Source organism: Aedes albopictus, chromosome 1 (assembly GCF_035046485.1).
Source record: "Aedes albopictus strain Foshan chromosome 1, AalbF5, whole genome shotgun sequence".
In the NCBI taxonomy this organism is placed as follows: Eukaryota; Metazoa; Arthropoda; class Insecta; order Diptera; family Culicidae; genus Aedes; species Aedes albopictus.
The window spans coordinates 225763125-226853111 of record NC_085136.1 but is presented as its reverse complement, the minus strand read 5'-3'; the positions used below and the strand labels follow the sequence as shown (position 1 = coordinate 226853111).

The 1089987-nt window shown below is 41.3% G+C and overlaps 21 protein-coding genes and 3 long non-coding RNA genes across 39 annotated transcripts; 12 read left to right on the top strand and 12 right to left on the bottom strand.

Moving 5' to 3' along the window:
* Positions 1-1738: 1738 nt before the first annotated feature.
* LOC109432118 (NAD-dependent protein deacetylase Sirt2) lies at positions 1739-13139 on the top strand. Its single transcript, XM_019708403.3, has 4 exons — positions 1739-2367; positions 2490-2846; positions 2910-3289; positions 12369-13139. Exons 1-4 carry the CDS (start codon positions 1914-1916, stop codon positions 12663-12665), a joined length of 1488 nt encoding a protein of 495 aa, XP_019563948.2. The 5' UTR covers positions 1739-1913; the 3' UTR covers positions 12666-13139.
* On the bottom strand, positions 13015-37946 carry LOC109432116 (bifunctional glutamate/proline--tRNA ligase). The gene is made up of 7 exons (XM_019708399.3): positions 37776-37946; positions 36276-37685; positions 24868-25382; positions 24579-24803; positions 16191-17837; positions 16014-16131; positions 13015-14155 (listed from the first exon to the last, which is right to left on the bottom strand). The coding sequence occupies exons 1-7, from the start codon at positions 37816-37818 to the stop codon at positions 13182-13184; spliced, it is 4932 nt and encodes a 1643-aa protein (XP_019563944.3). The 5' UTR covers positions 37819-37946; the 3' UTR covers positions 13015-13181.
* A 5182-nt stretch (positions 37947-43128) lies between these two features.
* Positions 43129-57050, top strand: LOC109432132 (structural maintenance of chromosomes protein 1A). The gene is made up of 5 exons (XM_019708422.3): positions 43129-43372; positions 43448-43680; positions 53500-54923; positions 55001-55743; positions 55806-57050. Exons 1-5 carry the CDS (start codon positions 43258-43260, stop codon positions 56972-56974), a joined length of 3684 nt encoding a protein of 1227 aa, XP_019563967.1. The 5' UTR covers positions 43129-43257; the 3' UTR covers positions 56975-57050.
* An 11141-nt stretch (positions 57051-68191) lies between these two features.
* LOC109432139 (negative elongation factor A) lies at positions 68192-88726 on the top strand. The gene is made up of 5 exons (XM_019708442.3): positions 68192-68833; positions 69536-72215; positions 72283-72452; positions 72521-72676; positions 87588-88726. Exons 1-5 carry the CDS (start codon positions 68624-68626, stop codon positions 87789-87791), a joined length of 3420 nt encoding a protein of 1139 aa, XP_019563987.3. The 5' UTR covers positions 68192-68623; the 3' UTR covers positions 87792-88726.
* Positions 88727-96471: 7745 nt separating this feature from the next.
* Positions 96472-247387, bottom strand: LOC109430448 (beta-alanyl-bioamine nonribosomal peptide synthetase ebony). Of its 3 annotated transcripts, none has more exons than XM_019706519.3 (7): positions 246525-247387; positions 134488-134692; positions 109272-109733; positions 98049-99107; positions 97597-97990; positions 97273-97536; positions 96472-97209 (listed from the first exon to the last, which is right to left on the bottom strand). In XM_019706519.3, the coding sequence occupies exons 2-7, from the start codon at positions 134615-134617 to the stop codon at positions 96876-96878; spliced, it is 2643 nt and encodes an 880-aa protein (XP_019562064.2). In that variant the 5' UTR covers positions 134618-134692; positions 246525-247387; the 3' UTR covers positions 96472-96875. The 3 variants fall into 3 exon arrangements, with proteins under 3 accessions (XP_019562064.2, XP_019562071.2, XP_029713582.1); XM_019706526.3 differs by lacking the exon at positions 246525-247387 and adding an exon at positions 204096-204906; XM_029857722.2 differs by lacking the exon at positions 246525-247387 and adding an exon at positions 180712-180734.
* LOC115269878 (uncharacterized protein K02A2.6-like) lies at positions 117231-125602 on the top strand. 4 transcript variants are annotated; one of them, XM_062846357.1, is made up of 5 exons: positions 121789-122813; positions 123399-123914; positions 123970-124690; positions 124753-125142; positions 125211-125602. In XM_062846357.1, exons 1-5 carry the CDS (start codon positions 122805-122807, stop codon positions 125600-125602), a joined length of 2028 nt encoding a protein of 675 aa, XP_062702341.1. In that variant the 5' UTR covers positions 121789-122804. The 4 variants fall into 4 exon arrangements, with proteins under 4 accessions (XP_062702342.1, XP_029734535.2, XP_062702341.1 ...); XM_062846355.1 differs by having other exon boundaries at positions 121791-123914; XM_062846358.1 differs by having other exon boundaries at positions 117231-123914; positions 124753-125350.
* Positions 247388-351066: 103679 nt separating the features above from the next.
* LOC109410067 (growth hormone secretagogue receptor type 1) lies at positions 351067-835187 on the top strand. Of its 8 annotated transcripts, none has more exons than XM_029856843.2 (7): positions 351067-351262; positions 370231-370766; positions 462593-462740; positions 463282-464005; positions 476401-476563; positions 630110-630290; positions 833677-835187. In XM_029856843.2, the coding sequence occupies exons 4-7, from the start codon at positions 463919-463921 to the stop codon at positions 834986-834988; spliced, it is 1743 nt and encodes a 580-aa protein (XP_029712703.2). In that variant the 5' UTR covers positions 351067-351262; positions 370231-370766; positions 462593-462740; positions 463282-463918; the 3' UTR covers positions 834989-835187. The 8 variants fall into 8 exon arrangements, with proteins under 8 accessions (XP_029712703.2, XP_029712702.2, XP_062702344.1 ...); XM_029856842.2 differs by having other exon boundaries at positions 462593-462752; XM_062846360.1 differs by having other exon boundaries at positions 462593-462931.
* Positions 357190-363207, bottom strand: LOC134291204 (uncharacterized). The gene is made up of 3 exons (XM_062858680.1): positions 359134-363207; positions 358062-359090; positions 357190-357924 (listed from the first exon to the last, which is right to left on the bottom strand). The coding sequence occupies exons 1-3, from the start codon at positions 363205-363207 to the stop codon at positions 357190-357192; spliced, it is 5838 nt and encodes a 1945-aa protein (XP_062714664.1).
* On the bottom strand, positions 672930-679885 carry LOC109415773 (uncharacterized). Of its 3 annotated transcripts, none has more exons than XR_009996430.1 (4): positions 678033-679885; positions 674508-677893; positions 674379-674447; positions 672930-674239 (listed from the first exon to the last, which is right to left on the bottom strand). It is a non-coding gene; the product is annotated as an uncharacterized LOC109415773 (long non-coding RNA). The 3 variants fall into 3 exon arrangements; XR_009996431.1 differs by having other exon boundaries at positions 674379-677893; positions 678033-678101; positions 678162-679885; XR_009996429.1 differs by having other exon boundaries at positions 674379-677893.
* On the top strand, positions 699431-707723 carry LOC134285451 (uncharacterized). Its single transcript, XM_062846203.1, has 2 exons — positions 699431-706964; positions 707170-707723. The coding sequence occupies exon 1, from the start codon at positions 699431-699433 to the stop codon at positions 706022-706024; it is 6594 nt and encodes a 2197-aa protein (XP_062702187.1). The 3' UTR covers positions 706025-706964; positions 707170-707723.
* On the top strand, positions 722041-732508 carry LOC115259714 (uncharacterized). Its single transcript, XR_009996428.1, has 5 exons — positions 722041-723260; positions 723321-723385; positions 723450-723921; positions 731947-732011; positions 732076-732508. It is a non-coding gene; the product is annotated as an uncharacterized LOC115259714 (long non-coding RNA).
* On the bottom strand, positions 723915-732078 carry LOC115264785 (uncharacterized). The gene is made up of 3 exons (XR_009996427.1): positions 730687-732078; positions 730050-730157; positions 723915-724692 (listed from the first exon to the last, which is right to left on the bottom strand). It is a non-coding gene; the product is annotated as an uncharacterized LOC115264785 (long non-coding RNA).
* A 7568-nt stretch (positions 835188-842755) lies between the features above and the next one.
* Positions 842756-931734, bottom strand: LOC109410069 (uncharacterized). Its single transcript, XM_019683599.3, has 6 exons — positions 930739-931734; positions 865893-866008; positions 844950-845666; positions 844811-844889; positions 843826-843943; positions 842756-843755 (listed from the first exon to the last, which is right to left on the bottom strand). The coding sequence occupies exons 1-6, from the start codon at positions 930821-930823 to the stop codon at positions 843698-843700; spliced, it is 1173 nt and encodes a 390-aa protein (XP_019539144.3). The 5' UTR covers positions 930824-931734; the 3' UTR covers positions 842756-843697.
* On the top strand, positions 919704-922657 carry LOC134285503 (uncharacterized). 2 transcript variants are annotated; one of them, XM_062846346.1, is made up of 2 exons: positions 919704-919843; positions 920902-922657. In XM_062846346.1, exon 2 carries the CDS (start codon positions 920903-920905, stop codon positions 922655-922657), a length of 1755 nt encoding a protein of 584 aa, XP_062702330.1. In that variant the 5' UTR covers positions 919704-919843; position 920902. The 2 variants fall into 2 exon arrangements, with proteins under 2 accessions (XP_062702330.1, XP_062702329.1); XM_062846345.1 differs by lacking the exon at positions 919704-919843 and adding an exon at positions 920587-920723.
* Positions 931735-947869: 16135 nt separating the features above from the next.
* LOC115260341 (uncharacterized) lies at positions 947870-948609 on the top strand. Its single transcript, XM_029861270.2, has 2 exons — positions 947870-948072; positions 948275-948609. Exon 2 carries the CDS (start codon positions 948295-948297, stop codon positions 948607-948609), a length of 315 nt encoding a protein of 104 aa, XP_029717130.1. The 5' UTR covers positions 947870-948072; positions 948275-948294.
* Positions 948610-948673: 64 nt separating this feature from the next.
* On the top strand, positions 948674-967424 carry LOC109430214 (LMBR1 domain-containing protein 2 homolog). Its single transcript, XM_062846344.1, has 2 exons — positions 948674-948844; positions 964843-967424. The coding sequence occupies exons 1-2, from the start codon at positions 948674-948676 to the stop codon at positions 966778-966780; spliced, it is 2109 nt and encodes a 702-aa protein (XP_062702328.1). The 3' UTR covers positions 966781-967424.
* LOC134285502 (uncharacterized protein K02A2.6-like) lies at positions 948856-953568 on the bottom strand. Its single transcript, XM_062846343.1, is given in 2 exon segments — positions 948856-950223; positions 950225-953568. Coding segments are annotated over 2 exon segments (3561 nt in total). The 5' UTR covers positions 953335-953568; the 3' UTR covers positions 948856-949772.
* Positions 967425-971023: 3599 nt separating the features above from the next.
* On the bottom strand, positions 971024-995576 carry LOC109430213 (V-type proton ATPase subunit B). Its single transcript, XM_019706260.3, has 3 exons — positions 995183-995576; positions 974271-974596; positions 971024-974203 (listed from the first exon to the last, which is right to left on the bottom strand). Exons 1-3 carry the CDS (start codon positions 995271-995273, stop codon positions 973130-973132), a joined length of 1491 nt encoding a protein of 496 aa, XP_019561805.1. The 5' UTR covers positions 995274-995576; the 3' UTR covers positions 971024-973129.
* A 1581-nt stretch (positions 995577-997157) lies between these two features.
* On the bottom strand, positions 997158-1005217 carry LOC109430212 (centrosome-associated protein Alms1a). The gene is made up of 6 exons (XM_019706259.3): positions 1004481-1005217; positions 1003618-1004418; positions 1002912-1003400; positions 997649-999343; positions 997423-997571; positions 997158-997352 (listed from the first exon to the last, which is right to left on the bottom strand). The coding sequence occupies exons 1-6, from the start codon at positions 1004995-1004997 to the stop codon at positions 997287-997289; spliced, it is 3717 nt and encodes a 1238-aa protein (XP_019561804.3). The 5' UTR covers positions 1004998-1005217; the 3' UTR covers positions 997158-997286.
* A 3151-nt stretch (positions 1005218-1008368) lies between these two features.
* Positions 1008369-1009272, top strand: LOC109410072 (large ribosomal subunit protein uL24). Its single transcript, XM_019683602.3, has 2 exons — positions 1008369-1008516; positions 1008629-1009272. The coding sequence occupies exon 2, from the start codon at positions 1008633-1008635 to the stop codon at positions 1009086-1009088; it is 456 nt and encodes a 151-aa protein (XP_019539147.1). The 5' UTR covers positions 1008369-1008516; positions 1008629-1008632; the 3' UTR covers positions 1009089-1009272.
* Positions 1009273-1024534: 15262 nt separating this feature from the next.
* Positions 1024535-1026436, bottom strand: LOC109410075 (uncharacterized). The gene is made up of 3 exons (XM_062846342.1): positions 1026349-1026436; positions 1025946-1026134; positions 1024535-1025875 (listed from the first exon to the last, which is right to left on the bottom strand). The coding sequence occupies exons 2-3, from the start codon at positions 1026117-1026119 to the stop codon at positions 1024805-1024807; spliced, it is 1245 nt and encodes a 414-aa protein (XP_062702326.1). The 5' UTR covers positions 1026120-1026134; positions 1026349-1026436; the 3' UTR covers positions 1024535-1024804.
* Positions 1026437-1030720: 4284 nt separating this feature from the next.
* Positions 1030721-1031731, bottom strand: LOC109410076 (CCR4-NOT transcription complex subunit 11). The gene is made up of 2 exons (XM_019683607.3): positions 1031224-1031731; positions 1030721-1031166 (listed from the first exon to the last, which is right to left on the bottom strand). The coding sequence occupies exons 1-2, from the start codon at positions 1031569-1031571 to the stop codon at positions 1030738-1030740; spliced, it is 777 nt and encodes a 258-aa protein (XP_019539152.1). The 5' UTR covers positions 1031572-1031731; the 3' UTR covers positions 1030721-1030737.
* A 388-nt stretch (positions 1031732-1032119) lies between these two features.
* LOC109410077 (AP2-associated protein kinase 1) lies at positions 1032120-1047737 on the top strand. Its single transcript, XM_029856866.2, has 2 exons — positions 1032120-1036306; positions 1041311-1047737. Exon 1 carries the CDS (start codon positions 1033179-1033181, stop codon positions 1036230-1036232), a length of 3054 nt encoding a protein of 1017 aa, XP_029712726.2. The 5' UTR covers positions 1032120-1033178; the 3' UTR covers positions 1036233-1036306; positions 1041311-1047737.
* Positions 1047738-1053769: 6032 nt separating this feature from the next.
* LOC115253996 (protein O-GlcNAcase) lies at positions 1053770-1069103 on the bottom strand. The gene is made up of 5 exons (XM_029857874.2): positions 1067695-1069103; positions 1056416-1057260; positions 1056271-1056344; positions 1055526-1056049; positions 1053770-1054945 (listed from the first exon to the last, which is right to left on the bottom strand). Exons 1-5 carry the CDS (start codon positions 1068848-1068850, stop codon positions 1054116-1054118), a joined length of 3429 nt encoding a protein of 1142 aa, XP_029713734.2. The 5' UTR covers positions 1068851-1069103; the 3' UTR covers positions 1053770-1054115.
* Between the last annotated feature and the right edge of the window lie 20884 nt (positions 1069104-1089987).

Sequence of the window (1089987 nt, the reverse complement as noted above, 5' to 3'; positions counted from 1 at the left end):
AGCTGTTAACTAATTCGCAGTAAACTAATCATGGCCGCCGTTGATCGTTTCGAAATAATTTCTCCAATATTCAAGCCGAAGACCAATCTGACACGCGAGTAATGCATCAGCCGACAAGCAGTGCGAACTGCAGACGGAAACCGAATGACATGCGTAAAGGGGTGCGCGCAACGCAAACGTCATCCCGTGTTGAGATGATGCTTTTATGCTTTTTGTTTCATCCTATTTCTGAATGATAGAGTACACGATAAACGAAGAGATTGTCTCCCAGTTTTCAACCGGCAATCATCTGATCATGCGATGATTTGTCATTCGGCGGATGAATCCATACGAAATTGGGATTACTTGATTTCAGATGAGTGAGAATGATTATTCATTCGTTACAAGGAGGATGTTTTCGTTCAGTGTACGTGTATTAGGTACACGCAGAAAAATAAATTGTAAACACAATTAAATTCTAGTTCAAATCAACCGATTTTTCAGTTTACTATAGCGACAAACTGATTTCTAGTTTAAACTGAACTGTACTATTTTTTTGATAATACAAATATTTTCATTTGTCGAAATTTTTGACAGTTTGTTTAAACAAACAGAGATATGGTATTTTCAACATGAAATAATGGATTGATTCAAACGACTGCACTTTTGCCACTAACAAACCCGAAATGTTATTGTGTTGGTGACGGCAGCAGCTGCGGCAGTTCGGAAATCTATTTTTAGTGCGTCGGTAAGCGGATGGGGAGGAGAACGACTAAAAAAAAGACAAAAAAGGCGAAACCGATCAACTTTTTGTGGATGCTGCCGTGAGTACCTGCGCGTTATCCATCACGGCCAAAGCTGCACTTGGAAGTTGGCGTGATGGATTTGCTACACCTTCTTCGTTGTGGCGATGTTGGGGTAAGCATTTTATAGATGTGTGAGTGCTTTCAGACCATGTTTATGGTTTTTATTTTGTTGGAAACAAATGAAATTTTTGACATTAGATGAAATGATGAAATCGGTTGTTTTTATCGATAAACTCTAAATGAAAACAATTAAAGATAACTTTGGAATAAGTAAATTCCCAGTTTGAAAATCAACCATGCGTTTTATTGTTTTAAACAAGCGTCATTTTTCTGCGTGTATAGGAAAATAGAAATCACGAAAAACGATGGACGTATTGTCGGGCCGCCACCAAACCGGACTTCGCACTATCAAGTCGCGACGCGACCCAACTCGCGACGTTTTTTATTCATGTCAAAAGTAGTGCGCATCCTTCCCGTTGTTGTCAGCAACACAGCGCACTAGATGCGAAACAGTTGCGACACTTGTGGACCAAGAAAATGGCAATTTTTGATTAAATGTCGGTCTTGATTCCAACCGGATAGACAATAATAAATGAATCTTCCCATAGTGGTAATCACGTTCAAATGTATGCGTGTCTCTTTTGTAGATGTAGTAGTGAAACTTGGGGGAAAATATGTGCACTCTTACCCCGGTTGTTAGTTTTATCATTATTTAGCCGTTTTACCCAAATCAGTTGGGTAATATTTTCATATGCAATCTGAATAGCCTTTGAATTGGCGTGCATTTTTGTGTATGGAAAAATTCAAGCTAGTGTTCGTGTGATGAAATGTCACTTATCTCTATAGTTAACATTAGAAATTCAACTAAAATAGGTAGTTTGGGTTATTCGTGTATTTACGCTGTGTTTGCATTCTTTTCTGCGTATTTTTGGGTAATCTGTTTTGCCGTGCACATTTCCATCTTGTTTACGTCCGCCACCGAATCAGCAGCAAACGAAAAATTAGTGCTCCGAAAGTTGTAAAATTATTTAATAATTCAAACTGTATAAAAAACTTTCCAGCGTCCTCAAGAAGCACCTTTTGTCTAGGCTTCTTCCGTTTGCCCGTGGACTGTACAGCATCACAACGATGTCCGCCGAGAAATTGCTGCCGGATTTGATTGGCGGAGGAGCAGCACCACAACAAGGGTCGAATCCGGATAATAAGCTCACGGTCGGTGGCGAAGAAGCAGCCAGTGGTAGTGTGAACAACAGCAACAGCAAGGCGGTGGCGCCGGATGAGGAAAACAATCGCAGCCCACAGGTTCAGCAGCCTCCGGATTTTTCACAGTTTGACGACAGTGAAGATGAGGATCACTATCATAGTGGGGGCTATCAGGCGGATAACATCAGCATCGAGAGGATAAGGCAGTATCTTTCGGACAAGTTGGGATTCTACACCACCGATTCCAACTACGACGACAAGGACGGTGCCCCGAGGAAACGGGTGCTGGAAACGGTTGACATTGATGGCGTCATCAAACATTGGAAGAATGGGGGCTTCAAGAAGATAGTCACGATGGTCGGTGCAGGAATTTCCACGTGTAAGTATGAAAGAGGAAAGAGGGGACATTGTTTAAAGGTTTTTTTTATAATTTTAATATAGTTGAATATCACAGTTTAGGATTTCATAGGAATGTTTAATATAATGATAAAATATTTACAGCTGCAGGAATACCAGACTTTCGATCGCCAGACACCGGATTGTACAACAACCTGCTGAAGTACAATCTTCCGTACCCGCAAGCAATTTTTGAGCTGGAATATTTCTACCAAAATCCCAAACCATTCTTCCAGTTGGCAAAGGAACTATATCCAGGAACCTTCAAGCCAACTCCTTCGCACTACTTTGTGAAGCTGCTGGAGCAGAAAGGACTGCTCATAAGGCACTACACGCAAAACATCGATACGCTGGAACGCATAGCTGAAATCAACGAGGAGAAGATCGTCGAAGCTCACGGTACCTTCTTCACCAACCACTGTTTGCAGTGTAGAGCTGCGTATACACTGGATTTTGTAAAAGGTAAGATGTGAGATATCTGTAGTTCGCAGTAGAATTAAACCTCAGCAAATTTCCTTTTTCCAGAAAAAATATTCACGGACGAGATACCGACCTGTGCATGCGGCGGTGTCATCAAACCGGACATAGTTTTCTTCGGGGAAGGTCTCCCGGAACGATTCCACGTTCTACCGCACAAGGATTTTGCCGAGTGCGACCTGCTGATCATCATGGGCACATCGCTCACGGTGCAACCGTTTGCGTCCCTGGTCGAGTACGTCAACGATGACTGCGTACGGCTGCTGATCAACCGGGACAAGGTCGGCGGAGGAGGCTTCGGGTTCCTGCGATCAATGATGTTCGGCGAGGGGCTATGTTTCGATCTGCCTGGCAACCGGCGGGACGTGGCCTGGACAGGCGACTGTGACGATGGGTGTCTTTTCCTCGCCGACAAGTTAGGCATGGGGGTAAGTTTGGTAGTGACATTGACGAAGCAAATTGGGTGAACTCAATGAGGAATAGACAAAAGTGATTGAAAGTGGGTGATTTAACGGTAGCTTTTATTTTGGAAGCTACTACAAACTCCGTTACAATGCACTGCCGTGAATCGCATATCAGTCCCATCTTTGCTGGATTTCCTATGCAAATGGGACTGATATGCGATTCACGGCAGTGCAGGCCTAATAAATGACCGATAGTGGGGGCACAAACAAACAGATGTAACACTTCCAATAAGCTGTTCAAATGCGCCTTTAAAGCTACAGACTGCCCTGAACCGCATATAAGTCCCATTTGGGAACGTCCATAAATAACGTCACGCTTCGAAGGGGAGAGGGGGGGGGGGGGGGTGGTTTAGTAAAGTGTGACAATTTATACAAAAATTTCAGAGGTCTCATACAAAAAGTTTGACATAGGGGGAGGGGGCTTGAAAACGGTCAATTTATGGATGCTTATGGAGCGCATTCTAAACTTTTTCGTCATGAAAAAGTGACAATCTTTGCTTGCAAACTGAGGCTTCTTCCTCTTACTTGACAAAGTCAAGGGTTTCCTGTGTTTAAGCAAATTTCATGTAAACTCACATAATACCGCCAGTCGGGGTGACACTGGGCCTGTGGGTAACTTTGGGCAAAAAATCAAGAAAGATGTTTCACTCAAAATACTTACATTTCTTAAAGTGATTATCAAAAAGCTGATACCATATGGTAAATATAACTTGCGTTGATCATCCGCTGTAGAAAAAAATGTCACATTTTGTTAATTTTCCATTAAGAAAACGTGATGTGAATATCATGGTTAAGCGTACTGTACATAAAAATTGTTTTAAAATGCCCAGTAGAAAACAGCTGAACATCGGACATGTAATGAACTGCTGTTTTCTAGTTATATTGGGTAGTTGTTTTGAGAAGTAATATAAGTTTTCTTGGTTTTGTAAACTGTTTTGCATGAAAAACTTATTAATTCGAGCTGTAGTGCAAATAACTCATTTTGGGGGTGACTTTGGGCCATATAAAAACAATGCAGTCAGTACGATAACCCTAAAAATTCACATTATTTTATGCATAAAACGGCGTTTGTTTTAGAAATAAATGTAAGATTCATGCTAAATTAAAAATGCACGCATAGGGGTAGGCGGGGCATAATGAGTACCTTGTATTTTCACTGTAAATCTTCAAATTAACAAAACAAGTTGCTTGATTGTAGCCTTATTATCTAAAATCCAATGAGTTGATTACAAAACATTAGTCAAAAAATCCGTTTACCTTGAAAAATAAATCAAATTGCGTAAAGTGGCCATATACTGGGAAAATATTATAAGAATCAGGTGACCTAAAATAAGCAGGGTGTCGACTACCTGGAAAAACCTGGAAAGTCAGGGAAAGTCAGGGAATTTATTTTTGGACCTGGAAAATCAGGGAAAGTCAGGGAATTTTGTTGATGGTCAGGGAAATTGATTAATGATAATCATAAAACGGTGCATTCGAGTTATACATATTCCTACACTGAGGATACTGTTCGTATGTTTTTCATAGTTTACATCTTATGAATCAGTTATTTTTATTTTTTTCATCATTTCATAGTTCTCATATGCTTTTCATACATTGAAAAGCGAAATCCATAAGACTTGTCGTATGAAAAATCTCATGAGAAGCATCGTATGAAAATCATAAGATGTGTTATGAAACACCATTGCTATAAAACAACAAAACCTTTTATTGGCTTCTAACCACTTCGACTTCCGAAGCGTCGATGGTCGAATGAGTAAAGCACGCACTCGCCAATCTTGACGTCCCTGGTTCGATTCCAGGTTGCGATTTTTTTTTATTTGTGCAAAATATTTCATAAAAATCCAGGGCCCATATAGCCGAGGCGGTAAACGCACGGGTATTCAGCATGACCATGCTGAGGGTGACGGGTTCGATTCCCGGTCGGTCCAGGATATTTTCGTAAAGGAAATTTCCTTGACTTCCTTGGGCATAGAGTATCTTCGTGCCTGCCACACGATATACACATGCAAAATGGTCATTGGCAGAGGAAGCTCTCAGTTAATAACTGTGGAAGTGCTCATAGAACACTAAGCTGAGAAGCAGGCTTTGTCCCAGGAGGACGTTACGCCAAGAAGGGAGAAGAGAGAGATTTCATAAAAATATGTATGATAGTCATAAGACATAGTTTCAGTTTTTATACGTTATCGGTATGATTTTCATACGTGAGTGCAATGAAATTTATACAGTAACAGTATAACAATAATAGTTGGCGCTTTGAATCCAAAATCATAGTTCATTACTATGATTTTCGCAAGAACTTCTTGTGGCAAAAAATCATAGTTGATTCGTATGAATTTCGGAGTTGCAGTATCCTCAGTGTACAGTTATGGGATTTGAAAAACTAGCTAAATTGTTTCTTAAAACTGTTACATCAAATCAATGTATGTTTACGATCAAATCAATGTATAAACTTCATCCTGAAGTGCATCACACTGCACTCAATGTAATGTTTGGTGAATTTTCGGCCGAATCTTTGGAGGTATCGTTTTGAAATGCCTCATTTCTGCATCTTGATGGGTTTCTAATAAATTTATTGCCGAATTCAGTCTTGAGATGCCCAGAAATGTTTTGTACAGACGAATGATGATTTTTATTATTCTTTAGTAATAATCTCGGGAAAATGATGATTGCGCAGTACTTCATCTAATTCATTCTATATCTACGCTCTCAGTAGAGCTTGGTCTGCCTCTTCAACTTAGTGTTCTTTAAGCACTTCTACAGGCAATCAAAGCCTTATGCACTAGAGAAATGGATACCCAAGTTACTTCACAGCTTACCCTAAAAAGTCCATAATATTTTACCCAGATCCTTGAAAAATAGTCTTCTTTTGCAAAAAAAAAATGCAATTTCTTCGACCCTTGGTGTATTGGTGGTATATTAATGGCCTTGTGGAAAACTATGATTCAGTTTCTTGATGGTTTTATGTGAAGTCTATAAGGAATATTTTACAAGGTATCTGCAAGATTCTTGGCGGTATTTTTGATGAATTTTCTAAAATTATTAAGTTTGCTAAACTTTCCTTGCCAAATCCTTATCAGACTTTTGCATGTCTTTCACAAACTATCGTATCCATACGCGATCTCTAGTGGTCTCCTGGCATAGCCCTTACAGGATTCAAATGATTTGTTTTCACAGATCACCCGTAAAATGATTAGGTAACATCGTGAAACACCATTCTTTAGATTCATAATGGTTTTCTGACGTGTTCTCGAACAGATCACTATGGAAGATTTATGTAAATTTTCAATTTGGATGAACTTTTGAAGTTTTTATTGGTACGGCAAAATATCTGTGTTGATAACTCGATACCATCAACAATGATGCGTACAAGATAGTATTATATGCAGGTTTAATAGTTTGATGAAAATATTTATGTGGATTAAAAATAAAAATCTTGCTGTTCTGCAAGAAATCCTTCAAAGATCTAAATCTACAGTAAAAAACCATCAAGAATTTCGATGAAAATATGGAAAGAATCAAGTAATGAGTTTACCAAAGATCCCAATAAAATTGCAAATTTATTGAAACTTAAGAAGATAAAAAGCACAATGAAACAGAAGTGACATTCCCTTTTATGCTGGTTGATCCATTCCTGAAAAGCATTTGAAAAGTTTTAGCTATTTCAAGATGATAACTATGTAACGAAGACAGGATTATCAATTTTCTAAAATTCCTTCAAGTGAAATTCATGTTGCAATTCCTAGTTTTGGAAGAATTTCGAAACATAACCTGCTAGACATCCTGTAATCTTATTTTAGGATCAACAGATTTGCCATCAATGGAGGCATCAGAAAATCCATACGGCTTTTCGAAATCGCTTGATGGAACTTTTAACCCTTTATAAGGCAGTGGCAACTATATTGCCACCTTATACACATTTTTTTTTTCTGTTCGTTTAGAAAATTTTTACAACTTCTGTTTCAACTGATGGACACATTAGGCCTTTGTGAGCACTCATGATTTTTTGAGCCATAACAAATATGAATGGGCTTTTTTAGAACAAAATGTTTCTCCAAAAACCGCCATTTTTGAGTGCATAAAGGTTTATAAGCTCGAACTTCTGTTGTGGTGAGCGAAATAAAAATCGAATTATGGGGAATCAAAGGCCTATGTTCCTTTTACTTGTGGACAAAATTTCAACTTGATTGCTTCATTACTTTTAGAAACTCGGCCTTTTGAAAAAATGTACTATAATAAATGGGCATGTACTAAAATTGTCATATCGTCCAAAATAATTGACCAATCGAGTTCAAATCCACACAAGTAACTCATGAATATTAGGGCAATAACCTATCAAAAAATCAGCATGATTGATAAACGCATCACAAAATAACAACATTTGAAACTTTGTTGACAAAAAGTTGAAATTTAGACCAATTTTTTTCATACAAAATCGACCATCGATTTTTTTGAAAATAAAAACGTTTTTGTTCATTACACCACATGTACTTTATATTCCAATGTAGAACGAGTTGATTCCGTACCTGGTTCTCTCGGCCTTATAAAGGGTTAAGAGTATTTTTGGGACACATTTCTACAAAATAACTGTGAAGAATTTTCGAGAAAGAAATCTAAATGAGTTCTAAGTGAGTTTGTTAGCATTGTGCCAGACCTCTTAGAGAATTTGCCATGAAAAGTTACACGATTCATGAAGGTCTTTTTGACAAATTAGGAAAGTTTATAAACTGTATTCAGATATTGTCAATACATTTACTGTACTTATTTACATCAGTATCAGAAATAATATGGCGGAACTTTGGATTTTTGTAGAGGCGGATTTTATTACTAAGATTTTTTCCATTATGAAATGTAAATATGCATACACGACAAAATTGCAGCTATCTGGAGTAGCTCATAGAGTAGTTCTAACTAATAAAACAAAATCAAGATATTATGCTAATGATGTTCGAATATCCTAGATGTAATTTTGGCGTTTTTAAATAAATTGTATTGGTCTTCTGAAAGGATTTTCATCTACATTAGGGAGTTTTTGGTGGACGTGTCAAAAGTTATTTCCAACACAGCGTATCAGATAGAAGAATTCTGAAGAAATATGACCATATGCCTTAAATCTATTGAAAAAAAAATCTGGTTCAGTTTACTTGTTTTTTCTATCTTTTTATTTTTCCACTCCTATCAAAACCAGCAAAATTCAGAGAATTTTATTTTATCTCATGAGCAGACACCCTTAAGCTGCTTAAGCTATGATTTACATGATCTGGAATTTTCAGTGATAGGGACTGGAAAGTCAGGGAAAGTCAGGGAATTTGATTTTCAAAATTGAGTCGACACCCTGATAAGGTTTTGGGTATCGAAATCACAACTTAGTGGGCATCTATCGATTTTCTTGATATTCCCTAGGCCAATGAAATGTATTTGTAACACTTTTGAACTATTTGTATATTTTTTTGTTGAAAAAATATGTTTCAAACAGTGTTGGTAAAATCACACTCAAAGCAGACTCATAAACCGCTCCTGCGTGAGCAAACTCGCGCACGATTCTGAATCATTTTCTCATGCGCGAGATTTTCATGCAAAATCTCGCTCTCACGAGTCAAGCGCCGAAATCTCGTTCGCTTGTAAAACGAACCCAAATCAATTTGAACGGCATTCAATCTTATTGTACGCTAGATTTGCTTTTGTTCTATCATATAATCCTAAAAATTTTGATGTAAATAATAAGAACACCAAGAAATGAAGCAATGAGTGAAATTGCGAGTCAACTCATGTTTGAGTTTTTCGGTGGTGAGTTTGGGGAATCAAGAATCGCGCGTGAAACAACTCAACCATGATATTTGAGAATAGGGCAGTGCATGAAATTATCTCCTTCTCTGTCACTCTTACAGACATTTTGTAAACAACAAGGCCACGAAACGTCAAAATCCCATACAAAATCAAAACAGTGCGGTGCCCTATTTGAGTTTTTACCAACACTGGTTTCAAAGAGTTGGTAGTAGGGTGGGGCAGAATGAGCAATTAGTGATAAAATAATGAAAATGGTAAACATCTTCAACAAACAAATTTTAATATTGGTTTTCTCTGTTTTGATGCATATAGTAAGGTTTTGTCTGTTACTTTCAATTGATTAGCTTTAAAATCTCAGTATCTGTATATTATCACCGTTTAAAAATTCCTCAATAGAAGACTCATTGGAACCCCACAGTTCCCTACAAATTAAATCCCGTAATCCCTTCAAATTCTCATTGATGGTTGCCGGTATGCTTTATCATTGACAAGAATAGTCAATTAGCATTTGATTGTGTACAAAACTGATATTGATCATCCTGCCCCACCTAGGGTGCTCATTATGCCCCACCCCCAAAACGCAACTCGCGATTTTATACGTTTTTAAAAACATAAAATTCTACAACATTTATAACTTTATTCGGAATTTCAACGATTAGCTTTTGTCAGTTGAGGTTCAAATGAGCATTGAACGATAAAAATGCACATTGGTTGCACTTAATTTACTGGATTTGGTGGCAAAATACTTAAGCTGCTCATTATGCCCCGCCTACCCCTATCAGTTTATAGGTAGATGATGAGGAAATATTTCTCTTGTCTTTTGAGAATGCTAGTTGGAGTAATATCCAGGGGATAGCGGATGTATTGTAATGGATCAATGATCGTTTACAATGAATGTGGTCAAACTTTCACGTTTGTTTGTCTGTGATGTTATTTTAAAGTGACTAGGCACTGATAGGTTGTGCTCGAGGTTGTGCGCAAGCAGCTACATATTCACTAGTTTTGATTTGCAAGCGATATTTTCTCACATTGAACTATTAGGATTGAATTTTAGTGTTTGGCCCAATGTCACCCCCTAGAAGGGGTGAAATTGGGCCAATTTTAATTACTCTATATTATTGTCAAAATTAAAGTTGAAGCATTTATACTTTAAACAATCCTAAACAATATATAAATGAACGTGTCTACCGAATTCAACATTGATTTAGAGCTAAAGTATTGTTGTAACGACATGGACATTAGTGTGGATCATCGGAACCGTTTTCTCAGATCACAGCTTTTTTGGTTCCGTTTCGGGTCCTGAGTATCTGTGCAAAATTTTAGCACGATCGGTTGCGTCTACATATTGCGCATTGCAATTGAAATTTGTATGGGATTTTGTATGGGAAAACATACTTTTTTACATTTTAGCCATAAGTTGAAAAAGTTTGTCTGAAACTTTTTTATCCGATACTGTAAAATGATAGCCTAGGATGTACTGAAAAACTTTGTTGAAGACCGCAAAGCGATCCAATGCTTGTAAAAATAGATATAACCAACGAACGGCATGCATGTGTTTATGCTTTAACATGTAAAGGAATAACAATAGTAACAAAATCATTCTGTTTCGCCAAGCAATGCCAACGCTATAACTTTTTTCATAAGCATCAGATCACTTCGTGGTCTTCGACAAAGTTTTTCAGGACACCCTAGGCTATGTTTTCACTTTATCGATTACACGGTTTTAGAAAAATTCGAGCTTGTTATGAGAGAAATGCAAAAAAGTGTGTTTTCCCATTAAAACCCCATACAAACTTCAAACGCGATGCGCAAAACGTAGACATAACCGATCGTGCCAAAATTTTGCACACTTATTTGGGTCCTAAAATGGGATCAAAAAAGCTTTGATCTGATGGGATACTATTAAATTTTTCATTCTTCCATATAAACGATGACCCACTCTAATGGACATACAAAGGGATGGACTGTGCAGTTTTGGCCCAATGACACCCCCACTGACGGTATGTCGCATTTGACGAATGCTTGTATGAATACATAAAATTTCCCCCGGGGTTGATGGAAAATGTTTGAAACAAGTGGTTGCCCCTAACTGCTTCTTCTACTTCGCAAATTTGTCAAGTGTTTGATGACAAATTTGCAAGCAGTCAGCCCAGGTCGTATGGTATTGCTTCCGTGTTCTTAAAAGAGCACATCTCCTACCTGCTAGCACCACTCCACCGTTTATTTAGAATGTCGATTTCCAGTGGCATTTTCCCTTCCTGCTGGAAAATTGCATTGAATGAGTATGCAGATCAACTCAATTTACGGAATGCCAGGGCCGGATTTACAAATATGGGGGCCAGGAGCCACAATGTTGTGGGGGGCCTTAATATAGAGAATATTAGAATCCTCTACATAGAGATGAGCGGAAGTTACATCAGCTGCTTTGTTTACATTTTCTAATTGTGGTCGAGATTATGGTAGATTTTTTTTTTTCAAAATTTTGAAAAAATAGCAGGGCTATCGAAGAAATTTAAAATTCATTGTAAAGTGTTACGCTTATCATAACATAGTCAATTTCTCGATATTAAAAATAAATAATTTTAATATATTTAGTTCAGGTTGCAATACCGTTCAAACGACACTTTCCTACGAACGATCAGCATGTTCATTTGACTCACACTTTGACAGTTCTCTATGCACGATTGCATTGGCTTACAATGACCGCCTCCGCAGATCTCTATAATGAAGGATTACTAGAGAATATATTTTTTCCAATATAATGGCTAGTTCCCACTTCGTACGTACTGTGCAAAAAGATAGGACAAGAAGTAATGATCAAGTAATGATTCCGCTTCAAAATTACTTGAGCGGTTCGCAGATGGCAAGTAAGGAAAAAAAGTGTAACGCCAGTTACGCTTCCCGTTCAAATCAAAAGTTTAAATTTGTTGAACAAAATTTTGTCACATGGTTTCATGGAGATCCACAGGGTACTAATTTTACAGAAATTCTTTTGGCAATATTTAAATTGTCACTAATGTTATCCGCAAAAGTTGTTTTAAAGTGATCATTTTTACCCCGCATTACGGAACTTGAATCTAAATAGAGCAAAAAGCAGAGCCAAAAAAATGTTGATATCCCACGCTTAGTATCATACGGGCGTACCTACAATATCGATTTCTCTTTGATTAATAATTTGAGCGGCAAATAATGTTTGGTTATTTTTGTTGTTTTAGATGCATCTAGCATTTTGTTGATAGATTTTTTTTTCTTCTAGGATGAACTTCGGGAAATGATCAAACAGGAGCACGCTAAACTGGATGCCACACAACAGAAACATTTCCCGGTCGCAGAGCCCAGCCAGACGAAAGATTCTATAGATTCTACTGCTTCGCAAAACCACATCACCGAGGATGGTATGATACACGATGTCCAGCCCGGTGCCGATGTTGCGGCTTCAAGTGTCGCTCCCATTCCGGATTTGGTTCCGGTTGATATTAACTGTCGCGGCGAAATGAAGGATCTTGACGCGGGAAAATCGACAACGGTGGCGGATGAAACCAAGAACAATTGAACGGGTGCAAATTGTACAGTCAGTGCAAGCCTCTTTGCAAAAGTGGCGAATACAATTGTGAATAAATAGGAAACAAAGTGTAGGTTAACTTTGCAATCAAACTCCAATTTTAATCAACCGACATAAATAGTTGCAGTCGTTCGAACTTAAAATTGAACATAGAGAAATGACAAAAAATCTTGTAAAAAACTCAATTTTGAAAATTAACTTAACGTTAATAAAACGCAATTGAATTTTGACAAAGCTTTTATTAGTGTTGATTAATAGATTACCTAACAATATCCTATTATGAGTTGTACATTTCAAGGATGTTTCGGATCAAACCAAACATTGTCTTAACAGTTCAAAGTTCACTTTCACAAGGTTACGTTTAATAGTAAGATACAAGCTTCAGCTTGACACAACTACTACAAGTTATTTAAGTTCAGTTTAAAATTCAACGCAGACAAGAATAAATAAATTATCCCGAAACAGGCCCACGTATTGTCACTCACATCTCTGCCAATGAAAACTCCCTTAGTAGCTTCTGCCGAAAAGTGTGTAAAACTTTGCACTTCTGCCGCACGCCGGATGAACACATTTGTCGTCCTTTGTAATCTCGGCCGGTTGTTTGAACGGAATACACAGGGTCTTGGCTCCCATTGCTGGTGCTCCGGGTTCAGCTTCCGCATCGTCGCGGGCGCTCTCGGCTTTGATCTTGTCCTCGCACGGAGTTTCGCCGCAGAACGGAGCCATGATGATGTTCTTGGTGTCCAGGAACTGAATAAACTCGTCCCACTTCTTGGTCACCTTCAAGTGATCGTGCAGGTCTTTGTCGGCCTTCTTGAACATATTTTCGTGGATGGTTTCCAATAGGTTTGGAATGTCCTTGGCTGCCTGATCTCGTTTGACGGTAGTCTTTTCGCCGGTGTCGCGACGAACGGCCACAAACTGTTTGTTCTTCAAATCCTTGAAGCCCAACTCAATGCGAATAGGAACGCCCTTCAGCTCCCAATGGTTGTACTTCCAACCCGGAGAATAATTGTCCCGGTAGTCTCCCTCGCATCGGACTCCCGCCTTCACCAGTTCGGCTTCAAGCTCCTTACAGTTTTCGTACAGAGATTTCCTCTCGTCATCCGTAGTGTTGGCAGTGATACCACAGGGTACAATGATCGCCTGGATGCAGGCAACTCGCGGTGGCAGCACCAGACCTTGATTATCGGCATGCACCATAATCATGACACCAATCGTACGGGTCGTAATACCCCATGAGTTCTGATAGACGTACTCCTTCTCCTTAGTTTCCGGATGCTCGAACACAATGTCGAACATCTTGGAGAAGTTTTGTCCCAGGAAGTGGCTGGTGGCGCCTTGAATGGCTCGGCCCGATGCGGAGATAAACGCCTCCACCGTGGTCGTGTAGTCTCCGCCGGCAAACTTCTCCTTTTCGGTTTTGCGACCCTTCACGACGGGAATGGCCAACAAGTCGGTGTACACCTTGGCGTACAGATCTGCGGATGAAATTTGAATGATTGGTTAGGTATTAAGAGGAATAGAGTTTCAGATTTTAGAAGAATAAAACGAATTATCCCTGGCCAAGTTCGCAGGGTTTGACGGTATTAAAGTGAAGGTTATTGTAATGTAGTATTCTTTAGTGAATCATATCACCTTTTTAACACTTTAATGCGCCTCCAACGGTTCATCACGAACCGGCTGCTGCAGATGGAGTATGGCTGATCATATGTTTTGGCATATTCATCAGACATGCTCGATAAACACGGAGGGACCGCCGGGGCTCAATAGATTCTATACCCAAGCAATAGCTCCAAGTCGGTTGGAATTGAGAAGGATTCGATGATCATTGCAAATCCTAGTAGAAATATTATAGGTTTTGTGACAGGTTTTGAAACCTTTTTATTGCCAGTAGACTTGAAAATGCTGTTTGGGCTTTCCTTCCCACATTTTTTGGTTGATTTTGATTGACTACTAAATTTACTATAATTTGAGTAATATACAATCTTTAAATATATGTATTTAAATTAATAATTTTATCAAAACAGATTTGCTTCTTTTAAATATTACAATGATATCCAGTAATATTCTCTAAATCTAGTGAAATCAACCGAATAGTAGGAAGGAAAGTTGCAGCACTTAATAGTGCTGATAGATTCGAAGCTAACGTGCGAACAATGGATTACTGCACGAATTTATATTGGCCTGCTTGCTCTCACACATGGTTTAGCTTTTGAGCGGTGACGACACCGCTCAAACGCCAAATTACCTTTGGGAGTGGGCGGGACGGCTCAAGTTCGTGCAGTGGACCATACTTTAACACTTTATTAACGTCAATGCGTTCGACGTGACATTTTGGACAAAAACTGATTGTTTCTTAGCTGAAGGACGTAACTTGTGTATAACTAGGCTGACATTTCTAGGTTACGGGGGGAGGGGGGGGTAATAACTTGGTTTATCTAGGTGAGACCGATAGGACAAATGAACGGATTGGCTCTGTTTTAATAGTTAAGCTGTTTTCGTATCTCGTATCATTGGAAGCCCATGACATGTTCAAAACTAGTGTCTATCATTGAAGATGGCGCCAGAGCTGTAGGTGGCTACCAACATAGGTGTTATCGCAGTTTTGGTTGTTGTCTTCAATTGGTATTTGACCGTAATATTTCTTGGAGATAGCATAGGCACAGTTGTCAACATAGACAGCATTTTATGTTATGTTATTTCCAAGAAGTAATAGCAAGGACATAAACATTCCTGGGCTTCAGGTTCCGCGGGTTAAGATTTATTCTGATAGTTTCATAGACTTCACATGACTGAGGGCGGACATGACTAATACATCTATGGGAGGGAAAATGCAAAATTTTGATTAAAACTACTAAGGCACAATGTAAAAACTAGTGTTAAATTGGGCAGCATAGCCTATTCCGTCTAAACATTGGTCTTTGTAGAGATGAAATTTGAATAACGGGTTCAGCCTTGACAAACAAGCTGTCACGCAGCTCCAACTAAAAACCCCCCCCAAAAAAAAAAAAAAAAAAAAAAAAAAAAAAAAAAAAAAAAAAAAAAAAAAAAAAAAAAAAAAAAAAAAAAAAAAAAAAAAAAAAAAAACGAATTATTGAGAGTTTTCTCTGATTGATTGATTTGTCTTTATTAGAGAGACTTTCAGCCCTTGGAGAGTTCTCTCTTTCAAAAAATAATTTTTTCGTGTATTGCGTGGTGTGGCAGGCACGAAGACACTATGTCCAAGGAAGTAATATCCATTACGAAAAGTTTTTGGGTATTGCTAAATACCTGCGAATCATCTCAGAAAATTTGAAACGGAGTTCCATTAGAATAGAAACAACAGATATAACTTACCAAGAATATCCAACACTTCTTGTTCAGCATCAGCCTTTACGCCGAAAGCAGTGTGTCCCTCTTGCCACAGGAATTCACGGGTACGCAAGAATGGCTGCGGATGTTTGAATTCCCATCGCTGTAAAAGTAAAAATATATGAAAATAGGCTAAAATAGAAACACATCTGCCATACATACCACAACATTGTTCCACTGGTTCAACCGAATCGGCAAATCACGATACGACTGGATCCACTTGGCGTAGGCCGGGTACATGACCGTTTCGGACGTCGGACGCACTGCAATCGGCTCGGCCAGGTCCGATTCGCCACTCTTGGTGACCCAGGCCACCTCCGGAGCGAAATCGGCGATGTGCGACTTTTCCCGTTCAAGTGCCGCTTTCGAGACGAAGATCGGGAAGTAGCATTCCTTCACGCCCATCCGTGTGATTTCGCCATCGAACCACGCTTTTATGGCCTTCCAGATGGCAAAGGACCAGTGGCGAAGAATGTAGCAACCGGACACGTCGTAGTATTCGATCATTTCACCCTTGGTGATGACTTGGGAGTACCAATCGGGTAAGTTGTCCTCTTTGGTGGCTTCCAATCCGAGGCGGGTTTGCTTCTTGGGACCACTGCCATCTTCCTTCAGTTTAGCAGGTTCCGGCTTGGCTTTTGGTTTTTCCTCTTTTTTAGCTTCCTTCTTCGGTGCGGCTGGTTTCGGGGTTCGGCCTGCCACTGGGAAGTCAGTTCCGGTTAACTTTTTATACTCGGCTTTCAAGTCGAGAAGCACCTTCACTGCCGCGTCAACTTGATCTTTGGAGGCGCCGGAAGATTTCAGATTCCGAACTGTTTCACCTTGAGCGTTTACCTTGGTAACCAATGCGTCCTTGTCCGATCCACCGGAAGCTGCTTCGTTCGTTGGGGCCATGTTTTCTTTGTTCTGAGTGGAGACAGGAGCGGCCGCTGCTACAGTACCCGGTTTCCAGTCTTTACCGGTAAGCGTCTTATAGTCGGCTTTCAGTTGCAGAAGTGTCTTCACTGCAGCATCAACTGTTGCTTTGTCGGCCTTGTTAGTTTTCAGAGTACGGACTTCGTCTCCTTGGGCAGTGATTTTCTCCAACAATTCGACTTCCGAGTTTCCTCCTGACGGGGCTTGAACACTGGTTTTCGATTCCGCAGGTGGAAAACAACCTGGTTTCCAATCCTGACCGGTGCTTGCCTTGTATTGCGACTTCAGATCCAACAGAACCTTAACCTGTGCTTCAACTTCCGCCTTGGCAGCCTTCTTCGATTTCAGATCTCGGACGACATCACCTTGCTTAACGATCTTCTCGTTGATATCTAAGGCCGAAGCACTTGCTTGGGGAACTTCCTTTTTAGCTGATACAGCAGTGGCAGCTGGGGCAGGAGTGGCCTCCGGGTTCCAGTCTTTTCCGGTAGCAAATTTGTACTGCGCTTTAAGATCTAGCAATACTTTCACGGCTCCGTCAACATCGGCCTTGGGTGCCTTCTTCGTCTTCAACTCACGAACGACGTTGCCTTGCTCGACGATCTTGGCGTTGATTGACTCAGTGGATGTTGCTGACTTGGCAGGAGCAGCCGGCTCTGCAACAGCTACACCCGGTTTCCAGTCCTGGCCTGTGGCCTCCTTGAATTTGGTCTTCAATTCCAACAGACACTTCACTGCGGCATCCACGTCTGATTTTGCTGCCTTGTCCGCTTTGAGTTTCCTCACCTTGTCGCCTTGTTGCACAATCTGATCATTAATTTGGGCTGCGGAGCACGACACGTTCGCTGCTGCTTTCGGCGCTGACTTAGTACCACTTTCAGCCTTAGCTTGTTTCTGAAAATCGGAAACAAAATAAATAATCAGTAACTTACACTACAACCGAAACTTCACTATGATAAGATAAAAGGCGTACAAAATGATTCAATAAACACGACAATATTCTCCGAACAAACGCACTGGAAACAGAGTGCGATCTTTTGCTGATGGTAGCGAAACCTGAAATGTGGCAGAGTTCATTCACTTTCTCTCGACGCGTAAGCGACATAAGCTGGTGCCAAACAACGTTGAGGCGCGATACAATTCGCATAAAGTTTGTATTGCACTTACCTCGCTTGAAAGCGCTCGAGTGGTTGGTTCATGCAGGTCAGGTTCCCTTCTGCTTTATTTGACTGCCTTTCACTAGCAAGTTCTCTTCCAGAAGCTTAGGACTAAAATTAAGTCATTAAGCATAAATCTTGTGCGCAGGCGAATACGACTATAAGCACTATCGACAACGTGCTCTGAGCTTATGCTATGAAATTAACATCAATGAATCACTTGCAGAGACAAAGTGTGGAAACAAAAACTTGCATGCGATGTGGAACGCAACAAGTTAGGGAAGTCTCTCCCAGAGCTTTTTGAGATTGGTGAACTTGAGACACCAGAAATAAGGCCACCCTTTACTAAAAATCTATAATATAGGGTATCGCGCTACTTGGGCGATGGCTTTTATATTCGTCTGTTTTCCACTATAACTCAGTCAATTTTGTACCGATTGACTTGAAATGTTGTACACGAGTAGATACTATACCTATCTCACCACATTCCAAAAGCTGTGTCAATTGGTTCAAATTTGACTGAGTTATAGTGGAAAACAGACGAATATAGAAGCCACCGCCCAAGTGGCGCGATTCCCTAGGTACAAAAGACAATTAATTACACCAGTTCTCCAACACGGCATTTTTCAAAGTGTAACGCATAAATGAATATTACCATTCGATTTGTATTGTTGAAACTTTAACCCTTTATAAGGCAGTGGCAACTATATTGCCACCTTCTGTTTGTATTTTTTTCTGTTTTATAACAATTTATTTCAAACTTTTTTTTTTGGTTTAGGGTAAGAAATCAAACTTTGAACTAGTCAAATTGTAATCTTAATTTGAACCATTTCGAAATTCATTAAAACGAGTACTTTTTGGGCAAATATTGTCCCGAAAAAGATGTTAAACAGCTTTCCGTAATATAACCTGATAACATGGACTTTAAAAGCATTGAAAAAAGTGTTTTTGTCATGGAAAACAGGCAATTGAAAAATCCCTGTGATTTCATCCATTTCCCTCCAGAGAAAGCACATTTTCGGTACACTCGTACAGCTCATGCATTGTATCACACGCAATATGTAAACACGTCAAATGAAAGCTTATTTATCGTAGAATCGACCAACCGAATAATATTCCGCATTATTTGACATAAAATTATCAAATTTAAGTGATTCTTACTTAGAGAATGTTATCTTAATTTGAACCATTTGTAATCTAAATTTGAACTAGTAAACGGGGTTGAGCTTCTAGTGTTGGCCTGTAGATTGCGCTAGTGGTTGCTTTGTTTACTCTTTGGGGATGAAAAAATCCAAATTTAGTTTCCAAATTCCTAAAGAATTTCGAACGTTCTGAGTTGAGATTCCACTGCCTAATGAAAAATAGGTATGAGAATTAGCAGATTCATGTGATTTTTAATTGTTTAGCATGGAATTGGATGTTTTGTGAGTTGCTCGAGCTGCTGCCGCCAGTAGTTCAAATTTAGATTAAAATTGGTTCAAATTATGATTACGATGGTTCAAATTAAGATTAAAATCATTGTTTTTTTTTTTTTTTTTATTTCAAAGTGATTACGGCGGTAGCAACACTGTGCTTATGTTCTACACCGCACCCTTTCCCTACATTTGCTTCTAGGAGCCTCTATTTTTGTTTCAACACACAGAAGTACGTAGGCGTGTGTGGCCCAAGTCGACACTGTTTGGCCTGCGTTGAACAAAAATAGTTTTACTAAAAGTTTCCCCTTTTTTCTTTTTGTCAAATGGTTTTTTAGTATGGTCCATGTATTTAGTTAGGTTCTTGTCAATTTGTCAGTTATTCGAAGTAGATCTCCAATATGTAGTCAATAAGTCAATTAAGTCATTCTGATCTGTTCTATCATAGCAGCTTTAGTCTTTGCTTTATTGAAGTGTAGTTTTATTGGAAATATGCTGAATGTCGTGATTGAAAAGATACGTCTAGAACTGTGTCCTGCTAGTTGTTCCGTCATGTACATACGTCATGTCTTAATAATGCCTAGGAGATTAACGAAAACACGTGTGTTCAGTCAGATGTCCACAGCGTAGAAAGTCAAGGAAAATAGGTTTCTTTATTGTCAGTTGTTATGTAAGCCTCGCTTGAAGCACTGCCCGTGAGAACCCTGTCATCTGTACACCAACCAATCCGTATCTTCGTACACAGCTAAATACTGTACTGTCAACCGGCGAAAAGCCTACGGGTAAATTAAAAAAAAAAATGAATAATAATGCTGTCTAGCGCGTTGTTTCCTATCGGCCATTATTGTAGTCTAGTCCCAACTGCAAGCTTTTTTCCAATCTTAGCGTCAATTGTCTTCTAGATACTTCTAGACAGATTCATCAAATCAGTCGAACCCGTATGTTAAAATATAGTCGATTCTGTGTCAAATTGTTTTCTTGATTTTTACTTCTCTGTGTTCATCTCTTGTGTCCTTAAAATGTCATCGGTCCAAAACCTACAGAAACATGTAACTGAACTTCTGATATTTTTTCTGTTGGTGTCATAACATCATCTAAGAGATAAACAAAAATTGCTTGTCAACTATTATGTATTCATCCCCCTACAAATACTATGAAAAATATTCAAATTCGTTCTGTCCTATCGGTCCTATCAAAATAAACCATGTCATTTTCTCTTGCGTGGCCTAGAAATGTCAACCTAGTCATACAAAAGTAACGTTGTTCAATTAATAAAAAGCAGTCAGTTTTTTGTCCAGTCCAAACTGTCACGTCAAGTGTTCGCACGTTAGCTTCGAATCTATCAGCACAATTAAGTGCTGCAAATCTCCTTCCCACTATTAATTTTGTCGGTTGATTTTAATTGCTTTATTTAAATAAAATATAATAAAGTATAACATTGTAGAAATTCGAAAAAGCGACTATGACATTAATAAATTACTAATCAAAATCAACCGAGAAACGTGGGAAATAGAGCCCAAACAACATTTTGAAGTCAGCTGGCTGTAAAAGGTTCCAAAACCAGTCACAAATCCTATAAAACTTTTATTAGGATTTGTAACGATCATCAAAACCTTTTCAAATCCAACCGATTTGGAACTATTGCTTGGGAATAGACTCTACTGAGCCCTGGCGGTTCCTCCGTGTTTATCGAGCATGTCTGATGCATACGATCAGCCATACTCCATCTGCAGCAGCCGGTTCGTGATGAACCGTTGGAGGCGCATTAAAGTGTTAAAAAGGTGATATGTTTCACTAAAGAACACTACATTACAATAATCAAAATGAAACTCCTTCACTTTAATACCGTCAACCCCTGCGAACTTGGCCAGGGAAATTAAGATTAAAATCATTGTTGATGAAAAATCGAATATTTCAATGAAATTCGGTGCAAATACAAACTTTTTACTGTTTAACAGGAAGCTTATACCCGTGGCTTTCATGTACATACGATTTTGCCGTAGTAAATTATTTCCATGTGGGAGAAAATATCACTTAACATTTGCACTGCTTCAGAAAACCGCAATTTGGTTCAAAGTTTGATTACCTACCCTACGTGAAATTGGGATTAGTAACAACGCCCAGATTTTTTTTTTGGTACTAAACAAAGCTTTTGCAACAATTTGGGAGCCATTTGTAGTCTCAAAAATGGCTAAATTTGACCGCGTGAAGAAAATTAGCTCAAACTTATTGTAAAATTATAGATTTGGTAAATATTTTAAGAAATAATCAAATTATGGATTGAAATTAGCTGAACTACGCAGTTTATATTATGGGTTAAGCCCTAATCCACTCTAAAATCTCTTTCCCGACTTTTTATCGAAGTCAAAAGAAGAAAAGTACCCTAAACGGGCCGTGGCAAGAATATTGCCACCAGCGCTGGTGGCCTAAACGGGCAGTGGCAACTATATTGCCATCTCAAAAGCTCGTTTTTGGGGTTAACGGGCAGTGGCAACTATATTGCCACCAGCGTTTTTGGGCTGAACGGGCAGTGGCAACTATATTGCCACCTAGATTTTTGAGAGTTATTTTCAAGCAAAAATTGTTTTGTACATGTAATCATGTATATATTGTCGCGCTTATCTTTTATTATAGTCCTGCGGCGGTCGTACGCTCGCAAGGCATACCGCCGCATGACAGTCGCAAGGCAAAACAAAAGAAAAATTTTTCCCACCAAAAACAAAAGCACGTGGATTTCGCGAAGTGACAGATGTTATTGAATGTATGTATTTGTGACGAACGCAAGAGTGGCTCAGTGGAATGAGTGTTCTTGCTGTCAAACCTCATATAATGGAATTATATACTTTTAAATCTGGTGACGCTGTTATGATTAGTGACTGTCGCGCTAATATCAGAAGCCAGAGGCAGATAATCGCCATATTCTGATTTTTCTTGAGAGGCATAATAATCATTTCCATAAAAGTATGCGTTGACAACTCTTCTAGTTTTCTCGGCCTTATAAAGGGTTAAATATTAACTTTTGAAATGTTCGAACTTAAAACATAAAAATAGATACATAATTAGTTTTACAAATCTCCCGATAATCACTCTCGGATTGTCCTTACATTGGGGATTCGTTCCGGCAGAACGAGCTTGGTTTCTTGTCGTCGTGGACGCGCTGCTACGGATCGGTCGGCTTGGGCCACGGCACCGGTGGAAAGGGAGGAGTCGATCTGTCTACGGACGCACACTATTGGCATGCCTTGACGAAGTTGACGATATCGGCATCCAAGCTGGGCCAGTACACGTAGCTTCGGGCGAGGGCTCTCATACGCTGCATGCCGGGATGACCACGATGAAGCTGTTCGAGGCATCGCTTGCGGACCTTGCGGAGCAACGACGGGATGACGATCCGTTCGGCAAACAAGATGCACCCATCTACCACCGAGAGCGATTCCTGGCGTGCTTAGAACCGTTGGATGTCGGAACCCGAGAGTTTGGATTCGGGCCAACCGTGTTGCATGGATGTGGTGGTAGACTTTCCGGAGCAGCGGATTTGCTTTGGTGCTTTGCGAAACAGCTCTGAAAATGAGTGCCAACATCCGGTTTGCCGTGTAGACCGCTATTCCCTTTTTGGAGCCGAAGATCCGGAACAGAGACCAAATTGGATTTTTGGACTTTCTATGACGTCGTTTTACTTTTGTAGGAATCTGTTTGCTGCCGGAAGTGCATTATCTGAAGAGCATTTTGTGAAACTTCGTTACGGCAAAAATGATGGCCAAACCCTCGCGGTCCGGCTGGCTGTAGCCTTGCTCTGTCATCGTGAGTGCCCTTGACGCAAGTTGTGGCTAATTGTCGCCCCAAGCCCAACGGATGACGCGTCGGTAGAAACGATGATCTCCCGTTTCGGATTGTAATTAGTGAGCAGTAGATCCGAGGCACTCCGGGGTCCAATCCCACTGGTACTTCGCATCAGCCTTCATCAGATTGTTGAGCGGGTAGCGAAGCTTTCCCATGTTGAAGACGAACTTGCCGTATTAGTTGATGGCCTCCAGGAGATCGCACTCCGGATACATCGATATACGGCGGTAGCTTCGTGATCGCCTCGATTTTGGCCGAATCCGGACGTAGCCCGCGACTGTCAACCACATGACCCACGTACTGCACTTGCACTTGTCAACTTTCGCTTCTGATAACGGTGATGTCCGAGGCCGTGTCGAGTTGCAGCCGGATGTCCGTTCCGGACAGGCCAAGCAAGACAAATCTGCGCCGTTGCTGCACGCTGCACACGTCGACAACCACCACCATGGTCGAGACTCCTTTCTTCTTGTTTTTGCTTCCGGGTCTTCGGGACTTTGCACTTTCACAATAGCCTTCACAATGTCCAGCTTGACTTCAGTCGAAGCATTTGTGCTTCTTGTAGCTGCAATTCCGGTATAGTGTAATGCACCGCAGATCCAATACGCATATCCTGGCCTCTAGACGGCGTCACTGGAAAAACGTCTTGGACACTCCTGGTCGCGCTTACCGAACCGCTTTACACCGAACTTCCTCACCGCTTGTACTTCCCTGTACGACGGGGCATGAGATTCAATCATCGCGCTGTCGTGCCTCAGATTGAACAAGCGCTGGTACTCTTCGGAGAGCTGCTCCAACGTGACGTCGTTGTTGTCCTCGATTTTTGTGAACTGCTCATCGATGAGTTTCCCCAGTTCAACCTCCACGCAAGCCATGTTCAAGCTCTTGAGCTTGAAAACTGTTCGTGCGAAACTGAACTCCTTTTGAAGTTTCGGGAGAATATAGCTCACGTACCTCTTATGATCCGATAAACCCAGTTTTCTTATGAGTATGCGATTCCACACTATTAGAACCTTTGTACTGGACATCGCCTGTAGAGTAACGATTATGTGGGGAACGTAACGGTGTGACAACACAATCAAATTGTGAAGGACTGTATGCCGTAACGTCACCTGATTCCAATCACTTTGTTTCGGTTCCTAATTCCGTTCACACGGAACGGGTGATCTCAATATTTCGTCATTGAAATGAACTCACTAATTTCAAACAGAATAAAAGAATAAACTCACCTTTGCACCGTCAGCCGCACCCTTCTTCGGCACACCGGCTGTCGGCAACTCCTTAGCATGCCCATCCGGAATCGAGAACAGCACAACTGGTGTTTCAACGCCGCTGAATTCACTGGCCGGCTGGTAGGCTTGATCGACCTTGAAAAATCCGCGTCGCTGCAGCTGAATGATGTCGCCCTTCTTGAGTTTCTTCAGCTCTGGATCTCCCAGCATGGCGACCTCGGTCTGCGAAAGATCAATTGCTAAAGTTTTTCATGTTATCGTAAAAATTTCACTCAGGACAGCTTACCCTCGTTTGATGACCAATGAAGTTCTTGAAGTCCTCGTCCTTTCCGAGTACCGCTTTGTTAATGATATGTTCAAAGTACACACAGAACGTAGGTGGATATTCGCAACGATCCTGTTCGCAAAGCCACGTCAATTTCAGCGTTTTCTTGAAGTCCTTATTGTCCAGATTCAGGGCCGCATCGACCGATGTGACCTTGCCGCCTGCGTCCTTGTGCACCTTCTTAATCATCAGATTACCCCAGTTGATGAAAGTGGCATTTTCACCTTCTTTCAATTCCACAGCGTCGGCGTAGTCGATCAGAACTCGCGGACCCAACCAAACGGTTTTCGTGCCGATGTCGGCGTTTTTGGGATGCACCGGTACTTGCACGGCTTCCAGTTTGGCGCCTTCCACATTGACCACCACTCGATTTTCGTTCTCCAAAGCCGTGTAGCGAGGGGCAATCGGATCGATGACCTTCTTGTTGAATGCCCAGATCTTGTCCCATTCCATGAACACGACTGATTTACTTGAGCCTGCAAAAAGAATGAAACAAATATTGAAATGAAGCAGGTTTTGATAGAACATATTAGTCCTGTTCGATGAAGCAGGTTGGATATGCTCGAAGTTACTCTATCCTACTCTTAACAATTCGTTGACAAATGAGTAAGAGCAGGACGAAGCAACTGCGAGCATGTTCAACCTGTTTCATTGAACAGCACAACAGGACTATTGCCTCAATAGCAAATCTGCTATGAAATTCCACAAAAGCGGGGACAAGACTCCCCCTTGGGGGCATCCACAAACACTCAATATCCTTATCGCTGCTTGACGCAATGTCGAGAAAAGATGTCGGTTTTTGAGCATTTGGTTAATCCAATTGGAAATCATTGGAGATATACCATTACTACGTTCGGCTTCCAATACAGCATCGAAAGGCACGTTGTCAAAGTCACCCTCAACAACTGAGGAAACACCCGAGCAGGATTGCTTTTGAGCGAATACCTTCTCGATATCGCAAACAACTTTGTGTAAAAAGAGTCACAGTGGACTTACCAGATTGGTAGGTATGTTGGTGTGCTGTTCGGAGGAAAAAATGGACTGTATCGGGACAAGTCAAAACTCGCGTCTGCTCTTGGAACAGTCAAACTTAGAACTAACTTTATTCAGGAAGATACAATAGTATTGGTATGGGCAAGTATGGTTGAATCATGGTATGTTTTCTCTACTAATGGTTGTCCTGATGGATGGTTCGTGTTGCCAGGTGTAACATCCACCCGCGCCTTGAAATGTTGCATTTCGAAACCAAAAACTATATCAATCGGTCTCCGCGTCCAATGGTAGTAGGCAAATTTTCTTCACCGCTCTTGTCGTTGTTGTCCCATTCGGTAGCCGCAGGCCAACCACACGTGTGTGGCCGTCCTTTCCTGGAATCAGCTCGGTTATGCGAGCCAACATCCATTGAAGTGGTGGAACGTTTTCGTCAACGATCAGCACTAATGCACCGACCTTGAATCGGACGACCTTGAAATCCTTCTGGCGCTGTTGCAGTTCATGGAGATAGTGGGTCATCCAGAGTTTCCAGAATTTCTGTTTTAGATCTTGTAGAAACTGCCACTTCGAGAGTCGACCAGCAGGGATCTCCTCATATGAGGGTTCGGGAATCGCTTGAAACTCTCGGCCTGAAATGAGCGGGAGTTATAGCCCGGACATCGCTTGGGTCGTCCGAGACTGGAATTAACGGCCGGGAGTTTAAAATGGCTTCTATCTGCGCAAGCACAGTGGAAAATTGTTCATACGAAAGATTGTGCTCGGCTAGGATTCTCTTCAGGTGTAGTATAACAGATTTGACCCCCGCTTCCCAAATCCCGCCGAAATGGGGACTTCGGGGCGGGATGAAGGACCACTTAATTCCTCGCTGTGTGCAGAATGCTTCCAAACCTTGTTGGTGTTGCTCGTTCCGAAATAGTTCGGCAAGACGCGCTGCAGCTCGTTGTTCGCGCCCTCAAAGTTGGTTGCATTGTCCGAATAGAGGTGCTCTACCAGACCTCGGCGGCTCACAAAGCGTTGGAGGGCTCCAAGAAAGGCTTCAGATGTGAGGTCGGATACGACTTCAAGATGAAGTGCACGGGTTGACATGCACACAAACACACAGACGTAGCCCTTCATTACCTGTGCGTTCTGTATCTTGTGATTCGCACGGATCTTGAAGGGGCCAGCAAAATCCAGACCGGTACGATTGAATGGAAACGTTGGCTGTACTCGATAATCGGGTAGATCACCCATCAGTTGGGTAGATTTAGTCGGTTTCAAACGATAGCAGGGAATGCATCGGTGTATGACCTTCCGGATATTCTTCGCTCGTATAGGCCAATATCGCTGTCTAACTATGGCCAGTAGACCACGCTGTCTGATGTGCAGGTTGCTCAGATGTAGGAATCGAATCAAAGTCAGGGTCAAAGGATGTTTTTCTGGTAGTAACGCTTGATGCTTGTAGTCGTACGGCAATTCGGCATTCGTCAAGCGACCACCGACTCGAAGCACGCCATCAGTCGGATCGATGAAAGGGTATAAGTTGCCGAACGGTTGATTCGATTTGGGTTTCTCCATTCGCAGCAGTTTAAGTTCTTCCGCAAAGCCTTCAACTTGCACAAGTCGCACAATCAACGTAGATGACCACGTCATTTCGTCCGTCGTCAACAGTCCTTTCGTTAGCTTCTTTCTTCGACTTCGTATGTAATCACAAAAACGCACAACATACGCCATAGCGCGCTGTATGATGTGATAACGGCTCACCCTGTAGAATACGCGAGCCTTTCTGCTTTCACCGCCGCTACTAATACTATCTTCTTCACTTCAGGTATTTCTTCGTCCGCCATGGGAGGCGGCTCAGCAAGGACCGGATCACCTTCACGCAGCATCCGTGGACCAGTCCACCATAGCGAAAGAGACTGCAAATTCTTCGGTGAAATTCCCCGGGATATGCAGTCAGCGGGGTTCTCCTTCGACGTGATGTACTTCCAGTTAAATCCCGCCGTCAAATCTTGGATTTCTCGAACTCGATTTCCAACGTATGCCGCCAGCTCGTCCGGCGACTTTTGAACCCAGCATAGAACAATTTGGGAGTCACTCCACAAAGTTACACTGTTGAAACTGATCTCGAACGCTGCTAGTATCTTCGCTGTCAGCCGTGCAAGCAGCACTGCCGCCAGTAGCTCTGCTCGAGGCGTGGTGATCTGCTTCTGCTTATCTCGTTTCCTTGGCAGTATTCTCGACTTACTACACACTAACTTCATCTCTGCTGTACCGCCGGTATGCTTTAGCCTGGCGTAGATACAGGCGCCGTATGCTAGATCCGACGCATTTGCAAATCCGTGAAGCTCTATACCACAAATACCTTTATTTGAGATCCATCGCGGAATTTGCACACTGTTCAAACTGCGTAACTGCTGATAGTAGTCCATCCAAAGAAGAGCCATCTCTTCGGGAACCGGTTGGTCCCACTCCAAGTTCAGCGACCATAATTCACGTAGAATCAGCTTCGCTGCGGTTACCACCGGGCCAATGAACCGGATCGAAAATCTTCGCAATTTGGCTCAGGATCGTTCGTTTTGTATGAACAGCGTTTCCATCGATCAGATGAGCCGGCAGTACGATTGTGAACATATCAGGCCAAACATGTCTAAAGGTCCTATCTGCAGAAGAGAAGCTCTCTTTGGTATCCCTCTCTTTCGTTAATATCTCAGCTGTTTATTTGTATTATGATTGTCTCCTTGCATTGAACGATGGTCAAAACAATCGTCTTTTGATTTGTACTGCAAAAATAATTGAAAAGTGTACCATTACATTGCAATAATTGAAAGAGAAAGCGAACAAAGAGAACCTCTCAAATGCAGATAGGACCTATTGAAATGTTTGGCCTGATATCATTCACCGGATTCCAGGCCACGCCTAGTGTCTTCATGGTAACGTTGATGCTGGGGTCCTCGATTTCAACGCCATGTTCTCGCTGCGTTTCAGGAATGTCCGTCAGAAGTTCTTGGCAGTTGGAAGCAAACTTGTGTACGCTGAAACATCCTTTCTTCAAGAGGTCGACAATCTGATTCTTCAACTCGATCGCTTCAGGCAGGGTGTTAGCTCCTACCAACGCATCGTTGATATAGCATGATTTCCTAATCGCATTAGCCGCCAGCGGATACCAGACGCCCTCATCTTCAGCCAACTGACGAAGGGACATCGTAGCCAAGAACGGAGATGATGCTAACCCGTACGTGACTGTTTGCAAGTCGTAGGTCCTTAACGGTTCATTTTGAGATTGTCTCCAGAGGATTCTCTGGTAGCTCCGATCGTCTTCATGAACAGCTATTTGCCTGTACATTTTTGGAATGTCGGCTGTAAAGGCAAATTGATAGGTCCGGAAATTCAGGAGAATCGAAACCAAGTCGTTTTGTACGGTTGGCCCGATCATCTGCGTTTGATTGATGGACACTCCTGTATCGGACGTAGCAGACCCATCGAAAACCACACGCAGTTTTGTGGATGTACTGGTGGGCTTCAGGACATAATGATGCGGTAGATAGAAAGCGTGCAGATCATCGGGATTTGGATTCTCGACCATGTGACCGAGCGCTTCGTATTCTTTCAGAAACATGTCATACTGCATCTTCAGTTCCGGAACTCTATCTAAACGTTTTTCCAAACCGTAGAACCGCTTCTCAGCCATACGCTTGGAGTCTCCTAACTGATTCTTCTTCTCGTTGAATGGCAGGCGTACCAAGTACCTACCCTCCGTGGTTCGTTCATGTGTATCTTCGAAGTGTTGGGCACATTCCTCTTCAACAGTTGTGTGAATACCGGGCAACCCCCTGGAACAATCCGTTCCCAGCCATCTTAGCAAACTGCAGTAGAATCACTTGGCATAATACGGAACCTCACGGTGATGGCGTCTTGCTCCGCCAACAGTCCACTCGTCAATGAGGCAGCATCACACTGACGACGACCCCGTCATGGTGCTGGCTGTCACTGATGCTTGCTAGGGAAATACACGCATGAGAAATGCTACTCAGCTTTGTTCATACCCCACAAGTTGAACGTGGCGATTCGACGTTTCCAAATGACTCGATTTTCCAAAATCTTCGCACCAACGCATCAACCGTTTCATCGGACGCAGTTGAACAGAACGAGTGGACTACTTGGGAATCTTCGGTCGGAGCTGGACCGCTTAGTACCCAACCAAATTGTGTTTCCTGCAGTATGGCAGCACTTCTTGGTAGCTGGATTCTGCCGGACATCAGCATGTCGTAGAACACATCCGCTCCCAAAAACATGCTCACTTTATCGGGAACGTGGAATCCGGGATCAGCCAACGAAACGCCATTCGGGATGGCCAGCACAGACATATCCACCTTACTAGTTGGTAGGACTCTGGTGATTTTAGGTACCACTAGCAGCTCAAGGCAGACAGTATAATCAGTAACACGCGATTTCACTTGGGTGTGAATCTTCAGACGCACCTTGGTCTGGGTGTCGTTCAGGCAACTGATGTTGATGTTGGCGGTTTCCTTCTTCAGTGCCAAAAGGTTTGCGAATTGTTCCGTCACGAAGCTCGTATGCGACCCGGAATCGAGTAGCACCCTGCATGGATACTGCTGACCCGCCTTTCCAATAACCAGAACTACAGCGGTAGAGAGCAGAATCTGTTTTCCGAGATTCTTCGGTTGCACGCAGAAGTTGGATCGCTTTTCTTCTTCATCAGGGGTAGTTGTCGGCTCGATCTTGGTTGGTTGTTCAGGATTCTTCTTCGCAGGCTCGGGCTTCTCTGCAGACGTTGGCGAGGTTACGGATTTCTTTGTACCATCATCTTCGGGGTGAAAGATTGTGTGGTGGGATTTCCGACATTTCTTGCACGTATGCTTCGATGTGCAATTGATGGTTCTGTGCCCCTTCTGGAGGCAATTGAAGCAGGCTCCGAGACGTCGCAGTACATTGTACTTATCAGACAAGACTGCACATCTCCACAACTCATGGGACTCCGAGCATTGTGGGCACTTATCAGGAGTTGCGACTAGGGTACTCGTCTTCCCCTCAACATCCTGCACGTTCCGAACGGGTTTCTGGCCTTTGAATACTTGCTTCACGATAGGCTGGATCTTTTCCAATACCTTACATCTCTCCCGCAGAAACTCAAGAGTGTCGTAGCATGGCAAATCGTCGTCCACGTGATTCAACTCCCAGGCCTTCCGAGTTTCCGAATCTAGTTTTGATGCGATGCGGTTGATCAACATGCATTCTCCCAATCCCTCCACAGGAAGACCGAGGTTCTTGAGAGCGTCGACGTTTTTTGTGCATGTGTCAATGAGCTTTCGGAGATCTGTGGCGTTTTCGTTCGTTAGTTTTGGGAGGTTGAAGAGAGAATCAATGTGTTTATCGATTATGAGCCTTTTGTCCTCGAATCGTTTAATCAACATCTTCTAAGCTGCGTCATAATCATTATTGTTGATTATTTCCTGGTCAATAATGCCAGCGGCTTTGCCTACTAGCGAGTTCCGAAGATGGTACAGCTTTATAGCTGGAGATTCTGTGCTGTACCGGCTCATGATCGTCTCGAACATCGACCGAAAAGCGAACCAATTTTCATAGGTCCCGTCAAACGTCGGTAATGGAACCTTCAGCGGGGGTAGATGAGGTGCAACGTCTGCTACGGTGTTCGGTATTGGCTGAACAGCCGCCACAGTGCGTGCGGCGTCCTCTCTCTTGACGTGGTCATCGATCGATTTAGAAATAAAAATGAACAACTCACCGTATTGCTGCTCAAACGTGACGTACGCTACCTCTGCCTCCTCTCGTACCTCGTCATCAACGTCCGCTTCGAAGACACGCTGGTGTAGCTGATTGTATTCCGCCAAGGTACTCTCGACGGTTTTCAGCTGGAGCTGCAAGAACTGCTTACAGTTGAGGTTCGGATTTGGAGCTTCTTGGCTCGTACCCAAACTGGCACGCACTCGCATTAACTTGCTTCTTACCGACTGCAGTCGGATCTTCATCACTTTCAATTCTTCCGTTGTTTTCTTCATCGTTTCTTTTTCTTTTTTCTTCGCTTTTTGTTCACTCACTGACAGGGTTTCTTCTTGCAAATCCAACCGACGTGGACCTGCCTTAAGCTGCTAGTACACAGGGTCAAATATTTGTCCGAAAAGAAACCAATGCTCAAACATCTTGTTTTACTCGATCAAATTTTCATTAGTGTCAAACTGATGTTGTTTCTTGAGTTCTTTCCTTGTCAAATATTTGACCCTGTGTACTGCTAGCCTTAGTTTTCTTCGACATGGGTGTTTCGACCGACATATAGTTTCGAAACTTCCGACCCTAGCAACTCAGTGCTGTCACACTTCTTTTTTATCCCTAAGTCACTCGCGTACGGTACATCGCCGTGCCGCAGTACCGACACATTCACGTACGACGAACGCAATCCACAAGCGCAATGTGGAATTTGTTTCCATACGACACATCACAAACACTACTGCAACGGCTCATATTCGTCGGCAACAATTCCCTCGATCTTCGAACGCATACACTTTGCCTCTATTTCCGTTGCAATCACTTTGCCATACAATGGCCGTAGTCCACACAATCGCAGTGCAGATTCAGTACCGGTTTGATCCTCGCTGAGGATCTCACAAGAAATTAGCTCCGCCGTGCGCGTCGATCTACTTCAACCACAAATCTTCTCGTTAGATTTTCTCGCATTCAGCCACAATCGGTAACGTCATCCCATCGAGTGAGCGGCACAGCAAAGCACACTTCTTCGTTCTCGAATTCCGCCCTTCGGAGCTTCCTCTACATGAACACACACTGCGCGAAAGGGAACAATCGACTCTTCTCCGACGCACGCTTCGTTGTTCACTATTCCCAATTCCAAAATGGCGATTTTTCGGATGTTTTTCCGCCGATCGTTTTTTACGCAATGGCGTCACTTTTACGGCAGTTTTCGCACTCGCGTTACACCAGTCGGGTGTATCACTACATTTCACTCGAATTCCAGCTTTTCCGCGCGATTAGCTGGTCGTATATCCGGAACAGGCACAATCCGACTTCAGAAGGACCAAAAATGTGCTGTTCGGAGGAAAAAATGGACTGTATCGGGACAAGTCAAAACTCGCGTCTGCTCTTGGAACAGTCAAACTTAGAACTAACTTTATTCAGGAAGATACAATAGTATTGGTATGGGCAAGTATAGGGCACAGCATGAAATTCTCTCCTTCTCTTTCACTCTTACAGAAATTTTGTAAACAACAAGGCCAAGAAACGTCAAAATCCCATACAAAATCAAAACAATGCAGTGCCCTACACGGAGAAACTGAAAAACTCAAAATTAGGTACTTTTAAACTCAATTTTGAGTTCTTTTTCATCTCCCTTTTCATGCGCTCTTTCTGTTGTTGTCAGAGAGTGAAGAGAGAAACAGCCCAACTTTTGCAGTTCCGTGCGTCAAGCCAACGCTGAGTTTCTAGTACAGCACTCAAATTTGAGTGAATACAACCTAGTCAAATTTTCGGTTGGGTGGAAAAAACTTAAAATTAGGTATTTTTTTTTCACATGGAAGCAAGCGGGAACAACCCAACAAAAACATCGATTCCATCAACTCAAAATTGGCTTGACGCACGCAACCCCGAAGTTGGGTGGAAAGAACTCACTTTTGGGTAGTTTCGTCTCTCCGTGTATGGTTGAATCATCACTGAAATAAATTTTGTTGTCGTTTCCACCGAATCCATGGTAGAATTAAGAACAGTACCAACAATTTTCAACCAAATGCAAAATTCTGTTAATTGTACTGAAACATTGTCAATATTACCATGCGTGTATTACCGTTGACTAAAAACATTCTTGGTTCTACTATTTGGGCATTGTAATTTCGAACATGTAGACTTGAATGTTGCGCGTCTTAGATAATACAATGTCAAAATAGTAATATCAATAATGTTTTTAGTCAATGGTACTTCACGCATGGTAATATTGACAATGTTTCAGTAAAATTAACAGAATTTTGCATTCGGTTGAAAATTGTTGGTACAGTTCTTAATTTTACCATGGATTCGGTGGAAACAACAACAAAATTTATTTCAGTGATGGTATGTTTTCTCTACTAATGGTTGTCCTGATGGATGGTTCATGTTGCCACACGGAGAAATCAAACTACCTTCGATTTTACTCAAAGCTGAGTATATCGAATATTAGAATAACCAGCCACAGAAATCCAATGTCGCGACTGTTCGTGTGACTAACATCTAGTTTGCCTCGCCCTTACAGCGTCAGTAGCGGTACTATAAGTGTCAAATAAATTTTGTTTACCGAAACAAAACGTCCTCTATAAGATGGGCACTTTAAAATAATCAATTATTACAACTAAGGATATTAAAATAATTAAATAGGAAAACTGAGTACAGCGCCATTGGCGTTCTAGTGTATTTCTATTTATCGAATAAACTAGTTACCCAAAATTAGGTTGTTTTCCCTCTTTCCCTCACCGATGTTGTCAAAAACAAACAGAGATGCATGTACCCAACGGGGGTCCTTGAGCCCAATAAGCCAATTTTGGGAAAATGCAGGTTTACTCAAATTTGGGTTGAATGAGGGGGGGGGGGTCGAATTTACCTACTCTTAAGTAAATGTTTTTGCTGGAGGTGAAGGCAATTTACCTAGTGTGAGTTTAATCGATTTACTCAAATTTGGCTTATTGGGCCGAACTATGGGATTGGGTCAAAAGAACTCAATTTTGGGTAGTTTGGCGGTTCCGTGCAGGTGTAACAGTTGGTTTACATGAAATCATTGGGACAAAGTTGTCTGTTGATGTAAAGAGAATAAATAAATAAAGAGGCACATTGGCCAGATGAACATCACGGATGTGATGATCCTCAATGCTTTCTCAGCATTTCAGAAGAAAAGAGTTTAAACTGATAGGTCCGAAACTCTTTGGTCCTTATACGACGCACGACCCACTTTCGGAATAAACTTTACAGTAATATTTCGCCAAGATTTGGGAATATATTCTGTAGCGAAACTGCAAACAACATGTTTGAAATAATCCAATTCATTTTGAAGCAAAATAAGATAACAGCCATCTGCCACAGGAGATTTGAGAGAAGCAAAACTATTTAGTGCCCACTCAATCGATTCTATAGTTACAATACTCCGAGCCGAGGCCAGGGGATCATAACTACAAGAAAAGACGTCAGATGCAATATCCACACATCCGGGGAAGTGTGTGCTGAGTAAGCATTCCAGAACTTCCTCATCAGAGCGAGTGAAATCGCCACTTGGCAAACGAAGTTCGCAAGGATTTTGTTTACACCGACTGACTTCACTCAAAGTGGAAACTTTTGTACAAAGGTTTTTCCAGCCGGATCGTTAAGCAGACCGGAGAGCTTTCTTGCAGGCCTTGCGAGCCGACCTGAAAGCCTCCGAACCACCCGAACGTCGTCTGTTCCAACTCTTCCTACGTTGTATCCTGAGCTTCGCCAGATTAAACTTCCATCAAGGGGCTCCCTTGTGGTTACAGACCGTAGAGGGCAAGCTTCTTAAAAAGTTTCCACGATGAAAGCCGTTGTAGTATCAACGGCATCTTCTAAACCACTTGGAGTATCCATGAAATTTGGCTGCAACCAGATTAGTAAAGAGATCCCAGTTGGTTGGCCGGAGATTCCTGAAACGCAAAGTTTGCGAAGTAACATTTACATGTTCAAAAAAGATGCGTCAGCGATGGTCAGCTAAATAATCTTCATCTGACACATGCCAATTGGTCAGCTCGTGACCATTTCTACTAGAGCAAAACATTATGTCTATAACACTTCCTCTCTGGCAGATATCATTAAGGTTTGGCGGTTGCCTATGTTAAGTAATCCAAGACCATGTCCAAGACTGTACTACGTAAGTACTCTATCAAACTGGAGGATAAAGGGAGTGGTAAGGACCACTCGGGAAACTGGCTAAGTGTCAGCATGCTACCTTGGTGTGCTCCCCAAAGCGAGTCATCGATGTTCGTTGCTGCAGGCTACGCAGCTAACCTTGAGGGTGCGATGTGAACTAGCCCCTCTCTGAAGCAATGCCTTCTTGGTGGTTCCGGAGAGACGAAGGATTTGGCGACCATGTGAGTATTGTTTAGTGAGTCGAGGAAACAGTAGATCTGGCTTTCCCTTTTTTTTATTTTTTGATAGAATCACAAAACTGACACTGATACCCTATACTGCCAGTTCGCATAAGCTGTTTCATATGAACAAGAAAAGTAACTAGTTGAAACGTCTTAAAAGCAGACTTTATAGGGACTGAATCGAAAATATTGAGTAAGTCAATAAAAAGGATAAAAAATGACTTGCTACCAGGCATGTCTTGCTGAATAACCGTTCGTTTTCGCTAGAAGGAAACAAATCTAACTCACCTTGTGCAATGATAAACTCCTTCAGTCCATCGACGGTCATACCGCGCCGGAGAATACCCCGCACAGTCGGAAACCGTGGATCGTCCCAACCGTCAACGAGTCCGCTATCTACGAACCAGGTCAGCTTACGTTTCGACAGGACCGTGTTGGTCATGTTCAATCGGCTGTACTCCCAGATGTACGGCCGCCGCAATCCCAGTGCTTCGATGAACCAATAGAACTGATCGTCGCGATCGTGGTACTCCATGGTTCGAAGGGTGTGCGTCACATTTTCGATGGCATCGACGATTGGGCAGGCAAAGTCATACGTCGGGTAAACCTTGTACTGGGTTCCGGTACGTGGGTGAGGTTCGTTCTTGCACCGATAGATAGTAGGATCTCGCATGCATCCGTTGTGCGAGGACATGTCAATTTTAGCTCGCACGCAGCACTTCTGTCCTAATGCCGTTCCCTTCAGCATCTCCTGCCACATTTGAAGGTTCTTCTCGACGGAATTTACTCGATTCTTGGACTCAACGCGTTCTTCGCGTTCCTTTTTCATCTGCTCCGGTTCGGTGTCATCCACGTAGGCTTTACCTTCCTTCATCAACTGCTCACAGTAGCCCAACATCAAATCGAAGTACTGCGAGGTGTGCGTAAACAAATCCGGCTTAATCTGCAGCATTTCCAAATCCTCCAAGATGACCTGCTCGAAATGAACGTTCTCCTTTGCCGGATTGGTGTCGTCGAATCGCATAATCAATTTTCCTTGGAATGCCTGCTGATAATACTGGTTCAGCAGGGCTGCTTTAGCATGTCCAATGTGCAAGTAGCCAGAGGCCTCCGGTGGGAACCGAACCACGACCTTTCCCATTTCAGCACCTGGCAAATCCGCGAACTTTCCTTCCTGCTTCCGCTCCGATACAGGTGATGTCTTCTCGGCGCTTCCTCCACGCTGTTGCATTTTCTTCGTACGCTTGGCCTCCTTCGGTAGTGCTTGCAGGACATTTTTCACCGCCGGTTGAGCGGAGATTAGGTCGTACCACCGCTGGACATGTACGGGAATCCCAACGGCTTTCAACTCATCGTAGCTGCTGAACAACTGGTTGTAAACGGCCAAGTCGGCAATGGTCAAATGGTTCGCCACAAGATACGTTAGCGGAGCCAAACACTTGTTCAGATACTTCAGCTCATCCGCCGGATCCTTTTCCACCGACAACGTATAAGTTAGCCAATGGTCGATCTGCGTCCTTTCGATTGGCGTCTTTCCATACAGCCCATATTTGGGCGCATCCCGAGCCAACGCCCGCAAAACATCATTATTAGTTACACAAACCAGCGTCCGGCTAGAGAAGGTAATAGAAGCTTCATTGCCCCAGCTGATCTCGATCGGATTGGTGCTTCTGACCAGCTCGGCTGCAATCAATCCTCCTGCAAAAAAAAGCCAAATTATTTCATCATCCGTCTAACCTAACCCTCGCCGAAAATTGCAAAACCATTCAATCAACATACGATACTTACCGATTGCCGGTTCGTTGTAGCTGCAAACCAACTTCGTGGCCATTTTTCGCAAGTGGACACCGCACTATTCTACGTATTTTTCGGAAGTTTAAACCCGATTATTCCGGTACGAAAACGGCAGCCGATGCTGAAACGTGTCGCAAATGTTGTGAGACTCGGCGAAAAGTGAAAATTTTGACAGCTTCGTTGCACCACGCGTGCATGCACAAAAATGCATTTTTGGTTCATTCGCTCATCACAAGAGTTCATTCCAGAGAGTAAATTGTGCACTCCCCCGGCGCAACTGGTTGTACATTTGAAAAGGACCTAAAAATGATTGTTGCAAAAAATGAAACCTTATGCGGAATATTATTGGATTAGAACATCCCTCCTAATCACACATATCAGGCCAAACATTTCAATAGGTCCTATCTGCATTTGAGAGGCTCTCTTTGTTTACTTTCTCTTTTAAATATTGCAATGTAATGGTACACTTTTCAACTATTTTTGCAGTACAAATCAAAAGACGATTGTTTTGACCGTCGTTCAATGCAAGGAGGCAATCAAAATACAAATAAACAGCTGAGATATTAATGAAAGAGAGAGAAACCAAGGCTCTCTTTGGCAGATTGGACCTTTAGACATGTTTGGCCTGATATAAAATGTGGCATTCAGCCACATCGGAGCTGGCACACTCAAACTGAAAATCTTTGAGCGATTCTGTTTCAAACTGATGTTCTTTAGGAATGTTCGAAAATACTTCTAAAGCCCTCTTCGAATGTTGGTCCAGAAATCACAAGTCGAGCGTCGTCGAGCGAAAAGCGTCGGTCAAGTCGAAAACGGAACGGCAGAAAATTATTTTGACAAGAGGCAAGTAAACAGAGAAAAACTAGGGGTGGGTAATGTCTGAGACATAACCGCAATGTTGACGTAGGACAAAGGCGGGAATGAGGTTCCGACTTTTATATTTAAATGTGCCCTTTCATTTCGCGCCCTTAATGCTAGAGCTAGGTAACTCGTTTTGGAAAGTGCGGATAAAAATGGCTGGTAAAACTCATCCTGGTATAAAACAAACTCTTTGTTGGTCTAAAATGTTGAATTAATATGTGTTTTCGGATTTTCAATTGACAAACTTGTGTTTATTGTGGTATACGTTCAGATATAAACAAATTTCTTGCGATTTCGCAAAACCAGTTACCTAGTTCTAGCATTAAGGGGACGATTTGAAGTCTTAAATCAGCTGATTTTTCGGTTCATTGTTGTCCGACCTTCGTAAATAAATGCATAACGGACCTATCACATAAAAGGCCTATACAATGTATGCTGGCAAAATTCAAATCGGCGGAGTGATGTGTTGATGAAAGTTGTTATGTGATCCATTTCACTGAACGCATTCATAAGATGTTAATTAGTTTAACCTTCCGTGACTCGCGCGGCCATCACTTGAGGGTTGAGCATTATTTCATTTTGAAGATAAATGTTCAACCGTTGTTTGAAAGAATTTTCGTCGAAAGGATAAAATGATTATAATATAGAAAGGCGTTAAGCCATAGCTTCCCAAACATCATATTGCGATCGCAACAATCATTAAAATAACTAAAATTGCCGCTATGAAATGAACAGATAGCGCCACCGTAGCCATGTCTATTTGACACAACTCAATTGCTGTTAACGAAATTTTAGATAATTTTGATTGGAATTTCGTGAAATATTCTAGATTTGGCAATAATTTGAATAATTTTCACTGATCCTGAAAGAAACTTTTAAATAACAGAAGATTTCGGCAAGATAATTGAAAATTATCCACACTGAATGCTGGAAGCCATTGAAAACGGTCACCGCTTACTGCCGTGAATGAGATTCCTGGTTCTATCAGCTAAATAGCCGAGAGTCGTCGCAGGATAGGTGCGCAGCTGTGGAGGTGACATCCACTCCATTTGTTTGACTGAACCAATGAAAATGACGGAAGAAAACAGTGGTCACTGCTTTTGTTCCCCAAGATTAGCAGATTAGGCTCCTCCCATTTGGCTGGCTTTCCAGGTTATTTCATTTGCATGACCCTCCCCGAATGCTCCAGATGCATCCATCAACTAATCAACCGAGAAATGATAAAATTGCCATTGAACGGATAGAGTAACCAAAATATTGGATAATTTCGATCAGTTTAATTCCAAAAATGTTTAAACCTATTTTTAGTCCGGATAGAATAATGCGTTGTTAAATTCTGGGTGGAACCATTAGGCCATTAGTGACCGGCTACATCATTATTGCTGGGCCACCAAGTATTCAATCTTTCACTTTTTAGTTGCACCACACTTTTCTCGTTCAATGGAATTAAATTAGCTGATTCACAAACTCTTAAGAAATAAATTCAAGAATAAATTACAGTGGTCCTGAACAAGCCCGTTTGATTAATTGACGATTTTAGAAACGAAATGGCATGAATTCACCATGTCACGCAATGCGTGTTGGTTTTCTCCGTGCTGAATGATAAACGCCACCGAAAACTGGACCGCCGCTTGCTGCCGTGGATTAGAATAATGACCAGTTTCACTATTGCTGGCAACGATGCTCTGTCTTTTGCTTTTTGGTTGCACTACGTCTCGATCGATGTTGGAAATTATCCAATTAACTCTTGAGGAATCATTTTCGATGGTCCTGAAAAGGACCGGTTTGAATAATGGACGATTTTGATGCATTCACCATGCCATGCAATGCGTGTTTTCTCTGCGGCGTGCGGAGAATGCTGGACGCCGTCGAAAATTTGCCCACTGCTCCGCTGCCACGGATGCGATTCCAGGCGCCTTCATCAGCACGATAGCCGAGAGTAGTCGCTGGATTGTTGTGCTGCTGCTTTGCTGGAGGTGACATCCACCTCCAACCTCCTTGACTGATCCAACGAAAATGACGAAAGAAAACAGAGAACACTGCTTTTATACCCCTAGATTAGCAGATGAAGCTCCTCCCATTTGGCTGGCTTTGCAGTTTATTCCGTTTGCATGACCCGCCCCGCATGCTCCAGACGCTTCAAACGATTAATCAACCAAGAAATGAGAAAATTTTCTTCCACCTCCACCCTCCTTGATTGATCCAACGAAAATGACGTAAGGAAACAGAGGGCACAGCTTTAATACCTGTAGATTAGCAGATGAAGCTCCTCCCATTTGGCTGGCTTCCAGTTTATTTCGTTTGCATGCCCCGCCTACATGCACCCAGACGCTTCAAACGATTAATCAACCCAGAAACGAGTAAATTTTCATCGAAAAGAGCACCAAGCATTCATTCTTTCACTTTTTGGTTGCATCACGGTTTTCCTGACCGATGGAATGAAACCTGTTTAAGGAATCTGGACGATTTAAGAAAGAAAACTACATTAATTCACCATTTCACGCAATGTGTGTTGGATTTCTCCGCTCTGAATGCCGGATACCGTCGAAAATTGCCCCATCGCTTGCTACCGTGGATAAGATTTAGTAACCGGCTTCACTGTTGCTTAGGCACGAGTATTCAATCTGTACTATTTGGTTCCACTACATCTTTACTATTTGGTTTCTCGATCGATTGATGAAAATTATCCGCTCATGAGTTATCATTTTCGGTGGTCCTGATAAGGATCGTTTGGTTATGAATTCACCATGCCAAGCAATGCGTGTTGGTTTTCTCCGCGCTTAATGCTGGGCCACCGAAAACTGACCTGCTGCTTACTGCCGTGGATAAAATTAGTAGTCGACTTCACTCTTGCTGACAAACGGAGCTGTCTTCCACTTTTCGGTTACAACACTGTTCTCGATCGATGGAGGTATAATTATTCTTAACTCTTTTGGAAAGACTTTCTGTGGTCCTGAAAAGGACCGTTGGAATAATGGACAATTTTGATGAATTCACCATGCCACGCAATGCGTGTTGGTTTTCTTCGCGCTCAATGCTAGGTGCCTCCGAAAACTAGTCTGCCGCTTGCTGCTGTGCTCAGTGGATGAGATTCCTGGTACTAACAGCCGAGATTTGACGCAGTTGATGTGCAGCTGCCAGCTGTGGAAGTGACATCCACCTCCATCCTCCTTGATTAATCCAACGAAACTGACGAAAGAAAACAGAGGGCAAAGCTTTTATACCCCTAGATTAGCAGATGAAGCTCCTCCCATTTGGCTGGCTCTCCAGTTTATTTCGTTTGCATGCCCCGCCTGCACGCACTCAGACGCACCAAACGATTAATCAACCCAGAAATGAGTAAATTTTCTTTGAACGGATGAAGTTACCAAAATATTAATTCGAGAAATGTTAGAATTAAACAATGTTTCACTCAAAATGGTCTTAATAGAAAAATGCGTTGCTAAATTCCAGGTGGAATCGTTAGTGACCGGCTTCGTAACTGTTGCTGAGCCATGAAGCATTCAATCTTTCACTTTTTGGTTGCACCACACTTTTCTCGATCGATGGAGGAAAATTATCCGAATCATAACTCTTATGGAAATAGTTTCGAAAATCCTGAAAAGGACCGGGACGTATGATGGGCAAATAATTTGCATTATTTCACTCCGCCACGCAATGCTTGTGGGATTTATCTGCGCTGAATGCTAGACGCCGTCGCGAATAGGCCCGCCGCTTGCTGCCGTAGCTGAGATTTATGACCGGCTTCACCGTAGCTGAACAACCACCAAGCATTCAATTTATCACTATTTGCTTTCACTTTCACTGGAGGAAATTTATCTACTTAACTCTCTAGGAATCATTTTCGATGGTCCTGAAAAGAACCGTTAGAATAATGGACGATTTTAGGAAGGAAATGAAATGAATTCACCATGCCACGCACGGTATTCTCCGCGCTGAATGCTGGATGCCGTCGAAAACTGGCCCGCCGCTTGTTGCTCTGGATGCAATTCCTGGTGCTATCGATAGTCGAGCGTCGTCGCTGGGTTGATGTGCCGCTGCTCAGCTGGAGGTGACATTCACCTTTGTTGGTTGTTCCAACGAAATCAACGAACTGCGAACTGCTCTCTCCTCGACGGTGGTCGAAATGGAACTGACAATCAGCTCTCGCATGATCGCATTCCTTCCTGCGTCGTAGTTCCACCGCACGATGTGCGCCAATCAGAGAGCGTTGGTAGACTGAACGAGAAAATTTGTCCGCTACCCATATTTATAGATTTCAGCGATTTCAATGTCTGACTTTAAAACAACTTTTCAACTATTTATCAATGATTTTTAGGTTCACCAAATATTACAAATTGAACGCGGGAGTTTCATCTCTCGGATAACGGGATTTGTTTATCATTTCGTTCAGTGGGAAAGATACAGTGAGCGTTTAAAATCTTTCACTCAAACGTAACGCTCTTGGGTTCATAAATTTTGAAATGACACCGGGTATAGAAAACAGAGACGTAGTCCTACGTCAAAAGTGACGCCATTTTCGCTCCACATCTGTTGGGAGAATTTGCGTGCGTAAAAGTTTCCCAGTATTTCCAGTGAAAATTCGTCTTAATTGACCAAAAAGTATGCGCTAGCCATGGATTCCGCCTTCCTGCAGTTCATCGAGGTGGACAACTTCAAGTCCTATCGTGGGAAGGTCACGATAGGACCGCTGAAAAAGTTCTCCGCCGTCATCGGCCCAAATGGCTCGGGTAAGTTTCGATTGTTTTTGGTGTCTGGCTGAAAAAAAGCATCAGAAAGATTCGGTGTTTATGTTTGCTTTTCAGGCAAGTCCAACTTTATGGATGCCATCAGTTTCGTGATGGGAGAGAAAACCACCAGTTTGCGAGTACGGAAGCTGAATGAGTTGATCCACGGGGCATCGATTGGGCGTCCCGTGGCCAACAGGGCCTCGGTGATGGCTAAGTTTGTTATCACCGATCAGGAGGGGAATCAAACGAACAAGAGTTTTCAGCGGTCGGTAATTGGATCTTCGTCGGAATACCGGATCAATGGAAGCGTAAGTGTTCATTCTAGAAAGTTTAAATTGTAAAAATGCAAAAAAGTGTGTTTCCCAAACCAAATCTCATACAAATTTCAATCGCAATGCGGAATGCGGGGACGCTACCTGTCGCTCCAAAATTTTGCACAATTGCTTTGGACGCTAATTTGGACCGATAAAGCTTTGTTCTGGTATGATCAAATTTCAATTTTCCCATACAACGTCCACCCATTCTAATAGGGTAGAAGCTTCAGTTTTGGCCAGTCCGGAGTTTTGGCCATAGTGCGGTATTGAGCCTGTTGCGATCTAAATCGGCGTAAATTTATTTTTTACTAGTAGATCCTAATACAATATGATGATTACAGCTGTGAAAACCACACATTTTGATTAAAAACTGGAAGAAAAACATATATTTCCTTAAAAAATCTGCTCCCATATATCTATTTTGGCCAGGGTGCTTCTAATTTGGCCACTCCCATAAGAAATAATATGTTTTTCTTACAGTTTTTAATCAAAATGTGTTGTTTTCACAGCTGTAATCATCATATTGTATTAGGATCTACTAGTAAAAAATAAATTTACGCCGATTTAGATCGCAACAGGTTCAATACCGCACTATGGTCAAAACTCCGGACTGGCCAAAACTGAAGCTTCTACCCTACTCCTTCTGCGAGTCAATCGTGTAGCAGAACATGACTTCACTTCTAACCCCAGTTCAAAGTATCAAGGGTTCCAAAGTTTACTCAGACGGCGGCCTTCGTTTTCAAGGGTAGCCCCATAAGTGTGGCGGATGTGATAGCTTTGACGGCCTCAAATCAAAAACGAGATTAGCTGTATGCGAAGGAGGTGGCTGTGTAGCATCTTGGCAATATCATTGACTTTGCGTCCTCGAAGTCCAACATAAGCAAGGCCTCATCAAGCAGGCCCTGTTGCGACTTCAAAATTCAATGAACGAGGCCAAGTAAGATTACGAGAAACTCGTGGAAACTGCTGCAGTGCCAGAACCGGCCAAAGCAAAGGTTACTACGTCTACCCAGACGGAGGCCTTCATTTTCGCAGGTAGCCCAAAGGGTGTGGCAGATGCGACTGTTTTTGATAAGCACTCGCAGAAGCGGGTGAGACAGCCGTCCGGTGAGGCGGATACCAACCCCAAAGGTCGACAGTAATGCCAGTAAGTCGGACCCCAGCCAGGCGTCCCGGAAAGCTATTGGAGATTCGGCCGAAGATCAAGCCCTGCGGCATCCTCAATACCTGTGAGTGTTGCGTTGAAGGGAAGATGGCTCAGCCATCAGGCAGCCAAGAAGTCTAAAGCGGTGCTGGATATCGTGCACAGCGATGTATGCGGGCGGTCCTATGACAACATCGCCGGGTGGGTGCCGATATTATATGACGATGATTGACGAGGAGAAGTTGGAGGTCGCCCACAAAATTCGTAACTATCTGAGGTTCACCGAAACGCAATTCGGGAGAAAGTCGAAGGTCATCCGTTCAGATCGGAATGGCGAGTACACCAGCAAAGCTTTGCGCAAGTTCTACGCTGAGAAAGGAATCAAGGCTGAATTCACCGCTGGATACGCTCCGAAGGCAAACGGCGTGGCTGAAAGAAAAAAAAACAGAACGTTAAGCGAAATGGGACTGAGTATATGCTATTGTATGCTGGCTTTCCTCGTCGTTTTTAGGCAGAGGCTGTAAACACAGCGAAGTACATCCAGAATCGGCTGCCATAATCATCGATGGGATCGACCCCGAACAAGGTCTGGTTCGGTGCGAAACCGGATTTGCAGCATCTGAAGATGTACGATTGCAGCGCCTACGTGTGGATCCCGCAACAGAAGAGAGAGAAGTGTGAAGAGAAGGCAACCAAAATTAGCTTCGTTGATATGCGTTCGCACCGCGAAAATCAGGAGGCTACGGTGGACGGGTCACGTCATCAGGATGTCGGATAGCAACCCGACTAAAATGGTTCTCGATAGTCATCCGACCGGAACAAGAAGACGTGGTGCGCAGCGATCTAGGTGGGTCGACCAAGTGGAGGACGACCTGCGGACCCTACGCAGAGTGCGGAAATGGAGAGAAACAGCTATGGACCGAGTGGAATGGAGACGGCTACTATGTACAGCAGAGGCCACCCCGGCCTTGGCCTGATCGGTAAGGTAAGGTATGGATACGCGTTCGACAGCAAAGCCTACACTTCTACAGGCCAGCTAGTCATCAGCCGAGACTTGCAATCCTGGAGCTCGACGAAAAGAACAAGATAATGAAAGATGGCACCATTCGACGATGAACAGGCTACAGTTCAATAGTACGATTGTGGACAGACCGGTGAGCAAGTTCCCCACACGGAGAGACGAAACTACCCAAAAGTGAGTTCTTTCCACCCAACTTCGGGGTTGCGTGCGTCAAGCCAATTTTGAGTTGATGGAATCGATGTTTTTGTTGGGTTGTTCCCGCTTGCTTCCATGTGAAAAAAATACCTAATTTTAAGTTTTTTCCACCCAACCGAAATTTTGACTAGGTTGTATTCACTCAAATTTGAGTACTGTGCTAGAAACTCAGTTTTGGCTTGACGCACGGAACTGCAAAAGTTGGGCTGTTTCTCTCTTCACTCTCTGACAACAACAGAAAGAGCGCATGAAAAGGGAGATGAAAAAGAACTCAAAATTGAGTTTAAAAGTACCTAATTTTGAGTTTTTCAGTTTCTCCGTGCACGACAATTCCTCACGAGATTCCCAAGACGAGGTAAAATTTTTCGGATTCGAAGACGACAACAACGATGGTTTCATCGAGGCAGCGCCAGTGCAGGAGGAGCACGCTGTCGGGGCCCGTGGCGTAGTGGTCCACACGTTCGCTTCATAAGCGGATGGTCATGGGTTCGATCCCAGCCCCGGCACTTGCAATTTTTCGTCAATTGCTCTTCCCCCCGAGAGCAGCTAACACCTGACCCTCTTCGGAGCATATGCTATAACGGACCCGGAAACTTGGATATCGGCGAACCGCAACTCATAATGGACGACTTCCAATTGGACTGGAAAAGGAACAACAGCCACACATCAGCATCACCGTGCTCATCATTCTACTGTGGACAGGGTAGAAAAGTGAAAGCAGCACAAGGCACCAGTTCGATATAGTTAAATTTAGAAATCCTCTACATAGAGATGAGCGGAAGTTACATACGTCGATTCGGCAACGCTGTTTGTTTTGTTTACAACAGCTGCCAACACTTGCTACAAAGCTAGATGTTCAAACTTTGTGCGTGACTTCGTTGTGGTTTTGTTTACATTTTCTAGTTATGGTAGATTTTTTTTTTCAAAATTTTGTTGAAATAGCGGAGCAATCGAAGAAATCTGAAATTCATTGCAAAAGTGTTACGCTAATCATATCGGCAGAAGTGAAGCAAGAAGCAGCAATGGAAGTTTTTTCGACAAGTTCAGCAACAAAAGTGTCGTCATAAGCATGAGCTTTTGAAAGCAGAATTAATAAATTTTTATTGCATCTTGCTTTGCTTCATAGATTACCGTGCAAATGTTCAATCGTCTAAAATATTTGTTCACACGTCAAACACCAAAGAAAGTAGCAAGTAAACAAACCAATTATTCCATGCACCACCCAAAAAGTGTAACCGACGCTTAAAATTTCTAGCAGCGAAACGAACCAATGTATGCTGAGACTGGTGGGAACATATTGTGGTGTGACAAAAAATTTCTGCAGGGGGTCGAATACGGTGCAAAAAAAGCAATATCTTTTCACTTTTTAGTTCGTCCTCCATGCACGCCGCAGATTACCCTGAGCAACTGAAACTACAGCGTGCTCCTCTTAATCACTTAACCTAATTTACAACTCCTTTGTCCACTAGGGCACTACGTGAGCGATTCCAATTGGACGCTGCACTTACACATTGTACAGCGCCTAAATGTATACTATTCTAATTTAACTAGTAATCCTACATTATAGAGATCTGCGGAGGCGGCCATTGTGAGCCAATCGTGCAGAGAGAACTGTCAAAGTGTGAGCCAAATGAACATGCTTATCGTTCGTAGGAAGGCGGCGTTTGAACGGTATTGCTATCGGAACTAAATAAATTAAAATTATTTATTTTTAATATCGAGATATTGGCGGCATATGTATGTTTAGTTAAAAGATAAAAATTTATTAATTCTGCTTTCAAAAGCTCATGCTTATGACGACACTTTTGTTGCTGAACTTGTCGAAAAAACTTCCATTGCTGCTTCTTGCTTCACTTCTGCCGATATGATTAGCGTAACACTTTTGCAATGAATTTCAGATTTCTTCGATTGCTCCGCTATTTCAACAAAATTTTGAAAAAAAAATCTACCATAACTAGAAAATGTAAACAAAACAACTTGAACCACAACGAAGTCACGCACAAAGTTTGAACATCTAGCTTTGTAGCAAGTGTTGGCAGCTGTTGTAAACAAAACAAACAGCGTTGCCGAATCGACGTATGTAACTTCCGCTCAGCTCTATGTAGAGGATTTCTAATTTCATCAGATTTCGTCGGCTGAACCGTATCTCTACTAGCGAGTCGTGGACGGCGTGTGCACGTACATTTTAATCTACTTGGACGATATCGTTGTGGTGTGCAGAACGAAGCAGGAATATCGGAAGCTGGCGAAGTCTCTGAGCAAGTCCTTCAAGATAGCAGAGCTGGAGGATTGACATTCTTCCTGGGGATCAACGTTCGACTAGATGAGGACCGATTCATATTGAACCAGAAGTCCCAACTAACATTTTCAGCGCTAAAAGCTTAAGTCATTTGCTTTCTGTTGTGTAACCATCGAGTAAAAGCAGTCAACGCTAAATAAAAGGAAAGCTAGTCAAATATCAATCATAAGCTAATACACGACTGCAAAACAAGCACCATACAGCTACCAAACTCGGTTTTCAGAAATCCATTACTTGTCACTTGGGCTGCCTTTACTCCACCCTATTCCAACTCCGGGAGATTTCCCGGAAGATGTGAAAACTTGAACACATCGAATAGGAGTCCCCACTAACAAAACAGCTGCTACTATACAGTACAATTCATTATACTGACAAATCCCCAAACCAGCAGCGCTTTAAAGGCCGTTATGCGATTTCATTACGGCTAGAAGCTGTAATAAAGAAACTGTTGGTTTACCAACACGGCTTGTCGGATATAAACATTATTGTCAAAACAAACTTTAAGCGGGATATATAGCTACTACACAAATTATTTACAGCAATCCATGTATGTGCTGTGAAATTATTTGGGTTGCTTTTATTGCACTTTAATTCAATGCCGGAAGATGTGCAAATCGAGTAAGAGTCCCAGCCACTACAACAGCTGCTTTTATACAGTACGTTTTGTAATGTTGCCAAAACACAAAACAGCAGCGCTTCGTAGGCGTTTAAAGAACACTCTTTCAGCTAGAAGCTGTGAAGAAGAACCTGGTGGCGCACCACACAGCTTGTTCAATGTAAACATTATTGCGTTTGACGTTTTACAAGCTTTTACAGCAAGATGAAGTTGGGTAAGGTTTCTTGTGGCACAATTATGAAGCCTTGTGTGGAGTAAAACAAAACGGGCTATTTTCTATGTTATTTATATATAGCAGTGTGGCAGCGAGGACATCATCGGGACCAGTGGATACGGAGATCGGGAGTTCGATTCCAAGTAGCGGCAAGTACTTTAATTATTCAATTTTAAAAATGATAATTCCAGTTCCACATGTACTGCATCACGGTATCCATAACCTCTCTCTCTTCTTGGCGTAACGTCCTCATTGGGACAAAGCCTGCTTCTCAGCTTAGTGTTCTATGAGCACTTCCACAGTTATTAACTGAGAGCTTCCTCTGCCAATGACCATTTTGCATGCGTATATCTCGTGTGGCAGGCACGAAGATACTCTATGCCCAAGGAAGTCAAGGAAATTTCCTTTACGAAAAGATCCTGGACCGACCGGGAATCGAACCCGTCACCCTCAGCATGGTCATGCTGAATACCCGTGCGTTTACCGCCTCGGCTATATGGGCCCTCAACGGTATCCATAACCTAATTATATTTAATCGTTTAATTTGGGGATGCCGTAAAACTATTATCGCAGACAGACGTTCTAGCTCGAACAAATTTATTCAAATTTTCTATGTAAATTTTCACTAGCGACACCTAGGCAACCGATTGCCACAATGCAGTCGCGTGCAGTTGACAGTTTGAGAAACCACGTGCTTCCAGCCGCTTACTTACCACCCATTTCACCACCCACCGAAAAATAAAATCAAAACAAACACTGTCAAAATCATTCCTACATTTGCGTCACATTCACCAAGATTTCCCAATGCGAGTGAAGTTCATCCAAATGCAGTTTTATTCAAGCAAATCTATGTAAAATAAACGTAATAATGTGTAAAATATTTTACAAGAATCCTGCGCTAATTTGTGCAAATGATTTTAGACATTAAATAAGTCATTTACTCTGCACAAATTATGTGGAAACATTATTAGCGTGCAACACGTGCGGTCTTTTCCCGCCATCCGGCTGGGAGACGACCGTGGTGACAGTTGTTGGTCGCAACGCACATGTGAGGCAGCGATTGAATATGAACGTCGCTAACGCCATCTGTTCGCTGATTGCCACTTCTGGACAAACATTTGAAAAGGGCCTATCTGCTTTGCATAAACAAACATGTTTTTGTCTCTGTAGGGCCCATCTGCATCCACCCACGCACATCAACACCCTTATCAGAAAGAGTGTTCTTCAAGCTATCTCTTAAGGGTGTTGATGTGCGTGGGTGGATGCAGATGGTCTCTGCAGAGACAGAAACATGTTTGTTTACAAAAAGCAGATAGGCCCTTTTCAAATGTTCGTCCAGACTTGGCAATTTGTGGCGGCCATGTTTTTTACACAAGGTGCTGAGTCAAACTTGAACGTCTGTCTGCGCTATTATTTAAGAACTGCGAAAAGGCTTAAAAAGCGCCTTCTCAAGATGTTATTCAGTTAGTGGTTACATAGGAGCCGAGAAAAGAGCTATGGCTAGGTGGCATAGAAGCTGATCGCACAGCATGTAAAAGCTGGTTAAGTTCGCCAGATTCATTGGTATAGGGCTTGCATAGAAGCTTCCGTCCATATGTACAACACAGCCTCCTGTCACCGCAATACTGCCCCACAGGAAAATAACGAGCCAACATCTCTGGTTCCCACCTCCAGCCGCCTCGTTGAATACAATAGCGGCGGCTCGGCGGCTTGGTTCCCCATGACAGCGCAAAGTTTGTAAACAAACATGATTCCAGGAGCAAAAATCAAAAGCGGCGAAACTTTTTTACACAACCAATTTTTTGTTTCACCTTTTAAAATCGTTAGTTTAAGCAAAACATGATTATTAATTTCGCAATTATTTATTTAAAATGAAGTCGTAATAGTATCAGCTCGTCTTCGTCACGGGAATAAAGTTTCCATAAAATTTATAATTGTTACTGATATGATTCAGCCACAGTCAATAATCGTTCCTGGATTTTGATGCTGACCTCAAAAACATGGCCGCATGACAGGAGGCTGGTACAACACAGTAACTCAGCATCAAGCCGTATTAAGGACGCTTTGTTGACGTTTACATTCGCAATAAATGTTAGTTGGGGTCGTACGTGCAAAATATTTTGTCGCGGTTCAGCATGGAGGAGAGTTGCAAATCATCTCGTGTTCCGATGGCCAGTAGATTTGCACAACAAAAGGATCATCAATGTCAACACGCGCCTGGATATTGCGATCTCGAACTCTATTCTCGGGCGGCGGCTCACGAAACCACCAACAGCCAGCCTCCTGTCATGCGGCCATGTTTTTGAGGTCAGCATCAAAATCCAGGAACGATTATTGACTGTGGCTGAATCATATCAGTAACAATTATAAATTTTATGGAAACTTTATTCCCGTGACGAAGACGAGCTGATACTATTACGACTTCATTTTAAATAAATAATTGCGAAATTAATAATCATGTTTTGCTTAAACTAACGATTTTAAAAGGTGAAACAAAAAATTGGTTGTGTAAAAAAGTTTCGCCGCTTTTGATTTTTGCTCCTGGAATCATGTTTGTTTACAAACTTTGCGCTGTCATGGGGAACCAAGCCGCCGAGCCGCCGCTATTGTATTCAACGAGGCGGCTGGAGGTGGGAACCAGAGATGTTGGCTCGTTATTTTCCTGTGGGGCAGTATTGCGGTGACAGGAGGCTGCCAACAGCGGATTGGAACGAGGCAAAGCGGGTTCTACGTTACCTCAAACGAACTGCAAACTACGAGCTGCGTCTGGGTGCTTATAGCAACATTCAAGTGGAGTGCTTCGTCGATGCAGATTGAGCTGGTGAAGTCGACGATAGGAAGTTCAACACTGGCTATATTTTTAAGTTCGGCGGAAAGCTCATCGGCTGGAGATGAAACCACTGACACGGAAGAGCTCGTTACGGCACTGTGGCAATTGTGCGACGTCAGGTGGCCACCTCAGCCGTTCGGAAGGGCCCAGCAGGGACACAAGTAGCCTTGACACAGCCACATGTGGTGGATGCTAACAAGTCCGTTAAAGTAGGGAAGTTCAAGTTGGGCTGGTCAGTATGCCAACTGATATTGCACGAGGCACCGGAGGTTTGCTTCAGGTGTCTGGAACCAGGAACCAGTCTGGAAGCAGCAGTTTTCATTATGTATAAATAGTTCTGTAATTGGAACAACCATTAAGCATTTGGGTTCACCTGATGAGATTACAGTCATATAGAGTTAATCAACTATTGCATCCAGGGATAGGGTGCGACTCAAAACTCTTTGCGTGCCGCACACTCTGCTACGAGACAGCACAACAAACTAGAAGGAGACGAGTACGCGCAATCGGTTGTGTGTTGCTCGCTTACTTTGCCGCGCGCTGGAGCTCTCCTGTCTCTCACGCTCTGTCGTATGCACTCTCTCGGTGCTTGTCTCCGTGCTTTGCACTTGGCTTGATACTTCGCATGATTGGAAAAATTTCGAATCAAACGACCCATCACTTGTCAACCCTTGACAAGCTTAACAACTTTGCCGAAAACACAAACTCTTAAATTAATTTATTATTATGTTTCCAGTTCAAAACCGAATTAGCGACATTTTTTCTTTGACTTCCGCTGCTTTAGCCTTGCGTTTAACACAATGTCGGAAGTGGGGCGCTGTATAGAGCACCAGGTGTACAATACAGCGCCCCACTTCCGACATTGTGTTTAACGCAAGGCAAAAGCAGCGGAAGTCAAAGAAAAAATGTCGCTAATTCGGTTTTGAACTGGAAACATCTATATATATAAAAATACAGTGGCATACGTGGGACCGCGCATAACTTGCGAACGGAAGGTCCGATTTTGGTCGTCTTAGTTTTGTTCTGTTAGTTTTCACCCAAGGAAGGTTTATGAGGCGAAAAACATGGAAAAATTGAGTTTTTGAAAATCGATCTTCCATACCGGGGACCGGGGATTTGGTCTTGGCCAGAAACTTAAAACGTCAAAAAACGCAGTAGGCAAGACAAAGTTTGACGGGTACAGCTAGTAATATATGATTTTTTCTGTTTGGAGACAAGCGCAGTCCCAAGCACCGTGCATTACTCCCTGCGCCGTAGAGCTAGTGCTGCGATTGTCTCTCGCACAATTACGAAAGCTCTCACTCATACGTCTCTTGTCTCTAGGCAAAACGGGAGACGAGCACTTGCGATTGTGTGAAGCACGCGCTTTTTTTGCACCGCACGGTGCATGCCGCCAATCCCTGATTGCATCATATTCATTTTACTCCGTTTGTCTCGAGTTCCTCAAAAAACGTTTAGGTAATTAATGTTTGGTTTTCCTTTATGTCTGTACAGGTTGTTACAACAAATGCATATCTCCAGGAGCTGGAACACATTGGCATCAATGTGAAGGCGAAAAATTTTCTAGTTTTCCAAGGTGCGGTCGAGAGTATCGCAATGAAGAATGCCAAGGAGCGGACGGCGCTGTTCGAGGAGATTAGCGGATCCGGCTTGCTGAAGGAGGAATACAACAAGCTGAAGCACGAGATGCAAATGGCCGAGGAGGAGACTCAATTTACGTACCAGAAGAAGAAGGGAATAGCAGCCGAGCGAAAGGAAGCCAAGCTGGAGAAGCAAGAGGCTGATCGGTATGCGCGGCTGAAGGACGAGTATGCTGAGAAACAAGTACAGTATCAGCTGTATCGGCTGTATCACAATGAAAAGGAAACCAAGCGATTATATGAAGATTTGGAGAGTAAACAGCAGGACTTGACTTTGATTGAGAAGAAAAAGGAAGAAGCGGACGATGTGCTCAAAGAGAAAAAGAAAGAAGCCGGTAAGACTGCTAGAGATCTGGCTAAAATTGAGCAGGAAATACGCGAGGTGGAGAGTGAAATGAGCAAGAAGCATCCGATGTTTATCAAAGCGAAGGAGAAGGTAGCACACACCAAGAAGAAACTCGACAGTGCGATGAAGACCCTGGAACAGGCACGAAAAGCTGACGAAGCGCATCAAGCCGACATACGAAAGTTGGAAGATGAGCTCAAAGGAATTGAGAGCAAAATGAAAACTTTCGAGGATGAAATAGCTGGAGAGTCGAAAAAGCGTGGCAGCAATGTGCATCTGGAGCAGAATTTGGTGCAGGAGTATGATCGATTGAAGCAGAAAGCGGATGCTACATCCGGTAAATATCTGATAAAGCTGGATTCTGTGAATCGCGAGCAAAAATCTGATCAGGATTTGTTGGACAGTGAGATAAACAAGAAGGCTCAGATAGAGGAGAACTACAAAAAGTACGAATCGGAACGGAACGAAGCTGCCAAACGGCAGGAAAAGCTTATTGATCATATAAAAGCGAGCAAGCAGGCATTGGAAGAGCAGAATCGCCTAAAACAAGAACTCAGTCAAGATGTTGGTTCATCAAAGGAACGGATCTTGGAACTGCAAGCTGAGCTGGATGACGTTCGCGAGCAGCTAGGTGATGCAAAAATAGACAAGCATGAGGATGCCCGGCGAAAGAAGAAACAAGAAGTGGTCGAACTGTTCAAACAGGAAGTGCCAGGGGTCTACGATCGGATGATCAACATGTGTCAGCCAACGCACAAACGATACAACGTGGCCGTGACAAAGGTACTTGGAAAGTACATGGAGGCCATCATTGTCGACACGGAGAAGACCGCTCGGCGATGCATTCAGATTTTGAAAGAAAAAATGCTGGACGTAGAGACATTCCTTCCGCTAGATTATTTGCAGAAAAAGCCTCTCAAAGAGCGGCTGAGGTAAGTGGAAACTGATTTACTTCGTGCAATTGCAACTGTTTTAAACGTGTCAAACATGCTTTTCCATATTCTTCCAGGAACATCGAAGATCCGCGTAACGTCAAACTGATCTACGATGTGCTCAAATTTAGCCCTCCGCAGATCGAACCAGCCGTACTGTTTGCCACCAACAATGCACTGGTATGTGAAACGCCAGACGACGCAATGAAAGTCGCATACGAAATCGATCGTAGCCGATACGATGCTTTGGCACTGGATGGTACCTTCTATCAAAAATCTGGTATCATTTCCGGCGGAAGTCACGATTTGGCCCGCAAGGCTAAGCGTTGGGACGAGAAGCACATGGCTCAGTTGAAGGCACAGAAGGAAAAGATAACCGAAGAGCTGAAGGAGGTCATGAAGAAGACACGTCGCCAAGGTGAGCTGACAACGGTCGAGAGTCAAATCCGGGGCTTGGAGAATCGACTGAAGTATAGCCAGAACGATTTAGATGCCTCGAAGAAGAACATCAAAGAATACGACCGAAAATTGGCCCAGCTGCAGCTCGAGCTAGACCAGATTGGTCCGAAGATTAGCGAAATCGAACGCCGTATGCAGCAGCGCGATCTGAAAATTCAGGAAATCAAGGAAAACATGAACAACGTCGAGGATGACGTGTATGCAGAGTTCTGTGCCCGTATAGGAGTGGCTAACATCCGCCAGTTTGAAGAGCGAGAACTGGTGCTGCAGCAGGAGAGGGCCAAGAAGCGGGCAGAATTCGAGCAACAAATCGATCGAATTAACAACAATCTGGAGTTTGAGAGATCGAAGGACACATCTAGTAAGTAGCAACACCTATATTGTACAATTTAACATTATTTAACAATTTGTATTTCTTACCAGAAAACGTCACTCGTTGGGAGCGTGCCGTTCAGGATGATGAAGATTCTCTGGAGACGTTCAAGCAGGCTGAAGCACGTCAGCGACAGGAAATTGAAAAGGACAAGGAGCGTATCGAGAAGATGAAGGTGGACAAAACCGCCAAGAAGGCCGCCGTTGATAATATGGAAGAAGAGATGGCCAAGGCCCGTCGCGACGTCCAGCAGCAAGCCAAAGAACTGGCAGCGGTTCATCAGCAAATTTCGGGCATCGAAAGCAAAATCGAAACGATGAAGAACAAACGGCACAATCTGTTAATGCAGTGCAAGATGGATGCTATTGAAATTCCGATGAAACGTGGTAGAATGAATGACATCGTTGAGCAAAGTGGGGGCAACGAATCGGAAACGACTCCGCTGAGTACGATATATGAGCGCGAAGCGAAAATCGAGATCGATTATAGTTCTTTATCGAAGAATCTGACGAATCCATCAGAACCGGATCAGGTTAAGAAAGTCGGCGATGGTTTGGCCAGGGAACTTCAACAAAAGCTGGACACATTGGAGAAGATTCAGACACCTAATCTGAAGGCAATGCAAAAGCTAGATCGCGTAACGGAGAAGATTCAAACAACAAACGAAGAATTTGAGGCAGCACGGAAGAAAGCCAAAAAAGCAAAGGCAGCATTCGAAAAGATCAAAAACGAACGGTGCACTCTCTTTACGAACTGTTGTAATCATATTTCCGACGCAATCGACGGTATCTACAAGCAGTTGGCTCGCAACGAAGCTGCTCAAGCCTACCTTGGTCCGGACAATCCGGAAGAGCCCTATCTCGATGGTATCAATTACAATTGTGTAGCACCGGGCAAACGTTTCCAACCAATGAGCAATCTGAGTGGTGGTGAAAAAACTATCGCTGCCTTGGCCCTGCTCTTTGCTATCCACAGTTTCCAACCGGCTCCGTTCTTCGTGCTTGACGAGATCGACGCCGCATTGGATAATACGAACATCGGTAAGGTGGCGTCGTACATCCGGGAGAAGTGTACCAATCTACAGACGGTGGTAATTTCGCTAAAAGAGGAGTTCTACAGTCATGCCGACATTTTGATTGGAATCTGCCCGGAACCAGCCGAGTGTCTCGTTTCACAAACTTTGATCTATGATCTGGAGCAGTTTACACCACATAACTAGAGGTTTGTTTAGTAATGATCGTATGTTTCGTAATTTTCTTCTCCGATATATTATATGGTATCTCTTATGTGTAGTATGTTAACCGCTAACTGTATTTGCTTCGAAATCATCCTGGTATCAGGACTGTCCCCTTCCTTTGTTGTTTCAGTGGTACTTCAAGTAACAGGCACCGTCTCTCCCAGAAATGAACAATCCAAATCCAATTTTAGTTCACCTGTGAAAATTCAGTCCAATCCTCAGTACATATGCTCCTCTATGTTTTTTTTTCTAATCCGGCGAGTGTCTGATTAAGCCCGTCCACAATTTGCGTAGAGTAGACTCTAAGGGCGAAGGGACTAAAGTCTACAGTCATGTATGATGAGCGCCTCTGCGGTAAATACATAGGTCCAATGTAAAAGAATCTCCAGCAGCGCTGGCCGAGGAAGCGCAGATGAGCGGTGCGGACTCCACGCTGACGCTGAACCGCAACAGGAGCGGGCTACCAAAGATGTTGGTAGTTGCCGAACAGCTGGACGAGCTGAAACCATACAGCTTGCCGGAGCGGAGAGGTCAAACCGCCCTACGGCTCGAGTTACATGGCCGAAATCTGCCAAGGAAATGCGGGTCACAGGGGGCAAGTAGCGTCAGGCAAAGGCGAACGGAAAGCCGAAAAGGAACAAAGGGACGGCCAGCGCAAGCAACCAGGTTCTCAAGTCGGTTACGAAACGCGCAAGAGGCAGGGAAACCAAGCCCCAGGAGGCTAATCCTAACGATAAACAAGGGATAATTGGACCAAGATGAGGAGAACCCCTTGGATTACGGTTGGAAAGAAGGAGTTGAGAAAAGTAAAACCAGTCCCCAAGCGTGAACGGAACGACGCGCTGGTCTTCAAAGCTGAGGCGAATACATACGCCATGCGAGGCAAGAATTGTCTCTCAACGCTGAGCGCGGATGTAGAAAGCATCCGGTGCACCAGGACTGGAGAGATGATGCTAGTGATGAAGAAGGAGGCGCCCAAAAAAAAGTCCCTCTTACAGGGCACTAGCTCAGGAGGTATTGGATGAAAAAGTGCAGATGAGAGCTTCAACGGCAGAGGCGACTCTCCAGTGTAAAAACCTGGACGAGATCGCCGACGCAGAGGAGCACGCAGCTGCTGTGCGAGGTAGATGCACCAAGTGTGACAACGTTGTTGCTTGCTCGTTTGCTGTGGTGTGATCTGTGGAAGCTCGTGATAAAAGCATATTTTAGAGGTGTTTTGGTCACTGTTTTCGTAGTTGTGCTATCCAGTCGTGACTATAAGCTGATGTTTGTTTTTATGGATAGTTTCATTTGCAAATCAAGTGCCATCGAAATCGATTAATTTGCAAAATAATTCACGATCGGAATAAACTTCACCAGGCAAGGCACAAGAAATTGCTTCGTCGCTGCTATTGTTCACAAGCATCTATTGTCATCTGTTTCGAGTGCGGCGTTAGCTACAGATAGCAGCAACTTTTTTTTATTGTCTAGCGGGGATCGAAATACCGCATTATGAATTCGACGCCCTGTCATGAATGCAATACTAGCATCACACGCAATGATCCAGTCGTTTCATGCAGTGCGTTCTGCAATCGCTCTATCCGCTATCATGCCGTTTGTGTGGGACTTTCTGTTCAAGAGGGACTTGCTTGCCTCAACAAGAGCATTTTTTGGGTATGCCACAGGTGCCGTAACGAATTCGAATCCCGCTGCTCTCGCATACACGTGCAGGATCACGAGAAGCCGGATAAGAATGAACTGGAATGTATTAAGCATGAGGTGAAAAAAATGCAAACATTGCTGAATACAGTCGTGCAACGAATCGAAACTATTGGCACGTCACCTCGCACGCCACCGTCTACAGTTGAGCAGACCGAAGAAAGCGATCATCCTGTAGCAGAGAGTTCGCGAGTGCAAACTTCGTCTGTCGTGTCACCAAAACTATTCTCCAGTGCAGATACCGACCGGGAATTTGATAAATCACTGTTCCTTTCAAACATAGCGAATGATGTCTCCGATGACGAAGTAAGAGAAATGATAATCAACACGTTAGGGGAAGATGGCATAGTCGCGCTAAAATGTTTAGTCTCACCATGGAAGGAAAAATCTTCGCTGGATTTTGTTTCGTACAAGCTCGTCATCAATTCGAAACGTTGGAACCCCTCGCCTCAAGCTTATAACTGGCCCAAAGGAGTAAGATGCCGTGAATTCCAGGAGCGCTCTAACGAAACCTGGCGACCACTCAGCCATGTCAACTGAGTTTCCGCATTTAAAGTAGATTATCGTTGAAATTGTGTTGTGTTTTTTGTTTATAAAGCTTTATAATTGAAATTGTTAGTTCATGCTAAATTGATGATGAATGTTGTACTACAAAGTGTTAATTGTTATAATTAAAATGTATTGTATTTTGTTAGTTTAATGCAAACAATCATTGGGGCTACATAAGCCTGTTGATTGAAACCCAAATAAATAAATAACTAAATAAATAACTACAAGAACATAGGATAACAAAAGCATAAGTGCATCGGTCCGTCTGCGAAAGAATCCGGCAGGTACGCAGATCGCCACGATGAAGCTCCCAATAAGGGGAAGTAAACAAGGCGGTTGCAGTCCGCAAGATCAGAGTCGGCTGGCCAGTGTGTCCGCGCAGCATGTACAAGCCGCCAGAGGCATGCTTCAAGTACTGCGAGCAAGGATACAAGTCGTGGGTGTGTAAAGGCCCTGACAGGAGCAAACGCTGCAAGAAGTGCGGAGTTGAAGGCCACATCGCCACGGGGTGCAACTCGGCACCAACATGTCTGATTTTCACGTCGAACTAGGGCCACGTTACGGTTAGGTTTAAATGCCCTGCCCAGGCACGCGTGGAGGACGAAATATCAGACGATAGTGAAAGTTACACAGCTGAACCTGAACCATTGTGAGGTCGGACGACAGTTGCTGTAGCATCTAAAATAAAAGCTCTCATTTTTGAGTAACGCCCATGCCGCACAAGGACTGTGTTGGAAACACACATTTTTTTAAATTGCTCGTACGCTCACATTTTTGTAAAATATCAATATTTTTCGGTATTTGAAGGTGGTTTATAAACCCAGTGAGGTTGCCATGTCGAAATTATTGCAAAATACATCCTCATGTGAGTGTACGAGCAATTTTTAAAAAATGTGTGTTTCCAACACAGTCATGTGCGGCATGGATGTTCACTAAAAATGTGCAGGCCGAACACATTTTTGAGCGTAGCCGTTTTTGCGTGCAGTGAGTCTCGGAGTCAAGTACAGATATCCTCGCAGATATCGCCCTACTATCGGACACGACAACCCTTCCGACAACGGGAACTGGGTAACGGATAAGGCCAAGCTGGTGGCCTTCAAAGTACTATCCCAGATCATCTTCCGTCGTCTTTCACCTAAAGTAAATGAGTTTGTAGGAAGTTATCAAGCTGGCTTCATCGACGTCATGCAGTAAGTCCGGTTCCAAATCGAAATCTCGAAGGATCACCAGTCCAACGCGGTGTTCTGAAGGTTAGGAAGAATCGTGGACCATTGCAGTTGTAGGCGCGGAAGATTCGATCAATAGCTACAACAACAAATGCGTCACAGCGCCGAGTCGACTATTATCCTTTGGAACTCAGCATGCCGTGACCTCGACCATAGCCGCTAGCGACTACATCAGCTCAACGTTTGGCCCAAATAGGCGTCTCAATCCTGTATATATTTAAATATAATGCATACCTCGATGATTGTGCAATAAACTTCAAAAATTGAAAAATAAATTGAGTATTTCAAACAAAATAAAGTTAATTGTTCCTTGATCATGAAAACTAGAAGAAGAAAAAGTAGGAGGCGACGGTGTGTCTGGTAGAACAAAATTATTTAAAAAAAATCGGTATCGCCAAAACACCCACCAAACGAAAGCTGAAGGCCCCCCCTTTCATTTGAGGTTAAAACAAGAAAGTTCTATCGGCGGTCCTAGAAGATTTTTTTTTCAATAATTTATTACTATAAGACTTGCATTTTCTTCCTTTAAATCTTGAGTGTAACCTAATAGGCTCGTATAAGGTCGCTCATAAGTAACGTATCATATTAATAGAGCAAACGAATAAAAACATATTCCAAAATTTCCATACAAAAGTTTTACAGTCGTAGTAGGCCATGACTTGGATGTCAATAAAAATAGAACGATCAACAAAGTAGCTCGGATAGAATGACCACGTGCCGTTATAGGCCGGTATACGTTCATGTTGTGCCACTTTCTGGTACTACAGTTGACTCTCTACATCTCGATATTGAAGGGACCATCGAGATAGGGAGAGATCGAACTCAAGAACAAATTTGTAATGCACACTCGATTGAAAAACCGTCCGTAACTAGGAAAAACCGTCAACAAACAGATGTCAATTAACCTTCACAGAATGTTTTGCACCTAAGAAACGAGATCTAGCAACCTGTAAAAACGGGCATATCGACATATGGAGAGAAAATCTCGAACAAAAACGAACGAGATCGCATCGAGATAGAGAGATATCGAGATAAGGAGATATCGACATGTAAAAAGGTAAAATGTATGCAGATTGAAGGGACCGACCAAACCATCGAGATAGGGAGATATATCGAGATGTAGAACATCGACATGTGGAGAGTCGACTGTAGTAGAAGCATTCAACATTTTTTGCTTGCTTATTTGAAGGATTGCTGTGTGGTATATAATTAGATATTGAAACGTAAAAAAAATAATTAAATTACAACATAGCTTTGCTCCAATTTTTTAGAGAAACAACTACGACATGAAATCATAAAGTCACGATGAAAACAAAAAATCTCGGATTGCAATTAGAATAGGTATTATAAAAAAAGTACCTATTTCACCAATAAACTAAATAAAACAACGCAATTTTTTTTGGTTTTGCTCCATTATTGTAGGCCCGCCTTTCGGAAAGAGAAAACGTAGTAGCCATGGAACACAACGGACGTAAAAAAATGCCTCGCGTCAAATTGCTCCATAAATGTATGAATTTATTGTTAAGATCAAAACTGAAAACCAGAAATTGAAAGTGCAGTGAAGTGGTTCAGCAGGAATATTAGGGACGTATCATCCGAATGAAGATTTGTGAACACCCGAGATCCAGAGCAAGTGCTTCCGAACTTTGGCGTGTTCAGGTCAACCCGGACCAATGATGGCCGACAGAAAAGGAAAATTCATGTGCCACGTTTATCGGGAGCAACGCTGTTAAGACGATGTGGCTCAAAGAGGAAAAGCGGCCAAAGCTGATAAGCAATGAAGAGCTCAAGATGAACGTCCGGAGGCTGACGCATGCCTAGACATTGACGCACTTCTCCCCGGCGACCGGAAAGGGCAAGCGGTGTTTCTTCAGACTACCGTAGATGATGAATCCGTTTCAAAATTGGTGAGAATGTTCCTTTTATATTTATTTATTTGGCGATATGACGTATTAGGGAGCGTCTATAAATGACGTAGCATTTTTAGCCGTTTTTTTACTCCCCCTCCCTCCTCGTAGCATATTTTCCCAAACCTAAAACATGGCTCGTCACACAATACCAGAACGCCACCTTCCCCCTAAAAAGCTACGTAATTTATGGCCGCTCTCTTATGAATTTAACGAGTTACTAGCACATTTTCGATTCTGGCTTGCGCATTGACGTACGCATTAGCGCATTTTGTTACTGTGAATACCGGGCAACTCACTGGAACAATCCGTTCCCAGCCATCTTAGCAAACTGCAGTAGAATCACTTGGCATAATACGGAACCTCACGGTGATGGCGACTAGCTCCGCCAACAGTCCACTCGTCAATGAGGCAGCATCACACTGACGACGACCCCGTCATGGTGCTGGCTGTCACTGATGCTTGCTAGGGGAAATACACGCATGAGAAATGCTACTCAGCTTTGTTCATACCCCACATTCTCCCTCTTCTCCGAAAAAAAAGTTTTCTTACTAGCAGGCTTGTTATTTTTACGCTCAAACCCTCAATTTCGTTCTCTTCATCCTTATGGCACCAATGCAACAAGATACACTTCAAGATACAAGAATTAAGACGAATGGCCACATTTACTTTTTTGTTTAGTAAACGCACTTTTGTTAATATCGAACCTATATCATTTGATTGATAACTTGCAATGCTAACCGATCATCTATGGGGTTTTGCCGAGCTCCAATAAAAATAACTACAACACACGCAGTTGGGTGATGCGTCTTCTCTCCTTCGTTATGTAACCGGCCCTGTTTTTCTCTCACTCAAATCAATCGTTATTCACGATTGCGAAAATTCGACGCATTCAACGAAAACGATCATATTTTGTAAGAATTATTTGTCAAAAAAAAGAAAAAAAACAAGAGATTAACGAATTTGAGATTTATCAGACTAAAGATTCTGTATATCATACAACTCCATTTTAAATGCTTCAATATGATGGTACAGATGGACCACATATAACACAAAAATGTCCTTCATTATACGAAAATAGATTCTACAAAACGAGTTCGAAAGAGGTTCTACAACATATTTTCAGTAGATATGTTTTCATTGCGTACTTCGAATTTTAAACTGTTTTACGATATGCAATTTTTATGGGCGGTTTTCATTACACGTCCCTGCATTTTCCTCACTGTTGGGAGGACCACCCTATCCCACTACGAACGCAGCCGAAACATCCTTCGGGGCTCTTCCGCTCACAGCCGTCAGCTTGTGACAGATGTCATCGAGTTTCGGTGTGCATCGTTCTTCGTTGACCGTCATCATATTATTGCGATCGCCGGCTCGCGTGCATATACGTTTTAATAGTACGTTTGTTTTATTTAATAAAGTAATGTTTTAATTCGTACCCGTGAGTCGCGTCTATAACCATATCACGTATCGCAACACTCACGCACAGCTTTCGGCAGTTATCATGCAACACCATTTCCTTAGACGGGTTTCTTTACACATCGCTGCATTTTCCTGATGCAAACAATTTTCGGCAGTTTTTCAATAACGCCATTTCCTTGGACGGTTTTCATTACACGTCCCTGCATTTTCCTTATGCAGAAAAATTGTCGGCGGTTATCCAACAACGCCTTTACCTTGGGCGGTTTTCACTACACGTCCCTGCAATTTCTTTATGCAGAATAATTTTCGGCGGTTATCTAAAAATGCCGTTTCCTTGGACGGTTTTCATTACACGTCCCTGCATTTTCCTTATGCAGAAAAATTTTCGGCGGTTCGACACGCCATTAATTTGCCCAACCAAAAACCCGAGCAAAAACCAACCCAACCAGCCAACGCCGCGAGTATTTTACGGCAACATTCACAATAGTCAAACACCTCTATCATCATGCACATCAACCTGTTTGCATTTACCGTTCAACCGAGCGACAACACGAGCATGTACGATCCGAGGAATCAACGAAAGCGCGACCATCCATGCCGAGCAAGAAGAAACATGCATGCAATCATCGACCGACCACCTATCCACAGCGTGCTACCAGTCGACAACAAAAATCAACCACGTCACCGCGCCTTTGTTCATGTGTTTGTGCTAGAACCAAGGCTAAAACAGAACGCGGTTGGAAAAACAAAAACTTTCCGCGCTCTAGCTTTCGTCAGGAACCGCAGAATTGCAACACCCACTTCACTGTGTTTGCAGCACCACCACACACTTCACACACCAAAACGATTTGTTTTCTCTCACTGTTTTTATGCCAAGTGATTCTACCTATTTTATGATTAACTTGTTATTGATTATGATGCACTCCTGGCAGGATCGCCAATGTGAATACCGGGCAACTCACTGGAACAATCCGTTCCCAGCCATCTTAGCAAACTGCAGTAGAATCACTTGGCATAATACGGAACCTCACGGTGATGGCGACTAGCTCCGCCAACAGTCCACTCGTCAATGAGGCAGCATCACACTGACGACGACCCCGTCATGGTGCTGGCTGTCACTGATGCTTGCTAGGGGAAATACACGCATGAGAAATGCTACTCAGCTTTGTTCATACCCCACAGTTACGTATTGGCGTATAACGGTACGCATTTTAAAAATTCGACAACAGCTGTCAAAATGCATGCATTTGATAAAATTGTTCGTATGCGCATTGATAAAAACACACATTTCCACATCCATTTCACTCCAATAGTTTCTAAGTATTGAATTGTTCCTTACTACGCATGCATCACTCTTATATGGGAAGAGTTTCACTGCACAGTTAATCGCATTCGGAATAGGTAGCGCATATTCAAAGTGTGCTAATGGGGGTGTGGCGGTGGATAGTGGCCGAGTTTTTCTATCCCACAGTGAAACTAATAAGCGTAACATCTGCGAACTCTACTGCTACAAGAATCGCAACCATTGTTTATACATGATTTTGGTAACCTATATAGACTAATTTATTTGCATATACATTGTTGTTTTTCCTTAACAATTGAAATTATGGTTATATTAGTATGTAGATTATAATCATGTTTATGTGTCTTAATTACATGTACTGCTAAAATCATTCTGAATTCCTGACAATTCCTGTACCAAAATCCTACTTCCTTTCTATTTTTTCGAGGGCGTCGGTGAGTCGCTGGCATCTCGATAAATAGTTATCCCTTCCCTACTATCCTTTCCCATCCACATAACGTGTTTCTTATCGTTTCAGAGACCGATCAATGGCGGTTAAGCCTAGGCTTGTTAGCCAGGACACAGTGTAAATGCCTGTGCCCCATCCCGGAATCAAAAAGGCCCATGGAGTGACAAAATTTCTTAGCTATGTCACTCCCAACGCTGGTGTTTAAATATACTAAAACATTTCCACTCACTACAACACATCTACATGATTTACTCAAATACACTTACACAATCTGAATCTTGTCGCATCACTCGCTTATAGTGATTCCCAAATTACCCCATTCCAAATATCCAACTCCTTGACACCTATGGGGGCGTCGGTGAGTCGCTGACCTCACCTAAAGTAGGTGTCATATCATCACATCCTTTCCTATCCTCGTAACGGAGAAGATGGGCGTGGCCGGCAATGGAAGTTCTCATGTCTTTTTTACTTCAACCTCTGATTGGATAGCTGTTCCTTCCAAATAGCATTCCATAAGCAATTAGAATAGGAGTATTAAGGTTAAAACATGACAACTTTCAGTATGCAATCTACGAATTACTCCGTTACCACGCAACGCAACGCAACGCAACGCAAATTATTGTAGGCCCGCCTTTCGCAAACAATGGGTCGTGATCCACCTGCCCCATAAGAAACACACGTGTTTTAATTATTTGATTCCAGATTGATATTTTCTGTTGTGGTCATCTAGGGATTCTTTAAAGTGTATGTCGTCTTGTAATTTATTGTAGTATCTTAGCATGCCATACCATCGTGGCCTTAAGGATGTTTCTCACATAAAACAGCTCTGTCAAAGAAATTGGCAATGTTTCTTTAAATATTTAAACCATTCTTAACAAAATGATTAAAAATAGCATTGGTCCTAATATCGTGTGTTGACCCGCATACATTGGTGCATGATAAAAAGGACTTGTGTGTTAAACGTTGCCTAGAGATTTGTGAAACTTCTTATAAAGTAAAAGTATCAATAACATGCTCAGTTAGCAGTTTTAGCCAATTCATGGTATTCGGAACACACAGCCATTCTCTCATATCACAGACAAGAAAACATAACGCTTAGAGAAAGCACAGACAAACATACATACTACTCAAATCGCAATCATCGCACGATTCAACGGTCATTTTGAAAACAAAGTGTGGTTCGGACTGTTCGGACTACCTCACCTCTCAATTTTGGAAAGAAATGAACGCGACGCCGATCAATATTTACATAAAATAACTCAATCATGAATCTTCATTCATGTTTTATGAATGGATGACGTCACGGGGGAGGCGTCACCTGCTAAATTGTTACATCGAGCCGAGCGAAACAACGCCTGCAAATGAATGCTTCGGATTGAGCATTATAGAGGGTGCTAGTGAGCTGCCAGACGATGTTTTTAAAACAAATTTCTTCTAAGTAGTATGTCTGTTTGTCTGTGGAGAAAGTTCATTATTTTTTTACTGTCTTTTTCATGAACACTGTTGTGAAAGACTATCGAGGGGAATAACACAGCCTCGATGAGCCCCGGAAAGCTCTTAAGGGAATGCGCACACAACAAATAAATCCCAACACAAACTGATCATAGTTAACAAATTTATTAACTGGCCATCATTCTCCTCCTCCTGACTGGTCCTCCTATCCTTAATGCCCTTACGATCACTCTTGATAGCTTAATAACTAAAGTTGCATCAATTTCACGCGAGATATTCGGCATAAAAATGTATTCACGCTACTTCAAATACAAGCCTCTTTCCAAGTTATCCAAGCATTAGTTCACTCGAAAGTAGAAATTTTTAACGATTTGTTTCGACCGCACTAAAATGTGCTTGGCGGTGTTTACCACCCACCGCAGTACCAACGACGCGACGACGGCGGCAGCGCGGTGATGTCTTTTGGCGCGCACAATCATCGATCATTGCACGCAGTGATGTCGATCCTGCTGGCCAAAGCATCAATGAAATTGATCGAAACCAATTAAAAAATCCAGTCAAACACATTGGTTATGCGCCATAAAATCAAAAATAATTTGTGGGGTCATTATTTTTTAACTTTTTACCACAACTGTTAGTGAAATACGCAAAGCATTATAATTTACGAAATCTTCACCAAGCGGTCCGCCAGCACTGCTGTTTTAGCAAACATAAACAGTGAGAGAGCGTACCAAAATAATTGGATCATTTCTAGCTTGTTACATAAAAAATCTAACATTTTTCGTGACATTTGGAAATGTTTCTTTGTTATTCATTGAAGTAGAGTAGTTTACTGCTTGAGTTGCTTTCAAATGATTCATATTCTCGAAATGTTTACATTGGAGGTACCGAGACAAAGAGGTACCATTTTTGTTTGTTTGTTTATTGAATTGGTATAGAAAGGCTACACAACTACTATCGTGCTTGATGATTGTTTGGAATAAGAATCAAATAAGAAGAGCAAAATTTGAGCTGACACGCTAAGGGGCCTTAACGGTCATTTGAAATCGACTTTGAAATGGCATCACGCAAGTGGCATTTTCGTGGCGGCACCGCTATGTTCCCATGCCGCTACCAGTGGTGAATATAAAATTTATATAGGTAGGTTTACTCACCACTGATTGTGGCAACTTGTTGTATGGCGGCGCTAGTATAGTCAAAGCTAAAAACATTAAAATTTGAGTTCTTACACAGCTTTCGAGAGTTTGTTTGTTCTAGCTTTTATGTCTGTTCTCCGTGCTTTGGTCTTCATGTCTCAGGTCTTTATCACTTGTTACGCTATACGTTTGCGTTCGTTTTCTGCCCCCAACGATGGACTACGTCTCTGCGAAAGCTGAATCGTTTTCGCCTGATGTGACGCATCACACAAACGGTCCGACACGGGAAAGTGAGTCCATCTTTGTCACCCTTTTGCGTACAGAGGCAATTATCAAAGTGACGCCACAAGTTCTTGTCCGCCACAGTTGCGTGGGAACGTAAGAGACGGGTAGCTGACATTACCCAACCTTGCATGATCGCACACATTTGTAGCCGATCATTTTTTCTCCGCTGCCGCTGTCGTGTCGCAGCAGTCAGTTTTTATTCAAGATGGCGAACGTACGGGATAGCGACATTTCACTGTGGCTACACAATAAGCTTGGTACATCAAACGATTCGTGGATTAGCGGTTCTATCATATCACAGCTGAACAAGGAAGTGCTGCGGAACATCAAGGAGTGTTTTCCGGATCTTCAGACGCAGGTGAAGCTGAAACTGCTGCTTAGTTTTTTCCACATCCCGCGGAGGATTGTCGAAGAGGTAAGCAAAAATATAATGGGTTGTCTCCCTCTGCTAGGGTTGAAGGGGGTGGCGGCAGGCTGGCGAGCGAGCGGATGAAACGGGACAGCGAAACGAACGGTCCGACGAAAGTGCGTTGGTAGTGGTGGTGCGCGCGGGGTTTTCGATTTCGCCACTGGGTGGGTTTGCATGTGTGGAGCGGGCGAAAGAGAAAATGGATTTTGCGTAACGCACACATCGCAGACGGAGAGAGGATTATTCGTCGGTGGTCGTCTCGTAGCAAAAGTTTGTTGTGGCTTTTTTTGCGGAACGAATCGGAATGTTTTGTGGATGGGTGGAAATGTCAGAAAATTGCGAATGTTTTGCATTAGCGATAAATTTATTTTGCGAAACATTCGGCCGACAATGGTTTTTATTACATTAATTTTTAACTGACAGATTTCCGTTGAATAATAAACGGCAATTATACTTTGGGATTTAGTATAAGCATTTTTCGAAGTTGCTGCATGTTCGATCCAGCAACATCGAGCGACTTCAATCTACCTCACTGGGCAGGGCAATCTTTCTGTTTGCTCGCCCACTTTCTGCCAAATTTGTTTATTTGATTTTAAATACTGTCGGGAGTATCATTCGCATCATTATTCATTTGTGTAATTATGGATGAAAAAAATCCAAAAAACTAGTTCAACTTCAATTTTACGAATGTTTCTGTATTACTTGCAGTGGAAAACCGAATTGGACGAAGTGATTGAAGTTGCTGGCCTAGATTCGGAACTATGGGTGTCGATGATTGCGGAAACAATCAAAACCCTCCCGACGACGGGATCCCTCAACACAGAAATCTCCGACTACGAAGAAACCCGACCAATTTTCACCGACATGGTCAACGAGCTGCGGCGGCTGGTGGTTAAAAATGCCGACCTAGGTCTGCTGCCGCTTGAGTGTCAGTATCTCAACAAATCCGCCCTGGTTTCGGTGGTTGGTCAACAGTCGACTCCGGTGAAGCACTTTACGCTGAAAAGGAAACCGAAGAGTCAAAACCTGCGCGAAGAACTGGAGCAGAAGTCAAAGGACGCCCAGAGCTGTCTGAAGAAAATTTCTGCCCCAACAGTGCCTTTGAGATCTCGAGGAATTCCCAGGAAAATGACTGATACCACCCCGCTGAAGGGGATTCCTTCGAGGGTCCCCACCGGGGGATTCAGATCACCAGCAACATCGCAGGGACCTAATCGACCCAGTATGAGTCGGATGCCTGCTGGAAGGAAAGAGGGTGGTGTCAAATTGCTGGAAATAGGAGAACAACCTCTAGGGTATGCTGCAGCCAAGAAGCGGAAAAGGGAACAGGAACGCGAGGAACAGCAGAAGAAGGCAGCTGAACAGGCAAGTGCCCAAGCCAGTCAGGATGTAAAACCGATTATTACGACTCCGACGACATCGACTGTGACAACTACGACTCCGGATTACGCTGCCGGACTTACTGCTAGTACTGTTTACAGTCAACCGGCAACACCTATGCCAGCTACGACGATCAAGGAAACGGTAGTTCCGTCAGTGGCACCGCAACCGGTACAGATTCAGCCACCTCAAGTTGTGGAAATCAAGCAAGAAATCAAACAAGAGATCAAAACGGAGCCAATGTTAACATCTACTGTGCCAGTACAAACTGTTCCGATTGTTTCATCAACTCCGATACAGCACACGGCACCTCCAGTTCCTCCCTTGGCCTACACTTCTCCTCAGCCTCAGAAGCTCATCAGTATCAAAACGGAACCAAGTTCATCTATTCCAATGTCTATTTCCTCCAACCCACCATCTCTGGTTCGGTCAGTAACACTCCCGACTACCACTCATATAAAGACCCAGCCCCAGCACCACTTGCAGCAGCTTCCCACCGTTGCCAGCTCAGTACAAATGATCCAAAATGCCGGAACAACCATCGCCAGCAAACCGACTACAGTTGCTCCAAAGATTGAGATAATCTCGTCTAAAACAATTCAGCCTGGCACCATTCAGGCATCGATCCCTAAATCAACCACCATAATAAACCAGGGCGGAAACATTCTGTTTACTACGAAGCAGGTTCAACCGAATACCACGTCGTCAACCGGCGGAACGACCATCATCCAACAAAAGCCAGGAACCTACGTCCTGAACACATCCCCACCTGGTAAACAAATTAACATCCAACGACTGATCACCAATTCCAACGCAGCCGCCGGAACGCCAACTCTGACAACCACAATCTCCCGGGCTCAACACCAACAACAATTGATTCAAGCTCAACATCAAACCCAGCAACAGCAAATTCAGCAACCAACGACCCCAACGAGAATCGTTCAAATCAAAACGGCACCTACGGTATCTCTGAACAACAGTCAGCTAATGCAGAATATTCCTCCGCTTATCTCAACACAACACCCTGGTTCCGGAACACAGCCAACCATTCTCAACATTCAAACCATTCAACAACAACAGCAGCAACAGCAACAACTACAAATCCAGCAGCAACCCACCACTCCACAGAAGCGAACAATTACAATCACTGCTCAAAGTCCGCAAAACAACAACATGATCGCCACGTCCGTGGCCCAGATCCTCCAACAGCAGCAACAACTTCAACAACAGCAGCAACAACAACAAACCATACAAACTACTTCCATTGTGACCGGTTCTACCCAGCAGCCCAAATACGCTCAAGTTGTCATGTCCCCGAACGTAAAGGGCAAAACCATATTCCTAACCAATCCCTCAAACATCCCCAACGTTCTCAATCAAAAGGGCGTTATACTACGCACGGTGGATCCTTCCGGAAACACCGTCTATCAGCAAATCCCGCTCCAGAATGTTTCCGGTTTGAGCGGGGCCACCATCATCAGCGGTGGTCCCCCGGGCTTGGTTAAAACCGAACCCGACACCAAACCCCAGCTCAGTCAAATCCCGGCCCTGGTCCCTACCAGTTCCCTGCACCAAAACATCCCCGCTTTGACACCGGTTGTGCTCCAGCAGTCACAACAAACGCAACAAACTTCAACCATCCCGGCTTTAATCACCAACATCTCCCAGCAAGGTCAACAACAGCAACAGCAAATCAAGACCTCTCCCCAAACAATGACCATTATCCGACCCGTCACTGGAAATAACGTCCAAACGGTTCTCCCGCAAGGCCTAACCCTCATACAGCGACCGGGTCAACAGCCACAGCTGGTCCAGACCATTCAGGCGGGCGGAGGGCAAACGCAGGTACAGCAGCAGCCCCAAACCCGGACCATCATTACGCAGATCCCGCAGCAGCAACATCAGCAGCAAACACAAGTGCAACCTCAGCGCACCATACAGTTCCAAGCGGCAGGAACTCCGCGGGCCGGAGGTACCACCATACAGTTGGTGCAGCAGCCGCAACAAGGTGAGTGAGCTTTTTGCAGGCCTATTCACAAAAAAACATTGATCACACTATAATCAATTCTTTTCAGAGCGCACCATTGTACAGCAACAGCCACAGCAAATTCAAATCCAGCGAACACAGATCGCCCCTCAGCAGCAACAGGGTACCACGGTCACCATTCAGCAAAATGCAACCGGAATCGGGCAACAGCAGCCGCAGGTTCAACAGCAAGTCACTCGCAAGGGACTTTCCTTATCGGTAAGTTGAAGCGTTTATGTTTCTGCGTTGACCATATAAAGTTAACTTGTTTAAAATTTCGCTTTTAGAACAAACATGTCATAGAAGCGCACGACATGTTCAAGCGCGCCAACAGGGTGTCACGTGTGGAAAAGGCATTGATCCTCGGATTTATGGCTGGTTATCGGGATAATCCGCGGCCAAATCCGGAGAATATCGTCACCATCAAACTGAACGAAAGCCAGGTACGTACAGGTGGATAATATTGTATGAATATGTCAAAATTCCTATCCACAAGTGGAAGTGGAAGAACCGGTAATCAAACCTGGCATTACCTAACTGTTAGTTATTAGACTGGGTCAACATGGCCGATTTTTTGGGACAAAGTTTTTTCGACTCCTATTAACGTCCAAAAGAACTGTACAAAATTTGAAAGCGATTGGTTGCGTCCACATATGGCGCATTGCGATTGAAATTGTTCAATTGGCCGGTCCAATCAACCAATTCTTCTCCAATTCCCTCAAATATGCAAAAGATCTCTCATCGAGTCCTTGATATTACTACTGACTTGCCCATCGTAGCTGTGCAACTGATTGGTTTTACTACTGTATCAGTAGCAGTACCAGGTGAAAAAACGACAACCTGCACAACCAAATTCAAAGCTACATCCGAGCACACTCAGAACCCCGAATATTTCTTGGGGACCTTAATGGTCACCATCCGATTTGGGGTTTCCCCCACGTTGAACCATCCTAGATGATGTACCTCAACATTCTACAACGGGCACTAAGTATTACCGGAGGAGTGGATGGAAGGTATCGTGTGTCCCGTCTACAAAAAGGGCGACAAGTTGGATTGCGGGAATGGGGCACGTTCGGTGTAGTACTAGATTTGTAGTAATGAGCTGAATTTTAGTATGGTGAGAAGGTTAATTCTCCGTTTCTGCCATGAAATGGTGCAAAAAGCGTGGGTATTATAATTCCTTGCCTAATTTAATGCTGTTTGAGCAAAACTTTGGATAACTAGGGTAATTGATCCGATCATGGAGGAGTTAAGCGCTGGGTTAATGTTTAAACCACAATTGTATCGCCCCAAGCAAACTTTTTACATGGATTGAATTGAAAATAATAAAATCCATCCTTAATCTACGGGAAAATAACGAAATATTGCCACTTTGGTGTTGTTATGAGCATTTTATTCGCTTTTATCTGAAAGATCATTGTGTTCCTAATGTTGCGGTATGTGTTCCTAATTTTGCGATATTTTGTTCCTATTGTTGCGGTATCCCATTGAAATCATATGGGATACCGCAACATTAGGAACACTACCGCAACAATAGGAACACAGCAGCAAACACATTTATGAAAATATTTTTTTAAAATAGGTTTTTGGGCAAATCTTAAGCAAACAAATGGTGCAATCTCATAATTTAAGCACCATACATCTATTAAAAATACCTTTTGGTAACATTTCAGTCGAAAAAGTGCTCAATTGCCATTACCGCAACAATAGGTACTACCGCAACGATGGGAACAATTACCTACCCTATGTTGTTTATATTGCAAGAAATGGAGAAAACAACAACACTGTTGTCCAAAGTTTTGCTCAAACAGCATCAAATTAGGCAAGGAATAATAATACCCACGCTTTTTGCACCGTTTCATTGCAGAAACGGAGAATTGACCTTCTCACCATACTAAAATTCAGCTCATTACTACAAATCTAGTACTTCACCGATCTGTCCTATTATCGCGCGATCACACTAATGAGCGCTGCCTACAGTACTCTCTTAAATTTTATGCCGCCGTCTATCACCGATTGTAAGAGAGCTCATGGGGCAATATCAAGCTGGATTTATGGGTGAACGCGTTACAACGGACCAGGTGTTCGCCATCCGCCAGGTGTTGAAGAAATGCCGCGAATACAACGTGCCCACACATCACTTGTTCATCGATTTTAAATCGGCATATGATACAATCGAGCGTGACCAGCTACGGTAGATTATGCACGAATACAGATTCCCGGATAAACTGATACGATTGATCAAGGCGACGATGTATCGAGTGATGTGCGTAGTTCGAGTATCAGGGATACTCTCGAGTTCCTTCGAATCTCGCAAAGGGCTACGGCAAGGTGATGGTCTTTACTGCTTGCTGTTCAACATTGCTTTAGAGGGAGTAATAAGGAGAGCAGACATAAACACGAGTAGTACGATTTTCACGAAGTCCGTTCAGCTGATTGGTTTCGTTGATGATATTGATAATATTGCTCGTAAATATGAGACGATGACGGAAACGTACATCCGACTAAAGAGTGAAGCCAGGCAAAGTGGATTATTCATTAAAGTGTCGAAAACAAAGTACATGACAGCAAAGGGCTCCAGGGAGGAATCGCCACGCACGCCACCTCGAATTTATATCGACGGTGATGAAATCGAGGCGGTTGAAGAATTCGTGTACTTGGGCTCACTGGTGACCGCCGACAACGACACCAGCAGAGACATTCAGAGGCGCATTGTGGCAGGAAATTGTGCTTACTTTGGACTCCGCAGAACTCTACGATCGAATAAAGTTCGCCGTAACACGAAGTTGACTATCTACAAAACGCTGATTAGACCGGTCGTTCTCTATGGGCACGAAACATGGACCCTACGTGCAGAGGACCAACGCGCCCTTGGAGTTTTTGAACGGAAGGTGTTGCGTGCCATCTACGGCGGAGTGCAGATGAAAGACGGGACTTACAGAAGGCGAATGAACCACGAGCTGCATCAGCTGCCAGGGATGGCATTCACCATTTGCAAAGAGTTACATTCACTTGCTACTATCTCAGTTCATAAGCATGCTATCAAAAAACAATGTATGGATGACTTCTACCTTATAGTTTTATCTGAAAGTTTGCCGAATAGCATAAGGGTCGCACACGCATGCTTAACTCGTGAGCGAGCTGTGAAAGCAACTCTCCACGCCGTGAATGTAAATTACATGCTTATGAACTGAGATAGTAGCAAGTGAATGTAACTCTTTGCAAATGGTGAATGCCATCCCTGTCAGCTGCTGAGAGAACCAATCATCGTCCATACAGCGAAAATCGGAGGCTACGGTGGACGGGTCACGTCATCAGGATGTCGGATAGCAACCCGACTAAAATGGTTCTCGAGAGTCGTCCAACCGGTACAAGAAGACGTGGTGCGCAGCGAGCTAGGTGGGTCGACCAAGTGGAGGACGATCTGCGGACCCTACGCAGAATGCGGAACTGGAGACAAACAGCCATGGACCGAGTGGAATGGAGACGGCTACTATGTACAGCAGAGGCCACCCAGGCCTTATCCTGATCGGTAAGGTAAGTATCAGCGGCCTCCATTTGCTTTGCTCGAAACCTGCAATGGAGCGCCAGGTCATACCTCCATAGAAGCGACCACTTCCCCATACGAATCACTTTAGCCACCGGGGCATCCATCCCACAAACAACCAGACGATCTAGATGGAAGTACGACAAAGCAGACTGAGTGAAAGATCCGAGCATTAATGCGAAATCGCTCTGCATAAACCATCTTCGAGTTCACTTCGACTATCTAAGACGCCGCCAAGCACTTCATCCCACGAACATGCTCCAATCCTGGACGTTCGATTCCCGTTCTGGTCGGGAACATTTTCTCGACTCCCTGGGCATAGTGTATCATTGCACATACTTGCTACACAATGTACAAATTCATGCAATGGCAGGCATAGAAAGCTCTTCAATCAATAACTGTGAAAGTGCTCAAAGAACACTAAGTTGAAGCGAGACAGGTCAAGTCCCAGTGGGGACGTAGAGGCATAAAGAAGAAGAAGAAGGAGAAAGTTACACGTTGGTGATCTGATACAACCAAAGCAGCTGTCAAGGCAAGATGGAAAGCACTTCGCAGACTTCGGCCCCTCCCATTGGATCACCCCGAAAGGGATTTGGCGATGCTTAACAACGATTGCCAGCAAATTAACATCAAAGCCAAAAACGAAACTTGGAAAGATTTCCTCGAAAGCATGAATGCATCACAAACCTCAGCAGCAGTGAAGAGAATTGTCAGACAAAAGAGGCACAAAACAAGCAACAAAGAAGGTGCGACGATTACTCTTTATCCCTACTGGTAACAGATAATGACATGATTTTGAATTATTTGTGGCAGACAAAACGGAAGCTGAATTTGTTGCGTACTTTTCAACTCGTGAATAATCAATTATTACTAACCCAAAGTCGAAACTGTTTGATGATAGAGCTTCACCAGAGTTGCAGTGTTTACCGACTCGAAGTTACCGTTCAAAAATCGCAATGCAATGCTTCAAAATTTTTAATCGCGTGGTGTACGATGTTAATCCCATTATTTTCAAGTTGGGACAAACTTATGTCGCATGGGTTGGTTTGTCGCAACAAATACAGGTTGCGATATTGTCATTATTGTTGCGCAATGGTTGAATTTTGATTCACTGCTCAGCAGAGCTTTGGAATCGCATCCATGCGTTAGACGGGAAACGGAAATTTGTACCACTCACACTACATGTACAGGATTCTGTTGTGATCGATCCAAGCGATGTGGCCAACAAGCTTGGCAAATACTTCTCTAGCTTTTCGGCCATCGATGGATATGAAACTAATCCATAGGAAGCTTCATCGTTTCTCCACACACTGCAGACTCAGCGTTGGGCCAGTCATTCTGATCCAGAGAGATGGCCTTTGCCCTTGCACGCAGTAGTGGTAAATCAGCAGGTCCTGATGAGATGAGTCCTCTATTGAAAAACCTACCGAGTGTAGGTAAGCTCGCCCTTTTAAACCTGACATCTGACTTAACGATATGTTTCCGGACATCTGAAGTCACTGGTGCCAATTCCAAAGGCTGGGGGTATTTGCCTCATGACCCATCCGAATACCGTCCAATCTCTCTGACCTGTTGTGCCGTAAAGATTTTGAAAAGAATGGTCCACCGTCGAATCAAACAATAGCTAGAACCCAACAAAATTTTAGACCCTTGCCTTGACAACATGCTTCCCGTCAAGGTTTCGGAACATCTTACATACTTTACTGAACACAGCAATGTTCTTCAGGAAGCGTCTAATCAAGGACACCACGCGGAAGCCATCTCACTGGATATTTCTAAAGCGTTCAATCGTACATGGACACCTTTCGTTCTAAGGCAACTAGAAAACTGGGGCATATGCGGACATACGCTGAATTTCGTTCGTAACTTTCTCTCTGAACGGTCTTTCCGGGTCGTTATCGGAAACACTAAATCGTCTTCTTTCGCCGAAGAAACTGGCGTTCCACAAGCGTTTGTCTTGGCAGTGACGCTCTTTCTCGTGGCAATGAACGGAATATTTGATTCAATACAGGATAATATCAAAATCTTTGTCTACACCGTGGCGAAATGGGCATCTGACACTGGTTTCCAGCTCTTAGTTAGTAAATGAGTTAGATGTCACATCTGTTTACTCTCGGTCCACCTATAACAATTGAAGGACAGGCAATTCCACTTTGTAAGTCGATCCGCATTTTGGGAGTACTGTTGGGCAGTACGCTGTCTTTTCGCCACCCAACCATGAGTAGAGGACAGAATCGCCGAAAATGACGCAGGTCACACAGTTGAACTTAAATCACTGTAAAGCCGCGCAGCAGTTGTTGTGACAGTCTGCATCGCAGTCGAGTAAAGACATCGCACTACTTTCGGACCCATATCGCATTCCTCCCGATAATGGGAACGGATAAGGCTAATAAGCGGCGATCTGTACGGCCAGTCGGTACCCGGTTCAAGAGATAATCTCCACGACGAGCGAGGGCTTCGCAATTGCGAAAACCGATGGGGTCTACTATTGCAGTTGCTATGCCTCCCCAGGTGGCCGATAGAGCAGTTCTCGTCCATGCTAGACTCGCTAGTAAAAGCGCACTAGTAGGATTGAGTCCCTTGGTCATCGGTGGAGACTTCGGTGGGGACTTTAACGCGTGGTCGGTCAAGTTACTACCCCACTTCTATAGCTCAACGAACGAGAGCTATATGGCGGGATTAAACGTCGAGGTTGCGAATGTAGGCGGTACAAGCACCTATAGGCAAATCTAACCACAGAGAACAGACATCCAGGCTACACGGTAAAAAATCTGCATTGTGATATGAACGGATTGGCACTTGAATTCGCACTACTGTTTAATCAGTTTGTTATCAATTAAATATCATTCGTAAAAGAACATCCAATGCCTCTTCAATTTTAATTGAACTTCACTTCAATTCGTTGTTGACAATGTTTTGAATTCGAATCTAGAATTAAAAAAAAAAGTGCTCATTGCACCCAGATTCGATACCAAGACCCTGAGATTCACGATCATCTGTTTTACCACTACACTACTTCACACCTGTTAGTGAGATTTGATTCGAAGCGAAACACTTTCTACCACCTGTCATCTATATTTACTTTCATACCCAAAACAGTCATTATCAAATCAACAGCTTTTCACTTTGGATCGTATTGCTTTTTACAGTAGTGCAAATTGAAGTGATTTTTAGATAATTTCTCCGGTGGATTTGTTTTGGTTCTCAAATCAACACTGACAGCATTGCGATTTCAAAGGAAAAGCCTTTCTGATCATGCTGATTGGGATGTTGAATAGTTAAGGGATTTTTCCCTTACATTGAGCGTGCAGAATTTTTATCGTGTAGAACAAATTTCATTCAGAAAGTTGTGTAAGGATTTGAATCTTCACTTGAGTAAGGTTGCAAACCAATATACGATGACAACACTAACGCCGCCAAACACCATATTGCCACAGTCAGTGGTGAATTGAAACCTTTCAAGTGGTGAATTAAATTAGCATGGCAAATTAACCGATTGCAGCGCCACGCTATTGCCACTTGTGTTGCCGATTTCAAATGGCCGTTAAATTCCTTACACAGTTTCGGAACTGGACTTGGATGTCTGTTCTCTGTGATCTAACGGAAGCTAACGATCCCTCCGCATCTGGTGGCAGGAATGAGAAACCTATGAAAAGAGTGACTCCGCCAAAATTTGCCATGGCGCAGCATAGGCAAACTGCACTTTTTTCATTTTTTCATATCGAATTCAGCATCGTAGAGAAACAAACAAGCACTTTTTGAAAAGAAAATCTAATTCTCTTTGGGGGAGTTAGCTTACCTACAGTGTCGGACGTAGCAGTAGGAACACTAGCCGGCTGGTGGTCTTGCTGTTTGGTTCGACACTGTATTCTTCCGGCCATCACATCTTGTAGTTTTTATACTCCTGTATATTAATGATCGTGATGTGACACCTGGTGCTGAAAAGGCACTGATTATCTGACAATCCAATTTGCCCGGATTGTGTGTCTCAGAAGATTACTCCAAATAATATTCCGTCAAAGTATCACAAAAGAATATAGTTGACAATTTGCCTTATTGGCGGTATGGAGTTAATCCCTGAGCTGTAGATACAAGGCCAAGTTCCCCTGGCAAGGTGCCAAATTGGTAAGCTTGGATAATTGTTTATTGTCAAGCGTCGTAGTACCGTGTGCGCACCTAACTTTGCGCAGGTCCAAACTTTGCGCATTCTTGTAAAATAACGAAACAAATAACTAAATGTCAACATATTTACCAGTTTAATCATTGCACTAGCATTGTGTAAACATAAACATTATTTGACAAATATTTAATTGCCATAAAATCATTGTTTATGTTGAATAATAAACAAAAAATACACAAAAATGTCAAAATTTGCCTCGCCTTAACACGGTTGCCAAGAAGTAACTCTACTAAAAATCAACATTTTCCTCGATAAAACTGTGCAACGATGATTAATTTTGCAGTTAATTGACAAAAAAGGTGATATTCTAGTAATATCAATCACAGTTCGTAATATTTTTTTCAATTTAATTAGTAAATAGTGGTGCGCAATGTTTGGAACCATTATTTGCCCTGTGTTCCTAATTTTTGCGCACTTTCAGTAAATGCATGTTGAACGTTAATACATGACATATGAACCATTCAAATATTATGTAACACTAGTACTGATAATTTCAGGCCTGCCTCTCCACCATGTAGCAGATTTTGTATAGAAATTAGTAGAAAATTGTATGAACCGTAGCACTACGGCACTCTCCATCTGTCTACAATGAGACGTGATTTGTGAACAGTCCTTCATTTGGATTTTCCGGTGGTCAATGTTAGGGACGCTTCAAATATGACGTCCACCATTTTTTTAGATTTTTAGAACCCCCTCTTCCCCTGGGCCACCCCGTCACGCTTCATAGTATACCTAATACATGGCATATCACACTTTTTCAGACAAGTCCAGCCCCCTCCCCCAAAGATGGACGTCATATTTAAATAACCCCTTATTGTTCCTATCCGTAATGGTCACTTCATTTATCAGGAAGCTTTTACCTTTGACCGAGCCACAGGAAACAACCCCTCATGAAGTTTGGATTGTTCACACGGTAGGTGCCTAGTACGAACCGCAGACGAAATTAAGAACTCCAGAGGCCTCCGTTCCCCCTTCCTCGTAGGACAAAGTTTTTCAACAAAGATCAATTAAGGGCACACTACCTGATCTGAATTACTTTAGTTTCATGGGCAAATATTAAATAATAGCATTTTTGATTACTTTTTTGAACAATTCAGAGCATGCGCAAAGTTAGGCACACTATGCGCAAAGTTAGGAACAATCGAAGATTTTGTGCGCAAAGTTAGGAACAAGGCAATGAAATAGTTTTTCTATTTTAAGTATTTTTTGGTTAATATTATGATTTTTTTTTATATTGCAGATTCAAAGAAAGATCATTAGTCTATCGTATGAGCATGTTGTTCATGATATATTTTGTTTGTTTGTATTTTTTATAACGACTAGAAATTTGATTTTTCTTAACTGCGCAAAGTTTGGTACATACACGGTAAACTAATAATTAAAATAATGATTGAGGGGGTTAGTAGCAAACGGATGTAAGTGACATAATCCCACTTTCGAGTAAATCTGGTTTAATTTTTTTCACCAATTTTTCATCTCATACAAAATGTATGGAGTCTCAAAATCGACCCAATTCTCAATGATTTATTGTAATTTTTCTATTCATCGTAAAAATAGTCTTAAGAAAGTTCCTGACAGGTTGAAACCTGAAGAATTTTTTGATATGTTAAGCTCAAAATCGACAAAATGGTCACTTTACACCCCTTTGGCTCTGGGCCCCTTAATTTATTCGACTCAAATATTTCCTTTTCTCCTCTGGCTTCATCCTATCCAACGTGACCCTATCCGACTCCAAATAATTAGACTGTTGTCTATTCACACGCTTGATGTTGCCATGCCTCCAGCATGAATTTAGGCACTGTCGCATGACCTAACAACAGTTGTCTAAGTTCGTACACTTTAATTTCTAAAAAACGGTGGAAAGGAAAAAAAACTGCATCTATCTTGTAGCATGTCAAGTAGAACCTTGTAATTATTATTTATACCGATTAAGAATTGCATTCTGCAAATTGCATTGTTCACAACACTATACTAATATATGTGGGCCGCGGAGCTGTGCGGTCCAGCATTTCCTTTATTTTTGTCTTTATTCCAGAAAACGCCTTTGTTTTGAAGACAACTTATCCTGGTACACTTACGAAGTTCCCCAATACAAACGGGAATTATCCGGAGCAATCAAGTTAAGTACAAACTTTTATAAACAGACACGCAACTCTTTCTACTACTATGCAAATAGAATATTCATGTGTTTGCTTGTTCATGACTTTCGTGTCGGCGCGGAATATTTTCCTGCCGTACTTTACATTTCTTCAATTTACCTTTAAATAACTGATCTTTAAATTTTGTATAAAAACTTGTATCTCAATTATTTCCATCATATTAGTTTTCTGATATTTCAGAATTTTCAAAGCATTATGGTAGAAAGAGTTGGTGTCATGATCTAAGCAAAACTTGAAACTGAAAACTCCTTATTTCCCCCTAAGGGTTTTAGGGAGGGGCGGGACATTCGAGCCTACTCATCAGTGGAAAGGACTTGCTATGCTAATCGGTTTAGCATAGGGCAGATACAAGTCTACTGGTAGACGTATCGCCCAGCGATTCAACGCAGATTGGCCACGGCCCGGGGGTGCGTTGATTATAACAGAATAACAGAATAACAGAACAGAAAATCTAATTCTCTTTCAAATGCGCTTAGATCCGGTAGGTACTTACGAACAACTTATGTGATTAATTTGAGGAGCTCTTGCTATGCCTCCGGCGGGCAATCTTCCGGATTTTTTGTTAGCTAGCCAATCCGGTGTCTGTTGCCGTGGGCATCGAGATTGATGATAATAGAAGCCATTACCAATGGAAAATAGCAACCACCAAGGCAAAATATGAGTTAATTTTGAAAACGAAAAATTGAATTTTTGATGTAAACAAACGATTTTTACCTTATCTCGCTTAGCGCCTCTACAATTGGGGGTCATCCGAATTCACCTATAGCAGGAACGGATCTGGTACGTTTGGCATAAGAACATTTGGCATAAGGACGTTTGGCATAAAGGACATTTGGCATAAAAGATGTTTGGCATAAAGAATATGTCAAATATATTTGCCCTTTGAAAAAAAAAGAACAGCCTTCAATGGAAAGAAGGCAAACTTGTTAGAGGTGCGTTATATTGGATCTCTTATTTTCGAAATAACCTTTTGCTTCCATGAATTTGATTTTTTCCGGAAGGGGAATGTTCCTTCTTTAACGATACAAGCAATTTAGATTCCGGAAATGGTTCTTTCCAGCGGGTCTGTGTCATTTGGCATAAAGTCTTTTGGCATAAGGCCGTTTGGCATAAGGTTACTTGGCATAAAGACATTTGGCATAACGATCATTTGGCATAATGGACACTTGGCATAATAAAGAAGGGTGCATTTCGATTATGCCAAATGTCCATTATGCCAAATGACCGTTATGCCAAACGTCTTTATGCCAAGTGACCTTATGCCAAACGACCTTATGCCAAATGACACATTCCACGCGTTACGTTTTGCGAGAGAATCACACTTTTGCTTCCAAGCAATGTTTTGTTGTTAAATACATGCGAACCAGCATATCAATCGATCAGATTTGAATAGAAGATTCATTTTATGCTTTTTATTTGGGAATTGGATCTTTGTACTTCGAAAGAAATCAAGAAATGCAGCGTAACGGGACACCATCGTAAAAAATGACGAATTTTGACCAAACGGCAAGAAATATGGTACTTTCTAGAAGCAGTTCTTAAAGTTTCAGGAACAATTCGAAGAATATAAGTAATAATCTTCATTTTGGTACAAAAAGAACCAAAATCGACAGCAAGAGCCCGGAAATATCGATCAATAAAGTTCAAAAACCGCGGTGGAGAAGTGCGTGGAATGTGTCAAATGACTTTATGCCAAATGTCCCGCTCCCCTTTCCAGCAAATCATCCTTGTTTGCATATAATATCTAGCAAAAATAATGCATTAAAATGTATCCTTGCACTTCTTTAGAATACTTTCCCTTCTATTATGTTAAGTATGTAGTTCATTTTTTACTGAAATCATTTTATGCCAAACGTCCTTTATGCCAAACGTACCAAACACCTTTTCGACACCTTATGTTAGCAGCAATATGTTTTAGAAAAACACTTCGAGTTCAGTTTCGCAGCATGTGCATTTATTAACGCTTGAAACCTGACTGACTATCGCTTCGCTCAGCGGAAGTTGGAATCACCTACACCTCATCTGCAAGAAATTTAGATTCTCTTTATAATAAACAAGACAGTTTGACACATGGTTTGGGGCGTTTCTCTTTGCTATAAACGGTATCGGTATAAGCTAATTGCTATAATGTAGAAAAGCTGTTGCGTACGCCGAGAAACAAGAATGGGAACACTCACTTGCAAAGAGTTACACTCACTTGCATTTTTCTCTGCTCATAAGCGTGCAATCAAGAAACGATGTATAGAAGACTTTTGCCTTATGGTTTTGTCTAAAAGTTTGCCGAATAGAGTACAGGGCGCACACGCATACCGAAGTCGTCAGGGATCTGCGAAGGCAACTCTCCACGAGATGAATGTAAATTACACTCACCTTGTGGAGAGTCACTTTCACAGCTCTGTAACGACTTTGGGATAGGTACTTGTGCGACCTTTACTCAATTCGGCAAAGTTTGAGACAAAACCACAAGGCAAAAGTCGTCCATAGGGTAGGACGGGGCAAGTTTTACTACTTTTATGATGAATTTTGCCCAAACAACTTTATAATTCGTTAGAATAATGTTCATCCTGTTTGTAAACCTGATAAAAGGTACTTCATAATTAAAAAATATCGTCAAATTAGTCAATAGCATGGATTTATAGCATTTTCTTATAAGAAATCATCAGAATAAATTAAGGTTTTTATGTCAGAATCAAATTTTTACCACAATTCTGGTTATCAGCCAACATTACTAGCTTACTGCGAAGCATTTCAATTTACATTAGAAAATATTTTCTAAAAACCCCTGGCCAAGTTCGCAGGGGTTGACGGTATTAAAGTGAAGGACAAGGTTGCAACCATTCATTTGCAAAGATTTACATTAATTTGCTATTATCTCAGTTCTCCTTCACGTTTCATTTTGATTATTGTAATGTAGTGTTCTTTAGTGAAACATATCACCTTTTTAACACTTTAATGCGCCTCCAACGGTTCATCACGAACCGGCTGCTGCAGATAGAGTATGGCTGATCATATGCATCAGACATGCTCGATAAACACGGAGGAACCGCCAGGGCTCAGTAGAGTCTATTCCCAAGCAATAGTTCCAAATCGGTTGGATTTGAGAAGGTTTTGATGATCGTTAAAATCCTAATAAAAGTTTTATAGGATTTGTGACTGGTTTTGGAACCTTTTACAGCCAGCTGACTTCAAAATGTTGTTTGGGCTCTATTTCCCACGTTTCTCGGTTGATTTTGATTAGTAATTTATTAATGTCATAGTCACTTTTTCGAATTTCTACAATGTTATACTTTATTATATTTTGTTTAAATAAAGCAATTAAAATCAACCAAAAAATTAATAGTGGGAAGGAGATTTGCAGCACTTAATTGTGCTGATAGATTCGAAGCTAACGTGCGAACACTTGACGTGACAGTTTGGACTGGACAAAAAACTGACTGCTTTTTATTAACTGAACAACGTTACTTTTGTATGACTAGGTTGACATTTCTAGGCCACGCATGAGAAAATGACATAGTTTACCTTGATAGGACCGATAGGACAGAACGAATTTGAATATTTTTCATAGTATTTGTAGGGGGATGAATACATAATAGTTGACAAGCAATTTTTGTTTATCTCTTAGATCATGTTATGACACCAACAGAAAAAAATATTAGAAGTTCAGTTACATGTTTCTGTAGGTTTTGGACCGATAACATTTTAAGGACACAAGAGATGAACACAGAGAAGTAAATATCAAAAAAACAATTTGACACAGAATCGACTATATTTTAACATACGGGTTCGACTGATTCGATGAATCTGTCTAGAAGTAACTAGAAGACAATTGACGCTAAGATTGGAAAAAAAGCTTGCAGTTGGGACTATACTACAATAATGGCCGATAGGAAACAATGCGCTAGACAGCATTAATATTCATTTTTTAATATTTAGTATGTGCATGACGGAACAACTAGCAGGACACAGTTCCAGACGTCTCTTTTTAATAACGATATTCAGCATATTTCCAATAAAACTACACTTCAATAAAGCAAAGACTAAAGCTGCTATGATAGAACAGATCAGAATGACTTAATTGACTTATTGACTATTGGAGATCTATTTCGAATAACTGACAAATTGACAAGAACCTTACTAAATACATGGACCATACTACAAAAAAACCAATTGACAAAAAGAAAAAAGGGGAAACTTTTATTAAAACTATTTTTGTTCAACGCAGGCCAAAACAGTGTCGACTTGGGCCACGCACGCCTACGTACTTCTGTGTGTTGAAACAAAAATAGAGGCTCCTAGAAGCAAATGTAGGGAAAGGGTGCGGTGTAGAACATAAGCACAGTGTTGCTACCGCCGTAATCACTTTGAAAAAAAAAAAAAAAAAGAAAATATTTTCTAAAAACAAACATTAAATTTTATTCAATTTTAGTTATTTACCTATAGTGGGGCAAGATGAGCACACATATATATTATGAAATTATTGTAATCCACTCAATAGTGCCGAACATAGGTTTCCGTAACCTCTGCAACTATTTGATTGCGTATATTCCTAAAAATAAGCAACTTAATAATCGTTTATTGTTTTTCGGCTCATTTTGTCAATAATCTAAAAAAAAATTGATAATTTTAGAACGTGATAATAAACAAGGTTCACTATATCAATTACTGTATGGCCAATTTATTGTTAAAATATTGGGATTTTAATAAAGTGCTCTTCTTGCCCCGTAGGGGTGCTCGTCTTGCCCCGTAGCATGTTCGAACTAACCATAAAACATCTTTTTTGTTTAGTCAAATAAATCATCCTTAATGTGAATTTTGAACCCTCCCATGTTTATGGGTGATAGAAAACATGATATAGAAAAGCACTACTGAGAAGTACTTTGAAAAATTGTGTTAATTTTCAATAAACTCAACGTGATCCTTAGGGTGCTCATGTTGCCCCGCCCTACCCTACATCGTTTTTTGATTACACGCTTCTGAGCTGAGAAAATAGCAAGTGAATATAACTCTTTGAAAGTGAGTGTTCCCATCCCTGCCGAGAAAGCCTAAGGAAGTGAAAGGATCTTCCTCCTATCGGAGGGGTGCAAAATCCTCCACACGGTAGCCAACGTAGATCTCTTCCCAATAGCCAAGTTATACTGGTACGGAGACAAGAGTTGGCATTCACGAACATCAAGATTTAAACGCCGTGTAAATCTTAAAAAAAAATACGGTCAGATGATACGTTCGTACTACTAGCTAATTTTATCAAGTAATATCTGCTGTTTCTGTTAACTCTTGGAATATTCCACTTACTGTCGGGTCCCTTGTTGCAACATGACCGTCCGTGCTGCGCTCATCTTTTTTGCTTGGATAGAAATCTCGCGCACTTTTTTAATAAGCGCTTTCCAAAATTACGGTATGAATGCGTCCCGACTACATTACAAGGATCGCAATAATCAATCAAACTTAAATGTCCTTCACTTTTCCAGGAAAAGGTTCTCCAAGCGGACGACACGCAAGCCGTCATGCTGGTCGAGTCGCTCATTACCCTGGACTACAACACGGGCGAGTGGAAGACGTTCCGAAAGTACCGCGAACTGGATCCCTCGCAGCAGCATGACGCGACAGTGGGTGGAACCACCACCGGTCAGGGTCAGCCAGCGACAGCCCAGCAAAACTCGGTGGTTATTTAATATTTAGCGTAGCAAAACAAACAAAAGCGTGATAGTCGAGCCGTGAAGAAGGAGTAGATTAGTAAGGAATGAGTGTGGGTTCAAAAGTATAACTATTTAGTTGGTAGGATATGCCTTGCAGTATGTGGGAAATTCAGAATAAATGCGTCGTACTGTGTAATTGTAATTATATTATGCGTTATGTTATATCTACTTTTTCTATTATTGAAAATGATATCCCTCTGTTGTTGTAGTTGCTATGTATCGATGGCATATATAGGCATAAAGTGCAAATATCTATTTTCATCTCATGAAATAAAATCCACGCTGTATTAGGGACCGCAGTACTGAAAAGCTTAGGTACTAAAGGTAGAAAACCAACATAACAATAGGAGCCAATATGCCGTATACTTTCAAATCAGGAAACAGTCGAATCATTTGCGTGTTGGAAACCTAAGCTAAAATCATAGTGTTAGAAAACAAATATCCACTCAGAAACAATAGAAGCTACACTGGAATCGTCACCACTGGTTCTTATTTCCTATAACTGCTAATCGGACTAGTGTTTCCTCATCCTTATCCGGCAAATTATTGTATAAAGAACGCAGAGTTAATTGGTATGTGCCGTGTATAGATGCAGGACTCTGTCAATGCTTGAGAATCCATTCGTAGTGACCACCCACATGGGAATAGACGAAGAAACAAGAAAATACGGTTCGACAAATACAGCAGCAGTAGCGGAAGTTTTTATGTTAGTAGTAAAATGAACTATTGAAAATTATTATGTACAATTACTAATCGCTAAAAATGCTAAAAGTGAAAACGATAAAACAGCATGCAGGAAATAATATTGATTATTGAAATATTATTTTATCATCTCTTTAGGATAAAAAAAGTACGATGATTGTGTATATTCCAAGAAGTGCAGCCGTATAAATTGCAAAAAAGTGTAAAAATAGCTTTCATTTTGTAAGTTTGTTCTGATTGTGAAATTCCCATGACCGTGCAATTTTGATTCATGAGAAAAAAAAACTGATCCCCATTTCCACGGCTTCTACGGTTAGGACCACTAGCGGAGAGCCGTGTGCTGAGTGAGCGACTTCAGACTTCAATGGGATGGAGAAGACATGCGAGGGCATTAAATGGTTGAATATGTATCAGTCAACGTGGATTGCGAGGATTGAAGCAGTCCAGAGATTGTTTGTTCGTGCAGCGCTAAGGCACTTACCATGGCGTGATCCCATCAACTTACCGCACTATGAGGACCGCTGCAGACTACTCGGTTTATCCACGCTAGAAAATAGAAGGAGTGTAGTCCAAGCTGTGTTTATCGCCAAAATTCTGCTCGGAGAATCGGATTCCTCGGTGTTACTAAGTCAGCTCCATATCTACGCACCCGAACGGATTCTTTGCGAACGTAACTTCCTGAAGCTGGAACAGAGGAACTCATTGTATGGCGAACATGACCCTATCCGCTTTATGACGGCTAAGTTCAACAAAGTGTATGCAGTCTTTGACTTCAATGTTTCGTCGACCACTTTCAAGAACCGCTTGAGGGAATGGTTTCGATAAGCGGCAGGTGAGTAATATTCCATCACCTGTACAGTTTGAGAATTTTTCTACCCGTTTGTTTTTTTGTTTTTCACACATATGCTTCAAACTCCCATTAGAATGGAAAAATATTCAAATTGACTTTTTTTTACCTAATAGTTAGGTAATAATAATAAGGTAAATTATTGACACTGTTTGTTAATTGTATTGTATTTTGTAATTTTATACGTGTAATTTGTTGTGTATGCTTGTTTTGTGAAAAGATATAGGGTTTTTACGCCGATTTGAGTAAGTTATGAGAACAATTCACTCAAATCGGCTTTTCCCTATCCCTTATATTCATTAGGACCAGCTAGGTCAGATGAATAAATAAATAAATAAATGAAATCCTCTTCCACCGAATGAAACCTAAGCCCATGGTCAATCCGATAGAGACAGGGGCCAGGGAGCAAAAGCATATGTGGGGCAGTTACTCACTACGCAGCAGAGGGAAGATTGCTGGCAAGTGGTAGACCTGAACACCAGCGCAGCAGAGGAAAGTGAAGAGGTTCATGGCGGCGCAATCTGGACAAGAAAGTAACTAATTGACAGAGGTTGACATGGCCAGTCGATGATCGCACAACCATGAAAGTAGGGGAATCATCAAGATAAGTATAAAACTTATAAAGCAAAACTATTTCAATGACCCGATAATTCCCATGACAGCCCCGGTGTTGCACAGAATCATTCACGACAAGATGAAAAGCGTGCAGTGAAAAGTGTATATAATAAATTAAACGTCATAGTGATACTCAAAATCCCAATCACAACACAACAGCGCGGATTTTGCGAATTTCGCGGATTTCGCGATTTTTGCGGATTTACCTCTAGAATTTGACCTTTTAGTTAGTTAGAGCCACATCATTTTTTGCAGACCCCTCGATTTTGGCCAAATTGTGGCTCATTTAACCCAGTCATAGTGTGCCGCGCCTATTGACGGAAGTGAAAATTTTTCGCTCCCGTCATTTATTTTCAATTTTTTAATCCAATTTTTGTAATTTTTAAATCCTGATGTTCGCGATTAGTGTGTCAATTTTGGTTGCGAATGTGATGAAAAGAATGTTGGTGTGATCCAGTTAACCCGGACCATTTAATAGTCCAAGGCAGAAAAGAAGGAGAAGAAAGTTCCGTGTGCCGTGTTCGTCGGGAGTTTCGCTCAGAAAAAGTGTTTTGTGCATCAAAATTTACGTTGGTGTCGTAATAGGGCACTGCATGAAATTATCTCCTTCTCTTCCACTCTTACAGAACTTTTGTAAACAACAAGGCCAAGAAACTTCAAAATCCCATACAAAATCAAAACAATGCAGTGCCCTATAGGGCACTGCACTGTTTTGATTCTGTACGGGACTTTGACGTTTGTTGGCCTTGTTGTTTACAAAATTTCTGTATGAGTGATAGAGAAGGAGAGAATTTCATGCAGTGCCCTATAGCTCTAACCGGAAGTATTGTTTTGCGGCTCTGAATAAAATTGAACTTTCGAGGACGTTCAAAATAAAAATGCTCCGTGCATCGTCGAAAACGTGGCTACGCAATGACTGCGCAACTCCCGCTGGAGCTGTTTGGAACCCTGGTTGATGTGGCGATTCCATTTCATCGAATTTTGGGAGCATGACGCAGAGGCATTTCTGCGGTTGAAACAAGAAGGACCAAGCGTTTAGGTTGAGGTTGGTGTACCTGTGGCATGCTCCAGCTGTTATTCTTGGAGAAAATTATTGGAACGATTCGAAGTATCGTATGGGTGAGATTGTTCTTTTTTCAACATGTAGTACAATTGTTTCATAAAGGTTAACTTCATAATCCTCCATACTCTCTCAGGTGTAATCAGGTAATTTATTTTTATTGTATTCTAATATTTTCCACTATATATCTTTACTTACGCTCTTTCGCAATATCATTCTGTTTTATAATATTCTAAAATTTTAATGTTCATATTGCTACACACACACACACGGGGAGGGGTAGCCTACGGGAGTTTTATGAACTGATGACCGGACTTAAGTTCGTGGAGTAGCCTGAGGATTGCGGACTGAAATTTGACAGCAGCCAGGCTGCTGCCAAACCTCCAAAATGATCAGAGTGTGCCTGGATACAAGTTCGGTTTGCTCAGTCACGCTAAAACAAGTGAAACGATTAATGACACACAAACTTTTCCTGTGGATACAAAAATGCTTTTCTGAGTGAGAATTATGCGTAAAACTTGCCCAAAATTGGTTCAATATTCTTTCAAGCCAATATAAGACCAAATCAGCTGAATGAATGTGTTTAAATTTTACTTTTCTTGTAATCGATATATTCAAAATTTGTGTGAAGTAGTTTGTGCGTGCGCTTTGAAATTGATCTCCATAGAGATAAGAAACTCAACCACGGGGAGCACTGGAGGAAACAATACGCGCTCAAATTGAATGACCAAAAAAGTTGAGTCCGCACACCTCAGGGAGTAGCCAGTCTTTTGTCATGAGCTAGCAACTTTTTGTTGACTACCGAAGGAATTCAGCGATTTTAACTCACCCTGCTACAACAAACCAACAGGTAGATCATTCCCTTCCGGAATGATTCTGCAGCCATAGGTAATCCTTGCGATGTTGGTGGGTACACTTTTATCATCATCATCTCTAGAATTTGACCTTTTCATAGAGTTCATCAACAATTCTCAAATTTTTACTGCTTGTTTACCTACTATATGTGCATCATTGGTACAATTTTGAGCTCGATTGGTTAATCTTTCGCGAAGCTAGAGTCGTTCTCGCAAAACGCTATTTTTTTGACAACTTATTTTTGAATTGTCATATCTCGGAAACCAGTGATTGGAATTTAATGTATTTTTGAACGTTTATCAACAATTACATTGATGCTTCTCATGTCATTAAAACATAAGTACTTTTTGAACGTTGAAAAAAGTTATCATGGATTGAAACTTTTTGGATCTTTCTTGAAAAATGTATTTTTTTACATCAATGTCATTTAATTTTAGTGTTGAGATCCAAAGACTTTCCGCTTCTGTTCTCAAGATATCTCTGATAAGGTATGTTAGAGCCTATTTGGATTGAAAGAATAACACATTTAGTAATTTTTGTATGATATTGTAAATTTGACTTATTTTCCTCTCACTGAGGATATTGCAACTCCGAAAATCATACGAATCAACTATGATTTTTTGCCACAAGAATTTCTTGCGAAAATCATCAGGTATCAGGTATCAGTAGGTCGGTTCAAGAGGCACGTTCTCCTCCATTTGGGAAATTTGTGCCATCGCCATGAATACGAGCCTATTCATCATTTACCTGAGGGAGAGCAAAGGGAGGAATAAGGGATGGGATGGGATAGGGAAAGGGAAGGTAAGGGAATAGGGTCGACATAATCGCATAAGCGTACCACAACGGGTTCAAGCAGCGCCCTGAAAAGGGCACTGTAAAAAAAGCATAAAACGTAAAGTAAGCCTATAGCTACTTGCCACAACGGGCTCAGAACAACAAAACATCCTGAAGATTCAGGCTTCTTAGGTCAGTTTCACTTAATCAAGTGTTTACCGAGTACTCGGAAACGCAGTTGCGTAAAAACTGGGTAGTTACATATCAAATGATTCAAAGTTCCACAGTCGGATTCTCAGCTAAGATATACAAATGAAGCAGCCTGTTGGGGCTTGTGATGGACAAAATCATAAGTAGGAAAACCACATTGAGTTATCTCAATTGCGTTTCTGCTACGAGATTCCTCAAAAGTCATGGCAAAACTCCCGCATGGGAGCATCCACAAACACTCAATTTCCTAATCGCTGCTAGACGCAATGCAGAGAAGAGATGTTGGTTTTTGAGCATTTGGAAAATCCAATTGGAAATCATTGAAAGATAAATAGGACAATCCATGCGGCATCCAATATGGAATCGAAAGGTACGTGTTCAAAAGTATCCTGGAAATCCGAGAAAACAACCAAACAAAATTATTTTTGAATGAATGCATTTCCGATATCGTAAACAACATTGTGTAAACACATCACAGTGGACTTTCCATTTTGGTAAGCATGTTGGTTCCCATGGAGAGGCATGTTTGCTAAAAAAACATCACGGGTGTGAAGCTCGGCAAAGCGTTCTAATCATTTCAGAAGAAAGAGGTCAATTTGATAGGTTTAATCTTCATACGAAGACATTATCCATTTACGGAATAAACTTGACAGTATAATCCCACCAATATTTGAGAATGGCAAGGCTGCAAACAAGTAGTTTTATCAAAACATTTTGGGGCTCGAGGCATGACACGCAAGATTGTCATTTTAATTTTACTGAAAGTAGCAAACATCGGGTCAAACGCAAAATGCGGAACCATATTGGTGTTAATTAAAACATTACATCTACATAGAAATCCTCCCTACGAAAGTAAGGTTCTTGGACCAATGCTGTTCTTTTATGCTGAAGATTGACCTGAGCTGTCATAACCATAGCCACTACCCAAACTAGGCATGATCGAACTCTTACAATCACAACACAAGGAAAAAGAGCAGCGATAAAACCAATTCGGTATCGATTGAAGAGCGCCAGAGACGAAGGTACACAGAGGACACTGTGAAGAACGCATAATGCGAAGAGCCATATAGGTTATAATTAAAGCTAATAAACAACATACTAATAATCCCACCCTTATTGAGCCTCGCAGTTTAGGCTTACGAAGGATAGCAGATTATCTCGGAGAAACACAAGGTCAACTGCACCATTGCTCCGGTTAGCGCAGTAAGGGCAGAATACTGTGGAGGGCGCCCTGGTACTCCACAGGCTCCGTTTGTAGTTAGGTTTTTATTAGACCCCTCTAACCATTCATTCCTTGGCACGGTAAGCATAAAGCCGCATAACACCATGCATTAGGGGTCACCTGTTTAGTGGATTGTTACCACTGGATCAGGCGATCCGTAGTGTTATTCTTAGCCAATTGAGACAACCGCTACCGACACTACACAGCTATCTAGGCTGATCGGGAAAAGAAGTTGACATTGATGGTCAACTTCCAAACGAGCCCGAAATGCCGTTATTTTTGAATTGTCATATCTCGGAAACCAGTGATTGGAATTTAATGTATTTTTGAACGTTTATCAACAATTACATTGATGCTTCTCATGTCATTAAAACATAAGTACTTTTTGAACGTTGAAAAAAGTTATCATGGATTGAAACTTTTTGGATCTTTCTTGAAAAATGTATTTTTTTACATCAATGTCATTTAATTTTAGTGTTGAGATCCAAAGACTTTCCGCTTCTGTTCTCAAGATATCTCTGATAAGGTATGTTAGAGCCTATTTGGATTGAAAGAATAACACATTTAGTAATTTTTGTATGATATTGTAAATTTGACTTATTTTCCTCTCACTGAGGATATTGCAACTCCGAAAATCATACGAATCAACTATGATTTTTTGCCACAAGAATTTCTTGCGAAAATCATAGTTACGAACTATAGTTTTATATATGATTTTGGATTCAAAGCGCCAACTTTTAGTTTTTATATGTTATCGATATGATTTTCATACGTGAGTGTTATGAAATTTATACAGTAACAGTATGACAATAAATACTGTTACTGTATAAATTTCATAACACTCACGTATGAAAATCATACCGATAACATATAAAAACTAAAACTATGTCTTATGACTATCATACATATTTTTATGAAATATTTTGCACAAATTAAAAAAAAATCGCAACCTGGAATCGAACCAGGAACGTCAATGTTGGCGAGTGCGTGCTTTACTCATTCGCCCATCGACGCTTCGGAAGTTGAAGTGGTTAGAACCCAATAAAAGGTTTTGTTGTTTTTTAGCAATGGTGTTTCATAACACATCTTATGATTTCTATACGATGCTTCTTATGAGATTTTTCATACGACAAGTCGTATGGATTTCGCTTTTTAATGTATGAAAAGCATACGAGAACTATGAAATGATGAAAAATATAAAAATAACTGATTCATAAGATGTTAACTATGAAAAACATACGAACAGTATCCTCAGTGTATATTTTCACCCGAAAATATCAAACCGGCATAACTATATTCATCATGAGAAAATATTACATTTTATAGCGTCGTATCAAGTATCAATATATTGTTGATAAACACTAAAAATTTCATTCAATTCGGTTCACTGGTTTCGGAGATATGACAGTTCAAAAATTAGTTGTCTAAAAAGTGGTTATCTCCTATAAGAATGAAGTAAAAGGAGTGCAAAAACGTGTATGTTCCTTTCCTCGGGGATAGGCCGCGTGTACTTTTGGGCATATGCGCTAATACAATATACTGTTAGACATTGCACTCGAAGTAGCGATCAGGAGGTCCGTCACACAGTTTCATATGCTCCTCGGCTTTGCGGACGATATTCATCTCATCGGCATCGATCGTAGGACAATAAACTCGACCAAGACGATGTATATGATTGCGGGTAAAGACAGAGGCAGTGATGTTAGTGCTGTAGAAGTGATTGAAAGTGGGTGAAAGTTGTTGAAGAATTTTATTTATCTTGGAAGACTTGTAACACGTGACAATAACGTTTCTCGTGAAGTAGAAATAAATGGACCTTTTACAGATTGCGTAACCAGCTGAGGTCCGAAAAGCTTTCAAAGATTTTGAGTGCAAATTGTTGCTATCAATTCTAGATGGGAAACTAGGAAATGGTATGTGGCGCAGACACACGAATCACGAGTTGTATCAAGTATACAAAGAAGCAAACGAATAAAACACGGCAGTCTCCAGTGGACTAGATACGTGATGCGAATGTCAAAAGAAATAATAATGAAAACAATATTCAGCATAGGCCGCCAACGTGCGGAACGTGAAGAAAACCTTGGGACCCTAAACGTTCGAGGAAACTGGACGAACATCTTTCAATACAAATGAAGATGGTGCTCTACTATACGCTCGGCGCTGTAGCCAATAAGGTATCAAGGTAGGTAAAACATAAGCGATCTCATGGTCTTGGTCTATTATCTGTATTCAAAAGCCACTGGCAACACTTGATGCATAGTTTATGGCAAAAGTTTCAAAACCGATTTTTAGCACGGTTTATCGATTTGTCCATCTCAAGTATAAAATCTGGGAACATTCGGATATTGCGTTACAAAGATATTCGCAATTTTACGAGTAATTCGATAATACGATTTATTGTCATAAATAGTAGTTTCCTCAAAATTCAGAAACAAATAACTTACAAAACTAAGATCCTCTTTTATTTGTTTTTTTTTTCACACGTCTAAGCCCACCTGGTTTGTACGATCATCCTAATTGTTAAAATATCACTTATACACTCAGTGCTACAACTAATTCGTAAAGATTCTTGCAGCACGATCAGTGCACTTCCTTATACATTACATTTGCTATCAATATCTCTATGATTGGTTACATTTCGACATACTGTTGGAAGGTTTCTTAGCCTATCGTGTAGCCATTAAACTAGATCATTATTGCAGCGATAAATACGGTACCTAGAACACTACTAATTATGCCAATAGCCCTTTCTCTATCTTTGGGAAAACACACTCAGTGCTCTTTCCGGATGTCCTTCCAGTGCACGATCACCCGCTGGTCATCCCCGGCTTTGCCGAAAGGTCGGTTACCGTCCCTGTAGACATACTGATTGATCTTGAAGTCCAGCATGGTTTCGTACCCATACACATTAGATCCGAGCTGCTGGGTTAGCGGGCTGGTGTTGGTCGTTAGAATACCAGCGAACTTCCGCCGGATGGCGATCTTGAGCACTTCGCTCTCCATGAAGTGCATAGCCTCGATGTTTTCCTGAGCGTTTAGCTCTGCACAGGTACCCATCATGAACGAGTGTAGAATTTGATTCTTACCCTGGGGTAACTTTTCTTCCCTACGGTGTTCAAATTAAGCGTTGATCAGTTGTGTATCTATCTAAGTTGCTGTCAGAACTTACCGAATTGGCTTCTCCACGTATTCCAAGAACTCGAAGATGATCACCAGATTGTTGTTCACCTCTACCTCCGGCTCGTCGTGGGCGTCGAAGTTCAGAGAAACACCAACCGACTTTCCGGTTTCATCCTTGATCATGAAGCTGAGCTGTTTCTCGATCAGTACATCCCAAATGACCTCCAGAATGTCCCGATAGTCTTGCTCTCGGATCAGTGGTTTGATCCATCGCTCCAAATCAGCTTTTTCGTAGAAACTGTACGTCAAAATGCTGCAATTGAGAAAATCAAATTAGTTATTCCAAGATCGCATTCGCCTAAATGAATAATACTTGATGGCGTCTTCTTTGTGTTCGTCCGCCAGAGGATGGGCCGAAAGCTTCATCTTGTATTCAAATTCAAACTCTTGGCTAATCCCTGCAGTTTGTTCATGCTCCGAAATGTGCTCCTGGTTGCTGTACATTTTGTCCAAAATTTCCGCCAGATTCTCTGCTCCAATGAAGCTAGTAATACTTATTGCGTGACCTTTCTGGCAGAGTTGGGTGACGGTGATGATAGAGTTCAACGAATTTCCCCCCAATTCGTAGAAGTTGCTTTGCAGTGAGATCTTGCTACGCGTAGAGCGTCCAATAACCTGGCCCACTGTGGTGAACAGATCCTTGGCCATTTCCATTTTATTTTCCGGAACGCCTGTGTAATCGTACTCGATCTCGATAGTTGCGTCATCTGTAAAGATTGATATGTTAGTTTGACGTGGAAAGTACGGTTATTTTATCCAGGTTACCATTGTTGTTTGTGTTCTCATACATCTTCAGGAGAGTCTGTCGATCAATTTTCCCATTTACCAACAGCGGTATGTTGTCCAAAATGATGACCTGAGGGATCATGTAGTGTGGAAGCTTGCTCTCCAGCGCACCTTCGATCTGCATTCCGGTTTGTAACGCAGAATCCTTCTCCACCGTGATGAAACCGAGCAGAGCTTGGTCGATTTCACCAGCGTGATAGCACAGCACAATACCTTTATCTACCCCAGAGAGCGACAGGAGGTTCTTTTCCACTTCGGATAGGTCCACCCGGTGACCACGGATCTTGATTTGGGAATCCGTGCGACCCTCGTAGTAGACGCATCCTTTGGTGGCTGATGCGAAGTCTCCCGTGCGGTAGAGTCTCGAGTAGATAGGGTCAACGGCCAGTGGATTGTCGATGAATCGATGAGGGTCACGACCGTTGACGTATCCCTGAGCCAGGTTCAACCCAGCAACGAACAGTTCTCCAATATCTCCAGGTTTGACGGGTTGAAGTTCTGGATTCAGGATGTATATCACAGTATTATCCAATGGATAGCCAATAGGAACTTTCTCGTAATTGCTGAGCTGCTTTTTGGATTCGCAAACGAAATACGTAACGTCACCCATAACTTCGGTTGATCCATAGAAGTTGCAGAGCTGATGAACCCCCTCTTCGAAGTAGTCGAAGAATTCCTTTGCCAGCGACAGTTGTAGAGGCTCGCCGGAGCATACCCAGATGCGAAGGTTGTACAAAAGCTGCTTCTTCTGAAGCGGTAGATACAGAAGCAGGGATCGCAGCAGGGTCGGCACCAGAACCAGTCGTTCGATTTTGTACTCCTCGAGCAGTTCAACGAGCCTCTCCGGATTGTTGGTGATCTTCTTGGGCACGATCACGATGGCCATCCCATTCAACAAGGGACCCCAGATCTCCGTGACGGAATCGACAAAGGTTAGCGCTGTTTTGAATACACCAACCTTTTCCGTTTCCAAATAGGGGAATCTGTTCCATTGCCACTGGAGGCGGTTGAGAATGGTAGCGTGATTCAATCGGACACCTGTTGGGGCAAGAGTTAACGATTTATTAAGCTGTTGTTCAACGGTGGGTAATGGTTAGTGTAATCGTAATCTAAGTATTTGTATGTGGGTAATAAAAATGTGCAAGTTTATTCCGAAGTGCAACCTTGAGTGCAACACATGTTAGATGTGGCGCATTCAACGTAGAAAATCAATCAATCTCCGGGAGTCTTAGAATGTTTTTGGCGACATTTGTTTGTTCTTCAAATCAAGTTTAATGTGTTTTTATGGTTCGCCTTTACTTAATAATTGAAACAAATTTAAACGGCCAAGGATCTTTTGCTCACAGACAATCAGACGTAACACCTACATCATTTTTCGTGCAACTCATCGCCCAGTTACACAACCATCACCTGGTAAACATGTTGCACGACACACTTACACTGTGTTTTGCAATAACGTCAACAGAAGCCGCCAATAAGAAATGTCAAATACAAAGAAAAACGATATGTGCGCCTCTGGTTGTGTAAGTCAGAACTATAAAGATTTGAAATGATCGTTAAAAGCGTGATCGATGGAAATTTTGTCAGTGTTTCGTCTGTTTGTCTGTGGTTTGATGTTCATTAAATTTTCATCTATCGAAGCGATGAAAAAATCTTCGGACTCCGAGAAGTTCGTATATACTCATGGATTGGCAATAGAAACAAAGGAGGTTGGATTACATTCTCCGATCCATTGCCGCTTAAGTCTGGAACACATAGCGTCCGTTCCGTCGAGGTTTGCGTTTTTTTGACAGTTTTCCCATGGAAAATGTGTCAAACTACTGTCACGCACACGCAAACGTATGCATTGTGTGGGGCACTTTAGCCCAATGTCTCTCCGGGACCACCTAGAAAGCATTGTTTCAGCAACGAACATCATGACAAGCTCTTTTAGGAGGATATCAAGGTAATGCGCTGTTACATTGCCAGATTCCAGGGTGGCCTTACCCTTCCCTTTGTCCAAGCCTGCTTCCAACTGTATAGCAATGAGTATCAAGAACTGATGTATACTGATTTGTCCTTCTTGCATCCCAGTACATCGACGCCACGGCAGCGAGGTTACCAGAATGTTCTCCATGCGACCACTTGTTCGATAGATTAGTCGAGTTCAACCGCAGGGCATCGATATGACTTGCGTAACTGACTCTTGGCACCTGCACTAGCCACTCTTCTTGTCCACGTGTCACCTCCTCTGTAGGTACGAGACGATTTAGGCGATAGCCGAGAATCGGCATTCCAGCCAAGCTCGTCTTCATACACATACTGAGGACAAGATTGTCCGGAGTCGTTCCCCACTCCATATGGCAAGCATGTGGTCACGCATTGTGCGAAAACGCGGACGCTCGAACAAAAAGCGTTCCGTCGTTTCCTCTAAACCTTCACAAACCGGACATTCGGTAGAACCCATATGACCGAATCGGTGGAGATATTGTCTAACCCGACGTGTCCACTAGGCAGAAATGTCTTGCCTTTTTTTCTGGACAGATGTGTCATGACAGTGACAGAAATGTTCTCTTGCCGTTCGCATGGATGGCAGCGGTGTTGATCATTTCTGTTACGTTTTCTCTTTCTGGCAGCAAAATGGCAAGACATTTCTGTCTAGTAGAGACAGAATCGTAAAGCAACGATGGCCCGATAGGATCTCAGTCAAGTGTCCCAAATGGCGCCTGCTGATCCAAAATGGCCCAACTATCTATCCTCGGAGTCAACCTGTGTGTCCATCTTCTACCTGTCCCACGTACTCTGCCATTTGGCCGTAGAGGTCAACTTGGCGGTCCTACGTATACTTCTTGTGCCTCGCGTTTCGAAGCACTCTATATCCTCCTCGGTAAGGATGTCAATAGGCACCACTTACGACGGAAGCTGTCGGTATGTGGCGCCGCCGTAACCCAAACCGCGTAACCATACCTTAGTGACGAGGCGACACTACCAAGTACTTCCAAGAACCTTGCTGAAAATTTTTAGAAGGTGAAATTAGGCAAGTAGGCCATGTATTGAACGAATACATCGAATGCGTGAAACTTCTGCCGTGCGACCTGTGCTCTTAAACAGATCGGCTTGGTTGGTAGTTCATACCACCTTACCAAGACTGGCATGAGTATGAGTATGAGTATGAACGGAGTGCGAATTCCGAAAAAGCTACCCGATCGATAGAATTTGTGATGAAAACAGGACAATACATAGGCAGTCAGGTGCCTGAAACTTTTGCCAGTCTTGGTAAGGTGGTATGAACTACCAACCAAGCCGATCTGTTTAAAAGCACAGGTCGCACGGCAGAAGTTTCACGCATTCGATGTATTCGTTCAATACATGGCCTACTTGCCTAATTTCACCTTCTAAAAATTTTCCCACTTGTTCGCTACCTAGCGAATTCTATCATATCTATCATTTCATTATCCACTTTGATCTCTACTCCCTTATACTATGAGTAGAAAGAGACCGATATAGCCACAAAATCACCTCTCCTCATCGTCAGTCCCAGTCCCCGGCTGTCCTACGAAAGGAGGCCAAGGACTCGGATCATGGTGCGAAAAAAGCCCCTCGATGATCCCCTCCACATTCTCTGGAGATGGTTCTGTAGGAGCCATTACACCTCTCGTCTTGACCATCACGACCCTTTAGTCTTCACCCCACGGATTCGCATTGCCACTCTGACAGAGACCCAAAAAGCAGGCCTTTTTGCTTGCCCTTATCTCGGTCTTCAGCACGACTTAAGCAGCAGTGAACACCGCCCGCTGGCCGTTCGTTTTGTTGTTCCTCAGTTCGTTCTCGCTGCATCCGCCGCCTAGCCCATAGGCAGACGCGGCGCCGGCGCGAAATCACTTGAATCCATCGGTAAGCCGGTGGCCTACCATTTCTAGGGTGGATTTGCCTAGACATGGTCGCATCGCACGCACGCTAGAGCACCGCTACCAGATCGTCACCTCTTAAACCGAGTAGGTTTCGCTCACGGCGGAGTACTTCCCTTTCCCGTTCAACCACCGCGGAGGCGCATGCATAACAGCTACAGATGTAGACCCCGTAGACCTCGTAGCCATCGTAGTAGACATCAACTCCGTGACCCGTCGTTCATATTCGTTACCGTATCGCCTGCACAGCTTGCTCCTGCAAGGGCCTGTACAGTCCCATGACTTGTGTCTTGGTTCCAGACATCTGAAGCAAAATTCCGGTGGCTCGCACAAGGTCAGTTGGCATACTGACCAACCCACCTTAAGTTTCCTTGCTTTAAAGGACTGTGTCCTTGCCAAGCCCTTCCGTAGCCGAACGGTTGCGGTGGCCACCTGCACCTCGCACTGTTACCGCAGTGCCGTGATGAGCTCTTCCGCGTCAGTCTAAAATTTTCACCTTCAGGGACTCCTCCGCTGTAAGAGTCCTCACATTGACACCCTCGCCAAGGACCTATCCCACCAGACTTTTGTAGGCAGTGCTCTTACGCGCTTCATTTCATCTATACGAGTACGTCTAATACTGCGCACATTATCTCCCATATCTACGAGCTTGGCGTCGCTCCTCACCGCCTTCAAGACTTTCGAGAACTTGCTTCTTTAGTCTTGATGACAAGCGCGTCACCCTTCTCGCGCTTGGCACCTACCCTTCTCCGTTTCTTAGGTTTAGTGTCCCTAAGCTCCTGCTCATTCTTTGCTTTCTTTTTTCTCTTCTTCCGCTGCACAATACTCTCCTTGACCCGCCCTAACTTGTGGTTGCTGAGAACCTGCACCCCTTGTCGACCGAGATGGGTCGGTGTTTTCTGGCCCATCCTTCCCACCTTTTCGGGACGCCTGGCTGGAGGTCCGACTTACCGGCATTACTGCCGTCTTTCGGGGTTAAAAACCGCCTAGCCTTGCGCGTGCCGCCTGGTAGCTCCTCACTTGTCCTGACTTGAATGCTTGTCAAAAGCAACCGCTTCTATCTGGGTAGAGATTTCGGAACCTTCAACTTTACGGGTTCTGCCACAGTTGCCACGAGTTTCTCATGGTCCTGCCTGGCCGCCATCATTTACTTACTGTTCAATCCTAGCAATCGCAGCAATCATTGACTGCGGTGCTTGAGAAAATTATTTCATTCGAAGTGTAACTGTCAGCTAGAATAAACGTATTATAATTAGCTCTACTTTTCGCAAGTTTTATTTCTGGAAGTTTCCGGAAGTAACTGGAAGAAACACTTCAGCTGGCGACGAGGAAAGTTCTGGATTTTCAAGAGCTCCAGAATTGAACCCGGAAGAAGGATGGCAACGAACGAAGAACTCCAAGCAGCGATTCTGCAGATGACCCGGCTACTCCAGCGGTTGGCCGTTCCTCAAGCAACCAACCCCGAGCAGGTACTGGAGTCACTGTCGACCAACATCAGCGAGTTCAGTTTCGATCCGGAAAACGGCACCACTTTTGAAAAATGGTTTGCCCGTTACGCGGATCTGTTCGAGAGCGACGCGCGAAGTCTGGACGATGCAGCCAAAGTTCGGCTTCTGCTCCGGAAGTTGGACACGGCCTCCCACAGTCGCTACGTCAACTATATCCTTCCGAAGCTACCGAGGGACGTTTCGTTCGCCGACACCGTCAAGACGCTGACGAAAATCTTCGGTAAGCAAACCTCCGTCTTCAACAAGCGATACCAGTGTTTGCAGCTGGTCAAATCCGAGACGGACGACATCATCAGCTATGGTGGCAAAGTCAACAGGGCGTGTGAAGAGTTCGAGTTTCAAGACCTGAAGATCGACCAATTCAAGTGCTTGATTTTCGTGTGCGGACTCAAGGCACCACGCTACGCGGACATCCGAGCAAGGCTACTTTCCCGCATCGAAGGTGAAACGGCAGAAGCGCCAGTGACGATCCAGACTCTGATCGATGAGTTCCAGCGGCTCGTCAACCTCAAGTCGGACACCACGATGATCGAACATCCATCAAGTTCGAAGCAATCGGTCCACAGCGTTTCGGAGAAGAAACCTGGAAATCGTCCACCGAGAACGGAAAGCAAGTCAAGCCCTCGTACTCCCTGCTGGCAGTGTGGTCAAATGCACTACGTGCGTGACTGCTCATTCTCGGACCACCTGTGCAAGGTATGTAATCGCGTCGGCCACAAGGAAGGCTACTGTGGCTGCGTGAAAAAGTCTTCAAGCGACTCTTCAACTCCACCCCGTGAGAAGAAGCAGTACCAGAAGAAGAAGAAGCCCGGTTCCAGATCTCAAGCCAAAGGAATTTTCGTGAACCACATCGCAAACACTACCCGGCGGCGCAAGTACGTGACCATCACCATCAACAACGTCACTATTCCGCTACAGCTGGATTCCGCAAGCGATATCACCGTCATTTCCAAGGCAACGTGGCAACATCTGGGACGACCGAAGCTAACTCCGTCATCGATTGAAGCATCCAACGCATCCGGTGGACAACTCGCTCTCATCGGCGAATTCAATTGTGAAGTCACCCTCAACGGCATGGTCAAGCGTGGCCAGTGTTTCGTGACGTCATCACCTGACCTCAACGTTCTGGGCATCGATTGGATCGAGGCATTCAACCTGTGGTCAGTCCTTTCGACTCGCTCTGCAGTCAAGTTGCAGCGGCGCCCGGACCATGTTTCGACGAAGTCACAGCTCAGCTTCAAGCCGACCATCAGGCGGTTTTCGACAGCTCGTTGGGCCACTGCAAGAAAACAAAGGTAAAGTTATTTCTAAAGCCTAATGCCAAACCCGTTTTCTGTTCGAAGCGACCGGTCCCTTTCAACACGGTTCCACTGGTGGATGCAGAACTAACCCGTCTGCAAACTTTGGGAATCATCACGCCGATCGATTTCTCGGAGTGGGCCGCACCGATCGTGGCAGTACGGAAGCCTAACGGTAAAGTTCGCATCTGTGCGGACTATTCCACGGGACTCAACGAAGCGCTGGAGAGCAACCACTATCCTCTACCCACCCCGGAGGAAATCTTTGCCCAACTCAACGGAAGTGTGGTGTTCAGCGTCATCGACCTCTCCGACGCGTATCTCCAGGTGGAAGTCGACGAAGAATCGAAGAAACTTCTCACCATCAATACGCACCGAGGTCTGTTCCAGTTCAACCGCCTAGCTCCTGGTGTGAAGTCAGCACCTGGAGCGTTTCAACGACTGGTCGACGGCATGATCGCTGACATCCCTGGTGTTCGAACGTTTCTCGATGATGCCATCATATTCGGACCAACTTGGGAAGCACACAAGGCGTCTCTGGACATGCTACTGCAACGTCTGGAGGAATATGGATTCCACGTCAAGCTGGAGAAATGCCGGTTTTTCCAAACCGAACTAGGCTACTTGGGGCACATCGTGGACTGCAACGGCATTCGCCCGGATCCGGAGAAGCTCCAAGCCATCGCCTCCATTCCGGCACCAACCAACGTTTCCGAACTGCGATCATTCCTGGGAGCCGTTAACTTCTACGGCCGATTTGTTCGCAACATGCATGAGATTCGTCATCCTCTCGACAAGCTACTCAAGAAGGATGCGAAGTGGCAGTGGAATTCCGATTGCCAACGGTCTTTCGAGCGATTCAAGCAGATTTTGCAGTCCGATATGTTGCTGACGCATTATGATCCGAAGTTACCAATCATCGTAGCAGCGGACGCTTCAAGCACGGGCATCGGCGCAGTAATCTTCCACGAATTCCCCAACGGACATCTGAAGGCAATCCAGCACGTATCAAGATCCCTCACTCCGGCGGAACAAGGTTACGGGCAGCCGGAAAAAGAAGCACTGGCACTCACCTACGGTGTAACGAAGTTCCACAAGTACCTCCTAGGACGCCGATTCACTCTTCTGACGGACCACAAGCCACTGTTATCCATCTTTGGTTCGAAGAAGGGTATTCCATTGCACACCGCAAATCGCCTTCAACGGTGGGCGTTAATGCTCCTCAACTACGATTTCGACATCCGCCACGTGTCCACCAACGACTTCGGGTGCGCCGACATGCTGTCCAGGTTGATCGACCGTTCCAGGCAACCCGAGGAGGACTACGTCGTAGCAGCGATTTCCCTGGAAGAAGATATGGTAAGCATTATCCACGACACTATCGACCAGGTACCAGTCTCTTTCAAAGCCATTCAGGATGAGACGAAGGCAGATGAAGCTCTACAAACGGTGTTGAAGTTCATCCGTGACGGTTGGCCAAACGATGCACGGTCAATCACAAACCCCGATGTTCGTCCGTACTTCAACAGGCGGGAATCCCTCACCCACGTCGACGGGTGTATATTGTTCCACGACAGGGTTGTCGTCCCAAGCAAATTTCGAAGGCAAGTTCTGAAGCAATTTCATCGTGGACATCCCGGCATGGTACGCATGAAGTCGATTGCCCGCAGTTTCGTCTACTGGCCGGGGATCGACAACGACATCGAGGATTACGTTCGGCGGTGCACTCCATGCTGCACTGCGGGAAAGGCACCCATCAAAACAACGCTTGAATCATGGCCCATTCCAGACAAGCCGTGGTCCCGCATCCATGTGGATTACGCCGGACCTGTGGATGGTGTATTTTTCCTGGTGGTGATGGACCCGTACACCAAATGGCCTGAAGTGTACGCAACGAAAACTACCACGACGAAGACAACAACGAAGCTACTCTCTCAATCGTTCGCAACGTTCGGAGTACCGGAAACCATAGTATCCGACAATGGTACTCAGTTCACCAGTCACGAATTCAAGACGTTCTGTGAACAGCATGGCATCCGCCACGTCCGCACTGCACCATTCCATCCACAATCCAATGGGCTAGCAGAACGGTTCGTGGACACGCTGAAGCGGACTCTTCGGAAAATTCGATCGGGAGGAAACACACTGGAGGAAGCGCTGCAGACATTTTTGCAAGTTTACCGGTCAACTCCAACGGCCGACCTCGGTGAAAAGTCTCCTGCAGAGGTGATGTTCGGACGACCGATTCGTACAGTTTCGACGCTGTTACTACCGCCCAAGCATTCCGCACCAGAACTACAACCGAAGGCCAGAAAGCAGAACGAGCGTTTCAACAGAAAGCACGGAGCAGTTTCGAGGCAGTTTGCCCCCGGCGATCCCGTATATGCTCAAGTCCATCAAGCGAATTCCTGGCAGTGGCAAGCCGCCACGGTCATCGAGCGTATCGGCAATGTTACGTACAACGTTTTCCTGGAGGATCGTCAGAGGCTCATCCGCTCGCACACAAACCAGCTCAAGCACCGTGCGGTTGACTCTGCTCCAGATCCTGTTCCGAGTCAAAGTTCAAGCCCACTATCGATATTCTTCGACGGCTTTGGATTAGATGTGGCATCTCAAGCAGTTTCGAATCCGGCACCCGCCGAACTGGATCAGCGCAACCTGGAAATAGGAACAGACGAGTCAGAATATTTTTCCGAAGATGACGATGAAGAACCGCCTCAACCAGATCCAGTACCAATTCCGGTTCCGGCAAGGGAGCGGCGGCAGACCCGTTTACCAGCAAGATTCGAGCCCTACTGGATGACTTAAGGGGGGAGATGTTCAATCCTAGCAATCGCAGCAATCATTGACTGCGGTGCTTGAGAAAATTATTTCATTCGAAGTGTAACTGTCAGCTAGAATAAACGTATTATAATTAGCTCTACTTTTCGCAAGTTTTATTTCTGGAAGTTTCCGGAAGTAACTGGAAGAAACACTTCACTTACGAAGTCTCATAAGGGCCTGCTTGAGGTCCTTGCTAATTGTCTCTTTGCGTAATCCCTAGCGAGCTTCGAACAAACCAGACAGATCATACGTATTCCTTACGCAGTTTTTTACTCCGTCCATCAGTGAGCTTCCCGGAGAAGCCGTTTTCGTCCATAATTTACTATGGCTCTGTGAGATCGATACTGTCGTACGCCGCCTTGAAGTCTATTAACAGGTGCTGTTTTGGGACTGTGATCGCTCGGATGTTATCATACTCCAACTTGTCATCTTTCTTGTAGATGGAGCAATTGACTCTTTCATTCCACTTCTCCGGTAGCAGTTCGGTCTTCCTGATTCGAAATATCAGTCGGCTGAACCTCCATGTTTGCGCTCTTCACACCATTCAGATGCTCCTCGAAGTGCTGCTTTCACTTTCCGATCACCTCACATCCGTCCGTCAGTAGGATCCCGTCCTTATCCCTGTATATTTCGGCTCGCGGGTCGCGGCACGAAGCCGTTGCGGGATGTGTTGAGCTTCTGATAGAACTTTCGTGAGAGAGTGCCTCTCTCGAGCTCGTCCTCGTTTGTCAACACTGCTTCGAGTTTCAGCGCGTATGCTTAGGCAACATTCGGTTGCTTCAGTCGCTCTAGGTTGTACCGTGGCGGTCGCCGGTACCGTACATTGTTAATGACGGATAGTTTAAGGAGCAGTTTGACCATCACTAGGTAAGTTAATGGCACAAATTTCCCAAATGGAGGAGAACGTGTCTCTGGAGACGACCTACTGATCAAAGACCAAATTGTACTGATCACCAGGTAGTGGTCAGAGTCGATGTCCAAAACCCCCGAAAACACGTACGTAATGCCTGCGTAATGCCTTTGAAACGTGCTCAAAATCCTCTGAAGCTTTCTGAAATGCCTTCGAAATCCCCCTAAAACCCTCACTGACCCCATGTAACGCACCTGAGATCCTTCAAAACCTCCCGAAAACGCCACTGAAGCCCCCATGCAACGCCTCTGATCGGGAGGATCAGAGGCGTTGCATGGAGGCTTCAGGGGCGTTTTTGGGGGGCTCTTGAAACTCCTTTGAAAGCCCTCTGAGACTTCGCATGACCCTCTTTAAATCTCCAGGCTACTTGCCAATATTATATTTCTTTGCAATCTTCAAATCCAATTAAGTAGGTAAAACTGAATCCATTTAAGTGATAATTCTATTTAGGCAGTCCCGACTCATTACCTAAATGAAGGTTTGGGTGTATGTGCAAATCGAATCTTGATTTGAAGCAAATGCAATACTATATTAAAAAAAACACTACACCGTCTTCAGCCAGCAGAGGTTGCACAGACTGAACGATCACTAACATGAGACAACGGACAATACACGAAACAGCCAATGGTATAGTGGAAAATCCTTCGTTTTGACGAAAAGTTTCACCGACTGGAGCGGGAATCGAATCCACAATCCGAGGCTTACGAAACGGCCAGACGATGACGCCCCTAACCGCACGGCCACGAATTCCACAAAATCCTTACTATTATCCTTACCTTTTGGAACGCCTGTGCTTCCCGAAGTGTACAGCACCAAAGCCAGCTCGTTCATGCCCGCACCGAGCATTTGCTGTGGAAGAATGTTCGCATTGCTCATATCGCCAGCCCTCTTCCTGAGATCGCTGTAGGAAACAGCAGGAGTGTCACCGAACACCGCCACATTTTCGTAGTCCTCATGAATGACCAGCACCGGCTGTGCCTCGCTCAAGATGTGCTCGATCCGGTTCGGCGGGAAAGTCGGATCCAGCGGGAGATACGCGGCACCGGCTTTCCAGATCGCCAGCAAAGTCGTCACCAGCCGATCGCTGGGCTGCATACACACGGCAATGATGTAATCTCCGTCGCGATTCGGTTCCGATTTGTGACGATTTACGATGTCGTCGATGGCGGCCGCCGCAACGCGGTTGGCCGTCGAGTTCAAAACGTTGTAGTTGGTCTTGGTGAGGCCTCGGCTGTCATCTGCAAATGGAACAAGAAACAAATGCATAGATAACTTAGTCTTTATCTGCGAAAAATTCAAAGGATTTCAACGCGCGACGCTCTGCGCCGAAGGCGATAAGCGACGAACCCCACATAGACAGACACATTGAGTCAGCAATTAACCGGTATAAGTTAGTGACCGGCTTAGCCGCCAAGTGCGGCTCTAGTTCAAGGCCGTCGAAAGTGAAACGCTAACCTACTGCTGTCTGGAAGTTATTATTTCCGCAACACAAATCATCAGCGACTTGGAAAAAGATTTCTATCTGAATTACAAAGCTTATTCGCTGCCTAATTTTCCTCTTCCGACTGGAAACTTGTGATCGTCGTTGGAGTCATTGCTGATGGCTGGCATTGGAGCAGCGACTGGTAGCGCAGCCGTTCCGAAGTGATTTATTGCATGCACCGTTAAGACCAAGCTGTTTCAATAGGTTTATGGACTGGTTCTTTTTCTTGCGTTATAAAAATGTAGTTATCTACATAGTTGGGGTTATTTGGACATGCGTACTGGTTCAACGAATTTGATAGAAAAAAAGCAGGTTTGAACCCTTTGATATTTTGACAGATTGAAATTGAGAGGAAACTTGATTTACTCTAGACCAGTAGCGTAGTTAGTAGTAGTTAGTAGAGGAAGCAAAATGCCATACCTATAAGAAATTATGGGCTGCAAAACGGTGAATCGATAAGGAGAGCGTCTAACATAGCTCTGACCCTCATAAGTTTCTACCAAGATTCCAACCTCATGCTTCCACGGGTCAATCGATGACAAAGACAACGGTGCTCATAAGAGTTGTGTGCTTAGCTGGTAGTGCAACCTGGACACTGCTGTCCTTCTGACTTCAGCTAGATTGAGGAGGTACGACCCGAGCGTCTGTTCACCAAGGAGGTGCGGCTCAAACAGCGTCAGTTCTGGGCGTCAAGTCGAACCCCAGTCAGGCGTCCCGGAAAGCTGGAAAGGGTGGGTCTGAAAAGGCTCGCCCGTCCCGGACGGAAGGAAACAGGGGGTTTAGACCATTGTTAGGCCCTCAGTAACCACAGAGCAGGGTATGAACCAAGGGGAGGACCCCCCCCCCCCCCCCCTGTACAAAAGGCGAGCGGAAGAGGAAGAACGGAACGAAATTGCAGGTCGAGGATATCAGTGACGCCAAACCAAGAAGGCGTAAAAGAGTAGGTGCCAAGCGTGAGGAAGACGACGCGCTCGTCATCAAGACCTAATAGTCTAAGTACTCGGACGTCTTGAAGACGATGCGAAGCAACCCCAAGCTCGTGGATCTGTGTCAGACGTACTCGTACGGGCGAGAAGCTCCTGGAGCTGAATCTGCGTTAAGGAACGCAAGGGCACCGCCTACAATTAATAGTTTGATGGAAGAGGTCCTTGGCGAGGGGGTAGAGGTGAGAGCTCTCACACAAGAGGCGACTCTGAAGGTGAAAAACCAAGACGAGGTCACCGAAATGGAAGAGCTCGCCACGGCACTGCGGCAACAGTGCGACGTACAGGTGGCCAGTGCACCGGCCACCACAGTCGTTAGGCTACGGAAAAGGACAGCAGGGACACAGGTAGTTTTGGTTCAGCTACCTGTGGCGGACGTAAAAAAGTCCGTTAAAGTAGGGAGGATCCAGGTAGGCTGGTTCGTATGTCATCTGACATTCGTCGAGCCACCGGAAGTTTGTTTCAGGTGTCTGGAATCAGGACACAAGTCATGGGACTGCAAAGGCCATGAGGCACAAGGCTGCACGAGTCCACCCATTTGTCTGATTTGTACCGGGAAATCCGGCATCAAACGGGTGGTCCAAGGTCCTTCAAGAAGGTCGCAATGAACAAATCACAGTGCAGGTAACGCTGCTGAGCCTGAACCACTGTGACGCAACTCAGCAACTGCTTTGTCAGGCGGTTTCTGAGTGGGGGACGGATATCGCCATTATCGCGGACCCATACCGAGTACTCACCGGCAACGGCAACTGGGTCGCGGATGGGTCCAGAAAAATGTCGGTAATATGAACGACGGGTAAATACCCCGTCCAGGAGTTGGTGTCTACTATGTAAGAGGGCTTTGTGGTCGTCAAGGTAAACGGGATTTGACTCGCTGGTTCGTGAAACGGCTTCCGCATTCCACGACCCAGACATGGAAGTCACCCGCTATTACCACCGGCCTTCGCCCTGTACGTCATACAGTCCAGCATCTGCGTGAACTGCTCGATCGCCCACCGCGGAGGCGCATAGCAGCTACAGACCAAAGTAACACACTTATCATAGAGTTATGGCGGCGCGCAGAAGTCGCTGTGACTTACTTCTAACAAATAAATTCTTATTTGCTAGAAGTAATTCACAGTGACCTCTGCGCAACAAAAACCTGTGCCGCCTTAACTCTTTTTTTTCTAAACCATAGGGGGATAATCTGCAAACAGACACCCTAACAGGAAGGTTAGGATAGTGTGGGGCTGAGGCCGTCTTCTACTACAATAGTAGAAGCCAGGACTACTCTCTCCTCGACCCACTAAACACATTCCTATGGTCGCCAAACCCTACGTCTCTCCGGAACCACCAAGAAGGTATTGCTTCAGAGAGGGGCTAGTGCACATTGCACCCTCAAGGTAAGCTGCGTAGCCTGCAGCAACGAACATCGATGACTCGCTTTGGAGAGTCCATCACGGTAACATGCTGGCGCTTAGCCAGTTTCCCGAGTGGTCCTCACCACTCCCTTTGTCCTCGGAAGGCGGGCAGGGTCAACCCCGAAGGTACGTCTCTGCTCGAACAAGTTGATTTACTTGGACAGCTCTCTTGTGACTTTCTAGGATGCACTCTTTGAGTTGTAAGATAGCTGAGTAGGATTCCCGATCAGTTTTCTTTAAACGTTGTTTTCCATCGTGACAGTTTTTTAGTTCATCATAAATAGACCGTCAAGTCCGGTTGGATGTGTTTTGAAAATGCTTGTCAAGTTTTACTTCGTATCCGCGGGTGATTCGGCCGACGAAATGGCTGGTGTGAAATATAATTCACCAATAATTTCGCTGTGGTTAGTGCCGTTGTCCTTTTGGGGATGCATTCAATCAGAAAGCGGATAGATTCTCCTGCGGGAAAGAGGAGTTAAAGTGAACTAAATAATATTCTTGAGATATGGACTGTTGTGTGCGCTGGAAACAAAACGTGTTTTGGAGACGAAAAGTTGTGCTGGAATTCGAAAGATTTATGTGATGTCGAGTGCGTTTGTGAATACCGAAAAGAAAAAAAGACTCGCGAATCACATTTGAAATGATTGGAGGACTCAATAGTGCGTGTGGTTTTCTGATTCAAGTTTTTGACCAAACCATGAAGAAGTAAAGATGGAGTGTGTAAATGGGATTTCGTCCGGATGCCGGTGTCGCGTGCTTTTGCTTCGGTCGTTCGATTTTTCTTTTTCCCTATTGACCAATCCAAATTCCTGTGGTTTGTGTTCAGATTTCCCGTGTTAATCTATCTGTAAGAACTTTGTAAACATCTTTTGTTCTCACGTATATGGATAGGCTTGCAGTAGGTTTCGTGAGACTTTTTTTGGACAACTCAATTCGAAAATGAGCATTTCGTTGTGTCGCGTTTTTTGTAGCAACACTGAACTATCACCTGACGTGGGTGATCAGTTATTTGCTTCTCATATGAAGTGAACAATAGTGCGTCAGCTTGCATGTTCGGTCGTGTCATTTGCAGTTAAATATTTGGCGACTAGCTTCCGCGGTTCGATTCGAAATATTAAGTGACCACCTGACGTGGGTGATCGATTGTTTGCTTTCCGTGTGAAGTGAATAATAATGTGTTAGATTGCATATTTTGTCACGTCGTTCGCAGTAAATATTAAGCGACTACCTGACGCGGGGGGCGATTGTTTGTTTTCCGCGTAAAGCAAACAATAGCGCGGCAACCAGCATGACACGAAGGTCATATTACTTATCAAAGTGAATCCAGACCCAACGATACCTTTCCCACTAACAAACACTCCTTCCTGCAGCCTTTGGTGGAGTCGCAGCGGTAAACGCGGGCCTTCACTTAACAAAGGTTGTTACTAATATTCCTTCCCTCTTCCAATCTGACTGCAAGGACGTGGCCGGCGCCGTTATTGTACCGTTAAAGAGAGTCTCTGAAGCGTGCACAGTGAGAATATTGACCACTCCCAGTCAATTATTCAGTTGATTCATTGTGCAACTGTCATTGGTTCGGGTCAATCACGGAATAGCAACCATAGATGTGTGCAATCAGTCTAAGCTAAGCTAAGCTAAGCTAAGCTAAGCTAAGCTAAGGAAGGCGGGCAGGGTCAACCCCGCCCGCGCCCTACTGCTGAGTGGACATCAAGAACTGATGCCCACGTGCAACCCGATCTGACCTGTCCGTAAGGAAGGGTATCACTACCCTTCAGGCCCTATCAGATGCATCAGTAGGTTGCAGACAGCAGGGTCTCACCTACCCCGACCCTTGCCGGGGACCCCTTTCCAACCACGGGCTCGGATCCAACCCAGTAGACCGACGCCACGACAGCACCGCTACTGGGACTTTCTCTCCGCGGCCACTTAATCGCTGTAAGGGTCGATCTCGACCGCAGGGCACCGGTATGACCTACGAAGCCGACTTCGAACCCCTGGACCACCTCTTGTACTGCATCTGGACTAGCCATTCTCCGAGTCCACGCGCAACCTCCTCTGTAGCTCCCAGACGATATGGGTAATAGCCGTTCAAACGGCGTTCCAGCCAAACTCATCCCTACACATCCTCTGGACCAAATTGTCCGGAGTTGTGTCCTCCCCGCATGTGGCAAGCATGCGGTCACGCATTGTGCGAAAACGCGGGCACACGAACAAAACGTGTTCCGCCGTTTCCTCTAAACCATTGCGCACTGGGCATTCGGGAGAATCCACATGCCCGAAACGGTGTAGATACTGTCGGAAGGAACCATGACCTGTAAGGACCTGTGCCAGGTGGAATGTAACTTCCCCATGGCACTTTACTATTACTTTAGAGCTTTTAGTAGAACTTGTTACTTCAGACTCTAGTTTAATTTAAAAACACTTCACTAATACTTTACTTTTGCAAAAGAAAATAAAAAATGAATAACTCTTTTAAAGAAAAACTAGAAAGGACGAGCAAATTCCTTTTAATTCTACTACTGTGCTTATCTTCGGACAGATAGGCCTATTTCGTCTGTGACTTACAGACTTCTTCAGTGTCAAGTGCTCGACTTGACACTGAAGAAGTCTGTAAGTCACAGACGAAATAGGCCTATCTGTCCGAAGATAAGCACAGTAGTAGAATTAAAAGGAATTTGCTCGTCCTTTCTAGTTTTTCTTTAAAAGAGTTATTCATTTTTTATTTTCTTTTGCAAAAGTAAAGTATTAGTGAAGTGTTTTTAAATTAAACTAGAGTCTGAAGTTCCCCATGGCGCCTATTAATCCAACTATCTACCCTCGGTATCAACCTATGGGTCCACCTTCCTTTGGTGGAACCGCAGACAGACGTTCAAGTTTGACTCAGCAGCTTGTGTAAAAAACATGGCCGCCACAAATTGCCAAGTGGCAATCAGCGAACAGATGGCGTTACCGACGTTCATATTCAATCGCTGCCTCGCATGTGCGTTGCGACCAACAACTGTCACAACGGTCGTCTTCCAGCCGGATAGCGGGAAAAGACCACACGTGTTGCACGCTAATAATGTTTCCACATAATTTGTGCAGAGTAAATGGCTTTTATTTAATGTCTAAAATCTTTTGCACAAATTAGCGCAGGACTCTTGTAAAATATTTTACACATTATTACTTTTATTTTACATAGATTTGCTTGAATAAAACTGCATTTGGATGAACTTCACTCGCATTGGAAAATCTTTGTGAATGTGACGCAAATGTAGGAATGATTTTGACAGTGTTTGTTTTGATTTTATTTTTCGGTGGGTGGTGAATTGGGTGGTAAGTAAGCGGCTGGAAGCACGTGGTTTCTCAAACTGTCAACTGCACGCGACTGAACTGTGGCAATCGGTTGCCTAGGTGTCGCTAGTGAAAATTTACATAGAAAATTTGAATAAATTTGTTCGAGCTAGAACGTCTGTCTGCGGTGGAACTGTCCCACGCGCGCTGCTATTTGACCATAGAGGCCATCCTGGCAGTCCTGCGTATGCCTCTTGTGCCGCGCATTTCGAAGCACTCCATGTCCTCACTGATAAGAAGGCTGATAGGCATCATACCAGTAATGACACAGAGAGCGTCGTGTGACACGGTACGGTATGCGCTCGCAACTCGCAGGCACATAAGCCTGTAAGTACTTTCCAGCTTCCGTCGGTAGCATTCAACTCTTCTTAACTCTTCCATAACAAGTGTGTTACTTTGGTCTGTAGCTGTTATGTGCCTCCGCGGTGGCTGATCGAGCAGTTCACGCAGATGCTGGGCTGTATGCCGTACAGGGCGAAGGCCGGTGGTAATAGCTAGTGACTTCAATGTCTGGGCCATGGAATGCGGGAGCCGTTTCACGAACCAGCGTGGTCAGATCCTGCTAGAGACACTGGTCATACTAGATGTCGACCTGGCTAATATCGATCACGATCATCATCAAAAACGATCAAATCTGACTATACATGTCAATGGTTGCTACTCCGTTATTGTTCTGAGCTGGTACCAATTGCACTGAGATCCAAATGAATAAGGGCTGGGACACTCCACTTATTCTCAAAGTGCAATTCTAGCAGCTCATACATTTTGGATCAATACCGGCGCCGGCCACGTCCTTATAGTCAGTTGAGAAGGGAAAGGAATGTTAGAGTGTGCTGGTTGTTGCTACTAAAGACCGAGATCACCTCTGCATCCCCACATCCAGCACGGACTGGGGTATTTGTTAGACGGAAAGGATGGGAGATCTGGGAGTCACCGTTGGGTCGGTGATGCGATCCATGGATAGGGGGTTATTTATAGTGTTCGTAAGGTGATAGATTGTGTGGTGAATGAGGTGAATAAGGTCAAGCGGCACAGCACGCTTTGGTTGCATAACTTGTAGGCGTTATATACACTGTGCTGTGAGTGGAAATTGGAAGGGAGGGAAACGACTTTTTTTCCAATTCGTTTCTGGTTCTAGCGATGGCTATGAACATATGAATATACATAAGTTGTATATATAGAGAAGAGAGAGAGAGAGAGAGAGAGAGAGAGAGAGAGAAAGAGAGAGAGAAAGAGAGAAAGAGAGAGAGATAAAGTGGATAGAAAGATACAAAGTAGGATGAAAAGGGACGGGCCAGGGATAGAACCCATGACCTTCTGCATACGAATCAGAAGCGGTAGCCACTAGACCACCAAGCCCGTCTAGATGTCGACCTGGCTTATGTCGGCACCAAAACTATCCTTAATCGGAACGGTGCGGAGTCGTTTATTGACATAACTTTCTGTAGTCCTGGCCCAACAAGTAGTTCGAACTGGAGAGTGAACGACTCACAGCGATCACCTGATGGTTCACTACAGTATCGACTACAACAACAGCAGGCAGTGGGTAGAGGGAGAGGCTGTTAAGTCAAGGCCAAGCCCTCGCAGGTGGAAGACATCATACTTCGATAAAGGGGCATTTAGAGAAGCGTTCCACCGTGGGCAAAACCTACTTGGTTTAGACGGCGACCAACTGGTAGCGGTGCTCTCGCGTGCGTGCGATGCGACCATGCCTAGGCGAGTCCACCTACAAATGGGAGACCACCGACTTACTGGTGGACTCAAGCGATTGGGGAACTGCGCCGCGCCTGCCTACGAATTAGGTGGCGGATGCAGCGAGCACGATCTAAGGAAGAGAGAAACGAACGGCGGGTGGTGTTCGTCGCTGCAAAAGCTGCGCTGAAGACCGAGATAAGGGCAAGCAAAAAGGCCTGCTTCGAGGGTCTCTGTCAGAGTGCCAATGCAAATCCGTGGGGTGATGCCTACAGGATCGTAATGTCCAAGACGAGAGGTGTAATGGCTCCTATAGAGCAATCTCCAAGATGTTGGAGGAGATCATCAAGGGCCTTCATCCGCGCCATAATCCTACTTCTAGGCCTCCTTTCGTAGAACAGCTGGAGACTGGGGCTGACGATGAGGAGAGGATCACCGATGTGGAACTTGCGGGGATAGCAAAAGCACTTAGCGTAGGTATGGCCCCAGGTCCGGACGGAGTTCCGAACCTGGCTTTAAAACTATTGCAAAGGCTCCTGAGATGTTCAGGTCTGTCATGCAGAAATTCCTGGACGAGGGAGTTTTCCCAGAGGTTTGGAAGCGGCAGAGCCTGGTTCTATTGCCAAAGGTGGGGAAACTATTTTTGACAGAACAATATGCGTCGTTAGCCCTCGAGATTCAGTTCCTTCGCAGGCTATGTTCGATCAGAGCCCCAGAAGAACTGTCATCCGAATAGTCGAAGGTACTTACCGATTTTCTAACGTTGCTTACATGGGTATTACACGTTTCGGGTGGCGTGTCTAGTTTAATATTTGGGATATTTTCTAGTTGGTTCGAATCCTGATAAGGACAACTGGGTTGCAATTTTCTTCAGAATCGGCTAATATGCTTGCACCGATGATTGAGTGTTTTTTTCTTCTTCTTGGTGTAACGCCCCAATTGGGACAAGTTCAATTGTACTTCTTTATGCTTGGACGCAACATTGCATCGCAACGTAGGGTTTCATGACCAAAAAAGTGTAACTTTAATGTGAAAAGGAGATTATTTAAACTTGAACTTATTAAAACTTGAAATCTAGAAATAAAGAAAGTAAGAAATAGCATCCTAGCTACATCACCGTACGGTAGAACTTGAGGGTCAACATCGGTAAATAAAGCGACCGGATCGAACCGGAATGCCAGTTGCGCAAATGAGTTATCTTGGAGAAGGCAGGTACCTAGTTGCTCCTCCGGCCAACCATCGACCAGTTTACTTTTTTTTTTCATTTTTATTGCAATCAGCAACGGCTGGGCTAGAGGAGTTCTGATTTGCGCAACGCACTCAGCTGATCGGCACGGTTTCCGACAAGTTCACCTGTCTAACCTACGTAAAAGGGAGCAAGGAATAAAGAGCACCTCTATGTGAAAAACTCGATTGGACATTTGCATCAGAACATTACAAATGCATAGACAAGATATTTCAAAACATCACTCGGATGAGCGAAAACAATATAAACATTAACACAATATAACATAAATATAAAAATAGCATATTTAATGAGTATCTGGCGAATATTAAGGCACAGAAAAACAGACACAACACCTAGAACAATTTTCGTGAAAATCCATCGCCCACTTCACACTACCATCACCTGGTGGAATTGTTCACGAAACACTGCGTTGTGCAATATCGTCAGCAGAAGGCGCTAGTGTGAAACGTCAAACGCAAAGAAAGACGATGCCCGCCTCTGGTTGTGAAAGCTACAACTACATAAGATGATTTAAAATGATCGTTAAAAGCGTGGTCGATGTTACGTCTGTTTATCTGTATTTAAGGTAAAGTCGTTTTACTGTTGGTTTTACGGGTTTTACCCCCTAGCACATTTTACACCGATGCACTACTGTACCCATAAACAGAAAGATTACTGCTGAAAATGGTCTCGCTCTGCGCGGAGACTTGTTTCATATGATCTCTATTTTGATTCGCGGATTGTCGCGTGCGGTCAACTTCAGGTATAGGTACAGCGTCTACCGTCTAATCTTGGTCGTGCGGCTGGGTGTGAAGATTTGTATGATTAATTGATTTCCGTAAGTGCAACAAATTGCATATACGATTTGCATTTGCAAACCCAGATGTCCAGCAAACAGCTGATTCTGTTTGGAAAAGGTTTAGAACCGGTTTGCTGTTGCAAGTGCGGCATTTATGGGCCGGTTGGTGACGGTGGAATGTAACGTTGTGTTGATGGCGCCCGAGCTGAATTCAAATGACGTTGAGATGAGGTGATGTCGACGCAATTTGCAGTAATTATTGCCTGAGAATAATCAAAATATGCATATGAAGAGATTAAGCTTGTTTGGTAGAAATATTGTTTTACATTTTAATTGTTTTAGTTACCAAGAAGCTCTGTTAAAGCATGAGCATACGCGCTGAAAGACCGTAAACTCATAGTTACTACTACTCTGTGATTGGCCGAAACAATAGAAATTACTCAGAGAACAAATGAATGGAGCTTCGGACTGGCTAACCATTTCCAATGTCCACACTTCGAGATTTCACAACTTTAGTAAAGACGACGTCTCTATTACGGTCTCCATAACAACCAAAAATCTCTGTTTTTACACGATTGTCATAGGAAGGAATTAGTTCTCGGCTTTCAGTCAAAGAAAAACGCTGATTTCATCGCCAACGTTTCGATCCAGATCTTGGGATCTTCTTCAGGGCTCGAAATGAATTAATTTGATCTTGTGTATATCCCACGGTTGATTGTTGCGTTTTGATTTTGCACTGCACAAATCTCATTTATAGACTGTTTCAGAAATTATAAATACACTAATGATTGACTGTCATTTTAGTTTTAAAGTCACATGCAGGAAAGTTCCTAATAGGTCATGTAGTAAACACTCTAAGGATACAAATAATACCATTTTTGTTACCATTTCGTGCAAAAGATAGAAAATCGAGATCTGTGAACCAAAGATTAAAAAATGAAAGTTGCACAAACCGGTCATGAAATATAAGGCAGTGGAATATAAAAAATCTCAAAAATGAAACATTTCTTTAAAAAACCTTATGGAAATAACTGCATCGATAAGAAAAGATGTTTCTCTATTAGCCAAAGTTATTTTGGCCGGAAAAAATTGTCATGAATCATCATTGAAAGCCTTCATAATGCAAGAAAAAAGTAGCAAAATTTTGAACACCACTAGCTGAAACAAACGTAAAACAAACTAATGCCTTAACAACTGTTCATTACATTCGCTTTGATAGTGTGACAAGCATTGCCATCTGAAGGATAGGATGACCTGCAAAAAAAACTGAATTGTAATGAAATGTGTTCATAAACGCTGAGAAACTGTATTGAAGACTTTACGATGCTTATAAAAACCTTGAAAAAATAAGAAAGTTGATCTTATCAAAATTCTATGGAAATGGCCTCATGAATTGTTCCCAGTTTTTGATGACGGCATTTCTTAGACAAGCTATTGAGGTAGCGAATGTGATAAAGAGTAAGATATTTTTTTGGAATTTAGTAATAAATAATGTTGAAAACACCCTTGTGCAAATGAAATTTTCAAGCATGAAGTAAATAATTGCAGAACTCGATTATTTTTCAAAATATCATGACAGTTTACATGAAATGTAAAAATGTGGAATACAATATACTGTATTGTGAAAACAATTGGTTAAAATCATCAAACCACTTCTTTTTATTAGAAAAAACAAAGTGTAGTTATAATTTCTGAAACAGTCCATACATCGCTGATCAAACATTACCTCTACAAAAAGGAATTAGTGTTAGTAGGGTAGAGTACATTGTCGATTTTTGAGCCACCTATGTTTGGTGAGATGCTGGGTCATTAGGCCGAAGGTCATTAGGCCGAAGGCCATTAGGCCGAAGGTCATTAGGCCGAATGGTCATTAGGCCGAATGGTCATCAGGACGAATTGAAAATCAGCCGTTATGAGCCTGTAAAGAGATCTGTTGTTTTTACTTTTTGTAAAAGTTTTTTGCCGAAAACTACTTTAACAATGAAACTAGAAAGAATAGCCTATGTTTTAAAGAAGGAAAAATTTATGAATTGAATATCAGCAGTTTCTGCGCCAAAAACTATTTTAGCAATGATACTAGAAAGGACAGCCTATGTTTAAAAGAAGGAAAAATTCATGGGTAAAATATCAGTAGATTCAGCATCAATAAAGTATCTTCGTGCCTGTCACACGATATACACATGCAAAATGGTCATTTGCCGAGGAAGCTCTCAGTTAATAACTGTGGAAGTGTTCATAGAACACTAAGCTGAGAAGCAGGCTTTGTCTCAGTGGGGACGTAACGGCAAGAAGAAGACCCAATGTTCATTCGGCCTGATGACCATTCGGCCTAATGACCATTCGGCCTAATGACCTTCGGCCGAATGGCCTGACACCGTTTGGTGTGTGATCTGATCGTGGATCAATCTACACTAAACTTCACACATTACCGATCACTTTCCCCTGAAAAATTAAGCCTAACCCTTCAGGGCGCGCGCCGTTGTAAAAAGAATAACAATACCGAACAATCTCACTGGTCGAATATATCGCGAGCTCGGTCCAGTTTCAGAATCAAACAGGCGCACATTCTGAATGAATTGTGTGTCGCAAGTTTATTTCAAGGAGATTAAAGCATGCTTTGCATAAGAACGGACGGGAAACTTTTTCAAGGCGTCTAATTTTACATATTTTTTGCGTTTCAATTTAGAAATTTTATTATTCTCCATTTCAAGTTGTGTTTTTGGTAAAAGTTGATTAAATAAAGTGTGCTCCGAGTAAAAAGTGTCGTCTGCACGATATCAAACTGTAACTGAATGCCGAATGGCAGCGCCATACCGAAGGAAAGAGTACCTAAACTCCAGGACGAAATCGAACGCCTCCACATTCCAGATCTCCCAGAAGCTCCTGGAATACCAGGATCTCGCCGGACAAGCTACTGGCGTCCGAGGAAGTTCGTATGGACATCAGTTTTCATACGTCCTCGAGTCGCACTTCTTCAATATCACCCTGAAAGGCGTAATGCAACGAGCCGGGCTCAAAAACCCGGTCGATTTGTGTGCTTTGCGGACGACATGAACATTATTGCCAGAACATTCGGATCGGTGGCAAAGCTATACGCGATCAATTGAAACGTGAGGCAGCAAAGTACAGAACAAAGTACATGCTGGCAGCCGGAACCATACGCTACAGGATCCGTCTATTGTAGTAGGCTAGAAATCAAAGAATTGATCATAGCAATCGGAAATTAATAAACGGTCTCTTTCGGCACTGACAGTCAAACAGTCAACAAGTGTTTTTATTCAGCTCCTACATTTGGCGTACGAGTGATTGGTGATTTCTTTTCTGAAGCTTGAAAATCTAGGACCAGGTCGGCGTTTCCTTCCCGCGGTAATCAACCACCACATTTCGGAATATGGCATCGGTAAAGTATAAATTTCAATCTTTTCAATGTGTGGTGTTATTTTATCAATCAAAAGTGCATCTGTGACCGCAAATAGTGAACTGTAAAAGTGGAATACTTTCTTCCATATCGTCGACGTTGCAGGCGGAGTAGGGAATCTATTCCCTCGTGCAAAATAGCGACATGGAAAGTATTTCAGCTTTCGTGTTCAGAAACAGCACTTTCGGTGTGGGAACCGTGAGTTCCAGCCCACCGGGAGAGGAACAAGTGAAGGGAATCATGAATTCCAGTTCGCTGTTCCACAGGAATTATAGGAGGTTCGAACAACCTTAGTCTAATTCCAGAAAGAAACGTAGGGAACTTTCCGGTAGTTCTAGTCCGTTTCTGCATTTAAGTATAGGGGATTAAGTTATCCTAGTCTGCTTGGAGAAAAATAGAAAAACAAACAAACCGGAAAATTAGTTTCTATGGAAACGAAACAGTTACTAGATTGCGTTCACATTTTGCAGAATTTTGAATTTGAAAATAAACACCCTGACATAAATGCAGCCATGGTAACCACACAACAAGATGTCTTATAGTGACCAGATATGTGTTATATTCCAGTTGAACTACAATATTTCTCCCTTTTGTGAATCTGGTGTTGGCCTCATCAGTTCTCGTTGGGAAGAATGGAGGGATCAATTTATTGCGTACCTTGACTTGAAGGGAATATCTGACGTTGAGGAGAAACACAAAGCACTGCTATGCTTTGGCGGACCTGATGAGAGAAAGATTGCTAAAGATGTAGCCGTAAGCGGGAACCTAATGGATAACGCTTATCGATCAGTATTGGAGGCACTGGACAACTACTACGCACCTCGGATGACCTTACGTTATGAACGGTTCAAATTTCGACAAATGACTTTCAACCCTAAAAAGAAGCTGGATCAGTTTGTCGTGCGTTTGAGAGCTCAAGCTGCCGTTTGCAGTTTCGGAGATCAAAGTGAGGACATGATAATGGATCAAATAGTGTACGCGACTCAAACGGATGATAAACTACGGTCCAAATACTTAGAGGTTGACACGAGCTTGGACGAAATGTTGAAAATTGGACGCACGCATGAAACCGTTAATAAACAGGTACTTATTTGAGGAAAAATATTAAATGTAAGTTGTTTCATGAATATTTTATTAGGTTCAAGAATTTCGTTCCAACCCACTTGACAGCGCTGAGATCAATACGGTGGATCAGTCTGTCAAACGCACGAAACCTAAACTGACCTGTGGCAGATGTTTGGGAAACCACCTGGCTTCCGATACGATATGTCCAGCTCGAGAATCGCAATGTAACCGGTGCAACAAGAAAGGCCATTACGCACGATGTTGCAGGAGTGTGAAGAATCCGGTTCAAAACCATCAACCAACGTCGAGCAACCGGAAGCGTCAAGTACATGATCGAGACCATGGAAATCGTTGTGATCAAAAGCCGAAATTCGTACGAGAAGTTGATGACGTCACGAAGACAGCAGAAATCCGTGAGCTGTTCCATTTGAACGGAAAGCGTACGACGATCTTATCGGTCGGTGGAGTCAATCTGCGGTTCATTGTTGACACCGGCGCAGATGAGGACGTGCTTAGTATTGCAGATTGGACGACGTTGAAGCGGATTGGGTTCGAGGCGTTTGCAATTAGGAAAGAAAGTTCGAAGATTTTCCAAGCTTACGGAACGAAGAATCCATTGACTGTACTAGGAGAAGTCGACGTGATGCTGAGAACAGGAAATGAGTCCTGTCGCACAACGTTGTTCGTGATTCAAGATGGTAAGCATTCGCTGCTCTCCGGACGCAGTGCAGAGACACTTGGCGTGGTTAAGTTTCTGCGGTCAGTGAGTGACGATACCTTTCCGGCTATCAAAGGTAAGAATATGTAGTTGTTTCGGGAGTTTAATTAATTACTGAATTGTAAATTGCTTATTCAGACATGTGTGCATCCATTAAAATATATACAACTGTGCCACCTGTTATACAAAGTTATCGTCGCATACCAATTCCTTTGGAAGAAGTTACTATATTAAAACTGAAAGAATTGGAACGTCAAGGCGTAATTGAACGAGTGTATGAGGCATCAGAATGGGTATCGCCTATGCTTGTTAAGCGGAAAAATTCGAATGACGTGCGAATTATAATTGCCCTTCGCGAAGCCAACAAAGCTGTTGTAAGAGAAGTCCATCCACTTCCTACAATGGAACAAATGACGGCTAAATTGCGAGGGAGCAAAGTTTTCGGGAAACTTGATATTAAACAAGCGTTCCATCAACTTTTGTTACGAGAAGATTGCCGATATATAACAACCTTTATATCGCCACTGGGTAAGAACAATTGTTGAACATTATCGTTAAATTTTAAAACATTCTAAAACAAAGCATATATTGGATAGGTTTAATGCGATACAAACGATTGGTATTCGGGTTATCAGCAGCACCAGAACTTTTCCAGAAATGCATGGAAACCATATTAGCAGACTTTCCATGGATTGTGGTTTTCATAGACGACGTCTTAATACATGCTCCGGATGAAAAATTATTAAATACCAGAATGACTTTGGTGAAAAATCGTCTCGAGCAATATGGGATTGTTTTGAATGAAAGCAAGACTATTGAAAGCGCAACAGAAATTGACTTTCTTGGATATCGTTTATCTGCAGAAGGTATTACAATTTCTCCAGAAAAGTTGAAAGCCATTGGAAAATTTCGAACACCAAAATCTGCTGAAGAAGTGAGAAGTTTCTTGGGGCTAGCCACTTTTGTGAGCCGGCAAGTTGCCCGTTGAACTCATTGACAAGGAAAGCGGTACCATTCGAATGGACAGAATTGCATCAGAAAGCATTTGAAACCCTGAAGCACGTTCTAAACAAATCAGAAACTTTGGCATTTTTCAACCCGAACTTTGAAACTTTCGTAGAGACCTATGCAAATCCGGTAGGTCTCGGTGCAGTTCTATATCAGAAGTCAGCGGAAGGAACGATTCACATTATTTGTTATGCTTCGAAGACCCTTTTTGAAGTGGAGAGACGCTATGCTCAAACAGAGAGAGAAGCTTTAGCGTTGGTATGGGCTCCAGAGAAGTTCCATTACTACCTTTATGGAATGCCTTTCTGGATAATCACCGACCATAAGCCGTTGGTTTCGATATTTGGGGATAGAATCCGACCATCAGCAAGAATCGAACGATGGAAGGTTCGGTTGATGTCTTATAACTACAAAGTCCTATACAGACCAGGCAAAACGAACATTGCAGATACTCTTTCGAGGTTGTGTCAAGATACTGTTGCTTACAGGGAAAGCTATGATGAGGAATGTGAAAGAGTAATTCGTTTAGTTTCAACCGATGTATGTCCGATGGCAATCCCACTTTGCGAAATCGTGGAAGCCACTAAAAACGACATAGAGCTTACCGAACTGATTCGTTGGATCCCGTACCCCCCTCGACGGTGGCCGAAAACGCTGGCAAGATATAAACAAATAGCAAATGAACTTTCAACTGATGGAGACATTATTTTGAAAAATACTAAAATTATTATTCCAAGGAAGTTATATGACAGGGTGCTTAAACTAGGACATGAGCCCCATTTGGGAAGTACATCTATGAAAAAACGATTACGTGAAAAGGTTTGGTGGGTACGAATGGATCTGATGATAGAAGAATACGTGAACTCGTGCAATGGGTGTCTGGTTTCCGAACCAGCTACTGAACCAATGGTGAGGTCTCCGTTACCCGATAAACCGTGGAAAAAGTTGGCACTAGATTTCACAGAAGTTACTAAAGGAATTCACCTGTTGGTAGTCGTAGACTACTATTCAAGATATCCTGAAATTGAGATCATCACGTCTATGACTGCCAAGACTACGATTTTTAAACTTCGTACAATCTTTGCGCGGTTTGGGTATCCGAGCGAAATTGTATGTGATAACGGTCCACCATTCACTTCAAACGAGTTTACGAATTTCTGCAGCACATTTGGTATAACCTTTAAACACTCTGTTCCGTACGCTCCATTCCAAAATGGACTAGTAGAAAGGCATAATAGGAAGAGATTGGAAAAACGATTTATATGACTTCCTCCTGGCTTATCGGAATACCCCACATGCGGTGACTAATATTTCCCCAGCGAAGCTCATGTTTGGCAGAAACCTGAAGGACAAACTACCCGAAGTAATTGAAGATGCCACAAAGGGTAACGAAGACACCAAAGACGTGGACGAAAGGAAGAAGGAAAAAGGAAGGGTGTATGGCGATCAGAAGCGGAATGCGAAATTCTCAGCAGTTGATGTCGGTGATCACGTGTTGGTTAAAAATGTGATCAAACAAAATAAGCTAACACCAGTCTTTAATCCTCAACCTCACGTCGTGGTGAAGAAAGCTGGAACCCGTCTCACCACTCTAAGGAATCTCGATACCGGAGTTGAATTCGACAGACACGTTAACCATGTAAAAACCATTATCTCTTACAGTCCATTCCGCATCTACAGACCCCCTGATGAACAGTATGGCAGATCCTACTACAACTGGCCAAACATCTACACAACCGGAGAATATCGAGGAACCTGCCGGTTTGGTCTTCACCGAAGGAAATGAGAGGTCAAATGCAGGTCCGATGAGAAACCGATTTATCCGTTCGCATCGAAAACCAGATTATCTTAAAGACTACGTCATTTAATTATTGTGCATCCTAGCTTAATCACTCAGATGCTGCTGATCTGAGTCAGCCGCCATAAGATTGCGCCCGTTTGATTTGTACACGGCGGCTGACAGCTCCACCCGGCGGCTGCAAAACAGTTTTAGCCAATTTTGGCGCGATCTGAGGCTGCGCGTTTCGAACGCAGCTTGCTGAGAATCTAAGATAAGCGCGACAATATAAATCGATTAATTAAAATAAGGTTTTTCTATTATACATTAAGGGAAGGATGTAGTAGGCTAGAAATCAAAGAATTGATCATAGCAATCGGAAATTAATAAACGGTCTCTTTCGGCACTGACAGTCAAACAGTCAACAAGTGTTTTTATTCAGCTCCTACATCTATCTAGGAAGTAATGTCACGATAGACTGTTGTACCTTCAAGGTAGTGGAGGAATTCGTATTAGGCGCTGTCCATAAACTACGTAGACTTTTTTTCAGCCATCTCAGACCCCCCCCTCCCCCCTCGTAGACTTTTGCTCATACAAAATTTTCGAAATTTGTATGGAGCGTAGACTTTGGCCAGACCCCCCCGTCCCCCCCTCAGAGTCTACGTAGTTTATGGACAGGCCCTTAGGGTGTCAATGGAACGTATGGGAAAAATTTGACCATCGAATTTCAAAAACGGGTAGTGCTCAAAAGTTTCGTCTCCTCAAAAAAAGTCCCTATGCAAAATTTCAGCTCAATCGGACTTCGCTAAGGGGTGGCCCAAAGCGGTCAAAGTTTGGCTGTTTTGAAACACGAAAAATATCCCAAGGTAGGGATACATGAAAATTACGAAATCGAAAATTTTGTTTTGATGCCAAATGCCTTAAAAGTGCATGAAACGTCGAGATCTGGTGTTACAGTCGAACCTCCATGAGTCGATGTTCCTTGACTCGATATCGACTCATGGAGGTAAATTTTTCCATACTGAAAAATAATTTCTGGGTTACAATGATGGTCCCCTCAAAAAGCTTCCCAAAGGATTTTTGTTCCACTACTCGATATTTCCTTGAGTCGATGGTCCCTACAATATCGACTCATGGAGGTTTTACTGTATCTCAAAAAAATTTTTTTGGAAAAAAATTGACTTTTTGGACTTAGAAAATTTTTGAATTGGGGGAGTGAAATTAATTTGAAATGGAGGAATTGAATTTAGTTGCTGAAATATTCATAGCAATAGTACTGGAACATGTCTTATATCATCGATGGCAACTGCTAGCATATTATATATCATATATCGTTAGGGTGGTTCACTTATTTTGCATTAGGGTGACCCTTTTTGTAGAAAAATTTAAAAAATAAGATAATAGTATTAAACAATCTCTTATAAAACTGTAAGTCATTTTCAATGTTGAATATATATAATATTTCATTAGGGTGGCTCATTTATTTTTAATTAGGGTGGTTCTTTGAGATGGAAATTAAGAACAAAAAAATATTTCCCGAAAATTTACCACTCATATTTTTGTATAGTTTAATATCATGATCCTTTATTGGCATGTAACACTTTGTTAAGATATTCCTAGAGCAACATGTTGAAAGGACGCAACAACCATTGCAAATTTCTGCTTCTCCTGTCCCTCCCGGGCGTATCCCCAATTGTTCATGAAATATTTTATTTTCTTTTTTAAATTTTGAATCTGTTTATTTTTTTGGTGCTTCACTTATTTTGCATAAGGGTGCTCCTTTTTGTAGAAAAATAAATAATAAAAAAAAACGATAATAGTATTTGTATTTGAATTGTATTTTCCGTTAGGGTTGTTTATTTTTCTTGGAAATTAAGATCAAAAAATACTTCCAGAAAATTCAACCAGGTAATATTTTTCGTATAGCTTCAAGCCATGATTTCCTACAAATCTTTCGGTGACTTATCTATAATGAGATATTCTCTAATTATTATCTCTCCTCTCGTTCTATTTCATTAATCACAAAGTGATTAAAACCTATTTCTATCTACAGAATTAAATATTGTGGTACGGACTACTAAAGAGATTAATTTACTAGAGAGGTTCATCTCATTGTAAGATTTTGAAAAGTTTTGTGAGACTAAATTCAAAAATTCGTCTAAACATTTATTCAGCTGTTTCTATGAGGAAAAAGAGTTTGGTTTGAAAAGTAAACTGTTTTTTGTTTTTTCATTAATGCGGTATTTGCAGATATAATTTACTTTTGCAATGGTCATGACCAAGCATGTTCGTACTGAGCGGATGAAATTTATGCTCGCAGTTCCGCAAAGAGCGTTAAAATTCACCCGAGTGAAATTCTCTCCGTGTGCTCAGTGTGGTACTGCGGTGCGGTTTTTTGACAGTTCGAAAAGACATTTAAATTATTTCAACATCCATCTATCAGTTAAGATAGGAATATTTAATAAATACGATGATTTCGGTAGTGCAAATCAATAGAGCATAATTTTCATACGCTCAGTGCGAACAAGCCTGGTCGTAGTAAAAGGGACGTTACGAACGAGTGGGAACGGTTTTGTGATATTTACTAAATTCATGCTGATAGGTTTTTGGTACATTACATCGAATATATGTTCTTAAATTACATCTGATTTTTTTGAACTTTTATTTCCATTTTCTTTTTTGCTATTCCTCTGCGTAATATCAGTTTCCAACAAGCATTCCGGAAGAGAGAGAGCACATAACACAGCGAAACAAAAATTAAATTTTGGTCTGTCTCAAACGCAAACTTAGGTTAAACGAAATATATGGCATAAATCGTTAGTTTAGATGTTATTCGACGAATTTACACTTGCTTTAAAACATAATTTCCATACTTAATGGATTGCAGTAAAAAAAAGCCCAAAATCACATATTTTGCCGTATAAATTGAGGTATAGCTCAAAATCCTGACGTGCTAGAGCAAATCTGAGCCCGGATTCGGATTCAGCGACCCAAAAACTGTCAGAGACACATAAGTTTGCTTTTGAGACAGACCAAAATTTATTTTTTTTAATAAGTTCGCTTCTAAGAAAAAAAAATGTTTCGCTGTGCAATAATTCTTTTGTGTGCTGACTGCCTTGTACAAATGAGTGCAGTTCAAGTGTAGAAATGTCGTTTGATTCGATTATGGATTTACCAGACACACTTTTTGATTATATGATATCAAAATATGGCTGAAAAGATGTTGCGATTACTATCCAAAAACTGCAGATGTTTCAAGAACCTTTTATGTACTGCTTTGGCAATTTCTTCGTTAACAGCCTTGTAGATTTTGAGCGATCCTATCAAACATGTTTGTGCCTATGAACTTCAGACATTACGTATGTCGAACATACCATTTCGGTTGGTTATCCGAAAAACATCAAAATTCGAGGAGATGAACCAGCCATAGGCTGAAAATCTCGATAATAAAGATATATAAAAAAAATCAACATTCGAGTTGATTTTATCAAATTGAGGTCATTGTTTACAGAAATTGCAGCACACGAAGACAGAAACCAGTTTTTCAATATATTTTTACAATGAATACGATAAATCGTGCTAACTTTTGTTAAGCTGGCTCAGGTAACGCAAAAGTGTGTCGGTAAAGGAACATTTTAGTGAATAAATATTTTTTCCCATCTATCTCGTATTATGGAAAGCAGTGATCTTCCTTTCTTTTGTCATCGTGTGTTTAATTCCAACGAATGTTTTTGTATGTTTTTGTATCACGTTAGAGTTTAGGTTCACTCACCACTTCGGTATGCTATATGGTAATCTTGTAGCTAAGGTATATTTTGTTTAGATAGATAGAAAGCAACCTACTGTTGTTCTTTCTCCAGCAACGTAACAGTATTTTCGGAAATGAAGCTGCCCAAGACCAAGAATCTTTTTAGAAAAGATAAACAGGAAACTTTTGTTGCACATCATCATCGCCTATCAAGCTGTCATACTTTGGATACGTTTAAAATCAGTTTATTATTCCTTATTTTAAACCATAATAACAATCTGGACCAACATTTGTGTTGCGGAACAACCATTGCAAACGCTTACTTTTCTCGTCCATCCTGGGCGTATCTCAATATTTTATGCAAACTTTTCCCATTAACATATAGAGGAGAGTCAGCTCTATCTGTTACTGGTAAAAGAATCCAGGGACATGAGAAGCAGAAATTGGCAATGGTAGTTACGCCCTTTTCACATGTTGGTCTAGGAATATCTTAACAAAGTGTTACATGCCAATAAAGGATCATGATTTTAAACTATACAAAAATATGAGTGGTATATTTTCTGGAAATTTTTTTTTGTTCTTAATTTTCATCTCAACAGAACCACCCTAATTAAAAATAAATGAGCCACTCTAATGAAATATTACATATATTCAACATTGAAAATGACTTTCAGTTTTATAAGAGATTTTTTAATACTATTATCTTATTTTTTAAATTTTTCTACAAAAAGGGTCACCCTAATGCAAAATAAGTGAACCACCCTAACGATATATGATATATAATATGCTAGCAGTTGCCAACGATGATATAAGACATGTTCCAGTACTATTGCTATGAATATTTGGCCGGGGTTCTGCTAAACCGAACTAAGTGCCAAAAAGATAATTCCGAGATAATTAAGCTTAAAGTTCAACCACTCACAAATAAACAACAGCGGAGATTATCTGAAACTTTTCCGCACACATATAACTTACAAGCCTTCATTAACCATCAGAAATGAAGAATACGTGTAAATTATCTGGAATCATTGATATAATTACATTTTATTTCTTGGTTCTTTGCACTCAGTTCACTCTGGCTGATCAAAAACATCAGAAAATGGTTAATAGTTCAGTTTGGCAGGATGTGTTTTTTTGTTTCAGATAAAACCAGTTGGATAGTGAAAAAATCCCGAGTTTTCATCGCCTATCAAGTTGAAATCGATATCACTCACAATCCTTTACATGAATCAAAGAGGACGCGTATAGTATGGTAGCACGAAGGTCTCAAAATAGTTTGAAATATGAACGGCGGAAGCTCTCCCAGCTCAGCCCTTCCCACCCATGCTTTTTCTTCATAAGCGGTGTATGTGGAGGCACAGAGCAAGAGTGATTATGTCAAACGATGTCTTTGCATGCCCTGAGGTCCTGAGATGTGAATGTGGAGCGATTTGTGTACTTCAAATTTATGCTGGTCGAAGAAAACCATGAAAATGTTCTGCCAAAGTGCACTAAGTGTAAAAAAGTTTTCAAAAATACGAAAGAGATTCGAACTTGGATCATCGGAGTGATAACCAAGCGCGACACCTCTAGGTCATATTACCTTGCTGAAGGTCAGTCGTTAAGTCTGAATCAAGTTCTAAACATTCTTCTCAAGGATGGTTTTCGTGAAAACGCCATTTTTCGATCAGCCAAAGCGAACCAAGTGTTTATTTTTTTTCAAGCTTTATTATTCTAATTAGGTTTGTTGTTCAATGACGGCTCCTGTGTTAAATTACCAGTATGAGGTGTATCGACTTAACGCTGGTATTAAAAACCAGTTGGTTTTTGTATTGTTCAGAATAAATTGATTCTAAAATGCTGTGGACTTGGTTCGGTCTGGCTGAATGTGATTTGGAAAAATGGCGATCAGTGCCATCGAAACATAATTGGTTCTTCCAACACCCATATTTCTAATTACGTGTTCATTTCACTCACAGATTGTTTCTATGAGTCGGTTAGAAGTTAGAAATCTGACGGGGATGAGGAGAACTTGAAATGTTCATCACCTGGATCACAACTAAAATATTTCGCTGATTCTATCGAATGGTTTACAGTTCACTCTGGTTGGATGCAAAATGATGTTTTGTATGTTCCGCCAAACAGAAATTTTGAATTTACTCCGCGAAGACCTGTCAGAATTACTGGATTTTTACATGGAAGGAAGATCATCATTTTCTCCACCCAATGCTTAAGAAAACCTAATTTTTCAAAAAATGGTCTTTAGTTCGGTTTAGCAAAACCCCGACCATTTCAGCCACTAAATTCAATTCCTCCATTTCAAATTAATTTCACTCCCCCAACTCAAAAATTTTCTAAGTCCAAAAAGTCAATTTTTTTCCAAAAAAAATTTTTTGAGATAACACCAGATCTCGACGTTTCATGCACTTTTAAGGCATTTGGCATCAAAAAAAATTTTTCGATTTCGTAATTTTCATGTATCCCTACCTTGGGATATTTTTCGTGTTTCAAAACAGCCAAACTTTGACCGCTTTGGGCCACCCCTTAGCGAAGTCCGATTGAGCTGAAATTTTGCATGGGGACTTTTTTTGAGGAGACGAAACTTTTGAGCACTACCCGTTTTTGAAATTCGAAAATTCGATTTTCATTGGCACCCTAGTATACATCCTTACTAACAATAATGTGTAGCCTCAAATACGATGGCGTTTTATCAGTGGAAGTTATAGCTACTATGGACACCATATGAAAGACCGGTGTTCTTCTGTGGACACGAGACATGAACGATGTTTGAGGAGGACCTGCAAGCACTTGGAGATTTCTAGCAATGCGTGTCAAGGACGATCTTAGGCAGAGTGTAGCATGCAGAAGGTGACCAAAGTTGGAAGGATACGGTTGGCAGGCCAGAGTGCCGGACAACAACCCCGTAAAATTGGTGTTCACCACAGAACCGGCTGGCATAAGAAGGCAATGAGAGCAGTCAGCAGGATAGGTCGCCTAGGTGGAACTGGCAAGCGATCACGCTCGATGGTCGATGGTCGAAGAAGTAGAGCGGCAGCCGCAAACCGAGCATTTTGGCATACTGTTGTTGATTATGTGTGGTTCCAATTTCTAATATGCCGAAAATACGTATAATTGCAGAAGTATGTACGAAAATTTAAAGAGGCTAAGATATGACTAATTCTCTAATTTAGTGAGCTCGACTAGGCACAACCCCGATAAGTGTTATGTAATCAAGTAGCTATCTTAGGTGGAAGTAAATGTTGCTGCCAACAGTGATTAGGTATAAACCATAATGACAAATCCGGTCAAAATGATCTAGCAAATCAATAAGCTTAGCAGGTTACGATTGATTTCTACTTACCGTTAAAAATCAGCGCCATGTCGGTTCCGCAGAATTTGTCAACGTTGGCCTCGAAGGTCCGGTGCAGTAGCGCCGGGATCAGCCCACGCTGCTGTCCCTTGATGACGGCCAACTGTTGCAAGGTACCCATGGCAAAAGATGTGCTGCTGGTGGCTTAAGTGTATCTGCTATACGAGGTTAGAACCACTCGCTAGTGATCGTCGAACTGTAAAGATGCAATAGAAATAAAGAACCAGGTAAGTTTAATGCAATTACAACAATGTGTCAAACGTGTGAGAAATGGAATAAGTTCAACATCGGTAGAATGACTCTGGCAGAGTAACCGGAAAACAGCTGTACCGTAATCCGGGGTCAAATTGATCACTTTAAAACAACTTTTGCGGATAACATTAGTGGAATTCCAAATATTGCCAAAAGAATTTCTGTAAAATCAGTACATAGTGGATCTCCATGGAACCACGTGCCAGAATTTTGTTCAACAAATTTAACTTTAAGTTAAATAACTCCAAATACCAATAAATTGGAAATGCCACTTTGGGGCGAAATTGATCAGTATACAATAAGCATCGGTTGGAAAGGAAAATTTCCTTCTCCGCTCAATTTTGCTCTTCTAAATCCGAATAACGCGTTTAAAGTCTTACAACTAGTGAATTTAATACTTTAAATGCAAAATTAAATTTTGAAATTTCCCCTTAATCGCCTAAAGGTAGGCAATTTCATTTGAAATAAGTGATTTCTGTCACAATAAATGACTATTTCAACATAAAATGAACTTTTTTTTTACTTTTTCATGTTCTTATTAGCTACATAACTTTCCAACCAAGGCTCCACAAAAATGTTAAAACAGAGAATTTACGGGAAGTCTTATTAGCAATCGATTGTTTAGTAGCAATGATTTCAGCTAAATGAGAAAAACATTGCAAATTCCTTAAAAAATAAGGCAAAACTTACTTTTTTCTAAAAAAATAAAAGTCTACGCTCATCTCTAGACATCTACGAACCAGATGACGTAAAAAGTTTAAGATCATTACGACACTCAAGAGTTTCTAGTATGGAATTACAATGCAGTACCTGAATGATCAATTTCACCCGCTGATCAATTTGACCCCGGTTTACGGTACCGAGTCGCAAACGGTAGGAGGCATGTCTAATTAACGTCATACAGATCTAGAATCCATTAATGCAATTAAAGTTCAGACGCGTGTCATATTTGATTTATGTTTCTCGGTAAGCAGCGACGATAGGCATCAGATTATTGCCAAAGCCGGGCGGTGCGTTGATCGGTTCGAAGTGGCACAGTCATCAATCCGATTCACACAGTGCCGGGAGTACATACCTAGCAATTGCAACGCCAGGTCTGTATTCAATTGTTTTCAGTTAGTCAGTGGGCATGCTTTCCCGGCTGTTGTGGCTAGCTTAGTCAAGGCTTGGTTAATATTTTTATGGGCTGTTGTTGGCCTAGCGCTGTGGATGGTATTTTCGTTATTCATCGTCACCATAGTCATCCTTTTTTATTCTTAGGTTTTTGGTAAACTGTTCAGTTCGCGAGAATCTCGCCGGAGACTGCGTTAGGGACGGATTTCAATTACGTATTTTGATTGATTCTCATGCCAACTCTTAAACATCGCCCTGAAAGGTGTAATGCGATGAAACGGGATTAACAGCCAGGCGCGATTTTCACAAAATCCAGTGCACTTGTCTACTTTTGATATTATAAGGTACGATCGGTGGATTACCAGCTGTGAGTCTCAGAACGCCATTGAATGCCGCGTTCCATAGTGCCGAGTCCAGACTTGACCCTCGGTGTCGTAGAGGATCACCATATGCTGGAAGTAGCGCCTTGAATGCGATATAGGCTTTCCAGGGATTCTAGGTGATGTATAGCGCTCTCTATGGTGGACAAACTAATGCTTTTGAATGCGTTGTTCACGTCTAGCATGACAACCGCGCAGTAGCAAATTCCCATTCGCTTCTTTTGGAGTGCTATTTCGGCCATTTTGTTCACTGATCTGATAGAGTCCACCGTCGGTCGTCTCTTCCGGAAACCATCACCATTCGTTCGAACAGTTTCTGGGCGGTGTCCAATACACAGATTGGTCTGTACGCCGAAGAGCCATCAGGTGGTTTCACACGTTTGAACATTGCCTTTTCAACTTTTCTAAAAATTCGCCTCTGTCCAGATTCAGACACATCTGCATAGCCATTCTGAACATGCCAGGGGGAGCCTCAATGGCCGCCTTAATGGCTACTGTCAGAAAACCATTTGGACTCGGCGCCTTGTTGACCTTGAGCGGATTTTCTAGTACGATAAGTAGGAACTCATTTGCCATCATGGTATCCCGTCCTCGGCCCATTTGGTAATAGGAAACGGAAGCCCATGGTTGTGTTTCGAAGGACGGAAACAATGTTTTCACGATCTTCTGCAGTATCTCTGAGAAGTGCTCCGGAGTATCGATGAACCTTTGGTTTTGGCCATGACAATCCTGTAAGCGTCACCCCAAGGATTAATGTATTGGTTGCTTGGAAGAGATTATGAAAGCACGTCAGCTTACGCGTCTTGCGTAGTGCCAGTTTAGTCGCCCTGTAGGCCTCAATTCACTCCGATATGCCCTCATCGGTGCAAGCTCTTTGCATCTTTCTCCTGGCTCTTGGCTAGTGCTGCAATTTCTGGGCAACACCAGCTGATCGGCGCCCATTCCTGGATAGGGATCATTGCGGCATCGTCGATGACCCTCGGTTGTAACCGTCTTCCTCCGTATTGGAGCCTGTACTGAATTGCCAGATGGCCACTGTGCGTATACCTATTGTCGACGCTCCAATTGAGTTAGGGTTTAGACCCAGGCACCAAAAGTTCACATGGACTCTGCATCATACCTACTGTAGGTATTTTTATCGTCTACATTCGCTACATTCACGCTAAGCCTGACCTTAGATTTGAGTAGAACCTAGCCTCTTGCGTTACGCAAACGACTACCGCATTCGACCGCCCAGGCACACAGTGATGCGAGGGCGGAAAAAAGTCGAAAAATCAACTTACGTATTTTGATTCAAATGTATTTTTTCATTTTTTCTCGACATTTGAATAGTCTATTTTCAAAATTTGGTGCTGATTGAACGAAAATTGAATTTTTTTCCAGAGCTTTAAGGTGAATATATAACGAAGCCACACTTTAAATTTTCAAAAGCACAAATCTGAGGAACCCAAAGACGGGTTACGCTGAAAAGTTGATCGATTGGTGACCCGCTGGTGATGACAAATCGATCAACTTTTCAGCGCAAACCAACCCTCGGTTCTTCAGATTTGTGCTTTTGAAAATTCGAAGTGTGGCTTCGTTATATATCCACCTTAAAGTGGGTGTAAATCATACTTGAAATTTAAGCTCCCATATAAAATGTATGGAAAAACAAAAACAAACTTCCTTCAAGTTTTCAAATATGAGCACACATTTGTACACATTTGACGCTATATTCATTTTGAAGATTTTTTTGTCAGCTTTCAGAAAACCTAGGGGTTATTTTGCGCAAACTTGCGCAACATATGTTTTTCGGCAATGAAACAACTAGAAAGCCCTTATGTTGAATGACATTTGACCTCCTGCTTATAGTTAGCGTATTTCTTTACTTATTTTGAGAATAAAAGGAGATACATGTATATCTTCAAATTGTTACGATTGTATTGCTTTCATTTCTTATCTTTTATCATTCCACTTTTTATTTTCAAGGCTCAGACGTCATGAAGCTTTACGGAGCCATGCAAGCAACTCATACATAGACGAGAGGTCAATGGGAAAACATCTTTATATCTAAATTATTTCCAACATTTTCTCAAATTCTACATTGAAGAAGTTCCTATTCATTTGTATCGGCTCAGCTGCCATAGCGCATAACAGAGCCGATGTTTTTTTGTAGAATGTTAACATTTTTATGTGTGAAAAGTATTTTAGTTATTGTAGTCTGTGTTCGATTTATGACCGTTCCAGAATATTTTCGTATTTAAAATTTCAATTGCGATGGTGTCCCTTTGGGCCCTGTTTCTTGATTTTCTCGAAGTAAAAAGGACCAATTTTAATTAGAAAGCATGAAGTGACCCTAATATTCAAATCCGATTTTTTGATAAGTTGGTTGGCATGAATTTATCAACAAGCAAAAGTTTGATATTCACGCAAAACGTAACGCGTGGAATGTGTCAAACACCAAAAAAAGGTTAATTGGCATAGACAATTTTCAGTAAATAATTACGGAAGTCTTTAAAGAACTTTAATTGAAGCTGATGAGCAGATTTTGTTGAAGCTGGGACGTTACGCCAATAAATAGAAGGAAGTTGTTTTATCGAAATAGTAAACCCACGTATCTAAAATTAAATAAAAAAAAACAAAATACTTGAACTCATAAATCCATGTTAAATATGTCAGGTTTTGTAATTTTTTGCATTACACACTTCTGGTAAACTTTTTTTGTCCTGTGTGAGTAATTACATGCTTTTGTTTTTCTATCGGATATTTTGCCTAATTCAGATAGATCCTAATTTTCACCACTCCCACAAGCATTAACCAATAACTCTATGCTCTGGCTTATTTTACCGGTAGCTGTTCAAAAAATATTTCTTTACAATATTTTTTTAGTATTGATTAAACATTTTTTGTGTTCATGAATATTAGAAATTTATGGAAAATATAAATAAATACATAACTAAGTACTGGTACGAAATTGTTTTACTTGGTTTAAAAGTGTAACGGTCAAACAAACTGGTTCTTCTGATCATTTAGAAGAACTTCATATAGGAGAACTTCAACGTTTCTCAAACTGAACAATAATTCATTTTAACCGGTTCATAACTAAGTTGGTTTTAGCCAGTTTGCAAAATTATTTAGTTTCGTTGATCTGTCATTCTTTAAAAATAATAATGTTTTTACACTGACACTGCACAGGCGGAACTTTTTTATTCTTTTCAAAACACGGTGCCCCCACAGACCGTTATTATAAAATAAAAATGTCCATCAAAACTAAGTTCAGAGCTCGAATTCCGTGGCCATTCTGCATCTCTGGGCAAATTTTTAAAATAATCCCTAGGAGGAATCTCGAGAAATCTTGGTTTTATGTTTTATACTAAGAAATTTCAAAGAAATTCATGTTCAGATTGACCAATACCGCTAAAATACCTACAAAAAAATGTCCAAAGAGTGGTCAAAACTATTACAAACCAGTTTATATTTAGAAACGTTACTACAATTATACATATACTGACATATACTGACTAAACTGACTGAAGTATGATCGTTTACATGGCTTACTGGTTTCAACGTACCCGAGTAGGTGGAAAAATCTAATGATTAACGTTTTCAGCTATTAATTAATGGATTACTGAAGAACAAAACAAATATTGATTTGATTGAGTTAAGAAGAAAAAGATCAGAAATAATATCAAAATCAAGTATGGAGAAGTGCTGATACAAAATTAAAACAATATCAGACAAGATTTGTCTACCCTTTTCAATGAAAAATAAAAAAAATCTGCCAACACCCAGCATTGTATCTTCGGCTTTAGGATTCACAGGCGGCGATGCTTACTGTGGCTCACTGTTGTGAATATGAGGGAAATAAAAGCATAACCGAAGTAACATTTTAATAGCCAATTAGTTTTGTAGAGGTATTGACATCCGTCATAAAACCTAATACCTTTCATTTTGGTTTTATGATGATTCTAACAACCTCTTCTAGCCTATTTGACTAAAAATGTTACTGAGGAAGGTTATTTGTTTCAACTTAGAAAGAAACACATGGCATTTCACTAACATTGAGTTGTCTCTATGGGTGTATGACATACACTGTATGTATTCTATTTCGTTCAGAAGAACTGGATTTATTCTTATGTAGAAACTTGTTGATATTTCAACAAGAACAAAAATATATCATATCACTTTGAGTTTTTCGTGCGATGTTCATTAAATCTCCGAACAACTTATCAAAATCACATCGAGATATAACATCAAAATTTTTTTGGTCATTCAGATATTCTCGTCTACCCGGGTATGCATAAAAATATAAAAATATAAAAAAATCCTTCCATTTTTTCATGAGTATATTTCACATTGGTCCTCCTGCACCTCTGGGCCAACTTTTCAAATAATTCCTACAAGGAATCTTGAGAAATCATGATTTGATGTTCCGCACTTGGATTACACAATATACCTACAAAAATGTCCATAAAGTGTTCCCAGTTGATTCCAGCCAGTTTGTACTTGTTTCCCTTAGAACAATAATAAATATTAATTTCGACTTATACATATTCACATAATTCTAACCGCTGTTGTGGATTCATGTCGAATTCATGGAATAACATCATCCCCATAATATTTCCCAATGAACTAGGATATGGCACTTCTTATGCAAAAGTTGACTACATTTTTGAAGGAAAATTATTTACGCGAAGGGTTAAACGGATCAACTGATTTTCTTTAAAATAGCGCCTTAATTTTAAAATTACAATTTTTTATTTTTTTTTTTAAATTTTTCAAGTTTATCTTCATTGACTTGGAAAGATATATCCATATGCATTTTTGAGCGATTTTATATCATACCAATGGAGAACAGAGCCACACCACAACGCACTTCATCACCTCAGTAGAAAATCGTAGGAAAAAAAACATTTTATTTTTCAACACTGTTTCACATTTATTGCCAAAATTCCACAATAAACGCTAATGTCGCTTTGAAAACTGGAGAACAAATAGAAAACATGTTGTAAAATCTGTGAAATAATATTATATAACTTTTGGGTGTAAAAAATATACTCATGAAAAAATGGTGGAAAAAAAATTGTTTATGGGTACATGCGTTAGAACCAGTAATCCATGTAGAAAAACATACTTGAGTCTGTTTAGTCAGTTAATTATGTTCAGTGATTAGTAAACATGTATAATTATTGTAACGTTTCTAAATATAAACTGGTTTGAAATAGTTTTAACCACTTTTGAACATTTTTTGTTGGTATTTTGGCGACATTATTCAATCTCAACATAAATTTCTTTTAAATTTCTTAGTATAAAACATCAAATCAAGATTTCTCGAGATTCCTCCTAGGGATTATTTTAAAAATTTGCCCAGAGGTGCGGAATGGCCACAGGATTTGAACCCTGAACTTAGTTTTGATGGACATTTTTATTTTATAATAACGGTCTGTGGGGGCACCGTGCAAAAGTTTATCGGATTAGTGAACCGGCTTTCCTTATCACTTATTTTGGTCCTATGTTTAATCGTTCATAGAAATAAATTAACAATTATTAAGCTGGACAGCAAAATTAATTAACCGGTTCATAAATTATTGTTTTTGATTAACCGGGTCTCAAAATTATCTTTTTTTTTGTCGAATGGGCATCCATTTACTAGTGGGATGAATTTCTTGATTTTACCGGTTCGAAAATGAACCGGTTTTCCAATTCACTTATTTTATTTTTTGTGGAAGGTTAGCTATAAGAAGTAATTATAAAACAACTATCCTCAAGAGATATACTGTAATTATTTAACCGGTTAAAAATAGATCGGTTAGTCAAAACGGTTCAACAAATAATGCATTCTCCACTTGTTTATCATCATAATGTATAGAACATCGGCATAATACCAGTTGAACGAAATCCTTGATTTTACCGGTTCAAAAGTGAACCGGTTGAGCAAACCGGTTCGCAAAATAATACATTTTATTCATGTTTAATTTCCCATGAAAATACATTAACGATTTCTAATCGGAATTATAAAATATTTTTTACCGGTTCAAAAATAAATCGGTAAAATAAACCGGTTCGACGAAATAAACATTTCTATTGTACTATTCGCTTCTCACTCAAAAAAAAAATCTGTTATCTCCATTGGTTCCCTTTTGGACTTTGGAGGGTAAAAAACATTCCCAAATTGTCCACTTCCCCAGGGGAACCAGGATTCCGGAACGGTCCTGAAAGTGGCCAACCTAGTCCAAAAGTTCTGAATTGACTTTTAGTGGTCCTATTTTGCGAAATTATGACAAACGATGTGTCGCAAGATAGGTTTTAAAAAAAATTCCAAATTTTCCACTTTCCCAGGGGAACCAGAATTCCGGAACGGTCCTGAAAGTGGCCAATGTGGCCCATAGGAAGTCAACATGACTTCTAGTTAACTTATTCTAATAAATAATAAAGCTTTTATGAGCTTTGAACGAATATCATGCATGTTAAGACTTTTTGCCACCTTTTGTATGGAGCCGCATCACTGTGAGGCGTTGCAGTCTTCTCCGATGGACGGCACCACGGGACGCAATTCCACTAGTGCGCTGGGTAATGAATCTAGCATGAACGCAAGCAAGTCTCTGTTGACCAAACCGCCCAGTTGTACAGATAGCCGCTAGCTTAGCCTTATTAACCCTCCTCGCCCAGGACCTTATGGGCTAGTGTTTGGCTAGTGCCTTGTAGGAGGTGCCTTTTCCGGCTGCTTCCTTTTTCAGCACCAGCATCATCTCTTCTCTTCATTCTCTTCATTCGCGTTTTGCAATCGGCTTAGGGGCCTGGTCGTTAACGCTGGTCATCCGCTTTCTCTTCTCCAGGTTTCGGCCGTGCAGCTAGAGCCGTTTTCCCTCTCTCTTACGGCTCCGGCGAGCTGCATGGTTTCATGCGCCATCGTCGAGCCGCCATTAAAGAAGAAGCTGTCTGTTTGAGTAGACCGCTCTTCGGGCCGAATGTCGTACTCTGTCTTGGCCAAGGTACCGACTTGAGGAGCTTCAGCCGCATGGGACGCACCCTCATCAACTGGAGCTCGAGCACATCGATAAGGCGGCGTCGAACGCGTGGCTGGTGCGGGGTGACCTCTTCTCGGAAACAGAAGGTTTCATGGTAGCCATCCAGGACCGGGTTACCCGGCGGGTAATTGTGACGAAGAACTATCGGCTGTACATATTGCACGAAGACTTGGAGGACCGCTGCAGGAAGTGCAATTCAGTAGGAGAAACGATCGAGCATGTCGTTGCAGGCTATTCAGTGTTAGCTGGATCTGCCTACCTTGATCGTCACAACGAAGTTGCCACGATTGTGCACTAACAGCTTGCTTTAAAGCACAACTTAGTCGACAAATTTGTACCCTACTACAAGTACCAGCCGGACCCGGTTCTGGAAAATAGTTGCATAAAGCTGTACTGGGATCGCGAGATCATTACGGACGTCCTCATTCGTGCCAACCGACCCGACATTGTGGTTTACGACAAAAGGATAAAGCGGGTAACCCTCATCGACACCGCTGTACCGTTAGACCATAATGCCCAATCAACGTTCTCCGGCAAGATAACAAAGTACCACGACCTAGCGGAGGAATTGCAGCAGATGTGGCACTTGGAGGTCGTCCGTATAGTTCCGGTTGTCCTGTCGGCAACCGAAGTTGTCCCTAAATCTCTCCTAAGGTCCCTAGACGAGCTGGAACTTAAGAAGGACCTGAACAGCATCCTGGAAGCGGTGGTTCTTGAAACCTGTAGTACAGTTAGGCGGTTCCTGAATCACCACTACTGAAATCCGAGCAGACCCATTAGGATAAGCATAACACCGACTAATGAGATCCACAGAGCCTAATCCCTTTTGGCAATCCGATTGCCCGGGGTAGGTGAAATTTTCCAGCAATTTTTGCTGAGAAGTGCCAAAACTCTATAATAATAATAATATTATTCGCCGATATTTTGAAATTTTCTTAGTAAAAGTGTTAACTGTTGGATCATGATCATGAAGAAATTGTAATCAGAGTAAGGCACTTTTCTGATTATTGGTTATCTGATATATTATAGTGGGCTCAGAGGTCTAAGAACATTTCGCATATCCACGTGACAATGAATAGTTACTGATAATAGCATTATAGGGCCCATATAGCCGAGGCGGTAAACGCACGGGTATTCAGCATGACCATGCTGAGGGTGACGGGTTCGATTCCCGGTCGGTCCAGGATCTTTTCGTAAAGGAAATTTCCTTGACTTCCGTGGGCATAGAGTATCTTCGTGCCTGCCACACGATATACGCATGCAAAATGGTCATTGGCAGAGGAAGCTCTCATTTAATAACTGTGGAAGTGCTCATAGAACACTAAGCTGAGAAGCAGACTTAGTCCCAATGAGGACGTTACGCCAAGAAGAGAGAGAGAGAATAGCATTATAACTACATATTCATAATTATTCATTAAGGACATGTATCCACCCATACTGAGCAATAAGTAAATTCACGGTCCGGTCCCATTGACAGTGAATAAATTCATTTTTATATAATTCAGCTGTAAAATAAGACGACCAATAATTTAACGATACAGATTTTATGACTGACGACCGTCAACTTTAGTTGCAACGCAGTTCGTCTTAAGCTGCCGTCGCGTCATGATCTACCCATGATGGTGCAGAAAGACGTTGATCTTGAGATAAGCTGTCGTTGTTGGCCCTGCAGCCTTTCGGCCGGCAACCTGCTGATGCAGGCTGGCGGCGAAAGTCTTTGCCAAGATATAAATAAATAAACACCATCCAACATGTTGTGGTATGGCACTGCCGCCTGGGTATATTGGTCGGTCGGTAGTGCCCATTTCAAGGTAATGGGAATGGAATATTTTATGTTCGTTGCTACTTTACGTACATTGACTATCAGAGATCGGGGTAAACATTCTTTTGGGAACGATAAACCATATTCAAGGGATATCCCCTGAATGATCTCCTGTTTGGAATAGAAATGGATAAAATGCGGTTTATCCTTCTAAAATTTCACATTTTGAAACTAGGAAGGCTTTATCCCTCTTATGTACTGAAATAATAACTCTCAAAATATCTACAATCATTAATAATACCTAGTAGAATTCTCACATCCCCCGTTTTAGAGCCACCGAAACAGTCGGCGCATTTGTCACCAATTCCCCCGGTGGTGTTCGTCCTTTATTAAGTTGTTCTGCTCGGTGAATGTGCTGCATATTTCATAAACGAAATGCATATGCGTCATTGAGAGCAGTTTCGGGGACAATGCCTTGTGCATGGATCGATTGCGAGGAATTACAGCAGTTTTCCGACTTCCGACTAGTAGAGAGCTTCCCAGAATGGATTGGATCGTGGCCAATTAATTATAGGTAGGTACCTACCTCTCGGGGCGAGAGGACACCACAGTAGTTGCATTCCCCTTCAGACATTCGGAAATTGATCTATGCTGTGTGACTGGAATGGCGATCGGTCGTGATTGCAGGGGTATTTCTTTTCTGAAATTAATTGATTCGGTGTTCACCTTGTCACCGCCGTTGGTTGTCGGAATAACATGACTTACATTGTGCCGCATCATGCGGTGACATTTTTGATCTGATTCGAGGTTGAGCAGTGGCGCTCACCGGTGTAACTTAATTAGGGCTACCTACAATGTTTCCCATGAATTGCTGCAACCGTCAGGCGCAGCGGGTGCTACTTCCGTCAGGTTCTAACCTAGCACTACAGTGCGATCCCTTGGACATCACGAACGGCGCAAAAGGGATTTGTTCTACAATCTACATCATTAAAATGGTAAGATTCGAGCCCGGTTATCAATCGTGTCGGACTCTACGAACCTTTGGTGGATGCGTTTCAACATCCAGCGTTTTTCAGTAGATGGTACGGTAGCTGAATATCACCAGAAGCTGGACGAGTGAATAAGTGAGATCAACAAGTGCCATAATCTTAACACTCTGTGGGAGTCTATCCACAGAGCGATGAGTACGACAACGCGGGAGGTGATAGGCACTGCTCAAACACAACTTCCTGACAGATAAAACAATGTTGGCTGCCAGATGGAGAGAGCACTTCGAGTTATTATTGAACGGTGGAAATGGACGAGTGATAGACAGATTTCAAATCGACAACGACGGACAAGCTGTGGAACCTCCAACGCCAGACGAGGTCAAGTTAGCCATTGAAGGACTGAAGAATAACAAGGCTGCTTGGAAGTACGAACTCCCAGCCGAGCTTCTCAACGGTAGTGAGCAGCTGTATCAACTGATGGGAAGACATGAGAAGAGGAAGAACTGCCTTCTATTAATTTGGTTGGACGATCTCATTTGTCCTTTATACAAAAAATGGAATTGACGGGAGCGCACGAACTACAGAAGAATAACATTTCTCAATTCAGCGTACAAGATTTTGTCCATAATTGTGTTTCACACCCAAGCAACACACATGTTATAATAGAGCTACGACAGCGCATGTTTTGGTTGTATAGAAGTTTATTTTACGTAATTCTAACATTGTGTTGAAATAACGTAAAATAAACTTCTATACAACCAAAACTTGCGCTGTCGTAACCTTTATATAACATGTGTGTTACTTGGGCAGGCTGATTGATAGCATAATTGAGGAGTCCTTTGTTGGCGAACATCTGGCGGGTTTTCATGAGGTCCATACAATATCAAAACCATCGGAACCCCTGGACCGCTGGATCGTGTAAGTAGCAGTCATATTTGACTTACGATTAAGACTACAAAAATCAAGTTCATCATTGCTGGTGATCAACTTTACCATGTTGTGGAATTTGTTTATCTAGAATACCATAGTGACGTCTATCAAATCAACGCGAACCGTTATAGAGGTGGCGATAGTGTTCGGCTATTTTTTATCTTGACATCGGGACAACAAATTCGAATTTGTTGGATGCATCCAACACAAATGAGAGTCATGATTCGACTGCACTCACTCAAGGAGTAATGGAAGATATGCAACGACAGCAACTACAAGATGAACTAGCACCCTGTATATGGCTACAGCAGTCACGCAATTCCGTGGGACAGACCCCATGTCCCTGCATCGAATACCAAAGCTACAGAATTTCTGTCGGGTAACAAAAACTCGCGTGGATGCGACGTTTGGAGAACCGAATCGCCACATTGCGGACCAAGATTGGTCAATCACCACAGTATAAGCAGGAGAATCGATCAACGAGGCTAGTTCGTTATGTTATTGAAGCTCGCAGAACTCCGAGATTTCACCGAAGTCAACTGAGATCCTCGACACCATGTACAGCGGTTGACCGCTCTTGCGAAACAATAGAATGATTGCTGTTTACCTTTTCATTGATTGCTCTCAGCTGGCGCCAGCAGCGAAAAGTGCAGACAAGAACCTTTATAGCAACTAGTTTCCAGCACTGGCAGCCCGGCGGCGCAACCATCACTTGTATACAATCCATCGTCCGTGCTACTCTCGGTTGTCAACTTTCTCAAATTCTCACCTCAAGCTCACGGAAGAATGGTAGTTAAGAACTGTCAAATCGTAAGCGAAAATCGCGGAAAACGTTATTTGTTGGAAAATGGGAAAGTTTTGTGAAAAAATAGTGAGCTGAGAAATCAAAAATGGCTTGGATTGGCAATTTTTTGTGTTTACTTAATGTTCCGGAATAGCTTCTTCACCGAGAAAACTCGATTTTACTACCACACAAAAAAGAGCCATCTGTTCAGGTATGTTCCGTTTTTATCAACACGGTCTGCGATTTTCAGTTGACAAAAACGAAATAGTGATAAAAACGGAAAGATTTTCCTTGACAAAATGTTTGCAACATTTTTATAGAAATTGGACGATTTCCTATAGAACACATGGTTTCACTAGGATACTTTTAGAAAATCTTCAGGAAATTTTCTAAGCAATCACTTGTATTATTTCCAGAATATTGGATTCTCCAAGAAGTTCCTCCAGAATTCTTGTAGGTTACCTTGTACCATGCCTCTTGTTTATCTTTTAGAATTCGATAGGGGTCGTCCATAAATGACGTAGCATGTTTTAGACTATTCTCGACACCCCCTTCCCCTCGTAGCCTATTTTCCCATACCTAAAACATGGCTCGTAGCATAATCAGAGGCTCCTCCCTCTCTCTTAAAATGCTACGTCATTTATGGACGGCCCCTAAGATTTTTTAGAGAAAAGAGGTTCTGCCTCTTATGCTTTCTTCAGAAATTTCTTCTCGGATCAACCTAGATGTCTCCTTTTCAATTTCTCCTGGAGTTTATTTGGGGATCCCTTCAAATATTCCACCAGGAATTTGAATTTATTAACCTTACTTATGCATTATGTTGGGAACAGCTCGCTGACGTTGTATACGATTTGGGTCTTGAATGGCCCCAACGCACAAGCTGGGCTAAGAAAATCATTCTGGGATTTAACCTAGGTCCTAGTTCATCAATTCATCCAAGAGTTGCTTTGGAGATTCACCGAGATTTTACTTTTGAAAGATAGGAGTTTCTCCGTTTCTTCAAAATTTCCTACGGGAATTCTTCCAAGACTGCTTTCTGAAATCCTTCCAGGGTTTTTTTTTCTGATATTTCTCCAGGGGTTCTTTCTGGGATTCCTTCAACAGTTTTTTTTCTAGAAATTCATCAGAAGTTCTATCTTGGATTCTTTAAAGATTTTCTTATGATATTTTTGACTTTGTTTTGGTATTTATGCGCAGTAGAAACATCTACACCTACTGGAACATTCAGAGATTTTCCAATACGATTCTATCTTTCATCTTTGTTATTTCCTCATGATTACTAGATGAACCAGCCTTTGGCTGAAAATCTCGTTAATAAACATAATATTGCAATAATAATTATCCCCGATCTCTTACTGTGTTTTCTGGGAATCTCTCAGAAGTTTAGTGGATCCTCCAGAAGTTCCTTGTGGGAATCCTTGAGATATTCCTTCTAGGAATCCTGTATAAATTCTTTCAAGAAACCATCCAATTGTTCCTCGAGGAATACTTTCAGAATTAATGGGATTTCTGCAGGATTTTTTGGGAATCTTTTGTTTCTTCTTGGAATCCTTCAGGAGTTGCTGGAGAAATCGTTTCCAAGATCCTACATAGACTCCTCCTTCTTTGAGAAACTTATTTCTGAAAGATTTAACTCCTAATTCACCTAAAGGAGCTTCTGAATTATTTCCTGACGATTTCTCAGTAGAAATCAATTAAGGAATCTGGAGGTATACAAGAATCGCTAGCAGGAATTACTGAGGAGAATCAAAATTGCATTTTTGGTGCAAACAAAAGATGAAATCTCGGATAAAATTCTATATTAATCTCTTGTGGGGTAGTAAAAATAGCTGCTTCGATCTGGAAAATTTGGACAGGGTATCAAGGATGACAAGAGAAATCTTTGGAAGAAGTTTGAGCCCCGTCGGAAAGAAATAGCGACCAGGAGAGAAGAGTTCAGCACATCGCATAATTTCAAGAAAACAATCACAAGATCATGTGAAATTTATTTCACTTAAAAAAGTCTTGTAAAAAAGTTTGTAGTGTAAAAATTCAGGCAATGACAGGCAAAGAAAGCCCTAAACTGTTTAAGTTCTTGAAGAACACTTGAAGTGGCAGGCCAAGTTCCAGTTCCAGAAGAAGAATAATAATAAGAAAAAGAAATGAGAAGAAGGATCTTCAGAAGGAAGCATTATTTGGTTTAATTTTTCTCATTTTCAAATATGAAGTAAAATTATGCTTGAGAGAAAGCATGAATTATCATTAATTATAGCTGATTTTGAAATGTGCTGAAAGCTACTGTGGCGTATACGTCTTCTATGTAATCATTGGAAGTTGTTTCAATTTTATTCATCGATGTATTGCCTCAAGATTAATGTTAAGCTTTAAATAACTCGTGTACGAGGGAACAAATTTGACAAAATATTTAGTGTTGATAAAAACGGAATGAAATGTTGACGAAATCGGATAGTGACAAAAACGGATAGTGACAAAAACGGAACATACCTGTATTTTTAGTTTTGAATTTCGATCTGTTGCGGCGGCATGGAGAATGCCCAAAGCGGATGGAACAAAACCGGATGTTCAACATTAACGAAAGGGAGTTCTAAAAGTGTATCCGAAACGACAAGCCTGGTTATGGAGGTTTTCCGGAGATTGGTGGCGTCACACAGTTCAGGGCCAATTTATGGGAGAACCCTGTCCAGCACAGCAATGATATGGTGTGGTTTGCAGAAGAAGAGTGACAGTGTAATGGAATTGGAGACATGACTGCGGTCGTATTAACACTCAGGATGTACGTGCAGGTACCTGGTGTAGAAATTCGGTTGCTCCTCCTCTCTCCTCTTCTCGGCGTAACGTCCTCACTGGGACAAAGCCTGCTTCTCAGCTTAGTGTTCTATGAGCACTTCCACAGTTATTAACTGAGAGCTTCCTCAGCCAATGACCATTTTGCATGTGTATATCGTGTGGCAGGCACGAAGATACTCTATGCCCAAGGAAGTCAAGGAAATTTCCTTTACGAAAAGATCCTGGACCGACTGGGAATCGTGACGGGTTCGATGGTATGGTCATGCTGAATACCCGTGCGTTTACCGCCTCGGCTATATGGGCCCTATGAAATTTGGTTGCCTTAGGTCCCGATTAGTTGCATAATTTTTGGTATACAAACTCACGGAGATCCACGAGTGAATGGCGAAATGTTTCAGCATGGTGCAAGAAGACTCCACGTAGCTACCTGAGTTCATTACTAGGGATATCATTTATCTTTCCCTTTGCGGAAGGAACAAAACACAGCTGATCCAGCAAAACACAGACCAATAACATACCTTTCGAGTCTGTACAAGGTGCTGTCGTCGGTAAAAGCGACGAGGATACAAGACCACTGCAATGCCAACAATGTGATGACTGAAAAACAAAAAATGTGATGCCAAAACACACAAGGCTGCAAAGATCATGCCATCACAGATGAACTCATTGTATGTCAAGCCTCCGAAAAGCAGAGGAACCTGAGCATGGCGTACATCGAAGGCGTTCGACTCAGTACCGCACTCGTGCAATGTACTGCAATTGTACAAGGTAGGCGTGAACGTCAACAGGCTAATGCAGCACGCGATGGGGATGTGGAAGCACGTCCTTACAGCTGTGTTAGGGTCCAGAACTCCCAGCACCAGGAGGGGGATTTTCCAAAGCTATACTATTAGTCCGCTATAATTCTGCCTTGCAATGAACCCCCTCAGCAGAGTACTCAACCAATCGAACTATGCCTAACAACTGATAAATTGGAGAAGGAGTACACATAGAATACAGTAGAATACAGTGCAGAGGCTGAATCAACTGTTGCAGCTTGTGACGGTGTTCAACAACGACATCCGGATGGAGTTTGGAATTGACAAATGTCTGTCAGTTCATCTTTGCCGGGGTCAAGTAGTGGAAGCCAGCTGTTTTCGTTTCAACGAACAGGAGGAATATGTTTGATGGCGAAACGTACAAATATCTCGGCTTCCTGCAACTTAGAGGTATTCGCCACACAGCGATTAAGAAAGAACTGCAAGGACAAGTTCTTGCATCGCATTGCTGTGTTCTGAGGAGGTTTCTGTCAGCCGGCAACAAGGTGAAGGCGATCAACACGTTTGATGTGCCCCTATTGACCAACAGCTTTGGGGTGGTAAAATGGACCAAGACTGATCGCGAGGCGTTAAAACAAGCAGTACGAGAGACGTTCATCAAGCACATCATGCGTCATCCAAAGTCGTCGATCGAGAGAGTCACCCTGCCACGCGCCGTAGGAGGAGGAGGCGTCACCCAGCCTTTATGTGCCTCCGAGATCCAGAAGCTGCGAGCATATTTCGTAGAAAGCCAGAACTGTCATGATATGTACCGCACTGTATGTTAAGCTGACCACGTCATAGCTGTATATGACGCCGGAGGATTATCAGATGAACTGCGACGAGATGATCGTAACGTGTAAACAGGAACGCACCCCTATCAACTGGAGCTCGAGCACATCGATAAGGCGGTGTTGAACGTGTGACTCGTGCGGAGCTACCTCTTTTCGGAAATAGAAAGTAGCCATCCTGGACCAGGTAATTGCGACGAAGAACTGCCGGCGGTACATATTGCACGATAACGTTGAAGACCGCTGTAGGAAGTGCAATTCAGTAGGAGAAACGACCGAGCAAGTTGTTGCAGGCTGTTTACTGTTAGCAGATCAACTTATCTCGATCATCACAACGAAGTTGTCAGGATTGTACACCTACAGGTTACTTTAAAGGACAATTTTGTCGACAGATTTGTACCCTACTACAAGTACCAGCCGAGCCCGGTTCTCGAAAAGAGTTGCATAAAGCTGTACTAGGGACGTCCTCATTCTTGCCAACAGACCCACAGACCCGATATTGTGGTTTACGACGAAAGGATGAAGCGGGTTGCTCTTATCGACATTGCTGTACCGTTAGACTATAATGTCCAATCATCGTTCTCCGGCAAGATAACAAAGTATCATGACCTAGCGGAGGAGTGCAGATGTGGCAGCTGGAGCATCTACGTATAGTTCTGGTTGTCGTCTCGGCAACAGGAGTTGATCCTAAGGTTCCTTGATGAGCAGGAATTGAAGAAGGACCTGAACAGCACCCTGAAAGCGATGATTCTTGGAACCTTATTCAGTATAGTTAAACGATTCCTGAATCATCATTACTGAAAGTACATCAAAATGCAGACTCACTAGGATATAAGCAAAACCGGGCCAATGAGATCCACAGAGCCTAATCCCCTTAGGCATACTAATTGCCCGGGGTAGTTAAAAGTGTCCAGCATTTATTTTATTACTGAAAAGTGCCAAAGAGTAATTTTGTATAGCGTTTGCGTCATGCAATTTTATTTGGGACAGCCTTTAAGTCCCCCCTTCATACACTCCAAATTGATTCCAAAATACGTTCACAAACTCAAGGGAGATACTCATGTTCCGTCATAATCTGGTGATCATGGTGAAGGTCATCAGTCTCCTTCGTCATCGTCAGTAACCATAACGACCAACTACGACAAACCATCTACGGTGAACCCCCTTTAGACCGCAAAAAAACAACAAAGCTATTGTTCTTTTTTCTTCTCTATCAATATTTACAACCTATGGGGAGCAGTAGTAGCTAAATCACCCATTGGCTTTTTTTTTTAGTAAAGGAAGATTTCGATGAGGTGCCGTTCGCTGACTAGAACGATCAGCACACGATTAGCTTCCAAATGAGCTCGCGTGAGTTCACAGAATACCTGCGGTAATTGCGGTTCTCTCGCGGAGAATCAGCATCATCATTCTTATGTATGTTGTGATTTGTTCGATCCAGTAGTGGAGCGCACGTGGAGCATGCTAGATAAAACCGTGCTGATGAAGTCATTAGCCGTCGATGAAGCTACTGGCTTTCCTCCCGCCGATGATTGTATCGGTTAATCGCCTACCGGCAAGTCTCAGATTCAGCAGCCAGCCAGAACGATGACGCCGCGGCGGATTGTGGAAGCAGCAAACCTGTTATGCATTATGCAAGGAGTGTGTAGACTCTGTGGTGTAAGCGCCTGATTGATGAGGATTAGATGTGTGGAATCGGTTGAGCTTGAAAGTAAACAACAATTTGGAAACCGCCAAGTCATGCTCGAATTAGAAGTATGGGCGTTTGGGGGAACCGTCTTGTTCGGAAAACAGAAATAAAGCGTAACGACAGTGCTGAAAGGAATTTCAAATGAATTCTGATGATGAAGCTTTGATTTCTGACTTTTTTTTGGATAATCATTTGCATATGAAGCAATTTTGTAGTTTTCTGAAAATAACTCCGGTTTACAGTACCTATTATATATTGTTCATCTGGAAATCTGGCCAACTTTTGCTTCTGGCTGCGTAACATGGACTATTTTTAAACCATATTTCTCAAATTACTTTAAAACTATTTACGCTACAACGTTTCCGTCCACAGAAAACACGTGTATTTTGCCATACCAGTGGGTACATATTTATGCCACCTAATTAGAAGATCTTCCAGTACTAGGTAGTGATTACACATAGAAGGAGCTGTTTGGCACGTGCGTGCATATCGTCATCGTCTAGCCTTACATTTCATTGTAGTTAAGGTTTCGAAACTATGTCGTCTACTTCTATCAAATAAGGCATTGGCATCTGCCGGATGTTGTACGTGGAATGCCTATATTCTTTGACTAGAATGTCGTGCACCTATTGCAGTGGAATGTTGATCACTGAATGCCATTGAACGTAAATTAAATTAACACGATACACTTGCATACTTTGTTCGTGCTTTTTCAATGAAAAAGAAAAACAAAACTGGAACCAAATTTTGAATGAAAATCATTCATCGATGCAGAGAAACGCTCTGTGGTGGTGGCATGCATTGACCTTCATGCCTTACTGCGTCCATCGACCTACCTACCAGGAGTAGTTGCTGGTGTTCGATAAACTTGAATTGCTCGCTCGCTACTTTGGTTTCCATTCCACCAACAAGACCACAGGCGACACCAGCTGATCATGGTGGCGGCGGCGGCGCGTTGCCGTAAGCCATCAGCTGTAAAATGGAAAACACCTGAACTAGGTTCTAGATTCTTAGTGCCCTAGCTGTTCTGCCATTGTGGGTGCGTTAGATCGCGCCGTTTGTCATGATATGTATAATTATTCGTGTCTAAAACAGAAGAGTTTATGAGGCTCCGCACGCGTTCTAGACTACCAACTACATGGCCCATTAACATAAATTGCCCAAGCGAAAACAGAAGCCGGTGGATAGCCTCTGTTCTGCTACGGTGACGATCCCGACGTTCGTTCGCGGTGAATCGGGCTGACCGCTGCTGAACAGCTTTGATGCTTGTTCTGATTGTTTATTACTGTTATTATCTATTTACGCTGGCTAACACTTGATCAGATCATGCATACACACATGTTCCCTTTCCAAGCTGAAAGGTGTTGCGACATACATAGAGAAATGATTTGTAGTGCTACTATGTTGTTAACTAGAACTCGGCACTTAAGCTGTCAGACGAGCTGTCGATCTAATAATGCAGTTTATGTGACAGCATCGTCTGTTCGCCTTGATGAAGGCTCTCTGACAGAAAGGGGGGCGTCTTTGGCACCATGCAAACTATATTTGACAGGCAATGACAAATTAACTCACAAAATATTGTTTTAAGTCAATCAATGGAGATAACACCTTTCATCAATAAATTTAGTTATGGTATGAGAAAAAAAGAAAAGGGGTTTGGGACCCTAAAAGTGTCACAATGAGGGGGTGGAAGCCCAGGTAAAATATTATCTCCTGGGCGCCCATTAAAAACACCACCCCCGGCGAAAACTGGCGCATGAGCCTAGATATTTAGCACTGTAGTTGGAGGAAATGCCAATGCAGAACCCGTAGCTTCCGGGAAGGTAAGCCCAGCTCCCTGGGTTAGTGGGTTGGTGTCAGGCCCTGCGAGCCAGCCGTAAAAAAGACTAGCACCGGAAAATCAACAAGAGAAGAATGCGAACCGATACCAATGGCGACGATCACAGCGACGAAAAGGGACTTGCGATTGGAAGCTCGGTACGTGGAACTGCAGATCTCTCAACTTCATCGGGAGCACCCGCATACTCGCCGATATACTGAAGGACCGCGGATTCGGAATCGTAGCGCTGCAGGAGGTGTGTTGGACGGGATCTATGGTGCGAACGTTTAGAGGTAATCATCTACCAGAGTTGCGGCAAATAACGTGAGCTGGGAACAGCTTTTATAGTGATGGGCGACATGCAGAGGCGCGTGATCGGTTGGTGGCCGATCGACGAAAGAATGTGCAGGTTGAGGATCACGGGCCGATTCTTCAACATTAGCATAATAAACGTGCACAGCCCTCACTCCGGAAGCATTGATGATGACAAAGACGCATTCTACGCGCAGCTCGAACGCGAGTACGATCGCTGCCAAAACCACGACGTCAAGATCATCATTGGGGATCTAAACGCTCAGGTAGGCCAGGAGGAGGAATTCAGACCGACGATTGGAAAGAGTAGAATGAGCATTTAAGTTAAAATATGATGGAAATGTCACTGAGGCCAACACTGTCCACAAAGCTACCCAGGGGACCGACAACAAACTACCGGGGGAATGTTTCGGACGCGTAACGGCGGAGAACACGGGAGCACAAAGCAAGATACGTTTGCTCGTCGCGGCGGTCGGTTTATTTACAACAATATATGTACAAACAATAACAAGCATACATACATTAGGCAGGGTCGGCGCAGAGCAATGATGATAAACATCGCAACATATATTAGGCTGGCCCAAAATATTCCAACAAAATACACGTTAATATAAAAAAAAACGACGATTGGAAAGTTCAGCGCCCACCAGCTGACGAACGAAAACGGCCTACGACTCATTGATTTCGCCGCCTCCATGAACATGGCCATTCGTAGCACCTTCTTCCAGCACAGCTTCCCGTATCGTTACACCTGGAGATCACCACAACAAACGAAATCACAAATCGACCACGTTCTGATTGATGGACGGCACTTCTCCGACATCATCGACGTCAGGACCTATCGTGGCGCCAACATCGACTCCGACCACTATCTGGTGATGGTCAAACTGCGCCCAAAACTCTCCGTCATCAACAATGTACGGTACCGGCGACCGCCACGGTACAACCTAGAGCGACTGAAGCAACCGGATGTCGCCTCAGCATACGCGCAGAATCTCGAGGCCGCGTTGCCAGACAAGGGCGAGCTCAATGAGGCCCCTCTAGAGGACTGCTGGAGTACAGTGAAAGCAGCCATCAACGACGCAGCCGAGAGCACCATCGGGTACGTGGAACGGAATCGACGGAACGAATGGTTCGACGAAGAGTGCAGAACGGTTTTGGAGGAGAAGAATGCAGCGAGGGCGGTAATGCTGCAGCAAGGGACTCGACAGAACGTGGAACGTTATAAACAGAAGCGGAAACAGCAGACCCGCCTTTTTCAGGAGAAAAAGCACCGCCTGGAAGAAGCGGAGTGTGAAGAAATGGAACTGCTGTGCCGTTCCCAAGAAACACGGAAGTTCTATCAGAAGCTCAACGCATCCCGCAACGGCTTCGTGCCGCGAGCCGAAATGTGCAGAGATAAAGACGGAGGCCTTTTGACGGACGGACGCGAGGTGATCGAAAGGTAGAAGCAGCACTTTGATCAGCACCTGAACGGCGTGGAGGACGTAGGCACGGGAGCCCACAGCAACGGAGAGAACGACGACGCCAGTGCAGTGGGGGACGGAAATGAACCAACTCCCACGCTGAGGGAAGTAAGGAAGCCATTCATCAGCTCAAACCAACAAAGCAGCTGGTAAGGATGGTATCGCAGCTGAGCTCATCAAGATGGGCCCAGAAAAGTTGGCCACCTGTCTGCATCGGCTGATAGTCAGGATCTGGGAAAACGAACAGCTACCGGAGGAGTGGAAGGAAGGGGTAATCTGCCCCATTCACAAGAAAGGCGACCATTTGGAATGTGAGAACTTCAGGACGATCACTATTTTGAATGGTGCCTATAAAGTGCTATCCCAGATCATCTTCCGTCGTCTGTCACCTAAAACAAATGAGTTCGTGGGAAGTTATCAAGCCGGCCTCATCGACGGCCGGTCGACAACGGACCAGATCTTTACCGTACGGCAAATCCTCCAGAAATGCTGTGAATACCAGGTGCCAACGCGCCACCTGTTTATCGACTTCAAAGTGGCATACGACAGTATCGACCGCGCAGAGCTATGGAGAATCATGAACGAAAACGGCTTTCCTGGGAAGCTGACTAGACTGATTAAAGCAACGATGGACGGTGTACAAAACTGCGTAAGGGTTTCGGGTGAACTATCTAGTTCATTCGAATCTCGCCGGGGACTGCGACAAGGTGATGGACTCTCATGCCTACTCTTCAAACATCGCTCTGGAAGGTGTGATGCGACGAGCCGGGCTCAACAGCCGGGGAACGATTTTCACAAAATCCGGACAATTTGTGTGCTTTGCGGACGACATGGACATTATTGCCAGAACATTTGGAACGGTGGCAGAGCTGTACACCCGCCTGAAACGCGAAGCAGCAAAGGTCGGAAAGGTGAATGCCTCAAAAACAAAGTACATGCTGGTAGGCGGAACCGAACACGACCGGATCCGTCTGGGTAGTAATGTTACGATAGACGGGGATACTTTCGAGGTGGTGGAGGAATTCGTCTACCTCGGATCCTTACTGACGGCTGACAACAACGTGAGCCGTGAAATTCGGAGGCGCATCATCAGCGGAAGTCGGGCCTACTACGGGCTCCAGAAGAAACTGCGGTCGAAAAAGATTCACCCACGCACCAAATGCGCCATGTACAAAACGCTAATAAGACCGGTAATCCTCTACGGACACGAGACATGGACCATGCTCGAGGAGGACCTACAAGCACTCGGAGTTTTCGAGCGACGCGTGCTAAGAACGATCTTCGGCGGTGTGCAGGAGAACGGTGTGTGGCGGAGAAGAATGAACCAAGAGCTCGCTGCACTTTACGGCGAACCCAGCATCCAGAAGGTGGCCAAAGCCGGAAGGATACGGTGGGCAGGGCATGTTGCAAGAATGCCGGACAACAACCCTGCAAAGCTGGTGTTTGCAACTGATCCGGTTGGCACAAGAAGGCGTGGAGCGCAGAGAGCACGATGGGCGGACCAGGTGGAGCGTGACTTGGCAAGCACCGGGCGCGACCGAGGATGGAGAGCGGTAGCCACGAACCGTGTATTATGGAGAAATATTGTTGATTCAGTTTTATCTTGAATTTGATGTAATCTATATATATATATATATATATATATATATATATATATATATATATATATATATATATATATATATATATATATATATATATATATAAATGAATTTCCGTCTGTCTGTCTGTCTGTCTGTCTGTCTGTCTGTCTGACCGCTATGGAATCGGAAACTACTGGACCGATCGGTGTGAAATTTTGTATGTGGGTACTGTCGGGGCCGGGGAAGGTTCTTAGCTTGGTGTGAGATCTCTCCGGTCTCGGGAACGGGGGGCTCCCATACAGATGACTTTGCGGGGGACGTCCCTATGAAGCTGCATGTCAAAAAACACAGTAGGCAGGCAGTACGACGTTTGCCGGGACAGCTAGTACTAAATAAATGAAATAAATGAACATTAAATTTTGTAATATTTTGTCGAGCAGTGTAATTCACGCACAACCATGCTATTTGTGTCATGAATCCCTAAGGTCTGCATTGGGCATAATCTACGTAAACTTCTACTATTCAGACCTGTCCATAAATTGGGGTAAGGGATGTATTTTGGATCCCTTTAGGAATTGGAGGTACAATTTAGTGAAAAAAGAAAGATTATATATAAAGGAAACAGGTAAAACTGATAGGTAGGTTTAAAACTCTTGGCTTCAATCCCGCCAAAATTTGCGAATATACTCTGTGGCCAGAGGCAAAACTGCAAACTGTTTTTCAAAACATGTTTGAAGTGATCTTGTACCGACTTTTCGAACCATCTAAGCAGAATACTTCAAACATACGAATGAGTGTAATCGGTTTTGTACCTTTTAATTCCGCCCTATTTTGCTTATCCTTTGACAGGTACGCGTATTTCGACTACCACTTGTAATCTTCCTCAGTGTCAGTTGTCCAGTTATCAGTTAGTGGATAACTGACACTGAGAAAGATTATAAGTGGTAGTCGAAATACGCGTATTTGTCAAAGCATAAGCAAAATAGGGCGGAATTAAAAGTTACAAAACTGATTACACTCATTCGTATGTTTGAAGTATTCAAATCATTTTTTTCTGCGCCCGGATAGGTATTGAATTCGTTTTTTTACCACAAAAGGATCGTTCAAATATTACGTAACGAAAAATTTGGCAACTTTGGACCCTATCCGCTATAACATCCCGCATAACTATTTTTGTAAAAGCAATTTTGAAATTTTGTATGAAGCGTAAAACAGCGCTGGACCCCACCCCCCTCTCTGACGTTACGTAACATTTGAACGAACCCAAATTTTTTTTTATCTATATTAACGAGATTTCTAGCCCTAGGCTAGTTTATCTCGGGAAAACCCAAAGCAGACCCAGACACCTATATCTCCGTCTCTGACGCACTCAGTTTTTCATGAAAAAAAAAAATGTTTTGAAAAATGTCCGGATTTTGTCAGGTATCCGATTTTGTCAGCCCGAAATGCTACCTGGGCTGCCGTGTGCAGCATAGTTGTCCCACGTTAATAGGAATTCCCATAGAACATGGGACAACTATGCTGCACACGTGGGGCTGCAGTGGGGCTGACAAAATCAGGTCCTTACTGTAATGCGAAACATTTATTAAGGCTCATTTTTTTTTTTCATTTATTAGCCTTTTTTAAACGGTTCAATGCAAAAAAAAAAACGATATATAGGTATGTGAAGGAATTCCTTCAGAAATATTTTCGGTCTTTCTCCTTTGGGGTTTCTCCGAGAATTCTAAAGAAATTCTTCCAAACGTTCCTTCAAAAGATTCAATTCCAGGAGATTTTTTTCACAAAGATACGAAGATTCTTTCAGAATTCCCTTTGGTGATTTCCTTTAGAAATTTTGATTTTTTCCAAAACCTGTGAACCTTGAACTTCTTCAAAGGTTCTTTCAAGTATTACTCCATTTATTTAGGGATTTTCTCGGGAGTTTATTTTGAAATTCCTCTTTAAAATTCTGCAGAGATTCTTCTGGGTGTTCTTCCAAGAGTTTCTCTAGTAGTTTCTTCAGGTAATCCTCCAGGAACTGCTTGGATTTAATCAGATCTCAGTGATTCTGTTAGATTTTTTCTCAAAAATTCCCAACAACTTTTGCAGAAATTACTCCAGACATTTTCCCATGAATACCTGCAGAGGGCTCTCCAGTTCTTCCAGATATTATTTCTTTCGTAAATTATTCTTTTAAATGGCTTTTACTAGTTTTAAATCTAACTCTGCTAACATTAAAATCGAATGTCGTAAGCGCACATTTTCCTAAGGAATACCAGGCGCATTTGTAAAGTTTCAAGCTTGATCAGTTCACATCGATGCTCGTAAGGGGACAGCCTTACCTTCAGAGAATAAGATGTATCTTCAGGTATTCTCATTTATATTATCCTAGGCATCTATACAGAAATTGCTCATAAGATAACTTCAAGTTGTAACCATAGGCGCCAACTTAGGGGGGGGGGGGGGGCAAGCATGGTTTTGCCCCCCCAATATTTGACAATTTTTCGATTTTCCCATACAAAAAATCAGAAAAACCTGGCTTTGCCCCCCCCAATAATTTGACCAAGTTGGCGCGTCTGGTTGTAACTCTTTGAAAAAGTAATTCGTTTTTTCATACACCTTCTTTTAAAGTAAAGTGAAGAATATTGTAAAAAAAAATAACATGAAAAACAAGTTTTTGAATGACTGTAATCAGTTTTGTACCGTTTAATTCAGCCATATATTGATTTTCCTTTGACAGATACGCGTTTTTCGACTAAGAATCACTTGTAATCTTCCTCAGTGTTAGTTATCCACTCATTTAGGAATTAAAAGGTACAAAACTGATTACACTCATTCAAAGAGAGTAGGGTAACCTGGGGTAATACGCACCCCCGGGGCAAAATGCCCTCACGCTATTTCATTATATAAGTGAAGTTCTATTCGGTGCAAGCAAATTAGACGTAAAATTGAGCCGGACAAGCCCAAGAATGCAAAGAATATTCGAAGATTATCTAATTTGAAGCGCACGCCTATTAAGCAATTGCACACGGATTATATGGAATCAATCTATTAACTACCGTCCGCCTCCTACTCCTTCCATTTGCTGGCGTAAATAGAAAGATGGAGCCGCCTGGTATTTCAATAGAATTCCAAGCGGAAAATGCCAGCGGTCGTACTGCACCACCCCCCTCTCAAGGTGCGTTTTGCCCCCAACAGTCCGAAATTTCGTTTCAAAGTGGTTTCTATAAAACTGCAGGGATGGGAACACTCACTTGCAACGAGTTACACTCACTTGCTATTTTCTCAGCTCAGAAGCGTGCAATCGAGAAGCAATATATGGGCGACTTTTTCCTTGTGATTTCGTCTAAAACTTTGCCGAATAGAGTAGGGGTCGCACACGAGTCCCAAGGTCGTGACAGAGCTGTGAAAGCGACTCTCCACGAGGTAAGTGTAATTTACATTCACCTCGTGGAGAGTTGCCTTCGCCGCTCCCTCACGACTTCGGTATGCGTGTGCGACCCCTACTCTATTCGGCAAAGTTTTAGACGAAATCACAAGGTTAAAGTCGTCCATACATCGTTTCTTGATTGCACGCTTGTGAGTTGAGAAAACTGCAAGTGAGTGTAACTCTTTCCAAGTGAGTGTTCCCATCCTTGTACAACTGAAAAACATATTCCACCAGAAAAAAAAAATCAGAAGATACCCTTACCTTCCTCTACTTGTGTATGGACCCAAATTTTGAAAATATTGCTCCGTTATTTCATAAAAAAATCAAAAAACAAAATATGAGGAAATGCTTTAGGTTCCGCCTTAATAAGGATAGCTAATTAACAGAAGAAACATAAAATCAGCTGCACCATTGCTCCGGTTTAAGGACAAAATATTGTAGAGGACGCCGTGGTATCGATAGGCTCCGTTAGTTGTTAGGATTTTATTAGGCCCCTCTACCAACCATACATTTCTAGGCTCGGTTACCATATATCCGCATCACACCATGAATTAGGATTCACCTGTCCATTAGTCTATCAGTCCATTATCTTACCACTGGAACAGGCAGTCTGTAGTATTACTTTTAGCCAACTTTAATAACACTACAAATCTTTCATATGCCGGGGCCCGTAGCGTAGTGGCTACACGTTCACTTCATATGTGGATGGTCATGGGTTCGATCCCAGCCCCGGCACTTGTAATTTTTGGTCTGTAGCGCTTCCCCCCGAGAGAGGCTGACACCTGAGCCTCTTCAGAGCATATGCTCTAACGGACCCGGAAACTTGGATATCGGCTAACGGCAACTCATAATGGACCCCCAATTGGACTGGAAATGGTACAAGAGCGACACAGCAACATCTTGATCATCATTCTACCATGGACAGGGTAGAAAAGTGACAGTAGCGCAAAGGCTACCAGTTCGAATTAGAATTAGTGGAATTAGAATAGAATACATTTAGGCGCTGTACAAAGTGTAAGCGCAGCCGCCAATTAGAATCGCTCACGCAGTGCCTTAGTGGACAAAAGAGCTGTAAATTAGGTTAAGTGGTTGAAGGATATAAAAAATTCTCATAGGCTGATCGTTAACAGAAGTTGATATTACAGATCAACTTCACACGGGCCTCAAAAAACACAAATTCGTTCACGGAGTGGGGGGATGTTTCCCACAATGTTGATAATATCCACCACAAAACAAATACTGATTCATTGCACAAATGATGGCGTTTCTACCGCTTTCATGAAAAAAAAGTGCCCAATCCTAAAAGTGTCCAAATACATATCGTGATGAACTGATTCGCAGTAAACAAACAAACCCCTCCGCATAACAAGAAACCCCATCGGATGGAGAATGCCCGACGCCCACGCTTAGTTTGCCGAATCCGGTTCGAACCGCATATTCGCACAACTAATCTCGCTAAATCGACAGAATGATTAAGTGGCAACCAAATAAGCTCCGTGTTATTGGCCTAATCACATTGGCGTCACGTTCCGAAATTTGGTTTGATTCTCTGTTCTTCTGGTTCCGTTCGCGTGTCTGGCTCGCCGCTTGGCTTTCCGACTCTGAGCCGCAATCGCCATCCCGCTGAGCATTTGAGGCGCGTGGCACCTTGATTGAGTATGGATGGAAGGAAGGCAAAAAACGCAGCCGAAACCGTACGCATTAGGTAGCACTCGAGGAGGTCGAGTACAGAATCGTAGTTTTTTTTTCATTATCGTTGTTTTGAGCAATGATTCTCGAGTGTGAAGTTAGACAACTATTTGGCAGGCTTGATGCGCGATTTTTACAAGGTCACAAGTTGGACTGGACACGTGTGTTCAGAGCATGTGTGTTTGCCTTGGAGGATTCACAAGGTTTTGAACCGAATGCGCGAGTGACGACTAGACGTGACGTGGGTTCTATTTAGTTGGGTCTGGGAACTCATGGTCAATTAAGTTTTCGGTTGAGCGGAGTAGGTAATTGGATAGTTGTTCGCTGGCATATCAAGGATTGCTCAACGAGGGAAGTCTACCTTCAAGAGTTGGCGTTTGGACCAGAAACTGAAAGTCACGCGTGCTATTATTAGTGCCACTGTTTTTGTTGTTGGAAAGCGGAAACATTTCCCCATAAGCACATTTTTTCATACTCGAATCTCCAAATAAACAAATTGTGATTAAAAGTAGGAAAAAAGTAGTTTAAACATTATGATAAGGGTAATAACAAGTAAAGGTATGAGGAAATAGTGGAAAAGGTTCATAGTAAAAAAAAACAAATAAGAAAGAGGGAACGGATAGACTAACCTAATCAAACTCAAAGTTAACAAAAACCTCATTGAACTTTGCGATCAAGGACCACCGTCTCAATCTATTTTTTTTTGCAATCCATACGATACTGTCATAAGATTGACAATCAAGATCAAGGATCATGGTCCGAATTTGAAAGTCGGTACCTACTCAAATGTCAAGATAATCCCACTCTGAATCCTAGCGCGCTAGCAGTAATGTGTCCTCCTATATGGCAGTACCTTCACTTCTATGCTAATGCAGTTGTGTTACGGTGTGGCTGAATTATTCTGTTTCTGGGAAAAGAGCTCAATCTCTGGCAGTATGATGGTAAGAAAAAACTAGCCCAGACAGACGCACGGCAACTATAAAGTGGGTGCCAATAAGCAGGAACTGATTTGCACAATGATTCGCCGGGATGCCTAATTAGTTGTAGTGGCAGGCAGCCAAGGTAAGCATTTTTTGCGAACTTTGAATGGAGCTCTTTGTGAATTTGCTGGAACAGGAGAGGAAAACCGGGTATCATTGATCGACTTTATTCACCTAAAAAAAAAATGTGTAATGGCATTTTGTCTAGCTACTGAATAACATGAAAATAATCAAAATTGAGTTTCATAAACAGCTGTGATCTGACATTGTCAGCCCCCAATACAGCAGTATATGTTTTCTAAGGTCATGTAAAAATTACGCAATCAACAAATTTCGCCTGAACTGGGAAGTCCGGGTAGTGTGGAGTTGAAGATTGTCTTCTACAACAAACATTCCCATGGTCGCCAAACTCTCAGTCTCTCCGGAACCTCCAAGAAGGCATTGCTTCAGAGAATGGTTAGTGCACATCGCACCCTTAAGATTAGCTGTGCAGCCTAGAGCAACGAACATCGATGACTCGCTTTGGGGAGTCCACCAAGGTTGCATGCTGGCGCTTAGCTAGTTTCCCGAGTGGTCCTCACCACTCCCTTTGTCCTCGGAAGGCACGCCTTCTTCCAACTGCACAGCAAACTTTAAGAACTGATACCGCGTGCACAGCGATTCGACCTTCCCGCAAGTATGGCCCTATTACCCCTAAAGCAGACCTTTTTGCTTGCCCTTATCTCCGTCTTCAGCGCGATTTTGGCAGCGGCGAGTACCAACCGCCGTTCGTTTAGCTCTTCCTCAGTTCGTGCTCGCTGCGTTCGCCATCACGCCCGTGGGGAGTCGTGGCGCAGGTCCGCAATCGCTTGAGCCCACCAGTAAGCCGGGGGTCTCCTATTTCTAGGATGGACTTACTTAGGCATGGTCGCATCGCACGCACGCTCGTCTCCGCTCAAGCCGAGTAGGTTTCGCTGATGGCGGAGCACCTCTCTTAATACCTCGTCGTCGAAGTATGATGTCTTCAATCTATGAGCCGCCTCTTCCTCTACCAACTACCAACTGCCTGATATTGTTGTACTTGATATTGTAGCGAGCCGTCAGGTGATTTTTTTTATTCTTAATCACTTAACCTAATTTACAGCTCTTTTGTCCACTAGGGCATTACGTGAGCGATTCCAATTGGACGCTGTACTTACACTTTGTACAGCGCCTACATGTATTCTATTCTAATTCAACTATTTTGAACTGGTGCCTTGTGCTGCTCCAGCCGTCAGGTGATCGCTGTGAGTGTAGCCATCGTCTACCCTCCAGTTCAAACTACTTGTTAGGCCAGTTTGTAGTAATAAGGTCGATAATCGACTCCGCTCCGTCCCAACTAATGGTAAGTTTCCTGTTCCCAAGTAGAGCGCTCAAGTAAAATTCCTCTTTTTTCAGTAAGTAATTTTGACATTTGTTTACCTGACAGCATTTTTAACGAAACGATGCTGTAAGAAGGATGCGAAGAATAATAAAATTGACAATTCCTACAGTAGGATCCCTTGTGGGATTCATCCTTGTAGAATTCCATAAATAGTTTCTTCTGGGAATGCCCAGTTTTTCCTTGGTCATCCAATAGTTCCTTCAGGAGCTCCTCAAGTCTTTAGAAATGTCTATAACAGTCTTTTTTGAGATTCTTCCAGAAGCATTTTCTGGGTTTCCTTCTGTGATACTTCTGAGAATTGATTCTTAAATTGTCCCAAGCAGTTCCCCAAGAATTCATAAAAGTTCTTCAAAAATTCCTCCATAATAACCCTGAGAATTTCTTCAGAATCTACACAGAACTTCTTCCAGAAGTAACCCGGGAAGTCCTTCCGGAGTTCCACGAGAATTCCTCTAGGAGTTCCTAAGAAATTCCTAGGAGCCTCCAGGAATGCCTCCACGAAGTACTTCCAAGAATCAAGCGGCATATTTCTAAAAAAAATCCCAAGAAGTACAACAGCATTTTTGGCTAAACCCCTCCAGGCTTTTCCAGGGAATTCCTCTACGGTAATTTCTTCATAAATGATCCTAAAATTCTCTCTAGGATTTCCGCGAAATTTGTTTTAGGAGTTCATGATTTTCCCAAAAAGTCCTCTTGTAATAATGCCCGAAAATTCATCCAGCAGTTCTCTAAAAACAATTGCACAGGTTTCTCACAAAAAATCCTCCAGAGTTCCCCGGAAATTCCTCCAGGAGTTTCCCGAGAACTCCTCCAGGAATGTTCTGAGAGCTCCTTCGAAAGTTCCCCAGCAATTACCCCAGGAGCTCCCCGGAAATTTCCCCATGAATTCTCCGGGAATACCTCCAGGAGTTCCCTGGGATTTTTCCGGGAATTCCTCCAGGAGTTCTCCAGAAATTCCTCCATCAATTCTTCGAGAATACCTCCAGGAGTTCCCTAGGAATTTTGGAAAAAGTTTCTCGAAAATTCTTCCTGAAATTCCCAAGGAATTCCTCCAGGAGTTCCCCAGGAATTCCTCTTAGAGTTCCCAGGAGACTCTTTCAGGAGTTCCCCGCAAATTCCTCGAGGATTTTTCCAGGAATTCCTTTTATAATTTCCCGGGAATTCCTGTAGTAATTCCCCGGGAATTTCTCCAGGAGTTCCGCGGAAATTTCTCCAGGAGTTCCCCGGGAATTCGTCAAAAAAATTTCCGGGAATACCTCTAGGAGTTCCACGGAAATTCTTCCAGGAGTTCCCAGGGAATTCCCCCAGGAGTTCTCCGAGAATCCCTACAGGAAGTCACCGGTAATTCCTCCTAGAGTTCCTCAGGAATTCTTCTAAGAGTTCCTCGGTAATTCTTCCAGGAACCCTTCGAAAATTCTCCAGGAGTTTCTCTGAGATTCCTTAGATTATTATTATTAATATTTATTAACGACACTTAACCACTCCTGTGGCATTCGTGTCCGATTCCTTAGATATTCTTCCAAGAGTTCTCCTCGTGGAGAACTTCCCAAGCATTTTCCAGAAGAAATCCAGGGAAACACATGAAGCAACACCCGAAGAAGTCCTGAAGATATTCCTGAGGAACTCCTTGAGAAATTCCCAGAGAACTTCCTAGAGAAATCTTGTAGAGGGATTCCGGAGCAAATTATGAAACAATTTCCTATAAACTTCTGGAAAATTTGCCAGGGATCTCCTGGGAACATTGCCAAGGAACTCCTGGAGAGATTCCTGAGGAGCTCTTGGGGAAATTTCCGAGGAACTCCTGTAGGAGTGAACTTCTTCAGGTATTCCCGAACTGATGGAAAAATTTCTGAAGAATACCTTGAAGAATTTACATTGAACTCTTGGAGAAACTCCTGAGAAACTCATTGATGAATTCCCGGGAAACTCCTGCAGAATTACTGGATGCATTTCCTGTAAAGTTCTGAAAAACTACCGGGATCTCTTAGGAAGATTGCTGAGCAGCTCCTGAAGAAATTCGCGAAGGTATGGAGAAATTCCGTAGAAGATTTTCCAATGAACTTCTGGTAGAACTGCTGGAAGAATTCTCGAAGAACTCCTGAAGAAATTCCCAAGGTACTTCTGCAGAAATTTTCGATGTAATCCTGGAAGAATTCCTTAGAAACTTCTGAAAAAAAAAAACTACTGCCAAGGAATTCCTGAAAAAAAAACCTGAAGACCTCCTGAAGAAACTCTTTGAGGAATCCCAATGGAGCTCCTGGAAGAATTTCCGAGGCACTCCTTCAGGCACTTCTGAAAATACCTGGGAGAATGTTATAGAAGAAGTTTTGGATAAATTCCCAAGGAACATCTGCAGAAATTCTCGGGCAACGCCTGTGAACTTCTGGGCGGTTTCCCAGAGGACTTCTGGGATAAATGCCGTGGAACTCCCGAGGAAATTACCGAGGAACTTCTGGAGGAAATCCCGTGGAACTTCTGGAGCAATACCCGTGGACCTTCAGGATGTACTCCCGAGGAACTCTTGTAGGAATTTGCGAGAATCTTCTTAGCGAATTCCCGTGGAACTTCTGGAGCAATACCCGTGGACCTTCAGGATGTACTCCCGAGGAACTCTTGTAGGAATTTGCGAGAATCTTCTTAGCGAATTCCCGTGAAACTTCATTCACAATACGCGCGACGTGAGACGACACATAACACTTATAGTTCTTACAATCGTCAAGATATTAAAATTTACCTTTCGTCGACCGGTTTCGGGCGCGATGTCGCCCATCAACAGGACAATGTCCGACTGATTGCCTTCAGTTTTCGTACGATGTTCGTACACGTCCGAAGAGAAGAGATGCTACTGGGGAGTCGTGTCTACCAGACTAAAAAGACGACTCCACAGTAGCATCTCTTCTCTTCGGACGTGTACGAACATCGTACGAAAACTGAAGGCAATCAGTCGGACATTGTCCTGTTGATGGGCGACATCGCGCCCGAAACCGGTCGACGAAAGGTAAATTTTAATATCTTGACGATTGTAAGAACTATAAGTGTTATGTTTCGTCTCACGTCGCGCGTATTGTGAATGTTGTTACTGTTCTTACGTTGGCACAAATCACGAAAATTTGATAGTCCCGTGAAACTCTTTGAGAAATTCTAGGTATTCTTGCAAGAATTCTCGGTCAACTCAAGGTACTTTCGGTACTGACATTTGCCAGATCGACATCTAGCATAGCCAGTGCTTCTAGCAGGATATGATCCCACTGGTTCGTACAATGGCGTCTCCATTTCACGGTCCAGGCATTGAAGTCACCCACTATTACCACCGGCTTCACCTTGTCAGCACGGTCGTCATACAGTCCAGCGTATGCGTGAGCTGCGCGATCGACCACCGCGGAGGCGCATAACAGCTGCAGAAGAAGACCCCGTATACTTTGGCGGCCACGAAGCCCTCGTAGGTAGCAAACACCAAGTCCTGGACGAGGTATTTATCCGTCGGTCCCATTCGCTACCCAATTGCCGTTGCCAGCGAATCCTCGATATGGGTGCACTATGATAGGGATATCCTTCCCCCACTCAGAAATTGCCTGACAAAGCAGTTGCTGAGCTGCGTCACAGTCAGTGGTTCAGGTTCAGCTGCGTTACATGCACTGTGATTTGTCAGATGCGGCTCTTCTGAAGACCGGACACTTTGGAACTCCCTTGTGTGTTTGCCGTTCACGGATTTCCTGGAGCTGGAACAAATCAAATACTTGGGTGGTCTAGTACAACCTTGTGCCTTGTGGTCTTTGCCGCCGCTTCGCCTACACGGCTTGCTTCTGACAGGGCCTTTGCAGTCCCATGACTTGTGTCCTGGTTCCAGACACCTGAAGCAAAGCTCCGGTGGCTCACGCATGGTCAGTTGGCATACTGCTCGGCTCGCCTTGAGCTTACCTACTTTAACGGACTCTTTGTCGTCCGTCACAGGTAGCTTTTCCAAGACCAAGGTTGTGGTGGCCACCTGCACCTCGCACTGTTGACGCAGTGCAGTGACAAGCTCGTTCGCGTTAGTGATCTCGTCTAGGTTTTATACCTACAGAGTCGCTTCCGCTGTAAGTACGCCTAATACTGCGCACGTCGGCTCCCCGACCCACGAGCTTGGCGTCGCTCGTCTTTGCCTTCAAGATCCGAGTACTGGGACTGTTCGGTCTTCATGACGAGCGCGTCACACTTCTCACGCTTGGCACCTGCCCTCCAAAGTTTTTCAGGCATGGTGTCCCTACGCTCCAGCACCGCTTGCGGTTCCTTCGTGTTCTTCTTTCACTCCACTTTGGTCCAAGGGACGTTCTCTCCCAGACCAGCCCTATTTTGTTGTGGCTGAGGACCAATCAGTGATCGCAACCCCCAGTTTTTTCCGATCAAGGACGGGCTGGCCTTTTCAGCCCCACTTTTCGGACGCCTGGTTGGATTCCGACTTGTCAGCTTTACTACCGACCTTCGGGGTTAACAGCCTAGCCTTGCGGGTGCCGCTTGATAGGTCCTCATCTGACGATCGTCTCGCACGTATCTGCGATTATAAGCAATGGCAGCCGCCACACTTTTGGGGTTCCCCGCGAACGCGAAGACCTTCGTCTGGGCAGACATTGGAACCTTTGACTTTGCGGGCTCTGCCACTGCCGCAGTTGCCACGAGTGGCTGGTGGTCCTGCCTGCCCACCATCATTGACTTCCAAAGCCTAATAAGGGCCTACTTGAGGTCCTTGCTAATATTAGACTTCGCGGACGCAAAGCCAATGGTTGAGTCAAGTTGCTGTGCATCCACCTTCATCGCAGAGAGCCCATCTCGTTTATTGTTGGTAGCAGCCCTCATCAACCACGCTTCGTCCAATACCTCACTGTGCACTACGTGTATAGCTCTCTGCTCCTCCATTTGCTAGTCGCTTCTCGCGAAGGAGTTAATCTCGGCACTAACACTTACTCCTTGTAGATTTTTGTTATTATTACTTGAACTCATTTCAAATCCCACGGGAAAAAAACCAGCCACGCCAGAGTCCTACATGAACGCGGTAAGGGACAAAATACCTCCTCGATCACCCATTCCTGGTCACGGGTCGCTTGACTAACTTACACACGGCTGACACGCAGACAGCCAGGGGGTGGGGGTTCAGAGGCCCCTGAACTACCGTTCCTGCAGCCTGTCAGCCACAAGACTTGGACATCGGCCGAAGGACGTTTGGTTTCTCTGCACGTAAAGGTGTTGTATTCGACGGTAAAGAAGAAAATAGCATCTGGTGGCGTCGCATGAATTACGAGCTGTGTGAAGCTAATAATTCACGATCACAAGGATGCTGGAAGACCGATGACTCCATGGCGAGCAGCGCACACGAATGACTGGTACCAGTAAAGAAGGATGCTATCATTCGGCGTAGATTCAATGGAGCAAAATATTGTAGTCCACCAAGAAAGCTACGGTCTACGGTTATCAAAAACCATAAATCAAATCATATCAAATTAATATATGGCCAACCGGCCGGTACGGATCGACCTTGGCCCTGAATTACCGCAACAGTCACTGATTCACCGCTGAAGAAAATCAAAACGAAAACAAAACCCGAGCAAAACCATATGCATAATTAAAAAAAAATCGGCGCAACCACAACCTGCCACAACAAAGCAGGCGCACTGCGAACGTTTCGCACCCTTCCCAAAGCGTACCACGCGATCACACGCCCGACCGATCGAGCCGAGCTCCTGCTACGCCTACAGGCCTCTCTACTCTACCTATGTCAGCCGTGTCAAGACATTTTATGAGCCTACTAAATGCCGCGATTATCATCGCGCTCGCGTTACGTAACGTGAAAAAATTCCGGTTCCCGGTCAGAAGCTGAACAACAAAACAACAGGTACTTAACTTTTGATTAATTGACTACAAGCTCTGTTGGTGTAGTGCGGTGCAACATCCAGCCCATCCATATGTGAGCCATCCCCTCGGGTCGACCCGGCGATCGTATGGTTGTTGCTTTCGGCTTGGGGCGTATAGTTAGTTGTTCTACAATCAATGGTCAACGAAGGGCTCCTATCCGGGTTATTAGAATTAGAGAATTGAAGCATATTTACTACCAATCAAAATCACTTGCCGGGGATGCCGGTGACTTGATTGGAAGAGCTGAACATGGTTGTGCTAGGGGCGCCGATTGTAGATCCCTACCGGTTTATGCTTCCGATTAGTTAAGTGCTTTGATATGTTCTGAAGATGTTCTGTCTATTACGGGTTACGGTCCCATATAGCCTCCGGCTAGGCAACTTACTTTACTTCCCTGGTCAGACTAAGGCCTGAGTGCCCTCTGCTGTCGTAGGAGTCGTCTCCATTCTACTCGGTACATGGCTGTGCGTCTCTAGTTCCGCGCTCTGCGAAGCGTCCGCAGATCGTCCTCCACTTGATCGACTCACCCAGCTCGCTGAGCATCACGTCTTCTTGTACCGGTCGGATGACTCTCGAGAACCATTTTAGTCGGGTTGCTATCCGAAATCCTGATGACATGTCCCGCCCTCCGAGAGGGTTTCGCGGTGTGGACGATGGTTAGTTCTCTCAGCAGCTGATGCAGTTCGTGGTTCATTCGCCTTTTCCAAGTCCCGTCTTCCATCTGCACTGAGTTCGAAAACTCCGCTGCACGTAGGATCCATGCTTAGTGCCCATAGAGGACTATCAGTCTAACCAGCGTTTTGTACATAGTTAACTTCGTGTGACGTTCGATCGTAGAGTTCTGAGGAGTCCACGATTGCCTGCCACAATGCGTCTCTGAATTTCTCTTCTGGTGTTGTTGTCGGCGGTCACCAGTGAGTTCAAGTACACGAATTCTTCAACCATCACGATTTCATCAACGTCGATAGGAATTCGGAGTGGCGGACGCGGTAATTCCACCCTAGAGCCCTTCGTCATCATGTACATTGTCTTCGATAAATTAATAACTGATCCGATACGCCTGGCCTGGTGTTTATCCCCGCTCTCCTTATTACACCCTCCAAACCAATATTAAACAGCAGTAACCCTCTACAAGATTCGAAGGGACTCAAGAGTGTCCCTGATAATCGAACTACGCACATCACTCGATCCATCGTCGCATTGATCAATCGTATCAGCTTATACGGGAATCCGTATTCGTGCATGATCTGCCATAGCTGGTCTCGATCGATTGTATCATACGCCGATTTGCAATCGATGAACAAATGATGTGTGGGCACGTTGTATGCGCGGCATTTCTGCAACACCTGGCGAATGGCGAACATTTGGTCCGTTGTAGCGCGTTCACCCATAAATCCACCCTGATATTGCCCCACGAACTCTCTTGCAATCGGTGATAGACGGCGGCATAAAATTTGAGAGAGTATCTTGTAGGCAGCGCTCAGTAGTGTGATTACGCGGAAGTTCCCGCAATCCAACTTGTCGCCCTTTTTGTAGATGGGACACACGGTACCTACCATCCGTTCCTCCGGTAATACTCCTTCCTCCCAAATCTCCACCGTATTTTAAAAGTTCGCTTGGTAGTTGATCAGCTCCAGCGGCTTTGTTGTTTTTCAACCGGCCAACAACCTCCTTCTGAATTTCGTGGAGATTAGGGGCTGGAAATCTTTCGTCCTGCCCCACGTGTTCCTAGATCTGTTACCACACCACCTTCGGTACTTGCAACATCGCCATTGAGGTTCTCATCGTAATCGCCACCTCACGCTCGCTCATGAGAAGATTCCCGTGATTGTCTCGGCACATGCCGGCTCGTAGTACAAAACCTCTGCGCGAGCGGTTCAACTTCTCGTAGAACTTCCGTGTGTCCTTAGTGCGGTACAGCGCTTCCATCGCTTCGCGATCTCGTTCTCCCTGCTAGCGCTTCTACCTTCGGAAGACTGAGTTCTGTCTTTTCCGCGTCTGTCTATAACGTGCTTCATTCGCTAGGCAACCCAAATATTTAATTGTATAGAAGTATCATTGAGCAGATAATCATGTAAGAATGAAACGGTGAAGGCTGAGCAACACGTATAGACCCCATTGTATTAAGGGGCTGTCCATAAACCACGTGGTCATTTTTTTGGGACTTCTCAACCCCCCCCGCGTGGTCATTAGTCCATACAAAATTTTTTATTCGTCAATACAAAATGGTCATTGGCCGAACCCCCCCCCCCTCATGACCACGTGGTTTATGGACAGCCCCTAATGTTATTAGCCTCTTCTTAGCAACTCTCCTATATTCTAGTGGCACCCGCCAGGCTGCCAGCAACCTTAGAGAAGATCGTGTAGCCAACCCCGGTGGGAACTTTAGTCGTAAGGCTGACGAAAAGAGGGGTTTGCTTCGGCTAGTCCTGGCGTGATGTGCTCTGCGGGTCAGATCAATGGCAGCCACCCCAGGGACCAAAAAGGACTTGTAATTGGAAGCTCGGTACGTGAGACTGCCGATCTTTCAACTTCATCGGGAGTACCTGCATTCTCGAATATCTACTGAAGGATCGACATCATAGCGCTGCAGGAAGTGTGCAAGATAATATCTATGATGCGAACGTTGGAGGTAATCATACCATCTACCAGAGCTGTGGCTGAGAGTCCACCAAACAGGGTAACCCTAATTCAAGCTGTATAGCGACCCGTGTCAATGAATGAATGATCGAGGGGATGGAAAAGGTGAGTCCTCGTAGTCCAACATCAGCATGTTGAGGTCTTTGTGAGGCAAGGCTTGCTGAGCCTTCGTAAGTCGTTGATGGTGTCAAGCAACTCATGGCAACTGTGGCAGCAGCAGAGGTCGTCAAACTGAAGGTGTCGAAGTCTGACTGAGGCCTTCCCGCATGTCTACCCTGATTGAGGCCTTCACATTCGTGGGTAGCCCGAAGAGTACGCCAGATGCGACCGCCTACGAAAGCGTGCGAGGCATCCGACAGGGGTGGAACTACCAGACTGCACTTTCAAGGCCAGGAGGTAGTTAACCCTGTATGTGATGAGTGCTAGTGTCAGTTAGTTGGACCCTGGCTAGGTGTCTCGGAGAGCGGGGAAGCGTGGGCCTGGAATACCCTGGATGAAGGGAACAGATTAGGACAGGACATGGGGAGGACGCCCCTTGAATCCTAGTGGATTGGTAGATGAAAAAGAGGAAGAAGTAGGAGGAACAGGAGCTTAAGGACGCCCCAGTTAACCAATGATCCTATAAAATGGTAAAGTCGAGGCTATATGCGTACATTTTACATGCGGCTAAATGGAGACATGCACGCACATGGCCTCCACATTATCATCTTATGCAACATCTTATACTATTACCGATTGTCTGGGGTTAAGCCACCCAGACTTGACAGGGTAGATACCAAACGAGAAGAAGTGACGTGTACGTCATCAAGTTGTACCAGTCTAAGTACACATAGTTCTTGAAGGCGATGAGAAGGTATACCAAGCTCACTAATCTTGGATCTTACAGATTCTTGGTGGAAGTGGTTCTTGGTGGAGGTGTCAAGGGTCTCACCGTGGAAGCTACTCTAAAAGTCATAAACCTGGACGAGATAACGAACGCGGAAGAGCTCGTCTCGGCACTACGGCAACAGTGCGAGGTGGAAAGGCCCAGCAGGGACATAATTTTTCTTGGTTTAGCAACCTGTGGCGGACAGTAGGCTGGTGGGTAATGGGTATGTGTTAAACCACCGGAGGTTTGCTTCAGGTGTCTTAAACCATCAGGACACAAGTTGCGTGATTGTAAAGGCTCTGACAGAAGCAAGTTCTGTAGGAGATGTGGAGCTGAAGGCCGTAAGGCGCAATGCTGCACAAGCCCTTCCACGTGCTTGAACTGTTCTGGTAAATCCGCGAGCAGTAAGCACCCGACCATAGCTTCCAGGTGCTCTGCCTTCCAGAGAGCCTCAGCTGATATGCTGGACAGTATGATGACCATATTGACAGGGCGAATTCCGGTGGTAGTAGCGGGTGACTTCAATGTCTGGGTCGTGGAATGGAGAAGCCGAACTAGCGGGTCAGATCCTGCCATGCTATAGATGTCGAACTGGCTAACGTTGCTACCAAAAGTACCTGTTGGGATCAATGGAAATACATCTGGCAACACGGCCATGCGTCCAACTCACATCATTTTAACAGTGGGCTCACCGATGACAACTAGGTTGTCATCGTGATGATGTTTCACACACTCACACGAAAGCATCATCTGTCATCGCCCGCTCTGCAAGATGGCCACTTGCATAGAAGATGTAAATAGTTAGTCCGTGTTGTTATGTTCAATTTTAAGTTGTAAATATGCATGTAGTCAATAAAATAAGTTTTAATTTGTTCGTGTAATTCGTATGTATCATGTCAAAATGCACGGTTACAACAGTGGCGACGAGAAAGTGGGTCTTAAGGACCCCGGAAACAAATCCACGCGAGGGGAAGACGACATAATGGAGTTTTCCCACACATTCATCAATCAGTTTCATCAAACCATCCAGTAGTAGCACGAGAACAAATCAAATCATGTTCTCTGGAACCGCATCAAGGCTTCCACACAGCTACACCATCCGGAACTGTACCATGAGAAGCACTCAGCATCCGAGATGTATGCATCAACATCAAGCAACATCATTCATGCGGAGCACCGTTAAAGTGAAATGGAATGCATCAACATCAAGCATCACCATCATCACGACATGCAAGCAGCTACCAGTCAGCGTTTTGGACATTTTCCAAATCCAAATCAAAAAGACAACCACAAGGATGCAAGTCTACCACAACCATCAACACGGCCGAATCATCGTAGGAATCACGACGCTCTTCAGTGGAAGACCGACCGATGATTTTCCTATTACCGCCAGTCATATCAAGGAGGAGATGTTGGGATCAATGGAAATACATCTGGCAACACGGCCATGCGTCCAACTCACATCATTTTAACAGTGGGCTCACCGATGACAACTAGGTTGTCATCGTGATGATGTTTCACACACTCACACGACAGCATCATCTGTCATCGCCCGCTCTGCAAGATGGCCACTTGCATAGAAGATGTAAATAGTTAGTCCGTGTTATGTTCAATTTTAAGTTGTAAATATGCATGTAGTCAATAAAATAAGTTTTAATTTGTTCGTGTAATTCGTATGTATCATGTCCAAATGAACGGTTACAACAGTACCTTTAGTCGAAATCGAGCGGAGTCGATTATCGACGTTATTTTGTTTAGTCCTTGCTTAACAAGTACTTTGAACTGGAGGGTAGACTATGGCTACACTCGCGGCGATCACCTGGCGGCTCGCTTCAGTATCGACTACAACAACAACAGGCAGAAGGTAGAGGAAGAGGCGGCTAGGCCAAGGTCGAGTCCTCGTATGTGGAAGACATCAAACTTCAACGATGAGGTATTTAGGGAGGCGCTCCGCCATCTGCGAAACCTACTCGGTTTAGGCGAAGACGAGCTTATGGCAGTGCTCTCACGTGCGTGCGATGCAACCTAGGTAAGTTCACCCTAGGGAAGACCTCTGGCTTACTGGTAGACTCAAGCGGTTAACGGACCTGCGCCGCGACTGCTTACGGGCTAGGCGGCGGATGCAGCGAGCACGAACTGAGGATCAGCGAAATGAACGGCAGGTGGTGTTCGCCGCTGCTTAAGTCGCGCTGAAGACTGAGATAAGGGCAAGCTAAAAGGTCTGCTTTGAGGGTCTCTGTCAGAGTGCCAATGCGATCCTGATGGTCAAGACAAGAAGGGTAATAGCTCCTACAGGCCTATCTCCAGAGATGTTGGAGAGGATCCCTCATCTGAAGAACTTGTTGGAGAGGATCAGCGAGAACCTTACCCCGCGTCATGATCCTAGCCCTTGGCCTCCTTTCGTAGGACAGCTGGAGACTTGGGATGGCGATGAGGAGAGGGTCAACGATGAGGAACTTGATGGAATAGTAAAGTCCCATAGCGTGAATAAGGCTCCAGATCCGGATGTAGGTCCGAACTTTGCCATACAAGTAGCTATTGCAGAGGCTCTCGAAATGTTCAGGTCTTCTATGAAGAAATACCTGGACGAGGGAGTTTCCCCAGAGGTTTTGAAGTGGCAGAGCCTGGTTCGATTGATAGAGGCGGGGAGATCACCCGGCCACCCGGCGGTATGTAGCCCAATACGCTTGCTCGACACAGTGGGGAAGGTGCTCGAGAAGATCATCTTCCATAGACTGTTGAGGTACACCGACGATGTAGATGGTCTCTCGAGTAATCAGTGGACCGTGGACGCTATCCTGTCAGTTACCAAGACCGCCGAGACAGCTCTCAAGCGTAAGAGAAGGGGAATTCGTAGTGACCCTGGCTGTAAGGAAGGCGCTCAATAGTGCCAGTATCGCGACTATTGCTGGAGCACTTCTACGTCTTGGCATACCCGGTTACTTGTAAAATATTCTCGGAAGAATCTAGATCCAGTAGCTACAAGAAGGCGTGGAGCGCAAAAAACACGATGGACACACCAGGTGGAGGCGGAAGCGAGTATTGGGCGTGACCGAGGATAGGGAACAACAGCTACAAACCGAGTATTGTGACGTACGATCGTTGATTATGTACTATTGACGACTATGCGTGATTTAATTGAATACGAGCAACAATAGATTACAGATTTCAATTGATGCAGGTACAGTAATCTGTAAATTCGGCATCTGCGCTACCGGGTTGCGTTTTTGATGGAGTGCTGTGATACGAAGATGATTCGACCAGGACATGCCGCGCCGTGCCAGGTAGCGCAGATCGATCAGATCCGACATGACCAGGTAATTAATCAATCAGTCACAACACCTTACACCGCACCGCACCGGTAGAGATCTGACGTACAACCGCCCCGGGCGCACTGTATGGGTTGAATTCTCCGGTGAATCATTTGGCCCCTCGACGTGTGAGAGATTGGATGATGATTGTCGGTTGGACCATTCTCCAGCAATAGTCCTAACCATCCGGGCAGAACAGAACAGACGACGTCCACGCGAGCAGAACTTCTCTAAAACGCGAAAGTATCGGCCCCCCGAAACGAATGTAGGTAATGAGGAAGTGGAATATTAATTAGAAAATGAGATTTGATTGAAGCGCACACTGACTGCCTTTGCAGTGAAGCAACTGACGCACGACCAGTAGTGGCTTGCGGCGACGGCGGCAGCCGCGCGGCGATGGCGATGGCGATGGCAGCATTCTGATGGATAGAATGGATGGATTCCAACGTGCCCGGAGGGGTCCGGCCGGAGCGGGTATTTGCCAACTGTATGTGTTTGGATTGCCGCGCCGCGCGCGCGGTTACATTGTCGACATAATTTAGCGTTGTCAGAATTGAGTGGAACAGCCTGTTACTGCCGGAGATTGGATCGAAATCGTTTGCTGTAATTGATTAATTACAGCTGTTTCTACATCGGATCTGGGGGCAATTGTTTCTTTTTTTTGTGTGGAGTTCAGTGATTTGCCGTTTCTGGCTTTTCCGACACAAATTTCTGTGTCAAATTAATGATAGTACAAGCGGAAAACATGATAAAATGGTGTTGCAACACCGGAGAAATGTCGGAAATGTTATCAATTATGATGAGTTTATAGAGATTCATCTTTCGAGTTGAATGCCCTCTGAGAAAGAAATTGATAGAATGTTTTTAAGCCTTTTCTTCCCCAAGTTACATTTTTAGCCAAATATAAGAGATTCTTAGAATCATTAACAAACTAAAAAAGGGTATAAGGTTTTTTGACGGTTCTCAAAACCTCTACAAAACTAAATGGTCCTCAAAATGTTACTTTAGTCGTCTTGTCTAATATTTTTATTATACTTTCAAGCTAAACGAACAGCAGAAATTTCCAAATATGATCTAAACCTTCCAGTGGTCGCGCTGTTGTGGTGCTCAACCGCGCGATTGCATTTGGAAATATTTGCTTCAGAATTTACGAAATTACTTCGGAACAATACATAAATACAGATGTTTTGGGACCAGCTTCGATCGTGTAAGGGTGACGTAATTTATATATTCGCTGCTCATTCTCACGAGATCCTCATCTTAGATGAAACGTTTCAGCAGAGGCGTCTCTCACGGTGGGTTAAGGGGTGACGTAGCTCCCAAACAACAGATTTACGTAAAAACATAAGGTTGTTTTGAAACTTGTGTTTTATTTGAATATTTACAGGACAACAGTGGTCTCAAGTTATCTGGATAGAGTGTATATATTCCCTTTACAAATTTTGAAAGTGCTACGAATGCTTTTATTTCAACTCTTGATTTTAGCTGAAGCTATTTTAGACAAGTTCATATTGACTCTCTTTCATGGCTCTCTTACTATATAGTTTAAAAGCCACTGCGATACTTACTGGATATGTTATTGCCAGACAGTAACCTTTGATATGGTAGAACGTACCTGGAATCAAAAAAGAAACATAATATTAATAATGGTATTATTTATTTAAGGCGAAACTGGATCCATTTCCTCACTTTTTGGTTTTTGATTTTTTATAAAATAACGAAGCAATATTTTCAAAATCGGTTTTCGTGCACATGTAGAGTATGGATCAAGGTATCTCATGATTTTTTTTTTCGTGGTAGTAAATGTTTTTCATTTTTACAGAAGCTATTTTTGAATATAATTTCACAAAAAAATGGTTTCTGCAAAAATGGAAAACTTTTTCCACCACAAAAAAAAAAATCAGAAGATACCTTGATCCTCTACATGTGCATGAAACCCGATTTTGAAAATATTGCTTTTATTTATATTTAATAAAAAAAAACCAAAAACCAAAAAAAAAAAAATGAGGAAATGCTTCCAGTTTCGCCTTAATGTTGTGAGACAGTGCGCTGGATAGTTGAATAAAAAAATGATTTAAAATAGTTACTTATGTAATAAGCTGGGAAATTATATTTTGGCTCGAGTTTTACATTTATCCATAAAGGCTTACCGAGTTATATAAATTCGATAAGCGCTCAAAACAAGAATTTTGCAATGAGTTGCATTTATAATTGTTTGCTATTTAATAAAGGCTATTTGAAGCGATTTTTCTATGCTACATATTTATCCAAATAAGACAGATTTCACGCCAACTCAAACAAATGTTGGCAGCACCCTCTCGGATTACAATGAAACTTTCTGGGTGTGTAGACCTTGACTACATAAGCCACTTTGCATACTCAGTTTCTTCAAAAATTATCTAGACTATCTTTTGAAAAGGGCTAAACTTTTTTTTACCGATTTTTTTTTCAAATGTGTTCAATAAAAAATAATGACTACTCCTACAAAAAAGTGTTGTATGTGTGATTGTCACACATGTGATTGGAAAAATTCCAAATTGAGCCCTACACTGAAAAAAAATATTTAAAAAAAAAATTCAAAGTCGATTTACAAAAAAAACACCATCTTCGATTTCGATGAAATTTTGTCTCAAGATAGGTAATTATGTTCCCTACCAACCGTCCATACACCACAAGATGGGCACTTTTAAGGAAAAAAAGTTTTTCTAACAAAATCTTTTTCATGTTCAAACGATTTTTTTCAGTGTCTTTTGTTATCAAAAACTAAACCAGTGAAGGTCATAATCATCTCAGAATCCAATGAAACACAATTTGTTAAGAGATATTATTTTATTTAGTCAAGGTGATTTTGTCTTATTCATTCAACCAATTCAATTTTTATATTTAAATAAATACTTTGTTACAAATGGTTTCTTGTAACAAATGGAGAATTTCTTCCTAAATCGTATTTGGAGTTAGCAGCTGCCTCTCAGATTACAATGAAACATTCTGAATGTGCAAACCTTGACTAGATAAGCCACTTTGCATACTTAGTTTAATCAACTCCGAATACGATTTGGGGCGAAATTCGTTATAAGTTACGAATGAGTAACATAGCTGATCACAGTTCGTCTTGCTATTGTTTAGACCATAGCTTCCCAACCTTCGTTTCGCGACCCCCCAACCGCTTGCAGGCACGCTTCGATTGTTTTACGAAAAGCGCAGTGACGACAGACTGGGGGGTCGCGAGAGCCAAGGTTGGGAACCGTGGGTTTAGACCAAAGTGTCTCAAACGGTGCGCCATTGCGTCCTCAGGTGCGCCGTAGTTTTCTGAGCCAAAGAAAAAACTCTCCGTACTCAAAGTCCAAGCAAATTCCCTTGGAACTTACTTTCGAAGTAAATCCACAATATTTTAATCATGCCAAGTATCATAAGCGGATGATCATGGGTTCGATCCCAGCCCCGGTACTTTGTCAGTTGCTCTTCCCCCCGATAGCTCTAATGGATCATGGTTATAGCTATAATAGACCCGGATAATTAGATATCGGCGAAATGGCAACTCATAATGGACCCTCAATCGGACTGGTAAAAGGAACAGCAGCCACACATCAACATCCTCGTGCTCATCATTCTACCATGGACACGGTAGGAAAGTGACAGCAGTACATACAGGGGATTCTCAAAATAACTGGGACAGGTAAAATATTCACTTTTCAAAAAATGTTCAACTCGCTGTAACTTTTCGAAACTTTTCGAAAAGGGCATCATATATTCTCAAATTTTTACTGTAAGTTCATCAACTAGTTGTGTATTAGTGGTCAACATTTAGAAAAGATCGGGCTGTTCTACACGAAGTAATAAAGGTTCTAGAAAAAGGTATAATTATTCGATAGCCAACTTTGAGCTGTTATATCTCCGGATTCAATGAACCGAATGCAATGAAATTTTGATCATTTATGACTTATATAATGAGCTATTAAAAACATTTGACTAAACTTAAAATTCTTTACACGAAAGAAAATTATAACCATTAGAAAATTTTTCTAATATAACACCAATTTATCCAAAACTTCATCATTGTTTCAAAATTCGAGATAGTAATTATAGTTCATTTAAATTCCCTTTAATTGACTTGAATATATAAATGTTTCAAAGAAAAGCAACCAAATAGCCGGCATTAAATTGAAAAGGTAATGGGATTCATATGAAAAATAGATAAGTTTACTAAAAAAACATAGAATAAATTAAATTGCTATAACTTTTTTTCTTATTAATAATTTCAAATTAAGTCAACTAGTTTTCGAAGTTCATTATATTAGTCATAAATGAAAAAAATTTCATTGCATTCGGTTCATTGAATCCGGAAATATAACAGCTCAAAGTTGGCTATCGGATAATTATACCTTTTTCAAGAATCTTTATAACTTCGTGTAGATTGGCCCGATCTTTTCCAAATTTGAACCACTGAACTAGTTGATGAACAGCAAGTTGAACATTTTTTGAAAAGTGAAAATTTTACCTGTCCCAGTTATTTTGAGTATCCCCTGTAGGCTGCCAGTTAGATAAAGTAGAATTAGAATAGAATACATTTAGGCGCTGCACATAAGTGTTGTAAATGCAGCTGCCAATTGGAATCGCTCACGTAGTGCTCCTAGCGGACAAAAGAGCTGTAAATTAGGTTAAGTGGTTAAGAATAAAAAAAATCATGCCAAGTACAGAAGACAAAACAAAAATTAAAAAATTCAAACAAATCTAAACTTTTTATTTGATCATATTAAAAATACGCCCTTTTTAAAATCGTGATGTTTATAAATGTTCATTACCAATGTATTTTGACTCACTCAAAGTAATACCAATCCTTGTGGTCAATTATGATTTTCAAATAGCAAAGTACATATGTACAGATGGGTAAATTATTGACTAAATTGAAAAAAAAAAACACAGCTCAGGTGAGATTTGCAACTAAGCTACCGAGCCAATTAGTGACTCGGCATTTTAGTTGATATAAGGTTCAATTCAAATCTCATCGATCTATATCATCTTCCCCTAAACCGCAAATATGACCATCTCTGTTGTACATTAGTACGGGACAAACATCAAATTCTCGCTCCAGTCGACTTTTTTTATTCCATTTTGGTCCCATATGAACTGTACAAAATTTCAGCGCAATCGGCGAAACTATAATTTAGCGCAACCGGTTCAAAATTTGCATAGGATTTACTATGGGCCCATATAGCCGAGGCGGTAAACGCACGGGTATTCAGCATGACCATGCTGAGGGTGACGGGTTCGATTCCCGGTCGGTCCAGGATCTTTTCGTAAAGGAAATTTCCTTGACTTCCTTGGGCATAGAGTATCTTCGTGCCTGCCACACGATATACGCATGCAAAATGGTCATTGGCAGAGGAAGCTCTCAGTTAATAACTGTGGAAGTGCTCATAGAACACTAAGCTGAGAAGCAGGCTTTGTCCCAATGAGGACGTTACGCCAAAAAGAGAGAGAGTTACTATGGGAAAAGTTACACTTTCAGATAAAAAAATCCAAGAGGTTGCCCCTTGTCTTCCTAATTCAAATCAATCAACGTTTCTTGTAGAATAATCATTTATAAAACTTTCCTTTGAAGACCGCAAAACGATTGGGTGCTTGTGGAAAAAGTTATTGATTTATTACCGATTAGTGATCCAATGAACGGCTTTTTGTTTTGTTTTATTTTGTATTGTATTCATTATCGTTTTATTTTGTTTTGTATTTGTTATCGTTTTTGAGTAATGGCCAATTTTGTTGAAAAATGTCCAAATGTATCATGTAAGCTTTTTTTTTGAAAAATCATAACTCAAGAACGAAGCATCGTAGAAACAAAGTTTTTTTCAGAAAATGAAAGCAAATTTTTTCAGAAATTCCAAAAAAATATGAACTGGAAAATGTTTTCCACGAAATTTTTCACCATTAAGAAAATTCATAAAGAAGAGCCGGTAAAACTATGCCCGAACTCGCGGAAAATTTTCAAAAAAATATTTTTGAGAAGGTTATGTGATCACTGATCACTATGATCACTGAAATTTTGGAATGCACATTTTTTTTCTTTCCTGAGTTATGGTAAATTTTGTGAAAAATGAGCATGTACGCATTATGGTTATTTTTCACATAATTCGCCATAACTCAGGAACGAAAAAATGTGCATTCCCAAAATTTCAGCGATCAAAGCTTATAAAATTATCTTCTTAAAAATATTTTTGTGAAATTTTTTGCGAGTTCGGGCATAGTTTTTCCAGCTTTTCTTCATGCATTTTCTCAACGATGGAAAACTTTTTCCATTTCATATTTTTTTGGTTTCCTGAGAAATTTTGCTTTAATTTTCATTAGAAAAAACTTTGTTCTACGATGCTTCGTTGTTGAGTTATAATTTTTTAAAGAAAAGGCTTATGTGATACATTTGGACATTTTTTCAAAAAAATGGCCATAACTCAAAAACAAGAGAAAAGTGCATTCCAAACATTTCAGCGACTAAAGCTTACAAAATAACCTTCCCGAAAATATTTTTTTTGTAAATTTTCCACGAGTTCGGGCATTGTTTTCCGGCTTTTCTTTACGAATTTTCTCAACAGTGGGACATTTGGTGGATAGCTTTTTCCAGTTCATATTTTTTTTGATTTCTGAGGAAATTAGCTTTCATTTTCTAAAAAAAACTTTGTTACCATGATGCTTCGTTCTTGAGTTATGATTTTTCAAAGTAAGTAGTGTCAGGGGAAAACAAAAAAAAACCATCTAAGTTTTCCGGGAAAATAGGCGACTCTGAATTTTTATCAATTTTTTTGTTCATATATCCATGAGCCCTGCCTGTGGAAAAAGTTTCATGAAAATCTGAGACCCTTCGGCCAAAACCCGTACGGTAATGAAAAAATAAATAAAAAGAAAATCGCGTTAAGTACTGTTCCTTTGAATTCCACTAATAACTTGCATCCTTTGACAGATACGTATTTCGACCTCAACTGTAAGGTCGTCTTCAGTGTCTTGTACTTGAGTCGAGTTAAGTACAAGACACTGAAGACGACCTTACAGTTGAGGTCGAAATACGTATCTGTCAAAGGATGCAAATTCTTAGTGGAATTCAAAGGAACAGTACTTAACGCGATTTTCTTTTTATTTACAGATATTCCCCTAACAAGCCCAGGTTAATCATCAATAAAAAAATGCCCACAAGCATTGTATTGTTAAATTAGCGATATGCCACATTAGGCAAAGTTGTGTGTTTTACTATGCAATGGCATACATGAGACCGCGCATAACTCGCAAACGGCATGACCGATTTGGTTCGTCTTTGTTTTGTTCTGTTATGAGACAATCACATGAAAGAATTGTGAATTTTTGAAATTTGATTTTCAATGCATTTTGTGGATCGGTACTTCCCAAGAAACATTTTATAGTGAAACAGACTAAAAGAGGTTCTTAAAACCTTCACAAAACCAAAATAACAGGCATTAGGTTTTAAAGCGGTTCTCAAAACCCCTTCAAGACTAATTGGTCATCATAATGTTACTTGGGTTGAAAAACACAGTAGCCAAGACAAAGTTTGCCGGGTTCAGCTAGCTATCTATAATTTTGTGGAATATAAAAAATGTAGAGTCAGACATGAAAAAGTTATTGTAAAAATAAAACTGTCTTCTAAGGGCTGCCGGTTAGAAACCTAACGTATCTTGAAATGTTACAGCGCTACAAACATGGCGTCTTCCGCAAAGTTATTTCTAACAACATTTTCTGCAACTCTTGTGAAGACTTTAACCTAGTTTCTTAAAAGATCCTAAATAGTTATGTATGCAACAAGTTGCAAAATGATGATTTTTTCAGCACTAGTCGTACATTTATCCAACGAGGCTTGCCGAGTTAGATAAATACAATGAGTGCAGAAAAAATCGGGTTTTGCTACGAGTTGAATACCATTTTTTTGTCATAACAGAAAATTAAGTTTGAATAGATTTTTTTCTAGGTTACAAAATTTTTCAGCATGAGGTACGACTGAGCACCATGGTCAATCAACCTAATTTAATATGCAGTTCATCCTACTTTTGATTACACACACGAAAGTGAATAAAAAAAGATGTTGCCAAAAGTACCGAAACATGCTACTTTTCAGCATAAATGTAGGAAAGTAGGGTAAAAGGGTATAATGCGCCCCACCGGGGCAAAACGCCCCCCTTCATTTTCTAGCGATTCAAGCGCTTTTTGCATGCGTGATCGATTAGAAATCTCAAATATTGAAGAATAATTGCCATCAAGCTGGTCCGTTAGCGGACTGGTGCAGAAAAGCAATGAAAATTTCAATAAGTCTGAAATCGAGGCTTTTGGCGTAATATTTTACCTCTTATAAGCTGACTTCATTGTAAACGAAGCTAGTTCTGTTCGCTTGTGTTACTTTGCAACTTTTATTCAGTTAAACACTTGTTGAAAGACCCTCCTAGGATAAGCATGTGATGGAATTATCCCCTGGGACAGTTTTATCACGGGGCTGGACGTTTTTCTTTTGATGGGGCGTATTGCCCCGTTTGTTTTGAAAAGCCAAATTTTGGAACGTTTTCGAAAAACGATTCAAAGCTTCCATAGCCACCTCTCCAAAGGCTTAGTTCGCATGCAACACTTCAATAACTTTAGTAACAACGATTTGCAGTGAACAATAGATGGAATAAGGCGCTAGTTTCAGATATATTGCCATTTCTGCTTAGGGGGGGCATATTATACCTGTTTACCCTAGTACTTTTCGGCACCTTTGTTTTAATGAAAAAAGTAGGATGTTTTAGCGCTCTTCGCTCACTGAAAAGTTGACATTTTCACAACGTGATGGCAAAATTAAATTTTCCATCTCATTTTTGGTCGAACATGTCGTGTGGGGATGCAATGAGTATCGCGAGGTCAGATCTGAGCTGCATAAAATTCTCCGGGTCCGAGGAAAACAACAGAAACCCGTTAGAGAAGTGTTGGCAGGACTTGATTTGGAATACATGAACCTGATTTACCAGTTTTTGACACGTGTTGATGTCAGTGTTTGATGTAGTACGTTCCTTGTTTTCGTTGTCCGCCTTTTGGTTTTGTTGTTCGCCCCTATCTGTCGTCGTCCCTTTCCGTTTGTCCTTTTCTCGTCGTTGTCTACCGATAAAAGTCCTTTCTTTTAGGTTCCGTTACAGATATGGACAATTTGTCCTATCAGTGTTTTTAGTATAAGTTAGCAAATAATTTAGTTTTAAACCCATAAATCCGTCCTTCCCAATTGTATTTTATTCTTTTTTTTAATCCTTAACCTCGAAACAGCCGCGAGTACTTCGACTTCCCACACTAACATAGTTTTAAGGTAGTAATAAATTGTAAAATGTAAAATCAATGCAAAAACAAAAGATTTCGGCTCAGTTATGCCCATGTGGCGCCCGAATAAGTAAAAAAAATCTCATTTTTGGGATGATTGACCATTTTTCCAATAGTTGCGTTATCAAAATAAAAAAAAAATCTCATAATCTCAAAACCCTCGATAACGCCATAGTTGCAGCGTTTGAAAACGATTCAGCGCAATAATTGTTGTAGAACATGCAATCACAAGAACTTTATATAGCACACCGCAAAACACAATAAAATAAAATTAGAATTTTGACTGGTGTCAAAGACTAAAGCTGTTAGTACACAGGGTCAAATTTGTCCAAAAAGAAACCGATGCTCAAACATCTTGTTTGACTCGATCGAATTTGCATTAGTGTCAAACTGGTGTTGTTTCTTGAGTTCTTTCCTTGTCAAATATTTGACCCTGTGTAATTCAGACTTGGTGTCTCGAATCGACCATTCGTTAACCGCATAGCCTTTTTCTGCCCAGTCAACCAGTCATCGTATAAGATGTTGTATAAGATGTTAAAGTGGAGGCGATATGCGTACATTTTACATGCGCCTAAATGGAGGCATGCACGCATATGGCCTCCACTTTATCATCTTATGCAACATCTTATACGATGACTGGTTGTCTGGGTGGGGAGGGAAGTTTATCCAAAGTCTTTGGAAAGTCGTTATTTGGTTCAAGGTATGATTGCCAACACCTTAGACTCAAGCAACGCCTAAATTTATCCTGCAAAAATATCCATGATTAAGAGTAGGAACTCCGGACCTGCTGAAGCACACCTAGAATCCCATTCGTTAACAACCGAAACGGCACAAGTCGGCCGGCTTCATGCCCACTTGACCGGCATCAATTACACTTGATTTAATAACAAAGCTATATGGGTACATACATCAGTGCATCACTAGGTATGGCAGGCACGGAATACTCTAAATCAGCAAAGCGAACAACGATGACGATGACTTTGTTGTCTACCCAGAAGTGAGGGAAGCAACAAGCAAGCAAATAAAAAAAACTCTTCCCATGCTTACTTGCGGCAATTTTGTGTACAGATTGGTGCTCTCGTCAGTCAATATTGCGTGTACAGGAGCATCCATTAATTACGTCACGCAAAATTTGTTCGTTTTCAACCTTCTCGCTCCCTCCTATGTCACACTTTTGGTATAGGACCTTAACATTTTGTATGGGTCGTCACACCTTTCGAAACCATCCCCCTTCTTCACACTCAAAGTGTGACGCAATGTATGACCGTTCCCTAATGGAACGGGCTGGAACATCTTTGTAGTACGATCAACAATTAATGAATTTGGCAAACATTCGCGCATTGTCTTGTCATTAGCATGCCGTCAATACCGCGGAGGTAATAATAGCTTCATCAGAGTATGATTCGTCAGGATTGGGTTTTCTGCTGATCCATTGTATGTAGTTTAAACAGTCTAATTGATCCGGCTTATTTGAGTACCTGGTTAGGGATCAACAAACGTTTTCGATATAACCATATAGTTATTCTTAGCGCCGCCAGTTGAGGAAGTTTGATGGAGCCTTATTCCAGTCGACGTTGTTGGGATGAGATAGCAATTAGTGTCAACGATGACACTCAGAGGTATTTGTCCAACTTCCAAATGTTTGCATTTAGCAAAGATGCAATATCCGTTCGGAATAAAGTTTATGTTTTGCTGTGTGCAGCGTAGTTGTCCCATCTTCATAGGGATGTCCATAGAATATGGAACAACTATGCTGCATATGGCAGTGTTGGTTTTGTCACATTTGAAAAACTAACTAGTATACTGAGGTGTCATATAGGTAATTCGATGTCGGTCGAGAAACTTTTGTATCTAACTTACCTATTTAGATTCCTTGAGCTTCGACAAAGAGTAGCTACGCGCATGCAAACCTGTCGCACGATATACAAAAAATGGAATCTTTGTATCTTCCCACTTGGGCGATGTGGTTCATTGGACGCAAAAGATTCGCTTCGATTGATCGGTCCTTTGATTGCTACTGTAAATAGCATATTTATTGCTTGTTTTATGGGGTGCAGATTTTGCTTAGCAATTTAGGAGATCAATTGGAAAGGTTAACATGTTGTTCTGTTAGTATATTAATAAATAAAGATCGCGGAGCAAATACACTGATCTCAAAGATAAAAGGAGAATTGCTTTCCAGTCGACGTTAGACCACTCCTCCAGAAGTAGATTAGAACAATAGAGATCAAGGTTGATGGCTTGTTAAGGATCTTGCGCAACAACTTCGCTTTATAGGTATTTAATAGAGGCTGATTGCGCACGTCAAACAGTAGGTATCAAGTTAAGCTGAACGCAGTAGTTAGCCCAGAGGCACCCACCAACAGCTAGTGATTGATTACCGTAATTTTACCGATCAACGTAATTTAATTGCAGCCTCGTTGAATATTCCCCAGGCTTATTCTGCGCGGCGTGTGAGGTGAGACGAGTCGAATGAGGTGACAAAAGTCGACTCGCCCCATTTGATTTACATTAGTCGTCTCACGTCACGTGAAACGAAACCGTCCGTCTCACCTCACACGCCGCGCAGAATAAGCCTGCCCTTTAGGATATTGATTGTACCGCCTAGTGCCTAGCGCATATCAAATACGCTGCTGTAGGGAAGGTTCCACCCAAAGTGACCCCAAGTGCGATACGCTGACAAGTGCGCGTCAAATAGCGCAGTTTGCGTTTCTAATAATAGTTCTTACAAAAGGCAGCGACTGGCGTGAGTGAAGCTGGAACAGAGATGCCTAGTGCCCAGCTGAAGGGGCGTGGGGGAAGTCCAGCGTATCTGATTTCCCAGGTATGGATTAATTACAATCCCATTCTTCGGTCGAACAGTTTTGCACAGTGACTGCGTCCGAAGGTATGAATAATTGATAACAAAATAAATCAGCAATGAATCGATGGCTAAGCTTATGCCTATCCCTTTCAGATCCAAAACTAGAATCAATGGAAATGTGAATCGTCAACACGAACAAATTAAACACTGTTTCGCATGGTAATAAACGATCTATGGAAGAATTATAAAGTATTTTAGAAAGGGTGCTTGCTCAAATTTAAACATTGATTTTGGATGGATTATGTAATTAATTATCATACATTATGTATGATGATAAAGCATTGATTTTTTGGGGGATCGAAAACCATTTTTTGTTCATCAGCTGGAGAATCGTGCTGTGAATATTTCGGAAGGTACCAGCGTAGAAGAAACACAATTTTCGTCACTGGCAAGAATCATTTCGTTCAACCAACACCCGCACACACAGAGAAAACGGTGAATCACAGATGACACCTGGAGGAAAACAAAGGAGTGAAGGAACGACAAAGCAGCAGTTGAGCGAGTAAAAATACAAGTAAAATAAATAAGTTTAATCACCGCAAGACTTTGTCATAATTAATTTTAATTGGATTTTTTCGGTGATATGAATACTACTCAAAGTTAGAGGCGTAAGGAATGTAATGAAAGAATACGGTGGATAGATACGCAAGCGAGCGATAAGAGAAATTGAACAGAAATTGAAATTAACAGAGGGCCATTGTTGAGCAACTATCAAGGAAACCTTAAAGGAGCATCCGGAATCTCGGGACAATTTCTTGTAGAGATTCCGGAAAGAGTTCTGATCTAAACAATTGCGAAATCTATAAAAAAAATATTCTCAGGTGGATCACTGCAAGAAGTCCAGTAAACAACTATAAAGAAAACCTGGAAAAGCTTTGAAAGAAATCACGGGAAGAACTCCATGAGAAATATAAGCAATAGCTTCTGTAAAAAATCCAGAAGGAATTCCGAGAAAAATAAAGAAACAGTCCAGGATAATTCAGAAAAAAAACTGAGAGGGGACCAACACCGGAAGAAATCTACTAAGAGTAGTCAAGGGAGAAACTTGGGGAGAAATTTTCAAAAGAAATCCCGCAAGAATTTTTAGAAATTATCCCAGCTGAAACCCCTGTAGAAATCCGAAAAAAAAAACTCTAGAAGAAAGTTCACAGAAAGTTTCTCTAGATATCCCGAGGGAACTCCTGTAGAGATTTCATGGAAAACACCTTGAGAAAGCCTCGAAGAAACTCTTGAATAACTCCTGTAGCAACTGTGGCAAAAAATCCGAGAAGATATTCTGGGGAAACCCCAAGAGAATCAACGAAAAGAATCGCGGAAAATTTTCAAGAGAAAACCAGAATAAAACTCCAAGGGAAACTTCTCAGCAATATCTGCGATACATGCTTAAGAAACCCTTGTAGAGCCCTCGAAACGCAGGAGAAACTTCGGGAAAAATCCCACAAGGGACTCTGAGAGCAAAACCTCTGGAAGAAATGTCGTAGGAGCCCCGTGTAAAACTCTAGAAGATTCACAGGAAGAATACTGGGAAGAATTGTGCGAACCTTAGAAAAATGCTGGCAGGAATGCGAAATTATCTCCAGAAGGAATTCAATTTTTAAAAAGGAATATCAAAATGCGTAAAAAGTACGGAAGGAAACTTATTTGCGACAAATCTTGGGAGGCATTCCAAGAGGTATTTTAAGGAAGCTCCAGAAAGTAACCTTGGCGGAATTTTTGAAAAGAAGAATTCTTGCAGCGGAGTTTCTAGATGGATATTATCTTCCAGATTCATCAGCGTCCATATGGAATCGGAATGAAATTCCCTGAGGGTTGCCGGTTATTCAGGGTTTCCAGGCAGTAGACACCCTGTCTAATTCTGATCCAACAGAATTACAAAATTCTAGAACATCCCAAGAAACACGACTTGTTTCTAAGCCAGTAACAGCAACCTTAGTGCAATTTATTCACTGTCCGTATTACGACAGAACATAATTGCTTTTTCTTTGAAACCCAAAAAGCGCAGATTCTGAATTCTTATGCAACATAAACGCGAAGGAATGATAAAAAAAATGGAAAAAGATTTTGTCCAGACTCGAACCATGGACACCAGTAGTATAACCTACTCACCTAACATACGCTATCAAGAGCTCTGTGAGAGAATTGATACTCAACGCACCATAAAAGCTACTGAAGTTACTTGTTACTTTATTGTACCATCTTTGTCACAAGCTAGAGAACTGTCAAAATGAAAAGACGCTCAAGTTTTGTGTAACGTATTTGGAACCTAGTCTGAACAAACAAACCAGAGTTAGATGTTTCATGCATGTTACATAACACATTTAATGTAAGCTGACTGTATTACCACTTGTGAGCAATATGTAAGCTCCGCCTCCACGAATCGATGTCAAACACGTGGTAATCACAAATTATGAAACAAAGACGCAACTTCACGTATCTCGGAGTATAAATGCAACTCAACTGACAAGATGAATGTTTCGTGTGCTTCTAGTGCAACTCATTTAGACCAAAGCATAGAAAGCCACATTCTGGATGATGTTGCAGGTGCTGCTTGGGATTCTAGATGATGTTGCAGGTGCTGCTTGGGATGGATATGAAACCTGAAACTGTTTGGAAGTTTACCCTCAATCCAGTATGCTGTAAATTCTTCAAGTGAATCGAAATAGGGTATTGGTTCCCTTCTTAAGCATGTGGCTCCCATTTTCATCCTACGAAAAACAAGGGATTGAAGCGCTGTTTGTTTTGTTTCTTATTTTTGTATTTTTTGTTAGAAGTGAGCACCCATGAAAACAAAAAGAACAGAATCAATCGGCGCCGTAATCGCTTGTTTTCGAATAGGATGAATATGGGAGCGTGAGATTAATGATGGAACACACACCCTATCCAATTCCCAGTTTTTCTTAAACCTTGAAGATGGCAACGAAACTGTAGAGTACCAATACAAATCCATAAGGCGCTGTCCATAAACTACGTAGACTCATTTTTGGCCATCTGAGACCCCCTCCTAGACTTTTATTCATACAAACATTTCGAAATTCGTATGGAGCGTAGACTTTGGCCAGAACCCCCACCCATTTTTTTTCATGGAAAATTTAATTTTGCGTATAACTTTTGGGAAAACCGTTTAAGTGTGTATTCAAGAACTCCGCTAGCAATGATGGTTCTCCGTAGTTGCATGTCCGAAAGATTGTGAAACTATTGAGAACTTGAGCTACAGGTCCTAAACCCTGGTGAAGAAGGAAGGTTGCGATGGCTGTTATTCATGGCCATCGTGTAAAGCAAAAATGGATAAACCCCAATGCCAAGGTGTCATGCGACCCGTGCCGAGGGCTGAATGGTTGAGGGGGTTCTAAACATGCTCAACCGCGAACGGAGCCTGGGAAATCGGATTTAGCGAATGTTTGGCAGCTAGAAACATACATTCGAATATTCATCACATGTGCGATACTGCTAGGGTAACAAAAGTTTGAAAGTGTCTTTGAAATTCGTCTAACACGCAATATTGGAAAATATTGGATTTAATAAAGAATTATGTGACTAATTCGATACAAAACATGCAAACTCATCATTCAATAACCCTTGAGCCAGATAATGGCCGCTCCCCGTTGTTGTAAGTTTAGAGCGTTATTTTTGACAATTTAAAATGCTCTTCACATCGATCAATTTCACCCCACTGATCAATTTCACCCGAAATCACGGTACAAATTCTACAAACAACCTTCAAGGTGACGACTGCCTCTCTCAGTCGTGTGAGAGCGAAGTGGAGAATACTCTGAGTCAGGTTGGCCTTACCGAAGACCAGCTACTCAGTAGTTCGCAGGAGAAGATGGAAATATCCTGCCCCTCAACGCCTACCTCCCGGATCAGCACATGTTTCGACAAAGCTGATCCAGATCTACAACCCCCCTCATCGACCGATTCCAACCTGCTGGACATGGAAGATAACGAAGATGATGGTATAAGGATCGTCATCAACCCCCAAGAATCTTTAGAATGTAGCATAGGATCCAAAGATAACAAGAGTTCTACGGAAGCCAAGGGGGCTCCGAGCAAGAAATTCCCCACACTCACACGCTCGCAGAGGAAGCAGCTTAGAACTCTCCGGGAGAAGGGATAAGACCGGAATGAGGCCTTGTCCATAACCCTGAATAAGGAGAGCGAGACCACTTCCTCAAAACGCTCCAGAAACGACCTAGACCAGTGTACGCAAAATATGCCAACGCAAGCGAAAAATAGGCAACAAAGAAGGCACGGCAACAACGCTTTGTTTTTTCGTTAGCAGATAATGACAAAATCGCTCCCAAGTTTGTTCACAACAAAAACGGTTGGAATATTTGTCTCGTTCTATTCACATCGTGATTTTCGCATTGTTTTACAACTGAAACTACACTCTGAGGTTTGCAAGAGTCCTATTTCGTCCAAATGTTTATGAATTCGATAATGTGGGTCGAAAATTTCAGCAGAAAAGCCGAAATATTAGCACACGCACGGCAAGCGATGTTTGTTTTATTGCTCTCATCGCCTGACATGCGTTTGTTGCGGAGCGCCTTTGTTACCGACATGCACCGCTTAGGACAAAGAGCGCGCCCAACAGTCCTCAAACAGCGCGCCTCAGAAAAACGTGTCTGGAGGACAACAAATCCCACCCATGAGGAAAACAGCTGGTATCAGCTACAGTGATATGGCCAAAAGCGTGAAGGTCGGGATAATACCCAAAGACTTTCCCACCGTCCAACTCACTATAGCCCAGCTAGACCTTCTACAAGAAGCACTCCTGCTCAGAGTAGTTCAACAGCGAAACGAGCCAATAAAACCCAAATTCAACAACCTAATCTACAAGTCCGGTTACATGGTTCTAATCTGTAAGGATCAAGAGACTGCTGAGGGGTTAAAGAGAATATCCCCATCCATGAAACCCTAAGAAGGTGCAGAGCTGATGGCAATGGACGAAGTGGCGATTCCACGTCCAGAGATGATCCGAGCATTCTTCCCACAAAGCTCCAGCTATGACGACGATCGAATAAAGGCTCTCATAGAAAGCCAAAATGACATCACAACAACTAATTGGCGTATTGTGAAACGATCCATTCTGAAGGATGGATTTATGTCGAATGGATCTTCTTATTAGAGGGTGCGTCGATGGAAAAGTTGAAGAAGTCCAAATACACCCTCAACTACCGATTTGGTGAAATCCAACTAAGGAAGATTACAGATCAACCGACTGCCGATACCGCTAATCCGACTGGAAGGCCGACCCAAGAGCAATCTGAGGAGGCCTCCTGTTCGGGGAAAGTTCGGCTAACTCAGGGTGGCCAGTGAATTTCAGATTTTGATTTCCCGGTTTTCTCCCGGTTTTTTCCCGAAATTTTCAATTTTTTTCCGATTTTACTTGTTTGTTTACTTGTGTTGAATAAAATAATCCCTATCGGTTCAGGAGCTGTTCCAGGATAAATTTCAGAACTAACATATGTTTGAATTTTCAATTAAACTCCTGGGTGAACTTCAAGAGATTCTTTTGGGTAAAATTCAGAAATAATCTCTTAAGAATTTTAATTCCTGATGACATTTTTTTTGCAATGCCAATGAAACATAGGTTTCTGTAAAAACTGTACATGTACATTTTTGCAACTGTAAAGTACTTTCACATTTCTTCTCATTTTTAGTTTGAACGTCAAAACATCATTTCCACTAGAATTGATACAGTATGCCTGATATGTACTTGTGTTAAAATTTTGAAGATGTTTCATATCAACTTAATTTAAACAACATGTTCAGATTCAGCCATTTTTGGCACACAGGCTTCTTTGAAAAATATTCAAACTTTTGATGGAAAGCAATTATATTACAGAAATTCTTGCATGAATCGCCCAAGAAACCGTTTTCCTTCGCAGTACGCAGTTGCGAAGGAATGACAATTCAAATGGCTGTCACTGTGGAATTTTTATTCCAGGAATTGATCTAAAACTTTCTTGAGCGATTCCTTTTGAACACGAAACTGGCCTTATTGCTGAATTCCTTTGAGCAATCGTTAATTCCTTTTAACAATTTTACATTTTATTTCAGAAAGCCTATAGGCTTTATTGTTTTGTGTTCGTCTCTCATGTTCCATATAATAACATTATTTGTTTTAGTAACACTTGCCAAAAAAACTGCTTAGAATTACGTTTGGCCAAGTAAAAATATTGATTGTAGGTTTCAGTTTAGTTGTACATAACTGTTGTTAAAATTTAGCCAACGACAACGTCCTATTTACTCCATTTAGTCTGTCTTTCATCAATTCCTTGTTGCTGTTGTTAAAATACATTTCCCACAATTTCAATTTGATGTAGACAAGTGAAAAGAAACATGTGAGTGCCCTTGTTAGTTTTTGTAGCATTATTGTATTTATAAGACTAATTCAGAGGAAGATTGCCCTTTACTAAAGTTTACTGAAATTCTTTACATTATTACGCAGGAATTATAAATTATTGTTTCTTCTTGATTTGCTGAAAACTAAGAATAAAAACAGTTATAACTTTTAAAATGACTTAACAGATCGACTTCAGCAACCGATATTATGATTTTAAAATTCTCAACATCTAAATATAACGCAAGTCGTATTTTTAATATTGGGTTTCTTGTTAATGTTTAGACTTCTGTGATAATTTGAAAAACCACTGTATTTTTATTTCCAAGCGATATTTCGCACCAATCAAACTTAATTTGTTTACCAGTTGTGCAGTCGATGACCCTCTCACGAACTCGAGCAAAGTTGTGAACGTGAGCCGCTGCGAAGTCGTGTGCGAAATTCAACTGTGATAATAATGAATTCGGGCTGAGTCTAAATGGGTGCAAATGTCGCAATAAAATATATCGAAATATTGCAACTTCTGTTAAACCAGCAACAAGCTTGGCATTACAGATTCTTTTCATGGACGATAAAAAAGTGAATAATAATTCCAGACCAACAATTGAAAAGGCCACATCAACATTGCGTAAACAAACATGTTTTTGCCGACTTGAGGCCTTCTGAAATCCACCCACGCATCTCACCACCACTATCAGAAAGCTTGTTGTTTGCGCTTTCTGTTAGTGGTGGTGAGATGTGTGGGTGGAGTTCAAAAGGCCTCAAGTCGATAGAAACATGTTTGTTTACAATATGTTGTTGCGGCCTTTCAATTGTTGGTCTTGAATTAGAAATAATAGAGCAGTATGGAATTATTCCTAGAAATGCAAAATTTTCCCGGTGGCAATCTGAATTCCCGAATATTTCCCGGTGATTCCGAATTCCCGGCTTTTTCCCGGTTCTCCCGGTTTTCCCGGTTCGCTGGCCACCCTGGGCTAACTGGAAGGCCGACCCAAGAGAAATCTGAGGAAGCCTCCGGTTCGGGCGAGGTTAGTAAATCTCACCCCAAAAGCACCATAAAGGCTAGTCAGTCCGCCTCTAAAGGAAAAGCTCGAAGCAAAACTCTACGATAGAACAAAGTTAGCCGTCACACGAAGTTAACTATCTACAAAGCGCTGACTAGTCGAATAGTCCTCTATGAGCACGAAACATGGACTCTACGTGCAGAGGATCAACGCACCCTTGAAGTTTTCGAACGGAAGGTGCTTCGTTCCATCTACGGCAGAGTGTAGATGTAAAACGGAACTTGGAGAAGCCAAATGAACCACGAACTGCATCAGCTGCTGGGAGAACCAACCATCGTCCACACCGTGAAAACCGTTAGGCTCGGTAGGCAGTACACGTGACCAGAATGCACAATGGTCCGAGGACCAACATTAAGTGGAAAAAATTAATAACTCAAAAACCATCCAAGATAGAGTCTTCATGTCTTCTAGACATTTGCTCGTGAGTCCAAGCCGCGTTATATGCAAAAGTGTCCTAAACGCCAAATCTTGAAATACTTCATATTTCAGCACCTAACTTTTTTATTTCAAAAGATATCGAAATAAAATGTTCTGCAAAGTTGAAGAAGGTAAAAACCCCAACAACTTTCTCGAAGAGCAGTTTTTTCTATCTCTTCAATCTGAGGAGATATAACTTATTGAAGAAATAAAAAGTCCGAAATCGGTTTTTTTTTGTCATATGTCAAAAACTATCATTTTTTCAAGCCTACTATGTTCAGAGCAATTGTACATATTGCCAAAATATACATTTCGTCAGAAGACATCAAAGCTGTACGATGCTTCTATCAAAAGATATAAGTATTTTTGTACTTTTTTAAGCCAATTTTTCTAGCGTAACATTTGAAAAAGGCGCAAGTGAATCTTTAATTTTCTACCACCACCGGATCTAGTATGACAAAAACTGCATTTTAACAAATTTTGGAGAGGGTGTTTTTTTGTTTTGCGTTTTAAATGTGATTTGACTATGACCGTATTTTAGGCATCAAATTCACGAAAAATGACATCCATAATGTCCGAGTTCAACATCTACTCGTGTTTCAAGATCACTTATCTTAAACATTCGAGTAGCGATGAACCCAATGTTGTCTTTTTTGTTTTGTTTTGTTCCTTTGTGTAAGTGAGCAAAAATATAAAACAAATTCCCTATAGTTTTTCGATTTCTTAATTCATCAGATATAGGGTAAGGGAGGTATTTTGGACCCCTTTAGGAAGTGGATGAACAATTCAGCGAAAAAAGAAAGTTCTCACTTCAAAATATGGATAACTTTAGTAGGCATTACGTAGATCAACATGTTTTCTGTCGGAAAAGGCAAAACAGAACTCAAAATTGTTGTAGTAAATACAAGAAATATCAAAACTCCTGAAGGATCACGGGCTTCTATTTTGGACCACCTGATTTTATTTTGGACCACCAAGTGCACATATTTTGGCCCACCAAATTAAACTTCAATTGATTGATGAAATGAAAGTTACCTCAGCAAAAATTTCAACATAGTTAAAACTACGTGAAGTTTACATCTTTTCTATTCATTTTTTGAGGCAGGGAACGCTTAAAAATTACGTAACGGTAAACAAAGATAAAATTTTGCTGCAATTGCCAGTTTTTACGCATTGTTGTATGATGTTTCATAAAAAATGTTACGCAAAACGTGTATTTTTTTACATGACGTCAGTCACCATGCATAAATTTCGTAACGCTTCATGGAAGTGAGAAAGTCTAGTGATTTTGCTAAATATAAAGGCGTTCTACACATATTGTAATGAGTGGAAAGGCCATCAAAAATAAAGTAATTTGAATGATACGTAAATTGTCAAACATACATTAGATAACACATTGTCTCAGTCATCTACTGATTGCCGAGAAGGACAACTGGATGACTAAACACCTGAAAATTTCATCTTGTCGAAAAGCTGTCAGGACACAAATCGAATCGAAATTTTTAACTTGGCGAAAAGTTGTTAGAACAAATCGAACCCACAACAATCTCATTGTAAAATAAACGTATAACAGCCCAGATCATGGGAGGTCCCAAGTTGGGGACTCCCAACTTATTCTATATATCTGTTTTTAGAGTACATTACATTGGCATGAATATTTTCTCCCTTTAGAGGGAACTGGAGAGATGGATCTGACAGGTGGTCCAAAATATGTCCACATCTGATTATGTTGAACATATTTTGGCCATACCTCAAATCACCATTTTAGTAAATATTATCGCTCCACCGAGGTTAAGAACAGTTTATTTTGAGTTCTTACAAGGCCCTAACTACATTTACATGAAATAAATATTTATTTGTAAAATTTAATACCTCTTCGAAGCCGACTACAAATTTGTCATCTTCTTTGTTTTTGGTGCTTTTCCGTGCGTTTCATTGGAAGTGAAAACATTTTCTCTATTTTTGATACTGAACAGCATATTTAATTGACATCCAAAATAGAGGTCATCACATAGTTGAATACTTTTTGTGTTCCAATAAAAATTTACCAAGCTTTAGTAGAGATTATGTGATAAATATCATAAAACTTTCTAGGTGGGCCAAAATACCTGCCCGGTCCAAAATACCTCCACTACCCTATGCATCTGGTGATCGTATGCAAATTTTAAATTGAATTGTGGACTGTCCAGTTTTATATGTTTGACATATATTATGAAAGGCCTTTGATCCTAGGATAGGATGCGACACGTAGTCAGTCAATTTGAGACCAATTTGCTGTCAAACGGAGACCAGTCGCTGATTGGTCGAAATTGATATCCGTTTGCTGCGATCATATCGCTTTGTTGTTGGCTTGGCCGTGTTGCTAGTTTGTAGGTTTAGCATTTGATACCAATATTTAAAATCATTGTATTTTTTTATTCAAGCTTTATCGCCTCAAATATGTCAGCATTCAAAAGCAAATCAACCTAATGTGACTCCCATGGCTTGACACCAGTTAAAACCATTGCAATGGTTTATTGGCTCTAAGACACATATATATATATATATTTGAAAAATTCATAATTATAAATAATTGTATATTTAAAAGTGCACTTACATATTGCGATCAAACATTACATTTCCTAAGAAAATACATTTGTAATATTTTGAAGTTTTTTATGTATAGTAAAACCCTTCCAAATGATTGAATAAATAACACAAAATCTCCTAGAAAATTGAGTTTCATTGGATTCTGGGATTGTTATGGCCTTCACTGGTTTTATTGTTGATAACAAAATACACTGAATAAAAAATCATTCGAACAAGAAAAAGTTTTTGTTAGAAAAACTTTCTTTCCTTAAAAGTGCCCATCTTGTGATGTATGAACGGTTGGTAGGGAACATAATTACCTGTCTTGAGACAAAATTTCATCAAAATCAAAAATGGTGTTTTTTTTTTAAATCAACTTTGAATTTTTAGAAATGATTTTTTTCAGTGTAGGGCTCATTTTGGATTTTTTTCAGTATTTTTTTTCCTAAAATTTGACTTATTTTGTGATAATCACCCATACAACACTTTTTTGTAGGAGTAGTCATTTTTTGATTAAAAACATTTGTAAAAAATCCATAAAAAAAAGTTTAGCCCTTTTCAAAAGTCAGTCGAGAAAAAAATTAGAAAAATGAGTATGCAAAGTGGCTTATCTGGGCAAGGTCTACACACCAAGAAAGTTTCGTTGTAATCTGAGAGGGTGCTGCCAACATTTGTTCGAGTTGGCGTGAAATCCGTCCTCTACAAAGCGACAAGTGTCCTCAATGGGCACGAAATATGGACTCTACGTGCAGAGGATCAACGCGCCCTTGAAGTTTTAGAACGGAAGGTGCTGCGTACACTCTACGGCGGAGTGCAGATTGAAAACGGGACTTGGAGAAGCCAAATGAACCACGAACTACATCAGCTGCTGGGAGAACCAATCATCGTCTCCACCGCGGAAATCGTTAGGCTCGGTAGGCAGTACACGTCACCAGAATGTCTGATAACAACTCGGAAAAAATGGTACTCGAGGGAAATCTGACGATCGTCGGACCGTTTCGCAAAGGGCGTGAATGGAGACGCACTACCATTGACCGAGTCGAATAAAGACAACTCCTACATATAGCAGAGGACACTCAGGCCTTGGCTTTGCTGAAAAAATAATAAAATTGGTGCAGTGCATCTAAATTGGGCATATTTACTAATGCATTAAGCAGAAAAAAGTTGCGTTTTGTCCAACTTTGGAGAGCTTTGCCCTCCCCAACTACGTTCCAATTAGATGCCTAGTTAATAAGTGATGAATTTGGTTTCTTCGGAGCAACGAAATGAGACTCTACTCATAGATTCGATATTAGCTACTGCCAAGTCTACAACTTTCATTACGTTGATTCAACATAAAACTTGTATCACCCGTAGCCTTTAAATAGATCAACACAACAGGAAATTATCTTTGATTGATAACTTGTGTCGCTTCCAAACATTCCGCATCACTGTTGTAAATAGGTTCTCACATAGTTTCAGCTGCACAACGATTGACACAGTTGACGGTTCACAGCGATTATTGAAAATCATTGATGAGGAACAACCACCACGTGCCTGATCGGTGTCCACTAGTATGGGACACGCGTGCATGGAAAAAATAAATCCTCGCTCCAGTCGACTTTTTAGTTCCCATTTAAGTCCCATATGAACTGTACAAAATTTCAGCGCAATCGGTGAAACTATAATTTAGCGCAAGCGGTTCAAAGTTTTCATAGGATTTACTATGGGAAAAGTTACACTTTCAATCAAAAAATCGCAGAGGTCGCCCCTTGTCTCCTTAATTCGTATCGATCAACGTTTCTTATAGAAAAATCATTTGTGAAACTTTCCTTCGAAGACCGCAAAACGATTGGATGCTTGTGGAAAAAGTTATTGATTTATTACCGATTAGTGATCCAATGAACGGCTTTTTGTTTTGTTTTATCAGCAGCACTGCTGCTGCCGTTGTTGCATGGGGTGGCGGGAGGCATCACCACCCCAAGAAATAGCAGCAGCCAAGGCAGCAGCTACAGTGCTGCTAATAAAACAAAACAAAACGCCGTTCGTTGGATCACTAATCGGTAATAAATCAATAACTTTTTCCACAAGCATCCAATGGTTTTGCGGTCTTCGAAGGAAAGTTTCATAAATGATTTTTCTACAAGAAACGTTGATCGATTTGAATTTAGGAGACAAAGAACGTCCTCTGGGATTTTTTGATTGAAAGTGTAACTTTTCCCATAGTAAATCCTATGAAAACTTTGAACCGCTTGCGCTAAATTATAGTTTCACCGATTGCGCTGAAATTTTGCACAGTTCATATGGGGCCTAAATGGAATCAAAACAGTCGACTGGAGCGAGAATTTGATGTTTGTCCCATACTAGTGTCCACAGTTCCATGCTTACCAGGCAGATAAATGCTTCCAGATTAATACACACAACTATGTAGGTAACTTTCGATGAAGCGGGGTCGTCTGATTCCGGTACACAGTCCTTGATCACAATTTTCAACTTTTGCGCGGTTAGGTCAATTTGCGGAGAATATGTAGCGCGAGCACAAAACTAATCAACGGAGTCAGCCGCGACGGACCGAAAACAGCGACGACGATCGACTATACGACGCGGATGGGTACAATTCCGTAGCTGTTTACGAATTGGCCACAATTTGTTTGCGTGCTCTTGGCGGACCTTGTTTGAACTTCACACTTCGAGCCGATTGCTGTTTGTCGGAATTCCTAACGACTTTCACGCGGGGGCCTAGCTGTTGTAGAACGAAACTCCGAGCTTCGAGAGCTATACTTCTAGTCGCGATCGCGTCCGGTACTTGAATGAAGCACATTTCTCCAAGTCAGGCTCAATGAAGATGATGACGATCATCATCATCATCATCGGAGGATGACGATGACGACCGGTGATTGTCGTGCGCGATTGTGCCCATGGGAACTGACCGCTCCGCACCCGGCATAACAACACAGGCACGCAACGTCAACGAACGATCGACGGTGCAAATGACTCGGCGACGACGACGACGACGTTCCGCCCAGTTCAAGATCTCCCAGTTCAGTTCGGTTCTAAAAGCTGCTTGCTCAGCGACTGACTGGATCGGGAAGTACCCACACGGGGCGGGCGTTGATGAGCGTGTTCAGATTGTATAGAATAGTGCGGTTGTTCGAAGTAGAAGGAGGTGAGGGGATAAATTTCTTATGCAATTTCTCCAGCAGCATCAGACGACGTCGACGATGACTGAGTCACGTTGATTCTACGATTTTATTGACCGCATGAAAAAATCATCCCATATATCTAGGTAATAGCAGCTCGATAAAATAAACAACACGGAATGTAGTTAGGAAGGGTTTGTACCGGTCGTTTGTTTGGTCCCATTAGTGAAATATTCCAAGTCGTAGTAGAATGCATATCGACAGACACGGAATATGAAACGATCAATTACTTATGATATAGTGACGTGAGAGTAATACGACGACGGAAGGCGTGAATGAGTTTATGGAGGAGATAATGCCTGCGATCGTGTGTAGGCTGAGCTGCGTATGTGGTCGAAGGAATATTCCTGGATTCCCCTTTGCGGAATTAGTCACGCCATGGTTATAGAGCAACGTGCGTGATTTCTTACCATCAGATACAATTTCATTGATTGAATAGATTTTGTAGCGATGGAAGTATGCATATGGGATCAATTTTCTAGCTGTCAAAGACCGCCTCGATGAGAAGCAGTATCGACTTCCTGTTTTAGGAGTTGCATTGTGTAATAATCCAGGTGTTCCCCGGGGATTCTGATTTTTAATCTGCAAGAATTCAGAAGACACGAAAGAAATTTCTTTAAGAGTTCCACCAAGGATCTCTAGGAATTCCACTTGGAATTGATATAGATCTCCACTTGGGAATATCTCTTCGAGTTAAATTGAGAGCTCCTTTAGTAGCTCAACTAGAAACATATTCAGGAATTTCGCTAGTAATTCCTCTAAAAATTTCATTGATAGTCTCACTGAAAGTTTCATTAGGAATTTCTTTTTGATATCCTCCAGAAGTTTCATCGGGGATTGGTTCTAATGTTTCATCTTCAAGAATTCAGAAGTTCCTTTAGGAGTTAAACCAGGAATTTCTCGAGAAATTCCACTAGACATTTCTCAAATCTCTATGATCATCACTTTGAAATCCTCTAGACTTCTACTCGAAGTTGCTATAAGAGTTCCACTTAGAACTTCTCCAAGAGTTTTATTGGTTGTTCCTCCTGGAACACTTGTTGAAGTTCCTTCGGGAATTTCTGTAGAAGTTCCACAGAAAATTCTTCAAGAAATCCCAGCTCAAATTCTTCCGAAATTCGCTTTGAGTGATGTTTTCTTAAAATTGTTTTGAGAAATTTTGTAAAAATTCCTTTTGATTTTTTCCTGAACCTCCTTCGGAAATTGTTATTTCGGAAGTTTCTTTGAGAATTTATCAGGAAACTCGTCTTGAAGTATTTCCAGGAATTCGAATGTTACTCCAGGAATGCTCTCGGAAACTACCGTATTTTTTCAAAAGTTTCTCAAGGAATTCTTCCAGGAGTTGCTCCGGGAATTTTACAGAAAGTTTTTCGAGAATACTTCCAGATCTTCCTCAGGCAGAACTTCTAGAAGTTCCATTGGAGGTTCTTACAGGAGTTATTCCGGAGCTTCTTTCGAAAGTTTCGCCGGAAATTGTACCGACAGTTGCTCCAAGGAGTCTTATGGAAGTTGCTCCAGAAAAACTTTTTAAGTTTTTCTGGAAATTCACATAGAAGATTCTCTGGACATTTTCATGGACGTTCCTCCAGGAGTTGTACTGGACTTATCTTTAGAAAGTTATCTGAAATTTTCTGCTAAAAAATCCGGAAGTTTTGCAGGATATTCCTCCGCTAATTCTTTCCAAAATTCCTCCGGGAGTTCTTATACAAGGTCTCAGAAGTTCCTTGGAGAATTCATTTGTAAGTTCCTGTGGGATGTCTACAGGAGGGTTTTTCCGGAATTTCACCTTGAAACTTCTCTCAATGTTTGTTTTAAAAGTTCCTCAAAAATTTTCGTCAACAGTTGCTGCGGATTTTTTTGAAGATCCTTTAGGTGTTCTTTTGGAAGTTTTCCGTGAAATTCTTCAGAAACTTCTTCTGGGGATTCTTTAGATAAATCCTTTAGGAATCCTTCTGGAAGTTTGTTTTCCGGAATTGTTCCTGTCCATTCAAGAATATTTTCAGAAGTTTCAGCAGGAATAAATCCGGGGGTTCCACAGTTTTTTTTTTGGTTTGGTATTTTTTGCAGAAGTCCCTCTAGTACTGCTTCAGAGAACTCTTGTGGGATTTTTTATATAATTTGAAATTCCTTGGCAATTCCTCAAGTATATGCAACTGCAATTCCTTCAAAAATTCCATCCGGAATTCTTCCAGGATTGTCATCTAGAATTCTTCCTGGAGTTTTCCAGGAGATCTGCATGAGATTCTTTCTGAGATTTCTATTATAACGGGGGAAGAATCTTTGAAAGCTTGCGGATGAAATTTTGCGAAAATGTTTGAGAAAATCAATGTTCCAAAAAAAAAAAACAGGATAAATTCCTGTTGTAAGTATCAATAAAATGCAAAATATTTCGGATTAAGAAAGACGAGCATTGTCCAAAGGAACTTACTGAAGAAAAATAAATCCAAGGGAAGTGCCCGAAGATTTTCTCATTAAAAAAAAGGAAAAACCTGTTTAAGGAATCACTTAATCAATTCTAGAAATAATCCCACAGTTCCGAACATATATGCCAGGAATTAAATTAAAAATTTCAAGGGAGAATTTCAGAAAAAAAAAACCTTGCAGCAGGAATCTTTTGCGGGATTTCTTGAGAACGCTTAGGAGATTTTAAGGTGAAGCTCTCAGAAAACTTCCTAAGTCTTTTTGAAGTATTTCTGAGAGAAGTTTTAGAAGACGTCCTAATGGACACTTCTTTTGGGTTAGGATTGAATGCATATTAATGGTAGAATAATATAGAAATTTCAGGGTCAATTTTTTTAAATTTCTTGGAAGGATGTTTAGCATATAGGGTTACTGCGTATTGTCGTCAGTTTAAACTTGGTTGTGTTGCTACAGTTTGGTAGGGAAAGTTTGGAAGCCAAAGTTTAGCAAATTTTCGAAAACAAACCTGCCGAAAATAGCATAAGTTCCTCTGGTTTCAAAGTAGTCCCTATGTGTACTTAGGCTTCTGAGTTAATTATTGGTGAAACACCAGCAAAGATCCCTGAATATCCTACCAGAAAATTTAGGAAAAACTATGAAAAAATTGTCCTGCAGGAATTCCCAGAACAACTTTTGAATAAATTAATGAAGATACCTTTAAAAAGATTTCTGGAATTAAAAAAAAAATAGAAAGAGCTCATGAAGAAATCGTGAGGAATTTTGGAAAAGTTCTTGGAGTAACTCTTGAAGGGATTGCTAGAGGACCTTTTAAAGGAATTCAAGAGGCAAAACTCGAGTTCCTCTAATTCCTTCTAATTCTGAATCCTTCTTGAATTATTTTTTTGTGGATTTTTCATGGATAAATTCCGGAGAAACTCCGAAAGCAATACGCCAACGAATTTGATGAGAAACTCTTGAAGGCATTGCTGGAGTTACTCTCGAAGTGAAAGTTTTGACTATCTTTATAAATTCCTGAAATGGGAGTTTTTAGAGAAACTCTTAAAGTATTCCTCAAGGAACATTTTGGAGCAATATTCGAAAAACTCTTCTGGAAGAATTCCCAAAGAAACTTCTGAAGGAATTTTCAGGAAAAACACTAACTATCAGTGGAATTCCTAGAGAAAATTTCCTCACTCAGAAACGTTCGCAGAAACTTCCCTGCATCTATTGAAATTCAAATTTCGAATCAAATTAAGCAGTTAATCTTGAAGGCAATTCGTCAAAAGACAGTGAAATTTCTTAACAAGTCTCGGATGACCTGGTGGAAATTCTTTGAATTGCTCCTGAAAGAATTACTTTAATATCTCTGGTAGTTCTCTAGCGAATGATGACAACGACGAACGACAATATATAACAAACGCTTATTTTGGCGGGTTGTTTCATATTCCAAATGCTGCGAGAAATAAAACATCGCATAGAACTGTTTTGTTTAGATCGAAACTGTTCGGAAATAGAATTTAGAATTAATCGATGGAAATGCAAAACTCGGGTTGGTTTATTTAACTATTAAAAGGATGGAATACGACCGCTGAAAACGACTTAAGAAGGCAACCCTTTAGGCGTGATATAAAGCGCAGCGCGGTCTTGGTAGCCTGCTGAGAACTTTTAACCACTAAGTTAAGCAAAACAGAGTATTCCTCTACATGTACTGGAAAAACAACAATAAAGTTTCGCCGCATTTTACCTAGGATATAACTTTATTACCTGGCGTCGGATCACTTTGCTGTCTTCGGCAAAGTTTTTTGGCATATAGTCACCTACAAGAATACCAAAGGGTTTGATTGTTGAGTTCCACCTAGTGGCAAAAATCGAAAACTTAGGATTTCTGCATACATTTGGCCTCGTTTTCCCATACACCAAAACCTTCATTTAGGTAACGAGTCGGGACTGCCTAAATAGAATTTTTACCTAAATGGATTCATTACCTAAATGGATTCAGTTTATTACCTAAATGGAGTACAAGGTTGCAAAGAAGTTTAAGAAGGGAGAGTTACTAGTAGATTTGAATGAGGTCATGTTAGGGTCATGTGGAGGGAGTTTCAGATGGCTTACAAGGAGTTTCAGGAGGGGAGGGGCTTCAGGGGCGTTCTCGGGGGTTTTGGAGGGTCTTAGATCATAATTGTCACTTAAATGACTAGCTGGGCACGAAACACGAAAAACCCTGCAAAATTCCGCCAGACTGAAAAAATATTGAATGTCGGGTTAAAGTCGGGTCAATTTTTATCGTATGTAGGGCCATTGTTGGACCAACATCGAACAACTGTTGGGTCTATTTTGGGTTTGGTGGCCAAAATAAAAATAGGTGAATGATAGGTTGATGTCGGGTTTGACATCATCAATGCTGGAGCTGATATGAATTGAATGATGGAGGGATGGAAATGACGCTGGATACTAACACTTTTCAACAGGTTAGGGGGTTAGGGGGCATATCTCAACCCCCTCCCTTCCCCCATATCCCCTTAACACCACTCACTACTTCTTTCCCGTAAACAAACCTTATACCTAATCTTAAGTACTCCAACTGATCTGAACACAGTCAAATTCCATTTAGGTAACGTTACCTAAATGGAGGGACCTAAATAGATTTTACCTAAATGGATCCTACCTAAATGGAGGTTTGAGTGTACAAACTTCAAGCTTTTTGAGCGCGCCTTAGGCTTGACCGGTTTTGCTCAAATTTTGAACGTAGCTTCTTGGAGTCTAAAACAACTGATATAGGGGGCAAGACTTCATATACATAATTGAGGGCCACCCTAATGCGGATGTTTTATGCAACTGCACCAGTGTCTACCATCTGCAAAGTCCGGAAAAAGAAATTTGCTGACAAACAAGACAATGGTGGTAGCCAGGTAGAAGAAGCATCTTGAAAATTTGTTGATTGATAACTACAGAGCAAACATTTTTATAAATTACGCCCTGCGTAAGCAAATTTGACATATAAATTTATACTCCATTTCACTGAATTTTACGTTAAGCATTTTCTTGTATGGAATGTGGAACACAAGCTTCATACTGAGAACAAGCTGCAAGTTTAAAAACAGATGGAAAAATATGTGCGATATGACGGGGTCCTTTTGTTACAGTTTATATGATGTAACATTTTTTAACTCTCTATGGACGCAGGAGTATAATTAACAGAGTTGATAATGGTCAAGCAGTTAAATCACCAATATTGGATGCTGCAGGCTTTAAAGGACTGGAAGACAGCAAGACTGCTGGAAAGGATGGGATGGATCAATCCGGTAGATTGACTTAAAAGTGTGAATTGTCGATAATTAAACAATTTTTAAATCTTGTACCGACTTTTCGAACCCTCTAAGCAGAATACCCTCTTCAAATGAGTGTTATCAGTTTTGTACCTTTTAATCCCGCCCTATTTTGCTTATCTTTTTAAAGATACGCGTATTTCGACTACCACTTCTAATCTTCCTCAGCGTGAGGATAAGCAAAATGGGGCTGAATTAAAAGGTACAAAGCTGAGTACACTCATTCGAAGAATTGTTTATATTTTATGATTCTTGCACCTTATGTGATGGTTGGAGCCATCACAGAGATAGTTGAGAAATGATGGGCCGTGTAAATTGCGATTTGTTATAACAGTTCTGATTTTTTTTGTTGGTTGTGTGGTGCTCGTCTGGTAGGCTCAATAGCAGGATCAAGGTTAGCCACAGATAGTTGAGAAACGATAGGTTGTATAAACTGTGCTCAATCAAGATAACTCAGAGATAGTTGACAAATGCTAAAACGCATGACTTGTAAAAGTTATACCAGCTTTAAATATTTTCTGATATTTGCTGCTTATGTGATACTTTGAGCCTGGTAAGCTTAATAAGAGAGACTAGATCAAGATCAGTCAGAGATTTTGAGAGAGAGATAGTTGAGAAATGGTAGAACATGTAAATTGCGACAAGTTTAAACTTTTATTTATTTTTTGCTACTTATGTAAGCTTAATCAGAAGAGAATGATTACAATGAGATAGACATAATTCAGAAAAGATAGAACGTATGAACTACAAAGAGTTATAGAAGTTTTATAAATTTTCAGATTTTTGCTGTTTTTTACTATTATTATTAGGGGGATTCGCTAAACAGCGAACCGGGGATTCGCTTGCAGCGACCGCATACCAGACCACGAACCGTTAAAGTGTGAGTAGGAATAGTCCGATAGAGCAAGTTTTTAGTGTGTGGAACATTGCTAGGTTTGACAGCACTACCTCACGTTCAATCATTCTCACACAGCGCCATCTATTGGTTCTTACTAAAACTATGAGTTTATCATATTACGTTTTTATTCTTAATCACTTAACCTAGTTTTACAGCTCTATTGTCCACTGGGGCACTACGTGAGCAATTTCAATTGACAGCTGCACTTACATTTTGTACAGCGCCTAGATTCTATTCTACTTTATCGAACTGGTTGCCTTTATGCTGCTTTCACTTTTTTTACTTTATACCTAGTAGAATGATGAGCACATGGATGATGATGGATGGCCGTTGTTCCTTTCCAGTCCAATTGGGGGTCCATTATGAGTAGCAGTTCGCCGATGTCCAGGTATCCGGGTCCGTTTGAGTCATGGGGCTCAGAAGAGGGTCAGTGTCAGTTGCTCTCGGGGGAAAAGCAACTGACGAAAAATTGCAAGTGTCGGGGCTGGGAATCAAACCCATGACCATCCGCATATGAAGCGAACGTGTGACCAACTACGCCACGGGCCCCGGCGATTCATCTTACGTTAGCATGGCAGAGTTGCCAAATCTTATATCTAAAGCTCTTACAGAACAAGCAAATAGGCTTTACATGAGCATTGAGCATAGTCAACAATTTTTTGTCAGACAAGTTGGATGACTTTGGTGAGCAGATTTTGAAGCTCAAAACTGAGGTAGTTAAACTTAGGGCTGAGAATGACTACTTGAAAAAATCTGTTGCGGCACTTTCGACGAAAGCTGATACAGTAACCAGGGCAGTTCATAAACAGGAAACAGAGCTAGATATGCAGAGACGAGCTGAATTATCTTGCAATGCGGTTGTGCTAGGTATGCCCCGTTTACCGAACGAGGACACCAAATCGCTAGTTGACATTACATGTCAAACTATTGGATTCCACGGTGCAGCAGATTATATTGTCTCATGTACAAGATTACTATCAACCAAGGCAGCAAATAATCCAATTAGGATAACATTTGGCAATGCTAATGCCAAAGAAAACCTAATTGTACAAACAAAGTTTTCATCAGAGACGAATTATCCCCCCTAACCATGGAGATTTTTCGAGAATTGAAACTGCAAAAAACATTGCTGAAATACCGTTATGCTTGGCCCGGTCGGAACGGTGTTATTTTTGGCAAATATGCTGAAAACTCTCAACCGATCATCGTTAGATCACGATGTGATTTGCACAAGCTGGTTTCAAAGGCACAGAATTAATGCTGAAATCCGCCACGCTGTTGAACTCGATTACTAGTACTATGTATCCAATTAATCTTGCAAACAACCATCGTCAAGTTTCTTTCTGCAACACCAACGACTCTTCCGGCCTTATTTTGATGCAGAATACTATCCGAGGAATGAATCAGGTTGAGAAGTTAGATTCCCTTGGCATTTTTCTGCAAAATCTCCCAATTGCTGTTGATGTACTTGTTGTCGGCGAAACGTGGATTAAGGAAGACAGATCAAGGTACTACAACATCCCTGGAATCCAGAGTACCTATTCCTGTAGAATAACTTCATCTGGTGGTCTTGCAGTATTTATTAGAGAAGGACTGAACTTTGAAGTCAAAAAAGTTACAACCGATAGCGGGTTTTAGCACATAGCGATTGACGTACAACTTCGTACGTCTAACGTAATGGTCCATGCCGTCTACCGTCCGCCAGGATACGATGTCAATCAGTTTTTATCTTTTTGGAAAACAACATATCATCAATGGATACCAAAGTACCTTACTTTCTTCTTGGGGACACGAATCTCGCTATTAACAACAGGGAACTGTGTGTTGCTCAGAGATACGTAGAACTACTAGCGTCGTATAATATGATCGTATCGAACACCTACACAGATTGGAAAAAGAGTGTAAAATTATGGGACATATGATGCACATGATTGGAGCATGGGATATCACAGAAGTTTACATGACATATCATGTAAAGTTCATGAAATATCATGTAAACTCCCATTACATGTCATGTAATTCAGCATGACTCTAAGAGTTTACATGACACATAACACAAATTTACATGATATATCATGTAAACCATCATAACACTAAGTTTACATGATTAAAATGAAGTTCACATGACGTGTAAATCTCATTATTTTTATCTGTGTACATTAGGGCAGTTCAGACTTTAAACATGTCAAAAAATCAAAGCTCCCATATGTTCATTACAGTCCTTGGTGCAAAACTAGAGTCCTGTCAAATTTTCAGCCATTTCGGTGGTGATTTAATGGTGGCCCAAAAGAAAAATAGGTTTATATGGGAATTACTATGGAGAATTTTCGAAAAAGGTTCTCCTCGTTGTAGAGCATTACCACATGGATAAAGTAAAAGGGTCAAAGCCGAATTGAATTCTTCAGACCTCAATGATGAATATTGCCGAAGACCGGAACTCATTTCGACAATCGGGTAAAAAGTTATTAAACAAATTCTCACTCGCATGCGCATCTTCATACACGATTCCCTTCAAAGTGTGCAAGAAGGTAACACACATACTATGATTGCGTGTCAAGCATGTCGATCGAGCTGTGGTATTCTGTTTATGCATGCATGGATGAATATCGATTAATAACTTCTGTCTCGTGAGTCGAAACGAGTTGCGGTCTTCGACAACATTAATCAGTGAGGTCTGAAGAATTCAATTCGGCTTTGACCCTATGACTTCATCCATGTGGTGAAGCTCTACAACGAGGAGAACCTTTTTCGAAAATTCTCAATAGTAATTCCCATATAAAACTATTTTGCTTTTGGGCCACCATTAAATCACCACCGAAATGGCTGAAAATTTGACAGGACTCTAGTTTTGCACCAAGGATTGTAATGAACATGGGAGCTTTGAATTTTTGACATGTTTAAAGTTTGAACTGCCCTAGTGTACATTACCCGTCCCGTGAGCAATAATATCCTAGATCATGTTGTGTGCCGTCCAGACATCTCCGATCACATTACAAACTACACTTTGGATTGTGATCTTAGCGAACATTGCATTGTCCTGACTCACTTCGATACTACAATGGAGAAAAACAGTAGAACTCTGCTTAAAACATGGGTGAACTACCGGCTAGTTAACGCACATTTCCAATCATTTCTTGAATACTACGATTTTATATCACTTACGCCTAACGAGCGACTGTTAGCAATCACACAACGCTATGTGGAACTTTCCGAGGACTTTAAGAAAACGTATACAGTCCAGGTTAAATTGAAGGCGAACTACTGTCCCTGGTTCAATTTTGATATTTGGAAGCTGGGAAAAATCTCGAATAGTTTATTTCAATCGTGGAAACGGAACCGTCATAACCAACACAAAAACCATCTGACCCATGCCAACAAAAAGCTTGCCGAAGCCAAAAGACATACCAAATCCGTTTACTATCAACGATTTTTTTCGGCAAGTAATCCCAAACAACTGTGGAGTAGGATAAATGATTTAATGGGAAAACGAGCTGGACAGGAAAAACAATGTAAACTTGTAGTACGCGCGCTGAAACAACACGGCGTAGCCCTCTCAAACATTATCTGTTCCTGCTTCAACGACAGCATTAGCACAGGATGTCCAGCACAATCCAGAATGTTTGAAAAAGGCGCTGGTACATCCAATCTTCAAAGGAGGCGATCCTACAAACCCGACCAACTACAGGCCTATATCTGTGTTTCCAGCAATGAGCAGTGTTTGAGAAACTCTTATACACTCGTCTATTTTTCTTCTTCGAGAGTACTGATCAACTGTATCAACGGCAATTCGGATTTCGGCAAAGGTCATCAACTGAAATGGCGGTGTTGGAGCTAGTGGATGATGTGTCGCAGTCTGTAGATCAAAAACTTGTTGCTGGAGTTTTGTTTTTGGATTTGTCCAAGGCTTTTGATACCATCAATCATGCACTTTTGCTATAGAAGCTTGACGCCTATGGAATCCGTGATATCGTCAATGAACTTCTGAGAAGCTATTTCAGGCCAAACATGTCTAAAGGTCCTATCTGCAGAAGAGAGGCTCTCTTTGGTTTTCCTCTCTTTCGTTAATATCTCAGCTGTTTATTTGTATTTAGATTGTCTCCTTGCATTGAACGATGGTCAAAACAATCGTCTTCTGATTTGTACTGCAAAAATAGTTGAAAAGTGTACCATTACATTGCAATAACTGAAACAGAAAGTAAACAAAGAGAGCCTCTCAAACGCAGGTAGGACCTATTGAAATGTTTGGCTTGATTTATCAGGAAGACTGCAAAAAGTTGAAATTCCAGGATCCAGCAGCGAATATCGCACCATCAAATGTAGCGTTCCTCAAGGCAGCAACCTTGGTCCTTTGCTCTTTTTGATCTACGTTAATGATATCGCAAAACTCCAAATGATAGGTCAACCAAGAATGTTCGCTGACGATACTGCCATCTCCTATAAATGTCGTTCTGTTTATGACATGTACAGAATTATGTCAAATGATCTGCAGTTAGTTATGGCGTATCTTGAGAAGATCGTTAAACCTTAAAAAAAAACGAAAATTATGGTTTTCGGTGCCAAAAACAATCAAGTTTCTCCGTATCCAGTTCAGTCTGTAAATGGTGAAACGATCGAGGAAGTATCCAGTTCCAAATACCTGGGCGTACATATCGACGAAAAGTTGCGATGAGATGTTCATATACGAGAGATGGTAACAAATTGTTCATCATTATGCGGAGTGCTTTGGAAACTGTCTAAATACGTGCCAAAACACGTGTTACTTTAAATATATTTTGCTTTCGTGCACAGCCGATATCAATACGGGATTGCGGTCTGGGGTACATCATATAACACGAATCTAAGAGAGGTTCAGATTCAACAGAATCGTTGTATGAAAGCCATTTTCAGATTGCCTCTCCTGTATCCCACTAACGAGCTATACAACACACAATGTTCTGCCAATTGGGTGTCTTTTTACTCTCCGAATATGTATCACCATGTACAAAATATTGAACAATCTGAACCTTCACCACAACTGGTCATTCAACGCAGCAGAACATCACCACCACATCCGATACGCTCATCTGTTACAATAAATTTTCTTCCGAACAGAGATTGGAAGAAGAAGATTCTCCAACACAGGGCCCAATATATTCAATCAACTTCCTGAAAACATTAAAAATGCCCAATCCCTTAATAGTTTCAAGCGTAGTCTGGTAGTCTTAGGAGAATTTCTTGGCTTTTTAGTCCGATTGTGAGATCAAAAACACCTTATATTCTCTTACTCCGACGTTTCGATCCGTATCGGATCTTTTTCAAGGAATCTCTATTTATTCGGAACATTACAATTAGTTTCGTTTTACAAGACACTTTACAAACAATTAACACATTACCGAGTTTTTGGTCGTTTTTTCGTCATGTAGATTTTTCAATCTTTCAACCGTCATTCGATATTCTAGCTACAAATAATTAACTGTCAGTCTTTTTAACGTATTTTTGTCAAGTTTTACTTACTTTCCCGTCCGTTTTCATCCGGAAAACCGTAACTTAAATCACTAGGGATCGGGATTCGGACCTCTTTTGCTACTGTATGTCTACGTTTTCAAAATGACGGTTGATGATTTTAAACTTCGTGTGTTATATGTTCGGTTTTTAGTGTGTTCGGGTGATTGCTTGTGTTGTGTTTACATTCGTTCTGTTTTGATTTTTCATTTTCGTTGTTTGTATGTTTTTTATCGTGTGGAGTAAAGCAGCGTAGACTACGTGCAGGTTGTCTGTGTCTGAGCGTTTGTTCACCGTGTGTGGCGTGTTTTTGATGTAACAACTTTCCAAAATGGGAAGATTTAATGGTCTATGTGTCCTATCTAATATCTTCACATCGTCAAGTTTAAATACATGGTCATTAGCGTGGGACACAAAAAGACATTTTACTCCTGTACACTTTTTGAGTTCCATTTTGGCCCCATATCAACTGTGCAAAATTTCAGCTCGGTCGGAGAAACAGCGCCAGCTGTTTTAAGTTTTCATACGATTTACTATGGGGAAAATCACTTTTTCAATGAAAAATCGCCACAGGTTGCCCCTTAATCCCTAAAAATATATCGATGAATGATTTCTGTTGGAAATTTCACGAGGAACAAACCCTCTGAAGACCGCAAAGCAATCTAAGGCATGTGAAAAAAGTTATTGATTGAAAACCGAATGGCATGCCAACGCTGTTTAACATGTAAGGAATAACAATAAATAATAAAATCTCGTCATTTTACCGATCGGGTAAGGCTTAATAACTTTTTCCACGAATCTCGCATCGCTTTGCGGTCTTCGGAAGTTTGATTCCTCGTGAAGTTATCTACAGAAATCATTCAACGACTAATTTTTAGGGATCAATGGGTGACCTCAAGCGATTTTTCTTTGAAGAAGTAAATTCTCCCCATAGTAAATCGTATGAAAAACTAAGAATGGCGGGCGCTAAAATATAGTTTCTTCGATCGATCTGAAATTTTGCACAGTTGATATGGGACCAAAATGGAAGTCAAAAAGTATACAGGAGTTGAAGTTTTTCCATTTTTATATTTTCCCATATAAACCGTGTACCAGGCTAGTGGCCATATTAGTTGATACAGACTTCAGGGCACCGTTTCTGATTTAGTCATTCGAAATCATGAAGTTTGATATGTTGCACGACATGTTTTGGATGAAAACCAGAAGTGTCCCCTATGAGGCCCCCACGGAACCTGTCACGGTGATCCGGATGGGTCAACTTATTCAAATCTGATTATTGCAGTTGTGCTTTATAGTTCGCAATGAAAATTCACCTGAAAATCCATTGTTCAAACACAATAACACATGCAATAATCATTTTTTTGCCATTTCGGCACCCTCCCTGACCCCAGTACAATCCGGAATATCTCTGAAATGGTTCCGGATATTGCACGGTCACTTGGGTGTAATAAACTTGCACCAATTTATGACCGATTGAGGGCGACTTCAAAAAAATTGGATGAAAATTGATGAAATGCCAGCATTTTGAAAATGAGATGTTGGGGGTCGGGTATGTGAAGGTTAATCAGAGTAGCAGGATTAAAACCAGACAGAAATAGTTGAAGCATAGAAGTTTTTTTAAAACAATTTCTGATTTTTTGGTGATTATGTTATGTTTTGTGTCTGGTAAGAAAGATACAAAAGTAGTTGAGGAGTGTAACATTTTCTGACATTTTTTCAGGAAACATTCTTGCAGTTTCTTTGTAAACCCTGCAAACTCACTTCAGCTAAATCTATAGTTGAAAGGGATTGATCAGGCTCGCATCGCACCGCACGGGCACCTATATAGCGGTGTAAGGTAGGGACAGTGTACGACAACAGTATCGAGGTAACAGCGCGAACGGCACGCGATAGGGGCAGGCAACTCCTCCTACTTAACTGGTAGATTAGTATCAATTCATTGTGTAGGTATAATCTCACCATCATCTCATCATCGATACCGTTGGGATCAAATAGCGCCGAACCGCACGCTCCCACGTATGTGGCAACCCTAATCCCACCTAATGCATCTGACAGGAGCCAACATCTATCGTGTATCCACAATGGAATCCATTGTGGATACACAAATGTTTAGATACTATATGTTGGATTCTTAAAAATGGCGGCCTCGCACCCTGGTGCACGCTCCTCACACTAAACAGCTAGAGGTTTGGCCGTTTGGGATTGTTTGGATAATGCAATTGTCGAGTAGAATAGGGTAGTTGTACCAATGGTGAAAAGATGTGTAAATGGTAAGGTTGTTAACCCTAAAACAGTCGTTCAGCTCAACATCATTGTAGTTATAATCGTTCGGGTGTTTCAGTGAAGGCTTTTTGCTACTGTTGAGTCAGTGTCTAAAGAATGTTCTTGATAAAATTTGTTCGTTGGTCCATGTTTGGATACTTCACCCGTTTGCTTTACAAAGCATAAAAGAATAAATGAAAACAAATTGAAACGAGCTCACCTGTTTAGTCATCTTCTACCCTATCGGTTTTGTATACTGTGATTTTAAAACAGTTCACTAACCAATGTACTAAACCAGTGTATATTTAGTATGTGTGCCACAAAAACTCCACGTTCAAGGTTTTTCTGCTGATAGTGTTGTACGGCGTAAAATCCCCTTCGTTCACAAAAGGTGCGCTTACCCTTTAAAGCAGCAATGAATATCTAAGCTAGTCAGTTCAACCAATGCCGGTGGATCGGTTAAGCCTATCCACGAACCGAAGAAGAATTCCTCAGCAGCGACGGGGATTTTTTTGTAGCCGATTGATATTTTCCTTTTCTTGCATTCCGCTGGGACTAGCTGTCTGACAGTGATCAATAACAATAAGCCACAACCGCCGGGGGAATCCCTGTCATAATGGATGCCTGCACCGGAAATTATAGAACACAATGCATTCGAGTCATGATGAGTAATGCCTTGGGAAACTTCCTTGGCATCTCTCAACACTGAGACTCGAATTTTGATTTATTGATTGAAAACTTCTGTCGGAAAGTTTTGAGCTTTTAACTATCTTGTCTGTGCATCATAATTTGCATGCGATCAGGAGCATTAGTATTCCGATCGGGGAGCAACATTTCTCATTGGTTCGATCCGATCGCGATCGCGATCGCTCGTTCGCGATCGTTATTCGAGGCACGGAGTCGATTAACACTGATGACAGAAGTTTAACGCGAATAATTCAGCAATAGGCCTACGGCTCGTAATGACTGTTCACGAAATTATAGTACCACTTGCAGTTGTTTATCACTGTTCTTTTTAAAGGAATATTTGAGAAAGTGTGTGTTGTGCCTAAGTCGTTATTCTGTTTATATTTCCATAGGGAGATGTTAAATGCGATGAAACTTTGCTTGCTGGATTTGAATTTGAAAACATTGTAGCTTTTATTGGCTGCAAAAATTGCTCAAATTGGTATGCAAGACTTTGAAGAACTGAAAGACGACCTTATTTTGCACATACGCACACAAACTTGGAAGACTTTTCCTCAGTTTTTTGTCCCGCCTGTTATGTTTAAGGTAATTTACGGAATTCATCAGAATGCCAAGAGGGTTGAAAAAATAAGTTTACTGAAATTTGTCAGAGAAATGAATAACATTTTTGCCTAGCTTAACATTTTCGTGGACAGCTTTTTCACCGTATTTGACAGACGTTATGAAGAATGGTTCGGGCAACTACTCATTTTCTCATACCATTCAACCCATAAGCTCGTGGCTTAAGGTTGAAGCGCACATTAAAGTCACAATGTAATGGTAGTTAATCGTCAAGGTGAATTTGACATTTTTTCTACCCTCAACATTGACAGTGAGCAATGATTGTCCTCTCCTCCACTACATGAAAGAATGCGAGCGCACGGTGCTGCTGCTGTATCGCCGTGTGAGATCTAAAGTAAGGTATACATACAACAGTCGCTGGATTATCAAAGGAGTAGCGGGGATGCAAAATGTAGATAAAATCTACAATTAATCTTGTACTAATTGTCCCCTGCTTCGTCTCCTCTTTCCTGGTGGGGACGTGAATGTCCAGTGGACATTCCCGACCGCTGTAGAGTGTAAATAGAATTTATGGCGACCAGTATTGTGTATTGATGTCGTATGATGCACGGTGTAATTAATTTGCCATGCTGACGGGTTTGATGTGAGCGTTATTCAGTAATGTCACTGAAGGAAGAGGTCTTGAGTGGCTATATGTAGTCAATTATTCTCTAATTTGAAAGACCTAGAGCAGGGCTGCTTACATGTTTCAGAAATTCTTAGTCGGTATGATCGGTATGAAATATGGATAGATCTGAGATGTCTTAAGCATCAATCAAAAGTTTTGTAAGAATTGACAGACACATATCTGGAAAGGGCACAAATTTTATTCTTACCTTCTGATGAATGAGTTAACATAAAGAGTAACTTCGGAAAACCAAATATTTCATATCCAAAGGATGCTTCCTCGCGGCCTCGGTGACATGTGGGTCTACTTGTATTAAACTGTGATTGAAGGTACAGCTTTCAACTAACGGATGAAATTATCAGTTCTCCAGGGTATAGGGTCGCCAGTTAGCCTAATGGTTAAGGCTGAGGATAGCTAATCCGAAGACGGCGGTTTCGAGGTGTCCGGCCATTTGGCCGAATGCCGTTTGGCCGAACGCCATTTGGCCGAATGCCATCTGGCCGAATGGTCGTTCGGCCGAATTATGTTCAAAAGAATTCAGAGGAAGTTTTTGACATTCCAACTACTAATATGATCATCAGAAATATTTCCTTCTTTTAATCATAGGCTATTCTTTCTAGTTTTGACAATCAGGGATGAGTTGGCGTTGAATCTGTCAATATTTTATCAAAGATTTTTCCTTCTTTGAATCATAGGCTTTTCTTTCGATTTATACTGATGCGAGGAATAGTGACATAGTCACTTAAGTCAATCATTTATTTTCGGCCAAACGGCATTCGGCCAAATGGTATTCGGCCAAATGACCCTTTCGGCCAAATGGCGTTCGGCCAAACGGCATTCTGCCAAATGGCGTTCGGCCAAATGACCCGGAACTGATGAAAGTTCTCCAGGGTATAGTGTCGCCAGTAAGCCTAATGGTTAAGGCTGAGGATCGCTAATCCGAAGACGGCGGATTCCATTCCCGTTCCGGTCGGGAAAATTATCTGTAACTCCCTGGGCTTAGTGTTACATGAATTTGTACATTGCCACAAAATATACAAACTCATGTAATGGCAGGCAAAGACAGTCCTTCATTGCATTGTACAAATGTTTCAAGAATACTAAGTTGAAGAGAGGCAGGACCAGTTCCGATGCGAACGTAGATCCATAAAGAAGAATAAGAAGAAGAAGAAGAAAAAGAAGAAAAAGAAAAAGAAGAAGAAGAAAAAGAAGAAGAAGAAGAAGAAGAAGAAGAAGAAGAAGAAGAAGAAGAAGAAGAAGAAGAAGAAGAAGAAGAAGAAGAAGAATAAGAAGAAGAAGGTTTATCCTGGTTCAATAAAAAAATTAACATATGCTAATAATAAAAAAATTATAAAGTGCTCAAACATTGCATTTTAGTCTTTTTGGCGTTTTTTGTTGGCCAAAGACACTGAAAGATATTTTAATTCATTTGAGTAGGGAATCGCGCTACTTGGGCGGTGGCTTCTATATTCGTCTGTTTTCCACTATAACTCAGTCAATCTTGAACGAATTGACACAATTCTTGGAATGCGGTGAGATAGGTATAGTATCTACCCGTGTACAAAATTTCAAGTCAATCGGTTCAAAATTGACCGAGTTACAGTGGAAAACAGACGAAAATAACAGACGAAGAAAACCACCGCCCAAGTAGCGCGATACCCTACATTAAAAAACAGCTCATCACTTTTATCAAAATCGTTATCAGAGATCGGATGACCTTTCCAGGAAAATTGCTGATGGTGAAAAAATATTATGTCTTTTGCAAAAACTTTCTGCTATGGGCGGACACCTTGAACGGTACCATAATCCAGACGATCTTGACGCTGCAGGATATCACCATTTACCCTGACTCGGAAATAATGATGAATGCAATCCTCTGACGGATTGCATCATCCAGTCCTCCACATTTGGAGAACCAGACAATCAGGCAATCTGACCAGGAATTCCCGAGGGGCGTTTCGAGTTACATTTTCCGCAATATAAAAAAATGATCAACTATTCGAGACATAAAAACACGCTTGCTTGTCTAATTATAGAAATGCGGGTTCAAAGAACTTCTTTGATATGAAGGTCTTTTTAAAAAATGCAATAGCATACGTGGGACCGCGTATAACTTGCGAACGGATGGTCCGATTTTGGTCGTCCTTGTTTTGTTCTGTTTGTTTTCACCCAAGGAAGGTTTATGAGGCAAAAAACATGGAAAAAATTAGAGTTTTTGAAAATCGATCTTTCATACATTTTGACCGGGGACTTGTTCTTGGCTAGAATCTAGAAACGTCAAAAAACGCAGTAGGCAAGACAAAGTTTGCCGGGTACAGCTAGTATGGTTATAAATGTGCTCCTTGCCATTTTTTCAGGACGTTTTCTCCTTCTGTTACTTGACGTCTTCATTAGACAGACATGTTTTGACAGATGTATCAAGGAAAAAATGTTATTTATTCGTTTGAGACTGTGCATCAATGTTGGATACTTTTGCTTCTTGGTATCTTTTTGTTCACTAGTTTTTTTCTTTGGAATTTAATTTTTTTGCTCAATACAGGCCTATCTCGTCTGCGACATACAGACTTTTTCAGGGCACCTTCGGACAGTAAACCGGGTGGTTGCCCAGGTAGAGGTGAATAACAAACCAATAACTAAAAAATAACATATTTCATATCTAAATTTGCAATTTTGTAGTTTTTTCATGAATACCATAAAATGACACATAAAATACAAAACATGCTATCATTGTACTTGTAATTGTCGAGTTATTGTTGAATAGTATAATAACATAATAATAACAAATATTATCAGCAATCATACATGTTGCTATAGAATCAAAAAGAATAATGTTTTTGTTTGTTTTGATCAAGTTATTAGCGAAAGAGAGAGTCGACGAAGAGGAATCGATCAAGTCAGTTAGGCCACTATGAAAAATCATTGTCGAATTATCAAAAAAATACGAATCGTTACGCTGACGCTGATCACATCGACGAAGAGGGACTTGCGATTGGAAGTTCTGTACGTGAAACTGCAAATCTTTCAATTGCATTGGGAGGATCTGCATACTTTCCGTTGTACAGAAGGATCGCGAGTTCGAAATTGGAGCGCTGCAGAAGGTGTATTTGACAGGATCAACAACGTTGCGAATGAGCAAGTTGAGGATCAAGGGTCGGTTCTTCAACTTCAGCATAATCAACGTGCACAGTAGACCTGTTCACTTTTTTGGCCTACCCGTCCCAGGTAACCACTAAGCATTTGAATAAGCCGTGTATCAGCCCGTATTACGCATTTAAACTGCTTGCTGCCCTACATAAGCAGTTCGAATACATAGCTGCCTTGAGCTAGCATAAGCTGTGCTGCTCAAAAGCTTTCGGCTGTTAATTAGCATTTCAACTGCTTGAAGTGGTTTCACTTGGGAGCATACATAATGCTTTTCAACTGCTCTTTAAATGCTAGGAGCAAAAAGGTTGGGAGATATGTTACGCATTTGGCAACACATTTTGTCTCTCTCTTACAGAGCCTATGCTTCTGTTTACAAATTTGTGCATCTTATTTGTTTCTTCATTTTCCCCTACTCATGCAAAAGCACCAAAGAAAACATTACTGCAGCTGGATTGGATTGGGGACTTGTCCATAAAAAAATCACCGATTATTTATCATTTCGTCGGAAAATATGTGCCGAATAGGTGGATGCTTTGGTGGATCATACGATTGTTTGAAAGAGGGAAGAATCAATCATATTCCACAGATATTTAAAAGAAGGGATCGTAATGCTCTACCACAATGAAATATCTCAAAGAAAACAAGTTTTGGATGTTGAATCTGAAGCTGTTATCGAATCATTCTTTATATTGGCGATTAAATCAACGCACGCCACCGGGACAGCTTTAGCATCGTGGATCAGGAGCAACAGAATCCGAAGCAGATGTGATTAATCGATCTCCGGATCGTAAGTTCAAGCCTACATCACTACAAAAATCAGCAAAAAAGTACCACCTAGCACCGGCTGTAATATGGAAGGACGATGAAGCGGGGAAGCAGGCTGAGAGAACGAGAAGCAGACGTCAATCTATTTTTGTGTTTTTTTTGTTCGACGAGGCGTTACGCTTCTTTGACATTTCGTCATGACGTTCCTGAAGGGATAGCACAAAGACAGCCCGTTATTTTGCCAAAACCTGCTGTGAGGTAGCACTATAGGCGCATATACGGCTAATTAGCATTAAACGCCTTGTCCTTGTCGTAAAGGCTACTATAATGCTGAAGGAATGCTATTTTAAATGCTTACTGGTTACTTGGGGTGTCACTTCAAATTATCAATCTACATGCAAAAACAAGTCTTCAGTCCAAAAATGAGCCAAATTGATGAATTGATGAATTGATGATTGAAAAGATACCGAAAATACCGTTAGGATATAGTTAGAACAATACTCTACAACTTTGCCGAAGGCACTATGGTGTTTAAATTGCGCATTTCAAAGTAATTCAACAATTTTCGTTAAAAATCATGAAGAAATACAACATTTTTACGATTTTTCATGTAAAAGTCATGTAAATTTACATTATTTTACGTGACTTATTTAACTAGTATTTGCTCCTGGGTGTTACGAACATTTCGTCCATACATCATTTTAGTGTAGGAATTCGTTTTAATTGATTAATTATCAAAAGTTTGCCAAGTTAATACTAAAAATTGCATAGAGTTTCCAGCACGAAATAAAACAAAGTTACCCATGATTAATAAGTCATTACACTTCTTTGTCTCATTTGCATCAGTTTCAAATTGGTGCAGATGGTTGAGTATGAGACTGTCGATCCGAAGATCGAAGGTTTAAGAAAAAAAAAGTTTTTCATGTATTTGTGCTTGAACCTGGGACCTTCTGATCCGCAGGCTCGAGCCTTATCATCTGCACCATTTCTGATGCATGAATCAAAAGACATTAGAATACGATGGCATGACGTCTTTATCATGGGTAACTTTGTTTTAATTCGTGCTGGCAACTCTGATCGATTTTAAGTATCAACAGGTATCAACGTGGCATTCTTTTGATAATTAGTCAACGAAAACGAATTTCAAAAACAATGTATGGACGAAATGTTCGTAACACAGAGAAGTAATAGTAAATTAAGTTAGTCACGTAAAATAATGTTAAATTACATGACTTTCATATGTAAAATCGTAAAAATAATGTGTTTTTTCGTGATTTTTCAACGAAAATTGTTTAATAACTTTGAAATACGCAATTTAAACACCGTAGTGTCTTCGGCAAAGAGTATTGTTCTGACCATATCCTACCGGTATTTCCGGTACCTTTTCGGTGCAATTTTGAGGAGTAAATCAGAGTAAATTTCTGAGAAAATGGATAGAAAAAACACAAAATCGATTTGATACACCTTTAAATCTTCTTCAATTTGACTCATTTTTGGATTGAAGACTTGTTTTTGCATGTGGATTGATAATTTGATGTGTCACGGAGAATCGGAGAAAAAAAGTTTTAAAGTGAACAGGTCTAGTGCACAGGCTACACCCCGAAAGCCATGGTGATAACAAGGACGGATTCTACACACAGCTCAATCGCGAGTACGATAGCTGCCTAACCCATGACGTCAAGATCATCATCCCGAGCAGAGGAAAAAAAGCTCAATTATAGCATATTTTGATATGGAGAAAAAAAGTGATATTTGTTTGTTTGAGATAAGAGGTAAAAGTACTGAAAATAATATCTCAATTTTACTCCTGGAACATCATCATCATAGCACATTCAGCTCTTGGTAAGATCTAACCAATAGCAGTGAGCTATTTGATTGATCTTCAAATATCATATTTTGCTATTGGTTAGATGGTTCAAGAACAAATTTTTACTATTATTTTTAGTATTTTACCTCTTACCTTAAACTAATCAATATCACATTTTGATCGTCAGTACTTGAACTCTGCCCGGGATAGGATACTTAAACGCTTAGGTAGACCAACAGGCAATATTCAAACTGATGGTTGGAAAGTTCAGTGCCCACCAGCTGACGAACGAGAACGGCCTACAACTGATTATTTTCGCCGCCTCTAAGAACATGGTCTTACGTTGCATCTGCTTCCAGCACAGCCTCCCTTATCGTTACACATCGACTCTAACCACTACCTGGAGATGGTAAAAATACATCAGAAACTAGCCTTGATTAACAACGTACGATACCGACGGTCGCCTCGATACAATCTGGAGAGAATGAAGTAATTGAATGTTCCCACCGGATGCGCACAGAATTTCGAGGCAGCGTTGCCGGACGAGGGTTAGCTCAATGAAGCCTCTCTCGAGGACTGCTGGAGCATGATAAAAGGGGCCATCAACAACACAGCTTAGTGCAACGTTATGTATGTGGAACGGAGCCGAGGGAATGATTGATTCGACAATGAGATTAGAAATATTTTGTAAGACAAGAACGCTGTGAAGGCGGTCATGCTGCAGCATGGGACTCGGAAGAACGTGTAACCAGCAGGCCTGCTTCTTCTGGAATAAAAAAAACTCCACCTAGGAGAAGCGCAGGGCGAACAAATGGAATTGCTGTGCCATTCAAAAAATATACGAAAGTTCTACCAGAGGCTCAACGCATTACGCACAGGCTCTGTGCCGCGAGTGGAAATGTGTAGAGAAAAGGTCGGGAGCATCTTGACAGACTGACGCGAGGTGATCTAAAGGTGAAAGTAGTACTACGACGAACACCTGAAAAGTGCGGGAAGCGCAGGCATGTGGAGGATCATATGGAAGAAATGATTACGCCAGTACAGCAGGGGACAATAACGAGTCAAGTCATACATTGGAGAAACTTGGAAGTCCTATCAAGCTGCTCAAGAAGAATGAGTAAGGGTGGTTTCGATGAACTCATCAAAATGGACCCGGAAAGTTGGCCACCAGCGTGCACCGGCCAATAGTCCGGATCTGGAAACAGCTAATGGCAGAGTGGAAGGAAGGGGTTATTATCTCTCACTAACTCACTAGATAGATCAAAGTGACGGAGGATAGGGTGAAAAACTGCGTAAGTTTTTGGGGCGCTCTGTCTAGTGTATTCAAAACGCGTCAAAAACGAAGTACATGCTGGCAGGCGAAAATGTTTACGACAGGGCAAGTGAAGTAAAGCGGATAAGGTGAATGAGTGCAACCATCTTATCCGAACGTGATCTTTAAGGGGCCGTTCATAAATCACGTAGACTTTTTGGGGGGAGGGGGGGGTCTGGCCAAAGTCAACGCTCCATACAAATTTTGAAATTTTTGTATGGACAAAAGTCTACTTGGGATCTGAGATGGCCAAATTTTGGTCTACGTGGTTTATGAACAGCCCCTAATTTACACAATGTTTCATGTTAATTTGCATCTTTAAAGCTTGAAGGTTAAGTTTGGCTAATTAGGGATACTAGAGCCATAACTGGTACACTGAGCCTATATATTTTTCATTCTAACTTTTGCAATGCTTTTCGTGTCATTTCCAACAAATTTGTCGGATATTCATTCAGTAACTTAGATCCGCTCCTAACCATCGGGGCCACCATTCATAGCCAGCATAGGTACCTACTGACACTGATGCCGACTCCAGCAACAACAACAACAGCTGATTGAGCGCGCTTCTCTTTTTCAAGGTTCTGCTTTGTGCACCGCTGAATTGAACTTATAGCTGACTGGCGGGCTGCGCACCGGTACTCGGTGGTGGATTGGCTAGGCTGCTATAGCGTGTCCTTTAATTTTGGCTAATTCTACACCCTGCGGTTTTTTTTTGCTGTTGTTGCCGGTGCTGCACTGTTTAGTGGTCGTTCAGTCAGCGAAGCACATTCTTCAATGCACACCAAACCAACCGGCGCGCGACGACGACGACGAGGTATAACCTTAATAGCTAGTTTTTCAGAGGCGTGTAGGACGCTTGTTCCATCCGATTGTCGCGCGCAGGCGTGTCGTCGCGTGCTCCGTTATGGTATTTTTATTTTGATTGATTGAATAATCGTTGAAAAAAAGAAATTTCTTCTAAGGTCAAACCAACACGCTTAAAATTAATCGGAAACTACGATTAGTTGGGCAAAATTTACCATTTGAATTAGTTTCAGTTGTATTCTGTTGCCGAATGACGCCAAAGTAGCGCATTTGTGCCGGCTACGGTAAAATGGCTGAGTTAGTTATGGGGTAACAGTTCATATTTTGAGCACAGTGCTTCCATTTTTATTCTACTCGGAACAAAGGATTCCAGCATTTTTTTTTGTTTTCTTACATTTTTCTTAAACTATGTAACCAATGATGGTAAACTATTGCCATGGATGTGACGGAAAACTTTGTCGAGGACCGCACAGCGATCAGACACTTGTGACAAATTTTTGGCCTGATTTACCAAGCACAACTTTTTTCACAACCATCGGATCACAGTTGCAGTTTCCGGACAAAGGTTTCCGGCATATGTTACTAAACTTCAACGTTATTAGTAACACCGTTTTAGACAACAAATTTCTTCTTATGAGAAAAATGCAAAAAACGCGTTTCCTTACTAAATCCCATACAAATTTCAATCGCAATGCGAAATATGCAACCATAATAAATCGTTCCCAAATATTAAACAGTTGTTTTGAATGATACAAGGAAACGAAAAATATTTGTACCGAAACAAAATCGACCAATGGCTAAGTTTGACGATATGAGCTTTGGATTCTAGTGAACCGATGTGGTTGAAATTGGGTTGTTTAGTGAATTAAATATTGCCATATTCTTTAGCCTAATCAAAAGAGCTCAGTTTTCTGAGTATAACGTGATTTTATTGCGTTCCAATTCCTTTGTTTTGATGATTAAATAAACAAAAAAAGTTTTAATTTCCGTGGATAGAATGACAGTTCAATCGATAAAGTGACAGTTCGGCCCGAACAAAAAAAAAATCCCAATTCAAACTTTAAATGTGGGGGAGACTGAGGAGACTTGATCCCTGGGGAGACTTGTTCCCCCCATATTTTCTCGAAATCAAAAACAGTTTTCTTTTAGCATATTTTTTCCAAAACAACATCTGGACAGACGACAATGTTTTGGCTACAATTGATTTTAATTGTGTATTGCATTATTTTTTAATGGCTGATGGTTTGTTTTCAGTCCTTCACAAATCTTTAAGGCGATTCCGAAAAATCTCAATAACTTTTTGAAAATTGAACCAAATCCTGTCAAAATTTCACAGCACATAGTAAAAATAAAATACTATCAAACATATTTATCCAAATACGGTTGTTATATAAATATTTCAATTAATGTAGCTTAGTGTATACAACAGTGACATGGGGAGACTTGATCCCTCGAGGATTACACACACATTATACATGTGAAAAATAACATTCTATTTGGAAGCTTCTATTTACTCGGAATTCTAGTAATTTCAATGATAAAACGTGTCAGAAAATTATTATTTTATTACACACCATTAAAAGAGGGATCAAGTCTCCCCATTTTTAAAATACGGCATATCCTTAACAATTTAAGGAAATTCTATAATTTCAAATACACCATATTTATCAAAAATTTAAGAAAACTTGAAAAGAAAATGAACAGGAAGCTTCTGGAGTTATTTTCCCTTTAAATTAACCATGTGCTCAAAAGGGGATCAATTGTGACCCATTTTTGAAAAATACATCATAAGACATGCCTCCATAAAAACACAGTTTTGAAAACTTTAACAATAATTTAAAGTCCTTCTGTTGTGTATACCTGCCATTCTGTATGAAAAATGGTTCTAGTTTTGTGTTTTTTCTTAATGTTACAGGCAAATTAAGAAAAAGGGATCAAGTCTCCCCAGTCTCCCCTATATTAAAAATAGTTCCCAAGCACCAAAAATGGTGAAATTTTGGATTTCGACTAATTTTTGGACGGAGATTCCGATTATGCAATAATCTGGATACTCCTAAAGAACCCAATTCTAACAGTCGCTATGGACTTATGCGAATTTTGATTTATATTAACCCAGGAGCGGTCGCGCCGTGTACTGAGTACACGCACCATGAAAAATGCACGCTTTTGGTACATAGCTTGAGCGTGGCGTCGTTGCAGGTAGTTAAAGAAGCGACCGCTCGAGGGTTAAATTGATTAAGTTCGTTTGACTACTTCAAAAGCAAAAAATAAACGATGCTAAACAGTAACAGTTTTATTATGAAATATTTTTATATATGTTCTTTTAATAAAAAAAATAATGAGAAAACCTAACCAAATGCTGACTTTTATTTTATGGTAAACTTAGAAAGACTTTATTGCCTATTCCTCAATCTGCATTCGACGGACACAGTTCTTTACATTCAACAATAAACATGAAACCAAACATGCATTCTTCAAGTATACGGTGTTCCAAATCTAGATATTAGGCTAAGGTACACCGGGGCAAGTTGAAACGGGTGGGGCAAGATGAAACAGCGGTTTAACATGATGTTTTCTAATGATGATAAACAGTTTGATCGCCATAACACACAGTTTTTGATTGAAACCATCGTTTAGTGAAGGATAAATTTCCAAATTATATTGAAATCTACTTCAAAACTTCGTGTTTCATCTTGCCCCACCCGTTTCAACTTGCCCTGGTGTACCTTAATTTTGAATTTCAAAGTGTACTGTTGTCCTTCCGCGATATTTTTTTTTCTGAAATGAGTGGATTAGAAGTAAAGGGTTGTAAGTGACAAAACCCGGTTTCAAGTAAATGGGACTCGAAGTTTTTCACCAATTTTTCATCCCACTTAAAAAGTATGGAGATGTATGTAAATCAACTCAATTCCCGCCGATTTGTTGTAATTTTTCTAATCATCGTTAAAATAATTTAAAAAGTTCCGAAAATCTTCAGGTATCAGTAGGTCGGCTCCAGAGGCACCTTCTCCTCCATTTGGGGAAATTTGTGCCATCGCCATGAACACGAGCCTATTCATCATTTACCTGAGGGAGAAGAGAAAGAAAAAAGGATGGTACAGGGGAAAGGACAGGTAAGGGAATAGGATCGTCATATACGCATAAGCGTACCACAATGGGTTCAAACAGCGCCCTGAAAAGAGCACTGTGATAACGCATAAAGCGTAAAGAGCGCCCATAGCTTTTTACCACAGCGGGTCAAGAACAACAGAACGTCCTGAAGATTCAGGTTTCTGAAGTCAGTTTCACTTAATAAGTGTTTCCCGAGTACTCGGAAAAGCAATTGCGCAAAAGCTGGACAGTTACATATTAAATGATACGAAGTTCCATAATCGGATTCACAGCTATCACATGCAAATGAATCAGCTTGCTGAATATTTGCCATGTGATAGCTGGGTCGGCAGTGGCCAGTCAACGCTATGGCCAGCATGCTGCAATTCTGATTTGACAGATTTGTAAGATACTTCGTAAACCGAATACCCATAAGCGGTAAGTGCAAGAAAGTGCTTCTTGTTTGAAATGAATGTGGGGTGGGGCGACGTTAAAGAGAACCTCGAGGGCCACCGTGGGAGTTGAAAAGAACGCTCCAGATAACGCCATTAAGCACATCCTTTGGAGATGACCTAATTTTGATTGGACCGTTCTCACTTTTCCCTTTTTCCTCCTCCTAGGAATATTAACCTTCACGTACCCAACTCATTTTCAAAATGCAGGCATTTTGTCAATTTTCATCAGATTTTTTCGAAGTCGCCCTCAACCAATCATAAATTGGTGATAGTGGTGATTGGTGAAGTGGCCATGTAATATCCGGAGCCATTCCGGAGATATTCCGGATTGTACTGGGGTCAGGGGGTTGGAGAGGGATCTGTTTTGCCAAATGACTAAAAGTGATTTTTTGTGTGTTATTTTGTTTGAGAGGCCCCCGCGGAACCTGTTCCAAGTGTTCCGGAGCGGCCACATCAGTGGATACATACTGCAGACAATTTTTCAGCTCCATTCTTTTGAAATCATGAAGATTGATAAGTCGCACGGCATGTTTTAGTTGCAAACCAGAAATGTCCCCGATGTCACCCCCGTGGAACCTACGCTAGATGTTCCGGGGTGGCCATATTAGTTGATACAGACTTCAGGGTATCGTTTCTTACTCAGTCATTCGAAATCATGAAGTTTGATATGTCGCACGGCATGTTTTGGATGAAAACCAGAAGCGTCCCCAGTGAGGCCCCCGCGGAACCTGTCACGGTGATCCGGATGGGTCAACTTGTTCAAATCTGCTTATCGCAGTTGTGTTTTATTGTTCGCAATGAAAATTCCGCTGAAAATCGATGGTTCAAACACAATAACACACAAAATACTCATTTTTAGCCATTTCGGCACCCTCCCTGACCCCAGTACAATCCGGAATATCTCCGGAATGGTTCCGGATATTGCATGAGCACTTGGGTGTAATAAACTTGCACCAATTTATGATCGATTGAAGGTGACTTCAAAATAGTTTGAATTTTGAAACTGAGATGTTGGGAGTCGGGACGTGAAGGTTAAAGAAGTCTCCAAAGATATTTCTGAAAATATCGCTGAAGTAATTAAAAAAAAATATGAGAAAAATTCTAAATAATAGAGGATTTCTGAAAAAAAAACAAGAATGTTTTGAGAATCTATAGATGGAATTTCTGAAGAAATTCCAGGAGGAATACCTGATGAAACACCTGGAAACTCCTGAGACAATACCTAATAAAACCGCTTGAGATATTTTTGAAAAAAATAAGTCCTGGAGAAAACCCCTAATAAAAATGCAAAACTTTTTTTTAAATGAATTCCTGGAGGAATGCCCGGTGGAATTTCTGATGAAATCGCTGTGTGAATTTCTGAAGAAGAATTTTTGAAGACTTTCTTAAAAAAAATCCTTGGAGTAATGTAAAGGAATGTGACGAAATCTTGGCAGTTTCCTTAACCCGTAGAATGCCGGCAGGATACCCACGAATTTGAGATGTTTATATCTCCGTGAATTTCAGACCGATTTTAGAAATTTTTGGCTCATTGATCTCACAATCTCATCATCTATCGAGATAATATACGGTTGAATTGGTCCGATCACCGTAGGTGTTGGAAAATCCGGATTTCCCAGCCCATGTTGTTATACAATACAATGTACAATGTACGGGATTTCCGGGAGGTTAGTAGCAATATCGGCACCAATCACCCTAAAATTGCTTCAGCATATAGCGTGTGACCACTCTAGAATCATAAAACATGTTGACTTTGAAACTGTGATCTCGGAACATGCTTCCCGTGGGGCTATGGTTGGCCATAAACAGTTTAAGGTAACTTTGTCTCAACAATGTGGGCTTCAATATGGTATAAGCTCTCAAAAATTATGATTTTCTGAAATCCACGGTGGTCAGATCTGTCCAACCGAATATTATCTCGAAAGATAATGAGTTTCTATATTTTTTTTCACTTATTCGTTTATTTGAAAGGCTCGGGCGTAACTGAACCGAAATCATTTGTACATTTTTCACATTATTTTACATTAACCTTTTTTTATACTGCCTTAAATACTATGATAGTTTGGGAAGCCGAAGTACTCGCGGCTGTTTCGAGGTTAGGGATTACAAAAAAGAATTTCTAAATTAAATGAGCCAAACATTTCTAAACTCGATAAAAAAAATGATGGAGATATGATCACATCAATTTCGTGGGAGGAGCTCCTCCCCCTGTCCCTCATTACTTTGAAATTCGGTCAATCCCAAATTTGATATATATTCACGAGTTTGAGATCTAGCAGAATTTTAACTTCCTTGTCTTAATAACCATTTAAATATCGAAATTGAAATCTAAAAAGGTACCTGGGTATTCTTGTAGAATTTCTAAAGCAATCCTTGGAGAATATTCATTATAAAGCTTCTGACTAAATTTTGAAGGAGTTCTGAAATTCTGATTCTCAATGTACCCACGAATCATTTTCTAAAAAAAAATCAATGGTGCATTTTTGTTCCGGGAAGGTTTTATTTTTTAAAGGAATCTCTATAAAAAAAAACTGAAGAAATTGCAAGATTTTTTGAAAGAAATTCTTAAAGTATTTGGTAACGGATTCCATGCAACATTTTTGGAAGCTATCCAATCCATGCAAGTTTTTCTTTAGGAGTTCTTGGAAAAATTTCTGGAGGATATTCTAAAGCCCTAAAGGAATCCCTAGAAGGTTTTGTGAAAGTATTTCTGATTTTTTTTTAGGATTTCTTGGTTATTTTTTAGTAAATCTACGAGAAGTTTCCAAAAAAGTTCCTGAAAGCATTTCTTCAAGAATCTCTGGGAGATTTTTTTAGGAACTCGGCAGAGATTTTCTAAACGACTCCTAGGATTGATTACAGAAGACTTATCGAAATATCTGGTGATGTTTTTTTTTTTTCAAAGTAATCCTTGCAGAAATTTGTCAAGAAATCTTCCGGAGGAAATTCTTATCGAAATCTAATCGAGTTTATAATAAAAGCCATGGAAGATTTTCAGAAAGGATTCCTGAAAAAGATTATGAAGGAATCCCTAGGGCAGATTGTTTAGGAATCCCTGCAGAATATTCCCAAATGGATCTCTCATTTTTTTTTTCTTTGAAAAGAGCCCCTGAATAAATCCCATTTTTTTTTCAGAAATTCAGATTAAAAAAAGCCTGTAGCAATTTCTAATACAAACCCCGTAGAAAATTTTGGAATAAATCCTTGGAAGATCATTTGAGAGAATACTTTGCAGAGGAATTTGCAAAGGATTTTTCGGAAAAAAAAACTAGAGAAGTTCCAAAAAATAGGGTAAATCTCCGGAAGATTCCTGGAGGAATTTCTGAAGAAACTTATACATAACTCTTTATGAAACTTCCGAAGGAGTGGAATTTTGGTAGAAATTGGAATTTGCTTTGGGAATTTCTGGTGACATCTTTGGAAGAACTTCCAAAGTTACCCCAGTACAAATTTTTGAAGGAACTTTTGAAACATTTTCTGAATAACTTTGGGATAATTTGTAAGGCATCGCTGAATGTTTTATTAAAGGAAGTTCTGGAGAAGTTTCTGAATAAATGTCTAAACAAATTTCTGAACGAATTTTTGAAAGACCAGGGAGAATTTTTGCTCGAATTCATGGATGTTTTTTTTGAAAAAAAAAAAACAACTTTCAGAGATAAATCATGCAAGATGCTTTGAAGGAATTCTTTGTGGAATTTGTAATAAGACAAAACAAACTAAACAAATATCTGAAGAAAATGAATCCATGGAAGGTTTTTTGAAAGAATCCATGGGTATTGTTGACCAAATACTGGAAAAAAAATCTCAAGGATTTTTTTTAGAGAGTATTTCTGAAGAAATTTTTGGTAAATTTGCTAAAGGAATCTCCAATAGATACTCCAAATGAAAGCCTAGATAAATTTCTTAATAAATAAAGAAACTTCTGAAGTAATCTTTGTATCCTTGTATTCTGAAGTAATCTGAGGTAATCATTGGGCGAATTTCTCAATCTCTGAAATGATTTGTGAAAAATCAAGCAGGAATTGGTGAACCAATTCATGCCAGATTTTGTGAAAGAATTCTTTGTGACACTTATGGAGGAGGACATGCAGTGCCGGGGCCCCCACAAAATTTCGCTTCACAAAAAATATGAAGAAACTTCTCTCGATATGATTTTTGTCATAAGAACTTCACATAACTGTCTGGAAGGAAGTAGGCGTTGCCGCGAACGGATGTCTACTTTAATCGCTTGTTATTTTTGTTTTTGCACGTTTTCAAAATATTTTTTTTTACGATTTCGCTGGTGGTTTGGCCGAGATTACGCCACCCGGTGAGTTTTCCGCGTGTGAAAGTGTAATTCTTCAGTTTAGTATCATTCTGAAGTTTCGCTGTGATGCCAGTAACCGCTGGCTCGATTGATCGCTCAATGTAATCAGGCCAATTTCGGTCGTTGCTGCACCGCTGGAGAAATAACAGTACAACTATACTGCCGTTCTACGCATAATTGTCCCATGTGATATGGGATTCCACAGAACATGGGACAATTGGGCGTAAAGCGACAGTATATCTCGGCAGACTTTGAAAAACTAGGTGAGATCTTGTTACGTTTGTAAATTGCTGTGAGCATTTTGTCAGTTAATTTTCTATTTTATACTGTGGTTTGTACATCCGTCCCCGAATTTTAATGTGCATTTGTAGCGCTCCAAACATTTCAGGAGCCAACCAGTACAAAACACGCAAGCCGTCCCCTAACACGGACATCAAATTGTAGACGGTCTTGTGTTGTTGCCCGAATCGGGATGCCCCTTTAGGATTAGAAATTCCTAGACCAAAACAAGCTATGAATGCAGCAACAGATGCTGCGAACTAAAAGGCGAACTGCCATACAAAATACATTTCTAGGGTGACTGATGGACCAAGAACAATAATGAAACCTCGTCATCCTGGGATTGGACTTCGTTATCCATATGGATGACTGGGCACAAATTAATGTTGTGTGTTGCATGTTTGTGTTTTGTGCATTTGTAATGTTCCATTTTGTTTTTCGTATCTAAGTTCCCAGACGTGGGGCCTGATACGGAAAATAAAATGTGCATTTATGAGGTTCCAATGTACTATTCGTTACCCAACTAAAAAACCCACGTTTATGTTATAGTTTATTGTTTCTTTGTTGATCCATCTGGTTTCGGTTAGGTAAACTTAGAGTAGATCAGATATGAGCGTCCGCAACAGTAAAGATAGATGAAGATTAAATGCTTGGTTGATGGCAGTTCTTTGGCCGTTGGTTAATGGCGTTAGATCATACCCTTTGCCAGGATTCGCTGGCGTTATTAGTTTTAAGTTAGCCTGGTGGCAATTAGTTTAAGGTTAGCCTGGTGGCAATTTAACTCGCGGAGTTATCTGGTAAGCGTTTGGCTTACGTATTTTAGTTAGTCTGGTGACACCAAATGAAATGATCATCGCTGCCATCAACCGACCACTTGAAAGAATGGTAAATAGGAATGTTTAAGAATTTTTCAAGAATCGCGATTTCGATTCTTGAAAAATTCTTCCGCTGTTGCTGGTGTTGTGTTACATTTGTAAATTAGTTGTGACGTATGTAATATAGTTTTAAGAATTTTCCATGAATTGGAGAATGCAATTCATGGAAAATTCTTCGGTTGTTGCATGGAGTGTGTTACGTTTGTAAATTGCTGTGAGCATTTTGTCAGTTAATTTTCTATTTTATACTGTGGTTTGTACATCCGTCCCCGAATTTTAATGTGCATTTGTAGCGCTCCAAACATTTCAGGAGCCAACCAGTACAAAACACGCAAGCCGTCCCCTAACACGGACATCAAATTGTAGACGGTCTTGTGTTGTTGCCCGAATCGGGATGCCCCTTTAGGATTAGAAATTCCTAGACCAAAACAAGCTATGAATGCAGCAACAGATGCTGCGAACTAAAAGGCGAACTGCCATACAAAATACATTTCTAGGGTGACTGATGGACCAAGAACAATAATGAAACCTCGTCATCCTGGGATTGGACTTCGTTATCCATATGGATGACTGGGCACAAATTAATGTTGTGTGTTGCATGTTTGTGTTTTGTGCATTTGTAATGTTCCATTTTACTTTTCGTATCTAAGTTCCCAGACGTGGGGCCCGATATGAAAAATAAAATGAGCATTCGTAAGGTTCCAATTTATTCGTTACAATCTTTCTAATCACAAAACATCATTTTATTCATACATGAGATATTTACCATATCAAATACGCGCCAGAAACAAAACTTAAAATTCTTGATTCAGGAATTGTTAATGCATTTCAGATATCCAATCGATATCCGAATGCATCAATGTGGGGTTTACTGTTTCAGAAAACGACCTCAAGATGTACGTGGAGGTCCAGGCATACTTGAAATGGGTCGTTGGATGTGCAATAGAGCTATTGCCTTCCATCTCCAGGACCAAAAATGTTTACGTCTATGGATAAAAGTTAAAAATAGACGCAGACATTTTTCTTCCATAAAAGCACTGCCGATTAGTGGGAGATGGATTGTACATACATACATATTATACATACAAGAACTTCACATAACTGTCTACTTGCAAGATTTACGCAATATGTTGTGATTCTTTAGAGAAAGTCAGCCACTGTTCATCCAGCTATTTATAAAATTTCATTTTTTTCTTATTCAAAACTGATTACCATTTATTCTATGCAGTTTCTCAAGATAAATCACTAAAAATCCTGATGAAAACCTTCGACTGAATTCAAGAGGAATCCTAAAACTCTAAATATTGAAGAGTATTTTGCTGTCTGAAGTTTTTGAAAACATTTTGAAGAATTTTCCAAGAGCTTTCTTGGAAGAATTATAGGATTTTTTTTTCGAAATTTATAAGCATTTTTGGAATGCTTGAGCTAAATTCAAATCGGAGAACACCAAAAGTATTGGAATATTTTTTTTAGAAAAAATATAGTATAGGTTTAAGGCAGATTTCTTGAATTGAGATATTTACTTACTGAAATACGGATGAATCCATGGCGAAATCCTGATAAAATCCATAGAATAATTGTTTGTTTGTTTTTTTATTTTCGACACATAGAATAATTGTGTGAAGAAATTGACCAAAATTTAATATTTGTCCGGGTGTTCCGATTAAGATTTCCAAGATATTTAACCCTTCGCTCGTAGTATACAGCGTGAGCGCGGTGCAGTGTTAGCTGCTTGATGGCGCGCGTCCTGGAAGGTTAATAGGGAATTCTATTGGATGTAAAAGCAGAAATTTTAGCAAGAACTTATCTTGGATTCCCACCTAAATTTCTCCAGCATTTTTTTATATTAAAATTTCTTCTATGATATCTCAGTTGTGTTGAAATTTTTTTGGGAAGTTTCCAAAACCTCCCCTAGCAGTCGCGTTAGAACAAGCTTTTGTTAAGTGTTCATTCTTTAAGGTAATCGACCATCAACTTCTCCAGAGATTGCAGCAAGGACCCCTTAGGAATTCTCTTTCGATTTCACGAAAACGACAGCACAATTGGTAAGATTGTGCTACAAATTTTACTTGAAACTTCTTGAAAATGTCAGCTATAGACTCTTGTCTTCAGTTTCTCTATGCGTTTTGGCATAAATTTCTACTTAATCAGGGATCTAATGCCGCGAGCACACTAGTGAAAAGCAGTTTTTAATTTACATAAATTTCTTTCATCATTGTTTTCACGCTAGAATTTCAAATCAGTTATTAATAAATTTAGTAAATATCAACATTTTATACAGCTCTGCTCATTGTTAAAGATTCAACTTTTTTCACAACGGCATTGATACCTTCATAAATACATTTTTGTAAGAATGATTAATATATTTTAGAGTTTTTCCTTATAATATGAGCAAAATATATCATCTTTATAAAGGATCTCCACAACACTGTGGTCCCGGGCCCCCACATTTTTTAATCCGGCCCTGGATGTACACCTATATCTTCATTATAAATATGAGATTGTCTAACAAATTACACAGCGTAACAAAAATTACCTTTTGGTCTGTCTCAAGTGCAAACTAATGTGTCTCTGACAGATTTTGGGCCGCTGATTCCGAATCCGGGCTCAGATTTGCTCCAGCACGTCACAATTTTGAGCTATACCTCAATTTATAGGGCAAAATATGCGATTTTGGGATTTTTTTAATGCCTGCTATTAAGCATGAAATAGTTATTTATGCAACAAGTTGCGAAATGATGATTTTTTCAGCACGAGTCGTACGTTTATCCAACGAGGCTTGCCGAGTTGGATAAATACGACTAGTGCTGAAAAAATCGAGTTTTGCAACGAGTTGCATACAAAGTTTTTTGTAATTGCAAAAAATACCCAATCAGTATAAACTTTTCTTGCTATACGAACAAACACGTGCCTCCATTCATACGCGTCAGCGTAGTGCTTTTGTTCGATCAGGTAGGCTATGAAAGGGTAGGTGTCAGAAATTTGCAAGCTCCCGTCATCGTCATACCGCAGCATGGGCAAGAGTAAAAGTAGTTGCAGCTGCTGTTTCTACGCCGATCTGCTGCAGTTTTAATCAGAACCTGAAAAGTCCTAATTCGGATTCGAGCTGCTCAGAGGATGTAGATGCAGCAGCTGTGTCTACGGTAGCCGCGAAAGTTATCGAAAAGTGGGTTCTGACAAAGGTGCCGAAAAGTGCTACTTTTCAGCACTCTTAAGAGTGCCGAAAAGTAGTACTTTTCGGCACTTTTGTTTTAGTGAAGAAAAGTAGGCCGTTTCATCAATGTAACCGCGAGTGAAAAGTAGAGGAAAACACAACGCAATTACAAAAATATTTTTTTTAACCAATCAAAGGATAAATTGGTCAATTAACATATAAATAACCGACTCATGCAAAATATGTCGTTTTACCAAATCGAATTTGATAGTTTTAAGCGATTTATGTCAGGTACGATATTTCCCATACAAGTCACCCTTAAAAAGTTGCATGCAAGTTTTAATACTAACATAAAATGCTTAAATCTAACAAATTTGATTAGGTAAAACGAAATATTTTGCATGAGTCGTTAAGTTAAATGTTAATTGACCAATTTACCTTTTGATTGCTTAAAAATAATATTTCCATGCTTAATAGCTTGCAGTTAAAAAAGCCCAAAATCGCATATTTTGCCCTATAATTTGAGGTATAGCTCTGTAGTATGATTATTTAGTATCTAAGCTACTCCCAATGCTCAAGTAGGCCATGACTTAGGATTAACTTTGACAATTGACTTAAGACGATCATTCCCCAATAAACTGTGTAACTGAGAACACGTAGTTTTACTACAAGCTCAACATGGTGACGTGTTGGAGCAAATCTGAACCCGGATTCGGATTTAGCGGCCCAAAATCCTTCGGAGACACATAAGTTTGCTCTTGAGACAAAAAAATGTTGCGCTGTGTTATGTTGTGGGAATGTTATGCCTTGATAATTTAATAATAAAAGCACAAGATATAAACAGAGCCGTAGCGTGGTCCCACAGCGCCCTTGGCAAGCATCCAGATTGGCGCCCCACGACAATTACACATTATTATTTTGCTTATTTTTTTGTTTATTCAAAGTTATAAGTACGTTTTCAAAGTTTTCAAGGAGTATAAGTGCGAACACATTTTGCATCTCAAGAATCATACTAAAACCAACACAATAGTTAGAAATGACATTTCAGATTCTTAACATGAATGATGCATACATTTTTTGATGAAATCTTAGTGTTCTCGGATTTTTAGGATGAATTTTGTTTTCAAAACACTGAGTTGAATTTCAGGAGCTTTCAGAAATCCTCAAACGTTTTTACTAATCTTTGGCTATAGCTTCAATTGATTTTACCAGAATTTTCTAATAACTTCACCAAAAGTTTCTTCTGAAGTTCAATCAAAATATTTCTTAGAAGATCTGTAAGAAAATCATCAGGAATCATTAGACAAACCATGGAAATGAAGGAATACCAGGAGAAATTCCTGAAGGAATCTCTATGAGTTTTTGTTAAACTCTCTGGAAGAATTTTTGCTGGATTCATTGAATGAAATTATGAAAGATTGTGGAAGAATTCCTGCATTTATCCGGAGGAATAAATGATTGAAATCTTCAAGAAATTAAAGTAAGCATTCTAAATGGAATTCATGGAGTAATTCGTGAAGAAATTTTGGATGAAGTGGCAGTTTTTGTAACGGAAAACCTGTAGAAATTTCTGAATAAATTCCAAATTTATAATTTTATGGAGGGATTTATGAAGACATTCATGAAAAGTTTTCTAGTGAAATTCTACCAGAAATTTATGGATCAATCCCTAGTGAGCATGGTACAGTTTTTAAGAAGATTTTCTTTCAAAAATCCCTAAAAGAATTTCTGAAAGAATTCATTCTCAGAGGGACTTCTGAAGGAATCCCTATAGTAATTTCTAATGGAATATCTGGAGGAATTACTAAACAAATCTACTGAAGCGTTACTTAGTAATCCTTACAGACATTTTTTGCAGGAATCCATTGAAGGAAATTATTAAATATCCATGTAAAAATGTCGAGAGGAATCCTTTGACTCATTTCTGAATAAATTTCTAGATAACTTCCTAAAAACCTCCTTGAAGACATTTCTGAAGGGATTCTTCGAGAATTTTTAGTAAGAAACTCCTGAAAAAAATGTTTTTTTTTTGTTTTTTTTTTTAATAATCTTTAGTGGAGATTTTGAGAGAATTTCTGGAGAAATTCTTTGAAAATTTTTCAAAGAAATCCTTTGAAGAATTTCTGAAATATTTTTTTGAAAGATTTTCTTAAAAAAAACCCAGCAAAATCCGAAGAAAAACCTAGTGAAATTTATGAAGAAATTCCCGAAATATTTCATTTGTTTTGAGGGCATGAACATAAATAAAATCACTGGTTGTTTTGTGGGTGAATACGACTTGAATGATTTTTGTTAGATTTACAGGAGTTTAAGCCAAAAGAAACATTTATTGGTAATAACAATTACACGATCAGAAAAAGCATCGTCTAAATATTTTTATTCAAGATACTTGTTGTAAACACTCTAAAATATGTCCATAAATAACATTCCAGTAATTTTCAGAGAAAAACTTTCACTAGAATTTCGAAAACTTATTGATTTTGCTTTGCTCGTTCAAAAAAACCAAAATAGCTTCTCAAAAAAAAATAAGCTAAATTACCAGGTAACATCATGAGAAATAATCTAGAGACCGAATTTTTGAGAATAACGTAATGTAAAAAACACTCGATCAATCTCAGAAATTTTGAAGTCTTGGTAACATACAAGAAAACAATAGCATCATACTGTTCCTCTGGCCTTAGACCTTTTCGGCGCCCCTTAGAGGCTGGCGCCCTTGGCGGGGGCCAACCTGGCCAACCCCACGCTACGGCTCTGGATATAAACACAGTATTACAAGTTTTATTTTTGTGTTAAATGTGCTATTTTAACTTGTAAATATTTAGTATAAATGCACATTTATAGGGCTCTGGCAGAATGGAGGCCTGCAATCCTATTTCGATTGCCAACATTCAGGCCATTTCGGGCCGCGATTAAGTACTGGAGATGTGATGTAAGCCTTTCCCTCGCACAGACTTCAAGTTATAGAACTCTAGTTAATAAACCCGAAACGAGATGCCCCTTAGGATAAGAAATTCCTAGACAAAACTCGAAGCTATGAAAGCAACTAGGCTCAGTGTACCAGTTATGGCTATAGTACCTCAAATTCGCCATAGTTGATTTTTAACCTTTTAAGATACAAATCAACAAGAAAAAAATCGTGAACAACAGATCACGATCACAAAAGATGATTGCAATCATTCAAACTTCACAATTTGCTCAAATTGTGGTAGAAATGAATCATTTTCCTTAACTTTTCGGCCTCCTTGTACCCTATTTCGCCATAGTGTACCAGTTATGGCAACTCCCATAAGGAATGCATGTAAATAGTGCGAAGTGGAACCCAAATTAACAAATGTGTCCATAACTGGTACAGGGTTCCTATCATTGGCACACGCCGTAATAAATACTAAAAGTAGTTTTGGCTCCGTTTTTATATTTTTCCTGTAAAGTATGAAAACTAATCAATCATTTGACTTATTGTTTACATTCGTCGGTCTTCTTCTTATTTTTGTAGAAATAGTTTTTCTTAGGTGGTGCGATAACTGGTACAGGCACCCTAATGCTGCGAACGAAAGGTAACCGCCAGAGAAAATACGATTGCAGGATTGACTGATGGACAAACAACATTTATGAAACCTCGTCATCCTGTCATTGGAAATTGTTATCCACTAGGGTAACAGGGCAAAATATATGTTCTGTGTTGTATTTGTCCAAATGTAATGTCCTAATTCAGAGGTTCCCAAACTTTTTGCTATCGCGGCGCCTTCTGAAAAGTTCGAAAATGTCGCGGCGCACCAACAACTTATACCGTAAACCGGGGTCAAATTGATCTCCGGGCCGAAATTGATCAGACGATTTTCAATAAGATTGAGCATACTTTTCATAGTTTCTTCAAATGTATCGTGCTGTAGGAATCGAGTACAAAACGATATTTGCAGGGAAACTATTTAAAGTATGCTATATCTAACCGAAAAACGTCTGATCAATTTCGACCCGAAGATCAATTTGACCCCGGTTTACGGTAACAAAGATTTTTTATCATTTTAACTCTTTCAGTTCAAAATTTCAAATACAAATCGTAAAAAAATCCGTCTATGTTATGTTTTCTTCAAATCTGAAATAAAGGTTCTTAAAATGAATTGTTTTAACGAAAATTACTTGAAGATTCACAGAACTTTACAAACAAAATATTGTGTGGGGATATTTTCAAAATGAAGCAATTTCCTGAAATTTGGAAAAAACGGATATAAAAATAGATTATCTAGAACCTGTCTGGACAACTGACGGCGATAAGTTTTTTTTTCGTTTTAGAATTGCTTTATGATAGTGATGTCAATAAAAATATTGTCCCAAAACATTTGAAACAGCATGAAAGCCATGATTGACAGTAATAATTCTGGAAAGAACTTCAAGAAGTCCATTAAATATAATTTGAATAACATGCTAATGATAAATTCGAAAACCAAGCTGAATAATATATTGTTGTTTAATTATTTCTGAATCTCAAAGAACATTTTTAGAATCCCGCAATTCAAAAACTTGGTAAAAATCCAAAACTTTTATTAGGATATCGCAAGTCTGTAAAACATTAGAAGACTATGGAATATTTATTTTTTAAAGTAGAGATATGACAACGCCAAACCTCAAGTACAAATCTGAAGGTCTGAATGTTGATTTGCGCTGCAAAGTTAATCAATAAGCTATCACCAACAGGAAACTTATCGATCATCTTTTCAGCGCAAACCGAAGTTTTGGTTTTCTAATTTGTGAACTAGAAAATTCAAGGTTTCGTCCAATACTTACCTCAATTAAAATTTTGGAAGAGGAAAACTCCCTTTGCGTGACTTTCTTTTTCGAAGTCTTCCTCAAGAAGACAAGGATTTGGAATTGAATTATAAAAGGTTGGGAGGCGACACTAGTTTTACTAAATAAATCAAAAACATATAAAAGGTGTATCATGTTTTGAAAAATTAGAGTTTGATCTATTGGTTTTGATTCAAGATCCTGCGGCGCACCTGAAGAATGTTCGCGGCGCACCAGGGCGCCGCGGCGCACAGTATGGGAAGCACTGTCCTAATTTATTACGAATTTGTAGTGTTCCACTACAATATGTTATATTTTAATGTGCATTTGTAGTGCTAAATTATTTTTTCGTAATAACAGGTTATTTCGTAGTTATTAACTTGCTATTTTCCTCTGCTCGGGTATCGAATTCTTTAAACATTTGTTTGTGTTTTCCTAAAGATTAGTTTTATGATTTGGATAGTATTATCCAACTAATTTATTGGGATGTAAAATGTCATCGCATCTTGTGCCACAGTGTTCATGAAAATTTTGATATTTTTATCATTTTTATTTCACTCACTTGATTTATCTCGATATGTCGGCTGTTATCCTTAAAATTCCTGATGTGGTGAAGCGATATTCGGCACTAGTTTACACACAATCACTGATGAATTTTTCACTGGTTAAAAGTTGCACTTTTTCGTTCCACGCTAGGAAAACTTTCTTCGCAGCAATTTTCCCACTGCTTTATTGCGTGTCACAAATTTCACTTTCGCTTATCAAAATTCTTATCACATAAGCTTTTACGCGTTTTCTTCGGATTTACGATTCCCCCAATCTATTTTCTCTCTTGCACGAATTTTCCTCGCGATAGCGGGCGACGACAATGGGACAATGGGAGAGCAACAGTTGAAAAAAAAAACGAAAGAAGCTCCTGTTGGAGACGATTTCCGCGAGCAACTATGGCCAGGATTCTCGGGGTATTCCAATCACTGATAAACCGCGCGATTCGGGATCTGGTCGGTTGTTCTCGTCTACTGGAATGAAGGATCACTGGTCCAAAATTTGACGACGGTGTGGTGGGAGAAACGACGCGTGTTTCTGTTAGGAATTTTAAAAACAAACTAATTGAGCTGGAACGGCTTGCCAATGCTTTTATATGAGGCCCTCTCCAAGCGGCGTACTTGACGGCAAGGCGCTGTATCTGCTGCTGACTGTGGCGGCGGCGGCGCGGCTGGTGGCTTCGGTTGGGGCTCTCTGGGGATGTGACGTCGGACGGACGTCGGTGGTAGCCAAATAGCAGCGCATAGCGGGTGCCTTATTCGCAACTAGACTGTATGAGCGCGCGATGACGACGAGAGATTTTCCCGCGCGCACCAACCAAGAGGGGTTGAGAATCAGCTGTGTTCACGTTGATGCAGCCCAGCAGGCCACCGCACTGCACTACCGGTCGCAGAACGAGCGCGGTGAGAATGATGGGGAGAGTGAGCGAAGTGATTCTTGTTCGGATTTGTGCGAGTATTATTGCCTCGGTGCATAAAGCAAAGTTAAGCTATGCGTGGTTTGACCCCTGGAAAAACGGAAGGAGCTCCAGTAAGCTAAGAAGCAGAAATTGTCCCGACTGGGAAAGTGATTTGTAACTTTAATTTTCAATTCCTGCTTTTAGCTTCTAATTCTATCTTCTTCTTGATTATGTTTTTGATTTTCTATTTATTCTGTTCTATTTCATATTCAGGAACGTGGGAAAAAAGGGGTACAACGAGCCGTCTAAGCATACGTGGTCATATCCGGCTTTCCACGCAGGCGAATGTTATAAAACAATTTGACAGTATCGTTGTCCCACATTGAATGAACTAAAAATTTTAGAAGACTAGGTAGCTGTCCCCGACAAACTTTGTATTGCATATAAATTATCCCAGAATTAACGAACGGGGATCTTATAGTGATCAACTTCACCCCCAGATTACGGTACTGCAGCGGTACTGCGGTAGTGTATCCTGGGCACTGTTGTCCTTCTGACTTCAGCTAGATTGAGGAGGTACGATTCGAGCGTTTGTTCACCAAGGAGGTGCGGCTCAAACAGCGTCTGTTCTGGTATCCAGCGGCTGAGTAAGAAACGCTGCACCACGCCCAGCTAGAACCAAGTTGGTAGCCCCATCAGCTTGGTCGTCCCAGTGTTGGTTGTCCCGTTAAACAGAACTGGCACGATGGCCCTCCGGCGAGACAGGAGTGTTGGCGTAGGCCCAATAAGCCACCCGTAAAAATCCCCAATAACATAGGAGAAAATACGACTCGATACAATCGGCAAAGACCCACGCGACGAAATAAGGACTACGATTAGAAACTTGGAACATGGAATTGCAAGTCACTAGGTTTCGCAGGATGTGACAGGATAATCTACGACGAACTACATCCCCGCAACTTCGACATCGTGGCGTTGCAGGAACTTTGTTGGGCTGGACAGAAAGTGTGGAAAAGCGGGCATCGAGCGGCTACCTTCTACCAAAGCTGTGGCACCACCAATGAACTGGGAACAGGATTTATAGTGTTCGCAAGATGCGACAACGTGTGATCGGGTGGCAGCCGATCAACGCAAGGATGTGCATTAGTGTGGGACACCAAAATACATTTTACTCCTGTACAATTTGTGAGCTCCATTTTGGCCCCATATCAACTGTGCAAAATTTCAGCTCAATCGGATATACTAAATTTTAGCGCCAGCCGTTTTAAATTTTCATACAATTTACTATGGGGAAAATCACTTTTTTAAAGAAAAATCACCACAGGTTGCCGCTTAACCCCTAAAAATATATCGATGAATGATTTCTGTTGGAAATTTTACGAGGAACAAACCCTCTGAAGACCGCAAAGCGATCAAAGGCATGTGGAAAAAGTTATTGACTGAAAACCGAATGACATGCCCACGCTGTTTAACACGTAAGAAATACCGTCAAACGGGGTTACTTGCAACAGCGGTGTAACTTGCAACACGATGACATACACTAAATGTGAAGCATTTTCTAATAACAATAAAAACTAGTATGCCCTACTTTTTCGGTTCTAGAGATTATGTGTATCAAAGATCGATTTAGTATAAAAATTAGCTTTGTTTATTTGTTTATGGTTTAGCTACACTGTTAAAACGGATTGCTCAATTTATGCCATAAAAACAAGTATGAAAATCGTGCTTGACCTCTCCCTTATGGTAAGTGCGATAAGTCTGATGACCTTGCTTGCAGTTAGGGTACCTAATAGTAAGCTTAGCTAAACGATAAAAGTTTGATAAACTTATCGACTAAGTAATGCAAAAAATCATTATTATATTCGACAACCACTATGGGGTAACTTGCAACAGTTGAATTTGACGAAACCTTCTATTATGTATCTTCATTCCACGATAAACTTGACAGAAATAACCGAAATGGATCATTTATTGATTACGTAACGTGTTCATTTTCAAATGACAATTCATTTTTTACATTTTTTTTGCACGTGACCTTCAAACATTGTTAGGAAATACCACATTTTGAAGTTTCATTCATGTTTCATCATGTTAAAAGTTCAATTTTTGTTTATAAACGCTGTAAAACAATCACCAATATCAATTCTGAATCTAGATGGAGTAAATTATTTCAGTTTAATACCCAAATTAGCGAGTTTGAAATTTACAAAGTAGAATAGGTGTGTTTCAATCATGTTAATTTAGGTTAAATTGTCAAACACCACTTAAAAATGAAAACTACTTGAAGATGACTAACTCTACCATTTTAAGAAATGACAATAATCATTGTTGACATTTTGTAATGAGTGCTAAGTCAAGAGAATCATGTATATTTTGTGTTTGAGGGACGTGAGACCTGTTGCTAAACGATATATCGTTTATATACTCTCGCTTGCAATAACTATCAATCCTTTCATGAAAAATTATATGTCAATTGGTTAGTGTACATCTTTTCATGGTATGTTTCATGCATAACATCAAAATTTTACAATACGACTAAATGCTAGAATGTTAGTGCTATTTAATGATAGCTAACTTAGCTTCATGTCCTATGTTGCAAGTTACCCCACAGATGGGGAAACTTGCAACAACCATGTATTTCGCACCTCCTGATTAGGTGGCAACGTATTTTGGTAAACCAAGTGCTGCATGGTATTCTACTCGGGGTAATTAGCGTACACGATGCTTCACAGGATGTTTCAAATGTTTACATTTTCAATGATATTGCTTCAAAGTCGAAAAGTGTTGCAAGTTACCCCATTTGACGGTAACAATAAATAATAAAATCTCGTCATTTTATCGATCGGGTAAGGCTTAATAACTTTTTCCACAAATGTCGCATCGCTTTGCGGTCTTCGGTGGTCTGATTCCTCGTGAAGTTATCTACAGAAATCATTCAACGACTTATTTTTAGGGATCAATGGGTGACCTTAAGCGATTTTTCTTTAAAGAAGTACATTTTCCCCATAGTAAATCGTATGAAAAACTAAGAATGGCGGGCGCTAAAATATAGTTTCTTCGATCGATCTGAAATTTTGCACAGTTGATATGGGACCAAAATGGAGCTCAAAAAGTATACAGGAGTTGGAGTTTTTTCATTTTTTATATTTTCCCATATAAACCGTGTACCAGGCTAATGTGCATGTTGAGAGTTAAGTACCGTTTCTTCAACTACAGCATCATCAACGTCCACTGCCCACACGAAGGGAGACCCAACGACGAGAAAGAAGCGTTCTACGCGCAGTTAGAGCAAACATACGATGGTTGCTCGCCGCGTGACGTGAAAATCGTTGTCGGCGACATGAACGCGCAGGTAGGAAGGGAGGAAATGTACAGACCGGTAATCGGGCGAAACAGCCTGCACGCCGTATCGAATGATAACGGCAGCTATGCGTAAACTTTGCAGCTTCCCATGATATGGTAATCCGAAGCACGTTCTTCCCCCGCAAAGATATCCACAAAGCCACCTGGAGATCACCCGACCATCAAATAGAAAACCAAATCGACCACGTTCGACGGTAAATTCTTCTCGGATATAACCAACGTCCGCACATACCGCAGTGCGAATATAGATTCGGATCACTACTTAGTCGCTGTATGCATGCGCTCAAAACTTTCGACAGTTATCACCACGCGTCGAAGTCGAACGCCGCGGCTCAACATCGAGCAACTTCGTAACGTAGAAGTGGCTCAAGACTACGCGCAGCAGTTAGCAGTGGCCCTACCAACGGAAGAGCAGCTTGGCGCAGCTACACTTGAAGATGGCTGGAGGGACATCCGATCCGCCATAGGTAGTACCTCGGCTACAGCACTAGGCTTCGCGACTCCGAATCACAGAAACGACTGGTACGACGGCGAATGTGAACAGTTGAAAAACGAAAAGAATGCAGCATGGGCGAGAATGCTGCAACACCGTACGAGAGCGAATGAGGCACGTTACAAACAGGCGCGGAACAGGCAGAACTCAGTCTTCCGGATGAAGAAGCGCCAGAGCTGTACCGCGCTAAGGACACACGAAAGTTCTACGAGAAGCTGAACCGCTCGCGCAGAGGCTTTGTGCCACAAGCCGACATGTGCCGAGATAATCACGGGAATATTCTCACGAACGAGCGTGAGGTGGTCGAGAGGTGGCGGCAGCATTACGATGAGCACCTCAATGGCGACGTTGCAAGTAACGAAGGTGGCGTGGTAACAGATCTTGGAGTATGTGCACAGGATGAAAGACTTCCGGCCCCTGACCTCCAAGAGATTGAGGAGGAGGTTGGCCGGTTGAAAAACAACAAAGCCGCTGGAGCAGATCAACTACCAAGCAAGCTTCTAAAATACCGTGGAGAAACACTGGTGAGAGCACTACACTGGGTCATTACCAAGATTTGGGAGGAGGACGTATTACCGGAGGAATAGATGGAAGGTATCGTATGTCCAATCTACAAAAAGGGCGACAAGTTGGATTGCGGGAACTACCGCGCGATCACACTACTGAGCGCTGCCTACAAGATACTCTCTCAAATTTTATGCCGCCGTCTATCACCGATTGCAAGAGAGTTCGTGGGGCAATATCAGGCTGGATTTATGGGTGAACGCGCTACAACGGACCAGATGTTCGCCATCCGCCAGGTGTTGCAGAAAAGCCGCGAATACAACGTGCCCACACATCACTTGTTCATCGATTTCAAATCAGCGTATGATACAATCGATCGAGAGCAGCTATGGCAGATTATGCACGAATACGGATTTCCGGATAAACTGATACGATTGATCAAGCCGACGATGGATCGAGTGATGTGCGTAGTTCGAGTATCAGGGACACTCTCGAGTCCCTTCGAATCTCGCAGAGGGTTACGACAAAGTGATGGTATTTCGTGCTTGCTGTTCAACATTGCTTTAGAGGGTGTAATAAGGAGAGCGGGAATAAACACGAGTGGAACGATTTTCACGAAGTCCGTTCAGCTGCTTGGTTTCGCCGATGATATTGATATTATTGCTCGTAAATTTGAGACGATGGCGGAAACGTACATCCGACTAAAGAGTGAAGCCAGGCGAATCGGATTAATCATTAATGTGTAGAAGACAAAGTACATGATGGCAAAGGGCTCCAGGGAAGAATCACCGCGCCCGCCACCCCGAATTTATATCGACGGTGATGAAATCGAGGCGGTTGAAGAATTCGTGTACTTGAGCTCACTGGTGACCGACGACAACGACACCAGCAGAGAAATTCAGAGGCGCATTGTGGCAGGAAATCGTGCCTACTTTGGACTCCGCAGAACTCTACGATCGAATAAAGTTCGCCGTAACACGAAGTTAACCATCTACAAAACGTTGATTAGACCGGTCGTCCTCTATGGTCACGAAACATGGACCCTACGTGCGGAGTGCAGATGGAAGACGGGACTTGGAGAAGGCGAATGAACCACGAGCTGCATCAACTGCTGGGAGAACCAACCATCGTCCATACCGCGAAAATCGGGAGGCTACGGTGGGCGGGTCACGTCATCAGGATGTCGGATAGCAACCCGACTAAAATGGTTCTCGAGAGTCATCCGACCGGTACAAGAAGACGTGGAGCGCAGCGAGCTAGGTGAGTCGACCAAGTGGAGGACGATCTGCGGACCCTACGCAGAGTGCGGAACTGGAGACAAACAGCCATGGATCGAGTGGAATGGAGACGGCTACTATGTACAGCAGAGGCCACCCGGCCTTAGCCTGATCGGTAAGGTGAAGTAAGGTAAGTAATCTCATAATTCATCCGGCCAAAAGAAATACTACCCCGGATTAACTTTGAAGGCATCCCTCATAGTTAGAATAGTTTTAATTGTCCACGAAAGGCTTCCGTTTCAAAACAGTTGTACTGATCAAAACAGTTGTATTTATGTGTATCACCCACCACCATCCTGTGCAAAACAGTTTACATAACATTTTTATATTCAAAAAAACGTTAAATACGTTAAGTTTAAGACATCCAACGCAAATTTAGTTAATTATCTTTGAAATGAGCCAGAAAGAATTAAAATTGAACTTTAGATGATAAAGATATACCAAATCACTTTTCCATGTTATTTGAAAGTGACCTCAAACTTTTGGCTCATACATCATATTGAGGGGTGACCCCAAACTTTTGGTCGATGACGTCAAGGATTAATTTACTTAATAACTTTTTTGTCTAGATTTTTTAGCTAAGTTCTGTAAAAAGCAGTTGAAAGCTAATAGAAAATGGGTCATATTACCGCTCTCATCTTAAAATTTGGTCGACCTAATTTCCAGCGACACTGCCGTAAGCTTATATTTATCTATATATATAAAAATGCAGTGGCATACGTGGGACCGCGCATAACTCGCGAACGGAACGTCGGATTTGGGTCATCTTGGTTTTGTTCTGTTAGTTTTTACCCAAGGAAGGTTTATGAGGCAAAAAACGTGGAAAAGTGAGAGTTTTTGAAAATCGATTTTTCATGCAAATTGCGTACGAGGACTTGGTTTTGGCTAGAAACTTGGAACATCAAAAACGCAGTAGGCAAGACAAAGTTTGCCGGGTACAGCTAGTTTTTATAAAATTTGGCAACTTTGAGTTAAGTTTACATACATTTTTTTGAAAAAGTTTCTTTTAAATCATATTCAAAGTTGTTTTGACTTATTATCTTTTGAATAGGGTTTTGAAATCGGATGCAAATTTGCGGAGATATGGGCCTAAAAAAATGACATGTTTTTGAGGGGGTGACCCAAAACTTTTGATCGGGAGGGTATGTGTGCTCCTGTCCATTAGGTGGAAATAGGGTTGTCACATATGTCGAGTAAGCGCTTTGCTCCAGAACAATAAGTAAACCGAAAAATTAGAATGTCCGATTATCAGAATTGAGAAAACGAATAACCCGATATTTGTACTTCCTTCATGGTTGATCATTTTGGGAAAGTGTTTTTTTCAGTTTTGGTAAATTTGCAGTTCTAAATTGAGTCTTAAGATGAATACCGGTTTATTTTAATAAACTATAATACATGGGACAAAATTGTGATTATGCGCAAGGGGACAGCCAATCATTCATGGAATGCCTTATTGGACCTGCGCTTTTTTTGTCGAAGTCCTTGCACTTGATTCCACTTCAGTGAGCATGCATGCATGGAGGTGGTATCGCATTCAAGTTCAGTGCACAACGTATGTCTCACTTCGCGTGGTAGTTAGTCTTTCTGTTGTGAGCGATTATTTATATGGCTTATTTTAAGATGAACGTTCCAGCTTCCAGCTGCTGAATGCGAAATTATTTTTGGACCCATCAGAGGTCGTATGGTTAGTCACTAAACTGGATCTCTATAGGTAGGTGAATAGTTTTTATAAAAATTTTAAATTGTGAAGAAGCTGACTAGGAGTCAGGCCAGTATGCGAATGAGTGGAATGGTTCATGTTACTGTAGGCTACCGATCGGTGGTGGACTACGCTTACGAAAAGGATGCTGTCTCATTGCTTGTCTGTCCACTGACTGTATACTCTGTAGATGGATGGTTGAATGATCTGTCGACATGTTGAATGATCTTGAAGAGGTTTGTTTGTGAGATTTGAGGTTTGGTTTATTTTTATATCTTTGAAGTATCTGATTGGTGTTTATATTGAGTAGTTTGAAATTCTATGAAGTCATAACAATTTGTTTTAGAAGATTATATGGATTATATGGTTCTTGCGTTGATTATGTCTTTCTTCAAATCAACTATTTCGGATGCCCATTCTTTGAAATGATTAAAAGCAAAAGTTTTGGAAAGAAATTATTCTACTCAATACTATTTTTTTTTTTACTAAACAAGATCCTCTCACCGTGACGGCAGGATAGGTAAAGGAATGATCGGTACAATTCAAGGATTGCGTTCTGTTTTATTTTCCATCATGCCAGAAGCAAAACACCATGCAGGTAGTTAATTTATTTATCTTTCACCATTGGTACATGGCGTTGAGGTGAACCACGTTTAAAAATGGCTTGATTCTTGGATAAGCTGCATAATATTGTGTAATGGGTAATTATAGGCATTAAAATTAAATTTTCAAGGTTATTGAAAATAATAGCTCACTCAGTAAAACCTTCACAATCGGTCTGGTATTAAGAACAGGAAGTGTTATTTGTTTGGTGGTTTATTCACATTTGCATGGCGACTCACACAATGTCGAGTTCGGGTGTTTTGGGTGCGATGATGCAACCTTATCAGATTGCAAAATAAGGGCAATAAGGCTGGATTTTGTTATGTCAACTGACTTAGAATATCACTACGGATGGCCTTATCCGATGGTAAAAGTCCACCAAACAGGTGACCTCTAATTCCTGATGTCAAGCGGCTGTCCTAACACCCTTTTTTTCACGGATCATTATTTTGCTATAACTCAGTTAATTTTGAACCGATTCTCATGAACTAATCATGCCTACATGTGTATAAAATTTCATGAGAATCGGTTGAAAATTGACTAAGTTATAGCAAAAGCCACACCCGTGTAAAAAGAATCGGGTGTATTGTGTTAAACGGAGCATCGAGACAGTGGACCTCATTTGTATCCTGTGAATAGTAAAAAAAGTACCATATTTTTTTAAAATGAATCTTCATCACGCGAAGGGTGCTTATGCTGTGCTTAGCAGAAGATTTATTAGAAAATAGTTAGACGTGGGATTAATTCAAGAGCCCTGGGTTAATATTGGAAGGGTAATGGGTTGCTCTTCGCAGAATTGTAGAATTTTGTACAACGAAAGTCAGTCTAATCTAAGTACAGCCACTTTAATAAATAGGAGAACACGATTTGTCCCAATTACTGAGTTTATCACAAGAGACATTGTTACGGTTAACCTTTCAGGACGTGCAGCATCAAGCAGCTGAAACTGCACCGCGCTCGCGCTGTATACGACGAGCGAGATTTTTTTTGGTAGTATTGTACATTTTACAACGGCGCGCGTCTCGAAGGGTTAAAATGGAAGTTCCAACAATCCAGGGAAAACTGAGGTATGCATTGCTTCAGCATATTTTCTAGGAGAGGTTGATGATGTACCTCCGTCTTTTGTCGTAATTTGGTTAATTATTAAAAAAAAAAAAATAAACGTCCATATTGTAATATGCTGCAAAGCCCAAATACCCATCATACCATATGAAGCAGTACAGATAATAAAAGAGGTGATGATATCCTGAATTGCATTTCGTCTAATAACATAGACGTATGCAAAAAATGGAGATTCTCCAACTTTTGTTAATGCTATTCGACAGGAAGTTTTAGATCTTACGCTTTGCAGCTATGTGCTATCAGATAAGGTCGCGAACTGGCATGTTTCTGATGAGGAATTATTATCAGATCACAAACATATCAGGTTCGATTATAAAGCCGGATCAAATTTAATTGAAAGCTATAGTAACCCAAAGAAAACAAACTGGGACTCTACTGCTTACTGCAGATCTTGTCTGTTTCACAGTTGGAAAATGCCTCTGATGAGATTATTGATAAAATGATCTCACCATATGCTAGCTGCCCAATTCGGCAGAGGTCATCCAACGAGGGGGGAAGAAATCTAGACGGTTGTTCAACAGAGCAAAAATTAAATCTGATTGGGTTCAGTATAAACAAGCCCTTACAGAATATAACAGAGAATTGAGGCCAGCCAAACGGGAGGACTGGAGACGGGTATGTGAAGACATCAATAACACTCCTACAGCTGTGTGTGAAGAATTAGCATTAAGTTAAAATTCACAAATACAAAGAGCTTAAAAATTGCCGGGGCCAGTGGCGTAGTTGGTCACACGTTCGCTTCATATGCGGATGGTCGTGGGTTTGATTCCCAGCCCCGGCACTTGCAATTTTTCGTCAGTTGCTTTTCCCCCCGAAAGCGGCTGACACTGACCCTCTTCTGAGCCTACAGCTCAAACGGACCCGGATACCTGGACATCGGTGAACTGCAACTCAAACTGGCTTGAAAAGGAACAATAGCCACCCATCCTCGTGCTCTTCATTCTACCATGAATAGAGAAGAACAGTGAAAGAAGTACGAAGGCAACCAGTTCGATATAGAATAATAGAATAGAATACATTTAGGCGCTGTACAAAGTGTAAAGGTCCCATTAGACATGACAAATATTTGGCCAAACAAACCCAACAAATGACCAACACAACGTAAATCATGGCAACCTCGGATAAATGTCGGACTAACATGGCAAATATTTGTCATTATGACAAACAGTCTAATGGCCCCTTAAGTTCAGCTTCAATTGCAATCGCTCACGTAGTGCTCAAGTGGGCAATAGAGCTGTTAATTAGGTTAAGTGATTAAGAATAAAAAAGAGCTTAAAAAATCCTAAAGCTGCACGGCTTCATAAGGCATGGTACACAAATTACGTAACGTTAAAATCGGCTATTTCAGACTCCCCCTCCCCCTTGTAACGCTTTTTGTATGGAAACCAAAAATATTTTGTATGGCTCGTAACGCTAAGCTAGACTCCCCCCTCCCCCTATAGCGTTACGTAATTTGTGTACGATGCCTAAAGTCCTTTTGAAAGACCATTCAAATGGTTTTGGAAGTCTTAAAAAAGAAGATGGCAATTTTACTGTTTATTCTTCTGAAACATAGATGATAAGTATTCCCTTCATTCCTTACCGATCGTTTGAAGCAGCCGGTCGTGTGTACCGTGTCTGAATCGCAGTCAATCGCTTTGTAGCCGGTGGAGTTTTTTTGCCCACCTAGTGGTTTTTTATATCGCGAGTTATTTATCCTACCGAGGACGAAGACGATTGTCTTGGGCGATCCGCGATCGCGGGAAGGAAGCAGGCATTGGAATAGTGCACTGTGCAACGGAAATTTAATTACCCACGCCATCAATAGCGGGCCCGACAACAACGGCGGCGCGCGGCGGCGGCGGTGACGGGTGATACAAAAGCAGCAGCAGCGTTTTGTCTGTGCATCCGAGGCATCACCAACAAACAGCTATCTATACACTCGATAAGTATAATCGATATTCGATCTCGCTTTGTGTTGTCCCATTCCTCGGTCATCACGTCATCACGTGTTAGTTGTTTGTCCACTTTGCAATAACAGTAGGCTGAGGCTCTACAGTGGGCTGAGGCTCAACAGTGGGCTGAGGCCAGATTGAGCAATTGTAAATTTTTTTTTCTTTATATATATTTTTTTTTCTTGTGAATTTTTTTTGCCTTTTTTTTCTTCTTATTTGCTAACGTTCCACACAGAGTGTGTTAAAATATAAACCAATTTCGTATTAATTCTTCTCCTGCGCATGGATGAATCCAATGGAGGCGAAACGCCTCCCAATGATATCATTGCTCGTACGCGGTTTTATCAGCCATCTTCGCCTGGGCCTTGGGTTGTCTATTTCCAGCGCAAATGCAAACCATTGAATATGCTTTCGATTTCTCGAGAGCTGACGCGTAAGTATCCTGGGACCGTTATTCACCAAGTGAAAGCATCCAAGCTGCGTGTTACCGCACCTAGCTACAAAGCAGCAAATGAAATTGCTCAACACGAAGCGTTTACTGTTGAATACGCGGTCTATGTGCCAGCACGAGAAGTGGAGGTGGAGGGGAAGATCCTCGACGAAATGCTGACATGTGAGGACATCAAGACCGGCTTTGGTCGATTCAAAAATAGGTCAATTCCTGATGTGGCTATCCTAGACTGTAAACGCTTATCTAAGGCTTCCATGGAAGGAAATAAAAAGGTGTACTCGCCTTCAGCGTTTTTTCGAGTGACTTTCCCAGGTTCCGTCCTCCCGGAATTTGTTGTAATTGATGGTGGTTTTTACCCAGTGCATCTTTTTAGGCCGAAGGTTTTTAATTGTACCAAATGCAAGCAGTTTGGTCACAGTGATAGCTTTTGCGACAACAAGCCCCGTTGTGGCAAATGCAACCAAGCTCATTTGGAGGACTCTTGCACACAGGAAGCGGAAAAATGTAGCTACTGTGGCGGAGATCCACACGACTTGCAAGTTTGCCCGGCTTACAAAAGACGCATTCGAAATGAGAGTCGCTCTATCATAAGGCGCTCCAAGCAGACCTATGCGGAGATGGTGAAGTCTTTTAAAACACCAGATTCCGTGTCTGAATCAGCTGTCCCAGTTGAAAATCCCTATCAGGAGTTGTCTTCCGATGATCAGGACGATGGCGAAACTGATGAGGGTGGATCTCTTTCGGAGGTACACGCACCTGGAAAAAGGAAGTCATCATCTTCCCCGGGTTTGCGCCGAAAGGTCTTTTTGAAGTCTTCCCTCAAAAGTTTGCCTAATGTCAAAGGAGACGGGGTAAACTTAAAAACTCCGAAGAATCAGGTTCCTCTAGCTTCAGATCCATGTTGTAGCAAGAACCTGTCACCCCCGTCTCCGCCTGTTAAATACACTTCAAAGAGAAATAATCGACAAGGTAGCAAGAAAAATGCTACCAAAGTTCCTCGCAGTTCAAGCAAGCCTCCTAGACCCAAGCGAGGACTGTTTACTTTTAGGGTTCTCGTGGAACGCTTATATGATGCCCTCAGCCTTCCAGAAACATTTAGAGGCATTATTGATATGTTTATACCTACAGTAGAAGAATATCTTCGGAATCTGACACAATCATGGCCCCTCCTTGCTGCGATCATATCTTTCGATGGATAATTCATCAAGTGAGGTACAAGATATGATCACTGTGCTACAGTGGAACTGTCATAGTCTAAAACCTAAATTAGACCTGTTTAAGTTTTTGATTCACAACTCTGATTGTGATATATTTGCCCTTTGTGAAACATGGCTTTCTTCTGAAGATGAACTCAACTTTCACGATTTTAACATTATACGCCAGGATAGAGATGACCATTATGGGGGAGTTCTTTTGGGGATCAAAAAGACTTACTCATTTTATAGAATTCCAATCGCGACTCATCCTGGCGTAGAAATCGTCGCTTGCCAAATAAACGTCAAGGGTAAAGAACTCTGCGTAGCTTCCGTTTACATTCCTCCAAGAATTTCAATTAACCGCCGTCATCTTTGGAATGCGGTTTCTGCACTATCACATCCAGTTTTAATTCTGGGTGATATGAACGCGCATGGTACAGGGTGGGGCGAACCATATGACGATAATAGAGCGGCCGTTTTCTATGATTTGTGCGACGATTTCAATTTGAACATTTAAAATACAGGTGAAGTGACACGTATTGCATCTGACGGCAAAGAAAGTCGTCTCGACCTATCACTGGGGTCAAGTTCACTATCATTCGATTGCTTGTGGAAGGTAATCGAGGATCCTCATGGTAGTGATCACTTACCCATTATAACCACCATAAAGCATAATAGTGAAAGGTCAGACCATCCAATTCAGGTTCCTTTTGACCTCACAAGGAATATCGATTGGCAAAAGTATGCAGAAGCGGTATCTTTTGGCATCGAATCATTCAATCCCCTCCCACCTTTGGATGAGTATCGATTCCTGTCTGAACTGATATATAAGAGTGCATTAGAATCACAAAAACGACGTGTTCCAAGTGCAACCTTCAAAAGAAGACCAGCCACACTAGGCTGGGATGATGATTGCACCCAGTTGTATCTTAAAAAATCTGATGCTTTCAAAACTTTTCGTAGGCACGGTACCTCAGATCTTTATCAAGAGTACGCAAAGCTCGAAAGACAGCTGAGAAACCTGCTGAAAGCGAAGAAGCGTAGTTATTGGAGACACTTCATTGAGGGTCTCTCAAGAGAAACTTCAATGACAACGCTTTGGAGAGTGGCTCGCAACATGCGAAATCGCTCTTCTTCTAATGAGAGTGACGAATACTCCAACCGTTGGATATTCAGCTTCGCGAAAAAGGTCTGCCCAGACTCAGTCCCAGCACAACCGATTTCCTGGGAAACATCCCCAAGAGACGGTTCTCTGGACAGGCCCTTCACTATGCTGGAACTTTCTATGGCTCTTCTTTCATCAAACAATTCCGCTCCGGGACGCGATATGATCAAGTTCGATCTTCTTAAGAATCTCCCAGATATCGCGAAAAGACGACTACTGGATCTGTTCAACTCATTCATGGAGAACAACATTGTTCCGCTAGAATGGAGACAGGTCAAAGTAATAGCTATTCAAAAGCCTGGTAAACCAGCGTCTGATCATAATTCATACCGCCCAATGGCTATGTTATCATGTTTAAGGAAATTGTTGGAAAAAATGATCCTATCGCGACTCGACCATTGGGTTGAATCGAATAAATTGCTTTCAAATACACAGTTCGGGTTTCGCAAGGGCAAAGGAACAAACGATTGTCTAGCGTTGCTTTCAACAGATATTCAACTGACCTTTGCGGAAAAGGAGCAACTGGCTTCAGTTTTCTTGGATATTAAGGGCGCCTTTGATTCAGTTTCCATAGGAATATTGTCGGAAAAACTGCACAATAGTGGACTTCCCGGAATTTTAAATAATTTTTTGTATAATTTGTTGTCAGAGAAACATATGAGCTTCAATCTCGGACAACTGACAACTTCCAGAATTAGCTACATGGGCCTACCCCAAGGCTCATGTTTAAGTCCCTTGCTTTATAATTTTTACGTGAAAGACATTGATAGTTGCTTGGAAGGACAATGCACGCTAAGACAACTTGCAGATGATGCTGTGGTTTCTCTAAAAGGCCCACATGCAGAAATGTTGCAAAGACCATTGCAAAATTCTCTAAATAATCTGTCAATCTGGGCAAGAGATTTAGGGATCGAGTTTGCTCCGCAAAAAACTCAATTGGTTGTGTTTTCTAGAAAGCGGAACCCAGCCCAACTGAAACTCAATCTTTTGGGAATAGATATCGACCAGTCTTTGACTTCGAAATACCTTGGGGTCTGGTTTGATTCAAAAGGCACTTGGGGTACCCAAATCAAGTATTTGGTGCAAAAATGTCAACAAAGGATCAATTTTCTACGCACAATTACCGGAACATGGTGGGGTGCTCACCCGGAAGACCTCATAAAACTTTACAAAACGACTATTCTCTCTGTTACTGAGTATGGCTCTTTCTGCTTCCACTCAGCAGCAAACTGCCACCTAATGAAGCTGGAACGAATTCAATATCGTTGTTTGCGTATTGCCCTCGGTTGCATGCACTCAACGCATAATGCGAGCCTAGAGGTCCTGGCAGGGGTGAAACCTCTCCAGAACCGCTTCTGGGAGCTCTCGTTAAGGTTACTTATCAAGTGTGGAGTGAGCAACACACTTGTTATTGAAAACTTCGAAGAAATGCTGAGTCTGAACACTCAGTCAAAATTCATGAGAATCTATCTTTTCTACATGTCATCTGATATAAGCCTCCCAGGTTATAATCCTCCTCGTGTACACTTCACTAATGACAGTTCCTCTGTTAAATACGATCTGTCCATGAAACAAGCTATTCATGGAATACCAGATCAACTTCGATGTATATCTATTCCTCGCATTTTTAACGAAAAGTACCAAAATGTCAATTCCTGTAAACGATTCTTCACTGATGGGTCTCGCATAAATGGATCCACTGGTTTCGGTGTTTTCAATGAAAATTTCACCGCCTTCCGCAAACTTCAGGAACCTTGTTCGGTTTATGTTGCTGAGCTGGCAGCAATCAATTTCGCTTTGGGGATGATTTCTAACATGCCCGTAGACCATTTCTTCATCTTCTCGGATAGCCTTAGTTCGATTGAGGCACTCCGGTCGATGAAACCTGTAAAACATCCATCTTACTTTCTTACAAAAATAAGGGAGCAGATGGGTGCACTGGTCGAAAGATCCTACAAGATTACCTTTGTATGGGTCCCCTCACATTGCTCAATTTATGGCAATGAGAAGGCGGACTCTCTCGCAAAGGTGGGCGCACAGGAAGGTGAGATCTATGATAGAAGAATTTCACATGATGAATTTTTCCATTTTGTTCGCCAGAGTTCTCTTCAAAGTTGGCAAAATGATTGGCGAGATGGCCAGCTGGGACGGTGGTTACATTCCATTATTCCTAATGTTTCTTTGCGAGTGTGGTGGTATGGTTTGGATGTAAGTCGCAATTTCATTCGCGTAATGTCAAGACTTATGTCCAACCATTACTCGCTAGACGCGCATTTACACAGGATTAACCTCGCGTTGAGCAATGTTTGTACTAAGTGCGGTTCCGGTTATGATGACATCGACCACGTAGTTTGGCAATGCCCGGATAATGACGCCTCCAGAGCACTACTTTTGGATACCCTTGAGGCCCGAGGTAGACAACCCTTAGTTCTTGTGAGAGATGTGTTAGGGACCCGCGATGTCACATACATGGGATGTATTTTCGACTTTCTTCGCTCTGCTGGTATAAAAGTTTAATTCGCTTGTTTTTTCTTCTCCAGTTTTTTTTTTGTTTTGTCCTCTTTGTGTTACCAAACTGCTCCTGGCCATCCGGAAGACCAAGTCCCACAACAAGCTGGTACCAGCACCACAAGGCACCGAATACGCTAGCAAGATGTGATTCACCCCCGGATGAGCTGCAGTGAAACCTTTGGTCCAATCCTTACCCTGTCCATCCCTCAAAATGTGACCTTCTAACCTCGAGCTGCCACGAGTACCCTGGCTTCCACCCATTACTAACAGATATCATTAAAAAGTTATTACTATGTATAGTGTATACTACTAAGTACAAAAAAAGATCTTCGGCTCCGTAAAGCGTTATACGCGATTGAGCCCCAAATAAATGAACTAGATAAAAAAAAAAGTATTCCCTTCCCAGGGTCGATTCCTTATTCGGATGAAGAACAGGACTCAGGTGTTGCAGTACGAGCAGTCGGGCCTGAGGATCTTTGGGGTAGATTAAGTAACAATCTTGATTCTATTTGGCTTTATTTATTTTTATGATAGTTTTATTAGAGCATTATATATTCTAGTTGATTTTATCGGAGTTTCAGCTGAGCACTATTGTTCTTCATCCATATGTGGTTTTAAAAACACCTCCAAGATTCAAGGGATTCAGCCCATAAAATCAAAAACACAACAAGAACTGTTGAACTTGTTTTCAGTTTTATAGGGCTCTCGTAGTTATTCAGTTAATCATTCTTGAGCAAGAGCAACTGTTTTCGCGTAAGAACAGTTTGGCACATGAAAAATATAATAAAAAAAAACTCAAGCATTCAATTTTGATTCTCATCGTTTTATTATCACTGCCAATTAGGAACACCAATCCAGAAAACCAACCTCGACGCGGTGCAGTACCAAATTCCTCCGGTTGTAGCATCCGAAAAGGTTGGTTTGGCCATCCAGGAACGTCGATTCCCGTGCAATCGGGGGTCAATTTATCGGACTACCGACCATGATAAACATTGTGAAAATCACTATTTACCTGTTGAAAATGCTGACTGGAGGAATGAGGCGCTGCACCGCGTCAAGGCTGGTTCTCAAGAAAGGTGTTCCTGGTTTGCAACGGTAACCGTACCGATTAATAAATTGGTCGGACGATGCCCACATAATTCGTCACGGTTCGATAAATTATTGTTTGTTTACAATTTGGCATCCAAGATTTATGACGTTCTCGGGGGAGTTTGCATAAACCTGCATCAAGAACGTTATAAAACTGAGTACTCTTGATCAACTTGATCAAGGATAAATCCTTGATATAAATTTAAGACGTTCTTGATGGAGGCCAACCAAGCAGCATTGAGAACGTTATAAATCCTAGTACACTTGACTAAAAGCTTTTAACTCTTATTTGATTTGAAAGTAATTTAAGACGTTCTTACGGTGGTGATGATTAAAACCATCGAAAATGGACCAACCACCGACCTGGATTTCAATGGAAGCCATGTTGAGAAAACTCAAGAACAATGTTCTTATGACCAGGAATAATAATACTAAACATTTTATTATCGCATTATTATCGAAGCGCGTTGCAATTTTTGGAAGTATCTTGCAAAATATATACGATGAATTTTGCTTGACAGTGACAACCTTGTTACGCAACGGGAAAATTTCCAATTTGTGTTATAAATTAATTCCGATAACAATAACGTATCATTTTCATAGTGTTTATTCGATTTAATTTCACTTATCTTTCAACATAAAAGCTGCAGCAGCTACGAAAACTGACAAATTTATTACCGTTTTATAGTGCACTTGAAGAGTTCTACAATGAGAGACCAATTCGCCTACAGGACATCTTGGGAAGCCCATATAGCCGAGGCGGTAAACGCACGGGTATTCAGCATGACCATGCTGAGAGTGACGGGTTCGATTCCCGGTCGGTCCAGGATCTTTTCGTGTAGGAAATTTCCTTGACTTCCTTGGGCATAGAGTATCTTCGTGCCTGCCACACGATATACACATGCAAAATGGTCATTGGCAGAGGAAGCTCTCAGTTAATAACTGAACACTAAGCTGAGAAGCAGGCTTTGTCCCAGTGAGGACGTTACGCCAAGAAGAGGAGAGGAGAGGACATCTTGGGAAGTACAACAAGTTTTAAGAGAATCTTATAATCAACTCTTCAAGAGCATCTTAGGATGGGCCTCTTTAGTCTAATGGCGGGTTTATGGTTGAGTTGACGTCGTTTTGCAGAGCAATTTGGTTTATGCATGGTTTTAAAGAACAGGTGTACAATAATACTTCAAAAGCATCATAAAATTATTTTTGTTACTTGGGATATAATCTACGATAACGGCGCTAGTGTCGTTAGTGAGCAAAGTTAATAAAATCGCTTAAACCAAGGAAGTAGTCGTGGTTGCTTTTCTCGACATTGAGGGAGCATTCGGCAATGCATGCGTTCAGTGAAGGGAGCAAGGGGCTTGGATAAACGCATTAATGAATGGATAAGATCTATGAAGGGCTGTCCTCAAAGAGGAGTACTACCGTCCTTACTATGGTTTTTGGTAGTGGACGAACTCCTCAAAAATTAATAGCTTTTTAAGTGATAGGATACGCAGATGAAGTGACATTTTTGGTACGTGGGAAAGACAATAATGCGATTTCAAATCGGCTTCAACATGCGCTGAATGTTACTCTCAAATATTTTGCACTGATGGGTCTAAGATGGGGGAAAATATTGGTGCTGTAATTTTTGGAATGAAAACGCCGACAATCTAACCAAACAGGGTGCAGCATCGAGCTTCGTAGGACCTGAACCATTCTGTGGAATCCCTGAGTGTACTCTAAGGACGAAATTAAATATATGGGAAATGTCAACGGTAGAATCCAATTGGAATGCCACGGATACATCCAGACAAGCAAAACGATTTGTAAGACTTAGTGCAGCAAAAGCCAGGAATTTAAGGCGAAACTGGAAGCATTTTCTCACTTTTTGGTTTATGATTTTTTATTAAATAACGAAGCAATATTTTCAAAATCGGTTTTCGTACACATGTAGAGTATAGATCAAGGTATCTTATGATTTTTGTTTTGTAGTGGAAAATGTTTAATTCAGAGGAAGTTTTTGACAGTCTAACTACCATTATGATCATCAAAAATATTTCCTTCTTTTCTCCTTTTTTTCATAGGCTATTCTTTCTAGTTTTTAAAAGTTGGGATTATTTGGCGTTGAAACTGTCAAAATTTTATCAAATATTTTGTCCTTCTTTGAATCATAGGCTGTTCTTTCGAGTCATATTGATGTGGAGAACAGTGCAGTGATATGTTCACTAAAGTTCATCATTCATATTTCGGCCAAACGACATTCGGCCAAATGGCATTCGGCCAAATGACACTTTCGGACAAATGGCGTTCGGACAAATGATCCGGAACCATCACAGCTCATTGTGACAGGATAATCGATTAGGGAACGTCCATAAATTACATCACGCAAAAATCGACTATTTTCAACCCCCTATGTCACAGTTTTTGTATGGGACTTCTGAAATTTTTGCATGGGTCTTCACACTTTGCTCGCCTCCCTCTCCCCCTTGAAGCGTGACGTAATTGTTGGACGTTTCCTTAGCATCAAATTAAATATGGGTCATACCACAATATTCCTAAATATTGGACGTACTGGTTAAAAGGCTCTACTGGTGAGGAAAAAAACGAAGACCACTTAATCAAGAAGAATAGCACCACTGTTGAATATCGGAAGTCACTATTAGCAGCGCATTTTACGGATGTAGGTGGAACTATTGATTGATTTAGCTATATTATAGAGACTTTCAGCCCCAGGTGGAACTATTCATGGTAGTATGAGTGAATCTTCATATTTCCACCTTCCCATCTGTAATTAATATTTTCAAATATTTAAATAAATTGTCTTTTTCCTGTTGTAATTACTGTAAATGTGTTTCAAGTCCGTTTTGGCGGGCAAGTCTTTAATTGGTATTAATTCATCTAGTTTTAATTGAGTAATGGTGTTACAGAGTGGTTCAAATTTGAAAATACCCGATAAAAATTACAAAATCATAGTAGTCCGCTAGTTTTAACCTACATGTTTGTTTTGTAACATGATTTAGCTCTTAATTTCATATATGTATCATTTAAGGAATTTGTCGATCTCTTCGAACGAAATCCACACAAAATGACTATTTTTCATACATTTTGGCTATATACAGTTGACTCTCTACATATCGATATTGAAGGAACCATCGGGATAGGGAGAGATCGAATTCAAGAACCAATTTGTAATGCACACTAGATTGAGAAATCGTTCGTAACTATGAAAAACCGTCAACAAACAGATGTCACTTCACCCTCCCAGAATGCTGTGCACCTAAGAAACAATATAAACGGGCATATCGACATATGGAGAGAAAATCCAGAACAAAAACGAACGAGATCGCATCGAGATAGAGAGATATCGAGATAAGGAGATATCGACATGTAGAAAGTTAAAATGTATGCAGATTGAAGGGACCGACCAAACCATCGAGATAGGGAAAGGCATCGAGATGTAGAGCTTCGACAAGTGGAGAGTCGATTGTAAATACCATCATGACGCCAATGTTTTGGCAGCTCTTGGCAGCTGCATTTTTCCCTAATCAATTATATATACTGATACGAGCATTTGAGCTAAATATGCCCGAGAGGAGGAGCGGGGAGCGATTTGTAAAACATTTTGAAGTCGAAGTGTAAGTATTCTTCGTACTTATGACTTGTAATGTCAATTTGGAAGCCACAAGTGTTATTTTAATCTCTCACTCCGTTGTAGATGTCTGACATACACAAGAACTTCCGTATACACTTTTGGGAGCAATTGAATTACGAATATTAACAGATTTTTGTAGAAGTGGAGCCCGTTTGTGAACTTTATCAAGATCATTAATTTTTACATCAGCAGCTATTCAGTGCTGTAACAAGATACAAAATTAATATTTTCAAATTATTTACGTGCTATTCAATGCTCTTTATATTATAGATAAAAGCTTGATATACATCAACCCATTAAAGACATGTTCGAAAATTGGCTTTCTGTCAGCTTTTATTGAAACTGGACCTCTGTGCGTCAAGTTTAATCAAATTAGATTATTGCCCTCAGCATTAGTGATATCAACTATGAATATATAAGATTCAGATTGGGTGAAGTACAGAGGCATTTTATCTTGATCCTTAAAATTGCAAAAATTGTCCCTGTACCTGTTTAAATGAGTTTTGCAGTTTAAAAAAGCGAAGCTGCGTCATAACTCAGTTCAAGGCTTTTTACGGTATCATCAGCATCGGCAGTCATATTTGATATGTGGCTTGAAATTTCAAAGCGATAATTTTCGGCCACAAAAGCGAATATTCGTATGAAAAAGTATCATCCTACAACATATTATGCTCACTAGATTTAATTGCGATGTTACTTTTTCAACTGCGTTGCTGCAGAATTATCTGTTTTTTATCACTTCAACAACGTGAGATTAACAATCATTGAAAAGCAAAATGTCAATGATTGCTTTGCAAGCTCCGTGATGCATCACGATACCTCAAGGGGTTATATATGTTGAGGTCGAGCATTCTTTTATCCTAAAGTATGGATTCTTAAGAATGCTGTGTAAAATTTTCATAGAGAACTAAGCGTTTTGCACTTCCCTCCCTTATAGACGCGTAGTGCAAACTTATGCAATTATCTCGGAATTATGTTTTTCCAAAAACGTTGATGCGGTAACTACGATTGCAAAAACAGTTCTCAACCGATTTCAACCATTTTTTAGTGTTTGTTTTAAATAAAAAACCATATCAGTGTTATGATTTTTTCCATTTATTTTTTTGCATGAAAGAAGTGATTTTTTTTATATCGTCCCCGTTTGAAAAAAAACGTCACGGCAAACCTGTTTTAAGAAAGCACGTTTGACAGAAAATATTATAACTTTGGTAACACAAGTTTACAAAATAAAACGAAAGTCGTGAACTTCTGTCAACGATCAAAATTTTTGAAGCACAATTTAGTGCTGATTTCGAAACCGACCTTCAAAAAATTTAAAGTAGAACAGTTTTTGAGTTTTAGCTCAATATCGAGCTTTGTAACTTTTCAAAATATGTAATTTACTAAAATTCAAATATATTGCGTTTTGTTCAACCAATTTTAAATATTTTTCCATAAATTAAAAGCTGAATACAATACCATTCGATCATCTGAATACAGGTTTTGCGTCAGATTGATGAAATTCAAGATATTGGCGAGTTTTAGGGACGATCTTCTTAAATTTTAGCAAAATTCCCAAAACTTTTCGAAGAAATGTATTTTTTTCAATGAGAAAAAACCAACTTAAAATTTCTTTCTCGACGTTTATTTGACATATCATATGAAGGCGAGTTACAGTAAAAATTTCATTTCAATCGGAGCATTGATTACGGAGAATGAGATGTTTGAAGTGAGCGACTTTGCTTAAAAATAGAACAAAAATCGATTTCAAATCATCAACCTTGTATGGAAAGTCGAAAAAATTTCCGCTCTACTGCAATTTTTTTCCTTCGCGTTTTCGAACTCAGGGCATGATTCTACACCAAAAATGATCATCAGCTTACCGAGTTCAAAAATGCTGTAAACTAGTGTAATTAGTACTATGTTTTCATGTTCTCAAGCTGATTTTACGCATTAAATATTGTACTATGTATGACGTAAAGCGATAATTTGAAAAAAATATGGTTACATACTTTTACAAAAGTTCGAACTTTTCCTAATTTCCACGTACCTCAACATATATAACCCTTTAAGCGACATTTAGAAGGTCACATTTAAAGCCAAATTTGGAGCGAAAAATACGAGAACATTTTAAAATAGATTAAATGGACTCCAAAAATGCCCTAAAAAAATGGAAATTTCATATCATTCATACAATTTTACTGTCTTTGAAAAAAAAATGAAGCAAAAAAAAATAGGTTTTTACCATAATACCTACAAGTTTCCCATACACACGAGTTATTTGAAAAACTTGAAACAAAAGCTTGAAATTTATAATTTGATTCTTAGGGGTACATGCTATTTCTAGGAAATCAGAACGATTATATTTTTTGGAAACAATAATCAAGCTTTTGTTTTACGTTTTACAAACAAAAAACTTGTAGGTCTGGTAAAATTTTACATTTTTACGAAGACACTTTGCAAACTTTGAACTACTAGTTGCACTACAGTCCATGCATCAAATGAACCATTTCATATCAGAAGGAAAAGTGTGGGATTCAAGATTTCGATCGCCCCTTATTAGCATCTTTGTTCTTGTGAATAAATAACCAAAACTTAAAATGAAATGTACCATGACATTCCCTTGTATTTTGAAGAGATGTGTATTATCGCAAACTAAAGAAATACACTCTAATCCAAATATAGACTGAAGTTTTTTTTTATGCGGGTTTTTTACGCGGTTTGTCAAAAACCGCGTTATTTCAAAAAAAAAAACGTCGTAAATAAATACCCTTTTTTCAAAAACACGAAAATAGTCAGGCCCACATCTACCGTGGCTAGACTTATTTTTTTACGACCTTTTTTAAATAACGCGGTTTTTTTGCGCGGTACCGTTACCGTAGTAAAAAAAAAACTTCAGTGTGCCATGCTTTTATCGGCACCAACATTTCAAAAGAGCTTATCTGATGTTGGCAACAATAACCTAAAGGTGTGGATCGTATTGCATCTTGCATCCTTTTCAGGCAATACAACAGCACTAATAGAAAGAACACATCGTCCTTTTTTCGGTAGTGGGGGATAGATCAAGTGGAAGTAATGAAATGCAGTTCACAACTTTGCAAGAAGTAGGGAACCTATTGGCCATGTCATTACACTTGTATCAGCGTTCTTAGTACGTCTTCTTATACTATTAACGATAACTGCCTTGCACGAAAAGTATTAACAAAACAAGATTGACCAATGATCATTTTATTGTTCGTTTTATGGTCCTCTGATGATTGATAGTTTCGCTGATTCGTTCCGATAAAAGGCTGTCTCACCTGTGCGATTTTCCAATTTGAGAACATAATTAATCACAAACATACGTATATATTTGGAAAGAGTTAAGCCGATCACACAGATATCTAGGATCGAACGAAGAAGTGATTTGGATGCCCTCTGGAGCATCAACAACGAAACTTCAAAAGAAGTTCAATTCAGTGATGATTAACATTTTTCATTTTATGTTTTCTGTGATTCAATTAAAAAAACTGCAACCAAATTAGTGTTCATCGAGTCTCATTTTTTTTTGCTTACCTAGCTGAATGGCACGTGGAGCCGATAAAAAACCGTATCACCAAATCAATCACTTCCCCCATGCGCGAGCCCATTAGATTGCACGGGCATGCGAACGGTAGCCGTTCTTTGACGCCCATAGCCTGCTAATGTGGGTTTTGATCCAAGTTCTGATGTGGTCTAACACAAACTGTCGCTTGAGGCTGTGTGAATTCCCGAATCCATTTGCCCACCGCTGGGTTTGTCATATTAGTGCAACACCGCAGTTTCTCTTCCGCTCAACCTCTCCATGGACGACAGGTGAGCCTTCAGATGTCCTGCCAAAAATAAACTGATTATTGTGATTGCAAATTAGAGCGTTTTGACAAATGGTAAGCCAAAGTTCAAGTTCGACATTCTCTCACTAGGGGATTTTTGCATGCAAGCGAAACCATGCGTGTGCGATTCTAAGTTGTTGAGAAAGATTATAATATCTAGAAGTTGGTGTCTTGACCGATAGAGGAAAATAGGCGCATTGCATTTCAGGCAATGATTCGTGTTGACAAAGCTTAGTTGGATAATCTTGCATGTTTTATACAAACCAATCAAACGACTTCTTATTGTACCCAATCGGATTTATCCCACGTCATTGCCGCAATGATTATTTTTATCTAATAAAATGATTGAAATGCGATACTGCAGTGGTTTCAGGGGTCCAGTCTTATGAGGCATTCTTGCGTCATGCTTCAGTTTGCTTTACCACTTGGAGCCGGTTACTCGTTCCATTGATTAACCGCCGCACAAAAGTTCTCTGCTTTGTCTGCTTCTCCAGGTTGGTGGATTTATTCCATCAAAATAATAAACAAAAACATAAAAAACACCAAAGAATATGGACACACATATTACCCGCCGAACCCAAGTCACGTTTATTTAAGCAACGAAATTATCGCATCGATGATTGACAGCGCAGCTTGTTCCACTTCAATGAATGCGTTGTTTGTTCCGATGTGGTTTGTGGTACAACAACGACGACGCGACGTCGAATAGTACTTTCGGAATCCTTGTGGGGTGACATTTCTTGTCTCGGAAGATCATGTGTCTACCAAATCAATCCAATGCAAAAAAAATGAACTGGAACCAGATTGAGATCCCAGTTGACTCGATCGTGCTGCGATCGACCTCTGCCAAATTCGTCCTTGTTTGTTTGGGTTTTCGATGGTGCGCAGCGAAGCCCAATCAACGACAGTGGGTTTATTGAGGTATCGGGACTACTGCATGATGAATATGGTTGAGCTTGTATATGGTGTGGGATTTGCACTGATATAGTTATTAGTGGTTCTCAATGCTTCGCAGAGTGCTAGTGGTCATTTACCTGTGTTTTTCTTAATTAGTTTAGACACCTAGTGGAAAACTATAGCACAGCAATACTTACTTTTATATGCACAACATCATAATTAGTGCAACACATAATCAACAATGGTACTGAAATCTGGGGGTAATTAATTTGATCACTTTTCATCAACACTAAGGTCGTTTTTTGGGGGCAGCAGGGATTAGTCCCGGGGCCTAATTAAGCACCCACCCCCCTCCCCCCGCTTGCGAGTTAGCCGGTTAGCCGCGTATTCGCCGGCTAAAGATAGCACTACTAACCCCAAGTCAAGCGACTAGTGCCGAGGAATGAGATATCGAAGGGGTGAAAAAGATGGTCGAGCGTTAACGGAGGCTGTGGGGTACCTGGACCTGGGTACCCTACACCGTATTTCGTCCCTTGCCACGTCAATGCAGGGTTCTGGCGTGGCGCACCTCTTTTCCCGTGCAACTCGTTTGCAATAGATCGTCGCGATGGTGGAAAAGAGCACAAGAAACACGTACAAGTCTAAATCCGTGCAAACAAAGAAGCTGGAGGCGCTCAAAATGGGGAACATACGGAACCAACATCGGAATCACGAATGGATCGGAAACACTACCACGACGGAACTACCGGACTTCGTGGAAAGAACCCTGCTCCTCGGGCCTATTTTCAACATCCTGAACAAAGGAACAATCCCATACGTGAGGTTCATAGCCGTTGTGTTTATTTGTTGCTTTTATGACAGTTCGGAAGATGATCGAAAAATAATTGTAGGTTGAAACGTTAAGCCAAATTACGAGTAATTAAACGATATCACCGAGAAACACCAATCAAAAGTGAACAAAAACTCGTTGGATTTAACGTGAAGAACTCTAATAAAAATCAAAATCAAGTCGGAGGTACTGGTAGTGGCGAGGCTAACCCCTTCACAAGAAGTAGGTTGGCGAGGTCTCCGTTAAGGAGAAGCGAGGAAGTAGGAGCGGCAAGCCAACCGCTGGAGATATTGGGCGGAGCGTGGATGTTGAGTGACATCAACCAAAAAAGAGAAGGGCTTCCCGCAATCGAGGTGGCGGAGCTGCAGCTTGGTAAGATCATCGACTTTGCGTCCACAAAGTCCAACATTAGTGAGGACCTCTGAAAACAGCCCTGTTGTGAAGACTGAGTAGTGGCGGAACCTGTGAAAGAAAAGGTTATGAAGTCTACCCAGATGAAGGCCTTCGCTTCCGCGGGAAGTCCAAAAGGTGCGTGATAAGCACTCGCAGAAGTGGGTGAGGCCCGTCAGGTGGGGAGCTGTCTGGCGGTGACCGTAAGGCGAGTAGGATAATAACCCCGAAAGTCGACAGTAATGCCGGCAAGTGTGACTCCAGTCAGGCGTCCCAGAAAGCTAGGAAAAGCGGGCCTGAATAGGCTGGCCCGTCCCGGATGAATGGGAACAGAGGGTTGCGACCGTTGTTAGGCCCTCAGCAACCATATAGTAGGGCAAACCAAGGGGAGGACACCGCTTGGACGAAGGTCGAGCGCAAGAAGACGAAGCCGCAGGTCGCGGACGTAAAAAGTCCGTTAAAGTAAGAAAGATTAAGGTAGGCTGGTGTGTGTGTCATCTGACGTTCCATGAGCCACCGGAGGTTAGTTTCAGGTGTCTGGAACCAGGACAAAAGTCATGGGACTGCAAAGGCCCTGCTAGGAGCAAGCTGTGCATCCGATGCGGCGGCGAAGGCCAGAAGGCACAAGGCTGCACGAGTCCACCCACGTGTTTGATTTGTTCCGCAAAACCCGTGAACAACAAGTGGTCCAAGGTGTCCGGCCATCAAAAAAGTCGTAGTTAACAAATCACAGTGCAGGTAACGCAGCTGAACTTGAACCACTGTGACGCAGCTCAGCAACTGCATTGCCAGGAGGCTTCTGAGTGGAGGACGGATGTCGCGGACCCATACCGAGTACCCGCCGGCAACGACAATTGGGTCGCGGAATGGTTCGGAAAAATAGTGGCGATAGGGACGACGGGTAAATACCTCGTCCAGGAGTTGGTGTTTACTACTCATGGGGGCTTCATGATCGCCAAAGTAAACGGGGTCTTCTTCTGTAGTTGTTATACGTCTCCGCGTTGGCCGATCGAGTAGTTCACGCAGAAGCTGGACTGGATGAAGGCCGGTTGCAATAGTAGCTGACTTCAATGCCAGGGCCGTGGAATGGGGAAGCCGTTTTGCGAACCTGGGGTTTCAGATCCTGCTAGCGACACCGGCCATGCTAGATTTTTTTAAATTATCTTTTTTAAAAGAGACTTTCAGCCCGTGGCTGGTTCATGTCTGAGGGCCATGCTAGATGCCGATCTGGCCAATTTTGAGTGCTTTTAGTCGGAACGGTGCGGAATCGATTTATTGACGTTACTTTTTGTAGTCCTGGCAAAACAAAAAGTTCGAACTGGAGAGTAGACGATGGCTACACTCGTAACGATCACCTGGCTGTTCGCTACAATATCGACTACATTATCAGAAGGCACCGGTTAGACGAAGAGGCGGCTAAGTCAAGGCCAACCCCATGAAGGTGGACGACGAAGTGATATTTAGGGAGACGCTCCGCCGTGAGCGAAACCGACATTGTTTAACAATGACGAGCTGGTAGCGGTGCTCTCGCGTGCGTGCGATGCGATCATGCCTAGGCAAGTCCACCCTAGAAATGGGAAACGACTGGCCTACTGGTGGACTCAAGCGATTGCGGACTAGGGGGCGGATGCAGCGAGCACGAACTGAGAAAGAGAAAAAACGAACGTCGGGTGGTGGTCGCCGCTGCAAAAGTCGGGTGATGGCTAAGACGAGAGGTGTAATGGCTTCTTCAGAGTAATCTCCAGAGATTTTGGAATGGATCAACAAGTGTTTTTTTTTCCGCGTCATGATCCAAGTCCTTGCCCTTCTTTCGTAGGACAGCCGGAAACTGGGGCTGGCGATGAAGAGAGGGTCACCGATGTGGAAATTGCGGGGATAGCAAAGTTCATGTCCGGACGTAGTTGGCGTTAAAAGTAGCTATTGCATAGGCTCCGGAGATGGTTAAGTCTGCTATGCTGAAATGCCTGGACGAGGGTGATTTCAGAGAAGTTTGGAAGCGGTAGAGCCTAGTTTTATTGCCAAAGGCGGGGAAGCCACCCGGGGACCCGTCGGCATATATTCCAATATGTTTGATCGACACGGCGAGGTGCTCAAAAAGATCATCCTCAATAGAATGTTAAGGCACACCGAGGGTGTAAATGGTCTCTTGAGTAATCAGTTCGGCTTGTGGAAGGGGAGGTCGACCGTAGACACTACCCTGTCGGTTATGAAAACGATGAAAACCGCCGAGATTGCGCTCTATTCGTATTCGAGTACTAGGCTATGACATGGAGGTGGGTCGGAAGTGTTTTGCCTTTCTCGTACACTAAGTGTACAGAAAAGGCTATATGTTCACTCCAAAAATGACTTTACCGATTTTAATGACCGACGGTTCATTCGACGCGGAATCTGGTCCCATTGTTTCCTATTGAAAATGGTTCGAATCGGTTCAGCCGTTCCGGAGTTATGGCCATTTAGGTGTTCCGGATCGGTACCCCAGGAAGGGGCCAGATATGAAAATGCCACAAAAACATGCATGCGACACATCAGACCGCGGCTTTTTCGATAACCTGACGAACGGAAAACAGGAAAATAGTCTCAGACCATATCTGAACCGGTAGTGTTCCGGAATCGGTTCCGGATGTTCAGCCGGAAGTGGCATAATATTAAAGTGAGCCAAATCCATGCATGCGACACATCAAATTGCGGCTTTTTCGATAACCTGATGAACAGCAGCAAAATAGCCTTTGATCCCGCAGATACTACTGGTAGTATTCCGGAACTGGTGGCGGGTGCCCCGCCGGAAGTGGCCAAATATAAAATTGAACCAAACCCATGCATGCGACACATCAATTCGCGGCTCTTCAGATAACCTGATTAACGATTAGCAATAAAATGGAATCAGACTATATTTAGGAAAACCAGTAGTGTTCCGGAACCGGTTCCGTGTGTCCCGCCGGAGGTGGTCAAATGTAGATGGGAACCAAACCCATGCATGCGACACATTTAATAGCAGCTTTTTCAATAATCTGAAGAACGGTAAGCAGGAAAATAACCTTAGATCACAGCAGACCACCGTTAGTATTCCGGAAGCGGTCCCGGGTGCCCCGCCGGAAATGGTCAAATATAAAATTGAACCAAACCCTAGACCAAACCCATGCATGCGACACATCAAATAGCGGCTTTTTCGATAGCCTGGCGAACGGTGAGCAGGAAAATAGCCTCAGATCACAACAGAGACTACCAGTAGTGCTCTGGAACCGGTTCCGGATGTCCCGCCGGTAGTGGTCAAAAATAAAAGTGTACCAAACCTATGCATGCGACACACCTAATCGTGGCTTTTTAGGTAACTGTAGTAATAAAGTAGTACAATCATAGTAGACAATGACTTAGGGTAGACAAGAGATATTTTGTAAACCAATGACATTGAATAAACACCCCTCAAACTGAATAGATGTCTATTCTTCAATTCAGAAGTGGGATATCAATACACCCAAAGATGAGTTCGAGCAACCAGAGGTCTTCGGATATGCATGATTCGGGAAATTTCGGAACTGGTTTTCCTTTTCCGAGTCATCAGAACCCTTCCGAAGAACAAAATTTTTCTGGAGCACAAACGTCATTGGGAGGATCTTCAAGTACAGGAAACGTTTATCGGGAAGACAACAATTGTCCAGGAGAACTATACCATGATAGAATGCAAACTTTTAGTGAAGAATTTCGGTCGATCAAATTGGATGAACTGCTATTGCTCCTGCCTAGTTATTCGGGTGCCAGTAATGAAAGTTTTGAATATTTCGAAGATGTAGCGCAACAAATGAAAAATTGTTTCAAGATCAAAGATGAAATAATGAAGTTTGTCGTTTTGAAACGCCTCACCGGAAACGCACAAATCTGGTCCATGTCACACCCCAATTTGCTGGCAATGGATTTCCAGGAGTTTTTCAGAAGCATGAAAGAAGTATTTTTGGTGAAAACGAGTCCGATGGAATTATACAAGAAATTGGAGTCAAGGAAATGGAACTTTGGTGAACCTTTTAATCAGTATTGCCTTGAAAAACAACTACTTGCAACGCCACTTCTTCTTCCGGAGTCTGAGCTGATTGAGTATATTATTGAAGGAATTCCGGATCTACAACTAAGAAATCAAGCCAGGATAAAGCGTTTTTCAAGAGTCACGGATCTGAAGAAAGCCTTTGCGTTGATCCAGCTTCAACAAAATGTCGTGCCAGTTTCGAAAGTTTGCCATAATTGCCATCAATCAGGACATATTGCTGCAAGATGTCAACGAGATGACCAACAATATTCCCGGAGAAATCAACCGTACACGAGAGCGAACCCTGGAGCGAACCGTATTGGAGCAATGAATACTAAACAAGACAATATGACTGAGCTGGACGTAGAAATTGACGGACTAGTAAATTTGGAAATTGATTATGTTAAACAACCTTTGAAAGCTTTGTTTGATACAGGCAGTCCTGTTTCTCTAATACCTCTCAAATTCACAAAACCTGAAACAATTGGTAAACACGATAATAGAAAAATTTATAAGGGTATTTGAGGAACACGATTGACAATTTTATGTAATTTCACTACTAATGTTTATGTTCAAAATGTTCTTTTCAAGGTTAATTTTTTGGTCGTCCCTGATGCAACCATGTCGTCGTATGATGCCATTATCGGTCGGGATATTATAATGAAGCCTGGAGTTCGAACGATTATTAAGAGAAGCCACATTAATATTTCCAGAACACCTGTGATTGAGAAATTGAATGCTGAGTATCTTGATGAAATGAAACCTATTCATTCTATTTTTGATGAATCAACAATTTTGAAGAACGTTGGAAATGTAAGTAATGATCAATTTGTAAAATTTTTGGATATTTTAAGACGGTGCTACTTGTATTCTGACAAACCTTTACAGCCTGAAACAAAATTTGAAATGAAAATCAATTTGAAATCTGGTAATCAGTTTCACTTTAAGCCAAGAAGGTTATCATTTGCCGAAAAATCTAAAGTAGATGAGAAAATTAAAGAACTTTTGCAAGATAATATAATTAAGGAAAGCGATTCTCCGTTTGCCAGTCCTATCGTTCTGATTCCAAAGAAAGATGGTAATATAAGAATGTGCGTGGATTATCGAAAATTAAATAAAGATACTCATAGAGACAATTATCCTTTGCCTTTGATTGAGGATATTTTGGACAAACTAAGAAACAAAAAAATATTTTCAGTTTTGGATCTAAAATCTGGGTTCCATCAAATCAAAATTGCTCCTGAATGCACTAAATTTACATCTTTTGTTACCCCATCTGGACAATACGAATATTTACGTGTTCCATTCGGACTTTGTAATGCTCCTGCAGTTTTTCAAAGATTCATAAACAAAATTTTCAAAAAATTGATCGATGAAGGTAAGATTTGTGTCTATATAGATGATTTTATTATATTTTCTGATACTTTCGAGGAACATTTGGAAATTTTGCAATCTGTTTTCAAAATTCTAAACGATAATCTTTTGGAGTTGAATTTGGAGAAATGTAAATTTTTGTTTGATGAAATCGATTATTTAGGGTACACAATTAATGAATATGGTAGGCGTCCGAATAAATCTCACATTGAGGCAATTTCGAATTTTCCTATTCCAAAAAATGTCAAAGAAGTTCAAAGAATCATAGGATTAACAAGTTATTTTCGAAAGTTCATAAAAAATTTTGCTACTATTGCAAGACCGTTGTATACTTTATTGAAAAAAGACTCAGTATTTAATTTTGGTAATGAACAACATGACGCTTTCCAAACACTGAAAGAAAAGTTAATGTCAGCACCAGTTCTGCGTATTTACAATCCAAATGCCGAAACTCAGCTTCATTGTGATGCAAGTTCGTATGGATTTGGAGCAATATTGTTGCAAAAACAAGCAGACAACAAATTCCATCCAGTTAGTTACTTTAGCAAAAATACAGACAGGTTTGAGTCAAAATTACATAGTTTTGAACAAGAAACGCTTACTGTTGTATATGCAATAAAACGTTTTCATGTTTATTTGTCAGGAATGAATTTCAAAATTTTTACAGATTGTAATGCTTTAGCACAAACCTTGGTTAAGAAAGAAATCAACCCCAAAATTAGTAGATGGTCTTTATTTTTAGAAAACTACAACTACACTTTGGAATATAGGGATGAAGCTAGAATGAGGCATGTAGATGCTTTGAGTAGACAAAATATGTCCAGTACAAATGTGGCACCACTTGATGTTGAAATAAAAGATATTAATTTGTTAAATACGGAAGATATTGAAAGAAATGTGATATTGGCTCAAGAGCAAGATGATAAGTTGAAAAATATAAAGGAACATCTTGAAAACTACACGTTTCCGAATTTTGAGTTAAGAAATGGAATTCTTTTTAGAAAATGTGATGATAAAGTATTATTGGTTATACCAAAATTAATGATCGACAATATAATTAGGATTTGTCATGATAATAATGAACATATTGGCATAGATAAAACTATTGTAGAAATCAAAAAGCATTATTGGTTCTCGAACATGAAGAAAATTGTCAAAAAATATATATTGAATTGCTTAAGTTGCATCTTTTACAGTCCAAAGGAAGGAAAAAGAGAAGGATTTCTGAAAAATATAGATAAAGGAAATGAACCTTTTAACACAATTCATATAGACCACTATGGTCCGATACAACTACCTTCTCGTGGAGGTTTTAAGCACATTTTAGTAGTGATAGATGCTTTTACAAAGTTTGTAAAGTTTTACCCAACGAAGACTACAAATACAGATGAAGTTGTAAGGCATCTGTCGAATTATATGAGTTGTTACAGTAAACCACTAAGAATTATTTCTGACAGAGGGTCTTGTTTTTTTTTTCAGTTGAATTTGAGAATTATATGAAAAACAATTATATTGAACATGTAAAGACTGCAGCATACACTCCAGAAGCAAATGGACAAGCAGAACGTGTGAATAGAACATTAACTCCAATGCTTTCAAAGTTAATTAACGATACTGGTTTAAAATGGAATCAGTTATTGAACAAATTGGAATACATATTCAATAATACATATAATAGAACCATTAAAAATTATCCGAGCGTGTTATTGTTTGGAACAATGCAACGAAATTTGAATGTAGTAGATCATAATATGGAAGTATTTTTAAATAATTACCAACTGAATAATAATCGAATTGATTTGCCATCCGAGCGTAACAAAGCCAAAGAAATGATACAGAAAAACCAAAACTACAATAAATCGGCAACTGATAAGAAGCGTAAAAGTGTAACTGATTATAAAGAAGGAGATTTTGTAGTTATTAAATTAATTTCGGCATCAAAATTGTCAGAGAAATTCAAGGGTCCGTATGTTATCCAAAAAGTTTTACCAAATGATCGTTATGTAGTATCTGATATTGAAGGTTTTCAAGCATCAAGCATCAAGCATTCCCTTTCACTCAGTGTGTTCGCCTGGTGATATGAAACTGTGGTTATCTTCCAATAATTTAATAGATCAAAATTTAAATTGCGAAAATACCGATGACGACATCGGTTGATCAGGATGGTCGAAATGTAGTAATAAAGTAGTACAATCATAGTAGACAATGACTTAGGGTAGACAAGAGATATTTTGTAAACCAATGACATTGAATAAACACCCCTCAAACTGAATAGATGTCTATTCTTCAGTAACTTGATGTACGGTTAGCAAGAAAATGGTTCCAGACAATATTTGGTACAACCAGCAATATTCCGGAACCGGTTCCGGATGTCCCGCTGGAAGTGGTCAAATGCATATGGGAGCCAGACCCATGCATGCGACACATTAAATCGCGGCTTTTCCGATTACCTGATGAACGGTTTGCAAGAACACAGCCTTTGATCACATCAGATACTACCGGTAGTGTTCCAGAACCAGTTCACATCAAACCACGGCTTTTTCGATAACCTGATGAACGTTTGACAAGAAAATAGTCACAGATCACATTACAGACTATTAGTAGTGTTCTAGAACCCGTTGCGTATGTTCCGCCAGAATGACCAAAATGCAAAATGAATCAAATTCATGCATGCACATCAATTTTCAGCTTTACAGAAAATCTGTTGAACAGTTAGCAAGAAACTAGTCTCAGACCATATTTGAGACAATAGGTACAATCTTGGAACCGGTTCTAGGTATCTCATATTAAATGGTGAAAACAGTGAAAATAGTCAATGCAAGCGATTAATATGTGTAAGAGAACAAAATCTTGACAAAACTGAAGCAGGCTCATCAAATCACACCTTTTCAAATTCCTGAGGTGTAAATATACAGTAGAATGGGGGTTGCATGGGTAAATTGAAATTATTTGCATAAGCCGCTAACAAAATTTTGCAATCCCCTTTTGCGTCTAAAATTACTGCGCAAAATTTTGAACCGACTGGTTGCTCCTCGCGCTCTGTGATATGGTTCAAATTTGAATTGGATTCAGTATGAAAATTTTCACTTGCTTCCATTTTCTGGTCAAATTTCTTGAATCTAGTAACCAGTAAAGTGTGCAGGAAAAAGTTTATCGAAGATTGTAAAGTGATTTTTGATTGTGAAATAAATTATATATTAGCTTGTTATTATCGTCTAGGTATTGATCGGCCTCCAGTAATAGTAAGGATGATCACGCAGTCAACTAAGAGGTCTGATATTTTTCAGCTCTGCCTATACATAACATAACGTTGGGAATATATGCCATCAAAAAGTTTCCCAACTCGATGATGGCTTGGATGAAATTCTTGCTTTTATAAATAAAGTATTTATAGGATTCAGGATGCTTACGTCGACGGAAAGATCATGAGTACATATTCGACGAGAAAGGCACTATCACCACTAGGTGGATTAATCCGGGTTTTTTCATAACCTTAGGAGTCCCGCAGAGGATCAACGTGCCCTTGGAGTTTTCGAACGGAAGGTGTTGCGTACCATCTACGGCGGAGTGCAGATGAAGACGGGACTTGGAGAAGGCGAATGAACCACGAGCTGTATCAGCTGCTGAGAGAACCAACCATCGTCCACACCGCGAAAATCGTTAGGCTACGGGTCACGTCATCAGGATGTCGGATAACAACCCGACTAAATGTTCTCGAGAGTCATCCGACCGGTACAAGACGACATAGAGCGCAGCGTTCTAGGTGGGTCGACCAAATGGAGGACGATCTGCGGACCCTACGCAGAGTGCGGAACTGGAGACAAACAGCCATGGACCAAGTGGAATGGAAACGGCTACTATGTACAGCAGAGGCCACCCCGGCCTTAACCTGATCGGTAAGGTAAGGTAAGGGGTACCGCAAGGTCCATCCTGGGTCCGGTGATATGGAATATCAAGTACGACGACCTGTTGAGTTTAGAGTTCCCGGTGGGGGTGGGAGTAGAGATCGTTTGGCTTTGTCGAGCGGTAGACCTGTCAAACCAACAAGGTTTCATTACTTTGGTATACTGCAGACACTTCAGTCAAAATATGTTCCTTTCCTATTAAGTTAAACCGACAAGTGCGCTCTGTTGCGATCACGTTTTACAGGGGAGGTCAACAATGGTGATTTAGATGTCAAAATATGTCCGAATTTCGCTGATCGGTCGAGGTTCAGAGAACAATGCGTTTCTTTCCGAAAACATACACTCAAATTGACTGACTTCCCCACTAATTGCCAATCACCATAATGATTGTTATTGTTTGCTAATCGAAAACAAATCATATTCGCCGAGCAATCGCTCTCCTTTAATATTTAAGTATAGATTGGAAGATAAATATCTCGTCATTCAGAACGCGGGTGCGCGCGAGCTTGAACTCACGTGCTTGGCAATGTGTGCGCCCACCGCTCTTGTGAATAACCTGGCAAGTGATTCACGGCGTGTGTATGGGAAAAGTTTATAACAAAAAAATAGGCATCGTCAATTTTTTCGCTATTCAAAAATAGAGGCTTTCAGCTTTCATTTGCAGGGTCCCTCAAAAAAATCCACCGAGGGATCCCGAACAACTTTTTCAGACTACTGTTTTTCCCCATGCAAAATGCACGGTTCCAAATTAATCCCTATTTCTACTTAACAAACATACCCAATTTTTGTATGAAAAAGTTCCCCCGATGGAATATTTCGATGTTGGGCTTGAATGAAAGCTGGTAGCGTCAACTTTCACGTAGCGTAAAAATTAGCGATGCCCATTTTTTTGTAATAAATTTGTTCTACCAGACACACCGTGGATTGATCGACATGAAACCAAAAACGTGACAGTTCAATTATCCGGGAGGTAAAGTAGCTCTTCGGCGTCCAATCCACCATCGCTAATAGTTCTTGAATAGGGGGTCCATTCGGGCTGCATGGCCCATTGAAGTTCTTGCACACTCGGGTCCGGGTGGATACGGAAATGATTGTTGGTGTTACCATCGATTACCTTTTTCATGTCAGCTCTAATTTCAATTTGCCCAACGGTTTTCAGCACGGGTCAGCAGCAGCAGTTGAAAAGATTAATGGAGCACTCCGGCAAGGTGAGTCAATGGGTAATCATGCTAAACGGTTGTGTCCATAGAAGGTTTTACCTAGTGCTCTTGTTGAAAGTGATCGTATGGCCGTTTTTTCTAGGAATCGTTTAAGGAAGGTCGTACAGTTCTGTATGATAATCATACGGGTTATCTAGTACGTGAGAAAAATAACTATCGGAAATTTCAAAAACGTAAATAAATGTTAACTCTCAGGCGGCGGTGCTAAAAAAATAGCCTCAGAAGACGGTGCCTACAAAACACCGTTACACTAATTTTTAGAAAAATCATATCTTCTTCGTTTTATACATACATATTACATACATTTATTTGTTCCACATCATTAAGACAAGACATAATCAACAATAGTACGCCACAATACTCGGTTTGTGGCTGCCGCTCTCCATCCTCGGTCACGCCCAATGCTCGCCAAGTCACGCTCCACCTGGTCCGCCCATCGTGCTCTCTGCGCTCCACGCCTTCTTGTGCCAACCGGATCCGTTGCAAACACCAGCTTTGCAGGGTTGTTGTCCGGCATTCTTGCAACATGCCCTGCCCACCGTATCCTTCCGGCTTTGGCCACCTTCTGGATGCTGGGTTCGCCGTAAAGTGCAGCGAGCTCGTGGTTCATCCTTCTCCGCCACACACCGTTCTCCTGCACACCGCCGAAGATCGTTCTTAGCACGCGTCGCTCGAAAACTCCGAGTGCTTGTAGGTCCTCCTCGAGCATGGTCCATGTCTCGTGCCCGTAGAGGATTACCGGTCTTATTAACGTTTTGTACATGGTGCATTTGGTGCGTGGGTGAATCTTTTTCGACCGCAGTTTCTTCTGGAGCCCGTAGTAGGACCGACTTCCGCTGATGATGCGCCTCCGAATTTCACGGCTCACGTTGTTGTCAGCCGTCAGTAAGGATCCGAGGTAGACGAATTCCTCCACCACCTCGAAAGTATCCCCGTCTATCGTAACATTACTACCCAGACGGATCCGGTCGTGTTCGGTTCCGCCTACCAGCATGTACTTTGTTTTTGAGGCATTCACCACCAGTCCGACCTTTGCTGCTTCGCGTTTCAGGCGGGTGTACAGTTCTGCCACCGTTCCAAATGTTCTAGCGATAATGTCCATGTCGTCCGCAAAGCACACAAATTGACCGGATTTTGTGAAAATCGTTCCCCGGCTGTTGAGCCCGGCTCGTCGCATCACACCTTCCAGCGCGATGTTGAAGAGTAGACATGAGAGTCCGTCACCTTGTCGCAGTCCCCGGCGAGATACGAATGAACTGGATAGTTCACCCGAAACCCTTACGCAGTTTTGCACACCGTCCATCGTTGCTTTAATCAGTCTAGTCAGCTTCCCAGGAAAGCCGTTTTCGTCCATGATTCTCCATAGCTCTGCGCGGTCGATACTATCGTATGCCGCTTTGAAGTCGATGAACAGGTGGTGCGTTGGGACCTGGTATTCACGGCATTTCTGGAGGATTTGCCGTACGGTAAAGATCTGGTCCGTTGTCGACCGGCCGTCGATGAAGCCGGCTTGATAACTTCCCACGAACTCATTTGTTTTAGGTGACAGACGACGGAAGATGATCTGGGATAGCACTTTGTAGGCAGCATTCAAAATAGTGATCGCCCTGAAGTTCTCACATTCCAAATGGTCGCCTTTCTTGTGAATGGGGCAGATTACCCCTTCCTTCCACTCCTCCGGTAGCTGTTCGGTTTCCCAGATCCTGACTATTAGCCGATGCAGAAAGGTGGCCAACTTCTTCGTTTTATACCTAAATGTAAAAATTTTTATATTGCCGAAAACCTTGGGGCCTCAGCCTTCATAATAATTTCTCATACATAGTCGTAGCGAGGAAAAACGATAAAAAGGGGCTCTGCAAAGGGAGGCACCTCCTTAAAAACAGCGATACGCTATTTTAAATGCTTATATCTCTGCTGATATTCCATATAATTACAATTTTCTTCCACCATTGGAAACCGCCAACACTCCCCTTTCTAGAAAAAATATCGAACAAAGTCGTTGCAAGGATAAGGGCAAATGGGGGGCACCCCATTTATGTGTTCGCCAAACATATAAAAATTTATATCAGCCCCGTTTTTCAAGCAAATCATGATTTTCTTGCACGGTTACAATCTTCAGGTGAGGTACTTCCAAGAAAAATTGCAAATCATGGGCGGAGCCAGGAAAAACAGTAATAATGGGCAATTCTTCCAAAATCGTCCAAAAATTTCAAAAAATCATAACTTGATTATAAAGTAACAAATAATCAATTTTATAGCGCCATCTAGAAGCTGAGAAACTTGCATTATCGAGAAAAATATTACACATAGGCGTAGCCAGTGATATGGGCTCACAAGGGGCAGAGAAATTCTCAAATCACTACACATAATCAATATTCCATTCTAATTTCTCAGCCATCAAATCAAAAATTATTCTTTCTTTATTACCCTTGTAAGACACCAAAACCCACCTTGCAAGTATTAGGCATAATCGTAGCAAGGAAATAATGAAGGTTGGGGGGTGGTGAGAAAGGTGACTTTAAATATTTTTCGAAAGACGCCGCTTTGCAGGTAAATAATGGCTTTCTTCCACGATAAGCATCTTGAGACGATGTACTATATAAGAAAAATAATACAACGCATAGGCGGAGCTAGAAATAATAGTAATAAGGGGCAGTTTCTAGAAAAGTATACACAAAATTTTAGAAAGCCATAGCTCAACAAATTCTAATTTTCCTTCACAAATAAAATGTTGGGAATCTTGGGGAATAAATTACACATAGTCGTAGCCAGTAACATGGGTTCATAAGGAACATTTAATTTTAAAATTAGTCTACTAACATTCTCTATTTATTTTTCAATTAATAAATTGGAAATGATCTTCAAAAAATGGGAAGGGGAGCAAGTTTTGGGTGTTCCCCAAACCATTTCATTTCTTCCACAAATTCTTAAGCCCAATTTCGTGTTCAACAGGAATCGCTCAAGATATTTCTTGGTGAATACTGGTAGAAACTTCCAACAGAGAATATCATTTGAATCATTTCTTAACAACTGCATACTGCGACCAAAGAAAAAACGGTTTCTTAGGAAATACAGGCAATGAATTTCCTATGCATGAAGATAGGCCCATGTTTTCCTACTAAACTGCAAATAGGCTTTTGGTAAAAAAGTTCAAAAATAACGCAAAAATTAAACGAAGATTGGAAATTAGTACAGTAAAACCTCCATGAGTCGATATTGAAGGGACCATCGACTCAAGGAAATATCGAGTAGTGGAACAAAAATCCTTTGGGAAGCTTTTTAGCGGGACCATCATAGTAACCCAGAAATTATTTTTCAGTATGGAAAAATTTACCTCCATGAGTCGATATCGAGTCAAGGAACATCGACTCATGGAGGTTCGACTGTAGTAAGGGGCAACCACTTAAATTGCTCCTATGGAGGAAAACCGTTTTCATAAAAAATAAAAAAAAGATTATATTAAAAAAAATACTCTTAAAAACCTCTTAAAAGCTCTTCCAGCAATTCCTACTAGGTTTTCTCTAGAAATACCTTCTATGAAATTTCCTGGAGTTCTAGGAGTTCCTTCAGAAATTTCTTCAAAAGCTCTTGGTGGGATCATTTAAGGCAGTATTCCATGGATTGTCTCAGAAGTACCTCCAGTGATTTCTCCAGAAACATCTTCAGAGATTGAATCCAGAGATTTCAGCTGGGATCCGTCAAGCAATTGCTACTGTGGTTTTACCAGCAATTCCCCCTAGGAGTCCTCCAGCAATTACTGTTATACCACCAGGAGTTCTTCAAGCGATTTTCGTGAGATTTCTTCAGATTTTTTTGCTGGGATTAAGCATTGCAATATTTCGGACATTCTAAGTTCTCCTGGAGAATCATCTACGAATTCCTTCAAAGATTTTATCCAGGGATTCCTCCAGTTATTTGTCATGGGATTCCTCCAGAAATTCCAGCTGGGGTTCCTCACGCACTATTCCTGTGGTTCTTCCAGCTATTCTTGCTAAGACTCCTCCAGAAATTCTAACTGTGGTCCTTCAGAAGTTCTGCTAGGGATTCCTCTAGAGCTTTTCCTGGCTTTCTTGCTGCGATCCTTCCGGGCAATCTTCCTCGAATTCTTCTAAAAATTCCTTCAGTTGTTTTTCTAGGGATTTCTTCAAGGGCTCATTCAGGAAATCGTCCAGAGATTTTATCTAAAAATTCCTCCACAAATTCATTATGGAATTTCTGCTGAAACTCCTCTTGGCCTTCCTTTGAAGATTTCTCAATTAACTCCTTCTGTGATTAAGGAGTGTATCGTAAAGTAGTTGAAAATGTTTACAATTGCCTCAAAAATAGTTTAATACAACTTTTAAGTAATTTTATTTTTTAGAGATACTGTATAAATCCTTGAAAAAAGAAAAGGCTTTTATGATTTTCTGAAATTATTCTTTTAACTGGGTTTTTAACCTAGTTTACTGAACGCATGTTTTTAAATTTTTGCACACCTTCTAAAAAATTGAAATTGTGAAAAAAAATCGATAATGTTAGAAAATTGTTTACTTTTTTGAGCAAATATAATAAGCTCCAGAATCCTCATGATATGGGCAAATTATTTTTTTCAAGAAAAATCTTCACTGCATTTAAGCGCAATTCTTAAAAATGAAAAAGGCCATTTTTGAGGAACCCCTTTTTTCTATGCTCCTCCAAATCATGTTTACGCAAATAAAAAATACATAAAATGAAAAATTCGCATTTTTTTTAAATAGGGTATGTTTTTTAATTTATGGACGAGTAAGTTAGAGCAAAAAATAGAATTTTATAACCTTTTAAGATATTAAAAGCAGGACTTCAAAGTTTGACCAAAAAAGAGACGTTTTTTTGGAGTGGACCATTTTGTACATATAAGAGATTTTTCTTTCAAAAATATGAATTTTGAAAGTCGGTGTTGAATGATATGTTATGTGTACATAATTGTTAACAAGCATCAATATTTTCCAGATTTTTTATCGTACAAATTTTATTCGCTACAGATTTTTGAAATGTTGAAAAATCTTAACATAATTGCATTTTGTGCAGATTTTTATTTTATGAGGCGTGTTCATTTAATCATATTTTCAATAATACTAAACATTTTCCAAATTTTTGCAAGCTGTTCTAAACTTGACTATAATGTGAAGATTTTATAGAAGAACCGAAATGAAAAGACCAACCCAGCTTCGAGATAGAGCATCCTGAACATTTTCAACTACTTTCCGATACACTCCTTATTCCAGCAATTCCTCCTCCAGATATTCTAACTACCATACCTCCAGGAATGATTTTAGTAATTGCTTTAGGCATTTATCTTGGCATTCTTGCTGGATTTTTTTCCGGGAAATCTTTCTGAGATTTTTTTCAGAAATTTCTCCAGTGTTCCATCAGGGTCTTCTCTGTGGATTCCTTCAGAATACTCTACCGGTTCTTTCAGGGACTTCTCGAGGTATTTCTCTAGGTATTTCCTCGCGAAATTTTTCTTTTGAATCTCCAGACATTCCTGATGGGGTTTCTTTAGAAATTCCTGAATAGGACTTCTGTTAAAAATACTAGAATCTAGAAATTCTAGAACCCTTTTGAGATTTCTAACAGAGATTTTTCATTAGATTCCTCCAGAAGTTCATCCGGTGATTCCTCCAGAATGTTTTATCCTGAAGATTTTATCCAAAGATTTCCCCATAAATTTCTCACGGCATTCCTTCAGGAACTCCTCTTGGCCTTCCTCAAGCAATTCCAGCTGGATTCCACAAGCAATTCCTGCTGTCAAGGATGGGAACACTCACATACAAAGAGTTACACTCACTTTCTGTTTTCTCAGCTCATAAGCGTGCAATCAAGAAACGATGTATGGACGACTTTTGCCTCGTGGTTTTATCTAAAACTTTGCCGAATAGAGTAGGGGTCGAACACGCACGCCGAAATCGTGAGGGAGCTGCGAAGACAACTCTCCACGAGGTGAACGTAAATTACACTCACCTCGTGGAGAGTTGCTTTCATTACTCTGTCACGGCTTTGGTATTCGTGTGCGACCCCTACTCTATTCGGGAAACTTTAAGACAAAACCACAAGGCAGAAGTCGCCCATACATCGTTTCTTGATTGCACGCTTCTGAGTTGAGAAAATGGCAAGTGAGTGTAAATATTTAAAAGTGAGTGTTCCCATCCCTGCCTGCTGTGGTTTTTTTCATCAATTCCTACCAGGACTCCTCCAGAAATTCTTACTTTAATACCTCCCGGCATTATTCTAGGGATTCTCCTAAGAATTTCCTCTAGGATTTCTTCCAAAAATCTCTTGCTGGGATGATTCAAGGCAATCATTCAAGGATTCTGAAATCTGTAGAACAAGAATTTCGGGAGATAATATGTCTCTGAAATCCCATCAGAAATGGCTGGAGGAATGCTAAATGAAATTCCTTGAATATATGCCAAGAGGAATGCCTATGGACACCCTGGGAGGAATCGGTAGAGGTACTCTGGAGATGTCCATGGAGGAGTCCCTGAAGGAATCGCAGGAGAATTTTTTGAAGGAATTGTAGGAAGATTGTTCGACAGAATCCAGCAAGAATGCCAGGAGGAATCCCATACAACAGTATAGTGTATTTTAAAAGCCGATGTATAAAGAGACGCATGACAGTATTGAACCATCTTAAAAACTTGGCCCTGAAACTTGATTCCGGAAAATCGGTAAACGGATGCCAAAATGGCCAAATGTATTCATATGCTATGAGTTTCAAAATCATGAAGCTTGATATGTCGCATGATGGTGTTTATTCATCTTCGAAAAATGGACCGCGGAACCACCGGCACTGATTCCCGTGAAGTCCGCAAATTGGTTCCAAAATGGCCAAAAGTATTTCGAATATCAATAGCTCAGAATGATGTAAAAAAATAGCTCAGAATGATGTACCATGAAAAATGACGAAGTTTGAAGTGTCGTATGTTAGTACTGAATAATATTCAAAAATTGAACACAGAACCAGTTCCTCGGAACATCCGTAAAACTGGTTCCAAGGCGCTTAGTGACCGGGATGAACTTTCAGACATACTTTTCTAACATTCTAGTTCACTTACATCTGAAAACTAAACTTTTCCCTTATCGAAAATTCACTTTTCCCAATATGGACAATTCCAATGACCCCTTTTGATTCCGAAATAACTCCGGAACCAGGTGTCCATTCCAAAAACCCCTAGCAAATCACTTAATTTGAGGGATATGTACTTCTTGTGTTAAAATTTGATTGAAAAATATTGAAAAACAAAAAAAGTTTTAGCGAAAAGAGTGTTTTTTCGAATTCTTCTTAGGGGGATGGTTACGGAAGGTTAAAGTCGAACGGAAATTTGATAATCTATTTCAGAGATTTCATAAGAATTAAAACAGGGATGTTAGATGGAAATCCACCAATGCATAGTGTTTTATTTTGCCGATTTCGTGCGCTTTTTTAATAACTTTTCAACCGTTGATTTTTGCGATAGTTTCTTCGGAGAAGTTTCTACATAAGACAAAGTGCATCTTTTGACATGAAGAGTGGGATGATCAATCCACCTATAAGTGAGATGTTTTCCAAAAATGCAGATACACGTTTGAAGTCTTCGGCAAAGTTGTGCAAAATGCAATTTTGAACAACTTTTTCAAAGCCGTCATAATGCTAAAACTCATACTTTACGTGATATATTGCGTTGTATGTGCATGACCCCTAGAAATCATATATATCATCATAACTTTTTAACGGGATTTTTTTACATTTTTTTTCGTCTTCTACAAAGTTGTTTGAAATGTAAAAATACATGTTTTTGCTGAATATCGAAAAACGCTAGCTTTTGAAATAACAAAGTTTTTTTTCCAAATCACTGATTTTTATAGGGTAACTTTGAACTCGTCTAACTGGTTTCGGCGCAAAATGGCGCAGAGAACTGTTTCAAATAATGAAACAAATATATTTCTACTTTATGAAAATGGCTTGAACTTTTGTATGCAAGTGTATACTATATGTGTTATGGTGAATAAACAAATAATTATCAAAAAAAGAAATTATTTAATAACTTCTTAATTTAACGAGATAGAATGTTGCACTGTTCAGCATAATTGTGTATTTTTGTATGCTCAACAACTTCAAGGTATTTCACCGATTTTTTTTTCATGTATTGAGGATACCTCTAGAGACTTTTACTTGGGAAGTCATTCAGGCATTTTTTTTCGGTGTACTGATTTAGAAAATCATTAGACATGTCTACAGGGATTTTTTGAGGAACATATCGAGATACTTTATTACGGAATTCACCCAATGATTCCATCATATTCCGAAGAATTAGCATCAGTTGAAATTTACAAACAAAAACAAACTAAAAAAAAACCTATTCTGGAAATTATTTTGGTATTTTTGAATTCTACCTCCAGTGAATCCTAGAAGAAATTCTTAAGGGTGTCGTTATGAATGTTACCAGAGATTTATACAGAAATTCTATCGGTAGTTTTTTCAATTATTCCAACAAGAAATTATGCAGAGATTTGTTGAAGCATTTTTAGACAATCTTTTCTGGAACTTGAGAGATCCTTGGAAAATTTGCCCCTAGGATTCAAAGGATACATTGCAGACTTACTCCAGAGATTCCTTGAGGATCTTTTATATGAGTTCTATTGGGCGTTCATCGTGAATTTCTTCAGAGATTCTTCAATGATTTTTTCCATATGCCCTAAGGAATTGACCAAGGGATTTTTTTCAGAGATTCATTCAGGAATACACCCAATAATTGAATTGGTCACATTTCTATTTAGGGGCCCAGAATTAAATAGGTGTAAGTGACCATTTTGTCGATTTTGAGCTGAGCATACAATAAATCGTAGAAAATTGGGTCGATTTTGATACTCCATACATTTTGTATGGGATGAAACATTGGTGAAAAACTTTAAACCTCATTTACTCGAAAGTGGGTTTTTGTCACTTACACCCCTTTGCTTCTAACCCCCTCATTTATCTTATTGTATATTTCTGGAAGGAGAACGTGCATCTGGAGCCGACCTACTGATGTTCCTGTGGGCATTGCATAGGCCATTTTCCCTGAAATACCCCAGTGAATTTCTTGAGGTACTCGTTGGGGGATACCACCAAAGAATCCTTGAGGAATTCTTCCAGGTAGTCTTTGAGAAATCTCTCCATCAATTCATGGGACATTTATAAAAAAAAATCCTTCTTAAATTGTTCGAGAGATTCTTAAGGGATCCTCCTTCCCAAAGTGTTCCTAGGATACCATCGAGAATTCTTACGGAGATCCCATCAAGTAACTCTTTTAAGATTATTTGAGCAATTTCTCCAGGGATTCCTAGTGGAATTTTGTAATGGGTTTTTTGGAGAATTCTTTTAGTGATTCCTCCAGAATTTTATCCACGGATTTCATTGGCAATTTATTCCTACAAGAGTTTCTGTATGAGTTTCTCTGAGAATACCATTCAAGAATAGTTTTGGGAATGCTTTGAGGATTCCATTAGAATTTTATTCTGAAATTCTTTCAAAGGATAAATTTTAATAATGAATTCATTCAATTGTGTATTATCATTTATGTACTTTCTTAACCTCGAAAGGAAAAAAACTAATCCATTATTTTTTTAGGTATCGTGGCTACAACCATGTGTGAAATTTTCCTCATAAAGCGAAATTCATAACTTTTTATTTGTGAACGAAAGTTGAGAATTTCTTGAGAGTTGTGTCCGCACTTTTCTAGAAGCTGCCCCTTATTACTATTATTTCTAGCTCCGCCTATGTGTTGTATTATTTTTCTTATATAGTACATCGTCTCAAAATGCTTATCGTGGAAGAAAGCCATTATTTGTTTATTTGTTTATTTGTTTATTTGTTTATTTGTTTATTTATTTATACCTCATCTGACTTTACTCTTAATGAGGATTAACCTGCAAAGCGGCGTCTTTCGAAAAATATTTAAAGTCACCTTTCTCACCACCTCCCATCCTTCATTATTTCCTTGCTACGACTATGCCTAATACTTGCAAGGTGGGTTCTGGTGTCTAGCAAAGGTAATAAAGAAAGAATAATTTTTGATTTGATGGCTGAGAAATTAGAATGGAATATTGATTATGTGTAGTGATTTGAGAATTTCTCTGCCCCTTGTGAGCCCATATCACTGGCTACGCCTATGTGTAATATTTTTCTCGATAATGCAAGTTTCTCAGCTTCTAGATGGCGCTATAAAATTGATTATTTGTTACTTTATAATCAAGTTATGATTTTTTGAAATTTTTGGACGATTTTGGAAGAATTGCCCATTATTACTGTTTTTCCTGGCTCCGCCCATGATTTGCAATTTTTCTTGGAAGTACCTCACCTGAAGATTGTAACCGTGCAAGAAAATCATGATTTGCTTGAAAAACGGGGCTGATATAAATTTTTATATGTTTGGCGAACACATAAATGGGGTGCCCCCCATTTGCCCTTATCCTTGCTACGACTATGTTCGATATTTTTTCTAGAAAGGGGAGTGTTGGCGGTTTCCAATGGTGGAAGAAAATTGTAATTATATGGAATATCAGCAGAGATATAAGCATTTAAAATAGTGTAACGCTGTTTTTAAGGAGGTGCCTCCCTTTGCAGAGCCCCTTTTTATCGTTTTTCCTCGCTACGACTATGTATGAGAAATTATTATGAAAGCTGAGGCCCCAAGGTTTTCGGCAATATAAAAATTTTTACATTTAGGTATAAAACGAAGAAGATATGATGCTTCGAAAAATAGTGTAACGCTAATTTTAAGCACCGTCGCCTAAGCATAGTGCTTCCATTTTTATGCTACTCAAAGCAGAGGATTGAAGCTCTGTAAGTTTTGTTGCAATTGAACGGTATCAATTGGTAACGTAATCGACTGTTTCCGCATAGGATAAATTTAGGAGAGTAAGATTACTAATGACCACTCGTAACCACTTTAATGGCATGCCAATTAGTTGAACTAAAAAAAAACAAAATGCATCGTATTGTAATCCGCTATTTGTGCATTTGTCATTTCCTACCTTTTTTTTACGTTTACCTAAATGTTCAAATCTGATGGAATAATTAACCTTTGAAGGCTAATGTACCCAAATTGTTCGGTGGTAGGTATAAGGTAAGCAGGTTTAATTGTTTGAATGTGTCATAGCGTGGATATTTGGCATGGTATTTTATCCAGTTTATAGACGATGTGTGCTTTACCCAAGCATCATTCAGTATGCTGCTGGGATCTAATGCTTACGCAGTAAAGGAGTGGGTACTCAGCACGACCATGCTGAGGGTGACGAATTCGAGTCCCGGTCGGTCCAGGTAAAGGAAATTTCCTTGACTTCCTTCGGCATTGAGTATCATCATACTTGCCAAACGATATACAAATGCAGAATAGTCAAATTTACTTACTTACTTTCAGTCCTGAGCATCCACGGTGGTGCAGAGGGCCGAATTAAAAGATCTTCATCCTGGGCGATTGCCAGCGATCGCCTTGACCTGTGGCCAGGTCAAATTGCTGTCGACTTTCTTGATTTCGTCGTTGAGGCTGCGCCGCCATGAACCTCTGGGTCTGCCTCTGCTGCGATGTCCTGTTGGATTCCAATCTAACGCTTGCTTGCAGATTGCATTTCCGCCCCTGCGTAGAGTGTGGCCGACCCACCTCCACTTCCGCTTCCGAATTTTTGTCGTTATCGGCTTTTGATGACATCGATGATGGAACTTCACATTGGAGATCCAATTGTGAGGCCACCATACACGAATTATATTCCGCAGGCATCTATTGATGAAGACCTGCAGCCGTTGAGTGTTCTCCACTGATACACACCAAGTTTCACTGGCGTAAAGCAGCACAGATTTGGTGAGTCTGATTTTTTTTTCATACATTTCTACAACTCGCAAAGGTAGCCCTCGCCTTTTTAATCACTTATATCAATCATCGGCCGCCATTTAGTTACAAAGATATTTTAAAAAATTCAACATTCTCCACTACTTGCTCAGCTACCGTGAAGCTGGAGGGGTTTACATCCAACGATTTGGTCTTGTTGACGTTGATGGTAAGACCTGCCGTTGAGGAGCGATCGGCAAAATCATCAAGCTTGCTCTGGCATATCAGAGCGCCGTTGGACTAAGAGAGCAACGTCATCATCAGCCAGTTCGAAGTCATTTAGGTGCTCCATGGTAATGGGCTGCCACAGCAACCCACGATTTGGTTCGGCAGCCTATTTATTGCACCCATAAGCTGAAAGATGAACCAGCCAAGGGCTGAAAGTCTCTGAAATAAAGGCAAATCAATCAATCAATCAATCAATCAGTATCAGTATAAGTATTATCAAACTGCACCATATAAAATATGAATTGTTCCACGAAAAATTGAAAATCCATATAAATAAAAATGGAATGGTGTTTGTATGTCACGAATAGGCTCAGGAACGGGCCAACGGATCTACACCATTCTTTCAGTGTTTCGTTCCAGCAGTGCTCCGACGTATTCATATGAAAACATAATTGGAAAAATCGACCGGGAACGCACCGAAAACGAAAAATTTTGAAATTCCATTTTGCGGGGCATTTTTCTACAGAGCTGCATGTCAAACAAACACAGTAGGCATGCAGAACGACGTTTGCCGGGACAGCTAGTTCTTCATAGATATCATATTGTCATAATGTAAATTCGTGTAGTAGGTTATGGTGAATGAATCTAAAATTATCCCGAGAGCGGTCGCGTCGAGTACTGAGTACACGCACCATGAAAAAAGCTCGCTTGTGGTACAAAGCGTGTGCGCGGTGTCGCTGAGGGTGGCCGAAGACGCGACTGCTCGAGGGTTAAGTAGGCTATGACAGTGAATCAAAATTTAACCATCACGCAACAATAACGACAATGTCGCAAACTGTATTTGTTGCGACAAACAAACCCATGCGACATAAGTTTGTCCCAACTTGAAAATAATGGGAATTACATCGTACTCCACGAGTTTAGAGATTTTTAAGCCTTGCATTGCGATTTTCGAACGGTAACTTCGAGTCGGTAAACACTGCAACTCTGGTGAAGCTCTACCATCAAACAGTTTCGACATTGGGTTGGTAATAATTGATTATTCACTAGTTGAAAAGTACGCAACAAATTTAGCTTCCGTTTTGTCTGCAACAAAAAAAAATCGAGATCATATCATTATCTGTTACCAGTAGGGATAAAGAGTAATCGTCGCACCTTCTTTGTTGCTTGTTTTGTGCCTCTTTTGTCTGACAATTCTCTTCACTGGGCTATGACTCTGACAAAATGACATGTCAGGATTATTCTGTAATAAACCACTGTAAATAACACACCGTTGTCCAATTATTCGCCTACGGCAGTGCTGAATTTCTTTACATTGCGCTACTTGAATTGAACAAATGTTTTAAGTAATGGAAAATTTACATTTCTTTATGGAGCAAATCATATTTTATATGGTGCAGTTTGATAATACTTTTGGAGCATTTATCTTTTTTCTTTGGTGCTATTTCAATTTTTTATGGAGCAATTTATTTTTTCTATGGAACAATATTCAATTTACTATGGGTACAATTAAATTGTTTATGGAGCATTTGCATTTTTAATGAAGCATTTGCATTTTGTATTATGGAGCATTTTCGTAATAGTTATTGATACAAAATAGCACTTTTAATGAGAGAGTTCAATGTTTAACCGGAATATCTATCTATATCTATCTTCTTCTTCTATCTTCTATATATATAAAAATGAATTTCTGTCTGTCTGTCTGTCTGTCTGTCTGTCTGTCTGTCTGTCTGTCTGTCTGTCTGTCTGTCTGACCGCTATGCATTCGAAAACTACTGAACCGATCGGTGTGAAATTTTGTATGCGGGTATGTTTGAGGCCGGGGAAGGTTCTTAGCTTGGTGTGAGACCTCTCCGATCTCGGGAACGGGGGGTTCCCATACAGATGACTTTCCGGGGAACGTTCCTATAGAGCTGCATGTCAAAAAACACAGTAGGCAGGCAGTACGACGTTTGCCGGGAAGTACAAAATGAGCGTTCTAAACAAACAGTGTCAACATTCTAAGTGCTCGAGCAATGCTATTTCAGCATCAGAACCCGATTATCAGAGGTAATTTGCGTTTTGAGAAGAGCTGGCCCCTGAATCAAAACCCAAGTACGCTCCAAACCATTTTTTTTTGCAGGAAACGCCGAACCAAATTTCCAAAAGCCTATGGAGGAGCCGTACCGCCACGACGGCTGAAGTCAAACTACGGTCACCGGCAGCGGAATTGATTCATCCCATCCATAGACCTTGATACGCATATCGTGATACTACCAACAGCAGGATGGTGCTACGTGTTACTCCCTTGACACCGCACCAAATTAAAGCCCAAATGAAGGACATCCAGTGCCAGACACTCCGCACCAGCGAAAGAAAGATCTAAGAGGAGCAGGATAAGATGACCCTGAACAGCCAAGGTTTGTGATAATATATCACAAAAAATCAGATTTTTTATAACTAAAAACTTTGTGAGATGGCTATTATTCTTCGGAAAGTGGTATGTGCGTTTCCGCACATTGCCGACAATTCTCGAATTTTCCATCACCTTTGAAGTCTAGCTGCTCGGTTGCGTTTCGAATCAACTCACACATTCTTCCGTCATAGTTTTTCTCTTGATGAATCCAATCGGACGCGTGGTTCAGGTGAATCTAAACCATGTCCTAAAGCTGACATTTTCTTAAAAATTAATTTCACCGAAAAATTCAGCTTGAGGATTGGCTCTAAAATGGAGGGCGGAAAGGCTCCGCCTTTTCTAAAAAGAAGGGCTCCCATACAAATGTATCAGAAATTTCGAAATAACTCGATAACTAATTGAACAAATGGAACCAAATTTGGCATATAATGGTTTATGGAGGTAAGAAGCGTGTCTATGATAGTGTAAGACTCTCCCACCTCTGGATGAAGAGGCGTCTTCCCGCGTGGACGCAATTGGCCGGCCGTGAACTAACTACCTTTGACGGCCGAGAGGGGAAAGTTCCCTTACGTTTAGTGCCTTCGGCCCGAGCTATTAGCCTCCTATGAGGACTCACGCTCATTTACGGTTAGGCGTAGGAACCATTCTCGGTTCGGCGGGTCTAACCATGTGCTGGACGGAGACCTAAACAAAGAGGTCCTGATGGACGGTACATTATCCAGCTGTTGTGCAGGATATTCAAATTTGCCCTGAGCAGCAATCTTCCCCAGAGCACAGCCTAGCTCCTGCTAGGGGTTCTTGGACAGAATTTTACTACTGCACTTTAACACTTTAAGGTCGATAAAACTAATCGTATGCTATTACTGAAATGATTATATGACTGATTAAATGTACAAAACCATTTTTTGTTTAAAAGAAACACTCAAAAATATAGGTGGCAATATTCTTACAGCAGACTGTCCCTTTGGGGTAAAAACAGCATGGAAAAAGATTTCAAAGTGGAAAACCTATAATTTGATTATTTCTTAAAATATTTTCAGAATCATCGGTTTTACAGTAAGTTTGAGCTTATTTTTTAAGCAGTCAAATTTTACCATTGTACAGTCAACAAACAGCTCCCAAATTGTGATTAAAGCCAAGAACCAAAAACAGATCCAGCGTTGTTAGAAATCCCACGTATGAGTGAACCGAAAAATAATTACACTATAAGTTGTTATCAAGCAGAAAAAAAGTAGATGGCAATATAGTAACCACTACCTTATAAAGGGCAGCACTGTAAGTAATAGCTGCCGATTTAAGGCGATGGCCGCTAAAATTCAAAATATCTCCCTTTCCCACCATTTTCTATTTCGTTACCGCTCATTTCTACAGACATGTTACATAATTGGTAGAGACACCACATTTACAGTGATACTTGACCCTTTCACTTATGTGATATATTCCTACTGTATTTACACAAGAAACGTGAAGGATCCGACACTCTACATAAAATACAAAACAAAAGCCAATAATTTGTAACCAAACGGTTACAAAACAAAAACAAATAAGCAAAAGCAACTAAATTTGGCATATGGAGTTTTTTGAAGGTTGGAAATGTCCAAAATATTGTGAGTTCCCCTCCATCCATTAAAAGGCAAAATTCCATTAGACAGAACATCATGCAGCCGAATGAACAATATCCCGAATGGACATTAGGCTGAATTATCATTGAACCAAAATGCCATTAGGCAAAATGATCATCATTCCCGCATCGTCACACAGGTTGTACTTCCTGATACTTATGCTGCTAATTCCATCTGAGATTTGTCCATCTTTTAAAAATAGGTAACTCTTTCGCATTACTATACTGTGAAGGAATGGGTATTCATGAAAAAAAAAGATCGACAAAAGATTAAATTAATTCAGACAATTTCACACAAACTGTGTGATTCCAGGTAATATGCATGTACTGATAGAAGTTTGAATTTATTCTGAGTCAAAAAAGTTAAGGTAGCTGAAGGCCAGAAATGTTTCTATGGTGGTGGATAAGGTAAAGGCTCGCATACAGATAAAACATGACTCATAATTCAATAAATAATCAAGTAAATAAAACAAAATTTGGCATGTGAATGATTTTGGAGATAAGGAACGTTTCAACAGTTGAGGGTCTGCGACCCCTCCTTCATCTGGGAGCAGCATCTCACCACCCTAATGAAACAAAAATGTCTGCATAATATGTGCAAAAAGAGCTAAATTTGGCATGTGGACATTTTTGAAGGCATGAAATGTCTGTAATATTGTGAGTCCTTCCAGATGGTGGAGGAGGCTCTCATACAAATGAAATAGAATTTTTTGCATAACTAGGAAAAAGTGTACGGCCGACGATTATTAGGCCAAAGTTCATAGAGTCGAATGAAGAATAGCTCTAATGGACATCAGGCCGAATGTTCATTGAATCCACAGGCAGAATGATCACCATGTCATCTTTGTGACACAGGTTGTACTTCCTGCTGCTTATAATGCTCACTCCATCACAGGTTTTCCTTCTTCAAGTAATAGGTTGTTCTTTCAAGTCACGCTGTTACATTTTCTTTTTGTCGAAGGTTTTACTTTCGTGTGGCACTTTTGTGTAAAGTTATGGCAGTTGAACTGTTAACTATATGGCCGATTTGTCCCTTTAAATCACATTGATAAAGAGTTGGTTAGCAACCAAACGGCATTCTTTATCTGAGATTTTTCCTTCTTTTAAAATAGACTGTTCTTTTGCACTGTCATGAAAAGAGTGGGCCTTCACATAAAAAATCAGACAAAACGGATGGCGAAAATGTAGCAAATGGAAGATAAAGTGCTTCTGGGGCTGGCATTCCAATATATATACAAATGAATTTACATACCCTTTGAAACCATACAACTAATTAATGATTGAAATGATCAACAAGATTTTTGAACAATTCAATTTGTCCTCATGGTGGCAATGTTCGTATGTATAACAAGTTAAGAAAATTAACAAAATCATTAGAAAAACTGTGTCATGGTGCAAGAGCCAACATTAAAATGGGCAATACAAGGTTTGCCGGGTCAGCTAGTATCTACATAAAAATGCAGTGGCATACGTGAGACCGCGCATAACTTGCGAACGGAGCGTCCATTTAGGGTCGTCTTTGTTTTGTTCTGTTAGTTTTCACCCAAGGAAGGTTTATGAGGCAAAAAGCATTTAGAAAGTTTTTGGAAATGGATTTTCGATACGTTTTGCACGGGGGAACTTGGACTTGAAACGTCAAAAAACGCAGTAGGCAAGACAAAGTTTGCCGGGTACAGCTAGTTTTCTATAAAGTATGGAGCGTATTCAATTATTTATGGCAACATTTCACATTTTCATGGAACATATGTTTATTCTTTATGGAGCGCTTTTTGATTTTCTATGGAGCATTTGCAATTTGTTTCAATCACAATAACCTTTTGCAAAAAACTTTGCCAGGATCTCATCGATCAAGGTTTTTATATATTGTAAGGTTGAGCATGACGTTTAGTTTGTGGAGAAAAGCAGAGGAACCGAAATTTCAAAGGAATTTGAGGAGGCGGAGAATTTGTTTTCAGAATTTCTCACGGTGAAAAAATAATGACCGCTCAGTCAGTTTTGACATCTAAGACTACCTTAGAATATGTAAATACCTTGCTCGTCGATTACGATGAGGAACAGTAGCGGTGATAGTATACATCCTTGCCTTACTCCAGCAACGACTCGGATGGGATCGGACAAGACACCGTTATGCAGTACTCTGCACGAACATGCCCTGTGCTGTGCTTCAATGAGGTCGATGATTTTCTCAGGGATACCCTTGCGTCTGAGGGCTTCTCACATGTTTTGGTGATTGAGACGGTCGAGAGCTTTCTAGTAACCAATGAACACCAGATAGAGAGACTCTTGGAATTTATTGATTTGCTCCAGGATGATACGGAACGTGATAGTATGGTCCACACAGGATCGTCCGGCACGGAATTCTGGTTGGTGCCGTAGGAGAATTGCAAGCGATACACAATAATATCACAAGTAACACAACTTGTTATATAAGAGTTTAAAATACAAGTTTTGTTTTTATTGTGTTGTATTTTTCTTGCATTATTTACGTCTTATGGGATGCTTAAAAAGTCAAAACAGCGCAAAAAATGGCGACTTATAGAACATCCTAAAGGTTATATAAGATGTACAGCAATACTCTTATAGTACTAATAATTGATTTCCATTCAGCTGTCATGCAATAATAAGGTTATTTGTCAGCAAAAGATACCTGAAAAATACCCAAATAATACAACTATAGTTGAAACTAAGCTGCATCTAAGTATATGACTTGTAAAAACTGTTATATAACATAACATAACATAACATAACATAACATAACATAACATAACATAACATAACATAACATAACATAACATAACATAACATAACATAACATAACATAACATAACATAGGTTCAAATCAGGAAATTAGATTGTGATACAACTTGCGAGAGCCTTGTTTATAACAAACTAATAATATAAATGTAATCTTATAAAAACGGTATGTATATGCTACACAGCGACTGACAGAAAAAAAACAACTTTAACAAACTGGTAAACTATTCTCAGGTGATAGAGGTGATAGGCAAAGACCATATATGATATTTTCTAAAACAAAGTGTCGAAAATTTATGAGTTGATTTATTTTCAGGAAGGGTAGTGCTGTTTTTATTGTGATTCTGGATTTATTGTGTAGCATTTGATTTTTCTCATTCAAAGTACATGCGCCACTGAATTCTATTTAAATATGAAAATTGAATCAATCATATGATGCCGTATTTTTGGCTATATGTTCATTTTTTTTCCAAATTGCGGTGAGAACAATATGGCAGCTTTTCGATTTGCCTTACAGTGCCGTTCCAAAATGTTGCACTCTATATTTATTTTTTCGTTTTTTTCCAATAACTGAGGTTTTGACTATACTGATTACACAGCGTAACAAAAAATAACTTTTTGTCTGTCTCAAGAGCAAACTTATGTGTCTCCGAAGGATTTTGGGCCGCTGAATCCGAATCTGGGCTTAGATTTGCTCTAACACGTCACAATTTTGAGCTATACCTCAATTTATAAGGCAAAATATGCGATTTTATGCTTTTTTGACTGCAAGCCATTAAGCAAGCAAATATTTTTTTAAGCAATCAAAAGGTTAATTGGTCATTTTACATCCAAATTAACGACTCATGCAAAATATTTTGTTTTACCAAATCGAATTTGATAGTTTTAAGCGATTTATGATAGGTACGAAATTTCCCATACAAGTCATCCTCCAAAAGTTGCATGCAAGTTTCCATACTAACATAAAATGCATAAATTTATCAAATTTGATTAGGTTAAACGAAATATTTTGCATGAGTCGTTAGTTTAGATGTTGATTGACCAATTAACCTTTTGATTGCTTAAAAAATATTTCCAAGCTTAATGGCTTGCAGTCAAAAAAGCCCAAAATCGCATATTTTGCCCTATAAATTGAGGTATAGCTCAAAATTGTGACGTGTTGGAGCAAATCTGAGCCCGGATTCGGATTCAGCGGCCCAAAATCCTTCGGAGACACATAAGTTTGCTCTTGAGACAAAAAAATGTTGCGCTGTGTTATTAATCAAGTAAAATTCGAGTATTTTTAAACTTAGAAAGCAACGAAGCAAGAAAGAGCAAGAAATGCGTGAATTTTGTTCCATTTTTTAAATTTGTGTATTTCTATATTTGTTCGACAGTGTAATCTGCATGATGTTTCTTGAATAAGAACAACCAAGCTCTACAAGTCAAGTGCTTCGGTTTGAAACAGAAATGGAAAAAGCATTTATAATACGTCTAAATAACATCGTTTCAACATAGTCTAACTCTAGCGACGCTATACCTGTAAAAACGGCAAAATAATTGCGAAGCTATAGAGTCAAGATTACAGTCGATTCCCAACAGCAATAATTGCGAATAGTAAACAATCGCGCTGCTGATGGTGCGTTGGAGGTTTGTGTTTTCCGTGGAATTATTTCCATGTGGTCGATGATATACCCGACCATTCAGTGTTCTGAATAATCCACGAAAGCAGGGAGATTGACGACGTAGTGCATTTGGTGGATTTGGTGAAATTCATGCCTGCTAGATGTTGAGTTTAAGTGCCGGAATCTACGTTGGAGTAGCACCGACTGCTGGATACTGATTCTTTCACATAGGCCGGAATAAGTGTATCGCGTGGTCTAAATGGTACTCGACAGATCGGTTGCTAGATCAGCAGCCTGGACCTTTCGGATGTTGACCAAATTTATGTACGCTGACCCTATTTGGTACTCCAAATAGGGAATTTGTATCCGGCAAACAATATGTGTTACTGGAAAAAGCCCCGTACGACGGTACCGTGAGTTCGGGTGAAATTGATCAGTGGGGTAAATATGATCGACGACAGGGCCATTTTTATTTGTTAAAAATAAAGCTTTGAACTTGAAACAATTTGTAAAAAATGCTCATCATCTGGCTCAAGAGTTATTGAATGATGAGTTTACATGTTTCACAGCCAATTAGTCACATATTTTTGTATAAAATTCAATATTTTCCGAAACTGCCTGTCAGGCGAACTTCAAAGACACCATAAAACTTTTGTTACCGTAGCTGTATCTCAAAAGTAATGAATATTTGAATTAATGTTTCTGATTTCTGATTTCGTCATCAAGAGTTCTATAAATATCTAAATTTATGTATAAAATTGTACTTTCCGGAAGTTATAACATATTACTATGGAAATTGCATACTTTCAGGCGTTTTTTAAATTTATTAAGCTAAAAACTTGAATAATTAAAAATTTAGTGAACTTGTCAAAATTTTGCAAATCTTTTCGCATTCCGGGGTGGTTGATTCAGGAGGAAAAAATATTTTTAGCACTTACAAAAACATTTCACTGTTTGATCAATTTCACCTCGAAATTAAAATATTTGATTTATTGTTTCAAATGATATTTTTTGTAATAAAATGATTTGCAGTAGAATTTTTGACTGATGAAATCCATAGTCGTACTTGTTTTAAAGCATTAAATTTAACCATTTCGAACAGTATGCAAAAATTATTCGCCAAAAACTACGAAAAGTGATCAATTTCACCCGAAATCACGGTACCTCGATTTTTAGGGCAAAATAAATGAATGGGGTTCCGCGACCCACAATCAGTCAGAGACACACAAGTTCGCTTCAGAGACAAACCAAAAGTTAATTTGCTGTTTCGCTGTGCAATGAACCATTGTCAAGATTTCCGGGAAATACATTTTTTTTCGTAAATATGTAATCTTTGCAGCATCGTTTACGCCACCTAGTGAACCAGTCGCATGTTCACTATGAACAAGGTATGGATGTGAAGAACAACTTCTCAGAAGATAGTATACTCAAATTTTGCCCAATTCTGGTGATATTCACGTCAAATGGACTGTCCTATATCCCATTCGGGACGGAGTGCAAAAAAAAGTGTAATTTCCAGAAAAATTGCTCAACTTTGTGCCTTCAGAACTCTTAGATTGCCCAAAAAAGCAACAATTATTTTTCCTCATTTGAAAGAACTACTCTTTATCTTTCGATTTCTAGCTTTAACTACCAGGATTAATCGGAAATAAAACATATGCGACAGATAAAACTTTTTCATGTTTTACGGTTTTTGCCCACTTTTTGTTAACCTTGTTTTGGTAAATTTCACAGGCAATGTAAACAAGAGTTTATTTACACACAAACAAGTATAAGTAATGGCTGAACTATTGAAACAGTTTACATCACATAAAACAAAGTATAAACATAAACAGCTAAAAAAATATGCAAAACTGTTACCGCTCAACAACACAATTAGCGGACCTGGTATGATGGTTAGAACACTTGACTATCACGCCGAGGACCTGGGATCGAATCCCACTCCCGACAAACTCACGGAATGTGAGTTCTTCCTTCGGAAGGGAAGTAAAACGTGGGTCCCGAGATGAACTAGCCTTGGGCTAAAAATCTCGTTAATACAGATAAAACAAAACAGCACAATTGTGCTGGTCCGTCGCGAAAGGGATATATAGGATGCTAGGCGTTTGGGGTATCTATCCTAGAAATTGAACGCTGGGCGGATATTGGTTAAGTTTAACTATCTCGGAATAAATTTGGATATTTTAACCAATAGTGGACCCCTTAGTAGCTGAAATTTACTATGATCGTAAAAGCATTATGATATCCTAATTGAATTGTTTTTTATCAATGATTGCGCAACAAGTTCTAGGGTGCCATCAGTAATCTCACGCTCCCATATTCATCCTATTCGAAAACAAGCGATTACGGCACCGATTGATTCCGTTCTTTCTGTTTTCATGCGCACTCACTTCTAAAAAAAATACAAAAATAAGAAACAAAACAAGCAACGCTTCAATCCCTTGTTTTTCGTGGGATGAAAATGGGAACCACATACTTCATAAGAGAACCAATACCCGATATATTTCCTACAAATTCCTACACATTCCTACACACACAAAAACCGAACGAAAACACCTTATACTTCTCATAAAATCACGATCAAATGATCGTGTAGCGGACCCTGTGGGGTCCACTATAGGGTAGATCGTATTCTCTTACCATGTTAAATCGGTGACAATAGTGGACCCCCTTAGATTTAACCAATAGCCTTTGCGGAGGGTTGGTTCATCGTAAACTTTCCAACAAAAATCAATCATCCGTTTATTTTGAAGGAGTTAAGGGGCAACCTGTGGCGATTTTCTTTGAAATAGTGATTTTGCCCATAAGTCGCATGAAAACTTAAAATGACTGGCACTAATAGTTTCTCCAATAGAGCTGAAGTTTTGCACATTTGATATGGGGCCAAAATGGAACTCAAAAAAAGTACAGGAGTGAATTGTATTTTTCTGTCCCATGCTAATACAGGGTGTTAGGTTCCTGAGTGCAAACTTTTTAAATGGTGATAGAGGACCATAAATGGTGAAAAAAATTGTTCTACGCATATGGTCTAATCTCAACCGTTACGTAGTTATTGAACTCCCCATGTTTTTGACTCTTATCGCCTTAACTGGCTATAACTTTAAAATGGTCAAACTTATCGCAGTTTTTTTGCCCTTATTAGAAAAATTATTGAATTTTCTATCAAATGGCATCTTTGAATCGATTGGTTTATTTAAATAACTAAGTTTTCTAGAGCAAAATAGCTAAAAATAGTGTATTTTAATTTGTTTATGTCAATTATCTTTGAAAAATGCGTAATAATTTAAAATTCTTTCTTTGGCAAACATGTGACCACTCTACAATTCGTTCTCCGACACCAAACTTTTAACTCTTAGCGTTTTCTTGAAATTTTGATTTAAATGTGCGGCACAGTGCGCAAAAAAAGCGCTTACCATGACGATTGCAATTTTATGATCTGAAAGAAGTTTGATGTCAAAGAACGAATTGTAGAGTGGAACAGGGGCCACAACTTTGCCTAAGGCAAACAATTAAATTATTACGCATTTTTCAAAGATAATTGACAAAAACGAATTAAAACACACTACTTTTGAGCTATTTGCTCTACATAACTTAGTTATTCAACTAAACCGTCATTTGATAGAAAATTCAATTATCTTTCGAATAAGGGCAAAAAAAAACTGCGATAAGTTTGACAATTTTAAAGTTATAGCCAGTTATGATAATAAGAGTCAAAAACATGGGGAGTTCAATAACTACGTAAAGGTTGAGATTTGACCATATGCGTAGAACAATTTTTTCACCATTTATGGTCCTCTATCACCCTTTAAAAAGTTTACACTGAGGAACCTAACACCCTGTATAACATGCCTAAGAGAATTGGAAATTATACTTGGGTCGCGTCGTAGTCCCCGTATTCGTAGTCCCCCTCAGATTACGGTAATTTATATAAGACCACACTACGCCAAGCTGCATAGGTACCTACACGGTCAGAAAATTCACTCATTTTCGAGCTAAAGTGGGACAACTCAAAATTGAATAAATTTTTTGTCCAGCGATAGCGCTGGCCCAAGTGCGAAAATCTCATCAGTTTAAGCCGTATAATATTCTTGATTATGCGAAGAATATTATACGGCTTAAACCAGTTGGATTTTTGCACTTGGGCCAGCGCTATCGCTGGAAATGCAATTTACTCATTTTTTGAGCTGTTCCAGTTTAGCTCAGTTTTGTGTGAATCTTACTCATTTTAGAGTAACATTTTCTTAGCGTGTAGTTGATTAAAATGACGAAACCAGCCACAGTGCAGTGTTGCTCAAAAGTTCGAATCATTCAAATTCACGAATGTGTTGCGCTAGCCGTTAGCAGATGGCGTGTATCTTCCGTAGCTCAAAAAGTTAATATACTGCGACGTCGCGAGCGCCATGCGACTGAAGTCTGCAGCACGTTTGAATGTCACGCTACCAGTGGGGAAATATTATGTTGCATTCATGGTATACATGGGGAGATCGTACTAACTGTTCAAAATCAGCATCCAGGGGAACCAACGTATTTTGGACACAGCGTTACGCCAATATATTTTGGACATTTGCATTTGTTTTTGCCGTAAGTGTCCAAAAAATATTGGCGCGTTGCTTTGTCCAAAATATGTTTTTCCCCCATTACGCCGTACTGAAATCAGAGAATTGAAGCGCTATGTTTTATTTCTAACTTTTGTATTTTAGGTATGTTAGAAATGAGTACGTATGCCATCAAGACGTCATATTATCAACGGTTATTTTCTTCCAGTAACTCCAAATAACTGTGGAACCGTATCAACAGTCTCATCGGGAATAAAGCAGCTGAGGAAAACATCTCGAACTAGATGTCGGTGGCATCCATGTAACCGAACCTGAGGACGTTGGAAATGCATTCAATAGGTTCTTCTCAACTGTTGGAGATGAAAATGCAAGCACTTTTGCAAATTATTTGTACATCCTTCAATGACAGTATTAGCTCAGGTTGCTACCCGGATTGCTCTAACGAGCCCTCGTATATCCTGTCTTCAAAGGAGGTAACCCGAATGGCTCTACAAACTACAGACCAATATCCGTATTACCGGCTATCAACAAGGTATTCGAAAAACTTCTATCTGTTCGCTTGTACGGCTTCCTCGAAATCACCACTTTGCTGTTTGCTCTATCAACACCAATTTGGATTCAGGCAAGGATCCTCAACAGAAATCGCGGTCTTGTATTGTATCGTATTGTATTTATTAGATTTAACGTAAGCCTGGCAGATCTTGGAATTAGTGGATGACGTTTCGCATGCAGTGGATCAAAAAATTTCGGCTGGAATGAATTACCTACATCGGCTGTTTTCCTACTCTCCGCATCGACCAATGTGGCGCTAGCTTCTATGCGCGAAAAATCGCTTAAAGTAAATCGCAAAAATATTGTATGGCGAATACCATCTAAAGGCAAATTCTTCAAAGTGGAACACATTATTCGAAAAAATATTTGGTAGTGGTTGTGCACAATGGTGACCACTATTAAGCCTACCAAATATTTTTTCGGGAAAAGCTTTGTATTTCAAGTAATTCAAGTTTAAATGCATTTCGCCATACAAAATTAAATTGATTTACTCCTGCTGATCAACTGTGGCCATAGGCGCCAACTTGTGACGTAGTTGGGGGGGCGAAGCTCTCAAAAATTGGACAACATTCAACTTTTTTCAGCTTAATGCACTAGTTTTCACGTAAATATGCCTAAATAAGTTGAACTGCGTCGGTATTTTCCGTATTTGATTGGATTCGAGAGGCCTCGCCCCCCCCAACTACGTCACAAGTTGGCGCGTATGACTGTGGCTGCGCGCAAAGCGGGTAGTCCATTATATTCTTAGATTTATCTAAAGCCTTTGACACAATCAATCACTAGATGCTCTTAAAAAAAAACTCGATGCATATGGAATTCGAGGAGTCGCTAATGACCTTATGCGTCCAATCGTCCAATCGTAAACAACAAGTTGTGATTTCTGGGATTTGAAGTGAGCTTAGCGATTCCTTATAAACGTGACAGTCGTGCCCAAATTTTCCAGGATGTGTCAAATGATTTACAGATAATATCCGCCTATCTTGAAAATAATCTCCTTGCATTGAATCTGAACAAGACCAAAGTAATGATCTTTGGTGCCAAAGACAGCGAAAATTCTAGCCAGCCTGTACTTATTGTGAAAGGAGTGCCAATAGAGGAAGTGTCAACCTTCAAGCATCTAGAAATTCATATTGATAGTCGGCTACGATGGGATATCCATATTCGGAAGATTTTATCCAGCTGCTCATCGTTATGCGGAATATTACGGAAGTAGTCAAGTTTTGTTCCAAAACACGTGCTTCTTAAAATCTATTTTGCTTTTGTGCACACTCGTTATCAGTACGGAATTGCTGTTTGGGGATCATCGTTTAACGCACACCTCAAAGAAGCCCAAGTTCAACAGAATCGAAGCCTGAAAGCTATATTGAAATTACCTTTTTTATATCTGACCAACGACCTGTCCAATGCCTTGGATCACAATATTCTGCGATATAAGGACTTTACACCTATCAAAGGCTACGTGCCGCAAGCCGAAATATGCAGGGATAAGGAAGGGAGCCTCCTGACGGACAAACGTGAGGTGATCGAAAGGTGGAAGCAGCACTTCGACGAGCACCTGAATGGCGAAGAGAATGTAGGCACGGAGGACCAAGGCAGCGGAGGAAATGACTATGTTGGTGCAGCAGAGGACGGGAACGAACCAACCCCCACGCTGAGGGAAGTTAAGGATGCCATCCACCAGCTCAAAAACAACAAAGCGGCTGGTAAGGACGGTATCGCAGCAGAACTCATCAAGATGGGCCCGGAAAAGTTGGCCACCTGTCTGCACCAGTTAGTAGTCAAGATCTGGGAAACCGAACAGCTACCGGAGGAGTGGAAGGAAGGGATAATCTGTCCCATCCACAAGAAAGGCGACAAGTTAATGTGTGAGAACTTTCGAGCGATCACCGTTTTGAATGCCGCCTACAAAGTGCTATCCCAGATCATCTTCCGTCGTCTTTCACCTAAAGTAAATGAGTTCGTGGGAAGTTACCAAGCCGGTTTCATCGACGGCCGGTCGACAACGGACCAGATCTTCACCGTACGGCAAATCCTCCAGAAATGCCGTGAATACCAGGTCCCAACGCACCACCATCGACTTCAAAGCGGCAGATGACAGTATCGATTGGACGGTGTTGTGCGACGAACCAGGCTCAACAGCCGGGGTATGACGTTCACCAAATTCTGCCAACTTGTCTGTGTTGCGGATGACATGGATGTTAATGCTAGAACATTTGAAACGGTGGCAGAACTGTACACCCGCCTGAAACGTGAAGCAGCAAAGGTCGGACTGGTGGTGAATGCGGCTAAGACAAAGTACATGCTGGTAGGTGGGACTGAGCGAGACAGGACAAGCCTTGGCAGCAATGTTACGATAGACGGGGATACTTTCGAGGTGGTAGAAGAATTCGTCTACCTCGGTTCTTTGCTAACGGCTGACAATAACGTGAGCCGTGAAATACGAAGGCGCATCATCAGTGGAAGTCGTGCCTACTATGGGCTCCAGAAGAAACTGCGGTCAGAAAAGATTCACCCCCGCACCAAATGTACCATGTACAAGACGTTAATAAGACCGGTGGTTCTCTACGGACACGAGACATGGACGATGCTCGAGGAGGACCTGCAAGCACTCGGAGTTTTCGAGCGACGGGTGCTAAGGACAATCTTCGGCGGTGTGCAGGAGAACGGTGTGTGGCGGAGAAGAATGAACCACGAGCTCACTGCACTTTACGGCGAACCCAGCATCCAGAAGGTGGCCAAAGCCGGAAGGATACGGTGGGCAGGGCATGTTGCAAGAATGCCGGACAACAACCCTGCAAAGCTGGTGTTTGCAACTGATCCGGTTGGCACAAGAAGGCGTGGAGCGCAGAGAGCACGATGGGCGGACCAGGTGGAGCGTGATCTGGCGAGTGTTGGGCGTGACCGAGGATGGAGAGCTGCAGCTGCAAATCGAGTATTATGGCGGCAAATTGTTGATTCAGTATTATCATGAATTTGATGTGAACTAAATAAATGAAATGAAAAAATGAACCTATCAAATTTGCACCATAATGTTCAAAGTCATTAACCAGCTAAACCTTCATCACAATTGGACATTCAATGCTGCTACTCACCAACACCGCACACGATACGCTCATCTTCTCCAGCGAATGGGATTTCGAACCGAAATAGGAAGGAGACGTTTTCAAAATGTAGGACCAGACATGTTAAACAATCTACCTGATGATGTAAAAAATGCAGGATCAATTCAAATATTCCAACGCAAGTTAAGAATTCATGTGAGAAACTATATTAATGCCTACATTGTACGTTAGGGACTTGATTTTGATTTTTTTTTTGTTTTTCTTCGTTACAAATTTGAATTGAATAGCCTAAGAGTTCTATGTAAACTAATAATTCGAAAACCCTTTTAAAGATATCATGTTTCAGAAGGGTTTTAGAATGTAAGCACCAGTTATAATACTATTTTGAAATTAAAATGAAATTAAAAAAAAAGAATAATAAAACAATTGGTACCGCTTTTGCTTAGTCGGCGAATTTTGATGCACTAATAGTACGGCTATCTGTTAGGGGAGCATAAAAGAATGGGGTTCCATGAGTTTTCAGGGATATTTCTGGGTCAATTACAGATAGGGTTTCATTTTTATTTTAGGAGGTTTAGAGCAGTTTTAGAAGAGTTTCTAAAGGTTTTGGAGCGTTTCAGAGACATTCAGGGCCACCCCTGAAACGTCAATTAAACCCACTAAAACACTTGACTTGAGAACTTCGTGGTTTCAGAAACGCCCTCAAACCCTCTGACACCTCTGAAACATCCCTTCGAGAATTGCTGAATGGTTTCTTTCTTGTATTTCTCCAGAGATTCCTTTCGGAAACATATAGGTATCACTAGAATCGACTATTTATTTAGAAAAAGTGCACGAAATCGACTTTCAGAATAACGGTTTATCTGTACCTACCGTACCAATATTGAGTATTTTCACCCTTAATTCAAAAATAAATAGCTGATTCACTCACCAGTCAAATAAAAAAGAGATACCAAGAAGTCTGCATCCAAAACCGGTACAAATAAAAATTAACCTATATGTACCAATTTTGGATGCAGCCTTTTTTTTTCCATTACAACCAGAAGTACACATTTCCTTTCGCAGTTAATATTTTACATTTGCTAATTAGTGCCGCGACGGCACGTACCGCAATTCATCCCGTCCAATTCACCACACGATAATTAACCTCTTAGCAGCATTTTGGCTTAAAAACAAATTTCCATTCCCCGGAAAATCTGCGTCCCATTACTGTCAGGGCTGTACGAAGAATGAGCCGATAAACGAGACACATAAAAATAAACAAAATTTTCGCCGAAAGCGTTGTGGATCACCAGTTTTCACCTTCTACCAACCAACGTTACCGCTCGCTTCTGTTCACACCCACAACTTATTCATAGGCAGTCACTGAGTAGCAACGATAACAACTCAACTTTGATTTAGTATCGTCATATCACTCTTTTCTCACATTACACGAACGCATCATTTCTAGCTAGGTAGGTACATGGCAGACAATTAAACGTTCCATAATAAATACAAAATTTCCCATAAATAATTCGAAAAATCCCAGTGAAGAAACAGGGGTGTAAGCAGTAATAAATAACAAAAGTTCCATAAACAAATAAGAAAATGCATAAATAAATAAAAAAAATCCATAAATAATTGATTTTTGGGCAATTAAAAACGTCAAAAATGCAATGAATAAATCAACTGTTGCAATAAAAAAAAGCCATTTTTCCCACCAAATAACTTCGAATTTTCCATAAATAAATCCGATTTTTCCATAATAAATTAGAAAATTCACAATAAAAAAATATCGAAAAAGCAATAAAAAATACAAAAAAAGCAATAAAAAATGACGAAATTACCCATGAAAAACAAATGCAGACAGTGAAATGCTGAATCGCACTTATATATGACTGAAACGACTGAAAAGTTTGCGTAACTATGATTGCAATTTACCGAGCAACTTCTTGCTGTCCGAACTCGCTATCGCTCGTCGGACCTAAAAAAGGGATAACATCTATGTTTGCATTATACCGGGCAAATTCTTGGATCTGTGGTTTGCCTAGAACTGAATCGATGCAGTTGCGGTGCATCGGATATCGGAAACTTCGGCGGCCATCTGCCGCCTCAGTTCCTCAATCCTCTATGCGGCTTCGCCGCATGTTCTATATATTTTTTTTGGCTCAAAATGCATCTACGTTTATTGCTCGTTTTTTTACATTTATTGATAATTTATTTTTTTATTTATTGCACTTTTTGAATTATTAATTGCTTTTTAGATATTTTTTTATTGTGAATTTTCTAATTTATTATGGAAAAATCAAATTTATTTATGGAAAATTCGAAGTTTTCTGGTGGGAAAATTGGCTTTTTTTATTGCAACAGTTGAATTATTCATTGCATTTTTGACGTTTTTAATTGCCCAAAAATCAATTATTTATGGAAACTTTTGATTTAAGTATGCATTTTTTTATTTGTTTATGGAAATTTTGTTATTTATTACTGCTCACAGCCCTGTCTCTTCACTGGGACTTTTCGAATTATTTATGAAGAATGATCACTTTCTTATGAGTCGTTTATATTTTAGCCGTAGGTACATAGTCAAATGGGCAACGGACGGTGACAACGAAAGTGATGACGCCAACGGAGTCGGTCGTCAAATATGCAGGAAAGTTTTGCATTTCTGGTAGGTACATGCGGATGCGGTTGCTGACGATGAACACAATAGGTGAAAGTGAGGGAAATTTGAGATTGACTGATAGGCAAAGTGCCGAGAGAGGTTAGAACAACCAAGTCAGAACAATGCCAGTTTCTGGAGTACACTTCGCTGGGGACACCTGTTTTCCGTGACCTTATCACCTGTTTCTCACTCAAGGATGATGCCGAGATTTCTCAGCTGGCCTATCGTCGTCGTCGTCATCGTCACAATGTTGGTGTGCGATTCATTTCACGGATGATGCTCTGCATCTTGGGAGGTTTTGATTTGTGGTTTACCGAGTCGACGTAAAAGTTGGAAAGGAAAACGATGATGAGAACTTCACGCTTGAAGCGGAGGGAAATTATTTTCATCGCATTTAAGATCACGCCTATAAATGTGATTTCGGAGAGCGTTGCGTATCTTAGCCATTTCTACTGAGTAATAAAATTCGCACCAATAAAATGTTTGATGGCCCACCAGAAATATCGAATATAATAGTTGTTTACCCCCTCGTTGTTATAAACTGTTTTGGAAGCTGGCGTAAGTTGGTAGCATTTTCAACGGCGAAACTCTCTCTTAGCATGCATGGTCAGGAAATTCACACATTTTTGAGCTAAAGTGGGACCATGTTACACATTTTTGGTGTAATCTGGAAATGATGCACTTTAGTGCTGAGCGGTCTTACCTTGTAGCCGAGACCAGACTAAAATATATATTTAGGATCACAGCTCTCAGGTGAGCTTCATGGGGATTTCGGAAGCGTTTTAAAGCGTTTCGTTTTATGGCGTTACCCCAAATTCCATTACCCCGAATAACATTTTCACAAATTGAACTTGAGGTGTTAATGCATAGCACATACATTAGAATAACGTGATAAAACAAGCTAAGACAGAAAGGAGGAAAAATCTTCGATAAAAATATTAGCAACTGCAACACCAACAAATTCCTTTAAAAAATAACTAGGAAGAACAGTCTACAGTGTATCAAACAATTGTCCGTACAGCATTTTTTTGGTCAAAATAATTTTTCATTCAAATGTTCATAACTTATTATACGTCAATCAAAAACGCTGAAATTTCAACCAATCATGAATTATATATTAAAGTTGTTTGGAAATTATGAAACTTTTAGAAAAACTTATGAGATTTTTGAACACATTTTTAAAACATTATATCTTAATATGTACTCAATGAAACTTTTTCAATTTTTTGTGTGTTACAGGTGATACCTAAGGTTTTCATATGCAGCTACTTTTGAGGTTTTATATTTACTACAAAATATATACTTGTGTAGTTGACGATGTACAAAAATTTACCTTATTTTGCACATATAATCTGCCAAACGTTTTCCACCAATAAAAATGCATTAACTGAACGAAAAATACATAGGACCTACTCTTCATATGTATTTTAGTAGGTCCTGTATAAAATATTACATTTAGACAGCTTAAAAACGTTGAAAACACTTGGCACTTTTATTGATCAAAATATGATAAATTTCCAAATGACACTCTGAACATATACAGATTTTTCATATTTTTTTTTTCTGGTTAATATAAAACCTCAAACGAAGCTGCATATGAAAGCCTTAGGTAAAGGCTGTATCACAAAAAAAAAATGGAAAAAGTTTCATCGAGTATATATTGAGATATAATGTTTCAAAAATATGTTCAAAAATCTAATGAGTTTTACTAAAAGTTCTATAACTTTCAGAAAACTTATTGGATCTCGCTCAAAATTTCACCAATGGAGCTTTAGTATATGATCCATGATTGGTCAAAATTTCAGCGTTTTTGATTGACGCATAAAAAAGTAATGAACATTTGAATGAAAAATTATTTTGACCAAAAAATTGCTGTACGGACAATTTTTTGATACACTGTATGTTTGAAAGAAGGGTTAATTTGTAATGATCACATTCATTGGCAGTAAGAATTATGATATCAAATTATTACCTGGCAATGTATGCAAATGACCTCAATATGCGTGCTTATTAGAAAAATATCGACAACATCAATTCAAGAGGGCATACCGACCAATTTGTATTTTTTACCAAGTCTTAGACCATATTACATCTCTCCTACGGAAAAGGGATAATTTTGTCTTATTATCACTGATGGTGGATTTCCTACGATGAAAATCATATTATCCACAGTTTGAATTGAAGCTACTGCTTCAAAAGCATCAACGCTGTTTTTAAATGGTGTTGATATTGCAAAGGGGGCATCCCCCAAGTATAGTCTTGTGAAGGTTTTAAAAACCGTCATAAAACCTTAAACCTTTTAATTTGGTTTTATGATGGCCCTAAGAACCTCTTTCAGTCTATTTGAATAAAATTGTTACTTGGGCCATTTAGTACGTCTTGCTTAAAATGAGAATATCATCCCTCTTTCGGTGATTCTGGTTAAACTGGGCATCTGTTATGCCCTTGAGATGTTGTCTCTACACGTGGGATAGCATATTTTGGGATGGTTTATGCTAATTTTATTTAAACAAAGTTTACACTTTGAGGACTTCCGGGTACGACGCAAGCACAGCTTTAAAGGTCATTTTTCTTCCTTATACCCTTTTAATGAGATTGAGCCGGGCTTGACGATGAGTTTGCATTTGTGTTGTGCGTGCACCCACGAGGGATTAATCTCAGTTAAAGTTCTTTCTGCAAAAAACCTTGCCGGTAGCATGCAAGTCTGATTAAGATATTTTTTCTCGTTATGTACTTAGGATGGATGGGTGTTTCTCAGATTAATCGTGTTATTAATAGAATGCCAATGGTGTATATAGTCGAAGCGGAATGGTCGACGAATGCTGAGCAACTCTTTGCGAACAAATTGCATAGAAATACCCATGTTTTGGACGCTTTTCACCCAATATTGATATAAAAATACTCTCGATTGATTATTTCATCAAATAAAACAAAAAACCCATGACTTTCAATTGGAGGTGATTCAGCGATAATGATTAAAAAAACCCTAATTAATCCACCTAGCGGTGATGAGCATGAGCATGAGCATGAGCATGAGATGACCGTACAATTCGTAGTTGCTACTCCGTTACTGACCAGAACAGTCAACATTGCACAGGGAACCAAATGGATGGGGCCTGGGTGTAGCTTTCCATCCTCAGTGTGCAATTTTGAAGGTTCAAAACTTTATATTGTCAGTACCGGCGCCGGCCACGTCCTTACGGTCATCGGGGAAGGGAAGGAATGTTGGTGTGACATCCGTTGCTACTAGAGACCGTGTGTACCTCCGCATCCCCACGGTTGTCACTGGAAGGAAGTTTGTTAGTGGGAAGGGAAGGGATAGAAAGTTACATAGATCTGGATTCACATTGGTATGTGATATGAACTATGCAACCCTTGATATGATTTAGTCTTCCGCCAGCCGGCTGTCGGAAGAATACAATAATTTTATTGTATGTTTGTGTATTAAATTTAATTATATACCGGGTATGAATAATTTTTAAACCACGCTTATGTCGGATCAACTCGTAATAACGCACGTTTTAAGCTTATCGTTTCTCAGTCAGAAAATAAACTGTATGCAATTCCGTTTAGTTACTCAAAGGGGCTTTTCCCTCTTTCTAAATTTTTGGTTAAAAATAAAAACTAACTAATTCCGTTTAGTGTTACTGCCAATGCTGAAAAACCGAAACCCGCGCCGTAGCTTTACGAGAAAACTGGACAACTAAACAACTAAAATCGTTGCTTTTGAGTTTCACCTATGTTCTTGTATTACTTTTTTTCGCGTTCCCGTGTTAATAAGATTGCTTATAATAAAACCGTTGTACATATTTATTATCCGCGAAAGTTCGCAACGCGTAATATAAGTTGAAGATGTGATGCAAAACAAAAATACATTATCGTAAGTGTTCGAAAAAGAAATCATAATTATAGAACTCGGCACGAATAAATCGACGCGGTCTATTTGTCACTGTATCGTACGGTTATCTTGACCTTTCTAAAGAAAGAGATAATTCGCCGCTTTGATCGCTGATTGCCTGCTTGTAAATCTGAAATAGAAAATAGTATTAAATTGTGATACGTTCTCCACTGTTATATTTTTGTAAATGGTTATTTATATATAGGTTAAATTTACCTGCATCCCTCTGAAGCAAACGGTATATTAGCAGTGAAAAATAAATAGAGTAAAAAAATAAATATGTAAATAAATAGTGTAAAAAAGTACACCAAATTTTGATCCTGGAATGTTCCTGCATTTAAATAAACCCGGCCGGAAAATAGCAAGATCAAAACTTGATATGGTAGATCTTACACCGTAACGCACCATTCCAAGGTGATCTACCCACGTTACGGGAATCTCCCAGTCAGGTGCTATGGAATTAATAAACTCCAAGACCTTCCCAGGTTTTGCAGACCAGATCTCACTGGGTTGCAAGCAACCACTATTTAGAAATCTTTGCCTGCGCGTGTATAAAGCACCACAACTGCAAAGCAGATGTTCCGAGGTTTCACGTTCCGTATTACAGAAACGACAGATATCACTCTGAATATGGCCAATATTTTTCAAGTGATACCTGCTCGGGCAGTGTCCAGTTACTAGGCCAGTGTATGTACATAGAGCTCTCTTGTTGAGCTCTAAGAGCTTTTTGGTTTTATAAGCATTTGGTGTTATAAATCGTTTTGACTGATTGCAATTTTTGACGTCCATCCAATTGGATATCACCCTCTGCTCAGCCCAGCGTTTCAGGTCCATTTTAATTGTACAGTTTGATATACCACAGAATGGTTCTGGACCAGCAAACTGTAAATTGGAACCACTTTTAGCAAGCTCGTCTGCCATTTCATTTCCTTCAATGCCACAGTGACCTGGAACCCAGTATAAGTTTACTGAATTCCCTTGGCCCAGCCTGCGCAGTGAAAGAATGCATTCCCAGACAAGCTTTGAAGTACATTTGTAAGCGCACAATGCTTTTAGTGCAGCTTGACTATCTGAGAAAATACAAATATTTGCGTATCTGTATTTTCTCTCAAGGCAGATATTTGCGCATTTCAAAATAGCAAGAATCTCTGCTTGAAACACCGTAGGATAGTGTCCCATCGCCACTGAAATTTGTATTCCAGGGCCGTAGATTCCCGCTCCCGTTTTTATTCCAACTTTTGAGCCATCTGTGAAGAATTTGATTGACCCTTGACGAACAGTGGGACCTCCGACTTCCCAATCTGCACGAGTTGTTTCGTGCAACTTGTAAGGAACATCATGGTTCTCCACAGGTTTCATCCAGTCTTTAATCATTTTCATTACTGGCCTATTTTGGAAGTATTGTGAAATGCTCAGGTGACCTACAAGATCACCTGGCATAAACATTTCAACTCGTTCAAGTCTCAGCAATTCCTTTTCTGCTTCTAATTGCACGTACTCGTGCAAAGGTAGCAGATTGAGAATCGCATCTAAAGCTTTTGATGGAGTGCTTCGCATCGCTCCTGTAACAGCAATGGACGCAAGACGTTGAATTTTCGCAAGCTTTGATTGCGTGGTAGCCTCTTTTGTTTTTGGCCACCAGACAAACGAAGCATACGTCACTTTTGGGCGGATTATGGCAGTATAAATCCACATTATCATTTTTGGTTTCAAGCCCCACTTCCTGCCAATAGTTTTGGAGCATAACCAGAACGCACTTGTTGCCTTACCGATCACGGACTCAATTTGAGCATTCCAGTTCAGTTTAGCATCCAGTATCAAACCTAAGTATTTGACTCGATCACTAGGATGAATTTGTATCCCTCCAAGCCGAAAAGCTTTTAGGTTGATCTTCCTTCTCCTAGTGAAAGGGACAATTACGACTTTTGACGGGTTGATGCTAAGGCCCTCCTTAATACACCATGAATGTGTATAGTTTAGGGCCCTTTGCATTCTCTCCGAAACAGTTTCGTCATACTTTCCTCTCACTATTATGACTATATCGTCTGCAAAGCCCACAACTTCGAAACCTTTTTCCTTCAAGCTTCTTAGAAGATCGTCTACAACTAAGGACCACAATAGTGGTGAGAGGACTCCTCCTTGAGGGCAACCTTTCGTTGCCCTTACTGTTATAGAAGAACTTCCCAGCTCAGAGGTGATTTCTCTTTTTGCAATTAATTGCAAATTGCAATTGCTAATTAATCCACCTAGCGGTGATGGCGCATTACTCGTGCCTTCGAAAACATATTTCGACAAAACTCAAGTAACATGTTGATGATTATCGCACTTTCGTACGTTTCACAAAAATCCGTTTCATGACACCAGAAATCATATCGTTTATCTGCCTTAAACTCTTAAACAAAATCAGCAATCTTGGATTTAAGTCCACCATTTTATGACTCCAGACTTCTTCCCCATACCAGATATATCCATCTTGAAGGGTTATAGAGCCTCAAACTCCATTAAACAGCCGCTATCTGTAATTTTGAGACGCCATCTTGAATATTCTGGTCGACATTTTCGAACTCTGGGCAGCTTTCCCATACCAAATATACCCATATTGAATGGCTGTAGAGCCTACAACTCCATTAAACAACCACCATTTTGAATCGCCATCTTGGATATTTTAGTCGTATTTTTTTTAACTCCAGACATCTTCTCCATACCAAATATACCCATATTGCATGGTTTTAGGGCCTAAAATTCCATTAAACAGCCGCCATCTTGGATATTTAGTCGCCATTTTTGGACTCCAGACATCTTCTCCATTCCAAATATACAAATTTGGATGGTTTTAGAGCCTGAAATACTATTGAACAGCCGCCGTCTTAAATTTGTGGCCGCCTTCATGGATTTCAGACCGCCATTTTAGATATTCCTACCATTTTTGTACTCCAGACATCTTCCCCATACCAAATATACCCCATATTGCATGGTTTTAGAGCCTAAAATTCTATTAAACAGCCACCATCTTGAATTTCAGGCCGACATTGCGGAATTTCTGGTCTCCAGTGTTAATTTCCGCACAAAATTCGTCAACCATACTAAAGGCTACAAAAATCGCCGCAGTTTGATGTGTCGCATGATGGGGCATGGATCAGTTTTATATACGGCCAGTTCTACCGGTGCTGATCCGGATCACTGAAATGGTCATAACTTCGGAACGCCTTGACCGATCCGGATCATTTTTAATAGCAAACAATGCGGTAAAAATCCGGTTCAATTCGAGCTATAATCCAAAAAACCGGCCATAGAAAGTGCCTTAAAAGTAAGTAAACCTATATTGCTCACAGACATACATACATAAACACATACATACATACAGACATCATCTCAATTCGTCGAGCTGAGTTGATTAGTATATGTGACTGGACCCTCCGAGCCTTCAATCGAAAATTCCTTTTTGAGTGAACAAATAGCCATTCAGTACACTTCGGTGTACGAGAAAGGCAAAAAAGTAATTTTACCATAGACACCGTGGAGTATATACGTTGAGCGCCTCATCAGTTTCATTGACCGAAATGCCTTTAAAGAGATTAAGAATGCCTTTAAATTGTCTGTGAAAATGATGAAGTGATGAACAAATGTATACTAACGTGTGATGTATAGTCGCTAGCTTATTCCGCCCGCGCTCATTGGATGAGCAATACGAAACTCCAAAGTCTTAATTCAAGCTCAATAAATTAAGGAAAACATCTGGTATCTTCAATTGTAATGGCTCGGCAGTCTTATTAAAGAATCAAGCGAACTACAATGTTCTCGCTCCGACGTTTCGGTCCTGGTCGGAGCGAGAACATTGTAGTTCGCTTGATTCTTTAATAAGACTGCCGAGCCATTACAATTGAAGATACCAGGTGACATCCAGTCGAAAATACCGCCCAAATATAAGGAAAACATCTTCACAATCTATCACAACCACTGCAGCATCTGCACGGATCTTAAGCATCTGAATCTGATACAGTTGAATCCCACCAACCCCATCGTTCTCACCGCACCAAGAAACCGATGCCACTAATGGTCTAATGTGGCGTATACAAGCTGCTTCCATTGCTCTGGACTAGGGCTCCTAATTTCCGCTCATTTGGAAAATGTGATGGGATAGCATCCGCTGGCAAGCAACCACCAACGGACTTTTACTGGACGGCACCAATCGAAATGGAAGTGTGAAGTGCAGATGTTCGGGTGGAGGTATGGCCGAAAATTGCATTTGAAAAAGAAGCGCACCGCCGCCTGGAGGGGTTTCGTTCTCGCTGACGGTGGATAGAATTTCCGAAAAAGTCGTTTGTCTTATGTTTTGGGGCCTGTGTCTTGGGGCAAGGAATAAAAATGAATCGATTCGTGAAATGATACCGATATACAAACAAGTGATTTTCTACCCATGCTGCGAATTGGTTCGTTTTTGTTTCGATGATCGAGTAACCGTGGTCCGTGGGTGGGTGTTGGGAGCACCGAACAAAGTACTTTGCAATATAAAACTCCATTGAATTCGTCTAGACGAAGCTTTTGACTGTGGATCGCTCAATGGACTCAGAGAACTGTTTTTTGCCATAAGTCATGTAAAAATATAAAGCGTGATGGATTACGTATGGGAGGCACTCCGATTTGTGCAGACGACACCTACGTTTGCTTCGCTTATATTTATCCTTTCCATTGAAGGAAAAGTATTTATCGAAGCCAATGAATTGATTTTGTGCAGAGAAGAAATGGTTTTTCTAGTTGACTACATAGTTACTTTACTCCTGCGCCGAGCATATAGTAGAGCACCATCGACGAACTTAGGCGATGGTCCTCCAGTTTCCCCAAACGTTTAAAGCTCCACCAGATCTTCTGTAACCGCGTACATCCAGCGTATTGTAGAAGTCACTGTAACGCGTTGTGTTAGAAGTACCCTATATATTTCATTTATTTAGTTAACATCAAATTCATGATAATACTGAATCAACAATTTGCCGCCATATTACTCGATTTGCAGCTGCAGCTCTCCAACGTCGGTCACGCCCAACACTCGCCAGATCACGCTCCACCTGGTCCGCCCATCGTGCTCTCTGCGCTCCACGCCTTCTTGTACCAACCGGATGGTTAGCAAACACCAACTTTGCAGGGTTGTTGTCCGGCATTCTTGCAACATGCCCTGCCCACCGTATCCTTCCGGCTTTGGCTACCTTCTGGATGCTGGGTTCGCCATAAAGTGCAGCGAGCTCGTGGTTCATCCTTCTCCGCCACACACCGTTTTCCTGCACACCGCTGAAGATCGTCCTTAGCACGCGTCGCTCGAAAACTCCGAGTGCTTGCAGGTCCTCCTCGAGCATGGTCCATGTCTCGTGCCCGTAGAGAACCACCGGTCTTATTAACGTCTTGTATATGGTACATTTGGTGCGGGGGTGAATCTTTTTTGACCACAGTTTCTTCTGGAGCCCATAATAGGCACGACTTCCACTGATGATGCGCCTTCGTATTTCACGGCTCACGTTATTGTCAGCCGTTAGCAAGGAACCGAGGTAGACGAATTCTTCTACCACCTCGAAAGTATCCCCGTCTATCGTAACATTGCTGCCAAGGCTTGTCCTGTCTCGCTCAGTCCCACCTACCAGCATGTACTTTGTCTTAGCCGCATTCACCACCAGTCCGACCTTTGCTGCTTCACGTTTCAGGCGGGTGTACTGTTCTGCCACCGTTCCAAATGTCCTAGCAATAATATCCATGTCATCCGCAAAACATACAAATTGGCTGGATTTCGTGAAGATCGTACCCCGGCTGATGAGCCCGGCTCGTCGCATAACACCTTCCAGGGCGATGTTGAATAGTAGGCAGGAAAGTCCATCACCTTGTCGTAGTCCCCGTCGAGATTCAAATGAACTGGATAGTTCACCCGAAATCCTTACGCTGTTCTGCACACCGTCCATCGTTGCTCTTATCAGTCTAGTCAGCTTCCCGGGAAAGCTGTTCTCGTCCATAATTTTCCATAGCTCTGTGCGGTCGATACTGTCGTATGCCGCTTTGAAGTCGATGAACAGGTGATGCGTTGGGACCTGGTATTCACGGCATTTCTGGAGGATTTGCCGTACGGTGAAGATCTGGTCCGTTGTCGACCGGCCGTCGATGAAACCGGCTTGGTAACTTCCCACGAACTCATTTACTTTAGGTGAAAGACGACGGAAGATGATCTGGGATAGCACTTTGTAGGCGGCATTCAAAATGGTGATCGCTCGAAAGTTCTCACACATTAACTTGTCGCCTTTCTCGTGGATGGGACAGATTATCCCTTCCTTCCACTCCTCCGGTAGCTGTTCGGTTTCCCAGATCTTGACTACTAACTGGTGCAGACAGGTGGCCAACTTTTCCGGGCCCATCTTGATGAGTTCCGCTGCGATACCGTCCTTACCAGCCGCTTTGTTGTTTTTGAGCTGGTGGATGGCATCCTTAACTTCCCTCAGCGTGGGAGTTGGTTCGTTCCCGTCCTCTGCTGCACCAACATAGTCATTTCCTCCGCTGCCTTGGTCCTCCGTGCCTACATTCTCTTCGCCATTCAGGTGCTCGTCGAAGTGCTGCTTCCACCTTTCGATCACCTCACGTTTGTCCGTCAGGAGGCTCCCGTCCTTATCCCTGCAGATTTCGGCTTGCGGCACGTAGCCTTTGCGGGATGCGTTGAGCTTCTGGTAGAACTTGCGTGTTTGCTGTGAACGGCACAGCAGTTCCATTTCCTCGCACTCCGCTTCTTCCAGGCGGCGCTTTTTCTCCCGGAAGAGACGGGTCTGCTGCTTCCGCTTCTGTCTGTATCGCTCCACATTCTGTCGGGTTCCATGCTGCAGCATTACCGCCCGCGCTGCATCCTTCTCCTCCAGAACCGCTCTGCACTCCTCGTCGAACCAATCGTTTCGTCGACTTCGTTCTACGTACCCGATAGTGCTCTCAGCTGCGTTGTTGATGGCTGCTTTGATTGTACTCCAGCAGTCCTCTAGAGGGGCCACATCGAGCACACCCTCGTCCGGCAACGCTGCCTCGAGATTCTGCGCGTATGCGGTGGCGACATTCGGTTGCTTCAGTCGCTCTAGATCGTACCGGGGCGGCCGCCGGTAATGAACGTTGTTAATAACGGAGAGTTTTGGGCGCAGTTTAACCATCACCAGGTAGTGATCAGAGTCGATATTAGCGCCACGATAGGTCCTGACGTCGATAATGTCGGAGAAGTGCCGTCCATCAATCAGAACGTGGTCGATTTGCGATTCCGTTTGTTGTAGTGATCTCCAGGTGTAACGATACGGGAGGCTGTGCTGGAAGAAGGTGCTACGAATGGCCATGTTCTTGGAGGCGGCGAAATCGATGAGGCGTAGGCCATTTTCGTTCGTCAGCTGGTGGGCGCTGAACTTTCCAATCGTCGGTCTGAATTCCTCCTCCTGGCCTACCTGAGCGTTCAAATCTCCTATGATGATCTTGACGTCGTGGCTTGGGCAGCGATCGTACTCGCGTTCGAGCTGCGCGTAAAATGCGTCCTTGTCATCATCAGTACTTCCGGAGTGTGGGCTGTGCACGTTTATTATGTTGAAGTTGAAGAATCGGCCTTTGATCCTCAACCTGCACATTCTTTCGTCGATCGGCCACCAACCGATCACGCGCCTCTGCATATCACCCATCACGATAAAAGCTGTTCCCAGCTCGCGTGTGTTGCCGCAGCTCTGGTAGATGGTATGATTACCTCTAAACGTTCGCACCATAGATCCTGTCCAACACACCTCCTGCAGCGCTACGATGCCGAACCCGCGGTCCTTCAGTATATCGGCGAGTATGCGGGTGCTCCCAATGAAGTTGAGAGATCGGCAGTTCCACGTACCGAGTTTCCAATCGCAAGTCCTTTTTGTTCGCAGGGGTCGTTGCCGTTGGTCTCGGTTCGTATTGTTCTGTTGCTGATTTTCCGCTACAATGGTTTTTTATGGCTGGCTCGTAGGGCCTGACACCAACCCCCTACTTTCCGGAGGACCATAGTGCACAGTTGAGCTTAGAGTCCTTCCCTGGCACTCGGACGTAGATCAGCCGCCCCTAACATATGGGGATCAGACGCTGTTTTGAGCCGCTCCTCCTGGAGAACAGACGCTCAGGTTTGCCGAAGCCCTTCCCTGTCAGCCTACGACCAAAGTTCCCACCGGGGTTGGTTACCCGATCTTCCCTAAGGTTGCTCATAGTTTCCGGCCGGTACCGCGTGGAGGTAGGGATAGGAGTTGCTGGGCAGAGGCTAGTGGATCACAATGGGATCTGAATTGCGCAGCATACCCAGCCTTTACCGTGCCAAGAGAATGTACTTTCTGTTGAAAATCCAGATTATTTTTGACCTTGAAAATTCTCCGAATGAATTTCTGGCGGTGTCTCTGAAGGTAGTCTTCTTGAAATTTCAAAAAGAATACTTGCAAAACCTATAAAAGAAATTCCAGCAAAAAATCGTTTAAATAATAATAATGTATGGAAGGGTTGTTTCCGGAATTATTCTTAGTTGGGCGCAATAGTGAAGTTATTTCCAGTATAGGGGGCGCTGAGATTGTGAAATTTTGAGTAAGCAGCTCTGATTTTACCATGACAGCATTTTTCCCGGAGTTGGCGGGATACATGCTCAAAGACAACCTAGCAGTGGATGATTCGACGAGAGAAATTGGCGAGACGAATGTTTCCAGAGGCCGGATGCTGATGTCGGGATAAGTGACAAAACGTCGAAAAGTTGAAACTAATGTTCAGCCTGACAACAACTCAGCAGAACAGGACTCGGACGTAGTCACAGGACTGACGCACTACCGGGCAACCGGAAGAGGCTTCGCGGGATCAAAAATGGCATTCAATCATTCAAATAATCTAATATCATAAGAGCGGTTCAATTTTCCCGATTCATTTAGCCAAACTGTTGTTGTGATGTTCACAGTGTTGCACTGGATTTTCGGGCACGTACCTGATGATCTGCAGTTCTGGGAGTGCTCGCAATAGGATGCCGGGTCCAATTCCGGTAGCACGGTCACTCCTTCAAGAGATAGGCAAGATGGCTCCGATACCGATGAATGGGGATTTGGGTATAATAGCGGTCTTCGGTGGGTTGGAATGACAGTAACACCACCCTATTGTCGAACCATGAAGAAAATTCTGATTCATATTTAGGGCCATGGCCCCCGAGAACAGTCCGCTTTAACGTGAATGGTGGAATACGGAGGTCACCTTGACTAGTGTGCAATGGCGGTCTTCACACGCGCCAACCAGAACGTACTGTAAACTAAAGGTCCTGGCGTAATCAGTAATCAGGATAATTGCTCCCTTTATAGTTTAGAGCTACTGAATTTCCTGAATTGCGGTGAACGGTCTCTCCAACGTAACTGGATTCGCTACTCGCACTATTATTCTTAAAAGTTTTCGCCTCCACAGGGCACTGATGGTCGAGGGTCGGTTTTGGATCATTTTGCATTCGACGTTTTGTCATTCGACAGAACCATAAAAACATGAGGAAAATGTGATTGCTTAGGCGCAAGACAGTATGGAACAGAATGATATGCGGAGGTTTTACGAAACTGTCAATGGCATGTGGGGAAAACAGTGCCTTCTCTCATTAAGTGTAACGACCCACGATGGAAGCTTGCTGACAGATAGAATAATGGTGGCTGCCAGGTGGAAAGAGCACTTTGAGGTATTTTTAAGCGGTGGGAATGGAAGAGCGACAGACAGAATTCGAATTGACGACGACAAACAACCATTACAGGTCCACCGAACAACAAGCTTGCTGAGAAGGACGAACTCATGGCCGAGCTTCTCAAGTACGGTATTGAGCAGCTGTATCAACTCTTACTCCGTATTATAATGATATGGGAAGAGGCAGATTATGATCGAACGTCGTTTTCCAGCGATGATGATTAGATAAATCCGTGCAACGCTTGACGGATAGAAATCATGGGCACGAGTCGCGGATGAACACGCAATACCTAAGCGATGTAAATCTTCGTTCAATCAACATTGAACTACATTTTTGCGACCTAGCATACTGCAGTGAATGAACAACAAATCCATCCGTTATACGTCAGTTTGTGTTTATAACCTTCTATAGCCTCCTTCTTAAGCTGGCAAATACCATACGAGTCATCATAAAACACCCACAAAGACGAATGGTTCCGATCAATCAAAAAGCTATTTTCCACGACTGATGAGACAATGTTTTTCCGCTTTTGTCCCCTGATTCCCTGTCGGTATTGCGAATGCCATTCAATCAGTTCTTAGAAAGAAGTGTTTGTTGTGCGAGAACATTATTCCTTCAATTGATTGCGTCGCGAACTCTGTCAAACAACTTCAATTCTTTGGGAATCATATCATCAATTTTCCTCATTTTATGTCATTAGAATGTCAGGACTTTAGTTTCCCGCAGAGAGATGAAAAAAGTTAAAATTCACAAGTAAAAATAGCATATTTCAATTATCATCCATCAAAGTTACCGCCAGAAGCAGAAACAGAATACTTTATTGAATCTCATTAGCAGCTTTCATTGTAAGTTGCCGCCGTGCCACGTCGAGTTTAACATTTGGAAAAAGCGTTTGGTCGCATTCAACAGTTTTTCCTCGTGCTCTAGTGATGGATATGGACCGTGCGGCGGGAATCAATCATCCCTGGCGACGAAAAGCTTTCCCTTATGGCGGTCGGTTGCTCGCTGAGCTTGTTGTCTACCGCTACCTACCTAGTGTGTGTGTGCTGCTGTTCATTTGATAGCATGGTGTGTAAGGACTTCTTTTGAAGACGTCATCACAGTCGTCGGTCATGCATATGAGAAGTAATAAATTCTCTGGGGGATGAACGGTGATTAATAGTTATTTATGTAACGAGTTGCAAAAAGTTGATTTTTTCAGCACGAGTCGTACATTTATCCAACGAGGCTTGCCGAGTTGGATAAATACGAAGAGTGCTGAAAAAATCGAGTTTTGCAACGAGTTCCATACAAAATTTTATGCAATGATTTTTCCATAATGCAACTCATTTGAGTTGCATAATGTTCATAATGCAACTCAAATGAGTTGCATTATGAACATTATGCAACTATTTTTTATTATGCAACTCATTTCAGTTGCATTATGAACCAGTTCGGAAAAGTTGGCCATTATGATACCAAAATGAGTTAAGTAAAATAGAAATTTTGATACTGAATTGCATAAATGATTTTTTTTTATTTCGTAAGATGTCGTGGAAACTGTATGCAAAGTTCATTGTATGATATGCATGAAATTCACATGCGTTTCAAAACGGTTATTTTGTTCATTGGAATTTGTAAGAGTTTTCTGATATATTACATCTCGATTGTATTTCATTCCGATAAAATAGATGAGAACTGGTAGATGATGACCAAAACTGATTTTGCTGAAAGAAAAATTTCAATGATCTTGAAAATAAACTGAAGTATTTGATATTTGTTGGGCTACTATTCGCAGCGGTGAGCCTTCGCAGCATGAAGAATCCCATCAGTTACATGGGAGGTCTCGTATACGTTCGCTTTTTGCAGTTGAGGAAGACCTATCAACTCTAAATGTTCAGAACGACTGGAATCGATTGGCCTAGAGGCGCATTTGCCTCTGTTGTGCGCCTCTGGACCAATCGATTCCAGTCGTTCTGAACATTTAGAGTTCATAGGTCTTCCTCAACTGCAAAAAGCGAACGTATACGAGACCTCCCATGAAACTGATGGGTCCTTCTTGGCTCTCTGCTGAATATAGTTTTAACTTATCGTTCCTCTGGTATACAAGCTATGCGCCCAGCCCACCGCTGCCTGCCATGTTTTATTCGTTTCACTCTTTATATACTTGATACAATTCATAGTTCATGCGATGCCACCCAGATACCGTCCTCCAGTTCTTTGCCGAGAATTGTTCGCAGCACTTTAAGTTCGACGACTCCAAAGGCTATCTGATCAGTTTCTTCCAACATTCACGATTCATGGCCGTATAATACAATCGAAAGATGATGATTAACCTGGGCTTGTTAGGGGAATATCTGTAAATAAAAAGAAAATCGCGTTAAGTACTGTTCCTTTGAATTCCACTAAGAATTTGCATCCTTTGACAGATACGTATTTCGACCTCAACTGTAAGGTCGTCTTCAGTGTCTTGTACTTGACTCGATTGAAGAGATCCATCGCATTCTACACGTTTTATACATCTGCCGCAGTTCACGTCGCCGGTCATTATCGCACGTCACTTGAGTACCAAGATTAACAAATTCATCCACACCATCAAGCTTTTCATCACACAGCAGCACTTCGTCACCATTGATTGTCACGACCGAACTGACGTTGACCACCAGCAAGCATGTTCTTGATCTTTATGGTATTGATCGTAAGCCCAATACTCATAGACTACCTTTTAAAAGGTATGAAGGCTTCGTCTACGGCCCGACGGCTGATCAGGATAATATGCGACCGTGAGACACAGGTTCCGCTCTTTTGCACAATAGTTCTCCTTATCGTTCCTTCCAGAGCTATGTTAAACAACAAGTTATAAGATTACGAACGAAGACAAAATTTCATCCGCAACTCGCACACTTCATTTCCATCCGTCAAGCGCCGCACTGATCAATCTAATCAGCTTCGCTGGAAAACAACGTTCGATCATAACCTTTTCCCATATCTCGATTATAATACGGTGTAAGAATTGATACAGCTGCTCAATACCATGCTTGAAAAGCTCGGCCGGAAGTTCGACCTTCACAGCAGCTTTGTTGTTCTTCGGATCTGTTAGGGCTGTTCTTCGTCGTCGATTCGGAATTCTGTCTCTCGCTCATTTCCACCGTTCAAAACAGTGGGGGTGTGGAGGTGCGGTCCACACCGGGCCCCCGAATTCAAGGGGCCTCCAAATCAGTGAAGGTTTCTTACACTAGTTTGAATGAAGTTCTTTAAATAGCGAAAGTTTGCTACAAGTATAAGTTCAATACTTGCAGATCTGCTGATAGGTATGTAGGGGCCCCTTCGTGAGATTTTGGAATGGGCACACAGATGACTTATTTGAAGTCCTATCATTAACAGTTCGATGATTGCTCTTTGAACCTACAGGGGTCCCAAAATACAAAAAAAAATGTGCTAGAAATCAAAATATAATTTTACGAAATTCAGTACCGATATGGAAGTAAAATTTATGAGCATAATGAAAATGTCCCTGATATTTATTCCAACTACAGGACCAAACGTAGCTGTTTACTTAGCTAAAGGTAGCAGTTGAAATTCAGGGGTCTCATTTATTAAAGTTAAGATCTGAATGAACACATGTCACGTCAAAACTGTAATAACAACAGTTTGTTGATAAGTTTTACTCTCGTATAAAAAATGTAATCAACGTATTCCAACTATTTCATCGAGTATTTCTTTCTACATATTCCTTGAAGGGTTTCTGCGGGAATTCCTTCAGTTAAGGTCCTTGTCTCTGGGGATATCTTTTACGATTTATCTAACTCCTGGAGTTCTACAAAAAATCCTCTAAGATTAACTTCAGAACTTTTTTCTGGGATTACTTCAGAAATTCCTCTAAGTATTGATTTTGGAAAGCTTACAATGATGCATTCTTTCAGGAACTCCTCCAAGCATTCCAAGCATAGGTTCGTGAGTGCAAACTTTTTAAGGTGCGATAGAGGATCAAAAATGGTGAAAAAAATTGTTCTATGCATATGGCAAATCTCAACCGTTACGTAGTTATTGAACTTTACATTTTTTTTACTTTTATTACCTTAAACTGGCTATAACTTGAAAATGGTCATTATTGAATTTTCTATCAAATCACATCTTTGGATCGATTGGTTTAGTTAAATAAATAGGTTTTGTAGAGCAAATAGCTCGAAAGTAGTGTGTTTTAATTTGTTTTTGTCATTATCTTTGAAAAAATCATAATAATTTTAAATTCTTTCTTAGGCAAAGTTGTGGCCCTTATTCCACTCTACAGTTCGGTTTTCGACACCAAACTTCTAGCTCATATCGTTTTTTGAAATTTTGATTTAAATGTGCGGCACAGTGAGCAAAAAAGAGCTTACCTTGACAGTTGCAAATTTAATTTAATTTTAATCGAAATTGCAAGAAAACGATAAGAGATAGAAGTTTGATGTCAAAGTATTGTAGAGTGGAACAGGGGTCGCAATTTCGCCTAAGAAAGAATTTAAAATTATTACGCATTTTTCAAAGATAATTGACAAAAACAAATTAAAACACACTACTTTTGAGATATTTGCCCTAGAAAACTTAGTTATTTAACTAAACCAATCAATCCGAAGATGAGATTTGATAGAAAATTCAATAATCTTTCAAATAGGAGTAATAAAATTGCAATAAGTTTGACCATTTTCAAGTTATAGCCAGTTTAAGGCAATAATAGTCAAAAAATGTAAAGTTCAATAACTACGTAACGGTTGAGATTTGCCATATGCGTAGAACAATTTTATTCACCATTTTTGATCCTCTATCGCCCCTTAAAAAGTTTGCACACATGAACCTAACACCCTATATAATTGAAGAAATTGCTTCAGAAACGCATGGAGGAGTTTGTAGCAACTTTCGAAGGAAATCTTAGAGAAATTTGTAAAGAAGTCCTTGAAGTAATTCCTAGATAAGTCGTAAAATATATTCAAGAAAAAGTTCTTGGAGTTCCTCACTTGGAACAAATGCTTCATGAAATCGTAATAATCATTTTTAAAAGTTTCGTGAAGGGAATCCGGACGAAACTGGTGTTCCTAATGCAAACCTTGTAAGAATACCTGAAGGATTCATTGAAAGAATCACAGTAGAATTTCCTGGAGGAATTTCTGTGAGAATTCTGGAAGGAAATTTATTTTATTTTTTTATTAGAATTTCTGATGGAAATTTCTTTTGGATTTTTTTCACCAATTACTTTGGAAATCCGTGCAGCAATTCTTTAAGGAATATCTTAATCCCTTCAGCAAATACTCTAAAAAATTTCTTTGGAAATTCCTTTGAGAATTCCCTAAGGTTTTTTTTTGTCTGATTTCATTCTGCATTATTTCTAGAAAATTTCTGTGGCTATTATTTTGGAAACTGTTTAAGCTATTGTGTCGAAAATTGGGTGTTAGAAGTATCATTGAAAATTTCTGCGGCAAATCTTTTGAGAAATTGTTAGGTAATTCCTTTAAAAACTTCTTTAATGACAAATGTCCAAGTGATTACTTTCGGATTTTTAAAAAAGCACTACACTCTTTAAAGTCTAAACTAGAACTGAATCACTTAATTTATTCTTCTATCCTGGTAACCTAATTTCACTTGTAACTCACCGGGTCAGCCTGGGAAACAATGATGTCGCTGCTCTGGTTCTCATCGAATTGTCACGTTTCAGGACTCCGGTTTCATCGTGACAAAGTTGCTTCGCGTGGCGTGGGAATTGGTGTCTCGATGATCTGGCAGGCTCGGATGAAACGTTGCATAGCACCGTATGGGAACTATGGTGCGTCAACTTAATTGATGAACTGGCAGGTTGTGATACAATGTTGTTTCAAGCCGTGTGGTAACTACGGTGCGTTGATGATGCTGTTAGATTACAGGTGACAATCTGAACATAACTCCCCCCTTTCTAGCTTGAACCGTCCCGGTTCAACCCGATATCAGTATCCATAGATGCAGATGGTTTGATAATAATTTTCGACCAGATTTTCCTTATCTCCTTGAACAGGTAAATACATATTATTAGAAAAATGATTATTATTAGTGTTCCTCCATTGGAAGCATGGCGATTTGTAGATTCTAAAGCATCGATCCTGTGCCTGTTGTTAATATGCAGCTCTTGTAAGGTTTGTGTTTCTGTCTTAATTGTTTTTGATTTGTTGATAAACGTTGATTGCAGTGGAAGTATTTCCAAATGATTGTTGTTATCGAATTCGAAATTTTGAAATGATTCATTATCTATTTGTATCGAACAGTTTCTGAAGCTGATAAGAAATGATCCTGTTAGATTTTTATTTCCAAACCCGCAACTGTTCTTCAATTGCACAGTTGAATATACATTTCGAATGAGTATTTTTCCACTTCCAATAGGTTTGATTTCATTGACTCTGTTGTACTTTTTGAATGGACAGTTACTAGGATTTCCTTTTAGTAATCGATGAATGCACGTGTCGTCGGAGACATTTTTCATTGTCTGTAATTTGCAAATAATATTTTGCTCGATGTTCACGCAAGTATCATTTGTTATAAATGTAACGTTGGTTCCTAATACTGCCTTCGTGAAATCAATTGCTATTACTTCGCCATTTACAGGTATGTTTTCTACAATAATTTGCTGGTAGGACCCAGGTAAGAATTTTGGAATTTTTATGAGAAACACAATGGATGATCCGTTGTAATAGGCTGCCGGTTCTAGAAACTCATAGACCTGTTCATCGTTGTTTATGGAGATTCCTGCGCGTTCCAAACTTTCGGCTATGTACTCGATTTCTGTTGTTTGAAGTATTCCTTTAGACAAAACGCCTACTTTAGCCATGACAATCGAGTCTGAGATGTCTTCCAAATGTCTTTGTACCACATCCAGGTTGAAGATTAACCTCTGGAAATGTTGAATATGTTCCCAGGAGACCTTCATATTTTTGTTTGATCTAATCTGATTCGTTAGTTTACCTAATTCTTCCTTTTCATTGAGAACTGTTTTTGTCAAGTTATTGATTCTTTCTTGAAACTGATTGTTTATTTTTATTTGGAGATTGTTTGATTCTATGAGGTTCTTGTTGGAATATTGTAAAAGGTTTATATTTTGATTTAAGTTTACTAAGTCATTGTTATCCAAATTCCCTGTTATTGTTTTAATTAAAGTGCCTAGAATATTGATTGCTCTTTTGGACTTTCTCCGAATGCTAAGCTTTTGTAGTGTCGCGTTTGTTTGACTAAATTTAATCTTCAAAATATCCTTAAAATCTCTGGTATGCAAGTTTGAATCTATCTGATTGATCATTATATCGTATTGTTGTAAAATCTCGTGAAATGTATTAAGAGTTATTTTATGAACCAACCAATCGTGTCCATTTGAAATGAAAGTTTTACCAACTTTTAGCGCTACAATACCCGGGTTGTTATTCAAATCGGTAATTTCTAAGTATGTGCCTTGTGCTGAAAAATAAAGGTATGAAGAAAGGATTGGGATTATGGATAGTATGGATAACATCCTCCGCAACATCGTGTCCGGACCTGTGAAAATAAACATAATTTTAGAATTTATTTCCATTTGTGGTCAAGTACCGGCATAATACTGAAAATTTTGATACAACTCCCAATATTTTTTTTTCATTATTATTACTGATTATGCCAGTACTTTCAAATAATTTTCCGTTTCCTTTTCAATTTCGATTTATGAATTTTTCTGGAGTTCTGATCTATTATGCATACGTCCTTATTTTCTTTTACTTTAATTTCTGCATATCTTTCTTCGTGTTTCAGATTATTTCTCTTCCTTTGATAGACTGTTTTATTCTCTTCGAATTCTTCAGGTTCCTCTCTATTCAGGTTCAATTTTTCTAATTCTTTTTGTTTGCGTTCAATTTGTTTTTCCTTCATTTCTCGAAAAAACATTTCTTTTTGTCTTATTCTCTCATCGAGGTCCTGTGGTACAGTAGAATTATTACGTATTCCGTGAAATAATTCTCTAGGTGTTAAATTGGTTTGACTATGAATCGAGTCGTTGTAAATGGCCATGGCCAAATTAATTTTTGTAGATTCTGGAAGGTCCTTAGTTGAATTTTTGTTTGATAGAATGTTGTGTAGTTCCCTCAAGGTTCGATGAACAATTTCTACTACACCGTTTGAGGATGATTGACCTAGACTGGTGAAGTGGTATTCAATTTGATTCTCCTCTAAAAATTCTCTCATTGCAGCTGAAGTAAATGAGGCTTCGGAGTCCATGACAAGAGTTATTGGTTTCCCTAGCATTGTTATGAATTTGGAAAATGCTTGTATTATATGAACATGGTTTCGTGTTTTAATGGGTATAGCGATTGCTAACCTCGAAAATTTATCGCAAAATGTCAAGTACAATTTATTTCTCATTATAAAGATGTCAAGATGCACGATTTCCAATGGTTTTGATGGTATTTGAGTAAATTTGAATTTCATTTTGTACGGATGTCGCTCATATTTACTTTTTTGGCATAACTTGCACATATTTATGAAACGTGTGATCTTGGATTTCATTTTAGGAAAAAAGTATTCGGTTTTAATATGTTTAAAAGTTTCTACAATCCCTCTATGATTGTAGTTATGTCGCGCTTGAATAATCTGATCTTGTTCAATTTCTTCAGTAACATCGGTTAACATTTTTTCCGTCCAGAACATTTTGAACGTTTTAGCTCTGGAAAAATAGTTTTTGTAAATAATTTGCAAACTTCGTAAAATATCAGTTTTGCAAAATAATCCATTTGTGCAGGTTGGGCTTGCATAGTCTTTCAGTATGTTAATCAGAATACCAGGACTAAAATTTAGTTTTTTGATTGTTACTCTCGTATGATGTGGAAAAATAATAGAAGTTTCTACACTATCTTCAGAAGATTGTTCTAAAACAATTTGGTTTCGAAATTCGTTCAACGGTTTTTCTGTACTAGGAATAAAGTCTCCATCATCCGTATCAGCCGAATGTTGTGTCATGCTATCTTCGCTGGTTGTATGTATTTCAGCTACTGTTGAATTTTCTGGTTCTATTCTTGATAATGCATCCGCGTTTCTATTCAAAGTGCCTTTTTTGTATGTAACGTCAAATTCATACTCTTCTAATTCTAGTTTCATATGTAATAACTTTCGATTTAAATCTTTCTTTTGTCTGAGCCATATCAAAGCTTTATGGTCACTTCGTAACTGAAATTTTGTTCCATAAATGTATGGTCTAAAATGCTTTACAGTCCACACAATGGCAGCAAGTTCTTTTTCTGTGGCAGACCAATTACATTCTGTATCATTTAGGGTTCGCGATGCATATGCAATTGGATGTTCTTTTGAATCTTCGAATTTCTGTGAAAGAACCGCGCCAAGTGCAAAGTCGCTTGCATCGGTTTCAAGAATGAATGGCTTATCGAAATCTGGGTACCGTAAGATAGGGTCGGATGTAAGCAGTTGTTTGCAATCATCGAAACAATTTTTAAACTCCTCATTATGAATAATTTGTGCTCCCTTTTTCAAACATTTTGTTAAAGGTTTTGTTAGTTTCGCAAAGTCTTTTATAAACTTCCTATAATAACCAAGAAGTCCAAGAAACCCTTTTATTTGCTTTGTTGTTTTTGGTAAAGGCCAGGTTAAGATTTTTTCGATTTTGTTTGGATTTGGTTTGATACCATCTTCCGTTACAACATGACCAAGAAATTCACATTGTTTTTGCAAAAATTCGCATTTATCCACTTGTACCTTCAAATTGGCCTCAATCAATCTACGTAGCACTTTATTTAAATTATCCAAGTGTTGTTGCAGAGAATTTCCAAAAACAATAATATCATCTAGATAAACTAGACAACATTTTCCAATAAGGTCGCATAAAATTCGATTCATTGCGCGCTGGAAAGTAGCTGGCGCATTTTTTAATCCAAAAGGCATTCGAATGAATTCAAAATGCCCTTTTTCGGTACTGAAGGCTGTCTTTGACCTGTCTCTGGGGTCTACTTCAATTTGATGAAAACCCGATTTGAGATCGAGCGTAGTGAAGTAAACGCTTCTTCCTAATTTGTCTAAAATTTCATCCATGTTAGGGATTGGAAATTTGTCGTCGATCGTCTTTTCATTGAGTTTGCGATAATCGACCACAATTCTCCATTTCTTTTTTCCACTAGCATCCATTTTTTTAGGGACTATCCAAATTGGCGATGTCCAAGGTGAAATCGAGTTTTGGATTATTCCGTCCGCGAGCATTTCGTTTATTTGCTTTTCTACCTCGGGTTTATGAATATTCGGGTAACGATAAGTTTTTGTATGAATCGGTAAATCGTCCACAGTTCGAATTCTATGTTTAGTTGCCGTGGTGCATGTAAGTTTTTCTCCAGGTTTCTGAATAATGTTTAAGTTCTTCCTCAGAACATCAAGTAGTTTGGATTTCTCCTCATAATTCAGATGATTTGTACGAATCAAATTATCTTTGCAAGTCACTAGGTTTCGCGGATGTGACAGGATAATCTACGACAAACTACATCCCCGCAACTTCGACATCGTGGCGTTGCAGGAACTTTGTTGGGCTGGACAGAAAGTGTGGAAAAGCGGGCATCGAGCGGCTACCTTCTACCAAAGCTGTGACACCACCAATGAACTGGGAACAGGATTTAGAGTGTTGGGCAAGATGCGACAACGTGTGATCGGGTGGCAGCCGATCAACGCAAGGATGTGCATGTTGAGAGTGAAGGGCCGTTTCTTCAACTACAGCATCATCAACGTCCACTGCCCACACGAAGGGAGACCCGATGACGAGAAAGAAGCGTTCTACGCGCAGTTAGAGCAAACATACGATGGTTGCTCGCCGCGTGACGTGAAAATCGTTGTCGGCGACATGAACGCGCAGGTAGGAAGGGAGGAAATGTACAGACCGGTAATCGGGCGAAACAGCCTGCACGCCGTATCGAATGATAACGGCCAGCGATGCGTAAACTTTGCAGCCTCCCGTGGTATGGTAGTCCGAAGCACCTTCTTCCCCCGCAAAGATATCCACAAAGCCACCTGGAGATCACCCGACCATCAAACAGAAAACCAAATCGACCACGTTCAAATCGACGGTAAATTTTTCTCGGATATAACCAACGTCCGCACATATCGCAGTGCGAATATAGATTCGGATCACTACTTAGTCGCTGTATGCATGCGCTCAAAACTTTCGACAGTTATCACCACGCGTCGAAGTCGAACGCCGCGGCTCAACATCGAGCAACTTCGTAACGTAGATGTGGCTCAAGACTACGCGCAGCAGTTAGCAGTGGCCCTACCAACGGAAGAGCAGCTTGGGGCTGTCCATAAACCACGTGGTCACGAGGGGGGGGGGGGGGTTTCGGCCAATGACCATTTTGTATGGACAAATAAAAAAATTTGTATGGACTTATGACCACGCGGGGGGGTTGAAAAGTCCAACAAAAATGACCACGTGGTTTATGGACAGCCCCCTTGGCGCAGCTACGCTTGAAGATGGCTGGAGGGACATCCGATCCGCCATAGGTAGTACCTCGGCTACAGCACTAGGCTTCGCGACTCCGAATCACAGAAACGACTGGTATGACGGCGAATGTGAACAGTTGAAAAACGAGAAGAATGCAGCATGGGCGAGAATGCTGCAACACCGTACGAGAGCGAATGAGGCACGTTACAAACAGGCGCGGAACAGGCAGAACTCAGTCTTCCGGATGAAGAAGCGCCAGCAGGAAGAACGAGATCGCGAAGCGATGGAAGAGCTGTACCGCGCTAAGGACACACGAAAGTTCTACGAGAAGCTGAACCGCTCGCGCAGAGGCCTTGTGCCACAAGCCGACATGTGCCGAGATAATCACGGGAATATTCTCACGAGCGAGCGTGAGGTGGACGAGAGGTGGCGGCAGCATTACGATGAGCACCTCAATGGCGACGTTGCAAGTACCGAAGGTGGCGTGGTAACAGATCTAGGAGTATGTGCACAGGACGAAAGACTTCCGGCCCCTGACCTTCAAGAGATTGAGCAGGAGGTTGGCCGGTTGAAAAACAACAAAGCCGCTGGAGCAGATCAACTACCAAGCGAGCTTCTAAAATACGGTGGAGAAGCACTGGTGACAGCACTACACTGGGTCATTACCAAGATTTGGGAGGAGGAAGTATTACCGGAGGAATGGATGGAAGGCATCGCGTGTCCCATCTACAAAAAGGGCGACAAGTTGGATTGCGGGAACTATCGCGCGATCACACTACTGAGCGCTGCCTACAAGATACTCTCTCAAATTTTATGCCGCCGTCTATCACCGATTGCAAGAGAGTTCGTGAGGCAATATCAAGCTGGATTTATGGGAGAACGCGCTACAACGGACCAGATGTTCGCCATCCGCCAGGTGTTGCAGAAATGTCGCGAATACAACGTGCCCACACATCACTTGTTCATCGATTTCAAATCGGCGTATGCTACAATCGATCGAGAACAGCTATGGCAGATTACGCACGAATACGGATTCCCGGATAAACTGATACGGTTGATCAAGGCGACGATGGATCGAGTGATGTGCGTAGTTCGAGTATCAGGGACACTCTCGAGTCCCTTCGAATCTCGCAGAGGGTTACGGCAAGGTGATGGTCTTTCGTGCTTGCTGTTCAACATTGCTTTGGAGGGTGTAATTAGGAGAGCGGGGATAAACACGAGTGGGACGATTTTCACGAGGTCCGTTCAGCTGCTTGGTTTCGCCGATGATATTGATATTATTGCTCGTAAATTTGAGACGATGGCGGAAACGTATATCCGACTAAAAAGTGAAGCCAGGCGAATCGGATTAGTCATTAATGTGTCGAAGACAAAGTACATGATGGCAAAGGGCTCCAGGGAGGAATCACCGCGCCCGCCACCCCGAGTTCATATCGACGGTGATGAAATCGAGGCGGTTGAAGAATTCGTGTACTTGGGCTCACTGGTGACCGACGACAACGGCACCAGCAGAGAAATTCAGAGGCGCATTGTGGCAGGAAATCGTGCCTACTTTGGACTCCGCAGAACTCTACGATCGAATAAAGTTCGCCGTAACACGAAGTTAACCATCTACAAAACGTTGATTAGACCGGTCGTCCTCTATGGGCACGAAACATGGACCCTACGTGCAGAGGACCAACGCGCCCTTGGAGTTTTCGAACGGAAGGTGCTGCGTACCATCTACGGCGAAGTGCAGATGGAAGACGGGACTTGGAGAAGGCGAATGAACCACGAGCTGCATCAGCTGCTGGGAGAACCAACCATCGTCCATACCGCGAAAATCGGGAGGCTACGGTGGGCGGGTCACGTCATCAGGATGTCGGATGGCAACCCCACTAAAATGGTTCTCGAGAGTCATCCGACCGGTACAAGAAGACGTGGAGCGCAGCGAGCTAGGTGGGTCGACCAGGTGGAGGACGATGTGCGGACCCTACGCAGAGTGCGGAACTGGAGACAAACAGCCATGGACCGAGTGGAATGGAAGCGGCTACTATGTACAGCAGAGGCCACCCCGGCCTTAGCCTGACCGGTAAGGTAAGTATGATTTTAGTTATTGAAGTTTCGATATTCTTTGGTCAATTGCTTTGGAAATTTATCAGGAAACTTCTACGGGATTTCAGCATTTTCATTGAAAGTTACACCGGCAGTCCCTTTGCTAATATATAGCTGGTTTTTGTCTGGTTTTACAGTTCTATGAGATACACTCTTGCGAATTAAAAAAAAAAAATCCAAGAATTTAAAACGGAACGGCCGAACAAATTCGCAAAGGAATTTCCAAAAAAAAAAAAAATAAGGTGATCACAAAGCAATTTCTAAAAATGTTTTTGTTATTTCTTGAAAAAAAAAAAATACTATGCTTTTTTATATTTTTCATGAGGAGTTCTTGAATCCTTGAATAAATTATTGGAGGAATTTCTTAAGCATTTCTAGCAAAAACACTCAAATCCACTGGAGGAATTTGTGTAATAATCTTCGAAAAAATCTTGCTGAAGTAATTATATAAATACATGAAGTAATCCTTGCATTAAGAATGCCCGAAAGATTTGTTGCAAAAAAAAATAATTTGTGAAATACTTGGGGACATCAGTTTAACCCTTCAGGACGCGCGCCGTTGTAAAAAGTACAACAATGCCAAAAAAAATCTCGCTCGTCGTATACAGCGCAAGCACAGTGCATTTTAGGCTCGAACAGGCGCGCGTCTTGAAAGTTTAAGTAAGAATGATTGAAATCAATTGAGCAAATCCTAAGAGAATACTTAATAAATTTTGAACGAATCTTTGAAGAAATCGTAAGAGCATTTATTGGATGAACTACTAAAGATATCTTTAGAAAAATTCCCAAAGAAACTTTGGGAGGGATTTCCACAGGCCTCTTTGAAGGAATTTCTTTAAAATTTTGAAAAAACCTTGGAAGAATTCCAAAAGCGAGTCCTGGAAAAATCCCAAGAGTAATCCTCGGTAAAAATCTTGAAGAAATTGTTAAATAAATTAAACAAGGAAAGCTTTATCCGATTGATGAAACCCTTGCAGTAGTTTCTAACAAGATCCTTGAAGGAATCCTGAAAGAATTTTTTGACAATTTTCCAAAGTTTTGTTTTGGAGAAACATTTAAGAAATCCTTGGAAAAAATCCCGTAGGAATTCTTAAAGCGATTCCTGAAGAATTCCCTATGGATATCCTCTATGAAATCTTAATCTTGCATTAATCACTTAAAATATGCTTCTAGGCATTCTTAAAGAATTCCTGAAGAAAGTAGCAAAATAGTCTTAGGAGGAATCCTTGGAGTAACATGAGAATATTTTTTTTATTTGATAAGATAGGGCATCTGTTCCTTTACTATTTAAGCATATACGCTCCAATTTTCATACTACTCAAATCAAAGGAATGAAGTGCTTGTTGTCTTGTTTCTTTTTTTTTATTTTTTTTAGAAGTGAGCACGAATGATAACAAAAATTATGTCATCATCAATTCCGTTATCGTTTTGTTTTCGAATAGGATTCATTTGCGACTGTAGGATTATTAAGGACATGTTGACCCTACCATTTACCCTATTTTGGACACCCTGACTTTATTTTGGACCACCAAGTGCACGTATTTTGGCCCACCAAATTAAACTTCAATTGATTGATGAAATGAAAGCCACCTCAGCAAAAATTTAAACATAGTTAAAACTACGTGAAGATTACATCTTTTCTATTCATTTTTTGAGGCAGGGAACGTTTAAAAGTTACGTAACAGTAAAAAAAGATGAAATTTTGTTGCTATTGCCAGTTTTTAGGCATTGTAATATGATGTTTCATAAAAAAATGTTACGCAAAACGTGTATTTATTAACTATTGCATGACGTAAGTCACCATGTATAAATTACGTAACGCTTCATAGGAAGTGTGAAAGTTTAGTGATTTTTCTAAATATAAAGGCGTTCCACACATATTGTAGTGAGTGGAAAGGCCATCAAAAATAAAGTAATTTGAATGATACATAATTTGTAAAACATACATTAGATAACACAGTGTCTCAGTCATCAACTAATTGCCGAAAAGGACAACTTTTCTAAACTGGATGACTGAACACCTGAAAATTTCAACTTGTCGAAAAGTTGTTAGGGCACAAATCGAATCGAAACGAAACAACTTAGCGAAAATTTGTTAGAACAAATCGAGCCCACAACAATCTCATTGTGAAATAAACGTATAACAACTCAGATCACGGGAGGTCCCAACTTATCCTATTCATCTGTTTTCAGAGTACATTACATTGGCTTGAATGTTTTCTCTCTTTAGAAGGAACTGGAGAGATGGATCTGGCAGGTGGTCCAAAATATGTCCACATCTGATTATGTGGAACATATTTTGGCCATACCTCAAACCACCATTTTATTGAATATTATCGCTCCACCGAGGTTAAGAACAGTTTATTTTGAGTTCTTACATGGCGCTAACTGCATTCACATGAAATAAATATTTATTTGTAAAATTTAATACTTCTTCAAAGCCGACTACAAATTTGTCACCTCTTTTGTTTTTGGTGCTTTTCCGTGTGTTTCATTGGAAGTGAAAACATTTTCTCTATTTTTGATACTGAACAGCATATTTAACTGACATCCAAAATAAAGTTCATCACACAGTTGAATACTTTTCGTGTTCCAATAGAAATTTACCAAGATTTAGTAGAGATTATGTGATAAATATCGTAAAACTCCCTAGGTGGGCCAAAATACCTGCCCGGTCCAAAATACCTCCACTACCCTACTCTCTTGCGCCTGAGCAATCACATTTTTTTCCTCATCTGTAGAGCCTTTTAACCACTGCGTCCATTATTTAGGAATATTGTGGTATGTCCCATATTTAATTTGGTGCTAGTCAAATATCCTGTCACAATTGAGCTGTGATCCCAAGTAACAATTCAGAACCACTAATAAGCATGCCAGTTTAATAAACATTCTACAAAAGCGCCGACAGTTGAACAAGAGCATGCGTTGATCAAAATGACGAACAAACATTACAAACGGTTAAAGTAGAACTTTTGTTCATCATATAGATGTTAATTTAATAACTAGTCGAACAAAAGTTTAAAGAAAGTTGTTTAGAAATTACCGTCAATAGCATAATAATGTTGTAACAATGTTAGAAGAGAAGCTGCTTCTAACTCATTAGATGTCGTTGTTCCACATATGATTCTCAGTGGAACAAGTAGCTTAAGTATAGTTTAATAATACTTGCTTAGTTATTTTATTCAGTTGCTGATTAGTAGTGTAATAGTATCACTTCATAGTCATTGTTCGCCATGCTCACATTTGTAAACATGATCGCTGTTTTTTTTGCCTGCACTGGATTAAACATCAATCAAGAGTATTGCAGCAGCAAATAATTATATACCTAACACTCTTAAAACATCACAACTTACCTTCAATACTACACTGATTAACGATGGCTAAACCACTGTTCTTCAAAAACGGCAGCTGGAGTGGCCCCTCTAACTACCACCGACAGAAAGTTCCCCAGCGGTTCATTTCTTCACCACAACGCGGACATTGTTTTCATTCAGGCTCGAGATCCACTTAATGCCTGGAGATTTTCACTGAAATCACACTTTTTTACATCCGATACGAAAAATGTGAAAACTATTTAACCACAGCTCAATTGACTGGGTGTTCGAAATGGATAAAAAATGATTGAACAGCTGGTAATTTTGCAAAACAACAACGTTAGCTACATACAGCTGCTGTTAAGCTCCAGTAGCGCTGCTGATGAACAAAGCTTGCTTAAAAATTTATCAACATGAATAAACGTTGCGGTAATGATTAATCAAACATTGATCAGCTTCAATGTTCATCTAGAGACGATTAGTTGAATAATAATACTCAAGCGATGTTTAATCAACGCATGGAAGGAAACGTCGTCTACTTAATATTTAAATACTGCCTAATTTTTCTCAAATCCTGTATCCCGGATTGGTGAAGAGCAGATGCAGACGACAGTGAAGCAGTAGGTCCCGAGTTCGAGTCTTGTCATTGTTGAAAGTTTTTCATAAAAATGTAATTTAAATGCATAGCTGTAAGTAATTTCAAGTTATTTCAAGTTAAATATATGTGAAAAAACGTAAAATGGTAATTTATTGGTATTTTTGCCAATTAATTGGTACAGTAATATTGAAGAAACGTTTAAGATACACGTTTTGCAGCATTTATTCTATCAAATCTATAAATAGACATGATATCCATGTTTTTATTGTATTGTGATAGAATAATTGTTGTAGAAAGCTTGTTATTATGAACCTAACAGCTAATTCGCAACAATGGTTTCTATGATCTTTATTAGATGATTATACAAAAAAGCATCATACAACTTGGTTTAATCAACGTTGAAGAAAAGCTTCTAAAATATGTGTAACAGCTGATGGTTTGAACGTTGAACAACAGTTGCATAACTAAGGAATATTCATTGAATAAACATACTTTTCTCGATGCTTATATAACGGTCGTTGTTGAACAGATTCTCCATTTCTGGGCTAACAAGAGTTGAACAACAGTTTCATTTCCACTAAACCAAATATTATTCGACATATGGTTTAATAACAATGCTTTTAGAAACCTTTCTTAAATTAATAATTGTTTCTTGGGATGGACAATGGTATATGTAACACCTGATCCCAACTAGGCACAACTCGTTTTATAAAGTTTATTACCCTGTTGAGATTACTTCTCCAAATTTCCAAGGGCTCTAGAAACCCTTTACCAAATACCACCAATCTGTGATGGGACAGCACTCCGCATACATGCCTTGAATTAAGCCCACGTCTAACTGTTCTCTAATAAATCTTCTGCTGAGCACAGCTGAAGCACCCTTCGCGTGGTGAAGATTTGTTTGGATAGTTTTTAAGGTACTCATTTTTTTACTATTTACAGGAGAAAATAAGGTCCACTGCATCATTGCAAAATACTGTGGAGGGTGCCCTGGTACTCCACAGGCACCGTTGGCGGTTAGGTTTTTATTAGACCCCCCTAACCATCCATTCTTAGGCACGGTACGCATTAAGCCGCATGACACCATGAATTAGGGGTCGCCTGTTTTGTGGTCTCTTACCACCGGATCAGACAATCCGTAGTGATATTCTTAGCCAGTTGAAGCAACTGCTACCGCCACTACACGGCTATCTAGGCTGATCGGGAATAGAAATTAATATTGATGATCAACTTCTTTCGAGCCCGAACAGCCGTACAATCACATTTTCCTCGTGGTTTCTTTTATTTTTGCGATGAATTCATTTTGGGCTTCCCAATACTTCATCAATATCGATACTTTTTGTCGAAATTTTCAACAAACCTTCGAAAGATATTTCAAAAATGCATTGAAAATACCATGTTTTGACAAAAAAAATCAGTTCGACCGCTGCTGTCGTCAAGTACAGACGGAGATAAATGTGCGCTCTGCAGTTCGGGATCGCTTTGTTCGAAGCGCGTGCTTTATAGATTTTTCTATTGTCGGTGGTTCACACTTGTCTCGGGCCGGTGGTGCTTTTTGTGCGTTGGAAGCAGCATCCAATTATCATCGGTATGGGCGAAGTGATGATAGAAAACACCGTTCAATTTCGGTTCCCTGCGACAAGCCCACGTCCGTCGTGGGTTGAGATTGCTGGCTTCATTAAGCAATTAAACACGGATGTGGCGCTGATGGAGACAGCGTACAAAACAGCTAACGACCGATCGCTGTTCATCAAGTTTTCATCCCATGATGCCATGATGGACTCGCTCAGCAAAAATGCGGAACCGCGATCTTTTGTCTACAGTACTGGAAGATCAGTGGAGGTGTGCATGACTGTGGCGGGCATGAATATGCACTACGTTCGCATATTCGACTTGCCGCCGGAGCTGTCGGACGGCGTTCTGTTATCAGTTCTCGGAGAATACGGGAAGATAGACAGAATAGTGCGGGAGAAATTTCCCGTGAATTTGGGCCTCGACCATGTGTGTACTGGAGTGCGTGGAGTGTTTATGGATCTGGAACATGATATCCCCCCATCAATCGATGTGGCGGGTCGAAAAGCCAATGTGTTTTATGATGGCTTGAAAGACACTTGTTTTTCATGTCACAAAACAGGTCATCGAAGAGACAGCTGCCCACAGCGGAAATCGCGGAATAGGAAACAAAACGAGGAATCGCATGTGTCATCGGTAGTATCGTATGCCACAGTGGTCTCCGGAATCCAAAGAGCATCGGAAGAAGAGCATTTGGCGGAGGTATCGGCTGACGAAGTAATCGAAGTCCTGGACGAAGAATTGCTGGAAACCCCCTCGGAGACTGGAGAAACAGAGCAGACACAGGCACACGCTTGTGCAACCGGATCAGCCCTGCAAAAGGATATTCTATGTAAGGAAAATATGGAGAAATTAGAGGAGGTCGCTTATGCGATTAAGGAAGCCATCGAAAACCAGACTGCGAAGGAACGGCGGAAGCAGTTTGCAAATTCGAGCTCAAATTCTGGTTCTCTTCCCAAAAAGAAGGTTGCCCGCAGAACGTTTTATTGAATATTGTGATTAGCTTTTTAATAACAAAACTTTCTTAAAACGATTATCGGCTCGGTAGAGCTTTCAATTAAGCAAGTGAGCCTCACAAATAAACGAAATGGTAAAAAAAAAAAAAAACAAAAAAATCCGACAATAAGTACCGATATTGATGAAATATTGATGCTCGTGTACGGCCCGCTTAACATCAATGACGATCGAGAAGTGTCGGCCATCGTTCCTTACTGAGCGTTTGTACGAGTAGGCTGACAGGGTCATCATACGGCACTCTTTGCAGTCGTATTACAGTGTTTTCTCCACCGCCCGCGTGGCTAGATTTACCCTAATTAATTAATTCAGAAATAAATTTTGAAAACGACGTATAATCAAATCAATGCTACACCATTGATTATTCGTCGTTTTCAAAATTTGTTACTGAATTAGTTGTTAAAAAGTGCAAAGTTTAGTGCTATAGGTAATCGCGCTTTGCGAAAGGAGTAAATCAATGATGATATCAACCACGTAGATTGGCAATGGCCGGAAAATGACGCCTCCAGAGCACAACTATTGGATACAAGCTCTTTACCACAAGGCACCGAACACGCCAGCAAGTTGCTGTTTGCTCCGGATGAGCTGTAGTAAAACCTTTGGTCCAATCCTCACCCTGTCCATCCTTCAAAATGTAACCTTCCAACCTCGAGCTGCCACGAGTACCCTGGCCCATACCAATTGCTAGCAAACATGATTGAAAAGTTATTATCTTGTGCATAGTATATTATTAAGTACAAAAAGAGATCTTCGGCTCCATAAAGCGTTATACGCGATTGAGCCTCAAATAAAAAAACTTGATAAAAAAAAAGGGTCGGCCACCTACCAGCACATAGTCGATTTGATCGAATTTCGATAGTTCCAGGATTCTTTTAAATACTCGCTACATAAGTGCTACAGTGGAATAGAAAAGAAATTATCAAACAAGCATGCTCTGCTCATTTCGAGCAGTTTCTCGTTTTCGCGCGCACTTCACTAGCAACTCTCTTTATGTTGCACAACATCACACCCACGCACCACAGTCTCTGTTTTGCAACACTTTATTCACCAAATCCTCTCTACGTTCTCTTCGAAAAAGTTCGCGCGCACATGTTCCCCTCAGAGAGTATCGTCCCGTCGCCGTTTGTTTTGTTGCACGCCGCCGCCGCGGTGTCCCATCCCATTCAAGTCCAACAGCGCGCGGAACCTACCCACATGTGTGGTGGATACCGGCTTGTGACGAAGTAACTCCCACAACCAATGCCTGCCCGTCCCGTCGTCATCGTCACCCATCGCGCCTTTTGGGGCCGCACCAAACTGGAGTGGCACTCGACCAGCCACTGCCAGTCAGTTTCAATTCAAGTCTCGGGACGAACGCACGATTGAAGAGCACGATTTACTTTCTTTCTTTCATTGGCAACGCGCGCGAGATTTTTCGGAAGATTCGTCAGTCAAACGGTTGTCCATTGTCGTCGGCGGTTATCCTTTACTGTTGGTGCGTTGCGAGTGCCGCTGTGTTTCCTTCCTGTGCGGTCGTCTGTTGGGTAAATGGTTTTTGCAACTGTTTTAACGTTCGGTAAAAGTGCAGATTTGTTTGATTGAATTTACGATTTTCTCCATAATTTTGAAAAGAAGCTGATACAGTGCTGCAGTATTCTGAAATAGGTCTAACATAGGCAATATAAAGTGTTTTAAATGTGTAGACTGGGTCAACAAAGTCGATTTTTCGGAACAAAGCTTTTTCAATCCAAATTAGCGTCCAAAACAACTGTGCAAAATTTGGGAGCGATTGGTTGCATCCCAGTATTCCGCATTGCGATTGAAATTTGTATGGAATTCAGTATAAGAAAACGTGCTTTTTTGCATTTTTCTCGGAAATTGAAATTTTTCGTCTAAAACGATCTAACTAATGACGTTGAAGTATAGCCTAGGATATGCCGAAAAACTTTGCCGAAGACCATCCGACACTTGTGAAAAAAGTTATAACGTACAGATTGCCTGGTGGTGCTTGACATTTAAAATGTAAAAAAACATCAACAATTAAATCTCAATTTTAGGCCTAAGTTACCAGGCGAATAACTTTTTTCACAAGCGTCGGATCACTTTGCGGTCTTTGGCAAAGTTTTTTGGCATATCCTAGGCTATACTTTAACGTCATTAGTTACATGGTATTAAACAAAAGAATTCAACTTATGAGTAAAATGCAAAAAGTACGTTTCCCATACTAACTTCCATACAAATTTCAATCGCAATGCGGAATACGGGGATGCAACCAATCGCTCCCAAATTTTGCACAGTTGTTTTGGACGCCAATATAGATTGAAAAAGCTTTATTCCGGGTTGATACGGTCGAATTTAAAGTTTCTCCATACAACGTTGACTCACTCTATTGTGTATAGGCTATAAGTTATTATAGCAGAAACGCTTAACCCTAGCATATTATTAGCCCTGTGAATGACTGTGTTGTAGTGGTCAATGAATGTTTAGTTTAGTTAAGTGTCCCAGATTATTCCTAAATCCCTAGCTTTTTTACACTTTTTTACAATCTTTTCTTATTTACAAAATTTTATTGTTCAATCTCAGATACAGCTAGTTAATTACTAGTCTGAAACTGCATCGAACCCCAGAACTTTTCAAGTTCCTTGAAGAATCCTTAATAGTAATTAAGAAATTCTTCACACATTTTTTAGGAAGTTTTTAAAGGAAAGTTCCTGCAGACCTAAAAATAAAATCTCAAAAATTTACAGAGTAATTTCAGAAGAAATCCACGGAGAAATTTCTGAAAGGATCTTTGGATGACGTCCTGAAAACTACCTTAGCGGGAATCCTTGAAGGAGTTCCTGAAGGAAAACGTAGAACAAATATCAAAGCAGTTTGTAGGGGGATTCTTAAAAGAATCTTTGGTGATACTTTTTCAAAAACCTTTGGAGAAATTTCTGAAGCAACCCTAGGAAAAATTGTGGAATAAATCATTACAAGGGGTTTTTCGTATTTGTTGAAGGTTTTACCGAAGGAAACCTGGAACACGATAGAAAAAAGGGATAGAATTCCAGAAGCAGGAATTCGAGAACTCCCAAACGAATCCGTTGAATGGAATTCCCGAAAACCCTTGTAACATTTTTTTTTAAAGAATTCTTGAAGAAATTCTTTACAGAACGAATCATCTCGGCACCAACATTTCAAAAGGGCGTAACTGCTTTTGCAACCAATGCCTTCTCACAGAGCTGTGGGTCGTATTTCATTCATCTCACGCAATTCACATCCATTCATCGAAAGAGGAGGATTTTATCTTTCTATTTGTGCTAGTTGATTGCTCGAGAGGGATGTGATACGCTCCACAGCTTTGTGAGAAGGCATTTGTTGTAAATGCAGTTACGCCCTTTTGAAATGTGGGTGCCGATTTGACGAATTTCTGTAACATGATTTCTAAAAAATGTGTTAGAGGAGAGGAGAGGAGAGGAGAATGGGATCCTTTGTATAAATTCCTTAACAACTCCTCGGAGAAATGCCTGCAGAAATACTTGTAAGAATTTTTGAAAGAAAAATAAAAGAACCTCCGGAACGAAACTTCGGTGTAATTCTCGATTGAATTTGTGTAGAAGTTCCTGAAGGAATCCTTGTTGGAATGCCTGAAAAAATTCTTAGAGGAAGTCTTGAGAGAAGCCTTGGAGCAGTTTTTGATGGAAAACTTGAAAGAATTATTGCTGCAATCCAGTGAAGGAAATTTTAAAAGAACCATTCGCGTAGCTATGCCTTCTCAGCGCCTATGTTATGCGTGCACTACAAGCATGCTGGGACTTTGGAGCGATAGAGAGTCCTGCTGTAAAGTCATACACGCTGACGTTATATTATATTCTTGAAGGAATAATTGAAATTGGAATCATCATATACCTGCCGGGTCTCATCGCATTAGTGGATTAATGCGTAGCCACTGGACCACTTTCATCCTAATTTTAAGTTTTCTAAATACTTTCTCTATTCTCTCCTCTCCCATATATGTAAGTCATTCCATAAACAAATAGACTCGAAAATAACTTGAAATTTACCAATTTGAAATCTCTTTCCACGAAAGAACAGATTATTTATTCTAGAATTTAGAAAAACATATCGCGTAAAAAATAGTAATATTTAACCCTCCTAAGATGTTAGGTTTTTTGCACCACGATAGCGTAGTGCACGTTCAGCGTTCCTATCTGGGACATGCTGACCCCAACATCCTACCAGGGTTAATATATAAAAATGGTCAAAATTTCAGTTTTTTTAACACTTTCACATTGTTGGACCACAATGACTATTTTTTTGTTTTTTTTTTTTGTAACGAAAGTTTAACTATTTTTACATAACATATAAAAAAATAAGAAATTTTCTTTAAGCCGTTTTTGAACTGTTTTTTTTTTTAATTTCAAGTTTTATATAAAACGACCATGCGTCTCCATCATCTCAAAATATCCGTTTATTCTATTTTATTTATTATTTATTTATTCTTTTATTGTTATGTATATATATACAATACAGCCACGGGCTACTGGGTGAACTTCAGTTAGTAAAAAAATATTAATGAGTTCGCTTACTGCGTTATCAATCCTCCATAAATTGCTTCAGGTATTTCTTCAGTTCTTTCTAAATTTCTCCATTATTTTCTTTCTGGTTTTCCGTACTTTCCGGAGCTTCTTCTGGAATTCTTCCAGGAGTGCCTTCAGAGATAGATTCAGATAATTCTCCAGAGGTTCCTTCGAGGGACCCCCAGGAGTTTCTACTGATATTAATACATCCATTTTTTTTTCTGGTGATCCTCCAGGAATTTATTCTGGGAAACCTTAAGAAGTTTCTTCTTGGATTCGTCAAGGAATTCCTTCAGATTTCCTTATTTGAAAATTTTCTAGCTGTTCCTTCTGAGAATGCTTCAAAAGTTTCTTCTGTGAATTTTCAAGGAGTTCTTTCTGAGATTCCTCAAGAACTTTCTTGTTGTCTTTCGTGGAATCCTCCAGAAGTTCCTCCGAGAATTCCCCCAGGAGTTCCTTTACGGAAATATCCTGATGTTCCGTTTGGGATTTCTCCAAGATTTTCCAAGACTGACCAGATATTCTGGGATTTATCCATGAGTTCCTCCATAGATTCTGGGTGGTTAATGGCACCCTTAACTTCTCTCAGCGTGGGAGTTGATTCGTTTTCATCCTCTGCTGTATCAACATAGTCATTTACTCCACTGCCTTGATCCCCCGTGCCTACATTCTCTTCGCCATTCAGATTCTCGTCGAAGTGCTGTTTCCACCTTTCGATCACCTCACGTCCGTCCGTCAAGAGGCCTCCGTCTTTATCCCTGCATGTTTCGGCTTGCGGCACGTAGCGTTTGCGGGATGCATTGAGCTTCTGGTAGAGCTTACGTGTTTCTTGTGAACGGCACAGCAGTTACATAGCCTCACACTGTGCATCTTCCAGGCTGCGCTTCTTCTCCCGAAAGAGACGGGTCTGCTGCTTCCGCTTCTGTCTGTATCGCTTCACATTTTGTGGGGTTCCATGCTGCAGCATTACCGCCCGTGCTGCGTCCTTCTCCTCCAGAACCGCTCTGCACTCCTCGTCGAGCCAATCGTTTCGTCGACTCCGTTCCACGTACCCGACAGTGCTCTCAGCTGCGTTGTTGATGGCTGCTTTAACTATACTCTAGCAGTCCTCTAGAGGGGCATCGAGCAACACCCTCGTCCGGCAACGCTGTCTCGAGATTCTGCGCGTATGTGGTGGCGACATCCGGTTGCTTCAGTCGCTCTAGATCGTACCGGGGCGGCCGCCGGTACTGTACATGGTTGGTAACAGAGAGTTTTGGGCGCAGTTTAACCAGGTAATGATCAGAGTCGATATTAGCGCCACGATAGGTCCTGACGTCGATAATGTCGGAGAAGTGCCGTCCACACATCAGAACGTGGTCGATTTGCGATGCCGTATGTTGTGGTGATTTCCAGGTGTAACGATACGGGAGGCTGTGCTGGAAGAAAGTGCTATGTATGGCCATGTTCTTGGAGGCGGCGAAGTCGATGAGGCGTAGGCCATTTTCGTTCGTCAGCTGGTGGGCGCTGAACTTTCCACTCGTCGGTCTGAATTCCTCCTCCTGGCTTACCTGGGCGTTTAGGTCTCCTATGATGATCTTGACGTCGTGGTTTGGGTAGCGGTCGTACTCGCGTTCGAGCTGCGCGTAAAATGCGTCTTTGTCATCATCAGTGCTTCCGGAGTGAGGGCAGTGCACATTTATTATGCTGATGTTGAAGAATCGGTCCTTGATCCTCAACCTGCACATTCTTTCGTCGATCGGCCTAACCGATCACGCGCCTCTGCATGTCGCCCATCACTATAAAAGCTGTTCCCAGCTCACGTGTGTTGTCGCAATTCTGGTAGATGGTATGATTACCTCTAAACGTTCGCACCATGGATCCTGTCCAACACACCTCCTGCAGCGCTACGATGCCGAGCCCGCAGTCCTTTAGTAGATCGGCGAGTATGCGGGAGCTCCCAATGAAATTGAGAGATCGGCAGTTCCACGTACCAAGTTTCCAATCGCAAGTCCTTTTTGTTCGCTGGGGTCGTTGCCGTTGGTCTCGGTTCGTATTATTCTGTTGCTGATTTTCCGCTACAATGGTTTTTTACGGCTGGCTCGTAGGGCCTGACACCAACCGTCTACTTTCCGGAGGACCATAGTGCACAGTTAAGCTTAGAGTCCTTTCCTGGCACTCAGCCGTCCCTAACATGGGGATCAGACGCTGTTGTGAGCCGCTTGTTCGGATCAAAATCGGCGCAAACAATTTTTGTAAATCGGCCTTTTATTGTGGCAGATCAAACTGTAATTAATAAATTAACCGTATCGTCAATAATCATACAATTTAGCATTTCTTAATTCGAATGACTAAACACTTACAATTTTAGTTTGTTTTTCCTCCTCTAAACGGCTTTCCTTCCACCTTCCTTTTCAGGCGACGCAATCACGAATTTTGTCCTATTTAAATTCAGTTTAGGCCCACTGTGTAGACGGTCTTGTCTTCGTCGTGCGTGTCTGATTTCTAGTTTCAGAGTCTGCTGTCCAACCTGTCTTATTCCGTCGGGTCTCAATTGTCCAACCACTCCAACCTATGCAACATCCGCGGCTCGAAAATAGATATTTGTATGTGATCGTCCAACCGAACCTGATCCGTATTTCGGCAACTGATCACTCACAAAACTATCTTTAATGCAAATTCCTTTCTAATCACTAAATAAACTTTTTCTCTTCTACTTCTATTTTTTACCACTAACATTCGCAATCGTAAAATGGAATCTTCAATCTAATTCAATTTCTTCCTTTTCTTTGTTTTTGTTTACTTTCTACCTTTGACAGCTATCTGTCTCTCTCTCCTTCTCATGTCATCTCTGCTGTCACTCTGACACCTGTCAAACGACACTTACCAATGCCTCATCGACCGAACGCATATCTTGTGGCAACCGGCACTCATGCAGTGCTGCCAGAACATTCCCCGGCCCGTAACTCTGTCCCGGAGGCCTCATCCGGCTCAGGGTTACCACAGTCTATCTCCATCCTGGCCAGCTTCACTGTTGCTCGCTTGTACCTTCCAGTGCTGGTACGCACCCACGCTTGACGGATTCTTCCGTTGCCGGACGCGATGACCTCTTCAACTACTCCACGGACCCAGCACTTCCGGTTCGCACCCTCGACCACGTACACTACCTCTCCAACTCGCAATGGCCTCGATTCGCCGAACCACTTCGTCCTCTGGTTCAACGATGGCACGTACTCCTTGATCCATCGTTCCCAAATTACGCTGACTAACTGCTGCGAACGCTGGAACGCGTCCCGAAGGGCCTCCGCTGGTTGAGGAGGAAACCGCGTCACACACGGCTGGTTCGGAGATGCACCCCTCAGAAAATGGTTTGGAGTGAGTGCTTCTGCTTCTACAGACTCCTGCGACACGTATGTCAGTGGACGGGAGTTGATGATGTCCTCCGCTTCCACAATTGCCGTCTGCAGGATCTCGTCCGTCAATCGCCTTCCGTCATCGAGCGCGGTGAGCGCTTCCTTCACCGAACGTACCAACCGCTCCCAAACGCCACCCATGTGTGGTGCGGCCGGAGGGTTGAACGTCCACTTCGTCCTCGCGTTCGTCAGTTGGTTTGCACAGTCATCGCTGATGCCCAGCACAGACTCCACTATGTACTTCCTTGCTGGCTCCTCGCAGATTCGTCCCGTTGTCCGAGAAAAAACTCGACCGGCCAGCCACGGCGGCCGATGAACCGGTGTATCGCCATCAAACAAGATTGCGTCGTTAGTCCAAACGCCACCTCCAAATGCACCGCGCGTGTTACCATGCAGGTGAACAGCGCAATCCACCTCTTCTCCGTTCTGCGCCCTATGGTCACGTCGAGCGGCCCCAGGTAATCAACTCCGACGTAGCTGAACGGCCGTAGATTTGGCGTCAGTCGCTGCACTGGCAGTGCCGCCATTCTTGGAGTTTCCGGACGACATCGATGTACCTTGCACCATACACAGGAAGCCGACACCTTCCGGACCACTGCATCTACGTTCGGAATGTGGTACAACTGTCGCAATTCGTTCTTCACCGCCTGGCGGTATCCGTGGCCACACCGCTCGTGATAATGCTGAACTATCAGCCGCGTAATTCGGTGGTCGCCCGGAAGACGGAGGTCGAACGGTAGGAATTCAGCTCTTTCGACGCGTCCCTCCATCCGTATCAGTCCGTCTTCGTCGATCATCGGAGTCAGCTTGTATAGCGGGCTGGCCTTCTCGATGGCCATCCACTGGCTTACTGGTCGACACTGGTTCCTGGACAGCACCTTCAGTTCGTCGATGAAGCATTCAGACTGTGCTATCTTCAGCAGACACCTTTCCGCCTTCTCATACTTCTCTTGCTTCAAGGGTACGCGAACTGACACACCTTTATTCGATAACCGCACCTTCAGTTGACTGCTCGTCGCTCGCAGAGTTTCAATTGGAAGCCGTTCCCTCCTCCGCTTACAGTTCGATACGAATCGTAGCACACACGCCATCGTTCGCACCAGGACCGTCCATTTCGAGAAGCGATTCGCGTCCACAAGCACCGCTGGGACCTTCACATCGTGCAACAACAGGTGCACTCGTAGTTCCTCCGTTGTGTTCACCGGCGGCAAACTCTTCATCGGCCAGTCTTCCTCGCTCTCGTACAGGAACTGCTGTCCTCGCACCCACGGGCTGTCCGGGTGTATCTCCGGATTCTTGCCCCACTTCGTCAGCTGGTCCGCTACGTTCAGCCTTGTTGGCACCCATCGCCAGTCTGCCAGTCTCGTCAGGCTCAGGATTTCTCCAATGCGGAATCCGACGAACTGCTTATAGCGGCGCTGATCGGATCGGATCCACCTCTGCATCAATCCAGAACACCACCTTCGTGATGACGAAGTTGTGGTTCTCGCGTACCGTCTGCAACATCCGTGCCCCAAGAACCGCTGCCAGAAGTTCCAAACGAGGAATTGACAGCTGCTTTAACGGTGCTACCTTTGCTTTGCTCATTACCAGCGCGCACATCACTTCTCCTCGTACTATTGCTCGGAAATACGCTACGCATCCGTACGCCGTCTCGCTCGCATCCGCAAAAATGTGCAATTGTACGTCGCTAATCTCTTCCAACCGAGCGTGACCGAAGTAGCTGCGTGGCAGTCTGAATGCGTGCACATCCGCTAGAATGTTCGTCCACCGTTTCCACTTGTTGAAGGATGCTTCGTCCACTTCGTCGTCCCACCGACAGCCTGTCCTCCAGAGGTCTTGGATCAGCATTTTTCCCAGAATGGTGACTGGCGTGAGGAAACCCACCGGATCAAACTGTGCCATCACTATACTGAGCACAATTCGCTTCGTCGGACGTTCTTCTCCTCGTAGGACCTTCGAGTGTTCTGTCTTCGAGGCCTTTGCGAAACAGAAAACGTCTTGGATCGTATCCCATACAACTCCTAGCACCCGCTCGTAGTCCGTGCTCTTGTCCAGGCTGAAATGCACTGCCGACTCACCACTTCGCTCTCCAAGCTTCTCCAGGAACTCTCCGGAATTCGACACCCAGTTCCTGATTCGGAACCCGCCACACGAATGAACGAATTTCACTTCGTTGGCTCGCCGGATCGCTTCCTCTACTGTGTCCACGCTGTCGAAGTAATCGTCAACGTAGTGCCGCTTGACTATCGCTACTGCCGCTTCTGGATACTGCTCCGAATACTGCTCAGCGTTCAAGTTCTTCACGTATTGTGCTGAGCTTGGCGAGCACGTCGAGCCGAAGGTTGCCATGTCCATGACATACACCTGCGGAGCTTCCTCGCTACTGTTCCTGAAGAGAAACCGCTGCGCTTGCTTATCCTCCGTTCTGATGCGGATTTGGTGGTACATTTCCTGGATGTCCTCGCCGAAGGCCACCGGACGCCCTCGAAAATGGCAGATGACTCGGGGAAGAGGGACCAGCATGTCCGGACCCTTAAGTAGCTCCGAATTCAACGACGTTCCGTTCACTGATGCCGCCGCGTCCCATACTAGTCGCACCTTGCCTGGTTTCCGTGGATTCACCACGACGTTCAGCGGTAGATACCACACCGCATTCAGCGGCGTCTCCGACAACTCAGCATCGGTAGCTTTGTGCGCGTATTCCTTCGACTGATAGTCCTCAATCTGCCGACACACGTTCTCCTTCAGCGCTGGGTTTCGTTCCAGTTTTCGATCGAGTGCTTTCATCCGCCGGACGGCCATAGGGTAACTGTCCGGAAATCGCCTTTCGTCGCTTCGCCACAGCAAGCCTGTTTCGAAACGATCGCCTACTCGCTTCGTTGTCGACTCGAGGATTTCTCGAGCCCGTTTTTCTTCCGCTGGTTCTGGAATGGCGTATGATGCGGTTGGCGCCTCCTCCAGCACGTACTGCTCCCGTATCAGGTCGTGGAGGTCCTGATTGCTCACCGGTGTGACGGAGTGCAGGTTTAAATACGTCTGCGCCGTAGGCCTCCGTTTCTCGGAGCCGTAAATCGTCCAGCCCATCTTCGACCGAACTGCGATCGGTTCGTTCGGCTTCCCAACACGAGACTCCAGCGGTGCGAAAAGATGCAGGTTGTCTAGCCCGATGAGAATCGTCGGTACGCCGGACGGAAAGTCCTTCACCGGCACACCAGCAAGATGTGTGTACCGCTTCACCACCTCTGTAAACCGAACCTTCTGTTTGGGAAGCTGCAGCTCAGATACTGTCCGCGTGTTGAACAGTGGATACTTCTCCTTTGAGCCCTTCGCCGACATCATCATCTCCACGCTTCTGGACTCGTTCTCAAACCGGTTGATGTTGCCGGTCCACGTGACTATCAGCGGCTCTAGCGTCCCTTCTGCCTTCAGTCGCTTTGCCACCGCGTCGTCCACCAACGTCGCCGACGACCCTTCGTCCAGAAATGCGACGGTGTCGTACTGCCGCTTGCCGACGTGAAGTGTCACTTGCATCATCCGGAAAATCACCTTGCAGTCTGACTTCGCATCTTGCAGTTGCACTGATTCTTCCACCCGGTGCAGCAAAGGATGATGAGATCCCTGGCAATTCCGCATCATACACCGCATCTTCGACGAACACTGACTTCCGCTGTGTTTGTTCAAGCAGATTCCGCAGAGTTTCTGCTTCTCGACTTCTCGTAGCCGCTCCGCGATGTTCATTCTCCTAAACTCATCGCAATTACGAATGAGATGATCCGTTCGCCTACAAATCCAACATGGCCGGCTGGTCACCTCGCTGCGAGAACCTTCATTCTGCCTCTTCTCTGATTCGTGCACATGCACAAACTCCTTCTTCCGGGGATTCTCTCTTCCAGGCCGCACCCGCTCGTTCACCGACAGTGTAGAGAACTCCGTCACCTCGGAGACGTCGGAAACGATGTCGGTTGTGAATCGAGTGAACATCCTTAGCGGACTGTCCACTCTGCCACGCTTATACCGGACCCAATCCAGCTTGTAGCTCGGCGGCAATTTGTCGACCAGCTCCTGCACTAGCATCGGGTTGTTGAGGTGGTCGTTGAGCTGTGCCGCCTCGAGATGATCGCACAATTGCTTTACGATGATGCCGAAACTTATGAAGGTTTCCAGCCGATCGGCTCTCGGCGCTGGAGCGTTTCTCACCTTCGTCAGCAGCGTCTTCAACAGCTTCTCTAGCTTTCCGAACAAGTTCCGTAAATCTGCAATCACGTCCGGAACTGAGTCTGGTAGAACCAGCCTGCTTCTCACAGCCTCCAGTGCGTCGCCTTGCAAGCAGTCCTGTAGCCGCTTCAGGTTCTCCAGATTCGAAAATCCGCACGCCGCCGTCGTATATTCGAAGCTGCTAATGAACAGCGGCCAGACTTCTGCTTCTCCCCGAAACTTTGGAAGGTGTTGCGACACTGCTTTTCGAGCAGCTAGTTGCTCCTTGGAGATCCGACCAACGCTTGGCCCTGGCCCTTCAGCACCTCTGCTTCTCCGCAGACTGCTATGCCGGCTGCTTTCCGCTCGATCGTCTAGCTGCTCTTCGTAGATTCGGCCAACTCTTGGCCCCGGCCGGTCAACAACTCTGCTCCTCCGCAGACTGCCACGCCGGCTGCTCTCCGCACGAACGTCTTTAAACGACTCGTCGCTGCTGCTGTCGCCATCACTGTCGCTGTCCTCACTTGTGCCAGCTTCGAATTCCGTGATCACCGGCACTTTCGACATCGGCTTTGGCTTGCCAACTTGCGTCGAGCATCCCGCTCCGAATTGTTCGTCTCCTTTCGGGTACGCTCCCCGAAAATCCGCGGTCGACGGCTTGACGACTGCCGCCGACTGATCCTTCAGCCACTCCTTCACTCTCTTCTTCGGATGGTCCTCCGAAGCTTCGCCAACAGCGCTTTCTTGGCCTTTCAGCGCGTTGACTCGGTTGACGCTGCTCGTAAACTGCCTCCGAATCGCTTCCCGCTTCTTCACAAACGCTTGCTCTGCTGCCAGTTGGGCGTCCAGTAACTTCTGTTCGTGCTCCAACTGCTGCTCCTCCATTTCGCGTTGAACCTGGAGTTTCAGCTCACGCATCTCCTGTTCTTGCCTCTGCTGCTCTTCCTTCCCCGCCTTCTGCCGAGCAAGTAGCTTCTTCCGCGCCGCCATCTGCTTTGCAAAGGCCTTCTCCTTGGCGAGTTGCTCCTCTTCCAACTGCTTCTCAATCGGATCCACATCAGAGCCAGCTCCCAGTTCGGACCCTCCATCGCTTCTTTGGCCGGACTTCTTGCTCCGCTTCTTGGCCGCTGCATCCGGAACTTTCAGCTGCTGCGCACTACTTGGGAGACACTGTGGGCACCGCCAATCACTGTTGACAACCCCTTGATCAACACCAGCGCAAGAAAAATGTGCCCAGTGTTGACACTTCCCACATTGGACCCAGTTTACGTCCTCAGACATCGACTCCGACATCGAGCAAAACAAACATTGCTCGGTCTTGGAGGGTGAGGAAGCCATTCCGAAGAATCCGATTTAAATTTTTTGATTTTGTTCGGATCAAAATCGGCGCAAACAATTTTTGTAAATCGGCCTTTTATTGTGGCAGATCAAACTGTAATTAATAAATTAACCGTATCGTCAATAATAATACAATTTAGCATTTCTTAATTCGAATGAGTAAGCACTTACAATTTTAGTTTGTTTTTCCTCCTCTAAACGGCTTTCCTTCCACCTTCCTTTTCAGGCGACGCAATCACGAATTTTGTCCTATTTAAATTCAGTTTAGGCCCACTGTGTAGACGGTCTTGTCCTCGTCGTGCGTGTCTGATTTCTAGTTTCAGAGTCTGCTGTAAAACCTGTCTTATTCCGTCGGGTCTCAATTGTCCAACCACTCCAACCTATGCAACATCCGCGGCTCGAAAATAGATATTTGTATGTGATCGTCCAACCGAACCTGATCCGTATTTCGGCAACTGATCACTCACAAAACTATCTTTAATGCAAATTCCTTTCTAATCACTAAATAAACTTTTTCTCTTCTACTTCTATTTTTTACCACTAACATTCGCAATCGTAAAATGGAATCTTCAATCTAATTCAATTTCTTCCTTTTCTTTGTTTTTGTTTACTTTCTACCTTTGACAGCTATCTGTCTCTCTCTCCTTCTCATGTCATCTCTGCTGTCACTCTGACACCTGTCAAACGACACTTACCAATGCCTCATCGACCGAACGCATATCTTGTGGCAACCGGCACTCATGCAGTGCTGCCAGAACACCGCTCCTCGTGGAGAAAAGACGGTCAGGTTTGCCGAAGCAAACCTCCCCTTCCCTGTCAGCGTACCATCAAAGTTCCCAACGGGGTTGGTTACCCGATCTTCCCAAAGGTTGCTCATAGTTTCCGGCTGGTACCGCGAGGAGGTAGGGATATGAGTTACTGGGAAGAGGCTAGTGGATCACAATGGGATCTGAATTGGGTTCTTTAGGGGTATCAGAATTATTTCATAATCGGATTCTCCGCCCAAAAATTAGTCGAAATACAAAGTTTCATAATTTTTGGAGTCCGGGAACTATTTTTAAAATTCATTTAAAGTTTGTATGGGGAAATTTTTTTGTTCGGGTCGAACTGTCACTTTATCGATTGAACTGTCATTCTATCCACGAAAATTAAAACTGTTTTGTTGATTTAACCATCAAAACAAAGGTATTGGAATCCAATAAAAACACGTTATACTCAGAAAAATGAGCTCTTTTGATTATGCTATAGAAAATAGCAATATTTTATTCACTAAACAACCCAATTGCGCAGCATACCCAGCCTTTACCGTGCCTCGAATTGAAATCAAATGAAATTTGAAGAACTTTTTGGCATGCTGCCAATATGAGCATCAGAAAAATTTCCTTCATTTAATCATATGCTACTCCCTCTACAGTATGGCCCATAAAAAAATGCGAAAATCTTTTTTCTTCGGTAATTTTTTATGTAGGGTAAAAGCCCCCTTCTTCGGCCTAGTACCTATATTCATCTCATTTTGTCTCAAGAACTAGAGATGTGCGCCGTCGAGATTTATTACTTCACGCCGCCGGATGTTTTGATTTTCTAGCACGCCGCCAGCTTAAAACTCACCACGCCGCCGAACTTAGAATTTCCCCAATAATCTTCAGAAAATAATCGGTTTAAACGCTCCCAAAATGAATGCATGTCATTCATTGCCGAATAAACAAAATATTTCGTTCAATGATCCTGTTAAGATTTTAGTTACTTTTTAGTCACTTATATATCATCATATAAAAATCCTAGCAAATATCATATTCTTCACACAAGGTGTATAAAGCATGCAATGACAGCATGCATGCTTTTCCCCGCGTGACGTCATAACGACGTTCGTTTATAATTGAGGGGGTCAATTTTTCATTACATACATACAAAATGTGAGGAATTTCAAAATCAACCCAATTTTCTCCGATGTAATGAAATCTGAAGAATTCAGGTTCTAATAATTCAATTCATGCCATAACTTAAGAATTATTTATGGATTTTTTTTATTTATTATGGAACGTTTAATTGTCTGCCGCACTATATACGAGTGCGCAATTACAAGTTACTACACTAAAACCTCAATTTATGCACATGGCTGGGGGTGCATAAATTAAAAAATGCATAAAATGAGGGAAATTTGTGCATAAAAAAAACGCTTCCGTAACGCCTCTGAATCCCGCCGAAAATGCTCTGAAACTTCCTGAAATGGCTCCAAAATTCCCCTTAAACCGCCTCGTACCCCATGTAACGCACCTGCGACGCTCCGAAACCCCCGAAAACGCCTCCATAAGGCCTCTGAATCCCGCCAAAAATGCTCTGAAACTTCCTGAAATGCCTCCAAAATCTCTCTAAAATCCCCTCGGACCCAATGTAACGCATCTGAACCCCCAAAAACGCCTGCCTAACGCCTCCGAATCCATCTAAGATCCACTCGCACCCGTTTAACGCACGTGAGATCCTCGGAAACCCCCGAAAACGTACCAGTAACGCCTCCAAACCCCGTCGAAAATCCTCTGAAACTCTCTGCAATGCTTTCGAAACCCCCCTCAGACCCCCGAAAACCCCCCGGAGATCTCCTGGTACCTCGCGGAAACCCCTGGGAACCCCCTGAAACTCCCCTGTGACTTCCATTTGCTCATCCTTATAAACACCCTTTTGCCGCCGTTGCAATAGTTACCGTCATTATTAAATATTCGTATGCACAATATTGGTTCTGAGTAGCTTTCCCTTAATTTATGCAGGTCATAAAAAAAGGTGCATACATTAAAAAGTGCATTAAAATAACATGCATAAATTGAGGTTTTAGTGTATTTACATTCTCATATGCAAAGTATAGTTTGTTAAAATGTTTCGCTATATGAGATGTAAAAGAGCGAAATATTGAATTCTCATTTTTTACGCCGCCGCCGCCGACGACCAAAAATGATGTTTTAACCGCGGCGCACATCTCTGCCGAAGCACCAAAGCAAGCATCACAGCGGTGCCAGACATCAAGAAACAAGTAGTTAATTGAATGAGATTTAGTCACTACAAATACGATGTTTTTTCAATCAGAATATGGTCGTTTCTTGGTTTAACATCTTGGTAATCGAACTTCTACGCAAACCGATCAATAATTTCATTTTCCAACTCCATTTCTTTCAAAATATTTGGTTTGGTTTTCATCTAAATATGCTGCTACCGCTCAAGCTTTACGAACTATCATCCAGTTCGGCAGCACTGATTTGCCAATCAGCTGTGAATGTATGCGAGTGCAAAACGTGGGGAGCGAGCATAGACGATTCGTCGCGCCGGACATTGTTATGACTTCTCCTTTGCGAGAGAGGAAAACAATCACAATGAAACTATCACCTGCTAGGGAAAGGGAGTGCGTTAGTGGGTGAGTGCAGAATGCTCTACGATGAGAAAATGTGAGAGTGGTTGTGGATTTGCTGTAAATACTGTTGAGATGAATAAGGGGCCACCCGGTGGACCGCGATGAGATGAAAATTTTACGGTGTGCTGAAGATAGGTACGAGTGGCTCGCGATTTGTGATCGCAATTAAATCAAATATTGAAGGTAAATCCCACTCTAGTGCATCGTAAGATCAACAGTGGAAGTGAGCACGTGTGTTAAAGGTTTGTATCATTAAGTTTGAAGCGTATACATTGCGCTGTGAGTGATTTTTCATGTTGCACATCCTTAATGAGACTAAGATAGGCACAAATACCCTAATATTTCTAATGTATTCAGCTGTTTCAGATTAGGCTGCAATAAGGAGGTATGACAATCGAAATACCTCAAAAGTGTGTCAAAATATTCATTGGTTAATTATATGGGATGCTTAATAGTTGCCAACAATTTTTAAAATAAATCACTTCTTCCTTGAATTTTCGGGGCATAACGAATTTGGATTGTTTTTTTAATACATGCAAATCATGCAGAAATATGTACCTTCAAATACGCCCACGTTTAGAAATCTTTTTGAAAACAATATCAGATGCTTCGGAACCAAAAACTAAAAAAGTGGCATATTTCAAAAGCCATATTAAGATAGATCCGTCCTTTTTCGCGTGGACGTTTTTTGAGATCCATATGTTCAACGTTATTTTTTTCAAAGGGTTATAATTTAAATCAGTCAATGATTATATGACTTTCTTAGATTAGTGTACCGACTATGATATCCAATAGATAAATCATTTATCATAAATGTGAGGTTTACCGGTTGGAGGCAGGTGAACAATGTCTTTGAAAACTTTCGCATTTTTTTATGGGCCATACTGTAGTTTTACTATTCAGAGATCAGTTGGTGCTGAAACTGCCATTATGTTATCAGAGGTCTATCCTTCTTTAAAACTTAGGTTGTTTTTTCGAGTTATATATTTCAAGAGTTCCTTCTAAAAAATCTGGGTGCCCACCTGAAGTTTTTTTTCTGGGAATCCTTGCAAGTTTGTTCTGAAAATTTTCCAGAAGTTTCTATAGTATTTTCTAGGAAATCTCCAGAAGTTTTTTCTGGAAAATCTCATCGAATTTCTATTTGGAACCAGGAGTCGATGGGGATCTATCAAAAGTATTTGGAAAAATCCCTAGATCAAATTCTTGCATTATTTCTCAAAGGAATTTCCGGAGAAATCCTGGAAAAAACCTCATAAGAAACTACGAAATGATTTCTAGATGAAAAGTATAAATTAATTTGTAGCATCCCTTAGTATCCTTTGAAGGGAAAACTTTAAAGTTACCCGTACACAAAAGGCTCAAAAGAAAAAAAAAAGGTGTGACTCGATTATCTGGGTGATCCGATTTTCGAACCAAGGTTATTTTTTTTCGAAAAGTCTTTTAGTCACAGATGAGTAAGTCACGATAGCGCAGGTGTTGGTTATGCTGAAGTCATTGTGACTTACTTCTAGTAAGTAAGTATTTTTTTATTACAATTAAGTGGCAGTGGCTTCTGCGCAATAAAATCCTTATCTTGAATCTGTAGAAGGATTGCTGAAGCAATTTTTGCGGACATCCCACACAAAAATTGATAGCTTTCAAATTTTCAATCTTTTGTTATCAGCATTCTTCATGAAAAAGAGTAAGTAATCGTAAGCAATCGTAAATACGTTACTTCAACTTTTTTTTGGAATTCAGAAATGCCCCGAGAAATTCCTCCACGTATTATGGAGTCTGTTATCTATTTACCCAGGGATTTTTTCCGGTCTGCTATACTTCGTAACGGTTATTTCACATTTACAGGGGTTGGTCAAAATGTTTGGGATAGGCAATTTTTTTTTCTCTCACAAAAAAGTTCAACATGGTGTAACTTTCCATAGAGTGCATCAAATATTCTCAAATTTTGACTGTATGTCAACCTATTCTATGTGCATCATTGGTACAAATTTGAGCTTGTTTGGTTAATCTTTCGCGATGTTATAACCGTTCTGGCAAAACACTATTTTTTAGACTACACATTTTTGAGCTGTCATATCTCGGAGACCAGTGAACCGAATTGAATGAAATTGTTACCCTTTATCAACAATATATTGATGCTTGAAAATCATTTAAAACATGAGTATTTTTTAAACGTTGAAAATTGTTATGTAGGATTGACACTTTTTGGATCTTTTTCGAAAAAATGTAAAATTTAACATCAACGTCATACAATTTTATTTTTGATATACAAAGATTTTCTACTTCTGTTCATAAGATATAAAAAGATATATTAGAGCCTATATGGATTAAAGCAAGAACACATTTAGTAATTTTTGTGCAGTATAGTAAATTTAACTCATTTTCCTCTAAAAAAAAAATAAATAAATGAAACCTTTTTCAACGTTTAAAAAGTATCTATGTTCTGATGAATTTTCAAGCAATATTATATCGTTGATGATCGCTCAAAATTGCATTCAATTTGGTTCACTGGTCTCCGAGATATGACAGTTCAGAAACTGATAGTCTAAAAAATAGTGTTTTACCAGATCGGTTATAACTTCGCGAAAGATTAACCAATCGAGCTCAAATTTGTACTACTGATGCACATATAACACTAGTTTACAGCATTTTTGAACTCGGTAAGCTGATGATCATTTTTGGTGTAGAATCATGCCCTGAGTTCGAAAACGCGAAGGAAAAAAATTACAGTAGAGCGGAAATTTTTTTCGACTTTCCATACAAGGTTGATGATTTGAAATCGATTTTTGTTCTATTTTTAAGCAAAGTCGCTCACTTCAAACATCTCATTCTCCGTAATCAATGCTTCGATTGAGCTGAAATTTTTACTGTAACTCGCCTACATATGATATGTCAAATATACGTCGAGAAAGAATTTTTAAGTTGTTTTTTTCTTATTGAAAAAAAAAAAACATTTCATCAAGAAATTTTGGGAATTTTGCTAAAATTTAAGAAGATCGTCCCTAAAACTCGCCAATATCTTGAATTTCATCAATCTGACGCAAAACCTGCATTCAGATGATCGAATGGTATTGTATTCAGCTTTTAATTTATGGAAAAAAGATTTAAAATTGGTTGAGCAAAACACAATATATTTGAATTTTAGTAAATTACATATTTTGAAAAGTTACAGAACTCGATATTGAGCTAAAACTCAAAAACTGTTCTACTTTAAATTTTTTGAAGGTCGGTTTAGAAATCAGCACTAAATTGTGCTTCAAAAATTTTGGTCGTTGACAGAAGTTCACGACTTTCGTTTTATTTTGTAAACTTGTGTAATAGGTTAATAAACAGTCAAAATTTGAGAATATTCGATGCACTCTATGAAAAGTTACACCATGTTGAACTTTTTTGTGAGAAACAAAAAAGTTGCCTATCCCAAACGTTTTGGCCATCCCCTGTATATCTTGGGTTTGTGTATGGCGGGCCTCTTCAAAACCAAAATTTCAAAACTTTTGTGCTACCGTTACAACTGCCCTTTGCTTAGTATCTTTTATTTCAGTCATGGAGAAAATCATAAGTTCAAACACACATTTATCATCCCACGCACAATGGAACTCTTTTCAAACCGTTTGTGATGTATTCTATAGGCGCAAGCAAGAAGACTGGTTCCACTGACTGACTGGTCAGAGAGTGTCGAGCGCGTTTCTTCCGCTGGTTCAATTCAGTCTACTTTGAACCAACGGTCCGAACGGAAGGACTTTCGGAACTGCCAATAGATCTCGAATCCCATCGCCTACACAGCCTCCGGTTGTTTAGTGTTCGCTTAGAGTTTGATGAGATTTCGGGGTGAAGATTAGGATCCCATCAGAGATTTTCTATCGCATTCAGAAAAAAAGTTTACGGGATTTTTCACTTTCCTCTGCGTGCTGTTCAGTGCGTTAACCGAAACGAAATAGGACTGTGAATAGTGAAGTGTGAGTAAATCAACTGTAGTGTAGTGTACAGGGGGTGTGATTTGAAGATTTGCAACGCTCACGGTGCGGTGGTGACTACTGAAGATTGGATGCTGAGATCTCCCGTGGTCCCGAACAAGGATTGATCATCAACGCTATATTTTACGGGCGGGATTGAACCACCCAACAACGACAACAAGCCGGCGGCGTGGCGTGATTGGAAGCTAACGGTACGGAAGAAATTTTTATTGCAGCAGTGCTTTTTTTTCTTATTTCAATTACCTACTACTGTAATGTTTGTTAAAGCCGGGGGTGAAATTCGTTTAGCATCGGTGGATTATCAAGGCATTGTGAATGTGTAAACATATGGGGTGCATGTGATTTTGTGTGCTTGACGGGGTGTGATATCAGGTGTTTATGCATTGTTGGTGGGCTTTTTCATGAGTGAAGTGACGGAGACTTCAATATGTTAGAACGTCAATAGTTAAAATTCAAGCACCTACGAACAGAAAAGTTTAGATGCTGTTAGTTGTTAATTGTTTCATTCGTGTTTTGACGATTGCAATTTGTTTATTATTTTTTTTATTATTAATTCAACTGTGAGATGAGTGCGACGATCCTGAATAAGCCACTGAAGATTGAACAGGTGTGTTAAGTTTATATTTGTCGACTTTGTGTGTAAACTCCTAAGATGATAATCGTTTAATGTCGTAAGTATAATTAATGTTCGTATCAAAGAATATTAGAAGGTACATCTACAATTTAGTGAAAGAGGGTTTCATACAAAAACAACACAAATTGAAGCAAGTGATGCATTGATTAAATAACAGTTTTATTTGACAAAATCAACATTGCAACTTCTTAAACATAAGGGAATGTTTTCGAGCCAAAAATAACAGTGTGTCCAGAATAAGGAAACTGATACAGTTTTGGATAGTGGCTTGACTTGGGGGTCCGTTGCGGCGCCAGATTTGTTAGCTTCCAAGAGAATAAACGACGTACATCCCTAATAGAAAAAATATGATACAACGTGCTTAACAACCTTTCGGGCTATCATCTTGATACACGGAAAGATACAATCATTCGCCCAATTGCCAGTGTTTAATACATTTTTATTATGGATATTGCAGGTGACAGTTTTAGAAATAATGTTCAAAAGATATTACAAATACATTACGCATATGCATACAAAAAAATATCAATTTTTTTCTCAACAATATTTTTAAAAATAGTTCACGTTTTTGATACAAAAATACCGAAAATTCTAAAAAACCCTGATTTTTTAAATTCAGAATAGGTATATGCAATGAAAGTTGTCAAGTTTGCAATCACTGCAACATTCCGAAAGGCTGACACAAATTTCGATTTTCTCTTGTGTCACCTCCCCCCTCGAAAAATGTTGGTCGAAATACAACACTTTGAGGGGGGTCACAAATATTTTTTTTAAAGAAATTTCAAAATTTTCAGGTGAAATTGGAGTCATCCAGAAAATTTCTTAACAAATCCGATTTTTTTCACGATTTTTTTTAATCGTTTGAGAATTTCTTCATCGCATACATTTATTATTTATGATCCCCCCGCACTCCCCCTTGCAACGAGCACTACAACAAAAGAAAAAAAAATGTTCCGGCCTAAATAATAAAAATTAAATGTGTTTCAGATTTTAGTTAAAAAAAAGCAGTATTTTCTGTAAAAAGAGAGCGCTCTAGCAGACACTTCGAAGAAATTCGGTCAATTTTACGAATGAAACATACATTTTCTCCTTCGGAAAACCACCAAAAATGGACAAAGATGGTTTCCGACAGCTTTTGATGAAAAATTGACAACTTCCCGAAAAACTCTTCTTGTTTAACCTTCCTATTGCATAACGTTGCATAATAATGCCAAAGGAGGGTTCCGGGGACAAAAGCTGTTCCACATGGTTTCGGAGTTTTTTCGGATTGTTTATTTAAAAGTTTAAAATTTATCCTGGCAATGGTTCGAGATTCGTTCACTAGGCGGCGCCAGTGTCATAAAAGTTCAAACCTCTATATCTCAGAATTATGATGAGATGGAATGGTGCCGTCAGTGCCGGAATTAAGGGGGGGCAGGTGTGCCAGGACTCCGGGCCCCCACAAAATTTCACTTCATGAAAAAAAATGTGAAGCAAGAAAAAGAAGTAGTGCAAGAAACTTCTCTTGATTTGATTTTTGTCATAAGAACTACAAATTACTGTTGACTGGATGTATGTGATATGTTGTAATTCTTTTGAGAAAAACTGCAACTATTTATTCAGCTATTTAATAAAATTTTGAGTTTTGCCTCCAAAATTCAATAATATGTTTTTGTGCAATTGCTGATAATAACTACCGGAAATCCTGAAGAAAATCTTCGATCGAATACTAGAGGAACTCAATAACTCTATAAAATGCAAGCTTAAAAAGTTCTTGCTAAATGTGTTTGTTTTTTTTTCTGTTTAAAGTTTTTTGAAAAAAAAAAAAAGAAATATTTGTTTTTTTTTATTTAGAGGAGTTTTTAAAACTCTTGAGTTTGATTATATTTCGACAGCTTACGGCAGAACAAAAGAATTGTTGTTTAAGAGAAAATCTAGCATGAATTTAGGACAGATTATTGAAGAGTTTCAGTTTTTTTCCGGATTTTCCGCTAAAGATTTTCAAGAAGTGAAGGATCGCATCCCACTCCCGACAAACTCGCAAAATGTGAGCTCTTCCTTTGGAAGGGAAGTAACCCGTGTATCCCGAGATGAACTAGCCAAGGGCTAAAAATCTCGTTTATACAGATAAAAAAAAAACTTTCAAGAATTTTATTAGAAATTGAGTCAGGAATCCCCTGAAAATTCATGGATTCCCTCTAAAATGTCTTCAGCATTTTCTATTAAATAAAACGAAAGTCGTGAACTTCTGTCAACGACCAAAATTTTTGAAGCACAATTTAGCACTGATTTCGAAACCGTGCTTCAATAAATTTAAGTAAAGCAGTTTTTGAGTTTCAGCTCAATATCAAGTTTTACAACTTTTAAAAATATGGAATTTACTAAAATTCAAATATCCTTTGTTTTGTTCAACCAATTTTGAATCTTTTTTCATAAATTAAAGCTGAATATAATACCATTTAATCATCTGCGTTTGGTTTTGCGTTAGATTGATGAAATTCAAGATATTGGCGAGTTTTTAAGACGATCTCCTTAAATTTTAGCCAAATTTCCAAAAATATATGAAGAAATGCATTTTTTTTTCAATAAGAAAAAAACTATCTAAAAATGCTTTCTCAACGTTTATTTGACAAATCATATGTAGGCGAGATACAGTAAAAAATTTAGCTCAATCGGAGCATTGATAACGGAGAATGAGATGTGTGAAGTGAGCGACATTGCTTAAAAATAGAACAAAAATCAATTTCAAATCATCAACCTTGTATGGAATGTAAAAAAAAATTCCACTCCACTGTATTTTTTTTCCTTCGCGATTCTACACCAAAAATGATCATTAGCTTATCGAGTTCAAAAATGCTGTAAACTAGTGTTATAGTTTCCTCTTTGATGTCAGTGTTTTGTGGGAATTTATTTTGGGAGGTCGACAGATCCTCGCGTCAGAACAAGTTTTTGTTAAGTGTTCTTTCACAGACAAACAGACGTATTACTTGGAACAAAGTGCGCTTAAAATAATCGTCATAAAAGTATAATCGCTAGTATAATGCTAATCATGCTGTGTTTTGCAAACCCACTGAGATGGCGGTAGTGAGCAAATGTCGAATAGTAGCAAAAACGATGCGAGCGCCATGAGCGAGAGATTTATGAACTACAGAAAATTTGTAAAGTCCGTTCAAAAGGGAAACGATGGAAAGTGGGGGTAGAGTAAGACATCTGTTTGTCTGTGGTTCTTTCTTCATGGTGATCGACCTGCAATTTAGCCAGAGATTGTAGCAAAGATCCAGAATTTCAAATCTGTTATTGATAAATTTAGAGGATATCAACATTTTTCTTAGCTCTGCCTATTGTTCTAGATGTAAATTCTTCCCCATCGACATGAATACCTTTATTACAATATTTGTAAGATAGTTTTATATTTTTAGATTTTTTCCTCGTTATATGGGCATATGTTTGCCTCTACATAAAGGGCCCCACAACACTGTGGCCCCGGGCCCCCACATTTGTAAATCCGGCGCTGGGTGCCGTGTTCGGCAAAGTTTTACAGTAAGCTAAGAACTGTTCGTTATAAGATCTGCTCAAACATTCCAAGTCGTGTGTCGCAATGATGATACGAAGATACGCGACGCTAGTTACAGAAAAGCACGAGAACCCCTGGAGGACTTCCCGAAAAAAAAAAAATACATCTGTAGAAATTCTCAGAGAAGTTTCTGGAAGGAGTTCTTCCATAGGAGAAATTCCTACAGGAATCCTAAAATAAAATTCTTAAAAGACTCCTTGAAAAATCCCTAGAGAAACTCCCGGCGCAATCTCTGCGGATATTTCCGGAGGACTCCTTTAAGGGATCCCTAGAGAAATTTCCGAAGGGATTTCCTGAAGAATCCAAACCCCTGGGTAAACCCTGGAGAAACGCCAGGACAAATCCTTGATGGGAACTCCAGAGCAATCTATAGAGAAACAGCCAGGAAATATCTCTAGAGGAACTCCTGAGTAAATCCATGCACTATGGGCCAGAAACCAAAATTTCGCGACAAAATTCAAAAAAGTTGTTTTTTTTTCTATAGATCAATAAATTTTCATATATGTATGACTGTTAGGGCTTTGTTCGATTGCAGATTTTTTTTATTTGTAACAAAATTGTATCGTTTTTTGTATGGAAAAACTTCTCTCTCTCTTTTTGGCGTAACGTCCTCATTGGGACAAAGCCTGCTTCTCAGCTCTATGAGCACTTCCACAGTTATTAACTGAGAGCTTCCTCTGCCAATGACCATTTTGCATGCGTATTAGCGTGGTTCAAAAAATCGTTTTTGCTCCACACCGCTTATTCGATTCCTAACCAGATTAAATGCCTTCTCCCAAAATTTGAGCTCATTTGGATGAAAATGGAGACTGCACAAGCCCTTCGAAGTTTGTATGGGAATTACTATGGGAAAACGATGTTTTTCATTCAATCCACCGTAGCAGTTCCTCAAGTTGCCCAGAGGGTTAGTTGACCCTTGGTAATCATAGGCTACTTTATCAGCTACAACTTTGCCGAAGACCGCATTCTAATCGGACGCTTCATTAGTTAGTTACCGATTTTAATCCAGAATCGAAATCTTTTTTCATGATGGTTAAACTATTTGGTGGGCATCACTGCATTTTGCAGTGAAACATAGTAGCCATGATTTCAGCGTGCTATCTTTGGCGCCATGTGCAGCAATGTTGCCTGCTGGGAAGCTGTCGGATCACTGTTAAAGTTTGCCCAGTTGGATGCAAATCGATAACTAATTAATGAGGCGTCCAATTTGAATGCGGTCTTCGGCAAAGTTGTAGCTGATAGAGTAGCCTAGGATTACCAAGGGCCAACTAACCCACTGGGGTACTTGGGGAAATGCTAGGTTAGATTGAATGAAAAACATCGTTTTCCCATAGTAATTCCCATACAAACTTTGAAGGGCTTGTGCAGTCTCAATTTTCATCCAAATGAGCTCAAATTTTGGGAGTAGGCATATAATCTGGTTAGGCATCGAATAAGCGGTGTGGAGCAAAAACGATTTTTTGAACCACGCTAGCGTATATCGTGTGGCAGGCACGAAGATACTCTATGCCCAAGGAAGTCAAGGAAATTTCCTTTACGAAAAGATCCTGGGCCGACCGGGAATCGAACCTGTCACCCTCAGCATGGTCATGCTGAATACCCGTGCGTTTACCGCCTCGGCTATATGGGAAAAACTTCTTATAAGCGAAAATTCTCGATTTTAACCAATATTAAGAAAATGTAAATTGTGGTGAAAAATGTGCCCAACAAATATTTATAACACCTACACTTCCTAACAGCAAATTTAGTACATTTCTCGCGCTTGGTATCATACGTGCGTATCTACAATCATCGATTTCTCTTCATCGATTTTCTCTTTGGTTAATAACTTGGCCTGTACATCATTTTCGATTTTATTCATTGTTTTAGAAACTATTCCTAGCTTCCTTCACCGAAACGTACCGAGAGATCATTCGAATATTGGTATTTCACGGAATAATCCAAAGAGAAAATCCATGAAGAGAAATTGATCATTGTAGATACGCCCGTGTGATACTAAACGTGAGATTTTGCATTTTTGATGCAAAAATTGCGATGTCTTTAAGTTTAAATTAAAATATTACAATATTTACTCAAATACTACGGTTTAATTGCCAATTTGTTCAAAAAGTAGTAGTATTGGACATGCAACCGATCTACGAAGCTAGTTGAGACTCTTCTTTTTCGGAAGCTGCCGGGAATTTGTGGGAAACCAAGATAGAATGATTTTAGTGCATGCGTTAATCCTACAATGTTTTACGCTGTGCTTCAATAACCATCCACACTAAAATAGACTTTTGCCATTACGACGCAATCTCTTTACACATACACTTAGCAACAAACTACTATTATTCTGTAAGGATTGTTTCAGGTAAGACTGTGATTGTAGGCGTTTAAATCAATACAATACACTTACTCAAAGTGCAAAGTTTCGGTACATCAATTGGTGTGGTCAACAGTGCTGTAATTTTTCGACAGGCCTTTATGATAGCGATATTTTGCTTTTTTCATTTTCTCCGTTTTGGTTTTTCTGTCAAAGTTGCTTTCCGATCAGAAACACGGGAGCGAAATGAAATAGGTACTCACACTCGCACGCAGCGTGCTGAAAGCGAGAGCTGACAGGGCTAAATTTCCATTCAATTTTCTGTAGTTGAGTGTTTTCACCCGTGCTAACGTATAGGGCACTCACTCTCACAACCCACCGCTTGAGACGAATGGCCTTTCAGCATGAGTAGTGTGTGGATGATTGGGAATTGATCTTGTTGGGTCGCTCACGAATGGAGCTCTCGGACTCTGTCAGTTCTCACATCGAGGGACTGAAAAAGACCGCCGCAGTCATTCATTTTCGGCTGAAAAACAGGCACTGAGACTGATATTTTGCAGGACTGGTGGTCAATTATGATTTTTAATAAGCTCAATTTATGTATAAATGGAGTTTTTGGTGAAAAAATTCGCTGCTCAGGTGTTTCATATGTACGGCATTTGGCCGAATGCCGCTTAGCCGAATTATGTTCAAAATAATTCAGAGACCCCTTTTCACATTCTAGTTTTTTTTTTAATTTTTATTTCTTATCCACATTCTAGCTGCCAATATGTCATTAATTAATCATTAATTTTTCCTTCTTCCTTCCTTCAATCATTTACTATTCTTTCTAGTTTTACAATTCAGGGATTAGTTGGCGTTGAACCTGTCAATTTTTTATCAGAAATTTTTCCTCCTTTTAATCATAGGCGAATATTTTGAGTTATACTGGCGTGGAGAACAGTGCCACGATCGTTTCTTCTTCAGCCAAACGGCGTTCAGCCAAATGACGTTCGGCCAAATGGCAATTAGCCAAATGACACTCGGCCAAATTACTCGGAGCTAGTATTTTGACAATAAGCAAATTGTGTTCGCTCTTTGTACATATGTACAAGTGGGATGGATATATTTGCGATTAGGGGAATGATTTGATTTTCCTTATAATATTTAAAATGCTGTGTCATTGATTGGCTCTGTAACTAAGTCGGTAAAGCACTAGTGTAGCATATAAGGGTCGTGAGTTAAAATCTCACTTGAGCTGTGGATTCGTTCCTTTTTTCACACACTAATAATGTATTCATCTGTACATATGTTTGTACGTTGAGTTAATTTAAAATTCTAATTGTTTACACGGTTTGATGTATTGAAACTTTGCACATTGATTAAGTCTGTGGTATTGATTTAAATGCTTATAATTACATTTATATCTGAAACAAACCCTCCCAGAATGAAAGTTGTTTGTTGCTATGTATATTGTTTCGCAAGCCATAAAGTCATTGCGTCGTAATGTCAAGAGTGGATGATTATTGAAGCACGGCGTGAAATATTGTAAAATTAAAGCAAGCACCAAAATCATTCTAACTTGCTTTCCCGCAAATTCCCGCAAAAAAAGTCCGGTGGCATTCGAAAAAGAAGAGTCTAAACTAGCATCCTAGACCGGTTGCATGTCGAATACGGTCGAATACTCCTACTTTTTGAACACATTGGCAAATGAACCGTAAAATTTAAGTAAATATTTAAAAATTTATTTTTTAAACCTAAAAGCATAGCAATTTGTGCATCAAATATGCAAAATATACTAAATTTACTTTTAGGAAATGTATGCGTTATATTTTTGGGCACATTTTTCATCACATATCACATGTTTCTTAATATTGGTTAAAATCGAGAATTTTCGCTTATAAGAAGTTTCTCCATACAAAAAACGATACAATTTTGTTACAAATCGAAAAAATCAGTCGGTATGCAATTAAACATAGCCCAAACAATCATACAAATATGGAAATAGATTGATCTTAGAAAAACAACTTTTTGGAATTTTGTCGCGAAATTTTAATTTCTGGCCCATAGTGCCATGGTGGAACAACAGGAAGAATCACTGGTCAAATTCTTCCCGAAGAAGAAATTCTAAGAGAAATTCCTGTATAAACCCTTGAAGTAAATCCATGGAGGGTACCTAGGAAAATGTCAGGAGAATTATTTATGGAATCTCTACAGAAATCCATGAAGAGATTTGAAAACCCTAAAGACCCTGGCAAAATTCCCAAAAGAATTCTTGGACAAACCCCTGGAGGAACACCTTGTGGAATTCCTGAATAAATACATAAAAAGCCCTTTTAGGAAACCTTGTTCAAACCCAGGAGAATTCCTACATGGTGGCAATTAAAATATAATTGAGAAAATTTTATAAGCATGCCTGTGTGATTTCTGAAGGAAATCTTTAGTGAAATATTTGGAACAATCCCAGGAAGAATACCTCGAGTAAACTAAACTCCTGGCTGAACCCCTCAAGGAATCCCTAAAAGTACTCCCAAATAAATCCCTTTCGAATATGTAGAGGAATTGCTGGTGGAATTTCTAGAGGAATTTCTGTTTAAGGAATTCCCGGTGGAACTTGGTGGAACTAGGTACACCTACACCCCAAAAAAAAATGTTGTAGTTCCTACCGAATTTATGGTGAAATTAAGAACTGCACCAAGGATTTTCAACCAAATGCAAAATTCTGTTAATTGTACTGAAACATTGTCAATATTGTCATGCGTGCGGTACCGTTGACTGAAAATATTCTTGATGCTACTATTTTGGCATTGCATTTTCAACCATGTCGACTTGAATGTTGCGTGTCTTGGATAAACATGGTCAAAAATACAACGTCAAAATAGTAGCATCAATAATGTTTTCAGTCAACGATACCGGACAATGTTTCAGTACAGATAACAGAATTTTGCATTCGGTTGAAAATTGTTGGTGCAGTTCTTAATTTTACCATGGTTTCGGTAGAAACTATACAACAAAATTTATCTCAGTGTAGAGGAATACCCGGATGAACTTCTAAACGAATTTCCAAAAGAGCATCTAAAAGAATTCCTTGATGAACTCTTAGAGGAACGTTTGGGTAAACTCCTGGGAGAATTCCGGAAACAAATCTTAGAAGAACTCGTAGATAAATTTCCGGAGGAACTGTTAGAAGAATTTCCGGAGGAATTCTTAGGGGAATTACCGGTGGAACTCATAGAAGAATACTCGGAGGAAATTCCGGGCGTTTCTTGAAATATTTTTAGAGCAACTAGTAAAGTAATTGCCGGAGATATTTTTGGAGGAACTCGTCGAAAAATTACCAGAGGTATTCATGAGTTCTCGGATGAACTCTTAATGGATTCCCGAGCAAAGTTCTATAACAACCCGATAATATATTGTGTTATCTGATATAAAAAATAATTAACTCAATTTGTTCTCATTTTGGCTGAATAAGCAGGCAACATAACAAACATGATAACATCCAAGTATACCCGTGATATCATTAAAATATCTCATTTTGCTATCATCAATGGCACCCTGATAACAACTTCTGTAAATCAATAAATTTTATCGAATTGAAAACTCATTTTGTTATCAGAATGAAATTTGTAACGGTCATTGATAACTAACTTCCGCTGTTGTTGTTAACGTTGATGTACTCAGTTTGACAAATATGGTAACATGAATTATCAAGTTGATAACACAAAATTGTAAAATTAGTTCTGGAGCAAGCAATAGTTATCAGTTTGTTACTGGTCAGTTATTGTACTTTGCTCGGGTTTCCCGGGAGAATTTCTTGAGGAATTCTCAGCCGGATTTCTAGAGCAACTCCCGATGGAACTCCTAGATGAGTTCCCAAGAAATTCGTGAAGAATTTCCCGGGTCTCGTAGAGAAATTCCCGGATGAATTCAGATACTTCTAGAGAAATTCCTGGGAGAACTCCTTGAGGAACGTTCGGGGAAACTCTTAAAGGACTTCCCGAAGGAATCTCCTGGCATACCCAGTGCAAGTTCTAGAAAAAAAAAACTTATATAGCAACTCGTAGTGAAATTGCCTGGGGAACTTCTTCCCGGTGAAACTCGTAAAGGTGTTTCCGAAGATATTCGAACTCCCGGAAGCTCTTCTAGACGAATTCCCGGAAGAACTTTTAGAGAAAGTCACGGGGAAATTCTTGGTGTAATTCTCGGAAAAAAATGGTGAGGAATCCCCGAAGGAATTCCAGAAAGAATTCCTAGAAAAACCCCCAGAGAAATACCCACAGGAACTTCTAGAGGAATGTTCGGAGAAACTTCAGGAAGAATTTCCGGGCGAACTCTTAAAAAACTCCTGGAATAATTCCAGAAGGAACTGATACAGAACTTGCCGGTAGAACTCCCAGAAGAATTCCCGGAAGAACTCCTAGAGGAATTATAAGAGAAACTCCAAGAGGAATTATCGGAGGAAACTTATGGTATTTCCAGTGCAATTTCTATGAACTCTTAAAGAAATTCCCGTAGAAATTCGTTAAGGCACTCCTGGATGAAATATTTGAAGAACTCGTAGAGGAATTCCCGAAGGTGTTCCTAGAGAAATTGTGTGTGTATTTGGTTTTGAAGAGGGACTTTAACCTAGTGGTCATTTGTCTCTCTGTCCTAGAGGTATTGCGGATGATCTCCTAAAGGAATTCCCAGGAAAAACTTCTAGACTTCCAGATGAGGAGGATCTCCTAAAAAAATACCCGGAGTAACTTTTAGAGGAGTTTCTAGAGGATGTACTACAAAAAGTCTCAGTGAAACTTCTGTAGTCATGCCCAAAGAAACTCCTAGAGAATGTCTCGGATTTCCCGAAGGACCTTCTAGAGATCCCGGAGGAACTCTTAGCGGAATGCTTGGCGAAACTGCTGGAAGAATCCTCAAAAGAATTTCATCTCTTCTGGAGATGAACACAACAACAACATTTTTTTCAGAATCACCAGCATTTTCTTCAATCTTCGGAATTCCTAGATTCTTTTTTCAGCCATCAGTTATCTTCAGGAACCCCCGGTATCTTTGTAAACTCGTTTTAATTCGAAGGACAAACTCTTTCACTTTTTTAGAACTGTTATAAATTTGTACCAAAACAAGTGACCACCGCTGAAAACGACTTTACAAATGCTGTGTATGTATGTAGATGACTCCATTGCTTGAAGTATTGTGAAGAAATTAATCAAGAAATAATTTAATTTATCAATGCGTTTTTGAGATCGGCGTAGAAAATTGGAGTTCGGCAGCGTAAAGCGGCGGCGCGCCGAAAAATAATCCGTGGCGGCGGCGTGAACCGAAAATCGGCGGCGGCGCCGGCGTGGCGCAGCAGCGCACACCTCTATGAGATATAGCTGTTTGATCATTTTTGACGCGGACGAATCTCGAACCAAGGTTGTCATTGTCAGAGAGTTCTTAGCCTACTGATAAATTTGTCGAAGAAACTATAATTACATCTAACTGGGATCTTGAATTATACGTTGTGCGAAGTATGTGGTCAATTTTGGTACCCCAAGACAATCCGGAATGATCTCCGGAACCATGTAGACCTGGTAACCGTGTCCCCGGAATCCTAAACTAAAAGATTTTTTTCCGAAAGTTGCGAAATTTTCATATAAGTTTTGGCCATATTTGTGCTTTTCCGAAGATGAAAATGTATGTCGGCTGGTTGAAGGTTTAAAAGGTATATACCTTAATATACCTCCAAAAGTTCCTAACATAGATTGTATCCAGAATCGTATCGCGATTCTTTAGTAGACCCACTCCAGGGGACTGGCTTTACCTTCCCAAAAGTTACGAGTTCTGCATTGGCATTTACTCCAAATGCATTTAACACTGTTGACTCAAGTACTTGCTAAGACAAACTTTACGAACTAGTCAAGTTTCTACAAATATAGAAGCGTTTTATCCCGATCTTATGTGGGTACTAGATGACCGGCGAAACAAACGTTCTGAAGTGTTCGGCCGCAAGTATAGCAAATGCATTTACTCAACTCGCCGTAGCGTTTTTTTTTTTTTTGTCTGTATTAACGAGATTTTTAACCCTAGGCTAGTTCATCTCGGGATCCACGTTTTACTTCCTTTCCGAAGGAAGAACCCACATTTTGTGAGTATGTCGGGAGTACGATTCGATCCCAGGTCCTCGGCGTGATAGTCAAGTGTTCTAACCACCACACCAGGTCCGCTCCAGCCGTACCGTAATAAATATTTACCTATATTTAATTTTCCCGGGTAGGATGGGAGAAATCTAGAGACAGCATTGGCGTAACTAGAGGGGTGGCCTGGGGGGGCAGCCCCCCCCAGAATTTGCTAACCCACATCACCCCCCCCGGGAATTTTTCATGACTTTATGTATAGAAATTAGAAAAAAAAATCTGAAAGCCACTGTCTTAATGATAAACATAGATCCATAAAAGACATTGACTTGGTATAATATACGTTTGAATTGATAGTTATTGGAGACTATTCTTAACTTGTCACATTTTACAAAATCATTGTCCAAAATGGACTATGTGATTAACTCTATTAGTTTTGTTTGGAAATATGATACCAGAAATTATAATTCATAATCTATCTATATCTATCTATATATATAAAAATGAGTTTGGAGTTTCTTTGAGGCAACAAAACTCAAGAACGGCTGTATCGATCAGGATGACTCTTGCGTGGTTTGATTCGTATTCATGGTGGCTGTGTTTATAAGTAAAAAAGTTACAAAAATCAACTTAAAAAGTATGAAAATTGTAAAAATGCTGATTTTTAATGGGCCAGGAAGAAATTTGCCGTGATTCAAATGAAATCAATCTAGAGTGCGTTGCTGCGATTTCCTCAACAGCTGTCAAACCACCATATCATGGCAAGACAAAGTTTGCCGGGACAGCTAGTTACATATCATCTTCTTCTTCTTGGCGTAACGTCCTCACTGGGACAAGGCCTGCTTCTCAGCTTAGTGTTCTATGAGCACTTCCACAGTTATTAACTGAGAGCTTCCTCTGCCAAAGACCATTTTGCATGTGTATATCGTGTGACAGGCACGAAGATACTCTATGCCCAAGGAAGTCAAGGAAATTTCCTTTACGAAAAGATCCTGGACTGACCGGGAATCGAACCCGTCTCCCTCAGCATGGTCATGCTGAATACCCGTGCGTTTACCGCCTCGGCTATATGGGCCCTATCCATATATATAAATAGCAATTGTTTGTACGACTTCTTTTTTATATCGCCGAATAATGAAATCTTAAGTGTTCAAAGGAATTCTATTTTGGGTATCCCAAAGAAGTTCTGAAATTTCTAGCAGCATCACAGAACAATATTGTTAAATGCTTGGTTAAATGTTTCCTTGTGGAATTCAAGTATCACGTGGAAAAAAAAACTGTTAGAATTTGAAATGGAATACAGCCTAGAATACAGCAGAAGTTTTTGGAGCCCAGTGAAAATAGATGTCACATTATAAAAGGCCCATATAGCTGAAGCGTAAATGCGAGTGCATTCATTGAACCCATGCTGAAGGTGATTTCTAGTCGATAACTATAAATTTCATTGACTTTCTTGGGCATCGAGTATTTGCGTGTCTATCAAAGAATGCTCAAATTCAAATGTTCATTAAGGAAGTTATAATATTTTTCAACGTTCTCATTAAACTCTAAGCGATTCAGGCGTTATCCTAGTTTAGACGTTACACCAAAAAGAAGAGAGGGTTGGATTGAGTAGCCTCAGCAAATTGATACCAACTACCTTTTATAACTAAACGTAACACGATGAAATTAGAAATAATTACATTATATTCTTGAAAAGCATTACTGCACTCTTCAGCATTCACGCTGTTGTATTTTGTACATTACGTTAAAAAAAAACCTCACCTATCCTATACAAATCCGTGTAGTGCTGGTAGCGGTAATCATACAAACTTCAGACGTGTTTAGCACCGCCCAATTGTGAATGACTTTAGCTGAAAATCAGAACGAACTGAAAAGGGTGCCCATCGAACTTTTTGAGATGTGCTTTTCCCATATAAGCTTGAGGTGTCCTAGTTAGAATCTCTGCAGGGAATCCATGGAGAAATTCTTGAAGAATTTCTTGGAAGTGTTTTCGGAGAAAAATTCCCCTGGAGGAATTCCTCGATGGTTCCTGGGAGAATTCCGAAAGAATCTTCTCTGGATGAATTCCTGAAGGATTATCTGGAGAAATGTCCGAAAGCGCTTCTAGCATGTAAGTACTTATATATTTAAAGTTAGTTACAGTGACTGTGTAAGAATCACAGGATATATTTCCGAAAGAATCGCAGGAAGACTTTATTAAGAAACTACTGTGCAGGAACTGCAGGGAGTATTCCTGAAGAAATTCATGGATGGATTCCTGAATAAATCTGAGGATGAACTCCTTTAAGATTTCCCGGAGATAACTTTGAAAGAATACCTGGATGACTTTTTGGAGAATTTCCTTTCTACTGTATCCCTGAAGAATAATATTGAAGAATTTCAATACAAATCGCTGGAGCAATTCCTCTAGAAATCCTTCAAGAAATTCAAAAAATCCTCAGATAATCCTGGAAAAAAATCTTGGGTGATTCCCTGGAGAAGATGATTGACGGGTGACTGAAATTTTTGAACGAACCCCTGAATACATTTTTGAAGGATGGATCCTTTGGGGAATTTCTGGGCGAATTCCTGAAAGAATCCCTAGAGAAATTCTTTGAGAAATCACAGAAGGAACTCTTGGAGAAATCTTTGAAGCAATTCCTTGATGAATCTCTGCAGGAAATCCTGGAGAATCTTCTGGACAAATCCCTGGAGGAATTTTTGAAGGAACAATTGAAGGATTTCTTGGAGGCATCCCTGGAGAAATTCCTGGACGAATACCTTGGACAATCCCTGGAAAAATTCCTAGATGAATTTCTGATGAAACCTTTAGAGGAATTCTGGAAGAGACCTCTAGAAAAATTCCCGGAGTAATCCCCTGGAGGAATTCCCGAATGAATTCCTATAATAATCCCTGGAAGAATTCCTGTATTAATCCGTAAAGGAATTCCTGGATGAATTCATGCAGGAATATCTGGAGAAATCCCTGGAAGAATTCCTGGAGAAATTCCTTGAGGACTCCCTGGAGAAATTCCTGTATGAATTCCTGGAGTAAACCCTGGAAAATATCCTGAAGGAATCATTGGATGAATTCCTGGAAAATACTCTAGAAGTCTAGAGGAATTCTAGGAGGATTCTCTGGAGAAATTTCAGAAGAATCCTTTTGGGGAATTCCAGAAGAAATCTTGAGAGATATTTGTACAGAAATTCTTGGAAGAATCCCTGAAGAAATTTTTTAGAGGAACCTCAGAAGAAATGCCTGACAGAACTTGAGGAATTCCTAGAAGAAACCTTAGAGAAATTTCTAGAGAAACTCTTGGCAAAATCCTTGGAGGAATCCCTGGAACAATTTCTAAAAAATCCTCTGGAGGAATGCCTGGAGGAATTTCTTGACAAATTCCTGTCGGAAACCTAGGAAGAATTTCTGGAGAAATCCCTAGAGAAACACCTGTGTGATAATTTCCGGGGGCATCCCTTGAGGAGAAATTCCTGGAGGTAACCACGGAAATGAAATTGCTGGATGAATTTCTGAAAAAAATCGCGGAGGAATTCCTGGACCAATTTCTGAAGAAAATCCTGGATGAATTCCTGAAGAAATACTTGGGGTAGTTCCTGAAGGAATTCTTGGTGGAATTCCTGGAGAAGTCCATCGAGAAATGCCTGGAGGAATATCTGAAATAATTCCAGGAGAATTGGGGTAATTTCTGAAGGAATCCCTGGAGAACTTCCTGGAGGATTCCTGAAGAAATCCTTGAAGGAATTCCTAGAGGAATCTCAGGAGGAGTTCATGCAGGAATCCCTGGAGGATTCCTTCGAGTAATTCCTGGAATCCGGAAGAAATTCCTGGGGGAATTGTTGAAGGAAATTGCGGTAGTAATTTCTGTAGAAAATTCAGGAGGAACTCCAGGATCAATGTCTGGAGGAATTTTTGAAGAAATTCCTGGGGTAATTCTGAAGAAACCTCTTGATTAATTCCTGGAGGAATCCTCAGCGAAATTTCTACAGAAATTCTTGAAGAATCTCTGTAGGGATTCTTGAAATAAAAAACCCTGGAGGAATCCCTGAAGCAATTTTTGGAGAAACCTCAGGAGGAATGCCTGGAGCAACTTCTGGACAGATTTCTGTCGGAAACCCAGGAGGAATTCTGGGGAAATTTTTGAAAGAATCCCTGGATTCCTGAAGAAATTCCTGGGGAAGTTTCTCAAGGAAGTTGCTGGAGGAACTGCGATAATTATTTTTGAAGGAATTCGTGTAGGAGTTCCTGGGATACTTCTGGAGGAATCCCTATAGAAATCCCTGGGAAAATTCCTAGGGGAATGCTTGGAACATGCCGCCTGTAAGAATATCTGGAGGAATCTCTAGAGAAATTCCTTGAGGGTTCCTGGAGGGGTTTCTGGAGGACTCCCTGCAACAATTCCATGAGCAATCCCTGAATGAATTCCTGGAGCATTCTCTTAATGACTCACTGGCACAGTTGCAGGAGGAATCCCTGGTGGAATTCCTGGAGGAGTCCCTAGAGGAATCTCTAGAGGAATGCCTGGACGAATCCCTGTTGAATCCATGCAAGAATTCTCAGAGGAATCCTGGAAGAATTCCTTGAGGAATTTTCGGAGAAATCTCTTGAGCAGTTCCCGGAGGAGTCCCTTGAGGAATTCCCGGAGGAATCCCAGGAAGAATTCCAGAAGAAACACAAAGTTTAATTTCTGAGGGAATTCCAGAAGAAGTTTCTGAGAAAATCTTAGTACTGAAGAAAGTGCTGAAATTCCTAAGGAAATCCTGAAATCGTGAATTAATTCCTGGAGGAGTTTCTGAAGGAATCCCAAAAAGAGTTCTTGCAGGCATTTTTAAAATAATCCCGGAAGTTGTTCCTGAAAGAATTGTAGAGGGAATTCGTGGGAGATTCCCTGCAGGAATTCTTGGAGAAATTTCTGAAGAAACCCGATGAGGAATCTCAGGAAAGCTTTCTTAGCGAATTCCTAGTAGCATTTTTGTAGGAATCCCTGGGAAAAAAATCTGAAGAAATCCGTGTGTGTAGTAATTTCTGGGCGAATTTTTGAAGGAATACTTGTATGGACCCCTATAGAATTTTTTGTACAAATGTTTTAGGCAATTCCTGGATTATTTTTAAATAATTGCTAGTATAATTTTCTGAAAGATTTTTTTCAATAAATTCCTGCAAAAATACTTTGCATCATGGAATTATTGGAGCAATCTCTAGCGGAATTCCGGAAGGAATATATGGTGAAATCCCTGTAGATATCTCTGAAGGAATACCTGCAGAAGAATCTCTGGAGAAATTCCTGAAGGAAACCTCAAAGAGGAGGAACCACTGAAGATATCCCAGGACAAATCCTCGAAGATATATGAATTCTCCAAGGAATCTCTTGAGGAATCCATGATGGAATCGCTGCAACAAGCTATGGAAGAAGATCCTGGAGAAATTATTTATACTCATATACTTTACGAAACTATGAACAAATCTAAAACAGTTATTTTGATTCCTCAAAACTGCAATGCCGATTTGCATATTCACATATATGGCGCCCATCCCGCTTAAAAGTCATTATAAGTCAGGCTCCCTCCAGAAAAAAATTCTAGGTACGCCAATGAGAGACAGAAAAGAAAAATCGCTAGAGATTTAGGTAATTATCGTCTCAACCATGGCAAGCATCAGAATATTCTAAGAGGCTGAGTTCGTGAGTTGTGTGTTTGTGAGTGAGCTTTCTCATGAATTTCACAAGAATTCGAATTTCAATAAGTGCCGGCAGGCATATTGCACCCAAGCCAGCAGTGCATTGACACAAATACAGCGTGTGAGAAAATTGTGAAGCTGTGAAGTATTATATGTTCCATTCCGAGAATGCATAACCAGACAACAAAATACAGCACCATTCAAGCGTCACCACAGACAGTTACTATGATAATTTCCAATTCAGAGCATTTTGTGTCGTCGTCGGAGGCTAATCTATTGCTGGATGTAGACGGCGACCTTCAGAGTGGGTCAAACTACGTAGATGAATATCTTCCATAGATATGCAAACGTGTCGTAAACAGTACACAATTGGATGCCATATCGGCTTGACGCGATAAGATGTGGTGATGATACGCAGGAAACGAAAGACAAAACGCGTTGAGATAAAATAAAAAAAACAAATTGGGAATCTCGTGACCGCAATAGTCTGGCGACGACCGACGACGGCAGTGATGGAGCGAAAACTGAGCGACAAGCGTAGCGTATGCTTTGCGAAGGCATCAATCAGGCTGGACTCAGCTAATTTGCAAGTTTTCGTGTATCTTTTTATATAAAGGAACTGGGAATGGGGGTTTGGGAAGATGTAGCTCTTGGTGGGGTTGGCACAATTTTATGAGTACAAAGAGAGTATTTAACTTCACTGTCGTTAGAAGTTTTATGGACAATATTAGGAATTACTGTCAAATGCAGCGTTTTAAGATAATATAAAACGCATAATCTACCTACTTGCGTATCTTTACGACTATGACATCGCTTTAGACCGGTACAGTGAAGGTATCGTAAAGTTCATTTTTCATAGGTCTTTGACATTGACGCAACAAAAATGAATTTTGTACTCAAAACAACGTTTTGTCAGGTCATACAGATGACCACAAAAAGCTACAAATAATCCCCTAGTAGCCGATAACGTGCTTCCCTTGGCCAAGTACGTTAGGTCGATTCTTACAATGTCAATAACGGCACCGGCCTCGTCCTTGCGGTCATCGAGAAAGGGAAGGAATGTTAGTTCAACAACTGTTGTTACTACAAATCATGGAATCCAGAGCATCCTCACAGTTGTTTTGAGAAGGAATATTTGTTAGTAGAGTAGGGTGATGTGTGGATCTTGGAGCCACCTTTGGTAGATGGTTTGATTCATTAGTCGCGGTCCTATTACAATTACGATTTATTTTATCCCGCTCATCATGATGAAATCCACGACCGAAGATGGAGGCTCGTCTTCAACGTCCCCTGGGAAGCAATACATACCATAGTTTTTCCCCGGGATGTTGACACCTCCATCTTGATCGCAACAATGTCTTTCACGATGAATTCAGTAATTGGGACACATTATGTCCTCCTACTTACTACAATTACAGTCCTTGGCTTGGACTGATTCTCATCGTACACGAGTTTACAATTTGATGAAGAGTCACTTTATACCCTACCATTCTAGACTCAGGACTCCTGGATCAAACTCAAGTCCATGTGCCCTTCACATGATGAATATTTGCCTTAATAATCTTTATATAACTCATGATAATTGTTTGCGGTAATGAATTTTATTTATAATTTTACGGTTTACAATACCTTATTACATGGGTACATTATTCCCTCTGTTGAAGACGACTTTGAACCGACAACTTAGGTACCGGCGTTTGTATTTTGCATATTGCGCGATGGCTTTCCGTATCCATAGGCAGATGATTGCCGTTTGAACCAACATACCCACCAACTTCATGGGCATTAATCTCCTGACTGGCTTTCCTCGCAGCAAGTTCAGTTTTGAATAACATACAGGGCTCCCTGCCAACCCCACTTGTCCCTGGAATAGCTAGGTCTTGATAGTCTTGATTAGAGTCTATGGCCACATCTTCCAGAGCATTTGAAGGGATTTGCTCAGCTGTATTTAGTTGACCAGAGTGTTTCTTTTTTATGAGAATCTACCCATACCTTTAGTTTAATACAAACTGTCTCTCCCTGAGTTTACGAAAAGAAGCATAATTAACTGTAAGAGCAAGTTCGACGTGATCTCCTTTTATATGCCGGCGGAGAACCCTCCGCTTATCCGTAATGATATTTTCGTTTTGGCTTTCAATGAGGGAAATCGACACTGATTTCCCTTTTTGGCCTAACTGACATTTTCGAGTTCTCTTCATCGATCTTCTTTTCGTGTTATCACAGAATGTGTGTTGAGTTTTCCAAAGATTTTTTGGTTGAAATGCGAAGAAGACTCCATGTTGCTATAGAAACAATAAGAATAATGATTTTGTTTGTTTTGATCAAGTTATTAGCGAAAGAGAGAGTCGACGAAGAGAAATCGATCAAGTCAGTTAGGCCCTTATGAAAAATCATTGTCGAAATGATTCTTTCCCGTTGCTATATTTGGCACTCCATGCGAAGATGGCGATCAGCACGTCGGGACGCGGGATTTTATCTTTGTCCTCTACTACAAGATCAGCTCCTTCCCAGAGAGTTAACGAGTTAAATTTGTCCTTGACCCACTCTTCTGTGTCTTTGTCCTGGCAAGTGAGCAGAGATGGGCATTTTTTTTTTATTATCGTACAAATTGGACCGAAAGGTTTCAGATTTTCATGAAAGGCAATCTGATTGCAGGGCTCATGGATATATGAACAAAAAAAAAATGAGAAAAATTCAGAGTCGCCTATTTTCCCGGAAAACTCAGGTGGAATTTTTTTTGTTTTCCCCTGACACTACTTACTTTGAAAAATCATAACTCAAGAACGAAGCATCGTAGAAACAAAGTTTTTTTTAGAAAATGAAAGCAAATTTTCTCAGAAATCAAAAAAAAAATATGAACTGGAAAAAGTTTCCCACCAAATTTTCCACAGTTGAGAAAATTCGTATGTCCGAAATCGTGGAAAATTTTCTAAAAAATATTTTTGGAATGTAATTTTATAAGCTTTGATCGCTGAAATATTTGGAATGTACTTTTTTTATCATTACTGAGTTATGGTCAATTTTGTGAAAATGACCATGTAAGTCTATATTATATTGTGGTACACAGCGTGTGCGTGGTGTCGCTGAGTGTGGCCGAAGACGCGACTGCTCGAGGGTTAAACTCATTTTAGAATCGCAGGAGTTTAAACAGGTAAAAATGTCCACCAGCACCCAGCATGGTAAGAGAGTTCCGGGTCATTTGGCCGAATGCCGTTTGGCCGATCGCCATTTCGCCGAAATGGCCATTTGGCCGAAAGGGTCATTTGGCTGAACGCTGTTTGGCCGAAAAAGATATGAAAACTAAAGTGATGATGCCACTGTTTCCTATATCAGTACAATTCGGAAGAACAGCCTATGATTCAAAGAAGGGGAAATCTCCGACAAAAATATTCTCAGTTTCAACGCCAACTAATCCCTTAACGGTGAAACTAGAAAGAATATGATTAAAAGACGGAAGTATTTTTGTTGATCATATTTATTATTCTTAATCGCTTAACCTAATTTACAGCTCTTTTGTCCACTAGGGCACTACGTGAGCGATTCCAATTGAACGCTGCACTTATGCTTTGTACAGCGCCTAAATGTATTATTTTCTAATTCTGCTACACCCAACAAACAATCACTTATTTTATGAGCACCTTTACGACGAATTGATTCAACATGATGCTGAATAACATTTGGATAATTTTCAGGTCCAACCTTTGTTCGGGTTTTGTTCACACAAATTTGGAGAAACTATAAAGCATAGTGATGTGTACGAACTGAACTGTTTGTTATTAAATCGTTTTACAACTATATAGTAAAGCTGTTATTCAGCTATAGCAAAAATGATTATTAATTTAATAAATGCAAAATTTTTCTATTTCTACGAGAGTTTATGATTGGAACTTAATGCTGTGAACAAATATTGTGAAATAATATCTACACATAAATTTACCTAAATCCAGATTCGAACTCGAGACCCGTCGATTGCCAGCCGCATGCCTTCCTATCTGCGCCATCCTAGAGATGATGAATTGCAGCGTTCAAATCAAAACATAAACTTCCCGTGGTTTAATAATGATCAGACTTCGACTCCTTTTCAGCAGTGGTGAATTAGCACATCATTATGGTTAACGATTGAACAACAGATCAATTCAGCTGTTGTTCAGTAAAAACACGTGTTTTTCATCATGTATCCTGAGTTGAAGTATGATGAAACGAAAGCGCTTATTTGACTTAGGAATATCACATTATACAGATACGTGTCCTATTTTTTTACATGAACTTAACAAGAAGCAGAAATAGCATTTGTACAGTAATGTGCAGCATAATTTTAGTTCAGTTATAATCTATATATATAAAAATGAATTTCCGTCTGTCTGTCTGTCTGTCTGTCTGTCTGTCTGTCTGTCTGTCTGACCGCTATGCATTCGGAAACTACTGAACCGATCGGTGTGAAATTTTGTATGCGGATATGTTTGAGGCCGGGGAAGGTTCTTAGCTTGGTGTGAGACCTCTCCGGTCTCGAGAACTGGGGGCTCCCATACAAATGAAGTTACGGGGCACTTCTCCATGGAGGTGTATGCCAGAAAACGCAGTAGTCAGGCAGTACGATGTTTGTCGGGACAACACTCTAGAGTGCGTTGCTAAGATCGCATTGCTCAACAAGTATGTCAAATTGCCAATGTTCAGGATGCAGGTCTTTTTTTACTATGGAGCCCGCCTGGCCCTGGAGGAGGTCCGGTTTGAGAACCAAACTGTAGGGTAGTGCAAAATTAGAGACAGTCAGGGAGGACCCACAAGCTTCGTATTTGTTCCGGTCCCTGGACGTTAGGCGATGATAAATCGGAGTGGTAGCGGATGTCATTGGTGTCACCTAGACCCATACATTAGTTGGTACCGGCAAATATCGCCGCCACATGACCGAAAACAAACCAACGAATGCTGCGGTTTGTTTTCGTGTCGACCAGTACCGTAATGCACCACAATGTTTTCTTCCAGCGATGCATCGCGATGGGTAAAACCTGAGGTAGTGTTCCAGAACCTTGCGGCACCCGAGAGACGGGTTTGGTAATCGACGGCATCATCTGGTGGTTTCCTGTACAAGTGTACAACGAGGCGGTCACCGTTGTGTCACGGATGTTGGGATCCCGATGCTCTAAGAATTGAAAAAAAAAATCGTTTCAAATAAAGAAGAACATGTACCGTGCTCTTTCCTTAAATAAATAACTGAAGTTTTCAGTATTAAGTTACATTTTAATAAACTACACGACGGTCGAGTTCACTCACTTTTCAACCATGTTTAACAATTTGATGATTTATTCGGAAAACTTCTGACAATTAAACTGAAATTAAATGAAATTTTCAAATTACTGGAATTTCCAGTAAATTTTTATTGTTGAAAGGATTTCTGTAATTTCATCTCAAAACCGAGCAAAAATTTGCTGATTGTCACCGCAAAAATAGGTGTGTACACAGTGAGTTTGCCGAGTTATACGGGAAGGGCTAATACAACTTTTGATCCCGGGTATCGGCCGCAAGTCGCAAACTTCTGATCAATCCAACAACAGCATCTTGGGTAGGCACAAGAGAACTCTTTCAACTCTCAGGTCCCCGGGCGTTTTTAAATGGGTGACCTAGGAATTGATAGCGGAAGTGTGCCTGGGGTATGAAAAAACATTACTGGCCAGCGAAATCAGATGGATCGCTAGCTTTGCGGCTTTGTCACAGCGATGGCTGGGAATGGATCGAGTGCACCGTTTGGTTAATAAAAGGAGCTGGATACCAGGGGCGGATGGTGTCATGCTGAAGAGCAGTCTTGGAAACGGCCATTGTGGATTTGTAAATACTGAATGAATTATGCGATTCGTGCTGGAGTTTTAACGTTAATGCTTTAGTCGCCCCCGAAGGTTCGTTGCTGTGATCGATGAAACGGCCAAAGAGAGGCCAACCTGATGCATGATTGTTAGAGACTGCTATGACGGTTCAACGTAGCTGCTGCAGAGTCGGGTCGTCCACGCTGGGTTATGATAAATCACTTTTCGTTGATATTGTTAACACAAAGCGGAATGGGGGTGGAACGTTAAACTAGCTTCAAGAAATTTATCCAACAACCTTATTGAAAGAACAAGGTACGTGAACAAGCCTACAGTAACAGGACTTGATCGGAAGAACAAACTATGCAATAATCTGAGGGTATTCGTAAGGATTTTAATAAGCAAAGGACGTAACGGGACGGGATAGAAAGAGGCATCGTGGCGAATCATGCTTACGTTCTGCGATACCGTGCAAAATTATTCGGAATCGTTTGATAAAAATATTAACGCGATATGCTGGAGGTTTACCAGGTATACCTCTACGAACTCCAGATTCTTCAATAAGAGTTCTTTCATCAATTACTTGAAGGGTACATCTTGACACATCTAACAGAATTTCTGCTGAGACTTCATTTAGGATAAAAAAAAGATTTCAACAATCTATAAACCAAGTGGTTATCTAGGGAAGAGGATGCTGTTTAGGCAAAGACCACGCTCCATAGTTTTTTTTTCCTGTATGAACAGACCACGCAGGGGGGTGGGAGGGTGGTCTGTGGTATCGAAATATTCAGAAAAAAATGACCACGCGGTATGGACAGCCCCATAGGGCATTCAACGAGCATTGGCAAATGTTTACCTTTACTCAATTTGTTGAAGTATCAAATGATGTACTTATGCATGATTTGAGCTTATATATTTACGAACTCCTTTAGAAATTGTTGCAAATCAGATAAAAGATTGAACTTTGCTTGGGGTATGAGTCGCTAGCTATGTGGCTTTGTTACAGCGGTTACCGGGAATGGATCGGGAGCATCAATGGTAAATAGAAGAAGCTGGCGACCAGGAGATATTCCTCGCAATAATCATGCAGGATATCTGGTAGGCCTACGATCAATTTGAAGAGCAATGGAAAAAATATCATTTAATCAAATTGTGGAGGTACGACCAGAGTTTAAAATTTTCATTTTCAATGAGTGAAATCAACGTGAATTTCGAAACTTCTCAACTGAGGGATCAAAATAAAATTCATTTTGGTGAATGATTTTTTTCACTTATTTATTCGTTTTCCTGTCACTGACAATTTTCAATGAGCAACAAAACTAGACCATAACTCCCGATTAAACTTCCAATCACCACAAAACTTGGGTATAGTAATTAATTGGAATACTAATCATCTGTTCCATTTGTTCTATAAATTAAATTTTGTGTTAGTTAAGAAGTTGATTATTTTACGATGTGTAAGAAAATACTTATGACAGGGAATTGAATGAAAAAAGAGAGGCATTCAGCTGACAATGAATGTGACGAAACACGAATGAAAAAATGAGAATGCCAATTTTCACTTTGAATCTTCGATTTTTTTACTCTTTGGGTACGACATGAGTAATTTTCTTATGTATGTTTGTGAGCTTTTATAGCTATTTTAAAACTCCTTTTAGAAATTGGTGCAAATCAGATAAAAGATTAATTAAGGATTAAACTTTGAAAATAATCTTTTATATCCCTCCAAATAATACAGGTTGGTTAAAAAAACCAACATGATCCAAACCTAAACTGGGAAACTAACGACTGCTCTCATAAACTAAACCACCATTTTGGAAACCGATAGAGGTCACATACCATAAAACCGAAAGAACTAAATTAATGTAAACCTGAACTCCATACCAGGTTGATTTGTGGCGCTCAAAAATATATATAAAACTGAATTTCTGTCTGTCTGACCCTTATGGATTCGGAAACTACTGGACCAATCTTGGGACTGATTGGTATGGAAATTTGCATGCAGGGTTTTTTTTGGGACTGGGAAGATTCATATGATGGTTTCAGTCCATCATTGGAAGGGGAAAAGGCATAAATTGGAAATGGTGTTCGGCTGATGACGATTAGGCCGAACGTCATACAACTGATTGCACAATATCCCGAATGAACATTAGGCAGAATGGCCATTGATCCAAAAGGTCATCCGGCGGAAAATCATCATACCCTCATTGTCACACAGGTTGTACTTCCGGCTGCTTATACTGCAGTATACTGCTCACTCCATCTGAGATTTTTCCTTGTTTTAGTAATTGGCAGTTCTTTCAAGTCATACTGTTATAATGTTTGCGATTCAACTGCTGAAAATAAAAAAAAAAGAAATGTTTCCTTCTTTTAATCATAGGTTTTTCTTTAAAGTGGCAATGATTTGTAGTTGATGGCAGGCAAACAGTTAACTCTATGGCAGATTTGTCCCTTTAAGTTACAATGATAAAGAGTTGGTTAGCCATCAAACTACATAGTTCATTCGAGATTTTTCCTTCTTTTAAAAATAGGCTGTTCTTTTGAATTACACTGTTACAAAAGCGTGGACCTTCGCATAAAAAATCAATAAAAAATAATAATAATTAAGGAAAATAAAACTCGAAATTTTTTTCTCAGTCAAGAAGTATGTTCTAATAGAAGTTTTAATTTATTATTAAAAAAATGCCTCAAATGGAAGATAGCGTGCATTTGTAGCCACTACACAATGGTTTATTTTCCCATTTTCACGCTCTTAATTATTAGCTCTTAGGATTGAGGAGATAGAGCAATGGTGTCTTCGGCAAAGTTGACGGGAATGACCAGCGCCATCTTTTGACAGTTAGAGTTTTATGATCAATCCCCCTAAAAGTGAGATACAAAATTATTTTTTTTAAATTGTTGAGATAGAGGGTTGACGTCTTCGGCAAAGTTGTAGCATTTTTGATTACAAACAACTTTCTTGAAGACGTCAATGTTGTAATTTTTACTCCAATGGAGATAGAGGCCTGTGTTTGAAAGTTAACCCCAAAAACACGTTTTTAAGTAAAACATACATTTGTTGAATTTTTAGACCCATACAATGTTCTGCAAAGTTGTATGAATCAATAAAATACGCAACTTTTCCCAAGACATCAAAGCTGTAAGAATTAAATGAGACGAGTTATAGATGAATTTATGATTTTTTTCATCCACTTTTAGGGATAAATATCTTTCTTAGGGGCAAAAAGGTGCAGCTGGGGATACCCTTATCAGAAAGTACATCTATAGAGCTTTCAAATAAGGGTTAGTTTGTCCGTCCACGATCGTCTACTGAAAAGATATGGCCATAATAAAAAATGTCCTTAATACAATTTAACTGCAATCAAATCTACTTTGACAGAAAAAATCATGGCTACTATGATCAAATAATTTATAGCCTTCTCTAAGCGAATTTGCGCAACAGTCCTGAATGTTTTAAATACCAAATTTGTTCTAAAAAACGTTTTCCACTGCCATTTTATAAGATTTCCACTATTTAGTACAAATCCCATTCATTGAATAAAATATTAGGATTTATCGGGGTTTAATACGCTCTCACAGAGCCAACAGAGCTCTTCTGTAAAGCAATTTGAAATTTAATATGAAGAAAGTCAACACAATGAACTTTTATTAAAATAAGACAAAAGTTGGTTTAATTTATATTTCATCATGGTAGCCATGAATTTTTCTGTCAAAGTAGATTTGATTGCAATTAAATCGTAGAAAGGACATTTTTTATTATGGCCATATCTCCTCAGTAGACGATCGTGGACGGACAAACTGACCCTTATTTGAAAGCTCTATAGATGTACTTTCTGATAAGGGTATCCTCAGCTGCACCTATTTGCCCCTAGTAAAGATATTCATCCCCAAAAGTGGATGAAAAAAATCATAAATTCATCTATAACTCGTCTCATTAATTCTTACAGCTTTGATGTCTTCGGAAAAGTTGCGTATTTTATTGATTCATACAACTTTGCAGAACATTGTATGGGTCTAAAAATTCAACAAATGTATTTTCTTAAAAAACGTGTTTTTGGGGTTAACTTTCAAACACAGGCCACTATCTCCATTGGAGTAAAAATTACAACATTGACGTCTTCAAGAAAGTTGTTTGGAATCAAAAATGCTACAGCTTTGCCGAAGACGTCAACCCTCTATCTCAACAATTTAAAAAAAATAATTTTGTATCTCACTTTTAGGGGGATTGATCATAAAACTCTAACTGTCAAAAGATGGCGCTGGTCATTCCCGTCAACTTTGCCGAAGACACCATTGCTCTATCTTCTCAATCCTACGAGCTATTAATTAAGAGCGTGAAAATGGGAAAATAAACCATTGTGCACTAGCCAGCATTTCAATGTATACACACATTGGTTTACATATCTTTTGTAGCCATGTATGTAACTAATAAACGAATGAAATGATCAACAAGATTTTTGAATTGTTCAATTTGTCCTCAGGATGACAAAAACATTAGAAAAACTGTGAAATTATCCATAATTAAAATGGGCAATACAAGGTTTGCCGGGTTAGCTAGTTACTATTATAAAGCAACAATTCAGCATGCATGCTTGTTGGCGGCTGGCGATTGTTAGTTGGGCATGTATCGAACTGGAACCTTTGTGCTGCTTCCACTTTTCTAACCTGTCCACGGTAGAATGATGAGCACGATGATGATGCTGATGCATGGCTGCTGTTCCTTTTCCAGTCCAATTGGGGGTCGTCCATTATGAGTTGCGGTTCGCCGATATCCAAATTCCGGGTCCGTTAGGACCAGGGTCGTGCAATTTCGAAAGGAAAACATGACGTACGACGACTGTAGCAAATCGTTTCCCATGCGAACGGACTGCTGTGATGCTTCATCTCTCACCCAGCAACACACTCGTTCGTTGCTGCTACAGAAACAAGTGTGTATGAAACATGGGATGATACACTTGGATTTTCGTTTCATTTATGAGTCATTGAAATACTTCAACATGCTATAAACACTGTTTAAACCACATTTTCAAATAGTGGTGCACGCCAATAGAATGATAATTATGTTTTATGAAAGAGGATAACAAATTCGACCACTTAAATCCAATTAACCGGCGCCCGTAACCATTGAGAGACTAGCGCGCACCAGTGAGACACTAATGCTCTGACGGGTGAAGCACAAGCAATGCGACCGGGTGGGAGACTACCGAGTGCTACGTTGAGTGGAAAAGTTTTTTTAACGACCGAGTCATTAGAAAAATGTATGAAACACTTGAAGTGACTCATTCAAATGTTGCATGAAAGTGTATCATTGAAACGAAATTGTACGCCCCTGGTTAGGACCATATGCTCCGAAGAGGGTCAGGTGTCAGCTGCTCTCGAGGGGGAAGAGCAACTGACGATTTTATTTTTTATGATGCCTGATTTCAACAAAAGAAACATATTTCAACAAAATAACATTAAAGAACAGCAAAACATATAGACATACTTACTTACCGGTCAGGCTAAGGCCGGGGTGGCCTCTGCTGTACATAGTAGCCGCCTCCATTCCACTCGGTCCATGGCTGTTTGTCTCCAGTTCCGCACTCTGCGTAGGGTCCGCAGATCGTCCTCCACTTGGTCGACCCACCTAGCTCGCTGCGCTCCACGTCTTCTTGTACCGGTCGAATGACTCTCGAGAACCATTTTAGTCGGGTTGCTATCCGAAATCCTGATGACGTGACCCGCCCACCGTAGCCTCCCGATTTTCGCGGTATCGACGATGGTTGGTTCTCCCAGCAGCTGATGCAGCTCGTGGTTCATTCGCCCTCTCCAAGTCCCGTCTTCCATCTGCACTCCGTCGTAGATGGTACGCAACACCTTCCGTTCGAAAACTCCAAGGGCGCGTTGGTCTTCTGCACGTAGGGTCCATGTTTCGTGCCCATAGAGGACGACCGGTCTAATCAACGTTTTGTAGATGGTTAACTTCGTGTTACGGCGAACTTTATTCGATCATAGAGTTCTGCTGAGTCCAAAGTAGGCACGATTTCCTGCCACAACGCGCCTCTGAATTTCTCTGCTGGTGTCGTTGTCGTCGGTCACCAGTGAGCCCAAGTACACGAATTCTTCAACCTCCTCGATTTCATCACCGTCGATATGAATTCGGGGTGGCGGGCGCGGTGATTCCTCCCTGGAGCCCTTTGCCATCATGTACTTTGTCTTCGACACATTAATGACTAATCCGATTCGCCTGGCTTCACTCTTTAGTCGGATGTACGTTTCCGCCATCGTCGACTTCGTGAAAATCGTCCCACTCGTGTTTATCCCCGCTCTTCTTATTACACCCTCCAAAGCAATGTTGAACAGCAAGCACGAAGACCATCACCTTGCCGTAACCCTCTGCGAGATTCGAAGGGTCTCGAGAGTGTCCCTGATACTCGAACTACGCACATCACTCAATCCATCGTCGCCTCGATCAACCGTATCAGTTTATCCGGGAATCCGTATTCGTGCATAATCTGCCATAGCTGTTCTCGATCGATTGTATCATACGCCGATTTGAAATCGATGAACAAGTGATGTGTGGGCACGTTGTATTCGCGGCATTTCTGCAACACCTGGCGGATGGCGAACATCTGGTCCGTTGTAGCGCGTTCACCCATAAATCCAGCCTGATATTGCCCCACGAACTCTCTTGCAATCGGTGATAGTCGGCGGCATAAAATTTGAGAGAGTATCCTGTAGGCAGCGCTCAGTAGTGTGATCGCGCGGTAGTTCCCGCAATCCAACTTGTCGCCCTTTTTGTAGATGGGACACACGATACCTTCCATCCATTCCTCCGGTAATACTTCCTCCTCCCAAATCTTGGTAATGACCCAGTGTAGTGCTCTCACCAGTGCTTCTCCACCGTATTTTAGAAGCTCGCTTGGTAGTTGATCTGCTCCAGCGGCTTTGTTGTTTTTCAACCGGCCAACCTCCTCCTCAATCTCCTAGATCTGTTACCACGCTACATTCGGTACTTGCAACGTCGCCATTGAGGTGCTCATCGTAATGCTGCCGCCACCTCTCGACCACCTCACGCTCGCTCGTGAGAATATTCCCGTGATTATCTCGGCACATGTCGGCTTGTGGCACAAAGCCTCTGCGCGAGCGGTTCAGCTTCTCGTAGAGCTTTCGTGTGTCCTTAGCGCGGTACAGCTCTTCCATCGCTTCGCGATCTCGTTCTTCCTGCTGGCGCTTCTTCATCCGGAAGACTGAGTTCTGGCTGTTCCGCGCCTGTTTGTAACGTGCCTCATTCGCTCTCGTACGGTGTTGCAGCATTCTCGCCCATGCTGCATTCTTCTCGTTTTTCAACTGTTCACAATCGCCGTCGTACCAGTCGTTTCTGTGATTCGGAGTCGCGAAGCCTAGTGCTGTAGCCGAGGTACTACCTATGGCGTATCGGATGTCCCTCCAGCCATCTTCAAGTGTAGCTGCGCCAAGCTGCTCTTCCGTTGGTAGGGCCACTGCTAACTGCTGCGCGTTGAGCCGCGGCGTTCGACTTCGACGCGTGGTGATAACTGTCGAAAGTTTTGAGCGCATGGATACAGCGACTAAGTAGTGATCCAAATCTATATTCGCACTGCGGTATGTGCGGACGTTGGTTATATCTGAGAAGAATTTACCGTCGATTAGAACGTGGTCGATTTGGTTTTCTGTTTGATGGTCGGGTGATCTTCAGGTGACTTTGTAGATATCTTTTCGGGGGAAGAAGGTGCTTCGGACTACCATACCACGGGAGGCTGCAAAGTTTACGCATCGCTGGCCGTTATCATTCGATACGGCGTGCAGGCTCTCTCTCTCTCTCTTCTTGGCGTAGCGTCATCACTGGGACAAAGCCTGCTTCTCAGCTTAGTGTTCTATGAGCACTTCCACAGTTATTAACTGAGAGCTTCCTCTGCCAATGACCATTTTGCATGTGTATATCGTGTGGCAGGCACGAAGATACTCTATGCCCAAGGAAGTCAAGAAAATTTCCTTTACGAAAAGATCCTGGACCGACCGGGAATCGAACCCGTCACCCTCAGCATGGTCATGCTGAATACCCGTGCGTTTACCGCCTCGGCTACATGGGCCCCGGCGTGCAGGCTGTTTCGCCCGATTACCGGTCCGTACATTTACTCCCTTCCTACCTGTGCGTTCATGTCGCCGACAACGATTTTCACGTCACGCGTAGTTTGCTCTAACTGCGCGTAGAACGCTTCTTTCTCGTCATCGGGTCTCCCTTCGTGTGGGCAGTGGACGTTGATGATGCTGTAGTTGAAGAAACGGCCCTTAACTCTCAACATGCACATCCTTGCGTTGATCGGCTGCCACCCGATCACACGTTGTCGCATCTTGCCCAACACTATAAATCCTGTTCCCAGTTCATTGGTGGTGCCACAGCTTTGGTAGAAGGTAGCCGCTCGATGCCCGCTTTTCCACACTTTCTTTCCAGTCCAACAAAGTTCCTGCAACGCCACGATGTCGAAGTTGCGGGGATGTAGTTCGTCGTAGATTATCCTGTCACATCCTGCGAAACCTAGTGACTTGCAATTCCATGTTCCAAGTTTCCAATCGTAGTCCTTATTTCGTCGCGTGGGTCTTTGCCGATTGTATCGAGTCGTATTTTCTCCTATGTTATTCGCAATGGGGATTTTTACGGGTGGCTTATTGGGCCTACGCCAACACTCCTGTCTCGCCGGAGGGCCATCGTGCCAGTTCTGTTTAACGTCCCAACCAACACTGGGACGACCACGCTGATGGGGCTACCGCCTTGGATCTAGCTGGGCGTGGTGCAGCGTTTCTTATTCAGCCGCTGGATGCCAGATCAGACGCTGTTTGAGCCGCACCTCCTTGGTGAACAGACGCTCGGGTCGTACCTCCTCAATCTAGCTGAAGTCAGAAGGACGACAGTGCCCAGGCTGCACTACCAGCTAAGCATACAACTCTTAACTGGCGGTCTTTGTCATCGCTTGACCCGTGGAAGCATGAGGTAGGAAGTTGTGAGGACCAGAGCTATATTGGAGGCTCTCCTTATCGACTCACCGTTTTGCAGCCCACACATATAGACATAGAGCCTTCTGAAACTTAACTTGTTCACTACCAACTCAAATCAATGTTTGTCCTCTGAATAAATATGCAAATGAAAACCCCCAAACGGCCGTATCGTATCTTGCAATCGTAGACCCTTATAAGATAATCATTGCTACGAAAGCCCATACAAGGCTAGGCTAGTCAGATAAAGAATGCAAATAATAGTACCAAGCACCAGAGGGACTGAAATGAGATTTTTTGTGGCAAATTGTTTCATAAAACCAAACAACCACAGAACATGTTCGTTTTCTATGGGAACATCAACTAAAGAAAACTTTTTTTTTCTAAACCTAGACGTTTTACAAATGTAATATGTATGCTGATAGCATGGCAATCCTACTACCGACCTTCATCAGACCGCAACTAATTGGGTCAACTTGGACAAACTGTGCCAGAAATAATACGTGCGTCTCTGAACGGTTTCCATTCACCACAAATTGGTATGCAAACAAAATTTATTTTTACCAGACGCACCTCATCAATGGATAACAATCTACCGCCCGCCCGCCTGACGACGACTTTTCACACCTTTCTAACGAACTTCCCAATGCTCTATTCTCCACCAGTCAGCAGCAGGCAATAGGCAGTCAACAAGCGCTGATCTGCCTAATTCACCATCATCCCCGTCAGCGAAGCACCCTCGAGTTAATTTGCTTCGACTGCCTAGAGCACCAATAATCCAGCAAAGCCGAGCAGGCCCAGTTTGTTCCGGTGTTTATTTGCTTTTCCCCCCGCGAACAGAAAAATCGTGTTTCGGCTGCTGACCGACCAGTCAAGTTCATTCAGTGCCTAGGTACCTACCTACAGAATGAAACAAGGCAAATCGGAGGTGGGAAGAAAGATTATTTTCTTTTGCACTCGATTAGGAAAAGTGCTTGAAGTCGATATTCGCGTTTTTTTTCTATTTCGTTTCATCTTCCAACCAATAACAAGCAAACGCACAGTGGTTGCAGACTAGATAAAATCTGTTATTTGTGTACGAGATAATTTGAATCTAAAATATCGATTTTGCTTAAGAAATCAGGTATGTATCAGAAGCAGAACCGTAGCATGATTCCACGGCGCCTTGGCAGGCACGCAAGTAGCTGTCCTACAACATTCGTTTTAATTTTTACCAAGTCTCTGGAAAGTTGCTTGAAAATTTCAGTGCTGAAATAGTAGTTTACGCAACAAGGTGCAGAATGAAGATTTTTACAGCACGAGCATTGGCGTAGCTAGGGGGGGTTACAGGGGTGCTGGCACCCCCTAGAACAAATTTGGCACCCCCTAGAATTTTTCCTTGACTGTCACCTAAAGTTTAAAACTTACCACAATAATTCTAATATTTTTTAGTGGTACATTTGAACAAACCTTAATAACACCCGGAAATACTTATATACCTGAACAATCAACAGACTTATCCATGGATTAATCCAGTAATACCTCGATCTATCACAGTGATTTCTCTAGGCTTCCTTTATGGATTCCTCTCGATAGATATATCTTCAATAAACTTCCCTTAGAATTCTCCAGGCAGTCCAGATGGGGTTGTACAAACTAGAAATTTCTGCAGCAATTTCTTCTAGGATTTCTTTGGAAATTTTAATTTTGATACTTCTCGGAATTCTTCTAGAGATTCCTCTAAAAATGTCTATTGGGATTCCTTCAGGAATTCTTGTTGGTATTATTCAAGACAATCTTCCTGAGATTCTTTCAGAAGTTCCTCCAGTGATTCTTCCAGGAATTCCTTCAGAGATTTTATTCAGTGATTCTTCCAGAAACTTCTCATGGAATTCCTCCAGGAGCTTATATTGGTCTTCCTCTGGGAATTGTGGCTAGGATTCCTCAAGCAACTCCTGCTGTGATTCTTCCAGCAATTTCTCTTAAACTCCTCCATTAATTCTCACCTTCAGGTATTCCACTAGGGAAGTTGTTCCGGAAATTCTACCGGAAAATCTCCCTGGCATTTTTCTAAAAATCCCTTCGATGATTCTTCCAGAGATTTCTTGAATGATTTATTGCGGAGATTCCACCTGTTTAGACTCCTGCGCGAAAATTAAATGCGTGGATTTTTCTGGCGTGGGTCCACAGATATAAAACCATACCGCGTCCTGGTGAATATTTTACGCTGTGTTGTTAGGTACACATGTGGTGATAGTTTTGCATTGTAAACACACATTTATAACGCTCCTACGCTGAAAATGAGCCAAATCATTTAAATATTTGCGTCGGAATCTATAAATGTTCACAACGGCCAATATCCAGGACTTTCTCCAGAGGTTCTTCCAGAAATTCCACAGGGGATTTCTCCAAAAACTTCTATTGACCTTCCTCCATGTATTCCAGCTGGGATTCTTCAAGCAATTCTCATTAGGACTCCTTCAGAAATACTTCTAGGGATTTCTTCTGGCATACTTACTTGCTGCAATACTTTCGGGAAATCTTTCTGAGATTTCCATAGATTCCAGAAATCCCTCCTGCAATTCCATCAGGGATTCCTCCAGTATACTTCTACCAATTCTTTCCAGGAGAACTGTAGTATTCCCCCAGGAATTTATTAGAGGAACTTCTCTTACGATACCCGGATATTCCTGATTCTAGGATATCTGTAGAAATTATTTCTATACCTCCTGGAGTTCTAGGAATTCCTCCTGATATTCCAGCTGGGATTACTCAAGCAATTCCCGCGGTTATTCCACTTATTCTTCCTCCAGAAGTTCAAATTGCGGTACTTCAGAAATTATGCTACGGATTCTTCTAGAGCTTTCTCCTGGCTTTTTCTGGGATCTTTACAGGCAAACTTCCTGGAATTCTTTCAGGAATTCCTATGATTGCTCTACCACGGATTTCTCCAAGGACTCATCCAGGAATTCCTTCAGATATTTTATCCAATGATTCCTCCAGAAATTCCTCATGGAATTCCTGCAGAAACTCCTTTTGGCCTTCTTCCAAGAATACCTCAATCACCTTCTCCTGCGGTTCTTCCAGCAATTTCTCCTGAAATTCTTACTATGATATGCCCAGAAATTCTTCTAGTGATTCCTATACGAATTGTCTTCCGGGAAATCTTCCTGAGATTCCTTCAGAAATTCCTCCTGCGCTTCCTTCAAGGACTTCGCAATAAATTCGTCCAGAATAGCTCTACCGGTTCTTGCAGGAATTTCTCTAGGTATTCCAAGGTTTTTATCTTTGGATTCCCCCAGGCATTCCTGATGGGGATTCTCTAGTAATTCCTATATAGTGTCCTCCAGCAATTCCTCCTAGGATTTCTGCTCAAATTTTTACAATGATACATCCCAGAATCCTTCTATAATAATACCTCTTGATATTTTTTCTGTGATTTCTTCAGAAGCTCTCCGGTGATTCCACCAGGAATTTTTATCCATGATATTTTATCCAAGGATTCTTTCATAAATTTCTCATGGGATTCCTCCAAGAACTCCTCTTGGTCTTCCTGCAAGAATATCAGCTGGATTTCTCCAGCTATTTCTGCTGTAATTCTTACAGCAATTCTTCCTAGGATTCCTCCAGGAATTCTTACAGTAATATCTCCCGGAATTCTTCTAGGGATTCTTCAAAGAATTTCCGCAGGGATTTATTGAAAACTTGCTGGGATTATTCAAGGCAATCTTCCTATGAGCCTTGCCTTCGGTATATCCTCCTCGAAATCCTAAAGGGTTTCATTCTTGGGATATCTCTAAATATTTATCATTGTTTCAGCAATGCCTCCTATGTCTCCTCCTGAAATTTTTACTACGATACCTGCAGGAATTCTTCTAAAGATTTCTCCTGCCATTTTTGCTGGAATTCGTCTAGGAAGTTTTCCAAGGGTACTTCCAGACATGTCGTTGATTCTTTCAGGAATTTTTCTAAAGACTCATCCAGGAATTCCTCTAGAGTTTTTATTCATGAATTACTCTAGAAATAAATCATGGTATTACTCACGGAACTTCTCTTGGCCTTCTTCAAGGAATTCCAGCTGAAGGAATCCCAATATAAATCTCTAGAGGAATCCCTAAATGAGTGTCGGGAATAGTAGGGAATCCAAGAGAAATGCTAGAGGGTATTACTAGAGAAATCCCTAGTGAAATCCTATAGGAATGTACGAGAAAAACTTGTAGTTAATTAGAAAGCACAGAATGTTGCTAATTGACAAATCGTGAGATAAAAAAAACGCGTTCTGCTGGGATATGAACTCACGACTCCGTATTCGCTTGACCGCAGTATTGCCATTTCTTTGAGGGCATGGTTGTTTTTTTTTTTAAATTTCTGCGGTCGTTTCATTGGAATTTAATCAGCAATTTCTTTGATTTTTTTTTCTAGAATTTCAATGGCTATTCCTCTGAAATTATTTCAGCAATTTCTATTTCAGTTATTTTGCAAATTCCTCATGCAATTTTATCATGATTACTTTTGTTATTTTTATGATTTAATTGTAGTTATATTTATTGCTTCCGAAAATGGCTGAATTGGAAATTCAGAAATTCCAAACTGGGCTTGCTCGAAGAAAATCCTATGAAAAATCCTGACAAATTCCCAAAGAAATTGCCGGATAACTTTTCATTCCATTTGCCCTAGAATTTTCAAAGTACCCAGCCAGCAATTTGGTTGCTATATCGAAATTGCAACTGAAATAGTCACACATATATAGCACCAAAGAAATCGTATTCAATGCACGAAACAGGCATATACATACTAAAGTGGAGGCCATATCGAAACATATATACGATTACTGCGATTCCATCCATCATAATTTACGATTACTCGAAAAATTTCTACGATTTCGCCGATTTTATCCGTCTAAATATACGATTATGCATGATCTTATTACGATTGAGAGTACCAATATACGACTCAAGATTTTCAAATAAAAAAAAAACAATTGGTGTTCAGTGGGAATCGAACTTAGGTCCCTTGATTGAGAACTGCGCGTTATCTCTATTGGCTATATTGCCAAGTTGAAAATAGAGAGTTCAAAGTGAATGGCATGAAACGAATAAAAATTAGCATGATACGGTGCGAGACTTGTGGTGGGATCGTTGTTGTTGTGCATTGAGTGGCACCAAAAGTGGTGCCGTGCAAGAGGCCCGGAATTCATATCGTTGTTGGAATCTATACATCACTTATTGTAAGTCATCTGCTAGTATGAAAACCTATATATTTGGTTGAAATTATTGCTACCATGGTTGGAATGTGTCAACAACAACAAAAATACAAATTTGTGATGAATACAATGTTACGATAGACGGGGATACTTTCGAGGTGGTGGAGGAATTCGTCTACCTCGGATCCTTACTGACGGCTGACAACAACGTGAGCCCAGAAATTCGGAGGCGCATCATCAGCGGAAGTCGGGCCTACTACGGGCTCCAGAAGAAACTACGGTCGAAAAAGATTCACCCACGCACCAAATGCACCATGTACAAAACGATAATAAGACCGGTGATCCTCTACGGGCACGAGACATGGACCATGCTCGAGGAGGACCTACAAGCACTCGGAGTTTTCGAGCGACGCGTGCTAAGAACGATCTTCGGCGGTGTGCAGGAGAACGGTGTGTGGCGGAGAAGAATGAACCACGAGCTCGCTGCACTTTACGGCGAACCCAGCATCCAGAAGGTGGCCAAAGCTGGAAGGATACGGTGGGCAGGGCATGTTGCAATAATGCCAGACAACAACCCTGCAAAGCTGGTGTTTGCAACGGATCCGGTTGGCACAAGAAGGCGTGGGGCGCAGAGAGCACGATGGGCGGACCAGGTGGAGCGCACGGTGTGCTGAAACACGATTATTATCGAAGTTGCATGAACCTAAAATATTTTATGCAATTCAGTATCATAATTTACATTTTATATAACTCATTTTGGTATCATAATGGCCAATTTTTCCGAACTGGTTCATTATGCAACTGAAATGAGTTGCATAATGAAAAATAGTTGTATAATGTTCATAATGCAACTCATTTGAGTTGCATTATGAATATTATGCAACTCAAATGGGTTGCATTATGAAAAAATCATTGCATAAAATTTTGTATGGAACTCGTTGCAAAACTCGATTTTTTCAGCACTCTTCGTATTTATCCAACTCGGCAAGCCTCGTTGGATAAATGCACGACTCGTGCTGAAAAAATCAACTTTTTGCCACTCGTTACATAAATAACTATTTTCGTTATAAGTTAGCCTTAAGCGTGTAGAAAAAGATTCTGGGGGATAGAAAATCTTTCATCGGGGAAAATTAAAATAAAATCGATTTTAGTATTTTACCATTTTCTTCATATAAAGCTAGTGTTACGCAAAAAACAGGTAAGTCAAAAACTCCTCTTTTAAAGCCACCTTTCCAATCATAAAATTGAACATTCATAGAGTAAAATAAATGTAAAACATTTTACAACGAATTACAAATTATTTGAGACGTTCGTTCTATGTGACCAGCCCACTAGAGTCTGCCAAAATCCATATATCAGAGATATGAATAGCGCATAAATTCGTTACCCTATATGTGAAGATTCTGCCTCTTATCTCTTATTGAATTTCACTTACAACAGGCTGTTAATGCATCATCCTTAAGTATAGACGTGATATATTCAATGCAAGTTCGATATCAATCGTGTTTTAGCACAAAAATTTCAAAATAACAAATATTGAACAAACAAGAAATACCACGAATCGGCTCATGTAGGCTGTAATTCATGCTGTAATTGGTGTCTGCTGATGGAATTATTATTATCATTATTAGGGTATCGCGCCACTTGGGCGGTGGCTTCTATATATATATTTTTTTTTTTATTATAGAGGTTTTAAACCCTCTGGTTCATTCGCCTCTGAGGCTTCTATATTTGTCTGTTTTCCACTATAACTCGGTCAATGTTGAACCAATTGACTTGAAATGTTGTACACGGGTAGATACTATACCTATCTCACCACATTCCAAAAGTTGTGTCAATTGGTTCAAATTTGACTGAGTTATAGTGGAAAACAGACAAATATAGAAGCCACCGCCCAAGTGGCGCGATTCCCTACTTTATTATAGAGATTTTCAGCCCTAGGCTGGTTCATCTCTTCACTGATGGAAGATTTAGGAACGGATGAGATCTAAGACTACGTCGACGTGTGTTGATGTGCAACATACCTAAAAAAGCGGGGCAATCAATGTTGCCTTGAAGAAGATCTCTAACAAAATAAACTTTGACCACATTGCGTCTCGCACTGAAAGGTCCAAATTAATAAGCTAACAGTGGCTTTTATAGCTTGTCAATGTTAGCGGATTCCTCCACCTGAGATGACGAAGCGAAAAACGAATATATTTACGCTGTACTCTTTCAATGCGGGGAATTTCATTGTTGTAACACAGAGAACAGACATCCAGGCTAGAACAAATTGCATTCAGAAAGTTGTGTAAGGATTTGCATCTTCACTTGAGTAAGGTTGCAAACCAATACACGATGACATCACTAACGCCGCCAAACACCATATTGCCACAGTCAGTGGTGAATTGAAACATTTCAAGTGGTGAATTCAATTAGTATGGGAAATTAACCGATTGCAGCGCCACGCTATTGCCACTTGTGTTGCTGATTTCAAATGACCGTTAAATTCCTTACACAGTTTCGGAACCGGACTTGGATGTCTGTTCTCTGTGGTTGTAATAAGAAGTCCAGACAACAACCGAGTATTCCAAGATGGGGCGCACTATTGAACAATATAGCGACTTCAAGCTATAGATGTCCTTAAACTTCTTGGCGAGGGCGAGGCGAAAGAGGAAGCCATGTTGCGACGATGTCTTGACCATGACATAAGTGACACGGTCTTTGAATGACAGTTTTGTGTCAAACAGAACTCCGAGATCTTTGCTGCCGTAATTCTGCAAAGTGACGTAAGCGACATTGATAGTTTTGGCCCATTTTTTATAACAAAAAAATGTAAAAATGAATGGCGCTTACGGCACTTTGCAGAATTACGGCAGTTTGACTGTCGATTCGCGCATTAATTTAACACCTCCCAAAGCGTAGCCAAAGTAGGAAATAGACTTTTTTGGGCCGAATGATATGACAGAGCATTTCGATATATTTAGTGATATCCGCTTTGACGAGCACCATGTAGCAAAGGTTTTAAGCTGTTGCTGCAGAAAAGCTGCATCGGGACGCTGCTTAATCATGAAATTCAACTGCAGGTCGTGAGCATATGAATGTTTCAGGCATTTAAGGATAATTTTAACGTCATTTATGTACAGCTGGGGAAGAAACGATCCAAGATGACTACCTTTCAGAACGCTGGACCATACTGTGAACGGTGAAGATACGTATTTTCACAGACATACTGCGCCTGGTTGAATGGGATTGAGGCCAAATGTGGAGCTTCTTTTTCATACCCAGTTTATCGAATTTGACCAGTGTGATTTTATGGTTCATTTTATCAAAGGTGGCAGAAATTTATGCTTTCAACAATTGTAAGATAACATAAATTTAATAATTTAAATTTAAACACAATTACAGAAAACCATTTCATGTTTTGAAATTGTCATGAAAAAATAAATAAAAATAAAATAATTTGCGCGTCATGGCATGGATGATTACAGGCAATTTCAGGGTACACAAAAATTTTATTTTATTACTAAAATTTTATGTTCTCTTTTTGGGGTTACCACACAAAACCAGGTATATATATTAATATTATTCACATCACAACACATAAAGAACATTGATGCTGTCCTGGCGTCGCGTTTAGAAGTCAGACTTTTGGTATCGTTGACTCAGAATCAAATATTATTAGAAGTTGCATCAGAAAAAAACTAACGTTGCCATTTAGAAGGGAAGTTGGGCCGTTGGCATCGACAGGAACTACGGGTAATGCCTGTAAATTCACAAGTCACGTCTATACTTTAGGACGATGTTTTGTCACTGTCAGAGTTTGTTATGAGTAAAATTTAACAAGAGATAAGAGGCAGAACCTTCACATATAGGGCATTGAATTTATGTGCTATTCTGATATATGAAATTTGGCAGACTCTAGTGGGCTGGTCACATAGAACGAACGTCTCAAATAATTTGTAATTCGTTGTAAAATGTTTTACATTTATTTTACTCTATGAATGTTTAATTTTATGATTGGAAAGGTGGCTTTAAAAGAGGAGTTTGAGTTACCTGTTTTTGCGTAACACTAGCTCTATATGAATAAAATGGTAAAATACTAAAATCGATTTTATTTCAATTTTCCCCGATGAAAGATTTTCTACCCCCCAGAATCTTTTTCTACACGCTTAAGGCTAACTTATAACGAAAAAATATTTTAGGTTCATGCAACTTCGATAATAATCATGTTTCAGCACACCGTGGAGCGTGACTTGGCGAGCATTGGGCGCGACCGAGGATGGAGAGCGGCAGCCACAAACCGAGTGTTGTGGCGTACTATTGTTGATTATGTCTTGTCTTAATGATGTTGTACAAATAAATGTATGTATGTACAAAATAAAAGAATTCCCAAAAGAATTGCCTGAAGAGTAATTGGAGAATTTTAAAAAGCAAATATCAATAGAATCAGTGTTGCTGAGCAGCGATCGAACTGGCGAAGCACGATGAATTTTACTTGGCATTGGCATGATATTCAATGAACAACACATTTCTTCATTCGGTAGCTTTGTTCGTAATCGGAGAATGAACCGAAAGCCCGATCGTCCTAAGGTACTTCATTCCCGATCTATGGATCGTTCAAAATGAAAAGCAGTGCGATTCGCATTGGCTGCTCTTCGCGAAGAGCAAGAGAAACATTCATTGCGATCAGGCGTCGACGCGGCGGCACCATCAATAAACCTTCCCCTGTTTGATGCAGGCATGGTTTGATTGATCCACAGCAAAGCGCTGAGATGCCGTGATGCTTAAATTTTTTTAATTATTGAAAGAAAAATGGGCCTACATTACCGTGGAAAACAGATCATTTTTGCAGTATGACACTCCACCGCTGACTTGGCCAAGACGAACCGAAATGAAAACAAACTACCGTCCTGGATCGAGCTCTAAACAGCTGTATGCTTTAAACAATTGTTTCCATTTGCGGGTTAAAATATGCATTTTTTCTCGCAAGCTAATGCCATTGCATATAAATCAACAGTTGTGTTGTGTTTGAAATCTCTTATAATCTTTTAGGTTTTATAAACTTAGGTACCTTGAATTGTCCGCAATTTCAATCTGCACGGTAGTTGCTGTTGTCAAAGTTCGCACCGAGCAGCGCCATCGCCGACAGCACACAGACCGTGGTGGAATGAATGCCACGACGAATAGCGTTTGCTTCGTTTGCTTGAATGCTTTTCAATGTGGTCGTGTTGATTTATTCGTTCGTTCCTTCATTCGCGTTGCTTGAATTGTATTCACGATGCGAAAATAGAAAATGAACAGCAGCGAATTTTGGATCGCGAAGATGCTTAAATGAATGCTCGCGAAGAACATCCATTGCAACATTATAGATTACATTCTATTATAGAATTGTTTACATTAACAAAACAATGCAAACAAAAAAAAAGGATAAGCAACTCCCGAGAAAACATTTCAAAGGATTTGCCAATGAAGTAAAAAAAAAAGCCAAATAAACTTCTAATGGAATTGCCGAAGAAATTTCCAAAGTTATTTTCGATGAAAGTGTTCAAAGGATGCGTGAAAGGTGTTCAGTATCAAATTCCAAACGTTTTACCAAAAAAATTCTTAAAGAAATTGCCAAAGGAGATGCAAAGATATTACCGAAGATATTTGCCAAAAACAAAGCAATTGCTGGGAGATTTGCAAAAGAAGACTTAATTGAAATAAATTGCAAAACAATTTCCAAATAAATTACCAGGAATATTTCCTGAGGTACCGAAAGAATGTTTTGCCAAAAAACACAAATGTCTTGTATTATACGTACAAACCAGACACGATTATTCGAAATGTACGAAGCTGAAATTTTGACTGATTACTAAAATGTTGGTTTTACGTAAGTCAAGTTTTGAGCTTTATTCACAATTCCTTTCAACAGATATATTATCAATTCATTCGAAATCGTAATTTGGTGCGAGCACCAGAATCCCGAAGAGAAAAATCGAAGTTCGCTCGCACCAAATTCCGAGTTTCAGTCCTGAATATGCAATTTTAAGTATTTATAACTCTTTCAATTGTTCTTGAAAACTATTTTAACAAAGAGGATGTCACAATGAATACAAGTTACACGCTCGCCTTATGCCATCCGGATTGCATGTACGCGCATGAAATAGAGAATTTCGGATGGATCGAGTGATGTGCGTAGTTCAAGTATCAGGGACAATCTCGAGTCCTTTCGAATCTCGCAGAGGGTTACGGCAAGGTGATGGTCTTCCGTGCTTGCTGGTCAACATTATTTTAGAGGGTGTAATAAGGAGAGTGGGGACAAACACGAGTGGAACTATTTTCACGAAGTCCGTTCAGCTGCTTGATTTCGCTGATGATATTGATATTATAGCTCGATTTTTTTTTTCAAAGTACTATTCGAATAACATAACCCAAGCTACCACTAACCACTGCTATAAGGCAGCATCCATTTATTACGTAACGCTAAAATCGTCATTATTTAACCCCCCCCCCTCCCCCCTCCGTAACGCTTTTTTGTATGGAAACCCGAATTTTTTTATATAGGTATATAACGCTATCTTTTAATGCTTGAAGGCCCTGTGCCGATAAATCGAGTAAAACGGCTGTCAGTGCTATTGAACGGCTTGCATGTCATGCATTATTTATATCAGTCAACACAGGTTTCAACAAAAAAAAAAATGAACGATGAACGTCCATGAAAACAGCAGGGATGTTTGGGAGTAAAAAGATGTTTAAAAGGCAGAATTTAGTGGATCATGGAAGCTGCTAGCTGTCCCGCCGAGGATAAAATCTGCGAAGAGATGTTTAGGTGCAGAAAAGATTAGAAAGAAACAGCACTAGTTGGACTACGGAAGCCGTTAGCTTTTCCCCGGAGAATGATCAAAATTATGGACGATCACCTTCAACTTTCTCTGTTGTTAATAAGTTGATTTCGCTTCTCGACTACAGTCTGGGTTACATCGTGGTACCCCCTGAAACCCTCTGGGAATCCCTTGAATTACACCTCATGAATCCTGGTACCTCCCTGAAACCGCTTGCACCCCTCCCTCTCTTTAAATTTCCCTGCGTTTTACTGGTACTCCCTGAAAGCCCCTCTGAAGCGTCATTTGAGGCCCCTGAAGTCCTATGGAAATCCCGTATAATTCTTGCAATCAGTTCGTGACTTCGTTAGAGACTTACCTGAGGAACCTCCAGTAGCATTGCAGGAAGAATTTCGAAAGGAATTTCTTAAATAATTCGAAAGACATTTTACCTGAGGGATTCTTTAGGAAAAACTTGTCGTAAAAACTCATAAAGAAAATGCCCGATGAAACCATGAAGAAGTTGCTGGAGAGTTGCAAAAGTTATTGCCAGAAAAGTTCCTGAAAAAAGTTACCAGAAACATTTCTTGATAAACTGAAAATTTCTGAAGGACTTTTACAACAATTTCTAAAGAAATTACCTGAAGAACTCTCTGAAAAATTTAGAAAATTGATCAAGGTAATTATTTTTAAAGGAATTGAAGAAAGTACCGTAGAAATTCCGGATAACTTCTGAAGGAGCTGACGGAGGACTTCGTATTTTTTTACTTTGTTTTTGTCTAAGGAGTTATTCCGAAGAAATTGCCTAAGATATTCCTAAAGAAAATTCCGAAGAAATTCCTGAAACAAAAATTATATATGTGATAAATACACTATCCTTCCTTTAGCGCATATCGTGTTCCTTTACCACTATTCTTCAGTATTCAGTATTCGGTTAAGGTTTCTCTTTCTTACTCTAAAGTTATATTTAAAAATTATCAGATAAACGTCTTCATCATTGCGTTTGAATGAAGACTAACCTAGAGCTAAATTTTGCATGGACTGCGACCACTGTGCACCGGCCGGCTGGCAATTGAAATCGAGCCGAAAACATCCTGCTCCCCCGCACAGCCAGCGTTTGAAAAGTTTCAATCTGGGTGTTCACTAGACATAAATATTTGGTTTGCAATTCGAGAGTCGTGCGCCTAGCCAGCATCAGCAGCGTACGGTTCGATCCAGTATGGTCAACGTCAATGCCACCGCCAGGAGGTGTCATAGCAGAGCCTCAAAGAAGAGCGGCAAACGGCAATGCACGACAACACTCGAATGACGACAGTTTCATGTAGCGTGGTTCATCGAGTTGGCAAACAGTGGTATCATCACATAACATGAAAATTCAGAGCATCCGAAATGAAAATTTATCGAAAGTCACTTGTTTGGTTCAAGTTCAGCTCAGTCGTCCAATCACTGTGTAATGTTTTGATGCCGAGGGCGTTAATCAAAGTACCTAGATGTGATATTATGTTTGTCACAGAGCTTCCGGAGAAAATATCGGTATACAGTCGAGTCTCCTATTAAACGCTGCCACCCACTTTACGCCCCTGCATTTTCTCAGCTGTCTTACATCCAATCCAGCTGATTTTTTTAGTGCATTTAGTGTTTACTATAGACTCATCACACACACACAAAATGTACTAAAATGGTTAGAGGACAGTCTGGAGAACGCGGTGGGCGTAAAGTGGGTATCAGCGTCTATTAGGAGACCCGACTGTATTTACTGCAACCCTTTCTGGTGAAAATAGTAGTAGAAAAACAGCCTAGTTTGCAGTTGCCTTGATACTTCTGAAATCTGAATTCCAATCTTGTGAAGCTTAGGGGCTGTCCATAAACCACGTGGTCATGAGGGGGGGTGGGGGGGGGGGGGGGGGGGGGTTTCGGCCAATGAGCAATTTGTATGGACGAATACAAATTTTTGTATGGACTAATGAACACGGGGGGGGGGGGGGGGGGTCGGGGGTTGAGAAGTCCCAAAAAAATGACCACGTGGTTTATGGACAGCCCCTTATAGGTTTGATAAGTACAAATTACTGTGCGATTTTTTTTGTGAGGGAAACAAATTGGGTTCAGATGCTTGCATACAGGGATGGCAAAAATACTTTTTTCTCTTTTCCGTTCATCGATACGGCCAGTAAAATAAAAACAAAACAACGGCAGCACCAATACCATCAGACGCCGCGCCGACGGCAGTCAAGCAGACGCTTGATGGTTTTCGCTTCCCCACGAAAATATTTATGGGCAGTCATGCTAAGGCGGGTGATTGCGAAAAATGTCAAATATTTTCAACTGCTAATAACTCACTTGTTTTAATAAATAATTTAAATCGATTTGCACAAATAGCTAGAGCACACTCCTAGCTTTGTGATGCATGTAAACAAGTTTGTCTAGAAGCGGTTTGAAACGCAGAAAAATGCGAAAACGGGAGAGACAGAAATTTTTGTCGTCGTTGTGCTCGAGTACTGGCGCTCTCGCGCTTGGAAACCGTTTCGAGGAAGAAGGCTGCAGGAAAAAAAATGTTATGACACTTATTTTTCGAACAGTTTGAGTTTGGGTGGGCCTATGATGTTCGTGTGGAAAAATGGCAAATGTACAGCCGGTTACCGTTTTTATCAGTACATTTCTCATCCCTGCTTGCATATAACTTAACGTTTCTATTTCTCGGCTCCACATCTGCTGCTGAAAAAGTACCTAATTGTTGATTTTGATGAAACTCCGGTAGCATTTCACATAACCACTGTTTGTTTTACACACGATCAAACCAAGAACATCAGGACAGTGAGATAGCATTGACGAAGATGAATGTGGTTTGTGGATGGGAAATTCGATTGAAATAGAACAGTACAGTGTGTAACAGAAAAATGCTACTTCTTGATATAATTTAACATGTTTACTAATATATTGATATTCAAACAAAACGATCTCATAACACACTAGGGGGATCATGAGGGGGATTCACTAAACAGCGTAAACTTTAGTCACAAAAAAAGCGAAAGGCAGTTTTTCGCATTTTTTCAACGTCACACTGTACTTACCATAGCAGGAAGCGAACGATGAAAATTCAATCAATCGACTGGCGAAAAACCGATTTCTTTGGATGAATTAATTACCGCACATTACCACTGAGGCCTCTTCTGAGATGTGTGCGAATTTTACGAGCAAACACTATTTAACGAGCGTTTTCGTTAAATGTTTGCTGGGTTTTGTTGGCGAAGGCACCAAGGAACATCTTTGTTAGATTGAATGTTCTTTCGAGAGCCTCAGATAAAGAACAGAATGTGAATTGATGGCAGGAATAAGATTCGGTTGAATGGTGGTCGGTGGTGGTGAATGAATTCGGGAAGTAAGTAATAAGTAACACACATGTGATATAAGTGTTACAGCAGCGCAAGTTTTGGTTTTATAGAAGTTAATGTTACGTAATTCTAACACAATGCTTGAATTACGTCAAATTAACTTCCATACAACCAAAATCTGCGCTGCCGTAACCCTTATAAGGCATCGGTGATAAACTAACTATTTTTGCGTATGTCTCGCAATGGTTTATGGATGCTTCCTTTTGTAAGAGGGCACGGCATTACGTACCGTGTCGGTGCAGAGCTCGGTCTTCCGAGGACATAGCGAGTGCTATGGAATGTATAAAAACCGTAAGGTTAGCGAAAGTTCCAAAATATGAATTTAAAGACGAACCTGAAGTCTGTGCTGTTGTACGCCACCCAAGCAACCAAAAGTTCGGATAAAATAGCATGTTTGGGCTTAATCAGCTATTCGAAGGAAGATGAATAGCATTCTATTCAGCTCACTTTTTAAGTAATTAACCGAACTTGAGTTCACAAAAAGTACACTTGTGTCGCTGAAAGGAACGCTATTCAGCTTAAAAATAAGTTTTGAAAAAATGAAAAAAAAAAAAATGTACTTAGTCCTCAAAAGTAATTTATTATTAAGACACATTAGTACATGTGGAATTCCAAATTGACTAATACCTTGAAATAATTTTTGATGTTTTTTACTTACTGAGATTTGAACTCGGGTTCTCCTCGTTGAAAGCCGGTGCCTAACCACTACTCCATGTATGTGTTGTTGGGTACTGTGGGATTTTACTCAATATGCTGATATCATTCAGTAGAGCTTAATCAGGTTCGCGCGTGAACTTTCTCTGAACCTGAAGCCGAAGGTTCGAAAGAAGTCTATGTGGAACTTCTTGTGAACTTACACAGTTTGACTTTTTCAGTTTGTTTTGGTTCGTAATTTTAACAAGTGCAGAGCAATAAATTAGTGCCAGTGCCAATAATTCAGAAAAGTATATAAGTGTTCAGTGACTACGATCGCGTCGATTACCGGCGCGCTGGGGCGACAGGGGTGAAAACAAGGAAGACTTCTATCCGCAACCGAAAAAAAAACTCCGGCGGAATTCTGTTCTACCAGTTGTCCGCTGCGGGGCAGCCTTTAAGCCACACAATACGGATGTTTTTCGTTGATTACAAGTAAGTACGTTGATATATTGTAGTGAAACAAAGTGTACTTGTGAAATTAACACAAGTTGTGGCTGCTGCACTCGATTTTCGAGTGATTTAATTGAATGAGAACTTCTCCCCAGCTCCGCTGTCGCCGAAGTTCAAGTGAAGTTCACTTTTGGTACGGTTAATATTTATCCGAACTTTGAGTAGTAAGTTCAAAACAAGTTCGAAACAAGTTCGGAACGGAACATTTCAAGTTGTTGGATCATGTCCAAATGAACTAAATTAGAGCTTTAGAGGCACGCAAAAGTTCAACATGAGTTCGGTTAATATTTGATTGAACTCTGCTCTAAAGTTCAACGTAAGTTCTTTCTGCACCTGTTTTCGACTTTAATGTCGCTTTGAAGAGAAGTCAAAAGCTTGTACATGTACTTCCAAGTTCATAAACAATACATGAGTAACTTTTTGGAGAATCAAGTTCGACGAAATCATAATTGAACCAAATTTAAACTTCTGAGTCCGCGCTTCAAGTGAAATCCGAACTTTTGGTTGCTTGGGCAGTAAAACCAGGTTTGTATTAGTGGAGAACACTCCACTGTGTGCACTTACTTAGAATGTTAGTAAACCACATTGACCTCCCTAGGGGACCCTAGGGGAGAAGGTCTGACCAAAGTCTATGCTCCATTCAAATTTTAAAAATTTTGGAAGTACAAAAATTTACGAGAGGGGTATGAGGGGGTTTGAGATTTCCAAAATTAGTTCTACATGGTTTATGAACGATCCAATATTAGGATAAGTAAATAAAGTATCTAAACGACTGATGAAGATGGATGTCGAAGATATTCTAGGTTCCATAGAACCATAAAACAAAATCACACTGGAAGATGTATGACCAGCTCAGCAGTGCATCTACTTTGAACGATATAATCGTCCAAAACGCAGCTCTTTCTAACTGCGGATAAAAATAAACGAGAATCACGTATTTTTATGCGCGTCTCCAATTTGTTTGCATGTTCCGTTCCTCCCACTCCACCCGAATGGTCGGCCAACGATGAACGATAAACTTCCATATTATAGGTGCGGATCGCATTCATCTTTCCCATTTTTGTCTCGAATGCCATGTTGGTATGTGGGTTGGTTGGTGGCTTAGGTAGCACCACCGTCGTACATCCAGTAGCCATCGTCCGTATTGCCGTACAAAATTGAGCAATTGCCGAAAAACATGATCTTGTTTTATTTCCCTTTCACGAGTTCTCTGTTGCCGCTAAGCAACCATTACATTGTACCTACGAACTCACATCCACCTACGACCCCACGTTAGCACTGGGCTCCGGCGAGGTGTTGCTGCATGATTGTTTGCAGTCAGTGACTGAGGTGGCGGTGCACAGCCACAGCTTGTGCAAAAACGAGCGAATGGGAAATTGATTGCCGACTCCCGACCCGACTCGTGTGGTAGATTGTACATAGCAGTCACTGCGTAGCATCGGCTGTCGTACGACTCCCAGCGGCCCGGCAGACGAGGTGGGCTTTGATCGATGGGGTGTTGTAGGTGGAAATATGGCTTGTAAATACTTGATTCGCATCAACGGCACTCCGTGGGGCAGATCTGGTTGCTCGTTAATAATTTCTCGATCCAGAACCAGGTGCGATGGTGTTTGGTTGTGACATTGTTTGAGCAAAGGAATGGAAGGTTGTGTCTAATTGAATTTGCGTGGAAGTGAAGCAACTTGCGAAAGAAATGGGCCTAATAATCATAGCTTATTTTCGCTTCTCCTGTATATATCAGATGTACAACCTTCATACCCATGGCCATACCCATGATGGCCGCCAAACCCTTCGTCTCTCTGGAACCACCAAGAAGGCATTGCTTAAGAAAGGGGCTAGTGCACATCGTACCGTCAAGGTTAGCTGCGTAGCCTGCAGCAACGAACATCGATGACTCGCATTGGAGAGTCCAAGATAGCATTCTTGCGATTAGCCAGGTTCCCGAGTGGTCTTCACCACTCCCTTTGTCCTAGGAAGGCACCATATGACGCATTATGACGAAGAGCGCATCGTGTGACACGGTACGGTATGCACTCGCAACCCTCAGGCACATCAGTGTGTAAGTACTTTCCAGCTTACCACGGTAGCTTTCGTTACTTAGGTCAATTGCCATTAAACGCCTTCCTTACATCCAGAGTCACTCCTGCATAGTAGTGAATCCCCCTTCTTTTACGCTCGAGTGCTTTGCCGGCCGTTATGGTAACCGACAGGATAGCGTCTACCTCCTCTTCCGGAAGCCGTACTGGCTACTCGAGAGACCATTTACTCCCTCGGTGTGCCTCAACATTCGATTGAGAATGATCTTTTCGAGTACCTTCCCCGCCGTGTTGATCAAGCATATTGGTATATAAGCCGACGGGACTCCTGGTGATTTCACCGCTATTGGCAATAGAACCAGGCTCTGCCTCTTCCATACTTTTGAGAAAACTCCTTCGTCCAGGCATATCTGCATAGCAGAGCTGAACATCTCGGGAACCTCTGCAATAGCTACTGTTAAGGCCAGGTTCGGAACCCCGTTCGGACCTGGAAGCTTACCTACGCGAAAGAACTTTGCTATCTCCGCAATTTCCACACTTGTGACCCTCTCCTCATCGCCAGCCCCAGTCCCCGGCTGTCCTACGAAAGGAGGCCAAGGCCTAGGATCATGACGCGGAATAAGGCCTACGATGATCCCCTCTAACATCTCTGGAGATTGCTCTGTAGCAGCCATCACGCCTCTCGTCTTGGCCATAACGATCCTGTAGGCGTCACCCCACGGGTTCGCATTGGCACTCTGACAGAGACCCTCAAAGCAGACCTTTTTGCTTGCTCTTATCTCGGTCTTCAGCGCGGCTTTTGCAGCGGCGAACACCACTCGCCGTTTGTTCCGCTCCTCCTCAAATCATGCTCGCTGCATCCGCTGCCTAGCCCGTAGGCAGCCGCGGCGCAGGTCCACAATCGCTTGAGTCCACCAGTAAGCCGGTGGTCTCCCCCGCATCGCACGTACGCGAGAGCACCGCTACCAGCTCGTTGCCGTCTAAACCAAGAAAGTTTCGCTCACGGCGAAGTGCCTCCCTGAATACCCCTTCGTCGAAGTATGATGTCTTCCATCTGCGAGGACCTGGCCTTGGCCTAGCCGCCTCTTCTTCTACCCGCTGCCTGCTGTTGTTGTAGTCGATGCTGTATCTTCTTCAGTTCGAACTACTTATTAGGCCAGGACTACAAAATATGACGTCAATTATCGACTCCGCACCGTTTCGACCAGAGGTACTGTTGGTACCGACATTAGCCAAGTCGACATCTAGTATAGCCAGTGTCTCTAGCAGGATCTAATACCGCTGGTTCAAGAAACGGCTTCCCCATTCCACGGCCCAGGCATTAAACTTACCCGCTATTACCATCGGCCTTCGCACTGTTATCACAGTCGTCATACAGTCCAGCGTCTGCGTGAACTGCTCGATCGGCCACCGTGGAGGCGCATAACAGCTACAGAAGAAGACCCGATTCACTTTGGCGACCACAAAGCCCTCATAGGTAGTAGACACCAACTCTTGGACGGGGTATTTACCCGTCGTCCATATCGCCGCCATTTTTCTGGACCAATCCATGACCTAATTGCCGTTACCGGTGGGTACTCGGTATGATGGCGATATCCGTCTCTCACTCAGAAACCGCAGTTGTTGAGCCGCGTCATAGTGGTTCAGGTTCAGCTGCGTTACCTGCACTTTAATTTGTTCACTGCGGCCTTTTTGAAGGCCACGCCGGGCACTTTGGACCACCCGTTAGATGGCTGTTGTTCACAGATATCCCAGTACAAATTAGACAAATGGGTGGACTTATGACCTTTGGCGCCGCATCTCCTACACAGCTTGCTCCTGTCAGGGCCTATGTAGTTCCATGACTTGTGTTCTGGTTCCAGACATCTAAAACAAACCTCCGGGGGCACGTGGAACGTCAGATGACAAACGCTCCAGCCTACCTTAATCCTCCCTACTTTAACGAACTTTTTTACGTCCACCACAGGTAGCTAAACCAAAGCTACCAATGTCCCTGCCGGCACCTGCGCTGCGGCGGCCACCTGCACCTCGCACTGTTGCCGCAGTACCGTGAGCTCTTCCACTTCGGTGACCTCGTCTAGGTTTCTCACCTTCAGAGTTGCCTCTTGTGGGTGAGCCCTCAGCTCTATCCCTTCGCCAAGGACCTCTTCCACCAAACTTTTGTAGTCTGCGCCCTTGCGCTCTTTATCGCTTTTCAGCTCCAGCATAATCTCGCCCGTACGTCGGCTCCCAGATCGACGAGCTTGACGTCGCTCCGCATCGCATTCCAGGCATCCGAGTACTTCGACTGTTCGGTCTTGATGACGAGCGCATCGCCTTTCTCGCGCTTGGCACCTACTCTTTTTTGACTTCTCGGTTTGGCGGCCCTGACTTCCTCGACCTGTGGCTTTTTCTCGTCTTCTTCCGATCGAGCTTCATCCAAGGGGGGTCCTCCCCTTGGTTCACCTTACACTGTGGTTACTAAGAGCCTAACATTGGTCGCAAAGCTTTCCGGGACGCCTGACTGGGGTCCGACTTGCCGGCATTACTGCCGACCTTCGGGGTTGTTATCCTTCTAGCCTTGCGGGCACCACCAGATAGCTCCTCACCTGACAGATGCCTCACCCGCTTCTGCGAGTGCTTATCACACCACACCTTTTGGACTACCTGCGCTCTAGTTTCGGGGTTAACAACCTCCTAGCCTTGCAAACGCGGCCTGGTAGCTTCTCTTCCGATTCTACATTTCTGCGATTGCTTGTCTTAAACGATCGAAACTGGAATACTCTTCGGGCTACCTGCTAATGCGGGGTTATGCACTCACGGGCTCTGCTGCTGCCTCAGTTACCATGAGCTTATTATGGTCCTGATTGGCCGCCATCATTGACTTACGGAGTCTTAGCAAGGTCAGCTTAAACCCCTCACTGATGATGTACGACTTCTAGGACGTAAAATTAATTATACGGTAGAGACGAACCAGCTAAGGGCTGAAAGTCTCTTTAATAAAGACAAATCAATCAATCAATCAATTATACGGTCATTATGGGGTGCTTTGGAGGTCTCATGGCCATTTCAGGAGATCTCAAAGGTGTTAAGCAGGTCTCTGGAACGTTTCAGGTGGTATCCTGGGGTATCAGTCAATTCAAGAAGGTCTAAAGTGGTTTTAGGTGGGTTCCAAGGCATCTCCAATGCGCTTCATGGGTCTAAGAGGCGTTTCAGGGGGTTCAGGTACACTTCAGGGGATCTTCTGTTTCTGTTTTAGGACGTTTCTGGGTCAGTTCAGGTGATTTCAGGGGCGTTTCTTGGGGTCTCAGGGGAATTTTAGGGTGTATCATAGGCATTTCAAGTAGTCTCACGACGTTTCAGGTGGTATATGGAGGGTGCAGAATCGTTTCAGGGGATCTCAGGGGATATCTGGAGGTCTCCGGGGCATTTCAGGGAGTCTCATGCTGTTACTGGGTGTCTCAGGGCGCTCAGCGCTTCTGAAATCACCATAATCCCTTTGAAATATACCAGAACATCCTTATATTCCTGAGGCCTCTTTAGAAAAACTATTGATACCTCTTGAAACGTCTTCAAACGCCCCTGAAACCTGTATAATCCCACTAAAACGCTTTGAAACCCCTTGGGACGCCTCTAAAAGGTTACAGAATCAAGGAGTTTCGCACATGAAAAGCCTTTGAAATGCTATCAAACACCTCCAAATCCTCTCGGAATGCAATCCAAACATTCCTGGAACTCTTCGATACACTTTCGAATGGTTCCGGAGCCCCGCCCCCCTTCTGAATCGCCCTTAAACGCCCCGCTGAAGCCCCCATAATACTATTGAAACTCCTCTGCAGTTTCTGTATCCCATTGAAATGCCAAAAAAAACCTGTCGGAACGGCCTTCAAAGCTTCCTGAAATCCCCTGAAATATATCCCTGAAACGCTCCCCAAGCTCCTTGGAAACCACTTTTTTGGCTCCCTCATGCAAGTGATCGGAACCCTATCGCACAGGTTTATTTCATTCCAAATTAACTCGATACATCATTTTCTAATGAAATTGTCAAATACATTTTTCCCGATTCACGCTCCAGCACTTTCCAAACCGCATTTCATTGACACCGTGCGATATCGTTCACCCATTTCTTCTTCAAAGCTACTGGCGCAAGGTACATTTAAAGTAAACAGTAATTAAGCTCGAAAGAAAACTAATAAAAATAGCCACTTCAATTCAATCGTCAGAGAAAAACTTTTTCAATTTTCTCACTCGGTTTCTGCGGCGGACCTGCCACCACTCAAAGGATTCGCTCCCTCTGTGTCGTATAGCTATCATTTCGTTAGATACACCCGAGCAAAAGGGAATAACAACAGCATAAGGAGCTGTGTTTTTTGGGTGAAATAACTGAATCATAGAATCGATTATTGTTAAGTTATTAACATAACATATTATGTTACAAACTTGTCTGTCATAAGCGGCAAAATAACAAATAACATAACAAAAAAATCTTCTTGGAAAACCATTTTAATAACACGTTTTGTGAGTTTGAATAACAACTTAATAACAGTGAATTTTTAGAATATTTCAATAACAAATTTTGATATTATTATGTTATTGATAATAATCGGAAAGCAAAATTTGTTATAATATCAAAATCGTAACTAAGTAAGTTATAATACTTATTTGAAATCTTCATACAAATGGCTCAACTTTGGCTTTCCAGAACTTTTGGGTTTCCCAATAAAACAGTAATTATTTTTCCTCATTTGAAAGAACTACCCAGTCAACCAGTGATCGTATAAGATGTTGCATAAGATGATAAAGTGGAGGCGATATGCGTACATTTTACATGCGCCTAAATGGAGACATGCACGCATATGGCCTCCACTTTATCATCTTATTCAACATCTTATACGATTACTGGTTGTCTGGGTACTCCTTATCTTTTGATTTCTAGCTTAGACTACCTAGATAAATCGAAAAGAAAAAATATGCGACAGATAAAACTTTTTCATGTTTTACAATTTTTGTCCACTTTTTGTTTACCTTGTTGTGGTAAATCTCACAGGCAACGTAAACAAAAGTTTATTTGCACAGATTAAACAGATGGAAAAATATACAAAACTGGTACCACTCAACAGCTAATTGTGCTGGTCCGTCACGAAAGGGATATAACGTTATTTACTTTGTTTTAAAAAACCCACCTATAACATGAGTAACAATATTTTAAATGTTAGAAAAATACTATATTTAGTTTTTAATTCATTCCAAGAGAATCTAAAAGAAAAACCAGAAATTTATCCGAGAGTTCTTCCACAAAATCAATCACAGATTTTCAAAGGCTCCTCTAGAAATTCCTCCAGAACTATGAACAGAATCCCTTCAAATATTTCTTCAGAATTTCCCGTGTTTATTTGTCCCGAATTTCATCTTAAGATTCCACTGATTTTTTTTTTTTGAGAATTTCACTAGCAGTTTTTTTTCCGAAAAAAATCTCGAGGAGTTTTTAAGAGATTTTGCCAAGAATTCTAATAATTGCTCAGAAGAATTACTTCTGGAATGTCTAAGAAGATTGCGTCAGGAGTTCTTTTGAATACTTCTCCAGGGTATCAAACGGCTCCTCCAGGACTTTCAAGTGTTTTTCCGAATATTATTTAAAGAATTTTAAAGGGATTCGATCAGCAATTTCCATGCTAACTGAATATAAAAATGGAACAACACAAAAGGACAGGTCATTATTATCGAATTGGGTTTTTAAATTTTGAAAAATGTAATGATTTTTAGGTTTTATACGAAAGAGCACCTTTTTCTGAGTCACTATGATTTTTTTCAGATTTATAGAACTTTATTTTGATACCAAAAATCAATTTCAAAGAGATTTTTTGAAACCACCTTTTGACAGCTGGGCAACTGCTTGACAGCTCCGCCCAGTACAAAATGCGACAAGGGGTGATTCGACAAATCGCTCCCATACAAACTTTGAATTGATTTTTAAATAGGTTCCCGGGCACCAAAATTGATGAAAATTTGGATTTCGGCTCAGTTTGACATGCAGATTCAGAATATGGAATTGTCTCAACACCGCTAAAGAAGCCAATTGTTGTTTTGAAACTTGTTACTGTTGTGCTATTGTTGATAAGTTGATCAATAGTATATCAATAACAAAACTTGTACTTCAACAAAACATGTTATTGGAATGAAATTGAGTGAATTTATATCAACAGCTTGATTATAACAAAATGAGATTGTCCAACAAAATTTGTTATGGAAAAGCTATGCCTTGATAAATAAATAATAACAAAACAAGGTATAAAAACAGGTTATGTGATTTCGTAGTTATTATTTTGATATTCTCCTCTGCTCGGGCAACAAGACGTATTGGCAGGTTGCACCGTTGCACACCCCGACGATTCTCCGATTGCTGCACAAGACCTTGCTGAAATAAATCATTACTGCTAATGCGTTCGGCTTACATGGCAGTCGTCGTCGTCGTCACCACGATATAACATTGATTCAATGTGATTCAATGGCGACGACAGTTGTCATCCACCGCACAGAAGAGTGCGAATCGTTTGTTCTCTATCAGCGCGCGTCCATGTGACCATTTCCAGATAATGATATTGTCACTTTTGAACGGATCTGACAGAGTGCTGAGAGAATTATTGTCCTCTTTTTGTCCCATAATCCCAAAGCTGTTCATCACTAAGCTTCTGGAGCTTGCGGTTCTGTTTTTCTGCGTTTCCGAATTCCGCCCTCCTTGGAAGGGAAAACCGTGGGAAAGTCCTTCAAAATGGGTCGGAGTATCGGCGCCCGGTGGCGGAATGGCTTCATATATGGTGCGGTGCAGCATATCTATCTATGACTTAGGGTAGAGCTGAGTGATAACGAGAACAAAAGCCAAAAAGGGAGTCAAACCGAAGAGCGATGTCCTCGTTGTTCTTCGCCTTTCTTGACTTTGCTGGCGGCGGGCGGGCGGTGCGTTCAGTTTGGGGGTGCCACTTCTCTGTGTGGTTATAGTATTCAAGTAACGTGCAACAGATGCGGATGAAAAACGGTCCTGCTGGCTGCTGACTGTTGGCTGTTGCCTGTATCGTTGTTCGGATAAAAGTGGAATGGGTGAAACGTGTACGTCATGCATTAGCTTGCTGCCGCATCGGATTGTAGTGCAAGTGCAGTATGCAGCGATGAGGATATACGATACATCATGATGGTCTCAGTTCCAATGGCTGAAACAACAAATAACTTATTGTTCGTAAGATTTCTCTCAACACAGGCTACTCGGATACAAGAACTTCGGAGACATAGGTGCAACATCAAGTTATAGAAACATGCGTAACTAGGTCGTAAGTCTAGGGTGGACCATGGTCATGTCGATTTTTTATACTCCAGAACATCGACAAGTTGGATTGCGGGAACTATCGCGCGATCATACTACTGAGCGCGCCTACAAAATACTCTTTCAAATTTTATGCCGCCGTCTATCACCGATTGAAAGAGAATTCGTGGGGCAATTTCAGGCTGGATTCATGGGTGAATCCGCTACAATAGAACAGACCTTTGCCATCCGCCAGATGTTGCAGAAATGCCGCGGTTACGGAAGGGCCCGGCAGGGACACAGAGCGCCGTGGTACAGCTACTTGTAGCAGACGTGAATAAGTCCGTTAAAGTAGGGAAGCTTAAAAAGGGCTGGCCAGTATGGCATCTTACATAAACCACCGGAGGCTTGCTTTAGGTATCTGGAACCAGGACACAAGTCATGGGACTGCACAGGCCCTTACAGAAGCAAACTGTGTAGGTAGACGATGTGGTGGTGATGTCCCTAAGGCACAAGGCTGTCCGGGCTTCAGGAAAGCCGTAGTGAACAAGTCACAGCGCAGGTAACGCAGCTGAACCTGAACCACTGTGATGCAGCTCAGCAACTACTATGTCAGGCAGTTTCTGAGTGGAGGACGGATATCGCCATCATAGCGAACCTATACCGAGTACCAGCCGGTCGCGGAATGGTCCGAAAAAATGGCGGCGATATGGACGACGGGTAAATACCCTGTCCAGGAGTTGGTGTCTACTACCTATGAGGGCTTCGTGGTCGCCAAAGCCACCTTCTCATGCATCTTCTTCTTCTTTAGCTGCTATGCGTTTCCACGGTAATTGATCGCAGATGCTGGACTGTATGACGACCATGCTGACAGGGCGCAGGCCGGTAATAATAGCAGGTAACTTCAATGTGTAGGCGAGTCCACTCTAGAAATGGGAGATCACCGGTACATTGATGGACTCAAGCAATTGCGGACCTGCGCCGCGCCTGCCTATGGACTAGGCGGTGAATGCAGCGAGCACGATCTGAGGAAGAGCAAAACGAACGGCGGGTGGTATTCGCCGCTGCTAAAGTCGCGCTGAAGATCCAGATAAAGGCAAGCAAAAAGGCCTGCTTTGAGGGCCTCTGTCAGAGTGCCAATGCGAACCCGTTGGGTGGATGCCTACAGAATCGTGATGGCCAAGACGAGAGGTGTAATGGCTCCTACAGAGCAATCTCCAGAGATGTTGGAGGGGACCATCGAGGGACTTTTTCCGTGTCATGGTCCTAGTCCTTGGCCTCCTTTCGTAGGACGACCGGGGACTGGGGCTGGCGATGAGGAGAGGGTCACCGATGTGGAACTTGTGGGGATAGCTAAGTCCCTTAGCGTAGGTAAGGCCCCAGGTCCGGACGGAGTTCCGAACCTGGCCTTAAAAGTAGCTATTGCAGAGGCTCCCGAGATGTTCAGGTCTGCTATGCAGAAATGCCTGGACGAGGGAGTTTTCCCAGAAGATTGGAAGAGGCAGAGCCTGGTACTATTGCCAAAGGCGGGGAAACCACCCGGAGACCCGTCGGCATATAGACCAATATGCTTGATTGACACGGCGGGGAAGGTGCTCGAAAAGATCATCCTCAATAGAATGTTGAGGTTCACTGAGGGCGTAAATGGTCTTTCGAGCAACCAGTATGGCTTCCGGAAGGGGAGGTCCACCGTAGACGCTATATTGTCGGTTACAAAAACCGCCGAGAAAGCACTCGAGCCTAAGAGGAGGGGAATTCGCTTCTGTGCGGTAGTGACTCTGGAGGTAAGGAATGCGTTTAATAACGCCAGCTGGTCTGCTATTGCCGATGCGCTCTTGCGTATGGGGATACTGGAGTACCTGTACAAGATTATCGGAAGTTACTTTCAGAATCGTGTACTAGTCTACGACACGGAGGTGGGTCGGAAGTGCTTTCACATAACCTCAGGAGTCCCGCAAGGTTCCATCCTGGGTCCGGTGTTATGGAATATCATGTACGACGAGGTGTTGAGGTTAGAGTACCCAGTGGGAGTGGAGATTGTCGGATTTGTTTATTTATTTATTTATTTATTTCTACGTCTTCGGCAAAACTGCCGTACAGACTGATAAAACAGAAAAAACAAAAATTAACTTATATTTCTAATACACGTTTTGAATTGTGTTCTACTAATGTTAAAATCAAACCAAGGCAAATCGTTGACGAGGGCGAGGCATCTTTCCAGGGGATGATTATGGCCAAATACTGTCGTGTGCCTAGTAGCGTGGAACAGTTGACGCTGGCGGAGACGGCGAGCAGGAACATAAAAATTGACGCATTGCAGGAGCGGTGCACAGTCTAGATGTCCACTCACTATGTCGAAAGCAAACATTCTTTGATGGTACTCACGACGCTGGCGTAGAGATTCTAATCTAATTAGCTGGCGGCGGTGGTCGTATGGTGGCAATCTGTGCGGATCATTCCATGGCAGTCTCCTCAACGCAAAACGAACAAAACTACGCTGAACTCTTTCGATCCGCGCCATATGAAGTTCTTGGTACGGAGCCCAGACTGGAACGGCGTATTCTAATATGCTTCGCACAAGACTACTGTATAACGTTTTCAAGACGTAGACGTCGTCAAAGTCCGCGGCGTTGCGGCGTATGAATCCTAGAACCGCAAAGGCTTTAGCAGTCGTCGTCGAGATATGCTCACTGAAGTTCAGTTTACAGTCTATCGTAACACCTAGGTCTTTGATAGAGGACACACGATCTACACTGTTGCCATTTATGCTGTAGTCGAAACTCGTAAGTGGCGTCGTTCTACAAAAACTGATCGTTTTGCACTTTTTGATATTCAACTCCATGCCATTTGAGGAACACCAATCTGCTACGGCGTCGAGATCCTGTTGTAGCGCAGCACAGTCGATTAAGGATGAGATTATTCTGTATATTTTAAGGTCGTCGGCATACATAAGGCAGTGAGAACGGATTCGGTGGCATAGGTCGTTAGCAAAAAGGATAAAAATTAACGGACCAAGGTGGCTACCCTGCGGCACGCCGGTTGGCGTTGTGTAGATGTCGGATTTTACGTTTTTCAACTTTACAAAGGCAGATCTACCAACCAAATAGGAACGTAACCAGCTGATGATCCAATCCGGAAATCCTAAGCGCTCCAACTTGGTCAGGGTAAGGCCGTGCGGGACTTTATCGAAGGCTTTCGAGAAGTCAAAATAGATGCTGTCCACTTGGCATCGCTTTTCCAGGCAGGCATGAAGTGTGCTAGTGTAGCACATCAGATTTGTTACGGTGGATCTGTTTTTAACAAACCCATGCTGGTACTCCGATATTATAGGCTTAGCAGCAGAATACATCCTATCATGAATCAAAAGCTCCAGTACTTTTGCGAGACAGCACAATATTGATATAGGGCGGTAATTCTCCACATTGTGAATGCTACCAGTCTTATGTACGGGAGTGACTGCTGATAGTTTCCATACGTCTGGAAATACGCCTTGCCCAAGCGACATATTGAAAAGTAGGCATACAGGTGGCCCTAGCGCACTGGCACATTTTTTAATGAATGCAGGAGGCAACTTATCAGGTCCTGGACCCTTTGATGGATCGAGTGAGCTGAGAGCACCGGAAACTTCTTCTATTGAAAAAGTAGGGCGTGGAAAATTGATATTGTACGATGGCAGGGAGTTCACGACCTCCGGCGAAACAGGAGGAGTATTGGCGCTGTATACAGATTTGAAAAAATTGGCAAACATTTCAGCAGCAGCAGCATCATCTTGTGATGTTTCGTTTCCAAGTTGCATTTCTGATGGAATCGAATTTGAGTTTTTCCTGCTTTTGATAAAGCGCCAGAAAGAGGAAGGGTTTGTTCTAACTTCGTCCTGCATTCGGAAAACGTATTCACGAAAAGTGGAGGTTACGCTTTCAGCATACTCTGCCTCGACATTTAGAAGAAGAGTACGGTTTTGAGCAGATCGAACTCGGAAAAATCTACGCCGAACTTTACGAAGGGTGTTGCGTCGATGTTGCAACTCTGCATTCCACCAAGGTAGCTTGTACGATCGTCTGACGAACGTTCTACGCAGAGGAGTATGCCTACTCACCGAGTCAAAAACTGTATTGTAGAAATTCGCTAGCGTTGAGTTGATGTCAGGTGCAGCAAGAGTCTGGTGCCAATCGAGAGAATTGAGCTCGTTTATAACTGCATCGTAGTCACAACGGCCAAAGTCGAAATCTTGTTCTACGTTTGTGTGATGATGCTGATCCAGTACGGGGCGTATATCTAAACGTACAACGAACGGTGTGTGGTGGCGGTCAGGGCTTAAAATTGTCGATGGTGCTTCAATAAGCTCAGCTTCACTACTGTTACTCACGAAGGCCAAGTCAAGTAGACGACGGTTAAAATTTGATACATCACAGATTTGTTGTAGTCCGCTCGAAATCATGTTTTCGGTGAGGATCAACTCTTGTTCTGATGAAGCATTCGACGGCAGATAACCTTCAACGTCATCGTCATACGACCATGAGAGGCGAGAAAGGTTGTAGTCACCGAGAATAACGATCGAGTCGTTGCTAGCAGCATTTTGCACAATCTGGTGTACACAATCGGAGTGCGCAACAAATTTTCCCGTGTCGCTATTGGGCCTCAAGTAGATGCCACATACATATACAGATTTATGCGCTAGCAAGATTTTCACTGCAACCTGTTCTAGTGATTCACTGCCTGCAAGGTGGACAGGTGCACTAAACAGTGAGCTTTTGACTGCAATGAGAGTTCCACCACCACGCTGCAGATCTGAGGTGGCACTGCTACGGTCACAGCGATAGATAGTATAATTTGTAGCCAGTTCAGAGTTCGCCACGTCACTCTTAAGCCAGGTTTCGGTTATTACAATGACGTCGTAATCGCAGGATGCAGTGGAGAGATGAAAGCTGTTGGTCTTCGTACGCATCCCACCCACATTTTGATAATAAATTGTGAGAGGGACGTACTCACCTACCGATGGTGCTAACGCATGTTGTTGTAGCGGTATTGACGAAGGAAACGGAAGTGATGGATACTCATGAGCGGATACAGTACAGTTGAGATTTATTGGGTGGAGGTTGTCCTCGGTGTTTCTGTTACTTGCGACGGGATGATTACTACTGGTGTTGACGGCTTCCAAAAAACCTGGTTCCTGCTGCTCATATTTTCGAACTCTCGAAACCTGATCCCTCGAGGCCATGTATCGGTTGCCAGTGCTAACGACTTTAAATCGTGGGCCATTCCAATTTTGTATGAAACGAACGACATTGTGCTAGTATCTCTTCCGCGCGCTACGAGTTTTACAACGCGCAAGTCCGTGGTTCCTAGCTTGGACTGCACCAATTCAGTAACCTTTTCCTCTGGAACATCCGGTAAGATGCCAGACAGATACAGCCAGAATTTGTCGTGATCGTTGGCTGTCGGTGCGGTAGCAACAAGGTTTGTATCAGTGCTTCCAGTTCCGATACCGCACATAGCTTTAGCTGGACGACGAGCACCTATGTCCTCATCACCATCGTTTTCACGGAGCCGCTTGTTCCTGACGAAACCTGAGGGTCTATTACGACCGATGGGTAGACTAGGCGTGACAGAGGTTGGAGTTTTAGGAACAATTTCGATAAGCTTTTTGAAATGAGTGCGAATTTCATGCCTAATCTCGTCCAACACGCTGCAACGAATCTCGTTCTTCAAGGCTTCGAAGTTTTGGTCGGCTACGGCGTTTGTGGATACCATTGCGTTTTTGAAACGAGCATTTTCCATGATAATGCCGCAAGCATCGCACATCCAATACAAATTCGAAATTCCGGCGACACTTTCGCTAATAGTGTTGTCCATCTTAGAGCATTTCAGACAAACACAAGCCGAGCAAAAACCGCGGCATTTAACTACGGCATGCTCAACCAGTTCGTTAGCACAGGTATCACACGTTCCAAGCATGATGAGATGTTTTTAGCGTTGTGTGAAATGCGGCAGTACCAATAGTGAGAACTAGATGGCGCTGTTAGCAGAACGGCGAAAAGCAATGATCAGTAGGGATGACAGATGATCGATTGCACGAAGGCCACTAACACACTTTACGATCGTAGCACACACACTAGTTCCTCACCTTGACGGATGATTGTTGTGACGTGAAAAGCGATGATGAATGATTTCGATGATCGAGATACGATGTGGTCGAGCTGTTTGTGGTTTTTCGGTGTTTCGGATTGCGAAATAAGAAGACCAGCAGAGAAACGATGCTTGTATTGGCTTTCAATCAACTTTACAGGTTCGCACAGCAGATATTTCGGTGATATTTTGATAACGGAAGTCTGACTTGATTGGATGGCAGGCGGTGGCGGAGCGGTGAAAATGGTTCAGCGGGGAGGTGAAGTGTTTGTTTACTGTCCAGCAGGACAGGAGCTGTCGAGCACACAGGCGGAGAGTGGCGAGGTGGAAACGGGCGGGCAATGGCGGCACAGAATTCTTGTTTCGACACACTCGAGCCAACTCAGAATTAATGTATAATTCGACTATCCTACCTGTGGCGACGGATCCGCTCGAAGTCTACGACATTACGCTCGAAGTCTACGGTGAAACGATCGAGGAGGTGAAGTTGACTACCGACCACTCGATCAAGGTTGTGGAGGCATGGATACGATCCAGGAAACTGGAGCTGGCTCACCATAAGACTGAGGTGACGGTTGTTAACAACCAGAAGTCGGAGCAGCAGACGGAGATCAGTGTAGGAGAGTGCACTATTCTGTCAAAGCGTTCCGTCAAACACTTGGGCGTGATGATCGACGATAAGCTTACCTTTGGTAGCCACGTCGATTATGCCTGTAAAAGAGCCTCCACAGCTATTGCGGCACTGTCCCGGATGATGTCCAATAGCTCTGTAGTGTACGCCAGTAAGCGCAAGCTTCTGGCTAGTGTTGCTACGTCCATACTTAGGTAAGGCGGCCCGGCGTGGGGCACCGCGCTAAGTACTGAATGCTACCGACGGAAGCTGGAAAGTACTTACAGGCTTATGTACCTGAGGGTTGCGAGCGCGTACCGTACCGTGTCACACGACGCTCTCTGCGTCATTACTGGTATGGTGCCTATCAGCATTCTCATCAGTGAGGACATGGAGTGCTTCGAAATGTGCGGCACAAGAGGCATACGCAGGACTGTCAGGATGGCCTCTATGGTCAAATGGCAGCGCGCGTTGGACAGTTCCACCAAAGGAAGGTGGACCCATAGGTTGATACCGAGGGTAGATAGTTGGATCAATAGGCGCCATGGGGAAGTTACATTCCACCTGACACAGGTCCTTACAGGTAATGGTTGCTTCCGATCCGGCAGTATCAACACCGTTTCGGGCATGCGGATTCTCCCGCATGCCCAGTGTGCAATGGTTTAGAGGAAACGGCGAAACACGTTTTGTTCGTGTGCCCGCGTTTTCGCACAGTGCGTGACCGCATGCTTGCCACATGCGGAGAGGACACAACTCCGGATGTGTAGAGATGAGATTGGCTGGAGTGCCGTTTTAACGGCTATCACCCACATCGTCATGGAGCTACAGAGGAGGTGGGGCGTGGACTCGGAGAATGGCTAGTTCAGATGCGGTGCAAGAGGTGGTCCAGGGGTTTGGAGTCGGCGTCGTAGGTCATACCGGTGCCCTGCAGTCGAAATCGGCCCTTACAGCGATTAAGTGGCCGCGGAGAGAACATCATGGTAGCGTTGCTGTCGTCGGTCTACTGGGTTGAATCCGAGCCCGCGGTTTGAAAGGGGTCCCCTGTAAGGGCCGGGGTAGGTGCAGGCCATACTGTCAGCAACCTTCTGGTTCAACTGATAGGGCCTGAAGGGTAGTAATGCCCTTGCATTCAGCAAGTCAAATCATGTTGCACGTATCTAAGTATCAGCTCTTAATGCTTGCCAAACAGCCGGGCGCGGGCGTGGTTGTTGATGTTGAGCCTACCCGCTTTCCGAGGACAAAAAGAGTGGCAAGGACCGCTCGGGAAACTGGCTAAGCGTAAGAATGCTCCGTGGTCGACTCACCAAAGCGAGTCATCGATGTTCTTTGCTGTAGGCTACGCAGCTAACCTTGAGGGTGCGATGTGCACTAGCCCCTTTCTGAAGCAATGCCTTCTTAGTGGTTCCGGAGAGACGAAGGGTTTGGTGGTTTAGTGGTGAAGAAAGAAGTAGTTCAGCTTTTACTTTTGATGTAGAAGACGGTCTTAACCCCACACTACCTGCACCTTCCTGTTCGGGTGCCTGTTGAGCAGATTTTTCCCCCATGAACTATTTATTGGTACCTATATGTAACTCGACCCTCCAGACATTCTATCAAAAAGTCATTTTAGGAGCGAACATATAGCATTTCCAGTACACTGAAAAGGGAAACAGTGTACGAAAAAGGAAAAATGGTTACAACCATTTTTAAACGTTTTCAGAAACATCAGCCCACTAAGTTTAAGAATAATAATCGGTGTGCGTGTGATTATGTATGAAGATTCACGATTTCGTTTCTACATCCCGTATACCCTTATCCTGCAACAACTGCATTTTACAATGGCAATACATTGCTTGCCAGCCAGTAGTTGCGGTTCATTCGTGCCTCCGTGTGGCACAGTTTGTGGACGGAGAGCTGAAGAAAAATTATTACCCTCGGGATGGCACCACGATGATCCATTGCCATATCGGTTAGTCGGTGGTTGCAGTGCAGTGTTGCCATCCGATTGTTGCGAAATTGATTCTTTGAGTTATGCACTTGATACTGACCATAAATTTGCTACTTCCACTTAGTTCACGTCGTCTTCATCGCTTCATCGGTTGGATGCTTGCTTATAGGATTCATCTCCGCAGAGTTAAACTTTCGTCATTTGCCAGAGGCTATTTGCGGATCCTCACCGTAATCGCAATATCGTAACGCAGTCAAAAAACGATCATCTTTATTAGACCTTCCCAGATCCGAAGCAAAAAGGAATCACCTCCGACACTTCCACCGCCAAGCAAACGTGTTAAACGATACATGCCAGCACAACCGGAGGTGCTTCCGCCGACGACCCACGAAAAGAAAAACTGTCCCAGAATGGGGTTTTGCACCGCCTCACCCGCCGAGAAAGGAGAAGAAAGTTGGACGCAGCTTCCGTGCATTGACGTGACGAGAATGTATCCACTTTGGGTAGGGTCTGGGACCATTTGGGCAGGAGCACCTATTTTGGGCACTTGCTGCTATAACTCAGTCAATTTTGAACCGATTGACTTGATTTTTGAAACACGGTCAGATACGCACAGTATCTAGCCATGTGCAAGAATTGAAGTCAATCGGTTTGAAATTGACTGAGTTATAGCAGCAAGTGCCCAAAATAGGTGCTCCTGCCCAAATGGTCCCAGACCCTATAGTTCCTTGGGGCGGTGCGACACAAGGCGCCGCGTGGCAGTCGATTGGCTCGGAACGACGACGATGATGGCAGAACTTTCGAGAAGAGGTCGGTTCGGAGTAATTTTCACGGATATTGTGCAGCTTTACAAATTCGTCCATGGGTCTCAGTAGGGGGTGGGGAGAGTAGATCAGCTCACGGTTGGACAGCATTAAGGTTGCCTTCATCCGATTCCTTTGTGGCGCGGTTAAGACGTTCGGAAAAAGCAAGGGCAAATTTGTTGACTGAATAAAGAAGAAATAAAACTATTCTCAGCTGCTTTCCCTCAGCTGCCCGGTCGAAGGCGACCCTCAATCGTGGTTCGGTCCGGGATGAAGGCCCGGCGCACGTGCTGCAGATCACAAACGCTTGGAAGTCGATTCTGTTTCTTCGCCCGGAGTCAGGTATCTGATAATTTTGTACGTGACTCGACCTGCCCTCATCCGAAAAGGCATCGACGTTGATTGCGGATAGGAATCGGGTTGATAATCGGAAAATGATTGGAACTGCAATTCTTGGCACTATGAATGAGTCGTGACAATCGTGCCAAACTCAAAGGCGCCGTGTTGCTTCTGGAATAATTTAGTTATCAATCCATTTTACAGTTGCATCCTAATTCTTTCCAAATCGTTACCGAATCGTTATCTGCGGAATCGAGCAATCGAGAACAAATTGATTGTAAATGTGGTTGATTGCGATATCCATATTTATAAATCAAGTTTTAAGATACGTAATTCGCCAATTGTTGAACAGTTAGTTCTGAAATTTTCTTTTTCATTTGTTTTTCCGTGCATGATTCCACGGTAGTAGTAGAATATTCAGTGATCGTCTATGTCCAGTCATTTCTTACATGATTTCCTTCAACATTTTCTCCCTGTAAAAATTCCTAAAAGGGAATCCCGAGAGATAGTTACTCTTGTAAATTTTCCTGGAGGTATTTCCGGAGAGCTCTAACATAATGGAATCCTTGAAAACATGCTAGAACTCAACATGCAAGAACTCAAAGAATAGCTAAACGATTCGCTGGAATATATTCAGATAGAAATGTCGAAAGGAATCCTGGCGCTTTTCCATAAAAAATCAGGAAGGAATCCCTGTGTGAGTTCCTGAAGGATCCCCTGGAGAAATATCTGCAAAATCTCTGGAGGAATTATTGTAAGAATTCTCGATGGAATCACTAAGAAAACTCCAAAAGAAACTGCTGGAGGAATTCCTGAAACAATCCCCGGAGTTTTGTAAGGCAATTTCTGGGGTCAATTCCAAGAGAAATTTCTGGAGAAATACCTACACAAATGTTGAAAGGAGATCCCCGGTTAAATACTGGCACGAATCTTAAGATATGTCCTAAAACAATCGCTGGAGGAACCCTTGGGGCATTCCAGGGGGATTTTTTAAGGAATCCCTTGACGAATTTTTGGAAGAATCCCTGAAGGGCGTTCTGAACGAACACCCTCAATCAATCCCTAAAAAAAACTCCTATAAGAATTTCTGCAGGAGTTCTTAAACAAATCCATAAATAACTTCTTGAAAGATTTATTGGACAATATTCCTGAATATATGACTGAAAGAATCGAAGGATGAATTTCTGAATGAATTATTTTGCAGGAGCTGCTGGGGATATTCTCGAAGGAATTCATGGATGGATTCCTGAACAAATTCGTGGATGACCTCCTATAGGAATTCTTAGAGAAAATTGAGAAATTCTAGGATTTCCTCTAAAATTATCTTAAAGACTTCCAATACAAATCGCTTCTTTAGAAAACCTTGTATTAAAGTAAAAATGTTTTCAGGTATTTCTGGAAGCATTCCTGGAAATATTCTTGGATGCATCTCTGCAAAATATGATGGAACGATTTCTGAAATATCTGAACAAATCGCTGAGGAATTTCTGAAAGAATTAATAGAGAAATTCCTGAAGCAATCTCTGGATAATTCCTGGAGCAATCCCTGGAGGAATTCCTGAAAAATGCCTGGAGGAGTTTCTGGAGGAATACATGGAGGAATTCCTGAAGGAATTTCTGTAGGAATCTTTTAATTTCCCTGAGGGAAATCCTGGAGGAATCTCTGGAGAAATACCTGGATGAATTGCTGGAGCAATCCCTGAAAGAATTCCTGAAGAAATCTCTGATTGAGTTCCAGGAAGAATCCCCAGAGGAATTCTGGGAGGAATCCCATTAGCAATTTCTGAGGAAATTCCTTGAGTAATTCCTTGAAGAATTCCTAATGGAATTTCTTGAAGGATTCCTAAAGGAATCATTGGAAGAATTCCTGCACAAATTCTTGAAGTTATATCTAGAAGAATTACGGGAGAAACTCCTGGAGAAATTCCTTGATAAATTCCTGAGGGAATCCCTGGAGGAATCCTTGAAACAATTCCTGGGAAAATCTCCGGCGGAATCCCTGAAGGAATGCCTGGATATATTTTTGGAGAAATACCTGGAGGATTGCCCGAAGGAGTGCCTGCAGGAGATCCTGAAGCTATTCATGGAGGAATCTCTGGAGTAAATCCTGGAGAAATCCCTGGGATACATATTGCCCTTTACATTTACCATATTTGCTGGTATGTCTGAAATACTGGAAAAATTTCTAGGTAATTAGATGGCACAAAATGTTGCTAATTGACAAATTGAGAGATGAAATTTGTGAAAAAAATCGCGTTCTGGTTCGATTTGAACGCACGCGATTCGATTTTTTCACAACTTTCATCCCTCAATTTGTCAATTAGCAACATTTCGTGCCTTCTAGTTACAAGTTTTTCCAGTATCCCTGGGGGGTTTCCTGAATAAAATTCTAGAGGAATTCCTAGGCAAAATCCTGTAGGAATTCCTGGAGAAACTCCTAGAACCTAGATGAATCTCAAGAGAAATTTCAGAAGAGTCCCTGGAATTCTTGGAGGAATCCCTGGAGAGAACTTCTTGGATGAACTTCTTGAGGAATCCCTGGAGAAGTTCATGTAGGAACAACTGGAAAAATTCTGAAGGTATCCATGAAGGAATTCCTGGAGGAATATCTGGAGGAATCCCAGGAGGAAGTATTGAAGAAATCGCAAAAAGATTTCTTGAAAAAAAATCCTGAGGGGATTCCTGGACCAACGCCTGGAGGAATGTCTGGAGAAATTTTTGGAAAAATACCTGGAGGAGTCCATGAAATCCAGGAGAAATGCATGGATGAATCCTTGGAGGAATGCCTGGAAAAATATCTGGAGTAATACCTGTAGAAATTCCTGGAGGAATCTTTAGAGGAATTCCCAGAGGAATTCCTAGTGAAATTCCTGGAGGAAGCTCTAGAGGAACCACTGGAGCAATTTCTAAAGGAATTCCTGGAGAAATGTCTAGAGAAATGCCTGGAAGAATGCATATCGGAATACCTGAGAAATCTGTAGAGGAATTCTGCAGGACCCTGTAGAGGATATCCTGTTTGTTTTTGAAGAATTCCCGAGCAGAAGGGCATACCTTACAAATACCATGCGAAGAGCAACATGTGCTCTAAGACCTAAAATTGTTATTGTTGCGTTATTCTACGAAATGAAATGAGAACATCACAATAATAGCTGGAGGTATTTGAGAAGAGTTTGGTATTGATGTAGTATTTTTTGGTTTATCAGTGAAAATAACCGAAGAACAAGATTTGCTATTACATCATGAAGTCATCGAACAAATGAAAAATTCAATAACAAGATATGTTATTAGTTTGTTATTTAATAATTTTGGAATAACAAATATGGGGGTTAGAAGCAAAGGGGTGTAAGTGACAAAAACCCACTTTCGAGTAAATGGGGTTTAAAGTTTTTGACCAATTTTTCATCCCATACAAAATGTATGGAGTTTCAAATTCAACCCAATTTTCGATGATTTATTGTTATTTTTCCAATCATCGTAGAAACAATCTTAAAAAAGTTCCTGAAAGCTTGAAATCTGAAGAATTTTATGATATGCTCAGCTCAAAATCGACAAAATGGTCACTTACACCCCTTTGATTCTGGGCCCCTCAAATACAACACTTAAAATTTTAGGTATGCATTCATTATTGAAATGACAAGACTTGTTATTTTCTAGGTGTTATTAATACAAAATTTTGGTATTCGTTTTTGTTATTTTGCCTCTTATTACCGCCAAGTAAAGGGCATATCAAGGTATGGTAGTATTTAAGATAAATACCTTGATATGTTATTCACTTGTTATTTGCTTCTACTCGGGTCATAGAGGAATCTCTGGAGAAATTCCTAGAGGAATCTGAAGAGGAATTTCTGGGGGAATTTTTACTTACATTTATTTATCTTCTTCTTTATTGGGATCAGGATAAAGCCCCTGAAAGTGGAATATCCATTTGAATCCCTTCTCCCACAGGCATAAAACTTCCTCTTTTTTTCAAAAATACATTTCAATGGCACTTCCAGTGAGAATGATATTTATTTGAAGGAAGTTCATAAGTTGTTACAATTCATTTAAATATATATAAAAAAATATATTTCAAACAAATTTTTTGATGTCCCAGAGGAATCTCTCAGAAATTCTTGAAGTAAAAAAAATCCCTGGAGGAATCCCTGGAGATATTCCAAGTGAAATTCTTGGAAGAATCTCTGGGGGAATTTCTGGAGGAATCCCTAAATAAATTTTGGGAGGGATCCCTGTAAGACTTACTGGAGAAAGCCCTGGTGGAATTCCTGAAAGAATTCATGAAATGATTAGTTCCTGAACAAATTCCCCGAGGAATGCCTGAAGAAATGCCTGGAAGAATCTCTGTGGAAATGTCTGAACAAATTCCTGGCGGAATCCACGGAGAAACTCCTTGCGGAAGCCCTGGAGGAATCCCAGCAGAGATCCTTGTAAGAGTCCCAAGCGGAATCCCTGCATGAATTCCTAGAGAAATTCCAAGAGGTATTCCCATAGGATTTCCTTGAGTATTTTCTAGAGGTATCTCTGAATAAATGCCTGAAGGAATGCCTGCAAGAAATCCTGGAGGAGCTCTGAAGAAACCCAAGGATGAACCCTGGAAGCAAATCTAAAAAGAAATTTCTAGGAATTCCCGGAAGAATTCATGAAGGAATTCTTAAAATAGTCCCTGGAGTTATTTCGAAAAGAATCCGAGAAAATTTCCTGAGTGAATCCCTGGAGTATTTCTTAAAGGAATCCCTGGAGAAAGTCGTGGGTGAATGCCTGTAGGATTTCCTGAAGGAGGAATCCCGGAAGCAATTGTATGAGGAATATCTTAGGAAATTCCAGGAGAGCTTTCTAAATGAATTCCTGGAAAAATTTGTGTAGAAATTTCTGGAAATAATCTGAAGGAACCCATTCATCCTGCTGTAATTTACGACGAATGATTGAAGAATTTCTTGAATGGACTCCTTAAGAATTTTTTTTGTGCAAAATGTTGGAGAAATTCCAGGGTTAACTTTTGAATAATCTCTGGTAAAATTTTCTGAAAGAATTCCAGTAAGAAATTCGTCCAGAATACTTTAAATAACTCCAGATGGAAATTTTTGGAACTAACTGTAGCGGAGAAACGTTAAAAGATATCCCATGAGAAATTCCAGAAACTTGGTAAAATTCTATGATAAGATTGAAGGGATGCTCTTAGAGAAAAAAGACTATCCACGCTATTTCTCTCTTTAGAGGAGCATAAGCTTCTACCCTATGATCGATGATGATAATGAGATCAATATAAACTTGATCTAAAGTTGACCGGGCAAACTCATGGTCAATTCTAGCGACACATGCCGTCTGGCGCGTAAGCATCCTGCTTACACATTTACTGTTGTATAATACCTACGCATATCGTTCCTACCCATGTTTCACTTCAGCAGTCACATTCTCTTTGTACGACCGCTTGTTGCTGCGCTGGGTTAGTTTCTTTTCTGCCCTTGCCATCCTGTACAGTCCCCTGTATAGCCGGATACTGGCCACTAGCGTTCGACTCCTGGCGGCGCGGCATACTTCCCCCAAGCCAAGTAATTGATCCCTCACAAACTATGTAAATTTTTGTAGGAGTTATTTTGACAGGAGTTTCTTAACTTCCTATACGAAAATTTGCTTCCGTCAATATAATCTTGCTTTGAAATTTCACAAAAATAAAATCTTCAAAGTGTGCACGCATTTTCAAGTCTACTTTATATACAGTGCACCTGTATGCCAGACTACAGCACCGTCTTCACCCGGATACTTCATAACAGATCTTAAAAGTCCTAGTTTTGTACGCAACAAAGAGCTCGCTTTCATTGACGAATGTTCGCAGCGGATCAAAACTGGTACTCTTTATCTGTGCATGCTTCTCGGTCATGGCCAAATGCATAAACATCACTATTTTGTACCGGCGGGCGGGGGCGGTATCCCGGCCCCGGTCTAACATCTTTTTCATCCAGCATCCGACCAGCAGATAGCAGATGCTAATGTAAAATAAACACACCGTGCATCATTTTCACGTGTGCTCCCATTTTAGACTTTTATTGCGCTGGGGCTGCTGGAGAATTTAGATAAGCGAAAGCGAATTCTTGCGGACGTTATGGGCAACGTGTATCTCAAAGCTAGCGCTTTGTATTTATGAAGCATCTGATTACAGCACGTCAGCTTCTTTTTGGTGCGATTCAACAGGATCCATGCCATTGCATAGTCGTCATCCGGCTGTAGAGTTGAATACCAACGGAAAGAAAATGGGCTGTCTTTTTGTTCGCGCTGTCACAAACCGTCAAGTTTTCCAATCGAATTTACACACTTCAACGTAAGTGAATTTGGCGAGGAATGTAAAAATCTACTTGAATGCTGAAAATATCGCGTCAGTTGTTCTCAAACATGTCAAGCCTATAAATACTATTCATTGAATAGGTAGGTTTGATAAAATTCTGAGAACTTGGTTTTCTCTAACTAGGTAAAAGTTGCTGAACATTCTGCAAAGAAACCGAATCTATTTGATTTTCCTTCACATTAGCAGATAGCTCAAAGGGTTCGGCAGACGCATTTACTTGTGTCAAGCAATCACAGGAGCGCGGGAAACAGTCAGGTAGGGGAACTAGGGGTAAGACGCCCACGTTAAGGAAGAGTCCAATTTTAATCACGAAACACTTTATAATACACATTTTTTTGGCACTAACATGAAGCACCAACATGTTTCCCTCCAAATGGAAGAAACCATAAACCAGTTTTATGTTTTACTACTGAAAAATTCAAATGTGAAAAAAAGTTTGATTTTCAGAATTTTAGTTTTAATGCGGGGTAAAACGCGCCACTACCCACAGCTTACGCCAGGATGCCAAATTGTGTACATATACTTGCGCGCCTGGTTTATTGTCAACTGTTATTGTTCGTGAAGGGTATACAGTCATTACATAATTATGGATCACCTGTAATTATGGGTCAATTCCATGTAAACGTCATAGTGAGCTGTTTTATCAATAATTACTACAAAATGACGCATGGCTGTGTGATTAGTGAACTTATTTATAGTAAAAATGTGCTATTGCTTGGTTCCAACTTGTGTTCTACATAATTTGGGCCGAAATTTGGATCTAAATGGCTATTTTAATGTAAATAACTAGGGGTGGGCATTTTACCCCACACATACCTCAGAAGTTTGGACCCTTGTAAAAAAGTTGTAAGGGTCAAATTTGACACTTTTTCCGCTTGGTACACAAACAAAGGGAGTGTGCAAAACAGTTTGTGGGGATAGCGAGAAAAAAAATCTTTTAAATGATGTAAAAAAGTGCAAACATTTGACAGGCTAAAATTACATCAAAAGTAACCAAAATCTTTTTTCGAAGTTTTTGCACATTTTTTAGTAAAAATATGTAAACTCAAATGTAAAAAAGCATTTTAATTCTTATTTTAGCGAATGCAATTGAAAAAAGTACTGAAAATAACGTGGTTTGCCTAAAACAAGGGTGGCGCAACTTGCCCCCTATGGGCGTTATGGCCGCAGTTCCCCTACGAGAAGATTCCAGCTGGCGCTCGCAAGATCAAGAGGTTGTTAACCCCGAGAGTAAAGGGCTGTACTGTAATGCTGGCAGGTCGACTGGCAGGTCTGCTGGACTTGAAAAGGCTTTCCCGTCTCGGATAAAAGAGATAAAAGGGTTGCGACCATTCGTAGGTCCTCGTCAGCTATGTCATGTTAGGTCAGAGGGCAGAGCGCAGTATTAGACGTACTCGTACCCGAGCAGGAATGAATAACTGCCACATAACTGGAGCGTACCAAAGTCAGGTATCATACCAAGGCAAGGTATTGGTCGGTTATCCAGTTATTGAAAATAACTTATTTTGGTATTTTGTAGGTATTGATAAAATACCTCAACGAGTTATTGGTTTGGCGTTGAGGACTGCTTGAGGTATTATTCAATTATGGAAAAATCGCTGTTTGTATGGAAAAATCTCCGGTTATTATTTAGGTATTGCCATACCTGATGTCATTATTCACGCGTTATGCACAGAATATACACCAGTTATTATTTTAGGTATTTTACCTCTTATGCAGGGCTACTTAATACCTCATTCAGGTTGTAGGTATTCGGTTTTCCATACCTGAGTTAGTTATTCTTCAGCTATTTTCTCCTGCTCGGGTACGGGCGAGATGATTCTAAAGCTGAAGCGCGCGAAGGAACACAAAGGCGCCGCCTACACGAGGCTGGCAGAAGAGGTCCTTGGTGAGGGTGTAGAGCGGCTTTTACACATGAGGCGACTCTGATGGTCATAGACATTGACGAGATCACCGAAGTGGAAAAGCTCGTCACGGCACTGTGGTAACAGTGCGATGTGCAGGTGGCCGCCGCAGCCGTTAGGCTACGGAAGGGGCCAGCAGGGACACAGATTATTTAGGTGTCTGGAACCAGGACACAAGTCGTGGGACTGCAAAGGCCCTGACAGGCGCAAACTGTGTAGGCGATGCGGTGCTGAAGGTCATAAGGCCCAAAGCTGCACGAGTCCACCCATCTTCATGATCTGTACCGAAAAAAAATCGCGAACGACAGACATCCGACGGGTGGTCCAAGGTGCCCGGCCTTCAAGACAGCCGCAGTGAACAAATCACAGTGCAGGTAACGCAGCTGAACCTGAACCACTGTGACGTGGCTCAGCAATTGCTTTGTCAGGCGGTTTCTGAGTGGAGGACGGATATCGCCATCATATCGGACCCATACCGAGTACCCGCCGGCAACGGCAACTGGGTCGCGGATGGGACCAGAAAAATGGCGGCGATATGGACGACGGGTAAATACTCCGTCCAGGAGTTGGTGTCTACTACCTATGGGGCTTCGTGGTCGCCAAAGTAAATGGGGTCTTCTTCTGCAGCTGTTATGCGCCTCCGCGGTGGTCGATCGAGCTGTTCACGCAAATGCTGGACCGCATAACGACCGTGCTAACAGGGTGAAGGCCGGTGGTAATAGCGGGTGACATTAATGCCTGGGCCGTGTAATGGGGAAGCCGTTTCACGAACCAGCGGGGTCAGATCCTGCTAGAAACACTGGCCATCTTAGATGTCGACTTGGCTAATGTCGGTACCAAGAGCACCTATAGTCGAAACGGAGCGGAGTCAATTATTGACGTGACCTTTTGTAGTCCTGGCTTAACTAGTAGTTCGAACTGGAGAGTAGACGATAGCTACATTCACGGCGACCACCTGGCGGTTCGCTGCGACATCAGGCAGCGGGTAGAAGAAGATGCGGCTAGGCCAAGGCCCTCGCAGGTGGAAGACATGATATTTTGACGGAGGGGTATTTAGGGAGGCGCTCCACCGTGAGCGAAACTTAATCGGTTTAGACGGCGACGAGCTGGTAGCGGTGCTCTCACGTGCGTGTGGTGCGACCATGCCTAGGCGAGTCCACCCTAGAAATTGGAGGCCACCGGCTTACTGGTGAACCGACGCGATTGTGGACCTGCGCCGCGCCTGCCTACGGGCTAGGCGGCGGATGCAGCGAGCACGATCAGAGGAAGAGCGAAACGAACGGCGAATAGCCGCGCTTAAGACCGAGATAAGAGCAAGCAAAAAGGCCTGCTTTGAGGGTCTCTGTCAGAGTGCCAATGCGAACCAGTGGGGTGACGCCTACAGGATCGTTATGGCCAACACGAGGGGTGTAATGGCTCCTACAGAGCATTCTCCAGAGATGTTGGAGGGGATCATCGAGGGGCTTTTTTCCGCGTCAACAAATGACCAACACAACGTGAATCATGGCAATCTTGGATAAATGTCGGACTACAATGGCAAATATTTGCCATCATGACAAACAGTGACACCACAAGGAACGCGTTCAGTATTGTCAGATGGGTGGCTATTGCCGATGTGCTCCTGCGTCTGGGGTACTGGTACTGGGTACTTATGGTGTTATGGTGTTATGGTATGTCATGCACGACGAGGTGTTGAGGTTAAAATTCCCGATGAGGGTAGGCTTTGCTAACGTTATTACGCTGGAGATCTACGTTTATTCGATAGAGGAAGTGAAATTGACTGCAGTTAACTCGATCGCATTTGTGGAAGATTGGATGAGCTCCAGTAAACTGGAATTCGCTTACGATAAAACTGTCACGAAGTCTTTCCGAGTACTAGGGGAGAGGGCCTTAGTTTATAGGAGGTCAAAACGAGATGCACGTAGCATCTCTTGTTGATAATTGCAAAGCAGTTGTTGCAGGCTTGGTGGTTGACTCTGTCCGTCTTTAGAGGATAAAGGGAGTGGTAAAGCCATCCGGGAAGCTGGCAAGGCGCCAGCACGCTATCTTGGTGGACTCTCCAAAGAGCGTGTCATCGATGTTCACTGCTGCATGGCTACATAGCTAATCTTGAGGGTGCGATGTGCACTAGCTCTTCTCTGAAGCAATGCCTTCAAGATAGACCTCAACCTCATATTACCTCCCAAGTAACAATCAACATGCCTTGAAGGTTTATTCATGTTTTATCCTGGTTTTATACGAGCATGTCAAAAAGCTTGTTGTTCTAAACTAGTTTTATGCGGTAGTTATTTACTTTGAACCTTTTGCGTTCCATAAAACTATCATATAACTTCTGCTGTAAACATCTTCAGTTAAAGACTTGCAAGTAGACATGACTTGGTTTTATCACTTATTATATACCATTTCAATAAAACTTGCAATTGCGGTTGTTGTCGGAGAGATTGTTTTTGTAAACAAATACACAAAACTGTGAGGCAATGCATAAAACCAACAAAAGATTTCGTGGCCGTAACATAAACCAAAAAAATGCTGTGATAAAACCGCTAGTTCTATCATGAGCTCAGTTATGACTACCTCAGGAAGGTAAGCCCTATTGGAGGAATCATCAGGAACACAGAGTTTTATCAGAAAAATATGTCGCCTAGCCGGGATAATTTATGTAAATACAGAAAAATTATTACTCAATTTTATGATTTCACGTACAGCTTAAGATCAAATTAAACCATACAACACGTTTTCGTCATTTTATTTTGTCAGAAAAATTACCTAATGTCATTTAAACTCCGCTGTGTTGAAAAAACCTTTTTTGCACCCAATTCCACCAAGTAAATTAAATGCATTTAACTTCCAAATTATGCATAGTTTGTGTGACGCACTTAGTTTTTGCCATTATCACAGTCACATTCACCACAAATTTTCCGTGGCATGTCTCCTGACACGTATTAAATAGGAAAACAAATCTGAATTCCATATCTGCATCTTTCCAATTGATGGCTGGATAAACAACCAAGCATAATTTATTCTGACGATCGAACATTGAGAGTGAAAAATAATCAAAACAATTATTTGACAAGTCAGAAGATGGTTTTATTTAGAAGATTGATAAAACTATGATACAACCCGAAATCATAAGCCGGTTTGCATACGAAGTCCTGTAGACTCTAATAAGACTGGGCCAACTAGCCAGAACGTGGGCTTATTGAGGCATACAAGAACTCGAGAGCATTTTCTAGTCGGCATTAATGGTTTTATGTTTAGGATTTTTGAATCGCTAAAAAACTGTGATAAAATTAAAATTGTTACTTGGGCTGGGCCTCCCGTCCGGTGTCTTCTGAGCAAATTATCCTCAATCGTCCTTTGCATAGATAAGAAAAATGATCTCTATAACAGTCACAAAACCACCTGAAATACTTTGAAACTTCCATGGAGCCCTCAGAAACAAACCTCTTAAAATCTCCCAAAAATCCCCTGAAACTCCCTTAAAATTCTTTAAAACTCGCCCAAAACTTGCATGAAATCCACATTAACCCTCTAATACCCAAATTTTAAATTTTGATCTAAATATCATTTTTCGTCATCTAAAATCGATTTAAACATGTTTTGGAAGATGATTCTATTTAATTCTCGATTTCGTGAATTTCAGTTTTTGATTTTTCAAATTTTTATTATTGAACATCTCCACACTTTTATATTTTTCCTGGAAGCCTATTTGGGGTACGGATTTTTTGAGATGAAAACATTTTGAGATTTTATGATTATTGTTAAAATATATTAATTTTCCGTGTAATTTCAAGGAAAATAATTTTAGAGTGTATTCAATTTTCTTAAACTATTAAACCAGGGTTGAATGATTTGAGAAAAATTTAAAATATGTTAATTGTTGCGATTCAATACAAAATAAACAATGACTTTTAAAAGGTGGCTCAAACATCCATTTTTCAATGATTTTTAAAAATTGTAAATACGCTTTAAAATACACCAAAAACCATTTTGAGATATAAAAAATTGTCCTGAATATCAGCCAAAAAAATAAAAAAAAATAATTTTCCACGAAACAAAAATTACAAAAATGCTCAAACTATACCCCGTCTGAAGGCGGGGTTGGGTATTAGAGGGTTAAATTTTTTGCTCTTTACTTGAAACCCGTTTTATATCCCCTGAAGCTGCCTAGAAATCAGGCCAAACTTTTCAATAGGTCCTATCTGCATTTGAGAGGCTCTCTTTGTTTACTTTCTCTTTCAATTATTGCAATGTAATGGTACAATTTTCAACTATTTGTGCAGTACAAATCAAAAGACAATGGTTTTGACCATCGTTCAATGCAAGGAGGCAATCAAAATACAAATAAACAGCTGAGATATTAACTAAAGAGAGAGAAACCAAAGAGAGCCTCTCTTCTGCAGATTGGACCTTTAGACATGTTTGGCCTGAAATATACTATACAATATGGGTATTAGGATGTCCCAAAATTGCACATGGTCAAAAAGCTTGGGAGCTCACCCTGCAAATGATAGCTAAGGGTGTTAGAAACAAACTTTTGTATGACGGCAACTTTCAGAAATGACGTTTAGAGGTCGCCCCGGCGAGATTTTTGAAAAAATGGCCATTTTTCGTAATAAATTTCATATAAATATTTTTTACCGTACAAAAATTGGCAATACAAACTATTTTTATATTTTTTACAGCTTGATATGGATCCAAACTACTTGGGAAAAATAATGAACGACATGTTTTGCAGGTAGCTTTTTGATACTGAATTTTTGAATATGCTAAAATTTGTCATTTTTTGATATACTGTGCATTTTACCGATCATAAAAAGTATCTGAATCTAATGCTAATTTAAAACAATTTCCATAAAAAGATAGAAAATTTTATGAGGAAAAGCTTTGCCGAAGACAGCATGACGTTTTTTCTATCCGTTTTAGAGTTATTCACAATTTACTATTTGGTGAAATTTGAATTTTTGGGTATTTTTCTAAAAAAAGACACATAAGAACTTCCCAAAAACACATACAAAGTAAAAAATCACGTATGCTCAACAAGTTTTTGTCTTGATTGTGTTATGTAATTATGGTGACATCATTAATTGATTTTTTTCGTTATTCAATCTAGCAAAGATTTCTTTAAAAGCTAGCTCTCTTGCTTGACAAGCTTCGTACTGTCTATTGATTTTTTAAAGATATTCTCCACAAAATGTTGAGCCATATTTTTACGTTCATCTTACTTTCCTGTCGATATTCTCAATTATTATTCTACGCGAAGAAGTGTGAGTCCTGGACCAGTGAAACAGCCTAGGAAACAGTGGCAAAGTGAATAAAGGCGAATACGTTGATCCATACTAAATTCAAATCGCGATTACGAACATCTTACGTAAGAATACCAGATACTAAGTTCCAATTCAAGACATTCTAAAAAGCAGAGCATGTCTTTTTTACATTTACTGACTTGAACTATCTTATCAACACCGAAAATATGATACACCGAGACAAATTGAAACGGGTGGGATAAGATGAACCAGTGAGTTATAGTAATGTTATCCAAGGTTAGAACAATTTGATTACCATAACACGGCATACAATAAGACAAGGTAGGCTATTATAGAGTCAGTCTAGTTAGAGTCTGGCGGACTGTCACTTTCGATCGGAGCCAATCGAGCATGACGTCACGGTGTAGCATTTATCGGCGAGGACACTATGACGTCATGCTCGATTGACTCCGGTCGAAACTGACAGTCCGCCAGACTCTAATTATAGGGACTCTAGGCTATTATTGGTAAACAACAGTTTTGGATGTAAACAATGACGTCCTTTTTATCGTCCTATATGTTTATCAAAATGATACGGACTTCTAGAACGTTATATTCATGTGTTTGAACGATTTGAACAACATAATTGAAAACCAAAACGGCATGTTTTGCGGAAAGTATCACCTTCTAAATGATATAGAAAATGTGCCGTGCGTTTGATTGTGTATTATGCTCGTATAAACCATTGTCAGTACATAACCGTTAAAAATGCCATGGCCTACTGAGGCATCTCAAAATGGTACCTAATGATAATGTTTCTCGCTAGTAGGTACCTTTCTATATCAAAGAAAATGGCTTTGTCAACGGAAACAAAAATTCAATAAATGATGCCACCATAATTCCTAAACACAATGAAGACAAAAACTTGTTGAGTATACGTGATTTTTTACTTTGTATGTGTTTTTGGGCAGTTCTTTTGTGTGTGTTTTTTTAAAATACCCAAAAATCAAAATTTCACCAAATAGTAAATCGTGAATAACTCTAAAACGGATAGAAAAAACGCAATTCTGTCTTCGGCAAAGTTTTTCCGCATAAAAATTCCTATCTTTTTATGAAAATTGTTTAAAATTAGTATTAGATTCAGATACTTCTTATGATGGGTAAAATGCACAGTATATCAAAAAATGACAAATTATAGTAAATGCAAAAATTCAGTATCAAAAAGTGACCTGCAAAACATGTCGTTAATTATTTTTCCCAGGTAGTTTGGATCCATTTCAAGCTGTAAAAAATATAAAAATAGTGGGTATTGTCAATTTTTGTACGGTAAAAAATATTTGTATGAAATTTATTACGAAAAATGGTCATTTTTCAAAAATCTCGCCGGGGCGACCTCTAAACGTCATTTCTGAAAGTTGCCGTCATACAAAAGTTTGTTTCTAACACCCTTAGCTATCATTTGCAGGGTGAGCCCCCAAGCTTTTTGACCATGTGCAATTTTTGGGACAACCTAATGGGTATCTATCGATCGGGCTTGATGAGTAGAACTCAAAAACGTCATTTTGAAATTCATGATGGCGACCACGGTAGTTTTAGCTATGATACCATGCAATAAGGGTAGATGGTAGGATACAAGGTTAGGGTAGATGGTAGGGTAGAGCATAGAGTACATGGTAGGGTGGTGAAATCACTCAAAGGGGTTTTTCCCTCTTTCAAAATTTTTAGTTAAAAAATAAATAATAATAATAATAATAATAATAATAATAATAATAATACATGATAGGGTAGAGGGTTTTTGTGAAGAATATGGTAGAGGTTTAAAGTAGAGGGTTAGGGTAGAGGGTTAGGGTAGAGGGTTGTGGTTAAGGTATAGAGTAGGGTAGAGGGTTAGAGTAGAGGTTGAAGGTAGGGTATACGGTAGGTAAGATGGTATAATCGTGAGTAGGGTAGAAAGTAGGGTCAAGGGTTAGAGTAGAGGGTATTGTAGAGGGTAGAGTAGAGGGTAAGGGGATCAGGGTAGATGGTAGAGTAGAGGGTTAGCGAAGACGGTTAGGTTAAAGAATAGGGTAGAGGCCAGAGGGTAGGGTAGATAGTGGGGCAGAAGGTTTGGGTGAAGGGTAGAAAGCCAGGTTAAAGTGAAGAGCCAGAACAGAGGGTAGGGAAGCCGGTAGGGTAGAGTATAGGGTAGACGGTAGGGTGGGGGATAATGTAAACTGTAGAGGGTATGGTGACGGGTTAGGGTATTGGGTAGAAGGTAGGGTTGAGGTTAGGGTAGAGGGTTGAGCATACGATAGGATTGAGGGGTAAGGATAGAGCATGGGATAGAGGGTTAGAATAGTGGGCAGAGAAGATGGTAAGGTATATGGTAGAAGGTTAGAGTAGAGAGTACGTAAGGTGAAAAAATGAGATGGGATTTCGAGATACCTTCCGGAATTCTACACGAATTCCTCTCTAGAATTGACCCTCGTCTAGAATCCTCCCATTCCTTCAAAGATTCCTTCCGGTATTTTCTGCTGCGGTTCTTTAAGAGATTCCTTCCGAAAAGAAATATCTTGGTTGTTGCCAAGGTTTGTACAGGAAATCCTGAAATATTTAACAATTCATGTCGAAATTTTTGATGGGATTCCTTCAAAATTTCTTAACGAGTTTTTTTTTCAAGGATTTCTGTAATATTTCCTTTCGGGATTTCGTCTAGGATTCTTTGAGGGATTCCTGCTCAACTTACAGCCGGGATTTGTGCCAGGATTCCCCTAAAGATTTTATCAGGTTTGCTCTACCAGGATTCCTTCAGGAATGTGTGCCAGGATTACTTCACGGATTCGTTCTGGTATTCTTTCAAAGGTTGCTGTCAAGATATATGCCAATAATCCAATGGGAATTCTTTTATGTATAAGTGCCGCAATTCCTGCTGGTATTCCTGGAAATATTTTTCCCGGGATTGTGGAGCGGACCTGGTGTGATGGTTAGAACACGTGACTATCACGCTGAGACCCTGGGAATTCCACTCCCGATAAGCTTATAAAATGTGTGTTCTTCCTTCGGAAGAGAAGTAAAGCCGTGAGTTCCTAGTCGTCCTTCACCGACACACATCAAGAGATCATACAAATATCGGTTGTATTTCCCGTAATAATCGAAAGAGAAATCGACAATTGTGGATACGCCTGTATGATACTGAACGCGAGAAATATTCTTTTTGACACACCTAGATATACAAAACCATGATGTTATCTAACAATCATTTTCTTATTCTTTTTGAGTATTTATCTTCTTTTTCACATATTATAGATGCGCGTTGTATCTGCGGATCAGAATACAACAAGAGTAAAAAAGTTGTGCTAAAATAGCGCTCAAAGGTGTGTTTTTTCTTCACTGTACACTTCCATTTTTTTCGTGAAACCATGTTTATATTATTGAAACTTACGTGTTTATATTGAAGTGCGACCATTTCAGCAGGGCTCCTTGTTTGAGAACTTGTTTGCTCTAACACAGCCAATTTTGAATCAATTGATACAATTTTTGGAATGTGGTGAGATGATTATGCATAAGGCACCCTACACACTACTCAAACCGTTTGACCAACATTGCCACCGCCCCCAGGTTGGTCGAACCAGCGAATGTTTCTGCAACCGTATGACGAACTGCCAAATCGTGTTGCACCAACATGTCACTTTGGTTGCACCAACATCTTCTCCCATTTAAAATCGCACTATGTTTGTGCAACAACGCTACACACGGTACGATCGGTTCGTCAAACATTGGCTCCGCCCACCGTTGGTTTGAGTAAAATCAAACTGGTTTGATTTTTGCCGACCAAACCGTCAACCGTCAAATCGGTTTGACGAACTGCCAAATCGGTTCGTCAAACAGCATCACACACGGTCAAACACAGCACCAACTCAACCACCAACCTGGGGGCGGAGTCAATGTTGGTCAAACCGTTTGAGTAGTGTGTAGGGTGCCTAATAAAGCCCATATCTGAAATAACCGGGACACAGAAGTACGGCTGTAGCTCTGTAATGAATCGGTAAAATTGGCCAAATAATTGACTGAGAACTCTTTGGTGTATGTTTATTATTTGTGCCAAATTTCATTAAAATCGATGCATTACTTTTAACTGTGGATGAAAAACAAACAGATGTGGTACAATCATGACCAGTGAATCAAAATTCAACCATCGCGCAACAATAATGACAATGTCGCAACTTGTATTTGTTGCAACAATCCACCCAATGCGACATAAGTTAGTCCTAACCTGAATATAATTGGATAAACATCGTACACCACGAGTTTAGAGATTTTTCAGCCTTGCATAGCGATTTCCAATCGGTAGCTTGGAGTTGGTAAACACTACAACTCTGCCGAAGATCTATCATCAAACAGTTCTGACTTTGGGTTTGTAATAAATGATTATTCACGAGTTGAAAAGTACGCAATGAATTCAGCTTCAGTTTTGTCTGCAACAAAAAAATTCGAGATCATGTCATTATCTGTTACCAGTATAGGGATAAAGAGTAATCGTTGCTCCTTCTTTGTAGCTTATTTTGTGCTACTTTTTAATTCTCTTCACTGATCATGACCAATTTTCATTCGCATAATAGATGGTACTTCTACGCTACAGTTCAAAGTTCTGTTATGATAATTATGAAATTTCGTTGGCAGTTATGATACTTTTTTTTTTTTTTTTTAACCAAATAGTTTATTTATTGGCTCGATCGTTTAACTAAAAACTTTACAGAGCCGACATCTTGTCGAATAATTACAAAAAATATTCAAAAGAGTACATATCAATAAAATTGCATTCGGGCACACTTCTTCCTTGGTCGCGGAACGGAACCGGAGCTTGAACCACCACCAGAAGCTGCGAATTGTGCCCGTCGCTGTGCCACCCTAGCGTTTGCCGATGTTTCCTGGCTTTCGTTGACCTCGTCTTTCGATGTGTTTTCGTCTCCTTTCCGATTCATCTCATTTCTGTCTTCGCTCGACTCTTCCGCATCACACATTTCCGTTGTTTGCTCGATGATGTCATCCTCCAGCACTTCGATAATTTCCACCGGCAATTCCTCCTCTTGTTCCGTCGGCAAAAGCTCTTGTCCAGAGACCACCGCAGCGTATGTAGTGGGTTGTGAGATCCGTTGCTTCTTCTTCTCCTTTTTTTTCTTCTCCGCGTAGGGATTGGTTCGACGGTGGGGACAGGAGTCCCTTCGATGTCCAACCTCTCTGCACGAAAAACACGTGTCCTGTAATCCGTCGTAATAAAGCCGTCCTTCACGACCACCGAAATTGATCATCGGAGGGATGTCCTTCTCAACGGTCATATAAATACCCCGCACCCCAGTACACAAATGGGGCAGGCCAAGCTCCGCAGGAAATTTTTCACGTATAATTTGTTCCACCCGTCCATATTCTCCGAGCGCTAGCGATATAGTTTCATCTTTCAGCTCCGGTGGCAGATCAAACAAACGAATGTATCGTATATTGCTGCCCGCCACTGTCATCCGCACCTCCACAGTTCTCCCGCTAGTGTAGTGAAACTTCTTTGCCTCCGTGTTTTTCTTCAGCGCCTCCGTCATAGCCTCCAGAGAGATGAATTTTACGCTAATAGAACGATCACGTGATGTTCGATATGCCGTTTCCATTGACAGAAGATCTGTGTCCAATGTCTTAAGAAAATCCGCGATCTCCGACCATGTGGGACGTGGACTGCCCAATGGGAATCGAAACTGAACTGTGTTCTCGATAATTTCATCCATTCCGCAGTTGGATTGCATTGCGAATATCACAATTATCTCCGCCGCCGGCGGCGTACGACAAATGTGTAAGCGAACGAAGAACAATGCAACTGATGCCGGTATACCGTTACCTAAACAGCACACGCTGATGGTAGCAAACTAGTCAAGAGCACATTTGCCACCGTCTGAATGCGACGAAAGCAGAAGCGAAACTGAGTTATGATACTTATAGAGACACTTTCTAGCAAAATTTCATCAACTCTGATCAATTGGTTTGAAAGCTACTGGTGTTGATAGGGGTGAGTGTTGGTGGAAATTGTTCGTGGTTTTCATGTGCGATGTTTGCCTATTCATAACTTTTGAATTTCTCTGTCAATCAGAGTATCTGTACGCACAAATCTCAATACGAGCTCGAGAAAAGTTGGCTGTGAGCACATGAAAATTCCCTGAGCTTGAGACTCGCGATGTTGGTGCACATCACATTAGCATTGCGAGTCTCAATGAGACATCTCAATTCTCAATTAGACAAGCTCCAAGTACAACACCGCACTGGTTTGATTCACTCTTGAATCCTTCATTAGGGTGACATTTCTGGTGTTCAACTGGGGATGGGTTGGCGTTTCCTGAAGGCGGAAGAGGTTCGGATCGTGATGGTGCTAGGGCAGATAGAATACAGCAGGAGATTGTTTTATGACGGGATAGGTGGTACGAGGAACAAAACTGACAAAGGCTTCTTCCAAAGTGACGTGAGAAGGTCCACAATTTATTGGGGACTCTGTTTGACCAACAGAGAAGGAAACAGGTTCGTTTGAGATGAAGAAAAATGACACCAACGTTAATCTTCCGAAGGATTCAACAAAGGCTATTTTTCGCCTTACAAATACTATCATAGTTGTAAATTGTAAATACATGTTGGGGTCAATATGACCCACATAGACACGGTAAACATGTAGCGTGAAGAAGGAGAGATATGATGTGGACAACATCTTTGGTTAGGGATATTGCAAGCTCAATCGATATCCAATATTTATTTGATGTCCAATTAACCCATTCTATAAACTTATCCGCGAGCCGTAATGGCCGCGCTGGGTACAAGCGAGTGGTTACGATTTTGACGTTTCGTGCGGATAGCAACTGGTTGACTTCACTCAAAATTTGACGAAGGGGTGATGAGGGGAACCGAATCGCTTCGATTTCCCGGATTTCCCGTTAAGAAACATCAAATCCGAATCGCTAGTACCCATCGCTGCCATTACTACTCGCGGATAAACTGATTCAATCCCCAGATAAGTATCGATCTCGGCATTTGTGCAGGTGGCATTCTGAGGTGGGATCAGGCGTCTAAAATAACGTCGTTGCAATTTTTTTTCACTGGCGAACATCTCAATGAGACGAGTCTCACGAGATGTCTCATTGAGGTACGTACACTTGATTGTTCATGAGCATGCTATGATCTCAAATCTCAAAAATTTTCCTGAAACGCATTTCAAACTAGCGCATGGCACACTATCTCATACATGTATACATGAGCTTTCAGACACTCTGCTGTCAATTTTCATGAAATTTTCACAGATGTTTGTTGATTATGTGTATATTATGCCTGCAAAATTTGATGAATATTGATATAAGGTGCACCGGGGCAAGTTGAAACGGGTGGGGCAAGATGAAATAGCAGGTTAACATGATGTTTTCTTTTGATGATAAACAATTTGATTGTCATAACCCATAGTTTTTGATTCAAACAATCTTTTAGCGGAGGATAAATTTCCAAATTTTATTGAAATCTATTTCAAAACTTCGCGTTTTATCTAGCCCCACCCGTTTCAACTTGCCCCGGTGTACCTTAGTATTTCCAATAGTACAATCGAAACAATAGAGGGTGCTGACTAATTGCTGTCTGAGGGGCTAAAATCACGTTCAGTCTCAATACATGTTTCGACTATAAAATTGTTGATAGTGCATCGTTTTTTTTTTTTTTTTAATTTTGCCTATGCAACAAATGTAGATTGAGAGGTTTGTGTTCAAAATTTCAGCCATTTCCTTTGCCAAATTCAAAAGTTACAGCGCTGATAAGCAAAACTATGGGCTGTACAAAATTCAATGGCGCACATTCTACTCTTTTATTGCTACAACAAAAAGTACTGCACCGATTTATATGAAATTTTGTAGGTGAAATGCACACATCTTAAGATGTTATTAGGCTGAATTTGAGCAATTTTAATGTCTCTATTGCTGAGCTACAGCTGTATTTCTGTGTCCCGATTAATGCGGATACAGGCTTTATCTAGCCGTGTACAAAAGTTGAAGTCAATTGGTTTGGAATTGACTGAGCTATAGCAAAGAGTGCCCAAAATACCAGCCACTGCCCAAGTGGCTCGCTACCCTAACAAATATTTAAGAAGATGATATTCTAGCGTTCTTCCACAACATGTCCAGCCCTCCGTATCCGTCAAGTTTTGTCAGTTTTCTAGATGCCGAGTTGGTCGTAAAGTACAGTGAACGCGTGGCTGAGCCTTTATCGCAATACACACCTTTAAAACTCGTCCTTGGCGCAACTTGCTCGAATATTCCTTGTTACGTAAGAATATAGTTTGAGCACCCCTGCTAGATGCCGTAATAATTTGCATTTTTCTCGTTCTGTCAACCATGTCACTAAGCTTGAACAGTATCAGTGAAAACAAGCGACAGAACGGGCGCATTTGAATTGAAACACCTAATTCCAATGTGGAAAGTCACCGTAAAAGTTTTTTTTTTTTATGTTAAGTGTCTAAAATGTGTGTATCAATAAAGTAACACTAGTTTACAAAATAAAACGAAAGTCGTGAACTTCTGTCAACGACCAAAATTTTTGAAGCACAATTCAGCACTGATTTCGAAACCGAGCTTCAAAAAATTTTAAGTAGAGCAGTTTTTAAGTTTTAGCTCAATATCGAGTTTTACAATTTTGAAAAATGTGGAATTTACTAAAATTCAAATATCTTGCGTTTAGGTCAACCAATTTCAAATCTTTTTCCATAAATTAAAAGCTGAATACAATACGATTTGATCATCTGAATGCAGGTTTTGCGTCAGATTGATGAATTTCAAGATATTGGCGAGTTTCAGGGACGATCTCCTCAAATTTTAGCCAAATTCCCAAAAATATATGAAGAAATGTATTTTTTTTTTCAATAAGAAAAAACATTCTAAAAATTCTTTCTAACGTTGATTTGACATATCATATGTAGGCGAGTTACAGTAAAAAATTCAGCTCAATCGGAACATTGAATTGGAACATCAAAAATCGATTTCAAATCATCATCCTTGTATGGAAAGTCGAAAAAATTTCCGCTCTACTGTAATTTTTTTCCTTCGCGTTTTCGAACTCAGGGCATGATTCTACACCAAAAATAATCATCAGCTTACCGAGTTCAAAAATGCTGTAAACTAGTGTAATTAATAGCTTTGTAGAATGTGACAATGGAATCTGCGATGCGTTTTATTTGCCCTGCTGAAGGACCGGTGCCCGATTGTTCGCTGTTTTCAACACTCCTAGTGTTTGCGGATGCCCTTAATACCTTATACAGGTTCAGAACATCAAAAATATATGGGGTTGTTGAACCCTACTGAACGATCAGTTTCTTTTAGAGCCCTTAGGCACGACTTTAAAAAAAATATAAATATTGAAAAAAAGAAAAACAAAGTAGATAGAAACACACAAAGTAAGATGTGGCTAGTGCTTGAATTGAAGACCCTCTGCATACAATTCAGAACCGTTAAGATTATTGGTAAAATTACGAAAATCTTATAACTAACAACATGATTATCAAATAGTCAAAACCGTTCGCCTTAGCGACCACTGCCCTCGATTCAATAACCAAACGGAAGAAAATCAATCAACGATCAGATTTCGCCTAACTTTAGAAGCGTGATAAGCGTCGTCAACAACGAAACTTTTGTCCTTATTTGATTTTCAACTTTTCCCGCACCACATGTTGATCCGCTCTGTGCTCAAATCCTTTTCCTTTTCTCTTTTGACTTGTGTATCATCAATACACCACACCACATCCCCACCCATCTCCAAGGGACAGCCGACGTGGTGTCCGTACGTAATACGGGGTAATCAAATAACTCATTCGGAATTCTTTTCTTCTCGTTTCAGGAAAATTGAAAGCAAACGACGGGACGACGGGAAACATGTGCTTAACGACGTGCTCCGAAACGAACCGGCTGTGACTATTTAGCAGAAGCGAGGCATCTGCTGCGGGTGGATGAACGACAAGCCTGTAACTTAATCTACCGGCTCTAATGTGCGTCATCTCGTGAGTTTGATGGGTTCAGTGATTGGCGGGAGTCGATGGTTTTAATAAGTGCTAATCGTCCGGGCGGTGACGCATATTAATAAGAAGAAAATGGATCATTATCCGGGGTTTTAAGAATGGAAATTGTGTAACCCTTTCGAAGTTCTCATTGCCACAATGAAGAACCATGCCAACTGAATGTGCTGTTGAGTTTTACTGCTTACTTACTACTATTTTTACGAATTGTTTTAAGTATTAGAATTACAATTACCAGTTTCTTGATTTATTTTTTATTTAACGTACAGCGATAGTTGATCGAGCTGAAATTTATGAAGAACTGTGTTAAAAAAAACTGACACTAATGCACTAAAAGGTGGGATTTGAACCCACGAATCTGTATCGGCTTTTCAACCAACTAAGCATAAACTCAAAATTAAATCACTGTCAAGAACATTTCAAACCCTTGCAGGATTACATATGTAATATAATTTAACTGATACCAGCTAAGCCAGTGATATTATATTAAAGCAAGGAATGTCTTATTTTACAGTTCAGTTGAGCAGTAATCACGTGTGATGTTCTATGTGTGTGGCAATGCGATGCGTACATGCGGAAAATAGCAAAAGAAGATCGTGGCAATCATAATTCATCAAAGTGCTCTCAAAGTGTTCCATCAGTGTCCCTCCTCCACCTCAGAAGCGAGGCAGTGCGTGCATTTTCCAATCGTGTCCGATGTCCCCACACTAGAGGGTGCATTCGTTTCGCTAGGGCAACTGGCACTACTGGCCCTGGTTGCACTAGCCGTCGAGATTGCTCAGGTCGTTGGTGGTGATGACACATCCTCTGTCACCATCCACCACCGCACAGTGCTTTTTCCGGGTGTCCTGGCGAACAACGCAACAACAACGACGACCGCAGGACTTTTAGACGCACTCAGCGAAACCGTAGGGAAGCTCTTCGCAGCAGCAGTAGCTGCTGCCAACGAGTCCTCCGAGGCCGACGCCGCCGACCAACTGGGCTACAACGGAAGCTCGGCGTTCGATAACGGTGGTGGTGGTGGTATTGCTGGTCGATTGGTACTGAATGCTACCGGTCAGGTGTTTGAAAATGAGTTCATCAACGGCAGTGGCAGCACCCACGCCGGAACCAGCATCATCAACGGTAGCTACAACGAGTCCTACAGCGAAATGCCGCAGATCCCGGAGTACATACGGGCGACCTCGATGGTGTTCTGCATTATCATCATGTGCTTGGGAGTCATCGGAAACATCATGGTGAGTAGATATGATGGGTTTAGACACAGGGGTACAGTGTTGGTTAATACATTGGTATCTCTTTTTGTGCACTGAGCAAAACTACTAATAAGTGTCAGTTTTTCCAGCCAAAAAAAAAACACTATTCAATGTGGAAACCCTAGTTTCAACATGATAGCAAATGTTATATACTTTGGGAACAGAAGCTAAAGAAATCATGGAGAAATTTTAAATTATTTGCAAAATACAATCGTATAACACCAATGTCCCTGCCAAACTTTCTACTTTCTATTTTTTCAGGTACTTAAAACTAAAATCATAATTTATAATATTTTCCATAATCTCAACAATGATGTACAATGGAAGCACACTGGTTGAGCTGGTCAATAACCTACATGTGATGAGTTGTTTAATTCTAAATTCCACCAGTAGGCGGCGCTAAAGGTCAAGCATGTTTAAAATTTCATATATCTCGGAACTCTGGTCACTTAGAGAGTTGATGTTTTCGGCAATGTTGGTTGGTACGTCACGTGCTTACAGCTAATGGACAATTTGTTTCGAAATTTCGCCACTAGGCGGTGCTAGTTACACATTTGCAAACGTCATTGATTTTTTAATTTTTTCCTGAGATACATAAAATATATTTTTTTTATCCTCAGCGCCACCTAGTGGTGGAATTTTGATTCAAACGGCCCATCACCAATAAGACCTTGGCTAGCCTAACAACTTTACCAAACACACCAACTGTCTAAGTAATCATGGTGCTAAGATATACGGTATGGAAAGTGCTAGTCCTGTCTAGATATCACAGACATGGCAGAGACAAACAGACGTAACACTGATGAAATGTTTATACTAAATATCTCATGATCCTAATTAGTTAGGGAGTGGGTGTCTTCGGCAATATAATTTGACTGATCAAGAACTTACAAATGATGGGTGGTTTGATTCAAAATTTCACCACTTGGCGGCGCTAGAGTGAGTACTTTATGAAAAATCTCCTCAATAATTTGGTTCACAACCTTGGCTCTCGCAACCAGTGCTGAAAATTTCATTTCGTCATACCTAAATTCAACCAACTACAGCTCTTTTTGGAAGCTGAACCTGAGAGTATGATATATGAAAAACTTGTGCAGTTAGACCACCAGTTCTGCAAGAAAGTCACGGAAAAACTGCTGTTTTTCGAAAATTTAATATAAATGTCACTGACTACCTTTGAAAAAATGCCAAATGATATTCACCGTGAATATCATTGGCATTTTTCGAAGGTAATCCGTGACATTTATATTAAATTTTCGAAAAACAGCGGTTTTTCCGTGACTTTCATGCAGAACTGGTCTAACTGCACAAGTTTTTCATAAATCATACTCTCAGATTCAGCTTCTAAAAAGAGCTGTAGTTGGTTGAATTTAGGTATGACGAAATTAAATTTTCAGCACTGCTCGCAACCCTCCAGTCTGTCGTCACTGCGCTTTTCGTAAAACAAACGAAGCGTGTCTGCAAGCGGTTGGGGGGTCGCGAAACGAAGGTTGGGAAGCTATGATCTATAGGAAGCAAATTTCGAGAGTGTTACGCCTGTTGTTTCTGATATCGTAGAAATTCCAGACAAACAGACGTTAGAGTGACGTAATTTCTATGACTATATCCTAAGATCCCAACTACTTGGAGAGTTCACATTTTTCCCCATGCCGGAAATACCAATACACACGGCATTGTTTTAAGCGTCAAATCACAGTTGTATGGCCGCGTCGGACATGTGGTTGTACTTTGTACACGGAGCCGCCAAACTACCCAAATTTGAGTTGTTTTGACGCAACCCCAATAACTCAAATCGGCCAATAACTCAAATTTGAGTATATCGATTAAACTCACACTAGGTAGTTTGCCTTCAACCCCAGCAAAAAAAAAAATACTCAAGAGAATGTAAACTCAACCTAATTGTGAATTTTTTCAACCTAAATTTTACAAAAACGGCATTTACCCAAAATTGGCTTATGGGGCCAAACTACTTTGGGGTGGGTCGATGCAGCATCAGTGGGAGAGAAAGGGTAAACAACCAAATTTTGAGTAGAAAGTTTAACCGATATACTTACTTTTGGGTAAAATAAACCCAAAAAATAGGTAGTTTTAGTTTTTCGTGATTCTTTCTGCTCTTTGCGTGTCACTGTGTTCTTTTTATTTCTCATTGCGTAGCCTCTTGTTCTTTGCGATTTGCGTTTAGAAACTGCGCATTGTGCGCAGTGAGTGAGAAAATCACAACCGACAACATCCATCATGAAATCGTTAATAAAATTATTAGAAAGTAGATGTTGAAATCAGTTGTACCAGATGAACCATTCTAACATAACAATGATGGGGAATAGGGCCAAAAATTCAAATGAAACTTTCTAAAATAAAATGTGTCTAAAAACTTAAAGTTTAAGCTTAAACAGTTTTGTCTACGTAAATACGGCTCTGGATCCATTGTGCAATGTGGCGGCAATATCACGATCACCACAGACTAATTTCAAGACCTCGATGTACCAAAAGAAACCATTTTTTTGTCTGTATTAACAAGATGTTAAACCCTAGGCTAGTTCATCTCGGGACCCATGCTTTACTTCCCTTCCGAAGGAAGAATCCACATTTTGTGAGTATGTCGGGAGTGGGATTCGATCCCAGTTCGTCGGCGTGATAGTCTTGTGTTCTTTCATTCATTTATTTGTTCAACATCAAATTCATGATAACACTGATTCAACCATTTGCCGCCATAATACTCGATTTGCAGCTGCAGCTCTCCAACGTCGGTCACGCTCAACGCTCGCCACATCACGCTCCACCTAATCCGGCCATCGTGCTCTCTGCGCTTCGCGCCTTCTTGTACCAACCGGATTGTTAGCAAACACCAACGTTGCTGGGTTGTTGTCCGGCATTCTTGCAACATGCCCTGCCCACCGTATTCGACCAGCTTTACACTCAGAATATTCTTTCGTTAAACCTCAACGAATATGCTTCGTAAAACCAGTTTTCGTAAATTGGAAGCAATTTGCGTAAAATGTACGGTCCATTCGTGCCACCATGCTGAAACAGTACAAATGGAGTTGTATCATGTACGAAATCACGAATCCGACAGACGCTAAACTTGCTCATTCGTAGATTTTAGCTCCCGCTTTGTAGAATGAAACAAAATAAACAAATGTCAAACATTTTTTACTAACCATGCGTAAAAAGAAAATTTCGCTTCGTAGAATTCAACAAAGCTTTGCAGTCATCACTGACGATTGATTGGATCGCTGAGAAAACAAAGCAACATGTTTTAATGAGCATATGACGGTGCGTGTGCGAGAAGAGGAAAGGAAACATGCTCTCGGTTGAAAAGTAAAAGTTATTTATAAACAGAACCAAAGTGGAAAGCGTTCTGGTTGTTTTTGGACGGCTTCAACAAGCGTCCACAGATGGGTGGCTAGCACTGGTAGGTATAAATCAGAAGATACGTGATTCGAAGCCTGTGATATCTAAGTGGATGAACGTGTGGTATTTTTTTAAAGCATGTTTTATGTTATTCCGACAAAAAAAGAGACAGAAAAACTTGTCGGAGCGACTCATGCATATTACGAAGCTTCTCGTTGCAGAAAACAACGAATCGCATTTGTAAACATGACGACCGATTACGTACAATGAAACAAAATTTATTTTCAGTGTAGCCACTTTCAGGATGTTGGGTTCACCGTAGTGCAGCGAGCTCATGGTTCATCCTTCGGCGCCATACACCGTTCTCCTGCATGCCGCCGAAGATCTTCCTTAGCACGCGTCGCTAGAAAATTCCGAGTGCTTGCAGGTCCTCCTCAAGCATCGCCCATGTCTCGTGTCCGTAGAGAACCACCGGTCTTATTAGCGTCTTGTACATGGTACATTTGGTGCGGGGGTGCATCTTTTTTGACCGCAGTTTCTTCTGGAGCCCATAGTAGGCACGACTTCCACTGATGATGCGCCTTCGTATTTCACGGCTCACGTTATTGTCAGTCGTTAGCAAGGAGCCGAGGTAGACGGATTCTTCTACCACCTCGAAAGTATCCCCGTTTATCGTAACATCGCTGCCAAGGCTTGTTCTGTCCCGCTCAGTCCCACCTACCAGCATGTACTTTGTCTTAGCCGCATTCACCACCAGTCCGACCTTTGTTGCTTCACGTTCCAGGCGGGTGTACAGTTCTGCCACCGTTACAAATGTTACAGCAATAATATCCATATCATCCGCAAAACAGACAAATTGGCCGGTTTTCGTGAAGATCGTACCGCGGCTTTTGGGCCCGGCTCGTCACATAACACCTTCCAGGGCGATGTTGATTAGTAGGCAGGAAAGTCCATCACCTTGTCGCAGTCCCCGTCGAGATTCGAATGAACTGGATAGTTCACCCGAAATCCTTACGCTGTTCTGCACATCGTCTATCGTTGCTATTATCAGTCTGGTAAGCTACCCGGGAAAGTTGTTCTCGTCCATGATTTTCCATAGCTCTGTGCGGTCAATACTGTCGTATGCTGCTTTGAAGTCGATGAACAGGTGGTGCGTTGGGACCTGCTATTCACGGCATTTCTGGAGGATTTGCCGTACGGTGTCGACCGGCCGTCGATGAAACCGGCTTGGTAACTTCCCACGAACTCATTTACTTTAGGTGAAAGACGACGGAACATGATTTGGGATAGCGCTCTGTAGGCAGCATTAAAATGGTGATCGATCGAAAGTTCTCACTCATTAACATGACGCCTTTCTTAACCCTTATGTGGCCGACATGGTACCCGGGTACCCAGCACCCATTGAAAATACACGGTGTTGAAAAAAGCAAAAAGTTTGTCGGACACATAACGGTTAAGAATTGCACAGATTATCCCTTCCTTCCACTCCTCCGATAGCTGTTTGGTTTCCCAGATCTTAACTACTAACCGCTGCAGACAGGTAGCCAACTTTTCCGGGCCCATCTTGATGAGTTCTGCTACGATACCGTCCTTACCAGCCTTTTTGTTATTTCGTGCTGGTGGATGGCATCCTTAACTTCACTCAGCGCAGGAGTTGGTTCGTTCCCGTCCTCTGCTGCACCAACATAGTCATTTCCACCGCTGCCTTGATCCCACATGCCTACATTCTTTCCGTCATTCAGGTGCTTGTCGAAGTGTTGCTTCCACCTTTTGATCACCTCACGTTTGCCCATTTGTATGGGACACGCTTGTATGAAAATAAAATTAATCCTCGCTCCAGTCGACTTTTAAGATCCCATTTAGGTCCCATATGAACTGTACAAAATTTCAGCGCAATCGGTGAAACTATAATTTAGCGCAAGCGGCTCAAAATTGCATAGGATTTACTATGGGAAAAGTTACACTTTCAAAAAAAAAAATCCCAGAGGTCGCCCTTTGTCTCCTTTTTTCAAATCAATCAACGTTTCTTGTAGAAAAATCATTTATGAAACTTTCCTTCGAACATCGCAAAACGTTTGGATGCTTGTGGAAAAAGTTATTGATTTATTACCAATTAGTGATCCAACGAACGGCTTTTTGTTTTGTTTTACCAGCAGCACTGCTGCTGCCGTTGTTGCATGGGGTGACGGGAGGCATCACCACCCCCAGGAACAACAGCAGCCAAGGCAGCAGCTACAGTGCTGCTAATAAAACAAAACAAAAAGCCGTTCGTTGGATCACTAATCGGTAGTAAATCAATAACTTTTTCCACAAGCACCCAATCGTTTTGCGGTCTTCGAAGGAAAGTTTCATAAATGATTTTGCTACAAAAAGCATTGATCGATTTGAATTAAGGAGACAAGGGGCGACCTCTGGGAGTTTTTATCTGAAAGTGTAACTTTTCTCATAGAAAATCCTATGAAAACTTTAAACCGCTTGCGCTAAATTATAGTTTCACCGATTGCGCTGAAATTTTGCACAGTTCATATGAGACCTAAATGGAATCAAAAAAGTCGACTGGAGCGAGAATTTGATGTTTGTCCCATACTATTGTCCATCAGGAGGCTCCCGTGCTTATACAGTATTGTTCCGATTTTATCACGCCCCTTTTCAAAACTACTTTCAAATAGGGTGACAATGGGTATTGTCGGCAGGTTTGTTCTCTTCGTCATGGGGGGTTTTTGTCAGCCAAATTGCCCGAAACTTGGCCATATAATTCAGCTAAGTTGGGAAGGATTTGAGACCAACTCTGAGTTGAATAGGTTTCAATAAACCCCCTAAGACGAAGAGAACAAAACGGCCGAGAATAGGTAATTTCCCCTATTCTACAAAATATATACGCATTTTCTATATTTTTAACGTCGCAAAACGTGCCTACAACATTCATCTTCAAGAAGAGGGAAAACACTTGCTCTCAAATGTTACAGTAAATTAATGAAAAATGAAGGAATGATACGCGGAGGGCGTGATAAAACTGGAACATTACTGTACCTGCAAATTTCGGTTTGCGGCATGAAGCCCTTGCGGGATACGTTCGGCTTCTTGTAGAACTTTCGTGTTTCTTGTGTACAGCACAGCAGTTCCATTTCCTCGCACTCCGCTTGTTCCAGGCGGCGGTTTTTCTCCCGGAAGAGGCGGGCCAGCTGCTTCCGCTTCTGTCTGTATCGCTCCACATTCTGCCGGGTTCCATGCTGAAGCATTACCGCCCGCGCTGCTCTGCACTCCTCGTCATACCAGGTTCTACGTACTCGATAGTGCTCTCAGTTGCGTTGTTTACGGCTGCTTTGATTGTCTACCCCAGCAGTTCTCCATGGGGACCACATCGAGCACCCCCTTTTCCGGCAACGCTACCTCGAGATTCTGAGTTTATGAATTTTTTCGAAAGGTTGGATAAGTTGATAACACATCATTAAAAGTCTAGTTTGGAGTTTTTGAAAGAAACTAATTTAACCTGTGCAACGGTGAAGTTGTAGTAAGGCCTGTACTCGAAAAAAATGCTCCACAGAAAATAGTGTTTAACTTTTGATTGAACGCATCCAAACAGCTGATTTTTTAAACAAATACTGTATAGCATGTGTAGATGATGTCATAAAATTTCATAAAATTGGTAAAGTATTGGCAAAGATATCTAAGACGCAAGCGAATGAGATTTTAAGAATCTTATTCAAACGAAGATTAAAAAATAATTCCTTTTTTACTTTTCTAGCTCTAAAGCCAGAAACACCAAACCGCTTTCGACGATTTTTTTTTCTGTAGAAAAAGTATGTACATAGAAACATGATGAGGTAATTTTATTCAATTTGATCTGACCTATAAAAAGTTGTGGTCTACATATACATATACTACAAGTGATCGGACAGCGGTACCCCTTTGATTTACACGCCTGTCGCTGTCCGAACACATTTGCACATTTTTCAACGCCTTGTCACGCCCAGGCCTGTGAACGAAAATATTGTAAATTTCGTACACGTAAAATTCAGCATATCAGTAGTTCCGTGTCAAAATTTGAGCCCAATCCATCGAAGCAAACCATAGTTACAGCATCTCAATATTGGCCATTTTGTATGAAAATCGGCGTTTGTCCGATCAGTTATGCACCGCAGTGTAGATACTGTCGGAAGCAACTATGGCCTGAAAGAACCTGGGTCAGGTGGAATGTTACTTCCCCATGGCACCTGTTAATCCAACTATCTAGCGTCGGGATCAACGAGTATGTCCATCTTCCTTTGGTGGAACGATCCAACGCATCCTACCATTTGACCATGGAGGTCAATGTGGCAGTCCTGCGCATGCTTCCTTTGGCTCGCATTTCGAAGCACTCTATATCCTCCCCGATAAGGATACCGATAGGCACCATACCAGTGATGAGGCAGAGTGCATCGTGTGACACGCTACGGTATGCGTCCGTAACCCTCAGGCCCATATGTGCTTTCCAGCTTACCACGGTAGCTTTTCGTACTTAGTGCCGTGCCCCAAGTCGGACGGCCATACCCTTGAAGGACGAGGTAACATTAGCAAAAGCTTAACGTCGGTCATCTCCTCCAAGTGTTTGAAAGAGCGAATAGTGCAATCGCCTACTCAAATAACATTTTTTGTCAATTAGACAAGAAAAGGTTATTAGAACCATCATAAAACCAAAATAAAAGGTATAAAGTTTTGTGACGGGGGGTGGAAGCTCAGGTTAAATATTATCTCCTAGGCGCCCATTAAAAACACCATCCCCGGCGAAGACTGGCGCTCGAGCCTAGCTATTTAGCACTGTAGTTGGAGGAAATGCCAATGCAGAACCCGTAGCTTCCGGGAAGGTAAGCCCAGCTCCCTGGGTTAGTGGGTTGGTGTCAGGCCCTGCGAGCCAGCCGTAAAAAAGACTAGCACCGAAAAATCAACAAGAGAAGAATGCGAACCGATACCAATAGCGACAACCACAGCGACGAAAAGGGACTTGCGATAGGAAGCTCGGTACGTGGAACTGCAGATCTCTCAACTTCATCGGGAGCACCCGCATACTCGCTGATATACTGAAGGAACGCGGGTTCGGAATCGTGGCACTGCAGGAGGTGTGTTGGACAGGATCTATGGTGCGAACGTTTAGAGGTAATCATACCATCTACCATAGCTGCAGCAACACACGCAAGCTGGGAACAGCTTTTATAGTGATGGGCGCCATGCAGAGGTGCGTGATCGGTTGGTGGCCGATCGACGAAAGAATGTGCAGATTGAGGATCAAGGGCCGATTCTTCAACATTAGCATAATAAACGTGCACAGGAGGAATTCAGACCGACGATTGGAAAGTTCAACGCCCACCAGCTGACGAACGAAAATGGCCTACACCTCATCGATTTCGCCGCCTCCAAGAACATGGCCATTCGTAGCACCTTCTTCCAGCACAGCCTCCCGTATCGTTACACCTGGAGATCACCACAACAAACGGAATTGCAAATCAACCACGTTCTGATTGATGGACGGCACTTCTCCGACATTATCGACGTCAGGACCTATCGTGGCGCTAATATCGACTCTGATCACTTCCTGGTGATGGTTAAACAGCGCCCAAAACTCTCCGTTATTAACAATGTACAGTACCGGCGGCCGCCCCGGTACGATCTAGAGCTACTGAACCAACCGGATGTTGCCACCGCATACGCGCAGAATCTCGAGGCAGCGTTGCCGGACGAGGGTGTGCTCGATGTGGCCCCTCTAGAGGACTGCTGGAGTACAGTCAAAGCAGCCATTAACAAAGCAGCCGAGAGCACTATCAGGTACGTAGAACGGAGTCGACGAAACGATTGGTTTGACGAGGAGTGCAGAGTGGTTCTGGAGGAGAAGGATGCAACGCGGGCGGTAATGCTGCAGCATGGAACCCGACAGAATGCGGAGCGATACAGACAGAAGCGGAAGCAGCAGACCCGTCTCTTCCGGGAGAAAAAGCGCCGCCTGGAAGAAGCACGTAAGTTCTACCAGAAGCTCAACGCATCCCGCAAAGGCTACGTGCCGCAAGCCGAAATCTGCAGGGATAAGGACGGGAGCCTCCTGACGGACAAACATGAGGTGATCGAAAGGTGGAAGCAGCACTTCGACGTGCACCTGAATGGCGAAGAGAATGTAGGCACGGATGACCAAGGTAGCGGAAGAAATGACTATATTGGTACAGCAGAGGACGGGAACGAACCAACTCCCACGCTGAGGGAAGTTAAGGATGCCATCCACCAGCTCAAAAACAACAAAGCGGCTGGTAAGGATGGTATCGCAGCAGAACTCATCAAGATGGGCCCTGAAAAGTTGGCCACCTGTGTGCACCAGTTAGTAGTCAAGATCTGAGAAACCGAACAGCTACCGGAGGAGTGGAAGGAAGGGATAATCTGTCCCATCCACAAGAAAGGCGACAAGTTAATGTGTGAGAACTTTCGAGCGATCACCACTTTGAACGCCGCCTACAAAGTGCTATCCCAGATCATCTACCGTCGTCTTTCACCTAAAGTAAATGAGTTCGTGGGAAGTTATCAAGCCGGTTTCATCTACGGCCGGTCCACAACGGACCAGATCTTCACCGTACGGCAAATCCTCCAGAAATGCCGTGAATATCAGGTCCCAACGCACCACCTGTTCATCGACTTCAAAGCGGCATACGACAGTATCGACCGCACAGAGCTATGGAAAATCATGAACGAGCTTTGAAATCATGAACAGCTTTCCCGGGAAGCTTACCAGACTGATAAGAGCAACGATGGACGGTGTGCAGAACAGCGTAAGGATTTCGGTGAACTATCCAGTTTATTCGAATCTCGACGGGGATTGAGACAAGGTGATGGACTTTCCTGCCTACTATTCAACATCGCCCTGGAAAGTGTTATGCGACGAGCCGGGCTCAACAGCCGGGGTACGATCTTCACGAAATCCGGCCAATTTGTCTGTTTTGCGGATGACAGGGATATTATTGCTAGAACATTTGGAACGATGGCAGAACTGTACACCCGCCTGAAACGCGAAGCAGCAAAGGTCGGACTGGTGGTGAATGCGGCTAAGACAAAGTACATGCTGGTAGATGGGACTGAGCGAGACAGGACAAGCCTTGGCAGCAATGTTACGATAGATGGGGATACTTTCGAGGTGGTAGAAGAATTCGTCTACCACGGTTCCTTGCTAACGGCTGACAATAACGTGAGCCGTGAAATACGAAGGCGCATCATCAGTGGAAGTCGTGCCTACTATGGGCTCCAGAAGAAACTGCGGTCAAAAAAGATGCACCCCCGCACCAAATGTACCATGTACAAGACGTTAATAAGACCGGTGGTTCTCTACGGACACGAGACATGGACGATGCTCGAGGAGGACCTGCAAGCACTCGGAGTTTTCGAGCGACGGGTGCTTAGGACGATCTTCGGCGGCGTACAGGAGAACGGTGTGTGGCGAAGAAGGATGAACCACGAGCTCGCTGCACTTTACGGCGAACCCAGCATCCAGAAAGTGGCCAAAGCCGGAAGAATACGATGGCCAGGGCATGTTGCAAGAATGCCGGACAACAACCCTGCAAAGCTGGTGTTTGCTAACCATCCGGTTGGTACAAGAAGGCGTGGAGCGCAGAGAGCACGATGGGCGGACCAGGTGGAGCGTGATCTGGCGAGTGTTGGGCGTGACCGACGTTGGAGAGCCGCAGCTGCAAATCGAGTATTATGGCGGCAAATTGTTGATTCAGTATTATCATGAATTTGATGTTAACTAAATAAATAAAAAATGAAATGAAAAGTTTTGTGACGGTTCTCAAAGCCGCTACTAGACCAATTGGATATCTAAATGTTACTTGGGCTACACTGGTCACTAGAGACGGGAACACTCACTTGCAAAGAGTTACATTCGCTTGCTATTTCCTCAGCTTGATGAATCGCGAAATTTATCGTGTTAGTTTGTCTTAAGGACAAACGTCTTGAAATCCCGCTTCAACAGTGCATCAGAACTTCAGACGCACAAATCTCAAGAAGCAAGCTTCAAACAACAGTGCATTTTATTATTCTGTTCTTGCTCACTTGTAATTAGCTTAAAATAAGAAGATCAGATGCGCTGGTTTTGTTTACGTTTTGTTTTGTGCTCTCGAAATCGTGAGTAGGTGCCAAAGTCGGCCATTGTGGCGGCCATTTTGGGATTCTAACAAATCTGCCCTTATAGTTTACCGCACACTTTTCGGCAAACTTTTAGACTAAATCACAAGGAAGTCGTTCAAACACCGTTTTTTGAAAGCACGCTTCTGAGCCGAGAAAACAGTAAGTGAGTGTAACTCTTTGCAAGTGAGTGTTCCCGTCCTTGCAGAGGTCACCGCTTGCTGCTCCGAATTTGGGTTGTTCATAGCCACCCTCTCAGTGCCAGCGGGTGAGCCAATTCCAGTTTCCTGGATCTCATCCGATTTTGCACAACCGCGATCGAGTGGGCAGCAGTCAATTCCACTTCATCGATCAGTTAAGCGTAGACCTACAGCGTAACGTCGTCATCGAAGCCGACGATTGCCTCTCCCACCTGGAACCTTAACCTCAACACCTCGTTGTACATGACATTCCATTACACCGGACCCAGGATGGAACCATGCGAGACTTCTAAGATTATGTGAAAGTACTTCCGACCCATCTCTGTGTCGTAAACTAACTAATACTCGATTCTGGAAGTAACTTACATCCAGAGTCACAACTGCACAGTAGTAGCGAATCCCCCTTCTCTTACGTATCGCGATTGCAGTCATCATTATCTTTCCCTTCCCCACACTGACCTGTAACCTGACGTAGCAGAAGCCATTCTCCCCTACATAACACAGAAAATGCCTGTGTTTCAATGTCCTAGGTCCCAATCTTCTATCGTCTTGTCTGGCGGTACTGCTATAGTAACTACGGGCGGTCAAATAAGCTTAAGCACAATCCAAGGCCTTTTGTTTCTAAGCCCGAATTGCTTTTATTTGTTGTTATTTTCCCTAATTGCAACTAATATCCTGATACCGTCCCTCCAGGTGCCGATCGTCATCCTCAAGACGAAGGATATGCGCAACTCGACCAACATCTTCCTAACCAACCTAAGCATCGCCGATCTCCTGGTGCTGCTCGTCTGTACGCCCACCGTTCTGGTCGAAGTGAATTCCCCGCCAGAGGTGTGGGTACTTGGAGAGGAAATGTGTAAGTACCCTTGCTTCCTAAGACTTTATAGTGGTTCGGAAGGTATTAATTACTGGTTACAATATGTCAACCGTGTTTATGATGAATTGTTCAAACAAAAGAATTTCAAATCATTTAAATGGATTGAATTCCAATCAACCTCCCCGTTCGACTGATTCTCATTCAATCAAGATAACCCATTGCCAGAGCACAAAGAAACGTACCCAAATGAAAACAAAATCAGTCTTGCTCTTTTTCACGACTACCATGCAACGAAATCTATTTTAGGAATGAACTTCCTAAGCCATTTCCAAACAAAGAGTAACCTGGATGAAAATATCCAGTGTGTTTTCCCAGCAATGTATACCAAGCATACCTACATCTTTGATATTTTTATTGCGCTACCTTTCCTCCCTCGCCTCGCGCGACGGAAGCTCAAACTCGGAATGTTAGCGGGAGCATGAGGTGAAAGTACACGGTTTTATTCGTGATAAACAGAGACGAACCAACCAAGGGCTGAAAGTCTCTTTAATGAAGACAAATCAATTTGTGAAAAACACGTGATAATATCCTTGTTATGACATTAGTTTATTTGTTAATGTGTTATTGTAAAAAAGTGAATGAATTTCCAGTAATTTTGTTGGAAATTTTGTGCTGCAAACTCTTAGGCTATAACTGTTAAGAGTTTAGTTTTAGAGTGAATTTCTGGTGATCATGACAAAATATATCTGTGAAATTCTTGATTATAATGTATACATTAGTATGGGACACGCTTGTATGAAAAAAATAAATCCTCGCTCCAGTCGACTTTCTACATTCCATTTAGGTCCTATATGAACTGTACAAAATTTCAGCGCAATCGGTGAAACTATAATTTAGCGCAAGCGGATCAAAGTTTGCATAGGATTTACTATGGAAAAAGTTACACTTTCAAGCAAAAAATCCCAGAGGTCGCCCTTTGTCTCCTTAATTCAAATTGATCAACGCTTCTTGTAGAAACATCATTTATGAAACTTTCCTTCGAAGATCGCAAAATGATTGGGTGCTTGTGGAAAAAAATATTGATTTATTACCGATTAGTGATCCAACGAACGGCTTTTTGTTTTGATTTATCAGCAGCACTGCTGCTGCCGTTGTTGCATGGGGTGGCGGGAGGCATCACCACCCCCAAAAACAGCAGCAGCTACAGTGCTGCTAATAAAACAAAACAAAAAGCCGTTCGTTGGATCACTAATCGGTAATAAATCAATAACTTTTTTCGACAAGTATCCAATCATTTTGCGGTCTTCGAAGGAAAGTTTCATAAATGATTTTTCTTCAAGAAACGTTGATCGATTTGAATTAAGGAAACAAGGGGCGACCTCTGGGATTTTTTATCTGAAAGTGTAACTTTTCCCATAGTGAATTAAATAGCTTGCGCTAAATTATAGTTTCACCGATTGCCCTGAAATTTTGCACAGTTCATATGGGACCTAAATGGAATCGAAAAAGTCGACTGGAGCGAGAATTTGATGTTTGTCCCATACTAGGCTCAGTGTACCAGTTATGACTATAGTACCTCAAATTCGCCATAGTTGATTTTCAACCTTCAATGATGCAAATCTACAAGAAAAAAATCGTGAACAATAGATCACGATTACAAAAGATGGTTGCAATCATTCAAACTTCACAATTTTCCTTAACTTTTCGGCTTCCTTGCACCCTATTTCGCCATAGTGTACCAGTTATGGCTAACCCTGTAAGGAATGCATGTAAATAGTGCGAAGTGGAACCGAAATTAACAAATGTGTCCATAACTGGTACATGGTTCCTATCATTGGCACACGCCGTAATAAATACTAAAAGTAGTTTTGGCTTTATTTTCCCTGTAAAGTATGAAGACTAATCTGTCATTTGACATATCGATGACATTTGTCGGTCTTCTTCTTATTTTTGTAGAAATAGTTTTCCTTAGCTAGTGCGATAACTGGTACAGGCACCCTAGTATACATTGTCGCTCTAGGTCTCGAAGGAGTTTTCACAAAAAAATAAAACACACATTTCATTCCAATCTCCCCTTCCAAACTGGAAGTATGCTCACGGCGACAATTGATAAAACTTTTATCGTCACAGACCTGTGTGCGGCGGTAGTGAATCGCGACGAAAGAAAATGATTCAGCGCGATGCGCCCAGTCAGTGTGCTAAATTTTGCGCTTTGTCGGTTTATAATTTATTGTTGTTCAATATAGCAAAACCTGTTGCTCCTCGATGTGTGCTTGCTTCCTCTGGCTCCTCTGTTCCACCCCCTCTTTACGCTGTAGTGGACCCAATTTGGACTAAATACGTGCATGATAAGTGGCATATTATTCACTTTTGTTGTCTGCCTGCCTGCACCTCGATCCAACGCCAAGGTGGCTTCATTAGCGTAAACAACAGGTAATATTATCATCGGACGTTCTGTGGGTGGTGTCTGCAGCTCCTGATGCCCATCGGCAACGCTCGCTATAACTACCTTCGTCATCCCCGGATTTTCATTAGCCAATTATTTCGTCAACAGTCAGCACCCCGCGATCAAGCAAACAGCTAGTCAGTCTCTCAATCGAGGGAAAGGAGATTCTTTTGTTCGAAAATCAGGTTTACTGATTTTGATTAATCGCTTTACCCTCTGTGTGGGGTTGGTACCTACCATCAATATAATATTGATCACTTGAAAACAAAGACGAGCGCACGCGGCCCGCCCGATAATCCACGCCGACATGTTTGGATAACGCACGCCAAAACCGTAAATCACTGCGACCGGCAGCAAAGCACCGCAACGGGCGGTGTGGTGTTGGTGGTCGATTCGAGATGAGAATCTGCGTAGCGCTGCACTAAGCGGTAATGGGTTAATCAAGGTGGCCAAAGTAATTTACAATGGTCTATTTGATATTTGAACGTTTTCTGGTAGTGATGTGTAGTGGGTCAACAAAACTAATATATGTTTTGTTCATTCTTCTTCTTCTTATGCCTATTCTTCTTCCTATTTTTCTTTGCTCCTAACTCTTCATTTTTTCTATTTTTTGCTATCTTAACTTTTTACCTTTCTTATAAACTCAGTGAAATGAAAAGGCTTACTGTTCACTCCAAAAATTAGATTTTTAATAGAAGGCTCGGAGGGCCGAATCATATATATCATATAACCTCTTCAAAAAAGAGGGGCGGTGGCGTTCTTATAGCTGTGACAAATCGTCTCAGTTCAGCTTTGCCTTCGGTTGCAATTGATAGATCGATTGAACATCTTTGGGTTTTTTACTTATTCGTTTATTTGGAAGGCTCGGGCGCCACATGAGCATAACTGAGCCGAAATCTTTTGTTTTTTTTTTACAATGATTTTACATTTTACAATTTATTACTGCCTTAAGCTATGTTAGTTTGGGAAGCCGAAGTACTCGCGGCTGTTTCGAGGTTAGGGATTGACAAAAAAAATAAAATTGGGAAGGAGGGATTTATGGGTTTAAAACTAAATTATTTGCTAACTTATACTAAAACATTGATGGGACAAATTGTCCATATCTGTAACGGAACCAAAAAGAAAGGACTTTATCGGTAGAAAACGACAAGAAGAGGACAAACGGAAGGGGGGTGACGACAGACAGGGGCGAACAACAAAACCAAAAGGCGGACAACGAAAACAAGGAACGTACTACATCAAACTCTGACATCAACACGTTTCAAAAACTGGTAAATCAGGTTCATGTATTCCAAATCAAGTCCTGCCAACACTTCTCTAACGGGTTTCTGTTGTTTTCCTCGGACCCGGAGAGTTTCATGCAGCTCAGATCTGACCTCACGATGCTCATTGCATCCCCACACGACATGTTCGATATCCTGGTAAGCTACGCCACAGACACAGAGATTTCTTTCTGAGAGCCCAATACGGAAGGTATGTGCATTCAACAAATAGTGTTTGAACATCAGCCGACACATTACACGAATGAAATCGCGGCTCAAATCCAACCCTTTGAACCATGGCTTCTTCGACACCTGTGGAATGATGGAGTGCAACCATCTACCCATCTCTCCATCTCTCCATTTGTGTTGCCAGCTGATCAAGGTCTCCTGACGGGCCAATGCAAAAAATTCGTCGAAGGCGATTTGACGCTCGTAAATATCGCCTCCGCTAGCGCCCACCTTAGCCAGAGAGTCCGCTTTCTCATTGCCCGGAATTGAGCAATGTGAGGGGACCCAAGCTATGGTGATAGTATATGAGCGTTTGGACAAAGCACTCAAAACTTGGCGTATTCCTTTTAGGAAGTACGCTGAGTGCTTCATCGGTTTCATTGAACGAACAGCCTCCAGAGAGCTTAGACTGTCGGTAAAAATGAAGTAGTGCTCAGGTGGAAGAGTGCGAATGTACTCTAAGGTGTAGTATATAGCCGCTAGCTCAGCAATGTATACCGAACATGGCTTTTGAAGCATGAAGGTGGCGCTATGAAATTCGTTGTAGACACCGAATCCAGTCGAATCATCGGTTTTGGAACCATCTGTGAAGAACTGTCTGGCCCCGCTAACATGCCCAAGGGCGTAGCCAGGGGGGGGCACCGATCAACTATATTCTAACTTAACTGAAAAACTTAGATGATCAGAGCTGTTTTTGACTAGTAAAAATAAAATTCTCCTGCATCCTCGTATTTTTTTGAATGTATGCAGGAATTCCTTCGGAAATTCTTATTCCTCCAAGAATTTCCGAAGGAATTCCTGCAAACCTTCGAAAATTCCTAAGGGTATTCTTTCGGAAATACCTGGAGGAATTCCTTTAGAAATTCCTGAAGGAATTCCATCCAAAATTTCTGGAGCCCTTCGCAAATTCCTGAAAGAATGTCATCGGAAATTCCTGAAGGAATTCCTTCGGAAATTCCTGGAGCAATTCTTTCGGAAATTCCTTGGACAGTTCCTTGGGAAAATCTTGGATGAATACCTTCGGAGATTAGTGGAGGATTTTTTCAGAAATCCATAGAGAAATTCGTGAGGAAATCCTTAGGTGAATTCCTTATGAAATTCCTGGACAAAATAATTCCAAACTTCCTGGAGGAATGCTTTTGGAAATCCCTGGAGGAATTCCTTCGGAAATTGCTGGACGAATGTCATTGAAAATTCCTGGAGGAATTCCTTCCGAAAGTCCTGGAGGAATTCCTTCGGAAAGTCGTAGAGGAATTTTTTCGGAAATACTTTTTGGATTTTTTTTGGAAATTCCAGGAGGACTTCCATCGAAAATTCGGGAGGAATTCTTTCGGAAATTGCTGGAAGAATTCCTTTGGAATTCCAGGAGGAATTCCTTTAGGAATTCCTGGAGGAATTCTTTCGGAAATTCTGGAAGAAATCCCTTTGGAAATTGCTGGGCGAATTTCATTGGAAATTCCAGGAGGAATTCCTTCGGAAATTCCTGCAATAATTTCTTCGGCAATTACTGGATGAATTCCTTCGGAAATTGCTGGACCAATTCTTTTGGAAATTCCTGGAGGAATTCCTTCGGAAATTCCTGGAGGAATGCCTTCAGAAATTCCTGGAGGAATTTTTTCGGAAATTCTTTTTAGATTTTTTTTTGGAAATTCCTGGAGAATTACCGTCGGAAATTCCTAGCAGAATTCCTTCGGAAAATCCTGAAGGAATTCTTTCGGAAATTCCGGGAGGAATTGCTTCAGAAATTCCATTAGGAATTCTTTTAAAAATTCCTGGAGGAATTCTTTCAGAAATTTCGGGAGGAATTCTTTCGGAAATTGCTGGACGAATTCCTTTGGAGATTCCCGGAGGAATTCATTCGGAAATTTCAGGAGAAATTACTTTAGGAACTCCTGGAGGAATTCTTTCGGAAATTTCTGAAGGAATTCCATCGGAAATTGCTGGAGGAATTCCATTGGAAATTCCTGGAGGAATTCCTTCCAAAATTCTTGGAGGAATCCCTTCGCAAAATCCTGGAAGAATTCCTTCTGAAATTTCTGGAGAAATTCCATCGGAAATTCGTGAAGGACTTCGTTCGGAAATTACTGGAGGAAATTGCTGGACGAATTGCTTTGGAGATTCCTGGAGGAATTCATTCGGAAATTCCAGAATGAATTTCTTCAGGAATTCCTGTAGGAATTCTTTCGGAAATTCCGGGAGGAATTGCTTCGGAAATTCCTGAAGCAATTCCTTCAAAAAATCCTGAAAGAATTCCTTAAAAATATTCAGAATTCTTGGAGGAATCCCTTCGCAAATTCCTAGAAGAATTCCTTCGGAAATTCCTGAAGGAATTCGTTCGGAAATTCCTGAACGAATTCCTTCGAAAATTTCTGGAGGAATTCCTTTGGAAATTCCTTGGGGAGTTCCCTCGAAAAGTCTTGGATGAATACCTCCGGAAATTTCTGGAGGAATTCTTTCAGAAATCTATAGAGAAATTCCTGAGAAAATCCTTGAACGAATTCCTTAGGACATTCCTGGAAAAAAATCATTCCAAATTTCTTAGAGGAATGCTTTTTATGATTCCTGGAGGAATTCCTTCGGAAACTACTGGACGAATTCCTTTGGAAATTGCAGGAGGAATTGCTTCGGAAATTGCTGGAATAATTTCTTCGGAAATTACTGGAAGAATTCCTTCGGAAATTCCTAGAGGTATTCCTTCGGATATTCCTGGAGAATTTTTTTCGGAAAGTCTTTTTGGATTTTATTTTTGGAAATTCCAAGAGGAATTCTCTCGAAAATTCGGAATTCTTTCGGAAATTGCTGGACGAATACGTTTGAAGATTCATGGAAATTCCTGCAGGAATTCCTTCGGAATTTCTTCGGTAATTCCTGGAGAAATCCCTCCGGAATCTCTTGGATGCATTCCTTCTGAAATTCGTAGAGCAATTATTTCGGAAATTCCTGGAGGGATTGCTTTGGAGATTCTTGGAGAAATTTCTTATAATTCCCGGAGGAATTCCATTGGAAATTCCTGGAGGAATTCCTTTGAAATTCCTTCGGAAATTCCTGGAGAAACTCTTTTGGAAATTCCTGAAGGATTTTTTTTGGAAATTCCAGGAAGAATTCCTTCAGAAATTCCTGGAGAAATTCCTTTGGAAATTTCCAAAGGAATTTCTCCATGAATTTCCGATGTTATTCCACAAGGAATTTTGTGAAAGAAATTCCTTCAGGATTTTCCGAATGAATTCCTCCATGTGTTTCCGAGAGAATTCCTCCAGGAATTTACGTGGCAATTCCTCCAGGAATTTCGGAGGGAAATCCTCCAGGAACTTCCGGAGAAATTCCTCCAGGAAATTTCGGAAAAATTCCTCCACAAATTTCTGGAGGAATTACTCTAGGAAATCCCGGAGGAATTCCTCCAGGAATTTCCAAAGGAATTGTTCCAGGAATTTTCAAGGGAATTCCTCTTGGAATTTTCAAAGGATTTCCTCCTGAAATTTCCTAAGGAATTCCTTCATGAATGTCCGATGAAATCCCTCCATGAAGGAATTCCTCCAGAAATTTTCCGACGGGATTCCTCTACGAATTTCCGAAGAAATTCTTCTAGGAATTTTCAAAGGAATTACTCTTGGAATTTTTAAAGGATGTCCTCCTGGAATTTCCGAAGGAATTCCTCCATGAATGTCCGAAGGGATTCCTCTATGAATTTCCGAATGAATTCCTCCAGGAATTTTGCGAAGGAATTTCTAAAGAATTTTCCGAAGGAATTCTTACATGAATTTTCAAAGGAATTCCTCCAGAAATTTTCCGACGCAATCCCTCCACGAATTATCGAAGAAATTCCTTGAGAAATTTCCGGAGGAATTCCTCCAGGAAATACCGAAGGAATTTCTCCATGAATTTCCGAAGGAATTGCTCCAGAAATTTTCCGAAAGAATTCATTCACGAATTTCTGAAGAAATTCCTCCACAAATTTTCAAAGGAATTCCTTCAGGAATTTCCTGAGAAATTCCTCCATGAATTTCCGGATGAATTACTTCAGAAATTTCCGGAGAAGATCCTCCAGGAATTTTCAAAGAAATTCCTTCTGCAATTTGCGAAGGAATTCCTCCTGGAATTTCCGAAGGAAATCTTCCAGCAATTTCCGAAGGAATCCCTCCTGGAATTTCCGAGGGAATTCCTGCAGTAATTTCCGGTGGAATTCCTCCACGGATTTTCAAAGGAATTTCACCTGGAATTTTCAAAGGAGTTCCTGCCGGAATTTCCGAAGGAATTCTTTCGCGAATGTCCGAAGGAATTCCACCAGGAATTTTCGAAAGAATTTCTCCAAGAATTCCTTCATGAATTTCCGAAGGAGTTCCTCCATAAATTTCAGAAGGAATTCCTCCAGGGATTTTCAAAGGAATTTCACCTGGAAATTTCAAAGGAGTTCTGCCGGAATTTCCGAAGGAATTCTTTCGTGAATGTCCGAAGGAATTCCACCAGGAATTTTCGAAGGAATTTCTCCAAGAATTCCTTCACGAATTTCCGAAGGAGTTCCTTCATAAATTTCAGAAGGATTTCCTCCAGGACTTTTGCGAAGGAATCGCTCAAGGATTTTCTGAAGGAATTCCTCCATAAATTTCCGAAGGAATTCCTCCAGAAATTTCAGGAAGGAATTTCTTCAGGTATTTCCGAAGGAATTACTCCAGGAATTTCCGAAGAAATTCCTCCAGGAATTTTCAAAGGAATTTCTCCTGGAATTTTCAAAGGATTTTCTCCTGAATTTCCGAAGGAATTCCTCTTCGAATTTCCAAAGAAATCCCTCCCGGAATTTCCAAAGAAATTTCTTATGGATTTGCTTTGAAATACCTCCAAAAATTTCCGAATGAATTCCTCCAAAAATTGTTGACGGTTGTCCTCAAAAAATTTCCTTAGGATTTTCTCACATAATACCTAAACGTGTTTCTGAAGGAATTTTTGAAGAAGTTTCTCAAGTTTTCATAGGAGTTTCGCAGTACATTTTTGAAGGAATTTCTTGAGGAATTTCCGACGAAACTTCTCAAGGATCTTTCGCTGGAATTCCTTGAGGAATTTCGTAAAGATTTATAAAAAAAAAAACCGAAAAAAATCCTCAACGAACTTATCAAACAATTTCTCACAAAATTTCCGAAGGTATTCCATAAGACATTTCAGACATTTGTCAAAAAGAAAATCCAAACGAACTCCTTTAACAATTTCCGAATTTTCCTTATCAAGGTATTTTTGAAGGAACTCTTCAAAGAATTTCCGAATGAGTTCCTCTAGGAAATAAAAAATCACAAAAAGCATTTCTTCAGGAATATTCGAAATATTTTTTCAAGGAAGTTTTGAAAGATTTTTAAAGAAATACCTTATGGAATTTCAGAAGGGATATCTCAAGAGACTTTTAGTGATTTTTTTCCAATATTTTCGAAAGAATTGCTTCAGGAATTTGGGAAGGAATTCTCACAGAAATTTCCGGATGAATTCCTCCAAGAATTTTTGAAGGCATCCCTCAGGGAATTTTCGGAAGATCTCCTCACGAAAACTTTGAAGGAGTTCCTCAAGGAATATTCTAAATCTATTTCAAAGGAATTCCTCAAGGAATTCTCGAAGAATCTTCTAAAGGGAATCGTAGGTGAACTCTCGAAGGAATGTCTTATGGAATTCCTCAAGGAGCTTTAGAAATGAAGGAATTCCTCATGAAATTTCTGAAGAATTTGTCAAGGAATTTCAGGTGGAATTCCTCATGGATTTTCGAAATAAATTCCTGAAATTATTTTTAATTGATTCCTTTAAAAATTTCCGAATGCATTCCTCTAGCAACTTCCAAAGATATTCCTCCAGGAATTTCCGAAGGAATTCCCGTAATTCCAAAGGAACTCATTAAAGGATTTTTCGAAGAAATTTCTCCAAATTTTTTTTAGGGTATTCCTCAAGGAAAAGAATCTTAGTTTGATTGGAATTATTGAAAGAATTCCCGGAGAATTTCTTAAAGTATTTTCCGGAGCTTCTCAAACGGATTTCTGGTGGAATTAAGAATAATATTGGTAAAGAATTACTTGGGAAATTCTCAAAAGAATGCATGGTAAAATTCGTAATAAAACTTCTTGAGGAATTATTGAAGAAATTTCTGAAAGTATTCGCAACGGAATTACTGCAAGTTTTCCGAAGGTGATTTCTTCTGGAATATCTACATTAAAATTACCTGGAAAAATATTAAAGAAATTTCTGGAGAAACTGCTGGATAAATTCAAATTCATGATGGAATTTGTTAAGATATTCCTGAAGCAATATCTTGAGGAATTCCTCAGGATTATAATCATATATGATTCTTCCATTGAACCATTCCTGTTAATCACCCATATTTCATACTTCACTTTTATTTTTTAAATGATGAAGTATTTGAACTCCTTGTTACTGCAAAGTGGTTTCCAGTTTAAGGATGCTCGCCCCCCTCTGGCCGAAAAGCTGGCTACGCCCTTGAACATGCCCGAACTTCCTTGCAAAAATCTGTGGAATACCTACGGAACGAAAAGATTCCGGAATACCGGTGATCTCATCCTTCATAGAGAGATCAAAATCCACTGAGGAGCTGTCGAAGTTTGAGAAGTTGTCACGATTGGTGTTAACCGGAGATGGGCTTACCTCCAGCGTCATGTACCAGTAGTACACACTCATAAAACGAGTTTGAGGGTTCTGTTCGAGCAGCTTTTCGAAATTTTCTATGACCAATGGATTCACAACCTCGCATCGGATGAGGAACCGGAACGATAACTCCGCAAAGCGGTCTGTCAGAGGCTGTACACCAGCGAGTACCTCTAAACTCATAGTGTGAGTTGAGTTCATGCAACCTAACGCGATCCGAAGACAACGGTACTGAACCCGTTGAAGCTTCAGCAAGTGTGTTTTCGCCGCGGATTGAAAACAGAAGCTACCGTATTCTAAAACCGACAGAATGGTTGTTTGGTACAGCCTGATCAGATCTTCCGGATGTGCTCCCCACCATGTTCCGGTAATAGTTCGCATAAAGTTGATTCGCTTTTAGCATTTCTGTATCAGATACACAATGTGCTTCCCCCAGGTGCATTTGGAGTCGAACCAGACGCCGAGATATTGAGAAGACATGCTATGAGTGATTGTCTTACCCATCAGATGGAGCGGAAACTTTGCCGGTTTGTGTTTTTTAGAAAAGACAACCATCTCAGTTTTCTCCGGAGAGAATTCGATACCCTGCTTGAGAGCAAGGAGAATACATTTTACTAAGGTGGCGCAGATAAACATTGCAAACCACTGGTTGTCTCTTCCACTCTTCTGGTGTTCTTATGTAACTAAAATAGTGACGTCACTATTTCAGTTCCATAAGAACACCAGAAGAATGGAAGAGACAACCAGTGGTTTGCAATGTTTATCTGCGCAACCTTAGTAAAATGTATTCTCCTTGGCTTGAGAGCTCAAGTAGACAAATTGTCCTGTAGTGGTCCTTGCAGATCGACTGCTATTGATCCCGTTATAGAAACAACACAGTCATCCGCAAGCTGTCTTAACGTGCAATTTTCCATGAGACAATCATCTATGTCTCTAACATAAAAATTGTAAAGAAGGGGGCTTAGACATGAACCCTGGGGGATCTTTGGGTTAATATCTTTATTTTCGGAAACGTGATCTCAATTGGTGCTGTTTACATTTCGCCGGAAATCGCAAACGATGTCAGCGTCATCGAAAAACATCTAGAATCTGCTTCGAATATTATGAACTCACTGAAGCCCGGTGATTGTCACCTTCTCCTGGGAGATTTCAACCAAAAGGACATTTCGTGGAAACGTTCTTCATCTGGCTATTTGTATGCTGATCCTACAAGCTCCAGCTTCTCACAAGGCAGCAGCTGTCTTTTGGACGGATTTTCATTGTTGGATATGAAGCAGCTGAATCACACTAAAAACCATTACGAGCGAATTTTGGACCTGATTCTTGTGAATTCAGAGTTGGTTCGAACATGTTTTGTTGTCAGAGCAGTCGATCCATTGCTAGAGGAAGACCTTTACCATCCAGCGTTGGGTACGTCACCAACTTGCAATCGTCCCACACAATTCGAAGAAGCAGAACCGTTCAACGAATTTGACTTTCACAAAGCTAATTTCATTACTCTAAATCACGCAATTTCTCAAATTGACTGGACTCCGCTACTCAGCGCTCCTGATGTGGACAGTGCGGTAGGATTCTTCACTGATAATCTAAATCAGCTATTTCTTCATCACGTCCCAGCTCCTCGACCACAAAGAAAGCCTCCATGGTCGAATGGTCACTTGCGCCAGTAAAAACGTCGTAGATCTACTACACTCAGAAGATACACAAACATGAGAACACTGGAGAACAAGCGGGCTTTTAGCATTGCCAGTAACAGATACAGATTTTACAATACAACTCTACATGCTCGGTACACCAAACGGATTGAGTCAAACATGAAGCGCAACCCGAAACTGTTCTGGTCTTTTATGAATGCTGAAAGAAAAGAAGCTGGCTTACCAACAACTGTATTTCTTGACGAGGAATTAGCTGAATCTGGTGATGACATGTGCAACCACTTCGCTAAACACTTTTCAAGTGTTTTTCAAAAAGAGCCTGTTCCTGTGCATTTAATCAGTAACGCGTTGGTTGATGTCCCCAGTGATGTTCTATCCATCGAAAGTTTCCGTTTTTCTGAAATGAAGTGCTTAAGGCGCTGAATAAATTGAAGTCATCATCTACAGCAGGTCCTGACGGTATACCCTCAATCATACTACGGAAGTGCGCTGCATCTTTATGTGTCCCACTCACCATCATATGCAATAGGTCAATCGCAGAATCCACCTTTCCCACCAAATGGAAAGAGTCCTACATGTTTCCTGTGTACAAAAAAGGAGATAAGCGGGATGTGAAAAACTACAGAGGAATTACTTCACTGTGTGCTGAGTCGAAGCTACTTGAAATTCTCGTCGGCGATATTCTATTCTCTGCTTCTAAGGACTGTTCAATTTATAAAACGGACAACTTGCTTGTGCGATATCTTTTTTATTTTTCAATAAAATCATTATTAGTTTTTTGCATAACTTTCTATAGCTATTCTCAAATGTAGGAAAAATATAACATCAAGCAAAATGTTCTTTATTGTGTAGCTGTAGCGATTTTCGTAAAACATCAATAAAAACCCATTTCTCAAAATTCGACATAACTTTTCACATACTAAACATGCATATTTTCATGAAGTTTTTAATGTATTGGAATGTTATACTATTCTACTAAAGGTAAAGCTCAATAGTTGGTTAGTAATAATGCACCAAGCTAGCCTTCAGCTTGATAAAGTGAGTTGTCTTGTTTACAAAGAAATTATTAAAAAATATTTATTTAAGTCCTGTGATGCAATAGCACAACGGATTCGGCTAAGAATTTATCCAAAGTAGTGGAATATTGTTTTCTGAATGATGCAGAAGCAAAAAAATTCTTTAATTAAATACTTAATAAAAAAAATTAATCCATAAAGATGGTCATTGTAAAAAATTGCATTCTTTTTGCTCCATTGATGCAAATTTTCGACTCTAGCGAATCGTGTTATTATTTATTTTCAACAAAGTTGATCCTATGTTATTGTACACCGTATTTAATAACAATTGGATGTAAAAATTTTTATTTCCAACATCAATGTTATGTAAAATTTGCATTAGGTTGCATTGTTATTTGGAAGAACCTTCAAAGAATGAAACTGTTTTGATTACTGTGCCTGTAATGGCGCACAGTAACCAAACCAGCAATGCTATTAAGAAGCAGTTTTCTGCATTTGAAACCACATCATTCCTATTTTCGACTGGATGCATAAAAAAATTGTTTATTGAATATTTTCATGTCCTTTTTGCATTACAATTGAATTTTAATCAAAAAATCGAATCTCACTTGAGACTTTAATATTTCAACAACTAATTTTCCAATTGAGTTTAAACTTCACCAGAATGTTTATTACTCATGCTGCTGCAGCATGGCACATACTTATCTGATATTTAAAACGATATACCATATGTGAACAGTATTTTTTTATATATTTTCAATTTTCAGCAATAGTAAAATTCCCCTCATTTAACACCTGGCCGATTTTCTATTAATTAAAACTATTTTTATTCGATTCAAAAATTACTACTATAATGAAACATGATGTACTGAACAACGAAGCAAGGGTGATTAAATTTGAACTACGCGTCTTCATTTTATAGCCTTGTAAAGTTGTCCGTTTTATAAATTGAACAGTCCTTAAGTATTACATTTCATCTGACCAACATGGATTTTTCCCGGGTCGTTCCATTGACACAAATTTGGTTCAATTCACATCACACTGCTTGAGACACATTGAAGAGGGCTATCAAACTGATGCAGTCTACACCGATCTTAAATCAGCTTTCGATCGAGTTGATCACCTTATTCTAATATCTAAGATAGAACGATTAGGAGCTCCTCCGTTCTTCACCCGTTGACTCGCATCCTACTTGAAAAATCGGTACCGTAAACCGGGGTCAAATTGATCTCCGGGTCGAAATTGATCAGACGTTTATCCGGTAGATAAAACTTGTTTTAAATAGTTTTGTCACATGTATCGTTAAGTATAGAATTCCTACATCACGATACTTGGAAGAAAACTATGTAAAGTATGCTTGATCTAACTGAAAAACGTCTGATCAATTTCGACCCGGAGATCAATTTGACCCCGGTTTACGGTACCTGTCTGTCAAAATACGTGACGCACAATCGTATCGCTTCACAAACAACTCTGGTGTACCCCAAGGCAGTAACTTGGGTCCACTGTTGTTCTCAATATTCTTCAATGATATTTGCTGCCTGCTACCACGTGGATACCGTTTAGTTTATGCTGATGATCTGAAGATATATCTTGTTATAAAGAAACGTGAAGATTGTGTTGAACTGCAGCGGATGGTTGACCTGTTCCAGGACTGGTGCCTTAGGAATCATATGACTTTAAGTGCAGAGAAATGTACAGTCATTTCATTCAACCGGAAAAAAACGCCAATAACATGGAATTACCAAATCTGTGGTACTCAGCTGTCACGTGCAACTGTCGTCAAGGACCTCGGAGTTCTTCTAGATGCTAATCTAACATTCCGGAATCATTATTCCGACATAATTTCGAGAGCCAACAGAAACTTGGGATTCATTATGCGAACAACAAGAGAATTTTCAGATCCTTTCAGCCTACGATCGCTCTATTATTCGCTGGTCCGTTCAACACTTGAGACAGCGTGTGTTGTGTGGAGTCCATAAACGAATATCTGGATTTTGAGAATGGAAGCTATTCAGGCCAAATTCACAAGATATGCTCTGAGATTACTACCATGGAATGATATTGCTAACATACCGGGATACGAGATTCGTTGCAGTCTGCTTGGTATGGAAACGCTAAGCTTTCGACGAAACTCATTCAGAGCATCATTTGTCGGTAAACTGTTATTGGAATTAAATGATGCACCGAACATTCTGGAAAAGCTGGATTTTTATGCACCATCAGTTAGCTTGCGTGTAAGAGATCCGCTGAGGCCTGAATTTCGGAGAACTGATTATGGACTCAACGAACCCATTACTGCGATGTGTCGCGAATTCAACAACGTGTATCATCTGTTCGACTTCTCTATCTCGATATCAACATTCAAAAGCCGACTTAAACAACTACCTTAACATGCGGAATATGTGTGAGCAGATAAGATTTACAATCAGCTACAACAACCTTACGATGCAGAATTGGCTGATTAGTATTTTATTAGTTATTTTTTTTTTAAACATTTGACTATTGTTATATAATATGTTTTTTTTTATATTCGATTGTATGTGATCTTTTATGTTATATTGTATTATGTTTCATGAAAAGATATGGGGTTTTTATGTCCTTGGGCTTTTCCCCATCTTAATCCTCATTAAGAGTAAAGTCAGATGAGGTATAAATAAATAAACAAATAAACAAATAAACAAATATCAAACAACTCATCTCGACGAATTGATGTGATGTCTATTTTTCTTCTTCTTCTTCTTAACCATGGGGAGAAAAACTGTTTAACAGACGCCCGAACACGAAGGTCCGGGTGTCGGGTTTATGCCGCCTTCTACAACAAAAGTAAAAACCACACACTTAGTTTTTTTCGCCGAATCTCGGTAAACATCTCAGCAAAAATTAGATTTGCCGAAAGCTCGACAATCACAAAAATGACAGCTATCAATTTTTTGCCGAGAATATCAGCAAATATATTTGGATTATTTGACAGCGGCTTTTCTCATCAATTCCAAAATTGAAAAATCCAGTTCAACCAGCGAGCGGAAACTAGTGCAAAATCGGACAAATGGGCATCAAAAACGTGAATTAGACAAAAAAAAAGGACTCTGAAATGGCAGGTTGGAGAGAAGCAGTCGGAAGATACACTCAGCCACTGCTGTTCGCAAGATTTTGGGCATTACTTCGTATGAATGCGGTTTAGTCACGCTCATGTTAAGCTGCTGCAAGAACGTGGTTACGAGGTAGATAATCTTGCTGTGACCAGGACCGAAGGAATCAGGACATTAAAAAGGATGAGGTGGAAGAACTGATCGCGATTCAAACATTATACATGACAGCTTGTTTGAAGCGGTTCGAGGTTTCAGTAGCTGATAAATCCGGTGAGTGTGTTCCAATTGGAACATTGTATATTAAGCTTTAGTCTTGGATACCGTATTACTGAAACCTTGAAATGTTGGTTCTACGGTACGTCATGTTGTCTTTTAGTCAATACACAGCTTAACAGTGACAGAATATGTTTGAGAACTAAATCAAATAATTACAGCATCAAGCATTCAATCCAATTTCATACAACTCAAATTGTTTTGCATTGTTTTCAATTTAAATCATTTTGTTATCGTTGATTGAATCTAACGACACTGCAGCTATCCTATGTAGAGGTCATACCGTTAAAAATGTTCAAACTTTCGTATAGTGCGTGTGTAGGTTTTTCTTTTCAATCTCGTTTCAGAGAGCGAGCAAAGGCGCTCTAGCCTAGGCTTTATAGCCAGGATAAAGTCTGTATCCGCAATAATCGGGACACAGAAATACAGCTGTAACTCTGCAATAGATACATTAAAGTTGCTCAAATTTGGCCCAATAACATCTTAATGTGTGTTAATTTCACCTACAAAATTTCATGTTAATCAGTGCAGTACTTTTTGTTGTAGCAATAAAAGAGTAGAATGTGCGACATTGAATTTTGTACAGCTCCTAGTTTTGCTTGTCAGCGCTGAAACTTTTGAATTTGTCAAAGGAAATGGCTAAAATTTTGAGCACAAACCTCTCAATCTACATTTGTTGCATAGGCAAAATTTAAAAAAAAAATCGATGTACTATCAACAATTTTATATTCGAAACATGTATTGAGACTGAACGTCATTTTAGCCCCTCAGACAGCGATTAGTCAGCACCCTTTATTGTTTCGATTGTACTATTGAAAGTACTATACCAATAATCATCAACTTTTGCAGACATCATATACACATAATCAACTACCTTCTGTGAATATTTCATGAAAATTGGCAAAGAAATTCTAAAGTTATGAATAGGCAAATATCGCACATGAAAAACACGAAACATTTTCACTAACACTCACCCCTTTCAACACCAGTAGCTTTCAAACCAATGCATCAAAGTTAATGAAATTTTGCAAGAAAGTGTCTCTATAAGTATCATAACTGCTAACGAAATTTCATAATAATCATCACAGAACTTTGAACTGTAGCGTAAAAGAACCATCTATTATGCGAATGAAAATTGGTTATGATTGTACAAAATGCTCAAAACCACGTCTGTTTGTTTTTCATCCACAGTTAAAAGTAATGCATCGATTTTTATGAAATTTGGCACAAATAATAAACATACACCAAAGAATTCTCAGTCAAATATTTGGCCAATTTTACCGTACTTCTGTGTCCCGATTATTTCGGATACAGGCTTTATATGGCCAAAATACCTGTATCCCATCCCAGGAGAAGAACCACCAGCCAGAAAGGAGTGTGCATTAACCTTCTTAGCGACGCCACTTCCAACGATGCTGTGTACACAATCCATTCCCTTGAAATGAAACGGTTGGTACGGTTGTCCCCGTTTCTTCCTTTACCAAATTCGAAACATTACGTTAATCATACTATTCATACGTGGATAATCTGATTGCCGTATATTTTTGAATTTCCTCAAAACCAGTTAGTCTGCACAGTGGGCCTGGCCATTTTAATATTTGTGTCATATCGCTGATATGCTGCAAATATTAATGCTGACAAGAAAATACCGGAAGAAATTTTGGTATTTCCAGGATGCTTTTCAATACTGGCTGTGCAAGCGCTAGAATAGAATAGAATAGAATAGAATATCAGCAAATATATTTGCTGAATCTCGGCAAAATTATTTCCAGTACAAATGGATTTGCTGAATCTCGGCAATTTGTTTTGTTTTTGTTTGTAAATGAGAGAAAAATTGTTAATTATAAAATGAAGATTATGAACCCGCATGAAAAACCAATAGAAATTTTTTTTTTCTTGCATAGTATTCGAATTACGCATTGCTTCCCAGATTCTATCAGCTCCACAGACTCGAACTGCTCCTCGAAGAACGGCATCAATAGGTGTATTTGCTAATCTGTAATAGATTGAATATGAAAGTAATAGCAATTATTACTTACAGAAAGATTTCACATATCTTCACTTTTTTATCGCTCGAAAGAGCACCTTCGTCATTACGTGTCACTGGTTTGTTTTGGTATTTTTTTTGCTGAGACAGGCGGCTGCAAAAGTGACAGTTCTTTCGCCGAAATTCGGCAATAGACGAGATGATTGCTGATTTTTCGGTAATCTCGATTGCTGATTTCAGTAAAATCTGTGTTTACCGATGAAATCTGCAAAAAAATGCTGTCAGTTTTTCTAGTTTTCGAGCAATTTGCTGATATTTCGGCAAAGCATATTGGACAGTCTCGGCAAAAACGTGTTGTTTGCTGAACTATCAGTAAAATCTGGATTTGCCGTTTCAAATCAGCATTTTTTTTCTGCCGAGCTCAAGAATATGTTTTAAGTGTGCAGGACTACTCTCTCACTACTAAACACATTACAATGGTTGTTGCTGTTTCCGTGAGGTCAAAAAAAAAGCCAGCGAGCCAGGGGAATTTTAACAGATGGGGAGACGGTTTAGGTTTACAATTTCAACTGAACTGGTATGTATTTCAACGGCTTCTTCTATACAAAGTGCATTTCCAATCGAAAACAATTGGCTGCTACATTTCAATAGAGGCATGTTATCGTATTGAGGTAGAGAGAAAGAAATTTTGGAAATTCAATAGAGAAATAGTTTGGTTTCATGTTTGCCACGAACTACGAAGGCGACGTCCTCAAATTCCGCTACAACATAATCCGCCCACCAAATTACCTCGAGGAATTTCTGCTCCGTTCCGGCCTGGAACATATTCGTCGTCCTCTAGTGGCATTCGTCGAATTCGTCGAACATTTCGTCGGGTAGTACAGTGACCCCACAATTTATGAATCGGCAAAAATGCCCACAGTTTATGGATCACTCATTTGATCAACATGGTGATTCATAAATAGTGTGCAAAATTAAGGTGATTCATCGGTGTGGGGTCACTGTACCATTGGCGGTTTTGGTAGAAACTACCCAAGTAACCACGAAGACGTATATAAGTGCATCAATTTTGCTATATACTTATATTTAAAACTGTGAATATAATGCTGCATTACTTTAAACGCCTCATTGAAGCAATATTAAAGTCGAAAAGGGCTCCACTAAAATCAAATTAATGCAACATATTGCAGCACGTTGACAGCCATTGCTAAAGTAACATAAATGCATGTGTTTTACATTTGCATTTACACATGCTAAATACGTGCAACACGACACCGAGCACCGCTTCATTATCGGCGGTATTAATGCGCTCACACATGACTGTTTTGACCATTATTTTTTGTCGCCGGGTCAGGAGTCGAACCAGAATTGTTGAAGACCGCTAGATGAGTTCCATACGCGCTGGATCCTTGGACCGTTTCTGCTGCAGTGATAACAACAGATATTTCATTAACTAAAAGGAGACTGTTCTTCTGTCTCAATCATTGCAGTAGAGGGCAAAACGACTATGTCATATGTAATAGAGTCCCTGTAATCACATTCTGATAATCACTGATAAATACATAATGCATTTTAGAATATATTCATTAGACCGATGCAAATTTTGAAATTTTCGCTCCCCTAGGCTTAAACGATGGCAATTTGGATTCTGATCATCCTACCAAAATTTGAAATTATTCGGATCAAATTTGACTGAGCACACGCCATTTAAAGTTTGTATGGAAATTACTATGAGAAATCTAATCTTTCATTTGCACAGGCTGTGGCATTTTTCAATGATGTCCTAAAAATCAAAACGATATTGATTCATATAGCTTACATTGCCATCTATCAAAGTTCCGAAGACACATGACACGTAAATCGTATAGAAAAATTGTTATTCAATAAAATTTGATCTTGAATCTTTAGTAATGATGCTTTACTTTCCGTTTTGGGAACACTGCGAGATGAAAATTTTGCCTAGTAGGCAAGGACACTTGTGCAATGCAATGTGTCAAAACGAAAACAGAATGGGCTGCACCAGAAGTGGAACCGATGAAGGTGAAATGCTAACAAACGACTTTTTTGCCTGTGATTTCCTGAAATTGTGTTTCGCGCAGCAACGTAGATTCCTGGCCACATCATCTTTTGCTGTACCAATCCCCGAAGGGACAAATAGAAAAACAAATCAAGTCACTATCTTACTAGATTCGATCACCATCACCATGAACTGTAACTTCATCCTGTTATTGGAAGGTAGGGTTCAGCATGGCATTGGAAAGACATTTTTGGGGATGATTGAGACATTTTCTGGGAAAATTAAAATAAACTATATGTATCAGTTCGTCTGTGGTTAGGGATCCCTGCACTCCACTTCACGTTATTTAGTTAATATATTTATAAGGCTATGAACATATTCTTCTGGCCAAACCGGAACCGATTTTAAATTATCTGGAGCTTCGTAAAGGGTGACTAAGGGTATTATCGACAGGTTTGTTCGCTCAGTCATGGAGCGTTTTGTCGACCAAATTGCTTCAAACTTGGTCATGCAATTCAGCTTGATTGGAAAGGATTTGAGGCCAGCTCTGAGTTCAGCGGGTTTAAAAAAACATGACGAAGAGCACAAAACTGCCGAAAAAGTTCCGCTACGACAATATCATATCATATCAGTAACTAATAGCATGATGGCCGTGAACATTTGGATGAAAGATGTTTTGAGTTGCCGAACATTAGCAGTTAATTGGTCCGGTTCAACACTATCGTATTGGATTCCATATTATCTGATGGTAGAAGAATATCCTCTCAGGTAGTTCACGACTTTTTGTCTTCAGCTGGTTATTTTTTGCTCAATTTATGAGCACGAACAAAATTGGTGCTGCTGTAGTTGTTGTTGTCTTAAGCCTTTGCATTTCCATGTTGACATTTTTCATTGCAAAATTTTCATTTGGCCTACTGAGCAGGATTTTCCTCCCGCAGTGTTCCCAAGAAGTAAAATGAAATATTGCTATGTGCATTCAAAATGCAAATATCAAATGCGGGAGCACCAAATGCGGTAAGATTCTCTAACAAGTAACCCGATGTCAGTGAGAGCTTTCGATTCCTAGGTTGGCGGTGATATTGGCTATGGTTGCTACGTTGCCTTTGGTAACATGTGTTACCGCGTTTGAAGCGCATTTGGGCACCGTTTGCATCTTGAACGCACACAGCAATATCATTGCTAAAGATTTAAAATCAAATTATATTGAATAACAATTTTTCTATAGGTTTTACGTGCCATGTGTCTTCGGCACTGTGATAGATGGCAATGTAAGCTATATGAATCAATATTGGTTTGATTTTTAGGACTTCATAGAAAAATACTACAGTCAAATTTGATCCGAATAATTTCAAATTTTGGTAGGATCATCAGAACCCAAATTGCCATCGTTTAAGCCTAGGGGAGCGAAAATTTCAAAATTTGCATCGGTCTAATATTCATTCAATATAAGAAAATTAAAAAACCTTCCGCATACTGATCACATGCTAATTGTGGTTTCCATCATTATTGGCATGTGATAGCAGCCAATAGAAAAGAGAAAAGGTAATCTCTTAAAAGGTTTTTCTGAAAAAAGTCGTCGATCGGTGGTTCAATCGGTGATTAAGTTGGTCGGGAGTCGAACCAGACGTATTGATGACCGCTAGAGTAAAGTTATTCACTCTTCTTGATTACATTTGTTTACCATTAGAGTCAAGCTTTTATAATTGTATTGTTAGAGCAACCTTTGCTAGTTTGTACATTGCATTTATACAGTTTTTGCAGTGTTGAATTATTGAATTAACGTATATCAGCAATAAATACACCCTAATGTAAAGAAAAATGTAATGCATCATTACATTGATAATGCCAATCTAAAGGATTATTGCATGACAAGTGTGGAATTACTGCATTTCGCATTGCAAAGGTTGATATTCAGTCTAATTTGTGCAATTATATAATGCTTGTGGTTACTTGGGTAGCCTGATGTGACCATCATGTTCAGGGAAAACTTCTACGACGCGGCCCATCGGCCATTGCTTGGATTTTTCGTTTTCCGCAACTAACAATACGAAATCTCCTATCAAAATGTTCGAAGGTGATCGCTGCCACTTTGTCATACAGGGGATAGACAAAATGATCGGGACAGGCAAAATTTTTACTTTTCAAAAAATGTTCAACTCGCTATAACTTTTCGAAACGTGCATCAAATATTTTCAAATTTTCACTGTAAGTTGATCAACTAGTTGTGTATCAGTGCACAACATTTGGGAAAGATCGGGCTATTCTGCACGAAGTTATAAACATTCTTAAAAAAAAAGGTATAATTATCCGATAGCCAACTTTGAGCTGTTATATCTCCGGATTCAATGAACTGAATGCAATGAAATTTTGACTATTTTAGACTTATATAATGAACTTTGAGAAACTTTTGTCACAACTTAAAATTCTTTATACGGAAGAAAGTTATTACGATTAGTTTATTTTCCTAGAAAAAACACAAAATTTCCTAAAACTTCAACATTGTTTCAAAATTCAAGATGCTAATTATAGTTTATTTAAATTCCCTCTAATTGTCTTTAATATAAATATGTTTTGAAGGAAAGTAACAACATAGCCTTCAATTAATATAAAAAGTTTTGGGATGAATATTAAAAATAGACCATTTTACTAAAAAATCAATAATTAATTAAAATCGCTTTAACTTTTTCTCTTGTTAATGATTTAAAGTTGTGTCAAACGTTTTTCAGAGCTCATTATATAAGTCTTAAATGGTAAAAAATTCATTGCATTCGGTTCATTGAATCCGGAGTTATAGCAGCTCAAAGTTGGCTATCGAATAACACTAGTTTACAAAATAAAACGAAAGTCGTGAACTTCTGTCAACGACCAAAATTTTTGAAGCATAATTTAGCGCTGATTTCGAAACCGTGCTTCAAAAAATTTAAAGTAGAACAGTTTTTGAGTTTTAGCTCTATATCGAGTTTTACAACTTTTTAAAATATGGAATTTATTAAAATTCAAATATCTTGCGTTTTGTTCAACCAATTCCAAATCTTTTTCCATAAATTAAAAGCTGAATATAATACCATTCGATCATCTGAATGGACGTTTTGCGTCAGATTGATGAAATTCAAGATATAGGTGAGTTTTGGGGACGATCTCCTCAAATTTTAGCAAAATTTCCCAAAATATATGAAGAAATGTATTTTTTTTAATAAGTGAAAAACAATTTAAAAATTATTACAGTTACAGTAAAAAATTCAGCTCAATCGAAGCATTGGTTACGGAGAATGAGACGTGTGAAGTGAGCGACTTTGCTTAAAAATAGAACAAAAATCGATTTCAAATCATCAACCTTGTATGGAAAGTCGAAAAATTTTCCGCTCTACTGTATTTTTTTTCCTTCGCGTTTTCGAACTCAGGGCTTGATTCTGCACCAAAAACGATCGTCAGCTTACCGAGTTCAAAAATGCTGTAAACTAGTGTAATTAAACCTATTTCTAGAATGATTTTAATTTCGTGTAGAATAGCCCGATCTTTCCCAAATTTTGTCCACTGATGCACAATTAGTTGATGAACTTACAGTGAAAATTTGAGAATATTTGATGCACTTTTCGAAAAGTTACAGCTAGTTGAACATTTTTGGAAAAGTGAAAATTTTGCCTGTCCCGATCATTTTGTCTGTCCCCTGTACGTTGAAGTGACAGTACGTACTCCGACTGCCACCTTACACGAAATTCTTGTACGGTTCATTGAACGAATTCCCATCTGTTTAAGGATCCGACGACGCGGCGTTCCAACTGGTTGATCTCGGGTACGGAATTTAATGGTCGTTCGATGAGAAAATGCACCGGCGTGTGAGCTTGAGCTTCGTTGGGGTCATCGGAGAGAGCAGCGATCGGTCGAGAATTCATACAGGCTGCTACCTGTGCAAGAATGGAACTCAATTCTTCGAAGGTGAACCGAGCATTGTCGCCAAATTTGCTCAAAAAACCTTTCGCCACCTTTATCCCCGCTTTTCAGAGTCTGCCGTGGTGAGGCGTCCGAGCGGGAATGAACGCGTGGATCTGTTCGTAGAGCTCATGGTATCGTTTTGCTGCTCCACGTAGATTAGCTGCGTTGTCGGAGTAAACTTTAGTCGGCAACCCAGCACATGTCCCAAGTAACAATTTCATTGCTGATTGGTTTTCTTTGATTTTTATTAGGGTTTTATTACAGCAATAATTAAAACTCAAAGTTTTATGACTGCTTTTATGAAAACCATTGATAAATTTTTTTATAGTACACTTGAAGATATCCATAAAGACAGATTTTAAGAGTAAACAAAACTTTCCGATTTGTAAACCTTCTGGTAATCATTATTACCACAATAAAACTGTTAAAACTCTCAACAGATGGCGATTCGTTCGATTAGTAACGACATCTGTTGGTGGAAAAGCAGAACTACGACAGTAAACTTGCTTTCGTTTCATTTTCGCTGATTATGGTTGTCGCCATATTGAAAAATTAGCTAACGTGAATGGAAAATAGTTCATTTTGCTCAAATTAGCAATGAAATGATAGTTTGCCACCATTTCCATAAAATGCTCACATAAATAAACTTTCTCTGCTGAGTTTTCTTGTGATTCGACATAGTTTTACTAAATTCACAAATTGATTTATTTCATTCCAAGATGAAAATATTCACTATTTTCGAAGCGCATTAATTTTATGATTCTGCAACCCCAATATTCACGGTAAATTCGAATGTGCATCAGTCTACCAGCACAACAACTATTGAAATATTGCTTTGAAATAATCGCTTACTACTAACGAATGATGTATTCTCCTGAACTTTACGTACCATCGAAGAAGCTTCTCTGCATCTTGAGCTGTCATAGTTTTTGTTGAAAAAAAAAACAACAACAACAATCGAGAATTTTTCAACTAGGTTTTAAAATGGGTTTATTGCTACTCTTAATGCGGTTTGTAAAACCTCTCCGAGAGTGGTCCACTTAGCCGGAAGATGCTCTTAAAGAGGTTATCAAGAGGTTTTGATGTATGATTCAGTTTTATTGCAAGTTTTATAGAATTGGTCATGAAGATCTCTTGTAGAGCCGAACAAAACTTAAAATGTTACTTGGGGTGCTAAGGTCCGACACTGCTTCGAGATGAACAGCTCGAGTACCCGAGCAGAAGAAAATAACAAGAGAATAACATATCAAGGTATTTATCTTAAATACTAGAATACCTTGATATGCCTTTCATTAGGTGGTAATAAGAGGCAAAATAACAAAAACGAATACCAAAATTTTGTATAAATAACACCTAGAAGATAACAAGTCTTGTTATTTCAATAATGAATGCATACCTAAAATTTCAAGTGCTGTATTTGTTATCCTAAAGTTATTGAATAGCAAACTAATGACATTTCTTGTTATTAAATGTTTCATTTGTTCAATGACTTCATAATTCAATAGCAAATCCTGTTATTCGGTTATTTTCACTGCTAAACCAACAAATACTACATCAATACCAAACTCTGCTCAAATACCTCCAAATGTTATTATGATGTTCTCATAACATTTTGTAGAATAACGCAATAATAATAATTTTGGGTATTAGAGCACATGTTGCCCTTCGCATGGTATTTGTAAGGTATGCCCTTCTGCTCGGGTACAAAAACAGACGAACAACGCGATGTATCCTTTCGTCGGTACAGCACCACGCGTCCGTCGACTAACGACGTTGATCGGTCCAGCATAATCGGTACCGGTAATTGAGAACGGTGGATTCGGCTTTACACGATCTGCAGGTAGCTGACCCATCAGCTGGTGTAATTGTGCGGGTCTCGCTCGAGCACATTTGATGCAAGCGCGACATGTCTTGCGGGCAGCACTCGTTCCACGAACAATCCGAAACTTTTGTCGTACCGCAGCTAGCAATGATTGTGGACTACAGTGCAGCTGCTCATGATGTTCGTGATGAAGGACAAGAGAAGTGAACGTTGGGTGGTAGGGTAACAGAATCGAATGCTTCGTGTCGTAGCTGAATTCCGAATTCTGCAACCTACCGCCCACCCTGAGGAGCTGATTTGCATCCAGAAATGGTTTCAGTTGATGAAGTGAGCTTCCACGACTGACGTCGTGATCTTGACTCAATTGGTCGCTATCCTTCCAGTAGTGCTGGGACTGGACATGTCGTACGTAGATCCTCATGGCTCTGTCGATTTCTTGCGGGGTCAGACGTCTTGTCGATCTAGACTCTCGATGTAGGAAACGCAGCATTCGAGCGGTAATTCGCAATAAGAGTTGGAGATTTGGATAGTACCTAGCTAGCATTGCATCGAGAAATGAGTTTTCGTAGACTACTAGATACTTCACTGCTGCCGAACGTTGGTCTATCTACACTTGTCGCTGATGGTTGAGATCGAGACTGGGAATAGAGCGAAAGGGATGAGTGCTGCCGGGCACAGTCCACTCGGGATCGTTCCACCAAAGAAGATTGTTGATGATTTGGTCAGGTGGTGCGCCACGGGAAATCAGATCAGCTGGGTTGTTGTGTGTGTCGACGTGTTGCCAGTTGATAGCAGGTAGATGGGTAGAGATCACCCTGTCATCCGATTAGCAACGAAGGACTTCCATCGCGTTGCTCCACCATGAATCGGATGCAGATGAACGCGCATTGCGCCTTGAATGTCGATCACTTGACGAGGTCCCTGCAAGTATTGGAGATCGGAAAGAATTTGCACGATCGACAACCAAATTTGAACAAACTCACCGGGGAGAGTTTCATCCCAGTCCACCCTCAGCTCCCACAATTGTTGCATGATCAGCTTCGCCTTGACGGTATTGGAGCTAACAGACCGAGCGGGTCAAAGATGCTGGCGATTTGTGAAAACATGCTTCGTTTAGTGGGATGAGAGGTCTTGATCGGTGCGTAGGTAAACTGGAACTCGTCGCTGCACGGCTGCCAGTGGATGCTGAGGGCCTTTATGGTGCAGGTGTTGTTCAATTCAATTGGTAATTCCCGCTCTCGGTCTGCTTCAGGTATACCGCTGAGAACTGCTGAGTTGCTTGAAGGCCATATCCGCAGGTGGAAACCACCGGCGGCGAAGATGGTTGTTAGTTGTTGACGATGTAATATTGGTTCTTCCTCGGTTCTGCCTTCTCAACCGCTGTTGGATACTGCTGCTTGTGTGACTCTAATAGCTGCTCTGCGCTGCACACATTTCGTCGCAAGATAGGAGGCGCTCTTCGTCCCGTATGTGACCGTATTCAGTCGATATTCACTAATTGACTCATCCTCAGACCATCGCCAGAGAATTCGCTGTAAATCACGATCGGATTCGTGGATGTCCACCATGCGGTACATTTGCTTGATATCGCCGGAAATAACGATCGGTGGGAAGCCGAACCGCAGAAGAATGTTGACAATAGAGTCTTGAAGTACTGGGCTAGTCATAAGCTCCGCTGGTGGTCTTCGCGGAGGCATCAAAGACGACACTGTCACGGATTGACAGTACCATAAGGCACAAAACGGCGATTCTGTTGGCGGGTTACTTGGCCAACACACGCGACACAAACTAATAGACACTGCGCGGTTCACGACGAGGACTCTCGCGATCCGACTCAAAGGACCATATGTTTCCGTGAGGTCCAAAAAAAATGCCAGCGAGCCAGGGGACACCACGCACACGTCCATCTGTTTTGCAAGCATCAAGAACTGATGCCTACGTGCACCCCGATCTGGCCTGCTGAAAGCAATGGTATCACTACCCTTCAGGCCCCATCAGCTGCACCAGATGGTTGCTGACAGTAGGTTCTCCACCTGCCCCAACTATGCCGAGAATCCTTTTCCAGCCGTGGGCTCGGATCCAACCCAGTCGACACCATGCCAGCAACGCTGCCCTAATTCTGCAAAGTGACGTAAGCGCCATTCAAAATGTCGATATTTTTTGGTATATTATATATAATATCTGGTGTAAAAATAGCACTGTGGTATGCCTGTATTAGAATGCAAGATCTAGTCGTAATCTATCATCTATGGAAAGAAAATTAGAGGTTGAGCAAGAGTTTTATGCATAATAACCGAAAAATGGGCCAATACTATCAATGTCGCTTACGTCACTTTGCAGATTTGCGGCAGAACGCTACCAGGATATTTTCTCCGCGGCAGCTTAGTCGCTGTAAAGGTCAATTTTGACCGCAGGGCACCGGAATAACCTCGAAACCAACTCCGATCCCCTGAACCATCTCTTGTATTGCGTCTGAACTATCCATTCTCCGAATCCACGCGTCACCTCCTCTGTAACTCGATAAGACGATGTGGGTGATAGCCGTTTAAACGACATTCCAGCCAAGCTCATCCCTGCACATCCTCTGCTCAAGATTGTGCGGAGTTCAAGAAAACCTGCATGATTGAAACTATGTAGATACTGTCGGAAGCAACCAGCCTGAAAGGACCTGAGTCATGTGGAATGTTACCCCATGGGAATGTTACTTCCCCATGGCGTCTGTTAATCCAACTATCTACCCCCGGGATCAATCTATTGGTCCACTTTCCTTTGGTGGAACTGTCCCACGCGCGCTGCCATTTGACCATAGAGGCCATCCTGGCAGTCCTCCGTATGCCTCTTGTGCCGCGCATTTCGAAGCACTCTATGTCCTCCCTGATGAGGATGCCGATAGGCACAAAACCTGTAATAACGCAGAGCGCATAGTGTCACACGGTACGCTACGCTTTTGCAACCCTCAGACATATTAGCCTATACATTGGAACCTCTTCTTATGCACATGACTGGGCCTGCATAAATTAAAAAAAGGCATGAAAAGTGGGAAATTTCAGTCATTTCAGAGAGTTTCAGGGTGTTTCAGGAACATTCTTAGGGCGTTTGATGGCATTTCAGGGGCGCTTCAAGGGGGTTTCAGGTTCATTTCAAGGGGTTTATGGACCCTATTAAAGGCGTCCAAAGGGGTTTTAGAGGCATTTCAAATTGATTATAATGATTGCAAGGGCGTTTCAATGGGATTACGGAGGTTTCAGGGGCTTTTCAAGGCATTTTAGGTCAGGGTTGTATCAGGGAGTTTCAAGACAATCCTGAAATCAAAGGGGTTTGCAGGGGTGTTTTAAAAGATATTGTGTTGGGGTCTCTAAAAATCCTTTGAAACTTCCTGAAATGCCTACAAGATCCCCCCGAAACCCCCACGACCCCATGTAACGCATGCCGGCTGTTCGGGCTCTAAAGAAGTTGATCATCAATATTAATTTCTATTCCCGATCAGCCTAGATAGCCGTGTACTGGCGGTAGCAGTTACCTCAACTGGCTAAGAATATCACTACGGATTGCCTAATCCGGTGGTAAAAGTCCACTAAACAAGCGACCCCTAATTCATGGTGTTAAGCGTACCGTGCCTAGGAATGAATGGTTAGGGGGGTCTAAAAAAAACTTAACCGTGAACGGAGCCTGTGGAGTACCAGGACACCCTCCACAGTATGTTGCCCTTACTGTGTTAAACGGAGCAATGACGCAGTGGACCTTATTTGTCTCCGGGATAATCGGCCACTTTTCTTACGTCTCAATTCCGAGGCTTAATAAAAATGGGTAAATGAATTTTTTTTTATGGCAGGAATTAAGTTCGTACAGGTAAACCTTCATCACGCAAAAGGTGCTTCTGCTGTGTTGAGTCGAAGGTTTAAAAAAGAAGGACTGGAAGTGGCGCTTATTCAAGAGCCATGGTCCAATAAACGAAAGATTCTTGGAGTTCTGACACAAAATAGTAAACTATTTTATGATGAGCAACAAGGTTCGCTCAGAACCGCTGTCTTAGTACGCAAAACGTTAAAATGCTATCCTATTACAGAGTTTATCAGAAAGGACATTGTTGCGGTCATGGTAGAGGTACCAGCCACTAGGGGTAAAACTGAGATCGCTGTGGCTTCAGCTTACTTTCCTGGTGATGTTCCTGAGGTGCCTCCTCCTGAGATCGCATCATTTGTTCAATTCTGTAAAGAAAACAACAAATCGTTTATCATTGGCTGTGACGCCAATGCGCATCACACGGTTTGGGGTAGTACGGATATTAACAGTCGAGGTGAGTCACTATTAGAGTATCTGTCTTCCAACAATATAGACATTTGCAATAATGGTGATAAACCTACTTTCTCAAATGTAATCAGACAAGAGGTCTTGGATCTAACACTGTGCAATGCTGCAATCTTTGACAAGATCACAAACTGGCACGTGTCAGATGAGATTTCTCTATCTGATCATAAACACATAATCTTCAATTGGAGTGGTGGAGATTATCCTAGAACCGCATTTAGAAATCCCAGGAAGACAAACTGGGATCAATATGTAGAACTGTTGAATACGCAATCATTTACAATGGGAGAAACTATTGATTCAACCCAAAAGTTGGAATCATTTTCTCAAAGGGTAAATGAAAGTATCATCAATTCCTTTAACGGAAGTTGTCCCACCATACAATCGTCTTCTACTAGAGACGTGCCATGGTGGAACTTTAAACTGGATCGCCTTAGAAAATTTTCTCGTAAAATGTTCAATAGAGCGAAACAAACGGGAGATTGGACTCAGTACAGGAAAGCCCTGACTGATTACAACAACGAAATACGAAAATCGAAAAGAAAATCTTGGATGCTGACATGTGAAAACATAAACAGCACTCCTGTAGTTGCAAGACTACAGAAAACGCTTGCAAAAGATCATTCAAATGAATTGGGAAACCTGAAGCGCGACGATGGAGCTTTTACCAAAACTCCTCGTGAAACATTGGATTTAAGGATGGAAACCCATTTTCCAGGTTCGGTTCTAAGTGTGGATTCCAATGATACTATATCTCTGGAAGGTGAAGGATGTCCTAGTATAAACTCATCGGAGTCAACTAGTACAATAAACACAGCCTCAGATTTAGCTGATGAAATCTTCACGAAGGCCAGAGTGGAAAATGCAATTAGATCTTTTCAGTCTTTGGGTTGATGAAATATTTCCAGCACTGATTCAAAATGGAGAAGCGGTGTTGGTTCCACCACTAATTGAGATGTACACAGAAAGAAATCATGAAAATTAAACAACACGTAAGTTAAGCATCGACTGAAAATTATATCAGAAGCTACAAAATTACAGCCATTTACCGAGAGATGATACTGTCCGCTCAGCAATCAGCCAATCATGCGAACTGTTTACATTTTTTGAGACTAATCCGCTTGAAATTTACATGCAGTAACGTAAACGAGAACAGCTACGCTCAGTCGTCTGCCTCGCTGCGGAGACTGCTCTCTCGCTCTCTGTAGCCGAAGCGGCACAACAGTTTGTTCCTTTATAGTGGAACATGTTTATCTTTGAATACTCTCTCTTCAGCTTGGTGAGATAGTCTAGAGGGGTTAGGCGTGAACTCTCACTCGGAAGATCTGAGTTCGATTCTCGTTTAAAGATTTTTCCAAGTTTCTCTGAAAAGTAGGTGCTTAATTAACACTTTTCTCTCAGCAATCAGCAGTGTAATTTTAAGATCACACATAAATTTCTATCGAACACGATGGAGGTCAATTTGTTACATTCAGTTCGTCATAAATTTACAGATTTTGTTCGTACTGTGTACAAGGCTACACAGTACGAACAAAATCTGTAAATTTATGACGAACTGAATGTAACAAATTGACCTCCATCGTGTTCGATAGAAATTTATGTGTGATCATAAAATTACACTGCTGATTGCTGAGAGAAAAGCTGTTTGCTGAGAGAAAATTAAGCACCGACTTTTCAGAGAAACTTTGAAAAAATCTTCATACGAGAATCGAACTCAGATCTTCCGCGTGAGAGATCACGCCTAACCCCTCTAGGCTGTCTCACCAAGCCGAAAAGAAGGCAATCAAAGATAAGCATGTTCCACCATAAAGGAACAAACTGTTGTACCGCTTCGGCCACAGTGAGCGAGAGAGCAGTCTCCGCAGCGAGGCAGAACACTGAGCGTAGCTGTCCTCGTTTACGTTACTGCATGTAAATTTAAAGCGAATATGTCTCAAAAAATGTAAACAGTACGCATGATTGGCTGATTACTGAGCGGACAGTATCATCTCTCGGTAAATGGCTGTAATTTTGAAGCTTCTGCTATAATTTTCAGTCGATGCTTAACTTACGTGCTGTTTAATTTTCATGATTTCTTTCTGTGTAGTTTAAGATTGAATTACGTTCCATCAAAATGGAGACTTGTAAAAGTTATCTTTATACCAAAAAAGGGGAAGCGAGACAAGACGCATCCCAAAACATACAGGCCAATTAGTCTTTCTTCAGTTTTGTTGAAGACTATGGAAAAGGTTTTGAAGGATTTTATTAATTCTTCTTACATGAAAGACCATCCCCTATCTGACTTCCAGTTTGCTTATCAATCTGGTAAGTCAACGGTTACGGCACTTCATTCGCTAGTAACAAAGGTGGAAAAAACGTTTTCAGCAAAAGAAATAGCTCTATGCGCCTTTTTAGACATACAAGGAGCATTTGATAATGCCTCCTATTCATCTATGAAGCGTGCCATGGAGAACAAAAACTTCGACCAATGTATCATACATTGGATTGATACTGTGCTTGCACAAAGAGAAATCACCTCTGAGCTGGGAAGTTCTTCTATAACAGTAAGGGCAACGAAAGGTTGCCCTCAAGGAGGAGTCCTCTCACCAATAATGTGGTCCTTGGTTGTAGACGATCTTCTAAGAAGCTTGAAAGAAAAAGGTTTCGAAGTTGTGGGCTTTGCAGACGATATAGTCATAATAGTGAGAGGAAAGTATGACGAAACTGTTTCGGAAAGAATGCAAAGGGCTCTAAACTATACACATTCATGGTGTATTAGGGAGGGCCTTAGCATCAACCCGTCAAAAGTCGTAATTGTCCCTTTTACTAGGAGAAGGAAGATCAACCTTAAAGCTTTTCGGCTTGGAGGGATACAAATTCATCCTAGTGATCGAGTCAAATACTTAGGTTTGATACTGGATGCTAAACTGAACTGGAATGCTCAAATTGAGTCCGTGATCGGTAAGGCAACAAGTGCGTTCTGGTTATGCTCCAAAACTATTGGCAGAAAGTGGGGCTTGAAACCAAAAATGATAATGTGGATTTATACTGCCATAATCCGCCCAAAAGTGACGTATGCTTCGTTTGTCTGGTGGCCAAAAACTAAAGAGGCTACCACACAATCGAAGCTTGCAAAAATTCAACGTCTTGCGTCCATTGCTGTTACAGGAGCGATGCGAAGCACTCCATCAAAAGCTTTAGATGCGATTCTCAATCTACTACCTTTGCACGAGTACGTGCAATTAGAAGCAGAAAAGGAATTGCTGAGACTTGAACGAGTTGAAAAGTTTATGCCAGGTGATCTTGTAGGTCACCTGAGCATTTCACAATACTTCCAAAATAGGCCAGTAATGAAAATGATTAAAGACTGGATGAAACCTGTGAACCATGATGTTCCTTACAGGTTGCACGAAACAACTCGTGCAGATTGGGAAGTCGGTGGTCCCACTGTTCGTCAAGGGTCAATCAAATTCTTTACAGATGGCTCAAAAGTTGGAATAAAAACGGGAGCAGGAATCTACGGCCCTGGAATACAAATTTCAGTGGCGATGGGACACTATCCTACGGTGTTTCAAGCAGAGATTCTTGCTATTTTAAAATGCGCAAATATCTGCCTTGAGAGAAAATACAGGTATGCAAATATTTGTATTTTCTCAGATAGTCAAGCTGCACTAAAAGCATTGTGCGCTTACAAATGTACTTCAAAGCTTGTCTGGGAATGCATTCTTTCACTGCGCAGGCTGTGCCAAGGGAATTCAGTAAACTTATACTGGGTTCCAGGTCACTGTGGCATTGAAGGGAATGAAATGGCAGACGAGCTTGCTAAAAGTGGTTCCAATTTACAGTTTGCTGGCCCAGAACCATTCTGTGGTATATAAAACTGTACAATTAAAATGGACCTGAAACGCTGGGCTGAGCAGAGGGTGATATCCAATTGGATGGACGTCAAAAATTGCAATCAGTCAAAACGATTTATAACACCAAATGCTTATAAAACCAAAAAGCTCTTAGTGCTCAACAAGAGAGCTCTATGTACATACACTGGCCTAGTAACTGGACACTGCCCGAGCAGGTATCACTTGAAAAATATTGGCCATATTCAGAGTGATATCTGTCGTTTCTGTAATATGGAACGTGAAACCTCGGAACATCTGCTTTGCAGTTGTGGTGCTTTATACACGCGCAGGCAAAGATTTCTAAATAGTGGTTGCTTGCAACCCAGTGAGATCTGGTCTGCAAAACCTGGGAAGGTCTTGGAGTTTATCAATTCCATTGCACCTGACTGGGAGACGACGCGTCGTGGCAGTAGCTGATTACTTGACACATGGTAATTAGCTGGCTAGATGCGAATATCAAAACGGGACATGCCACAAAAGTTCAGCCTATTGGACGCAGTGGCTTAATTTCCCCAACAGGGGAGCAAAAAAAAACGCATCTAAGTCGGTCCGAAACCCGGGAAACTCATCGTAACGCTTCCGTAACGCCTCTGAATCCCGCCGAAAATGGTTTCAAACATCCTAAAATGCTTCAAAATCGCCCTTAAACCCCCTCAAACTCCTCGTAACGCCTAAGTAACGCCTCTGAATCCCGCCTCTGAATATGCTCTGAAACGTCCGGAAATGCCTCCAAAATCCCCCTTCAGCCCCCTCGGACCACATGTAACGCACCTGAGAAGCTCCAAACCCCCCCGAAAGCTCCTCCGTAACGCTTCCGTAACGCCTATGAAACATCCTGAATCGCCTCCAAAAATCTCCCTAATCCGAAACTGATAAAATGCTCTGTGGCAGGGTATAAAAAATGTGCAAGGCATAAAAAAGGTGCATAAATTAAAAGTGCATAAAAATAACATGCATAAAAAGAGGTTTTAGTGTACTTGTCTGATATTGACTCCAATTAGTACCGACAGAGGGTGTGATTCGAAGGGATGCGGCGCTGAAAACCCAAAAGATTTCAGGGACAAAAAACAGCTTGACATACACGCATACTTACCTGAGAAGGTGGTCTGAGAGACCCCTGCACAATGGGTCCAGTCCAGAGCCGTGTTTACGAAGACAAAAATCTTTGTGCCTAAACCTTAAGCTTCAGATACATGGTGTTTTTGGGAAAGTTTCTTCTTATTTTTCAACCTTTCTTCTCATTATTGTGAAATTAGGGTGGTACCTCTAGTTTCGCTGATCCAAACATCTGCTTTTTAATAGTTTTATGTACGTTCACAAAATGTTCTACAAAGTTGTAGAAGAACTTATTTGGAGCAAGTTTGCCGAAGAAATCATTATTCTATCTCTTAAGGTTCGTAACTTATATTTTTTTTTAAATATTCATGTTAGGGTGATCCATGATTTTCAGTTTTCCTGAAATAACTTTTAATTCGTTCGTTTCTCGTAAATACTATCAACGACGCATCTTTTTTCCAAAGAGCTCAAAGTTCTAACTCGCGTAGTTAAAAAGATATTGGCATTTTTCTTCAAAAAATCACTTTTTTTCAAAAAGTCATATCTCAAAAAGGAGCACATGGATTTTCATTCTCTCGGTTGCATTGGAAAGATCGTACTCTGTTCTGTTTATGGTGAAAAAACTGAAGGTACCTTTTTTGTTTAAAGCTTTTTATTGAATTTTGAAAATATGATTTTTTCATGGAAAAGCAGTTGTAACTTTGAAAATCGATGAGATACAAACTTGGCGTCTTCGACAAAATTGTGAGCTTTTGGCTGCTCTAAAAGTGCCCAGAACAAAGAATTGCAAAAAAATCAACACATAAAATTATATTGAATAAAAATCGATTTTTATATGAAAAATTACACATTTTAAGAAAATTCAACTCGTCTTTGTTAGATAGATCAAAGTAGCTTGATAAATGGTCATCCATCCATTATCATCAAATTTTGCTCAAATTATAAACATACACCAAAGAGTTTCCAGTGAAAATTTTGGCCAATTTTATCGATCCATTGCAGAGTTACAGCCGTGTTTCTGTGTCCGGATTATTGCGGATACAGACCCTAATCAAGTTTTTGGAGTAGTACTTCATGGTTTATCGTATCGAATGCTTTCTTTAGGTCTAGGAAAAGCACTCCAACAATGCAGCGGTTATCGAAAGCTTCATAGATGTCATCCATTAGCTCGTGCGCTGCTGTCAAAGCGCTAGATCCTGTTCTAAATCCAAACTGGCTTTTATATAGAATTTGATGATCCTGGAAAAAATCTGGACAGCCTGTCGACCAGAATTCTCTCCAGTACTTTGCCAAGAACCGATAGAACCGATATCGGACGATAATTGTTGACCTCCGTTCTGTCACCTGACTTGAATATCGGTGTTATTCTTGGAGTCTTTGACAGCCTGGGTAATTTCCAGTGACTAAACATTCGTTGAAAGTGTCCCTGAGAAGAATTGCATGGTTCTTGACGAAAGCCACAGGGATGCCATCAGGGATGTCTTCATCTTCTCGTAGTGGTACTCCCATGATTACTGCGTGAGTTGCAATCAGCAATCGATGTTTCCTGTCCGAATCTATTTCGAGGAGCTCAACTCTGGATACCAGCTCCTCATGCTTGGTGCGCCACTCAGCGATGTCACTAACTACGGTGTCAGTCATTAGCTTAAGGACTCCAATCTCCTTTCTCGTAACGCCGAGTTCAGCTTTAATGAAATCAAATTGTTCACTGAGAAAAATTTGTGATTTCTCGAGTTGCTTACTTGTCTCTAGCAGGGTATTAAGCTGCAGCTGCATTTGTTGGAAAACGCCTCGCATGACGACCGATTCCTGTCTTGATTCACGCATTGCATTATCTAGCTTGCGTAGTTCCTCGAAAATATTTGCATCCTTTATTTGGGGATGCATGGCGTTTGAGGAAACGTTCAAGCCCTCGTCTGAGCAGAAAAAAGTCTTCTTTCTAGCTTTGGCCACTGCATTACCAAATATGAACACATCTAGAACACATCTAGAACACTCGATGACTCGAGACGGATTATTTTCAATTTTATTACAAACAATGCTCACACTTGCATTATCGTCGTTAGACATATATACACAAGAAAAGTGTGACCTGACGTACGATAGCACCTGCTATGGCAAAATGTGTTATGAATCGCTACTGAACTCTGATAACGTCTACAAAAGACTTTATTAGCAGATTGACGGAGCGATGGCGTCACAGATTGTTGTTGAGGAATCTCCTGTATGTGGAATTTTGATATACCTCAAAATGATCGTTTTGGACTTCGGTCTCACGACGAATGGTGCGGAACCCCAGCTGCCTTGATGATCCTTATGGTGGCCAAAGAACTGCAGATTTACGAAGATGTATTCCACAGAAAATAGATGATATTTCGGAACACTGTTTGATAGTCGTTAAGCACAACCTAGCTTTACGTTACGCAGTGAACAACCGGTATTGCCGAAATCATAGTAACAAAATTACAAAACCTGTAATAATTTTGTTTTTCCCACCTAGTCGGGTATCGGAAGAATTCATCACACCCTCTTCTTACACTATGCGGGGGTAGCCAGGACACCTACGACAGTCTGTTAGGATATCCTGGACCAGTTGGTACATGTAGTAGAGGAAGATATTCGGAAAACGTCCCAATTGGGACAAAGCCTGCTTTTCATCTCAAGTATTTTATGAGCACTTCTACAGTTATTAACTGAGGCCTTCCCCTACCAATGATTATTTTGTATGTGTATATAGTGTGGCAGTCATGAAGATACTTTATGCCCAGGAAATCGAGGAAGTTTTCTTTACGAAAAGTTCCTGGACCAACCAGGAATAGAACCCATCATCCTTAGCACAGCCATGCTTAATACCCACGCCTTTACAGCTGTGGCTCGTTTTTTGTCCATCTATGTTAGCCGATTATACCATAGTGCACCACGAAGGTGATTCATCTCCCGTTAGTGGGAGTGAGCAAAAGTTTGTTTGGCATCCAAATTTCTATCACATTATTCGTGAAAGGGGGGCTCTATCTAGGTAGGTAGAGGTACTGTTTGCCCGATTGACGATATGGAGACAAATTACCCCGGCTGACTTGCTTATGAAAACAGTCGATTCATTCGGACCGGTTCTGGGTGCTATGCTGTCTCCTCGCAACAGTTGATGGAGCCCTCGGCAACGGTCTCAGGTTTGAGTTTTGAGCAACAGCCGCTTTCGATGGTGTTCTTTCACGTTGTCGATCCACTGCTTACAGGGGCGGGAAGCAACACAATCGTCAGAGACACAACCACAGAGCGAGTGTGTAAAGCTCTCCTCAATACGCTGTCGAGTACACTCGTTCGGTTGTTGCGATTACTGTATTTTACAATATTAGTTAATTAAACTTTGTCCACGTCGTCGGAATGCGTTGGAAATTTTTGCTAATTACAACGGAATGAACAAGCCTTTCCCCTCCCTGCGTCTCCTGTGTGGTAGACCACGCTTTGGTGAAGTAGCAGCAGCAACAGTGCCTGTCAAAGACGACCTCGCACTTGTTCGGGCTATTGTAGATACAGCCGGGCGGGCTGCCACGGTCGGACAGAATTGTTTTTAAATAAATTGCATGCAATTAAGGCCGTCGCTCTGCGATAATGAATGATGATAGCATGTTTTCTGGCTGTTGCTATTGTCATTGGTGGGGCGGTAGGTGCTTGTTGCAAATTGTGTGTATCAGTTATGGTAGGAAAGTTCTAATGTTATTCACTAGAAGTTTTCAAACCACTTTTCATCCATAGAAAGCTTTAAGAAAATGGTATCAAACTTTTAAGGATGATAACTCCTTATTGAAAAGGTACTCGCGAATTTACATTCCAACTCTATTTTTTTTTATTGTACATGAGATTTCCTACCCGTGTCACATCAAATTATCAATCCACGTGCAAAAACAAGTCTTCAGTCCAAAAATAAGCCAAATTGATAAAGGTTTAAAGGTGTATCAAATCGATTTTGTGTTTTTTCGAGCATTTTCACAAAAATGTACTCCAATATCCAGAAAATTGCACCGAAAAGGTACCGAAAACACCGTTAAAATATAGCTGGAACATATTGCCGAAGACACTACGGTGTTTAAATTGCTTATTTAAAAGTTATTCAACAATTCGCGAAAAAATACAATATTTTTACGGTTTTTCATGTAAAAGTCATGTAAATTTACATTGTTTTACTTGACTAATTTAATAAGCTATTGCTCCTATGTGTTACGAACATTTCGTCCATACATCATTTTAGTGTAGGAATTCGTTTTCATTGACTAATTATCAAAAGTATGTCACGATGATACTAAAAATCACATAGAGTTGCCAGCACAAAATTAAACAAAGTTACCCTTGATTAAAACGTCATTACATTTCTTTGTCGCATCTGCATCAGTTTCAATTTGGTGTAGATGGTTGAGCATGAGACTGCCGATTCGAAGATTCAAGGTTCGAGCCCTGGTAGGGGTGATACACAAATTATGTCACGCAAAAATCGACCTTTTTCAACCCACCCTCCCCCCTATGTCACACTTTTTGTATGGAAATAAAATATTTTTTGTAAGGTTCGTCACGTTCTGCAAAAACCACCCTCCCCCCTAAAAGCGTGACGTAATTTGTGTACGACCCCGTACAGGATTTTTTGCGTCTCGATCCAGCTATAAGTTAATGAGACTACGCACTGCATCTCATTGCAATTTGGCATCATAGCCTTGTTTCGAAACCGTAGAGTGCATAGTAGGAATGAAGTTTCCCTTTATCGTGTAGTTGTGTTGCTTGTGGCTAGGTAGATGAAAGTAATCTCCACAGTTGTATGATAAAGGTTGCATCCAGAAGCAGTTCCATCATCGTATTGAATTGTTTTAGCTAAATTAATCGGTATCAAACAGATGCCCAATATTTCGTCCAGCTGATCTCGTCAACACGATTTCTTGTCAACAAGTACATAAACTAAATATCTAGCTAGTCCTGGAATGGGCTTAATTGGCAGGTCCCGATCATCATTATTTGGGAGATTGCGTTGTAAGTCATGGCAGATTCATAATCCTAACTGCTACAAAGAAAGAAAAGAAAGAAAAAAAAAGTTTATTATGTATTTGAACTTGAACCTGGGACCTTCTGATCCGCAGGCTCGAGCCTTATCATCTGCACCATTTCTAATACTTAAATCAAAAGACATTAGAATACGATGGCATGACGTCTTAATCACGAGTAACTTTGTTTTAATTCGTACTGGCAACTCTACGCGATTTTTAGTACCAACGTGACATACTTTTGATAATTAGTCAATGAAAACGAATTCCTACACAAAAACGATGTATGGACGAAATGTTCGTTACACAAAGGAGAAATAGCTAATTAATTTAGTCACGTAAAATAATGTAAAATTACATGACTTTTATATGTAAAATCGTAAAAATATCGTATTTTTTCGTGAATTTTCAACTAAAATTATTGAATAACTTCGAAATAAGCAATTTAAACACCGTAGTATCTTCGGCAAAGTTGTAGAGTATTGTACTAACTATATCCTAACGGTATTTTCGGCACCCTTTCGGAGCAATTTTCTGGATTTATGAGTAAATTTCTGCGAAAACGGTTAAAAAAACACAAAATCGATTCGATACACCTCTAAACCTTCATCAATTTGGCTCAACTTTGGACTGAAGACTTGTTTGTGCATGTGGATTGATAATTTGATGTGTCGCGGAGAATCGGAGAAAAAAAGTTTCAAAGTGAACAGGTCTATTCAGCATAATTCGTAGAAATAGTGCGCCGAAGACATCATATTGATTTGATGCAATCGCGCATTTTTATTTATGGTATAAGTGTTCAAACATTGGATGCAAAACCCATTCTTATACTTCTAATTTGAAGTTGTGCCAAGTTTTTAAGGGTTTACAAGAGAGGGTTTTGCATCCTGATTTCAGATTCGTATCCGATCGAAAAAAAAAGTTTTTTTTTATGCCGATCCAAGGATGTGAAAATTCATACTAAATGTTCCTCATGTCTCAATGCAATTTGTAGAGAACATGGAACAAGCGGAATTATCCAAACATTTTGTTGCAAATGCGTGGCTAGCGAAGAAAAATGAATGTTGCAAACGGTTGAAATATGAAAATTTAAAAGTTAAACAATTAACGTTATTTTTGAAGTTATGTTATTTACCCGGCATAACCAAAGTTCAGACCATGCAATCCTAAATCTTATATCTCGATTTCACAATCGATACTCTACAAGTTTGCCTCATAAGCAGGTGGTCATGGGTTCGATCCCAGCCCCGGCACTTTCGTCAGTTGCTCTTTCCCCCTGATGGCAGCTGACACTGACCCTCTTCTGAGCCCATGGCTCAAATGATCCCGGATACTAGGACATCAGCGAACAGAAACCCATAATGAACCCCCTATCGGACTGGAAACAGGATCAACCAACACGCAGTGCCCTAGTGGACAATAGAGCTATTGCGGAGATCGCCAATCTATTGGTGCAATCTCTGCAACCGAAAACCCCTCGTTCAACGATTTCGTTCGACACGAGGTTATCGCAGCCCTTTGAACATACAGATCGGCAACGGAATAGGTGATAGACGTCAAACAAAATGATATGCTGAAATCGTGTGATGTCGAAGCAGATGTTATTGCGAGAAGTGAAACAATTATATTGATTTATCTTGTAGTTTGCCCAAGAAATTAATCTGTTCTATTCGCTAATTGCAGTAAGAAATTAGGTTGAAACTTATGATCTTAAAACTGATCCAAATTGTATTTGAAATTAGATGATTTGTATCCAATAAGTGAAGTGTAGGAGTATCGAGTATTGAATTGAGGTTAAAAAGAATTGTAAGCAGTAATGTTTTCATGGATGTGACTTTTTTATTATAATAGTTATATGGTTTTGCAGCACATAATCCATCACAATACGATTTCTCTGCTTGTTGGGGTAACATGTGAACTAGGGATACCGATGTAAGTCGTGTAAATACTGAATTATCATCCTATATTTAATTGAATATACATAGCTTACAGCCCCTCCTGAATTACAACACTAAACCGGTGTTACGGCTCGTAAGAAACCCGAAAGTTTCCCCCAACAAGAGCTGTAAATTAGGTTAAGTGAATGAAGAATTAAAAAAACATTGTAATTATCACCATTTTTGTGAATTCTTCGAAGCATATTCTTTGCAACCAGATTGATCCCGAATGGTCATTGCTCTTAATCTTCTTTATTCTATTTTATTGGTATGGAAGGTATGACCGTTCAGAAGGAGCATGGGAGCCTGGAAGTACTATTTTCCTTCACGTTTCGGAAAATCTTGAAGTTTGAGGTGTAGTACGATTGATTTGACCAAAGTTGGGGGAGTGGGGACATCCGAACATTTCGGGTGTATCCAGGACGTCATGAGATCCTAGAAGGACTGTTTTCCTTCATGTTTCGACATATCATGAAATTTGAGGTGCCGTACGGCTGTTTTAGACAATATTTCAGAAAAGACCAATTCCCTGCGGACTTACGAAATAGTTCGGGTGTGGCCAGACCGATCCCATGGGGCCAAAAGGGCCTAGAATGACTATTTTTATCCTTAAACATCATGAAGTTTGAGGTTGATAATGTTGTGGAAATTGCCATTTTGACCACTTTCCTGGAGGCATCCTGAACATTTCTGGTGTGGCCAGAGTCATGGAAACCTAAATGGACTGTTATCTTTCATGTTTCGACCATGGGCGAAACTACGGATTTTTGCCAGGGGGTGCACTACAAACAAATATTCATTAGTTCATCCATTCATCATTCATCGTCCCATATCTCCAAGCAATGCATCATAATTCTAGGGGGTGCCTGGCACCCCCGGCACCCCCAGTAGTTTCGCCTATGGTTTCGACAAATCATGAAGTTTGAGGTGTCACAAGGCTGATGTTGACAATGTTTGAGAAATGACCACTTTCCTGAGGGCATCCGGAACATTCCGGGTATGGCCAGACCGGTCCCAAGGGACCATAAGGGCCTAGAAGGGATATTTGTTTCAACAAATCATGAAGTTAGAGGCGTCGCACGGCTGATTTTGATAACAATGTGGAAATGGCCACTTTTGTCAAATCACTGGGGCGTATGGCCAGGTTGTTCCCAATTTGACCACTCTCCTGGGGACATCCGGAATATTTCGGGTGTGGCCAGAACCACTCTAAGGGGTCATGGGAGCCTAAAAGGACTTTTATCCTTCATGTTTCGACAAATCATGAAGTTGTGGGCTTCGTGGCCGTGCGGCTAGCGGCGGCAGTCGTCTAGGCGTATCGTAAGCCAGAAAGTGTGGGTTCGATTCCAGTTCCAGTCGGTGGGAACTTTTCATCAAACGAAAAATTCATCACTGGGGCCACTGGGTGTTCTGTGTTGTCCGTTGTCTAGTATAAGTAATGTGTTCAGTCTGTGCAGCCTCTGGCTGAAGACGGTGTGAATTGTCTTTTTTTTTTTGAGGTGTCACACGGCTGATTCTGACTATGTTTGAGAAATGACGACTTCCCTGAGGGCATCCGGTACATTCCGGGTATGGCCAGACCGGTCCCAAGTGACTATAAGGGCCTAGAAGGGCTATTTCCTTTTGGGTTTCAACAAATCATGAAGTTAGAGGCGTCGCACGGTTGATTTTGATAATATTGTGGAAATGGCCACTTTTGTCACATCTTTGGGGGCATCCGGAACATTCCGGGTATGGCCAGGCCGTTTTCGAGGGGTCTTAGGCGCGTGGAAGGACTGTTTTCCTTCATGTTTCGACGAATCATGAAGTTCGAGGTGCCGCATGAATGATTCTAACTATGTTGCTAAAATGGCCACTTTGGCCACATCCCTGGGGGCACCCGGGACATATCCAGTTCATGAGACCGCTGATTGTGTCATTTCAAGTCAATGGTTCCTGCAGTTATATAGTTTCTGTATTCCTGGCGTATAATATGTGCAAATTTCCAAGATAACTATGGATTCAGAGTAAAATGCATTGATGTGTCATTTTCCGGCCGGTCATGACCCCAACGGAATCTGGAATAACTCCGGATCGGATGGGTGAACCGGTTCCGTATAGTAGTCCTTGACAATTTGGACAAACCTGGAGCGAATGCCTATTTTATAGCTGATTCAAGATTCGAAAATCATCCGAAATAGACGTTGGGTAATGGACTTCAAGTCCATGATGCTAAATGACTGTAACCATGCGCAGCGGTTCTCGGAGGTGTTCCGCGATATGGTTAATCAACAAAACTCAGTTCGAATATGAACACCCGGATTGTATCGAAACTTACATCCTGCTTATACAAGCGCAACGCCTTGATTATATTACACAAGTTTACAAAATAAAACGAAAGTCGTGAACTTCTGTCAACGACCAAAATTTTTGAAGCACAATTTAGTGCTAATTTCGAAACCGACCTTCAAAAAATTTTAAGTAGAACAGTTTTTGAGTTTTAGCTCAATATCGAGTTTTGCAACTTTTCAAAATATGTAATTTACTAAAATTCAAATATATTGCGTTTTGTTCAACCAATTTTAAATCTTTTTCCATAAATTAAAAGCTGAATACAATACCATTCGATCATCTGAATACAGGATTTGTGGCAGATTGATGAAATTCAAGATATTGGCTAGTTTTAGGGACGATCCTCTTAAATTTTAGCAAAATTCCCAAAAATTTTTAAAGAAATGTATTTTTTTCAATAAGAAAAAACCTACCTAAAAATTCTTTCTCGACGTTTATTTGACATATCATATGTAGGCGAGTTACAGTAAAAATTTCGGCTCAATCGGAGCATTGATTACGGAGAATGAGATGTTTGAAGTGAGCGATTTTGCTTAAAAATAGAACAAAAATCGATTTCAAATCATCAACCTTGTATGAAAAGTCGAAAAAAATTCCGCTCTACAGTAATTTTTTTCTTTCGCGTTTTCGAACTCAGGGCATGATTCTACACCAAAAATGATCATCAGCTTACCGAGTTCAAAAATGCTGTAAACTAGTGTTATTATCTTAAATTTTTCTCGCTAACTTTCCGATTACAACCGGATTTCATCACATTAAGGCTCAATTGTTCCAAAATAGGTACTCAAGCTCAACGCTTTTGCTTTAAAATGCCACGAACAATTCGGTGAAAGCCCACACCATTTAACCTTGCCGAATTTGATTGACTGAAATACAACGACTTACCAAGGAGCCAGTTCGGCAGCAGAGATAGCACGAGTCAGCCAACAAGCGCTCCTTTATGGCTCTGTTTACCGTACTATTTGTTCGATTTTATGCGCCTTCAATTTGGTATTATCCCGGACCGGGGAGGCCCGCCCGCCTACGTCCGAATTATTTTCCTTTCTGATTGTTATTAATTCTTTCTTCGAGCGTTTCGGCTGCACTGGCGCTGGCTGGATGAAGCTAAAGTTATGTTTCATCACCATCTCGTCGCTTGTCTTCGTCAATGGTGGAGCGGTTGAGGTTGAGCGTTGATGGGGAAATGAGCCTGCTGATGTGTTGACTGATCCCGAGGTGTGGTGCGGTTGAGCTCGCACACGAATGGCGCGCGGTAATGGCGCTAATTGTAATTTATTCAAGCCACTATCATCATTTGCTTTGCGGTGCTTGAGGCTGAGTTTGAGCTCGGTGGGCTTTCCAAGTGCCCAATATTTTGGGTATCCGCGTAAAAACTGTCCCGACCTTCAACGGTTGCGCTACGAAAGACGGGTCGGATTGGTCGGATGCAGCGTCATGGATGTAGATTAGACATGTTCACATTTGAGAAAATGTCTGGAATCCCTTTGGTCAAGTAAATATCATAATTCTCATGCCAAAATGAACTTCTGGTCAAATTTTCAGCTAGATGGATAAAGATTTCGATTTCAAGTCAATTTGGTAATTTCAGGCTTTTCCGCACTTTAAAAATCATAACTATTGAACGGAAAGACATACAGTTATAATTATAGCTCGAAATCAAAGATTGCATGCTTCCCATGCCATTTTGACTACAAGATAACAGATTTTTCGGTACCACTTAGAACAAAACTCAATTTATCACTGGCAAAACTTGCAAGAATTGTATAAGTATGTATGGACAACTTTTGTGGAATATGATGTCTTTCCGTTCAATAGTTATGATTTTTTAAAGTGTAGAAAAGCCCGAAATTACCAAATCGACTTGAAGCACATCGAAATCTTTATCAATCAAACTGAAAATTTGACCAGAAGTTCATTTCGGCATGAGAAATATGATACTTACATGACCAGTGGGATTCAAGACATTTGCCAAAATGTGAACATGTCTAATGTAGATGGAGGTGACTTTTTCGGAAGACCGAGCAATGGCGTGCGAAACACAATTGGTGCCGAGGGAGCTGCCGTAGATGATATTTGTAATAAATTGAAAACTAGATTCATAGCAATAAGGATACATTTATTTCATATATTTAGTTTAACTTCAAATCCATGATAACACTGAATCAACAATTTGCTGCCATAATACTCTATTTGCAGCTGCAGCTCTCCAACGTCGGTCACGCCCAACGCTCGCCCAATCACGCTCCACCTGGTCCGCCCTTCGTGCTCTCTGCGCTCCACGCATTCTTGTACCAACCGGATGGTTAGCAAACACCAACTTCGCAAGGTTGTCGTCCGGCATTGTTGCAGCATGCCCTGCCTACCGTGTCCATTCAGCGTTAGCCGCTTTCAGGATGTTGGGTTCACCGTAGAGTGCAGCGAGCTCATGGTTCATCCTTCGCCGTCACACACCGTTCTCATGCAGGCCACCGGAGATCGTCCTTAGCACGCGTCGCTCGAAAACTACGAGTGCTTGCAGATGCTCCTCGAGCATGACCCATGCCGTGTCCGTTGGGGACCACCGGTCTTATTAGCGTCTTGTACATGGCACATTTGGTGCGGAGGCGAATCTTTTTTGACTGCAGTTTCTTCTGGAGCCCGTAGTAGGCACGACTACCACTGATGATGCGCTTCCGTATTTCATGGCTCACGTTATCGTCAACCGTTAGCAAAGAACCGAGGTAGACGAATTCTTCTGCATCTCGAAAGTAATCCCGACTATTTTTAACAATGCTGCCAAGGCTTGTCCTGTCTCGCTCAGTCCCACCTATCAGCATGTACTTTGTTTTAGCCGCATTCACCACCAGTCCGTCCTTTGTTGCTTCACGTTTCAAATGGGTGTACAGTGCTGCCACCGTTTCAAATGTTCTAGCATTAACATCCATGTCATCCGCAACACAGACAAATTGGCAGAATTTGGTGAACGTCATACCCCGGCTGTTGAGCCCGGTTCGTCGCACAACACTTGAGAGAGTTAATAAAAGACGTATGGATTGGCTGTAGTCTGAAGAACGAATGAAAAGTTTTATTCAACTGTTTGGTCTATTAAACAATCGTTGCTAGGGTGAGTGTCACTATAATAGACAGTCGTAGGTTACTACAATTAACTTCAATCTCAATACTCCCCCTTAACCTACGATGCCAAGCATTTTCTTGAAATTTTCATGAACTTGCTTTGTTAGAGGCTTCGTGAATCCGTCTGCCGGTTGCTGCTTCGTTGAAACGTAGTCCAGGGTTACATTTCCTCGATTTAGCGTCTCCCGTACAAAATGATAACGAATATCAATGTGCTTCGTCCTCGGATTGAAACCTTGATTTTTGGCAACGCAGATTGCCGACTGATTGTCGCACATGATCGGGACCACCTGCTGCTCGTCGAATTGCTTGAGTAATTGCTGCCACCAAAGAGCTTCTTGTGCAGTTCTTGATAGCGCAATATATTCGGCTTCACACGTCGATAAAGCCACGGCGTCCTGTCGCTTGGAGTTCCAAGATATAGCTCCTCCCAATTTGGTAAAAACGTAGCCCGTCGTAGATTTTCGTTCATCTGCATCTTTTGTTTTCACCACGTCAGTTGTGAGATTGATACCGGATGCCTGCAGCCCCATAATCATCGGATTATAATATTCCGGAAGTCCTTTGAGCAGCAAGGAAGCAAGCCACTGATCATTGACTTCGAATCCTATTTCACTCAAATCGTTCGCCGTCGTCACGAGCTGATCCACGTAATCTTCCACCGTTTCGGAATCTTCTCCAAACCTTCTGATGAGCCCGTTATCTTGAAACGCTTGTTGCAGCTTATCCCAAGCTTCTTTGGATGTTTTCGCCGTCTTGACCAAACTGTAGTTCTGCTTCTCCAAGGACAAACAAATGGTTGCCAACGCGCGCTCGCACATCTCTGGATCCACTTCCTGGTTTTCAGCAGGTTTCACTGCTCGCCACGTTTCATCGCAAAGGACCAGGAGGCATAATTCTGACGTCCTTTCAATTTCTCCATGGCCGGTAGACTAACTGCGTTTCCGAACGACCGCACCGGCGCCGCTGGCCGCACACCAACTCCACTTGTTGTTGCGCCATCTCCTACGCCGATTCCTCTCGATCCGCCACCAGTACTCCTACCGCCTTGAGAACTTGAATCCTCCCTCGGAAGAACCATCTTGCACACGCCAGAAATATTCACTTCTTTGCCTTACTATTCTTCAGCTATGGCCAACGTCCTGGGCACATAACCACTTGAGAGAGTTAATAAAAGACGTATGGATTGGCTGTAGTCTGAAGAACGAATGAAAAGTTTTATTCAACTTTTTGGTCTATTAAACAATCGTTGCTAGGGTGAGTGTCACTATAATAGACAGTCGTAGGTTACTACAATTAACTTCAATCTCAATAACAACACCGTCCAATCGATACTGTCGTCTGCCGCTTTGAAGTCGATGGTGGTGCGTTGGGACCTGGTATTCACGGCATTTATGGAGGATTTGCCGTACGGTGAAGATCTGGTCCGTTGTCGACCGGCCGTCGATAAAACCGGCTTGGTAACCTCCCACGAATTCATTTACTGTTCGGTTTCCCAGATCTTGACTACTAACCGGTGCAGACAGGTGGCCAACTTTTCCGGGCCCATCTTGATGAGTTCTGCTGCGACACCGTCTTTACCAGCCGCTTTGTTGTTTTCGAGCTGGTGAATGGCATCCTTAAGTTCCCTCAGCGTGGGAGTTGATTCGTTCCCGTCCTCTGCTGCACCAACATAGTCATTTCCTCAGCTGCCTTGGTCCTCCGTGCCTACATTCTCTTCGCCATTCAGGTGCTCGTCGAAGTGCTGCTTCCACCTTTCGATCACCTCACGTTTGTCCGTCAGGAGGCTCCCGTCCTTATCCCTGCAGATTTCGGCTTGCGGCACGCAGCCTTTGCGGGATGCGTTGAGCCTCTGGTAGAACTTACGTGTTTCTTGTGAACGGCACAGCAGTTCCATTTCCTCGCACTCCGCTTCTTCCAGGCGGTGTTTTTCCTTCCGGAAGAGACGGGTCTGCTGCTTCTGTTTCTGTCTGTATCGCTCCACATTCTGTCGGGTTCCATGCTGCAGCATTACCGGCCGCGCTGCATCCTTCTCCTCCAGAACCGCTCTGCACTCCTCGTCGAACCAATCGTTTCGTCGACTCCGTTCTACGTACCCGATAGTGCTCTCGGCTGCGTTGTTGATGGCTGCTTTGACTGTACTCCAGCAGTCTTCTAGAGGGGCCACATCGAGCACACCCTCGTCCGGCAACGCTGCCTCGAGATTCTGTGCATATGCGGTGGCGACATCTGGTTACTTCAGTCACTCTAGATCGTACCGGGGCGGCCGCCGGTACTGTACATTGTTAATAACGGAGAGTTTTGGGCGCAGTTTAACTATCACCAGGTAGTGATCAGAGTCGATATTAGCGCCACGATAGATCCTGACGTCGATAATTTCGGAGAAGTGCCGTCCATCAATCAGAACGTGGTCGATTTGCGATTCCGTTTGTTGTGGTGATCTCCAGGTGTAACGATACGGGGGGCTGTGCTGGAAGAAGGTGCTACGAATAGCCATGTTCTTGGAGGCGGCGAAATCGATGAGGCGTAGGCCATTTTCGTTCGTGGGCGCTGAACTTTCCAATCGTCGGTCTGAATTCCTTCTCATGGCATACCTGAACGTTTAGGTCCCCTATGATGATCTTGACGTCGTGGTTTGGGCAGCGGTCGTACTCGCGTTCGAGCTGCACGTAAAATCCGTCTTTGTCATCATCAGTACTTCCGGAGTGAGGGCTGTGCACGTTTATTATGATGTTGAAGAACCGGCCCTTGATTCTCAACTTGCACATTCTTTCGTCGATTGGCCACTAACCTATCATGCGCCACTGCATGTCGCCCATCACTATAAAATCTGTTCCCAGCTCACGTGTGTTGCCGCAACTCTGGTAGATGGTATGATTACCTCTAAACGTTCGCACCATATATCCTGTCCAACACACCACCTGCAGAGCTACGATTCCGGAATCGCAGTCCTTCAGTATATCGGCGAGTACGGATGCTCCCGACTAAGTTCCAGAGATCTGCAGTTCCACGGCTGGCTCGCAGGCCTTGACACCACCCCCCTAACCCAGGAAACTGGGCTTACCTTCCCAAAAGCTACGAGTTCTGCATTGGCATTTCCTCCAACTACAGTGCTAAATAGCTACAGTGCTAGGCTCAAGCGCCAGTCTTCGCTGGGATTGGTGTTTTTAAATGGGCGCCCAGGAGATAATATTTAACCTGAGCTTCCACTCCCCGAAAAGTGTACAATTGAGTTTAAAATTTTTGATGGTTTGTACGATTGGATTTCAACGTGAATCGTCTTCTATGCATTTCTATTGCACTTGCAATATCATTTGGCTCTATGACGTTTAGCCAACGTACTCGAGGAAAAAAGGGCTGCCTATACTGGACTACGATAGAAAAAGTATGAGTAAGCTGTTATTGTCGGATAAAAAGGTGATGCAAAAGGATATTCGGCATATTCTGGAACCTCGTTATGTCCCTACGAAGCGCGAAGTTGTCAAAGTCGTCATGACGCTGTTCGATACATTGGGACTTATCTCATTATTTTTCGTCCACGTAAAAAATGGACAACTCTACTGCCGAAACTGGAGCAATTGCGTATTCCTACATGCTATCTCAAGTCCGGAATTCCAGAAAATTCTTGTTACATGTCTCCTGTGACTCCATCGAAAAAGCTTTCTCCTGTGCGGCATACTTACGGTTGGTCAACCGTGTGTCACAAGTGGTACTCATCGGTTCAAAGACGAAGGTAGCGTCACTGAAAATTGATATTCTTCGACTCGAACTGAAAGCTTCAGTCCTTGGCACTCGCCTGTTGGAAACTCTTCAATCCTACCATAGACTGCCGATCTCCCGTAGACTCCTTTGAAGCGACTCGAAAACCGTACTCTCCTGGATTCGCTCCAATCAACGCAGTTACAACAACTTCGTTGCCGTCCGCATCTATAAAATCCTAATTAACTAATTCTAATTAACTAATTCCTCGGAGTGGAGATGGATACCGTCTAAATTGAACGTTGCAGATCAAGCGACAAAGTGGAACAATGGCCCCCAGCTTTCACTAGAGAACCCCCGGTTTCAAGGACCAAACCTTTTTGCTCGAACCCGAAGATTCGTGGCCAATACAGCGTCAAGTTAACACGACAAAGGAAGAACTCCGCTCGACTATAGTACTATCACTATGTCATCTCACGTCTCAGATAGACCTTCCGATCGCAATTTATCGATTCAACTCGTGGTCGAAGCTTCAGCGATCGATGGCGCTGGTGTTTAGCTACGTGAATTACCGCCGAAAAAAGAAAACGGGAGAGTATGGAGCTGGAAGTTCTCACTCAAGTCGAACTGGAACAAGCTGTGGAATTACTATACCACTAGAATCGGCTGATCAAGAGGCTCTGACGCCAAACCACTTTTTGTTGGGAAGTTTTTTTGGGGTCGAGATACTACCTACAGTACCGGGAGATGATCGATGGTACTTAGAAGCAGCTGGAATTTGGCACGGCTCTACCCCATTTGGCATAATGCCATTTGGCATAATGCCGTTTGGCATAATGCCGTTTGGCATAATGCCATTTGGCATAAAAGCCATTTGGCATAACGGCCATTTGGCATAATGGCCATTTGGCATAACAAATATTATGCACATTCTTATCAAGAAGGCTGTTCTTCGTGTTATGCCAAACGGCATTATGCCAAATGGCCATTATGCCAAATGGCCTTTATGCCAAATGGCATTATGCCAAACGGCGTTATGCCAAATGGCATTATGCCAAATGGAGTACAGCCATTTGGCACATTCCGTCACGGAAGAATTCTAAGGACGATGGATAAAAAATAGTCCACCAGTGATTAAACGAAGGTGACAATGGTTCGAGGATCTTGCAGCTGGTTATCTCGTGATGGTGGTCGACGGCTAATCTAGGAATCGTTGGTTACAGAGCCGTGTACATCAAGTGTTCTCGGGTAAGGACGGCAGAGTACGTCAAGCTTTGGTACGTACAGCAACGGGAGTTTTTCAGAGACCAGTCATCAAATAAGCTATTTTGGACGCCGGACGTTGGACGTTCTTGCAAACCAGGTCTGATGGGTCCGAAAACTCCAGCTGCTCACCAAGGTTTAAGCGGGAAACGCAATGGGGCCGGCAACGGAATGCGGAAGCACTGCGGTATCTACTAAAAAAAATCAGCAACTCTGCCACTGCAGCAAAACGCAATGAGCGCAGCTTTCCTGTGGTAAATTTCAAAACAACTTCAGTTCTGTGAGTATCTTTATGTTTTTGGGATGAAGGAAACTATGTGAGAATCTGCTGTATTACTCTTGCTCTGTCTTGCTCTATCGTCAGAAATCTGAGGTTTCCTGGTAATTGTGGGACGATAATAGGGCTATCGACAGCAAATTAGTGCAGTAAGTCCAAAGATGTTAAAAACGATTTACCTTGTTCATTCGAAAAGTAATACGGAATGAAATGCCAAAACTCCTAAAAGAATGTTATGATTTTGTAGGAGTTCGGGTATTATCCGAGATTCTGCAGGAAGTCGGAAATGCTATTTAAAAAACTAGTAATTCGAAGAAGATCCTCAATTTCATAAACGAAGGTTGAGGGCTGAAGGTTCAAGAGAAACTGATAGTTTCAAAAGAAAGCTGGGGGCTCTGGGCTAGTTCTCAGAAATTCAAAAAATAGTTCCCCATAATTTCTCTAGGAGTTCACGGGAATTCCGGGAGTTCCTCGACAATTCCTTCAGGAGTTTTCCAGGAGTTCCTCCAGAAATTACACGGGAATTGTTCAAGGAGTTCCCAAGAAATTCATCCAGGAGTTCCCAGGTAATTCCTCCAAAATATGTCTGGGACATTCTACACGAGTTCTCAGAAAATTGATCCAAAAGCTCCCCGGGAGTATATTTAAGAGTTCTCCGGAAATTCTGCCTGGAGTTCTTCGGGAAATTTCCATAGAATTCATCCAAAAGTTCATCGAGAGTTTATCAAGAGGATTTTCGAGAATTTCTGCATGAGTTCTCTTTCAATTCCTGTAGGAGATCCCCGGGAAATCCTGCAGAAGTTCATCTAGAATTCCAAAATGGGTTTCCAGGAAATTCCTTCAGGAGTTTCTTCAGAAGTTTCTCCAGGAGTTTGCCGGGAACTCATTTAAAATTTCCTAGGAAATTCTTCCAGGAGTTCCAATAATTCCACCAGAAGTTCTCCGACAAGTTTTCTGGAAGCTCCTCGGAAATTCCTTCAGAAATTTCTGTGGATTTCTTTCAGAAGTTCATCGGGAACTACTCCAGGAGATTTTCGAGAATTCCTGCAGGAGTGCCCCCATGAGGGATACCTCAAGGAATTTCAGGAGGAGGCCCTGGAGGAATTCTTGAAGGAATCCCTGGAGAAATCCCCGAAGGGATTCTTGGAGAAATCTCCGAAGGATTTCATGGAGGATTCCCTCTGGAGAATTCCTCCAAAAGTTCCCCTCTGGGGCATTTTCCAGCAGTTCCTCTCTGCGGAATTTTTCCAGTAGTTTCCCTTTGAAGAATTCCCCCAAAATTTCCCAGAGTTCCAGGAGAATTCAACCAAGAAATCCAGGAGTTTCCCAGAATTCCCCACAGGAGTTTCCTGGGAGTTGCTCCAGGAGTATGCTGGGATATCCAACAAACTTCCAGGAGTTCCTTGAAATTTTTGGAAATTTCCTCAGGAGTGTTTCGGAAATTTTCCTAAAAGTTTCTTCAAAATTTCTCCAGAAGCTTCCCTGGAAATCCTTCAAAAGTTTTCCTCAAGGAGGCTCTTGGAAATATCTCCAGGAATTCCTCCAGAACTTTCCCGGGAATTTCTCAAGAGGCTTCGGCAATACCTGCAGGAGATTCTTGGAAATTTCTTGAGTTTCTTGATAATTCCCAGAGAAGTTCGCAAAAGTCTTCATTAGTTTCTTATGAATTCTTCCAGGATTTCCTTGGAAACTCATCCAGAAGTTACCCGGAAATTCCTGAAGGAGTTTTTCGAGGATCCCTGCAGGAGTCTTTCGGGAATCCTCCAGAAGTTTCCCCAGAAATACTTCAGGAGTTCCTTCTGAGAAATTGCTTCAGGATTCTTTTGAAGATTCTGAGAACTCCTCCAGTATTTCCTCAGAAATTCCTCGAAATTTTCAGGCATTCTTCAAATAGTTTTGCAGGATTTCCTGCAGGCATTTCCCGGAAAATTTTCCTAGGATTTCTCCAGGAATTCCTCAGGAGATTCCTCCAGGAATTTCTCGGAGATTCCTTCAGGAACACTTTCAGGAATTCCTCCAGGGATTCCCCCGGGGATTTCTCCAGGAATTCCTCCAGGGATTCCTCTAGGAAATTCCTCCGGGGATTCCTCCAGGAATTCCTCCGAGGATTTTTCCAGAAATTCTTCCGGGGATTTCTGGATGAAATTCTGGAGAAATCCCTAGAGGCACTCTTGGTGGAATCGCCAAAGGAATTCCTGGGTGAACTCCCGGAGGAATTCCTGGAGGAATCCTTGGAGGAATTCCTGGAAAAATTCTCGGAGGAGTTCCTGGATGAATTCCCGAAGGAATTCCTGGAGGAATCTCCGGAAGAATTTTTGGCTGAACCCCGGAGAAATTTGTAAAGGATGTCGTGGAGTAATCCCCGGGAGAATTTCTGGAGAAATCACCGGAGGAATCTATGGAGAAATCTCCGGAGGAATTCCTGAAGGAATCTTCGGATAAATTCCCGGAGAAGTTTCCGGGGGAATTGCTAGGGGGATTCTTGGAGGAATTGCTGGAGGGATCTCTGGAGGAATTTCTGGAGGAATCTCTGAAAGAATTACCGAAGGATTGTATGTACACTTATTTCAATCAAAATATTGTTAGGGGATTCACTGAACATTGTAAACTGATTAGACTGTTTAAACGTCGCCATCACCAAGGCAATGTTTGATTATTTCATTCGAAATTTCATGAAACATTTCAATAATCAAATAATCATGGCTTACGCAGTGCTTAGTGAATACCCCTAGTACAACTAAATAAACAATATATCAGCTTAAATCTAACAGCATCACAACAACTACGTTTGCTCTTGAGAGTTGGAAAACCGTCACGATCACCCGAACAAAAGTAGACTCTAACCCCCCTTTATTAGATAGATATCCTAACTACGCCAATGTGACAGAGCCGAGATCATCGGACGGTAAGCCGCGTCGTCAGTCAGTTAACAATTCAATTTTCACGCCTCTGTACATTATTACTTGGGAGCATTTGTTGATGGCGCTGGATTGGATGCGGCTGTCGTCATTTGCGGTGTCGTCGCCGTCGTCGTCAATCAGCAATCGTGTGCCATATTTAGGTGCATTTATTTGTCTGCTGGAAGCGCACCAGCCGCAGCCCCGATATTAAGTGAGTCAGTCGGCAGGCGGTGATGTAAAGTGACACCCCAGATGGATTGGTTCCAAGCTCGCGCCCGCGCCCGCCCAAAAGGTCGATAGGGGTCGATGGGAGCAGACACAGCCCCCCAAATAGCCCGAAATGGAAATAGGCCAGAAATCAATTATCGACACCCGCGGGAGACGCGGTGCCAAAGACGGGGCAGGTGTGAAAACGAGATTGCATTTTGTTGCCGGCAACAAAAGTCCAAAATTTACGGTTCGGCTTATGGGGGTAAACCTTTCAGGCACCCTTGATTTATAGTTTATTTTAACAGAGTCGCGCGGGATGTTTACCTGTTCAATATTTGAAGCTTGTTAGCTAGCAAACGCGGGAATACGAGAATTGTGGACCTGGCTCCACTCGCGGTTCGTTGTCCGTGGGTGCACACAAGTGACGTTCATGACGACCTGGATTCGCGCCGCGCGGGCCATTGTTGGTTAGCTGGGTGCCAATGGGCGATGGCGAGGCCGTTGTTTGGCGTCGTCGGATGAACCGGTGGATAGATTTTTGAGGTGGTTTGAGCCATATTCGTACCTGATGTCAAAGCAGTCACAGCGATAAAAGTTTGAAGCTAATGAGTTTCGATCACCGTTTTAATGAGCTGGCTTAAATTAATATGATGCTGAAGGTGGTGACATTTCAAATACGGATTGTGAAGACCATATTTCATGATTATTATGTAGTTGGTTTCAAGTTCAAGAACAATGACCTGGATAAATTTAAATCATTTAAGTATTTCCCAAGAATGGGATTTAGTTAGAACAGTTTTTGAGTTTTAGCTCAATATCGAGTTTTACAACTTTTTAAAATATGGAATTTAATAAAATTCAAAAATCTTGCGTTTTGTTCAACTAAATTTAAATATTTTTCCATGAACTAAAAGCTGAATATAATACCATTCGATCATCTGAATGCAGGTTTTGCATCAGATTGATGAAATTCAAGATATTGGCGAGTTTTGGGGACGATCTCCTTAAATTTTAGCAAATTTTCCAAAAATATATGAAGAAATGTATTTTTTTTCAATAAGAAAAAAAAACAATTTAAAAATTCTTTCGCAACGTTCATTTGACATATCATATGTAAGCGAGTTACAGTAAAAAATTCAGCTCAATCGGAGCATTGATTACGGAGAATGAGATGTGTGAAGTGAGCGACTTTGCTTAAAAATAGAACAAAAATCGATTTCAAATCATCAACCTTGTATGGAAAGTCGAAAAAAATTCAGCTCTACTGTAATTTTTTTCCTTCGCGTTTTCAAACTCAGGGCATGATTCTACACCAAAAACGATCATCAGCTTACCAAGTTCAAAAATGCGGTAAACTAGTGTTACCAAGAAAGAGTATTCGTCAAAGGAAAACACCAGGACATTTGAATGTTTGAATTACGGAGGTAACTACCTAAAAGTCATTTTTTTGGAATCCGTAACAAAAAGTTGTCGATTCACATGCCCGGCAGATGAAAGGGACCTATCCGTACATAACTTTACTGGTAAAAGTTCTGACACCGTAGAAACAAGTAAAGAAACAAATTATGTGTTGTCTATGTAATACTACTGTGTACTTACTAATAATGTCCCGTTTTATCGAATGAATAAAGTTGACATTCAAATCGCAAAATTTACCCAGCGTCACTTGCTGATCTGTCCAGTTATTCAACGTACAATGGATTGCAATATTCCAACAGCTGACGTCAACTGGGTCACAATGACTCCCACTTTTCATATCATCACAATAAATCAAATTAATCGATCTCCATTTATTGAGATAAATCAAAGGGTTAAACCCATTGTGTGTCCCATTGCGGAAGCGCACGATTTATCAATCTCCACTGGAGCCCTCTCGAGATGTAATCAAAACACAGCAACGAATGAAATGGCAACTCCAAACAAGTGCGCTGCTGCGCCGGTTAAAGATAACAATGACCATATTTTCTTTTCCGAGAATACAAACAAAACTGCACTCGGGTTTGCCAAATTGTATGCTTTCTGCGATTTCTCCTGCCGCAGCACATTTGGGCATCGACTGTCGGAACCCATTCATGTCAGGATTGAGATTAACGAAAAATCGCAGATGATTATAGCTTACCTGGTGGACGAGCAAAAAAAAAATGACGATAATCCGTCACACAATTATGATGTTTATCCACCGTTGGAAGCGGGGGGAATCGCTCACCCGATTAACCACTCCCTCGCAGTTTCGATAATCGTTGTGCCGCATCACGTCGTACAGTACTGGAAATCACCCAGAAAATAGCGTCAAAAAATAGTGAATAGCTTTTTTATTCGTACAACAAACGATAAGCCCGATGACTGGAAGGATGTGTTACATATGAGAGCCTTGATAAGGTCTACAATGACTACCCAAAACAAGATGTCAAAATATGGAGCGGACCTGGTGTGATGGTTAGAACAATTGGCTACAACGCCGAGGACCTGGGATCGAATCTCACTCCCGACAAACTCACAAAACCGATCCCGAGATGAACTAGCCCAGGGCTAAAAATCTCGTTAATACAGATAAAAAAATAGATGTCAAAATAGTCATCAGAGATTCAAAATCTGGAAAGCCAGTTTCTTAGAACCATTTCCATTCACTCCGAACCATTGGAAGCATTCACTCCGTTACCAATGATGATAGTCTGTGGCATGGTGATAGGTGAATGGCAATCAGCAGTAACCTGGCTACTGCTGCGGTCAGACTAAGGCCTAAGTGTCCTCTAATGTACGTATGAGTCATCTCCATTCTATTCGGCTCAAACACAACATGGGAAAACCCATAGCTCCCACTGAAAACACGTGCAAATAACCGGGCGAGATTTTTCGGATGTTGTACGGGATGGCAGTGGACTGTATCTGCGCTGGCAACGTTGTGTTGCTCGCGTTCCGCTCAGGAACCGAGCCGGCTGGGAGCAGGAACTCTCGCGTTCCTTCCCAGGTCGATGGCCACACGTTGGCCGGGCTTCGCCTCATGAAGCCTCGGGGGTTGAACTGGACTAGCACTGCTAGCAGCAACCTGACAACTCTTTGAGCCTTGATAAAGGCTGTGGTGGAAAATTGATTTCCGAATGACTCAGGTGATCACTAAAATAACTAAAACCGCCGCTATGAAATGAACAGATAACGCCACCGTAGCCTTGTGTGTTTGACGTAACTCAACTGCTGTCACGGTGTTACAGTCCATATATGGTGGCTCTTGTGTTTTAATGCGGTGAGTAGCGGAAAAGTCGACTTCAATGATCCATTAACTCCAAATAACTCGGAGGAAAATTAGAAAATAGGAAACGTACCATTCCCCGCTCGGTCATAGCAGGAATCTAAGTACGCGAACCCGGTTCGCTGGGCTTTTGGTACTTTTCAATCAACCGGAGGAGGATCCTCCCGGGTACAAGCGGCATCCGCCGTGTCCCTTTCGAGTGAAACGAATCGGAAGCTACGTCCCCCGTCACCAAGCATCGGATCACCGAAAATCCTGCGCAGGTACGTGAAGAGCTTTTTTGTACATGGCCAATATGGCCATGTTTGCTCAGTAGAATAACTAGCCACAGAAGTCCAATGTTGCGACTTTTCGTGTGACTAACATCTAGTTTGCCACGCCTTTACATCGTCAGCAGCGGTACTAGAAGTGTCAAGTTAAATGTGTTTACCAAAACAAAAGGTCCTCTACAAGATGATCACTAAAGAATAGTAAACTATTGCAATTAACGTTATTAAAATAATTAAATGAGAAAAGTGACTACAGCGCCATTGGAGTTCTAGTGTATTTCTATTGTTTGCTCTTTCCCATTTCGTATGAATGCCATCCGCCCAATACGAATGAATTTCCTAGAATAAATAGTATAAAGTTTGACATTTCGTTTAGTTCCGTTACGTTTCACATCGCTTAGGCGCTGTCCATAAACTACGTAGACTTTTTCTTGCTATTTCAGACCCCCCTCCCCCTTCGTAGACTTTTGTTCATACAAAATTTTCGAAATTTTTATGGAGCGTAGACTTTAGCCAGACTCCCCCGTCCCCCCTAAGAGTCTACGTAGTTTATGGACAGGCCTCTCTCTCTCTCTCTTCTTGGCGTAACGTCCTCATTCGGACAAAGCCTGCATCTCAGCTTAGTGTTCTATGCAAGCTTGCTATTTGATGAAAACATTCGCGAAATGATGCGATTTGCTTTCGACAACGAATACGTTTTCACCCATCCTCGCTTTATTCAATCAACCTCCCATACGAGTAGCACACGAACGGACTCAACACTAATCAGCATAGTTGACTCTTCCTTTTCGCCGTTGAGCCGTTGCGTTCTAGCCAAGCATCTCTTTTCATCGCTTTCGATGCTTTTCGACAGCTTATCGCGAAGCATCGTTGGCTGGAAGCTTTATTAGTATGGTATCGGTACATGCGAATGTTGCTTCTGTGTGCGTGTCGAGCGTTCATGCCGTAGTTTCGCAAACCAACCTATTCGGTATGGTTCGGCTGTTTGGGCGAGCGTGTGACGGCCCAGTCAGATGTGTGCAAAATCGTTTGTGATTTACATCATGTTCGTTTTGCCACCTCTTTGCTGCTGGTCATCGCTGATCAGTGCACAGTTCAATCGCGCGCGATAAATATACAGTTGAAGAGTTGTGATGAGCACTAGTGAGGTGATCATTTGCATCATTGGTTCTATGAGCACTTCCACGGTTATTAACTGAGAGCTTCCTCTGCCAATGACCATTTTTGCATACGCATATCGTGTGGCAGGCACGAAGATACTTTATGCCCAAGGAAGTCAAGGAAATTTCCTTTACGAAAAGATCCTGGACCGACCGGGAATCGAACCCGTCACCCTCAGCATGGTCATGCTGAATACCCGTGCGTTTACCGCCTCGGCTATATGGGCCCTAATTGAATAAACATACTCACTACCTTCCGTCACGTTTTAGTTCCGTTACTTCGCTCGGATGAGTAAGAATTCCTTCTGGTTTCCCTAATTATCTTTAAGCCTGTGAAAAAGTTGGAGTTAAATGTGCGTTCGTAGGAATTCTGCCGTTTACCAAGAACCGTTCAAAACCGTCCCTGAGTGAAATAGTCTCTTGCAAAGTCGGGCAAATTTCAACACGGCCGGTGGTCTCTCTTTGAGAGTGGCGCTTAAGCCACCGTGCTTTAACCAAATCCTCAAGAATAGTTCACTGCACGAATTTATGCTGGCATGCTTACTCTCACAAAAAAAATGACGTTTTCAAGGTGCCTACACCGCTCAAACGTCAAATTTCGTGTGAGAGTAAGCGGGCCAGTATATATTCGTGCAGTAATCTATAATTTACAAACGGTTACACATGTACGGGAGCCGCATTGCAAGCGAGCTCCCAGGAGCACTGTACATTATGAGACCCACAGTCGTGTGCCTCCTTTTTCTCAAGATGTGCCTCATGTGCTAGGCTGAGTGTACCAGTTATCGCCATAGTGGTTCCCTATTTGGCTATAGTGGTTATTTGTTATAATTCCAAATTTCGCGTCATTTCAAACGTTTTAATGACAAGAAGCGTTTAAATGCTTGCTACTAAAACTTTCATAATAGGTGAAAGCTTGAAAACTTTCTAAATTTCCACTATAGCCAAATAGGGAACCACTATGGCCATAACTGGTACACTTACCCTAATTGGAGTGAGAAATTTTATGCCAAAAACGAACGAGAATTGAAACCTCAACCTTTGCATTGAGTCTTATCGTATAGACACTTGAGTTGTGAAACCAACAGAGATGTTGTCAAAAACAATTTCATGTGTAATATGATAAACAAAAATAATAGTTTACATAAACAAATATTCATAGTGTTAGTATTGTGTTCAAGGTGCAAAATGTTCACAGTTATTAAGAAACGGTAGTGCTAGCTTTACTATTACTGCATTGAATATTAAAAACAAAAATGCCATTGTCGGTTCTCCGTTTTACTCAGCTACGTTTATAGCTATGTTTATAGCTGTAATTTCCACCAAAATCACTACAAAGTAATCAATAGTACAAAAGCTGAGTAACACACCCGGATAAAAAAATACCATTCATTACATGGTAAATATTATTAACATATGACTGGTTTTATTGTTCACAATAAAACACATAGTAGATATATTGTCACTTTTTACAATAGAAATCAAGCCCATATAGTTTGTACAATAAGTGAACATTAGCTTTATTAGTGACTGATTGATTCGATTGTTTTTCAATAGTTCTATAATAATTTAAAGTTACTATTAGTAAAAATTAATTTTAAGTTGTTTTTAAATAGTTGCAAAAGTGCCTGCAAAGTTCTCATGGACTTTTTATTAAAAAAGAGTTTATTTCTCAGTTACACTTAAAAACAATCTTAACGAATAAATAACAATAAATATTATTGTTGCTTGGATCATGTTTGTATAATCAAATACAAAATCACTTGACATTTTATTTTATAGTCTTAGTTTTAAATTTGAGTACAGTAGATGTTTCGGTTATCGAATGTTATTCGCTAAAACTTCAACGACTGACAGACGTCAAGCCGTGTTGGCAGAGGAAGCTCTCAATGAATAACTTTGGAAATACTTATAAAAAACTAGCTGAAAAGCAGGTTTAGCGAAGTGAGGATGTTACGACAAGAAAAAGATGAACAATGATTTTTCTAATGTTTTCCAATAAATTAAAGGAACCTAGTAAATAGTAAACTACCATTGATAACAATACAAATACAATTAGTTTAATGGTATCAATTGAACCGATGTTAAAATAAACATGCAATAATATTTGTTGTTATGTAAACAGATTTCGCCTTTGAAAACCCAAAGGATTCATATTTCTCGGTAACATTTTTCTTCAGCATTTACAGATACTAATGGCCACATGAATTGTGAACGATTTATAATATTGATCATACGACCTGAGGTCTGACTTGTGATATTTGGCAGTTATTTGAAATGATTGATGATAGATCTTATCAACAACTGCCAAGCAACACATACCAGATAGACATCAGAGTGTTTGACTCTTATCATGAAATGCGCATTTCATTCTGGCGGCCGTTAGTGCTAGTAAATGCTGGATATAAATGTTAGCGGGAAATATAAATTCTATGGATTTTCAAAAGCGAAAACTGCTTACAAATAGCAACAAATATTATTGTATTTTTATTGTAACAACGATTCATTTGACGCCATTCAATTAATTGTATTTGTATTGTAAGAACAATGAAAAAACATTAATATATATTGTTTTCTTTCGAAAATTGCCCTAAAAATGTCTCATAAAAACACAATACATTCTATTGTTTTTCGCGAAAAAGTGTATGAAAATTTTCTCAAAATTTTATGGTTAAGATACATAACGACCACCATTTTTATCGTAAAAGTGCCATTTACCATTCGCCGAATGGTATAGAACAATAGGAGTGATGGTGAGTGTGCCGTGTAAATTACAATACGTGTAATGGTGAATATTTTTCGAAAAAATGGTGTTGTAACAATAAAATTTATCGTATTTTTATGATATTTTTTGTCAGGGAAGCTCAACCCAACATAGCATGCTCAAGATCAGACAGAACTCGTTGAGGTGTGTTAGAACGTATAAATTGCGAATTGTCTAAGAAGTTTTTAGATATTTTACTGGTTTCGCTGCTTATAATATGTTTGGGCCTGGTAAGCTCAAACGTATAAAACGGAATCAGGAAGAGATAGAACTAGATGAGTGGTGCTATAAAATGTAAATTGTGATGCATTAAGGATGTGTTTAAACAAGGTATTAGTTAGTTGATGATTTTGTTAAGTATTATTGTATGAAATGTCTGAATTATTGCATGTTGTATGCTTTAAATATTCTTATATGTCGATCAATATAACATTCACTAGAGAGTAGAGGTGAAGGTGAATGTAGGCATAAGATGTCATGGAATAAAATATTAACTGTTTATTTATTTATGTGGGTTACGAGTTGGCAGATTATTGTTAGTCAAGGATAAGCACGCAAGAATTCAGTCTAAAAATTGATGTGTACGATGACGGTGGTGTTGTTGTGCGGATTCCCTGCCGAATGGGTTAATTACGGAGAAGTTCCGTAAAAATGTTCAGTGAACCGTTCCTCGGTTCACGACAGATGTGAGTTCAATTCTCGCTCGGAGCTCATTTTTTCTTTATATTTTCTAACAGATATCTGCAATGTAATTTTAAGATCACACAAAAATGTCCATATATAACGGGGCCCTTTTGTTACATTCGATCCGTCATAATTTTACAGGTTTTTTCGAACTGTGTAGTTTAATGAACATTTGTAGTGCTCTAGAGTTATAGAGCTTGGGGCAGCAGGGATTATAGTACCGAGGCATGACGAACTAGCTTCCCCTCGCTTGCGACGTAGTCGCCGGCTAAGAATTGTTGGTAGCTTCAGCGTAACGGTCACGGATTTGTACCACGGATCTACCGGGCCGATCAACTTCTTGGAATACATGACACGAAAAAAAGATAACTCAGATTGCGTTTTGTCAACAACTTTAATCTATGGACATTTAGTACGGACTGGGTAAATAAATATCTATAGTCATAATCATATCAACAGTTTTGCTTCGTTAGTTGTTTCTCTTACAAACACATACACACATGAACAATCACAATCATCTGTCATCATCGAAATCATCATCGACCACGGCGGTGACCCTTCGCTGATCTCACCAGGGGGCTGTGACTACTCTTTTCCGACAAGAATAATACCAATTCAAGGTGTCAAGCGAACCATGCCGAGGAATGAATGATCGAGGAGGTGTAGAAGATACTCGATCTTTAATCCTCGAGCGATCGCGTTGTTGTATTTTGTACAACACTGCATTGGCGTGGTGCTGACGGTGGTAGCCAACCACGCGAGGTACGGAAATTCAACAGAGCCTGTAGGGTACCTGGGCACCCACCACAGTATTTCGTCCCTTACCGCGTTAATGCAGGGCTCTGGCGTGCTACTCGTGGGATTTAACATGAAGAACTCTAATGAAAATCAAAATGAAGTAGGAGGTATTGGTAGTGGCTAGGCTTAGCCTTTCGAAGAAGTGGGTTGGCGAGGTGCGGGAAGCTGCGTATGCGTGTGGAGATACTGGACGAAGCGTGGTTGTTGAGGGCCATTAACCAAAAAAGAGCAGGACTGCCCGCAATCGAGGTGGCTGAGCAGCAGCTTGGCAAGATCATCGACTTTGCGTCCACGAAGTCCAACATTAGTAACTTAATAGTAAGGATCTGAAAACGACCCTGTTGCGACTTTGTAAGTTGATTGACGATTGACAAGCAGAATCACGTGAGATTCGTAAAGATTGCAGCAGCGCAGCGGCGGAACCGGTGAATGTAAAGGTTACACCCAGACGGAGGCCTTCGCTTTTGCAGGTAGTCCAAAAGGTGTCGTGATAAGCCCCCGCAGAAAGGAGGGAGGCATCCGTCAGGTGAGGAACTGTCTGGCGGTCCCCGCAAGACCAGAAGGATACTAATCCCGAAGGTCGGCAGTAATGCCAGCAAGTCGGATCCCGATCAGGTGTCCCGGAGAGCTGGGAAGGGTATGCCTGAAAAGGCTGGCCCGTCCCGGAACAATGAGAACAAGGGGTTGCGTGTGTTGTTAGGCCCTCAGCAACTACAGAGTAGGGAAACCTGGAAGCCGACGTGCGCAGTATCAGAAGTACGGGCGAGATGATCCTGAAGCTGAAGCGCGATAAGGAGCGCAAGGGCGCCGTTTACAAAAGACTGGCGGAATAGGTCCTAGGTGAGGGCTCTCACACAAGAGGCGACTCTGGAGGTGAAAAACCTAGACGAGGTCACCGAAGTGGAAGAGCTCGTCACGGCACTGCGGCAACAGTGTGAAGTGCAGGTGGCCGTTACAGCCGTTAGGCTACGGAAGAGGCTGGCAGAAACACAGGTAGATTTGGTTCAGCTGCCTGTGGCGGACATAAAAAAGTCCGTTAAAGTAGGAAGGATTGAGGTAGGCTGTTGTGTATGTCATCTGACGTTACACGAGCCACCGGAGGTTTGTTTCAGGTGTCTGGAACCAGAACACAAGTCATGGGGCTGAAAAGACCCTGACAGGAGTAAACTGCAAAGGAGATGCAGCGCTAAAAGCCATAAGGAACAAGGCTGCAGGAGTCCACACATTTCTCTGATTTGTACCGGGAATGTAAGGAACGCGTTTAATTGTACATACTTACAGAATCGAGTACTAGTTTACGACACAGAGGTGGTTTGGAAGTGCTTTCATATAACCTCAGGACTCCCGCAAGGTTCCATCCTGAGGACTGACTGGAGCAGATGGAGCGTGATTACACGAGCATTAATCGGCCAATTGGCCGATGATGTATACATCTATCTATAGAGCGGCAGCTACACACTCTATTCGATATCAGCACACCGTCTCGTATGCCTTTTTAAGCAATTCACTGTAGCTCACTACGCCGCAAGCACCCTGGCTGAATATCGCGGGGTTGTCTCGTCTGTCTGTCTGTGTCATTAAACGTGCAGCCAGTCGTGCACATGATTGAAAGGTCTCTCAACGTTAAACTTTGTCTGAAATTTGATATTTCACCCGGTCATCGTCGTCGTTTAGTCAGGCGACCACCACCGACCAGCGAGCATCAACAACAGTTGAACTAAGAGTTGAACCTCCCTGCACATGCACTTCATCATCGGCATGGCGGGCGGCGTGCAGTACGCTACCTATCTCTATATGCAACGACGACGGTGGCAACCACCGGTAACGATTGTGCGGGGGTGGGTGAGCAGAAATAATAAAATGATACAAACGAAAGAAAAACAAGCGAAAAATCTCTGGTGGTACCTACTGTTGATACATTCGCATTGCATGCACCCACCCAATCGAATTCCGACGACAAACGGCGGCGTAGAGTGACACTACTGGTCGCGAGTCGCAGCTGACGATTGGATATGTCGTTCTACGGTCGACTGGTTGAGAGAAGTAAACGGCGGCAGCGCTGGCTGGCGATCGCGGAATGCCGTGTTATTTCGTCCAAACATGATGGCAGGACGATGCAACTTTGCGCCGTATGGTTTGGTTTGCTGCAGTACCGACACTTTACAAATAGACTTGAGGAATAGATACAGGATGATAGATGGGATCAGTTTTTCTTACTCTGTCCTCTGCTTGTTTCTTACTCGATTTTCAATTTGGTTACAGTTTTTGACAGCTTATGTGCATACAACAATTTTCAATAAATCTATGTATAAAGTAGGTATCTGTAGTTTGCAGTAGCTTATACCGCAATTAACTAACTGATTGATTGAAAAGAATCATATGTCCGTTAGATGTCCCGTCAGATTCGATCTCGTATCGTTCCAAAATTTCGCCACTGCAGGAAACACTGAAACCTTTTCCTATGCAGGTTATTTCAAGCACATTTTATGTATGCAACTTTCTTATGCCCTGGGAGAGGTGAGGTATTAATGAGAAAATGTAGTAATGACGGTAACTATGATACAGCATCCGCAGGCGATAATGGAGGAGAGCAAAGAGAGAAATCTCAGAAAGATCTATGAGAAGATGGGTCAGATGTGTGAAGTAAGGGTTCTTCAGAAGGTCTTAGGGAGGATTTTAGATAGGTTTCGTGAATTTCTTAGGGTTTCGAGGTCAAATCAAGAGGTCAAAAGGTTCAAGAAGTTCCAGGAGGATATCAAAGAGGTGGGTTTTCAAGGAATGTCAGGAGGCTTCAGTGGAGCTTTTGGGAATCGAGGGGTTCTCAGGGATAATAAAGAGGTTTCATGTGGTTTCAGAGACGTTTCTAAGGATTTTCATGGGATCTCAGGTGGTCTCAGGAGATTTAACCTTCCAGGACGCGCACCATTAAGCAACCAAAGCTGCACCGCGGTCGCGCTGTATACGAAAACCGAGGTTTTATTTGATAGGGTTGTACTTTTTACAACAGCGCGCGCGCTGAAGAGTTAATATGGTTTCAGGGTCGTGCCAGCGGGTTATATTGTGATTCAGGGAAACTCATAGAGATTTCATGGGCGTTTAGGGGGTATCAGCGGATCACAGCGGTATACAGGGTGTCATAGGATTTCAGTGGGTTTTCAGAAGCGTTTCGTTGAATCTCAGGTGGTCTCACGGGGCTAAAAGGATGTTTCAGAGGGATTCGAAAGAAGGACGTTTTACAGCGCTCTGTGGGGTTTCAGAGCGCTCAGATTATTTTCAGAGTATTCCAAGTGAATTCAAGACGTGATGAGCGTTTAAGGGGTTCTCGGGGAGATTAAGAGAGATTTTAATGGCATCTACGGTTTAATTTAATGGGTCTCACAGAGTGTCACTTGATTTCAGAGACGTTTCAGGGAGTTTTCAGAGAATTTCGTTTCGTATCAGGGGTTCTCAGGATTTCAGGAATATTCAGGGGCAATTCGTACATTCCCGGAGATTTTCTGGGGTTTTAAGTATTTCCGGAGAATTCAGAGGATTACACAGGCAGGGAGTTTCGGAGGGATTAGGACGTTTTAGTTAGTCTCATATGATTTTACACTCCGTTTTTCGCGCTGCTGTTGACCAGTACCGTCAGCACCACGCTAATGCTGAGTACAAAAAGCGAGATTTTTTCAACGTGTTGTACAAAAAACAACAGTGACATTGCTCGGGAGTTAAACACATTCTAGGGGTTCATGGCCGTAGAACTCCCTGAATCCTTTGAAACGCATCTTGGGACCCGTGGATCGCGGCTGAAAGGGATTAAAACCTCCTAAAACAATTTCTAGAACTAAGACGGCACCTAAACCTGAAGCTCTCTTAAATGCCTCTGAAGAAATTTCTTATGATGTTGTAGTTGTTCCGAACAATCCTGTGATTTAGTTCTTCAAATTCATAGGAGTAATTTTGTTCCAAAATTGTCATTTTCTCGATTTTACTTAGGTTCACCAAGCCAAGAGGGAATTACAATGTTAAAATAATGTCCTATTAGGTCCTATTAGGTACACAACATAAACATGTGATTGATAAACAATTTGAGATTAAAACTGCAAAAACAAACCAATGTGTTCTGGTGGGAATCGAACTGACTGCCGATAAGCCATCGAATAGACAGTGTCCGCCGACGACAATTCAGAAATAATTCTTCTGCCTCTCACTTTGTCAAAGATACTGATAAGCAGAGGTGCTGCTACAGCCACGGCATAAAAATCACAAGGCAGGCTAGTAACCTACCTATGTAAACATCTATTTTGGATGTAAACATGTGACGTCATTCTAATCATATTTCACGTTGATCAAATTGGGGTGGAGTACTAGATCACCTATGAACGATTTGAATTACGTCATCAAAAAACTGTCAGATTTCGGGAATATATCACCTTTTGTATACCGTGGCTACAGCAATGTATTATGGATTACTGCACGAATTTATACTGGCCTGCTTACTCCCACACGAAATTTGATGTTTGAGCAGTGTCGGCACCGCTCAAACGTCAATTTCTCTGTGAGAGTAAGCAGACCAGCATAAATTCATGTAGTAGACCATTGTGGCAAAAGAGGACGATGGTCCACTGCACGAATTTATACTGGCCTGCTTACTATTACACGAAATTAGACGTTTGAGCGGTGTCAGTACCAGCAGAAGACCATACATGGGTTCGGAAGGTTTGGAGGGTACTTATTTAGTCAACAATTATCAATGCCTACTAACTAATCAACCCAAGGTTTGCGTCTCAACACCCCCTCTCAAACCTAACGCCTGCTGATGCTTTTTTACAACATCCGTCGGTAGGCCTTTGGTGGCTAGATCAGCAACTTGATTTTCGGTTGAAATGTACTGCACTTCGATTTCGTGTTCTTCAATGCGTTTTCGTACAAAATTATATCGAATATTGATGTGCTCGAGCCGTTCTTGATTCCTTGGCTTTGGATACAGGACTGGTTGTCCTCGAAGGTGAATCCGGGTCCACTTCGAATTCCATAGCAAGGGTCTCCAATTAGCCTAGTGGTTAAGGCTATGGATCGCCAATCCGGAGACGGCGGGTTCGATTCCCGTTCCGGTCGGGAAACTTTTCTCGACTCCCTGGGTATAGTGTATCATTGTACTTGCCACACAATGTACAAATTCATGCAATGGCAGGCAAAGAAAGCCCTTCAATTAATGACTGTGGAAGTGCTCAAAGAACACTAAGTTGAAGCGAGGCAGGCCAAGTCCCAGTGTGGACGTAGAGCCATAAAGAAGAAGAAGAAGCAGAAGAAGAAGCAAGGTTACGAAGGCTTGGCCCAGCGACACGTGTTTCGCCTCGGTTGAGAATATCCACATAGCCGATTAGTGGACCGTCCTTACTGCGACTGTAGACGAGTGAGATGTCCTTCGTCCTTTGAAGATATCGCACGACTCAATGTACCTTCCGTCTTATCTTGTTCAATCCGCAGGTCCAAAAAATGATTTAGCATATCGAAATCTGCAGTCAACATCCTCTTGATATGTTCCAGTTCTTCCATCTTGGACGCCAGAATGATATCATCTATGTAGGTGACGACGTAGAGTTGAACCTTCTTCCTCGTGGACGTGTAGAGATAGCTATCGTATTTTGAACGTTAGAAACCAAGCTTCACCATGAACTTTTTTTTTATTTTTGTGTATTTTAACTTAAGCTGATTCTACACTTATTCACCAAGAACTTTTGGAACCAGTAATTCCAGTTTCGAGGTGCCTGCTTCAATCCGTACAGCGATTTGTTGAGTTTGTAAATTTCCTACCCCCTCTCAAATCCTGGCGGTTACTTCGTAAACATCAGGTCCTGCGTTCTCGTTCAAGAACGCCGTTCGTACATACATCCATTTGGCGTAGAGGCAATTTTCGCTGGACAGCAACAGATAGTAACGTTCGAACTGTGCTCATCCGAACCACTGGGGCATATGTTTCTTGGTAGTCTAGTCCATGACGTTGAGAGCGCCACTTTGCAACTAGCCGCGTCTTGTATCTGCTAACCGTATCTTCATCGTTGCAATTGATCTTGAAGACCCACTTACATGGCATCGCACGACAGCCATCCGGCAGGTCCACCAAATCGCAGGTGCGGTTCTCTTCCATGGATTTGAGTTCGTTGTTAACCGATATCTGTCATTCTGGCTAGTCGTCTCGTTTCTTCGCTTCGTTGGTGATCCCAAGGAGATTCTGGATGTATTTTTAGGCATTCAAAGCAAACACTGCATACAGGCGATAGGCGGGAGACTCTTCGGGCTACTCCCGCTTCCTATCAGTTCATCGTACTGCATTGGCTTCTTCTGCTTCCTCAATTTCATCCTCTGACAGCGATTCAAAAACTTCATTCTCTTCTTCAGATGCCCTCACCTCTTCTTTCAATTTCATTTCCGGATGGAAATCGGAAACACGATGATCCGCCGTGTAGACTGGATAAAACGTGGGCTTCGATTCTTCCACCAAGATATGTCGTGAAACGACAAGTTTCCGCTTCTCTGGATCCCACAATCTGTAGCCGATCACAGCATATCCGACGAAATAACACACCCTGATTTTGTCATCCAGCATGCTTCTCAACTCCTCCGGGATGTGAGTGTGAAGTGGGCCTTGAGCGTTGTCCATAAACTACGTAGGCCATCTCTGCCATAGAGTAGCCACCCCCCCCCCCCCCCCTCTCCTTTAGAGTCTACGTAGCTTATGGACAGGCCCTTGCTGCCAAACACACGCGTATTTTACACGTTTGGCTTTTGTCCATACCATTTCTCAAAAGGGGTTACCGATTCCTGCAACGCAGACGTGGGGCTTCAGTTGATAACGTATACAGTCTGCATCGCTTCGATCCACATTTGCCATTTGAATCCAGAGTCGTCCAACATCATGCGAGGTCGTTCCATGCATTTCGCAACACCTTTTTGCTGTGGTGTTTAGGGCGCAGTAGTCTCCATCACAATCCCCGTGGTTTCGCAGAATTTGGTGCAATCTTCATTGACGTACTCACTACCGTTGTCACAGCGAATCCGTGCGATCCTGTGCTCAAAATGTTCTTCTGCAATCGCCGAGTATCTCTTGAACATCTCCAGAACGTCACTCTTCGCCTTTATCACAAACACCGCCATGAAGTGGATAAAATCGTCGATGAAACTCACGAACATTTTTCTGCCATCCAAAGTGGCTGGCTTTTTTTTGTATAACCTTATATTTACCCTAGTTATTTAGTTTTAACCTTCATATAAAGCAAAGCAAAGCAAAGCAAAGATAACCGTACACATCGTAGTTGCTACTCCGTGATTGACCAGAACAATCGAAGTTGCACAGAGAGCCAATGAATGTGAAAGCTTGGGACTAGCTAACCATTCTCAATGTGCACAATTCGAGAGTTCAGCTATTTAAAGTCAATAACGGCGCTGGCCACGTCCTTACGGTCATCAGGAAAGGGAAGGAATGTTAGTTCGACAACCGTTGCTACTAGAAACCGTGGAATCAACAGCATCCCCACAGTTGTCACGGGAAGGAATGGTGGTTAGTAGGGTAGGGTAAGGTGTGGATCTAGGAGCCACCTCTGTTAGGTGATATGATCCACTAGTTATATGGAAATACACGTCGCGGTCTTCATCACGATTATGATTTATTTTATTTGATCACGATGACCACTGATCCCGGATTTCGTGCTCGCGTTTCCATCGCCCTACCGTGGAAACCGACTGATCTACGATTATTGTAGCGCGATTCTGAGCCCGGATTTTTCACTCGCACTTCCATCGCCCTATCGAGAAAACCGACTGACCAACGAATATTGTAGCGCGATTCTGATCCCGGATTTTTCACTCGCACTTCCATCGCCCTATCGAGAAAACCGACTGACCAACGAATATTGTAGCGCGATTCTGATCCCGGATTTTTCACTCGCACTTCCATCGCCCTATCGAGAAAACCGACTGACCAACGAATATTGTAGCGCGATTCTGATCCCGGATTTTTCACTCGCACTTCCATCGCCCTATCGAGAAAACCGACTGACCAACGAATATTGTAGCGCGATTCTGATCCCGGATTTTTCACTCGCGCTTGCATGGCTCTACCGAGAAAACCGACTGACCAACGAATATTGTAGCGCGATTCTGATCCCGGATTTTTCACTCGCACTTCCATCGCCCTATCGAGAAAACCGACTGACCAACGAATATTGTAGCGCGATTCTCCCTAGTTATTTAGTTTTAACCTTCATATAAAATACAAAGTTACACGCAACCTGAGATTGGCAGATTCTAATACAATTGGGTATGAAACATATACAAATATTGTATTAGGGCCTTGCAAATACAAAAAAATGGTAGGTGGCAGTATACCAAAAATTGTATTGGCTTCCTAGAATCTGGAAAAGGAAAATTTCGCATGTGTGCGTGTGCTCTGTCGCACTGGTTTCTCATTATTTGTTCTATTTTTAGACTGACCATGACAGCAGCGGCATCAAATACCAATACATATTTAAAAAGAAATACGGGCGGCGGCGGGAATCGAACCGAGACACTATCATGCTGATACACAGTATGCTGCGCTCTAACCAGCCCGGCTATAACTGCGCATGAATAGACAAGAGGCTGAAAGCCATCATGATCAACACAAACGTGGCTTGGTGATGGAAGTGATACAGTCGCCACACTGCACAATGGGTCCAGAGCCGTATTTACGAAGACAAAACTGTTTATGCTTCAGCCTTAAGTTTTTAGACACATATTGTGTTTTAGAAAGTTTATTTTCAATTGTTGACCCTATTCCCTATTATTGTTATGTTAGGGTGGTTCGTCTGGTTAAACTGATTCAAAAATCTGCTTTCTAATAATTTTATTTGCGATGCCATGATGGATGGTGATGGATCGTTTAATTGGAAATTCCACCAATAAACGGCAAATTCTAAATTTCATATATCTCAGGACTCTCACCACTTAGAAAGTTGGTGTCTTCGACAACGTTGTTAAGTGAGTCAAGGGCTTACAGTTAATGGTCCACTAGGCGGCGCTAGTTACACATTTGCAAAATCATTCAAATGATTGATATTTTTTCGTGAAGTAATCAACAAGCTGTAAGTTTGTTTTCTTTGAACGTGTCTAAGTCAAGTCAAAGGTTTTTCAAAGAGCTATGTATTAGTCATAATTGTGCAATGTCGCATTTCATTCGGTTCACTTGATCCAGAGATATAGCAATTAAACGAAGAACTAGTTTTTGACTTCCGTTTATCAAATTACTGTACCTTAGGACTAAGCGAACCGAATTGAATTAAATTTTGAAAGTTTGTGACTAATGTATTGGTCTTCATGTATCGTTGGACTCGACCTGAGAGAGAGGAGACAGCTCACTGACAGCCACGATGTTTACGTGTTTTTTTCTTACTTCTTTTTACAACCTTGTGCGCCGCACAATGGTTTGAAAATATATTATTGGTCAAAAATGATTTGCATAATGAGTTCGTTGCGACAGAGCATGCAAAATAAATGTATTCGTAGCACTGGTCGTGGAAAACTGAACATTAATATTTTATCTTTTTAAAATACAACAAACGGAGCAAAATTTTAATGAGATCTTTTGGATATTTGGCCACTGCACATCATCAATGTGCGATTTTCAACTCGGTTTGCGGTGACAGTTTGTGACAGGTCCTCCTTGACATTAAGTAGCACGCAATCGAAGCCAGCTGTCTCCTCTCTCTCAGGACTCGACTAAAATATGACCAAAGGCAAAAAAGTTGCAATTTATTGAAAACTTTTCGAAAAGTTCTAATGATTCGAATGTTTTATCCAAGGACTGAAAGTCTCTTGAATAAAGACAAATCAATCAAATCAATCGAATGTTTTATTTCTGTAAATTTGCTATAACTTTGTAAAACATTCTGATATGGGGCTATCCATAAACCACGTGGTCATGAGGGGGGCGGGTTTGGCCAATGACCATTTTGTATGGACATATAAAAATTTTGTATGAAAAAATGACCACGCGGGGGGGTTGAAAAATCCCAAAATAATGACCACGTGGTTTATGGACAGCCCCTATTGTATAGAGAATAATTAATCAGCAGATTTTTGGATAAGCCACACTTGATTGACCGTAATCATTTCACAATAATGAAAAAAAAAGAAATGACAGAACTTGGCAGAAGCATTTTTGTCTTCGTAAATACGACTCTAGACCCATTGTGCACTGAAAAGCCCGCATCCAGCAGGCTGCGGTTTGCCTCTCTCTCAGGACTCGACTAAAATATGACCAAAGGCAAAAAAGTTGCAATTTATTGAAAACTTTTCGAAAAGTTCTAATGATTCGAATGTTTTATCCAAGGACTGAAAGTCTCTTGAATAAAGACAAATCAATCAAATCAATCGAATGTTTTATTTCTGTAAATTTGCTATAACTTTGTAAAACATTCTGATATGGGGCTATCCATAAACCACGTGGTCATGAGGGGGGCGGGTTTGGCCAATGACCATTTTGTATGGACATATAAAAATTTTGTATGAAAAAATGACCACGCGGGGGGGTTGAAAAATCCCAAAATAATGACCACGTGGTTTATGGACAGCCCCTATTGTATAGAGAATAATTAATCAGCAGATTTTTGGATAAGCCACACTTGATTGACCGTAATCATTTCACAATAATGAAAAAAAAAAGAAATGACAGAACTTGGCAGAAGCATTTTTGTCTTCGTAAATACGACTCTAGACCCATTGTGCACTGAAAAGCCCGCATCCAGCAGGCTGCGGTTTGCAAATGGAAAATTTCATGTAGACAATAGGACGCGAAGCTCAGCAGCGAAGCGAAAGTTATTTTTAGACGCAACCCGGTTCAACTTCTCGGGTTTCAATGGAGGTGTTTGTGTGTGTGGTATGCAAGCTATGGAACCGTGTAGCGCATCTTAATACAACGAATGGATTATGATTTATCACATTTTCTGTACGTTTTTAATACATAAATTGGTAGAAAAGGCATATCTCAATTTTTGGTAGCTTTTCTTGTTTTGCGTGTATCTAATCTTATTTCATTGGCTGGTGTATCAACTAAGTATGTAAAGAATAGTGCTAATGTTTTTATAATGAACTGTTTCGAGTTGCGGCTGATTTTCTGACGGCAAAATAAATTAGGTCTTTTGGTTCTAAGCTGGAAAAACAAGATTCACTAGCTAATAGCTGTCTTCGCAGGTATCTCCAGATGTTCCTAACATGTTGACAACGAAACAGTTTGTGTACTACGGTTCTCAATTTTACCTCGACGATACAACAACTCTCGCTGCTTGATCTCCGAATGCATAATCACATATTAATTCAAGCGTTGAATTGAACTGATGGATTTGATATGTAGGTGTTTGAAAACAGTTTTCCAATCACGTTGTTCCACCGCCATGAATCCAGGATCTGGTTGCAAGGACAAGAAATAATGGTAGATTTCTTGCGACGATGGTTCATGGAGGTAAACGTTGGTGTGTACCAACTCCATCGTACGACTGGATCTAGCTCGTGACGTGTTGGAAATTGGCAACCTAACCTATTTCGCTTTCATGCAGGATTCACAAATTTTGTTTGCCTCCAGATTTTTCCCGACGTCCAAGTCTTCCACCATGTTGCATCAAACCAGCTTCGCCAGGTCAGAATTGCCGATATGACCGTATCGCCGATGCCACAGAACCCTCCGTGCTTCGGAATCAGCAGCTAGAGCCAACTCACTTGAATGAATCAACTCGACAGTCAGATCGTACAGCTTGGTCCTCCTCGCAGCAGTGCAGACTCGTGAAGCATCTGCTCTCTTCGTCGCGTGTGAATCCGGAAACGTACAAAACATCGTAGACGACGCATTACAGTTGCTTGTCATCCACCGTAACAAGCATCCCTACCTCTCCGCCATACTGCCCATAACTGCATATTTGTAACATTTGCATATTTTGCTGGTATTGAGTTAATATCGGGGATCATCATCAAATCACAAATGCTTTCGACCACCTGAATAAAAAAATCAAGTTTGTTCTAGGATTTATGAAAAAAATACCAAGTCATTTTGTCTCATTGAGCAATAACAGTCACACTAGGAAAATAGATTGACTTTAAAGCGTGACATCAATCATACTGAGGTTCGATTTATTTTTTGACAATTCCCCCAGCATACAGGAACTGTTGTAGAAAATTTGATTGCTATACGACTGATGACAAATTTATGAGAAATTTTTAAAATTTCGATTCATTCCTACACTATTCAAAGTTGCAACTTTGGGTTCCATTTTCTCCAATGCCTACTTTTGTCGAATGTTACTGTTATGCGGTTATGGGCAGCATATTCACTCATCAACTGTTGACCTGACTTTGCTACTGTGATGACAACGGGTCGTTCCAATTCTAAATGATGAATGTTCAACTGGTAGGGTAATTAGCTAATTGTTGAACACTACCCAAATGTTGAACAGTTTCTGAATATTTTATTATAAATCTTACTCAAGTAATTTTCATCCAACGTAAACGTTAGATGTAGATCCACATGTATAGGTCACGATATTGCTCTAATTAAGTTACAAAATTATACATATTTTACGTCAAAAAAATTGATTGAAAATTTTGTACCGCTGATGACACGAAAACTGCACAATTCTTAAGATTAATTTTAAGAAATTGCTGTTACGAAATAAGCTTTGCGGGCAAATCGACCACAAATATCAAAAGCACACCATAGTTGCAAGAACTGGAAGGATGTCCTTAACAGTTTAACATTGTTTAACATCACATTTTCATTGTAATTTAATTTGAAAAAAATATTTTTCTTATCACGCTATCATCACGCATCCATGATCCAATTGTTGAACACTGGCATAACCTACGATGTTAGCATGACTGCTAGAATTTTTTTCCACTTTACCTAACCGTGCATTTCATGGGGTTTCAAGGGCGTTCCAGGGATGTTCAAGGGGTGTACCAGTGGTCTTCAGAAAGATTCCAGTGGTTTTCAATGGGTTTCAAGGCCGTTCCAGAGGTGTTCAAGAGGAATTCAGAGTGTTAAGGGGCTCCCAGGAGTATTTTAAGGCGTTCCAGGAGGCTCAGGAGCAACCCATGGGTTTTCAAGGGAGTTCAGGGTCGTCCCATGAGTGTTCTTGGGGGTTGAGTGGGTCCCATGGGTTTCCAGGAGAGTTTCAGGGGCTTTTAAAGGCGTACTTTTCTTCTATCGTTTTCGCTTCTAATCAAATCTTCTCTGCCATTTTTGCATCTGGTCATGTTTAAAATGGTTTCAGTCCACTAGAGCTCTCTTCAAATGTGCGATTACTTGTCATTTAAATGAATTGTCACTAGCTGGGACTACCTGGGCACAAACACGAAAAACCTGGAAAAAAATCCGCCAGAGTGAAAAAATATCAGATGTCGGGTCAAAGTCGGGTCAAATTTTATCAAATGTTGGACCACTGTTGGACTCACATCGGATAACTGTTGGGTCTATGTTGGGTTTGGTGGCCAAAATAAAAACAGGTGAATGATAGGTTGATGTCGGGTTATACGTCATCAATTACGAACAAAGCTTCAACCGTTCAACATTAGGATGAGCTAGCTTAAGGAAGCGTTCAACATTTGGGTTACAGACTTCCCATACAAACGTTCTATTTTCTCTTAGAAAATGGAATTTAAGGAAATACAAATTTAATGGGCAGTATAAGGGATAAGTAGATCTAGACGTTCACTGGATATTTTTCAACTAAAGTGGAATTATGCACGGAAAAACAAACGAAAACCAAAATGCCGGTACTAACCGTTCAACAATTGGCGAATTACCCTACTATCTTCTATCATATGTCCGGGCGCACCGTTATCGAGAATCCAGTGCAATTTTCCGTTGCTCGTGCTCTTCAAGTGTCGCTTGATACCTTCATTCAGCAACCTTTTCTTCACAAATTCCAACGAGCACAGTTCCACTAGAGAGATATCCAGCACTGTTATCAGCTAGTCGTAGGACTTGGGCATCAATTGCAGCAAGTTGAATATGATGACCTTCTCGTCGAACTTGACACCAGCTGACTCCAAATCTCGAACGTTTATTTCGAAGACTACGATGTATTCCTGCAGGAGGCGAGATTCGTCATACTGCATTACCGACATTTGCTTCAGCAGTTAGAAAATGCCGGCGACACCTATCTTCTCGAAGAGTCGCTCCAGCGTGGACCAGATTTCGTTAGGGGAGGATTTCCTCTTGACAAAATCTAAATGCGAAACCGCGATCTTATAGATTTACATTTTCCATTTAGCGTCTTGTTGCCTTCTTTTTACGTTTTTGCTTTTTCTTGGCTTTCACCACGACGGTGTCCGTCTCTTCGTCAGCGTATAAATCTTTCTTATTCAAGCTATTTCGGACGCAGTGTACCAGTACCAATTCTCCCAGGTAGGCTTCCATCCTAACACTCCCGCTGTAGAAGTTTGGTCCATCGAAAAGATACACTAGTTGAATTTTTTCATCGTCCATTCCGCTCCCGATTGTTAGAATCGCACTTATGAAACCGAACTTACTTCGAAATGGTCCACTGCACGAACTTATGCTGGCCTGCTTACTCTCACGCGAAATTTGACGTTTGAGCGGTGCCGACACCGCTCAAACGTCAAATTTCGCGTGAGAGTAAGCAGGCCGGAATAAATTCGTGCAGTGGACCATAACACCCCTACCGAATTTTCACCTTGCTCTTCTTGGCCTTGACTACTGTAAACAAACCAAATAGCTATGGAAACCACGTGCACTGGGCCGATAACCTGATGAGCAGAGGTGTTGTTACAGCAATGGTTTAGAGGATGCATGGGTTCGGAGGGTGTATGTATAAGTCTTTTTTCTTTTTTTTTTTTTTATATAATGAGAAATCTGCAACAGATACCCAAGAGGTGGTTTCTCGGGTGATGTAAGGATCGACCCACTAAAAACTCATTCTCTCTCTTCCTTACCTTCGCGGTACGCCCGTTGGGGATGACTTCGAGAAGTGGGGGGGGGGGGGGCGTACATGAGTACATTCTAATAGTAAGCGTTCCACCAGCTACCGCCTTAAGTTGTTCACTCTCCCCTGGAGTCTCGGGTCCTGGCTAGTACTTAGACTACCCGTTGAACTCAAGCTCCTGGATGGGGAAAAGGGCCCAACTCAACTAGCTGTTGTTCGGCTCGCCATTTACTCTGTAGTTCAAGTACGATTCAAGAAACCGTGGAAGTAACGGAGTCCACTTGTCCGCCCCTATACACATCCTTTCAATAATGTTGTCAGGCGTGATATTTCTACCGCATACCGCCTGCATACTCGACCTTCGCTCCACGAAACGTGGACATTCGAAGAGCACATGCTCCGCGGTCTCGTCACAGTCTGCACACTCCGGACATGCGGGGGAGCCTGCATATCCGAATCTGTGAAGATACCACCTATAGCACCCATGGCCTGACATAATTTGAGTCAAGTGAAAATTCACCTCGCCATGGGACCTGCTCGTCCTCTTGGACACGCTCGGTATGAGCCTGTGTGTCCATCTACCATTGCTGGAAGAATCCCATTACCTCTGCCACTTCAGCATAGACGAGGTTCTGGCGATACGCCTCGCGCCTCTTATGCCGCGTCGCTCGAAACATTCTTCATCCTCTGCCACCACTAAAGCTATGGGCATCATGCCCACTAGCACACATACCGCGTCCTTTGAGACCGTGCGGTATGCGCTCACCACCCTAAGGCACATCAGCCTATGGGTACTCTCCAGTCGCTTCACGTTTTGATTAACCAGTAGCACCTTCGTCCATGCAGCGGCGCCATATCGTAGTATGGAGACCGCTACTGCCGCGAGCAGCTTACGCTTATTCGAGACTATTGCCGAGCTATTTGACATTATCTTTGACAATGCCATTATCGCCATGCTTGCCCTTTTGCATATTCTACGTGGCTTCCGAATTTCAGCTTATCGTCGATCATGACCCCCAATTGCTTCAGTGACAACTCTAAGCTGATCGTGCATCCGCCTGTGGTGACCACTGCCTGCTGTTCAGCCTTGCGGTTGTTTACCACCACCAGCTCCGTTTTGTGGTGCGCGAGTGGCGAGTGCCAAATGTCTCGACCTCATCCAGTCCTCCACTATGCCAATTACGTGAGATGCTGTCAGTTCCACTTCCTCTATCGACTCACCGTATACCACGAGGGTAATATCATCGGCGAAGCCGACCAGCTTTACGCCCGGTGGAAGTTTGAGCCTCAATACGCCATCATACGCCGCGTTCCATAGTACCGGGCCCAAGATGGACCCCTGCGGTACCCCTGTGGTGATGTTGTAGCTCCTGTCGCCTTCCTCGGTGTCATAGATTAGCACCCTATTCTGGAAGTAGCTCTCCAACATCTGGCATAGGCTAACCGGGACTCCTAGGTGATGTATTGCGCACTCAATGGCGGCCCAGCTGACGCTGTTGAACGCATTCTTAACGTCCAGCGTGACGACCGCGCAATAGCGGATTTCTGTTCGCTTCTTTTGGAGCGCTATCTTGACCGTTTTGGTTACAGCCCTAATAGCGTCCACCGTCGATCGACCCTTCCGAAAGCCGAACTGGTTATCCGAGAGACCAGAGTCATCGGATTTCTCGGTATAGACCATCAGCCTCGACAGAATGATCTGTTCCAACAGTTTTCCGTCGGTGTCCAGCAGACAGATAGGTCTGTATGCCGACGGGTCGCCAGGTGGCTTCCCGGGTTTGGGCAGTAGAACCAATCTTTGCCTTTTCCACCTCTCCGGAAATTCGCCTCTGTCTAGGCACATCTGCATAGCCATTCTGAACATTTCAGGCTTAGCCTCGATGGCCGTATTGATGGCTAATGTCGGGATACTGTCCGGACCCGGAGCCTTGTTCAACTTAAGCGACTTCGCTATTGCAATGAGTTCGTCGTTCGTCACCGGGGCTACCTCGCTATGGCCGGTTTGGCTATAGGGAACGGGGGCCCATGCTCTTGTATCGTGGCGCGGGAACAGCGTTTCCACGATCTTCTGTAGCATCTCTGGGGAGCGTTCTGGGGGTGCTGACGCGCCCTTCTTTTTGGCTATGACTACTCTGTAGGCATCACCCCATGGGGTCGTGTTGGCTGCCTAGCAGAGATTTTCGAAGCACGCCCGCTTACGTGTCTTAATCTCTTTATTCAGAGCCAGTTTAGCCGCCCTGTAGGCCTCGCCTCGTTCAATTCTATCCTCATGGGTACGAGCCCTTTGCATCCTCCTTCTAGCTCTTAGACAGGATGCGCGGAGTTCTGCGATTTCTGGACACCACCAGTACACCGGTTAGCGTCCATTTCTGGGTAGGGATCGCCTTGGCATAGCGGCGTCACATGCACGGCTTAGGGTTCCGACTAGGTCATCGCTGGATAGATCGTAGGTGTTACCCTCCATAAGCAATCGCTCCACAAATGCCGGCTTATCGAATCTCGAAGTCAGCCATCCCCGATGACGGTCGATGATCTTCGACTGTGGCCGTCTTCTTCCGTGTTCCGCTCTGTATCGAATCGCCAGATGGTCACTATGCGTGCATCGTCGACCCTCTAGTCCGAGCTAGGGTTTAGACCCGGGCTCCAGAAGGTCACATAATGACTCTGGATGGACTCTGCACCATTCCTACTGTAGATTTTTCTGTCGCCTACGTTCGCGACATTCACGTTTAGTCTAGCCATAGCTTCGAGTAAGGCCCAACCTCTCGCGTTAGTCAAGCGGCTACCCCACTCAATCGCCCAGGCGTTGAAGTCTCCACCACGGGACTCAATCCCACTATTACGTTTGTTAACGATTCCAGCATAGACGAGAACTGGTCTATCGTCCAACTGGGAGGGGCATAACAACTGCAGTAGTATACCCCGTTGATCTTCGCTATTGCAAAGCCCTCGTGCGACGTGGAAACTATTTTCTGGACCGGAAAACGACCGGTTGTACAGATCGCCGCTGGCCTTAGGCAGACAATTAAACGTTCCATAATAAATACAAATTTTCCCATAAATAATTCGAAAAGTCCCAGTGAAGAAACAGGGGTGTAAGCAATAATAAATAACAAAAGTTCCATAAACAAATAAACAAATGCATAAATAAATCAAAAGTTTCCATAAATAATTGATTTTTGAGCAATTAAAAACGTCAAAAATGCAATGAATAAATCAACTGTTGCAATAAAAAAAAGCCATTTTTCCCACCAAATAACTTCGAATTTTCCATAAATAAATCCGATATTTCCATAATAAATTAGAAAATTCACAATAAAAAATATCGAAAAAGCAATAAAAAATTCAAAAAATGCAATAAAAAATGACGAAATTACCCATGAAAAACATATGCAGGAAAGTATGAGATAGTGAAATGCTGAATCGCACTTATATGACTAAAACGACTGAAAAGCTTGCATAACTATGATTGCAATTTACCGAGCAATTGCTTGCTGTCCGAACTCGCTATCGCTCGTCGGACCTTAAAAAAGGGATAACATCTATGTTTGCATTATACCGGGCAAATTCTTGGATCTGTGGTTTGCCTAGAACCGAATCGATGCAGTTGCGGTGCATCGGATATCGGAAACTTCGGTGGCCTTCTGCCGCCTCAGTTCCTCAATCCTCTATGCGGCATCGCCGCATGGTCTGCATAATTTTTTGGCTCAAAATGCATTTACGTTTATTGCTCGTTTTTTGACATTTATTGATAATTTATATTTTTGTTTATTGCACTTTTTGAATTATTTATTGCTTTTTCGATATTTTTTATTGTGAATTTTCTAATTTATTATGGAAAAATCGAATTTATTTATGGAAAATTTGAAGTTTTTCGGTGGGAAAATTGGCTTTTTTTATTGCGACAGTTGAATTATTCATTGCATTTTTGACGTTTTTAATTGCTCAAAATTTAATTATTTATGGAAACATTTGATTTATTTATGCATTTTTTTATTTGTTTATGGAACTTTTGTTATTTATTACTGCTTGCACCCCTGTTTCTTCACTGGGACTTTTGGAATTATTTATGAAGAATGATCACTTTCTTATGAGTCGTTTATATTTTAACCGCTGGCATTATCCGCTACACAGTTTCCGTTATCGGGAGGTATGCGGTATGGGTCCGATAGTAGTGCGATGTCTGTACTTGACTCCGAGACTGACTGCCATAGCAACTGTTGTGCGGCTTCACTGTGGTTCAGGTTTAGTTGTGTAACCTGCATTATCGTTTGGAACTTCGACCTCCTCGCGTGCCTGGACATTTAGGCCCGCCCGTCGTGTGACCCTTGTTCGCCGTGCAAATTAGGCATTTTGGTGCAGAGTTGCACTCCCTGGCGATATGGCCTTCTACTCCGCACTTCCTGCAGAGCTTACTCCGGTCTGGGCCTTTGCATGCCCAGGACTTATGCACTTGCTCAAAGCACTTGAAGCACGCCACTGGCGGCTCGTATATGCTGAGCGGGCATATAAGTCTACTAAAAGAAAATCGGGTTAAGTACTTTTCTTTTTAATTCCACTAAGAATTTGCATCCCCTGACAAATACGTATTTCGACCTCAACTAATAGACGACCTTACAGTCTTCAGTGTCTCGTACTTGCCTATCCTCAATCAAAACGATTGATCCCACCTACTCAAATTGGTTAAATTCTCGTAGAATTTGTTGTCTGAAAACAAGTTTATTAAGAAGTCAGGCTTAACTGCGTAGATCGTAAAACCGAATTGCGCTTCCATTTTTCAAATTCAATTAAATCACAAAAAACTGGCGTCAGCGTAGGTGATAATTGGCCCCTACAGCCAGCTACCCATCATCACGATAGATCCGTGCTGTGCTAAATGATGATCAATATTATCCCGTCTGCCAGGAGGTCTGCAATCAGTGCCAATGCAACGGCGCGGCACTATAGTTGTTTTGCGAAGTTACCAAGATGCAGATTCGTGCATTACTTCATCCCACTGCACTGACTGCTTCAAACAAATGATGAAATTGGAGATGCACTTGCTTGGTGGGTTGATTTCGATGGCGTCAAGTAATTTTAAAAGCTGCATTTGAAGAAACAATTAGCAACTGTGCAGATGCACCGAACTGTATGGTCGTGTTAAAACCCACATGGTGACATAATTTGCATCTCATATTACCTTTATGCACTGGTGTATCTGCATGAAGCTGTTTGGGAAATGTGAACTGCATGAGATCCATCGTTGGCTGTTCTAATTGTGTTGCAGTAATGTTCTGATTTTGTCACGAATAGCCGCATCCATTGATTTCTATGCAATTACAATAAAATAAGTTCTGGTCAATAACGGAGTAATAAGTACGATATGATGCTCATCTTTGTTGGAATTAAAACTTCAGTTTGTCAACTGTAAAAACGAGCTCAATTTTGCGTTCGACATCGTTTGTCTCTGGCACAAAAACGTGACAAACGAAATAGGGCGAAAATTTAATTACAACTCTAATGAATATGTATTGAATTTGCTAGGAATGCTAATGGGTGGCAACAGCAATAACGACAACGGACAGTAGTGGAAATCTACGAGGTCGCAGATGATTCTCTTTTTCTTAAAAATGGCTCCTTAGCATAAGTAGTGGACACAAACGGAAACCAGCAACCCCGTCCGCCCATCCGGCACTCTGCAGGATCATCTTAAAAGACCGCTGGAAAGATGAGTCTTGCAAGAGGAGCGCTGGTCAGCAACCGACACATAAGAATAGAAGAAGAGGACGAAACGCCGCCGCCCTCACAAGCCCATAACGTCTAATGAAAATTCGCCACAGGACAGTGCTCAACTGTGAGCCGGAAATTATAATTAGTCAGGAAATGACCGAGCGCCGGCCCACATCGGTTCGCTTTTGTCCACTGTCCACTCACGCGGTTGACTCGGGTAAAAACCGTCTGCATGGAAGAAAAAAAAAGAAGTGCCACGACAGAACGTTGCCAAGTCGTAGGCCTTGCTCAACCATGTCGAGAGCACGTTACAATTAGAGCACTAATGACAATTGAGGATACACTACTGGAGCAATGTGCACCAAACTCCTCAGCCGGAAAATTTAATGCAAATAGAGAGGAGGGTTTGCCAAAGTAACGATTCCCAGAAGTGTGCTGCCTCGGCTACCACCTGCAGAATTGCAATTTAGTTAGTGAAATATTCAATAAGATGTATCCCCCGCTGTTATCGGACTCCTGTGGCTAAGGTTGCGCAATAGGATTTCTTTTGCGAAACTATCTGCGGCCTGGTTGCTAGCCCCTCGTCAATAATAAACCCATTCGTGTAGGGGCTGCTTGCGATAAGGGTATGTGACACACCAGATTGGGGTTTGAGCCCAGCACTTGCTCAGACATAAGTTGATTGAAAAGTGGAAGCTATACTATGGTAAATAGGTAGCCTCGAGAGTGAATGGCAGTAATGCCGGCAAGTCGGATCCCGACCAGGCGTCCCGAAAAGCTGGGAAGGATGGGCCTGAAAAGGCCGCCCCTCTGACATTGAAGGGCACAGGGGATTGCGTTCATTGGTAAATCCTCAGCCACCACAGTATGGATTGGGGTTGATCAGACGCTCCGTGAACTTTAGTGGACAGGAAGAAAAAGAAGAGAAAAAATACAGAGGAATCGAAGCACAGGGACACCAAGCCAATGAAAGAATAAGGGCAGGTACCATGCACGAGAAGACGATGAGGGGTGATGTCAAGCTTGTGAATCATGGAGCCGACGTACGCTGTACTAGACGTACTCATACAGGCAAAATGATCCTCGAGCTCCAGCACGACTGAACACGACAGGGCTGCACAAACCCTCCCACTGTTTGATTTGTTCCGATCAATTCGCGATATTTGCGAACATCAAGCGATTGAGGGGCTAAGCAGCAGCTTGACAAAATCATCGACTTTGCGTCCACGAATTCCAACATAAGTAAGGACCTGAAAACGGCCCTGTTACGACTTCGAAAGTCGATGGTCGATGCTATGCAGGATCACGTAAGACTCGTGAAGATTGCTGCAGTAGCGGAGCCACCGAAAGTAAAGCTTACGAAATCTACCCAGACGGAGGCCTTCGCTTTCGCAGGAAGCCCAAAAGGTGTGGCGGATGCGACTGCTCGTGATAAGTACTTGAAGAAACGGGTGAGGCAGCCGTCGGATGAGGAGCTGTCTAGCGGTGCCCGCAAGGCTAGGAAAATACTAACCCCGAAGGTGGTTAGTAATGCCGGCAAGTCGGACCCCAGCCAAGCGTCCCGGAAAGCTGGGAAGAGTGGGCCTGAAAAGGCTGGCCCTTCCCGGATGGAAGGGAACAGGGGTCTGCAATCGTTGTTATGCCCTCAGCAACCAGAGAGTAGGGTGAACCTGGGCGAGGACTCCCCTTGGACGAAAGTCGAGCGGAAGAGAAAGAAGAAAAGCCGCAGGTTGAGGAGAACAGGGACGCCAAACCAAGGCGTAAAAGAGTAGATGCCAAACGCGAAAAAGACGACGCACTCGTCATCAAGACCAAACAGTCTAAGTACTCGAACGTCTTGAAGACGATGCGAAGGCCATAAGGCACAAAGCTGCACGAGTCCACCCATTTGTCTTATTTGTACTGGAAAATTCGTATACAGCAGGCATCCAACGGGTACTCCAAGGTACTCGGCCTTCAAGAAAGCCGCAGTGAACAAATCCCAGTGCAGATAACGCAGCTTAACCTGAACCACTGCGACGCAACTCAGCAACTGCTTTGTCAAGCGATTTTTGAGTGGGGGACGGATATCGCCATCATACCGAGTACCCACCGGCAACGGCAATTGAGTCGCGGCTGGATCCAGAAAAATGGTTGCGATATGGACGACGGGTAAATACCCCGTCCAGGAGTTGGTGTCTACTACCTATGAGAGCTTCGTGGTCGCCCAAGTAAATGGGGTCTTCTACTGCAGCTGTTTTGTGCCTCCGCGGTGGCCGATCGAGCAGTTCACGCAGATGCTGAAGGTGAGGAACCTGAACGAGTCAACAGACGCCCATGATCTCGTCATGGCACTGCGGCAACAGTGCGAGGTAGAGGTGGCCGCTGCAGCCATTCGACTGCGGAAGGGCCCGGCAGGGACGCAGGTAGCCTTGGTTCAGCTACCTGTGGCGAACGTCAAAAAGTCCGTTAAGATAGGGAACATAAAGGTGTGCTGGTCAGTTTGCCATCTGACCCTGCAAAAGCCACTGAGTGCTTGCTTTCAGTGCTTTGAACCAGGGCACAAGTCGTGGGACTGTAAAGGCCCTGACAGGAGCAAGTTGTGTAGGAGATGCGGCGGCGAAGGCCATAAGGCACAAGGCTGCACGAGTCCACCCACGTGTCTGATTTGTACTGGGAAATCCACGAAAAACAGACACCCAACGGGTGGTCCAAGGTGCCCGGCCTTCAAGAAAGCCGCAGGGAACAAATCACAGTGCAGGTAACGCAGCCGAACCTGAACCACTGTGATGCGGCTCAGCAACTGCTTTGTCAGGCAGTTTCTAAGTGGAAGTCGGGTATCGCCATCATAGCAGACCCTTACCGTGCACCCGCCAGCAACGGCAATTGGGTCGCGGATGGGTCCGGTAAAATGGCGGCGATATGGACGACGGGTAAAAACCCCGTCCAGGACTTGGTGTCTACTACCGATGAGGGCTTCGTGGTCGCCAAAGTAAACGGGGTCTTCTTCTGTAACTGTTGTACGCTTCCGCAATGGCCGATCGAGCAGTTCACGCAGATGCTGGACTGTATGACGACCATGCTAACAGGGCAAAAGCCGGTGGTAATAGCGGGTGACTTCAATGCCTGGGCCGTGGAATGGGGAAGCCGTTTCACGAACCAGTGGGTTCAGATCCTACTAGAGACACTGGGTACATTAGATGTCGACTTGGCTAACGTCGGTACCAAGAGTACCTATAGTCGAAACGGAGTGGAGTCAATTATTGACGTGACCTTTTGTAGTCCTGGCCTAACAAGTAGTTCGAACTGGATAGTCGACGATGGCTACACTCACAGCGATCGCCTGACGGTTCGCTTCAGTATCGACTGCAAAAACAGCAGGCAGCGAGTAGAAGAAAAGGCGGCGAGGCCAAGGACGAGCCCTCGCAGGTGGAAGACATCATACTTCGACGATGGGGTATTTAGGGAAGCACTCTGCCGTGAGCGAAACTTACTTGGTTTAGACTACGACGAGCTGATACCGGTGCTCTCGCGTGCGTGCGATGTGACCATGTCTAGACGGGTCCACTCTAGAAATGGGAGGCCGTCGGCTTACTGGTGGACTCAAACGATTGCGGACCGGTGCCGCGCCTGCCTCGGGCTAGGCAGCAGATGCAGTGAGTACCGAATAAAGAGGAGCGAAATGAACGGCGGGTGGTGTTCGCCGCTGCCACATTCGCGCTGAGGACCGAGATAAGGTCAAGCAGAAAGGCCTGCTTTCGAGGGTCTCTGCCTGATTGCCAATGCAAATCCGTGGGGTGATGCCTACAAGGTCTTGATGGCCAAGACAAGAGGTCTAAAGGATCCTACAGAAAAAAAAACTTCAGAGATGTTGGAGGGGATCATCGAGAGGCTTTTTCCGCGTCATGATCCTAGTATTTGGCCTCGTTTCGAAGGACATCGGGGACTGGGGCAGGCGATAAGGAGCGAGTCACCGATATGGAACTTGCGAGATAACAAAGTCCCTTAGCGTAAATCAGGCCCCAGGTTCGGACGGAGTTCCAAACTTGGTCTTAAAAGTAGCTATTGCAGAGGCTCCCGAGATTTTCAGGTCTGCTATGCAGAAATACCTGGACGAGGGAGTTTTACCAGAAGTATGGAAGAGGCAGAGCCTGGTTCTATTGCCAAAGGCGGGGAAACCACCCGGAGACCCGTCGGCATATAAACCAATATGTTTGATCGACACGGCGGGGAAGGTGTTTGAAAAGATCATCCTCAATAGAATGTTGAGGCACCAGTACGGCTTCCGGAAGGGGAGTTTGACCGTAGACGCTATCTTGTTGGATACAAAAACCGCTGGGAAAGCACCCGACCGTAATAGAAGCAGGATTCCCTACTGTGCAGTAGTGACTCTTTATGTAAGGCACACGTTCAATAGCGCCAGTTGGCCGATTATTGCCGATGCGCTCCTGGGTCTGGGGATACCCTGGGGTACTTGTACAAGATTCTCGGAAGTTACTTCCAGAACCGAGTACTAGTTTACGATTCAGAAGTGGGTCGAAAGTGCTTTCACATAACCTCAGGAGTCCCGCAAGGTTCCATCCTGGGTCCGGTGTTGTGGAGTGTCATGTACGACGAGATGTTGAGGTTAGAGTTCCCGGTGGGGGTGGAGATCGTCGGATTTGCTAACGACATTACGCTGGAAGTCTACGGTGAGCCGGTCGAAAACGTGGAGTAGTAGCATAGACTTAATAGTTGTCAACCCACTCAATCAAGGTTGTGGAGACGTGGATAAGGTCCAGGAAACTGAAGTTGGCTCACTACAAAACTGAGGTGATGGTTGTGAACAACCGGAAGTCGGACCAGCAAGCGGTGATCAGTGTAGGCTATTGCTTACGATAAGCTTACCTTCAGTAGCCATGTAGATTACGCCTGTAAAAAAGACCTCCCCAGCTATAGTGACATAGTCCCGGATGATGTCCAATAGCTCTACGGTGTACGCCCACGTTTTGGTCATGAGGGATCTCCCGAATGTCCAGTTTGTGCTGGTTTAGAGGAAACGGCAGAACACGTTATGTTCATTGTAGCTGTCGTGGCGTCAGTCCCAACCCATGGATGGAAAAGGGGAAAACTTCGGGACAGATGGAGGCCCCATGTCGACAAGTCCCTCTGTGTGCTAGCTAGTGACCATTAGCTACAAGCGGTATCAGTCCTGATAGGTGCTGTACTGTAGGAAGCCCCGCCTTCCGAGGACGAAGGATGTGGTGAGCCTATCCGGGATACTGGCAATGCGCCATCTACGTCACTACAACACTACGCAGCTAAACTCGAGGATGCGATTTACACTAGTCCCTCTCTGAAGCGGGCTAGGCGGCGGATGTAGCGAGTACAGGATGAAGAGCGAAATGAACGGCGGGTGGTGTTCGCCGCTGCCCAATTCGCGCTGAAGACCGAGATAAGGTCAATCAGAAAGGCCTGATTCGAGGGTCTCTGTCTAATTGCCAATGCAAATCCGTGGGGTGATGCCTACAGGATCTTGATGGCCAAGACAAGAGGTCCAAATTCCAGAGATGTCGGAGGGGATCATCGAGAGGGTCATCGATGTGGAACTTGCGAGATAGCAAAGTCCCTAATAACTAATTTATTTCAAACACGATTTATGTTAATGTGTTGAAAACAACATGGAACATATATGCTTGGAAGGGCAGATAGACATCCATCATCCACGCATATCGCATATCCTCAGTTGTGTAAGGTACAAGCAGCACACTTATCCGACAACGAATGAAGGGAGAGCGAAAATCACGGATTCCTCTGGTTTACCAGTAGACACTGCTCAGCATCACCACCAGCCAGCGCGTAGTGGTATCCAACGATAGATAGATTGGACTGAAAGTGCATTCCTGTGGGCGATGAGATTATTTTCCACTTCGTTCGCCGAACTGCCCCCTCACTTGGCTTGATATCTCTTCGGAACGATAGTAAACCATTCTTGTGTAATGACAGGTGGCTTAAAGCAATAAGTTGACAAGACTTGAGAGCGTGTTGTGGAGGAAACTCGAACGAAAGAGATTTTCAGATCGTTCCTCCAATCGACGACAATGTTGGTTGAATAAATGCGTCCAAGGCGAACGAAAAAAAAAAATACAGCAGAATACGAGGGAAATGGAGATTTGGGTCAACGCTTCATTCGTTTGCACCGCGTGGAGTCCATCCGCTCTGCTGGCTGGCGTAGCGTTGCGTGGCTCGATAAATGAAAGATGGGAAAATATCTTCGGAATGCTATAATAGCATCTCCTTACGCAAACAAATATAGCTGTGAGAGCATCAGATTTTCCTCGAGAGATCCCTTCGACAGGGGAGTAAGCAGAAGACTACAAGTGGAAATTTCCTGACACCAGCAGCTCGCTAGGGGAAGTGCTTTTAGTGACTTGCTCCAGTAGTTTTGCTGCTGCTGCTATGCGATTGCACTGATTGAGGGTAGTTTCTTTCAGAGATGCATTTTGAACGCTCATGAGCGGTGAGCGTGCCTCAAGTGTTCCCTGACTGGTCTCAAGTGCGTGTTCACACTTTTGAACAAAATCTAGGTAACTAGATGGCTCACGCTACGGTGTTCAAAACTGACAGTTCAGACTCACAGCCAGTAATTTGTCTACGGCTAAGACTGTAGAATGCAGATGTTTGACGAGACTACGCTTGCACATTAGTGTATTAATTCAACTTATCACCCATCGCCACTTATTGGTTATTTTCCAACCAGCAGCTTACCAAATTTTCCGATGGGTAATATTTTATTAAGCTTATTACTATTAAGTGCCTTTAAGTTGAATGTTGAGTGCACGGGTGCACGGTGACCGAGATAAAAACTATCCTTATTATTCAAACCGCAGCAGAAACGGACCGTGGAGCTCCTCACGCCTTACCATGGCTCATATGGGCAACGACAGGACTAGCAAGTAGTTCTTCTGGTCTAACATTTTATAATTGGGATGGAATTGATGTCAAGGAAGGGGCCGGGGCTCGACTCGGTGCAATGAGCCCTAGGCGTTTAAGGAAAGTGGCAGGAAGCCTTAATTAGGTAAGAGCAAACCTGACTGTATCTATTCATGAACGGGGAATTTGCTATCAGGTTCGTAGGTTCTGCAATCCAACGATGAACGCAAAAACCTTATGAAAATCTCCGATTGACCTCGACCGACAGCCGCGTCTTAGCGGTGATGACCGAATGAAAATGAAGTCGGCAAATCGTTGCTTAGCTACACAGTGCACTGCGTTCAAACACCCACTAGTGTTTGAACTTGAACACGGCTCACGTGAGCACAGCTTTTGAACAGAACATGAACAGAACACGTTCAAATGCATCTCTGGTTTCTTTAAATATTGGCAAATGACAAAGGACGCTCACCAAGGACACGTTCACTATGGGTGGAATGAAAGGAAGTGCTGTCCACTGTACCGGTACCGGTCCGCTCGATAAGTGAATTGAAGTAGGTCGTGTTTGCTTCCGGATGACATGTGAATGGCGAATGTAAGATGGGTTGAGGGTTACATGTCGGATTGCGTCAGTTTTGTAAAAATCATAATCAGAGCCAGAGCCGTAGCGTGGTCCCACGGCGCCCTTGGCAAGCATTCAGATTGGCGCCCCACGACAATTAGACATTATTTTGCTAAATTTGTTTATTCAAAGTTATGTGTACGTTTTCGAAGTTTTCAAAGAGTACGAACAGATTTTGCATTTCAAGAATCATACTTAGACCAGCACAATAGCTAAAAATGACATTTCAAATTCTTAAAATGTATGATGCATACATTTCTAAAGGAAATCTTAGTTTTTTATTTTATTTTTAAAAATACTGAATTGAATTTCAGGAGCATTCAGAAATCCTCAAACGTTTTTACTATTTTTTGGCTATAGCTTCAACTGGTTTTACCAGAATTTCCTAATAACTTCACCACAAGTTTCTTCTGAAGTTCAATCAAAATATTTCTTAGAAAATTTTCAGAAATCATTAGACAAAAATGGATATGAAGTAATACCAGGAGAAATTCCTGAAGGATGAGTTTTTGTTGAAATCTCTGGAAGAATTTTTGCTGGATTCATTGAATGAAATTATGAAAGAGATTGCGGAGGAATTCCTGCATTTATCCGCATGAATAAATGATTAAAATTTTCAAGAAATTTAAGTAAGCATTCTAAATGGAATTTAAGGAGTATTTTTTTGCAGGAATTCATGGAGCAATTCGTAAAGAAATGCCTGATATGCAAATGCCCGTAATAGTTTGTAGAGGACCATTAGAAGAGTTAAAAAAACTTGGCAGAATATTTGAAGGAATCTCTGAAAAAGTTTCTTAAGGAATTTTTGGAGGAATTTCTGAAGAAATCTATGAATGGCATTCAGAAGAAAGCTTTGGAGAAATTTTGGATGAAGTCAATTGCAGATTTTCTAACGGAAAACCTGTAGAAATTTCTGAATTATTCCAAATTTATAATTTTATAACATTCATGAAAAGTTTTCTAGTGAAATTCTAGCAGAAATTTATGGATCAATCCCTAGTAAGCATGATACAGTTTCATATAAGATTTTATTTCAAAAAATCCTAGAAGAATTTCTGAAATAATTCATTCTCAGAGGGACTTCTGAAGGAATCCCTGAAGTGGTTTCTAATGGAATCTCTACAGAATTTTTCATAGGAATCCATGGAGGAATTACTAAAGAAATCTATTGAAGGGTTATTTAGTAATCCTTATACACATTTTTTGCAGGAATCCATTGAAGGAAATTATTAAATATCCATGTATAAATGTCGAGAGGAATCCTTTGACTGATTCCTGAATAAATCCCTAGATAACTTCCTGAAAACCTCCCTGAAGGCATTTCTAAAGGGATTCTTCGAGAATTTTTAGTAAGAATCTCCAGAAGAATTCTTTATTTGCTTTTTTTTTTAAATAATTTTTAATATAAGATTTTGAGAGAATTGCTGGAGAAATTTTTTGAAATGTTTTTAAAGAAATTTCTTGAGAAAATTCTGAAATAGTTTTTGAAAGATTTGCTTAAAGAAGCCCAGCAAAAAATCCGAAGAAATACCTGGTGAAATTTATGAAGAAATTCCCGAAATATTTTATTTGCTTGAAGGGAATGAACAGCGTCGTCTGAATATTTTTCATTTAAAATACTTGTTAAAAACACTCTAAAATATGTCAATAAATAAGTTTCCAGTAATTTTCAGAGAAAAACTTTCACTAGAATTTTGAAAACTTATTGATTTTGCTTGCTCGTTAAAAAACAACTAAAATAACTTCCAAAGTAAAAAAACAAGCTAAATTCCCAGGTAACATCATGATAAATAATCTAGCGAACGAATTTTTGAGAATAACGTAATGTAAAAAACACTCGATCAATCTTAGATATTTTCAAGTCTTGGTAACATACAAGAAAACAATAGCATCATAATATTCCTTCTAGCCTTTTACCTTTTCGGCGCCCCTTAGAGGCTGGCGCCCTTGGCGGGGGCCAACCTGGCCAACCCCACGCTACGGCTCTGATCAGAGCAAAGTGAAAAGCAACCATTTGCAGATTGCAGTATAGATTAAACCATCTGTGAAATAAAAACATATGGATTCGATTCAATCCTGATTACTAAGTATTTGTATACTTAACAGGGGTTATTGTGAGTTCTACGGGGTATGACTGGGTTTACGTAAAACTTGGTATTTTCGGCTTTCAGTCACAGAAAAGCGTTGATTATTTTAGATCATTGCCAACGTTTCGATCCTGTGGTTGGGATCTTCATCAGGGCCTGTTTATTTTGAAAAGGAGGGGGGGGGGAGTTGTACAATTATGCTGTTTTTATGATCGATGTAACTACTCACTCGATGTGAATCAACTTGTTATCAATTCGTGTTGATCACACGGCGGAATGTCGTTTTCTTCTCTGTATCGCACTTGTTTCACTGCGATTGGAAAATTTGGTTATTCTAGATATGGGTTCAAATTACATTCGATCATACTTGGACCCTAGCACCTCGATTGAAATGGTGGGTGGGTACACAGTTCGAGTCACAACACTTGGCACTTTGGGAACACTTCTGTTCGTGCTGGCCGGGATGGGATTACTGTGGGGTGTTAATAGTTGGCGGTGTCAGGGTGATCGGATTTGTTTGTGTTAGTTGGGTGGTTAGATCGTTTGTATTTTGTCGATATCGGTTAGTGGTAGACGACGCATTTCTCTCTTCTCTTCGGTTTTTGATCGTCGAGAGCAGATTTGCGTACGCACAGCTTAAGTTATCGGTGTCTGTCCGATGATTGACCGTGTTGGAAGTCGTCGCTATATGGCACATTTCCAACACTTGCAGAGCTTGACTCTTGTAGGTGATATCGACAATGGTGGGTTGTTGGATGTTGAAGCGGTGTTGGTGGTTGATGCAGTGGTCCATCAGTGCCGATTTCTCTTGCAGCTGCTGGATTTCCGGATCAGTGTATTGGTAACCTTCTGCTAATCTGGCTTCGAGAGTGTTGACGTGGGTTTGGTGGCCATACATGCGAGTGCGCAGCTTGTTGGTGGTCATCCCGATGTAGGTACTGGGACAGTCTCTACAGTCAATTCTGTATATAGCGTTGTTTTTGTTGAGCGCCGGTATGGGGTCCTTGCAGCCGCCTGTCACCGCAATACTGCCCCACAGGAAAATAACGAGCCAACATCTTTGGTTCCCACTTTCAGCCGCTTCGTTGAACGCAATAGCGGCGGCTCGGGCGGTTGGTTCCCCATGACAGCGCAAAGTTTGTAAACAAACATAATTTCAGGAGCAATAATTAAAAACGGCGAAACATTTTTCACAACAGAATTTTTTTTTCACCTTTTAAAACAGTTAGTTAAGGCAAAACATGACTTTTCATTTCGCAATTATTTATTTCAAAATGAAGTCGTAATAGTACCAGTTCGTCTTCTTCACGGGGAGAAAGTTTCCATAAAATTTAGAATTGTTATTGATATGATTCAGCCACAGTCAATTATCGTTCCTGGATTTTGATGCTGACCTCAAAAACATGGCCGCGTGACAGGAGGCTGGGTCCTTGGCGCTTCTGTACAAATTCCCGACAGTGTTTTTGTTGCTGTGAGAGATGCCCATAACCAGCCCACTGTTGCTGATGATCTTTTTGATTGCCGGTGTTAGACCGTGGATGTACGGAATCGATCGATAGACAGCCGGTTTGTCTGTATTCTCGGATCGTCGTGGTTGATGTAGCAGTCGGTTGATGAGGGTGTGGGGGTAATCGTTTTTGTGTAGGTGTTGGTGGATCAGCTGATCTTGTTGTTCTCTAGTGCGGATGGTGCTCAAACTGCGGACCCGGTCAATGAAGTTGTTTACCACCGCAAGTTTTTGGTCGGTTGAATGAAACGAAAAGTAATTCAAAATTCGACCTGACGAAATTGGTTTTGCGTACCAATCAGTTTTGACGCTGCCATCTTCCTGTCTTATCACCAGCAGGTCGAGGAAGGGTAGTTGACCGTTTACTTCCACTTCTGCTGTGAAGGTGATTTTCGGGTTTAGCGAGTTGAAAGCCGCCAAAACAGCATCTATTTGGTCTTTATGCAACACCAGAAACAAATCATCCACCTATTTCCGAATGAATTGTGGGGAAATGTTGGCCATTCGGATTGCTTTTGATAGCAAATTTTCCATCACAATATCTGCCAATATCGGAGATAACGGGCTTCCCATCGCCGTTCCCGAAGTTTGGAGGTAGTACTTTTGCCGGAAACACGCTCGAAACGTTGGCAATGATCTAAAATAATCAACGCTTTTCTGTGACTGAAAGCCGAAAATACCAAGTTATTGTGATGTAGTAGGCTATGATTCAGGAGCAACTTGAATAAACGTCACTTGTGTAATAGACCATAACTAAACAACACGTCTTTTACGGAATACTACATTGGCGACGACGATGAATTAATTTTGGAAGCTGTTTTCGGATGGAGCCCTGGACTGAGGTAGCAGTGCTTGGAGGAATTCAACGATCATAATTAAAGGACAAACTGATAAGCTGCTGGAGGGAAGCATTAGCGAAGATACAATCAACGATGCGGATTCACCAGATGTTTGAGTTGTTGGTTGGCAGATGTGAACATCCTATTGAAGAACGATTAGATGAGGTAGCTCATGAGCTGAGTATCAACAACTGGCAACAGGTAATACGGTTCATTTTATGTTGTTGGGACGTGCGTTTCAATATGTACGTGCGTTTCAATACGGCATGGCGAAGGTGCATTTCATTACTTTTCGACTTGTTTATGTTGAACATGGATCCTTACATGGAAGCTTTAGTTTGGGCTTTAGAATAAGCTTCATTTGTTCTACTTGGAATAAGTATGTATATTTTATATGACCAGGATTGGTTTTTGTTTAGTCCAGTTGTTTAACATTGGATGTTGATACTATTTACAAGCCACATGTAAGAATTTGCCTGATTATTGACATCGTTGCCAAGTGACGGATCAGCTCACAACATTGGCGTAACGGTTATTTTAGACGATCAGTGCATTTGTTTGTTTAATATATTTTTAATGAGTAATTTAAATTGTTTAGGTAAAATATAAATTTGGAAAATAGCATATAATGGAAGTGGTGCAATATCGATTTAAAGCATAAGATGTACTCTACAATTGATCTGCAATCTTATTGCGTAAATATTTAATACTATTCATCAACATGACATCTTCGTTCAGTATTAGACTTTTTAAATGAATCTAATAGTTATCTAATAATATCCAAATTGTTTCATCAAATTACCGGTTCTCTTAATTAGAATAACATAACTCTTAAGGGATATCTCAGACATCATCATGTTGAATTTTTCCAATTTTGTTGAAAAAAAAAAGAGAATCTTTAATAACAACATTTTTGTTATAGAAATGTACTAACTATGCTAATTAATAACATTTTTCTAGTCATAACGACCGTTAAAACAAGTTTCACACTAGAATATATACAGCGGAAATAGACTAGCTGAGTTGGGGGTTTGTTGGTTAATATAGACTGTTTCAGAAATTATAAATACACTTTGTTTATTAAATTAAATGAACTGTTCTAATGATTTTAACCAACTTCTTTCAGAGTATAGCATATTGTACTCCATATTTTTATATTTCCTTTCAATTGTCTTGATATTTTAAAGAACAGTCGAGTTCTCTAACAAATAACTTAATTTTTCAAATTTGCATTTACACAAAGGTGTTTTTTAATGATTTCAACATTTTTTATCACTAAATACCAAAAATTATCTAAATTTTTATCACATTCGCTTTCTCAACAAGTTGTCTAAGGAATGCCTTGATAAAAGTTTGGGAAAAATCGATAAAGGCATCTCCACAACATTTTTTACCCTTCTTACACCCATAAGAAGGGTATAAACATCGCTCGAAAAACCGACTTTCGATCCGAGGCCCGGAGGGTCGAGTCTCATATACCAATGAACTCAACTCGACGAACTGAGCAAATGTCTGTATGTGTGTGTGTGTATGTGTGTATGTGTGTGTGTATGTGCGTTACAAAAAAAAGTCACGCACGTTTCTCAGCCGTCTGTCAACCGATTTGAGTTCTCTTGGAAGCAAATGAAAGCTACTACATCCTAGTAGAACGCTATTGAATTTTTTTTCGATTGGACGTTTGGTTACCGAGATATCTCTCGAAGAGTACTTATGAGTCATACTTCTAAACTTTTTAAGATTTTTGACCAAGTGTATCATAATAAATATTTCGACCGTTTGTCAGTCGATTTGGTTTCTCTTGGCACCAAATGAAAGCTACAGCATCCTAGTAGATCGCCCAGAAATTTTATTTCGATTGGACGTTTGGTTACAGAGATATCTTTCGAAGAGTACTTCGGATTTATACAACTAAACCTTTTGAGATTTTTGACCAAAAGTATCATAATAAATATCTTAGCCGTCTGTCAACCGATTTCGGTTATCCTGGCACCAAATATAAGCTACAACATTCTAGTAGAACCCTATACAATTTCATTGGGATTGGACATTTGGTTACCGAGATATCTTTCAAAGAGTACTTGGGGGTAAGGTTAACTTTTTGAGAGATTTTTGACCAAGGGTACCATAATAAATATCTCAGCCGTCTGTCAACCGATTTGGGTTCTCTAAGCACCAAATGAAAGCTACAATATGCTTGTATAAGGCCCTGAAATTTTATTTCGATTCGACATTTGATTACTGAGATATCTTACGAAGAGTATTTCAATAAATTCTTTTTTTTATTATATTCACTTGTTATCTTGCATTTGTTCTTGACCAGTCTATGGGAAATTATTTTTCAATAAATGATGCTGACCTCATACAAAGTGTATACTAGCAGGTTATTGTTTTCAACAAAATTATAAATAACAAATTACAAATACACAGGAATTTTATGGAAACTAACAATATGTTAAATGAAAGCTTTGAAGAACCAGACAGCCAAAATAACTAGCTAATGCCAAAACTGATTAACTTAGTAGATATATCATTTTTACACCATAACCATGAATACCAAGTACTTCGGAGCTAATTTAATTGACTGATTTAGACAAAGTGTATCTCGCTGATTTTCTTACCCATTTGTTAATCGATTCAAGATCTTTTAGCAGTTAATAAATGATACAAAATTCCAGAATATGTAAGCTATTTTTTAAACATTCCATACAAGACTCTAGGAAGTGTCTGGCATTTCTGGTAGTTTACTCCATGGTCCATGATGCTATTTTGGAAACCAATTCACTAGATGCCAAATCCACAATATTTTCTAGAACTTTTGGTCAATTCCACAAAACAAATATGTTAAATACAAATAATACAACAATAATTTTAATAAGTGTAAGAAGGGTTCTGTTCACCATAGGTGGATTAAATCGGGTTTCAGAGATCAAGTTCCTTATTTTTTAAGGTTTTCTACGGAACATAAGAACTACCACACAGTTTCTTAGCTTTCCTGAACGCATTTAATCTAAACAAACTCATTTTTTTCAGTTCATTCGATTCTTCAGATAGTAAAGCTTGTCATACCATAAAAACGAATGCAGAAAGCAGTTATTAAGTCATTCGTTTGCTTAACGTTTGTTGCTACTGGTGTTGTTGAGAAATTTAAAACAATTTTTTTTGTTTTGAGAAGGCCCGTAATGGTGGTTCTTGATCGAATATTCCGGTAAAAGTTACTCTAAGCAATCGAGAAATATCTTTTATTATCGATACAGCAATTTTTATTGTGTTTGGAAAATAAATATTTTATCTGTGAGATTTTTTTCTATTCTACTATGCTACATTTTTTGACTACTTTGTGCAACTTCAAATTTTGATCATCTTGTTTACAGAGCCCTATTTTTTAACTTTTACCAGAAACATCTACAAAATTGGTATTATTGGCTTCGTTGCCATGTTTACTATAAGAGCTATAAGAAACTTTTTTGGATAATGTGCTCAAATTGAAATGGCAGGTTATCGTTAGTATATTTATAATTTCTGAAACAGTCTATAAATCAATCAAATAAAAAAAAAGTTGAGCTAATTACGAATACTAAAATGAAAACTGAAGTTGCTAACATTGATTGATTGTGTAACGTGACAAAGTCACCATAAAAGGTATATATGTACAGTACAATAACTTTGTGGGAGAGTGGGTTTGCTTTTATTTTCTTATGATAACTAACATTTGCTACGCAGAGTTATTCGCTTCAAAAGAAAGGATTTGTGATGATCGAATAAAAAGGGCATATTTTCATTGATAGTTCTACAGACGCTACTGAGGTTTAGTTCAATTTAGTAAATCAATTGAACAGGGTTTAGAAGTTTAATTAACTAAATTTACAAGCTGATATGAGTAACAGATACGATGTTCGCGTTGTAGTTAAATGGTAATTTATAGACACTAAAAAAATGAAAAAAAAAATATATAAATGACATTTGTAGGTTTGTGCTAAATTCGCGAATGATCGTCCGATCAATTGGTAGTTATTTTTTTTTATTATTATTTTTAATGAAATCAAAACGCAGTTTTTCGAAAAAAAATATTGTAACAGAATAAAAAAAAAGTGAAAAGAATCTAAACAACTGCAAGAATAAATTATATTATTTGGATGATGAATTTTAAGTGGAAAGCTGAGCAATAAGCATATACTCAGATATGTCTAGATTGGCAAAAACAAATTTCCTTAGAAACAAAGTCAAATTCTGTATAACTCTTGATTGCTTAAATAAGGCTGAGGCGAATACATTCGCGAGGGTTCTTGACACTTCAGAACTACATAAGAATCTTATTATGCAAATGAAAAGCTTGGAAATCTACTTTAAACAAAAAGTAAAGGAGATGATGCTTAGAGGAAACAAACCATCATCGTTTAAAAAAAATTAAAAGCAGTTTTCTTGCTGAAAACTCAATTAATTTAATTTAAAATTGAACACTGTACTCTCTTCACCATCTGGATAACAGTGAAATAATTTTAAATTACGTTTTTTATTTTGAAAAATTGATAATTGTTGATGACTGAATGATGATTATTTGAGCCTTAAAAAAAAAAACAAGAAGATACGAAAATCCAAGCCCGTTTAACTGAAAAAACAGTTTGCTGAGTTTATAGAAGCTCTATTTATTTCTAGTATGAAATGAAGATGAATTGAATGTTTGTCTGGCAAGCTTTTAAGATACCAGTAGAGAGTATAGGGAATGATGAGTAATTCCGGTCTACATCTCTACATGAATCGCAGAAGATTAAGAAATCCTGTTTCGTTTCGGAAATAAGAAATGTAGGGATATTGGAAAAATACGGCTTTGAATAAACATAATAAGATGATTAGAAAAAAAATGCAGTAGTTAGAACAAATAAAAGTAAAAAGGAAAAAGGAAGAACTAAAAAAAAACAGAGAGGTTGCAGGAGTCCGGATCATTTAAGTATATGAATATGAAGATGTAAAAGTTCGGCCCATTTCTAAAAAGAAATGAAGGAACATTAGTAGTTTAATCTGCTTAAGTATTACTGGTAGAGAGTAAAGGGAATGCTTTGAGTAATTCCGGTCTACTTCTCCATAACGAACAAAGAGGATATGAATATCCTGGTTTGATTCAGGGATTATGAACATTCGGTCCATTTCTAAAATGAAATGAAGGAATAACACAAATCATCCAGTCTACTCCTGGTTGATAAGTAGAGAGTAAAGGGAACACTGATTCCGGTCTACTTCTCCATAAGAAACGAAGGGGATAAGGAAATCTCGGTCCGTTTCTGTTAAAGGAACGTAGGGAGACTGTGGAAATTCGGTCCATTTCATGTATGGAATGAAGGAATAAAAACAGATCGTCCGGTCCGCTCCTGGGTTGATAGAAGAGAGTAAAGGGAACATTGATTCCGGTCTACTTCTCCACATGAAATGAAGAGGAATCAAATGAATCCTGGTCCATTTCTGTAAAAATTAAAACGCAGGGAGATCGTGGAAATTCAGCCGATTCAGTAAGAAATCGAATGTTCGTCGGTATCATTGATTGAAGTAGAAGCATAAAATTATAATATTGAATTACATACTTGAATAACTATTTAATTTCTTGAATAAAACACAAGTAAGAAATTTGTACTTGCCCATCACCATTTTGGGAAAATTTTGATTTTGATTAGTTGTAGCTGTCTACCATGAGATGGCAGTATTCCACAGACATCCTATTACATATATAGAAGACAGACAAGTTTTATTATAATGAAAATTCAAAACGAGACATATTTGAGCACATTTAATTGTTTATTCTATATACATTCATCACACGAGATAGCTTTCTAAGTTTAATTTCAGAAATCAAGGATGAATGAAAATGGTAATGAAGTCACAAAGAAACGTTGTAAAGGCGGATGAAGAATGAAGTGAACGAAATGGTAAAACAAATAAATAAATAAAACATGTTTTAAAGAAGGTTTAAAAGAGAATGGCTAAGTATATTGCAATGTTATATATGTTTGATGTTGATCTATTCACGTAAACATTTCTTATGAACACATTCAAGAACGCATCCTTACCACTTCCAAGCAACAAGGCTGAATCCTGTCGAAAATTGCCAGACAGAAAACTGGAGAATCGGCGGGCGTCATGAAAATACATCAAATAATCAGTAACCTTCTCAGATGAGGAAAAGAACAATAAAACAAGCATAAGGGATAGTAGCAATTTTATGAAGATACAATTACTTATTTACATTTCCATAGTTATAGTTTGTGTAAAATTATACCGAATTGGCATTACAATTTTATTAAAGATAAGGAGAGATGTAGTAGGCTATGATTCAGGAGCAACTTGAATAAACGTCACTTGTGTAATAGACCATAACTAAACAACACGTCTTTTACGGAATACTACATGTGAGTGTACTACTTTTTTTTCCTTTATTTAGAGAAGGATAAATCCCCTTGAAGTGCAGTTTTTTTTTTTTGAACTTCTTCAAATAGCCACATATTCCTTTACCGTTCTATAGAACTTCCAGTGGGACTCCGTCTTTCATAGTGCTTTAGTAGTTTTAGCCTTCATTATAATAATTGGATTATTCATCACATGCTATTTAGAATGGGTGAAAATAAACAGTTTACGGTGATGGTTGCTGACACGATAACGACAGGGTAACGCGTAATACAGACTCCATTGATCATCAGCTTCTTCCCATCAACTCCTACTTCCTCGTAGCACCGGCCAAAATGCGACCAACCTAAGGGCTGGTCGGAGAAACACCTGTGGTGTGAATTTTGGTCGTTGGCTAACATGGGAATAGAGGGTTTGCTTCTCCAACCTGAGCGTCTGTTCGCTAACCCCACGTCTCCACTAGACAGAAATGTCTTGCCATTTTGCTGCCAGAAAGAGAAAACGTAACAGAAATTATCAACACCGCTGCTTTCCATGCAAACAACGAGAGAACATTTCTGTCATGACACATCTGTCCAGCAAAATGGCAAGACATTTCTGTCTAGTGAAGACGTCGGGTAAAAGAGGAGCGGTTCACAATACCGCATGTTGCCCATGTTTGAGGCGGCTGATCAACGTCTGAGTGCCAGTAAAGGCTCTAAGCTCAACTGTACACCTCCAGCAAGTTAGCAATGTTAGCAATGTATCTATTTTTCTTTTCACGGAAAGGCGAAACTGTAAAGGCGTTCGACTTTTGATTCTCTTTGATAAAATATGAAACAGAATAATATGCGGAGGTTCTACGAAACTGTCAGTGGCGTGCGGAGAAAACATCACCTTCTCCTATCTGGCGGAAAGACAGTGATGAAAGTTTGCTGACAGATAAAACAATGATGGCTGCCGTTATTATTGAACAGAGCACATCGAAGGAATTCTTGAACGGTGGAAATGGAAGAGTGACAGACTCAAACTCAAATAAAAACTCATACTCAAAGTCAAATTCAACGAATCTAATCCAAACGAGATTTTACTTAAAAAGATAAAATCGTCAAAAGCTACAAATTAATCTAGAATAGCAATAATTTAAAGAAACGAACTTTAAAATAATAATCTAAAATGTTAAAAAAAAAACAACTTGATTTAATTGAATTCAAATTTTATTTTACTTAAACCGAATAAAAACGTCACAACGTTACACGATGACGGACAGGTTGTGGAACATTCAGCACTAAACGGGATCAAGACAGTCATTTAGGGACTGGAGAATATGTTGCTGGAAAGGACGAACTACCGGCTGAGCTTATCAGCAGAGGCGTCATAAAGCAAATGTTCGGCAGTCAAGTTCGCAGATTCTGAACGTTCGTCGGTACCCAAGTACACGGAACTAAAAAATAACCCAAAATTTAAGTTCTTTTGACGCAATGCCGCACCTCCGTGGAATTACTCAAATCGCGTCATACAGCGATAGTGGTCACTACTAGGTAGCTCTCGTATGATCGCTGCAAAAATTATCACCCAGTGGTAAGTTGTTTTCACCCAGCGGAGGCCTTATTTGACGCAAAATTAGGTTTAGTCAAGATAACCCAAATTTGGCTTCTTCCACGGAGCCGCACACGGATGTGTGGGTGCTTTTTTTTAACTGTATTAACGAGATTTTTAGCCCTAGGCTAGTTCATCTCAAGACCCTCGCTTTACTTCCCTTCCGAAGGAAGAACTCACATTTTGCGAGTTTGTCGGGAGTGGGATTCGATCTCAGATCCTCGGCGGATAGTCAATTGTTCCATCCATCACACCAGAATTAGTACATTTCGTGACGATTAAGTAAAAAAAAAAATACTTTATTAAACCTTAACCTAATATGTTACACATGAATACTAATCTAACACTAGAATAATACTGACTCGATCACTGCAGAACGGTCCCTATTTAACCTAGAGATTGGAATGCATCCACCAGCTGTCTTCCTAGTACGGTGTGTGGCGATTAATTATGTTAGAGTAAGGTGGGGCAAAAGTTCGACCTTAGTTGAAAATTCATGTTTTTTTCAAAAAATCGAAGCATATGAAAAAAAAATGAATACCGTGTGGTGATTCTACCATCCATGAGCTAAAATTTTGCTGAACAGAGCTACGCCAAATGTCTTTTCAATTTTGAGTTACAACACTTTTTGAATGTGTGCGTTTTATTCGAACTCTTGCCCCACCATTGGGGCAAAAGTTCGAATCTAGTGTTTGTGGAATTTCGCTAACCGTAGCACAATATGTTGACCCTTTGGTAATAGGAATACTCGAAACCCATTAATATTTGATGTTGGAACTGGAATACACTTTAAAGTTCGATCTGGCTTTTACCCAAATCAGGATTAAATTTACCACACCAAAAATTAGTAGTTTTCCGCCAAATTCAGATAAAACAACTTTTTTTTTAAACTTCGATCGAATTTTCTCACTAATTCCATCATTTTTAGAGATAATATGTACATTTTGCAGAATTTTAGGTTTTTACCTAAAGTTGCCACATGACTCGAACTCTTGCCCCACAATTCGAACTTTTGCCCCAGTATGTGCAAAATATGACTTCCAAATCTTTTTTGCAAAAAGTTATACATGCTAAAGCATCTTCAAAATATACCTAGTTACGCCCCAAAATAAAAGACCGAATTCGATTTCATTACAATTCCAATCCATGCGTTGGAAGGACCATCGTATATTACAATTTTTTGATCAAAAACCAATATTTTGTCATAACTTTTCGAAATATTGGCCAATTTTCATAATTTTTGGAGTGAAAGTCTCTTATTCAAAAAGGCTTCGAACAACTTTGACACCCGAAAGAAATAATTTAAGTTGTGCTCAAAAACTTCAAAAGAAACTTTTGCCCCACTCGAACTTTTGCCCCACTTTACTCTATGGCTTTCTAATGAAGGGCGACGAAGGTTTTCCTGGGAAAGTGTCTGGTATGCAACTGCCAATGTTTGCATTTCCACTGATTGGGCTTTATGACTCTAGGTGGCGGCTGGCACGTGTCACGATGATCCATAGCGTTGACCCAAGAGTTGATTCAAGTGGCCGGGAAGCCTCGGCGTAACTCCAGGTCCGCTTCACGTGTCGGTGTTTCTCTCTTCGTTTTTGACAACATTCGTGTGGGATGAGGGAGAAACAACCCAATGCTGAGTAAAAACTAAAAGCTTTTTAGTCAAATTTAAGCTTTTAAAACTTATTCGCTGGGTTTAAAAATTTTAATGTATATATTTTTATTTCTCCTCTACTGTCGGTGTAACACACTAAGACCACGGTCCATACAATTTTTTGTATGAACGAAAACGCGGGGGGATTTAGAATCTCCCAAAAAATGACCACGTGGTTTATGGACAGCCCCCAGCTACTTCCCGCGCAGATAATCGGTGCAAACGCTCGTCTAAGTATGCAGAATTAATTAAGAAAAATTTCAGCTGCCAAGAGCTGCCAAAATATTAGCGCCATAATGATATGTGTCTAGCCAAATTGTATGAAAAACAACAATTTTGTTCGGAATTCGTTCGAAGAAATCAACAAATGATGATGATATTGTTCTACCATCTGTTGTAGCAAGGCAGCTGCCTATAGCACTGGAATAATCTGAAAAGCGATTTGATCAAGATTGTGCTGTTGTTAGTGGTCAGTCATTCTCCTGTATGAAGGGCCAAAAAGGGTTGTGCGGACCCGCAAGCAGAGACACTTGCGCGAAACCCGTTTCAGGGGAAAAGAATCTCCTTCCAGAAGGGAGTTCTCACGAACAACTGCAAAATCAAGCCCTCGATTGACAGAATACTCCCAATAGATGGGGTCGAAGAGCCCGCCCGCAATCCACGAAATGTTAACAACAAGGAGGAGGCAGTTCCAAGCTCCTGTCCAAATCGTTTCAATCGGGTGCCCTGATAGTCCCTCCCTTTCCCAATATATGATGAGATATGTATATGTAATATGTATGTCAGTGTGTGTTGTGTATGTTTTATTATACATTTGTTTGAAAAACAATCATAATCATAGTTATTAAGCATTTATAAACAAAACTCTTACCTGATTACTCCTGAAATAAAATGTGGATTAGCAACAAAACATTAAAAAAACAAAGCACATCAAATCTCGATCCTGGAATGTCTGCTCACCACTGATCGGCCACTTTAGGCATGAAAACAATAACAAGATCGAAATTTGATGTGGTGGTAGATCTTACGCCGCAACGCACCATTCTAAGGTGATCTACCGACGTTACGGGGCCGTTCGAAGAAATCAACAAATAACGAAAATGTCGTTAATATGAAATTGAGAGCTCAATAATGTTTCAGTACATTCATTTAAGCTAAAACTAGCAGACTACTATGATTTGGCAATTTTTGCCGCCGTTATTGACTCCAAAATGTTGAACTCTCGAATTGAGCACATTGAGAATGGTTGACTAGTCCCAAGCTTTCACATTCATTGGTTCCCTGTGCAACTTAGATTGTTCTGGCCAATCACGGAGTAGCAACTAAGATGTGTACGGTTATCTTTGCTTTGCTTTTGAAGTTAGTATTTATTTGACGATAGTGAGTAGCTGTATCAACTCTTACATCGTATTAGGTATATTAACATTCCGTAACTCGCGCGGTTGGTCACCAGGTCACCACCGTCAGCACCACACTAATGCTGAGTACACAAAGCGAGATTTTTCTAGGATGTTGTTCAAAATACAACAACGCGATCGCTCGAGGGTTAATGGTCGATTACTTCACCTTCACCTTAACCGAGTACCGGTTAACGACGGCTCTGATATTCACACTGCGTCAGATTCTCGATAAATTTCGGCTTTGGTGGGGGGTGGGACAGCTCCAGAGTGGATGTGGCGCCCCTCAAAGATGCAATAGCGTTGAACAGCAAACTTTTTCATTGATTTTAAATAGTAGGTACTTGGGCAATGTGGAAAAGTTAATATGTACCAACCAGAAAAGGGTTTTAAGGGGCTAAAATATAAACGATTCATAAGAAAGTGATTATTCTTCATAAATAATTCCAAAAGTGCCAGTGAAGAAACAGGGGTGCAAGCAGTCATAAATTACATAAGTTCCATAAACAAATAAAAAAAATGCATAAATAAATCAAAAGTTTCCTTAAATAATTGATTTTTGAGCAATTAAAAAAGTCAAAAATGCAATGAATAAATCAACTGTTTTTTCCATAATAAATTAGAAAATTCACAATAAAAAAATATCGAAAAAGCAATAAATAATTTAAAAAGTGCAATACCGTATTACCCCGCTAATACGACACCGACTGTTGTCGTATAACCGGGGTAAACTTTTAATTCGACAAACTGGTCACCCTACACCACCACGCTCATTGAAATTTGGCAACTCTATTTTTGTTTTTGTTTTGATTTCCGGATTTATTATGAAACATAATTTCATCAAATATTGCGGTGGCGCGAATGAAAAGCTCGTTCTTTCTACGATTGTTGCCATCCTCAGTTCATTCCGGTTGGTCTCCAGGCGATTTGAGTGTTGAATAGCACCAACTCAGAACTTCAGAAATTTGCGGCTGCAAGAGGAGTTGCTGTGGGTGCGAGTATAAGCGCAATATCAAACTGTTTTGCATTTACAGTGTACATCGCTGTGACATTTGAACACTTTTTAATTCGACATGTGTCGTATAAGCGGGGTACGAATTAAAAAGTGTCGTATTAAAACGTGTCGAACCAGAGGGGTAAGACGGTAAATGAAAAAATAAATTATCAATAAATGTCAAAAAAACGAGCAATAAACGTAAATGCACTTTGAGCCAAAAGAATACATAGACCATGCGGCGAAGCCGCATAGAGGATTGAGGAAATTAGGCGGCAGAAGGCCGCCGAAGTTTCCGATATCCGATGCACCGCAACTGCATCGTTTCGGTTCTAGGCAAACCACAGATCCAAGAATTTGCCCGGTATAATGCAAACAAGCGATTGCTCGGTAAATTGCAATCATAGTTAGGCAGGCTTTTCAGTCGTTACAGTCATATAAGTGCGATTCAGCATTTCACTGTCTCATACTTTCCTGCATTTGTTTTTCATGGGTAATTTAGTCATTTTTTGCATTTTTTGAATTTTTTATTGCTTCTTCGATATTTTTTTATTGTGAATTTTCTAAGTTATTATGGAAAAATCGGATTTATTTATGGAAAATTCGAACTTATTTGGTAGGAAAAATGGCTTTTTATATTGCAACAGTTGATTTATTCATTGCATTTTTGACTTTTTTAATTGCTCAAAAATCAATTATTTATGGAAACTTTTGATTTATTTATGCATTTTTTTATTTATTTATGGAACTTTTGTAATTTATTACTGCTTACACCCCTGTTTCTTCACTGGGATTTTTCGAATTATTTATGGGAAATTTTGTATTTATTATGGAACGTTTAATTGTCTGCCGTTTTAAGGGGCCCCTTTCCCTCCTCCTAAACTCCCATGTTGAAGCCCTGGTTGTGACCCATAGAATATCAAGCTATACCGTTTTTTGTTGTTCTCCAGGTCGACGGAAAATATCCACTACAGATTAATGCACGTGTTCATCCGTCTGCCTGGCACCGCTCAAGGTGCCATGTTATCTAGGTGACCATGGAAACGAGCTTATTTTCTGTAAACACGGCACCGCTCAAACATCAAACCAAAGAAGTCGTGCAAAGTTCAATGGCCACTTTTAGGTCCTGAAGCTCCTTTTCCGGGGTTCGCAGAAGGACCCAACGATTCCTTTTGTCGTAAAATTTCGCAATACTAAATTCCAGAACTTCAAAAACTGCCCCAAGAAATAACTGAAACGATCCCTACAATAGTCCACGAAAAATAAGAAACAATCAATAAAACAAAATAGAAAACGATCCATAAAATATGGGAAATGATCCATAGAAAATTGCAGAACGATCCCTAAAAATTTAGGAAATGATCCTTAAGGCGAAACTGGAAGCATTTCCTCATTTTTTTGGTTTTTGATTTTTTATTAAATAACGAAGCAATATTTTTAAAATCGGTTTTCGTGCAAATGTAGAGTATGGATCAGGGTATCTTCTGATTTTTTTACGCTGCAGAAAATGTTTTTAGTTTTTGCAGAAACCATTTTTTAGTGAAATTTTATTCAAAAATGGTTTCTGCAAAAAACGAAAAACATTTTCTCTCGCGTAAAAAAATCAGAAGATACCCTGATCCATACTCTACATGTGCACGAAAACCGATTTTGAAAATATCGCTTCGTTATTTAATAAAAAATCAAAAACCAAAAAGTGAGGAAATGGATCCAGTTTCGCCTTAAGTCTACAGTGTAAATTTTATGAAAAAGTCATCCATGCTTCTATTGCATCCATATTTTTATGGATCGTATTCATGTTTTCTATGGGCCGTTTTCCTTATTTCTATGAATCATTTTCTCGTTTTTTATTGATCGTTTTCTAAATTTTATGGATCATTCTAGGGATCGTTTCAACCATTTCATAGAGCACGACAACAGCATGACACGATCCCAAGGATCTGGATAGTTCTCTAGAAACACTTACGTAGTTTTGCACACCGTCCACACTCTGCACATACCCTGATTAGTCTGGACGTGATCAGCTTAATCCGCTTAATCAGCTCATCGTACACTGAGTACACGCACCATCAAAAATGCACGCTTGTGGCACACAGCATGAGCGCGTCACGGCAGGTAGTCAAAGACGCGACTGCTCGAGAATCAACAGTGAAGCCGTTTTACGTCGATGATTTTCCACAGCTCTGTGCGGTCGATACTGTCGTATACTTCCTTTAAGTCGATGAACAGGTGATGCGTTGACCGTTGGTACTTGGTATAAAAGTATTCCATGTTTTCAACCCCGTTTCACTAGTCGCACCAGTGCGCCGGTAATCGACGCGATCGTAGTCACTGGAAACTTATTAACTTTTCTGAATTATTGGCACTGGCACTAATTTTTTGCTTTGCACTTAATTACGAACCAAAACAAACTGTATATGTCAAACTGTGTAAGTTCACAAGAAGTTCCACGTGGACTGCTTTCAAACTTTCAGCTTCAGATTCAGAGAAAGTTCACACGCGAACCTGATTGAGCTCTACTAAATGACATCAGCACATTGAGTAAAATCCCATAGCTCCTCACAACACATACAAGAAGTAGTGGATAGGCGCCGGCTTTCAACGAGGAGAACCCGAGTTCAAATCTCAATAAGTAAAAAAAACAAGTTCGAAACAATTCGGAACGGAACATGTCCAAATGAACTATATTTGAGCTTTAGAGGCACGCAAAAGTTCAATATGAGTTCGGTTAATATTTGGTTGAACTCTGCTCTAAAGTGCAACGTAAGGGAACGTCCATAAATTACGTCACGCTTTGAGGTGGGAGGGGGGGTTCAGCAAAGTGTGACGACCCATACAAAAAAATCAGAGCTCCCATACAAAAAGTGTGACATAGGGGGTAGGGGGGGTTGAAAATGGTCGATTTTCGCGTGATGTAATTTATGGACGTTCCCTAAGTTCTTTTTGAACCTGTTTTTGACTTTAATGTCGTTTTGAAGAGAAGTCAACAACTTGTACACGTACTTCCAAGTTCATAAACAATACACGAGTAACTTTTTAGAGATTCAAGTTCGGCGAAGCCAGAATTGAACCAAACTTGCTTGGGCAAACATGGTTTTTTATCCGAACTTTTGGTTGCTTGGGTAACCAAGCCAAGTAGAAACTACAATGTCCACGAACCAAGTATAGTGGCGTACCGTAAAGCGGGGTAAAATTGATCAGCAACTTCTAAACGTCGCATTGATTTCAAACTTCTTTCCTCTTCTAGTTCATAGATGTCTAGAGATGAGTTTAGACTTTTATTTGTTTAGAAAAAAGTTAGTTTTGCCTTATTTTTTTAGGAATTTGCAATGTATTTCTCACTTAGCTGAAAGCTTCCCGTGAATTTTTTGTTTTAATATTTTTGTGGAGCTTTGGCTGGAAAGTTATGAAGCTATTCTGAATATGAATAAGTTGAAAAAAGCTCTTTTTTGACGAAAAAGTCCTTTATTGTAATAGAAATCACTTATTCCGAAGGAAATTGCCTACCCTTAGGCCTTAAGGAGGAAATTTTATTTTGCATTTTAAATGTGAAATTCACTAGTTATATATAAGAGTTTTGAAGCGTTATTCGAATTTAGAAAAGCAAAATTAAGTGGATAAGGAAACTTTTCTTTTTAATGTGTAGACTAGACTAGACTAGACTAGACTAAGGAAACTTTTCTTTTTAACCGATGCTTAACTGTATACTGATCGATTTCGCCCCAAAAAGGCATCTTCAATTTTTTGGTTTTTGAAGTAATTTAACTAAAAGTTTAAATTTGTTGAACAAAATTCTGTCACATGGTTTCATGGAGATCAACTGGGTACTGATTTTACAGAAGTTCTTTTGGCTATACGTATTTGAATTGTCACTAAAGTTATCCGCAAGAGTTGTTTTAAAGTGATCAATTTGACCTCGGATTACGGTACCTACTATTATTGATTGTGCTATATTTATTTTTAATTTCTTTTGACTTTTGTTTGTGGTTATATCAGTCACATAATTTGTTAGATGTTATTACTTTGTTTTACCCAACGTTTTGGCCATTGGGTGTGGCCTTTTTCAAGGGAAAGATGCTTTGTCGTTTTCGTCATTAAAGATTTTACTGTTCTGCTTGTCGTGTGGTCATGGTTTTGCTTAATTGTATAAATTTGGCGTTAAAACTTTTATTTGTTTGTCACAAAGGTTTGCCTTGTCATAAAATCCTCCTACTATTCTTCTTCAACCAATCAGCCGGGGTGACTGCCTATAAAATGACAAAGATGTATTGATCTTTGGTGGAGTGAACGAATGCTCTCATAGTACCTGTTAAGTAAGTCCTCCTAGATGATTTTCATTATCTGATTTTCGAGAACGCCCTGAAAAAAATCAAAATGTCCACTTTATTGGAGATAGAAAATCATAGGGATGCATGGGAGACCTGCTTATAATTACTTCGAGGTTAACACGTCTTGTAAACCTGGGTTGGTAATAAACCATCTGCTGATGCAATTTTAGGATGTTTAGCTTTTCGGCCTACCGAAAATTCTGCTCATTGTATACCTAGTATAAAACATGTGCTCTGAAATTCAAATTTTCCGAAACCCACGGAGACTGAATGGTTCAGTTGAGTATACACAGAATCACGACAAAGTACGAGTTTCTGAATGCCATGAGCCCATAATTACCAATATCGGTTGCAAATGAGGGGAGATATGACAATTTGAGCTACGTAGGCACTCGGATACCCTGCCGGCATTCTACGGGTGTATTTTTTGCTGGCCAGTGGCCACACTTCGGTTAAACATGGCACGTTTTTCACAAAAATGCACCGGTTCCCACGCAATAAATCCAAGAGATTTTCCGGAACGCATTCGTTGCACCTACCGTGTCCAATAATGCACTGTTTATTCCCACTTCTGCCACCAGTAAAAATTTCCAGACAATCGAGCACGCAAAGTGTGCGCGACGCGACGCAAAGTAGCACCTCTTCTTTACGAAATAATTTATCGCGGAGGCCATAAAACCGCCCGAGAGGGAGAGCATGTTTACATGTTTACACTTTGCCAATGTTTATAGTCGCCACTTTTGCCAACGCATCGGCAAATATTGAATCCCCCGCAATCGGACGGACGGACGGACGGACGAGGATGTTTATTTGACCAACATTCACTGGGTTGCAGCCAGTAGTGCAATAAAAGATGCAGCTACGCAAGACTGCATCTGGAAACGGCCTCCGCCCGCGGCGGATATCCAAACATCCGCCGGTGAGGAAGAGGTGCGTACGTATACGGGAGAGATTGTTTCCACATGTAAAGTCTTCCGCGAAAATAAACAAATGGAGATTAATTGACTCTCTTGTTTGTTGGGGTATTCCGCGATCAATTGAGGCGTAATTACTAGAGATATCTGTTTATTTTGATAACCGTTGGGTATGGAAAAAGTGTTACTAATAGATGAGTAAAGAATGTTGGGTTTCAAAAAAAATATTTCGATATCTGGCTGAAACGCTCAGGTAGGCCAGGAGGAAGAGTACAGACCGACGATTGGGAAGTTCAGCACCCTCCAGTTGACGAATGAAAATGGTCTACGACTCATTTCGCCATATCCAAAAGCATTACCATACGTAGCACCTTCTTCCAACACAGTCTACCTTATCGTTACACCCGGAGATCACTACAGCAGACGGAATTGCAAATCGACACGTTATGATTGACGGACGGCACTTCTCCGATATTATCGACATCAGGACCTATCGTGGCACCAACAGCTACTCCGATCACTACCTGGTGATGGTCAAACTGCGCCCACAACTTTCCGTCATCTTCAATGTACGGTACCGGCGACTGCCACGGATGTCGCCTCAGTATACGCACAGAATCTCGGGGCAGCATTGCGAGATAGGAATTAAAACAATGTGACCCCTCCAGATGATTGCTGGAGAAAAGCATCAACGATATGGCCGAGAGCATCATCGTATCGGGTACGTGGAACAAGGTCGACGGAACGATTGGTTTGACGAGGAATTCAAAGCGATTTTGAAGGAGAAGAAAGCAGAGTGAGCGGTAATGCTGCAGTATGGAACCCGACAGAACATGGAACTATGCGAAAACAGCATACCCGTCTCACGGAAGTTCTTTCACAAGCTCAGCAGTCAGCATATACCACAACGGCCTCGAACCACTAGCAAAAAATAGACAGGGATAAGGACGGGCGTACGCGAGGTGATCGAAAGGTGGAAGCATCACTTCGATGATCACCTGAATTGCATGGAGAGCGCAAACATGCAGGCTCAAGGCAACGAACAGCTACCGGAGTGTGAGTGTGAGAATTTCCGAGCGATCTTAATTCTGAACGCCTCCGACAAAGTGCTATCAAAGATTATTTTCCGTAGTCTGTCACCTGAAAAGAATAAGTTCATGAGAAGTTATCAAGCCAGCTTTATCGACAGCCGATTGTCAACGGACCAGATCTTCACCGTACGGCAAATCCTATAGACATTCCGTGACTACCAGGTCCCAAAGCTGTTCGTTGACTTCAAAGCGGCATACGACAGTATCGACCGCACAGAGCCATGGAAAATCATGGACGATAACGACTCTCCTGGAAAGCTGACTAGACCGATTAAAGCAACGATGGACGTTGCGCAAAACTGCGTAAGATTTTCGGGTCTATTCAGTTCATTCGAATTTCTGCGGGGACGGCGACAAGGTGACGGACTCTTATGGCTACTCTTCAACATCGCTTTGGAAGGTGTAATGCGACCAGCCGGGCTCAACAGCCGGGGTACGATTTTCTCAAAACCCGGTCGATTTGTGTGTTTTGCGAATGCTATGGACATTACCATTTGAATTTTTGGAACAGCGGCCTGACACGCGAAGCAGCAAAAGTTTATGGATGCGTCAAAAACTAATTGCATGCTGGCAATTGGAACCGATCACGACCGGGCCCGTCTAGGTTGTAATGTGTTGTCATTTATCTACACTGTGATGTTTTTGGTATAAAATGAATAATTTACTATTTCGATCTTTCCAGGCCACTGGAGTGACCACCGAGGAAACACCAATTGTGCTATGTGAACTTTCTTTCTGCAACAAAAATACATACTCGGAAGCTCACCATAATGTCATAAGCGCCATTCCAATTGTTGAGTTTAATGTATTTAGTTATCTCGTAAAATAATATTACTATGATATTTCTTCCATATTATGATGCAAAATTTTGGCATTAGCTACCATCTACAAAAAAAGTAGAAGAATGAGCGATAGATAGTTGGGTGAATAATAGCTCAAAAGATGCCAAAATTGTCAATGTCGCTTACGCCATTCTGCAGAACTACGGCAACATAGCATAAAATTATCAGGTCCGGGTATATGATAGTATTCAAGAGATTCCATAAAAACTGAAAATCCCAAAATTAAAACAGCATTACAAAAGAGGCATATTTTTACCGGAGGAATTGGAATTCCACTCAAAATTTTTCTAGCAGTTTCAACGGGAATTCTATCGCATATTCCTCCAGAAATTCTTGTAGCAGTTCCTCCGGAAATTTCTCTAAGAGAGCCACCGTAAATCCCTCTGAGAGTTCTATCGAGAATTTCCGAAGGAGTTCCACCGCGAATTTTCGTGAGAATTCTTTTGGAATTATTTTCAAAGTTCCAATCGGAATCCCTTTAAAAAATCTACCTGAAGTTCTTTAAACAGTTCCTCCGAAGACTTCTTAGTTAATTTGACCGAAAACTCCTCTAAGAATACCACCAGATTTTTTTTATAGAAACTTCCTTATTCCATAGGAGTTCGGTCAATATTTTTTGTGGGAACTCCATAAGCAAATTCAACGCAAATTAATACATTTAGAATACATTTAGGCGCTGTGCAAAGTGTAAGTTCAGCTTCCAATTGGAATCGCTCACGCAGTGCCCTTGTGGACAATAGAGCTGAAAATTAGGTTAACCCGTAAAGTACCAGGACGAACCAAAAATTTTCAAACTACTCGTTTTCAGCAGTGCATCGATCGAATCTCAAAAACTTGGACATTTATTCAAGGGGAATAGTTGTACTAACTTTTACCTTCGGTGCCGCCCCGCGAAACCCCTCCCCCCTTTCGGGGAAGGCAAATATGTCTGTGTTTTTTCCTATTCTTCTGCTTGTTTGAGCAAATGCTTCAGGTTTTTCACTAATTTCGATAACCAGCATCCAAAATCCCACCTTTCCTTTACTTTGCTTTCGTTGATTTGAGAGCCTTTAACCGTTAGAAACTGAAGAAATTTCCAGAGGAACTTCTGGAGGAATTCCCGAAGTAATTTCTGGAATTATTCCCACAGGAGTTTCTGGAGGAATACCTTATAGAATTTCTCGATTTCCTGAAGATTTTCTGGAAAAAAATCTGGGTTAATTGCAGGAACAATTTCGGGAAGAAACCCTCGTGAAATTTCTGGAGAAATTACCGGAGAAGTTTCCTGAGGAGTTCCCAGAGCAAATTCTGGTGGAATTCTCAGAGGATTTTTTGGAGGAAGTCCTTGAAGAATTCCCGGAGGAGTTTCAGGATTAATTCCCGGAAGAGTTTATGAAGGTTTTTTCGAAGAATATCTGGAGGAATTTCTGGAAGAATCTCTGTATGAATTCCCGTCAGAATTAATGTAGGAATTTCCGGAAGAAATTTTGGATTGATTCCTGGAAGGATTTTTGGAGGTTTTTCCTTTCTGAATTTCAGGAGGAATTCGTGGATGAATTGCCGGAGCGTTTTCCATTGGAATGCAGTAAGGATTTTCTGGAGGAATTTCTATGGAAATTTTGACCCACAGAATCCGTAAGCTTACAGAAATTTCGATTTGGAGGAATCTCTGAACTAAGTAATCAATGAAAATAATTCTGGAAGAACGCTTCGAGCTACTTCCCAAGGAAATCCTGGAGGCACTTCTGAAGGAATTTCACAAGAATAATTCACAACAAATTTGGAATCCCTGGTAGAATAACGAGGAATTTCGGAACGAATTTATGTAGAGATTTCAGGCAGGAATATCTAAAAAAACTAATACAAGCCCCCCCGGAACATGAACTGCCGAAGCAATGAAAACATAACTGGGAAAGTGCTTCTCGAGGAAATGTGTTGCGCACACGACCAATGGATGAGCTTACGCGGGTTCCTCTGCTCTTTCTGTTGGCAAAATACAAACTACACAGTGCATGCACTTTGGTTCATAACCATTGACTATGGTATTACATCAAGAGTTTTAATGGTATTGGAAAAAATCGCATAGCTCTAGAGAAATTTTCATGAAATAAATATTTTTACAGATGTTTCTGATCTTCCGATGGGCCAATAAGTGGTAACTTCGGTCCAGTATCCAATCATTGAGTACGGTCTTAGAACAAGAATTTTGATTGTATTAAAATAAAAATCACATTGTTCTAGACGAATTTTCATGATATGAAATTTTTTACGGATGTTCTGGATCTTCCGGTGGGCCAATAAGTGGCCACATTGATCCATATGAATATTGAATACCACATATATGATTGAAGAATAAGACCACCAACAGGAGTTTTTCTATGAGTTTATGTTTGGATTTCACCCAGAGTTTCTCCACGAGTCACACAGATTATGTATTCCTCTAAGTGTTCCACTGGGATATCCTGCAGGAGCTGCGCTGGAAATTCCTGAAGCAGTTCCGCCGGGAATTTTACTACCACTTCCTCGAGGAATTCTTTTTTTGTGTTGCAAATATAATCAAGTTTCATCATAAATGTATAGAGCTGTTAATTTTTGAAAGTATTCTCACAACAACAATTCTTATAGTTGTAGCAATCTCACTCACTAGAAAAGAACTCGAAAATTGTTATTGTAATTTATAAAATACAAAGTCGAAGAAATGAGGTTTCATGCCTATTAGAGGAATGCTTGTTGAATATTGCTCTACTCCTTTTTTCCTGCTCGGGTGAAAATAGATAAACAATTCCTCTGAGAGTTCCCTTATTATATAGGAGTTTTACTGGGAATTCCGGCAGAAGTTCCACCACGAATTTTTCCAGAACTTCCACCAGGAACTCCTCACGGAGTTCAAACAAGAATATCTCAAGGAGCTCCACCTATTATGCGTCTAGAAGTACCCACAGGAGCTCCAGCGGTAATTTCTCTAAGAGTCCCATAGAAAGTTTCATCAAGAATTCCTGTAAAGGTTTTTTGGGAACCTCTCAAGGAGTTCCATAAAGAACTCTTCCAATAGTCCTATCAGGAATTCCACCAGAAAATTCAACGAGTTATTGTCAAGGAATTCCATCAGTAATTCCAACAACTGCAATCGAGACTCCAGTAGGATTTACAACAGAAATTCTTCCAGGAGTTTCACCAGATATCCCACTAGAGGTTGCACTGCACCGCAAATGCTCTCGCCAGTAATTTAAACGAAAATACCTCTAAGATTTTCTCAAGAAAACCCTCTAGCGTTTTCTCTAGGAGTTCCGTTACGAATTCTTTTAGGAGTTTCAAATAGAATTCCTCTAGAAGTTCTATCGAGAATTCCTATCACAGTTTCTTGGGGAATTCTGCTCAAAGTTTCAACGAGAGTTCTTACAGTTACCGTAATCCGGGGTAACATTGATCAGCGGGGTAACATTGATCGGCTTGACCCACTTCATGAAATGTTCAAACAAGCATTTTACATTGAATCAGCTTCTGCTATCGAATGGTATATCGTAATCTGCTATCATTCAGCTATTAAATGACATGCAATTTATGAAAATTGAATGTCATAAACATTGAATTAAATCGATTTTTCCATAACTGTGTTTCGCAACGCATTGAGATACATTGTCAAACATTCATGCTTGGCGTGAATACTAGATACAATATGAGGTTCGAAATCACTGTTTTACATCAATATGATATCCTAGAGCTGGATTTAATAAACGAAACTTTTATGAGGAGCTATTTTTCAGTAAAATATACGATTTATTAAAAGTCGGCTATTAATTCCTTAAGTCATTGCCTACCTTTAGGCGTTATTCGTGGTTTAGAGGATTTTAATCCTAAAATAACTTAAAAAGTACATAATTTGTAAGAATTTGGACAACATATTCGAAATCAGCGACACCGAATTTAGTAAGTAAGAGTATTTTCAACACAAATGAACATTGATCACTGACATGATCAATGTTACCCCAAATCAACAAAATCAAAAATTAGGTTAAAAAACCTATTTAAACATTTTTGAAAGTTTTACAATACTTTTTCGAAGAACTTAACACATACTCAGAGGGCCAGTACTTGTTTTAAAAATATAAAACATGTAACGTTTGCTTTATCAAGAGAATTATTCAAGAAAGATAGAAAATTCTGATCAATGTTACCCCGGATTACGGTACACCGAAAGGTGCTCTCGAAGATCCTCTGTGAATACCTGTAGGGTCTCCTCCGCTGATACCCAGAAAATGTGGTAGTTGATCGAACGTGAATCCGCATAGCAAATCCACCGTGAATTGCTCGAGTATATCCACTAAAAACTCCTCTAAGACTTTTACCGAGAATTCCTGTAGGGTGCACAATAAGGTGGCCCACACTTATATGAAAAACATAAATTTCAAAAAATGCCAAGTCTTACCTCCTCAATCAGTTGTTTTGGACTCCCAGAAGCTACGTTCAAAATTTGAGCAAAATCGGTTGAGCCTAAGGGGGCGCTCAAAACGCTTGAAGCTTGTATGGGAAAACTTGGCCAAATGTATGCAGAAATTTTAAGTTTTCGAATTTTGCCGCTAGGTGGCGCTGTAAGCGTTCAATAATCAAACCCTTTGGTATTATTTTAAGTGACTATATGCCAAACAACGTTGTCGGAGACCGAAAAGTGATCCAACGTCTGTGAAAAAAGTTATACCCTAGGAAAAGTGAGGATAAACTTTATTGTTATCTTTCCAAAACATGTAAACTGCCGTGAATCGCATCCCGGGTAGATGCTAATGGCAAACAAAGGACAAAATAATAACTGGTTTTGCCATCATATCTCGTTTTGCCATTCTTCTGTTATTATGAAAAACTTTAAATGGCAAATCAATAGCAAAATATACAATCATAGCAAATCTTGTCATTAATATGTTATTCATGAATAATGCTAAATAACACATCAATAACAAAAATTACTATCATGGTAAAACTTGCAATTTAGCATATTTTATAATGAATTGTATAAAATATCAAAACCATAACATAATTTACATTCCTAGCTAAATTTGCCATTATTTTGATATGGTGAGAAATTATTTATAAACATTAGGCACCATAACATATTTTACTCTTAATATATCATTGACTATTATATTGTATATTTCAAGCATAACTTTTCAATTCGACATATCTCGCAAAAGTAAACAAATCCGGATTCTCAGCTGTGTGTTTGATTTGCAATGGATTCTATTTGATGCACATCAATTTATGTTAATTTAGAACTCAAACAATTAATAGAAATAGCTCATTTTACCTTTCTTCTGCTACTTTGAATTAATAACTGAATCTACCATTATTTTAAACTAGAATTTGAACAACTTAACCTACCATTATTTTGATCGCCACATAAACAGCTAAATTTGTTCTTAATATGTTATCAATAACTCAAGAATGTCATATTTTGTTATTCACCGATAACAGTTAATTTGGGTCTTTTTTCGTTATCAATATCTCAATAATAACTTATTTTGTTCTTCAATTTAATCCGCATGCTTTACCATTACTTTGTTATTACAATGGCAAAATAAGTTATTTTTAAGTTTTTCTGCTACCAAAATTTTGCTATTATTTTTGTTATTTTAACTCTTATTTCAAACAAACAAATAAGATATTTTGCCATTCAAACATTCTGTTTTAATGGTAAAATTTGCCATTCTTTTGCCATTAAACTCTACCTGGGATATTAGTCCCATCTTTGCTAGATTTCCTATGCAAATGGGACAAATATGCGATTCACGGCAGTAAAGGAATAATAACAATGATAAAATCTCAATACTTTGCCTCACTTTGCCTAGGGTATAACTTTTTTCACAGCCGTCGGATCACTCCGCGGTCTTCGACTAAGTTCTCTGGCATATAGTCACCTACAATAATACCAAAGGGTTTGATTATTGAACGCTTACAGCGCCACCTAGCGGCAAAATTCTAAAACTTAAAATTTTTACATACATTTGACCAAGTTTTCCCATACAAACTTGAAGTGTTTTTAACGCCCTCTTAGGCTCAACCGATTTGGCTCAAATTTTGAACGTAGCTTCTGGGAGTCCAAAACAACTGATTGAGGAGGTAAGACTTGGCATTTTTCGAATTTTTTGTTTTTCATATAAGTGTGGGCCACCCCAGTGCACAGATTTCACTAGAAGTAACAGCAAGAATCTCTCTAGGAATTTCACTAGGGATTCATCTAGGACATGCAAAGAGAAATTTATCTAGGAGTAGCATCGATAATTTTTAAAGTTTCACCGGGAAGTCCGGCAAAAGTTTTATCGGGAATTCTTGTGGGTGTTCCACTGGGAATTCTTCTCCAAGTTCCACCGAAAATCTCTTCTGAAATTCATCAGAGTTCCTAAGAAAAATTCTCCAAGTATTTCTCAAATTACTTCTCTATGTGATCCTCAGGGAAATTCTTCAGGAGTTCCACCGCTCTAATCACGTCGGAGTTCCACTGGAAATTCCTAACTGCATTACCGCCGACAATACTTGTACACAGAATATTGTTCTTCCTGGGAGATTCACTGGGACTTCCTCCAAGAGTTCCACCGGTAATTCCTTCAGGAGTACAAATGGAAATTCATCTTGAAGTTTCACTCTAATTTCTCTATGATGTTAAGAAGTAATTTGATACGGTGGAAAGTAATTTGGTTTAGGTGTCTAACCGGAGATTCTTCTGGAAGCTCCACCAGGAATTCATTTTGGGCATCCATTGAGAATTTCTGGTAGGGAGTTCCGCCAGAAATTCCTCTAGAATGTACAGTAGGTACACCACGAGGAGTTTCACAGGGAAATTCTCTATGACTTTCACTAAAAAATCTTCCAGAGGACCCAGCGCGAGTTTTTATGGATGATCCACATGGAATTCTTCTAGAACTTTCAACCGATTTTTTTTTCTAGGATTTTCATCATGAAACACTCTGTAGGAAATCAAAAAATCTTCAAGAAGCTTCACCGGTAAATCCTGTAGAAGTTTCACAAGGCGTTACACCAGTAATTCCTCTAAGAGCTCCACCGGAAAATAGCTCTACCGTAAAATTATGTTAACATATATTAAAAAAAACACACACACACACACACACACACACACACACACACACACACACACACACACACACACACACACACACACACACACACACACACACACACACACACACACACACACACACACACACACACACACACACACACACACACACACACACACACACACACACACACACACACACACACACACACACACACACACACACACACACACACACACACACACACACACACACACACTTGGGGCAGCAGGGACGGATGTCCTGGGGCCTGACGCACCCCCCCCGCTTGCGAGTCAGCCGCGTAGTTGCCGGCTAAGAATAGGACTACTAACCCCAATTCAAGGTGTCAGGCGACCCGTGCCGAGGAATGAGTGATCGAGGGGGTGAAAAAGATGCTCGATCTTTAACGGAGCCTGTGGGGTACCTGGGCACCCCCCACAGTATGCTGTCCCTTACCGCGTTAATGCAGAGCTCTGGCGTGGTGGACATTATTTCTCGTGCAACTCGTGGGAACAATGAGCAAGAATCAAAAATCAAATATCTTAGGTGGAAGTAGTGGTGCGATCAACCCCTTCGCAAGAAGTGGGTTGATGAGGTCTCCGACAAGGAGAAGCGAGGAGTCAGGTGCTGGTAGCTTACGTAGCTCAAGCGTGGGAGCTCCTGTCCACTCCACGGCAAGCCAGCCGGTGGAGATCATGGACGGAGCGTGGCTGCTGAGGGCCATAAGCCAAGAAGTTGGTAAAGGACGGCCCGCATTAGAGGTTGCTGAGCACCAGCTTGGCAAAATCATCGACTTTGCGACAACTAAGTCGAATATAAGCAAGGACCTGAAAACGGCCTTGCTTAGACTTAGAGTGTCTGTCGATGAGGCCAAGCAGGAGCACGCGGTGGCGTTGCTGGCTGCTACAGCTGCGGAACCAGCAAAGGAGAATGTGTCGAAGTTTACACAAACAGAGGCCTTCTCCTTCGCAGGTAGCCCGAGGAGTGTGGAAGCGAATGCTCGTGACAAACGTGACAAGCATTCGCAGAAGCGGGCGAGGCAGCCGTCAGGTGAGGAGCTGTCTGGCGGCGCCCGCAAGGCCAGGCGTATAATAACCCCGAAAGCCGGTGGTAACGCTGGAAAGTCGGACCCCAGCCAGGGTTCCCGGAAAGCTGGGAAGGGTGGGCCTGAAAAGGCTGGCCCGTCCCGGAATGAAGGGAATAAGGGGTTGCGACCAATGGTGGGCCCTCAGCAGCCACAGAGCAGGGCGGTCCAAGGAGAAGACCCTCCTTGGACAAAGGTAGAGCGGAAGAAGAAGAAGAAGGTGATTCCGCAGGTAGAAGCGCAGGTCGCCAAGCCAAGGCGTAGGAAGGCAGGTGCCAGGCGCGAAAAAGGTGACGCTATCGTCATCAAGACCGAACAGTCGAAATACTCGGACGTCTTGAAGGCGATGAGGTGCGACGCCAAGCTCGAGGGTCTTGGAGCCGATGTACGCAGTATCAGACGTACTCGTACGGGCGAAATGATCCTGGAGCTTAAGCGCCAGAAGGATCACAAGGGCGCCGCCTACAAGAGGCTGGCAGAAGAGGTCCTTGGTGATGGAGTGGAGGTGAGGGCTCTTACGCATGAGGCGACTCTGAAGGTCAAAGACCTAGACGAGATCACCGAAGCGGAAGAGCTCGTCACGGCACTGCGGCAACAATGCGATGTTCAGGTGGCCGCCACAGCCGTCAGGCTGCGGAAGGGGCCAGCAGGGACACAGATAGCTCTGGTTCAGCTACCTGTGGCGGATGTTAAAAAATCCGTTAAAGTAGGGAGTATTAAGGTGGGCTGGTGTGTTTGTCACCTGACATTCCACGAGCCACCTGAGGTTTGCTTCAGGTGTCTGGAACCAGGACACAAGTCGTGGGACTGCAAAGGCCCCGACAGGCGCAAACTGTGTAGGCGATGCGGCGCTGAAGGTCATAAGGCCCAAAGCTGCACGAGTCCGCCCATCTGCATGATCTGTACCGGGAAAACCTCGAAAAACAGACATGCGATGGGTGGTCCAGGGTGCCCGGCCTTTAAGAAAGCCGCAGTGAGCAACAAATCACAGTGCAGGTAACGCAGCTGAACCTGAACCACTGTGATGCGGCTCAGCAACTGCTTTGTCAGGCGGTTTCTGAGTGGGAGACGGATATCGCCATCATTTCGGATCCATACCGAGTACCCGCCGGCAACGGCAACTGGGCCTCGGATGGGACCAGGAAAATGGCGGCGATATGGACGACGGGTAAATACCCCGTGCAGGAGTTGGTGTCTACTACCTATGAGGGCTTCGTGGTCGCCAAAGTAAACGGGGTCTTCTTCTGTAGCTGTTATGCGCCTCCGCGGTGGCCGATCGAGCGGTTCACGCAAATGCTGGACCGCTTAACGACCGTGCTAACAGGGCGAAGGCCGGTGGTAATAGCGGGTGACTTTAATGCCTGGGCTGTGGAATGGGGAAGCCGTTTCACGAACCAGCGGGGTCAGATCCTGCTAGAAACACTGGCCATCTTAGATGTCGACTTGGCTAACGTCGGTACCAAGAGTACCTATAGTCGAAACGGAGCGGAGTCAATTATTGACGTGACCTTTTGTAGTCCTGGCCTAACAAGTAGTTCGAACTGGAGAGTAGATGATGGCTACACTCACAGCGACCACCTGGCGGTTCGCTACAGTATCGACTACAACAACAGCAGACAGCGGATAGAAGAAGAGGCGGCTAGGCCAAGGCCAAGCCCTCGTAGGTGGAAGACATCATACTTCGACGAAGAGGTATTTAGGGAAGCGCTCCGCCGTGAGCGAAACTTACTCGGTTTAGACGGCGACGAGCTGGTAGCGGTGCTCTCACGTGCGTGTGATGCGACCATGCCTAGGAGAGTCCACCCTAGAAATGGGAGGCCACCGGCTTACTGGTGGACCGACGCGATTGCGGACCTGCGCCGCGCCTGCCTACGGGCTAGGCGGCGGATGCAGCGAGCACGATCAGAGGAAGAGCGAAACGAACGGCGGGTGGTGTTCGCCGCTGCAAAAGCCGCGCTCAAGACCGAGATAAGAGCAAGCAAGAAGGCCTGCTTTGAGGGTCTCTGTCAGAGCGCCAATACGACCCCGTGGGGTGATGCCTACAGGATCGTTATGGCCAAGACGAGAGGTGTGATGGCTCCTACAGAGCAATCTCCAGAGATGTTGGAGGGGATCATTGGAGGACTTTTTCCGCGTCATGATCCTAGTCCTTGGCCTCCTTTCGTAGGACAGCCGGGGACTGGGGCTGGCGATGAGGAAAGGGTCACCGATGTGGAACTTGCGGGGATAGCTAAGTCCCTTAGCGTAGGTAAGGCCCCAGGTCCGGACGGAGTTCCGAACCTGGCCTTAAAAGTAGCTATTGCAGAAGCTCCCGAGATGTTCAGGTCTGCTATGCAGAAATGCCTGGACGAGGGAGTTTTCCCAGAAGCTTGGAAGAGGCAGAGCCTGGTACTATTGCCAAAGGCGGGGAAACCACCCGGAGACCCGTCGGCATATAGACCAATATGCTTGATTGACACGGCGGGGAAGGTGCTCGAAAAGATCATCCTCAATAGAATGTTGAAGTTCACTGAGGGCGTAAATGGTCTCTCGAGCAACCAGTATGGCTTCCGGAAGGGGAGGTCCACCGTAGACGCTATCTTGTCGGTTACAAAAACCGCCGAGAAAGCACTCGAGCCTAAGAGGAGGGGAATTCGCTTTTGCGGGGTAGTGACTCTGGATGTAAGGAATGCATTTAATAGCGCCAGTTGGGCTGCTATTGCTGATGCGCTCTTGCGTCTGGGGATACCGGAGTACTTGTACAAGATTCTCGGAAGCTACTTCCAGAATCGCGTACTAGTATACGACACGGAGGTGGGTCGGAAGTGCTTTCACATAACCTCAGGAGTCCCGCAAGGTTCCATCCTGGGTCCGGTGTTATGGAATGTCATGTACGACGAGGTGTTGAGGTTAGAGTACCCAGTGGGAGTGGTGATTGTCGGATTTGCCGACGATATTACGCTCGAAGTCTACGGTGAAACGATCGAGGAGGTGAAGTTGACTACCGACCACTCGATCAAGGTTGTGGAGGCGTGGATGCGGTCCAGAAAACTGGAGCTGGCTCACCACAAGACAGAGGTGACGGTTGTGAACAACATGCAGTCGGCGCAGCAGACCGAGATCAGTGTAGGAGAGTGCACTATCCTGTCGAAGCGCTCTGTCAAGCACTTGGGCGTGATGATCGACGATAAGCTTACCTTCGGTAGCCACGTCGATTATGCCTGTAAAAGAGCCTCCACAGCTATTGCGGCACTGTCCCGGATGATGTCCAATAGCTCAGCGGTGTACGCCAGTAAGCGCAAGCTTCTGGCTAGTGTTGCTACGTCCATACTTAGGTATGGCGGCCCGGCGTGGGGTACCGCGCTAAGTACTGAATGCTACCGACGGAAGCTGGAAAGTACTTACAGGCTTATGTGTCTGAGGGTTGCAAGCGCGTACCGTACCGTGTCACACGACGCTCTCTGTGTCATTACTGGTATGGTGCCCATCAGCATTCTTATCAGTGAGGATATGGAGTGCTTCGAAATGCGCGGCACAAGAGGCATACGCAAGACTGTCAGGATGGCCTCTATGGTCAAATGGCAGCGCGCGTGGGACAGTTCCACCAAAGGAAGGTGGACCCATAGGTTGATACCGAGGGTAGATAGTTGGATTAATAGGCGCCATGGGGAAGTTTCATTCCACCTGACACAGGTCCTTACAGGCCATGGTTGCTTCCGACAGTATCTACACCGTTTCGGGCATGCGGATTCTCCCGAATGCCCAGTGTGCAATGGTTTAGAGGAAACGGCGGAACACGTTTTGTTCGTGTGCCCGCGTTTTCGCACAATGCGTGACCGCATGCTTGCCACATGCGGGGAGGACACAACTCCGGACAACTTGGTCCAGAGAATGTGTAGGGATGAGATTAGCTGGAATGCCGTTTCAACGGCTATCACCCATATCGTCTGGGAGCTACAAAGGAGGTGGCGCGTGGACTCGGAGAATGGCTAGTCCAGATGCAGTACAAGAGGTGGTCCAGGGGTTCGAAGTCGGCTTCGTAGGTCATACCGGTGCCCTGCGGTCGAGATCGACCCTTACAGCGATTAAGTGGCCGCGGAGAGGAAGTCCCGGTAGCGGTGCTGTCGTGGCGTCGGTCTACTGGGTTGGATCTGAGCCCGCGGTTGGAAAGGGGTCCCCGGCAAGGGTCGGGGTAGGTGAGACCCTGCTGTCTGCAACTTACGGATGCAGCTGATAAGGCCTGAAGGGTAGTGATACCCTTGCCTTCAGCAGGTCAGATCGGGTTGCATGTGGGCATCAGTTCTTGATGTCCGCTCAGCAGTAGGGCGCGGGCGGGGTTGACCCTGCCCGCCTTCCGTGGACAAAGGGAGTGGCGAGGACCACTCGGGAAACTGGCTAAGCGCCAGCATGCTATCGTGATGGACTCTCCAGTGCGAGTCATCGATGTTCGTTGCTGCTAGGCTACGGCAGCTAACCTTGAGGGTGCGATATGCACTAGCCCCTCTCTGAAGCAATACCTTCTTGGTGGTTCCGGAGAGACGTAGGGTTTGGCGACCATAGGAATGTGTTTTAGTGGGTCGAGGAGAGAGTAGTCCTGGCTTCTACCGGCATTGTAGAAGACGGCCTCATCCCCACACTACCCTAACCTTCCTGTTAGGGTGTCTGATGAGCAGATTTATCCCCCTATGGTTTAGAAGGAAAAAAAAAAAAAAAAAAACACACACACACACACACACACACCAGGGCAGCAGGGACAGGAGTCCAGGGGCTTGACGAACCCCCCCTTCTGCGAGTCGGGTGGAGGCTTGGGAATTTTTCCTAAGCGAAAACTGTTCACACACCCGTGTGGATTACCACCATTAGCACTTCCTTTGGGAAGTGACCGAGCTTCTGGTTTCCAGACAGCTCAAGCAGAGGATGCCTAGGATGTGCGGGGTTTTAACAGTGGGCTCTGTTGGATCCCCATAAAAAGCCACACATCTGCAAGCAACTCCGTACAAGCGACCTGGTACCGCTTCCAAAGTGCCTTAGCCCAAACACCCGGAGTGCCAACCGGCACATCAGGATCGATGCCAGTAACATCCTGATTATGGCATACTGGTCAACGCAAACGACAATGGACAAGTTACGGAATACGGATCGGATGGCGACGATGGGCTGGTACTCGTGCTATTCTACTCCCTGAGTAAAGTAGGGTGACACCAACTTGAAACGGCGAGTGGGCTAATGGTACGTTTGCCTCCGTCCCGGTAAAACCTTGGCAGGCCTCCGGATACGTTCATCATCTGTACATCATCTCTGATGCGTACTAGGCTCGGATGAACCATTCCCGACTAACGCTGATCTGGCTCTGGACATGAACCCCATGAAGGAACGTGTCCAACCCTCGCTTGGCCTCCCTGATCCATAGATAACCAAGAGATCACGAAAGCGACTAGATACAACGGATGGTGATAGCGGTGCGGAGGGGGGACCCTGAAGAATGGAAGATCAAACAACAAACAACGAAGCAGGAGCGGCAAATCCGTTTGCCAGAACTGGGTTGGCGAGGACACCACCATCGCAAACCCAGCAGGTGCAAAAGCTACAAGGGCAAGAGAAGGAGCACCAACAGATGCAGCAGCAGCAATACAGCACATGGTCGAGAGTACCAAAACTACCAAGGGTATAAGTAGCCAAAAAGCTGGTAGACGAGCTGCACGAATACGTCGACAAACGGGGCAACGTGCACAAGGACATCAAAGCGTTGGTGATTAAGATCCAAGGGGCCCTTGGATCGGCAGTTAAAGAGTGGAAGAGTATGGCACAGAGAGCCGAAGATGCAGAGAAGGAGCTCTTGGCAGCCAAGACTGCCAGTGAAGCAAGCCGAACGTCGGAAGCGAGAAGGCAGATCACTAACAAAACTGCGGAGAAAAATAGCGTGGTGGAAAGCATCTCCCAGAGGATGCAAACTACACCCTTTTTCACGCCGAAGAGACCAAGGGCATCGCCAGGAGAAGTGAGACCCGGTGGCTCCAAGAAACATAAGGACGCCCCCGTTACTGGTGCACGCCATCCAGCAGAGAATGTCGTCGCAGACGGCCATACCCCGTGGCAGGTCGTCGGCAAAAGAAAAGCAAAGTCGGCCGGTAAAAGCAGGTCCGACAAACGGAAGCTCATAAAGAGAAAAAATAAAGGTGAAGCTCTCATCGTCAAAACAAGTGACGACTCGTACGCGGAAGTTCTGCGCACCATGCGGACTAATCCGGACCTTAGGGAGCTAGGGGAAGACGTGAAGAAAATTAGGCGCACCCGCAATGGGGAAATGATCCTCGAGTTAAGAAGGGATCCAAAAGGAAGCAGCTCCTCCTACAAAGAGCTTACCGAGAAAGCTATGGGCGATAAGGTCGAAGTCAGGGCCCTATGTCCGGAAGCAACCCTCCTATGCAAAGACTTGGACGAGGTCACATCGGAGCAGGAAGTTGAAGTAGCTATGAAGGAGCAGTGCGAGCTAGGAGAAGCCAGGATGACCATCCGTGTAAGAAACGGATCTTCTGGCACGAAGGTGGCATCGATCAAACTACCGATCGATGCAGCCAATAAGGCACTAAGAGTTGGCAAGATCAAAATAGGCTGGTGTGTGTGCCCCCTGAGTATCTCTCAGCAACCGGAAGTGTGTTTCAAATGCCTAGAGTACGGCCATCTGGCAAGAGATTGCAAAGGGCCTGACAGAAGCAAACTATGCAGAAGGTGTGGTGAGGAAGGCCACAAAGCTCAGGATTGCAGGAAGTCCCCGAAGTGCCTCATCTACGCAAACACAGAGAACAGCAATCATCCGACAGGTGGCCGAAGATGCCCGGCCTTCAAGCAAGTGAGTGCAACTAAGTCCCAGTGGAGGTAATCCAAATCAACCTCAACCACTGTGAGACTGCACAGCTTTTGCTGCGACAAGCCGTTGTGGAGTAAAACTGCGATGTTGCTATTATTTCGGAGCCATACCGAATCCCCCCCGAAGATGGAAACTGGACAGCAGATAGGGCGAAAACAGTAGCAGTCTGGACAGCGGGAAGATATCCCGTGCAAGAAGTGGTGTACTGCGCAGATGAAGGTTTTGTGGTTGTGAAAATCAACGGAATTTTTATATGTAGCTGCTATGCCCCACCAAGATGGACGATAGAGCAGTTTAACCAAATGCTGGACAGGATAACCGAGGAGCTAATCGGCCGAAGACCAGTCGTCATTGCCGGCGATTTTAACGCTTGGGCGGTCGAATGGGGTAGCCGTCTCACAACCCCAAGAGGAAGTAGTCTACTGGAGGCCCTAGCTAAGCTAAACATAGACATCGCCAACGAAGGTAGCACCAGCACGTATCGTAGGGAAGGTAGAAAGTCTATCGTCGACGTCACCTTTTGCAGTCCTGTTCTGATGGGAGCGATAAATTGGAGAGTATGTGAGGAATACACCCACAGCGACCATCAAGCCATCCGGTACCATATTGGAGGTAGGGCTCGGCTGGAGTCACGTGGGACACAAACGAATGAGCGGAGGTGGAGGACAGCGAACTTCGAAAAGGACGTGTTTGTTGAGGCGCTAAGGCTGGAGAGCAATTCACTGAACCTCAGTGCAGACGAGCTGGTAGCGGTACTATCCCGCGCGTGCGACGCTACAATGCCAAGGATGGGAAAACCAAGAAACAGTCGACACCCCATCTACTGGTGGAACCCAACGATTGCTGATCTGCGAGCACAGTGCTTACGAGCTAGAAGAAGGATGCAGAGGGCTAGAAATGACGGTGATAGGGAGCAACGTAGGTTACCTTACAGAGCAGCAAGAGCCGCATTGAACAAAGCGATCAAGCTCAGCAAGAAAGCCTGTCTTGACAATCTCTGTCATAAGGCCAACTTGAATCCATAGGGTAGTGCGTACAAAGTACACGCAACCTGAGATTGGCAGATTCTAATACAGTTGGGTATGAAACATATACAAATATTGTATTAGGGCCTTGCAAATACAAAAATTGGTAGGTGGCAGTATACCAAAAATTGTATTGGCTTCCTAGAATCTGGAAAAGGAAAATTTCGCATGTGTGCGTGTGCTCTGTCGCACTGGTTTCTCATTATTTGTTCTATTTTTAGACTGATCATGGCAGCAGCGGCGGCAACAAATACCAATACACGTTTAAAAAGAAATACGGGCGGCGGCGGGAACCGAACCGAGGCACTGTAATGGTGATTCACAGTACCCTGCGCTCTAACCAGCACGGCTACAACTGCACATGGATAGACACGAGGCTGAAAGCCATCATCATCAACACAAACGTGTCTTGGTGATGGAAGTGATACAGCCGCCACACTGCACAATGGGTCCAGAGCCGTATTTGCGAAGACAAAACTGTTTAAGCTTCAGCTTTAAGTTTTAAGACACATATTGTGTTTTAGAAAGTTTATTTTCAATTGTTGACCCTATTCCCTATTATTGTTATGTTAGGGTGGTTCGTCCGGTTAAACTGATTCAAAAATCTGCTTTCTAATAATTTTATGTGCGATGCCATGATGGATCGTTTAATTAGAAATTCCACCAATAAACGACAAATTTTAAATTTCATATATCTCAGGACTCTCACCACTTAGAAAGTTGGTGTCTTCGACAACGTTGTTAAGTGAGTCAAGGGCTTACAGTGTAACATACTCTTCACTACTAGGTCGAGCGATGCAAATCCCGGCTAAATAATCCTTCTCAGGGCAAACTAGGGGACAGAACGACACATTGGCACTTACCTTCTCCAAAAAGACCTCACAATGAAATTCGTTTTCTCGATAAAAACACTGATTTTAGGCATATTCGATTATTATTTAACAAATTCTAGGGAATGAAAGCATGCGAATTCACAAACGTTGGCTAGCATATCGGTGGGCGCCTTGCTGCATCGAAGCTGCCGGACGGGCTGCTGATCCGTGACTAACTTATAATCGAAGAAGGGGTACTCACATACGTTCGGGAGCGACTCGCCGGTCGCGCTTGTGGTGGTAACGAGCTGTTGGGGTTCGGCGCGAGTTGTACCTCACACGGTGAACGATGGCTTGACGGGTAACGGAGGCTTGCGGGGTCCGGTTGTGGTCGTGGTGGTGCGCATTGAGGTGGTGTTCGTTGCGAGCCTGGCGAGGGGGCAGGCGGCGGTGGAGGCAGGGTTTTTCGTAGGATGCCGGTCTCTGGATATCGTCTTCGGGGGTCATCCATATAACTTATCGATCATTAGGGCGAGATCAACAAGGTAGGATCAACCATGTGGTCGATCAACGGGGCGCGGGATCGTATGTTGACGAACGATCTGGACGGGCTCAAGCGGACACTAGATTTTACCGTGTATCGTCACAGGGTGCACTTCTCTAAGGGAGTGGTTTTATTGGAGGGGAAATCGCACTATTAAACTGAATTCGGGCATGCGTCGAAACTATCGGACCTCTAACTATGTGACTCTGTCACTGCCGGCACCGATAGCCACGCTTCTTGGTCCAAAGGACACCACTCCGCGAATTTCCAACCTCTCACTGATACACTTCACTATAACACGCCCGAATGTAACTTTCGGTTTCACAAACCGCGCTTGAGTCACCGCGTTCCCGTGGCACTAGTGTCAAAAAACTTTCCAAAAAAGAGCTCTTCTCACATGGCTCCACCTCCTTTTATATCCCTCTTCTCCAGCCGCCTCCCGGAACTCTCACTCTCTAAAAAACTCCAAAAACGCACGCAAACGCAGTTCTACCAGTCATTACCCCGATCTCCGTTTGACGCCAAGTTTCATAGGTAGACACCTCATACAGATTCAGCGATGAATTTTGTATCGACGGTTATTCTATCCTAGCTGTTTTTTTTTTTTTTTTTGTTTTGAGAGTGACCTAGGCGCTTTTGGGGTTAGTTTGATTCCTAGCTAAATGTAGACAGAAATTAAAAGTTTAATTTAAATGGGGCTAACATCGCCCTCTTTTGAAGCAATCTTTTAATTTCTGTGAGTAACGTTAGTTTTATTCTTGGTTATATAATTTCAATGTACTTTAAATAGTTTGCCCTTAATATTCTATAAATTCAATTTTAAGTATTTAATAGTCACTCTCACTTCCATGATCGATTATCTTGCCCGAAATAGACGGGGCACCCTATATCCTGTGGCGGGATACAATCCTATCCCTCGATACCGGTTGCCCTGCCTGGACGCGACAACACTCGCTGATGCGAGATAATCGACCATGGGACTCCATCGAGCAAAAGTTATTGAATGAAAAAAATGAAAACAAAACATATAATTTATTTGGGCCTATGTGGAGAAATTGGAACCCGTTGGTTACAATACTCCCTGGGCTGGGAGAAAAAAAAACATCGATTGTTGTTTTTTTTTTGTCAAATATCCAGAGTGGTTTAATCAAATTATCTCTAAAAATGTTAGCATATCCATTATATAGCATACGATCGACTTCAAGGGCTCGACCTTGTCTTTCCTCTGTCCAGACAAACCCTTAGCGAGACTCTCTAATCTATTTATCACACCTCCACTTTCCTGCATTCGAATAGAGATCAAAACGGAATAAAGTTTATCTTACTCTTCGTATCCAGGGAGCAAAACAAAATTGATAATTCTATTGCTATGTCTATCTTCTTTTGATTTCTGTTGTCTATTGGTTACATACATACGGTTTCAGTCATTCTCTCAGTCACACTACTAAAGAGGCCTCAAAATATTAATCTCTCTCACTCATTACGCATACATACAAGCGACTCTCATTCACACACCAAAAGAGCTAAATACAGCATTCTCAGAGCCTACACTATACAGAGTATTCCTGTATATTTACGACTCTACCTAACTATTCAGATTTAAATATGCGCGCATACTGGTAAGCTTCTACCCGGGTAGTTTAAATTCTAATTATCTCCACGTCTGGAGTACAATGTTGTGTCTGGGGTATCACCCAATACACATTTCGTGGTGCTCAGCACCTGCGAGAGACGATAGTCCATCCCGCTCTTCAAATGCCTTGCCAAGGCAGTCGACCACTCCTTCTTGGTGGAGCAGGACGTTTTACTACTTTAAACGCTAACTTTTACCGCGACCAGAAAAGTCTGGCTCCAGAACGAATATTTTGACGAATCTCTTGGTCACAATGCCCTCGTTTGTGGACCGCAGGCATGATTTCAGGGGACAAATTCAATAATTCCTGGCCTACACTGGTGACGTACAACGGTCTGTCGTCTTTTGAACCTAACTATACGAATCTTCTCCGAATGACCTTGAGTGACCTCTACAAGAAATCGGTGAATATAATAGAAGCGGTGAAATAACAAAACATGAGCTAAAAGGTCTTGACCTTTGGTGTCGCAGGCGTTTATCCTGGTTTTAGGTGTACTGCGGGCCAGATGCCCAACGGCTTGCCCTCTAAATCCTCGAGGTCATAGGAAGAAGTGCCCACTTTTGCTTTGACCTTACAAGGCAAGTATTGAGGTCCATATTTAGCATTATAACTATCTATGGCACTAGAAAGTCGCATATTTCTGCGATAGACTAATTGACCTGCCTGGAAGGCTTTTGGGAACCTCTGATGACGAAGATTGTATTGCTTCCGGCATGTGTCATTAGCATTAGCTAGATTAGATTTAACTTGATCATAAATCTCTCCAAAATGATTCAATTTCTTGGCCTCCACTTCCTCAGTTGGCTCGGGTTGCTGATGCCTAGCTAAACGGTGGTCCCCACCCTTGAGGAACATTTCGTGACCGTGTGTCACGTAATATGGAGTGAATTTACTAGAACTGTGAACGCTAGTATTTAAAATGGTTTCAATCTCTGCTAGCCGTGAGTCCCATAGTCGCTGATCATGTCGGGCATAGGTGCGAATAGCCACATTCACGGTCCTATTCACCCTTTCGACTGGGTTGGCTTGAGAATGATAGCGTGAATTTAGCCAATGCTGGATACCAAACTGATCTAACAAGGTCTTAAATTCGCGCGAAAGAAAACTTGCACCATTATCGGTAATAATGATCTCGGGCGTTGAATTTCTATAGAACCAAATATCTTTTAAAATTGAGCAGAGGGTGGTACTATCGATACGTCTCATCGGGTGTAGTAAAGTCCATTTACTGAAAAGATCGGATACTACTAAGAGGTACTGGTTACCCTTTCTGCTTCGGGGAAGTGGCCCCACAAAATCTGCAGAAATAATCTGCCAGGGGTGGTCGGACACTCGCATTTCCCCCATGGGAGGAGTCACGGGAGTAGACGGTCCTTTTATTTCTTTGCACGTACGACAGTTTTGGATATATTGCCTAATTTCTTTCGCCATTTTTGGCCAGTAAAACCGCTGACGAATTCGGGCCAGGGTCTTGTCGTAGCCCATGTGCATGGCTTCGTCGTGATTAAGCTTTATAATATCCAATTGACTTTCTGGTGCAGGAATTAACTTCCATTCATATCGTTTGTCCGCCAACGTGTCGGTTGTCGAGACAAACTTGAAAATCTGTCCATCTGTTACGCGGAAGTCTACGTAATCTTCCGGATTTTCTAAAACTTTTTGGCGTAAGGTGTTGTACCACGAAGAGTCCGTGGTGTTTGAAATTGCAGCTACACTCCGGGACAAGGCATCCGCTACGACATTCTCTTTCCCTTTGCGGTGAATGATCGTCATATCGTATTGCTGTAATTTCAAACTCCACCGACTACAACGGGACCCCACCTTCCAGGAGGTCGTTAGTATATGTGTGAGCGCTGAAGAATCGGTCACCAGCGTAAAGTGACTGCATTCTATATACCCACGAAATTCATCAATGGCAAGTAAGGCCGCTAACGCTTCTTTCTCCGCAGGGTGGTAATTCCGCTGTGGGGTAGTTAGTTTGTGGGAATAATACGAAATAACATGTTCTCTACCATCTTGAGTCTGGGTTAAAACGGCGGCGACAGCTACATCTGAGGCATCCGTTTGAATGACAAACTCCCGACTGAAGTCCGGACTGCTCAACACCGGAGCAGTAATCAGGCGTTCCTTAATGTCGTTGAAAGCTTTCTCTGCAGCATCAGACCAGTGAATTACCTTACTTTTTGTTTTGAGTAATTCGGTTAGCGGAGACACAATTCCACTAAAATCTGGTATGAAGCGCCGGTAATAATTCGTCATTCCTATAAACCGTCTCAATTTCGTAATTGTTATCGGTCGTTCGTATTCCACAATGGGGCGAACCTTGTCGGGGTTTGGGCGTAAACCAGTAGTGGATAAAAGGTACCCCAGAAACGGTAACTCCGAAACCCCAAACCGGGATTTATCGAGGTTAATAGCCAGGTTTGCTTGACTTAGACGCCGAGAGATTTCTAAGAGAAGCCGAACGTGTTCCTCAAACGTTTCCGTCACAATGACTATATCGTCCAAGTAGACGAAAACGTTTGGTTCCAGTTCCCCGAATCCCAGAACGCGATCCATTAGACGCGATAGCGTGGCAGGACTGTTGATCAGTCCAAAGGGGAGACGGGTGAACCGGAACAACCCTTTACCCTGTACACAAAACGACGTGTACTTTCGCGAGCGTACCTCCAATGGAATTTGAAGAAACGCCTCCGACAGGTCTATCGTGGAAAGATACTTGGCCTGTGGAAGCTGGCTAAGTATTCGTCCTGGATGGGGTAAAGGGTAGGAATCACGAACGGTTCTCTCATTAATCTTTCGGGCATCTAAGCAAAGACGTACTTTGCCGCTTGGTTTAATAATTGGAACGACATTCGCGGCCCAATCGGAATTGGTGCGCTCGATTATTCCTAATTTTAACATCCGTTCTAGCTCTTCAGCTACAAGTCCTTGAACTTTCGGAGCCATAACGTACGGAAACTGTCGAACCGCAGGTTTGTCCTTCCACTCAGGTTTCAGCTCAATTGAGTGGGATATTAACGGAGTAGCTGAAATTTGACCCGGTTCAGCAACCTTGAAGGTTTGTTTGACTTGGTCAATTTTTACTTGTTCATCCGGCGTTAAGGTCGAATCCGGTGAGGTTTTTGAGGACTCCAACTCTTCAGCCAATGCCGTGTATTGAACTTTGGGGACGATTTTAAATCTGTTCCAGAAGTCCATACCACACAAACAGCTTACAGCTAGTTGAGGAACCACCAAGGTTCTGATGATTTTTGTGTGGTTATCAAAGGTAAAAGGAATGAAGATCTGTCCAGCAATATTTAGGACCTCCCCGCTGGCCGTTTTCAAAACTATAGGATGGTCTAACGGTCTTAATTTGGCCTTAATTTTGTCGAAAATAGTGGCATTTATCATAGTCGATTGACTACCACTGTCTAGTAAAGCTAGTGTATGAATGCCGTAAAGTTTGATGTGAACGTATGGACGATTGTCGTCCTTATTTGACAAAGTAATCTGATTTACTTCTAATGGTGGAGCATACATATTATCTGTAGCTGCCTCCCATCCTGGCGAAGAATCGTGATCACTTGTTGGATTTAGGCGCGCGGAGATGTGTGGGACGAACCGCGACTTTGATCCGCCTGAATGCCGTTTTTTCGACAATAAGGGCAATTCACGGTTTCGAAACCCCTAAATCCGCAAATCAAACAGAATACCCGCTTTGGTTCGGAACATTCTTCATACTGGTGGTCTGGCTTTCTACAGTTATAGCAGGAGCTCATCCCCGGAGGTCGGTGAGAGTCAACCAGTTTTTCTAAGGCCGACAGCATACTGGACGACCTTCTTGCCGAATTGACTCCTGAGCTACCTGGGTTGTGAGCGTTGGCTGTGTTTGGAGGTTGGGTCTGAGCATTTTTAGGTAAATTTCGATTCTGAACACTGCTTTGACTGGCTGAACTGTGACTGATACTTGGACGCGGACTCTGAGCCATGGAACGACTGCCGCTAGGTTGTCGATTATCGCTCCGAGGTGGAGGTTTCTTTACTTCCGTTTTCCGCTCCTGAAAGGCCGCTACTGTATTAGTTTTCTCAGTTCCGAACAACTTGTTGTATAGGGAAAAGTTGTTGGCATCTACCCTCCTACCGGCTGCAATCAGCGAAGGAAGGTCGTAGATGGGAAGGAAAGTCAATTGTTTGCGGTAGTCACTGCGCATATTCTGATTGACTATTTTCATTTTCTCGCCCTCAGGAATGTCGCAGCTCATCGATCGAAACAATTTTTCCATATCATAATAATATGACTGAAAAGATTCATTTCTTTGTTGCTTGCGCAAATAAACTTTCATTTTAATCATGTTATCGAGATCCGGGTGCACAAAAGCACATCGCAACTCCATAACCAAGTGGTCCCAATTGTAGAGACGACCGGTCGACCGCATGGAATGGTACCAATTTAAAGCTGGTCCGGTGAAAAGATGCAATGCCGAATCGAAAAGCACCGCATCCGACACTCTTTCTGATAGTGCCAAACTTTTTACCTTGAACAAGAATTCATTCAAGTTTAATCCTTGATCGTCACCGGAATACTTTTCTATGGCCCACTTTGACACTGGAAGAGTATGATGGGAAGGTATTGGGACCTGGTGACCCCAGAGATTAACCGGCCCGGAGAGGCGAGGATCGGAGACGGGTATCCCCGTCAGAAAAGATGAACCAACCGGGTTTGGGTTTCCCCATTTGGCGAACGACTCGCGCCCTGTGGGTTGGGAATTAGAAGACGAGCAAGGAAAAGTGTAAATCGACGGCTGTATTGATACGGAAGGTATCGGTTGACTAAACGAGTTGGCAGCCACGAAAGTGTTAGTGGGGTTCGTACTGCCTGTCGTGAATAGCCCGGTGTTAAAACTGGTACGATAGTCGGGTATGGATGATCGCTGAAACGACCATTCGGGTACGGAAGTAACTATCGGGGCCGCTATGGTCGGCAGCTCACTAGTGACACCATCCGTTCTAAATCCTCCCATTTCATCGGTTTGAATCTGCTGGTCCACTAATTCAGTGTGACGCAGTTTCAGATCGGCAAGTTTCGCCTTCAACAAGTACACCAGCTCTTCAGCCCTTCTCAACCTTTCACATTCGTGAACCAAAACTTTCACTTCAACTTGCAAATACTCCGAATCTTTTGGAGCATTTGAGAGAATGTCCTCCAAAGATGGGATGTTTCTTTCTACAGTTTCCTCATCCTCTGGATTCATATGGCTAGCCGCGAGATCAAAAGTGACCGATTTGTAATAGAAATAATAAAGATGATCGGTAATAATGGTGAAAATTGAATTCAACTCCTCCCTCACTGGATCGGATACATGTTCGATCGCCAGCAGTGCCCGTGCACCGAGATGAAGCAAGCGGTCCCTACACGCGGTCGGGCAATCCCCTCTCTTTTCTCGCAGAATTTTCTCAATTTCATCCAGCTTCTTTCTACACAGATCTACTTGTAATATCGGGTCGGATTTCAGGGTCATGGATCTAGTTCCTTCTTCTTTCTCGAATTTCAGTCTTGCTCTCAGACACCTACGCATTTGGGACCTGTCTCCCTCTACCGCGATATCCCTAACTTCTATCTCGAAGGCAAGTTCATCATCATTCAATAAATCAACGCGCATATCCTGGTACCATTTGTTAAACGTTGTGCCACGTTTTAGTGACGCTGGGAAAGATCCATAGGACTCCATTTCGCCAGACGTAAGGAAACTAATAACGAATGATCACGAAAGCTCTTGAGGGAAAATCAATCTAATTGAGTATCAAATCGCTTTGGAATTCTGAGCAAAATCAAAGTTCAACGACGAATTCTTGAAATTGTATCGTATGCTATCGATATGCCAATCACGTTCTCGAGAATAATTTTCATGCACCAGTCTAAATAGACTATACGCGATAAATGCTGTGCCAATTTATCGTTCTCCCCCTTCACAAATTAAAATATTTCGTAGAAATATTTGCTATTTTACGCTGTTGCGCCAACCCAGTCGAAAGGGTGAATAGGACCGTGAATGTGGCTATTCGCACCTATGCCCGACATGATCAGCGACTATGGGACTCACGGCTAGCAGAGATTGAAACCATTTTAAATACTAGCGTTCACAGTTCTAGTAAATTCACTCCATATTACGTGACACACGGTCACGAAATGTTCCTCAAGGGTGGGGACCACCGTTTAGCTAGGCATCAGCAACCCGAGCCAACTGAGGAAGTGGAGGCCAAGAAATTGAATCATTTTGGAGAGATTTATGATCAAGTTAAATCTAATCTAGCTAATGCTAATGACACATGCCGGAAGCAATACAATCTTCGTCATCAGAGGTTCCCAAAAGCCTTCCAGGCAGGTCAATTAGTCTATCGCAGAAATATGCGACTTTCTAGTGCCATAGATAGTTATAATGCTAAATATGGACCTCAATACTTGCCTTGTAAGGTCAAAGCAAAAGTGGGCACTTCTTCCTATGACCTCGAGGATTTAGAGGGCAAGCCGTTGGGCATCTGGCCCGCAGTACACCTAAAACCAGGATAAACGCCTGCGACACCAAAGGTCAAGACCTTTTAGCTCATGTTTTGTTATTTCACCGCTTCTATTATATTCACCGATTTCTTGTAGAGGTCACTCAAGGTCATTCGGAGAAGATTCGTATAGTTAGGTTCAAAAGACGACAGACCGTTGTACGTCACCAGTGTAGGCCAGGAATTATTGAATTTGTCCCCTGAAATCATGCCTGCGGTCCACAAACGAGGGCATTGTGACCAAGAGATTCGTCAAAATATTCGTTCTGGAGCCAGACTTTTCTGGTCGCGGTAAAAGTTAGCGTTTAAAGTAGTAAAACGTCCTGCTCCACCAAGAAGGAGTGGTCGACTGCCTTGGCAAGGCATTTGAAGAGCGGGATGGACTATCGTCTCTCGCAGGTGCTGAGCACCACGAAATGTGTATTGGGTGATACCCCAGACACAACATTGTACTCCAGACGTGGAGATAATTAGAATTTAAACTACCCGGGTAGAAGCTTACCAGTATGCGCGCATATTTAAATCTGAATAGTTAGGTAGAGTCGTAAATATACAGGAATACTCTGTATAGTGTAGGCTCTGAGAATGCTGTATTTAGCTCTTTTGGTGTGTGAATGAGAGTCGCTTGTATGTATGCGTAATGAGTGAGAGAGATTAATATTTTGAGGCCTCTTTAGTAGTGTGACTGAGAGAATGACTGAAACCGTATGTATGTAACCAATAGACAACAGAAATCAAAAGAAGATAGACATAGCAATAGAATTATCAATTTTGTTTTGCTCCCTGGATACGAAGAGTAAGATAAACTTTATTCCGTTTTGATCTCTATTCGAATGCAGGAAAGTGGAGGTGTGATAAATAGATTAGAGAGTCTCGCTAAGGGTTTGTCTGGACAGAGGAAAGACAAGGTCGAGCCCTTGAAGTCGATCGTATGCTATATAATGGATATGCTAACATTTTTAGAGATAATTTGATTAAACCACTCTGGATATTTGACAAAAAAAAAACAACAATCGATGTTTTTTTTTTTCCCAGCCCAGGGAGTATTGTAACCAACGGGTTCCAATTTCTCCACATAGGCCCAAATAAATTATATGTTTTGTTTTCATTTTTTTCATTCAATAACTTTTGCTCGATGGAGTCCCATGGTCGATTATCTCGCATCAGCGAGTGTTGTCGCGTCCAGGCAGGGCAACCGGTATCGAGGGATAGGATTGTATCCCGCCACAGGATATAGGGTGCCCCGTCTATTTCGGGCAAGATAATCGATCATGGAAGTGAGAGTGACTATTAAATACTTAAAATTGAATTTATAGAATATTAAGGGCAAACTATTTAAAGTACATTGAAATTATATAACCAAGAATAAAACTAACGTTACTCACAGAAATTAAAAGATTGCTTCAAAAGAGGGCGATGTTAGCCCCATTTAAATTAAACTTTTAATTTCTGTCTACATTTAGCTAGGAATCAAACTAACCCCAAAAGCGCCTAGGTCACTCTCAAAACAAAAAAAAAAAAAAAACAGCTAGGATAGAATAACCGTCGATACAAAATTCATCGCTGAATCTGTATGAGGTGTCTACCTATGAAACTTGGCGTCAAACGGAGATCGGGGTAATGACTGGTAGAACTGCGTTTGCGTGCGTTTTTGGAGTTTTTTAGAGAGTGAGAGTTCCGGGAGGCGGCTGGAGAAGAGGGATATAAAAGGAGGTGGAGCCATGTGAGAAGAGCTCTTTTTTGGAAAGTTTTTTGACACTAGTGCCACGGGAACGCGGTGACTCAAGCGCGGTTTGTGAAACCGAAAGTTACATTCGGGCGTGTTATAGTGAAGTGTATCAGTGAGAGGTTGGAAATTCGCGGAGTGGTGTCCTTTGGACCAAGAAGCGTGGCTATCGGTGCCGGCAGTTGGGCCGCCAATTGTAACATACTCTTCACTACTAGGTCGAGCGATGCAAATCCCGGCTAAATAATCCTTCTCAGGGCAAACTAGGGGACAGAACGACACATTGGCACTTACCTTCTCCAAAAAGACCTCACAATGAAATTCGTTTTCTCGATAAAAACACTGATTTTAGGCATATTCGATTATTATTTAACAAATTCTAGGGAATGAAAGCATGCGAATTCACAAACGTTGGCTAGCATATCGGTGGGCGCCTTGCTGCATCGAAGCTGCCGGACGGGCTGCTGATCCGTGACTAACTTATAATCGAAGAAGGGGTACTCACATACGTTCGGGAGCGACTCGCCGGTCGCGCTTGTGGTGGTAACGAGCTGTTGGGGTTCGGCGCGAGTTGTACCTCACACGGTGAACGATGGCTTGACGGGTAACGGAGGCTTGCGGGGTCCGGTTGTGGTCGTGGTGGTGCGCATTGAGGTGGTGTTCGTTGCGAGCCTGGCGAGGGGGCAGGCGGCGGTGGAGGCAGGGTTTTTCGTAGGATGCCGGTCTCTGGATATCGTCTTCGGGGGTCATCCATATAACTTATCGATCATTAGGGCGAGATCAACAAGGTAGGATCAACCATGTGGTCGATCAACGGGGCGCGGGATCGTATGTTGACGAACGATCTGGACGGGCTCAAGCGGACACTAGATTTTACCGTGTATCGTCACAGGGTGCACTTCTCTAAGGGAGTGGTTTTATTGGAGGGGAAATCGCACTATTAAACTGAATTCGGGCATGCGTCGAAACTATCGGACCTCTAACTATGTGACTCTGTCACTGCCGGCACCGATAGCCACGCTTCTTGGTCCAAAGGACACCACTCCGCGAATTTCCAACCTCTCACTGATACACTTCACTATAACACGCCCGAATGTAACTTTCGGTTTCACAAACCGCGCTTGAGTCACCGCGTTCCCGTGGCACTAGTGTCAAAAAACTTTCCAAAAAAGAGCTCTTCTCACATGGCTCCACCTCCTTTTATATCCCTCTTCTCCAGCCGCCTCCCGGAACTCTCACTCTCTAAAAAACTCCAAAAACGCACGCAAACGCAGTTCTACCAGTCATTACCCCGATCTCCGTTTGACGCCAAGTTTCATAGGTAGACACCTCATACAGATTCAGCGATGAATTTTGTATCGACGGTTATTCTATCCTAGCTGTTTTTTTTTTTTTTTGTTTTGAGAGTGACCTAGGCGCTTTTGGGGTTAGTTTGATTCCTAGCTAAATGTAGACAGAAATTAAAAGTTTAATTTAAATGGGGCTAACATCGCCCTCTTTTGAAGCAATCTTTTAATTTCTGTGAGTAACGTTAGTTTTATTCTTGGTTATATAATTTCAATGTACTTTAAATAGTTTGCCCTTAATATTCTATAAATTCAATTTTAAGTATTTAATAGTCACTCTCACTTCCATGATCGATTATCTTGCCCGAAATAGACGGGGCACCCTATATCCTGTGGCGGGATACAATCCTATCCCTCGATACCGGTTGCCCTGCCTGGACGCGACAACACTCGCTGATGCGAGATAATCGACCATGGGACTCCATCGAGCAAAAGTTATTGAATGAAAAAAATGAAAACAAAACATATAATTTATTTGGGCCTATGTGGAGAAATTGGAACCCGTTGGTTACAACAGTTATAATGGTCCACTAGGCGGCGCTAGTTACACATTTGCTAAATCATTCAAATGATTGATATTTTTTCGTGAAGTAATCAACAAGCTGTAAGTTTGTTTTCTTTGAACGTGTCTCAGTCAAGTCAAAGGTTTTTCAAAGAGCTATGTATTAGTCATGATTGTGCAATGTCGCATTTCATTCGGTTCACTTGATCCAGAGATATAGCAATTAAATGAAGAACACTCAAATATGAACTACTTTATAAGAGTTGCTTCAATTTTATGTAAAGTTATCCAATCGAGCCCAAATTTGTACCGTTTATAGCTTACTAGTTGTGCAACTGGCAGGAAAAATTTGAGAATATTTGGTGTATTTTTGAAAAAGTTACAGCTTGCTGAATATATTTGAAATAATAAATAAAAGTTGCATGCTTCAATTAATTCGTAACTAGCGCCGCCTACTGACAGAACCTTAAACCAATCAGCTAATCAACTGAGCGGCCGTAACCAACCTAACAACATCGACGAAGACATCAAATTTCTAAGTGATCTGAGTCCTGAGATATATGGAATATAATATTTGTTTGCTCACTAGCGCTGCCTTGTTGTGGAATTTTGAATCAAACGGCTCATCATTTGTTAGTTCTTGACCAGCCAAATAATATTGCCGAAGACACCAACTCTCTATGTAACCAGGATGATGAGATATTTGGTATAAACATTTCATCAGTGTTACGTCTGTTTGTCTCTGGTATGACAGATATCACAGACAGCAAGACGTAGCACTGGCGAAATTTCCGTACCGTACATCTTAGCACCATGATTACTTAAATATTCGGTATACTTGGCAAAGTTGTTAGACCAGCCAAGGTTTTACTGGTGATGGGCCGTTTGATTCAAAATTCCACCACTAGGTAGCGCTGACGATAAATTAATTATTATATTCCATATATCTCAGAACTCTGATTACTTAGAAAATTGGTTTCTTCGGCAATGTTGTTTGGTTTATTAATGCGTTTCAGTTGATTAGCTGATTGGTTCAGGATTCTGCCAGTAGACGGCGCTAGTTGCAAATTAGAAGAAGCATGTATCTTTTACTTATTATCTCGAATATATTCAGCAACCTGTAACTTTCTATAATATGTAGGGAATATTCTCAAATTTTATCTGCTAGTTGCACAACTAATTAGCTATAAATGGTACAAATTTGAGCTCGATTGGATAGTTTTACATGAAGTTGGAGCGACTCTAGTAAAATGTTTCATATTTGAGTGTTCTTCGTTAAAGTGCTATATCTCTGGATTAAGTGAACCGAATGAAATGAAATTTTGCACATCCATGACTAATATATAGCTCTTTGAAAAACCTTTGACTTGACTTAAATATGTTCAAAGAAAACTAAATTACAGCTTTTTGATTGCTTTACGAAAAAAAAACATTCATTTCCATAATTTTGCAAATGTGTAACTTGTGCTTCCTTGTGGCAAAATTTCGAAACAAGTGGACCATTAACTGTAAGCCCTTGACCTACCAAACAACATTGTCAAAGACACCAACTTTGTAAGTGACCAGAATTCTGAGATATATTAAATTTAAAATTTGCTTGACCTCTAGCACCGCCTAGTGGTATATACAAAAGCATGCTAAGTTTTAAAAATTGCCTAAAACATTTTTAGCAAGTTGTATCCTTTTATAAAGTCCACCAAAACTATCTTGATTACTTGTTCCTCAACGAGTTTGATTTGATTGGTGCAAATTTGGGCTTGATTGATTATTCAACTTTACACGAAATTAGAGCCTTTCTATCTATATCTAGTTTTTGACTTCCGTTTATCCAATTACTGTACCTTAGGACTAAGTGAACCGAATTAAATTAAATTTTGAAAGTTTATGACTAATTTATTGGTCTTCATGTATCGTTGGACTCGACTAAAATATGACCAAAGGCAAAAAAGTTGCAATTTATTGAAAACTTTTCGAAAAGTTGTAATGATTCGAATGTTTTATCCAAGGGCTGAAAGTCTCTTTAATAAAGACAAATCAATCAAATCAATCGAATGTTTTATTTTTGTAAATTTGCTATAACTTTATAAAACATTCTGATATTGTATAGAGAATAATTAATCAGCAGATTTTTGGATAAGCCACACTTGATTGACCGTAATCATTTCACAATAATGAAAAAAAAAAGAAATGGCAGAACTTGGCAGAAACATTTTTGTCTTCGTAAATACGACTCTAGACCCATTGTGCACTGAAAAGCCCGCATCCTGCAGGTTGCTGTTTGCAAGTGGAAAATTCCATGTAGACAATAGGACGCGAAGCTCAGCAGCGAAGCGAAAGTTATTTTTAGACGCAACCCGGTTCAACTTCTCGGGTTTGAATGGAGGTGTTTGTGTGTAGTGGTATGGAAGCTATATGGATCCGTGTAGCGCATCTTAATACAACGAATGGATTATGATTTATCACATTTTCTGTACGTTTTTAATACATAAATTGGTAGAAAAGGCATATCTCAATTTTTGGTAGCTTTTCTTGTTTTGCGTGTAGCAATGTCGAAGATAAAGGGTCCTGCGGTACCACCCGACAGATGCCCGGAAAAGATGAAAGTTATCATCGAGGCACTGTTTCCGATTCACGAGCCGACAATCTGGCCGCCCACACCGTACGTCAATCAGGATAACCACGATGAAGAAATCAGGGTGACTAACGAAGAGCTGATCGCGGTAGCGAAAGTCTTGCCAATCGAGAGAGCCCCTGGCCCGGACGGGATACCAAACGTGGCCCTAAAAGCAGCAATCTACGAAAACCCGGATATGTTCAGGAGCACAATACAACATTGCATTGAGGAGGGCAGTTTCCCTGACATCTGGAAACGACAGAAATTGGTGCTACTGCCAAAGCCTGGGAAGCTTCCCGGCGACCCATCAGCGTATAGGCCGATATGCCTATTGGATACCGTTGGTAAATTGTTGGAGAGAGTGGTCCTAAACAGGCTCACGAAATACACTGAGAGTGAGAGCGGTCTATCAGAATTGCAGTTCGGATTCCGGAAAGGCAGTAGCACTGTAGATGCCATCAGAACGGTTGTGGATGCTATGCAGACGGCGCAGAAGCAACAGAGAAGGGGAAACCGTTACTGCGCGGTGGTCACCCTAGACGTCAAAAATGCTTTCAACAGTGCCAGCTGGGCAGCAATTGCCGATTCGCTGCACAGGCTGAGGGTACCTGAGTATCTGTACCAGATTCTGAAAAATTATTTCCAGAACCGCAGATTGATCTACGAAACAGACGCCGGAAAGAGAAGTGTGGCTATTACGGCGGGCGTTCCACAGGGATCCATTCTGGGCCCGACTCTCTGGAACGTCATGTACGATGAGGTTTTGAAACTGAGCCTTCCCAGAGGAGTAAAGGTCGTCGGATTTGCGGATGACGTGGCGCTGCTTGTGATCGGAGAAACACGAGAGGAAGTAGAAGTACTGGCCACGGAGGCGATAGACACGGTGGAAGACTGGATGCGGGAGAAGAAGCTATCTCTAGCTCACCACAAGACTGAGATAGTTGTCATCAGCAACCGGAAGAATGTGCAGCATGCAACAATTGTGGTTGGCGAGTGTACTATCGACTCGAAGCACGAAGTCAGGCACTTGGGAGTGATGCTAGACGACCGACTGAACTTCAACAACCACGTTGACTACGTCTGCAAGAAGGCCACGGTGGTGATCTCGGCACTATCCCGGATCATGCCTAACAACTCTGCGATCATCAGCAGCAAGCGGAGACTACTAGCGAGCGTATCATCATCCATCGTCAGATACGCAGCCCCAGTGTGGTCGTCGGCATTAAAGACTGGAAGAAACCGCGCCCAGCTGAACCGTACGTCCAGGCTGATGGCGATGCGAGTGTCGAGTGCGTATCGAACCATCTCGTCAGACGCCGTGTGTGTAATAGCCGGGATGATCCCTATCTGCCTTCTACTGGAAGAAGATAGCGAATGCTACAGGGACCGAGGCACAAGAGGAATTCGGAAGAGAGCGCGAGTCAGCACACTACACAAGTGGCAGCAGCAGTGGGATAACGCTGCGAATGGCAGGTGGACTCATCGTCTAATTCCCAACGTGTCGATGTGGATCACCAGAGCACACGGGGAGGTTAACTTCCACATGACACAATTTCTGTCTGGTCATGGGTGCTTTAAGCAGTACTTGTACAGATTCGGCCATGCCAGTTCACCGATCTGTCCTGAGTTTCGGGACACAGAAGAAACACCGGAGCACGTCATCTTCAGTTGTCCAAGGTTCGCGCATTCGCGAGGAGAAATGGCAGCAATTGTCGGCGTCGACGTAAATGTGGAAAATATCGTCGAACGTATGTGCAGCGACGAAGAAAAGTGGAACGTAGTTAACAGGACTGTAGTTCAGATCATGGTTGTACTACAGCAAAGTTGGCGGGAGGAACAACGATCGGTTTCGGGAGACATTCCTTCGCCGGGAAACTCTCTGACGGAGTAGAGCCGAGGGCTAGTAGAGTAGAACGCATCGTAGCACCGGTTTGGGTCGTCGGAGCGCCAGTGAACCGGACGCCAGGACCCACCGGCATCGCTGGAGTGACTTCGGCACCCTGCCGGTAAGTTCGTAATGTCCGCAAGGCGTAGAAGATGTCTGCCTCCGGGCGGGTCTGCGCTGAATGGCGAAAAATGTAGGAAATTAACAAATTACTAACAGGAGCTAAATGGTTCAGCATGACGCATGTGGCTTGCTGATTGGCGAAACCTAACAAATTAACAAGAGCTAAATGGCTTAGCATGGAGGTAGCGAAAGAGCATAGAAAATTTTAACAATAACAGCGTAGAATAACAAATTGGTGATGGTGCACAAGGCACATAACGCCTCCCCTCCGAAGAAATACTGCATGGTGGTACCGGAGGGGAATTTAAGGTGGAGGTGAACTAGGAGAGTGTTTTTAGTGGGTAGGCGCACATTCGAATCGCACACAGCGTCTTTTGAAGATTTTTGGACTCCTAGAATAAAAAAAACACACACACACACACACACACAAACAAAAAACAGTATGTACCTCCAGGAATTCCTTAAGGACTTCCACAGTTCTGGGAGCTCCACTGCCAATTATTCTTCCACCTCTCCAGCAGAAATTTAGTCTCTCAGGAAGTTTCTCAGGGTGATCGTCCCGAAATTCCTTCAAGAGTTCCTCCGGGTATTTTTTCCGTAAATTTTACAGTAGTTCCGAAGAATATCGACCTGTAATTCTTTCAATAGTTTCTTAGAAAAACTCTTAGAGGAATCCTCCGCGAAAGTTTTAGATTATTTATCGGTGAATCCCTCTAAAGAAGGATTCCCTTTTTGACTCTTACAGGAGTTCCCGGTGGAAGAAATTCCTGGTGAAGCTCCTGGAGGAATTATCAATATAACTTCTATTTCTAACGTACCGTCAAACGGGGTTACTTGCAACAACAGTGTAACTTGCAACACAATGACATACATTAAATGTGAACTATTGTTTTATTATAATGAAAGCTACTATGCTCCACCATTTCGATTAACAAAATCATGTGTAGGTACCAATGATCGTTTTAGTGGAAAACTCAATTTTGTTTCTTTGTTTATTGTTCAGTTACACTGTTAAAACGGTTTGCTTATTTTATGCCATAAAAACAAGTATGAAAATCGTGCTTTACCACTCTCAAAGGGTAAGTGCGATAAGTCTGATGATGATCGTGCTTGAAGTTAGGGTACCTAATAGTAAGCTTAGCTAAACTATTAAAGTTTGATAAACTTATCGACTAAGTAATGTAATAAATCATAATCATATTCGACAACCACTATGGGGTAACTTGCAACAGTTGAAATTAATAAAAAAAATCTAAAATTTATTTTCATTTCACGATATTTCGGATAGAAATAATCGAAATGGATCATTAATTAATTACGTAACGTAATCATTTTCAAATGCCAAATCAATTTTACCATTTTTTTTTTTGCACGTGACTTTAATACATGTTAAAGATTTCCATATTTTGAATTTTCATATGTGTTTCACCTTGATGAAAGTTTATGAACGTTCTAAAACAATCACCAACATCTATTCTGAACCTAGATGGAGGTAAATTATTTCAATAGAATGCCCGAATTGACGGCTTTAAACTTTGTAAATAGTTGAATGAGTATTTGAATCATGTTGTTTTATCTGAAGTAGCCAAATACCACTTCATAATGAAAATTACCTAATGATGACTCACTTTACCTTTCTAACAAATTACATTTAGCATTGTTGACCTTTTCTTACTAGTACTGAGTCATGAGATCCATAAATATTTTTTATTTGAGGGACGTAAGACCAGCTTTGAAACGATATACTTTTGCTTATAATTACTATCAACTCTATAATGAAAAAATCATAGTTCAATTGGTTAGTGTACATCTTTTTAAAGCATTTTTAATGCATTACATCAAAAACTTATAATATGACGAAGAACTAGAATGTTAGTGCAGTTTAATGGTAGCTAACTTAGCTTCATGTCACGTGTTGCAAGTTACCCCACAGATGGGGTAACTTGCAACAAGCATGTATTTCACACCTCCTGTTTAAGTGGCAACATATTTTGGTAAATAAAGTTCTGCATAGTATTCTACTCGTGGTAATTAGTGTACACGATGCTTTGCAGTATGTTTGAAATGTTTTGATTTTCAATGATATTGCTTCAAAGTCGAAAAGTGTTGCAAGTTACCCCATTTGACGGTACGGAAAAGTTGAAATTCATCCGGTGGTCACTGCTGAGCCAAAGAGATCCAAAATCCCTCGCCTTCTTTATTCGTGCACCTATGTCGATCTTGGTACCACTATTGGCCGTTATTTGGCTACTACCCAACTACCGTGGTCGACCATGTTTACATCCAACGATTTGGTCTTGTTGACGTTGATGGTAAGACCTGACGCCGAGGAGCGATCGGCAAGATCATCGAGCTTACTTTGCATATCAGAGCGCCGTTAGCTAGAAGAGCAACGGCATCAGCCAGTTCAAAGTCATTTAGGTGCTCCATGGTAATGGACTGCCACGGCAACCCCCTATTTGGTTCACGATCAATCGCACCTACCAGGATCATCGTCAATTACGATGAGAAACAGTAGCGGTGATAGTATACATCCTTACCTCACTTCAGCAACGACCTGGATGGGATCGGACAAAACACCGTTGTGCAGTACTCTGCATGAAAATGCCCTGTACTGTGCTTCAATGAGGCCGATGATTTTCTCAGATAGACCCTTGCGCCTAAGGGCTCCCCACATTCAAACTACCTATTTTTTAACTCGATTTTACTTGAGAAATTACCCAATTAATGACTGAATTGATTGTATAGACTATAGAGCATCTTCTCTTCATTTCTAGGTAAAGCGGTGCCCTTCGTGGAGCTGACGGTGGCCCATGCGAGCGTCCTGACCATCCTAGCCATATCCTTCGAGCGGTACTATGCCATCTGCGAACCGCTCAAAGCCGGCTACGTGTGCACCAAGGCCCGAGCTCTGATGATTTGTCTGGCCGCGTGGACCGTGGCAGCCATCCTGACGAGGTAAATATGTAAATATGCAGTCAGTGCAGTACTTGACCCGGCAGCAGTCCGTGAGTAACCCGGCTTCGTGAAGTTGCATGTGACTAATCCCATTTAGTGTTAGTTGTATGTTAGAATAACCTCCCTACAGATAACCTTGCATTGTGTATATAGATCACTTTCGACTTATTCGTTTATATGTGTCGCTTGCGTACTGTATGTATCGTAGAACTCTTCGTTTACTGTTACCAGATAACTTCATCTCATCTAAGTGTAAGCAAAAGAACCCATCGCAACGGAGATGACAGAGTGCTAAACCACATTACGAATGAGCATCATCATCATCATCATCATCTTCGTAACTACTTATGCGGAAGAATTTTCTTTTACAGCCTCGGAACCAATCGAGTTGATAGATTTCCATTTATTGGTTTCTCTCAGCGTCCTGCAAGCTATCGGGGTATTTTTCTCGTCCTGTAAAGAAACAATAGGGATTGGAAAAAAATCACAAGCTATCTGTGCAAGAACAGAAACCTAGCGGAAAATGATTGATTACTTTTGCCGGTTAATCCGCTCAACACTATTCGGTCGGAAGTCGGACACACAGTATCCTTCTTACTGCCTAGACTGGAGTTTGCTGATTTTTCCTTCTTCTCCGTGGTCAATCGACGATACTTTCCGATTCAATTCACTCTCAATCAAATGATACTCCATCGTTATAGCTGCACAGTGGTCTTGAATGGTGGCAATCATCCTGTCATCCTTTCGAAGTTTTCCAAATTCCGTAATAGGAACCACTGCGAAAAGGACGAACGACACACGGCCATCTGGAAAATCGCAAGATTGCCGCGTGCTGCCTGCTTCCCTCATCGTGATTCTTCCATCATTCGGTGGATCCTAACTGGCTGTCGAGATGTGCTGAGCTGATGCGATACCCCCTTGCCTTTGATGGGTGATGATGGGTGAATGATGGAAACATTCACTCCTTTCGTTCACAGCTCGCTGATATTTATCATACGCTTGAACAAATTTGACGGATATGGTAAAATGCCAATAAAAAGTATGAAAAATGGTAAATTCGTATCGCAACGTAAAGGGTTTTGCTGGTAGATTAGCTGTTACCAAAACGATCGGTTTTGGGTTTATTATTCTATAGATTTTGAAGGGTTGCAGGATTATGAAATCCTGTTCTGTATTGTTCTGTCAAGTTGAGCTCAATTAATTTCCCCTTCCTTTCGTTTTTTTTTCACAAATACCTTTTCACATTTCGATCTTCTTCAAAATTATTTTCCATGGAGAATAAAAAACAAAACAATTGATATACCTTGCGGTGATGGTACCTTACTCGTGTACCCATATTTATTCTTGTGCAGTAATTTTATGATATAGTTATCATCTATTTGTTTAACCCTCCTAGGATATTAGAGTTGTCGCACCACGCTGACGTAGTGCACGTTCAGTATGCCTGCCACCTCAAGGGTAGCTAAAACAAATGTCATCTAAATATGTACTCGTATGGAGAGGTTTGCTTTTGTTTAATCGTTTCCTGCTTGTTTTGGATCTCAGATCATATACTGGTCAATAGTGTTACCAAAAAAACGGTCAAAGTATTGACTTAGCTGAAGATGCTGCAATAATACTTCTTTATTGCAATTCGTTAGTAGAAATCGGAAGAGTTTCTTTTATTTATAAATAAACACCATGAATTTCGAATTCCTCACAGCATAACCTAAAACCACAGACAAACAGACGTAACACCTAGAACTATTTTCGTGAAAATCTATCGTCCAGTTCACACTACCATCTCCTACCTGGTGGAGATGTTACACCAAACACCGCGTTATGCAATAACATTAACAAATTCATTGCATTCGATTCCTTGAACCTCTAAGGTACAAAACAAGAACTGTACAGAAATCGAAATCTCAATGACAACGATACTGTCGGTTCTCGAATACGGTAGCTTTTGCTTTCAGTCCGCCGCGAAAACACACATCCTGAAGCTAGAGCGTATCCAGTGTCGTTGTCTTCGGATCGCGTTAGGCTGCATGAACTCGACGCACACAATGAGTTTGGAGGTACTAGCAGCAGTACTCCCTTTATCAGATCGTTTCGTAGAATTGTCGTTAAGCTTCCTCATCCGCTGTGAGGTGCAAAATCCATTGGTAATTGAAAATTTTGAAAAGCTGATCGAACGAATTCATCAAACAAAGTTTATGACAGTGTACTACTCGTACATGACTCTGGAGGTTAACCCTTCTTCGAATGTTCTCAACCGTGATTGCTTCCAAGACTTCTCCAATTCAACTATAGTTTTTGATCTGTCCATGTTGCAAGAAATCCGTGGAATTCCAGATCCGCTCCGATCGGAGCACATTTCAAAATTTTTGCAAGCAAGGTTGGTCAAGTCAGTAGCGACAGAAGGTTTTTCACTGACGGGTCAAAAACAAATGATTCCACTGGATTTGGTGTATTTAATGAGCTTCATAGCGCCGCCCATAAACTTCAAAATCCTTGCTCAGTATACAGGGCCGGATTTACAAATGTGGGGGCCCGGGGCCACAGTGTTGTGGGGGCCCTCTTTTTAGAAGATTTTGTTTCATTGCAGAAAAATCCAAAAATATGAAACATTCCTCTAAAAATTAGGGATGTTATTGATAAAATAAATCTAGCTTAATTAGCGTAACTAGAAAAAAGGCATCCACTATAATCTAAGCATGACAGAGATCCAGATACTAAAATCTAGTCTGAAGACGATTGTAAAGAATTTTTATCAAGTAAATAACACTTTATCCGAGAGTGTTCATAGTATTAGATTCCATTAATCAATTCGAAATTCGTGAGAAAGTCCGTTAAGAAATTTAAAAATAGATTTCATAGGAGACATTTTCGAAAAATTTCAAATAAAATTTATTGCGCTATCTTTGAGGCTGTTATTACAAAAGATCCAAAAAGAATTTCTTGTGGAATCATTGATGAAATCTATAGAGTTGCCGACCGATTACCAGTTTTCCTTTTTGTGGAACTTAAACTTAAACATTTCTAACGCGACTTCGAGAGGAGTTTCTGATGAAGGCGCAAAATAATGGTTAAGAATTTTTTGTGAAACTTCAAATCCACTAAAAGCTGCTCAAGAAATTTTATCTGAAATCCAGAATGAGTTCCTGATGGAATTACAGTTTTATTTTGAATAAAATTATGTATAAGTAAAAATTCGTAAAAATCTTTGGCGAACAAGTTTTTAGCCAATGATTGTTTGCAAAACTTTAAATATTTCAGGATCTTTAAAGAACTTCTCCACAAATATCTACTATTTTCATAAGGATTTGTTAAGAGTTCGCCTTAAATTACACATTCAAGTCAGGATGATAAATTCGTCATTAATTTAGTCATATTAAAGAAAATCAAACCAGATCTCTGCTAAAAAAATCCGCCTAAAATTCTTGCTAGTTCCTTCATAGAAATGTTTCAACAATTCTGGGATTCGATTTCAATAATTTATAAGTTTGGGAAGCGAAATCAAACTCTACAATACTAAAAACTTTTCTTTATTCTGATAGAAACACTTCAAAGAACTATGTAGGATTTTTTTTTTAAATAACACCAATAATTTTCAACAGAAATAAACACGAATTTTCAGCAGAAACTTTTCAACTCTCTATTCCATAGAGTTTAAGATTATTTCATCCAGGATTCAGGTTAAGATTTTCTCATGTATTTCCGGTAAGATAACTTGTGCAATTCACAACCAATTCAAACCAAAAAAAATCTTAACAACTTTCAGAGGAAGTTTGAAATTTTATAAAATGGCAGATATCTGCTTCTTTCTAATTTGAAGCACAATATTTCACACACATCTTGAAAGTAGATGTATTTGTGATAAAAATTAAATCAAGATGTTTTAGCACTACTTTTTTTCGGTTCCCATTTAAAGTTGGATTTTGTGGGGGCCCCTGAAATATGGGGGCCCGGGGCTATGGCCCCCATGGCTCCCTTAAATCCGGCCCTGTCAGAATATGTCGCAGAATTGGCGGTTAAACACTACGAATTAGAGCGAATTGCCTCTCTTCCCTCTGATCAATATTTCATTTTTACGGATAGTCTCAGCTCAATTTAGGCTATTCGCTCAATGAGGCCTGTTGCGAACAGCAGCGAGGGCACCGATCTTCCAGCAGGACAATATTGATGAAAACACGACATTTCATATCACGTCATGCTATAAAGCTGAAATTTATTCTTTTATTAATATTAAATTTATTATATGCATACAATTAACCAATTGTTATCTTACATCTTTAGTGTTTTTGCAAGGAACGAGATTGGTTCTTGCACCCGGGCTGTTGTTTGTTCGCATTGTTTATTCTTGGCACAAACGAAGCAGAGCACAAAACACCGAAGATAGACAACACAACAAAACGAAGTCAGACAAAGTCCGACACATGCTCCCGGGTTTTGCTCAGGGGTTCGCAATACCATTCTCACGTAGCACTCTCTGTATTTCCTGAGCGAAATTCGATCAATTCTGAGTGCTTTATCGCATCAAGCATATAACATCACTTTGGTTTGGGTCCCTTCACATTGCTCGATCCCGGACAATGAGAAAACGGATTCACTCGCCAAGGTGGGCGATGGAAGGCGATGTTTATGACCGTCATATTGCCTTCAAAGATTTTTTTTAAATTGCTCGTCAGCATGCCTTGGTCAGTTGGCAACAAAAATGGGATGCAGGGGAATTGGGCAGGTGGTTACATTCAATTCTCCCACAGGTATCGAAGACGGCGTGGTTCAAGGGGTTGGACATGGGTCGAGATTTTATCAAGATAATGTGTCGACTTATGTCCAATCACTACGCTCTGGGCTCGCATTTCTATCGAATAGGGCTCACAGATAGCAATCGTTGTAGCTGTGGTGCAGGCTATCAAGATATCAACCATGTTGTGTGGGAATGCCCCGAATACGGTATTGTCAGATCCGATTTATGTGCATCCCTCAGGGCCCGAGGGAAACCAGAAAAGGAAGACATTAGAGATGTGTTGGGTTAACTTGATATTGAGTACATGAAGCTTGTGTACGACTTCTTGAAGCAAGCTGAAGTCTTCGTTTGATAATTTCGTCTAGTTGTTCCACTTGTCCACCTCGTGCCCCTTCGAAAATCGTCTGCTTGTATTGTTACAGGTTGTTTGTCCACTCTACGTTTGTCCAGCAGCAATACGCCACATCATGCTGTTAAGTGTCAACAAAAAGCCCTCATCACCCTATCCTTTCCTCAAATATTATTGTTACCCCTAACCTCGACTAAACCGTAAGTTTTACGGTTCCCCAAAACTAACATAGTTTTAGTTAAACACATAACATTGTAAGAAATAAAAAAATAACTGACTTCGGCTCCGTTATGCCTGTTGGCGCATGAGCCTCAAATAAATGATTAAGTAAAAAAGAACTGTACAGAAACCGAAATCTCAATGACATTGAAGTAGCACGACATGCACTAAATGCTAAGGTCGTCTTCAGCGATTGACTGTTCTTTTTTTGGTCCTAATTTAAACCAGTTTTAAAAATTTGGAACGCCGAAATAGACAAGCTTTTGCGCGCTTCAACCGATATTTGTTTCAAACTTCAAATCTCGCAGGATACGTCAAGTTGTCACTGTTTTAAAGATAGAAATAGGTAGTTATCACCTGTTATCACTCAAGACGACGCTTATTCTTGAAGATATGGCATTCTTATTTCAGTTGTTTCCCCAAGGCACTAAGTTCCTAATATAGTTCTTTCAAGACTTCCGTATGCGATTTTTCTAGAACTTTCATCTGGGATTAGTCCAAATGGAATTAGTCTCACAGTTCCATCTGGAATTCCTCCATGAGTTCTACTTGAAGTTCACCCATGAGTTCAAACTGAAGTTATTCCAGGAGTTCTACCTGCAGTTCTTCCAAGAGTTCCACCTGGAATTCCTCCAGGAGTTCCACCTGGAGTTCCACCTGGAGTTCTACTTGGAATTTCTGCAGGAGTTCCACCTGGAGTTTCTCCAGGAGTTCTAACTGGATCTCCTACAGGAGTTCCCCCTAGAGTTCTACCTGAAATTCCTCCTGGAGTTCCACCTGGAGCACCTTCAGGAGCTCCACCTGGAAGTTTCTCCTGGAGTTCCACCTGGAATTCCTCCTAGAGTTCCACTTAGAATTCTTTCAGGAGTTCCACATAGAATATCTCCAGGAGTTCATCCAGGAGTTCCACCTAGAAATTTCATCAAGAGCTCCACATGTACTTCAACTTATCGGGTTTGTGCTGACGTTAGAACTCTAACTACACCCACTGGACGCGATACGAGAACGGACACAACACGTATTGTTCTTACAAAAGACCGGTTTCGGGCTCGGTGCAGCCCACACTGGTTCCATCCCCATATGAGGGCGGTCATACTTATGATTTTCTCGAGTTTTATGATAAAACTCTAAATTTGATGCATATTTGCATTCCAAATGCGTTTTTGTATTGTTTATTACAAATGGGCTCAATCGAGTTTTTGGCTTTACGAAACCGAAATTCATTATTTTGCCATTTCGGTTACTACGCATATACTAATATTAGTTTAGGCGGTCCACGGTAGTCAAAACTGATCAAGAATGGTAAAAAAAAACACACATAATGTAATGGATAGAGAGGGTAAAAGTTGGGGAAAAGTGTTCCCTGTAATGCAACGCGGGAGGTATTTGTTAGTTTTTCAGTATTTTGAAGGTATGACACTTAAGTGACTACCACCAATCTGGTCGCAAACGGTCGCAGCTGAATTCGCCGGTAAATCAATGTTATGGATTATAGGGAAGTTTTATAGAAGAACGTCCGACAGGGTCGCAAGAAGGGGAAACATTTTTTCCGGCTTGTTGAAAATTCTCCGTTTTTTATACTTTGTGGAAAAAGCATCTACCTACTTCAGTCACACTTATTCAAATGTAATTATAAAGAATGGCATCTAAATTTGTAATTAACACCGATTTTAACTATGTAAGAATCGAACATAATCAATCAAATTCCTACTCGCTCAAAGTGCAAATTTTCGGTAATACGTAGTTAAACCTCTTAACCCCTCTACGTAGTTACCTGTCATATCAAACAGAATGCGAACGACGCGTTTGATCGCCTTCCAGGTAGCATTGTTCTTCCTCTACAAGTGGTTGAGGAAGCGTTGCCTGTACGATAGGCAAACAGTTTCAAACAATAAACAAATCGCTTTTGCTCTTCGTACATATGTACAACAGAGATGGTTATATTTGCGGTTCAGAGGAAGATGGCATAGATCGATGAGATTAGAATTGAACCTTATGACAACTAGGTTGCCGAGTCATTAATTGGCTCGGTAGCTTAGTTGGTAAAGCACTTGTCTAGCGAATAAGGGTCGTGAGTTCAAATCTCACCTGAGCTGTGGATTTTTTCCCAATTTAACCAATAATTTACCCATCTGTACATATGTAAGTTGAGTTATATGAAATTCATAATCAAATTCCTGTCGAATGGATGAGACTTTTTAACTGACTTTTTAGACTTTTTAACTGACTTTTTAGTGATGAATGCATAGGATTGGAATGAGAAAAAAAAATCAAATAAAATGTCTACTCAAGAACATCTACTTTCATGAGCTCTGCGGAAAAGTTTTGGCATGTACCGTGATTTCGGGTGAAATTGATCACTTTTCGCAGTTTTTGGTGAATAATTTTTGAATACTAATCGATATGGTTACAATCAATGCATTAAAACAAGTACGACCATGGTTTTCATCAGTCACCGAGGTTGAAAATTCTACTGCAAATCATTTTATTACAAAAAATATCATTTGAAATGAAAAATCAGAAATTTTACGTTCGGGGTGAAATTGATCAGTCAGTGAAATATTGTTGTAGGTGCTGAAAATATTTTTTTCCACCTGCATTACCCACTTCAGAATGCAAAAAGCTATGCAAAACTTTTACGAGTTTATTAAATTTTTAATTATTTAAGTTCGAAGTTTAATAAATCTTAAGAAAACGCCTAAAAGTATGCAATTTCCATACTAATTATGTTATAACTTCCAGAAAAGTAAAATTTTATGCATAAATTTCAATATTTATAGAACTTTTGATGACGAAATCGGGTTTAACGAATACTTGGCAGCTAGATACATTCATTCGAATGTTCATTACATTTGCGATACAGCTACGGTAACAAAAGTTTGACAGTGTCTTTGAAGTTCGCCCAACACGCAGTTTCGAAAAATATCGAATTTTATACAGATGGCCGCCCAGCAAACCGCCTTGGTCCAATGGTCGACTTCGTCTGCTGAAACGCCGCCGATCTTCTGCTTTGCGTTACTATTGTAATCATCGATCACAACAAGCTAAACTCAATTTGAACAGGACAACTCGAGAATACAGGAGCTACAACGCGTTTTTGTATTCTCGCTATAAGTTTCGAACAGAGCAGAGCCTCCGAACCAATCCGAAACGTTTTTGGTCATTCGTAAACTCCAAAAGAAATGAAGACGGCCTACCAACATCGATGTACCTTGATGAGGTAACAGCCAACTGTGCCGCCGATAAATGTGAACTTTTTGCTGCACAGTTCAAACGCGCCTTCAACGATTTTGTAGCTGGGCCTGCGCAGGTTGAGCTTGCCTTACAAGATACTCCACGTGACGCCTTCAGCTACGACATGTTTGTGGTTTCAGAGCAGGATGTAGCAGGAGCAGTATCAAAGCTGAAGTCTTCATACAGCCCAGGACCAGATGGAATCCCTGCAGCCCTTTTGAAGAAATGTTCAGCTTTGCAAATACCGCTGACAATTCTTTTCAATCGCTCTCTAAGGCAGTGTGTATTCCCGAGCAGTTGGAAAAGATCTTATCTTTTTCCAATTTTCAAAAAAGGTGATAAGCGTGGCGTGTGTAATTATCGTGGCATTACTTCACTATGCGTGTGCTCGAAGGCTTTTGAAATTATCATCAACGACTCCCTGCTCAATAGCTGCAAACATTACATCTCTACAGATCAGCACGGATTCTTCCCTAAAAGATCCGTCGTCACCAACCTTGTCGATTTTTCAACCGAATGCATACGTGCCATGGATGCTGGTAAGCAGGTGGATGCGGTTTATCTGGATTTGAAAGCAGCATTTGACCGCGTAGATCATCGAATCCTTCTCCGTAAACTTGCGAAATGTGGTGTAACAGCTGGCTTTATTGATTGGTTCGAATCATACCTTACCAGACGATCGCTGTGTGTGAAGATCGGCACGTACGAATCGAGTCCGTTCACAAATCTATCCGGAGTGCCACAAGGGAGCAACCTTGGACCACTACTGTTTTCGCTTTTCGTCAACGATGCATCTCTCATTCTTCCTCCAGGGACCAGACTCTTTTATGCCGATGACGCCAAAGTATACATCGTTGTTAGTGGATTGGACGATTGTCATTGCCTGCAGGTGTTACTAAATACCTTCGAATCGTGGTGCTCAAGAAACTGTTTGACGTTGAGTGTCGAGAAGTGCCATGTTATATCGTTCAGTAGGAAGCGACATCCAATTCGTTTCCCATATACACTGTGCGGAGCCACACTGGAACGAATGCAATGTGTCCGTGATCTCGGTGTACTGCTAGACGAAGAGCTGACATTCAACGTGCATTATAACGACATCGTCTCGAGAGCAAACAAGCAACTTGGTTTTGTTCTTAAGATGAGCAAAGGATTCAGAGACCCACTGTGCTTGAAGTCACTGTACTGTGCTCTGGTACGTTCCATTCTGGAATTTGCTGCTGTGGTATGGTGTCCATTTCACATAAGCTGGATAACTCGAATTGAATCCGTGCAGAAGAAATTCGTGCGATATGCTCTGAGGAATCTACCCTGGCGTGATCCGGAAAACCTGCCTCCATATGCGGAACGCTGTCGTTTATTGGGGATCGATACTCTGGAGGACCGGCGTTATGCGTCGCAAGCCACTTTTGTGGCAAAATTGCTCAAAGGTGAAATCGATTCGCATAACATATTGGCAAACATCGATATCTACGCCCCTGAGCGGCCCCTGCGTAACAGGAGTTTCGTTAGTCTCGGTAGCTCAAATACTTTATACGGGCAACATGATCCGACTAGACACATGACAATGAAATTCAGCCAAGTTTTTCCTATCTTCGACTTCAATATACAAACTTCGACGCTGCGTAACCGTTTTGTAGAATATTTTAGACGTAATTAACTTTGTGCTGTTTATGTTTTAAGTATGTTTTTAAGTTTATATTCATTAAGACAATTTTTATGTCAGATGGATCAAATCAAAATAAATAAATAAATAAATATATGTGTCTATTTGGCTGTAAAACATGTAAACTCATCATTCAATAACTCTTGAGCCAGATGATGAACATTTTTACAAATTATTTTAAGTTTAAAGCGTTATTTTTAACAAATAAAAATTGTCCTTACGCTGATCAATTTCACCCCACTGATCAATTTCACCCGAAATCACGGTATTTGATAAAAGTAATGATTGACTCTAGTTATTAAAGCTATAAACTTTGTGTTACCGCAATGCTATCACAGTTTCAAAAAACGTTGAGTCGATAAAAGGAGCGTCCACGGGTCAATCGATGTAAAGACCGCCAGTTAAGGCCTTTTCTTGTGTCATCACAAAATGGCTTCTTCAGAATCATCATCCAAATTCAACTTTACACAGTATTGCACTAATACATTTACGTAAGAAAATCGACGCTTAGCTTTTCTCTAAAATTCTCCACTTTACGCAAAATATTTGGAAAAGAAATATAGAACACACTATGCCAATTAAAATTCTCTTTCGAACTATCTATGCCACAAAGAAATATTTTCACTCAAACTTGAAACTTATTCAAATTTGTCTCAAGCGCACCAAGAGTTCGATGGCAATGTTTACCACCCACCACAGTACAACGCCGACGGCAGCAGCGCGACGCGGCGGTGCCGTCTGGCGCACAATCATCGATCATTGAACGCAGTGATGTCGACCTTGCGGGCCAATTCATCAATAAAATCAATCAAAATCATTGAAATGGTCATCTCAAATTTATCGATTATACGTCGTAAAATCGAAAACTATTCTTCGAATGATTATTGTTGTACTTTGGAGCACATATGATAGTAATAAAAGCAAATATTTTTTATTTGTGAAATCTCCTCCGCACTGTCCGCCAACACTGCTGTTGCTTGCAAACATCAACAGCGGAAGAGCATACTAAGAGTATTCGATCATTTTTAGCTTATTACACATAAAATTCGGTGTTTTTCGTAATATTGAGACATGTTTCATTGTTATTTAGCAAAACAGAGAAGTCTACTGCTTGAATTGCTTTTAAATGATTAACAATCTTGAAATGTTTACATTGGCGGAAGCGAGACAAAGAGGTGCTATTTTTGTTTGTTTGTTTATAGAACAAATGTAAAAAGGCAACACCACTACTGTTGCGCTCGATGATTGTTAGAAATAAGAATCGAAAAAGAAGAACTGAAATAGGAGTGATACGGGGAGTCACCTTAAGAGTTGTGTGCTTCGCTGGTAGTGCAGCCTGGGCACTGTTGTCCTTCTGACTTCAGCTAGATTGAGGAGGTACGTCCCGTGCGTCTGCTCACCAAGGAGGTGCGGCTCAAACAGCGTATGTTCTGGCATTCAGCGGTTGAATATGAAATGTAGTATGGAGCAGAATGATATGCGGAGGTTTCACGAAACTGTCAATTGCGTGCAGAGAAAAACAGCATGAAGGAAACTTGCTGACAGACAAAACAATGCAATGGTGGCTGCCAGGTGGAGAGAGATCTTCAAGGAGTTGTTGAACGGTGAGAATGGAAGAGCGACAGTCAGAATTCGAATCGACGAAGACGGACAGGCTGTGGCACCTCCAACGCTAGACGAGGTCAAGACAGCCATTTGAGGGCTGAAGAACAATAAGGCTGCCGGGAAGAACGAACTTCCGGTTGACCTTCTCAAGTACGGTAGTGAGCGGCTGTATCAACTCTTACACCGTACTATATTGAATATATGGGAAGAGGAAGAACTGCCTGCTAGTTGATTGGATGGTCTCATTTGCACTCTATACAAAAAAGGGCATCGACTGGGGTGCGGAGTTACAGAGGAATAACACTTCTCAATTCAGCGTACAAAATTTTGTCCGGAATTCTGTAGAACAGGTTGAGGCCGATTGAGGAGTCCTTCGTCGCCGAATACCAGGCGGGTTTTCGTGAGGACCGATCAACGACAGATCAGATGTTCACCCTGCGGCAGATTTCCGATAAATTTCGAGGGTACATCTTGCAGACCCATCATCTGTTTTTTTATTTCAAGGCGGCGTACGATTCAGTGAAGAGAATTGAGTTATGGCAATACTTTGAAAAGTATTGGGAACGTTTAGATCCCCAAAAAGTGAACGCTAGCCAGTGACTGGCAGTGAACGTCTGTGGCAATGAAGATTATCTACGAACACCACAGTGCGGGCCAATACTTACCGTTCGTAGACCACGTGAACGTGCCAATCCGGCCAAATCCGTGGTGCAGAAGAAGACGGACGTGTCGGGCTGGGAAGTTACTAAGCCGGACTCGGAAACCTCACATCCACAGAACCCATCAACTGGTGTCGAATTGCACCCGAAACAGTTAAGTGTTTCCGTAGGACGATAGCGGAGAAGTGAAGCCCCAGGTTTCGGACGGAACCTGGTTTGAGAAGCCACTCCAAGGCCACGAGGACGTAGCAAATCGGTTCCGCAGCATCGTCGCTAATCCGGCGGACGAGTAGTGTCAAGTTGAAACCACTCCGGCCTGCGAAGCAAGGCCGCTCTAAGACCACGAAGACGGAGTGAAAGTGTTCCAGATCCGGAGAGGGATCCCGGCGGACGAGTCGTGACAACCCGACTAGAAAATTGTAACAAAAATATAACATAATCCTAACAAATCATGATATTTATATCTCATTGTGATATAATCATGTTCTACATCCTTGCTGGTTTCAAAATACTATAACTCAATTATATCACATTATGTTATAAATGTTGTTTCATAACTCATTGTATTATAATTTAGTTTTGAATCTTCGACATTTGGGAAATAATGTAAAAATTTTTATCAAATTATGGTAGAAACCAGTAATCCAGGGGCTAAAACTCATATCACATTTTGTTATAATTTTGATATGATTATAACAAAATAGGATATAATTTTGATTAGACCAGTGTACTTTTTGTTACAACTTTAGTTATTTTAACATCATCCTGCAGCTAGTTAATAACATAATAAGTTAGAGAAAAATATTATAACTTCATAACACAATATGATTCAAACTTGATATAATTTTCTGGTCGGGAAGCCGGCCACGGCATGACAACCGTGTGCCATACGTGAAACTCCGGTCGGTGAAGTCACACCACGAGGGCCAGCGACGGCCAGGACATTAGGAAGGCCGCGCGGTTCCAGGCAGCGTCATCAGGGCCCCACACTGACACCACACATACTCGAGTTAGTTACAGCGTGGAGGCATCCTGGTGTAATAGTTAAAACACGTGACTCTCACGCCCAGCACCTGGAATCGAATCTCATTCCCAACAAACTCGCCCCAAGCAACACACTTGTCATATATCCTCATCTGTAGAGCCTTTTTAACCACTGCGTCCATTATTTAGGAATATTGTCATATTATGGTTACGGCAGCGCAAGTTTTGGTTGTATAAAAGTTATTTTGACGTTATTTTAACAATATGTTTAAATTACGTAAAATTGACTTCTATACAACCAAAACTTGCGCTGCCGTAACTGTTATATGACATATGTGTTGCTTGGGCAAGTGTGAGTTCTCAGATATTATTATTTTAGTGGACACATAAAATAAAACGATACAAAGGAATGCATTCCATTCAGTTCCCTGAGTAGCAAAAAGGATTTGTCGGGGGAACTAAATTAATCTAAAACTTCAAGTCCTTCTACGGTTTTGCCTCACCGATTCATACCGCATTTTCTCTGAGCACGTTGCAGAAACATCAGCTTCAGTTATTTACATTGCAATGTAGCGTAAAAAGATGTCTCCGAAACACGTTTCTGTTTTTGTACCCTAGAATTTGCCAAACTCCATACCCTCCTGGAAATGATGAATACCTTTACTTTAAACCAGTTTATTTTCAACCAGGTCAGTTTTTGCAGGTGCATTCTTGATGCATTTTTCATGAACTTTGCCCGTGCACGAGCACACGAAAAGCTTCCACAAAATCCATTATCATAACGATACGCTAAACGGGTGGGACAGTAGCGCGGAACGTCCTCCACAAAAAAGAGCAGAGCTTCCATTGCATTGCACGCGCGACAAAGAGAACAATCAAGCTGTTCCGAAAGTTCACTAACTCGACACGATATAGCATCGCCCCCCGGTTGAACTGACACACAAGCTAATGATTACGTTTATTTGAAGGATCCAAACTTTCACTCGGTGACGAAAGTTTCTCCACCGCTGCGTACCACACCCGGCCCAGCAGGGGAGGAAGCTAAAAATATCTTCACGTTCAGAACAACTATCACCAACACCAACACCATCGTCTTCTTGGACCACGGTATGATAACCTTGGCGAAAAGTAATTGATTTATAAGAACAAAAATGAAGACGAAGAGGGCTTTCTTTCGGCTACTTGAGCGGTGAGAAATACTCAACCCGGGCAAAGAAAAATTACCAAGCATCAACAGTCCTTTTTGAGCTTCCGATGTACATCCTATTATTTATTCATAGCAAAAATTAAGCTAAGTATGATATGTGCTTCAAAAAAAAAAAAATGAAAAAGTTTTGCCAAAATAAGAGATGTATTTTTCTCAACGGTTATGCGAAAAGTCAACTTAGGGATGACAAAAAAACCGGTGAGGTCGTTTCATTAAACAGCTTTCAAAAGTTGATGGTCTGCTCCATCCTTGAATGCAGATTGTTATTTTCGATAGCGTTTATTGCAGCACTGAATTAGACTGAGGAATTCTTCTTCTTGGCGTAACGTCCCTATTGAGACAAAGCCTGCTTCTCAGCTTACACAGCTAGTCGCGTTCGGTAATTTTTACCGAAATCTCAACCGCTGAGCGTTCGGTAATGGGTTTAAAAATTAGCAAATTTCGCTAAAATCGGTATTATCGTTTATCTGTGAAACTCAAACGGAGTTCGGTAAAAGTTGCAAGCTTTACCGATTTTTTTCCTGTAATATAAACTTAACGGTTGAGATTTCGGTAAAACATTATCGAAGTCGGTGATTTTTTCTAAGTGTGTAGTGTTCAATGAGCACTTCCACAACTATTAACTAAGAGCTTCCTGGCCATTTTGCATGCATATATCGTGTGGCAAGCACGAAGATACTCTATGCCCAAAGGAAGTAAATTTTCATTACGAAAAGTTCCTGAATCGACCGAGAATCGGATCCGTGCTGAATACTCACGCCTTTTCGGCCTCGTAGCCTCGTGAAGCCTCGCTTCTAATCGCACCATGCTATGGGTTAAGGGTTCGATTCCAACTACGGGCGATGAAACTTTTGGTGAGAAAAGTTTCTTCTCCGTATTCACTGGTGCATGCTCTGTGTGTCCCTTGTATAGTGTTAAGAGCCAGTTCGCGAGAGCCGCAACCCCTTCTTGTATCGATGTGCTCCGATTAAGCTGAAATTTTCAGGGTATGGTTTTCCATATAAAAGATGATATCTGCCCGATTTTCAGATTTTTCCGTTAGGGGGAAGTGGGGTAAAATAGCCCTCAAAGATTTCATGTCTAAAAATAGGTAAAATCACTAAAATCGCAATAACTTCCGCAAAAGTTAACGGATTCAGTTGAAATTTTACATGGACACTCTACTCCTATGGCACTTCCATTTAAGCCAAGCATTGGATATTCTTTGATATTTAATTTGAAGAAATAGGTTATTTTCATAATTTTTTTGACGATTTTCAGGGCACCTGTTTTCGTACCAACAGAACTAGGATGAAAAACTGAGTACTACGTGTTGAAGGATTACCCAAGAGCTTTCATTTGATATGTGACCCAGATGCGCCAACTTAAAAACTTTCGAAAAAAAAAATATTTTTTCTCGGGGTATCATTTTACCCCATATTTTCAGCTGTCTAAAAAGAAGTCTTACCGCAAATTATGACAACGTTATTTAACTTTCAAGGGGTTTAATTCAATAATAATTCAACAGAGAAATGATGACTAAGAAATGCAATTATAGGATTTTTTTCATTTGGGGAAAGTAGGGTAAAACGGAATAACTCAACCTCCTTTCGAAGTAACGTTGAGCACTACGATGTTCTCTGATCGGACTCGAATTTTCAGAGTTCTTTATTCTATTCAAGAACAGATGCTTTATCACATATTTTTTTTCTTAAGAGGATAACGGGGTAAAACAATTCTCAGAAGAAAATGTTGAAAATAATCAAAATTTCAAAACTTACAAATGCTTTAGTAAAATTCGGCGAAATTTCATGAAATTAGAAGAATTTTCTTAATTTTTATTGCTTATTCAAATGAGCAAGTCTGACAACATTTTGACGTCGAGAAATGTCACAGATTAGCACGTGGTGTATGATTCACCGGATTATTTCTCTATTTTTCTTTTGACATGCATCTCCGGTTCAATTTTCTCTCTTTTTTCTCGTGAAAGTTGCTGCAGTGCACAATGGTCCATGAAAAAGATTTACGAGGAAAGATGCATTTAGCGCCTTCAAATGATTTTTTGTACAAATATGATCTTCTACAAAGTTGTTCCCAAAAGTCAGGCCCTCTTTTCAATGCACATAAAAATTAGGGTGGTCCATATTTTTAAAGAAATTGAGCACCAAACTTTTTTATTTGCAAGAATAACTGTATACATTCTTCGGGAAAGTTGTAGATCTATTAATTTTGTGCAAGTTTCCTGAAGACACTTTTCATGTAGCTTTGAAATTGACCGATTTAGAGATGTTTTTCTGAATAAGCTTAGGGTGGCTCAAGAAAAACCGGTTTTCTGGCGTTAACTTTTTCAGATTCGATTTTTCATCAAAGCCGCCCAAGAAACACTTGTAGAGCATTTGAAGACGCGTCGTGTCATGCGCTGAAATATTCTTTATCTCCTTTGGTTCAATAATTACAGGTGTTTTTCCTAAATCATTTCTTTTTTTTTTTTTTGAAAAGGTGATATGACCGATTGGTGTGTGAAAAATACTTGAAAAGTGCCTATTTTTTCTAGAAAATCATCAATATATTTTGAACGGAATGACGAAGCAACATTCCCAGCGCACGAAAATGTGCGTTATTTTCGAGTTCTAAAAATGGTTCTTAGACAACTTTGACAACGTTGTGAAATTTGAAAAAAGAGATAAAAATCAAGGGTGACCCTAGAACAAATCGTTTTAGTGCATTATCTTTTTTTGTTTAAAATTTCTCGTCTAAGTCGTGTAAGAACCACTTCTTATTGAATTGAACCGGAGATGCATGACAAAAGAAAAATCGAGAAAGAATCCAGTGAATCACACACCACGTGCTAATCTGTGACATTTCTCGACGTCAAAATGTTGTCAGTCTTGCTCATTTGAATAAGCAATAAAAATTAAGATTTTTTTTTCTAATTCCATGAAATTTCGCCAAGTTTTACCAAAGCATTTGTAAGTTTTGAAATTTTGATTATTTTCAACATTTTCTTCTGAGAATTGTTTTACCCCGTTATCCTCTCAAGAAAAAAAAATAATATGTGATAAAGCATCTATTCTTGAATAGAATAAAGAACTCTGAAAATTCGAGTCCGATCAGAGAACATCGTAGCAACGTTATTTCGAAAGGAGGTCGAGTTAGTCCGTTTTACCCTACTTTCCCCAAATGAAAAAAATCCTATAATTGCATTTCTTAGTCATCATTTCTCTGTTGAATTATTATTGAGTAAAACCCCTTGAAAGTTAAATAACGTTGTCATAATTTGCGGTAAGACTTCTTTTTAGACAGCTAAAAATATGGGGTAAAATGATACCCCGAGAAAAAAAATTTTTTTTTTCGAAAGTTTTTAAGTTGGCGCATCTGGGTCACATATCAAATGAAAGCTCTTGGGTAATCCTTCAACACGTAGTACTCAGTTTTTCATCCTAGTTCTGTTGGTACGAAAACAGGTGCCCTGAAAATCGTCAAAAAAATTATGAAAATAACCTATTTCTTCAAATTAAATATCAAAGAATATCCAATGCTTGGCTTAAATGGAAGTGCCATAGGAGTAGAGTGTCCATGTAAAATTTCAACTGAATCCGTTAACTTTTGCGGAAGTTATTGCGATTTTAGTGATTTTACCTATTTTTAGACATGAAATTTTTGAGGGCTATTTTACCCCACTTCCCCCTAACGGAAAAATCTGAAAATCGGGCAGATATCATCTTTTATATGGAAAACCATACCCTGAAAATTTCAGCTCAATCGGAGCACATCGATTCCACTTCCTTTGGAAAGAGGGTCGCGGTTCTCGCGAACTGGCTCTTAAGTTTCATTCAGCCTGTACAGCCTCTGGCTGAAAACGGTGTCCGCGTATTTTTTGCCTTTCTCGTACACCAAGGTGTATCGAAAGGCTATATGTTCACTCCAAAAACGAAAATTTTATAGAGCCCTCGGAGGAGTCAAGTCTTGTGGAGCCTCGTAGCCGTGTGGTTAGGGTCACCAAGCTTCTAATCGCACCATGCTATGGGGTGAGGGTTCGATTCCCGCTCCGGGCGATGAAACTTTTCGTAAGAATAGTTTCTTCTCCGTATCCACTGGTGCATGCTCCGTGTGTCCCTTGTCTAGTGTTAAGTTTCGTTCAGTCTGTGCAGCCTCTGGCTGAAGACGGTGTCCGCGTCTTTTTTTTATATACCAATCGACTCAGCTCGACGAGTTGAGGTGATGTCTGTGTGTATGTATGTGTGTGCGTGATTCTACCCCATTACCCCGAATGCCACTATCCCGAACGCCATTACCCCGAACGCCACTACCCCGAAAGCCATTACCCCGAATAGGCCATTACCCCGAAAGCCATTACCCCGAATGGGTCATTACCCCGAATGCCACTACCCCGAATAGGCCATTACCCCGAACGCCATTACCCCGAAAACATATTTTTAAATGATTTATTCTGATGATGGTTTATATTATTTTTCGTAAAGGATATGGAAAGAGAAGTCATTGTTGAAAGAAGAAATAATTCAATAACATTACTGACAGCTTCAATACCAGAAGATACTGTTTGAAAGAATAACCTCAAAACAACATAAAGGAGTTATGCGTACTCTAGTGTGCGCAACTTTTCTTTGGGCTGAAAGTCTCTATAATAAAGATAAATCAATCAATCATTCAACTTTTCTTTTTTTCTCACTCTCTCTCGTAAACAAACACGAGAAAGAAACAGATAAAAGAGGGGACATTTTGCCTCTTCCATCTCGATCTTTCTTGAGTATATCAAAGAGAATGAGCGAGAAAAAAGAAAAAGGTTCGCACGTAAGTGAATACGTGTTAGAGCTGTTCTTGCATGAGATATAACGGTCAGCAAAGGTCTGTTAAATACTGGCTGTCCATACTGGCTCATTAGGCCGAAAAGACATTTGGACGAACTATCACTATGCCAAATGATCAAAAGGCTAGATCAAAATAATACCGATCGAAAAATTGGCCTCGAAAGAACAGCCTATACCTAGAAGAAGGGAAAATCTCTTAAGGAGGAATAGACAGTTTGGTAATTAAACTCTGTAACAGTGTAGCTTAAAAAAACAACAACACATTCTTAACAAGATGAAAAATGTGGTTAATAGGTTGGTCGCCCACAAGGTCTGCATGGTTATAACTAGAAAGAATAGCCTATAAATTAAAGAAGGGCAAATCTCGTATGGGTTCATTCATAAACCACGTAGACCAAATTTCGGTCACCTCAGACCTCTTCTCCTCCCTGTCATATAATTTTGTCCATACAAAAATTTAGAAAATTGTATGGTGCGTAGACTATGGATAGACCCCCTTCCTCTGAAACTCTACCTAAGAAAAAAAAATCGCGTTAGGTACTGTTCCTTTGAATTCCACTAAGAATTTGCATCCTTTCACAGATACGTATTTCGACCTCAACTGTAAGGTCGTATCCAGTGTCTTGTACCAGACACTTGAGGTTGAAATACGTATCTGTCAAAGGATGCAAATTCTTAGTGGAATGCAAAGGAACAGTACTTAACGCGATTTTCTTTTTTCTAACAGATATTCCCCTAACAAGCCCAGGTTAATCATCATCAACTCTACCTAGTTTATGCACGGCTTCTATACAGAAACCTGCAAGGGCCAATAAACCACCAGGCTACCGAACAACTCTGTAACAATATAGGTCGAAAGAATAGTCCAATTTTCAAAGAAGGAAAAACACCAGATAGAATTCATAGATTAGTCGTCAATCAACCCGGTAACGATGTAACTAGAAAGAACAGCCTATAAATTGAAGAAGGGCAAATCTCATATACAGTAAGCAGTTCAACTGCCAGTAAACTATGTAAGTGCACCTAGAAAAACAGCCTTTGACGAAAATAAAAGCTACAGTTTGATCGCTAGACAAAAAAAAGTCCATTTGGTTTAACGATGCTGGATTTACTTTAGTACTGCAAGTACTAAAATCTTGAAAATATTTGAAAACAATTTTAAGGCTTGACGTTCCGGAAACTGATCATCAACTGATACAATTAATTAAAATAAGAAACAAAATATCAGATCATGTTTAAATGTACTAAAATTAATTAATATAATGATCTCAGGTTTTCTTTGAAATATTTTTTTCGAAAAAATGTGGCATTCTGGAAAATAGTATAGAACCAATTCATCATAGTAGGGCCACAGCCAATGCATACTGATAGACTCAATCAAGATAATAAGTTTATATGTCAACTGAACCGCTTCATTCTAGCATAGCCATGAAGATTGAGGCCGAATAAATTATAGATCGACTGATGAGCAGGCCTCGGAAGAACAGTCTATCCTCAAGAGGAAAAAAATTGGACCAATTTGGCCGCCACTTAATTTTCAATAACTTAATTTGAAAGAACAGCCTATTATTCGAAGAAGAACAAATCCACTATGGAGTTAGTAGTTCGTCTGTAAATAAACTGTATAACACTCAAACTCGAAAGAACAGCCTCTGCTTAAAAGAAGGAAAATGTCTATAGATAAATTAACAGGCTGCCAAACAACTCTGCAAAAGAACACGGTTGGACTCTGCAAACTCAAAAGAACAGCCTATTTTTTAAAGAAGGTAAACATTTGAATAAGTTCAGTTTTACCACTATAGGGAAGGGTGGAGAAGAGTATTCATACACTTGTTACTGATTAGCGTTTTCTAACTTATAACCATCAACTTCTAATCGGCCATCACTTTTTTGGTGATCTCCTGGATGATTGGGGGTAATGGCCCATTCGGGGTTGTGGCTTTCGGGGTAATGACCCATTCGGGGTAGTGGCTTTCGGGGTAATGTCCTATTCGGAGTAATGGCTTTCGGGGTAATGGGTTTTGGGGTAATGACCCATTCGGGGTATTGGCTTTCGCCTATTCGGGGTAATGGCTTTCGGGGTAGTGGCGTTCGGGGTAATGGCGTTCGGGGTAGTGGGGTGGAGCCGTGTGCGTATGTGTGTGTATGTGTACAAAAAGGTCACCTCATTTTTAGATAGTAAATATCAACCGATTTCAACGACCGATGGTTTATTCGATGCGGTATATAGTCCCATTGTTTCCTATTGAAAATGGTTCAGATCGGTCCTGCCGTTCTGGAGTTATGGCCATTTAGGTGTTCCGGATCGGCACCCCAGAAAGGGGCCAGATATAAAAACGTTACAATGCATGCGACACATCAAACCACGGCATTTTAAATAACCTGATGAACGGTAAGCAGGAAAACAGTCTCAGACCATATCTGAACCGGTAGTGTTCCGGAACCGGTTCCGGGTGTCCCGCCGAAAGTGGTCAAATATGAAAGTGAACCAAACCCATGCATGCGACACATCAAACAGCGGCTTTTTCGATAACCTGATGAACAGTAGGCAGGAAAACATTCTCAGACCATATTTGAACCGGTAGTGTTATAGAACCCGTTCCAGATGTCCTGCCGGAAGTAGCTAAGTATAAAAATTAAACAAACCCTCACATGCGACGCATCAAATCGCGGCTCTTTAGGCAACCTGATAAACCTTTAGCAAGAAAAAAGTTTCAGACCTGATCAACCGATAGTGTTCCGGAACCGGTTCCGGGTGTTCCGCCAGATGTAGTCAAATGTGGAAGAGTGGGTTTGGTTCTGCCTGCGGCACATTAAATAGCGACTATTTAAATTACTTGATGAACGATTAGCGAGAAAATAAGCTCAGACCACATCTATGATCTTTTTAAAGACTACCGATAGTGTTCCGGAACCGATCTAGGGTGTCCCGCCGGAAGTGGTCAAAAGGATCCAAACCCATGCATGCGATACATCAGATAGCGGCTTTTCAGATAACTTGATGAACGGTTAACAAGAAAATAGGCTCACACCACATTAGACAATATCGGTAATGTTCCAGAATCGTTTCAGTTGTTACGCCGGAAGTGGTCAAATACAAAAATGAAACAAATCCATCCCTTAGACGCATCAATTCATGGCTTTTTAGGAAACCTGATGGACAGTTAGCAAGAAACTAGTCTCAAACCATATAAGGGATAATCGGTATTGTCCCGGAATCGGTTGCGGGTGTCCCGCCGGAGGTGGCCAAATGAAAAAGTTATCCTAACCCATACATGCTATACATCAAATCGTGACTTTTTAGATAACCCGAAAAACGGTGTTGCAAACAGCAGCTTTGGGCACCGATCTTCTAGCAAGGCCAAATGAGAACGCGTAGTGGATTCGCATAGCCTATGCTGTAAAGCTATAATTTATTAAACATATAGTAATTCCACAATTTACAATTAATAATTACTCACAACTTCGGTGTTTTATACACAGGAACAAAGACTTTAGTTTGCACCCGTGCCGTTGCTTTATTTATGATTTTTTAGTGCACGGGGACAAAACAAAAACATCCAAAGAATGACATTTTCAAACAAAAGGTACACCGATAATTTACAGAGGTTCACACATCATTTCTCACGTTACAAACGGTTAGCAAGAAAATTGGCTCAGACCGCATTCAAAACTTCCAGTAGTGTTCAGGATTGGGTTATCCTACCGAATGTGGCCGAATACAAAAGTGAACCAAACCTATGCATGCGACACATCAAACCGCTGTTTTTTTCAATAACTTGAGGAACGATTAGCAAGAAAATAGGCTCAGACCACATTGGAGGCTACCGATAGTGATGCAGAACCAGAATTGGGTGGAACAGGAACTACAAAAGTGAACAAAGTCAATGCAAGCGATAAATATGTGTAAGAGAACAAAATCTTGACTGAACTAAGGCCACATATACACAGACGTCTCACTCTAATCACTACCCATCGTGCTTGTTTCAACGGTTGAATCAAATATAGATCAAGCCTTACTTTACCAAACACCGTATGTAACATAGAGTAATGCGGGGCAAAAGTTCACACCTAACAGTATATATCTAATAACTATTAAACAAAAAGAAAATAATATCGTTGTTTCTCGTTAAACGAAACCCTATCATGATACCTTCGAAACGTATTACTAGATTTTTTTTCACGTTCCTTTTGTAGTTCTAGTAATAAAAATTTTAATACAAGTACTCAAATGCGACCTTTTGCCTCATAGTGGGGGCAAAAGTTCGCACTGTGCGGGGCAAAAGTTCGCACATTGTGAAGGATATTTTATTAGTGTGAAGTTCATTTATTTCATGTTAATTCATGTTCACCATTTCACTCTATGCACGAAATGTGTTTCTTTCAATTCATAGCATTACATGCCAATTCGAACACTGCCTAGTAATCAGCTTTAGTATACAGTGTATTTTATGAACACTTCCAAAACTTATAACAGAGAGCATTCTTTTCCAGCGTTACTGAAGTTGTCAAAATACATTGTGAAGTAATTACACAAAATACTTGAATCTAACCTTCGTCAGTACGGTGATGAATTATAAGTATGAATTTACAAACTAAGCTATGAAAGATCCAAAAAAAAGTAGAACAACATAATATTCCCAAAAACATTCAAAGGTTTACACGAATATGGCGAAAAAATGTTCCAAAATGTTTTTTCAGCCATTCTTCATTTCTAAAAGGCGAACACACTGATTGCCTTATAATCGATTTTCTTCCAAAAATAAGTTCAAATCCTCTTTCAGAACGATTTAAAGATGCATACTACACAAATTATACATAATATTAGTTTCTAAACAAAATCGCCATTGCTTCAAATATTTTGTAATTATATTGATGCTCTAGATTCAGAAATATAGTGTGAACTTTTGCCCTACAGCTATTGCGAACTTTTGCCCCACTGTCGAGGTTTTAACAATGTTCCTTCCTACAAGAAGCACTAGAAGCTTTTTGTTTATTCGAACTACTATTGAGTTGTCCAAAAATTGTCTCACGAAACCTAATGCAAGCCTATCCATATACGTGAGAACAAAAGATGTTTACAAAGTTCTTACAGATAGATTAACACGGGAAATCTGAACACAAACCACTACCACACAGGAATTTGGATTGGTCAATGGAATTACGATTCTACGACATCAAGAGATTTTGTAAATCTTCTTCTTTCGATCATTACAAATTCTTATTACAAAAGATCCAAAAATTGCATCAAAATAGCTAGAAACACATTTGTTTCCATAACTCTGCCAGTACATAACGAAATCGTTCCAGTTTTTATTGACGAGTATCTGGGCAAACTTTTGCCCCGCATTACTCTATGTAAACAAAAAAAAAGATTTTCACGTGAGGCGCTGAATTTCGTTAAGGATTACTTGTATCACTTACCTTTAGGGATGATTTGTGAAAAAATACCCGGATTTTTCACGTTTTTGAAATGCTCAATGTATTAGTTTGCTACGGGAACAGCGAACTTCCCCTTCGATTGTCTCCGTTCGTGGATTTTGTTAGATACGGTACGTGGTAAAGTTACGCGTGAAATCGTTTTTGTTCGTTTGACGTTTACTCACTACCGCCATCAAGCCAGCAGCGAGTTGTGAAATGCAACCTGATTAGCATTTGGCGATTATTTTTTTCGTGACGATGTTGATGATGAATATGTCCCAAATGATATGTCTGTTTGTCCGTACTAAAGCAACTTAAAAAAATCACACCATTTCAGATTCCTGAGGTGTAAAAATATACAGTAGGATGGATCAACGTTATATGGGAAAATGAAAATTATCGCAACAACCCCGGACAAAGTTTTTTCAATCCTCTTTTGCGTCTAAACTATTGGGATTTTTTTTAATGGTTTTATTGCTTGCATTTTTTGTCAAATTTTACATGAATCTTGTAACCTATGATAATAAAATATAGCCTAAAGTGTGAAGAAAAAACTTTGTCGAAGACCGTAAAGTCATCTGTGATTAAGAAAGAAGCTATATCCTAGCTTGTAATTGATCAGTCTTCAGTGATAGTGAAGGTGCTCATGCAGTCAACTGAAAATTCTGATATTTTCCAGCTCTGTCTATACGTTCAACATAACGTCGGAATATGTTCCATTAATAAGTTTCCCAATTTTTGCCTTTCTCGTACTGTACTGGAAAGGCTATATGTTCACTCCAAAAACGACTTTTTGATAGAAGGCTCGGAGGGTCAAGTCACATATACCAATCAACTCAGCTCGACGAATTGAGGTGATGTCTGTGTGTGTATGTGTGTGTGTGTGTGTGTATGTGTGTGTACAATTAAACTCACATCACTTTTTGGCAGTAAACCTCAACCGATTTTAATGACCGACGGTTCATTCGACGCGGAATCTGGTCCCATTGTTTCCTATTGAAAATGGTTCGGATCGGTCCAGCCGTTCCGGAGTTATGGCCATTTACGTGTTCCGTACCAGTACCCTTGGAAGGGGCCATACATAAAAATGTAACAAACACATACATGCGACACATCAAACTGCGGCATTTTGGATAACCTGATGAACAGTCAGCAAGAAAACAGTCATAGACCATATCTGAACCGGTAGTGTTCCGGAACCGGTTCCGGGAGTCCCACCGGAAGTGGCCAAATATAACAGTGAACCAAATCCATGCATGCGACACATCAAATTGCGGCATTTTGGACAACCAGATGAACAGTCAGCAAGAAAATAGTCTCAGACCATATCTGAACCGGTAGTGTTCCGGAACCGGTTCCGGGAGTCGCGCCGGAAGTGGTCATATTTAAAAGTGAACCAAATCCATGCATGCGATACATCAAATTGCGACATTTTGGATAACCTGATGAACAGTCAGCAAGAAAACAGTCTCAGACCATAACTGAACCGGTAGTATTCCGGAACCGGTTCCGGGAGTCCCGCCGGAAGTGGCCAAATATAGAAGTGAACCAAATCCATGCATGCGATATATCAAAGCGCGACTTTTTTGATAACCCAATGAAAGGTTGGCATAAAAAAAGACTCAGACCATATCTGAACCAGCAGTGTATCGGAACCAGTTCCGGATGTCCCGCTGGAAGTGGTCATATATAAAAGCGATCCAAACGCATGCATGCGGCACATCAAACTACAGCATTTTCGATAACCTGATGAGCAGTTAGCAAGAAAACAGTCTCAGACCTTATATGAACCGGTAGTGTTTCAGAACCGGTTCCGGGTGTTCCGCCGGAAGTGGCCGTATATAAAAGTTGACGAAACTCTTGCATGCGGCAAATCAAATCACGGCTTTTTCGACAACTTTATGACCGGTTATTGAGGAAGTAGGCTAAGACCACATTATGGACTGTCAGTAGTGCCGAAACTAGTTCCCTCCGAAAGCGGCTAAATATAAAATTGAACCAAACCCATGGCTTTTTTGATAACCTAATAAACTTTAGCAAGCAAATAGGCTCAGACTATTTCAGAGACTATCGGTAGTGTTTCGCAACCGGTTCCGGACCGGAAGTGACACCAAACCCATGCATGCGATACCTCAAATCACGGCTTTTTAGGTAACATGATGAACAGTTGCAAGAAAATAGACGCAAGCCCTATCAGTGTGTTACGGAACTGATTACGGGTGTCCCGCCAGAAATGATCAAATGGAAAAGAGAACCAATACATGCGACATATCGATGACTTATTCAGTAACAAGATAAACGGTTAACCAACAAATAATCTCAGACCATATTTGGGAGAACCGGTAGTGTTCCAGAACTGGTGACAAAACGAGTAACGCGTCGGAAGTGGTAAAATATAGAAAGGAACTCAACCATAGCGGCATTTTTGATAATCTGATGAACGGTCAACAAGAAAATAGTCTCAGGCCACAGTATTTTGGAATCGGTTGCGGGTGTCATTTGATAGAAGTGAACCAAAACCATGCATGCGATATATAAAATCGCGGCATTTTCAAAAATTTGCCGAACGGTTAGCAAGAAAATAGCCTCAAATCACATCATTTTCCGGTTTTTCAGGTCGTGTGATGAACAAAAACATAGTCTAAGACCATATTTGAGACAACCGGAATCAGTTCCAGGTGTCCCGCCGGAAGTAGTCAAACGTAAAATTTAACCAAACCCATGCAAGCTGCACATCAAATAGCGGAATTATAAAGGTTAACAAAATAAATGTCAAAGCGATTAATGAAATTGTGGCTTTTTTGATAGCATGTAAACGTTGGGTAAGATTATAAATGAAGAAATGATCAAAGTTTTCATATATGCGAGAGAACGAAATCGTGACCAAAGCGATCTCTTCAAATCACCCCATTTCAGATTCCTGCGGTGTAAATGTATAGTAGGATGGATCAACGTTTTATATAAAAATATAATTTAATCGCATCAACCTTATACAGTTTTTCAATCTCCAATCTCCTTCACTGGGAAAAAAATCTTCATTCCTTCTATGTGTCCGGGACATGGATTTTTGCAATGGGGGTAAACAAATGTTTTCCATTAGTGCAACTCATACTTTTGATGAGGCACCATACAGCAGCGACTCATACAATTTAGAGCACATACTATTCATGTGCTAATTTGCCTGCGTAATCGGGTATTGGTTGCATATACTTTGGATGTGGTTTGGCACATGGATATTTGCCATTAAGGGTCTGTGTCAATTGGCAAATTAAAATTATTTTTTACTTAAATTTGACAGTTCAACACTTAAACTTGACAGTTTTCCTAAGGAAATAATTATCGAACTGTCAAGTTTAAGTGAAAATTAATTTTAATTCGCCAATTGACACAGACCCTAAGTATGAGGCAATTTTCCTGAGTGTTATGCTTCTAAAATTACTGCTCACAATTTGGGTGCGGCTGGTTGAGCCCTCACTCTTCTCATTGCGATTGAAATTTGAATGGAAAATCTACATTTTCTGCATTTTCCTCGTAGGAAGGTCAAATTTTACATGAATCGTGTTACCAATGATAATAAAATATAGCCTAAAGTGTGCTGAAATAAACATTGGCGAAGATCACAACTTGATCTGTGATTGTGAATAAAGTTAACCTTCTTCAAGCATTAGCTGACGCTCACCCCGCTGCCGTAGTGGATGGAATGGAATCACAATGACCCCAATACACGACTAGGGTTAAGGTGGACAAGCAGTCAACTGAGAGGTCTGATCTTTTTCTGCTCTGTTTTGTTGTTGAACATAACATCGGAATATGTATCATCAATAAGTTTCGAAAATCGATGATGGCTTTGTTAAAATTGTTGCTAGTGTAAAGTGTTTTCAGGATTCAGGAACATTTTGGCTAACGTCGAAGAAAAGTTTATGAGTACATATTCGACGAGAAAGGCACTATCACCACTAGGTGGATTAATCTGGGTTTTTTTTTAAACTATTGCTTTTCTCAATAAAATATTCTCAGGATTCAGGAACAGTTCAGATACGTCGACGGAAAGATCATGCTTCGGAATGATGACCCATGCACAGAAATTTTCTATACAAAGCAATAGTGGAAGATTCCAAAAACAGGAACCGAATTCTAGACCACCCGATAGGTAGTAGACTGTCCGCATCACGACGCTTTCAAACCGAACGGACTCAATGTATATTGACAAAAAAAAAACGTTGACCGATTGAACCCCTGAAAAAGCCCCATACGGATCGAAACGTCGAAAAAAAAAACATAAACTAGTGTTTTCGGTTTCTCCAAAAGACTGCAAAGCCAAAATTCTGAAGCAAAACTATCCCAGTCGTATCCCGGCCAAGGAAAGATCATGAGTACATGTTCGACGAGAAAGGCACTATCACCACTAGGTGGATTAATCCGGGTTTTTTGTTCAGCTGTGGCTATGCAACTGCAAAGTTCTGTGTAAGAAATCAAAATATCACAAATAATGTTATTCACCTTCGCTCGGGAACTATGTACTTGTTTAACACAATGACGTCACAATCCAAAACACACATGCAAGACAGAGTGGCATTGTTTAAAACTCCTACGCTTCGCTACGGTTTTTACTCCAATTTTCTTTGAATCCATGATTATGGTAATATACCACACATACGACCAAATGACTCCCCATTGAGCTTTATTTACCTACTGCGGAGGAACTCCGGGTCCATTCAGAAAAGTGTGAACTTTGCATAGCCAATTTCCATTATCGAATTAAGATTTCCCTGGAATTTATTGATCCCACGGTGGCAGTTCCGAAAAGCTAACTTTTGATGGTTGAGTTTAATAATAACAGCATAGCAGCTGCCTACACCACCCCAAACCGGTTTCATCTTATTTCTCCGGCTACATGTATATAGCTTTAGGCTCTGTAGTCGGCCAATATTTCCAGAAACTTTAGTGAGCCTTTTATAAATCAGCTTTCGTTCGCGCTTGGGAATTTTTCAATTTTCCTTCAACGGCAGCCGACGATAAATACTCTACCCAAATGGGCAGGCAGGAAAAACTGAGTGCCCGCCAATCTAGCTGACCGACCTACAGTTATCGTCATTGGCGTGAGTAGGGGGTACAGGTCCAATTTAATAAATACTCATCGTGGAAATATCCGATTTTTTCAGGTTATACTTATACTCCTTCTTATGGAATTCTCTCAGAATATTCTGACCAAAAGCTCCTTCCAAATATGTTAGACATTAACTTTGAAGCGCCCGCAAAATGGCGTTTCTGATTCAATTTTTGTACAAACAAACATGCCAAGGGCAAGCAGATCAATTATCCAGATATGCCGGAACCGGTTCCAGAAGGGAAAGAGAAGGACTTTGTAGAACACCATTCACTGCTAGCGTGCGGTACCTCAAAATAATTTCTCCGGGGATTCTTCCACGAATTCCTTCGGGGATTCCTCCAGGAACTCCTCCAGAAACTCCTCCAGGAACTTCTCCGAAAATTCCTCCATAAACTCCTTCGCGAACTCCTCCAGGAACTGCTTAACAAATTTCTCCAGGAACTCCTCCACGAATTTCTCCAGGAACTCATCCAGAAATTTCTCCAGGAATTCCTCTAAAGATTCCGCCAAGGAGTCCTCCCTGAATTCCTCAGGAAATTCCCCCAGGAATTCCTCCAAGCATTCCTCCAAGAATTCCTTCAGGGATTCCTTCAGGAATTGCTTCATGAATTGCTCCAGGAATTTCTCAAGAAATTTCTCCGGGGATTCCTTCAGAAAACCCTGCGAGGATTCCTCCAAAAAAATCATGTAGAGGCTCCATCGTGGATTCCTCCAAGAAATTCCTTCATGAATTTCTCTTTGAATTCGTCTGGTGATTTGTCCAGGAAATTTTTCGGGTATTTCTCCACGATTTTCTCCGGGATTCTTCCAGGAATTTCTCCGGGAATTGCACCAGAAACTTCTTTGGGGATTCTCTCAGGAATTCTTCCGGAGATTCCCCTAGGATCTCCTTCGCAGATTCCTCCACGAACTCCTCCAGAGTTTTAACCTCCAGAGTGTTCCCAAGTAACACACTTGTCACCGAAGAGTCACGGCGGCGCAGGTTTTTGTTACGCAGAAGTCACTGTGACTTACTTCTAGCAAGTAAGTGTTTATTTGTTAGAAGTAAGTCACAGTGACTTCTGCGTAACAAAAACCTGCGCCGTCGTGACTCTTCGGTGACAAGTGTGTTACTTGGGTTCCCAACTAACATTTATTGTTAATGTATACGTCAACAAAGCGCCCTCAATACGGCTTGATGCTGAGTTACTGTGTTGTATATATGGACGGAAGCTTCATGCAAGCCCTATACCAATGAATCTGGCGAACTTAATCCACTTGTACATGCTGTGCGATCAGCTTCTATGCCACCAAGTCATAGCTCTTTTCTCGGCTCCTATGTAAGCACTAACTGAATAACATCTCGAGAAGGTGCTTTTTCAGCCTTTTCACAGTTGTTAAATAATAGTTATACGGCATCCCCAAATTAATCGATTAAATATAATTAGGTTATGGATACCGTGACGCAATACTTGTGGAACTGGAATTAATGCTTTTAAAATTGAATAGTTAAAGTACTTGCCGCTACTTGGAATTTAACTCCCGATCTCCGTATCCACTGGTTCCGATGATGTCCTCGAAGCCACACTGCTATATATAAATAGGATAGAAAATAGCCTGTTTTGTTTTACTCCAGACATGGCTTCATAATTGTGCCACAAGAAACCTTACCCAACTGCATCTTGTTGCAAAAGCTAGTGAAACGTCAAACGCAATAATGTTTACATTGAAGAAGCTGTATGGTTGCGTCAACAGGTTTTTCGTCACATTCTAGCTGAAAGAGTGTTCTTTAAATAACTACTAAGCGCTGCTGTTTTGTGTATTTGGCAACATTACAAAATGTACTGTATAAAAGCAGCTGTTTTGTTGGCTGGGACTCTTACTCGATTTGTACATCTCCCGGCAAATCTTCCGGAGTTGGATTAAAGTGCAATAAAAGCAACCGAAATAATTCCACAACACAGGAAGAGATAGCTGTAAAGTATTTGTGTAGTAGCTATATATCGCGCTCGAAATTTGTTTTGACAATAATGTTTTCATCCGACAAGCCGTGTTGGTATACCAACAGTTTCTTTATTACAGCTTCTAGCTGTAATGATATCGCCTAACGGCCTTCAAAGCGCTTCTGGTTTGTGGATTTGTCAGTATTACGAATTGTACTGTATAGTAGCAGCTGTTTTGTTAGTGGGGACTCCTATTCGATTTGTTCAAGTTTTCACATCTTCCGGGAAATCTCCCGGAGTTGGAACAGAGTGCAGTAAAGGCAGCCCCAGTGACAAGTGATTGATTTTTGAAAACCGAGTTTGGTAGCTGTATGGTGCTTGTTTTGCAGTCGTGTATTAGCTTATGGTTTATATTTGACTAGCTTCCCTTTTACTCAGCTTTGACTGCTTCAATACGATGGTTACACAACAGAAAGCAAATGACTGAAGCTTATAGCGCTAAAAATGTTAGTTGGCTTCTCCAGGAATTCCTCCGTGGATTACTCCAGAAATTCCTCCGGATATTCCTCAAGAGATCTCTACAGGAATTTCTCCGGGGATTCATCCAGAAATTCCTGCAGATGTTCAATTCCTCCGCGGATTCCTCCTGGAATTCCTCAGGAGATTTCTCCTGGAATATCTCCGGGGATTCCTCCAGCAATTCCGTCATTGATTTCTCCATGAATTACTCTGGGGATTTCTGCAGGATTTTTTCCGGGGATTCTTGCAGGATTTTCTCCGGCGATTCTTCCAGTATTTCCTCTGGGAATCTCACCAGGAACTCCTTTTTGGATTCTTCCAGGAATTCTTCCGGAGATTCCCCAAGGAACTCCTTTGAAGATTTCTTCACGAATTCTTCCAGAGTTTTCTCCAGGAATTCCTCCGGAACTTCATCCAGGTATTCCTTCTAGTATTCCTCAAGAGATTTTTCCAGGAATTCCTCCACGAATCCCTCCAGGGGTTTCTCCAGGAAAGCCTCTAGAGAATTCTTCATAAATTTCTCCAGAGATTCGTCCAGGAACTTCTCCGGGAATCCATCCAGGAACTCCTCCATGAATTCCCAGAAAAAGTCTGGAGGAACCCCCGCAGAAATTCTTGGAGTAATCCCCGGAGGAATTCCTGGATAAATTCTTGGAGAATTTCCAGGAGGAATTCCTGGAAGAATCTCCGGAGAAATTCCTGGAGGAATCCCTGGAGAAATTTTATTAGAATTTCCCAAAGGAATCCCTGGAGGAGAACCCGGAGTAATTTCTGGAAAAATCTCTGGAAGAACTCCTGGAGGAATTCCTTGGATGAATCCTTGGAGGAATTCCTAAACGAATTCCAGATTTTTTTTAATTCTGGAAGAATCCCTGGAGAAATTCCTTAAGGGATCCCAGAAGGAATTCTTGAAGGAATCCAGCAGGAATTTCTGAAGAAATAGCACACTTCAATGAATCTCAGAAAGAGTTCGTTAAAGAATCCTTGCAGAAATTCCTGAAGGAGATCCCGGTGGAATTTCTGAATGAATCCCTGGAGGAATCTCTGGGGGATTTCTTGAAGGAGTCCTTGGAGGACACTTTGGAGGAATCCTCGGAGGAATTGAGGGATTAATTCCAGAAAGAATCTCTGGAGGCATTTCTGAAGCAAACCTTGGAGGAATTCCTGAAGGAATCCCTGTAGGAATTCCAGGGATTCCTTCAAAAATTCCTCCAAGGATTACTTCAAAAATGCCTCCAGATTCTTCCAGGAACTCCTCCTTAAATTTCTCAGGGGATTCCTTCAAGAAGTCCTCCAAGAAATCGCCAGGAATTTCTCCAGGGGTTCCTTCAGGAATGCCACCGGGATCTCCTTCAGGAATTTCTGCAAGGATTCTTTCATGAATTCTTTCTGAGATTGCTTGAAGAATGCTATTTCTTAAGAAATTGCTGCTGGATTCTTTCAAGAATTCCTCCTGGGATCCCTTAAAGAATTTCTCCAGGAATTCTTCCAGAAATAAAAAAAAACATCTTGAATTCCTTCAACAATTCCTCCTAGGATTCATCCAAGGAATTGCTCCAGGAGTTCTGCCAGCGATTTTTCCAGGAATTTCTCCAGGGATTCCTCCTGAAACTCCTCCGGGGTTTCCTCCAGACTCTCCTCCAAGGATTCCTTCGGGAAATCCTTTTTTAATTTCTCCAGAGATTCCTCCAGGAATGTCTCCGGGGATTACTCTAAGAATTTCTGCGGGAGTTCCTCCAGGACTTCCTATGAGAATTCTTCCGTGGATTCCTACAGGAGTTCTTCTGGGGATTCCTCCTGAAATTCCTATGAGGATCCCTTCAGGAATTCCTCCGGGGGATTGCTACACAAACTCCGCCGGGGATTACTTCAGGAGTTCCTCCGGGGATTCCTGCTGGCAGGCTTGTCCGCACTGAGTGCATGACAGTTCTGCTCTTTTGATTTACACCACCAAAACCATCATATATATGCAATCTTCCTATCTTACCTGATAGAAGGATGTTTGAATATCCTAAATGTCATTTCAAACTGTCAAAAAATCGCACCGCAGTGCCACATTGTGCGTGCAAAGAGAATTTCACCCGGGTGAATTCACCCCAGTGAATTTCTCTTTGCGCGCTCAGTGCGGCACTGTGGTGTGATTTTTTGACAGTTTGAAATGACATTTAGGATTTTCAAACATCCTTCTATCAGGTAAAATAGGAAGATTGCATAAATATGATGGTTTTGGTGGTGTAAATCAAAAGAGCAGAATTTTCACGCGCTCAGTGCGGACAAGCCTGCCTGCTGGATTTCTTCCAGAATTCATCCTGGGATCCCTGGAGGAATTTCTCCAGTAACTCCTTCAGGAATTCTTCCAGGGATTCTTCCAGAATTTTATTTAGAAGTTGCTTCAATAAATTCACAAATCCATCATCTTTTCCAGGGATTTCTCTAGAAATACCTGCATTTTTTTTTAATTTTCTCCAAAGGAATTCCTCTTGCGATTTATCTTGGATTTTTTCAGGAAATTTTCCAAAATTTCCCCCAAAAAATCCTTTAGAAGTTTATCTATGAATTCATTTATAAATTGATGGTTTAATGATCTAATTAACAGATTGCTCCCGAATATTTCCTGAGGAATGAAATGCGGTTGTCACATTCCAGGAGAAGTCTTCAAACTAATCCTGTTGGTACCCCATGTGGAACTCCAAGGAAAACTATGGGTGCCATTTCAAGAGGAAACTCCGGGTGTAGCTTTGTGATGAAATTTTAAAAGATATCCCTGATAGAGGAAATCTTCTGCAAAAATCGTGAAAAAAACGTGAGAAAATCAGGAAAAAAATGCTTTGGCTATACCTGCAAAAGTTGCAGGAAAACTTTTAACATAAATGTCTCATAAAGATCCTTACAATAAATGCGGAAAAAATCTCCGGGAGAAATCCTTGAAAGTGCTCTGGGATAAATCCAAAGAAAAACTTCTGTATGTATCTCGCCTAGAATCCCTCGAAACTCTTTTGAAAAAAATCGAGAGAAGCTCTTGAAGAAAACCGCGTTGTGGAGCCTCGTAGCCATGCGGTTAGGGTCACCAAGCTTATAATCGCACCATGCTATGAGGCGAGGGTTCAATTCTCGCTTCGGGCGTTGAAACTTTTCGTGAGAATAGTTTCTTCCCCGTTTCTACTGGTGCATGCTCCGTTTGTTCGTTGTCTAGTGTTAAGTTTTAAAACAGTCTGTAGAGCCGAAAGCTGAAGACGTTGATTGGTATATCTTTATTATAGAGACTTTCAACCCTTGGCTGGTTCGTCTAGACTAGACTGAAGACGTTGTCCGTGTCTTTTTTTATAATCTTTAGGTAAAGTATCAGAAAGAAATCCCGGAAAATTTGTAAGAGAAATCACAGAAGCAAGTCATTGAAATCACGGAAAGGACTCCGAAAGAAATCCCATGACAAACTGTAGTGTAGAGGAACCATGACAGAAATCTCGGAAGAACTTCTGAAAGAAACCATGGAACGGTTCGTCCGCAAAGCAAACAAATTGATCGGATTTTGTGAAAATCGTTCCCCGGCCATTGAGCCCCACTCGTCGCATCACACCTTCCAGAGCGATGTTGAAGAGTGGCATGAGAGTCCGTCACCTTGTCGCAGTCCTCGGGGAGATCCGAATAAACTAGATAGTTGACCCGAAACTCTTACGCAGATTTGCATACTATCCATCGTTGCTTTTATCAGTCTAGTCAGCTTTTCAGCAAATATACTATATTAACAATATAGGTCACTTCGTGTTTTCACATACAACGGCATGGAGACGCCGTTTACGAATGATTACAGCACACCCTGTTGTCAGAAAAAGTCAATAATTGTATTTTAATCAATTTTATTTTACCGTGCAAGGTGACATTTCTCAGAAAAAGATGTTAGGGGTGTCGAAGTTTTTTGTTCCCAAATAATCGATTAATAAATAATCGATTTACAATATAGGTACACAAACAAAATAATATTTCATAAGATGACATCCACGAATATATCTGTAGAAGAATTTGAATGCTCCCTCATTGCATTCTCCGTGCAGTTGAACCCCGGAATTTTCGACTAGCGAAGTTGGATTTTTCTCCAAATCCGTGCGTCGGACCTAACTTCAGAAGTGATGCGCTGTATAGCGGACCAGGTTTACTAGACAAGGCACCACTTCCGAAGCTAGGTCCTACGCACGGATTTGGAGAAAACCCCAACTTCGCTAGTCGAAAACTCCGATTTTCAACTAAATTGAGAATTACGTCACCGATATCGTTTAACTTCGAATTTTAAAAATTTCACCCTCAAAATTTACGTATATTTTGCCCTGGCGGTTGCTATTTTCCTTTGACAATGGCTTTTAATATGATCTTTCTTAATGTCCACGCTGACATACATACATCGGATTGGATAGCTTACAAAAAATCCGGAAGATCACCAACCAAGTACACGTCAAATTTCTTGTGGCAGAGTGCAAGACATTGCATCCAAGGGTGCACAAGCTAATGGACCGATACACGAACTTAATAATTTCAACGTTTGAGCGTTCCGTGCTTACAAAAAAATGAGCTCCGGGACCGGACCTGAGAATGGAACCCGTCAAATTTAATTTCGTTTAATTTCGTTGTTCTTCCGAAGTGAACTGTGAGTTTATTCGAATACTGATTGTTTTATTCCGGACTAATCGGTTTCCTTTGTTGTTGGATGTGTGAACATTGTGCTGTCAAAGATTGCACATTTACATGATCGTAGCGAAATCCTTGCAAAGCTCAACACTTTATAAATATACAGTCATGAGCTTCTGGGTGAACTTCAGTTAGTAAAAATATTCTAGCAAATTCGCCTGCTGCAGAGTGATAATCTTCCATAAATTTAGTCAGGCATAACTTCAGATGTTCCTTCTGAATTCCTTCTGATTTTCGAACGGAAGTTCCTTCTCATTATTATTATTATTAATATTACTTTATTATAGAGATTGACAGTCCTAGGCTGGTTCATCTCTTTAAAGTTCCTTCTCAGTTTCCTCCAGGGGGAATTACATTTCCTTTATTAACCGGAAAAATCCGCATATATCCGTTGCTAACCGTCGTTAACTGCGTTTAACTGCGCCTGTGGCGCTAACAGCGGTTAGCGACGATTAGAAAAGGATGTCATTCCCCTTGGTTTCCTCCTAGAGTTTTTTTCAGAGATTTATGCAGAAGCTCTTTTTTAAATTCATCCAAGAGTGCCTTCAGAGATTGATTAAAAGTTTTTTTTTTCTAAAATTTCTCCAGAGGTTCCTTCGAGGGACCCCCAGGAGTCCCTACTGAAATTACTCCAGATATTTCTTCTGATGTTCCTTCAAGAATTAATTCTAGGAATTCTCAAGAATTCTGTTTGAGGATTCGTCAAAAAGTTCCTTATAGGATTTCTTTATGGGAGTTTCTTGGAGTCTTTCTTGGATTCCTACAAAAGCTCCTTCAACGATTCCCTCAGGAGTATTTTTTAAAGAATACCTCCCGGAGTTCCTTCTGGAATTCCTCCAAAATCAACGACCAGGAGTTGTTTCGGAAATTTATCCAAGAGTTCAAAAACTCCTCCTGGGAATTTCAACCGGGATTTATACCAGTATTCCTCCAAAAGTTCCTTCTTGAATTCACTCCGTCCTTTAAGGATTTCCACAAGGTCTTCTGGGATTTTTCAAGGAATTTCTTTTGAAATTCCGGAAAAATTCCGAAGTGACTCCGTAAATCTCCAACGCGATTTAATTTAATTAATATAATCGAAGGATTTTTCCAGGATTCCTTCAGAAGATTCCTCTTTGAAGTATCAAAAATCCTCCAGGAATTATTTTTGTGATTCCTCCCAAGATTTCTATAAATTTGGAATGTCTTCAGAAGTCATTTTTCCAGGATTCCCAGAAGGAATAAGTGAATACTAGATTTGTAGTAATGAGTTGGTTTTTTGTATGGTGAGATGCTAAACTCTCCGTTTTTGCGTTGAAACGGTGCAAACTCATGGGTATTATGATTCCTAGCCTAGTTTGATGCTGCTTGAGCAAAACTTTGGGAACTATGTTGTTGAAGTTGCAATAAATGAGATTACAACAACACAGTTACCCAAAGTTTTGCTCAAACAGCATCAAATCAGACAAGCAGTCATAAAACTCTTGCTTTGTTGTTACCATTATTGCAGTTACCATTTTATTGCAATAATTATTATAAATAAGATATTATTTACTTTCTCATTATACAAACATTCAGCTTATTACTACAAAACTAGTACTTCACAGATTGCGTTTTATTCATGGAGATATGTAATCCCAGAAGAAACTTTTGAAAAAAAAAACCAGAACGAACATCTGGAGGAATCTTTACAAAACTGCTGAAGAAATTTGATAAAAAATGGAGAATGGAGGAGGAACGCTTTCCCTAAACAATCCCGAAAGAAGTTCCTAAAATAATTCCATTATTATTTCTAGGAGGAATCCCCCAAGAGCTTGTGAAGGAATCTTGGAGAAAAAAAAATCCAGGGTACAATTCTGAAACGGATCCCACAAGGAAATTCTTGTGCAATTTTCGGAGAAAATACCGTTCATAACTTCGATTTGGTGCTGCGACGATAATATACGCCAAAAATTGTTTATATCGGAGATTCCACTTGTTTAGACTCCTGCGCGAATCTCTATATCTCCGCAACAAGCAATAAGAAGAAAGAATTAAATTTGTTCTAATTAAATTTCTACTCAAATTTTGAGTACTTGAAAAAAATCGATTAATGTTAATCGATTATTTCAGAAGAAATGGGCATCCCCACCTATCAATGACAGTTCGACAGAATAAACGTCATTCGGATAGCGCGTGCATTTAGTGTGTAGTAGTACCTCTTCTGACGCTTGGTGGCGCCACATTCACTAAAAAGGTGTCGCCAAAAAATCGTAAGAGTGACCTATATTGTTAATATAGTATATTTGTTTTCAGGAAAGCCGTTCTCGTCCATGATTTTCCTTAGCTCTGCGCGGTCGATACTGTCGTATGCCGCTTTGAAGTCGATGAACAGGTGATGCATTGGGACCTGGTATTCACGGCATTTCTGGAGGATTTCCCGTACGATGAAGATCTAGTTCGTTGTCGACCGGCCGTCGACGAAGCCGGCTTGATAACTTCCCACGAACTCATTCGTTTTAGGTGACAGACGACGGAACATTCCAAATGGTCGCCTTTCTTGTAAATGGGGCAGATTACCCCTCCCTTCCACTCCTCCAGTAGCTGTTCGATTTCCCAGATCCTAACTATCAGCCGGTGCAGGCAGACAGGTGGCCAACTTTTCTGGGCCCACCTTGATGAGTTCAGCTGCGATACCATCCTTACCAATTGCTTTGTTGGTTTTGAGTTGATGAATGGCATCCTTCCTTTCCTCAGCGTGGGAGTTGGTTCATTTCCATCCTGCGCTGCACAGGCGTCGTCGTTTCCTCCGGTGCCGTGGTCTCCCGTGCCTACGTTCTCCACGCCATTCAGATGCTGATCGAAGTGCTGCTCCCATCTTTCGATCATCTCACGTCCGTCCGACAAGAGACCTCCGGCCTTATATCTCCATATTTTGGCTCGCGTCACGAAGCCGTTGCGTAATGCGTTGAGCTTCTGGTAAAACTATCGTGTTTCTTTAGAATGGCACAGCAGTTCAATTTCTTGTCCCGAAAGAGGCGGGTCTGCTGTTGCCGCTTCTGTTTGTTACGTTCCACGTTCTGTCGGGTCCCTTGCTGCAGCATTACCAACCGCGCTGCGCTCTTCTCCTCCAAACCGTTCTGCACTCTTCGTCGAACCATTATTCGTTCCGTCGATTCCGTTCCACGTGCCCGATGGTGGCCTCGGCTGCGTCTTTGATGGCTGCTTTCACTGTACTCCAGCAGTCCTCTAGAGGGGCCTCATCGAGCTCGCCTTCGTCTGGCAACGCAGCCTCGAGATTCTGCGCGTTTGCTGAGGCAATATCCGGTTGTTTTAGTCACTCAAGCTTGTACCGTGGTGGTCGCCGGTACCGTACATTATTGTTGCTGACGGAGATCTTTGGCCGCAGTTTGGTAGTGACACCACGATAGGTCCTGACATCGATAATGTCGGAAAAGTGTCGTCCGTCAATCAGAACGTTGAAAACTATATCAGGCATCCTTTTCCTCAAATTTCCTAGCACGCCTATGGCTATTGTCAGTAGTTGTTGTTGTCGTCTGTCGTTGGAAAACCGGCTGTCGGTATTTTCAAATAGCGCGACTGTCCCAAACAAAAAGGCGGACTTTCTTCAGAAGTCGTTTATTATGGCGCGACGAATAATAATGCAATAGTTTTGCCATCATTGATATTCAATTTTTCTTCCTTTCGGTGCTATTGCTCGCCCATGCTTTCCTATGAATTTCGAGTGAGTTTACCAAGTTTTCGTCGGTATGCATGTACAGGACAAAAAGTAAGAGTAGAAAAGATAGGTAATAGACAGACTGTGCGGCGGTAATGAAGCGTACGATAATGGCTGTCGACGACGGAGAGGAAAATGGTCCTCGTTGTCACGGGATGCGGGAATGTTACGTTGGTTGGTTGGTGAGGAAAACCGGAAAGTTACTCACAAAGAAAATGGAAACGAATGGCAACGCATTTGCCGGGTCGGGTGATTCGGATACGCAAGGGAAATTTGTCCAAGCCGGTCGAATGGGGTTTGTTGAAGAGTGTACTTGGCGCTTTTTCGGAGCACTTTCAACACACAAGTATGTAACAGCTGTTTCAGTGTGAAGAATAAACATATCGTGTCACTAATAGAGGACGATTGTCTCCGGATGGGTGGGATTCTCTGCGCGTTCAAGAGGCTTTCCACACTTTTTCCGAGCAATAACACTTCAAACTCAAGTGGAGTGTGCGATACGTGTGGCCGAGTGTGTAAGCTTTCTGTGTCGCACTTTAAGGGTTCGCTTTTTAGGGTGATGCTACGAGGGTAGAAATTTGTATCGACGGTATAACGTGTATTTAAATATACGTGACGAGATTCACAATGACTTCAGACCAAGCTTCAGACATCAAAATGTCGAATATGCCACAAGGTGACACGATGGAGATTTTTTACTTCATCTTTTTGATCTATCAAACTGACAAAAAGAAACGTAAATTCAAATTTACGATACGCAGATTATTAAAGTCAATATAAAACAAAATGGGTCTGTATAACGGTGAGTCGACAACCTTAAAGGTCAATGTACAGGTGGTTACAAGTTCCTACCTCATGCTTCCACAGGTCAATCAACAGCAAAGAGCGCCAGATAAGAGCTGTGTGCTTAACTGGTAGTGCAGCTTGATCCTCCTGATTTCAGCTAGAATGAGGAGATGCGTACCGAGCGTCTGTCAGTAGGTGCGTCTCCAACTGCGTCTGTTATGGCATACAGCGGCTGAATGTGAAATGCTCCCCTACCGGATGTTATACCTAAGGTGGCAGCCCCATCTCGGTGGATCTGGGTCCTTACGCCAACAGCCTTCTGTTTCCGAAGAAACCAAAAGTGACAGATTACGAACTGATTTAACAGCAGCGACTTTTAATGCAAAACAACGGACAATAATTGGAACTTGGAATGTATTAAACCTAGTCAAGACTCTAGGCCAGTAGGGTAAACTGGCACAACCAGCCAATGAGGCATGGCGTATGAAGCTTGAGATCTTAGTTCTGGAGGATTTACCGTACGGTGAACATCTGGTCCGTTGTCGACCGGCCGTCGATGAAACCGGATTGGTAACTTCCCACGAACTCCTTTGTTTTAGGTGACACACGACGAAAGATGATCTGGGATAGCACTTTGTAAGAAGCATTCAAAATAGTGATCGCTCTAAAGTTCTCACATTCCAAATGGTCGTCTTTCTTGTGAATCGATCAGATTACCCATGCTTTCCACTCCTCCGGTAGCTGTTCGGTTTCCCAGATCCTGACTATCAGCCGGTGCAGACAGGTGGCCAACTTTTCTGGGCCCATCTTGATGAGTTCAGCTGCGATGCCATCCTTACCAGCTGCTTTGTTAGTTTTAAGCTGATGAATGGCATCCTCAACTTTCCTCAGCCAGCGTGGGAGTTGGTTCATTTCCGTTCTCCGCTGCACTGGGAGTCGTCGTTTCCTCCGCAGTGGTCTCCCGTGCCTACGTTCTCCACGCCATTCAGGTGCTGATCGAAGTGCTGCTTCCACCTTTCGACCACCTCACGTCCGTCCGTCAAGAGGTTGTAACCTGCTCACAACCGACGGCCTCGCGAGAGCCTCAAAGTAGCTCCCATGGTCGCCGTATAAAATGAAAGCATAGGTCTATCTTACCATGTCAAGCTCATTACACATACAACACAACAACAGAACACAGCATCCATGCCTGATAAGTCCTGAAGAAGACTACCTGAGCATTCCTGGGAATAGAGCTAACCATATCAACATCGTACAGCAGCCTGGGATATTGTACACTCGGACACAACCGAGAGATTGATACCCCTCTGATAAGCACCATAAACGTATAGCAGTAACCCTCACATGTGGTACTGCTCTTATCACCACCCAATGCATACGGGAGAGTACTGCCCCTACACATTATAACCGCAAGCTAGCCATATAGTTGGATTGATATAGCTCTTCAGTTCTCGGTTAATTTCAAAGCAGGCTCAACGCGTGTGATCGAAAATTATTGATTTGTAACGTGCTAACTCATAGGGTGGGATTTCAGGGTCGTTCAAAGCTTACTTTCCCTCATACACAAGCCGTGGAGCCGTATCAATATGAGTAGGAACTGTTGGTGGTGAAAACCTTGCCAAAGATGCTGTTTTAATGGAACAGTGGTCAACCAAACTGCACAAACATACAAAGGGGGGAGGGGAATATCAATGAACACAAATGATCTTACTAAATAGCGAGGAATGAGAGTAACAAAGTGGACGAAAACTAATAAGAAAGGTGAAAGTTACATTACCCAGGGCTGCTTTCATAAATAAGCTGACTACCGCTGAGGCTAATTCATTTTACAAATACATACATAGTTTATTCTAATCTATGACGTCACATTAGCTAGGGTGATAATACTTGCGGAATTTTGTAGGTGTTTGTGGCCGATCCGGATCTTTCGCAGCCGGTGGATGGTACGCTGTGGTCTCTGACCAGCCTTTGCCGGTGGGATATTTGAGGTTAGGTACGCCGGATGTATCTTTCCGACCTCTGCCGGCATGGTGATCGTTGGCATGATGATTTCACGGCAGATTCGGGCCAGACGGTGGCCCATCGTAGAAAAAGGGGGGGGCGTCACTGGTAGATGAGAAGCCTTGTAATAAATCGCCAGCGGTTTGCCGGACCAGATGAAACTCCAGCAGGTTGCCAACGGAAGCGAGGAAGGGTTCCCAACTTCCAAGCGGATGATTATTGGCAGTGTTTCGACCAATGGCGGGCTTCTGACGTCATCAGGGGTTTCAAAATGGCGGTCGCTGCGCCGATGTGCGCCGCCGCTATGCACTGGGAATCGGCGATGTTAGTGCCGACGGAAGATCCGTCCGCTGCACCTTGAGATTCGTATAAATACACAAAAAAGAAAAAGGTCCTTTTCGTTGGACCTGACCACACCACATTAATCACCTTATGACGTCGTTTTTAGCATTCACACATTTTTAGCATAGCTTTGCAATGGTAATTTACCTTTTTCTTGCGTTTTAACCTGTTTTAGTGTTCTGTTCTTTCGATGTTCTTTGTCTAACTGTTTCATAGCTATAAGTTTTAAACAATTAGTTTTAGGTTACAATTTGCTTTTTTTTTGTTCGCACTAACCGTTTTAACACTAACACATTTTACTAACACAGTTTTTTTTTAACGTTTACAACCGTATTTTAAGTTTTACCCTATTTTATTTAAGAAAAGAAACCAAAAGTTAATATAAGTTTCACCATGCGGTGGTCTATTGTTCTGACCATTAGAATTAACACAATACGCGCACTACACTATTTGGGAATCAGTTGTGGACAAAGAGGGAAATTCTGGTCAAATCCAGCCTTTTATAAGAAATCCACTTTCTCTGAGGTTGGATTTGACATCTATGTTTTATGTTGTGTTTTGGCAACCATGTTTCACCTATGCGCCATCTGTGGATTGGTACTTGAATTTGCCTAGGGTTTCTTTTTAGGTCTTGTTCACACTACCCCGGTATATACGCTTTTGAGACCTGGTATGAGTTGAAAGTGGAACGCTTCTCACTCGTGACTCATCAACCAGTGAGTTTGGACAGTTCCTAGTTAAAGTTATGGAAAGGGTCTATTGTTTTCGGGAGGAAAATGGGATTGATGGTGGAGCCAGCAAGTAACATTGGAACCAACGGTTACATTACCCCATCGTCCCTCCTTCAAAATGAAGTATTTCATTTTGAATGTCATTTTAGTCGGGTTTAATGATTAACTTCAACCAAAAATCAATTCATGATTATGGTGAATTAAAAAATTCATTAATGCCTTTCTACTCGAATATTCTGTTCACCTTCATCGCCTACGCGAGAAGAAAAGATACTCATCGTGAGAAAACTCACACCAATACACGTTAGTATTGAGAACTGTCATCTCATGGATGACTCACCTTGAATGTTTATGTTTACCTTTTACGCGTCTCAGATTACGAAGGTTCGCGAAACCCACGTATCGATTGCTAATTTACGATTTATTCGCGCTTTTTGGGTATTTTCGTTTTCAAAATCTTGTCCGCTACAGAAAGTTCTAAAAAACTAGGATGTGCGCATATCCTATCGCGATTTCGGAATCAATAACCGGTCTACTTGCCATTTTCATGTTTACAAATCAGCGAAGCAAAGAAGTTTCTCTTGCGAAGGTAATTTTGAGATTTTACCCTGCAAACCAGGTGTTTGTAAACATACCATCAACTTATTTGTCTACCTGTCAGGATTTATCAATCAGGCAATCTCTTGAATGAGGGGTCCGGACCTCTATGAATGGTAAGTGTTCAATTCTCGAACGACTAATTTGAAGATCTTCATTAACATATTGAATCATGATTCTAGGGTTGGACTACGTTCGTCCAGTCTCGTATCCTGCCGGGATATATCTAATCGCCAGATCGCTTCCGCTGTACTGGTCCCGGTCAAGGACAACTACATAGATCTCGTACCGATCGCATCGAATATGCACATGTACGAGGAATCTACCAACAAGTTTGACGGTCTTCACCGCTGATTACCTCAGGTTCCTCTTGGAGACCCGAGCAAAAAAAATGATTTACTCTCGCTATCTTTGTAGGAGAAAAAGGAAACATGAAATATATTATGATTGGAGTAGGTGGGGGTTCTTCTGATTGTGGGAATGTTTACGTTGTGCCTTCGGTCTTTCACCTGTTTTTCAATGAAAACAACGGTGATCATTCTTGCATTCAATTAGCTGTTTTAGGCTGAGTAGGATGTACGTTTTGATCGGGATTACTGTCGTCGCGTATACCCGGATAATTGAGGTGAGTATCTCCCTCATTTCGATACTAGACAGGCACAAAGTTTCGGCCTGGCTCCTTTTTAACGATGTTTTCGCGACGATTATTTTCGTTTTTATTTTGATATTCTAATTGTGTTAGACCTCGTCCGTAATTCAACCGGGGGACTTCCTGCCTTACGGTGATAGATAGTCTCGAAGAACTGCCGGTGTTCTTCCTTATTCTGTTCGCGGTAGAATCTTGAATTGATCTTGGAATCTTGTTCCAAGAATACTGGACATCGGATTCTCGGGTTCGATCGTCAAACATCGCATTGTTCGTCAATCGTGGCTAAGTTCGCGTGATTGTTTCTACGGTTCGTCTTCGGAACAGATGTTCCCAATCTAATATTTGCATCGCGGTCATAATTCAGTTCGGATTTATTTTCTAGTTCACGGATTCGTCTAAAATCCGGAAATTTTCAATAAATTTGGAAATAAATTTAAAAAAAAAGCCTAATAATCTCGCGTATTCGAAAATTCTAAATGATGATACACATTGAACAAAACTATTTCAAAGCAAGCGTGTTGTAATTTCCTAAATTGATTATTCTATATACATTTCGCGCGCGATTCATGCCTTATTTACTAACACATTCACATGCATAATTGAAAAATTTCTAAATTAACTGAACTATTTACATTTTGAAGAGTACGATTAGAATCACGATCCCGTTCACAGATAAGCGGACATTCTAGTATTTTGTGAACAAAATCTGTGGTTCTGAAAAAACCTTCGTTAGAAGAACGAAGAGACAAGCAAGACAGGGCTCTGTTTTCACCTCCCCTTCCGGGAAGTTTGGAGGCATATGAGGTATATGACGTAATTTTTGTTGGGCGCCAATTGTAACGTGCTAACTCATAGGGTGGGATTTCAGGGTCGTTCAAAGCTTACTTTCCCTCATACACAAGCCGTGGAGCCGTATCAATATGAGTAGGAACTGTTGGTGGTGAAAACCTTGCCAAAGATGCTGTTTTAATGGAACAGTGGTCAACCAAACTGCACAAACATACAAAGGGGGGAGGGGAATATCAATGAACACAAATGATCTTACTAAATAGCGAGGAATGAGAGTAACAAAGTGGACGAAAACTAATAAGAAAGGTGAAAGTTACATTACCCAGGGCTGCTTTCATAAATAAGCTGACTACCGCTGAGGCTAATTCATTTTACAAATACATACATAGTTTATTCTAATCTATGACGTCACATTAGCTAGGGTGATAATACTTGCGGAATTTTGTAGGTGTTTGTGGCCGATCCGGATCTTTCGCAGCCGGTGGATGGTACGCTGTGGTCTCTGACCAGCCTTTGCCGGTGGGATATTTGAGGTTAGGTACGCCGGATGTATCTTTCCGACCTCTGCCGGCATGGTGATCGTTGGCATGATGATTTCACGGCAGATTCGGGCCAGACGGTGGCCCATCGTAGAAAAAGGGGGGGGCGTCACTGGTAGATGAGAAGCCTTGTAATAAATCGCCAGCGGTTTGCCGGACCAGATGAAACTCCAGCAGGTTGCCAACGGAAGCGAGGAAGGGTTCCCAACTTCCAAGCGGATGATTATTGGCAGTGTTTCGACCAATGGCGGGCTTCTGACGTCATCAGGGGTTTCAAAATGGCGGTCGCTGCGCCGATGTGCGCCGCCGCTATGCACTGGGAATCGGCGATGTTAGTGCCGACGGAAGATCCGTCCGCTGCACCTTGAGATTCGTATAAATACACAAAAAAGAAAAAGGTCCTTTTCGTTGGACCTGACCACACCACATTAATCACCTTATGACGTCGTTTTTAGCATTCACACATTTTTAGCATAGCTTTGCAATGGTAATTTACCTTTTTCTTGCGTTTTAACCTGTTTTAGTGTTCTGTTCTTTCGATGTTCTTTGTCTAACTGTTTCATAGCTATAAGTTTTAAACAATTAGTTTTAGGTTACAATTTGCTTTTTTTTTGTTCGCACTAACCGTTTTAACACTAACACATTTTACTAACACAGTTTTTTTTTAACGTTTACAACCGTATTTTAAGTTTTACCCTATTTTATTTAAGAAAAGAAACCAAAAGTTAATATAAGTTTCACCATGCGGTGGTCTATTGTTCTGACCATTAGAATTAACACAATACGCGCACTACACTATTTGGGAATCAGTTGTGGACAAAGAGGGAAATTCTGGTCAAATCCAGCCTTTTATAAGAAATCCACTTTCTCTGAGGTTGGATTTGACATCTATGTTTTATGTTGTGTTTTGGCAACCATGTTTCACCTATGCGCCATCTGTGGATTGGTACTTGAATTTGCCTAGGGTTTCTTTTTAGGTCTTGTTCACACTACCCCGGTATATACGCTTTTGAGACCTGGTATGAGTTGAAAGTGGAACGCTTCTCACTCGTGACTCATCAACCAGTGAGTTTGGACAGTTCCTAGTTAAAGTTATGGAAAGGGTCTATTGTTTTCGGGAGGAAAATGGGATTGATGGTGGAGCCAGCAAGTAACATTGGAACCAACGGTTACAGATTCTCTTGCCTGGCCGGTGTAGAACTTTGAATATTGGCAAGTGCTTATGTGGTGAAATTCATCTAACTTAACGCAAGTCACAGATGTTCACCATCTTTTGCATAGGGCTCGGACGAGCAAATATGGAGTAGAGTGGAAATTATAATGAGATCGGTAAGAGTGTTTCTCAAATGCCTAAAACAACTCCCAAAGTGTGATGTGTTCCTGTGAGATGGTATTAAGTCATACTTGGTGTCTTTCTATTAGGCCTTTTCTTCATATCCAACTTCTGGGCAGGCTTGATAATCCTCCTCGAAATCAAAAGAGTTTTGCAACATGCTCTAGAGCGGTGTTTTGCTTTTGCCTCGTCGCGAGGGAGCGAACGAACCCCAAACAGAGAGGCAAAAAAAACTGAGCGAGGAAGAGGGGAACGAAAAAAGAGCTGATGAAATTTTCGGGTTTTTGAGTGCGATTTTCGCCTCGAGAGTCTTTCTTTGTATGGGAGTGGAACTCGCGAGAGCTTTTTGAGTGTGAGTGGACGTGAGAAACACAACAAACAATTATGAGTGTTGGACGAACTCCTCGCTGCGCGGCAAGCTCACGCTCGATGCTGTTGAGGATTTGCGTTGTGATTTCTGAGTTTTATTTTACCTCCTCAGAAAATCGCCGAAATCGCTTACTCATTTTCTCGCGAGGGAGTTTCTGTCAAGCCTGCTTCTGGGTGAGAAGACTGCCAGTGTCCTGGCGTGATCATGGCCCGAGGTGCTAGAGCTGGAGTGTCTGGCATCAGCTCAGTGGTGTCACTTCTGTCCGGACATGCATGTCGACCGGGATCGTCGCGGGATACACTGCAAAACTCTGACACCCATCCACATTCTAACAATAGGTTACAACGTAGGTTGAGCATCAATAAATCGTAAGTACTAAAATACACCATTTCTATTATCATGTGAAATTTATGCTTTTATTTTGATATGGATTCACCCGATTAATAATTCGTCAATGGTTCCACTAGTTCGAACCTCTCTTTAGGCTGATGCTGGTACGTGGGTAAGGGGACCAGTACCACCAGCTTCCTTTATTACCTAATTTGTCTCCGTCTCATGCGACCTTTCTAGTGGAAGGTGACAAGGTCTCCGTCCTTATCCCTGCACAGCCGTTACGGGATTCGTTGAGCTTCTGGTAGAACTTCCGTGTTTCTTGTGAACGGCACACACATATGGCCATGCTTTTGGAGGCGGCGAAATCAATGAGTCGTAGACCGTTTTCGTTCGTCTGCTGGTGGGTGCTGAACTTTCCAATCATCGGTCTGAATTCCTCCTTCTGGCCTACCTGAGCGTTCAAATCTCCTATGATGATCTTGGCGTCGTGGCTTGGGCAGCGGTCATACTCGCATTCGAGCTGCGCGTAAAATGCATCCTTGTCATCATCAGTTCTTGCGGAGTGTGGGCTGTGCACGATTATTATGATGAAGTTGAAGAATCGGCCCTTGATCCTCAACATGTACATTCTTTCGTCGATCATCGTGCCTCTGCATATAGGCCATTGCGATGAAAGCTGTTCCCAGCTCGCGTGTGTTGCCGCAGCTCTGGTAGATGGTATGATTATCTCTAAACGTTCGCACCATGGATCCTATCCAACACACCTCCTGCAGCGCTACGATGCCGAACCCGCGGTCCTTCAGTAGATCGGCGTGTATGCGGGTGCTCCCAATGAAGTTGAGAGATCGGCAGTTCCACGTACCGAGTTTCCAATCGTAAGTCCCTTTTGTTCGCTGGGGTCGTTGCCGTGGGTCTCGGTTCCTATTATTCTGTTGCTGACACCCGTAGACTTCAAGATCTAAACTTTAGACAAGTTTGGATGACCTAGGATATCCCAACTGATCTGATACTGTCTATCAGAAGTACCTATCAGAAGTATTACTGAACATGATAGATTACAAATCGTAGCTTTGTATAATGAAAGTAGTCATCGTTACACCCATAGACTTCAGGATCTATACTCAACAACAGTTTGGATGACCTAGGATATCCCGACTAGTCTAATACTGTCTATTGAACTTTCAGAAGACTTACTGGACATAAAAGATTGCAAATCGGAGCTTCGTACAATGAAGTTTGGATGACCTAGGATATCCAGAAACAATATTCTGCATCATATTCTACGCTTATTATGCTGTTGAGCATCAGAACTACAGAAATATGTAAAAAAAATCTCTACAACACTTGGAAAAATTCCGGCTTCAAAGGGTTAATAAATTTGGAAGTGCTAAAATGGCACTGAGACAGACCAAGTTCCAGTGGCAACGTATAGCCACAAAAAAAGAATGAGATTGTACTACATTTTAAGTGATATCTGGTGCTTTTTGTATCCATAGTTTTATAAGGATTCAAAATACATATAATCAAATTTTAAAAGTGTTTGGTATGGGTAACAAAATTTCATGAATAAAAAGCATGCCCATCTGCATTCAGCGTTCATAATTTTACTGACACCACCTCACGAGCAACTGTCGGCAAAGTGCAAAGAACACCCCCAACATTCTGCTTCTCCCTTCTATAAAGCTCCTGATTTTCCATTCTTCTATTCAACAGCTACCAGCTCCTCGCGCTATCCATCGCTCGTTTTTATTCGTTTCCCCTCCCACTTTAATAGCCTGGGAGTTTTTCGTGCGCCCCGGCAGAGACACTTTGTCCAAACGACGGCAACTCCATTAGTTATCGTTACAAGCCATTGCGGTCAAACAGCTTCACCTCTTTAATCCCTCTGGCTCTGGGTGCTTCATCTCATATGGTCGCCCACCAACAGCGGAAACTAACCCGCCGAAGACTGGGTGGAAGTGTCATCTTTAATGTATTGATTGTCATCTAATTTTTCATAAATAACGATTATTCTCAGCGTGTGGTGCCTTTCGCTGGGAATTGTGCCACGACAGCAGAAGCTTCACGGGATAGATGAGAAACTTGAATCGTTTTACGAGCTTTCTATAAATGGGTTTCTACACACCAAGTATGTATAGTGAACGACACACGGTCTGGTAAAGGACATTAAATATTTGTACGGAGTTTGGACAATCACAGTAAGCAAACATCCCGATTGTCCCATCTTGCACGCTAATGTTTAGTAGAAAGACACTCAAAGATGGAGAGCGTGGAGATATGTCGAGCGCATAAGGAAAAATGGTTTTGATAAGAAGGATAAATCTTTCAGGAGCAATTTCCAGCACGGAGGTATATCCTGTCCGGCGCGCGCGCTCGAGCTGAATGGCCCCCAATCAGGGATACAATTTCTTTACTACACTTCGGTAACAAAGTCTCGAAGTTTGCGAAGCTGGGAAACTCTGACTCAACGGTGCGAAATCGATATCCTTTTCCGTTTCGTTTAAACGACGACCTCTTAAAGCATGTACCTGGGTGGTGCGCTTTAACGTAAAATTACCTCTGGACCATCGCATCACATTGAATTGAAAGTTGCACAGCTCCGTGGAGAGTAGTAAACAAGTCCAATAAAAATCGTATAAATGTTCCGTGATAAGAATTGTAGCATTCTTCCGGAGTCACGAAAAAAGACGCTTTTTATGACCTCTGTATTTCGTTTGGCAGCTTCCCCCTGTGACTCTGTGATCAGTGGAATAGCCCAACAAAAAAAAGCACTTGTAACGACGCGACGCAAGAGGTGGCGCTTAATGGTAACGTGATGGGCAATTTTCCCTTCCCAAATAGGGGAGACTATGCTCTGATTTACATTTGGTGATAAGTTCTAGCGAATGTGCATAAAATTAATGTTTGAAACATTTTCCACGTTCTCACCCGATTGGTAAGATGTAAATCCAGCAGAAATTGCTAACAATATCTACAATGCTGACCATTGGCACAAATTTCCTAAATGAAGAAGAACGTGCCTCAGGCAGAGTTGATGTACACGTGCTGTAGTCCCATGTACGGGAGCCACATTGCAAGCAAGCTCCCAGGAGCACAGTACATTTTGAGACTGAAAGTTGTGTGCCTCATTTTTCTCAAGATGTGTCTCATGAGCTCCGTCTCATGCGCCGATTAAATTAGAAAATTTCACGACAAAAACTTCCTAAACGAACGAGAATTGAAACCTTAACCTTTGCATTGAGATTCCCTAGTCGTATCGCATAGACCAACCAGACACTTGTGTTCTGTACGGAAAAAAAGTTGTTGAGGTTCTTCGTTACCAAGAAGTTGTTTTTCACCTTAGATACCAACAGCTCACGCAGCGCATGAGACGAGCTCCCCGGGAGCTAGGTGCCTAGCTCGCACCCACCAGATTTTCGTGAGCCTCTTAGCAGCGCAGCACACTGCGATTTTGAAGAGCTGGGAGACAATTTGGTGGGAGGCTCGCTGTCGCATTTATGTACACATGAGCAATGGGAAACTCTGCTCAGGAGGCAACCTAGTGAATGCTAGCCAAACCACGATGACGAAAAAACTACTGAACAGCTACAACAAAGAAAGAATGAAAGGCTCAGGTAAATAGTGAGGGACTGGAACCTTCTCCGACGACATCGAAGGTGAACGGACCTAAACTGTAACCGTTCACATTTCCGCCAATCCCATCGTCTCCTCGGGACCTCGGGACCTGCTTCGGAGATGGACTAGTGAAGTTCGCACTACCGGCGTTAATTGCTTTTGGTAGGATATGGCGAGAGCCAGAGATCAAACTACATACTTCAGTTGGCAGTTGGAACAAGAAAGATAAATTTATTTTCTATTTTCTATATATTGATATTTCATGGCTTACTAAGACTAATATTTTGTCGTCTAATTCCGACAATACAAGCCTAACTTTACCAAACACCGTATGTAACATATGTAAACAAAAGAGTTTTTCCCATGAGGCGCTGAATCTCGTTAAGGGCTACTTGTATCACTCATCTTTGGGGATGATTTGTGAAAAAATATCCGAATTTTTCACGTCCCTATAATGCTCAATGTATGAGTTGCTATGGGAACAGCGAACTTCCCCTCCATTTTTCTCCTTTCCTGTATTTTGTTAGATACGGTGTTTGGTAAAGTTAGGCTTGAATAAAGTTTAGTAACCCTAACTTCGTTTTAAAAAGTACAACACTACCAAAACAAACCTGGCTCGTCGTATACAGCGCGAGCGCGGTGCAGTTTCAGTTGCTTGATGGCACGCGTGCTGAAAGGTTAACAACCTCAATCGTAGGGGCTGCAGTGGTTTAGTCAGTATGTTAGCCAATATGAACTCGGTGGGACAATACTTCAGAACAATTTGCTGCTGCTCTTGAAAATCACGAACGTAGAAATATTTGGTTATGGTTATTGGCAACGACACGTCTTCACCTAGATCGACCATCAGCTTCTTCAACCAACTCAATTCCTGGCATGCTTCTGTTAAGGCCACGAGTTCCACTTCCGTTGACGACAGCGCCGCCACACAGGTTTGTTTGCGAGATGCCCAACTAATGATGCCACCTCCAAACTGAATCAGGAAATCGGAATTGAACTTCCTGTCACGGTGGTTGCCGGCCCAATCGGTATCCGCATACATCTCGAGCCCGTCAGCTGTGGATCCAAGTGTCAATTTGTGGCTACTGATTGACTTCAAGTACCTCAGTACCCTCTTGGCCTCGTGCCAGTCCAATCGTGTAGGACAGCTTGATTTCCGAGCCAGGATGGAAGGAAACGCTTACTGCTATGCTAGGAAACGCTTACTGCTCGATGGCTTATCGTTTTCTAGACCAAATCGTTCCGTGAGCTTCAGGATGTACTGTTCTTCATTCAGCAGGAATCCGTTACCATCCTTCTAGATCTGGATTCCTAGGAAGTGCTTCACATCACCCAATGCTGTCACTTTGAAGTGTTGCTGCAGTGCCCGGTGTATAGCCTTGAATTCCTCCTCTGTCCTGTAAATTACTAACATGTCGTCCACATAGAGTAGTATGTAGGTGAAAGTGTTGCCCTTCTTTCACACGTACAGACTTGGGTCTGATGATGATGGAACGAAACTCATTTTTCGTAGGACTGCATCGATGCTGTGGTTCCACACTCATGCGGATTGCTTGAGCCCGCTCCTTTTGAGCATGCACACCGTGTTTGGTCCTCCCATGGCGTATTCCTCTGGTTGCCGGATGTAGATGGTTTCATCCAATTTCCCATGCAGGTATGCGGTTTTTACGTCCATGTGCTCCACAAGCATTCCACGACGACTGTCTACCCGTGAGTAAAGCCCTGATGGTCACCTGCTTGGCAACGGGAGCAAACACTTCGTCGAAATCTACGCCGAACTTCTGGTTGAAACCTTAAGCAAACCTTTTTCGTCCTCCTTCGATTTGAATATCATTTTGCTGCCGATGGCTTTTTGGCCCGCTGGTAGTTCTACCAGCTCCCAAGTGTTGCTCTCGATTTGCGCCTGGTACTCGTCGTCCATCGCTTGCTTCCACAGTTTCGCTTTAGGTCCCTTCAATACTTCGGACGGGATACGTGGATCACCAGCGTTTGACGGTTGACGTCTCGCTGTTAGTCCCTGTTGTGGGCCACTAGCTGTAGGCATCAGAAGGCCGGCTCCAGAGGCACGTTATCCTCCATTTGGGACATTTATGCCATCGCCACATATTTAAGCCTATTTCATCGTCTACATGAGGGAGAATGGGACAAGGGATGGGAATTAGGAAAGGGAAATGTGATGAAATTGGAAGTGGTGTCCTAAGGTAAAATTTCCATGCAGTTTTGCGTAGATTCAACACCATTCGATAGTCTCTATTTACTAAACTCCCTAGGACCCAGAAAACTCAAAGATAACTTTGAGTACCCACTCCAGAAGAGGCCGTGGCTGTGACCAACAGTTTTGTGCTTAGGACAGTCCATGTCTGGGACGACGACCCAACAAACAGAACTTGCTGAATAATGGTTTCTTAAGCTAAAGTTCGCTTAAGAGTGGTTTGTTCCACTTTTGTACAGCAAAACTGTCTGTTAGGGAGTGCTACGGGATCATAAGATGTTTCATAGCCTATTAGTTTTAACAGCAAATAATTTTGTAATACCCAGGCGCGTAAATTCTGGCGATGTAACTATTTTCAAACATGATTTCATTAGTTTACATCGTTTTCCAACAATTATCACACTCACCGTGCACACTCTGGTTGTCACCGGAAAGTATCAACAAACCCGTTCCAGATCAAACCTAGAAGCAGTATCATAGTTATCATCTGTCTACAAAATCGGTGAAATAGCCGAGAGGTAAGGGATATGCCTCACAACCAACGGATCAATGTACGAATTCATGCCAATATTTGTCTTATATATGATTTGGTTAATCCATTGATCTAGCGATTGCTAGACCCATTTTCAAGCTGCGGGGGCTAATTTGCTGTGTGGAAAGGCGGGTCACCGGGTCACTCTGCCACAGTCTTCCGCTCTCGTCCTGACATTGCTGCAAAGCAGAGCGTTAATGATTAATCACAAATTTAATCATGATTAATGATTAATGATTAAGATTAATCAAAAATCATTAATCATAATCACAAAAAAATTTCATTTAATCATTAATCATTAATCTTAATCACACTGATTTCGCAATTTAATCATTAATCAGTAATCATAATCATAGGAAAAAAAATTAATCAATCATTAATCATTCATCACCAAAAATGATTCATCATATAAAAATATATGATTCAATTTGAATTGGTTCAAATGCTGCTCTAAATAATATAATGTATGATTCTTTTCTCAAAAATCTCCCAGACAGAGTATCCATTTACTTTTGGAGCTTCAAAAATATTTTAAACAACAAATATATTTTAATCATTTGCAGTTTTTTGTGATTGATTAATCATGATTAATCATGATTTTTAGTCAACGAGCCCTTTTTAATCATTAATCATAATCAATAATCACAGATAAAATCAATTTTATTCATTAATCATAATCATTAATCATCTCAAAAATCAATTTAATCATTAATCGCAATCAATAATCACCGAAATTGGAATTTTAATCACCAATGATTAATCATGATTAAAATTTCTGTTAATCATGAACGCTCTGCTGCAAAGCCGATCCACAATTGCTACTATGAAGGCCAGGTTCGGATCTCCGTCCGTGCCTAAAACCTACCCAGGTAACCAATAAGCATTTGAATAAGCTGTATTTCAGCTATAAAACTGCATTATATCTGCTTGCTGCTGTATCATAGCAGTTCAACTGCTGAATTGCTCTGTATAAGCAATTCAAATGCTGCTTTAAATCGGACAGCTGTTGTGTAGCATTTCAAATACACGATATTTTTTGGGTAACAAGCATCCTAACTGCTACTTTATTGCCATAAAACTGCTAAGAGAGATGAGCGATGTTAAAACTGTTACACATTTCAACTTTTCAATTCATGTGTCACGACTATAGGATCCATTAATTCAGATGCCCTATCATTTACTGGTAGCAACGAAGCTAATCAATGAGAGAACAATTGTTTTCCAAATAAATCCCATGGAATAAGAAACCAATTATGCCATCGTGTATTATGTGGATGTTTTGATTATCAGCACTTGCCCGAGCCGTTGTCCGGGCACAGCAAAATAACTGCCGGTGTGGTACTGAGACCTTTAATAGATCAAAAAATCAACGCACATTATCTGATCATTGCTCATCTTGTTCATCATCATCATCAGCCAGAGGATTGTGGGATCGAATCTCAATTTCAGCTGGAACAGCAAAAAACAACTGCAAAAATAAACAACAGCCCAAAAGCCGCACAGGAGAGTGTGAGTAAAAATAGAAAGGGGAGAATATGAAGCGACTGAAATGCGCAGGGGAAAATGTTTTTGTTTATGTTCGATTTTTTGGGGATAGGAAAGCTAAGCATTTAATCAGCCGTATATTGGGCCAAAACCTGCATTTAATTTGCACTTATGGCGCATATACGGCATATTAGCATTTAATGACCTGCAGTAAAGGCGCATATAGTGCTGAATAAAAGCAATTTTAACTGCTTATTGGTTACCTGGGTAAGGTACACCGGGGCAAGTTGAAACGGGTGGGGCAAGATGAAACAGCGGGTTAACGTTATGTTTTCTAATGATGATAAACAGTTCGATCGCCATAACACATAGTTTTTGATTCAAACAATCATTTAGCGAAGGAAAAAAATCCAAATTGTATTGAAATCTATTTCAAAACTTCGTGTTTCATCTTGCCCCACCCGTTTCAACTTGCCCCGGTGTACCTTATCTACGTTAAGCAGCTCTGTAATCCCTACTAGTTTCTCATCGGTTACCTTCCTCCATCGCCCATTAGAGTCCGCGGCGATCTTACAAAAAAAAAGCCAAGGAGTCGGATCATGACGAAGAAAGAGCACCTTGATGATACTGTCTACGCTGACTGTTCGGTGAGACCCCTCATACATACCTCGTGTCTTAGTTATCACGACCCTGTAAGCGCCACCTCACGAGTTCATATTAGTACTCTAGCATAGACCCTCATAGCAGGCCTTTTTTCCACCGACCGGTGTTTTTGCTTTATCTCGGTATCTTGAGCGCAACTTTGGCAACGGCGAACGCCACACGTTGTTCACCTCCCTTTTTATCAATAGGGTAAACAGGTATAATATGCCCCCTTAAGCAGAAGTGGCAATATGTATATCTAAAACTGGTGCCTTATTCAATCTACTGTCCACTGCAAATCGTTGTTCCTAAAGTCAGTGAAGTGTTGTATGCCTTTGGAGGGGCGGCTACGGAAGCTTTGAAACGTTTTTCGAAAAGGTTCCAAAATTGTCCTTTTCAAAACAAACGGGACAATACGCCCCATCAAAAGAAAAACGTCCAGCCCCGTGAAAAAGCTGTCCCAGGGGATAATTCCACCACATGCTTATCGTAAGGGGATCTTTTAACAAGTGTTTAACTACATAAAAGTTGCAAAATAACACAGGCGAACAGAAGTAGCTTCGTTTGCAATGAAGTCAGCTTACAGGAGGTAATGTATAAAGCTTGATGGCAATTATTCTTCAATACTTAAGATTTCTAATCGATCACGCATGCGGAAAGCGCTTGAATCGCTAGAAAATAAGGGGGGCCATTATATCCTTTTACCCAACGTGCTCACTGCATCCGTAGCCTATCTCGTAGACAGGCGCGGTGCAGATTCACAATAGCTTGTGTCCACCAGTAGGCCGAGTGGGTCCTACTGTATTCTTACTTGGAGTGGACTTTCTTTAGCATGCTGGCATCGCATGCACGCGAGAGCAAAGCTACCAACAGATCTTCGGTTAGACCGAATAAGTTTCGCTCATGGCAGAGGGCCTCCCCAAATATCTCGTCGTTGGTCGTTGAAATAGGATGGATTCCACCAGCTGTTATTGCAGACGATACTGTAGCGTACCGCCAGATGGTCACTATGTAGACATTAGGGAACGTCCATAAATTACGTCACGCTTTGAGGGGGGAGGGGGGGTTCAGAAAAGTGTGACAACCCATACAAAAATTTTAGAGGTCCCATACAAAAAGTGTGACATACGTCCCGCCTTCCAGTTCTAACTATTTGTTAACCCAGAACTGTATTATCGACTCTGCTCCGTTTCTGCTAAATGTACTTTTAGAGGCTACATTAGCCAGTCCGTCATCGAGCATGGTCATTAGGCCTGTCCAGCTTTTCAAAAATGTTCTCTGATTCTCAAGTCCACCCCCATATTTTGATTGACATCCTAAAAGAAGTAACTGGTCAAAATTTCAGCCAAATCCATTGAAATTAAGAGGTGCATCAAATCAATTTTGTGTTTTTCGACTATTTTTGAACTTCAAAAAATCATAACTGCACTAAAACTTGTCAAAACTTAATTCTTTCGGCAGAAATTGAAAGCTACACTTGTTTGCTACAACTTCTCCGAACAACGTAAGCCAATAAAATTGAAGGAAACATGTGTAATTATCACATATGTGATCAGAAAAACCTTAAAAAGTTGATTTTTTGAAAAGTTTTGTTCTGGAACACCCTAATATACGTAATAAGTTTGATAGTTTAAAACGGCATCATATTCTCCTATGTTTTTTGGTTATTTGCTTCTTTGACACCAATGCTGTAGGAGTTGAGCAAAAATTACTAAAATTTGGGAAAGCCAAATGTGGCCTAAAAACTAGCTTTTTGGAGGCAATCACGCTGTGGCGCGAAATTGTACTGGACGTAGTAGCTTTGCTTCCTTGTAGTTTGCCTTGGCTACCCCCTATCACGGGTGATAACAAACAAGCGTGATGACAGGTGTTGGCTATCATATCAGTGCTGACGCGATGCCACTTTTTGCGCGCCAAAGCGTGATTGCACCCGAAAAGCTAGTTTTTAGGCCACATTTGGCTTTCCCAAATTTTAGTAATTTTTGCTCAGCTCCTACAGCATTGGTGTCAGAGAAGCAAATAACCAAAAAACATTGAAGAATATGATGCCGTTTTGAAAAATCCAACTTATTACGTATATTAGGGTGTTCCAGAACGAAATCTATCAAAAAATCAACTTTTTAAGGTTTTTCTGATTACAAATGTGATAATTACACATGTTTCCTTCAATTTTATTGGCACACGTTGTTCGGAGAAGTTGTAGCAAACAAGTATAGCTTTCAATTTCTGCCGAAAGAATTAAGTTTTGACAAGTTTTAGTGTAGTTATGATTTTTTGAAGTTCAAAAATAGTCGAAAAACACAAAATTGATTTGATGCACCTCTTAATTTCAATGGATTTGGCTGAAATTTTGACCAGTTGCTTCTTTTAGGATGCCAATCAAAATATGGGGGTGGACTTGAGAATCAGAGAACATTTTTGAAAAGCTGGACAGGCCTAATGGTCATTGCCTCCCCATTTCAATGTAACTAGCTGCCTGCCAACTACTAACCCGTGCAAGCTAGCAGCAGCAAGGAACACCTCGAGCTGGGTCTGAGAGTGAGCTTACTACTGGGTGATCAAGGGGACGCAGGGAACGCAATGCTTGCGTCTGTACTCGACGAGAGCAGCGTTGGAACTGAAAATATAGGAACTTTTCAAGTGTGCTGCTTGGGTTGTCAGCTGAGGATCTCTGAAAGACCGGGTTATTAAGACCTTTTATTTACTTGCTATTCGCGGATGTCCCTTATCAAATCAAGCATTTGGGAGGGTTTGAACAACCTTGCAACTTGTCGCCATCACCTCGACATTGCCTGCAAAGCTTGTTAGTGTCACGGCCTTCAATACACTCTAAGTAATCTTTCGGTGACTCGAGTATGCCCACAGGACCTGCCCAATTTGAATTTCCCTATTTAAACGGACTTATTCATGCCCGTCACACATAGGGGTAACTCTCGCTGAGACCGTCCCACTATTTACACCATGTCTTCAAAAATGTTTAAGGTGGCGATTTTCTGAAAGTCCTCCCCAAAACAGTAAGGAAAATGCATTTGGTTAATCAAATTGGTGGACCCCCCGTTAGTTAGAGCCACAAGCATTTTGGCGGACCTCTCGATTTTTGTCAATTGTTGGTTCATTGAAACCGTTATAACTCGAAAGTTTCGCCAGAAACCACCTGAAAACTATAGGTTGTTGAAAAGAGAGAAGATAGGGCTACTATTTACAGTTATAAAAAGTTGGGTCGGCCATATTGATTTTGGCCGCCATCTTGGATTTTTATACCAAAACTGTTTTTTCACCATGTTGGCAACCACCGATTTTCAAAATTTTTGCGTCAATCGAAAGCTGGGACATTTTTACACAACATATCAAAAATTTAGAGATGTATCTTTTTCCTATCAAAAGTTATTTGCACTTTTGCGAATCATGCCAATTTTGCGCACTGGGCCAGGTGCCGATTGTTTACATAAATGCAGCATTATTTCACAGTGTTTACGAACATTTATTCTAAATCTGAATCCACTAATAAAAAGTTGAAAGTTCCAGCTTTTTAAAACACCAAAAAAGTTTAAAAAGCAATGCCCGCATCATTGAGAAACAGTTAAAAATGAGAACGATCCTCCGATTTGCCCTAATTTTGCTGCAGGTGCGTTTGTGTATACAAGCAGGCGCCAACTTTGATGCTGTTGCGTGTCATTGCCGGTGCGCATGGAAATGTATGGAGAAAACGTGTCATGATTTACAAAAGTGCAGATAACTTTTGATAGGAAAAAGATACATCTCTAAATTTTTGATATGTTGTGTAAAAATGTCCCAGCTTTCGATTGACGCAAAAGTTTTGAAAATCGGTGGTTGCCAACATGGTGAAAAAACAGTTTTGGTATAAAAATCCAAGATGGCGGCCAAAATCAATATGGCCGACCCAACTTTTTATAACTGTAAATAGTAGCCCTATCTTCTCTCTTTTCAACAACCTATAGTTTTCAGGTGGTTTCTGGCGAAACTTTCGAGTTATAACGGTTTCAATGAACCAACAATTGACAAAAATCGAGGGGTCCGCCAAAATGCTTGTGGCTCTAACTAACGGGGGGTCCACCAATTTGATTAACCAAATGCATTTTCCTTACTTTTTTGAGGAGGACTTTCAGAAAATCGCCACCTTAAACATTTTTGAAGACATGGTGTAAATAGTGGGACGGTCTCAGCGAGAGTTACCCATAGCCGAACCAAGTTCACATGTGTCGCTGTCGGACCTTTCCGTAGCCGATCGTCTTGAGTGGCCACTTGCCCCTCGCACTGTTGCCACATTGCCGTGACAAGCTCTTCCACGTCTATGATCTTTTGATTTCTAGACCAAGTCTGAAATCTCTTCAGCGGTTAAAGCCCTCACCTCGACACCCTTGCCAAGAACTTCCGTTAGAAACTTGTAGTCGGCTCAGTGGCGTAGCCAGAAATTTACTCTGGGAAGGGTTTTCGACGATCAATGATGCCTTTTCCATTATATGACACTCACATTTCGTGAATAGCCACGAATAATAAAGCAATATGAATTGAATTTCAGTCGTAGCATTAAAATAGCGGCACAGCCGAAAAAAATTTTCGTCAGAAAGCGTTTTATGCGAAGTATGCACTTCAACCGGAATCGCTCAAGTAATTGTCGTTCAGTGCATTATTTTTCCGTGACCGGAATGGTCAAGAAATTTAACACAGCAAGCCCCATTTGATTTGACGTTTCGTTTCAGCTCCGTACTAGGATCCGGAATAAAGCAACGCTTTATTATTTCTTGAGCGATTCCTTGCCTGAATTTTCCACGCATCGAGATAGGCCAAGAAATTTCTTGCGATCAGCGTACTACCCATTATACTGAAAAAATAATATATAAAATAAACACCACCCCCCCCCCCCCCCCCCATGGCTACGCCACTGCGTCGGCGCCCTTCAAAGTTTTGTCGCACTCGAGGATCATTCCACCTGTACGAGTACGTCGAATACTGCGTACATCGGCACCAGAATCCATGAACTTAGCATCGCACTCCATCTGCCTGTCCGCTAGGGTTTAGGAGGCGTGTCCTTCCCTGACTCGCCCTAAACTGTGGTCCTGTGGTGGTTGATGACCTAGGGTAAGTGTGCCGATCGTTGTGGTAATAAGGTAAATTAATTCAAAAAAATATGATCATACCATCTAATGAACGGTTTCAAAACGTTAGTCGGTAGTTTTCTATCCAAATTTGCTGGGAAAAATATGAAAACTATCGTTTCTCTCTGTTTTCGATCAATAATCGCATACCACAACAATAGGCACACTGTTCCTATTATGGAGGTAAAATTTAATTTCGGTTCCTAATGTTGCGGTATCCCATTGAAATCATATGGGATACCGCAACATTAGGAACACTACCGCAACAATAGGAACACAGCAGCAGAAATATTAAGGAAAATATTTTTTTAAACTAGGTTTTTGGGCAAAACGTAAGCACACAAAAAGTGCAATCTTATAAATTAAGCATAATACATCTATTGGGCGAGAACAGCTTTCCCGGGAAGCTGACTAGACTGATAAGAGCAACGATGGACAGTGTGCAGAACAGCGTAAGGATTTCGGGTGAACTATCCAGTTCATTTGAATCTCGACGGGGACTACGACAAGGTGATGGACTTTCCTGCCTACTATTCAACATCGTCCTGGAAGGTGTTATGCGATGAGCCGGGCTCAGCAGCCGGGGTACGATCTTCACGAAATCCAGCCAATTTGTATGTTTTGCGGATGACATGGATATTATTGCTAGGACATTTGGAACGGTGGCAGAACAGTACACCCGCCTGAAACGTGAAGCAGCAAAGGTCGGACTGGTGGTGAATGCGGCTAAGACAAAGTACATGCTGGTAGGTGGGACTGAGCGAGACAGGACAAGCCTTGGCAGCAATGTTACGATAGACGGGGATACTTTCGAGGTGGTAGAAGAATTCGTCTACCTCGGTTCCTTGCTAACGGCTGACAATAACGTGAGCCGTGAAATACGAAGGCGCATCATCAGTGGAAGTCGTGCCTATTATGGGCTCCAGAAGAAACTGCGGTCAAAAAAGATTCACCCCCGCACCAAATGTACCATGTACAAGACGTTAATAAGACCGGTGGTTCTCTACGGGCACGAGACGTGGACGATGCTCGAGGAGGACATGCAAGCACTCGGAGTTTTCGAGCGACGGGTGCTAAGGACGATCTTCGGCGGCGTGCAGGAGAACGGTGTGTGGCGGAGAAGGATGAACCACGAGCTCGCTGCACTTTATGGCGAACCCAGCATCCAGAAGGTAGCCAAAGCCGGAAGGATACGGTGGGCAGGGCATGTTGCAAGAATGCCGGACAACAACCCTGCAAAGTTGGTGTTTGCTAACCATCCGGTTGGTACAAGAAGGCGTGGAGCGCAGAGAGCACGATGGGCGGACCAGGTGGAGCGTGATCTGGCGAGTGTTGGGCGTGACCGACGTTGGAGAGCTGCAGCTGCAAATCGAGTATTATGGCGGCAAATTGTTGATTCAGTATTATCATGAATTTGATGTTAACTAAATAAATGAAAATGAAATGACATCTATTAAAAATGCCTTTTGGTAACATTTCAGTCGAAAAAGTGCTCAAATGCCACTACCACAACATTAGGTACTACCACAACGAAGGGAACAATTACCCTACACACGGTCGAAACTCTCTGCTCCCTTCAACACGGGACGGATGGGCCTTATTAGGCCCTCCCTTCTAGCCTTTCGGAACACCTGGCCGGGATCCGACTTACTGGCATTACTATCCCTCACTTTTGAGTTCAACAACCTCCTTCCTTGCTAGCCTGCCTAGGTACAGACGGCTGCCTCTCACGGTTCTGTGATTGTTTGTCGTAAGCGTAACGTACCTGACGTACCCTTCGGATAACAAAACACCGAGTTCTCTACAGCAATGATGGCTTGGTACGCTCGGTAATTGATGATTACCGTATTACTGTGTTCTAAGGAACCTCTGATTTCATAAGGAAATTAAGCAAAAAAAGAGCTGCAAGATCGACATCTTATTTTGATAGTAACCGAAAGTGGAGCAACCGCAACCCAGACTCCCCTACATAAATACAACACGGGCGGAAGAAGTAGGCACATCACAACAACGGTAGCGAAATGCTAAAAGCAATCGGTTATGACCTTGTGGCGAGATTTCGACGTCGGTAGCTGGTGACAAGGCGTGAAACAGAGCGTGGCAGTTTGTCAAGCTTTAATGCATAAGTAAGGTAGAAAAGCGAAAGTATAAGTGGCGTTTTCTTGGAAATTTTTGAATCGTCTGTCCAGTTGGGCATCAAATGGCAATAATAGGTATTACAGTGGTTGACCCCTCTTTTCTGGATTCGGTTCGCCATAGGAGAATCATAATCTCGTTTTTGAATTATAGACAAGACTTTTTTGTAAATAAGAAAAAGTACTGTAGCAATAACAGTTGATGAGAAAAATGACACGACTTACCTAAGAGAAATTAGCATTGGCGTAGCTAGGGGGGGTTCCAGGGGTGCCTGGCACCCCCTAGAACAAATTTGGCACCCCTTAGAATTTTTCCTTGACAGGCACCTAAAATTAAAAACTTCACACAATAATTCCAATATTTATTAATGACTCGTTTGAACAAAACTTAAGCATACCTGGAATTACTTATATCTGTTGTACGTTTTAGCGTTTTTGGATATTGGTAAGAACAATGAACAGACTTCTCCATGGATTCCCCTCCAGAAATACCTCTAACTGCATTTATTTATACAGTAATTTCTCTAGCCCTCCTTTATGGATTCCTCCCGATATTTCTTCAATAAACTTCCCTTAGGATTCTGCTTCCTGATGGGGTTGTACATACAAGCAATTTCTGCAGAGATTGATCCAGCAATTTCTCCGGTGATTCTTCCAGGAATTCCTTTAGAGATTTTATTCAGGGATTCTTCCAGAAATTTCTCATCGAATTCCTCCAGGAGGTTATACTGGCCTTCCTCCGGGAATTGTGGCTAGGAAAGCTCAAGCAACTCCTGCTGACATTCTTCCATTCTTCCAGCACTTTCTCTTAGAAAAAATCTTACTCTGGTACCTTCAGGAATTCCACTAGAGAAGTTCTGGTATTCCTGGTATCCCTCCAGAAATTCATGCTGCGATTCCATTAGGGATTCCTCCAGTATACTTATACCAATTATTTCAAGAAGAACTGTAGGTATTCCTCCAGGCATTTGTTAGAGGAACTTCTCTTAGGATACCTTCGACATACCTGATTCAAAGATTTGTATAGAAATTACTTCTATAATACCTCCCAGAATTCTAAAAATTTATCCAGATATTTCAGCTGGGATTCCTCAGGTAATTCCTATTCTATTCTTCTTTCAAAAATTCTAACTTTGGTACTTCAAAAATTATGCTACGGATTCTTCTAGAGCTTTCTCCTGGATTTTGGCTGGGATTTTACCAGGTAATCTTCCTGGAATTCTTGCAGAAATTCTTTTGGTTGTTCTACCAGGAATTTCTCCAAGGACTCAACCAGGAATTCCTCTAGAGATTTTATCCAAAAATTCCTTTAGAAATTGCTCATGAAATTCCTTCAGAAACTCCATTTGGCCTTCCTCAGAGAATAACTCAAACAACTCCTCCTGCGGTTCTTCCATAAATTCCTCCATAAGTTCTTACTATTATATGTCCAGAAATTCTTCTAGTTATTCCTATATGAATTAATACTAATAAATAATATTGGCTGGAATACTTCCGGGAAATCTTCCTGAGATTCCTTCAGAAATTCCTCCTGCGATTCCTTCAGGGCCTTCTTTACATATTCTTCCAGAATTCCTCTAACGGTTCTTGCAGGGACACCTAGAGCAGTCCAAGGATTTTTTCTTTAGTTTACCCCAGGCATTCCTGATGGGGTTTCTCTAGAAATTCCTCTATAGTTTACTCCAGCAATTCCTCCTAGGATTTTTGCTGTCATTTCTACATTGATACATCCCAGAATCGTTGTAAGAATACCTCCTGGGATTTCTTCAGAAGCTCTCTGATGATTCCTCCAGGAATTTTTATCCAAGATATTTTACCCGAGGATTACCGCATAATTTTCTCATAGATTTTCTCCAGGAACTCCCCTTGGCCTTCCTCCAGAAATTTCAGCAGGATTTCTAAATTTTTTTTTGCTAGGTCTCCTCCAGAAATTCTTACTGTGATACCTGCAAGAATCCCTCTAGGGATTTGTCAAGACATTCTTGCTGGGATTCTTCTAAGAAGTTTTCCTATGAAACTTCCAGAAATGCCTTTGATTTTTTTTCAGGGATTTTTCCAAAGGCTCATTCAAGAATTCCTATAGAGTTTTAATCATGGATTGCTCTAGAAATTAATCATGGTATTACTTCTGGAACTCCACTTGGCCTTCTTCAAAAAATTACAGCTGAAGGAATCCCAATAGAAATCTCTGTGGAAACTCCTTAAGGAATTTCGAGAATAGTTGAAATTTCCAGAGCGAACACAGAAGGTACTACTTGACAAATTTCTAGTAAAATCCTATAACAAATGAACGGGAAAAACTAATTGATTAGAAGGCACCGAATGTTTTTGATTGACAGATTGAAAGATGAATTTGTGGAAAAAATCACGTTCTGATGGGATTCGAACCATCGACTCCGTATTCGCTAGACCACAATATAACCTTTTTTAGGGTTCCTTTCGCATGTTTTTTATTAGTGTGGTATTGTTTTAAAAAGCAATTTCATTGCATGTTTTTCTTAATTTCAATGGCTATTCCTTTGAAATTATTTCAGCAATTTCTTTTTCAGTTATTTTGCAATTTTCTCAGGCAATTTTAACGTGATTACTTTTGTTATTATCTATGATTTAATTGAATTTATATATTTTTCTTCCAAAAATTGCTGAACTGGAAATTCAGAAATTCTCAAGTGGACTTGCTCAGAGAAAATCCTATGAAATTCACGAAAACCTTCCTGACAAATTCATAAAGCAATTGCCGGAAAAGAATCCTTCAAAATTACCTTAGAATTTTCAAAATATCTGCCAAAAGAATTCATATAAAAATTACCAGAGGAATTCCGGAAGAATATATTTAGGCTTTTTAAAGAAATTGGCCAAATCCAATCTCAAAATAAATTGCCGAAATATATTCTATGAAAATTTCCACAAACATTCACATAAAAAAATTCGAAGAAATTCTCAAAGAATTATCCTAAATCATCGAAAGAATTTTTGAAAAAAATTTAGAAGGATTCCAAAAGTAATTGCCGTAGAATCACCGTGACAAAATTTTTAAAGAACCGCCAAAGATTTCATTTTTCAAATAAATTCGCGAAAGAATTCTCTAAAATATGTGGTGCATCAATTTCCAAAGGAATTACCGAAGAAATTCCCAAAGTAATAATCGAAGTTTTTAAAATTTCCAAAGGAATTGCTGATGAAATTCCTTCGAAAATTCTTTTGTAAATCACATCTATAATTTTAGTCATAATTCTTTAGATATTTTCTTCAGTAATTATGTAAGGAATTTCTGCAGCAGATGATTTCGGAATATCTTCGGTAATTCCGATGTTACTTGCGTTGACAAATTTATTTAATAAATTTGGAATTGCCGAGTGAATACTGAATAGCATAAATAATGAAAGAATAAATTACCAAAGGCTTCACTAAAAGAATTCCCAAAGGAAGTGCCGAAGAGTAAATGGAGAATTTTAAAAAAGCAATTATCAATAGAATTGCTAACATTAACAAAACAATGCTTGAAACACTACTAAAAAATTGACGAAGAAACTCCCAAGAAAACATTTCCAACGAAAAAAAAAAGCTGTTGGTTCTGGCAGCACTGTCGGTCACGATACCGTGACGGTTGAACCGACCGATGACAAGCCTGTCAGCGTGACATGGGAAGAAAAGGGAATGACAGATGGACCAATCAAATGTCATGCAATGAATTAGCTATTGTTAAAGTTAAACACGTTGAAGTTGCTAAACTCGCTAAGCTAATCTACAACCAAGATTGTAAATTACTTAAAACTGATTGTTCTTAATTTAAAAGTGTTAGTGGTTCATGCAAAAAAGAACACACGAAACACGAAAAGTACGGGGAAATTGTCCTTAAATCTACACATGCAAACCGATTTATGTGAGTACAAATCTTATAACTAATGAATTACACTAAAACTAAAACGAAAAATAAAATTGCAGCAAAAGCTACATTACAACTAACAAAAACGTTGTGATTTGCTTCGACGAAAATCGACCTTGTGAAGGGCAATTCTAACCTCCCGAAAATTTGGGAACAAATCTTTTGATAAATCGACAGCAGTTGATTAACGCGTCGATAGATATGGAATCAATTCCATCTAAATCTCTTCCCGAGATGCCCGTTGACCAATCGCTGCACCACGCACACACGCTCGACGAACATCGGTCAGACTGCGTACAGTGCGATCGCCTGAACGGCGACGAAAACATGGTGCAGTGCGATGGTTGCCAAACTTGGTGGCACTTTTCGTGCGCCGGAGTAACCGATTCGATTAAGGATCGTTCTTGGTCTTGCCCAAAGTGTCAGGTGGATGACCTGGGCAGCATCGCACGGACATCTCGTGGATCCCGATGCTCGAACCAATCCGGACGGTCCGCGAGAATCAATCTGCAGCTTGAGAAGCTTAATGAGCTCCAAGCAATCCAGCAGAAGTTTGTCGAGCAGAAGTACAAACTGCTCGAATCCCAACTGGAGCTAGATGAAGAGAGCGAAAGTGTTCGAAGCAAACGCAGCAAAGTGAGCAAACAAGCCAGCATCGCGAAGGTTGCGAATAGGGTGAAAAGTTGCGCAGAGCAGAAGGAGGACGCCATCATTCCTCCCACTTCAACGGAGACAGGCCGTCCGTCGTTGCCACCAGCCCCTTCCAACCAACCGAAGCCAGTTACCGCTACCGCTAGCAGTTACGCCACAGTCCAAGTCCAGCAGCCAGATAGTGGGAATCAACAGAGTCCGCTGAAGCATCCTTCGTTGCCAAATCAACTATCGTTCGGAGTGGCTCCAGCGACAGGAGCCCTCATATCCGGTCCGACCCAGGACGGAGACCCAATCAGGCAGGCCGTCTTCAACAAGGTGACAGGAACCGTACCTCTAGCGCAGTCTACTCCAGCACAAATGTCTTGCACTGAGCAGGCATATAAACAACCTCCGCCGGCCCCAGCCGTGGTGTCCAAATCGACGACAGTGCCTTCGACGGCGCCAGTGTGCGCACTACCAGAACCGGTTTCAACAAAATGCTTCACGTCGAATCCGAGTTCGTTTCCCGCTATGATGCTTCCGCCTAACCCGCAGCACCAGTTGAACTTTATACCGGAGAACCCCTCAACCGAGCAGCCGTTTGCCAGACCTCCTTCGGTGTCTGTACAGGCCCCGCCGCAGTCTTTGGTGGAACAGAGGATGCCAGAGATTCCACGTCCAATCGTTTCACACCATCAACAAGGGAATTTGGGCCCATATCACGTTGGCGCCCCCATGCCGCCGATGCTCCACGCCACGTCGACGTTACCGCCTGCTGCGGTACCATATCGTATACCAACGTATCCTGTATTCCAGCCGATGTACCAACATGCACCACCGTCGGGACCTGCGCCAACCGTAGAAACTCTGGCGGCAGCCCCGCCGGCAGTCGCGTCTTCATACGCGGCCGCTACGCCTCCATCATCGCCGCCCCCGCCACCACAACCCGAATCTCCTAATAGAGAAATATCTTTCCCTCAGCCACCAGGTAAGCCAGATAATAATCCTCTACCAGTAAATGTTCAGCCGCCTAGTAACGCCGGCAACCTTCAGCATCTAATGAAGCAATTTGGTAGCATTGCTCTATCGCCTTCGCAAGCACCATTGCTAAATGCAAATATAGCCACTTTTGCCCCCTCCCCCTCGCAGTTAGCGGCCAGACAAGTAATGCCGCGCGACTTGCCCCCCTTTTCTGGCAATCCTGCCGATTGGCCGGTATTCATAAGCAGTTTTATGAACACTACACTAGCTTGTGGGTACTCCAGTGCCGAAAATCTTTGCCGCCTTCAGCGAAGCCTGAAAGGCGCGGCCTATGAGGCAGTTCAAAGCCGATTGCTATTGCCGGAGTCAGTGCCACACATTATGGAAACACTCCACATGCTTTACGGTCGACCAGAGTTGCTGATTTCAGCACTCTTAGACAAGGTACGTTCTGCTCCGTCACCAAAAGTTGAAAAATTCCAAACCATTATTGATTTTGGAATGTCCATTCAGAGCCTCTGCGACCACCTAGAGGTTGCAGGACAAGCCACACACCTGTCAAACCCCTCCCTCCTCGCGGAACTTGTCGCCAAACTCCCACCACACCTCCAAATGGAATGGGGTTCATACCTCCAGGGATTTTCGGAGGTCAATCTCAAGACGTTCGGCCCCTTCATGTCCAGTGTAGTGAAGGCAGTGAGCAAAGTGACAGTGTACGCTAGCAGCAGTGGAAGACCAGGTGCCTACGTGAAGAACAATTCGAAGTCGAGAGGAAATGTTAACAGCCATCATAGTGATCCAGCATCCAATTCCGGAACCAATGCGCCGCCGAGTCGCGAAGAAGCAAAGCCGTGTCCCGCCTGCAAGAACGCCGGTCATCGTATCCAGGATTGTCGCACCTTCAAATCGCTTTCCGTGGACGGACGCTGGAAGTGTGTCCAGTCAAATGAACTGTGCCGAAACTGCTTGAGTTCGCATGGAAAAAGAAGCTGTAGGAAAACCAGTAACTGTGGGACAAACGGTTGCGGATTTCGTCACCATCCGCTTCTACACTCGAATCGTAGCAACACCGATACGCCGATACAGTCGTCGGTGAACACGGCAGAAAATCACACTCATCGTCAGGTGACGCAGTCGCTGCTCATTAGAATTCTTCCTGTGACGTTGCACGGGCCCAAGGGAACAGTGGATACTTTCGCGTTCCTCGACGATGGATCCTCTCTAACGCTGGTCGAGGACAGTCTGGCCAAGGAACTTGGAGTCGAAGGAGTAGCAATGCCATTGTGTCTGCTGTGGACGGCGAACGTTACACGCACCGAACAAGGATCACAGCAAATGTCGCTGACCATTTCGTCCGCCGATGGAAAGAAGTACTCACTACAAGAAGTTCAAACTGTTCAGGAGTTGTCGTTGCCCATGCAAACCCTCTCGTATGATCGCCTGTCCGAACAATTTGAACACCTTAAGGGTCTTCCAGTTAGAAGTTACACCAAGGCAGTACCGAAGCTGCTGATCGGAGTTAACAACTTGGACTTGATGGTTCCGCGGAAAGTGCGTGAAGGACTGCGGCGCGAACCTGTTGCTGCGAAAACCAGGCTAGGGTGGTGCATCTATGGAGGGACAGCAAGCGATGGCCAAAGATCATCAGTCAACTACCATGCCTGCGGATGTACGTCGGATCAATCCCTACATGATCTCGTCAAGGACTTCTTTACTACGGAGGAAGTCATCATGCAGCCCGTCGTTCCCCTAGTATCCGAGGCAGACAAGCGCGCTCAACGAATAATGGAGGAAACTACGATCCGAGTAGGCAATCACTTCGAGACCGGCCTATTATGGAAGTTCGACCACGTAGAGCTTCCAGACAACTACAGCATGGCCCTTCGGCGTTTAGAGTGTCTTGAAAAACGTATGGATCGGAACCCGGATCTTCGAGAAGCTTTGCAACGTCAGCTGGAAGACTATCAGCTGAAAGGCTACGCGCATCGTGCCACAGAAGCGGAGTTAGCTAGCGCCGACATTCGTCGAGTATGGTATTTGCCGCTAGGAGCGGTAGTAAATCCTCGAAAACCAGGCAAGATCCGAATGATTTGGGATGCTAGAGCGGCCATAAACGGGATTTCTCTGAATTCGGTACTGCTGAAGGGTCCTGACCAGCTGACATCACTTCCTGGTGTTCTCGTGCGCTTCCGTCAGTTCAAGGTGGGCGTCTCCTCCGACATACGAGAGATGTTCCACCAAATCTTTATACGTAAGGAGGATCGTCACTCGCAGCGGTTTCTGTGGCGGATGAATCCCGCAGACAATCCCGACGTGTATCTCATGGATGTCGCCACATTCGGCTCAACGTGTTCCCCTGCGTCTGCTCAACACATTAAAAACAAGAACGCTAGGGAGTTCCAAGAGCTGTATCCACGAGCAGTCGAAGGCATAGTGGACAACCATTACGTAGACGACTCCCTGGAAAGCTACGAATCAACGGAGGAGGCGATCAGGGTGTCCCAAGAAATGCGTTATGTCCACGAACAGGGCGGTTTCGAGTTGAGGAACTGGCTGTCAAACAGTAACGACGTTCTGACCGCTTTAGGTGAAACCAAATCAGGAGAAGATAAGAAATTTGCAGCGGAAAAACAAGGCGACTATGAGCGAGTTCTCGGACTCTTGTGGTCGACGCTGGAAGATGCCTTCAGCTTCTCGACCGTGATGAAACAAGATATTTCCAATCTGATTACGACTGGCGAACGCCCTACAAAAAGGCAGATGCTGAAATGTCTGATGTCACTTTTCGATCCACTGGGATTCCTGAGCCTGTTTGTAGTACACGGGAAGATTCTCCTGCAAGAAGTGTGGAGAACGGGAGCACAGTGGGACGAAAAGGTCAACGATGATCTTTACCTACGGTGGAAAAATTGGACCCAACTGTTCGAAGCCGTTAGTCGACTCAAAATACCTCGCTGTTACTTCTCAGGTGCAACCAAAGAACGGTATCAAAATCTACAACTACACCTGTTTGTAGACGCCAGCGAGTCGGCGTACTGTGCGGTTGCCTATTTCCGGACGATCAACAATGAAGGAATTCCCGAATGTGCACTCGTGGCAGCCAAAACAAAGGTGGCCCCGCTGAAGACTCAATCGATTCCGCGCTTGGAACTGCTGGCCGCTGTACTTGGCGCACGATTATCGAAGTTCATCGAGGAGAATCATACCCTGCGGATCACCAGGAAGGTGTTTTGGAGCGATTCAGCAACGGTCCTTTCATGGTTACGAGCTGATCATCGAAGGTATAAACAGTTCGTCGCGTGTAGAATTGGAGAACTACTGACGATCACCGATGTGGACACTTGGCGTTGGGTTCCCTCCAAGCAGAATCCGGCAGACATTGCGACGAAGTGGGGAAGTGGTCCGGATCTTAACGCAAACAGTGTCTGGTTCAAGGGTCCGGCATATCTTGGGAAGCCCGAAGCAGAGTGGCCCACGCAAACTATTTCTACGCCACCCACGGAAGATGAGCTTCGCCCATGTTATGCGCACAAAGCGATACAGATCCCGGAACAGCTGGTAGACATCACCCGCTTTTCTCGGCTATCCAGAGCAGTTCGCGCTGCCGCCTATGTATATCGTTTCGCTGAAAATCTGAAGCAGAAAATCGCTGGGCGCGAACGGTTCGTAGGTCCTTTGACCTCCGAGGAACTTCGAAAAGCAGAGAGTCTGCTTATACGCGACGCCCAATGGCAATGCTTTCCGGATGAATTGATGGTTCTACAACGAAACAGTTTGAAGCCGGCGACCGAGCAAACACCGTTAGAGAAAAGCAGCGCCATTTTTCAACTCTGTCCAATCTTGGACGATCAGGGCATTCTTCGAGTGGACAGTAGAATCGGAGCGGCTCCAAACGTCGATAGGGAAGCAAAGTTTCCGGTTATCCTTCCAAGAAAACATGCGCTGACTACTCTACTGCTAGATAACTACCATCGTAAATACCGTCATGGGAATACCGAAACAGTAGTCAACGAAGTCCGTCAACGATACTACGTTCCACGACTCCGGACGGCGGTAAGCAGTATGGCCAAGACTTGTCAGTGGTGTCGAGTCTACAAGTGTTCACCGAAGATTCCTCGCATGGCACCGTTACCGCTGGCTCGGATGGCCTCCTTTGTAAAACCCTTCACGTACACGGGTCTGGACTTCTTTGGACCGCTGACAGTGAAGATCGGAAGGAGAAACGCGAAACGCTGGATTGCTGTATTCACGTGCCTAACAATAAGAGCGGTGCACGTGGAAGTGGCGCATAATTTGACCACGGACTCTTGCATGAAATGTATCCGACGGTTCGTCTGCCGCAGAGGGGCGCCTGCCGAAATCTACTCGGACAACGGCACAAATTTCCTGGGTGCCGCTAGATTGTTGAAGGAGCAAGTAGAGCAACTAGCCGTCACTTTCACGGGAACTACTACCAAATGGGTGTTTAACCCGCCAGGCACTCCGCACATGGGCGGGGCATGGGAGCATATGGTTCGCTCCATTAAAACTGCTGTCGAGACGGCGTTCAACAACAACCGCAAGCTGGACGACGAAGCGTTGGTCACTTTCATGGTGGAGGCCGAATCCATAGTAAACAGCCGGCCTTTAACCTATCTGCCGTTGACGTCGGAAGAAAACGAGGCAATAACTCCGAATCACTTCCTGCTCGGCAACTCAAGCGGAGTCCGGCAACCGATAGCTGAAGCAACAGATCCGGCCGAAGCCTTAAGATCGTCGTGGCATCAACTGCAGCATCAACTAGACGTTTTCTGGAGGAGATGGATAAGGGAGTACCTCCCCACCCTGACTAAGCGACCGAAGTGGTGTGGTGAAGTGGATCCCATAGCTGAAGGACAGTTAGTGCTGGTAGTTGGTGAGGGGCGAAGGAATGAGTGGACAAGAGGTCGAGTTGTGCAAACAATCAAGGGGACAGATGGGAGGATTCGGCAAGCTATCATACAAACTGCAAAGGGGCTTGTGCGCAGGCCTGTGGCTAGGCTGGCGGTATTAGAGGTAGATGCTGGTAAAACTGGACCTGGTGGCCAGTGTTACGGGGGAGAGAGTGTTGGTTCTGGCAGCACTGTCGGTCACGATACCGTGACGGTTGAACCGACCGATGACAAGCCTGTCAGCGTGACATGGGAAGAAAAGGGAATGACAGATGGACCAATCAAATGTCATGCAATGAATTAGCTATTGTTAAAGTTAAACACGTTGAAGTTGCTAAACTCGCTAAGCTAATCTACAACCAAGATTGTAAATTACTTAAAACTGATTGTTCTTAATTTAAAAGTGTTAGTGGTTCATGCAAAAAAGAACACACGAAACACGAAAAGTACGGGGAAATTGTCCTTAAATCTACACATGCAAACCGATTTATGTGAGTACAAATCTTATAACTAATGAATTACACTAAAACTAAAACGAAAAATAAAATTGCAGCAAAAGCTACATTACAACTAACAAAAACGTTGTGATTTGCTTCGACGAAAATCGACCTTGTGAAGGGCAATTCTAACCTCCCGAAAATTTGGGAACAAAAGCCAAATAAACTTCTAACGGAATTACCAAAGAACTTTCCAAAGTCATTGCCTATGACATTTTCAAAAGATGCGTGAATGGTGCTTAGTACCAAATTCCAAACATATAACCAAATAAATTCTTAAGGAAATTGCCGAAGGAGATCCAAAGATATTTCTGAAGAAATTTGCCAAGTCCGAAGAAATTACTGAGAGATTTCGAAAAAATGTCACATTTGAAATAAATTGCAAAACAATTTCCAAATGAATTGCCGGAAATATTCCCTGAGGAATTACCAAAAGAATGTTTTGCCGAGAACACAAATTTCTTGTATTATAAGTATAATCCAGAATCGATTGTCCTGAAATTTTTACTGATTACTAAATTGTTGGTTTTACGTAAGTCAAAATTTCAGCTTTATACACCATTCCATTCACCAGATATATATTATCAATCCAGTCGAAATCGGAGATTGGTGCGAGTATCAGAATTCCGAAGAGAAAAATCGAATTTCGATCGCACCAAATTCCAGGTTTCAACTGGTTTGATAATATGTTCGTGAAGCTTCAGAACGGAACTCAGGATAATCGAGTCGAAATTTTGTAGTTTTAAGGTGAAGATATGACGAAGCCACAGCTCAAATTTTCAAGAGCACAAATCTGAAGAACCGAATGTCGTATTGCGCTGAAAAGTTGATCGATTGGTCACCACCAGCGGGTAACCAATCGATCAGCTTTTCAGCACAATCCGACGTTTGGTTCTTCAGATTTGTGCTCTTGAAAATTTGAGCTGTGGCTTCGTCATATCTTCACCTTAAGAATCATACTCACAATTTCTCTGTAAAAGTATGTGCATGTCCACGTGGTAGTGTTCAACCAATGAAACAAAAACGCAGTCGCCATAAATGTTGTAGTCAAACCAAAAATGCATATGTGTATCCTGATTTTGCAATTTTATGTATTTGAACTCTTACAATTGTTCTTGAGAACTACTTCTATAATGGTTGTTATTATGCAATAAAACAAAAAGGAAGTCACGATGAATACAAGTACACGCAAATTTGTGGATATTTTATTTTTTTCAAGATTTACACTTCTAATAATTGCTCTGAAAATGGATTCTTACGGACCGGATTGTTTTCAGTCCACAAAACAAAGAGGTTGTCGCGATGATTGTTAAGTTCAAACTGAAAATGCAAACTCCATACGCAATCAAGTTATCAAGTATTCAGACCTTACATGACAGAGAAAGTGTTAAGTCAGTACAACGGTTCGGTTTAAAAAAAATATTCAAATACAGCGCGTTTAAATCTACGGGCTAATTTTTCCCGTGTCGCAGTATATCATTACACTAAGATGGTGGATCAGTATTTCCCTTAAGGTGAATATATGACGAAGCCACACCTCGAATTTTCAAGAGCACAAATCTGAAGAACCGAATGTCGGTTTGCGCTGAAAAGTTGATCGATTGGTCACCACCAGCGAGTAACCAATCGATCAACTTTTCAGCTCAAACCGACATTCGGTTCTTCAGAGTTGTGCTCTTGAAAACTCGAGGTGTGGCTTCGTCATATATTCACCTTAACAAAAAACCGAAACAACCTGGATGCCACTGAATCTGGCACCCTCTAAGCACCCCCTAGGAAAAAATCCTAGATACGCCAATGGAAATTAGGTCAAATGTGTGGTCTCTTGTGAGGCATGCTAAATTACAGGGAAATCAGCAGTTACAAATCATTTCTGGTTCTGCACTGTATCACTCGAATCACAGTCTCCTCTACCTGGTTATTTAGTGGATTACACTCCCGTCCAAAAGTTTGGGGTCACCCCCTCAAAAACATGGAAATGCTTTTCGGTCATATCTCAGTTATCTTTCATTTAATCCAGTCGTTCTCAGACTCTATCGAAAGATAAAGAGTTAGATTTGATTCGTAGGTACTTTTCACTAATTTTATATGAAATTTTTAGTACAAAAAGGTTACCTAAACTTACATGTTTTTCCTAAATCTGTACGAAAAATAGTTTTCCGTGTAACTCTAAATTGGGTCGGTCAAATTTTAAAATTAAAAATGCATTAGAACTCTATTTCTATCCTCTTTAAGAGCCATTTATCATATTTTTGCGGAAAAATTCATAACATAATTTAAATTATCGAGTTAGGTTTACAAGTCACCGTGCAAAAGTTTGGGGTCACCCCTTAAGATGCTTCATCATGCAAAAGTTTGGGGTCACCTTCCAAATGAAGTCTGAGTCGTATTTTTGTTCAAATCGTCGTTTTTGTTGGTGCAACTTCAATTCTTTCTTTGATAGTGGAATGGCAAGACACAGAAATGGTTATGAAATGTTCGTAAACTAAGTTCTAGACTAAGTTAAAGTAGAAAATGGTATATAAAATTCATACTAAATCAGCTAAGTACGTTATATGAAGTGCGAAAGAGGATGGAAGTGAAAATAAAATGATTGATTCGTGAATTCTACCCTATAAGTGTTATAGCAACAAACATACCATTACCCCAAAATTCATAAGCTTCGGGAATGTTACATATTTTAATTTAAATGGCATTTTCATCAAAAAGTTATCCGTTACATGGGGGGGGGGAGTCTTAAATCGCAGATTTTAGCGTTACGTAATTTGTGTACCATGCCTAATGGGTTTTAACACTTACAGTTATATAGGGTAGAAATCACGAATTAGTCATTTTTATCTCACTTCTATCCTCTTTCGCACTTTATACAGCGTGTTAGGTTCCTGAGTGCAAACTTTTTAAAGGGTGTTAGAGGACCATAAATGGAGCAAAAAATTGTTCTAGGCATGTGGTCAAATCTTAACCGTTACGTAGTTATTGAACGTCCCATGTTTTTGATTGATTGATTGATTTTCCTTTATTTGAGAGACTTTCAGCCCTTGGCTGGTTCGTCTTTCCATGTTTTTGACTTTTATTGCCTTAACTGGCAATTCATGTACTGATTTATCAACCGTATTCTATAATTAACTTGATGATTTTGTGGCTATATCGGTCTCTTTCTACTCATAAGTATAAGGGAGTAGAGATCAAAGTGGATAATGAAATGATAGATATGATAGAATTCGCTAGGTAGCGAACAAGTGTGAAAATTTTATAGAAGGTGAAATTAGGCAAGTAGGCCATGTATTGAACGAATACATCGAATGCGTGAAACTTCTGCCGTGCGACCTGTGCTTTTAAACAGATCGGCTTGGTTGGTAGTTCATACCACCTTACCAAGACTGGCAAAAGTTTCAGGCACCCGACTGCCTAATGTATTGTTCTGTTTTCATCACAAATTCTATCGATCGGTAGCTTTTTCGGAATTCGCACTCCGTTCATAGAGGTATGTCTATATCGCGGCGTGTTCTTCCTATTAGCTTTTTCGATCTTATAGGATAGAACACTTTTCTTTTTGAGCCAAACTTTTCATATCATGTACTGATTTATCGACCGTATTCTATAATTAACTTGATGATTTTGTGGCTATATCGGTCTCTTTCTACTCATATGAACGGAGTGCGAATTCCGAAAAAAGCTACCGATCGATAGAATTTGTGATGAAAACAGAACAATACATTAGGCAGTCGGGTGCCTGAAACTTTTGCCAGTCTTGGTAAGGTGGTATGAACTACCAACCAAGCCGATCTGTTTAAAAGCACAGGTCGCACGGCAGAAGTTTCACGCATTCGATGTATTCGTTCAATACATGGCCTACTTGCCTAATTTCACCTTCTATAAAATTTTCACACTTGTTCGCTACCTAGCGAATTTTATCATATCTATCATTTCATTATCCACTTTGATCTCTACTCCCTTATACTTATGAGTAGATAGAGGCCGATATAGCCACAAAATCATCAAGTTAATTAACTGGCAATAACATGAAAATGGTTAAACTTATCGAAGTTTTTTTACCCATATTCGAAAGAATATTGAATTTTCTATCAAATGGCATCTTTGAATCGATTGATTTAGTTAAATAACTAAGTTTTCTAAAGCAAATAGCTCAAAAGTAGTGTGCTTTAATTTATTTTTGACAATTATCTTTGAAAAATGCGTATTAATTCAAATCTTAGGCAAAGTTGTGGCCCCTGTTCCTCTCTACAATTCGTTCTTTGACATCAAACTTCTATCTCTTATCGTTTTGTTGCAATTTTGATTTTAACATCGCATTTCAGATCAAAAATTTGCAACTGTCATGAAAAGCACTTTTTTGCGCATTGTGCCGCACATTTAAATCAAAATAGCAAGAAAACGATAAGAGCTAGACGTTTGGTGTCAAAAAACGAATTGTAGAGAGGAACAGGGGCCAAAACTTTGTCTAAGAAAGAATTTTAATTTATTATGCATGTTTCAAAGATAATTGACAAAAACCAATAAAAATACACTATTTTTAGCTGTTTTGCTCTAGAAAACTTAGTTATTTAACTAAACCAATCGATTCAAAGATACCATTTGATAGAAAATTCAATATTCTTTCGAATAAGAGTATAAAAACTTCGATAAGTTTGACCATTTTCATGTTATTGCCAGTTAAGGCGAAACATGCGAAGTTCAATAACTACGTAACGGTTGAGATTTGACCATATGCGTAGAACAATTTTTTTCGCCATTTATGGACCTCTATCACCCTTTGAAAAGTTTGCACTCAGGAACCTAACACCCTGTATAACAAACTTAGCTGATTTAGTATGGATTTTATATACCATTTTCGATCTTAACTTAGTCTAGAACTTAGTTTATGAACTTTTCATAACCATTTCAATGTCTTGCCTTTCAACTATCATAGAAGGAATTGGAGTTGCACCAATAAAATGACGATTTAAATAAAAATCCGACTCAGACTTCATTAGAAAGGTGACCCCAAACTTTTGCACGGTGACTTGTAAACCTAATAACTCGATAATTTAAATTATGTTATGAATTTTTCCGCTAAAATATAATGAATGGCTCTTAAAGAGGATAGAAATAGGGTTCTAATACAACTTTAATTTTAAAATTTGGTCGACCCAATTTTGAATTACACGGAAAAAAATTGTTCGTGCAGATTTAGGAAAAACATGTAAGTTTAGGTAAACTTTTTGTTCTAAAAATTTCATATGAACTTGGTGAAAAGTACCTACGAATCAAATCTAACTCTTTATCTTTCGATAGAGTCTAAGAACGAGTGGATTAAATGAAAGATGACTAAGATATGACCGAAAAACATGTCCATGTTTTTGAGGGGGTGACCCCAAACTTTTGCACTGGAGTGTATGTATAATGTGTATTCTAGAAAAGGTTGGACGTAAAATAGGTCTCATCCATTTCAAATCTGCATATTGCCATGTATTTAATCTGCATATTGCATATTAAATACATGGTGTTTCTTAGAAAGAGAATGAATTAGAAAAGATTATGGGATCGATTATCATAATATGAAAACTTGTTCAAAATCTAATTCAAGCCTAACTTTACAAAACACCCTATCTTAAAAACCCCATGAACGAAGAAAATTGTAGTTCGCTTTTCCCATAGCAACTCATGCATTTGATATTTTAGAAAAGTTAAAATTCAGGGTACCGTAAAACGGGGTATCTTTGATAATGCGGGTAACTTTGATAGTGCGACAGGCATTGCATAGTTTATCTTATAACTATGATTGCTTCAATCAATTAAGAAAAAGGCAAACGTAGATCAAAACTATGCATATGAAAGTCCATCTTAAACGTATTTTTACTTGAACCGAGTTTATACTAAACTTTTTGAGTCAAAAATTAAAATTGTTGATATATTTGTCATTTGTTAAGGGAACGTCCATAAATTACGTCACGCTTTGAGGGGGGAGGGGGGGTTCAGAAAAGTGTGACAACCCATACAAAAATTTTAGAGGTCCCATACAAAAAGTGTGACATAGGGGGGAGGGGGGGTTGAAAATGGTCGATTTTTGCGTGACGTAATTTATGGACATTCCCTAACTTCTTCAAACAATCTGCTGTACGGCTTCGTTTCTAGCCTAGTCTAGTCTACACATACACAGCCATTCATTGAAAGAATCCTGGAAAATGATAGAATCGACTAATTCTACCATTTTTCTTGTCATTATTAATGCTTGCAGTACATCGGAAATGCATGCATTACAAGCATTAAAGCGGCCAGGCCTACTGTGCAGCGTTATTGGTTTTACAATAAAGCCATTGAGCGGGGACATCTCGTACCAATCGCTCAGCTTTTTAGAAAACAAAGTACGTGAAAATCGATGGGGGTGACGATGCTAATAAGGTTAATGTCACCCCTTGGTCCTTGGCTTCCTGGGATGGAACACAGGTATTTAGTACGTGTCTTGGCCCTTATGCCTAGGCTTAAGCGCCTTTACTCGCTCTCTGAAATGAAACAAACTGGGTGCAAAGCAAACGTTACGTTACTAAAAATTAGTTTTCGAAGTTTATAAATGCCTCCTTATGGGAAAGAGAGAAAACGTAGTTTCAAACGGTCTCACCCATTTATCTGGAAACTGCTGTACCTCCGTGTTAACAAGGAATCGGGCTTCTGCAATTTTTCACAATGGTATCCAGTTCATGCTGCTGCTTCTTGGTATCAGCTCTTCCTCTCGAAACTAGCCTAACAACCCTGATAGTCTGGATAAACTATTCTTGTCGGTTTTGAGCGATGTTTGGAAAAAACTTTAGCGGTCTTCATTTTTTTCTTCCCTTTTCTGGACACTTCTTTCTGCGTTCACTGTGATCACCCACAGAAGGCGTGAGAGCACCAAAATGTAAAAATACTTTATCCGGAATTAGAACCCGGATGAAACCAGCGCGGAAAACAATGCTCCCTGTTCAAGTGCACATGCAAACGAACAGCAGCTTTAGGCTAGGAATAGGCGTGGCAACAGACTGCTCCAAGTAGCAGGAGTACGGGAGCAAACACATTCTTCCTTTTGACACGGGGGTTTTTACGATCGGACCGGAGATTCTTTACGCGATGCCACTTTACACGGAATGAGGAAACGCGGCGAGACGGTAAACCTTCGGTGGATTTTGTAATCGGCACAAATAACTAATTTTGCAAAAATCAATAGTTGAAAGCGAAAAATAAGACAGCAAAAATTTTTGGACGTCCGCACTCGCCCATGGACTACAATCTGCTGTACGACTTCGTTTCAGCTATTTTTTCAATGAATGGCTATTTATTCTTGGAAGATCCATCATAGTAGATTCCAAATCTGGCCTTTGAATCTCTTAACGAAGTGTGTTTTTACGAAATGGAAGCCATTTTATAAATTGGGGCAGACGCGCCAACTTGGTCAAATTATTGGGGGGGCAAAGCCTGCTTTTTTCTGATTTATGTATGATTTTGTATGGGAAAATCGAAAAATTGCCAAATATTGGGGGGGGGGGGCAAAACCATGCTTGCCCCCCCTAAGTTGGCGCCTATGAATTGGGGCATCAATCTCCATACATTGATAAACGCCTAAAACTATGCAATGCCCTTGTAATTTCATGTAGATAAATCTATGTTGTTCAAAATTTGTTAATAAAACATTCAAAAACTACCCGAAAAAGAAGAAAACTCACCATAAATAGCATGTAATCATATGTGTTTTTACTCAGCACTCCACAAACTCATGTTTATATGTAGAATTTAGTACAAAAACAATGTTTTGATAAAAAAAATCTATGTGATATATTTCACTAGGCTTCTCTTATCATGTTCGTACTTCTAAGATTTCAATCTGTGATTATTTTTTAAGCTTCGATGTGTTTTTCACGGCACTATCAAAGTTACCCCAAAATGAAAATCTGATTCCCGCTCAAGTGGAAAACTAAAAGTCATTCAATATATTTAAAATCATCGAATCTTTCAATTGCAATTGATAACTGATACCGCAGTACTTGTTTTAAAAATATAAGAGTAGGGGAAATCTCGGATACTTTTTCAAAACGACGTATAATACACGCAAATCCTATGTTGATACGTCGTTTTGAAAAAGTATCGGAGAAATACTGTTACATGGAAAAATATTAACAAAATTCGATGAAAAACTATTAAAGTTACCCCGTTTTACGGTACTTATTTATTCACAAATCATATACAGCGAATTCCAGCAATTCCTAGGTATGTAACCAGCTATATATTTTTTTTTTTGTTTATTCCGCAATTGCTTTTAAAATTTCTCAGGCAAATCTTTTAGAAACTTCTTTGGTACGCACTTTTTAAAAAAAATATTGAAGAAAATTGATAAAATATATTGCAAGACAAACAACACGGAAAATATTTTTAGATAGAATCTCATACATGAGCAAAATTTCATTTGAATTGAAAAAAGGTCGCATCTACGCGATACGTGCGTTCAGTTGAAAATGTTCTATAAAAACTATGAAGGGCTTGAGCAGTCTTAATTTTCAACAAAATCAGTTCAAATTTTGGAAAGAGGCATTAGATTTTGATTATGAATCAAATTAACGATGCGGAACAAAAACGATTTTTTGGACCACCTTAATGAACATATCACATGTGCTGGTTTTGTCTAACCTTTCCTTCTGTTGTTTTCAATCTCATATTTATAAAATGGCATATGTAATTTAACAAGCACTACTGTTTTGTTGCCATTTATATATGACACTTATTCCGAGAGGAGCCCCATTTCATAGAATATAAATTTTTCAGTCCATGTCACACTCAGTTGCTCAGACAACACGCATCTGAGACCAATTTTGCTAATTACTTTCTTGTCACGTGCGTTTTTCGCCGAACTCCTCCTGTCGAAAGGAAGCAATTATGCGCTTTCATCTAAGATTGACATTATGTTACACGTTTCATTAAATCTTCCTAAAAGCAGCAGACAAGTGTTTCCGTTCGTCTTCGGCACGTGTCCCATATTCGGTGTGGAAATCGTGTGTCAAGGTCTGTTTGACTTTAATATTTGGAACACCCCCAATGTCAGCGTCTTCCGCTGATACCACCAAAACCGCTGTCCGTCACACATCCAATTAGATAAAGAGGAAGAAAACAATGGAAAACCTCAACCCTGGAGAACATTGCCATCAGTCTGTGCCAAAAGGAAAACCCATCATCATCGAACGAACACTGACTTTGACTCTCACTTTTTATCGGTCGTAAATTATGGAATTACTGCAATGAACCGGTCATCGCTAGGAAAACGCACCACGACGAGTGGCGATTCTCCGGAAGCAATCGACATCGACGTCAGCCAGAAGTGGGATCAAGTTGTGGCCGGCTTGGCCCGCCCAACCAGAGATAGCTCAAGCTCAACACCGCCACGCCGCCGGGAAGAACCACACGAGATCAACGATTATGGATGTTGACATGCAGGTTCAGAGGGTCTCCTCACTTGGACATTACTTTCCCCACTGATTGGCATTTTTCTTACTCTAATCCGGACACGTAATGTCGGTCATAAATTATATCTGGCTCTGACTGCTATCGGATAACAACGGCACGAAAGGCCTCTAATACCATTGGTGTAAGTAGGACGGGTTCTGGGTATTTCCTAGCACTCATTTGACGCATTTACTTAGAGCCATTTCTAATATACAAATTGAAAGAAAACGGTAAACCTGCACATTTGATTTATATTGAGTGTTGCCAGTGTTCTGAAACCCAGATCAATCCTTCGCTGGCTAAGAGGCTTTGTCAGAAAGCGTTTCTCCCCCTTAGTAACACCAACGACAACTATTGCCAAGAAATACCCGGTTGGTATAGTACAACTACGTATTCACAGTTGATGACTCTTTTAACTTCATTGCTGTTGAGCAAGCAAAACAAACTTTTCTCGTTCAAGGGTGAAATTGGCAAAATGAATGAAGTTTTCTTTTTCAATAAAGATAAAAATTTAGGACAACTGATTACGAGTATAGATACGGTAACCAAACAAACCATTTCAACCTAGTGCCGTAAACTGCCTAATCGATTGAGGTAATTCGGTCACGATACGTATAGGAAACTGTTTTGGGGCGTATCAACGAATTCCTATTTCCGATAGCAGTTCCATTTACCTGCTTCTAGACATACATAAATCGTAATGGCGATAATTCTACCCAATGGCCCCAAAGAGTCGTCCTATCTTACGAGTTTCGCACGACCATCAAAACATAACCAAATTTTCCGGGTCACCAACTTCATCCTTTTCACATCAACACCAACCAGCTCAGGTAAACCCAAATAAGCGATAAACCAATATAATGGCAATAATCCAATGAATCGACAAACCGCCTCTTGGGCAGGGCTTCCCTCTGAATAATCATCGTACTGAGCTCCCACTCCTTGAATTTATTGAAACCCTCCATTCTCTCTCTCTCTCTCTCTCTCTCTCTCTCTCTCTCTCTCTCTCTCTCTCTCTCTCTCTCTCTCTCTCTCTCTCTCTCTCTCTCTCTCTCTCTCTCTCTCTCTCTCTCTCTCTCTCTCTCTCTCTCTCTCTCTCTCTCTCTCTCAGTACCGGAAGTGTATGCGTCCAAATACCTTCCAATTTTGGCATTGATGGTGCGGAATGAAAGATATCCCGCCGATATGCCACCGTTCCATTCCGTCCTAGGCAGGCCTCAATTCAAAGTGCAGGCCGGCCCGGCGGACCGTTATCAAACCAGTTTACGACTGAAATCGTTGGCCCAGGTCGGAATTTTACCGTCCCGTGGGCGGATCGTATTCCAGCGACGATACCAATACGGAAATGTGTCGGTGACCTGTATACCTACAATTGAATGGGTTATCGGCGCTTCGATTACTGTGACAAATAATTGAAATACATATTGCTGATAAGGCAGGCGATATAATAATGGTAATAAAAATAATTAAAAAATCCGGGCTACCTCACTCATAAACCCTGAGTATTGATAGTTTTGTCTGGACTAACTAAGAACTGTTAAATTTATGAAACAGAGCTCATTGCAAAACTTAAGTAGTAAAACGCGTAGTTCAGTTTTATTGGACCTTACAATTTTTGGTAATATGACAACCCAGGTCTCACTCGCCGAAGTTGTGGACAAATTGAATTACATTGTTTCGTCCTAGTACAACATGTTCGATATTAACGGATCTGAATTCAAGCAATCATCAAAAACATACGTTAACAGTTGATTGGACCTCACGCAGGCAAGGGAAACACTCTCTCAATTCACTAAATACTCAAATTTCCCCACGAACTTCTACTTGCATTCTGAATTGAGTTTGTTTCTCCTTCTTTCAAGCTAAATATTTCTAGTGGCTACCGCTTCTGATTCGTATGCAGAAGGTCCTGGGTTCAATCTCTGGCCCGTCCCTTTCCTCCTACTTTGTATCTTTCTATATATTTCCTCCTCTCTACATATACAATTCATGTACATTCATATGTTCGTCATAGCCATCACTAGAACAGATTTATCTGATTGATTGATTGATTTATCTTTTTTTGAGAGACTTTCAGCCCTTGGCTGGTTCGTCTTCACTAGAACAGAAACGGGATAAAACAACCGCTTCCCCATCTTCCAATTTTTACTACACAGTATCTATCAAATAATGCCTACGAGTTATGCAATCGTGCGAACTGTGCCGCACATCTTCAAAATAACAAAACACACAATTCTATCACCTTTTGCCTGGCATCCACGCACCAATGTGTGAATCCTCTGCCAACCATATCCCACCAACCCTTCTACATCCGCATGAACTTGTGCAGCCGCAGAGGTATATTCGGTCTGATATGGATACAAATGGTTGCAATAATCACTTCCTTCCCCTTCCCCACATTGACCTGCAACCTGACGTGGCAGGCGTCATTATCGCCTAAAATAGAAGATCAACAACACTGATACACTGAAAATGCTTGCATAATCGCCGACAGGACATTGATTCGTTTTGTGAGTGTAGCTGGTCTAACGATACTACAATCAAGTTCTAGCTCAAGCTACCAGTCAAGCTAAATATTTTAACGTCCATTCTAAGCAAAAACGATGGAGAAGTAAATATTGTGTTGGAAATGGCCCCACTAAGCAGACCATAGCGAGTCTGGTGACCGTTTCCGATCCACAAGGGAATAAGAACGCAACAGTCGCTTCACGTCACCTTCCATTTAATTAGAGGGCTACCGATTGATACATTTATCAGCCTCAGCATCTCTCTACACTCAAACCAGGTTCATACGTTCAATTCATCCCGAGCAGAAGGGCATATCTCACAAATACCATGCGAAGAGCAACATGTGCTCTAATACCTAAAATTGTTATTGCTGCGTTATTCTACGAAATGTAATGAGAACATCACAATAACAGTTGGAGGTATTTGAGCAGCGTTTGGTATTGATGTAGTATTTGTTGTTTTAGTAGTGAACATAACCGAAGAACAAGATTTGCTATTACATCATGAAGTCATCGAACAAATAAAACATTAATAATAAGAAATGTTATTAGTTTGTTATTCAATAACTTTGGAATAACAAATGCAGCACTTGAGAATTTAGGTATGCATTCATTATTGAAATATTAAGACTTCTAGGTGTTATTTATACAAAACTTTGGTATTCATTTTTGTTATTTTGCCTCTTATTACCACCTAATGAAGGGCATGTCAAGGTATGGTAGTATTTAAGATAAATACCTTGATATGTTATTCACTTGTTATTTTCTTCTGCTCGGGATTTTCAAATATTACACCTGTATCTCTTGCACTACGTCTACCGATGTTTATCATGAGTTCTCCAATTTAATTGTAAGTCGTTTACAAACCCACCCACGTAACGGTAATGTTTCTTCCTTGATTAGGATACAATCCCGTTCCGATCCCATTCCTTATCCCATACCTTATCACTTATATGTATATGTACGTACGCTATGCAGAAGCCAGCTGTAGCAGCAGCCGCTCCCGCTCTCCAGCCTTCTTCACTGGCAAACCGTCCGTATCGGCATTGTCATCCGTTTCGGAATCGTTTTCGATTCTTGAAAATGTAATGGATCGTAATTACGAAGCTATGTGGCGTTAGTACCATGCTCTAACGGTGTAGGATTGCACTTGGGTTTGGTTCATCGGTACAGGGTAGATAGATCAACAGTCATGCTACCTTTAAAGGAAGGAGATGTCCAATTGAAGATTTTGTGAACCGTTCCCTTCGCGTTGACTGTTTGCGAGGGAAGTTCGAGTCTTACTAAAGTTTAAATGGGATTTAGATTGGCAGTGATACCGGAAACAATACGGGGAACACGCGAACTTAAAAGAAAAGTAACTTTGCTTTATTTCGATAATATTACATTGACAATGTTAGGAACACAACTGAACAAGTTTGATTGACAAGGCCCGCACACCGTTACGCTCGTGTTTTGGGTTGACAGCTCATCGCTTGGTGGGTTCGGCCGCTTAGGTCGAACAGACAGGGTTCAGATATTGCCAACTTACTGGCAACCCTTTCGTCATAATATCCGCTACCTGCTCGCCGTATGGATGTAACGAACCGCTATATGCGCCGCCCGCTGAATCTCTTCGCGGACGAACCGATACTCAAAGTCGGCGTATTTCAAGCGACCGGTATAACGTTCTTCTTCGACCACCCTGATCGTAGATTGATTATCGTCGTGGTACACGACCGGATGCTCCGGCTCAACATCCAAATCTTTCAGTAGACGCTCCAGCCAAATTCCGTGACGAACAGCCATGCTCAGGGCCACCAGCTCTGCTTCTGTGGAAAATAGTGAGATTCCTGGTCAACCAGCTAACAGTCGATCCATGAACTTGAAAAACGAATCCTGTAAGCGAACGCCTATCGACAGGGTCATTTGCCCAATCCGCATCTATAAATGTTTCGATTTCCGATGCCGATTCCTCCGCCGAGAACACCAGTCCCAAATCCAGCGTTCCCCGAATGTACCGCAGCACTCTTTTCGCGTGCACCTCTGAGGGACAGCTCTAGAACTTATTCAGGTAGCTAACCGCTGCACACAAGTCCGGCCTAGACGTCAGTGTCACGTACACGTTAGGCAACCGATAAGCTCTCAGTACGGTTTATCAGTACGCCCAGCATCTTCCCCTTTCTTTAGTCGCAGATGGCACTCAATGGGTGTAGATGCAGCCTTGCACTCGTGCATGTTGATACGTCGTAGCAAACTCTTCAGAAAACCTCATTGACTGATCTGAAGAATCCGTCTCTCTAAGTCCAGGTCAATCCTCATGCCGAGAAACGCCTGTACCTCTCTTATATCTGTCATTTCTAACTGGTTTGCTAGGCACCGCTTTACCACCTCAACCGCCTTCAGCTGACCTCCCACCACAAGCAACCCAAGCAACCACAAGTTCGGTTAAAATAGCATGTTTGGGGTTAATCAGCTATTCGAAGGAAGATGAATAGGTTTCTATTAAGCTCTATTTTTATGTAATTAACCGAACTTGAGTTCACAAAAAGTACACTTGTAACGCTGAAAGGAACGCTATTCAGCTTAAAAATAAGCTTCGAAAAGAGTGTAGAATTAGCATTTAAGTTAAAATACACATTAAATACACATTAATAAAAACTAAAAAAAAGCTTCGAAAAAATGAAAAATTGTGTTTATTCCTCAAAAGTAATTTATTATTAAGAGACATTAGTTCATGTAGAATCCAAATTGACTAATAGTAACTTGCTGGCAGACCGCTTTAAGCAAGTATTCAACGACACCACCGCCACGTATGGCAACGCGACTTCCAGATTCTGCGCGTATGCTTAGGCGGCATTCGGTTGTTCTAGTCGCTCTAGGTTGTATCATGGCGGTCGCCGGTACCGTACATTGTTGATGACGGAGAGTTTTGGGCGCAGTTTAACCATCACAGGTCCTGACGTCGATAATGTCGGCGAAGTGCCGTCCGTCAATCAGAACGTGGTCGATTTGAGATTCCGTCTGCTGTGGTGATCTCCAGGTGTAACGATAAGGGAGGCTGTGTTGGAAAAAGGTGCTACGTATGGCCATATTTTTGGAGGCGGCTAAATCAATGAGTCGTAGGCCGTTTTCGTTCATCTGCTGGTGGGCGCTGAACTTTCCAAGCGTCGGTCTGAATTCCTCCTCCTGGCCTACCTGAGCGTTAAAATCTCCTATGGTGATCTTGACGTCGTGGCTTGGGCAGCGGTCGTACTCGCGTTCGAGCTGCGCGTAAAATGAAGGCTGTGCACGTTTATTATGTTGGGCTGTGCACGTTTAGTTGGAGTGACTCACTAGTATTATATGGAAGTCCAGCAAATTCATTTTAAAGAATTTCGATTGGCATACTTTTTGATGTTCTACGTTAGGGAAAAGTTAAAGGTTGACTTTGCCGTCCACATCCAAACGACTTCCGTTAATTGTAGCTACTAAATTTGAATACACTTCTAGGAAGCGACCGGTCCTGGCGCAACCGAACGTAAAATTGCGCTGCCTCATGGCATCATATGATATTGGTTTTCATTTGTTTAATCGTCTATAAAAAAAATCCACGCTACGCCCACACTTCATTGACGGACCGAGGCTTGCACGTGGTGGGGTCGTCCTTGGCAAGTTCGATAATGAAATGACGCATCAGTCGTTTAAAGGAAGAGTCTGTGTAAAATGCGTCCTCAAGAGAATGATTGCTAAAATTGAATTGCACTCAAATAATGTAATCTATTTAGTAATTAGCATATTCAGAATGTGTTCCAAATCAAATTAAGCGAAAAAAACTCAAAAAACCTTAATTAATCCACCTAGTGGTGATAGTGCCTTTCTTGTCGATATGTTCTCACAATCTTTCCGTTTTCCGAAGCACCAAACGCTGGTTGTGCAACCCTACTGGTAGTCTCTCATGTGGTATGAGCCTATTTTCTAGTTAACCGTTTCTTGGGTTAATAAAAATGCCGTAATGTGATGTGTTGGATGGTACATTTGGTTACTTTCGATGCGGTACCGGAACGGCTTTAGGACAGAAGGTCGAAGGACCAATTAATAGTCGAAGCCTTATAAGTGAGACACACCAACTGGTAACTTGATCTACTAAAACTATTGTCCATTCGACTTTTTGTCCTTGCACCATTTGTCCTTCGACCTTATGTCTTTCGACTTTTTGTCATAGATTCACCGGAACAGGTTCCGGAGCACTACCGGGTCTCCCAAATATTGTCTGAGACTATTTCATTGCTAACGTTCACCTTTAGTAGGTAACCTACTACCTGTTATCAAAAAAGCTGCTATTTGATGCACTGTCAAACCCCTCGTATTCATCACTCTTTACTACGACACTTTTTAATTCGTACTTAGCTCTTTCGGCATTTGTCGAATTTAAAAATGATCAAATGTCACAGTGTAATACACTGTAAATACAAATGATCCGATATTGTGCTGTTACTCATACCCGCAGCGGCTCCTCGTGCAGCTGCTACTTCCGGAAGTTAAAATTTGGTGGTATCTGACACCTGATCCGTTTGGTGATCAACTGCAGTGAACTTTGGAAGCCAACAAACGTGAAATGAACAAGCTATCAATTCGTATCACCTCAATATCTGCAGGATTTGTGTTCAGAAACAAATCGTACAATCTAAAAAAAACTAATTTAGAGCTTGTAACGAGGTTACAGTATTTTAATGTAACCTTTTATTACAAAATATATAGATGGCAATGAAACCCAAAATGATATTATTTCCGTGTAGGCTTACCCGCGTTCCATGTCTCTGATCCCATATAAGTTGCGATTCTACAGTAAAGGCCTGGTCAAAACTAAAGATTTGCGTTCCTAAAAGGAAGTACACGAAAAACACCGAACATTTACGAGCTCGGGTATCGTCGGTCAAGGGCATAAGTCCAACATTCTGAACAATCCAGTCTCTTAAGTCTAAACCACCGAACAGTTAAGACACGGCAGTGCGACATAGAAGAAAAAGTTGAACTATTAATTTTGTAGAGCTAGTCGATGATTGGATTATTTCTGGTGTAAAGTAGTGAGGGCGAATCCCAAAACTGAAAAGTAAGATTGTAATTGCCAATTAAAAAGAGAAAATGTGCTAAATGTTTAATTTTATATCAGGTTAGAAAAACGTGCTTTTCGAGAAGAAAGAAAGCTATTGTGAATCCTCGTTTAATAGTAATCAGGTAACTATAATATGCTCAAGTGAACGAAAATCGAAAATTAATGCCTGAAATTATTCTCTTGAAGACTTTCCTTCAAGTGAAGGTCCACCCCTAGGACGTAGTGGTAACCGTCCAAAGTCACGGCCACCGACGATATTCGTCGAAGCATGTTGGGCCGATGAGCATTGTGCCAGTGCAGCATAACAACATCGCGAGCATCGAGCATCGATGTTGCCAGTGACAGGTCATTCTAGCCAAGCCTTCAACCTCCGTTACCTCCGTTGACGGATATTCACCACTAGTCCGAACGTACCGCTACGGGGTGATGTGACGTTCACCACGTGACGCAACATATGGTGGTTCAGTTGCCGCTATCCGCCGAGAGAGGGCCGCGGAAAGCATAAAACCGCACACGTGCAGGCTACCCGATCAAAAAGGTGACACCCTGAAGAGAACGTGTTTCGGTGGCAGGATTCCGTGCGAGTAAAGGAAAGATTCGCATTGTCAGAAAGGAGAAGGAGAAAGGAAAAGAGGATCGTACAGTGAGAAAAGAACAAGTAAGCGCTACCCAAAATTGTATATACTAACCCCCTAGAGTTAAGATCATTATGTACATAGCACCACACATTTTCAAAGATTAGTTTTAGTAAAACTTGGTACCAAATGCATAAACTCTTTTGGCAATTTTAGTAAGTTCAAGTGATTGGATGAGAGAATACTGGTGATTTCAGATTTCGGTGTTCGGGTCGAGTAGAATAGGCTCTGGGTAGGAAAACCTACAAAGGAAACCTATCCACCCTGCAGTTTGATAGCTTTTCTTTTGATAGTTTGTTTCTGTTCGTTGGAGGTCGTGTGCTAAGGTTTCGGTCGTGGGTCAGCGGTCGCGATTTAGGACCTGCCCTGAGGTCTCGCAGCCGGGTCGGGATTCTTTGGTGAGACAACTCGCTTCCTTCGCGGCAAGAAATAGCTTGCCTGGCGCTTAAGCGGAGGTAGTATCAAATCCGAGATTTATGCCGTCCCGAGTCCCGTTACATTTGGCGCCCAACCAACGGTTTTTGAAATAAGCTTGTACAGTAGATAGTAAGTTTGAGTAAGAATTGAATTATTTGATGATTGAGGTTTAGTTGGATTTGGATATAATTTTGATTGTTTTTTTTCGGATTACGGTAAGAATTAGGTTTAGTTTTGTTTTGCTGCATTATACTGAATTTTTGAACTTATATTTCTATTTTTTTCATAATTTTTTTTTTCACATAATTACGTTTTAGATTGTACATAATTACTTCATATATATTCTTCTTAAACCGTTTTGACTCAGCGAGTGTGATCTGAAAGTGAAAAGAAATATTAATCAATAAAATGGAGGGCCAAAATTTTGAAAAATTGGATTATTATATTAATCCAAATGATTTGTTAGAAGATGAAATTGATTACGAATTGAAACTGAGATGCTTGCCAATTAATGAATCAGTTCAGGAAAAACGCCAGAAGCTGAGACATGCTCAGTTGGAAGAGATACGTAAGCAGAAAATTTTCAGGGTGAAGAAATCCATCGCCCAAGAATATGACACGGTCAAAGCAAAGGTTCAGGACATTAAGCATGTCATCCAGTTTTACCCCGAACAAAAACTCATTTCTCGACTTAGGCACTATAGATTGAGAACCATTCGAGCAAATGCGATGACAAGAGAGCAAGTTCGTATGAAAGAGGAACTGGTGAATGAAATTGAGGACTTACTTGATCGTTACGGGAGCTTAATTGATCACAGATGCAGTCAGCCCCCACAAAATGTCCAATTACATTTTTCGAATATAGCTGAACGGAGCGTTCTACAAACAAGTGAACCAAATGACAACGTCAATGTGTCAGGTCTGTCTGGAATGGGACAAGGGATGTTATATACTGTACAAACCCAAAACCCAGCGTCAGATACTCCGTTCATAGGAGATTTGCAATTAGGAAACAATTTGCTCGATGAAGCGGTTGGAGGCAATGATTTGGGGGAGAGTGAAGGGTTTGAAGAACACTTAGATTTGCTTTTTGAAGAATTTCGTGAAACGTCAACGCAACAAAGAGTTCGGACTCAAGAACCTTTGTTACCTTGTAGAAAGGAACAGGATACCTCAAAAATCCTCCCCAAAAATCAGATAGATACTTTGAAACAAGAGATTAATCAATATATACAGCAGGCTCTATCGGAGCAAATGGCTGCATTGATGGAAAAACTGACACCAATGGTAAATAACCAGAGGTCATCAACTCCAAATTTTCCTCCACCACCCCCTGCTACACCACCGCCACATCCAATGTCTACTCCACCACCGCCACCCAATGCACCAGTACGGCCACATAGAGGGCTAGTACGGAATGACTACCATCCAAATTCAGTAGCATCACATGTTTCGATTGCCGGTGATTTTGAACCAGTGCAGCACAACAGACCGAGTTTCGATTCACGCAATCGTTGGCAGGTTCCTATTAGTAAATGGCGTATTAACTTCAGCGGTGATGCCCGAGGACCTACAGTCACTCAATTTTTGAATAGAGTGGAAACACTGGCCTTAAATAACCGAGTTACAGAGGCCGAGCTGTTGAGTCAGGCCAATTTCTTTTTTAAGGAAGGGTCAGAAGCGGAGGAATGGTACTTCACCTTCTGTAATAAATTTGGTACTTGGGCTAGCTTCAAGCACAAACTTAGGTTGCGATTCGAGCAACCGAATATAGATAAAGTCATTGAGCGTCAAATTTTGGACCGAAGGCAACTACCGCATGAAACCTTCGTTGCATTTGTTTCGGCCATTGAAAAACTTGCTCAGCAACTGACCAAGCCAATGCCTGAAGAGCGAAAATTAGATATCGTAACTGAGAACATGAAGGACAGTTATAAACCTTTTCTGACGCTTTATAGGATTGAAAGAATTGACGAACTGGTCACCATTTGCCATCAGTTGGACAAATCGATGTACCGAAGCTACAATAGCTTTCCAAAGAGCAGGCCTCATCAAATCAATAGCCTTGAAGACACAGAACAGGGAATAGACGGTCAATATGACGAACAAGAGGAGGAAGAACTGAACGCGATAGGTCAAGCCATACGGCGAAGGAAAGTAGAAGAAAGGCCAAGAGAGTCTACAGGCGCTATTCCGAAAGTTCCAAAAGACGATCAGGTCAACATTTTATGTTGGAATTGTCGACAGTATGGCCATTTTTGGCGGAACTGCGACAAGCAAAAGCAAATTTTTTGCCACCTATGCGGACAAATGAATTTTGTAACTGCAAATTGTCCAAATAGTCATCGTTTCCCAGCTCAAACCCAGGAAAACGAGAGTCCAGATCGATCGTAGGGAGTGATCCTTCTGAAGTTTTAAAAAACTCCCCAGATGAGGTGTCTTCAAGAATAGAGACTCAAGATTTGGGGCTGTCGTATTCAAAATACGCCACAGCATTCCAAATAAGTACAAAACCCAATCGATGTCCCTACATTAAGGTCGAAGTTCTAGGCACTCCGATAACGGCACTACTGGACTCAGGAGCCAGTGTGAGCATCCTTAGTTCTAAACAAATCGTAGAAAAACACCGGCTCAAAATTCAACCAATAAATTTGATTGTTAAGACCGCAGATGAGACACCCCTTAATTGTGAAGGTGTTATTCAGATCCCCTTTACATTCCAGAGAAGCACTAAGGTCATTCCAACGCTCTTGATTCCAGAAATTTCAAAAACCCTTATTCTAGGAATAGATTTCTGGAATGCTTTTGGAATTGCCCCAGCAGTGGTAAATGAAACCGGAATACGACCTATTGGAAGTATAACCGACCAGGGGGTGAACATGATTGAAACATTTTTTGCAGAACCTGAGGAACTAATTGTATTTACGGTAGAGCCGAACGGACCATCAATGATAGAAGAGGAATCGATTGAGGATAGTTCATTAGATCTTCCGTTTGTGGAGAAAGAGGAAAACAAAAATATAGCTGATATTCGAACAGAGCATACGCTAACAAAACATGAAAGGGATGAGCTAAGTCAAATAATTGAATTATTCAAAAATACCAATGATGGTCAATTGGGAAGAACCCATCTATGCTCCCACAAAATCGAGTTGATTGATGGGGCTCAACCTAAAAAGCCCCCTCAGTATCGATGCTCGCCTCATTTTCAAAAGGAGGTTGATAGGGAAGTAGCAAGAATGTTGGAGCTAGACATTATAGAGGAGTCGACTGCAGAATGGTGTAACCCACTGTTGCCAGTTAAGAAATCGTCAGGGGAATGGCGAATTTGCTTAGATTGCCGCAGAATTAACGAAATCACTAAAAATGAAGCATACCCCTTTCCGGATATGCTTGGAATCCTGGGTCGAATTGAGAAGTCGAAATATTTCACCGTAATCGATCTCTCAAAGGCCTATTGGCAAATCCCGTTGGAGGAATCTAGCAGAGACTATACCTCTTTCAGAGCGGGGAAGCAACTGTTTCGTTTCAAAGTTATGCCTTTCGGGCTCAAAGGCGCCCCAATTACACAGACAAAACTGATGAACAAAGTGCTCGGGTTCGATTTGGAGCCATACGTCTATGTATATCTAGATGATATTATTATCACTTCTAATGATATAAAAGAACATTTTCGCCTTTTGCGCATAGTAGCAGAAAGGCTGCGCAGAGCAAACCTCACTATAAGTCTAGAAAAATCCAAGTTCTGCCAGAAGAAGATTAGCTACTTAGGGTACACGTTATCCGAGCTTGGACTAGCAATAGACAGCTCGAAAGTGCAACCTATATTAGAGTACCCCGTCCCCAGAACTCCTAGGGACGTAAGGAGATTCGTGGCATGGTTAGCTTTTATAAACAATTTATCGATCACTTTAGTGACCTAACAGCCCCTATTACAGATCTTTTGAGAAAATCAAAAGGAAAGATTGTCTGGACTAAGGACGCAGATGAAGCTTTTTTGAAAATAAAATCGGAACTAGTATCTCCGAACGTACTAGCAAACCCTGATTTCAATCGTCCCTTTATAATTGAGTCAGACGCGTCAAACGTAGCAGTTGGAGCGGTTCTGATTCAAATCCAAGAAGGACTTAGGAGACCCATAGCTTTTTTTCTCAAAAAAACTCTCTGCAACTCAGCGGAAATATGCTCCGACTGAGAAAGAGTGCCTGGGGGTGATATTGGCCATTCAAAAGTTCAGGCACTACGTTGAAGGGTCCAGATTTACCGTAGTGACAGATGCTCAAAGTTTGATCTGGCTTCGCCAAATTAGTGCCGAGGGTGGATCAGCTAAACTGATTAGATGGGCATTAAAATTGCAGCAGTACGACTTCGAACTGGTATACCGAAAGGGCGCTTTGAATGTCACCGCGGATGCGCTATCCAGAGCAGTGGACAATGTTACTGTAACAGACCCCGAATATGAAATATTAAAGCAAAACATTTTGTCAAACAAAGCAAAATACAAAGATTTCCGGGTAAATCAGGACAAAATTTATAAGCTGGTTCCATCTAAATTGATTGACCCTAGATTTCAGTGGAAATTTGTGCCGCCCGTGCACCAGAGATTCAAAATAGTCCAAGACACCCACGATGCAATGCACTTTGGGCGAAATAAGACGTACAAAAAACTTCAAGAACAGTTCTATTGGCCATCAATGGAGAACGATGTCCGAAAATACTGCCAGGGTTGTGAAACATGTAAAACAACCAAATATCCTAATGCCAACCCAAAACCATTAATGGGTAAACAAAAACTGGCCTCGATGCCATGGCAAACGATATCCGTTGACTTTGTCGGACCGTTTCCAAGGTCCAAGGCGGGAAACTCTGTCCTTTTAGTAGTTACGGACTTATTCTCAAAGTTTGTTATGATACAACCGCTCAGGGATGCTAAAACAACGCCCTTGATTGCATTTCTAGAGAACATGGTATTCCTCCTGTTCGGCGTACCAGAAATAGTAATTTCTGATAATGGGGTACAGTTCAAATCAAAAGAATTTGAAAAGTTCCTAAATAAGTATCACGTTACGCTTTGGAGAAATGCAAACTATCACCCTGAAAACAACCCAACAGAAAGGGTTAACCGGGTAATAGGAGCGGCAATTCGTTCATATTTAAAGGACGATCATAAAGATTGGGACAGAGATATACATAAGGTAGCGTTAGCGATTAGGACAGCTGTCCATGAATCAACGCTATTTACCCCCTACTTTATTAACTATGGGCGTAACTATATAAGCTCAGGAGCTGAATATAAGCATATAAGGGAGGCAGGAACTGATGTCATATATGAACCTTCGCTAATGACCGAGAATTTGCGCGCGATCTTTGAGACCGTTAAAGCAAATTTAAAGAAAGCATATGATCGATATGCTAAACATTATAACTTGCGATCGAACAAGACACTCCCGTCGTTCGAAATAGGGGAGAGTGTCTTGAAAAAGAACTTCCATCAATCAAATAAAAGCAAGCAATTCTCTGCGAAACTGGCTGATCCATTTTCGATGGCAAAAGTGGTAGGAAAGATAGGTACAGCATGTTACGACTTGGTAGATCTCCAAGGAAATAGATTAGGCGTCTACCATGCTACGCATCTTCAGAAAAAGTAATCAATTCGATCATTTTCTTCAAAGCTATGTCTGTTGCAAATAGGAGCACAGTTACAACGGTTTAGACCAAGAAAACACAAACTTACGGTTTGGCAACTCCGAGTTCGGCGAGAGGGATTGGCTTCAATAACGTTGTCCTTACAAGCGATCTCCTCTTCGCGGCTCGATGGATCCCCTCTAGGACTGCTTGCAACCTAAAACGGAAGAATAGCGTTTAGTTCTAGAGGATTTGATAGAGCTATGTAAAGGAATATGCATGGGAATAATCGGTTGCCCTAGAACGATCAGCCAGCTTAACCACCCAAGCCCGGAGCTCACCGAGGTGAACAGAGAAGGGAGAGTACGCTGGAAGTCGGTGCGAGTCTGTAGGGCCAGACAATGACCAGGCTGTCGTTCGAACCTTGATTCTTCCCGTACATATCCTTGGACAAAGTTTCACAACACAAAAACACTTCGAACGAGTCTTCAGTTCACAATAATACAGCTATGTATACACACAATCGAAGGAAAACACTGGATGTTTACCACCAGGCACTGAAGGTAAACACGGTAAATAGTAACATTTTAAGTCGCTGCATTCTGCAGTTACACAATTAGGAAGTAAGTACACTATACACTTTGAACTCCGTTGCGTTAATCTGTTCAGTGCGTGGGCGGGTTGTTTACATCAGTCCGTTTCACAGTTGAACGAATTTTGGAAGTTTAGTCCGTTTGGTTACTCACTTTTTCAATAGATTTTGCACCACAAACAACAGACGTAGCTGACACAGTTGCTCCTCCATGATTCCTGCAATAGTTGCTATTTTTTTCCAGATTTCTAGCTGCCATAGTTGTTTTTTTTTGTTCCAGTAACTTCTTTGCCACTCACAATAGTTCAACAATTCTTAGTTTTCATTTCACTTTGGTTTTGTTTTCATTTTCATTTTCACCACACAGTTAGCTGACAGTAAGAAATGTCAAAAGTTTCGTCGATTATTTCGACGGGTCGATTAGTCAGAATACAGTAGAGGCCGTTGGAATGGGGATACCGTAGGTTGATGTCATTTGGAACTGCGATAGTTCCAGCAACAATTTATTTAGATTTGGAGTTTGGTTCGGAGGTTTCCGGATAGTCCCATTAATGATTTTGGTTTGTTTAAGATATGGTTGGGAGGTTTCTCGACGCTTCGCGTTATTATGGTTAGGTGTGATGAACGGTCACGCCAAGTTTTCAGCAATGGTATCCCATTAGAACGGCACAGTAGGTTCGGAAAATTAGTAAAGAGATTTTTAAAGTTATGTACAGATAGTAAACGTCAATAAGCAATAAAAATAACCTGTAAAAATAAAATCAAACTAAATAATTCAATAATTAAAGATAAGCTATTAGTAAGTATACATGCAGCAACACAAATGTTTCCTCAGTTAAAATAGAAATCAACAATAATTTTAACTACCTCAAACAAGAACTAATTATTTTTTTGAAAAAAAAAATAAATTCAGTGTCTTCATTTATTTTTTTTCCGATCGGTAGGGGGAAATGTAACGAGGTTACAGTATTTTAATGTAACCTTTTATTACAAAATATATAGATGGCAATGAAACCCAAAATGATATTATTTCCGTGTAGGCTTACCCGCGTTCCATGTCTCTGATCCCATATAAGTTGCGATTCTACAGTAAAGGCCTGGTCAAAACTAAAGATTTGCGTTCCTAAAAGGAAGTACACGAAAAACACCGAACATTTACGAGCTCGGGTATCGTCGGTCAAGGGCATAAGTCCAACATTCTGAACAATCCAGTCTCTTAAGTCTAAACCACCGAACAGTTAAGACACGGCAGTGCGACATAGAAGAAAAAGTTGAACTATTAATTTTGTAGAGCTAGTCGATGATTGGATTATTTCTGGTGTAAAGTAGTGAGGGCGAATCCCAAAACTGAAAAGTAAGATTGTAATTGCCAATTAAAAAGAGAAAATGTGCTAAATGTTTAATTTTATATCAGGTTAGAAAAACGTGCTTTTCGAGAAGAAAGAAAGCTATTGTGAATCCTCGTTTAATAGTAATCAGGTAACTATAATATGCTCAAGTGAACGAAAATCGAAAATTAATGCCTGAAATTATTCTCTTGAAGACTTTCCTTCAAGTGAAGGTCCACCCCTAGGACGTAGTGGTAACCGTCCAAAGTCACGGCCACCGACGATATTCGTCGAAGCATGTTGGGCCGATGAGCATTGTGCCAGTGCAGCATAACAACATCGCGAGCATCGAGCATCGATGTTGCCAGTGACAGGTCATTCTAGCCAAGCCTTCAACCTCCGTTACCTCCGTTGACGGATATTCACCACTAGTCCGAACGTACCGCTACGGGGTGATGTGACGTTCACCACGTGACGCAACATATGGTGGTTCAGTTGCCGCTATCCGCCGAGAGAGGGCCGCGGAAAGCATAAAACCGCACACGTGCAGGCTACCCGATCAAAAAGGTGACACCCTGAAGAGAACGTGTTTCGGTGGCAGGATTCCGTGCGAGTAAAGGAAAGATTCGCATTGTCAGAAAGGAGAAGGAGAAAGGAAAAGAGGATCGTACAGTGAGAAAAGAACGAGTAAGCGCTACCCAAAATTGTATATACTAACCCCCTAGAGTTAAAATCATTATGTACATAGCACCACACATTTTCAAAGATTAGTTTTAGTAAAACTTGGTACCAAATGCATAAACTCTTTTGGCAATTTTAGTAAGTTCAAGTGATTGGATGAGAGAATACTGGTGATTTCAGATTTCGGTGTTCGGGTCGAGTAGAATAGGCTCTGGGTAGGAAAACCTACAAAGGAAACCTATCCACCCTGCAGTTTGATAGCTTTTCTTTTGATAGTTTGTTTCTGTTCGTTGGAGGTCGTGTGCTAAGGTTTCGGTCGTGGGTCAGCGGTCGCGATTTAGGACCTGCCCTGAGGTCTCGCAGCCGGGTCGGGATTCTTTGGTGAGACAACTCGCTTCCTTCGCGGCAAGAAATAGCTTGCCTGGCGCTTAAGCGGAGGTAGTATCAAATCCGAGATTTATGCCGTCCCGAGTCCCGTTACAAGCTAGTTATTCGTAATAAAAGTTTACCCAGGTAATTTGACAGCAATCACACGCATGGGTTTGGTTCAATTTCACATTTTATCACTTTCCAAGTCACTTTTGGTTCACATTTTACCACTTGCCGATTGTCCCTGATGTGGTCTTCGACTAGTTTCATGCAAATTGTTAATCAGCATTCCTAGAAAGTCGCGAATTGATGTACCGCATACATGGTGTGGTTCATATGTGCATTTCGCCAGTTCCGGCGAGACACTCGAAACTGGTTCCGGAACACTACCGGTAGTCTTAAATGTGTCCTGAGGCTATTTTCTTACTGACCGTTCTTCGCGTTATCGAAGAAGCCGTTACTAATTGTGCTGCGTGCATGCGTTTGGTTCCGTTCTACATTTGACCACTTCCGGCGGGGCACTTCCTGGAACCAGTTTCGGCACACTATTGGTTTTCCAAAGTGTGGTCTATGATTGTTTTCTTGTTAATCGTTCATCAGGTTACCTAAAAAGTCATTTAGATACCATATCCGGCGGAACACCCGGAACTGGTTCCTGATCACTACCGGTTCAGATATGTTTTGAGAATATTTTCCTGCATCAGGATATCAAAAAAGCCACTATTTGATATGTCGCATGCATTGGTTTGATTAACTTTTACACTTGGCCACCTCCGGCGGGACATCATCAACCGGTTCCGGAACACTACTGGTTCTGATATGGCATGAGAATGCTTTCCTGCTTAGTGTTCATCAGGTTATCGAAAAAGCCACGTAATGATATGTCGCATGCATGGTTTTAGTTCAATTTTACATTTGGTCACTTCCGGTGGGACACCCAGAACCGGTTCCGGAACACAACCGGTTCAAATATGTTCTGAAAATATTTTCCAGCTTACCTTTCATCAGGATCTCAAAAAAGCCACTGTTTGATATGTCACATGCATGGGTTTGGTTGACTTTTACACTTGGCCACCTCCAGCGGGACATCTGGAACCGGTTCCGGAATACTACCGGTTCCGATATGTTCCTTCCGAATGTTTTCCTTCTTACCGTACATCAGGTTATTGAAAAATCCACGGTTTGATATGTCGCATGCATGGGTTTAGTTCACTTTTATGTTTAGCCACTTCCAGCGGGACATCCGGAACCGGTTCCGGGACACTACCGGTTCAGATATGGTCTGAGACACTTTTCCTACTTACTGTTCATCAAGTTATCGAATATGTCGTAGTTTGATGTGTCGCATGGATGGGTTTGTTGCGTTTTCATATCTGGTCCCTTCCTGGGGTACCGGTCCGGAACACCTAAATGGCCATAATTCCGGAACGGCTGGACCGATCCGAACCATTTTCAATAGGAAACAATAGGACCAGATTCCGCGTCGAATGAATCGTCGGTCATTAAAATCGGTTGAAGTTTACTGCCAAAAAGTGATGTGAGTTTTATTGTACACACACACATACACACACACATACATACACACATACAGACATCACCTCAATTCGTCGTGCTGAGTCCATTGGTATATGTGACTCGACCCTCCGGGCCTCCTATCAAAAGGTAATTTTTGGAGCGAACATATAGCCTTTCCAGTACACTTAGTGTACGAGAAAGGCAAAAATGCAGTAGAATCTTATTTTAGGGTTTGTCGAGCATGTCTATTTAGAATCAATAGATAAATTTCAATATGTTATAAAGATAATTCACAAATTTGAGTTTGAGTTATACTCCAAAGGCGCATATCATACCAACTCCCCCTACGCACTTACCCACCAACATGGAAAGATTCTGGCACGTGTATGTCTTCCCAACATGAAAGATAGATTGAGCCTAGCCAAGTCCATTTCAAAATCGCATTTGAATAAGTGTTTGCGATATCGCTCCACTAAAAACACCAGGAAAAAGAATCTCGGCCGGCATCGAGTGTAATCGATTCGAGGAAACGGACCTTTTCTCGATATCGAAAAGTGATATCAAAAACCGGGCCAAACCATAGGGTTCCATCGCAACGGTGGCGCGTGGCAGCTTATCCGCTTGAAAGTTGATCTTTTTCTTCGGCACCCTCTCGGAGTGGGTGCTATTTGTCCGTGGTGTTATTTGTTTGGTTTTGTTCTTGTAAATAAGCTTATTTCTTCACAGCAATTGTGAGCTTTGTTTCAAAATTGTTTTGCGTTGTTTGAGTTCTTGAGAAAAACGTTGTTTTTCTATGCGGGAAGACAACAATACATACGCAATATAGGGTATTTGTGCCATCAGTAATCTCACGCTCCCATATTCATCATATTCGAAAACAAGCGGTTAAGGCACCGATGTCCGATCACGGACACTGGACGGAGGATGGCCGGCTCTTCCCACTGAAGAGGGCCGCAGGAACAAAGCTGCAGACGATAGCTCGACGACGGGGTTTCGGAATAACTCTCAGTGGAAGCCTTGTAAAAGGCTGATTGTTCCGGCTGTCCAAGAAAACACTACAATGTCTTAATTAACGATGTTTATTCTTCAAAGGTTATACAAAGACTGAATTGCTCTTCGAGCAAATGCGATCCCTTATATATCCCACCCCAGCACTCCCAAAACACACCATCCACCAATCAGCGCGAGCCTCGCTCGAATTGGTTGATCCCCAGAATCGAACATGTTGTGGCAGGTTCTTGGCGTCTCTTCTCCACGAATGATGCAGGAATGTTCTCGAATCGTGTGCCGTTGGTGGCAGCGTTGACGCAGGGATGAAATGAAGTATACAGGGACTTCGCTTCGAGAGCGAACAACCGATTGATTCCGTTCTTTGTGTTTTCATGGGTGCCCATTTCTAACAAAAAATACAAAAATAAGAAACAAAATAAACAGCACTTCAATCCTTTGTTTTTCGTAAGATGGAAATGGGAGCCACATGCTTAATAAGGGAACCAATACCCTAAATACGGAATAAAAGCTGTGCGGAAGCGTCAGAATTTTATACATTTTTTTTTTATTTCTCATCGTTTACTCGCCAACCTCACAGTTTTTTATTTCGTTTTATCACACTTTTCCTAAAACATTTTGGAATCAACATAAAATAACACAGCTCACTAAAACTTGAACAAAATGTGGGGGGGCGTAAATCAAATTGTACGTAAAATAATCAGAGCACTTATCAATTTGCATTGAAATACATCTACTAGATCCCAGTTTACCTTCTCCATGTGTTACGCAAAGTTTACTGACCAAGGGCTATCACGTGTGGCAATTCACTTTGGAATTACGACCGCAGACGGCAACACTGATCGACCTGCATAAGACCGTCCATTAACTGGGGGTGTTGCTAGTTAACAAGTAAAGTTTCAGTTTTTCTACATATCTCGGGACCGAGAGAAGATAAAAATGTGTGTTCTTCGACCAAGTTGTTCAGAAGGACAATAATTAGTTGATGATTTCGCCGCTAGATGGCGCTAGTTTTCAAGTAAAGTTTCACATTTCTCTATCTTGGGGTTCAACGCAGAAAGACATGTGTCGTCTTCGACAACGTTGGTTGTTCAGAATGACAAGAATATACTGGTGATTCAATAATTTGTTGATGATTTCACCGCTAGGTAGCGGTAGTTTTCAAGTAAAGCTTTAGACTTGCTTATCTCGTGATTTAAAGTATATAGAAAAGTGTCGTCTTCGGCAAAGTTGTTCAGAAAGACAAGAACATTCTGTTTATTCTCCAATTAGCTATGTCACATTCTCCCGAATTCCAAACGCCCGAATGACAAATTCCCAAGAAAATTCCCAAAAGTAACAAACGTGCGAAAGTCATTCGCCCCAATGTAACATTCTCCAGAAAATATTAAATGCCCCAACAATATAATAACACCTTTCTGAAATCCGTTAAGAAGAAATATTACGAAATCTTATTTTAATTGTGCATACAAATCTAATGAACGAAGTATCGAACCACGCTGCATTTGTTTATAATGGTTTTGCTCACTTGTAAAAAGAGGCAAATAATCCAAATCAGACGCATATGTTTACGAATTTTCAAGATTAATGCTTATTGGGTCTCCAGTAAGCCTACCCGAGCAGAAAAGAATAGCAACAAAATAACATATCGAGGTATTTATCTTAAATAACATTATACTTCGATATGCCCTTCATTAGGTGGACATAAGAGGCAAAATAACAAAAATGAATACCATAATTTTGCATAAATAACATCTGAAAAATAACAAGTCTTGTTATTTCAATAGTAAATGCATACCATGAATTTCAAGCGCTCTTTTTGATATCCAGAAGGTATGAAATAACAAAGTAATAACATGTCTTGCTATTAAATTTAACATTTTTTGATAGCTCCACGATGTAATAACAAATCTTGTTATTCAGTTATTTTCTCAGCTAAATCAACAACACCACATCAATACCTAACTTTGCTCAAATACCTCCATTTGTTATTGTGGTGTTCTCATATCATTGCGTAGAATAATATAGCAATACCAACTTGTGGTATAGAGCACAGGTTACTCTTTGTACGGTATTTGTAAGGTATGCCCTTCTGCTCGGGTAGTGGTTAAGGCTAAGGATCGTTAATCCGAAGACGGAGGGTTCGATTCCCGATCTGGTCGGGAAAGTTATCTCGACTCCCTAAGTTGAAGAGATGCAGGCCAAGTTCCAATGCGAACGAAGAGCCATAAAGAAGAAGAAGAAGCTCATGAAAACGTCAGTAGGGATTCAAGCTGGCCATTGTGGTAGCCTTGTTTGTATTATTTGATGTTTCACCTTAAGGCGTCGTCCACGTGTTTGGCTGAATGACTTTTTTTTAAATGCCATCCGGTCGAATGTGCTTTGGCTGAATTATAATTAAACCTTTATCCTAAGCCTAAACCATTGAAATTTCCAGGTTATCAACAAAAAGTAACTGAAAGTATTTTCATCAGAGATTTCCGGCAATACAGTAATGTCCCTTGTGAATTTTGGGATGATGGAACAGGGATAGTAATGAAATCGGGAAATATTTTTATTTTCATGTTTGAACTTCATCATTAATTTAAAGCAGTTTTTAGCTCAAAAGTCAATATAGTACGCTTAACTGACATGTCTGACAGGGGGACGTCCATTAATTGTATCACGAAAATATACAAATTGTCACACTTGTTAAAATAATCTCCACAATATTTGCATGGATCATCACACTTTTATGAACACACCCATTATATTCTCGTAATTTACGGGCATTCTAAAAAAAAATATTGCTTATTCTGCACAGGCTCCTCCAAGGATTTCTCTTAGAACTTATGTAGGGATTTTCTCAGTGATTTCTCCATGGATTTCTTCCGAAATTCTTCAGGATGTTATTTTTCTTTTTTTTTTTGCGTAACATACCCGCTTGAACAAATCCTGCTCTTCGCTTAGTGTTTCATGAGTATTAAACTGAGAGGATTTTTCCAGGCAATCGTGATATTTTCATTATTTTCCCCATTATTCGTAAAGGTTTTCATCCATGGTTTCAATTCAGATTTTTTTTAATATTATTCGGTATATTCCTTCCAAAATTGCATCAATATTTGTTAGGGGAATGGAATTTTCCTCGGAATTCTCTCTCGAATGTTTCTCTACGGATTTCTGCGCATGATTCTTCCTGATCTTCTCCAGATACTCTCGATTAAATTTCCGATGAAATTCAATCCATGATCTTGATTTTTTTTTATTTCAAGGATTCCTCGGGTAATTCTCCAGGGATTCTTTTCAGAATTCTTTCATTCATTACTCCTAGGAGAGCTTGGGATACTTCCGGAGCATTGTCTAGAATTCTCTCGTTCCTGCAGGGGATTCTTCCCAGAATTTCTTTAACCTCTCGTAACTCGCGCGGTTGGCCACCACCGATAGCACCACGCTAATGCTGAGTACAAAAAGCGAGATTTTTTCAACGTGTTGTACACAATACAACAGCGCGATCGCTCGAGGGTTAATAATTCTTCCCGGAAATCATCCATTTTTTTCAGGATAGAATATTTGAGTTTCCTCCATGGATTATTTCAAGGATTTCTCTCTTGAGAATCCACCAGGAATGTTTTTTAGGGTTCCTCCAAGGATTGCTTCTTTTGTGCCTCCAAGGGATTCTTGTGATTCAAGCAGAATTATATTTCCAAGGATTATTTATTTCCGAACGTTCTCCAAAGATTCATCCAAAACATTCTCCGGGGGTTCTTTTGAGGATTCCAAAAAAAAGGTTTGTCAGAGATTTTTCATTATTGTTCTAAGGATTCTCCAGAGTTTTGATTCTTTCATTTTTTTCCTGAATCCTGAAACCTTCCGGTTAACCTTCAGGTGTTCTTCTATCAAATTTTTTTTGCTAATTTGTCCAGTGCTTCGTCCCAGCATTCCTTCAAGGGCTTTCTGGAGTATTTTCGAATTGTCTTCTATTTTTTCTGGGAAATCTAGGATTCCCTCCAGAGCTGTTGTAATATTATTTGCCAGAACACGTTTTTGTGTCATAATGTGAAACAATGTATTATAATTTCGTCACACATTCGATTTGCCTATCTCATACAGGATCTGAGATACAGGTCGAACTTGATTATCCGGGAGCTCGATAATCCGTGATTCAATTATTTGGCGCGATTATCCGGGGCTTAAATAATTTTTTGCTTTGTTTGTACAATTTGAGATGGCAACATCTCAAAAGATACAGGAAATTTAAAAAACAACATGCATTATTTTATTTATGCAGATTTTTCTGCTAAAACTCCGTTCTTTAAATATATGATAACAATATTGTTAGCCGTTGAATTTAAGCACTATAACAAAACACTACCACTCTTTGGCGAGCGTTCGTGCGAGACAGTCGCATCTTTTCGTTCGTCCGGTTTGTCTCCCGATACTTTTCAGTTCGGTGGCTTTTTTCGTGCTAGTGTTTCCGAGTGATCAAGTTATTAAGTGATAATCCCTAGTGGGACGCGTGCGGTTGGCTAGGCCACAAATTTTGCCGCAAAAGTTCGTTTGGTTTGAGTAAAGTTCACGTTTTCATTATATCACGTGGCGCATTGATATTTTATCGAGCACAACAGTGCAGCACCCCCCGCATACCCCCCGCGGCCGTGATCGGGTTCTTCCAGTGAGTACCCAAGCTCATCGTCGTCGACAGCAGCAGCCCACCGAGAGAAGAGCAGAGAGCGTTCAACCGCGCGCCTCCTCCCAGTGCGGGCGATCCCATCGCTTGGACCTGTCGTCGTCGAGCCTCTGTTTTAGAGCACAAAGCTAAGTATTCAAAGTTACCCCTCGTTGTTCCCTCCTCTCCACTGTCTCTTTGATTAGATTTAATTTGGTATATAAGCAGTTTTTTTTTCCTCACTTTCCCTGTACAGATAATTTTGTCCCTTGTTTTTTGATTATTTCGTCCCCGTGATAAGTGTTAGTTTAAGATTTTTGAGTGCCCCGTGGTGGTAGTTAGCTGCCACAATGGGCGATGACAATGATGGCGGGGGTACGTCGTACCACATCAGCGAAGCTTTGTTATTGGCATCGGATTGCTCGAGCCAACAAGGCGATATAAATGCTAACCCCTTTGTCTCCCTTCACCCTGCTGCTTCTCCAATGGACACCAACAGCAAATCTGTTTCCACGTCCCCCCGCCTCAAGGCCTACCCTCCCGACTTTGGCGGGCCATATGTTGTTTTCTTCCGACCCAAAGGCAAACGTTTGAACACCGTTCAAATCAGCAAGGATCTGACTAAGCGGTATTCTTCCGTTGTCTCCATTGACATGGTCGGTACAGCTAAGCTTCGGGTGACAGTAGGCGACCGAAAACACGCTAATGAGATTGTGGCCTGCGAGTTGTTTACACTTGAGTACTTCGTTTACCTTCCGAGCGCGTCGATAGAGATTTCGGGGAAGGTCGCCGACGCATCTTTGACCTGCGAAACGATCATGCAAGGATGTGGTCGTTTCCATAACCCTTCTCTACCTCCTGTCCAGATATTGGATTGCCGGCAACTGCATTCGGTATCCCAGGAGGGCGAGAAGAAGGTTTACACCCCATCTGAAGAATTTTGTGTGACCTTCTCCGGATCTGCATTACCAGATCTGCTGGTGATTGGCAAACTTCGGCTACCTGTGAGGCTGTATGTACCGAAGGTAATGAATTGCATCAATTGCAAGCAGCTGGGCCACACCGCCCAGTACTGCAGCAATAAACCTCGCTGTGCAACATGCGGGGAGAGACATGTAGACGGTGCGTGTAAAACGCCGCCCAAGTGTGTTTATTGTGGTAGCGACCGTCCACACGATCTCAATGTTTGCCCGAAGTACATACAGCGAAAACAACATCAAAAACGATCGTTGCAGCAGCGTTCAAGGCGAAGCTACGCCGAAATGCTGAGACAAGCTGCTCCGGTCGTTGAATCATGCAACATCTACTCGTCTTTGTCTCTCGATGATCAGGGCTCTGACTCTGAGGTCGGGGACGGGGTTCCCTTTGTTTTTAAGGGTGAAACGAGGAAACGGGTGAGGCTCCAGAGACCCACCAAAAAACCTCGGAATCTGCCTAGCAGTGACCCCCAACCCACCGTGACAAATTCTAAGAGTGTTAAGAAAGGCGCCAAACGTTCACCTCCTGGATTCAAAATCCAAGATGAACGAGACTTTCCTTCGCTCCCGGGAACATCAAAAATCCCAGATGTCCCAATTTTTTCGACTTCTCAGCCAGAGGGACAGCATTCGGAGAACCAGGAACAACCCCTTGGTGCTCCGATGTTCACGCTTTCTGGCATCGTAGACATCATCCTTAACTTCTTTAATGCTTCTGACTCAGTGAAGAGCATTGTCAAAGCACTTCTTCCTTGTGTGTCCCCTCTTTTGAAGCAGCTGGCTTCTAAAATGCCTCTTCTTGCGACATTCGTATCTTTCGATGGCTAATTCAATCACCGAGGTCGAAGATATGATTTCTGTGCTACACTGGAACTGTCGTAGTATCGTACCAAAATTAGACGCTTTCAAGTTTTTAGTTAACAATTTACAATGCGATGTTTTTGCGCTATCCGAAACATGGCTGACACCCGATGTAACCTTACCTTTTTCCGATTTCAACATTATCCGTCTTGATCGGTCCGACTCGTACGGAGGGGTGCTTTTAGGGATCAAAAAGCAGCACTCATTTTACAGAGTCGATTTTCAACCGATGACAGGCATCGAAGCCGTCGCATGTGAGGTGACTATCCGAGGTAAAACCCTCAGTGTTGCCTCCATATATCTTCCACCGAGAACTGCGATATCTCGCAGGGATCTCGCCCACATCTGCTCGGTTATGCCTGAGCCACGGCTGCTCATGGGGGATTTCAACTCCCATGGTACAGGCTGGGGGGAACTGTACGATGCAGCCGTTCAACTTTGATATATGACCTCTGCGACGACTTCAACATGACAATTTTGAACACCGGAGAAGTTACGCGAGTGGCACCTCCAGCTAAAGATGGCCGTCCTAGAGACAGCCGATTAGACCTCTCAATTTGTTCGAGCTCACTATCGCTGGAGTGTACATGGAAGGTTATCCAGGATCCCCATGGTAGTGATCACCTCCCGATCGTTGTTTCTATTTCCAATGGTTCACGTCACTCCATCTATCGACATTTCCTACGACCTCACGAAACACATTGACTGGGGAAAGTACGCGGAAGCAATTATCGACGGTGAGCAATCGGTAGAAATTCTTCCACCGCGGGAAGAGTATCAGTTTCTATCAGAACTGATCATCAGTAGCGCGCTTCAGGCACAATGTCGGCCAGTTCCAGGTCCGTCGGTTCGCAGGAAACCCCCCAATCCGTGGTGGGATAGCGAGTGTACAGAAATCTATCGCGAGAAGTCCGCTGCGTTCAAAGAGTTTCGGAAACACGGTTCGGTCGAAAACTTCAAGCGGTACACTGCCCTTGAAGGCAAGTTTAAGAACTTGATCAAGGCGAAGAAAAGCGGTTACTGGCGTCGGTTCGTCGTGGGTTTATCGCGCGAGACATCAATGAGAACTCTTTGGAACGTCGGGAGAAGAATGCGTAACGCGTCGTCGGTAAACGAGGATCGAGAAAGCTCTCCTCGGTGGATTCTCAAGTTCGCAAAAAAAGTTTGTCCAGATTCCGTACCCGTGGAGCGAATAATTCGTGATGTTTCCGAGGATAGGGACGACATGGATAGGCCGTTTTCGATGGTTGAATTCTCACTTGCTCTTCTTTCATGTAACAATTCCGCTCCAGGAATGGATCGCATTAAGTTCAACTTGCTTAAAAACCTCCCCGACGTCGCTAAGAGGCGCTTGTTGAACTTGTTCAATCAGTTCCTGGATAACAACATCATTCCGGATGATTGGAGGCAAGTGAGAGTGATAGCTATTCAAAAACCCGGGAAACCCGCGTCGGATCATAATTCGTACCGTCCAATCGCGATGTTGTCTTGTCTACGGAAGTTGTTGGAGAAGATGATTCTCTTTCGACTGGACAAATGGGTTGAATCGAATGGCATGTTGTCTGATACACAATTTGGTTTCCGCAGAGGCAAAGGAACGAACGACTGTCTTGCGTTACTTTCTTCAGAAATTCAGCTTGCCTTTGCTCAAAAACAGCAAATGGGCTCAGTGTTTTTGGATATTAAGGGAGCTTTTGATTCAGTTTGTGTCGATGTTCTTTCCGACAAACTACACGAAGGTGGCCTTTCACCAATTTTGAACAACTTTTTGTATAATTTGCTGTTTGAGAAGCAGATGAGTTTTGCTCATGGCGACTTGGCAGTTTCACGAATTAGCTACATGGGTCTCCCCCAGGGTTCATGTCTTAGCCCCCTTCTTTACAATTTTTATGTTAGAGACATAGATGATTGTCTCATGGAAAATTGCACGTTAAGACAGCTTGCGGATGACTGAGTTGTTTCTATAACGGGATCAATAGCAGTCGATCTGCAAGGACCACTACAGGATACTTTGGACAATTTGTCTACTTGGGCTCTCAAGCTGGGTATCGAGTTCTCTCCGGAGAAAACTGAGATGGTTGTCTTTTCTAAAAAACACAAACCGGCAAAGTTTCCGCTCCATCTGATGGGTAAGACAATCACTCATAGCATGTCTTCTCAATATCTCGGCATCTGGTTCGACTCCAAATGCACCTGGGGGAAGCACATTGTGTATCTGATACAGAAATGCCAAAAGCGAATCAACTTTATGCGAACTATTACCGGAACATGGTGGGGAGCACATCCGGAAGATCTGATCAGGCTGTACCAAACAACCATTCTGTCGGTTTTAGAATACGGTAGCTTCTGTTTTCAATCCGCGGCGAAAACACACTTGCTGAAGCTTCAACGGGTTCAGTACCGTTGTCTTCGGATCGCGTTAGGTTGCATGAACTCAACTCACACTATGAGTTTAGAGGTACTCGCTGGTGTACAGCCTCTGACAGACCGCTTTGCGGAGTTATCGTTCCGGTTCCTCATCCGATGCGAGGTTGTGAATCCATTGGTCATAGAAAATTTCGAAAAGCTGCTCGAACAGAACCCTCAAACTCGTTTTATGAGTGTGTACTACTGGTACATGACGCTGGAGGTAAGCCCATCTCCGGTTAACACCAATCGTGACAACTTCTCAGACTTCGACAGCTCCTCTGTGGATTTTGATCTCTCTATGAAGGAGGAGATCACCGGTATTCCGGAATCTTTTCGTTCCGTAGGTATTCCACAGATCTTTGCAAGTAAGTTCGGGCATGTTAACGGGGACAGACAGTTCTTCACAGACGGTTCGAAAACCGATGATTCGAGTGGTTTCGGTGTCTACAACGAATTTCATAGCGCCACCTACATGCTTCAAAAGCCATGTTCGGTATACATTGCTGAGCTAGCGGCTATATACTACACCTTAGAGTACATTCGCACTCTTCCACCTGAGCACTACTTCATTTTTACCGACAGTCTTAGCTCTCTGGAGGCTGTTCGGTCAATGAAACCGATGAAGCACTCAGCGTACTTCCTGAATGGAATACGCCAAGTCTTGAGTGCTTTGTCCAAACGCTCATACATCATCACCATAGCTTGGGTCCCTTCACATTGCTCAATTCCGGGCAATGAGAAAGCGGACTCTCTGGCTAAGGTGGGCGCTAGCGGAGGCGATATTTACGAGCGTCAAATCGCCTTCGACGAATTTTTTGCATTGGCCCGTCAGGAGACCTTGATCAGCTGGCAACACAAATGGAGAGATGGAGAGATGGGTAGATGGTTGCACTCCATCATTCCACAGGTGTCGAAGAAGCCATGGTTCAAAGGGTTGGATTTAGGCCGCGATTTCATTCGTGTAATGTGTCGGCTGATGTCCAACCACTATTTGTTGAATGCACATACCTTCCGTATTGGGCTCTCAGAAAGCAATCTCTGTGTCTGTGGCGTGGCTTACCAGGATATCGAACATGTCGTGTGGGGATGCGATGAGTATCGTGAGGTCAGATCTGAGCTGCATGAAATTCTCCGGGTCCGAGGAAAACAACAGAAACCCGTTAGAGAAGTGTTGCCAGGACTTGATTTGGAATACATGAATCTGATTTACCAGTTTTTGAAACGTGTTGATGTAGTTTGTTTCTTTCTTCTTGGTTCCGTTACAGATATGGACAATTTGTCCCATCAATGTTTTTTAGTATAAGTTAGCAAATAATTTAGTTCACGACCAAGGGATGTGGGCCTCCTTCCCAATTTTATTATATATTTTTTTTTTCAATCCTTAACCTCGAAACAGCCGCGAGTACTTCGGCTTCCCAAAACTAACATAATACTATGTAACAGTAATAAATTGTAAAATGTAAAACCAATGTAAAAGCAAAAGATTTCGGCTCAGTCATGCCCATGTGGCGCCCGAGCCTTCCAAATTAAATAAACGAATAAGTAAAAAAAAAGTCCCTAGTCTGATATGGAGGCCGAAAAGTTAAGAAAAATGTTTTATTTCTATCATAATTTGAGCAAATTGTGAAGTTTGAATGGTTGCAATCATCTTTTGTGAACGTGATCTGTTGTTCACATTTTTTTTCTTGTTGATTTGCATTTTTAACCTTCCAGGACGCGCGCCATCAAGCAACCGAAACTGCACCGCGCTCGCGCTGTATACGAAAAGCGAGGTTTTTTGATAGTGTTGTATTTTTACAACACGGCGCGCGCTGAAGGGTTATGGGTTGAAAATCAACTATGGCGAATTTGAGGTACTATAGCCATAACTGGTACACTGAGCCTAAATGGAAGTTCAGCAAAATCATTCAAAAGAATATCGATTCACATATTTTTTGATGTTCTGCATTAGAACAAAGTTAAAGGTAACCATGTGTTGACTTTGCCGTCCACATCCGAACGACTTCCGTTAATTGTACCTACTAAATTTGAACACACTTCTAGGAAGCGACCGGTCCTGGCGCAACCGAACGTCAAATTGCGCCGCCTCATGGCATCATATGATATTGGTTTTCATTTGTTTAATCGTCTATAAAAAAAATCCACGCTACTCCCACACTTCATTGACGGACCGAGGCTCGCACGTGGTGGGGTCGTCCTTGGCAAGTTCGATTATGAAATGACGCATCAGTCGTGCATAGGAAGAGTCGAGGTTAAAATGGGTCCACGAGAGTATGATTGCTAAAATTGAATTGCACTCAAATAATGTAATGTAGGTATTTAGTAATCAGCATATTCAAAATGTGTTCAAAATCAAATTAAGCGAAAAAAACTCAAAAAATTGTTAACTTGATGATTTTGTGGCTATATCGGTCTCTTTCTACTCATAAGTATAAGGGAGTAGAGATCAAAGTGGATAATGAAATGATAGATATGATAGAATTCGCTAGGTAGCGAACAAGTGTGAAAATTTTATAGAAGGTGAAATTAGGCAAGTAGGCCATGTATTGAACGAATACATCGAATGCGTGAAACTTCTGCCGTGCGACCTGTGCTTTTAAACAGATCGGCTTGGTTGGTAGTTCATACCACCTTACCAAGACTGGCAAAAGTTTCAGGCACCCGACTGCCTAATGTATTGTTCTGTTTTCATCACAAATTCTATCGATCGGTAGCTTTTTCGGAATTCGCACTCCGTTCATAGAGGTATGTCTATATCGCGGCGTGTTCTTCCTATTAGCTTTTTCGATCTTATAGGATAGAACACAGGTCGCACGGCAGAAGTTTCACGCATTCGATGTATTCGTTCAATACATGGTCTACTTGCCTAATTTCACCTTCTATAAAATTTTCACACTTGTTCGCTACCTAGCGAATTCTATCATATCTATCATTTCATTATCCACTTTGATCTCTACTCCCTTATACTTATGAGTAGAAAGAGACCGATATAGCCACAAAATCATCAAGTTAATTATAGAATACGGTCGATAAATCAGTACATGATATCAAAAAATTGTAGTAGATTCTTATTTTAGGGTTTGTCGAGCATGTCAATTTAGAACCAATATTTGAATGAGTGTAATCAGTTTCGTACCTTTTAATTCCGCCCTATGTTGCTTATCCTTTGACAGATACGCGTATTTCGACTACCACTTGTAATCTTCCTCAGTGTCAGTTATCCAGAGCGGATAACTGACACTGAGGAAGATTACAAAGTCGAAATACGCGTATCTGTCAAAGGATAAGCAACATAGGGCGGAATTAAAAGGTACGAAACTGATTACACTCATTCAAAGAGGGTATTCTGCTTAGAGGGTTCGAAAAGTCGGTACAAGATTAGAACCAATAGATAAGTTTCAATATGTTATAAATTCACATATTTGAATTTGAGTATGTATATTGTTATACTCCAAAGGCGCATCTCATACCAACTCCCTCTACGCACTTATCCACCAACATGGAAAGATTCTGGCACGTGTATGTCTTCCCAACATGAAAGATAGATTGAGCCTAGCCAAGCCCAATTCAAAATCGCATTTGAATAAGTGTTTGCGATATCGCTCCACTAAAAACACCAGGAAAAAGAATCTCGGCCGGCATCGAGTGAAATCGATTCAAGGAAACGGACCTTTTCCCGATATCGAAAAGTGATATCAAAAACCGGGCCAGACCATGGGGTTCCAACGCAATGATGGCGCGTGGCAGCTTATCCGCTTGAAAGTTGATCTTTTTCTTCGGCACCCTCTCGGAGTGGGTGCTATTTGTCCGTGGTGTTATTTGTTTGGTTTTGTTCTTGTAAATAAGCTTATTTCTTCACAGCATTTGTGAGCTTTGTTTCAAAATTGTTTTGCGTTGTTTGAGTTCTTGAGAAAAACGTTGTTTTTCTATGCGGGAAAACAACAATACATACGCAATATAGGGTATTTGTGCCATCAGTAATCTCACGCTCCCATATTCATCATATTCGAAAACAAGCGGTTAAGGCACCGATTGATTCCGTTCTTTGTGTTTTCATAGGTGCCCATTTCTAACAGAAAATAAAAAAAATAAGAAACAAAATAAACAGCACTTCAATCCTTTGTTTTTCGTAAGATGGAAATGGGAGCCACATGCTTAATAAGGGAACCAATACCCTAAATACGGAATAAAAGCTGTGCGGAAGCGTCAGAATTTTATACATTTTTTTTATTTCTCATCGTTTACTCGCCAACCTCACAGTTTTTTATTTCGTTTTATCACACTTTTCCTAAAACATTTTGGAATCAACATAAAATAACACAGCTCACTAAAACTTGAACAAAATGTGGGGGGGCGTAAATCAAATTGTACGTAAAATAATCAGAGCACTTATCAATTTGCATTGAAATACATCTACTAGATCCCAGTTTACCTTCTCCATGTGTTACGCAAAGTTTACTGACCAAGGGCTATCACGTGTGGCAATTCACTTTGGAATTACGACCGCAGACGGCAACACTGATCGACCTGCATAAGACCGTCCATTAACTGGGGGTGTTGCTAGTTAACAAGTAAAGTTTCAGTTTTTCTACATATCTCGGGACCGAGAGAAGATAAAAATGTGTGTTATTCGACCAAGTTGTTCAGAAGGACAATAATTAGTTGATGATTTCGCCGCTAGATGGCGCTAGTTTTCAAGTAAAGTTTCACACTTCTCTATCTTGGGGTTCAACGCAGAAAGACATGTGTCGTCTTCGACAACGTTGGTTGTTCAGAATGACAAGAATATACTGGTGATTCAATAATTTGTTGATGATTTCAACGCTAGGTAGCGGTAGTTTTCAAGTAAAGCTTTAGACTTGCTTATCTCGTGATTTAAAGTATATAGAAAAGTGTCGTCTTCGGCAAAGTTGTTCAGAAAGACAAGAACATTCTGTTTATTCTCCAATTAGCTATGTCACATTCTCCCGAATTCCAAACGCCCGAATGACAAATTCCCAAGAAAATTCCCAAAAGTAACAAACGTGCGAAAGTCATTCGCCCCAATGTAACATTCTCCAGAAAATATTAAATGCCCCAACAATATAATAACACCTTTCTGAAATCCGTTAAGAAGAAATATTACGAAATCTTATTTTAATTGTGCATACAAATCTAATGAACGAAGTATCGAACCACGCTGCATTTGTTTATAATGGTTTTGCTCACTTGTAAAAAGAGGCAAATAATCCAAATCAGACGCATATGTTTACGAATTTTCAAGATTAATGCTTATTGAGTCTCCAGTAAGCCTTCCCGAGCAGAAAAGAATAGCAACAAAATAACATATCGAGGTATTTATCTTAAATAACATTATACTTCGATATGCCCTTCATTAGGTGGACATAAGAGGCAAAATAACAAAAATGAATACCATAATTTTGCATAAATAACATCTGAAAAATAACAAGTCTTGTTATTTCAATAATAAATGCATACCATGAATTTCAAGCGCTCTTTTTGATATCCAGAAGGTATGATATCAAATTTAACATTTTTTGATAGCTCCACGATGTAATAACAAATTTTGTTATTCAGTTATTTTCTCAGCTAAATCAACAATACCACATCAATACCTAACTTTGCTCAAATACCTCCATTTGTTATTGTGGTGTTCTCATATCATTGCGTAGAATAATATAGCAATACCAACTTGTGGTATTAGAGCACAGGTTGCTCTTTGTACGGTATTTGTAAGGTATGCCCTTCTGCTCGGGTAGTGGTTAAGGCTAAGGATCGTTAATCCGAAGACGGAGGGTTCGATTCCCGATCTGGTCGGGAAAGTTTTCTCGACTCCCTAAGTTGAAGAGATGCAGGCCAAGTTCCAAGATATAGGAAATTTCAAAAACAACATGCATAATTTTGTTTATGCAGATTTTTCTGCTAAAACTCCGTTCTTTAAATATATGATAACAATATTGTTAGCCGTTGAATTTAAGCACTATAACAACACACTACCTATCCTCTATGTTTATTGAACTGTTTTTGATTGAAGAACTTTAACAATAAAAGAAAAAAAGTATGGCTCGATTATCCGTAAGTTACGATTATCTGTTAAATACACATTAATGAAAATGAAAAAAAAAGATTATCTGGGGTAATTTTTTGGAGTCATCTGGATAATCAAGCCAGACCTGTATTGAGCTTGATTTAAATCTGTATGGCCAGTATTACCAGCAATAACATTTTTGTGTCGCAATGTGGTATCAATGAACTGCACTTGAGGTGCACTATAATATGTATTATCGAACATTCGAATTGTTATTAAATTACGTCAAAAATATCTCTATTTTAAAATGACGCCAAAGATGCCAATTGACTTCTACATAATATTAACAACAATCGAATTCCATATACTATCTCAAAATCGTCTTGATCGATGTCTAACATTATGCAGTGTTGCCAGTGGCAGAGAAACTTTTAATGAACTAAATTTTACAAAGACAAGCACTCAAAGTAAATCTAGATGACTCGTTGTTATTGTGTTACGTTACTTCAAACTTCAATGAACATAGGCACCATCGCAACAGTAGTGAATTATACATTCAGTTTTTTACAGTTCATCAGTATTGTCAGCATAAAAAAAAACTTCGTTTTATTCTATGCAACACGAGACAGCATTTGACGTCTACTTAAATTATTCAGAAGTCTTTCACATTGCTATATTCTATGCATATATACAGCAATATATGATTCTATTCGAACAGTGTTGCCATCTAACATAAGAAATACTGATATCAGGAGGTATCACTGGGTAGCCTTTGTTGTCCTTTTGAACTTAAGTGAACATAACATGTGTTTATTTAGAAAACTATTTGATACCGTCGATGGGGGTGACAATGGGTCTGGGGGGTGAGATTGGGTCAAAACAGAGAAGAGCGATTCCAAGCAACAGCATCAAAATTAAGGAAAATTTTTAATTCATGATTTTCTATTGAACTGAAACTTTGCACAGTTTTTCAGTTCCATCTAAATCGCCATTTTTCGATATCAAATTTTTATTTAGAGCCACGACTAACTTTTCAAAAGGGTGTATGTGAAAAAGGTTCAAAAATATTCAAAAATATGCACAGCAAAAACGGATTGTTCGATTGTTATGAATTTTTCAGCAAAGTTAGATAGCTAAATGGTGATTTCTAAGAAAATATACACTGTGAAAAAAAATCTATTTTATCATTGAAAAACATCATTTTTGTCACAAAAACTCAAATATCTCAAAACCCTATCTTTTTACCAACTTGAATTTTTTAGGGAAAACGGTCCATTGTATTAGCAATCTACCATAAAAATTTGGTGATGGTAAACTAATAAACAAAAAAGTTATAACATTTCAAAAATTTCACAATTTTTACATTTAGTAAAAAAAATTTTTCTGTGTAAATTATTTCGGCCGGGAATCGCGATTTGATGCTGATTTTATTGTTCAGCAAAGTTAGATAACTAAATGGCGATTCCTAAGAAAATATACACTGTGAAAAAAATCTTTTTTAACATTAAAAAATATCATTTTTGTCACAAAAACTCAAATATCTCAAAACCCTATCTTTTTACCAACGTAATTTTTTAGAGAAAACGGTCCATTGTATTAGCAATCTACCATGAAAATAAACAAAAAAGTTATGACAATTCAAACATTTCACAATTTTCACATTTAGTAATAATTTTTTTTAGTGTAAATTATTTCGGCCGGAAATTGAAGATTGATGCTGATTTTATTGTTAATGGCCTTGCGTGAGTAAAACACGTTGTTTTTATTATATATTATATATACATATAATATAATATACTATGTACCGTAATGTTCCGATTTTATCACGCCCTCCGCGCATTAGTCGTTTATTCATTAATTTGCTGTTACATTTGAGGACAAGTGTTTTCCCTCTTCTTCAAGATGAATGTTGAAAGCGTGTTTTGCAACGTTAAAAATATTGAAATGGGTATAGATGTTGAAGAATATTACAGGGCATTTTTGAAAAGGGGCGTAATTAAATTGTTTAAACAGATGTCGCTGATGGCAATTTCTCAGTTGTTGTCGTTTTCGAACTTCCTGCGCCCTGCTTTACCGATGATATACAGATGGCTCGTTTGTCAAATTCTAGACGGCAGGACGTGCAAATGCGTAATTTTGTACACAATGTGGACATTTGGGCATAACCAGTCTCTTTCAGTTTATCTATGGTGCTTTCGGTGAGATTTCGTAACTCTTTTGAACATTTTTTTTCATCAAACGGTATACAAGAGAGCGTTGAGTTGAAGACCTTTGAGAAAGCGACTGTTCATCTTGTTCGTTAGATTATAATAAACAAAATCACTTATTAATTTACTTGTTTGGTGTTGGTGGCTGAAGAAAAAAAATACTATACAATTTTTAATATTCATAGCGGTAGTATTTTTTTGTTTTTTTCGTGAGCATTGTCAGGTATGTATACAGACAAACAAACGTAACACTGGCGAAATTTTCATTGACCACGCCTTCAACGATCATTTTGAATCTTGGTTGTGGCTTTCATAACAAGAAGAGCGCCCATCGTTTTTCTTTGCGTTTGACGTTTCACACTAGCGCCTTCTGATGACGATATTGCACAACGCAGTGTTTCGTGAAACATTTCCACCAGGTGGTGATAGTGTAAACTGGGCGATGAATTTTCACTAAAATTGTTCTAGGCGTTTCGTCTGTTTGTCTGTGGTATGTACCTCTTATGCATTTGTTGTTGTTGAAGTTACTCGCATTCTTCCGATCATAACGTCTGTTCTCTACACACTTAATTTTGATTACCGAGTTCGGTAATTTTTTGACGAGATTAAAACTGCTGAGCACCGAACTCGTTCAGCAAAAATGCATTGTTTACCTTTTCCATACGATTTTGACAGTTGTTTTACTGAGCCTCAGTAAAATCGATTACCGAAACTACCGAGATCGTACTGCTGTTATAATCTCGTCAAAAAAGTACCGAACAGGCAATTCAGAAATAAGTGTGTAAGAGGGATTTTTTTTGCGGATAAACTAGACGTATACGCGTATAAAAAAACTTTTATTATACAGCTTTTGTCTTAAAAATAAATTCAATTCCATTTTTCTTATAATCAACAGCTTTTCAACACTATCAAGGGATTTTTTCACCAGTCACGTACAATAAATTGTCACAGTATGACAATCTCAATATTTTTGATCACAACACTGGATCGCGTCTAAGTTTCAAATAGATACTATAGTAATTACGAATAATCAAACTAAAGTATCATGAAAACAATTCAGGCGGTAGCCTTTACAATAAAATCAGCATCAAAATATAATTCTCGAAATAATTTACACAGAAAAAAATTTTTTTTTTGTTACTAAATGTAAAAATTGTGAAATGTTTGAAATGTCATAACTTTTTTGTTTATCAGTTTACCATCACCAAAATTTTATGGTAGATAGCTGATATAATGGGCCATTTCCCCTAAAAAATTGAAGTTGGTAAAAAGATAGGGTTTTGAGATATTTGAGTTTTTGTGACAAATATCATATTTTTTCAAAGTAGAAAAAGAAATTTTTTACAGTGTATATTTTCTAAGGAATCATCATTTAGTTATCTAACTTTGCTGAAAAATTTATAACAATCGAACAATCCGTTTTTGCTGTACAGCTTTTAGAATATTTTAGAACTATTTTCGCATACACCCTTTTGAAAAGTTAGTCGTGAGTGAATATGAAGGTTTAATATAAAAAAATGGCGATTTATATGAAATTGAAAAACTGTGCAAAGTTTCAGATATTTTTGAAATGGTCGCTCAGGATCGACTGACATGACTCCGTGGAATTCCTCAGAAACATGATATTTGAAATAGCTCATCAACCATCGCTAATTTATATCAAAAACTTTATATTATTTAAAAGATGAGATGTTTTTACACGTCATGATGCAGAATAAGATGTTGAGCAATAATCGTTTTTTTTTGTTAAATTTGTGGCTAAACTCATATGATAAAACTACTAGTAAATCACTCAGAAAAAAATATCCTTCGTAATGTTTCACATATGTACCTAACCATAAATTTGCTTAAAAGTGGTTAGCTGTAGGTATTACCTGGTTGATGCAACGAAAAAAGTGGGCTGTCAATGCACTTTTTATTCAAAAATTCAATATTTTCGACCCTATGTCTAAATATTAAGAATGGGGGTGAGATTGGGTCAAGCAAGTTATTGAGTGCACATAACCTTAACTAAAAATTCAACTTGTTATCCAGTCCCCATTTGATGTTAGAGTGATGCCATGTTTACCGTATCTTCATAAAAGCACTCTTTATTTTAGAAAATATGTTGAAGAAGTGTCAAGCGAGGATCATTCATAAAATACATAAAAAAACTAAAGAAAGCAGAATAAGTCTACCGTTGTGCTAGGACTCATACAAAATTTATTAAAAAATCCGTTTAAATATTTTTGCAGGAGAGGGTCTAGTAATGTGGAACGTTGTGTAACATAATATTTGAACGACCCTCTATCTTGAGATGGAATGATTTGCTTTGGCAAAATAGAGGCCCGATCATGTACATACGAGTTTATAACGGAGGGTTTGGTTAACATTAAAAAATATATTGTTTTTTTTTTAATCTATCTTTCAATGCGCTTCTCCCTTATTGTAATTTCACTCCTCTTATGGAGGTCGAAACTTTAAATGAGGATGATTATGTTGGCTAAAAATGGCGATACAACATACAAACGTTATTTTACCAAATTTCAACATTTTTTTCGGTTGTATTAGCCCTTTTAGGTGGATTAATCATCTTTTTAAATTACCTAAGTTTTTACTCGTCATGGTTACATTTTATTTTAAGTAGGTTTACTAGATATGATCAATAAAATTAACTTATATTCTTAGATAGGCGACTTCGAATACTTTGACCCATTCTCACCCCCTCTAAGGGGTGAGATTGGGTCAATTTTCATCCATATGTAGTTTAGTAAGTAAAACATATAATGTGATACTTTCTTGCTAAACTATCATTACTACATAGAAGAGTATACATACCAAATAAAAAGTTATTCCGACTTCAATTGCATTAGTTATATAATAAACAATCTTTGAGTATCCTTTTTTGACCCATTCTCACCCCCAACGACGGTATTTAGAGCAATGATTGAAATGGACGGTAATCTAAATTTTGGACGTAAATCAATCCTGCGTAAAAAACGAAAGTAAAATATAGTCGGAGTGTATAAAAAAACTGTGTTTTAGGATGTTTTCTTGTTTTCTAAATTGCATATTTTTTCAATTTTCATTGATTTTGGGAATGCTAAGTCGAAAAATTCCTCGCTTCTTAATAGAAGCAGCCGATAGCACTTAACGATTAATTCATACGACAAGGCTGTTTTAAGATTATTATCGGAGTTATTTCTAATGGATATCCGAAAAACTCCGAAAAATCTCGGATACATAAAGCCGTTACAAATGCAAATTGATAGACGGTCCATGTTGACCGCCCGTAGATGCTACTCCAGTATCACCAGACCAGCCACACTCACACAAGGAATTAATAAGATAGCTGTTTGGGAAGAAACGGTATCTTCAGTGTGTGAGTAATAATGATCTACTATTTTAAGGCAAAAAAGGCGCCTGCTACGTCAGGATGCTAGTCAATGTGGAGATTGGAAGGGAATCGTTTGTTGCCAACAAACCGTGGAGTTCACTGCATCTGCACAAATTCATGCGGATGTCGGAGTGTTTATGGGATTTTTCACGGGGTTCACGCATTGATGCGTAGATGCCAGGCGTAAAGTGATAGGTTGTCTGAAGAATACTGTGAAGCGATACAGTTCTTTTGGTTGCATAACTTGTAGGCTTTATATGATACATTTACACTTTCAAGGCGATGGTTATGAACGATATAGAGAAAAGAGAATAGACTGTAGAGTAAGTATATATAAAGGAACAAAGTAGGAGAAAGGACGAGCCAGTAATCCCAGGACCACCTGCATAAGAAACAGAAGCGGTAGCCACTAGGCCACCAAGCTCGTCCTGTTTATGCTTATGCGTAATAGTAAACAAACTCCTATTTATTACAAGATACAGAACATTCCGAAGAGAACGATTGTTGCTCGTACATGTCGACATCTCTTTGGCGAGCGACGTATGTTTCTCGTTTCGTTTTTTTGCATTTGTCTTTCCGACAGGCTAAGACCATAGTTATCAACTGATTTACTATCAGAAACATCTAATTAACCCTTAAAAGTCCTAGACGAACCACTTTTTTTCAATCGGCTACTACTCAAAGACCATACAATCAAACAATTTGAAACCAATTTTAAATTGAATGCGGTTAGTTGGTCTTCCAATATCTGGGTGTGGCATCCCCCATGACCCCTCCCCCCTTTCTGGGTATTGAGAAATGCCTTGCCACGGGGGTATTTTTCGGCAATTTTATTGAATATCACACATATTATTATTATGAAATTTGTAATGTAAAACGTATTTGGCCATAAAATGGTCGCTCTGTGCTATGGGCATCCCACCGCTACGGAACCAGTTTCGGACGTTTAGGCTGCCGGACACAATCTCCGGAGGAACCTGCTACATACTGTATACTAAGGTTCGCATTCATAATCCTTTTTTGCGGCTTCAAATATTAAATTTAGAAGTATGATGTCTTAGAAGAGTTTGTTCTATATACTTAATTCTTTATTTTAAAATTTTCACCTAGATGATTAATCCACCTAAAAGTGCGATAGGAATTCACTTTTCTCAAAAATAAAGATAGAGTATTGGTGTCTTCTACAAAGTTGCAGAAAAGGGTATTATTGGAAAGTTTGCCGAACCAACTATTACCTTATTTGCTCAACTTTAAGAATTATGTGTCATTGTTTGTGGACGACCCCTTGTAATAGGTTTTCGGATATAACTTTTTCTATGGATTTTTAGGATTTTTCGAGTGTTCTACAAAGTTGTTCTTTGTGATGGAATACACCTCATCCTGCTTTTTTCTTCGTACTGAAATAACGCTCCAAGTGGAACAGCGACTGCATCTCAACTTGAAAGTCTAAAAGGCCATTCTGAAGTATACTTGGGAAAATTCCCATGATTTTTGCAGAAATTATTGCTGGAATACCTCAACCAATTACAGTCACTACTTACTTACTACTTTCGGTCCTGGGCACCCATTAGATCCGGCTTATTTTTATTATTTCTCATTCATTCTCTTCTATAATCATGAGAAATAGAGGAATAGAAGTGAGAGTAAGTTCCATCTTTTCTATGATTCTCGTTCTCTTGTTTGTTCCTGAAGAACGAGTAAAAAAGGAACATCTGGCCACGCTAGTGGTTACAACTGTGATTCTTTCAAAAAAAAAAAAATAATAATCTCGTTTTGTTTCCCTCGGGGATTTACATGACGATTATTTCGGAAATATTCTTACAAATTTTCCAGCTGGGAAGCAACTTGAAATTCCTTTAGGAATTATTACTGAGATTTCTCCAGAAGTGATGCTGGAAACATTCCTGGAGAAATTCTAGTTGGAGTTTCTGCTGGTAGGTACTCTTAGAAAAAAAATCTTAAGGAATCCGTGAAGAAATCTATAAATGAAACGCAAGCAAAATTGCTATAGCATACCTTGGAGAAATCTCTGGAGGAGTCCTTGAAGGTAGCACAGAAGGAATATGTATAAAAATATGTTTAAAACTCATTAGGAAAATTGCAAGAGGAATGTCTTCAGAAAAACCTGATGAGCTTCTTTAAGCGATTCCTGCGGGGATTGCTGAAAAAATAGCTTCAAGGGTTCCTTCAGGAATTTCTCCGGGATACATTCAGATTTTGTTCTCAAAAATCCTACAAGAATATCCCCTGGGATTCCTGCAGAAATTCTCATTGCGACATTAGAAGGGATTTCTCCATTGAATCTCCCAGAAATTCCTCTTGTGCTTCTTTCAGAGGTTTTGACCAAGAATTCTTCCAGCAATTGCTCTTGAGATTCTTCCATAAATTTCTGCAAGGACTCACACAAGAATTAAGAGAGGTTAGAAGCAAATGGGTGAAAGTGACAAAAATATACTTTCGAGTAAACAAAATTTGAGTAAATAAAGTTTTCCATTAATTTTTTCTCCCACGCAAAATGTATATGGTTTCACCAATTCACCCAATTTTCTCTGATTCATTGCAATTCATCGTAAAAATAATCTTGAAAAAGTTCCTAAAAGCTTAAAATTATAAGAATTTTTTAATATGCTCAGCTCAAAATCAACAAAATGGTCTCTTACACCTCTTTGCATCTGGACTCCTCAATTCTTCTTGCATTATCAATAGGAATTTCTTACTGGGACTTTATCCTCTCCTCTTCTTGGCGTAACGTCCTCATTGGGACAAAGCCTGCTTCTCAGCTTAGTGTTCAATGAGCACTTCCACAGTTTTTAACTGAGAGCTTCCTCTGCCAATGACCATTTTGCATGTGTATATCGTATGGCAGGCACGAAGATACTCTATGCCCAAGGAAGTCAAGGAAATTTCCTTTACGAAAAGATCCTGGACCGACCGGGAATCGAACCCGTCACCCTTAGCATGGTCATGCTGAATACCCGTGCGTTTACCGCCTCGGCTATATGGGCCCTGGGACTTTATATATATAGTAATTCCTGATGTAATTTATCATGGATTTCTCCAGAAATAAGTAATTCCTACTGGGAATCCTCTTGAGAATATATTATGCAGTAGTTCATTGGAATTGCCCCAGGACTTCTACTGGGTTTTTTTTCTAGATATTTCAGGTAGATATCCACCTGATTTTTTTTTTACTGGGATTCCAATGCAATATCTGCAGGTAATCCTCCAGTAATTCCTGCAAGACTTTAAAGAGCAATATTTATATTTATTGGAGATATTCCATGGAAATCTCAGCAAGAATTCCCTAAGAAATTCCAGAAGGTATTTTTGGAATCCCTGTTGTTTACTGGATGTATTGCAAAAGGAATTCCTAGAGGTATCCTTGGAGAAGAATTTCAAGGAGAAATTCCAGACGGATCTTCAGAGGAATCCCAGCAGTCATCCCTAAAAATGGAAGAAGATCTTTTGAGAAATCTTCTTAGAATTCCTCCAGGAATGCCTGATGAGATTGTGCTAGAAGTTTCTGCCGGGATTCTTCCCTCGGCAAGGAATGTCCCTTTAAGAAATATTCTACAGTTTATTCAAATCCTCCCGGAATATTTCTATGAATTCTTGCTGTGATTCCTTCAGGAACTCCTACCAGGATTTCTCCAAGCATTTCTGCTGGGATTTCACTATCATTTCCAGATGGTATTTTGCTGTAAATGCTTTTAAGAATCCTCCAGGAATTGCTGAATAATTTCTGTCAACAATGACTTGAGGAATTCCAGCAAGACTTCCAAGAGGTTTCCCACCACGAATTACTCGAGAAATCTGAATCAATTTCAACTTAATTTCTCAAAGGAATCTGAAGGTGATTTCCAATAAGAAAACGAAGAGGAATTCCTGAAACAATCCCTAGATACATTCTTAGAAGAAGCGCAAGAGAAACTCTGAAGGATGCTACAGAAGAGAAGTTACAGTAGTAGTTGGTGGATGAATCCAATCAATAATAATTAAATAAATCCCAACAAGAATGGCTAGAGGTAATCCCAGAAGAATTCTTTGATAAATTCCAAGAGGTATTACTAGAAGAACAACTTGAGGAATTCGTGGTTTTAACCAAGCAGGCATTTTGGGGAAATTTGAAGTGAAATTTGTGGAGGAATGTTTTGAAAAAAAAAACCTGTAAAAATCACAAAAATAACTTTTGTAGAAATTTGTGTGGACTGGGCATTCTAGAGTTTTTTTTTTTCGTATATGAGGTCCTGAAGGAATTCTTGAGGAAATGCTCAGAAAAATGCAAAGAGAAACTTTTGGAGGAATCCAAGAAAAAGTATTTTGAGAAATCCTCTTTAAATTCCTCCATAAATTAATAATGGAATTTCTCTCGAAATTCTTGCTGAGATTGCCCCAAAGGTTTCTCCAAAGTTTCCTTTACATTTGCTGCATGAAATTCCTCCAAGGGTTCCTATAAGAATTCCGTTTGTGATTTCTCCAGAGATTTTTCAAGGATACCTTTAGGAATTTCCTCAGAAACATCTCCTGAAATTCTTGCTAGGATTCCTTCAGATATTTCTACTATTTTTTTCAGGAATTTTTGCTGGAATTTTTCAAACAATATCAGCTAAGATTTCTTCAGTAATTGCTCTTAGGAGTCCACCAAGAATTCCTGGTACATTATCAGCAGGAATTGGTTGAGGAATTCCAATAAGACTTCCTGGTGGATTCTTTAGGAAATTATTGAATTAATGCCAAAAAAGTTTCTGAAGAAATTTCAAGTGGATCTCCGGCATGGACTACTGGATAAATACTAAAAAAATTTTTTTAGTTTGCAGTAATAATTTTTAGAGGAGTATTATAATCATTAAAAAATAACAAAATAAAGAGAATTTCACCAAAAACTCCATAGTCTTTTTGAAATTTTTGGAAGTTGAGATGCAGGCGCTGTACCGCTTGGAGCGTTAATCCAGTACGAAAAAAAGCAGAATGAGGTGTATTCCATCACAAAGAACACTCGAAAAATCCCAAAAATCCATAGAAAAACACAAACAATGACACATAACTCTTAAAGTTGAGCAAATAAGGTAATAGTTGGTTCGGCAAACTTTCCAATAATACCCTTTTCTGCAACTTTGTAGAAGACACCAATACTCTATCTTTATTTTTGAGAAAAGTGAATTCCTATCGCACTTTTAGGTGGATTAATCATCTAGGTGAAAATTTTAAAATAAAGAATATACTTAACAAACTCTTCTAAGACATCATACTTCTAAATTTAATATTTGAAGCCGCAAAAAAGGATTATGAATGCGAACCTTAGTATACAGTATGTAGCAGGTTCCTCCGGAGATTAGGTCCGGCAGCCTAAACGTCCGAAACTGGTTCCGTAGCGGTGGGATGCCCATAGCACAGAGCGACCATTTTATGGCCAAATACGTTTTACATTACAAATTTCATAATAATAATATGTGTGATATTCAATAAAATTGCCGAAAAATACCCCCGTGGCAAGGCATTTCTCAATACCCAGAAAGGGGGGAGGGGTCAGGGGGGATGCCACACCCAGATATTGGAAGACCAACTAACCGCATTCAATTTAAAATTGGTTTCAAATTTTTTGATTGTATGGTCTTTGAGTAGTAGCCGATTGAAAAAAGTGGTTCGTCTAGGGCTTTTGAGGGTTAATTCAAATATTATATAGTGCTTTAAATGAAGAAACAATACCGGAAACCGCTACCCCGACATCGCGGCCTTCACCTTTAAACTATCGTCTAGTCGCCCATTAGCTACAACCATTAATGCTTAACCAATTTGTATGTGCCTCGCAAAACTAATATCGCTTTAATAGTCACGTCCGATTTTGATTCCCAATAAATACACACTGTCACCAAACACAACTGGTTTGACCCAAATTTCATCAGGACGCGTGTCATGTGGTGGAACCCCGCGCAACAAAGATCTCCATCCGTGTCCATCCATTCGTGTATCCGCCAAAGTGATGTCCATCTGTGTATAATCTTCTTCGTTAGCAAATTGATTGTTTTATCGTCCGGCGGCCGACAAACATATGAGTAGCTATGTCATCGAGCATCCTTTCGTCGTCATCGTCATCCCGACGGAAACAGCCTCCCACCGAACCGAGTGATTCCATATTTGAGAAAACCAAACCTCTACATACAATGGGATATTTGGCAGGCTTTTCGTTTCCGCGGAGATGAGTGTTGTCGTACGCGTTGTATCTCTCTGTTGGTTTCGTGTCCTGTAAGTAAGTCAAAGTCAGCGGAAGATGAAAGAAAGAAAACCACATAACCGAACCTACTAACCACATAAGCTAAAACCAGCTATTATGGCGTGCTGCTTTAACATCCAGTCCTGGTGGTCTGGTTGGTGGTGGCGCCTAATCTACTGCTTCACTCGGACGAAGTTCAGCCGGTATCCTAAATTTATCCGACGATGCGATGTTTGACGATGAATGATGAGACATGTTGCAAAACTGTTGACTTGACGGTGACTGGACGGAAATAATGCAATTCCAAGCAAGTGTACGCATGAACAACTTTTCGATGCCGGTATATCAAGGAATGCGTGTCCAGCAGAGAAGGTCCCTTATCACAAATTCCGGCTTGCTACATGCCAGCTAGTGATGGTATCCATCCCTCCATTCGAAGAAAAATTCTATAATTCCATCAGACGACAAAAGTTTCGGTGGTTTATGCGTGGAAAGGGTTGTAATTCAGATTTGCTCCGATATGGCACGGTTGGTTTCTGGCATACTAACCGAGAAGGGTTTCCCGCTCGCTGTTTAATACCGCTTGAATAAAGTTGGAAAAATTTCGGAAGGGGATACTGGAAATAGAATGTTATCTCGAAACGACATCGGGACCACATAGTTTTGGTAGGGATTTTAAGCCGTGGAATAAATAATATAAATCAAAAAGACACTTTTGACCATTTCGTTGGACTCCAAGCGGAAACCGAAAAGAATTATCGAAAAGGTATTGAAGAGAATTGTGTTTGTCATTGTTGAACAATTTTAAGCTTTATGTTTGAAATTTAACAATTGTCAAAATAGTATAAGCGTCTTAAGACCTTAAAAGTGAACATCCTTGTTTGCCATTCTTCTTTTCACTTAGAGTTTGAGACTTTTTTGACAAGAAGCGCTATTCTAGACATTTTCGCTATAACTCAGGTAATGCTACATCAATTGACTGAACTTTTGTGTGTTCGTACAACAAGTTGACTAGTAAAACAGCATCTCCTGGTCGGAGATACATCACCAGTGTTCCACGAGAACGGTTCTAGCTTCGCGAAAGATTAACCAACCGAGCACAAACTTGTTCCAATAATGTACGTATAATAGATTGTCAAACAGTCATAGAGAAACTCCCGGAGGAGTTCCTGGAAAAATTCCCACAAGAGTTCCTGGAGAAATTTTCGAAGGAATTCCTGTTGGGGGTCCTAGAGGAAATCCTGGAGATATTTCCGGGGGAATTCCCGGAGGCATTCCTGAAGGATATCTTAGAGAAAGTCCCGGAGGAATTGTTGGATAAATTCCTGGTAGAATTCCTTTAGGAATCCCTGAAGAAGTTTCTCGGAGTAATTTCTGGAGGATGTCCTAGAGGAATTCCCGGAAAATTTCCTGAAGACATTCCTGGAGGAATTTCTTGGGAAATTCCCAGTGGAATTTCTTGAGGAATTCCCAGTGGAATTCTTGGAGAAATTACCCGTGGGATTGTCGGAGAAATTTCTGGAAAAAAATCCGGAAAAATCCTGAAAAAAATCCCGGATGAATTCCTGTAGAAATTTCCAGAGACATTACCGGACGGAAAACGGAGCAATATAAGCAATATTGTGGGGTGACAAAATTTGTCAAAGACGGTGTAAAAGTATAGCCTCTTGCACCACCGTACTCAACCGCATACTATCCTGCCAAATAGCTTTTAGCTTGCTGAACAACTATGCTGAAAACGGAATACTTCTTGTTCATTAGGGTGTTCATACAAGTATTTTTTGATACTAGACGGACACCAGATACGTCTTACTTTCTCTTAACTTTCGGAACAATTTGCTGGACGTTTTCAGATTTTTGAGATAAAATTGTTTGAACGTTTTGATTGCTGGTGTCACCTAGCGTCACTATTGTCGGATAGATCTCAACCTGCTGAACAATTTTGTCATGCTTTTAGCTCACCAGAGTATTGAGATATACGTGTTTAAATATTTTACACAAGGTGCCACCTAGCGAATAAATCACGAATCAAATACTCAACTATCAGACAGTTTTTAGTTTGCTGATGTAATTTGTTTAAGACGGTATCATTCTATCTTATCAGGTTTCTGAGATATGAGGGTTTGAACATTTTCTACATTGGCGCCGCCTAGCGGCCGAATCGCGAACCAAAGTCGCCATTACCAGATAGTTCTAAGCCTGCTGAACAACTTTGCTGAAAACGGCATGCTTGTACCTCATTAGAGTATCGAGATATACGTGTTTGAATTTTTCAGACACAAGGCGCCACCTAGCGGTCAAATCCCAAACCAAAGACTTGACTATCAGACAGTTCTGAGCATACTGAAGAACTTTGCCGAAGACAGCAACACTCTATCTTATCAGGTTTCTGAATTATGAATGTTTGAACATGTTTGACACAGGCGCCGCCTAGCGGCCAAATCGCGAACCAAAGTCACCGTTGCCAGTTAGTTCTTAACCTACTGAACAAATTTGCCGAAGATACTATACTTCTACCTCATCGATATCTTGAGGTATACGTTGTGCAAAGTATGTGGCCAATTTTGGTACCCCAAGACAATCCGGAGTAACTCCGGAACCATGTGGACCAGGCACCCATGTCCCCAGCATCCTAAACTAGAAGAATTTTCGGGAAGTTGTGAAAATTTCATCAAAACCCATCGAAAAACAAAAAAGTTATGACCTTTTTTGTGCTTTTCCGAAGGTGAAAAATATACGTTGGCTGGATAAAGGTTAAGTGAGGAAGGTCGAGAGTATCGCGTTGTTCTTTGCTGTGCATGCATCGCTCCTGTAAGGGGAGAGTATCGCATAGTCGATCGCGTTCGCTATTGTCTCGTACGAAAACAAAACCAATGCACGCATGGATGTTTATTTTTTCTGTATCTATTAGCTTAAACCTTATGTACCCGGCTACCCAGCGCCCATTTAAAAAGCACGGTGTAGAAAAAAGCAAAAAGTTTGTCGAACACATAACGATTGAAATCATCCTTCATATATTTACTCAACAAGATCTGCAAAGTTCGTCACTTCAAGTGTCGGGAAAATTTTTCAATAATTTTGTTTAATTTTAATTGACCTTCACGTACCGACCCCCAACATCTCATTTTCAAAATGCTGACATTTCGTCAATTTTCATTTTTTTGAAGTCACCCTCTATCGATCATAAATTAATGCAAGTTTATTACAAAGAAGTGGCCATGCAATATCCGGAACCATTCCGGAGATATTCCGGATTGTACTGGGGTCAAGGGGGGCCGAAATGACTAAAAATGATTATTTCGTGTATTATTGTGTTTGAACCATCGATTTTCAGCGCAATTTTCACAATAAAACACAACTGCGATAATCAGTTTTGAATAAGTTGACCTACCAGGATCACCGTGACAGGTTCTGCGGGGGCCTTATTTGGGACACTTCTGGTTTTCATCCAAAATATGTCGTGCGACATATCAAACTTCATGATTTCGAATGACTGAGTCAGAAACGATACCCTGGAGTATGTATCAACTAATATGGCAACCTCGGAACATCTAGCATAGGTTCCACGGGGGTGACATCGGGGACATTTCTGGTTTGCAACCAAAACATGCCTTGCGACGTATCAAACTTATTGATTTTGAGAGAATGGGGCAGAAAAAATTGACTGAAGTATGTAGCAACTGATATGGCCGCTCCGGAACACCTGAAACAGGTTCCAAGGGGGGCCTCCCAAACACAATAACACACGAAATAATCACTTTTAGCCATTTGGTTAAACAGACCCCTCTCTCACCCCCTGACCCCAGTACAATCCAGAATGTCTCTGGAATAGTTCCGGATATTATATGGTCATTTGAGTGTAATAAACTTGCACTTGATCGATTGAGGGCGAATTCAAAAAAATCGGATGAAAATTGACGAAATGCCAGCATTTTGAAAATGAGTTGTCGGTGGTCGGGTATGTGAAGGTTAAATTCTCCTGTATTTTTGTACAGTCCACCATCTTACGGTGTTGGTCACATTGATTTGATCCGTAATTATGCGGCAGTATTTTGCCTAAGTTTGTGCGGTCCGTCACTGTTAGTGACGGCACATTGTTTTGTTTCAAAATATCGAGCTCCTGCCAAGCAGCATATTGGTTCACCAGTCCTCCCAATTGCGAGGTGACGCAAAATCTTTTTCATTCCATAAAATTGTTTTGGTCTCACCATTCTTCTAAATTGTGAGGTGACACATTTTTTGTGTATATTTTACGGTTGCATGGATCGCATCGCTTGCCAAAGTGTATCCTTGATCTATGCGACTATCAATCCCTCCTTACTAACAAAACTCCTTCCCCTAAAAACAGTGGAGGGTCCTGTAGTACATGCAACCTCTGTAGCAACGGTTGTTGAACTAACATTCCTTTCCTTCCCCGGTAGGCCGTAATGACGAGGCCAGCGCCGTATTGACCCAATAAAGTTTGAGTTCTCGAAACGTGTACATTGATTGAGGGTGGTGGCAAATCCCAAGCCCCAAGCCTATTGGTTTTCTGTGCAATTCCGCTAGCTCAGGTCAATCACGGAGTAGCAACTACGAAGCGTACGGTCACCAATGCAATCATGCTCATGTTTTGGGTTCCAGATTTTTAATCGTCTAGCCATTCTTCAAGTCTACGCACCACCTCCGCTGGAGTTCCCAGACGATGTGGGTGATTCCAGCCAAACTCATCCCTACACATCCTCTGGACATCCTACACATCCTTGTCCAGAGTTGTGTCCTCCCCGCATGTGGCAAACATGCGGTCACGTATTGTGTGAAAACGCGGGCACATCAACAAAACGTGTTCCGCCGTTTCCTCTAAACCAGCACAAACAGGGCATTCGGGAGAGCCCGCATTCCCGAAACGGTGTAGATACGGTCGGAATGTTACTTACACCCCCCCCCCCCCCCTCCCATGGCGCCTATTAATCTACCCTGGGATCAACTTATGGGTTCACTTTCCTTAGGTGGAACTGTCCCACGCACGCTGCCATTTGACCGTGGAGGTCATCCTGGCTGTTCTGCGTATGCCTCTTGTGCCGCGCATTTCGAAGCACTGCATGTTCTCTTTGATAAGGATGCCGATAGGCACCAGACCAGTGATGACGCAGAGCGCGTCATGTGACACGGTACGGTACGCGCTCGCAATCCTCAGGCACAGCAGCTAGACATCACCCGGGACTGTGCTGCAATCGCTGTGGAGGCTCTTTTACAGGCGTAAGCAACGTGGCTACCGAAGGTGAGCTTATCGTCGACCATCATGCGCTTCGATGTGATAGTGTAATCGTCTACACTAATCATCGCTTGCTGCTTCGACTTCCGGTTGTCCCCAACCATCACCTCAATTTTGTGGTGAGCCAACTCCAGTTTCCTGGACCTGGAGCTGGACGCCTCCACAACCCCGATCGAGTGGGTGGTAGTACACTCCAATTCTTCGATCGTCTCGCCGTGGACTTCGAACGTAATGCCGTCAGCAAAGCCAACAATCTCCACTACCACCGGGAACTCTAACCTCAACACTACGGCCTACATGACATTCCATAACACCGGACCCAGGATGGAACCGAGCGGGGCTTCTGAGGTTATGTTAAAGCACTTCTGACCCACCTCTGTGTCGAAAAATAGTACTCGATTCTGGAAGTTACTTCCGAGGATCTTGTAGAGGTACTCGGGTATCTCCAGACGCAGAAGCGCATCAGCAATTGTCGGCCAACTGGCGCTATTAAACACGTTCCTTACATCCAGGGTCACTACTGCACAGTAGCGAATTCCCCTTTCTCTTACGCTCGAGAGCTTTTCCGGCGGTATGTGTAACCGACAGGATAGCGTCTACGGTCGACCTCCCCTTCCGGAAACCGTACTGGCTGTTCGATAGTCCATTTTCACCCTCGGTGTGCCCCAACATTCTATCAATAATTTTAAAGACAAGATGATTCACTCTATTGAGCATGATTTTTTCGAGCAGCTTTCCCGCCGTGTCGATCAAGCATATTGGTGTATATTCCGACGGGTCTCCGGGTGATTTCCCCGCCTTTGGCAATAGAACCAAGCTTTGACTCTTTCATGCTTCTGGGAATAATCCCTCGTCCAGGCATTTCTGCATAGCAGACCTGAACAATTCGAGAGCCTCTGCAATAGCTATTTTTAAGGCCTAGTTCGGAACGCCGTCCGGACCTGGGGCCTTGCTTACGCAAAGGGACTTTGCTATCCCCATAAGCTCCACATCGGTGACCCTCTCGTGATCCCTTGTTCCCATCCTTCTAGCACGGGCCAGCCTTTTCAGGCCCACCCTTCCCAGCTTTCCCGGACAACTGGCTGGGGTCCGACTTGCCGGCATTACTGCCGATCTTCGGGGTAAGTATTCGCCTGGCTTTGCGGGTACCGCTAGACACCTCCTCAGCTGACGGCTGCCTCACCCGCTTCAGCGAGTGCTTATCACGAGCAGTCGCATCCATCACATCTTTTGGACTACCTGCGAAAGCGAAGGCCTCCGTCTGAGTAGACGTCGTATCCTTTTCTTTCACAGGTCCCGTCGCTGCTGCAGTATTCACGAGTCTTACGTTTTCCTGCTTGGCATCGTCCATCGACTTACGAAGTCGCAACAGGGCCGTTTTCTGGTCCTTACCAATGTAATGTTGGACTTCGTGGACGCAAAGTCGATGATCTTGCCAAGCTGCTGCTCAGCCGCCTCGATTGCGGGCATTCCTTCTCTTTTTTGGTTGACGGCCCTCAACAAGCAGGCTCTATCCAGTATTTCTAACGGCTGGGACCGGAGCGGACCAGAGCTCCCACGCTGGAGTTGCGTGCGCAGTTTCCCGCACCTACATCCTCGCTTCTTTTTAGCGGAGACCCCGCCAACCCACTCCTTGCGAAGGGATTAGCATCCCCACTACCACTACCTCCTACGTTTTGATTTTTTTTATTAGAATTTTTCATTATTAATCCCACGAGTAGCACGAGAAAAGAGGTCAACAACGCCAGAGCCCTGCATTAACGCGGTTAGGGACGAAATACTGTGGGGTAGCCAGGTACCCCACAGGCTTCGTTAATGAACGAGCATCTTTTTCACCCCTCGATCATTCAATTTTCGCACGGGTCGCTTGACACCTTGAATTGGGGTTTGTAGTCCTATTCTTAGTCGGCGACTACGCGGCTGACACGCAAGCGGTGGGATTCGTCGGGACTATAATTCCTGCTGCTCCCTTAACTGCATTATCTTGCGAAGGTACGAGTGCGGTACTGAGTTGAACGCCTTTTTGTAGTCGATGTACGCCATGCTCAGGTTCCTCTGCTTTTCGGTGGCTTGACCCACAATGAATGCAGCTATGGTCACCTGATCATTGCAGCATTGCTTGTTTTCGCGACACCTTTTTGTTCCTCGGTCATCACGTTGTTGGCATCGCAGTTGGCTTGTATCACTATTACCGTTATTGGTCTGTTCTTTGCTTGATCAGCTGTTTTTTGGTCCTTCGGCAGAAGATAAGTGATACCCCTGAAAATGAACTATGGTGGGGTCTTCCGACAACCGCCCCTGGATCATCTTGAATTTTTTTATGCCAAAACAGTACATGAAATTGGGTCCTGGTGCAGCCTAATTTGTGGTATATCGGGTAGCCTCACGTATATCTCATGTATAATGTGAAATTACTTTTTTTTCGCTGTAATTTTATCAAAATTGTATCAAGATTGCATAATAATGTTAAAAGTTCTGCTGGTCTGATGGCTTTTTGATAAAACAATGATTGAACAAGAGGATCCAACTGCTTTTCTACTCAATTACCTACCTGAGGTTTTCGCATTATTTTGTTTTTCCATTAGCATTTTGTCTTGACTAGAGTTTGATAATTCCATACATCAAAACAAATTGCACCCCTTAGAAGAGGTAAAAACTTCTCTACGTATCAGTTTCAAAGAACTTTCTGTGAAAAACACGGGTCTCGATCTGCTGGAATTTCCCTGAGTATTTCTATAACTGTTTCAAAGCAAGCTTACTTCTGACAGAACTTGCTTCTCAGTTTTGTTTTTGGGCAATCTCTCAATATTATTTGAGAGCATTCTTTGCCTATTTTGCATTCGCGTGTTATGCTTTTTACAAAATGCTCTTGGGTTGATAACGAATGGAAACTAAACTCCCCTGGCCTGGCATCCCCTGGATAATCGCGGCCATAACAACCAGAATAAAAGCTGACATTTTAAAAGTAATGAAGCAAACAAGTTGAAATGTTGCAAGTTCTGAAGATTTTATCAGGTGGTAATACAGTTGCCACTGCCTTGTTAAGTGAAATAAAATATCAATTTTATTGTAATTCAACGAAAAACTGGTGAAATTCTCTGCCATTTTCAATGTCCTTATTGTGATGACTTGCCGAATAATCTTTTGAAAAACAATGAAGAAATTCTTAAAGATATTCAGAACTCAGAGAATTTGGATGGTACATTTATTGAAGAACACTAGTTGGTTCATGGAAGATATTACGTAGATATTTTCAAAAAAAATATCTCTGTTGGGTTTAAGAATTGAATAATGTGTAAAAAAAGCTATGGACACATTTACTGATAAATGTTAAGAGGAATACCCAATGATATAAAAAAACGATCAATTTCTGGAGAAATACCAGAAGGAATACGACATAAGTTTGACGCATTGAATAATGTTTCTAAAATATAATCATAGCCATATATTTTTTTTTCTCGTCCCTCCCTGACCGAAAAGCTTGCTACGTATTTTTTGCCTGGAAATTTGCTGTCTAATCGGCATTAACAAAATATAACAATCATGCTTCGAGCAAGCAGTCCGTGAACATATCCATAAAAATGCATCTTAAACATCAACAAGGTCATTTACTTTCAACTCAATATCCTAAGGAACCTGATAGTCTTACGACACGACCTCATTGATCTCATACCCCCTTATCTGAAATGAAGTTCTTCTATATGGTAATTACCCACCCAAGTGAATTTATTACCATTTTGACACTTTCTCCGGTAAGACACTTTTTTACCATGTTCGCCAAGTTTACGGGGACAACGACGGTAGCCCTTGCGGCGCTACATGTCATCCATGGCGGCGTCACAGCAGCAGCAGTAGTTAATTGTATGTTCATTTTTGCCGCTGCTCATCCGAACGAATCGGCGCCAATTTTCATGTCGCAATAAAAATTATAAGCGATCATTAAAGCTTGCCACTAACCTGTCAGTGGCAACGGCGTGGCAATCTGTAGTGGGACAGTAGTTGGCAAGCGTCTTCATCATCTGGGGGGAAGTGATTTATTGTAATGGTGCAATAATACGACACGCATGGCACAATCTTGCAGGCTCCATCACTTGTCCGTCACCCCGGGCTAGAAGGCTCGGTAATATGCGCAAAAAGATCAGTCCGGTTATTGCTGGACAATAAATGACTTGACTTGACGACGCACGCACGAACGAATCTAGAGGGATTCTTATTCAATGAGTAATCATTGTTGTTAGTTGACGAAACAGACGGAACATGACACCTCATCATTCAATCGTCAAACACATTAAAACCTGAAAAAAACTGCTTCCCCTACCAAACATGACTGACACTCGCTTTCCCTTTCTGTATCTCTTCCCAATAAAAAACAACCAACCCCAATCCTGCTTGCGTGCACGGTCTCGAACCCGACCCCAGTCCGATCCTATTGTTTGCCGAGTACAGCGTCGAGGAGTACCCGGACGGAAGTCGAGCTCCCGTATGCCTCACGAAGGCCTCCAACGTGTGGACGGTGACCTTCTTCCTGATGACCATATCGTTGTTCTTCCTGCTCCCGCTGGTCATCCTGGTGGTCCTGTATGCCATCATCGCCAAGAACCTGATCGCCAGCAACAACTCACGGATAAAGATCCGTCTCAGCAAGCCGGAACTCAGCTACAAGGCCCGGAAGCAGGTGGTTCTGATGCTGGGCGCTGTAGTTTTAGCATTCTTCACCTGTCTGCTTCCGTTCCGGATGCTCACCCTTTGGATCATCATGGTGTCCGAAGAAACATTCCAAAAATTAGGCGTAGAAAAGTATTATAATTTACTGTATTTTAGTCGTATAATGCTCTACCTCAATTCGGCTGTCAATCCGATACTGTACAACCTAATGTCGTCCAAGTTCCGCAAGGGTTTCCTGCGGTTATGTCGCTGCACGAGCCTCTGGAGACATCCCTTGCGACGACGGGGTGGGAAAGTACGCGGAAGGTCGGCCACATTCACAACCACCACGACCTCGTCCTATTTGGCGAGCTCATCGATTCGGAAAAGCAGTGAAAAGTACACATTATCGTTGGACGATTTACGCTTTCAACAGCTTCCCCTCTGCCCCAATGGTATCCCATTAGCTACGGCTGATAGTGGCGATCCGCGGGGTAAGGATGCGTCTTCCATCGTCGTAGCCGTCAGTGATGACGACGAAGAACCCTTCCAGCTTAGTAGATTCTATCGGATGAACCTCCTGCGGCAGTATTCCACCCCGCTGCTGCCGTGCTACGGAGACAGAGGAGCATCATTACCTTCGACGACCGAACCTTCGTCAGGGATCAATAGCAACAAATCTGTCGAAAGTGCGGTCAAGCGTCAGTTTAATGTGACCTTCAAAGAAACGGAAAGACGCAAAAATAACAACAACGACTCCTCAACCGGCAACGGTGAAGTTATCCTGGTGGAACCGGGGTCGGCCTGGGGTAATCTGTTTAATCCGTGGAAATTGAAATTTATCCGGCAACCGACGACGACGACGATGATGCCACAAGAACAAAGACCATACGACTCACGTGTTGCCACCGACAAAACCGCTGCTGCCATCATAGGGGTAGACAGAAGAGGGCTGCCAGCAATGGGTCCCCGAACGAAAAAACAAATGTCACTCGATGAAAGTTTGCTAGCGGCGCATGGTAAGCACTGCTCGGTTGAAAGTGGTTCTGCGACCAATGATGTCTAATGCGGTGTTGAAGAAGTAACTGCGGGGTCGCTTGCTAGATTAGTGGGGCTGTCCATAAACCACGTGGTCATTAGGGGGGGTTTGGCCAATGACCATTTTGTATGAACAAATAAAAAAAATTGTATGGACAAATGACCACGCGGGGGGGGGGGGGGGGGGGGGTTGAAAAGTCCCAAAAAAATGACCACGTGGTTTATGGACAGCCCCTAGATCTCATTACATGTTTTGGTTTTGTACTTGAGACTGAGACTCTGCTACAAGTGAGATTTTGGTTAATTAGGCAATTGACAGTGTCCGAGCTCTTGAAATGAAATTCACTGATTCTTCTACTGGGCAACAGACTTGTTGATTTATTTTGAAAGCGCCAGTCTGATAACACCGATTAAAAGTTTTGTAGAATTAGTAAAGCATGTAAACGACGAGAGCTCGCATTTTGGGTCACAGAAGTGCAATGCAATATTCAGAGTTGAAGTATTGATGAAGCTCCTGCATATTTTTTTTTGTTAGGACAGGCATCTTGAATGTGCCTAAATGCAATGGCTTTGTGCCTGACCGCATTCAATACGAACGAATCGAATTCAACAAAACGAAATTGCTCATCAACTTTAAAAATGTGCTGATCTGCTAAGCAGAATACCCTCTTCGAAAAAGTGGAATCACTTCCTTTTGGCAACATCATACACGGTAAAAAATCTACACGCTCGATGTAAGGGAAAAATCCATTAACTTTTCAACATCCCAATCAACATGATCAGCAATGTTTTTCCTTTGAAATCACAATGCTGTCAGTGTTGATTTCAGAACCAAAACAAACCCACCGGTGAAATTAACTGAAAATCACTTCGATTTGCACTACTTATAAAGCAGTACGATCCAAAGTGAAAAGCTATTGGTTTGGTACACGGTAAAAAATCTACACGCTCGGTGTAAGGGAAAAATCCATTAACTATTCAACATCCCAATCAACATGATCAGCAATGTTTTTCCTTTGAAATCACAATGCTGTCAGTGTTGATTTCAGAACCAAAACAAACCCACCGGTGAAATTAACTGAAAATCACTTCGATTTGCACTACTTATAAAGCAGTACGATCCAAAGTGAAAAGCTATTGGTTTGGTAATGACTGTTTTGGACATGAAAGTAAATATAGATGACAGGTGGTAGAAAGTGTTTCGCTTCGATACGCACCTCTCTAACAAATGTGAGGTAGTGTAGTGGAAAAACAGATGATCGTGAATCTCAAGGTCCTGGTATCGAATCTTGGGTGAGGTGAACACTTTTTTTTTAAATTCTAGTTTTGAAATCAAAACATTGTCAACTACGAATTGAAGTGAATTTCCATTTAAATTGAAGAGGCATTAAATGTTCTTTTTCGAATGATATTTAATTGATAACAAATTGATTAGACAGTAGTGCGAATTCAAGTGCCAATCAGTTTATATCAGAGTGCAGATTTTTTACCGTGTATTCAAAAACTATCCCGTCCTTTGATAAATCAACCTAGATCGTCAAATAACCACAATATTTTCGCGACCCCACAGTAACTCCAGCTCCGCTACGTCATCGGTGGTCCGTTCACATTACAGTTTACTGATTACAATGCATGGTGCATCGTATTGTGATAGATTTCCCTCAGCCCACCTGCATCTTCCTGCCACCATCATCGCCACCCACTTAAACATCCAGCGAGAGTATGCTATTGACATCCTGGTAACACAAAACGGTTTTACATCACAAATATGCTGTAACACCCCATCATCACCCCATGATTGAACGCCACCGCAATTGAACGTTCATCGAGCGAGGCTGCATAAGAAAAGAAGTCCTAGGTATAGGAAAAGACCAATGTCAAAGTTAAACAAGTCACACACCGATGCACAGTGGGACAGCTTTTAAAACAAGATGGTCTTTCATGAGATCGAAGCTTCTCCATGTGGTCCAAAACTTTCCATGATCTACAGTACTGATGGCCGCTGCTTTGATACGATCTAGAGCAGCCAAGCACCATCGAATTCGAGGAACGGAGTAGCCAGAACGAATAGTTGGAGGTGGTGTAAAAGCTTTTACCTACATGATAGGAACGTAGCACGGGTGAAAATGCTGCAACAAAGGACCCTGGTATAACAAACGTAAGCTGAAACCACAGAGAAACAGACGTCACACTCTCATTGCTTCCCATCGATCACCTTTTTAACGGTTGATTCAAATATTCAGTAGTAGGTCGATCTACCACTCGCGGCGCTGGTATCGTTTTTGCTCCTGTTTGACGTTTGCTCCCTACCGCCATCTAGTGGCGGCCCGGCCAAACACAGTACGTTTAGCATTGGGCGATTACGTTTTTGTGACGATGTTTTTTAATGAAATTTGTTCTAAGTGTTACGTCTGTTTCTCTGTGCTGAAACTGAAGACCTGCCTCTTCCAGGAAAAGAAATACATCACCTGGAGGGAGTATTCAAATAATGAGGAAATCTGGGTAGTGTGGGGGACTATGGCCGATCCTCTACATTCTAGAAGCTCATTCAAACTCTTCCGTTTCCTTCGCGTCACGCCTTTTAATCGTCGAGTGATCGCATTGTTATATTTTGCACTACACGTTGAAAAAAACTCGCTTTTGCGGAGGCAAACGGGGGTTTGCCAACCCCATGAAACGGCTGTCATCCACATACAACTGGATTGAAGCCAAAAATATGGTGCTGGACGTGGTGCTGATTTGAATCGGCGGTTGCGTAAGGCTGAAAACATAGTGATTTTTTCTGTTGGAGCAGGTGCGACATTCAAATTTAATTGACTTTAGTGTTGTTTAAAATGGGCTAATAGTTATTTATGCAACAAGTTGCAAAATGATGATTTTTTCAGCACGAGTTGTACGTTTATCCAACGAGGCTTGCCGAGTTGGATAAATACGACGAGTGCTGAAAAAATCGAGTTTTGCAACGCGTTGCATTCAAAGTTTTTTGTAATTGCAAAAATACCCGTACATTATAATCTCTCTAGCCACACAAACGTATATCAGCAGCAACCACGTGCGAGCCTCCATGCGCGACAGGACGTAGTGCATAGTATTTTCTTTGATCAGGTAGGCTACGGTAGGCCAACTGTCGCAAGTTTTCAAGCTCCAGTCGTCGTCATGCAGCATCATAAGCAAAAGCAAAAGTAGGTTCAGTTTCTGTTTCTACGCCTGATTGGCAGGTTAAATCAGAATCTGAATCGTCCTGATTCGGATTCGAACTGCTCAGTGCATGTAGAAGCAGCAACTGTATCTACGGAAGTAGCGGTATTTAACAAAAAGTGTGTGCTGGCAAAAGTGCCGAAAAGCAGTACTTTTCAGTACTCTAAAGAGTACCGAAAAGTACTACTTTTCGGCACCTTTGCTTCAGTGAAGGAAAGTAGGCCGTTTTAATATTGTTTCCGCGAGTGAAAAGTTGGGGAATTCGCAACGCAATTACAAAAATGTATTTTCATACTTGTGCGTCTTGTAAATTTTACAAAGAACACTATACCCATTGAACAATATGTGGAAATGATTGTTTTTCGATCACGAATTTATCTTCGCACGACAAAGTTCGCTTCCGCACGTAGCAGATTGGTCAGCAGACTGAAATTTCGTAAACAAACCCGTGGCGCCCCACCAAAGGCGGCGGCTTCAAGAACTAACGCTTTCTTCAGGGGGTTGGGGTGGGCATTACCAATGGTCATGGAAGCTCGACGGTTGTAAGTACGTAAGTAATTTCAATCCTACGAATATCGATCCTCGTTTCCCCGGTATCTCCTACATTCTACCGGACAATCCACAACTGTCTGTTGTATTCATCAACAGAACCGTTTCCCCTTGTTTGGTAAATACAGAGTGTTTTGTACTGTTCACTCCCCGTTGAACTCAAGCCCTTGTGATGCGATGATTTGTTCTCTATGCTGTTTGACGACCCGCCATTTTCTCTTCAGTTATGTTAACATCTTCACAACAATGTTATCCGGACGGTGTTTCCTCCGCATGTTTTTTTTTGTATACGCGTGAGCATTCAAACAATCAGGTTATGTCGGAGATTCTGCGTGCCCGAACCTGTGCATATATCACATGAAGTACGCGTGGTCCAGCAAAAACGTTTCAGGTGAAAATTCAACTCGGCTCGAGGCTTACTCGTCCACGTGGACACACTCGCTATGAGCCGATGTGCCCGTCAGCTCTTCGCTGAAGGAGTCCCAAAATATTTGCCATTTGACGATGTTCTGATGGTCCACGCAGTTTCGTTCTCTGCTACGGGCGCTGGGTAACATACCCATAGGGCACTGCACTGTTTTGATTTTGTATGAGATTTTGACATTTCCTGGCCTTGTTGTTTACAAAATCAAAATAAGAGCGAAAGAGAAGGAGAGAATTTCGTGCAGAGCCCTATTAGCACGTATACCGCGTATACGGTGCAAGATATGCAGGACATCACTAGGCACTCCAAACTGCAGGTGCTCTCAAGCCGCAACACGTTAACTACTAGCGCACTCGACCACGTAGCGGTGCCACACCGCAGTATGCACGAAGTTCGTGAACAACCCATGCTAGCTTGAACATATCGTTGTCTGCCGTTCTACGCATAGTTGTCCCATGTTGAAAAACTTGAAGCTGAGAAAATCGCGATTGAAGTTTCAAACAGGTTTTTCATGTTTTTTGGCCAAACGGTGCAACAAATCGGATTTAAGTTTTCATAGTATCGTTAGAAATTGCTTATATTTTCATGCCTGAGGTATTTCCAATCAAATATTTTTAAAAATATAGTGTTTTTAGTAAAAAAAAAATGATTAGTGGGACTGTTATGCCTAGAAATGTGGTCCTGTTAACGAAATTTCTACGCATATCAGTCCCACGATATTTAGTCGTCTCTTTTCACGCTCGATGTGGTCTGTTCTGTACTTTTTTTGTTATATTTTTTTTAATAACAAACTATGTTAGCTTCTCTTATAACATTATAAGACTCTCATGTATAAGGCTCAAATGTCTCGAGGCAAAACGGAGCCGAAAGACAACATAAGAATGACATCACATTTTAGCACTTTCTTCATAATCTGGTAAGTAGCAACTAGGTGAGTGAGTTGGTGAAAAAGAAGTTGATAAGTGAATTGATGAGAGGATGAATATGAGGTACTTCAAGATTAAGGACAGACTTGTTAGAATCCCAAAATGGCCACCACAATGGCCGACTTCGGCACCTACTCACGATTTTGAACGCACAAATCTCTTCGTAAACAAAACCAGCACACCTGATCTTTTTATTTAAAGCTTATTACAAGTGAGCATGAACAGAATAATAAAATGCACTGTCGTTTGAAGTTTGCTTCTTGAGATTTGTGCGTCTGAAGTTCTGATGCACTGTTGAAGCGGGATTCCATGACGTTTGTCCTTAAGTGAGTTGGTGAGTGAGTCAGTTATGAATTAGGAAAGTTACAGCTTACAGAGAGTTGCCCCGTTAATTTTTATGCGTTGGTAAGAGAATTGTTAAATTGGTGAGTGTGTGTGGGATAGTAAGTACATGAGTTAGTGAGTCAGTGAGTGACATGGTGAGTAAGTGAGTTTGTTGGTTTATGAGTATGTGAGATTTGTTCCGTAGGAGTGAGTGCATTAGTGAGTTAGTAAGTGAGTTATAAAGTATGGGTTTCGTTGTTGTGCGGTTAGCAGCGCCAGCCATTCAGGCGTATTGATATCCACGTAGTGTGACTTCGATTCTCACTCCAGTCTGAGGAGACTTTCCAGCAAACAAAGAATTCTTCATTGAGCCACAAATCTCCATTAAAGAAATAAGTCGGGGATATTTAAATGTATTAATTACGAAAATGGATTCATTTTTTTACTTAAATAGCTCTTCCATCGCAGTTTACGTCGAAATATGTATTGTATATACAGTATTATCGAAATAAGCGATTCGAACGTTAGGCCAAAAACGTTATAAGGTCGGAAAGGTCATTGGGCCGAAAATGTTGTTAGGTCGAAAAGGTCGCCAGGCCGACAATCGTTTGGTCGGAAAAACGTCGTTTGACCGCAAAATATTGTTACATCAAAATATTTACCCCAACTAACATGTTTGCTGTATAAGAGATTAATAAACCACTTTTACATAAGCGTTTGTTCTATAAGCTCTTATGCAGCTACTTTTGTTAGTTGGGACTTTACATATATGGCCGAATAAGTTATTAGGCCAAAAACGTCATTAAACCGGATTGATCATTAGGCCGAAAAAGGCATGAAGTCGAAAAGGTGTTTAGGCCAAAAATGTCTTTAGGCCGAAAAGGTCTTTAGGCCGAAAATGAATTGAATTGAATTGAAAATGAATTGAGGCCGAAAAGGTCTTTAGGCCGAAAAGGTCTTTAGGCCTAAAAGGTCTTTAGGGCGAAAAGGTCTTTAGGCCGAAAAGGTCTTTAGGCCGAAAAGGTCTTTAGGCCGAAAAGGTCTTTAGGCCGAAAAGGTCTTTAGGCCGAAAAGGTCTTTAGGCCGAAAAGGTCTTTAGGCCGAAAAGGTCTTTAGGCCGAAAAGGTCTTTAGGCCGAAAAGGTCTTTAGGCCGAAAAGGTCTTTAGGCCGAAAAGGTCTTTAGGCCGAAAAGGTCTTTAGGCCGAAAAGGTCTTTAGGCCGAAAAGGTCTTTAGGCCGAAAAGGTCTTTAGGCCGAAAAGGTCTTTAGGCCGAAAAGGTCTTTAGGCCGAAAAGGTCTTTAGGCCGAAAAGGTCTTTAGGCCGAAAAGGTCTTTAGGCCGAAAAGGTCTTTAGGCCGAAAAGGTCTTTAGGCCGAAAAGGTCTTTAGGCCGAAAAGGTCTTTAGGCCGAAAAGGTCTTTAGGCCGAAAAGGTCTTTAGGCCGAAAAGGTCTTTAGGCCGAAAAGGTCTTTAGGCCGAAAAGGTCTTTAGGCCGAAAAGGTCTTTAGGCCGAAAAGGTCTTTAGGCCGAAAAGGTCTTTAGGCCGAAAAGGTCTTTAGGCCGAAAAGGTCTTTAGGCCGAAAAGGTCTTTAGGCCGAAAAGGTCTTTAGGCCGAAAAGGTCTTTAGGCCGAAAAGGTCTTTAGGCCGAAAAGGTCTTTAGGCCGAAAAGGTCTTCAGGCCGAAATGGTATTTTGGCCAGATCTCGGCGAAATGACCTTGTGCTATACCTGAGTTATTCGGCCCTAACGTTCGTTTCGGCCTAATTATCTATTCGGCCTACTGAATTTTTCGGCCTAATGACCGTTTCGGCCTAATGGTCTATTTTGCCTAATGACCAACAAAGCATACAACTGATTAAGCTTTTGTATTAATTTTAAATGACAAGAAATATGTACATATCATTGAAATAAAATATGTAATACAACAGCTGAAGTTTCCAAAACATTCTGCACCATGCCTTCCTCTACTTGTTTTGGTCATATGAATAGGAGCCCCAGCAAAAATTGGAAATTATTTGCCATTAGAGGCTTCATGCTTCATGAATCTTTATTTGAATATAAAGGGTCAGAATGCCGTTGGTAATGATACGGTTCTATATTCATCCTATTCGAAAACAAGCAGTTACAGTACTATGTTCACTTTTAATACAAATACAATAATAAGAATATAATGCTTTTGGGCTCTATCATTTATTTTACATATACACAGAAAGCCGCTTATCTAGGACACAACACATACTAACAACAGTTTACTCAAGAATCCACTTACTCATCAAGTCTCTGAGCGTCTAGGTAACTTGTTTATCAAGTTACTCAATAACTCATTAAAACATTCATTCAAAACAGTCACTCACTTACCCATCATCCCAATAATAAACCAACTCACTTATCAAATCACAGGCTTATCATCTTACTCATTTACAAATCAACCCACACACTTACAAAATCTCGCTCAACAAGTCACTCACTCCAGTAGTTCATCTTCGATTTGGGTTTAACCCAAAAGTGTTCCTTTTATTTTCTAAAATATTGGGATAACATATTGAAATAAAAAAGTGAAACGCATCAACTTACTTACCAACAATATTTCAAGCTTGCTTAAATTCTGGAAATTTTCAAATATATCAGTCATTCAATACAGCAGCCTCTTTGTCATTATATTGGATCGGCTTCGTCATGCTTCACGACATTTGAGCCACTTAATTAAGTTAAAATGTTATGTTTGGTTTATGAGCTCAACGCGCATTGCAGCAATATTTGAATTTAGATTGAAACTGCAAGTTGCGAAGAAATAACAGTTTTTGTTTAACTGGAAAACAAGTTTCGTTCCAGCTGGAGCGTAATGCCAACATAAAAGAAGAGTTTATACCATGCAGTATTGAAATAGCCATGCTATTAGGTGAAGTAAGTTACAAAAAATGCTTAATGTATCGGTTTTACGTAGAAATATTATAGTGGGACTGTTATGCGTAGAATTTCAGTTGTGGGACAGACATGCGTAGAAATTCAACAGTGGGACAATTTGACTTGACATGCTTTTTATTGAGTCTTCGAACAAAGTATGTTATTTTTTGATGTTATATGAAAATATAGGTAAAAATAGAGCGCCTGGAGCAAAAAAAGTCAAAATCGTCAAAAAGTAACATGGGACAACTATGCTTATAACGGCAGTGTACTGCTCCTCTCTCAGGCGTATTCAACGTGACTGCCAAAGTACAGTACAGTCGGAACCCGCTCGTTGAGCCACAACCTCCACCCAACCAACGAATTCGATTCGCTAGTTGGGTGAAGTGACAGCAGCACAAGGGGCGTGCGCATTGTTTTTTTTTAAATCATGTTTAGGTTGGAAGCAAAAAGGAAAATTTTTCAATTTGTTTCACATTTAGAACAAAACTGATACGTTTTGCAAGATACATATATGGCCAATGCAGGAAATAATTATTTTCACCCATTTTTAGTCGGTGAAGTGAAAATATAGATGTTTATGAAACCACCCGGACCAAAAGCAAGCACAAAACGCTTTCAATGATCGACAAAATAAAGATTACCGATGTTTTGCATTTGTTTCGAAGTAATTGTACATATTCTTTTTTTTTTAAAGAAATATGAAATAGAAATTCTTTTCGATTATTAGTAAAGTTTAAGAAACCAAAAACTCATTAGCTCACCCCTCGGAATTACAGATTGGTTGTCATTTTCAGTTTGACATTGAATTATGACATCCAGGTACTTTTTAGTTGGCTGACAGCCCAACTAACGAGGCCCCAACTAAAAAGTCACCCAACTATTAAGCCCCCAACCAGCGAGTCATGACTGTAATTACAAGTTTTTCCAGTATGCTTCAGATTCAGACATACCAGCAAATCTGGTAAAGTGCCAGTAAAATGGGCAATATGTGCCATCCCGAATAGAAATTGTAATGTAGAAAACATCAGCATACATCTATAAAACCTTAACCTTAACATCCTAATGTACTCAGACTTCAATGTAACATCTAAGTACACAGTAATACAATAGATTTACATGTAACATTGAAATCAAACTTCAATTTGATGTTGAATTTAACATCATATAACATCCAAAGACAACATCTTCAAATGTTGCATCAAAATCAAATGTCATATCGATTTCAACTGTTGCTTTCTTTAAACATCAGACTACATCTAATTACAGATAAATGTAATGTAACATCAGAATCAAACATCACATTGATGTCAAGTATTGCTCGCTTGGAACATCAGAAAACATCTAACGATAGATGACTGTAATGTTACATTAGAATCAAACGTCATATTAATATCTAGCACTGCTCATTTGAAACATCAGAATACATCTAATGACATCAGAATAAGCGCTACATTAGAATGAATTTTAATTTTGATGTTAAGTGTTGTTAGCTTGAAACATCAGCATACATCTAATGACGGATGAAAGTTATGTTACATTAGAATCAAACATCATGTTGATGTCAAGTATTGCTCACGTGAAACATCAGAATACATCTAACGACACCAGAATAAAACGTTACATTAGAATTAAATTTCATATTGATGTCAAGTGTTGCCTGCTTGAATCTGCTTGAATCATCAAAATGGAGCTTACTAAATTGACGTTTGAGCTGTGCCGTGTTTACTAAAAATAAACTTGTTTTCTTCATCACCTACATAACACGGCTCCGCTCAAAAGTCAAACTAATGAACACGTGCATGTGCAACGACAGATGACTTTTCTCAAACGTATAAAATGCCTAACACAGAAATGCGTGCCACTTACGCAAAATCGGCGGATGTAAGACACACATTTATAATCAGCACGCGCATCCACATAAGCCTATATTTTGCAATAATTTAGGCATGGCAAGCTTGGCAAGAGTTTACTGAGCACCTTAAAAATATTATTTAAAATTCCACAAAAAATTGAAAGTACGAGCTGTTTTCGAATTTCAGTGAGTGTTACAGTCGGAACCCGCTCGTTGAGCCACAACCTCCACCCAACCAACGAATTCGATTCGCTAGTTGGGTGAAGTGACAGCAGCACAAGGGGCGTGCGCATTGTTTTTTTTTAAATCATGTTTAGGTTGGAAGCAAAAAGGAAAATTTTTCAATTTGTTTCACATTTAGAACAAAACTGATACGTTTTGCAAGATACATATATGGCCAATGCAGGAAATAATTATTTTCACCCATTTTTAGTCGGTGAAGTGAAAATATAGATGTTTATGAAACCACCCGGACCAAAAGCAAGCACAAAACGCTTTCAATGATCGACAAAATAAAGATTACCGATGTTTTGCATTTGTTTCGAAGTAATTGTACATATTCTTTTTTTTTTTAAGAAATATGAAATAGAAATTCTTTTCGATTATTAGTAAAGTTTAAGAAACCAAAAACTCATTAGCTCACCCCTCGGAATTACAGATTGGTTGTCATTTTCAGTTTGACATTGAATTATGACATCCAGGTACTTTTTAGTTGGCTGACAGCCCAACTAACGAGGCCCCAACTAAAAAGTCACCCAACTATTAAGCCCCCAACCAGCGAGTCATGACTGTATACCATTTATAAAGCGCTGTCCATAAACTACATACATTCAATTTTGGCAATCTCAGACCACCTTCTCCCCCATAAAATTTTCGACCGTAGACTTTGGTCACAAACCCCCCCTTCCTAGAGTCTACGTAGTTTATGGACAGGCCCGAAAGAACTCCAGCAGCTTCAGCGAGCGCTTGGAGGTGGTCGTACACTCGCCAGTAAGTGATCGCCGCTTTTTGCTCTATCACAGTTTACGTTTCACTTTCCGAATGAAATTCGATAATTGCAACAACTGACAGACATCAAAGAAATGTCAGTTGCTGCAGTATGCAGCCAATATGCATTCAGAAAACATCGCATTGTAGCATAAGTGCATGCGAAAAACATTGCACCGTTGTTGACATTTCATTTTGACGGAAAGCGGTGCGATATCTGCAAAATTGTTGCACTTAGCGGTCTTGCAGTTAAAAAGCATTGCAGTCAAAGCGTTTGCACCGAGCGAACGTCTACTGTACTTACTTTCAGTCCTGAGCACCCATGGTTATGCAGAGGACTGAATTGAAAGAGCTCCATCCTGGGCGACTGTCAGCCATTGCCTTAACCTGTCGCCAGGTCAACTTGCTGTCGACTTTCTTTCGTTGTTGAGGCTTTGCGCCATGAGCCTCTGCCTCTGCTGCAATGTCCTGCTGGGTTCTAATCTTACGCTTCTTTGCCGATTTCGTTCCCGCTTTTGCGTAGAGTGTGGCCGACCCACCTCCACTTTTGCTCTCGAATTTCTGTCGCTATTGGCTTTTGATGGAATCGACGATGAAGCTCCACGTTGGAAATCTAAATGTGAAGACACCATGCTCAAATTATATACCGAAGGTCGAATTTTCAATTCTGATGAAGACCTGCAGCCTTTGAGTGTTCTCCGCTGATACACACCAACTTTCATTGGTGTACAGCAGCATAGATTTCACGTTCGAGTTGAAAATTCCATTGTCTTTCCATAACTTCTTGAACTCGACATCGGCCATCGGCAATCCCCACTGATTGCCCCCGTAAAGCTGGAAGGGTTGACCGTGTTTACATCCAACGACTTGGTCTTGTTGACGTTGATGGTAAGACCATCCGTTGAAGAGCGATTGGAAAGATCCTCGAGCTAGCTCTGCATATTAGATCGCCGTTGAGCTGGGAGAGCAACGTCATCAGTCAGTTCGTGTCATTTAGGTGCACCATGGCAATGGGCTGCCACAGCAATCCACGATTTGGTTCACGGTCAATCGCACCTACCAGGATCTCGTCGATTACGATGAGGAACAGTAGCTGTGATAGTATACAACATCCTTGCCTCACTCCAGCAACGACTCGGACAAAACATCGTTCTGCAGTACTCTGCACGAAAATGCCCTGTACTGTGCTTCAATGAGGCCTGAGGGCTTCCCACATGTTTCCGTGATTGAGGCGGTCGAAAGCTTTTTTGTAATCAATGAACACCAGGTAAAGAGACTCTTGGAATTCATTGATTTGCTTCAGAATGATAAGGAGCGTTACAATATGGTCCACACAGGATCGACCGGCACGGAATCCTGCTTGCTGCCGCCGGAGAGTTGCGTCAATCTTCTTCTCCTGTATTCGGTTTAGGATCACTTTGCAGAGGACTTTGAGAACGATACACAGTAACATAATGCACCGCCAATTATCGCATACAGTCAGGTCACCCTTTTTGTGTGCGGTGTGCCTTTACTAAGACGCCTTGCATCCAGTGTCGCGGTTTCCCATATGTTGCGGAATAATTGATGCAGTAGTTGTGCGGATACTACGGGGTCAGCTTTGAATCAGCGAGATCAGGCTACGTATTGCTCGGATCCAGCGACAGGAAGAATGATTCGGATGACGATTCAACACAATTCGACTAGAAGATCCAGCTGTGAAGAGATCGTTTATTGAACAGCGTTCATTGATCAGGATACGGTGCATCACCCGCGTCAACTTCGAGGCTCCATTACTGCTGGAGATTGAAACATCTATCCTGAAGCATGAAGTCAAAAAAATCCCCCAGGGTCGATGGCATATCTGCAGAGATGCAACAGCTACTCTGTAATATCTGGGACACCGCGATATTTTCGGCCGACTGGATGCAGGGCACCTTAGTGTAGGTTCCTTAAAAGGGGGATCTGACTGTGTGCGGTCAACTGGCGTGGCGTCATGTTAATGTGTATTGTTCTCAAACTTCTGCGCAAAGTTATCCTTAATCCGATACAGAGAAGATAGACGCGACTCTCCGGCGGCAGTACCCAGCAAACATTTTTGCTGTACAAGAGTGGAACAAACCACTCTTAAGCAAACTTTAGCTTAAAAAACTGTTATTCAACTAGTTTTGTTTCTTGGATAGGCAGGGTTCCATGCCGGAAGGTCTTATTATCACGTTCCGTATCATACTAGATCACGTTATCGAATTCCAAGAGTCCCTCTATTTAGTATTCATTGACTACCAAGAAGACAGACTAATACAATTTTAAGAAAAACCATTTTGACCACCCTTTACACAATTTGTCCCACTATGTGTGGCGTTGTCCAATCAGGGGGGTTGCTCCTCGAAATCGTTCTTGATCGGCTCCGATTCATTGCATTGTTTGTAATCGCATCGCCCAGTACAACGTTCCGTTGTGCTCCATTCGAACGAAGACATCACCCTTATGTACCCTTATGTGGAGAGAAAAAGAAAGAAACCTAGGGCACTTAGCATCCAGCTGGGAGGAAATAATTGAATTTCTCTGTTGTAACCTATTGCCGGACCATTGGCACTTCTTCTTCTATTGGGCCATTTATGGCATTCCACTGCTGATACTAGCTGGTGCTGGCTCGAGCATCACACAGGCGGTCCGGATACGTACCCCCTTGAATCAGTCAATCTCTGCAAGCAGCCAACAACGCAACGGATGGCAGTCGATGATGACTTCCTAACGTTTTTTTTTTTGCTCTCATTGTGCAATGATTGAGGTATTCTTCCGTTGTAGATTTTCGTTTCGTTTGCTATTAATTTAATCTAGCTCTTATCCCTTCTCGGTCCCTTTTTCGAGATGGTGATTCCCTTTGTGTGCATAATTTGTTTTTGATGATGATCGAGTAGGGGTTGGCAAATGCGGTGGTGGGTGAAAGCCAAATCGTTTGACTGGTTGCTAGAAAATCAATGATCTACGACGTTAATCCTAGAAAATCAATACGAGTGACAAGAACACTGCCATTCAACGTTTTATCGAAAAAAATAAATGCTATATTGTACTTCCGTAGTCTAAAAAGGTGTATCAATATGAAGTGTTTAATTTAGTTTTACTTAAATGTACCATCAGTATTACTTATATATAAGAAATTGTAATGAGCTTAATGAAAACCATACACAAAAACAAATGGCATGATCCATATATCAATCAAACTACATTGAAGACAAAGGTCGAGTAAATATTTTTAGTGAGTCTATAGTAGGATTCAACAAATGTAGAAAGTTCGCCCAAATGTACGGTTTATATTTATTTAGATTAAATTTTGATCTTGTAAAACTATCGAATCTTAGGTGTTGTATTAAAATCTGTTAACATTAATAAATTGTATGCTAGTCTTAGTGTAATGCAATAAATGAGCCAATTCAAACAGGATACCAATTTTACCTTAATTAACCGCAATCCTGATGCGGGGGCAGGGGGCGTTTTGGTACGTAATTTAGGATGTGCGCTGAAATATGAAAGATAATTTAGTTGGTGATAAGCGGTTGAATTCCTACTATATTGGTTGGACGTGTCAGAATATACATTAACAAATTACATTATCAAAAACTATACAGCACCTAAACTTTTTTTTATAGAAGAGGAAATCTGCTTATCAAATACCCGAGAGATGGGTTCTCGGGTAATGTGGGTTTCGACTCACTTAAACCTCTTTCTCTCGCTTCCTTACCTTCGCGATACGCCCGTTAGGAATGACTTCGAGAAGTGGGGGAGCATGAGTACACTCGAATGCTCGAATGGTAAGCGATCCACCAGCTACCATCTTAAGCTGTTCTCTCTCCCTTGGAGGCTTGGGTCGTGACTAGTACTTAGACTACCCGCTGGACTCAAGATCCTGAATGGAGAGGGATGGCCAACTCAACTTTTTATCGCTCGCCCCGCCATTTTCTCTGTAATTCAAGTACGACTCGAGAAACCTTGGAAGTAACAGAATTCCACCTGTCTGCCTCCGTACACATCCGTTCAACAATATTGTCCAGAGTGAAATCTCTACCGCATAAATACCTCATGCATATGCCACGAAACGTGGGCATTCAAAGAGCACATGGTCAACGGTCCCGTCACAGTCTGTGCATTCTGGACATGCGGTGGAGCCTGCAGATCCAAATTTGTGCAGATACCACCTAAAGCACCCATGGCCTGACAGAAATTGAGTCAAGTGAAAATTCACCTCGCCATGGGAACTGGTCGTCCTGCTCTGCCACCACTATTTAGAGCTATAGGGCTCTGCACGAAGTTCTCTCCTTCTCTTTCACTCTTATTCAAATTTTGTAAACAACAAGGCCAGGAAACGTCAAAGTTCCATACAAAACCAAAACAGTGCAGTGCCCTATTAGCATCCTGTCCGCTAGCACACATACCGCGTCCTTTGATACCGTTCGGTAGGCGCTTCATGTTTCGATTGACAACTAGAGCACTCGACCATATACCGGTGTCATACCGTAGTATGGAGACCACTACTATCACGAGCAGCTTACGCTTACTCGAGACTATTGCCGACCAGCTTTACGCCCGGTGGAAGTTTGAGCCTCAATACGCCATCACATGCCGCGTTCTATAGTACCGGGCCCAGTATGGAGCCCTGAGGTACCCCTACTGATGTGTAGCTCCTCTCGTCTTCCTCGGTGTCATACATTAGCAGCACTCTATTGTGGAAGTAGCTCTCCAATATCCGACATCCGGCCTTTGTTCAATGCCAGTTTAGCCGCCCAGTAGGCCTCACATTGCTCCATTCTACCGTCATCGGTGCAAGCTCTTTATATCGTCCTTCTAGCTCTTAGCCAGGATGCGCGGAGTTATACGATTTGTGGACACCACCAGTATACCGGTTTACGTCCTTTTTTGGGTAGGGATTGCCTTGGCATAGCGGCGTCACATGCACGGCTTAGGGTTCCGACAAGACCATCGCTGGATAAATCATTGGTGTTACCCTCCATAAGCAATCGCTCCACAAATGCTGACTTATCAAAGCGCGAGGTGAGACATCCCCGATGAAGGTTGGTGACATTCGGCTGTGGCCGTTTTCTTCCGTGGTCCTCCCGGTATCAAATCGCCAATGGTCATAGCGCGTGTTTCCATCGTCGATCCTCCAGAGCTAGGGTTTTATCAATGATGGACTCTGCACCTTTCCTACTGTAGGTTTTTTTTATCACCTTCTTTCGCGACATCCACGTTCAGTCTAGCTATAGCTTCGAGTAGAACCCAGCCTCTCGCGTTAGTCGAGCGGCTACCCCACTCAATCGCCCAGGTGTTGAAGTCATCACGGGACTTAATTCCACTAGTACGCTTGATAGCAAATCGAGCACTGGTCTATCGGCACCTGGGGGCATAGCAACTGCAACAATGCACCCCGTTGATCTTCGTTATTGCGGATCCCTCGTGCGACGTAAAAATTATTTCCTGGACCGGGGCCTCATAGCCGTGTGCTTAGGGTACGCAAGCTTCTAATCGCACCATGATGTGGGGTGAGGGTTCGATTCCCGCTTCGGGCGTTGAAACTTTTCGTGAGAACAGTTTCTTCTCCGTATCCACTGGCGCATGCTCCGAGTGTACGTTGTCTAATGTTCGTTTAGTCTGTACAGCCTCTGGCTGAAGACAGTGTCCGTGTCTTGTTTTTAACGAACGGTTGTACAGATCGCCGCCAACTCCGCCATATCCGCTACCCAGTTCCCGTTATCGGGAGGGATGCGGTATGGATCCGATAGTAGAGCGATGTCTGTACTAGACTCCGAGACTAACTGCCACAGCAACTGTTGTGCAGCTTCACAGTAGTTCAGGTTTTGCCGTGTAACCTGCCTTATCGTCGATTGCTTCGACCTCCTCGCATGCCTGGACATTTAGACCCACCCGTCGTATGATCCTTGTTCGCCGTGCAAATCAGGTGTTTTTGTGCCGAGTTGCACTTCCTGGCGATATGGCCTCCCACTCCGCACTTCCTGCAAAACTTGCATTTGAAGCACGTCACTGGCGGCTCGTATATGCTGAGCGGGCATACTGACAAGCCCAGCCTGATTTTGCCAACTGCACTCGCCTTGCTCATCTACCCTACGGGGAACTTGAATGTGGCGATCTGCGTGGCTTCGGGGCCCTTTCACAAGCGGATCGATGCACTTGGTGTATCTACCTCGCACTGCTGTTCAAGTGCGACTGCGAGCTCTTCTGCGTCGGTGATATATCTCTTGAGCTAGTGCCTTGTAGGAGGTGCCTTTCTTGGCCACCTCCTTCTTCAGCACTAGCATCATCTCTCCAGTCCTGGTGCGCCGGATGCTTTTTACATCCGCGCCCAGCAGTGCGAGACGATTTTCGCCTCGTATGGCCCTCAGTACCCCGGCGTGTGAGCACTTTTCTCACTACCTTCTTATTTCCAATAGTAATCCAATAATTCTCCTCCGCTTGGCCCGGTTGGCCACCGTTCCTCTTAGGGTAGACCTGTTGGAGCTTGGTTTCCCTGCCTCTTGCGCATTTCACAACCGACTTGGCAGCCTGGTTAGTCATGTTGACCGTCTGCTTCTTCCTATTTGGCTTTTCGCCCACCTGTAGCGGAGGCTTCTTGGCCCGCGTCTCCTCGGCAAGTTTCAACCACGCAGCTTGAGCCGTAGGCCGTATTGACCTCTCCGCTACGGCTCCGGCGAGCTGCATGGTTTCGTGCCTCATCATCGCGTTGCCAGCAAAGAGGAAGCTGTCCGTTTGGGTGAACCGCTCCTCCCTACTCGCATCAGCCGCTCTCTGCTCTTTAACCAGGAGTCCATACACCTTCTTGGCCAGAACCAAATATTTGAGGATCTTCAGCAAACCTTGTTTCAGGTCCGTGCTGATGGAAGTCCGCCAGCTTCTGTAGCCGGTCAGCTCGTCCAGCTGTTCGGTTGCTACCAACATTTTTGGTAGACCTGTTGCGGTTCAGCGCTCCTGTTGCGGTTCAGCGCCCGCGTGAGGCCCAGTCATCTGTGCTTCCTCGGTCGGTACTGCGTCGCCTCATGCTGTTCCTGTTGAACCTCCTGCCTTCTGATCGCTGGTGGGTACACCAGCCCCTTATAGTGGTGATCTCACCGGTCCTCCTTGCGTGAACGGATTCAACGCCATTCCCTTTGCCTCTCCACTCACGATCACATGGTTTATGGATTTAGTAGTCATTTCTGATGGGTCCCCGTTAGAGCCGCTATCCCTCACTGCCAATGAAGTAGTCATCGAATATCCCGGTGGTTATCTATGCAAGCGGGAGGCCACCCTGCGGTTGGCACAGGCCCTTATGGGGACTGCGCGCAGAGCCGGATCAGCGCTTATCAGGAGTGTTCATCGGAACCTACACTCCCGATCAAACGTTTGGGGTCACCCCCTTAAAAACATGTCATTTTGTTGGGCTCATATCTCCGCCAATTTGCGTCCAATTTCAAAACTCTAGATCTTATTCAAAAGATAATAAGTCAAAGAAACTTTAAACATGATTTAAATGAAAAAATATTAAAAATGTTTGTATGTAAACTTAAGCTAAAGTTGCCAGTTTCCAGCGACACTGCCATCAGTTTATATTCAGTTTTTAGAAAATTTGGAAACTTTGGGTTAAGATTACATACAATTTTTTTTGTTAAAGTTTCACCTAAATCATGTTCAAAGTTACTTTAACTTATTATCTTTTGAATGAGACCTGGGGTTTTAAAATCAGACGCAAATTGGTGGAGATATGGGCCTAAAATAATGACATGTTTTTTTAGGTGGTTGCCCCCTAACTTTTGATCTGGAGTGTACTTCCACCAAGTTTGTTGCCTAAATTGGGTACAGGTCAGAAACGTACTTAAGGCTACGCCAAGGTTTTATGGGACGGAAGAAAGCCGACATTCACCCATTCGCCGTTTCAAGCCAATGTCACCCAAAAGGTAACGGCCTTACTAAGAGGATATAATACCGTCGCTACCAGCTCACTTGTGCGTAGTTACCTAAGCGTGTACCGTCTCAGTTACCAATTACAAAACAAGACCAGACTTTCTTGCGTCGTTCCTGATGTGCCCGAGCTACTCCTTACTAGGCTGTGGCACTTTGGAAGTGGTGTCGTATCGCTTATACAGAGTTGATTCCGGATGTGTGGAATTTCTGAAGAGGCCCTGTACAGCTCACTGCTGCGCCCATACCACGCCTAAGCTTACTTCGCTCGAGCAATCCGTATGCCCCAGTGCTCGGTCAGGTAGTAAGTCCACACTTATCACCTTGCCACGGTGCTAAAGGTGTTAAGTCCACACGGATGTGTGGATATGGTTCACTCAGAAAAAAATTCAACAGGCTTCCACCTGACTCGCAGAAGGGGGGAGAGGGGTTCGTCAAGCTCCTGAACTCCTGTCCCAACTACACAATCTGTCCAGACCTTAGGCCTTATTCTTGCTAAGGATTTTCCTCATAAGTTGCTCATCGGTGACCCTCACCTCATCGTCAGCCCCAATCCTCAGCTGTTTTACGCAAGGAGGTCAAGGACTAGGATTATGTCATGGAAAAAAGCTCTCCAACATCTCTGAAGACCGCTCTGTAGGAGCTATTACGCCTCTTGTCTTGGCCATCACGATCTTGTAGGCATCATCACGCGGATTTTCATTGGTACTCTGGCAGAGATCCTCCATAACAAGCCTTATCTCGGTCTTCAGCAGCGGCGAACACCACCCGTCGTTCATTTCGCTCCTCATCAGTTCGTGCTCGCAGAATCCGCCTCCTGATCCGTACGCAGGCGTGGCGCAATTTCATAATTGCTTGAGGTATAGTCGCATCACTTGCACGCGAAAACACCGCTATGATGGTCTTGGCCTAGCTGCTTCTTCCTCAACCCGCTGCTTGCTGTTGTTGTAGTCGAAATTGTTGCAAACAGCTAGGTGAACTACTTTTTGGGTCAGTACTAAAAAAAGTAACGTCAAGGATCAGCTACAAAAGAAGACCCCGTTTACCTTGGCGACCACGAAGCCTTGTATGTGGTGTGGTAGACATCAACTCCTGGACGGGGTATTTTCCCGTCGTCCATATCGCTGCCATTCCGGATCCATCCGCAACCCAGTTGCCGTCACCGGCGGGTACTTGAAATGGGTTCGCTATGATGACGATAACCACCCCCACCCAGAAACTGCCTAACAAAGCTGTAGCCTCAGCTGTGGCTCCTCTGAAGGCCGGGAACATTGGGCCTTCCGTTGGGTGCTTGCTGTTTGCGGATTTCCCGGAACAAATCAAACCCTTGGGGAAATTCGTGCAGCCTTGCGCCTTAAGGCCTTTACCTCCACATAGCCTACACAACTTGCTCGTGTCAGGGCCTTTACAGCCGTGGTTCCAGACACATGAAGCAAGCTTCCAGTGGCTCGTGTAGGGTGTAGGGTAGGGCAGTTCAGACTTTAAACATGTCAAAAATTCAAAGCTCCCATATGTTCATTATAATCCTTGGTGCAAAACTAGAGTCCTGTCAAATTTTCAGCCATTTTATTAATCAATATTCATCCATGCATGCTTAAGGGCGGACGGGACGGTCGGGGAAATATCCGCCATTGCTCTGTTGCTACTAAGATGGTAATCTCAGATTCTACTTCATATTTTGCAACAAAAATCTATCACTGTGTATGCTCACTTGCAGTGCATATGCTGATTGTTTTTCAGCATCTTCAGTGCGATAGAACTCGAGATTACCATCTTCAAAATCGCGAGGCAAATTGTTAGAAAGAGAGGCAAGATAGGAAAAATAACACGGCGTCCCGTTTCACCTTAAACAGAAGGCCACAGCTCGACCGACACAATGAGAGTATATTACAGGTGGGGAAGAAGATACTTCGTGTGCGTGAGATCCGTGTCTTGTGCAAAACATATCACTACTACATGCAAAGCGTGCTTCCATAAGAACGCGTGTCAAATAGTGACGTCACTATTTGTGTTTACATTTTTATTTGTTTACTAATACATAGCCATCTCTTCTTCTTCCCCACCTGTAATATACTCTCATTGCGACCGACACGCTTGACACGCCATCATAGTATGCGTGTTAGCTTCTTGCACACCTTGCAGGACATCGTGTGTGAAGATGCGCATGCGAGTGGGAATTTGTTAAATATCTTTTTTATCGATTGTCGAAATAAGTTCCGGTCTTCGGCAACATTCATCATTGAGATCTGACGAATTCAATTCGGATTTGATCCTATGACTTCATCCATGTGGAAATTTTCTACAGTGCGGTGAACCTTTTTCAAAAATTCTTCATAGTAATTCCCATATAAACCTATTTTGCTTTTGGGCCACCATTAAATCACCACCGAAATGGCTGAAAATTTGACAAGACTCTAGTTTTGCACCAAGGATTGTTATGAACATATGGGAGCTTTGAATTTTTGACATGTTTAAAGTCTGAACTGCCCTAGTGTAGGGCCTACACATCTTCCTTCTGTCGGGGCCTTTACAGCCGTGGTTCCAGACACCTGAATCAAGCTTCCGGTGGCTCGTGTAGGGTCAGTTGGTATACTGGCCAGCCCTGCTTAAGCTTCCCTACTTTAATAGACTTGTTAGCGTCCGCCACAGGTATCTGTACCAAGGCAACCTGTGACCTGTGACCTACCGGGACCTTCATTGATCTCGTGTACGTTCTTCACCTTTAGAGTCGCCTCCGCTGTGAGAGCCCTCACCTCGACACCCTCTCCAAGGACCTCTTCTGCCAGATGTTAGTAGGCGGCGCCGTAGCGCTCCTAATCACGCTTGAGCTCGATGATCATTCCACTTATACGAGTACGTCTAATACTGCGTACATCGACTACCAGATCCACGAGCTTGGCATCGCTTCTCGTTGCCCATAAGGACATTCTTGTTAGAATCCCAAAATGGTCTCCACAATGGCCGACTTTGACACCTACTCACGATTTTGAGGGCACAAATCTCTTTGTAAACAAAACCAGCGCACTTGATCTTCTTATTTAAAGCTTATTACGAGTGAGCAAGAACAGAATAATGAAATGAACTGTTGTGTGAAGCTTGCTTCTTGAGATTTGTGCGTTTGAAATTCTGATACACTGTTGAAGCGGGATTTCAAGACGTTTGTTCTTAACCCTCGAGCGATCGCGTTGTTGTATTTTGTACAACACGTTGAAAAAATTTCGCTTTATGTACTCAGCATTAGCGTGGTGCTGACGCAGGTAGTCAACCGCGCGAGTTACGGAAGGTTAAGACTCCAAGTACTTAGACTCTTCAGTCTCGATGACTACACGGACAAAATCCATTCCCCCCATCATCAATTAAAAATCATGTTCTTATGATGTCTGCCAAGTCATAATATCATGGTTATGATTCATAATATCATGAATGAGTTGACCAGAATTATGAATAGAAACAAGCATTTTCATAAATTATATTCATGGTCGCTTCCTAGCGTTACACTTAGGCGGATACAAATTCAATTTTGACTTTTTGTCCCCCTTCAAAAAATTTTGGCTGGATTTTGCATTTTGAAGGGGCAGACAAAAAATATTTATCAAAATATCGTGTTTTTCTAAAAAATCTTCAACAAATCCGATGAGTTTTTAATATTTTTTAGATTAAATGCTTTATTATTTTTATCTTCATTTTTGGTCGTCGAAAGCCAAAACAATAACGGGTACATAGCGTTATGGTGAAATCAATCATAAAATCATAAATTATAATCATGGTGTATATTTATAACATAAAATCATAAAAATATCGGGAAATTATGAGTCATATTCATAATCTTGAGAATGGATTTTTTTTTCGTGTAGCGCGTCACCCTTCTCGCGCTTGGTACCTGCTTTCCAATGTTTCTTAGACCTGGTGTCCGTACGCTCCTGCGTATCCTGCTGTTTCTTCTTCCTCCTCTTCCACTCTACTATGGTCTAGGGGGCGTCCTTCCCCTGACCATTCCTAGCTTGTAGTTGCTGAGAGAACCTATCAATAGTCGCAACCCCCTATTTCCTTCGATCCGGTACGGGCGGCCCTTTTTATCCGGCTTCAGGCATGGATTAGGACTAGAGCTACGTTGGACGCTCCATGCAGGCTTGTAATCGGTTTATCCGATAGGAAAACTTTGATTTTTTCACTGCCTAATCGATTTTTTGACTGTCTAAAAATTGTTTATTCATTCAATTTGAAATATTGTTGGAGGCATGATGTAAATTGTCTCTGGTGTCAGACAGAGTTGTCCACTCCTTTTTAAAAATAATCAATAAATTGGAAGCTGAACTGGAAGCTCAAAGCCATATTACAATTACAGCTTAACATACTGATGAAGATGCTTCGGCTCGTTACATATGCAGATATCAACTCGACAGACAGGTACTCTCTTCGGTCAGGTGAGCAAACACCGAATAAGATAATGTAAGATATTTAGCAGCAATCGTTCTACAAAAACTGCTCATGCAAACCAACGAACAAAGCGAGAAGAAAAGTCAACAAGACCAACCCCCCGAATACAACGTCACGCGAGGGATGACTTAATTCTCGTCAACGACATAACCCACCACCACCTTTTCAAACAAAGTTAGGATCTTGTTCAAAGAAAGACGGCCGGCGTTAGAATCGCTGTTGTGAAGGTATCGTGATTTTGTATTAGAGGTAGGTAGAGGTAGGACCGAAGTAATTGGGAGATAAGTTTGGCGACAAACTGCGTTGCTGATGTGACGAGCTAAAGCCTAGCATTTTATACCGTACGACTACACAACAGGAAAGATAAATCCTAACGTTCTCGTCAATTTGATCTCGATGTTGAATGAATACTACATTGAGCTCGCGGAAAATGTGCAAGGGGTAATCGAAATAAAATGTTTGGCTGAGATAAGATAGAACATGGTACACCCAACGGTAATTTATCATTAAAAACATTTTTTGAGTTCAAACACTAGTTAAATTTGAAACAAAAACACTTAATTTTACTTTATTTTCGATAACAAAAGTTTCAAAATAAACTACCTTTAAAACATAGAGAGAGAACTATAACTACTAGAGTAAAGACATTTTTTTTACTCTATGTTTTGTGTTTCAAATTAGAACTTGTTTGATAGACTTCTCAAAAGTATGTAACAGTAAATTTCTCTAAGTTATTTGAAATTTTAAACATTTCAGCCAGTATACTATGAAATATCGCGGTTGCAAAGAGCGTTGTCCATTTCTTTTACGTACATCCATGCAGCAATCGGTAGAAATCTAGATTTGTGCGAGAAAGTTGAAAATCTATCAAAATTTGCCCATATCTCCCCTGAACCCGATAGTCGTCACGGACGGGTAGAACTGAGAGATGGATCACCTTCTCGACAGAAATTCTTACATATGTCATTCCTATTCTTGAATGTTTTAAATCCCTTAGTATACCTGCGATGCCTGTTGACTCTCCTAGCTGTTTAATCGCGGTATTATACTAACAGCTGACTTCTTGTCAGTTCGGTCATAAAAGATGTATGCTGCTTTTGAAACATAAGTAGTTCATCAAGCCTGCTCGAACGAAAAGGCCTTGGTCTTGTAACGGGCAGCAGCAGACTAGCAGCGTTATCGATAATTAATCAAGATCGAGCACAGTGCCATTGGCCAAGTACCTATTGAAACACTTGTGTCTATCGTCAGTCGTCACGTTAATCCAACCGCCCACCCGCCAGCCAGTCAGCCAGTAAGTGTAACCACTAATCTGCACACCCGCGACATCGCAAGCGTCAACAGCAGCTGAACTGGTAACAGCACAGCCATTTATTGTGGGAAAGTTGTAAATCACTCGGAAGCGTCGTTTGTACGAGCCTTCTCCTATTTTCTCTTTATCTCTGTGGACCAGATCATAGAATTGCGCGACAAAATTCATCACATGCGATTTGTAAGAAAATAGTGGCATCTAAGAATGTTCTAAACCTGGCAACGGTTATTCCACAGAGAAACAGACGTCACACGACTCTAATCGCTTCCCATCGATTAGGTACCTTTTTAACGGTTCAAATATTCGGTAGTGAGGCAATTGACCAACTACGGTGCTGGCATAATTTTTGCTCCTCTTTGACGTTTGCTCACTACCGCCATCTATTGGTGGCTTGTCCATTTACGGCAGATTACGATTTCGTGATAATGATTTTTAATATATATTGTTCTAAGTGTTACGTCTGTTTCTCTGTGGTTATTCTCTCATCCACAGCGTCTCACTATATGAGCGCAGCACGTGTTTGCCGAAGCAAGTGCTTTAATTGAAGCCTGGATATATGGGATGGTAACATAAGGCTAAATATCAATAGACTGAATGCACTAAAGGCTGAATACGAAAAGCTGAAATGTAGAAACTGTTACATAAGGCTGAAAATTGAAAAGGCTGAAATAATAAATAAGTTATAGCAATTCTTACTTCTCTTGGCGTCACGTCTCAACTGAGATAAAGTCAGCTTCTCAGCTTGTAACAGGCACGAACATATTTAATGTCCAAGGAAGTCATGAAAATTTTCAAAATAAAAAGTTTCTGCCCCAAACGTAGATGAAACGCGTTATGCTCAGCATAGTCTTGTTGATTACCCTTGCGCTTACCGCATCATCTACATATATGGACCTTAGTTTTGAAACTGAGCCTAGTGAAGAGACGAATGATGCATATCAACGAACATAAAAAAGTGCTGATATTATTTATTCATTTCATTTATTTAGTTAACATCAAATTCATGATAATACTGAATCAACAATAATTTGCCGCCATAATACTCAATTTGCAGCTGCAGCTCTCCAACCTCGGTCGCGCCCAACACTCGCCAGATCACGCTCCACCTGGTCCGCCCATCGTGCTCTCTGCGGTCCACGCCTTCTTGTACCAACCGGATGGTTAGCAAACACCAACTTTGCATGGTTGTTGTCCGGCATTCTTGCAACATTCCTTGTCCACCGTATCCTTCCGGCTTTGGCTACTTTCTGAATGCTGGGTTCGCCGTAAAGTGCAGCGAGCTCGTGGTTCATCCTTCTCCGCCACACACCGTTCTCCTGCACGCCGTCGAAGATCGTCCTTAGCACGCGTCGCTCGAAAACTCCGAGTGCTTGCAGGTCCTCCTCGAGCATCGTCCATGTCTAGTGTCCGTAGAGAACCACCGGTCTTATTAACGTCTTGTACATGGTACATTTGGTGCGGGGGTGAATCTTTTTTGACCGCAGTTTCTTCTGGAGCCCATAGTAGGCACGACTTCCACTTCGTATTTCACGGCTCACGTTATTGTCAGCCGTTAGCAAGGAACCGAGGTAGACGAATTATTCTACCACCTCGAAAGTAACCCCGTCTATCGTAACATTGCTGCCAAGGCTTGTCCTGTCTCGCTCAGTCCCCCCTACCAGTATGCAGAGCCGTAGCGTGGGGTTGGCCAGGTTGGCCCCCGCCAAGGGCGCCAGCCTCTAAGGGGCGCCGAAAAGGTCTAAAGCTAGAAGGAATATTATGATGCTATTATTTTCTTGTATGTTACCAAGACTTCAAAATATCTAAGATTGATCGAGTGTTTTTTGCATTACGTTATTCTAAAAAAATCGTTCTCTAGGTTATTTATCATGATGTTACCTGGGAATTTAACATTATTTTTGTTTGATTTTGGGAAGTTATTTTAGTTGTTTTTTAACGAGCAAAGCAAAATCAATAAGTTTTCAAAATTCTAGTGAAACTTTTTCTCTGAAAATTACTGGAAACTTATTTATTGACATATTTTAGAGTGTTTATAACAAGTATTTTAAATGAAAAATATTCGGCGATGCTGTTCATTCCCTTCAAACAAATGAAATATTTCGGGAATTTCTTCATAAATTTCACCAGGTATTTCTTTGGATTTTTTGCTGGGCTTCTTTAAGAAAATCTTTCAAAAACTCTTTCAGAAATTCCTCAAGGGATTTCTTTAAAAAAAATTCAAAGAATTTCTCCAGAAATTCTCTCAAAATCTTATATTAAAAATTATTTAAAAAAAAAACAAATAAAGAATTCTTCTGGAGATTTTTACTAAAAATTCTAGATCCCTTTAGAAATGCCTTCAGGGAGGTTTTCAGGAAGTTAGTCAGAAATTAGTCAAAGGATACATGGATATTTAATAATTTCCTTTAATGGATTGCTACAAAAAATGTCAATAAGGATTACTAAGTAACTCTTCAATAGATTTGTTTAGTAATTCCTCCATGGATTCCTATGAAAAATCCTGTAGAGATTCCATTAGAAATCACTTCAGGGATTCCCTCAGAAGTCTGAGAATGAAATCTTTCAGAAATTCTTCTTGGGATTTTTGAAATAAAATCTTCTATGAAACTGTACCATCTTCACTAGGGATTGATCCATAAATTTCTGCTAGAATTTAACTAGAAAACTTTTCATGAATGTCTTCATAAATTCCTCCATAAAATTATAAATTTGGAGTTAATTCAAAAATTTCTACAGGTTTTCCGTAAGAAAATCTGCCATTGACTTCATCCAAAATTTCTCCAAAGCTTTCTTCTGAAAGCCATTCCTTCAGAAATTTTTCCAAAAATTCCTTAAGAAACTTTTTCAGAGATTCCTTCAAAAATTCTGCCAAGTTTTTTTTTAACTCTTCTAATGGTCCTCTACAAACTATTACGGGCATTTCATCGGGCATTTCTTTACGAATTGCTCCATGAGTTCCTGCAAAAAATACTCCATGAATTCCATTTAGAATGCTTACTTAAATTTCTTGAAGATTTTAAACATTTATTCCTGCGGATAAATTTAGGAATTCCTCCACAATCTCTTTCATAATTTCATTCAATGAATCCAGCAAAAATTCCAGAGATTTCAACAAAAACTCATATAGAGATTCCTTCAGGAATTTCTCCTGGTATTACTTCATTTCCATTTTTGTCTAATGATTTCTGAAAATTTTCTAAAAAAATATAGCTATAGCCAAAAAATAGTAAAAACGTTTGAGGATTTCTGAAAGCTTCTGAAATTCAATTCAGTATTTTTGAAAATAAAATTCATTTAAAAAATCCGAAAATAAAACTAAGATTTTCTTAAGAAATGTATGCATCATGCATGTTAAAAATCTGAAGAATCTGTTATTTTTAACTTTTGTGCTGGTCTAAGTATGATTCTTGAAATACAAAATGTGTTCGTACTTATACTCTTTGAAAACTTCGAAAACGTACTCATAACTTTGAATAAACAAATTTAGCAAAATAATAATGTCTAATTGTAATGGGGCGCCAATCTAGATGCTTGCCAAGGGCGCCGTGGGACCACGCTACGGCTCTGCCAGTATGTACTTTGTCTTAGCCGCATTCACCACCAGCCCGACCTTTGCTACTTCATGTTTCAGGCGGGTGTACAGTTCTGCCACCGTTCCAAATGTTCTAGCAATAATATCCATGTCATCCGCAAAACAGACAAATTGGCCGGATTTCGTGAAAATCGTACCCCGGCTGTTGAGCCCGGCTCGTCGCATAACACCTTCCAGAGCGATGTTGACTAGTAGGCAGGAAAGTCCATCACCATGTCGTAGTCCCCGTCGAGATTCGAAAGAACTGGATGGTTCACCCGAAATCCTTACGCTGTTCTGCACATCGTCCATCGTTGCTCTTATCAGTCTGGTAAGTTTCCCGGGAAAGATGTTCTCGTCCATAGTATTTATTTTTTTCCTTCTTTAAACATGAGCTATTCTTTCGAGAAACGTTGTTTAGAAGATTGTTCTCATTACAGCTGCTAACAACATCATCAGAGATTTCCCCTTCTTAGAAATAGATGCTTTTCTTTAGAGAAATAAAGTCATAGTAATATAGTCACTCAATGATGAATAGTATGAGATCGTAATTACGGGCAAACAGTCGTAAAATTTTCTGATTCAGAACATAGTAACGGAAGCATGTTCCCCCAAAATAACTTAGTTTGGCCAACCAAGAACCAGGGGACGATAGTGTGTGTTGGGGCGGTGTTGAGCATTATTCCACAGACAAACAGACGTAACACTCTTCAAAACGGCTTGGCACATGCATTTAACGATCAATTCAAATTTCATTTGATTTGCGCGATAGTCCCACCAGATGCGCTAGTGTTCGATCGCTTTGACGTTTGCCAGTGTACACGCTGCTGAATGATGCAAACGAAAATTACAGGAAATTTGTGTAACAGTGTCGCGCGCGGTTCTACCACCAGGTGGCAGTGTGCTCATGAAAATGACACCTACACCGGGCAAAAGTTTTTGATGAATTTCCTTTAAGAGTTACGTCTGTTGTCTGTGATTATTCCCTCAGGCTGGTGCTGTTTGAAAATTAGTCGAATCACTATTTCAGCCTTATGTTATTTCAGCCTTTTGATGCATTCAGCCTTTCGTGTTTCAGCCTTTTGTTATTTCAGCCTTTCGTGATTCAGCCTTTTGAACGTAACCCATATGAACAGACGTATAAAGGCTGTCCATAAACCACGTGGTCATTTTTTTGGGACTTTTCAAACCCCCCCCCCCTGCGTGGTCATTAGTCCATACAAAAATTTTTATTTGCTCATACAAAATGGTCATTGGCCGAAACGAAACCACCCCCCCCCCCTTCATGACCACGTGGTTTATGGACAGCCCCATATTACCTTGCCCATTTCGTGCTGCTAAAGTGCTGATTGCCTGAAGATTTCAGCCTAAAAAACAGTACAGTGTCTACCAAGTAAATAAGACTGATGTACTATCGCTGGGGGTACGATGTCACAATGTACATTTTGATAATTTGTGATGTGTAGATCGGAAAAGGATTGTATAATCTACCTTCCGACATAAGAAGTTAATTAAAATTTATAAATACACGCAGAACTCGATGTACACAGAGCAACGAGTAACTTTCACGCAGCGACCGAAAAGACAAAAGGATTTTCACGCAGATTTGTGTAACACCGGATCAGCACATTTTTTGTGTTGATCCAGTCGTACACAGATATGAGTGAAAAATCCTTTGTCTTTTTGATCGCTGCGTGAAAGTTACTCGTGCGCTGTGTTGTTTTATTTAAGGGTGTACAAGCACGTTACAATCGAAAGAGAGGAGACTTAAAGAGAGCATCTCATCTGCACTTAGGACCTATAGAAAAGTTCGGCCTGAAATGCTCTATTTGCATGAAAACAATCCACTCTCACGACTAGGTAGCGGATGACCGCCGTCAAATATTAGAATTACCAACTGTCTGGCGATTGCTATCATGCATCTGTGTCGCCGAATCTGGCGCTGAGTCTTCGGCGCGAAAACCCAAAGGTGGGAATAAAATTTCGGGGTTTGCGCGCAATATCATCCTCGTAGTTGTCAGAAAATCCTGTCGAAAAATGATGTATCTGGAGCAATCATCGAAAAAAGCTTGGAAAAAATGGCCTTTTGAAAATGTCATTTTTAAGACTCGATGAAACATCACACCTTTATGTGGATTTTTTAGAATCTCAAACTCATATCCATTATAGATGCGGAACAAACTCAGCATAGAGTTACATTCACTTACCACCATATCAATCCAGAGGCATGTTATCAAAAACTATTTTAAGATGACGTTTACCTTGTAATTTTATCTGAAAGTTTGCTGAACAACATAAGGGTCGCACACGCACATTTTTCAAAAAGTTACATCCATTTGACCATTTTTTTTAAGATAATTCTATTGTCCCGATCATTTTGTGTATCCCCTGCATATGTTCAGTTCATAGTCGTACAGAATTCATGTTTTGACCCATTGTGTCCATAGATATCGTCTGTTCATGGCGCTCAACATAACAGCGATGAGCTTGACAAAGTTAAACCCCCATTCCCCTTCAATCACACGGTCATGCCTATACAAAACAGATAGCGCCTATGAACCATCACCGCACGACAACCAGACAACAGAAGGAGCACATGCGAGAGCAAGATTGGGAATTTAGTGTGAAATGTGACACGGCTGTCGGCATCAGCATTGTCACGCATCGTCCGCTGTCCGTCATTCAACGTGCCTATTTTGTATTGAAGGATAAACTACCGGCGTTTGAGAACATCAAATGACTGAAAATGAGATCAATTTCATTGAATGTGTTTAGCACTGATCATACTGACGGTTGGTCATCCAGTTCTCGTATAGCTTTCATTTTCTCTTACGCAATCATGCATATTTCTTTTGAAGCTAAATCCATTTTAAAAACTTTTCGCGTAAATATTGGTTTACATTTCCAACTAAACATCACACATAATCGACTATTTACTCACTTGTATCATATCCCAAAGCCATTCCTTTTCTCGTCGCATCCGAAGCTTGAAACCCCCCAGATGTAGATAACACGTGTGTAGCATTTCACAAGTCGCGGAGCAACTCGTTTCTGCAACACGACATTGGTACACTACATGGTAAGTAAGTAGCGTAACGATTTCTCATGTGACGCATAAACACCATTTCCTAAATGTTTCAGTACATGTCAAGTAATTAATTCTTTCTGTAGTTCTGTTTTCAACACTTAACAGCTCCAATTACGTAGCTATGTAATAGCACCGCCCCACCTAATCCCATTTTTTATTGCAGCATTTGTAGATATCATCCCATCTGCAGCTACACAGCTCACCTCCTAAAATTGTACCTACCTATCTTTTCAAGCACGCAAAAATCTTGTAGATAACCCCTTTGATTGTAGAATGTTTCTCAAAAAAAAAACCCACTTGCAAATAGATCATTGATGTAGCTGTTTAACGCACGAATCGCAACTAAGTTGGCTCGAAGGAGTCCAAGGAGCAGCACGAGCAGGTTAGTATAGTGCAATGTAGTATGGATAGATTTTTAAAATATACTTGTTGAGTAATGTTGTATATACTACAGATTTAAGGGGAAATGTAAATAACTCAAGTGCTAATTACATAGTACCAATAAAAATAATTCCAACAGACATAAGTACATCACAATAAATACTGCAGATAGTTTCGACTATTCAGTCTTGTTTTAGTGAAACAAACTATTGAATGGAGTCCAACGTTTCAACACCGGATTTGGTGTCTTCTTCAGGAAAATATGTGATTCATTGTTATATCAAAATTGAAGAGTTTGTTCTACTAAAGGAAGACTGCACTGCAAAGCCAATCTCCAATCACAGTCGAACCAGTATACGATCATTGATAACTTAATTGAGAAATCGTGAAGTGGGTATCGGTATCGTATCTACTCCTAGGTGTCGTACTTTAAACACGAGAAAGTATGACAACTATCATTGACGGCCACGTTTTTTTTTTTCATTCTTCTAAATAATCCGGTCATCAAACACCTGAACAGGGAGGTCCAGGTAGGTAATGGGGTTAAGGACCGTCTTCTACAACAAAAGTAAAGGCCAGGACTACTCTTTCCTCGACCCAATAAACAACATTCCAATGGCCGCCAAAACCCTTGGTCTCTCCAGAACCACTAAGTAGGCATTGCTTCAGAGAGAAACTAGCAAATACACATCCCCTCAAGGCAAGCCTCAAGGAAAGCTGTGTAGCCTGCAGCAACGAACATCGATGACTCGCTTTGGAGATTCTACCAAGGTAGCATTCTGGCGTTTCGCCATTTTTTCGGTTGGTCCTTTCCTTACCACTCCTTTTGTCCTCGGAAGGCGGGCAGTGCTCCATGCCCGAGCCAAACTTATGTGCAAGCATCAAGAACTGAATGCGATTTGACCAGCTGAAGGCAGCAGGAATGGCTGACAGTGGAACCTCCACCTGTCCGGGCGGCCCTTACAGGGGACGGCTTTCCAACCGCGGGCCTGTATCCAAACCAGTAAATCAACGCCACGACAGCAACACTACTAGTATGGTCTATTCGCGGTCACTTTATCGCTGTTAGGGTCGATATCGTCCACAGAGCACCAGTATGACCTACGTAGCGGACTTCGAACCCTTTAACCACCTCTTGTATAAATCTTGTATTGTACCTCTACGCGCCACCTCCTCTGTAGCTCCAAGACAATGTGGGTGATAACCGATAGCTGTTGAAACAGCATTCTAGCCAGACTCGTCTTTACGCATCCTTTGGACAAGACTGTCCGGAATTGTGTCCTCCCACATGTGGCAAATACTTTCTAGCTTACAAAGGTAGCTTTCGGTACTTAGCGCCGAACCCCAAGCCAGCTAGCATATCTTAATATGGACGAGGTGACGCTTACTGACATACACCAGTTCCATTATAACTGTGGACGCTCTCTTGCAGGCTGTTGGAACGTTTCGGACGTTTTCGGAGGGTTTTGTAGCACACCGTTTTTGTGGTTAAGTGAGCTCAAACTGTATTAGAAATTACTTCAGTTATTTTAAGGATCTTCAATCAATAAACTTATAGCTACTTACAATTGGTCTCCTAGTTGGAATTCTCGATTTTGGCAATAGGATGACGGACTGAATTCATGAATTAAAGAATCTTACAAAATACTTTTTACTCTGCCTTTTTCGTGTAATGCAAAGAATGGTGTTGAGAATGATTAGCAGGAATTTTGGCAACTGACGTCTATCAGCGTCTGACAGAACTTTGACGGAAGAAAGCGCGAGGTTGTGCGCTATCAAATACCAGTGGCGTAGGGTTGCCCCCAACATCCCCCGATCCGTAATGCACGTCCATCCCTTCCGGTGGTCCTGCGTTACCCTCAGCTTCTTCGTTGTCCGCTGCCTTGACACGTAGAATGGCAACCTTAGTTACCGGTCGCCGTAGCACTCCTCCGCTGGTTTGCACTAGGACCTGTCTGCACCGTCCATCCCGTCCTTTGATTGTGGAAAGAATCCGCCCACGCAGCCATCCGTTTCGGATCGACGGATCAACGATGATTGCCAGGTCTCCGATCTCCGGCTCCTTGGAGTCTTCATACCATTTGGTACGGCCAGCTATAGTGGGAAGGTATTCCCGCACCCATCGATTCCAGAACTGGTTCACCAGGTTCGTGGTCAGTCTCCAGTTAGTCCTGAGGGACTCCGGGCGATCTGGAATAACCTCCGGCGGGTGAGTCACTCCCTGCGCAAGAAATGGTTCGGCGTTAGAGCTGCTTCCGATTCTGCGTCCAATGGCACACAGGTCAGGGGTCTAGAGTTGACTATTCCTTCCGCCTCGATCATCAAAGTCAGAAGAGTCTCGTCGTCCGGGTTTCTGGTAGTCGTTAGGGCCGCAAAGGCAATCTTGATGGACCTGACAAGCCTCTCCCATGAACCCCCCATGTGAGGGGCCGATGGCGGGTTGAATACCCACTTGGTGGCAGCGTTGGTGAAGACGGCGGATAGTTGTTGATTCATCTCTTGTATCTGCTGTTTAAGGTCATGACTCGCACCCAGGAAGTTGGTGCCATTGTCGCTTCTGATCTCCAGGGGCGCGCCTCTTCGTACTACGAACCGTCGTATTGCCATCTTACACGCCTCCGTAGTCAAGGAATGCACTACCTCTAGGTGGACAGCCCGGATGGTGAGGCATGTAAAGAGCGCCACCCACCGCTTGACCAGAGAGCGCCCGACCTTGACCTGAATGGGACCGAAGTAATCCAACCCCACAAAACTGAAGGGCCGAATGTACGGACTAAGGCGCGCCTTCGGTAGGGGAGCCTCACGCGGACACACAGGCTTGGCTCTGGACACCTTACACTGCATGCAATTTTTTGACAAGCTTTTCACCAGCGCACGTAGGCACGGGACGTGGAACCGCTGACGAACTTCGTTGATCACCGTCTCGTTATTTGCGTGAAGATAGTGTTGATGATACCTTTCCACGACTAGATTGGTTAGCCGATGTCTTTTTGGGAGGATTATCGGGAATCTGGTGTCGAACGGTACGAAGATCGCACCGGCAATTCTCGTGTCCATTCGAGCTACACCGCACTCATCAACGAACGGCGACAGCTTGTAGATCGGGCTGGCTCGGCTAAGCTTCATCTTCTGCCCTTCTTTCGCCTTCTGTAGTTGGAACATCTCTTCTGGGAACTCCGCATGTTGCACCAGCCTCCAGATGACGTTCTCAGCTTTATTGAGTTCCTCTTGGGTGATATTCAGGCTCTGCAGTGGCAGCTTCATCACCTTCCGCCGACAGTTGTCTGCGAAGCGGATGATATAGGCAACAGTCCGATTCTCTCTCTCTCTCTTCTTGGCGTAACGTCCTCACTGGGACAAAGCCTGCTTCTCAGCTTAGTGTTCTATGAGCACTTCCACAGTTATTAGCTGAGAGCTTCCTCTGCCAATGACCATTTTGCATGTGTATATCGTGTGGCAGGCACGAAGATACTCTATGCCCAAGGAAGTCAAGCAAATTTCCTTTACGAAAAGATCCTGGACCGACCGGGAATCGAACCCGTCACCCTCAGCATGGTCATGCTGAATACCCGTGCGTTTACCGCCTCGGCTATATGGGCCCCTGCAACAGTCCGATTAAGCCTTTCGAATTTGGAAAAGCGGCTCCAGTCGACGGTTTCGTTGTGTTCCGTTGAACGATGAACATGACATGATCTAATTTCGATGATGGTTGCTTCGGGTTCGGCCTGACGTGGCCAACATTCCTCAGGTTTCCACAAGAAATCTGGCCCTTTCAACCAACGACTGTCGGGTTTCAAGTTTGGTCCACTGGCCCACTTTGTGCCATCATCTGCGACGTTGACCTTCGATGGCACGTACCGCCACTCCGCGGGATTAGATTTCGAGAGGATTTCCCCTATCCTACAGGCGACGAATTGTCGGTAGCGCCGGTGGTCGGAATGGATCCAGCACAGCACGGTTTTTGAATCGGTCCAGAACACTCGTTGCGATATCGGCAGACTGTGACTGTTGCAGAGGGTCTTCATTAGCCTACAGCCTATCAAGGCAGCCTGGAGCTCCAACCTTGGGATCGAAAGCGCTTTTATTGGTGCTACCTTCGCTTTCCCGCCGACGAGCGCACAATGGTATTCTCCCTGAATGGTCGCCCTGAAGTAGGCCACACATGCGTATGCAGTCTCGCTACCATCGACGAAAATATGGAGCTGCAAGTCTTCAATGTTGGACGCTGCCACGCCCGGGAAGTAGGCGCGTGGGATTCGAATCTCCTCGAGCTCCTTGAACTTCGACGTCCATAGTCGCCAACGCTCCAAGATGGGCTCTTCTACCATATCGTCCCAACCGGCTTTGGTTTGCCAGATGTCCTGAATAATAACACGACCATGGATGAGGAAATGCGAAAGGAGTCCCAGCGGGTCGAACTGGCTCATCACGCAGCGCAAGATTCCTCGCTTGGTGGGAGTAACGGTCGCCAAGTCGACTTCGTTGGAGAATACGAAGACATCCTCAGTTGCCTTCCACTGCACACGCTCTATTTGTGAACCGCTTTCGCTGACTATCTTCATCGAACCGGCGTCGGTTTCCCCGATCCGTTGGAGAACTGTGGATGAATTCGAGAGCCAGTTGCGAATGATGAACCCGCCTTGCCGATGCACCAGCTTGACTTCATCTATGACCTGGCACGCTTCTTCCTCGCTGTCAAAACTCTGTAGATAATCGTCGACGTAGTGCCGACGCACGATCGCCTCCGCCGCCCTTGGGTAGTTCTCTGAGTGCTCGATTGCGTTCAAGTTTTTCACATATTGTGCCGAGCATGGGGAGCTGGTGGAGCCAAATGTCGCCACGTCGATGACGAATATCCGGGGAGAGTTTCCGATTTCACCGGGCCAGAGAAAAAGCTGGCTATATCGATCTTCTCGCCGTATTTTAAGCTGGTGGAACATCTCCATAATATCGCCCACCACGGCGATTCTCCGTTCCCGAAATCCGCAAAGAACGTCGGGAAGAGGTTGCACCAAATCCGGCCCTTTCAGCAACATGCTGTTTAGCGAGACACCGTCCACCACTGCTGCTGCATCCCACACGATTCTAATCTTGTTCGGCTTCTTCGGATTCCTTACTATTCCAACCGGGAGGTACCACAGCTTTCTCTGGTCGACAGCTGCCAACTCTTCCCTCGTGGCCTGGTGAATGTACCCCTTCTGTTGGTACTCCGTGATCTGGCGCTGAACACACTCGAACAATACAGGATCCGCGTTGAAGCGCCTTTCCAGGCACCGTAACCGTCTCGCCGCCATTGCGTAACTATCTGGAAACTCTACGTAGTCGTAACGCCAAAGTAGCCCGGTCTCGAATCCGCCTTCAACTCGCCTGGTTGTCTTTTCGAGCAGTGCCGCGCCCTCGTTTGTCCTCGTGGGACTCAGGACTCTGATCTATCGAGACGCCCACGTTTTCCACCGTGAAATACTTCTTGACTAGTTCGTGCAAACTATCGTCAGCACCACACCCACAAATATGCAAATTGCAACTCGCAAAGCTTGATCCGTTTGGCATCGATCCGTAGATTGCCCATCCAAGGCGAGACTTCGCCGCTATTGGTTCTCCTACGCGACCTTCTCGTATTTGTTGGGTGGCGGTGATATGGGTATTCTTTGCTCCGATGGGTATTCCTGGGGTTGTGGATTCGAAGTCCGTAACTGGCAGATTTCGCAGGTGGTCGAAACGATCAGCCAGTTCTTTGTAGCGCAATGTTTGGGCCGGTAGCGCTAGGGATTCCACAGTCCGGACGTCCTTCAACGAATATCGTTTGCCTCCTCCGATACCAGAAATCTCCACCTCCACTTGACGCGAACCTTCCTCTTCGCGGCTGATATTACTCGTCCAAGTTAGGCAGAGACGCATCTCCGCTCCTTCGGCCTGAAGAGAATCGGCTAGGCTCTTTTCCAAGAGCGTGACGGACGAACCTTCGTCGATAAAGGCTAATGTTTCCACACTACGTCCCTTGCAGAAAAGCCGCACCGGCAGCATACGGAACAGCGTGGAACTTTGGGTGTGATGAGTGTTTACACCTTCGGTAGGACTTTTCCGTGGCACCTCCCCTCCTTGTGGCGCCAGCTTAGCTGCGGCCGGTGAATTTCCCGACTCGGAATGCAGGAGCGGATGATGACGCATTTGGCAGTCTTGCACGTCACAACGAGCCGCGGACCGACATGGCTTTCTTCCATGCTTTCCGAGGCAGATCCGGCAGAGAAAATGGCTCTGGACCACTTTCCAACGGTCATCGGGATCCATCTTCTTGAAGACCTTGCACTCCTTCACTCGATGATCTGGATCCCCACAGGCAAGACAGGTGATTGTGGAAACCACCTTCGTCGGCTCCACTTTTGGTTTCTCAGATGACGTAGCATGTGCGTTCACGAAGCCTTTCGGCTTCTCTTCCTTCTTCAGCTTTGCACTCTTCGGATCCAACGTTAGGGTGACTTCAGCGGCTGCTGACACAAGATTGGCCATGTATCGGCTGAAAACCCGGAGGTCAACCATCGCAAACTGCCGCTTGAATGCTACCCACTCGAGCTTCAAATTCGCTGGAAGCTTATCCACGAGCTCCTGAAGTAACACTGGATTTGAGAGGTGTAGCACTTGTCCAGCCGCCTCCAGATGTTCGCAGAAGTTCTGCACTGCCATCCCAAAGGCCACAACCGTGCACAAGTTGTCCGCTATCGGTGCCGGAACCTCTCGTACCTTCTGGAGCAACGCGTAGATTATTTGCTCCGGGCGCCCATACAGCATCTGCAACGTCTGAATCACTTGCGGCACCGATGAAGGCAGTAGTAAACGGCTGCGAACCGCCTCCAAGGCCCCACCTTTCAGGCATCGTTGAAGTCGGCCAAGATTTTCTGCGTTGCTGTATCCGCACGCTTCCGTGGAAGTGTTAAAGGCACTAATTAACATTGGCCACTCTTCTGAATTACCACTGAACGACGGGAGATCTTTAGGCATAACGTGCCGCGCGGCGAGTTGTCGAGCGGTCGGAGTCGAGTTGTCGACATTCGCGGCGGGAATGGTTTGAGCACCGAAAGACGCTTGCGAGATGTATGGGTTGTTTTGAGGAAGATTCGTTGGGAGGGGGTGAGGAGTGTAGGAATTAGATGCGTTTATTGAACCCAAATGGAGATTACCTAGCCCTACACTAGCATATTGCGGATAAGCTACCTGCCCTACTGGTACGTAATTACTTATGCTATTCGTTACCTGACACGGTTGGCTTACGTATCCCGATTGCATCGGGTGGCTTCCTAGCTGTTCCACCGAGCTGATGGATGGTGGCAAACACTGGGTGGAGCTGGTGAGACCCGTCATAGGGTTGACCCAATTCGCATTAGTGATCGGCGTCGACGATCCCGGACGGTTCGCTCCTCCTCCAGGTTGGAAATCACGCATAAAACTGGTAGCTTGTCCCGCCGCATACGCACTCGCAGGTAGGGGGGCTCGGTTAGCTTGTGAAGCCAGCGCGTTGGAAGGTGGTTGGGAAATTGACCCTGATTCGCTCCCGAAGACAGACGTGCTAGTCGGTAGGCTTGTCCGCACAACTTGCGGTGTTGGTCTTGTTCCCCCAGCCGAGGGTTGCTGCAGCCTTGTCCCAGAAATCGTCGGGACCGTCACCGTACTCGCCGGAGCAGAGAATTGCTGATTCTGGCTGACAGCGACCTGGTCCAACCGACTCATCCAGTCTCCAAGACCACTGGATTCCGCTTCAACGCTGGTTTCTTCACACCTCCCGTTCACTATGTCGTACCTCGCCTTCCAAACCTCCTTCTCCAACTGTAGCTTCCGCTGCTCCAGCTGGGCCGCCTGCTGTAGTTCGATCTCCCTAAGCAAGACGGCCTTTCGCTCTTCTAGCAGTTTGAGGTTAAGCCGGGCAATCTCACTCATCGATCCTGCGCCCTGAGGTGAGCGGTTTGATGGCTGCTGCTCGCTACGGGCTAGTCCACTGGGTTCTCCGGCGGCGCCACATGATGTTGACTTGGCGACACAATCCGAGCATTTCCAGTGGTCCTCCTTCTTCCCGTCGTCGAATCCCACACATCCGAAATGCGACCACTTGAGGCAGCCTTCGCATTGCACCATATCGTCTATGTTGTTGGGCAATTCACACACCTGACAATCGAAACAGTCGGTCTCCGGCATCCTAATTGGCCTGTTCCGATGTGATTCGCAACAATTTTTGAGTTTGTTGGAACGTTTCGGACGTTTTCGGAGGGTTTTGTAGCACACCGTTTTTGTGGTTAAGTGAGCTCAAACTGTATTAGAAATTACTTCAGTTATTTTAAGGATCTTCAATCAATAAACTTATAGCTACTTACAATTGGTCTCCTAGTTGGAATTCTCGATTTTGGCAATAGGATGACGGACTGAATTCATGAATTAAAGAATCTTACAAAATACTTTTTACTCTGCCTTTTTCGTGTAATGCAAAGAATGGTGTTGAGAATGATTAGCAGGAATTTTGGCAACTGACGTCTATCAGCGTCTGACAGAACTTTGACGGAAGAAAGCGCGAGGTTGTGCGCTATCAAATACCAGTGGCGTAGGGTTGCCCCCAACACAGGCATAATATTGTCTTTCCGGTTGGAATCAAGACCGACATTCAATCAAAAATTGCCGTTTTCTTGGTCCACAAGTGTTGCAACTGTTTCGCATCTAGTGCGCTGTGTTGCTGACAACAACGGGAAGGATGCGCACTACTTTTGACATGATTAAAAAACGTCGCGAGTTGGGTTTCGTCGCGACTTGATTGTGCGAAGTCCGGTTTGGTGGCGGCCCGACAATATAACGTGACCACCAAAGGTAGCTTATCGTCGATCACCACCCCAAGTGCTTGACGTATATTTTTTGTGAGCTTATATTCCAGTCTCCCGGAGCTCATCAACTCCTCCACAACTCATTTAGTACCACTTATTCGCTTCGATCGATTCATCGTAGACCTCCACACGCAAATAAAACTATTCCAGAAAACGTCAACTATCAGTCACGAAATCTGGAACGAGCTGGAACATGGCTTACGATTGTACACCATGAATAAAAATCATGGATTCAGGAACAACAAGGAACAATGTTCCGCAAACTAAACGTAACGCCTGCGAAATCGAGCACTGGCACTACGGAAAATCACAAAAACGTGATTTTCGTTCTAGAAATCATCCATCAGTTCATGAGAGTGGCAACAATGTTTTCAAAGGCTAGAACTTTGTTCACGGCTACGTTCCCATAAACGCGATTTTGTTCACGGACATGAGAACCTATTTCACGGTCGGCATTTAGACGACGATAAATTTCAGGGCATTTTCGTCGTATCGTAATTGAACTTTGTCTACGTTTATTTTAACTTTTACAACATACTTACAAATATACTATATTAACAATATAGGTCACTTCGTGTTTTCACATACAACGACATGGAGACGCCGTTTACGAATGATTACAGCACCACCTGCTGTCAGAAAAAGTCAATAAGTGCATTTTGATCAATTTTTGTTTACCGTGCAAGGTGACATTTCTGAAAAAAAGATGTTAGGGGTGTCAAAGTTTTTTGTTCCAAAATAATCGAAGAATAAATAATCGATTTACAATATACACAAAACAAAATAATATTACGCATTTAATTCACCACTGGACTGCGCACTTGGTCTTTTTAAGTGCGAAAACGTTAATAAAAGTGCGCGATTGCATCAAATCCAGTTGATGTCTTCAGCGCACTATTTCTTTGATTTATGCTGAATAAGTGCTCTGAACACACCGAGTTGATTTGTTGCAATCGCGCACTTTAATTTACGCTTTCGCACTCATGAAAACTCGTGCGATAGTCCAGTCACAGATAAACAGACGTAACATTGAACGATTTTCATGGAAATCCATCGCCCAGTTCACCATCACCTGGTGGAAAAGTTGCACGAATCACTGCGTTGTGCAATATCGTCAACAGAAGGCACTAGTGTGAAACGTCAAACACATAGAAAAACGATGCGCGCGCCTCTGGTTGTGAAAGCCACAAGTATGAAAATTTAAAATGATCGTTAAAAGCGTGGTCGATGGAATTTTCGCAAGTGTTACGTCTGTTTGTCTGTGTTCCAGTGGTGAACTAAATGCGCTATATTTCATTAGATGAAATCTACGAATACATCTGAAGAAGAATTTGAATGCTGCCTCATTGTAACGTCACCGAAATCGTTTCACATTGGAATTTAAAATTTTCACCCTCAAAATTACCTCATATTTTACCCTGGTGGTTGCTATTTTCCTTTGACAATGGCTTTTAATATAATCTTTCTTAATGTCCACGCTTGTCACAATAGATCTAAAAACAGGTCGCAGTGACTTATATACCCAACAAGGAATAATGTCCACGCTGACGAAGACCACCAACCAAATGCACGTCAAATTTCTTGTGGCAGAGTGCAAGACATTGAATCCAAGGGTGCACAAGCTAATGGGCAGATGCACGAAATTTCAACGTTTGAGCGTTCCGTGCTTACAAAAAATGAGCTCCGGGGCCGGACCTGAGAATATAACCCGTCAAATTTAATTTCGATTAATTTCGTTGTTCTTCCGAAGTGAACTGTGAGTTTATTCGAATACTGGTTGTTTTATCCCGCACTAATCGGTTAACTTTGTTGTTGGATGTGTGAACATTGTGATGTCAAAGATTATTTTTAAATATACAATCATGGGCTTCTGGGTGAACTTCAGTTAGTAAAAATATTCTAGCAAATTCGCCTGCTGCAGGAGTGATAATCCTCCATAAATTTAGTCAGGCATTCCTTCAGATGACTCACTTGAAGTGCAAATTTTCGGTAATACCAATCCGTGTGGTCAAATTATGAAATTCAAATAACTCAACGTACATATGTACAGATGGGTAAATTATTGGTCAAATTGGGAAAAAATCCACAGCTCAGGTGAGATTTGAACTCACGACCCTTATTCGCTAGACATAAAGCACTTGTCAACTAAGATGTTCCTTCTGAATTCCTTTTGATTTTTCAACGGAAGATTCTTCTCAGTTTTCTCGTTTCCTTTGCTAACCGGAAAAATCCGTTGTTGTTTATCCGTTGCATACCATCGTTAATCGCGTCTAACTACACCTGCGGCTCAGTAAGCAGCGGTTAGCGACGGTTAGTAACGGATACATGCGGATTTTCTGATTAGAAAAGGATATGTCATTCCCGATCATTCCCCTTGGTTTCCTCCTAGTTTTTTTCTGATATTTATTTTTTAAAATTCCTCCAGGAGTGCCTTCAGAGATTGATTTGAAGTTTTCTTAAGAACAAACGTCTTGAAATCCCGCTTCAACATTGCATCGAAACTTCAGACGCACAAATCTCAAGAAGCAAGCTTCAAACAACAATGTATTTCATTATTCTGTTCTTGCTCATTTGTAATTAGCTTAAAATAAAAAGCTCAGGTGTACTGGTTTTGTTTACGAAGAGATTTGTGCCCTGGAAATCGTGAGTAGGTGCCAAAGTCGGCCATTGCGGCGGCCATTTTGGGATTCTAACAAGTTTGTCCTTAAATTTCTCCAGAGGTTCCTATGAGGAACCCCCAGGAGTTCCTACTGAAATTGCTGGAGTAATAGCAATTTCTTCTGATGTTCCTTCAAGAATTAATTCTAGGAATCCTCAAGAATTCTCTTCTACACGGAGACAAACTTCGTTCGTTTGAAATAAAAATATTAATGTTTATTCGGTAAACTGATAAAATATTTAAAACTAAAATATTAATTTTTAAAACTAACTCAATTACATATTGATTTCTACAATACCCATTGAAGCGCCCCCCGTTCCGCCGTCGAGAACATAAACAAAACTCTCAAGTTCCAGCTGCCGCAATAAACAAGATTTCCTCTTGCAAAAAAAGTCAAGTTTCACCAAAAGTTTCCACGAAATCCCATTGATTTCGGGAGCGTATGTTATCTACATAATGTTGCCTTTGAAAGTGCCACGCGGAAAGTGGGTTTTCCTAGAGAAGGAAACGACTTTGTAAAATTAATTGGAAAACAAATATTTCTGCAGGGCCGACCTGCCACAAAAAAAAAACAAAAAAAATTACATTTGTTTCTAACATAACCTGTCAGAAGATCCATGTTTGTTTCAAAAATGGATTGAATTTGCTTCAAATGTGACGTTCGATTTGCTCCAAACAGTTTTATTTTTGTTGCCAGAACAAATTGACGATTTATTTGACTCACTCGAAGTGCAAATTTTCGGTAATACCAATCCGTGTGGTCAATTCATTTCATTCATTTATTTAGTATTACATCAAATTCAAGATAAAACTGAATCAACAATATTTCTCCATAATACACGGTTCGTGGCTGCCGCTCTCCATCCTCGGTCGCGCCCAATGCTCGCCAAGTCACGTTCCACCTGGTCCGCCCATCGTGCTCTCTGCGCTCCACGCCTTCTTGTGCCAACCGGATCAGTTGCAAACACCAGCTTTGCAGGGTTGTTGTCCGGCATTCTTGCAACATGCCCTGCCCACCGTATCCTTCCGGCTTTGGCCACCTTCTGGATGCTGGGTTCGCCGTAAAGTGCAGCGAGCTCGTGGTTCATTCTTCTCCGCCACACACCGTTCTCCTGCACACCGCCGAAGATCGTCCTTAGCACGCGTCGCTCGAAAACTCCGAGTGCTTGCAGGTCCTCCTCGAGCATGGTCCATGTCTCGTGCCCGTAGAGGATTACCGGTCTTATTAGCGTTTTGTACATGGTGCATTTGGTGCGTGGGTGAATCTTTTTCGACCGCAGTTTCTTCTGGAGCCCGTAGTAGGCCCGACTTCCGCTGATGATGCGCCTCCGAATTTCACGGCTCACGTTGTTGTCAGCCGTCAGTAAGGATCCGAGGTAGACGAATTCCTCCACCACCTCGAAAGTATCCCCGTCTATCGTAACATTACTACCCAGACGGATCCGGTCGTTTTCGGTTCCGCCTACCAGCATGTACTTTGTTTTTGAGGCATTCACCACCAGTCCAACCTTTGCTGCTTCGCGTTTCAGGCGGGTGTACAGCTCTGCCACCGTTCCAAATGTTCTTGCAATAATGTCCATGTCGTCCGCAAAGCACACAAATTGACCGGATTTTGTGAAAATCGTTCCTCGGCTGTTGAGCCCGGCTCGTCGCATCACACCTTCCAGAGCGATGTTGAAGAGTAGGCATGAGAGTCCATCACCTTGTCGCAGTCCCCGGCGAGATTCAAATGAACTGGATAGTTCACCCCTTGGTTCACCCGAAACCCTTACGCAGTTTTGCACACCGTCCATCGTTGCTTTAATCAGTCTAGTCAGCTTCCCAGGAAAGCCGTTTTCGTCCATGATTCTCCATAGCTCTGCGCGGTCGATACTGTCGTATGTCGCTTTGAAGTCGATGAACAGGTGATGCGTTGGGACCTGGTATTCACGGCATTTCTGGAGGATTTGCCGTACGGTAAAGATCTGGTCCGTTGTCGACCGGCCGTCGATGAAGCCGGCTTGATAACTTCCCACGAACTCATTTGTTTTAGGTGACAGGCGACGGAAGATGATCTGGGATAGCACTTTGTAGGCAGCATTCAAAATAGTGATCGCCCTGAAGTTCTCACATTCCAAATGGTCGCCTTTCTTGTGGATGGGGCAGATTACCCCTTCCTTCCACTCCTCCGGTAGCTGTTCGGTTTCCCAGATCCTGACTATCAGCCGATGCAAACAGGTGGCCAACTTTTCTGGGCCCATCTTGATGAGTTCAGCTGCGATACCATCCTTACCAGCTGCTTTGTTGGTTTTGAGCTGGTGAATGGCATCCTTAACTTCCCTCAGCGTGGGAGTTGGTTCGTTTCCGTCCTCCGCTACACTGGCGTCGTCGTTTCCTCCGTTGCCGTGGGCTCCCGCGCCTACGTTCTCCACGCCGTTCAGGTGCTGATCGAAGTGCTGCTTCCACCTTTCGATCACCTCACGTCCGTCCGTCAAGAGGCCTCCGTCTTTATCCCTGCAGATTTCGGCTCGCGGCACGAAGCCGTTGCGGGATGCGTTGAGCTTCTGATAGAACTTCCGTGTTTCTTGGGAACGGCACAGCAGTTCCATTTCTTCACACTCCGCTTCTTCCAGGCGGCGCTTTTTCTCCCGAAAGAGGCGGGTCTGCTGTTTCCGCTTCTGTTTATAACGTTCCACGTTCTGTCGAGTCCCTTGCTGCAGCATTACCGCCCTCGCTGCATTCTTCTCCTCCAAAACCGTTCTGCACTCTTCGTCGAACCATTCGTTCCGTCGATTCCGTTCCACGTATCCGATGGTGCTCTCGGCTGCGTCGTTGATGGCTGCTTTCACTGTACTCCAGCAGTCCTCTAGAGGGGCCTCATCGAGCTCGCCCTCGTCTGGCAACGCGGCTTCGAGATTCTGCGCGAATGCTGAGGCGACATCCGGTTGCTTCAGTCGCTCTAGGTTGTACCGTGGCGGTCGCCGGTACCGTACATTGTTGATGACGGAGAGTTTTGGGCGCAGTTTGACCATCACCAGATAGTGGTCGGAGTCGATGTTGGCGCCACGATAGGTCCTGACGTCGATAATGTCGGAGAAGTGCCGTCCGTCAATCAGAACGTGGTCGATTTGAGATTCCGTCTGCTGTGGTGATCTCCAGGTGTAACGATAAGGGAGGCTGTGTTGGAAAAAGGTGCTACGTATGGCCATATTTTTGGAGGCGGCGAAATCAATGAGTCGTAGGCCGTTTTCGTTCGTCTGCTGGTGGGCGCTGAACTTACCAATCGTCGGTCTGAATTCCTCCTCCTGGCCTACCTGAGCGTTCAAATCACCTATGATGATCTTGACGTCGTGGCTTGGGCAGCGATCGTACTCACGTTCGAGCTGCGCGTAAAATGCGTCCTTGTCATCATCAGTACTTCCGGAGTGTGGGCTGTGCACGTTTATTATGCTGAAGTTGAAGAATCGGCCTTTGATCCTCAACCTGCACATTCTTTCGTCGATCGGCCACCAACCGATCACGCGCCTCTGCATATCACCCATCACGATGAAAGCTGTTCCCAGCTCGCGTGTGTTGCCGCAGCTCTGGTAAATGGTATGATTACCTCTAAACGTTCGCACCATGGATCCTGTCCAACACACCTCCTGCAGCACTACGATGCCGAACCCGCGGTCCTTCAGTAGATCGGCGAGTATGCGGGTGCTCCCAATGAAGTTGAGAGATCGGCAGTTCCACGTACCGAGTTTCCAATCGCAAGTCCTTTTCGTTCGCTGGGGTCGTTGCCGTTGGTCTCGGTTCGTATTATTCTGTTGCTGATTTTCCGTTACAATGGTTTTTTACGGCTGGCTCGTAGGGCCTGACACCAACCCCCTACTTTCCGGAGGACCATAGTGCACAGTTGAGCTTAGAGTCCTTCCCTGGCACTCGGACGTAGATCAGCCGCCCCTAACATGGGGATCAGACGCTGTTGTGAGCCGCTCCTCCTGGAGAACAGACGCTCAGGTTTGCCGAAGCAAACCCCCCCTTCCCTGTCAGCCTACGACCAAAGGTCCCACCGGGGTTGGTTACCCGATCTTCCCTAAGGTTGCTCATAGTTTCCGGCCGGTACCGCGTGGAGGTAGGGATAGGAGTTGCTGGGCAGAGGCTAGTGGATCACAACGGGATCTGTATTGCGCAGCATACCCAGCCTTTACCGTGCCCGGTGTGGTCAATTATGAATTTCAAATAACTCAACGTACATATGTACAGATGGGTAAATTATTGGTTAAATTGGGAAAAAAATCCACAGCTCAGGTGAGATTTGAACTCACGACACTTATACAAGTGCTTTACCAACTAAGCTACCGAGCCAATTAATGACCCGGCAACTTAGTTGTCATAAGGTTCAACTCTAATCTCATCGATCTATATCATCTTCCCTTAAACCAAACAGAATGCGAACGACGCGTTTGATCGCCTTCCAGGTAACATTGTTCTTCCTCTACAAGTGGTTGAGGAAGCGTTGCCTGTACGATAGGAAAACAGTTTCAAACAATAAAACAAATCGCTTTCGCTCTTCGTACATATGTAACAGAGATGGTTATATTTGCGGTTTAGGGGAAGATGATATAGATCGATGAGATTAGAATTGAACTTTATGACAACTAAGTTGCCGGGTCATTAATTGGCTCGGTAGCTTAGTTGGTAAAGCACTTGTCTAGCGAATAAGGGTCGTGAGTTCAAATCTCACCTGAGCTGTGGATTTTTTCTCAATTTAACCAATAATTTACCCATCTGTACATATGTACGTTGAGTTATTTGAAATTCATGATTTATTTGAGTTAACCTGAAATATTTTTGATTTTACCATACTTTTTTCTGCGTGTAGGATTCGTCAAGAAGTTCCTTATAGGAATTCCTTATAGGAGTTTCTTGGAGTTTTTTTTGGATTCCTGCAGAAGCTAAGCTCCTTCAACAATTCCGTCAGGAGTTTTTTTTACGAATACCTCCCGGAATTCCTTCTGGAATAGGGAATCGCGCCACTTTGGCGGTGGCTTCTATTTTCATCTGTTTTCCACTATAACTCAGTCAAATTTGAACCAATTGACACAATTTTTGGAATGCAGTGAGATAGGTATAGTGTCTACCCGTGTACAACATTTCAAGTCAATTGGTTCAAAATTGACTGAGTTATAGTGGAAAACAGACGAATATAGAAGCCACCGCCCAAGTGGCGCGATACCCTACCTCCCGGAATTCCTTCTGGAATTCCTCCAAAATTTTCCAAGAACGACCAGGAGTTATTTCAAGGATTTATCCAAGAGTTCCTTCAAAAATTCCTCCTTCTGGGAATTTCAACCGGGATTTCTACCAGTTCCTCAAAAAGTTCCTTCTGGAATTCACTCCGTCACTTAAGGATTTCCACCAAGTCTTCTGGGATTCTTCAAGGAATTTCTTTTGAAATTTCGGAGAAATTCCAAAGTGACTTTGTAAATCACCAACGCGATTTTATATGAATAATTTAATTAATATTTTTCGAGGGATCTTTCCAGGATTCCTTCAGAAGTTCCCTCTTTGAAGTATCAGAAATACTCCTGCACCTTGTTTGATGCTGCTTGAGCAAAACTTAAGGGAAATATGTTGTTGAAGTTGCATTAAATGAGAATACAACAACACAGTTACCCAAAGTTTTGCTCAAACAGCATCAAATCACGCAAGCAGTCATAAAACCCTTGCTTTTTTTGTTACCATTTTATTGTACAGTTGTTTTTCGATTTTATCACGGTCAAAAAAAAATTTACCGTGATATAAACGAAACCGTGAATTTAGCGAAACGAGAAATAAATGTAAATTTTTTATCCAAAATCGTTCAGCTGCAAAATATATAAGTCGTAGCTTATGTTTTTTAACTGTTTTGGTGGACTGGACAATGCAGTATTGATTTTATATTGATTTCGGAATGTTTTAAAACAAGTGTGATAAAAACGAAATGAAAATCGTGATATAATCGAACAGAAAACCGTGAATTTGGGCGAGTAGTGATTAAAACGACTAGTGATAAAACCGAAACGCTACTGTAGTTACCATTTTATTGCAGTAACGGAGAATTCACTTTCTCATTATACAAATCATTATACTACAAATCTAGTGCTTCACTGATTGCGTTTTATTCATGGAGATATGTAATCCCAGATAAAAAAAATGTTCGAGGATGAAGGAGGAACGTTGGAACGCTTTCCCTGAGCAATTCCGAAAGGAGTTCCTAAAATAATTCCAGAATAATTTCTAGGAGGAATCCCCTAAGAGCTTCAGGAGGAATCTTGGAGAAAAAAAATCCAGGGTGCAAATCTTGAAGGGATCCCACAAGGAAATTCTTGTGTGATTTCCGGAGAAAATACCGTTCATCGCTCGATAACGGAAAGTTCGATTTGGGTCGTCTGTTTTTTAGTCTGTTATGTACGTTTATCGGTTCAAATTTACTTCTCATCTGCAACTTCGCATGTCACAACTTTATTTTGGTGCTGCGACGATAATATACGCCAGAAATTGTTCAAGAAGAGAGAACAAAATTTGTTCTAATTTGAGTAGTTGAAAAAAAAAATCGATTAATGTTTAATCGATTATTTCAGAAGAAATGGGCATCCCCAACATGCAATGACAGTTCGACAGAATAAACGTCATTCGGATAGCGCATGCATTTAGTGTGTAGTAGTACCTCTTCTGACGCTTGGTGGCGCCACATTCACTAAAAAGGTGTCGCCAAAAAATCGAACGAGTGACCTATATTGTTAATATAGTATATTTGATACTTACCTATCACAATCAAGAAAAACTGCCGCACAATATATGGATTAGACTGGGTCAACAAGGTCGATTTTTTGGAACAAAGCTTTTTCGATTCCTTTTAGCGTCCAAAACAACTGTGCAAAATTTGGGAGCGATTGGTTGCTTCTCCGTATTCCGCATTGCGATTGAAATATATATGGAATTTAGTATGGGAGAACGAGCTTTTTTGCATTTTTTTCATAAATTGATTTTTTTGTCCAAAACGATCAAACTAATGACGTTAAAATATAGCCTAGGATATGCCGAAAAACTTTGCCGAGGACCGCAAAATGATCCGATACTTGTGAACAAAGTTATAACGTACAGATTGCCCGGTGGTGCTTAACATTTAACATGTAAAGGAATAACATCAATAATAATATCTCAATTTTTGGCCTAGGTTACCAAGCAAATTACTTTTTTCACGAGCGTCGGATCACTTTGCGGTCTTCGGTAAAGTTTTTCGGCATATCCTAGGCTATACTTTAACGTCATTAGTTACAAGGTATTAGACAAGAGAAATCAACTTATGAGGAAAATGCAAAAAAGTACGTTTTCCCATACTAACTTTCATACAAATTTCAATCGCAATGCGGAATACGGGGACACAACCAATTGCTTCCAAATTTTGCACAGATGTTTTGGACGCTAATGTAGATTGAAATAGCTTTGTTCCAGGTTGATGCGATCAAATTTAAACTTTCTCCATACAACGTTGACCCACTCTAATATAGATACACATTTCGATAACGACAAATATCGTAATTCAATAAGCGGAACCATTCGGCAACAATTATTACTGTTGGTTTTAAACACTGGCGGCAGCGGCAGGCGCTTGCATAGAGTTAATATAGAAAAAAAATCCACTTGAACACAATTAAGCAACTCACATACAGTACCAAACACACAACTGTAATTGCACTGAACTTTTTCACATTGAGGATACTTGAATTAACTATAACAATATCATTTTTAGCAAGCAACAGAAACCAATTTAGCGAGAGTAGACGTTCGCGACACTTGTATGAACCTGAGAAGCGGAACTAAATCGCGAATGTGATTGTTGTGGATCGCAATATCGTGATAGCAGTTCACATTTTTGCAAAGCGTTATGAAAAGGACAGACCAATCGAACGACCGCAAAGTGTGTTCCTAGATTTATGACAATTCATCTCGAAAACTGGATTTTCTCATCACGTTAACTAGAACTACATCACGAAATTGAATAAGATGTAGTTTCCGCTTCTCGTGATATTTTGTTCCGGATTTTCGGAACGGTTTTATTTGCGTGCAACGTCATCTGCGAAGCCGACGATGATCACGCCCACCGGGAACCTTAACAGCAACACCTCGTTGTACATGACACTCCATAAAGCCAAACCGAGAATGGAACCCTGAAATTATGTGAAAGCATCTCCTACCCATCTATGTGTCTTATACTTGTACTCAATTTTGGAAATTGTGGTGGTGCTATTGGATGCGTTTCTTACTCCAGGGTCGCTACTGCACAGCAATGAATTCCCCTCCTCTTACGTTGGAGAGTCACCTCGGTGGTTTTTAAAACCGACAGGATAGTGTTTACGATCGACTTTTTATCAGGAAGCCGAACTGGTTATTCAGTGTATCTCAAAAGTCTGTTGAGGATGATTCTCTTCAGCACCTTCCCCAAGTACATATATTGGACTTATATGCCGACAGGCTGGATGGTTTCCTCGCCGTTGGCAATAGGATCAAGCTCTGTCGTCAAACTACTTCGTCCAGACATTTCTGCATAGCAAGGAAGAGTCCCTTGATGATCCTATCCAACGCTACTAACTGGTTTCCCATAAGTAACCACGCTGTTGAAGCTGTACGTATTGCAAAAATAACGCACATATATTGACATGCATTACCATATATGCCATTGAAGTTGAATTAAAGTGGGAAGTGGCACCATTATTGTTGAATTACGATTATACCAGTATAATCGTAAGTCAGCAATAGTGGCGCCACTTGCCACTTTAATTCAGCTTTAATGGTTAATGTAGGGCAATGCATGCCAACCCGAGCAGGAGAAAATAGCTGAAGAATAACTAACTCAGGTATGGAAAAACGAATACCTACAACCTGAATGAGGAATTAAGTAGCCCTGCATAAGAGGTAAAATACCTAAAAGAATAACTTGTGCGTATTCTGTGCATAACACGTGAATAATGACTTCAGGTATGGCAATACCTGAATAATAACAGGCGATTTTTCCATAGAAATAGTGATTTTTCCATAATTGAATAATACCTCAAGCAGTCCTCAACACCAAATCAATAACTCGTCGAGGTATTTTATAAATACCTAGAAAATACCAAAATAAGTTATTTTCAATACCTGGGTAATCGACCAATACCTCGTCTTGGTATGATACCTGATGTTGGTATGCTGCAGCTATATGTTAGTTATTTGTTCCTGCTCGGGAATATATGCGCTTTATATATGCAATCCGTACAGCTTCAACAGCATGGTTACTTGGGTACCCAAGGGCGTAGTCAGATGGGGGCAGGGGGGGCCGTGGCGTGTGAGGTTTTTATCCACAACACAAAAACAACATGGCAAGTTTCCGGTAGGAAAAAAACAAGGACTTTGTAGAATTATATGCTGCTATAGAGTGCAGTTATACGCTATTGCTACACGAACTTTCACTTGTATTCATTTCAAACAAACGTCATGCTAAGATAATAATACCTGGGATTTCTTTACAAATTCTTTCAAGGACATCTCCAGAAATTCCTTTAGGCAGTTATTCAGGAACTTTTCCAAGGATTCTTTCAGAAATTCCTCAAGGAACATATCCAGATAGTTTTTTTTTGGATAGATAGTTTTTTTTGGGGTTTGTTCCAAGAAATGCTTTAAGAATTCCCTCACGATTCCTTCAGTTTTTTTACAAATACTTCTGCAAGGATACATCGATGAATTCCTTCAGGAATTTTCCATAGCTTCCTTCAGTGATTCTAGCATGGATTGCTCCAGAGAGTTTTCCAAGAATTCCTGTATGGGTTTCACCAGGCATTCCTCCGGGAATTTCTCCTGGGATATCTTTAGAAGTTCCTTCAGTGAATGTTCCAGTGCTTTTTTCGATAATTCCTCCAGACATTTCCAGGAGTTCCTTAAATCATTGTACAAAACATTCTCCATCCAAAAATTCCAACAATAATTCGTCCAAAAATATTGCAGACATGGAATTCCAGGAATTTGTTAAGAAAGCTTTCCTGGGATTTCCTAAGGAATTCGTCATGGGATTGCTTCCGGGATTCCTCCAGATTTTCCTTCAAGCATTCCTCCAAGGCTTCGACCGGGAATATATTCTGTGTTTATTTCAGAAACAACTCCAGGAATTATTTTTAAAAATCCTCCAAGGGTTCCCCCAGGATCACTTTTTAGAATTCCTTCAGAAGCTCTCCAAAGAATAATCCAATACTTCCTCCAGGAACTATTTAGGGATTCCCCAGGATTTCTCCTGGGGTTTCTTCAGGAACTGCTACAGGGGTTCCCCAAGACGTTCTTCCACGAACTCTTATTAGTATTCCTTCAAGATTTCTCCAAGGATTCCATCTGCAATTTCTTCAGAAATTTTTACTGGGAATTCTCCATGAATTTCTTCAGAGATTCCTCTAAGAGTTATTCCAGGGATCCTCTGGGAATTGAAATTCTTCTTCTTCTTTTTATGGCTCTACGTCCCCACTGGGACTTGGCCTGCCTCGACTTAGTGTTCTTTGAGCATTTCCACAGTTATTAATTGAAGGGCTTTCTTTGTCTGCCATTGCATGAATTTGTATATTGTGAGGCAAGTACAATGATACCCTATGCCCAGGGAGTCGAGAAAATTTTCCCGACCGGAACGGGAATCGAACCCGCCGTCTCTGGATTGGCAATCCATAGCCTTAACCACTAGGCTAACTGGAGACCCCAAATTGAAATGCGTATAGATATTTCTCCAGAAATTCCTCCAGGAAATCTTATAGAGATTCCTCCAGGAGTATTTCTTGAGATTCCTCCGTTAATCTCTACGGGTATTCTTCTAGGATATCCCCAGGGATTCCTCCAAGAATTTCTGCAGGACTTAACTCGGGACTTCCTTCTATGATTCTTTCTGAAACAACTTATTTTAAACATGGAGGATGTTCCCACGAACTATTTTTAGGGTTCCTCCAGCAATTCCTCATTGTATTTTTAAGGAACTTTTATAGGAATTGATTCAGTACTTCCTCCAGGAACTGCTTAGGGATTCCCTTAGTAATTCCTTTTGAAATTTCTTCCGGGTTTCCTTCTGGAGTTTCTTCAGAAATTCTTCTAAGGATTCCTCCCGAATTTGTTCAAGAACTCCATCAGCGATTTCTTGAGGAATTATTTCTGGTATTCCTATACGAATTCCCTAAGAGATTCATCCACGAATTTCTTCAGAAATTCCTCTAGGAATTACTCCAGGAAATCCTTCAGGGATTCCTTCAGAAATTCTTCCAGGATTTTTTCTAGGAATACCTTCTGGATTTTTTTCCAGAAATTCCGCCAAGAAATCTTCCAGTATTCCCTCCAGGAATTGCTACAGACATTCCTTCAGGATTTGCACTAAAATCTCCTCCAGGATTTATTCTAGTGATTCCTCCGGGAATTTCTCAGGCGATTTTTTCAGAAATTTCTCCCAGAGCTCCTCTAGAGATTCCCCCAGAAATTCATCCACAAATTGTTCATGGAATTACTACAGAGATTCCTCCTAGAATTCCTTCAAGGATTCCGCCAGCAATTCCCAATAGATAACCTCCAGCAATTCCTCCAGGATTTTATTTAGGAATTTCTCCAAGAACTATTCCAGGAAATTCTCCAGGAATTACCCCAAGAATTTCTTCAGGAATACCTCCAGCCATTTCTCTACGAATTGATCCAGGAATTGCTCCTGGACTTCTTTCAGAAGTTATGTCAACAAATTCTCCAGGATTTTTTCCAGAAATTCTTCTGGAAATTTTTTCGAACATTCTTCCAGTAAACTCTCCAGAAATACCCTCAGGAATTTTTCAGGGATTCCTCCAGGAAATCCTCCGAAGATTCCTCCAGGAAATCCCCCAGAAGTTCCTCTGAAGATTATTTTTGGAAATTCTTCCAGGAAATTCCTGGAGGAATACCATCAGATTTTTTTCAGGGATTCCCCCAGGAATTTCTTTACAAACTGCTTCTAGGATTCCTCCAAGGATTTCTTCAGGAATTCCTTCGAGGATTTATCCAAGAAGTCCTCCAGAAATTCCGCTAGAAATTCCTCCAGGGTTTCCTCAGGGGTAATTCTTCCATAAATTCTTCAAGAGATTCCTCCAGAAATACCCAAAGGAATACCTTTAGGAATTTCTCCAGGATTTTATCCAGGAATTTCTCAGGACCTTATCAAGGAATTACCCCAGGAAATTCTCCAGGAATTTCTCTAGGAATTGCTCCTGGACATTTGCAGGAATTATGTCAACAATTCCTCTAGGTATTTCTCCGGGAATTTCTCATGAGATTCCATTAGGAATTGCTTAAGGGATTCCTCCAGAGATTTCTCCATGGAATCTCTTCAGGAAATTCTTTGAAAATTCCTCCAGGAAATCCTGCAAAAGTTTCTCCAAGGATTCTTCCAGGAAATCCCCCAGGGATTTCTTCAGAAATTCTTCAAGAATATTCTCCAGGCATACCTTCAAGAATTTTTCAGGGACTCTTACAGGAATTACACCAGGAATTAATCAAGGAACACCATCATAAATTAGGGATTGCTTCAGAAATTCTTCCAGGGTTTTTTCTAGGAATACCTTCTGGATTTTTTCCAGAAATTCCACCAAGAAATCTTCCAGTTTTCCCTCCAGGAATAGCTACAGATATTTCTCTAGGAATTCCGCTAAAACTCGTCCAGGAACTTTTTCAGGGATTTTTCCAGAGATTTCTCCAGGAATTCCTCCAAAGATTTCTCTTGAAATCCCTCCGTGAATTTCTCAGGGGATTTTTTTCAGAAATTTCTCCCAGAGCTTCTCCATAGATTCCCCCAGAAATTCATCCAGAAGTTGTTGAAGGAATTCTTCCAGAGATTCCCTCACGGATTCCGCTAGCAATTTCCAAAGGAGAACCTCCAGCAATTCCTCCAAGATTCTTCATGAATTACCCCAAAAATTTCATCAGGAATTCCTCCGTAAATTTCTCTAGGAATTGATCCAGGAATTGCTCCTGGACATCCTTCAGAAATTATGTCAACAATTCCTCCAGGAATTTTTCCAGAAATTCTTCTGGAGATTTTCTCAGAAATTCTTCCAGGAAATTCTCCAGGAATACCCTCAGGAATATTTCAGGGTTTCCTCCAGGAAATCCTCCAGAGGATTCTGCCTGGGAATCCTCTAGGAATTTCTTCATAAATTCTTCCAGGAAATTCCTGGAGGAATACCATCAGTAATTTTTCAGGGATTCCCCCAGGGACTTCTTTACAAACTGCTTCTAGGATTCCTCCAGAGATTCCTTCAGGAATTCTTTCAAGGATTTATTCAAGAATTGCTCCAGAAATTCCGCTAGAATTTCCTGAAGGATTTCAGAAACGGAAAAATAATAGAATAGAAATAGGATTCTCCCAGAATTTCTCTAGAAATTCATCCAGTAATTCTTCCGAGAATTTCTCTTAGAGATTCCTCCAGAAATTCCCAAAGAAATACCTCTAGTAATTCCTCCAGGTACTCTTCCAGGATTTTGACCAGGAATTTCTCCAGGAATAACCCCAGTAATTTCATCAGGAACTACCCCAGGAATTGCCCCTGGACATCTTTCAGAAATTATGTCAGCAATTCCTCTAGGTATTTCTCCAGGAATTTCTCCCGAGATTTTATCAGGAATTGCTTCCTGATTCCTCCCTGGAGGAAGATTTCCCTCTTGAAGGGATTCCTCCAGAGATTTCTCCATGCAAAATCTCTTCAGGAAATTCTTTGAAGATTCCTTCAGGGAATCCTCCAGAAGTTTCTCCAAAGATTCTTCCAGGAAATCCTCTAGAGATTTCTTCAGAAATTCTTCAAGAATATTCACCAGGAATTCCTTCAGGAATTTTTCAGGAATTCATCCAGGGATTTCTTCACAAATTTCTTCAAGGAAACCCCCTGGGATTCCTTCAGGAATTTCTCCAGGAACTCCACTAGAAATTCCTCCAGGAATGGCCTATAGGCCTATAGGCTATGTTTTCACTTTATCGGTTACATGGTTTTGGACATATTCGAGCTTGTTATGAGAGAAATGCAAAAAAGTGTGTTTTCCCATGTAAAACCTTATACAAACTTGAAACGCGATGCGCAAAACGTAGACATAATCGATCGTGCCCAAATTTTGCCCACTTATTTGGGTTCTGAAATGAAATGAAAAAAGCTTTGATCTGATGGGATACCATTGAATTTTTCATTTTTCCATATAAACGATGACCCACTCTAATCGTTAGCTTTTACAACTGTGGCTACCCGGGCATAAAAGAATTACAAAACAATTGCAAGTTTTACCATTCAAAATAAATTACTGAATGGTAAAATTTGCCATTTGTTTGTTTGAAATAAGTGACAAAAGGGCAAAAATAATAACTGACATTGTTCGATAAAATAACTAAAGAATGTCAAATTTTGACATTACAATGGCACATCAAGAACAAAAAAATAAGGTTGAGAATTGCAAAATATACCATTATTAAGTTATTGAAAACAGAACAATATCAAAATTATTTATTCATTTGTCAACCAAAAGAAGGGTATATTAAGTTCTGAAGTTCACAATATGTGTTGAAAAATGGACAAATTGAGTGGAAAAATTGCGAAAAAAATCCACGTAGTTCTGGTGGGATTTAAACCCACGTCTCCCCAAGTTCGCTAGACCCTGTCTAGACCGAACCGTTCCGGTTCCGCTGGGCTGCGTCACAGTCAAGTTTTAGGGAACGTTTGTGGAGCACTGTTGCCGCAGTGCAGTGATAAGCTATTCAATGTACGTGATCTCGTCCAGGCTTTTATCTTTTGGAATCGCTTTAGCTTTAATCCTTGTGATGATGGGCGCGTTTCTCTTCTCACGTTTGGCACTTGCCTTCCTATCTCTCTTTGGCTTAGTGTTGCTAAGCTCATGGTCCAGATTATTTTTCTTATTCTTTTTTTTATTTGTACACTCAAGTCCGCCAACCCCCTGACCCGCCCTAATCTGTAGTAGCTGAGGACCTACACAAAATCGCAACCCCCGGTTTCTCTCAACCCGGAACGGTGTCCGGCCTTATCAGGTCCACCCTTCCCAGCTTTCCGAAACGCCTAGATGGGATCCGACTTGTTGCCATTTAACTGCCCTTCAATTTCGGGGTTGCCAACCTACTCACTTTGCGAGCTCCTCTCATGACGGCTGCCTTGCTAGCTTCTGAGATTGCTTGTGGTAAGAGACTGTCTATAAATGTTATGTTCTACAGTTAAGAACCATGACTGCTTTGGTTGAATGGTAGAATTGCAGCTGAACTTCAACTTGCTAGAATAGCGGGTTGTCGTTTGCTTTTGGCAAAACCTCCTGTCCACCTCCATAGTCTTCTTGAATTTGAATAAGTTCTGTGACTGAAAGCTCGTCCAGCAGAATTTGCAACGGAATCGTATAATCTTCAATCGCTATAGGTTCCGATAGTGTTCGCCTTCGTAGTTGATTTGCATGGGAACGGGTCAATCCCCGACGCCGTTTGTGTTCCAAAAGAACGTTGTACACCCCATTTCCTTTTTGCTCGATGGTCACTCCTTCGGCCCAGTATTTCTAATTTTGTATGTGAATTTCAGCATATACTTGCTCACCGATTACGAAAATACGATGCTTGACTTCATGTTAAATTGAGCATTTTGTTTCTCACTGCTGTGAATCACCAAAAAATACCGCCCTTGAATAGATCCAGCGTAGTTTTGAGGAACTCTTCACTGCACAAACGGATTGTTTTCCTCCGGTTTTCTCGATCATAGCGGTATCTTGTTTCAGATTCAGGAGCAGCGAGATTCAGGACTAGCGAGCGTAAGGTCATCGGCGTAGCGGGATTTGAACTCTCGATCCGTGATAGAAGGGTTGTCCGAACATCCGAGTCCTTGCTTGAACTCAGCCCGGAAACGAACATCAAACACTTGAACTAGTCCGCGTTGAGCTCTGAGAGCATGAATTCTTCGTATTTTTCATTCACAACTCCAGCGTCGGTGAAGTAGTCGTCGGTCGGATCCTTCTTGAGCTGCAGACACGTAACGTAACGTTGATTGAAAAGCGATGTATGACGACCACAGATGGACTTCAGTGTCTTTATGGTTTCATCGAAAGTCACTCCCTTCGACTTCTTCGGAATGGTCACTTATTTTCGGTAGATCGATCATAGCCGATTATAAATATGATATTGCATCTCTAAGCAAAATGTTTGTTTACAAATTGGAATCAATTTTGTAAGTTGGGACAGAAATCTCCATACACCGATAAACGCCCTAAAGTATGCAATGCTCTTGAAATTTCATAGTTTTAAATTATGGTTTTCAAATTTTGTGTATATAAAATTTCAAGTTTTGTGTATATAAAACAAAAACAACTCAAACATAGAGAAATTACTATACGTAGCATAAAGTCGTATGTTAGTGTACCGTAAAAAATATATTTTTATTTTTACAGATAATGATTTTTGATAGCTAAACTCACTGAGTTTTTCACTCAGTACTCCACGAACTCACTTTGAGATGAATAATTTTATACAAATCTCCATGTTTTGTTACAAAAAAAAAACAACAATCTAATATATTCTATACGGCTCCTTTTATCATGCTCATACTCTCTGCATTGCAATCCGTTTTTTTTTTTTTGATTTGATGTGTTTTTCAGGGCACTATCAAAGTTATCCCAAAATGAAAATGTGATTCGCATACGCATTCACATGTGACGCATACAAAAATTTATTTGTCTCCCAAAATCTTCAAAATTGTTCGATCTTTCAATTGCAATTGATAGCTGAGACCCCAGTACTTGTTTTAAAAATATAAAACTAACTAACTCTTACATGGAAAAATAGTAATAAAATTTGATCAAAAACTATCAAAGTTACCCCATTTTACGGTACCAAAGATTTTTCGGTCAATTATTTGACTAATTTTATGGATTCATAGTAGAGTAAGAGACGCATTTCTGCGTCCCGAGTATTGTGGATACAGGCTTTATTGATTGATTTGAATGCAATAGAGTACCTTAACAATTTTGGAGCTTCAATTAAGTTATCAATGATCCAAAACGTTACAATTGTATGTTGAAAGATAGAGCAGTAGTCATTACTAAACCCGTTTATCCCCAACCACATCAAAGAAACATAACATTAACTATTTTAAATTTTTCATCTGAAATGCTTCTGATCACTTCCTTTTTATTGTCTCCCACAGCCCGATTCTGATGATCTCATCGTACGAATACGTGGAGTACGTCAACGGAAAAATGGTCGCATCATGCCTGACGCCGGTGGAAAACTTTTGGCATGCCACCTTCTTCGTTGCCAGCATCGTGGTGTTCTTCATCGTACCGTTGCTGATTTTGGTAGTCCTGTATTCCGTTATCGCGAAAAACCTGATGGACAATCCCGGCATCATAATGTCCAACGCGAGCGGCAACCGGAACAATGTGATCAAGTATCGCAAACAGGTCATCTTCATGCTGGGGGCCGTCGTGGTCAGTTTCTTTTTCTGTCTACTCCCCTTTCGAGCGCTGACCCTGTGGATCATCATCGTGCCCAGCGAGAATATCATTTCGATCGGGATTGAACGATTCTACATCCTGCTGTACTTCTGCCGAATAATGCTGTACATGAACTCGGCCATCAATCCCATACTGTACAACCTGATGTCGTCAAAGTTCCGGAACGGGTTCCTTCAGCTGCTGGGATGCGGAAAAATAATCCGCTCGGATAGCATTTCTTCCGGAGCCCGGAAAGGAACATTCCACACGGCTTCGACCAATCTCAGCAGTTCTCACAACAGTTCCTACCAGAGACGGCTCACCAGAGAGGGAAGCAGCGTGAGTGGAAGCATCCGAGCCATCTCGGACAACAGCCGAAGACGGTTACTTCACCAGCGACACAGCAGTACGATATCGATCAGGTCTTCCCATGACGAGCAGAACAATGGGGCAGGTGGAAACGGGGGTTCCATTCCAACCGGAAACGGCAACCTCGAAACCACTCCGTTAAAGGCCGATAAAATTGACGAACTAGACGAAACGACAAACTCACTGCCAAATGGTTACGGTTTCCATAGTATTAAGGATGTCACAGGCACAGCCGGTGGCAATAGTTGTAATGTTAGTGTAAGGACTACCAATAGCTGTAATGGCAAGACTAGTCATCGGATGAATGGAACTGTTTCGGTAGAACCGAAAGCCGTTCACCAAACGGACAATAAATATCTTATAGTAAGGGCAGCGGTAGTAGTGATGCGAGAGCTGTCGGAAGAAGACGGAAAGCTGCCACCTTCGCCACCCGCCGAACATAGTTCGGCGGAAGCGACGGAAGTTACGCTGATTCAAAGTGCACGCGGAAGCGAGCAAATAGTGTCTATCATCACTGCCAAAGAACGAACGAACGGGAACTGTGTCAATAGGGCGCTGGGAGTGGATGTACAGGGGATGAAAGAGAACGCAGTAGCTTCCGATGAGATTACTAAAATACGGCAGTTTTATGGCTCGATGGAATGTGATATCTAGGCAAGCTGCAAGCTTTTTTTTAGGAATGATATTCGGGGTGTACCTAATGTTAGGGAAATTGGAGGGGCGATGTTTCACAAGGGTGTTAATCGAATCATATGCGACAACACAAAATAGAGAACTCTATAGTATTGACTAATACATTCTATTTATTGTAAGGGAAACGAAATCAATTTCTGTAATAAAACATGTGTTTGAAGTTCCGTGTTCGTTTGTCTCAAATATCCGAAAATTCAAGATATGACGGAGTAAGATGAGTACCATTCACCTGGAATTTAATGAAAATATTCATTGAAGCTAGCTCTCAACAGTTCTCTTCTCCATCATATTTCAAACATTCATAAACTTGGCGGGTCTCGATAAAGGTTCATAATAAAGATAGCATAGCTAACATAATTATAACACGAATACTTGCACAAATAGTGGATCCAGTGGCAAAGATGAGCATATCTCCATTGTTATTCTAGATTTCGCTTATTTTCTTACCGGTCAGACTAAGGCCTGAGTGACCTCTGCTGTACATAGGAGTCGTCTCCATTCTGCTCGGTCCATGGCTGTTTGTCTCCAGTTCCGCACTCTGCGAAGGGTCCGCAGGTCGTCCTCCACTTGATCAACCCACCTAGCTCGCTGCGCTTCACGTCTTCTTGTACCGGTCGGATGACTCTCGAGAACCATTTTAGTCGGGTTGCTATCCGACATCCTGATGACGTGACCCGCCCACCGTAGCCTCCCGATTTTCGTGGAATGGACGATGGTTGGCTCTCCCAGCATCTGATGCAGTTCGTGGTTCATTCGCCTTCTCTATTCTCGGCTTCCTTCTGCACTCCGCCATAGATGGTACGCAGCACCTTCCGTTCGAAAACTCCAACGGTGCGTTGGTCCTCTGCACGTAGAGTCCTTGCTTCGTACCCATAGAGGCCTGCCGGTCTAATCAGCGTTTTGTAGATAGTTAACTTAGTGTGACGGCGAACTTTGTTCGATCGTAGAGTTCTGCGGAATCCAAAGTAAGCAGGATGTACGTTTCCGCCATCGTCTCAAATTTGCGAGCTTTAATATCTATATCATCAGCGAAGACAAGTAGCTGAAAGGACTTTGTGAAAATCGTTCTACTCTCTTATTATACCCTCTAGACCAATTTTGAACAGCAAGCACGAAAAGAGCATCACCTTGCCCTCTGGGAGATTCGAAGGGACTCAAGAATGTCCCTGCCCGGATAAAAAAATGACCATTCATTACATGGTAAATATTATTAATATATGACTGCTTTTATGGTTCACAATAAAACACAGTAGATATATGGTTACTTTTTACAACAGAAATCAATCCGATATAGTTCGTACAATAAGTGAACATAAGCTTTATTAGTGACTAATTGATTCGATTGTTTTTCAATCGTTCTTTAATAATTTAAAGTTACTATTAGTAAAAATAAATTGAGTTGTTTTTATACATTTGGAAAAGTGCCTGCAAAGTTCTCATGGACTTTTTATTAAAAAAGAGTTTATTTCTCAATTACACTTAAAAACAATTTGTCACAAATTAATAAAAATACATATTATTGTTGCTTGGATCATGTTATTTATTCTACTCTGTATAATCAAATACAAAATCACTTGACATATTTTTTTTAGTTTTCGTTTTAAATTTGAGTGCAGTAGATATTGGCAAGGGAAGCTGTCTATTAAAACCTGAGGAAGTACCTGAACCGATGTTAAAATAAACATGCAATAATATTTGTTGTTATGTTAACAGATTTCGCCTTTGAAAAACCATAGAATTCATGTTTCTCGGTAACATTTTTCTCCAGCATTTACATATGGCCTTATGTACATATTGTGCACGATTTATTTATGGTATCGATATTTATCATATGACCTGAGGTCTGACTTGTGATATTTGGCAGTTATTTGAAAAGATTGATGATAGATCTTATCAACAGCTGCCAAGCAGTACATACCAGACATCTGAGTGTTTGATTCTTATCACAAAATGTGCATATCATTCTGGCGGCCTTAGGTGCTCGTTAATGCTTGAAATATAAATTCTATGGGTTTTCATAAGCGAAAATTGCTTACAAATAACAACAAGAATTATTGTATTTTTATTGTAACTACTATTGATTTGACGTCATTCAATTTATTGTATTTGTATTGTAAGAACAATGAAAAAACATTAGGATATATTGTTTGCTTTTGGAAAATGCTCAAAAAATGTCTCATAAAAACACAATGCTTTCTACTGTTTTTCGCGAAAAAATGTATGAAAATTTCCTTAAAATTTTATGGTTGAGATACATAACGACCACCATTTTTTTATTGTAAAACTGCCATTTACTATTCGTCGAATGGTATAGAACAATAGGGGTGATGGTGAGTGTGCTGTGCAAATTACAATATGTTTAATGGTGAATAGTTTTCGAAAACATGGTGTTGTAACAATAAAATTTATTGTGTTTTTTTGATATTTTTTATCAGGGTGATACTCGAACTACGCACATCACTCGATCCATCGTCGCCTTGATTAATCGTATCAGTTTATCCAGGAATCCTTATTCGTACATAACCTACCATAGCTGTTCTCGATCGATTGTATCATACGCCGATTTGAAATCGATTGTAGGGCACGCTCTATTCGCGACATTCCTGCAACACCTGGCGGATGGCGAACATCTGGTCTGTTGTAGCGCGTTCACCCAATTTAGACTGATAATGTCCCACGAACTCTCTTGCAATCGGTGATAGACGGCGGAATAAAATTTGAGAAAGTACCTAATAGGCAGCGCTCAGTAGTGTTTTCGCGCGATAGTTCCCGCAATCCAACTTGTCGCCCTTTTTGTAGATGGAACACACGATATCTTCCATCCACTCCTCCGGTAATACTTCATCCTCCAGAATCTCGGTAATGACCCAGTGTAGTGCTCTCACCAGTGCTTCTCCACCGTATTTTAGTAACTCGCTTGGTAGTTAAACTGCTCCAGCAGCTTTGTTGTTTTTCAACCGCCCAGGTAACCACTAAGCATTTAAATAAGCCGTACAGCAGCCCGTATTATGCATTTGAGATGCTTGCTGCTCTACATAAGCAGTTCGAATGCATAACTGCCTTGAAATAGCATAATCTGTGCTGCTCAAAAGCTTTACGCTGTTAATTAGCATTTCAACTGCTTGAGATGTTTCCGTTCGGAAGCAATCAGAATGCTTCCCAACTGCTCTTTAAATGCTAAGAGCAAAGAGGATAGGAGATATGTTATGCATTTCACAGCACATGTTGTCTCTCTTTTACATGACCTATGCTTCTGTTTACAAATTTGATTTGCTTCTTCATTCTTTCCTCACCAATCCAAGAGCTCAGAAGTAAACATTGCAGCAGCTGGGTTTGATGGAACTTGGTCATCAAAAAATGACTAATTATGATTTCGTCGGAAAATGTGCGCTGATGCTGCATAGGTGGAAGGTTTGGCGGATCCAAGGGCGGATCATAAGATTATTCGAAAGAGGAAGAGAAAATCATATGCTGCAGATCGAAAAAGAAATGAAAATGCTCTACGCACAACGGAATATCTTTTTAAAAACAAGTTTTGGGTGTTCGAACTGAAGCTGTTTTCGTAGCATTCTTTATATAGGGGATAAATTAAACGCACGACATCGGCACAGCTGTAGCATCGTGGAGCAGTAGCAGCAGGTTGAAAAGTATCTTCGGATCCTAAGTTCGAACCCAAATCACTACTAAAACAAGCAAAAAGTACCACCTATCACCAGCTGGAGTGTGGATATCTAGGCAAGCTGCAAGCTTTTTTTAGGAATGATATTCGGGGTGTACCTAATGTTAGGGAAATTGGAGGGGCGATGTTTCACAAGGGTGTTAATCGAATCATATGCGACAACACAAAATAGAGAACTCTACAGTATTGACTAATACATTCTATTTATTGTAAGGGAAACGAAATCAATTTCTGTAATAAAACATGTGTTTGAAGTTCCGTGTTCGTTTGTCTCAAATATCCGAAAATTCAAGATATGACGGAGTAAGATGAGTACCATTCACCTGGAATTTAATGAAAATATTCATTGAAGCTAGCTCTCAACAGTTCTCTTCTCCATCATATTTCAAACATTCATAAACTTGGCGGGTCTCGATAAAGGTTCATAATAAAGATAGCATAGCTAACATAATTATAACACGAATAGCTGGAGTGTGGAAGGATGAAGAAACGGAGAAGCGAGCTGAGAGATCGCGAAGCAGACGTAAATCTATTTTTGTTTTGTTTTGTTCGACGAGGCGTTACCAGCGGCGTCATGGTCGCAATTTTTTCCGCAGTCAAGTTCGCAGATTGTGAACAATCCTCGGTACTCACTTTACGTAATTTATGTTTAGTCCCTTACTGTCAGAGCTGTCAGATCAGTGTAACACGCTAAATAAAATTTACACAAAAGGCAATTTACACGGAAAAAAAATACACGGTTATGAATATTTATTGGGTACCGGACTGGTCACCGAAAATTTGATCGTTTTCTTTGGTACATCGAGGTCTTGAAATTAGTCTATGGCGTTACTGCCATTTCGCTTCTTTGACATTTTGTCACGACGTTCCTGATGGGGTAGCACTTAGACAGCCCGTTATTTTGCCAAAACCTGCTGTGGAGTAGCACTAAAGGCGTATATACGGCTAACTAGCATTAATCGCCTTGTCGTAAAGGCAACTATAATGCTGAAGGAGCGCTTTTTTAAATGCTTACTGGTAAGTTGGGTAACAAGGGTAGACGGTACCCGAGCAAAGTACAATAACTGTGCAGAAACAAACTGATAACTAGTGTTCGCACCAGAGATCATTTTACAATTTTGTGTTATCAACTTGGTAGTTCATGTTACCATTACCTGTCAAACTGGTCGACAACAACAACGGAAGTTAGTTATGAATGACCGTTGTAAATATCTTTCAGATAACAAAATAGGTTTTTAGTTGGATAAAATTGATAGAAGGTGTTATCAGGGTGCCTTTGATGATAACATGTGATATTTTATTGGTATCACGGGTATACTTAATTGCTATCATGTTTGTTATGTTGCCTGCTTATTCAGCCACAATGAGAACAAAATTAGTTAATTATTTTTGATATCAGATAACACAGTATGTAATCCGTTTGTTATGAAACTTTGCTCGGGTATTGCATAGGACCTGAGAAGGGATCTATAAATGATTTCAATAAGTTTTCCAGGAATCCTATTAAAAATGTGTAAAAGATTTCGAATGAATCTTCTGGGGATCTCGTGATTTAGCCAAAAAACCTTGAATAAATTTAGCAGACACATTGTTAGAAATATAGGGCCCATATAGCCGAGGCGGTAAACGCACGGGTATTCAGCATGACCATGCTGAGGGTGACGGGTTCGATTCCCGGTCGGTCCAGGATCTTTTCGTAAAGGAAATTTCCTTGACTTCCTTGGGCATAGAGTATCTTCGTGCCTGCCACACGATATACGCATGCAAAATGGTCATTGGCAGAGGAAGCTCTCAGTTAATAACTGTGGAAGTGCTCATAGAACACTAAGCTGAGAAGCAGGCTTTGTCCCAATGAGGACGTTACGCCAAGAAGAGAGAGAGAGATTGTTAGAAATATGCAACAGTTCTAAAAGTGAAGCTTCCAAGGGTCTTGTAGTGGCTTTTGGCATAGATTTCTTCAGAAATTCAGAACTGTTATTAGAAAAACAAAAGTAATCATAAAGAGGCCAAGCAAGAGTACGTCAAGGTTTCAAGAGCCCGTCAAAAACTTTTTAATGTCGCAAGAATTTTACAATGAGCCTGTTCAAAACATCAAACGAAAATTTTCAGAAAAAGGTATCCACTCGAACGAAACTCCGACATGCAAGTCAATGTCATAATCACATCTGTGTGGGAAAAAAATATTTAAAAAAATGAGAGCATACACCTGAGAGTCGCTTTGAAAAATACGACAATTTGTTTAACAAAATCGATATTGCACATTGGACAATAATGACCAGGTGCACCGCGTAGAGATTCATTTCCAAAAAGTGCACCGCGAATCAAAAGGTTTGAAAACCCCTGGTCTAATCATAACTTTTGATTTTCTCTGCCAATTTTTATGAAATTTTCACAGAAGGTAGTTGATTATGTGTAACATTATGCCTGCAAAATTTGATGAATATTGGTGTAGTACTTTCAGTAGTACAATCGAAACAATAAAGGGTGCTAATTGCTGTTCGAGGTGCTAAAATCACGTTCAGTCCCAATACATGTTTCGGCTATAAAATTGTTGATAGAGCATTGAAATTTTGCCTATGCAACAAATGTAGATTGAGAGGTTTGTGTGTAAAATTTTTGCCATTTCCTTTGCCAAATTCAAAAGTTATAGCGCTGACAAGCAGAACTAGGGGCCAGACTTGTCATTTGCTCCCGCAATGTGCCTCAAATGCATGTTTTTGTTCTCTTTATCTTTGTCCGCTCCCACCGCTATCGTTTGTGCGGGAGCGTAGCGCAAGGAGGAAGCATGCGAAAACAAAGAGAAACATCGAACCACAAAAAATCAGCACAAAGAGAAACATTTTTGTGCATCATTTTTGAGGCTCCCGCAAAGTTGATCGACAATTTCACCGGCGTTTTACGCGGTATGATCGTTCCGTTCGCATGGCATGACACAATTGCATACATAAATACTTGTACGCTTGTTAATTATTGATTTTTGAGCAGAAGCAAATTTATGTTAACTCCCGGTGCACAAAGTGCCTCAATTTTGAGTACACGCACTTTTTTATGCAAACAAATCCGCACATGTTTCGGTGTCACAAGTTGCAAGCAGGAAGGTGAAAGAAACCGAGAGAACCCGCTCTAGCATTGGATGCGGGAGCGTGGTGCAGATTTTTTGTTCTCTTGTTTTGCTCTGAGGAGGATTCCATCTCTGCTAGGGGCTGTACAAAATTCAATGGCGCACATGCTACTCTTTCATTGCTACAACAAAAAGTACTGCACTGATTCACATGAAATTTTATAGGTGAAATGAACACATTGGAAGATGTTATTGGATCAAATTTGAGCAATTTTAAAGTATCTATTGCAGAGTAACAGCTGTATTTCTGTGTCCCGATTATTGCAGGTACAGGCTTTACTTTGCGGTCTTCGGCAAAGTTTTTTAGGACAACTGAGGCTATACTTTTACTTAATCGTTTACATATAGTTTCAAAATAATAAGGAAATTTCAGATAAATAACTTTTCCCATATAAAATTTCATACAAATTTCAATCGTGATGCGCATTGCGACATAACCGATCGCGTTCAAATTTTGCGCAGTAAGGTTATTAAAGGTAGATTAGAATACAGGTTTTATGATTGAATTATTGCAGACTACATCACAAATTGGACTATCACACTTTTTTGGTACGCCTAAAAAGTGTGATACATTTGTCTCGGATCGTCTCGACGTCTTCGGTGCACTTATTTCTCCATTTACAAGGAATAAGTGCACCGAAAACCTCAATTCGATCCGACGTATCCCTGCGCTGTAATCACACTTTGAAGGTGGGTGCACACTATTGTGTCAGTTCAATTTGGGGTGCAGTCAGCAATATTTCTTTCCAATTTCATCCATCCACAAAATGGACCACAATCCCAAGTTTAGTGGAGGTACCCTGCCCTGAGCCACCCTGCCGGACAATTGTAGGTAAGGGATGCATGGTAAGGCTACCCATACAGTAGTGGATATGTATAATCGTGAGCATATGCGAGTTTCTTTCAAAATGCAAACACGCCCACCGTCTATTGTATGTAAAATGAAAATGTATTCCTTAAAAAAAATATTTAATTTACTCGTTTCTCTTACAAGATATCACTTCGTTGTTTGTAGCAGCTTTTGAGGACTTCTGGGTTGTGTGGATTGTTGAAATGTAAGGGGATAGATTAACTAGTTCGCTTTACAACCTGATAAAAGGCAGAAGGGAAGTCTATTTTCGACGGGTGATAGCCATGTCCAATGGAAATGTTGTTTCTATTATGAACTATTGAAATAAAATGATGGATAAAAAATTAGGAAGACAACTTTTCATTAATGTAACACTAAAACTTTGCACAGTTATAATGAATGACATGAATGTGATACGTTTATACAGCTCCTGGCATAAAACCATTCAATGCCCTATTACAATTCGCTATGGTGAGGCAGTTTCCTACAAAATCGCTATTCTCATTTGCTTACAGTTTGGGACGGATAGAGCATTCCTTCTGCAAAACATAGAAAGCACAGACGGGGTACAAGAACATAAAAACCACTAAATGAACGAAGTAGAATAAATAGATCCTACTGCTGGCTGCTTCTGGAATTGCACTCTTTAACATTCCGGGTCGTTCGAAAACAGAACATGATTTTTTTTGGGGATGATTATGTTTAGATGTGGCTCTATTTGACAAACGTGATTGATGATCCTATCTCGAGGCGGGTTTGTATAAGTTTTGCTGGTTTCCCTTTCACAACCGTCGAGTTCGCCGCTGGTGCTGCTACCATTAGCCACTGCAAGCGGCCCAGCAGCATGAGTAAGTAGTTTTGTTTTAATTTAAGTTTCAGTTACTCTGCGCTCCTTTCCACAATAATAATGCTAGTTAACCTCCTAAAATTGGCCTGTTGTTTACTGTTCGGGTGTTCGATCTGCGGGGCTGCGCAGATGGGGCTCCGAAAAAGCAGTCCTTCTTCTGGTTGTTGCTCTTGTTAGGAAGCGTACGTTTCCTTGAACCGACGTTGCACATGTTGATAGGCATTGTAGATCCTGTTTGGGGGAAGGAGATTTCGAAAGTGAGAAATGGGCTGTTCAAAATTGAACGACAGTGAATACATACTTTGTCTTGGCGGTCTTGAAGGACTTTTTCCGATTCTTTGGCTTCTTGTCCATCGAGTCGAGCGAGTTGGAGGAACTTGAGGTTGGCATCTCGAAAGGTTCGATGTCGGTGCAATTATCTGAAAATACATAAGAAAATTAGCATGAAGATCCAATGGAAGCTTACTCATATAAAGGTTTCCAAACATTTTAGGCCTTATTATGATTGATCAGTGATCAGTAGTGTATGTAATAATCTATATAAGCTTTCTTGCGTATTAAGTAATCAAAAGAAAACTCTACCTAATAGGATGAAAGTGGATTTCTGGGGAAGGATTGGAGCAGAGGGTATCTTAAATGTCTCGAAGTTACTGAAGAGTAATTGAAGGGGGGGTCTGAAGGGGGAGGACCTACAACATCTTTGAAAATAACTTTCTTGCAGAACAATACTCTATAGAGCTGTAGGATGTTGCATCGCATCATTAATCTAACAACAATCCATCGAATACACTTGTAGTCTTAAGGTATTCACTCACGGAAGTTCTTGGAGGACCTACAACATCTTTGAAAACTACTTCTCAACAGAACAATGATCCATGGGCCTGTGGGATGTTGCACTGTATAAGTGATGAATCAACAATCCATTCATTACGCATGTAGATCTTAAGGCCTTTACTCACACACCTGAGACTCGTAAAACGTCCTTCAAAGCCCCCTGCACCCTGCAACTCATGCAAGACTATGAAAACCCCTTTATTTCGCCGAGACCTCGCGAAGCCGCTCGAATCGTAATTAAAACCCATGAAATCTTTTGAAACCCCCTGAGACCTTGTGGAACACGTGGAGGTACCTCCAAAAGCCCCCTGGAGCGTTCTTTGAATCCCTGAAACCCATCTGAAACACCTCTAAAACCCCTCATGAATGAAACTTTCCTAAACATTCCTGAAATTCCCCTGAAACTGCTTTGGCACCTCCTTGTAAAATTTTCACAGTTTTCTATAACTCACCAGGGTGCACAAAAAATGCTATTGAATGTCTTCCGCGGCTTTTGAGCGATTCCTCTTGCGGTATCACGACTCGGTGTTGCTGTAACGAAACACAACATGTTATTCTTGAACAACCACCATCGCCGAACACTAAACCTACCAGGGCAGGAATCCTCTCGTTGGTCCACGTCGACAGTAGTTCACCCGCGTTGATCAGAATGGCACCGGGCAGGAACCCTACCCGCTTCCACTTGTCCGATCCGGGCAGTTTCACCTCCAGGCCACCCTCGGAGTCCTGCACCAGCAGTGTGAATGTCCCGTAGTCGCAGTGTGCCCCACAGCGCGTGTACTGCTCCTGCCGGGCCTCTTCCTCCTCGGCGAGCTTGTTCCTGTAGTCTTCCGGTAGCGAGAGATCAATTTCGTCCCTGAGGCAGCGCTGCTGGCTGTACTTGCAGGTACCCCGTTGCAGCTCGTTTTTGCCATCGTCTTCGATCAGCGGCGGGTAATACAGCAATCGGAAAGTCGACTGGTTTTCCCCTTCGCCATCCAGAATGTGAGTATGCTTCTCGAGGAAGTACTTGTATGGCATTTCGAGTCCCACGGCCAGAGCTTGCAGCAGAAGCGACGATAACCGCTGGAAGTCCGTTGCCAGATCGGATATGTGCTCCCGGAAACCAGGCAGGGGTTCTTCTGGCAGTTTTGCGTCCGGTTTCAGCGTGCAGATGTTGAAAGTGTGTCGGATGTCCTTTGTTATACCATCAAAACGCTCCTGGCCCGGTTTCACGTACCCATGGTTGCCGTCCTGCCGCAGGTACATCTCCTTCGTTGAGTCTGGCAGTTTGCAAAAATCATCCAAATGATTGTAAGCGTACTTGATCTGAAAGAAGAGGAATTGAGGAAATCCCATTAAATTATATTTGTGAATTTCTTGAGAGAGTTTTGAAATTACTAGACTAAAATCGCGGTTCTTCTTGGTTCAAATTCTGCAGCATTTTGATGGAGTGGAGGTGAATATCACCGATAGTTACGAAACGATTGCGGCATATGGAGAATGTTCGAAACATAAGGAACAAAAATGATGAACAACATTAACAAAAGGGAGTTCCACAACCGGAGTTCTATCCGAAACGACAAGCCTGATTATGAACAAGGCCTTCCGGAGATTGGTGACGTCATACAGGTCTGGGCCAATCTATAGGAGAACCCTGTCCAGTACAGCGACGATGGGATGTGGTTGGCAGAAGAAGATCGACAGTATTGGAGTTCGAGACATGACCGTGGTCATAATAACCGCTCAAAATATACGCGAGGTTACTCGATATACCAGAAATTGGGCTGCACCAGTACCCGATTTCGTGCACAATTTTTGGTATAAAAAAATCACGCCAATCAACGGGCGGATAGCGGAATGCTTGAACATGGTGCTAGAAGACCCCACGCAGCAACCAGAGTTCATTACCAGGGGTATCACTTATCTTCTGCCGAAGGACCAAAACACAGCTGATCCAGCAAAGTACAGTTCTGTACAGGCCAGGCCAATAACATGCCTTTCGAGTCTGTACAAAGTGCTGTCATCGGTTATTGATTACCGGTAATTGATTACCGAGGAATAATGAAGGTGTCTGAAGAACAAGCAAGGCTCCAAAGGTTGGTTCCTTGGTTAGGTCATCATAGATCCAGTCATTGTAAATCAAGTCACCAGAAGGCAGAGAAACCTGAGCATGGCGTACATCGACTTAAAAATTCGTAGGAATCAGTTCCACACTCATACCTTTCCAATGTACTCCAGTTGTACAAGGTAGACGGGAACGTCTTCAGGCTGATGCAACATGCGATGGGGACTTTTATGGGGATGTGAAGTACACTGTCGATCAAAAGTTTGGGGTCACCCCCTCAAAAACATGTCATTTTTTTAGGCCCATATCTCCGCCAATTTGCGTCCGATTTTAAAACACTAGGATTCATTCAAAAGATAATAAGTCAAAGAAACTTCGAACATGATTTAAAAGTAACTGGAGATCAGAGATAGCTTCGGCTGCAAAGCCGAAACTATCTCTGATTTAAAAGTAACTTTTTCAAAAAAAAAATGTATATGTAAACTTAATTCAAAGTTGCCAAACTTTCTAAAAAATGAATATAAACTTACGGCAGTGTCGCTGGAAATTGGGTCGACTAAATTTTAAGATGAGAGCGGTAATATAACCCATTTTCTATTAACTTTCAACTGCTTTTTACAGAACTTAGCTAAAAAGTCTAGAATAAAAGTTATTGAGTAAATTAACTCTTCATCTTGTCGACCAAAAGTTTGGGGTCACCCCTCAAAATGATGTATCGGCCAAAAGTTTGGGGTCACTATCGTAAAACATGGAAAAGTGATTTGTTGATATCTTTGTCATCTTTCATTCAATTTTAATTCTTCTTGGCTTATTTGAAACAAAATGAATGATACTTAAAGGGCGAACACGATGAAATTGCCACACAGAAAATATTGTATAACTTTTGATTGCGTTCGTCAAAATAGCTAAATTTTTGACCATGAATAGTATATTATGTGTAGCTAATACCATAAAATTTCCATTAAAATCGGTTGAGTATTGGCGCATATATTGTCGATATCATAAAATGATATTTTAGAAAACTTGTACACCCATTTCAAAAAATTACTTAGGCTATAACTTTTTTGTTACCTCATCAAAACGTTTGAAAATTTCACTCGATATTCTTAACATAGTATCAATTACGTGGTAAAAATTTGATCGAAATCGGTTCAGTACTTTTTCTAGTAAATATCCAAAACTCAAATCGCTTCAAGGTAAATTTTAGGTACTTTTTGACCATTTTTAGTTCCACGTGCACTATTTTGACTGTAGAACTGGTAACACTGTCTCGATTTTTATAAAACTTTGACAGTGTAAAATTGTTGTGTTAAACTGTTTACAGTGAAAATTTCAGCCATTTTTGTTGAGTACTTTCAAAGTAAGAGCAGCTTGAATTTCACTATACCAAAAACCACATCTGCTTATTGTGACATAGTGCGACATATATGGCTATAACTTTTTAACGGTATGATCAAATTGAATGAAATTTTGACAAACTACTTCTACATACATACTTTACGTTCAAAAAAATTTTCATTGAAATCGGTTCAGTATTTTTGGCGCCAGCGTTGAAACGGCAAAAAAATTATATTTTCCAAAATGTTTGTTTGTACAAGATTCTCAAGTGGCAATTCCCTTGTTTCAACGATATCTCCGCCATTACTCAACCGATTTTAATGAAAATTTTATGGTATTAGCTACACATAATATACTATTCATGGTAAAAAAATTAGCTATTTTGGCGAACGCAATCAAAAGTTATACAATATTTTCTGTGTGGCAATTTCATCGTGTTCGCCCTTTACTGCATAGACATTGAACAACACATAGGGTAAAAGCACTAGATTTCGCCCCCCTAAAGCATTGAATCATCCAAATTATTGAGTTTCAACAAATATTTCCAATAATATCTATGTTTCTTTGGTGATTCTTGCTAATTATCCTTCATTCAGTGGTAACCCAGCTCAAAAGTATCATTAAATAAAGATTTTATTCATTAAAATAACCATTTTCAATATTGATTTGTGATTTATTTTTCGCCCCCCAAAATTCAATCTTCGCCCCACCTCTGCTTTAATTTTCGCCCCTACAGTTGCCCATAAATTTTCCTCAATTTGATCATAACTATCCTAAAAATTTTATTGAATACGAATTATCCCGGCAAGCTTAGTACTGCGTTTTTGAGTTATCCAAAGCAAGCTCCCGTCTGGAAAATCAAGAAAAAAATATTTTCCTGTATGCATATTATTCGCCTTCTTGAGTTTAGCAGAATGAAAACATAGATCAATAGATAAATTGTAAAGTAGAAAACATGGGCAACTAAAAATTACGTATTAATGGAGTACGTACACAAATTACGTCACGCTTTGTGGGGTGAAGTGGGTGGTCTGTTGAGATCCCATGCAAAAACATAGAATGGAAGGAATGATTTTGAAATGGATTTTTTTGCATTACATAACTTAAGGGAAACATCCATAAATTACGTCATGGAAAAATATCTATTAGGGGCCCTTAGGGCTTTTTATTTTGAAATCATACACTAGATATAACAATATTTGCGAATTTGGCTGTTCTCGCACAGCTGCTGACTGTACAGAAAACTCACTGAGATAATAGTGAAAAGTAACGTTTGTCAGCTGATTCTCAGAAAAAAAAAATTGGTGAATGTGAGTAACAAACTGTCAAAGTTGCTGAGGGATCGGTAATATTGTTTTTTACTTAGTGCTTGGCTGCGTAGATCTTGGCGAAAGTTAAAAAATGCAGGGATTTTGTGAATCTAGAATGAGTGTGCCTGAAAAATCTGGCGTTCTTTTTGAATAAGTCCAATCTGCATACGAATCTCAGCAAACTTACGACTTATTTAAATCGAACGCCAGAAATATTCTTATAAATAAAATACGTCAAAAAGATTTTCTAATTTGAAGCACATGGAATTCAAGTGATTGGCAATCTTCCATAGCTGTTGCGAATAGTTAAATGAGAGTTGAATGGAAGTTCATTATTAGCAAAATCAAAAAATACCAGTGGACGTTTCGCCCCGTAATGCTTTTCAACACCTAAAATTAAACATTTTTTTTCAAATTCAGAGAGTTTGAACTATAGACACTATAGATTCCATAGACTCGCGGAGGCGAAGACAACTGTAGCCAAACGGACTGTCAATTCGTGTAGCCAAACGAGCATGACGTCACGAGTTCAATAGCGACGATGGATTGTGTGACGTCATATTCGCTCGGTACACTTTAAATTCACGGTAAAACACACTAAAATCGTATTGCTCTCCGCGAGTCTATGGAGTCTATAGTGTCTATAGTTTGAACAATAGAGTCACAGACAAACAGACGTAACACCTTGAACGATTTTCATGGAAATCCATCGCCCAGTTCACACTATCATCACCTGGTGGAAAAGTTGCACGAATCACTATGTTGTGCAATATCGTCAACAGAAGGCGCTAGTGTGAAACGTCAAACGCATAGAAAAACGATGCGCGCGCCTCTGGATGTGAAAGCCACAACTATGAAAATTTAAAATGGTCGTTAAAAGCGTGGTCGATGGAAATTTCGCTAGTGTTACGTCTGATAGAGTGTTAGTGATAAACCCTCGTGAGTAAAAGAGGCGCGAAATTTATCACCAATTGTTCACCCCATGCAAAGTCTTTCAAAATCAATACCATTTTTTGTATTTCTTCTCATCAACGTGAACATAGTTTTAAACAAGTTTAGAAAAGTTTGACTTTTGGATTTTTTTATATTCGACAAAAAGGTCACTTACATCTAGACTCCTCAATTATTAATTTGATTCGGTAAATTTGATTCACGCTAACCAAAAATTAACGTCTTTTATACAAAATAGTAAACTATCCTCCAAAATAGATTGTGCGGGAATTCTCTTATAGAACACGACGGTTTGGAACGTTCGTCCCACGAACAGTCCCAAAAGTCGCCCGTTTTTGCCATACCACCTGACTTCACAGTCAAATGTGTTAAAAGTGACAGATTGGTACGTGCTTTTCTGGCTAACTCGCTCGCATTTCATTTTCGCTCTCTTCCTTTTTTGCAACGATGACAGCAAGACGTCGCATCAAAAATGAAGTAGTTTCCCGAGCAAAGTCTGATAGCAAACTAATTTTGATGTTATGATATTGCAAATTTTGATAACTCAGGTTGATGTCGTTTTGGTCGTTTTAACGGTTAAAACATCAAAAATGAGAGCAGAAAAATGTTCCTGTGACAGCAAATTAAAAACCATTCCTGCTATCGATGATAGCAAATTGATAACTGTTTTTGTTATCAGCGCAAGAAAAATGAAAAATCGTTAAATGTAGAGTTTTTCGGTTGATATCAAATCGTAAATGCAATAATACAATTGCACTAATGATATATCCCTGGAATTACTTCACATAGTTTACTTAAATATTTAAAAACTATTGTAACACTAAATATTTACATTAATTCAAAATGACAGCAAACCGAAAGCAAAATTTGAAATCAAATTAAGTAAAGATAAAATGATATCAAAATGTGATATCAATTTGTTGCTGAATACAAATCATGTTTTCGATTTGCTTTAATTTTGTTGTTGGACTTTGCTCGGGTTGTGTGATAGCAAGGAGACACAATTTGACGAGGATCGTTGAAAATTGCGTTGGGTGTCGAATCGAACTTCGAATTCAGTGGTCAAAAATCACAGAAGACACTCATGAAATAGATTAGAATGACCACGTTTGCATAAATGGTACAATATGCCCCACTTTGCCCAACCCCACAAAGATCAACTTCACCTCATTCGATATCTCCACACCCGAGTTCAGTACGAGAAAGAGAGGGGCGAAAACTGATACACGCAATACGAATGGAACGGGACAAGGGATTTCGCCAGGGGCGAAAATTGGAAACATACTATTTTGTGCTCTAATTTTCGCCACCTATAAAAATAGCTAAAAATTGATAAGTTTTATCAATTTAGCCGAATAAATAGCCTGCTGTGTATTCCTAAGACTTGTATCATTATCAATGCTCATTATTTTGGGTTGGAAGAGTTAATTTTGTATGTCTTCCCAGGTTCTGATTATCTCTATTGTTTGCGTTGCGTTGAAAAAAACATACATCATTGCCATGACTATTTCACAATCGCTAATTCGATAGATTAAGTTATTGGTTTTGTGGAATATCATTAGTGCACAAGATTGATTTTTATTTGCTCTCTCAGATACGTTGAAAAGCAAACAACAATCTACCTAAATAATCACATAAACTTCGAATGTTTTATTAGGGGGGCGAAAATTAGGGAGGGGGCGAAGACTAGTGCATTTACCCTATTTGTTGAAATTTACATACTAAAACTTAACGTTAAGTTGCCTCATTTTTTTAAGTGTGGTGAAATGTGTTAACTTTCCATAACATTTTTATATACAACAATCGTTAAATACGTTAAGTTAAAGACATCAAACGTAAATTTAGTTAATTATCTTTGAAATGAGCCAAAAAAAATAAAATTGAACTATAGATGACGAAGATATCACCAAATCACTTTACCATGTTTTACGAAAGTGACCCCAAACTTTTGGCTGATACATCATATTGAGGGGTGACCCCAAACTTTTGGTCGATGACATAAAGAGTTAATTTACTCAATAACTTTTTTTTAGATTTTTTAGCTAAGTTCTGTAAAAAGCAGTTGAAAGCTAATAGAAAATGGGTTATATTACCGCTCTCATCTTAAAATTTGGTCGATCCAATTTCCAGCGACACTGCCGTAAGTTTATATTCAGTTTTTAGAAAATTTGGCAACTTTGGGTTAAGTTTACATACAATTTAAAAAAAAAAAAAGTTACTTTTAAATCATGTTCATAGCTTCTTTGACTTATTATCTTTTGAATGACGCAAATTGGCGGAGCTATGCTGCCGTGAATCGCATATCTGTCTCATTTGCATAGGAAATCCAGCAAAGATGGGACTGATATGCGATTCACGGCAGTATGGGCCTAAAAAAATGACATGTTTTTGAGGAGGTGACCCCAAACTTTTCATCGGGAGTGTACGTCTCTACAAATTACCAACGGAACAGCTTTGTTGCGATCCAGAACCCTCAGCATTAGGAGGGGGATATTCCAAAGCTATACCTTCAGTCCGCTATGGTCCCAGATAACCAGCAATCGTATAAGATGTTGCATAAGATGCTAAAATGGAGGCCATATGCGTGCATGCCTCCATTTAGGCGCATGAAAAATTAACGCATATCGCCTCCACTATATCATCTTATGCAACATCTTATACGATCACTGGTTGACTGGGGTTCTGTCTTGCGATGAAACCCCTCAGCAGACCAATGCAACTATGGCTACCAACTGAAAAGTGGGGGACGGAGTACAAAAATAACCCACATCTTCTTTATGGACGACCTGAAGCTGTTTGCAGAATCAGTACAAAGGTTGCATCAACTGTTGCAGCTTGTGACGGTGTTCAGCAACGACATCTGAATGGAGCTTGGCATTGACAAATGTCGGTCAGTCCATCGCGTCAACAAACAGGAGGAGATTCGGAATATGGATGAAGGCGAAGCGGGCAAATACATCCTGCAACTTAGGCAGCATCCATTTATTACGTAACGCTAAAATCGACAATTTTTGACCCCCCTCCCCCCTCCGTAACGCTTTTTTGTATGAAAACCCTAAAATTTTTGTATGGGCCGTAACGCTCGACCAGATACCCTCCCTCCCCCTAGAGCGTTACGTAATTTGTGGACGGCGCCTTAGAGGTATTCGACACAGAGATCAATAAGGAACTGCAAGACCAGTTCTTGCATCGTGTCAACTGTGCTCTGCGGAGTTTTTTTTTGTCCGCCAGTAACAAGGTGAAGGTGATCAACGCGTTTGCTGTGCCCCTGTTGACCTATAGCTTTTGGGTTGGTTAAGGACAGACTTGTTAGAATCCCAAAATGGCCGCCACAATGGCCGACTTTGGCACCTACTCACGATTTAGAGGGCACAAATCTCTTCGTAAACAAAACCAGTGCACCTGAGCTTTTAATTTTAAGCTAATTACAAGTGAGTAAGAATAGAATAATGAAATACATTGTTGCTTGAAGCTTGCTTCTTGAGATTTGTGCGTCTGAAGTTTCGATGCAATGTTGAAGCGGGATTTTAAGACGTTTGTCTTTAAGTGGACCAAGAGAGAGTCATCCTGTCACACGCGGGAAATTGGAGGAGAAAATGGGGTCTGCGATACCCAGGCACTATGTGGATCTCAGATCCAGCAACAGTGGATTTGTTGTGTAGATAGCCAGAACCGTCACAAATGACCGTAATTTGACCGTAATGTGGAAGGCGTTGCATGCGACGCACCTCCGTCAACTGGAGCTCGACGGCATAATTCTGCTGGAAAGGAATTACTGACGAAAGATATTTCTAATGGAGGCTCGAAAGAAACTACTGGATGATTCCAGAAAGGAGTTGCTGTAGAATGCTTTGGAAGAAATCGTCGGAGAATACCCCAGCAGATATATATCTGAGAAACTGAGGATTCTTCAGAAGGAATTCCTGGAAGATCCCACAAAAGAAATCGCTGGAAAATTCCCCGACACATGCAAGAGGATTTCCCGGAAGCAATCGGTGGCGGTATACAATAACTGCATTCTCTTGGATGGAGCTGCAGAATGATTTTCCGGAGAGGATTGCTAGAGCATTCCCTAGGATTGCTGGTAGGTACCCTGGTCAGAAATGCTGGGGGATTCTCCGTAATTGAAAAATGCAGGATTCTTCGAATAAATTATTGGAGGATATCCTGGAAAGTATTGGTGATGGAAAAAAAAAATGCCAGAGAAAACTCGGATGGAACTACAGGAGGTTTCCTCACAAGGAATTACTGGAGCATTGTGAACTTCTGGAGATTTTTTTCAGGAGTTCCTCTGGGGAATCCTCCATGAGTTCTCTCTGGAGCATGCTCCTCAGTATGTGTGCAAGTGTGCGCGGTTTTAATATGAAAGTGAGCTGCACTGTGCATATGTTCAGTGCAGAATGCCATTCCTGCTTCCAGAAGTTCCTTTTGGAGATTCATGTGGGAGTTTGTTTGACGAATTCCTCCAGGAGTACATATTGGGGATTTCTTCAGGAGTTCCTTCGATGGATTGCTATAGGTTAGATATTTTTCCTGGAGTTCTTTAAAAATGTTTCCTGGGAATTCATTCCTTCTGAATATTTCTGCAGGGGTTCCATCTATCTATGCATATCTCTTGGAATTCCTCTAGGAGTTCATTCTAGGGATTTCCCAGGAATTTCTTCTAGAAATTCTCCAGGTTCCCCCCAGAGATTCCTCCAAGAGTTTAATCTAGGGAAACCTGTAAAAGTTACTCTAGGAGTTCTTCCTGGGGATTCCGACAGGAATTCCGTCTACGAAATCTTTCAAGACTTCTGAGGATTCGTGCAGAAATACCATTCGAGGATATTCCAAAAGTTTCGCTTTTGAATTCCTCTGAAGATTCCTCTGAAGACTTCTCCAGAAGTTCCATCTGGAGATACTTTCAGAAGGTCTTTCTAGCGAGAATCGCTGCATTCCCTCTGCGAATTTTTCCAGAAGCTCCCTCTGAGAACTCCGCTGGAAATTCCATCTTTGGAGCCCGTCAAATAAATCCTCTGAAGAACCTGCTATGATTCCCTTTGCAGGCTTTGCCAGGAATTCCTCCTGGAGTTCCATTTTGTAAGAACCGTTTGGCGATCCCTCCAGGATCACCTTCTGAGGGAGTTCTCTAGAAGTAACTTCTGGGAAATACTCCAGAAGTTGTTTCTTGGGATTTCTTCGGGAGTTCCTCAAATAGCTTCTGAAGCTCGAAGAGATTTCGATTGGAGTTCATTCTAGCCATCCACCCAGAAATTCCTTTTACGAATTACTACAGATATTCCAGGGAGCTTCTGGAGAAATGCCTAGACGAAATTCGCTAGAAGCAACTCCTGGAAAAGTCCTAATAGGTAATATTTAAAGAAAACTCCGGGAGGAATTCTTGAAGAGATTTCTGGAGGTATCCCTGAAATAATCATTTAAGGAATCCTTGGTAGAATTCCAGTAGGAATCCAAACAGGAGTTTTCGAACTAAAAAAATATGAGCGGATGCAGTTAATACTAGGAAAAATTTCCTTGGAGGAAAACTTGACAGAGTTCACACAAAATTCTTGGACGAAGTGGATAAATTTGGGGAGGAAATACGTTAGGAATTTAAGGAATTCTTGGCTAATAATTGAAAATAAAATATTCAGATCCGTTGGAGGAGTCATTGGAAAAATAGTAACAATAACTTTACCGATATTGGTTGGAAAAACATCCTGGGAGAACTTCCTGGGAGAATCAAATAAATAAAAAAATCTCTAGTAATATCAGAAGAAATTGAGTACAATCCTGAAGAATTTTTTCCAGAAATTCACGAAGGAGGCTCAGAAGAAACCCTAAGACGTACTCCTGAAGAACTCCTGTGTAATTTCTGCAAGGAGTTCATGATAAATTCCTTAGTGATTTTTTTTAGAAATTTAGTGATTAAACCAAATCGATTTGAAGAATTTCTTTAAAAATTCTGTTAGAAACCTTTTGAAAATATCTGAAGACGTTCTTGGAGAAACTCCTAGGAGAATTGGATAAGTCAATCGGGAGTACCATAGAGACTCCCCGACACGTTCACTATCCAATTATTTCTCATGCAAAATGGTGGAAAACTATAACACATTTACACTTTTTACACCAGTATATTCTCAACTACAACTTTCTTACTAGGCTCTCTTCTTGGCACTTCTACTCCCACGTTATTACTAACTATCTGACCTGTTCTGGCGTATCGGGCTTGGAGGTATTCCTGAAAGGATTTTGGAAAAAATAACCCTGGGCCAGTCCTTAGACAACTCCTTAAATATTTTAGATGGTTTCTACAAGAATTTTTGAAAAAAAACTCTCAGAAAAATAACTCGAGAAACTCTTACGGAAATTCCAGGAGGAACTCCAGCATTCATTAATGGTGATATTACTGGAAAAATATTGATGAACCCTTGAGAAAGTTTCTGGGAGACCTTCTAAAGGAATTCCTGGATGACTTTCCGGAGGAATTGTTTGAATTGCCGGAAGGACATCGGGTAGAAATTCTGGAGAAACGTTTGGAAGAATTTTTGGAAGAAAACCTGGGAGCTTTTCTCAGATTCCACAGCAATTCCTACAAGAATTTCCGGAACAGCGCTCTGAAAAGTTACTAAAAGAATTGCTGGTAATATTATCAGAACCACTTCTGGAACAACTTAATAAAGAGCTTTTGAAAGAACTCTTAGAGGAACTTCTGGAAAATCTTAAAGTGAAACATCTGGAAGATTTATTGGAGCAACTTTTCAAAGAATTCCCAAAGGGATTCCTGGAAACGAAAGTTCTTGAAGAGTTTCCCGATGAATTTCTGGAACAACTCTTAAATGGACTTTTAAAGAAACTCACGAAGAAACATCGGTGGAATATCTAGAAGTATCCCCAGATAGACTTTTTGAAAGAATGTTTGGAAGCTCTAATAAAAAACACTAAAGAACTTTTGAAGTTAAAATCAGAGAAACTCCTGTAGAAACTTCCCGAAGAATTCCTTAAAGCTAAAATAATTTACGGAAAACTCTCGGAGGAGCTTCAGGACTTCCAGTAGCGCTTGTGAATATATCGAATACTTCTAGAAGGAGTTTCACAACTCTTTTGGAAGAATTTTTCGGGAAACTTCTGAAAGAAGCCCCGCAGAAAGTTTTGTAAGAATTCCCCGTAGAAATAATGTTAAAAAATGCAATCTAATATCATTTAGCAGAAAAAGAACAACACCGAATGTCTCTATCGCATTAGGAAATAAGAATGTGGAAAAATGTGAAATGGTTAGGGATTTAGGAGTAATCTTAGACTCTAAACTTACATTCGTTGACCACGACAACACAATCATTCACAGGGCTAATAATATGCTAGGGTTCATTAAGCGCTTCTGCTATAACTTTCATGACCCATATACAATTAAAACACTTTATATTGCCTATGTTAGATCTATTTTAGATACTGCAGCACTGTATGGTCTCCTTTTTCAACCACGCAGTGCAAAAACAATTTCTACTGTTTGCTCTTCGTAAATTAGGCTGGACATCATTTCCACTTCCGTCTTACAAAGCACGCTGCATGCTTATTGACATACAAACTCTGCAAGAGCGGCGTGAAATCGAAATGATTTCATTCGTAAACGATATCGTTTCGCATCGTATAGACTCGCCTGAAACCTTATCAAAACTAAATTTTTATATACCCACTCGGCAATTAAGAAGTCGGAATATTTTCGCAAGTAACCACCACCGAACAAACTACGCCAAATTTGGGCCTATAAATCGCATGATGGTTGCTTATAATAAACATTGCGAAACGATTGGCTTTACCATGTCCAGGCAAAATTTAAAAACATATTTTCGTACCATTAGAAATAGGAACACTTAAAAAAAAAAACAAAACACTACATAATTTAAATCATTTTTTTTTATATATTTTCCAATGTACTTCATAATTATAATATTAAGAAATAATAAAAAATATGTATATGTATAATGTACTAGTCTACGTCGGTTGACGAAATGAAATAAATAAATAAATAAATAAATTTCTAGAAAAATTCTCTAAAAAACTTTCGGAGGACTTCCTGGAAAAATTCTCGGAAAACTTTCCAGGTATAACTTCTGGAAGAACAAAATATTGTTAGAGAACCTCGCGGAAAAAAAATCTGAAAAAATCCGGAAAGAATTTCCGGAAAAAACTTCTATAGCAATTTCTGAATGAAAAGCCCGGGCAAACTCTTGGAATAGTTTTCTGAGAAACTTTAAGCAAAAAAATCCAAAGGAACTTCTACAAAAAATATTCGGAAAAATTCCAAAGAATCTCCAAACGAACTACTGGAAGTGTTTCCAGAGCTACTCTTTGGAAAACTTCTTGAGAAACTTTTGGAAGAACTTTCGAAGGAACTCTGGAAAAATTATCGGACAAACTTCTGGAAGAATTTTCGAGGAACACTTTGTTGTGTACTGAACCCAAAAATTAAACACGCTTAACTTCGTGTGCACGAAAACGAGTTCATTTTCTGTAAACACCCCAACTAACATTTATTGTGAATGCAAACGTCAACAAAGCGTCCTCAATACGGCTTGAGGCTGAGTTACTGTGTTGTACATATGCTTCTATGCAAGCCCTATACCAATGAATCTGGCGAACTTAATCCATATGTATATGCTGTGCGAATCAGCTTCTATGCCACGAAGTCATAGCTGTTTTCTCGGCTCCTATGTAACCACTAATTGAACAACATCTTGAGAAGGCGCATTTTCAGCCTTTTCGTAGTTGTTAAATAATAATTAATCGATGAAATCTAACTAGGTTATGGATACCGTGACGCAATACATGTGGAACTGGAATTATCGCTTTTAAAATTGAATAATTAAAGTACTTGCTGATACTTGGAATCAAACTCCCGATCTCCGTATCCACTGGTCCCGATGATGTCCTCGCTGCCACACTGCTACATATAAATAGCATAGAAAATAGCCCGTTTTGTTTTACTCGAGACAAGGCCACATAATTGTGCCACAAGAAACCTTACCCAACTTCATCTTGCTGCATAAGCTTGTGAAACGTCAAAAGCAATAATGTTTACATTGAACAAGCTGTGTGGTTGCGCCAGCTGGTTCTTCGTCACAGCTTCTAGTTGAAAGAGTGTTCTATAAACAGCTACGAAGCGCTGCTGTTTTGTGTTTTGGCAACATTACAAAACGTACTGTATAAAAGCAGCTGTTGTATTGGCTGGGACTCTTACTCGATTTGCACATCTTCCGGCAAATCTTCCGGCGTTGAATTAAAGTGCAATAAAAGCAACCCAAATAATTTCACAGCACCAGAGATGGGTAGCTGTAAAGAATTTGTGTAGTAGCTATATATCCCGCTTAAAGTTTGTTTTGACAATAATGTTTACATCCGACAAGCCGTGTTGGTAAACCAACTGTTTCTTTATTACAGATTCTAGCTGTAATGAAATCGCATAACGGCCTTTAAAGCGCTGCTGGTTTGGGGATTTGTCAGTCTCAGTATAACGAATTGTACTGTATAGTAGCAGCTGTTTTGTTAGTGGGAACTCCTATTCGATTTGCTCAAGTTTTCACATCTTCCGGGAAATTTCCCGGAGTTGGAATAGAGTGGAGTAAAGGCAACCCCAGTGACAAGCAATGAATTTCTGAAAACCGAGTTTGGTAGCTGTATGGTGCTTGTTTTGCAGTCGTGTATTAGCTTATGATTTACATTTGATTAGCTTCCCTTTTATTCAGCGTTGACTGCTTTTATTCGATGGTTACACAACAGAAAGCAAATGACTGAAGCTTATAGCGCTGAAAATGTTAGTTGGGACGGCACCGCTCAAACGTCAAATTATTGAACTGAGCTTGAGCTTGATTGACCGCCCGTGGCTGCTACTCCAACACCAGTATCGCCAGACCAGCTACACTCACACAAGGAACCAATGCGATGTGATATCTGTCGAAGACTTGCAGGCATCTTCAGTGTGTGAGAGTTGACGTTCTTCTATTTTTAGGCGACACAATGGCGCTTGCCACGTCCGGTTACAGGTCAATGTGGGAAGGAGGAAGGAAGTGATAATTGCAATCGTTTGTATCCACAGCAGACCGAATATACGTCTGCGTTTGCACAAATTCATGCGGATGTAGGAGTGTTGGTGGGATGTGGTTGGCAGAGGGTTCACCCATTGATGCGTGGATGCCAGGCGTAAGATCAGTGTGTTTATTATTCTGAAGATAATGCGGCACAGTTCGTTTGATTGCATAACTTGTAAGCGTTATCTGATAAATCGAGACTGTGCTGTGAAAGTTGGAAGGAAGGGAAACGGCTTTTCCAACCCGTTCGTGTTCTAGGGATGGCTATGAACATGTGAATATACATGAGTTGTATATCCCTTTCGTGACGAACCAGCACAATTGTGCTGTTGAGCAACAACTGTTTTGTGTAACTTTTTCAACTGTTTAGTCTTCGGTTTTCCTGATGTAAATTATTTTGATGATTGAGTCATAACTTGTACTTGCATGTGTGCAAACAAACTTTTGTTTATGTTCTGTGTAAAATTTACCACAACAAGTTAAACAAAAAGTGAGCAAAAATGGTAAAACATGAAAAAGTTTTATCTGTCGCAAATTTTTAATTTTCGATTTATCTAGGTGGACAAGGCTAGGAATCGAAAGACAAGGAATAGTACTAGCAAATGCCAAAGAAAAAGTGTTGATATATTAAAAAGTCTGAGAGTTCTGGAGAGCCAAATTTGAGCAATTTGTATGGAAATTTCACTTTTTTTAGCTCCGTCACGAAAGGGATATAGAGAGGACGGAGAAAGTGTGTAGAAAGATACAAAGTAGGAAGAAAGGGACGGGCCAGGGATTGAACCCAGGACCTTCTGCATACGAATCAGTAGCCACTAGACCACCAAGCACTTCAAATTATAGAACTCGTGCACAAAGATGTAAGTACTGAGATTGCTAGTCCTCAATTGTGCCAATTGACATTATGGTTTACAACAAAAGGATAAACCCGATAAGTGCGACAAGATTACGAAGAGACAAGACCTGGCGACCGGAGTTGTCCCTTAATCTCTCCTGAGTTCCAAAACGAACTAGAATTGAAGAATGACATGAACAGCATCCTGAAAGCTGTGATCATTGGAACCTGCAGTATAGTAAGACAATTTCTGAATCATCACAACTGAAAGTACATCCAAATGCAGACTCTTTAGGATAGAAGTAAAAGTTTTCAGCATTTTTGCTGAAGAGTGCCAAAACCGTGGCAAATTCTATAATAAATAAAAAGTCAGCATACCACGCTTTGCAATTAGAACTTAAGGTCGACACAAGTGAACACACTTCACGGTATCCGAATCGCCGAATCAACTCCCACAAGCTTACCACTCAGCTATGGGATTATGTTCTCAAGCTTCGTTCAAATTTAATTAACGAAAATTGAAAACAAACATTGTTTGGCACGTTCTCCCTGTGCCGAATCAGTTGTTTAACAATTTCCAAGACGTCATTCCGGGGGATTCAACAAGAAAAACAACTTCCATTTTGCCGGTTGCAAAAATTTGCCGCGGATCAACCATTAATCCCCATCGTTTATTAGCATGTGATTCAGTAAGATAGAGATAACATTCCGTCGAAAACACACCTGTGTATCATGTGCGTCTGACCGTCCTCATCGTTATCATCGCGGTACGATACAATGCTAGGGGTCGACCGGACGTCGTGCACACTCTCCAGAAGATCGGTTAAAAATTATCACGTGCACGGTTATTAAGTGATCACGATTTGCGAGAATGTGATTTTTAATATCAATATTTTGTCAGTGATGTTGAACGGTATTGTTCGAGCTTCCCGATTGGCAACGGTGGAATGATCTATCGTTTTTTTTTGTGAACCAACACTGGCGTGTGATTTCTCCTCATATTCTATTGTGGATTTATCGGCTACTTGTATTCTACGGATTCCCGGATAAACTGATACGGTTGATCAAGGCGACGATGGATCGAGTGATGTGCGTAGTTCGAGTATCAGGGGCACTCTCGAGTCCCTTCGAATCTCGCAGAGGGTTACGGCAAGGTGATGGTCTTTCGTGCTTGCTGTTCAACATTGCTTTGGAGGGTGTAATAAGAAGAGCGGGGATAAACACGAGTGGGACGATTTTCACGAAGTCCGTTCAGCTGCTTGGTTTCGCCGATGATATTGATATTATTGCTCGTAAATTTGAGACGATGGCGGAAACGTACATCCGACTAAAGAGTGAAGCCAGGCGATTAGTCATTAATGTGTCGAAGACAAAGTACATGATGGCAAAGGGCTCCAGGGAGGAATCACCGCGCCCGCCCCGAATTCATATCGACGGTGATGAAATCGAGGCGGTTGAAGAATTCGTGTACTTGGGCTCACTGGTGACCGACGACAACGACACCAGCAGAGAAATTCAGAGGCGCATTGTGGCAGGAAATCGTTCTTACTTTGGACTCCGCAGAACTCTACGATCGAATAAAGTTCGCCGTAACACGAAGTTAACCATCTACAAAACGTTGATTAGACCGGTCGTCCTCTATGGGCACGAAACATGGACCCTACGTGCAGAGGACCAACGCGCCCTTGGAGTTTTCGAACGAAAGGTGTTGCGTACCATCTACGGCGAAGTGCAGATGGAAGACAGGACTTGGAGAAGGCGAATGAACCACGAGCTGCATCAGCTGCTGAGAGAACCAACCACCGTCCATACCGCGAAAATCGGGAGGCTACGGTGGGTGGGTCACGTCATCAGGATGTTGGATAGCAACCCGACTAAAATGGTTCTCGAGAGTCATCCGACCGGTACAAGAAGACGTGGAGCGCAGCGAGCTAGGTGGGTCGACCAAGTGGAGGACGATCTGCGGACCCTGCGCAGAGTGCGGAACTGGAGACAAACAGCCATGGACCGAGTGGAATGGAGGCGGCTACTATGTACAGCAGAGGCCACCCCGGCCTTAGCCTGACCGGTAAGGTAAGGTAAGTTGTATTCTACCGGTTACTTAAGTAGCCGTTACAAAGTAACCGTTCTCATATAAAAATCAACTTGATTGTCAAAAATTATTGTCACTGGGTAGCTAGAGGAATAGCGCATACAATAAAAATGTTTAAAATCATTTTTAAGTTACTCTTTTTATAAAACGGCTACTTTGGAGGCCATACTAAAGCGACCGGTAGAGTACAAGCAGCCGGTAAATCCATAATATCTCCATTCTTCTATTACTTACAGACTGATTCTACCCCAACAAACATTTTAGCTGTATAAGAGTTGAATAAACAACTCTTACGCAAACTTCAGCTTAAGAAACTTTTATACAGCTATCTCTGTTTCTTGGGACGTTCTAACTGGTTCTTGATCTGCCTCTTCAAATTAGTATCCTTATGCGCATTTCAACAACTTCTGCAAAAAACCCACCGTCACTATATTGCACAGCATAACTGGTGACTAACGGAAGACTTGCAGTCAATTACAATCGAATAAACTGATTTCACTCAACCAAACTTCATCTAACGGTAGCAACAGTTCTTCAAACTCAGTCACGATGAGCTTCTTGTGTTGGCCATAAAACAATCTTTCGGCAATATTCTTACCCTGCACCGGCGACAAGGATCAAAGCCCATCGTGAAATGTTGTTACCCGGTCTTGACTACAGCACTATATATGTACAAGCGATACAAGCAACGTATAAAACAAAACGACATCATCCATAGTCTAGACTTGGACTAGACAACGCGGCCGGCGATGACAATGATATTGCATCACGGCAGAAGGATGGCACTTGAAATGGTATGCTTACACGAACCCCCGAAGAAAAAAAGAAAGTCGAACATCGTACCGGTGAAAGCTGTTGTTTCCGGAGAGAAAGGGTGTCGCCACACAGTAATTTCAGGATGCTGCCACACAGTAATAACATGTGGCAGGCATGAAGATACTTTATGTCCCAACAAGTCAAGAAAATTTCTTTTACGAAAAGTTCTTGAACCGACCGGGAATTGAACCAATCACCCTCGATGATATTGCTGTTAAGGACAAACGTCTTGAAATCCCGCTTCAACAATGCATTGGAACTTCAGACACGCACAAATCTCAAGAAGCAAGCTTCATACAACAGTGAATTTCATTATTCTGTTCTTGCTCACTAGTAATAAGCTTAAAATCAGAAGATGACGTGCGCTGGTTTTGTTTACGAAGAGATTTGTGCGCTGCATGAGTAGGTACCGAAGGCGGCCATTTTGGGATTCTAACAAGTCTGTCCTTAACCGCACGCGCAAACGCGTTACTATGCCATCGGCGAATGATATGGCTAATTGGGCTTTGCTTTCCAAACTGTTCCAGAGGGTCCGTATGTTTTCCAAACATAAAGAGTAGAGTAACCAATATAAACGGTGTTCTTTTTGGACACACAGAGGGCCACCTAAAATTGTCGAGATCCAGGATATTCGCAATAAGCATTCTCATCATGAGAGTCTCAAACGACGTTGGCACATTAACTTGAAGATACAATGCGTATAAGAGCCAACAGTTATTATAATGAGACATGCCAGAGCAGCAAGCGAAACATTAGGTAGTCGACTTGTGACTTTGAAGTGACAAAACTGTGTTGTTAGAATGGTAAATTCAAACATCTTATCTGAGGGTACTTGATTTCTTGGGGTTTCGGCTTGCAGTCTGAAATAATTTGCGTTGACTGATTTCAGATCGTCGCCGACGTTTCGGTCCAGATATGGGACCTTCCGGCTCTGTACAACAATCAACTTGTCACAGAACTTTTTTGAAAGCTAAAAATATCGGGTTGTAAAGGGTCACGCTGTCTGCTACACTTCTGGGCCATCCGTTATGATTCGGTCCAGGGAATCTCCTTCTAGCACGGAGAAATACCTGTCGGGATTGACCACTTCTTTAACCTGTCAGGACGCCCGCCATTTCGATCCGAAAACTGCACTGCACTCGCGCTGTATATGACGAGCGAAGTTTTTTGGTAGTGCTGTACTTTTTACAACGGCGCGAGTCCTGTTTGCTTTAGTTTGTTTTAGTTTGCTTTAGTTTGCTTTAGTTTGCCTTAGTTTGCTTTAGTTTGCTTTAGTTTGCTTTAGTTTGCTTTAGTTTGCTTTAGTTTGCTTTAGTTTGCCTTAGTTTGCTTTAGTTTGCTTTAGTTTGCTTTCGTTTGCTTTCGTTTGCTTTCGTTTGCTTTCGTTTGCTTTCGTTTGCTTTCGTTTGCTTTCGTTTGCTTTCGTTTGCTTTCGTTTGCTTTCGTTTGCTTTCGTTTGCTTTCGTTTGCTTTCGTTTGCTTTCGTTTGCTTTCGTTTGCTTTCGTTTGCTTTCGTTTGCTTTCGTTTGCTTTCGTTTGCTTTCGTTTGCTTTCGTTTGCTTTCGTTTGCTTTCGTTTGCTTTCGTTTGCTTTCGTTTGCTTTCGTTTGCTTTCGTTTGCTTTCGTTTGCTTTCGTTTGCTTTCGTTTGCTTTCGTTTGCTTTCGTTTGCTTTCGTTTGCTTTCGTTTGCTTTCGTTTGCTTTCGTTTGCTTTCGTTTGCTTTCGTTTGCTTTCGTTTGCTTTCGTTTGCTTTCGTTTGCTTTCGTTTGCTTTCGTTTGCTTTCGTTTGCTTTCGTTTGCTTTCGTTTGCTTTCGTTTGCTTTCGTTTGCTTTCGTTTGCTTTCGTTTGCTTTCGTTTGCTTTCGTTTGCTTTCGTTTGCTTTCGTTTGCTTTCGTTTGCTTTCGTTTGCTTTCGTTTGCTTTCGTTTGCTTTCGTTTGCTTTTGTTTGCTTTTGTTTTGTTTTTAAGTCGCTATAGTTTATTTTAATTTATTTACTAAGCTTAACAAATTTGAATACTTCAAACATCACCAGTATTATGCTTTAGACATTAAAATTAAGCAATTCCTGCAAAACCAAACTCACCTTATCCTCCGCGATGCCATGATTAACCAAAAGGGCTACTCCCTTTTCTGTCAAGGCGCGAACCAGCTGTGAACCGACTCGATTGACAACCGACCGGATGGGGCATTCCTCTGTGCCTGTTGGGGAAACAAAAATAAAACAAACCTAGCGTCAGAGTTAATTTGCAATCACAACCACCACGAATCAAACGGATCAAACAAATTGATTGACCTTTCCCCCAACCCGTAATAAATACCAATGTAAAAATAGACTTTCGTATCAGTAGCCCCTATGCGATTGCGGAGCGGTGTGCCGGCGCGTGGCGAAATTTCTAAATAATCTGAAATATGATTCAAGTAGTAACCGCCCTCTTCATTTCGAACCGCTAACAAGTCACACCGGCTGGTTACCTTGTAAGCTCTTGCGTTCAGAATCATACGGACGAATATAACTAGAGCGCTATATAGTTGGTTTGATTCTTTCTATTGTTCTAATAGCAAATCATAATCATCTTATATCGTACTGCACTCGGTTTAACATCTATACACTTAGACTGATAACTGTAGTTACGCCCACATCATATTGAACGCGACATATGTAACTAAGCAAGCATGTTCCAGAACCGCGTGGCGTGTGGTTTACAAAATCGTCAATTGAAACGTAATCGGTATACCTACTACACTTCTCGCTCTTCGACAGTAACCGATAGCGTTCGATGTGTCGCCGGCGATGCGACCTCTATAAGTTGTGATGTGTCGTCATACAAGTCCCCGTGTTAGTAAACTTATAGACGACGTAACCACCAGCACCATCCCCGTGTGAGAAACGCGTTCTTGTGGTTTGACAACTGTGTTTAAATCTATCTTAAAATCCATCCAATATATAATCTTTACATTTTGGTTATCGTTTAATAAGAAACAAAAGTGTAAGTTGATGTTAATGATGCTTGATCTCAAACCGTATTTCGAAACATCAAGAGATTTCTGACCGAGTTTTTATTTCGAATTAACGAATTGCAAGTTAATTAATGCAATCAATACATCAAACATGTAAATTATGATCACATTGGTGCATACGTCAACTATGTAATCACCGCCTGCATACGTTCACCATTATCGTCTTCACCCATTCACCCGCCAGTTGATGACCAGTCATTGGGCATCAACTCAGCATCTCGCTGTCGTCGATGACGTCGCTCTCGCTGGTCATAGCATTGAAAATTGACGCTAAGTGTTATTACTTTCCGTCAGTGTTTCTCAATCGCCAAAACATGAAATTGTGAAAAGTTTTAATTGAATTCGGCTCCGTTGTGCCTTTTGGCGCATGAGCCTAGAATAAAAGATTAAGTAAAAAAAGCGATTCAAACTCGTCTTGAAGAAACTTCTATCTATCAATCGCATGCGCAACTTACGGCAACAGATCTACACTGTCGTCCTACGCATGGTTGTCCCAAATTATATGGGAATCCCATGTTAATGGAACAACTATGCATAGAACGGCAGTACAGGATCAAGAACAATACGTACAAAGACAAACCGTCGAAAGGACTAATGATAGAGGAGTTGAAATGATAGGGATATAAGGTCAACGGTCCAATTTGTTGGAGAGAATTGTCCTATAATTGATCTATCGTTCTTCGGAGGTTTTTCTTCAACCGTTTATCTCTAAACCAAAAATATATGATGGAAATGACTGTATGCAATCACATTTTCGATAAAAGTGAAGTCTTCGGCAAAGTTATTGCAAACCTACGCATCTTTAAGGGAAAAATATGAGTAATAGGACGCAATCAGTGTAGTACTATATTTGTATGGCGAGAAGGCGAATTCTATGTTGCTGTAATAGAATGATGCATGGGTAAGTGTATGCACTGATGTTCTTGCAATAACGGAGTACCAACCGCGGGCGGTCAACCAAACATATATGAACTTGAAATTGAGTATGCGGATGCTATGCTGATCTTCAAATTTTGGAGTGACAAAGGTGAGAAATTCAGTGTCACTTCATTGCTAGGTTTCGCATCTGGTGCATACTGTACGCATATTACCCGGAACAAATCAATCATTTGCGATGGATTGTACTGCCTTACGCCTTATGGCCTTCGTCTCCAAATCGCCTACAGAACTTGCTTGGATTTATAGTACGAAAGGTGAGCGCTTTGAAAATAACATGGGACGCAAACCTCCGGTAGCTCGTGTATGCTCAGCGGACATACCGACCAGCTTACGATTTCCTACTTTACGATCAACGATCAACGATCAAATCTGACTATACATGTCAATGGTTGCTACTCCGTTATTGATCTGAGCTGGTACCAATTGCACTGAGATCCAAATGAATAAGGGCTGGGACACTCCACTTATTCTCAAAGTGCAATTCTAGCAGCTCATACATTTTGGATCAATACCGGCGCCGGCCACGTCCTTATAGTCAGTTGGGAAGGGAAAGGAATGTTAGAGTGTTCTGGTTGTTGCTACTAAAGACCGAGATCACCTCTGCATCCCCACATCCAGCACGGACTGGGGTATTTTGTTAGACGGAAAGGATGGGAGATCTGAGAGTCACCGTTGGGTCGGTGATGCGATCCATGGATAGGGGGTTATTTATAGTGTTCGTAAGGTGATAGATTGTGTGGTGAATGAGGTGAATAAGGTCAAGCGGCACAGTACGCTTTGGTTGCATAACTTGTAGGCGTTATTATACACTGCATACTTGTTGCATAACTTGTAGGCGTTATTTATTATATACACTGTGCTTTGAGTGGAAATTGGAAGGGAGGGAAACGACTTTTTTCCAATTCGTTTCTGGTTCTAGCGATGGCTATGAACATATGAATATACATGAGTTGTATATGTAGAGAAGAGAGAGAGATAAAGTGGATAGAAAGATACAAAGTAGGATGAAAAGGGACGGGCCAGGGATTGAACCCATGACCTTCTGCATACGAATCAGAAGCGGTAGCCACTAGACCACCAGCTTACGATTTCCTACTTTAACGGATTTATTAGCGTAGCTGAACCAAGGCCACTTATGTCTCTGCTGGGCCTTTCCGTAGCCGAACTCCTGCGGTAGCCATCTACATTGTAGCCGCATCCATGATCTTATTCTGGGTTTTGACCTTTAGACAGGGATTGGCGGCATGCACCGTGCGGTGCAAAAAATGCGTGTGCTTCACACAATCTCAAGTGCTTGTCTCCCGTTTTGTCGAGAGACAGAGACGTAATGAGTGAGAGTTTTCGTAATTGTGCGAGAGACAATCGCAGCACTAGCTCTACGGCGCAGGGAGTAATGCACGGTGCTTGGGACTGTGCTTGTCTCCAAAACGAAAAAATCACTTAATAAATTAATTGAAGAGTTTGTGTTTTCGGCAAAGTTGTTAAGCTTGTCAAGGGTTGACAAGTGATGGGTCGTTTGATTCGAAATTTTTCCAATCATGCGTTGTATCAAGCCAAGTGCAAAGCACGGAGACAAGCACCGAGAGAGTGCATACGAAAGAGCGTGAGAGACAGGAGAGCTCCAGCGCGCGGCAAAGTAAGCGAGCAACACACAACCGATTGCGCGTACTCGTCTCCTTCTAGTTTGTTGTGCTGTCTCGTAGCAGCGTGTGCGGCACGCAAAGAGTTTTGAGTCGCACCCTATCCCTGCCTTTAGAGTTGCTAACGCGGTGAGAACCCTCCTCAACACCCTCACCTCAAGGGCATGAATTCAACAGTGGATTTCTACAGATTAGTAAAAAGTTTCTCGAAAGCTTCCAAGCGTACCTCCAGAGTTTCCGCTATGAATTCAAGACCAACAATTGAAAAGGCCGCATCAACATTGCGTAAACAAACACGTTTCTGTCGATTTGGGGCCTTCTGAACGTCACCCACGCATCTCACTACCACTAACAGAAAGCTGGATGTTTGCGCTTTCTGTTAGTGGTGGTGAGATGTGTGGGTGGAGCTCAAAAGGCCCTAAGTCGACAGAAACATGTTTGTTTACAAAATGTTGATGCGGCCTTTTCAATTGTTGGTCTTGAATTTATGAAGAGATACCTTCCGGATTTTTTTTTTGTATTTTTAGCATGAAGTCTTTCAGAGATTTTCTTTAGGAATTACTCCAGAGATTCCTACAGGAACGCTACAAAGAAGGATTTTTTTTACTCAATCATTTATTTGAGGCTCATGCGTCATTTGGCATAACGGAGCCGAATCCATTTGAAACTTTTTTTTATTTTACAATTTCTAATTTGCTAGGTTAGTTTTGGGGAACCGTAAAACTCGCGGTTTGGTCGAGGTTAGGGAGAACAATCATGTTTTAGGAAGGGATGGGATGATGGGGCTTATCGTTTACTTTCAGCAGCGGGCGTAGTTGCTGCTAGTCAAACGTAGAGTGGACAAACAACCTGTAACGATACAAACAAACGGTTTTCGAAGGGGCACGAAGTGGACAGGTGCAACAACAAGACGGGGGTATCAAACGAAGACTTCAGCTTGTTTCAAAAAGTCGTACACAAGCTTCATGTACTCAAGATCAAGTTTTCCCAACACATCTCTAATGTCTGCCTTTTCTGGTTTCCCTCGGGCCCTGAGGGATGCACATAAATCGGATCTGGCAATACCGTATTCGGGACATTCCCACACGACATGATTGATGTCTTGGTAGCCTGCACCACAGCTACAGCGATTGCTATCAGTGAGCCCTATTCGATAGAAATGCGAGCCCAGAGAGTAGTGATTGGACATAAGTCGACACATTATCTTGATAATATCTCGACCCATGTCCAACCCCTTGAACCACGCCGTCTTCGATACCTGTGGGAGAATTGAATGTAGCCACCTGCCCAATTCCCCTGCATCCCATTTTTGTTGCCAACTGACCAAGGCATGCTGACGAGCAATCGAAAAAAATCATTAAAGGCGATATGACGGTCATAAATATCGCCTTCCATAGCGCCCACCTTAGCGAGCGAGTCCGCTTTCTCATTACCCGGGATCGAGCAATGTGAAGGGACCCAAACCAAGGCGATATTATATGATTGATTCGATAAAGCACTCAAAATTGATCGTATTTCGCTTAGGAAATACGGGGAGTGCTTCACCGGCCTCATTGAACGAATAGCCTCAATTGAACTGAGGCTATCCGTGAAAATGAAATATTGTTCAGAGGGAAGAGAGGCGATTCGCTCTAATGCATAGTGTATAGCTGCCAATTCTGCGACATATACTGAGCAAGGTCTTCGAAGTTTATGGGCGACGCTATGAATCTCATTAAATACACCAAATCCAGTGGAATCATTTGTTTTAGACCTGTCTGTGAAAAACTTTCTGTAACAACCAACATGACCAAACTTGCTTGCAAAAATTCTTGGAATGTGCTGCGATCGGAGCTGATCTGGGATTCCACGGATTTCTTGCTTCATGGTCAGATCAAAAACTATAGTGGAATCGGAGAAGTCTGGGAAGCAATCACGGTTGGGAACATTCAAAGAAGGGTTAACCTCCAGAGTCATGTACGAGTACCGTCAAACGGGGTTACTTGCAACAGGGGTGTAACTTGCAACACGATGACGTACATTAAATGTAAACTATTTTCTCATAATAATGAAAGCTAGTATGCTCCACTATTTCGGTTATCGAGATTATGCATACCAAAGATTGATTCAGTGGAAAAATCAGCTTTATTACTTTATTTATTGTTTAGCTACACTGTTAAAATAGTTTGCTCAATTCATGCCGTAAAAACAAGTATAGAAATCGTGCTTTACCTCTCTCCTACGGTAAGTGCAATAAGTCTGACGACCTTGCGTGCAGTAAGGGTACCTAATGGAAAGCTTAACTAATCAATAAAAGTTTAATAAATTTTTCGACTATGTAATTTAAAAAATCTTTATCATATTCGACAACCACTATGGGGTAACTTGCAACACTTAAAATTGATAAAAATGTCTAGTATTTATTTTCATTTCACGATATATAGAATAGAAGTAATCGAAACGAATCATTAACTAACTCCGTAACGCGCTTATTTTTGAATGTCGACTCAATTATTACAGTTTTTGCACGTGACCTTCAAACATTGTTAAGGATTGCTATATTTTGAAATTTTATTCTTGTTTCATCTTGTTGAAAGCTGAATTTAGTTTATGGGTGTTTCAAAACAATCGCCAACATCAATTTTGCGTCTATATTGAGCAAAGTATTTCAGTGGAATGCCCAAATGAACGGCTTTGATAGTTATTTACAAAGTTAAATGGGTGTTTAAATCATGTTATTTTAGCTGAAGTAGCCGAACACCACTGCAAACTGAAAATTACCTATACCTGACTTACTCTACTGTTCATGAAATGACATTTAGCATTGTTGACATTTTGTAAGTAGTACGAAGTCACGAGATCCATATTTATTTTATATTTGAGGGACGTGAGATCTGTTGTGAAACGATATACTCTTGTAAGACATATCAATTTGTTCGTTAAAACTGTTATTTCAGTTGGTAAGAGTACATCTTTTCAATGCATTTTTCATGCATTACATCGAAACTTATGATACGACCAAGTACTAGAATGTTAGTGCAGTTTAATGGTAGCTAACTTAGCTTTACGTCATATGTTGCAAGTTACCCCACAGATGGGGTAACTTACAACAAGCATGTATTTCGCACCTCCTGATTGGGTGGCAACGTATTTTGGTAAATCAAGTGCTGCATAATATTCTACTCGTAGTAATTAGTATACACGATGCTTTACAATATATTTTAAAAGCTTATATTTTCAGTGATATTGCGTCAAAGTCAAAAAGTGTTGCAAGTTACCCCATTTGACGGTAGTACACTGTCATAAACTTTGTTTGGTGAATTCGTTCGATCAGCTTCTCAAAGTTTTCAATTACCAATGGATTCAGCACCTCACAGCGGATGAGGAACCTTAACGACAATTCCACGAAACGATCTGATAAAGGGAGTACTGCTAGTAGTACCTCCAAACTCATTGTGTGCGTCGAGTTCATGCAGCCTAACGCGATCCGAAGACAACGATACTGGATACGCTCTAGCTTAAAGATGTGTGTTTTCGCGGCGGACTGGAAGCAAAAGCTATTGTATTCGAGAACCGACAGTATCGTTGTACGATAAAGCTTTATCAGATCTTCCAGGTGGGCTCCCCACTATGTTCCGGTGAGTGTACGCATGAAGTTGATTCGTTGTTGGCACTTCTGATACAGATAATTAATGTGCTTTTCCCAGGTGCTTTTAGAGTCGAACCAGGCCCCTAGATACATATGCGAAAGAGCTTGAGTGAGTTCCTTACCCAAAAATTGAAGCTCTAGATCGGCTGGATCGCGCTTCCTAGAAAAGACAACTAACTCAGTTTTCTCCGGAGAGAATTCGATACCCAGCTTTACAGCCCAAGCAGACAAATTGTCCAGAGTATCTTGCAATGGTCCTTGCAGATCTTTCGCCTTTGGTCCGGTGACAGAAACCACGGCGTCGTCCGCAAGCTGTCGTAGCGTGCAATTTTCCACGAGACATTCGTCGATATCTCTGGCGTAAAAGTTGTAAAGAAGGGGGCTTAAGCATGAGCCCTGGAGGAGACCCATATAACTAATTCGTGAAGTTGCCGAGGCTCCATAAGAGAAAAACATGTGCTTCTCAGACAACAAGTTGCACAAGTAGTTATTTAAAATCGGGGAAAGTCCACACTCGTGGAGTTTGTCTGAAAGGACATCAACGCAAACTGCAAAGAAGGAATTATTGAACAGAGATTCAAACAATAACTCATTCAGGAGTCGTCTTGAGGTTTCTCCAGTAATTACTCCCAGTGTTGGTAAAATCATACTCAACGCACGCTAATGAACCGCTCCAACGTGAGCAAACTCGCGCGCGATTCTGAATCATTTTCTCACGCGCGAGATTTTCATGCAAAATCTCGCTCTCATGAGTCAAGCGCTGAAATCTCGTTCGCTTGTAAAACGAATCCAAACCAATTTGAACGGCATTCAATGTTGTTGCACGCTAGGTTTGCTTTTGTTCTATCATATGATCCTAAAAACTTCGATGTAAATAATCAGAACACCAAGAAATAAAGCAATGAGTGAAATCATGAGTCAACTCATGCATGATTTTTTCGGTGGTGAGTTTGGTGAGTCAAGAATCGCGCGTGAAACAACTCAACCATGAGATTTGAGAATTTGAGTTTTACCAACACTGAACTCCAGCGAATGCTCATATATATTCTCCAAGATCTTTTTCAGTAGTGGTCTAGTAGTTTATTGAGAGATTAAAGGAATTATGAATTCCTTGTAGAATATTTCCTAAGAATCTACTGTGAATTTCTAAAGGAAACTTCAAAGGAATTCTTGGGAAAATCTATGGAAGAACTTCTAGATAATCTAGATGAACTCTTGGTGGAATCGTTATTCTAATGATTCCACCAAGAGTTCATCTAGAAGTTATTCCATAGATTTTCCAACAATCTTTGGAGAAATTCATGGTAGAATCGTTAAAGGAATTATTGTTAGTTTTATTATTCCCTTGTTGCGAGATTTTTAGCCCCAGGCTGGTTCATTTCATGTTGTAGGAACTCCTAAAGCAATTCGTGCAGGAAACCTGGATTTTCTGGAGGAGTCTTGGAACAAGCTCTAGGAGAAACCTCTGCAGGTGTTCCTGAAGAAAATCTAAGGAACATCCGAATAGAGTAACAATTCTTGAAGGAATTCTCAGACAAGTCTGAATGAATTCCTTGGGGAATTGAATTCCTTGGAGAATTCTTAATAAAATCTTTTCCGGAACTGTATTGCTTCATGGCAGAATCTCTAAAGGAGCTGCTTGAGATCAACTTCCTGAAGGAATCTGAAAAGCATTTTCAGTAGAAATCTCTCAAAGAATTCCTTTATGGATATCTGGAAGAATACCGGATATATCTGAAGTAACATGTAGAAAAACTTTGGTTGAACTCATGGAGGAAGTCCCTGAGGACTTTTTGTGTAATTTTTGAAAATAAATCTGGATGAGTTTCTGGCTGAAATCTGGAGAAATTAGAAGAGATTTTTTTGCAAAAATCACAGGAGAAATTCTTGGGGGTATCTTTGGAAGTAATCTTGGAGAAATCTGTAGAGGTAGAAAAACATCCTAAATAAGCCACTTGATGAATTCTAGGAGAAATATTTGGAGCATTCCTGAAGAAATCTCTTGCAATCCTTACATAAATTATAAACTTTCTGTCAGAATCCAGAGCTTCTTTCTTTAACCTTTCAGAACGCGCCATCAAGCAACCGAAACTACACCACGCTCGCGCTGTATACGACGAGCGAGGTTTTTTGGTAGTGTTGTAGTTTTTACAACAGCGCGCGTCCTGAAGAGTTAGACTCCATTATTTCTCCTAGTTCCTTCAAAACCCTCACTTCATCTTCAGAATCAAAACCAGCAGGCTCCTATAGAGTCATCAGCTACTTTCCAGAATATCCCGTTTTTTAAGTCCTGAAATTTGATTTTTTTAGGAAATAATTCTGGATTTTACTTCCTGAAATTCCTGAAATTGAGAATCGACCAGACGTTTCTTATGATGTTCTTACAACCTGCGGAATATTCTTCAGAAGCTCCTACAGTAATTGTCAGTTTATTTTTTTTATTCGAACATTCCTTCTGTTCCATTTTATTGATTCCTTCAAAAAAATTTCTGGGACTCCATCAAAAGCTCCTTCTGCGATTCTCCCAAGAGTTCCTTGTTGTATTCTGGGATTCATCTAGGATTGTTTCCAGGTGTTCGTTTTGGAAATTCTACTGCAAGGCTCCGTACTGAGATTCCAACCAAAGTTTCTTCAGGGATAGCAGCAGCAGGAGTGCTTTTCATCCATGCCGCCGTTATTCTTTGTTGTTATTTTTTCTGCTGTATTTTCTCCAAAACCGTCTTTGGAATTTCCCTAAGATTTCCTACTAGGTTTCCATCAAGAGCCTCGAAATGTCTTCTAGAGTTCTTGTTTAGCAAAATCATGAAGATTGATATGTTGCATGTGAGGTTTTAGATAACATTAGATTATACCACAGCGATGGGAAGGTTACTCCACGACTCCCCGGAATATATCCGAAACCATGATGAAATTTTTAAAATCCGTTGAATAATTATTGAGAAACAGCTACCATCTTACCCCGCTGGTTCGACACGCTTTAATACGACACTTTTTAATTCGTACCCCGCTTATTCGACAAATGTCGAATTAAAAAGTGTTCAAATGTCACAGCGGTGTACACTGTAAATGCAAAACAGTTTGATATTGCGCTTATACTCGCACCAGCAGCAGCTCCTCTTGCAGCCACTAATTCCGGATGTTCTGAGTTGGTGCTATTCGACACCCAAACCGCCTGGCGACCAACCGGAATGAACTGGGGATGGCAACAATCGCAGAAAGAACGAGCTTTTCATCCGCACCGCCGCAATATCTGTTATTATTATTATTATTATTATTTATTTTAATTCAAAATTTAGAAAGAGGGAAAAGCCCCCTTGAGCGATTTACATTTAAAATCATTCTCAAAAGGGCGCAAAACCTCTTTTTCTTTTCAGAAATCATTACAAAAATAAAATATTATAAAACTAATCTAAAGGCTCAAACGGAATTTATCCATCGCAGAGCCGGAATCTTGATAATGGATCCTCAACCGAAAACCAGGCAATCCTCCATCGATTTTATATTTTCTTCAATCCTGAAAAAACAGAAAAAATGCGAGAATCATTCAAAATATAAAAAAAAATCATTATGTTTATAAATCATACTAAATAAGAAATGTCATTTAAAAATCTATATAACAATTGCATATTTGGAAGAAATTTACTTGCTAATATATCTCGAACAGACTCAGGAAACGTATCATGAGGTTTTTGTAAATTACTAAGGAATGAAATTCTAGGTATACTATATTTATTACAATTAAAAACTATATGATCAATATCCTCATAAAAATCGCCGCAATCACATAAATTAGAATCTTTAATATTAATGCGATACAAATAACTATTACAAATATAATGATTTGAAATAAGTCTTGATAATGAACAAATAAAATTTCTTCCAACAAACAATTTTTTGAACCATGAAGTGTGATTTACAATTGGCTGAATGGAATGACACCAACGGCCTTTATCGCTGGAATTCCAAGAAAGTTGCCAATCATGTAAAGATTTAGTTTTCAATACAGTATGATATTCAGAAGAAGCAATTTGACGATTATATATAACACCACAACGAACACCTAATTTAGCCAATGTATCAGCTTGCTCATTGCCATATATATTAGAATGGGCTGGAATCCATACAAATTTGATAATAAACCCCTGACGGTATAAATTATATAATTCTTCTTTTAATTTTAATATGATATGATGTGTTTTGAAGTTAAAATTTATGGATTTGATAGCATTTAAACAGCTTAAACTATCCGTACATATAATAAATATATTTGGAGTTAACTTTTTAATTATCGTACAGGTAAAATATAAAGCAGTTAATTCAGCAATGAATATTGAACAAGGGGATTGTAATTTATAAAAATAAGTAGAAGTGTAATTATATATACCAAATCCAGCAACATTTTGAATCAATGACCCATCAGAAAAAAAAATCTGATGAACATCAAAACCAATAAATTTTCGTTGAAATAACGAAGATGCAAAACGAGGAATTTCGAAACTAGGAATTTGTTTTAATTCTTCATGGAATGATAAATCAATAATAGGAGTAAATGAATGGATATTAATATCAAAATTATGGAAATTAACTGAGGGAATCAAATTTGGCGCAATATTCAATGAGCAACAATATTGAAATGAATGCAATATTCTACAAGTAGGATTTATTATTGATAAGCATTTCAAAATGTCAATTAATGGATGATTTTTATTGATACATTGTAACACAAATTTGCAATTAAGCTCGTGCAAACGCACTTTGAGTGGAATAATACCCGCTAGAACTTCTACAGATTTAGTATGAGTAGAGTTCATTAATTTTAGACAGATTCTCAAACTACGGAATTGAATTTTCTCTAATTTAGAAAAGTGTGTATGAGTTGTGCTTATAAAAGTGAAACAACCATATTCCAAAACAGAACGAATAGTTGTTTTATAGAGTACTATCAAATCAGATGGATGTGCACCCCACCAAGTGCCTGTAATGGTTTTGAGAAAGTTTATTCTTTTTGAACAAATTTTTTGAACGTGTTGAATATGTTTATTCCACAATAATTTTGAATCAAACCAAATTCCTAAATACTTATAGTCATCAACTTGTTCAATTTCATGACCATTGAGGTACAAATTAATACTAATGAGAGAACGTTTACGAGAAAATAAAATGAATTTTGTTTTTGCTACTGAAAAAGTGAAACCATTATTATGAGCCCAAGATCCAATGTTATCTAATGTGCATTGCATAAAATGACGAATTATTTCTCTATTATTTCCACAAATAGAAAGAACTTTATCATCCGCAAACTGATAAAAATAACAACCATTTGGAATGATAGATATTATATCACTAGTGAACAAATTATATAAAAAGGGACTTAAGCAAGATCCTTGAGGAAGACCAAAATAACTATACCGAATCAATTTTGAGGATCCTTCATGGAAAAAATGTAGAATTTTGAATGAAAAGAGATTATATAGAAAATTTGTAATTATTATTGGAATTTTTAAATTGTTTAATTTATTAAAAAGTAAATCAATTAATACCGAATCATAGGCACCAGAAACATCAAGAAAAGTTGATACAACATCTTGTTTTTTATTAAATGCTAAATTAATTTGTGAAGCTAAAAGAGCAACACAATCTCGAGTGCCAGATCCTTTCCTAAATCCAAATTGACAAGATGGCAAAATTTGATTATTCTCGGCCCATAATTCAAGACGATTCAATAACATTCTTTCCATGAGTTTACGAAGACAAGATAATAAACTAATCGGTCTACGACTATCAACCGATGAAGGATCTTTGCCTGGTTTAACAATACTAACAATTTTGATAAAACGCCATTCTGTTGGAAATATATTTTGGGATAAAAATAAATTATACAATGACAATAAATGTGTCTTTCCTTCTAATGGTAAATTTTGCAACACAACAAATTTTATATTATCAATCCCCGGAGAAGTATTATTTGTAATAGATAATGCTAAATCTAATTCTTCTATGGAAAAAGAAGCGCAAAGTTCTGGAAAGTAATTATACTTCTGATGATTTTTGAAGTTAATGAATTGAGGAACATAATTGGGACAAATTTTAGATGCAAATTTTTCAATCCAGTCTTCAGAATATTCCGAAATATTTGGCGAAGAAGAGTCGTAATTTCTTAAATTTCTAGCTACAGACCATAATGTTGATAAAGATGTTTCTCTGTCTAGATTTTCAATAAAATGTTTCCAATAATTCCTCTTTTTAAATTTAGTTACACGAACAAATTGCGCTTCTGCTTTACAGTATGAAAAATAATTTTCCCGTGATCCTGAACGGCGAAATTTTTTAAAAGCTTCTGATTTATTTTTCAGGGCAAATGGCAATATCTGTTGTAATTATGTTTCATAACAAACCCGGAAATCAAAACAAAAACAAAAATAGAGTTGCCAAATTTCAATGAGCATGGTGATGTAGGGTGACCAGTTTGTCGAATTAAAAGTTTACCCCGGTTATTCGACAACAGTCGGTGTCGTATTAGCGGGGTAATACGGTATTTGAATTTTGAAATTTTCGGCAAAATGTGGGTTGGACACGTACTTAGCCATGACTATTCAGATTATCAAAATTTGAGAACCACTGATCCACATGCTAGGACTCATATAGCCGAAGCGGATATTCAAACTGAATTACACATTTTAATAAACTTTGAGAACCACTGCCCCATATGCAACTGGTGAATCACATGGAATTACACATTTCGCGTCTTCGAAATCCTCAAGCATCGCGCCAGAAATTTTTATGTAACATCGTAGTCACCTTATGACTCTTCATTTTTTTTTTGCTTTCCTCACTCAAAACTACCTAGTAGCCGACTTTTACACTTGTTACGAACGTGGTCCGTGCCGCATGCTTTCATCGCCACGTCGAATCGGTTGGTTGGTAGCAGCAGCATCAGCTGTAAGAATTCCGACCGAACACCGAACATGCCGCTTGTTGCTACGGAAATCGGGCGCTCGCGTCAGAGATACGGGACTCCGATGATATATTATTGGGGATTTGCTAACCATAATATAAGCACTGTGGAGGAAGCAGGGGTAGTAGGGCAGGGCGATGCACCAAGGAAATTGTGACACTAATATGTATCTGTATAAGTTGGCAATAAGAATAGAATTGTATAAGACAACAAAATTATCCTTAGAATAGTATTACTTTTATTTTGATTTTAAAGTTTATCAAGTTTTTGAAAGTCAAATAGGATTCTCGATTGTTTAAAGATCTTTGGTTTTCTAAATCTATATTTTTATGTTCAGTATTGATTTTGTTTTTATTAATATTAAATGACTTTTAGTCTTTAAAATTTTCTTATCTTTTCTTATAAGATTTAAAACCTTAACTGTTCTGATTAGTCACTTTCATAATATATGTGTCTATCGATTATAAAATACAAGAAGATACAATTGAAATTTCTCTTTGATAATGCACAACTTACCCCAGTTTCCCTCAACACTTTTATTACCAACAAGCACCCGCATCTCTGCACGTTAGAGGGTGTAGTGAAGAATTGCTACTACACTTCTGTTACAAACATTCAATTGTAAGCACATTCCTCATTACTCGATACGCTATGGTATATGGTAAGATCAATACCGTCCTCAATACATGAATACTGTTCTAAGAGCAACCCGTGCGATGCGATGACGTCCACAGCTGTTAGTAAACAGATAGGGAATTTAACACCTTTTGAATGTAATATTTGCCCTACTTTATCGGGTCAATAAAATGCTGACGGCAAATCGTAGACTTCTTCCCAGAAAACTTGTAATTGATTTAGTACGCAACTGATGATTAATATCAGAATACTTTTCGCTACGTCGCACATGTATACATATATGTAAGTAATTCTGAAACAAATTTAAAAAAAAATACGTTTAGTTCATGCAGGTTTTGACACTCCAAAGCAACATTTTCATGACCAATTAGTCTTGTAGAGAGTTTCAGAACTGTCGTAAAACCTAATTCCTTTTATTTTGGTTTTATGGTGATTCTAAGAACCCTTTCTAGTCTATTTCTACATTTTCGTAGTTTCGTTTAACAAAAATCTAGAAAACCAGACAATTCTTTTCAGAGTTTGTAGGGTTCTACATATACAACAACAACATAGACTATTCCTAGCAGGATACATAACAGTATGACACAATTTTCAAAATCATCCAGTTTATGTAAAAATAACCTGGCATCTCTACAACCAGCCTTACAGCCATGATGTGTGATTGCCAATCTGGAGATGGCAAAATCAATCCTTCAGTTTGAAATTTCACGAACCATCTATTTTGGAATATTTTTGATTGACTGACTGGCATGGTTCGTTGCGCGGTTTCCACATGTCAATCCTGGCAGACATTCATTATCACATCGGCAATGTAAATTCAATTTGACTTTGGCATATACCCGCTCTATCAGTGACGACGACGAAACTGATTTGAGGGAAGTGTGATTCACGCACCATCAATGGGGAGGGTTCGTGAGATCACCGAAGCGGCTCTGCGAGCGCATGCTTGTGGAGCGTGATTTATTCTCTCTCTGCGTTAGCTCCGCTTAGTCTGCTAACAGATATCAACCGAAATGGCTATAGTTTTAAGAAGTCTTTCGAAGGAATTCCTAAATGGTTTGTTGAAGAAAATCTCAAATGAATTTCTTAATAAATTCCGAACAACATTTCAACTGAAATTGCCGAAGATATGACCAAACGAATTACCGGCGAAATAATTTTTCTATGGAAATCTTAAACAAATTTCTAAATAAACTGCTGAAGCCGATATGAACTATTTTCCTATAAAATTGCTGAAAGAATCACCAAAAAAAGTACCGAAAAAAAATCAAGGAAATTTAGAAAGTAGGTAATTTACAAATAGTCTGCCAGAGGAAATTTAAAAAAGAAATCTACATAAATTCCCGAAGTGAATCTCAATTAAATTCCCTACAAAATTGCCGAATATATTATCAAAAGAATTACCGAAAAAAATCAAGGATATTTTTAAAGAAATTCCCGAAATGCCGAAGAAAATTTCAACCGAATTTTCAACGAGATTTTTTTTAATATTACAAAAAGAATCACCAAAAACTTGTTTGAGAAATTTTTGGAGGAATTCTGAAAAAATGCCGAAGAAAGGACTGGTTTCCAAGCAAAAGTTACCAAAATATTCGAAAAATTTCTAAAGAAAAAGCTCCAGGAATTCACATAAGAATTTCCCGATGCTAAAATAATGATTTTAAAAATTCCCAAATTAACGGTCAAAAGAAATTTTGAAAGAACCTCCAAAAGATTTTTTTTTCAGCATAAACACTTTTTGAGCATAGTTGACCGCACAGTTCGTAGTTGCTACTCCGTGATGGACCGGAGCAATCGAAATTGCACAGAGAATCAATGAATAAGGCTTGGGACTATCCTACCATTCTCAATGTAACAGTTCGAAAGCACTCAACTTGAGTAAGGTCAATGAAGGCGCCGGCCACGTCCTTACGGTCATCAAGGATGGGAAGAAATGTTAGTTAGCCAAACGATGTTATAGAGACCAAGAATCGTTGCATCTCCACGTTTACATTTTAGATTTTATGATTATTGTTAAAGCATTTTTATTTTTTATTTTTTTTTTGCATGGAAAATGTTATTTTTCGTGTAACTTCACCGTGTAACTGACCGAAACAACAATTTTAAAATGATTTAAAAAAATGTAAACACGCTCTCAAAGACACCAAAACCCATTTTGAAATATACAGAACAGTCCTAGAAATCGGCCAAAAATATACAAGTTTTGATTTCCCAGAAAAGTTAAAATACAAAAATCCTCAAACCATACCACGTCTAAAGGCGGGGTTGGATATTAGAGGGTTAACCAAATGAATGTTGCCAAGGGAAATTCAAAAGCAATTGCTGCAGGAATTTTCAAATTAATTTCCAAAGAATTTGCTGTAAGTTATTCTGAAGAAATCTATATATATAAAAATGAGTTTGAAGTCCCTTTGAGGCAACAAAACTCACGAACGGGTGAACCGATCAGGATGACTTATGCAGGGTTTGATTCGTATTCATGGCGGCTGTGTTTATATGCAGAAAAAAATACGAAAATCATCTGAAAAAGTAAGAAAAATGATGAAGTATTGACTTTGAATGAGCTGGGAAGAAAATCCACTCAATCGAAATTAAACCAATCTAGAGTGCGTTGCTTGAATGAGCTCAAAAGCTGTCAAACCACCACAAGTTTGGCAAGACAAAGTTTGCCGGGACAGCTAGTTTCGAATAAAACTGCCAACGAATTTATTTGAAGAAATAACATGCTGAAAAAATATCCCAAAGAATGAAAAAAAATATCCGTAAAGTATTGGATAACTCCTTTAAAAATCCAAAAAATACTTCTACAAATACAAATTTATTTATTTTATTTATTGTGATTACCTCCATCTGACAAAATGTCTTAATGAAGCTTAAAAATAAAAAAAAAAATGCCTCATATCGTACAATTAATTAAAAACATTGGTCATGAACAAAAACAACTAACTCATGGTACGGAAGTATGACGTAATTCGTTGCTGGAGTGTGGAAACAGATACATTAAAATGTGAGCTACGGTGTTGAAAGTTTCCGACATAAAACGAACAGGGTCGTGCTGTCCATAAGCGGTGTTCCGACCTTCCAACCTGAGGAGGTTTTGCCTCCGGAGCGATCGTGCTGGAGCATTATTGTTTATTCTGGCCAAAAGTTGAGAAGAATCAACGCTGCCGTTCAGTAACTTGACCACGAACATAGTCTGCGCGGTTCGGCGTCTATTCTCCAAAGTGTCGATTCCCAGTAGTTGACAGCGATCATGGTAGGGAGTCATGCGTTGATCATTTTGCCAAGGAAGATTCCTTAGCGCGAAACGCACGATTTTTTTCTGGATTGATTCGATGCGAGATATCCAGGTGGTTTGATAAGGGCACCACACGACGACGGCAAACTCAACAATGGACCGCACAAGTGCACAATACAGTGATTTTAAACAAACCGGATCGCGGAATTCATTAGCGATTTTCATTATAAAGCCAAGCTGTCTGTTCGCTCTCGATATAACGTCTTCATAGTGGAACCGGAATGTAAGCTTTTCATCTAGGATGACGCCGAGGTCGCGTATACGGTGCACTCGTTCCAGAGGTATACCAGATAGCGTATATTGGTACATGATCGGTTTCAGTTTTCTGCTAAAGCTTATCACCTGGCATTTGTTAACACTCAAGGTTAGGCAGTTATTCACGCACCACTGCTCAAATCGGCACAAGAGCGACTGTAGTTCAATACAGTCACCAAGGCTATTGACAACCATGTATATTTTGGCGTCATCGGCATAAAACAGTCTCACCCCAGGCGGCAGAATTAAAGAAGCATCGTTGATGAAGAGCGAGAAGAGTAGCGGCCCAAGGTTACTACCTTGTGGGACTCCAGAGACATTTCGGAAGTGCTCGGATTGGCAGGGTCCCAGTTTAACACATAACGATCTGCCAGTCAAATACGATCTGAACCAGTCCACGCATTCTCGAGCTACTCCAATCTTTGCCAATTTTTCAAGTAGTATTCGATGGTCAACCCTGTCGAAGGCAGCCTTGAGATCGAGGTAAATAGCACCCACCTGCATTCCGGCGTCCATTGCCGGCAGGCACGTTGAGATGAATTGCGTGAGGTTGGTGGTAACTGACCGTTTTGGAAAAAAAACCCGTGTTGGTCGATAGAGATGTAGTGTCGACAAGAAGCAAACAGTGCATCGTTTACTATAATTTCGAATACTTTAGAGCAGGCAGAGAGCGAAGTTATTCCACGGTAGTTACCCACATCGCGTTTGTCTCCTTTTTTATGGACTGGGAACAGGAACGAATGCTTCCAGCTGTTCGGGAACTGCTTGCATTGAAAGGAGAGGTTGTAAATCGTAGCTAAGGGTTCTTGAAGAACGGAATGACAGCGCTTTAGCAATACTGGAGGTATTCCATCAGGCCCCACAGAGTACGAAAATTTTAGCTTCCTTATCACTCTAGTGACATCTTCAGCATCGATCCGAAAACAGTTGAAGTCCAGTACATCAGACGGCGAGTCAAAAACAGCTCTTTCGACTTCAGAGGGAGTTGGTACAAAATCGTTAAAAGCCATGTTGAACTGAGCAGCAAACAGTTCGCTTTTTTCTTCAGCGGAATTGGCTGAGTTAGTTCCGAGAAACATCGAAGTTGGCAATCCGTCTTCATTCCGCTTTGATCTAACAAACGACCAGAACTGCTTATGGTTCGACCGAAGATTACGTTGAGTGCGATCTAAGTAACGTATATACAGGAGCTTGTTGTATTCCCTGTACTCCCGACTCACGATGTTAAACTGCTGCTTGAGATACGAAGAGCGACAATTGGGTTTTTAAACTAAGCAAAATGTATTGATTTTTTGATTTTATACGAAAGAGCACCTTTTTCTGAGCCACTATGATTTTTTTCAGATTTTTAGAACCTTATTTTGGTACCTAAAATCAATTTCAAAGAGATTTTTTGAAATCACCTTTTGACAGCTGGGCAACTGCCTGACAGCTCCGCCCAGTACAAACTGTGACGAGGGGTGATTCGACAAATTGCTCCCATACAAACTTCAAATTGATTTTTAAATAGGTTCCCGGGCTCCAAAATTCATGAAAATTTGGATTTCAGCTCAGTTTGACATGCAGATTCAGAATATCGAATTATCTCAACATCGTTAAAGAAGCCAATTGCAATATCTGCGAAGCGCAGCGGAACGACGGCGTTTTAGTGAGCGCAATCTATTATTTGCCCAAAGCGGTTTCGGAGCGGGTCTTACAAGAGGCACGTGCGTTGATACAATACGACTAACAGTATTTGTGAAATATTCAACAGCGTCGTTGACGTTCTCTGCCGAGCTTAGGGGACTCCAATCAACAGAAGCCAGAGCAGCGTTCAGCGTGGTGAAATCGGCTCTTCGGAAATCGAGAGAATTTGAGTCGTAGGTGGCTTCAAATGAGACAGGCGCCGTGTAACGAACATTTACTTCCAAGGGCGGGTGACTCTGGTCGACAGGTACGGGTGGTTCTGCAGCTGCAGTCACAGAGCAATTAGGAAAGGCTGCGTCATTAAGAAGAACGAAATCTAGCACGCGTCCTCTGATGTTTTCGATTGCGTTGATCTGCGTTAAGCCGTGGAGGTTGAAGCCGTCTAAAAGCACCTTACTAGCGACTGGAAGGTTAGACCGATCCAGATCTACCGATGGAGGCTCGGGCCCAGAAGGAGTCCATAGAATCGATGATTGATTGTAATCGCCAAACAACAGAGCGTAGTCATGGGAGCCGAGGCAGGAAATAACAGATCCAATGGAGTCTACATGATTATGAACGTCAGTCAGATTACTTTTGCGATCCGGTGGCAGGTAGAGGACACCGATGCTGATAACGAACTTTGTCATGTCAAGCCGAATCCACAGTTGTTCTAGGGAATCATCTATAATGGCAAGGTCACAGTAGCTGCTGATACTCGGTGAAACGGCAATGAGAACTCCTCCACCTCTGGATTTCCTGCTATTGACAGGACTACGATCGGTTCTGTACACGCTGTAATGATTTCCAAAAAGCTGTGCAGAGAAGATGGTATCATCCAGCCACGTTTCAGTCAAAATGATGACATCATATTCCCTGTCGCTGACTGCCAGGAAAAAGTCGTCGATTTTGGTACGGAGTCCACGCACGTTCTGATAGTAAAAACGTAGCTCGTTGGGAGAGAGGCTTGCACTAGAACACGAGTGTGCGTCAGTGGATGAATTTTGAGAGTTAAGTGGAAACTTGCCTGAAGCGAGAGGGCGGAGGCCCCCGTCACCACACTCGACTGCAGGACCAGAACGACTGTGATGGCCGGAACCTGCAAGCGCGACTGAGTCGAGGGGCTAGGGAGTCTCCTTGATGCAACAGGCAGTGCGTTCTGGTTGTAGTGATGTACCCGAAGCTTGAGTCACAGCATGTAACCTGCAGTAGAGCGACGACATATCAGGCACGGAATTGTTCTTAGTTGAAGGATACTTGCCTGGAACAAGAGGGCGGAAGATCCCGTTGCCATACTCAACCTCAGGACCAGAACGACTACGATGACAGGAATCAGGAAGCGCGACTGGGTTGAGCGGCTCAGGGACTTCCTCAGTGCAGCAATTCATTAAATGAATTGACAAAGGAACTACAAAACGATCACAAAAGAGATTCCTCATAATATTTCAGAATGAATTTCCAATAAAATTTCCTAACAAATTCAATAAGACATTCCGAAGCAAACCTTGAACCATTTGTAAAAAGAATCTGGGAAGAGAGAAATAATGAAAAAACGAAGAAAATCCTCAAAATATTACCTAAGAATTTTCAAAGTAATTGCTTGTGAAATATTCTAAGGAATTTCCAAAGAAATTGTTAGATAAATAGACGAAAAAATAAAAAAAAAAACAAATACCAAAGGTTTTTTATAAATTGCCACTGAAAAAAACTATCGTATCGCCAGATCTGCTACACTCACACAAGGAACCAATGAGACAGCTGCTTGGGACAACAGGCATATTCAGTGTGTGAGCGTTGGTGGTCTTGTATTTTTAGGCGACAATGGCGCCTGCTGCGTCAAGTTGCAGGTCAATGGGGGAGGGGAGGGAACTGATGATTGCAATCGCTGGTTGCCAACAAGCCGTTGAGTCCTTTGCACCTGCACAAGGTCATGCGGATGTCGGTGTGTTGGTGGGAAATGTTTTATTTTTGGCACAAGGTTCAAGCATTGGTCCATGGATGCCAGGCGTAAAGTGATAGGGGAATTTGGGGTAAAATGAACATCCTAAGCGTTTGGCGCCGTTTTCAATGGAAATAAGTTAAAATATTTCTTTTTATCATGTTATATCGTAGATGGTATTATGGTCTAAACATTCTAGAAGAAAAAAAAATTTCAAAACTACAGTTTTCTTTATTTTTTTTTTCGATTGCAAAAAATGCTAAAAAACCGAGTAGCAAAAAACAGTGAGGGTAAAATGAACACATATTTAAAAGTAAATTTAAACGTGTAATTTTGATATTTTTCACTGCATGTCAGTAAATTTTATGTAAATTGTATGTGCTACGTTTTTAAAACTTGTTATATAAAGATTGGAATGTACTGAAAAAAATATTTGAAAAAATGTACTAAAACGGGCGAATTTTCTAATAACAATCTTATTTTGTTGAAGTAAGATATGTTTTCTTAACTTTTTACTCTAGTTGTGTAACGATATACGTTAGAGATTTCAGTATACCGAGTTCGAACAAAATCTTGTAAAAATTATATAAAGTTTGAACCAACTGATCATTTTACCCCCAAGCTCTGTTTGTTTTAAAGTTACTTCTAGAATTTTATAAAAAACAAAAACTTTTTTTTTCTTCTCTAAGTATTTTGTTTTAGGAGTAAATTATTAGAATATGGTATCACACATGTAGAAATTTGCGAATAATGGACGAATAGACCTTAATTACAATTAGCTTTGTTTTGCATAAGACCATATTGTTTGCATGATTTTCGCTATTTTCCTCATTTTCAAGTGGTTTAGTTAATTTTTAAGTCCAATATCAGCAAAAGTACAATGATTTATGTTGTTGCAAAGAACCCTATCGCCTAAATGCCGTAAAACACCACCCTGTTCATTTTACCCCACTGTTCATTTTACCGACAATTCCCCTAGATTGTGTGAAGATTACTGTGAGCAGTGTTGCGAAACTCATGCTCACGAGTAAAATATACTCACTCACCCTACTCATTTGCGAGTAATGCTCACGCTGTGAGTTACTCGCGTATGAGTATACTCACGCGTGAGTAATGACGTCATACTCTCGCGTGAGTATTACTCACTTGTGAGTAATACTCACGCGAGAGTATGACGTCATTACTCACGTGTGAGTTACTCATTTTACTCACGGTGAGTTTAGTGAGTAAGTTATTTTTGTTGGTTTGAAATGATGTTTTCGTTTGTTCTGTACTGCAATGGTGATTATTTATATACAAGGCACAGTTTTCGAGGAAAGGTGGATCTGCTCGAGAGCTTCGGCACCATAGGCTAAAAACTCTTATTGTTTACCTACGCATGCAAAGTAATATCATCAATTAGGACATCTCTATATTTCACCATACTTTGTCAATAAAGATGTTTGGCTTATATTTACCTATCTTCAAATTAAAAATGGTAGGGTCAATTATAGCATCTCCTAGGTCCAAACATTTAAAACTTTTCTTTTCTGCATACATTTGATCGTTTTTTTTCCATGTGGCTAGTTTCTATTACTGTGCAAAAATATAGGGCATATAATGGACAAATAGTGGTTTCGCTTCAAAATTACTTGAGTAGGCAAGTAAGGAAAAAAAAGTTTTACACTGGTACGCCTCCCTTGTAAATCTAAAAGAGCTGTAGTTTTTTCTGCGCGGAAAAATAGTCCGTTCTATAATTCCGTAAGAAAAAGTAACGTTTTTCCTCATACTAAACACTTGATCAGTTTGTAAGTTAAAATTTACATAAAATAGTAAATTTACTTGAGTACTCAACTTTCGAACATGAAACTTACACACTAAACGCATCCAGCAAAGCAAAAACCAGCAAAACGAAAAGTTTATTTTTAAGCAATTTTTTGCTAGAATCCGGGACAACTTTGTGCCCTATCAGCACAAATTGCTGGATGTTTCATAAAAAGTGCTTAGACTTGATAGAATTGAGACAAAACTTTATTGGAACTTATGGGTGACAAAAGGACCAAATTGCCAGGGCCCGTAGCGTAGTGGCTACACGTTCACTTCATAAGTGGATGGTCATGGGTTCGATCCCAGCCCGGCACTTGCAATTTTTCGTCAGTTGCTCTTCCCCCCGAGAGCAGCTGGCACCTGACCCTCTTCAGAGCATATGCTCCAACGGACCCGGACACCTGGATATCGGCTAACGGCAACTCATAATGGACCCCCAATCGGACCGGAAAAGGAACAAGAGCCACACATCAACATCCTCGTGCTCATCATTCTACCATGATAGTGTAGAAAGTGAAAACAGCGCAACGGAATCCAGTTCGATCCAGTAGAATTATAATAGAATACATTTAGGAGCTGTACATAGTGTAAGTACAGCTTCCAATAGGAAGCAATCAGTGAAGTACGAGATTGAAAGTAGTGAGCTGGATTTTTGTATGGTGAGATGATCGATCCTCCATTTCTGCAATGAAATGGTGCAAACAGCGTGGGTTATATGATTTCTTGCTTGTTTGAGCAAAAGTTTGGGTAACTGTGTTGTTGAAGTTGTAAGAAATATATAATACAACAACACAGTTAACCAAACTTTTGCTCAAACATCATCAAATTAGGCAAGAAATCATATAACCCACGCTGTTTGCACCATTTCATTGCAGAAACGGAGAACTGATCATCTCATCATACAAAAATCCAGCTCACTACTTTCAATCTAGTACTTCACTGTTTGCTTCCTATTGGAATCGCTCACGCCCTGGTGGACAAAAGAGCTGTAAATTAGGTAAAGTGATTGAAGAATGAAAAAAAAGGAACAAATTCTGAAGGAATCCCATGAGCTTTTTCAAGTCTTAGTTTTTTTTTTCATATAAAGTTGGACCACCCTAATTATATGAGCCTCGGACCTAAAAAGAAAAAAAAACTACCGAGCAAATTACTACCAGTAACATGACCAGTAATCACACCCAGGTAACCAATAAGCAGCTAAAATGGCATTAATTCAGCACTATATGCGCCTTTGCAGCAGGTCTGCTGCTATCGAACTGTCAAATCCAAGGTCAAATCGGCTACCAATCGAGCACACCACACGATTCCGTAAAATTACTTTTTCTTAATTGCTATCTCTGCCAACCCCCTGAAGAAAGCGTTAGTTCTTGAAGCCGGCTCGAACGGGCTCGTTTACGAAATTTCAGCCTGCCTTTCAATCTGCTACGTGCGGAAGCGAACTTTGTCGAACGAATTATCGTGCATTTGAGAAACGATCATTTACACATTTGTTCAATGCGTTTAGTGTTCTTTATTAAATTTACAAGACGCACAAGCATGCAAATACATTTCGTCTATTTAAAACAACGCTGAACTCAATTATATGTGAATGTCACGCCAGTTATATGTGGATGACAGCCATTTCAGGGGATTGATCTCTGTCTACAAGAGGTTTGAGTTCAAACAAAAGCCCTCACGTGGAGCTGTTGGGCTCAAAGGGGACCTCATCAGGACCGCCCTTAACGGAGTGCTTAGAACTACCAGTAAGATACAATTCACTAGAATAAAAAAAAAACAATAGAATTATTGACAAGCAACCTTGTCTACTGATTCAATACATTCGCCCCAATAAAACATACCATTTTAATGTTTGATAGGATTCCAACCCTTCAGATAAATTTTAGATTAACGTATGAATATGAGTAAAGCATACTCGTGAGTGAGTATCTGCACGTCAATACTCACGAGTGAGTGTGAGTTGTACAGCGCTTACTCAAATGTGAGTAATACTCACGGTGAGTTTAAGGTGTACTGCTCATACTCACTCGTGAGTTTGACTAGTTGTGTGAGTACTCGCTCATTTCGCAACACTGACTGTGAGGCGGCACATTTCTTCACCTCGGCTTAACCGGTAAGCCAGGCTTACCCACATACAGGGGATAGACAAAATGATCGGGACAGGCAAAATTTTCAAAAAATGTTCAATAAGCTGTAACTTTTCGAAAAGTGCTGATAAAAAACTGATACCCAACTAGTTGAAGAGCTTACAGTAAAAATTTGAGAATATTTGATGCACTTTTCGAAAAGTTACAGCTGAACATTTTTTGGAAACTGAAAATTTTGCCTGTCCCGATCATTTTGTCTATCCCCTGTAGTTGAACCTGGTTTAACGCTTATGCCAGGGTGAAGAAATCGGCCCTAAGAATCTCGAGAAGATCCTCGAAGCAGTTTCTTTTATTATTGCTTTTGAGGAGTATGTATGACAGTTGCTTCTGCAAGAGTTTTCAGGTTTTAAAGTTCTTCCAGGAGCACATCAAAAAATTGCTACAGGTGTTTTGAAAGAGTGTTCCTTCAGGAGTATTTCTTCAGAAATTCTTTCTTCAGAAGTTTCCAGAGAGATAATAGAAAAAAACTCCTAAGTAGCTTTTCCAAGAATTGATGAATAAACTCCTAGAGAAATTTCGTAAAAGTCTTCCAGAGAGATTCCTGAAGAAGCTTCGGCTCGAACTCCTGTAAGAATATATTTTTTTGGTCTTTTGGGGAAATTTATGAAAAAAAACTCTAAAAAAAACTGTCGCAGGGGATTTCTTAAGCAACTCCTGAACAATTTCTGAAAGACCTCACTCAGAGACCCCTGAATAAAGTCCCAAAATAATTCCTGAAAAAAAATCTGCAGCGATTCCTAACAAAATTCTTAGAATAATTTCTGAAGAAAATCCTAATGGGAACTCTGTACTAAATCATCAAGGAACATTTCTTAAAGCAACGCGTTCTTTGAAGGAATGTCTAACGGAATAATTGAAACAATTATTCTACAAAATTTTACTAGGGTCTGTGCGTTCTGCACTCATTTTCCCTAAGTGATTTGTTGGAGCGGTTAATTACCGTGTTTATCGTCCGGTTTGACGACCCTCCCAAATGACAGAACTCATGGGACGAAACGTGGTTTACTAGCTAAACTAAACTATTTGCAACCAGATTTACATATCTCATTATTTTGATGGGATGCAATTACTCTTTCTGCCCGTGTGGCGGTGCGGCGGTGCCAATAATGGAAACATATTGTCGGTGTCTCGTTATTTGGGTGGGATTCTTCGTTTGCTAATTCAGCGCACTCAGTCAGGTATAGGGTGCCCAAAGGGGAAACATCCGTATTTCCATAAGAATGATTTGCGTTACGTGCATGTGCCCTTTTCCCGGGACTGGAGGTGCAAAATGTTTTGAATAATGGAAACCGTTCTCGTTGGGATTCGTTTGACAACGGAAGCGGTCACGTTTTTAGACGACAATCTCCAACGATGGCCGGATAATACGTCTACGTGTCGGTGTGATTTGCCCCGATCGTTGGATCTATTTTGTCTTTGTGCTAAACCAGTCTAAAGTGGACTATATTTAAACACGGAGTGTAGCTGAAAATATCACCGCTCCAACAATCAAAGATAGACAAATGGCAAAGTTATTTAGAATTTGATAAATGTTAAATGTATTCAGTCAAGCGAAAAGCTGCGAGCTTTCACCGATTCCTAGTAGAGACAATTTGAATTTAACTTCTGATAAACGTATCAGTCCAAGAGCCAAGCTGTAGTTAACAGTTTGCGCTTGCTTGTTGCCCTGCTATGAAGCTTGTTTACTGTGAGGTTTTCAATACCTTGTGCGCAAAATTTGGATGGTTTATTAAGGTTCCATTTTTTTCGTCTCAGTTGAACTCGAAAACATGGTTTATCCATTGTCGGGTAGAACGCAGCGCGGGCAGTCTTGCCGCAAGAGAATCAGCAGAACGTTTAACCTTACAAACGGAGGCGGATGCAGCAGACTCGCACCTTTTGGGAGAAGAAACGATGCCTGGAAGAAGCGTAATGCGAGGAAACAGAATTGCTGTACTTTTCTCCAGAATCACGGAAGCTCTACAAGAAGCTCAACGTCGCTTGCAAAGGCTTTGTGCTGCGAGACGATATATGCTGGGATAAGGACAGGGCATCTTGACGGACCAATGTAAAGTGATTGAAAGTTGGTAGGAGTACTTCGAAGAACACCTGAATGATGCAGAGAACGCAGACACTGAGAATCAAGGCAGCAGAAGAAATAACTTCGTTAGCAGGACGGATGATGGGAACTAATCAGTATCCTCGACAAGCTTCTAAAAACATTGTGTGGGATTCGAATGTACGTACACCTTCTTACTAAAAACGCTCTCTTAGTTCACCTATCACCTGAGTTTCCCATCCGGAACTATCCGCTTCCAATGTTATTTTACATTTACCCGAGTCCTTCGACTCTTGTTATTAATGTAACGATGGCGGCGCAGTGCACGTTCAGCGTGCCAGTCTGGGTCATATTGACCCCATCATCCTTCTAGGCTTAATACTTTCTTTCGCGACCAACCAGCTAAGACACGCTTTGCGCCCAAGTTATTCGATGCGCATGGGCAAACCCACCCGGAAGCGGCATGCATCTTCTCTTTTCATATTACAGGCCTACCGGTAGGATGCCGAAGTCACTCCAGCAATTCCGATGGGCCCTGGCGTCCGGTTCACATGCGCTCTCTCGACCTAGACCTAGACCTAGACGACGCGTTCTTCTCGACTAGCTCCCGGCAGTGGGTCTAGTCTACTCCGTCCGAAAGCGCTTCGGCGAAGAAATATCCCCCAAAAACGATCGTTGTTCCTCCCACCAACTTTGCTGTAGTGCTGATCTCTAGCGTACGTACTCTTTCTTGTGTTTTTAAAGAGAATGATCGAGAAAAAAAAAAAGTTGCGCACGCTAGTGGTGCTGACATGATCTGAACTACAGTCCAGTTCACAGCGTTCCATTTTTCTTCATCACTGCACATTGGTTCGACGATAATGTCTACGGAACCGTTAGCTCCAAACCTTGCATCCATTTACGCTTGTGGTTGTGCAAACCTTGGGTAACAGAACAATACATGCTCCGCTGTTTCTTAATTGCACCGGCCATCGGTAACATGTCCGGCACGGCCAAATTTACGCGAGGTTTGCGTTAAGCACAGGCCAGACAGGAATTGCGTCCTGTGGAAGTCTACCCTCTCCGTGTGATCTGATGCTCCACGTCGACAGTTTGGGAATTCACAGCGTTGCCCCACTGCTGTCACCACTTGAGTAGTGTGCTGACTCGCCCACTCTTCAGAACTCCTCTCTTCCAGTAAAAGGCAGACAGAGATCATCCCGGCTATCACACACACTGCATCTGACGAAATGGTTCGATATGAGCTCGACATGCGTATAGCATCATGCAGAACGTACGATTTGTTCCAGCCTTCAATGTCGCCAGAGCTTACATGCCGGATGATTGACAACGATACGCTAACTACTATCCGGCTCTTGCTGCTGCTGATCGCAGAGTTGTTAGGCATGCTCCCTGATAGTGTCGAGATCACCACCGTGGCCTTCTTTAGATGTAGTCAACATGGTTATTTAACTTCACTCGCTCGTCTAACATCACACCTAAGTGCCAGTTTGCGTGCTTCAAGTCGGTAATATATTCACCAATCACAAATTTTGCATACTGCACTGTCTTCCAGTTCAGCTCTGCCTTGTGATGAGCTAGAGGTTGCTTCTTCTCTCGCATCCAGTCTTTCTTCACATACGTGGCCGTGTTCCCCCGATTACTAGCAACGCCACGCTATCCGCAAATCTGGGAAGGTTCAGCTTTGATACCTTGTTCGTTGTACATGAAATCTGGCACAGATACTCAGACACCCTCAACCTGAGTAATGAATCAGCCATTACTGCGATTCCTAATGACATCTACAATGGACTTGCCTTTCTGTGATCCGAATTGCGTCTCTGTTAGACCACTCACACTCTCCGTGGACTTGGTGATCCTCTTTAGGACTACTCTCTCCAACTATTTCCCAACTGTATCAAATTGGCATATCGGTCGAAGATGGGTCGCCGGGTTGTCTACCTAGCCTTGGAAGAAACACCTTCTACAGTTTCCAGATATCCAGAAAACTGTCGTCCTGAATAACTACAATGTTGTGTTGTGTTCCAGAACATATCAGGATTTTCGCGAATCGCTGTCTTGAGAGCGACATTTAGACTTCCGTCCGGTCCTCGAGCATTTTCGGTTGGCAACTCTTTCGTTACCGCGATTAGCTTTCCTTAGTTATCCTGATTTCTTTGTCGTGGACATCCTGATCAGCGTACGGTGCACGGTGTCAAAATTTTGATTATTATCGAACTTTCATGTACCTCGGATTTTTCTTCATAGAATGTTAGAATTTCGGCTATAATGTATAAATGCAAAGTTTGAAAATATTCTATCGGGGAAAATTTGAGTTAGCTGAGTTTTTGGCTATTTCCCATACTAAAAATAAATAATTACTATTTTAGCCCACAAAACGTCCCATACAAAATGTATGGAAAAATTTTCACCGATGAAATATTTTCTAGTTTTCCGATTCTGAATATATAGCCCAAATACTAATCATTTCCGAAGAAAAATCTGAGGTACATGAATGTTCGATAATAATCGAAATTTTGACACCGTGCGGTGTGGGCGGACAAACCGCCGGCTCGTGCATCCGAAACAGTGCCTTGATTATGTGTTTCATCTTTTCCGGGCACCTGTTGGGTGGTACCGTAGGACCTTTTAGCTTAGAAATGGCTACTTTGTATGCGCTACCCCATGGATTCTCGTTGGCCTGGCGGCAGAGATCGTCACAACAAGTTTTCAGCTCTTGCTGCCCTATAGGGCAACCTCCTTTCCTGCCTTTCGCCACCCTAGCATCCTTCTTCTAGCTCGGAAACACTGGGCACGCAGATCATCAATCGTCGGATTCCATCTATAATCTGGGCGCTGACAGAGTCTTGGCATGGTTGCATCTCACGCTCGGGATAGAGTCGCAATTAGCTGGTCTAAACTGAGGTCCAGTTTCCTTCCAGCCTCAGAGCTTCTTCGAACACTTTCTCATTGAAGTTCACTATCTTCCACCACCGCTCGTTAGGTTGAGTTCCATTTGACTCCGGCTGCGTCTTGCCTCCGATATGGTACCGGATTGCTTGATGGTCACTGTGGGGCTACAGAATGTTCATCTACGAAGAACTCTCGACCTTTCTTATGGTAGCTGACATTCCCTTTGATGGCGATGTCTACATTCAGCTTTGCCATAGCTTCAAATAGGCTGCTACCCCTTGGGTTTGTTAGTCGGCTATTCCATACGACCGCCCAAGCGTTGAAATAGCCGGCTATAATGGCTGGTCTTTGATCAGTTAACTGCTCCGTCACCTTGTCCAACAGAGGGTGAATTGCAGCTACAAATAAAAGTTCCATTGATTTTAACAATCGCGAAACCTTTATCTGCGCGTTGCACTCCTTCTTGGACGGGGTAGGTACTTCCTCACTGTCCAGATCAGGGATGAAAAATAGTGAGGATTGCAGCTGAGCAGACACAAACGCAAAACAAACCTACTCGTGAACAACAGACGCCTGAATATATTCGCACTTCTTCTTCAATCGCAATCTAATGAAGCTAGTACGCACTCGTCTTGATTCGCAAAGCCGCTTTGAGGATTTTACAGTTCAATGAAAAAACCGTTTACACGGCTGACAGTTCTGCTTTTCAGGAGCAATGAAGCACAAAACATTACTTTATGATGGATAATTGCCATTAAGATCGCAATAAAACGCACTTCCGCACCTCCCCTAGTTCTTCCCGAGCATAAACTCGTGAGTATTTTTGTGTTTGTTTTACGTCATACTCATGAAGCACAAATGTCCCAAACGGAGGATAACGTGCCTCTGGAGCCGTTATGATACTCATGAAGCAGGCGAGTGCGAGTAAACTCACACACGGCTTACTCTAGGAACCGTGAGTAAGTCGTTTTTTTTTGGTTTTTCACTCGCGAGTTGCTTCACGATGAAAACATTTCAAACCTTGATTTTCACCATTTTCAATCTCTGCTCATCAGCACAGGACTGTAAAAAGTGACGTCGATAAAGCCTGGAGCACAGCGTCCGTTCCGTCGAGGTTTGCGTTTTTTTACAGTTTTCCTATGGGAAATGTGTCAAACTACTGTCACGCACACGCAAACGTTACGTATGCATTGTGCGGGGCACTTATGTCCCTGCGATACGTGCTGGTGCTAGCTATCTTCGTTGGCGATGCCTAGGTTTGGCTTAGCCAGAGCCTTCATGAGTTTATGCGACCGCTACCCCATTAAACCGCCCAAGCCCAAGCGTTGATGTTGCCTGTTATGACGACTGGCCTTTGACCCAGGGGATGACGAAGGGCCAAAATCAGTATCCCAGCATTCGGTTCAACATGGCGTCCAATGTTTTTGTTTTATTGATTTGTTCATGGCAAAAATGCGCATAAGACATCGACACTGCTTCTTTGCTACGTATAATATTGTGCAAAATAAACAAAGAGAAACAATCATCAAAAGCAACATTTTCGTTTGAAATGTGTAATTTCCGAAATAAGCACTTGCAACACACGAGTCACACACCCGAAAATCAGGAGCAAGTTAGGGTAAACCGACCAGAAACTCTCCAAAGGTACCAAAACGCGGCGTACCAAAAACGAATAGCCTTGTTACCCAGAACTAGCGCAATTTGGGGAAAAATTTAGTGTACGTTATATCGAAGCAAAATGTACGTTATATCGAAGCACAAAAAACGAAATGACTTTTTCGTCAAAACTCAAGTTTTTCATTATTGGTTTTGTAAATTTCACCGAAATCATTATTTAGGATTAATTTTACGTCGAATACATCAATACTAGCATAAAAAATAATAAATTTTTCTCTGCTTCGATATAACGTACACTTCGATATAACGTACAAAGAGAAAACTTTTTTGTACGTTATATCGAAGAGTACCTGTATCAGGTGCAGGGATGAGAAATGTACTGGAAAAAACGGTTACCGGCTGTACATTTGACATTTTTCCACATGAACATCATACGCCCAGCCAAACTCAAACTGTTCGAAAAATAAATGTCATTACATTTTTTTCCTGCAGCCTTCTTCCTCGAAACGGTTTCCAAGCGCGAGAGCGCCAGTACTCGACCACAACGACGACAAAAATTTCTGTCTCTTCCGTTTTCGCATTTTTCTGCGCTTCAAACCGCTTCTAGACAAACTTTTTTACATGCATCACAAAGCTAGGAGTGTGCTCTAGCTATTTATGAAAATTGATTTTAATTATTTATTAAAACAAGTGAGTTATTAGCAGTTGAAAATATTTGACATTTTTCGCAATCACCCGCCTCAGCATGACTGCTCATAAATATTTTCGTGGGGAAGCGAAAACCATCGGGTTCATTCAAATATTACGTAACGCTATAAGGGGTGGGAGGGGGTCTAGCGCTGTGTTACGCTTCATACAAAAAATCAAAATTTCCCATACAAAATTTGTTACGTGGGGGAGGGAGGGGGTCTAAAACTGTCAAATTTTGCGTTACGTAATATTTGAATGAGCCCATCAAGCGTCTGCTTGACTGCCGTCGGCGCGGCGTCTGATGGTATTGGTGCTGCCGTTGTTTTGTTTTTATTTTACTGCCAGTATCGATGAACGGAAAAGAGAAAACAGTATTTTTGCCATCCCTGAAGGTGAGTTCATTCCTTGTTACCCTCTTTTATATTTGAACATGCTATGTACTTGGGGATTCCGGAAGCGACAGTCTACGGAAATCTTGGCGATTATTTCCTGGGGGTCACTCAACCGGAAAGATGCGAAGCCTAAGCATTAATTCTTTGGTCAGTCACTGTTTGAAACAACGATTTGTAAGTCAATCATGCTGTTGCTTCAGCTTGTTTTCGGCAAAGATGCATACCGCATTATGCGGTAATCGTCTGTATTTATCAATGGCATCTAGCGCGTGCCGTTTCAAATGCTGAACAATTTTGCATTTTTAGCAAAGTCTGCGGATTCGTCGTCCCGGTAGTCACGACATTTTTTTCCATTTCCATTGCAAATACTCCGGCTGCTAGTAAATAGTAAACCTAATAAACAAACGATTTGTCATTTAATCGCCCGTCCAAAGGAATTCCTACTCGCGTGTGCCGGCACATGCAGAGATATTCACCAGATAGTTGTTACCTGCTAAACTACCGTTTTAGAGGAACTCCGTCCGGCGCGACGACGACACAATAAAACTTACAAAGCTTGTGGTTGTGACCCAGAGTGACGGCAGAATGACATTGGGACGATTCATGCCTAGCTGGTCTGGTGCTCCGCGAGTAGGTGGTCTCTGGCCGCCATGCAAGATATAGTGATGCGGTAATGTGACCTATTACACACAGGTAAGATATTTTTCAGGTGATGAAAGAACCTGTTTCATACCGTACCTCACCTGGATTTGTTCGAGCGTGTCCACCCGCATAAAACAATGTATTAGTCTCACAGTAGAATTTACTATTGATGCATATTCAAGTCTATCATAATCAACCAAATTCTCATAATAAGGATATGATATGGGAGGATGAAGCTTATTCGATACTTTGCACAAGTTATAAGAAGAGTACGAGTCTGCGCCGCAGACTAGAGTGTGCTAATTACTCAGAAAAGTTACCCTCCTGAATTCAACCGTCCAACATACTGTTGCGGTTCAACAGCTTGAAACCGCTTCGTGAGACAATTTCCATGAAGGACGATCAACGGCATATCAGATATTTACCCTGCGGAATGCGGATGATCCTGTTCATTGATTTGATAAAGCCTCGTACGACTCAGTGAATACATGGCCTTCCCGCGAAACTAATCAGGACGTGCTGGATGGATGGAAATCACGTCTTCGTATCTAGTATTTTTACTTTCGAATTTCTATTCGGGTATATCGTTGATGGTGCGGCGGCGACGGGAATAGGTCGTGACAGTTGTATCGTAACAGTAGGCAGCTACCGCGTGGATCAGCAGACTGCATCGTGTTAGTTGAAGGTCACATATTCTTGTTGTGAAAAGATGTTGCGATTTTCTGAATTGAAATAAGTGAGTTCTGTTCAATTCAACAGAATTATCAAAATTACAGATCTTAATCCATTGTTAAGCGTTTGGTTATTGATACCTATATAAAACAGAAAACATCAAAATAATTTTCGAAAGACTAAAGCTCATAAGTCCAAAGCATTAAAAAAATTAACGCTGAGAGAACATTTCTAATGAGTTATAGAAAGGTACCGTATATGTAAACAAAAACTCAATGTAAACATATCAGGAACCAGACTAAAAAGAAATGTTTTCATTCTCTCAATTCAAAACGTCGTCGACGTAAACGCCCTTCACGCTTACACGTGACGCTTCTCGTGAATCGAGCGTTGTAACAAAAGATAACGGTAAAAGACATATGCGTTGCGTTCGAGTTGGAACGTGGGTGGATTCACGAGTAAGCACCACCAGAGCAACGTTCTGGTAGTAATATTAAGTGAGTTGTTGTTGTTGCTTTATAGATATCTGAAGCGAGTAAACATTTAAATGTGTTTACAATTTAAAGGCAGCAGGGATGTTGACTCCCTACCGCTCCAATGACTACAACTGTTAAGATATCAGGATCAAGTTTTACTTGATTGAATGTTACAATTTTATTTAACCACATCTATATGTATAAATATAATTAGAATGTTGTTTGTATGTCACGAATAGGTATGGAAATGGTCAACGGATTCAAAAAAATCTTTTTGCCATTACGTTAGAAAAACGTCAACTTTTCGTTAAGCAAAACAACGATAAAATGACCTACTTAAATAATTGGGAAAAGTGACCTTGAAGATAAGAAAATCGGGAAAATCTGAAATTCCATTCTGAGAGGGCTTTTCTACATAGCTCCAACACAGAGAAACAGACGTGACACTTAGGGTCTGTTCCAATTGATGAATAAAAATTAATGTTTACTTAAGTTTGACAGATCCACAGTTCTCCTAAGGAAATAATTATCGAACTGTCAAGTTTAAGTGAAAACTAATTTTAATTCTCCAATTGGAACAGACCCTTAGAATAAATTTAATTTAAAAAACGTCACGAAAACGTAATCGCCCAATGCTAAACGTACTGTGTTTGGCCGGGCCACCAATACACTGAACGAAAACCCCCGCCGTACAAAGAATGATTCTTCATTCAATGAGGTGCAAATCTTCAGAATCCGAATTTTGAATGATTTTTCTCCATCCTACAGAATGGAAATCATCCTGTTATCATATTAGAGTTGACACGGATAATGAACGATTTATCGCTTGGGGTTTGTTGTGACTGATTATCACCACAAAAACATCTGAAAGCTTTTCTCTCTATGTTCCATTCCGAAAATCATTCAATTCTAGATCAACATGTCATTCTTCAAAACCAGTATGGCGAATTTTGATAGTTTGTTCAAAAATTATTTCGTTTGTTTGGTTCCGGACTGACCCACAGGAGCCGGGAATATACAAGTGTTGTGATTAAAACTTCACGCAAGGTAAGAATGAATCATTTTAGGGTTATTAAAGAATTTTATAAACATTATTGATCGAGGAATTGATATTTTTCTACAGGAAATATGCGTCCAAAATCGCATCCTGAGATATGGCCGGATCCAATGAACCTAAAGTTTTAAGTACATATTTTGTAAAAACTTCAATAAACTAGATTAGATAGACCACAGTGGTGGAGAACAAACGTTTTGTATCTGATGATGGCTGAATGAAGTAGGCCGAAACGTTATGCCAAAACGATTTGGAAAGTCTTTTTTCACCGGAAAAAATCAACAAATCTCGAAACATTTAATAGACTAGGTTATTAAGTGATAAAATCTGTTCGAAATTGGTGTTTTAATTATTTATTTTAATTTATAAAATTTGTAATGCATGAAATCACCCCACACTAAATTTACTCAGAAAAAGAATGATAATCATTCTTTTATCCGTCATCTTTTTTTCGAGGGGGTAAACATTCATATTGTTTTGATTTTGAAGGAAGCTCAATCGGATGAAAATCATCCGAATCTTGTCGGAAAAAAAGGCATGGGGCTCGGATGAAGCAAAATCATTCAATTTATGGCGGGGGTTTTCGTTCAGTGTAGGTGGCGATAGTGAGCAAACGTCAAACAGGAGCAAACACGATGCCAGCGCCGCGAGTGGCCAATCAACCAACTACTGAATATTTGAATTAGCCTTTAAAAAGGTGGTCGATGGGAAGCGATCAGAGTGTGACGCCTGTTTCTCTGTGGCTCCAATTTTCTCGAGCACAAATCTAGAGAACCGTCAAACGTATCTGGCTGAAAATGTAACATGATGCTGGCTTCCGCAAAGTAAACATTGAGTTACATTTGCAGCCAGATTCGTTTGATTTGTGCTCGACAAAATTTGTGCTGAGTATTTCAAATATCTTGTCCTTAATTTTAAACAAAATTTTCTACAAGATATCTTAAAAATCTTGATTTATCGACTGTAATGTTTGCTATCAAATGTGGTTTGGCATGCATTCTCTCAAATCAAAGGAAACAGAGGTTATCTATTTTCTGACGTTTCGGCGCAATGTATTTTACGCAGAAGACAAAGAAGGCAAAATACTTAGCGCCGAAACGATGGAAAATAGATAACCTCTGTTCCCTTTGATTTTAGAGACTACATGTCAAACCATATTTGATATATCTTGGTAATCTTTAGTGGAAAACCCGAACAATTTTTCTACAAATATCTTTTACCATTAGTAAGAAACAAGTTTTTTTGCACGAAAAGCACAAACAAACAGACGTATCACTTGGAACAAAATGCGATGAAAATCATCGTCACGCAAACATAATCGCCCAATGCTAATTCAGTAACAAATTTTGAAAACGACGTATAATCAATGCTACAGCATTGATTATACGTCGTTTTCAAAATTTGTTACTGAATTATACTGTGGTACACAAACCCACTGAGTAGATGGCGGTAGTGAGCAAACGTTAAACAGGAGCAAAAGCGAAAGCAAAAGCGCCATGAGCGAGCGATTTACGAATTGCGGAATATTTGAATATTCCGTTAAAAAGGGAAACGATGGGAACTGAGTAGAGTGAGACGTATGTTTGTCTGTGTGAAAAGCCGATTAGAATTTCTTGCTTAGATATAACTAACATTTGCCCTCTTGTACATATCTTGATATACTGTTACTATCAATTTTCTCTAAATAATAATTTATACCAGCAAAGCCGATCATGCAACAAACTCATGACTTAAGTAACTCCATATAGCGCAGAGTAACATAAAAAACGTCAAACAGGAGCAAAAACTATGTAAGATTAACACATATTTGAATCAACCATTACATGTGATGATGGAGAGCGAGTTGAATGTGACGTCTGTTTCTCTGTGTCTGTTGCTGTACCAGTTCTGGCTATAGTACTTCAAATTGGCTATATTTGATTTTCAACCTTTCACGATGCGAAAAAAATGTGGATAAATGATCACATGCATATAAGACGGTTGCACTTATTCAAGCTTCAAAATTCGATCAAATTATATTAAAAGTAAATCATTAACTTAAGGTGAATATATGACGAAGCCACACCCCAAATTTTCAAAAGCTTCAAAAGCTTAAATCTGGAGAACAAAACGACGGTTTGCGCTGAAAAGCTTATCGATTGCTCACCATCACCCAAATCCAGGAAGATCTCTTGACGGAACTCGCGGAGGATTTCACGTAGGAACTTCTGGGGAAATTTCCGGAGGAACTCATGGATAAAATCCCGGAAGAACTCTGGGAGAAATTCTCAAAGGTACTCCTAGACGAACTTCCGAAGAAATTTTCGGATTAATCTCTGGGAGAATTCTCGCAGGAACTCCTAGAAAAATTGCCCGGAGGAACTCCTGGTGGCAGTCTAGGAGGAAATCCTGGAGAAATTCTCGGAGAAACGTGAAATCGTTGGAACTTCTCGAAAATTTTCTAGAGGAACTCCTAGAGAAGCTTCCGGAGAAATTCGCGGAGGAAATCCCGCAAAAATTCCCAAAAAATAGAAGAATTCTCGGAGGAACTCCCAGAAGAGTCTCTGGAGAAACTTCGAGAGGATTTCCACCCCAATGACTATGATTTATTTTAAAACTAACAAACGGGATTCGGGAACCATTCCCGGAAGAACTCCTGGAGAAATTTTCGGAGGAACTCCTGCAAGAATTCCCGCAGATACTCTTGGAGCAAGTTTCTGAGTAACTTCTGGAGAAATTATCGAAGGAACTCCTAGAGCAATTTCCGGAGGAATCACTGGAGCAAATCCTGGAGCGATTCCTTTAGGAACTCCTGAAGCATTTCCCTAAGTAACTCCTGAAAGAATTCCAGAAGGAAATCCTGGAGCAATTGGAACTTTCGAAGGAATTCACGTAATAAATACCTGGATGAACTCCTAGCGGAATTCCCGGAGTAACTCTTGAAAGAATTGCCGAAGGAACTCTTACAGGAACTCCTACAGGAATTCCCGGAAGAACTGCTAGAGGTATTCCTGGAGGAACTTCAAGACGAATTCGCGGTGGAACTCCTAGAGAAATTGAAACGATTCTCTTCGAGCCAGGTACTAATGCTCGCCAGATTCCAGACGGGAATCGGCCAAAGCCCCAAGCTGCTGGTCTTCAGCCGACGGCTGCTTCCGGGGTGGGCGCTCAAGGCCTCTTTTGATTACCTGGATCTCAGGGTCATTAAGGTGGTCTTGGAGAATTCCTGGGATATAGGTGTGGTAAAAAGGCGGAAAATATATACAAAACGGAACGGACAACGGAAAACAAGATTTCTACGATCAAAACTAATACAAACTGTGGTTCAGAGGAGCCATACAAATTTATTATTAATGGAACTAGAAAAACTTCGAGGTTATGTATGTGTGTGTGTATTGTAACGGTTTTACATAAGGTTCATGTACAAGATAGTTTTGGGACGAGCTCACCGGTACGTTGCGGCCGTTGCTGCTGCTGATGATCCGGTAGGCTGTTGATGCTGGAATTCCGGATGTTTCGGGTGATCTTACGGTTATTCGGCTTCTTCTTCACTGCTTCAGCCATCTTCACAAACTCATCCTCATAAAAGAAGAAGGGGGGGGGGTAGCTTGACGGTTAGGCCTGGTTAGCTTACGGCCATTGTTCCACAGGGTCCGGAGAGCGGTACCAATTCGTGCACTTTTACTGGGTCGGGGTTCGAGCGAGCTGACACCATTGTTCATTGGTAAGGTACAGACTTTACGGAACGTCACGGGGTAGTCCTAACGCGAGGATTCCCTTTCTTCTTACCACTTCCGACCGTTTCACACACTGCAGTTCAAAATCACCACACTCGCTCGAACTTTTCGTACGTTTGGTGATCTTTGGTAGCCTAACTCAGTTGGTATTAACTTTATATTGAAAGGTGTCTAATTAACCAACCGTTGTGGTGATGGCACACAAAGATCCGTACTATTAAAACTTTAATGTTGTATACTGTTTGTGACGTTTTAGCTGTAGAGATTTTTTAACATTTAATCGAATTGAAATTTGTTAGGATTATTTTTAGTTTAAGTTTTAATCACTAACACAAGGAACTCAACCGGTTTATAATATTGCGGACAAAACCGGACCGTCGCGTTCATCACTTCTCCGGACCAAAACTATAAGAGAGCTTCTCCAAATTCCGCCATGTCATTTATAGTCCCCAATAAGGGGGCGGAGGTGTGGAGAGAGTGTAGAGGGGGGGGGGGGGCGTCTTCCACCACCCTGAGACCCACTCCTTATTCCATCCAGATATTCTTCATCTTGGTGACAGATCTGAAGATGATGATGATGACAGCCACTTACACTCTAAACAAATTATATTAATCAAGGTGTCTTGTGAATTTAAGTTAAAATTCCGATTGTGGCCACATGCAATGCCTTAACAAAACCTGACGGACACTTGTTTTCCTTTTTTTTGTAAATAAATAATCTAGTAATTGTATATAAATCAATCTGAATAAATATGTAAATAAAGCATCTAATATTGAATAGTAAATACGTAAACAAATAAATGAATAAATAAATAAATAAATAGAAAAAATAAGTAAATATAAATAAATAAATAGATAAATAAAGCATCTGAATAATAAACAAATCTACAATCGGAATATATGAACAGAACAAAATAATTAAATAAATAAATGAATGAACAAATAAATAAATAAAGAGACACCTTAAACTACTAAGCGTAAAATAAACATAACTCAAACACAAACCTGTGGAGACCAACATTTATTATACACTTAGACATTTAAATAAATAATATAAATATACAATATTCAATAAAAAAAACAATAACAATAACATGCTCTGAACCAACAGCTAGCATTTCCACCACACAAGTCATTGTTACCCAAACGGTTGGTAACAAAATTCCCAGTAAAAACTTTAGAGAAACACCCGGAAGAATTCAAAGGGAATTCCCAGTGGATCTCCTATAGAATTTACCAGTAGATCTCCTAGAGCAATTCCCTAAGGGATGATTCATAAAGGAACTCGCAGTGGACACTCCAAGAGGAATTGCCAGCGAAATTTTTTGAGGAATTCTTAAAGGAATTCCCAAAAGAACTCCTAGAGAAACTTCCAGTAGAAGCAATAGAAGAATTGCCAGTGGAACTCGTAGAGAAGTTTCCGAAGGAGTCCAAAGATAAACTCCCAGTGGAACTACTTTTTGAAATTCCCAGTAGAACTCCACGAGAAATTCTCAGACGATCTCCTAGAGAAATTCTCGGAAAAAACCCAGAGGAATTCCCAGTGGAACTCTTAGAGAAATTGCCACTAAAACTCCTTGAGAAATTCCCAGAGGAATTCATGGATGAACTCTAAGTGGAAACTCCTAAAAGCATTCTTAGAGTGGAACTAGAATAGAGGAATTTCCGGAGCAAGTCCTAAATGAATGCTCTAAAAAATACATAGGTGAACTCGAAGTGGAAGCTCTTAGAGGAATTCCCGGAGGACTCTTGGTAAAACTTCCGGAGGAGCTTCCGGTGGAGCTCCAAGAGGAATTCTTGGAGAAACTTCTAGAGGAATTTTATGATGAAATTCTAAAGAGTATGCCGGAGCAACTCGTAGACGAATTCGCAGTGGAACTCCTAATCCTAAAGAAAATTCCAGTAGAACTCCTAGAGCAATTCCCGGAAGAATTCCTAGAGGAACTCCTAGTGGAAACTCCTACAGGAATTTCCGGAATAACTTGTAGAGAAATTCTCGGAGGGACTTCAAGAAGAATTCTCAGTAGACTCAATAGCGGAATTTCCAGTAAAAGATCGTTAATGAAAATATAAAAAAAAAACAGGGGAACTCGTACAGAAATTTTCGAAGGAACTCCAAGAGAAATTCCCCAGAAAAGCTCATAAAAAAGTCTCGGAAGACCTCCTACAGAAAGTCTGGGAAGAACACAGGGAAATTCCTAGTGGAACTACTAAGGAAATTTCCAGTAGAACTCCTAGATAAATTTCCAGAGAAATTCATAGATGAACTCCCAGTGACATTCTCAGTGGAACTCCTACAAGAATTTCCGGAGCAAGTTCTAGAGGAATTACCAAAGGAATTCTCCCAGATAAACTTCTAGAGGAATTTCCGGAGGAACTCCAAGAAGAAATTTCGGAGGAACCCAAAAAGAAACTCCCTGTGAAGATCGTAGGGAAATTACCAGTATTACTCCTAGAGAAATTCCCAGAGGAATTCATAGATCCACTCAAAGTGGAAAAGCCTAAAAGCATTCTAAGTGAAACTCCTAAAGGCATTTCCTGAGCAAGTCCTTGAGGAATTCCCGAAAGCATATATGGACCATTTCGTAGTGGAAACTTTTGAAGGAATTCTCGGTGAAACTTCTAGAGCAATTTCCGGAGGAACTCTTTTAGATACTCCTCGAGGAACTCCTAGAGGAATTCCTGGAACAAGTCCTAGATGATTTTTCGGAGGAACTCCTTTAGGAGTTCTCAGAGAAATTTCTAGATGAAATCCCGGAGGAACTCCAAGAGAAACACCCGGATCAACTCCTAAAGGAATTCCAGAAGGAGCTCCTAGAAGAATGTCCGAATGAACTGCTAGTGAACCCTCAGTGGAGTATTCCCGCAGAAACTCCTAGAGGAATTCTCGGAGGAAACTCTCGTAATTTAAAGGATTTCCCGGGGATTCTCCTGGAATTCCTGGACTAACTTCCAAACTCCTGAAATTCCTGGACTAAATTCTACAGGACTTGTCCGAAGAACTATCAGATGAATTCCAGGAGGGACTCGTAGAGGAATTCCCGGATGAACTCATAATGGATTTCCCAGTGGAGCTCCTAGAGGAATACCCGGGGGTCACGAGATTTTACGGTGGAAACTCCCGGAATTCCCGGGAGATCTTCTAGAGGTTTTCAGAAGGAACTTCTAGAAGAATTCCCAGCAAAACTGCTGAAGGAATCCCTTGAAGAGAACATTTTTTTTAGATCACTTGTATTTTCTTGAATCTTATGATTGCTATATGAATACCTGGACTCTTTCCATAACCATGAGCTACCTTCGTGAATTCGTTTAATTTTAGAGAACAGAATCGTCTACTTTCAAAACATCGTTGTTATAAATTTTGGACCTAACAAATGGATCACCGCTGAAAACGACCTTATGACCCAGACTGGAATGTATAAAAGCGTATTCTACGCCAGCGTGGTGCGCGTCAGCTAATGCACTAAAGGAGGTTAAAACTGAAAAGGGTTTCCCCCAAACATTCATATCTTCCCAGTAACTAGCTTGAGTGCTATTTATTACCCCTTTCGTTCAGTGTGTGATTTCCCCAGACCGAAGACTTGAATTTTTGTTCATGTGGTGATATCGATACGACTTAGTACACCGGTATACCGCAATCGAGCGCTGAATGCCATGCAACACTTGAGGTGGCCAGAATGTGTGGTTTTTTACACGCCTCGTAAACGAGTTCCCGGGCGGGCAACCCCCACTTCTGCAACTTGAGTAAAAGTAGGCATAGCAAAGACATTTGATTGATCGCCCACTACCTGCTCCATATAGAGCAAGTAACCTGATATGTAGGTGATTATTTGATAATAGGCGTAATTGTTCTATAGGTACTGCATCAACGCAACGTAGCGGTTGCAGCAAAAACGAGGGTAACGTTGGGTTCCGTTGCGCATGATTAATCGTCGGAACGCGCAATTAAGTGGCTTGTATCGGTAGCTAGCTGGCACCCGTTTCAAAGGAAATTAACATTTATTAAGTGATGGCGGGCGTGTATACTAACCTATGCTAAATTATACCGACACATATCTTTGAGTCACATGCGACACGGAAGAGAAATGACGAATGGACGCTAAAGTGCAGTCACAATGTGGAACCTAAAAAGGGATCTCTTTGACCTGGACTTATTAGTCTTGCTGAGCTAGTACAGTTATTAGACTGGTCCAAATATGAAAAAGTAAGAAAAATACCCTCTGGAATCGTGCCTTTAGATGAGAAGAACAATCTGTGAAAGTTTCATCTCAATCGATTAAAAACTGAGCTGGCGCAAATTGAAGGTTTGTGTGGTAGTTAGGTAAAAAACTGAGTAGGCCTTGCTTATCTGGACGTAGGGGATTATTATCAGAACTGTCAACTGAACAAGTACTACATTGGCGACCAGAAGAACCCATTGCTATAGGAATTCTAGAAGCGGGATGGATTTCTGGTGGCAGCTACGAATAAAGAGTAAGAGAACTGAAGCAAGCATTTGGAGCATACATACATACATTTATTTGTTCAACATCATTAAGACAAGACATAATCAACAATAGTACGCCACAATACTCGGTTCGTGGCTGCCGCTCTCCATCCTCGATCACGCCCGATGCTCGCCAAGTCACGCTCCACCTGGTCCGCCCATCGTGCTCTCTGTGCTCCACGCCTTCTTGTGCCTACCGGATCAGTTGCAAACACCAGCTTTGCAGGGTTGTTGTCCGGCATTCTTGCAACATGCCGTGCCCACCGTATCCTTCCGGCTTTGGCCACCTTCTGGATGCTGGGTTCGCCGTAAAGTGCAGCAAGCTCGTGGTTCATCTTTCTCCGCCACACACCGTTCTCCTGCACACCGCCGAAGATCGTTCTTAGCACGCGTCGCTCGAAAACTCCGAGTGCTTGTAGGTCCTCCTCGAGCATGGTCCATGTCTCGTGCCCGTAGAGGATCACCGTCCTTATTAGCGTTTTGTACATGGTGCATTTGGTGCGTGGGTGAATCTTTTTTGACCGCAGTTTCTTCTGGAGCCCGTAGTAGGCCCGACTTCCGCTGATGATGCGCCTCCGAATTTCACGGCTCACGTTGTTGTCAGCCGTCAGTAAGGATCCGAGGTAGACGAATTCCTCCACCACCTCGAAAGTATCCCCGTCTATCGTAACATTCCTACCCAGACGGATCCGGTCGTTTTCGGTTCCGCCTACCAGCATGTACTTTGTTTTTGAGGCATTCACCACCAGTCCGACCTTTGCAGCTTCGCGTTTCAGGCGGGTGTACAGTTCTGCCACCGTTCCAAATGTTCTAGCTATAATGTCCATGTCGTCCGCAAAACAAACAAATTGACCGGATTTTGTGAAAATCGTTCCCCGGCTGTTGAGCCCGGCTCGTCGCATCACACCTTCCAGAGCGATGTTGAAGAGTAGACATGAGAGTCCGTCACCTTGTCGCAGTCCCCGGCGAGATTCGAATGAGCTGGATAGTTCACCCGAAACCCTTACGCAGTTTTGCACACCGTCCATCGTTGCTTTGATCAGTCTAGTCAGCTTCCCAGGAAAGCCGTTTTCGTCCATGATTCTCCATAGCTCTGCGCGGTCGATATTGTCGTATGCCGCTTTGAAGTCGATGAACAGGTGATGCGTTGGGACCTGGTATTCACGGCATTTCTGGAGGATTTGCCGTACGGTAAAGATCTGGTCCGTTGTCGACCGGCCGTCGATGAAGCCGGCTTGATAACTTCCCACGAACTCGTTTGTTTTAGGTGACAGACGACGGAAGATGATCTGGGATAGCACTTTGTAGGCAGCATTCAAAATAGTGATCGCCCTGAAGTTCTCACATTCCAAATGGTCGCCTTTCTTGTGAATGGGGCAGATTATCCCTTCCTTCCACTCCTCCGGTAGCTGTTCGGTTTCCCAGATCCTGACTATCAGCCGATGCAGACAGGTGGCCAACTTTTCTGGGCCCATCTTGATGAGTTCAGCTGCGATACCATCCTTACCAGCTGCTTTGTTGGTTTTGAGCTGGTGAATGGCATCCTTAACTTCCCTCAGCGTGGGAGTTGGTTCATTTCCGTCCTCCGCTGCACTGGCGTCGTCGTTTCCTCCATTGCCGTGGGCTCCCGTGTCTACGTTTTCCACGCCGTTCAGGTGCTGATCGAAGTGCTGCTTCCACCTTTCGATCACCTCACGTCCGTCCGTCAAGAGGCCTCCGTCTTTATCCCTGCATATTTCGGCTCGCGGCACGAAGCCGTTGCGGGATGCGTTGAGCTTCTGATAGAACTTCCGTGTTTCTTGGGAACGACACAGCAGTTCCATTTCTTCACATTCCGCTTCTTCCAGGCGGCGCTTTTTCTCCCGAAAGAGGCGGGTCTGCTGTTTCCGCTTCTGTTTGTAACGTTCCACGTTCTGTTGAGTCCCTTGCTGCAGCATTACCGCCCTCGCTGCGTTCTTCTCCTCCAAAACCGTTCTGCACTCTTCGTCGAACCATTCGTTCCGTCGATTCCGTTCCACGTACCCGATGGTGCTCTCGGCTGCGTCGTTGATGGCTGCTTTCACTGTACTCCAGCAGTCCTCTAGAGGGGCCTCATCGAGCTCGCCCTCGTCTGTCAACGCGTCTTCGAGATTCTGTGCGTATGCTGAGGCGACATCCGGTTGCTTCAGTCGCTCTAGGTTGTACCGTGGCGGTCGCCGGTACCGTACATTGTTGATGACGGAGAGTTTTGGGCGCAGTTTGACCATCACCAGATAGTGGTCGGAGTCGATGTTGGCGCCACGATAGGTCCTGACGTCGATAATGTCGGAGAAGTGCCGTCCGTCAATCAGAACGTGGTCGATTTGAGATTCCGTCTGCTGTGGTGATCTCCAGGTGTAACGATAAGGGAGGCTGTGTTGGAAAAAGGTGCTACGTATGGCCATATTTTTGGAGGCGGCGAAATCAATGAGTCGTAGGCCGTTTTCGTTCGTCTGCTGGTGGGCGCTGAATTTACCAATCGTCGGTCTGAATTCCTCCTCCTGGCCTACCTGAGCGTTCAAATCTCCTATGATGATCTTGACGTCGTGGCTTGGGCAGCGATCGTACTCGCGTTCGAGCTGCGCGTAAAATGCGTCCTTGTCATCATCAGTACTTCCGGAGTGTGGGCTGTGCACGTTTATTATGCTGAAGTTGAAGAATCGGCCCTTGATCCTCAACCTGCACATTCTTTCGTCGATCGGCCACCAACCGATCACGCGCCTCTGCATATCACCCATCACGATGAAAGCTGTTCCCAGCTCGCGTGTGTTGCCGCAGCTCTGGTAGATGGTATGATTACCTCTAAACGATCGCACCATGGATCCTGTCCAACACACCTCCTGCAGCGCTACGATGCCGAACCCGCGGTCCTTCAGTAGATCGGCGAGTATGCGGGTGCTCCCAATGAAGTTGAGAGATCGGCAGTTCCACGTACCGAGTTTCCAATCGCAAGTCCTTTTTGTTCGCTGGGGTCGTTGCCGTTGGTCTCGGTTCGTATTATTCTGTTGCTGATTTTCCGTTACAATGGTTAAAAAACGGCTGGCTCGTAGGGCCTGACACCAACCCCCTACTTTCCGGAGGACCATAGTGCACAGTTGAGCTTAGAGTCCTTCCCTGGCACTCGGACGTAAATCAGCCGCCCCTAACATGGGGATCAGACGCTGTTGTGAGCCGCTCCTCCTGTAGAACAGACGCCCAGGTTTGCCGAAGCAAACCCCCCCTTCCCTGTCAGCCTATGACCAAAGTTCCCACCGGGGTTGGTTACCCGATCTTCCCTAAGGTTGCTCATAGTTTCCGGCCGGTACCGCGTGGAGGTAGGGATAGGAGTTGCTGGGCAGAGGCTAGTGGATCACAATGGGATCTGAATTGCGCAGCATACCCAGCCTTTACCGTGCCAAGCATTTGGAGCAATTGGCTTCTTTAGCGATGTTGAGATATTCCATATTCTGAATCTGCATGTCAAACTGAGCCGAAATCCAAATTTTCATGAATTTTGGTGCCCGGGAACCTATTTAAAAATCAGTTTGAAGTTTGTATGGGAGCGATTTGTCGAATCACCCCTAGTCGCATTTTGTACTGGGCGGAACTGTCAAGCAGTTGCCCAGCTGTCAAAAGGTGATTTCAAAAAATCTCTTGATTTTAGGTATCAAAATGAAGTTCTAAAAATCTGAAAAAAATCATAGTGACTCAGAAAAAGCTGCTCTTTCGCATAAAATCAAAAAAACAATACATTATTCTAAATTTAAAAACCCAATTGCTAACCTTAAGGTTTGTTAGTGGTTAAAGCAGTCTACAGAATCCGTGATAAATCGGATCACCAGTTGAAGGTAAATATGAACAGTCTGACTCTCCAACGGATAGCATCTGATCGGATCAGGCTTAAAGGGAATTCGAAAAAAACCTCGCCACGAAAGAGGGAGATGCCTTAAGCGGTGGATGAAAATCCTACCGAAGCAGGCAATTATGTCTCGCCATCACGCGCCCCAAGTAACGAAATTAATTTTATAATGCTTTTGAAGTATTCTTCAACACCTGTTCTTTAAAACCATACATAAACACGACATCAACTCAACCATAAACCCGCCATAAGATCAAAGAGGCCCATCCTAAGATGCGCTTGGAGAGTTGTTTTTAAATTTCTCTTAAAACTTGTTGTACTTCCCAAGTTGTCCTCAAGGCGAATTGCTCTCTCCTTGTAGAATTCTTCAAGTGCACGATAAAACGATAATAAATTTTTCAGTGTTGTTGCTGATGCAGCTTTTATGTCGACAGAAAAGTTTGGTGAATTAAATTGAAATTAAAAACACAATGAAAATGACACATTATTGTAATCGGGATTAATTTATCTCACAAATTGGAAATATTTCCGGGGTGTAACAAGGATGCCAAATGCCAAGCAAAATTCATCGTATATATGTTGCAAAATACTTCCAAAAATTGCAACGCGCTTCCATTATAATGCACTAATAAAATATTTAAAAATATAATTCCTGGTCATGAGAACATTGTTCATGAGTTTTCTCAACATGGCTTCCATTGAAATCTAGGCCGGTGGTCGGTCCATCATCGATGGTTTTAATCAACATCTTACATTTCTTTCAACTCATGCCAGAGCTAAAAACATAACTCAAGAATACTAGGATTTATAACGTTATCAATGCAGCCTGGTTGTCCTCCATCAAGAACGTCTTAAATTTATTTCATCTTATGCAAGGGTAAGATATTACTCAAGAGTACTTAGGTTTATAACGTTCTTGATGTAGGTTTATGCAAACTCCGCCAAGAACGTCATAAATCATGTACGCAAAATTGTAAACAAACAATAAATTATCGCACCACGGTGGATTTTCTGAATCTCGTCCGATGAATTTATTTATCAGCCCGGTACCGTTGCCAACCAGGCAGACCTTTTTCGATAACCGGCCTTGATGCGGTGCAGTGCCTCATTCCTCCGGTCAGCACTTCCAACAGGTAAGTAGTTGTTGATTTTGAAGATCGATGATTGGAACCCCGATTGCACGGGAATCGACGTCCTGGATGACCATACCCACCGCATTTCGGATGCTGCAACCGGAGGAACTTGGCACTGCACCACGTCGCGGTTGGGATTCCAGGTAGGTGTTCTTGATTGGCAGCAATAATGGAACGATGAGAATCAAAATCTGATGCTTGAGTTTTGTTTTGTATTTTTCATGTACCAAACTGTTCTCATGCGAGAACAGTTGCTCTTGATCAAGAACGGATGATTGAAGATAACTACAAGAAGCTTATAAAACTGAAAATAAGTTCAACAGTTCTTGTTGTGTTTATGGTTTTATGAACTGAACCTCAAGTATTCTTGGAGGTGTTTTTAAAACCACATATTGACGAAGAATAATTGTGCTCAGCTGAAACTCCGATAAGACCAACTAGAATATGCAATGTTCCGATAAAACTATCATAAAAACAAATAAAACCAAATAGAATTTTTGTTACTTGGGTCGCCATAGATAGTTTGACTGACCTGGAACAGTCCCATAGTGCCTCTAAATGATATTTGAGATTTCAAGAGCTTTACGCGGATCTCAGCAGATAATGCTATGCTATTATTGATGGTGAAAACAAATAAAGTTTTTTTTTTGTAGATTTGAAGGACTTCATTATAAAACAGTTTGGACGAACCTGAATGTCCCAAAGGTTTACATATAATAAAAAAGTAGACTTCAGATTGGTCCAGTAACCACAGATAAATATGCAACGTTACTCAGTATAACAGATATGGCTGTTGTTACGAGTGTAGACCTGAAGTCCTGAACTCCAATGTAGTTTGGCAAACCTGGAATATCCCTATAGTGTCTCTAAATGGCATTTGAGATTTCAAGAGCTTCGTGGACCCCAGCAGATTATACAATACTGTTATTAATGGTGAAATCACATAAAGTAATTCTTGTAGATTTGAAGGATTTTATTATAAATCAGTTTGGGCGAACCTGAATGTCCCCAAGGTTTAAAATAAGCTAGTAGACTTCAAGATTGCTCCAGTAACTGTGGTTGATTATGCAACGTTATTCAGTATAACAGATATGGCTACTGTTACGAGTATAGACCTGAAGTTCTGAACTCCAAGGTAGTTTGGCTGACCTAGAATATCCCTATATTGTCTCTAATAACATTGTAGATGTCAACAGCTTCACGGATCCCAGTAGGTTATGCGATGCTATTATTTGTGGCGAAAATACATAAAATTATTCTTGTAGATTTGAAGGACTTCAGTGAAGGATAATTAGGAACAACTAGAACATCCCAGATTATAAAACACCTTTTGATATTCTTGACGAAAGCTAAATGAAATAGATATAAACGTAACCCACATCCAAGTTCAGCTTTTGAAACAACTGGTATGTCAATTATTTCGTTTTTCCAAATTTCATGATGTTCAGGATGTTCTAGGATATTAATGCAGTCCCAAATATAAATATCCCCATTTTTCCCTAATAGAGGACTCAATTTGCAACAACTTTGCCGAAGACAGTAATCTTTTTAACCGAATGGGTGAATGTGTACAGCCGTTTCTATGTAGGGGTCATATATGACCCCTCCGACTCCAAAGGGTTTAACTTTTTGGGGACGAATGGGTCATATGTGCCCAGCCGAGAAAATCGACCATAACAAGCGTGTTCTAGACCGGGGTGAAAATTCCGTCTCCAAAGGGTTTTAAAATTACTTTTTCACAAAATAAGATTTTTTGTTGAATGCTGGCGTAACCTACACTGTTAACGAGACTGCCGAGCCGGGGCCCGTAGCGTAGTGGCTACACGTTCGCTTCATAAGTGGATGGTCATGGGATCGATCCCAGCCCCGGCACTTGCAATTTTTCGTCATTTGCTCTTTCCCCCGAGAGAGAAAAGTGACAGCAGCGCAAAGGCAACCAGTTCGATATAGTAAAATAAGAATAGAATACATCTAAGCGCTAAGGGCCCATATAGCCGAGGCGGTAAACGCACGGGTATTCAGCATGACCATGCTGAGGGTGACGGGTTCGATTCCCGGTCGGTCCAGGATCTTTTCGTAAAGGAAATTTCCTTGACTTCCTTGGGCATAGAGTATCTTCGTGCCTGCCACACGATATACGCATGCAAAATGGTCATTGGCAGAGGAAGCTCTCAGTTAATAACTGTGGAAGTGCTCATAGAACACTAAGCTGAGAAGCAGGCTTTGTCCCAGTGAGGACGTTACGCCAAGAAGAGGAGAAGAGGAGGACATCTAAGCGCTGTACAAAGAGTAAGTGCCAATTGGAATCGCTCACGCAGTGCCCTAGTGGACAAAAGAGCTTTAAATTAAGTTGAGTGATTGAAGAAAAAAAAACGTGATTGCCAGACTTTTACCCATTTCAATCACCCAGGAAGCTTCAGGGGGCTTCAGGGAGTTTCGGGGGCATTACAGGGGTGTTCCAGGGGATTGGTTTGATAATGTAATTGCCACAGCTTTAACGTTTTTAAATATTATTATTTTAATATTATTTTATTTTTTGACAGAAAAACACAAGAAGGTGGGTGCTCCAGTTAAAAACAGTAAGCTGGAGAGGAAAGGAGTGATGACTAAGTAGCCTTTATTCACTTAGACACTACCTACATGTTGCTTCTCCAGATACAACTAAATATTAAGCTTCAAAATAAAAGAAAGACAAAAACAACCGTGAAAAACATGTAAAAATAACTACGAACCATTGCTCATTGATTTTCTTAAACTGGTCGTTTCTTCGATTCATCTTAATCGTTAGAATTGCTCAACAACCTTGGAAGCATGCTCTTTATGAACTTCTATCGAAGATTCAATATACAGTGACACAAATTCGTCGACATCTTCGCGTTTTTTTTTCTACGCGCACATCGCTACAGTTCAAAGCAACAACCATCTATAAAATATAAAAGGAATTCACTAAACGGCGTAAAACGCTACGTTAAATATTTGTCTGTGTAAACGTTGCGATCAACAAGGCAATCTTTGAATATTTTAATCGCAATTTTATGAAACGAACATTTTACGCTCTTTAGTGAAACCCCTTATATTGGTTTTTTAAACTTGAAGTTTTATTGTATGTTATTCATGCGGTTTCGGCAAACACATTTCTACTGAAGCACACACAGAGTGATAAAAGATTTTGAAAATATTTGCTTGAACTCTACTGTTCATCAATATGATTACCGATCTCTGATGATCGTTTATCAAAAACTCAATAGCACAGATCGTTGTACCTTACAACCCAAACTCGGAAGAGCACGAGCATATTTGAAGTTGTTGAAACGAGATTGATAAAAAGCAGTTCAAATTTTACGCAGTTCACTATATTAGACTATCCGACCCCATAACGATTGAATTGACACACCTCCGTGTACCCACCGTAAAATGTCATGTGGTCTATAGGCAGTCCCTGAGAATAGACCACGTTTTGTCAGCCAACATTGGTGTGTATCTGAATTGATCCATTGGAAGGAAACGTAGGTAAACGATTTTTTCTAATGATTTATGTAGTTTTGTAGATTTTGGTCTACCCTAACAGCAACAAATACACAATTATAGTTTATTTCAATACCAATACATGATTTAAGAACCCCCAAATTAAAAGGTTAATCAAAATCTACGTTCAGAAAGCACATAGTGATAGCTTATTATCGATTATTTTTACATGCTTTCCATAATCAGCAGATTTAAAAATTTTGAACCACCCTAATATAGTAAAACCAAAATATATGAAAAGTCCTATATTAGAAATAGATTTAGGGAACTAAAATCATCATAACCTGTGAATTTTAGCAATTTCGAATACCATTTGAGATTTTGTCCAACTTTTGTATGGAGGCCCGCCACTGTGCCTTGCTTCCGCTAAAAAAATGTCAGTACTAACTGTCGGGTCGATCCTCACGCCGACCCTGTAGTTTGGATAAAGAGAATGACAGTATAGTTGGCAACCGGGCGTACGGGAGAAGGGACGAGCAAGAACAGAATGGTATAGACTAAAGTGTCTCGAGTATACCAAAGTGGCGAATCCTGGTCGTTTTGACAGGTCTCCTGCTCGATTGGAACTATGGGGATGACAGCAAATCGGCTGTTCCAATTTTGACGTTTCTCCTCTTTGTTATTCCAGACTCGTTAGTATAGACGACGCGTGTGTGATGTCTGGTCGTGGACAAGAAGCGGAGAAATAAATGCGGTAATTTCGAAGTACAAACGCGTGTGATTAATGCATCCGAATTCTACATTCTTGGCGACGTAGGATGAATTATCGAGTGGTTGAATAAAGTTACTGAAGCGGTCTTGGTGGAAAATATAACTGAATAGAGATTTTCGGCGAAAAGTGCGTGATCGAAGTGCTCCGCAGGTTGGGAGAAGATTGGCTTTGGCGTGGGTTTTTTTTTCGTATAAAGGAAAGAAGTGGAATGTAAGTAAAGAAAAATCAATAATAAGCAGTGAAAGTTTGCCAAATATTATAGAATAAGTTAAAACAAAATTTTCTGCTTGGAAAACCTCGAGGCATTGGTGAGTAAAACAAGATGGCACAAGCGCTCCAAAAATTTCGGCAACCGACAGTTTGTGTAATAGTGGTAAATGTGAGTGGGTACTGGAGTTCTGGATAACTGAATAGTGGAAGAGGCACGCAAACATCGATACAATGTGTGAGGTGGGTTGTGTACCATTGGTTTTGTACCAGTAGAAAATCAACAGCAAATCCAGAAAAACGGTGCGATTGTTAACGTATTGGTGGAGGATTGGAAGGAAAATGGAATGAATGATTACATAGAGTAAATATGAGAGTTTGGGTGAAATGAAGGGTATTGTGAAATTGTGCATTGAATGGAACAGGGTTATGTACCCAGTCTGTGGAAAGAGGGTTTAGGTAAAGAGTGAGAGGAAGAAAAAAATAAATAAGAGAAGAATAGGGTTCTGTACCCAGTGTTAGAAAAAAGGGTTGTGTACCCAGAAGATAAAATCAACGAGAATAGGGTTTTCTACCCAGTGTGCGAGAATGAGGTTGTGTACCTAGAAAAAAAGTGCAAGTGGGAGGAGAGAGTGAGGTTGTGTACCCAGGAAAAAAACGGAATAGGAAATGCTGGGTGTGTATTGCAAGTTATTATTGGTTATACATGTGGTTGATAAGGTAAATATGAATTATTACGGAGATGAGTTGTGTACCAGAGATGCTGCCCATAAGGATTATGTTTCCAGAATAAACTAGTGCCACTAAAAGAATCAATGGACGTTGCATCAAGGAGTATGAGGTAAAAATATTGGATATAATTTTCAATCACTGCAGATGGAAGGTAAGTGAAAATTTCTTGAATCTTCAATGGATATCATGGTGGATTTTTTTTAAGAACTTTGATCAAAGATCATTATGACAAGTCAGGGTAATCTGGCAAACTTTTCACTAATTTTCAAGTAGCTTATGCTAATGATCGGCGTTCATATCTATGTTTTCATTTATTTAATTTTTAACAGCATGAGTGGCTCTAGCCGAATCAAGCCATTCGATGTGACAGTAGAAGCAACCCGTTTGCCTACGGAATGGGAAACCTGGAAATACGATCTCGAGTCCTTCTTTGTAGCACAGCGCATTGAAACACAATACGAGAAACGTGCCCAATTGGCCTATTTGGGGGGACCAGGTCTCCAGGACTTGTTGAGACACCTTCCAGGTGTGGATAATGTTCCACATGTTACAATGGATCCCCCGTACTATGACGTAGCGGTCAAATGTTTGAACGACTATTTTGAACCAATGCGTCGCAGGACATATGAACGCCATTTATTTCACCAGATTACTCAAAACTCTGGCGAGAGATTTACTGACTTTGTAATGCGTCTGAGGAAACAAATTGCGCGATGCAACTATGATCCCTCGGTTAACGATGAACTGATTGCCGATCGCATCACGCAAGGATGTAATTCTGAAGAGCTTCGCGTTAAGTTGCTTCAAAAGGACAGGTCCTTAGAAGAGATGATTTCTCTCGGAACTAGTATGGCAGAGTCATCTCAGCAGTCAAAAGACCTGAATAAAGAGGGTTACATAAGGAAAGATCCACATGAAGTAAACGCAGTTCGTCAGTCTTACTCTCGACGCTTCTCGGATAACCAGCGAAATGGACAATCTCGATTTCAGAAAGGAACCCCACCTAGATTTCAACGAGGATCAGGAAATGAAAGATTTATTTGCTACAGTTGTGGCAAACGCGGCCACATCCAAGGCAGCAAGGAATGCCCAGCAAGAGGCACCAAATGTGCGAGCTGTGGCAAAATTGGTCATTGGGCCAAACGTTGCTACAGCAGAGATCGGGCTACAAGCCAAGCAGTCAAACGTGGATTCTCACAGCTTGGATCTGGATCATTCACAGAGGAGCCAAGACCAAAGCGCATCCGAGCAGTAATGGAGGAATCAGAAAAGGAGCGAGAAGAATACGTTTTCTACGCGATGGGTCGGAATGTGTTCATCTTCAATGTGGGTGGAGTAGATGTGCCCATGACTATTGATTCAGGAGCGGACGCCAACATTATCAGCCGAGATGTTTGGGATCAGCTAAAAGGAGCTGGGGTTAAGGTAGACAACATGAGAACCGGGAGCGATAGGAACCTGACAGCGTATGCTTCTCCAGAGCCAATGCGAATTTCGGGAATGTTTGAGGCAGAAATATCAGCAGGAGGACACAAGGACAGAGCAAAGTTCTACGTTGTCGACAACGGGCAACAATGTCTACTGGGAGACCAGACGGCTAAGAACTTGAAGGTCCTGAAAGTTGGCTTCGATGTAGGAGCAGTACAAGAGCAGCGAAACAATCCTTTTCCGAAATTCCGTAACGTGGTCGTCGAAATACCAATCAACCCAGAGATTCAACCGGTACAGCAGCCTTACAGACGGCCACCCATCGCGTTGGAACAGAAGATAGAAGAGAAGCTGCATTCCCTTCTTCAACAAGACATCATCGAGCGAGTAAACGGTCCGTCGCCGTGGGTCTCGCCTATGGTCCCGGTTACGAAAGATTCCGGAGAAATAAGGCTTTGCATTGACATGCGGCAAGCGAATAAGGCTGTTCTGCGAGAGACGCACCCACTTCCGCTGGTAGATGAGATGTGGAGTTCGATCAACGGTGCAGTGCGATTCTCTAAAATTGACATCAAGGATGCGTACTATCAGCTGGAGATTTCCGAGAAATCAAGAGCCATAACCACTTTCATTACGAAGCACGGCCTTTTCAGGTAGATTGGTCTATATTGATTTTCGTCTAATAAATTTGAGTATACTGGGTTAAATAATTGAAATTTATTTTACTTTTTTCTCCCTAATTTTAAAATAATGACAAATAGGTACAAACGTCTTATGTTCGGGATAAGTTGTGCGCCGGAATTGTTCCAGAAAGTTATGGAATCAGTGGTTGCCGGGCTCAAGGGGATCATAGTTTACATTGATGATATTTTTATACATGGTAGAACGCAAAAAGAGCACGACGAAAGGTTGAGGGCGGTGTTGGCAAGGTTGTCCGATTATGGAGTGCTATTGAACGAGAGAAAATGCATATTCAACGTAACGTCGTTGGAGTTTGTTGGTCACAGGGTTTCTGTCGACGGCGTTAGACCAACAGAAAGCAGAATTGATGCAATTCAGAAATTTAGGGAGCCGCACAACGTATCCGAGCTAAGAAGTTTTTTGGGTTTGGTCTGCTACATTGGGCGATTCATTCCCGATTTGGAGAACTGATTCGTTGAGGCAGTTACTACGCGCTGGAGTACCATTCAAGTGGACTGACACCGAAAAGGCAGATTTCGAAGGGTTAAAAGCAGCGATTTGTAAAATTGACTATCTCGGGTTTTTCAATCCTCGTAATCGTACAAAGCTTATGGCGGATGCTAGTCCCACTGGCCTCGGAGCTGTTCTGCTCCAAGAGGACTTGCACGGTACGAACCGAGTCATAGCGTTTGCAAGCAAATCCCTAACAGATGCACATTGGTCGGGCTCCATACAAAGGGGCGGCCAAAACTCTCAAAAAACGAAATTGATATTTTTAAACTTTATTTCACCTTATAACAAAGTTAATGTATTGTACTTTTATGATTCTTAATGAAAAGCATACCAGCTTTTGTATTTCAATGACATTTTCACTGCCAAAGTGGCCTAAGTCATAAAATTGAAAAATGAATTATTCGAAAAAAGTAAAATAATAATATTTTGAGATTGGAATATATGTTTTAAGTTATCCAGCATATGAAAGCTTGTTATTGGACTGTTTGAATGCACGTATGGTGCAAAATTAATATGTTACAAAACTATTCAAATTTTCATATATTGTACCTTAGAAATTTTGGTAATTTTTAAGTTAAAAAACGGTTCGTGTCGTCACGTGTCGCCGCAATTTCGAATAGTACATCTTAAACATCATGCTTAGAGCTGTCTAAAAACGTTTAAATATTTTGCAGAAATTTGCAGTTTTTCAAATTAGAGCTATTTAAAAAGGCCATGTTTTTTCATATATTTTACGTTATTTTTTCCATTTTATACTCAAATAAAATTTATCTTTCCACATTTTTTACACGTTTTGAACATACTTGATTGGATTTGATCGAAAGATGATCATTTATTTAAATTCGAATTGATTTTCTAACAAAAAACGCAAAAAATATGGGGTTTACTGATTTTTACCGTTTTTTGAAATTATTGAAATTACGTAATTTTTGAATACCCCTTTTTAAACACTAAAAATACTAAATAACATATCTAGGCAACCTATAACTTCGATTAAACACATAAAAAGAGTTTTGGCCGAACTTTATCTTTTTCCGACCATTGTGAGATGTCGAGAAGAAGTATTTCCAGACGGAACGAGAAGCTCTGGCACTTGTATGGAGTGTTGAAAAATTTAAGCTTTACCTGCAAGCAACGAAGTTTACATTATTGACAGACTGCAGGGCCCTACAGTTTTTGTTCAATCCAAGATCCAGGCCATGTGCTCGTATAGAGCGCTGGGTCTTGAGGCTCCAGGCGTACAACTATGAAATTGAGCACATATCAGGATCAACCAACATAGCGGATGCTCTCTCTCGATTAAGTGTTGTACCCTCAGAGCATTTCGACGTAGACACCCAAGAGTATATTCGCAGCGTTGCTGAACAAGCGGTACCCGTAGCGTTGACGGGTTCAGAAATTGCTACCGAGACTAAAAAGGATGACAATATTCAAGCAGTTGTAAAAGCTCTTGGTTTAGGATCAAAGGAGGACCTCCCAAAGGAATACAAACCATACGCCGCCGAACTTTGTGAGATAGATGGGGTTCTACTAAGAGGAAACCGCTTGGTAATTCCATTGTCACTAAGAGACCGGGTTATTGAGCTAGCTCATGAGGCGCACCCAGGCATCGCAGCGATGAAGCGACGACTTCGCCAAAAAGTATGGTGGCCATTGATTGATAAAGAGGCAGAAGCTTGTGTAAAACGCTGTAAGCAATGTACGCTGGTGTCGACGCTAGGGGCTCCGGAACCCTTGTTGAGGACTAAAATGCCAACGAAGCCATGGACCGATATTGCTGTAGACTTCATGGGACCTTTGCCATCCGGACACAATCTTTTGGTCATCGTAGACTACTATAGCCGATTTACCGAAGCCGTTGTAATGAGACAAATTACAGCAAAGCACACCATTCAAGCACTTCATGAAACGTTTTGCCGATTCGGGATCCCAGAGACTATGCGAGCGGATAATGGTCCTCAATTTATCAGCGAAGAACTGTCAACATATTGTAGAGAGTATGGAATTCAACTTCGAAGGACGACACCATATTGGCCTCAAGCCAATGGCCAGGTTGAACGGACGAATAAGACTATCCTCAAACATTTGAAGATCAGTCAAGAGTCAGGTAGCGTGGACTGGATATGGGATTTACGTTCATTCCTATTGATGTATAATTCTACGCCCCATGCAACGACTGGGGCGGCACCTTCGCTTTTGATGTTTGGACGTATTCTGCGTGACAAGCTTCCAAGTTTCGAAAATAGGAAGATTCGAGTGGACGAGGAAGAGTTTCACGATAGGGATTGGTCGAAGAAATTGCATGACGCAGAATACACCAACGCTCATCGCCATGCAAAGCCGACAGAACTTAAGGAGGGAGAGATAGTGGTCGTGAAACGCACAAATAAAACAAACAAGCTGTCGTCAACGTTTGCACCTGAAGAGTTCGAGATAACCAAATTGACAGGCTCTGACGCCATGCTGAAATCCACCGTTTCGAATCGAGTTATTCACCGCAACACGGCCCATTTGAAATCACTGATGAAGTTTGCACCATCGCACGGACCGGAAAAAAATGTAAGAGAAGGTGAAGGAGACACTCCAGCACAGGTTTGTATTAGGCGGTCCACAGATCCATCAGCAGGAATGGAGCCAATAGACCAAAACATCAATGAGGAACCACTGAATCAACCCATTCAACAAGAGTTGGTTGATCGTCCAACGCGGTCGCATCGCAAACCGAAGTACTTGACGGATTACGAATATTAATTGGGAATTTTGATCTTTTCTATTATGTAAGGGAGGGATGTCGGGTCGATCCTCACGCCGACCCTGTAGTTTGGATAAAGAGAATGACAGTATAGTTGGCAACCGGGCGTACGGGAGAAGGGACGAGCAAGAACAGAATGGTATAGACGACGCGTGTGTGATGTCTGGTCGTGGACAAGAAGCGGAGAAATAAATGCGGTAATTTCGAAGTACAAACGCGTGTGATTAATGCATCCGAATTCTACACTAACAGTTCAAAAATTGGCAAAACGCCCTACTCCTTACAACTTTTGTGTAATTAGCCTCAGATGCTGCTACTGATGGTGCAGTTGTGTTGGGATTCCAAAAATCCTAAAGAAATTTGGAAATTACGATCGCAATATTAACCATTTCGATCAAACACGGGTGGTACCGAATAAATCCTGGTTATTCTGGAGAAAACTTGTGATATCAAGATCACTTTCAGTGATTAGCATTTCCTTCAGAGATTTGTTTAGAATTATTCTTGGAAAAATATTCAGAATTTGAGTTCCTTGAGTTCCTTCCGGAATTCCTCCGTAGATTTCTGCCACAATCTCTTCAAATTCATACACAGTTTCTTACTGAATCACTCATGTAGTTCTTCATTGAATTCCTGGAGTTTTGATTGTTTCTTTCTAGTTTTCTCCAGGTGTTTTTTCTTCCTTAAGAGTACTTTCCAGGACTTCTTCCAGAGATAAGCTTTCTTACAGTATATTCTCGAGATTTCTGCAGAAGATCTTACAGGGATTTCTAAAAAAAAATCCTGGTATTTTTTGGAGTCTCTCAACGGGTTTCTCCCGTAGTTTATCCGGCAATTTCTCTCAAAAGTTTTTAAAGTTCCTCGCAGAATCCCCTTATATATATAACCTAAGATTACTACCTACCTTAATTTTTTTCTATGATGTCCCAGTTTTTTTTTTTCGGAATTTCTACCGAAGTTCCTCTTGTTATTTGACCAATGTTCTTCTCGGAATATTTTGCTAGATACACTAGGATATATTCCGATATGTCTTCGTCATTTTTTTACAAGGAATTTCGTAGGCTATTCCAGGAAGTACCGTCGTGCGGGGCTAATTTTGATATGCGGGGCTACTTTGGACACTTATGAATACGGATTTTTTGAATTCAAAATATGGTTCAAATCTGTTTGATATCTTTGGGACTATTATGAAGCAATAATTTTCCCTTCATTTGGTTGAAATTATTTTTCAAACAGATCTTTTATTGCTTGGCAGGACGCGAAAAATCATCGAATAAACCAATAAAATATACATAACGTATCAGAACATTGGTCTGTAAGCATTGTTTCTACAGTTCATAAATTTTAAAGGGTTGATCAATTCATTCAAAATATATCAACGTAGCATACGCAATCGAATATTTTTAACGTTATAAATTTTAAATGACCGTTTCACCCAAATAAACTATTGATGGCCCCTTTTTTCAGGCTATCTATATAGCAATATCACGCTGCTCATAATACCAAAGGTAACACAGAACCATCTTAAAACGCATATATTTATTGAAATCATGTCTGATATAGTATACTACAGTGTTTGTACAAAGTAGTTTTCTAAATAACCCTGGAATTTTAAATACAGTTTTGTTATAGATAAAAATGTCCAAAGTAGCCCCCATCCGGTTCTATATGAGATGTGTCCGATTGGTGTATGAACAACTTTTTTTGTTTATTGATGGATTTAGTTCAAATTTTGCATACATCCTACAGACATATTCACGATTATTAGACCGTTCGCAATGCTGTTTTATTTTGTATGGCGAGTTTTAAAATTTTTAAAACTCGCCATACAAAATAAAACAGCATTGCGAACGGCCTTATGTGTAAAAAATGTGGAAATCCATTAACTACTCTGGGAGTTATAACGTCATAAAGCTGAAAAACCACGAAAAAGTGTAAAAAGAAGCCCCGCCCGACGGTATCCCAGAAAAACTCCTGGAAAATCCAGGCAAGAAATGGCGGAGTACCACTTAGAGAAGTCCAAAAAGGAACACTCAAGGAAATTCCCGGATATTTTTTGGCAAGGGCCCCAGGAAAATCAGTGGAAGTAAACCTGTGATCTATAAGAGAGTTCCGGTGAATAACAGAAAGAAATCTTGGAAACAACTATCAGGAGAAACCTGATGAAATCACTGAAAGAAATCGCGGGAAGAACTCCATGAGTAATATAAGTAAAAGCTTCTGTAGAAATCCCAAACGGGGATCTGATTTAAACTCTGGCAGAAAGTCCAGAATAGGTCCTGGAAAACTCTGAGATGCATCCCGGGAGCAACACCGGAAGGAATCGTCTTAGATACGTTCCGAGAGAAATAGAGAAAGAAACCACCAAACCGGATTTTTTTTTCTACTCGAAAAATGTTTCAATTGTGATTACTAATTTACTAAATCTTTTTGTGGTGGTACACATTTGCAGTTCCGAAATCTATCAAAATAAGCTTCCGTGTTCGTGGTCTGTGAAGTGTTCTCGTTTGTTTGCTGCGTAACTGGAATCTTGATTCAAACATGTGTTGTGTCCTATCCGGAGTACTGAGGTTCCCTAATCCTCTCCTTCTGGGTGTTCCTTTGTGACGAAGCGCCGAGCGTCAAACTAGATTGAAGTTCTATCCCGAACAAGAACATCAGGAGGATGTTTTTTTTTATCTTCCATTTATGTATTTGCAAGTTATAGTTTAAATTGTAAGCGTAAAATGGGATGGGAGCAACACTTTTTTCTCGTTTCAGAGAACGAGCAATGGTGCTTAAGGCGAAACTGGAAGCATTTCCTCACTTTTTGGTTTTTGATTTTTTATTCAATAACGAAGCAATATTTTCAAAATCGGTTTTCGTGCACATGTAGAGTATAGATCAAGGTATCTTCTGAATTTTTTATGTAGTGGAAAATGTTTTTCGTTTTTGCAGAAACCATTTTTGAACAAAATTTCACAAAAAAATGGTTTCTGCGAAAATGGAAAACATTTTCCAACTCAAAAAAATACAGAAAATACCTTGATCCATACTTTACATGTGCACGAAAACCGATTTTGAAAATATTGCTTCGTTATTTAATAAAAAATCAAAAACCGAAAAAATGAGAAAATGCTTCCAGTTTCGTCTTAAGCTTAGGGTTTCGAGCCAGGACATTAGGCGGAAATTCATATGTTTCATCCCTAGAAGAAGCGTATCAATGGAGTGACATTAACTTTCTTAGCAACGTCACTCCCAACGTTTTTGCTTCACATCTATATCATATATTATATGAAACGGCTGACGAGATGTTGCCGTTCTATGATTTTGATCAATTCGACACTGATTTTTCATTATGGCCTAACTGGCATTTTCAAATTCTCTTCATCGATCCTCTCTTTGTGTTATTAAAGAAAGCTTGCCAAAGTTTTTTTTTGTTGAAATGCGAAGAAGACGACTACATTTTGCTATAGAAACAAAAAGAATAATGATTTTGTTTGTTTTGATCATGTTATTAGCGAAAGAGAGAGTCGACGAAGAGAAATCGATCAAGTCAGTTTGGCCCTTATGAAAAATCATTGTCGAATTGTATACAATGACGCTGCACAGTAGGCCTGGTCGCTACAATACTTGTAATGCATAAGTAATCGATTCTGCAGAAATTTCTGTTTGATTTAGAGTCCTGCTCTTGTTTCTCTAGTTCTAGTACGGTTATCCAGATTCTTCCGTAGCAGCACACATGTCATATAAGCTCTAGTTGTATATAAGTTACTGTGACGTACTCCTAACACAACGCTAAAAAACGTCACGGGAACTTCTATACAACAAAAACTTGCGCTGTCGGCACAGTTTTTCATGACATATATGTTGCTTGGGTTCTGGGTTTAACTTGCATTCCAAATAATTATCCGGTCCGGAGAAAAAAATAGACAATATAGAATCTGGTTTAAAATCGAATAAGCAGTGTGAAGTAAAAACTTTTTTTTACCCTAATACACATGAATACTGAATGCATGCTTCTTGGTGATAATTCTCACGCTAAGGAGGATTGTCAGATGAAGTAAGATACCAGAAAATTCAAATACTTGAATTGCGGGGCCAACCGAAAGTCAAACTTGTGAGTGCCCTACCCGTTAGAAAGTTGTTAAAGTACGTTCCCGGCAGATGGAACGTCATTTGCACACACGGCAATCGCACCTATATTTTTGCATGTGCAATTTCTAATAACGTAAATTCTAAGTTAATGCAATGTAGATATTCACACACAAAATTACCACTTTCCAGTAGTAAATATTCTACGAACCAATACGATGACTCCCAAATAATTAGCACTCAAGGACATCGATGGCGTCATTGGTCGGACGGTAATTCCCATATTTACAGACAAAACAGATATCACAACCACAACAGCTTTTACAATCACCTCTGTCGTCCAGTGAGCTAGCGGATTAGTAAAGCTGCGCTTAAGTCTTCACCTTCCAAAATGCAGATCCATAAGACGCCGCTACGCGTTGGTTCGGATATCTTATGGTTGAGCCGCGCGTGACCACATTACGAATGATAACTCGCAAGCGACCACCGCCTCCCATTTCAAGGCAACATACATCCCAGTCCCACAGACAAGCAGTAGTGTGTTGTACAGATTGAGACGACGACCATGTTTACGATAAAAATGAGCATGTAGTAAAGGATAATCCTTGAACTTTGCTTTCTGCGTCGCCGTCTTCTCGAGGATCGCGACTCGCGAGTTAACAATGATCGATTTGAGAAAAGTTGGTCATATTTTGAGTGATGGCTCCTTTGAACTTACCACAATGCGCCAGATCGATGATCGGAATTTGGCTGGTGGATAGCAGTGTATTCACCTTGTCTTCGCCGGCTTTGGTTTTCAACATTTTACCTGATGAATTTTCGTTAAATGCCACTGAGCAAACCTTTCACTTTCCGAACTTACTTAAGATTCAACTCTTAAGACACCACCGAGGGCTTGCGCGCTCTTCTTCAACTATCACTTCTTGTTCACTCGATTTCACCGCCTGCGTAACCGAAATCTCCTCTTCTGGCACTATTCGCACTTTTTATGTGTCAGGTTCAGTTCACTTTTTGGTTTTGCTTTCGGTATGCTTATTTTCCACGTTTTGGATTTATTATTATGTTGCCTTATATCGGCCTTTCGTGCTTGTGTATAGATTTATTATTGCTTGTATCTCTTTCAAGCGCGCGCGCCTTCCTTGACACCTTCTCCTTCGGTTTTACACACGTTACGTGAAAGGGGGAAAAATCACACGCAAACCATGTGAGTTGGTTGTTAGGTTGTGTTCACTGGCCTTCTTCACTCGAAGGCGATCATGAGGGTACCACAAACACTACCAACCATTGACATCAGTTTCGAGGGCAACCCAGCTTATGCTTTCCGTCGAGCGACGAGTTGAAAGTACTTTCCATTTGAACACTGAGTGCAAAATGTTACGTACTTCCCCGGAAGTTGATTCGACTTGATCCTCTTTCGTAGATTACACACCACAACCGCATAGATCACCGAGAAGCGTTTAGCGAATGAGTACGGCGCTTCCTATTGACACAGATTGACAACCAATAATCACTGCAACCGATCAACTCTGGGCTGGTTCGGAACTGACTGGCACAACACTTCCGAAAACTCCTAGGACACGAACTGTCTGCACAGCAATACGCGCGACGACTGTACACTTCAGCGAGCAACGATCGACTGAGAAAGACACCGTTTCGATTTCCTCGTCCACTCTCCTATACCTATCATTTGGTCTGGCGGCGCGGCGCGCTGACCTGAAAGAGTGTAGTCTAGACCAGCAAGCTATGTATGTTTGTATGGAAGTACCTCTCCTGGCAGTGTGTGCTGAGGGAGTGACCTCGTTGAAATCTGGACACTTGGAATCGGTTCTCGAAAATAGCTCGAGAAGTCCTAAAGCCGGCTTCCACATGGGACTGATGGCTCAAGTCCTGCTAGTCTGCCGAAACTGTGCATGAGGTCACCACTGTTGATATCGTCATATCATTGTCTTACTAAACCGCACTAAGGGCCAATTTCTTCACCTCGGCTTAACCGGTAAGCCAGGCTTACCCATACAGTTAAACCTGGCTTAACGCTTAAGCCAGGGTGAAGAAATCGCCCCTAACAACTCAAAGTGATTATAAATCATCCGAGAATTCAAAGAGAAGCGCAACAGTTTTAGATTGAGTTTAAATAAGGGCGAAAGTAACATGAGAGAGTTCTCTTCATCGACTCTCTCTTCTGCAAATTAAAGTGACAAGATGCAAATTCAGTCGAACTTGTTTACACTTGATTGCATCGCAATCTAGCGATTTATGACCTAAAAATGCAACCATACTTGCATCTTGTCACTTTAATTTGAAGAAGAGAGAATCGATGAAGAGAACTCTCTCATGTTACTTTCGCCCTTATTTAAACTCAATCTAGAGTTTTGCAACTCACTTGTACTTGTACATATTTGAAACTCACAAAACGCCTGAAAGTATGCAATTTTATTTTTTTACGCAAAATTCGCTTTTGTGTCCGAATATGAATAATCTATAATAATGTAATTTGTATGACGAACCGGTTAAATCTATCCTGGGCTACATAGATAAAAAAAAATATAAAGATTACATGCCCAGTTAGACGACGATTGGTCAACAACTGAGCGTATGTAGGTTCTTATCATAAATTTATGTTCCTTTCAGCCGATGTACAGGTTAGCTCGTAAGCCCTTATGGCACGGAGCCCCTACAGGCGATTGTTTTCTCCAGGGTGTGCTATTTTGCTTCTGCCTATAAATAACACTCCTCAAAAATCTCTTTACACTCCTCGTCCGACCAATTGTTCCGTTGATTTCGTCTCTTATTCGTCGATAGATTTGTTTGCCTGTACTTCAGTGATTTTTTATACCCCAGACAGACATGTGATACGAGTGTGATTCCTGTACAACGGTACGCAGTGTCAAGAAAATTCTAACAAGACTGACTTGAACTGAGAGAATTTTCAGTATGGCACTCATTTCAAGCGCAATTGGCTTCTTTAACGGTGTTGAGATAATTCCATATTCAGAATCTGCATGCAAAACTGAGCCGAAATCCAAATTTTCATGAACTTTGGTGCCCGGGAACCTATTTAAAAATCAGTTTGAAGTTTGTATGGGAGCGATTTGTCGAATCACCCCTCGTCGCATTTTGTACTGGGCGGAGCTGTCAAGCAGTTGGCCAGCTGTCAAAAGGTGATTTCGAAAAATCTCTTCGAAAGTGATTTTATGTACCAAAATGAAGTTCTAAAAATCTGAAAAAAATCATGGTGGTTCAGAAAACGGTGCTCTTTCGTATAAAATCAAAAAATCAATATATTTTTCTTAATTTAAAAACCCAATTGTACAGTGATTCTTGTATAACATGTGTGTCATAAGTATTATACTTATGACACACATGTGATACAAGAATCACTGTACAATAGGAAGCAATCAGTGAAGTACTAGATTGAAAGTAGTGAGCTGGATTTTTGTATGGTGAGATGATCAATTCTCCGTTTCTGCAATGAAATGGTGCAAACAGCTTGGGTTATATGATTTCCTGCCTAATTTGATGCTGTTTGAGCAAAAGTTTGGGTAACTGTGTTGTTGTATTATTTATTTTTTGTAACTTCAACAACACAGTTACTCAAAGTTTTGCTCAAACAGCATCAAATTAGGCAAGAAATCATATAACCCACGCTGTTTGCAGCATTTCTTTGCAGAAACGGAGAATTGATCATCTCACCATACAAAAATCCAGCTCACTACTTTCAATCTAGTACTTCACTGATTGCTTCCTATTGCGCTTGAAATGAGTGCCATACTGAAAATTCTCTCAGTTCAAGTCAGTCTTGTTAGAATTTTCTTGACACTGCGTACCGTTGTACAGGAATCACACTCGTATCACGTGTCTGTCTGGGGTATTAGAGTGGCCTCATCGAGCACATTGAGCTCGTTCTCTTCCGGTAGCACCATCTCGAGGTTCTGCGCGTAAACAATTGCGAAACCCGGATGTCGTCGGACAAGTGTCCGGATTTAATCGGGCACACTTTCCTCAATTCACACTCTCAACAGTTGCTCTTTATGTGTACTATAAGTGTATTCGTGTTGGGTCTTACGACTATACTAAAACCGTATGTGCAAAGAGCTCAAGTCTGGACGAACATTTGAAAAGGGCCTATCTGCTTTTTGTAAACAAACATGTTTTTGTCTCTGTAGGGCCCATCTGCATCCACCCACGCACGTCAACACTCTTATCAGAAAGAGTGTTCTTCAAGCTATCTGTTAAGGGTGTTGATGTGCGTGGGTGGATGCAGATGGGCCTTACAGAGACAAAAACATGTTTGTTTACAAAAAGCAGATAGGCCCTTTTCAAATGTTCGTCCAGAAGTGTGTAAAGTAGCTGCTTGGCTTGCTGATGGTTGTCATTGTTGTCACCGTCGTCACTGTCGCCAGACCGTCAGTGTGATATACTTCAGCCTTAATTCAACAGTAATCCTCCTCTTCCACCAAACTCACTCTTATCGGGAATTTTTCTATAGGTAATCTCTTCGATGTTCACCACCGTTGATAACGTAAACTGATAACGTAAACGCGATTGCGCGAAGGATATAGCACTGAAGAGTCGTTGCTTCTTTGGAGAAGACTACTTCACGCAAATCAACACAAATTTTTGAATGAAAACTGCACACAAAAACAGTAAGGAGTATGGTAACTTATCGAGGTCAGTAAATTCACCGAATGAATGGTATGGTTGTTTGCATTATTATTTCTGGTGAACAGGTAATTAAGCATCGCGTATTCATAAATGTACAATATATTTAAATCGTGACCAATCCAATGAAGAGTATTTATGTCTGCACACTGATACCACAATGACCATAATATGTATGTTGGTAGTTGGGTATTTATATGCTATCCACAAGCTTACAACAAACTGTGTAGAAAGCATGCAGCGCGCGAAACAGTTCTTGCGTTGAGTATTATCATGCAGGCGTATACACAATGATCGATTACTCTTAATCGATTTTTTCTTCGGATTATTCCGGGGTTAATCAGTGTTCGGACAATCTATCGGAGTAAAACCGTGGAGTACAATTATAGGAGTACAGTATCTCAAGCCGTTTGACCAACATTGACTACGCCCCCAGATTGGTCGAATCAATTTGTTTTATTGACCGTTCGACGAAATGCCAAGCCGTGTTACACCAACATAGGGCCTGGGACTATTTGAGTAGGGCGGATCTATTTTGGCCACTTACCGCTATGATTCAGTCAATTTTTGACCGATTGACTTGATTTTTGGAACACGATCAGATACGTACAGTAGCTAACCATGATCAAATATTCAAGTAATTCGGATTAAAATTGACTGAGTTATGCCCGAAATAGGTCCCCTGTTCAAATGGTCCCAGACCCTACTTTTCCCATAAATGATTTCAAATCGACCTCGCCCTGATTGATGCACGGCACATCTCCGATATTATCGACGTCAGGACCTCTCGTGACGGTAAGTTCGACTCTCTGGCCACTCTTGACCTGGTGATGGAGCGCTATTTCCGGAATAGGGTGCTAATCTATGATACCGAGGAATGTGAGAAGAGCTACAAAATCCCCGCAGGAGTACCTCAGGGTTCCATTTGGGGCCCGTTACTATGAAACGCGGCGTATGATAGCGTATTGAGGATCACACTTCCACCGGGCGTGAAGCTGGTAGGCTTTACCGATGACAGTACCCTCGTGATATACGGCGGAAGTGGAACTGACAGCAACGCACGCAGTTGGCATACTAAGGAACTGGATAAGGCCGAGACAGCTGGAACTAGCACCGAAAAAAAGGAAGGTGGTGGTGGTAAACATCCGCAAGTCTGAACAGCAGGCAGTGGTCACCACAGGCTGGTGCACGATCAACTCCAAACGTTCACTGAAGCAATTGGGGGTCATGATCGACGATAAGCTGAAATTCGGAAGCCACGTGGAATATTCCTGCAAAAGAACAAGCATAATGGCATTGTCAAAGATAATGTCAAATAGTTCGGCAATAGTCTCGAGTAAAGCGTAAGCTGCTCACGACAGTAGCGGTCTCCATACTACGGGGATGGCGCCGCTGCTTTGTCGAATGCGCTAGTGGTGAATCGAAACGTGAAGCGACTCGAGAGTACCCGCAGGCTAATGTGCCTTAGAGTGGTCAGTGCATACCGCACGGTCTCAAAGGATGCGGTATGCGTACTAGCGAGCATGATGCCCATAGCGCACTAGTGGTGGCAGAGGAGGAAGAGTGCTTCGAGTGACGCGATACAAGAAGCGCGATTGCCCGAACATCGTCAATGTTAAAATGGCAGAAAGATTGGGATTTCTCCAGCAAGGGTAGATGGACACCGAGATGGACACACAGGCTCATACCGAGCGTGTCCCCACCCTGTTGGTGGGTGTAGTGTCCACTCGAGGGTTAAAGCAACGGCCGTGAATGAGAGTGAGTGTTAAAGGCCCCTTAGCGTGTCAGCTCAAATTTTGCTCTTCTTATTTGATTCTTATTCCAAACAATCATCAAGCACGATAGTAGTTGTGTAGCCTTTCTATACCAATTCCATAAACAAACAAACAAAAATAGCACCTCTTTGTCTCGGTACCTCCAATGTAAACATTTCGAGAATATGAATCATTTGAAAGCAACTCAAGCAGTAAACTACTCTACTTCAATGAATAACAAGGAAACATATCCAAATGTCACGAAAAATGTTAGATTTTTTGTGTAACAAGCTAGAAATGATCGAATTATTTTGGTACGCTCTCTCACTGTTTATGTTTGCTGCAACAGCAGTGCTGGCGGACCGCTTGGTGAAGATTTCATAAATTATAATGCTTTGCTTATTTCACTGACAATTGTGATAAAAAAATTAAAAAATAATCACCCCACAAATTATTTTTGATTTTATGACGCATAACCAATGTGTTTGACTGGATTTTTTAATTGATTTCGATCAATTTCATTGATGCTTTGGCCAGCAGGATCGACATCACTGCGTGCAATGATCGATGATTGTGCGCGCCAAAAGACATCAGCGCGCTGCCGCCGTCGTCGTTGGTACTGCGGTGGGTGGTAAACACCGCCAACCACATTTTAGTGCGGTCGAAACAAATCGTTAAAAATTTCTACTTTCGAGTGAACTAATGCTTAGTAATCGTGATTACTTGGAAAGAGGCTTGTATTTGAAGTAGTGTGAATACATTTCTATGCCGAATATCTCGCGTGAAATTGTTTATTTTATAGAATAAGATAAGTGTCGATTTTTTACAAACCTGTATTGGTGCAATGTTGTGTAAAGTTGGTTTCGGTCAATGATTTTGAAGAAGCCATTTTACGATGACACGCTAAGGGGCCTTAAAAATGGAGTGAAGAGAGGAAAGAGAAACTTACACCAAATTGTTAATAGAACATAATCAATAAAGCAGTACTGTTTAGACTATCGACTCGACGAGATGTATGTAAGAAGAAAGAACTTGACCCTTCGATCCCGTTTTCCTAATCGTTACACTGTGGGCTCTGTGATTCATGTCTGGAAATTTCTTCTGATAATTAGATTTTCACACATGTCGCTGCTTTGAACTGGATAATCCTACGTGATAGCCTGCCGACTTACCGCTGCGCTGCTGAAGACACTTGACAAAGTGAAGCTAACTTCACTACTGTACAAATGTGCAAAACTAGCTGCCGACAGAAAATCGATTCAAGTCAGACTTTACCTGCTGTTCACTCAATCGCAACTGTAGTACTGTGGTAGAGCGTAGGATTCTCACGCTTTACGGTTCGAATCTGATGGGCGGCAATTCTTTTTTTTCGCTCGAGCCTAGTATTCATTGATTTGATAAATTTATATTTGTCTTTTATTCATGTATGCTTAAACAGTTGTTTCCTGTAAAAGGGCTGTTTGCTGATCAGAAGAAATTTTTCGGCCTATCTTGATGCATGGGAAATTCCTTGCCTGAATCGCCCAAGAAATCCTTTTTCTTCGATCGCAGTACGTAGTTGCGAAGAAATGACAATTCAAATGGCAGTCACTGTAGAAAGTTTCTGCCAGGAATCGGTCAAGAAATTTCTTGAGCGATTGCTTTTAAATACGAAACTGGGCTGAAAGAAATAAAATTAATCTTCATTGAAGCACAATGTTACTGAACTGAACTTCTATGAACTTGAAAGTTTCGACAAAGTTCCGAGTAGCATCTTAAGCAGCTTTAACGTTCCGCGAAGTTCAGATAAAGTTTCGAATGGAACTTTCCGGCTGCTTAAGAGGCTAACAATGAGCCTTGCCGGAACTTGCGACCGAAGTTCCAGCAAGGCTCATCGTTAGCCTCTTAAGCAGCCAGAAAGTTCCATTTGGAACTTTTTCTGAACTTCGCGAAACTTGAAAGTGCATTTTTTAATGGGAAGCGGAACTTTTGGTTACTTGGGACATCATCCGAGGAACCACCTCTTGGGTATCTAAAGCGGATTTCCTCTTTCTATAAAAAAAAACTGTATCGTTCTCAAAGTCCTCTGTACAGTGGTCCTAAACCGGATACAGGAGAAGATTGACGCAACTCTCCGATGGCAGCAAGCAGGATTCCGTGCCGGACGTTCCTGTGTGGACCATATTGTCATGCTCCGTATCATTCTGGAGCAAATCAATGAATTCCAAGAGCCTCTCTACCTGGTGTTCATTGATTACGAAAAAGCTTTCGACCGTCTCAATCACGGAAACATGTGGGAACCCTCAGGCGCAAGGCCCTCAGGCGCAAGAGAAAATCATCGGCCTCATTGAAGCACAGTACAGGGCATTTTCGTGCAGAGTACTGCACAACTGTGTTTTGTCCGATACTGTTGGCGAGAGCGTGACCAACTTGTCTACACCTACCTTAAGTCGATTGGAACAAGAACGGTCACTCGGTAGCGACGAGGTTGTGATGCCGAAGAATGACGTGAACATGAGGAACGGTGAAAACGGTGTCTATTTGTCAAACTATGTGAGTCAGCAGAATTAGAAAAGGCAAGCGTGAAATACGATTATGATTGTAGCGATAGTTTCCGCTATTCCGCTATTCCGCTATTATCAACGCATCCCTTGGCTTTCGCCCATCTGCGTTGTCTTTTCACTAGGCAATACGTCTACCAATTGATGTTTATGGGCTTGCCGGACCAAGTCATGTAGCTAAGCCAAACACCCCACCTACACTGCCGTAATTCTGCAAAGTGACGTAAGCGACATGGAAGGTTTTGGCCCATTTTTTGGATATTATGCATAAAACTCCAGCTCATCCGCTTAGTTCATTTCCATAGATGATAGATTACGACTAGATCTTGCATTCTTATACAGCAGGCATACCGCAGTGTTATTTTTACACTAGATATTATATATAATATACCAGAAAAAATCGAAATTTTGAATGGCGCTTACGTCACTTTGCAGAATTACGGCAGTACAACTGTTGGGTAGGCACCATTGTCCCGCCCACTGGTCTTTTACAGCTAGTTGTAGGTGCATGTGTGAGTGTAAGTATTGGTGTATGTGTGTTAGTGTTGGTGTATTGTAGGCGCCAACTCGTTCTAATCCACTCTGATTGCTAACACCCTATTAAACCATTACCCTTAAATCTGGCAATATATGAAATAGAATGAGTTAAGCACCTGTACATAATAGTCAGTTAATCAAACAAGGAGTATTAGTATTAAAGCGAAGATACAATGAAGCAACGCCCCGAACCTCGAGAGCACAAACCCCAAGAACCAAATGACAGGCTGCGCGAACAGTCGATCGACTGGCCACCACCAGTGAATAACCAATCGAGCAAACCCTCCAGCACAAATCGCCACCAGCTCTTCCGACGACCTGCGCCCAACAAATCCGAGGCACAGCCCAGCCATAGCTTCACCTTAAAACCAAAATCTAGATTGCAGAGCACAATACTTCCCAAGTAACCACGCAGCTCGGGCCGCAAATCACGCACAACACGTCACAAATAAGACAAACACTACCCCGCCCGTACAACCGAAACCGAACTAGGGTAGAGAAGGGTCTCATCCACTCCAACCCGGACTCAACTGCACCCACAGGGTAGCGCACCCCACACACACTGCACTCATGCATCCATCACGACCCGAGCCGCACGGTCACCTGGGTTGCTTCTATCTGCATGACCTCACCCAATCTGTAACGCAGAGTTTAAATCCCTCTCTTGCATTACAAAGCAGTCCCTCTTCCCAAAGTTTGTGCGTGGTATAAATGAGATTATAAAGCTGAAGGAATCGTCACCAACACAACCGCTAACAATGAGCACTCAATGGTGTCGGCAGAATCAATGACGACCCCTTCAGTCCCAAACCCAATTATCCTACACTAACACTACCCAAGTAACCACAATGCTGTAGCCGTACGCACTGCACGTACGAAGTACATACAGACCTACCCGCACCGCCTAAATAAACCACCTAGGCCGAACACAAGCGAAAAGCGGCGCCACCACTGTTGAACCACGACTATACCAGAAGGTATAATCGCAATTAAGCAACCGTAGATCCATTCCCCGCTCCTACTCAGCCCTAACGATCCATAGCAATGCTTGTCAATATGTGCACCCCACACACGCAGCCCTAACAACCCAACAGTATGGTCACTTGAGTATCCCTGGGATTTTGATTACATGATGGTCAGGGATCACAGCCATCAAAACGTTCCACACTTTACCAGGGCTTGCGACCTGTAACCATGATGATTTCCGCGCTATGGGAAACCATGATGGCTAGCGGTGTTATTATGATTGTAGCGATAGTTTGGTAGAATTTATTGTGGATTTACCGGCTACTTGTATTCTACCGGTCGCTTCAGTATGGCCTCCAAAGTAGCCGTTTTATAAAAAGAGTAACTTTAAAATGATTTTAAACATTTTTATTGCATGCGCTATTTCTCGTTGCCACTAGCTACTCAGCGACATTCATTTTTTAACAATCAAGTTGATTTTTATATGAAAACGGCTACTTTGTAACGGCTACTTAAGTAACCGGTAGAATACAAGTAACCGGTAAAACCACAATAACAGTGAATTATATATTTGTCTCCTAAAATCACAGATTACCAACTACACTTTTTCTAAGGTTTGCAATTAGTTATAAATTCAGTTTAACATTGTGCTAATTCAATTATTGTGAACTATTGTTATTGATAGGTTTGGGATTCAACAAGAATCGGTTAACCAATTGCGTTTGATTGAATTCTGCGCAATAACTAAATCGTGAGTATTGTCGGGCCGCCACCAAACCGGACTTCGCACAATCAAGTCGCGACGCGTCCCAACTCGCGACGTTTTTTAATCATGTCAAAAGTAGTGCGCATCCTTCCCGTTGTTGTCAGCAACACAGCGCACTAGATGCGAAACAGTTGCGACACTTGTAGACTAAGAAAATGGCAATTTTTGATTGAATGTCGGTCTTGATTCCATCCGGATAGACAATAATAAAACCCACAATTACTTTAATGTATTCATTCTAATAAGAACATGAATTTTCATACGATTATTCGGAGTAAAAGTTCTGTCGACCAGAAGTAGAGAACATTTATAGAGGTTACCGAAATTGTAAGGTCAACATAAAATAACTTATCGGGATTGTCATTTACGCTTTATGTCGACAATGATTTTTCATAAGGGCCTAACTGACTTGATCGATTTCTCTTCGTCGACTCTCTCTTTCGCTTAAAACTTGATCAAAACAAACAAAATCATTATTCTTTTTGTTTCTATAGCAACATGTAGTCGTCTTCTTCGCATTTCAACCAAAAAATCTTTGGAAAACTCAATACACATTATGTGATAACACAAAGAGAGGATCGATGAAGAGAACTCTAAAATGTCAGTTAGGCCCAAATGAAAAATCAGTGTCGATGTATTCTAGCTTTAAAGCACCGTTAATAAACAACTGGTCAGCTAAAAGATTCGTGTATTCTAAAATCTACTTCGACGTGACAACAGATACCATCCGAGTCGTTGCTGGAGTGAGGCAAGGATGTATACTATCACCGCTACTGTTCCTCATCGTAATCGACGAGATCCTGGTAGGTGCGATTGACCGTGAATCAAATCGTGGATTGCTGTGGCAGTCCATTACCATGGAGCACCTAAATGACTTCGAATTGGCTGACGACGTTACTCTCCTAGCTCGACTGCGCTCTGATATGCAGAGCAAGCTCGATGATCTTACCAATCGCACCTCATTGGCAGGTCTTTTACCATCAACGTTAACAATTCCAGCTTACGGTAGCTGGGCAAGCAGTGGAGAATGTTGAACGCTTCCACTACCTTGGTAGCCAAATGGCGGCGCCATAAGTGCACGGATCAAGAAGGCGATGGCTGCTTTTGCGAGTTTAAAAAATGTATGGAAAATCAACAGATCAGTCGACGCACCAGAATCCGAATTTTTAACTCGAACGTAAAAAATGTGCTGCTATATACGCCAGTGAAACCTAGAGTAGAGAACACGCAACGGCTGCAGGTCTTCATCAATAGATGCCTGTGATATATAATTCGTGCATGGTGGCCTCGCAATTGGATCTCCAACGTGGAGCTCCATCGTCGTTGTCATCAAAAGCCGATAGCGACAGAAATTTGGGAGCGAAAGTGGAGGTGGGTCGGCCACACTATACGCAGGGGCGAAAACGCGAAATCTGCAAACAAGCGTTAGACTGGAACCCAGCAGGACATCGCAGCAGAGGCAGACCCAGAGGCTCATGGCAGCGCAGCCTCAACAACAAAATCAAGCCGACAGAAATTTGACCTGGTCACAGATCAAGGCGATGGCTGGCAATCGCCCAGGATGGAAATCTTTCAATAGTCCATTTTACGAGCCGATTTTATGAATGAATTTTGACAGGAAGTAGCGTCCAATAACCCGTGAAAATCAATATCATCATCAACATTGTTGTCACTTCGTAAAATGGCTCATTTGGCCCTCCGCACAGTAGAATAACTAGCCACAGAAGTCCAATGTCGCGACTGTTCGTGTGACTAACATCTAGTTTGCCATGCCCTTACAGCGTCAGCAGCGGTACTAGTAGTGTCAAGTTAAATTTGTTTACCAAAGCAAAAGGTCTTCTACAAGATGGTCACTAAAGAATAGTAAATTATTGCAATTAACGTTATCAAAATAATTAAATGAGAAAAGTGCAAGGGGTAGTCACTCTACACATTTCATTTGTGCCGACGTTTTTTTTAATGTGCCTACCTGTGTGCACTGGTGTGCCCTAGTGTGCCAAGCGTGCCGAGGTGCTGAGGTGCCGAGGACCATGCACTGAACTGAAAACATGATAAACTTATCCCAGCAAACATTGAATCCAAGGAAAAAAAATGTCCATTGTCATGAAAACCGCTTCCGCAAGTTTTTCTGGTTATTTATATTTTGGATTTCTAAATTAAAATTACTTATTTTATATTTTAGGTTCAGGAGCGGATCATATATCTACAGCAAGATGCCCATAGATTGATTCCTCAATAATATACGTTGAGAAACTGTCAAAATCGTCACTTTTTTTACGGAATTGCCCAAATCTCCTGTTCTCATGCCACGGCAGTCCGGTTAAATACCTTAGTCCTAGGGCGTACTTATCGGGTGGAAAGAACTTAAGTATTTTCGGTAGTTTTGATTGCTTTCTCATGAGAAATTCAGTTCAGTTGGAAATGTTTTTGAGCTTAATTTTGATCCGCATGACCTACATGACAAAGAGATCAAAGTTCTCGTACGTTGAACAAAGTACGAAATACGGAACAGGTTATTCTCGTAAAGTTTTCTATGACAGATGTGGAGTTACTACTTTTACTATGACCCTAAAGGGTAGTAGGGATAATGGGTAAAGACCTGTAGCGATAGAACAGATGGCGGTACTTCGAGGTGAACCTTAGACCTGTTGATGAAATGATAGTGTATTTCGGGGTTTTGACTTGATTGTCATTAGGAATAAATGTTCTCCAAACTCAAAATATCCCGACCATCGTTTCTGAGATCAAGACGATTTAATTCTTAAAATTAAGGCAACATCAGGGGTTGGTCAAACAAAGGCTCTTGAGGGAGTTATTTATTCACGAGCCTCTCGTGGGGATCAAGTATAATGCTGCTACGACGTAGTCTCCATATGATGACCGATTGACAAATTCATATCACCAAACCAATAAAGGCAACAGTCAGTAATGTGGATTTACGTTTTTGAACCTAAAACACGAAGAAAATAATGTAAAATGGCCAATGGAAATGAAAAAAAAAGACAAATTCTAACCGAAACCATTTTTACGTTGTGACAGCTGGACATTTTTCCCTGGTTTCAAAGTTTGCTGAGATGGTTTTCTCATAATTTCAGTTCAATGTTAATCTGTGCCAGCCGGTGCCACTGGTATGCCCTGTGTGCCCAAGGCACACTGTGTAGAGTGACTACCCCTTGGAAAAGTGACTATGGGCACGAAACATACGTGCAGAGGACCAACGCGCCCTTGGAGTTTTCGAACGGAAGGTGTTGCGTACCATCTACGGCGGAGTGCAGATGGAAGACGGGACTTGGAGAAGGCGAATGAACCACGAGCTGCATCAGCTGCTGAGAGAACCAACCATCGTCCATACCGCGAAAATCGGGAGGCTACGGTGGGTGGGTCACGTCATCAGGATGTCGGATAGCAACCCGACTAGAATGGTTCTCAAGAGTCATCCGACCGGTACAAGAAGACGTGGAGCGCAGCGAGCTAGGTGGGTCGACCAAGTGGAGGACGATCTGCGGACCCTAGGCAGAGTGCGGAACTGGAGACAAACAGCCATGGACCGAGTGGAATGGCTGTACAGCAGAGGCCACCCCAGCCTTAGCCCGACCGGTAAGGTAAGGTAAGACTACAGCGCTATTGGAGTTCTAGTGTAATTTCTATTCTCCGCACCACCGTGGGTGACTGAAAGTAAGTCGACACTGATTTTTCATTTGGGCCTAACTGACATTTTTGCCTATTGAGTTTTCCAAACATTTCTAGATTGAGTTTAAATAAGGGCGAAAGTAACATGAGAGAGTTCTCTTCATCGACTCTCTCTTCTGCAAATAAAGTGACAAGATGCAAATTCAATCGAACTTTTTTATACTTAGACGCTAGATTGCATCGCAACCTAGCGATTTATGACCATAAAGTGCAACCATACATCTTGTCACTTTAATTTGAGGAAGAGAGAGTCGATGAAGAGAACTCTCTCATGTTACTTTCGCCCTTATTTAAACTCAATCTAGATTTTTTGGTTGAAATGCGAAGAAGACTACAACATGTTGCTATAGAAACAAAAAGAATAATGATTTTGTTTGTTTTGATCAAGTTATTAGCGAAAGAGAGAGTCGACGAAGAGAAATCGATCAAGTCAGTTAGGCCCTTATGAAAAATCATTGTCGAAGTAATAGTATAAAAAAAATATTAGGGGTACTCACCAAACAGATTAAATTGCTGCGTAAAGCCCAGTTTCGTGTTCAAAAGAAATCGCTCAAGAAAGTTCTTGACCGATTCCTGGCAGAAACTTTCTATAGAGGCTTGCACCAAAAACATAACCTCGCAAATTCTCATACAAAAAGTAAACATTGCCCTCAAAATTTTGAGGGCAATGTTTACTCGGATATAGGTCGACGCCGTAGGAGAGAAAGAGAAGGAGATAAAAAGTGACGTCACTGTGCAAGCTCCCATAGTGACTGCCATATTAATTGTCATTTTCTTCGCATCTGCGTACTGCGATCGAAGAAAAGACGGTTTCTTGAGCGATTCAAGCAAGGAATTTCCCATGGGATGCATCAAGATAGGCTGAGAAATTCAGAAGGAATTTTATGGCCTCTTGATGCATGGGAAATCCCTTGCCTGAATCGCCCAAGAAACCGTTTTTCTATGATCGTACACTGAAATAAATTTTGTTGTAGAAATTACCGATTCCATAGTAAAATTACTAACCGTACCTATGATTCTCAACCGACAACAAAATCTGTTAAGTTCACTGAAATATGATTGAAGTAACAATGCATTGCAGTAAATTTGACTAAAAGCGTAGTCGCCTCAACAACAAAATATTGTCAATTTTTCCTGGACACGCATCTTACAACACGGTATGGTTAAAAATACTATGCCCAGCAGTTAAATTTAGATTACTTTTAGTAATGTTAACAGCACTGCTAGTTAAATTGACAGTGTTTTAGTGGAATTAACAGGAAATAGCTGTCGGTTGAGAATCATTGGTACGGTTAGTAATTTTACTATGGAATCGGTAGTTTCAACAACAAAATTTATTTCAGTGTAGTACGCAGTTGCGAAGGAATGACAATTCAAATGGCAGTCACTGTGAAAAGTTTCTGCCAGGAATCGGTCAAGATCTTCCTTGAGCGATTCCTTTTGAACACGAAACTGGGCTTAAGCCATGATTTTCTGCTTATTTGAAATGTTTCATGATTTTGCGGATGAAATAATCAAAGATTGCCTTGGTGATCGCGACGTTTAATCAGTTTAACCGGTTTACGCAGTTAAGTGAATCCCCCTATTGTGTATAATGTAACGACAAATTATCCAAATTTGATTTACTGCTTTCGTTGAGTGTGCAGCAGGATGCAGCCGCATGCAGTCACAAGATATCAAGCATTATGCCTGGTTTACATGGGTCAACTGAAACGAGCATTTCACTTGCCAACTCCTCAAATCTGGAGCAACATTTGAAAAGGGCATACAAGCATTGGTAAACAATGACTTCACACGTTGCCCCTGAGCCCCCCCTCAGCTTATTCACAAAAACAAAGACCGTTATCAGATAGAGCAAACATCGATCTTTCGGATAACGGTGTTCATTTGCGTGGGCGGGCTGCTGTTATGCCATACGGAGTGTTTTAGAAAAAAGACACAAGACCTCTTGGGCCCTTTTCAAATGTTGCTCCAGAAATACCGTCTACCCCCGATGGTTTGAACGACACCTCATGCAAACCAACGGGGTTAATTTTTTAATTTGAACTTCTAGTAACCCTGTAGGCATCGAAAAACACACTGATGGTAACCCTTTTTGCTGTTTTGTTTTGATTTTGCGTTCCGTTTCACTCCGTTCCATGAACAGAATGACGTTTGAACCATTTTTAGTTTGAACGATGTGCAGATTAGAGGGGGTCAAATTAAAAAGTGTTCAGATTAGATGAGGTCAAACCAACGGGGGTAGACGGTATATTCATTCGAAACGAATGATGTGTTTAGACTCAGCAAACGACTCGAACGGTCACTTGCATGCTCTTGAATGCATTTCAGTTGAAGCAAGTGTTTACATTGATCAATTCGTGCGGTGCGTAAGCAAACTGAATTGAATTCAGCTCATTTGACAGATAACTTGAATTCAACTAACATGAATCGCAGGTTCAAACGGGGCAAGTGAGATGATTTCGTTTGACTTGAACGGAAAAGTTCAACATGTTCAACATTCGTTCAAGTCAAGTCAGTTGCTCAAGTGAGATGAACGGTGGTGTTTACACGTTCAATTCGCATTCAATTGGGCATTTTCAACTGACTGGAATCAAGTCACTTGCACCGTCTAAACCAGGCTTTACTCGCTTTACTCATTTTTGAGTCAGGGTGAAACATTTCCACATCGCTGTGTACAAACTGACACATCTACCGTCTATACAGGTCCACCCGTTGGTTTGGCCGCTTCTGAGCAGAACACTTTATAATTTGACCCCCACTAATTCATTAAAACTCGAATGAATAGATCACTCGTGTCGAAAATGTAAATGTGTAAATTCGGCACAGCGGCGGATCTGTTAGATAAATACTCTTTGAATGAGTGAATACTACATAATGTTGTACATTTTACTTAAAAGTGTACTCCAGCTGCGCGAGCGGGTGGTGGGCGGAGCAAGCGAAACGTCAACCTGGACGTGAAGGCTGCGTACGTAGGCTGTGACCAAAAATTTCCGTAGACAAAATTTTAATCTCTTGTGCAAAGATCATAAAAATACCTTTTGCATTGGTACCAAAGTTTGCAAAATTGTGTGAATTTAGTGAATCATTATGATTGTCTGCTGCGCCGACTAGCATGTTTCTAAGATCATCGATTTGAGGTACAGTATTCCTTGGAATTTATTGTCCACTGGTAAGAGCTGGAAAATTTACGTACTGATGTTATAAACAAAAAATCGATAATCGGTATTCGTAAGAATCGTAAACTGCATACTTTCGTAGAGGTTGCAAGAAAACTGATCAATAATCATTATTGATTATAATTATTTATTGAAATATGGCCTTTCTGTTTTCCTACTACAGCATCCGCGTAATGTGGCGCAATGTCATTACCATCGTCTGCAGCTGAAAGTGCAATAACACCCGGAGCCGAAAAGATATCGCAACAAAGCAAACGAACAGGTAGCTTCTACCACCACCAACAGCAGCAGCCTGCACAACAACCAATTACGCTAATTTTGCCCACTAGCGGAAAATTGTTCTACGAAAAGAAGCAGGACTTTGTCCTGTGCAAGCCACAGCTTCTACCGCTGAAGTCGTTCAGCCTGGAGAAGTTGGAAAAGATGCAAAAGGAAGCCCACCGGCAGCTACAGGAGACCCGAGCCCGTACTGCTGCCGCTGCTAGCGATCATTTCTAGAGATCCATTAGAAAGAAGTTTTACACTTGAAAGATTGAATACCAGATAGCACTATATCAACAGAATGGCCTACCTATTAGTGTTTTCAATATGTTTGGCCCTTCTCCTGGCGTCGATTTCTCTGTATCGTTACGGGTGCATCCAGCGGCAGCATCCGGTTGTGACCTTCTCGGTTCTGACGGCCTGGAGTTTTTCCTTTCTGATTGTGTTCACCATTCCTTTGGATGTGACTTCGGTAAGTGACTTTTTCATTATTATCGCCCATATGTTCTGGTCCCTTCTCTGTTATTCTGTTATAATCAACGCACCCCGGGCCGTGGCCAATCTGCGTTGTTTCGCTGGGCGATACGTCTACCAGTAGACTTGTATCTGCCCTATGCTAAACCGATTAGCATATCAAGTCCTTTCCACTGATGAGTAGGCTCGAATGTCCCGCCCCTACCTATAACCCATAGGGGGAAATAAGGAGTTTCCAGTTTCAAGTATTGTATTGATTATGACACCAACTCTTTCTATTCCTTGGGGAAAAAAATCACTAGCCTTGGATTATCAGACTACTATTAATAATGAACATAATTTTAAGATAGAACTTTACATACACAATTGTAAAAGCAGTGTTAGATACTTTAAAGTGAATTGATAAATGTGAATAAGATAAATTGTAAACTATTTCGCGGCGACACGAATGCTTCAATAGTGTCATAAATAAAGGCGCAAACAAACAAATAATTGATATTGAAGTATGCATATTGCATTATCTATTAGCGCAAAATAGTAGAAAGAGTTGGGTGCCTGATTATAAAATTGTTGTACTTATCTTGTGTGTTTCGGACAAGTCCCGTTTGTGTTGGCCATTAGGACACTTCTTGCTTCAAAACGGTCGTTTCTGGAATGGAAAGAGAATAATTGGCCGTACAACTCCGCAAATGGGCGGCCCGCACATAGGTATTAGGGTATTAGTATAATGTTGCAATGATTGAAAATAATAGAGTATAATTGTTAATCTATATGAATACTGCTACTAGTTCAGGTTTCTCACCCTCCACGATTCTCTAGATACTGTTATAGCGTGTTTGTTGTAAATTTGTTAATAAGTGAAGCCTCCAGTAATTCAAAATTTAATGTAGCGAAGATCTTGAGTGGATAGCATTCATTGATAATTGTTATAGCCGTAACCGATATACCGAGAGGAATGTCTGCAGGTGCTCCAGTGTGGGTGAGCCTTCCCCCTTGCTCAGCTTCTTGAGACCGCGCTTGAGGGAGTCAACGAATCGTTCCGCTTGACCGTTGGACTGCGGATGGTAGGGAGCAGTGCGGAGGTGGGTGATACCATTTTCACGACAATACTGCTGAAACTGCACGCTGGTGAATTGCGTGCCGTTGTCCGAGACCAGAGTGTTCGGGTTGCCGAAACGGGAAAACGTCTCACGAAGCAGATCCAGGGTTGCGGTTGTGGTGATGGAACGGGTGCGAAAAATTTCGGGCCACTTCGAGTAGGCATCCACGATGACGAAATAGTAATAACCGTCGATTGGGCCAGCGAAATCAATGTGGACGCGTTGCCACGGCTTGACTGCAAGAGGCCACGACTCCAAGCTTGCTTTTGTCGGAGACTGCTGCTTCAGCGCACGCTGTGCACTCTCGAACGAACTGCGTTACGTCGTCATCCACATTCGGTCAGTAGATGTAGCTTCGGGCCAGAGACTTCATCCGGTCCATTCCTGGGTGTCCACGATGCAATTGTCGAACAATCCGCCTTCGAAACTTGAGGGGAACGACGATTCGATCGCCGAACATGATGCAGTCGTCAACAACTTGAAGTCCATCTCGTCTTGCGAAGTACTTCTTAACATCTGGATCCGCGATTTGCTTCGGTTGGGCCGGCCAACCCTCCTTGAGGAAGTTCATCACTTGCTGGAGAACTGGGTCCTTTCGTGTTTCGGCCACAATCATCTGGTGCGTGACTGGGAGGTTGCTGATGGTGTCTTCGAGTATTGCTTTCGCTTCGGATTCGACGTATACGGCGGCTATCACGTAATCTTCATCCGGCCTTCGTTGCGATGACATCAGCCGCGAAAGGAAATCTGCATAGCCGAAGTTTGTCGTTGAAACGTGCTTGATGTCGAAATCATACAGCAGGAGTGTCAAGGCCCAACGCTGCAATCGGTTCGCGGTGTAAACAGGAATACCTTTCTTGGAACCGAAAACCTTGAGGAGCGGTTGGTGATCGGTCTGCAGGAGAAAGTGGCGTCCGTACAGCATCTTGTGGAAGCGAGTGACAGCGAAAATCAGGGCCAATGCTTCCTTTTCCACTTGTCCGTAGTTCATTTCTGCCGGGGTCAGTGAGCGAGAGGCATGAGCGATTGCCTTCACTTCACCGGTCGGAAACCGATGCATGATGACTGCGCCAAGGCCGTACTTCGATGCATCTGCTGCGACGATGATCTCCTTGGATGGGTCATAGTGGGTGAGCAGCAGATCGGAGAGTAGAATGGCCTTGAACTGCTCGAAGGATTGTTGGCATTCGTCGGTCCAATTCCAACGGGCATCCTTCTTGAGCATGTTGTCCAGGGGGGCCCGGAGTTTTTTCATCTGCTTCACGAATCGACCATAGTAGTTCACAGCACCGAGGTAGGAACGGAGCTGCTGAACGTCCTTCGGAGGTTGCATCTTGGAAATGGCATCGGTTTTGGAAGGGTCCGGGCGGATGCCATGTATACGGTTGAGAACGGCGTAGAGATTGCGGTCATGTTCCTCCTTGGTCCGACCAGCGATGAGGATGTCGTCCAGATACGGCTTGACTCCAGGGATGCCGGCCACCATGCTGTCGATGATGCGCTGGAAAGCGCCGGGTGCCGACTTGACTCCAGGGGGTAATCGGTTGTACTGGAATAGGCCACGGTGGGTGTTGAACGTGAGTAGCTTCCGCGATTCCTCGTCGACCTCGACCTGCAGGTAAGCGTCAGACAAGTCGAGGTGTGTGAAGTAACGTGCTCCAGCCAGTTCCGCAAAGAGGTCGTCAGGATGAGGCAGTGGGTGGCGGTCACATTCCTGCGCGTCGTTCAACCCCGTCGAATAATCACCACACACACGGACCGAAATGTTGTCCGCTTTGCGTACGACGACTATTGGAGCTGACCAGTCCGAGAATCGAACCGGAGAAATGATACCGTTGTTCTGGAGCCTTTCGAGTTCTTCATCTACCTTGGGGAGCGCAGCGTACGCCACGGGTCGCTTCGGGCAATAGGAAGGTCGTGCATCAGGCTTCAGATACAGCTTCACTTGCGCTTTAGTGCACCTACCCAGCGTGCTTCGGAAAACCTCCGGGAAGTTTTGCTTGAGTTGACTCACGTATTCATCGGGTTGTTGGTCGGGACGTTGGTGTACGACGTTGACCAAGCTGCTGATCGGCACAGACCACAGATCGAATAGATCCATAGTTTCGATTCCAAGAACGTTGAGTTCAGCGTTGTCCGAGATGAAGATGCGACCGGTTTTGGTCACATTCCTGATGGTGATCTCGGTTTGGAACTCGGCGAGAAGGTTGAGGTTGCCACCAGAAGCTGTTACTGCAGATTCCTCCGTCGGTTGAGTGGGTGGCTGTCCGATGCTGTTCCAAGTATCTTCGGAGATAATGGTGATGTCGGACGCCGAGTCGTGCTGGAGCTTGACTGTTTTACCGTTGAGCTCGACCGGGATAAACTTCCGCTTGCTTCCGACGTTCCGAACGGTATGGATGCTCCTCGTCTTCACGTTCTCTCTGGGTTTCGTCTGCTTGAATGGCTTCGAGGGCGTAGGCTTGTTGCTTGAACAGTACCCCTCCTTGTGTCCTTGCTGCTTGCATCTGGAACAGGTGTGCGAAGCGAATGGACACTCGCGTACGTAGTGCTGGTCACCACACTTCCAGCAGGGCGTTTTGAGGATTTTCGGATTTTTCACAGGATTCTTCGGCTTGCGGGAGACAATGTTGACGTTGCGTGCTTCCTTGTTCTCCACCATCAGTGTGTCCTGTTTGAGGTTGGCCACGCGATGGCATTCTTCCACGAGGTTCTCCAGGGTGACCTTGCTGGCCGCTTCTCCTTGTTCGTTGACTGCGGTTTCGTCGGCTTCCAGCTTCGAGATCAATCTTGTTCGGATGTCCGCATCCCGTGGCGATTGGAGTCCACAGACGAAACGGAGCGCCTTGAATTGATCCGGGGTGAGCTTGGAGAGTTGAAACGCTTCACAGTGTTTGTTCACCATGGCAGCATACGAGGTGAAGTCATCCGCGTCACTTTTTGCGTACTGCAGGCATTGGTAACGGGAATGAAAGACCGATTTCTGCCGACCGAACAGTTTCTTCAGCTTCGTGACGGTCTCGTCCAGGGTGAAGTCCCGGGGGTGGTTGGGAAGAATGGTATTCACGTACTTTTCGTGCAAAGGTGTGCTTAGCTTGCGTAGAAGCAACCTCACACGGGCGGCGTCGTCCAGGGATTGGCCGTCCTTCGTGATGACGTCCTCGTACCTCGCGTACCAGCCATCGAAGAAAACTCCGCCGTCCGGATCGTACTGGAAATCTTGAATGCCGCTTGCCAAAGACTCGATGATTTTCTCGCTGCCGGAGCCGGGGTGGCCACGGATTCCCAGATTTTCGATTTGCTGCTGCTGCGCTTCAATCTGGTGCTGCTGCCGCGCGATGAGATTGGTGAGCTGCAGGATGGCGTTCTTCAGATCCGCGTCGGGCATTTTCTTGATGTTTTCGGGGGTTTTTCTTGAGGGTCTTCGAGTTGCTTCAAATTTTTCTTTTCGTCGCCAGCTGTTATAGCCGTAACCAAGGCCGTAACCAAGGAAATAAAACAGGTCGCTTGGAGCTAGAGTTTATTACTTCTGTCTTGATTGGTGGTTGGCTAACTAATGACAATTATTTCTTTCTATTCTAGAATCAAGGCCTACTACTATTATTAATATCAGGCGAGGCCTGCTACAATAATGATAGTGATTATTTTAATATGGCTTAACAAAAATTACTATTCAAATATTTTAAATCGGATTCGTCAATAAAATTATTGTTCATAAAATAATTAACCATGCGAATAATAACATGATATAACTGCCCATATTCGCACAACAGTCCCATGTGAATAGGAACCCCAGCAAACATGGGACTGTTATGCGAATAGGGGCAGATAAGAGCTCTCGTGTTTCAATCAATGCTGTCATACTATCTACCAAATCTTACAAAGAGGATTGAGATAGTTATATAGATATTGGTTATATGAACTACTAGGGTGGGCGGGGCAAGATGGATCACGGGGCAGTGCCATTTTTGGGCGCATTACTCATGTTTTGTTTAGATTAACCTTTCAGGACGCGCGCTATCAAGCAACCGAAACTGCACCGCGCTCGCGCTGTATACGATGAGCAAGGTTTTTTGGTAGTATTGTTCTTTTTACAACAGCGCGCGTGCTGAAGGGCTAATAATTTTGTTAGATGACCAGCATGAATATACAAAAGTTTGGGGCATTGATTGAAAAATTATTCACTCTCATTGGAAATAAAAAAATAAAATGGTTTTAGCCATTTTTCTTATGCGATACATTCCATATAATCTCCATATAAACGGCCGCGGGGCAAGATGGGTCACCTTCAATTTTGAACGTATTTTTGGAGCATTCAAAAGTTATTTATTTTTATTACAAGACTATCTCATAAATGACTTCAATCAAGCGGAATGAACACTCAAAATTATGATAATTTTTTTAGTGAAAACATCGATTTTCAAGTCGCCTTAGGACCACTCAAATCGTAAAGTTTTTTATATTCCAAATAAATCTATAAAATATTTACTAGTAGCTCTTGTTTATTTAGTATGAATATGGAGCGTATATGAATGCGGAACAAATCTTATATTTTGACGTTTTTCGTTGAGAAAATGTGAATTACTTAAAAGGTGACCCATCTTGCCCCGCACTTTTTTCACGGTGCAAAATCGATAGCTTTTTAAAACTGCTCGTTTAACATAATATTTTGTATTTAATGAACTTTTTATCGACTTTTAGCATAGCTAACTAGTGTATTAAAGAGTAGCGGACGAATACAACCCAATACGATTTGTATTTACAAAGTTATGGTGATCCATCCTTATGCGACCCATCTTGCCCTGCCTCACCCTACTATTTACTGTACATCTTCAAATGGATAGTGTAACTACAGAAAACTACGGAAGAGTTAGCGGTATTTGTATTATTGAAGTGATATACCCAATGGGTGCCCCAGAAATAAAAATCCATTAATTTGATTCAACTAGGAGTTCGTTCATAAATAACATATACTTTATGAGGAGAGGCAAAGTTGTAACTTCATGCAAATTTGGTTTTGCATGAACAAAATTGTATGAGGGTTCGGTCTATTTGTTTATGAACGGACTCTAATATATGGATTTGCAGCATAGCTGAGCCTTTCCGTCATAAGACTGACGAAAACCAATAGTTTGTAATGAAATTGTCCACGTGGATCTGTAGTACTGAATCAATTGCTCGACATGACCCTATGTCTCACATACGATTATGCTAATGACTCATTAAAAGATCCAAAATTCTTTCACGAGTAATCTTTCCAGAAGTTCATCCAGAATGTTTTTTTTTCTGGGCATTCTGTTATTGCCTATTAGTTTCCCAAACAAAGTTATCAAGAATTTTTCAGAAGGATTTGTGGAATATGTATTACAGGTATGTTCCGTTTTTATCAACACGGTCCGCGATTTTCAGTTGACAAAAACGGAATAGTGATAAAAACGGAATAATTTTCTTTGACAAAATATTTTTCAGCATTTAATATGAATAGGAAGTTTTACTGTAGAACTCATTCCAAAAGTAAAAATATGCAGTGTACTGTTGTATTACGGGGTCGAATCACGGGCTATTTTTCGGGTAAGAAATCACTTCCAACACGACGCGAATTTATACTAACGAAAACTTCAATTTATTGAGCACTTTGCAAAAAAACGATATATTTTACTCTATTGGTACACTGTATGGTGTTTATTGCACGAGCTGGTCTCGACTAATAGTAGTACAAAGGTAAATGCAAAAAGGATATGACGAAGTCGATGAAACGCAAAACAGGCCAGACAATGGCATATGCAAATGCGTTTTATCTGTTTTATCATCATTTTGGAGATGGATTCTAATTCATAGTTCTTTAGTTCAAATGTGGAGTTACTTACAACTAGAGGTGCGCCTATACTGAACTATTACAGTGTACTATGAAATTTAATTGTTGTTTAATGTTTTTGGCACATTTTCGTTATACAGTTCAAATTACATTTTTTTTTTAACCATGACGCCGACAAAAGGTTTTCATTACATTTGTGACCACATTATTGTAAATTTAATTTCGTTGAACGCAAGATTGACACATATTATAGTTCCAGTACCCATATCGACGTTTTAAAATATGACATACTTCCAGGAATGATAATTCTCCAGGAACGTAATTTCGATATCCTTACAAAAAGGATACGTTTACCTCCTTTCGGAAGGCATTGCTCCATCTTCACAGATTCCTATAAATGCTTCACCTAGGATACTTTTAGGAACGCAGCAGGAATTTTTCTAAGCAATTTAACTTCTCCAGAATATTGGATTCCCCAAGAAGTTCCTCCAGAGTTATTCTAGGTTACCTTGTACCATGCTGCTTGTTTATCTTTTGGAATTCGATAAGAACTTTTAGAAAAAAGAGGTTCTGTCCCTTATGATTTCTTCAGAAATTTCTCCAAGGATCAACCTAGATGTCTCTTTTTAAATTTCTCCTGGAGTTTCTTTGGGGATCTCTTCAAATATTTTACCAGGACTTGGAATTTATTAACCCTCCTTATGCATTATGTTGGGAACAGCTCACTGACGTAGTGTGCGGTTGGGCTCTAGAATGACACTAATGCACAAGGTGGGCTAAGAAAATCATTCTGGGTTGAAATTCATCCAAGAGTTGCTCTGGAGACTCCCAGGATTTTACTTTTGAAATACAGGTCGGCCTAGATTATCTGGAGTTGGGTTTTGGCGCTTCTCAAAAATATATCTCGCAAACGGTATGCTGAAAGAAGCTGAAATATCGACTGATTACTTATCGATGTAGGCTTGACAAAATGTCCATATTTTAGCTTTTTAGAGCCTTCCGTTCCCCAGTTATGTGTTTGAAAAGCATTCAATCCTGACTCCGGATAATCGAGTCCGACCTGTATAGGAGTTTCTCAATTTCTTCACAATTTCCTACGGGAATTCTTTCAAGATTACTTTCCGAAATCCCTCCAGAAATTTTTTCTGGTATTTCTCCAGGGGTTCTTTCTAAGGTTCCTCCAGAATTTCTTTCTGGGATTCCTTCAACAGATTTTATAGAATTTCAACAGAAGTTCTTTCTTGATATTCTTTAAAGAGCTTCTTAAGATGTTTTTCCCTGGAATGTCCTCCATCCAAACATTTCTTTAAAGGATTCCTACAGGACTTTGTTTTGTTATTTATGCGCAAAAGAAACAGCTACACTTACTGAAACTTTTATTAGGTATACTTCCAAGAGATTTTCCAAGTGGATTCCTTCTTTCATTTTTGTTATTTTTTCATGACTACTAGATGAATCAGTCTTGGGCTGAAAATCTCGTTAATGAAGATAATGAAGATAATATAATATAAGATAATATAAGATGAAGAAGAAAGGAGAAGAAGGATCTTCAGAAGGAAGTTCTTGGAGGAATACCCAGATGGACATCCGAGAGCAATCCCCGGAAGGGACACCAATTGAGGTGCCCTGACACAATAAGCTAATGAAATAAAAAAAGTTCGATTATTCTAGGTGATTTTTTTTCCTTTTGCCGGATAATCGAGTCCGTCCTTTGATGGTTTTATAGGCACATCCCATCTATTATTGATCTATAATGATTAGCTACTTATATTACACTTGGAAAATGATTGAACCATTTTACAAAACGACAAAATTGTTGATGATGATATTGATATTCACCTGTTACCTCCTGTCAGATTTTCATTAATAAAATTGGCTCGGTTTTATTTTTCTATTGGACTATTGGTTTAGTTTTTCTCATAAGAAGAAAAATTATGCGTGAGAAAAGCGTGAATTTAACATTATTTACAGCTGAATTTAAAATGTGTTGGATGCTACTGTGGCATATACGTCTTCTTTGTTGCTTCAAATTCATTAATTGATGCATTGCCCCGAGTTGATGTTAAACTATAAATAACTCGTGTTCGAGAAAACAAATTTGACAAAAATTTTAGTGTTGACAAAAACGGAATGAAATGTTGACGAAATCGGATAGTGACAAAAACGGATAGTGATAAAAACGAATAGTGACAAAAACGGAACATACCTGTACTAAGAAATCCACTAATAAGAAGTTCGTAAATCCTATAATCATACTGAGAACTTCGACCCCCTCAGGATTATCTCTTTTATTTTTATTTGCTTAAACAACTGCATAATTCTTTACAAATTGGTCATCTATGATTTTAAGGAATGTTTAATGAAGATGTCGTAATTTCAATACCCATAATTGGATACGAGACAAACAACACATAACTTATTTTCAAGTTCATATGAACACTATGTTGAATCCAAGGATTTGAAAATATTCAATATTGATTCTCTTAAATTTTTCTTAGTTACGTTTAATTTTCACTGTAAATCATTCTATTTTAGAATCGGGAAAATTTTCAAAAACTTATCGGGAAAACCGGAAAAAACTCGGGAATTTTATTTTTGCAACTTCTCATCGTAATAGGCCATTTTACCTCACGCAAATCTGACAGGAAAAGGCCTACTTTCCCACACCAAATTAACAGTGCTGTAATGGTTCATTACAGCACTGATTTGCGTTGCGTAATGAACCATTACAGCACTGTTTTCAGTTTTGATCAACTTATTGATGCTTTCTGGACACAGGTTAGAAAAATTGTGACAACTGCACAGTATAACCTGCTATGATCAGACTTCCTTAATCATGACTATGAACATCAGTGTGCAGCCTGATGAAAAAGTTTTGTTAAAAACTACCCTCAAGTGATAATTTATGAAGTTGCAATAAACGTTGTACGCAACTCGGTTCAGAACTCGATTTTTACAGCACTCATCGTAATTATCCAACTCGGCAAGCCTCGTTGGATAAATGTACGGCTCGTGCTGTAAAAATCATCATTCTGCACCTTGTTGCGTAAACTACTATTTCCGCTCTGACTGGCCACCCTGTAACGGATTGATCTTCGAAGGCATCATTATTTTACATACTACTGTCGCATAGTGGTCAGGATTTGAAAATACCTGGCAAAAATTACCAAATCATAGTAGTCTGCTAGTGTTAGCCTAAATGAATGTATTGGAACATGATTAAGGGCTCAATTTCATTTTATTGACATTTTCAATATTTGTCGATTTCTTCGAACAAAATCCAAACAAAATTGATGTTTCTCATACAATTTGACTATATACAAATTATCATGGCGTTATTGTTTTGGCAGCTCTTTGGAGTTGCATTTTTTCTTAACCGATTCTGCAACATTTGAACGGAATATCCCCGCGGGGAGTAGCGGGGCGCGATTTGTAAGACACTTTGAAGTTGAAGTGTAAGAATTTCTCGTATTAATGACATGCAATGACAATTTTGAAACCAAAAGTCTTATTTTGATCTCTTGCTCCATTGCAGATGTCTGATATACATAAGAACTTAGAAATAAACTTTTGAAAGCAATTAAATTACTTATATTAACATACTTTGTAGTGGTTGGTCTTGTTTGTGTTCTTTATCAAAAATTCATTACTTTTTCCATCACCAGCTATTCAATGCTGTAACAAAATTTAATCAATATTTCTATTTTTTTAGCGCCAGTCAGCGCTCCTGTTATTATGAATTTAATGCTCAATATATTGTATCCCATTAAATATAAGCATTTCCGAAAAGAGTGCTTGCAAATTGGCTAAACTGTTCGACATCGATGAAACAAAAATATTGTAGGCAAGGATGTTTTCGATCATCTGGCAATCATTTGACTCATTTGTCTATAACTCAGTTGCCTAATATTAAAATGTGATGTTCGGCAAGCTTGTAGATTATTGTTTTTCCTACAATTATCACCAAGGACGCCATATTCTAACACTTATATTTTCGGATTTTTCGATCGTTTAGTGTGAGTAGGTGGTACTAGCACTCTCACGCCGTATATATGAGAGTTAGGATATGGCGACCTTGGTGATAATTGTAGGGAAAATAGGAAGTTTGCCGAACACCTCTTTTCAATATTATGCTTCTGAGGTGAGCTGTGGATAAATGAGTCAAATGATTGCCAAGTGATCGAAAACATCTTTGGGTAAACCACTAGGTTTTTGATTGATTATCAATAGTTACACTATTGAAACAAGTAGTTAATAGTTGGATTAATCTTATGCATCTTATTGTATCATATTCATCCAACTCCGTTTGTCCCGAATTCGTCGAAAACCGATGGTGCTCTAGAGCAACCATGGGAAGCTTACAGGGTGTCTAGTACCTGCAAAAACTTGGAAAACCGGGAATCCTCAAAGAGTTTTATTTAAAAGGTAAACCTGGCACTCAGGGAAATTTTACTCCGATAAAAAAAAAACATTTGGTCGTATGAATAAAAACCTGGTAGTAAAAATCCATATAGAAATTTTGCTACAAGGATTTTTTTTCCAGAAATTCCTTTAAGCTTTCTTTCTGCAACTTCTTTTGAAATACCTCCTGGAATGTCTCACAGAATTATAAAATTCCTTTCGTATTTTTCACGCCATTTTTCTTGGCATTCCTTTTGAAATTTTTCCCGGAAAGGTATACTTTCGGATTCCTTCCAGGATTCCTGAATTCCAACCGATTTCTCCTGGAGTTTTTCACGGGGATGCTATTTCTTGCCGGTGTTGCTCCCGAAGTTCCTACAGTGTTTTGCTCAAAGAAATCTTCGTAGGGTTTCTTCCAGAATTTATCCCGAATTCGGTATAAGAATTTCTGTCAGGATAAATCGTAGCATTTCTTTCAGGATTTCCCATGGAGATATTACGCGATTCCTTTCGGTGTTCCTCTTGGGACTTCCCCAGAAGATCTTCTCAGAATTTCTTTCAGAGTTGCTAAAGTAGTTATTTATGGGATTTCTACTAAAGTTCCTCCAAGGGTTTCTGAAGGAGTTTTCACTTCTTTTCTGCAAGAGTTCCTCAATAGATTTCTTTCATTTTTTCCTGTGATATATTCAAACAATTTCTTTGGGCTTTCTTCGAGATGTCCTTACTGGTCTCCTACAGGAATTTCAGCTGGGATATTTCTTAACAATTCTCGCGGATTTTATTTTGATGTTTTACCTGAGATTTCTCTCGGGGTATCTCCTGGAACTTCTCTCAGAAGATTCCTTCCTTTGTTGGTCATGAGATGTATCTCAGAGTTTTTCTGAATTTACCCTGGACTTTCTCCTACGATTTTTTTTTTCTCAGAGTGCCTTCTGGGATTTCCGCAGAAGTTATTGCTGATATTTCTCATTGAATTCTTGTCTTGAATTCTTTCAGAGCCAGGAGGCTGTTCCTTGTGGTTGTACCGGATTTCTTGCAGTGATCCACCTGTTTTTTTTTTACAGATATTCTCTGCATTATTCCCAAAACTCTTCCCGGAATCTTTACCAGAAATTGTCCCGAGATTCTGGATACTCCTTCAGTTATTTCTTCCAAAGTTATTGCGGGAATTCTTCTACGGATTTTCCTCAGAATGTCTCCTGAGATAACTTACGAAACACCTTAGGGCCTGTCCATAAACTACGTAGACTCTTAGGGGGGACGGGGGGTCTGGCCAAAATCTATAGACTGTTTCAGAAATTATAAATACACTTTGTTTAGTAAATTAAATGAACTGTTATAATGATTTTTACCCACTTCTTTCAGAGGATAGCATATTGTACTCCATATTTTTATATTTCCTTTCAATTGTCTTGATATTTTAAAGAACAGTTGAGTTCTCTAACAAATAACATAATTTTACAAATTTGCATTTGCACAAAGGTGTTTTTTAATGATTTCAACATTATTTATCACTAAATACCAAAAATTATCTAAATTTTTATCACATTCGCTTTCTCAACAAGTTGTCTAAGAAATGCCTTGATCAAAATCGAAAAAAATCGATAAAGGCATTTCCACAACATTTTTTCGGAGATCAAGTTTCTCATTTTTTAAGGTTTTCTACGGAACATAAGAACTACCACACAGTTTCTTAGCTTTCCTGAACGCATTTAATCTAAACAAACTTATTTTTTCAGCTCATTCGATCCTTCAGATGACAAAGCTTGTCATACCATAAAAACGAATGCAGTAAGCAGTAATTAAGACATTAGTTTGCTTAACGTTTGTTGCTACTGGTGTTTTTGAGAAATTTGAAACAAAAATTTTTGTTTTGAGAACGCCCGTAATGGTGGTTTTTGATCAAATATTCCAGTAAAAATTACTCTTACCAATCGAGAAATATTTTTTATTATCGATACAGCAATTTCTATTGTGTTTGGAAATTAAATATTTTATCTGTGAGATTTTTTTCTTTTCTACTATGCTACATTTTTTGACCACTTTGTGCAATTTCAAATTTTGATCATCTTGTTTACAGAGCCCTATTTTTCAACATTTACCAGAAACATCAACAAAATTGGTATTATTTGCTTCGTTAGCATGTTTACTATTAGAGCTAGAAGAAACTTTTTTGGATAATGTGCTCAAATTGAAATGGCAGGTTATCGTTAGTGTATTTATAATTTCTGAAACAGTCTATACGCTCCATACAAATTTCAATAATTTTGCATGAACAAAAGTCTACGGAGGAAGGGGGATTGAGATTGCCCAACATGAGTCTACGTAGTTCATGGACAGCGCCTTATAAGAAATTCCTGAAGAAATATTCAAGGAAATTCAAATAAAATCTTGCGAGGAACTCTGCAAAGTCTTATTGAAGAAATCCCGACAGGAGCTTCAAGAAAAACCTGAGAAAAAATTAGACGTCTCGAATAAAGTTCTACCTAATAGTAATCCCGAGAAGAAAAATTAAGGACATCCTAGAAGGAATTTTGAAAACGTCATGAAATCCTGAAAGCGAAGGAAAACAAGAGAAATATCGGAAAACTATCGGTAAAAATCCCGACATAAACTATTGGATAGCTATCCTGAATAACCACTAAAAAACACGGACACTGTCTTCAGCCAGCGGCTGTACCGACTGAACGAAACTTAACACGGAGTGGCTACGGATAACCAGGAATCGAACCCTCACCCATCCGGACTCTAATCGCATGGCTACGAGGCTCGACCAATGACATTCTTGAAGAAACTTTGAATAGTTTTGGATGGATCTTCAGAAGGAATCCCGCGAGAATCTCTGGAAGTATATCGGAAAACCCTTTATAATTTTTAGAAAATTTGGGTAATTTTTTGAGTTAAAAACTTTCAAAATTTCATCTGGGAATACCTGGAAAACTCAGGGAATTTCATTTAGAGGTATGAGTAGACACCCTGATTAAGAACTGGTGTACTATACCTGCCATTGATAAACAGAAGTCCTAAGTTACAGTTACAAGTTAAGCTAACTATATTTATCTGCCTGGGAAATGTGATTGAGATCCATATATCAGATGACTCTAAGCAGAATTTGCCAAATATTCCGGACCACCATTGGATGTGTGCACTGCAAGAGCAGAGTAGATTTTGGGATGTTTCAAATTGCGCGTTACAGAAAAGGAAGTTTGAGTTTTAAAGTAGGTAGCTATACCGTTATACCTATCTTTTTTATTGAATGTATCTGCAGGGGCAGGTTTCAGTTATACCGGTCTAATAAATATTAATATCCCATTTAGTAAGACCTATCAGCTTTTAAGTTTGCTAAAGTTTTACTGTACGAACCTTTCTGATTGATTTGCGTTTGAAACGGAAATCCAATTTATTGAAATTTGATTGAATAGCCAATTGTTCAGCTCCGTATTTTAGGAACAATTCGATATGCCAAAAAATGGTTCTGAACCAATGAATTGGTTGTTCATTTCAGGGTGGCCACAGACTCGGTAAATGCGAGAAAAGTCGGGGATTGAAATTCATCGGGAAAAAGTCGGGAATTTTGTTTATGATCGGATTTTTTTTTAATGAATTAACTACATCGGCTGTTTTCCTACTATCCGCATCGACCAATGTAACGCTAGCTTCTATGCGCGAAAAATCGCTAAAAGTAAAACGCAAAAATATTGTATGGCGAATACCATCTAAAGGCAAATTCTTCAAAGTGAAACGCATTATTCGAAAAAATATTTGGTAGTGATTGTGCACAATGGTGACCACTATTAAGCCTACCAAATATTTTTTCGGGATAAGCTTTCTATTTCAAGTAATTCAAGTTTAGATGCATTTTGCCATACAAAATTAAATTAATTTACTCCTGCTGATCAACTGTGGCTGCGCGCAAAGCGGGTAGTCCATTGATGTGTAATGCTCTGAGAATGCAAACCCAAACCTAGATTTAACACTTTACTCGTTCCCAATCTAGATTCTTACACAATTTCACAACTATACTACACTTCTATCCTCTCCTCCAAAGACTCACGAAGAAAATTACAAAATCCAAACGTTTGATGATGACCATTGGTATCTGAATCAATGATGAGTTTTTTTTATCTGAGTTAATGAGATTTTTAGCCCTAGGCTATTTTATCTCAGAGTCAGAACTCACACGCTTTTACTTCCCTTCCTATGTTCTTCCTTGTGAGTTTGCCGGGAGTGAGATTCAATCACAGGTCCTCCGCGTGATAGTTACTTGTTTTAACCATCACACCAGATCCGCTCCATAGTGAGTTCGATAGATTATCCGGATGATAGCTTAATGTTGTCCGGATGTTCAGCTCAAGTCAACGATTAGATCTTAAATTTAGACACATATTATAAATCACAATTTTGAAAAATTACAATTCGAAGTGGCTTAAAAAACTAAACCTTTAAAACGTGAGGAATGTCGCAAAAAATGAAAGATTTCTTGGTAGAAACTTTGTGAATGATTTTAGCAGAAATGCAAAGAAATACTTTCCAATGTTTTTCCACAATAATTTCATCAGAAATGTCTATGAATTCCATAGGAAATTGTACACTAAGTTTTACCAGAAATAAATTCATTGATTTTCCGCAGAATACACAACGCAATTTGCCAGAAATCTTTAACGTTTCTGCTCTTTACAGACTGTTTACCGTAACTGCATCCTGGAGCATAACGAGACGTCGAAAACAGCACCGACCGGCAGCAACAGCTCCTGCCAGCGTCCCTGGGGAATGGTAGAGGAAGCGGTCTTTCCGAATCTCTGGCGAATAATCTACTGGTCTTCGCAGTTTCTCACCTGGTTGATAATGCCGTTGATGCAGTCCTACCTGAAGGCGGGCGATTTCACCATCAAGGGCAAGCTCAAGTCTGCCCTGGTGGATAATGCCATTTACTATGGGTCATATCTGTTCATCTGCGGAATCTTGCTGATTTATCTGGCGCTGCAGCCAGGAATCTCGTTGGATTGGCAAAAGCTGAAAGCCATCGCATCGTCCGCTTCCAATACATGGGGTTTGTTCCTTCTGGTGCTCCTGCTAGGCTATGCTCTGGTCGAGGTCCCTCGAGGCCTGTGGAATAATTCGAAACCAGGATTTACTTTGCAATACGCGTACTTCAAGTTATCGAAGTTGAGTTCCGAGAAAGCGGAAGCCGAAGAACACGTGGATGATGTTCTGGAAAGTTTACAATCGGCTAGCCGAGCGGTACCATCGAGACATGAACTCCGACCGGCACTGGAAACCATCATTCGCAAAGTGCCGACCGAATTGATGGAACGTGCTCGACGTATCAGCCGAGACGACGGATCGCCTGTGGCTGTTCCATCGGAAAAGGCTTTAGTACGGCTGCATCGTCAGGTAATCAAATCTCTACAAACACTCCAGCGAACGGAAGCCTTATGGAATGTGCAGGTGAATAAAGTGCTTCATCTAGAAGATGTGGCCAAGAATGCTGTTTCGTTGGATCATCGCTTCAAAACAGAGTTCCCTAAACATCGAGCCGGATTCGCGCGAGCTGTGTATAGTCCTACGTTGGAGTGGTACTGGGAATGCGTCGTGAAGGCTCCTTTCCTAAAAGCGCTTGCGGTGATTACGGCTTTCCTGTCCTTTGTCGTAGTGTGGAGCGAATTAACGTTTTTCAACCGTGAGCCCGTCCTTTCAATATTTGCTAATATCTTGGAGATTGCAAAACGGAATTACGATTTCGTTACCATTGAGATTTTCTCCATGATGACCTTGTGCTATCTCTGCTATTGCGCCTATTCAACGGTTTTCCGGATCAAGTTTTTGAATCTGTACTACTTAGCAGCACATCACCAAACAAACGAATACAGTTTGATTTTCAGCGGAATGCTACTTTGTCGACTGACGCCTCCGATGTGTTTGAACTTCCTCGGTATGATCCACATGGATTCGCATATTATCAAGCAACGGATCTTGGAAACGCACTACACCCAGATAATGGGCCACATGGACGTGCTGGGAATCATATCCGATGGATTCAATATCTACTTTCCGATGGTGATGTTGGCCTTCTGTCTGGCCACGTGGTTTTCGCTAGGAAGCCGAGCACTGAATGCCCTTGGGTTCCAACAGTTCATGCTGAACGAGACCATTGCTACCGAATTGGTACAGGAGGGTAAGGATCTGATTGTTCGCGAGAAGCGAAAACGCCAAAGGGCAGAGGATGCGATAGCACGTCGTCGGGATAACATTTTGAGCAATCTCGGAAGGGATTCCGCCGGGGGCAGCAGCGGAAACGCAAATGGCAGTGGAAACGGAGGCAGCATTCTGTCGAAGTATAAATCAAGAAACCTGGACTCGGTTACCAGCCCTGTTGGACCGAACGACGATCTGGTGCGACATGGAGACCACCTGGATTACAGTACTAATGGGAATAGGGGAGGAGACTTCCCGCGTTCCCTGTCGGACGAGATCAATGAGCGCTTCGGGGTGAGTACGAACGTTACGGTTGGCTTCAAGGGCTACAATGACTTCGGAGAAGACGACGATGGTCGGGGAGGTGGCAGAGGGGGTAACAGCAGCGGAGGAGCTCCCCGTGGATTCTTCGATGATGTCTAGGCAAGGAAAGTATTACAGAAGTGAGTGCATTTTACGTAGATTTACGTTTGCAGTGATACTATGTTTAATTCGTTAGTAGTTATAACGTTTCGTTCTTGATGTATAAATAATATATGAATATTAAACTGCGAAAAGTTTAATTTCCTGGCAAAGTTTAGGAAAACCCCTAATAATGGATGCTGGAATTATGATCAGATTAAAGAAACCCTAGCGGTGATAATATTGAAGGAGTGGATTGTGAATATATATACAAACACTAGATATTATGAACTAGAAAAACTGAAACAGGCAAGCACATTGTGAAGGCTTTCATTCTCATAGACTCACCCTTGTAACTATTGTAGGAATTAAAACAGTCGCCACTAAAATATAGATAATACTAAAGAAACTACTGAAGATACTACTGCAAAATAATAATTGGCATAATATTTGAATCAACAGTCCTGCATGTACTACTCCAAAATTAAGCACACGAACACCGCATAACCTTTTTACACATTATAAGACCGCTGTGAAACTAGCAAAAAAACCTTTGGACCTTCTTAGGTTGGTAGCTGAACGTGTAGTCCTTATTATTTCAAATATGGAAGTACTTTACCTTACTAGTGAATGGCAAATGCAATAAAGTGCTAATACAAACAAAATATGTTAGAAACTGTTTGTGATCCGAAATTTCTTTGTGATCGATCATACTGCGGGCCTCGTCAGTGCGAAAATTTACGGCCTCGTACATCTGAATCGGGTTTTCAGGTAATGCTGTCCTTGTCCCTGCCTTCAATCGAAAACTGCTAAAAAATCGTTCCATCAACTTATTCATCCACATTCAATTGTCACGGAACATCATCAAATCATCCACATAGGGAAGCGAAATCATCTCATCAGGGCTTCCATTTTGGGCACTTTTCGCTGCATCTCAGTCAACTTTGATTTCTCACAAGGTTCCTTCCGTATATTTTTCGCGTATTTTTTACTGGTATTCCTCTTAAATTCCTCCTGGAGATTTAGCAAATTTTAAACAATTCTTTCCGGAATTATTCCTTGAAAATCTTCCGAGATTCCTGAATTCTGACCGATTTCAGGATTTTTTTAAGATAATCCTACAGAATTTCTTCCGTAGGGTTTTCCATTATTGCTCCCAGAATCGCTCTCGTGGGTTTTTTACCGCAGTTTTTCCTGCGTTTTCGTGTAATTTCTTCCAGGATCTACCCCGAGATCTCCACAAGAGTTTCTCTCAGAAAATCTGTCAGATGTTGTCGCGTGATTTCTTCTAGTTTCTTTCGGGATATAGACAAATTTCCTCTTGTAAAACTTTTTACAATTCCTTCCGGTGTTCCTCTTGGGACTTCCCCAGAAGATCTTCCCGCGATTTCTGCCAGAGTTTCTACAGGAGTTATTCCTGGGATTTGTTCTTGAGCTCCTCCAAAGATTCATACCACCATACCAAGACTGGCAAAAGCGAAGCGAATCGGAAACCTCTCTGGAAGAAATTCTGCAAGAATCTCGCAAAATTCACAAGAGAAACTGTTGGAAAGCAATCGCGAAAAATCACTATGGAAAAGAATTTTGGAAAAATGTTAGTAGAATCTCCGGGAGGAATCCAGCGAGAAGCTCTGAAACTATAGTCTAAAATTGGCAAATTTTGCGTTACTTAATATTTGAATGAACCCCAATGAGATATCTGGGGATTAGCAGGCATCTTCAGTGTGTGAGAGTTGGTGATCTTCTATTTTATGCGACAATGGCGCCTGCCACGTCAGGTTGCAGGTCAATGTGCGGACGGGGAAGGAAGTGATGTAGTGATGTACCGAATAGTACTAATTCGAATTGTATTATTCGGCGAAACGAATATTCGGCCGAATAGTAGGTCAGATATTCGGCCGATTTTCTTGTTAAAAATCTCGTGTGAAGTTATTGTAAAAGGTCAGCATCTCCAGAAAAGTTTAAACATCACAGAAAAAGTAACTTTTTCCAAATAAAATGCTCCGAAAATACACTTCACAATTTACTAAATTCTTGATTTAGTGTGTTGTTGCTATGTTTAGTCATTATTCGGCCTATTCGGTATGTTCGGCCGAATAATACATTTAATATTCGGCTTGACCAATAGGGTAAAAGCACTAGACTTCGCCACTGCTCTAGTCTTCGCCCCCTCCATACAAATCCCATTTTTTATGTATGAAGTGGCGAAGATTAGAACATAATTTTGGGGGAGCGAAGTCTATAGACTGTAGTGTTTTTACCCTATTCGGCAAAATCGAAAATAAGCTGATATTCGGCCCGAATATTCGGCCGGCCGAATATTCGGTACATCACTAATGATGATTGCAATCATTTGTATCCACATCGGACCGAACCTCTGCGTCTGCACAAATCCATACATACTTTTATTTGTTCAACATCACAAACTCGGTTTGTGGCTGCCGCTCTTCAACCTCGATCACGCCCAACGCTCGCCAGATCACGCTCCACCTGGTCCGCCCATCGTGCTCTTTGCGCTCCACGCCTTCTTGTACCAACCGGATGGTTAGCAAACACCAACTTTGAAGAGTTGTTGTCCGGCATTCTTCCAACATGCCCTGCCCACCGTTTCCGTCATGCTTTAGCCACTTTCAGGATGTTGGGTTCACCGTAGAGTGCAGCGAGCTCGTGGTTCATCCTTCGCCGCCACACACTGTTCTCCTGCACGCCGCCGAAGATCGTCCTTAGCACGCATCGCTCGAAAACTCCGAGTACTTGCAGATCCTCCTCGAGCATGGTCCATGTCTCGTGTCCGTAGAGGACCACCGGTCTTATTAGCGTTTAGTACAAAGTGCATTTGGTGCGTGAGAGAATCTTTTTCGACTGCGGTTTCTTCTTGAGCCCGTAGTAGGCCCGACTTCCGCTGATGATGCACCTCTGAATTTCACGGCTCACGTTGTTGTCAGCCGTCAGTAAGGATCCGAGGTAGACGAATTCCTCCACCACCTCGAAAGTATCCCCGTCTATCTTTACATTACTATCCACCCAGACGGATCCGGTCGTGTTCGGTTCCGCCTACCAGCATGTACCTACTTTGTTTTTGAGGCATTCCCCGTCCCACCTTTGCTGCTTCGCGTTTCAGGCTGGTGTACAGCTCTACCACCGTTCCAAATGTTCTGGCGATAATGTCCATGTCGTCCGCAAAGCACACAAATTGACCGGATTTTGTGAAAATCGTTCCCTGGCTGTTGAGCCCGGCTCGTCGCATCACACCTTCCAGAGCGATGTTGAAGAGTAGACATGAAAGTCCATCACCTTGTCGCAGGCCCCGGCGAGATTCGAAAGAACTGGATAGTTCACCCGAAACCCTTAAGTGCCCCACACAATGCATACGTTTACGTGTACGTGACAGTAGTTTGACAGATTTCCCATGGGAAAACTGGCAAAAAAACGCAAACCTCGACGGAACGGACGCTATGTGTTCCAGGCTTTACGCAGTTTTGCACACCGTCCATCGTTGCTTTAATCTGTCTAGTCAGCCGAAAGATTTTGTTTTAAACTGTGTATAAATGTGTAATGTGTGAGAATCTCGTTTGAAGTTTCAAGATGTGTTTAAAATATAATAGTTCTAATAACTATTCTATTTTGTTTAAAACTAGCTAGAGATTGCTCATGAAGTATGAAAAGAAGGAAACAAATGTGAGAATACTTAGTTGCTTGGGATGATTTTCTTTGCCCAAACGTGGCTGGTAAACAACCGCTACTTTTATTTAGGCAAAATACTGCCATAAGCCTAATTGCCAGAACACTAATTTGAAAGACGACATTTTACTAGAACTAACCTCTCGGGAATGTTCCTGTTTATATCATGCAATACAAAAAGTTACAATTTAAAAAATCAATTGACTCACATTACTGATAAAATGGGCCCATATAGCCGAGGCGGTAAACGCACGGGTATTCAGCATGACCATGCTGAGGGTGACGGGTTCGATTCCCGATCGGTCCAGGATCTTTTCGTAAAGGAAATTTCCTTGACTTCCTTGGGCATAGGGTATCTTCGTGCCTGCCACACGATATACACATGCAAAACGGTCATTGGCAGAGAAAGCTCTCAGTTAAAAACTGTGGAAGTGCTCATTGAACACTAAGCTGAGAAGCAGGCTTTGTCCCAGTGAGGACGTTACGCCAAGAAGATGAGATGAGATGAGACATTACTGATAATCGAATGGTTTCAAAGAAAAAGAGAGTGATACTTTCTACGGTTAACAAATCTGGATGCCAGTAAGTTTTTGTCCGCTTTTATTAGTTTTTTTTTGTTTGTTTCTCTTTCATCATTTATAGTGTTGTATACACGTGAATAATTTTAGTTTTTATCTTCAACAGCTAATAATATATGTATCGTAATATATTTTCTCCATCCTTTCGCTACCGAATTTTTGCAGTGTGTTGACACGGTCGCATATGGTCACGACCGGCATCCAATCAGTGTTTAGTTTTCTACTTGCGCGCACGAATGTTTCATTAGATTTTGTGGGATTCTGAAGTTTGAAGTTCATGGACCAGAATAAAGTAAAACTCTCAGCTAAAATAATTTGTGACGTCGCGTAACGTGTTTTTTTAGATTATTTTATGTGGTTCATTCTGTTCTAGACATTAGCAACTTACAAGCTAATTATTGTACAGAAGTGCTTCCTTCCGAGAGGGGGGTGTCAATTCGAGTCGACATTCCTTCCGGTTCGAACCATCCCAAGACGAATGCCATACAGGATTAGTCGGAGCAAAGTCTTACATCTTCACCGGATTTCAGTTTACTTCGAACGGTTATTGTTTACAGCAGATGGTCGGCTAACGTGGTTATAATCAAAGGGGATTGTTCAAAGTAAAACCGAGAGGGCGAGATGTTGGTACCCAATCCGGGGGAAAATGTAGATCCCACCTTTTCTAATGCCTGGAATGGAACGTGCCAGAACGAGTCCGATTTCCGGATCTCAATCGATGGTCGAAGAACACCACGCCCAGGACTGTCGGAAGCAGTTCTACGTTTTAAGACCATGCAAAAAGGAAACGCTCATAACTTAACGACTAATTGTAGATAGCTTAAACGTCTAGCACGATAGAAATATAACAACAAAATTATATTTATAGCACGAACGAATCAAGTAGGGGGAATCAGAAAGGGGAAATACTTAGCAGTGCATCTAGTAGTACCTCTTCCTTGATTACATATTTGACTACTTATGCTGATTTTCCATAGATAGTTCTAATTTCTTCGAAAACAAACTGTTGATTATTTTACCTAATTAGCAAATTAAATTATGATAATAAAAAAGCTCAACTTTCCAGTATCGGTACAATCTTTATCGTTTGAAACGTCCAGTACAAGCGAAGGGCACAAGAAAGGCAATTCGATCCGAATTCCATCCAACCCCCACGAACCCTTTGGCTTTTGGAGGATCTTAAGGCGAGTCCGCGTGCGCCACGGAACATTGACCGGGAAAATTGGATGCTGAAAATTTTCCCTGGAATCAATTTCAACCGGTTGTCCGTCGATGCCGTTTTCTTAAATCAATCTTCTCTTCTTTTGTTTCGTTTTTTTTTTCTGATGGTAAAGTTTGCACACATTAGATTTTTAGATGGATGGATTTTCTTTAAGTTGTTGTTGTTGTTGTTAGTTGTTCCTTGTTGGATCTTGTCCGTCGTCGATTGAAAGTCGATTCGGTTCCGGCGCGGTTGGAGGATCGTATCGGATGCTTTTTACGCACTGGTTCGCATTGCACGGCGCAAAATTGGTCGAAGGAAAGTCGAGCGCATGTGGGAAAACCCTATACTCAAAAATAACAAATTTCTTTTAATTCTGGGTCGTTTTTCTTGAGGTGTTCAGTAGAAATGGTTCTTGCGAAGCTTTAGTAAGTAGATTATCGATTTTTCGTTTTAGGAATGCTTAATTTCCACAGCGACCATAAGGATGGTAATGTTACTCGAAATGACATTTGCTGTATCGACACACACACATTTAAATTGATACGAATATTTTTAAAAGACAAACATTATCCCTTGATTAGCTTCTTTTTTAAACATTGATAAGTTGAACCGATCGCTTGTGATTGATAAATAAGTTGCTGGTGGACGCAATTGAAACTGTAAAATGTGATTGTTCCAAGGGGAGGAAGATTTTCTTCATTACATTATATAACAATACTTTTCCGGCTCATGGGTATATGGCAAATCAACAAAAAAAAATGGAAAAAGAGTATAAACAATTTTGAAAAATTGGGTAAACTTGAGAAAATGTCCTTTTATAAAAGGACAACAACATGCAAAAGATATAAAGGAGATAACAAACGAAAAAATACGTACAGTTCAAACGTGGACATGAACAAGACCCAGCTTAGTGGCGCGAGTCTCGTGGGTAGAATTCGGCCAAAATGGAAGCCGGGATACGCTTGAGCATTTCTTTGGGGAAGATACGCAGCAGCTGCCAGCCAATGTCCAGGGACTCGAATACGGTGCGGTTCTCGTAGTTACCCTGCGAGATGAAGTTCTTTTCGAACTTGGTCAGGAACTCCAGGTACAGCAGATCATCAGGCGTGAGGGCCTCCTCACCGACGACGGCCTTCATGGCCTGGACGTCCTTACCGATAGCGTAACAGGCGTACAGCTGGTTGGACACATCGGAGTGATCCTTGCGGGTCATGCCCTCACCGATGGCGGACTTCATCAGACGGGACAGCGACGGCAGCACGTTCACCGGTGGGTAGATCTGTCTGTTGTGCAGCTGACGATCAACGTAGATCTGTCCCTCAGTAATATAACCAGTCAAATCCGGAATTGGATGGGTAATATCGTCGTTAGGCATAGTCAAAATGGGGATCTGCGTGATCGATCCGTTACGTCCTTCAACACGTCCGGCACGTTCGTAGATGGTGGCCAAATCGGTGTACATGTAACCTGGGAAACCTCGACGTCCGGGCACTTCCTCACGGGCAGCCGACACCTCACGCAAGGCTTCAGCATACGAGGACATATCGGTCAAGATGACCAACACGTGCTTCTCGCACTGGTAGGCCAAAAATTCAGCCGCCGTGAGCGCCAGACGCGGAGTAATGATACGTTCGATGGTTGGATCGTTGGCCAAGTTCAAGAACAGACACACGTTCTCCATGGAACCGTTCTCTTCGAAGTCCTGCTTGAAGAAACGAGCAGTTTCCATGTTGACACCCATAGCGGCGAACACGATGGCAAAGTTGTCCTCGTGCTCGTCCAGCACCGACTTGCCGGTGTGCTTGACAAGACCGGCTTGACGACAAATCTGGGCAGCGATTTCATTGTGAGGCAAACCGGCAGCCGAGAAAATCGGAATTTTCTGACCACGAGCAATCGAGTTCATCACATCGATGGCAGAAATACCGGTTTGGATCATTTCCTCCGGGTAGATACGGGACCATGGGTTGATGGGTTGACCCTAAAATGGCGAAACATAACGCTGAGAATCACACCACACAAGAAGGATCCCTTTTCTGTAAACATACCTGGATATCCAAGAAGTCCTCGGCCAGAATTGGGGGACCCTTATCGATGGGCTTGCCGGAGCCGTTGAACACGCGACCCAACATGTCCTCAGACACGGGGGTACGCAGAATGTCACCGGTGAACTCGCACACCGTGTTCTTGGCGTCGATACCCGAGGTACCCTCGAACACCTGGACGACGGCCTTGGAACCGCTGACTTCCAGCACCTGACCGGAACGGATGGTACCATCGTTCAACCGGAGCTGGACAATTTCGGCAAACTTGGGGAACTTGACCTCATCCAGGATGACCAGCGGACCGTTCACACCAGATACGGTCTTATAGGCTGCAAAAGAGCGGAAAGAGATGAAAATGTTTAGTGCAAGGTATTTATATAATGGAAGGTTAAGCAGGTCGTTTAGTTTGTGGGGAAAAGCAGAGGAAGCCAAATTTCAAAGGAATTTGCTGAGAGGGGGGGGGGGGGGGGGTTGTTTGTTTTCAGAATTTCTCACGGTGAAAAAATAATGGCCGCTCAGCCAGTTTTGACATCTAAGACTACCTTAGAATATGTAAATACGTAAATACCTTGGTTTAGTGCTTAATCAGAAAGAGAAGGCAAGCTGCATATACCTATGTTGTTATACAATCCCTTTATTTAGATAGCCATCTGACGGTTGAACGATATCTCAAAAACCGTTGTCATGTATTTATTCAAAGTTGGACTATCCAACTAACATTATCAACATCAGTTTTTTAAATAAATCACTTGTCACTTGGACTACTTTTTCTGCAGTCTAATCCTACTGTGGGAGGTTTTTCGGAAGATGTTGAAACTAACGCCAATCAAATAAACATCCACACCAATAAAATAACTGCTATTAAACTGCACAGCAACTTTTCGAGGCTCGCAATGTTGCATTGCTGTGATAAAGATACTGTTGGTGTATACAGTATGCGGCAGGAAAAAATGCGAAAGTGTTTTTCAACTTCAAACCTCATTTTCGTCCATTTGACATTACCCTTCACATACCCGCACCTCGACATCTCATTTTCAAAATGCTGGCATTTCGTCAATTTTCAGCCGATTTTTTTGAAGTCGCCCTCAATCGATCATAATTTGGTGCTAGTCTATTATACTCAAGTGGCCATGCAATATCTGGAACCATTCCGGAGATATTCCGGATTGTACTGGGGTCAGGGGGGGTGCTAAAATGGCAAAAAGTGATTATTTCGTGGGTTATTGTATTCGAATAATCAATTTTCAGCGTAACTTTTATTGCGAGCAATGAAACACAACTGCAATAACCAGATTTGTATAAGTTGACCGATCCGGACCACCGTGACAGGTTCCGCGGGGGCCTCATTGGGGACACATTTGGTTTTCAACCAAAACATGTCTTGCGACGTATCAAACTCCATGATTTCGAGAGAATGAGACAGAGAAGGTACACTGAAGTATGTATCAACTGATATGGCCGCTCCGGAACACGTGGAACAGGTTCCGTGGGGGCCTCATTGGGAACATTTCTGTTTTTCAACCAAAACAAGTCGTGCGACGTATCAAACTCCATGATTACGAGAGAATGAGACAGAAAAGGTACACTGAAGTATGTATCAACTGATATGGCCGCTCCGGAACACCTGGAACAGGTTCCGCGAAGGCCTCATTGGGGACACTTCTGTTTTTCAACCAAAACATGTCATGCGACGTATCAAACTCCATGATTTCGAGAGAATGAGACAGAAAAAGTACACTGAAGTATGTATCAACTGATATGGCCGCTCCGGAACACCTGGAACAGGTTCCGCGGGGGCCTCATTGGGGACACTTATGTTTTTTTCAACCAAAACAAGTCGTGCGACGTATCAAACTTCATGATTTCTGGAGAATAAGACAGAAAAGGTAGACTGAAGTATGTATCAACTGATATGGCCGATCCGGAACTCCTGGAACAGGTTCCGCGGGGGCCTCATTGGGGACACTTCTGTTTTTCAACCAAAACAAGTCGTGCGACGTATCAAACTCCATGATTTCGAGAGAATGAGACAGAAAAGGTACACTGAAGTATGTATAAACTGATATGGCCGCTCCGGAACACCTGGAACAGGTTCCGCGAAGGCCTCATTGGGGACACTTCTGTTTTTCAACCAAAACATGTCATGCGACGTATCAAACTCCATGATTTCGAGAGAATGAGATAGAAAAAGTACACTGAAGTATGTATCAACTGATATGGCCGCTCCGGAACACCTGGAACAGATTCCGCGAGGGCGTCATTGGGGACACTTCTGTTTTTTTCAACCAAAACAAGTCGTGCGACGTATCAAACTTCATGATTTCGAGAGAATGAGATAAAAAAGGTAGACTGAAGTATGTATCAACTGATATGGCCAATCTGGAACACCTGGAACAGGTTCCGCGGGGGCCTCATTGGGGACACTTCTGGTTTTCAACCAAAACATACCATGCGTCGTATCAAACTTCATGATTTAAATGAATAAAACACTTTGACGGAGTGGAAGGTACAAAATGATGAGAAGACCTCTGGTCTTCCTAGGTTATGCTTCAAGAAATCCTGTACGCATGTGGAATGTCCACGTTACGCGTAATACGAACGATGATCGTCAGCAAGAGATGAACCACACTTTCCCCTATAGCGAAACAAATATGCATAAAGTTGTAAGAAACGTACAGTCATACCACGATTATGGTCACCCTGAATAATGGGTCATTTCCATTTCAATAGCGTAGTGAACTAACTAACTAATAATTGTGATAGATGGGGCAATAATTGTGCAATGACATTACGGTAGAAAGAAAATATTTTAAGAATATTGAAGAATAATCTCGTGCAGATTGTGTTGTCAACGAATTGGGATTGAACAACAAGTATATTGTAGTATTTCATATGTCATTTATCTGCTGTATATTATTTTTTATTTTAATTTCAAACTTGCATGCTGCTACCAAGGTAGGAACAAATAACAGGAGAATAAAAAATTTTGCAATTGAAATTGAATACAGTCATGGAGCTATTTGTAATTCTATACACCCATATTTATTCTATTTCGAAACAAAGCGATTACATTGCTACAAAGGTAGTAAAGTCTTCGAAACAGTTGTTTGCACAAATTGCAAATCAAAAGCCTAAAGATGGCTACTTCGATTGTTATCTGTTGTGTGTTGTTATTTAGATATAGAAGAAGTAAAAAAAACATATTATAAGTATAAAAAGTATTTTTGGAAATAAACATCTAACCTTTTATTTTTTCAAACATATGCCGATTTTTCAGAAAATATACAGCTTGTGTACGTTTTGTGGATTGCCTAATTTAAATTTAAAAGGAATCTTTGGGAAGTTTTCTAGAGCGCCCTTTCAAGTCGATACCGAGTCGAGTCTACTTAGTTTTATCTTATTTCTGGCTTATTCATTCGAAATCATGAAGTTTGATATGTATCACGGCAGGTTTTGATTGTAAACCAGAAGTGTCATCAATGACGCCACCGCGGAACCTGTGCTAGATATGCCGAGGTGGCCATATTAGTTGACACAGACTTAAGTCATTTTTGGCTCATTCATTCTAAATCATGAAGTTTGGTACGGCGCACGACATGTTTTGATTAAAAACAAGAAGTGTCTCCAATGTGGCCCCCGCAGAACCTGTGCAAGATGTTCCGGGTGGTCATATTAGGTGATACAGGCTAAATCTATCATTTCTGGCTTATTTGAAAACATGAGGTTTGATACGTCGCACGACATGGTTTGGTTGAAAACCAGAAGTGTCCCCAATGAGGCCCCCGCGGAACCTGCTCCAGTTGTTCCGGAGCAGCCATATCAGTTGATACATACTTCAGTCTACATTTTCTGTCTCATTCTCTCGCAATCATGAAGTTTGATACGTCGTACGACTTGTTTGGGCTGAAAAACATAAGTGTCCCCAATGAGGCCCCCGCGGAACCTGTTCCAGGTGTTCCGGAGCGGGCATATCAGTTGATACATACTTCAGTCTACCTTTTCTGCCTCATTCTCTCGAAATCAGGAAGTTTGATACGTCGCACGACTTGTTTTGGTTGAAAAATAGAAGTGTCCCCAATGAGGCCCCCGCGGAACCTGTTCCAGGTGTTCTGGAGCGGCCATATGAATTGATACATGCTTCAGTCTACTTTTTCTGTCTCATTCTCTCGAAATCAGGAAGTTTGATACGTCGCACGACTTGTTTTGGTTGAAAAACAGAAGTGTCCCCAATGAGGCCCCCGCGGAACCTATTTCAGGTGTTCCGGAGCGGCCATATCAGTTGATACATACTTCAGTCAAGCTTTTCTGTCTCATTCTCTCGAAATCAGGAAGTTTGATACGTCGCACGACTTGTTTTGGTTGAAAAACAGAAGTGTCCCCAATGAGGCCCCCGCGGAACCTGTTTCAGGTGTTCCGGAGCGGCCATATCAGTTGATACATACTTCAGTGTAACTTTTCTGACTCATTCTCTCGAAATCATGAAGTTTGATACGTCACAAGACATGTTTTGGTTGAAAACCAAAAGTGTCCCCAATGAGGCCCCCGCGGAACCTGTCACGGTGGTCCGGATCGGTCAACTTATACAAATCTGGTTATTGCAGTTGTGTTTCATTGCTCGCAACAAAAGTTACGCTGAAAATTGATGATTCGAATACAATAACCCACGAAATAATCACTTTTTGCCATTTTGGCACCCCCCCTGACCCCAGTACAATCCGGAATATCTCCGGAATGGTTCCAGATATTGCATGGCCACTTGAGTATAATAGACTAGCACCAAATTATGATCGATTGAGTGCAACTTCAAAAAAATCGGCTGAAAATTGACGAAATGCCAGCATTTTGAAAATGAGATGTCGAGGTGCGGGTATGTGAAGGTTAACCAATCTATGTTTCAACGTTCCATGATCTACAATAGGCTAGTTTTCTGAAAAGTTAATTAAAAAATTTCCCATTTTGGTCACCAACCTTTACAGGGCGGCGCCTCAAGATGAAGACAACCAGAATTTTCAAACCGCAGAAAATCGCACAGGTCGCTAAATTTAGCATCTGATAAAACGAAATTTTTGATTTTCTCTACAATATCATCAAATATATGTACTTATTTTATCTGGTATGTGAAACTACATGGCTCTGGATCAGTGTGGTCTGGTTGTTCATCGAATTTGAGCTAATTTTGTTACTGTTATAGTCATTTTGTTTAATGACCATTGGGCGCGCAGTTTATTGATATCCGCTTATTAGGCCTACATTATCACATGTTAAACATCAAATGTGTTCATTTTTATTTTTCAGTGCTAGAATATAGACATTGACTGATACACTGTCATGAAAAAATAGTCATATATAATCCATATTTAGCGTGTAATAGTGCCTTGAACTTTTCGCATTTTTTCCTGCCGCACCCTGTAAAAGGAGCTTGTTTTGTGTAACTGTTGTCCAACTGAATCCATCGGTTAAGAGGTGCAACCATCTCTCTGTACTCATACGAAGAACAAGTTCTACTTTCTGAGGCAAGGGAATGTCCATAAATTAAATACGTCACGCTTTTAGGGGGAGGGGGGGTTCACTAAAGTGTGACAACCCATACAAAATTTTCAGAGGTCTCATACAAAAAGTGTGACATATGGGGGAGGGGTGGTTGAAAATGGGCAATTTTTGCGTGACGTAATTTATGGATGCTCCCCAATAGTCCTTGTTTACAGAAGAGCTGATGTTTATCTTTGCATTGTCTGATTGGATTCGGGTTCCATACCGAATGTTGTCTCGGACCATTTTGCAACTCTGCTTGGAGCCAACGTATCGATCTCTGCGCTGAACGACATCAATACAATAGTTCGATTGAAGATTCATACGAAGGTCAAATCTTGTGTGAGTTCTCGGCGTACATTGCAGATTAACAGGAAATTCGCTTTACGATCTCGAACGACATCGAGCTCACCGATCCACCCTGACCGGGTGGATATGCTTCTTTGTGCTGAGGTATTTATCGAGATTTTTTTTATTAAAGAGGTTCTAAACCAACGGGTTCATTCGCCTCTAAGATTTATCGATATGTAGAAGTCTGGTTGTATGCGGATTCCGAACACGAATGCAGTTCTACTGCATTGGGTGTTAAGCGGATCGATTAATTCTCCAAGCAGTTTTATCTCCGCTGAAGACAACTTCAACGAAATTGTACGGAATGTCTGGCAAATCGAATCCTGTTGCGATCCCGAAGAGAAACTCGTACCGTCAGGAGGGATGCTTCAAGGCTCATAAAGTCTGTTCGAGCTCAGCTGCTGGCTACTGTTCCTGAAGGTCAACGATAAGGGTGCGCAGACATAACTGATCCCACACCATAAATGCGGGAATGAAAACTTTGGATGTGTCGTGGAATCCCAAGGAAGATAGATTCACGTTCATCGTGCTAGGTAGGGTAAGTAATCAAAATTTGAACCAAATTGCGGCTTTCTGAAGCAGTGCAAATTTTAAGTGATTTTTTCTCCCACATGGAAATAATTTACTACGGCAAAATCGTATGTACATGAAAGCCACGGGTATAAGCTTTCTGTTAAATGGTAAAAAGTTTGTATTTGCACCGAATTTCATTGAAATATTTGATGTTTCATCAACAATGATTTTAATCTTAATTTGAACCATCGTAATCATAATTTGAACCAATTTTAATCTTAATTTGAACTACTGGCGGCAGCAGCTCGAGCAACTCACAAAACAGCCAATTCCATACTAAACAATGAAAAATCACATGAATCTGCTAATTCTCATACCTATTTTTCATTAGGCAGTGGAATCCCAACTCAGAATGTTCGAAATTTTTCAGGAATTTGGAAACTAAGTTTGGAATTTCCATCAACTTCAACTCCATTCAACTTAAGATAACATTCTCCAAGTAAGAATCACTTAAATTTGATAATTTTATGACAAATAATGCGGAATATTATTCGGTTGGTCGATTCTACGATAAATAAGCTTTCATTTGACGTGTTCACATATTGCGTGTGATATAATGCATGAGCTGTAGTGCACCGAAAATGTGCTTTCTCTGGGGGGAAATGGGTGAAATCACAGTGATTTTTCATTTGCCTGTTTTCCAAGACAAAAACGCTTTTTTTTTCAATGCTTTTAAAGTCCATGTTATCAGGTTATATTACGGAAAGATGTTTAACATCTTTCTCGGGACAATATTTGCCTGAAAAGTACTTCGTTTTAATGAATTTTGAAATGGTTCAAATTAAGATTACAATTTGACTAGTTCAAAGTTTGATTTCTTACCCTAATCCAAGTCGCTTGTCCAAGTCCGGATAGCTTGAATCGTCTTCCGTTCAATTCAAATGAAGCTGTCACTTTTCTTCGCAGAAAATAGTCCGCTCTATTATTTCGTAAGGAAAAGTAACGCTTCCTCTCATACTAATTCAATTGGGTTTTTAAATTAAGAAAAATGTATTGATTTTTTGATTTTATACGAAAGAGCACCTTTTTCTGAACTACCATGATTTTTTTCAGATTTTTAGAACTTCATTTTGGTACCGTGAACCGGGGTCAAATTGATCTTCGGGTCGAAATTGATCACACGTTTTTCGGTTAGGTTTAGCATATTTTAAGTAATTTTCTTACAACTATCGTGCAGTTGGGAACCGACACTAAACGATATTTGCTTGGAAACTATTTGAAGTATGTTTAATCTAACGGAAAATCGTCCGATCAATTTCGACCCGGAGATCAATTTGACCCCGGTTTACGGTACGTAAAATCGATTTCGAAGAGATTTTTCGAAATCTCCTTTTGACAGCTGGCCAACTGCTTGACAGCTCCGCCCAGTACAAAATGCGACGAGGGGTGATTCGACAAATTGCTCCCATACAAACTTCAAACTGATTTTTAAATAGGTTCCCGGGCACCAAAATTCATGAAAATTTGGATTTCGGCTCAGTTTGGCAAGCAAATTCTGAATTTGGACTTATCTCAACACCTCTAAAAAAGCCAATTGTCAAAAGTACTTGCGGAAAAAGGACAAATTCTACTTGAGCGCTCTATTTGGGAACAGGAAAGTTAGCTTTGCTTTTGTACTTTCATATTTTAAATAGATCAGATCTAGTTGATAATTAATTATTTCCCTTTTTTTTTTGATTGATTGATCATGAAGATTAATCAATGAGCCATTTTCAATCGTCCTAAAATCAAATTAATCATTAATCTTAATCATTAATCACAGAAATTGAAATTTGAATCACCAATGATTAATCATGATTATTTTTTTTTGTTAATCATAAACGCTCTGCTTTAAAGGTTTCAGGATGTTGTTCCACCGCGTCGACCACTTTAAAAACCAGTATGTCAAATGACATTCTCAGAAAGTGCAGTGCGTGAAAGTGCAGCTGCTTTGAGAAAGTATTCTGGGCACAAAAATCCATATATACGAATATACGACGGTCTTTTATAATTGCTAGCTCTAGGTACAAGTGTTACAATCGTACACTATACGAAAGGTATGTACTCCGTAAGCAAACAGATCTTAAACGTAATTCTAAAGGGTTCCGATCATTCATATACGAAAAGCGCAAAGAATGTGGGCTACCAACCTCTACGTACTACGGGAATAATGCTTCGGACTCCCTTGATGGGATCTGCCATTTATTTTCAAAACACTGTTCGAGTGTGTTCGACGATCAACCAATAAGTACTAAAAAGCTCCGCAATACTATCAGATCTGTTCCGGAGAATGTGCTTCTCTCTCGTTTGTCGGGTGAATATCACTGCGTCCAGATTTTAGGACTATTGGGATATACACTTTTGCTGTGAGGTACACAAGTTATCTCAATAACATGTTTGTCACTGAGATACCTTGGTATCGACTTAACTCAAGACTACCCCTATCATTGATGAATAAAGATCCTGATTTACAGTATGTGATTCCCCCATTCTGGCGAGACTATTTTTAGGAGGCCAACCACGTCATTGGGGGATAACATCCATATGTCAGCAAGCCCTAAGAAGGGCTGGCCAAGAACTTCGAACTTACGATGGATCAGTGCACTGCAATAGCAGAGGATGTTACTCTCTCTTCGTGACAGAAGCGACAATTTGAGGTTTGGATTGATCCGATCTTTTGTAGATGGTATCTGCAGGGGCAGTGTCCCGTTATTAGACCGGTATAGATGTTAAGACCTCTTTTGTTGAGACCTAATAATTGTTGATTTTTTTGGGGTTCATTGTTACGATCCTTTTGGATTGGCTCTGTGCTTATTTTTTACGTCGGTGATTACACTGAAACAGACATCCTCACAGCTCTACGCAAAATTCTGTGTGACCGAATCATTAACTCCATTGTGGAAAAATGAGGCTTTCCATACAGCAATCGAATATTCTTTATTCATACATAAAAACCAAAGACCCAATGACTGTGAATACGAGGTAATCTTTGAATACCAAATGGCGAACTATAAAAATATTAAACGTAGGTTAAGTAGTGTGAATTGGCAAGTAGTTTTAAGAAACGAAGGAAATGTCGATACTGCTGTTGACGTATTTTACAAAATTTTATCGGAAATAATTATCCAAGAAATTCCTTCAAGGAAAAAACGTCGTAGCAGAAATTTAAAAAAAACCCAATCTGGTATAATAGACAGATAAAAAATTTGAAGAACCGCAAACAAAAAGCCCATAAAAATTACAAGACACACAATACCAATGAAAATCTAGCAAATTATTTGGATATATGCGAGCAATTGAACTTAGCCATCAGTAATGCATTTGAAGAATATAATTCAAAAACTGAAAGCGAAATAAAGTCCTGTCCAAAGAACTTCTTCAACTACGTAAAATCCAAATTAAAATCTGACAATTTTCCATCCGTTATGCATCTTGATGAATCTGTTGGTGATAACTCGGAAAAAATTTGCAATCTTTTTGCAAATTTCTTCCAAGAAATCTATACAACATTTTCTGAAGAAGATCGTGACCGCGATTATTTTGCATTTTACCCAGAATTCCCTAGGGACATTGGCGTAAACCAACTCCAAGTGCAGGATATTTTACATGCTCTTAAGAATCTAGACGCCTCAAAAGGTCCTGGTCCTGACGGGATCCCCCCAGTATTCATGAAAACTTCAGCACAGGAACTGACTGCTCCTTTGTTTTGGCTTTTTAATATGTCGCTGGAATCTGGCAATTTCCCAAAACTATGGAAAAGCTCTTTTCTAGTACCTATTTTCAAATCTGGCCGAAAATCAGACGTACGTAATTATCGTGGTATAGCCATTATCTCTTGCATTCCGAAACTTTTCGAGGCAATTGTCAACGAAAAGCTATTTCTCCAAACCAAAAACAGAATTACTGATATGCAACACGGCTTCTTCAAAGGTCGGTCGACCTCAACAAATTTACTGCAATTCATAGACTATTCATTAAACGCAATGGATAATGGAAACCACGTGGAAGCTCTCTACACGGACTTTAGTAAGGCATTTGATCGCATTGACATACCAATGCTACTTTTCAAACTACAAAAAATCGGAATTGAGCCAATTCTCCTGAAATGGCTTGAATCATACCTAACTGACCGTCAACAAATAATTAAATTCAATGGAAACAAGTCAAACCCAATTCAAGTCACTTCAGGTGTCCCCCAAGGCTCTCATTTAGGACCTCTTCTCTTTATTGTGTATGTAAACGACATTTCCTTCATTTTAAACAAACTAAAAGTTCTAATTTATGCCGATGACATGAAGCTCTTTCTGGAGATACGAAATGAAGAAGACATCAATGTATTCCACAATGAAATTCACATATTCTACGTATGGTGCAAAAAAAGCCTTTTAGAATTAAATGTAAAAAAATGCAACTTAATATCATTTAGCAGAAAAAGAACAACACCAAACATTTCAGTTGCATTAGGAAACCAAAATGTGGAAAAATGTGAAAGAGTAAGAGACTTAGGAGTAATCTTAGACTCTAAGCTTACTTTCGTAGACCACTACAACACAATAATTCACAGGGCTGATAACATGCTAGGGTTTATTAAGCGTTTCTGCTACAACTTTAATGACCCATACACAATCAAAACTCTGTATATTGCATATGTAAGATCAATACTGGAATATTGCAGCATTGTATGGTCTCCTTTTTCAATCACGCACGAAGAAAGATTAGAATCAGTACAAAAGCAATTTCTATTATATGCTCTTCGTAAATTAGGTTGGACTTTATTTCCTCTTCCATCATATGAAGCACGCTGCAAGCTTATCGACATACAAACATTGAAAGAGCGGCGTGAAATTGCAATGGTTTCTTTTGTTAACGATATCGTTTCACAACGTATTGATTCAACAAAAATCTTATCCTCATTAAATTTTTACATACCTTCTCGGCAACTACGAAATCGAAACATATTCATAACAAACCACTGTAGAACAAACATTGACTTTACAATGTCTCGGCATAACCTTAGAAAATACTTTTACAGTCTTCGAAGTCCCAACACCTAAAAACATTATAAATACACTACCTATCCTAATTTAATTTTTTAATATTTTTTATGTATTTCTTAGACTAAACTATAGCATTAAGAAACAAAAATATGTATATGTAAATGTACTAGTCTACGTCGGTTGACGAAATGAATAAATAAAAATGAAGTCTTCTTCAGCGATTGGGCCACATGGGATTCCGACACTTGTATTGAAGAGATGCTCAAATGCTCTATGTAAGCCCTCACGCTTCATCTGCAATAGCTCTATCCGGCAATCCACGTTACTGGATCGATGGAAAAAACTCCGTTTTGTTCCCCGTATACCCCGCCAATCCGGAGACGGCGGGTTCGATTCCGTTCCGGCCGGAAAAAAAATCTCGACTCCTTGGGCATAGTGTATCCACATGTATCGTTGTACTCGCTTCACAATCAGGGATGGGAACACTCACTTTCAAAGGGTTACACTCACTTGCTATTTTCTTAGCTCAAAAGGATGCAATCAAGAAACGATGTATGGACGACTTTTGCATTGTGGTTTTGTCTAAAATTTTGCCGGATAGAGTAGGGATCGCACACGCATACCCAAGTCGTGAGGGAGCTGCGAGGCGAGGGCAACTCTCCACGAGGTGAATGTTAATTACACTCACCTCGTGGAGAGTCCTTTTTACAACTCTGTCATGACTTGCGTATGCGTGTGCGACCCCTACTCTATTCGGCAAAGTTTTAGACAAAACCACAATGCAAAAGTCATCCATACATCGTTTCTTGATTGCACGCTTCTGAGCTGAGAAAATAGCAAGTGAGTGTTTCCATCCTTGTTTACAATATACCAATTGATGCATTGCCTGGCAAAGAAAGCCCTTTAATTAATAACTGTGGGAATGCTCAAAATTCACTAAGTTGAAGTGAGGCAGGGCAAGTTCCAGCTCGAGTATAGAGCCACAAAGAAGAAAAACAAGAAGCGAAGGCCAGCAAAAACCTTTGGTTCATCTTTCGGATATCCAAGGAATTCACCGACCCCCATTGCCTGCGATCCTTTTACTGCTCCTTGATACGATCAATTCCAGAAACTACAGTAGTGATTTGGAATTGGAATTGGAATAACCCGTATGAGCTTCCTCCGTACGAAGATCGCTGCAGATTGCTAGAACATGATGCCATCGGAAAACGAAGAAAAGTGGTGATGGCTGTTTTTGCAGGAAAAATCATAAAAAGAATTTTTGATGCACCTTATTGTGGCATCGGCCAATCATTGGTTCCATTGCCTTACCACAGTATGTAGAGTAGCAGCACAGTGAGCCAGCAGCGGAGGGTGTGAAGTTAGTAGAGATTGAGGCAGCAGCCAATAAAGGTGTGCATCGCGGCGCGAAGTAGTTTTGGTAATATTGAAATCCAGGACATTATTATTCAGTTTCCGAATATTCCGTTATTTTTAAGATTTCGTCATACTGACTATGCTCAACAAGAGCCAATTATACGAATATGTGCGAATATAAGGAACTACCCTCAGTGTACCAGTAGCCGCTTGTTGTTACAAAAATAAAAGAAATTAATTATTACTAAGGATTAACATATCACGAACACATAGAACCTTATAAATGCACAAACAAGAAACGTCACAAGTGAACACAGCACAACATATAACATAAATGTGCCCTGTTATCCAGATGGATAACATCTTCCGATCACAGGATGACGAGGTTTCATGTATTGATTTGGGTCCATCAGTCATCCTGGAATTGTATTTTATTTGGCAGTTTGCCTTTTAGTTCACAGCATTTGATGCTGTGTTCATAGCTTGGTTTTGTCTAGGAAAACTAATCCTAATCGGGCATCCCGTTTCAGGGTTCGATACTAGAGCTCAACAACTTGAAGTCCGTGGCAGGGAAAGGTTTACATCTCTAGCACTTGACCGCTGCCCGAAATAGCCTGAAAGTTGGCAATCAATATTGGATTGCATTTCATGGGCCTCTATTTTTCCAGAACCCTATAAATGTATATTTAAGCTCGGGGAATATTTACAAGTTAAAATAAAACATAGAACACAAAGAACGCACGAATACAGAATTTATAACACATTTAACAATTATTCTGTCTTATAATTGTAACAAATATTTATACCCGTAACACAATCCAACGTTTGAGCAAGAATTTTTCGTGAATCGTTCACCGATTCACGAAAAATTCGGCTCCCATATGCTTCATATCCTTTATAACAATAGTGTTAAGGCCATAACTTAACACTAAGATAAAGATAAATAACTTAACCTAAACTCAAAACAAAACCAAAACGAGTTGTGCTACCCGAAAGCCACAATGCTTTCCAGAAACGTAGCGGTGAACAGGACTAACAAGTCCCCAGAAAACACCTTAACTCAAAAAAAAAAGATTGTTACCCGAAAGCCAAACTGCTCTCCAAATCACGTAACGAATAAATCTAACCTAAACTAAACTTTACTTTTATGGAGGTTAACTGTCCACAAAAATAAAATGGCCTTAAGACTGAAATTATAATCTTTCCGACTAGCTATCATTTGCATACACGGGGTTTTTTAGTTGGGCGCCATGTTACAAAAATTCCAACATGGAACCCTACAAATGCTCGGGCCCCACGTTGGGCGCCATGTTACAAAAATAAAAGAAATAAATTATTACTAAGGATTAACATATCACGAACACATAGAACCTTATAAATGCACAAACAAGAAACGTCACAAGTGGACACAGCACAACATATAACATAAATGTGCCCTGTTATCAAATATACTATATTAATAATATAACTCACTTCCAGCTATTTCTGGCGACCCTTCATCCTGTGCTTGTGGCGCCGCTTGTGACGAACGTGGCAACTATTACACTCTAAAAACGTATGCTCTTCAGAATTACACACGCTGTCAACATCAATGAACTAGGGATGTCAATAATCTCTTCAGTTATCGATAAATAATATCAAAATGTTTAGGGTTTAAATAAACAAATCATATTCTTTGCGTAATAGTTTTTGCACACAATATACTTTTAGTCAAAATGAACCAACAAGTATCCCCAGTAGCCATAGCAATTTGACCAAAATATTTCACTTCTCGAAACTTCCAAAACAAATATACTTCTGGAAAAAAATGATAATTGCGAAACGTCAAATTGCGTATGTTCCATCACTGATATACGACAGTTACTAAATATAAACTTAATATTTGCTTTGTCCAATATCATAATTTTGTTTGTGCAAATTGAATCTTGTACATCCCTAAATATGATTGACGACCATAACAAAAGTAAATGTCATGGAGACACGGTTAAACTAGAAATCCTCTACATAGAGATAAGCGGAAGTTACATATGGGTCATTCCACACCAAGTGTACACACCGCATGTTATCGACCATCACGGATTTCGACCAAATTTTGTTGGAATGTTTGTTTAAATGGAGGAAGAAAAAATCCAAATTTTGATGCCGATCGGATCACCCCTCGGCCCGTGGCAGCACCCCTCGTCTTTGCCAATACAAGAAAAATCAAAGTTTTCCCTTCCTTTTCTCAATTTATAGCTTTGAAACTATAACATATACACATTTGTGACCTTCGGCTTTTTTGAAGAAAATTGTTGGAGGAATCCAGGAAAAATATAATTTTTTTGATACAGTGTTGCCAAATATGTTATTTTTCAATTTTAAAATTTAAAATCGATTTTTCTTCGAATGAGTAAATTTTGATTTCAAAAATTTTGATTCCATCGTGTTTATCAGACATTTTCCAGTCGAAAAAGCTCAACTCTCCGAGGTCTTTTTGGCCGTTCCAGAGATACAGCGTTTTTAAGCTTGAAACCCGGTTTTCTCTAATATATAAAATAAGTCCAATTTACAAGTTTCGCTAAGAAAACATTATTCGATGCAATTTAAAGGTGATTTGGGCTGATTTAGACCAAGGGGACTAGAAAACTATGTAAAATAATAATATGCCAGTGTTGCCAGTTTGTCAATTATGGATTTATTAGAATGGATAACAATAAATGGCTTAAGTTTAAAATTTATGTATTATAATCCTTATTTCAATTGATATTCTACCTATGCAAACATTGAGATTGAGGAAAGTGTTGCCAGACATTTTAATTGTATTGTATAAATCTACATGAGAACTTTTGTATCAAATCAAATTATCAAGCAAGAATCATAAACTCCTTTTTTACAATTTTATTGCTATTGGCAACACTGAACCTTGACAGTTTTCGTTTGATGTGCAACTTTTTATTCATGATTCAGAATTACGCAAATTGATTCCGACTGTTCTTGGTGTATTTTTAGGATGTTTAGCTTTTCAGTCCGATTGTGAGATCAAAAACAACCTTATGTTCTCATACTCCGACGCTTCGTATCGGATCTTGAGAAAGGTCTCATACAGATCGAAACGTTGGAGTAAGAGAACATAAGGTTGTTTTTGTTCTCACAATCGAACTGAAAAGCCAAAAAATCCTAAAAATAAGTTCAGAATTACGAAAAATTATTCTGGATGACATGTTATGCCTTAACGAACAAGTTTCTATTCTTTTTTTTTGTTTATCCATTGTTTTGAACTTGTACGGGGAAAGGAAAGTTCCCAAAAGTGAGTTCAGTTAACTTCATCAATTCGCATACAGACAGAGTACTTTGAGTAGAAGTTCTTTTTACCCAACCGCCAGTTCAAATTACTCAAAGATGCAAAAAAGAGCTCAAAAGTTAGTTTAAATGTAAAAGTTTCACGAGAAGGATTATTGAGTTCCTGTAGAGTTGCATTGTTTCGCACATGAAAAAGGATCAAGCGAAGGATTAGATGGCACATTTAAAAGACTAGCAACCCGGGAGTGCGTACAAGGTGTAATTATCCAGGCACCTAAACAACATTAAAATTGGTAAAAAATGAGTAAGTGACATAGTATTGATAGTTGAGTAATTTGAACTGGCTGTTGGGTAAAAAGAACTTCTACTCAAAGTACTCTGTCTGTATGCGAATTGATGAAGTTAACTGAACTCACTTTTGGGAACTTTCCTTTCCCCGTACAAGTTCAAAACAATGGATAAACAAAAAAAAAAGAATAGCAACTTGTACGTTAAGGCATAGCATGTCATCCAGAATGGGTTTTCGTAATTCTGAACTTATTTTTAGGATTTTTTGGCTTTTCAGTCCGATCGTGAGATCAAAAACAACCTTATTTTCTCTTACTCCAACGTTTCGATCCGTTACGAAGCGACGGAGTATGGGAATATAAGGTTGTTTTTGATCTCACAATCGGACTGAACAGCTAAAAATCCTAAAAATACACCAAGAACAGTCGGAATCAATTTGCGTAATTCTGAATCAAGAATAAATTGCAGTGAACATTTGAATTTACCACTGCCCTTATTAAAGGTTTGTTCGAAGAATAGAAAGTTGCACATCAAACGAAAACTATCAAGGTTCAGTGTTGCCAATAGCAATAAAATTGTAAAAAAGGAATTCTTGATTCTTGCTTGATAATTTGATTTGATACAAAAGTTCTCATGTAGATTTTTACAATAAAATTAAAATGTCTGGCAACACTTTCCTCAACCTCAATGTTTACATAGGTAGAATATCAATTGAAATAAGGATTATAATACATCAATTTTAAACTTTAGCAATTTATTGTTATCCATTCTAATAAATCCATAATTGATAAACTGGCAGCACTGTCATATTATTATTTTTCCATAGTTTTCTATTCTCCTTGGTCTAAATCAGCCCAAATCACCTTTAAATTGCATCGAATAATGTTTTCTTAGCGAAACTTGCAAATTGGGCTTATTTTATATATTAGAGAAAACCGGTTTTCAAGCTTTAAAACGCTGTATCTCTGGAACGTCCAAAAAGACCTCGGGGAGTTAAGCTTTTTCGACTGGAAAATGTCTGATAAACACGATGGAATCAAAATTTTTGAAATCAAAATATACTCATTTGAAGAAAAATCGATTTTAAATTTTAAAATTGAAAAATAACATATTTGGCAACACTGTACCAAAAAAATTATATTTTTCCTGGATTCCTCCAACAATTTTCTTCAAAAAAGCCGAAGGTCACAAATGTGTATATGTTATAGTTTCAAAGCTATAAATTGAGAAAAGGAAGGGAAAACTTTGATTTTTCTTGTATTGGCAAAGACGAGGGGTGCTGCCACGGGCCGAGGGGTGATCCGATCGGCACCAAAATTTGGATTTTTTCTTCCTTCATTTATACAAACATTCCAACAAAATTTGGTCAAAATCCGTGATGGTCGATAACACGTTTCCACTTTTTCTCGGTCACTTCATATGGAATGACCCATATGTCGATTCGGCAACGCTGTTCATTTTGTTTACATCAGCTGCCAACACTTGCTGCAAAGCTAGATGTTCAAACTTTGTGCGTGACTTCGTAGTGGTTCAAGTTGTTTTGTTTACATTTTCTAATTATAGTAGATTTTTTTTTCAAAATTTTGAAAAAAATAGCGGAGCAATCGATGAAATCTGAAATTTATTGCAAAGTGTTAAGCTAAACATATCGGCAGAAATTAAGCAAGAAGCAGCAATGAAAGTTTTTTCGAGAAGTGCAGCAACAAAAGTTTCGTCATAAGCTTGAGCTTTTGAAAGCAGAATTAATTAAATTCTATCTTTTTACTAAACTTACATATACCGTCAATTTCTCGATATTAAAAATAAATAATTTTAATTTATTTAGTTCGGATTGCAATACCGTTCAATCGACGCCTTCTTACGAACGATCAGCCTGTTCATTTGGCTCACACTTTGACAGTTCTTTCTGCACGATTGGCTTACAATGGCCGCCTCCGCAGATCTCTATAATGTAGGATTACTAGGTTAAACATATTTAGCAAATATGTGGTTTAATTTAAGGTGGATTGCCACGTTTGACGCTAGATGGTGCTGTAAGCTGTTCGCCAATTCAATGCATGGGGAACGCGGAAGTGAATCATATTGTTTATATAATATATTTGCTGTTATCCAGATGGATAACATCTTCCGATCACAGGATGACGAGGTTTCATGTATTGATTTGGGTCCATCAGTCATCCTGGAATTGTATTTTATTTGGCAGTTTGCCTTTTAGTTCACAGCATTTGATGCTGTGTTCATAGCTTGGTTTTGTCTAGGAAAGCTAATCCTAATCGGGCATCCCGTTTCAGGGTTCGATACTAGAGCTCAACAACTTGAAGTCCGTGGCAGGGAAAGGTTTACATCTCTAGCACTTGACCGCTGCCCGAAATAGCCTGAAAGTTGGCAATCAATATTGGATTGCATTTCATGGGCCTCTATTTTTCCAGAACCCTATAAATGTATATTTAAGCTCGGGGAATATTTACAAGTTAAAATAAAACATAGAACACAAAGAACGCACGAATACAGAATTTATAACACATTTAACAATTATTCTGTCTTATAATTGTAACAAATATTTATACCCGTAACATCGTGTTCCAATAGCCGCTCACGAGCGTAAAAATTAGGTTCACCACCATAAATACAATATTTTTATCACGGATATTCAAAATGTGCGTGCCGAATTACATTTAAACGGGGAGGATTGCACATATTTATGCCAATAAACATCAGTTTCATGGCGGTGAGCGGCTATTGGAACACGAGCGGCTACTGGTACATTGACGGTACCTCCATTTCATACATTGCAACATTAAAAAGGACAATTTTAAAATGCAACTATGCCTATGCATTAAAGAAGTATCAGAAAGCAGATTCCAAGATATGGACCCGAGTAAAACCCACAAAAGCAGCATAAAGGTGAATTACGTTCAATTAACACGGCATTTTTCTAACAGCCCAATACATCAAGTTAATCACTAATCCTTGAAGTCACGCAAACCTTAAAAGTCGCGGGACTTAAGAGATTGTACTCTCTCCTAAGTTACTCCCTAATTCCAATTGGAATGCAGGGCAACTTCAGCAAGGGCCCTATTTAGGGCAATTTTCGCTTAGAACTTAATCAATATTATACTAATTTTGCATGATATGTTCATTGTTTACCCTAGTGAAAAAATCCACGCCAATTAGTATGCAATCGACTGAGCTATAAGTGAAGTAGCCCCTGCTGAAGTGGTCCCGAACCCTAATTATTCCCCTTGCATTGGAGACTTGACCCCATGACCACCTTAAGCATAAAATAAAATAATTAAAAAGAACATTGCAGTCGCTAATAACGTATAAAATTGAACATAAATTAACATATTTATTTGAAGATTATAAAATTTACGTTACTGAATGTAAATTAACTACTAAAAATACTATGATCGCGATTAAGTCCTTAAGTCATGAAAATATCTAACAGTTAATTAATTTTACATAACTGAGGAAGCATGTGATGCTCTGTCGTCTCCATTCTGCTGGCCAAACAAAATTGATAAACGCTATCTTATCTGACGACTCATATTGACTTCAAACTTGCTTCAAAATGCAAAGCAAAGCCAGTCGGTTCTTTCAATTCAATACTTTAACTTTAACAACAGTCATTAATGATTGTTAAATGAAACGCAACGAAGTATGAATTTATTAATGATCTGCAGTAGGTCATTCATCAAAAAATACACTGCAAATTGTTCAGCTGGTTGCCGAGAGAAATCCATTCATCAGCACTCACCCATTCATATCAGATAGTGATGGCGATTGCAAATCCACTTCGCCACTACTACCACACTACTACAACTCTACGTCCAACGCTCGTGTGCCGTACGGTATCGTGTGTAAAACGGAACGGCGAGTTGCGTGAGACAGGGAGAGTATGAGCCCGAGTCATGAAAACAATCGATCGCCAGAACGAAACAGCAACAGCAATTTGTGATGCACAACGCACACTCTTGCTCCCTGCCAGAGGAAATCTGCGCACCGCGGGATGGTGTTTGTGAGGGCGAGAGACAGAGCGACCACTCAATGAACACCACTTTGTGGCAGGCGAGCGAGAGTCAGGTGTTTTGACAGTCATGTGACATCAAAACAGAATTTTCCTTCGGATTTTCTGTTTGTTAATGACGGAAATTTTAATAAAATCCATTATTTTTACGGAATTTCAGCTACTGGAAAAGTTGGAATTGATTCTGGTGGAAACAAAATGCATTAGCTTTAGCAAATTTGATCGCAGGCAATGATGTTTTTTTGCATTCATTTGTAACTCCGGATTATCAACTTATCGGCAACTAATCGATAATTTCATTTCTTTTTCTGGTATTTTACGGATTACAGGATTATTTAACACCTTAATACCAAAATGCAATCGAGAAAACTTACAAAACCTTCAGGACTACTAACTCGAAATCAAAGATCTTCCCCCCGAAGGTTATCACATGACACTTCCAAGCTACGCAAATTTTACACCATTTTTTCGGGGCCAAATCTCCCCGCAGAAAAACGCACTTTTACCGGATCAAAACGAGTTCCCTCGGTACTTACTCAGTCGTGGCTGCGAGATGAAGTCTCTGGACACGGCCAATACATGTTCCTTGGCGGCCTGGTGGGCCGAAATGGTACGATTGACGGACATTTTTTTTTCTATCGTCTCCTGCTGGCTGCTACCTCTCACAAACTGGTCTATTGCCTGCTGATGTTCCGCGACTTGTTCCTCCAATCCGCTTCTAGCACGGTGGACGATGGATGGATGTGGTGCTGCTGAACTGCCGCGTGACACCGAAAAACCCGGACACACTCGACTCGGGATGAGCGACGACACACAAGTGCTGACGGGTGGACGAGAAAAAACTTTGTGACCTCTTCTGGCACCAGAGTAGTGAACAGCTTCAGCTCTCGCTCGGCAGAGATTTTCCTCGTACGTACGCGCACAGTGACAAAAAGTCAAAGCGATGAATGAAAAGTGGGCGAAATCCGCGGAAAATTCACCACTGCACTGGCGAAATAGCTGTCACAGATCGGAAAAACTGGCGCGGGTTGTCGCGAATCAGTGGTGAGTTTGAGTGCGACCAGGACGCGACATCTTTTGGAGGGTAGCCAAAACATGTTGAATGTTAGGGTGATCAATATTTTTATTTTAGTATCAATTTTTTTTTATAGAACTGAAATAAGTTGTATCAATAAAAAAATATTATTGGTACACACCAAATTTTCGATTTCTCATCCAGCAATATGAATTGCTGAGATGCAACCAGCAAATTTTATTTCACTGAAACATCAGTAATGGTAACTGATGAATCAGCAATGATTGCAATGGATCATTGAAGCCGACTTTTTCGCTACTCACCGCATCAAAACAAAAGCGCCACCGTATATGGACGGTAACACAGTGACAGCAGTCGAGTTACGTCAAACACACAAGGCTACGATGGCGCTATCTGTTCATTTCATAGCGGCCGTTTTAGTTATTTTACTGATCCATTGCTGATAAACAGCAAATCATGTGTCAAACACTTGCAGTTTCCCCGGGAACTATGTTGCGCACTCATCTTCTCAACATTTAGTAAATCGCCAAGAATTCATAGCAATTCCAACAAAAAGCCCTTTGCAGCACAAAATGTAAGGCACCGCATCTTTTATGGATATTCCAAGCCTTTGAGCATTGTTTGCTAACTGTAAATTATCAAAGATACCATTTATTTATAAAACTGGAAAATTTGTAAACATTTGAAAAAAAAAAACAAAAAAATCCAGCTGGAGTCGAGCACGGACAAAATGGATCATTGAAGCCGACTTTTTCGCTACTCACCGCATCAAAACAAAAGCGCCACCGTATATGGACGGTAACACAGTGACAGCAGTCGAGTTACGTCAAACACACAAGGCTACGGTGGCGCTATCTGTTCATTTCATAGCGGCCGTTTTAGTTATTTTACTGATCCATTGCTGGTCAACCAGCAAAATAAGCTGTCAATACACGATACTGAAGATCCAGCAAAAAATATTTTGCTGGATGGAATGCTGAATTAACAGCATGTCAAAAACCAGCAAATTTTTGCTGGTTTCCAGCGAATTAAAAATAGTGTGTATTATAATTTTTTTTACTCAAAATTTTGATAGAGGGGAAAACCCCCTTTGAATGATTTTCTTCTTCCTTTGATTGAAATCTTTATTTTTTTAAAAAATAATACAATAGCTTAAAACTAAAGACTCAAACATTAGTGAACCATATCAGAGCCACAATTTTGAAAGAGGACTTCATGCCGCCAAATCGATAACGTATCTCAAGAAATCCTAGTGGGGGTATTGGGGTTAATAATAACCCAAACGACTAATATAATGCAAAAAATAATTGTATGCAACTTATTGCATAACTTTAATTTTTCAGCACTCATTTATCCAACTCGGCAAGAACCGTTGGATAAATGTACGACACATTCTAAAAAAAATCATCTTTTTGCAACTCATTGTATAAATAGCTCATTTTTGTTTCTTTCGTGTTCCATAGAAGAGAAACCGGTGAACCAACGTGCTCAAAATACAATAACATTTTTAATAAGACACATTTTCAACGAACACAGATTTCTGTTTGTACTTAGGCACTGAAATGAAACTAAAACGCCAACGACCGCCACGCGCCAGTTCTTCACTACTGCATTACACGAACGCTGTTGGACAAATCCACCTGACCATGGAGCACTTTTTGTTGCAGCTTCTAAAAGAAAGTGAAATATTTTGTTAGACTCTATTCCTTGCATGTTTAAGGAATCTATTGCTCAACCTACCCGGTTAAAGTTGTCTCGCAGGATCAGATTCTTACGCTTGAGATTGTTGGATTTTTCGATTTCCTTTTTCCGCAGCACTTCCGGTAGATTCCGCACCTGGCGCCGAGTGTTTTCCCGTATAGCTTTCGATGAGAATATGCGCCGTTGAGCTGGGAAAGGGCGAATTCGGAATAAACATGTAATTTAAACGGGGTGACTTAGGTCAACCTTTTAAAACCAAACTTACCTAACGGAGGTGGCGGCAGCCGATCCTTGGCATCGGATTTCTTCAACGAATCGTCCGACGTCAGGAGCAGCAGTTTCTTCCGTTGCTTGTTGCGCTCCGATCGCAGTTTGTTCAACTCGTTTACGCACTTTTGGCGTTCCTTCAGCCGCAGCAACGTACCCGGCCGATTTCGCTGAAGTTGTTCCTTAGGAGGAAGAAGATCGGATGCGTCACTTTGGTTTGTTCTGGAGCTGGTGTCACTGGAAGTGTTCGATGAACGGTTGTAAACTTGGTCCTTTTCGGAGACTTGTTTCCGTCCTTTCGAACCCTTCCCCCCTTTATCGCCCTGGAAAGTAATGACGTAGGCGATCGAGCTGGGCTTCGTTTGCTGTTGTTTGTCCAGCCTGGGTTGCGTGTCATCAATCATTTCCGTATGCTGTAATGATGGGGCACTTACAACTGGATTGCCCATTGATGGGGGTTTCGAAGGATGTCGATGCCGACAGGGACAATTGCAGGGACAGTTACATCCTGTGGCCTGAACCGACGCGGGTTCGTCTTTCGGGATGGACTCGAAAATTGGTTTGGTCTTCATTATTGATCCAGTCGTTTGGGTGGCCACTGGTCTGGCGTGTAGAGTAAGACTTTCCGAACTGGATCGAGATGACTTGATATCGTACTGGTGGGTGGTCGTGTTGGTCAATGTGTTGGCCGCTGGGATGGACATGGAATCAGACGAGATGAAAACTTCGCTTCTGGGTAGATGCGTTTTCTGCTTGGCAATATTTCGTACACTATACTTTTCGTCCAGCCGTGAATATCCGTGTTCCTGTTTGCTTTGGCGTCCGCTGTAAGGCTTAGTGTAGATGTGGTGTTGATCTTCAAACATCTGCCTGCGGTGACGTTCGTAGTTTTCGATAAACTTATCCTTGCGACTTTTGATGAAGGTGGCAATACTCTCATCTGACGTCGGAGTTTCCAGCTTGGATCGGTTCTGGATCAGCTTCTTCATGTGGTAGTGTGAGTTCCAACCTGATTCTGATCTGGAACCGGAAGTGAACTCCGTACCTTGATTGTTGGAGTGCTCACTGATCGGATCCTCGTGTACGGATGTGTAGACCGGTGCACTGGAAGCACTTTTGGCACGATGTTCGGTATTTTCATAGAGATTTTCCTTTTCATCGGAGGGTTTCTTCGGAAGTGGCCGAGTCTTCAGTTCTAAAGGGTAGGTGGTTCTTCTATCTGAGCCAATATCATTAACTGTTTTCTGCTCTTCTAGCAGTAGAAGTTTAATAGTTTTTAAGTGTTCTATCTTTTTGTCGATTTTCAGTAACTGCGATTGCTTCTCTTTCCGGAATAATTCGAAAATTTTGTCTCCCGTAGAAGGCGCACTAACGAGATTCTTGCGCTCCTTGGCCTGTTCCTGACTTCTCTTCAATTCCTTTTGATTGGCGTAATCGATCTCTGAGTTGGTCATCGGCTGAAGGTATTCATTCATTGCTTTGCGTATACGTTCATCGCCACTAGAAGGGCCAGTCGAATGCGACATCGAATTGGGACACCGGCGGGCGGTGTGATTAGACGAATTGGTATTAGATGAGATCGTGCACCGAGAAGAAGCAACGGACTGTTTACCATGCTGGGTTGATCGTGGGGCAGGATTGCGAGCATCGTTGCTTTTGAGACTTAGTTCATGTAGATGTTTGACGATGGGATCTGGAAAATCAAATTTATAAAACAAACAGATTTAATACTGCAAGCGATTGTCGAATTAAGTAATTTTGAAGGAACTTTAGCATAGAAAACCCAACATATATGTAATTCGAAGTTGATGTTAATTCTCCTAGAATCAAAAACTTGGAAAAAATGTGCAACTATCTACAAGGAAAACTAATTTCGGTTGCGCAGCTACTAACACTTAAGTAAAAAGAAAATCGGGTTAAGTGATGTTCCTTTTAATCCACTACGAATTTGCATCCTTTGACAGATACGTATTTCGACCTCAACTGTAAGGTCGTCTTCAGTGCCTTGTACTCGACTGACACTTTCCCGTTATAGACACTATAGATTCCATAGACTCGCGGAGGCGAAGACAACTGTAGCCAAACGAACTGTCAGTTCGTGTAGCCAAACGAGCATGACGTCACGATTTCAATAATGACAATGGATTGCGTGACGTCATATTCGCTCGGTACACTCTAAATTCACGGCAAAACACACTAAAATCGTATTGCTCAACCATGTCTCCGCGAGTCTATGGAATCTATAGTGTCTATATTTCCCATCTGCAGAAGTTCAAGTCTGCATATAGGTAACCATGAGGGGGTTTAAAGTATAGATAGTAGAGTAAACATAGATCCGTGATGATGAATCCGTTGTATCCAAACGAACTGTCAAAATCTGTATCCAAACGAGCATGACGTCACGATTCCAACAACACCATTACACCAATGGAGCGCATGACGTCATATTCAACCGTCGCACTCTTGGAAAATACTATTCAAACGCTTGAAACATTTCACTCAGCGATGTCCGCTGATCTATGTTTACTCTACTATCTATAGTTTAAAGGATACTCGATCGTTAACGGAGCCCGTAACGTGGGTAGATCACCTTTTCAGGTTGCGTTACGGAGTCAAATCTATAGTATATATGGTATACCAAATATATATATAGTATATATGGTAGAGTGGGTCATCGTTTATATGGAAAAGTGAAAAATTCAATGGTATCCCATCAGATCAATGCTTTTTTGATCCCATTTCAGGACCCAAGTAAGTGTGCAAAATTTGGGCACGATCGGTTATGTCTACATTTTGCGCATCGCGTTTGAAGTTTGTATGGGGTTTTAAATGGGAAAACACACTTTTTTGCTTTTCTCTCATAACAAGCTCGAATTTTTCTAAAACCATGTAACCGTTAAAGTGAAAACATAGCCTAGGGTGTCCTGAAAAACTTTGTCGAAGACCGCGAAGTGATCTGATGCTTATGGAAAAAGTTATAGCGTTGGCATTGCTTGGCGAAACATCATGATTTTGTTGCTATTGTTATTCCTTTACATGTTAAAACATAAACACATGCATGCGGTTCGTTGGTTATAACTATTTTCACAAGCATCGGATCGCTTTGCGGTCTTCAACAAAGTTCTTCAGAACATTCTAGGCTATCATTTTACAGTATTGGTTAGAAAGTTTCAGACAAAACTTTTCAATTTATGGCTAAAATGCAAAAAAGTATGTTTTCCCATACAAAATCCCATACAAATTTCAATTGCAATGCGCAAAGTGTAGACGCAACCGATCATGCTCAAATTTTGCACAGATACTCAGGACCCGAAACGGAACCAAAAAAGCTTTGATCTGAGAAAACGCTTCCGATGACCCACACTAATATATGGTAGGGGTAGGCGGGGCATTATGGACACCCTAAGGTTTTTGCCAACTTTACCTGGCAAGATGTCAAAAAAGTTTAGTTTTTTGATACATGTATCCTTTTAAAGTCTATTTAGCATCTATTGCATAAGAATGCTCACGAAGAAAAATGATTTATCCACTTTAAAAAATGTTACGAAAAATGTTAGTTTTTCATGACCGTCTTCAAGCATACGGGGCAGAATGGACACCCCCATGGGGCAATATGGACACCATGAGACTTTTACGAATTTCGTACATTATTTACACCTATAAAGTCATTTCATTACAAAACAACTATTTTGGTTGAATAATACGCCGAAGTAGTTCATTTTTGTTCAGTTAATTTAAATTCAGGCTGTTTTGGATAAAGCTTCGTTTTTGTCGTCATGTACAGCTGTGCCTAGAACAACTATTTTCCACTGCTGTCGTTTTTTGACCAATTTGTTTCACCCTATGTCTACTATAGTGAACATTTAACCGGAAATGTACCGAAATCGAAGAATTTGGTTGGTTTGTGATTTAGCTTATATTTTTTCTTTGCCGCTTCTTTCAAAAAGGTGAGTGTCCATTTTGCCCCGGCAGCAGAAGATATTTCCAAACTTGATTTTTGATATAATAAAGAAGAAAATATAAACATGTTAAGTATGTAGATACAGCAAAACTACTTGCATGTGTTCTAGAAATATCAGGTTTTAATCGACCTGCAATAAATTAATCACTAAATCTTATTTTAGATAGTGTGAAAATTATAATTTCCATGCACAAAAAACGGAGGACGCAACTTTTTCGTGTAAAATCAAGTATAATTTTAATTTCGAATGTTTCTTTCCTGAAACTACGTTTTAGACAAATGGACTATATTCTCCATTCATTAAAAGTTCAAAAAAGTTCGCATATTTCAAAATATTGAGGGTGTCCATTCTGCCCCGGGTGTCCATAATGCCCCGCCTACCCCTATACCAAACCGAAATCTAGTGTCGTCCTAGTTTTCAATTTTTGAACGCGGGTTCTGGTAATTCACGGAATCATAATATTTATTCCTTCCTACTGGTGCCTTTGTGTCTTACAGTCTCTGAATAAAATTAAGTTAACCAACTCTACTTTGCAAATACGTAATAACCTCCCCATCCGAGGCTAAACTAAATGCAAAAAAAATCAAATTGGGATAGGGATGTACTAACTCTTTAAAGATGGGAAGTGCTGGTATGCAAGGAACATACTAGTACTAGAATCCTTGTTATTGAACAAATGTTCCTTTATTGGAATGATATTGCTGCTAACTCCTGAATCCTTATAGCTTGCTACCAATTTGGCACCGGTTGGTGGGGTTCGTGCATTATGATGACGGTTGCCAACTTGGGTTTACTCACGCATTAGTGGGTATCGTCCAATGGCAGAGGTTCAAATTAAACGGTTCATCATCTGTAAATTCTTGACCTACCAAATAACTTCGCTAAAGAGACCGTCTCTAAGTAACCAGGATCCTTAGATAAGAAATATAAAACTGCATACTCAGTAGTACTCAGTTCCGAATCAAATTTAACATAATTTGTAAGTCCTTGACTTTATCGAACTTTCCATGATTCTTTATGATCATGGATCCTGAGATGTATAAGATATCATATTTGCACATTCACTAGTGTCATCTGGGCATGTGAGGAATTTCGAATCACACGGTCCATTATCTGTAAGCGCTTCACTTACTGAGCACACAAGACGTCGCGTAACAGGTCCGCAATAGAAATATGTTACTTTCGAACTATAATTGACTCAGTACACTAACTTTAATATTAAGAGGTAATTAGATTTTTTTTAGTAGTGATTATCTTCTAGGATCATTATTTACTCAAAGAGGTACTAAGACAACTTACCGTCAGGACTGGAAGCCGCTTTACCCTCGCTATTTCTTTCATCAACAATTTCCACGATGACTTCATCTGCCCCTCTACTACTTCGCCCCACCGAAGAACTTTTATCACTCTCTCCCATCTTTTCAACCCCACTTAATGCTGCCTGCCTCTCTAGGGTGCTCGTTCCAACATCCTCACCCAACGGCGATGACGGCTGCTGGTTCTGCTGCCGTTTGGCATGCAAACAGTCTTGCAACAGCTGTTCCTTCGTTCGACCTTTCGGATCGTTTTTCATCATTTTGCGAAATATTTTATCGACCAAACTTTGCTTCACCCGGGCGGGCAAACTTCGCGACTCGCAAATGGTGTGATACAGAGTGACTCCCAGCCGTAGTTCGTCTTCAAAGTTGTACTCTCGAGGTTGCTCCGAGCTGCTGCCTCCCGGCGATGAGGACAACTGTTGCTGCCGAGATGATGACGAGTTGTCCGAAGAACTTTTCAAACTGTTACCTACGGTGCAACAAGGAAAATGGAAACAGTTTTGGATAATTTTATAATTGTATTTTTAGGGTGTATTGAAATTGAAGGTTGTTTCTATTATTTTAGTTTAGAACAATTGTTAAAGGCATGTTTTCTGTAAATGAAGTTTTTAAAGAAACCCATTTGAACCCTGTTATTTTTTTTTAATGCTCTATGAAGTTTAATTTTGCGACACCCTATAGCTTACCTTCGGCGTGCTCGCTCGGTGGCGTGGAAAAGAATTCAAAACTTTCCGCTACTTCAACCTGTTCACAGACCGAAGCTGCTCCCAAAACGGAAATCGTGTTATTGGTCGTTGAGGAAAGTGTTTCCGTTCCAACTTGCTTGTCCGTAGTGTCAACCTGCGGTTGCTGCTGATCGGCTTGCACTCCTTTGGTGAGAATTTTGACCAGGCTGGTCTGAGTGGATTTAATGATTTTTGACGGAACATTCTGAAATGATGCGACCTTCGGTGTACTCTGCGCTTCCGGATTCATCATGCTCAGAGTAATATCAGAAGGATTTGGATACTTTTCTTTGTACTTTTGATAAACGTCCTGCCACTTCTGTTTTGCCATTTTCTTATTCTGTTCATCCGATTGCTGCTGTTCTACTTTCTTCCCGTCTTTCCGGGGAGTTTGAACGTTCTTCACTACAACCACCTTTTCGTCAAAGTTTAGCCCTTTCTTGGCGAAATATTTCTGCAGGCAACGCTTTTCGGTTTCGTTCAAATCGCCAGCCCCACAAAAGTAAAATTTATCGCTAGAGTTGTAACCAATGTCCCCAAGGGAGTCCCATTCCAGGCGTTGCCCTTTGGATGCCACGCTGCTCACAGGGGAAACATCACGCGTAGAATCGATAGTTTCTTCCACATTTAGATTACCGCTTTTCTTTTGTACGGGTTTTACTATGGGACGAATAGGTTCCTCCGTTTGCTGTTCGACTGACCGCCCCTCTGGCATTGTTTGTGTCCCGGCCGTGCTTATTTCATGGATAATCGGCGCTGCAGCTATAATAACATTTAAATTTATTCGTTATCCAAACTTATGAAAACTCATATTCAAATCTCACCTAAAATTCCTCGAGGCGGCGAAACAACGATGGGCTGCGAAACTGTTGTCATTTGCGGCAACTTAATCTCGATGACCGATTCTAAATTGAAGTTGAAATTCCGACCGGACTTCTTCTCACTTTTGGTTTCCTTTACAACTACGTTTTCAACTACCGGGTCCGACTTACTATTGCCCTCTTTCGTTGCATCATCTTTCTGTTGTTGACCTGATTTCGATCGATCACTTCCCCCGGACGCATTCAACAACTCTGCCGAACGGGCCCCCCTCTCCTCATCTTGCTTCTGTTTCGACAAAGTCGACAAATTTTCCAGTGACCTGCCAATCTTTCCGCCGCTGCGCTGCTCCGCCTCCGCTCCATGCAATCCTGTAGTCGTTGGGATGCTTCCATCACTGGACGACCGAGTTGTGCTGGCGCGCAGTCGAAGAAACTTTTCCAGATCTCGATTCTGACCGAATTTCAGATAGTAGTCCATGATCTGATCGGTAACACGGGAATTTCCACTAAAGTTGGCCATCGCCGCCAAAAATTCGGTATCGGAACACTCGCACTTTTATTCACTAAAAGAAAAACGGTTTCCAAGCATTACAAACAACCATTGAATCGTCGTCGAGCGCGATGATAATCGATTCATTCATGCACAAAAATCCGTTAGAAAATGTGACAGTGCACTCCCACGAATAAACAAAAGCAAATGCATCGAGGTTTTTGAGCGCAAAACGTAAACAAGTCACGGGCTGACGCGGGTTTCAAAAGATGGTAAGTGGTAAGTGGTGGTAAGAGCTTTTGCATGCTGTGACTGCTGTGAGCAAGCTGTGTATAAGTACGCAGCCTAATGGCTGCCGCACCCACCACGCCAGTTGAATTCCTGTCCCTCAATTTTGCACGCGCGCGAGAGCACTGAAATATTGCGCAGTTCCCACCCAACTGGACCCCTTTCGCACTTAGTATAAGTGCGGGATCGTGAATAAAACTGCGATTTTGCATCGAATCGTTTCGGTGTCTTCTGCGCACTTATTCAGCACTTTGTAATGCATAAGTGCGCAGAAGACACCGACACGATTCGATGCAAAATCGCAGTTTTATTCACGATCCCGCACTTATACTAACTGCGGAAGGGGTCCAGTGGGGTGGGAAATGCGCAATAAATAAATATAATAATAATAGCGTTTTGTGCTTTATTGTTCCTGAAAAGTTAATCTGTCGGCCGTGTAAATTCGTTTTTTCACAAAATTGAAAAATGGGGCTGTCCATAAACCACGTAATCATTTTTTTGAGACTTTTCAACCACCCCCCCCCTCGTGGTCATTAGGGTCCTAAAATGAAAAATATTTCCCCGGTTTTTCTGCATAACACGAAAGAGCATGCTTTTCTGATCTCAATGGTAATTTTTCCGAACTTAAACAATAACAGAATAACAAGGGGCTAGTCGCTTGGAACATTGTGCCAAGAGGTGCCAAGCACACCGTCTTATACGCTGTGTGGCACACCGAGGCACTCTGAGGCACAATTTTGACACTTGAGTTTGGGTGAAAAAACTAGGCAACCATGTGCATTTGACCTGCAAAATGAAAACAAACAGTTGGTTGTCTTGGTAGTTGCCAAGCAAAATCTGAATCATCAAGAAGTGGCACTTCGGGGCACACTGAGGCACAATTCAATACCCGGTGGCACACTGAAAATAATTGGCGCAAGTAAAGATGTGCTCAGCGACTCCCCCTTGCAGAATAGTTAATAAACTTGAAAATAAAATAATGATGAGCAGGTCTTGTTTGACATTCGAGGTCAACCTTGACGTAACGAAAGTGAAACGGCGGGTTGCAAAAGACACCACATTGGCTCACTTTTGACAATAAATGTTCCTGTTTGACATACACGGTAAACAAAATTTACCCAAAATTTAGTGCTAAACAAGGAGTGTTGCAAAAATTATTAAAATTTTTGAAAATATATTTTATGGGCTTTACCTAATAGGAATACTTAAAAAATGAGTAAACATGTCGTTTTAATCAAGGGGAATGACATATCCTTTTCTAACCGGAATATCCGCATTTATCCGTTTCTAACCGTCGCTAACCGCGTCTAACTTCTGCTCACTTAGCAGCTCGCTTAGCAACGGTTAGCGACGGTTAGAAACGGATAAATGCGGATATTCTGGTTAGAAAAAGATATGTCATTCCCCTTGGTTTTAATCAATGCTTGATCGAATTATAATTATGCAGAAATTGAGATAGGCCTTTAGGAGCCTTTTGTCCATACAAAATTTTTAATATGTCCATACAAAATTGTCATTGGCCGACCCCCCCCCCAATGACCACGTGGTTTATGGACAGCCCCAATGTTCAGAGCTGCTTCGCGAATCAATCACGGATGCGACTAGCTTCATTAGCTCGCGAGTGAAGGAAGTGCGAATATATTCTGGCTTCTGTTGTTCACGAGTATGATAGCTTTGCGTTTGTGTCTACTCAGCTGCATTCCCAAGGGGTTGGTCACTCGGCACATTGTGCCCGGCACACATGCCGGCACATCTCGGCACACATGCCGGCACACATGGGCACAACAATAAAATCCAACGTTGCTCTATGGAATCAACCTGTCAAAATACTCACGATTGAAAAAAAACCGTTTATTCACATTTTTATCAAGTATGCCGGGTTGGATTTTGTTTGTAAACACCAATCAGATCAACAACATTCGACAACAAATGACAGGGTGCTTCATTAGCGCAAAAACATTCAAAGAAAAAACCCCACTGGTACGTGCGGCACACTTGGGCACACACTGAAAATTATCCGGCACAGTTTTGGCACACATTGGCACACGCTCAAAAATAATGGAACAAACGAAGTGTGCTGAATGGCCAACCCCTTGTGCATTCCTCACTGTTTTCCATCACTGCAGTGGACCATTGTGGCAGCCATATTTGTATTCTCTGAGGTTTCTCCTTAATCGTTATGAGGCCGGCAAACTTTTTGCTTTTTCTACACCGTGTATTTTAAATGAGTGCTGGGTACCCGTGTACCCTGCCGGCCACATAAGGGTTAAAGCCCAGTTTCGTGTTCAAAAGAAATCGCTCAAAGAAGCTCTTGACCGATTCCTGGCAGAAATTTTTCACAGTGACTGCCATTTGAATAGGAGGCAATCAGTGAAGTACTAGATTGAAAGTAGTGAGCTGGATTTTTGTATGGTGAGATGATCAATTCTCCATTTCTGCAATGAAATGGTGCAAACACCGTGGGTTACAAGGGGAATGACATATCTTTTTCTAACCAGAATATCCGCATTTATCCGTTTCTAACCGTCGCTAACCGTTGCTAAGCGAGCTGCTAAGTGAGCAGAAGTTAGACGCGGTTAGCGACGGTTAGAAACGGATAAATGCGGATATTCCGGTTAGAAAAGGATATGTCATTCCCCTTGGTGGGTTATATGATTTCTTGCTTAATTTGATGCTGTTTGAGCAAAAGTTTGGGTTACTGTGTTGTTGAAGTTGCAAGAAATAAATAATACAACAACACAGTTACCTAAACTTTTGCTCAACCAGCATCAAATTAGGCAAGAAATCATATAGCCCACGCTGTTTGCACCATTTCATTGCAGAAATGGAAAATTGATCATCTCGCCATACAAAAATCCAGCTCACTACTTTCAATCTAGTACTTCACTGATTGCTTCCTATTGTCATTCCTTTGCAACTGCGTACTACGATCGAAGAAAAACGGTTTCTTGGGCGATTCAGGCAAGGAATTTCCCATGCATCAAGATAGGCCATAAAATTCCTTTTGAACTGCAAACAGCGCTTGAAGCGCAGTTTCGATGACATTGAAGCTTCCTGACCTTAAAGCACGCAGCCTGCCAACATTTTATTACTCCATTCCTATCCCTCGACTGGCTGTCAATTTTCCATTGACAGCTGGCCAGCTGGCAGCACGGCCACATTCCTTCCAAGCTGACAGCTTGTCACATTTTCAGCCCTCTTTCCTTCCGACATCTTGAACTACGTGAAACACGCGTTTTTCGGGTGTAGAATTATTTCAACGTAAGTTTAGATAAATTTGCGCTCTTAAAGTGAAGTTTTCTTGTGAAATTAGTTAACAAGCTGTGTTTCGACGTAATTGTAATGGAGTTTTGTGATTTTCTACCGTTTTCAGCAAGATGAAGCTGAACAAAAATGTTTCCTCGTCTCGCCGCAAGAGCCGCAAGCGGCACTTCCAGGCCCCGTCGCACATCCGCAGGAAGCTGATGTCGGCGCCCCTGTCCAAGGAGCTGAAGCAGAAGTACACCGTCCGATCGATGCCAATCCGCAAGGACGATGAAGTGCAGGTCGTCCGTGGCCACTACAAGGGCAACCAGGTCGGTAAGGTTGTGCAGGTGTACCGTAAGAAGTTCGTTGTGTACATCGAACGGATCCAGCGCGAGAAGGCCAACGGAACGAACGTGTACGTCGGTGTGCACCCGTCCAAGTGTCTGATCGTCAAGCTGAAGATGGACAAGGATCGCAAGAGGATCTTGGACCGACGTGCCGCTGGCCGCCGGGCGGCTTTGTCGAAGGAGAAGGGCAAGTACACCGAAGAGAGCGCCGCTGCTTCCGCCATGGAAACCAGCTCGTAAACATCCGGCGTCTACCCTGAAACCTTTTCGGCTGGCCACCGCCGATACCCCACAAAGAACCTAGTGTGCAGTTCGTTTCATTCGTACAATGCAATCGGAGTGGACCGTCAGACTGTTGTTGCATTCATACATGGAAGTGTAAACAAAAATACCGAATAAATTGTAAGAGGAAAAACTTGGAAAATGTTCCGGTATTGTGTTTGTGATTAGAGAAAATCCATCTTCCTGGAAGCGAGTAAATGACAGGTAAGTATACTTGTAAAAGTCCAGAAAAGAGGCAGATAATTTTACTTCAGCAGATTATAAAGTTTGTAGGTACTGATAAAAACAAACATAACCTCTCTGTATAATGGAAGATTGCAATCCAAAGTCAAGGATTCGAGGGATATTTTGATATTTCTCCTAACAATCTTTCGAAGTATTACAAGATGTTACCAAAAAATTATCATATTATTTTAGTATGTATTTATTAAATCTCAATCCTAATATTTTAATTAAGAAAGTCAAGAAAGCCAGTAATATTGCACAATTAATTTTACCCGGAATTTGAGTTTCGGAAGTGGTTTACTTTCCTATACATATTTAGAATTCAGATTCGTAAAGTCTCCTCCAGTCTATCAATTGGCGCGCTTTGTTTTTCTTCTCGTAGAGAAGATTTCTGCCTTAAACTTGCGTAAAATCAGTCATGGAGAGAAAGATTGGTTCACATAAACTGGTGAGCTCGTTTCATATTATTGTTTTATTGTGAGAAATCATTGATTTTTATAAACATGTGAATTGTTTAGGCAATTGCCACTACTGTGATAAACTTTGACATATTTTTTTCATACAATCATTATCTGAGGTCTTCTTATCAAGTAACGGCAGTGTCAAAGACCAGCGCCGTAACGAACTTGAACTAATTATCGCGAAGGTGTTGTTCTTGCGAATCTATCCGCACTGGATTTTTCGATACGTCCTTTCTTTCCTGCGTGGAAGGAGGCTAGGAGTGACATATGTTTGTGTTTAGGTACTTTGAGCCTTTGAGTCTCCCAAATTGGAAAAATTTATTCAATTCAATTAAATTTATTTCTGGAATTCAACGTTTACTACAGTTAATATTTGCATCTCAGAGATTTGGTTTACCTTTCAGCTGAGAACAATTTAAATTCATTTAAGATACATTAATACAAACAATAAAAATTACTAGCTAAATGTAGCTTTTTTACGGAAAAGAGTTAAACAAAAAACCCTAGATTTCAGAATGCCTTAAAACTAATACATATCACAGATTTTGAGGGGAGAGTGCTCCGATGAGCGGGTTTGCTGACATCTCGCAGGACGTTCCGAAGGATCTCGCGGCTTTTTCGATGCTGGCATCAATGGTGTCGACACCGGCCAGCTTGTGGAGATCGTCGGTCGGGTACCAGGGACTCAAGTTGAGAATTATTTTGAGTAGTTTGTTCTGCTTAACTTGCAGCCTCTTTCGATGAGACTTGGCACAGTTGTCCCAAACTGCCGATGCATAGGTGCACTTGACCACCAGCATCTTGTTTTTGATGTGCAGTTTCGACCGTCGATTCAGCAGGGTTGATTAATTTGACTTTATTAAAGAGACTTTCAGCCCTTGATGATTCAGCAGGGAGTACAGCGCCTTGGTAGACCGATCAGCTTTTCCGGCGTTACCAACATTGACTCCGCCCCCAGGTTGGTGGTTGAGTTGGTGCTGTGTTTGACCGTGTGTGATGCTGTTTGACGAACCGATTTGACGGTTGATGGTTTGGTCGGCAAAAATCTAACCAGTTTGATTTTACTCAAACCAACGGTAGGCGGAGCCAATGTTTGACGAACCGATCGTACCGTGTGTAGTGTTGTTGCACAAACATAGTGCGATTTCAAATGGGAGATGATGTTGGTGCAATCAAAGTGACATGTTGGTGCAACACGATTTGGCAGTTCGTCATACGGTTGCAGAAACATTCGCTGGTTCGACCAACCTGGGGGCGGTGGCAATGTTGGTCAAACCGTTTGACTGGTGATAGGGTGCCTAATGCAGTCATACCTCCCACACTCACTCTTGCATTACTTAAAAAAGTTTGACCCTTCTCCAATCAATGTCGTCATGCTATCCACTCCTGAGTTTATGCTTAGTTAAAATAAAAATAGTTTCAGCGGCGTCGGTGGTGTAGTGGTAAGCGTGGTTGCCTCTCACCCCAGTCGGTCTAGGTTCAATCCTAGTCGACGCCGTCGGTATTTCTGAGACAAAAATATCTGATCACGCCTTCCCTCGGATAGGAAGTAAAGCCGTAGGTCCCGGCCCATGTGTTGATGGGTTCGATATGTAGGGTGTCAGGTGTGTGTGGATGTCTCCCTGACCGTCCGTGTTTAGGCTTAGTACCAGAAATAGGCGGACGTTAAACTAGAGCTGATGCTGAACGGTGTCGGCTCGCCAGAAATAAGAAGAAGAAGAAAATAGTTTCAGGGAAACGATATAGAATAGCACAAATCTACTTGTTATTATTAACTACTACGTACTACTACTTCTACTACTACTGGTACTTACTATAACACCTACTTATGATTAACTACAGCAGATCGCAGCCGCTAAAATTGTGACTGCCACTGTTTAAATTAAACAGTGCAATGAGTGATTGTTAGTTTCCCAGCCTTGTTAGTAAATAGAGGGTTAGTATAGGCTGGTAGTGGGCCCTTTCGGTTCCCCCAGCACTGCGCGTAGTCAACTGTTGTTAGATCATGCGACAGTGACTAAACGTATGCTGGAGGCACGGCAAATCAAGCGTATAATTTGTAGTAATTAAGTAGAGTACATCACTAAACCTCCCACATCACATCAACATACTTAACATAGTAGTCATTGATATCTGAGAGTAGACTGACGTAGGAATCATCACGATCATTCTGTAATAAACCATCAACCTGATGATACGTGTTGTTACTTCCGCACTATATATCAGAAGTGGGATACAGCCAAAAAAATCGTTCCTGGACAGTAGTCAAAACGTTCCTGAAAAGTCGTCAAAACATTGTTGTTGAAAAGTCGTCGAAATTTTCCTGAACTATCGTCAAACTATTCGTGGACAGTCTTCAACGGTCGGATCTCAACATGCTGGAGGATATCGGAAGAAGTCTTCCTTCTCTAGTTGGAGAAAACCAATCCGGTTTGCTGAGTTTGCAGTCAAGTAGTTCGACGGATGCTCGTTTCAGGAACACAATTGGAGAATTAATTTCAACAACGAATAGCAACAGTCTCGCTGCTAACCGGAAATCAAGTTTGCACATGAATCTGGAAGAACTCTGCGTATTCGTTCCAAACTTTGCGGGAAATGAAGGAGAAAACGTGGAAGATTTTATTAACAGTGTTGAACACTTGCGAAGAATTTTCAACGTTGAAGAAGAAGTCATAAAGTTGATAGTTTTCAAGCAATTACAAGGAAATGCCCAGAAATGGCTAAGGTCCTATCAAAATCGATTTTCAATGAGTTTGCTGGAATTTTTCAATCTTCTGAAGGCAACATTTTCGGTAACCATGGTGACGGTGGAGTTGAGGAAAAAACTGGAGCAAAGATCATGGAGGAATTATGAAACATTTCAAGAATACTACATTGCCAAAAGGGTACTGGCCTCATCATTGAACCTTGCAGAAACGGAATTGATCGAGTACGTTATTGAAGGCATCCCGGACAAAAACTTGAAAAATTTTGCAAAACTTTCTGGATTTAAGTCGGTGGTTTCCCTGCTTCAAGCATTTTCATCAATCCGTCTCCCATCAAATGGAATTCTCAACTCAAACAGATGCTACAATTGTCATTCTCCTGGTCATGTCGCAGCTCAATGTCGAAGAACAAATTCCAAGGACTTCCATTCGTTGGACCAAACAAGGCAAGGTCGTGTGGAGCAAACAATGAAGATTGGAGCTGTAAAAACACAACCAGCTGACAATAGTATAGGTAATGGACTAGTAGATATACACTTACCACGTTTCAACACTAAAGCCCGGTTTGTCTGATACGCCTTGGATTAGTAGATAAAGAACAAATTTACAAATATGATAATAAGATTTCTTACAAGGGTATCGGAGGAACCAGGCTACACATTGTGGGATGTCTAGTAACTGATGTTTTCATTCAGGGTTTTTCATCAAAAATTGAATTTCTTATTATTCCTGACTTGGCGATGCACTCATATGATATTATCATTGGTAGAAGCGTTATTATGCAACCTGGAATGCATACTATAATAGAAAATGGCCATATTAAGATTTTCGAAACACCAGTTTTCAAAAGTGTCCAAATTGAATCTAAGAAGAAGGTTTTAGAAACTGTAAATTCCATCGATTTTCAAAAGATTTTAGAAAATACAGGTGATATCAAGAATGATATTGAGCGATTCCAAGCAACAGCATCAAAATTAAGCAAATTTTTTAATTCATGATTTTCTATTGAACTGAAACTTTGCAGTTTTTCAGTTCCATCTAAATCGCCATTTTTCGATATCAAATTTTAATTTTGAATCACGACTAACTTTTCAAAAGGGTGTATGTGAAAATGGTTCAAAAATATTCAAAAATCTGCACAGCCAAAATGGTTCGTTCGATTGCTATGAATTTTTCAGCAAAGTTAGATAATTAAATGGAATAATATATATACACTGTGAAAAAAAATCTTTTTTGACATTAAAAAATATCATTTTTGTCACAAAAACTCAAATATCTCAAAACCCTATCTTTTTACCAACGTAATTTTTTTAGCGAAGACGGTCCATTATATTAGCAATCTACCATAAAAATTTGGTGATGGTAAACTAATAAACAAAAAAGTAATAACATTTCAAACATTTCACAATTTTCACATTTGGTAAATATTTTTTTCTGTGTAAATTATTTCGGTCAGAAATCGCAGTTTGATGCTGATTTTATTGTTAAGCAAAGTTAGATAACTAAATAGTGATTCCTAAGAAAATATACACTGTGAAAAAAAATCTTTTTTAAACTTAAAAAATATCATTTTTGTCACAAAAACTCAAATATTTCAAAACCCTATCTTTTTACCAACGTAATTTTTTAGGGAAAACGGTCCATTGTATTAACAATCTACCATAAAAATTTGGTGATGATGAACTAATAAACAAAAAAGTTATGACAATTAAAACATTTCACAATTATCACATTTAGTAATATTTTTTTTTAGTGTAAATTATTTCGGCCGGAAATCGCAGTTTGATGCTGAGTTTATTGTTAATGGCCGTGCGTGAGTAAAACAAGCTGTTTTTATTATGTATTATGTATATTATATGTACAGTAATGTTCCGATTTTATCACGCCCTCCACGCATTAGTCGTTTAAGGTACACCGGGGCAAGTTGAAATGGGTGGGGCAAGATGAAACACGAAGTTTTGAAACAGATTTCAATACAATTTGGTAATTTATCCTTCGTTAAAAGATTGTTTGAATCAAAAACTATGCGTTACGGCGATCAAACTATTTATTATCATTAGAAAACATCATGTTAACCCGCTGTTTCATCTTGCCCCACCCGTTTCAACTTGCCCCGGTGTACCTTATTCATTAATTTGCTGTTACATTTGAGGACAAGTATTTTCCCTCTTCTTCAAGATGAATGTTGAAAGCGTGTTTTGCAACGTTAAAAATATTGAAATGGGTATAGATGTTGAAGAATATTCCAAAACATTTTTGAAAAGGGGCGTGATTAAATTGTTTAAACAGATGTCGCTGATGGTGCGGTGGCATGACTCTCTGCACTTAGCACTTCTGGCAATTTCTCAGTTGTTGTCGTTTTAGAACTTCCTGCGCCCTGCTTTACCGATGATATACAGATGGCTCGTTTGTCAAAGTCTAGACGGCAGGACGTGCAAGTAAATTTGTATTCAATGTGGGCATTTGGGCATAACCAGTCTCTTTCTGTTTATCTATGGTGCTTTCGGTGAGATTTCGTAACTCTTTTGAACATTTTTTTTTTATCAAACGGTCTACAAGAGAGCGTTGAGTTGAAGACCTTTGAGAAAGCGACTGTTCATGTTGTTCGTTAGATTATAATAAACAAAATCACTTATTAGTTTTAACTGACTAGTTTGGTGTTGTTTGCTTGGCTGAAGAAAAAAATTACTAATGAATTTTTAATATCCATAGCGAAGTATTTCTTTGCTTTTTCGTGAGCATTGTCATGGTATGTATACAGATACACAAACGTAACACTGACGAAATTTTCATTGACCACGCCTTTAACGATCATTTTGAATCTTGGTTGTGGCTTTCATAACCAGAAGAGCGCCCATCGTGCGTTTGACGTTTCACACTAGCGCCTTCTGATGACGATATTGCACAACGCAGTGTTTCGTGAAACATTTCCACCAGGTGGTGTTAGTGTGAACTGGGCGATGGATTTTCACGAAAATTGTTCTAGGCGTTTCGTCTGTTTGTCTATGGTATGTACCTCTCATGCATTTGTTGTTGTTGAAGTTACTCACATTCTTCCGATCATAAAGTCTGTTCTTTAAGAGGTATTTTTTTTTGCAGATAAACTAGACGTATACGCGTATATAAAACTTTTATTATACAGCTTTTCTCTTCAAAATAATTTTAATTCCATTTTTCTTATAATCAACAGCTTTTCAACACTATCAAGGGATTGTTTCACCAATCACGTACAATAAAAAGTATGACACTCTCAATGTTTTTGATCACAACACTGGATCGCGTCTAAGTTTCAAATAGATACTATAGTAATTATGAATAATCAAACAAAAATATCATGAAAACAACTTGTTTAATTCAGGCGGTAGCCTTTGCAATAAAATCAGCATCAAAATATAATTCTCGAAATAATTTACACAGAAAAAAATTTTTTTTTTGTTACTAAATGTAAAAATTGTGAAATGTTTGAAATGTCATAACTTTTTTGTTTATCAGTTTACCATCACCAAAATTTTATGGTAGATAGCTGATATAATGGGCCATTTCCCCTAAAAAATTGACGTTGGTAAAAAGATAGGGTTTTGAGATATTTGAGTTTTTGTGACAAAGATCATATTTTTTTAAAGTAAAAAAAGAAATTTTTTACAGTGTATATTTTCTAAGGAATCATCATTTAGTTATCTAACTTTGCTGAAAAATTGATAACAATCGAACAATCCGTTTTTGCTGTACAGCTTTTAGAATATTTTTGAACTATTTTCGCATACACCCTTTTGAAAAGTTAGTCGTGAGTGAATATGAAGGTTTAATATCGAAAAATGGCGATTTAGATGAAATTGAAAAACTGTGCAAAGTTTCAGATATTTTTGAAATGGTCGCTCAGGATCGACTGACATGACTCCGTGGAATTCCTCTATTCATAAAGATCATTTGGTAAAAATTCTTAAAACACATTATTTGGAGTTTGTGCGACCCTCGAAACCAAAAATTGATTATGAAATGAAAATCATTCTAAAATCAGCAGCACCTTTTCATTTTAAACCAAGAATACTTTCGCAAAATGATAAGTTAAAAGTTGATGCCAAGGTAAATGAACTACTACAATCTGGAATTATAAAAGAAAGTGATTCTCCCTTCGCAAGTCCTATTGTAGTGATTCCTAAAAAGGATGGTGATATAAGACTTTGTGAAGATTATAGAAAGCTCAATAAAGACACTTTTCGAGATAATTATCCGTTACCCCTAATTGAAGATATTTTTGATAAATTGAAAGGTAAACGGATATTTTCTATTTTAGATTTGAAATCGGGATTCCATCAGATTAAAATAGCATCGGAATGTACAAAATTTACATCGTTCGTTACTCCTACTGGTCAATATGAATATACTCGTGTTCCATTTGGGCTTTGTAATGCCCCTGCGGTTTTTCAAAGATTTGTGAATAAAATTTTTAAGGAACTTATTGAGGACGGCGAAATTTGTGTATACATTGACGATATTATGATAGCATCGAAAAATATGGAACAGCATTTGGAAACACTTAAAAAAGTTCTTGACATTCTGAGTAATAACTTGCTAGAACTTAATTTTGATAAATGTAAATTTTGTTATGAAGAAATTGAATATTTAGGATATATCATTAATGAATTTGGAAGAAGGCCTAGTGAATCACATATTAAAAGCGTTATGGATTTTCCTATACCCAAAAATGCTAAAGATGTTCAGCGATTTTTAGGTTTGACTAGCTATTTTCGAAAATTCATTCAAAATTTTGCTTTCATAGCAAGGCCGCTCTACAGTTTATTGAAAAAAGATTCAGTGTTTATTTTTGGTGATTCAGAAAAGAGCTCATTTTTACAGCTTAGGGATAAACTTGTGTCTGCACCAATTTTAGCTCTGTATGACTCAAAAGCTGAAACACAACTGCATTGTGATGCGAGTTCTTTTGGTTTTGGAGCTATTTTATTACAAAAACAAAATATGTAATGGCAAATTTCATCCAGTTAGCTTTTTTAGTAAGAAAACTGACGAATATGAATCAAAATTACACAGCTTTGAATTAGAGACACTGGCAGTCGTACATGCAATAAAACGGTTCCATGTTTACTTATCAGGATTAAAATTTAAAGTTTATACTGATTGTAATGCTTTGGCTCAAACTTTGGCGAAAAAAGAGATAAATCCAAAAATAAGTCGTTGGGCTTTGTTATTAGAAAATTATAATTATTCTTTGGAATTTCGGGATGGATCAAAAATGAATCATGTTGATGCATTAAGCAGGATAACTATGAGTGATAGAAAAATGATTCCATCAGACAGGGATAATGCTAATGTGAAACAGCCTGAAGCTATTAGTGTACTTGATACCGAAGATGTAGAGCGAAATGTTATTCTCGCTCAAGAACAAGACGATAAATTGAAAAACATCAAAACACATTTGGAATCCCATACATTTCCAAAATTTGAATTGAAAAATGGAATTCTGTTCAGAAATCATGACAATAAATTATTACTAGTAATTCCAAAAACAATGATAGATAATATAATTAAAATTTGCCATGATAATTTAGGACACATAGGAATAGAAAAGACTACACAGCGTAACAAAAAATTACTTTTTGTCTGTCTCAAGAGCAAGCTTATGTGTCTCCGAAGGATTTTGGGCCGCTGAATACGAATCCCGGCTCAGATTTGCTCTAACACGTCACAATTTTGAGCTATACCTCAATTTATAGGGCAAAATATGCGATTTTGGGATCTTTTGACAGCAAGCCATTAAGCAAGGAAATATTTTTTTAAAGCAATCAAAAGGTTAATTCGTCAATTAACATCTAAATTAACGACTCATGCAAAATATTTCGTTTTACCTAATCAAATTTGATAGTTTTAAGCGATTTATGTTAGGTACGATATTTCCCATACAAGTTACCCTCCAAAAGTTGCATGCAAGTTTTCATACTAACATAAAATGCTAATATCTATCGAATTTGATTAGGTAAAACGAAATATTTTGCATGAGTCGTTAATTTAGATGTTAATTGACCAATTAACCTTTTGATTGCTTTAAAAAAATATTTCCTTGCTTAATGGCTTGCTGTCAAAAGATCTCAAAATCGCATATTTCGCCCTATAAATAGAGGTATAGCTCAAAATTGTGACGTGTTAAAGCAAATCTGAGCCCGGATTCGGATTCAGCGGCCCAAAATCCTTCGGAGACACATAATTTTGCTCTTGAGACAAAAAAAAATGTTGCGCTGTGCTATTATAGAAATTAAAAAGTTTTATTGGTTTGCAAGCATGAACAAAATTGTTAAAAAGTATATAAAAAATTGTCTAAGTTGTATATTTTATAGTCCATCTGATAGCAAAAAAGAAGGTTTCCTTAAAAATATTGATAAAGGTGAAAATCCTTTCCACACAGTACATATTGACCATTATGGACCGATACAATTACAATCATCGAAAGGATGTAAATTTATTTTGGTAGTTGTTGACGCTTTTACAAAATTTGTAAAATTTTATCCTACAAAAACCACAAATACTGAAGAGGTTTTAAAACATTTAACCATCTATATGAATCACTACAGCAGACCAATGCGAATTATTTCAGATAGAGGAAGTTGTTTTACTTCTGAAAAATTCAAAAAATTCTGTGTAGAACATTTAATTGAGCATACAAAAACAGCAGTCTGTACTCCAGAAGCCAATGGACAAGTAGAAAGAATTAATAGAACGCTAACACCAATGTTGGCAAAACTTATAAATGATACTAATAAAAGATGGGATGTTTTGTTACCCACCATGGAATACATTTACAATAATACATTTATAACGCCGAGGACCTGGGATCGAATCCCACTCCCGACAAACTCGCAAAATGTGAGTTCTTCCTTCGGAAGGGAAGTAAAGCGTGGGTCCCGAGATGAACTAGCCTAGGGCTAAAAATCTCGTTAATACAGATAAAAAAAAAAAAAAAAAAATAATACATTTAACAGATCTATTAAAAATTTTCCGAGTGTTTTATTATTTGGTCAAAAATCATTCAAAATCATCAGAACAAAATTGAGTATAATTTAGAGATTCTTGTTAATAAACATCAGGAATTTATCGAACCTAGAAATATTATTGAAATAAGAAAAGAAGCGAAGCGACATATTGATAAACTACAAGAATATAATAAACAAGTTGTCGACAAAAAACGAAAGCGTGTACAAGATTACAGAGAAGGAGATTTTGTTGTTTTAAAAACAGTTGAAAAAAATAAATTGTGCAGCAAATTTAAAGGTCCTTATGTAATAAAGCAAGTTTTACCAAATGATCGTTATTTAGTCACAGATATAGATGGATTTCAAGTTTCTTGCCTTCCATATAGAGCAGTTTGTTCACCAGGAAACATGCGAAAATGGCTATCTTCTTCAAATTTATCGACTAATGATGATAACGATGAGGACATCGTAGAGTCAGGATGACCGAAATGTACACACTAAGATTCAGATGTTCCAGCTCAGTAATTTTTTCACTGAGTTCAGTATTTTTTCCATCTTTTTACTGAGTTTTCAACAGCAGATTTATTTCGGTACACTCGGTAATCGTATTTACCGTTCACCAGTAACGATATTTACACACTAAGATTCAGATGTTCCAGCTCAGTAATTTTTTCACTGAGTTCAGTATTTTTTCCATCTTTTTACTGAGTTTTCAACAGCAGATTTATTTCGGTACACTCGGTAATCGTATTTACCGTTCACCAGTAACGATATTTACCGTGCTTCAGTAACTTTTGACAGTTTGTGAGCTGAGTTCGGTAACTCATTTACAGAATATCCGCAAAATAAATAACCGAGCGTACCGAGTTAAATCTGCTGTTGAGAACTCAGTAAAAAGATGGGGAAAATACCGAGCTGATTTTAGTGTGTAGTAATTAAGTAGAGTATATCACTAAACCTCCCACATCACATCAACATACTTAACATAGTAGTCATTGACATCTGCATAAGCGTAACTAGGTCATAAGTCTAGGGGGGGCCATGGCTATATCGATATAGATTTTTATACTCCAGGACTGCTCATAAGATACTTTACGTCTGAATCTCGTGATTCTGGAGGGGGCCAGGCCCCCCCTGGCCACCCCCTATTTACGCCAATGGACATCTGAGAGTAGACTGACGTAGGAATCATTACGATCATTCTGTAATAAACCATCAACCTGATGATACGTGTTGTTACTTCCGCACTATATAAATATAATGCAATAGGCCCAATGTTATTCGGCAAACTTTCAGATAAAACTACACTGAATTCTTTTTTTACACGACTTTTTTTTACGCGATTTTATTTTGCACGACTTTTTTTACGCGATTTTCTCGAAGTTACGCGACTTTTTTTTACGCGATTTTGGTCATTTGCGGAGGGCAAATCGCGTAAAAAAAATTTCCTTTGGATTTTTTTTGCGCGAATTCTCGAAGTTACGCGAACTTTTTTTACACGATCTTTTTTTGCGCGAACGCATCCATCGCGTAAAAACAGAATTTAGTGTACAAGGTTAAATTCATCCATACATTGTTTTTCGATAGCATGCTTCTGAGCTGAGATAATAGCAAATGAATGTAAATTTTTGCAAATGAATGGTTGCAACCTTGGTGGAGTTAAATAAAAATAAGTGACCCTAAAATTTTCAACTTTATAACGACGGTCTCAGAAGAAAACTTCCCAAATCAAATCATCATGTGGCAGATTATTTCAGAAAATCATTCATGCGTTCCTCCAGAAGAGTCACCAAGAATTATTCTACGAAATCTGGCATGAATTGCTTCACCATTTTTTCTGTGATACAGTGACGATTCGTTCGTTGAGAGCTCGTTAGATGGGCTGTCTCGATGGTTGAATGTTCACTGGTTGGGGCAAAACCCAACTAAAAAGCACTGTCAATGTCAAAATAGATGTCAAAACGAGTTTGACGTCTGACCGCCGTCGCATCACAGCTCCTGTATACAGAACGTTTACGCAAGTATGTGAGTGTTCCGTGACGTATTTCTCATCACTTGCGTGTGTCTAGAGCATTTTGCTCAGTTGTCAGTTGCCCCAACGAACGAACACGATTCGCTAATCGGGGCGCAGTCGTGACCCAACCAGCGAATCCGGACTGTATTTTACAAATCATTTCAGTAATTATTTGAGAAATTCGCCCAGGGATTACTTCAGAAATTACTCTGGATTTGTAATGTTCCATTTTAATTTGCGTATCTAAGTTCCCAGACGTGGGGCCCAATACGGAAAATAAAATGTGCATTTGTAAGGTTCCAATGTATTCGTTATATTTTACTTTTCGTATCCCACTAGCTTCAAAATATGGGGCTCGATGCGGATAATAAAATGCGCATTTGTAGGGTTCTTTTAGCAGTTGTCTACATTGTGGTACCCATCGGGAGCACAATGCATTTGTAGTGTTTCGCAAAACTTTTTTTTCCGTTACATTGGCGCCCAACTAAAAAACCCACGTTCATGTTATAGTTTATTGTTTCTTTGTTGATCCATCTGGTTTAGGTTACGTAAACTTAGAGTAGATCAGATATTATGCGTTGCGCGAAAATTTGTACGCGCAAGCGCCCATACATCTCCGCCTGTAAGAAAAATCGTTTCGGTGTTTTCGGCGCAGTATTCCTTGGCCAATTCGCGCACTTATTGTAGAAGACACCATAACGATTAAACATACCAGCGGAGGTCTATAAGCGATTTTGCACCTTTTTCGCTCTCTATTTTCTTGCAACGGGTAATATAAGTGTCCGCAACAGTGAAGATGGATAAAGGGTAAGTGCTTGGTTGATGGCAGTTCTTTGGCTGTTGGTTAATGGCGTTAGATCATACCCTTTGCCAGGATTCGCTGGCGTTATTAGTTTTAAGTTAGCCTGGTGGCAATTAGTTTTAAGTTAGCCTGGTGGCAATTAGTTTTAAGTTAGCCTGGTGGCAATTTAACTCGCGGAGTTATCTGGTAAGCGTTTGGCTTACGTAATTTAGTTAGTCTGGTGACACCAAATATAATGATCATCGCTGCCATCAACCGACCACTTGGAAGGATGGTAAATAGGAGTGTTTTAGAATTTTTCAAGAATCGCGATTTCGATTCTTGAAAAACTCTTCCGCTGTTGCTGGTGTTGTGTTACGTTTGTAAATTAGTTGTGACGTATGTAAAGCAGTTTTAAGAATTTTCCATGAATTGGACAATGCAATTCTTGGAAAATTCTTCGATTGTTGCATGGAGTGTGTTACGTTTGTAAATAGTTGTGAACATTTTGTCAGTTGATTTTACATTTTCTACTAAGGTTTGTACATCTGTCCCTGAATTTGAATGTGCATTTGTAGTGCTCCAAACATTTTAGGAGTGATCCAGTACAAAACACACAAGCCGTCCCCTAACACGGACATCAAATTGTAGACGGTCTTGTGTTGTTGCTCAAATCAGGATGCCCCCTTAGGATTAGAAATTCCTAGATCAAAACAAGCTATGAATGCCGCAACAGATGCTGCGAACTAAAAGGCGAACTGCCAGAAAAAATACGATTACAGGATTGACTGATGGACCAAGAACAAAAATGAAACCTCGTCATCCTGGGTTCGGACTTAGTTATCTATTTGGATAACTGGGCACAATTTATGTTATGTTTTGCATGTTTGTGTTTTGTGCATTTGTAATGTTCCATTTTAATTTGCGTATCTAAGTTCCCAGACGTGGGGCCCGATACGGAAAATAAAATGTGCATTTGTAAGGTTCCAATGTATTCGTTATATTTTACTTTTCGTATCCCACTAGCTTCAAAATATGGGGCTCGATGCGGATAATAAAATGCGCATTTGTAGGGTTCTTTTAGCAGTTGTCTACATTGTGGTACCCATCGGGAGCACAATGCATTTGTAGTGTTTCGCAAAACTTTTTTTCCGTTACAATATTTATACATCAATTTCTCTAAGCATTCGTTTGGAGAATCTATTGGAGATCCCTTGAAAAATTTACCAAATAATTATTCAGAAATTCTTCTAAAAAATCTTTCGGAAATTCGTCCGATATTCGGCCAAAAATTCCTTCACGGATTCTTTCAAAAATCTTCCATGGATTCATTCGGAAATTTTTCAGTGATTTGTTTAGAAATTCCACAAAGAATTCTCTTAAAACATCTTGCATGATTTACTTCTGAAATTCCTTCATTTTTTTTCCAAAAAATATCCATGAATTTTAGTAAAAAATCCTGTAGGAATTCTTATAAAACTCGTTCAGAATTTTCTTTAGACTTTTATTCAGAGGTTTCTCCAGAAATCTATATAAATAAAAATGGAATGATGTTTGTATGTCACGAACAGGCCCGGGAACGGGCCAACAGATCGACATGATTCTTTCACTGTTGCATTCCGCCAGGCCTCCGACGTGTTCGTACGAAAAAATAATTAGAAAAAGTGACCGGGAAGGCAAGAAAAACGGGAAAATCTGAAATTGCATTTTGAGGGGCATTTCTTCATGGAACCGGATGTCAAAAAACAGAGTAGGCAGGCAGGACGACGTTTGCCGGGACTGCTTGGACTGGTTTTGGAGATGAACCAGACTCGGGCTGAAAATCTCCCTAATAAAGCTTATTATAATAAGATGGTTTGGGGAAATGGCGACTTCGTCAGACTTTCATACTATTTGCAGAGCCAAGGGTGATATTTATTGTTAACCCTCTACTTCCCATGGTTGCTCTAGAGCACCATCGATTTTCGACGAACTCCGGACAAACGGAATTAGATGAATATGATGCAATATTTTTTAGAATATGGTTATAATCTCATAAGGTTAACCCAACTACTGCATACTTGTTTCAATCGTTGAACTATTGATAAACAATCAAAAACCTATTGATTTACAACCATTTTTTTTTCATTGATTTCGAAAAATTTAGCTAATTTGCAATAACTTTTGTTCTACCACTTTTTTCGGAAACGCTTTTTTGGCATAGATATAGTCGTTCAAAGTCGTGGGAAGGAAAGGGTTAAAGGCTATTTTGCACGTGAAGAACCTTAGAGGCCGTTCATGAACCACGTAGATTTCTGGGGAAAGGCAGGTGTCTGATAAAAGTCTACTACTCTTCATACAAATTTCCATGTTTCTTTTGTAAGAACAAAAGTCTACGTGGAGGAAGGGACGGCCTGAGATGACCGAAATTCGGTCTAAGTGGTTTATCAAAAAAGTGATTTGTGGACGCTTCCAAATAATGGTAAATGAATGTTTTCCGTCATCTGATCAGTTTATTTTACGCTTCTAACTCACAGCCCTTATCTTGGACACACCGAGGTGAACAACCCTTCGTCCGGTTAGGTTATGTGGTACCAAATCGTACATCACCTCTATCAGGGAGCCCTTCCTCAACGGTTTCAACTGTTTCTCGCTCGGATCCACATAAAGGATATGTTCTACTACCGCCCCGGGCTCATCTTGAATCGGTTCGTGATAGGTAATCACAATTCGACCGAAAATCCTTCCGATAGTTTGAATTTTAACCGGTTTCCTGTAAGCTGGAATCAAGCCCATTTCTCGCTCATGCAGCCAGAATCGAGCCAACCCGGCGGTTTCTTGCAGAGCCTGATTGAAACGGGACAAAGGACAACCCTTACGGTACTTGACTCGCGAGGGCCACTGGTCTTGCAGTGTTGGATCATAGAAGGAAGTGTCCGCATCCTGCTGGATAGATGGTTCGTTCGTTTTCGGTAGTGGCACATTTTCCGGAGTAAGATCGGATTCAATTTCGGCCGGATTCTTTCTAAATGTGTCATTCAGCGTTTTCCATTTACAGCTAGGAGGACTCTTAGCAGTCGTCGTCGGTTGATTGTCTCTAAACGATTCGTCCAGTCGCTTCCAGGTGGAACTCGGTTTCCTCATTGGAGTTCCTTTGGAGCTAAGACTGTTTTCAGTCACGATGGGTTTAATCCACTTGGATGACAATTCGGTACTGATAGTCAGTTCAGTAGCGTTTTCTACCGTGAAAATGTCATCGGTTATCCTTCGTCCTGGAGACTTGTGGTTTAGAAAATCCAATTTGAGTCGCTTTTCTTTCTTGCAATGAATGGCTTCACAGTCTGAATCATCGGACGAGGTTTCCGATATTTCCAACGGTGGATCGTCATTCGCCGGAGCTTGAGGTTCTGATAAATTTTCGATGTCCGAATCTGGGCGAGATTTGTCCCAGATTGCCACATCCTTCGGATCAAGTGATGGAGCAGAACAATCCACTGCTGACGAGGAAATTGCTACGCTCTTCACTGTTGACCTTTCACTATCGTCATCGTCCGATAAGTCGTTCTCAATCAGAGTTGTGTCGCCTGATGCATTGAGCTATTAAAATAATTTTAAATTGTTGGTTAAATTGTCCCTTTGAAACATGAACCGAGGGAAATACTATTACCTGTATTGGCTGTAGTGTTGATGATGATCGTGGCGAGGTGTTAGGTTTCAGTTCAGCAATAATCCGACGTGTCGAGGTAGACGGTACTGTTGTTCCACGAGGAAAGGTCCTGCTGGTTCTCGTGGGACTGGGAGTTGTGAGCAGCAGATCAAAAGATTTCCAAGATTTGTTCATTTTATGATTTTATTGGCGATTAAAAGTTGAGGTTATGTCGTGAAAATTTGGAAGTTTGAAAGGGAAATACCAGTTCTCTATCAGTTTAATCATTAGTTTTTTGGTAAATTTATCGATAAAATGAATTTTTCTACCCCGATCCCACATTGAATTTTATCTGAAACGACTCAATCACTAAAATACGAAATGGGATTTCACAAAACTTAACCTCACTTTAGGAGGCCAATTGCATTCGTGCAATTTTACAAGACTTTCACTAACAAAAACAAAATATATTTATTTATTTATCACGAAACATTGATTGATGCACCAAGCAAAAAGAAGAAGAAGTTTTGACATCCAAGCGGTGTGCCGTCGATGAGATCCTCGTCGCTGATTGGTCGATGGATGTAAACGGCACACCGCTTGGATGTCAAAACTTCTTCTTCTTATCGCTGGTGCATCAATCAATTGTCAGCTACACGGAAAGCTATAGCTACACATTTTTGAGCATAATGGCACACACAAATGATTTGCAAATGACGCATGCAAATGACACACAAAGTGATATGGGACTTTTCATTTGACGTCTTAAATCAGCTGATTGATCGGGCGTTTGACAGTTCTTCTATGAAGATGACACGTTCTTGTTAGCAGCTGTTGTTCAAGCTTTGTAAACAAATGCATGCACGGATCTGTCACATGAAAAGGCCTATTGTCAGATTTATTGAAACGTAAACACGGCGCGGTCGTTGAAATGTTTCAAAAAGGGTCTTTGCACAAAAATTCACGCGGCCTAGGGAACGTTCAAAAATTACGTCCAACATTTGGGGGAGGGGGGGGGTCTAGAAAAGTGTGACCAGCGGCGTCATGGTCGCATTTTTTTCCGCAGTCAAGTTCGCAGATTGTGAACAATCCTCGGTACTCACTTTACGTAATTTATGTTTAGTCCCTTACTAATTTATGTTTAGTCCCTTACTGTAATTTATGTTTAGTCCCTTACTGTACATCCCTTACTGTACATCCCTTTGTACATCGAGGTCTTGAAATTAGTCTATGGTGTGACAGTACGTGTATTGGGTATAGGGAAATTGCGTGACAGAGGGGGGAGGGGGGGGTCTAGAAATCCCGAAAAACGATGGACGTAATTTTTGAATCTTCCCCTATCGTTTTCGAAAGGAACAGCCGCACCAGGAAACGCCGCAATGTTATTTCCCATAAGGGCCTGTCCATAAACTACGTAGACTCTGAGGGGGGGACGGGGGGGGGTCTGGCCAAAGTCTACGCTCCATACAAATTTCGAAAATTTTGTATGAACAAAAGTCTACGAAGGGGGAGGGGGGGTTCTGAGATGGTCCATAATGAGTCTACGTAGTTTATGGACAGCGCCTAAGGATGAAGTAAACAGGAAGTGAAAACCGCGACCGTACCTTTCGGAAGCGATAGGCCGCGTGCACTTTTGTGCAAAAGCCTCAATAAATATGCACAATAGAGAAAAGGGAACGTCCATAAATTACGTCACGCGAAATTCGACCATTTTTAACCCCCCCCCCCCCTCCTCCCTATGTCACACTTTTTGTATGAGACCTCTGAAATTTGTGCACTTTGTTGAACCCCCCCTCCCCCCTCAAAGCGTGACGTAATTTATGGACGTTCCCTAAGTGACATTTCAACACACGAACACTATTGTCGGGCCGCCACCAAACCGGACTTCGCACAATCAAGTCGCGACGCGACCCAACACGCGACGTTTTTTAATCATGTCAAAAGTAGTGCGCATCCTTCCCGTTGTTGTCAGCAACACAGCGCACTAGATGCGAAACAGTTGCGACACTTGTGGACCAAGAAAATGGCAATTTTTGATTGAATGTCGGTCATGATTCCAACCGGATAGACAATATAGCGCAAATTTTTCCTCACACAAAAGTGCACGCCGATTGAATGGCTATTCAGATTGCATATGCAAATATTACCCAATCGAATTGGGTAAAACGGATAAATAATGATAGGTAAAACTAACGCCCGGGGCAAGAGTGCAAATATTATCGTCGCACCACCAAATCGAAGTCGTCGCTAGAAGCACATGCGAAGTTGCAGCTGCGAAGTAAATTTGAATCTATTTTTTCTGTTGCGCATCATTAAGATAATTAAGAGCAACAATATGCACTAATCAAAATTGAGTTGCGACATTTCTAAGTAGGTTAAAAATCAATTTTCGCACGTTCGGTCGCTTCGTATTTCGACCAAAAGCATAATATTTTCCTCGCAGTTACACAACTACGGTATTGTACCATTTGGGCAGGTGTACCTATTTTGGGCACTTGCCGCTATAACTAAGTCAATTTCAAACCGATTGATTTGAATTTTTGTACAGAGTTAGATACTGTACGTGCCTAACTCTATACAAAATTTCAAATCAATCGGTTTGAAATTGACTTAGTTATAGCGGCAAGTGCCCAAAATAGGTACACCTGCCCAAATGGTACAAGACCCTACATCTACAAAAAAGGCACGCATACATTTGAACGTGATTACATCTATGAGCCATTTCACGAAATGACAACAATGTTGATGATGACATTGATTTTCACGGGTTATTGGGCGCTACCTCCTGTCAAAATTAATTCATAAAATCGGTTCGTAAAATAGACTAGGGTCAACGTTGTATAGTTTATTGCATTGCTAACTGGACTGCGACAAAGTGCGGAATCCTAAATATTGCGCAGTTCCCACCCAACTGGACCCCTTTCGCAGTTAGTATAAGTGCGGGATCGTGAATAAAACTGCGATTTTGCATCGAATCATTTCGGTGTCTTCTGCGCACTTATTCAGCACTTTGTAATGCATAAGTGCGCAGAAGACACTGACACGATTCGATGCAAAATCGCAGTTTTATTCACAATCCCGCACTTATACTAACTGCGAAAGGGGTCCAGTGGGGTGCGAAATGCGCAATAAAAGTGCGATATTGCATCAAATCGTTCCGGTGTCTTCACCGCACTTATTATGCGTTGCGCGAAAATTTGTACGCGCAAGCGCCCATACACCTCCGCCTGTAAGAAAAATCATTTCGGTGTTTTCGGCGCAGTATTCCTTGGCCAATTCGCGCACTTATTGTAGAAGACACCATAACGATTAAACATACCAGCGGAGGTCTATTAGCGATTTTGCACCTTTTTCGCTCTCTATTTTCTTGCAACGGGTAATATTCATTATTTGCTAATGAATAAGTGCGGTGAAGACACCGAAACGATCTGACACCAAATCGCACTTGATGGGCAACGTACGCTGCCGTGGGCAGCATAGTTGTCCCATGTTAATAGGGATTCCCATAGAACATGGGACAACTATGCTGCCCACGGCAGTACGACTCACCAGGTGAATATCGGGACGGGCGGGGTTCTCAAAAACTTTCTATCAACCCGGTGGTACTTCGACGGGCAGCAACTCAGCGACGACGGAACGGGCACTAGCAGAATATCAATGCTGCATCCACAATCGAGGGGCCGCGCACATGTGTGTAGCACGAGAACTTGTAGGCACTTATCTTCGGTGATTATTGTATAACTCCTTCGTAACGTGCACTTATTCACGCGAAACACCTTTGGCGACCGGCGGGTAATCAACTAACGGGCAATCTAACAGCCGGAATTACTAAAAATCGGAATTTTCGGGACTGGCGATGCGAATCACTTGCAACCACGTTTACTGTATAATAAACTTGTATTGAATGGCAAAATAAAAAACAGATCGGATGGCAATGTAGAAACAATGGTTTGCATATCTATAGCTACATATATATATAGTGCACTACGGTGGAGATGCGAGAGAATCGTTGTTAGACCGGTTCATGTCGAACAAATATTTGGGAAAGGATGGAAGTTCAAATTAATTGTATTTTAAATACTACACATCAGCACTTTTATTTGAGATTCCGTACTTCCTCATCGCACTTCTAACTGCGCAATGCGCAATACACAGCAAAAAATAAATACAACCCGCCCGATGTATTCCCCGATGTATTGTTGTACAGCGCACCACTTCCGAAGTTAGGTCCGACGCACAGATTTGGAGAAAAATCCAAGTCGAAAATTCCGGGTTTCAACTGCACGGAGAATAACTCATTCCGATGTACTAAAATTTAATATTTAATCACTGTAGTCACGATTCCTTATGTACGATTACATCGTTTTGATGTTAAATCTTTTGTTCTTGTGTACATCGTCCTATGTATTGTCGTCGCGGTTGTAACCCGAAGTTTTCCCACACCCGACAATAGAATATTCTCAAAATCCCTACGTGAAAGCTAACGTCGGACGTAGTGCGCTATGGACAACGGACCTGGCTCTCTATCCAGCGCACTGTGCCCGACGTACTTCCGACACAGTTTAGGAGAAAAATCGATTTTCGTGTGTCAAAAATTCCGATTTTCAACTGCACGAACAATACCAACACCCTAATCCCACACCAATACCCTTTTCCTGTCCCATGGCGTTTATGTGGTCATGTCGACATAAAAGGAGCGAATGGTTGCTGTGATGTGTTTGAGTGACCCATGATTGTGTGATGAATGTGTATACGTTCGTTCAGGGAATTTCGTTCTTGTAAACCGACTAGAAATATTCTGTTCAATAATTCTTCATTTCACTTTACTAACCGAGTTCGATTCCGTTTCAAGCTGCTTCAACAATCGGTACAGAGCTGCCGCTTCCCGTATGCGACTGAACTCTACGCAAAACGCTTCCAGCTCGATGCAAAGCTCGCTCGTTTCAATAATCCGATTGCGAATCAAACTTTGCAGAAACACACATACCAATCGAACCAATCGGTTCTGCAGATAGCGATCCTTGATAGCCTCGCATGACGAAATGCAGTTGCTGATGTACAGATGGATGAACTCGGTGGGTAGCTCTACAAGCGTCGTAAGCCGATTGACCACCTCCATCGAGTGGAGCGACATTTCCATGTTCACCAGTACGTTGAAATACTCTGTTATCTGTGGCGAATGGATCAACTTCAGCAGAATTTCGATTGCGATCAGAGGATTGTACTCGACCAAGTCCGGCAGCTGAAATATTCAAAGTGGTAAAACCAAATCAGTTAAATTACACATAACACAACTCACCTTATCCGGTGTCAACCCAACGTTATAGACCAGCTCCGGATCTTTTTCCAGTTCCCGCAGCAAATCATTTTGGTCTTGAATGCTGAGGGCTTGCCGGAAGGATTGCGAGATCAGGTTCTTGGCATCTTTGCCCACGGGTTTCGCCTCGTTGATTGAGCTGTTGTATACTGGCTTGTGGTACGCGGGATTAGTCATATCGAGCCAGATTAGTTCATCTTCGCAGTTGAGCAGAGGAGGGGCCACCGTCATGAATTGAGTCCCGAATCCATTGGACAGAAAGCTGCCGGTGCTTCCGCTGCTGCCAATGCTGGTGCCACTGTCCGACCGTTTTGTGGTCATGCCTTCCATGTCACCGGCGATGGTGAATTTTAATAAAGTTTATACAATTTTATGCTAGGTACTCCATTAAACGTTATTTAAAGGAAAATGTAATGTTAATTTGTTAATTTTTGCAAAAAAAATCGCGTCTCGTTCAACGAAAACAAAAATATTTATCTATAAACAAAAATGTCAACCGTTCCACATCTACACGCTAAAAATATTAAACTGAAACGTGCACGTACGGGAAAGTCAAGACTACCTATTTTTTGCATTTTTATATATATATGAGTATACTCAAAAGTGTGCCCTTCGAAGCTGTCCTGGATTGCTTTTTTCCTCAGGAAATTTTTCAGGGAAAAACCGGAAAAACTGGAGGTTCGCATTTTCAAATCTGCCCAAACATTTCTATAAAGGTCCTAAGTGCAGATGAAATTCTCTCTTTGAATCAAAACAGTGCAGTGCCCATGGGCGGAAAAGGGTTAAGCATTGGTCGATCTTCCGCGTGTTTGCTTGTTCAAATCTTGTTCAAATCTCAGGTTCAAATTAATCTTGAACATCTCTAGCAGCTTGACATTTTGCGTGATGACATTTTCACGCACAACGACGACTTTTCCATCTCCAGCTCCCAGCCATCAGTCAGTCAGTCATCCAATCCTCCATCAGTTCCCATCAGTGTGCTTTTTCTGCTGCCGTGAATCGTGATTGATTGCGTTTACGTTCGCGTTATCGCGGTGGTGTATCCACAAGTTTCTCGGGTATATTTTTTCACGGATAAACTGTGCGGAGCCACCGTGCGGAAGAAATCCGTGACCTCCGAGGCGTCCGAACAGGACACAGACCCCATCGCGTTTCGGCTGGACGGGAAGTGAAAAAGTATTTTTGCTCTGCAGTTCTCTGTGTTTGCTTTGTGCCTACCATCCGTTAAGGAAAAAAAGAAACTCGAGCGAATTCGTTCCCCGATAAGAAAAAGGGCACAGCAGAAAAAAAAGTGGTTATCATCCGAGCAGTGTGAGTCATCCTTGGTCCTCTTATCCGCGGAGGATATCGGTGGACGACATCAGTGTGAATGCAGTTTTGCGTAATTATCTATTATCATTCGTTTGGGTGAAAAAAGGAAAATGTTGTGGCGTAGCAATTGGCGATTAAAAGTTGAGGTTATGTCGTGAAAATTTGGAAGTTTGAAAGGGAAATACCAGTTCTCTATCAGTTTAATCATTAGTTTTTTGGTAAATTTATCGATAAAATGAATTTTTCTACCCCGATCCCACATTGAATTTTATCTGAAACGACTCAATCACTAAAATACGAAATGGGATTTCACAAAACTTAACCTCACTTTAGGAGGCCAATAATTAAAGCAAAACTGGGTGCTGTTCTCTACGTATAAAACGCGGAAGGAGAGGAGGCGGTGGAGGTTGGATATTTTCGCGTTTGGGAAAGAAAGAAGGCCGAGGAAGGAAGAAAACAAACACGGTGGAAAAAGAGAAACAGTTCAACATACAGGCGAACATAAAATAGAAACGGGAGCAGCACGGATAAATCATAGCCAGATTTGCCTTTAGTGACGTTACATTGAAGCTTTCCTGGGGGAGGGCGTTTTGTGTGATTCGGACAGGAAACAAACGGGGGAAGCAATGAAAAAGTTTATCTCCAAGTTCGAAAACAAGAATGAGGCAACGCCAAGCAAGGAAACGAATAGTTTTGTCGGAAAGACATTCAAACTGAGCAGGGAAAATGTGGTGACAGTGGAAGAAGTACTGGCGGAGGGTGGATTTGCGGTGGTTTTTCTAGTCAAGGGCCATAATGGCCAGAGGTATGCGCTGAAGCGGCTGTACGTAAACAACGAACATGACCTTGGTGTATGCAGTCGGGAAATAAAGATAGCCAGCAACCTTAGCGGCCACAAGAACATAATCGGATACATTGACCATAGTATTAATCCCAAGGGAAATGGAGTTCACGAGATCCTGCTGTTGATGCCTTATTGCAAGACCAATTTACTAACGCTGATGAATGCAAGGATTCCGAATGGTTTCAATGAGCAAGATGTTCTCCAGATATTCTGTGATGTGGCAGAGGCCGTCGCTCGGTTGCATCAGTGTCAAACTCCGATCATTCATCGAGATTTGAAAGTGGAAAACATCCTCCAAAACGACATCGGAAATTTTGTGTTATGTGATTTTGGGTCGGCGACCGCCCGTGTATTGAACCCCAACACCCACGGGAGAACGCTGGTGGAAGAGGAAATTCAAAAATACACAACGCTCTCATACAGGGCGCCCGAAATGATCGATCTCTTCTCGGGACAAGATATTACCGTAAAAGCGGACATTTGGGCTCTCGGATGCCTGCTCTACAAACTATGCTTTTTTACGCTACCCTTCGGGGAAAGCGCACTTGCTATCCAAAGTGGTCACTTCAGTATTCCCGACAACTCCAAATATTCCAAGGAAATCCACCAACTCATCCGATACATGTTAGAACCGGACATAGAAAAGCGCCCCAACATCTATCAAGTGTGCGAAGTAGCATTTAAAATTGCTGGAAAAACCAATCCGGTACGGAACCTAACCAAATCGACCGTTCCTGGATTGGAATTCTTGATCGTTCCTCCGTACGAAAGCGAAACAAAACGCATTCCATCAGCCATGGGTGCCAACGCAAAACCATCAAAACAACCAGTCGCATCAGTTTTGGAAGGTGGAACATCTGTTGCACCTCGTCAAAGACCGAAGGCTTCCCAAAATTCGGCCAATAATAGCTTCTCCTTAGGGCTCCCTTTAAACCCTTCTCCGAAAAATATTCTTTCGTCACCCACTCCCGGTGCAGCTCCGTCAATTCCTCACGACCAACAAACAGGTCCTGCTATGGCACCTCCTCAAGCTGAGCCATTCGTGGCCAAATTTAGCGCCAATTTTCCCCCGCCACCGGCGCAGGAAATTCAAACTAGTAATCTTTTTCAAACGACTTATCCAGACCCGTTTCGAGAAGTTGATTCTCTCCCAGAAGGTGCCGCTTCCCATCCTGAACCTAACGTTCCAACCTGCGACTCTTCAGCATCTTCATCCGTTCTGCAGTCACCTAGTCACGCTCCGGCTTCATCCCAATCGGGAACCCCACAAGGCGGCACTGGAAGTGGAACCAGCGTGGCTGGCTCCCTGCTTCCTTCCAAACAGACCATAGTTGGCCACCGGCGTAATATGAGTGATACTTCAGCATTTAACAAAGCCTACACTACAGAAACCTCCCAGTTCTTGGCACCGTACGACGTATCGTCCAACAATTACCAACCGCCGTCAAATGCACTGGGAAACAACGGTTCCGAGCAAAACCTTCATTCCATTCCGGCCACCTTTGAATCGCGCTCCTCAAATCCTCAGCTGAATCCAACCGGCACCCAGCAGCAACCGTGGAACCCATTCGGCGATCCAACCCCCTTTAGTCAGATGACAGAAGACCACATCTTCGGCGAAGAATTCGACAAAATACGACAGCAAGGCTCCCAAGGCAGCCTGAAAACTCCACCGGAATCGACCTCTCGGCATCCCTCACTCCCTCAGGTGCAACCCATCATGACCCAGCCGATTGCCACTCATCCTCTCCAGGCCCAATTTTCCCCGGAGAACATCCCCCCTGATACTCCGGAGGACGATCCATTCAGTTCGGCTCCTTTCTCTCTACCCGTCCGAGACAAGAATCGATCCCTCAAACTGGGCTCCAAAAGGATAATCGTCATCGACGGCGGTTTCTCCACCCAACTGGCCACCCACGTTGGTCAGGCCGTCGATAAAGATCCTCTCTGGAGCTCCCGCTACAACGCCACCAACCGTGGCGCCGTACTGGCCACCCACCTGGACTTCCTGCGGGCCGGAGCGGACTGTATTCTCACCAACACCTATCAGGCCTCCATTGAAGGTTTCATGGATTTCCTCGACCTTAGCGAGGAGGATAGTCTGAGGCTGATTAAATCCACGGTAGAACTGGCCAAATTGGCCCGGACCCAATACCTCGAAGAAAAACGTGACAACAAATCCCACAAAATCCCATGGGTAGTAGGATCGATCGGCCCCTACGGAGCGCATTTGCACGATGGTTCCGAGTATACCGGAAGCTATGCCGACACGGTCCCTTTCGCCCGGATTCAAAATTGGCATCGGCAGCGAATCAACGCTGTCATTGAGGCTGGGGTCGACGCATTGGCCATCGAAACCATTCCCTGTCGGGTGGAAGCGGATGCCTTGCTGGAGCTGATGACCGCCGAGCACCCGACAGTTCGATTTTGGATTTCATTCCAGTGCAAAGATGGGGCCACTCTGGCACACGGTGAAAGTTTCGCTGAAACGGCCATCGGATTGTGGAGCAAGGCACGGGCCCTGAAGAATCCTAATCTGCTGGCGGTGGGAGTGAACTGTGTCCACCCTCAGTACGCCATTCAACTGCTGAAGACAGTTAACGAGCGAAGGCCCGACGAGGACAAGATTCCGCTGATAGTGTATCCCAACTCGGGCGAAATCTGGAATGCCGGTTCGTGGACCGGGCAGGAAGAGTGCATTCCGCTGGAGACGTTCGTGCCGCAGTGGATCGAGCTGGGAGCCAAGTTCGTCGGGGGATGCTGCCGAACCAATGCGCGCGACATTAAACGCATCAAGAAAACGGTGCTGAATCTGTACGGGGGTCGGAGTGCATAGGAGCAGGAGACCGATGACACCGAGGAAGCTGCTGGCAAGCTATGATCGGGTAGTCGTCTGTTTTCTTGTTGTAGGTGAGTAACTGTTTTCATTTATCAGTTAATTGTTTTTTTTTCTTAATTATGTTGTTAAATAGTAAAAACTATAAAATACAAGAAGATGAATGTTACTACAGGCACATTATTGCTAACTGCACCCCAAATTGGACTGACACAATAGTGTGCACACACTTTCAAAGTGTGATTACAGCGCAGGGATACGTCGGATCGAATTGAGGTCTTCGGTGCACTTATTCCTTATAAATGGAGGAATAAGTGCACCGAAGACGTCAAGACGATCCGAGGCAAATGTGCACTTTTATCACACTTTTTAGGCGTACCAAAAACAGTGTGATAGTCCAATTTGAGATGTAGTCTGCAATATACCGTGACGTTACAACGTTTTCGCGCATTTTCTGTCAGATTTTCCACTTGACCGGGGCAAGTTGAAACGGGCGGAGAAAGATGAAACGCGAAGTTTTGAAATAGATTTCAATACAATTTGAAAAAGTGTCCCTCACAAAAGGTTACTTGAATCCAAAACTATGTGTTATGGCATTCAAACTGTTTATTTACTATCATTAAATAACATCATGTTAACCCGCAGTTTCATCTTACCTTCTTACCCCAACCGTTTCAACTTGTTCCGGTGTACCTTAACTCGTAAATTTTACCGTAAACCCTCAAATCAAGCCTAACTTTACCAAACACCGTATGTAACATATGAAACCAAAAAGAGATTTTCACATGAGGCGCTGAATTTCGTTGATGACTACTTGTATCATTCACCTTTGGGGATGACTTGTGAAAAAATAGGGTGGGGCGGGGCAAGATGGGTCAGTGTCATTTTTGGGAGCATTACTCATGTTTTGTTTATGTTAATAATTTTGTTAGATGACCAGCATAAATATACAAAAGTTTGGGGCATTGATTGAAAAGTTATTCACTCTCATTGGAAATAAAAATAAAATGGTTTTTAGCCATTTGTCTTATGCGATACATTCCACATAATCTCCATATAAACGGCCGCGGAGCAAGATGGGTCATCTTCAATTTTGAAGGTAATTTTGGAGCATTCAAAAGTTATTTATTTTTTATTACAAGGCTATCTCATAAATGACTTAAGGACAAACGTCATGAAATCCCGCTTCAACATTGCATCGAAACTTCGGACGCACAAATCTCAAGAAGCAAGCTTCAAACAACAATGTATTTCATTATTCTGTTCTTGCTCACTTGTAATAAGCTTAAAATCAAAAGCTCAGGTGCACTGGTTTTGTTTACGAAGAGATTTGTGCCCTCAAAATCGTGAGTAGGTGCCAAAGTCGGCCATTGTGGCAGCCATTTTGGGATTCTAACAAGTCTGTCCTTAAATCAAGCAGAATGAACGCTCAAAATTAAAACATAAAATTATGATAATTTTTTACTGAAAACATCGATTTTCAAGTCGTCTTTTTTTAAGTCTAGCGTTTGATACGCGATTAAACGATCTAAGCTAAACGGATTATAGTGCGGAATCATAAGACGCAATCTTTAAGATATGCTACAAGTATGTGATGAGAATATGATTAACATCAACCTTCAAGCTTGTGAATTCAGAATAGACTCAAGTCTAATTTATTTTACATTCGTATTACAGTAAAAGGGTGTGAGTGATATAGATTTCAACTTGATAGACGGGTAGGAATCGTCAAAACGAATTTATTCCCAATCTGACATATTTTATCTAAAACAAAGAAACACATTCAGCCACACCGAACTTTAAACTATATCGTAATGTTTTTGTTCAGTCAGGTTGAACTGAAAGCAGGCAGAGTACCCAGAAAAAAAATATGTAATAGTCCATTTACGAGCCGAATTTATGAATTGAGTTGTCCAGAAACTGTCTCACGAAACCTAATGCAAGCCTATCCATATACGTGATAACAAAAGATGTTTACAAAGTTCTTACAGATTGATTAACACGGGAAATCTGAACACAAACCACTACCACACAGGAATTTGGATTGGTCAATGAAAATTTGACAGAAGGTGGCGTCTTAACCCGTGAAAATCAATATCATCATCAACACTGTTGTTGCTTTGTAAAATGACTCATTGTATCAATGACTAGCTGTCTCGGCAAACGTCATACTGCCTACCTTAGAAACTAGATTCATTTAGAAGTTTTGTAACCGCCGTGTAATAACGTGTCGTTTTTGTGATGTTTATTTTATGTAAATAAAGTTACGTTTTAATGTATTTGTTACTCGCTACACCTGGGAGTTATGTTTCCCGGCCACTCCGAACTCCAGGTCGTAACACATTGTTAGCCTTTTAAACAGCTTGAAACCTGCTTAAGATGCTACTCGGAACTGTGTTGGAACTTCCAAGTTCCTAGGAGTTCATTTCAGTAGTTGGATGTTCTATAGAACATCAACCTTATGAGTTTTTTTTTGTCATTTGAGCAAAAACAACATATTAAGCAAATTTTTATAGATAACGAATATTGATGATTGTATAACATTTCGCGGTAAATCACTTCGCGGTAACCCATTTCGCGGTGTCCCATTTGGCGGTATTACATTTCGCTGTTTGTACCATTTTGCGGTACGTCATTTCGTGGTTTGGACCATTTCGCGGTTAATAATTTCGCGGTCGATACCATTTCGCGGTACTGTTGAGAACCACTGGATTGGATAGTCCCCTTGCTGGTACGTTCCATTTAGCCGTTTTTACCCACTAAGGACATACATTTCAGAATTCATAACGAATCTAAACCCACATAGAAATATTGGAATCTAAACCCATATCTCTCTTTTTATTTATCATAACAAATAAACCAACAAGCATGGAATATAGAACGTCTGCTGTACCCAAACAATATTTACCAATAATAGAGTTTCCGAAGGTAAGAACCAACCAACTCACCCATTTGTTTCAAACGACATTTTTTGGTTTATTGCAACAAAACTTAATTTCGTTTGAAATTCAACAAAAGTGTTAGATTTTTCAAACTACACCGATTTTTCTCCGTGCTGTGTTTGAAAGAAGATAAATTATTCGGTGATTTAACAGCTTGAATGATGTCAATTAACTTTTTATAATTGTAGTTTGAGAGAACGGCCTATGTGTTAAAGAAGGGAAATATACCATGAAAATATTAGTAGCCTAATGCCAACAACTATTTGACCAGTAGGGTGGGGCGGGGCAAGATGGGTCGCGGGGCAAGATGGGTCAGTGCCATTTTCGGACGCATTACTCATGTTTTGATTATATTAATAATTTTGTTAGATGACCAGCATAAATATACAAAAGTTTAGGGCATCGATTGAAAAATTATTCACTCTCATTGGAAATAAAAAATAAAATGGTTTTTAGCCATTTTTCTTATGCGATACATTCCATATAATCTCCATATAAACGGTCGCGGGGCAAGATGGGTCACCTTCAATTCTGATCGTATTTTTGGAGCATTCAAAAGTTATTTATTTTTTATTACAAGACTATCTCATAAATGACTTCAATCAAGCGGAATGAACGCTCAAAATTATAACACAAAATTATGATATTTTTTTAGTGAAAACATCGATTTTCAAGGTGCCTTAGGACCACTCAAATCGTAAAGTTTTTTATATTCCAAATAAATTTATAAAATGTTTACTAGTAGCTCTTGTTTACTCAGTATGGATATGGAGCATATATGAATGCGAAACAAATCTTATATTTTGACGTTTTTTGTTAAGAAAATGTGAATTGCTTAAAAAGTGACTCATCTTGCCCCGCACTTTTTTCACGGCGCCAAATCGATCACTTTTTAAAACTGCTTGTTTAACAGCATATTTTGTATTTAATAAACTTTCTATCGACTTTTAGCATAGCTAACTAGTGTATTAAAGAGTAGCGGACGAATACAAACCAGTACGATTTGTATTTACAAAGTTATGATGATCCATCCTTAGGTGACCCATCTTGCCCCGCCCACCCTATAACTAGAAAGAACAGCCTATGTTTGAAAGAAGGCAAAATACCCGATAAAACATTATTAGATTGATTTGTGCCACCAATGGTTTCGAAAAGATAGCTCTAAAGAACAGCCTATTTAATAAGAAGGAAGAATATACTATTTGTAAAATCATGGGAAAAATCATAAAATGTTTTTTAAATTCAAAATTCAGCCAAATGTGTATTACATAAATATATGGATATAATTATCTATCATTATGCTATTGCAACACGATAGATTTAAAACTGTAAAGTATTTTTCGAGATATGAATTTCCGTGAAATTCGGCATTTCGAGAAATGGGTTTCCGGAAAATGACGAACAATAGTAAATATTTGATAAAGTAAATTAACCCTTCTGCGGCCTTGTTTGTGTATCCATTTGTGTAAAGGCAAATATGAAAAGTTCTGATAAATAACGTACGAGTTCTCTAAGAAAGCTTCAAAAATAATCAAATTTTTTAAAAACAAAAACACACCGCCGAAAGGAAAACCGCAAAACGGTAAACCGCGAAATGGTATATACCGCGAAATGTCATACCGCGAAACAGTACACACCGCGAAACCGTAAACCGCGAAATTGTACACACCGCGAAATGGCTCACCGCGAAATGGGTCGCCGCGAAATGGTTTACCGCGAAATGTCGGACAACCATATTGATTTAACAATTACTGTATTTATAAGCAATGACATGATATTTTTAGACTACTATTTTCTTTATACCGTAAACTTTCAAGCTGGTGTTTTCAAGAATATCCAAAATGCACAAACACACAAAATACACTCGTTAGATTCGAAAAACACAACAATGCTTTTGAGGAAGGCTCCGGTTCATCATAGGTGGATTAAAACAGGGTTTTATTATTTTAACGAGATTTTTAACCCGTGGCTCGGGACCTAAACCAATATTGAAAAATATATTGGAAGCAAATACTGAATTAGCAAGCTTATGTTTTAAAGTATTTGTTGTAAAACATGGAAAAAAATTGTTTCATAATATCCTTGATAATATCGCACAATAATTATATATTATTTATTTTTACGCTCTCATTACAGCGCCAATGTATTCACGATCGACAATATTGCAAAGCATGAATAACGCAGCTAATGGAATCTGTCAATGAGGGAAGAGGTACTACACACTGGAAGCATTACATCAAGATGTTTAACGAAGAGCATACCTAGCAGGTACCACTTTAATTCACCATCACTTTACACGACGCTAGTGATCGCTGAGTGATTGCACTCACGTAATGTTCATCACACCACTTGAGCAACACTGTGTGTAGTTTATCACCAACCAGCGTAGAACAGTGCACAGACAAAAATTGCACACCTCCGATGGAACAATTGGGCGCAGGATGTGGACAGCCTAAACAAAGTTGAAGAAGCCTATACTTGATAAGATTAGATTCACATTGTTACATCACAAAACGTGGAATTTGGCACAATGTGAATTGAACCTTAGAAGCCAATGTGAGCCACTTCGTGTGTGATTGTATAGCATTCGAATAGATATATTTTTTTTCCAAGAATGAAATATGCAATCGTGAAACTGTAGTGTACATATGCTTATTACATAGACTTATATTATGAATTCCAAAAGCAGAGGTAAACCATATATATATTTACACATTTGTTGTTCCTGTTTTATGCCACTTTTGCGCTCTATAAATTGTAATTGTTAGCAACTTAAAAACACAGCAAAAAATGTCCAACTAATTCGAATGCAATCCCATTTACAGGGTCATATCATTATCGTAAAGCAGGCGTCATTCAATAAAATTGATTTTTTTTTATTTTGATTTCAGTGACAAACGTATTTTTATTGTATTGTTCATTATGGATATTTTTTTCGCAACGAAAATTACCGTTACTTTCTTTACTAATTTTCTGTAGTAAAGTGGGTGGTATAGCGGATTCGGATTCAACTGTGTTTCACATTTTTATGCAAATTTTCTTGATCAAACCTTCAGGGTCTGTTCCAATTGGAGAATTAAAATTAATTTTCACTTAAACTTGACAGTGCGATAATTATTTCCTTAGGAGAACTGTCAAGTTTACAGGGCCCATATAGCCGAGGCGGTAAACGCACGGGTATTCAGCATGACCATGCTGAGGGTGACGGGTTCGATTCCCGGTCGGTCCAGGATCTTTTCGTAAAGGAAATTTCCTTGACTTCCTTGGGCATAGAGTATCTTCGTGCCTGCCACACGATATACGCATGCAAAATGGTCATTGGCAGAGGAAGCTCTCAGTTAATAACTGTGGAAGTGCTCATAGAACACTAAGCTGAGAAGCAGGCTTTGTCCCAATGAGGACGTTACGCCAAGAAGAGAGAGAGAGAACTGTCAAGTTTAGGTGTTGAACTGTCAAATTTGAGTAAAAATTATTTTTAATTCGCCAATTGGGACAGACCCTCAGTATACAAACGATATTCTGTCAGAAATATACTGCCTTGAATCACAAGTAATTATTTACATCTGCATTTTGATCAAAATTGAGTTAATCGCAATTCTCAAAGTATCTATTTCTGGATTATTTAGCTGCACAAAAGCAATAACATGGTTTGTACAGTAAAATTGAAAAACGAGTCTATAACATTCCCCAGAAAACCCTTCCCCAGAATACCAATCCCCAGAATTCCATTCCCCAGAAAACCATTTTCCAGAATGTACCATTCCCCAGAATGTACCATTTCCCAGAAATCCATTCCCCAGAAATACATTCCCCAGAATGCACCATTCCCCAGAAATCCATTCCCCAGAATGTACCATTCCCCAGAAAAGCTTAATATACTCTGCTAAAAAGTTTAATTCGATACACAAACAGTAAAATGTTGATCATAATGATATGTTATACCCCGGACAGACATGTGATACGAGTATGATTCCTGTACAACGGTACACAGTGTCAAGAAAATTCTAACAAGACTGACTTGAACTGAGAGAATTTTCAGTATGGCACTCATTTCAAGCGCAATTGTACAGTGATTCTTGTATCACATGTGTGTCATAAGTATTATATGCAAGGATTTTAACATTATAGTGTTATTACGAGCAAATATCTATTTCTTATACGGTATATGTAACAAATTAAGGTAAAAATGTATACATACATACATATCCATAAAAATATTCTAAAATGGTTCAAACGTTTAATTACCATTGTATTATCATTCCAGTTGCGTTGCTATAAAATGTTTTGTTTTTGACAGATTTGTGAAAATTGTGCAGCACTTGTTTTACGATGAATAACGTTTTAAAAGTGATGTGCAAAATTTACAGAGAAAACGCATATTCTTCTGATGTGGTTCAGCGTACAAGATACTAAATACTCAACTGACCACGCTTTTCTTTGCAAACGGTTGGAGGGATCCATCCCAATGGCTGTTCCTATGATCCTAAATATTCGCTTCAAAGGCTCTTCATTCATGCGGTATGAGAAGGGCTTTCATCATTATTCCAATACTATGGAATGGAATAGAAAAAGTGAACATATAAGCAGTTTTAATGCCAACAATTCTAAATATTTTTAATGAAGAAGGGAAAAAGTATCATTGTTTTCCTTTTGGCCATACGCGCCAACTTGTGACGTAGTTGGGGGGGCGAGGCCTCTCAAAACCAATCAAATACGGAATATTTTGACGCAGTTCATCTAGTTTCGGCATATTTACGTAAAAACTAGTGCATTGAGCTGAAAAAAGATGCATTTTTTCCAATTTTGGAGAGCTTCGCCCCCCCAACTACGTCACAAGTTGGCGCCTATGCTTTTGGCATTCAAAAACCCAACAATGTTCCTTCTTTTTAAACAATATTCTTTTTAAAATTAAGGCAATTAGTATTTTTTTTTTAAATTATAACTGCTTACATTTTCAACATAGATTCTCCCTCCTTTTCTACATAGGCTGTTCTTTCGAATTGCACTTTTGAGGAAATTATGGGCATTATTACAACCACCGGTGTTAAATTGCTGTTATACATATTTATTATATATTTTTTTTAAATTTCTAAACACCTGTGCTTGTGGTGCCGATTGTAAAGCCTAAACATTGTAACTCAAAAAAAACAGCCTATGTAGAAAAGAAGGAAAAATCTATGATGAAAAAGTAAGCAGTTGTGATGCCGATAATTTCCTGAAAAGTGCAATTCGAAAGAACAGCCTATGCAGCAAAGAATTCCAATAATTGTACCAATTGCCTAAATTCTAAAAAAAAGCTTGTTTAAAAAAAAAGGAACAGTGTTGGGTTTTTGAATGCCGCAAGGAAAACAATGTCACCACAGACAAACAGACGTAACACTTCGAACATTTTTCGATTTAAATTTTAGTCTCGGAAATAGGTTCGCTTAATTCTAAAAGGACTGAATTTGGCCAATCATCAACTAGGTGGCAGTAGTGAGCAAACGTCAAACTCAAACAAAAACTATGCGAGCGCCGCGAATTGGCAGTTGGTCAACTCTCAAATTTTCAAATCAACCGTTAAATCGATGTACGATAGCAATTATCAGAGTGTTACGTTTCCTTCTTCGTTAAAAAAAAATGTTTGAGTCGTTATAAGAATTGTTGGCATTACAACTGCTTATATGTTTATCAAAAATTTTCCCTTCTTTTGCATAGGCTGTTCTTTCCAGTTGCACTTTTCAAGAAATTATCGGCATTGCAACTGCTTACTTTTTTAACATAGATTCACCCTTCTTTTTTGCATAGGCTGTTCTTTCTAATTGCACTTTTCGGGAAATTATGGGCATTACAGCCTCCACCGATGTTAAAATTATATTTATTTCATATTTTTTTCGAAATTTCTAAACACCTGTGCTTGTGGTGCCGATTATTACCTGAATAGTGTAACTTGAAAGAATAGCCTATGCAGAAAAGAAGGAAAAAAACTAGGTACGTAGAAAATGTAAGAAGTTTTGATGCCGATAATTTACTGAAAAGTACAATTCGAAAGAACAGCCTATGCAGAAAAGAAGGAAAAGTGTATGTTGAAAAAGTAAGCAGTTGCGATGCCAATAATTATACCAATAGCCTAAATTGTAAAGGCAAATCATGCTTATTTCCGAAGTTTTTCTTGTCAAATAAGAATTTTTGGCAGGATGTTTCTTCCGGTGATTTTTTACGAATAAATATTTGATTTTTAGCTATTAATATAAACCATTCAGAATTAAAGCAATAGTTTTATTTTTTTTCTGGAGAATGGTACATTCTGGGGAATGGTACATTCTGGGGAATGGGTTTCTGGGAAATGGTTTTCTGGGGAATGGTACATTCTGGGGAATGGATTTCTGGGGAATGGTACATTCTGGGGAATGGGTTTCTGGGAAATGGTTTTCTGGGGAATGGAATTCTGGGGATTGGTTTTCTGGGGATTGGTTTTCTGGGGAATGGTTTTCTGGGGAATGTTATAGAATCTTGAAAAACAACTCCAAGTCAAATTGTCCAATAATGATGAGTAATCGCAATAAGATCTACTATTGATTTTCTAACCTTATAATGCAAAACAGTTTTTTTAGCCAGTCGTGCAAATTATTTTGATAAAGTCTCATGACACGCATCGTATTTTTCATGTCTTGAGAACTTCCGAAGTTTTCCCATCTCCCAATGCCTCATTTTTATGATTACAGATTTAACATATTTGCAGTTCAAGGCCGTATATGAATCATACGAAAGAAGCTAAAAGAAGATACATTATGTAGTAGGAAAATCAAAGATAGATTCAGATCAGCTCTGTATATCTGTAGAATTTTATATGTTTCAATAATGTTTTTGAAATTTCGACAGAACTTCAAACAAATTGAGTTTTCTGGTTCAATTTCAGGAAAATCTGATACGATTTTCCAAACAATAAAACGTGATAAAACAGTTAAAAAATCTTTTGAGATTCGAAACCATCAATCGAATCTTTAAAAATTCGTGAAATACTTTCAGTATTGAAGTCAGGTCAAGATTCTTATGTAGAATTTCGAAATGAGTGAAAGTTCGTAAACTTTAATTTGTTATAACCATTAAGGTAATTGTGCAGCAAAATCTGAGTTGTCAGAGACTTCATAAAATTCATTCTGGCGAATGTCGTGTGTGTAATTCAATAGGGCTGCGAACATTAGTACCAATCAACTACAAAAAAATCATTCACTTATCGTCTGCAAACAAAGTCGACGGCATTGCTAATCGGAGGCAATAAAATGGCTATTATCTGGCGAACATCGGTCGATTGGAAAACTGTATAAACTCACTCTTTCCTATGACAAAGCATATGACAGAAGCACTACTTATCCGCGTTCTTTTTATATTACATCATAACCCTCTTCACACTCACATCTCTGTCTTTCCCTTATCTAGTCTTCTTCATTAGTGAGTTCAGCCGGGCATGCTAAGCCCGCGTGTGAACCAATAGTGTTTAAATTTAGTGGCAGAAACATATTCGTTATTATAGTCTTTAATGCACCTATCCGTGGTGTTAGTTGTTTTGTTAATTGCATTTGTTTTTCTTCGTCATAACTATTTTCCATTTTAGTTTTGTAATTGTACATACATTATAGTAATTTATAACACCTAATGCGTTTATCATTTGTCTCCTCTATTAGTATCACACAGTGATGGTACATAGTAGAAATTAGACAAAAAAATCACAGAAGAGATATTTATACACAATAACCACAAAAGTCTAATTGTCGTTGTTGCTGCTTGCTAGGCAGAAAAAAAAATCAATTGTCATGCGAAACACTGGTAAAACGCTTGTTCTCAATATTTAAATTGGTTGATAGTAAATTCGAATCAAGCTCAATCGAAGATAAGGGACAAACCATTGTACGCGTCTATAATTAGGTACAGATATACCAAGATCCATGAACCGACGAAAACTGTGAGGCTTTTATGAACAAAAAGAACGATCAAAATCACATAAAACTTTCTAGTATTATAGACAATTTTGCAAATTTTTTATCCTCTATAAAAAATCAGAAATAGATGATTGGCTTGCCCTTTTTTGATTGATTCATATGGATTAAAAAAAAAATGAAATTAAATTTAACTACCTACCCTACAAAAATTTAACTGTTGAAGCATAAGAGTTAGTCGAACACACAACATAAAGGCAGTTTCTTGATATTGTTGATTAGAATCCAATCTTATCGGAACAAACGCCCGAATGGGTCGTAAGATACACCTACCATTACCTAACCTAATACTAAAACCTTAACCTGATATGCCTATTTTAATAGTGCGATAGCAAACACGAAACAGCCCGAAATGAGAGATAATGATAAACGTCGACAATGAAGCACAGAAGCAACATGAACCAAAAACTAAAAGTGAGATACAGTGGATATGTGTACCGTACGGCGAAAGATGAAACACTAAACAAACAGCAATTACAAATCTATAATTATATGCAACACAAAACAGAGACAGAAAAAAACAGTGACAGGAAACGAAGAACCGATATATTATGAGAATGTAATAAATTATTTCAGCAAAGCGAAAATGCACAACGGGTTTCTGTAGCTGAAGCATACCGAAAATATCATATCAATTAACAAAAGTTAAACCATGAGTTTGCGAGTCATGTCAAAATGTGGAATCTAACAATTAAACATTAAGCTTGCATCGAGAAAAATCCACCAAAATGAAGACAGGAGTTGGCCAAGCGTTTCCTTCAAGAATCTTAAAATAGATCGGACAGAAAATCACCACTCATTTTAAAAGAAAGTTTTTAACACTCAAAAAGTTTGCCCCATCAAGTCTCGTTTTTGTTTATTTTTTTCAATTTCAATGTTTCTGTATGATTTAATATTGATAAAATATTTGGCCATTCACTTCAAATGGAACGAAGGACCATAGACAACGAAGATCATTTATTGATCTATAATTCAAAAAGTTCAAATTTCAAGTTACTGGTGCATTGTAGATATTTTTTCACAATCTGTTAATTGATATTAAAGCAGAGTACTTTAATTGATTATTAAAGCAGAGTATTTTTTCACAATCTGTTAATTGATATTAAAGCAGGTACTATTCAGTGATAACAAATGAGTTTAGCCAGATGACATCAGAATACGGTTTTCCGGCGAAACTAATTAGGCTGAACGCTGGATCGATTGAAATCAAGTATTCAGATCGCAGAGGAAGTGTGTCTTGTTTGTGACCTTAGATTGAAGCAGTAAGATGAGCTTGGTGTTCTAGTCTAGTGGCTACCGCTTCTGGTTCCATATGCTGAAGGTCCTTGTGTCAATCCTTGGGTCGTCCCTATCTTTGTATCTCTCTATCTATGTTGTCTATACTCTTTTCTCATGTATAAACGTCTGTTCATAGCCATCGCCTATAGAACTAGAAATGAAAAAACTTTTCGCCTATAGAACTAGAAATGAAAATAGTTATTTATGCAACAAGTTGCAAAATGATAGTTTTTTTTAAGCACGAGTCGTACATTTATCCAACGAGGCTTGCCGAGTTGGATAAATACGACGAGTGCTGAAAAAATCGAGTTTTGCAACGAGTTGCATACAAAGTTTTTTGTAATAGGAAGCAATCAGTGAAGTACTAGATTGAAAGTAGTGAGCTGGATTTTTGTATGGTGAGATGATCAGTTCTCCGTTTCTGCAATGAAATGGTGCAAACAGCTTGGGTTATATGATTTCTTGCCTAATTTGATGCTGTTTGAGCAAAAGTTTGGGTAACTGAGTTGTTGTATTATTTATTTCTTGCAACTTCAACAACACAGTTACCCAAACTTTTGTTCAAACAGCATCAAATTAGGCAAGAAATCATATAACCCACGCTGTTTGCACCATTTCATTGCAGAAACGGAAAACTGATCATCTCACCATACAAAAATCCAGCTCACTACTTTCAATCTAGTACTTCACTGATTGCTTCCTATTGCAAAAAAAAACCGTTAAGTTTAATCTCTTCTTGTAACACAAACATGTAACAAGAGAAACCACGTGCGCGCCTCCAAGCACGCCTGCGTTGTATTTTTGTTCGATCAGGTAGGCTATGGTAGGCTGGGTGTCACTAATTTTCAAGTTCCCGTCGTCGTCATGCAGCAGCATAGGCAAGAGCGAAAGCAGTTCCAGCTACAGCCTCTACACCTGATCTGCAGTCCGAATCAGAATCTAAATCATCCTGATTCGAACTCGAGCTGCTCAGTGGATATAGAAGCAGCAGCTGTATCAACGGAAGTGGTAGTAGTTGGGGAAAAGTGTGCGCTGGCAAAAGTGCCGAAAAGTACTACTTTTCAGCACTCTTAAGAGTGCTGAAAAGTAGTACTTTTCGGCACTTTTGTTTTAGTGAAGAAAAGTAGGCCGTTATATTGCCCTTACCGCGAGTGAAAAGTACAGGAATATGCAACGCAATTACAAAAAAAAACTTTTACAGCACAGTAGCGAACTAGGGAATCGCGCCACTTGGGCGGTGGCTTCTATATTCGTCTGTTTTCCACTATTACTTAGTCAAATTTGAACCAATTGACACAACTTTTGGAATGTGGTAAGATAGGCATAGTATCTACCCGTGTACAACATTTCAAGTCAATTGGTTCAAAATTGACTGAGATATAGTGGAAAACAGACGAATATAGAAGCCACCGCCCAAGTGGCGCGATACCCTATGTCGCTTTACAGTGATCATCAATGTATCCAGTGTTTGGACGAAAAAGTGATCAGTGAACCACTCGGCAGTTTTTCTTCCCTTCTGTTGGTTCTGTTTCAATTACCAAGCGGTGTATGTTCTCTCGTCGAGTCGCATGGTTCACGAAGGAACACAAAGAGGATACTCCGTGTTGTATTCCGCGTTTTCGGGTGGTCGAGAACATTTAAACGCGAGTTATACAAACAATAAAACGAATAAAAAAGTAACATTTATTAAAGCTACATTGTACTGACTACAAGACTAACATGACGAGACGAATGACTACTGACAATAGACAATTAGTTATAGATGGATGCTGATAATGACGTCATTGTTGCGACACAGACAGTTGTCGTTGATGAGTCCAGCTGCTAGGGATGTTCATTGACTTCAACATCTCCCCCTCTAATTTGTTGAGTGGTATCAGAACTATCCTGGTGTTTTTCGTGCCTGCGAAAAACACAGATGCTCTGTAACAGAAAGCATAGTAAAATCCAGACGAAAAGCTTGGGACGAGTAGCGGTTGTTCTAGGCCAAATGATTGCACATCCTTGACGGTGACATTTGTGATGGCCTTTCAAGATTATGTACATGGTCACATGTGCACGAGTTAAAATAACATTGATGATGCTATGTCTTTTTCGTTGCATTGGAAATCCGTTTCGGTCGATTAGATGAATTAAACACTTTATTTTCAACGGATTTTGCGATTGTTTCACTTGCAGCTGCATTTGTTGTGGTTTGATGAAACAGTCTAATCTGTATGCAGAAGAAGATTGCCGTTTGACATCAAATAAGAAATTATGGTTGATCTCCGCCGGATCGCTCGAATCGATCTGCTCTGGTTTGGTTGAAGCTTCTCCCTCCCTGCTGTAGTTGGAAATGCAGCTCTTATGTACAGACTCATGAGAGGAATCTTCTATGGATGATTGTGTCACTGGTACTACAGGCGGGCCCGTTTGGCTGAACGGTGTGTAGCTACCAACTGCGAGTGACTGAATATCGCGAGACGCCAAATATTTCGCCATCAGTTGATCGATGAGGCACTGCCGCTGCTGTAGAGACAACAATATACTATTCATTGTCTCGTTGTGTTGTTGAATTTTTGGATCGAGCGGCATGTTTGCGTCTACTGAAGACATCGACTGTGTGGTGCATGACGGTATCCATTGTGCTTGTGATAATTCAATAGTGCTTGGTCCATCGCGTACGAGATCTCGTGACACCTTGACGGGTAGCTGTTCCGTCTGATGGTAGACATGTACCACAGGGGCACCGTACTGGGGTGCTTGATGCTCATACGATGAACAGTGATTTTGGAATGACTGATAGGAGAAAAATGGATTTGCTTGCGATGCATGATCTGCATGTTGCGAATGCTGCCCCTGCGAAAGCTGAGTTAGTCTTGCTGAGTGGGGACCATCTTTAGCTGCTGGCACTGCATGCATATGGTTCGACCCGGGGCGATTGATCATGGTATGGATTATTTTTCTCCTTTAGAGCACTGCACGCATCTCGGTAAATGCTTCATAAATTTACCGAGATTTCCAAAATCCTCGTCGCCACTGTTGTATTCCGCGTTTTCGGGTGGTCGAGAACATTTAAACGCGAGTTATACAAACAATAAAACGAATAAAAAAGTAACATTTATTAAGGGCGGACGGGACGGTCGGGGAAATATCCGCCATTGCTCTGTTGCTACTAAGATGGTAATCTCAGATTCTACTTCATATTTTGCAACAAAAACCTATCACTGTGTATGCTCACTTGCAGTGCATATGCTGATTGTTTTTCAGCATCTTCAGTGCGATAGAACTCGAGATTACCATCTTCAAAATCGCGAGGCAAATTGTTAGAAAGAGAGGCAAGATAGGAAAAATAACACGGCGTCCCGTTTCACCTTAAAGCTACATTGTACTGACTACAAGACTAACATGACGAGACGAATGACTACTGACAATAGACAATTAGTTATAGATGGATGCTGATAATGACGTCATTGTTGCGACACAGACAGTTGTCGTTGATGAGTCCAGCTGCTAGGGATGTTCATTGACTTCAACACTCCGATATAAACAAGCTGCGGCGATGAGCGGGCATCGCTAAGTGTAACACTTACCGATGATCGCTCATAGTTGGCTTGGGGCAACTGTGAATAATCGTTATTTTCATCAGTATTTAATGCGTTTCCGCTTTAAAAACGTGAAATACTATTTTATGCAATTCAGTATCATAATTTACATTTTGTATAACTCATTTTGGTATCATAATGGCCAATTTTCCCGAACTGGCTCATTATGCAACTGAAATGAGTTGCATAATGAAAAATAGTTGTATAATGTTCATAATGCAACTCATTTGAGTTGCATTATGAACATTATGCAACTCAAATGGGTTGCATTATGAAAAAAATCATTGCATAAAATTATGTATGGAACTCGTTGCAAAACTCGATTTTTTCAGCACTCTTCGTATTTATCCAACTCGGCAAGCCTCGTTGGATAAATGTACGACTCGTGCTGAAAAAATCAACTTTTTGCAACTTGTTACATAAATAACTATAATTTAACTGTATTCATGATGTTGCAGGTTGTGTAGTCACAATAAAAAAAGAATTATGGCAATAAAATATTCTTACCGAATGCATCGCTTTCATTAGCGTCATCGAGCATCTTCTCTCTTGATTGCGCTCTCGTATCGAACCGGGCAAGAGAATGAACAGCATTTCGGGGAGCGTTCCCGATCATGTTGGTTCATGAAATGTTACATTCGCGAATGTATCACTTGCTGAGCATGGACCATTCAGTGGTTCGCGATAAAAATCCACACACTGAATGTATCACTTTACGCCTTGCACGGTACGAGGGTAAATGGGTTGTGCTACTTTTCCCCGAATTCCGGTTCGCCGAATGTCGTTTCCCCGAACGCCGATTCCTCGAATGCTGTTTCCCCGAACGGAACTTTTCCCCGAATGACCCATTTCCCCGAATCACACCCTTCTTTATTTTATAGGCGGTTCTTTCAAGTTCTAGTGCTCCTCATACCTGCTGAAACACTTCTGAATAAATAATGGTAATATGCCTGCTTCTTTCCATTGTTGCTCGTTCTTTCAAGAACCAAATTGACCCTAACGGCTTGTCAAATTGTGATCAATTAACTTTTTGAGCAACCTAGCTAACAGGATCACGAATATTTTGTGGCAAGTGATCATTTCGAACAAGAATGTAATGTATATTCTCTTCGGGGAACTGGCGTTCGGGGAAACGACATTCGTGGAACCGACTTTCGGGGAAAAGTAGCACAATCTGGTAAATGAGGTGCGTTTAGATAGGCGCAGAACAGGCAGAACTCAGTCTTCCGGAGGAAGAAGCGCCAGTAGGAAGAACGAGATCACGGAACGATGCAAGAGCACACGGCACATGGCACACGGAAGTTCTACGAGAAGCTGAATTGCTCGCGCAGTGGCTTCGTACCACAAGTCTTCATGTTGAGGTGGTGGAGAGCTGGGAGCATCTTAATGGCGACGTTGTTACAAACACCGAGCGTGGCGCAATAACTGATCTAGGAGTACCTACGTGCGGAATATGAAATACTTCCAGCTTTTGATCTCCATCGGATTGAGGAAAAAGTTGAATGGATGAAAAACAACTAAGCCTCTGGAGCGCTGGTGCAAATCAACTTCCAGGCGAGCTCTTAAAATATGGTGGCGATGCACCACTATACGCTTGGAGGTCTAGAAATTTACTTTGAAATCCACAGTCTTAAATTTCACTTACTTAGGGCAAGTTTTGGCTACAACCGGGTACGCATTTGAAGAAACATTTTCAAAACATTCGAATCGTAGAATCTTAGGAATGTGATATATTCACTGACTATCAGAAATCTCCATTAATTTCATTAGCTCGGTTTATTACGGTCATTCGCAAAGCCTTTCCTTATCATTTATACTGCCACCGTCGTTCGGTCGTAAGGTAAATCGTCAAGATTTTCATTTTGTTTTCTATGTAATTTTATAAAGATATAGAATACGAAAATCAGATAGAAGCATTTGATACCTATGATACTATGTTTCACTAGATCTACATACGTTTCTAGTCGTACCATAAAAATCCACATGAGTAATCGGCTCACAAAGAAAGGGTAAGAAAAAGCTGAGTTCTGTACTTACCAAATCCGGCAAAACATCAAAAGTGCAACATCAAACCTTACGCGGCAATGGAAGATTCTTCGCCTATCAGAAGTTTCGCCCCATGTAGAGAAACGGATCATATTCATCGCGGTAAATTTCCACGAATCCCAGCTTAGCATAAAACTGGTACATGAAGCGATCCGTTTTGTTCACGCAAACGTGCGTCCCGAAGGAAAAGCCATGTGTTCGCAGTGCTGCCAGCAAAAGGGTGATGACTCGTTTGCACATCGTTTCGTCCTCGATAATGTGCGGTTTCAAAATTCGACAGCTCATCAATGACGGATGGGAACTCATCACACAGGTCGGGTAATCTTCGCTAAAATTGTGGAAATACGTAATACTGTCACGAACTATTTGCAACAATTGATTATCCGTTTCTTTGGGCGATTCGTTTCCATCGGATGAACTCAGTTGATCCAAGAGAGACATTGGATACTTTAGACACATTTCCGGTATCCAGCATTGTTCGAGGTTACGAATGAAATTCTTCACATCCAGTGCTGCACAAGCATAACCAACGATCTCCGAATGATTATCTTCTATCACCATGCAAAACTGCGGTGCAAGCGTCAGAAATGGACCAAGGTACCGATCAGCCAAGACACTCCTTAAGGTTTCCGGGCATCGTTCGACGAACTCATCGCCATCGTGCATCGTTCGATAGCACACACTGTAGAGATTGGCTTCGTCCGAGTAGCAATATGGCCGGAAGGTGTACAGATTAACGGCGGACGTTTCAGGAAGTTTATACAGGAAGAGATCGTTGGCGGCATCCAGCGGGATGAGGCGCTGTAGATCAGCCACCAGTCCACCGCGGAATACCCATGGCTCCTGATCGCCGGACATGAATGTTTCCTTCCATCCTTTGCTGAACCCTGTAAAGTAGATCAGAAAACGAAAATCGATTTAGAAAAAGTTGAAATTACTAAACCTTTAAGGTGAAGAATTAACGAAGCACAAATTTGAATAATCAAATGGTGCGCTGAAATGCTTATTGAAATCGCTGGGGCTGAAGAAAGGCGGGATTATGATTTGATTAATATGAATGCGTATAACGGAAGCATACTGGACAACTTGTAATTACAAAGCACATTATGTTGTTAATTGACAAATTGAAGGAAACAAGGATGGAAGAAAATCACCTCTAGTGACCTCTAGTTCGAATCCCACCAGAATGCGATTTCTTTTTTTCACAAATTCATCTGTCAATCTGTCAATAAACAACATTTTGTGCCTTCTAATTACAAATTTTACTAGTATGTATCATACCAACAGATCTGATAAATGCCGGTGAAGGGAAATATATAACATCGCAACGGAGGTGTCACACTTTTCCCCTACTAGCCATATGCGAACAACTAGTAGTTTTCATACGGAATCATTACTTGTCCTATCCTTAAGCTCCAAAACTTACGAAGCAAAAACTAGCCATTCGATACGATATCATTGACTTACATGTATATCCTCCTTGTGTATGCGAGTTGATGTTGGGAGGAAAATGGCCCAATGAAAGCCACTTCACATAAGCACTCAGCAGCGATAGCACAGCAACAACATCCCAAATGTAGGAAAACAAATCGTAGCAAAGCTCCTTGTTAGAACAGCGTGCAATTTTCCGTGCCAGCCGGAAGATGCTTTGACATACGTTCTCGAAGGACTCCGAACGTCGGATCCATTCCTGCACTTCACTCTTGTTGCAACCATCCTTGAGTTCACTGGAATGGTTCGTCGCAGTGATAACGGCCCCTGCCACTGTGCCATTCAGATGACTGCAGTCTTCGGAGTTGGTGCAGCTGGATTGATTAGAACTGGAACTCGCTTTACGATGGCGTTGTTTGCACAACACGACGGCATTGGTTTTGAGCCAGTAGAACTCCGTGAGAAGTTGGAGGGCTTTGCTACCGTGCTCGAACGGTAGATAAAATAGATCACAAAGCAACATAATATCGGTGGCTGTGATGTCCTTGTCGCTGGGGCATCTGCAAACAATGTTAAACAAATGAATAAATCTGAGGAATAAACTATATACCAAAGTTCTCACGGGAAATCAAATAGGTATCTACATTTTGGCCAACAACAAGTTAGATAAATTTTGAAGATTAGAAACATCATCGCAAAGTTTTTATAACGCTGTTGAATTTTATTTCAAAAGAAGCTGGGCTTATACTTGGCTGCAACTATAACGAAATACAATACTTACTTGACTTCAATCATCTCTGCGTTGGAAGTTAAAGAAGTATCCGAACTCTCTACTTGCATACTTCCGGAACAAGTCTAAAATATTTGATGAAAAATTGTTTACCATTCTGTAAACATCCCCAAATCCTCATCATCCTTTCACTTACCGACGTAGATTCCGACATAACGACATCATCAAAATGCGTCTTCATCACGTGTTTCGGCGAGGTCAGGTTACTTCCACATTCCATCGGTTCCGCGCTGGTAGTGCCGCTCGTAGCATTCGTACTGCTGAAAACCTCGTCCACTTTTACATCCTCGTCTTCGACGTTGATCTTGATGCGGTTCACCACTACCTCCTCACCATCGGTCATTTTCTCCACATTCGCGTCACTGGCATCCACCATTTTGACCTCGTTCTCCTCCAAATCCAGCATTTTCACTTCCGCGTCGCCCTTCTCTTCGCCATCGATCTCCTCTTCGACTAGGGGAATCTCAGAAGACGACGATTTTCGTTTCTCGCTGGATTCGTCCAACTTTTTCTGCTCCAGATCATTCTCAATTACGGCATCCTCTTCCAGCGGTTTCCCTTTAACGTCGTGATCGGCGGTATCCTCACTATTCTCCACTTTCTGTTTGTCAGCCGACTCCAGTTTGGTTCCCGCAGCCTCTACTCCGTCAACAGCCTTGATACTCATGATCGGCACTGGAATACTCGAAATCGGAATCGTCGTCGGGATGGCCATGTTAGTTACGGCAGCTGCCACCGGATTCGGAAGTGACTCGTTGGTAATCACCTTGGTGGCAGATACCAGTGAGTTCATGATGGGTGCCGGGACGTTTTCCGGCGCACTTGTCACCGTGCTGCAAACGTCGGCGAACAGCTGCAGCTGAGTGGTGTTCACTTCCGGCACTGCCATGGTGTTTGCACTGGTGGTGGTTGTTGTGTTGGTCGAAGTTAGAGTCATGCAGGTGTTCACGGAAGGTATGATGGGGATGATCGGCATGACCACTAAAAAAAAGCAAAATCTTCATTAGTATTTGTATTTATTCAGTATAACTTTTTTCTATAGTTACAAACTTTTTATTATGTTAAAAAATCAGATAGGGTAAGAAATCAAACTTTGAACTAGTCAAATTGTAATCTTAATTTGAACCATTTCGAAATTCATTAAAACGACGTACTTTTTATGCAAATATTTTTCCGAGAAAGATGTTAAACAGCTTTCCGTAATATAACTTGATTACATGGGCTTTGAAAGCATTGAAAAAAGCGTTTTTGTCATGGAAAACAGGCAATAGGCAACTCCAACGGAAGCTTACGATCCCACAGCATCTGGTGGCAGGAATGAGAACCCTATGAAAAACGTGACTCCTCCAAAATTTCACATGGTGCAGCATAGGCAAAGTGCACTTTTTACACTTTTTCATATCGAATTCCGCATCGTAGAGAAACAAACAAGCACTTTTTGGAAAGAAATTTTAATTCTCTTTCAGATGCGCTTAGATCCGAAACAAACGATTATCTCCTTATCTCACCAAGCGCCTCTACAATTGGGGGTTATCTGAATTAGCATATTGAAAAATCACTGTAATTTCACCCATTTCCCCCCAGAGAAAGCACATTTTCGGTGCACTCGTACAGCTCATGCATTGTATCACACGCAATATGTGAACACGTCAAATGAAAGCCTATTTATCGTAGAATCGACCAACCGAATAATATTTCGCATTATTTGTCATAAAATAATTAAATTTAAGTAATTCTTACTTGGAGAATGTTATCTTAAGGCCTTTTCTTGTGTCATCACAAAATGGCTTCTTCAGGCAACCATTTGTAATCTAAATTTGAACTAGTAATCGGGGGCGAGCTTCCAGTGTTGGCCTGCAGACTGCGCTAGTGGTTGTTTTGTTTACTCTTGGGGGATGAAAAATTACAAATTTAGTTTCCAAGTTCCTGAAGATTTTAGAACATTCTTAGCTGAAATTCCACTGCCTAATGAAAAATAGTTATGATGTTGAGAACCACTGGATTGGAAAGTCTCTCATGCTCTCGCCGTTCTGCGTGCTCGCCGATAGCATTGTAATATATGCCTTCGGTCGATGCACAATCGCAGAGATTAATTAGAAGAATTGTAACCGCCGTTTTATATACGTGTCGTGTTTGTAATGTAGTCTTTTATGTAAATGAAGTTACGTTTTAATGTGTTTGTTATTCGTTACGCCTGAGAGTTTAATTAGACAGTAATATCTCCCGGCCACCCCGAACTCCAGGTCGTAACATATGGGAATTAGCAGATCCATGTGTTTTCTATTGTTCAGCACGAAATTGGCTGTTGTGGGAGATGCTCGAGCTGCTGCCGCCAGTAGTTCAAATTAAGATTAAAATTGGTTCAAATTATGATTACGATGGTTCAAATTAAGATTAAAATCATTGTTGAGAAATATTCGAATTGTTCAATGAAATTCGGTGCAAATACAAACTTTTTACCACTGAACAGAAAGCTTATACCCGTGGCTTTCATGTACATAAGATTTTGCCGTTGTAAATTATATCCATGTGGGAGAAAAAATCACTCAAAATTTGCACTTCGAAAAGTCGCAATTTGGTTCTTTTGATTACCTACCCTAGAAAAAGTTACAAAAATCTACTAAAAGAGTAAGAAAATTGAAATAGTGAAATAGTATCTACTAATTTTTTATAGTAGGTACATCATTTTTTTTTTTTTTTTGAGAAAACGTGCATAAATGCATAAGTGTAAACGGCATTCGGGGAAAAGGGTTATTCGGGGAAACGGCGTTCGGGGAAACGTAGCACAATTTTGATAGAATTTGTTCTGGAACACATAGGGTATCAGGTATCAGAAGGCCGGCTCCAGAGGCACGTTATCCTCCATTTGGGACATTTGTGCCATCGCCAAAATAATAGCCTATTTCATCATCTACCTGAGGGAAAAGGAAGGAAATAAGGATGAGGATGGGGATAAGGACAGGTAGGAAAATAGGAAAAGTATCCTGGAAGAGGATACTAACGCATAAGCGAACCACAATGGGTTTAAACAGCGCCCTGAAAAGGGCACAGTAATAACGCATAGAGCGAAAGAGAGCCTATAGCTCTTTACCACAGCGGGTTAAGAACAAAAGAATATCCTGAATATTCAGGTCTCTGAAGTCAGTTTCACTTAATAAGTGTTTACCGAATACTCGGAAACGCAGTTGCGCAAAAACTGGACAGTTACATATCAAATGATACGAAGTTCCACAATAGGATTGACAGCTATCACATGCAAATAAATCAGCTTGCTGAATATTCACCATGTGATAGCTGAGTCAGCAGTGGCCAGTCAATGCTTTGACCAGAATGCTGCTGTTGCCGCTGGCTGCACTGCCTGAACTCCATATGTGAACTATATTTGTCATGCAAATGCTGTCAATTGCCAGTAGGTTGACAGCAGGGCAGTTAATTGGAAGAATAGCATGATTAATAGAATTGAAGAAGAATAGATTATGTCAGAAGTATAGTGTGGAGTGAGTTTGCTCAAATGTTGATTAAACCTTTTTAATTTTATATCCTACTTAAACTAATTGATAAATAATAGTGAGTTAAAACTAAAATGCTAGTAAGCTTCATGAAAATAATGAAAATTTGTATATTTACAGTCTTTTCCACAAGTTATAAATATGTGAATTCTAATCAACATGCATCCTTAAATTAGAAGCTTAAAGTAAATATAATTTGTACACTATGGAATAGATTATTATCTCAATATTATAATTGCAGAATTCGTAGATCGTTTGTTGCGTCGGGAATTACAGAATGCATTTTAAGAGTGTGGAAACACCGAAAGTGTAAGCAATAAACATTGTAATAGATTTCTAGTATGCTAATAAAACCTCTTTGCAGTTTAAAGCTGCTCATAACCACAAATTATACTGTGCGTTCTGCGAATTGCTGACAACCCGGTGTCCAATAAGATTCCCATTCTGTTCCCTGCCAACAGCTGCAATTCTGCTTTGACAGATTTGTAAGATACTTCGCCACCCTTGGAGATGGCTCGGTACAATACAATTTGGTTTGACGACATGACTCCAATCTATTCCAGTATTGTCTGTGTTGAGTAGCAGCCCAGGTGTGAATCTGAAGCTTTACCCAACACTTCGATCCACTCTTCCCGGGAAGGGAATTTCGTGGAAAATGTCCTGTATGGAAAATTACAAGCAATTGTAAGATAGGTTGTCCCAAAATTGCACATGGTCGAAAAGCTTGGGGGCTCACCCTGCAAATGATAGCTCCTCTCTTCTCCTCTTCCTTCCTCCTCCCGTTCTTCGTATTCTCTACAAGTTTTTGTCTTGATTGTGTTTAGGAATTATGGTGGCATCATTCATTGAATTTTTGTTTCCGTTAACAAATCCATTTTCTTTGATACAGAAAGGTACCTACTAGCGAGAAACTTTATAATTAGGTACCATTTTGAGATGCCTCAGTACCCGGATAGAAACTAACCATAGGGTGTTTGGTGAAAACCATTCCTGCACCATACAGTGTACCCAGACCCGGGTTTAAGGGGGGCAATGGGGGCAAGTGCCCCGGGCCCCCCGATTGAGGGGGCCCCCCAAGAATCCCGAAGCACTATATATATTTTGTTCAACGAACTTATATAAAACACAGTTGTCCTAGAGTAGTTGTTATTGGGTTACCAAAAGTATCGAGATTACTTCATAATCTGAAATTTGACTTGAGAATAAATCGAAATCCTTAACTTCATGATTTTTGGTGCACTGGCACTATTTTTAGAATAGATTTACAGTTTTTGTGGGATATTTTCTTCTATATGAGCTGCCATTCTAAAAGCATAAAACTGTTTTGTCAATTTATTGATAAATGCAAAACAATTGAAATTAAAAAAAAAAACAACAACAACTAAACGATTCAATTGTTTCTCCAGAGAGGTATACAATATTCATCAATTGGATAAAAAGAAGTTTCTTGTTTATTTTGGTGTACACGAGTTTCTCTAAAACCTCTTGAAAGTTTTTATTGAGTTCTGTAGAAAAAATTAAAAACGTTTCTTAACAAAACCAAAGATTATTTTTCCAGAGGAAATTTAACGATAGAAATGTCATTTCATTCATAGGTTAACAATTCAATCACTTATTTGACAATGATTGTGCATGCTTCTGTTGATTATACGATTATATTCTGAAAACATACTCAATACCCATCTGCCTGAGTTCGTTGAGGACAGATGTTTTTATGGGAAAGATATGATAATTATTCCAGGAGATGTTTAAGAAATTGGGATCTATTTTGGAAACCTTGCTTCCTAAAACACCTCGGAGCAGTGGTTTTACATGTCTATATTTTGGGTTTCACCGACGTTTTCGTAAATTTATTGCTACAGTTGCCCCCTAAAGACCTAACTTTTTTCAGTCTTGAAGTACTCGTAAAATATTGCAATCGCAAAAAAAGTAAAAATCTAAAAAAATACGAATTACACAACATTGACAAAAAAATTAATATAAGATTCACATCTTTAAAATGTGACGTGACGCAAATGTAGGAATGATTTTGACAGTGTTTGTTTTGATTTTATTTTTCGGTAGGTGGTGAATTGGGTGGTAAGTAAGCGGCTGGAAGCATGTGGTTTCTCAAACTGTCAACTGCACTGTGGCAATCGGTTGCCTAGGTGTCGCTAGTGAAAATTTACATAGAAAATTTGAATAAATTTGTTCGAGCTAGAACGTCTGTCTGCGATAGTACTGTTACAATACAACATTCGGTTTTTCTACTGTATTTTTTATTCGGGTAGGCCATGGCATTTTTAACGGTTATGTACTGACAATGGTTTATAGTCTATTTTACGAGGCTAATCAAATGACAGAAGTACGCGCTCTGATGTTTACGTTTTCAATCATCATCCGGTTGATGATGGTTAATGACTGCGCGCAAGTCAAACGTAGTTTTTGAAAGTGGCTGAAACAATAATTAGAAATTTTTATTTAATTTGTTTTCGCTAGTTAACGAGTGAATCGCAACGAAAAAAATACCTGATAATTTATTGAGTTTTGTATTGCTTCTACAACAGCTTTTGAGCCTATTTTGGCTCAAATTTCTCATATCTGCAATTTGTCGAACAAGTACCTTTTCAAAAATTACACGATATTCCAGCAAAACAAACGTGCGTGGAATTCTGTCAGTTGACGCCGCTGCTGCGATCAGCTGTTCTGAAACGTCTCGTAAAATGGCTTATACGAGCATAATACACAATCAAACGCACGGCACATTTTCTATACCATTTAGAAGGTGATACATTCCGCAAAACATGCTGATTTTATTGTTAAATGATGTTGTTCTAATCGTTCAAAGACATGAATAAAACGTTCTAGTAGTCCCTATCATTTTGATCAACATATAGGACGATAAAAATGACGTCACTTGTTTATGCTGTTGTTTACCAATAATACCCTACCTTGTCTTATTGTATGCCGTGTATGTGTTATGGTAATCAAATTGTTCTAACCTTGTATAACATTACGTTAACTCACTGGTTCATCTCATCCCACCCGTTTCAATTTGCCTCGGTGTATCTTATTTTCGTTGTTGATAAGATAGTTCAAATCAGTAGATGTAAAAAAGACATGTCCTGCTTTTCAGAATGTCTTGAATTGGAACTTAGTATCTAAAAATTGGTACGTAAGATGTTCGTAATCGCGATTTGAATTTTACATGGATCAACGTATTTGCCTTTATGCACTTTGCCACTATTTCCAGGGCTGTTTCACTGGTCCAGGACTCATACGTCTTTATGTAGAAAAATAATTGAGAATATCGACAAGAAAGTAAGATAAACGCGAAAATATGGCTCAACATTTTGTGGAGAACATCTTCAAAAAATCAATAGGCTGTACGAAGCTTGTCAAGAGAGCTAGCTTTTTAAGAAATCTTTCCCAATTAATTTCTATATGAAGGGATTGAATAACAAAAAAAAACAAAAATCAAATAATGATGTCACCATAATTCCATAACACAATCAGGATAAAAACTTGTTGAGCATACGTGATTTTTTACTTTGTATGTGTTTTTGGGAAGTTCTTATGTGACATTTTAGAGAAATACCAAAAAATTCAAATTTCACCAAATAGCAAATTGTGAATAACTCTAAAACGGATAGAAAAAACGCCATGCTGTCTTCGGCAAAGTTTTTCCTCATAAAATTTCCGATCTTTTTATGGAAATTGTTTTAAATTAGCATAAGGTTCAGATACTTTTTATGATGGGTAAAATGCAAAGTATATAAAAAAATGGCATATTTTAGTAAATTTAAAAATTCAGTATCAAAAAGTTACCTGCAAAACATGTCGTTAATTATTTTTCCCAAGTAGTTTGGATCCATATCAAACTGCAAAAAATATAAAAATAGTGGGTATTGCCAATTTTTGTACGGTAAAAAATATTTGTATGAAATTTATTATGAAAAATGGCCATTTTTCAAAAATCTCGCCGGGGCGACCTCTAAACGTCATTTCTGGAAGTTTCCGTCATACAAAAGTTTGTTTCTAACACCCTTAGCTATCATTTGCAGGGTGAGCCCCCAAACTTTTTGACCATGTGCAATTTTTGGGACAACCTATTGTAAGATCACTTGGAGCAAGGACAATTTTGTCCCAATTCACCAAAAGTGGAAACAACGAGGTGTGTGTTGATGTGCGGTTCACAGGAGTTTCCTCTAGTAGACCGAGTACCCGTAGACGGTAAGTGCAAGAAAGTGCTTCTTGTTTGAGATGAATGTGTAGTGGAGCAACGTCAAAGAGAACTTCGAGCGCTGCCGTAGGAGTTGAAGAGAACGCTCCAGACATCGCCATTAAGCACATCCTTTGCAGATGGCCTAACTTTGGTTGGATCGTTCTCATTTCGCCCTTTTGCCACCACACAAGACATCCATAGGCCAATATTGGCCGAACAACAGTTGTGTAGATCCATTTGATATACTTGGGTTTAAGACCCCAAGTTGTACCAAAGGTTCGCCGGCATTGTTCGAAGGCCATACAAGCTTTCTTGATTCTGAACTCAATGTGAGGTGTCCAGGAAAGCTTGGAATCAAGAATGACTCCAACTTACTTTACCTGTTCAGTCACATCGATTTCGGAATCAAAGAGTCGCAAAGGTCGAACGCCATTACGGTTTCGCCTTTCCGTAAAAAGAACAATAGATGTTTTATTCGGATTAACCGAAAGGCCATATTAGCAACACCAACCCTCAACTACCTGAAGGGCGCTTTGCATCAGGTCGAAAAGGGTGGTGATACACATACCAACTAACAAAGCTAGGTAGTCGTCGGCAAAACCATAAGTAGGAAAACCGCTATTATTGAGTTGCCTCAATAGAGTATCTGCTACGAGATTCCACAAAAGCGGTGACAAGACTCCCCCTTGGGGGCATCCAGAAACACTCAATTTCCTAATTCCTGCTAGACGCAATATCGAGAAGAGGTATCGGTTTTTGAGCATTTGATGAATCCAATTGGAAATCATTGAAGATATGCCATGACTCCGTGCGGCTTCAAATATGGCATCGAAAGGCACATTGTCAAAGGCACCATCGATATCTAAGAAAACACCCAAACAAGATTGCTTTTGAGCTAAAGCTTTCTCGATATCGTAAACAACCTTGTGTAAAAGAGTCACAGTGAACTTACCAGATTGGTAGGCATGTTGGTTCACATGAAGAGGCACGTTGGCCAGATGAACATCACGGATGTGATGATCCACAATGCGTTCTAAGCATTTCAGAAGAAAAGAGGTCAAACTGATAGGTCTGAAACTCTTCGCTTCTTCATACGACGCACGACCCACTTTCGGAATAAACTTCACAGTAAAATCCCGCCAGGATTTGGGAATATACCCTGTAGCAAAACTGCAAACAAGTATTTTTTTCCAAACATGATTGAAATGATCAAATCCCTTCTGAAGCAAAATAGGATAAATCCCATCTGCCCCAGGAGATTTGAAAGGAGCAAAGCTATTAAGTGCCCACTCAATCGATTCTATAGTTACAATACTCCGAGCCGAAGCCAGGGAATCGTAACTACAAGAAAAGACATCAGGTTCATCCGAAGATGTAATATCCACACATCCAGGGAAGTGTGTGCTGAATAAGCATTCCAGAACTTCCTCATCAGAGGAAGTCAGATCGCCATTTGGCAAACGAAGTTCGTTCACTTGGAAATCCTTAGATTTCGCCAGGATTTTATTTAACCGACTGACTTCACTCAAACTGGAAACATTTGTACAAAGGTTTTTCCAGCCGGATCGTTCAGCAGACCGGAGAGCATTCCTGTAGGCCTTGCGAGCCGACCTGAAAGCCTCCGAACCAGCCGAATGTCGTCTTTTCCAGCTCTTTCTACATTGTTTCCTGAGTTTCGCCAGATCAGAGTTCCACCAAGGGGTTCCTCTTGTGATCTTCACAGACCGTAGAGGACATGCTTCTTCAAAAGCTTCCATGATGAAGGTCGTTGTAGTATCAACGGCATCATCTAAATCACTTGGAGTGTCAATGGATGGTGAATATCTATGAAATTTGGCCGCAACCAAATCAGTAAAAAGATCCCAGTTTGTTGACCTGGGATTCCTGAAACGCATTGATTGCGAAGTAACATTTAAATGTTCAAAAAAAGATGTAGCGATGGTCAGATAAAGATTCTTCATCTGACACATGTCAATTGGTCAGCTCGTGACTGATTCTACTAGAGCAAAGCGTTATGTCTAACACTTCCTCTCTACCAGATACCATGAAGGTTGGGCGGTTGCCTATGTTAAGTAATGCAAGATCTGTACTACTTGAGTACTCCATCAAACTGGAGCCTCTCAAGTTAATGTCTGAGCTGCCCAGATGATATGGTGTGCATTAGCATCACTTCCAACAATTAGCGGAAGGCCTTTTGAAGTACAGTATGCGATGACGTGTTTGAAAGCATCCGTAGGGGATGGTTCATCATGCGGTAAATAAACCGAACAATAGACGTATTTCCTGTTGAGGTTTGAAACAGATACATCAATTGCGATAGCACATACATCTCTGGTGGTTAGTTCAGAGATGAGTGTAGCAACTATTGCGTTGTTGACAAGCACACAGGCTCGAGGCATGACACGCGAATTTGCCATTTCATGATTACTGAAAGTAGCAAACACCGGGTTCACAAGGTTTCCTAGATAGAAATTCCCCTTACGGAAGTAAGGTTCTTGAACCAAGGCCACTGGGCTGAACCATTTTGCATAAGTCTGCAAAGATTGATTGTTGGTGTTCTTTTATGCTGAAGATTGATCTGAGCTATCGTAACCGTAGCCACTATCCAAACTAGGCAAGATTAAACTCTTCGCAACAACAGCACAACAAAGAACAACAGCAACAAAACCAAATCGGTATCGATTGGAAAACGCCAAAGGCGAGGATACACAGAATACACTCTGTAAATCGCATAATGCGAAACCATATAGGTGAAAATTTAAACTTATTAACAACATCTTCATAATCCCGCCCTTATTTAGCCTCTAGTGAGACTAAAGAAGGGCAGCTGATTGTCTCGGTGAAACACAAGGTCCACTGCATCATTGCTCCGGTTAGCGCAGTAAGGGCAACATACTGTGGAGGGCGCACTGGTACTCCACAGGCTCCGTTTGCGGTTAGGTTTTTATTAGACCCCTCTAGCCATTCATTCCTAGGCACGGTAAGCATGAAGCCGCATCACACCATGAATTAGCGGTCACCTGTTGGTAGATTCTTACCACCAGAACAGGCGGTCCGTAGTGTTATTCTTAGCCAATTGAGACAATCGCTACCGACACTACACAGCTATCTAGGATGATCGAGAAAAGAAGTTAATATTAATGATCAACTTCATACGGGCCCAAACAGCCCTTAACACGTAGGGTAGGTGTTCCATCAGTAATCTCATGCTCCCTCCCAAATTCATCCTATTCGAATACAAGCGATTACGGTACCGATCGTACCGATTGATTCCGTTCTTTTTGTTTTCATGCGTGCTCACTTCTAACAAAAAAAAAACAAAAATAAGAAACAAAACGAACAACGCTTCAATCCTTTGTTTATCGTAGGATGAAAATGGGAGCCACATGCTTAATAAGGGAACTAATACAGGGTGTCTAATTATAATTCAAAATAAAATTCCCCGAATTTTCCAGATGAACTTGTGAAAGTTTATAATTAAAAAAAAAAAATACCCCAATTTTCTAAAAATTATAAAGGGTGACATAGGGTATCATCGGCAGGTTTGTTCTCTTCGTCATGAGGGATTTGTGTCGGCCAAATTGCCTGAAACTTCATCATATTCAGCTTAGTTGGGAAGGATTTGATGCCAACTCTGAGTTCAGCATGACATACTTTTTTGGGCTAACATTGGTAGAACGATCTATATTTGATCACACTTACTTGTAAGAGCTGGCTGCGGTTTGCTGATCGGTCCCCACGCTTCCTTCTCCTGATAAAACTCCGGCAGCCAGTTGGCAATGGCATTCTTCAGCGCCAACCTCGGATGGTACACATTCTCCGACAAGAAGGCCGGTGCATCCTCCTGGCAGATGCCTTCCTCGTTCTCCGTCTCCAGCTTGATATCGGACGAAATCGACGAACTAATTTTCGTGTCCGCACTGCACTTACTCCAGAATGCTAGCGTTTGGATGGCTATGGCATTAGCGTGAAATTCACAGTTGGGATTCGTTACGACACCGCGCAACAGTGGGATGAGCTCCGGAGATCGACCTGAGTACGGTCCCAAGAAGACACGCTTCTGGTCATAATCGTTAGCATGCAAATTGTCCCAGATGACCGGGGGGCGTTTTATGACTTCGGTTATCTCCTGGATACACTCGACGGTGAGCAGTTTCGAGATAACCTTCGGACCGGTCCACATGATGTCGATGCTTTGAATGAGCTTAGAACCCAGCGTATTGAGATATTCGGATTGCTTCACGGTCGGAACTGCTCGGGAGCTGCAGTACTGAGTGGGACAAAACAGGAACCGTGGACAATTCAAGTGGTTGTAAATTTCGTTGGTTACCGAGACTTGAGCGTAAGCGAAACTCTGGAACACTTCCTTGTCGGATTTACTCATTTCTGGTTCGATATCATCGAACAGCAAGGCAAAGGCTTTACATCCGAACTGAGAAACTTGATCTAGCTTTCGCTTGAGAATAGCTATCTCCTTACTGCTACTGTACGTAATGTCCAGTCCCGGCGAAAGGGCATAATAGAAGTTGATATTCTGCTCGTGAGCAGCCGTAATGAGCCCCGTAAGGTGATCCGCTTCCTCGACCGTATACAGTTCGCGCCAGTAAGCTCGATGTTTGTAATCATCCTTGGGCGCGTAAATGTACGAATCCATGCCCCACTGCTTCAGCTTCCGGAACAGATCCTTCCGCTGCTCGGTAGTCCACGGACGGCCGTAGAAACCCTCGACCACACCACAAATGAAGCCCGTCTGCTGGCCGCCCGAAGCGGAATCGGCACTGCCACCGCCAGCGGATTTATCAGACAAAACCGGCGACGATCGCTGCGACGGATGTTGTGCATCCGAAGTCTCGGCCATTGTTGTTTATGTGTGGGCACCAGTCCAAACAAAGCTTCACACACGATATGTTAGGAATTTTACGACTTCACAAATCCGTTCACCGGATATTTCTACAGTTTTTGATTCCACTGCACCACCGAATTCAATTTACATAAATTTAAACTACAAAAACCTTAGTTTTATTCGGTTTTTCTCGAAAATTAATGGAGTGTTTATGTTACGGCGTGAAAATCTGGACTGGTGCGGAAAATAACTACTTTGACGTTTAGTTGCGGTTGTGTAAGTGCAATGTGATTGTTATGATACTTTGGTCGATGCGGCGGCATGCAAAAATGAAGATGTGTGCGTGCGGTGTTACTCGTGGGTGGAAAATGCGGAAAACGTAAACGAACAACCCTCGTAAAAGAGGGGTGGCTGATGGAAAATTTGTAAATAAACAGCTTGACAGGGGTTGCGTACCGTTAAGTTGGCCGACTTTGTCCTCTTGTGGCTATGTTTTTACGTTGGCTTGTGGACCCTCGGGGATGCTCCGGATTCATGAGTGAAGTAATTATAGTGTCCCACACAATGCATACGTTTGCATGTGCGTGACAGTAGTTTGACACATTTTCCATGAGAAAACTGCCAAAAAACGCAAACCTCGACGATACGGACGCTATGTGTTCCAGGCTTAGTCTGGGGAAAAAAAATCTGCAAACAGATTTTTATGTTAACCATGATTTTTTGATACATATTACGTACACATAGATATATGTAGTATAAAGTTCAAGATACAGATTTTTTTTTTAATTTAATTCCTTTTCCTTACAATGCATTGACACATGAATTAGCATTAGGTTTAATGGGGCCGAATCGGTGGAATAATATGTGTGAGTTACACACCCGAAGAAATCAGTGGATCACAGATGATACCTGGAGGAAGATAGAGGAGCGAAGGAACGCCAAAGCCGCGATAGAGCGAGCGAAAACACGAAGAGCCAAAGCTGTAGTCCGTTAGCGCTACTCGGCTCTCGAGAAAAAACTGAAACGCTCATGTAGACGAGCCAAAAGAGCGTGGGCGGACTCCCTAGCCAACGAAGGCGAGAAAGCCGCAAACACAGGCGACATCCGTCTTCTCTACGATGTCTCACGACGCCTTAGTGGGACCAAGATGAATGCTACGATGCCCGTGAAAGACACGTCTGGACAGTTACTGACCGACCCGGCTGACCAGCTGAAACGCTGGTTCGAGCATTTTGGAAACATTTTTCAAGTGTCGGCCACGTCATCAACACCTAAAAAGCATGATCCGCCAAGGGTTCGACGCATTACCTGTGTCAACACCGAAGCTCCATCAGTGCAGGAGATAGAAACAGCCATCCGTAGCATGAAATCGAACAGAGCCCCAGAGGTCAATCGCATATCAGCTGAGATGCTCAAAGCTGACTCCGTACGGGTGTATCACTCAATGATGCACTGTATGCTGGACCAGTCGTTCAGCAAGATCTCAGGTCGATCGTTCTCCGCAGTCGGATTCGTCAGGTGATGGTTGTAGCTGATGTGGAGAAAATGTATCGGCAGATCTGGACGAATTTGGAGGACACTCCTCTACAATGCGTTTTGTGGACGTCACCAGATGGGAAGGTTTCCACATACGAACTTCTAACCGTGACGTACGGCACCAAATCTGCCCCGTATCTTGCCACTCGGACCTTGAAACAGCTGGCGTCCGATGAGCGGGACAAGTTTCCTTTAGCAGCACCAACTATCGAAGAGGACGTGTATATGGACGACGTTATCTCTGGAGCAGAAGACGTCGAATCGGCGATCGAATTGAGAAGGCAAGTTGACGCGATGATGATTGATCAGCGGTGGATTCAAACTGCGAAAGTGGGCTTCCAACCGCCCGGAAGTACTAGAAGGAGTTCCAAGGGAAAATCTGGCGTTACCTGATTCGAACGGCATTGATTGGGACCAGGATGCAGTAGTGAAAGCATTGGGCTTAACATGGCTTCCCAACGTAGATCAATTCCGTTTCAAGTTCGACATTCCTCCTATCAACGAGCATCAGATCCTCACAAAACGGCAGGTGCTGTGTTTCATAGCGAGACTTTTCGATCCACTAGGCCTACTTGGAGCAACCATAACTTCTGCCAAGATCTTCATGCAGCGGCTTTGGTGTCTGAAGAACAAGGAAGGTCAAAATCTTCAATGGGACGACCCACTACCCGAAATGGTGGGTGAGGAATGGCGAACATTTCACGAGCAACTTCCTTCACTGAACAAAATTCGGATTCCACGATGTGTCACAGGTCCAGGTTCACTATCCGTAGAATATCACTGTTTCTCGGACGCCTCAACAGTCGCTTACGGCGCGACAATCTACGTTCGGAGCCAGAGAGACGATGGCGCAGTTTCGGTTCACCTTTTGACCTCGAAATCAAAGGTGGCACCCCTCAAGGTGCAGTCTCTGCCTTGGTTAGAGCTCTGCGGCGCACTTTTGGCAGCTCAACTTTGGGAAAAGGTAGCAGACTCGCTGAAAACAGATGGCCGAGTTCAATTTTGGACGGATTCGACATGCGTACTCCATTGGATAAGGTCACCACCAGGAACATGGACAACTTTCGTCGCGAACAGAGTTGCGAAAATTCAAGGTTTGACGGAAGCAGATCAATGGAGACACGTTCCTGGAGTTACAAACCCGGCTGATCTGATCTCACGTGGAATCTCGCCGAACAACATCCTTGGGAATGATATGTGGTGGCATGGACCTACCTGGCTGCTGCAAAACCCTGAAAGTTGGCCCAAACCCGTGAAAAACACCCCAGAAGAAGAGTTGGAGAAACGACGCAATGTGGTGGCTTGTACTTCGTCGAAGGAATCTGGGTTCATTTCGGATTTTTTAGCCAAATTTTCATCGTTTACGAGGTTAATACGGATGACCGCATACTGGTTGCGCTTCCTGAACAACTTACGGTGCTCAGCGGATGTGAAACGGACAGGATTTCTATCTAGTTTTGAACTACAAGCTGCGGAGCAGGTGATCATTCGGAAGGTTCAGGAGGAGTCGTTTCTGGACGAAATCAGCAAGTTGTTGGCTGGCACACCTGTGGCTCGGAATTCTCCTCTGCGATGGTACAATCCACAATTGGACGAAAACGGCATCCTACGAGTCGGGGGTCGATTAGCTCATTCCGAAGAGTCGCCGAGAACGAAGCATCCGATTGTTTTACCGGCAAGACACGCTCTCACTGAGTTGATCCTCCAGCATCATCATCAAATGTACCTCCACGCTGGGCCACAATTGCTTCTAGGTACGGTTCGGCAACGGTATTGGCCGCTAGGTGGCAGAAACCTGGCGAGAAAGGTCGTCCACCAATGTCAGCGATGCTTTCGTGCAAAACCGTCCGCAATGCAGCAACAAATGGGAGAATTGGCTTCTTTTGTGGTGTTGAGATAATTCCATATTCTGAATCTGCATGCCAAACTGAGCCGAAATCCAAATTTTCATCAATTTTGGTGCCCGGGAACCTATTTAAAAATCAATTTGAAGTTTGTATGGGAGCGATTTGTCGAATCACCCCTCGTCGCATTTTGTACTGAGCGGAGCTGTCAATCAGTTGCCCAGCTGTCAAAAAGTGTTTTTAAAAAATCTGTTTGAAACTGATTTTAGGTACCAAAATAAAGTTCTAAAAATCTGAAAAAAATCATAGCGGCTCGGAAAAAGGTGCTCTTTCGTTTAAAAATAAAAAATCATTGATTTTTTCTTAGTTTAAAAACCCAATTACCGGCAGCTAGAGTCACCGTTTCGCGTCCTTTCTCGAAAGCTGGTGTCGATTTCTTCGGGCCTGTGTATCTGCGAGCTGGTCGTGGACGGACACCGACAAAGGCATACGTCGCAATCTTCGTGTGCATGGCCACGAAGGCCGTGCATATGGAACTAGTCTCAGACCTGTCTACGGAGCGGTTTCTACAGGCGTTGAGACGTTTCTTTGCGCGCCGGGGGCGCTGCACCGATGTTTACTCGGGATGTATAACGGGACGAATTTTGTGGGAGCAAGAAATCAAATCCGAGAGCTGTTCGAGTTGCTGAAAGAAAAGACACATCGTGAAACTGTCGCAAAGGAATGTGCAAACGAAGGCATATACTGGCATTTTAACCCTCCAAGTGCCCCACATTTCGGGGGTTTGTGGGAGGCAGCAGTTCGATCAGCGAAGTTCCATCTACTACGAGTCGTCGGTAGCAATCCTGTGCATCAAGAGGATTTCGTCACTTTGCTGACACAAGTGGAGGCCTGCATGAATTCTAGGCCAATGACGTCACTCTCAGATGATCCTCTAGACTTGGAGCCGTTGACGCCGGCACACTTTCTGGTTGGAGGATCTCTGTTATCCATGCCTGATCCTGATCTCAGCGACGTCCAGCTTAATCGTTTGACGCGATTCCAACTTGTACAGCGGCAGCTTCAGGATTTCTGGAGACGCTGGCGACGCGAATATTTGTCCCAGCTTCAGGCCCGATCAAAACATTGGCAACCAGCAGTTGATGTTCAAGTTGGAAGATTGGTTGTAGTAGTTGAGTCGAATCAGCCACCTACACAGTGGAAGATGGGCCGGATTCAGGAGTTGCACCCGGGCGAAGATGGAGTCACTCGAGTGGTTACAGTGCGAACATCTACTGGCAGTTTGAAACGACCGTTGGTCAAACTCTGTTTGTTACCAATGCAGGATCAGGATAAATAAGGTTGATTTCGTAGATTCCGTCCAGTGCATCGAGAGGAGGTTTCTTTATTTTTCAGAAGTTTCCCGGCAACTTCAGGGTGGGTGAGGATGTCTGCAACGACACCATACGGACGCAACCAACGACTGAACATACTCGCCGCGTTCAGGTACTCCGAAATCAAATTGCGCTACTATTGCTAATGCGGTCGTTGTAGTGAACCGCTTCACATCTACGTGGACAACGGTACGGTCCACTACCACTACGGAGTGGATGGTCATCATCGGTCAGCGGGAGCAGAGAGTAGCAGAGAAGTTTAGTTTACTACTAGCACGTCGTCGCGATCAGTCGCAAGGGGCGAACCCTTGTCCATTTTAATTTGTTATTGTTTAGTGTTAAGAATAAATGTACGTAGTTCTAAGTCCAAATAAATTTGTGTAGTTTTTGTAATGAATAAAGTGTTTTGTGTGAAACTGGTGCTGTCGTTACTGCATGCATGCGAGGAAGAATGCCTGCCGATGATGAAGAACTAAGGAACTGAGGATATTGGCCAGGATAGGACTTTCGGAAGCTGGATGAACGGATTGGACTGAGGAAAAGGAGGTACGTTCTGGTGAAGGTCGAGTGGAGGTCGAACAATACTATTTCGGTCGGATGCTCTCCGACAGCTCTAGTAGAACATTGCATTCTGGTATACGTTTGCCCTGTAGCGATTAAATCCGACTGCAATGTGCGAATTATTATTAGTTTAACAAAACTTCTCCACTGCCTATCACCCACAAACTATCGACAGTCTTGAAAGAAATCACCGCTGCATTAATGAATATTTAAGACATTTGGTTAACGATGAGCATGATGATTGGGACAATTGAGTTTTTTAGGGGTATCCGGATTATCTCATAATCGCATTCTCCGCCCAAAAAATAGTTGGAATCCAAAATATCATTAGGAGGATTCATTTAACAGCGAAAACTGATTAAACTGATTAAACGTTGCGATCACCAAGGCAATCTTTGATCATTTCATTCGCAAAATCATGAAACATTTCAAATAAGCAGAAAATCATGCCTTACGCAGCAATTTAATCTGTTTAGTGAGTACCCCTATTATTTTTGGAGTCCGGGAACTATTTTTAAAATTCATATAAAGTTTGAATGGGGATTTTTTTGTTTGGGTTGAACTGTCACTTTATCGATTGAACTGTCATTTTATCCACGAAAGTTAAAACTGTTTTGTTAATTTGACCATCAAAACATATAGGGGAGACTGAGGAGACTTGATCCCTGGGGAGACTTGTTCCCCCCATATTTGCTCGGAATCAAAAACATTTTTCTTCTAGCATAATTTTTCCAAAACTACTTCTTGACAAACGACTATGTTTTGGCTACAAGTGATTTCGATTGTACATTGCATAATTTTTTAACGGCTGATGGTTTGTTTTCAGTCCTTCAGAAATATTGGAATCCAATAAAATCAAGTTATACTCAGAAATATGAACTCTTTCGATTAGGCTATAGAAAATAGCAAAATTTTATTCACTTAACAACCCAATTGGCTAATTTACTTCTCGTTTAGCTACAATAAAGCTTGGATTCGCTGGTTGGGTCACGACTGCGCCCCGATTAGCGAATCGTGTTCGTTCGTTGGGTCAACTGACAACTGATCAAAATGCTCTAGACACACGCAAGTGACGAGAAATACGTCACGAAACACTCACAGACTTGCACAAACGTCCTGTATATAAGAGGTGCGATGTGAAGGCGGTCAGACGTCAAACTCATTTTCACATAGATTTTGACATTGACCGGGCTTTTTAGTTGGGTTTTGCCCCATCCAACTATCGAGCAACCAACGAACGAATCGACAGTGTACTTCACCACATACAGCACTCTTTTACTCCTTTAGAGTTGATTTTTGACAAGCAAGCAAGGTGACCACCACAATTTCATGGAACTACCACTATAGAACCCGGATAAAAACTAACCATAGGGTGTATGGTGAAAACCATTCCTGCACCATACAGTGTACCAGCTACAATAAAGTGTATTGTAATGAAATGGTTCGCTATACTATACATTTACATTGGATTTTTATGTAACAATATATTATACTGTTTTTCTTACGTTTGAACCATTCACTTTTCCGAAACATTATTTTTCCGTGAGTTTTTAATTATTTCTGGTGTTCGATTTGAATAGATCGTATGTTTGCTGTGATTCCTATGCAGATTCGACCTATTCAAATCGAACACCAGATTTATTCAGTTTAAGATTTTTTCCGTGCTTTGTTTTGTTGATGTTTGTGACTTTTTTGATGCAAAGGAAAGGAAAGAAAAAAAAAGTGAATATTGCGCATTTCCCACCCCACTGGACCCCTTTCGCAGTTTGTATAAGTGCGGGATCGTGAATAAAACTGCGATTTGGCATCGAATCGTGTCGGTATCTTCTGCGCATTACAAAGTGCTGAATAAGTGCGCAGAAGACACCGAAACGATTCGATGCAAAATCGCAGTTTTATTCACGATCCCGCACTTACTAACTGCGAAAGGGGTCCAGTTGGGTGGGAACTGCGCAATAAGTTTAAACATCAATTTAACCTTTAAATGACTTTTAATATAGGTTCGTCTGCGGGTTCGCTTTTTAACTTAACTTATATTTGAATCGAACTTGACAGTTATCTCATGAGTTGTTATGCATTTCAAACTTTAGTCAAACTGGTGCCTCAATATTGCAATAACGGTTAAGCACGCTGTAATGATACTTATGTACCTCGTCACCCACTTCATGCAACTACATTAGTGGTCTAATAACACTTAGCGCGCTCGGCATAGTTCCATCATGCCGCTCAAAGTGTTGCCACAAATAATGCTTAGTTTGCGAAACCCGGTTATCTGGCTGGTGGGGAATGGGAGCCTAAGCTTCAACTGTTAATGCAATCAGAGACTACTCAGACTTAGACGTGGGCGATCCTATATATGAAGGGTTATCCAAAACGCTCTGGAAATTCCCAAAGCGCATTCTAATAAATCTAATAAGCCTAAGATGCCATTAACAGGAGGAAAATGGCAAGATAATATAGCAATATATGGTTTATGTAATGTAAAACAATTCAACATAACAAAAGAGAACCATTCCAAAACCATTTGATTAAATGTATAACCAGTAGTGGAATTACAATTAAAAACAATTTATTTACGGTACATTTTATTGTATGAAACCATTCATGTACCATACAATGTACGGTATATTTAAACCCACGTATCAGTATTTTGAACAATTCATTAACAATCAAAAGTATGGTTTTGCAAAAAAATATATATGGAGAAAAATATTTTTTTATATTGTTACGATACTTAACAACCTGTATAATATATTGTAAAAATCTTATTTACAATTCACGGTATGGTATCCTACATTACATCTTATTGTTTTTGTATTTTTATTTTTACAGTGGTGTCGATTGTAAAAATATGGTTCTAAATAGTACTGTTACAATATATCGTTCGGTTTTTCTACTGTATTTTTTATTCGGGAAGCAGTATATAACTTCGAATCATTTGTTAATGAAATGGAATTTAAACTACAGCTAATCAAAGAAAAAACTTGGAAACTGTAATTAAAGTCAAAAACTGCTAGAATTGAATCACAGCAAAAAGTATCTAAACCAATTGACATCTCAATTGGGAGTAAAGTTTGGTTAAAAATAGAAAACAGAAAGAAACTGGATAGAGTTTACTAAGGATCGATTGAGGTCATAAATGAAACTCATCCCAATGTTTTAATACGAAACCTAATCAATAATGAAACTCAACTATGTTAATTACGGCATAAATGCATATTTTAAACGATATCACTTACGATAAAACACAATCAAATGTTTTAATTTAAATTTATCTGAAGAAAAACGTACATGTATCTAGTACGTATAACATTAATAAACAGATTCAATAATGCTTATACAGTGGCGTTTCGGTTTCATCACTAGTCGTTTTAATCACTACTCACCCAAATTCACGGTTTTCATTTCGATTTTATCACGATGTTCGTTTCGTTTTTATCACACTGGTTCTAATACATTGCGAAATCAATATAAAATTAATATAACTTGACCCAGTCCACTGAAACAGTTAAAAAATGCAAACTACGTCTACGCTGCCCATAATCGCATAGTTGACGTATGCGCCACTGTAGTTTTCAACACACCTTTGAAATTTCAACAATGATTAATCAAAAGTTTATGAGTTTTCTTCACGTTGATGTCTAGCTTGTGTTCTATTAAATAAAACTGGTCACAGTGCATAATTTGATAGATATTTGCTTCATTTTCATTTATTTAGTATTACATCAAATTCAAGATAAAACTGAATCAACAATATTTCTCCATAATACACGGTTCGTGGCTGCCGCTCTCCATCCTCGGTCGCGCCCGATGCTCGCCAAGTCACGCTCCACCTGGTCCGCCCATCGTGCTCTCTGCGCTCCACGCCTTCTTGTGCCAACCGGATCAGTTGCAAACACCAGCTTTGCAGGGTTGTTGTCCGGCATTCTTGCAACATGCCCTGTCCACCGTATCCTTCCGGCTTTGGCCACCTTCTGGATGCTGGGTTCGCCGTAAAGTGCAGCGAGCTCGTGGTTCATCCTTCTCCGCCACACACCGTTCTCCTGCACACCGCCGAAGATCATCCTTAGCACGCGTCGCTCGAAAACTCCGAGTGCTTGCAGGTCCTCCTCGAGCATGGTCCATGTCTCGTGCCCGTAGAGTATCACCGGTCTTATTAGCGTTTTGTACATGGTGCATTTGGTGCGTGGGTGAATCTTTTTCGACCGCAGTTTCTTCTGGAGCCCGTAGTAGGCCCGACTTTCGCTGATGATGCGCCTCCGAATTTCACGGCTCATGTTGTTGTCAGCCGTAAGGATCCGAGGTAGACGAATTCCTCCACCACCTCGAAAGTATCCCCGTCTATCGTAACATTACTACCCAGACGGATCCGGTCGTTTTCGGTTCCGCCTACCAGCATGTACTTTGTTTTTGAGGCATTCACCACCAGTCCGACCTTTGCTGCTTCGCGTTTCAGGCGGGTGTACAGCTCTGCCACCGTTCCAAATGTTCTGGCAATAATGTCCATGTCGTCCGCAAAGCACACAAATTGTCCGGATTTTGTGAAAATCATTCCCCGGCTGTTGAGCCCGGCTCGTCACATCACACCTTCCAGAGCGATGTTGAAGAGTAGGCAGGAGAGTCCATCACCTTGTCGCAGTCCCCGGCGAGATTCGAATGAACTGGATAGTTCACCCGAAACCCTTACGCAGTTTTGCACACCGTCCATCGTTGCTTTAATCAGTCTAGTCAGCTTCCCAGGAAAGCCGTTTTCGTCCATGATTCTCCATAGCTCTGCGCGGTCGATACTGTCGTATGCCGCTTTGAAGTCGATGAACAGGTGATGCGTTGGGACCTGGTATTCACGGCATTTCTGGAGGATTTGCCGTACGGTAAAGATCTGGTCCGTTGTCGACCGGCCATCGATGAAGCCGGCTTGATAACTTCCCACGAACTCGTTTGTTTTAGGTGACAGACGACGGAAGAGTTCGTGGGACGGAGTATTGATTTTGGTGTACTCGTATAGTCGGGATACGTTCCACCCGTTCCACCAAAACTAACCATGAATAGCTCGCGTGCTGTCTGCATAAACGAGAGCTGTAATTCACGTCGCGTTCGTAGTCGATTTGAGATTCCGTTTGCTGTGCTGATCTCCAGGTGTAACGATAAGGGAGGCTGTGTTGGAAAAAGGTGCTCTCTCTCTCGTTTGTCGGGTGAAGATCACTGCGTCCAGATTTTAGAACTATTGTGATATACCCTTTTGCTGTGAGGTACGCAAGTTATCTCAGTAACATATTTGTCACTGAGATACCTTGGTATCGACTGAACTCAAGACCATCTATTATTGATGAATAGAGATCCTGAGTTACAGTATGTGACTCCCCCATTCTGGCGAGACTAGCTTTATGAAGCCAACCACGTCCTTGGGAGATAAGATCCATATGTCAGCAGGCCCTAAAAAGGGCTTGCTGAGAACTTTGAACCTACGTTGAGTGAGTGCACTGCAATAGCAGAGGATGTGTTCTGATGTTTCCCTCTCCTCGTCACAGAAGCGGCAATTTGAGGTTTGGATTGCTCCGATCTTTTGTAGATGGTATCTGCAGGGGCAGTGTCCAGTTATTAGACCGGTGTAGATGTTGAGATCCCTTTTGTTGAGACCTAATAGTTGTTGGGTTTTCTTGGGGTTTATCGTTACGAGCCTTTTAGATTGGCTCGTATGGGGAAGTGCATTCCAGTTTGATGTGATTTGACTGACCATATATTTGTTCATTTCCATTTTTACAGAGCAGTCTGAGATCCCGCAGAAGGGCTCAGGGCCAATGAACCTTTCATTAGATCCATTTCTAGCTAGCTCATCAGCAGTTTTTCAAAGCTAGAATGCATTCCCACACTAGCTTTGAGTTACAAGTGTAGTTATTAAGCGACTTAAGTGCCGCTTGGCTGTCAGAGAAAATACATATTTTTGCAAACCTATACTTTCTCCTCAGGCATAATAACACGCATTCTAATATTGCATATATTTCCGCCTGAAATACTGTGGGCCACTGTCCTAAGTGGACAGAGATTTTTGTTCTAGGGCCATAGATTCCGGAGCCTGTCAGATTATTCATTTTCGAACCATCTGTGAAGAAATTTATAGAGCCTGTTGGAACGCTGGGTCCACCTCCTTCCCACTCCTGGCGGGAAGGAATGAGCACTTCGTGAGGTAAGTGATAATTGACTACCGTTTCCATCCAGTCACTACAAATTCCTATTGCGGGATTTATGGCAAATTCATTTAATATGCTGAGGTGACCCGTAAGGTCTCCCGACAGCAGCGTTTTTGTTCTCTTTAACCTTAGAGCACTTTTTTCCGCTTCCAGCTTTATGAATTGATCTAACCGGGGCAGGTGAAGCATTGCGTCTAGGGCCAAAGTGGGTGTACTACGAACTGCACCAGTGATCGCTATGCAAGCGGTGCGTTGTATTTTGTTGAGCTTCGCCCTTGCAGCAGCCTCATTAGTTTTAGGCCACCAGACAAGGGAAGCGTAAGTAGTCCTGGGACGAACAATGGTTTTATATATCCACTCCACATGATCATACTTGGTTTTAGGCCCCATCTTTTACCCAGGGTTTTTGAACAAACCCAAAGTGTATTGAGACCTTTCTGCACAACTGATTGGAGATGAGAGTTCCAATTCAGTTTTGCATCGAGTATGACACCTAGATATTTTACTTCGCTTGAATAAACTAGTTGTGTATGATTCAAGAAAAGGGGTTTCAGTTGGACCTTCCTCCGTTTGGTGAAAAGGATAATGGAAGTTTTTGTAGGATTTATGCCTAGTTGTTCCTTATGACACCAGGAAAAAGTGTGATTTAGGGCAGATTGCATTCTTTCCACGATAACACTTTCGAATTTGCCTCGTACAATAATGACAACGTCATCAGCATATCCAACCACTTCGAAGCCTCTTCTCTCTAAGCTGTCTAGAAGCTCATCCACCACCAGTGACCACAACAAAGGAGAAAGCACTCCGCCTTGCGGACATCCCCTTGTTGCTTTAACAGTAATGTATGAACCGCTAAGCTCAGAGGAGATTTTTCGATTAGCTAGCATAGCATGTACCCAGGTAACAATGCATGGGTCGAATTTTCTCCTCAACATTGCTGACCCTATAGACGAATAAGAAGCGTTATCGAATGCGCCCTCAATATCAAGAAATGCTACAAGAGCAATTTCTTTTGCATTGAGTGTTTTTTCGATCTTTTGAACTACCGTATGTAGTGCCGAGATCGTAGATTTTCCACTTTGATAAGCGAATTGGTTTTTTGACAAAGGCATTGCTTTCATAAATTTGTGATTTATGTACTCGCATAGTACCTTTTCCATAATTTTGAGCATTACAGAGGATAAACTTATCAGCTTGAATGCTTTGGGGTTGGCTTCATCCCTCTTTCCTGCCTTCGGAATGAAGACAGCCCGGATTTGACGCCAATCGTTGGGCATATGCCCCAAAATCAGACTCGCCCTAAAAATCTCAACCAAGGGTGGAACCAGTGTTTTCTCCTCTTTTTGGATCAACGCTGGGAATATTCCATCCATGCCAGGAGACTTAAATGGCTCGAAAGATCTCACAGCCCTCTCAACCCTGGCCCGAGTGAAAGCTTCCTTTGCAACCTTTATTGCGTCTTTTTTAGATCCAGAAACCCATGATTGGATCTCTTGTGGATCTGAGACAGCAATTCCAGTGTCTTGGTCGCCGATGCTCGACTCAGGGATTGAATCAGGGAAGTGGATCTTTAACAATTCGCTCAGTGTATCGCTAGGCTCTACAGTGAGCGAACCATCCGTCTTTCGGAGGCTACCCACACCATTGGAGTGGTCTTTTGAAAGAGTTTTTTGGAGTCTGGCCACTACGGGTGTATTCTCTATGCTTTCACACATTAGAATCCACGATTTCCGTTTGGCTGACCTTATTTCTTTGTTGTAGTTCGTCAGGGCCTTTCTGTATAGGCTCCAATCGCCGGTTCGCTTGGCACGATTGAATTCCCTACGCGCAGTTTTCCTAAGCTTCTCAAGAGTTTTATTCCACCATGGAACGTCTCTGCTCGAACTAATTGATTTAGTTGGACAGCTCTCTTGGTACACACTTAATTTTGATTACCGAGTTCGGTAATTTTTTGACGAGATTAAAACTGCTGAGCACCGAACTCGTTCAGCAAAAATGCATTGTTTACCTTTTCCATACGATTTTGACAGTTGTTTTACTGAGCCTCAGTAAAATCGATTACCGAAACTACCGAGATCGTACTGCTGTTATAATCTCGTCAAAAAAGTACCGAACAGGCAATTCAGAAATAAGTGTGTAGGCATTAAGGATTTTGTTTTTAATGGATTTGGACGCATCTTCCAATTGTGTAATGGACTTGATGTGACTTTCTATGATGTACTCTTCAGATTGTAGGATAGCTGAGTAGGATTCCCAATCAGTTTTCTTAGGATCTTTAAACGTTTTTTCTATCGTTAGACCCCCTTCCCATTCGAAGATGATGTGTTTGTGGTCTGACATTGATATTTCTTCAGAAACATGCCAGTTTTTTATTTTATCAGAGATAGACCGACTACATATAGTCAAGTCCAAAACTTCCTCACGAATGAGGTTTTCAAACGTGGGCTTGTCACCAACATTACAAATGCCAATATTCTTGGAAGAGAGAAACTGTAACAGGTACTCACCTCTGGTGTTTATATTTGTACTTCCCCATACGGTGTGATGTGCATTTGCGTCACACCCTATGACGAAGGGGATGTTGTGTCGGTGGCTGTACACACTCAGTTGAGCTCGGCTAATTTTCATTCTTTTGCCGAGATCCGCACAGCCGAGCTCTCAGCAATCGCAACTTAACTGAGATATCAGCAAAAAATCAAGTTTATTCATAGCAGCACCCATGGGTGCCGCTATCATCAAACATTAAACGTCAAGCGTTTAGCCGAGATTTCAGCATTTGAACTTTAACCGAGATCCGCACAGCCGATCTCGGCATTCTGTTTTAAGTGTGTAGGCTACGAGCGCAGCTATTTCTGGAGGAGGGATTTCGTCCACGTCACCTGGGAAGTATGCCGAGACCATCAAGATCTCTCTACTCCCTCTAGCGGAAGGTACCTCCATCCTGACAGCTACGATGTCCCTTTTTATGAATTCTGAAATTGGAAAGTATTTACAGTTGTTATGTAATAAAATAGCCGCTCTAGGAGAAAGCTGGCTGTCATCATATACCAACTTACATGAGTGTTGTGGAATACCTTGTATTCTGGATTTATTGACCCATGGCTCTTGAATGAGGGCCACGGTTAGATTCTCTTTGGTGAACCTCCGACAGAGCACACCCGTGGCGCTCTCAGCATGGTGGAGGTTCACTTGCAGAACTTTAGTCGCCATTTCCGGGGTTACCGCTTTTTTTTTCCGGACGACGACTATCCGGCTTTGGATGTTGCGGATCATCAGGGTGTCGTTTGGTGTTACAGTTTGAGTTGTTTCTCTTCCCTGTAGCGACCTGGCCCGCCAGTTTCGCCTCTGTGGTCAAACTGTCGCTTTTTGCACTCCCTTTGCCCTGTTTAGATACCTTTGGTTTGGTACCACTAGAGCAGGGAGTCGCATGTAAGCTTCGAGCTTTTCCTTTAGAGGCGGACTGACTAGCCTTTATGGTGCTTTTGGGGTGAGATTTACTAACCTCGCCCGAACCGGAGGCTTCCTCAGATTTCTCTTGGGTCGGCCTTCCAGTTAGCCGAACCTTGCCCGAACAGGAGGCCTCCTCAGATTGCTCTTGGGTCGGCCTTCCAGTCGGATTGGCGGTATCGGCAGTCGGTTGATCTGTAATCTTCCTTAGTTGGATTTCACCAAATCGGTAGTTGAGGGTGTATTTGGACTTCTTCAGCTTTTCCATCGACGCACCCTCTACTGTGAAGATCCATTCGACATGAATGTCTTTCAGAATGGATCGTTTCACAATACGCCAATTAGTTGTTGTGATGTCATTTTGGCTTTCGATGAGAGCCTCTATTCGGTCGTCGTCATAGCTGGAGCTTTGTGGGAAGAATGCTCGGATCATCTCTGGACGTGGAATCGCCACTTCGTCCATTGCCATCAGCACTGCACCTTCCCAGGGTTTCATGGATGGGGATATTCTCTTTAACCACTCAGCAGTCTCTTGATCCTTACAGATTAGAACCATGTAACCGGACTTGTAGATGAGGTTGTTGAATTTGGGTTTTATTGGCTCGTTTCGTTGTTGAACTACTCTGAGCAGGAGTGCTTCTTGTAGAAGGTCTAGCTGGGCTGTAGTGAGTTGGACGGTGGGAAAGTCTTTGGGTATTATCCCGACCTTCACGCTTTTGGCCATATCACTGTAGCTGATACCAGCTGTTTTCCTCATGGGTGGGTTTTGTTGTCCAGACACGTTTTTCTGAGGCGCGCTGTTTGTGGACTGTTGGACGCGCTCTCTCGGATCCAGATGGTGCTTCACCCTTTTTTGTTTGGGGTCCTCTGTGGCGGATTTGTCTAGGTCGTTTCTCGAGCGTTTTGAGGAAGTGGGCTCGCTCTCCTTATTCAGGATTATGGACAAGGCCTCATTCCGGTCTTTTCCCTTCTCCCGGAGAGTTCTAAGCTGCTTCCTCTGCGAACGTGTGAGTGTGGGGAATTTCTTACTCGGAGCCCCCTTGGCTTCCGTAGAACCCTTGTTATCTTCGGATCCTTTGCTACTTGCTGAAGATTCTTGGGGGTTGATGACGATCCGTATAGCATCATCTTCGTTATCTTCCATGTCCAGCAGGTTGGAGTCGGTCGATGAGGGGTGTTGTAGATCTGGATCAGCTTTGTCGAAACATGTGCTGCTCCGGGAGGTAGGCGTTGAGGGGCAGGATATTTCCATCTTCTCCTGCGAACTACTGAGTAGCTGGTCTTCGGTAAGGCCAAGCTGACTCAGAGTATTCTCCACTTCGCTCTCACACGACTGAGAGAGGCAGTCGTCACCTTGAAGGTTGTTTGTAGAATTTGTACTCATTTTTGGTCCCACGAGTAGCTAGGGAAATAAATGTCCGCTGCACCAGTGCCCCGCCGTAGTGCAGTAAGGGCTGCTTACTGGGGTGTTCGCCCTGGTGCACCCTAGGCTCCGTTCGCGGTTGAGCATGTTTAGAACCCCCTCAACCATTCAGCCCTCGGCACGGGTCGCATTACACCTTGGCATTGGGGTTTATCCATTTTTTCTTTACACGATGGCCATGAATAACAGCCATCGCAACCTTCCTCCTTTACCAGGGCTTAGGACCTGTAGCTCAAGTTCTCAATACTTTCACGATCTTTCGGACATACAACTACGGAGAACCATCATTGCTAGCGGAGTTAAAAAGGTGCTACGTATGGCCATATTCTTGGAGGCGTCGAAATCAATGAGTCGTAGGCCGTTTTCGTTCGTCTGCTGGTGGGCGTTGAACTTACCAATCGTCGGTCTGAATTCCTCCTCCTGGCCTACCTGAGCGTTCAAATCTCCTATGATGATCTTGAAGTCGTGGCTTGGGCAGCGATCGTACTCGCGTTCGTGCCGCGCGTAAAATACGTCCTTGTCATCAACAGTACTTCCGGAGTGTGAGCTGTGCACGTTTATCATGCTGAAGTTGAAGAATCGGCCCTTGATCCACCGACGAACTGACTTGACAGTGGCGATTCAAAACTGTCCCCCCCCCAAATTTAACGGTCGACCAGCGAAGTGAGCGATCGCTTCTGTCAAATCAGCGCAGACGCGAACCGTTTCCTATATGAACATACGGAGGCTTGTTCTCTAGCTATCAAATCATCGCGAGCCGTTATAGAGGTGGCGATAGTGTTCGGCTATTTTTCATCATGACGTCGCGGACAACAAATTTGAATTTATTTGTTCTAGCTGTCACGTCGGTTCGTCGGTGCTTGATCCTCAACCTGCACATTCTTTCGTCGATCGGCTACCAACCGATCACGCGCCTCTGCATATCACCCATCACGATGAAAGCTGTTCCCAGCTCGCGTGTGTTGCCGCAGCTCTGGTAGATGGTATGATTACCTCTAAACGTTCGCATCACGGATCCTGTCCAACACACTTCCTGCAGCGCTACGATGCCGAACCCGCGGTCCTTCAGTAGATCGGCGAGTATGCGGGCGAGATCGGGAGTTCCAGGTACCGAGTTTCCAATCGCAAGTCCTTTTTGTTCGCTGGGGTCGTTGCCGTTGGTCTCGGTTCGTATTATTCTGTTGCTGATTTTCCGTTACAATGGTTTTTTACGGCTTGCTCGTAGGGCCTGACACCAACCCCCTACTTTCCGGAGGACCATAGTGCACAGTTGAGCTTAGAGTCCTTCCCTGGCACTCGGACGTAGATCAACCGCCCCTAACATGGGGATCAGACGCTGTTGTGAGCCGCTCCTCCTGGAGAACGCTCAGGTTTGCCAAAGCAAATCATATAATAAAAAAAAAATCCATTAAATTCTGAGAACTTTCGTACCAATTTGTACGATAATAAAAAAAATCTCCAAATTTTACGTACCAATAATTTAGCCTAAGTAAAAATGCACGAATAAAAAAAAAATACGTACAAATAATATAATCACTATTACAAACAGTTCATTGGCTGTAAATTCAAACCAATCAAAAACATTACAATCTAAAAATCTTCTGTATTACAATCAAAATTACAATACAATATTGTGTCTAGTTTTATTATAGGGTAGCGAGCCACTTGGGCAGTGGCCGGTATTTTGGACACTCTTCACTATAACTTAGTCAATTCTAAACCACTCTCTCTCTCTCTTCTTGGCGTAACGTCCTCATGTGGACAAAGCCTGCTTCTCAGCTTAGTGTTCTATAAGCACTTCCACAGTTATTAACTGAGAGCTTCCTCTGACAATGACAAAGATCCTGGACCGACCGGGAATCGAACCCGTCACCCTCAGCATGGTCGTGCTGAATACCCGTGCGTTTACCGCCTCGGCTATATGGGCCCTACAAACCAATTGACTTGAAATTTTAGATAGTCTACGCATCTCACCGCATTCCAAATATTGTGTCAATTGGTTCAAAATTGGCTGAGTTATAGCAGAAAAAAAAGCCATGCCGAGATGGTTCCACTTCCCTTGTGCGCTGCAGTTTGACATTTGCGGAACTGATCTGGTTCATCTTCTTCATTCTCCCAAGTTGGATGATCAGCAATATGGCACACTTTATCTGGCAATCTTGAGCATTAGAATTGCAAAGGACGGATCATCCGGTTATATGCCGCACCACTTTTCTGATGCAATATGCTCCGTCCATAAATAACGTAACGCTCTCTAGAGTGAGGGGTTATAGTACGGCTGAGCGTCAAGTCCCATAAATTTTTTAGGAACGTTAAAAGCGGTGTACTGTTGATGTTACGTAATAAATGGATGTTGCACCCTTTGCTGATCATATCACTTAATTTGTCTCGCAATGTTGTCGTCGAAGTATAGTAGCAGTTCCTCGAATGATTTGTATTTGAAAAGGTTATTTTCAGCTAAGTTTGCCATATTTCCGGGTGCGGATTTGCATAATTCATTATCCAGTTTTTGTGAGTTGGAAAGAATAGAGAAAAAAATGCATTGATATTTTTAGCTTTTGAATCGGCTTTTGTTACTATTTAGGTTTGCATCTATTCAAAACAAATCTAAACAAACGGAAAAATGACCGGATCCATGTGGACAACGGCTACATTGATTTTAAAATTGTGATTTTCAGGCGTTTGGTTAGAAGCCCGCGCAATAAATACGTTTGCGTTGAGTTTACAGAAGTTTAACAGAAAACAGATGGGAAAACGGCAAGATTACCCGAGCAGAAGGGAATAGCAACAGCATAATAAAATGTGTTATTTTGGAAAAATAACTGAGTAGCGGAAAGAGTTATTTTCATGTTATTTACATAACATATCCTGTTATAAATTTGTCTGTCATAAGCGGCAAAATAACAAATATTATAACAAAAAAATGTTCCTGGAAGACCTGTTTAATAACATGTTTTGTTAGTTTCAATAACAACTTAATAACAGCGAATTTTGAAAATATTTCAATAACAAATTTTGATATGAATACGTTATTGATAACAATCTGAAAACAAAATTTGCTTTTTTTCTGTTGCGAATAGGAACTCCTCCAAAGTCCCATATATGCATTCAATGGGATACGTGACAATATTGTTAAAATATTGTTAAATGTTTCATTCATAATTGGGACGCTATTGTTGTCGCAAGCGATTTCTTATCGAAAACAGAGAGAAACAATAGTTCTTGTTTATTTTCCAAACAACTTACGATGAAAAACTACCGTCGTTTTGAAACCCTTTATTAGGTGGTTCATTGTTTATAAGATTTATTTACATTATTATCTCATTGATTGACACAGTGAAATCAATAAAAATAAAATGTCTAAAAATAATCAATGGAATTCTTGATGACTTATTTTTTACATTTTTGTCGACAATGTGTTGTTTGTCATTGAATTCCACCAGTTGATCCAAAATGTTTCATAAAATGGCTAACACTCTATTACACTCTCTATTTTCGTATTCATAACTAACTGAAACTGGGACAAAAAAACAGGTATATTTTTCAAAGTGCTTATAAAACAAAAGGCTGATAAGTTGGCACTGTAACGTAATGTCAGTAAGAAGAGGAACTGATGACAAAATAATATTTTCTCTTACAGTTCCTCACGGAATGCTGTGAACAACGAAAATCTCGAATGGTGTAGTTTTGATTGCAAAGCTAGTTACACTGAAATAAATTTTGTTGTCGTTTCCACCGAATCCATGGTAGAATTAAGAACTGTACCAACAATTTTCAGCCGAATGCAAAATTCTGTTAATTGTACTGAAACATTGTCAATATTACCATGCGTGTATTACTGTTGACTAAAAACATTCTTGGTTCTACTATTTGGGCATTGTAATTTCGACCATGTAGACTTGAATGTTGCGCGTCTTAGATAAACATGGTCAAAAATACAATGTCAAAATAGTAACATCAAGAATGTTTTTAGTGAATGGTACTTCACGCATGGTAATATTGGCAATGTTTCAGTACAATTAACAGAATTTTGCATTCGGTTGAAAATTGTTGGTACAGTTCTTAATTTTACCATGGATTCGGTGGAAACAACAACAAAATTTATTTCAGTGTATGTTGTAATATTAATGATCAAATATTTGTACTAGTCTGACACTATAATGTGCTACAACAAAACATGTTATTGAAATGTAATTTAAAGAAAATATACCAAGAGCACGATCATAACAAAATAAGATTGCACAACAGAACATGTTATGGAACGGTGATGACTTAATAAGTTAATAATAACAAACCGAGATATAAAAACAGGTTTTGTGATTCCGTTGTTATTATTTTGATATTTTCCTCTGCTCGGGTAACTCAAACTCTGTGCAATGTGATCCAGACTAATGCATTTTCCCGAATGTTTCGAATGACATGGTCTAAGCGCAATCTATGGCGGAGTGCAGCAGAACACTGTGCTGGCGAAAATGAACAACGAGCTAGTTGCATGTTACACAAAACCCAGCATCCTGAAGATGGCTAAAATAGAAAGATGCGGTGGGCAGGTCATGTTACGAGAATGCTGAAGTACAATCCTGGAAAGTTGGTGCAATAATTTTATGTAAATAATATTAAAACTAATAATTAAATGTATGAGCCATTTTACGAGACGTTTCGGATCAGCTGATCGCTCATTTCATGAATGAAAATTTGACAGGAGGTTGCGCCCAAGCCCGTGAGTGTTAATATCATTATCAACACTGTTGTCATTTCGTAAAATAGACTATTGGACATT

Excerpts from the sequence above, each read along its gene's own strand:
- LOC134291204 (XM_062858680.1), bottom strand. The coding sequence starts at position 363,207 with ATGGCTTCCTCACCCTCCAAGACCGAGCAATGTTTGTTTTGCTCGATG. Across the intron at positions 359,091-359,133 it reads ACAACTTCGTCATCACGAAG|CGCCGCTATAAGCAGTTCGT; the intron begins GTGGTGTTCTGG and ends CGATCCGATCAG. Across the intron at positions 357,925-358,061 it reads TTGCGCTGTTCACCTGCATG|CCAGCAAGGAAGTACATAGT; the intron begins GTAACACGCGCG and ends ATCTGCGAGGAG.
- LOC109432116 (XM_019708399.3), bottom strand. The coding sequence starts at position 37,818 with ATGGCCACGAAGTTGGTTTGCAGCTACAACGAACCGGCAATCG. Across the intron at positions 17,838-24,578 it reads GTGCGGCTGACGGTGCAAAG|AAACAAGCTAAGGCTGAAAG; the intron begins GTGAGTTTATTC and ends TCCGATTTTCAG. Across the intron at positions 16,132-16,190 it reads ACCAGTGGAACAATGTTGTG|CGATGGGAATTCAAACATCC; the intron begins GTATGTATGGCA and ends TTACTTTTACAG.
- LOC109410067 (XM_062846362.1), top strand. The coding sequence starts at position 463,919 with ATGCCGCAGATCCCGGAGTACATACGGGCGACCTCGATGGTGTTCTGC. Across the intron at positions 464,006-476,400 it reads GAGTCATCGGAAACATCATG|GTGCCGATCGTCATCCTCAA; the intron begins GTGAGTAGATAT and ends CCGTCCCTCCAG. Across the intron at positions 630,291-833,676 it reads GTGGCAGCCATCCTGACGAG|CCCGATTCTGATGATCTCAT; the intron begins GTAAATATGTAA and ends TGTCTCCCACAG.
- LOC109430213 (XM_019706260.3), bottom strand. The coding sequence starts at position 995,273 with ATGTCCGTCAATCGTACCATTTCGGCCCACCAGGCCGCCAAGGAACAT. Across the intron at positions 974,597-995,182 it reads CATCTCGCAGCCACGACTGA|CCTATAAGACCGTATCTGGT; the intron begins GTAAGTACCGAG and ends GCTCTTTTGCAG. Across the intron at positions 974,204-974,270 it reads AGGACTTCTTGGATATCCAG|GGTCAACCCATCAACCCATG; the intron begins GTATGTTTACAG and ends TCGCCATTTTAG.
- LOC109410076 (XM_019683607.3), bottom strand. The coding sequence starts at position 1,031,571 with ATGGAAGGCATGACCACAAAACGGTCGGACAGTGGCACCAGCATTGGC. Across the intron at positions 1,031,167-1,031,223 it reads TTGGGTTGACACCGGATAAG|CTGCCGGACTTGGTCGAGTA; the intron begins GTGAGTTGTGTT and ends TGAATATTTCAG.
- LOC109410075 (XM_062846342.1), bottom strand. The coding sequence starts at position 1,026,119 with ATGAACAAATCTTGGAAATCTTTTGATCTGCTGCTCACAACTCCCAGT. Across the intron at positions 1,025,876-1,025,945 it reads CAACACTACAGCCAATACAG|CTCAATGCATCAGGCGACAC; the intron begins GTAATAGTATTT and ends TTATTTTAATAG.
- LOC109430214 (XM_062846344.1), top strand. The coding sequence starts at position 948,674 with ATGGCCTACCTATTAGTGTTTTCAATATGTTTGGCCCTTCTCCTGGCG. Across the intron at positions 948,845-964,842 it reads TTCCTTTGGATGTGACTTCG|ACTGTTTACCGTAACTGCAT; the intron begins GTAAGTGACTTT and ends TGCTCTTTACAG.
- LOC109430448 (XM_019706519.3), bottom strand. The coding sequence starts at position 134,617 with ATGGGTACCTTGCAACAGTTGGCCGTCATCAAGGGACAGCAGCGTGGG. Across the intron at positions 109,734-134,487 it reads CATGGCGCTGATTTTTAACG|ATGACAGCCGAGGCCTCACC; the intron begins GTAAGTAGAAAT and ends TTCCATTTGCAG. Across the intron at positions 99,108-109,271 it reads AAGCACAGGCGTTCCAAAAG|GTGTCCGATTGAATCACGCT; the intron begins GTAAGGATAATA and ends TTGCCCCAACAG.
- LOC109432118 (XM_019708403.3), top strand. The coding sequence starts at position 1,914 with ATGTCCGCCGAGAAATTGCTGCCGGATTTGATTGGCGGAGGAGCAGCA. Across the intron at positions 2,368-2,489 it reads CGGTGCAGGAATTTCCACGT|CTGCAGGAATACCAGACTTT; the intron begins GTAAGTATGAAA and ends AAATATTTACAG. Across the intron at positions 3,290-12,368 it reads CCGACAAGTTAGGCATGGGG|GATGAACTTCGGGAAATGAT; the intron begins GTAAGTTTGGTA and ends TTTTTCTTCTAG.
- LOC109410069 (XM_019683599.3), bottom strand. The coding sequence starts at position 930,823 with ATGTTGAAAACCAAAGCCGGCGAAGACAAGGTGAATACACTGCTATCC. Across the intron at positions 844,890-844,949 it reads ACGAGAGGATTCCTGCCCTG|CAACACCGAGTCGTGATACC; the intron begins GTAGGTTTAGTG and ends GTTTCGTTACAG. Across the intron at positions 843,756-843,825 it reads TTCAAGACCGCCAAGACAAA|GATCTACAATGCCTATCAAC; the intron begins GTATGTATTCAC and ends TCCCCCAAACAG.
- LOC115260341 (XM_029861270.2), top strand. The coding sequence starts at position 948,295 with ATGTCATTACCATCGTCTGCAGCTGAAAGTGCAATAACACCCGGAGCC.
- LOC109430212 (XM_019706259.3), bottom strand. The coding sequence starts at position 1,004,997 with ATGGCCAACTTTAGTGGAAATTCCCGTGTTACCGATCAGATCATGGAC. Across the intron at positions 1,004,419-1,004,480 it reads GCCGCCTCGAGGAATTTTAG|CTGCAGCGCCGATTATCCAT; the intron begins GTGAGATTTGAA and ends ATGTTATTATAG. Across the intron at positions 997,353-997,422 it reads TGCGAGACAACTTTAACCGG|AAGCTGCAACAAAAAGTGCT; the intron begins GTAGGTTGAGCA and ends ACTTTCTTTTAG.
- LOC109410072 (XM_019683602.3), top strand. The coding sequence starts at position 1,008,633 with ATGAAGCTGAACAAAAATGTTTCCTCGTCTCGCCGCAAGAGCCGCAAG.
- LOC115269878 (XM_062846355.1), top strand. The coding sequence starts at position 123,363 with ATGTCTTATAGTGACCAGATATGTGTTATATTCCAGTTGAACTACAAT. Across the intron at positions 123,915-123,969 it reads ATGAAACCGTTAATAAACAG|GTTCAAGAATTTCGTTCCAA; the intron begins GTACTTATTTGA and ends ATATTTTATTAG. Across the intron at positions 124,691-124,752 it reads TACCTTTCCGGCTATCAAAG|ACATGTGTGCATCCATTAAA; the intron begins GTAAGAATATGT and ends TTGCTTATTCAG.
- LOC134285451 (XM_062846203.1), top strand. The coding sequence starts at position 699,431 with ATGCCCGTTGACCAATCGCTGCACCACGCACACACGCTCGACGAACAT.
- LOC109432132 (XM_019708422.3), top strand. The coding sequence starts at position 43,258 with ATGGATTCCGCCTTCCTGCAGTTCATCGAGGTGGACAACTTCAAGTCC. Across the intron at positions 54,924-55,000 it reads CCTCTCAAAGAGCGGCTGAG|GAACATCGAAGATCCGCGTA; the intron begins GTAAGTGGAAAC and ends ATATTCTTCCAG. Across the intron at positions 55,744-55,805 it reads GAGATCGAAGGACACATCTA|AAAACGTCACTCGTTGGGAG; the intron begins GTAAGTAGCAAC and ends ATTTCTTACCAG.
- LOC134285503 (XM_062846346.1), top strand. The coding sequence starts at position 920,903 with ATGAGTGGCTCTAGCCGAATCAAGCCATTCGATGTGACAGTAGAAGCA.
- LOC109432139 (XM_019708442.3), top strand. The coding sequence starts at position 68,624 with ATGGCGAACGTACGGGATAGCGACATTTCACTGTGGCTACACAATAAG. Across the intron at positions 68,834-69,535 it reads CGCGGAGGATTGTCGAAGAG|TGGAAAACCGAATTGGACGA; the intron begins GTAAGCAAAAAT and ends TATTACTTGCAG. Across the intron at positions 72,453-72,520 it reads GCAAGGGACTTTCCTTATCG|AACAAACATGTCATAGAAGC; the intron begins GTAAGTTGAAGC and ends TTTCGCTTTTAG.
- LOC109410077 (XM_029856866.2), top strand. The coding sequence starts at position 1,033,179 with ATGAAAAAGTTTATCTCCAAGTTCGAAAACAAGAATGAGGCAACGCCA.
- LOC115253996 (XM_029857874.2), bottom strand. The coding sequence starts at position 1,068,850 with ATGGCCGAGACTTCGGATGCACAACATCCGTCGCAGCGATCGTCGCCG. Across the intron at positions 1,056,050-1,056,270 it reads GCAGAGATGATTGAAGTCAA|ATGCCCCAGCGACAAGGACA; the intron begins GTAAGTATTGTA and ends CATTGTTTGCAG. Across the intron at positions 1,054,946-1,055,525 it reads TACACAAGGAGGATATACAT|GGTTCAGCAAAGGATGGAAG; the intron begins GTAAGTCAATGA and ends TCTACTTTACAG.